Below are 1,153,433 nucleotides of genomic sequence, written 5' to 3'. Positions count from 1 at the left end.
GCCTGCGTAGCAAAAGCTATTTGTTTTTGAAATACTAGGAAACTGTCACATTTCCTGGGTCAAAAGAAAATACGTGCCTTGTTATTTTCCATTCTTCTTTGGATCTTACAATGTGGGGTAAAATAATTTTGCATTCCTGACTCCTTCATCAGGAAAATGACATAAGAATCCACATAACAAACATAGCATGAGGCATTTAAGAGTGCTGTATTTTACACACTATATTTAAGTGTAGCAGGAATAAGAATAGAGTCTTAAAAATATATCCGGTCAAGACTTGCTTCCTCCTTTCTCCACAATCTTTAAATGCAAATACATGCATACTGACAGCTCTCAGAAAAATAGGCCTAATGAGAACTCTCCCTTTCCCAAGGGATGCCCTCTGCCACCATCTATTTATGGAATAATAGCTGGCTCCCTACTTCATTCTTACATCGTACTTTTAAAAGAGCAATTTCCATTTTTGAAGTATTGCTGAAAGGAAATAAGTCATCTTTTATCACAGTCAGGAAAGGTCAGCAAGTCAGTAATCCTCCATTCGCTTACTGAAAGAAATATCCTCTTTTCTTCCACAGCAGACCAGAAAAGTGATTTATCTGAGATTGGCATTAATACATAAAATGGCCAATGCACCTAGCTATGCCAGAGCAATCTCTTACATGGTCCAGAGGCTTCTTTTATTACCCGCTAAGGCTGTGAATTGAATCTGTTGGAGCAAGCATTGTAGATAGGATTTCCAATCTCCTCCCAAGCACTCTTCCATAATATCAAATCCTGGCAAGGCCAAAACATTTTCATAATGAAGATCGACTCAGAAGCTGTCTTTGCTCTTGTGTCCTGATATTGACCTTTTCTTTGCATTCGGTTGTACACACACACACACCCACACAAATTTACAGAAGTTTTTGTGTTTCTTACAACTGTATTTCATTTCATATGTTCATTTTTCAGCTCTCCAACCATTCAACAAGTTTTATTGCATCTTTAATATGGGCCCAATACTGTACAAGGCAGCAGGACATTACTAAAAATATAATCTTAGATTTCTAGGGTCTTAGAATTCAAGTTGGGAGAGCAGTATGCACATAGAAATAATTATTCCTTATATTGTGGTATTACTTACAGTTCTCAAAGTAAGTTCACTAATCTTATTGCAACCTGATACTTTTACTAACAATATAGAGTATGTAGCAAGATTTTGATCAAATTTAATGTGTGCTTAAGCAAAATGATACATGTAAACATCAATCTGAGTCTTCCTATCCAATTCTGGGCTAAATATTTTCTTTTGGAAACAAAACCAAATCTCTAATTACCTGTAACCTGTATTTTGTATAAAATAAGGCACCAGTGATTATGAGATTTTATGTACCAATAAGAAAGAAAAAATGCAACCAAGATTTTGTGGAGAGGCGATCAAACAGGAACTCCCTAAATAAAACAGAGACACCAAAGGCTATACCTTCATTGCAACACTACATGACCCAATAGTGTGGCCACAGAGAAAGAAATAGCAAGGGAACTTTCATATCTCAACCTTGGCATAGGATGGAAAATTTTAACCACCAGTTAGTATTTAGGCAGGTTTGAGGTCTGAATTCACATTACCAGTGTGACCCAAAACACCTCACGCAGAGAATTTAATTTAAAGTGGTCTCAGATGGCTAGTACCTGAAGTTGGCTGGCCAAAGCAAGTGAAAATTCTCTCTGAAAGACCTTGACTTCAATCTAGGCTGACAGAAATTAAGCATATTATTGATTATAAGATGCACTCTGATTTCATTATGTAAAAATATGTTTTAAAATTGATGAAATATAGTTATTACTTATTTTTAAGTAAAGGACTTTCACTTCAAAGTTACCTCTTAGGATTAAAATATCTGAGATTTAAGTACATCGGCTGGGCTTGGTGGCTTGCGCCTGTAATCCCAGCACTTTAGGAGGCCGACACTGGTGGGTCACCTGAGGTCAAGAGTTCGAGACCAGCCTGACCAACATGGTGAAACCCTGTCTCTACTAAAAATACAAAAATTAGCTGGGCATGGTGATGCACGCCTGTAATCCCAGCTACTTGGGAGGCTGAGGCAGGAGAATCACCTGAACCCGGGAGGCAGAGGTTGCCCTGAGCCAAGATCGTGCCATTGTACTCCAGCCTGGGCAACAAGAGTGAAACTCTGCCTCGAAAAAAAAAAAAAGAAATCAATTGTCTCACATATCTTAGTCCTTATTCTTTAATGCCTTTTATTTTAGAAGACTTACATATGAATCTTCTGAAAAATGTTTCCAGACTAGCATTTCCAAGCTAATATGTCATTTATTTAAAAAAAAAAAAAAAAGGTTAAAAAACAGATAAGACTTTAAGCAGTTTATTTGAAACATTTGCTCTTTATAAAAGCAAACATTTAAAAAATTATGATGTTTAATCGCAGCTTAGGTTCAGGACTGGAGATGAGCTGGAAGATAATCTTGAAGGGGTCCTTCCCTACATGACATTCTGATTAGTGTTTTTTAAATCTTGTTATTGTAAAATAAAACACAAACAAAAAAGTGTACAAATACATATGTAGAGCTCAGTGATTTATCACAAAGTGAACATTCATTTAATCGTAATGAAGATCAAGAAACAGAAATTGCCAGCACCTTAGAGATCTCTCATGCTCATGTTATCACTGTAGTTCCATTTTGCCCATCCCGGAGATAGTCATTTCCTTGTCCACCTTTTAAAAATAGCTTGAGCATGTAACTCTTCATTTCTGTACATCAGTTTTATTTAGTCAGTCTTTTGAACTTAGGAAAATGGACTCATGGAGTATTTGTTTTGTGCCTGTCTTGTTTTGCTCAACATTATGCTCTTGAGCTTTATCTTTGTCATTGCATATAGCTGTAGTTTGGTAATTCTCATTGATGTACAGTTTTCTATTATATGTAGATGCCACTATTTATCCATCCTACTACGGTTAGACATACAGGTTGCTCTCAGTTTGGACTATTACAAATATTGATGCTATAATTATTCTTGAACAGATCCCTTGATAAAACTGTAGATACAGTTCTTTTGCATATTTAAAACTTGAAATAAAATTGATGAGTAATAGGAAATTTACATGTTCGGCTTAGCATGTTTCCAAGCAGTTTTCCAAAGTGGTAGTACCAATTTGCCTGCTCACTAGCTATGTAATAGAGTGCCAATTTTTCTGGTTTCTTTTTTTTTTTATATTTTAGTCATTCAGCCTGCTGAAAATTTGTTCAATGACTTTAAAGAATACATAAGAATTTTTAGATAGTATTATAGGATTATAGCCTCAGTATTAAAAATTATTGACAGGATAAGACAATAAAGCAATGATGGTTAGGTAAAATTCAGCAGGAGCAAAACAAAGTTACACCAGCTGACCAAGCAGAGTATGAGGAGACTAAGTGTCACGGAATTTCACTTGAAAAAGGTGATGGAATATTACTAAAGTGTGGTAGTCAGAAAAGAAAAGTGCTATCTAAATCTAATCCAGCAGGGTAAGTTTTCCCTAAGTAGAGCTTGTATATGCCAACCGCCAATGAGAAATGAACCTTTCACTCGGTAGATGTTTGTTAAGTTGACGAATATGTGAATGAGTGAATGAGTGAATGCTTTGTGCTCAAAGCTGAATATTAAAGAATGTAAAGACACTCCAAAGCAAAGCTCTTCTGCTCTCTTTCTCTCTTCCCCTTAAATTTCCTTTTTATTTAAAGAACAGAAAAAAATAGGTGACAATTACCAGAGAAGCAGATGATTAAAATAAGAACCAGTTAAATCAAACCCAAGGTTTTTTGGAAACATTTGTGCAACAACAGGTTGTGTATAAATCATTTAAGTCTCAGTTACCCTTTCCAAAGCAGAATTTTCTTTTCCTGTTCTGTCGAATACATTTCTTTTGGGTTCTTTTTTGTTTTATCTTCTCTCTTCTTCTTTTACATCCATTTTTTTCTTTCTCCCTTTTAAAAATGGCAATTTCTGTGTTTTCTTTTTTTTAAAAAAAGAATACTGCCCACAAAAACCTTCCAGATCAAAAAGTTCCTCTTCTAGTCATGCCCTGCTCAGCTTAGATCCCATACTTCACCAGTCATGCTCCTAATTACTCATTTCACTCAGTGCAGAATTCTATTTTTATTTTTTTCCAAAAGATAATAACTCTGGGAGATTTCAATACAGGAAACATGAAATATCAAATGGAATTTTAAAAATTCATGCCCAAAGAGAATATTCCATGTAAATAAAGTCACAGCTCATAAACTTAATACCTATTAGCATCTCCAGACTTTTTTATATTTATTCCAATTTCAAGGCATAATCAGCTTTTTGTTTAGCATCATTTGTATTTGCATGCCTCCTCTAGGCTGAGGAATAAATGCTTTGTTTCATTACTATTCCCTGAGGTTATTTTGGTTCAGTGGCCTGATGTGTGTAACGCTTCATAAAATTAAGAAATCTCTTATTAATGCCTTCATTTCCCCTTCAGGTTTTTTTTTGTCTATGTGATCTATATCACAGATTACATTTACTGTAAACTTAATCTATTTTTAATGACACTTGCCAAGAAAACCGTGGCTTTATTTTTCTGTTTACTCGGTATTTGCCTAGCAAATAGCAGCGGTCTATCATTGATTTGGAAGGAAGGTGGCATGTTAAATTTCACCATTTATCAGTTTTCTCTGTGTAACTGGCATATCAAAGAACAGTGCATTTTAAATCATCTAGTGCTTGCCTGGGGTTTATTTTTTTATGAGATAAAGAAAAAACTTAGCTGGAATTTTACATCCTTGAAAAGGAGTTGCAGCCTTATAATGATGCCTTGTATTTTTAGTGTGCTTTAACATTGACAAAGTACTTTCAAAAAATAATCTCATTTCATCTTCACGAGAACAAAGCTATGCAGTGTGCTAGTTAGAATACGGCCTCTGGAGCTAGGCTCCCTAATTTCATCCCTGCCTCTGTCATTTACTGTCTGGTAATGTGACCCAGGGTGGTTTACTGAACTTTTCTCTGGGTCTCAGTGTCTTCTTTTGTCCAGTGATGATAACATTGCTGCCTACAGATGCATTGGGTAGATGAAATGAGATAATCATTTGTATCCATTAGTTACTTTCATAATAATATGTACAGCAAAATAACTCCTCAGTGGTCTACAACTATACCTGTGATTGGCTAGAAGCTGGCTATGCTAATCATGCTTGGCCTCATCAACAAGTCTGTAGACTGGCTGGATATCCATAACCTAAGATAGCCTAGGTTAAGATGACATAGTATCTTTGGCTCTCTTCTATATGTGTTCGTTCTCCAGCAGTCTATGCTAGACATATTCTCATGACAAAAGAGAGATAATCCCATTGCATGAGTTCACTTCGAGCCTCTGCTTGTTCAAACATGCTAATATGCCGTTGACCAAAAGAAATCAAGTTGTTGAGCCCAGACTGAAGGGACAGGGTAAGTCAGCCCACTCATGATGAGAGGACACTGAAAATGTAAATTGCAAAAAAACACAAATACAGGGAGGGATAAAAAATTGAAGCCATCTGATATGGTTTGGCTTTGTGTCCTCACCCAAATATCATCTCAAATTGTAATCTCCAGGTGTTGAGGGAGGGTGGGAGGTGACTGGATCATAGGGGCAGTTTCCCCCATGCTGTTCTCATGATAGTGAGTGAGTTCTCACAAGATCTGATGGTTTAATAAGGGGCATTTCCGCCTTCGCTTTCTCTCTCTCTCTCACCTGCCATCATATAAGATGTGCCTGCTTCCTTTTTCACCACGATTGTAAGTTTCCTGAGGCATCCCCAGCCACGTGGAATTGTGGGTGAATTGAACCTCTTTCTTTATAAATTACCCAGTCTCAGGGAAGTTCCTTATAGCAGTGTGAAAATGTACTAATACAGAGAATTGGTACCAGTAGAGTGGGATACTGCCATAATGATAAACTGAAAATGTGGAAGCGACTTTGGAACTGGGTAATGGGCAGAGGTTGGAAGAGTTTGGAAGGCTCAGAAGAAGACAGGAAGATGTAGGAAAGTTTGGAACTTCCTAGAGACTTGTTGAATGCTTTTGCCCAAAATGCTGTTAGTGATATGGACAATAAAGTACAGGCTGAGGTAGTCTCAGATGGACATGAGGAACTCTTTGGGAACTGGAGCAAAGGTCACTGTTGCTCTGCTTTAGCAAAGAGACTGGTGGCATTTTGCCCCTGCCCTAGAGATCTGTGGAACTTTGAACTTGAGAGAGATGGTCTGAAATTAAAACTTATGTTTAAAAGGGAAGCAGAGCATAAATTCAGAAAATTTGCAGCAAGAAAATGTGGTAGAAAAGAAAACCCCATTTTCTGGGGGAGGAATTCAAGCCTGCTGCAGAAATTTGTATTAGTAACAAGGAGCTGAATGTTAATAACCAAGACAATGGGGGAAATGTCTCCAGGCATGTCAGAGACCTTCATGGCAGCCCTTCCCATCACAGGCCTCAAGGCCAAGGAGGGAAAAATGTTTTCCTGGCCTTGTCCTAGGGCCCCACTGCTGTGTGTAGCCTGCGAACTTGGTGCTCTGCATCCCAGCCACTACAGCTCCAGCTGTGGCTGAAAGAGGGCAAGGTACAGCTTGGGGCATTGCTTCAGAGGATGCAAGCCCCAAGTCTTCACAGCTTTCATGTGGTGTTGGGCCTTCAGGTGCACAGAAGTCAGGAATTGAAGTTTGGAAATATCTGCCTAGATTTCAGGGAATATATGAAAATGCCTGGATGTCCAGGAAGAAGTCTGCTGCAAGGGCAGAGTCCTCATAGAGAACCTCTGCTAGGACAGTACAGAAGGGAAATGTTAGGGTGGAGCCCCTACACAGAGTCCCCACTGGGGCACTGCCTAATGGAGCTGTAAAGGAGGGCCACCATCCTCCAGAACCCAGAATGGTAGCTCTCCTGACAGTTTGCACCGTACACCTGGAAAAGCTGAAGGCACTCAATGCCAGACTGTGAAAGCAGCCACAATGGCTCTACCCTGAAAACCCACAGGGACAGAGCTGCCCAAGTCCCTAGGAGCCCACCCCTTGCATCAGTGTGACCTAAGTTTGAGACACGCTGTCAAAGGATATTATTTTGGATCGTTAAGAGTTAATGACTGTCCCGCTAGGTTTTGGACTTGCATGGAGTCTATAGCCACTTTGTTTTAGCCAATTACTCCCATTTGGAATGGGAACATTTATCCAATGCATGTACCCCCATCGTATCTTGGAAGTAACTAACTTGCTGTTGATTTTATGGGCTTATAGGTGGAAGGGACTTTCCTTGTCTCAGATGAGACTTTGAACTTGGACTTTTGAGTTAATGCTGGAATGAGTTAAGACTTTGGGGGACTGTTGGGAAAGCATGATTTTGAAATGTGAAAGGGACATGAGATTTTGGAGGGGCCAGGGGCGGAATGATATGGTTTGGCTCTGTGTCCCCACCCAAATCTCGTCTCAAATTGTAATTCTTAGGTGTTGAGGGAAGAACATGGTGGGAGGTGATTGGATCATGCAGTTGGTTTCCCCCATGCTGTTCTTGTGATAGTGAGTGTGTTCTCATGAGATCTGATGATTTTATAAGGGGTTCTTCCCCCCTCGCTTTCTCTCTGTCTCTCTCTTGCCATCATGTAAGACGTGCCTGCTTCCCCTTCCACGATGATTGTAACTTTCCTGAGGCCTCCACTGCCATGCAGAACTGTGAGTCAATTAAACCTCTTTCCTTTATAAATTACCCATTCTCAAGGAAATTCTTTATAGCAGTGTAAAAACAGACTAATATACCATCATTGTAATCTACTGTAACATGTAAACTATAGCAAAGCACCTATAACAAAGATTTAATAAGTGTGTAGCTATTACTATTAGGTTGATCTAAATGAAATTATCATTTTTGTACATAAACATGACTAAATATTGGCAATTTTATATAATTCAACCTCAAATATTACAACATGTTGTAAAAAGGAATTATCATCTATCATTTTCAGGTAAAGAAACTGAAGCCTAAGTAATTTTCAACATTACCCAGCTACTATATTTTAACTTTTCATTTGAGTATAGTCTTCTGATTCGAAATCCAGTTGCCTTGTCTTATATTACAGCTGTAGTTTGAGATGCTTCGTGATAGGTAAATAATTTTTTGACATCAATTTATGTATAACACAAAGACATAATTTCCCAACTCTTTAATGTCATAAAACTCATGCATTGCCAGGGAGTACTGACAACTGAAAGACCTGGACTTTTGCCAACAATAACACTGTAGCATTCCATCTCCTGGTTACTTGCACCTAGAAATGGAAATGAAGCTGGTAGTAGCTAAATACTATATTAGTACTTTCAGGAAAGCCATCTCAAAAGCACTTGAGAATTTGTGAGTTATGACTAAATATGGTTTTTTATTCTTTAAACATTTTTTTTAGTATATATTGTCAAATTATAGTCGTATACATTTATGAGGTTAAAATTGGTGTCATAACTTTTGAATACAATGAGGAAAGCTTAATCAAATTAATATTCATCACCTTAAATATTTAACATTTTTTGGGATGGGAACATTAGAAATTTACTCTGTTAGTTATATTAAAATGTACAGAACTCAATTATTAACTATATTCACCACGTTGTGAAATTGATTTAAAAAAATCAAGCTTATTCCTCCTAAATGAAACTTTGTGTTATTTGACTCTCCCTATTCTCCCCATCCCCCAACCTCTGTGTAACCACCACTCTACTTGCTGCTTCTGTGAGTTCAATTGCTTTAGATTCCACTTATAAGTAAGAAAATGTGGTATTTGTCTTTCTGTGCCTGGCTTATTTCATTTAGCATAATATTCTCTAATGCCATCCATGTTGTTGCAAATGACAGAATTCATTCTTTTTTTAGGGCTGAATAGTATTCCATGGTGTATATACATCACATTTTCTTTATCCACTCATCCACTGATGGACACTTAATTTGATTCCATAACCTGGCTATTGTGGATAGTGCTGCAATGAACATGGGAGTACTGACATCTCTTTGACATATTGATTTCAGATCTTTCAGTTAAACACCCAGAAATGGAATTGCTGTAACATATGGTAATTCTATTTTTAGTTTCTTGAGGAACCTCTACACTATTTTCCATAATGGCTGTATTAATTTACATTCCCAACAACAGTGTTCAAAATACAGTATTTCATTCTTATCTCACTTGTATTTTCCTAAACATGGTGGTTGTATTTTTTCACGTTTATTTCTTATTTGTATATCTAATTATATTTGAGCTAGGTGAACAGATAAATTACAGGTGGGTTCTTTTTCCATATGTGCCTATAATATATCTAGCACTAAACGATGTATCAAAATATTTCTAGAGTTGTCCTGTCTGCCATCTATCAGATGGCCTCTACTGAGTGCATTGACTAATGACCATCAGAATCAACTTATTATTCCAATTATAATTAACATTTTATATAATTCAGAATAAGAGATTTGTAAAGAGCAATAAGCTATTGAACCTCCTCATAAAATATATTGTTGCTAAATTAAGTTTCCTGGCCTATCAATTAGCATCTTACTTAAAATAGTCCCAATTTAATTTCCCACTTCCTGTAACCACAAAGGTCAACATCGAAGGGTTCTTCATTCCTGACAAACTGGTAATTTCCAGACTGCAGGACTCTGTGATACTTATTGTTCTCTAAACTGAATGACCCTTTGGATTTATTTTCCTGATGCTGTCAAATCAAGAAGGAAATACCTGTCCAGGCGCAGTGGCTCACGCCTGTAATCCCAGCACTTTGGGAGGCCGAGGCGGGCGGATCACCTGAGGTCAGGAGTTCGAGACCAGCCTGACCAACATGGTGAAACCTCGTCTCTACTAAAAACAGAAAAATTAGCCAGGCTGGTGGTGGGCACTTGTAATCCCAGCTACTCGGAAGGCTGAGGCAGGAGAATCACTTGAACCTGGGAGGTGGAGGTTGCAGTGAGCCGAGATCCTGCCAGTGCACTCCAGCCTGGGTGATAGAGCAAGACTTCATCTCAAACAAAAAAAAAAAAAAGAAGAAGGAAATACCTTTAATACTCATACAACAAGCCATAGCAACTTATCTACACTCGTGATGTAAGGACTCACTCTTCATAACCATCCTGTTTTCTGCTCTAAATCTAAAAGTTGTGTGTAGATGGAGTACCTCCCATATGCAGGTGAGGAGAGTGAGAAGGGGTTGGCATCATTGAATCCATATTTGTTTCCTATTTCTGTCCTGTACTAGTTGGGCGACAAGTGAAAAAGGTATTTAAGTTGTGTCCTTGTCTCTAATGTTTGCACGAGCCCTAACTCACAGTGCTGCTTGGCATCAAATGAGATATTGTATATGCTTAAGCACCACAGAGTCGTTGATCAAATTCTGAATTGCAAAATTCAGAGAACCATCTGAGAGATATCTGCTTATCTATCTAGTGAAGGAGAAAACAAAAAAATAGCCTATACAGCTTCTAAATCTGAGGAAGTTACCAATCAAATCTGACAGTCATAGTACTTTAAGATTTTTCTTCTTTTGCATATTCTAATTGCCACAGATCATTTTGATTCAAGAGTATAGATGGCAGTATTTTTCATTTTTTTACTGTGGTACAGTCAGAAATATGATTTTGTTATAACTCATATGCACATGCTGTGCACATACACACACATCTCAAAGAAAAGTTCACGAACCTGTGTTGTTGCCTAATATTTTCTACTCTAATTTTTTCCAGTATCATTTATTTAATTTTTTTAAATGGTTTATGTGTATCCCAGTTTGTGTTACAACATATGTTTTAAAATGTTTAGAAGTAAGACAGATCAAAATTTAAGTCCTGAATCATCCACTTGCTAGCATAGTGACTTTGAACAAATTAAAATCTCAATTTCCTCATTTGTGAAATGGGAATTATAATAGAAATAAATCTTATGGAGACATAGTAAGGATTAATTCAGATAATTCATGCAAAACGCAAAGCATAGTAGATGCTCATTATTTGGGGGTTTCAAATCATGATCTTTCATTGAATTAGAGACAGTTAAAATATATTTAACTGTATTCTATCAAATTCAGAAAGTTAGATAACAATCTGGGCAATTTAGAACTTTAAATTTATTTCTTCCTTTACAATTTGATGGAGAGAGAAATTAAAGATTACTTTAGGATTTTTAATGTCCGTGAAAAAATAAACTTCATATCCAAACACCACTGACCTAGTTTGGTAGGAAAGACCATGAGTGCTTGGGAAACATTGTTCTGCAACTTGTCAAGTACCTCACTGCTCAGAGCCATTCAGGAGATTGGCCTGGTACAATTTAACTGTGTTTTTCAAAGTTCTAAATCTGGGCCTACATTTGTAAACACCAATAGACTATTAAAATTTCTCTCTTTTCCATCCTCACCCTATTTCATTTCCCCAAGATAAATCAATCTTTATAGCTTTTCTGAAACTTCCAAATGTGTCTCAGAAAATTATATCATTGTTAGCTACTTGCTTCTCTTTGGGCTTAGAATACTTGACCAAAATCAAATCTCACATTTCAAACCTGATGTTCTACTGTTTTCTACTACTGTGGAAAGTAGAACTGCAGCTTAACTCGATTTGTAATTTTCTTTCTAATTTAGTGTTAAAACAAACTAAATATGGCCTGAGAAGGACTCCATACCTCTATATTTGAGTCCTTGTGGACAAACTGCAACCTGGCTTCATAGGTAGATGAGAATTAAGCTCTGATTTCTTTATCTTGCCCAAATTCCCATCTAAGGGCTCTGGAGAGTCATGCCCTGCAAACCATAAATTCTCATCAGATGGGTTTTATTGAACCTTATATATCGTGACTTACTTTCCAATCTGACTCTGGCATAACATTATGTGACAAAGAAGAAAGTGAAAATATTTTACCCCCAAACACGTTTATTTGCCATATCTTGAAATGGCCCTGCAAAGCTGTCCTTTGTGGCGGAAAATTTACATCTATAAAGAATCTCTATTAACATAGCTAGATCTTTTTCTTCCAGCCCCTCCCAATCCTAACTTGTGAAAGTTAAGCCTGCATTGTAAAATTATTTCTGTATTGATGGAACGTAAGCACAGGTCATCTTTTTTCTGCTTCTCACACTTAACATAATCTCCTCTCTATTTTTTACCACTATCTCATGCTCTGGAATGAAATTGAACCACAATTATCTAACAGAAAACTTCAACAAGGCCATTGGCACCTATTATCATTCAATAGTCAGAGAGCAGATAAAATAGAAATTACTCCTTTTTGAATCTCTATTCTTCCAAAATTGCTATACTTTAGTCCAATTTTCTTGAGTTCAATTCATGATTGTTTGACTCTGTGTTTGGGAGATTTTGATTTTGAGGCTTTATTTCACACCTGAGGTTTTTTTTAATTTTGAGAATTTTGGTGACACTGACCTATCAACATATGCTACTATCTGTATTCTTGAAGATAGTTTGGTAACCCCTTCAGAATTGGATTACACTGTATAAACCAAAATATATTCAAGTTTTCTCTGTTGCTTGCAATGTAGACAAGATCCATAAACTATGAGTATGTTAGCCCAAAACTCAGGCCAACAGCAAAATATTTTACTGTGAAGCAAGGCCCAAGTATATATAATGAGGTACTTTCATGATGTTTAGAAGAATATTTTTGATAAGAAAAACTAACCAGGCACAGTTGCTCACTCCTGTAATCCCAGCACTTTGGGAGGCTGAGGCAGGAGGATAGCTTGTTGCCAGGAGTTCAAGACAAACCTGGGCAACATAGCAAGACTCTGTCTCTACAAATAGTTAGCTGAGTGTAGTGGCTTTTGCTTGTAGTCCTAGCTACTCAGAAGGCTGAGGCAGGAGGACTGCCTGAGTCCAAGAGTTTGAGGCCATGATCAAGCCACTGCACCCCAGCCTATATGATGGAGCAAGACTCTGTTTTTAAAATAAATAAATAAACTTAAAATATATAAAATTACATACAATTTTTTTTAAAAGATAAGAAAGACTGAATCAAATTCCAAAAACCATAAGGAAATACATTTCTCGGCATACCAGGAAGATTAGAGGTAGGGCAGGCTTCAAATACAGAAACGCCAGTGTTTCAATGATTCAATAAAATATGCATCTCTTTACTTTGCTCTCCTAAATATCAACTTATTTTCAGGAGCATGCCTATGGCAACTGGGAGTGCTTACTTTTATTTGAGACAGAGTCTCACTCTGTCACCAGGCTGGAGTGCAGTGGCGCGATCTCGGCTCACCGCAACCTCCACCTCCTGGGTTCAAGCGATTCTTGTGCCTCAGCTTCCCGAGTAGCTGGGATTACAGGCACATGCCACTACACTCAGCTAATTTTTGTATTTTTAGTAGAGACGGGGTTTCTCCATGTTGGCCAGGCTGGTCTCAAACTCCTGACCTCATGATCTGCCCCCCTCGGCCTCCCAAAGTGCTGGTGTTACAGACGTGAGCCACCATGTCCGACCTGGGAATGCTTACTTTTTAATTTATTCATTGAAACAAAACAGAATAACTTCTCCCCAAAAGATGAATATAATTAACTCTGATTAGTTGACTTAGATTACATAGCTTATCTGGACAAGAATAGCCAAGAGAAATACTGCACTCTGATTCCATCAGCAGATAGCCATTCCATGTGGAGCTGGAGATGGAGTAGATACCCAAACAAAATTGAGGTTCTGTTAGGAAAGAGAAAGTGTAGCTTCAGCTTTTTTTCATTTTTATTTCCTATTCTAATATCTTCTGAAATTTTATTTACAACACATGGGCATTTAATAGCCATTTAACATGTGAAAAGGCAAGTATTGAAAATACATTGGAGTCTAAGTACAGGGTGGTTCATAAAATGCAGTCACTCAATTTTTATATTAAAGACATTTTTCATAACTTTTAGAAATAAAAATCTTTTCAAATCATTTAATTGGATTTGTTTCCTGGCTCCAGAAACAAATAAACCCCCATTTTAATCTGTGCAATACACCTTCAAACACCAGAGACGTGCTGAGTCACTGATAAGTAATTCACTTATTCTGGAAACAGACAGATGAAGCAATTTCTGAAAGCTGCAGACATCTAAGTTCCCCCATACCTTTCCTTGTTGAGATTAGCTAGTACAGATGATTGCTGGCATCCTAATCAAGACAAAAATAGTGTATCCCCTTTTAAATTTTTAGCAACCTGTCATGGTATATTTCTGATGTCATGCGTAGTAATATTTTGTGTCAAGAGTCTTTAGATCTGCTGAACTTAAGTACTGCAAATAGTTGTGGATAGTTGATATTTCCTCTAAAAACAGTCAGATTTGCAAATAATCACATCTCCTTTAGGGGATGTCAAATGCAGGGGAGTGAATAATTCTACTCTAAGTAATGTAAAAGTAGGTTTGAATTCATTTTATCCAAACCACCAATGTAATTAAAAGATTTTTTTTCTGATTTTTATCCAACACTGCTGATTACAAGGCATCTTGAGCATTTATTCAATAATCTTCCTGGTCTATTTTTTAAATCCTTGAGTAAAAGAAATTAAATAACCTTCTCCCACATAAATGATAACTTAGATATATAGGAATAATAGTAGTTACATGGTATATATCTATTATACTTAAAAGCTAATATTGACTGTTAAATCAATATATGTGCTTCGGTGATGCTGAATGACTTTTAAGAACAGAGCCACAGAACACAGGGCTATTTTAATTGAGGTTTCAAAACTACATGTAAAATTTTTGCAAGTAAACAAAACTAGATCAAAAAAGAAAAGGAATTCTTGTATGTTGGGCAAATTTCCCTCTGTATTAATCAGTCTAAATATATTTTCTCAACAAATTGACTTGAAATTTAAAAATATTATCAAGGTTAAATTTACATACAGTGAAATGAACAGACTGTAAATGTACAATTGAAATGGGAGAGTTCCCTGATCTTCCTTGCAGGACATGCGACAGGGGTGTGGCTCGTATGTCCAGCACTCAAACCCCTTACAGGAGGGGGAACATGCAGAGGGGCAGGTGCAGGAGCTGGGGTGAGCCCTTTTTTGGGCTCTGGCCCGATGGTAGCATCTAGGGATGGATGTCTGAGACTCCCAAACCCAAGTGGGTATGTGTTACTTTGGGCTCTTTTAGCTTTGCTTCCCACAGACGGCTTAAGTGTTAAACATTTCAGTGGATTCTCTGCCTTTTTGCAAGGGCAGTGAGCCAGTGTGACAGCTTTCTGTATCCCAAGTTCTTGTCCGACATTCAGAAAAAATCAGTTCACACATAAACTTGAAGGGTGGTGAATGCGGGGGTTTTATTGAGTGGTGGAGGTGGCTCTCAGTAGGAAGGATGGGGAGCTGGAAGTGGGATGGAGTGAAAAGATGATCTTCCTCTGGAGTTTGGCTGCTCAGCGGCCATTCTCCTCTCTGATCATCCTCAGCTGAACTCCTCTCGAAGTTCATACATTCCTTGTCTTCTCTCCTTCTCTTCTCTTCTGCTCTTCTGTGCATTTGCTTATCTGCTCATCTGCTTGTAGAGCCTGGGGTTTGGGGTTTACATTGGTACAGGATAGGGAGATGTGGTGGACCAAAAGGCAACCCTTGTGTGTGAAAACAGGAATGCCTGTTCCCATTTATGGCTGTGGGTTTCCAGGCTCGAGGGTGGGGCCTTTGCCAGGGAATTGCCCTCTTCTACCCAGTATTTTCCTGTCTCCTGTTTGTATCACAATTTCATGAGATTTTATATACACACATGTAATAAAAACATTCACATATAATATACACGCATGTAATTTATATCCACTCAAGATAAGGTCAAGAGACCCTGGTGCTTCCTTTTTCTAATCATATTCCCCTTGATAAGAAATCACTGCTCTGATTTCTATTGCCATCGGTTAGATTTGCATGTTCTAGAACTTCATCTAAATAGAATCATAAAAATGTAGTGTTTTGTATATTTCCTCTAGAAACAGCCAGATTTGCAAATGATCACATCTCGTGACAAATACAGAAGAGTGGGATTATTCTACTCCAAGTAATGTCAACATTATTTCTATGAGATTCATACATGCTGGTTTGTGTATCAGTAGTTCATTTTTATTGCTAAATATTACTTCGTTATTTGAATATATCACAGTTTATGTACCATCTTGCTGAAAGACTTTAAAATTATTCCCCATTTTTGACTATTTTGAATAAAACTACTATAAGCATTCACATACAAGTCTGTGTGATCAAATTTGTTTTTTGTTTAAATAAATACCAAGAAGTGGAATCATAGAGTAATATGAGTGGTATGTGTTTAACTGTTTAAAATATTGTCAACCAGTTTTCTGAGGTGTTTGTATTTCTGCAGTTTTAGTTTCCATTTCTCTGATAACTAATAACATGTGAATCTTTACATACACTGATTGGCTATTTACGAATCTTCTTTTATATAGTATTTGTCCAAGTATTTTGTCCATTTTTTATTAGTCATTTTTGAGAGATATTTATATATTCTAGACACAAGTTCTTTGTCAGACATGCATGTTGCTAAAATTTTCACTCCCTCTGTGGTTAGCATTTTTATTTTCATAAGGATGATTACTGAAAAGCAGACTTTTATTTTGATGAAGTCCAATTTATCGTTTTTCTTTATGCTTAATATATTTTTGTGGTGACCACTCTAAGAAATCTGTGCAGACTCTGTGTTCCCCAAAATATTCTGTAATGTTTTCTTTTAAAAACTTTTGCAGTTTTAGCTTTTATATTAAGGTCTTAATCCATCTCAAATTAATATTTGTGCACTGGGTAAAAAGGGGACAAGGTTAGTTTTTCCCTATATTTATTAAGTTGCTCCAGCCCTATTTGTTCAAATTAACTTCTTCTTTGGATGGCATTAAGCTCTTTCTTAAAAATTGATTGTATGTGAGTCTTTTTCTGGATGCTATATTGTTTTTTTGAGGTATTTGTATATCCATTTATAATACCACAACATCTCAATTACTGTAGCATTATAGAAAGATAGAAATTAGGTAGTGTAAAGCCTTTAAAATGGGAAAAGTGATCTAATCATTGATTTAAAGTCTTATTTATTTTATAAAATATGCAGGCAAAGGTATACATTTTCCTCTAAGTATTGCCTTAGTAGCATTCCACAACTTTTGGCATGCTGTGCTTTCATTCAAATTCAATTTGATGTATTTTTTAGCTTCCTTTGTGATGCATTCTTTGGCCCATGAGTTATTTAGAAAAGTTGGTTAATTTCCAAAGTTTGGGGTATTTTCTAAATATTTTCTTATTATTCATTTTCAACTTTATTTTGTTATGTTCAAAGAACATATGCCATAAGTGTTTAGTCTTTTCAAATGTATCAATGCATATTTTATTACCCAGCAACTGTCATTCTTGACAGAAATCCCATGTGTACATGAAAAACAACGTGTTCAGAAATTGAGGTGATCTATAAGTGTCAATCAGATTCAGTAAGTTGACATTGTTTTTGAAAGATTTTACAGCCTTATGATCTTTTGTCTACTTGTTTTATCAGTTACTGAGGAGGGTAATGCACTCACCAACAATGACTATGGCTTTCTGTGTTTCTTACTTTAGTTCCATCAATTTTCACTTCATCTATTTTGTAACTTTGTTATTTGGTTCATTCACTTTGAGGATTGTGATGTCTTCCTAGTGAATTGACACATTTTTGATATGCTTTATTTGTCTTCCTTCTAAGCTATTTGTTTTCTACTTGTCCCACACATTATTCGTTTCTTTTGTCCTTATTTACTGCTTCTTGGTGTTATTTTAATATTTTAGTCTATTATTTTATATCCTCTGCTGGATTTTTACTCATACCTATTAATCCTTATTTCATTATTTTTTATTATAATTTGTATCCCTAACTTTTCACAATCTACTTAGAATGAATATTATATAACTTTGTATAAAATTCAAAACATTAACAAAAGTGTAATTCTACTTTCCTTCTTATACTGTGTGCTATGTTGTCATTCATTTAACTTCTACATACATCAAAAATCCTGCAGTAAAATACAATCATGCATCACATAATGAAATGTCAGAGACTAACAGCATATATGATGGTGGTATGAAAAGATTATACTATCATATTTTTACTGTACCTTTGCTATGTTTAGATACACAAATACTTACCATTGGGTTACAATTGCCTACAGTATTTAGTACAGTAATATGCTACATAGGTTTATAGCTTAGGAAGATTAAGCTATGCCATATATCATAGGTATACAGTGGGCAATACCATATAGGTTTGTGTAAGTATACTCTGTGATGTTCACACAACAATGAAATTGCCAAATAAAGCATTTATTAGGGTCTCTTTCCAAGATGGTGGACTAGATGCAGCCAAGAGGAACATCTCCCACCTAGGGACTGGGACATTGGGAACACTGGCACACTCCTAGTAGATCTTCATAGGAAAATCATTGAGAGCAGATGGAGAGCAGATGCTTGGCTGAGTGGGGAGGAAGCTGGGAACACTGCATGGGGCTATGGCATACCGGGACTCATTCCTGGCCTCCAGGGACTCTCAGGGAAGGAATTAGTTGAATAGGTAAGGAGGAACCGGTTCTCACCATGGGTCTCTGATATCCCGGCAGGAGGAGACTCCTTGACCACCACAACTTGAGTCAGCAGGGAAAGCTGCTTAGAGTAGTTGTAAGGGCAGAACTCAAGCCAGTTTGCAGCCCAGAGAGTTTAGTACAGGAGTGTCTCTAGAAGAGCATGGCCAGGGATACACATCCCCTAGCTCAACTTGCACCCATAGGATAATTTCGCCCTAGGGGAACTGTCAGAGCTGAACTCTTCAGGACAGTCTTGCACAAGACAGGGCTAGTCTGACCTGAGCACCCCTTTGTCAGCTGGCCTCTGCTGGGGCCCCAATCTGACCATACCTGTTTGCAGTGCAGCCCCCAGGTTCCTCCTGCATCATAGCTTCTGCACTGGAGAACATTGCAACCCAATTTATGAAAGATAAGACTGAAAATAAAATGATACAGGAGCTGACAGGCAAAATATCCATACAGAAAACAATGTAACTGACCTGATAGTGCTGAACAACTCTCTAAATGAATTTCATAATGCAGTCACAAGTATTAACAGCAGAATACACCAAGCTGAGGAAAGAATCTCAGAGATTGAAGACTGGATTTCTGAAATAAAATCATTAGACAAGAATAGAGAAAAAAGAATGAAAACAAATGAAGAATATATATGAGAGATATGGAATTATGTAAAGAGACCAAATTTATGACTTATTGGCATCCTTGAAAGAGATAGGACAAATGGAAGAAACTTGGAAAACATATTTAAGGAGATCATCCATGAGATGTTCTCCAACTTAGCTAGAGAGGCCAACACTCAAATTGAGGAAATGCAGAAAACCCCTGCAAAACACTTCACAAGAATCTCGCCCCAAGACACATAATCATCAGACACTTCAAGGTCAAAATGAAAGAAAAAAATGTTAAAGGAAGCTAGAGAGAAAGGACAGGTCTCCTTCAAAGGGGAGCCCATGAGACTAACAGTGGACCTCTCAGCAGAAACCATACAAGTCAGAAGAGATTGGGGGCCTATAGTCAACATTCTTAAAGAAAAGATTCCAATCAGAAATTTCATATCCAGCCAAACTTAGCTTCATAAGGGAAGGAGAAATAAGATCCTTTTCAGAGATGCAAATGTTGGGGGAATTCATGACTACCAGACATGCCTTAAAAGAGCTCCTGAAAAAAGCAGTAAATATGAAAAGGAAAGACTATTACCAGCCACTACAAAAAACACACTTAAGTACATAGGCCAGTGACGCTATGAAGCAATCATACAAAAAAGTCAGAATAATAAACAGCTAACAACATGATGACATGATCAAATGCACAAATATCAATAGTTACCTTGAATGTAAATGGGCTAAATGCTCCCATTTAAAAAGCACAGAGTAGCAAAGTGGATAAACAAGCAAGACCCACAGGAATGCTGTCTTCAAGAGACTCATCTCACATGCAATGACACCCATAGGCTCAAAATAAAGAGATGGAGAAAATTCTACCAAGAAAATGGAAAACAGAAAAAAGGTAGGAGTTGCATTCCTAATTTCAGACAAAGCAGACTTTAAACCAAAAAAGATCAAAGAAGACAAAGTAGGGCACTACATAATGGTAAAAGGTTCAATGCCACAAGAAGACCTAACTATTCTAAATATATATTCACTCAACACAGGAGCACCCAGATTCATAAAGCAAGTACTTAGAGACCTTCAAAGAGACTTAGACTTCCACACAATAACAGTGGGAGACTTCAACCCTCCACTGACAGCATTAGACAGATCATTGAGGCAGAAAATTAACCAAGGTATTCAGGAAGTGAACTCAACACTGGGCCAAATGTATCTGATAGACATCTATGGAACTCTCCAGCCAAAAACAACAGAATATACATTCTTTTCATTGCTACACGGCACATACTCTAAAATCAACCACACAATCAGACATAAAACTATCCTCAGCAAATGCAAAAGAAAAATCATAGCAACCACTCTCTGGCACAACAGTGCAATAAAAACAGAATTCAAGACTAAGAAAATCACTCAAAATCATACAATTATATGGAAATTAAATGACCTGCTCCTGAATGACTTTGGGGGTAAATAACGAAACTAAGGCAGAAATCAAGAATTTTTTTGAAAGCATTGAGAACAACGATATAACATAGGAGAATCTCCGGGACACAGCTAAAGCAGTGTTAAGAGGGAAATGCCCATATCAAAAAGTGAGAAACATCTCAAATTAACAACCGAACATCACAACTAAAAGAACAAAAGAAGCAAAAGAAAAGCAACCCCATACCTAACAGAAAACAAGAAGCAATCAAAATCAGAGCTGAACAGAAGAAGACTGAGAAATGAGAAGCCATTCAAAAAATTACCAAAGCCAGGAGCTGGTGTTTTGAAAAACTAATAAGATAGATAGACTATTAGCTGGACTAATAAAGAAGAAAAAATAGAAGACCTAAATAATCACAATTAGAAATGACAAAGTGGATATTACCACTGACTCCACAGAACTATAAATAACCATGAGAGACTATAATGAACACCTTTATGCACACAAACTAGAAAATCTAAAAGAAATTGATAAATTCCTGAAAACATACAATATACAAAGACTGAATCAGGAAGAAATTGAATCCCTGAACAGATGAAAAACAAATTCCAAAATTGAAACAATAGTAAGTAGCCTACCAACCAAAAAAAGCCCTTTACCAGATGGATTCACAGCCAAATTCTACTAGATGTACAAAGATGAGGTAGTACCATTCCTATTGAAACTATTCCCAAAAATTGAGGAGGAGGGACTCCTGCCCAACTCATTTTATGAGGCCAGCATCATCCTGATACCAAAACCTTGCAGAGACACAACAAAAAAGGAAAACTTCAGACCAATATCCTTGATGAACATTGATGCAAAAATCCTCAAAAAAATGCTTAAAAACTGAATCCAGCAGCACATCAAATAGCTAGTCCACCACGATTAAGTAGGTCTTATCCCTGGGACGCAAGTTTGGTTCAACATATAAAAATCAATAAATGTGATTTATTACTAAACAGAAGTAAAGACAAAAAACACATGATTATCTCAATAAATGCAGAAAGTGTTTTTGATAAAATTCAACATCCTTCATGTTAAAAACCCTTAACAAGCTAGGCATTTAAGGAACATAACTTAAAATATTAAGAGCCGTCTATGACAAAACCAAGCCAACATTATGCTGAATCGGCAAAACCTGGAAGCATTCTCCTTGATAACCAGCACAAAACAAGGATGCCCTCTCTCATCACACCTATTCAACATAGTATTAGAAATCCTGTCCAGAGAAATCAGGCAAGAGGAAGAAATAAAAGGCATCTATATAAAAAGAGAGGAAGTCAAATTATCCCAGTTGAGAGATTACATGATTCTATTTCTAGAAAATGCCATAGTTTCGGCCCAAAATCTCCTTCAGCTGATAAACAACTTCAGCAAAGTTTCAGGATACAAAATCAGCATATAAAAATCACTGGCATTTCTATACTCCAACAATACCCAAACCAAGAGCCAAATCAGGAAGGTAGTGTCAATCACAATTGCCATCAAAATAATAAAATAACTAGGAATACAGCTAACCAGGAAGGTGAAAGGTCTCATTTAGAACTACAAAGCACTGCTTAAATAAATCAGAGATAATACAAATAATTGGAAAAACATTCCACGCTCATGGATAAGAAGAATCAATAGCACTAACATGGCCATACTGCCCAAAGGAATTTACAGATTTAATGCTATTCCTATCAAACTACCAATGCCATTCTTCACAGAACTAGAAAACCTATTTTAAAAATTATATGGAACTGAAACAGAATCTGAATAGCCATGCAATCCTAAGCAAAGAGAACTATCTGGAGGCATCATGCCACCTGACTTCAAACTACACTACAGGGCTATAAGTCACCAAAACAGCATGGCAGTGGTACAAAAACAGGCATAGATCAATGGAAAAAAATAGGTAACCCAGAAGTAAAGCCACACATCTACAACTACCTGATCTTCAACAAACCAGCAAAAAAAAAAGCAATGGGGAAAAGATTCCCTATTCAATAAATGATGCTGCGATAACTGGCTGGCCATATGCAGAAGATTGAAACTGGACTCCTTCTTTACACCATATACAAAAAATCACCTCAAGATGAATTAAAGTCTTAAATGTAAAACCCAAAACTATAAAAGCTCTGGAAGACAACCTAGGCAATACCATTCTGGACATAGAAACTGGCAAAGATTTCATGACAAAGTCTCCAAAAGCAATTGCAACAAAAGCAAAAGTTGACAAATGGTATCTAATTAAGTGAAACAGCTTCTGCATGGCAAAAGAAAGTATCAACCAAGCAAACAGACAATATACAGAATGGGAGAAAATATTTGCAAACTATGCATCTGGCAAAGGCCTAGTATTCAGCATCTTTAAGTAACTTAAACAAATTTACAAGAAAAAAAACCCTATTAAAAGGCCATAAACACACAATTTTTATTTATTTTTATATGTATTATTATTATTATTATTTTTGAGATGGAGTTTTGCTCTTGTTGCCTAGGCTGGAGTGCAGTGGTGCAATCTTGGCTCACTGCAACCTCTGCTTTCCGATTTCAAGCGATTCTCCTGCCTCAATCTCCCTCGTAGCTGGGATTACAGGTGCCCGCCACCATGCCTGGCTAATTTTTGTATTTTTAGTAGAGGTGGGGTTTCACCATGATGGCCAGGCAAGTCTCGAAATCCTCACCTCGTGATCTGCCTGCCTCAGCTTCCCAAAGTGCTGGGATTACAGGCGTGAGCCACCGCGCCCACTGACACTTTTTAAAAGAAGACATAAATGCAGCCAACAAACACATGAAAAGAAGCTCAATATCCCTGATCTTGGAGAAATGCAAATCAAAACCACAATGAGATACCATCTCACACCAGTTAAAATTGCTATTACTAAAATGTAAAAAAATAACAGATGCTGGCAAGGTTGCAGAGAAAAGAGAACGCTCTCACACTGTTGGTGGGAATGTAAATTAGTTCAACCACTGTGGAAAGCAGTGCGGAGTTTCCTCAACGGCCTAAAAAAAAAAGACTTCCATTCGACTTAGCCATCCCATTACTGTGTATATATCTAAAGGAATACAAATCCTTCTATCATAAAGACACATGCACGCATATGTTCAGTGTACCACTATCCACAATAGCAAAGACATGGAATCAACCTAAATGTCCACCAATGGATTATTGGATAAAGAAAATGTGGTACATATGCACCATGGAATATTTTGCATTCATAAAAAAGAATGGGACTATGTCCTTTTCAGCAACACGGATGGAGCTGGAGGCCATCATCTTTACCAAACTAACACAGAAACACAAAGCAAATACCACATGTTCTCGCTTATAAGTGGGAACTAAATTATGAGAACACACGGACACAAAGAGGGGAAGAACAGACACTGGGGCCTACTTGAGGGTAGGGGATGGGAGGAGGGAGAGGATCAGGAAAAATAAATATTTTTATTTATAATGATATTTTTTATATATAATATATATGAAATAATATATAATATTTATAATAAATATAATAAAAATAAATATACTAGGACTAGTACCTGGCTGACAAAATAATTTGTACAACAAACACCCATGAGATGAGTTTACCTATATAGCAAACCTATAGATGTACCTGTGAACCTAAGATAAAAGTTAAAAATAACAAAAACCAAAAACATTTATTAGAATGTATCTTATTGCTAAGTAAAACATTACTATATTTTATTTATGCTTCAAATATTAGTTTTTTAAAAATATAGAAACTAAAAAACAAAACAAAAGCGTTTATATTTACCCACATATTTGCCGTTTCTGTCTCATTTCATTTTGTTATTGATTTCTGTTTCTCTCTAGTATCATTTTTCTTTGTAGTGAATGATTTTCTTTATCTTCTTTCAGAGGCCAGATCTGCTGTCAGCAAATTTCTTCAGTTTTTATCTGAAAAGGGCTATTATACATCCTATGTTTTTCATTTTTTAAGGTACAAATTACAAACGGTAAAATTTACCCTTTAGGTATACAATTTTACTAGTTTTCAGAAACACATGAAGTCACATATTTCCTTAATCACTATATAGAACACAGCCATCACCCAAAACATATTTCCTTAATCACTATATAGAACACAGCCATCACCCAAAACATATTTCCATGTGGCCCTTTCAATTCAACCTGTCCTCCCACTCCCAGCCTCTAGTAGCTATGGACCTATTTTCTGTCCATATAATTTTGTCTTTTCCACATGAGCATATAAATGAAATCATGCTCTATGTATCCTTTAAATTTGGCTTCTTTCATTTAGCATAACAAATTTGAGATCTATTAAGTCATTGGATATATCAACAATTCATCCTTTTTCTTTTTCTTTTTTTTTTTTTTTTTGAGACAGAGTCTCGTGCTGTCGCCCAGGCTAGAGTACAGTGGCTCAGTCTCGGCTCACTGCAAGCTCCGCCTCTCGGGTTCCTGCCTCAGCCTCCCAAGTAGCTGGGACTACAGGCGCCCTCCACTATGCCTGGCTAATTTTTTTGTATTTTTAGTAGAGACGGGTTTTCTCCGTGTTAGCCAGGATGGTCTCGATCTCCTGACCTCGTGATCCGCCCACCTCAGCCTCCCAAAGTGCTGGGATTACAGGCATGAGCCACCACGCCCGGCCAATTCATTCATTTTTATTGCTGAGTAGTATTTTATTGTGTGAATATACCACATTATTTTTGTTCATTCCACATTGGAAAAAAATTTCTATTGTTTCAAATTTTGGTGATTGTGAATAAAGCCACTATGAACATTCATGAGGAGATTTTTTTTTGTAAACTTAACATTTTTATTTCACTTGTGTGAAGTTTCTGATTGCTTTGAACACTTAACTTTACAAGAAACCAATAAACTGTTTTCCAAAGTGGCTATACTATTTAGCATTCATACCAGCAATGTATTTCTAGTTGTTTCATAGCCTTACCAGTACTTATCAGAAATTATTTTGCCGTTCTAATAGGTGAGCAGTGATACTTCATCATTTTAGTTTTGATTTCCCTAATGATCAACAAAATTCAGCATACTTTCATGTACTAATTTGCCAACTGTACAACTTCTTTGGTGAAGTATGACAAGGAGTTTCTCCTTGACCAAACTTTGTTCGGGCTTCTCTGCATTATCTTCCTAATTAAGGCTCAACTTTTGGACTTCCATGTCCATCTTTTCATTGCCCAATTTGGGGAAGAATCCTGCTAAATTGATTTAGCCAGAATCCTACATCCTCGATATCAAACGAAATCCTTGTCTCTCATCAGCCCCCCAGGTCTGATTACCCTGGCCTGTCTTCAGCAAAAATATAGCTAGGTCTGTTCAGCCAGAATCGCCCCCTTACCAGTTATGCTTCCCCTTAATAATTTCCATTTACTGATCCCCCTCTCTGCTCCCTGTGTATAAATTCCCACTTTTCCTTGTATTCAGAGTTGAGCCCTCTCCCTCTACTGCAAAACACCATTGCAGTAATCCATATACCTATTGCAGTAGTCCTAAATAAAGTCTTTCTTACCATTCTTTAGTAAGTGTTTTTACTTTAACAAGTACCTGTTCAAAATTATTTTTCATATTACTGATTTTGAAGCATATATTCTGGACATAAGCCTTTCTCAAATTTGTGATTTGCAAATATTTTTTTCTAGTCTTTGATCTTTTTATTGTTGTAATAGTGTCTTTTGAAGAGCAGACATTCCTGATTTTGGCAGCCATTGTTTCCAGTAAGAAGTCAATCACCATTTGTATTGTTTCTCCCTTGTTTCTCTACTTACGCTTCACCTCCCTGTATCACATCCTGAAAACTACCCCCAGACAGAAACCAGGTTGAAAAATGACTCAGCCCATGTGTTTCCCTCTCTTAAGTAAGTATCAAAGGTTTTTTTTTTTTTTTTCAGCTTTGCTCAGTGCCTGGAAACAGCTGTCTCAAAGAATGTGTCCAGTGTTACAGCAATTCATGATAAGAGGATAGGTCTTATCCAGTTACTACCTCACGGATATATGAAATATTCTAGCATGTCTACTCTCATTACTTTTATTTCTCCAATCTATATATAAAACAATCAATAATATATTTTTGGATACCCACTATGAGTGTGTGTTCATTATTAAAAGATCCATATTCCCTAACTTATCAAGTTTACACTTTCATAGGCTTAAAAAAGAGAAGTACAGAAAGTATTCAAGACTTTTTACAAGCTGTTGTTATGCCTCAAACATATCAAGATTTCAAGTTATAGGCTGTAAATGCATGATTTCAGACCTCATTGCTGCTCTGCATTACTTTCCATTATACCTAATTGAAACTTTCTTCCATTTCCAATAATAATTCCAGATTTTATCTTCCTAATATCAGGATGATTAAGAGCATGAGTCTCCTTTATATGAATTCATTAATGAATATGATTTAACACTTTCATGGCTATAGTCACTTGGGAAAATTCAACCCAGATGTGTATATTCAGATCTACATGAAACTGAGCAGTCAAGACCTTTCTTCACTTCATAACTGTCAAAAGAAAGAACACGTTTATTTGCCATTGAAGTCCTGTTTAAAGGAGCTCTGAATTTGTTGATGCTTGTCTTCCTCCTACTTTAGTCTTCAAACAAATGTTTGAGCTTGGAAATAATTATTGAACACCTCTTTTACCTTAGTAACACAGATTTCAAAGGAATTAACACATGTGTTTATGGATTTAATCATTCAAAGAGAGTCGTCAAGAAACGAGTTTGTTCCAGGTCATGTGCTAGACCCAAGAAGGCAGGGAACATACATGCATAAGACTCATTTTCTATCTATTAGAAGTACACAGTTCAGCTTGGGAGAAAGACACATTAATACATTTTGTGAATGTAGTTTAATTAATAGTGCAACTGTGTATGTGTGCATGTTTGTGTGAGAGAGAGAGTTGAAGCTTTGGAGAGGTAGGAACTAGTTATATATATTGGTGGTAAAGACCCATTAATTGGTCCTTTGATTTTTAAAAAAAAAAATGTGTAAGAGAGCCCAAGTTAATTAAAGAGAAGCTGTGGGCTGGGTACAAAACCTTGAAAAAATAACTTTAGGTGAAAATTTTAGACTATAATATTGATTGGGATAGTTGCTCTAAGGTTCTGGAGCCAAAGGCTATAAATCTCTTTTCCAGCTAGATGCAGTGTGAAGTTTAACATGCAGACTCCTCTATCTCATGGCAGTGAATGATTGACAGAAATTCCCTGACCTAAGCCCAGACTTGGTCAAATGCAAACAGGCCAGCAGCATGATACAGATGGTGCTATATACCAAGGAATATGCAATTTGAAGTGAGACTGGTAAAGCAGCCTGAGCTACAGTTGGCAGGTTCTTTGTCAAACAAACTTCTCATTAAACCAGAAAAATTTGAGGCAAAGGTGTTAGCCAGGCAGCCAGGCAGCCAGGCAAGATTTGAGGTAGAAACACCAGCAGGTTTTAAATTGCTGCTGGGGCACTACTGATCATGACAGGGGTGCATTATTGATCATGACAGTAAGGGAGGCTTGGGGCCTGATGTGTTGGCAGCAAAGGGAAGGACAGTTATGTCACTGAACAGGACTGATACATTATTGTCAGTGTAAATACCAGTATTTTGTAGCTTATAAGATGATTGTGTCCACAGGGAAAACCTCCAATCCCCACAGCTATGTTACAGCTTTAACGAAAGCAGGCATTCCTCTCTAAGAGCCTGCTGTTTCCAGAGAAAAGGAAAATTCTATAAAAAACTTGAACTTGCTTCTCAGAAGAGTGACCCAATGTTAAGACAGGAAGACAATACAAGTTCATAAATTTTCAATAGAGATTGTACCATAAATTTGGGTGCTTAAAGAAAAGCACTTAGTTTCTTAAGTTACTACAAAAAGTAATTTATGAAATGAAAATTCTTGCAAACACCAAGTGCACTCAAGAACACTTGAAGTACTTGGCAATCATTCTGAAGCTCTTTATTAAAACTCTAAAGCTCACCAAATCCAGAACTCCCCGATAAAAACACAAAAAGACATTTTGAAGTATTCGTGGAGGTCAGTGGGATTGCTTTGGTCGGTACTTTCCTCTCCTCTCCACTGCATTAATGACTGTACTTAATAAAACTTCATTGCCCCACATATTTGTGTAAATTGTTTGATTTTAGCAAAATATTTCTGCTAAAGATCTTTCACAGAATGCATAAACTTTTCTAAGCTTCAGTGTCTCTCATATGAAGATACTAAGTGAGAAAATATTAGAAATTAATTCTAATGACAGAGTCTTACACATAGACGAATGATTATAAAATAAAAATATTCATTGTAACTTAGTGTAAAAATAATATTTAAAAAGTATCTAAATGTACAAAATGGAATGCATTGATTATAGTATAGTGCCTTCATGGACAATAATGTAACCATATACAATCATATTTACAGAGGGCTTTAATGGCATATGGAAGTGCCTGTAATACAATGTGATATTTTAAAATTGGGAAATAATATGATCTTAACAGCATCATCTTAACTTTTGTATAAAGTTCATGCTGAGCCTGGGGTAAACAGGCACTCTCATACATTGCCAGTAACACTCCAAATGTTACAATCTCATATGAAGGAGAATTTGGTAAAATATATCAAAGGCACATATGCATTTATCCTTCAACTTAGAAGTCCAGCTTCTCAGAGTTCACCCTGAAGACACAACTCCAACAATATGAAAATACAAATGACCAAGGTTATTTATTGAAGCATTATTTGTAATCACAAAATATTGAAAACTACCTAGATGTCCAAGCTTAGAGAGAGGTTGAATAAACTATGTTACATACACACAAGTGAGTACTATGGAACTGTAAAACAGAATGAGAAATATCTCTATTAACTAATATAGAGTGAATTCCAGGAAGGTAATATTAATTTAAAAAGAAAAAAATTAATATTAATTTTTCTTGTGCATAGATCATGGTGCAAGTGGGGGCCTCTCTCTTCCACACACAGACAGATCTCCAGGCATTCAGAGCATCCACTCACATGGACTAACGAGCTGAGATGCCCCACCCTTCCTGTGCAGAGATCCTGGTGCAGGGATGCCTCTCCACTTCATGGCCAGGCAGATCTCCAGGAACATGGAGCACTGACTCTCCTGGACTAGAAATTTAGGCTACCTCTTCCCCCCATGGAGACAACTTGTAGCTGAGGAAGTTTCCCACCTCCATGCCTAGGCACACCTCTAGGTGCTTGGTGGGTACCCACTGGATTCCTCCAAAGCACTGGTGCTTCTGCCTGCCACTGGGGTACCTGTAGAGGGGCCTGACTGTTCTGGACCTGCCCATCTTGACCCAGTACCTCTGGGGCAGGGCAGGGAGCTCAGCCCACTGTGCACTCCACAAATAAGCCTGTTGCCTGAGGCAACAGAGAGCTTCTTCCAGTAAAGAAGGATCAAGTATGTACCTAGTCATATTGGCTGCAGTAGTATCTTACCCATAAGTGTCATCTACTGGCTTGTGGGTTAAACTGCATAGTAAAATATAAAACCTGCCGAAAGAAGTGCATAGGGCTATAGAAGCAAAACCGAAACACCCTAATCAGTACCTTCTAAAGTCACATCCCGTAGGGATGGGAGTAAAAGAAAAGGGAAAGAAAAAAAAAGCAATAATATTATAAGGAAAGAAAGAAAAAAATCCTATCAGCATGAAAATATTTACAAAAATTAGAATTGCCAGGATCTCCAGATGAGAAGGAACCAGTGCAAGAATTCTGTCACCATGAACAATCTGAATATAGTGACACCAAATGATTATACTAGCTCTCCAGCAGTGGTCACAAACCAAAATGGAAACTCAGAAATGACAGATAGATGCTTCAAATCAAGATTACAAGAAAATTCAATGAGATCCAAGACAAGGTTGAATATCAACACAAATAAGCTTCTAAATCAATCCAGGAAATGAAGGAAAAGGTAAACATCTTAAAAAGAAATTAATCAGAGCTTCTGGAATAGAAAAACCTTAAAATACAACTGAAAGCTTTATCAACAGACTGAACTAAGTAGAAGAATGAAGTCCAGAGCTTCAAGATTGCTCTTTTAAACTAACCCAGTCATACAAAAATAAAAAAGGATTCTAAAAGATAAAATCTTTGAGAAATTTGGTATTATGTAAAGTGACCAAACCTACAAATTATTGGCATTCCTGAGAGAGAAAGAGGAAAAGGAAATAACCAGGAAAACATATGTAAGAGACTAATTCAAGAAAATTTCCCTAATTTTGCTAGAGAGGTAGACATCCAGATACATGAACTTCAGAGAACACCTGAAAGACACTCATCAGAAAACTTATCAGATGGGAGAGATTAGGGCCTATTTTTAGCATTCTTAAAGAGAGGAAATTCCAACCAATAATTTCATATCCTGCCAAACTAAGCCTCATAATTACAGGAGAAATAAAATATTTTCCAGACAAGCAAGCACTATGGGAATTCGTTACTACTAGACCAGAATTACAAGAGATTCTTAAGGGAATTCTAAACATCAAAACAACAGAATGATACCTGCTACCACAAAAGATCACTAAAGTACATAGTCCAAAGACCCTATAAAGCAAACACAAAATAGAAACTACAAACAGACCAGCTTACAACTTCACAATAGGATCACAACCTCACATAGCAGTATTAACCTTGAATGTAAATGGCCTAAATGCCCCCACATAAATGGCACAGAGTTGCAAGTTGGAAAAAAAACAAGACCCATTCATCTACTGTCTTCAAGAAATTCATGTCACACAAAACAACCATAGGCTCAAAGTACAGAATTGGAGAAAAATATATTATGCGAATGGAAAACAAAAAAGAGCAGCGGTCATTATTCTTATATTAGATGAAGCAGACTTTAAACAAACAACAGTAAAAAAGGACAAAGAAAGGCATTACATAATGATAAATGTTAAACAAAAAGGCATAACTATCCTAAATATATACACACCCAACACTAGAGCATCTAGATTCATGAAATAACTGTAAGACCTACAAAAAGACTTGGACAGCCACACAATAACAGTGGGGGATTTCAACATCCCACTGAAATCATTAGATGGATCATCAAGGCAGAAAACTAACGAAGAAATTGGAGATTTAGATTTGGCCTTTGAACAATTGGACTTAGTGGACAACTATAGAGCACTCCACCCATCAACCACACAATATACATTATTCTCATCTGCACATGAAACATACTCTAAGATGTACCACATGTTCAACCATAAACCAAGTCTCAATAAATGTAAAAAAATGAAATTATACTAACCATACTTTCAGACCACAATGGATAAAAATAGAAATCAACTCCCAGAAGATCTCTCAATTCCACACAATTACATGGAAATTAAACAACTTACTCCTGAATGACTTTTAGGTAAACAATAAAGTTAATTTTTTATTAATAAAAAATTAATAAAATTTTTTGAAATGAATGAAAACAGAGATACAACACACCAAAATCTTTCACATATAGCAAAATCAGTGTTAAGAGGAAAATGTATTGTGCTAACTACTAATCTCAAAAAGCTAAAAATATCTGAAATTAACTAACATCACACCTAGAGGAACTAAAAAAACAAAAACCAAGAACAAACTAACCCTAAAGCTAGTAGAAGCAAAGCAATAACCAAGAGCAGAACTGAATGAAATTGAGACCCAAAAATCCATATAAAGAATCGACAAAACCAAGTTGGTCCTTTGAAAGGATAAACGAGATCCATAGACTGCTAGCTAGATTAACAAAGAAAAAAAAGAAAGATCCAAATGAGCACAATCAGAAAAGAAAAAGGTAATGTTACATCTGATCCCACAGAAATACAAAAGATTCTCACAGACTTTGGACCCAAAGTAGACAATTTAGAGAAAACTGATTAAATATTTAATCCATTTTAATATGTGTACATTGTGAAACAGCTAAATCAAGCTAATTAATGTATCTATTAACTCACATACTTAACATTTTTTATGGTGAGAACACTTAAAATCTACTCTCTTACCTATTTTCAAGTATACAATACGTTGTTATTAACCACAGTCACCATGTTGTATAATGGATCTCTTGAAGTTATCTCTCATATCTAAGTGAAATTTTATATCCTTTGACTAACATCATCCCAATGCCCCTCTTCCCTAATTGTTGCCAGTTCCTGGTGACCACCATTCTTTGCTTCCATGAGTTTGACTTTTTAGGTTCCCCATGTAAGTGACATGCATTGTTTATCTTTCTGTGCCTAGTTATTTTACTTAACATAATGTCCCCCAGGTTCATCGATGTTGTTACAAATGACAGCACTTCCTCCTTTTTAAACTAGGTATGTTTTTTGCACTTTTATACTTTCCTGTATTTAATACAGTTTATCTAATGAGACAAGCTAAATTTTAAAAATTAATGTACGTTTGTATTTAAAATAAATTTATGTTTGTGTTTGTTACATAGTTCATTCTGTAGATGGTGATAATCTGTGACGTTTCAGATTCTTCTCAGTGAGGTGTGCTGTAATGGAAAAAATGTAACTCAACTAAAAGATTTGCTTTCTTTTCCTGATTATTCTGCTAACTGCCTATATTTTGTGAGTCATTTGACCTCTTTGAGGTGAGTTTCTTTATCTGTAAAATGAAGCGTGTTGATCTACCTTACCTCAAAATTTCCACGTTTCCTTTGATACCAAAATAAACATTATGTGTGACTCTTCTTAATTGGATATCTTAATAATATTGCTAATACATTTTCAAATTTAAAACCCTCTGTACGTTGCATGTATTACATGTCTTTCCTAAAGCCCATAACACAAATACCTGAAGCCTAATAGACAGTCTTTCAAATCCTTGACAAAAAGTGTAACTTGTAATCACATTTAGATTTTGCTGTATTAAAGGTTCTCCTGAATTTGCTTATTGAAGGAAAAAGCCTTTTTTAGTAATTTATCTGAATGTTGAAAATATTGCAAGCTTGCGTTAAAGACAATAGTAACTTTCACATGCATATTCACATTAACAACCTCTTTTTTCCCAGTGAAAGCATCGTTGGCTATAAAAGTTACATATCTGCTTTTTCTTTACTGAGTGAAATTGGCTTTTGACTCCTCTGATTACATGATAATTAAATCGGACATCTGGTTCTAAGTGATATGTTTTCTTTGCTTTTTCATTTGTTTATTGTTGTTTGCATTGCTGAAAAATGCATTAAAACTGAATGCCGATGAAAAAAGCAGAATTCTGTCAGACGGAGAGAACAAGCTTTCTCACTGTAGATACCATTTTAACTTTGAATCTTTCAAGTGTAGGTTTTTCTATTTGTCTATAGTTCTTTCCCCAAGACATGTTTTTCTTCTTCAAATCAGATAACACTTTTCAGGAGATAGGAAATGATGAGGGGGTGCTTACTTTTTCTTCTCTTCATCACTTACCTTAGGTGGCTACAGTAATGCCACAAAATAATAGGGGTAAGTTCTAAATTGAATCTAGCAGCATTTTATGTTATATTAAGCAGGATTTTAGTTGGACCTTTGGTGATTTCATAGAGAACTAAGTGAGTTTAGAGAGTTCTAGATATTGGTTGTATAAAAGTCTCTCTCTGTATATATAAAATAAGACTTTTAGCCAGAATTCTGAAATGCAAATAAAATGTAGACTTTTAAATACACACACACACACACACACACACACACACACACACACACTACCCAATTATTTAAGGAACCAGGAAAGATATAGTTCTGTATTTTATTATGTTATATTTTCACAATACTCATATATAAGACTCTGGAATCTCATTTAAATAACAGGAAGTGACTTAATAAGCCTGACGTCTAGTAACAATACATTTTGGGAAATGTACACCCAACTGTGATCTTTGCCTTCAACAATTTACAAATGACTTTAATAAGCCTAAGAGTGCTGTTCTCTAATGGCAGTGTGTAAAGATATTGTTCGGAGTAAGAAAACGGAAGCAGCTGGTACTATTGTGCGTGATTCAGATCACACACACACAAAAAAGCGTATATCCTGTTTCCACCGTGTCCAGAAAATCTCTCTTAAACCTCAAAAAATTAGGAATCAAATTATTTTGTAGGCTTTTGTGTATCCTGTATTGTAATGAAATATAATACTTAGGACTCTGAAATTTATTTCACTTCTGGAGAGTCCTCCAATTTGAGAAAATTAGTGAGAAATCGCTATTGAGAAAAACAAAACAACATAGCAATGTTTTAAGCTATAAATAGTCATGGTTTTCTTACCTTTTAGTGAAACACAGATGTCACATTTGGAACAAGACTTCTGTGGTAATGTGTTTGAAAATAAACACCAACAGTTTTCATTGAATCTAATTTACCTGCTATTGATTAGTAATGCTTAGCATTTTGAGAGCTTGGAAGAAAACGTGGGAAGAGGCAATCATCCCATCACTGTTACTTCACAGACAGCAAGGAAAATTACTTGAATTAAAGTCTATGCCCAAGTTCATTCTCAAGCCTCCTAACAGATTTCTTACTGATGCCCTTCAATTCAGCTAAAGAAGCAAAATGATGTTTGTTAAGCATTGACTCTTAAAAGCCAGAAAATCCAAAGGAGATGCTGACAGCTGGTGATTTACTGAAGGAAGGTGTAGAAAGAAAAAAAATGGGTTGATATTTTAGCTTAGGTTCCTGACAGAGTCCAATATGTAGCTGCAGCTTGACTGTCTATACTCTGAATTAAAACAGGATAAAGCTGCTGGCTAATTATTCATAGGTCAGAAACTTGGCAGAGAGGTTAAAGAAACAAAAGTAGGTAGTGGGAACAAAGACTCTTTGAGGAAGATCTCGTAAAATGGAGTTACTCTATCCTAACCGCACATTTAGAATAACCTGGAGCATTGTTAATAATGCATAGACCTCAATACAGACAAACAAAATTCATATAACCAAGGATGGTCATGGGCAGCCCATGGTTGAGAACCACTGGTTTAAATGACCATCACTATTTTTCTAGCATGTACCTATAATGGGGAAATTTTAGATTGAAAATATTTAATTAGTTTAAAAATATTTTTCTTTACCAAAGAGGAATTGTGCAGTTTGAGGGTATTTATTTAATAAACCATAATATGAGAAAACATATTTTAAATAACATAATCTTGGCTCACAGATGATAGAAACTCAACGAAAGTTAGTCTCTGTTTTTTTTAGTACATCTGTGTATTTATATACTCATGTAGGCACAAACACACATACATATATGGTAGTTACATGACATTAAATTAGTGTGATTTTTTTTCACAGAAATGGAGAATTAACCTCACACAGAATTAACCTCACTTATTATCATTATTTGAATGGCAACAAATTGTTTTCCCACAACAACAAAAAAATTTTGTTTGAGTTTTAGCATTACTTTTTAAGGTGTTATTACTTGTGGCTATGAAAGGAGTAAGACATCTGTACCACTAAAAATGATTTGGTTGCAAGTAACAGAAAATTTTAACAAAGATAACACTTATTGGCTCAATTTTCTGAAAATTCCAAGCATGTTTGTGTTGTAGGTTGGTGTACACGTAGATGGCTTCAAGTTAGAATTGGTTCAGCACAGTAAAAGTGTCACCAAAACTAACTTTTTATTTTGATAGAGTAACTGTTTTTTGCCTTTCATAGAGTTGACCTATTCCTGAGGCTTGTTCCCCTAACTCTTTTAAGATGGCTGCTAACACAACCTGTGACACAGGCTGCCTAGTTTTCCTTCAGTGAGCAAGTGAGAGCATCTCTTCTTCCAACCATAAAACAGTGCTAAGCAACATTTTAATTAATTTATTTATTTTGAGACGGAGTCTCACTGTCACCCAGACTGGAGTGCAGTGGCACCATCTCGACTCAGTGCAACCTTGGCCTCCTGGGTTTAAGCGATTCTTCTGCCTCAGCTTCCCGAGTAGCTGGGACTACAGGTGTGTGCCACCACGCCCGGCTAACTTTTTGTATTTTTGGTAGAGACGGGGTTTCACCGTGTTGGCCAGGGTGGTCTCCATCTCCTGACCTCGTGATCTGCCCGCCTCGGCCTCCCAAAGTGCTAAGATCACAGGCGTGAGCCACCGTGCCCAGGCCAACTAATTCACATCACATGCTCATTCTTAACCACACATTGGCCTAAGGGGAATGGAATTATGCTGACTGGTTTGGGTAGATCCAAATCTGGAGCAAAGAGGTAGGATAACATGGTTGCCTTGTATACGTGTGTGCGTATGTGTGATGTGCTTGTGTGTGTGTGTGTGTGTGTGTGTGTATGATGGTAAGTGGGTAGATTCCAGGGAAAGCAACCATCAATGTCTACTACCTGATCAAAATAACATATTTTAAACAACTAGATCAGCGAAGAGTTAATAAATTAGAATTCATGAACATGTCTGAATATTTTTATTATCCACCGTAGAAAATTATGTATGGTTAAATTATGAGTTGGGGTTCAGATGCAACAAACATTTTCCCTTTTGGATTCACGGAGGGCATAAAGTATCCTGCACGACACTATTTTATATATATTTATAAATTCATATCATCTATTATTTTGAATAATTTGAAAACAGTTTTGCCACTGTAACATTCCTTGTTATATTCAAATATTTCACTGGAGATAATACATATAGTTCAGAGGGTTTTAAGTGTTCTCACAGCAAAATAACCTCAGTGTTTCAGCAAAATTTTATGTGGGGCCCCCAGACCAAAATTCTTATGTTATAGTTTTGTTTATTGAGTTATGCCCTGACAACTTAATAGGCATTTTTCACTGATAATTTAGTAGTCACTTGGGAAAAAAAATGTAATACACATAGATTAAAAGAAAAATAGAACTTTTATTTCATTTTTAACTAGCCACAAGATGCATGTACCTGTTGAGCACTGTACACACTCTCAAACCTTGGAATCAGTTTGTAGATGATCGCCCTCATTTCTTGTACTATATTATTTTTGTGCAGTACTTTCTTTTTATCCTGGAAATTGCTAAAACCCCGTTTCACAAAGATACAATGTTACCAAAAAGGAATTTCACGTGATCTAATGGTGAAACTGGGAACTACCTTTCCTAGTAGTTTATACTGTGTCTGATGGATATTAGTAGATTCCTTTTGAATTTGTTTTTTAGTTTTCATATATTTAGAAAGTACAAGTGCCATTTTGCTACATGTATAAATTATATAGTAGCAAAGTCTGGGCTTTTACTGTAGTCATCACCTGGATAGTAAACATTGTACCCACTAAGTAATTTTTCACCCCACACACCACCACCCCCAACTTCTCACCCTCCCAAATCTCCATTGCCTATCATTCCAGTCTCTATGTCCATGTACACACATTATTTGGCTTCCACTTATGAGTGAGAACGTGCAGTATTTGACTTTCTGAGTTACATCACATCAGATAATGTCCTCCGGTTCCATCCATGTTGCTGCAAAAGACATGATTTCATTATTTTTTTTTATGGATCAATAGTATTTATTTGTGTATACATACCACATTTTCTTTATCCAGTCATCCATCAGTGGGCACTTAGGTTGATTTCATATTTCTGATATTGTGAATAGTGCTGTAATAAACATACGGGTGCAGGAATATTTTTGATATAATGATTTTTTTTTCCTTTGAGTACATACTCAGTAGTGGGACTGCTGAATAGAATGGTAGATCTATTTTTAATTCTTTGGGAAATCTCCATACTGTTTTCCATAGAGGTTATACTAATTGCATTCCCACTAACAGTGTATATAAGTGCTCTGATTTCTGCACATCCTCACCAACATCTGTTATTTTTGCCTTTTAATAGCCATTCTGACTGGTGTAAGATGGAGTCTCATTGTGGTTTGGATTTGCATTTTTCTGTTGAAGAGTGATGTTGAGCATTTTTTTTTCATATGCTTCTTGGCCATTTGTATGTCTTCTTTTGCAAAACGCTTGTTCATGTCCTTTGTTTGCTTTTTAATGGGGTTATTTGCAGGTATTTTGTCGAGTTGTTTGAGTACCTTTTAGAGTCTGGATATTAGTCCCTTGTTGGATGCATAATTTACAAATATTTTCTCCAATTGTGCAGATTGTCTGTTCACACTATTGATTATTTCTTTTATTGTGCCCATGACCACCACCACAATGAATGGGGAAATCTGAAAGCATTCCCCCAAGATTTGGAACAGGTCAAGGATGCAGACTCTCACCACTCCCATTCAACATAGTACTGGACGTGTTAGCCAGAGTAATCAGGCAAGAGGAAGAAACAAAAGGCATCCAAATGAGAAAAGAGGAAGTCAAATTATCTCTCTTTGCTGACAATATGATCTTATGCCTAGAAATCCCTAAATACTCCTCCAAAAAACCCCTAGATTTAATAAATGAATTCAATAAAGTCTCAGCATACAAAATCAACATACAAAAATCAATAGCATTTCTATACACCAGTAATGATCAAGCAAAGAACCAAATCAAGAAGTCAATCTGTTTTGAAATTTTAAAACAGTTCTTAGTATCACAAAGTGCCTTGATACACAGTTTAGGAACTGTAGTTATAGTTGTAAGAAGACACAAAGCAAGAGTCAGAATTGGAAAGGCAGGCTTCCAATTACAAAATATCAAAAGATGACAACTAGTATTAAAAAAAAGGGAATCATCATGTACGTTTTTCAAGTATCTTCTTAAAAAGTTACATATTTGATTTGTATAAAAACATTTTTTACTTTTACACATTTTTTTCCAAAACGCATTAATGTAAAAAGTGTATCATATTCTATAAACTGATCTTTGGAGTTTTTAAAACCATCTATTACTTCTATAAGTATTTCCTACTAAAGATTACTGTGGAATTACAAAATCATTCTAATGAAAAATGGGAAAAGGACAGTTCAGGAAGAGATACAACCTGACATTTTTATAGATTGCAAATTTCACTACATTTCTACCTAAAAATGGTACCAGTACCAAATGGCAGTAATTCCTGGGACCACTGAATATTCTGAGCTAACTCATTTGCCTTATTGACTTATTTCACATTTATGACTAGGGAAACAATACATCATTGTAATTTTTCCCTTCTGAATTTCCTCTTACAATGGCTGATTGTTAAAGAATTAGGACAGATAAGTGCTACTTTTTCTCTTCTAAGTAATGACCAAAAAAAAGCCCATAGGCTAATGTATCACAATAAGATATTAGAAGGAGAAAAATCGATTGTCAGTAAGACACTTTGTAATAAATCTTATAACAGTGACCTTGCTTGGCTGCTATATACTGTATAAAGAAGAGAAGCCAATCAAAACTGCATGAATGATTAATGCATTTCATACAAAGCTCGATGATATCCTTAGAATATATTTGCTAAGGTGCTGCAGTCATAAGAAGTCAAACAAATGTGAGAGCTCAAGTAAGGAGTTTCAGAAGGAGTTCTTAAGAGAGACATATGCAGCTAATTTCTTAGTTTCTGTTGACTGTACAAATTGAAGTACTGATATCAGAATACATGTTGTAAGGAAAAAAAGACATTCAGATTGCAGTTTGAAGTTATGAAAACTAGGGGACTACGTAGTAGATTTGATTACTGAAAAGTCTTATAAGAGGATTCTGCATTTTGTTCTGTCGACATTAGGTTTAATAACATGATTTTCCTTGGTCAAACAATGTGTGCCATTTTGCAGCACAAATTTTAAGAGTGAATGTGTGGTTCACCGTATCTTTTTTTTTCTTCCTGCCTCAATGTATAGCAGAGTGGCAGCTGCTAGGTATGTAGAATGACTGAGCCTCTGAGATATTTAGGTTGTTTGTCACTGCAGCATAGCATAACCCATCCTGACTTATGCAAGTTATTGGGCATTAATATTAGTATAAACTGAATTTGGGGAAACTGAGGAAGAAAGAAAAGAAGCAATGGCTTTCAAAATGGGCATATCAAGGTTTTTTGAGCAGGTAAAAGAATCAGGCTGTAGAAATGGAGAAAGAAGAAAATAAAGCTTTGGCAATAGCTCCACTGTTGGAATCCACACCTTGAGACTATAGTGAATGATCACAGCTCTCAAGATTATCCTGGAACAGTCACTGCCATGTATTTTCTCTGAGCTCAAAGGGTTTCAGCTACTTTCTTATGGTCTCACAACTAGTAAGTCCAGACTCGAAACACATTGCTTTCAATTCTATTACATTGTCATCTAAACACAGAACATGAGCACCTGACTAAGTGTGGCAACTGCTCAGATCTCCATTGGAAATTGGAGAGAGAACCTGATAGGGGGAGTGCAGTTAGCTAACAGCCTCCAGCTGCAGTGCCTTTAGGATTTGGGATTCAGTGTAGGCATTTGAGCCAAGGATACACTCTCCCCAGGAAGTCCCCAGCCAATGACCGAGCATGGAAAAGGAATTTGGGTCTGGCCATTTCTGCCCAATGCACTGTCTCCTATGGGCAATCTTTACGCTAGAGCTCTCCATTCTATTGCCAAGACCTTCTCAGAGCTGCACTGTGCTCTGAGGCTCTTCCTATCCCCTCCTCCTACTTTCCCCCTTCTCCATTCACAGGAGGGGGTCAGAACAACATTATTGTCAGAAGATTTTCCTGACCTACTCTTGGCCCCTTCCCCCTTATCTTACATAGGTGTCACCTGTTAAAAAAAAGTATTCTGACATTTGTAAAAAGGTAAGGATGACTTCATTTGGGAACACTATTGCAATAGATGTTAACACTACCACAATAGGGGAGAGAGATTAGGCTCAACTCCTAATACAGTAGATAACTGGGGATTTATAGCCAATGAGCAGAATGAGGGGCATCAGAGGATGGAAAGTTAGGAAGAGGAAACATCAAGGGTAGGGTCATTTTTGCTAAACCAACTTAACAGGATTCTTGCTGAAGTCAGGCCAGGGTAATTTGATATCAAGGCATTCTTACTACACTGCCTCAGCAGGATTCTTGCTAAACCTGGGCTAGGCAGTCCAAAGACAGGGCCTAGTTGAAAAGAGGGCTCAGAGAAGGCTGTCTAAAGTTTGGCCAAGGAAGCAGTCTTTGTCACGCCCCAATAAATCTCTTATACTCCTTATTCCATCTTGGCATCTACTTTGTGAGCCCTTGAACTGACACACTTAGGTGAACTGGAAAGTTTGATTAACACTATGTAGAGTGGCAAAATGTGTACACCTTTATGCCAATATTATTATGGCTTGAAGAATAACGTTTCTCCTGGCTTAAAAAAATAAAAATGGTTAGAGATTTGAGTTCTGGTAAAATGCTGCCATCTATGGGCGATTTCTCTTTTGTTAAGCACTGAAGGTAGGAATTCATACAGATTGTCTTATTTAATGCTCATACAACATTGCAAGTTACATTATATGATTATTTTTATTTTATACATAAGGAAACTAAAGCTGAAGTGAAATTAATTGTATAAGATGATCCTTATAATAAATAGCAGAGACAAAATTCAGGGCCAGATCTGTCACAATTATTTATTTATTTATTTATTTGAGACAGAGTCTCACTCAGCCACCCAGGCTGAAGTGAAGTGGCGCAATCTTGGCTCACTGCAACCCCCGCCTCCCGGGTTCAAGCGATTCTCCTACCTCAGACTCCTGAGTAGCTGGGATTACAGGCGCGCGCCACCATGCCCAGCTAATTTTTGTATTTTTAGTAGATGGGATTTCAACATGTTGGTGAGGCTGGTCTCAAACTCCTGATCTCGTGATCCCTCTGTCTTGGCCTTCTGAAGTGCTGGGATTATAGGTATAAGCCACCGTGCCCAGCCAGATCTGTCATGTTCTAAACTGTCACTATTTACTCAGGGCCAAACTGCTAGCTGATAAACTACTGTTATGCAGTTTTGCTGTGTGTTGGGAAAGAGATGTAATATTTGGAGTTTGATTTGTTGTAGGAAAAAGTTGAAGGACATAAGAGATTTTGTATTAAATTGTGAATATAACATTTTATGCACACTTTTCCCATGGTTATGCCAAGCGCCTGGGGTGTAAAACCTGTTAGGCTCAAATGGATGGTTTCAATTTGTGTGTACATCTCTTTGGATGAGGAGTTCTATGGCTAACAGAAATCTGAGAACTGTAGAATACAATAGAAAACAGAAAAAAAAATGGTTCTAAATTCAACTTATATTCATAATATTAATTTTATCTCTTCTGAAAAAATAAGAATCTGAGAAAGTTTGGTCATGGACCCAGATTGTGACTCTCAGCTCTCTAGACTACTTCAGTAACTGCTTGCACCAAATACCATTCCTACTTATGTACCTTCTCCTTTGTAGTACCTGTTCTAGCCAGCAGTGAACACTGGAGAAAGCTGGTGATTTATTGTGTAATGGAAATTAAATAAGGAAGCAGCAAGTTAAGAGATAATGTCAATAGTCTAAATCGTATTGTTTAGTTTTTGTTTTTCTCTGAACTCTGACTCTGAACCCATTGATTCTTCACGTGACTTATCCCAGTTATGCTGCCTTAGCCTGAGTCATGAATGGATTGATTCTTTACCTTACAAAATGAATATTGAGCTCTGTAGTAGATATTATCATTACTGTGCCAGATCCCTCAGATTCCTTTTTACTATGCACATGTGCACCTAAGCTCCCCTTTGGTGTGCTTTTGCGTCTAACAGTCAGCAACTTTGCATCTTTTTCACAACACTGCCCTTGGGCTACTGATGGCTCTTTTGCAGTGCTTGCATGTACACACACACACACACTACACATACACTACACATACACATATACATACACATACACATACACATAGCTAGAAATGCCTAGGGATTTACATCCTCTGTTTGATGGGCAGGACATAAAAACCCAGCTTTCTTTTCTTGGGACAAGATATCTCAGACTTAGCTTTCACTCCAGGGTTACCCTATAGGATCAGACTGAAGTCTTATCATCTGTAGGAATTGCCCTGACATCAGATCTTTGTTAGACTTCCACCCCTTGCCTATCCTGTTGCCCCCGGCTCCCTTACCAGTTTCCCCTGGGTCAAGAGCACTTTCTTAATAAATCACTTGCACAGGAATCCTCATCTCAGAAACATTATCTGTTTCTAACCTAAGAAAAGCACCTACTGAACCTAAGGCAGTATGCAAAGCGATAAATATGACTGTTGCCTTCAAGAGGTAATTGAGTAATCACAATAATGTGTGCTATAACACAGCTGATATATATTATGAAATGATATTACTGAGAAGTAATATCATTTCATTACTGAGAAGGAAGTGATTATCATTAGCAATTCTATTTACACAAATTAACATTTAAGCACATTCTTTAAAGGTGAATGGATGAGTAGGTATTACTAGGATGAAAAGAAACGAAGGGTGTTTGGAGCAAAAGAAACAGACTCTACTTTGATAATAGTTTCCCTGGAAACGAGTTTTGTAGATTTCATTTTATTTTGAAGCCAGTGTTTAACAGAGACCTGTGGTAGATGAGCTCCACTATGAACTCTGAGAAGGGAGGGACTCTTTCTGATTTATACTGGTTATATCACTAGTGCGTAATACATGGCTTAACACGGATGGTCTTTAAAATATTTTTGGACAAGTGAACCCAGAAACAAACACATTCTAACTTTCCTATTTTCTGTTATGTTCCCCAAGTTTAGCAAGTTTAAATTATATAATCTGCATATAATAAGAAAACACTCAATAGTCTAAGATTTTTTTTTCTTTTTTAATGTACTAATTCATAAAGGTAACATTTAATCAACTCGCTTAATATTTTTAAGTCCCTACTGCATTGCAGGCACTTTGCTGTTTTGTGATTATAAATCCTAGTCATTCGGAACTTAAGATTTATAATTTGGGCAGTAGTACACATTCAGCAGCTAATTGTGTGACTTTGAGCAAGTAATCTATCTCCATGAAAAGAATAACAGTGCCTATCTTATAGGGTTCTGTGAAAAGTATATGAAGAAACGCATGAAAAATTCAAATCATAGTGCCTGGCATATAGTAAGTGCTCAGTAAGTGTTAGTTGTTACTCATGTTAGTGTTATGATTGTGATTTTTTTCCGTTATTCTCTCCTGCACCAGATTTATATAGGTTCTGTGACTTTCTTTGCTGTAGAGTCAGACTTTTATTGTGTTCCATTCTTTTGAAAGATTAAGAAAGATAAATGAGTATAGCATACTATTTACAAAAACCCTGACATCCCCATCAGCTACAGAATGCTTAGGTTCCTCATTCGTCTCCAAAAAAATGATTAACTCTACATCTTGGCAGGACAAATTCATATGTAATCAGTTGGCTTCCATCTAGTGAATGACCATGTAGATTTTCAATGTAACCAAAGGAACTGTTGCCTGCAATTTTCCAAAGGAACTGTTCCCTAGCAAACAAGGAAAAACAAAATGCCTTCGAGATAGGAAAAAACAACGTTAAAGGTATTCAGTCAAACACTTAATAAATATTCAGATGTTACATAAGCCATTGTAAATCACTTAAGAAAGATTAGATGTTTTCAAATTTAAAGTTAGAACATATGAATTTTGCACATTTGATTCTGTTCTGTAATTCTAAAAAATTATTTCTCAGCTTATTTTATTTGAAATGAGATATTAGTTATGATTTTCCCATTGGTGATTTTTAAAGAACTATAATGTCCCACTTAATATGTTTCAAATATTTTCATATTAAAATGCCTAATTTGATAATAAATGGAAAGTAGAGCCTCATAATATTTATCTAAGACTTTAGTATTAAATACATAAGCAGTATTTATTTTATTTTATTTTATTTTATTTAGGATAACTGATATTTCAGTCACTTGCCAATGACTTCAGTATGATTTTCTGCACATAGTAATTGGAGGCGGACACTGGGAATTTTCAAAAGATAATTTGACTATCGAGTTCAGTGAGGTCTGTCATTTCTCATTGCTTGCTTAAGTGAAACCTGCTTAAAGACTTGACCATGAAATATCATATGCTTCTTGACACCTATACTTCAGATAGAATAAACGCATCAAAAATGGTTATTAAACATGAGGCTTTAATTTTGTCTCAAGTCATTCCTTTGTATTTAAAGTTTTAATTATAATATTAAAAATCAGGTTTGATATTTTACACTAATTTTATTCATTTAACTTATTTCAAAATGAAAATGATATACAATGCATACAACTTTTATTTAGCACCTCACTGTGATCTAGGAAATGGTACTTGTTCTTTAGTATAAGCTCGAAAAATGGCTCTTGTCAGTTTCCGATACTGTTCACACACTGCTTTGAAAATTTTCTTTAAAAACCTTCAAATCAATATTTTTTCATTTGGTTCCAGCCAAAATAGCTTTTACCTGCTATTGTGAAAATTACTTCATTTGGCAAGTAGAATGACTAAATCTGGATCATGAATATCAGAAGTTCATGAATTTCCAATTTATGATGAAAGGCTCTAAAATATTCTTTGTGCATTGAGAAAGCTTCTTAATTCAAAATAATATTTTTAACAAAATTAAAATATCACCAAAATTACTCTAGGAATATCTGGGAAAGTGTTATGTGAAAGTATAATGCAATGTTTAGGTAGCTCATTAAATTTTGTCTTCAAGAGCCATCAATTTTTATCACTCATCTGAATAACTTATAATATCAAGCAATCTGATCAACAGCTATTTATCGGATTCAAAATTCTTCTAAGCATTGTACATAGTTCAAAATAAACAGAAGACATTGATTTTGCTTTTAAGAAGCTTAGTTCTTATTTGGGGATATACACTGAATCAAAATAATTTTATCAGAGAACAGTTAAATATAAATCTGTATGGCACAACTCTAAGTTTATTATTTTGTAAAAGAGGAAAATCATTAAAGGTTGACATTTATGGAAAAGTTTCCAGGAGAGTCGTCGCTCACACTTGGATTTGAAGAATGTCTAGGATGTGAGCACAGAGGAACAGACTATCACTGAACTGCTTCGATTTGCATCTGAAAGAAAATACTGGCCGGCACAGTGGCTCACGCCTGTAATCCCAGCACTTTGGGAGGCCAAGGCAGGTGGATCACCTGAGGTCGGGATTTCGAGACCAGCCTGACCAACATGGAGAAACCCCATCTCTACTAAAAATACAAAAAATTAGCCGGGCTTGGTGGCACATGCCTGTAATCCCAGCTACTCGGGAGGCTGAGGCAGGAAAATCTCTTGAACCTGGGAGGCGGAGGTTGTGGTGACCCGAGATCGCGCCATTACACTCCAGCCTGGGCGACAAGAGCAAAACTCCATCTCAAAAAAAAAGGGAAAAGGAAATACCTTTTTTTTCATTTTTAGAGAAAATATTATATTAATTTTTAATGAGAAATACAAATATTAATAAAAGTATGTATCTTATAAAATTTGTTGTAGGCATAGACTTTAAATAGTATTAAAAATACAGATAGACAATTTGTAAGTTGTGTCTCTTTTAATATCTTCAGACTATATTTTAGTAGTTAAATATTCAGTTGTGGAGTCAGACAGCTCTTGATGCAAATTCTGGTTCTGCAATTTAGCAAATATGTGATATGAAGCAAATTAGAAGTATCAGTTTCCTTATCTATAAAACAGAGATAACAAATGGACACAATTCCATGGATTTCTGAGTCAAATCTTAGAAAAACTTAGGCATATACCCTGTCCATAGAACCATAATAAAAATTCAATATATGTTAATTATTATCATTAACTATCGTGTTTTATTTTTGTGTATTCTGCTTTATTTCACAAAGGATTTGGAATGGCAAAAATAATATATAAAATAAAATAATAATATATACATTGAATGATTCCTTTAAGTCAGAGAATTATTTTTTTATTCCTCAAAATTGGTGCTTACAATCTCATGAGCCCACCTCTTCTGCAATAGTCTCTGGGCCTAGAGGAATTGAATAGGTTTGTTTTTTTTTTTTCAGACATAATTTATGTTTAATACTTATACTCTGTCTTTCTAAAAATCTCCTAAAAAATTGCAGCAAAGGAAGCAAACATCTCTACTTTATGATAAAATTTCAATGCGCCTGGCAGATTGAAATAATTTACTTATAAACTGCCAACATTTTTATCTCAATGAAAGTAGATATAAATTAAAAATAATTTATATGCTTAAAATACATCTGAATCATTATCCATGGATTGAAAACAGGTATATTTTAAAAGACAAACTAAATTGAGTAAGATAGCTTTGAAGTTTCTGCAATACAGTTGGAGCACATATGAGTACAAAGCGTTTTGCAGAGTTTTTTTTTTTATTTCAACTTTTATTTTAGATATAGGGGGTAAATGCACAGATTTGTTACATGAAAATATTGCATAATGCTGAGATTTGGAGTATAAATCCCATCACTCTGGCATTAGGCATAGTTTTTCAATCCACCACACACCTTCCATCCTCTAGTAGTCCACAGTATCTATTGTTTCCATATTTATGTCCATGTTACTCATCGTAACAACGCTTAACTCAATGCTTAACTCCCATTTATAAGTGAAAACATGTGGTATTTGGCTTTCTGTTCCTGTGTTAATTTGTTTAGGATTATGGCCTCCAACTACATACATGTTGCTGCAAAGATCTCAAGGAGAAATAAAAAAAAACACTGCTGTAAGAAATCAGAAATGACACAAGAAATGGAGAAACATTTCGTGCTCATGGATAGGAAGAATCAATATTGTTAAAATGGCCATATTTCCCAAAGCAATTTATAGATTCAGTGCTATGTCTATCAAATAACCAATGCCATTTTTCACAGAAGTAGAAAAAAAAATTCTAAAATTCAAATGGAAGCAGAAAAGAGCCTGAATAGCCAAAGCAATCCCAAGCAAAAAGAACAAAGCTGGTGGCATCACACTATTTGACTTCTAACTATAATATAAAGCCACAGTAACCAAAACAGCTTGGTACTGGTGTACAAAACCACATAGACCAATGGAACAGAATAGAAAACTCAGAAATAAAGCCATACACCTACAACCATCTGATCTGACAAGCCTGACAAAACAAGCGATGGGTAAAGGACTCCCTATTCAATAAATGGTGCTGGGATAACCAGGTAGCCATATGCAGAAGATTGAAGCTGGGACCCCTACCTTTCACTACATAAAAAAATTAACTCAAAATGCATTGAATATTTAATAGTTTGTGAGACTTCAAACTGTAAAATTCCTGGAAGACAACCTAGGAAATAATCTTCTCAACATTGGCCACAATCCATATAAGATGTGACTTGTTCCTCCTTCCCTTACACAACCATTGTGAGACATCCCCAGCCACGTGGAACTGTAAGTCCAATTAAACCTCTTTCTTTTGTAAATTGTCCAGTCTTAGGTATGTCTTTATCAGCAGCATGAAGACAGACTAATACAGTAAATTGGTAACAGTAGAGTGGGGCATTCTGAAAAGTTACCTGAAAGTGTGGAAGTGACTTTGGAACTGGGTAACAGGCAGAGTTTGAAACAGTTTGGAGGGCTCAGAAGACAGGAAAATGTGGGAAAGTTTGGAACTTCCTAAAGACTTGTTGAATGGCTTTGACAAAACTGCTGATAGTGATATGAACAATAAGGTCCAGGCTGAGGTGGTCTCAGGTGGAGATGAGGAGCTTGTTTGGAACTGGAGCAAAGGTAACTTGTTATGTTTTAGCAAAGAGATGGGCAGCATTTTGCCCCTGCCCTAGAGATTTGTGGAACTTTGAACTTGAGAGATATAATTTAGGGTATCTGGTGGAAAAAATTTCTAAGGAGCAGAGGATTCAAGAGGTGACTTGGATGCTGTTAAAGATATTCAGTTTTATAAGGGAAGCAGAGCATAAAAATTCAGAAAATTTGCAGCCTGACAATGTGATAGAAAAGAAAATCCCATTTTCTGAGGATAAATTCAAGCCAGCTGCAGAAATTTGCATAAGCAATGAGGAGCCCAATGTCATTCCTCAAGACCATGGGGGAAATGTCTCCAGGGCATGGCTGAGGTCTTCATGGCAGCCCCTCCCATCACAGGCCAGGAGGCATAGGAGGAAAACATGGTTTTCTGGGCCAGGTCCTGGGTCCCTGTGCTGTGTGCAGCCTAGGGACTTGGTGCCCTGCATCCCAGCCACTCCAGCCATGGCTGAAAGGAGCCAATGTAGAGCTTGAGCCATGGCTTCAGAGGGTAGAAGCCTCAAGCCATGGTAGCTTCCATGTGGTGTAGAGCCTGTGAGTGCACAGAAGTCAGGAATTGAGGTTTGGGAAACTGTGCCTAGATTTCGAAAGATGTATGTGTATGGAACCGCCTGGATGCCCATGCAGAAGTTTGCTGTAGGGGTGGGGTCCTCATGGAGAACCTCTGCTAGGGCAGTGCAGAAGGGAAATGTGGGGTGGGAGTCCCCACACAGAGTCCCTACTGGGGCACCACCTGGTGGAGCTGTGAGAACACGGCCACCATCCTCCAGACCCCAGAATGGTACGTCCACTGACAGTTTGCACTGTGTGCCCGGAAAAGCCACAGACACTCAATGCCAGCCCGTGAAGGTAGCTGGGAGGGAAGCTGTACCCGGAAAAGCCACTGACACTCAATGCCTGCCCGTGAAGGTAGCTGGGAGGGAAGCTGTACCCTGCAAAACCACAGGGGCAAAGTTGCTCAAGACTATGGGAACCCACCTCTTGAATCAGTGTGACCTGGATGTGCAACATGCAGTCAAAGGAGATCATCTTGGAGCTTTAAGACTTGACCGCCCTGCTGGGTTTCAGACTTGCATTGGGCCTGTAGCCCCTTTGTTTTGGCCAATTTTTCCCATTTGGAATGGCTGTATTTACCCAATGCCTGTACTCCCATTGTATCTTGGAAGTAACTAACTTGCTTTTGATTTTACAGGCTCATAGGTGGAAGGGGCTTCCATTGTCTCAGATGAGACTTTGGACTGTGGACTTTTGAGTTAATGCTTGAAATGAGTTAAGACTTTGGGGGACTGTTGGGAAGGCATGATTGGTTTTCAAATGTGAGGACATTTTCACTCACGTCCATGTGAAGAGACCACCAAACAGGCTTTGTGTGAGCAACAAGGCTGTTTATTTCACCTGGGTGCAGGCGGGCTGAGTCCGAAAAGAGAGTCAGGGAAGGGTGATGGGGTGGAGCCATTTTATAAGATTTGGGTAAGTAAAGGAAAATTACAGCCAAAGGGGGGTTGTTCTCTGGCAGGCAGGAGTGGGGGTCACAAGGTGCTCAGTGGGGGAGCTTTTTGAGCCAGGATGAGCCAGGAAAAGGAATTTCACAAGGTAATGTCATCAGTTAAGGCAAGGACTGGCCATTTTCACTTTTGTGGTGGAATGTCATCAGTTAAGGCAGGAACAGCCCATTTTCACTTCTTTTGTGATTCTTCAGTTACTTCAGGCCATCTGGGTGTATACATGCAGGTCACAGGGGATGCAATGGCTTAGCTTGGGCTCAGAGGCCTGACAGATGTGAGATTTTGGAGGGGCCAGGGGCGGAATGATTTTGTTTGGCTCTGTGTCACCACCCAATTCTCATCTTGTAGCTCCCATAATTCCCGCATGTTATGGGAGGGACCCAGTGGGAGATGACTGAATTATGGGGGCAGGTCTATTCTGTGCTGTTCTCATGATAATGATGAATGGGCCTCATGAGATCTGATCATTTTAAAAAACCGAAGTTGCCCTGCACAAGCACTTTTTTTGCCTGCTGCCATCCATGTAAGATGTGACTTGCTCCTCCTTGCCTTCCACCATGATTGTGAGGCCTCCCCAGCCATGTGGAACTGTAAGTCCAATTAAACCTCTTTCTTTTGTAAATTGCCCAGTCTCAGATATGTCTTTATCAGCAGCATGAAAACAGACTAATACGCCATAAAAAAAAATGTGTGGATTTATTTCTCAAGTCTTTATTCTGTTCCATTGGTGCATATCTCTGATATTATATCAGTACCACACTGTTTTGATTACTGTAGCCTTATAGTATATTTTGAAATCAGGTAGTGTGATGCCACCTGCTTTGTTCTTGCTCCACATTGCTTTGGCTTTGCAGGGCCTTTCATCATTCCATACAAATTTTAGGATTTTTTTCTTATTTTTCTGAAAAATGCAATTCAAAATTTGACAGGGTTTCCATTGAATTTGTAGACTTCTTTGGACAGTATGGACATTTTAACAATATCAATTCTTCCAATCCAGGAACTTAAGATAGTTACCATTGACTTGTGTCTTCTTTAATTTCATTCATCAATATTTTATAGATTTTATTGCACAGATCTTTCACCTCCTTGGTTAAATTTATACCTATGTATTTTATTATTTTTAATGCCATTATACATACAATTGCTTTCTTAATTTCCTTTTTGGATACTTCATTGTTAGTGTGTAGAGACACAACTGATTTTTGCATGTTGCTTTTTTATATGGCAACTTTTCTGAATTCACTTATTACTAATAACAATTTTTGATGCATATGTTGAACAGGAGTGGCAATAATGGGCATTCTTGTCTTGTTCTGATCTTGCAGAAAATGCTTTCAGCTTTTATCCATTACATGTGATGTTATCTGCAGTCTTGTCATATATGGCCATTTTATGTTTGGGTATATTCTTTCTATACCTAATTTGTTGAGTTATTTTTAATTATGAAATGAGGCAAAAGTTTGTTAAACACTTATGATTTTTACCCTTCATTCCGTTGATGGGATACATCACGTTTACTGATTTGCACGTTAAACAATTCTTGCATCCTATTTGATCATTACGTGTGATACCTTTAGTTTGCTATTGAATTCAGTTTGCTAGTATTTTCTTGAAGATTTTGCATTTCTGTTCATCACACTATCCAACATCAAGCTATACTACAAGGCTGCAGTAACTAAAACAGCTTGGCACTGGTACAAAAATAGACACATAGACCAGTGGAACAGGATAGGGAACATAAGAATTAAGCTGCACACCTACAGTCATTTGGTCTTTAACAAAGTTGACAAAAATAAGCAATAGGGAAAGGACTATCTATTTACTAAATTATGCTGGGATATCTGGCTAGCCATAGGCAGAAAAGTAAAACTGTACCCCTACTTTTCACCATTATGAAAATTAACTCAAAATGGATTTAATATTTAAATGTAAGACTTCAAACTATACGAATACTAGAAGAAAACCTAGGAAACATCATTCTAAACATTGACCTTGGGAAACAATTTATGACTAAGTCCCCAAAAGCAATTGCAACAAAAACAAAAATATACAAATGGGACCTAGTTAGACAACTAAAGAGCCTCTACATAGCAAAAGGAACTATCAACAGAGTAAACAAACACCCTACTGGATGGGAGAAAATATTTGCAAACTACGCTTCCAATAAAGGACAATACCAAGAATCTACAAGGAGTTAAACAAATCAATAAGCAAAAAACAAATAACCTCATTCAAAAGTTGATAAAATACACGAACAGACACTTCTCTAAAGAAGACATACAAGTAGTCAACAAGCATAGGAAAAGATGCTCAGCCTCACTAATCATCAGAGAAACGCAAATCAAAACCACAATGAGATACCACCTCACACCAGTCAGAATGGCTCTTATTAAAAAGTCAAAAAAATAACAAATGTTGTCAAGGTTGCAGAGAAAAGGGAATGCGTATACACTGTGGGAATGTAAATTAGTCTAGCCCCTATGGAAAGCAGTTGGAGATTTCTCAAACAACTAAAAATCTAACTACCATTTGAACCAGCGATCCCTTTACTGGGTATATACTCAAAGGAAAATAAATTGTTGTAAGAAAAATACACATGAACTTGTATATTTATAGCAGCAATATTCACAATAGCAAAAACATGAAAATAACCTAGGTGCCCACCAACAGTGGATTAGGTAAACAAAATGTGGGACATATACACCATGGAATACTATGCAGCCATAAAAGAATCAAATCATATTCTTTGCAGAAACATAGATGTGACTGGAGGCTATTATCCTGAGCAAATTAATACTGGAACTGAAAACCAAATAATGCATGTTCTCACTTATAAGTGAGGTACACTTATATGTTAGATACACATGGACATAAAGACAGAAACAGTAAACACTGGGATGCAGAAAGGAGGGAAATATGGAGGGGAACAATGGCTGAAAAACTTCCTATTGGGTACTATACTCACTATCTGAATGATGGGATCAATAGAAGCCCTTAGTGCAGCATTACACAATATACTCTCGTAACAAACCTGCACACATCCACCCTGAATCTAAAATAAAAATGAAAATAAAAAATAAATCCCGTCATTTGTAAGATGCTGAATCAAGATAAGAATAGTTATTTTTCTTGACCATAGCTCCTTCATATGCTGTTTTCAGAGCTGGGTTGGTTGAATGAAATGAAATTTTTGGCATGCAACCATGCAGTAGAATTGGCTCTAATATTTCAGATTCACCTGGGCATACAATATTTTAGGGCTTTCTTCAAGGATCCTTCATTCATTTGCAGAAATCTATTTCTTAAGAGCTTGTAAGTTTTTTCACTCATAAACCTTTTATAACCCTTTATGAATTTTTGTTAAAAAGCTTATCAGTGGTCTAAGAAAATCCTGTTTTGCTTTTACCCCAATGTTCAAGTTACAGAAAAATTGAATAATACCCCTTTAATTTTCACTAGATATTTCTTTTACAAGATTAATCTCTCACAACCTTCCATAACTTGGTCAAATTTTCAGCTTTATCCTTTCTAATTTAAAATAATCTTCTAACCCTTTAATCTAAGCAAAAAAAATCCATATTTCTAGGCCTTCTTATCATCTTTTACCAAAAGCACCTTTCACTTTCCTCACACACTTTGCATGTAAAACTGTTTTTTCAATAGTCTCAATTACATGTTACAATGTTATCTCTCAGCAATTTTTATTTTTAGTGAAAGGCTTGCTAAGTGATTTTAATTATGTATTAGGTGTGGAGCCTAGAACACAAGACAGATGTGCAGATAAAGTCTAACTCTTTACAGCATAGCCAGTAGCCTTGGCTAACTCCACATGTCCCTAGCCCTTACCTAGGCTAATGGCTCCAAATCAGGTAAGTTGAACAACTGTCAAAAGTCAAAGAAGCGGTTTATTACCTTAAAGCATTTAGCAAATCTAATATCTGACCTGCCTAATTTAGACCAAATGTCTTTATTTTACCAATAATCTTTAAAACTCTTTGTTTTCCAAGGCCTACTAAAGTCACATGAACTAAAAGGCATTATTGTTTTTATTTTCCTAACAAAATATTTGATTAAAGTGCTTATTATTTTCAAGCCAGTTGATCAGCGCTCTTTCATAGGTAAATGACGCACACAGAACACATATAAATACACAGAAAGACAGAAGAAAATCCAGTGATTGTAAAATTTTTTATTTGCCAGTCTTTAAGTTTCTTAATTGCATTACTGGCTTCAGGGTGGAGTCCTTCTAGGAAGAGGTCAAGGAAAACATGCAGTTTCTAGGGCTTAATTAGCAAGCACAGCTGGAAGGCTAAACACATCCCCAACAATTCACAGTCCCATTTTTTAAAATTTTAATAATATATTTTATTTAATCCAATACATCAAAAATACTACTCTTTCAACATGTTATCAATATAAAAAACTTATTAGTGAGATACACTCTTTCCATCGTACCAAGCTTCAAAATCTAATGTGTGTTTTATGGTTGCTGCTCATCTCAACTGAGACCAGCCACCTTTCAGGTGCTCAGTGGCTACATGTAGCTACTGAAACCAACCTAATAGTCCCATAAACAGTTGTTTTTGGATAAACATAAAAATTGACCCTTCTGGTCTTAAAGCTTGAAACTTAAAGCCACAAGTTGTTTTGGATGGTTGTACATCCCCATCTCCTCCACTGTGACATTGGCTCTTCTGAGGGTTCACTTCCCCTTGTCCCTATAGGTGATCCAGGTAAGCCCTGACCTGGCTCCAGGCTTTGATTCCTTCTCCTTCCAAGGGCAACCTTACAGGTTGAACTTGTGGGACCCATCTCCACTAGCTGAAGAAACTGACCTAATAGGGTTCCATTTTTATATTGGATCCTGGATCCTCAAAAGAGAAATGCTATGGAACAAGACAATGCAATGATTTTACTGTGCATTTCATTGCAAAGCAACCCAAAGTTCATCAGCCCATTCTGTGATTAGCTCATTTCCCATGGGAGTCTTATCTCTCAGTGGGGGTTGGGGCCGTTTACATACTTTCTAGGTGGCCAAGAGCATGCTTTTTTTATTCAAACATGCAAAGAGCTGAGTATCCCCTCCATGTATTAATCAATTTTCACACTGCTATAAAGAACTGCCTGAGACTGGGTAATTTATAAAGGAAAGATGTTTAACTGACTCACAGTTCAGCATGGATGGGGAAGCCTAGGGAAACTTATAATCATGGCAGAAGGTGAAGGGGAAGCAAGGCGTCTTCTACACAAGGCAGCAGGAAGGATAATAAATGCAGCAGGAACTACCAAACACCTTATAAAACCACCAGTTCTTGTGAGAACTCACTCACTGTCATGAGAACAGCATGGGGTAAATCACCCTCACGATGCAATTACCTCCACTGGGTCTCTCCCTTGACACGTGGGGATTATGGGGATTATAATTCAAGATGAGATTTGGGTAGGGACACAAAGCCTAAACATATCACCCCATAACTGCCATTTGCCACCCGCAAAAGTATATTTAGCCTTAGATTTTGAGAGGGATCTATTTGCTTTCAATTACTGTGATTTCATGAGGAAAACAGAGTTTTTTTCCCAAAATGGGATCTGTGGCATCTCCTCTGTTTTTTCCAAGGAGTTACAACACGTTAGAAGTTATCTTAGGTCCCCTCATGTGTGCATCAAGAGAGGTAAGAAGACAAAATGGAGAAAAACAATTCAGTTGACTGAAAAGAAAAACACTTAAAAAAAAAAAAAAACTCCAAGATCCAAGAAGAGAAAAAAAAACATAAAAACTTTAAAAATATATCTATAGATTGAATATCTGCTTTTAATTAAGCTGACTTTTAACCAAATATCTTATTACCCGACTCTAGCCAGAAAGAAACTAAAAATAGCAAATATTTCTGGCTTTTGCACTTTACGCAGAAGTAACCCCCCAGGTGCTCAGAGAAAGGAAACTTCAAGATGGGAAGTCAGAAGTTGCTCATGGAGAAGAAGAGAATCAATAAATGGTTAAAGGTCACACAGAAAGTACTTATTCCCTAAGCCAGGATTGAACCCAGGTCACCATTATAAAATTGCAAAGCCTTAGCTGCTAAGCTACAGCATTTGGATGGTTTCTATTACTCTTCCCAGAAGGAGCCTAGAGCAGTAAAATTTGAGCTTGTTGCAATGGCTTTTAATTGCTCAAGATGATTTTTAGAGCAAACTATGACATAAACCCTCAAATCCTGTTCCCTGGATGGCAGAGAAAGTACCACCATGTGGTTACAAGGTCAAGCTCCCAAGAGTTTAAAACAAGACAAGAGGAAAACCTTATCCAGTTTTGTTGTTGTTGTTGTTTCAGGGACTTGCAGCAAAGTTTGCAACTGACTAGTTTGCTGGGCTGGCTTGAACAGTGAGCTTCTGGGGGTCCTAGGCCTGCATTCTATCCTGTGGTGGTACCCCTTTTTATGACAGAACAATGGGGAAGGACAAATTCATAGCACAAAGTACAACAGATTTGCTACAGCTTAAAACTAACCTCACAAATCTTTTTTTCCCATTAGTCAAAACTTTACAGAGGAGATAAACAGTGATTTTTACCATTCATTCAACCAGTTTGCACAGAGACAGAGAGGCCAGAAGTCTGACTGCTAAGAAATCCTTACCCTTTTTGCTGACATGTGCCCGGGTTCCCTTTCCTTGAGTGGCACTAACAACCCTGCCAGCTGCTCCATAGCCATGGGGCCCAAGTCACAACACAAAGGAAAATCATCTTTTTTGGTTTCGTGGAACCATAGGCAAAAGCTTATCAATTTTGTAAGTTGCCATGCAACCAGCTGCATGGAGGACCCAAATTAACACTTTCCACTCCAGTCAGAGCAAAATATGTGTGACAAAACATAAACATTAGCCACTCTGCTTAGTGCCCAATATCGAACGGGCCAGGCTTAAACTTGCCACTGGTTGGGCTCTGTCATCTTTAATCCCTTCAAAGAAGATTAAAGGAGTTTTAACATGTGGTCTCTGGGCAAGGTGGTCATCCTGAGTAAAGAAAAGATAGGAAAGAAAAAAGAGACAGAGAGAGAAAAGCATTGCCTGCAGTGAGATGGGGAAGGCAAGAACCTCGGGGAGACCAGAGAAAGACCCACTCATTGCAGCAACACTGAATCAAAAGTTCAGACAACCACTTGCCATCCATGAAGGGATCTTTTCCAGCATTCCCATACGCCCCCAAGTTTCCCCCTTTGGGGAGAAAAAAAATTCCCCATGTTCCATGGTCCTGTACGTGTCTAATCCTGTCACCCATAGCTGTCAGCAAAGAGTGCAAGGCAGATTTATATATATTTTTTAGATCAATTAGTTGCTTAAGCTTTAATTTGCCTTTTGTAAAGACCTTAAATACAAATGGAGAAATTTTTTAGAAGCTTCTGTATATTAATAGGCATCCCTAGATGAGACTAATTTGAGAGCTCTAATTTTCTAATGCATTTCAGTGCAGTGTTGTTCATTTGGAACATTCTAGGACGAGCTAGACCTTAGATATTTAGGGGTCTGCATTCCATTGTAAAAATCCATTATTTGGCCAGGCACACCCGTAATCCCAGCACTTTGTAAGTCCAAGGTGGGCGGATTACTTGAGGCCAGGTGTTCAAGACCAGTTTGACCAAAATGGTGAAACCCCGTCTCTACTGAAAATACAAAAATTAGCCAGGCATGGGGGCGCACACCTGTAGTCCCAGCTACTGGGGAGGCTGAAGCATAAGAATCCCTTGAGCCTGGGAGGTGGAGATTGCAGTGAGCCGAGATCGTGCCACTACACTCCAGCCTGGGTGACAGAGTGAGATTCTGTCTCAACAACAACAACAACAACACATTATTATATTGGGGAAGCTTCTTGGTTTCCTCTTTTCTGGACATATATAATTTTAAATTGATGTATATCATAATCGTAGAGGTAAAAATAGAAGCTTAGTGCTAAGTTCTAATATGAGGACAAGTAATATTCCCTCTGTACCCACTAGTTAAGAGTAAAGCACAAGATGAAGAGAAAGGAAAAAAAGATAAAGACTTGGAGAAAACTGAGTAGGCTAAAGGACTAGAACAGGGGTTCTCAGACTTTAGGGATATACGGAATCATCTAGAGGGCTTGTTAAGCTACAGATTTCTGGTCTCTACCCACACAAGTTTCTGATTCAGTAGGCCCTGTAGGGACCCCAAAATTTGCATTTCTAACAAATTCTAGGTGATACTGATGTTACTAGTCTGGAAGCCACAGTTTTATAACCATTGGACTAGGGTATTTGGCTTAATTATAATTTAATGTAATCAATGTTTCCTAACTTATTCGTAGTACTCTTGTTTTAAATCTTCAGTGATGACACAAATGTTAATTATGCTTGGTGGTTATTCATCCTCCCTCTTCTTTCATCTGTTCATGGGAAAAATAAAAGAGGAAGAAGGGATTGCAGAAAATCAAATGTTGAGTGTTGCCTAATTTTTCACTGTCTCACTCTTTGTGAAAGTAGGCAACATCTTTGGTTAGCAGAAATATTTTGACCAGTTACTAGTGTAGATTAATAGTTCTTTTTTTTTTTTTTTTTTTTTTGAGACTGAGTCTCACTCTGTCGCCCAGGCTGGAGTGCAGTGGTGTGATCTCGGCTCACTGCAACCTCCGCCTCCTGAGTTCACACCATTCTCCTGCCTCAGCCTCCCGAGTAGCTGGGACTACAGGTGCCTGCCACCACACCCAGCTAAGTTTTTTTTGTATTTTTAGTACAGAGAGGGTTTTACCATGTTAGCCAGGATGGTCTCGATCTCCTGACCTCGTGATCCGCCTGCCTCAGCCACCCGAAGTGCTGGGATTACAGGCTTGAGCCACCGCGCCCAGCAGATTAATAGTTCTTTTTAGGAAACTCTTTGATGGAAATTGTCCATGGAGCTACTCAATCCTGGGATGTCTTACTGGAGGCTCTGCCAAATCAATTAGACATAGTTATGATATGGGAAGAAATAATTATAAGTCTGAAGTATTAGTACCTTCTGCAGAAAAAGGAATGGGACCAAACATTCATTGAACATACAAGGATTTTATGAATTTAGCATTGGACTGCTGTTCTGTATGATTTTCTGTCTTATTTATATTGGATTGATAGAGTCCTAATAAAATCTATATGTCATATTGCTATGGTTTTGGATATGATTTGTTTGGCCCTGACAAGTCTTGTGTTGGAATTTGATCCCCAGTGTTGGAAGTAGGGCCTGGTGAGAGGTATTTGGGTCATGGAGACAAATCCTTCATGAATGACTTGGTACCATATACATGGTAATGAGTGAGTTCTTGCTCTATGAATTGCTATGAGAACTGCTTGTTAAAAAGGGCCTGACATCTTCCTCCTTTCTCTTTTGCTTCCCACCATGTGATCTCTACACATCAGCTGTCTTTCCCCTTCCACCTTGAGTGGAAGTAACTTGAGGCCCTCACCAGAAGCAGATACTGATATCCTGCTTCTTGTACAGCCTGAAGAACCTTCAGCTAAATAAATCTCTTTTCTTTATAAATTACCCAGCCTCAGGTATTCCTTCAGAGCAACACAAACCAAGATGCACACACCCACACACACACACGTATGTTAGTATGTGTGTGTGTGTGTGTGTGTGTATATATATATATGGAACTATTAAGTCATGCACTTATATATTTCTTGGCCTACTGAAATAATCAGCACTGACTGCAAAGGTATTTAAAAAACCAGTTCTCCGCAACATTTTCTTAAAAATGTAACATAATACACATTTATTATAGAAAGTTAGATTTCTTTGTGCTCAGATCACTTTTCTCAAAGACTAGGTAACTTCAGGGATATCAGTATGTTATAGACTGAAAACTAATTTTTAATGCCTTTCCAGATAGATCTGTTACTAGCAACAGTACTGTCTGATGTGGTTTGAATTTATGTCCCTGCCCAAATCTCATGTCGAATTGAAATACCCAGTGTTGGAGGAGAGGCCTGGTGGGAGATGACCGGATCATAGAGGTGGACTTCTCCCTTGCTTTTCTCATGATAGTGAGTGACTTCTCATGAGATCTGGTTGTTTAAAAGTATGTGAAACATCCCCCTTCTCTCTTTTCCTTCTGCTCCAGCCATGTAGGATGTGCCAACGTCCCCTTGAACTTTTGCAACGATTGTAAGTTTCCTGATGACTCCCTAGCCATGCTTTCTGTACATGTGGAATCATGTGCCAATTAAACCTCTTTTCTTTATAAATTACCCAATCTCAGGTCGGTCTTTATAGCACTGTGAGAATGGACTAACAATATACCATCATTGAAAACATTTTGATTTTCACAAAAAATATTTTTAAAGTTTTTTAAAGGAATAATTGTTTTGTTAATATTATAAAATTGATACATGTTCAAAAATGATCCAAGCACCGGATGAAGATAAAAGCAAAAGTATTATCCCAAATTCAACCATTCAGAAATAAACATCATCAGCATTTGGTGAATTTAATTTCTTGTATCTCTATGTGAATGTTGGTAAAACTTTAGATAGATACAACTTTAGAAATATTGGATCATAATAAAATGCTATTTTAATTAAAAGCAGTTCTGGCAGACACATTGATCTATCTAACATCTATCCACCCTTTATTTCTTTCTGATAATACCCTGGCACTTTTTGTGCCCAGACCCAAAGAATGTTAGATACTAATTTTCCACTCTCCTTTGCAGCTAGGAATGGTCATGTGATGAGATTTTGGATAATGAAACCCAAGACAATATTGCTATGAACGTTCTGAAAGATTTTTATCTTGGATAACAAAACAGTCTCAGAGGGGAAGAACTTTTATCCTTTCTCCTTACTTTCTGCTTGGAATTCTGTTATGAGACCCTGATGCCTGGGATGGCAGCAAGTCACGAATTTTAATCTGAGGATTAAAAGCGAATATGATAAGGGTGGCAGACAGAAAGAATCTAAAAGCCACAGTTTTTGGTGGCTTTCGTAACTAACTGCTCATGTTTAGGCTTCTGGTTAAGAACACAAATAATGGTCTTATGGTTTATACCCTAGTTAGTCAGAAAAAACATTTTTGACTAATACAATCTTATATCTAATTTGCTTGAATTTGATGGGGGAGTGGAAATTAAAATAAATAGGAAGAATCGTTAACCTTGTGGTGATGCAGGTTTTTTTTTTTTTTTCCACCATAAGAAGATAATAGGCCCTAAAAGATTTCTGTAAAGGAAGGTGGGAGTAGAGGGGAAATTATGTCTCTTTAAGAGATGGGAATCATCACTAAAATAAAGAATGAAGAAAATAAGCCAGTTAAAGAAGTATAAACATTGCATGATGCCACTGATATGAAGTATCTAATTTATTCAAATTCATAGAAGCAGAAAGTAGAATTGCAGTTGCCAGGGGAAGGGCCTAGGGGAAAATAGGGAGTTGATATTCAATGGGTATAACATTTCAATTATGCTAGATTAAGAAGTTTTAGGGATTTGCTGTAGAAAATGGTGCTTATAAGTTAGCAACACTGTTTTGAACATTTAAAATTTTGTTAAGAGGGTAGATCTCTTGTTATGTGTGTGTGTGTTTTACTACAATAAAAAAACACTAAAAATTTGAGAGTTTTATCTCATTCATTTAGGTCTATTATCCATTTTGGATTAAGTTTTGTGTATGGTGTGAGATAAGAGTCTAAAGTTTTTTTTTTTTTTTTTGCCTGTGGATAATGCATTGTCCCAGCATCATTTCATTTCTTGAAAAGATTATTCTTTCCCCATTGTATTGTCATCTTGTTGAAAATTAATTGACCATGAATATTAATCTTTTATTTCTAGACAGTTAATTTTTCTCCATTGATGTATATATTTATCCTTGGCAATACCACATTTACTTGTTAACTGTTGCTTTCTATTAAGTTTTGAAATTGCATAGTGTTTTATTTGTTTGTAATTGTTTAGGCTATTCTAAGTCCTTTGATTTTCTTTATAAATTTAAGATAAGCTTGCCAATTTCTAAATTTTCATGGGATTTTGATACCAATTGCCAGAAAACTTATAGATGACCTTTGGGAAAATTACCATCTTGACAATATTGAGTCGTTTAATTCATGATCATTTTCATTTACTTATATGTCACTTTATGTATCTCAGAAATATTTTGTAGTTTTTAGTGTACAAGTGATAAACCTCTTTTGGTAAATATATTTTTGGTTGTTTATCCTTTTTGATGTTACTGTGAATAAAATTGCTTCTTCATTTCATTTCTGGAGTGATCATTGCTAATATATAGAAATACAATGATTTATTTTCTTTTTTAAACACCACATGTGGCATCTGAATACAATTGATGGTTATAGTATAATTTCACATGCCATTTAATACAATCTTGCTAAACTCATTTACTAGGTCCAGTTTTTTTTTCCAGATTTTGTGGCATTGTCTACATATGGGACTATGTCACTATGTCATCTTCACATATGGATGGTTTCATTTCTTCTTCTTCATTTTTTTTTTTTTTTTTGGAGATGGAGTCTCGCTCTGTCGCCCAGGCTGGAGTGCAGTGGCGTGATCTCGACTCACTGCAAGTTCCTCCTCTCGGGTTCACGCCATTCTCCTGCCTCAGCCTCCTGAGTAGCTGGGACTACAGGTGCCCGCCACCACGCCCGGCTAATTTTTTTTTTTTTTGTATTTTTAGTAGAGACAGGCTTTCACCGTGGTCTCGATCTCCTGACCTCGTGATTCGCCCGCCTCGGCCTCCCAAAGTGCTGGGATTACAGGCGTGAGCCACCGCGCCCGGCCCATTTCTTCTTCTTATATTTTGTTACCTTTAACTTACTCTTCTTTCCTTCCTTCCTTCCCTCCTTCTTCCCTTCCATGCTTTTAATGTTTATGTTGTCCCTGAATCATATGTTGAAACTTAATCTCCAATGTGACAGCATCAAGAGTTGAGGACTTTGGGGGAGGTTATTAGGTCATGGGAGCAGAGGTGTTATAAATGGGATTAGTGACTTTATAAAAGTAATCTGAGGGAGCTTGGTCCCCATTTCTGCCATATGAAGACATAACTAGACGGTACTGTTTATGAGGAATGGGCCATAATCAGACATTAAATCTGCTAGCACCTTGATCTTGGACTTCTCATCCTCTAGAACTATGAGCAATAAATTTCTTTTGTTTATAAATTACCCACTCTGAGGTGTTATAGCATTTGTTATAGCAGCCAAATGGACTAAGACAATTTCCTTATTGCCTTTTTGCATTGGAGGAAATTACTCAGATTATTTGTTGTTTCCCTTTGGATAATTTCAAGAGTGCTGACAATGCTTTTGTTTTAAATCAGTTTTGTTCAGCTTTATAACTGCTTTTTAGGGAGAAGACTCGATGACTTCCCTACTTGGCTATAGATAGAAGATTGCTTCCAACAATCTCTTTTTGAGTACTTATGCTTATATTCTCTTTATGTTCTTTTTTTACACAAATCACTTTGTCTGTAATATTTCAGAGATTGTGCAAAATAGTTTGTCCTGAATATTTCTATATTTATTTAGGCAGCTCTTTTTTTATAATTTGTATTCTATATTTGCCTTTTCAGTTATTATAAATAAGTACTATTTTGGTTCCTTTCCTATTCATCTTTGATTGAAGCAGGCTACATGCTGACAAATAATGGAAGGGAAGTGAAGTGAACTGAACGGTCCATTCTTTCTATTTGGGCTTTTCTTTCACATTCTTCCTACAAAGAGCTATTTATCCTGGTAGTATACATTGCTTAGATGTTGGATGCAAAGCTTTATAGAACAGATGTTTCTCCATACTAGTATTTGGCATCCACAGACCTTCCTCCATCCTTTGTCCACTTAACACCCATCCCACCCCCACCTTCCCTAGCAAAAGACAAGATTGTAAACAACAGAAATGGCTTGTGGCCTGCCAAATGCATACTTTTCTTTACTTTACTTCCCCCTCCCTGTGGCTCTGTGGTATCATGCCGCAGCCTCTGCAGTGACCTAAACAATCTTTCCTGTGACCTTAAAACTCAAGGTGTTCTAATCAAAGGGACACTGGTTATGCCTTTCAGAATACTGATTTTTAACTTTTACAAGATCTGGGGTGGCACTGGAAACTCACATCATTGTTTCAGCTCTGATTTCTCACTGTTTATCATGTGCAACTGAAAATATCATTCGTTGTATTGTTTATTCTCCAGTTTGTTCTTTACATTTTCCTTTGAGAAGATTTGAGAGAGGATATATGGCAATAATTCTATTTTATTATATTAAATCAGAAGTCTTGAAGGACATTCTGTCTTCACAATTATTCCTTGAACTAGTCCCATTGGCAAGTTGGGAAAATAAAGAACAGAGATACTAAATTGTTTACAGAAGGTAATGAAGTTAGCCACACACAAAAAAGGAAATCCATCTGCCTCAAGGGTCGTTCTTGGCCAGCCTCCTAATTATTATCTTGGACACATAATCCCTATAGAAATGATTTCCTCAACAAGACAAGGAACAAAACAGAAAAAGAGAGATGCTTAGTATTAAAAAAATGTTTTTTTCAACAACCTAGAGAATCTGAAAAGAAAGTGAGGCCAAAATTATTAGTTAATATAAGTTTATATCAAAGTTCAGAGCATTAAATTCAATTTTAAAACTTATATGTAATTTAATAATCTTTTTTTCTATAACACGTATACTACTTAAACTGCTGGGCACTTAGCCTAAATGTGTATCTATGGTTGCCACTCTTCTTGGATGTGCTTTCACAATGACAAGAAATAACCCACAAGGGGTAAATAAAGTAAAACAGCTCCAAAGCAATCAATAGGGTTTAAGACTTCAAGTATCTTCTTTTAGGTCAAATTGTGTGAAAATTATTCTAAAAAATAATTGCCACAGCAACCTCAAGCAATGTGCCTTTTGAGAATCACATAATTTTTGTTTCTTGTACCATTTCTCTGGTGAATTTGTTGTTTCTATAGAACTGAGAGAGTGGAGGGAAGTTGGGGCTAAATGCTATGATTTTATATTCTTACTTGGTAGTTCCAAGTGAGACCAAAGGAAATTATCTTCTACCATGTAGAGCTTGTTTTTTAGGAAAGCTGAAGGAAGCCCTTATAGTCACACAGCTGCAGGCTATTAAAATCTAACAGAATGCAATCAAAATAAAGTCTGACATCAGAGCACAACAAAGTTTTGCTTTGGCTGTGCCTAAGTATATGTAAACCAAACATGAGTTAAATTGCTGAAACCAATGGTTAGTTTTAAAACATTTGTGAATAATTGATTGACCATGTTCTACTGATTCAATCTGACTTGTGTGCATTGGCTTAGACTTTGATAATAATACGTAGAAAACAGAGAGAGTTACCTAGCATTCAGAGTGGATAATTTTAAAGTGAATTTTTAAAAACCTATGGAATTTTCTGTAATGACTTTTTATCCAGATGCTGCTTCATAAATGAGTCTCTCTCTTTCTCTCTGCCTCTCTCTTTAAAAGGTTTGTGCAGCTACCTTTTTTTATTTCTCAAAATTTTTATGTTTAAATTCAGTCAGTTACCTCTAAGGGTTTAAAGCTACAGCCTTTCTTCACACAAAATGTAAGCATGAAGCCCTAACAGGTTGCAACAGGCAAAGGGTTACCATAGAGGGTACCTATGTGCTGTTCTCAATTGAAAAATGTCAGTAAATTATAAGTATTCAGATGGTTGCATGTTTGGTGACATGTGGCATACACCATTTTTCCTTAAAATAGTTATTTTCCCTCACATCTCTCTGCACATACACAGTCATGGTGGGAAACAAAAATCTACTTCACATTCCAGTTAAAATAATGCATATCTACATTCTGACATGATGTCTTTTAAGTGGATGATGTAAGGATAATTTCCACTTTTATTTGAAATAGACTATAGATCCCAAGCAAACTTTTACACTTAGAAAATTAAAATTGTGTGTTTCATTTAGATTTCTGTACAATGACTCACTTGAATTTTTCTACAGATCTTTAATCATATATTCTTAGGCTAGTTTCACATTTTAGGTTATAGTTTACTGTCAAAGCACGACCAATATCAAATTTGGAAGATATTCTCATTTACACTGAAAACAGTTTTCGGATTCATTCATTGGATGAAAGATGGAAAAGAATGAGACTATCAAGATAAATATATTATATATTAAAATAAATTTAAAAATACTGGCACATGTTATTGGTATGACCTTGATGAACTTTCATTTTATAACATTACAATGCCAGACTTAGCCAATTATAAAAATGTTATTTGTTCTCATTTATTATTTTGTTACTAATATTCAGAAATGTAGTTGTCCAAATTTGAGTTTTATTTTTAACAATTTAAGAACACTTCTAACCTTATAATCTTTCTCTTTCCTTGTTTTTGATGATGCATTTACCCATGGATCACAAAAACTGTACAATATCCTAATATTTCAAGCTTTTGTGTATCCACAATTTAAATAAATTAACTCATAATTCTAAAATTTTCTATTAATATTTGTTTTGTATGTACCATTTGTTCACGATTAATTCTTATTTAGATCATACCCAGTTTTAAACAATGTGTTTATACTGGAACCAACAATGATATTGCTTAAATAGGATTTTATAATCAGCTTTATAAATGCCTGTGTATTAATATTCCTTCCAAAATGACACTTCCTTTATGGTCTTGGTGTGAATAAGGGTAAACTTGCTTGCTATGACATAACGGCATTCACTAAACAAGTACTGTTCTGGGAAACTCTGACCTAATTCACATATTAGAAAATAAGAACAAGTATTTCTACTTAACTAGTTTTGTCTATTACAGTGAGAGTTTGCTATATATCACAAAAATGTGGGACATAGGCTTGGACTTTCTGAATAGGTAAATTGATATTTTAGTAAGGTGCTTTACAGCAACATTTTAATGTGCTGAAAAAATGCTTAGGTGAGAGTTCTGAAAACGCGTAATCCGCAGTGAGCTTCAGCAGAGCAAAGAACATGAGGATGTTCTCAGAAGCGCTTTGCTATCTATTATTTAGCATGTTTCTGCTGAAGTGTCAATATGTGCTAATTCAGTTAGCTATAGATAGGTGAGGGCTTATAAGTTTTTTCACTCTTCTGATTTTAGAGGTGCCTATGCCTCTTTCCCCATCAGGTGTATCATGTGGAATTAGTTCCTGGTTTACCTACAAGGTGGAAAAAGAGATGAAATTTATACCGGATGTTCTTTAGTGTTTTATTTTTTTGATAACTTTATAGTCCTTTATTTTATTTTATTTTTGAGGGGGCTTCCATCTCTTTTTCATTTTTTTATAGATTCAGAGGGTACATGTGCAGGTTTGTTACATGGATATATTGCATGATGCTGAGATTTGGCCTTCTAGTGTATCCATCACCCTAATAGTGAATATTGTATCCAATAGGTAAGTTTTCAACCCTCACTTGCCTCCCCGTTTCTCCCTTTTGGAGTCACCAGTGTCTAATATTTCCCTCTGTATATCTATGTGTACCCATTGTTTTGCTCCCACTTATAAGTGGGAACATATAATATTTGATTTTATGTTTCTTAGTTATTTTTCTTAGGATAATAGTCTCTAATTCTATCTATGTTGCCACAAAACCCCCGGCAAATCTCATTCTTTTTATGGCTGTATAGTATTCAGTGATTTGGTAGTTGTTCCCCTCTTCCTCCTCCCCCCTTTTCCTCCCTCCTTCCTTGTCCTCCTCCCTCTCTCTACTTCCCTCTCCCTTTTTCTTCTTTTTGAAAGTAAATATGCATCAAGCTCTGAATTTTAATGTTTTCCTCCTTTTGGATTCATAATAAATAAAACTTTAGTTAAAGTAAAACCAATATAATTTTAACATATACTTTGGCAATTTTCTCATATCAGGGTTAAAAAAACTGTGCATTCTCACCTAAGCATACAGAAAGAGATAATGTGTAAACCACAAATAAATGTACACATAACATATAATATACAAATTCCAGGCAATTGAAAACATTAACATTTAATATGTTAGTGTCAAATATTAGTATCAGCTGGTTATGTCATGGACAATATTTTCATGGCAGAGAAAAGAATTAATAAAGTTATGACCTACGCTTCAGTTTACACTTCCATTCACAATTTTATTTTCTTGAGACAGGGTCTCCCTCTGTCACCCAGGCTGGAGTGCATTGACACGAACGCGGCTCACTGCTGCCTCGACCTCCTGGGGTCAAGTGATCCTCCTGTCTCAACCTCCCAAGTTGCTGGGACTAAAGGAATGCAGCACCACAGCTGGCTAACTTTTTGTTTTCGTGTTTTGTAGAAATGAGGTCTCACTTAGTTGCCCAGGCTGGTCTTGAACTCCTGTGCTCAAGCCATCCTCCCACCTCGGCCTCCCAGAATGCTGAGATCACAGGTATGGGCAACTGTGTCTGGCCTCTGTTAACAATTTTACTTGTTTATTTCCAAGTAAACTTCTGTAATCTGATCAGCTGATGATAATGCTGGTACTGTCACTAGCTATGAGAACATGGGAAAATTCCATAATCGTTGAAAGTCATAATTTCCCTCTCTATATAATGAGACTACTCCTAGAAACAACCTCAAAGGTTAATAGGAAGATTAAATGAGATTAAACCTCACTTGCAATTAAATACAAAAAACCCATTAGAAACAGCTGAAGAGAGAATGAGTGAACTAAAAATCAATTCAGCATACTATATCAAAAAGTTAGCACATACAGACAAAAAATAAAGGTGGAACAAAAAGAGTAAAAATCATAGAGCATGCAATGAGAAGGCCTAATATATCTTCAGTTGGAATCCAAAAACTTAGATGAGAAAGAAAGTGACCAAAGCAGTACTTGATGTGACTATGTGTGAGAATTTTACAGAATTTATGAGACTATAATCCATAAATTTAATAAATCCAATGAATCTCAAACCATATAAATAAATTTAAAAACCACAGTCACATTACAGTAAAACTTTAAAATTACAAAGGCATATATATTAAAATAAGTGAGAAGAAAATATTGTCTTCAATGAACAACAGTTACAGAAATCATAGCTGATTTCTCAACAGTAACTAAAGTTAGAAAAGAGCATAATATCAAAGTGGTGACAAAATATACTGCATACCAAAACCTTTGGAATGTTGTAAAAGCAGTACTTAGTAGAAATTTACAGTCTTAAATGTATACATTAAAAATAAAGAGCCACATGCAGTGGTTCATGCCTGTAATCCCAGCATTTTGGGAGGCCAAGGCAGGAGGCTGCTTGGGCCCAGGAGTTCATGAGCAACCTGGGGCAACATAGTAAGACCCTATATCTACAAAAGAAAATTGAAAAATTAGCCAGGTGTGGTGGCACAGTTCCAGCTACTCCAGAAACTGAAGTGGGAGGATCATTTGAGCCAGGAGGTTGAGACTGCAGTGAGCCATAATTGCACCCCTGCACTCCAGCCTGGGCAATACACACATGGAGAGAAATTCTGTCTCAAAAAAAGTAATCAAATAAATAAAATAAAGGTTAAAAGTTAATAAACTACATAACTAAGTCAATTTGGTGGGGAAAAAGTCAGTACAATAGGCTAAATAATCTAGAAGCAAATGGTAATGATAATATATTAACAAATAGAAAACAAACATCTACTAGGGACTAAGAACTAGGGACTATTTGAAATGACTGATATAAAAAATCGAATGAGACTAACAAATTGCAAATGTGAGACACAAATAACCACAATAATAAAAAAGGGAATATCTCCATAATGCTTGAAGTTATTTAAAAAATAAGATATTTAAAGAACTTTTTAGCAATAACTTGAATTCTTAGATTAAATGTTCAAACTGCCAAAGAGCTAAGTTATCAAAACTAACTGAAGAGAAATTATCATATTTCTTAAATTATTTCAGTGCTATTTTGGGCCTTTCTATTCTGTTCCCTTTGTCTATTATTTTATATTTGTATTATAGTAATTTTAAAAATACAGAATCAAATTGATAATCAGAAATTTTTTCACAAAGAAAATTTTGAGCCAAATGCCTTCGGTGATGAGTTCTCTAAAATATTCAAAAAAGAAATAATTCCAATTTTATACAAACTCTGAGAATAGAAAACAGGGCACATTTCCAATCTCACTTTTCTAAATTACCTTGATACCAAAATGCAACAAAGACTGTATGAATAACAAAATTAGAGATAAATTTGGTCATGAACATAGATGTAAAAATCCTAAACAAATTTTCTTCAGAAATTCATTACATTAAAAAATGTTATACAAGCAACCTAAAAAATATAAAAGGCACGATTGATAAAATTTAATATTCATTGATGATTTAACAAACTTGGCAAACTAGGAATAGAAGGCTACTTCCTCAATCTGGTCAAGTATAATTATTGAATTATTCCATTTTCTGTTTCTTACTATAGAGTACCTAACACTGGGTTATTTATAAAGAAAAGGAATTCATTTCTTACAATTATGGAGGCTGAGAAGTTTAAGTCAAGGGGCCGCATCCGGTGAGGGCCTTCTTGCTGGTGGGGACTCTGCAGAGTCTCAAGATGGCACAGGGCACCATATGGCAAGGGGGAAGAGCATGGGTCTCTATTTCTCTTCTTATAAAGCCTCCAGTCCCATTCTTGTGATAAACCATTAATCTATTAATTTATTAATGGATTAATCCATTCGTGAGGACAAAGCCCTCATGACCTAATCACCTCTTAAAGTCCCCACTTCCAATACTGCTACATAGGGAATTAAATTTCAACATGAGTTTTGGAGGGGACATTCAAACCATAGAAATTATCCAAAATGCAAACCTCATACTTAATTCCGAAATACTAAAAGTTTTCTCTTAGAAAACAGGAATGACATAAAAACTACCATTATTACAACTTTTATACAATTTTTTAATAAAATGTTTTAGCTAGTATAATAAGGAAAGAAAAAATATATGTAAGGAATCAAAAATATACTGTCATTATCCACAAGTGTTATGATTGTGTATAAGGAATATCTAAAATAATAAGCAGATAAATTATTGTATCTATAAGTGACATTAACAAAGTTTATATATATAACATGCATAGAAATATAGGATATTTCTATATATCAACAAGAAAAGAAAAGAGTGAAATCTGACTTTAATTTAAATAGCATAAAATTGAAATTGCTTGGGATTAAATCTAACAAAAGACATCCAATACGTCTACATGTGAAACCATATGGTTTTATTGAGACTTATTAAGAAAATGTATGTAAATGCAGGGGTATATCATGTTTATGGATTGAAAGAGTCAATGATATAAAGATACCAATTATCCTCAAATTTATTTATAGATTCAATGTATTATTATTATTTTTAGAGATGAGGGTCTTACTATGTTGTCCAGACTTGTCTCAAACTCCTGAGCTCAAGTGATCCTCCAGACTCAGCTTCCCAAGTATCTGGAACTACAGGTGTATGCCATTACACCCAGCCAGAATTTTTATAAAATTTGATATGCTGTTTCTCCATTGCACTTGAAATAGAACAGGCCAGATACAGAGAGGCAATTCTAAAAATATAGTTACGAAAAATAGTTATTAAGTCTTTTGGATACAAAGATAGACTAATAGACCAAAAGAACAGAGTACAGAGATCCAGAATGACTCTTGTATATACAGCTACTTGATTAATGACAGACACAGTACTTGCATAAAAGTGAAAAAAACGGTACTCTTAAATGCTGCTCAGAAACTTGGTTTTCCTTAAGAAATAAAACCAAATGGAACCCCTACTTCACATAATAAACAAAAATCAATTCCACATAGATTAGTGCTCTAAATGTGAAATACAAATTAATAAAACTTTAAAAATGTAATATAGTGTCTTCTAGAATTCTGGAAAGTAAATATATCTTAAATAAGATGAAATGGCACTGAATACCCAGAAACAGATTGATAAGTTTGACAATATAAAAATTAAGAACTTTTGGTCATTAAAAGATATAAAAAATGAAAAGATAAGCCACAGAATAGGAAAATAAACTTGCCACATATACAACTGGCAATCAATTTGTATAAAAAACTCTTACAAATTAATTAGAAAAAGACAACTCAATAGAAAAAAATGGGCAAAATTTTGAGCAGTTAATAAAAGAGGAAATCAAGTAGCCAGTGAAAATATATTAAGTGCTTACCTTATTAGTTTCAAGGGTAATGGTAAACATACAACATGACAGCTCTATACCTCACAGGTAAGTTGAAACAAAAGTAGGATAATGCTAATTGGTGGGGATAATGTGGAGCAATGAAAACTATTATGAACTGTTGTGTGGAATTTAAATTGTAAACCCATTTTAGAAAACAGTTTGTCATTATTCAGTAATTTTAAAGATGCATGTATCCCATGGCCCTGCAATTCTACGCCTAAACATATACTTTAGAGAAACATTCATTTAAACACCAGGATGTACATACAAAATATTTATTTCAGCATTTTTTTATAATAGCCCCGAATTGAAAATAATTTAAACATTTATCAAAAGTAGAATGGATAAATTGTAGCATACTCCTTTGATACAACATCATCAGCAATGAAATTAAATAAATTACTGCTGCATTCAACAAACTTTATATAAAGGATCCAAACACAAAAGGATATGAATTGTGTAGTTTTATTTATATAAATTTCAAAAATAGATAAAGGAAAAAGTGTATTTTTGTAGGAATGTATGATCACACACTGAAGAAATAATGAAGCATGAAATTGGTAAGGGAGCTCTTGGGGATCTTGTAGTATTACATTTCTTGATTCAAGTACTTATGTATTTTACTTTCTGTATGGATCTTATATTAATCTGTTAAAATATTTTTAAAATTAACTAGAGACCATATTGTCTTTTGATTTTCTCCAGATTTTCAAAGTCCCTCTCTTGGCATGCATTTAAATATTACCTGCTAGTAACACAAGCAGATTTACTAGCAGTAATGGAGAAATTATAGAGGATATTGTTTCCATCCCAGTAAACCTCAAATTACTTTTATAGTATTGAACTTAGCAGCAATCAATCAACAAATTCTCCACCTCCTTAGAAGGGTGCAGACAATCTGAAAATATTCTGATGGTGGTGATTTTGTGATCATTGGTACATTTTTTTCTTGGGAAACTATATGAAAGAAAGCTATAAAAACAGGCTTTTCTTTTTCAAAAACACCCAGTAATAAGAGACAAAGAAAAACTATTCAGAAGAAAATAAGCTGTCAAAATGGGGGAACAGAGACCATTCATGAAAACAAAATCATGCTATTATTTTGAGACTACAGACAGAAGTCAAGTGGGGGAAAACAAAACTGGATACTTCTCAAATAATTTAGGAAGAAGGACCCAGATACATACTTTCAGCTTGCATATAATATGTATCAGTGAACACATTATATTCTGAATAGCCCAGATTTCTCTTAAAAGGAATCATATTCCTTGAGGAAAGCACCATGATAAGGGTCCTGATGTGTGTGTGTGTTCTAAGAAAGGAAACTACCCCCACATGGATGGGGTGGGGTAGCCAAAGGTCTGCAGCACTGATATGGTGAAGGACATTTATGAACAAGGTTGATTAATGTTTAATGTATAATGTGTTGCATTGATACAATGCATTTTTTTGGTCTTATCATCCCCAAAACTATCTCACTCATGGATGCTTGATTTTTGTGTGTTCCTTAATGTCACGATTTCCCAGGCCAACCATGAAAAGATAAATTCATGGTCACTATTTGAATTAAAAATAAATGTATTGTGTAATATTCATATGATTGCCACAATAGTGTGTGCATTCTTCATAGTATAAGTCACAGAAGTAAGTCTAAGACATTATAACTGTCTTTAGAGAGCTGTGTTGCTTCAGAAAAGAAGCTTAGGAACAAAGAGTAGAAGCAGCAAGACGGTATTCTTTGTTTCAACTTAAGTATACATTATATGTTCAAGTATATTTCAGAAGTTAAAACATTGATATAAAGCAGAACTCAATAATAATGTGCTCTGGATATAGCACAATAGGTGATTGGCACTCCCAACACCTGTGTCTTAGCCTGTTTTATGCTACTATAACAGAATACTTGAGATTGGGTAATTTATAAAGGACAAAAATTTATTTACTCACAGTTCTGGAGGCTGGGAAGTCCAAGATCAAGGCACTGGCATTTGGTGTGTGGTGGGGGCCTTCTTGCTGCACCATTACATGGCAGGAAAACAAGAGAACATGCTATCTGAACACTGCATAAAGCCACTTTTTAAGAGCTTTAATTTCATTAATGAGGAAAAAGCCCTAATGGCCCAATCACCTTGCAAGGGCCTCACCTCTTAATACTATAAAAAATGTTATCACATTGGCAGCATCTGAATTTTGGGGAGACCATTCAAACCATAGTACCCTGTTTTCTGTTCATAACCCGTTCTTAAATGCAACTGGGAAAAGATTTTATATGGAGAATGGGGAAAATAGGAGGGTTAGAAAGTGATGGACACCTGATTCTTTCAGAATTCCTAGGTTTAGTATATAGTCACTTAAGTAAAATATAAGTTTTACTCTCTTTTCTTTTGCATTTAGCAGTTCAGGCTGTTTGAAAAACATATTCTTTTTTTGTTGTTGTTAAACTCACAATATCATAACACCATACTTTATGTGATTAAAATTTTGAATATCACATAGCATGCTGTGGTGGGATTTTATTGTATTCCCATAAGGGTCAGAAAAGAGCCTCCCAAGCCCCCTAAATGAACCTCTGCTGCCCAGACGCCTCAACTTTACTCCCAAGGACCCAAAAATCTGCCTAGAAGGGCACCTGTAAGATGCTGCTTCAAAGCTAAGTCTGGTGGTCATTTATTGAATATAATTTGCCAATCAGTTGTTAAAGATATTGAATACTATCCAGATTCCCCTGCAATGGTTGATTTTTCTCTATACCATTTCCTGAAAAATAATAATATTTATTTATTTGTTTATAGCTTCGTTCAGTGCTGAAAGGTCACCATCCTCTTCTATTTTGTTCATGACTATAAACTCGGTACCAAGAAGAAATTTTGGCCCAAAGAAGTGTAATAAGTATTTGTTGAATTAACGGATAAGTGATTAAATGACTATATATAATGTCTAAGTAGAAATGATCACTTTTTGAAGAATGCGTCACATCTAAAACCTGGCAGGGAATTACCAATGAAATTAAATATGCAGAACTTCAGTTTTGGGGGACTGTTAATAAACACCACGAACAGAGTGCAGATATTAATATTTATATTTCATTGATATTAAAATTCATGCTATTTCCACAAGATTAATAAAAATGCTTATTCCTTAGTTTATTGATGATAATTAGAATGTAAAACACATTTTAATGTCTTCATAATAGATGCCACCGTTCATCTTTGCAAGCTGGTGAAGCATTATTTAAGTTACTAATTGGATTTCAATAAGCATTTAGTAGATTATCAATGATTTTGTCTGTGTTATGAATAATTGGAAGCCTTACGGAAGATGTCCTATTAATACCAAATAATCTGAATAACAAAAATAATTCAGAAGTGTAAGAATTTAGAAAATTTGTTAAAAAATTCCAACTTTGAGGCTATGGAGCTCATATAAAACAATTGAAGCCTTCTTGTCTAACATGTAAATAAATATTTGATTATAATAATGATCTTATATAATACATATAATTATTGAACCCTAAAGAAGATTATAACTTCAGAGAAAGGAGAAATAGTAGGAATAATCTATTGTGGGAATTATGTCAGTGATAGAAATTGTGGAGGCAGCATGAATTACAGACTTTGGCATCAGACCTGAATTAAGATTTCTATCCTACCACTGACTAACTGGAAAAAGTAGGCAAATTTTATAAACTTTTAAAGCCTATCTTCTATTCCAAATATTTCTCTTCCTTCCTTCAGTTCTTCTCTTCCCTCCTCTCTTTTTCTCTCTCTCTCTCTCACAAGCCCACACAGATTTCCTGTTTTGGAAACCCAATTTTTAAATTTGTAAATGTAGTGCAATTTTAGCAACATTATTACCATAGAATCTGATTGCTTAATCTACACACAAGACCTACTGTTAGCTGGGAAACATATTTTCTCTGCACAGGCTGATAACCATTAAGACAGTATGGATGAGACTAAATTAATTGCACAGAGAAACATTTTACTCACTAGCTTCCACTGATATGTCCTGTGCCTGTTTTTGAGATAATCTAGTTCAGGTTTATTGATCGGATTGAACATTTCTTGATGTGTTCAACTCATAGTCATTCTGACTTGAAACACAGCTTTCTTTTTTCTCTGCCAACTTCTTTTGCTTCCTAGATTCCAGGAGTAGATTATGTCTAGTAGAAGTCTAGTAACAAATAGCCGATCAAGACCTGCAGGAAAAATATATGTGAAGATAGTGTCTCCTTCTAGCTCACCCTCTCTTCCAATAATTGTAATGTTTTGATGAAAACATAATCCTAGTGTGTGGGAGCATTCAAATATTTGTATTTTAGATTTTATGTGTGGGCATGTAAAATATTTATATTTAGACCAAATGTGTGCCTGCCTCTAAGATCTACAATAATAATAAGACATCCAAAATTGGCCTACCATAGGGTAGAGATACTGTGTTTGAAGGAAAAGACATAAAATTATCGACATGAAGATTGGAATTTTAAAGATAATGGAATAAAGCATCTTGGAATTCAACAACAAAGATTTCTGTACCCTTGATTGACAAGATATTATCTGTTGAAATCTTCTTTGCTAACAATCATGTTGGTCCTTATTGTATATGTGGAGAGTTTTTGTTTGTCAAATATATATTCTTCACTTTGGTATCCCCAATTTTTTGTTAACATACTTTCACCTGTGTTCAATTATCATTATAATTTTCAACTTTTGAGCCTTCCACTGCTTCTTCATCATTTTCAAGATTCAGGCTACTTCTAATGACCTTCTTGCTTTTCCCAGGAACAGGGCAGTACCAGGAAGAGGAGCAGGATGAGCATAAAGAACCACGACTGTAGCCAAGGTAGAAATGATGATGTATACATTAAAAATTTTCAATGAAGATTAAATTAGATGATATTAATAAAGCTCTTGCAGAAGATGAACATTGCACTAATCTTCTGTAGGATGATAGTAGAACATATCTTAGTAAGTAATAGCTTTTTTTGCTTTGTTTGTCCCCAACTCCCTCTAATTTCACTTCTAGATCCTTACATAACGCTATGTTATTTTTCCATGCCTAACTCAGAAAATGGTTTCCCACTTCTTGACATGAATAAGGAACACTGGATTTGGATTTAAAATAACTTATTTTCAGAAATGGCTTTATCCTAAACTAGACCTGTGATGCCTTAAGGCAACTTAGTTAAATTCATTTTCTCACTAAGTAGATCAGAAAATTTAGTTTACAGTAGTAACAAAATAGACTGAGATAGTAATTAATGAATATGAATAAATGCAGTTAACAAATGTAAGACACTTCAAGTTTGTAATTTAATTAAACATTTAACTCCCCCAGTGGAATACCATTCTCCAGCGGAAAATGACATGGATTTTTTTTCAGATTTTTTTCAAGTAACCTCCCTTCCTATCCCAACTCATATCTCATTCTTTAGCCAGGTATTTTTCTTATTGTGGCAATGAGGGAGGTAAAAATTGTTTTTGTCTCAAGGACTTTCAATGCTTTAAGGCTAGCATTAATTTCTTTAAATAACTATCACACCAACTTGAGCAACATTTACTTGTACTTTTCAAGCAACTATTTAGTCCCCTTATAATTAATTAGGATAAGACACAGGAATAATTTCAAGCCTAAAATTGATGTCTCGTTATCCATTTTAGTGCTGGGCAAATTGGCATTGGCATAGGGGAGAAGGGTGTCTTTTCTATTATTACTCCAATCATCCAAGCTCTATTTTGCAGTTTTCCTAGGAGGCTAGACTATTTCTGGAAATACTATGAAAATTCATGAACTCAGACAAGCCAGAAATATGACCTTACCCTGGGGAGATTTTGCCAGTTGGCAAAAAATTAATAGTAATGAGATTGAATTATCTGCTACGGATCAATGGAGTATATTCTATTACATGGCCTTAAGCTATGTGCCAAATTTAACCGATCATCTCAGCATTGTATACCAGGCTGAACTGAATGAATCAACAAAAATATATGTCCATGACTACAAAAATGTTTAAAATTATATGGTTTAATTTTCTGGATTAGTACCATAATGTTCTGATTAGGAGAAAATGAAATAGAGAGTGGATACAAACTGATGAGTCAAGATGAACCAGTTTTCCAAAGTTCCTCTGAATCTGGTCAATTATTTCCAAGTTTTAAATTATACCTCTGGATTAGTCCATTCTCACACTGCTAGAAAGAATTACCTGAGACTGGGTCATTTATGAAAAAAATGAGGTTTAAATGACTCACAGTTCCACAGGCTTAACAAGAAGCATGACTGGGAGGCTTCAGGAAACTTATGATCGTGGCAGAAGGTGAAGGGGAAGCAAGCCTGTCTTACCATGGTGGAGCAGGAGAGAAAGAGAATGAAGGGGGAAGTGCCACACACTTTTAAACAACCAAGTCTTGTGAGAACTCCCTCACTATCATGAGAACTGCAAGGGGGAAGTCCCCCCCCATAATCCAGTCACCTCCCACCAGGTCCCTCCCTCAAATCCTGGGGATTACAATTTGAGATGAGATTTGGGTGGGGACACAGATCCAAACCGTATCAACCCGTAAGTGAGGGCAGGTCCAGCATAAAAGAAAAGCAGAATAACACTTTGCTATTAAGATCCTCATGCCTGAAAATGATTCATTCTAGGATGTGCCTCAAGCTGGGGTAAAGGCTCTTATTTAGTATCATTTCTTTCAAATTGCAGTGGTATCCCTGGCATATACCAAGGTAATAACAAATGTTTATGTAGTAACTGATGTCAGGATACTTTGGTTGAGCATTCTGTGAAGACCACCAGAAATCCCTGTTCATTAAGCAAATCTAAGTTCATTAAAGTTACTGTGGTAAAAAAGAACACCTTAACAGAGGCTTAGCAATGTCTCAAAATGGTGAAATAAAGAAAGGATGTTTGTAGCTTTTAGAGGCCTGAAACGGATGATTTTAAGGTGAATCTTGCAACGTGGGGAACTGGTTGAGAGTGGGCAGAGTTTTTGACATAATAGCTTTCTATTGGTAGGCACAGTGAGGCAAGGGCTTGAAGTAAATATTGATAAGCAATTTGTTAGTCTTGATAAAAACTCTATTTGGTTAATTGTTTTTATCATTGAGGGACAGACAGTTCTTGGTGTGAGAGCTAACATACTTTTCCTTAGTATCGGTATAGTATTTATGATAGAGAAAGAAAGTATTCCTGGTCCCAGTATTGCTTAATACAGGGATAAGAAGTAATGTTGGTTTTAGGTGTGAATGAAAAATTAAGTGATGAGTAAGTAAACCTTCACAGAATCACCTAATGACAAAAATTACCTTAATGAGACAGTGGTATTCTACTCCATTACAAAAAAATTATTATCTCAATGCAAAGAATTCAGTGGTATTATTCTTCGGTATTCTTCTTTCCGTGTTTATTCTATGTCTTATTGCAGTGAATTGAATACACTGAGAGTATAATCACACTTTTTCTGAGGTAGTCAATGCCTTGTGTCATCTTTAATTAAATATTTTTGCCACTGAAGAGTTTTTGCGTTGGCACATCTGCCTAACTTATTTTTCTATAGTCCATGGGAGAAGAAGTAAGCAGGAAAAGAATATTGCAATTTTTATCATTTTTCTAATTAATATTTCTGGCATTTCAAATGTTAGTACTTTATCTTGTATAGGTTAAGACTTTCATTTTTTGAGTAATTTTTTTACCGATTTTGATTGGAAGATCAAATTTCTCTTTGGCTACATTGCCCTCCATGTATATTCTAGTTTTGTGCTCCTCCATTGCTTCATGAGCCCATAAAATCCTGTCTTGCAGAAAATTCATAGAAATCCCTGTTCTTCCATTATTTCTGCTGTGGATTTGTATTTTTTCCATTTATTTACGGCCATTTAATGGTGTCCTAGGAGGAAGAACAGAAAAGGCTGTATATTTGGTCTGTCATCTTGACTGAAAGACTTTTTGTCTAATTTTGGACATTTATTTGGATACTGTATTTGTTTTCAAGTGGTTATTAAGTAATGAAATACGTGAAATATGTGCTGTCTTAAAATATATTATACATATTAATGAAGACTAACATAGAATGATGACAAATAACTATAGAGTGGGAGTTTTGAGGTCTAGTTCCGGTTCCAAGCATTCTAGCTATATTAATTCAAACAAGTAATTTAATCTTTTTTATTTAAGCACCTGCACCTGTGACACAGTCAGGTTATTTCCTATGCCTTTTTTTTTTTTTTTTTTTTTTTTTGAGAGGGAGTCTCTCTCTGTCACCCAGGCTGGAATGCAATGGCGTAGTCTCAGTTCACTGCAACCTCCATCTCCCGGGTTCAAGCGAGTCTTCTGCCTCAGCCTCCTGAGTAGCCAGGACTACAGGCGCATGCCACCACGCCTGGCTAATTTTTGTATTTTTAGTAGAGACAGGGTTTCACCATGTTGGCCAGGTTAGTCTCGAACTCCTGACCTTGTGATCCGCCAGCCTCAGCCTCCCAAAGTGCTGGGATTACAGGCATGAGCCACCGCGCCTGGCCTATTCCCTATGCCTTTCTAAGATGTTTCCAATGTTAATATTCTGATTCTACATCATCCTAAGACAGGGAATCTAAATTAATTACATTTGACTACAGAACAATTTTATCATTTTAGTGCAAGTTTTAGGACCATTAAATTTTAAATCTTAACTTTTGGGTCTTAAATCTCAGGTCTAAATGCTTTAAAATACTTTAATACATATATAGAGAGAGCATGGGAGATATTTTTTCCTTCCTGAAACAAAGTATGTGATTTTTACTTTTTCAACATTACTTCTTCAATTCTCTGACACCAACTAGGTGTCCTCAACTCAATTTAAATCTGACGCTAACTGTCCAGAGTTAGTGTCAGACTTCATAGGATACGTCTAAGTCACATAAGACTGCCGTCATTTCAGTGCCAGTCAGAAGTATCAGGTTCCTTGTTTACCCACTTGTTTGGGAAAAACAACTGAAATCATTTTTCCTCTGCTGTTAGGCCACAACAATTATCAACAGAGAAGAAGACTTTTGTGAGCAAATGTGTGGGGAATTTCCCACCCCCACAAGCTTCAGGCACCAGCTGGGTATAAACCAATTCAATTCTAATACTATCTACCCGGACAGAGTGTCAGATCGCACAGATTGAGGACTCAGTTCCCAAGACTTCTCCTAACTTCAGTTAACAGTCACAAGTCTGGGCCTTCAGAAATTCTGTCTGGCTGCCTTGAGGTTGGGGTTCCTACTATTCCCTCTTTGGGTGTGATTAATTTGCTGGAGTGGCTCACAGAACTCAGGGAAACACTTACTTACATTCACTGTCTTATAATAACATTGCAAAGGGTGCAGATAAAAAGATGCATAGGAAGAGGTGTAAGGGAAAGGGTACAGAGCTTTCATGCCCTCCCTGGGTGCACAACCCTCCAGCAGCCTCCACATGATGAGCTATCTGGAAGCTCCCTGAACCCAGAGTTTTCATGCCCTCCCTGGTTACACCACCCTCCAGGAGCCTACACATATTTAGTTCTCTGGAAGCTCCAGGAACCCAGTTCTTCTGAGTTTTAATGGAGGTTTCATTACATAGGCATGATAGGCAACAATGTAGAAATATGATTGGACAAAAATAGTATGGTCTCATCCTAATAGACTGAGTGGGGAAACCCAGCAAGGCCTGTCTTTTCAGATTCTTCTTGGCCTCTCTGTGAAGCATTCCTTCCTCCAGGTTATAGAGTAGGACCCTCTCTGTAATGAGGAGCTCTTGACCCACAATCAGATTAGAGTCTTATCTTGAGCAAGTAAAAGGAAAACGGGAAAGTGAAAGATTCTATTTCTTGAGGCTTGCTCCTAAGGCCTAAAGCACATCGATATCATAACAAAAGACCGTAAAAGGGCCTATGGGAGTTTTGAGCCAGAAACTGTGGACAAAAACATTACACATACACACACACACACACACACACACACACAGACACACACACACACACACACACACACACACACACATAAATATCCCACCTTTTTTTGTCCTAATTGGCTATGAAGTCAGGGGTTCCCACAACCCCCCTCCTCAAGTTTGATAAATTGCTGGAATAATTCACAGAACTCAGGAAAATATTATATTTACAATTACAGTTTATTATAAAGGATAGAAGTGAACGGTCAAATTAAGAGGTCCGTAGAATGAGGTGCAGAAGGGTCTCAAGCATAGGAGCCTCTGTCCCCATGGAATTGGAGTATGCTACCTTCCTGGCGTGTGAATGTGTTCACCAATTTGGAAGTTCCCCAAAGTCTGTCATTTAGGGGCTTTTACAGAGGTTTCGTTACATAGGCATGATTATAGCCATTGGTGATTAACTCAACCTTCTGCCCCACTCTTCCCCAGAGGTGAGTAAGGTGAGGCTGTAAGTACAAGCTTCTTTTTAACCAAGGGTTGGTCTTTCTAGCAACCAACCCTATCCTTCAGCTATCTAGGGTCCTACCATGGTCATACCTATCTAGGGTCCTACCTCATTAAAAGAAAATACATTCCTATTACCTTTATCACACAAAAATTCCAAGGGGTTTAGGATTTCTGTACCAGGAGGTGGGGACAAAGATCAAATAGTTTGTGTGTGTGCGTGTGTGTGTGTGTGTGTCTGTGTGTGTGTCTTTGTGTGTGTGTGTTAGTTAATGAAATTTAATGCATATTTGTTTCCTATTTGAAGAATTGGTAGAAATGTCTCTTTTACTTACAAGTCTTGGATTTTGATTTGTTTTTTTACTAAAAGAACTTTTATAAGAAACTGATTAGACTTCATAGGCAAACAATATCTAGAATGTTACACACATACTGAATTGGTTTCATCAAGGGAAAAATTACTCCCTTGTGGTATATTCGATATTTTGAGAAGCTATGTTGACAATTTAAGCCACCAGGGTACCATTTAGCAAATTGCAACTTCAAAGGATTATTAACTTTTTACATAATATATTTCAATTAGAATGAAATTGGATTCCACTGAAATAAAATAGTTGATGCTGAGTTTTGTCTATAAGCAGGAGAGCACTGGCAATGTTGTTTAAGGACATTTTACCTACAAGAAACTCAATCACTTCAGGAGTGAACTCATTTATATTTGACTACAGGCAACCACACAGAATGAGTGGATATTTTAACTATTTATCTTCCTCAGAGGCTCTTCCATATCTTATCTTCAAAAAGGAATGCTTTACAAACTATTCCTCACTAAAATATCACTACAAAAATTACTTTAAAAAATTAAGCTTGAAAGGTGTCAGAGTGAATTTCCCCTCACATCATTATTCTGAATAAGTTAGAATTCTTCAAACCTAATAGAATTAGAGTGAGATTATCTCAGTGGATATAAAGTACAATCTACCAACAAGTGACTCATTCTGAAAGTAGAATTAACTATTCCTTGTCCACTAAGAGCCCATTTGATCCACTGAAGGCAGTTATTATAACCATCATCACCTAAGCTTTTATATACTGGCTTATTTTGAATTGCAATTTAAAGCCTTACTAAATTCACTGAATTCTATAGAGAGAAGAAACATTTTATATATTAATTCATGGTATTTTCAATTGATTTTTGTTACATTACTTTAACTTTTGTGCAGTTTTCACTGTCTACTTCTCTTCTTGTCTTGACTGGTCCTTACATACAACCCACTGAGGAATGACTGTGGTCGTTACACTGTGCTTCTTCTGGTATGATGCAAATTCTGTATAGTCTTAGCTTAGGGTCAATATTTGATGAAGCATATCCTTCTCTCTTGAGATCTTTTAACTCTATGTTCCAACCCCATATCCATACTTCTAATTTAAATAAGCTAACTTAGTACTTCCTTATTCTGGAGAAATTACATGTTTGGTGATATCTATTTCTAATGTCACCTGATCTTTTATTTTTATCCTTTTAAAATATCTATTACATGTTCGTCTCAAAGCAAAATCTTGATAGTAAGACCATTTATACTATTTAAAGATAATATTCCCTCTATCCGTCCCTTCCTCTTTCTTTAAAACACTTGTGTATGTATAAATATGTGTACATATATAACTATATAGCTATAATGACATTTACAACTAAAATAATTACTTCCAAGTTACAACATGAATTGGCCATCATAAGCATATCATAATCTTTCTCATCTCATACAGTAAAGTGAACTAGTTTATAAAATATGATCAACTTGAAAAAATTCAAGCTGGTTTAATGTAACTTTACCAGATGAACAAGGCCTTTGAGATTTGGGATACTAGATGGTTTCTGTAGCCAGCCTCTCCTGTAGCATGGCTCCTCCAATGCAAGGCAGAATATCTAACCTATATAAATGAACCAAAGATGGACTCTGTGTATCTTTTATTTCTTTACTGCAGGCTGAGACCTGCTAGCTCAAAAGGCCCCTGGAACCAAACCCAAATATTTATACATTCCATTTATTTTAATAACCCAAAGAAGCAGATTTTTAGCCATTTTGAGCCTACCCGCTTTGCATACCTCATGAAACCTCAGCCAACATCTGCTAGACACAGCTTAGGTAAATCTTGAGGTTAAACGATCCCAAGCCATTGCTGCCTTCTAGAGCTCTTTGACCAAGAGACTCAGCACTGCTGAGTGATATCACCTACACATGTAAGCCCCCTCTCCAAACTCCCTTTCCTGAGGGAGTTCCCATGTCTTCCTCACCTTATGAGTATTGACCTGTGCCAGTAGCTTCTGGACAGTCTTGTGCTGTGAAGGACGTTCTCTGAATGCAGACCTATCACCCTGTATAGCTTCTGTGTTCTACTGCCATCTCATGGACATACCTTTCTCTTTTATCAGCCTCCAAATCCCTAGAACCTCCTACAATCCAAGAGATAGAGCATGCTTAACACAAAGACAATATTTTTCCTTTTCACTTAATATTAGATGGTACAAGGTAAGTAGATTTTATTATGTTTATCTTGTTTTGAAAGTAGATAGGGGCCAGGTGCACTGGCTCATGCCTCCATTCCTAGCACTTTGGGAGGCTGAAATGGGCGAATGACTTGAGGTCAGGAGTTTGAGACCACCCTGGACGACAGGGTGAAACCACATCTCTACAAAAAACACAAAAATTAGCCTGGCATGGTGGTGCACGCTTGTGGTCTCAGCTATTCGGGAGGCTGAGGTGGGAGAATCACTGGAAACCAGGACGTGGAGGCTGCAATGAGCCAAGATTGTGCCCCTGTGCTCCAGCCTGGGTGACAGAGTGAAGCCCTGTCAAAAAAAAAAAAAAAAAGTAGATAGAAAATAAATAAATAATATCTTTATGCAAATCAAACTTTGCCCTTCCTTCCATCTTTATTTTGTCTTTCTTTCCTTATACTCCTTTACTTTAAATCTTTTTACAAGATATATGAGAGAATCATATCTTTTTTTACTTAAGTAGACATGATATAATGGTTCATCTACCAAAGAGGAAAAAAATGAACATATACTCAATTTATAAAGACCAACAATTTTGGAGCTTAACAAAAGATTTTAAATTATTTTAGAAGAAAAACAGGAAAAAATGACGAACAACAAATACAAATATATACATATATATATGCACACTGGCATTTGTTTTTATAAGTTGAAGGCCTTCCATCTTCTGAAATTTAGAGTCATCTTTAGCAACATTTATTGAGTGTTTCCCATGTGCTAGACAGAATTCTAAGAAACAGCTTATTGCTAAAACAGGATAATAACTATTTCAAACAGGTTTCCAAAGAAAACAAAAAACGGTTAATAGCAAAATTGTTGTCAAATGTGACAAATAAAATTGATGCATGTGCCTAAATCACCAATTGCCCTCTTCCTCAATGACAACACCCACTACCAGTTGCCTCATTAACATCTGACATGTCATTGTCCTTCAAAAATCTATCTTGCAACAATCCAAATTTTTCTAATCCACCAAAAATCCCGATTCATATATCCTATCTGCGTTGAAGACTTTCCTTGCAAACATTCAGGCACACATTTCTTTCCACATTTGTATTTTTATAGTAGTTATTGTTTGCAAGTCTCCTAATCATATATATTATTTGTAAATATTACTATTCCTCATGTCAGTATCATGTCTTTCATCTCCTGGAAAGCAGGATTTTAGTTTTGTTCATTTTTTAAATTATAGTGCCTGGACCATAATTAGAGCTCTATAAGTGTCCTTGTTGAATTGTTTTATATCTGGAATGCAGCAGAAAATTTTTTGCATCTCAGAAATACCTAACATAATGTCCAATCTTATTATTAAATTGTAATCTAATCTTCACTCTCAAAAACTTCCTAACTGATTTTAGGTAAATGGTGCTCTCCCCTATAGTTTTTATTTTCTCAGATTTAATGCAAGGTGATGCAGTTGATTAGAACAAGTTTATGTATTTCTTCACCTCTAAATTGATGACTTTATTAGTTAATAGTCATTGAATAAATTAATTTATTGAAATAAAATGACTGCCTAAAGAATTCATGAAGACTTATAGACGACGGTTCTTCTATATCAACATAGAAAAGTTATTACTAAACTACATAGTCTTAATCAGGCTTATCTGATCAACATGCTATGTGGGGTATGCAAAATTCCATTAACTATGCAAACTCTTAATAATTGTATTCATTTTTGAAAGAGAAATAATGTTAACTTTAATGTTTTCAAAATAAATTTTGAGACTTGCTAAATCATTCTTTGGACACACAATAACAGCATGTTTCTATTGCAACATTCCTTTCAAATTTGAATATATTAGTGTTTCGATACAAAGTTAGTTTACCTAGTAATGCAATACTATCATTTTATTGTATTCACTTACTATAGATTACAGATGGAATAAATGAAACATTCCTCAAAAATGATGAATTGTTAGGCAGCAAAATTTGTGTTGAAACCCCAAACAAAAAAGCTGGAAATACTCTCTGTAATATTATACTAACATATGGCTATGTAAGATATGAGACTTTCCCTGTTTTACCAAGGTACCCAACTATTTCAGGTAAATTTATTTCATAAAATTTAGTTCATAGATAAATATTGTATATAAGCTCTGTGGCATTTTTTCTTGTGAGTGACGTAATGCCTCAAAATTATTGTAACAGTTACATTCTTTCTTTCAGAGCACTCAGCATAATTAGGGAGATAAAATATATGAAACATTAATTGGTCTTCCTGATGTTACCCGGAAGAAACATTTTTTAAATTAATTTTGTGAATGTAATATATGAAACATACTGTTGAAAACAATATTCAAGATGCCCGCCCCCCAGTGACCCATGTTCTAGGTATATATGCCCTTGTTTATTTCTCTCCCATATTGAAGAGGTGTTTGATTGTGTGTGACTCGCCAAGTCTAGATCAGAAAAGGCATTGTGGTTTCCATCTTGCTTTCTCTTGTATCACTTCTTCTAGGGGAAACCAACCGATACATCGTGAGAAAACTCAAGCAGACCATTGACAGGTGCAATAGGGAAAAAAGGCCTCCTGCCAATAGCCATCACCAGCATAGAGTGTGAGGAACCTTGTAGATAGATTTTTCATCTCCAGTCAATTCTTAAGATGACAGTAGCCCTGGCTGACATCTGACCAAGCCTCATGAAAGTCCCCGAGTGCAGATCCAAGCCACTAAGCTTCTCCTGAATGACTGACCCACTAAGACTTGGGGTAATGTGCAGCAATAGATTAATAATAAACATAAAGAATATATGTAACATATATGTTATTATAAAACAATAATAAAATGAACACCTGTGACACCTACCCCTCCATATTTATGAAATAGGACATTATCAAAAGGTTGTGTCCATCTTCACTTGTCTATCTCCGTGTTAGTACAGCACATTTTAATTACTGGTTATTGGCATCAAGTCTCATTTTATGAGAGAATAGATGCCTTCTTCCACCTTTTATTTTTTTCTTTTTAGGGGCAACTTGGCCAGCCCCTTCGCCATTTCCTGTAAGTTTTATTTTCAGTTATCACAAGATCAGGGATCTCAGGATCCACTAAAATACTTTTTGGATATTTGTTGGAATTGCATTTTGAACAATTGAATATTTGATATTGAATCCTGTTAACCATTAATTTAATGTATTGAAGTATTTCATTACCTTTTAGCAATGTCACTCATATATATTTCGTACATCTTTTCTTGCAGTTATTCTTAAGTATCTTATGTAGGCACAGAAGCTTCTCTTTGTTAGATTATTAATAATTCCTAAATTTCACTGGCTTATTTACCCCAGAAGTAGGTATTTATATTTTTAGAAAAACAGAAGGATCATTTATTATTATTGTGATCACATAATTCACTTATATTTTGCTTAAAGAGATTAAGTTTGATAATATTATGAATCAAACCAATTTCTGCAAACAGATTGTAATGATCAGCATGTAATGATCAGCAAAAAAAATCATTTATTCAGCATTGCATTTTCTTAACCAAAACATATTCCATGTGAATCTGGCTTTCTTTTTTCTGGGTGAGTTAAAAATAGTGTAGTATGTAACATTCCCCATATATTGCCAATCATGATGGCAAAAATATAACAATAAAATTACCTGGGTTAAATCAGAAGGAATCAGCTAAAATAGTATGTAAAGCAAAACATGAGAAAACACCATTTTAGTAAATGTTTTATGAGCTTTGTTATTCATTTCATCATTATCCTGTTAGATTCAGTTATTCACTACTGAAGAGAGAGATAAACTGTTTATCATCCAGTCAACTTATTGAATATTACCTATAGAATATCTATGTACCTGTATTTTGCATAAGAAAAATGCTTTAGTTATGTAACAGTTGCTCTGAGTAGTGTTAATAGCATTCAACTCTAAATCCAACTCTATTTTCATACCAACCATGAATCCTTGAATCAGAACACACATGGAGCATAGTATCATAATCCTTCAAATTTTAATCAAAGATATTTAACAATAAATATTATAAAATTGATGAGATGGTAAAATTAATTCTTTAAACTAACTAGCTATGAAAGCTGAACACAAGACTCCAGAGGTTATCTTTTAGAAACAGCTTCACAAATGGCTTGGAAAATCAACTTGGTGGTAAATTTAATATGCCATATTTCACCCCATTCTTGAAGCCAACCATCCCCGAAACAATGTAGCAGTACCTGTCATTGGATATCATAATAAAGGCTGAACCTGAAACTAAAATCTTAATTCTAAATTGATGTTCTGTCTTGCACTGGTCAGAGTCGTTTCCTTCTCAGAATCCTCGTTAGTAAATTCAAGCAAGTATGTGTCAGCACCATCTTCTCTTTTTCTAGTAGAAAGGTCCCTTGTGAATCTCTGTCTCAGATGCATATACTGTGGCTTTTGTTTTCAAGAGATAGTGCACCAGAAGTAAGGCAGAATAAGCCTCACAAAGCAGCCAGAACAACATGGGTAGTAAAAGATAGAAATCAATGGGAATTACAGAATCAAAGGTTATAGGGGCTGCCTTGGCATGAACCTTCCATGTCCAATGAAAAGGTGTTTCCAAAATGATGTTATTGGTGACCTCTCTTGGGCTGCAGCCAGGGTCTTGGCTCTTCTGCCCCTAACCCCATTGGGCCCAGTGGTGAGGAGCCCCTTACCACCTGCTTGTCTCACTCCACGGAAGCCATAAACAAAAGTCACCTTGTAGCAACTTGGCATAGTGCCCAAAACAGCAGTTTGTTTTCTGAAGACATACTTTTTATATGTCTATGTTTATTTATGAATTTTGGGTGAAGTGGAGAAATGAAACTGTAAACTCTGTCAGTGTCAGAGTACCCAACTGAGAAAAGCCTTTTCTGATTTGAAATATTTTCATATCTCTGGAGGGTATTATTGAATTAGATTATACAGTCTCCAAAATTAATGGGGCTTTATCTTAATGGGTTTACAGAGATTTGGAAGTGCATCTCTAGATTTAACTACCCCAGAGATTTGCAGAAAATAAAGTATTTGAGACATTAAGTGTACCAGCTTTTTAAGAGAAAAGTAAACTTTTATAATAGAAATTGTGAGCTTGTTTACACAAGAAACTAAGTTCATGTATTCAAAGTAAAGTTTTGCCCAAATTAGACTGGTTTGAATACAGCTATATTACTTTCCTCTATTTTTTATAACTGGTATGTATAAAATAATCAATTCATCTTTTTTTAAAATTAAGTTCTGGGGTACATGTGCAGAATGTGCAGGTTTGTCATGTCACAGGTGTGCCATGGTGGCCTGCTGCACCTATCAACCCATCACCCAGGTATTAAGCCCAGCATGCTCTCCTAATGCTCTCCTACCCTCGCCCTCCTGCAACAGGCCCCAGCAAGTGTTGCTGCCCTCCCCGTGTCCATGTATTCTCACTGTTCAGCTCCCACTTACAAGTGAGAACATGTGGTGTTTGGTTTTCTGTTCCCGAGTTAGTTTGCTGAGGTAATGGCTTCCAGCTTCATCCATGTCCCTGCAAAGGACATGATCTCGTTCCTTTTTATGGTTGCATAGTCTTCATTGGTGTATATGTACCACATTTTCTTTTTTCTTTTTCTTTTTTTTTTTTTTTTGAGACGGAGTCTCGCTTTGTCGCCCAGGCTGGAGTCCAGTGGCGCGATCTCGGCTCACTGCAAGCTCCGCCTGCGGGTTCACGCCATTCTCCTGCCTCAGCCTCCCGAGCAGCTGGGACTACAGGCGCCCGCCACCAGACCCGGCTAATTTTGTTGTATTTTTAGTAGAGACGGGGTTTCACCGTGTTAACCAGTATGGTCTTGATCTCCTGACCTCGTGATCCGCCCGCCTTGGCCTCCCAAAGTGTTGGGATTACAAGCGTGAGCCACCGCGCCCGGCCCACATTTTCTTTATCCAGTCTATCATTAATGGGTATTTGGGTTGATTCCATGTCTTTACTATTGTGAATAGTGCTACAATAAACATACGCGTGCATCTATCTTTATAATAGAATGATTTATATTATTTTGGGTGTATACCCAGTAATGGGATTGCTGGGCCAAATGGTATTTCTGATTCTAAATCTTTGAGGAATCACCACACTGTCTTCCACAATGGTTGAACTAATTTACATTCCCACCAACAGTGTAAAAGCGTTCCTATTTCTCCACAACCTCAATAGCATCTGTTGTTTCCTGACTTTTTAATAATCACCATTCTGACTGGCATGAGATGGTATCTAATTGTGGATTTGATTTGTATTTCTCTAATGATCAGTTATGTTAAGCCTTTTTTCATGTGTTTTTTGGCCGCAATGCATCTCATTTTTAAATTACATTTGGTTTGTTTTCTTATGAAAAGACCAGTAATTCTGAACTTCCAAAACTTTTTGTATCAATTTATTGATTAGTTAAGCAAATGTATTTCTATACGATACTTAGGATTGAGAAAAATACGAAACTATGTGTTTATTCTTCTGACAAAGTTTTTATGTCAGCGGTAATTATGTTTTGTCTTATGGATGTCTGTATTTGTTTAATTTGGAATTTAATTGGAAATTATTTAATTTCCAAGATTCTTGGCTTACCTGAAGTTGTATAAGTTATGTGAGTGGTAGTTAGCCATGTTATATGAGCTTGTGAGCTTTGCTTATCTGCTAATTGTGTTGTATGATAGATGATTATCAATTATCCACTTCCGTGTTTGTTGTGTGTGTTTGTGAAAAAGAAATTAGTTAATCTGGTTAAAAGATATAGTTACTGTGTGAAACTGAGATTCTACTGAGATCAATGATATCAGAAAAGCACAAGAATGTATGCGAGATAATAGGATAAGTTCTGTTTATCAAAGAAAAATGAGAGTAGTATGTAAATTATGATATCTGTTCCAAAATCTGAAAGAGGATAATGAAAGACAAAACCTGGATATTATAGAAATTTGCAGAATTTTTGAAGCAAGGAAATTTTGTCTTGGTTTGTAATAATTGCATATAATGGAGCTAAAGAGAAGCATTGAAAATTATTAACATTTTGACAACTTTTGTGCAATGTCGATGGGCTTATTCATAATTTTAAAAGAAATTAGCTTGTGAATCTTTTATTTGACTTTCTATTACAATGACAATTGATCATGAAGTTTTTAGTCTTCTTTTAATAAGGAGTACTAAAAAGTTTACTGTCTGTGTAATTCGCTCAGAGAACAGAGATTCAGTATCTTACCAGAACTATTTTCAGTGCTTTGTGTTGACTTTATTGAGCTCTAGAACGGAAGTCAGCACATTTATTTTTCTGCAGTTTTAGATAGTGATTATTTTAGGCTTTGCACGTTATCAGGTCTCTGTCACAACTACTCTGTCATTGTAGTACAAAAGTGCCATAGACAATATGTAAATGAGTATGTGTGGCTGTGTTCAATAAAACTTTATTTATGAACATTGAAGTTTCATATAATTTTCATGTCACAAAATGTTATTACTATTTTAATTTTTTTCAAACATTTAAAAATGTAAAATCTATTCTTATTTTATGAACTATACCCATGAAATTTGGAATATGGCTGATGTTTTAATGCTTTTCCTATTGATAAGTATATAAGGAGTCATTGATCTTTCCTGATCTTTTCCTCCCAGTTTAGAATTTTATGCTTTTATAAATGGAAATGAAACATTTTAAAATGGAATCGAAATCTCATAATTCAGAAACAAATGTTTTCACTGATTTTTTTTGTTTTGTGACTATAGTTATATTCATTGTTTCAATAAGAATTTGTCTCCATTTTACCTCAAATTGGACAAATTGATTGTCCAATGCTATATTTGGGAAAGAATCATTTTTAGTCTGGTACAGCAAGCCCATCATTAGGGAACAAAGGCAGCAAATGACTACAAAACCCTCGCAGGAAACTGTACTGGTACCTGTCTTACAAGACTTCAGCTTCAGAAGTGATAAGGAAGGTCACTTCCTGGCAGGCAAGGAACTTTAGTATATTTGGGGGGCCTTGAGGAGAGAGAACTTTATTAAATCTATGGTTATTACCACAGTGAAATCTGGGGGAGAGATTTTCATGGCCTTGACATCCTAACCCCTATATGAAGAAAAAGGCCATAGATCCTTTTAAGTGGTTCAACCCTGGACTCATTGATACAATTTACAAACAAAATATTTTTGCTAGTTGCTGAATACTATGTGATCCAGGAAGCATATGTAGCTAACACCACCGTTGTATCTGTGAAAATAATCAGATTAAACTATAATGAGGTCAGCCATTTTTTTCTAATCAATGTTCAAAGATTACTTATGACCAAAACATGGGGACGATTAAAAATTATTAAAACTGGAAAAAAGGACAAAAAAGGTGGGTGGCATATCTTTTCAATATTACTCAGACATTGTTTAATGAGCGCACCTGAGGATTATATATTTTTTCAGGAGAATATACCTATTTGCTATTTACAACTTGATCACAACCCAGACACTATGAAGTTACTAGCTAACTTAAAATTTCTATCTGATAAAAATATAACCTCCGTGGTTGCTACTTTATTGCCCCAAATGACAATAATGAATTTGTATCTGACCTGGAAGTCCTACTCTAAAGTTTTTAGATGGCTATCTTGATAAACTATGTAAACCCCTTTTTATCAAATGCTTTTGGAGTCAGTGTTACCATCTAAGTGGTTACCTCATTAATTAATAAGCTGAATAAAATCTTTAATATACATTCATTTTATATTTTCATGTCATATTTTTAAAGTAAAATTATACTTTGACCCATATAAGATATTCATGTTTATAAAAGCTTGAATTTTCATATTCATGTGGATTATCACATAAAGTTTCACTGTCATACAATGCAAAATGAAGCTAGATTTTAGTCTCCTTTTACCTTAAGTTATATTGAAATTTTCGGATGCAGCTTTTGGATTAATTAGATATATATCCTTCTGTGATGGCAAAGAGAATGGCATTTTGAATACAGACTAAATGATCTTAATGTCATGAAACAGGAATTGTGTCTAGAAATAACTGATCATATTTTCCAATTACATTTGGAAATGACAGGATGGTAGTAAATCTGCCAAAACCAAAATTGTTTTGGGTAGATATTTTCCAAAGGTCATTTTGTGAATACCAATGAAGCCCATGCAGCAATTTGTGTAGTTATTTCGATGTGCACTTAGCAGCTGACTCGAGTCTGGCTGGCCATTGGGAAATGATGTTGCACAAAATAAGAATTTTTTATTTCCCCACAGGAGCAATATTGAAATTTTCCTCTGGTCTAGGTGAATCACTAACTACACCTGCACTTACAAGTCTTCCATGTATAGTATGCACACCCTATTCTGTAATATGAAACTCTGGCCTCTTCATCAACCATTCTCTAAATCAAGTGAACGAATTCAAAGCTGTTTGTAACAAAAATGCTAACCTTGTTGGCAGGCAAAATTACATGGACATGAGAAAGTATTTTGTGATCTCATCTAGGTGGGAAGAAGGTCTTATGATATTTTAATTTGAACACTCACACTCCCCCCAACCCAATCTGCAATACCTATACTTTTCTTCTTAGCGTTTATCAACATAAACATAAATATCTTACCTTTTTATTTGTTTTCTCTTTTTCCTACTAAAGTATAAGCTTAATTTGGTCAGAGATTTTTACCTGTATTTTTTTTGTCTACTATTATCTGCCACTTAAAAAAAGTATGTCTGGTACATAGTAAGTGCTCAGTATATATATATATTTAAATAAATAAGGTGAATACATCAATAAATGTATGAAAATTGTCTAAGTCCATTTGGGATTATTGTATTAATAATATTAAAAAATTTTAAGCAGATCAAAGCATCTCTCCAAGTTTCATTTTATTATCTAATAAGATTCATAAGACCTTTTTGTTTACATTTTTCTTCAGCAAAATTTAATATCTAGTAAATGACAGAAACTATTACACCAGGTCATTGTTATGTTACCTTCTTATAGATTCAACAATTTGTAATGTTTTTTTCTTTATATTTTAGTGCTTTTCTTATTTTATCTATTATTTTTTTTAGACAGGATCTCACTCAGACCCCAGGTTGGAGTGTAGTGCTGTGACCATGGCTCACTGCAGCTTTGACCTCTCAGGCTCAGGTGATCCTCCCACTTCAGCCTCTCGAGTTGCTGGGACTATAGGCATGCAACACCATGCCCAGCTAATTGTTGTATTTTTTGTAGGGATGGGGTTATACTATGTTGCCCAGGCTGGTCTTGAACTCCTGGGCTCAAGCGACCTGCCCGCCGTGGACTCCCAAAGTGCTGGGATTATAGGCATAGGTCACCACACTGGCGCAATTTTTATAGGACTTCTCAAATTCTGTTGTTAATCCGATAAGGTATACATTATAAGTAAATTTCATTTATGTCTATACCATAAAAAATCTGTTTCTGAAAGCTCTGAAATTGTTGACAGTATATATAAATATACACATTCTATCAATATTCTTCAGAAAACAAAATAAGTTTGAAGGAAAAATACTTTTTGTCCCCTAAATCAGTGAACAACAGCTGTGACTTTTGAATAATTATACTCACAACAATGTTGCATACAGTTGAGCTAAATCAAAGTGATAGGGGTTTTCTTTTAGGAAATGTGCTGTTACTACCTTGGTAAGAGTAGTGCAACATTTTCTCCTATTAATAAAGAGATAATCAAAGGCAGTTAGCACAGAGGAATAAATAAATACAGACAAAAATTGAAGTTTAACTTCTAGGAAGCTTCGCCTTCTATCTAGTGAGTTCAAATAAAAAATAGCCAGCATAAAAATACATTATTAAATAGTATTACTTCATCACCAATGACTCACATGGATCAAACATATTAATTTTCCCACAATGTTAACTAAATTAATCTGTACAGCTCATGAAATGAAACAAAAACTCTGACATTGCCTATGAATATATATTTTGTCATCTAGAGTAGATATTAACATTCTAGTTGGTATTTTGGAGTGCAAATATAAACATAAAATATTATTGGAATTTAAAATGTAATTGAAAGTACAAAACAATTTTAAAAATTGGTAGGTGGTCTACAAAATTTCATTTATTTGTGTACCAAAAGAGTCTTTGTCAATTAGTCTTTGGAACATATAATACTTTTCCCCTTAAGAACATTGCAGATATTATTTAAGAATTTTCAAGTTATGATGGCAGATAATGACTATTAATTTGTTCTGCAACCATTGCAATACACATTACATTCTCGAAAAAGTTTCAAACTTTCAACAACATTGGAAACTAGAAATCTTTAATCTGCAGAATTTGAGGAAGAATTTCTATTTACTAAAGCATAAATGAGGCTATGAGGCAGAATGCAGTGTGGACAACAGAGATATGGAGGGAAAAAGGAAAGGGACCTTAAGGATTTCTGTTCATCTATCTGTTAAATTTTTTCACTGTCCTCCTGAAAAATAAGAGAGGACTATATTACCTGTCCTCCCTAATCTGTCTCATTCATGCCTCTCATTTTACAATCAATCCCATTCCTAGTTGAGAGAGTTGTGGTAACGATGTTCTTTGGAGAATGTAGTTTTTTATTTGCTATCTTTGCTAATGAAGGACTTAAATAATTCTTAACGCTATCCAAAAACAGATCTCCCCATGGGCATACAATTGGGCAGTGAAATAAATATGACTTCCTTAAACCAGAAATCTTACACAAAACAGTTATAATTACAAAACAATAACAATAAAAACTATTTTGCATCAGATACAGGACAGGCTAACCACTTACCTCCTTGTTTTGCAAATTAAGAAAATTATTCTAATGGCTGTTGCATGACTATTAAGGGAAATAAAATTTCACAGATTTAGACCTGATACTGACATAACACTAGACAAAATTTTCTATTTTTAATTTCATGGATGTAGCAAGTTGCAAAAACAACAGTAACAAAACAAAACCAAAACCCAGTTTTTTTTTAGAAAGATGGACCACATGAACTGAAATCAGTTTTGGAAAGCTGATACTCCATTATCGTCTCAGTAAGAGAGTTGAAAGTGATGATGAAAACGTGAGACACTATGATGAACGCTGAGTTGACTTAAAGTCAGAAAAAAATGTATAGAGAGTGCAGTGAGACAAGGAAACATGACAATAGATTTAATATTGCAGGCTGAAATACAGTCTTACAAACAGTGAAGCATAGTAACGGTATTACAGAAACTGAATTCGTGATATAGAGGACAAATCCAGGACATTTTCCCTGATATAGAATAACAAGAAAAGAAGAAGACAGTTATAAACCACAAGAAAAGACATGTGGAAAATAGATTGAGAAAATTTATGTTCCTAAGAAAGAGATCAAAATCAATAAATAACAAAGGGAAATCAATTAAAAATATAATTTAGGAAAACATTATACAACTGAAAAAAAGTTTGACTTATAAAACTGAAAGGGTTTATCAAGACAAATACCTCTAATTCTGTGAAGAATGATGGTGGTATTTTGTTGGGGTTTGCATTGAATTTGTAGATTGCTTTTGGCAGTATTGGTCATTTTCACAATATTGATTCTACCCATCCATGAGCATGGGATGTGTTTCCATTTGTTTGTGTTGTCTATGATTTCTTTCAGCAGTGTTTTGTAGTTTTCCTTGTAGAGGTCTTTTGACTCCTTTGTTAGGTATATTCCTAAGTATTTTATTTCTTTTGTAGCTATTTAAAAGGGGTTGAGTTCTTGATTTGATTCTCTGCTTGGTCACTGTTGGTGTATAGAAGAGCTACTGATTTGTGTACATTAATCTTGTATCCAGAAACTTTGCTGAATTCTTTTATCAGCTCTAGGAGCTTTCTGGAGGAGTCCTTAAGGTTTTCAAGGTAAATGATCATATCGTCAGCAATCGGTGACAGTTTGACTTCCTCTTTACTGATTTGGATGCCTTTTGTTTCTTTCTCTTGTCTGATGGCTCTGGCTAAGACTTCCAGTACTAGGCTGAAGAGGAGTAGTGAGAGTGGGCATCCTTGTCTTGTTCCAGTTCTGAGAGGGAATGCTTTCAACTTTTCCCCATTCAGTATTATGTTGGCTGTGGGTTTCTCATAGATGGCTTTTATTACATTAGGGTATGTCCCTTGTATGTGGATTTTGCTAAGAATTTTAATCATGAAGGGATGCTGGATTTTGTCAGATGCTTTTTATGCATCTATTGAGATGATCATGTGATTTTTGTTTTTAATTCTGTTTTTGTGGTATATCACATTTATTGACAATTCTAAAATTCATATGGAACCAAAAAAGAGCCCACATAGCCAAAGCAAGACTAAGCAAAATAACAAATCTGGAGGCATCACACTACCTGATTTCAAACTATACTATAAGGCCATAGTGATTGAAGCAGCGTGGTACTGGTATAAAAATAGACACATAGACCAATGGAACAGAATAGAGAACCCAGAAATAAACCCAAATACTTACAGCCAACTGATCTTTGACAGAGCAAACAAAAACATCAAGTAGGGAAAAGACACCCTTTTCAACAAATGGTGCTGGGATAATTGGCTAGCCACATGTCGGAGAATAAAACTGGATCCTTGTCTCTCATCTTATACAAAAATCAACTCAAGATAGATTAAAGACTTAAACCTAAGTCCTGAAACCATAAAAATTCTACAAGATAACATCAGAAAAACCCTTCTAGACATTGGCTTAGGCAAGGATTTCACGACCATGAACCCGAAAGCAAATGCAACAAAAATGAAGATAAATAGCTGGGACCTAATGAAACTAAAGAGCTTTTGCAGGGAAAAAGGAACAGTCAGCAGAGTAAACAGACAACACACAGAGTGGGAGAAAATCTTCACAATCTATACATTTGACAAAAAGGACTAATATCCAGAATCTACAATGAATTCAAACAAATCAGTAAGAAAAAAACAAATAATCACATCAAAAAGTGGGCTGAGGACATGAATAGACAATTCTCAAAAAAAGATATACAAATGGCCAACAAACATATGAAAAAATGTTCAACATCACTAATGATCAGGGAAATGCAAATCAAATCACAATGCGATACCACCTTACTCCTGCGAGAACGTACATAATCAAAAAACAGTAGATGTTGGCACGGATGCGGTGAACAGGGAACACTTCTACACTGCTGGTGAAAATGTAAACTAGTACAGTCTCTATGGAAAACAGTGTGGAGATTACTTAAAGAACTAAAAGTAGAACTACCATTTGACCCAGCAATCCCATTACTGGGTATCTACCCAGAGGAAAAGAAGTCATTATTAGAAAAAGATACTTGCACATGCATGTTTATAGCAGCACAATTCACACCCGCAAAATCGTGGAACCAACCCAAATGCCCGTATGCCCATCAATCAACGAGTGGATAAAGAAGCTGTATATATATATATATATATATATATATATACGTGTGTGTGTGTGTATACATATATATGTATATATATGTATATACACACAAATATATATGATGGAATAATATGCAGCCATAAAATTGAATGAATTAACAGTGTTTGCAGTGATCTGAATGACATTGGAGACTATTATTCTAAGTGATGTAACTCGGGAATGGAAAACCAAACATCATATGTTCTCACTGATATGTGGGAACCAAGCTATGAGGACACAATGGCATAAGAATGATACCATGGACTTTGGGGACTTGAGTGGAAGAGTGGAAGTGGGGCGAGGGATAAATGCTACAAATATTGTGCACCCACCCAGCATGGGTGATGGGTGCACCAAAATCTCACAAATCATCATTAAAGAACTTACTCATGTAACCAAATACCACATGTACCCCAATAACTTACAGAAAAATAAAATTTAAAAAGACAAATACCTCATCTTATCCCAGTGAATTTGTAAAACATTTCGGGAAAAAAATAATAATTCTATAATCAAAAGGGGAGGAAGACAACCCTTTTACTCCAAAGAGTAAAAACGACTTTTGAAACCTCTGCATAATAAGTGCAGGAGAAAGTAAAATAAAATCCAATATATTTCTACAGAGAAAGGAATTAAGACATACATATATATATGCATACATATATTGTATGTATGTATATAAATATATATGTATGGCATATAAATATACATGCATGGCATATAAATATATATATATATTTATGCCAGATGTCTGTACACACACGCACACCTATATATATGTCAGGTAGTTTGTTAATCATGTGGATAGGGCAGAGAAAGTGAACTGCTCATGCTATCTCAACTATCTCATATGAAACACTTGAAGATACATTCTAGCCAGCATGAATATAAATTATTTTTCAAATATTCATCAAATATTTAATAATAATTATCTGTACTACCATTATTAGGTGCAGACACTGTGCTAAGAACTTGGGATAAAACAGTAGACCAAATTTCACGTATTGCTCCTTGTTAGGAAGTGCTACAGTATGTATAACTGGGAGATATGAGCCACCAAGGCAGCCAAAAAGGATCCCTTAGAAATTTTAGTTGAATTGAGATCTAAAAATTAGCATGAAAAATTAGGGTCAATGGGTCGAAGGGAAAAGTATATTCAAAAATCCTGGGAGTAACCATGACATGGTTAGAGACCCAAAAGAAGTCACTGTGACTATAGAGGAGAAAAGGGAGTCATGGGGGACACACGAAGTATGGGAAGTGGTAGGAGACAGACCATGCATGGCCTTATAGGCCTTATTAATATTTTCGGTCTTTATCTGCAAAACACAGGAAACCATTGATTAAGGGGTGTGTGTGTGTGTGTGTGTCCTAGTGACATGTTCGGATTCACATTTTTTAAAGTTCACAGTGTTTGAAGGTATAAGGAATATATTTTAAAAGAACAATTAAAATATACGAAAATCATTAAAGGTGCTATTTTATTGTGCATCTCCAGAGATGATGAATTAGATCTCTGTGATTAGATCAGAGTGATGACAAGGAAATAGTGGACAGTTTAAAGATATCCTGGACTAATTCAAAATAGCCACAAGAAGAATAAAATACCTAGGAATACAGCTAACAAGGGAGGTGAAAGATCTCTACTAGAATTACAAAACACTGCTAAAAATAATTAAAGACAATGCAAACAAATGGAAAAACATTCTTTTGCTCATATATAGGAAGAATCAATGTCGTTAAAAGGGCCATACTGACCAAAGTAATTTACAGATTCAATGCTATTTCTATCAAATGACCAATACCATTTTTCACAGAATTAGAAAAAAAAATTCTAAAATTCATATGGAAACAAAAAAGAGCATTGCCAAAGCAATTATAAGGAAAAAGAAAAAAGCCCGAGGAATCACACTACCTTGAGTTCAAACTGTATTACAAGGCTACAGTAACCAAAACAGCATGGTACTGGTACAAAAACAGACACATAGACCAACTGAACAGGTTATAGAACCCAGAAATAAAGCTGCAAACCTACAATTAATCTGATCATTGACAAAGTCTACAGTAACGAGCAATGGGGAAAGGACTTCCTATTCAATAAATGATGTTGGGATATCTGGCTAGCCATACACAGAAGATTGAAACTGGACCCCTTCCTTTCACTATATACAAAAATCAACTCAAATTGGATTAAAGACAAAAATGTGAGATCTGAAACTATGAAAACCCTAGAAGAAAATCTAGGACATACCATTCTGGGTATAGGCTTTGGCTTGGCAAAGATTTCATGACAAAGTCTGCAAAAGCACTTGCAACAGAAAAGGAAACAGATAAGTGGGACCTCATTAAACCAAAGAACTTCTGCACAGCAAAAGAAACTATCAACAAAGTAAACAAACAGCGTAAGAAAACATTTGCAAGCTATGCATCTGACAAAGGTTTAATATCCAGAAACTATAGAGAACTTAAACAATTCAGCAATCAAAAACAACCCCATTAAAAAATGAGCAAAGGATGTGAACAAACACTTCTTAAAGGAAGATACACATGTGGTCAACAAGCATATGAAAAAATGCTCATCAACACTAATCACCAGATAAATGCAAATCAAAACCACAGTGAGATATTGTCTCATACCAGTCAGAATGGCTATTATTAAAAAGCCAGAAAGTAACAGATGTTGGTAAGGTTGCAGAAAAAAGGGAATGCTTATACACTGCTTGTGGGAATGTAAATTAGTTCAGCCCCTGTGGAAAGCAGCTTGGGGATTTCTCAAAAAACTTACAACAAAACTACCATTTGACCCAGCAATCCCATTCCTGAGTACATACCAAAAAGAATATAATAATTCTACCAAAAAGACACAAGCACGTGTATGTTGATCACAGCACTATTCACAATAGCAAAGATATAGATTCAATCTAGATGCCCATCAACGGTGGACTGGACAAAGAAAATGTGGTACAAATACACCATGGAATACTATACAGTCATAAAAGGGAATGAAATCGTGTCGTTGGCAGCAACATGGATAGAGTTGGAGGCCATTATCCTAAGCAAATTAACACAGGAACAGAAAACCAAATACCACAATGTCACTTCAAAGCGGCAGCTAAACGCCGAGTACACATGGACACAAAGAGGGGAAGAATAGACACCAGAGCCTACTTGAGGGTGAAGACTGGGAAGAGACTGAGGCTAAAAAACCTACCTATTGAGAACTATGCTCATTACCTTTGTGACCAGATCATTTGTACACCAAGCCCATGCAACACGCAATTTTTTCATGTAACAAATCTGAACATGTACACCCTGAACCTAAAATAAAAATTCAAAAAGGAAAAAAAAAGATACACTGGACTAAAAACTTTTTGGTTTTTGGTGTGTGCAATTTATTGGACATTGATGCTTTTCACTAAGAAAATATCTTAGAAGAGGTGGGTTCAGTGTTGGAGAGAAAGTTACATGTACAGTGTGGGGGATTGCTAAATGTGAGTTTCCTTTGAGACATTTAAATGACAATTTCAGTAAGGTGATTGGGTCTGGATTTCTCAGAAGGGTTCTTTGACAGATATACAAGTCTTCGAGTCACCATATATAGGATTTATTAAAAACTTTGGAAATGATTAAGACAGAGGAAACAACTCACAAATGTATAAGCCTGGAAAATAGTAACTGGGATTAAATCTATAATCTGTAAATCCTAAATCTATAGGAAACATAGATACATTACTGTTTATAATGTATATTACTACGAACTTTCCAAATAACAATTTGGCAAATTATATTGAATATTTAGCATGTTTATACACTTCTGACTGAGCATTTTCACTTTTAGGAAGTTATTTCAATAGAACGGAGATACTCTGTCTCCACAAGCAGACATGGAAAGTTTACAGTGATAGTTATCTCGGTATTTAGGTTGGAAACAAGCCAAGTGTTAAGACCAGTAAAATTTGCAGGTTCTGGATACCAAGAAATTGCTAATCAAATAGGGCATGGGATATACATATAGTTGTACCCTTTAAGGTAATTCAAATTGGAGGTCCCGGTCCCATTATTTTAATAATAAAGTTTACACTGTTATGTCAAACTTAAGCCTTTCACTTAAGTTTTATTATCCTGTACCCTGGTCAGCGTTTCTCTCTCTCTCTCTCTCTCTCTCTCTCTCTCTCTCTCTCTCTCTCTCTCTCTCTCTCTCTCTCTTTTGGCAGAGTTTTGCTCTTGTTGCCCAGGCTGGAGTGCAATGGCACTATCTCGGCTCACCACAACCTCTGCCTCCTAGGTTCAAGCGATTCTCCTGCCTCAGCCTCCCGAGTACCTGGGATTACAGGCATGCGCCATCACGCCCGGCTAATTTTGTATTTTTTTAGTAGAGACAGGGTTTCTCCATGTTGGTCAGGCTGGTCTCGAACTCCCGACCTCAGGTGATCCGCCCGCCTTGGCCTCCCAAAGTGCTGGGATTACAGGCGTGAACCACCAAGCCTTTCACTCTCCTTGTCAAGTGCTCTATATCCTGCTGCCAATTAAATATTGCATATTGATCTGTTCTGTTATTATTATTGGAAACAAGTAAGTCTTATCGTTATTTAATTTTATTTAGTGTTATCATTCAGACATTTCATATCCTGGACAATGAGAAACATGATATTTTGTTCTTTCTTCATCCTGCTAAACCATTTAAAATTTCTTTCTTCCTAAATACGATGAAAGACCACGAATAACAATCAATTTATTGCTGTAGGGTCTTACTATTCTTAAACAAGTTGGCTTAAGACCTATATAAGTTTATTCTTCATAGATAGATAATTAACAGAAAAAAATTCTATATATTATACCCGTTATCTTTAAAATTAACTAGTAAATTAAATATAATTATGATATCACTTTTCATTTGTATTACAACTTTCTTTTTCAACATTATAGTAAATTTTCTTTTTATGATTGTAATTAGAGTCACGCTTTTATTCACAGACTCAACTTGTTACAAATTACAGTAGCATTTTCTGTGTTACACATATATTGTCAGAATTTAGACATTGAGAATCATTTTTAACTGAGCTCAATTGTTCTGATAGCACTATTCAAGATATCTTTGAAATCCTCCTCACTTTTGGGTAGCTATAATATGTTCCACATCATAGGATCAGCTATTACCCAAGATGGATATCACAGAGGAAGAGAAAAGTTATTAGTAATTAAATTCTGGGCATTGGAGGCTGCCATATGAGTAACTCTGGTAGTAGGATGGAATTGATGCTGGGCCACATTAGTGCTAGAACTAGAAAGGATACTGCTTTTAAAAAGAGTATGACGCCTGTAATCCCAGCACTTTGGGAGGCCGAGGCGGGAGGATCATGAGGTCAGGAGATCGAGACCATCCTGGCTAACATGGTGAAACCCCGTCTCTACTATAAATACAAAAAAAAAAAAAAAAATTAGCTGGGCGTGGTGGCGGGCGCCTGTAGTCCCAGCTACTCCGAAGGCTGAGGCAGGAGAATAGCGTGAACCCGGGAGGCGGAGCTTGCATTGAGCAGAGATCGCGCCACTGCACTCCAGCCTGGGCAACAGAGCGAGACTCTGTCTCAAAAAAAAAAAAAAAGTATGAATTTACACTTTCCAGTTTGCTGTTATTAAATCTTTAATTTTATTTTGATATGACATTCATTTTATCAGTCACATGCAAACTTAGATTATTAATCCTTCCCCAAAGTTTTAAATATGCCCCCATTTCATTTATAATCCTTCTGTCTCGTTGACTTCCATTTTAGGGTCACTTTAGTGTTTCACTATTTGTTATAATAGAAGAAAGAAATATCATCCAATCTGTACGTGTTTCTCTGTCATCTTATTGATTGCTAGTTAAATGAAACATGTAGAAATAAAAAGTCTGTTTTATTTTCACATTGTGGAAGTGAAGTAAGTTATAGTTAACCAGAGATTGAAGTAATTATTTTTAAGGTAAAATGTCAAAATGTACTGTTATAATTAAGTTTTGTGACATAATATAAATGCATTCTTTAAGTTAAGGAAAAAATAAACTCATTCTAAGGACAAATTGTTAGCAAATATAATAACTCGTGACATCATTAGTGTGGTGTTATGAAGCACCTTCATTTGTTAATTTGGAAGTCTCAGTGGCCATTGTGCATATGTGAAATGCAAATACATAATTAATTTTTAATCATTCATTTAAAATATTTATTGGCTATGTACTCCATGTCAAGTGTTCTTTAAGGTCTAGGGAAACAATAATAAACAAGACAGTTACATTGCACACTGCCTCAAAGTTAATGAACAATTGAAGAAACCATTCAATTAAATAAGTGGTTATAATGTAACCTAATGAATGTTATGATAGGAGAAACTAGAATTTTATGGGATCCTATGGCAATGGAACAAAATCTTCCTTAATGATGGCTTTTTTGAGAATGTCATGTTTAGGTTCAGAACTAGAGAATAAATAGAATATAGCCAGACAGAAAGTGGAGTTTGCTTAGTGGAAGAGAGTGCCTTGAGGATGGCCATGTAGTCATGGGGCCAAAGAGTGAATGACATCTATTTTTAGGAGTTAGACTTTACCCCATGGGCAAAAGTAAGTCATTGAAAAGACTTAGGTAGTAAATAATCAGATTTGCACTTTTAGAAATATTACTTAAACTGGAATTTGGAATTGTATTGGGGCAGGGTTAGAAGAAACAGAGCAATCAGAAGGCTATTTCAGAAGTGCGGTAATGGAGGCTAAAACCCTAGAACAATGTAGGGCAAGTGGTGACAGACAGAAGGATAGAAAATAATTCATATTCAATCCATCAGAAAATCTGTTGTCTTTTTTACTGACATGTAATAATTGTACATATTTGTGAGGTACAATGTGATGTTTTGATACATCTATACATTGCGTAATGATCAAATCAGAATAATTGACATATACATCGCCTCAAACATTTATCATTTTTTTGTGATGAAAACACTTAAGATCCTCTCTTCTAGCTATTTGAAATATACAATGCATTGTTGTTAGCTATAGTCACTCTACTGTGCAATGGAGTGTCAGAACTTATTCCTCTTATATAGGTGTAACATTGTACCTGTTGACCAGTGTTTCCTCCTCCGCTCTTCCCCATATCTTCCCCGGTCTCTGGTAACCACTGTTCTACTTTCTACTTCTCTGAGATCAGTATTTTAGATTCCACATATGAGTGAGATCATGTGGTATTTAACATAAAAATGTTTCCGGAATCTGACCACTTTTCACCATCTGCCCTTCCACAATCTTGGTATAAGCCACCAACATGCCTCATCTCAATTATTGCAATAATCGCTTAACTAGAGTTGCTAGATTAGATTTAGCAAATACAAATTTTACCTTGCAATCCTGCTCTTGATTGCGCTTCTATCTTCTGCCTCTTCTCCCATGTCAGTCTCTTCTCAAGATAGCAGTCAGTGTACTGTTATAAAAATGCAACTCAGTCATGCCAAACTGGTCGCTATGTGGAGGTTTTCTTTTTGTACACTGTGGGTTTTTATTTGCTAATATGTTGTCTAGGATCTTTGAGTTTATGTTAATAAGTGTTTTGGCCTCCAATTTGTCTTTCTTATTCTGCCATAATCAGTTTTCGCTATTGAGTGGATATTGTCATCATTGAATTAGTTGTGGAGTATTCTATTCCTTTTTTTCTATTCTCTTGAAATATGTTTACAAAATTTGATTTATCTTTTCTTTGCAATTTGGTAAAATTTGCCTGAAAACCACTGAGGCTTTTGTTTGTGGTCATTTTAAATTTTAAAATACTGATCCAATTTATTTGTTATTACAATATTGTTGAGTTAAATTTCATGTTACTCTTTTCTAGGAAATTGGCGACTTCGTGTACATTCTCACGTTTATTGTGGGTAAAATTCATCTTTTTTTTTCTTTTTTGTAATCCGCACTTTATATCTACTTTTGCCTTTTTCCTTTTTCTGCCTCGGCTGTTTATATATGTTGCTGTGCTTCTTGATTAATTTTGCCAGCATCTGTGCATTTTTATTTATCTTGTTAAAAATAACTAATTTGTGTCTTGTTGGTTATCTTCATTGTGTATTTGTTCAGAATTTGATGAATTTTTGATCTTATCTTTATTATCTTTTAACTTCTATAATTGTTTATTTATTCTATTGTTCATATACCATTCTGTCTCCTTTGTGTCTTTAAAATTCCCATGCAACATTTTTTCTTCTTTTTCTTTAAAGTTTCTTGTAACTGTGAGTTAGATCTAGATGTTCAACTGTTTTATTTTATTTTATTTTACCTTATTTTATTTTGGCAAGAATATTTCCCAAGTGGTGCTGTGCAGCACTTGATTTTTGATTATTTTGATTATTGACTATTTTATGAATTTATATTTTGTTGACTATGAATTTATATGAATTTTTTAAATAATAAGCTGATAACGAGTAAAATCTCAACAGATAAACAAGGGATTAAGTATATTTATGAATTTATCTTTTTTTTTTTTTTTTTTTGGAAATGGACTCTTGCTCTGTTGCCCAAGCTGGAGTGTAGTGGCACAATCTCGGCTTACTGCAACCTCCGCCTCCCGGGTTCAAGCGATTCTTCTGCCTCAGCCTCCTGAGTAGCTGGGACTACAGGCGCGTGCCACCATGCCTGGCTAATTTTTGTTTTTTCAGTAGAGACAGGGTTTCACCATATTGGCCAGGCTGGTCTCGAACTCCTGACCTCATGATCTGCCTGCCTTGGCCTCCCAAAGTGCTGGGATTACAGGCGTGAGCCACCCCGCCTGGCCGAATTTATCAGTTTTATAGACTCAATATATTTCAGTTGCCATTCTTCTTTTGATGCTCAATTTTTTTTAATCTTTGCTTAGAGTCCCTTCTAGTTGCCTTCCGTGTCCTTTTATATTCTGTGATCTAAAGTTTCAAATATGAAAATCTTGCTTTCCAATATTGGTATAATTACTCATAAGTTGAAATCTCCTTTGTATGTAGTGGAGTGTGTGTATATTTATAATAGTTTCAAAGTTATACCAACATTAAACTTAATAGTAATATCACTAGATACAACTTAAGATTTAGTGGTCATTATGTTTGGTCCCAGCTAGGTATATAAAGTCAAAACAATATTTTTAATTGAGATAAATATCCTTGGCATTATGCCACCAATTTGATAAAAAGAAAACTTGGTGAGCTTCACTTTGCATTTTATTTTAGGGATTGCTTCACTTTTTAAAATTTTGTGTTTGGTGTTGTCTTTCAAATATATAATACACAAACAAGGTTCTAAGGTCAAAATTATAAAATAAGACACATTAGAACATAACTAACTTTTATTTTTGTTCTTCCCAGTATTTTCATTGTCTCTTCCTTTCATCTAAAGGACTACAATATGATCCAGCAATCTCACTGCTAGATATATATCGAAAAGAAAAGAAATCAGCATATGGAAGAGATATCTGCACTCCCATGTTTATTGCAGCACTATTCGCAATAAAGGTTACTATTTATTTTAATTAATTTTTGGTTTATCCTCCACTGTTCTTTTTGAAAATATCAGATATGTGTGCATATGTATGAGTGTGTGTATGTGTAAAGTTCCCACACCTTTGTTCCCCAAAAGGTACCCAAAGAGTTTAACACATTTCATTTGTCCTTGTTTCTTTTTACAACTGTTTTGCTTTTGTAAATAGTAGACAAATAAATAGCCTGGTGTATTAGTCATTTCATATTTCAATGCATGTATCTTTGGGATAGGTTCCTAGACGTGGGATTGCTGGGTCAAAGGTTACAGGCATATGTAATTTTGCAAATTAATAATTTGCTATTACCAAATTCATTGAGATGGTATGATTTTGTATTTCCTCTAGCAATGTATGAAGTTGACTGTTTCCTTACACCCTTAACAACAGAGTATGTTGTCAAAATGTTCTGTTTTGCCAAGGTTAGAAATGATACCTCAGTTTAGTATCAATTTGTATTTCTCTTATTATATATAATATGAGATTAAAAACTACCTTTTATAATTAAGTGTGACTGTTGGTACTTTTTTTTAAATTTTATTTATTTGTTATTATTATACTTTAAATTTTAGGGTACATGTGCACATTGTGCAGGTTAGTTACCTATGTATACATGTGTCATGCTGGTGCGCTGCACCCACTAACTCATCATCTAGCATTAGGTATATCTCCCAATGCTATCCCTCCCCCCTCCCCCCACCCCACAACAGTCCCTAGAGTGTGATGTTCCCCTTCCTGTGTCCATGTGTTCTCATTGTTCAATTCCCACCTATGAGTGAGAATATGCAGTGTTTGGTTTTTTGTTCTTGCGATAGTTTACTGAGAATGATGATTTCCAATTTCATCCATGTCCCTACAAAGGACAATAGTTTTCTGTATCATCACCCATTTTTTTCCCGTACAGTTTTTGGGTTTTTTCTTTTTCTTTTTTAAAAAGTTCCTTATATTATAGAAATATTTGCCTTCATGTTTTATCTAACTTTGTCATTTGTCCTCCCTCCCCTTCTTCCCTCCTTCCTTCCCCACTTTTATTCACTTATATCATCCACAGTTTTAACGTAATAAAATTTATTAATAATTTCCATTATTCCTTCTAAATTTTGAATTATAGTAAGGAATGTTTTACCCATTTCTACATAATAAAGGAATTCGCTTATATTTTGTATTACTGCTGGCATAATTTAATTTTATTATTTAAGCTTTTACTATTTAAAAAATGTCTTCTGGTGTACAATGCATGTCATCTTTTGACATGTAGCATTTTATTATAAGGTCATTCTAAGTATTTTAAACAATCTCTATTATGATTCATTTTTTGATCAATGAGTTATTTTTACATGGTCCATATGAAACTGTCTTTGAAATTTTGTAATACTTATGTAAGAATTATGTGGCCAGCTTTTTTTTTATATATACTTTAAGTTTTAGGATACATGTGCACAACATGCAGGTTTGTTACATATGTATACGTGTGCCATGTTGGTGTGCTGCACCCATTAACTCGTCATCTACATTAGGTATATCCCCTAATGCTATCCCCTCCCCACTCTCCCCCACCCCACAACAGTCCCCGGTGTGTGATGTTCCCCTTCCTGTGTCCATGTGTTCTCATTGTTCAATTCCCATCTATGAGTGAGAACATGCGGTGTTTGGTTTTTTGTCCTTGCGATAGTTTGCTGAGAATGATGTTTTGTAAATGTCCAGTATATACTTAAGAATAATGTATATTCTCCAATTATTGCTGCAAAGTTCTGCATATTGCTATTATGTAAAGCTTGTTTATGTTTTGTTGTTTAAATTTCTGTATTTTACTGTCTTTTTTGTATGTGCAACTTGTCAGAAATTGTTATATTGAAATCTACTATGTCAATGGATTTCTCTACTTCAAGTTGAGTTCTGGCAATTTTACTTCAAATAATGTAAGGGTATTTTACCAGGTAAAAGAATTAGCATTTTAATATCTTCTGAGAGAGCTTATATTGTTTCATATAGAAATATATTATATACACTTAATATATACTAAATTTTTCCTGCTTACTTCTATATTTTCCCGATATTAGTATAAATAACCCAAATGTAATTTCATTTGGGATTTATTTCTTAGTTATTTTAATTTCAATCTTTACTAGACCTTGGATTTTAAGTGAGCTCTTTTGAAAAACCTAAGACTGAAATATGATATTTACATATAATTGGAAAATGTGTGTCTTAATTGATAATCTTAGTTTATGTCTTATTAAGTGTTTACTTTTCCCGGATTGGTCCCCAGAAAAAAAAGAGTTGAATTCATACACCCTTGTAAAACTCCATGGAAATGAGTTATGGCCTGCTGACTAAGAAAATCACTCCTGGCCCATATTAAAGTTTGGATCCCAGCCCCTCATTATATGAAGAAAACATGTCAAATATTGCTGCTGTGTTGATATATATCTCTGCAATCACATGGCTTGAACTGGAAGGGGTGGAAAATGGATACCACCTACCATGAATGCTGAGATTGCAGGGCCGGGCTAAATTCAAGGTTCTGCAATTATAGTCTGGCTCCTCATCAAACCATGGGAAGGGAATGATGTTCCTCATGGATTCACAATACTTAAAAGCTCCATAGCTCCTGTGTGAGAACCTTCTTCCAGACTCTGAGGCCTACTGTGAAATAACTCTTCTTGGGCCTAGAATTCAATGAGCAACAGAAGATATGCACACCTGTTACTGTTCCTATTTCTATGGGTTTTCTCTGATAAACATGACTCTAGCTTGTCTGGTGTGCATGCTTCTAGCCACATACATTTTATACATGACAACAGGTATAATAAATGTTGATAATGCTTGGATTTATTTCTACGAATTTACTTTTCCCTTTATATTTGTTTTGTTTTCTCGAAGCTTCTTCTTTTTACCTTTCTTGCTTTTTTTTTTTTTTTTGGTTTATTTGTTTTTGCGGATTGATTTGTTTGTTCACTTTAATATATCACTTTTCATTCTACTGGTTTTGAAAATATACAGAGATTTTCTCTTACTAGTTATACTAGATATTTCATCCTGTATATTTAATTAATTAACATAGTCTAAAATTAGTAATTCAAATATTTGATGAATAATGTGAAGACACTAACACTCTTTAATTTTTGTCATCAAGGTTTTGACATGTTGTTGTATGTTATATTGTGTTGAGTATGTTGTATCAGCCCTTTTTTAAGCTCCACATTTTAGACTTATTATTGTTGCTGTTGTTGTTACTATTATTATTTTATACAAAAATACCTGTTAGAAATGTGTACATTTATATCTCTTTTTCCTTCACTCTTAAGGATTATCCTTAGCAAGTACATGTTTTAGACGTCCCTTAACTGTAGGCTTAATTATGATAAAACTCTCAGTTTTTATGTACCTTAAAATTATTTTTTGGTCGGGCACGGTGGCTCACGCCTGTAATTCCAGCACTTTGGGAGGCCGAGGCGGGCAGATCACCTAAGGCCAGGAGTTCCAGACCAGCCTGGTCAACATGGTGAAACCCTGCCTCTACTAAAAATAAAAAAATAAAAAAAAACTGGGCGTGGTGGGATGTAATCCCAGCTACTCAGGAGGCTGAGGCAGGAGAATTGCTTTAACCTGGGAGGCGGAGGTTGCGGTGAGCCGAGATCTCACCGCCGGCACTCCAGCCTGGGCGACAAGAGCTAGACTCTGTCTCAACAAAAAAAAAAAAGTTTTTTTTTTTTGTTTTTGTATTTTTGTTTCTCCCTCTCCTTGTTGAAAAACAGACTTTCCGGCAAACACTATTAGGTTGACAATTATTTTAGCCTCAAAAAATTTGAAAAGAATATTCCACTATCTTCTGGCTTCCATGATTATTGTTGAGTTTTCTTGTTTGTTTTGATTTTCCTTGTTTAGTTTTTATGTTAGTTTACTTCTAATTTGTCTCCAGTAATTTATCTTTTTAAAGTGTTTTTTTAAAGATTTTCCTGGGGTTCTTCAACTTTAATCTTAATGCATCTAGGCATCGATTTCTATTTTTTCTTGACTATGCTATATGCTTTCCAACTACCCATGCATTCTTTATTTCCTTGCAGTTTTATTACTCTTGTAATACTCTCTTCAACTCCATAAGTTTTTAGAATTAGCTCACTCAAAGCTCACCATATTCCACCAGATTTAACAGTACAGTGGCTTTTAATTAGTACGTGACCTCCTTTAGCCTACTTTAGCTATTTATACATGGTTTTATTTGTATGTTCTTGAAAACATTTTTCTTTGATGACTGGATGTTGTGGGCAAAATTCTAAAGATGCACGCACCCTAAGATCCTTGCCCCCTGGTTATCTAATCACACACTAATCTAGGTATTGTTGTTAAGAGATCTTGCAGATATAATGAAAGTCTCAAGTGAATTAACTTTGAAATATGAAAATTATCCAGGTGGGCCAGACGTAATCAGGTGATCCCTCTAAATGCAGAGTTTTCTCCAGCTGGCTTCACAAAGAAAAGTCAGAGAGATGCATCGTGTGAGAAGGAATTGACATGCCCATGCTGGTTTAAAGATGGAGACAGGGAGGCATGTGTGAAGACATGTGAGCATTCTTGGGTTGTTCACCAATAGCCAGAAAGGAAAATTGGATTTCAATTCTACAGCTGTAAGGATTTGAATTCTGTTAACAAGTTGAATGAACTTATACAGATTTCTCCCCAGCGTTTCCAGATCACAGGCCAGCCTGGCTGATACCCTGATTTTATCCTTGTGAGACATTGTGCCTGTACTTCTGACCTACAGAACTGTGATCTCATAAATGGGTGTTATCTTAAGCTGCTAAATTTTTAGTAATTTTTTACAAAACCGTAGAAAATAAACACTCTGGGCCCTCCATACTCCTGGTTCTCCTCTGACCATTATGACAACTTCAATTTCTGGATTATCTTCTGGATTCTCTTCTGCTCACTAAATGCCTTAAATTCTAGGGTTTTCCATAGACCTTCAATTGATCACTAGTTTTATAATGTTGTCACCCCAAACAAGACTTTGCAATCTATGCCGACACCTGCCCTTTTTTTTCATTCTTCCTTATTTTATGAAGGTGATCATCTCATTGTGCTTTTTTATTTAAATTTAATTTGCAAGTCCTGAGTATTATTTGACAATTTTTTAATTTAAGAAAAAGATAAGGATGAATATAAAGAAAATAACCATATGTAAACAATGTTTTAAATTTGTTAGTAAAATTTCACTTAAAATTTAGTTGAATCCATAAACTTTATGCTAGTCTATTCTGATTTATTACTTTTCTAATTGCATTCTGTCCCTGTTGTGTATTTGATAACTTGTAGAATTTAAAATATTTTATTTGGACAGTTCATTTATTGTTTCAAGTAGATGAGTCTCCTCTCCCTGAATGTGAAGAATTCACAGATTTTTGAAGGCAGAGATTATATTCTATCATGCTCCCTCAGGAAAGCATAAATCTCAGAACATTAAATATGTTTGATGCAAGTTTTCTGACTGACAGAGAAAATGATAACTAAAAAGGGAGTTTCTGAGTAAAAGGAGAGATAGGGATGTGTTTTCAAGAGTTTCTATTACCATGTTGTCTCAAATTTCTCTCCACCGTCTACAATTTAAGTCAGCAACATCAGTGTCATGGTGCTACGACAGAGAAGAAGGAGGAACATACTCTATTTGTTTTTCTTCCTTACCAAGAAATACATAAATCTATGCCTAGCATCTCCTACATATTTTTACTCTGGCTATCAGCATATATTGTTGGTCTTATTAAGACACAAGGATTTTCAAAGCAGGCCCTTAATTTGTTTTGACAGAGACAGCACAGGGAAGATTTGATAAATGCTAAAAAGTCAACACTTAAAGATGCCTTCTGGGTGTAAGGGCCCCTTGAGTTAATGCAAAAATTAACTCAAGGTGGATTACAGGCTTAAATCTAAAACCAAAAACTAAACACTCTGAAGATAACCTAGGAAATGCCATTCTGGACATAAGACCTGGCAAATACTTCATGGCAAAGATTCCCAAAGCAATCATAACAAAAATCAAAATTGATAAATTGAACCTAATTAAACTAAAAGCTTCTACATAGCAAAATAAACTATAAACAGAGTAAACAGACAACCTACAGAATGGGAGAAAATATTTGCAAGCTATGCATCAAACGAATGTCTAATATCCAGAATCTATAAAGAACTTGAATAAATTCACAAGCAAAAAACAAACCACCCCATTAAAATGTGGGCAAAAGACATGAATAGACACTTCAAAGGAAAACATTCACGCGCTCAACAAGCACATGAAAAAAATGCACAATATCATTAATCATTAGAGAAATGCAAATCGAAACTACGATGAGATGCCATCTCACACCAGACAGAATGACCATTATTAAAAAGTCACAAAATATCAGATGTTGGCAAGGTTGTGGAGAAAGGGGAATGCTTATGTGCTGCTTGTGGGAATGCAAATTAGTTCAGCCACCATGGAAAGCAGTTTTATGGGCAATTTCCCAGCAATTGCATTACTGGGTATATAACCAAATGAGTACAAATTGTTCTACCATAAAGACACATGCACATGTATGTTCATCACAGCACTATTCACAATAGTGAATTCACAATTCACAAAGGCATGGAATTAACCTAAATGCCCATCAGTGGTCAACTGGATAAAGAAAATATGGTACATATACACCATGGAATACTACAAGCCATAAAAAAGAATAAAATCATATCTTTTGCAGAAACATGGATGTAGCTGAAGGCCATTATCCTAAGCAAACTAACACAGGAACAGAAAAACAAACACTGCATGTCCTCACTTGTAAATGGGAGCTAAACATTGAGGACATATAGACACAAAGAAGGGAACAACAGATACCAGGGCCTACTAAAGAGTGTAGGGTGAAAGGAGGGTGACAATTGAAAAACCTATTGGGTACTATGTTTATTACCTCGCTGATGAAATAATTTGTACACCAAACCCTCAAGACACGCAATTTACCTATATAACAAACCTGCACATAGACCCCTGAAACTAAAATGAAAGGTGAAAAAAAAAAGATGCTTACCAGGCTGGCAGATCATGCCCATTTAATTTACTCTAATGCCTATCCTAGCCTTGTGCACAGCTGGGATATAACAGACTCTTTCTCATGATAGATAAGATTGCCCTAGGGCCATGGGCCAGAGAGACCTAAGGTCTCATCTGGCCGTTGAGCTTCTCCTTTGTCCCAAATTTGAATTTATTCATGATTAGTTCTGCTTGCTATTATAACTAGAAGGAATAAGGAGGTCATATGGAAAGCAAAGGAAAACGATGTGATGGATGTAGAAACAGTAGGAAATGATGAATGATGCTATAGGCTCTTTGGGCAAGAGGTTTTAAAGAATGCACGTGAAAGAATCAATTTTCCTGTGCTCTGAATGTATTGTCAAGAAATAAACCACTTAAAATAAACCTTTTAAAAATGTTTTCATTTGTCTTTTCTACATATCTCAACATACCTTCTGCAAAAGCAAAATGCGACAGCCAGATTAAATATTTAAAATATCGCACACATAGAGTCGGTGATAAAATGTTATGTGTTATTAATGGCATTTCAGAGCATTTTAATACAAATGAAAATAAATGTCAATCACTACAGAAATGTGTTGGTTACTCATAGTTAAAATTATAACAATAATGCTAACTACTGTTTATTAGGCATTTCCATATGCTAAGCACACTGCTAAGCAGCTTATATAAATGAACTCATTCAGTATTTTTAAAAAGTATGGATAAGCAGGCAAATGACGAAATGGAGGAAAGACTTGTCAAAGATCATACAGCAAATACATGGAAGAAATGGATGTTGTTTACTCAGTTCTCTTCTCACGCAAATTCTTTAAATCCTTGATATGCCGCTTCTAAAAAAGTGTTACCATTTATTAGGAGAATTTAAACATGGGAAGACTTTTGTTGAAGATTCATATTTTGTTTGATACTATTTTTCCAAGTGGCATCCTAACAATTACTGTTCCAGCAATGGATATGTTCCTCTGAACCACATTATTATGAATTTACTTCTTATGTTTTATGTCAGATGTCATTTTAAGACAATAATGTGTGGCATATTTAAGAAAGTAACATGTCTTCCTCAGGTTAGACTATTAGTGAAGTTGGCATAAGGGACTTAATGTTAAAAAATTTCATTTTTCTAGAGAAAAAATATTTTCAAGCACAAACTGAATATGTGTATCAAATTCAACTTAGTTCCAGTTTTTAAAATCTATTGATGTTGAAAGAAGCCAGCATAAGTTCATATTTTTTTCTTCTCTGTACTTCTCATTTTTCTTTCTTTCTTTTTTTACTTCATTTACTAATTTGAATGTCATCTTAACAGAGGCACTGGGTTTTTTTTTTTTTTGCAGCGTTTTAACTGATTTTTTTGTACATGACAGACTTACAATGACTCATTTAAATAGATAACATGTTCTAACAGATTAAACAGAAATGTTATACTTTTTTGATAGATATATTTTATATGTGGTAAAATGAGATATTTTTAAAGAATCTGAATATTTTATCTATATTTTTATACCTCTTATAGCTAGTGAATTTTGGAGATATTAATGTGTAATTTTCAGAGAGAATAGAAGATTCATAGAAAGTTTTGAACAAAATACATAATAGATAATATTAAATGTTTTTGATAGCCATCTACCAAGAGATCTTGAAATAGATAATGCAAACCACCATGGATGATTTAAATTTCCTCTGTCGAATGGTTTTTCACAGAAGGTTTAATTTCAAGACAGGGGTCAAGTCCTACAGAGTTTGGACCTGAAACTAGAGAAAATGTTGCTGGAGAGGTGAGGAAGTCCAGCTAGACAGGCAAAGTCGATTATTCTGAGAGAAAATGACAGGTAACTGATCATCCTGCAGAGCTGTAGTAAAGGTGACATAGCTGGCATATGAGGCACAAATAACAGGGACCTCCAGGAAGGAATATATTGAGATGTATTAAGCTGGCAGGCTACTACTTGTTAAGACATAAGAGTAAACAGGAATCCAGCCCTGTGCCATATGGTTTGAAGTTAAGAATCAGGTCTCTAGTAGCAGAGATGGGAACATGAGAAAATCAGACTTCCAATCCTGAAGTCATTGAAGTGCTTCGTTGTTTATCAAGATCAGGACTGATATTAGAGTCCAAATAAATAACTGAGTCATAAGGTAAGGACTTGATCTCAAAAAGAAACTAAGTTCCTGAAACTGTGACATAAAGTAAAACTACAAGAGTAGCCAGGTGAACTTGATTATTGATTGCAATCATGACTTCCTTCTCCAACAAGGCTTGGAGTATTTCTAAAACTGTGACAGAGCCTGCACACTGGCATTAATGGCTACAGGCAGATGATTATGCTGGATATTCTAAATAAGTCTGCTGGGCATAATAAACCTGATAGATTGCGGTAAGTTTCCACTTTAAGAATGGTATTTAAGGCAACAAGAATATAATTCACTTTTGTTTTCACTGAGTTTGTTTTTGAGCAATCATTTTTAGTACTAGCAGCACGTACGTGATAGAAGGAATATGTGGCTTAAAAAAGCTACAGCTTGACAAACCAAATTGGAAGAACTATAAAGAAGAAAGGTACAATAAGATCCTTAAGGACACACTAAAACACCCTTCAAAAATTATACTCTGGCTTATAAAAGCAGTAGAGATTAAATCAGCCCAGTAGTGTGCTGTTTTAAGGAAAACATTGGTCAATTTTGTATTCAGGAACTTGACTGAGGAAAGGGAGGTTTTACTTTTATTTCCAAATTATTCAATTTCTAGACATAAGAACTCTGTGGGCCTTTGAGTCATTCTTTCCTAAACACAAGTAAAGCAAATGACATATCTTAAAAATGCACAATTAAGCAGTCCCCCACTTAAAGAAAATTAATGTGATAACAATACACACTTGCTAATAGAATAAGTCTTTGAAAATAATATAGTAGTCAAAAAATTTAAAGATATTAAAAGATAACCTTACATTTCTATTCACATATTTGTGTCTTAATCACACCCACATTGAAAGATTATGAACACCATCAGCAGATGTCTTTGAACATGAAGCCCAGTGATAAATAGTTAGAATTTCATAAATGTTATCTCATTTTTCAAACTCTAACAATAATTTCAGTTCCCACTGTGAACTTTATATTCTAATTTATATTTTATGTTAAATATATTACTCTGTTCCAACAAAAATGAAATAACCAGATATATTATTATCAAGTAAAAACAGTGATACACATTTACACATTTTATAACTGTGATGCAAAAATCAACTTATTTAGCTTGATAAGCACAGGTGGATTTTTTTTAACTTAAAACAATACAGAATTTTATGTTCCTTTTAAAAGAAAAATAAATAAATCAGTAGTACTGGGAATTTTATACAATTGGCAAATGAATTGCTGACTCAGGTAGCATTGAGAATGTAGTTCTGGAATCTCCACAAACACACTCATGTCATGTTCCTTTCACCCCTCAGAGCCACTGAACTGCTGCTGCTTGGCCATGACAAACTGTTGGTGGCTGCTGTTCTGTGGCTTGATGCACTTAGTTACCTAAGACAAACATATATATTTGTTTCCCAAAGAAGTTCAAGGCAATCATTTGAAGGAGTGAAGCCCAATCCCAGAAATCCTTGCTTTCTTTCAATAACCCATTCATATATATTCTATGTTCCATTTATTCTTAATGCCCTCAGGCCCTAAATCAGTTAAATCGGGTATGTTTTCAAAATGAGAATTTCAAACGGACTTTGCTCAAACCTAAAAGACATTCTCATATACAAATTTTACTCTTTTGCAAATGTCTTAATATTTTAATATCTAATGCCTTCACTTCATCTTTCACAGTCTTAAGATGCTTTCACAGACAACAAGGGAAAACATCTAAATGAATGGTGCTGTTATAATAAGAAAGGGCTCCTAAGAAGAAAGAGACACTGACCACTGTGACATCACATTATAAAGTGATATGGAAATGTAGTTAATGCATTATGTATTATATAATTATTATGTAAGATCTTGGCACCTTTCAGGCATGGAATTCACAACACAGAGCAGATTGCCTGGATACAGAAAGAAGAGTCCACACTGATGCTAATAACACTTCGGATAACCTCCTAACTCACTTCCTAAACCTTATTAGCTCTTGCAATCTCCACTTTTCTCCTTCTACTCATGACCAAGTTCCCATTTCTCCGACAGCGGAGCACCACCACCCAAATTTCAAACAGTGAATCTTTCCACCTTTCCATGTTTCTTGCTCTTTGTGAACTTGTTCTTCACTTGCTTTGTTCTGTCTAGTGCCTTAATCTTCATTACAATCCTATACACATCTACCTGCTGTCCTGTTTGAACCCCAAAATAGACAATTCCAATATCTCTTCCCTGGCCTCCTAGATTTGCTCACCCTCTTCACCTAGACTGTGAATTTCCTCTTCTTGGGTAAACACAGAATTTTGTTTTCTCCGACAGAAAACAAAAGCCTTAGATTCATTTTTATAGAAAGCATTGGTAACTCTGTGAATGTATCCTGTTATAAATTCGTCCTTACTAACTTCATTGGCTAACAATAACTCCTGGAAACTGCCATTCCAATTCTATGATGTTTAGAACCAGAAAAGCAAACTTCGGGAGAATGTAGCAAAAAAAAAAAAAAAAAAAAAAAAAAAGATGTTTCTTCATACTTTCCTAGAGTCCTCTGGAGGAGGGAAAGAAATTTAAAAGCTTTTCTCAAAATGTGAGTTTCAGATTGGTAGCAACATGTTAATTACACTCTGTTACTAATCACAGAATGTTAGATTGAAAAATCTGTGTTCACTCATATGCTGTTTATTTTTCACTAAGTATTATATTGACTGGTTAAAATATGCTTGATCGGCTAGCCGTCTAAAATAATCCCTTGCTACTTACACATTGTCTTTCTATATTTATTTTATATCTCTAATGAATGTCTTCAAAGGATCCCAGCAGCTTACTTCTGCTCAATCAAAGCCAGGGTTTACCTTTTAAGACCAGTGCAATTACTTTAATACAAAGCAGAAAACCACATGCATTGGCCCTATGTTCAAATTAACTGCCCTTTTTAGACACATCCCCCAAATCCTAGACTTTTAAGACTATTGATCATTTCAGTCTGTGTTGTTATCACTTAACTGATTGAACCTGTTGTAGTTGTATCTCACGGGACTGAGATTTCTGTTAAATCAGGCTTCTAGGATCTCTCCCCTACTAACTTCTCACAACAGATCATGTCACATTGTCATAATCATAGGGCTCAGAAATTTCCAATTTACTCATTACTATATAGAATAATGGGTAAGTGTCCAGGACCTCGGGTTAGATGGCATGTATTTAAATTCAAGCTCAAGGGGACAAATGTCAGCAAATAGGACTCTCAAGCAATTCTCAAGCACTTGTGCCCCCAAAAAAGAATAAATTTGAACAATTATTCATGTACAAATATATCTTCACAAGTGACAGGTGATAGATTACAGCATCTTAGCATATCAAAGAAATAAGAAAAGTCACATTGAAAAGGGTAGGAAGAACAGCTTCACGTTACCCTCTTTACCTCTCTCCCAACTTAAGGTAGCACAGTATGGAAAGAGATACCCTCCATATGGGGGAAGGGGAAGGAAGTAAGCAATGGTCCCAGCTTTGGACCCCAATACTGGGAATTCCCCAGTAAAACCCAGTGCTAGGCAGAACTCCAGGGCCCCAGACTCTAGACAGTGCCTGTGTCTGAGCCTCCAGCCACCTCAGCTCGAGGCCAGATGCTGTAGTTCCAGGTTCCAGGCTCCAGGCATGCTAGATGGAGTCTGTCTCAGAGCCACCCCACTGCCAGCCTGAACCCAGTGGCCCCAGGCTCTGGACTATTCTCAGCCAAGTCCGCAGCCCAACCTCAAATACCAGATGGACACTCAGAGACACAGATTCCAAGCCTTCCCAGTGCCAGGTTGGTCTCTCTGGCCCAAGCCTCCAGACTGGCACCTGTGGCACTATGTTCTAGCAACCCAGGGATTAGGCCTGATCCAGCAGAAACAGGATCCAGGCCAGTCCCAGTAGATCACAATTCTGGACTGGCACGTGTGCACCCAGGTCCCTGGCCATCCCCCACAGTCTCAGACCCCAGGCAAGCCTTCATGGACCTAGCCTCTAGGCTAGCACCTGCACAACAAGCCCCCAGGCCAGCATCAGTGGACATAGGATCCAGGCTAACACCCACAATCCTACTCTCCAGAGCAGTCCCCATAGAAACCGGCTCCATGCCAGCCTCAGCATCAGGTCAAACCGAGGCTCCAGAGGGCCCAGGTCTAGGCCTGTTCCAGAAAACCCAGGGTCCAGGACCACTCCAGGAAACCCTTTTGTCAGGTCGAATCCTATGAACTGAGACTGCATGAACACCCCTGAAAACCCAGACTACAGTCTAGCCCTCATGGACCCAAGATCCAGACCTACTTTTGCAGACTTAGGGTCTAGACACACCTCACTGCCAGGCCAGCCTTAGAGAACTGAAGTTAAGGGCCCACCCCCATGTCATGTCAACCCCTGTGGGCCTAGACTTCAGGCCAGCCTCCACACATACTGGATTTTGTCTCATATTAATGGACCCAGGTTTCAGGCCTATCTCTACCAATGCAATTAACAGGTCCACCCCAGTGGATTCAGGATTCAGAACTAATGCTGCACACTCAAGTGCCAGGCTTTCCCACCTGCTGACCAAGACACCAGAGGCCAGGCTGCACAATGACTCCAGCAGCAAGCCTACCTCCAGACATGCCAGGCAGCCTACCCAGAATCTCTGGATGGGCCGACAAGCAGAGGGCTCGCCCAGACAAAGCCAGTCTGTAAAGACTAGAATAAGTCTTTACGTTTTCAAAAGAGCATGCACCAATGTAAGGAGAAAAAAAGACAAAGACGTAGAAAGCTCATTTAAAGCTATAATAGCAGAACACTCTCCAAATTTGGAGAAATATATAAATATTCCAGTACAGAAAGATTAAGGGTTTCCAAACAGATTCAATCCAAACAAGATGATGCAAAGACATATTATAATCAAACTGTCAAAAATCAAGGACAAAAAGAGAATCCTGAAAGCAGCAAGAGAAAAGAAGGACATAACATATAAGGAAGTTTGAGGTTAGTAGCAGATTTCTCAACAGAAAGCTTATAGGCCAGGAGACAGTGGGATGATATATCAAAAGTGCTGAAGAAAAAAAAAGTCGACGAAGAATACCATATCTGTCAAAGATGTCCTTCAGAATCAAAGGGAGATAAAGACTTTCTCAGACAAACAGAAACTGAGAAAGTTCATCACAATCAGACCTGCCTTACAAGAAATGCTAAAGAGACTTCTTCACACGAAAAGAACCCGATGCAAATTAGTAACAAAAAAAAATATGAAAGTATAAAACTCACCGGAGAAAAAGTACGTAGTCAAATTTAGAATAGCATTATAACATCATAATGGTGGTTTGTACATGACCACCATTATTCTTCAGTATGAAAGCTTTAAAATAAAACTATTAAAAATAAAAATAGCTATTATAATTTCTTAAGGGACACTGCATTAGTCAGGTTTCTCTAGAGGGACAGAACTAATAAGATATATGTATATATGTATATATGAAGGGCAGTTTATTACGGTGAATCAACCCACAAGATCACAAAGTGAAGTCTCACAATAGGCCATCTATAAGTTGAGGAGCAAGGAAGCCAGTAGTGGCATAGTCCAAGTCCCAAAACCTCAAAATTAAGGAAGCTGACTGTGCAGCCTTCAGTCTGTGGCCAACGGCCTGAGAGCCCCTGGCAAAACACTGGTGTAAGTCCAAGAGTCCAAAGCCAATGAACTTGGAGTCTGATGTTTGAGGACAGGAAGCATCCAGCACGGGGGAAAACTGAAGGCTGGAAGACTCAACAAATCAGCTTCTTCCACTTTCTTCTACCTGCTTTTTCTAGCTGTGCTGGCAGCTGGTTGGATGGTGCTCCCCCCCGCCTCCACCGCAACACTGTGAGTGGGTCTTCCTGAGGCGGGGGTCTTCCTCTCCCAGTCCACTGACTCAAATGTTAATCTCTGCAGACAACACCCAGAATCACCTAGAAACAATACTTTGTATCCTTCAAACCAGTCAGTTTGACACTTAATATTAACCATCACAGATACAGAATATAAAAAGATATAAATTGTGACATAACACATTTTTAATGTGTGAGAAAGTAAAAGTGTAAAGTTTTTGTATGTGATCAAAGTTCAGCTGTTATCAGCTTAAAATAGCCTCTTTTAGCAAGGAGCAACTCACTCTCACCAAAGGCCTCTGGAATCCTGGCAGAAGGATAGCTCATGACCATCATAGACACTTGAGTTGGCAGGGAGCGCTGCTTAGAGAAGGGGCAAGGGCAGAACTTCAGACAGGGTAGAGCCCAGAGGGTTTGGTGTGGGAGTGTCTATAGTGGAGCACAGGAAGGGACACCTATTTCCCTAGGCTCGACTTGCTGCTATAAGAGACTTTAGCCCTAGGGGAACTGTCAGACCTCAACTCTGTAGGGAGGTCTTGCCCATGAGATGAGGCTGGTCTGACCTGAGCACCCTTCAGTCTGCTTGCCTGTCCCAAGGCCCCAGCCTGGCCATGCCTGCTTGCAGTGCAACCTCAGGTGCACAGGGGAGGAGTACCTCCTGGGGGCCCACATCATACCTCCTGTGCTGGTGGAATGCACCTCACTGGCAGAGAGCTTCAGCAGAGAGGTGCCTGAGGACACACACCAGCCTGCCAGCACTCTCCCTGCACTGCAGCCTTCTCTGTGACAATTTGTCTGCATGCATTTGCCCACAGCCACCCCAAATGACTTTGCCAGTGCATATGTGCACAAAAGGACCTGGCCTCCCCTTCCCTGCCAGCACTTGTGTGCATGTGCACTCTGCCGTGCCACTGCTGCAGGTGTGAGTGCACTCTGCTGCCTCCTCACCCCCACTGCACTGGCGTTGCCATAGGAGCATTGGTGGGCATGGAGTACACTAGCCTCACTCGCCAATGTTCTGTCCCAACATTGCCACCAGTGCGAAACTAGGCATGGTGAACAGTGGACCCACCCCCTTCCCCCACAGCAGCTCCTCCTACAGCAGCCGTTTGAATGGCAACAGAGGGTGCACACAACCCTGTGTCCACCAGCACCTCACCCACATGCTGACACCAACACTGGCACAAATGGTTGCATGGACACTAGCTGGGGCACCCTGCCCCACTGTGCCATGCTAACATCAACCACTACTGTGAAAGCCTGCACAGAGGCCAGTACCCTGGCACTTGCTAGCACACTGCAGCAGCCAATGGGAGTGCACTCCGCTGCACTGCCACCAGCACAAGCAAATGAGAACTGGTCTCGCTGCCACCTCCCTGCTAAGTGCTTTGGGTGGCACCACCCATTGAAGTGTTGTGACCAGCGGCCTGGGAGCACCTTGGCCCCTCTATCACTCCAGGTTCCCAATGTTGAGGGGCCATAGAACAAAGCAAGGACTGAATAACATTCACCCAGAGTTAAAGCATGCAGTCCAGGATTCTTGAGGTGAGCCTTATCTCCTGACTAAAAGATTTCAGAAATAAAGTCAGTCGACTGAACCCACCTTATATCACTATCAAACCACCAAGGGAATCAAATAGAATAAAGAGGAAAAATAAACATCAAAGGAGGGCAACTTCAAAGATTGAAGGACCGTCAGCCCACAAAGATGAGAAAGAACCAGTACAAGAACTCTGACAACTCAAAAAGTCAGAGTGCCTTCTTTCCTCCTAATGACCATACTAGCTCTACAAGAAGGGTTATGAACTAAGCTGAGACGGCTGAAATGACAGAAATAGAATTCAAAATATGGATAGGAATGAAGATTATTGAGATTCAGGAGAACATTGAAACACAATTCAAGGAAGTTAAGAATCACTGTAAAATGATACAAGACCCAACAGACAAAATAGCCTATAAAGAAAAGGATGCAACTGACCTGATAGAAATGAAAAACACACTACCAGAATTTTATAATGCAATCACAGATATTACCAGTAGAATAGACCAAGCTGAGTAAATAATCTCTGAGCTTGAAGAATGGCTTTCCGAAATAAGACAGCCAGATAAGAATAAAGAAAACAGAATAAAAAGCAATGAACAAAACCTCTGAGAAATGTGGGATTATGTAAAGAGACTGTATCTGTGATTCATCGGCATTCCTGAAAGAGATGGGGAGAATGGACGACATTTGAAAAAGACATTTAAGGAAATCATCCATCAGAATTTCCCAAACCTAGCTACAGAGCCCAACATTCAAATTCAGAAAATGCAGAAAAACCCTGCAAAATAATTCACAAGAAGATCATCCCCAAGACACATAATCATCAGATTCTTTAAAGACAAAATTAAAGAAAAAATGTTAAAGGCAGCTAGAGAGAAAGGACAGGCCACCTACCAAGGGAAGCCCATGAGACTATCAGTAGACATCTCAGCAGAAACAGTACAAGCCAGAAGAGACTGGAGACTTATATTAAATTTTATTAAAGAAAAAAAATTCCAATTCGGAATTTCATATCCAGCCAAACTAAGCTTCATAAGAGAAGAAGAATTAAGATCCTTTTCAGATAAGCAAATGTTGAAGGAAATCATGACCACCAAACCTGCCTTACCAGAGTTTCTGAAAGAAGCACTAATTATGGAAAATAAAAACCATTACCATCCAATATAGAAACACTTAAGTACACAGACCAGTGACACTATGAAGCAACCACACAAGAAGTAAGAATAGTAAACAGCTAACAACATGATTATTACATGATCAAATCCACACATTTCAATAGAAACCTTGAATGTAAATGGGCTAAATGCCCCATTTAAAAGGCACAGAGTGGCAAGGTGGATATAGAAGCAAGACCAAAGGCTATGCTATCTTCAAGAGACCCATCTCACATGCAATGACACCCATAGACTCAAAATAAATGGATGAAGAAAATCCAACAAAGAAAATGGAAAACAGAGAAAAAGTAGTAGTTGCAATCCTAATTTCAGACAAAACAGTCTTTAAACCAACAAAGATCAAAGACAACAAAGAAGGGCATTAAATAATGGTAACAGGTTCAATTCAACAAGAAGACTTAACTATTCTAAATATATATACACCCAACACAAGAGTACCCAGATTCATAAAGCAAATTCTAAGAGACCTTGAAAGAGACTTACACTCCCACACAACAATAGCGGGAAACTTCAACACCCCACTGAGTGCATTATATAGATTATCAAGGTAGAAAATTAACCAATATATTTAGGACCTAAACTCAACACTGGACCAAATGGACCTGATGCATGTCTATGGAACTCTCCACTCCAAAACAATGAATATACATTCTTCTCATTGTTACATGGTACATATTCTAAAATCAACCACACTTTGGAGATAAAACTATCCTCAGCAAGTGAAAAAGAACTGAATTCACACCAAACACTCTCTCAGACCACAACACAATAAAAATAGAAATCCAGACTGAGAAAATTGCTGAAAACCGTACAATTACATGGAAATTCAACAATCTACTCGTGAAAGACTTTTGGGTAAATAATAAAATTCAGCCAGAAAACAAGAAGTTGTTTGAAACTAATGAGAACAAAGATAAAACATAGCAGGATCTCTGGGACACAGCTAAGGCAGTGTTAAAAAGGAAATGTATAGCATTAAGCACTCACGTTAAAACATTAGAAAGATCTCAAATTAACAACCTAACAGCATAACTAAAATAACTAGAGAAACCAGAGCAAAGCAACCCCAAAGCTAGCAGAAGACAAGACAGAACCAAAATCAGAGCTGAACTGAAGGAGACTGAGGACCAGGAAATCATTAAAAAGATCAACAAAGCCAGGAGCTAGATTTTTGAAAAAAAAAATGATAGGTTGCTAGCTAGATTAATAAAGAAAAAAAGATGGAAGATCCAAATAAACATAATTAGAAACGATAAAAGGTTTGCCACTACTGACCCAACAGGAATACAAATCACCATCACATACTACTTTGGACACCTCTATGAGCACAAACTAGAAAATCTAGAAATAATGAATGAATTCCAGAAAACATAAACTCTCCTGACACTAAACCAAGAAGAAATTGAATCCCCGAACAGACCAATAATGGGCAACAAGATTGAATCACTAATAAAATAACCTATGGACCTAAAAAAGCCCAGGACCAGATGGATTCACAGCCAATTCTACGATGTAGATGTATGATGTAAATGTATGATGAAAAGCTGGTACAACTCCTACCAAAACTATTTTAAAAAATTCAGTGGGAGAGACTCCTCCTCAACTCATTATATGAGACCAGCATCATCCTAATACGAAAAGCTGGCAGAGACACAACAAAAAAGAAAACTTCAGGCCAATATCCTTGATGAACATTGATGGAAAAATCCTCAACAAAATACTGGCAAACCAAATCCAGCAGCACATCAAAAGGCTAATCAACCATGATCAAGCAGGCTTTATCCCTGGGATGCAAGGTTGTTTCAACATATGCAAATCAATAAATGTGATTCATCACATAAGTAGAACTAAAGACAAAAACCGCATGATTATCTTAATAGATGCAGAAAAGGCTTTCTATAAAATTCAACATTTCTTTATGTTAAAAACTCTTCACAAACTAGGCATTGAAGAAACAAACCTCAAAATAATAAGAGCCGTCTATGACAAACCCACACCCAATATCATGCTGAATGGTCAAAAGCTGGAAGCATTCTCCTTGAAAACTGGCACAAGACAAGGATGCCCTTTCTCATCATTCTTATTCAACATATTATAAGTTCTGTCCAGAGCAATCAGGCAAGAGAAAGAAATAAAGCACATCCAGATAGAATGAGAGGAAGTCAAACTATCCCGGTTTAGAGATGACATGATTCTATATCTAGAAAATCACATAGTCTCAGCCCAAAAGTTCCTTAAGCTGATAAACAACTTCAGCAAATTTCAGGATACAAAATCAATGTACTGAAATTACTAGAATTCTTATACACCAACAATAGCCAAGCTCAGAGCCAAATCAAGAATGAAATCCCATTCACAATTGCCTTAAAAAATAAAATACTTACAAATACAGCTAGCAATGGATGTTAAAGATCTCCACAATGAGTATTACAAAACACCGCTCAAAGATATCAGGGGTGACAAAACCATGGAAAAACTTTCAATGCTCATGGACAGGAAGAATAAATATTGTTAAAATTGCCATACTGTTTAAAGCAACTTACAGATTCTATTCTATTCCTTAAAATAAATTCATGAAACTACAAAAAACATTTTAAAATTTATATGGAACCTCAAAAGAGCTTGAATACCCAGGGCAATCCTAAGCAAAAGGAACAAAGCTGGAAGTATCATATACTTGACCTCAAATTATACCCCAGAGCTATAGTAACCAAAACAACATGGTACTGGCACAAAAACAGACACATAGAAAAAAGGAACAGAATGGAGAGCCCGGAAATAATTCTGCAAACCTACATACATCTGATCTTCCACAAAGCAGACAAAACAAGCAAACTAATGCAGGAACAGAAAACCAAAACTACATTTTCTCACTTATAAGTGGGAGCTAAAGGGTGAGAACATATGGACACAAAGAGAGGCACAAGAAACACTGGGGACTACTTGAAGTTGGAGGGTAGGAGGAGGAAAAGGATCAGAAAAAAATAACTATGGGGTACTAGTCTTAGTACTTGGGTGATGAAATAATTGGTACAACAAACCCCCATGCCACAAGTTTGCCTATATAACAGACATGCACATGTACCCCTGAACTTAAAAAGAAAGTGTTTTTTTTTAATGTGGCCTTTTAAAACTATAAGGTTTTTTTGTTTATTTTTATTTTATTTATTTATTATTTATTTATTTATTTTAATCCTTGTGGTAGCCACAAAGCAAAGACAACAATAGAGGAAGAAAAGAATGAAGTGTCCACAAATCAATCAGAAAACAATTAACGAATGACAATAGTAATTACGTTGAATGTAAATGGACATAGAGTGACATGAGGTAACATCCCTCATTATCAGGAATAGGTAGTTCCTTCATACATTATTTCCACATTATAAATTACTCAGATAATTGTCATTACGATGATGCTTTAGATTTGTTTGAAGTCCACTGTTTTGATATAAAGAGCAATTGGCCTATATTCTTCCTCAAACCTTATAAAAATTATTTCCTTATTGTTTGTGAAAGTTTGTTGAATGATTGTGTAGTATTACCTCTTTGATAAAGATGAAGTGGAAAAATATAAATGAAGACACTTCCTAGATTCACTCTTGATTTAATTGTTCATTAAAATAACCTCGTATTGGACGTGTGTTTTATTCTTAAAAAATTGGCAAACTGCTAATACATCTCACTTAACTGGGCCAAGTACATGTCTCATTTGACTCCCCAGCACCAACTCATTTATTAAGAACAAATGCTTGTTGAATTAAACAGCCAAAGAGCAGACACATGAAATTAAATTTGTGGTTAGTAAGATAGGCCAGACTGAAACACTGCTCTTGTGAAGAAGCATTTTTAATCACCTTGTTATTTTCAGGCATAAAATAATCATTTATAAAAATGATTACATATTTTCCATATTAAGAAAATAGTAGTTTTCTGTTATGTTAATGGCTGCTTGGGAATAAAATAAGTACTTTATCAAATTCATTGGAATTATAAGAATATAAGTATACCTGGAAGTAGCTATGAGGATACATTTAAATTAAAGCAGCTGCACGAGTTTATGATTTGGTGTCTCTTCATGCCCAATATTGTTTGGGAATAACACAGTTTCAATTTATAGAATTACAACATGCATTTTAGGGCTGGAGAGAAGCTTAACATGTCCTTTACTGAACCTAGAGAGGAATGCACTGCAACAGGATGTCCATCCAAAATTGAATAGTGACATAGAAAATGCTGATAATCTCTACTGGAGGAAAGAGGTGGCATGTAAGATGCTGCATAGTACTTATTTACTTAATGTCCAGAGCTTTATTATTAAAATGCTGTGTGGCATATGTGCTTTATTTTTTTTCCCATAGTTTAATGAATTTAGGGGAATTTCAGCATGCTTTGATGAAAGAAGGAGCAGCTATATATTTTCCAAAAAATAAAAATAAATAAATAAAATGCAGGCACTAACTGCTTTTGACCAAAGGGTGTATTACTGGTCAGAATTCAGCAGTCTGTTCTGGAAAATCAAAAGGAACAACTTTCTGCTGATTAGATGAATATATAGGTAGAGGAAGATGAGAATATAAGCTACATGGGAGCCCTGAACCATTTCTCTACTTTAAGTATTGGATAAATATCAATGTCATCTTTCCCAGAAACCATTCATTTAAAAATGAAAATTAAAGGGTAACAGAAAAATTATATAGTGTTAGGAGTATTCCATCAGGAAACAAAATAGTTGTGTGTGTCATCTACACACTCTCATGCTGAGGGCCTTGAATTCCACTTTTTGCTTTGAAATTTACTGTGCTGGAATTTTCACAGCAAAGGAAAGTTTTGCATAATGACTTCTCAGTGAAAGAGCCGTTAAGCTGCCAGGTATATGCTTCTGGAATAACACCGCGTGAGATTCTTTGATGTTGTTTCCTGAGTTACTTTCTTTGGAGCATTATTCTGTAAAATTTGGTAGAAAAAACATTTCATGATTAGGAAGTTGGGGAAATGCTGAATATTTTATCTGCTTTTTGTAAATTCACAATGTATGTTTTTATACTGAAGATCAAAAATTCCTAGAGTAAAAAATATAAACTGAAAACAAAACAAACAAAAAATCTTGCTAAATCAATTAACACAAATATTTTCTAAATATGTATAAAATATGTAAATACTTATATGTTTATACATAAAATAATATATAATAAATTATATTGCATATTATAATAAAATTTTATAAATTATATATAATAAAATATATAATAAAATATTATAGATTATATATAATAAAATATATAAATATAAATACAAATATATCTAAAATATTGCCATGAATCCATTTTTTCACTGAACACCTATTGCTATTTTGTGCGACATGATGATAGAGAACAGAGTCTAATAAACCTGGTTTAAGACTGGGCACAGTGGCTGATGCCTATAATGCTAGCATTTCGGGATGCCAAGGTGAAAGGATCTCTTGAGTCCAGGAGTTTGAGACCAGCTTGGGCAACATGGGAAAACCACATCTCTACAAGAAATACACAAATTAGCCAAGTGTGGTGGCGTGGGCCAATAGTCCCAGCTACTCAGGAGGCTGAAGTGGGGATGTAGTGAACCATGATGGTGCCACTGCACTCCAGCCTGGGTGGCAGGGTGAGACTCTGTCTCATAAAAAAAAAAAGCTGGTTTAAAACCCCATAAATTATGATGGAACCACACTTCCAAGTGAGATGGGGTGGTTGTGATAGCAGCATTCACTTCTATTTTCATGGAGACAATTGTTTTTATTTTATCCTTTTCATTTTTTCATACTTTTCCCTTTCAACAGACTCTATTAGGAATAAAGAGAAAAACGTCATTTGCTACCCCAGAGGAGCTATTCACTTCACTATAAATAATTATAATAGAGTCTGATAAAGGTGCATTGATAATAAGACATATTAGCTAAGTTTCTCTTGGTAGCAAGCAACGAAAACCAAATAGAAATTAGATACATAAAACCTAAGCACAGAAATAAAAGCAGGCTCAGAAAAGACCTAGAAAGCAGCTATATCATTTTCAATAACACAATCACTGAACTGCTTTGAGCAAAGACTATCTTAGGAAGACAAAAATTCAGAATCTAGTCTTGAGATTCAAAATAAAGTCCGCTGCTGGTAGAATAAATGCATATATTTAAATAAATAAATATGAAATATATATAAACAAAAATTAAATCTATGCATATGTAAGTATACTCAAATATCGTTGTTCCTTCAACACTTATTTGTTCAACGTTGTTCCATTATAATGTTGATGAGGAAAAAAATCAATTTCCAGAGGGGTCACTGTGTGGAATTTGCACGTTTTCCCCATGTCTGTATGGGTTTTCTCCGTGTACTCCCATTTCCTTCCACATTCTAAAGTTGTGCACATTAGATGCATTGGCCTGTTTACATTGTCCCAGTGTGAGCAAATGTGTGTGTGAGAGAGACCTGCGATGGGATGGCATGCTGGCCAGGGCTGATTCTGGCCTTGCTCCCATAGTTTCTCAGGTATGTGCCAGCCACTCTCCACCCTGAACTGGAATACATGGATAAATATCTTACTTGTATCTATTAATCTTCTTGTGTTTGTTTTGTTTTGTTTGAGACGGAGTCTTGCTTTGTCGCCCAGGCTGGAGTGCAATGGCGCAATCTCGGCTCACTGTAAACTCCACCTGCCAGGTTCAAGCAATTCTCCTGCCTCAGCTTCCTGACTAGCTGGGACTACAGGCGCGCGCCACCATGCCTGGCTAATTTTTGTATTTTTAGTAGAGTCCGGGGTTTCATCATGCTGGCCAGGCTGGTCTCGAACTCCTGACCTCGCGATCCACCCACCTCGGCCTCCCAAAGTGCTGGGATTACAGGCATGAGCTACCGCACCTGGCCCGTATCTATTAATCTTCTAAATGTATGTATAGCTCACATTTATTTCCATATTTAATACTAGAAATAATTGGGTCTTTATTTACAAGTTTGGTGATGTTTTTGTGATGGGAAATATGCCATAAAACTTAATTCTTGTTTATATCAATTAGCCTAGGGTAAAGTTGGTTTCCTTACAAGTTCTTCTGCATAAAGTTGCAGTTTCCAAAAACTTATCAACAACATTAACTGAAGACTTACTATAATATATATGTATATATAACTACTTTATTGGTAGAAATAGTACAGATGCCCAGCACTGGTGACTATAGGGATTTACTACGAAGTCTATGGAGATGCCAGCCCGTTCCCATTATGTCACTGTCACTCAGGGTGAGTTTGTCAGAGAGGTACTCTGTCATGCCGTCTTCCAGGGCTCCCATCTTGCTACCCAGAATCAACAAATGTTAACATTTTCATATTTAAAAAACAAAAGTTTGCATGTAAAGTTGAAGAGCCCTTTGTTTATTTTAGTCCCTGCCCAATCTCACTCTGTTCACTTCTTTCCCAGAGGCAACCACTAGGATGAATTCCAGATGATTTTTTATGCCTTGAGATGCCCAAGCACCCTCAGACAACAAGGCCCAAGACCCCCCATCCCACTCCACCCCGCCCCATACATCCACATAGTTTATGAAGGGAAGACTAATGCATTATTAGTACAAATTTTATAGATTATCAGCTTATTAGCAATGAAAATATTTATTGGTCATATATATATAGGTCCAGTAAAATATATATATAGAGAGAGAGAGAGAAAGAATAGACATATATTTTCTATATATTATCTTCTATATATAATATAATACATAATTGTAATATATACATAATATATATCATATAATTATACAATATATATAATTATATTCTCTATATTCTCTATATTATATATATATATATATAATAGAATACACACACACACACACACACACTTTTGGCAAACAACATGAACTTGGGCCCAGAGATTAAAGTCAATGTCTGTTGCAATCATTCAGCATTTAGCACGAAGACTGGCAGACTAACATACTATTTCCTCAAGAAAATAATTACTGAATATATGGTGTGTTCATGCCATTCTAATTCAGTATCCTCTTTGTATTTGATAATCCTATAGATCTTTTCTTGTGTTACATATAAATGAAAAATTACTCTAAGCATTTTCAGGATTATCTCGATCTCTTTATGGTTCAATACAGCCAGAAAAATTCAGTGTTCTTATTTGGATGTGTGTTTTCAATCCTGTTAAGTGAGATTGCTGCTCTTTATGGCATTTCTTAGTGTAAAAATGAAGTTGTGTCATGTTCACCCTTACAGTCATGTTGACTTATTTTACTAGCTGCAAAGTAATGATTAGGAAATGAAAAAATAAATTACCAGAAAGAAGCTTCAGCACCTTCAGCTGCTGAAGTTCTTGAGACTCTTTATGGTAATTCATGAAAAAAAAATCAAACTTCACCAGAATAAAGTACTACTTTACTTTTCACAACTTCATAGAAAAGAATATGAATGGTGAATATTTAAAACGTGGTTTTTATTTCCTGAAGGAAAAATTACATGATGAATAATTATATAAAATAAGGTGTGTCAAACATTTCAGTAAGAAAGAGTGCTCAAGAATGAAGATACTCCAAGTATATCGGGGTATATAGGCATGGCACATTCAAAAGAAAACTTGCACCACAGAAACTAGATCTATTCTCAAGTGAGAAGTGATTGTGTTTAAGACAAAAACATAATGTGAAATACAGTTGAAATTTCTTAATTTTTAGTTTTACAGTTTTATTTGTAATATTTATAAATTGTTCATTTTATAGGTATGAGAACATACCTTTAAGAATACACATTTTTATAACTCATTTTATCTTAGTGAATATTTAAGTAAAATTATAAGAAATTTTCATTATTGACTGTTATTGATTCTTTTTTCTTCCAAAGAAACACTGTTTAAATACATTGTCAACACTGTTTAAATACAAGTTGTAACTTCTCTGCACTCTACAGTGATGTCAGTTTTCTTCAACCCAAGAAGGGCTGTTTGCATAAGTAAGTTGCTTTCACTCCTAGTTTTTTTACTATCATTTGGCTACTCCCCAAGGTTTATCTCTTCTTACTCTTCTATCATGACTTCGTTATCCTGTGGGCCCACCAGTTATGTACATGTTATCTAAGATAATTATTTTGTTCACAGGCTCCAATATCTGATTTTTCCATTTCCATCTAGCACATGCTGAAACTTAATTTTCTCCAAATTTGGTTACTACTGTGAAAGTCTTCTGAGGGCCTATAAAAGGCACAAGGCTCTAGAAAAGTAATTCTCATATATTGGTGTGTACAATTTAAAGATAATGTAAAATGTAGATGACTGGCTCCACTTCAAAAAATTATGATTTACTATATATGGGGAGGGAGGCCACAAGAATGCACTTTAAAGAAGCTACAGCTTTCTTTCTTATATGATTAATATTGATTTGTTGATAATTCATCATAATGCAATATATAGTTTAACATGGAAACCTTTTATTTCAGAATGATTTTAGATTTATGAAGCAGTTGTAAAGATTGTACAGAGCATTTTTCATGTACATTTCACTCAGCTTCCCCTAAAATTAATATTTTACATTGTACATGCATTTAAACTAAAAAATTAACATTGATATATTACTGTTAACTAAATTTCAGACTTTATTCAGATTTGTAGATTTTTTTACACCCATGTCCTTTTTCGGTGCCAGGATTTAACCCAGCCTACCACATTGAATTTAGTTATCATGTCTCTTTAATCTAAAGTCTATGACAGGTTCTCACCCTTTACTTGTTTCCCATGACCTTTATGGTTTTGAGGTGCAGTTGGGAATTTTGTAGACTATCCTTGGACTTAGGTTTGTTAGATGTTTTCTCATCATTAGGCTAGGATTCTAGATTTTGGAGAAGAATACTATAGAAGTAAAGTGTCTTTCTCCTCACATCTTATCAGAGGAGTACATGATACCAGCATGTATTCCTCTCTTATCACGCTGCTAATAAGGACAGATTAGAGACTGGGTAATTTATAAAGGAAAGAGGTTTAACTGACTCACAGTTCCACACGGCTGGGGAGGCCTCAGGAAAGTTACAATCATGGCAGAAGGTGAAGGGGAAGCAAGCACCTTTTTCACAAGGCAGCAGGAGACAGAAGAATGAAGAAGGAACTTCCAAACACTTATAAAACCATCAGATCTTGTGGGGTGGCCTCAAAATCATGAGGGAAGGCAAATGAGGAAAGTCATGTCTTACATGGTGGCAGGGGTGGCAGGCAAAGAGAGGGCTCGTGTAGGGGAACTCCCCTTTATGAAACCATAAGCTCTCATGAGACTTATTCACTATCACGAGAACAGCATGGGAAACATCCAACCCCATGATTTGGTTACCTCCCACCGGGTCCCTCCCATGACACATAGGAATTATGGGAGCTACAATTCAAGATGAGATTTGGTTGGGGACACAGCCAAACCATATCACAGCTTGACTTCTCACTGCTGATATTAAAATTGATCATTTGGTTAAGGAGAGGTCTGTCAGGTTTCTCCACTAAAACGTTAGTGTTATTTCATTTCCATATTCTATTTTTTAGAATCCAGCCCACACTCCAGGGAGGTCATTTAAATTCCACCTCCTGGAGGGAGGGGGATCTACGTATATTTTTTGAAATTATTTGTAAGAAACACTTGTACCTTTTTCTTCATTTATTTGTACAATTATTTATATCAGTATGGACTCATGAAATTTTATTTTATATTGGGTTATAATTTTTAAATTTTAACTTATTTTGTTGCTTAAATTGTTTTAACTTTGGCCATTGAGTGCTCTTTCGGTCTGGCCACTGTGACCTTCTGATCTGCTTTTATTCTTTTGTTTTCTGAGCACTTCCGTATTTTCTGGCATTACATAATACTCCAGGCTCATCTTGTGTTTTCACTGCCCCAGGCCTAGAATTACTCATTTCTCCAAGGATGTCTCTGTTTTGCTTTGCTTTTGTTATTTTGGAGAACGGTATTTAGAAACCAAGATCTGGGTACTGGATGTACTTGTTGTTACTTGTGTACCATTTTTTCTAGTTTCTCAGCAAACAGCTATAAAATATAAGCAAGTATACTAACCAATATGTACACACATCTGTAATTATTTCTTTAGCTATATATCTCTGTATGTGTTAAACTACTGTATATTGTGCATTGTTTTTGTTTTATGTTCTTTGTTTTCTTATTAAGTTCTAAGAATTAGATATGAGTCCCTTGTATAATATTCTACTTTGAAAAGTGAAAAAAGGAAGTGGCTGTTAAGTACAGAAACTCTTTTAATGAACAGTCACGTGAAAAAATTTGAAGATGCCCAGTTGAACTTTAGGAGGTTCAATGTGTGTTTTACTCCGGGATTATTTAGAATATAGAAGTTTTTTTCTAATCCTCACCAATTTTAGAAAAGAGAGTACTCATATGAGTTTGCTAGTTGGAGTACTGTTAAAGAGAAATGTTGAAGCATTGGCTCTTGAATTTAGCATACATTCCATGGAATTTTTCCAAGTTAGAAAGTTAAAAATATATCCAGATCAAATTTTGTCTTACTAACTTTAGATTATGAAATCTACTAAATATCTTTGCACTTTAACATAGATTCTTATAATCAACAAATAAAATATTTGTGACATGTAAATAGATCTGTATGATTTTTGCTTCTCCTATATTTGGACATTGAAAATCGAATATTTTTATTTTCATATTGGAGTAATACTAAATAAAATAACAACATTTTTCTGGATGCTTAGCTGGTGCCAGACACTATACAAAATCACGTTATATAGATTATCTTGATTTACACATAATCCATTTCTTTGTTTTAATGAGAAACCTAAGAGAAATATATATCATGTCTATTTTACAGGGGATGAACCAAAGGCAATAGAAGCATTGATCATGGCTCATTTACCAGGAAGAACCAAAATATACCTGCTAGAAATGGTAGAAAACATCGTTCACCTGCGCCTAACAGGGGAAATAAGAAACCTTTTATTCAAAAATGAATACACATGTAAAGAAGGAATTATTATGTGATGAGAAACTGATATGGTTAAAGAATAGTGCAAGCTGAATTTGTCTAGAATTCAAATTTTTATAAAAAAGCTTTTTCCTAGGTATCTTTGTAAGCACTATAAGAGAAATAAAAATTTAACTGATATTATTCAAAGGAAAATCAAAGACTGTAACTGCACTAATTGCCAACTGCTTAAAAGAAAACGTCTTGACTTTCAAAGTCTAATGTACTTATTTTTATTACTTTGGAGCTTTCCTTTCTTCTTAGAAGTCATGTTTTGCTATGGCTATCTAAAATATCTCATATCATTACTTCATTAAAAAGTCATTTTGTTAATTTATATAGAATTATAAAAATATGGATAAATTTGCATATTAGTTTTATTTCACAGAATGGGTCATATGAATGAGTATTCCTTTCTAGGTATCTTGGTTTTTTTGCTCTGAATTTTTTAAAAGTCTTAATTCTTCTTTCTTTTCTTTCTTTCTTTCTTTCTTTTTTTTTTTTTTTTTTAACAGGGTCTTACTCTGTCACTCAGGCTGGAGTGCAGTGGTGCAATCTGGGCTCACTGCAACCTCCACTTCCTAGGCTCAAGCAATTCTTCCACTTCAGCCTCCCAAGCAGCTAGGACTACAGGTGTATGCCACGATGCTTGGCTACTTTTTTAAAAAAAAATTGTAGTGACAATGTCTCACTGTATTGTCCAGGCTGGACTGGAAGTCCTGTGCTCAAGTGATCCTCCCACCTTGGCCTCCCAAAGTGTTGGGATTACAGGCATGAGCCACTGCACCAAAGTCTTAATTCTTGAGACTCTGAAATTTCATCAGCAAGTATCTTGGTACAGATCCTTTTTTTCATCCATTGAACTCAATACATTACTCCATGGACTTATTTCACTCTGAAAAATTGGCTATTTTTTCAGCTCTGAGATTTAAGAAATTAGTGTCTCTTTGATGATGTCTTCTTTGTTTCTTATATTCTTTGATTTTACGGGTTTTTTGAGTTGGACTTAATCACCGAATTTTTTAATTAACTGTAATATCTTTCATTACGTTTCCTTTCGCTCAACATTTGGTAAAAAATTTTGGATTCTTTTACCCTTTGCCTTGATCCATTGCATTATTTAATATACTAATGATTTAAATTCCAGAAATACTATTATAATTTTTATTTATAATAAATAAATGTAATATGTTATTTCAGAATATTAATTTATATTACTTGCTTAAACTAAATTTTAAATACAGATAAATTTATCTTAGTTGAATGTTTTCCCAAGGATGTTTCACTTGGTCTGTGAAAGTTTAGTAGCTATTACTTGAAAAAAAGTCTGTTGTGAGGTGAAATAAGTTTAGGAAAATTAAAACTTAGGAAAAACTGTGTTTGACAAATACTAAACATATTTCTTAAACATATGATTACAAGTAGCATTAAATAACTCCTGGGAACTGAGAAACTGTAAGAACCAGTTTCATGCTAATAATTTCTTAGACTTATTTACTAAATATAATTTAGGGAGCATATCAAGGCACAGAATAGTTTAAGGGATGCAAGAAATTCACTGTAGAATATATTGCATTGGGAATATATTTTTTACAACAGCATTTTGTTAAATTTAATGTGGTATGGTTCTAGAACTTTCTGATTTTTTGTGTTAAATAAATATAAGAATTACATTCAGAATACAAGAGAAAGAGAGTATTATTTGCTTACTGTCCCACTCCATTTCCTCCTTCAGAATTTCTAAATGAATTTTCTATATATTTGCATTAGTGATAATTTGGAAGCTTGGTTGTCTTTTTCCCAGGTGATTGGGATGATTTAAATGAAGGGAATTGAAGGACAATCACTCCTGAAAGCGTGGACTAAGTTTACTTCAGCTTTCCTCCTTACTACTACCAAGGAGAAGAAGACTCAATCAAGATCTGTCTGTATGGAGAATAACTGCTGACAGGGTCTAAAAATAAATAAATGTATAAAATTATGTTTTGATAAAATGCATTATAATCAAATCAACAGTGAGCTCTATTGGTTGTTGCTTGTTTTCTGTCCAAATTATATGAAAGCATTTGTTTTTACCAGGAACTCTTTTTCCCCAAAGAGACTGACAACTAATTCTCAGAAACATTTGAAATATTTTCAATGTAGTGGTTATTGGGTTTACAAATGTATTTATTTTAATCGATTTAGCTCACAGGGCTAAGTGTTTGCAAGCCTCATTACATGTAAATATTTGGTGTATTTTTGTATAGTATTGAACTACAGTTTATTAGTTAATGGAGTCTCATGAACTTTACTATTTTTTTCCTTTTCTTACCAAAGACTAAATCAATAAGATTCTTGTTCTGAATAATAAATTTTGTAAAGTATTAGCAAGCTGACTTTACTTTAAAAAGTAAGTGAAAATAAATACATAATTGAAAAGCTTGCTGCCATCTTCTGCCATCACCATGTTGTAGAACACAAATGTCACATTCACATTAAAAAGACATGTTGCTGATGTTGATCATTAACCAAGAAAATGAGCCATAGGGGAGACATTATGCAAAAAACAGTTATATGAGGCATATTAAACTTAAACTCTTCTGCTCCAAGTCTGGAAGACAAATATAATACATTTTCTCTTCTCTTTTGTGCTGTCACTTTTTTTTTCTTTTCTAGCTAGTCACTGGAATTTCATTTATATTATTTCTGGTGAAAGTGTTAGTAGGTAGTGCAGTTTCAAAATATGAATAGCTTTAAGAATCAATAAGTCCCAAAATTAGCCTGAGAAAGAGGGACTAACCTTCAAAAAGTAGCTTACAAAACCTTATAAAAGTAGCTTATATATTCATAAGGCCTTTAGACTTTTTAAATATTATTGTCCTGAATTGATATTTAATTTTAACAGTATTTGTCTTGTATCTCTAACAACAACAAAAAAGAAACCTTAGATTTTGTCTACGTGTTTCCATTACAGAGTTTTTTCTCTTGGAGGCTCACTAGTAATAGTGTACTTCATAGTAGATTTTATTAGAGTTACTTTAGACCAGTGGATACAGATCCACTAAATGTATATACTGATAATCTGAATTAATAGATTGTGAAAAAATTGACAGTTCACAATGTTGAATTTTCTTTTAAAAAATGGAATGAAGAAAGATTGCAGATAAGCAATGTATAGTACAATTGAATGATTTTTATTTTTATTTTATTTATTTATTTATTTATTTATTTTGTGCGTGAGACAGAGATTCACTCTTGTTGCCCAGGCTAGAGTGCAATGGCATGATCTTGACTCACTGCAACCTCCACCTCCTGGGTTCAAGTGATTCTCCTGCCTTAGCCTCCCAAGTAACTGGGATTACAGGCGTGCGCCACCACTCCCGGCTAATTTTTATATTTTTAGTAGAGATGGGGTTTCACCATGTTACCTAGGCTAATCTGGAGCTCCTGACCTCAGGTGATCCACCTGCCTCGGTCTCCCGAAGTGCTGGGATTACAGGCTTGAGCCACTGCGCCCGGCCAATTGAATGATTTTTAGAAGATAGTTACTTCCCCCAGGCTACAGAAAGAAAATCTGGTAGCTAAGGTATAAGTCAAGAAGGATGCCAAGAATACACAGTAGGGAAAGGATAGTCTGTTCAACAAGGAAGAGCAATCTGGATACCTGCATGCAGAAGAATTAAATTGAGCCCTTTTCTTAGACCATACACAAAAATTAGCTCAAAGTGGTTTAAAGGTTTCAGCGTAAGACCTGGAACTGTAAAACTCCTAGAAGAAAAACATCGGTGAAGAGTATCACGGCCTTGGGCTTGGTAATGATTTTTTGGATATGATACCAAAAGCACAAGCAACAAAACCAAAAATAGACAAGTTGGACTACATCAAACTGAAATACTTCTGCATGCCAAAGTAAACAATCAACAGAGTGAAAAGGCAACTTACAGAATGGGAGAATATATTTGCAAATTGCATATCAGAGAAAGGATTAATATTCAAAATATAGAAGGAACTAAAACTCGGACAGGCGCGGTGACTCACGTCTGTAATCCCAGCACTTTGGGAGACCAAGGCAGGCAGATCACGAGGTCAGGAGTTTGAGACCAGCCTGGCCAACATGGTGAAACCCCGTCTCTACTAAAAATACACAAATTAGCCGGGCGTGGTGGCGCGTGCCTGTAGTCCCAGCTACTCGGGAGGCTAAGGAGATTCGCTTGAACCCGGGAGGCGTAGGTTGTGGTGAGCTGAGATCTCGCCACTGCACTCCAGCCTGGGAAACAGAGCGAGACTCCGTCTCAAAAAAAAAAAAAAAGAAAAAAAAAAGAAGAAGGAACTCCTACAACTCAATGGGAACAAAAATAAAAAACTGATTTTAAAATGGGCAAAGGGCTTGAACACGTATTTCTCCAAACAAGACATACGTATGACCAATAGGTATATGTAAAGATGTTTAGCATCATTAACCATCGGGGAAATGCCAATCAACAACACAAGGAGATGTTACCTTACACCTGTTACGATGGCTACCATTTATAAAAAGACAACAAAAATAAGTGTTGATGAGGCTGTGAAAAAATTGGAAGGCTTATATACTATTTGCAGAAAGGTAAAATGGTGCAAAATATAGAAGGAACTCCTATATGGAAAATAGCATGGTAGTTCCTCAAAAAATTAAAAGTAGAATTAGTGGATGATCCAGTAATTCCATTTCTGGGTAGATATCCAAACACATTTAAAACATAATCTTGAAGAGATATATGCACTTCCATGTTCACTGCAGCACTATTTGCAACAGCCACAATATGGTAACAACCAAAATATCTGTTAACAGATTAATGGACAAAGAAAATGTGATATGAATATACTATTAAATATTATTCAGGCTTAGAAAACAAGGAGATACTGTCGTCTGCTAAAACATGGATGAAACTGGAAGACATTGTGAAAACTGAAATAAGCCAGTCATAGAAAAACTAATACTGCATGACTTCACTTATATAAGGTATCAAAAATAGTCAAACACATAGAAACACAGTTGAATGGTGGTTTCCAGGAGGTGGGGGTAGGTGGAAATGGGGAATTACTCTTCCATTGATATAAAGATGCAAAAGTTGTAGAGATCTGCTGTATAACATTTTGCCTATAGTTGACAATACTGTATTGTGCAATTAAGTTTTTGTCAGCAGGATAGATATCATGTTAAGTGTTCTTATCACAATAAAAAATGTTTTAAAAGAATCACATGTAGCTGTCAACCACTCAAATGAGAAAAGATTTGAGATATTATGGGGTCAGAATTTTTTTTAACAAATATTTAAGCCGTTTGCAAGCTAGAGACCACAAGGGACAACACCTACATTATAAATTTTGGGGCTAGTAAATAACTGTATTATTATTTTTTCTTCTGGGGCTTAGGCAGTTGTCATGCTACCTTCCCATATTTGCCCATCTGTCCTTCTACCTAAAATAATGTTCGCTCCGACCCTCACACATCAAACTTATAAATTATACAAGAATTAGGGCTCATTCTTTCAGTGTTTATCAAGAAATGAAACATATCACTGCTGCCTTTGATGTACATACTATGTCCTCATAAGAAACTCTTCGACTTCCATGTATACATGGGGACTGGCTCCTGAAAGTCAACAGAAATGCAACCATTTTCATAATATTAAATGACCTAACTCTTTATCTTCGCTGGTTAAGAATCTGTTTTAGGATTGAAAGAAGTCAGGTTGCATAGTGTGTCTCTGGTGCTGTAGAATGGACATGTGTTTCTATATATATTTAGGTCACATTTATCCTGAACAAGGGTGATTTTAATTTCTATATTTCGATAGCATGCAAGAATTGGTAAGTATTCTATAACTTGTGATATTAACAGCATATGGTTATTTTCCTCCTTACTCAACTCAACTGTCAGGAAGAATTTGAAAATGATAAAGTAATAATGGTCACTTTTTAGATTACAATAGCATAAGACTGTGACTAAGTTTTTAATCCCTAGTCTACTGCCTGAAAATATGTTTTTGAGTGTTAGCAAGAAGCATATTTCCGATATTGTTTATCTTCTGATGTTCAATAAGGTACACTTTCTTCAGTTCCCATTGAGCTCAAAATTTATGTTACAAAGACTAATAGTTGACTTTTCCATGGTCCTTGGGGGCAATTTCATTTCTCAGTATTTTCTGTGTAGTCTAGTCTTATTTCACTTAAGATACAACTGAATGGACAAGTAAAAGATGTTTATTGGTAGCATATTCCAATTTAATTCAGTATTTCCTTCATCACATATATTGGGTCTAAACATTAGAATTAAAGAAATTAATCAAGTTTTGCCTAATGTTTTCTTAAGTTTCCTTTTTTCACATTGGAAATGAAAAGCAAAGAGATCTTTCACGTTTAACACAACTTCACTCATTCCCAAATGATGAAGAGAGAAGAGGCAAAATTAATTCACAACCAAGACATGTACAATCATTCATATCTCACTTAATATTCAAAACTTCGAGTGAAATAAAACTTCTATTTTATGTTTAAAGTAAAGAAACAGAGATTCTATGTGGCAACTCGCCTATAGCTGCAGGAAAAGAACAAGGCAGTACTGGGATATGAACTCATTTTTGCCTAGCCCCAAAGGCCTTGCTTATTCATGCAGACTCTCAGAAATGAAAAATAATTCCCTTGATATTTGTTAAATCACACGTTCCTACAGTCAAATTCTCCAAAGCCTTTATTAAACCTATGTGATGTTGTAATACAGTTGATTATTACAGTATTTATGGAATATAGCATTCATAGCTTTAGGCTACACAGGCACAATGATACATTAAGCTCTCTTGAATTCCCTGTATTTCTAAAAACTATGGATTTGAAGTCAGGATGTTTTCAGAAGTCTAACTGGTGCTAAAAATCCAAATAGATCAAACATTGTTTCTGTTTATTTCTGTGTGACAACTAATACCAATGGGTGTGATTACAGTGTGAAGAAACTCACATAATTTCTCTGAGGAAAGTTTATTTCCCTGGAAGTAGCCATTACCAATAAGCAATAGAAGCCCTAACCAGTGGCTTTTATTTTGCGATTATCCTTTTTCATCTTAATGTTAGTATATGTGCAGCCAAAGCAAGCACCACTTTTTCATCTTAAGCAACAGCTAAGATTATGTGTGATATAGATGAAGGCTATCACCAGATAAACACCATCAAAAAGTTATTTTTATAGTCTCTTTCTGCTGTGATTTTTTGTACCCTTCTTCCTTTCCTATTCCCTCCTCCTCTTCCACAAATACATGTTGAGTATCAATTCTATGATGCCTGAGGCATTAGGCACTCCAGTAAGTAATCCTTTAAGTCTTACCAGAATTTGAGTTTGATGATATGGTGTCCATTGTGTAGATGAGGATACATCCTCCTTGAAGTGCAAGGTCACATAACCAAATATGGAAAAGTAGGTCTGTCTCTTGCTGAAGGGAACTGAACATTGAATGCTGCTGCGTGAAGTCCAAGGCTTCAGTGGACAACCTCAGAAACCAGTTAACTCTGAGCCATAAGGCATGGTATTGGCCCCTCAGAAGTCAGAATAAATAAGTATGGGGATTTCTCAGAATTTGAAGGCATTAATGACTCATTTCTCTAGGATATTGAAGTAAGTTCTTTAGTGGAAGACAACTGGAAAACGGGTGTCCTTGTCTACAGACATAAGATCTTAATAAAAGTAATCATGAAATTGACCTCGGTGGGGAGACACTGAAACAGGATCACATGGTCTGAATGATGTCCTAACTAACAGAGAAGATTATGTATGAAGACACAAGACAGACACAGAGGTAAGAAAAGGAATATTGACTGGAGTCAGGAATGCAGGAGGAGCATGTGTGTGTATGTGTGTGTGTGTGCATGTGTGTGTGAGTGTTTATGTACCTAGATAAGTTTAGCCTGCAGCTTTTCTGCTCTGTTTTTTTCCCCGTCTTTGTGGTTTTATCTACTTTTGGCCTTTGATAATGGTGATGTACAGATGGGGTTTTGGTGTGGATGTCCTTTCTGTTTGTTAGGTTTCCTTCTAACAGTCAGGACCCTCAGCTGCAGGTCTGTTGGAGTTTGCTGGAGGTCCACTCCTGACCCTGTTTGCCTGGGTATCAGCAGTGGAGGCTGCAAAACAGCGAATATTGCTGAACAGCAAATGTTGCTGCCTGATCGTTCCTCTGGAAGTTTCATCTCATAGGGGTACCCGGCTGTGTGAGGTGTCAGTCTGCCCCTGCTGGGGGGTGCCTCCCAGTTAGGTTACTCGGGGGTCAGGGACCCACTTAAGGAGGCAGTCTGTCCGTTCTCAGATCTCAAAGTCCGTGCTGAGAGAACCACTACTCTCTTCAAAGCTGTCAGACAGGGACATTTAAGTCTGCAGAGGTTTCTGCTGCCTTTTGTTCGGCTATGCCCTGCCCCTAGAGGTGGAGTCTACAGAGGCAGGCAGGCCTCCTTGAGCTGTGGTGGGCTCCACCCAGTTCGAGCTTCCCAGCCGCTTTGTTTACCTCCTCAAGCCTCAGCAATGGCGGGCGCCCCTCCCCCAGCCTCGCTGCCACCTTGCAGTTAGATCTCAGACTGCTGTGCTAGCAATGAGTGAGGCTCTGTGGGTGTGGGACCCTCCGAGCCAGGCACAGGATATAATCTCCTGGTGTGCCGTTTGCTAAGACTGTTGGAAAAGTGCAGTATTAGGGTGGGAGTGACCCGATTTTCCAGGTGCCATCTGTCACAGCTTCCCTTGGCTATGAAAGGGAATTCCCTGACCCCTTGCACTTCCCGGGTGAGGCGATGCCTCACCCTGCTTCGGCTCATGCTCGGTGGGCTGCACCCACTGTCATGCACCCACTGTCATGCACCCACTGTCTGACAAGCCCCAGTGAGATGAACCCAGTACCTCAGTTGGAAATGCAGAAATCTCCCATCTTCTGCGTCGCTCATGCTGGGAGCTGTAGACTGGAGCTGTTTCTATTCGGCCATCTTGGAACCCCTCCAGAGGTTCATAGGTTTTATGAATCTTATGAATGAGGCAGCTTTTCATTTTATTGATTTATCTCTGTTGTTTTTCTGTTTTCTATTTTAATTATCCTCCCATTTTGTTCTTTTCTTGGCATGCATTTTGCTTTATATGTGTTATAAAATCCACACTACTTTTTCAAAAATTACTTTTGCTTAAATAATACAACACTATTTATTTTACATTTTCTGTTTATTTTAATTTGTAAAAAATCTTACATTTTTACTCATGGAGTTATCAATTTGACTACTCTTCATTTCTTTTTGTAGACCCTTATTTCCTACTGCTGTAATTTTCTTTCTGTTTGAGGCAAATTACTCAACATATTTTTTATATTCCATTTCTGCTGGTGATGAATTTGTTCACTTTGCATGGCTGAAAAGTTCTTATTTTGTCTTGTTTTAAAAATATGCTTTTTTGTTGTTTGTAGACTTCTAGTTTGATTTTTTTTATTTATATTTTACATAGACTGCTCCACTCTTTTCTCAGTTGCATTTTTCAGCCAAGAAGTCTGATTTTGCCCTAATTTTGGTTTCTTTGTGTGTCATGCCATTTTTCTCCGTTTTTTTTTTTTTTTTTTTGAGACTGAGTCTCACTCTGTTGCCCAGGCTGGAGTGCAGTGGCACAATCTCAGCTTACTGCAAGCTCCACCTCCCAGGTTCACGCCATTCTCCTGCCTCAGCCTCCCGAGTAGCTGGGACTACAGACGCCCACCACCACACCCAGCTAATTTTTTGTATTTTTAGTAGAGACGGGTTTCATCATGTTAGCCAGGATGGTTCCCATCTCCTGACCTCGTGATTCACCTGCCTTGGCCTCCCAAAGTGCTAGGATTACAGGCGTGAGCCACCGTGGCCGGCCCTGGTTGCTTTTAAGATTATCTGTTTATCATTATTTTTAAGCAATATAATTATGTCGTTTGGTGTCTTTTTTTATGTTTCTTATGGTGTGGATTTGTACAAATTCTTGGATTTGTTGGTTTCCATCAAATTTGGGAAAAATTGTCATTGTCTCTTCAAATATGTTTTCTGTTCTTCCTTCATCTCTTCTTCAGAGAATTCAATTACACATATATTTGAATTGCTTGAAGTTTTCTCACACCTAAATGATACTATGATCTTTTTAAATTTTCTCTTTTCTTTGCATTTTATTTTAGATGACTTATCTTGCCAAGTCTTCAAGTACGCTAATCTTTTCTTTTGCAATGTCTCACATGTCATGAATGCCCAATTTTTTTTAATCTTACACTTTCTTCACTTTTAGAAGTTTGATTTAGGAATTCTTTATATCTTCTGATTCGCTACTTAACTTTTTGAACATTTTGAGTAGAGTTATGACAATTATTTTAATGTCTTTTAGATAATTCTAATATCTTGTTAATTTTGGACGTCTTTTGATTATCTCATCTCTTCATTATAGGAAGATTAATGCCTCTTTACATCCCTGGCAATTTATTATCGGATACCAAACACTGTAAATTTTACCTTATTGGCTGATGGATAATGTACTTTTATGAATGTTTTTGACTTTTGTTCTACAATGCTGTTAAGTTGCTTGGAGATAGTTTGTTACTTTTGGGGTTTTTAAAAATACTTTGTAAGACAGAAATAGAGCAGTGCTCAATCTATGGCTAAATATTCCCCACTACTGTGGCAATACCCTTCCGTGTACGTTTTCCAATTCCCTTTGAATCTTGAGGTTCTCTAGACTGGCCAACAGGAAAAGTCACTATTCTTGACTCTGTGTGAGTGTCAGAGACTACTATCTATAATTCTTGTAAATAGTTTCTGCCCTGGCCTTAGGTCATTTACTCACATACATGAGTTGATGAGTAATCTGCTGAAGAATTAACTTGAGAGTAGGACTTTGCAACTTTCTGAAGTTCTTTCTCTGTACATTATTCTCCTCTCTGGTACTCTGACTTGAAAATTCTGCTTACCTTTTTCTCTGGAGTGTCTTAGCTCCATCTCCTGAACTTAGTGACACTGCTAGTCTCTGCCTGTTTTTCTCCTTCCGTGAGCAATGGCCCAGAAACTCAATAAATAATCTGGGGCAACTACAGGGCCCATTTCATTTGTTTCCCATCTCTCAGGGATCAGTCTCTGCTGTTTGATGTCCAGCTTGATGTTAGCCTTGCAAACTATTGTTTTATTTCTCCCCTGACTTTTAGCTGTTTCATCAGAAAGTAAATTTGGTCTCTTCTACACTATCTTGACCACAAGAGGAAATATAATTTACTTACTCTTGCTTTCGTGTCTACCAATTTATGAAGTTGTATTCCCAAAGAACACCAAAGACTTAACCATCAAATACTTTATCACATTCTTAATGAACTTCATTTGAAAGTGTGAATTACACCCGCCCTAGTGAAACAGAGTCCTCCCTTAGAATTCATATTTTACTGTTTTTCTTTTTCTCCTAATGCTCGTGATATTCATCTACTTTAAGACATACAAAAAGTGAACATGAAACTACTTAGCATGCAATGTTAGGTATTTTATAATTTTGAACGAGAATAGCTTTTCTTTTGCCATCACCAAAAGTTCTCTCATACACAAATTGCAGATTCCATATAATACCTCAACCATGGCCACAACCTGTGTCTTATTTTACCACACATTTGGTTATTTAAGGTTTTCCAGGCTGGTCTTGAAATTCTGGGCTCAAGCAATCTTCCATCCTCAACCTCCCAAAATGCTCAGATTACAGGGATGAGCCATCACGACTGGCCTAAATTTCATCTTTGAAGTACATAGAATTAAGTGTTGAGTAGGGTGGGTTAAGATTGCAAATCAGTGAAATAAAATTAATCAATACATCTAGGATAATCTAAGATTGGTATCAGAAGCTAAAATATGAAGCAAGGGAATAAAAATCCAGGTAGTCAGGAAAATGGGAACTTGCTCTAAATCTAAAGATCATTGCTTGTAAGTATTTTTCTTTTTTGTTAAATTGTTATTATTAGTCCCTTCAGTATGAGGCATAGGCTGAACATCTCCACTTAAGGCCAAGGAGAAAGTGGTGTTTTCAGTTAAAGAAACGAAGACAACTAGTAAATTGCCTAAAGTTAATGGCCAGTTATAGGAAAAAAATGGACATTCAAATACCTTTGAACGTTCACTATTGTCCCTGTGTCATATGGCATATATTATTCCCATATTAGGAAAGATATAGGCGCAACAGAAATTTCGCATCTCCATTATTGCAATTAGCAAGTGAAATACAATGAACAAGAATTATGTGCTCCAAGTAGTGCTTCCAAAACTCACTTCACTCTATAATGAAAGATATTGCATTACTGTATAAAAATAATCTTCACTCATTTTATGCTGGCCATAGAGGTCAATATTAGGAGACATGGATATTGGAAAGAAACCTGCTGAGGTTATGTAATATCTCCCAAAGTCATATCTCTGAAAAGTGATTATCAGCATAGAATGTGTATCTCTTTGCTCAGCTGCCCCATTCTTTGCTTCTTAAAGTAATAAAAAGTATGCTAATGCTGTTTCTTAAAGGTCATCATTACTGTAACTTTATTCTTCTATACTAATGTACAATAAAACATTTTTTATAATTTATAATCTAGCAATCATTTTTAATATCAGATTTTTCTGCTACAGTTTATACTATCAGTTAACTTACTCTTTCAGTTTTTATTTTGATGTTATTTTCTTTATTAACATGACATTGTTTATTATTTATCTTTATTTTTGGCTTCTATGTATCACTGCTCCCTCTTTTGACATCTGTCAGATATTTGTATATAAGTGTGTTTCAGCTTAATTTTCTGCTTTTCTAAGCTTTCCATATTTAGGCTCTCCTGTTAAGTATTTCTTCATTAATAAGCATTCTTAATTTCTGTTAATCTTCTCTGAACTTCAATTTCATCTAATTTTTCCCTTAATTGTCACTATGGAAACATGAAGAATTTGTTCTTGCTGAAATATCCAGAAAGCTCATATTTTATTACTTGAATAATCAAATGAATAGAACATGACTGTGAAATTTTAGATGTCTGTCTGTATTTGCAAATGGAAACACAAACAAGATGCTCTATTTTATAAAGTTTTGCAACTTTCTAAGAGGAAAGAACTGCCACTGTAACATTGCAAGTGTAATGCAATAAACAGACCAAAATATGATAATTTCTAGAAATTAAAAAGTTAAAAGCTGAAGTTGTTTTCAGCTATCTTTTGAAACATAAATTATTTCTTGTAGTAATACAATATTTTGTATAAGAAAAAACACCAAAGTACAAACTCATTGATGATTTCTCAATTGAGAAACATCTTTTATCTAGTCACAAGTATGCTTTACATCTGATATACGACTTTGCTTACATTTGTCTAGATCCTATTTTCAATGTGTCCCATCAGAAGAAATATATTGATCTTCTAATGGCCCCTCTTTCTTCTAGCTTATTCCCTCCATTCTCACTGATGTGGGATATCCTTCTTGTTTATAATAAAAGCTTTATTTTGATATAAGTCACATACCATGCAATTAATCCATTGAAAGTGAATAATTCAGTGGCTTTTTGTATATTCACACAATTGTACAACCATCACCACAATCAATTTCAAAACATCGTCATCAACCCCCCAAAAACACCATGCCTATTAGGCATTCCCTAGTTTTCCTCCCCGCAACTCCCTGTGGTATTGACAACCACAAATTTACGATGTGTATATAGATTTGTCTATTTTGGACAAACTTATTTTGGATTGTATAAATCGAATCATAGAATATGTGGTCTTTTGTGACTGGTTTCTTTCATTTATCATAATGTTTTTAAGGATTATCCATGTTGTAGCATGTGTTAGTATTTCGTTTCTTTTTATTGCCAAGCAATATTCCTTTGTATAGCTATACCATATTTTATTTATCCATTTATCAGTTGATAGACATTTGGGTTGTTTTCAATTTTTGCTACTGTGAATATTGCTGCTATGAACATTTTTGTATAATTTTTGTTTGACATACATTTTTATTTTTCTTGGGAATTTGCTTAGGAGCAAAATTGCTGGGTCATAGCCTAACTCCATATTTAACTTTTAGAAGAACTGCGAGATTGTTTTTCAAAGCAGTGACACCATTTTACATGCCCAATGGCAGTGTAGGAGGGTTCTAATTCTCCACATCCTCACCAACATTCATTATTATGTGTCTTTTTTATAATAGTCATACTATGTGAAGTTGTATCTCATAGTGGTTTTAATTTGCATTTCCCTGATGGTTAATGATATCAAACGTTGTTCATGTGTTTATTTGCAATTTGTATGTCTTCTTTGGAGAAATGTTTACTCCGATCTTTTGCCCATTTACAGATTGGGCTATTTATGTATACATGTGCCATATGTAACAAACCTGCACCCTAAAACTTAAAGTATAATAATAATAAAAAAGAAGATTGGGCTATTTATCTATACATTATTGATTTGTTAAATTTCTTCATATATTCTAGATACAATCCCCTTAACAGATACATAATTGACAACTATTTTCTTCCATTCTGTGGGTTGTCTTTTAACTTTTTGTGATGGTGTCCTTTGAAACACAAACTTTCAAAAATATTTTTCAATGAAGTCAATTTATCTATTTTGTCTTTTGTTGCTCGTCCTTTGCTTTTGGTGTTATATTTAAGAAACTGTTACCTATTTTGAGATCACAAAAGTTTAAAACTTTAGCTCTTATACTTCCATTCTGACTTAATTTTTGCATATGGTATGAGGTATACATCTATCTTCATTCTAATGCATGTGGATATTCAGTTGTCCCAGCTCCATTTGGTGAAGAATATTGTTTCCCCATTGAATTATCTTGGCATATCTACTGATCAACTAAGCATAAATGTGAAGGTAGACTTCTGAACTCTATGTTATATTCCATTGATATATATGCCCAGCTTTATGCCAGTACCATATTCCTTTGATTACTGTAGCTTTGTTTTAAGCTTTGAAGTATAGAAGTGTCAGCTTCACCTTTGGTCTTTTTAAAGATTGTTTTGGCTATTCTGCATGCCTTCAATGTCTATATTAATTTTAGGACAAATTTGTCAGTTTCTGCAGAGAAGCTAGCTGGGATTTTAATAGGGATTACACTTACTAGGCAGGTAAATTTGGGAAGTATTGCTATCTTAACAATATGAAGTCTTCTTTTCCATGATTATGAGATGTTTTTTCATTTATTTAGGATTTTTGTGTCTTTCAGCAATGTAGTGTTGTTTTCAGAGTTTAAGTTTTATACTTTTTTGTTAAATTCCTTTCTATATATCTTATTCTTTTGTATGCCATTGCAAGTAAAATTATTCCCTGATTTTAATTTTAGGATGACTCATTACTACTATATAGTAGTAGAATAGATATTTCTAGTATATAGAAATGCAACTGGTATTTCTGTACTGATTTTGTATCCTGCAACCTTAGTGAATTTATTTGTTCCATTTGCATTTTAGTGGATTCTGTAGGATTTTCACTATGCAAGATTATATTATCCATGTATAGAGACAGTTTTATTTCTTCTTTACCAACTTGGATGCCTTTTATTTTATTTTCCTTGCTAAGTGACTTCACTAGGACCTCCAGTAAAATGTTGAATAGAAGTGGTAGGAATTGCCATATTTATCTTTCTTTTGATCTTTTAGGGAAATCATTCAGTTTTTCACTATTAAATATGAGGATATCTGTGAAAGTTTCATAGATACTTTGTCAGGTTGAATGCACTTTCTTCTATTCCTGATTTGTTGAGTGTTTTTGTCATGAAGCAATGTAGAATATTTTCAAAAAATTTTCCTGCATTTTTTGAGATGATTGTATTTTTTGTCCTCTATATTTTGATAATACCAAATATCAAATGTTTTACATTATCGTGTCTTGGACATTAAATTAACCTTGAATTCTGGAGATAAATTGCACATGGTCACTACGTATAATCTGTTTTATATATTGCATGATGTGGTTTGCTAGTGTTTTATTGGGGACATTTTTTGACAATACTTTGAATCGTAAACTGCACCTTTCTAGGAATCCTTTTCAAGGCTAGACTTTGAGCTTTGTTCTCACTACATAGGGTGTTTCTTTCTCTGCTTCTCTAGTAAACTACCTGGCTTGTGGTTTAGCTTGACAGTCTCATTGAGCTACTAACTTCTTCTCTGCTCACCACCAAAATCTCCATTGCTGTTGATAGCAACTTTAGGCTTGAGCTTTCTCAGTCTCTGTTTCAATAAAGTCTTTTCCTTTGGAGAGGGATTTGGAGGTCTCTTTTCTTACTGACTGCCTCTTCTCACTTGGCAAACTCTCTGAGCGCCTGCTCTGCAGCAGATAACTAGCATGATAGCCCTGCAGAACACTGGGTGGCATAGTAGCCTCTGGTCTTTCTCACTTGCTTCTCCTAGGGTGGAAATTCCAGCCAATGAGTAGCTGGGACAAGGGCCACTAGGTCCCCAGTATTCTTAGCCTGTTGTGCCTGGGGTAGAGCTTCTGCCCTATGAGTAAGGGGGTTAAATGTTTGTTTTAAATAATTTTGACCAATTATGATTTTTTTGCTGAGGTACAGGTTCGCTTTTTCACATTAACGGTTCATAGAAGCTAGCATGAAAATAATCTTCAAATTAATTCTGACCATGTCACTCCCTTTGTTTAATAAAATTTTTTACTTATTTCTGTATATACTGTTAATTACCATTTTCTACAGATGGCAATATGCCATCTCCCTTCCAACACCGGTTTTCAATTTTCTTCCATGATAATACTGGCAGAGGGAATATTTCACTGTGTCCTAAAATCGTTTTACTATTTATGCCTTGAAAATGAATCTTTCTACATTGCTCTTTCCTCCACCTCCATCTTTGAAAGAGATGTCATTCATTGAAGGACTCCTCAAATGCCACTTTCCCCTAGATGAACCATTTTGCAGCATTGGGAGACAAAGCAAGTATTTCCATCATCTGCCTATCTATTGCAACTTGAAATTCTTCCATGGCTCTTATCCCATTAAACTGCATTAGGGTCATTGGGTATATATTTTCTCATATACCATTCCATGAGCTCATTGTAGGCAAGATTTCTTACTTTTTTATTGGTATGTTTTTGCAATACTTAGCACAGACTCTGGCATATAATAGGATCTGAAATTTTTATTGAATCCAACTGAATAAGTATTCTGTCTCAAAGTATTATGCAGCTTTTGTATCCCGTATAGAATCCTAAAACATAAAGCGTTCAAAATTGATCATAGCGTATTTAAATTTTCTCTCCATTAATTTTTCTACTGGGTCACTAAAACTCTATATTTCATATTCTAATTAGAGGATCAAACAACACTAACAAAGTTGGGTGTATAGTCTTCACTACGACTACAGCAACACCATGGGTTTCAGTCTAGATTACATTGATTTACTACTAAGTAAATGGAGATTGGTAGATGAGTCAACACTGTACAAACTGTTCACTACTCATATTAGGCCACAATATTGCTTCTGTTTGCAATGAATTCACTGAGCTGAGAAGAAAATTATTTTCCTCTTAGGAGCTTTAATAGATCCTATTTACTTTTATTTAGGTTAAGGTTAATACCTATCATGAAAAAAATGTTCAAGGAATCAGTGGCATTAATAAACACTGATTTGCATTAATTTGATAATTTAAGAGTATGAAATATGGTTTAAGAAATGTTATGAGCATTCATAGCTATCAAGAGAATTTGCCAGATCTACTTGAAAATGTGAAATTAAAAACAGATGAGATTTGGACCTGATGGTAAACAGCTCTTAGATTTGCCATGTGATAGCATAGGATTCTTTTTTTTTCAATACAAAAGATAATGGACAATTTGAGTATCATTTTTCAGCAATATATATAGAATTGTTCTATGATCTGTGTATTTTGTTTCTGTGGTTAGGCTTGTTCAACTCAAATCTACATGATGTTTTCTGATGAATTTATAAAAACTGTTGTTTCATATTGTTTGGTTTGGTTAGATTTTTCTCTCTATTAGGATATATTTACAAAGCATTATGACAGGAAATATAAACACACAAGCACCACACACACAGATAAGAGAAAAGAAAATAGGTAAAACCTATAGGATATTTCTAATATTTTTCTAAAGTAATTTCTCCATGTCAACCTGAATTAGTGTTTGAACAAATTCATCAAAATCATAGAGTACTTCTTTATGGAATCATACATTTATTTTGATGTTAATGTCTTAAACAACAAAAACTTCACACCTATTAATACATTACCAGTACTGCATTTCTAAAACTGATACTTTTTCTTAGTTATTTTAAATTGAGCTTTAAAATGATTTAAATGTATTTCTATAAATCAAATTAGATGAAATTGTTAATAACACATACTACATATATAATCCATAAAAAATAGTTTATTTTCTAAAAGAATTTCTAGTAAAATGTGTTTAGCACCATTGGCACAGTACTAGAGAAGTTATGATGTTTATTTTTGCATTTTTATGTTTGTATGTACTTACGTATTTGTTACAAGAGAACTAGAAATGATGAAACACCGGTGGAGATGTCTCCCTTTGAACTGATAGCATCTAATATCAGTGAAATGTGGTTTTGTACTCTGCCACCCCCTAATATCCTAGATTACTCGACTGGTTTGCCTGATTAGATGGTGCTTTTTAAAAAATTGTATTTACTGCTGCACTTGTATTCTTCCCGAAGCTGACATTTTTGAAAGGACAAATTTCACACTGGTTCAAATATTCATTCATTCAATTGAGATAAAATTATAATCAAAGATAAGTTAATAAACAAACACATAGACCAATGGAACAGAAGAGAGAACCCAGAAACAAATCCATACATGTACAGTGAACTCATTTTTGACAAAAAGTGCCAGGAACATACACTGGGGAAAGTGCAGTCTTTTCAATAAATGAAGCTGGGAAAATTGAATATCAACATGCAGAAGAAGGAAACTTGACCCCTATCTTTTTCCCCATACAAAAATCAAATCCAAATTAATTAAAAACTTAAACCTACAACCTCAAACTGTGAAACTACTACAAGAAAACATTAGAGAAAATTTCCAGGACATTTGTCTGGGCAAAGATATCTTGAGCAAAACACCACAACCACAGCAACCAAAGCAAACATGAACAAGCGAGATCACATCAAGTTGAAAATCTTCTGTGCAGCAAAGGAAACAATCAGCAAAGTCAAGAGACAACCCACAGAGTGGGATAAAACATTTGCAAAGTATACATCTGACAAGGGATTAATAACAAGGATATTTAAAATGCTCACTCTGTAAGAATAAATCTAATAAAGTGACTAAAAATAGGCAAAAGATTTGAATAGATATTTCTCAAAAGAAGACACACAAATGGCAAAGAGGTACACTAAAAGGTGCTCAACATCACTGATCATCAGAGAAATGCAAATCAAAGCTACAATGACATATCATCTCACCCTAGTTAAAATGGCTTATATCCAAAAGACAGGCAATAACAAATTCTGGAGAGGATGTGGAGAAAAGAGAACCCTTCTACGATGTTGGTGGGAATGTAAGTTAGTACAAATACTATGGAGAACAATTTGGAGGTTCCTCAAAAAACTAAAAATAAAGCTACCATACAATCCATCAATCCCACTGCTAGGTATATAGCTAAAAGCCAAAGAAAGGGAAATCAGTTTATCGAGGAGATATCTGCACTCCCATATTTATTGGAGCACTTATTAACAATAGCCAAGATTTGGAAGCAATTTAAGCATTCATCAACAGACGAATGAAGAAAATGTGGCACATATACAGAATGGAGTACTATCCAGCCACAAAAAGAATGAGATTCTGTCATTTGCAACAACATGGATGCAACTGGAGATCATTATGTTAAGTGAAATAAGGCAAGCACAAAAAGACAAACTTCACATGTTCTCACTCATTTGTGGGATCTAAATGTTAAAACAATTGAATTCATGGAGGTAGAGAGAAAGATGGTTACCAGAGGCTGGGAAGGGTAGTGGAAGTTGATGGGGATGTGAGAATGTTTAATGAGTACAAAAAATAGTTAGAAAGAATGAACAAGATCTAGTATTTTATAACAAAACAGGGTGACTGCAGTCAATAATAATTTAATTGTACATTTTAAAATAACTAAAATAGTATAATTGGATTGTTTGTTTGTAACATAAAGGATAAATTCTTGAGGTGATGGATACCTCATTTACCCTGATGTGATCAGTACACATTGTATGCCTGTATGAAAATATCCTGTATACTCCCAAATATATAAACTTACTATGTATCCACAAAAATTAAATATCAAAAAAAAACAAAAGAGGAGTTATTGCTAACTTCTATTTTAAATTCAGGGGTACAAGTGCAAGTTTGTTACATAGGTAAACTTGAGTCATGGAAGTTTGTTGTGCAGATTATTTCCTCACCCACATATTAAGCCTAGTATCCATTAGTTGTTTTTCATGATCCTCTTCCTCCTACTACCCTCCACCCTCCAAAATGTCACAGTGTGTATTGTCTCCTTTATGTGTCCATGTGTTCTCATCAATTAGCTCCCACTTATAAGTGAGAACACACAGTATTTCATTTTCTGTTCCTATGTTAGTTTGCTAAGGCTAATGGCCTCCAGCTCCATCCATGTCAGTGCAAAGGACATTATTTCATTCTTTTTTATGGTTGCATAGTATTCCATGGTGTATATGTACCACATTTTCATTATACAGTCTATCACTGGTGGATATTTAAGTTGATTCCTTGTCTTTGTTATTGTAAATAGTGCTGCAATCAATATACTGTGTCTTTACAATAGAACCTTTTATATTCGTTTGGGTAGATACCCAGTGATGGGATTGCTGGGTCAAATGGTACTTCTGTCTTTAGGTATTTGAGGAATTGCCACACTGTCTTCCACAATGGCTGAACTAATTTACACTCCCATCAACAGTGTATATACGTTCCTTTTTCTCCACGACCTTGCCAACATGTGTTATTTTTTGACTTTTTCATAGTAGCTGTTCTGACTAGTGTTAGATGGTATCTCACTGTGGTTTTGATTATAATTTCACTAATGATCTGTGATGTTGAGCTTTTTTTCATGATTGTTGACCACTGGTATGTCTTCTTTTGAAAAGTGTCTGTACATGCCCTTTGCCCACTTTTTCATAGGGTTGGTTTTTTCTTATAAATTTGTTTAAGTTCCTTATAGATGCTGGCTATTAGACCTTTGTCAGATACATAGTTTGCAAAAATTTTTCTCCCATTCTGTAGTCTGTCTGTTTACTCTGTTGACAGTTTCTTTTGCTGTGCAGGAGCTCTTTAGTTTAATTAGATCCCATTTGTCAGTTTTTGCTTTTGTTGCCATTGCTTTTGGCATCTTTGTCATGAAATCTTTGCTTGTGTCTATGTCCTGAATGGTATTGCCTTCTGGGGTTTTTATAGTTTTGGGTTTTACATTTAAGAATTTAATCCATCTTTAAAATTTTTTAAAAAATTTATTTTTTATCTTTCCATAGGTTATTGGGGTACAGGTGGTGTTTGGTTACATGAGTAAGTTCTTTAGCAGTGATATGTGAGATTTTGGTGCAGCCATCACCCGAGCAGTATACACTGCACCCTATTTGTAGTCTTCTATCCCTCGCCCCCCTCCCACCCTTTCCCCTAAATCCCCAAAGTCCATTTTATTATTCTTATGCCTTTGTGTCCTCATAGCTTAGCTCCCATATATCAGTGAGAACATATGATGTTTGGTTTTTCCATTCCTGAATTACTTCCTTTAGAATGATAGTCTCCAATTTCATCCAGGTCACTGCAAATGCCTTTAATTGATTCCTTTTTATGGCTGAGCAGTATTCCATCATATATGTATCATATCATATATATGTGATATATACAATATATGATATATATGGCATATTAATATATATGATATATATCACATATATGAGATATATATGAGATATGTATATGTGATATATATGATAGATATGATAGATATATGAGATATATATAGAATATATATATACACACACACACACAGGCTTTATCCACTCATTGATTGATGGGCAATTGGATTGGTTCCATGATTTTGCAATTGCAAATTGTGCTGCTATAGACATGCGTGTGCAAGTATCTTTTTCGTATAATGACTTTTTTTTCTCTGGGTAGATACCCAGTAATGGGATTGCTGGATCAAATTGTAGTTCTATTTTTAGTTCTTTAAGGAATCTCCACATTGCTTTCCATAGTGGTTATGCTAGTTTACATTCTCACCAGCAGTGTAGAAGTGTTCCCTGATCACCGCATCCATGCCAACATCTACTGTTGTCTGATTTTTTGATTATGGACATTCTGACAAGAGTAAGGTGATACTGCATTGTGGTTTTGATTTTGCATTTCCCTGATCATTAGTGATTTTGAGCATTTTTTTCATATGTTTATTGGTCATTTATGTATCTTCTTTTGATAATTGTTTATTCATATCCTTAGCACACTTTTTGAATGGTATTATTTGCTTTTTTTCTTTCTGATTTGTTTGAGTTTGTTGATGCTGGATATTAGTCCTTTGTGAGACGTATAGATTTTAAAGATTTTCTCCCACGCTGTGGGTTGTCTGTTTACTCTGCTGACTGTTCCTTTTGCCGTGAAAAAGCTCTTTAGTTTAATTAGGTCCCAGCTATTTATGTTTGTTTTTATTGCATTTGCTTTTGGGTTCTTGGTCATGAAATTCTTGCCTTAAGCCAATGTTTAGAAGGGGTTTTCCAGTGTTATGCTCTAGAATTTGTATAGTTTCAGGTCTTAGATTTAAGTCCTTAATCCATCTTGAGTTAATTTTTGTATAAGGTGAGAGATGAGCATTCAGTTTCATTCTCCTACATGTGGCTAGCCAATTATTCCAGCACCATTTGTCCTTTCCCCACTTTATGTTTTTGTTTGCTTTGTTGAAGAACAGTTGGCTGTAAGTATCTGGCTTTATTTTTTGGGTTGTCTTTTCTGTTCCATTGGTCTATGTGTCTATTTTTATACCAGTACCATGATGTTTTGGTGACTATGGTCTTACAGTATAGCTTGAAATCAGGTAGTGTGATTCCTCCAGACTTGTTTGTTTTGCTTAGTCTTTCTTTGGCTATGTGGGCTCTTTTCTGGTTCCATATAAATTTTAGGAATGTTTTCTCTAGTTCTGTGAAGAATAACGATGGTATTTGGTGGGAATTGCATTGAATTTATAGATTGCTTTTGGCAGTATGATCATTTTCACAATATTGATTCAACCCATCAACAAGCATGTGATTTCTTTCCATTTGATTGTGTTGTCTATGATTTCTTTCAGCAGTGTTTTGTAGTTTTCCTTTTTGATATGGTTTTGCTTTGTGTCCCCATCCAAATCTCATCTTGAATTATACTCCCATAATTCCCACGTGTTGTAGGAGGGACCCAGTGGCAGATACTTTGAATCATGGGGCCAGTTTCCCCCATACTATTCTAGTGGTACTGAAAAAGTCTCATGAGATCTGATGGTTTTATCAGGGGTTTCTGCTTTTGCATCTTCCTCATTTTCTCTTGCCGTCACCATGTAAGAATTGCCTTTTGCCTCCGACCATGATTCTGAGGCCTCCCCAGCCATGTGGTGCTGTAAATCCAATTAAACCTCTTTTTCTTCTCACTCTCTGGTATGTCTTTATCAGCAGCATGAAAACAGACTAATACAGTAAATTGGTACCAGTAGAGTGGGGTGTTGCTGAAAAGATACCCCAAAATGTGGAAGAGACTTTGGAACTGGGTAATAGGCAGAGGTTGAAACAGTTTGGAGGGCTTAGAAGAAGACAGGAAAATGTGGGAAAGTTTGGAACTTGCTAGAAACTTGTTGAATGGCTTTGACAAAAATGCTGATACTGATGTGAACAATAAGGTCCAGCCTGAAGTGGTCTCAGATGGAGATGAGGAACTTGTTGGGAACTGGAACAAAGGCGACTCTTGTTATGTTTTAGCAAAGAGATTGGCAGCATTTTGCCCCTGCCCTAGAGATTTGTAGAACTTTGAACTTGAGAGAGATGATTTAGGGTATCTGGTGGAAGAAATTTCTAGGCAGCAAAGCATTCAAGATGTGACTTGGGTGCTGTTAAAAGCATTCAGTTTTCAAAGGGAAACACAGCATAAAAGTTTGGAAAATTTGCAGCCTGAGAATGCAATAGAAAAGAAAATGCCATTTTTTGAGGAGAAATTCAAGCTGGCTGCAGAAATTTGCATAAGTAATGAGGAGCCAAATATTAATCCCCCAGACAATCGGCATGTCAGAGGTCTTCACGGAAGCCCCCTCCCATCACAAGTCAGGAGGCCTAGGAGAAAATGGTTTCATGGGCCAGGTCCAGCGTCCCTGTGCTGTGTGCAGTCTAGGGACATGGTACCCTGGGTCCCAGCTGCTCCAGCCATGGCTTAAAGGGGCTGACATAGAGCTCAGGCCATGGCTTCAGAGGGTGCAAGTCCCAAACTTTGGCAGCTTCCATGTGGTGTTGAGCTTGCAAGGGCACAGAAGTCAACAATTGAGGTTTGGGAACCTCCGCCTAGATTTCAGAAGATGTATGGAAACATCTGGATGCCCAGGCAGAAGTTTGCTGCAGTGGCGGGGTGCTCATGGAGAACCTCCGCTAGGGCAGTGCAGATGGGAAACGTGTGGTCAGAGCCCCCACACAGAGTCCCTACTGGCCACCGCCTAGTGGAGCTGTGAGAAGAGGGTCACTGTACTCCAGACCCCAGAATGGTAGATCCACTGAAAGCTTTCACCATGTGCCTGGAAAAGCCACAGACACTCAACGCCAGCCCATAAAAGCAGCCAGGAGGGGGGCTATACCCTGCAAAGCCACAGGGGAGCTTCACAAGGCTGTGGGAGCCTATCTCTTGCATCAGCATGACCCAGATGCTAGACATGGCATCAGAGATTATTTTGGGGCTTTAAGATTTGACTGCCCCGCTGGATCTCAGGCTTGCATGAGGCTGGTAGCCCCTTTGTTTTGGCCAATTTCCCCCATTTGGAATGGCTGTATTTACCCAATGTCTGTACCCCCATTGTATCTAGGAAGTAACTAACTTGCTTTTGATTTTACAGGCTCATAGGTGGAAGGGACTTGCCTTGTCTCAGATAAGACTTTGGACTGTGGACTTTTGAGTTAATGCTGAAATGAGTTGACTTTGGGGGACTGTTGGGAAGGTATGATTGGTTTTGAAATGTGAGGACATGAGATTTGGAGGGGCCAGAGGCAGAATGATATGGTTTGGCTCTGTTTCCCCACCCAAATCTCATCTTGAATTGTACTCCCATAATTCCCACATGTTGTGGGAGGGACCTGGTGGGAGATCATTTGAATCACGGGGACAGTTTCCCCCATACTGTTCTCATGGTAGGGGTAAATCTATTTTTCTTCCCAGTCTCGGGTATGTCTTCATCAGCAGTGTGAAAACGGACTAATACACTTGTAGAGATCTTTCACCTCCCTTCTTAGGTATATTCCTAAGTATTTTATTTTACTTTATTTTATTTTGCAGCTGTGGGTTTTATACCAGAGATTCAGTGATGGTTTAACATTTGCAAGCCGATAAATGTGATACACCACATAAACAGAATTAAAAACAAAAATCATGTGATTATCTCAATAGATGCAGAAAAACATTTGACACAATCCAGCATCGCTTTATGATTAAAACCTTCAGCAAAGTGACATAGAAGGGATATACCTTAAGGTAATAAAAGCCATCTATGACAAACCCAAAGCCAACATTGTACTGAATGGGGAAAAGTTGAAAATATTCTCCCTGAGAACTGGAAGAGGACAAGGATGCCCACTATCACCACTTCTATTCAACATAGAAGTTGAATAGCCAGAGCAATCAGGCAAGAGAAAGAAATAAAGGAAATCCAAATTGGTAAAGAGGAAGTCAAACTGTCGATGTTAACCAATGATATGATTGTATACCTAGAAAATCCTAAAGACTAATCCAAAAACTCCTAGATCTGATAAATGAATTCAGTGAAGTTTTAGGATACAAAATCAACGCACACAAATCAGTAGCACTGCTATACACCAACCAACGACCAAGCTGAGAATTAAATCAGGATGGGATTCAATTTCAGTCTTCTGCATATGGGTACCAGTTTTCCCAGCACCATTTATTGAAAAGGGAATCATTTCCTCATTGCTTGTTTTTGTCAGGTTTGTCCAAGATCAGATGGTTGTAGGTGCGCAGTTTTATTTCTGGGTTCTCTATTCTGTTCCATTGGCCTATGTTTCTGTTCGTGTGCCTGTGCAATCCTGTTTTGGTTACTGTAGCCTTGTAATACAGTTTGAAGTCAGGTAGCATGATGCCTCCAGCTTCTTTCTTTTTGCTTTGGGCTCCCTTGCTCTTCGGGCTCTTTCTTTGGTTCCATATGAATTTTAAAATAGTTTTTTCTAGTTCTGTGAAGAATGTCAATGGTAGTTTAATGGGAATAGAATTGAAGCTATGAATTGCTTTGGGTAGTATGGCCATTTTAACAATATTGGTTGGGTCTTTTTATCTATGAGCATCAAATGTTTTTCCATTTGTGTTCCATTCTTTGAGCAATACTTAGCAGTTCTTCTTGTAGAGATATTTACTCCCCTAGTTAGCTGTATTCCTAAGTATTTTATTCTTTTTTGTGGCAATTGGGAATGGGATCTTGTACAGAACTTGTACATTCCTGATTTGGCTCACAGCTTGACTGTTGTTGGTGTATAGGAATGCTAGTGATGTTTGCCCATTGATTTTGTATGCTGAGGCTTCGCTGAGGTTGCTTATCAGTTTAGGAAACTTTTGGGCTGAGATGGTTGAGTTTTCTAGATACAGGATCATGTCATCTGCAAACAGGGATATCTGACTTCCTCTCTTCCTATTTGAATGTCTTTGCTTTCTTTCTCTTGCCTGATTGCCCTGGCCACAACTCCCAATACTATGTTGAATATGAGTGGTGAGAGAGGGCATCCTTGTCTTGTTCCAGTTTTCAAGGGACATGCTTCCAGTTTTTGCCTGTTCAGTATGCTGTTGGCTGTGGGTTTGTCATATATGGCTCTTATTATTTTGAGTTATGTTCCTTCATTGTTTATTGAGAGTTTTGAACATGAATGGATGTTGAAATTTATCAAAGGCCTTTTCTGCCTCCATTGAGATACCATATATTTTTGTCTTTAGTTCTCTTTATGTGATGAATCATATATATTGATTTGGGTATGTTGAACTAACCTTGCATTCAGTGATGAAGTCTACCTGATCATGGTGGATATGCTTTTTGATGTGCTGTTGGATTCAATTTGCCAGTATTTTGTTGAAGATTTTTTCATCAGTGCTCATCAAGGATATTGGCCTGAAGTTTTCTTTTCTTGTATCTCTCCCAGGTTTTGGTATCAGGATGATGCTGGCCTCATAGAATAAATTAGGGAGGAATCCCTCCTTTTCAATTTTTTGAAATACTTTCCATAGAAGGTTCAGTCTTGGGAGGGTGTATGTGTCCAGGAATTTACCAAGTTATTCTAGATTTTCTAGTTTATGTGCATAGAGGTGTTTATAATATTCTGTGATGATTTTATTTCTGTGGGATCAGTGGTAATATTCACCTTATTATTTCTTATTGTGTTTATTTGAATCTTCTTCCTTTTCTTTATTAGTCTAGTTAGTGATCTGTTTTATTAATTTTTTCAAAAAACAGCTCCTGGATTCGCTGATCTTTTGAATAGTTTTTCATGTCTCCATCTCCTTCACTTCATCTCTGATTTTGTTTATTTCTTGTCTTCTGCTAGCTTTGGAATTTGTTTGCTCTTGGTTCTCAAGTTCTTTTAGTTGTGATGATAGACTGTTAACTTGAGATCTTTCTAACTCTTGATGTTTGCATATCGTGCCATAAATTTTTATCTTAACGCTGCCTCAGCTGTGTCCCAGAGATTCTGGTATGTTGTATCTTTGTTCTCATTAGTTTCAAGAACTTCTTGATGGCTGTCTTAATTTCATTATTTACCCAAAAGTCATTTAGGAACAGGTTATTTAATTTTCATGTAATTGTTTGGTTTTGAGTGAATTTCTTAGTCCTGATTTTGAATTAGATTCAAAAAAGTGGTCTGAGAGACTGTTATGATTTCGGTTCTTTTCCATTTGCTGAGCAGTGTTTTACCTCCAATTGCGTGATCGACTTTAGAGTAGGTGCAATGTGGCAATTAGAAGAATGTATATTCTGTTGTTTTTGGGTGGAGAGCTCTGTAGATATCTATCATGTCCATTTGACCCAGTGCTGAGCTCAGTTCCTTAACTTCTTTGTTAATTTTCTATCTTGATGATCTGTCTTATATTGTCAGTGAGTTTTTAATGTCTCCCATTATTATTGTGTGGGAGTCTAAGTCTCTTTGAAGGTCTCTAAGAACTTGCTTTATGAATCTGGATGCTCCTGTGCTAAGTGCATCTCTATCAATCGATCGATAGACAGATAGATATAGATATACTTAGGATAGTTAGCTCTTCTTGTTGAATTTAACCCTTTACCATTATGTAAGGCTCTTCTTTGTCTTTCTTGATCTTTGTTGGTTCAAAGTCTGTTTCTTTCAGAAACTAGAATTTCAATCTCTGCTATTTTCTGTTTTCCATTTACTTGGTAGATTTTTCTCCATCCCTTTATTTTGAGCCTGTGTGTGGTGGAGTTGGCTCGAGGCCCTGGTTGGGAGGTCCTGCGCAGTGAGGAGGAATAAATCAGGGACTTGCTTAAAGAAGCGGTCTGGCCACACTTTCACAGAGCAGCTGTGCCGTGTTTCCATGCTGCTCCCTCCCCAGGTCAGCTTGAGCTTTTCAGAGCCCAAACAACAAAGATGGGGGCCCGCCCCTCCCCCTGGGAACTCCATCCCAGGGAGAATTTTAATCTTTCAGCCACAGAACACCAGTGTGTTGGCTGGAGGCCCCAGATAGGAGGTTCCGCCCAGTGAGGAGGAACACAATTGGGGACCCACTTAAAGAAGCAGTCTGGCCACGCTTTTGTAGAGCAGCTGTGCTGTGCTGGGGTCCTACTTCTGCCCTGGTCATCTTGGGCTCTCCAAAGCCCGCAGAACATCTGAGTTGCTCAAACAGCAAAGATATTAGTCTGCTCCTCCCTATGAGAACTCCATCCCAGGGAGAATTCAAATCTCTGTCAACCAGGGATCATCAGTGGGTTCATCTAGCCACTAGTGGGAACATCTAGCCACTGGAGGCCCCTGTAGGGAAGTCCCACTCAGTGAGGAGGAAGAGTGCAGGGACGTGCTTAAAGAAGCAGTCCGGCCGCGTTTTGGTAGAGCAATCTGTGCTGGGGGATCCCTTCAGCCCCTGGTTGGTTTGGATTATCTGAGTTATTATTTCACCATTAATTAGTCACAGAAATATTATTGCCCTGTAACTTTATCAATTTAGTAGACAATAACTTTATATCGTTAATTGTATACCACATAATGCATAGATTACTATCATTAAACAGTGATTAGCTTCATGAATTTTTCTTAATAAGGGCAACAAATAAGAGGGAAAACAATTATAATGGCAGGTTAAAAAAAAGTAGTGGTAAAGGTATCCCTGTCATCTCATAAGATAAAGATGGAGATGTCAGGAGAAAGTTTGGAAGAAGATAATATGTGTTACTTTGTGAAAGAGGAGTTATTCAGGTAGACAAGATTTGTATGGCCATGACTATGAGGAGAGTTTTTGAGGTGAGAGGAAAATAATCTAAAAGCTCTCAGAGATAGAAAACATGATATTTTTAGGAAATGCAAAAGAAGTCAATAAAAGGAAGGTTGGAAAGAACAACATGTACTGGGTCTTGAAAGCTGCTTAACAGCAGAGATTCTGAAGTCATACTACCTTGGTTCAAATCCAAGTTCTACCCATTGTTAGCTGTTATGAAATCTTTCGATGCTTCAGATTTATATCTATCGAACTGAGATAATAATTATAATATTTTCCTTATAAATTTTGTTAAGGATTAAATCAGTTAAGAGCTGCAAAGTTTTCACAACAACCTCCATCATTTGGCAAAACCAAATGAGTTTTGGATGCTATTATGTTCTGCTGAAGAAACTGAATGGACAGAAATATGTTTAGATTAAAAAGAAAAAACAGGATTTTTGTGGAAGGATTGACAAGAATGGATAGCGGGATATATAACTGTCCTTAAAAAGACCAGATGTGTATACTCTTTTGGCTTATAAATGTGGCATGGACTAACTAAGATGATAGATGTGTGTACGTGGAACAAGGAATGGGGATAATCTGGGCCTGCCTCAGAACCTGGATTATATGGAAAAGAAATATCTGTTCCGAACAACTGGCTATATTGTGGTCCTGCTTACAGAAGTAGAAAATAGATGAGTAAAAACAAGTTTTCCACTTGAACATGTTGTATATGGTTGTCTATGGTTCACGGGATTGGGATTATCTGCTAAGTAGTTGAAAATTTATGTCTTGAGCTCAAAAGCTGAGTCTGAGTAGGATATAAATTTAGGAAGGGCTGCCATGAATCACCATGAGAAAAAAATATTTACAAATAAATCCTTTATTAAAGTATAGCTTACAGAGAAGTGTACCAATCATAAAAGTACACAGCTCAGTGAATTTTCACAAAATGAGGCATCCTATGTTCTAATCTGTGGATAACACAATTGAATAAATGAAACCCATATTCTAGTCTGAGAATTGTGTTTTAGAACAAGAAACACAGCCCATGAACCAAATGAACTTCAAAATAATTGGAGTTTTTACATGTGTTTATCAAACTCTGGCAAAGATACATTTCATTTAGAGAAACTCGTTTAAAATGCCATTTTCCCGTGCACTTTCTTTTCACCAAACAATCATTTTTAGCTTATCTTTTCCAAACTTTTTAATTGAACCCTAATCTTCTCTGTTATCCTCTCTAGACACTCTGCCAATAATTATTTCTTAAGCAAGAATATATTTCTCTTATTTGTTTACTTCTTCCTCTTTCCCTAATTCAATGTGGACTAGAATGAAAAAAAAAATATGTTGTGAAAGTCTGTCTCCTTTCAGAGAGCTGATGGCAACAGAAAGACTAATAAAGAACAGTCAGAACCTCTTTTGTTGAAAGACAGAAAAGATTGGAAGCACTTACTGAACAACATTTATTTTCCAAATATACATGTATTTGAAAAGCTTTAAGTAAGTTCTGGAAAGCACCAAAAGAAGATCTTGCAGAGGGGAAAGATAAGCAAGGAACATCTTTAGAGGGGTCATAGAAATCAAGGGAGAAAGGAATTTCAGGGAAATGGAGGGGACCAACAATTTTGGGGGTTTCAGAGGTCATGTAAAATGATCCCAGAAAAGTTACAATTGGATTTGAAAAATTAGATGACCTTGTTGATAGCAGTGATTGCTTTTATTAGTGGAGTGACTAGAGAATAATTTAAATTCCAGTAAGTTGAGAAATGCATAGGGATTAAGAAGTAGAGGTACAGACCTTATATTACTTTCCAAAGAAACTGAGGAATAAAGTGCATGAAAGGAGCGGTGAGATTGCTGTTGATGGTGGTAGCAGGGTGGGGAAGATGCAGAATTAAAGAAGAGTTGTTTTTGAAGATTTTGGTAGTTTAAATGAATATTTTCTTAATTGTTGAAGGTGAAAGAACCAGTAGAGGGGGAGAAGATAATAAAACATGAGTCTGATGAAGCCATGTCCTTGAAGAAATGATAATATATGAAATCTAGAAGACAGGTGGAAGGATTATCAGTCTAAAACATACCATCTCACACCAGTTAGAATGGCAATCATTAAAAAGTCAGGAAACAACAGGTGCTGGAGAGGATGTGGAGAAATAGGAACACTTTTACACTGTTGGTGGGACTGTAAACTAGTTCAACCATTGTGGAAGTCAGTGTGGTGATTCCTCAGGGATCTAGAACTAGAAATGCCATTTGACCCAGCCATCCCATTACTGGGTATATACCCAAAGGATTATAAATCATGCTGCTATAAAGACACATGCACATGTATGTTTATTGCAGCACTATTCACAATAGCAAAGACTTGGAACCAACCCAAATGTCCAACAATGATAGACTGGATTAAGAAAATGTGGCACATATACACCATGGAATACTATGCAGCCATAAAAACAGATGAGTTCTTGTCCTTTGTAGGGACATGGATGAAGCTGGAAACCATCATTCTCAGCAAACTATCACAAGGACAAAAAACCAAACACGGCATGTTCTCACTCATAGGTGGGAATTGGACAATGAGAACACATGGTCACAGGAAGGGGAACTCACACACCGGGGCCTGTTGTGGGGTGGGGGAAGGGGGGAGGGATAGCATTAGGAGATATACCTAATGTTAAATGACGAGTTACTGGGTGCAGCACACCAACATGGCACATGTATACATATGTAACTAACCTGCACGTTGTGCATATGTACCCTAAAACTTAAAGTATAATAAAAAAATTAAATAAATAAAAAAAGAATACTGTCTTCAGTGGGACAAGAAGGAGAAGGACATGTGACTGCAGACAATTAAGGAAGGACCAGAAATGTGAAGGATGCCTCTAGATGTTTCTTTCTGAGAGACCATCTGCTCAAAATCAGGCATGTTGCTTCCACGAGAAGTAATTCAAAGCTACTCTCTGACCATTTTCTAATCCTTCACATAACACCTCCAAAAAGAGGAGGATAGTCTAGGCATTCTTTAGAATGAATAAGCCTTACTTACTTTGGGAAGTGGATGCTGTGTTAAAATTTTAGTTCATCAAAGTGGTTCTATCCGTTTCACCAAAATGGCTAGAGCGTTGGTCAAACCAATGAGCTACTCTGTTAAATACAGGCCATTTTGTTATTGCTCGTTTTTCTTCTGTCTCTTGTTTTCACACAGCACCAAATTAGAAAGTAAGGAAGCTGAAGTTTGAACGCCTGCCATGTCATCCCCATTCCTACTTACCTGTTCTCCCTTAGGCTAACTCCTATTCTCAGGATACCTTCAAGGAGATCTTCTCCAATCCCTCATCTAAATCATGACCGCTGTTATATTTGTGTGTCTCAAAATAGCACATTTTTCACATGAAAACTTGTCAATATTTTTAATTGCACGTATTTGGTATTATTGTTTCATTGCTTCCTTTCCAATAGACTGTAAGCTTTGGAAAGGTATAAACAGAGTATATTTTAGCTTATAGTATAGAAACGATCACATTTTAAACTCACATTTTTGTTGAATAAATTACAGAAGAATTAAAACAGAGTATGGCCCGCTTTGACATAAAGCTATTTAAGCCTAACTACTTTAGAAAAGGTAGAGCATCCTGTGTGGTCTGTTTCAGATTACCAGCATTTACTGCATTGGGATATGGGGCCAGAAATTCAAGTTGATAAAAACGTGTATTTATTTTAACTACTTATTGTTTGCTGTATACTCATCTACTTAAGGTAATCCCCTTTCCCCAGTGCTCACCCTTCCCCACCCCACTCTCTCTTGCCCAAAGCAGCGTATATGGCTGTGGTGTATAGCAGGATTGACATTATCTTGATTCTACTTTTTGTAATCCTACTAACAAGCACTGCAATATCATTGTCGCTTGTAAACCAGTGTGGGGAGTGAGAGAATTGATCATTAATGACCTGGCTGGCAAAATGGAAAACACACTTATTAAACTTTAAGAAGACATTGGTAATGGCTGACTGGAAATTTTAAATGACTTTGATAAGTTCCTAGGTTTTCTTCTGTTCAATTAGATGCTATAATCTTTCCCAGTATCATTTGTTTTCTTTTTGTACTCTCACTTGATTTACTATTTCTTAGTTAAAAAGAAGGCAGGCATCTAAATACGGTCTAACCATCTGAACACTATACGAAACGGAAAAATAAATGAGAAACTGATTCAAATTAATTTTTGATGTCTAACACATCGTTATTCAGTAGGCACATAAGTGATTGTTTTCTTAGTTAATTCAGAAGTGCTAGACAGAAGAAATTATGAAAAAATACTCTTCCATTCTTAAATTTGTTTTTGATATTAGAATTTTCAGAGCAGTGTAAGTGAACCTCAAAAATAAAAGTAACTTGGTTCAGAGACATAAGCCCTTCTCTAATTAAAAATAATATTATTGTGAATCTTACAATTATATTGTATGTGTTTTTAAAGCCCTTCCCCTTTTTTTGAGTGAACAATAACTCAGCATGCAATGCAAGTTAAAAATTTAAATAAAACATAAAAATAATTTCAAACATAAAGTGGTTGTTTCAGACCTCTGAATTCCTGTAGAACAACAGCAGCTTCTCAAATCCTAATGTTTCTACACATGTTCCAGAGGTCAACAAGGAAAGCAAATAAAACCATATAAATCTTATGCCAACAGCATAATTAAAGGTCAAAGAGCAGTACAACTTGAGTTTATATATGCTAGGGAGAAGAAAAACATGAAACCAGCAGATTCTGCTCTGGAGCCCAGGCTGAAGAGATCCAGATGAGACTGCTTGAAAATCAGGAACATGCAGCAGGATAGTAGTAGTGCCAAAACACAGATAAATTTCCCTTAGAAAAAGGAGGTCCTAAGACAGTGTTTTAACACAGGGTTTGGTATTCAGTAAGCCTTCAATAAATGATATTTACATACACGCAGTAAAAACTTAGCATTGAAAGACCAGGAAAAATGCATCAAATGTTAGTTCTGCAGGTTGTAGAGTTATACTTTTACATAATTTAAATATTTCAGTTATGAGCATGTTTGTCCATTAGCAAACTTATAATGCTGAAAAACAGGGTTGTGAGAACAGCTTCAGGTAAAATTGTCCTGTTCAGTTTGAATATTTCAAGAACAGAAGGCCTCCCTTTTTTGAATTACAGAGAAGTTACACCTTAGTATCAGATATTAATTTTCTTCAGTGTTCAGGCAATTAGTATTTAGAAAGCTCTTGTCATGAGATAGCTCTGGGATGTGATGATGATTGTAGAGATTGAAAAAAAAATGGCAGTATCATGAAGAGGTCATAATAAATTCTTATTACAATAGTATTAAAAGTGGTTTTGCACTCAGTCAGGGAGAAAAATTAGATTGTACTCTTTGTCCTCTATGATTTCCTTCAGTTATCTTCTAAATGTTGTTTTTTCCCCACAGCCCCCTTAACATTGTTCTCTATGCACTTCTCAATATACACTTTCATTTGTTTCTCAAGCCTCTTTGTGGATGACTCCTAAATATAACTTCTTCTACTAGCTCTAGATCCATATTTCCAATAAAATCCCCTACCTGGAAATTGAACATGTTCAGAATACTCACTGATTTTATTGCTAATAGCCACTATTCTGTTGTCTGGAATTAAAACCTGTATAACTAATTTGCATTCCTTTGCCTTCTTAGTCAATAAAACCTACAATTCTCTCTCTGAAATGGTAAAAAAAAAAAAAAAAAAAAAAAATGAGGTCCTACCCTGAGAGGGAAAATACTAAGAATGGGTATAAGAGGTATAGGATAAGAAGGATCAGAATACTGGCCACTGAGAATTCAAAGGAAGGGACCTGAAAATATAGGATCAGAGGTAACAGTCATAGGAAGACAGTGATTCTGGAGGAAAGGGAGCAACTTGGAAAGGGATGGGCATTCCTTGGACTTTGAAAATTAAGAGAAAGAATAAAGCAAGTGGAGGAGATTAGAGCTCCTAGAGAAACAAAGGAATAATGCAGAATCAAAATATATCACCCTCCCTTAATTGTGTCGATTGTTGTTTTTTTTTAAAAAAAAAACACTGCATCTCAATATAACAATTATATTCTAACTCTAGAAAATAATTAGGGTGAAAAAGAGTTAGAAATAATTGTAAGGCTTTAACATGTTGACGTGCCAGTACCAAAGAGTATAAATAACACTGAGATCTTGATTTCTAAAAATAATTTCTTGCTAAAAGGAATGAAGGTTCCTTGGAGAGATGACTGATTATAGGAAAGAACAGAGGAAGTACAAGGTGAACCAGAATGTAAGGAAGTGCTCAAACACAAATGGAAACACATTCAAAAGACTCGGGAACTAGTTTGAGGGTGAATTTAATGGATAAATTTTGTACTATGTGACCATTAAAGACAAGAATGATATTAAATGAACTAATTAAAAATTTCCATGAATAAGCAAAGAAATATTCATAATGCATTTAAAAAGAAGTGAGAGAAATAGAAAAAATAGGAGATATTCTTCCTTACCAAATGATCTCAGCAAGTAAATATAAAAGAAATTTCAGAATTAGAAACTTGGTCTTTTGTAACCCTTGATGTCAAAATAGATTCATATGAGGATCAATGGCTACAACTATATGGTAAGAAAGTATGGAGAACAATATATTCACAATCCCTTTAACTAATTATTGTTTATAGATGGAAACTATGACTTTACAATGGAAAGACTGGTAGTCACCTCGTAAATCACTAATAGTGTTATATTCTCATATTATATGCCTATTGATGAGATGTAGTGAAAGTTTCATAACATCATCTATGTGATGTCTTTGTCAAAAATATTTGATCTCAGTCTAAACATAGGGAAACATTCAGATGAATCCTGAAGGTGGAATATACTGAAGAACAACTGGCCTTGACTCTGCAAAGGACTCGGTGCCATTAAAAGTAGAGGACAGCAGATTAACACCTGCAGATCACGGGAACCTAAAGAGCCATTATAGCAAAAAAATATGGTTGAATAAATCAATTGGATCATGGGGGAAAAAGAAAAAAGCTACGTACAAATGTGTATTTTGACCAGAGTGCAGATGAGGAAAGTTTTAGTATGGTGAATAATAGTATTGATCTAATGTTAATTTTTTAAAGTGTGGTAATGGACATGTATAAAGAATCCTTAATACAAGGGAGAGGAATAATGAAGTAGACAGGGTGAAATATGACGTCCTCAACCTAATTTCAGATTGTTTGATAAAAGAGAGGCATGTGCATGTGTGTGTGTTTGTGCATGTGTGTGTGTAGAGAAAGATGGAATTGTTGTGGTGATATTGCACTATAACAATTGGGACATAACAATAATTGGGACGTTCATTTATTTTACTTGTCCATCAACTTTTATCTGAGTTTGAAACTTTTCTAAAAATGTAAAACATAAAATACAAATGAAAAGATTTGACTTGTTTATAGACATTGCCAACTGTACGTGTTTTTATGAAGCATAATATAGTTTAAAATTTTTATCTCTTTTCCAGTAATATTAATATAATAAAGATCCATAGAACATCAATTTCAAGGAAACACTGTATGCTGAAACACCAAATGAGTTTTATGTTGTGATTATCAACTCACAGTTTTTATTATGTATGTAGACTATGGCTCTAAAAGAGTCTCTCAGTGGACTCAAAGCATATTTTGATGCCAGAGTTCAATTCTCCCTTGGTGTCCATGAAATAAGTATGTGATATCTTAGTTGACTGTGAAAGAGAGTTTGACTTAGAGTAGACTTTTGAGAAAGGTTCACAATATTTTTAAATGGGGTGGTGAAACTAATGCTAGAGTAGATTGAGGTCTGTGAATGCAGGTATATTTGTGGGTCTTGAGATCATCTCTTATGAATGTGCCACCCTGGTTGTACTAACTATAACATGTGGATATTAATATATTATTTCAATTCTGTTTTGTTCTTGCATAGTATAGAATCTCATTATGAGGACATTAGATAATGATAGTTTTTATTAAATCTCAAATAACATTGGGCAAAATATTATGTGTTTATATTCTGTGAAATACTGCAATTTTTGAAAAAAACACATTACTTTAAAAATCATGGCCAAATCATATGTATATGTACATATACATATGATTTGGCCATGATTTATATACATATACATCTATATACACACATGTATATATTTGGTTAGAAGTGCTCTGGCAGAACCTAGTAACCAGAAATAAAATATTTTTTTAAAAAACTATTTTTTGTCATTTTAGTTTCTTTGCTAAAGCATGTATTGCCCACAATTCTGTGAAAAGAGGTTAAAATTTTCATTATTCTTTCTTTTACCTCCCACACTTGATAATTTGTTTTCTCTTCCAGCAAGTGTCCTACTTTATAATAGTACCTCAAGTGCAATTCTGATAGCATTTATTCTGGCATAACAATAAGGTATCTATTCTCACCTCTTTTATAAATTATACTCTTAGATTAATAGATTGCCTTTGTATACTAGGATACTTAATAGTCTTCCACATAAGTTATATATAATTGCGTAGCAATAAATAGTTAGTTTATTCATATATGCTGTGGTTTATCCAGTGATATATAGTAACAGTTTCACTACAGAAATGTTTGTTTGCAAAAGTAGGTCTACAGGAATTTTATCAGAATCACATTTAAGAATGTGCTCTAGTCTGCAACTTTCTGGAACCTAGCAATTTGGTAGGACATTTATTTTTAAAAGTTTTAGCTAATATACTGATGTTAGTCAAATTTTTTCAACTTTAATATTATTTAGTATAGGTTTGGGAATATAGTACACATAATTTTTACATCTTTTAATTTTGAGGTACTCCATAGAATATTACACAGCTTACAGCAGTTCACTTCTTGGAGGAAATTATGCTATTTTTGTGACGAGATTATACTTATGATAATGGTTTTACTTTGCAAAGTACATTCACATACATTATTCATATCAACAAATATTTAATGTGTGCTTACTGTGTGCCATGTACAAGATTTTGTACTAGTGATAAATAAGAAGGAGAAAGAGGAGAGAAGAAAGACTTGTCAAAGGAGGAGAAGAGAAAGCATGATATAAGAGTTAATGAGTTAATAAATAACACAAATCTATTATACATTTTTAACACTTGCTTATTACAAACTGTCTCAAACGTACAAAAAAAAACAACAGAAAACCACCAGTCTATCCAAAACCCTGATTTAAGATGTGATTTTTCTATATATGATTGATAACTTTTGTTTTAGAAATAAAATATTAGTTATACATTTGACAGCCCTTAACATTCATAGCATTTCCCTTCCTGCTCAGAGTTATACACTGCTTAAGATTTGACTATATTCTACCATGCATATTTTTTACATGAAGACTTTTTTTGCAGCTAGAAACAATATTTATTCCGGTTATGTGTGTTTTGACTTTGCATGAATAGTATGTTTTTTGTAACTTGAATTTTTCATTCAACAATTTTTCCCTCAACAAATATGAAGTTTACCTATTCTAAATGCCAGATATTTAGTGGTTAGAGTGCTGACATTCATACTTGAATTATCACAGTCTTACGTTTAATATCTGTACAATATCCAGAAAAAATGAGAAATTAAAAGCATTCTGGTCATAGTTTATCTTCCATGTAGTTATTGTCTGGAACTTAATTGCACTGTATTTTTAAATCTGCCTCCAACTTAGTCACTCAATTACATGATGTTTAACATTTAATCCATCTTGGACTTATGTACATGTATATCCATTTCTTTGTCTACCATTGTCTCTTTAATCCCACTGTCTCCTGTAAACTTAATTCTCTTCCATAGAAACCTATTCCTTAGAAGTTCTACCCATGAGAGTCTAGGTAAAAATAGCTGCCTTTGTCTGAAAGTGTCTTTTCTTTCATTTTCTAATATGGTTGTTGAGTATTGTATTTTATATATAGTGGTAATTTCTTTTGGCACTTTGAGGATAATATTTTTCAATTATATTCTTGCTTCTATTGTTAATAATGGGACAATTACTACCAGTCTAATTGCTCTTCCTATTTGGTATTGTATTTCTTCCAAATTGCTTTTTAGACTTTTCTCTTTGCTATTAATGTACTGTGGTTCATCAGCTGTTTTTTAGCCTTGGTTCCCCAGAAAGCAGAGCCTGAGACAAAAATTTAAGTGCTATTATTTTATTGGGGAATATAATCAAAGTGACCAGGATTGCAGGGCAAGAGTGCTAAGGCAGGGAAGGAGGGTGATCCAATGTGAGAATGTATGATCAAGCTGGATCTTGATCAAAACTCCTAGAAGTCCTAGAAAATGCATCTCAAAACCATGGGGAGGCAGTGTGGAGAAAGGAGCAAGAATCCTTCCACTGGCTCAGCCTGTGGGAACACTGTGAGGGTTGCTTTGGCAGCAAGATCACCTGCTGGAGTGAGAAGAGAGTAAAGGAGAAGGTAGATTTGTGGAAGCTATGAACAGTAAGTTAGACATTCTCAAGTGGTCTATATAGGAAGGTTGCCAGAGCCCAGTAAACACTGGAACAAGAGAAGAATGAGGCTGATGGGAGGGTTCTGATACAGGTGTATAGTCATATATTTGTTTTCATTTATTTTACTGGAGATTCCATGTCCTGCTTAATTCCGAATATTTAATTCTAACGTCACCTGTGATAAAATGCTTACCAACTATTTCTTCAAATAATGAATACATTTACTCCAGTTTCACCTTTTAGAAATATTATTAGATAAATGCAGACCTTCTAATTTTGTACTTCACTTCTTTATCATTCACATTTTAATTTCATCTCATTATAATTTTCTCTGATTTATTTTCAGCTTATTTAACTGTCCTTTTTTTTATTATACTTTAAGTTTTAGGGTACATGTGCACAACGTGCAGGTTAGTTACATATGTATACATGTGCCATGTTGGTGTGCTGCATCCATTAACTGGTCATTTAACATTAGGTATATCTCCTAATGCTATCCCTCCCCCATCCCCCCCCACCCCACAACAGACCCCGGTGTGTGATGTTCCCCTTCCTGTGTCCACGTGTTCTCATTGTTCAATTCCCACCTACGAGTGAGAACATGCGGTGTTTGGTTTTTTGTCCCTGCCATAGTTTGCTGAGAATGATGGTTTCCAGTTTCATCCCTGTCCCTACAAAGGACAAGAACTCATCATTTTTCATGGCTGCATAGTACTCCATGGTGTATATGTGCCACATTTTCTTAATCCAGTCTATCATTGTTGGATATTTGGCTTGGTTCCAAAACAGAGCCCTCAGAAATAATGCTGCATATCTACAACCATCTGATCTTTGACAAACCTGACAAAAACAAGAAATGGGGAAATGATTGTCTATTTAATAAATGGTGCTGGGAAAACTGGCTAGCCATATGTAGAAAGCTGAAACTGGATCCCTTCGTTACACCTTACACAAAAATTAATTCAAGATGGATTAAAGACTTAAATGTTAGACCTAAAACCATAAAAACCCTAGAAGAAAACCTAGGCAATACCATTCAGGACATAGTCATGGGCAAGGACTTCATGTCTAAAACACCAAAAGCAATGGCAACAAAAGCCAAAATTGACAAATGGGATCTAATTAAACTAAAGAGCCTCTGCACAGCAAAAGAAACTACCATCAGAGTGAACAGGCAACCTACAGAATGGGAGAAAATTTTTGCAATCTACTCATCTGACAAAGGGCTAATATCCAGAATCTACAATGAACTCAAACAAATTTACAAGAAAAAAACAACCATGTGTTCTCATTGTTCAATTCCCACCTATGAATGAGAACATGCCATGTTTGGTTTTTTGTCCTTGCGATAGTTTGCTGAGAATGATGGTTTCCAGCTTCATCCATGTCCCTACAAAGGACATTAACTCATCGTTTTTTATGGCTGCATAGTATTCCATGGTGTATATGTGCCACATTTTCTTAATCCAGTCTATCATTGTTGGACATTTGGGTTGGTTCCAAGTCTTTGCTATTGTGAATAGTGCTGCAATAAACATACGTGTGCATGTGTCTTTATAGCAGCATGATTTATAATCCTTTGGGTATATACCCAGTAATGGGATGGCTGGGTCAAATGGTATTTCTAGTTCTAAATCCCTGAGGAATCGCCACACTGACTTCCACAATGGTTGAACTAGTTTACAGTCCCACCAACAGTGTAAAAGTGTTCCTATTTCTCCACATCCTCTCCAGCACCTGTTGTTTCCTGACTTTTTAATGATTGCCATTCTAACTGGTGTGAGATGGTATCTCATTGTGGTTTTGATTTGCGTTTCTCTGATGGCCAGTGATGATGAGCATTTTTTCATGTGTCTTTTGGCTGCATCACAGGAAGGGGAACATCACACACCAGGGACTGTTGTGGGGTAGGGGGAGGGGGGAGGGATAGCATTAGGAGATATGCCTAATGTTAAATGACGAGTTAATGGGTGCAGCACACCAACATGGCACATGTATACATATGTAACGAACCTGCACGTTGTGCACATGTACCCTAAAACTTAAAGTATAATAATAAAAAAAGAAGAAGAAACCAAAGAACCCCATCAAAAAGTGGGCAAAGGATATGAACAGACAGTTCTCAAAAGAAGGCTGGTTGCCCTTTCAGTATGAATTTGGCTGTGGATTTGTCATAGATGGCTCTTATCATTTTGAGGTATGTTCCTTCAATATCTAGTTTGTTGAGAATTTTTTACATGAAGCAATGTTGAATTTTATCAAAAACCTTTTCTGCATCTATTGAGATGATCATGTTTTTGTCTTCAGTTCTGTTTATGTGATGAATCGGGTTCATCGATTTGCATATGTTCAACCAGCCTTGCATCCAGGAATAAAGCCTACTTGATCATGGAAATAAGCTTTTTTTTTTTTTGAGATAGAGTCTAGCTCTTTCACCCAGGCTCAGTGGCACGATCTGGGCTCACTGCAACCTCCGCCTCCCAAGTTCAAGCGATTCTCCTGCCTCAGCCTTCCGAGTAGCTGGGATTACAGGCACCCACCACCACGCCCAGTTAATTTTTGTATTTTTAGTAGAGATGGGGTTTCACTGTGTTGGCCAGGCTGGTCTCAAACTCCTGCCCTCCTGATCTGCCTGCCTTGGCCTCCCAAAGTGCTGGGATAGGTAAATAAGATTTTTGATGTGCTACTCGGCTGGATTCAGTTTGTGAGTTTTGTGTGTGTGTGTGTGTGTGTGTGTGTGTGTGTTTGAGGATTTTTGCATGAATGTTCATCAAGGATATTTGCCTGAAGTTTGTTGTTGTTGTTGTTGTTTTGCTTCTGCAAAGTTTTTGTATCAGGATGATGCTGGCCTCATAGAATGCGTTGGGGAGGAGTCCTCTTTCTCAAGTTTTTGGAATGTTTTCAGTAGGAACGTTATCGGCTCTTTGTACATCTGGTAGAATTTGGCTGTAAATTCATCTGGCCCCTGGCTTCTTTTGGTTGGTAGGCTATTTATTACTGAATCCTACTTAGGAGCTCACTTTTTGTCTGTTCAGGGAATCAATTTCTTCCTGGTTCAGTCTTGGGAAGGTTTGTGTGTCCAGGAATTTATCCATCCCTTCCAGGTTTTCTAGTTTGTGTGCATAGAGGCGTTAATAATATTCTCTGGGGGTTATCTGTACTTCTTTGGGGTCAATGGTAATATACCTTCTGTTGTTTATGATCATGTTTATTTGGATATTCTCTCTTTTCTTCTTTATTAGTCTAGCTAGCAGCCTATCTATCTTACTATTTTTTTCAAAAGTCCAACTCCTGGGCTCATTGATCTTTTGAATGCTTTCTTTGTGTCTCAATTTCCTTCAGTTCAGTTCTGATTTTGCTTATGTCTTGTTTTCTGAAAGCTTTGGGGTTGATTTGCTCTTGTTTCTCTAGTTCCTTTCATTATGATGTTAGGTTGTTACTTTGAGATCTTTCTAACTTTTTGATGTGAGTGTTTTGTGCTATACACTTCCCTCATTAACACTGCCTGAGCTATATCCCAGAGATACTGGTATGTTGTATTTTTTTTCTCATTAGTTTCAAAGAAATTCTTGATTCCTCCCTTAATTTCATGATTCACCCAAAAGTCATTCAGGAGCAAGTTGTATAATTTCCATGTAGTCGTGTGGTTTAGAGCGATTTGTTTAGTCTTTATTTATTTTTTATTGTACTGTAGTTCAAGAATATGTTTGGTATGATTTCAGTTCTTTTGCATTTGCTGAGGATTGTTTTATGTCTGACTGAAGGTCAATTTTAGAGTATATTCCATGTGGTGATACGAACAATGTATATTCTGTTGTTTTGGGGTAGAGTTCTATAGAAGCTTATCAGATCCATTTGTTCCACTGTTGAATTCAGATCCTGAATATCTTGATTAATTTTCTGCCTTGATGTTCTGTCTAATACTGTCTGGGGTGTTGAAGTCTCCCACTATTATTGTGTGAGAGTCTAAGTCTCTTTGACGGTCTCTAAGAACTTGCTTTATGAATCTGGATGCTCCTGTGTTGGGTGCATACATTTAGAATAGTTAGGACTTCTTGTTGAATTGAACCTTTTCCATTATGCAATGCCCTTTTTTGTCTTTTTTGACCTTTGTCGAATTAAATTGTTTCTCTGAAATTAGGGTTTCAACGGTTGATTTTTTATCATTTCTATTTGCCTGGCAGATTTTTCTCCTTCTTTTTATTTTGAGCCTATGGGTGTCATTGAGTGTGAGATGAATCTCTTAAAGACAGCATACCATTGATTCTTGCTTTTTTATCCAGCTTGCCACTCTATGGCTTTTAAATGGGGCATTTAGCCTATTTACATTCAAGGTTAGTACTGATATGTGTGAATTTGATCTTGTCATTGTATTTTTATCTGGTTATTATGCCAGCTTCTTTGTGTGGTTGCCTTATAGAATCACTGGTCTGTGTATATAAGTGTGTTTTTGTAGTGGCAGATAATGGTCTTCCCTTTCTATATTTATTACTCCTTTTAAGATCTCTTGTAAGGTTGGTCTGATGGTAACCAACTGCCTCAGCATTTGCTTATCTGAAAAGGATCTTATTTCTCCTTCACTGATGAAGCTTAGTTTGGCTGGATATGAAATTCTTTGTTGAAGATCTTTTTTCTTTAAGAAAGCTGAATAAAAGCCCCTAATCTCTTCTGACTTTTAGAGTATCTGATGAGAGGTTTGCTTCTAGCCTGATGATATTCCCTTTGTAAGAAATCTTCTCTTTCTCTCTAGCTGCCTTTAATTTTTTTTTTCATTTTGACCTTAGAAAATCTGATGATTATGTGTTTTGGGGATGATCTTGTTGGGTAGTATCTTGCAGGGGTTCTCTGTATTTCCTGAATTTGACTGTTGGCCTCTCTAGCAAAGTTGTGGATGTTTTCATGGATGAGATCCTGAAATATATTTTCCAAATTATTTGCTTTCTTACTGTTCTTTTCAGGGTGCCAATGATTCATAGATTTTGCCTCTTTACATAATCCCATACTTCTTGGAGGTTTTGTTCATTCCTTTTCATTCCTTTTTCTTTATTTTTGCCTAATTGTCTTATTTCAGAAAGCTAGTTTTCAAGTTCTGAGATTCTTCTCTCAACTTTCTCTTTTCTGCTGCTAATACTTGCAATTGCATTGTGAAATTCTTGTAGTGTGTTTTTCACCTCTCTCAGATCAGTTAGGTTATTTTTATTTATTTATTTACTTATTTATTATTATTATACTTTAAGTTTTAGGGTACATGTGCACATTGTGCAGGTTAGTTACATATGTAGACATGTGCCTTGCTGGTGCACTGCACCCACTAACTCGTCATCTAGCATTAGGTATATCTCCCAATGCCATCCCTCCCCCGTCCCCCCACCCCACAACAGTCCCCAGAGTGTGATGTTCCCTTTCCTGTGTCCATGTGTTCTCATCGTTCAATTCCCACCTATGAGTGAGAATATGTGGTGTTTGGCTTTTTGTTCTTGTGATAGTTTACTGAGAATGATGATTTCCAATTTCATCCATGTCCCTACAAAGGACATGAACTCATCATTTTTTATGGCTGCATAGTATTCCATGGTGTATATGTGCCACATTTTCTTAATCCAGTCTATCATTGTTGGACATTTGGGTTGGTTCCAAGTCTTTGCTATTGTGTATAATGCCGCAGTAAACATACGTGTGCATGTGTCTTTATAGCAGCATGATTTATAGTCCTTTGGGTATATACCCAGTAATGGGATAGCTGGGTCAAATGGTATTTCTAGTTCTAGATCCCTGAGGAATCACCACACTGACTTCCACAATGGTTGAACTAGTTTACAGTCCCACCAACAGTGTAAAAGTATTCCTATTTCTCCACATCCTCTCCAGCACCTGTTGTTTCCTGACTTTTTAATGATTGCCATTCTAACTGGTGTCAGATGGTATCTCACTGTGGTTTTGATTTGCATTTCTCTGATGGCCAGTGATGGCGAGCATTTTTTCATGTGTTTTTTGGCTGCATAAATGTCTTCTTTTGAGAAGTGTCTGTTCATGTCCTTTGCCCACTTTTTGATGGGGTTGTTTGTTTTTTTCTTGTAAATTTGTTTGAGTTCATTGTAGATTCTGGATATTAGCCCTTTGTCAGATGAGTAGGTTGCGAAAATTTTCTCCCATTCTGTAGGTTGCCTGTTCACTCTGATGGTAGTTTCTTTTGCTGTGCAGAAGCTCTTGAGTTTAATTAGATCCCATTTGTCAATTTTGGCTTTTGTTGCCATTGCTTTTGGTGTTTTAGACATGAAGTCCTTGCCCATGCCTATGCCCTGAATGGTAATGCCTAGGTTTTCTTCTAGGGTTTTTATGGTTTTAAGTCTAACGTTTAAGTCTTTAATCCATCTTGAATTGATTTTTGTATAAGGTGTAACGAAGGGATCCAGTTTCAGGTTTCTCCATATGGCTAGCCAGTTTTCCCAGCACCATTTATTAAATAGGGAATCCTTTCCCCATTGCTTGTTTTTCTCAGGTTTGTCAAAGATCAGATAGTTGTAGATATGCCGTGTTATTTCTGAGGGCTCTGTTCTGTTCCATTGATCTATATCTCTGTTTTGGTACCAGTACCATGCTGTTTTGGTTACTGTAGCCTTGTAGTATAGTTTGAAGTCAGGTAGCGTGATGCCTCCAGCATTGTTCTTTTGGCTTAGGATTGACTTGGCAATGCGGACTCTTTTCTGGTTCCATGTGAACTTTAAAGTAGTTTTTTCCAATTCTGTGAAGAAAGTCATTGGTAGCTTGATGGGGATGGTATTGAATCTGTAAATTACCTTGGGCAGTATGGCCATTTTCACTATATTGATTCTTCCCACCCATGAGCATGGAATGTTCTTCCATTTGTTTGTATCCTCTTTTATTTCATTGAGCAGTGGTTTGTAGTTCTCCTTGAAGAGGTCCTTCACATCCCTTGTAAGTTGGATTCCTAGGTATTTTATTCTCTTTGAAGCAATTGTGAATGGGAGTTCACTCATGATTTGGCTCTCTGTTTGTCTGTTGTTGGTGTGTAAGAATGCTTGTGATTTTTGTACACTGATTTTGTATCCTGAGACTTTGCTGAAGTTGCTTATCAGCTTAAGGAGATTTTGGGCTGAGACAATGGGGTTTTCTAGATATACAATCATGTCATCTGTAAACAGGGACAATTTGACTTCCTCTTTTCCTAGTTGAATACCCTTTATTTCCTTCTCCTGCCTAATTGCTCTGGCCAGAACTTCCAACACTATGTTGAATAGGAGTGGTGAGAGAGGGCATCCCTGTCTTGTGCCAGTTTTCAAAGGGAATGCTTCCAGTTTTTGCCCATTCAGTATGATATTGGCTGTGGGTTTGTCATAGATAGCTCTTATTATTTTGAGCTATGTCCCATCAATACCTAATTTATTGAGAGTTTTTAGCATGAAGGGTTGTTGAATTTTGTCAAAGGCCTTTTCTGCATCTATTGAGATAATCATGTGGTTTTTGTCTTTGGTTCTGTTTATATGCTGGATTACATTTATTGATTTGCGTATATTGAACCAGCGTTGCATCCCAGGGATGAAGCCCACTTGATCATGGTGGATAAGCTTTTTGATGTGCTGCTGGATTTGGTTTGCCAGTATTTTATTGAGGATTTTTGCATCAATGTTCATCAACGATATTGGTCTAAAATTCTCTTTTTTGGTTGTGTCTCTGCCCGGCTTTGGTATCAGGATGATGCTGGCCTCATAAAATGAGTTAGGGAGGATTCCCTCTTTTTCTATTGATTGGAATAGTTTCAGAAGGAATGGTACCAGTTCCTCCTTGTACCTCTGGTAGAATTCAGCTGTGAATCCATCGGGTCCTGGACTCTTTTTGGTTGGTAAGCTATTGATTATTGCCACAATTTCAGATCCTGTTATTGGTCTATTCAGAGATTCAACTTCTTCCTGGTTTAGTCTTGGGAGGGTGTATGCGTCGAGGAATTTATCCATTTCTTCTAGATTTTCTAGTTTATTTGTGTAGAGGTGTTTGTAGCATTCTCTGATGGTAGTTTGTATTTCTGTGGGATTGGTGGTGATATCCCCCTATCATTTTTTATTGCGTCTATGTGATTCTTCTCTCTTTTTTTCTTTATTAGTCTTGCTAGCGGTCTATCAATTCTGTTGATCCTTTCAAAAAACCAGCTCCTGGATTCATTAATTTTTGAAGGGTTTTTTGTGTCTCTATTTCCTTCAGTTCTGCTCTGATTTTAGTTATTTCTTGCCTTCTGCTAGCGTTTGAATGTGTTTGCTCTTGCTTTTCTAGTTCTTTTAATTGTGATGTTAGGGTGTCAATTTTGGAACTTTCCTGCTTTCTCCTGTGGGCATTTAGTGCTAAAAATTTCCCTCTACACACTGCTTTGAATGTGTCCCAGAGATTCTGGTATGTTGTGTCTTTGTTCTCGTTGGGTTCAAAGAACATCTTTATTTCTGCCTTCATTTCGTTATGTACCCAGTAGTCATTCAGGAGCAGGTTGTTCAGTTTCCATGTAGTTGAGCAGTTTTGAGTGAGATTCTTAATCCTGAGTTGTAGTTTGATTGCACTGTGGTCTGAGAGATAGTTTGTTATAATTTCTGTTCTTTTACATTTGCTGAGGAGAGCTTTAGTTCCAAGTATGTGGTCAATTTTGGAATAGGTGTGGTGTGGTGCTGAAAAGAATGTATATTCTGTTGATTATGGGTGGAGAGTTCTGTAGATGTCTATTAGGTCTGCTTGGTGCAGAGCTGAGTTCAATTCCTGGGTATCCTTGTTGACTTTCTGTCTCATTGATCTGTCTAATGTTGACAGTGGGGTGTTAAAGTCTCCCATTATTAATGTGTGGGAGTCTAAGTCTCTTTGTAGGTCACTCAGGAATTGCTTTATGAATCTGGGTGCTCCTGTATTGGGTGCATATATATTTAGGATAGTTAGCTCTTCTTGTTGAATTGATCCCTTTACCATTATGTAATGGCTTTCTTTGTCTCTTTTGATCTTTGTTGGTTTAAAGTCTGTTTTATCAGAGACTAGGATTGCAATCCCTGCCTTTTTTTGTTTTCCATTTGCTTGGTAGATCTTCCTCCATCCTTTTATTTTGAGCCTATGTGTGTCTCTGCACCTGAGATGGGTTTCCTGAATACAGCACACTGATGGGTCTTGACTCTTTATCCAATTTGCCAGTCTGTGTCTTTTAATTGGAGCATTTAGTCCATTTACATTTAAAGTTAATATTGTTATGTGTGAATTTGATCCTGTCATTATGATGTTAGCTGGTTATTTTGCTCGTTAATTGATGCAGTTTCTTCCTATTCTTGATGGTCTTTACATTTTGGCATGATTTTGCAGTGGCTGGTACCCGTTGTTCCTTTCCATGTTTAGCGCTTCCTTCAGGAGCTCTTTTAGGGCAGGCTTGGTGGTGACAAAATCTCTCAGCATTTGCTTGTCTGTAAAGGATTTTATTTCTCCTTCACTTATGAAGCTTAGTTTGGCTGGATATGAAATTCTGGGTTGAAAATTCTTTTCTTTAAGAATGTTGAATATTGGCCCCCACTCTCTTCTGGCTTGTAGGGTTTCTGCCGAGAGATCCGCTGTTAGTCTGATGAGCTTCCCTTTGAGGGTAACCCGACCTTTCTCTCTGGCTGCCCTTAACATTTTTTCCTTCATTTCAACTTTGGTGAATCTGACAATTATGTGTCTTGGAGTTGCTCTTCTCGAGGAGTATCTTTGTGGCGTTCTCTGTATTTCCTGAATCTGAATGTTGGCCTGCCTTGCTAGATTGGGGAAGTTCTCCTGGATAATATCCTGCAGAGTGTTTTCCAACTTGGTTCCATTCTCCCCATCACTTTCAGGTACACCAATCAGACGTAGATTTGGTCTTTTCACATAGTCCCATATTTCTTGGAGGGTTTGCTCGTTTCTGTTTATTCTTTTTTCTCTAAACTTCCCTTCTCGCTTCATTTCATTCATTTCATCTTCCATCGCTGATACCCTTTCTTCCAGTTGATCGCCTCAGCTCCTGAGGCTTCTGCATTCTTCACGTAGTTATCGAGCCTTGGTTTTCAGCTCCATCAGCTCCTTTAAGCACTTCTCTGTATTGGTTATTCTAGTTATACATGCTTCTAAATTTTTTTCGAAGTTTTCAACTTCTTTGCCTTTGGTTTGAATGTCCTCCTGTAGCTCAGAGTAATTTGATCATCTGAAGCCTTCTACTCTCAGCTTGTCAAAGTCATTCTCTGTCCAGCTTTGTTCCGTTGCTGGTGAGGAACTGCGTTCCTTTGGAGGAGGAGAGGCTCTCTGCTTTTTAGAGTTTCCAGTTTTTCTGCTCTGTTTTTTCCCCATCTTTGTGGTTTTATCTACTTTTGGTCTTTGATGATGGTGATGTACAGATGGGTTTTTGGTGTGGATGTCCTTTCTGTTTGTTAGTTTTCCTTCTAACAGACAGGACCCTCAGCTGCAGGTCTGTTGGAGTACCCGGCCGTGTGAGGTGTCAGTCTGCCCCTGCTGGGGGGTGCCTCCAAGTTAGGCTGCTCGGGGGTCGGGGGTCAGGGACCCACTTGAGGAGGCAGTCTGCGCGTTCTCAGATCTCCAGCTGCGTGCTGGGAGAACCACTGCTCTCTTCAAAGCTGTCAGACAGGGACATTTAAGTCTGCAGAGGTTACTGCTGTCTTTTTGTTTGTCTGTGCCCTGCCCCCAGAGGTGGAGCCTACAGAGGCAGGCAGGCCTCCTTGAGCTGTGGTGGGCTCCACCCAGTTCGAGCTTCCCGGCTGCTTTGTTTACCTAAGCAAGCCTGGGCAATGGCGGGCGCCCCTCCCGCAGCCTCGCTGCCGCCTTGCAGTTTGATCTCAGACTGCTGTGCTAGCAATCAGCGAGACTCTGTGGGCGTAGGACCCTCCGAGCCAGGTGTGAGGTATAATCTCCTGGTGCGCCGTTTTTTAAGCCCGTCGGAAAAGCGCAGTATTCAGGTGGGAGTGACCCGATTTTCGGGAACTCCCTGACCCCTTGCGCTTCCCAGGTGAGGCAATGCCTCGCCCTGCTTCGGCTCACGCACGGTGCACGCACCCACTGACCTGCGCCCACTGTCTGGCACTCCCTAGTGAGATGAACCCGGTAACTCAGATGGAAATGCAGATATCACCCGTCTTCTGCGTGGCTCACGCTGGGAGCTGTAGACCGGAGCTGTTCCTATTCGGCCATCTTGGCTCCCAAATCCCAGGTTATTTTTTATATTGACTATTTCATCTGTCAGCTTCTGTATCATTTTATTGTAATTCTTAGTTTCCCTGAATTGGGTTTTTGCCATTCTCCTGAATCTCAATGATCTTCATTTTTATCCATCTTCTGAATTTTATTTCTGTTATTTCAGCCAGCTTAGCCTGGTTAAGAGCTCTTTTTGGAGAAGTGCTGTGATCATTTGGAGGACATACAACACTCTGTCTAGTTGAGTTACTGGAGTTCTTGTGTTGGTTCTTTCTTGTCTCTGCATGTGCGTGTTTCTTCAACTTCAGCATAGATTGAGTAGAATCAATAGACTTCTTTTCTGGATGTTTTCACAGGGCCAAGCCTTTGTGCAGGGTCTTCATTTGAAGCTGGCTTCTTGTCTTTGGTTTCAGATGGGGGTATGTTAGTGAGGCATTTTTGGTGTTGAAGCTTTAGGGTGTGATCCAGTAGGTGGCATTTAGGTGTAGTGATCAGTTGGTATGCTGTTGCTCAGTTGTGTGCCTCCCCTATATTTCTTCAGAGTTGCAACCTTGCTCCCTCTCAATGCTCTGAAAGTGTAGGCTCCTCTCCCAGTTGAGTGCTGGCTTTAGATCACAGCTTGGCACTTCTGGGCTGCCTACCACAGCTCTGGGATGACCTCAGGGTTTATGTTTTCTCCCCAATTCGGAGGCAGCAGAGGAATGGACCTTAGCAGTAGCTGTGGCCAAGGGTCTTTTACTTGTCTCCTGAGGGCTCCACCTGAGAGAAATGCAGGCCAGCAATTGCTCAGTGCAATCAATCCAGGGTGGAGGGTCTGTGCTGTGGGCCCAAGCTTGGGATTTCCTGCCTGATGACAAGCAGGGAAGGGGTGGATGGGACCCATGGGAGATAGACCGGCTTCTTCTCCTTGGGTTGATGGCAGCTTGTTGGAGGTGTGGATAGGACAATACCCTTTGCTAGTCTGAGGGTTACAGGGTAGTACCACAGCAGAGGCAGTGGCAGAGGGGCATTTGGTTGCCCCTGGGGCTCCATCTCTGAGGAAAGCAGAGTTGCTATTACTGGGAGTGTTCAGCCAGTGGGGTGGGGCAGCTGCACTGCTGATGTGAGATTGGGGCTTACTTGTTGGAGAGTAGGGGGTCAAGGGCTAACCTCACTGGGAGGAGAGGAGACTGTTCTCCTCTTCATATGGTGACTGTTGCATGCTGTAAGCTTAGGTGTGTCACTCAGGCTCTTTGTTTCTTCCCCAAACCAAGGGCAGCAGGAATAGAACTGCTGCCATGGCAGTGGCAGAGGGGCTGTTGGATGACTCTTGGAGCCTCTCCCCACAGAAACTCTGGGCCACTGCCAGTGGGTATGCTCTACAGTGGGTGAGGTGACTGTTCTGAAGTCATGAGCTGGGGGCCCTGCCTGCTGAAGAGTAAGGATGAGGGTTTCCAAGGAAAAGGAGTTGGACTCCTCTCTGTACGGTGACTGTGGTGTTCTGGAGGTGCCAGTGTAGTGACTAGACCCTTCGTTCTTTCCTCAGCCTGAGGGCTGTTAGGTCAGTACCAGTGCAACTGCAGTGTCAGGGGGATTGTGGGTTGATCTGGGATTTCTCCTCAGGAAAATGTTGGGCTGCCTCTGATTGAGGTGCTCAGGCGGGGTCAGGGTGGTTGTGCTGGAGTCCCAGGTTGGGTGGCCCTGTCCAGTGAGAAGAAGAGAAGACCAGGACCTGCATGGAGAATAGTCTGGCCACTTTTCTGTGAGATGGGTGCTCTGTTCTGGTGGTTTGGGACAGCCCATATTCCCTGCAGGCTCTCCAGAGCCTCGAAGACAGTAAGGGTGAGGGCTGTGAGACAGCAAAGATGGCAACCCAGTGCATTCTTTGGGAGCTCTGTCCCAGGTTGTTGCAGAGCTGATACTGGTTTGATAGCCCCATTGTGGGGTGGCTGGAGACTCAGCCCAGCAGACTCCACCCTGTAAGGAGATACAGGATCTGGGACCCAGATAACACAGTCTGGCCACTTTTTTTGGAGGGTTGCTGCAGTATGCTGGGGGGTCGCTTCAGTCCCTAATCACCTAGGATTTTCCAGTACCTGAAGGTATCAACAGTGAAGCCTGGGAAACAGCAAAGTTGTTGGCCTGCCCCTTTCTCTGGGAGCTCCCTCCCAGGGAGGTACAGAGTTGTTTCCCTCCCTCCTGAACACACTGATGGGGGTGCGTGGCAACCCAGGTTGGAAGGTTCCACTCAATGAGGAAGAATAGCATCAGAGGCCTGCATAAAAAAAAAACAGTCTGGCTGCTTTTTCATAGGGCAGCTGTGCTGTGTTGGGTGTCTGATCCAGCCCCTGTCACCTCAGATTCTCCAAATCCTGAAGGCAACAATGGCTAAGGTTGCAAAACAGCAAAGATGGTCACCAATCCCTCCCTCTGGGAGTCCCGTCCCAGGGAATTACTGACCTATTGTCGGCCTGAAAACACCTGCAGGGGTGGTTGCAGTCCTCAGTTGGAAGATTCCATTTAGTGAAGAGAAACAGGGTCTGAGACCTACATGGAAAAGTAGTGTGGCTGCCTCTTCGTAGAGTAGCTGTTCTGTTTTGAGTGATCTCTCTAGTCCCTGGTCACCTCAGATTCCCCAGAGTCTAAGGGCAACAATGTCTAAGGCTGCTAAAGAACAAAGATGGCAGCCTGTCCCTTTCCCTGAAAGTCCCATCCCAGGGAGGTATGGACCTGCTGCCAGGGTCTGAAACCACCAGTAGAGGTGTTTGTAGATCTCAGACAGTATATTCTACTCTGAAGGGAAACAGGATTTGGGACTCACATGAAAAAGCAGTCTGACAGCCCTTCATAGAGTAGCAGTGCTATGTTGGGTGATGGCTCCAGTACCTAGTTGCCTTGTATTCCCCGGAGCTTGAGGGCAACAATGGCTAAGGCTATGAAACAGCAAAGATTGTGGTCCATCTCTGCCTCTGGGAACTCTGTCTTGGGGAGGTGTAATGCTGCTACCTGTGGCTGACTAGAGTTCCAAGCCCATGGGTCTTATCCTGCAAGGTGCTGTGGAAGTGGGGCCTGCAGACCATTGCTGCTGAGCCCTCTGGATTCAGCCCATTTTCTGGGGGGAGGGGGGTAATATATGGGACTAACCTCCTACTTTGCTGGAGTTGCAGCTTCTTTTGCCAGGAAGCCCATGTATTTAAAGCTCCCAGGGATTTGAATGTGCCTGAGCGGCTGCTCTGCTAGGACACTTCATATCTCTGTATGTGAGATTGAAGGCCCTGGTGGATGGAGTTCACAAGGAAATCTCCTGACTTGAGGGTTGCAAAGATTCGTGGGAGAAATGCTGGTCCCCAGGGTCACTCACTCACTCACTCACCACTTCCCTTATATGGGAGGCTTCCCTGGCTCCGTGTTGTTCCTGGATGAGAGGTCGTTCTGCCTTGCTTTCTCTGTTCTCCATGGGTTGAGTTGTTTTCTTGATGAATCCCAATGCATGTACCTGAATGCTTCAGTTGAAAGTGCTGTATTTACTCACCCCTTCTATTTCTCTCCTTGAGAGAAGTGCACCTTAGCTGCTTCTAGTCGAGTATCTTGCACTTTCTCCAAGATCCTGTTTTCAATTATTTTGGATATATACTCAGAAGTAGAATTGCTAGATTATATGGTGATCCTATTTTTATTTTTTGAGGACCCTCCAAAATGGTTTCCATAGCAGTTGCAACATTTTACATTCCCACCAACAGTGTACAAGGGTTCCAATTTATCCCTATCCTCACAAACGTGAGGATTTTTTGATAGTGGCCATCCTAATAGGTGTGCAGTGATATCCCCTTTAGTTTCATTTTGCATTTCCCTGATGGTTAGTGATGTTGAGCATCTTTTCATATATTGTTGGTCATTTGTATATTATGTTGGGAGAAATGTCAAGTCTTTTGTCCATTTTTATACTGGATTATTTAATTTTCTTTGTTGAGTTGTAAGAGTTCTTGATACATTCTAGATATTAACCTCTTATCAGATATATGGATTTGCAAATACTTTCTCTCATTCCGTAGGTTGCCTTTTTACTCTGTTGATTGTTTCCTTTGTTATGGAGAAGTTTTCAAGTTTGATATAGTCTCATTTGTGTAGTTCTGTGTTTGATGCCTGTACTTTTGGTGTTTTATTCAAGAAAACTTTGCCAAGTTCAGAGTCATAAAGCCTTTTCCATGTTTATTTGTAACAGTTTTATAGTTTTGGCCCTTACATTTGGTTTGTTAATCTGTTTTGAGTTAATTTCTATATATGGTAAAAGGTAAGAGTCACAGTTCATTATTCTTCATGTGGATGTCCAGTTTTTCCAGGATCATTTGTTGAAGAAATTTTGCTTTTTCCATTGTGTACTAGGCACCCTTGCCAAGGATAATTTGACCATATACATGACAGTTTATTCTTGAACTCTATTCTGTGCTTTGGTCTATATCTCTGTCTTTATGCCAGTTCCATTGTGTTTTGATTACAGTAGCTTTGTAATATGTTTTGAAATTTGGATGTATGAGGCCTCCAGTTTGTTTTTCTTTCTCAAGATAATTTTGGCTATTTGGGATTCAATGAGAATTCATATACATTTTAGAATTTCTTTTCTATTTTTGCAAAAAATGCCATTGGGATTTTGATAAGAATCCCATTGAATCTGTAGGTCTCTTTGGGTAGTAAGGACATTTTGACAATATTAAGTCTTCCAATTCATAAGAAATCTGTTTCCATGTATTTATATATTCCTTAGTTTATTTCATCACTGTTTTACAGTGTTCAGCTTATCAGCCTTTCTACCTCTTCAGTAAAGTTTATACTAAGTATTTTATTCTATTTGATGCTATTGTAAATGGGAATTTTTAAAATTTCCTTTTCATATTATTACTTGTCAACATATAGAAATGCAAGTGATTTTTGTGTGTTGATTTTGTATCCTGCAGCTTTATTTAATTTATTTATTAGTTCTACTTTTTTGTGAAATCTTTAGGGTTTTTTTACATATAAGATCATGTTATGTTATCAAAGCTGTGGGCTTTTCACATTTGGCCTTCATTATATTTAGAAAATTCCCTTCTATTCCTATTCTGTTAGCTCTTTTTATCATGAAAGTGTGTTGAAATTTGTCAAATATTTTTCAGGATCATTTAAGGTGATTGTGTGGCTTTTGTTCTTCCTTCTATTAATTTGGCATATTGCATTGATTGACTTTGTATATTCAATTGCCCTTGCATCCCAGGAATAAACCCTACCTGATCATTGATCTATTTTTACTTGTAATACTTCTCTCACCAAATGTGTGGGGTTTTTTCCCCCAGAGCAAACAATTTTCCAACTCTTTGGTTATCAACTTGGTGTCTGTATTAGTCCATTCTCGCATTGCTGTGAAGAATTACCTGAGTCTGGGTAATTTATAAAGAAAAGAGGTTTAATTGACACACAGTCCTGCAGATTGTACAGGAAGCATGGCTGGGGAGGGATCAGGAAACACTATCATGGCAGAAGGTGAAGGGAAAGCAGGCACATCTTACATGGTCGGAGAAGAAGGAAGAGAGAGAATGGGGAAGTGCTACACACTTTTAAGCAACCAGATCTAGTGAAAACTCACTCACTTTCATGAGAACTGCAAGGGAGGAATCTGCCCCCATGAGCCAATCACCTCCCACCAGGCCCCTCCTCCAACACTGGGTATTACAATTTGACATGAGATTTGGGCGGGGACACAAATCCAAACCATATCTGTGTCCTACAATTCCATTTAATTCTAACACACTACCTGGAGTTAGCATAAACTCCACAAGTTTATGAGCTTAGTTTCACAACACTGCTCCCACTGAAGATGCCAATTGCGAGTCCTGGCCACCTGTATTTTTGAACTGGCTATGAAGTTGTGATGGTGGTTTCCACAATCCCATCCTCACGTTAAACAATTTGCTAGAGTGGCTCACAGAACTCAGGAAAGTGTTTTTACTTACTATTTCCAGTTTATTATAAAAGATACAACTTAGGAACACCAAATGGAAGAGATGCATAGGACAAAGTATCAGAGAGGAGGGTTACACAGAGCTTCCATGCCCTCTCTGCATATGCCACCCTCTCAACATCTTAATATGTACACCAACGGGGAAGCTCTCTCAACACTGTCATTTTATAGAGTTTCCATTAGGTAGGCATGAGTGATTAAATCACTGGCCATTTGTAGTTAATTCAATCTCCAATCCTCTCTTCTGAGACGATCACACAGTGGAGCTTAAAGTTTCAACCCTTTAATTATGCCTCGGTCTTTCTTGTGACCAGGACTCACCCTGAAGCTAACTAGGGGCTCCTAGCCACTAATCATCTTATTAGCATACGTAAGTCAGTCTTTTATTTGTTTTTTGTTTGTTTGCTTTTTGAGATGGAGTTTCGCTCTTGTTGCCCGGGCTGGAGTGCAATGGCATAATCTCAGCTCACTGCAGCCTCTGCCTCCCAGATTCAAGCAATTCTCCTGCTTCAGCCTCCTGAGTAGTTGAGATTACAGGCATGCACCATCACACCCAGCTAGTTTTTGTATTTTGTATTTTTTTTTTTTTTTTTTTGAGACAGAGTCTTGCTCTGTCGCCCAGGCTGGAGTGCAGTGGCACGACCCCGGCTCACTGCAAGCTCCGCCTCTCAGGTTCACGCCATTCTCCTGCCTCAGCCTCCCGAGTAGCTGGGACTACAGGCACCCGCCACCACGCCTGTCTAATTTTTTGTATTTTTAGTAGAGACGGGGTTTCACCGTGTTAGCCAGGATGGTCTCGCTCTCCTGACCTCGTGATCTGCCCATCTCAGCCTCCCAAAGTGCTGGGATTATGGGGTTCCACTATGTTGGTCAGGCTGGTTTCGAACTCCTGACCGCAGGTGATCCACCCACCTGGGCCTCCCAAAATGCTGGGATGCTGGGATTACAGGTGTGAGCCACCTCACTCAGCCAGTCACTCATTACTATGGAGATTACAAGGATTTTTTTAGGAGCTGTGTGCCAGGAACTGGGAACAAAGATTAAATATATATTTATCACAGCCATGGTATATAATCCTTTTAATGTGTTGTTGGATTTGGTTCATTAAATGGATTGCAGCTCATCTTTGCAGGTTCCAGGTTATCCTTATGTCTCCATTTCAAACCATCTCTCCTTCCTGACTGCTGGCCCTGCTAACTTCTTTGTCAGCACCACACGCTGGGGCAATGGACTTACATAAACTGTTTAACAAATCCCCACTATCATACCAGCTCTAATTTCTAAAATATATTCCTATTGTGGTTCTACTTCTCTGATCAAACCCTAAGATGGAGATTATATACTATCATTAGTCTAATTAAAAAAAAGAGGGAAAGACCAAATATAAGGTGTGGGAACAAGAGAGGAAACAAAAAATATAGGCGTAAATACATTGATTTTAGCATAATGTGTTGAACATAAATACACTATAAAAATCCAAACCCCTGGATGAAATGGATCATTTTCTAGTAAAATATATATTATCAGAATTCATTCAAGAAGAGAGTGAAAAACAAAAAAAAGAACCATATTTGTTAGAGGACCTATATTGCTACCTTTCATGATTTGCCCACATGTCCATCTGGTTTGGTTTGGGGGGATCCCACCTCCATATTTTAATGTTGCAAATGTGACCAAGACCTGGCACATTAGTGTTTCTTACCCTTCAGATTTGAAAAGAAATTCCAAACTGAGTCAGTATTTTGGATGAAGGCTCTCTCTTTCAGTATGTTCAGTGAATTGTTAATGTATAAAAGTAGAGTGGATATTAGTCATTTATCATTCTCATCCTTTGGATAAAGACTTAAAAAGAAAAACAACCTTCAGAGAGGAAAACATCTAAGTCAAAGAAAACACTTTCTATTCACTTTTGTATTCACACACCTGCATCTGAAGCTATCAGCACTGCCCCTAAACTTTGGAGTATTATGAGTCACTAAATTCATTTTGATTTTTAAATAATTTGTAATCAGTTCGCTAAAATTATAATTTCTGAATAATAAACCTTTTGATTAATACAATTATCATAGTAACAAGTGCCTAAGATTTAAATAAGTGACTTTTGTCATAAAAATGAAGTGATGGGTATATCCTTTTTCAAGTTTAAAAACTCTGAAAGTCAGCCGGTCATGTTGGGTCACACCTGTAATCCCAGCACTTTGGGAGGCCAAAGCAGGTAGATTGCTTGAGCCCAGGTGTTTGAGACCAGACTGGGAAACATGACGGTAACCTGTCTCTACAAAAAATAAAGAAATTAGCACAGTGTGATGGTGTGCACCTGTAGTCCCAGCTACATGAGATTGCTTGAGCTCATGAGGTCCCGGCTGCAGTGAGCTGTGATCACTCTACTGCACTCCAGCCTGGGTGATAGAGTGAGATCCTGTCTCAATAAATAAATAAATAAATAAATAAATAAATAAATAAATAAAAGAAAAGAAAAAAATGAAAAAAATGAAACCTCTGAAACTCCCTATTGCTGAATTGTAAAATTAATTTATATTGGATTTTTTAAAAATACAAACAAAAACAGGCACTGGTTCAAGATGTTTGTTGGCTGGTCATACACAGCCATTACCTTTGCCTCTAAAGATAAATAATTCTGAAATTTGAAAGAAAAAGAAACCCCTCCTAAAATATACAAGGAAAGGGCTACAGCTTCGGCGATGTATATCTGCCCAAAAGAAGGTCTGAATAGCTCAGGATGTCAAGAGGGAGAAGTAGACTGAAAGTCTATGTGTAACAGAGTCACTCACTTAACCTTTATAGCTTTTCTCTCAAGCAAAATTCCTGACAGAATGACATTTAACTATTCATTTACCAATGCTTATTTTTAAAGGGTATTTTTTTTTTTTTTTTTTTTTTTTAGAAATGAAAACACTATCTCCAGGTAGAACTACAATGCTTAGGGTGGTTGTTAGGTCCTCAGAACAAAACCTCATTCTTTCAACATTTGTAGGTATTCAGAGTAGTGGCAGATCTCCACTATTTTCATAGGAAAAGTAAGCATTTCAGAAGCCAAACTCTAACCACATAATCAGAGCTCATGGTTCTCATCCTTGACTGTGAATACAAAACAAAACATTGTTAGATGTCAAGAAAAATGTAACCTCATAGAAAGCAAAGATTTTGTATTTTTCACTACATTATTGTTGCACTCAGAATACTGGCCTGCCCAGAGTAGGTGCTCCATAAGTATTTATCGAAATACTTGAGAGACGTGTGACACAAAAGAGAATAAGATAAATATTTTAAAAACCCAGTGAAACAAATCCTGGGAGAAACAAGCATATTCAGGAAATAGAAAAGAGCTAGAAAATTCATATTAGAAAAATATGATAAAACATTAGATCCATAACAAATTAAAATGATACTGTATGAAAGGTAATTCTTTTTTTTCCAAGATTGCAGATTACAGACATTGCTAGCATACCTCTCCCACTTGAAAGGAAAAAATGGTGTGTATTGCCTTATGCTTCCCAGGGGTGGGGTTCACACCATGAACATTTTTTCAAGAAGCAATGCAGGAACTGAACAGGAAAACCAAAGGAATTTACAGACCCTTTGAAGGAAACAGCAGCCTGCTGCCTACACTGTGAATCAGAAGGGCTACAAGTAGTCAGGGTGTGTGAGAGGGGGTGAAACTGCCTCCGGGATATACATTCTCACTGGAGATCCTACAATTCCAGGCCGTGGAAGAAGGCACGAACCCTACCCAGCACAGGAACTGACTTGAGTAGGGTCATGGAATATAAAAGTAGGAGCAGCAGCGCGAAGACCCTTGCGTGCACTACCAATCTCTAGCGTGGACTGAGGGAAGCCATTCCTTATTGTTCCTCACAGTTGACCTTGCGGAGTTCAACCAAATAAATAGTTCAGGCTGTGGTTGCAGGCTGAAAGAAGCCTTCAACCGGGTTTCATGATATAACCTTTGGTGGAGATAATGGGGGTGGTGAGCAAAAAGTGGGCTGCAGCCACGAGTGCAGGACCCAGGCACCTGGCTTTGCAGGGCAGACAGGGAGGGGCATGGCCTGAATGCCACAGTTGCTATTTCCACATGTATAGCTTATGACCTGGGACAGTTGCAAGTTTTGAGTACAGACTGACTGAAACTTAGCTCGCTGCTGCCAGTGGAACACTGCAGGAGTAGATATGCCTCACGTAGTGTGTGGGATCTGTGTGGGACTTACTGCCTCCTGCTACTCCCCACTCCCTGCATGAACTCTTCTGTGCAGCAGAGGGAGAAACACTCCCCTCTGGACATCATCCAAGTGGCCTGGGAACTGCTTCCATTTCCCAAACACCCGCAAGGGCTGGTGCTTGTTCTGAACACAGAGAGTCAGAGTGCAAACCCGCCTGACCCAGCCCTCACCTGACTTTGCCCTGACACTTGCCCTGGTAGCTTAACACAAAGGAACTTTGGGGAGTGATATGGCCCTGCCAATTGCCTAATAAACCAGAGTACCCCACCCCTGGGAAGCACAAGGCAAGAAAAACCCCACTACTAATAGCACAGCTGGTGCTCTTTTGTAAGTGTCACCTCCTGGCTGAAGATCAACCAACACAGTCCATTACAGCATCTTCTGGTGGAATAACACTGCACACAGGCAGGAGAAAACAACTGCGTGACCTCAGCTATCACAACTGCTTACACAACTCTGGCTAACCAGGAGGTCCTGAGTCTGTCCACATGACAATTTCATTGTTACTGTAACTGGTGTTTGAAAAAGCCAACACTCTAAGGCTGTGTATAACCACTGGGAGGCTATTCACCACTGGGAGACATGAGGAAAGCTCACATCACCGGATCCCTTACAGACATTCCTCAGCATCAACCTGGAGTGGGGCAACTTCACTAGATAGCTAGACCCAGAGGAGCCACAACATTCACAGTAGTCTGGTTCCCAGGGACTCCCACTCCCAGGGTAAGGGGTAGTGCACCACATCAAGGGAACACCCCACTGGGACAAAAAATAATTAGATGGAAAGCCTTGAGCACCAGATCTTTCCACTGGTGGGAAATTTATTTCAGCAGAGGCACTGTTGCAGTGATGAACAATCAGACAGCCCTGGTGCACGTGAAGGGTCTCGGAGAAGGGATGTCTTTCCCCACTCTTTCATCAACAACACAGGCAGAGTTGGGGCTTGTATTAATCTGCTTTCATGTTTCTGATAAAGACATACCCGGATAATTTATAAAGAAAAGATGTTTAATTGACTCACCATTCCACATGGCTGGGGAGGCCTCACAATCATGGTGGAAGCCAAGGAGGAGCAAGTCACATCTTACATGATGGCATGGAACAGAGAACTCGTTCAGGGGAACTCCTCTTTATAAAACCATCAGATCTCATGAGACTTATTCACTATCACGAGAACAGCATGGGAAATGCCCACCCCCGTGATTCAATTACCTCCCACTGGGTCCCTCCTGTGACACTTGGGAATTGTGAGAGCTGTAATTCAAGATGGGATTTCAGTGGGGACACAGCCAAACCATATCAGGGCTTCTCCCACAGGAGCTCAGCATGGCTACAGCTATTAACAACCTTTCTGGAGAACTTCTGGGTAACTGCATCTCCTCAAGAGGAGCATCCTCCACGTTCAGGTTTGCACAAGAGACAGAGTCACAATTTCTCTCTACTTGGAACATTAACTTTTCTACAGATGAAAAATGGTGCTCGTCAGATCTGAATAGCCAGACCACTGGGACAGCAATATGTCTGAGAGGTGAATAGCTTTCCTGCTGACTTGGCAGGGGAGCTGAGGTGGCTCCAACCCTTCCCTCTGATGAGAACTCAGAGAGACTCACTGAGAGCTCCCCCAGCCACTTCTATCAATGCTGTTACCTTTGCCCACCACTGGCTATTGAATTTACCCATCTACTTTACCCACAACGTGTTCCTACCCAGGGACACCTCCCCTACTGACCTAATGCCTGAACCATCAAACCAGTAAGTAAAATGCTGGAAAAAAAATAAATTTAAAAAATACATGCCACAAGGGAATGAGATAACCTTCAAGAGACCTCTACCATTCCAACCCCATAGGAGAAAGTGAACTTGCTCACACAGCAAGCACATTGCTACTACAACCAGCATGTGAGAAAGCCATCATACAAAGATGCTCTATAACCTAGGAACTGTTACTCAGTATTCACTCATGAAAGCACCAAGAATTGAATTAGGGTATAATTAACTATAAGCATTAAAGTCACATCCTTAAGGGGAAAAATTTTTTAAAAGTCAAATCAAATGTAAATTTAAGAATAATTAGAAGAAATACTCTACCCAAATGAGGAACCAGAAAAGTGACACTAGTAATATGAAAAATCATGGTTCTATAACACCCCCAAAATATCATACTACCTCTCCAGTAATGGAATCCAACCAGGATGAAGTCATTGAAACACAAGAAAAAGAATTCAGAAGGTTGATTGTTAAGCTCCTCAAGGAGACAACCAAAGAAAGTTGAAAACCATCATGAAAGAGACTGATAAATGATTCAATAAATAAATACAAACAACTCTGAATATAGTGTTTTCCTTAATAAGTAAGAAATAAATAATGGTCAAAGAACAAATAATTCTCAAATCATATAAATTACAACTGAGATTTTTGGAAAAAAATTCAAATTTATTTTACACAAAGAAGAAAATTCTGACATTAGCACCTAATACATTAATTAAAACTGGAGGCCAATTTGAAACTATAGAAAAACAAACCCAAACAAGGGTTATTCTACTAATTCAGGAGCAACAAAAATAATACTGCTAATAATTTAATCAGCCATAATACATTCCCAACAGTCATTTTTGCAAAATTTAACATCAGTTTCCAGTCTTAGGCTGTAAATGACTGACATCTTTTTTCCTTTGGAATATATAATTTTTTACAAATTACATAATTTGTTTTAGATATGGGGGTACATGTGTAGGTTTGTCACATGGGCATATTGCCCCCTTCCTAATAATTAATTTATCAACCCATGCTTTACTCCTCTCTCTCCCTCCTGCTTCTAGTAATCCACAGTACCTACTCTTCCCATATTTATGTCCATGTGTGCTCAATGTTTAGCTCCCACTTATAAGTGAAAACGTAGGGTATTTGGATTTCTGTTCCTGCATTAGTTCACTTAAGATTATGACATCCAGCTCCATTCATGTTGCTGCAAAGGACATGATTTCATTTTTTATCGCTCTGTAGTATCCCATGGTACGTGTACCACATTTTCTTTATCCAGTCCACCATGAATGAACACCAAGGTTGATTCTATGTCTTTGCTATTGTGAATACTGCTGTGATGAACATATGAGTGCATATGTTTTTTTTTTGGCATAATGATCTAGTTTCCTTTGGATATATGCTTAGTAATGGGATTGCTGGGTTGAACAGTAGCTCTGTTTTAAATTCTTTGAGAAATCACCAAACTGCTTTCCACAGTGACTGAACTAGTTTACATCCCCAGCAATTGTATATAAGCATTCCCTTTTCTCTGTAGCCTCACCAGCATCTGTTGTTTTTTGACTTTTTAGTAATAGTCATTCTGACTAGTGTGCAATGGTATCTCATTGTGGTTTTGATTTGCTTCTGTTGGCTGCTTGTATGTCCTCTTGAGAAGCGTTTTTTCATGTTCTTTGACCATTTTTCAATGCAGTTCTTTGTTTTTGCTTGTTGGTTTAAGTTCCCTATAGATTCTAGATCTCAGACCTTAGTTGGATTCATAGTTTGCAAATGTTTTCTCTGATTCTGTAGGTTATCTGTTTACTCTGTTGATACTGTCTTCTGCTGTGCAGAAGTTCTTTAGGTTAACTAGGTCCCACTTGTCAATTTTTGTTTTTATTGCCGTTGCTTTTGGGGACTTAGCCAAAAATTCTTTGCCAAGGCCAATGTTGAGAAGGGCATTTCCTAGGTTTTCTTCTAGGATTTTTATAGTTTGAGGTCTTACATTTAAATCTTTAATCTATCTTGAGTTAGTTTTTGTGTATGATAAGAGGTATAAGAGTCAAGTTTCATTTTTCTGCATATGGCTAGACAGCTATCACAGCACCATATACTGAATAGGAAGTCCTTTCCCCATTGCTTGTTTTTGTTGGCCTCATCGAAGACAAGATGGTTGTATGTATTTGGCTTTATTTCTGAGTTTTCTGTTCTGTTTTGTCGGTCTATGTGTTTGTTTTTGTGTCTGCACCATGCCATTTTGGTTATTGTAGCTTTAAAGTCCGATAGTGTGATGCTCCTGGCTTTGTTCTTTTTGCTTAGGATTGCTATTAGTGCCCTTTTTTTGGTTCTATATACATTTTAGAATCTTTTTTTTTCTAGTTCAGTGAAGAATGATGTTGGTAGGTTGATTGGAATAGCCTAGAATCTGTAAATTGCTTTGAGCGATATTGATTCTTTCAGTCCATAAGCATAGAATGATTTTCCATTTATTTCTGTCATTTCTGATATCTTTCGATAGTAACACTTTTTTTAACATAATGGAGAGTATCTTCTTTAAACAAATTAGCAATTTTACATTTAATGTTAGAACATTGGTAGAATTACTATTTAATTAGAAGCATTAAGAGGGTGCTAGATATGAGTCTCAATACTATACCATGTTAACTAGGGAAGTTCTACCTGAGAATCAATACATACATTTCAGAAGGATTAAAGAGTTAAATAAAAATATTATATAAATTTTAAAAATTAAATTTTTATCTAATTCCTAAATTAGATAAAATATTCATTTGTTTATCAAATTTCTAAATGATGAATTACCTTTTATGTCTATTTTATGTATATAAGCAAGAGAAGAAATAATCATGAAAAAATAATAGATTTAACATTGTATTGTATTACTCACAGGAAATTAACAGAATTATAAAATTATAAAGGCAGATAACAAACCACAACACACAAGCAAGCTTTTTGACAAGGTAAAAACAATATCTATATATTATATTTTGAGTGTAGATATAAAATACATAAGTATAGATACATATTTAAAATTGATATGATCTATTACAAAATAAGAAAAAAACTATCATGCCATTTTAAAAGATGGCAAATAACATAACCAGGAAATTGACCAGTTTCAATTGTGATTTGACAAATTTAGCCTCACTACAAATCAAATAAATTAAAATTAAAGCAATAAATATTTTGTCTATTATTTTGATAAATATTTCTTTTTGGAGTAGTTGAAAATTGCTTTTTTAAATTTTATTTTGTTTATAATTAATTGTGAATTTTATTGGGTGACGTGGGATATTTTGATACATGTGTGCTATTGCCTTTGTTGTTTGCTGTGATATAAAAGACAACATTGGTAATAACATACTGCTTGGAAAACCTTGAAAATTGTTGGAGTGAAAGTAAATTGTTAATTTCTTTTGACATTCTGGCCTGTATATCAAAAGCCTTGAAACAGTTGATAGCTTTTTACTTGGTAATATTTACAACTGTAAATTTCTTTTCAGAGAATATATGTACATCTCCACAAGATTTCTTCAGTGGTGTGTAAGATAGCAAAAATAAATAAACATTAAATGTTCAACTGTATTCTAATTTCTAATAAATGGGATTTATAGCCATATAGCAGAATTCTAGGCATTTATTTAAAATCATGTTTCCAATAGAGTGTTTTAATTTTTTAAAAGATATTTAACTATTTTTAAGCCAAAGAAATTTCTTTCAGTGGACTCTTGACGTCCTCTTCTTCTGAAAGTATTCTATTTTAGGAGGCTTATGTTACATTATTGAGCTTTTCTCTCTCCTCTTTTGTTTCCTATCTTGGTTATCTTTTTTCTTTCCTTTCCCTCTGTCTACCTTGTAATTGCTCCTGTTCCAAGGGATTGTATCCATTTTCCTCCTCTATTGCCACTGAACATACTTGTACAGGCAATATTTTCTACTTCTTTGATTTCAATTAGCATCTTTATTCTAATTTTATAAGCATACTTGATGTTTCCTCATAGCTAGATAGACATTGACACTCAACCTGATTCTGAATCTCCAATCTCAGAGATCCCAGCTGAATTAACATCTCTGTCTCTACTGTGACAAAAGAAGTATGCTCAATTTGTTATGATAGTGGAGCCTCCCACAATCCATACAGTCACCTAAATCATACATTTGGGGTTATCTTTAAATCATCCAAGCAGTCACCAAATTTGCTTGACCCTGCTTCTTTATTATTTCTTGAATCTGTTTCCATACAATACGCATCCCAACTACCACAGCCTTATTTCAAGACTTTATATATTTTTCATCTAATTAATGCCACCACTCCATAAGTGGGACAATTAACTTGGCTACAATCTATTTTTCACACCTCTGCTCTAGTATGATAATTGCAAAAATCGAATCTTTTTATTCCTATTACTAAAATCACATGGGCTATGCATTGTGTAGAAGATCTAATTCAGCCCTTTAGCATGATAGACAAGGCCACTTATTACCTCTGTGGTCTCATCTCCATCTTTTGCTAAAGTATTCAGACCTCTTCCTCTCCTACCCCAGACTATGATGATTGAGTCAAAGTGTTTTGTTTACTGCTCCCTGAATATGCATCTCTACTGTGGCGTGCATTGTTCACTTGGTTTAGAATAAAATTCATGTCCTCATTCCATTACCTAGTTGCTACTAGTCCTATAAGATACATTTCAGGTATCATCTAAATTTAGGGAGATTTGACCTTTTATTACTGTGAACCACTCTTTCAACATCATTCCATTACACGGTGTGTCTGAATCTCTATCAGGGCATCTATCACACAGAGGGTCATTATATGTTTATTCACTTCCTTCGTTAAAATTCAACCCATTTCTTCATGATAAACACTCCAGTTCCTAACTCCATCCCTAGCATCCAGCAGCTGGCCTGCCATATTCTCAGTAAGGATTATAAGTGTTGAATGCAGGAACTACTAGTTTGGAATCAATTTGGCAGATATTTTAACTTAACAGGCAAGAGATACCATGCAAATATGTTAACTAAGTAAGAGAGATATAGGCTGAAGTAGATCAAATCCAGAATGCTAGGTAATAATATGAAACTGAATTTTCTTTAGAGAGTAAAGGGTAAAAATAAGTATGTATGCTGACATCAGCCAAACATTCTGAAACAGAACCAAAAAGTTTCTACGAAAGAATTTTTACTCATTTGACATGTAATAATTGAATATATACTGTATGCAATAAGCTGGGCTAGTCTTTGGAATTGTAGTATTCGTTACAACAACAAAAGAGTGTTTTGGAACTTTTATTTTGGGGTCAGAGTGGCAAAAGAAACAAGCACAAGATAAATAATAAATCTACTTTAGGTAGTCACAAGTGCTACTAAAAAAAGAAATACATTATCCTAATAGATGACAACAAGGACAGGGGTTTGGGGTTGCTTCTTCATGACTAGTGATGTCAGAATGGAAAACCCAAAACTCACACTTGGCTGATAAATAGTCTCAGTCCTGGAAGAATGATGGATGAGGGAAAAATGAATTTTCTGCAAACGCTGTCCAAGCATCCAAAGATTTTGAAGTGATGTTAAAGACACTGTTTAATGACTAAAAAGGGAGTCTCAAGTGTCACACAAAAGAGATTCTCTTATTGTTGCATGATGAAAAGGTCTGAGATAGGATAAGAAAGAACTTTCAAATCTTAAATGAAGTGACAGAAAAACAGTACAAGTCAGATTTCCATTCAAAGACTCAAACCAGAAAACTTCTCATGGAAGGGATACAGACACTGCCCTCTCATATATTGGAAACATGTAAAATGCTTGGTTACTTATTTTAAAGAATATTTTGAAGATAAAGATACAGAAGAAATAAAAGGAAATTTATATAAGGTAACATTACTCAAGAGAGACATCTCATTTCTTTGTAAAACTGCAAGTATGTACAGGGCTAACATGTTCATATTGGTAGGCAGTCAAGTTTTACAGCAACTATGGCAAAATCTCTATATTTAATTTTTTTGTGGAAGATGTAGGACATACTTTTTTTTATCATGGTTAGCCAAAAAGAATGTATTTTACATTGCTATCAAACACCCTATCCATGATCTATAATTTCTTTCAGAAAGAATTTATTAATCAGATAAGGTTTAGTATTTTGTAATTAGGTCAGCATAAATAAATATAAATTTAAAAATAATAAATGAATAAATAAAATTAAAAAAATAAAATATAAGAAAATTCTTAAGAAGGAAATAGGCTTAAAATTACTAGTAGAATCAATGCTATAGATTTAAACTGATAGATTTTAACATAATAAACAAAGATTAGGTAGTGCTTGAAGATTCAGGTACAAATATTCTCTACTTTTTGTATTTAGAAGGGTAGATATGATTTGGGGGTCATTATAATACTCAACAATTGCTTTAAAGCAAAATATAGCAGGCTCCATAATTTGAAAGCCAGGGTATTCAATCAGAATTTTGATAAGAGTAGCATACACTGATAAGGTTAGATAGGTTTATGTGAAGTAAGGTCAGAGAGAGGAGATATTAGTGAATGTTTACATGGGAAGGACATTGTCTACTTGGACCTTCAACATTAGGAATTAGGAACGGATTCTATTCTAGTGGAAAATAATTCTCAAAGTTCAAGAATTTAGGCTGGATGTGGTGGCTCAGGCCTGTAATCCCAGCACTTTGGCAGGCCAACACAAGCGGATCCAGGAATTCCAGACCAGCCTGGTCAACATGGCGAAACCCGTTCTCTACAAAAAAAAAAGAAAAAGAAAAAGGAAAGAAAGAATGAACAAATGAAAAGAGTGAATGAAAAAAATTAAGTCAAAGGTCAAGAACTGCATTTTCTGCAGTACCATCACGATAATAAGGTCAGAGTACACCTAGAACCAAGACATTGAGCCATTTACTTGACTAGGACTCAAATTTACTCTTTGCCTAGACACAGGAAAGATCCTAGGTGAGAAGTTGTATTAGTCTTCTATTCTCGCATATGGAATTATCACAAACTTAATGGCTTAAAACAACATCTCTTTATTAATTTACAGTGTTATAGGTCAGAATACTGGCAAGGTTTTACTAGATCTCTCTTCAAGGTCTTATAGACCTGAAATGGGTGGTATTCTCATCTAGGGGACTGACTAAGGAAGAACCCACTTCCAAGCTCATTTAGGTAGTTAGTAGAATTCAGTTCCTTGTGACTATAGAACTGAGGTCACTGTTTTCTTGCTGGCTGTTGGCCGAGGTTTACCCTCAGGTCTTAGAGGCCATTATCAAGTCCTTGCTATGTGGCTCCCACCACCTTCAAAGGCAGCAATGGAGATTCTCATTTTGAATCTCCCTTACCTTTCTTTTTAAAAAAGGTTTCTCTGGCCGGGCGCGGTGGCTCACGCCTGTAATCCCAACACTTTGGGAGGCCGAGGCGGGCGGATCACGAGTTCAGGAGATCGAGACCATCCTGGCTAACATGGTGAAACCCCGTCTCTACTAAAAATACAAAAAAATTAGCCAGGCATGGTAGCGGGTGCCTGTAGTCCCAGCTACTCGGGAGGCTGAGGCAGGAGAATGGCGTGAACCTGGGAGGCGGAGCTTGCAGTGAGCCGAGATCGCGCCACTGCACTCCAGCCTGGGTGAGAGCGAGACTCCGTCTCCAAAAAAAAAAAAAAGGTTTCTCTTAAAAAGTAAATATTCGGGGGGGTGATGTGATGAGTATGGATTCACATGCTATTGTAAGAAATAATACAGAGAAATTCTGTTCATAGTTTAGTTTTCCCAAATGTTAAAATCTGGCAAAGCTATAGTACAGTATTACAAGCAGGGTATTGATATGGATACAGTTTTTGAGAAATTGATCCATTTATTCTAAGTCATTGAATTTATGAGTGTAAATTTTTTTGCAATATTTGTTTATAGTCGTTTAAATGGCTGCAGGATCTTTAGTGATATTCTCATTTTCAACCCTGATATTGGTTGTGTGTGTGTGTGTGTGTGTGTGTGTGTGTGTGTTGGTGTTTCATTTTGCCAGCTTTGTTAGAGGCTTTTAAATTTTGTCCAAATTTTTCAAAGAAACAGCTTTGTGTTTCATTTCTCTATTGTTTTTCTGTTTTAGATGTGAATAATTTCTTGTCTGTATTATTTATTTCCTTATGTTTGCTTTTTGTTTATTTTGCTCAACTTATTCTAATTTTTTGAGGAAAAAACTTAGATTATTGATTTGGAACCTTTTATTTTTCAATATAAACATATCATGCTATGAATTTTCCTTTCATTGTTGCTTTAGTTGCATTAACATTTACCATAATACTTTCGAGTTTCATTATCATTCAGTGGTGTGTAATTTTTATTTTACTTTGGGATCATTTCCTTTTTCTGGAGATTATTTGGATGTGTGTTTATTAATCTCTATGTTTAGAAAATTTCTTGTTTTCATTCTGATACTGATTTCTAGTTAGATTTTATTATGATCAGGCAACATTCTCTGTATAATTTCAATTATCTTAAGTTTGAAAAGGTATGTTTAATGATTGAAAATATATTCTATCTGGGTGAATATTTCATGGATTCTGGAAAAATGTGTATTCTGCTGTTGTTTGTTCAATTGTTCTATATATGCCAATGAGATTGTAGTGTTAAAGTACTAGGTGGGCTTTAGTTGTGCGCAGTTGGTGCTTTTTCTGAGAGGCAGGATACCACTCAGTCATTTCCACCTTCTCATAGGCTCCTCCTCCCCCTTAGGTCTCAGGTGGTCCTGCAGCTCTTCAGCTACTGGTGAGTCCTAGGCTGAGACAGGTCTCTAGCTCAGTGCCTGATAGAAGCTGTTGCCTGTTGCGTAGGCGTCCATTATCTTCCCCATTGCTACCAAGGTGACACTGTACTCAGGTTAGGTTTTTTTTTTTTTTTTTTTTTTTTGACGGAGTCTCGCTCTGTCGTGTAGGCTGGTGTGCAGTAGCACGATCTCGGCTCACGGCAACCTCCACCTCCTGGGTTCAAGCGATTCTCCTGCCTCTGTCTCCCAAGTAGCTGGGACTACAGGTGCGTGCCACCACGCCCCCCTAATTTTTGTATTTTTAGTAGAGACGGGGTTTCACTATGTTGGCCAGGCTGGTCTCGAATTCCTGACCTCAGGTGATCTGCCCATCTTGGCCTCCCAAAGTGCTGGGCTTAGAGGCATGAGCCACTGCGCCCTGCCTCAGGTTAGATTTTATTTTATGCAAAAGTAGCAAATATTGCTGAGAGTTTATGCAGTTCCAGGAGCTGTTCTTCACCTCCTTCTACCCACTTGAGCCTATTCTCAGGCTTCCAAAGGGCTTTTTCAGGCTCTAATGTGCTCCAGTTATTTGTAATCTACATTGCAGAACTCAAAAGCAGCTAGTTCCATTACATAGCCTGACTTTTCCAAATTGCCATGCAAAGTCATCCTAGTTACAGGCAGTAATTCACATTTCAGGTGCCCAGGGACTTCTCATGGATGGATCCCTTGAATCATAGAAGATCACTATGAAAGCCCACACTTTTTGATAATTCACCAGAGCCGGAGCTGAATCTCTTCAGTGGAGTCCTTTCACTTTAAACTCTTAATGATTTCATCTTACATTCCACAATCCCTCAAGCTCTGTTAAAACTCTTGGGCAAGATAATTCCTGAAGGAATTCTCCACAAAGGCATTTATTTCCATTTTATGTTTCCTTTCTCATAAATATTATAAATATTGAAACAAAACTAACCAGAATGTAACAGGCACTTTCTAAACAGATCCATAATAATTCACCTACATTAATGAGTGCTGACTTTGCTGATTTTTTTCCATGTGTGTCAGTGCAGCCAGGATGGCAGGGTGAAGATAGTACTCCTTACCAATGCTATCTGAGGCTGAGGTGGGTGGATCACCTGAGGTCAGGGTTCGAGACCAGCCTGGCCAGCATGATGAAACCCTGTCTCTACTAAAAATATAAAAATTAGACAGACGTGGTGGTGGGCACCTGTAATCCCAGCTACTTGGGAGGGTGAGGCAGGAGAATCACTTGAACCTGGGAAGCGGAGGTTGCAGTGAGCTGAGATTGAGCCACTGCGCTCCATCCAGCCTGGGCAATAGAGCAAGACTCCATCTCAAAAAAAAAAAAAAAAGTAGACCTCTAAGTGATTCTGCCCTCATCCATATTACCAGCCCTACTGGACACTTGTTTTAATCCTTCATTTTAGTTGTTCCTATATGGGCAAGATTTGGCTACTGAAATTGGTATGAGTTATGTAATTTGACATAGTTAATAAATTAATCCATCCAACATAAACTTAGCCCATTATGTCCTAGTAAATAGAGAGACATCATATGTTGCAACAGTGTAAACTCTAAATAATTCACATTCTATATGATGGAAATATCACATAAAATTATCAAAACAATATATTTAGGCTATCAAACATGTATGTATGTAGTATTGTGTAAGTACAGAGAACTGATTGGCATTGGTTATGTAATGGGAGTTGGGAAACATTTCACAGAGATATTACATTTAAATCTGAATCTTTAAAGATAATTATGGTTTTCTACAGATAGCAAGTGCCAGTTAGGCATATTTTGGTTGAGAGAAACGATATCAGACAGAAGGAACAGACTTGAAAGACCCTGGCTTGTCCTGGGAAACGGTGGCTACAACTTTGGGGCTGAGGTGGAAATGTGAAATGAAACCAAGAAGGAACAACTCACAAAGACAACAAACTGAGTTTTGATTTATTCCTGCATGAAAGAAGACACAAATTAGAACATTTTGTTATTTTTTTAGAACAAGCAGCAGAGTTTTTTTTTCCCGCTGCTTAAGCATCCATTTACCATAGTCATAACAGCAGCCTGATTTTCCACAGGGAAAAACTAATAGTTCAATCTTGGCGCAGGTGGTTCCAACGCAGCTGAATTTACAGCAATGGCTCAAGAAATGGACACGTTACCCAGCCATGTCCAATCAGCTGTCTCACAATGCTGGTAATGGTAATTGGTTAAGCATGAGCATGTAACCTAAAGCAGTTAAATTAAGGGTTAAGTGCGAGATGTTAGCTAGAACTATTGAAAATGAGAAATTATGTTCTACTGTGGTTGCTAACCTGGTAGGATATAAACCTAAAGATGCTTCTGGCTATCTTCTTTTTCTGAAATGAGGAATGCCAACACAAAGAGACACAGGAAAACAAATAGAAAGAGAGATAAAGGAGAGAAATTAGGAGAGATGCCTGAAGCTAGATGTGCCTTAGGATTTTTAGATCTGTAAGCCAATGTATTCCATATTTTAAGTGTAAGCTTCTGAAGGAATTCCGTCATTAACAAGGAAGGGTCCTAATAGTTGCAACAGGAGAGTGATATGATCAGAACTCATGAAGTAATTTTTAATAAATTTGTCATGTAAAACTTACTTGCTTTTATCCATTCTATAAAGTTAATGTGTTTATATAATTTATATCTGAATTGGGTTTAGTTTGTATGAAAATAATTTAAAAAACCAATAAATTATTCTGCTAATCATTTGTTTAATACATATTTGTTAGGCACCAGAGTTTAGTATAATTGAGTTGGAAGAAATGAACAAACTCGTTCATTTAATTATAAACTAAACGTGGTCATGACATATAATGTTAATTCCATTAAATAAATTTCCTACTTCTCTGTACCATGAGGTCCTTTCAAAATTTCCGTTTTTGTATTTGTTTCATATTATCATACACTGTATTTCAACACCTTGGCAAAATAATACTCATTTAATTCTGAAATGAAGAGAAAATATTCTGAAGTAAAGTACCAGAGAACATTTGGTTTATATTAAGAAAGAAAACAGTCCTGGTGGGAAATGAAATGTCTTTGACTAATACCTTAATAAAGAGTGAGATCATGTTATGTGACCAATTAGCCCCCTGGTGGGATTTTTAAGATGCCCAAGTTTACCAAAATCTCAAAGAGTGTGAGGAGGTGTGTGTGCTTGTCTGTGCATATATGTGTGGTATGTATGTCTTGAAAAATTGAAACAGATGTTTGGTTAGGTTAATAACCATTAACTTCAGTGTCATCCCTGGCTGCTAGTTATAGTAGACTTAAGTCTTGAAATTTCTTCTGCAATGGGAAATCTCTTCCTCTCAAACTTTGAGGCCCTGCTACATTACACTTCTTGTCTATTTTTAAATCTTGTGTTTAATATTTGGTCCCAACCATCACAAATAATGTTCCCAAACGTCATTTCAATTCATTGTATTCAGAGACAATACACTGAAGTAATTCAATGTATAGGAAAGAGGGTTGGGTTGAGAATTGAGACGGAAGTTGAAGCCTACCACCAGTAGTTGTTCAATCATTTAATGTTTCTAGACTCTAGTTTCATAAACTGTAATGTGAGCAGGTTGAATGTATTTTTCAAAGTTTCATTTAATCAGTGGCTCAGACAAAGGGAATGGGGCAGTGGGAATTGAATTGACCACCGTAAAGTCAAGAGAAAAGGTTGAATGGGGCTAGAAGTAGTACCAGCAAATGCTGAGTTCAAAGAGAAGCAAGGGATTCAGTGCCAGCCCCAACTCCAAAGTCAAGCTAGGATGAACTGTCTTCCATTAACTTAAAGCCAGTAAGTTGAAATGGTGTACTGAGCCATAGAAGGGAAGTTAAGAAGATTGAGATCTGAGCCAGTGGGAGGTCACGACAGCCTTGGGAAAAAAAGCCATAAGGCAGTAGCAGATATGTGAGACACAGTGTAGCTGCTAAATTAAAATATTTACACTTTGGATCTCTGAAGCTTGGAACCCTGTTTTCTTGATAAATTATAGTTCATAAGACATTTAAAATGGATAACATCAGTGTATTTTTATTTCACAGCTTCATAGATAAGAGTATAATCAATGAACTTAAAAATGTTTTAAAACACCAAGAAAAACATTTTCGTTAAACTTCAGAAAGTGGCTGGTACAGAATATGCGTAAGTAAAAGACAAAACAAAACAACAGATGATGTTACCAGTACTTAGAGCTATAGTTTGCTTTTTAAAAATATTTTTCATATTTAAATTTACAAATGAAAATGATCAGATTTACCGTTTTAGGGGTGAGAGGAAAAAATAAAGATGTATTTATTATTAGCTAAATGTACTCATCGTATGCTCTGTTTCATATAGATAGATAGATATGCCCATGGCCTGGGTGACTGGAAATGTAGTTTTCAGACTTCATAATGAACTGGACCATCCTTTGTTTCTGCCCAGCATAGGAGCAACCAGGAAAAAAAATAAAATAGCCAAGCACTCTGCATTGCGAAACATCACCTTAACAGCCACCTAACATTACTCAACTGCTATAGAACTGTGCAGTACACAAAAGTACATAAGATATTAAATTTCACTGATAAATAATACTTCAAAAAATAAATTCTTTTCACCTGTAATGTTTTCTTACAAATGTGGGTTCAGATTACCATTTAGACCTAACAATAAATAGCACATGTGAATAAATTCATAACAACTTACCTAGGTGTTTAATTTTAAAGAATGAAGGCAATAAAGAGTTAATCACTATACCATTTTGGATTATTCAACGTGAAGTGGCTATACACATTTTCTTAAATCAAGAGGCCGCAAATTAGGTTAACAATCGGTTTACATTCAAATAAAAAAAGTCAGCACTTTAATGAAAATGAATTTTTATTTTTTCTGTGACGGAGTCTTTGCTCTGTGGCCCAGGCTGGAGTGCAGTGGCGCGATCTCGGCTCACTGCAAGCTCCGCCTCCCGGATTCACGCCATTCTCCCGCCTCAGCCTCCCGAGTAGCTGGGACAACAGGCGCCCGCCACCACGCTCGGCTAATTTTTTGTATTTTTAGTAGAGACGGGGTTTCAACGTGTTAGCCACAATGGTCTCGATCTCCTGACCTCGTGATCCACCCGCCTCGGCCTCCCAAAGTGCTGGGATTACAGGCGTGAGCCCCCGCGCCTGGCCAAAAATGAAATTTTACTTCAAATATCCAAACCAATGATCAGAACTGAAGTATTTCACCTCACCAATTTACAAGATATTCAAATATTATTACTCAAATAAAAGCAACAAAATGCCACATAAAATGAAATTTATCACCTGAGGCAAGGCTTAAAACAAGTAAAAGGTTATACATTTTACAAAACAAGCTATTCAATTGCTAGTGGCTTGTTCCAAGGACTCATCAATCAACTAAGTATACTCCCCTACCCAGTCTTCAGATTGCTTGCTGATGAATGATTAATCTAATGGTTAATGATACCACGCCTTCCTATTCACGATGCTTGGAGGCACTCTTGGATAGCCATCTAGACTTGCATTCCTTCTTGTATCCTGGTGGGAGGCTTCTGGACCGGGAGCTGGACCCAGTCAGCGAACAAGATCCAGACACTGAAGAGGAACTGGATTTGGATTTTCGGGTAGATCCAGATCCAGAGGTTGATGGAGAGTGAGTGCAAGAGCGGCTGCAAGAGCGAGTGCCCGAGCGCGTGCGTGAGCGAGAGAACTTCGACTTGGAGTGAGGGGACCTCGACTCTAGTGAGAGGACTTCGACTTCGAGCTGCTGAAGGGAGATCTGCCGCTGGGATCCAGATCGGCCCCTGCTACAGGAACGGCTGGGATGACGACGCCTTCGGCTGAGCCTCTGGCGTTTGTAGTTGTCTCCTTCATACCTGCTAGAAGACGTTACCCAGCGGAAGTTACGGTAGAAACGTGGGGGATGACCATGGCGTGCCACCTGCACACAAAGCTCTTGGCCATCAGCATGATCCCGTCGAGAGCGTCCATGGCATCCTCGACCCGGTGCTTGAAGTGGAAGAGGATGAAGGTGAAGCGGCGGGACTGTCTAGTGATGCGATCCCAGGGGATGTACACGTCGCCCATGCTCCCATACTTCTTGAACACAGGTCGCAGGGTGTTGGCCGATGTGCGGTTGGTCAGGTTGTCCACCTTGAGGGAAGTCATGCCTTCGACATTGGGAGGAAGGCGACTGTAACTCATGGTCTTTTAAGCTCGGTCTGAAGCCTCTCAAAATGAGGGCCCAAGCGGTAATGACCCCAGAAGAGTGATGCGGGTAACCTAGGCTGCAAAGGTTTCCGAGAGTTGGCTCCACCTCTTTCTCAGTTGCTCAAGGGGCTCTTGGGTAGAGACTCTAGAATGTTCCAAGGAGTACCATCCATCTCCAGAGCTGAGATGGGCTTTAGAAACAGAGAAACAACTCCATACCACTTTTTTTTGGAAATGAGTGTTCATGACCATAATGCAAATATTCTGTGACTTTTTCAGTATAAATCCAAATTTCCAGTTTTACGTATTCATATATGTATATAAATATATAGATATAATTGCAATGCTGATTAACAGAGGTCATAAACATTTGTCTTATTTAGAGACCAAATTTAAAAAATAACACAAATAAATTACGAGCAGGAAAGGGTGATTCAATAATACTGTACTAACAAGGAAAGAGATTGAGAGCCACCTGTAGGGTATGAACCATAATGAAAAACCCAGTATGATTTTTCTTTGGTGTAGGCTGCTTGAAAAAATAAATGAGTCAAGGGTGTCATGATGTATGCTTCCAAATTTTATAACTGAATATAATCCATATTCTTAAAATGTACTTCTTCCTTATTAATTGACCTAATACACTATCTCATGGAGTAAGTCCACTTCATGTGGCTTTCATTTTTAAAAAATGTTTTTACCATAAAATCAGCAAAGAAAATGGCAAGTAGGTGAGGTGATGGATATGTTAATTAGATTGTGGAGATTAGTTCACAATGTATATCAAAACATCAAGTACATATAAATATAGACAATTTTTATTTGTCAATTATACTTCAGTGAAGCTGGAAAAATACTAAAACAATTTTAGAGTTAATAATTATATTTCATCAAAGTGTTGACATCAGTTCTTATGAATTGTGTTCATTGCATTCCAATAAATGAGTTTCACAATGATTGGGAGAAAGAGAAAATAATGTTTCATTAAATATTTCTCACCTTCAATGAACATTGTCCACTTTTTGTAAGCCACAAAATATTTTGCATATTATTAATGCATATACTATATTTGTGCTCTAGTTACAATTGTTGCATAACGGCTTACATCAAAACATAATGGCTGAAACCAAAAATGTATCATTATTTCCCTTCAAAATTCTAAGGCTCAGGAATTCAGAGAGGGGGCAGTAAGGCTTGCTTTTGCTCCATTATATCAGATGAATTAGCTGAGGTGGCTCTAATGGTTCAGTCTGGACCAACAGGGTGTTGGCTCGTCTGTGCCTCCCCCTGGTCTTTTTCCACAGTCTCTCGACTGGCTAGCCTGGCAGCCCCTGGGTAATCAGAGTTCTTACATAGCAGCTCAGGTTTATATGAGACCATAGTAGAAGCACCAGTCTTCTCAAATTATAGATCTAGACCAGTATATAGCATCACTTTTGCAGTATTCCATTGGTCAAAGCAACTGTAGGCCAGAGTATGTTCCAAGGGAGGGAAAAGAAAATCTCTCAAAGACAGGAGCCCAAACGATGTGCGGTCATTTTTAATCCACCACAGTCATCCCTCTGGACAGAAAATATTTACATCCTATTTAAGCGAAAAAAATGCACTCACCCTTTTCCAAGACTGCCAAAGTCTTATCCTCTTATGGCAATAACATGAACATCCAGGACCTTGTCATCTTAATCAGGTCCAGGTACAGAAGAGACTCCTCAGATGCTGTTCTTTGAGCTCTATTCCTTTCAATCAGAATACAAGTCATCTGCCCTCATCACTTCTGGCCTAACACTATTGAGATAGGATAGGATAGCCTTAATAGACAATTCTATTTAAAAGAAGGAATAGTCCACATCAATTCTAAAATTCAACTAAGCATGTTTCCAGATCCTTGGTTAGGGCCCAGTGCCATTGCTGAAACACCAGTTGGTCTTCTGGGATCTTAGTTGAGCCTTCTGAGCCATCCTATATTTCTCAAAATAAATGGCCCATGTTTGCATCTGAATAGCTTTCTTGGTGCGCTTCCTGTGTACAGAAGGTTGAGAGTACCAAAGATTATTCTCATTCTGAACAGTTTCTGTTCCTTTTGGTCCAAGCTCATGGTGCTTCTAATAGTACAAATTCATTATTAATTAAATTCTATTTATTTCTCTCTTTCTTTCTCTCTCTTCCTCCCTCCCTTCCTCTCCCCCTCCCCCATCCCCCACCCCTTGCTTATGATTCTTATTGGGTGGTCACTCCATTAGACAAAAGCCACATCTTCCTTTCTTTCCAAGACAGGTCTTTATCTATCTTGGACCACCTATGAGCATGATGCCAGACCACATTTTTAAGATTCTTAGAAGTTCTGCTGCCTAGCAAAGAGGGTTTGTGAGGGATGCTCCGAAGGTGCTTCTGAGGTCCGAAGAAAAAAATTTATAGCTACACCCTTTACTTCATTTTTATCCTGAGACCACATTTTACTGTCCAGATTTTTGTTCACTGCTCTGAAGGACATTGTTTAACTTTGAACTTTATCTTGGCTGAAAAGACTGTCCCCGGCACTTTATATTTTAATTACATCCTGTTTTAAAACAGAGTAGTCCTTCTTTAGTTTATCTTTATCTTCTCAATATATATATTATCATTGGCAGTTAGAAGAAGCCAGTTGAATTTTGTTTTACTCTTTCTAGAGATCTTAGTTGTCCATTTCTTCATGTAATCTTTTACTTTCTTTCAGTTCCTTCAAATTTTAACAGAATTATTTCATGACCCACTAAAGGACGTAATTTTTTTTAGTTGTCCAAGTTTCTTGATCACTTTCTCAATGAAAAGGATTTTACCTCTCAATTACATGCATTCCCTTAAGATAAACTACTCCAAATTATGTGAATTTATGGATTTTTCCCCAAATAAAAAGTAACAACATACTTGTCAGCAATGTTATAAAAATTATATGGACTTCTATTCATTTAAAGGATTCTATGCCTTCGTATAAATTAGCTTTAGGATAACATGTCACATATTATTCATGAAAATCAGGTTTAATTTATGTCAGAGAGGAGAGACTACTGGGTCAGCTTTTGGGGACTGAAATCCCTATCCTGGCTCCAGCACAGATATACAGATCAAATACTGGGCTCCAATTTTAGTGTCTCTTAAATTAGGATGTTGCACTAGTTGATGTTCATGTTTTATTCCAACTCTAAACACTACTACTTACATACGATTATTGAAATGTTTATTTTTTAAAACTTTGACAAAAAATCAAATTTATTGAAACTAGTATTATAATTAAATAGTAAAAGTTCTTTTCAAAATGATAATTTGCCGGCATCTCTGTGTTAGATTCAATTCTCTGGCAACAATTTACTCAAATTGACCATCAGTGTATGATTTGGATCAAGTAAAGAATCATTTTATAAACTTTAGAGGTTTATTATCTAGGGGACATATCCCTGATTTGGAAGTGAGGAAATGTTCCTGTTTCCACACTTCCAAAAATGCCCCTGTTTTACTTTATCCTTTCACTTTTTATGATTTGGGATATTAACAAATCCTTAAAGGTTAAGCCCATTAGTAATAAAGAGCATCCTGTATTTTATGAGGTAATTTGAGAACTGGCTAAGTATAGAACTAACTTACTTGAAACTTGCAACTCAAATAATGTGAAGTCTTATGGAAGCTTCTCCCTACGAATTTTCTTCTGCTTGCTCAATATTGCTCTTTCTTTATCTTCAGAAAATATTTGTAGTCTTATTGCTAAGTGTACAGAACCCTTCTAGAGACCATATATTTCTCATTTTATCTAATACATGAAATAATTGAAATGAATTGGTTAAATATAGTTTGTGGCTACTTTAGAATCTCTTTACATGAAATGAAGCAGTGGAAACCTCAGCCATCAGAAGAATACGGTACTGTACATTTTAGGTGGGAAAACTAGAGAGTAATTAGAGCAATGGGAAGATAGGGAAGTAAAACAGTATTGTAAGATTTAAATTATAAAACTAACATATTGAATCAGAGTAGAAATACATGATTTTGCAAATTTAGGATATAGACATGACCCCAAAATCTTGTCCATTTACTGATTAAATGAATTAACATATGAAAAAGCCATGATTTTTCAGTCATTGAGCATCTGCTACAAGCCACACCTGTGTCAAGCAGTTGAATATGATCATAAACAAAACAGATATTGTTCTTTTCCTCCTTGAACTGACAGCAATTATAATAATTGCTTGATAAGAGAAACAAAAGAATATTCTCCAAAGAGTATATAAATATAAAACATAATGATTTGTCACAGAAGCATAAAAAAGGAGAAGTTAGAGACAAATATTTTATACATGCCTTCATCTTTATCATGTGAACAAGGAATGTGAGCGTAAGGGTGGAAATATCTGTGCCTTGGAGATATAGATATACTAGCCACTAAGATGTTTCAGATAACTGCTTTGTTCCAATTCCATGTCGTCAAATAATGTTACATTTGTACTGTGGCTTCCAAAGTAGGTATGTCTCCTGGAAGAAAATATACTGAATAATATATACAAGTAGCAATTCTATTTGAAAGTAATATTTACAAATATAACTCAATAAATTCATTTTTTTCGAGTTTCAACTCAAAATTTCTTATTACCTAAGGATTGTGAGCCAGAACTCCAAAAGTAATAACTTCTGAGTTTAGAAACTAATAAATAATATAGCTTAAAATCCCAAAATATAATCCTGGAGCCTGGTGACTTCCTCAAAGTTTTTTCACCTCCTAGTTCTTTGCGGGAGGCCTGTCAGCCTTGCCCAATCAAAACTTCCTTATTGTCTTGACATCCTCAAACTGCAACACTCAGCATACACTGGTGGAAAACATTATCTTGGGACAAGACTGTGAGGTACTTGAGCTCAGGATCTTCAGTTCTGAAAAAAAAATGTATGCCTCTCACTGAGTAGGCTTCTGGTGAAATCCTGGAGAAAAATATCTAAGGGAGACCCCATGGGAAAAGTTGAAGACACAAGTCCAATCGTTCTATGGCTACAAGGAAGTTGGATTTCTATCCTCAGCTGACCCACCCAGTGCTTTCCCTGTTATGGTTAGTGAATCACTGATCTTGGGAGATGACCCAAGAACAATAGGATCTGTGTTCAGATATGTTTGCTATGTGCTGCATATACATATTTATTTTTAGCAACTAACAGACAATGTTAGCATATTAAAAACTGAAAGATAGAAAGCAGAAATATTTGTTAACATTTGTGGCAACAGTATTTCGTAAAAGTATTTCACCAAAGAACACCCTTCCCCTTCTCCCACCACAAAACACACACACACACACACACACACACACACACAGTCATACAAAGAATAATAATCCATTATGTTGAAATACTCTTTCCTCTATATGCACGTGGAGAAAAATCCAACTATATATATATTTTTTTGAATCACATAATAAACTATTTTTTTTTTGGTATTTGTTTCTTGCATATCAGTCAGGGTCCTGACAGGAAACAGAATTCATTCCAAATATTTAAATTGAATAAACTTTAATGAAGGTACTATTAAAGAGATGTGTACGGCCGGGCACGGTGGCTCCTGCCTGTAATCCCAGCACTTTGGGAGGCCGAGGCGGGAAGATCACGAGGTCAGGAGATCGAGACCATCCTGGCTAACACAGTGAAACCCCGTCTCCACTAAAACTACGAAAAATTAGTTGGGCACAGTGGCGGGCGCCTGTAGCCCTAGCTACTCAGGAGGCTGAGGCAGGAGAATGGCATGAACCCGGGAGACGGAGTTTGCAGTGAGCTGAGATTGTGGCACTGCACTCCAGCCTGGGCAGTAGAGCTAGACTCCGCCTCAAAAAAAAAAAAAAAAAAAGGGATGTGTACAGGTAAAGGCAAAAAACAAAGAATTGTTGTTATTCAGAGAGGAGCAACAGGAAGAAGCTTTTACCACCTCTAGAGCTGAATGGCAAGAGTTGGAAAAACTGTTACCAAAAAGGTGAGAACTAGCACCTTGGAAGTGGTCCCGCCCCGTGGGAGAGCTAGTCTTGGAGGTTAAACAATTGCCTAAGATGTGGCTCCGGAGTACAGAAGTAGAGAGATATCCCCCAACCTTTCTTCTCCTCACTGATAGCCATTAATGTTCTTCTTTGGCTGAACTCAAATAGAAACCAACAAGGGATCCTGGAATTTTGAATAGGACAACCTTCCAAAGCAACAGCGTAGATACCAGCAGAAAATGAAGCTGAATGTATAAGCAAACAGAGAATGACTAGCACGTCATGCATGTTAGTCCTTCCTCCGTAAGATTATGAGAACCCTGAGTCAGGCACTGTATCTTACACTAACATACTCACCATAAGAGGCCACAAGTAACTTTTTGTGTTTGCCTGCTTAATAATTTAAAATAAGTGTTTCATTTTGCAAGAGGGACCTTTCAGAATCTTTTTGCTATTGTTTTGTTTTCGCCTCGGAGTCTACCTTCTAAGTCAATTGTGTTTGTGGCTTTATTTTAAAGTTATTGAGTGAAGAAAAATTTTACATCAAATCTGATTAGTGGTATTGTAATAATGGAATCTTGAGTTCCCTCTCCAGTCCTTTGTGAATCCTCTTGATTCTGTTCAGGCTTTTACTTTCCAAGTTAATCCTTATGTTACAATGAAGACCTGAGCTTTATATCAGTGACTCATTTTGGTCAATAAGATAATTGCTTAATTATCAGGGTCTACTCTATGGCCAGGGTTGATTTTAGTCTCATGTATCTTAATTTTGGACTACAGTTTATGACTTCCATTTATCTTCATCCTTCTAGAACCTTACTGGAAAGAAATATAGATCTTATCCATTGAGACAGAAAATGGGTTGGATTTGATATTCCTTATGCTGCCCCAGTCCTCTTTTCATGAGATAACAGATACAAAGCAGAAACTTGAGTCCGAATTTATTAATAGTTCATAGTGTGATTAGAATCACATGCAACTGACATGTGCATTCTTAGGCCTGATTCGGCAATCAGTGACGTGATTATGGGAGAAGTACCTTACTTCTCTATATTATCAGATGCTGCATCAATAAAATATGAAAACTGAACTGCTTTATATCTAATATTACTTTCAGCTTCCAATATTCTTAGCCAAGAAGTGAACTGAAAGTTACTGAAGGCTTTTTCTTCCAGTCAATACCTTATAATATCAACAATGGAAATAAAAGAGAAAGTGACATTGCATTATAAAATAATTTTTATTTCCAGGGAAAAGGTTGTTGAATTATTTTCTGTTAAAACCTTGTTCTGTTACTCACTTTAAAAATAAATAAATATAGCCTGAGCAACATAGGGAAAGAAACCCTGTATCTACAATTTTTTTTTTTTTAATAAATTAGCTGGGTGTGGTGGCATGCACTTTTAGTCCTAGGTACCTGGAAGGCTGAGGCAGAAGGATCCCTTGAGCCAAGGAATTCAAGGTTACAGTGGGCTATGATCACACTAGTACACTCCAGCCTAGATGACAGAGCAACACTCCCTCTCTAAGAAAACAAACAAACAAATAAAGTAAAAATGCTGACAACAGAAGTTGCTAAACTTGTGGTTTTCCCTTTTCCTGACATGGAAAGTAATTACTTAAGTTTCGTTCATGATTTCAGGTCAGCTGAACCAAATCAATGTATTTCCTCTTTCAGTTAAACACCAACATTTTATCACAGTGACTGTGATGATTACAGTGTCTTACGTTTGGCTCAGGCTTTCATTGTAAATGATCGTGTAAATGTCCACCAACAGTTCAGGAATAATGAAGGTGGAGCCAGTAGCCCCTTTGTGCTGGTTGGCATCAAAGGATCTTAAAAATAGATAAAGTGGTGCTGTCCGGAAAAATGGTCAACAAGAAAGGGAAGATAATTGAAAGAAATGAATGATGACAGAACTTAATGAAAACAGTTGGATTCTTGCTTTCCAGAATCCAGTTGACTCATTTTTTAAAAACTGCTTGGTAGTAAAAGAAAGACAATTCCTAGCCCATTATTTTCAAATGTTATATATTTTAACAAACAGTTATAATTTTGTTATATATATATATAAAGCTTATTAAACAGTTAAATTATATTTTCCTGATCACTTGGAACTATTAAGCTTGTTTATATAAGTTTATATATACAAGTATATATATATGTATAAGCTTATATATGTGTGTGTATATATATGCTTTGTATACATATATGCTTTATACACATATATATGTATAAGCTTATCTATATATTAAGTTTGTTATATGTATTATAACAAACAGTTAAATATATTTTCCTGATCACCTGGAACTATTAAGCTTGTATTTAAAAGACTTTAAACAAATGTTCTTAATCTTTTCAATAAGTATCTCTCATTTAAACGATCTTACTTAGTCATTGAATATTTTATGCATTTCAAAAACAATAATAAGTCATAGCCAGCACAGACATTTGAAACTGACCATAATAAACTGACAGATAATTTCAGTCTAGAGGCTAATTTTAAGATCATTTTTGCTTTCTTCACCTGCTCATTTTCATTAAGAAACTTTCTAAGGTCTAAGGGGCATGCCTCCCTAGAATCTTTTTATTCTTTCCAAAATTTGTATTCATTGCTTTATGTTCTTGGAGAACTTATTATTAGAACCAACCTCTCCCTTGGGGATAGAGAATAACACATTAGTTATAATTGAAAGGGCTAAGCCTTTTCTTACTACATGAGTTTAATCATTCTCAAACTCCATGGGCTTATTTTTCTCAATCACTCCATTGAAGGATGAATGTGAGACTGAACAATGCTGAAGGACCCTGGAGTCTACTTTCTTAAGAAAGCAACAAAAAGATTCAAGAGAAGTAAGACACGAGAGGAAGAGAGTTTGGTGAAGAATGAGGATAGAGAAAAAAGAAAAATGAGGCAATTTTAATTTACCCATTTTTATTTCTTTAATTGAAGAATCTGACAGTGATTCCATTAGAAGGCAATGACTTCTCTTTATCCGTTTCTGTAGATAGTAACTCACAGAGTGTTATGTTAACAAGAGCCTCCTGAATATTTTATTAAAATGAACATGGAGGCATGCTAGTTTCATGTTCTCAAAAGTTTCATATTCTAACTAAATTTTAAAGCAAATATGTGTGATATAAATATACTGTTCTCATTTTAAAACTCATACTTTAGGGCTAATATAATGTTTGAGCTACCAGTTAGTTTGTATCTCTTGGATTATGTTGAAGAAAAATTTATTCATGACACTTGTTAAAGACGCTAAGGCAGACTTTATTCGGGGAAACCACAGCAATGTTTTTTGTTTGTTTGTTTGTTTTGTTTTGTTTATTTGTAGGGGAGAGATATTGGGCTCAACTTTCAATACAGGTACACAAATACACAAAGGGGAATGGGAATTTATAACCAAAGAGCATAGTGGAGGTGAGCGAATGGGAAACTAATAAGAGAAAATATCTATGATAAGGGGAATTCTGGGTAAACCGACTTTACATGAGTTTTATTTTATTTTATCTTATTTTTTTGAGACAGAGTCTTGCTGTGTCACCCAGGCTAGAGTGCAGTGGTGCCTATTATAGCTCATTACACCCTCAAACTCCTGGGCTCAGGTGATCATCCCACCTCAGCCTCCTGAACAGCTGGGACGGCACACCACCATGTCTGGCTAATTTTTTATTTTTTGTAGAGATGAGGTCTTGCTATATTGCCCAGGCTGGTGTTGAACTCTTGGCCTCGTGAGATCCTCCCACCTCAGGCTTTCAAAGTGCTGGGATTACAGGCATGAACCACTGCACCCTACAGGAGTATTATTGAAGGCCAGCAAGAGTGAGAAGATATAGAAGGCATGAGATAAGAGATTTGATAAGCTATCAAAGGTGGTCAGATACCAGGGGTCAGGGATCAGATGTCAAGGGCAAGAGAGTTTTGCTAATCTGACCCAGCAGGATTCTTGCTGTTGGAGGAAATGGGCCAAGCACAGAACCCAAGGGCAGGGATTAGTCAGAAAGAGGACTCAGAGGAGCCTGACTTTTGTTCAAAGGATAGTCTGTGCCAATTACTAAATTTAATAACATATATATCACTAGGTTCTACAAGAGGACAGGCACTCTCAACCCTAGTAACAGGTTTCTCAAACTTTAAGGTGCTTTAAAATCAACCAGGGAACTTGTTAAAATGAAGATTCTGATTCAGTAGGTTTTAGTAGGCCCGATATTCTGTATTTCTAACATGCTTCCATGTGAGGTTAATAAGATGCACTTAGAAACATGCTTTGTGTAGCAAAAGGTTATTACCTAGAATTTGGAGTCAGGCGGATCAGAATTTGAATCAAGTCTTTTCATCTATTGTCATTTTACTTTGATGAATTCAAGTTTCTATGAGTCAGTTTCTTAATCTGTAAAACTAAAATAAAAATACCTCTGTGATGGCATTTTTGTGGCCATTAAATAAAACACTATTAAATACTGTACTAAATGAAATACTGAAAACATGTATTTACATAATTATAGTGACTACTGCATGGTAAGTTCTTTTTTAAAGGCAGTTGCTTTTATTTGTAGGTAAAATAACTTACATTTATCATAGCTTTCTGTTTACATCTTAGGATGCTAGAAAATCTGGAGAGTTAATTTTTTTTCTTCTGACAGGATTTCAGACTTCATAATGTATTGATTTTCATTCTGTTATCTAAAGAAAGGACTATAGGACACAGGAAGGGGAACATCACACTCTGGGGCCTGTTGTGGGAGGGGGGAGGGGGGAGGAATAGCATTGGGAGATATACCTAATGCTAGATGATGAGTTAGTGAGTGCAGCGCACCAGCATGGCACATGTATACATATGTAACTAACCTGCACATTGTGCACATGTACCCTAAAACTTAAAGTATAATGATAAAAAAAAAGAAAGGACTATAGAAGTACTAGAAAGGAATAGAATTTTCTTACAAAATGGATGAGTGCCCTTCAAGCACTCAGCTCTGAGAAAATGGTTGGCTTTCATCCTATCAAATGACATTAAACTTGTCAGATCAAACCAAGTGCATTGACATTACAAAGACAGAAACAAATTCTGACACCAAGAAGGTACAAGTGGGCTTTTTAAAAATAAGAACAATGCTACAAAAACCTAGAGGTTTCATTATGAGTGAAATAATCTTATATTCAGAATGGAGAATCAAGAGAGTGTTCATTATTTTCTAAAACAATATGCCCAGATATCCATACTGCTTTTATTTCTATTTATCTTTTCAAACCTCATAGCTCCTCCTGTATTTAAATGAGACTGGAATTTTCCCATCTGCCTGTGCTGTATTTCCCTATAAGATCCATATATGCTGCACATGAGAGAATTCCATTGTACACATTTTTAAGTTGTCAAGTTCAAATGAAAATATTTTATAGTTCCTTGCAAGTCGCAGGAGAGCACTGGGAAATAATTTTCTCAAGTACAGTGCCAATTGCCAATATTTATTCAAAATAGAGTAGGTATTTATGATTTCTCTCTGGCTCTTTTTAAATATGATGTTTTCAGTTATACAAACTACTATGTTAGGTAATTTTATTTATTTTTTAAGTTTTAAATTTTTAATTGTTGTGGATACATAGTAGATGTATATATTTATGGGGTACATGATTTGTTTTCATATATCATGCAATGTGAAATAAGCACATCATGGAGAATGGGGTATCCATCCCTCCAACCGTTTATCCTTTGAGTTACAAAGTATCCAATTATACTCTTCAAGTTAATTAAAAATATACAATAAATAATTGTTGACTGTACTCACCCTTTTTTGCTATCAAATACCAGCTCTTATTCATTCTACCTAACTATATTTTTGAATTCATTAACCATTCGCAACCCTCCTATCCCCCCACTACCCTTCCCAGCCTCTGGTTACCATCCTCCTACTCTCTATGCCCATGAATTTAATTGATTTGATTTTTAGATCCTGTAAATAAGTGAGAACATGCAAAGTTTGTCTTTCTGTGCATGTATTATTTCACTTAACGTAATGATCTCCAGTTCCATCCATGTTGGTGCAAATGACTGGATCTCATTCTTTTTATGGCTGAATAGTAATCCACTGCATATATGTACCACATTTTCTTGTTCCATTCATCTGTTGATGGACACTTAGGTTGCTTCCAAATCTTAGCCATTGTGAACAGTGCTACAACAAATGTAGGAGTGCAGCTCTCTTCAATATACTGATTTCCTTTCTTTTGGGAATATACTCAGCAGTGAGATTGCTGGGTCATATCATAGCTTAAATTTTAGTTTTTCAAGAAACCTCCAAAATATTTTCTATAGTGGTTGTACTAATTTACATTCCTATCAACAGTGTATGAGGGCTTCCTTTTCTCCATATTCTCTCCAGCATTTGTTATTGCCTGTCTTTTGAATATAAGTCTTTTTAATTAGGGTGTGATGATATCTAATTGTAGTTTTGATTTGTATGATAATCAGTGATGTTGAGCACCTTTTCATATGCTTGTTTGCCATCTGTACGTCTTCTTTGGAGAAACACATTTTAAAAACTTTTGCCTATTTTTAATTGGATTATTAAATATTTTCTCATAGAGTTGTTTGAACTCCTTATATATTCTGGTTATTGATCCCTTGTCAGATGGGTAGTTTGCAAATATTTTTCATCCACTCTGTGGGTTGTCTCTTCACTTAGTTGATTGTTTCCTTTGCTGTGCAAAGGCCTTTTAACTTAATGTGATCCCATTTGTTCATTTTTGCTTTTTTTGCCTGTGCTCCTGGGGTATTGCTCAAAAAATCTTTGCCCAGACCAATGCCCTGGAGATTTTCCCCAAGATTTTATTATAGTAGTCTCATAGTTTGAAATCTTATGTTTAAATATTTCATCCATTTTGATTTGATTTTTGTATATGGTAAGAAATATGGGTCTAGTTTCATTCTTCTGCATATGGATATCTAGTTTTATCAACACACCATTTATTGAAAAGACTTTTTCCTAGTGTATGTTCCTGGCACCTTTGTCAAAAATAAGTTGATTTTAGGTGTGTGGATTTGTTTCTGGGTTCTCTATTCTGTTCCATTGGCCTATGTTTCTGTTTTTATGCCAGTACCATGCTGTTTTGTTTACTGTAGTTCCTTAGTATAATTTGAAGTCAGGTAATGTAATGCCTCCAGTTTTGTACTTTGTGCTCAGGGTATCTTTGGCTATTCTGGATCCTTGGGGGTTCCAGATAAATTTTAAGATTGTTTTTAGTGTTTCTGTAAAACATATCATTGGTATTCTGATACGGATTGCATTGAATCTGTAGATCGCTTTGGGCAGTATGGACATTTTAACAATACTGATTCTTCCAACCCACGAACATGGAATATTTCTCCATATTTTGATGTCCCCTTCAATTTGTTTCATCAGTGTTTTACAGTTTTCATTATTAAGATATTTCACTTCTTTGGTTAATTTCTAGGTATTTAATTTTACATGTGGCTATTGTAAATAAAATTACTTTTTAAATTTCTTTTTCACATTGTTCACTGTTATATAGAAATGCTATTGATTTTTGTATGTTGATTTTGTATGCTGCAACTTTACTGACCAAGTGGAAGGGTGGGGTTTCTTTTGGAGCCATGAGCTGTGTAGCCTGGATTTAGGTGAGAGGCGATGATGTCAGCACTCCCTTGGCTGCCCCAGTTGGTGTCTCAGTATGTTGTGTGTTCCCCCAGGCCACTCTTTCTGGGCCTAATTCAGCCCTAGGACTTGCCTAAGATTTGCAGTCCTTATGGCCTAGACTGCCTTTCAAGTTTACTTGGAGACACAGACTGTTGTAGCCCTTGGTGGTAAGGTTTGCAGGCACTCAGGTTCAGATTGCTGGGATGGACAATTCCTCTTTGGCTAGGATGAGTTTAAATGCTCCCTTCATGAGTGAGCATCAGCTGAGTTTTGTCCGGGTTTCCTTTCTGCTCTAAAAGGACAGCATTGGGTTCAATGCCTCACAAGTGTTGTGCTCTGCCTCCCACAGCGCCCAGAGATGCTCTTAGTACCGCACAGCTGCTCTCAGGGGTTGGGGAGGAGAGGCATCCATGATTCATGGCTGTTTTCCTATCTCTTCAGTGCCTCTTTTAGTATATGAAGTTAGAATCAGGTACTATGAGGGCTCTCCTGATTTTTGGTTCTAATGAAGGTGTTGTTTCTGTGTAGACAGCTGCTAACTTCATGTCCTTGCTGGGTGGTCAATCAATGAAGCTTTCTATTCTGCCACCTTGCTGTGCCTCTTCCCATTTGCCTGTTTTTATTAACCTATTTGGAAGCTATTGACATAGAGTTCACAGTCTACTTCCCTAAAATTATTTCACTATCCACTTCTCCAATGGCATGTGTAATTTATTATGCAAAACACCACAAGAAAAAAAACAATAAAGACCCAGTTTCATTCTCTAAGACTTATAATCATATGTGAGAGAGTTATGCTATGGGAAGAGCACATTACCTTAGCCTCGATTTTCATTCTGTCACTAATTACTCATATGGTCTCTGGACACGGTGGTTATCTTCAGGCAGGGATTACAGTTACCTCACTTATGTAATAAGGGGAATTGACGGGACTAGTGTTTCTCAAATTCGAGTGGTTATAAACTTATCTGTGACATTGCTAAATGTACGTATGTCCAGACTCTTCCTCTGATGAAGTAGAATTGAGGCAGCATCCAGGAATCTATATTCAGGTCTTGTGTAGATGGAGGCTGGGATTCAAGTTATGCTATCACAAGCAAATGGATGCCAAGGATTTCCTGCAACTACTAGGAGCTAAGATAGGTTCATGGGACATTTTCTCCCATTAAGCACCCTCCCAGATGATTATTTTCATCAAGCAAGTTAGGGATACTTGGAGACATACTACTAAGTTTGTTCTATAAAGAATGTTCTGTGATTTTATGATTTCAAAAATACCTAAAATTCAATGAGATGTCTAGTATTATATCAATAATATGCTAAAATTATTGGGGTTTATTAAAGAAGCGATTAATTTATCTTAGATGATGATGGAAGTGTGTAAACTTTAAAAGAGATATGATGTTGATACATAGAAAATGAAGAGATTATAGCAAGTGAAGGTACGGAATGAGTAAGATAAAGAATAATAAAAGTAAATACAAAGTAAGTTTGGCAATACACACTCTGTTTCTTAAGTGTGCATGGATTATTTAATGGAATAGTGCAAGGTAAAGATGAAAAGATAGATTACACCAAGAGGAAGCTTGAATTGTGGCTAAGATGTATAGACTTCATGTGTATACAAATGCAATCCAATAAAAGGTTTTGAGTACAAATATTTAAGAGAAATCTTTATATTAGATGAGGAACTTATTGGTAGTAGAAAAAATAAAGACAGAACAGGGATACCACTAATAATATTTTTGATGATTAAGGTATGAAATAGGTCATTAGCATGTATACTGGCAAAAACTGGCACATAATCTCAAGACATATCTTTTTTGACTTCTTTCCTGACTCTTTGAACTAGCAGAAAGCAGCCTTAGAAACTGCAGCAGAATAAAGTCAGTAGTATCTATGGCTTAAGAGCAGTAAATCATTTAACAGGTAGTTTTTATCCCCACTCTCAAATTAGCTCTGACTAGGAATTCTTCCTCATTTGTCTGCTTTTCCCCAAATATCTTGGCCTATTACATCTTTCAGGAAGTGCTTTGATGTGCAGACCACAATCACTGCCAGACCTTCCCATGACTTTTGGTTCTCATATCAGTCCTGAAAGGTCTCTGGCAGGTATGAATAGGACCATTTATGGACTGTCATTAAGTAATACCAGTCATGAGTCACCTTGAACTTGGCTATCCCAAAGAATCAGTAGTGAAAGAAGAGAAAATACTGGGAGGAAGGCCAAATGAATTTATAGTATAATCATCATTCTGGAATACTCTTCGTTAAGGGTGATATTTACTTATTCTGCCTATTGCAGGTTTCAGGATTTTGTAAAATATGTGGGAACCACTCACTAATTTTGCTACTGAGTTGATAAGGTAATTTTGAAGTAAAATTATTCTTGGTATCTGTATTAATTTCCCAGTGCTACCATAAGAAATTACTAGAAACTTTGTGGCTTTGAGCAACAATATATTCACTTACAATTTAGAAGACCAGATGTCTAAAATCAAGGTGTTGGCAAGTTTGGTTTTGTCTAGAGGCTCAGAGAAACTGTCCCATGCACCTATCCTAGCTTCTAGTAGGTGCTGGAAATTCTTGGCATCCCTTAGCTTGTGATAGTATAACTTGAATCCCAGTCTCCATTTTCACAAGACCTTCTTCCTGTGTCTCTGTCTCCTCTGTGTTTGCATGCCTTTCTATGCCCAAATCTCCTTTTTTACTCTCTCTCTTATAAAGCACCAGTTATCAGATTTAGTGCTCATCCTAAATCCTGGATGATTTTAACCTCAAGACTTTAACTAATTACGTCTGCAAAGACCCTATTTCCAAATGAGATCACATTCCAAGGTTCTGTGTTGACATAGATTTTGGGGCGACACTCTTCAGCCCACTACAGTATCTGTCTATATCTGTTGTTTTCAAAACTTTTTTTCTTGATAATAACTTTCAAAGAATTCTAAGGTGTAAAATTTGCAAATATAAAGTTGTTATTAGTCCTGGAAACCCTAAATGATGGGCCTTGTCCTGACTTCTCATCATTGTTTCTGAAGTACCACTGTAAAACTTAAGGACAACATAGAGAGAAATTTGAAAATCAATGAATTGTAACAATGCCTAGAAGTATTGTTTACTCAAAAATTACTGAACCTACATTTGAAAATTAAAATTGCAATAAGGAACTATCTAGAGTTCTAATACGAATTTAATATTAGTAGAACATAAGTTTTTACTACTAGACATTTGAAAATTCCAAGTGACACAGAGTAAGAACTCAGTATATTTGCAAATAACACTTTTAGGAACCCCTTTTGTACAATTTTTGTACAAAAAATTGTACAAAACAAGGAATTCAAATAAATCAGCAAGAAAAAACAAATAATCCCATCAAAAATTGGGCAAAGTACATGAATAGACAATTCTCAAAAGAAGATATGAACAGCCAACAAACATATGAAAAAATGCTCAACATGACTAATTATCAGGTAAATGCAAATTAAAACCACAAAGAGATACCACCTTACTCTTGCAAGAATGGCCATAATTAAATCGTCAAAAAATAATATAAAGGGGTCCCCTTTTGTATTGGGACCCTCTGTGCCCATAGGTAATATATTAGTAAATGTGTTGAAGGTGAGAATTGCATTTTTCTGACTATTATTAGGACTCTGAAATTCATGCCTCAAAATGTTGGTACTTTGGCATGCTAAACTCTTTGAACTAAAATGAAAAGGCCTTAGAAACTGCAGCCAAATCACGAACGTTCTGACCTCTCCTGTTCCTTCCCCTAGACAAGTGCAAGGAAGGCTTTTTCAGGAATTCCTTGTCTCACTGTGGAAATTTCCTTATTTTTTATCTTTTTTTAAAATTTATTTTTATTTCAATAGTTTTGGGGGTACAGGTAGTTTTTTGGTTTCATGGATAAGTTCTTCAGTGGTGATTTCTGAGATTTTGGTGCACCTGTCACCTGAGCATTTTACTACTACCCAATGTGTAGTCTTTCATTCCTCACCTCCCTTCCACACTTCCGCCTGAGTCCCCAAAGTCCATTGTATCATTCTTCTGCCTTTGCATGCTCATAGCTTAGCTCTCACTTATAAGTGAGAACATACAATATTCAGTTGTCGATTCCTACTTCACTTAGAATAATGGCCTCCAGCTCCATCCAAGTTGCTGCAAAGGCCATTATTTTGTGCCTTTTTATGGCTAAGAAGTATTCCATAATGCATATATACTACATTTTCTTTATCCACTTGTTGGTTGATGACCATGTAGACTGGTTTGGTAATTTTGCAACTGCAAATTGTGTTGCTATAAACATGTGTATATTAGTGTATTTTTTCATATAATGACTTATTTTCCTTTGGGTAGATACCCAGTAGCGGGACTGCTGAATCAAATAGTAGTTCTGCTTTTAGTTCATTAAGGAATCTCCATACTGTTTTTCATAGTGGTTTTACTAGTTTACAGTCCCACCAGCAGTGTAAAAGTGTTCCCTTCTCCCCACATCCAGTCCAAAATATATTATTTTTTAACGATTTAATTATGGCCATTCTTGCAAGAGTAAGGTGATATCTCTTTGTGGTTTTAATCTGCATTTACCTGATAGTCATGTTGAGCATTTTTTCATATGTTTGTTGGCTGTTTATATCTTCTTTTGAGAATTGTCTATTCATGTACTTTGCCCAATTTTTGATGGGATTATTTGGTTTTTTCTTGCTGATTTATTTGAGTTCCTTGTAGATACTGGCTATTAGTCCTTTTTAGGATGCATAGTTTGTGAATATCTTCTCCCACTCTGTAGGTTGTCTGTTTACTCTGCTGATGATTTCTTTTGCTCTGCAGAAGCTTTTTAGTTTAATTAGATCCCATTTATTCATTTTTGTTTTTGTTACATTTGCTTTCGGGTTCTTAGCCATGAATTCCTTGCCTAAGCCAATGTCTAGAAGAGTTTTTCCAATGTTATCTTCTATAATTTTTATCGTTTCAGGACTTGGATTTGAGTCTTTGATCCATCTTGAGTTGATTTTTGTATAAGGTTAGAGATAAGGATGTAGTTTCATTCTTCTATATTCGGCTTGCCAGTTTTCTCACCAACATTTATTGGATAGGGTGTCCTTTACTCACCTTATGTTTTTGTATGCTTTGTCAAAGATAAGTTGGATATAAGTATTTGGCTTTATTTCTGAGTTCTCTATTATGTTCCATTGGTCTATGTGCCTATTTTTATATCGGTACTATGCTGTTTTGGTAACTAGAGCTTTGTAGTATAATTTGAAGTTGGATAATGTGATGCTTCCTCATTTTTCTTTTTGCTTAATATTGCTTTGGCTATGAAGGGTCTTTTTGGTTCTGTATGAATTTTAAGGTTTTTTTCTAGTTATGTGAAGAATGATGATGACATTTTGATAGGAATTGCATTGAATGTATAGATTGCTTTGGGCAGTATGGTCAGTTTAACAATATTGATTCTACCCATCTGTAAGCATGGGATGTGTTTTCATTTGCTTGTGTCATCTATGATTTCTTTCATTAGTGTTTTGCAGTTTTCCTTGTAGAGATCTTTCACCTCCTTGGTTAAGTTTCTTACTAAGTATTTTATTTTATTTTTTACAGCTGTTGTAAAAGGGATTGAGTTCTTGATTTGATTCTCAGCTTAGTTGGTGGTGTATAGCAGTGCTACTGATGTGTGTACATTCATTTTGTATCCTGAAACTTTACTGAATTAATTTGTCATGTCTAGGAGCTTTTTGGATGATTCTTTAGGGTTGTCCAGCTATATGATCATATCATCAGTGAACAGGGACAGTTTGACTTCCTCTTTTTAAATTTAGATGCCTTTTATTTCTTTCTCCTGTCTGGTCACACTGGCTAGGACTTCCAGTACTATGTTGAATTGTAGTGGTAAAAGTGGGCATCCTTGTCTTGTTCCACTTCTCAGGGTAAATACTTTCAAGTTTTCCCCATTCAATATAATGTTGGATATGGGCTTGTCATAGGTGGATTTTATTACTTTGAGGTGTGCCCCTTCTATGCCAATTTTGTTGAGGGTTCTTATCATAAGGGGATCCTGGATTTTATCAAATGCTTTTTCTGCATCTATTGAAATGATCATATGATTTTTAAAAAATTCTGTTTATGTGATAGATCACATTTACTGACTTGTATGTGGTTAGACCATCCATGCATCTCTGGTATGAAACCCACTTGATCATGATGTATTATCTTTTTGATATGCTGTTGGATTCAGTTAGCTAGTATTTTTTTAGGGTTTTTGCATCTATATTTATCAGTGATATTGGCCTGTAGTTTTTGTTGTTGTTGTTATGGCCTTTCCTGGTTTTGCTATTAGGGTAATATTAGCCTCATAGAATGATTTAGGGAAGATTCTCTCTTTATCTTTTCGAATAGTTTCAGTAGGATCGGTACCAACTGTTCTTTGAATGTCTGATAGAACTCACCTGTGAATCCATCTGGTCCTGGCCTTTTTGTTGCTGTTGTTGGCATTTTTAAAATTACTGATTCAATCTTGCTGCTTGTTATTGGTCTGTTCAGTGTTTCTATTTCTTCCTCATTTAATCTAGGAGGGTTGTATGTTTTGAGGAATGTATGCATCTCCTCTAGATTTTCTATTTTGTGCTCATGAAGGTGTTTAGAGTAGCCTTGAATCATCTTTTCTATTTCTGTGGTATCAGTTGTAATATGTCCAGTTTTGTTTCTAATTGAGCTTATTTGGATCTTCCGTCTTCATTACTTTGTTAATCTAACAGTCTATCAATTTTATCTTTTCAAATTATCAGCTCTTTGTTTCATTTATCTTTTGTATTTTTTGAGAAAACGTTATTATTTATTATTATATATGTGAATTGAAGAAGTGAGGGACTTTATACGGTGGCATCAGATATTAAAATCTATGTTCTCACGTTAGAAGTTAAAAAGATGCCTTAGGCAAGTTTTAGTTAGACGTAGTTGTTATTTCTTTTGTAATCCAACACATGTCCTGTTGCTTCTGATTTGCTTCCAGGTATTATGCAGTGATCTTACATCAGCATTGTCTATGATGGGATGGCAACTTTTTTTTAAGGAAGTTAATAAAAGAAAATATTTAGTCTTTTTCATTATTTTTTATTTTTATTTTTATTTATTTTATTTTTTTGAGACCGAGTCTCTCACCGTCACCCTGGCTGGAGTGCAATGGCACAATCTCGGCTCACTGCATCCTCTGCCTCCCAGTTCAAGCAATCTCCTGCCTCAGCCTCCCGAGTAGCTGGGATTACAGGTGCCTGCCACCATGCGCGGCTAATTTTCTGTATTTTTTAGTAGACACGGGGTTTCACTATGTTGGCCAGGCTGGTCTCAAACTCCTGACCTCGTGATCCGCCTGCCTCGGCCTCCCAAAGTGCTGGGATTACAGGTGTGAGCCATCACGCCCAGCCCCCCATTATTTTTTTTAATTGCTTACAATTCAGACATAAAACCTAGAAATACTTCCTAGGCTGTATTTCTCCAGTGACTTCATCAGTTCACTTCAGCTCTCCAGGCTTGCTCTGATTGATAGTGTTCTGTTCAGTTCCTTTGTTAATCATCAGTTTTTCTTTTCTGGACCCATGCATAAGGTCTTGTAAAACTATTTATAGAAAACAAAAATTATATATTTAAATCTGAACTGAAAATGTATGCCACTCTTTTTTGAGCAGCAGTATGGTTGCTATGTAGCACTATTAAATATCCTAACTGATAGCAGTAGTAAATTTAGGTGAAGGGTTTTGAATGTAGCCATTTTATTCCAAAATTCACATGTGTTATCACAGAAATAACACTGCAAAGACACAATTCTTAGCTATGTTCCTATTACCACCAAGCCAATTATTTTCTTCTCTTTTTTTTTTTTTTTTTGAGATAGGGCATCAGGCCATCATTCAGGCTGGAGTGCAGTGGTGTGATCATGGCTCACTGCAGCCTCCACTACCTGGACTCAAGTGATCCTCCCACCTCAGCCTCCCAAGTAGGTGGGACTACAGGCATGAGCTACCAAACCTGGCTAATTTTTGTATTTTTTGTAGAGATGGGGTTTCGCCATGTTGCCCAAGCTGGTCTCAAACACCTGGCCTCAAGAAATACTCCTGTCTCAACCTCCCAAAGTCCCGGTAATACAGGCGTGACCCACTATGCCCAGCCCAAGTCATTTCTATTTGTATATGTGGGATATAGGACTCATACATCTTTAACCTTCTGGGTGGTACTGACCTTCGAGTAGCTAATATTATACTCAGGTATACTTTCCTCAAATTAAGTCTCCCCATCTTACCAGTGCCTTCTCAAAAGTTGTTAAATGTTGTATGGTTTCTGGATACATTTTAACTCAGTAGGATGAAGTAACTTAATCATGGAACACCGAATGTGTACCCTGAGCACCATCCAGTGGCCAAAGCATATACTGGAAATAATTTGTGTATGTTATTTGGGGATTGGCTGTTACGAAAGCTGGAGGAAGAAAAATGCGATCTGCTGAAGTAAAACCAATGTTAATTTGGGATTAAAATACCTGAAACAATCACAGAATACCTGAAAACAAGTTCTCAAAGTCTTCATTTCAAAGTCCCATCAGTGACACTGAACTTAAGCAAAGAAAGAAGGGCAAATACAGAAGATAAAATCAGAAAGAAAGGGGAGAAAAGGTAAAATGCATGCAGAGGAGGGCTTAAGTGAGGTGAAGGAGGAACAAGAAGAAAAGAAGAGGAAATGAAACAAATTAAGGACAAATGTAATGATAGCACTTTCATGAGTGACAGTATAAATGTATGAAGAGGAGAAAAATAATTACACTTCTTAATAACTGTCAGGTTTCAATTACTGTGTACATTAACCTTAATTTAAGTTTCACAGTTACCTAATGGGGTATGTATCATCATCCTACTTAAAAGACAAAAAAAAAAGGGAACACATAAGCCTTAGGGAAATGCTTTAAGACACCTAACTCACTTTGACCTGATTGTAACATTTAATCTCTTTCTTTAACCTGTACCAGAATATCACTAAAAGAAACCTTTCAACTGTAGTGAAACAGCAGTTCTTAAACTCAACTGCACACTGGAATTACCAGGGAAGTTTTAAAAATAGTGACGCCTGGGTCTCACTGAAAGAGGTTTTGATTTAGTTGGTCTGGGGGCTATGGACTGATAAACTGGATTTTTATTTCTCGCTGGGTGATTCTCATGTATACTAAAGTTTGAGGATGACTCTACTTAAGTACTTGACTTTCTTGTCCACCTCTTGCTAGATGTATAATTCAGCAGGTTCCTAAAAACTTTTAACAATTTCATTAACATTAGTTCTTTTAATTTAAAATTTCCAATGCAACTAATTGAATAACTTTACGAAAGAGATTCTCTTGCAGATCATTCATGTCTGAAAGTTTGTAATTTTTTTCATAGTTCTCTTTGCACCAAAATGCATTTCTATTTTTTCTATTTAACTTTATTTTTAAATTGACAAGTAAAATTGTATGCGTTTATGGTGTACAACACGATGCTTTGAAATATGCATACTTTTGAGAAGAATTAACAGGAATTAATGTGGTTGGCGATTCTCCTTTTCTCGTATATGGAGGCCACTCCTTCAATACTATTTTTATATTTGGTAAAGTGAACTGTATCTTTATCATTACAAGAAACAGAAGACACCATCTATGTTTCTTTTAGGACTGTTTTCTGTCCAGTAACATGGAATATACCCATGGCTGGCACTTTGACAGCGGTTTGGGCTTGTTCAAGTATCTAAGCCCTTTGCATTCCCTCAGGCAGCTTATCTATCAGAAGTACCATTGCCCTTTTCTGCCAAAATGTAAGGTGAAAAAAAGCTTCTTCAACCGTTCTCTACACACAGCTATTTTGTATCCAATTTATTTAGTCCTGGAAGGATTTATTAATTGATATAAAAATAGATTGAGATTATTTAGAAATCATGGCCTACTTTCAGAGTGTCAGTGCACTGGCGGCCGATTTAATATCAACCGTGTGTGTGTTTCTCAAGAACCAAATTTGGTCAAGCTGTTTGTCTAACACACATCTGTACTTTTTTTTTTTTTTTTTTGGTCTTTTAAAGAAGTTGATTCATCTCCTAGGCTTCAGCTGTTTGTTTTCCATATATGTAGGATTTAAAGCGCTCTGCAAGACTTCCCTTTAGGATTGCCACTCATTCTCTGCTCTACTACATTAAATCTCATGAAAAGCATTGCATACCACAAAACGATTGCATAGGAGAAGAAAAACACAGTTGACCATTCATATCCTCAGGCTCAGTATCCATGAATCCAACCAATCACAGATGAAAAATATTCCAGAAACACAATAAAAATAACTACAACAATAAAAATAACACAAATTTTAAAATTATACGGCATAAGAACTACTTATGCAGCACTTGTATTAGGTATTATAAGTAATCTAGAGATTGTTTAAAGCATATAGGAGGATGTGTGTAAGTTATATGCAAATACTATGCCATTTCATATAAGGGACTTGAGTATCCATGAATTTTGGTATCTGTGGGGGTTCGTTGAACAAATTCCCCATGAGTACTGTGGGAAGACTGTACATTTCAAAATTTCAAGTTCTAGGATCCCAGGGTTTCTGTACAGCTGTGAAATAGTATATGAGCATATGTGCCGTTTCCTATTTTTAATAATCATTATTTCAAAACAGTGTTTGTTGTTTTTATATATACAATCAGACATTGATTATATTTATCTATATATTAGAAATCTTTGTATTTCTTTTACTCCTATTAGCTACAAATTGAATACTATGCAAAGTTGTGTTCGTGTGTGTATCTTTGTATCATCATAACTATTGTGGGAAATATACATACACATATGCACACACATATTATAAGGCCAGCAAGAGTTATAAATGACTATATGTGTACATGTGAAGTATCACTCTATCATTATATTATCTTTAAAGTGTCCAATAGCTAATATTTATGAGAATACTCTAGGGAACAAAATATACTTCATTTTCCCTAAGTGGAAGAATAGTTTTTGTTCCATTAGATGGAGAATCATTTTCTGGCACTTACTAACGGCATTATGTTGAACTGTTACTTTATTCCTTCATTCATTACATATGCATTGTTCACTTTCAACACTACTCTTCCATTTATTTCTGCATTTCATCCTTCAATAAAGCATCTGTCATTAATGTCCACTGTTAGATAAATTGAAACATATATTTTTGCTGGATAATTTGGGAAACAACATTGCTTTGGAAGGGTAACTGGGTAGAATGGGAGAGACACTCAAAGGACTTAAAAGAAAAAACAAATCTCAGGAAGAAGTTGAAAATGTGAAAACTAATGACTTTTATTTAATAAAATAATAAATAACAAGGATTAAAAAAAGTAAAGACTGCTAGTCTTCACATTTCAATTGCATGGTAGCTCATAGGCCACAATACTCTAATAGTTCTTGAAATGGGTTTTAAATCTAACTCTGCTACTACGATGCACTGTGACACTGGAAAAGTCATTAAACGTCTCATGGCCTTGTTTCCCCCTTGGGCACAATGTGTTTACATTAGATAAGTGATGTTCAAACTGAAGAAGTAGTATCCTTTAATTATCAAACACACAGACCCTGGAGACAGAGGGCCAAAATTTGAATCTCATGCCTGACATTTGCTAGTTGTGTGATATTCTCGTATATGAATGTAATATACTTTCTTTATACATTTATTGAAAAGACTGACTATGTTAAGATATGTTTGGTTCTTGGAGTAGTGCCTAGTACCTGGTAATTGCTGCATTAGCTACTATTATTGATATAACATCAAACTGTACTCAGCTGAGGCAAATGGCTGCTTAGCTCTTCCCCAGAGGTTCTGTTGGGTGAGTAGGGGAGAAAAAATAGGGCTATTAAAAAATGTTTATTCTCTTTCTACCCCTTTTTTTTTTCGTGTCTTGGTTATCTTTGCTCTCTTCTTTCCCTCTTTCTCCTTTGTAATTACTCCTGTGCCAAGGGATTCTATCCATCTTCCTCATCTATTACCATGGAACATACTTTTACAGGAAATACTTTGTACTTCTTTGACTTCAGGTAGCATCTTAATTCTAATTTTAGAAGCATACTTGATATTTTATTATAGGTAGATTGACATTGCCACTAAAAATTGACTGTGGAATCTCAGCTCTCAGGCATCCCATCTGAATTATCATCTCTCCCTTTACTGTGACAAACTAGTTATACTGCATTTCTTATGACAGTGGAGCCTCCCACGATCCATACACTCACCTAAATTATATATTTCGGGTTGTCTTTAAATTATCCAAGCCGCCACCAAATTTGCTTGACCCTGCTTCTTTATTATTTCTTGAATCTGTATCCATACAATACACATGCAACTACCTCGGCTGTATTTCAGGAGTTTATACGTGTTTCACATAATTAATGCCACCACTCCATAAGTGGGACAATTAACTTCACTACAATCTATTATTCACACCTCTGCTAGTATGATAATTCTAAAAATCAAATCATTTTGTTCCTATTACTAAAATCACATGGAGTGTGCATTGTGTAGAAGATCTAGTTCAGCTCTTAGGCATGATAGACAAGGCCACTTATTACCTCTGTGGCCCCATCTCTTCATCTTTTGCTAAAGTACTCAGACCTCTACGTCTTCTACCCCAGATCGTGATGACTGAGCCAAAATGTTTTGCTTACTGATCCCTGATTTTTCGAAGCTCTTTTATGCATCTCTATTGTGGCATGCATTCTCTACTTGGCCTAGAATAAAATTCATGCCCTCATTCCATTGGTGAGTTGCTACTAGTCCTATAAGATATAATTCAGATATCATGTAAATTTAAGGAGATTTGACCTTTTATTAGCAATCCCTATTGCTCTTCCTACATCATTCCATTACACCATGTATCTGAATCTCTCTCAGAGCATCCGCCACACAGAGGGTCATTATGTATTTATTCTTTTGCCTTCTTTAAAATTCAACCCATTTCTTGATCAGCACTGCACTTCTTAACTGTGACCCTAGCACCTAGCACCAGGTCAGGCAAGTTCTCGGTTAGGATATATGTGTTGAATGCAGAAAATAGTAGTTTGGAAAAGATTTGGCAGATATTTTAACTTAACTGGCAAGAAATACTATACAAATATGTTAACTAAGTGAGGTGGGTGTAGACTGAAGTAGATCAAATCAGGAATGCTAAGTAATCATATGAAATTAAGTCTTCTTTAGAGAGTAAAGGGTAATGAAAAATAAGTATGGATGCTGATATCAGCCAACCATTCTGAAACAGAGCCAAAACTTTCTATGGCAGAATGTTTGTTCATTTGATATATGGGAGAAAATATTTGGAAACTATGAACCTGACAAAGGTCTAACATGAGAATCTATAGAGAACTTAAACAAATGAAGCAAAACCAAACAACCCCATTAGAAATGGGCAAAGTACATGAACGGACACATCTCAAAAGAAGATGTACATGCAGCCACCAAGTATGTGAAAAAATGTCAATAGCTCTAATCATTAGGGAAATGCAAATCAAAACCACAATGAGATATCAACTCACACCAGTCAGAATGGCTATTAAAAAGTCAAAAAATAGCAGATGCTAGCAAGGTTATGAAGAAAAAGGATTGCTTGTACACTGCTGGTGGGAATGTAAATTAATTCAGCCACTGTGGAAAGTAGTTTGGAGATTTCTGAAAGAACTTAAAATAGAATTACTATTTGAACCAACAACCTCATTACTGGGTATATACCCAAACGAAAATAAATCATGCTACCACGAAGACACATGCATGCGTATGTTCATCACAGTGCTATTCACAATAGCAAAGACATGGAATCAACCAAGATGCGCATCAACAGTGGACTGCATAAAGAAGACATGGTACATATATATGATGGAATACTACACAACAATAAAGAAGAACGAAATCATGTCCTTTGCAGAAACACGGATGGAGCTGGAGCTCCATCCTAAGCAAACCAACATAGGAACAGAAATCCAAATATTGCATGTTCTCACTTGTAAGTGGGAGTTAAACACTGAGTACACATTGACACAAAGAAGGGAACAATAGACACTGGGGCCTACTTGAGATTGCAAAGTGGGAGGAAGGTGAGGATTGAAAAACTAACTATTGGGTATTACCTGGGTGACAAAATTATCTGTACACCAAACCCCCATGTCAAGCAATTTACCCATGTAACAAATGACACATGTACCCCTTCAATCTAATATTAAAGTTGTAAGGAAAAAGAATTATCTGCAGACATTTGAACATTATAAATGTTTTCTTGTGTAGACAGAATTTATCAGTATGATGACAGCACTAGGAGTAAATAAATATGAGATCACATACTCATTGCACCAATTCCAAAGCACTCGTGAATTTCTTGGAATCACAATAGAAATTTGCTGTTACAGTGAAATCATTTAAATTATGCCCTTGTTCTTGTGCATAATAATCTTCTCATAGGGAGAAAAGGCTAAAGATGTGTTCAAAGAGGTGAGAAAACAGAAATTGAATACTGCGATTCAAATGGCTCATCAAATTTTCACATAGGAAAGGCTAGCTCAGCTCAAGTCAAATTCCAGGAGTGTGGGTAAATCCTAATGAAACCAATGTAAGTGATTTTAACTGGTTTAATGAAGTCCGTTTGGCACAATTGATTCCAAGGAGAAAGTGGCAATTCTTCAGGTGCTTCTGGAAGATTGCATACCTCTCTAATTGGGGCCAAGTTGTTTTGCCCCTGTACCCTTTAAAGGGTCAACTGTTTCTCTGGTTTCTGAGCAGGTTTAAAGTCTATAGAATCTTTAAACTTATGGAAAGATGCCTTTGTGTCCTAAGACTAATGGGACAAATACGTCATACAAGTTATCACTAAGCCAGAAAGTTTTGAGAGAGAAAAGAAAAGGGTAGAGGACAACAAGAATATACCAGGTTTATTCTGCACAAAATAGGCCCTGAAACTCTGCCTACTTAAACTAGAGTTTCTGAAAGTTTTGTATGAAGAATTTCCACATCAGAATCTTCAACTCAGTTCATAAAATAGAGATTCCTGGTTCCAACCTATTCCAACTACTTAATAATCTTTTGAAACAGGGGCCAGGAGTGCACACTTTAAGAAGTCTCCTGACTCTCAACTCAAGTGTACATATGCATGCTAAAATTTTCATGGTCTTAGTGAACAAAACCAGTGGTGACAGTGTTAAAATAAACCTGTCTCATTAAGTGAAAATGCGCAGTAGTAGTATTTGCCCATGAGTTCAACCAGCATTAACAGACAGCTTGTTGTATCAGTTGAAAAGTTTTATCCTTTCATTGCTTTCCTTATTTCAATCTGTACAATAGACTGTTACCTTCACTGGTACAAAGCTAAAGTAAGTACTTTGTATATCTTGCATTTTGTCATTTTTTATTTTTTTTCCCTCTGAAGTCCTAGAAGTTTAGTGTGGGTTGATATTAATGTATCTCTTTAACTGGAAGTTTAGTTTGGGTTGATATAAATGTATCTCTTTAACTTTATAATAAGTGTTTGCTAATACTATAAGGCCTTCTAATCGTAGTCTTAATTATTAAATGTTTATATTTAAACATTTCAGATATAAGACATTGTGAGTAAATTCTGGATGGAAAAATACTTCTCTTAAAATATAAAACCATTATTGATGAAAATAATCTGCTTACATGTGTCTATTTAATTACAGGGCATTTATTCACTTTCAGTACACAGTTTGGAAGTTTAAGGAACCATGTAAATTTACAGTCACTGTTTTGTTGGGGGCCCACAGCAGGCTTTCTTGCATTTGTTCTAAGGGAGATGGAAGGATAGTAACTTTATTGGTGTGACGTGAAGAATCTAAGTCTATATCATGGTTTTGACATTTATATGATGCCTCGTTTAACTTAAGCAAGAAAACCAATCTTCCCCCTCCGAATCAAATCTCAGCAGGTCTTTGAGTGAGAACAAACGCACCAGACCACCCAGTTTCCTTTATAGACTTGTGAGTTTATTTATTATTTCTGACTGCAGATATTTTCTTCACAGAAGGAAGTCTGTTTTAAACTTAATGATCATCTTCCCTCAATCAAGACTAGCAGTATTATAAAAATCCAAGATGAATTTGTACTCCTGATTCAGGAAACCCTAACAATCATTAGTGTTCTCGAGAGTAGTCAATTCAATTCAATAGTTAATTCAAGTATTCAGTGCTTATTAAATGTCAGACATGTTATTTGATGTTGGGGATACAAGTATGGATGCCTTTTAAAGAACTGATTTGTCATTAATGTGTAACAAACAGTTGAGCTACACAGAAGTACCATATGTGTGTAGTTTTAGAATTTTGAAGGGAGAGTGATTTAATTTGGTGGGGGAAGTGAAAATAGGTTTCATTGATGAGGTCATGTATATGTTTGGGTTTTAAAGAATGAATAGGAGCTTTTCTAAGTGAGTGAAAGGAAATAAACATTCTTGACAGCGAGAACAGCAATTGCTAACAGTTGTAAAACAATAAGGATAGCACGTTTTAATTACTGGTGTATAAAGTGTGAAGAGATTAGCTAAATTGTCAGACCAAGACAAGAAAATGAGGACCTTTATGACATATTCAGAAGTTGGACTTTCTCTCAGGTCAGTGGAAAAATAATAAAGATTTTAGGCAGATAATTGATGATCAAATTTGCAAATTAGGAATAATAATATTGGTAGCTGTGTTCAGAATGAATATGAGAAGAAATTGTTGTCATGGGGAAGCAGAAATATATGGAGGGCAGCTGCAGGAAGCCTAGCAAGACAAGGATCTGAGTCAGGACAATGGAATTGTATTAAAATGAAAAAAATTAAGAGATACCAAGAAGCACAATTGATTAACCATGATGATACATTGGACAGAGAAAAAAATTGGCTAATTTATTGGAGAGAGGGAAAAGGAGAAAGGAGGGGGTTATGAGGGAAAGTCAGAGAGCCAGGATTGCTTTTATATTTCTATCTTTCCTTAGTGGACAGAAGCACCAACAATAAATAACATCTGATGCTGAGGCCATACATTTTAGCCTAAGAGGGAGCAGAGAGCTTACAATAAAAATTGCAGGCAAGATACCCGAAGACCAGGAGTTAGTCTTACTAGACAGTAAAATTTATGCGCAGAAACATAACACATCAATTAATAGCCCCAAAAATTTGGTGCTCCCTGACATGGGCTAAAAGTTTAATGATTCTGGGTCTTGGACTGTTTTGACGCTGGTTAAGTCCCAACTCTGGTGCAAGTAATATGGCATAGGGCTCATCATTCCAGAAACCTATTTATTGACCTTAATTTTTCCAATACTAGTCAACAATATAGCTGTGCTGTATGCTCAGTTCTCTCATCTAGTGGCTTTCCTTCTGGATATGGCAGTGTACATTCAGCAGTTTTTCCTCTGGACAGTACAATTGCTGCTCTGGTCTTTCTTTGATCTCTTGTATGCTGGATATCTGAAGTCTTCTGAAGATCCCCCTTCTTTACTTATTTTAGAGATTGGAGGTGCATCAGGAAGCCTGGAGTTTAACTAGAGCATCATCAAAAGTTGAGTTGGAGGGAAGAAGGTTGAAGATGGAATATTGCCTACTTTTAATCAGTTTCAAGTACTTACAAATTTGGCCCAGATATTGTTTATGACTTCAGGAAACAATCAATTGTTTATGACTTGCACAACAATGGGGTATGTGCAAGCAGAATTTGGCTTTTCCATTGTAGCTTGTAATGATGGAGTTTTGGAATCAAGAGTTCTCTTCTATTTACTGAGTCTGAGGAAGCTCCTGAAAAGATTCTATGACTCAAAAGAAGAATGAAAATAAGCAAGATATTTCATTTTCCCTGCATATGGGTAGAAGTTATTCTGTGGCTTTAGAACTATTAGAACTCCCAAGGCATATGCCCCAGATATCTGTTGCAGTGTGACAAACCACTGCAAAATTCCATGGTAGACAGAAAAAAAAAAGTGTTATAATCAGGACTTTTGGGTCAAAAATTAAGGCAAAGCATCCTGGGAAAGGCTTATCACTGTGCCGCAATGACTGGGGCTTCAGCTGTGCTGGCTTCAATGGCTAGAGGTAAAAATAGATGACTTAACTTGGGTTATAAGTCTGGGATCCTTGGTTCTGTCTAAGATTTTCTTTACATCACATCTATTGGGGCTGGAATCTTTAAGGTGACCTCTTCACTCACGTATCTTCTCTCTGAGTTGGTATAGTTGAAAAAACTGTGGACTGCTGTTCTCTGTCTCTCCTTACACTTTCTTCCTTTCTTTATGAAACTTTTCCATGCAGGTTGGGATTCCTCATAATTTGGAAATTTCAAAGCAGTTGGAATTGTTAGTGACTGGCTTCCCCCAGAGTGAGCATTACAAGAGGCTTGGGTGGTAACTGTCATATTTCCTATGGCCTGGCCTTAGAATTTCAAGAACACCTTTTCTGTTGCATTCTTTTGAGCAAGCAAGTCACTAGGTTAGCCCAAACTCAAAAGTAAAAGATAATACTTTATCTTTCAATTGGAGGGGTAGTGAAGATTTATGGTCATATTTAGCATATGTTGGCACATGATGAAAAAGCTTATTAAGATTACTTTTCAGTTGAAGTAGAAATTACTCTCTTTTTGTTGTCTGAAGCACAACTCTTGCTGGGTGAGAATTAAAAAAGGAAGGGTGTAGTATTTGAAATTATTTGCATTCTATTTGATTTTCAAAATAATGAATTACAGATCATTTTATTATATAATAGTTTTCCCATACCAGAGATTAATGATAACATTAATAGTTATTCATTGAGTGACTATAAATGTTGGAGACTCTGCTTGTGTCTTACTTATTTGATTTCAAGTCCCATGCGAGGTAGATATTACTACTCTCATGTTGCAGATGAAGGCATTGAGGCCAAGGAAAATAAAGTCATTTTCCTAGAGTTACAGTGATAAAGAATATGTTTAGATTTAAACAAGGTCTATGGAATAGATACAGGTGGTTGTTTTCAATCAAAACATGAGACTCAGGTTAACATATCTTAAGCCTTCCACTTACATAGGCTTGACACGGGAATTATCTTTATCTCCTCCTTATGCTTACATCTAATTATAGAAATAAAAATGTGATTATATTGCAAAATTTCATCCCACTTCTGATTTCTTTTATTTTCCTGGCTCTATCCAGATTTATTTTCTTGATGAGTTTTCTATTACTGCTGACTCTGTGAATGTGTTGCTTCTAGCCTTTCTTCACTTTTCAGCTGTCTTACATGGTTCTCTGAGCCATGGTTCAGCTCTGTTGTTCACTAGGAAGTTACTTCACATCTCTGCTAATGTCTCATTGTTTATAATAAAAAACCCTCTTCTTAGTATTGTTATGAGAAATAAAATTATATGCCATATGTATATAATTTTGCTTGTTGCCTGTATATAAATATAGATATATTGAGATAGCTAAAACCCAGTTTTGTGGCTTCAGTGATGAAACCAATACTAGGTTTGTATTACTCAAAATGCATAGAATGTAAAAATGAATGATCAACATAAAGGCCCATAATATATGAATAAAATCAAGTCAAGCATGAAGTCATATACAGATTCATGGATTGTGCATTATAGAACCTCAGGAGGCACTATTCATATAAACAATAAAGTGAATGACACACCTTAGATATACTCAGCACACAACCTGTACAATTGAATATTTTGGCCCTGAAAACAAGTTTTAAAGCTATCTTCTGCTTTTCCTAAGCCTAGTAGAAAGAGGAGGAGAGGATGGGATACTGAGCTCAAGGGAGAATAAATGGTTAACCATTATTATTAGTTATTCTTCAGGCCCAGCACTTTACATGATCATGTTGTAGTGAGGTTGCTGATTTTGTTCAACAACCTTCAGTCACAAAGAGCACGGTTGCCTCTTTCACCCACGGGGAAGAGCTGCATTTCCACCAGCAGATATAACAGGGTCTGGTGTGGGCAATTGTTTACTTCACATCTATCTTAAGTGTACTCTCCATTTTATGGTACTAATTAGGTGTCATAATAGCTCTTAAGGAGAGTAACTGGGTGCAGGGTCTGGGTTCATTATTCAAAGAAACCCACAAAATTTTCAAATTCTATTACAAAAACATCTGTATATTTCAAGGACAGAATTTTGCTTAAATTCAAACTACTCTACTATAATCAAGTTGCTTCTTCTGCTTAGTTCTTAGTGCCCACAGCCTTCAACAAATTTAGTGCACTACAGATTGACCAAAGGGAGATAGTCATTTTTTAAAAAGTGGCATTTGCAATGGGTGGAAAAGTTGGGCTCCATTATGGTGTCATTTCCTGGAGACTTTTTATTTTTCAGGGGAAACACGAATTCCTACTTCCTCCATTAGACTATAATCTCTGTCTTTGTATTAGTCAGAGTTCTCTAGAGGGACAGGACTAATGGGGTATATATATATATATATGAAAGGGAGTTTATTAAGGAGTATTGAGTCACACGGTCATAAGGTGAAGTCCCACAATATGCTGTCTGCAAGCTGAGAAGCAAGAAGTCCTAAAACCTCAAAAGTAGGGAAGCTGACAGAGCAGCCTTCAGTCTGTGGCCAAAAGCCCAAGAGCCCCTTGGGAAGTCACTTATGTAAGTCTAAGAGTCCAAAAGCTGAAGAACTTGTAGTCCGATGTTCGAGGGCAGGAAGCATTCAGCACGGGAGAAAGATGAAGGTTGGGAGACAGCCAATCTAGTCCTTCCACATTCTTCCGCCTGATTTTATCCTAGCCACACTTGTAGCTGATTAGATGGTGCCCACCCAGGCTGACGGTGGGTGTGCCTCTTCCAATCCACTGACCCAAATGTTAATGTCTGTTGGCAACACTCTCACAAACACACCCAGGAACAATACTTTGCATCCTTCAATCCAATCAAGTTGACACTCAATATTAACCATCAGACTCTTCAAACATCTTTGAAAGCTTATTGTATATAGAATAAAAGAAAATGTGCAAGTCCTTCCTAATGTCATTCTGATTTTCCCAATATTACTGCATTTTCATCTTTCGCGTCTCAGCTTAAACGTCATTTCCATGGAGAGACCTTCCTGACCAGCTCATCTAAAATAAAATTTTGCTTGCTATGCTCTATCACAGATCTCTACCCCTTCCTCCAATAAAAAAAAATGTGTGTATACTAAGAATGGATCAATCTGTGTTTTACTATTCAGTTCCTGAAACATAGTGGATATTAAATAAACACGTTCTGGGTAGATAAATAAATGGGGGAAGAGAGGAAGAAAAGAAGGAAAGAAAAAAGGAAGGTGCTTCTGAGGATATGCATGCCTACATCACCCTGATATGACACCATTGCTTCCAGGCCTTTGTTCCCATTGTAGGCTGTGGTTGCAATGTCCTACCCTTTATGCCCTAGCTCATATCAAATTCCTATGCAAGATCTGTATTCTTCAAGTCCCATATTAAATATAGTTTTCATCAAGATGGCCTATAAAACTCCTGTTTGCATAAGTACTTGCCATTTTTCATCTTCCTAACTTTTAAATCTCCTTTTAGATCTTTATAATAAAGAAATGTATGCACTTTCCTTCTACTTGATTGGAAACTCCAGTAATGCAAAAACACTCCATTACCCAGGCTGGAGTGCATTAACATGAACATAGCTCACTGCAGCCTCAAACTCCTGGTCTCAAATGATGCTTCCACCTCAGCCTCCTGAGTAGCAAGGACTACAGGCATGTGCCACCAAGGTTGGCTAATTTTTAAATTATTTTTGTAGATTTAGACTCTCCATATGTAGCCTAGGCTGGTCTCAAACTCCTGGCCTCAAGAGATCCTCCGCTGTTGACCTCCCAAAGCACTGGGATTACAGATGTGAGCCACTGCACCTGACCCCAGGTATTTTTCTTTGCCCTCCATAATGCCTAATAGCAAATGTTACATACAGTAGAAACTTAATAAATATTTGATTGGTTGAACTTAGTACTCCTACATATTTAAAACTTTTGGAGCTATTGAATTGGATTCTGATCTCCTCCACTCATGAGCTATGTGACCATGCGCAAGTTATTTAACCTTTCTTAGCCTCAGTTCCCTTATTTGCAAATGGTAATAATAACTAAATTAATGTGTTGTGGTAAAGATAAGATGATATTTTTGTAAAACAAAGTAAACAAAATATTATTTGTAAAAGTATCTCCTGTTTAACATTAGGAATCCATTCATGATCATAAGACAATTTGTATCAATATTAACCAGGAAATTGAGGAACACAGATGTGCTTAGGGCGGTGAAACTACTGTGTATGATACTATAATGATGCTGTTAAACTAAGTTTGGCCTAAAGCTGACTTCATACTTTGAATCCCTACCTAGCAAACTACAACCTAACTTAGTATGTAAACATACTTCAACCTATCTTAAGAATATATTCTTGTAACAAATAGCTGAGTCTCAGCCAATGACAGCAGCTGAGCTTCAGCCAATCACAGGAGGTCAATTGATCAGGCTGTGTACATGGAAGGCAAATACCCAGCTAAAATCAATCAAATTCTCTGTACATCTCTTTCACCCTCTCCTCTCCTCCCCTCCCCTCCCCTCCCCTCCCCTTCCCTTCCCTCCCCTTCTCTCCCCTTCTCTTTTATACTGCCTGCCCACATTGCTCAGTGGAGCTTTCTGAATCTTTACTGGTTCTGAGGGCTGTCCAATTCTGGAATTATTCTTTGCTCAGTTAAATGCAGCTACATTTGTCTCAAATTTTTCTTTCACAGTGGCTTCATGTTATTATACATTTGTCCAAACCCATATTGTTGACAACACCAAAAGTAAACCATAATGTAAACTATGGCATCTGGACTATGGAGTCATATTGTTTATACTAATGTGTCAATGTGAGTTCATTAATTGTATCAAATGTACCAAATAGGGGAGGCTATGCATGTGTGGGAGCAGGGGACATATGGGAAAACTCTATACTGTCTATCAATTTTGCTGTGAACCTAAAATAGTTCTGAAATATAAAGTCTATTAAACATATTAACCAAGAAGCTATTTCTTACTATTTTATCTTGTAAAATGTTAGTTAATGTTTTGCCAACAACCCCAACAAATATCCTGAAATGGAATAAAACAAATGTTTTAAAAACCTATTATGTTTCTGTGTATATATTTTAAAACATTTCCCAATCACCTAACAATCTATTAACAAATTTAATGTTAACAAAAATCCTTTGTTTGCAGTAACATGACTTCTCTCAACCCCAGTAATATCAGAGTTTCACATTCCTTTCTAAGACACATTGCAGGCTTTTCAAAATATTTACACAAGATTCAGAAGTCTTACCAAATTTTGGAATGTAATCAAGATTTTCCCCAACCATTGTGTTATGAAAATGATCTTGAGTTTAGAGATACAAGTATGTTTTATTTCTGCAAAATTATTGACTGGGGAACATATGATTGAAAAATAATTATATTCTCTGTAGCGTCGTTTTTAAAATCAAGAGCTCTTCTAACAAAGAAACAATAAACAGGAGATATTTTTGGAGGGTGTATCTTCATATAGATGTTGCTAATCACAGTATGGCTTCTAACAAACTTTTTTATTTTTATTTTTATTTTTTATTTATTTTTATTTTTTACTTTTTTTGAGACAGAGTCTCACTCTGTCACCAGGCTGGAGTGCAGTGGCACGATCTCAGCTCACTGCAACCTCTGCCTCCCAGGTTCAAACGATTCTCCTGCCTCAGCCTCCTGAGTAACTGGGATTACAGGTGCATGCCACTGCACCCGGCCAATTTTTTGTATTTTTAGTAGAGACGGGGTTTCACCACATTGGCCAGGATGGTCCCGATCTCTTGACCTCATGATCCGCCCACCTTGGCCTCCCAAAGTGCTGGGATTACAGACGTGAGCCACCGTGCCCAGCCAACAAACTTTAATTTCTCATTTCCTTCTGTCCCCAATCAAAGTGATTGTAAACAAAAGATTATGTTTAACTTAATTGTCACTTGTCAAGTTTAATTAAAATACTCACCTTTTTATTTTTAAAGAATTTTATTCAATTATGCAAAATAAATCTAAGGCTTATACTGATGATATATTTTCCAGCTCACCTATCTCACTTGCATTTCCACATATCGTGAGTTATTCCTTCTCCTCTTAGGGTTTTCCAAGGCATCTGGATGTTTCCTAGTTCATAGTCATATCCATATGCACATTTGTCTGGTTTCTTTGTAAGTTTTTATTAGAGGAGTTTAGAATAATTTTAGAGCAACATAGAAAATGACTGTAGGCAAACTTTATTCCTACTGTAGACCCACTCTTCACACACACAAAAATATATTCATAGACTGTAAGGTAATCAGATATGACCTGGTCTTTGGGAAATAGATAAGCCGGAAACATAAAGAATAGAAATCGACAGGGCTTGGTGGCTCACAGCTGTAATCCCAGCACTTTGGGAGGCCGAGACAGGCAGATCACAAGATCAGGAGTTCAAGAGCAGTCTGGCCAACATAGTGAATGAAACCCCGTCTCTACTAAAAGTAGAAAAAATTAGCTGGGTGTGGTGGTGTGCGCCTGTAATCCCAGCTACTTGGGAGGCTGAGGCAGGAGAATCGCCTGAACCCGGGAGGCGGAGGTTGCAGTGAGCCAAGATTGCGCCATTGCACTCCAGCTTGGGCAACAGTGCGAGACTCCATCTCAAAAAAAAAAAAAAAAAGAAAGAAAAAAAAGGAAATCATGTAACTAATTCAGTTGGGGATGACAGGGGCAGATCAAAACTCTTCTATTGTAAAAAAAAAAAAAAAAAAAAGTAAATTTCTTAGTTGAGAAAGAAATTTCTTTAAAGTGTTTAGCTATGCTAGGGATCATCTGTTTATCATTACGTTAGGCATGTACTGCATGGAATTAGTACCTGTGTCTTGCTATAAAACAAAATTATGGTAGAAAGAATATTCCACTTATCTAGTTATCATATAGCTGAGGATAGAGCAGTCAAATGCTATTTGTAATTTTTGTATGTGAGTCAGCAAAGCTGTCTTTGACATAAACATCAATTTTCTCTGATTTAAAGACAATACTTTAATAGATATTTCTGGTGGGAAGAACTGATTGATATCTGACAGGAAGTCCTCCTCATATGGAAAAATGCCTAGGAGGAGAGACAGGAGGTGGAGGTGGGACTGACAGTAATCATCAGTAAATTTCAAAACTCAAATGAAAATCTTGTTGACAGCAGGGTATTCAGCACAGAAAGTAGTTTCAGTACTGACACTATTTTCTAAGGTTCAGTATATATCTTTATGTCAAATATCTGTGCAAAGACAGTGTAGTGCTGGGGAATGAAATTGAACTGCTAATCAGTACATGTGGATTATTTTCCCACTGGGTTCTTACTACTGATTCTCTCTTGGAGTGTTAGAGCTCTGGGAATAAAATTCTTTGTCTCCAAGTTACCCCTAGGATCTTTTGAATTCTAAATTTTTTGAAACTGATCCCATTTTATCATTGTAGTAATACTGTATACAGGAAGATAGCAAGCTAAATTAATAGATATATGGATGGGTGAGTGGAAAGATGGGTGGATATATATATATGAACACACACACATATATGTTTGCACACATACAGAATTTATGCACATATGTGTGTGTGTACATATATGAATATATATGTGTGTATATACACACACATAGTTATTTACACACATAAATTTTTATATAAAGTCACATCACAAATTCTCCTGGTCACTATTTTCCTTTCACAAATGTGAAACATCTGGGCTTGCAAAAATGACAATACATCACTTATCGCCTATTATTGAAGAGGTAAGACAAGTGGGACTTGAGACAGATCTTTCAGTTATGAAAAATACTAATAAAGTAATTCATGAATATTTGTATATATATATTTTGAAAACAATTTCTAGTGGCTTTAAGTTATAAAAGGTGAACAAAGACAGTATCATAAATGTATCCATAGCTAATTTTAATATTATTGAAAATTTACTGGGAAGTGCTAACTGATAATGAGGATTCTGTTCTTGCCAAAATAACTTCCACTTTTGATGCACGGTATGGTGTGTACACTATTTGTAGAAACATATTTTTTCTAGCAAATAGCTTAATAAAAATAAAACATATAAAAACCAAACAATGAAACACACATTTTACTTCTTTAATTAACATATTTAGGTTTGTGAAACACTTAAGACCTCCTAGTAATCAATTTTACAGAGAATTTTATTAAAGATATATTATTATACAATGATCGTAGGGAGACATTTAGATCTGCCTTCTGGACAGTTGTATATTTCTGTGGATCAGTTGGCTTTATTTGAGTGGAAAGGACCCAATCAGTGAAAGTTTCAAATAATCAACTATCTACTTACTCATAGGAATTTAGAAATAAATAAGAGTTTAGATGGGGAATCTTTATTAAAGAGTTAAAACTGAAAATGACCATATTATCATATAACTTTAAAGTTAGAAAAAGCTTCATTTATTTTTCAAATGTGAAAAACAGTAATTGAGTAGTTTGGTGAGCTTTTAAAAGTCTCAAGTCGGCCAGGTGCGGTGGCTCACTGCTGTAATCCCAGCACTTTGGGAGGCCAAGGGGGGTGGATCACCTGAGGTCAGGAGTTCAAGACCAGCCTGCCAACATGGCAAAACTCCGTCTCAACTAAAAATACAAAAAAAAAAATTAGCTGGGCGTGGTGGCAGGTGCCTGTAATCTCAGCTACTTTGGGAGGCTGAGGCAGGAGAATCACTTGAATCTTGGAGGCAGAGGTTGCAGTGAGCCAAGATCGCGCCATTGCACTCCAGCCTGGGCAACAAGAGTGAAACTCTGTCAAAAAAAAAAAAATCTCAAGTCTAGAGATTGACAAAAATACGACTTTAAAGGCATGCTTCTGGGACCACTGCAGTTTCAATCTTCCTATGTTTTTCCTCAACATTGGTTAAATTGAAACACACACACAAATGAGAACATCATTGCACATGCAGGCACACACACCAAACAACAAACAAAATCCCCATAAAAACCCATAGTTCCCTCTTCAAATCAACTTGCTTTCAACAATATGGAAACTGTATGGACTGGATCTTTAAGACATTTTTAAGAGAAGATAAGCCAAACCTTTTTTCTTCCACTTGATTCTAGGAATTGTTTAGACTTCTTAAAGGGAGTATAACTATTCATTAGGGATCTCACCTATTGTTCACACTCAACTTTGTGATGGCCATGCTTTAAACTCTGTTCTTAGAGGAACTTTACATAGTGAAGTACTTGGGTAAGTGAAAGGAACACAAGGAGAGGATACTGGAGAGAAGGTTTTAGAGAGTGGGTGATGAGTTGTTGATTTTCCACTGTGATTATGCTTTAATGACAATTTCTATGAATATGAGTTGTATTACATGCTTGGTGTAGGATACAGGCAGACTTTCTTACATGAAAACTCCATTGTGGCAAACATATCTCCAAGCCACAGTTTATTTATTTTCTTTATTTCTTCTAAAAAAAAAAAAGTGGGGAAACGTGCAGGTTTGTTACATAGGTATATGTGTGCCATGGTGGCTCGCTGCACCTATTGACCCATCCTATAAATTCCCTTCCCTCACCCTTTACCCCCTACTAGGCCCTGGTGTGTGTTGTTCCCCTCTCTATGTTCATATGTTCTCAATGTTCAACTCCCACTTATGAGTGAGAACATGCGGTGTTTGGTTTTCTCTTCCTGTGTTAGTTTGCTGAGGATGATGGCTTCCAGCTTCATCCATGCCCCTGAAAAGGACATGATCTCATTCCTTTTTATGGCTGCATAGTATTCCATGGTGTATATGTACCACATTTTCTTTATCCAGTCTCATTATTGATGGGCATTTAGGTTGCTTCCATGTCTTTGCTATTGTAAACAGTGCTGTAATAAACATACATGTGCATTTATCTTTATAGTAGCATGATTTATATTCCTTTGGGTATATACTCAGTAATGGGATTGCTGGGTCAAATGGTATTTCTGGTTCTAGATCCTTGAGGAATCGCCATACTGTCTTCCACAATGGTTGAAATACTTTACATTCCCACCAACCGTGTAAAAGAGTTCCTATTTCTCCACAGCCTCACCAGCATCTGTTGTTTCTTGAGTTTTCAATAATCGCTATTCTGACTGGCGTAAGATGGTGTCTCTTTGTGGTTTTGATTTGCATTTCTCTGATGATCAGTGCTGTTGAGCATTTTTTATATGTTTGTTGTCTGTGTAAATGTCTTCTTTTGAGAAGTGTCTGTTCATATCCTTTGTCCACTTTTTGATGGGGTTGTTTTTTTTCCTGTAAATGTGTTTAAGTTCCTCGTAAATTCTGGATATTAGACCTTTGTCAGGTGGGTAGATTGCAAAAAATTTCTCCCATTCTGTATGTTGCCTGTTCTCTCTGATGCTAGTTTCTTTTGCTGTGCAGAAGCTCTTTAGTTTAATTAGATTCCATTTGTCAATTTTGGCTTTTGTTGCAATTGTTTTTGGTGTTTGTGTCATGAAGTCTTTGCCCATGCCTACATCCTGAATGGTATTGCCTAGGTTTTCTTGTAGGGTTTTTATGGTTTTGGGTTTTACATTTAAGTCTTTAATCTATCTTGAGTTAATTTTTGTACAAGATGTAAGGAACGGGTCCAGTTTCAGTTTTCTGCATATGACTAGCCAGTTTTCCCAGCACCATTTTCTGAATAGGAGATCCTTTCCCCATTGCTTGTTTTTGTCAGGTTTATCAAAGATCAGATGGTTGTAGATGTGTGGTGTTCTTTCTGAGGTCTCTGTTCTGCTCCATTGGTCCATATGTCTGTTTTGGTACCAGTACCATGCTGTTTTGGCTACTGTAGCATTGTAGTATAGTTTGAAGTCAGGTAGTGTGATGCCTCCAGCTTTGTTCTTTTTGTTTAGGATCGCCTTGGCTATACGGGTCTTCTTTGATTCCACATGAAAGTTAAAATAGTTTTTGTCTAATTATGTGAAGAATGTCAGTGGTAGTTTGATGAGAATTGCATTGAATCTATAAATTACTTTGGCCAGTATAACCATTTTCATGATATTGATTCTTCCTGTCCATGAGGGTGGAATGTTTTTCCATTTGTTTGTGCCTTCTCTTATTTCCTTGAGCAGTGGTTTGTAGTTCTTCTTGAAGAGGTCCTTCACATTCCTTGTTAGCTCTATTCCTAGGTATTTTATTCTCTTTGTAGGGATTGTGAATGGGAGTTCATTCATGATTGGGCTTTCTGCTTGCCTATTGTTGGTGTAAGAGAATGCTTGTGATTTTTGCAAATTGATTTTGTACCCTGAGACTTTGCTGAAGTTGCTTATCACTTCAAGAAGTTTTCTGGCTGAGATGATGGGGTTTTCTAAATATAATATCATGTCACCTGCAAACAGATGCAACATGACTTCCTCTCTTCCTATTTGAATGCTCTATTTCTTCCTCTTGCCCAGAACTTCCAATAATATGTTGGATAGGAGTGGTGAGAGAGGGCATCCTTGTCTTGTGCTGGTTTTCAAAGGGAATGATTTCAGCTTTTGCCTATTCAATATGATATTGGTTGTAGGTTTGTCATAAGCAGCTCTTATTATTTTGAAATGTGTTCCATCAATGCCTAGTTTATTGAGAGTTTTTAACATGAAGGAATGTCGAATTGTATCAAAGGCCTTTTCTGCATCTATTAAGATAATCCTGTGGTTTTTGTCTTTGGTTCTGTTAATATGATGAATTATGTTTATTGATTTGCATATGTTTAACCAGCCTTGCATCCCAGGGATGAAGCCAACTTGATTGTGGTGGATAAGTTTTTTGATGGGCTGCTGGATTCGGTTTGCCAGTTTTTTATTGAGGATTTTCTCATCAATGTTCATCAAGGATATTGGCCTGAAGTTTTCTTATCTTATCTGTTGTGTCTCTTCCTGGTTTTGGTATCAGGATGATGCTGGCTTCATAAAATGAGTTAGGGAGGAGTCCCCCCTTTTCAATTGTTTGGAATATTTTCAGAAGGAATGGTACCAGCTCTTCTTTGTATTTGTGGTAGAATTCGGCTGTGATTCCATCTGGTCCTGGGCTAAACTAGATTTGTAATTCTACAATTTGGGGGCAAGCTGAGAAAATGTGAATACTTCCAAATTAATTTTGTTATTATGTGCAATAAAGTATTACAATTATTCTATATTTTATTTTGGCCTCATCTATTACTGTATAACTTTATTAAGAACACAGACTATGACTTTTTGTTTCTTTCATAGCTGCCACCTCATCTAGTCATAGAGGAAATGGCCAACTGATTACATATGACAAAGACTTGCAATTCTGTAAAGCCTTCACATCTCTGAGAACAGGGGTCTTTAGCAAGCTAATACCAGTAGTCAGACCACCTATTTGGTAAACAAAGTGTTATTAGAACATAATCATGCCCATTGATTTAGTATTGTGCATAGCTGCTTTCAAGAATTGATTAGATGCCACGGAGACCATATGGCTGGCAAGCCTAAACTATTTACTATCTGATCCTTTAAGAGAATGTTTGCCAATTCCTTCCTTAGAAAATAAAGTCTAAACTTTAGATCATGTTCAAAAATATTTCTCATGTTTGGTTGTTCATGTCCAGTTCCTCCTTACAATTTTGAGGATAATCTCTACTCTGTAGACTTTCCATTGAGAAGAGCCCAGCTCAGGCTTGGTGAGAGGCTTCTCACCTAGAAGACTGAATATAGAACAAAATACTGCAACAATGAGAGATGGCTACAATTATTTCACAGCAATGATGTTGGTAGTATCCTGCACCTCAGTCAGTAGCATTCTGGCCAAATTGCTCCTGCTAAAATTTGGCTCTCTAACTTCCTGTTCTGTAACCTGCCAAAATGCCCTGGTTCTCCTCCAGCCCCATATCATTGTCATGAACCCCTGATGTCCTTCCCATTAATCCCCTTGAATCTGAAGGCAGACAGATTTGGTTTCTGTTATTTGCTACCAGACTCATCTTACCATATACACTTAGCATAAAAATACTCTATTAATTATTGCATATGGCTATACACAACTCCAGGAAGAGCCATTCAAATTGACATCAATATGAATGACACTCCTTGGAGTTGTGCAGTGCCCATTCTGCATAGTTTTGTAAAAGGCTGCTTTGTGTTTGCTCATCTTTCCAGCTCCCCTTCAATTGTTTTGCATTCATGCTCTAGAATTGCATCAATTCCAATTACTTTTACTATCCAGACAAGCCATGTTATATCTTGTTTTTTCTGTGATCACTTTGTTCCCAATGCCAAATGCAGCTTATTCACAGTTTGCTCATCTGACAAAACCCTATGTCTCAACCTTTAATGCTCTTCTCAGATATCACCTCCATTGTAAAACTTTTCCTGTCACATTATTTTCCTGCTACCCACTCTAGGCATTCAAAATAAATGACTTTATCAAACGTTTGCATAACATTTTGTGTATATTTCTGTCAACTCATCTCATGATGATTTTATTGTAGTCTTCTGCACTAACGTATGTGCTTTCTGAACAAATGGATTTGTTTAATTGTGTCCTGGTAGAAGATACCTTTGCACATAGAAGATGCTTAAATATATATATCTTCGTGCACTCTGTTATATTATTTAACACTTATAATTCACTAAATACATCAAAGTAGTACTTAGAGTCTTCAATTCTCAACAATCACATGTATCTACATGCAGCAATATTTACTTCCTTCTACTAGTTGTCAAATGTCAAGTGAAAAGAAATCTCAACTTAGTAAGGAGAGACTTTATTTGAAAAGATTATTGCAAAGTAGGGGTGAACGTCTGTTGCAATAGGGGGAGGAGAACTATCACAATAGGGATAAAGCTCTGATCGTAATACCTGCAAGCATCTCAAAGTTTAGGCAAAAAGGGCTGTTCTTCAATAGGAAGGAGTAGACAAAGCTAGAAACAACAGAGGAAGTAAGATTAAAGGGTCACTCGATCAGATCCTAGATCAAATGCTTTACTCTGAGGCCAGCCTGTTCTCCGGAAGGTTTATGGTTTGGCTCAGGTTAATGGTGGGTCAGAGTTCAGGGGCATGAAGGAAAGAGAAACTTGGCAAGCAGTTTTTTTTTCTGATTGATCAGTAGGGCCAAGCAATTCAGTTAATAATTTATGAGGCAAAATATGCGAATTTGGAGGATCTTTGTTTGACCATGTCATAGTAAAACAAGGGGAGGCATCCCTGAATCTTATCTATTGGGAAGGATAGATCTTTGCAATAAGCTATTTTGGGGTAACAAAAGGCAGGAGAATTTCCTAATCTTTGCTAGTTTCCAGAATTATTGGGCTTTGGTAAAATTCAACATTGTCACCAATAATGTTTTCAGTAATAGAGAACAAAATTAGATTTTCATAAAACTTAATTTTATTTTCCAGTAGTTATCACACAGCCACTCATATGCCCACTTGTTAAATTCTGTGAAGTTACCTTTTATGTTAGAGGGTCCTCAAATTTAATAGGTCAGGGATATTTTATGAACCAAATATTGTCTTCCTGCCTAAATCAGAGACTTAGCAGATTTCTTTCAAGCTAAAGTCACCTTCATTCATTTGATAAGACTGTAGGGGGCAGAATTACCCTGGGAGAAAGCTTGAGTGCACCTAGCTAATATCTGAATGTATGCTGTCAGTGATTCATATCTGCTTTTCAGAACAAAGGTTTTTAAAAATCTTTATAAGAGGAAGATTTCTTATTTATCACTTGGCTTTCTTTTTAATTAATCCTAACTGCTTTTCATGTGGGAAAATGTTTGAAGTTTGGATTATAAATGAGTCTAGCATTATTGCTCTATTGTCCCTGCACTAAAATCCTATTGTAATGCCAAGTCAAGGAAGCAAAAGGCAGTAGATTAAGAAAAAATTGCTGGGAAAATGAGCAAGCATTGTTATAAATATGTGACAGATTTCTATTACTCTCTTGGTAGTAGCATATAGTTGTGGAAAGACTAAGGAATTAGTCTGCATCTTAGTAAGCTATTTGTTTCACAGCTTTTTAAAAGCTAAGTAATGTTTTCAGTAATCATCAGCTTATTTGTGGTTTCCAAATACTTTTCTGTTCTTGATGCCCTTACTACCAAAATAAAAGAGATCTTTCTTCCTAATAATCTACTTCTCCCCTAGCTTGTACTAGGATATGTGTAAAACAAGTGGCATTTATGCATTCTTTATATTCTCATTTTACCCTGATTTCATTCAACATTCTAGCAAGATTTTATTTTGAACATCAATAATGGCTTTAGGATTCCCAAATAGAAGGTTTTCCTTCTGACTCATTTATTTTAAAATCCCCATTGCTTTTGATATTTTATTGACTGTAGTTGACTGTTATATTTACATTGAATTGTGACTATATTCTACTTTGTTACTCCTCTTACATATTCAGCAAATCAGTTTGTTAGTTTGAATGCATCTTTTTTACTTCTCCTTTCCTATTATTTTGAGAATTCACAAATCTTCAGTGTTTGGCTTGCTGACTTTCCTTCTCCATAAGAATATTATTCGATTTTGTGATTCCAACTAAAACTTGCCATTGGGATGAATATTACCTAATAATAATGTTAATGACTCTGGTATCTATATAGTTTAATCTCACTAAAGCTCAGCTTTCTATTGCTAACTGCCTTCTAAATATTTACAAATGGATGTCTTGCTATTCCTTCAAAATCAGCTATTCAAAACAATTCATTTTTCCAAAACTAGTCCTCCTTTCTGATTTTCCCATCCTTCTACCATTGTCATAACTTTTAGGTACAAAAAAATTGTTTAAATAGTTTTAACCTATTCTTTACTTCACAGGCTTATTGCTAACTTCCTAGGCCAGGCCCTTAAGCCCAGGAAACTACTCTAGTCTCTGTTTCCATTAGAAGGCAAGGTCCAAGAGGACAGAATTTTCTGTATGCTTTGTTCATCAATGTAACCTAAGTGCAAATGAGAGTGACTGGCTCATTGAGTATTTGTCCAATGAGTGAATGAATGAATAAGCCCAAATACCCAAACCTAGGCTCTGCTATCATATATTTATCCTACATTCATTACTAGATGAATATTTTAATGCCACTTTTGTAATGCTGTTTTTCTGAACAGAAACCCAATTTATTCTACTTTCTCACTTTTGTCTAGCTTTCAAAAATGTCCATTACCCTAAGGAGGTCCTAAGAAAGTAAATTACTGTCATAGGTAAAAGTGAACACTCTGGAGCTAAATAGTCTGAGTTTGGTCATGGTTTCTTTATTTACTAATTGGAACAGTTATTTAATTGTCCAGTGTCTTCATTTCCACATCTGTAAAATACAGATAATGACCACTGGATTGGTGTTAGGATGAAGTAAGTTAGTTCACCTTAAGCACTCAAACAGTGCCTGGTATTTAATAAATGCTCAATATACAATAGATATTATTTTTAATCAATTACCTTATTAATCTATATAGTTGAAAATATTGTTTATGCATAAATCAGTGGTATCCAAATGTTTACAGCAACATACTCCACCTTTAAATCGAAATTTTATATGTAATCCAATGAATTTGCAAACTTTTAAATAAATGCTGCTTTGGTTATTTGTATCCCTACCTCTTTGGTAAATTTCTAAATCTCCTTGTGAACAATCTCAGAATTCCAAGAACCACAATTTAAAGACCACTAGTCTAAGTAACTTTGGATATAACTATTTATTGATTGATTAAATCCTATCTAAAAGCATCAAACTGTAGAGATAGCAAGCTTTTAAATAATTCATCTACTAATTTGCCTGTTGATATAGTTTGGATTTTTGTCCCGTCCAAATCTCGTGATGAAATTTGATCCCTAATTTTGGAGGTGGGGCCTAAAGGGAGATGTTTGGTAATGGGGGAGGATCCCTCATGAATGGCTTGGTGCCCTTTCCTTGGTAATTAGTGAGTTATTGCTTGTTGCTCTATTAGTTCATGTGAGATCTGGTTGCTTAAAAAAGTCTGGCACCTCCCGCCCCTCTCTTTTTCCTTCCCCCTTACCATGTGATGCTTGCTGACCTTCACTTTCTGCCATAGCCGGAAGCTTTCTGAGGCTCTCAGCAGAAGCAGATGCTGAAGCCATGCTTTATAGCCTGAAGAACAGTGAGCAAAATAAATCCCTTTTCTTTATAAATTACCAAGCCTCAGGTATTTCTTTATAGCAGATTCAGACACCTTTCTCAAGTTAGGGCATTCTAACATCAGGAAGTTATATTTTAAATATTATCTAACACAGACAATTTACATCTTTTTTGGTCACTTAATTTAATTTTGTTTTATTTTTATATGTTTTGCCAGAGTAAATAAAGGAGTTTGAGTTAGAAATCATATTTAAGAAATCAAAGTTTTGTGTTATTATAAGTGTCACACACAGAATAAGTTGTCTGCCCTTCGAGCATTTCTGGATGATTTAAAACATTATGAGTTTCTGAATGGAATCTGTGAGATGTAAAACCTATTTTCTAAATAATGTTGATATTAACAATATTCACTCTTTTATCTTCAACTTTTTAAACTAAGTGAAACCTTAGACTTTGCTGTAATCCTCATTTCTAGCAAAATAGATACTTACATCTACTCCTTCACTGAAAAAAATTTAGAAAAAAAATTGCTATGTTTAAAAGAGAAGAGTCATATATAATTATCTTGCGTTATTCATAAAGTATTTCCTGAATAATCAAATGAACATCTGACTTAGAGTCATGTACTCTCAAAGGAGTAAAAGAGAACCCATTCATGAGCTATTTCAGTCCCTCTATCTTACAAATGAGAAAAATATGAACTGCTGAGCTCAGCATTTTTTCAAAGACAAATGGTTGAACTTTAAATATTAGGAAGTATTGAAATCTTTTTGTTCCCAGTCCATGTGGCAAATTAATCACATAGCCACAAACATCAAAACATTTATTCTTATGTCCCAAAGAAAACAGAATATCATGTTTTGGAATCCAGATGATATATCAACTAAAAAAGAAAGATATGATTTTTATTTTTCAACTTTTATTTAAAAATTTAAAGTGTTAAATTAATTTTTTTAATTAAACAGGTGGTGACTAATTCATTTTCTGGCTTACACTGGGATAGACAATAAAGCAGTAAGCAGAAATACTTTGCCCATTGGCTTTTCTAAATTTTGTTAAACAGAGCTTCTCCAAGTAGGACTGAGAAATAGAAAAAGGCCTGTCTCTGTATAGCCTGCGGTTGTCTTTATTGATCTCATTTTTCTTTACCCTTCTCGATGCCTCTTACCTCTGTTCTGTTCTTCTCCCTTTCATTCATACTGAAACGGCTCATAAGCCCTCAAGTGTTGGATCTCCCAGAGAGATGGAGGAGTGCCACTAAAAGAGGAGCAAAGGAAAGTAAAATTGTACAGTGAATATTTAAATGTGGGATTTCAACATCAATGACAGAGAAAGTGGCAATTTTCTGTTGTAGGAGGGCAGACTTTCCCGTGCTTCTAAAACCATTGTAAATGTCCACAAAGAAACAAAAAATAAATAAGCAAAAAGACAAAAAATACAACAGCAAAACACAAAACTTAAAAGAAAAAAATGAAATTTGGTTGATTACATTGTAACTTAGGCTAATCTGTGGGATATTGATCTCTTTAATAAGCTGAGTTCCTCATTTCATGAACATTGTATATTCCTTAATTTACTAAGGTATTTGATATGGTTTGAATGTGTCCCCACCCAAATCTCATCTTGAGTTGTAACTCCCACAATTCCCATGTGTTGTGGAGGGAACCTGGTGGGAGGTAATTGAATCATGGGGGGGGGGGGTCCTTCCTGTGCTGTTCTTATGATAGTGAATAAGTCTCAGGAGATCTGATGGTTTTATAACTGAGAATTTCCCTGCACGAGCTCTCTTCTCTTGTCTCCTACCATGTGAGACATGCCTTTTACCTTCTGCCATGATTGTGCAGTCTCCCCAGCCACATGGAACTGTAAGTTCAATAAACCTCTTTCTCTTGTAAATTACCCAGTCTCAAGTAAGTCTTTATCAGCAGCATGAAAATGGACTAATACAGTAAATTTGTACCAGTAGAGTGTGGCACTGCTGAAAAGATACCCGAATATGTGGAAGCGAATTGGGACTGGGTAACAGGCAGAGGTTGGAACAGTTTGGAGGGCTCAGAAGAAAACAGGAAAGCGTGGGAAAGTTTAGAACTCCCAGAGAGTTGTTGAATGGCTTTGACCAAAATACTGATAATGATATAGACAATGAATTTAGGCTGTGGTGGTCTCAGATAGAGATGAGGAATTTGTTGGGAACTAGAGATAAGGTGACTCTTCTTACTTTTAGCAAAGAGACTCGTGGCATTTTGCCCCTGGCCTGGAGATTTGTGGAACTTTGAATTTCTGGGAGTTGATTTAGAATATCTGGTGGAAAAAATTTCTAAGAAGCAAAGCATTCAAGAGGTGTCTTGGGTGCTGTAAAAGCATTCAGTTTTAAAAGGGAAGTAGAGTATAAAAGATCAGAAAATTTGCAGCCTGACAATGCAATAGAAAAGAAAAATCCATTTTGTGAAGAGAAATTCAAGCCGGTTGCAGAAATTTGCATAAGTAAAGAAAAGCCGAATGTTAATCCCCAAAGTAATGGGGAAAATGTCTCCAGGGCATGTCAGAGGTCTTCACGACAGCCCCTCCCATCACAGGCCCCGAGGCCTAGGAAGAAAAAGTGGTTTTGTGGGCCGGGCCTAGGGTTCCCATGCTGTGTGCAGCCAAGGGACTTGGTGCCCTGGGACCCAGCCACTCCAGCTGTGCCTGAAAGGGGCCAACATAGAGCTTGGGCTGTGGCTTCAGAGGATGCAAGTCCCAAGCCTTGGTGGCTTCCATATGGTGTTGAGCCTGCAAGTGCATGGAGTCAAGAATTGGGGTTTGGGAACCTCTGCCTAGATTTCAGAGGATGTATGGAAACACCTGAATGTCCAGGTAGAAGTTTGCTGCAGGGGCGAGGTGCTCATGGAGGACCTTTGCTAGGGCAGTGCAGAAGGGAAACGCAGAGGTGGGATCCCCCATACAGAGTCCCCACTGGGGTGCTGCTTAGTGGAGCTATGAGAAGAGAGCCACTATCCTCCAGACCCCAGAATGGTAGATTGCACCATGTGCCTGGAAAAGCCACAGACACTCAATGCCAGCCCATAAAAGCAGCCAGGAGGGGGGCTATACCCTGCAAAACCACAGGAGAGCTTCCCAAGGCTGTGGGAGCCTACCTCTTGCATCAGCATGACCTGGATGTGAGACATTAAGTCAAAGAGATCACTTTAGAGCTTTAAGATTTGACTGCCTCACTGGATTTTGGACTTGCATGGGGCCTGTAGCCCCTTTGTTTTGGCAAATTTCTCCCATTTGGAATGGCTGTATTTACCCAATGCCTATACTCCGTTGTATCTAGGAAGTAACTAACTTGTTTTTTATTTTACTGGCTCATAGGTAGAAGGGACTTGCCTTGTCTCAGATGAGCCTTTGGACTGTGGACTTTTGAAATGTGGACTTTTGAAATGCTGAAATGAGTTGAGACTTTGGGGGTTTGTTGGGAAGGCATGATTGATTTTGAAATGTGAGGACAAGATATTTGGGAGGGGCCAGGGGCAGAATGATATGGTTTGGCTGTGTTCCCACCCAAATCTCATCTTGAATTGTAACTTGCACAATTCCCATGTGTCGTGGAAGGAATCTGGTTGGAGGTAATTGAATCATGGGAGCCGGTCTTTCCTATGCTGTTCTCGTGATAGTGAATAAGTCTCACAAGATCTGATGGTTTTAAAAATGGGAGATTCTCTGCACAAACTCTTTTCTCTTGTCTGCTGCCATGTGAGACATGCCTTTCACCTTCCACCATGATTGTGAGGTTTCTCCAGCCACGTGGAACTGTCAACACACCTCTTTCTTTTGTAAATTGCCCAGTCTTGGATACGTCTTTATCAGCTGACTGAAAACAGACTAATACAGTATTCTTTAATTTTTCTCAGTAATGTTTTATGGTTTTTAATGTAGGGGTCTCATTAGATATTTTCTGATCCATTTCATTTTTTTAGATGTTACTGCCAAGAGCATCATTTAAAAAAATGTAATTTCCTGTTTGCTATTGATGTATACAAGTAAAAGTGATTTTTTTTCTTATTGACTTGGTATTTAGCAACCTTGTTAAATTATGTTATTAATTCTAATGGCGTACCAGCAGAATATATTTCACATTTCATAATGATTAAAGGATCAGTCTTCTAAAACAATGTAATAATTCTAAATTTTCATACAAATAGTAATGTTCCTCAAAAGCTCATATAGCAAAAACTGACAGAAAAGAAGAAACAAATAGATAAATCCACAGTCATAGTGAAAAATTTTAACGCAATTTTCTCAGTAATAGGAAGAATAATTAGTCAAAAGCCCATAGAAGATTTTTAACACAAATATCAAGTTTGATCAAATGGAAATATACAAAACACTCTGCTCAACAAAGATAGAAATCACTTTTCAAGTACATATAGACCATGGCCCAAAATTCATTATATGACTGTAATTTAAGCATGCCTCAACATGTTTTAAAGATTAGCATTAAAAATATTTTGACTGTTGAGATATTGAATTAGAAATTAGTAACAAGAATAACTAAAACATCTCCAAATGTTTAAGAATTAGGCAATTTACTTAAATAATCCACAAATTAAAGAAGAAATCAAAATGAGCACAAGAAAAAATTCCAGCTGTATCCCAATAGCTCCTTGTACATGTATGTACTATAACACCCAGTACATTTCCCCTACAAGCAAGGACATTAACAGAGCCTGTGTCTTGTTTATATAGCCTTCTCTACATTTTGACAACACCAATGGATGGAGCTCACTAAGTGATAATTGATTTTAACAGAAAGAACTCTTAGTTTTAAGCAACGTGATTTGACTTTGACAGCATTAAGAAGGAAATAAATACAGTCGTGCATTGCTTAATGATGAGGATACGTTCTGAGAAATGCATCCTTAGAGAATATCATCATTTTACGAACAACATAGTGTACTTATACACACCTAGACAGCATAGCCTACTGCACACCTAAGCTATATGGTCTAGCCTATTGCTCCCAGGCTATAACTCTATACAGCATGTTACTGTACAGAATACTTCAGGCAATTAGAAAACAATGCTAAATATTTGCATATGTAAATATAGAAAAGGTACAGTAAAAATGCAGTATAAATGATTAAAAATGCTGCACCTATATGCACTTACCATGAATAGAGCTTGCAGGACTGGAAGTTGCTCTGAGTGAGACATTGAGTGGTGAATGAATGAAAAGGCCTAGGACATTATTGTATACTACTGTAGACTTTGTAAACACTGTACACTTAGGCTACTCATGATTTATAGAAAGGTTTATTTTCTCATCATAAATTAACCTTAGCTTACTGTAACATTTTTACTTTATAAACTTTTAAATATTTTAACTTTGTGGTTCTTACGTAGTAATACTTAGCTTAAAATCCAACTATTGTACAGTTGCACAAAAATATTTTTATATTATTATTCCATACGCTCTTTTCTATTTTATTTTTTTCCTTTAAAATTTTCTTCTTTATTATACATATTTTTTAGAGATGGGAATCTTGCTATGTTGCCGGATTTGTCTCTATCTCCTGGGCTCAAGCAATCCTTTTGCCTCAGCCTCCCAACTAGCTGGGATTATAGGCACACCTCCCTGCTGTCTCCTCTTTTCTAGTTAAGTTTTTTTTTATTATTTAACTTTTTAAACTTTTGTTAGAAAACTAAGATACAAACAAACACATTAGCCCAGGCATGCACAGTGTCAGCATCAACACGTTACTAGGTGATGGAAACCTTATGGGAGCAAAGTCGTATCTGTGTTCCATCGCTGACTGAAAAGTTGTTACGCAGGGCATGACTGTACTTGATTACTCTGCAGAGTGTAATGCTGAACTCGCAAACACTGGGCATTAGATGCTGCTGCTTTTGGAAAGTGGATGTTGTTTCCACTATTCCTTTTTTGTGTGACCAGAACAGATTTTACAATTGTGCTTTTCCACATCACTGGCAGCTTCTAATTCCAAATCTGAAGAACGTGCATGAAATTGATAGAACCCAATTCTGGTGCTTTGGCCCTAGGTTCAAAAGAGGTGGAGAAAACAAGTATTTGGGATCTTTAGCTTCTATAGTGGAAGGACAATTTGCCTAATAAATTGGGAGATTCCTAAAACATAGGGAATGGTTATGCTGAGTGGCCAAAATAGTAGCAAACATTCTTTAGAGTTTACCTCTTGCACTAGCACATAAACACGCAGCTTTTGTTTTCTATTTCTTCACCTCTATTAAAGAGAAATAATATTATTTGTAGGTATCCTTCTGAAATGTAAATGGTCTATCTTCATACAAGATCAGATCAGGGTTTCTCACCACAGCACTATTGACATTTGGTCCAGATAATTCTTTGTTGTGAGGGGCTGTCCTGCACAGTGTAGGATGTTTAGCAGCATCCCTCTCATCTACCCACTAGATGTCAGTAGCACCTCTTCCCCAGTTGTTACAATCAAAAATATCTCCAAGCATTGCCAGATATCTCTGGGGGTTAAAACTGTCTCTGCTTGAGAACAACTGGACTGTACGCAAAATGCTCATTATTTACTGTATCCAGCTTCACGCCCAGGTTCTTTAGATGAAAAGTACATCTACTCTACTGTATATTTCTGTCATATATCTTTTTTTTTTTTTGAGATGGAGTTTCGCTCGTTGCCCAAGCTGGAGGGCAGTTGTCCGATCTCAGCTCACTGCAACCTTCGCCTCCTGGGTTCAAGCAATTCTCTAGCCTCAGCCTCCCGAGTAGCTGGGATTACAGGCGCCTGCCACCACTCCTGGCTATTTTGTGTGTGTGTGTGTGTGTGTGTGTGTGTGTGTGTGTGTGTGTGTGTGTGTGTCTGTGTGTGTTTAGTGGAGATGGGGTTTCACCATGTTGGCCAGGCTGGTCTCAAACTCCTGACCTCAGGTGATCCACCTGCCTCAGCCTCTCAAAGTGCTGGGATTACAGGCATGAGCCACTGCACCTGACCCAGATATATATTTTTGATATTCTATAACCTATGTACAAAATTTAAATTTTAACTGTCATTAAGTATCTCCATAAAAATAGAGAGAAGGTATAAAGGAAGAAAAGAGGAAAAGCCACTTAAGTCATCTCTCATTTAGCATTAGTAATCTGTTCCTAAAAATCAGATTATTTTGCCTGAAAATAATGAGGGGCCTATTTTATTTTTTTTAAATAAAAAGTGTTTTGTGTTTCATGTCAACTCAAATTCCTAAATAATTTATTACCAAAGTGCCATAAAAAACTACGTGTAAGTAACAAATATTATGTTAACCATTAAATGCTTAAGGCATTTCTATAAATATTATAAAATGGCACCTTGTTTGTTAATAATATATTGCATTTTGAGAGTATAAATATATTTTTTCTCCATAAATATTGAATAAAATTTTTGTGAGAGATTGTGCTCTCCATGAAATCTGGGTGTTAGAAACCAGGAGGCCTTCTTCTGAGAGTGTTAACCAGGGAGACGTTTGAGATTTGGAAGAAACCTAAGTGTCCATCAACAGATGAATGGATAAAGAAAGTATGGTGAATATACACAATGGAGTACTGTTCAGCCATAAAAACAATGAGATCTAGCAATTTACAACAACATGGATGGAGCTGGAGATCATTATGTTAAGTGAAATAAGCCTGGAAGAGAAATACAAACTTCACATGTTCTTAATTGTACATTTAAAAATAACTTAAAGAGTGTAATTGGATTGTTTCTAACTCAAAGGATAAATGCTTGAAGGGAAGGATACTCCATTCTCCATGATGTGATTATTTCACATAACATGCCTATAACAAAATATCTCATGTACCGCACAAATATATACACCTATTATGTACCCACAGAAATAAAAAATTAAAAAATTTTAAAAGGAAGTCAATTATATTTCAATACTGCCTTGAAAGGAAATTATGACGTGAGCATGACATTCTCACTGTATTTACAAATCTCAATGCCTTTTCAAGCAACTATGCTATCCTACAGATTTGGAATACTCGTGACCTTTATACTTTTATAGGACAGCCACTACTTGGATTTCTTTAGTCAAATCATTAACAAACACTCAATTCCAAGAGACACCAAGGATAATTTCATGAATTTGTTTCTCATTCTGTGGTACAGAATGCTAGAGTCTCATTCTTTATTATTAAGTGGAGATTTACTTCCTTCAGTGCCAACCTGGCTATATAACAATTTTCTTTTTTAGGGAAAGAGGTGATTTTCCCCCTTTCCTTAAGGATCTATTGTCTTTGATCTCTTCTAGTATCAAGTTTTATGTCAGTCAGAATAATCATGACTTACTGTGGCTTAGTCACACAGAAATTAAACTTACTAAAACGATATTGGGCAGTTTCTAGAATATCTAAAATATCTGAAAGGTTCAAGAATCAGGATGGGAGTTGAACAGCTTAAAATTATGCCCAGTAATCACACTGTGGAATTGTTCCAGGAAACAACTTACTGCTAGAATCCCTGGGCAGACACACTATAACTGGAACTACAAATAATAATTAAATGGGTCACTAAATACCATCATTTGAATCACTGATAGGCTTCTTCTGCATACTGAAAGTAGCTTCTGCTTTCTATTGCTAGAATAGACTCTGAGCAGTTTTTTATTCTTATTAATAGCTTCTAGTCCATTCTCCAGAGGGGAAAAAAAAATTGATTGACAGAGCCACAGTCACATGCTAGACCATAGCTTTCAGGGATGCTCAGAAATCAAGTAGCTGGCGTTTTCAGTCTCTATAAGGACAGACAGGTTCTGTCTCATAAAGTGAGGTTTTCCATAAGTGTTGTATTGGTTCATAGATTGGGCGACCAAAACAAAGAGTAAGGACTATCCATTAGAGTATATTCATGAATAAATACCACATAAGTCAGAATTTTACATTTTTACACACATACACCCATACACCCACACACTACACACATATATATGCACCACACACATGCATATATGCATACGTGCACACACATACACACGTGTGTGTGTGTGTCTATGTATGTAGATACGCATGCATGTGTGTGTGCAGGGATGAGTGAATGAGTGCATTGTTATAACTTGATTATTTCTGGCTTTAAATAAAATAAGCCTTTGTTTTTTACTGCTACTGTTTTGAATTCATAATGGGGATTATTCTAGTTACAAAGAGGAAAATGAAAGCATTTCTTCCAAAGTAAATTAAATAAAATATGAACATGAAAATGAACATAATCTCTGAGGCAGGAACTGCCAAATCATCCTTCTGGATCAGTGGTGTAGTCAGCTGTTTGCCTTATTTATTATTAATGGAAAATAAGGATTTAAGACATCACTGAAAATAAGTATTTTAGAATAGTCTGGCTATTTGCAACATAGTGAAACATTTTTATGATATCAAAATATAAAAACAAAGATTTTCAATATAAATTTTAGCTGTATATTTTTTACATATTATAACAATATATAGTTAGTGTTAAATAGAAAGACCAGATTAGAATACTGAATTGTTACAGAGTCAGTGGTAAGAAAACTGTTATATGTTATTGTTTAGCGTGGTATTCACATTTTGTATTTAAGATATCTTTAAGGGACTTTTCATCTGATTAATAAGTGAATTCATTAAAAACAGATGGAAAATAGTAAGAGTGACAGCATGGTGTCTTTAGAATCATAGGGATTTGAATTCTATTTCTTTAATGACAATTTTTGAGAACCTATCACATACAAGTATATGACTTTTACATAATCTCTATACATTTAATTTTTATAATCTATAAAGTAAATATTAAAACACTTAGCTGACAGAGTTTTTGAGAGCAAAACAAATCTTAAAGGCAAGATTCCAAAAGATTAAAACTTTTCCAAATGACTTAAATATGTCCTGAAACAAAACTCAATAATATTTATTGGAATAAAAAACATTCAGCACCACCACAAGGTGAAATTCATAATTTATGGTGTCAAACCAAAGAATACCAGTTATAAAAAGACCAGAAAATATGAGCTATAATGAGGAGAACAATCAATCACTCAAAAGAAACCCATTTCTGACACAGATGTTAGAAGTAGAAGATAAGGAAATCAAAATAGCTATCATAATTGTACTCCATGTGTTAAAAAGATTTAAGCAGAAATCTGGAAAATACAGAAAAAAGACCCAATAGAGTTGCTATTAGCCAAATTTTAAGTGTCTGAGATTTTTAAAAAATCACTGAATGTGCTTAATAGCAGATAAGACATGGTAGAAGAAATGATTTTTCTGGGTAAGAGATAATAGTAGTACCAAATCTTCAGGTCACTGTCAAACTCAGCTTAAAAGAGGACTGAAGTCGCATCCTCAGCCACTGCTAGCAGTAACCCTCTCTGACTCATTATCTGAGTCCGACTCTTTCTCTGAGTTACTGTGATCGTAACCCAGAAAATGAGTTGAATGGGGTTACTGCTGGCAGTGGTTGAAGATGTGGCTTCTATTTTGAAGGTTTTCCATGGTAAAAGAGGCAAAGATATGAATTAACCATGGCCCCTTCCCATGCTGAGGTCACACAGGGAACTCATCCCACATTAGCAGAGACCACTGACACCGGAGGGACAAGACAAGGGTCCTGTCTCAATCGCCAATGGGCAGACTGAAGTCATAGGAGTACAGTCTTTCCTTTTTTTCATCAGCACTGAGGTTTATAATCAATCAGAACAGGTACTTAGAGGAGAGCATGTGCGAAACTTTGTAGCTTCTTGGAGATGTTGGCTTGAAAAGCTGTCTAAAAACTATAATAACATAATAAAAATAAATGAAGTGTTTGCATGTTTACTTAAATAAATTCTTTAGCTTGGAATTTCTCAAAGTATGTATCATTAACCTGGTCTTCCAATAGTATATTTTGTAACAGACACATAGTTGATAACAAATATGGCATTGTAGTTATCACAATTACTTTTGTTGGAAGACATTACATGACATGAGAGGATCTTGGCCTATTTAGTATCCCTTATCCTTTTATTTTAATGGAATACAGATTGAGTATCCAATTTCCAAAATGCTTGAGACCAGAAGTGTTTCAGGTTTTGGATTTTTCCAGATTGGGAAACATTTGCATATACATAATGAGATATCTTGGGATGAGACTCAAGTCTAAAGATTAAATTTACTTATGTTCCATGTAGACATAAACATATCCTGATGATAGTTTTATACTTTTAATAATTTTGTGCATGAAACAAAGTTTGTATATGTTGAAGCATCTGGAAGCAAAGGTGTCATTATTGCAGTCACCCATGTGGAAAATCTGTTTTTTTGGCATTACCATCATTCCTGACTCTGAATTTATATGCTACTCATAAGCATTCATTTCTTTACAATTATTCACATATAAATACTTGACAATACAAAATGATATACTATTAATACGGTAAAAACATAATGTTTTTGGGATAACTAAGCAGCACAGTAGCATTACCAGAATACCTGTATCAACTGTTCAACAACAGCAACAACAAACAATGGCAAGCTTTCAGTCTCCACATACAATGCTGTGTTTTTACTAAAAAGTTACTGTACACTCTGTCTTATTTTTCTAGGTGAGAAGAAACCTCAGAAGCAGTAGTGGGGCCCCAGAAGCATCTAGGCAGGAAGAGGCATTCTATTGAACGTCTTTTTTAAATGGCTGGCAGAATCATTTTTCCCTTGGGGAAGCTGAATAAACCGTGTGTTGTGTACCTGTGTATTAACTGTGACCCATCGTATGAGGTCAGGTGTGGAACTTTTTACTTGAGGTGTCATGTTGATGCTCAAAAAGCTTTAAATTTTGGAGCATTTTGAATTTTAGATTTTCATTCAGATTAAGGATGCTCAACCTGTACATAATTTAGGTGGAAAATATAGCTCAGTGAACTTTAAAATTTTATCTTTGCAAATTAACAGTGGAGGTAAGGGATTTTTTGAGTTAAAGACTACAGGGATTTGATTTATTTGAAGGAAAAAGTCTTTAAATTGTGCCTCTGGTTAGTAAACTGACTTTTGACTTTGGAGAAAGATCTATAATTTCTCCTACTATCTGATAGTTCCAGAACTACCATAAAAACAGTGCCTGAATAGCTTTAGGGTTCAGAAGTTAAGAAACAAAGTAAAAAGTCAGAAAGCATTATTATGGAGGTACATTCTCTCTACCTTAAAAAAGTAATAATATTTTAAAAATTCCACTTCTCTTATAAGAATACTAAATTGTTGTGCCATCACCTCCTAAAGAAAAAGTGCCAGGCCGAGCATCGTGGCTCACGCCTGTAATCCCAGAACTTTGGGAGGCCGAGGAGGGTGGATCACGAAGTCAGGAGATCGAGACTATCCTGGCCAACATGATAAAACCCTGTCTCTACTAAAAATACCAAAATTTGCTGGGCGTGGTGGCACGTGTCTGTAGTCCCAGCTATTCAGGAGGCTGAGGCAGGAAAATAGCTTGAACCCAGGAGGCGGAGTCTGCAGTGAGCCGAGATCATGCCACTGCACTCCAACCTGGTGACAGAGCAAGACCCCGTCTCAAAAAAATAAAATAAAATAAAATAAAAATAAAAAAATAGAAAAAGTGCCACATAGTGCTCGTCTATCTCCCCAATTTTATGCAGTAAGGTAAGATTGCTCCCTACTTTAACTACTCTTTCCTCATTCCCCTTCCTAGAAGAGAGCTTCAGCTAACATAAGAAAAGAGAGAAAAATGTCTATTATCATAACATCAACTAATGGCTTTTGATGTTTCCAAGAGAAATTTTGATTATAGATGTTTAGCTGAAAGATCTAAAGATTATTTCATAGGGTCTTCAGGGGAATCAGTTTGTAGGGTCTCCCACAATATGCTTACCCACATACCTACACGGCTGAAAATAAAGAAGAATGGAGCCTATTTTCTGATAACAATGACCTTGAAGAGAGAGAAGAGTGACAAAGAAAATAAGGTCACTGTGGAAGAAGTGGAAAATTAGCATAAACCTTCAGAGATGCCATTAAAGATAAACTGTATGGATTTTAAATGGATAAAAAAGAAAGAATTGTCTGTGTCAACTGCTAATCTCTATGTGTCTTGTATTTGTAAAGCAGTGTTTTCTTCTAGTAACAGAAACAATTTCATGCTCTTCCAGACATTAAAATCTATGTAACTAAGGATTTATGTATTTGTGGGCTTGTCTGAGATTATTCTACTGTGACATAACATATGGCCGTGCCTCCATCAAAGAATAGCATAGAAATCAGCCAAGAAACACTCCATCATTCATGTAAACTACTTACCAGATTGTTACTGAGGAAGGGGAGTGCACACAGTTTCTGCAGACTGATGTAATGAACACTCTTTCAGCAGGAGGGTACATGAGAAAAGCAGTAATCTTGACATGGAAGCACTGACTGTCGAGTTTGAGAATGCATGGCTTAACCTGAATGCACAAGTTAATAATTTTCATGAGGTTATTCATTTCTATAGGAATTTTTCACTAGGTGTTATTGGGCAAAGTATGAATAGTGGAAAGAAATTTAAAGAAGGTGGTTTTTGTGTCTGCATCATTCAAGGTGGATTCTAAAAGGAAAATTAGATTGTCTATGAAAAGGGAGGAAAGATCCCTGAATGATATGGCAAAATTGGAGGGGCCACTGTATTTGATACAGTATTTAATTCCAGCTTCATTTGAAACCTGGCTTGAAACTAGTGAAAAGAAAACCTATTATGTACCAATGAGAAGAAGAAAAATACATTGTTTAGGGGTTTGTGATTCCCTGCCAGTTTCAAATAATTAATTAAAGAGCTAATTGGGAGCCATGGGTAACGGAAATTGACTAAAGAAGCTTTAGAGAAACTGATAAAAATGATTTAGTTGACATTGTATATTATGATTGATTTAAGAGGTTTTCAAGGGTAATTATGAATTTATCCCATATTAAAAATAATCAGTAATCTTTGCTAGCACATAATCAGATATCAAGGTAAGATTTGACTTCATTGTATTAACAGCTTTAAATTTATGAAATCTCAAGTAGCCTAAAAATGGAAAGGATGTTTAAAGAGAAGTTATAACTTATTCACAAAAAATTCTCTTCTCTATGAGCCGGGTAGGAGCTGTGCAAAAAGGGAACTACGACTGTAGAATGCTATATTTTGTAGAGATTTTCAGAATGATTGAGTCATCTGAGATTGATGGTTTATGGTACCGTACTAGGAAATCTTGTCATGACATCTTAGTTATAACAAGATTGTAAGCTTATTCAATTACGATGATATTTCATTTCATTTCATTTTTTGTTTTTTTTGTATTTAGGGGTTTTTTTAAAAATTAGCTTTTGGAGTACAGGTGGTTTTCAGTTACATGGATTAATTTTGTTAGTGGCAATTTCTGAGATTTTAGTGCACCTGTCACCTGAGCAGTGTACACTGTATTCAATGTGTAGTCTTGTATCCCTCACCCTCCCTCCAACCTTCCCTCCTGAGGCCCCAAAGTGCATTGTATCGGTTTTATGCCTTTGCCTCCTCATAGCTCAGCTTTCACTTATAAGTAAAAACATACAATATTTGGTTTTCATTCCTGAGTTATTTCACTTAGAAGAATGGCCTCCAGCTTCATCCAAGTTGCTGCAAATGACACTATTTTGTTCCTTTTTATGGCTGAGTAGTGTTCTATGGTGTATATACAGCGGATTTTATTGATCCTCTCATTATCCCTCGATGGGCATTTAGGTTGGTTCCATATCTTTGCAATTACGAATTTTGCTGCTATAAACATGTGTGTGTATGTGTCTTTTTATGTAATGGCTTTTTTACCATTGGGTAGATACCCAGTGGTGGAATTGCTGGCGAATGGTAGTTCTGCCTTTAGTTCTCTAAGGAATCTCCATACTGTTTTCCCTAATGGTTGTCCTAATTCACATTTCAGTCAGCAGTGTAAAAGTGTTCCCTTTTAATTGTAATTATAATTTATTTATTTACTTATTTAAATTTCAACTTTTATCACTTATTTATTTTTTATTTTTAAAATTTGTTGGCACTTAGTAGGTATATATATTTTGGGGTACATGAGGTGTTTTGATACAGGCATACAATGTGTAATAATACCATCATGAAAAATGAGGTATTCGTCCCCTCAAGCATTTATTCTTTGTGTTACAACAATTGAATTATACTCTTTTAGTTATTTTATAATGTACAATTAAATTACTATTCACTATAGTCCTCCTGTTGTGCTATCAACTTTTATTGTAGATACAGGCAGTACCTGCGCAGATTTGTTACATGGGAATATTGCGTAACGCTGAGGTTTGGAGTACAGATCCCATCACCCTAGTAGTGAGTATTGTACCTGATAGGTAGTTTTTAGCCCAATCCACTGTCCTAGACAGTCTAGTAGTCCACAGTGTCTATTCCACTATTTGTGTTTATGTGTGCTCAATGCACAGCTCCCGCTTTTAAGTGAGAACATGTGGTATTTGACTTTCTGTTCCTGCATTAATTTGCTTGGGATTATGGCCTCCAGCTCCATCCATGTTGCTGCAAAGGACATGATTTTATTGTTTTTGTGGATGCAAAGTATTCCATGGTGTATATGTACCACATTTTCTTCATCCAGTCTACCATTGATGGGTACCTGGGTTGATTCCATGCCTTCGCTATTGTGAATAGCACAGTGATGAACATATGAGTGCATGTGTCTTTTTGGTAAAATGGTTTATTTCCTTTTAGGTATAAACCCAGTAATGGGATTGCTGATCTAATAGTAGCACTGTTTTCATTTCTTTGAGAAATCCCCAGAATGCTTTCCACAGTGGCTGAACTAATTTACATTCCCACGAACAGTGTATAAGTGTTCCCTTTTCTCCACAGCCTTGCCAGCATCTGTTATTTTTTGACTTTTTAATAATAGCCATTCTGACTGGTGTGAGATGATATCTATCTCCTTATGGTTTTGATTTGCACTTCTCTGATGATTAGTGATGCTGAAAATTTTTTTTATGTTTTTTGGCCACTTTTATGTCTTCTGAAAAGTGTCTGTTAATGTCCTTTGCCCATTTTTTAATGGGGTTGTTTTCTGCTTGTTGATTTAAGTTCCCTATAGATTCTGGATATTAGTTCTTTGTCAGATGCATAGTTTGTGAATAACTTCTCCAATTCTGTAGGTTGCCTCTTTTCTCTGTTGATTCTTTTGCTGTGCAGAAGCTCTTTAATTAGGCCCCATTTGTCTATTTTTGTTTTGTTGCAATTGCTTTTGGGGACTTAGCCAAAAATTCTTTGCCAAGGCCAATGTCAAGAAGAGTATTTCCAAGGTTATCTTCTGGGATTTTTTAGTTTGAGTTATCATATTTAAATATTTAATCCATTTTGAGTTAATTTTTGTAGATGGTAAAAGGGAGGCTTCAATCTTCTGCATATGACTAAGCAGTTATCCCAGCACCTTTTATTGAATAGGGAGTCCTTTTCCCATTGATTGTTTTTGTCAGCCTTGTTGACCATCAGATGGTTGTTGGTGTTCAACTTTATTTCTGAGTTTTCTAGTCTGTTATTTTAGTCTAGGTGTCTGTTTTTGTACCAGTATCAAGCTGTTTTGCTTACCGTGGCTTTATTGTATAGTTTGAAGTTGGGTAGTGTGATGCTTCTGGCTTGGTTCTTTTTGCTTAGGATTGCTTTGGCTACTTAAGCTCCTTTTTGGTTCCATATGAATTTTAGAATAACTTTCTTCTAATTCTGTGAAAAGTGACATTAGTAGTTTGATAGGGAATAGCACTAAATTTGTAAATTGCTTTGGGCAGTATGGCCATTTTTATTATATTGATTTTTCCAATCTATGAGCATGGAATAGTTTTTCCATTTATTTGTGTGTGATGATATTTTAAAAGACTTAGAAAATCGGTCTGTGCGAGTGTGTGTGTTGTGTGCACTATAGCAGTTTGAGGAAACAAACCATGATTCATTAATTCACCATGTGCCAAAACCGAGATTCAGAGAGTGGCATGGCCTGTGTAGTCAGGGATGATTTGTGTGTTGTTTGTGTGTGTGTTTTAGATTTGAGGCAAGAGTGAATATTACTTGATGCCCATTGAAAGACTAAACCTGAGGAGAATGAAAATTTATTTTTCTGATGAAATATTTTTTCCATTAAGAAAATGCTTCAGAGCAACCTTTGAACCAAACTCCTTCCTGTATTTAATGGACAGAATGACTATTTATAGGAGGACTTGGAAGTGTAGTTGTATGTAAATAATGAAATTGGGTTCGGGAGTTTTAAGGGCTCTGGTAAAGCAAGAGAAATTATTTCTCTACATGCTAGACCAAATTAACGAAGTCAGTTTGAAAATGTCACTTAGCAGGTGTGAGTTGTGACACAGTTCAGTGAATATATGCACTATATTGTTTATTGACAATGGGAAGGATGAATGCCCATCTCATTAACAAGCCAACTTAAAGAACCAATGATATTTGAAGAGTTCAGATGGCATTATAATTGACATTCAGGGTCTAGTTTGTCTACTTTCTAGGGTGCCTTTCTAAATTGCCGGCTCTAGTAAACTTAAAAATAATTCCCAGGCTCTCTTCTGATTTGGGATCTTGATGTGAAAAAGATTCAACAAACTATGCATTCACATGAGATTGTTAGGAAAGGCAATTATCCTGTTGCCCTGGGTGTTGCCCCAGCCAGCATCACTGTGGAGACAAGTATTTTTCTGTAGCAGCATTCCTATGTACTTAGAACCCTAGGTACAATATTTGTTTTGTTTAGTGATAGTATATAGAAACTAAATAAAATATATGTACATTTAATGAGTAATTATGAAGTAAAAACAAACATCACCATTATACAGGTCAAGAAATAAGAAGTTGCCAACACCTCGGAATTCCCTCTGCCTTGCATCATCTCAAAATCCTCCGTTAATAAAATCTATAGCCACTTACTTAACTTGTGTGTTAATCAATTCACTGCTTTTCTTTGTAAATTTACCACTTATACATGCATTCCTATAATACTATTGATGGGTATGTGTATTGCTTCCAATTTGTGGCTGTCATGAACAATGCTGCTATGCACAATTTTTTTTTTTTTTTTGAGATGAAATCTCGCTCTGTCGCCCAGGCTGGAATGCAGTGGCTGATCTCGGCTCACTGCAACCTTCACCTCCCAGGTTCAAGCGATTCTCCTGCCTCAGGCTCCCAAGTAGCTGGGACAACAGGCACACGCCACCACGCCCGGCTAATTTTTGTAATTTTAGTAGAGACGGGGATTCACCATATTGGTCAGGCTTGTCTCGAACTCCTGGCCTCAGATGATCCACCCGCCTCGGCCTCTCAACATGCTGGGATTACAGGCGTGAGCCACTGCGCCCGGCCCATTTTTGTATATGTGTCGTGGTGCTTATGAGAACACATTTCCCTTGGTAGTGGAATGCAGCATCACAGGGAAGTTTCGGGAATGGAATGAGTCACAGAAAAAAATATATCCTTAACCTCAAGATAACGTCAAGGTATTTCACAAGGGGTCAAATCAATTTTCACTTCGAACAACAGTGGAAGTTTCTCATATTTAAATTATTTGACAACATTAGTTATTTTCACTTATTAGCCCATTTATGCCTAGTGTTCCATTATTGGAAGGCTAACCATGTGGGAGCTATTTATATCCTACCGCTCAAGTCATCACCAAGGTCTGACCGGAAAAATTCAAAACATTGCAACCTCAGGCATAAATGGGTTAATGCCTCCTATCTAATGGTTATGTAATGGCACTTCATTATGGTTTGAATTTTAGTTTTCATGTCTATTAAAGAGATTGTGATATTTAAATATACTTATTTATTGACAATGGGAAGGATGAATGCCCATCTCATTAACAATTGACTTTTGAAATTTGTCATTGTAAAAAAATCTGTTGAATTTTTTTCCCATTTTTAAATTAGGTTGTCTTTTTCTTCAGGCTGTATAAGAGTACTTTTATATTATGAATAGCTGGTCTTTATTGGTATTATCAGTTACAATGATTTTTTCACACTCTGTTGCATAGCTTGCCTTTTAACTACCTGGGGTTTTCTCTAGCGGAAAATATTTCTTAATTTAATGTAGTTAAATATATTATTTTAAAAAAATATTGTACTTTTCCTATCTTAGGAAAATAACTTTTTACTATGTGGCATGAAGCTAACCTCCTAAATTGTCTTTTAAAATATATTTGTGAATCTTTCAGATTTAGGTCGTTACCTGGAAATAACTTTATTTATGGTATGAAGTAAGTGTCAAACTTTAATTATAAATGTTTTCCTTATGGATACCCTATCGCTTACCACTTCTTAATCAAATAGTTGATTTCTTTACTAAGCTGCAGTGATGACTCTACCATACAAGTGTTTATACATATTCTTGTCTGTTTGCTGTGTCTCTTTTTACCCTTCCTTTTTAAAAATTCATTCCTTAATTGACAAGTACAAATTGAAAAAGTATTATAATATTGTCTGTAGAGACTTTACACATCTTGTTAGATATATTACCACTTCAACTTTTTGTGCCATCAGAAAAGATTTATTTATTTTTAATTTTACTTTCTGTTAGTTGCAGTTATATAAAACTACAATTTACTTTTATTGATTTTTATCCAGAAATCTTATTAAATTCTCTTATAAATACTAGCAATTTCTTGTAGATTATTCTGTATTTTCTCAGTACTTACCAATGTTGTATAGGAATAGCACCAGTTGTGTTTTTTCCTTTCCAATCTTTGGGCATTTTGGTTCTATTTCTTGACTTTCTGCCCTGGCTAGGATATCCAGTACAACACTAAATAGAAATGCTGATAGAAGGCATTCTTGTCTTGTTTCTGATTTCAAAATGAATCTTAAATCATCTTAACATTAACTGTGATGTTATTGTTTGATGGTGTTTTTTCCATTAAGAAGGTTTCTATTTCTATTATACTTTGGTAAGATTTTCTAAGGGTTTTGTTTTTGTGTTTGTGTGCCTTTTTATCTTTTGTCCACTGATTTGGAAAATTGTATTTATGTTTTTCAATTTTTAATTTTTATTTCAATAGGTTTTTGGGGAACAGGTGGTGTTTTGTTACACACACAAGTTCTTTAGCAGGGATTTCTGAGATTTTGGTGCACCCATAACTCAAGCAGTGTAATATATATATATATACACACATAATTTTCTTTATCCACTCATTGATTGATGGGCATTTGGGCTGGGTCCATATTTTCGCAATTGTGAATTGTGCTGCTTTAAACGTGTGTGCAAGTATCTGCTGTTGAAGCGATAAGATACTTTTTATGTAATTTGTTTATTACATGGTAACTTTCCTTAATTTTGTAGTATAAAATAACTTTTTCTTTCTGATGTGAATTTAACTTTTAATATAATGATGGATTCAACTGGCTTATATTATGTTTACCATTTATTCCCTTGGATGGCAATGCTTGTAATTGTCTTTTCTTGTACTGTTCTTCCTCTTCCTGAAATTAAGACAATACGAAGTGAAAAAGTGGAGAGTGTTCCTTTTCTATTCTCAGAAGAGTCTGTGTAGGATTGGAATTATTTCATCTTTGAATGTTTATTAGAGCACATTGGTGAAACTCTTTGGGATTTAAGCGTTTGTCATAGAAAGAGGATTGCGTGTTGACTCAATTTCTATAATGTATAAATGTATATATAATTTTCTATTTCTTTTTAAATGTATTTTGATGTTGTATGTTTCTAGTGAATTGTGATATTTAAAAGTTTTAAAGTGTATTCGTAAACGTATCTCCATTTTTGTTTTTGTAAACATGGTAATATATATGTTTATGACTTCATTATATTTCTGATATTGGTTGTTTTACCCCTTATTGCTTTTTATTTGTTTAATATATAGTCTCTCAAGTACATTGTTGATTTTATTAGTCGTTTATAGGAGGCAAGTGTTGGCTTTTTAATCTCTATTTTTTGTTCTCTGTGTCATTACTTTCTGTTCTTTTATTTATTATTTATTTCTTCCACTTTCTTTGGGTATGGCTTTTGAAGGTAACATATAGTTACATGTAATTTTATATAGCCTGACACTTTCTTTTTATTTGAAGCAACTAATTCATTTCCATTAAATGTAATTACTGATTTTTTTATTGTTTAAACTATTTTTCTTTTTATTTGTCTTGTCAACACTCTTTCATTTTTATTTTCCTTCTTTTGGAGTTATTGGATATTTATAGTGGTTTAGTTTTACTGCATTGATATTTTACATTGTGAACTATGTTTTCATTATTTAATGAAGAATTAGTATTAGAATTTATTAAGTATATTATTTAGAAGAGAAAAAGAAAACCTTCCAGGAAACCTTTAAATCAATACTTGTAATCTGTATCTATCTAGCTTTCTATATACCTCTGTATGAATATTTGAAAGAAATCATTTTAAAAATTAATGAACTACATTTGCAACACAAGAATTAAATGAATTGGGCTGGGAAGATAAACTAATTAGTAAAACAAATAGAACAAACAGGAAATAAATAAATAATAAATTATACTAACAGATTCTAGCTTGTAGGAGGACTCACACTTTTTAATTTCAAAACGTACTACAAGGCAATTATCAAGGCAGTGGTATGCTCACACAAGGATAGATATACAGATTTATAGAACAGAATCAAAAGTCCAGAAATAAAACCACATGTCTATGGTAAACTGATTTTTGACAAGGTGTCAAAACCATTCAATGGTGGAAAGAATAGCTTTTACAACAAATGGTTCTGGAACAACTAGAGAGCCACAGACAGGCTAGAAACTCAGAGAAGAATTTATGTTACAATTAGAGTCCAATGGAAGTCTGTGGGCAGAATTTTTTTTTTTTTGAGGGGGAGATTAGTTTTCTTCTATTAATACCTTCAACTGATTGGATGAGGCCCTCCCACATTATGGAGGGTAATCAGCTTTACTCAGAGTCTGCTGATTTAAACGTTAATCTCATCTTAAAAGTTAACTTCACAGAAACACCTAGAATAATATTTGACCAAATATATGGGTACTGTGGCCCAGCCAAGTCGATAATTACAAGTAGGAAGTCAAAACTGGCAAAAAACTTTTGAGGAAGACACGAAGAATTTAAGAATAATTATGAAGGAAAAAAACTATTCAACCTAATATACATATTTAAATAGTCATAGTAATGAAAACCACGTGGTATTGGCAGAAAAAAGGTGCAGACAGAGAACTGAACTGAACATGGAGCCCAGAAAATTATGTAGATTGGATAGATTTAAGAAAAATATTGTTGTGAAATTACAGACCTGTAGAGAAAGGATGAACCCTTTAATAAATGATGTTGAGAGCATAGGAAAGCCATATGAACAAAGACGAATCAGAACCCTAGTATAAAGCACACAAAATCGTTCCAGATTGAAAGAAAATTTAAATATTAAGGGTAAAATATTAACATTTTAGAAGAAAATATGAAAATAGCTTTACAACATTAGGTTAGAGAAGGTTTTCTTAAACACAACATTAAAAACCACAAACAATAAAGAAAAACATGAATGGATTGTGTTTAAAAAAAAAAACTTCAGCAATGGAGTAGACAAATGAGCAACAAACCCCATAAAAAAAAAAGTCTAATGGGCCAAGAACCTTAGAAAATTCAACCTCTCTATCATCAAAGAAATTGTTTCGCATGCACACTAGAAACTATGCACATTGGAATCTTAATGTAGCATTGTTTATATTGTTTTTCCTATTTTATTTTTTCTCTTTCAATAACTTTGATATAGCATTATTTATAGTAAAAAAGTAGACATTACTTAAATGGCCATCTTAAAGGAATTTGAGAAATAAATTATGGCACATTCTCAAAAATGATATTATTCAGTTGCTAAATGGAATTAAATATTTGTGTGTGCGATACCATGGGTGGATTATAATATAATGTGTCTTTTAAAAAATCAGTCTCAAAAAGTATGTAAGTTTAAAAAGTATATACACTGAAGGTGTGTGTGTTTTATTTTAGAATACATTTGTATTAAGTATGGTAACATGAACACAGACGATTCACACAACTTTAGGATAGTGATCGTCTCTTTGGTGATTGGGAATGATCTGAAGTAACATTCAGAAATAACATCTTTGGAAATACAGTCAGCCTCCAAGTAAATATATATATTTAGAATTTACCATTTAAAATCAACATTTTTATCTCTAAGTTTATTAAGATTTATTGCAAGTAAGATCTAATAGGATATACAGTATAGCAAACTTTCCAGAGTTTGCATGGTGAGGGATAGATGTCAGGTGATTGTTCCCTTAAAGACACTAAAGCTATTAGAGTCTGGAGTCTCCAACACAAGCATTTTGTTGACATATGAATAAATTTTTTTGAAGAGCTAACTATATGTAGTTGTGGCAGTATAATTTATTGAAATGTTAATTTGTGTTTGTTTTCTCCAGTGACTCTACTACCACTACTTCAAGATGATAGTCAATATTTGTTCCTATTTACTTCAGGGGAGATTTGTGTTACCGTAAAAAGTTGCTGCTTTCTGGGATTAAAAGATTTTCCTCTGTATTTGAAATGCTTTGAAAGCTACAAGATTTCCTAGATACAGAAGGGAAGAAGGGAAAAATAGGTAACCCTTTGAGACCATCCAAAGGAAGAAGGACAACTGTCCTTGAGGCTGTAAAGAGGTGGAATATCTTTATATAGCAGAAAACTTAGCAGTTCACTGTGGCAATAGGTAGATACGGCATATCTCCAGAGAGATAGCGGCATTTTAGTAAGAATACTTATGCAGAGCATGCAGGTAAAATGGGCCCAGACACGTACTTTCCTGTGGTCCAAGTTTATCAGTGAAGCAGTGGAGTCAGCATATTTAAATTGACCATGAAAGTTCAACAGAGATGAAATCTGTGCTTAAGGACTGGGTACAGAGCCTCTACCTTGTTTTCTAGGGCTACTTTAAGCCTCCAGAATGTGCACGCGACTTGAGAAAAAAGATGGATTTCAAAATTATGACAAACAAATGTAGAATTTATTCTTAGCACGATGGGATGGGGGTTTACCATGTTGGTACTCTCAGTAAACTAAGATGAACCTTAAATGTTTGGGTAAATGCATTTGGGCCAAACACATTTACCCAAACATTTAAGATTTATCTAAGTTTACCGAGAGTACCAACATGGTTCTGTAGAATTGAAATCTAATGCAGAAAGGGATCATATAAATCACTGAATCCAGTCTACTATTTTGTAAATAAGAAACCCGAAATTCATCAAATGTGGGCAACTTGCCCACATTTAATATTCTAGAGCTGAGATCGCGCCATTGCACTCCAGCCTGGGCAACAGAGCGAGACTCTGTCTCCAAAATAAAAATATTCTAGTGTCCTAAGCATTAATGTTCTAGTATTCTAAGCTGAGATCCAAACTCGGGTCTCTTGGTTGCAGGACTAGTTGATTATCCCCAGTATATTGTTCTCTTTTTTTTTCTTTTTTCGTTTTCTTTTTTTTTTTTTTTTCCTTTTGAGATGGAGTCTAGCTCTGTCACCCAGGCTGGAGTGCAGTGGCACGATCTGGGCTCACTGCAAGCTCCGCCTCCCGGGTTCATGCCATTCTCCTCCCTCAGCCTCCCGAGTAGCTGGGACTACAGGCGCCCGCCACCACGCCTGTCTAATTTTTTGTATTTTTAGTAGAGACGGGGTTTCACCGTGGTCTCAATCTCCTGACCTCGTGATCTGCCCACCTCGGCCTCCCAAAGTGCTGGAATTACAGGCGTGAGCCACTGCGCCTGGCCATGTTGTTCTCTTTAAATAGACATAATCGAAAAGAGCATGATACTTCTAGTCTCTGTAGGACAGTATTCCAACAAAAGATTTTTTTGTTTCTTTGAATCTAAGATAGTTGAAGACTACACACACACACACACACACACACACACACACACCACTCAGTCAATTTTGTGTCTTCAATTATTAACCCATTGATATTTTGGTGTTTTCTTCAGGGACCTGATGCATCTTAAGTTTTATGCATGCGCGCACGTGCACACACACACACACAGTGTATTTCAGATGAATTATCTAAATGTTCTTGAAAATTTGTTAGTTCTTGAAAATTTATTTATTAGTTGGTGGTTTGTTCATCTCTACTTCTATCACTTTAAGCTGCTAGAATCCCTTACATGAACTATTAAAATGGACTTCTAACTGTTCTTGAATTCTTGTTGGTTTCTAGGAAATTCCCCATAAGTAATCTACAAAAAACATAAATTCAATCATATATCTCTTATGCTTAAGTTTTGCACTTCAACACTCCATAATGTTTTCCTATTATTATTGAATGAAATCACACTCAATGGATTACAGGGCCTACATGATATAGCATCTCCCAAATACTCCACTCACAGTTTGTGCAACTTTCCTCCTATTTATTCCACTCTAGCCATATTTATTTTCTGTCAACTTCTGGAACATGAATACTCTAACCTCATTCCCATGTTAGGGCCTTTGTGGTTGCTATTTCTCCTGGCTGGATTGTTCTTCATATAGATTTCCATATGGCTGGCTCTTACTTACTCAGTGTCAACCAAAAGATATACTCTTGGGAGAGGTCTTTCTTAATCATATTATCTGTTTTTTTTTTTTTAAATTATACTTTAAGTTTTAGGGTACATGTGCACAATGTGTAGGTTAGTTACATACATATACATGTGCCATGCTGGTGCGCTGCACCCACTAAATCGTCATCTAGCATTAGGTATATCTCCCAGTGCTATCCCTCCCCCCTCCCCCCACACCACCACAGTCCCCAGAGTGTGATATTCCCTTTCCTGTGTCCATGTGATCTCATTGTTCAATTCCCACCTATGAGTGAGAATATGCGGTGTTTGGTTTTTTGTTCTTGCGATAGTTTACTGAGAATGATGGTTTCCAATTTCATCCATGTCCCTACAAAGGACATGAACTCATCATTTTTTATGGCTGCATAGTATTCCATGGTGTATACGTGCCACATTTTCTTAATCCAGTCTATCATTGTTGGACATTTGGGTTGGTTCCAAGTCTTTGCTATTGTGAATAATGCCGCAATAAACATACGTGTGCATGTGTCTTTATAGCAGCATGATTTATAGTCCTTTGGGTATATACCCAGTAATGGGATGGCTGGGTCAAATGGTATTTCTAGTTCTAGATCCCTGAGGAATCGCCACACTGACTTCCACAATGGTTGAACTAGTTTACAGTCCCACCAACAGTGTAAAAGTGTTCCTATTTCTCCACATCCTCTCCAGCACCTGTCGTTTCCTGACTTTTTAATGATTGCCATTCTAACTGGTATGAGATGGTATCTCATAGTGGTTTTGATTTGCATTTCTCTGATGGCCAGTGATGACGAGCATTTTTTCATGTGTTTTTTTGGCTGCATAAATGTCTTCTTTTGATATTATCTGTAATGTAACTATTCCCTTACTGTGACTCGTGCCACTCTGTAATGCATAACCTGTTGTATTATTGCTTGTGACTCATTACTACCTGAAACTTTGTTTATTTTACTCATTTATTCTCCTTTTTCCCAAACTAGACAGTACATATTAAATTCCATAAGAACAGAGATCTCGTCTATATTGTTCATTGTTCTATTCTTAATACCCCCAAAAAACCACCATTCATGACTGTATATTTGTGCACAACACAATTTAAAGGTCACCACTGACATAGATGGTGACACAAGAGTGAACATAAACCTTGACTATGACTTGAACGCATGTTCAATTATTTTTGAGTGCTGCTTAGAACAGTGCTCGACATGTAATAATTAGTTAAAAGCAATTCTGAATGTTTTAATTCATTCTGGGGGTCTGTAGTAGAGTGATTTAGACCAAGTTTAAGTCTGACCTAGTGATCTGCACTAGAGCAGACTATGAAGATTCATGGTAAGGGAAGTTGCTTCTGCCAGCTATTTCTTTTTCCCCTTTCTATAATTTAAATACTCTCCACAAGGATGTTACACGGCAGGAATTTTTTAAAGCAATATAATAATTTGCATAATTTTATTAGTAAGATAAGCTCTACCTCTATCGTTAAAGAAAACTGGCAGAGTTTCTTTTTTTCCAGTTGGACTCACAGGTCTCAGAGCACATACTGGCCCTTTATGAATTGCTATTTCCCAGCAGGACTACCCCTGAGGTTTAATTTAACCAGCTTTCGCACCTACGAATATGGACAGGATAGCAAGTGTGGTCAACATCCTCAGCATCCAATAGCTAGGCATAAGCACCGGGCACTGCACTGTACATAACCACAGTGCTCTCACAATGGGAAATGTATTTCTTTTTCCATGTGGCTTTCTAAGCTAGTGGTTTGCAGCTCTGTTGGAAATATCACTCTTCTTGCAATGGGTTAACACCTACATTGCTAACATATAATAGAAAGGTTTTAAAGGTCATAGTAGATTACTTTTCTGTCAAACAGCCTCAACTATGGATGAAGGATTAAAACAACTCTCCTTTATTCTCTTATAGGGGCCACTGATCTGACTCTGGCCATATACAGTGTCATTCTAGAACTCCATCCTTTTTCCCTCTGGTTCATTTAGTCAATCTCTTGCATTTATATTTTCCCCTGGTTCTACTTTACACTGCTTACTTCTTTCTTCATCTTTTCTTATTACTTTTATAAGAATTTAGTTGAACTAAGACATTCAATAGACTTTGAAAATATGGAGTTTCAACACAAACATAAAAATACATTACTCACAGTTCAAATCTTGCTTTTTTCATTTCTGAAGAAGGAAAATTTGATAGGAAAAATATTTGCCCTTTAAAATCCCCACTCTTTTTGATCTGGGTTGCAAAATATAAGAGTAAATGTTACTTTTGGAAGCAAGGGTGCATTCACATGTTGATCTCTTAAAATTTCATCTTATTGTGGCCTACGAAAAAGAAGATATATACTCTGTAGGAATGTTTGCTTCATGCTATCTGAAACTTGCCTTGGAGCTCTTCCAAAGGAGGTGGCCAGATAGATGATTTTTTTTGTTTGCTTGTTTTAACATGTGAATGAAAGATGCACCACTGGCAAAATTCTCCCCCAGAGATATTTCAAGGATGAAAAGAGGAGCAAACTGTCAAACAGAATTTATCATCTAGAGGTTTTAGGAGCATATACTCTAACTGCAGATGCTGGATAAATTATTACATATTTTGGAAAATCTAGACGTTATTCCTCCATTTTTTAAAAAGGATATAGCAACATCTTGTTGCTTCAAATTTAGCTTTATGAGGTACAGCATAAAAATTAGTTATGTGAGCCAGATGAAAACTTTTTCCAACAAGCTATTATGAACATTTCAAACATATAGCAAAGTTTGAAATAATTTAATAGTGAACACTCATATACTTATCACTTACATGCTTATATTAACATTTTTTCTGAATTTATTACATATTTACCTATCTATCCATTTCTCTGCCCTTCTATCAATCCATCTTATGTTTTAGATATATTTCAAAGTGAATTGAGGATGTCAGTACACTTTCTCCCAAATACTGTTGCATTATTGAGTTTTATGAGCTTTTAAAATATCCTGGATACAAATCCTTTGTCAAATATACGTGTTTCATGAATATTTTCTCCAGTTTGTGGCTTGCCTTTACATTTTTAATGGTACCTTTATAAAAGTAGACATTTAAAATTCTGATAGTTTATCAATTATTGTTTTTTGGTTATTTAAATCAAATTTTTAAATGGTGTGATAACACATTTTTTTTTAATTAGAAACTGTAAATCATAGGCCAGGCACGGTGGCTCATGCCTACAATCCCAGCACTTTGGAAGGCAGAGGCAGGCGGATCACCTGAGGTTGGGAGTTTGAGACCAGCCTGACCAACATGGAGAAACCCCGTCTCTACTAAAAAAAAAAATACAAAATTAGCCAGGCATGGTGGTGTATGCTTGTAATCTCAGCTATTAGGGAGGCTAAGGCAGGAGAATCGCTTGAACCCGGGAGGCGGAGGTTGTGTTGAGCCGAGATCGCACCACTGCACTCCAGCGTGGGCAACAAGAGCAAAACTTTGTTTCAAAAATAATAATAATAATAAGAAAGAAAGAAAGAAACTGTAAATCATGAGTAAGTTCTCATGTAACCAAACAACCCCTGTTCCCCAATAATCTAGGGGGAAAAAAAGTAACCAAGAGCTCTAGTGACATCTCAGAGTGAAGGGCTTGGTTGAGTTGAGGCAGACCAGCAGTTCACTAGACTGATGCCCTCTCACCATGGCAGAGCCTGTGGAGTGAGGATATGGCTGATGCTGGGGAGACTGTCAGTGCTAATTAGATATTATAGAATTATAGAGCTCTCATTTACATGGTTCCTGCTGCTGCTCAAAACCCCCGGGGTCCTTCAAAAAAAAAAAAAACCTGTAAATCAGATAGTATGTGTATATGATTTTGCATATCATATATAATTTGACAGTCTGGTAGCTTGTGAACATTTTTGATTTGTGTTATTACTGCATGTATGAATTTATTTAAGATGTAATATATTTATGGGAACCAATAGAGATTTAAATTATCAGGCTTTTTTATATACCCACACCCTTTCCCTTTGCAATCTTCTGAGGAAAAGAGGTATCCACTTACTTAAGTAGCACAGAGCCTTTTTGGGGGAGGGGCTATGGGTAAGAGAGAGAGAGGCTGATATAAAGAATGGCCCAGGCTATTCTCAATGAGAAATGATGAAAGAGGGCAGATGAATAAGAAGAATGGGGAACAACAAAGGGAAAGTGAGTACATTAAAGAGGAGTTAAAAGTAAAGAGCAGCAATTAGCACGAATGGGACTTTGGGGATATATAAAAAGAATATTTTGGAAGCCTAGCTGTGTGCTGTGTGATGCCTCCCCCCAAAAGACAAAATCAGCACTGATCTTCAGTGCTTTCTGGAGTTTGTTTCTGCATACATTATCATACTGAGGTTGTGATATATTCGACACTCTGAAATTTCATGTTGTTTATTTACAACATTTTGACATGTATGTGTCTTACTGACATATCTCAGGCACTTTCTATCTCTTCTCATCACATCCAGTCATAATAATATTATCAATATAATGAACTACCATAATATTTTCGTGACATCCAGATGATTAATCTCCCCAGGGACTATAGTGCTATAGAGATGAGGAGAGTTGGCATAGCCCATAAGAAAGCCAAACAAAGTTTAAGTGTACTTCTATCTTTGTCAGGTTAACATAAACTACCTCTCATCATGCTTACTAATCGATGTGGAGACAAAGAGCATTTTCCAGGTCAATAGCTGTATAGCAGCAGCTAGCACTGTCTTAAGTTGCCCCCCAAAATAAAAAATGCCTCCAAAAAACATAAAACCCAATAGTTTTTTTTTTAGAAAAGCCACCTCATTACTTTATGATAATCATTTCATTGTCCTTAATCCATTTAACTTTCTTTATAAGCCAAGCAGATTACTTAAATGGGCCAGGCAACAGAGCTTACCATCTGCATGGTTATTTTAGTCTCTGCAAATTCCCCAGAGAGGTGGTGTTACATTTTAAAATAATATGTATTATTTTGAATTGGATGGGCAGTTACAGCGGCTCCCACTTGGCCCTATCTTTATTTATTGTGGTAAAATATACATTACATAAAATTTACTATTTAACTACTTTTAGATATACAGTTTACTGGCACTAAGTACATTCACGATGTTGAGCAATCATCACTGCAGTCCATCCCCAGGCTTTTTTTTTATCTTCCCCGACTGAAATTCCATACCCATTAAACAATACACTGTATTCTCCCCATCCCAAGATCCTGGCAGCCACCATTCTACTTCGTGTCTCTATGAATTTGACTTCTCTAGACACTTCCTATAAGTGGGATCCTACAATACCTGTCCTATTGTCTCTGGCTTATTTCATTTAACATAATGTCTTTAAGGTTCATCCATGCCATAGCATGTGTCAGAATGTTCTTCCTTTTTAAGGCTGAATCATACTCCATTGTATGCATATACCACATTTTGTTGATGCATTAATCTGTTGATGGACTTTTGTGTCATTTTCACCTTTTTGGTATTGTGAATAATGAAGCTGTGAATATGGATGTCTATAAATACCTGTCAGAGTCCTTCCTTTCAATTATTTTGGGTACATACCCTGGAAAGGAATTTTTAGATCATATGGTAATTCTGTCTTTCATTTTTTTTTGAGGAAGTTTCCGAATGTTTTACACAAAGGTTGTACCATTTTACATTCCTGCTAGTAATGCACAAGAGTTACAGTGTTTCCACATGCTCATCACTACTTGTTATTTTTATTATTGTATTCTGTTTCTTTTTTAAATCGACATTCTAATTGATGTGAAGTGATGGCCCTTTCCATCTTAATAGCTCTTGCTATGGATGAGAATTTTTCTTTTTTGTAAGTATGTCTCCAACAATGCATTCAGGCATGGGGAAATATCGTGTAGCTTACTGAATCCACAGAGGTTATAGTGAGGTGAATTTATATCAAGTCTCCAATTATCATATGACCTCCATAAACCCCACTATGACCTGAAGATCACAGTGATGTTTTTGAACCTCAGATATGTGAAATTAGCTTAATAATCTCTGAAAAATTCTGAGTTTCCCCCTTTTCTTGTTAAACAATCCCCCTAGAAAATTGTTACAAACCACTTTGAGGAGGACTTGGAGAAAAATTCACATTATATGCTCTATTTTATTTTATTCATTTTTATTTTTGAGACAGAGTCTCGCTCTGTCACCCAGGCTGGAGTGCAGTGGCACAATCTCGGCTCACTGCAACCTCTGCCTCCCGAGTTCAAGCAATTCCCTGCCTCAGCCTCCTGAGTAGCTGAGATTACAGGCGCCTACCACCACGCCCGGCTAATTTTTGTATTTTTAGTAGAGATGGGGTTTCACCATCTTGGCCAGGCTGGTCTTGAACTCCTGACCTCATGATCTGCCCGCCTCGGCCTCCCAAAGTGCTGGGATTACAGGTGTGAGCCATCGCGCCCAGCCAGAGCGAAAGTTTAATAAGTGAAAGAAGAAAGCTCTCCACAGCGGAGAGGGGGCCTGAAAGAGGGTTGTCGTTTTTACAGTTGAATCCAAAAGCTTGTATGAGAAACTCCCCTCATCTTTGTAGCTGTTTGTGTAACTTCCATGATCTGTGTAGCTGTCTGTAACTCTCTTTATCTGTGCAGCTGCGGGCATCTCTTAGGCAAGTACAAAATGCAGCTTCTCTTGTTTATGCAACTGTGTGTTTTAGGTAAAGCCCCCACCCCCCTGTGCAAGTTCCCATGGAGCCCACCACGTACATGCCTGAAAAAGGGAGGAAACTTTTTCCTGGGATCCCACTGATTACACAAAGAACAAAGACGTTTCTGTGTTGGGCCTTGCTCCCTTATTAGTGCAACTGTAACTTGATTTTTCCCCAGGCTGCTCTATCTGTGCCTGTAGCTTTGATTTTTCTGGGTGTTAGTCTGTTTGAAGGAGTTTTACCAAGGACCCATCCCAACCGTCTGCTTGACAGATTTCTTTTTCTTTCTCCTCTCTGGATAGTTACAGGCTGGGAAAAAATAAGTGCTAATGTGAGTGGGTCTTGAGAAAAGTAGACACTCTTTGAAAATTAAGTACTCCAGAAAAGGTCTTTAGAGGTATGTTTAGCAAAAGACATTGCTGAATTTCCTCAGACTGGGCTTGGGAGATGAAGGTTTGTTTTCACTGTCAAGGAAACGTCAGGAAGTTTTAAGGTAAAAGTTTTCATATTAATCTTAGTCTGCCTGCCTGTCCTTACCTTAAATCTTTAATACTGAATTTTTTCTTGATCAATGTCCTGATGTTAATCTATGAGACTCAACACAAAGATGGGCGTTGAGCTTTTATTTTAATTCTGCAACCCACAAATTTAGATTTGAAGCTTGATCCTCAGCCATGTCTGCTCTATGGCTACAAAACCTGAGAAACATTTAAGTCCCTCACAGGGGCTGTCTATGTCTCTTCCCATGCGTTGATCTGAGAGAGGTTTAACATTCAACTTATCATTTGCATCTTGTAAGCTCTCTGGTGTTGTCAGAAGCAGCTAATGTACACCACAGTGCTTATAGATATTATTACCACAATGAACACAGTAGACACTTGACCTCCAAAAGGATTTTCTTTGACTGGCAATTTATCCAAAACAAACACTGGTGGTAACTTAAATAATCATGCTTCCACTGGTTGGAAGAAGTGCTTGTTTTCTTTACATTGGTACTGAGGTCATTACTACATTCAAGTTCAAAGAGATAAACAACAATTCTGTAGACTTATTTTGAAGGTCTGTTTCCTGGGACTGATCAATTAGAGTTCAGGAAGGACGGATGGTCTGCTTCAGGAAGTTTAGAAAGCGCATTTTACTACAATAACCTTTTCTTTTCAAAGATCGGCAAAGCGAAAGAGTCAAAATGGGGATAAGGACGCTACTCAGAGTTTGGCAAGAGGGAATTCCCTAAGCAAAATTGGAATGGGTGCTGGTGATTCTGGTAATATAGAGGGAGAAAATCTCTAACAGGAATTGTACCCATGAAGGAGACAAAGCCTCAGATGTAGATGTCTATGCCCCTCAAGGAAGGAGGGCAAGCTGGGCGTAGTGGCTCATGCCTGTAATCCAGTACTTTGAGAGGCCAAGGTGGGAGGATCGCTTGAGGCCATGAATTCAAGACCATCCTGGGCAACATAGTGAGACCCTGTCTCTACAAAAAATGAAAACAAAACGAAACAAAACTATGATGGCATGCACCTGTAGTCCCAGTTACTTGGGAGGCTGAGGCAGGAGGATCACTTGAAACCAGGGAGTCAAGCCTGCAGTGAGCCATGATCACACCACTACACTCCAGCCTGGGCACAGAGTAAGATCCTATCTCAAAAAAAAAAATGTGAAAAGGAGGGCATTCTGTGTTCTCCTTTATTCCCTCCTTCCATTATCTCATCAGTGCTTCCCTTTGGTCAAACCTAATGGGAAGCTTATTGTCAAGGCATACTGGAAAATTCAATTTTGTGAGGCTATCCTCTACAATAAAAATCAGAGAAAAGGGATGGAGACATGGTCTTAAAACAAAAACAAACAAAAATTATACAGTTCCACCTCCCAAATCATTAACACAAGCGTGCCCTTGAAACAAACTTCTCACATTCCAGTTGTTGTTCAAATCGCAGCTGCACCATGATTGTACTTTGAAACAAGTCTGTTTTCTTCTTTATTTTCTCCTAATATTGCCTTTACATCCTTCCTTATTATTTTAGATTCCAATGCCTATTATTTCTGATTGTATCCTAAACTCCCTTGCTCTAGTGTCTTTTCATTTATCCAAACATGGATAAACCCGCAACCACTGCTTTCACTTTTTTTGACCTCTACCTTTAAAAGGCTACCTGAGAAAATTACATAAAGGTTTAGATTGTTTCCTTTATAAATTTATGATCAGTGACATCAAAGATCCTTCAATATTGACCTTTAATTCTGCTTCGTTTATCAGGAACAGTCATTACATTCTTTACAATGTGTTTTTCTATCATTCCACACTATCTTTAACTGTCTATATTCCCACCATTTGCTGTACTATCAGGAGATAATCTCTTCTAATTCACAGAAAAGAAAATAAAAGACATTAGAGAGGAAATTTTCTGTTAGTGAACATAATGCATTTACCACCTCTGCTCCCATCTTTATCTCCTTTGGTCATTTAATAGAACAAAAGCCCTGTTTATACTAAAGGCGATTTCTTCAATCCTGCTTTGGATTACATCTACTTCTACCTTCTCAGAATCCTTATATTATTTAATATATTTTTCTCACCCTTCCATTAGCATTAAAACATCTTCCAAATTAGGGAAAAAACAGTTAAAAAGAAGAATAAAACAAAGAAGAAATGCAAAATCAAACTCACCATTTTTCCACACATCCTCTGCTTTGATTATCTTTCCCCTCTCCTCTTTTTCAAAACCATAGTTTTTCAATTCCTAAGAAATGTTTTTTTCTATATTCAGTATCTTCACTTCATCACCTACTCATTCTTTAGTCTACTTCCAACAGAATCCAGCCTTTACCACTCCAATAAAAAACAGTTTATTACTAATTTCCAAGTTCATAGAAGCAATGGGTAGATATTATCTTTTTTTTTTTTTTTTTTTTTTCTGAGATGGAGTCTTGCTCTGTTGCCCGGCTGGAGTACAGTGGCGCGATCTCGGCTCACTGCAACCTCCACCTCCCGGGTTCAAGCAATTCTCCTGCTTCAGCCTCCCGAGTAGCTGGGACTACAGGCACGTGCCACCACGCCCAGCTTAATTTTTTGTATTTTTAGTAGAGACGGGGTTTCACCATGTTGGCAAGGATGGTCTCGATCTCCTGATCTTGTTGGCTTGGGCCTTGGGGCTCTATGTCCTCCAGAAACTAAAAGATACAATCTTTTAGTTACTTGATCTGTAAGTAGAATTTGCTTCCCTCTTTTAAGTTTAATTTTCCTTGGGCTAAGACTCTCCTGGTTTTCACTTATCTCTGTGGTTGCTCAATCTCCATCTCTTTTGCAGATACATCTTCTTTCCAAACATTAAGTGTTAAAATTTTTCAAAATTCAATTCTAGACTATTATATTCTCTCACTTTAGTAGCATAAAATATGTGGGTTTCTATAAAATTATCAAGATATTTTATGGAAATATAAATTCTTTCCACAGCTTTAATTTCCACCCCCATGAAAATTGGACATACACGTACAATAAGTCCTCTTTTAACATTGTGGATAGATTTTTGAAAACTCTGACTTTAAGCAAAACTATGCATAATGAAACCAATTTTTCCATAGGCTAGTAGATATAAATAAGAGATAAGTTCCAATGGACTATTTTTGATAACAAAACCATCACCAAACTTATAAATAAAAAACAAAAACACTTCTAATATTAAACATTAAAATAAATGTGAGCTACACATACATTTAAATTAAATTGATAAAATCAAGTAAGATAGTTAGTGATCCACTTTTTTTGTTTTTTTTTTTTTTGGTGAATCAGTGAATGATGGCAGTCACAGCAGTGATGGGTTAAATTATGAAATAAATGTTTGCAAAGTGAAAATTTTCAGGAGTACCCCCTTGTACCATAAAGTTCAAAAACAAATAATAGGAAATATAGCACGCTCCCTGAGCACTTTTGGCATGATAATAAATGTGCATTTGTAGGATTGTCATGTACTTAACAAATTTTTACTTGACAATAATTTGTACTCATTCATTCATTCATTCATTCATTTTCCATCCTGCTTATTTCATTTCAGAATGGTGGGTGATGGGGACCTATCCCAGCATCTCAGGGTTCCAGGCAAAAACCAGCCCTGGCAGGGAAGCCATCCAATCGTAGGTCACACTCACTCACACACTCATACTCACTCAAACGGGAACCATGTAGACACGCCAATTCAGCTAATGTACACAGCTTTGGGATGTGGGAAGCAACCAGAGTATGAGGCCAAAACCCACACAGACATGGGGAAAATGTGCAAACTCCACATAGACTGTGGCCTCAGGTGGGAGTTAACTTTTTTTTTCTCATCAACTTTATGACTAAATGATGTTAAATGAAACTTCGTTATTTGAGGACCTGCTGTATCCAAAACCTCAGTTTTAAATTCTGTATATCCAGTACCTATTTAACATCTCAACCTGTTTATTTTAAATAAACATAAAACTCAACATATGCATGCTCTCCCGCAACCTCTAATCTGTCCTGCTCCATCTTTGTTTGTCTTAGTGTATGGTGGCACCATTCATTCAGTTATATAAACCAGAAATCTAGCCATTAACTTTGACTTCACCCTCTCTCATCATCCACTATATCCTATCAATTGCCAATCCTATCCAATTTACCTCTTAGATACTTCTTTATTCACTCTTATCTGTCATTCTAATTGGTAAATTAATGCATGAATCTAAATTTCCCCACTTGCTCTGCATGGTGCCCATAATTTTTGTGGCTGAAAGATTTATAAAAAATATTTGTGTTTGTCTTTCCTATATTTTTCCCTTCTCTTCCTCCATTCTCCCCTCTCCATTTCCAGCATGGATTCAAGACTCCCTAAAAGTCTGTGCCTCAAGAAATGTTCTGCTGGAACATGTGTTGAGGTGTCAAGAAAGTGGCTAAAAGGCAATTGGAGGGCCAAAGATCATAGAATACAACACGCAGTGCTTGACACCACCTTTCTGCTGGATAGGGCCCTGGGGCTGTGTCTAGTTGTTACAAGGAAATAACTGAGGAGTGATATAAGGAAGCCATGTAATAAGCATTATGTATCTGTCTTGTTAAATATTTCAGCGTCGGCTAGGCGCGGTGGCTCACGCCTGTAATCCCAGCACTTTGGGAGGCTGAGGCGGGTGGATCACGAGGTCAAGAGATCGAGACCATCCTGGCTAACACGGTGAAACCCCGTCTCTACTAAAAATACAAAAAAAATGAGCTGGGCATGGTGGCGGGCACCTGTAGTCCCAGCTACCCGGGAGGCTGAGGCAGGAGAATGGCATGAACCTGGGAGGCGGAGTTTGCAGTGAGCCGAGATCGTGCCACTGCACTCCAGCCTGGGTGACAGAGCCAGACTCTGTCTCAAAAAATAAATACATACATACACACATACATAAAATTAAAAAAAATAAATATTTCAGGGTCTCAAACATTGCACTAAAACATTTAGCAATGGAATATAAAGTCACAGTGAGAAACAGTGTGAAATGGTCTCAGGAGACTGGAGAGACCTCCATAACAAATTCATGTTACAGGACTTTTATACAACTCGGGTTGTATGATGTACTCCAAATAATGACTGAGGCTGACTTCTCCATCTGCTCGTTTGTTTAAAAACTGACATTCATTTAATCAAATAAAGAATCACTAGGTTTAAAGTTGCAACTCATAACTGCTTACTTTGTGAAAAATAGTTACAGCTAAGTCATGGCAGCTGTCATAAATATATGGAAAACACTTTGCCTGTATATTTTTCACTAACTGGAATAATACTCTTTCAACAAAAAAACTGAAAAGAACGAACTAGGGAACAAAACACTTTTATCCTTCAAGACATTCTGTTTAGAAAGATCTTTGTAAGCTGTCATCTTTTGTCTCTGGTAGAAAGGAAAATACAAATAATCTGGAAATATAGAGATGGGTTTCTATACCTAAAACCACAGATTTTGTTTCCAATAAAGTGAAAAATATTATATCATATAGTTTATTTTTTATTATATAGAGCTAATTGCCCTTGTGTTCTTAGTGGGGAAGAAAAAAAGAACCCCAGTATAGATAGATTTTCCATGATGAAAAGGGAATCATGACCATCTATATTTCCAAAGGGAAAGTGAAATTCCAAATATTCTGTGCCATAAAATGTTAAATTGAACATTTTTAAATATTCTCAATATTTTGAACCCAATGGTTTGAAACTTTAAAATTAAGTATGATATATACATAATTTCCACACCTTTAAAATGAGTTGTTAAATTGTTAAGACCTTTCTTTAAAATTAAGACGTGCTAGTCAATCCTGAAAATAGCCTCCGGAGGGCGACCAAGTTGCATCATTGCAAACAAGCACATCAAACTGTAGCACTGCCTCCAACAACAGCATGGATTTAGTTAACATATGAAAAGCCAATAATAATGGTTAATCCTTGAAAAAAAATATATACTTTCACCTGAAGTGTGAATAGCTCTGCAAAAATTGAGTGTTTGTGAGGAAACCACCTGTAATTTGATGCATTAGCAGAGCAAAGGCCTTTGATCAGAAAAACTTGTCATCATTTCATGCAAGTTCCAATCAATTTCTCTGCTCATTGAAGTCTACTTATCCCAAGCACCTTGTTGTAGCAAACAGAGTATAGATCTTGAAGTTCGGTAGACTTAGATTCAAAGGCAGCTCTGCAATTGGTTGTTACCTTGTAAACAAAGTTTAATCTGAAGATAGGGTAGATAATATCTTCTTCATGCTTCATGGTTGTTGGAGAATTACATGAGATAAATATATGAAAACATTGACCCACAATGTGGGCAAACATCACCTCATTCTTGTTTATTTCATCCCTATCTTTTTTTTTCTCCTTTACCTAGAGAAAGATAAAAATAGGAGCAAATTATGTTATTCACTTCAAGGTTTTAGTGATACATATTACTTTCCCATTATTTGTCTTCAAAATATGTTTTTAAAAATCACATGGAAATAAAGTAGTGGTTACATTTAAATAATTAATATTTCTCCATTCTCTCAGACAGAAATACATCTAATAAATGTTGTTGGAGGTTTGCTAGTCCTCGACTGGTTAATGACTATTATCAATCTAGTAATTCGAATTGGTCGTCCATTCAATTGGCTTTCCCCTTATACCAATGGGTTATTATTTCCACTTATTTCATTTTTATTAAAGCCACATCCCTCTGAGAAAAATAGTTGAGTTTACCTTGTATTTGCCCTTTCTTATTCTTCCCGACCTATATCTAACCAGCAGACAATTTCTGTTGATTATTTTTACACATTTTCTCTGCTACACCTTTAGATTATGACCTTATATGACCTTCTACTGGTCTCCTTAATTTTATTCACTGATCAAGATGTCCTTAATGTTCTCCTCAGCTTGACTAAATTTTAGACAGGTTTCTTCTTGACTGTGGGTTCCTGACCTTTCTTTTCTTAAGGCATTTACTTTAGAAAAAGTGCAATTGTAAATTCTTTGCCCCTCTGAGATATAAATCCCCCAGCGTCTTCTGACTTTTATAACCCAGGAGTGTCTTTCTCAAGGACCTGGAAGCCATCCCTTTGAAATGTAAACATCAAGAAAGATAGCACCCCTATTTTCAGTCTCTGTGGGAGGGTAGGAGCCTAACTTAGATAAGCATCAATTAGCACACACAGATGGCCTAATCACATTGACCAACTTCCTCCCTGAGGTCCTCCAGTTCTTTTCCACTAGCTATCTTTGGCACTTAACATCTCTCCCATTTTTCTACATCAGCAGAGTTGAGTGCAATCTCTCTTCCTTTTGTAATCGTCTTGACTCCTGTTGCAATATTCTTCCTTGCCCGTTTACTCAATTTGGTGCAGTTTTTCTTTGACATCATTCCTTCACCAAACCCATACTGCTGAATATCAGATTACTCTTTCCGAACTTTGAATCACTCTGTATTTCCTGTTGCATAAACCCCACCATTCAAACTCATCCACCATCTTGTACCTTCAAAACTCATTCTCAGAATTCCACTTCCTGAGTTCCCTACTCCAATAAAACTAGTCCATTAGCTTTGTAAATGTGGCTACTATTTCCTCACTTTGAAATCTTTGCTTGTGTCCTTTCTTTTAAATATATTTTGAAATTTTATTTTATTGTATCTGCTCATAGATAAAAATAAAATAGAAATCACATCAAGTCTCTACAAATGGGAGTTTAATAGTGGAAATTAGTAGCACCAGTGATGAAATTGCTGAGAAGTAAAGAAGGGCTAGCAGGATAATGGAGGGATTAGCAGGAACAGGAATCTACTTCAATCAACTCCTATACTGGACAGTTAAGGAGAAGATTGTGAGGGATCCCAGGGCCAGATAACCTGGTCAATATTGGACCATATGTGTTTTGTCTCACACATAGTAGAGCCATGGAGGTTACACAGTGGCTGCTGGAAGAGGTAACCAAAGTAGAGAGACAATGGAGAGAAATCTCTTAGCTTCTTTCTAACCCTTCATATCCCATCAGTGTCTCTATTTGGCTGAATCTGGTAAAAAGTAAGCTGCATGTATGGGTCTGCTATCATGTGACACAAAATAGAGACAAGAAAGAACAATGAATGAATCTAAGACAAACAGACTGGAACCAGTACATTTGCTTGAATGTTGTACAATAGCCTATTTTCAAACTATGGTCTTTTTATTTATATTCCCTATATTCTTGACCAATTGTTTTATTCCCCTAAGTTCAAATTCCCTCATCTTTGAAAATAGCATAATGATAGTTCCTAGCTCATTGGGTTGTTTTGAATATTAAATGAAATAAGACAGATAAAGGGTTAACATTGAAATTATTATATAGGACATGCTCCAAAAATGAACAACTTCATCATGATTGCTTTGTTGTTATTATTATTAAAATTGCTGTTGTTATTGCTATTTTAATCACCTCTTCAATTTTCTGCCAAGTAGAATTTTATTTCAGTGTCCAGTTTAAATGCCATCTGCTCCTTTTAACTTCTATGATCATTTTCTCCAAAAAGGATTTGTTCCTACTCTAAATTCCTATACTATACATTAGGTGCTTCATTTATTTGACATTCATCTGTGGGTTTATTTGACTATATGCTTTCCATTATAACCAAACTTTAAAATTCTAGAGCATAAGGACTATTGTTTATGTATTTGTGTATCTCCCATAGGATTTAGTACAGTGCACTATCCAGAAAAAGCAATTATTGGAAATGTGTTGAGTGAAAAACTTAATCACTAAGTTTACTGTAACTCTACTGACATATGGACAAAGCTCATAACTATTTGGGCAATGCTGTGAAATTCTAGGCTTTATAATTTTTATAATTTATTTACTTTCATATGGGATTTTGTTTTAAAAGATACTGTAAAAATAACTTGAAAAAAATTTAGCTTAAAGAGATTAATAAATGGTTTGCCATTTGTTGCATTTTTATACTTATTTAGAACTGCCTCTAGAACTCCCAATATGTCAGCATGTGTAGCTACAGAGCTTGTTAGCAGAATACAGACACCTGCTATTTCTGGTACTTATAACATGAAAAAATATGATTATATTAATAATAACGCCATGCATTTTATAGTGCCCTATCATTATTTCAGAGAGTTCAAGCTTTCTCATGTAGTCATATAAAGTAGCAAGGGAATTCACATTATATATGCAATCCCAAAGGGCATTTTTGATCACTTTGAATTTTACCAACCATATTACTCAGGGTGGATTAATAAAAACATGTATAGGGGCATGGCCCTGAGATTGGCTTCGAGTAAGACAGAGACAAGGACATGCAGAGATGAAGATGAGCTTCACAAATGAAGAAACAAGGAATCTGGAATAGAGTTGTCTGAGGAGGAAAAATCAGGATGGAGAAGAGAAAAACTGCAATAGAGGAAAGGGAGACTGGAGTGAGAGTGGTATGAAGGCTCGTTTCACCTTCTTTCTCGCATCCATTTTCCTCTTCCTTTGGCTATTTCTCTCAGCTACTTTTTAAACCACATATCCCTAAGGGTGATCTTCAGTTGGGAATAGAAAAGGGTAGCTGGGTAATACAAATGTGCTATCATTCACTTCTGTCCTTAGTTACAACACTCTCACCCTCTCTGCACCTCCACTCATCAAACCAAAATGAAACAAGACTGGCAGTGGCGAAGGCAGGCCGAGCCTTGCTGGTGAATTCTGAGGAGGAGGATCCCAGTGGGATGCGGAGTGAAGAGGGGGCTGTAAATGCCAGAGTGATTGGAAAATGTCAGTTCCTGTGGCTGCACCAAACTGGAGTGTCACCAGCATTACAACGAAACAAAATACAAAAATATATTGCCAGGGAGACTGTACGTCGGAGTTAGCTTTACTTCTTAACACCTTTATTAGTCTTCTGGAAGTTTTCCTGATGCGGTGAAAATACATTAAAATTGGGAACCACAGGTACATAATGATTGCAGCAGCTTAATTCAGTAGCATTGTTTCAGTCTTCACTCTTAGGCTTTACCATTTAATTTCTAGAAATGTGTTGAATTGCTTTTGCCATTTCTTAGATTTTTAAATTGAATATAGTGTAGGTTGAGACCTAGCCAAGCTCGTATTCCTGTCTCTAAAATCCAGTCATTTAATTCTAATTTTAGCTAGGCACTTTGTCCTTATTTCTCCAGGCAAATCAAGAAATCTCAATATAATTTATTTTGAAATAATAAAAATAGGTTTTTATTATGGATAATAAACAGACAGGAAATTGTATGTGTATAATTATATATGTGTATATGTGTGTGTGTGTATATATATATATATATAAATTCTTGTTTCTTACAACCCACCCATATAAAACCATTGTACAGTGAATCAGGCCAAAAGGAAATCAATATTCTAGTGATCTTCTAGAGAATACAGGGGAACTAAGCTGTAATAATATTTCCTTCCCACTATTCATATCTTGAGTCTATGGTGTAAAGCTAAAACAATAATAAACTACTTTTGCCAAAGCCACATACAGTAGATAAAAAATGACTTCTGTTAAAAAGATTCACTATACTAAGTGAAATTTGAACAGATGGCAAAGATCAAGTTTACCAACCCTCCTTTCCTCTGACTGATTTCTCCTGCTTCATCCCTGTTAAAGGCACGAATCTTCTGTTATATTCCAGTAGTACTAAGTAATTTAAAAGTTTAGATGGCAGAGAGAGCCACTTTATTTCAGGCAGTGAAACATTTCTTTAACTGAATTTCAAAATTCACAAGAGTTATGTAGTAGTCTGTTATCATGGCTGCTATAAAGAAATACCTGAGACTGGGTAATTTATAAAGGAAAGAGGTTTAATTGACTCACAGTTCTACAGGGCTGGGGAGGCCTCAGGAAACTTACAATCATGGCAGAAGGGGAAGAAAACACATTCTTCTTCACATGGTAGCAGCAAGGAGAAGTGCTGAGTAAAAAGAGAAAAGCCCTTTATAAAATCACCAGATCTCATGAGAACTCACTTACTATCATGAGAACAGCATTGAAATAACCACCCCCATGATTCAATTACCTCCCACTGGGTCCCTCCCATGACACATGGGGATAATGCAAGCTACAATTCAAGATAAGATTTGGGGGGGGTGGTCACAGCCAAACCATATCATTCTGCCCCTGGCCCTTCCCAAATCTCATGTCGTCACATTTCAAAACACAATCATGCCCTTCCAACAGTCCCCCAGAGTCTTAGCTCATTCCAGCATTAACCCCAAAGTCCAAGTCCAAACTCTCATCTGAGACAAGGCAAGTACCTTCCACCTATGAGCCTGTAAAATCAAAAGCAAGTTAGTTACTTCCTAGATACAATGAGAGTATAGGCATTGGGTAAATACACCCATTTCAAGTGGGATAAATTGGCCAAAATGAAAGGGCTACAGGCCCCATGAAAGTTCAAAATCCAGCAGAGCAGTCAAATCATAAAGGCTTAAAAATGATCTCCTTTGACTCCATGTCTCACATCCAGCTCATGCTGATGCAAGAAGTGGTCTTCTGTGGCCTTAGGCAGCTCCACCCTGTGATTTTGCAGAGTACAGCACCTCTCCCAGCTGCTTTCACCGGCTGATATTGAGTGTCTGTGGCTTTTCCAGGCACATGGTACAAACTGTCAGTGGATCTACCACTCTGGGTTCTGCAGCATGGTGGCCATCTTCTCACAGCTCCACTACGCAGTACCCCAGTGGGGACTCTGTCTAGGGGTTCTGACCCCACATTTCCCTTCTGCACTGCCCTAGCAGAGGTTCTCCTCGAGGGCTCTGTGCCTGCAGCAAACTTCTGCCTGGACATCCAGGTGTTTCCATACATCCTGGGAAATCTAGGTGGAGGTTCCCAAACCTCAATTCTTGACATCTGTGCACCAGCAAGACCAACACCACATGTAAGCTGCCAAGGCATGGGGCTTGCACCGTCTACCGCAATGGCCCAAGCTGTACATTGGCCACTTTTAGCCATAGTAGGAGCTGAAGCAGCTGATGCAGGGCCTGAAGTCCCAAGGCTGCACACAGCAGGAGAGCCTTTGGCCTGGCCCACAAAGCCATTTTTTCCCTCCTAGGCCTCCAGGCCTGTGATGGGATAGATGGCTGTAAAGGCCTCCGGCATGCCCTGGAGACATTTTCTCCACTGTCTTGGTGATTAGCATTCAGCTCCTCATTACTTATGCAAATTTCGGCAGCCAGCTTGAGTTTCTCCACAGAAAATTGTTTTTTTCTCTTTCACATCATCAGGCTGCAAATTTTACAAGCTTTTATGCTCTGCTTCCTCTTGAACATTTTGCCGCTTAGAAATTTCTTCTGCCAGATACCCTACATCATCTCTCTCAAGTTCAAATTTCCACAGATCTCTAAGGCAGGAGCAAAATGCTGCCAGTCTCTTTGCATTGACTTCATGCCCTGCATCCCAGACTTTGCATAGCAAAGAGACTTTAGTCCAGTTCCCAACAAGTTCCTCATCTCCATCTGGGACCACCTCAGCCTGGACTTCATTGTCCATATTGCTATCAGCATTTTGGTCAAGGCCATTCAACATGTCTCTAGGAAGTTCCAAACTTTCCCACATCTTTCTATCTTCTTCTGAACCTTCCAAACTGTTCCAATCTTTGCCTGTCACCCAGTTCCAAAGTTTCTTACACATTTTCAGGTATGATTATAGCAGCGCCCCACTACCCAGTACTAATTTACTATACTAGTTCCATTCCCATGATGCTATGAAGAAATACCTGAGACTGGGTAATTTATAAAAGAAAGAGGTTTAATTGACTCACAGTTCTGCAGGGCTGGGGAGGCCTCAGGAAACTTACAATCATGGCAGAAGGGGAAGCAAACACATCCTTCTTCACATGGCAGCAGCAAGGAGAAGTGCAAAGCAAAGTGGAGCAAAAGCCCTTTATAAAACCATCAGATCTCATGAGAATCACTATCACGAGAACTGCATGGTGGTAACTACCCCCATGATTCAATTACCTCCCACCAGGTCCCTCCCATGACATGTGAGGATTATGGGAACTACAATTCAATATGAGATTTTAGTGGGGACCCATCCAAAACTTATCAAATTACTTGCCCTCAAATTCTGTAAATGCTATGTGCCAAGCACTGTGTTCAGTGCTTTACAAATATTTTTAATGGGATCTTTGCAATAATCATATGAATTATGTTGCCATATCCTCATTTTACATAAGAGGAAATTAAAACATATTTAGTAAGTGATGGAGCTGAAGTTTAACCCTATCCAAATTTATTAACCTTAATTATTATGTTCTTAAACTTTTTAACCTCAGCTTCTCCCAGATTATAAGGCTATGGAAACAATTTTCAGAGTGCAATGGTGCAATTTTGGCTGACTGCAACCTCCACCTCCAGTGTTCAAGTGATTCTCCTGCCTCAGCTTCTCAAGTACCTGGGATTACAGGTGTTTGCCACCATTCCTGGCTAATTTTTTATATTTTTAGTAGAGACAGGGTTTCACCAGGTTGGTCAGGCTGGTTTTGAACTCCTGACCTCAGGTGATCTACCTATATTGGCCTCCCAAAGTGCTGGGATTACAGGCATCAGCCACCACGCCCAGCTGTGTTTCAGAATTGTTGAACATGGCTGTCATTACTGGTGGACTCAACTATAGAAATATTACATTAGAGAAGAGAGCTAAGAACAGAATTTAGGAGAACTAGCCAAAAATTTTGAGTTAGGAGATATCAAAACACTGTCAGGATAAAAAGAAACCATAGAACAGACGTTAATAGAAAGAAATAAAAGAGGATCAGTAAGGTAAGTAAGAGGCAAGCATAGTATAGCATGAAAAGAAAGAGAGAATAAGGTATTTCATGATGCCATCTGTAACATTTGCTATATTCTGAAAGTACTCACTTCTGTAGCCCTCAACACAGGAGGAGAACATTTTTTAGGGACTACATTTTTGTCCTGAAAATACTGCATTGAAAATTGTAGCCACAGTTAAAAATGGAAAGGCTAAACTTTTGTTGAATTTTCCTGGTAGAATCTAGTTACATGTTCCTTTGACAATGTTAACACACAGTTGGGTTCAATCCCTTCATCTGTAACTGCTGTAATGATCAATTAAGAACCAGAGCTTCTCCCTTTATAAAATGATAGAGTGCATGATTCCTTGAGCCCCTTCTAGTCCTCCTGCTGGCATTGGTAGAATAGATCTGGGGGTACAGGCAACAAAGTAGTACTCAGATGGACTAATTATGCAAATGGTGATAAAGCAGATTGGAGGCAAAAGAACAGGGCAAAGCTTCTGGGTTAATGACACATTTTTTAAAGACTGAAACAAGTAACTTGTCTCTGCATTTGCAGAAAGGCTGAGTAGTGGGAATGTGTCAGACAGAAAGTTATATTTGGTCCTCTATACAGATGGACTCCCCTTATTTATGGTATATTAGCTGTCACTTTGTCTCTTTTAAAATACTGTGTTTTATAGGATTTCTATCTGCGGCTGCTAGTGGGAGTAGAAAAATATTTGAGGAGGTAACAGAGTTACCTCCTCACACTTATGTTATAACTGTGGTATTATGTAAAAAGTGCCATTGTTTTGTTATAGAAAAAGGTTATGAATCAATGTCACTGTATGGAAGTGGGAATCTTAGTTGTCCTAATTACAGGAAGTATAACATACGTATGTGACAGATTTGCATGTTACCTTACAGAGATGGGGTGACAAAAAAATCACATATAGTAGAAATTAAATTTGAAAATTTCTTAGATAATTCATAAAGTATTTATAGTTTTGTGTTTAAAACGCTGCATAGCAATTTTACTACTAGATCATGGATCCATCGAATGAAATTTTTAAAATGTTGCCTGCAATAGGAATGTCTACAGTCAGAGGTCTTGGTATTCAAACCATTCTGCCTTTACAGTAATTATCACAAAGTTACTTGTGAATGAGATTGGGTGGAAAGTTCTAAAGTATTTCTGCTTTTTCCTAAGACTTATTTTATACTCTTTATTATTAAACCTCTATATTCTTATCTTAAATCATTAGATTCTTTTATTGCTGTAAGGATTAAGCAAGATAATAAACATGAACACTCCTAACACAAAGTCTGACACACGGGATGTGCTGAAATATATTTGCTGTATTTGAATCTAAATCTTCTCTTATCAGATACAATATAGTCTATTATTTGAAAAATTGAAGGGAAAGATGTAGCCATCTATCTCCCTGTATCCCAAGATGATATTTCCTGTTGTGTTACCACTGAAGAGCTCTCATTCTTAAGCCTTTGCTTATGGAACCTATGATCTGTTATAGGACAGCTTTTTAATAATGTGACTTCATCATAAAGTGAAGTCACTTTCCAGCACCTATTTCACAAACCCTGTCTGCTATTGAGTGATACAAGTAGTAGAAGAATATTTGAAAATATAGGTTAAAAATTATTGACATAGACGAGATAATTAACTACATGAAAGCTGGTGAGGTCTATAGGAGTGTTAGTGCAGAGAGAGTAGAATATAGGGTTATTACAGTATGTGGGGGCTGTGTAAGAAGAAATATAAAATAAACCAAAGTGGAACACCATACTAATTTAGTATTAAGTAAGCCTAGGATTTTTAAAAATATTTGTGGTATGGATTATGCATCTCACAAGATATTTCTGGTTCTTTACTTTTTAAGCAACTGGGAGATCTCATTTCCTGGACTATCTATGGTTTGGTGGGCTGTGTAATTTTGGACAATATTGTGTGAGAGAACTTGATATATGCGACTTCTAGGCTGAAGAAATTAATAATTGGTGTGAGACACTTTAGAGTTTTATCTGGTTTGGTAAATGATAATATTCAAGAGGTCACCATTCTTCCATCTTGAGTCCCTGAATGTTGATGAGCTGAGTCCTTTCTTCCACATTCCACAACTAACCCATGTTGGTCTTATTTCATGAGAGAGAAACACATATGCTATTTTAAGCCACTAAAGTTTTGTACTTAGTGACAAGTGAAACACGGTTTATTTGCTATTGTAGTAATACTAACATTTTCATTGATCAGAGTGGGTGGGTGAATAGTGACATATTTAGCAAAAATACAAAGTAGGTGAAGAAATGTGAAGAAGGCAGAAAAGGCATTGGATTTAGCTAATTAGATATATCTATATTTATCTACCTTCCTATACATATAGATATATAAAGAGAGAGAGAGAACTAGATTTTGTGCATTTTGGTATTCAGAATAACATAAATAAGAAGGCTTGTTTTTATGGAGAAGATGAGTGAAGTAATTCACGAACTTTTATGTGAAATGTTTGGTAGTGAAAGGAAGGTGAGGAATAGGAGTGTATTAGAGGAAGCAGCAGATGCAGGTAACAGTCATTTTTTATCTTACAAAGGATGAGGAGACCAGTGCGTATCTCAAAGTAGACAAAAACCATCATAAATGAAGGAGAGATGGGAAGGTGCTATAATGTCTGTGATGGGAGAATGGGGAAAGGTCCTAAGGATTCAGAATTGGATGGGATCAAATTCAGAGACAGATTACTTAGGTTTTATTCAGAAGGAGGGACGCTTCTTTCTTTGTAAGTGGAGAAAAAATGAGAGATTTAGAATGAAAGATGTGTTCAATATTAGCGTTAAAAATGATCCTTGTATTTTCTCAGGAAGTGTTTGAACTCATATATTTTAAATCCCATGATACAAATGATACCGCTATCATCCTGGCACCATGACGACTTTGGACAGCACCTCTTCTCTGCTCATTATGCTAGGAGTCTCCCACACAGCACTTCTCAAATTTTTTTTTTTTTTGAGACAGAGTCTCACTCTGTTGACCCGGCTGGAGTGCAGTGGTGTGATCCCAGCTCACTGCAGCTGGGATCAAGCAGTGAAATTCTGGGCTCAAGCAGTCCTCCCACATTGGCCCCCCACATTTCTGGGATTACAGGTATGAGCCACTGTGCCCAGCAAAAGTTGATTGCTTCTCAACTTCTGAAGCAATCTTTCTCAGAGAGATTTGCAAAGTGTACTTTACACCTTGAGTTTTCAAAATCACAAAATTGTATCCAGAGCAGTCAATAATTTGTGATAGCAAAAGGTCTATCACTTTGAAAAGAATAATTTTCCAGTAGTGCAGTTTACTTAAATGGATTTCTACTGTAAGAGCAAATATATATATATGAAAAATTATTGAGGAAAAAAACACTCAAGTCTATCCTAACCCCTTGATGTTGAAATTAGACCACTGTGTAGGTCAGAGATTATATATAAATGCCAAAATTGAAACCAGTAGTTCTTTGGTAGGCATAAGAAACACCTGGCAAGCTTGTTAAAATTGCAGGGATATGGGACCTTACTGAAATTTACTCACCCAGAACTTTCAAGGAGGGGCCTGAGCTTTTTTGTCTTTTTGTAAAATCACCAGATGACTTGATGCACTCCAATGTTCTAGACTTACTAATCATAATGTGTCCCATTAATCTGATATCTCTTGAATTCCCCTAAAGCAGAGGGAGAGGTGCTGTCTGGTTTTGAAGAGAGTGGCTGTACTGCTTAAAGACCTAGAAAGCCAGGATCATAGACTACAGAACGTTTAAATCTGAGAGGAATTTGGGCACTTGACTTGTCAAATCTTCACATTTTATTGATGTAGAGACTGTGGCTTGAAAGGTGTATGACATTTTTAATGTCACAAAGTGGCACAAAGGGCTAACAGTTAAAACTAATATTTTGAATTGAACATTTAGCTCCCATGTTTAACATTAAGCACACTCATATGGCTTTCTTCTGCTGAAACCATGTTACTGTTTTCTTAGAAAACATTATCTTTTGTTTTTCTAGACACGCTGGTTTTTTCTAAGTGTTCCAGTTCACAGGGGAAAAGGAAACCTGGCTACACTTTGTGGGTTGATTTCCTGCATTTTATATCTTTGTGGGAGGAGTAAATGACACATGTACATGGAATGATTTGAAGCACTGCCCTCCCAAACATTCATACTTGCTGTCTGCCCTGTTTTTTATACCACCTTATGTACACACATGGCTTCCCAATTTCCTCCAGAATAAATTAATTTGAGAATTTAAGTAGTTTCCTTTTATTGTGGTTCTTTAAAAGATTGCAAGGTTGAAAAGAGCTGACTCATTATCTTACCAATAGCTTCGCAAGATAAATGGGTTTTTGATTGTTTCTTTCTGTGATTGGAAGGCTTCAGGGCAGAAATAAACTGCTAGAGACATTTTGTTTAAGGGAAAAGAACATATTTTGATACTATAAGTGGGGAACAAAAGAGAAATTGAGAGGAAACTAAAGATCAACAATTTGTTGAACAGTTTTTTTCTAGGACTGACCAAAGAAGTACCTGAAAATAATACTGAGAAGTCAAGGGGAGGGACCTCCTTGACTTCCCCACCTTTTCTTTTTCTTTTTGCACTGTCAAATGAAAAGTTAAACTTTAAATCAACATGTTTATAAAGAATTCAATACATTGCATCCCCTCTGTGTGAAATACCTAGCATGATTTCTTTCTTTCCTTCTTGGACACTGTATTGCTATAACATCACTAACAGGAGATGAATTCCAAATTTTGGTAAAGGGAAAAACATATTTGGGTTGTTATTTATAATTTTTCCTGTTTGATTCACTGATTTTAGTATTGGTGTACTGAGGTTATTTTTGTTTGTTTTAAATTCTTATGGCCTATGATTCCATAAACAAAAATTAAAATATAAGATATTGAATAGAAATAAAAGAGTAGCTTTAAATAAAGCCTGCATGTCAAGAAAAATAGTTGAACAATAAAAAATATAGGCAGGCAAATGATGTGAGCAGGTGATTCAAAGGAAAAACAAATAGTTATGTACAACAATGGGAAATTAAGTTCAGTTACATATCAATTTGGGTACTTCAAATTAAAATATATTTTTATATTCCATCATATTGCCAAAAATTAAAAAGAATTACAACACACAGTCTTGGTAGAGCTGTGGAAAAATATACAGTCTCACGCACCTCTCGAAGGCATGTGAACTGACCTATTTTTGACCTAAATTCAAGGGGAATTTTGGCCTAAATTCAAGGAGAATTTAGCATCATGTACCACAATTGTCCATATGTGTGATCCAGAAATGCTATTTCTAAGAATGCATACTTACAAAAAACCCTGTATATATGCAAGCCTAAACAATTAAGTTCACTGTGGCATTGCCTCTAATAGAAGATATTAGAATATGACATAAATGTTTATTCTTATAAGAAGAGTTAATGAAATTTATGGTATAACAATACTATGGAAAACTAAGTAATTGTTTAAAAGAATGATAAAAATTTTGTATGTTAAACTAAAGAAAGATCTAAGACTTAGTGTTTAAAAATGTAGTAGAATGAGTATAATGAACCTATGATTTTGCTAATTTGTATTAAGTATATTGTAATATGTCATGTGACATGACGAAATGCATAAATAAGATGTTTAGGATGATACTTTAATGAATGTTGTTATGTATCGCTAGAGCCTTGTTCAGAATTAAAGAATTTCCCTAGAATTTCCCTCCACTTCTTAGCTTGTAGTTGGGCTGCTTGCTGGTGGCTGTGGGCTGTCAGTCTTTTCTTGAAGATTCTTGCTTTTCTTAAGATCACAGGGCCCACACATAGTGACTGGTCATTGTTAGGATAGAAAGGCCTAACCCCCTTACTGCAATGTGGAATAACTGTGAAAGATCATCCCAGATTTCTTCATGGGCTCTACTGAAGCCTTGGTTGAAATTTTACTGTAGACCACTTTCCATCTTTGACCAATTCTACATCCTTCAATTCCTTCCACAGATGTTGATCATAAACTCTCATACAAAAAACTCATTTTCAGAGTCAGCTTTCCACAGAACCCAATCTGCAAATTTAAAATTTCTTAATTATGTTTACCTCTCCAGAGGTAAATTTGAGTGGATGAGAGAATGAGGGCTTACATTGTTTTAATTTCATTCACATCTAACTTTGAGCTTTTATGCATTCATATAAAGGATGTCACACCTGGGTGTATGTCATATTCTTTATCTGAGTATAGAAAGCTTTTTCCCCCTAATTTTAAAAACAGGTGAGTAAATGAATTTTACTTTACTTACTAGAGATTTCATTTAAACAGTAAGTCTTTACCTTGTGTTTTTTTACCCTGAATTTGGAAATTTGGAGTCTTCAAGATTTTTTATAGACTCCCATGGATGTTATGTTCTCCCTGACACTGACTTTCTGTTCACCAAAAAGATTGAGTCCCTGCTTGTTTCTCTATCACTGTTGATCTTTTTTTCCACTCATGTTACTCCACATTTCATCTTCACCAGCCTCCTTCTTTCTTCAGTGTAGAACCAACACAAGAATGTGCGCAAAAGACTTTGTGATAAGGCAGAGTACAGAATAGCATGGACTAGAAATCCACTTAAAATTGAGACTAAGAAATCATTGCTCTCTAAGTTTTCTGAATCTTTCTGGTATTTTGTACCTCAATGGCCATTTTTCTCCCTTAAACTATATATTGACTGCTTCCTCTCTTGTCTGTTCTAAGGCCCCCAAACCCTAAGAGATTAGCTAGGCAAGAATAGATTCTAAAGCCTATTACTTGATACTTGAAGTAATCTACTTCTCAGCCTCCATTCTAGACTAGTCTATGCCAGCTACCTTTGCTTAAGATAGTTATGATTATTCTAATCAAAAGGTCATCTGCCTTAGGATTCCTCTCTTAATAATATAAATAATTAGTCTAAATATTGAAATTTCAATTATATTTTACCTATCTCAGATGAAGCTTGTGGATAGTGCAATGTAAATTTTTAAAAACTATTAAATTTAAAAAACTATTAAGATTATTTTTAAAAACTATTACACGAAGTGGGTGTGTTTTAATTTGTAATTTGCTTTTCAAATTGAATCTGACAAACTTCATAAACTAAACTCATTTTCATTCAAATAATATTTGATTCAAGAGGTCCTCCATAGGTCTATAAAATCCAAACCTAAATCTCTATCTCCCCTACATTTTTGAAAGAGCTGAGAATCCTGCATGTCCTATGTATAGCTCCCAGAGCCTTGTTGCTTAAAGTATGAAGCCAATTTCTCCCCCATTGAAGTAAATCCATTATTAGAGAATTTCAGGGCTGTCATATCACTAAAACATCCTTAATTTATGTTTATTGTTCAAGTAATTTCATTTCCTACACATCCTAATGATCTTTGAAATTTACATCATTTATGAATAGTGTCATTCTCCAAAGACGTATTGAACCCTTACTATATGCCAGGCATATCATGTTCTAAGTGCTTGCCACACAATATGAAACAAAATAGAAAAAGTTCCCCTTTTATCCTGGAATTTATATTCTGATAATAGGTTAAAGCTTACTACTTTCTGCTTACTCACTACTTTACTTACCAACAAAGTAAATTTTGTACAGTATGTTAGAATGCAATAAGTTATATGATAAAAAAGAAAATATATATGTGTATATATATTATATACTCCATAAATACACTATGGCATATAGAAAGAAATTATATTTGTGAGAAGATGTTAGGTCTTCCTAATATAACTATCCTCCAAATCTTAATGTGTTTAACAACAAAGACTCTGTTACTCACTCAACCATCTGGAATATGGCTGGTTCCTGTGGCAGCAGTTAGAGAAAGTGGTAAAGTAAGTGTTGACTATTAAAGGGATTCAGCCAGAAGTGCTACCTGTCATTTGCGCTCATATATTATTACCTAAAATAAATCAGATGGGCAAGCTGAACTTGCAAGTTTGGTACAGTACAGTCCTACCATGGTCCTGAATAGAGGGCTTTCAGAATTTCTATTAACTGTCCTAGTGACTTTTGTTAGGGTAAAGACCTGGAGTATATGATGAGCACAGGCTGCAATTTAAAACAAGACAGTAAGGGTAGGTCTCATGGCGAAAACATTACTGCGTAGAAAATACCTTTGTTTTCGCTACTGGAACACAATCCATACCACTGAGAGATGTATAGGAGCTATGTATGGCACTATAATAAGTTCACGATCTCTTTCATTGGCATGGGGCATAGTGTAAAGAATTCTAGTTGTGTTCAGAGTAAAAAAGTTTTTGCCCAACACAGAAGTGCCCCTTTTCTAAGGCAAAAGACTCTACTTAATGTTCACAGAGTCTTCTGATTGACACACGTGAAACATACAGCTTCAAATAAAAACAGAAAGCCTTTTCAAGTATTCTCGAGAGATAATGTGGAATAATACATCTAATCACGGTTTCTGAAGGGAAAGAACATCTAGGTCTAAGTTCTGGCTCAAAGACTTCCTAGATTTGTGACCTTGCATTCTTTCCTCAGTTTATTCACCTCTTAAAAAATAAATACAACCTATCTCATATAAATTGCTGTCTGGCACATAGTAAGTGCTCCATAAAGTTTAGTTGTTTTTATTATTCATCCTCTTTGGAAGTCAGTGTTCATGCTAAGGCCCTCGTCTAGCTCTGATTTAATGGAATGATCTGAAACCTTCTGGGCTCCCTTTGTATTAAACTGTCTTTTGCTTTTCCCAGATTTATTTTATCCTGCCATTCCTCAGAGAGCAACACTATAATAAATTGAGTGATAACTGTAGATTTCTTGGCAAAATTATACTCCCTCTTTAGTTTCCTGACCAAAGACTGGATGAAATAGTTGCCTCTGTCCTGTTCCTAGGACATCAGCAAACAAATTCCTATTGGGTAGCAAGGAATGCTCAAGCCGCAATGTCTGTGCAGTGAAAGTCGAAGCTGTTGACTTGTTGATTACAATAGCAGTGGAAAGCCATATTTTATATAACACCAAGCACCAGTAAAAGGACTGAAAGCTGAAAGATAATGCCTATTTTGTTGTTGTTTTTGTTGTTGTTGTTGTTGTTGTTGCTGCTGCTGTTGTTGCTGCTGCTGCTGTTGTTTTGTCCAGCAGACTTGTGGCTGCTTACATTGGCTTCATTTTGGGGATACTGTTTAGAAGCTCAGAAGAAGTCATTTGCCAATTTGAGAAGTGAGAACTTCCAGTGACTAAAACCAAAAAAGTGTTTTGGAGTTGGAATACTCTTTGGTTCTGTAATTATATTAGAGAAGAGGTCTCCTCTTTAGTATGGTAGAAACATAGTATATAAATCAATATTTCTTAAATTTAACATGAAAAAAATCAGGTTTACTTTTGTTAAAGATTCTCAGATATATTACGAAGTACACATACCCCAAGATTGAAAACTAGAGTTAGGAATTATCATGCCACTTTTGTGCTGTGGGACACCAGAATATGCCTGTTCAAAATATGGAGGATTGTTCAACTGAAGACAATTAAGAAGAAGAAAATGGAGGAAAGCTCTCTGCCTTCCCTCTTCCTAAAAGCTTTGAGTTTCAGCTTATATAGCATCTTCAATAAAGAGCAGTAAATTTTTAGTAAAGTCATAAGACAGAAAAGGACTTTGAGTCTGTATTGGAGTTTTATAGAGCCTGGAGAAGAAAACGGTGCAAGACAGGATGCAGTTTTCTTTTTTAACTACTGGAAAACTCTAGTTTGGAATGATTTTTTTATGCCTTTTGCTCAGGATCCTTGATTCAATCTCCTCCTGGCAATTGTCAGAAAAGTTATCTTCATAGCCGTTTTTGCAAGCCTTACAGTTTTTCAACATTCAGGAGAGAAGGAGGTAGCAAAAGGGGCAAAACAGAAAAGAGACAATACAAAAGGTAAAAGAGTCAAAGGTCGAAACAAGGGAAATTAAAATCTGCTTAATCCTACATTATTAGTTTTCCTTTTTGTCTTTTGAATAGAGCCAGAATCTCCTCAGCAAAATGAGACTTGCTATCTTTTGCTGCACTCAACAAACCATAGTGAGGTTTAATCTTGACTATTTGTGCATTGTAGCCAACAGTTAAATGGATCTATTTTGAAATCAGTATAAATAGGAGATTCAAGCAGAACACAAGTGCAAAAGTACAGAAAATGTTGCAAAACCACCTCCTTCAAAATGGTAAAGATATATTTAAAAGGACTGATAACTGAGTGCCATCTATATTTATTGCATTGAATATCAGTTTGAATTATATAAAAAGGTTTTAAATACATAATACTTCCAAGAATGCATTTTAGACTACGTACATACAGTATTTAAATGTTAATATGATTCTGAACTAACCATAACATTTTAATGCCTCACATTAAACATTGTAGGTTGAAAACATCAAGAAGAAAATTAAAAAATAAAATAAAATATGGTTTAATAATCCTACTCTCTTGTGCATTTTGCAAGAGTCTTCATTTGTTTATTTATTGGCAATATCTCTCTTAAATATAAAGTAGTTAAGATTCTTTGTTGTTGTTGTTTTTTAAGACGGAGTCTCACTCTGTTGCCCAGGCTGGAGTGCAGTGGCATGATCTTGGTTCACTGCAACCTCCACTTCCCAGGTTCAAGTGATTCTCCTGCCTCAGCCTCCCAAGCAGCTGGGATAACAGACGCACACCACCATGCCTGGCTAATTTTTGTATTTTTAGTAGAGACAGTGTTTCACCATGTTGGCCGGGCTGGTTTCAAACTTCTGACTCCAAGTGATCCACCTGCCTCAACCTCCTAAAGTGCTGGAATTACAGGCGTGAGCCACCGTGCCTGGCCAAGACTCTTAAAATGTCGTTTCCTGCTTAGCTTTTCAAGGCTCCATAGCTTTCTCAAGTTCCATTGTTTCCAAAATTCGTGGCTCATTCTGCTATTTTATTCTGCTCACTTTTAAACTGGAAATATTCCAGAGGTCCTAAAAGTCTTAGAAACAGAGCACAAATGATGATATGATTGACTTATTGGCACCAAAGTCCAAAACCTGAAGAATGGAAAAGTAAAACTTACTCTTAGAAAATGTTCTAAGACTACTGAATTCTTATGCAAAAAAACATGAGTAGATTAAGCAATTTCATTTTAAGACTGAATCAGTTTCTTGATATAACTTGAAAATAACAGTTCTATTATTTTTCACTGTTAAATTCTCTGTTTTTATAATTTCAAAACATAGTCTAGGTTTAGCAAAAATGGATAAATGCCTGACCAGCCTCTTCAAACGAAAGTTACTAAAAAGTCAATTTTGTCATCTTGGGAATGTGCACTAGACATAATAATCACTGGTTTTCCTACCATACATAGGTTTCCCTTTGGGGAAACTGAATCCATATTCATATTTAATATTGTCTTCTTTGAGATTTATTCTGGGTATACTGCATTTTATCCATTCGTCTTTCTAGACTCAGATAAGGAATAAGGAACATTTTTGTTGTTGTTTTACATGTGCATTTCCAATTGGCATTAAATGTGGTTCCCAGCCTCTTTGTTTTATTTCTTCAATATCTCACTTGAAGAAGAATAAGTACAAGGAGATTTCAAACACAAATAACACCTGTCAATAAGTGCAATCATTGCAGGAACACACATCAGAAGTGATACTTCTTAAAGTTAGTCTGGCTACATCATTTTGTTTTTATATTTCCATCTGAACAATTTAAACAAATGCTAGAATTGGTGTTTCTATGCGAAGATAACCTTGAGTGTAATTTTTTGAACTATTTAAAGAAGTTAAGAGTAAGCATCTAGACCACTTTGGCATGTAAATATGGCTGGAAAACCTAAAATTTCCTACATTTCCCCAGTATAAGCCAGATGCATAATCCACTAGATGGCAGGAAGATATCAAAGTAAACAGATTATTGGAAGCCTTTGTGTGTATTTAATGGATAACTATAAATACTCTTGATGCTTGACTTTCCAAGGACTGATGTAAGCTAATCATGAAAACCTTATTTTGCTTGCTCATGATTAGTATAGAAATGGATATTCAACCAATTCTGGTGAATAATATAAGAAAAAAATCTGAGGAACTTTAAAGAGACATTTTCTCAATTGTATGAAACAGTCATAGGAATACAGATTCTTTGTCTTCTGGATTTGTCATGTCTGGATGTGATGCTGGAAAATGCTCAATCCGTCTTATAAACAGTCTGAAAATAAAGACAAATCAAGAAGGAGGAGAGAGCATAGAATCACAGAGAACTGTAACTGCAACCTAGTTGTATTATGACTAGAATCCACTTCAAATCCTGGCACATCTTGAAATCAACACCTCACAAGTCAAATTGAAGTTTGTGAGATTATTTTTTTGGCAAAAACATGCAAATTAATTCATTTTCATATTTTTTGAGAAGACTGTTGATGTGACTGATATGTCAGTCACATAGAGAAATTTCCACATAGACAAATCTATTTAAAATGTGAATCTGTGGTACCATTTTGAAGGCAACTTTATTTTAAAATTAATACAATTATTATTTCTGTGTACTTGGTAACAGTATAGATTCAATTCAACAAAATTATTTTGTGGGTTTTTTTTACATGTGAAGTAATAACAAAATTTATATGGACATATATGGACAGAATTCATTATGATAATATACTTATTTTGAAAGTATAAAGTTTTGCTTGGGAGAAGAGGCTTTTGGACAGTCAAATCTTTCATTACTTTACCAAAGGCTTGTGCAGCTTATCTGGAGAGCAGATGGTGATGGGATTGGGTGAACCATCCAATTACACAACCCATATGCTCTAGAATGCATGAAAAATGAGTAGGAATGTACGGCACAAGTGCTGAAAAGAGCTGCTTCTTATGGGCAACTGCTTCAACATCTAATATAAGTGAGGAAGAGAATAATTAATTCACTCCTTCCTAACTGTGGCTATGGCTGTCTCAGCTGCTGCCCAGCTCTGTTTGTAGGTGTGGTGGGAGACACGTTGGGCCTTTTTGCCTCCTTTGCCAGAAAAAAGAGCCCACAATGTTTTCTCCCTGTGACTACTGCATATGGATTTAGGCAGATGCATCTGCTGCACATGCTGCAATAGCAGTCACTCTCTCCACCTCCTCATTGAACAGAGTGCAGAGACCAAATCTGCAGTCATTCCTGCTCTCTTCAAGCCAAAGGCTCAGAGTAGCAGGGATAGGATGTGGCCAAAACACAGGGAAGGGACAGGGTCTACTATAGAGAACATCCATGTCAGGGTTCGATGTTCCACCACTGAGGCTAGAGTAGCAAAAGCAATGTATGATGCCCTTCTCGGTGCTCTAAATTAGACAAGGAGCAACATGATATAAGCTTGGAAGCTTCATGGAGCATCCCATTCCCTGCCATGTTGTAGGACAGGGATAAAAATAAAGAATTTCCAAGGATCATTGACATGACTTTTCTTGGAGAAACTAGATATACTGGATTCCTTAAATCATTTATAAATATTCAGAGTGCTCTAATTTATTCTAAAATTATTTTATATTTGGAATAGACAGGGATGCCAAGAAAGACTATTTTCAAACCTTACAATTTTCTTTGCACAACCACATGCCTTACTCCATGGCACATATTTCAGTTTTGAAATATTGTTTTTAGTGTGAGAGGCAAAACAAGGGCAAGAGAACTCTAGTAATAATTACCCTCAAGACAAAATAAAACTCAAACATTCGTTCAGTTCCCCATTATAAAGTCATTTTTCTCACACCAGTAGACGTCAAATACCTGGTCAACTGGAGATAGAAAATTGTGCCACTGGTAACCAGAAATCATCTGACTCTTATAAATGAGATTTTTAGCATTCCCATTAGAGCTTTCCTGTTGGCTTATTAAGACTAAGTGGCCAGCTAAACAAGATTACCTGTCCCTGATAGAAAGGGAAATAAAGTTAACGGTAAGACAAGCTGGCTGGCTATATTCTTTAGCCTGCCTCCTAAACTACTTTCTAAAATCTCTACCTGAGGACTTGACACTATGGGGAGCTTGATCGGTTCATTTTGTTGTGTAAGATTCATGGCTGATGTACAATTTGACTTGGAAATTTGTCTCAGGAAAATAGTAATTGTATGGGATAAGGAAAGTGGTGCAGGATGCTGTAAAATATTGCCCCACTTTATCCTCCTCCTAATGCTCAGCAACATTTCAAGCCAGCATTTAAATAATCTCCAACCTGCAATGAGTGGTTACATGTATGTATGAAGGATATTGGGATGGGAGTGTCTGATGGTAGGGACTCCGTAGGCTATCAGGCCAACTTCTATATTTGACAGCCAGAGGACTTATGCCCTAGGATGTCCTCTTTTCTCTTTTTTGAAGTTAGAAACATTAGCAAATGCCACCCTAGGCAAACTATTAACAGGTATCCTTTTTCCTTTCTTGAAATGCCTACTTCCCTACAATATGCCCAAGAACTTCCTAATCCCTCTACTCTTTATAAGACAGATCAGAACCTTCTATGGAAAAGATCATATACTTTTAGTGAACACATGCCTTAAGCTTCATTCTGAATTGTGGAATACATTATCTTATTAAAGCCATTTCCATCTCCACCTAGTAGAAGAGAAAATGCTCTTTAATGGAAATTCAGAAATCACAGCATGTAGTCAATAACTCTGCAGCTTTGCTGGGCCACTTTGATCTGTAGGTTTTCCCTCTAATTTGCTGAGAAGGCTCAAGGATGAACATAGCACAAAATTTGCGTAAGTGTATCGTCTGCATACTATGCTTCACTTCACTATGGTCAAGCTAGTTACTTCAGACTAATATTTTCATTGATCATTTTTGTATGGAAGGTTTCAATTGACTTTAGCGTGACTAAAGCACCATGTTGAAGTTTATTGCCAATTCTCTGATGAACCAGTCTTAGAGGATGGAGGCTACAAGGAATTCAGAAAGAATACCAGATGTGGTGATATAGATACAGCCACAAAATGTGCAATACAATTGGAATGATAAAACTAACATGTGAAAACACCAACAATTGAGGTCCAACAGCTGATACACTAAAATCGGACATAACTATGGCCTACTATAGATAGATACGGAGACGTTCAGAGAAAAAAAAAAGATGGGCTATGAGAAATGTATGAATGGCAGGTAGAATTTAGATTGGAGGTGGTGGGAAGCGATGAGGGCATTTCAGGTAAGGGGAACAAGGCAAAGTTGGGACAATATATATGGGTTAATAGCTGGGCATTAATGGAATGAGGGTACACCGTGGGATGCAGAAACATGTAAGATTGCATAAGCAGGAATAGGAAAGATTATTGATGAAATTATACAAAGGAATTTAGCTTTGGTGTGGGAGAGCACAGGGAATTATAGTAGATTTTGTGGTAGGGTGAGAAGATAATGAAATAAAATGGAAAAAGCATATTTAAGTTTGAGCCCTCACCAAGTTGTGACCTTCACCAAGTTACATAACTATTTTCATCCTCAGTTTCCTCATGCAAAAAATCAGGATATGTGGTTATGTGAAGATGTAAGGATTAGTAAGAAATACACAACATCATCTCATCCTCATCATTCTCATACTCGTCGTAAAATATGTCTATTATTAGTATTTGTATTGTTGATTTAGATAAATTAAGATGGCTCTATTTTTTGTGATTCCTTCTCCTCTTCAAGAGTTAGACCCTATCTTTTCTCCCCTTCAATCTGGGCAGGTTCTTTGAGTGCTTTGAGCAACAGAATATCACAGACATTATGATGTGCCAATTTACAGACACAGATGTTCTTCTACTTTTTGTCTCTCGGAATGTTTGTTTGTGGATGATGTCTCTAAGAACCCAATAACCATGCTGTGAATAGCCTGAGCCTTGTGGAGAAATTGTATGTAGCATGTAGATACTGTAGCCAACAGTATCCAGGCCCAGCCCCTATCTGGTAGCACATGTGAGGTCCCAGGCAAAGACCACTATGCTGAGCCCAATTAACACAGAGGCACTTGGTGAAAAATAATATATTTTTTAAGATTAATGTTTCAACAGATTTAGAGATGGTTGGTTAAATAGCAATCAATAACTATTGAAACATTGATTTTATTTTCTTAAATCACAATAATATTCCGTCAAATAATAACCATCACATTTGTTGTGATGGTTATGTAGAAATGACTGAATTTTAGGTGTGAAGGAGATGAAAGCCTTAATTAGGGAATCAATGTTGAAAATCAAGAGTATTTCCTTCATTAACCGTTAATTCATTCACTCACTCAATAAATATTTATTGAGCAACAACACTTATAGCACCATATTTGTGGAAGCTATCTATTATTTGGTTATTTCTTGCATTGGTTGAGTACTTCCTTATTGACTATAAATGCTATGTTTCAGTCGCTAGATTCCCAAGAATGTATCCCATATGTTCAGCAAAAGGTATACTATCTCAATTAGAATTTAATGTCATTCTGTTGCTTGGCTGTTCTGTTTGGTTATCACATTGCTTCCTTTATTGTTTTTGTTTCTGATAAAGGACTCTATTTAGGAGAACACATCTCTATTCGTATAGATGTTAATGTTATCACTTTATCATTGTCTTAGATTTTATTTCTCTTGGCCATGACCCTTTGACCTTTTGTTAGCTACTCTGATTATTAGTACAGTCCTACTACCTCATTTTCCTCTTTTGTTCTATCCCTTTCTTTACTTTTATGCTTGATTTCCTCACATTTTCAAAAGAGAAAAATTATTGCTTTTAGGTAAAATCCTTCCTCTATTCAAATAGCTGATTGGATGATTTAGTAACTCATGCTCATACTTACATAGACTTACAAAAGGATAGTAGTAGGAAGTGTTTATATGGTAAAAATATAAACACAGGGATGACTTTTAGAAGCTTTGATTGATAGCCAGGAAAACTCCTGAAAATCTTAATAACACTGCGGTCAGTCCTACGGTAGACTTGTGGGGGATAATTTAGACTATTTTCCTTATTATCTTTTGTGCTGTATTATCAAAGTGCTAAAGAAATTATACTTCTAGAGCCACATTCAACACATTAGCAAATACTTCTTTATTAACATATGAGCACTCATTCAATGTATATGTAATTAAAGCAATATCAAAAACATTCAAGAAAACAGAATTGTGGTAGCATGAAGGTAATGTTTCCCCCACCAAAAAAAGCAAATGTAGTAATTAACTGATTTAAAGCTCACTGTGAGAGCACTGCCATTCAGAACTACAACACTTGGTGGCATGATAACTACATATTGATAGAAAACACACACACTTGACTAGGAGATTCAAATTGTTTTCTTAGTGCTTCAGGCAAGATAGGCATTATTAAAACAATAGAATACTGCAGTGCTCCACTTTCAAACACCAGTAGTATGTGAAAGCATAGTTCTCTTTGCTCATAAAGAGAATGGGAAGGCAGGATCTAAAAGGTACACATTTACCTGATAGTCAAAATTCTGAGATGAGATTTTTTGGTAACTGTCAGACCAAAAATAATATAGTATTAGATATTACATCTAATGCAGCCACACAAAAGTTTCTGCTTTACATTTTTAAAAGATGTTCACATATATTATTTTATCTGCTCACCAAATGTCCATATTACATGTAGATATGTTAAGTGGCTTGTGTATTATCACATAGACAATAAGGTGATATCATAAACATTAAAAGCAAAGTCTTCTGCCTACTGGAGAGTCATATCACAAAATACAATGTAAGCTACTTGCCATAGGGAAAATTAATAATGGATGTAAATTTTAATTAAGAAACACATGTCAGGACCTACCCTTTGCTTAGGAGACTAAATTGAGCCCACAGCTGAGAATAAAAAAGCTATACAAAATAAAGCTCCCTATTCTTTCAACGTATTTTCCTAACTTGTGGCTCTGTCAAGACAAGGTGATGGATAATGGTGAGAAACATAGACCTGGAGACCAGGCTAACTTGGAGGCAAAACTAGATATATAGATCAATGGAACAAAATACAGAACCCAGAAATAAAGCCACATATTTAAAAACAATCAATTTTTTACAAAAGCTGACAAGAACATACATTGGAGAAAGGACACCTTTTTCAATAAATAGTACTGGATAAATTGGATTGACGTATACAGAAGAATGAAACTGGATATCTATCCCTCACCATACTAAAATATTAGCTCAAGATGGAATTAAAGACAAACATAAGACTCAAAATTATACAAGTACTAGAAAAGACAACAGGAAAACATTTTCTGGACATTGGGCTAGGAAAAGAATTTGTGACTAAGACTTCAAAAGCACAAGCAACAAAAATAAAAGTAGAAAAATGGGACTTAATTACACTAAAAAGCTTCTGAAAAGCAGAAAATATTAATCAACAGAGCGAAAAGACAACCTGTAGAAAGGGAGAAAAATATTTTTAAATTATACGTCTGACAGAAGACGAATATCCAGAATTTACAAGGAGCTCAAACAACGCCACAGCAAAAAAGAGATAATCCCATTAAAAGTGGGCACTTTTTAGTGAAAGGAAACTGTTGTAAAAAAGACAAAAGAAGACATAAAAATGGCCAACGGGTTTATGAAAAAATGCTTAATACCAGGAATCATCATAGAAATGCAAAATAAAACCACAACGAGGTATCATCTTACACAAGTCAAACTGGCTATTATTTTAAAATAACAAAACATAACAGACATTGGCGAATTTGCAAATAAAAAGGAACTCTTATACACGATTGGTGGGAAGGTAAATAGTACAACCTCTATGGAGAACAGTATGGAGATTTCTCAAAGAACGAAAAATAGAACTACCTTTCAGCCCAGCAATCCCATACAGTTATCTATCCAAAGGAAAAGAGATCAGTACAATACCTGCACTAGTATGTTTATTGCAGCACTATTTACAATGGCAAAGATATGGAATCAACCTAAGTGTCCATCGATGGAGGAATGGATAAAGAAAATGTGGTATATTTACACAATGGCATACTATTCAACCATAAAAGAGAATGAAATTATGTCTTTTGCAGCATCAGGGATGGAACTAGAGGCCATTGTCATAAGTGAAGTAACTCGGAAGCAGAAAGTCAAATATCACATGTTCTCATGTGTAAATGAGAGCTAAATAATATGTACACATGAATACATTGGAATGATAGACATTGGACACTCAGAAAGGTGAGGGATTGGGAGGGGAATGGATGACAAAAAATTGGTTAATGGGCACAATATACATTATTCACGTGACGGGTAACCTATAAACCCTGAATTGACCACTATACCATCTATACATGTAACAAAATTGCACATGTAACCCGTAAATTTGTACAAAAAAGAAGCTCCATCAAAAGATCCTTATAATAAAGGCAAAATATTTCCAAAGTGTAATTATCAAGTGTTAAAATTAAATCTTCTACACTCTTGACTTGTCATTACTTAACATTTTAAATTTTTCACTAACTTCTCTAGAGATGGTTATGAAAGTTTACTGGTTTGAAAATCTTGTTTCCTATGATTGCTATTCAATAAAATCTTGAAAAGATGATGAATTATGGCTCTGCTTAAAATTAACTTTTTAAATAACAATTTAAAACTAAATATGAACCATACGAAACCAAAATATAAGAGGAATTGTTTGTTTAAAAAGTTGAATAAAATTATAAAGCACAGGACAATTTACAAAATAGTTTTTCAGCAGATCAAACATTCCTAAAATCCAGTTGAAGACAGACAGCAAAGAAAGAAGATATATACAGCCAAATTGAAGATTTATGTTGTAATCAACATTAATTTCATCACGTTTTCTAATTTGGTTACTACATATGTAAATTTTGACATGTACAGTTTTTATTTGGATTTATCAAGTATAAATTATGTCTGTACCATGATTTATTTGTGTTTAGTACATTTCTTAATTTAAACACATTGTTTTCACAAGAGTGCTCCATTACATTTGTGTTCTCCAGTAGTAATTCTATATGCAATATTAAACCTTAAATTGAATGTATAAGAGCATTCATAATGTCAGATGTTTCACCTTTGACAGATTGAACTTGCAAAGGTTTTACTTTGATTTTATTAATTGGATGACAAAATTGAACCATTATTGGTTGTAAATTAATGAAATTTCCTTTTGAAGTATCTGAAGATGATAATATAAAACTGTCATTCTTTAACTACTCATGAATTTCTTTTGCTAATGAAGCCAACACATTAACAGCAATTTTTGATATACATGCCCAAGAAAAGTGACAATTGAAATTAGTGAAATTCATTTAGATCAGCAGTTATTTAGTCTAAAAAAAGTCACTTTTAGTGTTACTTCATCATACCTCTGCAACTGTACATATTAAATCGTCATCTTTAGGCACTGTCTTCTCAAAATGATGTTCTTCAAAAGATTGTGCCTTGATTGCATATGCTTAGTGATATTATCCACATAGATATTTATTGTCTACGAGCATTTTGTGCTAATTACTCATGCACAAAATCAACTCTTAAGAAATGGAATATCAGTGAGAAAATTTTTAATAAAGCTTTCTTTCTTCTTCTTTTTCAACACATTGCTGTCTGAAGGGTTTACTGCAAAAAAATTTAAAAAGAACATTGTCAAACAAAGTGAATAATTGTACATTTATCACATACAGTAAATTACAAAATCAATATAGCAATAATATTCTGACTACCTTTTATAGGCTCTATAGCAAGATTGCTAAATCTCTAATTTCTACACATAATTTACATATACTTAACCAATAATTTTCAAGTTTCCTATTGAAATGCCAAATGGCTGCCTAGTGCTCAAGCCACAACATGGAATAAAGAATCCAAATGGTAGGCAGTGCCACCATGTTAACCTGCACATCCTGTACATGTACCCTGGAACTTAAAATAAAAACAAAAATTAAATAAAGTAAATACATAAATTAGGCTTCATTAAAGAAATAAAAAAATAAAAATAAGTTTCAAAAAACAATCTGTCTCCCACCACAATTGTAAATGGCAAGCAATTAGCTGTTACTACTACCCAGTTTAATCTAAGTTCCCTTCACGTTGTCAGTGGGAGCCGTGCATGCTGCTCTGAAAAGGGAAGTCTAAGTGATTTTGAAACTAAAAGAATCAGGAAAAGAGACAGGATCCTGCTGGGTTTTTTTTTTTTTTTTTTTTGTCAGATTTAACCACATGTGATGTGAAGACTATTTTAACTGCACGTGTATGTCACATAGTACTAGATGAGATAAGATAATGGCAGAAGAAGAAAGTACAATGGAAGGATAACCAAATAGGTACTGAACTATTTCCATATGACTATTAATAAAAGTACTTTGTAACAGACTGAATAAACAGCAAGGAAGTGCTCATAAAATAGTTGGGACTTTTCAAGAGGACACAGAAGCCAGTCTTCTGTGGGATGAATGAGGGACAGTTGGAGTATCAAAACAAATATTATCATAATAAATTATCAACAGGGCAAATAATAAACTGGAAGGAATTATTGTACAGCAAAAGTAAATTGGGATAGTAAATATAGATAAGTTGGAATGTATGGTCACCTAAATAATGAGTGATGGAAAAAATACTGCTGGAAAAAGTTGGAGAGAATGGATGGAAGAACTTGTCCTTTTCAGGCCAAAATGAGAAGAATTATATATTTTTTTCAGAGTAGAGTGGAAAGCAATTCAAACATTTTAAGCAGTTGTTGCCTATTTTTCTTCTTTTTTCAACTTTGCCCCAGTTGCTGTATGAAAAACACAGTGAAATAATTTGGTCAGATGAAAGTAAGGACTCCAAGAGGCAATGACAACAGCCAAGACAAGAAAAGAAAATATTTCCTAAAGGTTAAAGAAAAGGGAAAATACAGGGGAAGCATCATTCTTCCTGTCTTTACCTATAATCTGTATGTTCATTGTTCAACGTAATCCTAAACAAGGATTCTTGCTGACAAAAGTCTTGCTCTAATGGCAGGTCACCAAGTTGTGATGCCACCTCAATCCCAGAAAATTAAAGAAGAGATGTAAAAAATGCAAGGTCTTCAGTTATTCTATTTTGTTGCTTAAATTTTATATTTATGGCGAGATGATAAATTCACTGAATATGTATAATAGGAAATAAAACATTATGCAATACCAGCATTTCTTTTCATTCCTGAAGGAAATAGAATATTAAAAATAAGTAGCACCATCCAAATCTTTCTGCAAAGTGGAATTATATTTTAGTAGGTTAGATATTTATCAGGCTGCATTTTATATTTTAGCATCAACAGCTATTAAAGGAAGAAAAATGGAATGTCTTGTATAGGAGAAAGTGCATATCCTCAAAATCATTTTGACTCTCCACTGGAGCCTTCACTGTTCATATTCATAACAATAGTATAAATGTGAAATAATATAGCTTGGCACTAGGGTAAAAAGCTGATTCCTTCAGCTGTACTGATGATGATGCATGCTATCTTTCTTATTTATAGAAAATAATATGAACATGGCGTTATGAGTCACCTTCACACTTCTGTGCTATTCTTTCTTCCTTACATCAGCCCACATCAATAGGATATTGCTTGCAAAATAACATGCCAGTACAATTTCCAGTTATTTCTGTATCAAACCTCTCTTACTTATGGGAAGAGAGCAATCAGGTAAAATGAGTATGCATGTACTCAAATGCGGCTGAGTTCTCCAGCTTATTTAGTCTCACTAATCCAATAATAAATGAAAAATCACTCATTCTTTATGCCCCATTTGAGCTAACCCCAGTGATACAGCACATATTTTTATTCCTACAGAGTATTTCTGTCTCATTTACCCAGTGAAATCTAATCTATAAATCCCAACAAATAGATAGCATATAAATTATATATTGCATAATATTTTATATACTTACCATTATATTGCAATACTATTAAAGTCTGACAAATGCCCATGTGCTGAGGCAGAGAGAAGTCATATCCTTTAAAACTGTTATTAACTTCACCAACATTTTCCAAAGTACCATGTCCCTGATACCAAAAATAGTGGAGTTGGTGTTTTGAGTCTCTGGGAATAAGTTCTCAATCTGTCCATGTTAGAGCGTAGAAAGTTATTAATACGGTGCAGACTGAAATTAGAACATGCTATTGGTCATTGCCCAAGACAACAAGAAAACCCATTCAATTTTCAAGTAGAAAATTTGGGAAGATTATATTGAACTATCCTGGATTTTTTACATAAACAGAAATAAACACATACTGTGTCTGAGCCATTAAACATTTTGTATTTACTCTTTCAGCAGTTAACCCAAGTAACTTGTACAGTGTAGAATCACGACAGTGAGAAAGCTACTAATACTTCTGCTATCCAATTGAGTCCCGAGAAATCAATTCGAAATTCACTCCCTTTGAGTGCTAAGGCTTAAAACAGCTAGCAGACATGGACCTCTAAGATGTGACTGTAGTGTGATATTCATGGCTTTACAATATTCTGGGGTCTGAAGTGCACCTACTTTCCTAGATGACTGTATGGAGATAAAGTTTAAGGGGCATCCAAAGCTCTTCCTTTACCTTTCTCTTTACTCTGTTCCTAAACTTTATAAGAAATTCTACAATGTGTTGGGTTTAAGGACATACTATTTGCCACTGCTAGCGCATGGTGTTTTTCTTTCTGGCTGATTTTTTAGGAGAAATTTTCAAAGTCCTGGTCCCTTTAGTGCACTTCCTTTCCTGCTCTCTCTGTTTCCTCAAGCCAGAGACATCAGAGCAAGAGCCACTTCATGAGCTCATTCTATTCCATTTGCTTTTTCTGCCCAGCTTTTCTCTTTCTATGTAGACACTGGGCAAAAGCACTCTAAATTTCACAGAGATCACAGAAAGAAAAATATATTATTTTCAATTTACGTAGGGGAAAGCTGAAGAGGGGAAAACTCACAAACTGAGTAATACAATGAATTAAATAATCAAAACATAAATACACAAGATTTACTTAAATGCTAGGCTGGCTTAATGTTCTATAAGCAATAATTATAATTTATCACATTAATAGGTCAATGGAGAAACATGTGATGGCTTGTTATTTTATGAACTTGCATGATAATGATCATTTGTGGAGCAATTAGTCACCTAATAGTGACATAGAACTCCCTGCTGATCCTGCATAGATTTCTGTGTTTGGAAATATTTCCTGTTGCCACTAGTGAACAAAGCAGTCTAGGGACCTTCAGGATTTGAGAGCAAAGGAATCAACAGGAATAGAACCAGGAGTGAGGACAGTAGTAACAGGGCAGAGCATTTGGGCAGTCAGCATCCTGAAAAGCAGGGTTGGGGCATGGGGACTGGGGCTGTGAAATAAATGTCTCCTATTTTAAAGAGATTGAGACAATTAGAAACACCCAAACAGGGATTTAAGTACAGAGAACAATTAGACACAAAATAGCCAGAAAGAATAAATGACATAACTTTAATTTAAAAATAAAGCAAGGGCCCTGAAAGAGAAGGAGATGGTCAATATAATATCATGGACTGTTTGATATTGAGCCACTTAATGACTAGTCTATGGTTCCTTGAATCTCATCCTGATACTCCCATAAATAAGACTAATTAGGGGGCAAAGTGGCCCAATTGCTGCCATTGGGGGATTTATTGTTAAGGATTAAAGAAAGATGTCAGAGGAGAAACAGGCAAACCAAGACGGGGGGATAATGGAGAATGGGACTATACTTGCAATACAAGAATCAAGTGGAAGCTTGAAGACACTGTGGGCTTTGCACACATTTTTGCTACTTCTATAATATTGAGTGTATTTCTCTCTGATTTTTGAGATAATTTATTCTAATGGAATGATATTAAATTTACTAAGATCTGAAAGAATGAACCAAGCACAAGGCATGGAACATAGTATTCAGTCAATATTAATTCTTTTCTTACCGGGACCCAATAGAACACTTTCATGAAAAAGACAACAGTAGGCCATTTAAATTTGTTAATGTTTCCCTTTATGCATGCTTCATGTAGTAGCCGTTAATGCCATTTGCCAACTATTTCCAGCTCTGTGCCTCACAGAACAAGGTAGGATTGCATTGCTCTGCTCCATTTGATTGGTGGGGTAATTTTGGCCAATGGTATGTGAGAGGAAGTAAGATATGTCATATTCCCCATGTTACAGTACCTGATCACATCTGAAAATATGACTAAACCATCACCTTGGGTTATTTAGTCACAGACAGAGCCTCCGGGCCAACAGAAATATAGCAAAACATGTCGCAAGTATGTAACAAAATAATGTAGCAGGCAATGTAGCAAAAGTGAGAAATAAATATTTGTTGTTTTCTGCAACGAGGAAGGAGTTTTTCTTACTGTAGCGTAATCTAGCCTAATGTAGTTGACACACACAAGCACTGAATTTCAGTGTATATTGGAATTAACAGGATTTAGCCCAGTGCCACAGCTCTATGGGCAAAGATCAAAAGATAAAAGACCTGTAGTATTGAAAGTAGACAAAAACGTCTCCCACTCAGCAGTATAATGTAAATTTACAAATGTGTTGAATACAAAGCGACAGAGACAGAAGAAAGGCATATTTTTAGAGCAGCAGCAAAAACAGCGGGAGCCATATTAAAGGCTAAGAGCCTATTCATTAGAAATAGGAGTTAGGTAAATGCAGAGATAGAGGAGCTGTGACTTATGATGTGATGGGATCTGGGGAGTGATAGCTGTGAGTGTTGGGCCAGCTGGAAGCACAGAACTTAATGAAAAACCAGTAGCTGCTCCCTGCAGGTATCTCTTACATGAATATTGCGTGTATCATGCCTACTAATTGTCTCGACATTGTGATATTTCTGCTGGGATATTCAAGGCACTATTCCACCTTTTTGGGTAGGAACATATCCCTCTAATATGCAAGGGTATCTCTGATGCCAGTAATTCAAGAAAGAGAAGAATTCTTAGATAGGAAATCAGAATTCTGAGATAGGAAATAGAGAAGTACAAATTACTAGTTTGTAAAACTAGTTTGTGACCAAATTGTAACTTTGCATTAAAATACTTTACGCCTTTTCAGGAATGCTGTCTTACATACAGATAAAACATGAGGGAAAAAAATGGTAACAAATAACTGAAACTGAGCCACTTCTTTCTCCTAATTACATTTTAGCATATTTATTTTAGTCATCCTCACATGTAATTTTCACAAAGTACTCCCTTTTTTCACTTTTATCTTGTTTTAAGAGCATTATTCTTAGACTTCAAGGTTTAAGGTTCAACCCTGAAAGTGCTCATACTTCCAACACCTTTGGTTTACATTCCAGCCACAATCTGAAACACTGGAGAGGTTGTAAGCCCTTAATAAGCTAACTGTGCAATGGCAGGTACAAGAACTTCTGAATCTGAGAAGCTTCTTACTACTTCTTACCGTGAAACGGGATAGTGATGCTTTCTTTCTCAGATTTTACATGACCTGAATGAGACAGTGTCTTTATAGTTTCTGACACATAAGTGCAACATCAAGATATTGCTTATCTACTCCAATCCGCCTTTCACTCATGATCCATCTAAATAATTGTCCATTCAGAACACTGTGGTTAGTAAGATAGCGTATTTCTCTTTGTGTTTGTAACACATATGATTCAACTGCAGGTACTAAAAGTGAAGAAAATGCCAAAAAACGTATCACATTATGTTGTTTTCCCTCTCCAGTGTCCCACTCAGGGGGCTCCAATATAATATCTGATCCTAATCTTTTCCTGTAGATGTTTGGATAGTGTAAATTTAGACAGCGTGGGTTTGTATTTTAAATGAGAAACATGTGTGCTCAGCCTATTCTGACACCCTAACCAATTTATCTAATAAAGTCCATAAAGGATATCTTCATAATAAAGATCTGGTATAACATCTACTCTTTAAATATTTAGCTTAATGTATTTGTTAATGGGAATGCCTATGCACAGTTTGCCACAATACTTCACAGCAGTGGATATAAGCTACATTTTCCTTCTACCTTTCAGTAAACATGCTCTAAGGTAAAGAAATAATAAAATAATATATAAAAGATACTTACTGACCACATATCACCAGGAACACACCTGTAGAAAAATGAGATGAGGTTTATCATGCTTGCTGCAGCCAATTGGACCATATTGCGGAAATCCAAGGAGTCCTTCAGAAATAGGACTTGGGAGGAACTCCTTACAGGATTAGAGCTTGTGCTTTGCGCTCAGGAGGGTTCAAGAGATCAGCGTCCTATTCTGGATATGATGTCATTAACAGGGATAGTTGAGTCATTGGATATCATATACAAGTATATGATATATTTCTAGGAGATGAGAGGTTGAAAGCTGGACTGCAGCTAACATTGGTTAAAAAAAAAAGTAGCAGTCAGTCATGTCTGTCACAAAAAGGAGATGTCTAGTTCCTTTTGCGTTTGCAGAGTGCTCTTGTCTCCTTTATCTTATTCCAGATAACATCACTGAGTGGCTTTATTTGAGGTTTTTTAAGATTCTATAAGTGTTGTGTACGTTCAACATTATGGGCTAGTAGTCACTGTTTTATTTTATTATCCAATTCATACCTGAGTTATTACTGTCCCCAAACTTTTGCCATAAATAAATACTGGGAGCCCTGAAAGGCTAGTGCTCAGGGAAAGAGTGATGAAGATGAAAATGGTAATACAAAATAAGTTAAAAGAATAAGTTAAACAACAAGTTAAAACAATAAGTTAAAAATACAAAATAAGTTTAAAAAATTTCAACACCAGACTTGGTCCTCTTAGGAGAACAGCTGAGATAGGACTGAAGCAGAGTTTACATCTCTCCCCTGGGTTTCTCACAAAATAAGCTGACATGTATTTTTAAACATTTATTTTACTTTTAATTGACAAATAATAATTGCATATATGTGTGGGTTATAATATGATGTTTTGATATTTACATTCCAAAATGCTTAAATCAAGCTAATTACCATAACCATCACCTGACATATTCATTATTTTTTATAGTGAGAACATTTAAGATCTACCTTTAGTAATTTTGAAATATGCGAAACATTACTAGCAATTATAGTCACCATTCTCTGCAATAGGTCACTAAAGCTCATTACTTCTGTCTAAGTAAAACTTTGTACCCTTTAACTGACATCTCCCCTTTCCTCATCCTTCTCCTGTCCCCCAGCCCTTGATAACCACTGTTCAACTCTCAATTTCTATGAGTTCAACTTTTCCAGATTCCTCATATAAGTGAGATCATGAGGTATTTGTGTTTCTAGACACACATGTATTTTTTAAATTCAGACACTGAATTTTGTTTAAAATGTTTTCAATTCATTAAAGCAAATATTTAGAAAGTGTAGGAAATTTGTAATTAAACTTTCTAATGATAATAATCTTCAGTGAGGACAGAGAATGTGTCAACTACCAACAGCATAAATTCTCTAAGGTCGTACATTTCTATACAAGTCAATTAAGCACAGAATAGAATGGTGGTTGTCAGGTGCTGGGAGGATGAGAAAATAGGGAGGTATTAGTCAAAGGGTACAAAGTTTAGACAATACAAGATGAATAGGTCTTAGAGATCTACTGTACAGCATAGTGTCTACCATTAAAAATACTGTATTGTATACTTAAAAATTTGCTAATTGAGTACATCTTATGTTGTGTTTGTATCACCATAATAATAAGAACAAATAAGAGGGCAGGAGGAAACTCTTGAAAGTGATGGACAGGTTTATGACATAGATTGTGGTGATGGTTTCATGCATATATACTTATTTCTGAACTCAAATTGTATACATTAAATTTGTGCAGCTTTTGTATTTTAGTTTATCTCAATGAAGTGGTTTAAACAAAGAACCTCCAGTATCTTGTAAATGTAATACGTATTCTCTATTAATGGATCTTACTGGTAGCAAACCAAATAAATAAAAGCAATTACTGTCTCATTTAGTTTAAGAGAGAAAATGATGTTCCATACCAGGTTTTTGTAAAGGTCTTACTGCTTCAGTTGAAGTCGAAATCACCATGAAAATCTATCTTGAAATAACATCAAACATGGTGAGCAATCAATAAATATGAATAATTATTAAATGATCTTTTTTTGGAGAAGAGTTTAGTGCCTTTTGAAGCACTGTCCTGATTTAAACCAAAGTTTTGAAGAAAAAAATAATTTTTAAAAATCCTGGTTGACAACTGAAGGCTAAAATTGTAAGGTTGACAAATAAGAGTAAGAATATTGGAAACATCCCCACCCAGTAAGGCAATTTCTCAATCTGTTTAGAAATATTAGATACATAAGAAGGAGGTGCCTATTGAAGCACTGTCTTGATTTCAACTGTTTTATTTATTTATTTATTATTAATTTATTTTTTTGGGGATCGAGTCTCACTCTGTCGCCCAGGCTGGAGTGCAGTGGCTCCATCCCGGCTCACTGCAACCTCTATCTCCCAGGCTCAAGCGATTCTCCTGCCTCAGCCTCCAGAGTAGCTGGGATTACAGGCTCCCGCCACCACACTCAGCTAATTTTTGTAATTTTAGAAGAGATGGGGTTTCACCATGTTGGCTACGCTGGTCTCCAACTCCTGACCTCAAGTGATCCGCCCACCTTGGCCTCCCAAAGTGCTGGGACTATAGGTGTGAGCCACCGCACCCGGCCCTCAACTAATGTTTTAAAGAAAAAAAAAAGAAGGCAGTTTCAGCTTATGTGACTCACTAAAAGTGAGAAAAAATTATGGCTTTATTAAGTTTATTCACACACACTGACACTTTCTAAACTAATTATTTCTAATATCTGTAATACATAAAGAAAAAATAGTGAAATGCCCTCGAAAATGGAAACAACATGTGAAGGTAATAGCTTAGTCATAGTTACAATTAGCAGGTCCAGCAATGCCCAGGAAGCAGAACTGAGAGGTGTTAGTGCACAAATTCAGCGAAGAGAATAATCTTTTGGCATCAAACACCTTTAAAAATATTTTTTAGTGAAAGGAAGAAAGTGTGCCTAGGAGAGTAGGCACAGCGATGGGTTGGAGTAGGGGGACAGAAAGAGGAAAGTATTGAGTAGTATTCAAAAGAAAGTATTTTGAGGCAGTCAGATCTGAATTTTTCTCACTATCTCTATCACCTTTGTAAGAAATACAGCCTTCTTTAAACTCAGATTCCTCAACTGTCATGTGGCAATAATACATTTTTAGAATTAAAAAATTTTGTAGAATTAAATGTTATATATAAAGTTGTGAGTCTAGTTACTGACATTTGTTTGTGTTCAATAAGGAACAATTATGATAATGTCAATATTCCTTTGTGAATTTGTAATTATGATAGCCTTATATTTACAAATCTTTGTATATATATCTGTGTAAATATAGAAAAATATATAGTTTCTGAAACTTACTACCTCAAGGAAACTTCAATTAAAGTTTTAATAACCATCCTTAACCATCATTCCATATATCTCTTTGTGCATATACATCATATATTACACACCTATAACTGAGATTACATAATACATACTTTCTTTTTTGTCAAGGACACTGTTAAAAACAATTATCTTTCTTTCACTTGTTTTTTTTTTTTGTGCTCTCTCTTCTTTCTTCCTGCTACTCCCCACAAGAGGGTAACCAATATTAACAGACCAGTGTTTATAATTTCAAATTCTTCTCAATGCTCATGTAATTATGTACATGGGTGTACACACATACTCAAACATATAAGGGATTTATTTTATATATGCAACTCTGCACATTGTCTTTTCATTAAACAACAAATGTTGTAAATCTATCCAAAACAATTGGGATACCTTCTATTTATTATTTTTAATGGTCACATAATGTTCATGGTGTCTGTACTATGATTTATTAAAATCATTAGTTCTGGTTTCATTTTATAAATAGTGCTGAAATAAACATATCTGTACCAAGTGTCATTAAAGACCTTTTACTTTTACTAGCCTTCTCTTCTAACTCTAGGTTTGGGTTTATTAATTAAACATTTTTAATCTACACTGTTACTTGTATTTTCTGCATTATGATTCTTTAATTTAAATATTCCATATTGTTCACTAATAGTCACTGTATCATGCATTATTTATATTTATATGTGCATGGCTGTATATATTATGTATCATATATTATATATCATGTATTATAAATGTATAGTCAAAATGAGTGAAAAAATTTAGATTTTCTCTTATTTCCTCTTCTATTTATCTTTTTCTATCTTACATTTTCTGTTTGATTCAATAATTATTTGGTTAGATGGTAATTTTCTTCATAAAATGTGTATGCTATGTTCTCTTCATTTTAAAAAATATTTTGACAGGTGAGCTATTTCTTTGGGTTCAGAATTTAAAAACTGTATCTTTTCTCTCATTAGCTTATAGATTGCTCCTCTAGTTTCAAGTATCTAATGCCTGATTCTTTTCCTTTGTATATACCTTTCCGTTTTTCACCCTCTTCCAGATTTTGTAAGGTTCTTCTCTTTATCTTTGGAGGACAGAAATTTTATCAGGATATGCTTAAGGATCATTTCTCATCAAGCCTAAATAGGCTTAAATGAATATATTCAATATTCAGACTGAAGTCTTTTTTTTACCTTAGGGGAATATTCTGTTATTATTTGTTTAGGGGAATATTGTTATTATTTGGTTAATCTTCCCCTCTTCTCTAATATCCCTGCTCTCTCATTCTGGAACTCTTTACATTTGTATCTTGGATCTTCAGATCCAATATGTGGCGCTGCTATTTTTTTCTCCTGAAATTACCACCTGTTTTTTATTATATCTGTATTTTGAAATATAGTTTATCTTGACCTTTCAGTTCACTAATTCATTTATCAATAATGAAGCTCTTCTCAGTTAAAAATTCTTTGCTGAATTGTTAAGTTTAAAAACCTTTTTCTGGTTTTTGCTTGTTTTGGTTTCAGAATTATATGTTGCAAATAAAAGTTCTTTAAACTATTAATCTATGCCTACTTGCCTACCTCCTGTCTTGGTTGTCCTACTTTTTTTTTTCTCTCTCCCCAGTTTCAGAATCTCTTATTGGTTTTGTTATTTGTCTTTTCTCTTGGCTCCATTCATCCTTGGGGGTAGCGTTTGATGTCTAGGGTACTTCAAGCAGCAGCACTCTCTAGAACGGTGAAGAATGAGTAGTCGCTGGCTATCTGGGCTGTCAATAAATACCCTAGGTCACAAAGTGTCAGTTCCCCATAGAAACATCAGAAGGAAGCCTCTCTGCTGCCTATTTATTCAGTTACAAAGACTGATGTTCTCTAAATTCAGGAGCAGTGAGAATTCAGATCAACTCATCTGCAATCCTGAGATGCTTTTCAGCATTCATGGAGACCAGTAGGTCTGCCAGACACAATCCCAGCAGCCAGCATCACCATTCTGCTTGGACATCCATGGATACTGACGGCAAGTTCTCCCTAGGAATTGTGGTGTCCTAAGTCTCTTCCTAAAACTTTCTGCAGCTGGTTACAGACTTTGGTCTCACCCAGATAGGAAAAGTCCATTGCCAGTTCTGTAGGATCAGATCCCAACAAAACAAGTGGCTGATTTTTCACCTTGTGGTGTCCACCTGCCTCTGAATCTAGCAACTCTTTCACACATAGGTGCTAGTTTGAAGTTGGATCAAAGTTGAAGGAGAGGGCTACAGCGACTGTCTAGGTTTACATCCTCCCCAGAAAGTCCTATAATCCTTTGCACTTTAATTGTTCACTTCCCGTCTCATAAAGCACTTATCACAGTGAATTGCAAATACGTGATTACTTTTCTGATTACCAGGTAATCAGAGCTCCATCAGGGTAGGGAGCATGAACATCTAATTCACTGTTTTATCCATAGCGTATAACATAAGGCCAGCACATACAGGGTGTTCAATAAACATTTGAGTCTAGGTTTCTGAATAGGGAAATGATTTTTTTTTATCAGTTTAAAGAGACTAAAATGTGGCATATTCAGACAGAAACCTACAAAGTAGAATCCAGGTTGGGGATAGTTGTGGTTATTATCACTAAGTTTTTTCATACACATTCTCCTTTTCCTCTTTTCATTTTTCCTGGATAATTTCTTTTTAGCAGTAAAGGGCCTTATTTCAATGATACAGATGTACTATGGAGCTAAATACAACAGTTTTGTTAAGGGGATTGAAACATTTTGACAACTTGATACTTTGGAAAAGCCTATTCTTTTCATATAATGCTCTGATGTGAGACAGGTGGATGGTGCCAAATTTGACAAAAATATAATAGACACATCACTCACACCAGCTGGGATGGTATTTGAAACTTCTCCCAGAGTGCATATTACTCTGTATCTTCCAACAATCTCATAGACTGAATTTGAACTTTTGGTTCTGACCTTCAAAGTTCTATTCTACTTGCCTGCTGATCCCAACAAATCTTTTACCCCTTCAAATTCAGTGACAGTTTCTTTGACTCTAATAAAAAATACGTCTTTGGAAAACAACAGTGAGTCCGATTACTGTCTCGTCTTCACTACCAGTTATTTTGAAGTTTTATACTCCTACTCTTCCTCCTCCTCTTGTCAGCTATGGCATATTTAATACCTATTATATGGAGGTACTATATTATGTATGTTAAATATTTTAGATTATTTAATCCTTAAAATAACAGCTCTTTGAACAAATATGCTTATCAAATTTTACATATGAGGTCATTAGACTAAACTAAAATTTAAAAGTTTTTAAACCAGTAAATGAAAGAGCTAGGTTTAAAATTCCAAGGGCTATGATAGTCCTATCATTCTGGTTTTCAAAGATTGTTGAAAAAGTGAAAACATGTTCAGGACTGGAAAAGTGAAAATCCATATTGGACTAAAAAAGAACAAAAGTCCTATAGTTAACCAGACCAGGAAGATAGACACATACAAAGCCAGGCATGTAGTTTACTGTAATCATTGTTGCTCCCAAAATCACAACGAAAGTGTAAAATGTTGTAGCATCCTTCTCTTTAAGTGATTTCTTATCAATGATGCTTCCAGATTTGCTCTGCTATTCCCATCTACTGCTGGGGATGCCCAGTTGCTAAGGTGTAATTCTTTCATGACCGCATCAAATCCCTAGCTAATCTCCTCCTAAACCCACCCTAGAAACAGTATCCAATCCAGAAATGATCCCCTCATAATGCTTCAGCAAACCTAACCTTTAGGAAGGATGCTTCCATCCTCTGGAATAATATTCCTCTGGCATATCCTCCCTTGTTGCACTGAGTGAATAAATCTGATTATTTTTCTGACTACAGTCTTGTTCCTGGTGGTCTTTGGCTGATTAAACTTTTAATTTAAATGTTAGTGTCAGGTATGTGCAGGGTTATTCATTGGAGTAGGAGGAAATTATGCCTATAATTTGACTGCATATTCATTGCCAAAAGTACATGGGAAGGTGAATTGATTTTTATGATATTGCTCAAACATTTGTGTTGATAATATGGATGTTTTAAATTATTTTGTGGCAATGTGGGTCATTTAGGGGTTAAAAACCAATGTTTGTTAGTTGTTGAATTAGGTTAGCTCTGACTTTCCAGTCTGTCACATACTTTGTTAGGGATTGGTGATACGAAGCTCAAAATTTACAAAAGAGTTTAATAAGTTCTTTGATGGAGTTGTACATACAGTGTTGTGAAAGCTTGCAGAGAGAGAATAATCAAAGTAGGAACCGGAAAGAAAATCAGAGAGGGCAATGAGGCAGGATTCCTGGGGAAGATGTCTCTTGAGTGGAGATTCAAAGGGCGAATAGGATTTAGGTAAATGGAAGAGTGGGAGATTAGAGGAACAAATTTCCCTGTAGACATAATAGCATCTATAAAGGCATGGAAGGGTGAAATGAGAATTTCTCTTAAAGGGAGTGAAGGGAGATTATACAAGTGAGGTAAACAAAGCTTTCAGCTTGCTGGGTTTTGTGTGAAAGGATAAGGGGTTGGGACAGTATAATGAAAACTGTTTGACACTATTCTAAATATTGTCAATTACTCTCCCATTACGTCTGTTCCAATGTATACTTTACCCACAATGTATAGACGGCCCCTGACATATGATGGTTCAAGTTATGAGTTTTTGTGACTTTTTGATGGCCTGAAGGTGATGTACATTCATTATGCTTCTCGACTTACAATAGGGTTATGTCTAACTAAACCCATCGTAAATCAAGGAGCATTTGTTTATGAATGTCTCTTTTATACAGACTCGTATACAGACTACAATATCAAATTTTGGATTTTTGCCAATCCGTTCAGATGAAAAATGGTACGCCAGTGTAATTTTCATATGTGGTTGTCAATTGTTTTTTGACTGTGCCTACAGTATTTGTATCCAATATATTTTTGAAAATTATTTTTGCTTCAATTATCAGTCTTTCCTTTAACACGTGCAGATTCATGGTCGCAATGAGGAAGGCCTTATCAATTTCAAGGCCATACGGATATTCTTTATTCTAGTACTGTATGGTTTCATTCTTTATATTTAGGCCTTTGATACATTTGAAAATTATCCTTTTATCTTATAGCATGCAATATAGACATTTATTAATTTATAACATCTAGTCGAATAGATGTTATTCAACTAATTGAATAATCAAAATGCTTTTTTTCACGATCAAAGGTTCAAACTTCATCACATATTAAATGAATTGTCTGGGCCAGTACCACACCATTATAATTGCTTAGACTTGATTTATTTATTTGTTTGTTTGTTTTTGAGACAGTGTCTGGTTCTGTCACTCAAGGTGGAGTTCAGTGGTATGATCTTGGCTCACTGCGACCTCTGCCTACCAGGCTCAAGTGATCCTCCCACCTCAGCCTCCCGAGTAGCTGAGACTACAAGAGTGTGCTGTCACACCCAGCTAATTTTTGTATTTTTTTGTAGAGATGGGGTTTTGCTATGTTGCCCAGGCTAGTCTTGAACTCAGTTATCTTCCCACCTCAGCCTCCCAAAGTGAGACTCATTTTATTTTCATTTATTTTCTCCTTGTTTTTATTTTATATATTTTCTTGGTTATTTTAAAATTGATGTTAACTAACTTAAGGATCAAGTTTTCAACAAAAACCTCTTAATAAGTTTAACTTGGATTATAGTAAAGTGTAAAATTACGTAGTGAAAAATAGATGCCTTTTTATGTAGATCTTTCTTACCTAAGAACACAGGCTTTCTTTTGTTCGGGGTGTTTGCCCTTCACCTGAATTTTATAGTTTTCTTCATATAAGTCTTACATTATATGTCAATTTAGTTTTAATTTTTGTTGCCATTATAATTGGGGACTATTCTTCTATTAGATCTCCCACCTGTTTATTTTTGTATACAGAAAATCTACTGGAATCTGCATGTAATTCTATTATGCAGCTATATTACTGAATTCACATATTTTTGTAGTGTTTTTAGTTGATTCTCATAGGCAATCTAAATATACAATTATACCATCTGCGTGTGGTAATAATTTCACGTTAGGAGTTATTAAATAAATTCATGAAAGACGGAAGTGGTGGGGATCTAAAGATGTTAGATATAGAGAAAAGAGACAAAGAAGGCTCTGGTTGCATTTAACTGGGTAGCTGGACATTACATTTTCTGAGATAAGTAAGACAAACAAATAAATGTCAGGCTTGTAGGGGAAGAAAAAGGTTGAAAAATGATGGAGTTGATTGTGGATATATTTTTTTCAAAGTATCCATGGAATATCCAACAGGCAATTGACTTTTTAGTCTGGTCTTGGCTGCAAAAAGAAAAGGTAAAAACAAAGTATTGGGGACCAATAGCAATGTAGGAAATGGTAAAATAATAGGATACTGTGGCAGACAGTTTTTAAGGTGAATTCTGTGGTCCTTGCCTTCTGGTATTCGTGTCCTTGGGTACTACTCTCCCCTTGAGTATGGGCAAGTCCTGTGACTTGCTTCCAACCAAAGGTGACTGGATGCATATGATTACATTACATAAGATTGTTACATAAAATTGTAATTCCCAATCTTGCTAAGAGACTCTGCCTGGATTTGAAAAAGTTTTCAGATTGGGAGAATTTCTGGCCTACATAGCCAAAAATTGAGGGCAGTCTCTGGCCAGCAAAAAAACTGAGAACATGAGTTTCACATACTGTAGAGAACTGAATTCTACCCATAACCATGTGAGCTTGGAAGCAAATCCTCCAGTGAAGCCTCAGATGAGACGATAGATCTGGCCAACATCTTGAGTACAGCTTTTTGAGATCATAAAGTAGAAGGCACGGCTAAGCTGTGCTCAGACTCCTGACCCACAGAAACTCTGAGATAATAATTGTGTGCTGTTTTAAGTTGCTAAGTGTGTGGTAATATTATTATGTAGCAATGGATAACTAATACTGCAACAATAAAAGAGAATGATAAAGAGTTTGTATGAGGTAGAGTGAAAACAAGTGTGGTGTTCCAAATGTCAAAGGAGGAGAGGATATCAAGATGAAAAAAAAATAGTGAACTGTGTTACAAATCACACAGTGCACCCAAGTAAGATAAGCCTATGTGGTATCAAGAGGGAATAAGAAATATTAATTTAAAAAATGAACATTAGCAAGGAACAGTATTATTAATGTGGTTTGGGAAAAAGCCAGAAGAGAATATGTTGAAAGTCAGAAAGTACAAATGGTATAAAGACCAAGTCAAATGATTATTTTTATAGTGTTTTTTCAACCCTCGGCCTTATTTACAGCTAAGATTGCAAGTGATTAATTTTAGGCCAGTTGCAGTCAAATAATACCGTTCCAGCTAATTTTATGTAAATATTTAAAACTATCACAAATGTTATATTTTATTATATTTAGAGATTATGTAATATTAAATAATTATTGTGAGATAAATGAAACGGTAATTATTACAGTAAATTATTACTGTAATATTTATTATAGCAAATATAACCAAATTGGTAAGATATTGAAAATGCAATTTCTAGCTGTTTATACATCTAAACAACTTGATAAAAGTGAACAGATCACAACCCCTGATCATGGGGCATCATGTAAGAAGAGAGATAATGGTCATTTTATTGAATTAAATCACTGATATTGACCACATCAATTAATTGAGGGTTGCATTATGGAAAAAAATGGTCTGTGCTAGCAGGCCCACGAGGCCCAGCATGAATAAAAATGCCAGATGATTATCTAAGTAATCAATTATTTCATAGATATCAACAATATGATTCTTTTTAAAATTATATTTTAAGTTCCGGGATGCATGTGCAGAACGTGCAGGTTTGTTACATAGGTATACACTTGCCATGGTGGTTTGCTGCACCCATCAACCTGTCATCTATATTAGGTATTTCTCTTAATGCTATCCCTCCCCTAGCCCCCCACCCCCTAACAGGCCCCGGTATGTTCCCCTCCCTGTGTCCATGTGTTCTCATTGTTCAACTCCCACTTATGAGTGAGAACATGTGGTGTTTGGTTTTCTGTTCCTGTGTCAGTTTGCTGAGAATGACGGTTTCCAGCTTCATTCATGTTCCTGCAAAGGACATGAACTCATCCTTTTTTATGGCTGCATAGTATTCCATGGAGTACATGTGCCACATTTTCTTTATCCAGTCTATCACTGATGGGCATTTGGGTTGGTTCCAAGTCTTTGCTATTGTGAATAGTGCTGCAGTAAACATACATGTGCATGTGTCTTTATAGTAGAATGATTTATAATCCTTTGGGTATATGCCCAGTAATGGGATTGCTGGGTCAAATGCTATTTCTGGTTCTAGATCCTTGAGGAATTGCCACACTGTCTTCCACAATGGTAGAACTAATATCCAGAATCTACAAGGAACTTAAACAAATTTACAAAAAAAATCAAACAACCCCATTAAAAATTGGGTGAAGGATATGAACAGACACTTCTCAAAAGAAGACATTTATGCGGCCAAAAAAGATGAAAAAAAGCTCATCATCACTGGTCATTAGAGACATGCAAATCGACACCACAATGAGATACCATCTCACGCCAGTTAGAATGGCGATCATTAAAAAGTCAGGAAACAACAGATGCTGGAGAGGATGTGGAGAAATAGGAATGCTTTCATAGGATTCATTTTTTAAAATCTTACTTTGGAATTGGAAAAATGCAATTAGGTAATATATAGTGAGATATAGTCATAAAGTAACAAAATTTCCAGTGTATATTGGCCCAGAACTAATAGAATATTAATGTAACTAAATGAAATATGAAATTTCATGAGGTAGTAACATGAATAATCAATTTTGAGGGAAATATAAACATTATTTGGAGGTTGAAAGGAGTTAATTATTATGATTAAATGTGTATTGGATATTTGGAAGTCTGTATTTCACAATAGCACACTTATGGTTTCAGAGGGCTATCAGTTAACAATTGAAAATATCTGGATTTATTATAAACTTTATTTGTTCTATTCATATCTTCAAAAGCAAGAAACACAAGAAAGAAAATGTCCTTGGAATTTCAATGGCTCTTTCTAAATATATTTGACTTCTTTCATCTAGAAAGCCATTCCTTTATACTAAAATTCATTGCAGACACAAAAAGATGGTAAGATTAAGGAATCCATAGAGATTGAGAGAAATAAGAATTTTCAAACAAGCATCTTCTAAAAAGTTGAATGACCTTTTGACATGGTATTTGCCAGCAATTTTTTCCCAGTAATATGGGAAGCTGAGAAATAGCAATAGCTTTGAAAACTTTCATCCTGCTTTTTAAAGCCTGCTCTGATGTTCAAGCAAATTAAATTTCTTTTTGGTGGTTTCTCTGCAGTCATTTTTCTTCATTGATAAAATATGTAAGACTTGAGCACTGGACATTAAATAGCATCCATTTATACAGTGATGTTCCCATTATTCTTTTTGGTTTGCTGACATGCATTAAGGGAAGGGGGCTTTTTATTTCCTGCACTAAACTTGACTGTCACTTTTTAATAGTTCTATCTGTCCTTCTATGGTGTCTTATCTGATGTTTCTTTTAGATGGTATGTTAAGTATATTGGCATTTCATCCAGCTATAACATCAGAGAATAAGGGGTTTCACTGGGAAAGTATGTATCACATAATTGCTTTTAAGATCAGAACACTAGAGACATGCAAAGACAAGGGCAGAAATAACTAGAACATATGAAGATAATTTCCTGCAGATTGAGTTGGAGTAAATGATTCAACTGTACTGTTTCCTCCACAATGCCTGGTATGTGGGCTTGATTATAAGGCTGCTAATATGGTGGTCAATACATTTATGTGTCCAGTTTAAAGTCTAGAGTCTGGCTGAATGAAGGAACCTTGTTTGGATAGCCACATAGAAGACTAGACTTAATTGGAGTTCAGTTTTGCAGGTATTTGTGCTTCAAAGTAATACATTTAAGTGATGATTCCTCTCATAAGTTCCAAAGCTGTAGTCCAACGGAGGCAGGCTAATCAGAATTGGTAGAAGTTATTCAGTTTCATACATGCTTATACTTCAAAGGCTATAAGCAACAGAGCTACTTGCTCTACAGTTTCTGAGAGTTCTGGTTAAGATAAAAGGCCAAGTTATATGTAGATAGGCACCACTTGCTAAATTCCGGGCACCAGCTACAGTCCTTGAACCTCATGAATCATAAAGATTGAGGCCCACTACCATTGATATTTCTTGAATGTTAAAATTGACTTCTTCTTAGTTAAGGCCATGTACTTCATAAAATGCTAACTAGGAATATCACCAGCTTCCCAAGTCATCATGGCCTGGGCTCTAGGTTTTGATGATGCAGAGGTAAAGCCCATTTGGGAAACAGGTACTTGTAAAGATTTTACAATATAAGAGGTACCTTGATTCTGTGGGCCACCCCAATAACTTACTGGAAGTTAAAAAGATTAATTTCAAATTGGAAGCTCTTCAAGGCTTTTATCTGTGCCCTTTTGATAGAAACAGCATAGATTAATAATTAAGGGGAATACGGATAGTGTTTCCCATTTGGTCAGAATGAATGATATGCAAAATGTACCTAGGACTAGCTTGATTAATTAGGAGAAATACTACTTCGTAGTTCAGACTAGCAGTCTAATTTAATCCAAAACACTATAGAAGTTTGCCTGAAATGACCTTCTTCACCTCACGTTCTCCTCCAAGCATACATACCTGAGCTCATTCATGAACACATGGTCACACACACGCACACACAGAACCAGACATACATCCTAGAATTATTTTCAATTTAGCAGAGAATCTACCCTGCACAAATTCAGCTTAACTTCACAATTACTAAAAGGTTTGTGTCGTATACAATTTGCTCAATGAACTGGAAAGAATGTTAGTATTTCAAATTTAAAATAACTGAATTTAGTGAATAATTTCAGTGAATTATGCCAGCTCTATGCCAGTAAGAAAAAAAAAGGAAGAATTAAATATAGAAAATGAAAACCAGCTGACATACTTTAAAACTTCATGGGCTATAAGACACAAGGAATAAAAATATATGCATTTCTATTACCAAGATTTTAATAAAACTGCAAAAAAACCTTACAAAGATCCTTAAGTAGTTGTGAAAGTAGTTTTTATTTTTTGTCTTCTGATTAAAAATGAAAATAAAAATAAAACACCTTATGTTGTCACAGGAAAGTTTATCTTCAATTTTTTTCCTGGCATTGGGCTGCTGCTTTTACAGGGAGTCAACACAGATACACATAAACAGGATGGAGTGATCGTTATATTATCAACATAACACATTACTCACTGTGTTCCCTGTGATTGGCTGACTTCTCTGTAGTCTCCAATCTATGCTACGTATTTTGGGCAGAAAGACCTATCAGAAGAATTAGTCATAGAAAATTAAACAGGACCAATAAGTACTGTGGATATTTATATAAGGCCCAGGATATTGTCTGAAAATGAAAAAAAAAAAAAAAAGAAGGAAAGAGTGGAAGAACAATAGAATGAAGGAGAGAAATTCTCTTGTTTTTATCCTGGTATTTCTGCATCACTGGAGAATGCTGCAGCTTAAATTTAAAGAAGAAGCATGGAGAAGAAGAGATACACAATTGATAGCTGTATTTACCATCATCTTAGTTTGGGTTCCTCCAAATATGGACTCTTTGACAAGGATTTTGGTACAAGTGGTTTATTTGAGAGGTGATTTCAGAAAATATGGCATCGAAGTGGGAAAGTGAAACCAAGAAGGTAGTAAGGAATCTAAAGGGTGCATTAGTGATCAGGTTAAATCCACGGGAGAATAAACCTTCGAATTTCTACACTGAGGGGTCAGGGAGCTGGGACATAAACCCGCCAACTCCCCTTCCTGATTGGTTGAAGATTGCATCTGGAGCATTCACTCTCCCTCATGGCATTTCTGGACTCTTATATCCAGAGAATAGGCAGAGGAATCCATAGACATGAATGGGAACTAAAGGTGACCTCAACAGCTTCTGCTATAACTATGTAATTTTCTTCTCAAAATTTTAAAAAGTTTTGCACTTTAAGGTTTATCTGTGTCCTAGGACTGATTCCAAATTATGAATTTATTTCAAAATCACTATTATAAATCTTCATCAGGTAGAATGATTTCATTATAATCCAATAGAATGTGGTCTCTATGAAGGTAGAAATTTTTAGCTTTTTTTCCCACTTCTTGTGTCACCCAACCCTTAGAACATTTCCTAGTTCATATTAATTGCACAGTAAATATTTGTCAGTGAATGAATGAATGTCTTCACAGAAAACAACAAAGCCAAAACCAAAATAGCTTAAACATGAAAATGTGTTGTCTCTTAACACATAAGCAGTCTTCAGAGTTGGCAATTGTGTTCCTTTGCTCACAGATTCTCTTCGCTCTTTTCTCTACTGGTGGCTGGCTTCATTCATAGACTAGGAGCAAGATGGCTTACTCAAATTCAGACCCCATATCAAAAAAGGAACAGAGAAAAAAGAAAGGGGAAAGCTGCTTCTAAAATGCATAAATAAATAAATGAATAATAATTTCAGCCCTGATGTGGTGGCTCTGGTGACTGAGGCAGGAGGATTGCTTGAGGCCAGGATTTTGAGACCAGCCTGAGCAACATAGGGAGACCCTAGCTCTAAAGAAATATATATGTATAAAAAAATAGGCAGAAGTGATGACAGGAGCCTGTAGTCCCAGTTACTGAGACAGGAGCACAGGAGTTTAAGGTTGCAGTGAGCTATGATTGTGCCACTGCACTTGAGCCTGGGTGACAAAGTGAGACTGTCTGTTAAAAAAAAAAATCAAAAGAATATAGAAGAGCTTTCCTAGAACCCCCGAGCAAAACCTTCCTTTGTGTCTCAATGTTCTAAATCACATTACACATCTATTTCTGAAACTAGCACTGGCAAAGAAGATGGGGTTACTCTTTCACCTATTGGGATGTAAATCTCTGAAAAAAAAATAAAAGAAACCTTTGGTGTTTATTATTATTTATTTGTAGCCCTCATTCTAATTTCTAGGGGTTAAGTTTAGATAATTTGCCATCATTTCACAATGCAGCACATATATCTATAAATGTATGCTGGAGATGGACTTTTTTGCCATATGGAAAAGTGAAAATGGACTGAAAACAACTATCTTTCCCTTGACAAGTTAATTAAGCCTCCTAATCAGTCACAGTCATTTGAACAGCATGGTTGCTGGAATGAGAATTAGTAGGATAGCATGATGGACAAATGGGACACATTTTGTAGAAGGAAATACCTTTGACAAATACATAAATGTTATGGAAATATGATAAAAGGAAAGCCATGTTTTAAAACAGAAAAGGCAACCTAGTTATTAGGCAATGGGGCAGATATCAAGGAAATTTATTCAGAAATTCAAGAAATGGAACTGTGTGCTTGATATATTAATCCTGTTCCACCCAATACATTATGATATATTATTTTATATCTATTTTCCCACTTGACTACAAATTTCTTGAGAGTAGATTGTTTTATCTTTTTCATTAGGCCCAATTACATTGTCATACAGATGTTTGTTGCATTAAATTAAATGAAATAATTTACTTTTAAAAGCCACAGGCTAAATTACTTTATAGGATTCCACAATTTTTCAAAATTGTTTTAAAAGTTTAGCTACTGGTAATGACTAACATTAATATTTCCCTAATAGTTCTCACTATTTATCTTCATAAATTGTTTTTCTAGCTAATGAAATTGTGGAAGATGGAAGTGTTTTGTATTTTCCTGACTAAGTTCATGTTTTACATATTTTGGCCTACAATAAATTAACTTATCATCCATATTTATTTCACAGATAAATATTATAATATTATTGGTAGAAAAGGTCGATTTTATAGCCATTTTCATACATTTCACAAACTAAAACTCAATAGCAGACGACCTGATTTCTTCCATACTTATCCATACACATATAAATTTTACTAGGTTGCAAGACCTTTAATACACACTTGTTTTCTGTTTTTAAGAACTAAACATTTTGTCCTAGAAATGTCAATATTGTTATGTAGTTTTGTAATAATCATTTAAAATGCCTGCATATAATGTAAAGGAAATGCTGTACTATGATTTAAATAACTACTTCCTCACTTTTGTATATTTACCATTTTCTCTCCAAGTTTTTGTGACCATATCAATATCCCAACATACATGTTCTCACAAGGTATACATTTTCCACAGAGTATATTTCTTGATATGAACTTATTGTATGAGTGAGTGCATGGGTGCACATTCTTTTAGAATGATCTTGTCATTTCTGACTGGGGGCTGAGGAGTGGTTAAACCTCCTAGATACATGATCTTGGGTTAGAATTACTTAGAAGATACCTTGGCCTCAGTTTCCCCACCTCTTGAAAAGAATAACGGATTCTGAGCTTTCTTGTGAGGGGATCCTTTGGTTGCAAAAACAAAACAAAACAAAACAAAACTCCAGAAAATCACTGGAGTTAATTTGAAGGAAAAAATAAAGGAAATTTCAGGAAAAGCAAAGCAGCAAACAACCTTACCTGAAACTCAACACAAAATATGAAGTCTTCCATGACCAAGGTTGCTTCACCTTAACTTCTCCTGTTTGCTTTATGGATTTTCCTTTTCTTTTTCTGCTTATGTCTGTGTTGCTCCCTTCTCTGCATCCTGCCTTCCTTTTCTTTTATTGACCACAATCCATAATGTTGAAATGCAAATGAGGTCACTTTCAACCCTTGGGGTTACATGACCTTCTATAACTAGTGTCCACAATAAGTTATAAATGAATCTGTCCTCCAAATTCCCAGAGGACAGAAACTATGTGTCCTGCCCTGGATAAGAGGTCTGTTTATCCATAATCACAGGAAGAAGTTATGTATTGAAGCATTTTAGATTCCCACTTCTGTTAGTGTGCTAAAGATGGAAATTCTCTGAAAAAGGTACCCAGGCTTGCAGGCTTCCTAAAATGTATTATTTATAAATTTTGAAAGTACTTCACATCTACTAAAGTGATAGATTCATTTTTTTATTCAGGAGTATTATTCATCAATAATATTATCAATATTATGTATTTTATCCACCAATGATCTTTTACTATATTTCATTTGTTGGTCATAGTAGTATTTATTGTGGAAAAAGAATGGTAAGGCAGAGTCCTCTACATCTCCATCCATTTAACTTGAGAGCTTGTTAGAAATGTAGAATGTACTGAATAAGAATCTACATTTTGTCTAGATGCTCGATAGGTTCTATGAGTACAGTACCTACCTCATGTATCATTGCACTGGAAGTCAGGATACACAAAGTATTTAGTTCCCTGGATCTGTCTCTAACCCAATTTGTTCAGTTCTATGTCTATTTCTAGTCCATATCAAACAGGTTCATCTCCGTGTTGCTAGACTATGGACTAATTTTCTTCTCTGTAATTACTCAGTGCTTTTAAAGTGTCAACTTGACTTGATTACCTAAAGTTCATCAATTTTATTTAGTGTATGTTATCCTACTGATGTTCTTAATTGCTCTGGTAAAAGTCTATGAAGTATAATAATGTCTAGAAATGTAGTTCACCCATATAATTATTTTTGTAAGTCTCTTCAATAAGAAACATAATGGAACTTTTATGTTTTCAGGTGGAGGAAAAATATATTTCTGGCTAAGTATTTTTTAGAAATATTTCCCTCATAATTCAACTACCTTTCTCTTCATGGCATTTTCATTATGAATGAAAATATGTTTCCCTATTTGCTTGCTACAGTTAGAAATTTGCTGTTTAACTCTTCCCTAACTACCACATGTAGATTACACATATATAATTTCCTGTGGATTTTAAAGAAAAATAGGAGATTTCTTGAACTTTATTATGCTTAATTTTTTATTCTTCAATATTTTTGTTTCTCTTAGTTACTTGATGTAAACAAGTATATTTCTCAAGAATTTCTGTGTAATAAATGAGTTGGAATAAATATTATATTGAATTAATCTCAACCCTGACATTGATGCATTTATTCATTCCTTTTTTTTCAACAACATTGAACACCAATGGTAGGGCACAATGCCATTAGTTCTGGGATTTCAGAAAGTAAATGTAAGCTGCAAGTAACTGCAGCTACTAAGGCAAAATTTTTATACTGGTATTTATTTTATTAGCAAGAACAGCAAAGATATCTCTTCTTCTTTCTTGTTGCCTTCCAATCTTCTCTAGTGCCTTTGCTGGCCAAAGGTAAGCATTTTTTTTTTTTTTTACACAGGCCTATCATGTAAAATATTATTAAATGGTGGATTTGGAGTAGAGTATGCTACATAAGTGACTGACACAGTCCTCCCCTTTGGCTACGTTGCATTAAATTATAAACCACACCACATGTTTGAACTTCTACATAGCAGCAATAATGGCTTCTTCATGGTTCTGCTAACAAGATGTGCCAATGTTTTATACAAAGACATTCACCTCTTCTTTCTTAAAAGAGTCTTAACAAATAAAGTATGCGTCCCTGGGCAATGTGAAATCCATTTCTAGCTCTGTCACAAGCTATTCCAAATGCTCTGTAACCTAAACACTAAGTAGTAAAGTTAACTATACCCCAGATCCTCATATAAAATAGTAACTGGAAAGGATAAGGGATAAAAAAAATATCATTACATGTACGTATATATACACACATAACAATCAAGAAAGAAAATATGTGTATCTGATGTGTCTGTTATTTCTGTAGGTTATTATAAGGCCTGAGTTGATACGTTCCTTCTTTCAAACTATTCCGTATTATTTTTGTCCTCAGGAAAAGCTTTAATCAATCTGGATTCTTTACCTGTCAGAATAACCTAAAACTACATTACTAAAAGATTTGACTCCTCATTTTTTCTATGGGGGTGTTTTGGTTGCTAAACTTTTCTATTAGCATTTGCTATCGTACAATAAAGTAATAGAGAATCCTAAAGAATCTGCTGGGTTGCCAGCATAGCTTATTCTTTCCCATCATGTATCAGCAATACCATTTTTTTCTTGGCAGTCTGAAATAACCACTTCAGCCAGTGGAATAACCTCCTTGTCTGCCCATTGGCTCAGGGATATACACTAAATGCCCATGTATTTTACCAAAATATATCTTATTAATTGCTGTTCATCAGGTCCAGTCAATTTGATGTTATCAATATAGTGAACTATGGTATTCTGAGGCATATCATCATGAACATCTCTGTTAACCTCCTTATGGCAGAAAGTAGGCACATTGACACAGCCCTGAAACAATGCAGTGAAAATGATCTTCTGCTACTGTGCCTCGCAAATCCATGTAGAGAAAAAAGCATTTGCCAGATCGATAATTATTTCTCCATGTTAGAGTTGTGTTGATTTGTTCCAGTAAAGGTACCACAGCTGTAACAGTGGCTGTAAATTAAATCAACGTCTGATTAAGTTTACAATCAGATGTCAGTCAGTTACACAGTCAGTCTCCAAGATACATGCAGGGCAAACAAATGAGTTAAATTGAATATATATATGTTTTCAAGTCTTTAATGGTAGGACTCAACTCAGCAGTTTTCTCTGGGAATCAGAAGCGCTTTTGGTTAATTTTCCTGGTGAAGAGAGGAAGTCAAAACAACTTGCATTTGGTCCTTTTTATTCTCACTGTCATCTATGGTTGAAGGAGGTAATTACACATTAAAAAACTGGGAAAAACATAGCCACAGAGTGAGTTTTTGCTCTACTGGCCCTATAAGAGACTGACTTAGGCCAATTCTACTCTTATCCCTAACCTCCATGTTTTTATTTAACTAATAGACCAGAGAGATAGTTTTGGTTCCCAGCAATTATTGTCAATTCATATGAGTGTCTAGTAATCTCTGAAACATCTGGATATTTCTCTTTCTCCAGTATGCAATAACCTTTGTAAATGACATTAGATAATGTTGGAGATGGCTTCAAGAAATATTCAGTCTTGCGGGGCTCTTCCTCAAGGGGGCCCGGACTCTCTATCAGTCCAAGGGCCTAAAGTTCATGAACTGGCTTAAGTCCAGAAACGTGGGAGTGAGTCACCATTTGACAACTCAAGTCCGGTTTCTGGCTACAAGGCCTAGATATTTTTTTGTTATAGAGATGAAGTAATATTTTTATAGACTGCTCATATATAAAATTTATTTGATGAATATCCTACTGCCAAAGATCCTATAGGTCAAAATATTGTAATTACCATTTTGTTTCTGCTGTCCATTTTGTTAAATGTGTCCACCTTGTCTAAGATCATTAAACACTGTAACTTAGCCTTTGTCACTCTGAAATACTGTTAACCCCACTGAAATTGGTAGACTAATGGTGACATCTCCTACAATCTGCAGTACAAAAGAAAGATACCACAGAACATTTCCAAGAAGCTGAAGTTCCCACCTGAAGTTACAGTATGGGCCACTTACTGATGTTTCAGTCAGTAACGGACTGCATAAACCACAGTGGTTCCATAAGATTATACTGGAGCTAAAATATTTCTATCACCTAGTATTTACTATACTATATTTTATTGCTATTTTAGAGTATACTCCTACTTATAAAAAATGCTCATTGTAAACAGCCTCAGGCAGGTCCTTCAGGAGGTACCCAGAAAAAGGTATTGTTATATAGAAGATGGCAGCTCCATGCATGTTATTGCCCCTGAAGACCTTCCAGTGGGGGACAAGGTGTGGAGGTAGAAGACAGTGATATTGGTAATCCTGACCCTATGTAGGCCTAGGCTAAAGTGTGTGTCTGTGTCTTAGTTTTTAACAAAAAAGTTTCAAAAGTAAAAATGAATAAAAAACACTAAACATAGAAAAAAGTGTATAGAATAAGAAAATAAAGAAAGAAAATATTTTTGTACAGCTATACAATGTGTCTGTGTTTTAAGCTAAGTGTTATTACAAAAGAGTCAAGAAGTTAAAATGCTGGAATAAGTACTTAAGTACCCCTTTTAAGGTGTAAGCTCTCCTGTCAATCAAAAGTGCTCGTTCTACCTTTATAAATTTAAAAGTTTATAAGGTAAAAACTTACAGTAAGCTAAGGTAAATTTATTATTGAAGGAAGAAAAATACGTTTTCATAAATTTAGTGTAGTCTAAGTGTACTGTGGTCATACAGCCTAAAGTAGTATACAGTAATGTTCTAGGCATTCACATTCACTCACTATTCACTCACTCACTAAGAACAACTTCCGGTCATACAAGCTACATTTATGGTAACTGCACTATCCAGATACATCATTTTTAATCTATTATACTATATATTCACTGTACCTTTTCTATATTTTCATATGTTTAGATAGACAACTACTTACATTGTGTTACAATTACCTACAGTATTTAGTACAGTAACATGCTGTACAGGTTCATAGTCTAGGAACAAATAGGTTTAGGTTAGGTGTATAGCTTAGGTGTATAGTAGGCTATACCACCTAGGTTTTTGTAAGTGCACTCTATGATGTTTGCATGACAACAAAACCCTCAAATGACATATTTGCAAGTATATATCCCCGTTGTTAAGCAATGCATGACTATATTTCACAGATCCTCAGTAAAGGGCATGGTTTCTGGGACTTATTGAAGATAGTGGTAGAGATAGATATTTAATATGTACATGACAAAGCCATTACAATATCCCTATCTCTCTAAATCTTTGTATTTCTTTCACTAATGTATGCCATAAAAGTTCTAGCATCTCAACATCATTGAATAAAAACCTTCACAAGTCCAAGTTTCAATTAACCAATGAAATAAATTCTTAGAGTCATTTCCAATTCACTTTAATATATGTCATCTCAAATTTTTGCTTGGTGTATCCATATCAGTAAATTGAGCCTAGCCCAGTAATTTATAATATCCTACTTGCTTCGAGACCAGAGATTCCCTCAGAATCTACTCTTGCAAATATTTCCCCAATTTCTGAAATACTTTTGGAATACACTGTATTTCTTTCTAGGTCTAACTTAGCACTTTTGCTTCAGAGCATACCCTTGTCTAACGTTATTTATAGTTCTATAGCAAATAAGGAATGGTTGTGATGAGACTTGAGGAGAATATGTATCTACTTGCAAAACAGCTGCCTGAGTTGATGTTATTACATTGCCTTAACATAAGTAAGCCTAGTCTCTTCAAGGGCAGAAGGAGAGTCATCTTCCAGCAGCAAGGGAACATCAGGGAGACTTGAAAGTCTAAGTCTCTTATATCTTTTTCATCTTTAGATTTCTTTTTAAAAGACATTCACATTTAATTCCTAAAGTCCCACTACTTTCCAACGGATGCTATAAATTTTACATCTGAAACTTGACAATCTAAGAATTAAATTTTCATTGCAATTTTACAAATATTGCAGTTAATTTGGGGTCCTATTTTTAGATATGTTGCTTCTGATGTTATAAGAAATAAGAGATGGTTTTTTAAGGCTGACATATAAACCCTCTGTTCATTTGACTGTCACTTGAGATAATTATTTAAAGTCCTGAATTTTAATTTTAATTTTCTTGTTGTAAACTCTCTTGTGCAATCAGAAGTACTTATTCCACCTTTCAAGTCCAGGGGTCTTTAATATTAAAATACTTGTCAAGTTAGTCAGTGGTATCAAATGACAGGCACTAGTCACATGTATCTATTTAAGTATAAAATTTAATCATAATGAAATGAAATAAAATTAAGACTTTGTTCCCTAGTTTCACTTGCTGTATTTAAAATGCTCAATAGCCACCAGCAGCTATTGGCTACTATATTGGACAGGACAAATAGATCATTTAAATCAATGCAGACACTTATATTAGTGTTTCCCTGGAGACCTAAGTGCTTATATGTACCAGATACACATATCCAGTATATTCATAATATTGAATTTAATTGCCAAAAACCTGGAAACATCCCAATTACTCAGGACAGCAGAATGGATAAATAAAGTTAGTGAAGATTGATGAACTATAGATACACACCACTTGATGAGTCTTAGCAACAAAATAATGAACAAAAAAGGATGAGAAACAACATATACATTATACTTTATAACCATAGGAATAAAATATCAGTTAGTGATGCATCACTGGTGTTAAAATGACAGGGAAAAGAAGGAAATTAATACCAAAATATTAAGATAACTTAAGGAAGGTGTTCAAATTAATAAGGAATAAATTGAAATTTTCTGGCAGGTGGTTGATATTGTTTTTGACTTAAATGGAGGTTCCATGAGTGTTTGCTTAATAACTACTGGTAGAAATATCTTTTAAAGTATGTGTATTATATTTTGAAATAACTTATGCTGAAATAAAACCTAGAAAAAAGTATTTCAATGAGAGTTAAGGAATTATGGGCCCTGTTACACCCCTGGTAAGAGCACAGCAGCTTTTCTCTTAAATTGCTTTCCACTTACAATGGAATAGAATAGAATTGAATCTGGGTATTTGTAGTCCTATATCATTCTCACTGGGTAGGAACCATAGAGGATTATCAAACACGGAATCTTAACTGGTATTCTTACTATATAACTTGCTTTAATATTAGCATGTGGAAGAGAATTACTGACAATATGATAATATAATAATAAAATATTTTAAGACCCTTTTAACTTAAAAAACTCAGAAAACCTGATTAGTAGCAAAACTTCGTAATACCTGACAATGATGGAATTTCTATATGGTTCTTTCACATATTCATTGTAGGTAAAATGATGAAAAATATAGAATACATGTGTGCCCATTGTTCCTGAACTCCTGTGATTTTCTCTCTTTTCATTATTCTTTTTAATTGAGACAAGGTCTTTCCCTGTCACCTGGGCTGGAGTGCAGTGGCACCACCACAGCTCACTACAGCCTGGACCTCCTGGGATCAAGTGATCCTCCTGCCTCAGCCTCCTGAGTGAGACTACAGGCATGCACCACCATGCCTGGATAACTTCTTTATTTTTTATTTTTAGTTGAGACAAGGTCTTGATATGTTGTCCAGGATGGCATCGATTTCCTGGCCGTAAGTTATTTTCCTGCATCAACCTCCCAAAGTGTTGAGATTACAGGCATGAGCTGCTGCACCTAGCACACATTTTTCTAATTACTAACAATTTGACATTCATGTTCACGTGTTAATATTATCTCTGAATCTGCAACTCAACATACGGTGTATGGTAAGTGTGGATTTTATATAATCATTATTAGAAATGTTTAATTCTTTATTTTGTGTGTGTTGGTATATATATATGTGTTGAAGATAATTTTAAATTTACAACTTGACTATTTTATAAAACTTTAAATAACTTTATATATATATTCATATTAGTTGGACTATGGTATATAGAAAAAGGACATTCCAGATTAAAAGAAATATTTGTTTTGCTCAATATATGTCTTACTCGAGAGCATATTTAAACAGATCATTCCTGGGAGGGAATAAAATATAGCTCCTATTTCTTTCTATGCTGTGCATTCTTCTCTGGGTTGTGTTAATGTTTAGTTTGGATATGCCAAAGAGCCAAAAATTAACAGTAATTCTAAGAGATTAAGACTACTGGGACAGGAATTTAGATTTGGGTAAAGATTGACCAAAAAATGAAGGAGGGGAAGAGGCTGTTGGAATCATTCTCATCAGACACTTGAATCAGGAAGAGTTTTTATGGCTTTAAGAAGTCAGTAACAAGGCCGGGCGCGGTGGCTCACGCCTATAATCCCAGCACTTTGGGAGGCCGAGGCGGGTGGATCACAAGGTCAGGAGATCGAGACCATCCTGGCTAACATGGTGAAACCCCGTCTCTACTAAAAATACTAAAAATTAGCCGGGCGTGGTGGCGGGCGCCTGTAGTCCCAGCTACTCGGGAGGCTGAGGCAGGAGAATGGCGTGAACCCAGGAGGCGGAGCTTGCAGTGAGCCGAGATCGCGCCACTGCACTCCAGCCTGGGCGACAGAGCGAGACTCCGTCTCAAAAAAAAAAAAAAAAGAAGTCAGTAACAGAGCTGAAACCTTCAGTCCTTCAAATTCCTTCAGTCTGGTTAGGGTGGCATGGACAGTCCACCTGATGAAAAACTTGACTCTTCTGGGTTGAACAACTTCATTGTTTCATACGCTGGATTGGTTGTGAATCCAGTGAGATATTGTGCCGTATTTACATATTAGTAGTTGGAAAAAATTGAAGAAACTATGTGATATAGCTAATTAATTTTATCAACTTGAATGATCCAATAAATTGTTGTACAGGATTTGGAAGGGAGGGGATGTTGTAAATATCAGATGAGCCATGCATTTCTTCTTATGAAAGGGGTCTATGAAGATAAGGTTTGTGTTACTTTCTTGCGTATTAGAAGATGTCTTACAGAAATTAATAGATACCCTGTAGCTCCTCCAGTTTCCGATTGGTTAGGAGGACAGTACTGCTGTTGATATTGCAAAAAATATCAGGAGTGAAAGCCATAGGTCATGGGAAATTGTGGATTTGGGGTAGAGTACAAGTAGCATTTTTATGTATAAATTTCACAGGAATAATATAATATGAATTAGTCATGTTGTTTTCAAGAGAGACCTACGTAGTTTGGCCATTGCTACAGTATAATGCAAGGAGGTTCACTAATGGATCTGGATAAGATGGGATTGGTAAGCAAGTTGTTTGGAATAAGGATATGGAATCTTTTATCATAGAGAATAGAAGTCTCAGTAGCTGACAAGGGAAAAGTACTTTTTGATGAATACACCAGAGTGGCATGGAAGAAAGGCAAGTGAAAGAGTTACTTGCCATATAGCTATCAAGTTGGGTTGTGATCAAACTCAGGAAAATCACTTCCCAAGGGTGATCAGGATTCCTGTATATATAACAAATATTAGAATACTTAGTCTGTAATCCCAGCACTTTGAAAGGCCAGGACAGGCAGATCACAAGGTCAAGAGATCGAGACCATCCTGGCTAACATGGTGAAACCCCATCTCTACTAAAAAAAAAAAAAAAAAATACAAAAATCAGTTGGGCGTGGTGGTGCACGCCTGGAGTCCCAGCTACTCAAGAGGTTGAGGCAGGAGAATCGCTTGAACCTGGGAGGTAGAGGTGGCAGTGAGCCGAGATCATGCCACTACATTCCAGCCTGGCGACAGAGCGAGACTCCATCTCAAAAAAAAAGAAAAAAAAATTCGAATACTTAAACACATCAGTAATTAATTCATCCAAGGTTTATTTAGAACCTGTCCTTGGCAGTGGGAAAATTGTTGTCAGTTGTATTCTCTTTCTCCTCAAGTTGTTTCCTATCCTAGCAGAGAGAATGTAGGGTCACCATAAGTTCCTATAAGCTGATAATAAAAGGGAACAATTATCTGAGAGAAGGAATCACCCTCTGATTCCTTATATATATATATTCCATATATATAGTCTTCATATCTATATATCCCATACACATAGTCTTCATATCTATATATCCCATACACATAGTCTTCATATCTATATATCCCATACACATAGTCTTCATATCTATATATCCCATACACATAGTCTTCATATCTATATATCCCATATATATAGTCTTCATATCTATATATCCCATATATATAGTCTTCATATCTATATATCCCATATATATAGTCTTGATATCTATATATCCCATATATATAGTCTTGATATCTATATATCCCATATATATAGTCTTCATATCTATATATCCTATATATATTCTTCATATCTATATATCCCATATATATATTCTTCATATCTATATATCCCATATATATATTCTTCATATCTATATATCCCATATATATATTCTATATATCCCATATATATATTCTTCATATCTATATATCCCATATATATATTCTTCATATCTATATATCCCATATATATATTCTTCATATCTATATATCCCATATATATATTCTTCATATCTATATATCCCATATATATATTCTTCATATCTATATATCCCAAATATATATTCTTCATATCTATATATTCCATATATATATTCTTCATATCTATATATTCCATATATATATTCTTCATATCTATATATTCCATATATATATTCCTTACATATATATTCCTTATATATATATTCTGTATGTATCCCTTATATACATATTCCATATATACATATTCCATATATACATATTCCATATATATTCCGTATATATATATTCCGTATATATATATTCCGTATATATATATATTCCGTATGTATATATTCCGTATATATATATATTCCGTATGTATATATTCCGTATATATATATATTCCGTATGTATATATTCCGTATATATATATATTCCGTATGTATATATTCCGTATATATATATATTCCGTATATATATATATTCCGTATATATATATATTCCGTATATATATATATTCCGTATATATATATATTCCGTATATATATATTCCGTATATATATATTCCGTATATATATATATTCCGTATATATATATATTCCGTATATATATATATTCCGTATATATATATATTCCGTATATATATATATTCCGTATATATATATTCCGTATATATATTCCGTATATATTCCGTATATATATTCCGTATATATATTCCGTATATATATTCCGTATATATATTCCATATATATATATATTCCGTATATATATTCCATATATATATATATTCCGTATATATATTCCATATATATATATATTCCGTATATATATTCCATATATATATATTCCGTATATATATTCCATATATATATATTCCGTATATATATTCCATATATATATATTCCGTATATATATTCCATATATATATATTCCGTATATATATTCCATATATATATATTCCGTATATATATTCCATATATATATTCCGTATATATATTCCATATATATATTCCGTATATATATTCCATATATATATATTCCATATATATTCCATATATACATATTCCATATATATATTCCTTATATACATATTCCATATATATTCCATATATATTCCATATATACATATTCCATATATATATTCCTTATATACATATTCCATATATATTCCATATATATTCCCTATATATTTATATATATTCCATATATATATAAATTCCCTATATATTTATATATATATTCCTTATATATATATATATATATTCTATATATATATATATGGCTGGTTTTGCCCTAAATCTTTAAGGGTTGTGCTTGGGTGACTCTAGTTTTCTACTTAGACACTGTTATGTAAAGACAACTGCTTTATGTACCTGGTTAATCAACGTAGTAAGTCCTGATTGCTGGTTATTGGCTGTAAAATTTTGTGGCTAGAGAAATCCTCATAATGTGGTATTATACTTTCCCTTGGTGTTTTAGCTGATGTGATATGCTATGTGCTCAGCAATTTTAGTTACATGGAATACAATGCATGTGAAAATTATATATCTCCAAAAATAGTGTCCATGTCATTTGTAATGTTAATTTCATTATTGGTTTCATAACCTCAGACTGTAATAGCTGGGCTTTACCATAAAAGCATACCGAGCACATTGATGTTAGGGTTTCCACATCTCAAAGTCAGCTTTAGAAACAACAACAACAAAAAAACCCCAAAAAATAAAGAAAAAAAAAAAAAACAGTAGTCCTTTTTCAAAAACAGGAGTAGTACCAGCTTCCCTGTAAAGTAGGCACATGGAAGAGATCAATTGTTGTGTGGAATGCTTATTTCTTTAAGTATTATGGCCCCTACAACAGTGTTCAACACATCTACTTGACTATTAGAGGGATGCGTTTGGAGGCGAACTCATTCTTTAGTACTTGGAATGTTGCTTCAGTTCTGGCATTCATGCAAGTAAAGACTTTCAATTCCTAAAGTGATGTGTTATTAGAGAAATGAGGATGAGAAATTAGAGATTAACAACCACTGGCTTTCATAAGAGACAGAAACTTTGGGCTACATCATGAGGATGTTCTGACAAAACTGAATTTGATCCAAGAATTGTTCTCAAAGATTTTTTCCCTCTTTGTAATTTTAAATTTGTTTTATTTAACATATCTTGAATATGTAATGTGTCTTATAAGACACATAAAATATAGGAAAAAGACTCATTTTCACCACTGTACCCTTTACCCATTCTCCATCCCCACTATCATACCATACATAATTATAATTGTTGGTGTATGAGCAAGTGTAAGCAAAACACACACACACACACACATACACACACACACAGACATATAATGATCCTCACACTCACTCTTACATAAATATAACATTATACACATTTTTACATACCTTGCTGTTTTGACTTGAAAATATATCCTGGGCATTTCTCAATGACACGGTGTAGATAATTTCCTCTTTCTTTTGCATGTCTGTACAATACTGAATTTCATGTATCATCATTTATTTAACAAGTTCCCCATTTTTGGATACTTGGAATGTTCTAATATCCATGTTTTTCCAAATATCTTGTTATTGCAAATGATTTTGTAATAGGCATATGTACAGATTTGTCATTTCAAAACTGTGCAGGCGTATCTGTAGGACAGACACCTAGAAATGGGACTGCTGGGTCAAAAGTTATATACTCTGGTTATTTTTCAAAAATTTATTCTTCTCTTCACAGAACTTGTACCATGTTGCATTTCCACCAGCTATATGAAAATGTCATTTTCCTCACAGCTCACCAACAGACGGTGTCAAACTTTTGGATTTTTGCTTATATGGCTTATGAGAAACAGTACCCGCTGTGTAGTTGTAATTTAGATTTATATTATTATAAGTAATTTTATGCATATTTTCATTTGGTCAAGCGACATTTGGATTCCTGTAAAATTTACGTTTCTTTTGTTCCATATTTTTAATGAAGTTTTGGCTTTTTTCTTCTCAATTTCTAGGAGCTATCTCTCTTCTATCTATCCCTTTTCCTATCATATATGTTTCAATTATTGTTCCCAGCCTGTTTATTTAAAGTCTTTTTTTTCCTTTAATGGTTTGCAGATTTGAACATGGATATCTTTAGAGGCATATTATTGTAACTATCACATTTGCTATCCTTGAACACTCTCTCTTTGGATTTTATTTGAATGCATATGTGTGTGCATTAAAACACTTTCTTTAAGTCAGTGCGGTCAGATCTCTGTTAATGCTTTAAGCAATTCGAAACAAACACATGTATTATTATCTGTCCTCTTATTTATTTAGAGAGAGTTCATATAACATAAAATTCACCCTTTTAAAGTATGTAATACAGTATTTTTTTATGTATTCACAACGTTATGCAACCATCACCACTATCTAACTTCAGAATATTTTTACCACCTCCTAAAGCAACCCTATATCCACCGGCAATCACCCCTCATTCCTCCCTTCCCTCAGTCCCTGGTCACCACTAATTATTTTCTGTTTTTATAGATTCACTTATTTTAGATATTTCATATAAATTGAATGATACAATATGATATTTCTTGTGACTGGCTTATTTCACATAGAATAATGTTTTCCGGGTTCATTCATATTGTAGCACGTGTCAGTATTTCATTATTTTTCTGGCTGAATAATATTCCATTTTATGTATATATCACAAACGTTTTGTTTAGCCATCAGTTGATGGACATTTGGGTTGTTTCCAGTTTTTGTCTATTTTGAATAATGCTTCTATGAATATTTGTGTACAAGCTTCTGGTAAGAACATATGTTTTCAATTATCTTGGGCATATACCTAGGAGCAGAATTGCAGAATTATATGATGTTTACATTTTGATGAACTGCCAAACTGTTTTTCAAAGCAGTTGTACGATTTTTAGTTAGCATCTGCCATGTAGGAGAGTTCCAATTTTTGCACATCTTTACCAACACTTGTATTTTTGTTTTACAAATTATAACCACTTGATTGGGCATAAGGTGGTATCTCATTGTGGTTTTGATTTGAATTCTCAGTGACTAATGATGCTGAGTATCTTTTTATGTGTTCACTGGCCATTTATAAAGCTTTTTTGGAAAAATATCTATTGAAATCCTTTGCCTATTTTTTAAAGCAGTTGTTTGTCTTTTTATTAGGGTTATAAGTTTATTATATATTCTGGTTACTAGACCCTCATCAGGTATATTCACACATGTTTTCTTCCATTCTCTGGATTTTTTTTTCACTTTCTAGGTGGCATCCTTATAAGCATTTGATGAAACTGTGTATTCTTCTGTTTCTGGGTGGAGCGTTTCATGGATGTCTGTTAGATCTAGTAGTTGTTCAAATCTTCTACTTCATTTTTTAATTTTGTTTTATTGTTCTATCCTTGATTGAAAGTGGATTATTGAAGTCTCTATTATTTTTGAATTGTCTATTTCTACCTTCAGTTCTGTTAGTTTTTGCTTCATATGTATGAGGGCTCTGTTTTTAGGTGCATATGTCATAATCTTAACGGTTACCAGGATTTTTTCGCATGTTAATGAAGATGAGCATCCTAGTGATGTCATGCATAGAGAATTATTATGTATTCCTAGTACTTTTAGTATGAAAATATTTTGTGATCTTATTTCTTTCTTATCTATTTATATCTATAAATGTATATTTATCAATCTGTACATCTATATTTGTCTATATATATATACATATGTATGGAACTGTTTTCAAGCAAGATATTATGTAAAACTTAACTGCATAATATACATGAGTGATATTTTATCAGTACAAACACATTTCACAAGTTCAAATCTACAACCTTTACTTATTGTCAATCCAATCAATAGAATAAGTGGCTTTTAATATAAGACAAATTTAAAATTGGTTGTAATAAATATTAATATTAATTTTTATTGGTATTAACAGAGAACTTTAATTCACATAAATAATTAATTCAATGGCTCATTTTACAGCAATCATACACTCTGACTTACTACATCCAGAAGCTTTCAATAACAGTAGAATTATAAAAATTTGAATGTAATCATTATAAATAGATAAAAAGCATATATTTTTTAAGTTTTTTTTCCCTTTATTATTATACTTTAAGTTTTAGGGTACATGTGCACATTGTGCAGGTTAGTTACATATGTATACATGTGCCATGCTGGTGCACTGCACCCACTAACTCGTCATCTAGCATTAGGTATATCTCCCAATGCTATCCCTCCCCCTCCCCCCACCCCACAACAGTCCCCAGAGTGTGATGTTCCCCTTCCTGTGTCCATGTGGTCTCATTGTTCAATTCCCACCTATGAGGGAGAATATGTGGTGTTTGGTTTTTTGTTCTTGTGATAGTTTACTGAGAATGATGATTTCCAATTTCATCCATGTCCCTACAAAGGACATGAACTCATCATTTTTTATGGCTGCATAGTATTCCATGGTGTATATGTGCCACATTTTCTTAATCCAGTCTATCATTGTTGGACATTTGGGTTGGTTCCAAGTCTTTGCTATTGTGAATAATGCTGCAATAAACATATATGTGCATGTGTCTTTATAGCAGCATGATTTATAATCCTCTGGGTATATACCCAGTAATGGGATGGCTGGGTCAAATGGTATTTCTAGTTCTAGATCCCTGAGGAATCGCCACACTGACTTCCACAATGGTTGAACTAGTTTACAGTCCCACCAACAGTGTAAAAGTGTTCCTATTTCTCCACATCCTCACCAGCACCTGTTGTTTCCTGACTTTTTAATGATCGCCATTCTAACTGGTGTGAGATGGTATCTCATTGTGGCTTTGATTTGCATTTCTCTGATGGCCAGTGATGATGAGCATTTTTTCATGTGTTTTTTGGCTGCATAAATGTCTTCTTTTGAGAAGTGTCTGTTCATGTCCTTCACCCACTTTTTGATGGGGTTGTTTGTTTTTTTCTTGTAAATTTGTTTGAGTTCATTGTAGATTCTGGATATTAGCCCTTTGTCAGATGAGTAGGTTGTGAAAATTTTCTCCCATTTTGTAGGTTGCCTGTTCAGTCTGATGGTAGTTTCTTTTGCTGTGCAGAAGCTCTTTAGTTTAATTAGATCCCATTTGTCAATTTTGTCTTTTGTTGCCATTGCTTTTGGTGTTTTAGACATGAAGTCCTTGCCTATGCCTATGTCCTGAATGGTAATGCCTAGGTTTTCTTCTAGGGTTTTTATGGTTTTAGGTCTAACATGTAAGTCTTTAATCCATCTTGAATTGATTTTTGTATAACGTGTAAGGAAGGGATCCAGTTTCAGGTTTCTCCATATGGCTAGCCGATTTTCCCAGCACCATTTATTAAATAGGGAATCCTTTCCCCATTGCTTGTTTTTCTCAGGTTTGTCAAAGATCAGATAGTTGTAGATATGTGGCGTTATGTCTGAGGGCTCTGTTCTGTTCCATTGATCTAGATCTCTGTTTTGGTACCAGTACCATGCTGTTTTGGTTACTGTAGCCTTGTAGTATAGTTTGAAGTCAGGTAGAGTGATGCCTCCAGCTTTGTTCTTTTGGCTTAGGATTGACTTGGCGATGCGGGCTCTTTTCTGGTTCCATATGAACTTTAAAGTAGTTTTTTCCAATTCTGTGAAGAAAGGCATTGGTAGCTTGATGGGGATGGCATTGAATCTGTAAATTACCTTGGGCAGTATGGCCATTTTCACTATATTGATTCTTCCTACCCATGAGCATGGAATGTTCTTCCATTTGTTTGCATCCTCTTTTATTTCACTGAGCAGTGGTTTGTAGTTCTCCTTGAAGAGGTCCTTCACATCCCTTGTAAGTTGGATTCCTAGGTATTTTATTCTCTTTGAAGCAATTGTGAATGGGAGTTCACTCATGATTTGGCTCTCTGTTTGTCTGTTATTGGTGTATAAGAATGCTTGTGATTTTTGTACATTGATTTTGTATCCTGAGACTTTGCTGAAGTTGCTTATCACCTTAAGGAGATTTTGGGCTGAGACAATGGGGTTTTCTAGATATACAATCATGTCGTCTGCAAACAGGGACAATTTGACTTCCTCTTTTCCTAATTGAATACCCTTTATTTCCTTCTCCTGCCTAATTGTCCTGGCCAGAACTTCCAACACTATGTTGAATAGGAGTGGTGAGAGAGGGCATCCCTGTCTTGTGCCACTTTTCAAAGGGAATGCTTCCAGTTTTTGCCCATTCAGTATGATATTGGCTGTGGGTTTGTCATAGATAGCTCTTATTATTTTGAAATACGTCCCATCAATACCTAATTTATTGAGAGTTCTTAGCATGAAGGGTTGTTGAATTTTGTCAAAGGCCTTTTCTGCATCTATTGAGATAATCATGTGGTTTTTGTCTTTGGCTCTGTTTATATGGTGGATTACATTTATTGATTTGCATATATTGAACCAGCCTTGCATCCCAGGGATGAAGCCCACTTGATCATGGTGGATAAACTTTTTGATGTGTTGCTGGATTCGTTTTGCCAGTATTTTATTGAGGATTTTTGCATCAATGTTCATCAAGGATATTGGTCTAAAATTCTCTTTTTTGGTTGTGTCTCTGCCTGGCTTTGGTATCAGAATGATGCTGGCCTCATAAAATGAGTTAGGGAGGATTCCCTCTTTTTCTTTTGATTGGAATAGTTTCAGAAGGAATGGTACCAATTCCTCCTTGTACCTCTGCTAGAATTTGGCTGTGAGTCCGTCTGGTCCTGGACTCTTTTTGGTTGGTAAGCTATTGATTATTGCCACAATTTCAGCTCCTGTTATTGGTCTATTCAGAGATTCAATTTCTTCCTGGTTTAGTCTTGGGAGGGTGTATGTGTTGAGGAATTTATCCATTTCTTCTAGATTTTCTAGTTTATTTGCGTAGAGGTGTTTGTAGTATTCTCTGATGGTAGTTTGTATTTCTGTGGGATTGGTGGTGATATCCCCTTTATCATTTTTTATTGCATCTATTTGATTCTTCTCTCTTTTTTTCTTTATTAGTCTTGCTAGCAGTCTATCTATTTTGTTGATCCTTTCAAAAAACCAGCTCCTGGATTCATTAATTTTTTGAAGGGTTTTTTGTGTCTCTATTTCCTTCAGTTCTGCTCTGATTTTAGTTATTTCTTGCCTTCTGCTAGCTTTTGAATGTGTTTGCTCTTGCTTTTCTAGTTCTTTTAATTGTGATGTTAGGGTGTCAATTTTGGATCTTTCCTGCTTTCTCTTGTGGGCATTTAGTGCTATAAATTTCCCTCTACACACTGCTTTGAATGCGTCCCAGAAATTCTGGTATGGTGTGTCTTTGTTCTTGTTGGTTTCAAAGAACATCTTTATTTCTGCCTTCATTTCATTATGTGCCCAGTAGTCATTCAGGAGCAGGTTGTTCAGTTTCCATGTAGTTGAGCGGTTTTGAGTGAGATTCTTAATCCTGAGTTCTAGTTTGATTGCACTGTGGTCTGAGAGATAGTTTGTTATAATCTCTGTTCTTTCACATTTGCTGAGGAGAGCTTTACTTCCAAGTATGTGGTCAATTTTGGAATAGGTGTGGTGTGGTGCTGAAAAAAATGTATATTCTGTTGATTTGGGGTGGAGAGTTCTGTAGATGTCTATTAGGTCCGCTTGGTGCAGAGCTGAGTTCAATTCCTGGGTATCCTTGTTGACTTTCTGTCTCATTGATCTGTCTAATGTTGACAGTGGGGTGTTAAAGTCTCCCATTATTAATGTGTGGGAGTCTAAGTCTCTGTGTAGGTCACTCAGGACTTGCTTTATGAATCTGGGTGCTCCTGTGTTGGGTGCATATATATTTAGGATAGTTAGCTCTTCTTGTTGAATTGATCCCTTTACCATTATGTAATGGCCTTCTTTGTCTCTTTTGATCTTTGTTGGTTTAAAGTCTGTTTTATCAGAGACTAGGATTGCAACCCCTGCCTTTTTTTGTTTTCCATTTGCTTGGTAGATCTTCCTCCATCCTTTTATTTTGAGCCTATGTGTGTCTCTGCACCTGAGATGGGTTTCCTGAATACAGCACACTGATGGGTCTTGACTCTTTATCCAATTTGCCAGTCTGTGTCTTTTAATTGGAGCATTTAGTCCATTTACATTTAAAGTTAATATTGTTATGTGTGAATTTGATCCTGTCATCATGATGTTAGCTGGTTGTTTTGCTCGTTAGTTGATGCAGTTTCTTCCTAGTCTCGATGGTCTTTACATTTTGGCATGATTTTGCAGCAGCTGGTACCGGTTGTTCCTTTCCATGTTCAGCGCTTCCTTCAGGAGCTCTTTTAGTGCAGGCCTGGTGGTGACAAAATCTCTCAGCATTTGCTTGTCTGTAAAGGATTTTATTTCTCCTCCACTTATGAAGCTTAGTTTGGCTGGATATGAAATTCTGGGTTGAAAATTCTTTTCTTTAAGAATGTTGAATATTGGCCCCCACTCTCTTCTGGCTTGTAGGGTTTCTGCCGAGAGATCCGCTGTTAGTCTGATGGGCTTCCCTTTGAGGGTAACCCGACCTTTCTCTCTGGCTGCCCTTAACATTTCTTCCTTCATTTCAACTTTGGTGAATCTGACAGTTATGTGTCTTGGACTTGCTCTTCTCGAGGAGTATCTTCGTGGCGTTCTCTGTATTTCCTGAATCTGAACGTTGGCCTGCCTTGCTAGATTGGGGAAGTTCTCCTGGATAATATCCTGCAGAGTGTTTTCCAACTTGGTTCCATTCTCCCCATCACTTTCAGGTACACCAATCAGACGTAGATTTGGTTTTTTCACATAGTCCCATATTTCTTGGAGGCTTTGCTCATTTCTTTTTATTCTTTTTTCTCTAAACTTCCCTTCTCGCTTCATTTCATTCATTTCATTTTCCATCGCTGATACCCTTTCTTCCAGTTGATTGCATCGGCTCCTGAGGCTTTTGCATTCTTCACATAGTTCTCGAGCCTTGGTTTTCAGCTCCATCAGCTCCTTTAAGCACTTCTCTGTATTGATTATTCTAGTTATACATTCTTCTAAATTTTTTTCAAAGTTTTCAACTTCTTTGCCTTTGGTTTGAATGTCCTCCCGTAGCTCAGAGTAATTTGATCGTCTGAAGCCTTCTACTCTCAGCTCGTCAAAGTCATTCTCCGTCCAGCTTTGTTCCGTTGCTGGTGAGGAACTGCGTTCCTTTGGAGGAGGAGAGGCGCTCTGCTTTTTAGAGTTTCCAGTTTTTCTGTTCTGTTTTTTCCCCATCTTTGTGGTTTTATCTACTTTTGGTCTTTGATGATGGTGATGTACAGATGGGTTTTTGGTGTGGATGTCCTTTCTGTTTGTTAGTTTTCCTTCTAACAGACAGGACCCTCAGCTGCAGGTCTGTTGGAGTACCCTGCCGTGTGAGGTGTCAGTGTGCCCCTGTTGGGGGGTGCCTCCCAGTTAGGCTGCTCGGGGGTCAGGGGTCAGGCACCCACTTGAGGAAGCAGTCTGCCCCTTCTCAGATCTCCAACTGCATACTGGGAGAACCACTGCTCTCTTCAAAGCTGTCAGACAGGGACATTTAAGTCTGCAGAGGTTACTGCTGTCTTTTTGTTTGTCTGTGCCCTGCCCTCAGAGGTGGAGCCTACAGAGGCAGGCAGGCCTCCTGGAGCTCGAGCTTCCTGGCTGCTTTGTTTACCTAAGCAAGCCTGGGCAATGGCGGGCGCCCCTCCCCCAGCCTCGCTGCCACCTTGCAGTTTGATCTCAGACTGCTGTGCTAGCAATCAGTGAGACTCCTTGGGCGTAGGACCCTCCGAGCCAGGTGTGGGATATAATCTGGTGCGCTGTTTTTTAAGCCCGTCGGAAAAGCGCAGTATTCAGGTGGGAGTGACCCGATTCTCCAGGTGCCGTCAGTCACCCCTTTCTTTGACTAGGAAAGGGAACTTCCTGACCCCTTGCGCTTCCCGAGTGAGGCAATGCCTCTCCCTGCTTCGGCTCGTGCACGGTGCGCCACGGTGCACGCACCCACTGACCTGCGCCCAGTGTCTGGCACTCCCTAGTGAGATGAACCCGGTTCCTCAGATGGAAATGCAGAAATCACCCGTCTTCTGCGTTGCTCACGCTGGGAGCTGTAGACCGGAGCTGTTCCTATTCGGCCATCTTGGCTTGCATATTTTGTTATATACTTTTTAGTCAGTACTCACCCTAAGCTTCTAGTGAGCACAAAAATCACATATAAGGTGCCCTTATAAAGAAATGTATGTCTTGGTAACACAGGCATCTGACTGTTATTCCCTAATGAGAATATGTACTGAGAAGATTCACTTGAGTATCGCATGCATTTAATCAAACATTGTAAATGTATGCTGAGGCGGAGTAATGTCTTTCATAGTTTTATATGGGCAGATATGCAAGAATCTGATTTCTAGAAATAAATCAATACAAAGCTATAACCATCCTAATTAATGGTATATTTATACTCAGTCAAAATATATACACCGATGTAACAGTATGACAGTAGAAGTTTCCTGCTGAACACTGAGTAAAAAATGACTTATCCTGAACTCATGGAGCTGAAACATTGCCACACTTCTGAACACCACAGCTCTAGAAAGATGATGAAGCTCCATTTCAAGAGATTATATATGCTTTAATCCATCTGCCTCAGGGAGACAGTGAACTCTGGCAAGTGAACTACTTAAGCAGTCTAAAGGATATATTTTAAAAGCTTCTCTCAATTTCTTATCCTATTGCCAGTGAATTATGTTTTGAACCTTAAGGCATCCATCTGCATAAATGCTTAGGCTTCTGAAAATTGCTATTGGAGGTGGAGAATTTGAGAGACTTCTGATGGTAATTATACAGCTTAACATTGAAGTCAAGGAATTCTTGGAAGGAGAATCTCTGGAGATATATTTCTAGGAAATCTGGGAGCCCTGCTTTATAAAACCCCAATAATATATTCATTTCAAATTGAAGTTTGTGAGTGTGAAATCAGGACTAATTGTGCATTATCCCTTTTACTGGGCATACATTTCTTCTACCTAATAATATGAGAACACAACCAAGTTGTAAGTTTTTGTCTCAGAATTCAGGGGATAAATACATGAATCAGATGAATGGGGAGCCTGTGGGCATAGCTGGTGGTAGAACTTTAAGTTTCTCAAAGAGATGTCATGTTCCAAGGTATCTGATTGGAGATTGTGGAAACTGTCACATCATTTTTTCATGTACATTTTGATGGAAAGTTCACATGAATCAATAAGGTTTTGCCATTAGATAAGCTGCTTAGTTTCTGATTCCTAACAAAAAAACCCAAGAAACTTACATATATCATAGTTGTATTTTTGAAGATCAGATAAAATTATTCAAAACTTACTTAGAATCCTGCACAGCTCAATAACTGTGAGCTGTTATTTTTATGTAGCTTGGTTTGCTCAACCAAGGCATCCAAGGCACATCAGCTGCACCCTTTGTGTGACTATTCAGTAACACTGCTGTGCTGCAGATGAAAATGTGTCCATGATTCTGCTTCTCTTGGGGAAAACATGGGAGAAACCCGATTCACTCAAGGTATTGCACATAGCTCCCTAAACTCTTCCCATTCTAGTATGAATTATTCACACTCATCCATGATGCCACATGCTTTTCTCCTAACATACTACATTACCCAGGTCAAGAGAATGAGTAGTTGATGGCTTCATGTATGATCCTTAGTGGTAGGTAGGAATTTCTGGAAACATGTGATAAAGGATCATGTATTAGTTCATTCTCACACTGATATAAATAATTACCTGAGGCTGGGTAATTTATAAAGAAAACAGGTTTAATTGACTCATGATTCCACAGGCTGCACAGGACACAGGAAGCATGATGCTGGCATATGCTTGACTTGTGAGGAGGCCTCAGGGAACTTACAATCATGGCAGAAGGCAAAGGGGGAAGCCAACACTTTACTTGGCCAGAGCAGGAGGAAGTGGGGAGGTGCCACACACTTTTAAACAACAAGATCTTGTGAGAACTCATGCACTATCATGTGAACAGCACCAAGGGTATGATGCTAAACCTTCATGAGAAACTACATTCATGACCCAATCATCTCCCACCAGGCCCCACCTCCTATATTAGGGATTACAATTCGACATGAAATTTGGGCAGGGACACAGATCCAAACCATATCATTCCATTCCTGGTCCCTCCTAAATCTCATGTCCTTCTGAAATTTGAAAATACAATCATTTCTTCTCACCAGACCCCCAAAGTCTTAACTCATTTAAGCATTAACTCAAAATTCCAAAGTCCAAAATCTCATCTGAGACAAGACTAGCCCCTTCTGCCTATGAGCCTGTAAGATAAACAAAAAAGTTAGTTAGTTCCAAGACACAATGGAGGTATACGCATTTGGTAAATACTCGTGTTCGAAAAGGGAGGAATTCATGAAAGAAAGGGGCTACAGGCCCCATGCAAGTCTGAAATGCAGCAGGGCAGTCATTAAATCTTAAAGCTCCAAAGTAATCTCTTTTGATTCCATGTCCCACATTCAGGGCACGCTGATGCCAGGGGTGGGGTCCCAAGGACTTGGACAGCTCTGTGCCTCTGGTTTTGCAGGGTTCAACCCATATGCCTGCTCTCAAGGGCTGGCACTGTGTGCTTGCAGCTTTTCCAGATGCAGGGTGCAAGTTGTAAGTGGATCTACCATTCTGGGGTCTGGAGGATGATGGCCCTCTTCTCACAGCTCCATTAGGCAGTGCCCCAGTGTGGAGTCAGTGTTGGGGCTCCACCTCCACATTTCCCCTCCACACTGCCCTAGTACAGGTTCTCCATGAGGGCTGTGTCCCTGAAGCAGGTTTTTGCCTGGACATCCAGGCTTTTCCATACATCCTCTGAAATCTAGTCAGAGGCTCCCAACCCTCAACTTTTGCATTCTGCACACTATCAGGCTTAACACCATCTGGAAGCCACCAAGGCTTATGGCTTCCACCTTGTGAAGCAGCAGTTCATACTCTACCTGGGCCCTTTTTAGCCGTGGTTGGAGCTGCAGTGGCTTGGATGCAGGGAGCCGTGTCCCAAGACTACATAGACCTCTGAAATGTCTTTGAGGTTTTCTCCCCATTTTATTGGCTATTACCACTTGAATCCTCATTACTTATGCACATTTCTTGAATTGCTCCCCTGAAAATGGGCTTTTCTTTTCTACCACATGAACAGGCTGTAAATTTTCCAAACATTTACGCTCTGCTTCCTTTTTAAAAATAAGTTCCAGTTTCAAGTCATTTCTTTGCTCATGCATAAGAACATAGGCTGTTAGAAGCAGCAAGGTCACTTCTTGAACAATTTATTGCTTAGAAATTTCTTCTGCCAGATACACTAAGTAATCTCTCTCAAGTTCAACATTCCACAGATCCCTAGGGCAGGAACACAGTCCAACCAACCTTGCCAATGTGTAACAAAAGTGACCTTTGCTCCAGTTCTCAATAAGTTCCTCATCTCCATCTGAGCCCTCATCAGCCTGGCCATCTCTGTCCATATCACTATCAGCATTTGGGTCACAACTATTCAACTAGTCTTTAGGGAATTCCAAATTTTCCCTCATCTTCCTGAGCCCTCCAAACTATTCCACCCTCTGCCCATTACCCAGTTCCAAAGCTGCTTCCACATTTTCAGGTATCTTTATAGCAATGCCTCATTCATCAGTACAATTTCCTGTTTTAGTTCTCTCACAGCTGTAAAGAAATACCTGAGACTGGGTAATTTATAAAGAAAAGAGGTTTATTTGAATCATGGTTCTGCAGGCTATGCAAGAAGCGTGGTGCTGGCATCTGCTCAGCTTCAAGGGAAGATGACACTCCACATGCACAGGGCAGAAGGAAATGCAGGTAGGTGCCACACACTTTTAAATGACCAGATCTCGTGAGACCTCACTCACTATCACAAGAACAGTACCATGGGGATGGTACTAAAACATTCATGAGAAACCACCCCCATAATCCAATCACCTCCCACCAGGCGCTATCTCCTACATTAGGCATTACAATTCAACATGAGATTTGGACAGGGACGCAGAGCCACACCATATCAGACCAATTCCCTGACCCTGTCTATATCTCTGCTGTGATAAGTCAAAAAGCTTTTTAAAAATCTCAGTATTAGGTGGTTTAACACAACAAAAACCTATTTTTCATGGCAAGGTTGGATGGAGGCAGGATAATGATCCTTCAAATAGTGACTCAGAGATATTACCAAGAAGGATAATTATTTTACAGTAATTTTATTATACGCTTCCCATTTTATCCATAAACTTTAACATCTGGATTAATTCATGACTAACTAAAAGAAAATATTTGGACTGGGATTCATGTGGGAACATATAAAGAGATCTTTTCATTAATTAGTGGAAAGTTTTGTATATTAAATATACCCTGTTCCCCATTCTCTCATTCAATCTAAATATTGACTTTACCCAAATAAGAATCTCTTACAATCTTGTTATTCTTCTAGCTGTTAATGCTAGCATTGACTATGAAAAATATTTGAGAAATTAGAATTTAGTTTCATAACTAAAGTTATGAGAAAAAATTAAACTCTGTATTTGTATGGTATCAAAGTTACCTATTTCTACTAAGACCTCATAGGTATGTAACCACAAAGCATACACTTTGAAATTTACAAAATAGCCACTGAAATCTTAAAACTAAAATGAGATTATATTTGTTTTAAAAAAGAGTTCATTATGAGAATCTAAGGAAATTTTAAGGTTTACTGTGAGGTTTTTTGCACAGTTTAGTTTGGAATTGTCTGAGATCACTTTCGGTATTTCAGAATATGATGGTAAGCTTAAATGATGACCTAGTATGCTTCATGCTTCTTCTTGTTAGCATTTTGATTTTCTCATGCCTTTCTGTTATTAAGTTCTCAGTCAGAATTTTTCGTGTGACAATAGCACTGCTTTCATGATAATTCAACAGTTTGTCATTCTTTCTTCTGGTACCATGACTGGTTTAAACTCCAAATAATTCTGTATTATTTATATATTCAGAAGTTCTCAGTAATCTTAATGTATATATCATAATTATTTCCCTAGTCATGGCATTTATATTATTCCAATAGTTCTGGTTAACAGAGAGGTATAGAAAATGTGTATGTATGTGTGCGTGCACGTGTGTTTGTCTGTGTGTTTATCAATGTGAATATACTGAAACAATTGAAATATTGCAGCTAAACTCAAGGGTCCTTTTATTTAATTTGAGAATTAGGACTGTCTAGATAATTCTGTCCAATGTCTATTATTTGAATAGAATTGTTTATCTATAATAATATTAACAAGTAATTTCCTTTTTATATGCTCAGCAAATAAGTTGTGTGTGTGTGTGTGTGTGTGTGCGCGCGCGCGCTTTGAGACGGAGTCTCAATTGGTTGCCCAGGCTGGAGCACAATGGTGCTATCTCAGCTCACTGCAACCTCTGCCTCCCGAGTTCAAGCAATTCTCCTGCCTCAGCCTCCCAAGTAGCTGGGATTAAAGGCGCCCACCACCATGCCCGGCTAATTTTTGTATTATTAGTAGAGACGGGGTTTCACCACGTTGGCCAGGCTGGTCTTGAACTCCTGACCTCAGGTGATCCACCCACCTCAGCCTCCCAAAGTGCTGGGATTACAGGCATGAGCCACCGTGCCCAGCCGCAAAGAAGTAGTTTTATACACAGACAAGCTACAGTACCCAACTGGAGTCTTGTCTTTTATTTGTTCCAATTTATATCTATACTTAATGCATTAGTGCTGTCCTTCCCTTTTCAAAAACCTCTTAAATTTCATTCACCATTACGGTGATTCTTTATCCTTGTCCTTTTGTCTCTTCTGATCTTATGTTTTATTGCATATCTTTCTAATAGTTTCTTTCAAGCATCTCTTTTAATTCTTGGCCATTAATGAGTCTGTCTCAATTGCACATTTCAAAATCTGTCTTTCCTTACCAATTCTATAAGTTTTCAGTTATCTTACATTTCTAATTTAAAGTTGATGACTTTGTGTATTCTTTATATTTGCCTTCTCATTATGGATCAGCAATCACTTAACAATTGATAGTAAAGACCCACCAGGCACTCAGGAAAATTCATACAAAGAAAAGTCTGGACTCCACAGTATCCTCCAATGTATAGCAAGGTTTCTTAACCTCATAACTTAGTATTTTTTTGGGGGTGTGTGTGTTTGTGGTTTTTTTTTTTGACTTTTTGTTTGTTTGTTTGTTTGTTTGAGACAGAGTCTCACTCTGTCCCCCAGACCGGAGTGCAGTGACATATCGGCTCACTGCACTCTCTGCCTCCCAGGTTTGAGCAATTCCCCTGCCTTAGCCTCCCAAGTAGCTGGGATTACAGGCATGCACCACCACGCCGAGATAATTTTTTCTTTTATTTTTAGTATACATGGAGTTTCACCATGTTGGCCAGGCTGGTCTCGAACTCCTGACCTCAAGTGATCTGCCCCCGACCCCTCAGCCTCCCACAGTGCTGGGATTACAGGCGTGAGCTGCTACAGCCACTACACCCGGCCTTAACCTGTCAAACAGATTAATTTTTGAAGAAAGCCATCCTGTGCATTGTAGAATGTTTAACAACATCCCTTGCTTCTACCTCCCCTGACCCTGAGTTGTTACAACCAAAAATGTCTCCAGACAATGCCAACATCCGCTTGTGGGGAAGGAGGGCAAAATGGCTTATAGGAACTATATAAATCAATAGGATCACTTGAGCGGGTTTGCTTGTGTTGAATCTAGACAATTATTTAGGCTCACAACTACACTTTTAAGTCTTTAAATATTAGGTATTGTCATGGGCACATTATCATTCTACCAGATGTAGCTCACGGTGGCTTTTCAATACCCTCTTATCTCTATCTACTTAAGCAATTGTTGTCATATTTCCCAATGAGATCTATTGCAAAATAGTCCATATATGAAGTTTAGGAAACTATGGGATAGTAAAGACACCCGAAACTAGAAGTGAAGGGTGTCTTCCTGCTGTTTCCCCACATGGTGGAAGGAGTGAAAGGGATCTCGTGGGTCTTTTTTATAAGGACATTGATCCCAATCATGAGAGTTTGGCCCTCGTGGCCTAATCACCTATCAAAGGCCAGACCTCCTAATACCATCACAGTTGGGGATAAAATGTCAACAAATAAATTTTTGGGAAACACAAACTTTCAGTCTGTATCAAGAATTTACTCTCTGGAGGCTTTCTTGGAATCTGACTCTCAGAAGTCAGGGTTGTTAGGAAATTCAATTCACATGCAGCGAATATGTTAATGCTTGGCATGACAGTTGCAGCTGAGGACACCCTTCAAATTATCCAGTCCGGTCACCATATGTTTAAGTAAAGAAGGCAACAGACAATTCCAGCTCCCAGTCAATTGAATCACTCAAAGTTCATTTGCTTCTTTCCAGCAAAGATCCTAGATAAGTCATCTTTGCTGTTCTCAGTCTGAAATTCTGACAGATAAAATCCATAAAAGTAATAAAATGGTTATTGTTTTATGCCACAAATCTGCCTGGTTTGTTATGCAAAAATACTAACTAGAACACTTACCAATATTATTTTAGTTCTAAAGGGCCCTATGCTTCCTCTTACATTAGAACCTATGTACGTGTGGTGTCTAGGCATGCATCCTCCAGCTGCTATGAATGCTAGCTCACAGCTGCCTCCTCCACAGCTGCCTCCTCCACAGCTTCCTCCAATTTAGCCCTAAGCCAATGACTGACTGATACACTGATGCACAGGTATCAAATAGCCCTTTACTTCATGAAAGGGATCTGCAGTACGCTTTATGCTCCACAAGCCATCCCCCATGGATCAAGGCTAAACTAGACTTAGAATGACAGCACATCCTCACTCAGTTTTTGCCCCTCCCCTATTCAGCTTTCCTCCCTGTCTTAGAGTTTTTCCCTGAAGAACATTCTCTCAATAAATCATATGACTCCAATTCTCTATCTCAGGCTCTTCTTCTCAGGAACCTGACCTAAGACAGATACCCTGCACATAAGCTCTCTCTGTGGAAGTATCCTGCCTCCAATATCATGCTTGGCAGGCTCTCTCCCATTCTTCACTTTTCAGTTTAATTACCATGTCTTAAGATAGGGAAATATTCCATCCAAACTGATTCCCTCACTCTCCCATTCCCCATGATTTTCTATCATAGGATACTACTGATTTCTTTGTAGAATCTTTCTCAATATGAAAATGTATGCTTATTAATTTAATGCTGGTTTACTGCCTATACCTCTTTATCTTTCACTGAGTATGGAAACCATGATTTTTTCATTTACTATTGCATTCCCAGTGCTTATACGACCATGTCTGATATTTAGCATACTCTCAGTAAATATATGTTAAACACACAAATGCAGAAAGATAAATTTCCTAAAAAATAATCAAAGATACATATGAAATATATTTTAAATAATGTATGAATATTATTTCAATGATGAAACCTGAAGCTTGTGCACAATAATGTTATTAAAAATGATAACAATCATCCATTTAAAATATACCTTAAAATACTTTACTAATTCTTTTAATTCAAAAGACATTAAAAATCTCCGTGACAAAACATTCCTTCAGCAAATGAAGATAAAATCCTATAAGTATTATAGAATTTTTGTTAAGTGAGTACCCATTTACACATATATACAGAGAAATATACTCGGAGAAATACATCAACATTTAGCAATGGATATGAGTAGATGATAATATTATTGTTAATTTTTATTTTCTTCTTTGAAACCTTTTTTTGAATCTTTCTAAATTTTTCAAATTATCTACAATAAACATAAATTCCATTTATAAATAGAACAGAGACAACTACTTCCCTATAAAAGCATTATTTCACGAGACGTAGTGCATTAGGACAACTTGTATTTGGGGGTAATTAGGACTATAACACTAGTGGTAAAAGCTCATGTTCTCTTTCTTAATGTTTTGTTTTTTGTTTTTTGTTTTTTTTTTTTGAGGTGGAGTCTCGCTCTGTCGCCCAGGCTGGAGTGCAGTGGTGTGATCTCGGCTCACTGCAAGCTCTGCCTCCCGGGTTCATGCCATTCTCCTGCCTCAGCCTCCCAAGTAGCTGGGACTACAGGCGCCCGCCACCACACCCAGCTAATTTTTTTTTTTTTTGTATTTTTAGTAGAGACGGGGTTTCACCATATTAGCCAGGATGGTCTCGATCTCCTGACCTCGTGATCCGTCTGCCTTGGCCTCCCAAAGTGCTGGGATTACAGGCGTGAGCCACCGCGCCCAGCCTTAATGTATTTTTGAAAGGGTTTTAGATATGTCTCTTAAAAAGGAGATTTTAAAAAGTCTTTTTCTGGCACTAGAAGGATGCTATGGATACGCTATGGGTTTCTTCCTAGAAGTGAGGATGAAATATTCCACCTTAGCAAGAACACTATGTTATCCATCCAGTGAGAAATCCAGGAGCTATTTGTGGAGATAAGGAAAACTGGGGACTTACAAAAGTGGCACCATGTTGTAACTTTGGGGAACATGCTGTGAATAAGTAATACTGTTAAGGATGAAGGATTGTAGGAGTCACTCTTAAGAGGCGTAGACACCTTCTAAAAAAAACCGCCAAGAGAAGCTACTGGTACCAAGAAATGCAAATGACATCTACTTTTCCCAGAAAGCATCATTAGGTAGGGCTGACTGAATGTTAGGCTAAGGCAAAATATCAATGTGTAGCATTCTCTGGCCATGACCATCATTTGGTAATCCACAGCATTTTAAGGAAAACAGAGACATGTCTTTCAGAGTTTTACACTAATTGTAATAATTTCCCACCGTTTAACTTCGTATGATTTCAGACATTGGAAATTGAGGAAGAAAGAGTTAATGGTTTATCCCGCTATAGTGAACACCCTTGGTATCCTAAAACATATTTCTTGAGGGCTGTAAGCTTAAAGAAAGGTTTTCCATTGCTGTGTGTTCCTACTGCACGTGCGCTCTGTTGCTTGCCAAAGCTATGTAAATCTGTTTTCAAAGACCAATGTAACTTCTTCAAATCTAAAACTTGAAATTGTACCAAAACAACAGAATCTTCATTTGGGGCCCAACACATCTATCACAGTCAGTGACAGTGTCTTATTGATTTTTTTTATTTACACAAAACCAGTGAATCTTTCATGCATGAATATCATAAACATATAATACATTCCCTCTCTCTTCTGGTCAATTATTTGCTCACAAAACAATGTATTTTTTGATTAAAGTTACAATAAATTTTTAATTTGTTTCAACTTTCTTTCACTGTTGTGTGTGTTTGCTGTCTTATATTTGCCTTTCATGCATATTTCCATGTTCTGAGAGCTTATGATTTTTCTCAGAGTCATTTTCCTTGTTGGATTTTTATAAAGCTATGTTGCTTGTACTATAACGATTAAAAATGTATTGAGGACTGCCTGAGTTTCACTTTCTACGAAAGCCTTGCTCTTGGCTCTGAAAACTATTTACACTATTCTCTTACTAACTCTGTATATACCCTATGCTGATTCTTTTCGTTTGGAAGCTTCCTGTGTTCCTATCAAAGCTTCCATTTACTTCTCATTGATTTCCATAGATGACCACATTTAGACCTTTCAAACTTTGTTTTTACTTATTTTTTTAATTTAATCTTATTATTTTTAATATTTTTTGTGGGTACATTTTAAGTGTATATATTTATAGGGTACATGAGATGTTTTGATATAGGCAAGCAATGTAAAATAATCAAATCACAGAGAATGGGGTATTCATCCCCACAAGCATTTATGTTTTGAGTTACAAACAATAAAATTGTATTAAGTTATTTTAAAATGTACAATTAAGTTATTATTGACTATAGTCACCCTGTTGTGTTATCAAATACTAGGACTTATTCATTCTTTTTTGCACACATTATTTTGTACACAGTAACTATCATCACCTCTGTAAGAAACCTCCTACTACCCTTCCCAGCCTCTGGTAACCATCCTTCTACTCTCTGTGCTCATGAGTTCAATTGATATGATTTTTAAATCCCACAAATAAGTGAGAGCATGTGATATCTGTCTTTCTGTTCCTGGCTTATTGTTGTTGCAAATGATTGAATCTCATTTTTTTATGACTGAATAGTACTCTATTGTGCATATGTACCATGTTTTCTTTATTCATTTATATGTTGATGGACACTTAGATTGCCTTCAAGTCTTAGCTATTGTGAACAGTGCTGCAATAAACACGGGAGCTCAGATATTTCTTTGATATACTGATTTCCTTTCTTTTGGGTATATACTCACCAGTAGGATTGCTGGATCATGGCAGCTCAAATTGTAACTTTTTGAGGAACCTCCAAACTTTTCTCCATAGTGGTTGTACTAATTTACATTCCAACCAACAATGTTTGAGGGATCTCTTTTCTCCACATCCTCACCAGCATTTGTTATTACCTGTGTTTGGGATGTTAGCCATTTTAACTAGGGTGAGATGATATCTCATTGTAGTTTGGATTTGCATTTCTCTGATGGTCAATGATATCAAGCACCTCTTCATATGCCGGTTTGCTATTTGTATGACATCTCTTGAGAAACGTCTACTCAAATCTTTTGCTCATTTTTGATTGGATTACTAGATTTTTTCCTACAAAGTTGTTTGAACTCCTTATATATTCTGGTGATTAATCCCTTGTCAGAGGGATAGTTTGCAAATATTTTTTCCATTCTGTGGTTGTCTCTTTACCTTGTTGATTGTACCCTTGGCTGCGAAGAAGCTTTTTTAACTTGATGTAATCCCATTTGTCCATGTTTGCTTTGGTTACCTGTGGTTGTGGGGTATTGCTCAATAAGTCTTTGCCCAGACCAATATCCTGGAGATATTCCCCAATGTTTTCTTGTAGTAGTTTCATAGTTTGGGGTCTTAGATTTAAGTCTTTAATACAGTTTGATTTAATTTTTGTAGATGGCAAGAGATAGGGGTCTAGTTTCATTCTTTTGCATATGGCTATTCAGTTTTCCCACCACCATTTATTGAAGACACTGTCTTTTCTTCAGTGTATGTTCTTTGTACATTTGTCAAAAGTGAGTTCACTGTAGGTGTGTGGGTTTGTTTCTGGGTTCTCTATTCTCCATTGGTTTATGTGTCTGTTTTTATGCCAGTATCATACTGTTTGGGTTGCTATAGCTCTGTGGCATAATTTGAAGTCAGGTAATGTGATTCCTCCTGTCTTGTTCTTTTGTTTAGGATAATTTTGGTTATTCTGGTTTTCGTTGGTTCTATATACATTTTAGAATTGTTTTTTCTATTTCTGCGAAGAATGTCATTAGTCTTTTGATAGGGATTGCACTGAATCTGTAGATTTGCCTTGGGTAGTATGGACATTTTAACAATACTGATTCTTCCAACTCATAAATATGGTTTTATTTTCACTTTTTGGGTAGTATGGACATTTTAACAATACTGATTCTTCCAATTCATAAATATGGTTTTATTTTCACTTTTTGGTGTTCTTTTTAATTTCCTTCTTCAATGTTTAGTAGTTTTCATTATGGAGATCTTTCACTTCTTTGGTTAATTCCTAGGTATTTTTTTTTATGTGTGGCTATTGTAAATGGGATTACCTTTTTACCACTTTTTCACATTGTTCACTGTTGGCATATAGAAGTTTTACTGATTTTTGTATGTTGTATCCTGCAACTTTACCAAATTTGTTTATCAGTTCTAGTAGTTTTTCTGTGGAAACTTTAGGTTTTTCCAAATACAAGCTCATATCATCAGCAAACAAGGGTAATTGGATTTCTTCCTTTCCAATTTGGATGCCCTTTATATGTTGTCTGATTGCTCTGGCTAAGACTCCCAGTATTACATTGAATAACAGTGGTGACAGTGGGTATCCTTGTCATGTTCCAGATCTTAGAGGAAAGACTTTCAGTTTTTCACCACTTAGTATGATACTAGTTGTGGGTCTGTTGTATATGGCTTTTATAATGTTGGGGTATGTTCCTCCTATGCCCAGTTTGTTGAGGGTTTTTATCATGAAGGGATTTTGAATATTATCAAATACTTTTTCAGCATCGATTGAAATGATCATATGTTTTTTATCCTTAAGTCTGTTGATATGATGCATCACATTGATTGATATGTATGTTTTCACCCATGCTTGCATTCCAGGGATAAATACCACTTGATCATTATTGATGATCTCTCTAATGTATGGTTGAGTTTGGTTTGCTAGTATTTTGTAGTCAATTTTTGAATCAATGTTCATCAGAGATATTGGCCTATAGTTTTTTTTTTTTAAATGTGTCTTTGTATGGTTTTGGTATTAGGTTAATACTGGCCTCATAGAATGAGTTGGAAAGCATTCCCTCCTCCTCTATTTCTTGGAATAATTTGAGTAGGATTGGTATTAGTTGTTCTTTAAATGTTTGGTAGAACTCAGCAGTGAAGCCATCAGTTCCTGGGCTTTTCTTTACTGGGAGATATTTTAGTATGGCTTTAATCTTGTTACTTTTTCTTGGTCTGTTCAGCTTTTGGATTCCTTTCTGGTTCAATCTTAGTAGATTGTATGTATTTCAGAATTTTTCCATTTTTTTCTGCATTTTTCCAATTTATTGGCATACAGTTGCTTATAGTAGCCCCTAATATGTAGCCTTTGAATTTCTGCAGTATCAGCTATAATATTTCCTTCATTATTTCTGATTTTACTTGAATCTTCAATACTTTTTTCTTAGTCTGGCTAAACATTTGCCAATTTTAACTTTTGAAAAAATAAGTTTTTGTTTCATTTATCTTTTGTATCATTTTTTCCTTCCAATTTCATTTATTTCTGTTCTGACCTTTATTATTTACTTTCTTCTACTAATTTTGGGTTTGCTTGGCTCTTGTTTTTCTAGTTCTTTAACATGCATCATTATATTGTCTATTTGAAGTTTTTCCTCTTTTTTTGATGTAGGAACTTGTAGCTATAAACTTCTCTGTTAGTTCTGCTTTTGCTGTATCCTATAGGTTTTGAAATGTTGTGTTTCCATTATCATTTGTTTCAAGAAAATTTTTAATTCCTTTCTTAATTTCTTCATTGACCCACTGGTCATTCAGAAGCATATTGTTTAATTTGCACATATTTGTAGGGGTTCCTAAATTCTTCTTGTTATTAATTTCTAGTTTTATTGCATTGTGGTCAGATAAGATGCTGATATTATTTCAATTTTTTGAATGTTTTAAGACTTGTTTTGTGGCCTAACATGTGGCCTATCCTTGAGAATGATTCACGTGCTGAGGAAAGAATGTGTATTCTGTAGCTCTTAGATGAAATGTTCTGAAAACATCTATTAGATCCATTTTGTCTATATTGCAGATTACATCTGATGTTTCTTTGCTGATTTTCTGTCTGGAAGATCTGTTCAATGTTGCAAGTAGGGTATTAAAATCTCTGGCTATTGTTGCATTGGGGTCCATCTTTCTTTTAAGCTCTAATAGTATTTTCTTTATATATGGGCACTCCGGTGTTGGATGCATACATACATAAAATTGTTATCTCCTCTTGCTGAATTGACCTTTTATCATTACCTAATGATCTTCTTTGTTTCTTCTTATAGTTTTTGTCTGGCAATCTATTTTGTCTGATATAACTATAGCAAGTGATGCTCTTTTTTGGTTTCCATTGGCATGGAATAACTTTTTCCATTCCATTATTTTCAGTCTATATGTGTCTTTATAGGTGAAGTGGGTTTCTTTTAGGCAAAAGATAAATGGGTTCAAAGTTTATTTATTCATTTATTTATTTTTAAAATATGTCCTCCTGGTTAGTTCACTGAGGCCTATTAGAAACAGGCTGACATTCAGAATTAAAACTTAGGGAATGTGATAACAATCTTGCTACCTGAGTTTCCTCTGGCTCTGGCAGAAATCTGTGTAATATTTATCTGGAACACAAAAACAATATCTATCTAATTTGTACTTGGAGTGGAATTAGATGGATCATAAGCCTAGAACCTACCTAGCTCAATGAAGATTCATTATTGAGATAACACATTGCTCTGAGCTGTCACACATCATAAAAATCCTAGTTTTCAAAGAACTGAGAGTGGGAACTCTATCTCACCACATTTGCTGAACTTCATCTGAGACTAGGCTATATTGGCAACACAAGGATAAATATGACTCCATTCTTGCTCTTTAATGTGGTTGAGGAAAGATTCTTATAACAAACAAAGTGGGAATAAGTAACAGAAGGAACAACAGTGTCATGCTTATGTGCATATTTGTGGAATAATGAGTAGGTTGACTCAGCAGAGTATAAGGATGAAGCAGAAAAGATCATTTGGCCTCAAATTAAACAGCATATGCAATTTGAGGCTATGGAATGTAATCTTTATTCTGTAGTTTGTGGGAAGCCATTAAAAGTTTGTGGAACAATTAGCTACAAAATCTAAATTTGTCAGCAATATGTAGGATACACTAGAATGGGGAAAGATCAGAAAGAAAGAACCCTGATAAGAGACTATTATATCAACCAAGGACAATATGAGATATAACATGTGACAGTAGGAATGTGGAGACAAACATGGATTAAGGATATTCTATGAAGACAGAATTAATGGGATTCATCAATTATTTAAATGGAGGAGTGTTTCATTTCCCCCAGAAATGGCACCCTTTAAAAATGACACCAGATTTAAGTTTGAAAAAGCATACCATGAGTGCTACTGGCCCCTGATATTTATATATGCTAATTTATTCCATTCTTTGGCTGAAACATTGCTTATTATTGTATTCCTTGCTTTCTTATACCCAATAGTTTTATCATTAATTTTTCATAGCCATGTTGGTACCTACATTTTAATAACCTATCAGACTTAATTCACTGGCTTGCTGATATTAGCCTCCAATGTGTTTCTCTATGACACCCCTTTGTGACTCAATTCCTCTAGGCATATGGTAAAGACACCAATTAATATGTTTAAAACATGGGCAGAGGAACACATGTTAGTGTGTGTGAAAAGGAAAAGAATCAATGTGTAATTACATCTTCAGTTATTAAGAATTAGCCTGTTTGTAAATTTACTTCTATGAATCTTAGACTTGAACTAAAATATAAAAATTACTTTGAAAAATAAACCTAAACTTACACAAAAGATTCTAAATCTTCACCATTTTATTGGTGTCACCAGTTTACTCAAATATCTTTTTATTAAGACTCTAAAATAATTTATTAGGGAAGGTAGAAAGCCCAGTTAAAATAGACTTAACAGGAGTTTCACTTTGGCCATGGAGGAGAAGCTGTTATTGTACTAACCCCCACAATAAAAAATATCAAATAACTTTGTTTAGATGTTTGACAATAAGTAGAATAAGACTGTGATCTTTGAGAGAAGAGAAGCAAGATGATCTCTGCCATCTCTCCAACTTTCTGACAAGAGATGTTTTCTTTTTCTAAAAAAAATATATATTTTTTTAAGTTCTGGGGCACATGTGCAGGATGTGCATGTTTGTTGCATGGGTAAACGTGTGCCATGGTGGTTTGCTGCACCTAACAACCCATCACCTGGGTATTAAGGGCAACATGCATTAGCTCTTTTCCCTAATGCTCTCAATCTGCCCTCCCGCAACAGGCCCCAGTGAGTGTTGCTCCCCTCCCTGTGTCCATTGTCAGGCCTCTGAGCCCAAGCCTGCACCTATACATCCAGATGGCCTGAAGCAAGTGAAGAATCACAAAAGAAGTGAAAATGGCCGGTTCCTGCCTTAACCGATGACATTACCTTGTGAAATTCCTTCTCCTGGCTCATAAGCTCCCCCACTGAGCACCTTGTGACCCCCACCCCTGCCGCCAGAGAACAACCCCCTTTGACTGTAATTTTCCATTACCTACCCAAATCCTATAAAACGGCCCCACCCCTATCTCCCTTCATTGACTCTCTTTTCGGACTCAGCCTGCCTGCACCCAGGTGATTAAAAAGCTTTCTTACTCACACAAAGCCAGTTTGGTGGTCTCTTCACATGGACGCACGTGATATCCATGTGTTCTCATTGTTCAGTTCCCACTTAGGAATGAGAACATGCGGTGTTTGGTTGTCTGTTCCTGTTAGTTTGCTGAGGATAATGATTTTCTAGACTGCAACCAAAGGAAGTGGAGTCCAAACAAATAAATATGGCCTACTTGAGCAGAGCAGAAATAGATTATCATTCCAGGCTATTGTCATAACTCTAATTTTAGGGACTTGATACGGATGAGAAAGGAAACTGTTCAGAGAGGAGCTTCAGAAAACTAGAGGGATGTTGCTGAACATCCTACAGTGCACAAGACAATCTCCACGACACATATTAATAATTATCTGTACTATAATAGCAGTAGTGCTGCTGTTATACTGAGCCAAAGAAAGTGGTACAAAAGTACTTTCTTCATTATCACACTTCAAGTTCTAGAAGTGTTGCAACACATTTTCTTAAAATGTTTCTTTTTTCTTAAAAAAGAAAAAATCAAAGCAGGATTTACTTCTTTAAAGGATGGGGCAGGGATTTACTGGGAAGGAAATGAGGAGTCTTCCTGGGGTAAAGAAAATGTTCTATGTTCTCAAATAAAAACAAATGTAGACCTAGGTTACAGGGACTTTGGTTGAAAGGATTATTGCAATGAAGGAAGGGGACTATTGCAACAGGAAGATCACTGGAATCGTGAGATCTGTAAATGTCTCAAAGTTTATTAGAAACAAAGCTTTTCTTTAAAGAGAGAAGTAACAAAGGCTAGGGCTAGAGAGAAGCAGGCTGGGGGAAGTGGTATGAAAAAGGGTGTTGTGCTTGGATAGTAGACCAGAGAATGCTGTACCCTGAAGTCAGCTTATTTTCAGAAGGGGCTGATAAGGAGGGGCATTATACTGGCTCAGGGTAAAGGTAGGTCAAAGTTCAGGGATCTAGGAAAGGAGAGAAACTAAATCCAAGTTTGTTTAACAAGGATTTTGTTCCAATTGTTAAGTGGGGACAAGTGTTTGGTTAATCATTTATGAGACAAAGAATGGAAATTGGAAGGGTCTGTGACCAGCCTTGTAATAGGTAAAGAGGGGGCATATATGTGTCTTATCAAAGTCATATGAGGAATGGTGTTTCTTTGCAGTAAGCCAAATGGAACATAAATGATTAAAGAGATTTAATCGTAGCTGTTTACGGAATCATAGAGCCCTGGTGAAATTCAACATTGTCAATGTTTTGATAGCTGTATGGATTACATACATGTATGCTATTTTCAAAGTTCATCCATCTGTTCACTTAAGAAGTGTATTTTATTGTGTGCAAATTTTACATCATTAAAAAACACTTATTTTCACACAGACACAACAAAGAAAAACATCAATTTTAGTAAATACATCTGTCCAGAAGAAATACTCTTTCTAAAATAAAATCTGAAATTTTAAAATGTATAATCTGCATGAATATTTTGCAAATTTGTATAATAACATTAGGATTACTTCTGGTTCTGGGCTTACTTTTCTTCTTTAAGGCAGCACAACAGAGTAAGAGTATTGTATGTATGAATTTCTGTATATACATGTGTGTGTATATTTGTGTGTGTGAGTATAGGATTGTGAAAAAGAAACAGAATATTTCCCATTCCAATGATTTAAAAGAAAAATAAAATGATCAATCTTTATCTAAGACACGTTAAGTTTTTTGACAGTCAATTTTTCTGGAAACTTCCAAGCTGTCTCTGTGTAAGAAAATCTTCATGAAGGATCATTGTACATTGACAAAGCAGGGTTAGTTGAAAGTTCTGTGAAAAGTAATAGTCTATATTCTGCATTTGTATTCAGGGATGAATTACTAATGCTGATTATATCTCTTTGATCTACATTTCTAGGTAATTTCTTTCATTGTGGCCAACTTCTTTTGATTCCGATCATATTCACATTAAGCAGACTGATGGGCAACCCTCCTGACCTACATGATTATATTGGCTGTCTTTATGATCTGTGCAGCTTATTGCATGATTAGTCCAGCTGTGACCAACAAAGCAGAATTGAAGATGGAATTATTGACTCCACTGTGTCACAGTCAGCACATAGATAGACTCAGTCCATGTGGTGTTCATTTTTTACCCTTGTATCCCATATTATTTGCTTTTTCTATTTATTTTGATAAATGGACAGTTAATTCATAGTTCAATATATGCTACAGTAAGCATTTAAAGCTAAATGTTTCATTTGTTATTGTGTTTTATAAATAATAATGATCCAATTACATATTTTTGCATTAATAGAAACTTGAATCAGTATAATTTATATGCAGTTCATTTTTGACTATAATAATATAACATTTCAATTCCAGTTTCTCATTTTCATTAAAACTATGAACATTTTCTTCGTGAAAACTTTAAAGATAAATATAATCATATGGTTTATAACCTGAATAAAGGATTTTTTTCTTAGATTTTGTAAGCAATAGCTTTACTTTTCAAAGGAGCACTTCTTATATTAATTCATGATTTAAGGAATCTTTCCATGTTATTTGATCACTAGATAAATAATGTTTTGGCAGTTCCTCTTAAGCCAACAGAGTTTCCTATATGTAGGAAGACAGGAAGACATATATCCCATTGTTTTAAAAAATGATTATTTTTAATATTATCTTCATGTTCATATATTTATATTCTTTCACATTTTATTTAATAGCAAATTACCTAAAGGAAGGTGAAATCTGTATGAGTTAAATTTCTTTTAACAGTTCTCATTTTTCCACTATATTTTTCCATTACTCTAATACAGCTACTGTGTTGATGGCCAGAGTGAAGACTGATATGGGTTCGGGTACACTTATGATTACAGTTGAATATAACAAGTTTTCAAGTCACATGAGATTTCAGCCATCCTGTCAGTTCTTCCTTCCTATGAATATGAACATTCTCTTACTTTGTTGTGGGAAGTCAGGAACCCTGAACGGAGGGACCTGCTGAAGCTGTGATAGAAGAACATAAATTGTGAAGATTTCATGGACATTTATCACTTCCCCAATCAATACTCTTATAATTTCCTATGCCTGTCTTTACTTTAATCTCTTAATCCCATTATCTTTGTACGCTGAGGATGTATGTCGCCTCAGGACCCTGTGATGATTGCATTAACTGCACAAATTGTTTGTAGAGCATGTGTGTTTGAACAATATGAAATCTGGGCACCTTAAGAACAGGATAATAGCGATTTTCAGGGAACAAGGGAGATAACCTTAAAGTCTGGCTGCCTGTGGGCCGGGCAGGACAGAGCCATATTAATTAAGGAATATTAATAATTAACAGCCCTGGGAAAAGAATGCATTCCCGGGGGGGCCTCTAAAATGGCCGCCCTAGGAATGTCTGCCTTATGCAGTTGCAGGTAAGGGATGAAATGCGCCCTGGCCTCCTGCAGTGGCCCCAGGCTTGCTAGGATTAAGAAATTCCAGCCTGGTGAATTCTAGTCAGTCCGGTTCTCTGCTCTTGAACCCTGACAATGTGTGCACAGCAGGACATGGAAGTTCATTAGTGATTCTAGTTTTGCCCTGACCTTCTGCCTTGTGATCTTTTGTCGCCCTTGAAGCATGTGATCTCTGTGACCCACACCCTATTGGTACATTCCCTCCCCTTTGAAAATTGCTAATAAAAACTTGCTGGTTTTATGGCTCAGGGGGCATCATGGAACCTGCCGACATGTGATGTCTCCCCTGGACACCCAGCTTTAAAATTTCTCTCTTTTGTACTCTTTCCCTTTATTTCTCAGACCGGCCGACACTTAGGGAAATAGAAAAGAACCTACATGAAATAACGATGAATTATCAAGGGCGGGTTCCCCCGATAAACTTTAAAGTTTGAGCTTCTAAACTTAGGTGAATAATGTTCCAAACTATAAAGTTGTGATTAATTCATAACTTTTTATGGCTTTGCAAAATGAAACTGACCACAACTTTGTAGTAAGGTTCATTATTGCCTAGAATAAGAATGGACATGAGTCATCCTAGAGAAGGCTCCCACAGGAGAAAAGAAAAAAAAGATGGAGAAGGATTTATCATTTTATTTTTATTGCTGGCCTGTATTTGTAGGCCCCCTGGCTGAAGGACATCTAAGAATTAGAGATTCTTTCAATTCTAGAAATCAAAAAGGTAATAAAATAAGAAAATTATTTAAGAAGTACTCATTCAACATTATAAAATCAATCCCATATCAACATACAACAACTTAAACTTCCATATATACTGCAGGCATGAATCAGGGTAAAAAAGTCAGACTACATGGTTGATACTTCTTATTTCTAATAGCCATGGCATAAGCTGTATCAATAGGAAGTATATATCTATTCTGCTCTTTTCAAATTACATACACTAATGGGGGAAAGAGAACAACATATGGAATTTTAGAAAATATATAGAATTTTATCATTTCTTCAAATTATTTTCAGATGCTTAAAGTAGAAACCTGAGTATTATGGTTTTTAAGTGTGCACAAAAATACATCCTTGGATATATTATTCAAATAAGTCTAATGGTAATTGATTCTGTGATAGTACACACAAAAAATTTCTGAAAATGAAGAAGCAGGGGTAGATGGGTTATCTAGAAGGACAGAATGAATTTAGTAAATTGTATTAGATACTGAAAGTTACAGTTTCAAGAGTTCATAATCTTTTCTCACACAAATATAGAATGAGCACATGCCAAACATACTTTTAAATTTGCTAATTGATATGGGAACCAGTAACTAGTATGTTGCAACTAGTTCAAAGGACATTCAAAGAACCACACATATATAAGCATTAAATGATGCTGAAATATATTTACAACGAAATGTAACAGTGGTTTGTAGAGAGAGAGATTAATTGCATTTCTAATGGACAAAATATATTGGTATGATTATGGACAAGGATCATTCATATTGCTGTCAGTTTCTACAACTAACAGAGTTGTCAAAGAGCTCAAAAACTAGGAAAGGTAAAGCGACCCTATATGGGTCAGAAAGTCCAGAAGTATGTGCTTATACAATGCCTAGTTTTCTTTTAACGACACCCAGCAATCTTTTTAGAACATCTATTCTGAGAAAGCTTGCCAGTGGGAAAAATACCTGTGGAAGGGGTTTAAAAATCTTTTGCAAACATAAATTAATATGGAAATTTAAGATATTATTTGATAGAAATCTTCATGAATAAACACCCTTTAAAATATGCTACATACATTGATGATACAAACAAGTGCTTTTTTCAGTAATTAAGGAATACAGGCTGAGTTTCACATTTGCACATAACTTAGCAAAAGCAATAGGAAACTTAGCAAAAGTTTGTTGGTGGAAAGTAGGAGGAACAAGAATTTACCATGAGAATAAAGATTCTATGATGTTTGCATAAATCTGGGGAGGAAAGTGGATTTTCTATAGAATTAAAGGTATTAGGCTTGAAAAATTATGTATAAATATCAAAGAATAATCTTAATGGTCATATGAAGTTCAGCACTTCTGTTGTTAACTATTTATATATTTCACCAGTGTATTGGCAAAACACTTAGTATTAAGTGACTAAGATTGTCTTTTTTTCTTCCCGTTTTTATTTCACCATTCCGCTTGAGCATATCCAACAACATCTTTCTATTTGCATTTTTCTGTGGGTTGCATAAAATGTATTATTCCAGGCTGAGAGCTTCTCTAGGTACAACTCTCCATCACTCATATTTCTTTACTTCTAGAGTTATTTCTTGTGTTTCAAATAGCCATGAAATTACTTGCCTGTGGTAATGAATTTATGCTCACCAATTGAACTGACACTTTGCTGTTTTGCATTTTTTTTTACCAACTATATTTCTGTGTTTGGGGAATAGGGGTGGGTGGCTGGGTGTGTTTCTCATGTTATAAAGTACCTTGCAGAGCTGCTAGAGTTTAATAACATTTGACTCCCAGATTATATCTGCCTCATTTACTGCTACATCCCCATTGCAGAACATAAAGCCTTATATTCAACATATGTTTAAAATGTACTACTTTTGTAAATGCATGCAACAAAAGGTCAGAGACAGCAGTTGTTTACACAGTTAGCTCCAGGGAATCCACTGGAAGCTAGTGCCAAAGATATTGCTTTTTTCTCTTTCTGTTCGGACAATGGACGTACATGTGCTTGAGGAAAATAGGTAAATTAACAAATTTGAAGCAATCCTTCTTTATTACTTTCTCATATACGATTTGTAATATTTCAAGATGGTGTTGCAGAGGCATTCAATAAAATGTCCATGGTCAGCAGTTTTTTTTCAGCACATGCAATGAATAGCAATCTATACCTCCCATGTCTGTATTTTGACAAATGGGACATGTTTACAAAATGGCCAGTAGTGTAAGAAGCATACTCAGCAAGAATGGATGAGCTTAAGGCTAATAGGCTGGGTTTTCTGGCACTGTAGATCATGACATCAACATAACATAAAAAAATATGAAGTCCTGAGTTTTAGTAGCTTAAGAGTAAGGACAGAGAAAAAAATGATTTGATTCCTACTAGCACACACATCTAGCCTCTCAGAGTAACCTTCCCTTTCATTCTTAGATATTAGTGCATGCCATATTTGTCACATCTAAGAATGTAGAGTATTATTTTTAAACACTTGGCATACACATATTTATGTTGAAAATTAGCAACAAAATGTGAAGGATAAATTTGCATCTTGGCAATATAAGTTAAAATTCAATGAAGATTGTCATGTTAATCGCTTAAGTAGTCACTTTTTTAACAGAGCATAACTAGCCCCTTTTTTTCCAGAAAGATGACAAATATTTAGAAGTTTGAATTTTTCCGTGGCTAGTTCACCTCACTTGGGGTGAAAAACAATGTGGTATCTTAATATTGCCAAACAGAAAGGGCTTTGAGTTGTATATTCCCTTACATATAGCTTCCTAAGCTTTGATTTATACCTTATCACCTAAGAGATTGCAGCTCTGGTAATATCAGCCTATCTGCTGGCCTGTATATAGATCTAATAGTGTAGTGGGTGTTGATTCGAACTGACTGAACAGCATGATGTTGCATTCTGACTCTCTAAAGCCTACAAGCAATTATAGCAGTTTTCCATTAAAATTTGCCATCGGAGTCCCAAAATCAGTTTATGAGATCCGAGAAAAGATAGGGCAATGAAGGTCACTGAATCTACATTTCTATGTGATTAATATTTTCTGACACAAACACACAATTTTCTTCCTGAGTCAAGTTCCTGTCAGTGAGGTACACTTGAAAAGTCTAGTATAACAAGCAACTTCTCCATAAATAAATATGATATTTTAAAATAACCAAGCTAAGAGAGTAAATAAGAATAAATAAGCAACAAGTGCTTTCTACAGCTCTTGTCCAATTTTAACAAAATGATGTTATTAACATAAACAGATGATGACAAAAAGTTTATACATGTCAAACCTCAAACAGATACATGCTAATTCTACTCACTTTGGGATTATCATATTTAAGGGCAAACTATTCTTAAATCTCAGAGCAGCAACATTTGATTGGAGTAAAATAGACTGAAATAAAATAACCAAGGTCCATTTTATGCAAAATGTTGAAGTCTGTGTGTTATATTTAGGGCAACTAGGCTACCTTTCACCACCATTATCATTTCTTCTCACATATAAACATTTTTCCTTTGCTGCCATATGAATACCAAATGATTCATTATAGTCCCCTTCGTATATAGGCCTTTTCTTTTCTCCTTTTCTCTGAAATATTAAGAAACAAGTACCAGATTTGTATTGCTCATTTGCCCTCCTTCATATGATGTCAACTTATTTCTTAATAGCTGATGACCAGATAATCCGATTAGTATATCTGTTATTCTGCATTTATGGATATGGAAATATTAATATTTTACCCTTCCTAGTTGACTGGCATGTGTTCTATAGAGATCTTCCCTGTACAATAACTGAAAAATTAAAGCATAATTTCTCTGAATTTAGACATTATTGCATCCAATGTGGGAGATGATCAAGAGAAAAATATGACCATAGGAAAACAATATACACCATATCATCAGTGTAGATGCAGAAGATTATATGCCCTATGCTCTACTTTAATCTCATTCTGGCCCTTTCTTTACCATGTTACAGAAGTTTACACTTTTCTTGCTGGCCTTCTTTCTTTTTAAATCCACTACTTGGCTTTAAAAACAAAAAGCTTTTTAGTTTTTCCGTAAAAGAAACCTCCACAAAATCAAGAGAAAATAGTACCTTCTATAGGATGCAAAATAGACACTCTTCTGCTGTCTTAAAGCTTTCCTTGCTTAAAACTTTCCTTACATGTGATAAAAATATTTAAGACACCCTGAACACAAGGTAGTTGCTATACCTTCTAAAAATAAATTTTAACTTTTAAAAAGCCTGGAATTCTGATAAAATATCTTACTTAATAACTATACTCCTGGCAATTCATTTAAATTGATAGCACTCCCTGAAAGCTGCAAATTTATGTTTTCTTTGTTAGGCCAGAAGAGCATCATTTGTATGTCACTTTTCTCTCACATTCATGGGGAATTCAAGTCTGTAAATTTCCTATTGAAAAAGTGTGGCTAAGTTTTTTTAATCACCCAAATTAATAACAGCTATAGTGGGGGACATTAGCTCAGTTCACCAATATTACCAGTTCTCCTTACAGACATACTGAAGGAGTGGAAGGACTGCATCTTACTGCCACCACTCCACACCCTGCAAAGACAGGAGTGGCCACATGACTTGCTTTGGCTAATAAAAAGTAAATGGAAGTAATACGTACTAATTTCAGATCAAAGTAATGGATAACTTGAGTTTGACTCGTGAACCTGCTTTTGACTCTTTCATGTCTTTCATGGAGGTACGATATAGTTTGGATATTTGTCCTTGCCCAAATCTCATGTTGAAACAAAATAACCCCGCATATTGGAGATAGGGCCTGGTTGGAGGTGTCTGGATCTTGGGGGAGGGTCCTTCATGGCTTGGTGTTGTCATTGCGATAGCGAGTTCTCAGGAGGTCTGGTCATTTAAAAGTGTGTGGCATCTCCTGCCTCTCTCCGGTTCTTGCCATGTGAGATGCCTGCTCCCATTTCCTCTTCTGCCATGAGTAAAAGCTCCCTCAGGCATCCCCAGAAGCTGAGCAGATGCCAGTGCCATTCTTCCTACACATCCTACAGAATCGTGAGCCAATTAAATTTCTTTTCTTTATAAATTACCCAACATAAGGTATTTATTTATAGCAATGCAAGAACAGCCTAAAACAAGGTATCATAACATTTGTGCATCCTGGAAATTTGAGCCAACATAGCTGACCTGGAATGTCAGGGAGATGTACAATATACTTGGCATGAAATTATTTTATTGGATCAAGCCATTGAGATATTTGGGATGTCTATTAATGCAGCAAAACCCATCCTATACTACCTATTTCTTCTACACCTGTGAAATATTTATGGTGGTTTTTAGAATATATTTGGATATACTTGAATGTTCCCTATCAAATAATACATATTTAAGTATTCCAATGGGTGAAATTTGGAAATCTCTGAGTATTATGGATTTCCAAACCAATATAGTTATTTGAAGTATGTAGAATAATATATGAGCATGGCAGTAATATGCTAAATAATTTAGGAAGTCTCTCATAGTGTTTAAAATGCACATACAAAGTATTTTTATCTTCAAATGTTTAGTTTCATGAATATACTAGTAGCATTACACGAAAGAAAATATAGTGATTAGATAAGACGTAGTTATTCATTTTTTTTCTTATTTATGTATTCAACATAAAAGTTTCTTGTGTGTGTTCATTATTTGTAAACAGCTACTTGGTAACTAAGAGGCATTAAATTAAGAAATAAACTGATTTTGCCAGGTGATAACATTTTTATCTATAATGAACTTTATGTATGAATAAGAAACAGACCATTTCTTCCATCACAAAGTAGTTTGAATTTCTAAATCCAAGTAGTATGTCTCGATTTTCACTTCCTCTAGAATTTTTAAGTAAGTATATAAAGGTAAGTGCACAAATAGTCAAACATCTATAAGAGGGTATTGTGGATCATTTGCAATTGTGACTCCAATTATTCCTGTTCTTCTACCCATGCACCTGTGAAATGTGACTTTGTCACTCATTCCACCAAAAGAAAGAGTCTATTTTCTACCACATGGATCTGTGGTGTTCTTGCGACTTATTTAACAAATAGGGTGCAGCAAGCATTACGTTGTGCCAGTTTTGAGGCTAGAACCAGAGACATTGTATGCTTCCACTCATTCTCTTGGAATCATTCATTATCAAGTGATCAAGCCCAGGCTAATGCCCAGGCTAATCTGTTGAATGATGAGATACCAGTCACCCTTATTGCCCCTGCCTACACCTATCCATCCAGTCACCAGACATATGAATGAGACCATCCTGTAAGAACCAGCCTCTGGCCAACTTACTGGCTCAATGCAGACATATGAGCAAGTCATTCTACATCAGTCCTACCTGGCTCAGATCAGCAGAAGTTTCAGCTCAACCACAGACTAATATGTAATGGTAAATTTTTATTGTTTTAAGTTTTTTTTAATGCAGAATAGACCACTGATATAGAAAGTTAATTTATTTAATCATCCTTGTTTTTTTGTTTTTGTTTTCAGTTGTTTGTTTTAAGATTTGGGGTACTGGAACAGCACGAAAAAGTGTGGAAAACTTATGGGAACAAAAACAAAAAAAAGTGTATTGCTTGTATATATAATTATAAACATAATTACTTGATGATTGTGACCAACAGAAACATACAAATTAAAATTAGTCTGGTATACTGTATCATATGAGATAGATGTTCTTGGCCATAAAAAAGGTCAAAATTTTTCAAAAAATTCAGATTAGAAAAGAATTACATATTTTGTATAGGCCCCAGTGTTTTTTCAATTGTGGTTCTCTTGTCCAAATATTTACCTCAAAATATGTGAATGACTATGAAACTCTAAAGTAAAACAATAATTTGTTCTTTTTCTCCTCTTTATATAAATTTTTTTTCCAGAATGTAGGAATTCAAAATGCATTCAAAATGTAGGAATGCACTGATAGATAAAACAACATGAGGGAAATATGGGAGCAGGGACCAGTGCAGATTTAAAGAGAAATTCAAAGCTATGGACTTTAGCAATAATGGTTTACAGAAAAATGTGCCAGTTACCCATAAGAAAATGTAGCCCCAAAATAATATTAGTTATATTTTTGAAAGATAACATAGTAAACACCTTATTCCACTATCTCAATTTAGCAATGTTTTCATATAGTTAGAGCTTACATTTTAACTAAAAAAGTGCATTAATATTGGCCATCTTGCCAACATTAAATGTGTCATACACAAGCCAGCCTTTTTGTTGTTATTTTATTCAACATATTTTAACCTAGGAGAGAAAATTTGATTCATTTTACTGTCAAATCCCTTTACTTGGGGGTAATAAGAACAATTAATTAGAAAGACGTAAAGATTCAAAGCAATCCTTTGAAGTGGGTGCTATTATTATCTCCATATCACAGAAAAGGACAGTGGGGCACAGATATGTTAAGCAATAGAGGTAATAAGGACTCATATTAGAGACTGCGGTTCTAGACTCTGTGCTTCTAACACTAACACCCCAAAACAGATTCATGGAGTAATGTGTAAAGAAATGATTACATGTCCTCATGTAGGTAAAGTGATGAATGTTGCAATTTACCAAGACTTTAATGGATGAAGGAGGAGGAAGTGGCAGTACTTGCTTAACATAATTGCTTCCCCTTTATATAATATAAAGCAGTATGGTCCTTACGCAAATCTATTCAACTCTTAGGTAAGTAGGTGAGTCATAGCCAGTTTTCTGTTGGCTTTTGAGATTTTTGTTGTTTTGTTTTGGTCTTTCCCCTACTCCCTTGGTTTTTAAGTTATCAACAGAAACTGCTCTTAGAGTCATCTTCTGTTTTACTGACCACATTCTTCTACTTGCTAATTATACTTAAGAAAATTATTTAATTGGTTGAGCTTCAGTCTCCTAATCTATAAAATGATGAAAAAGAGAGGTTTTCTGTAAATTAGTTATGACTATCACTAATTAAATGAGATAACAGAAGCATATTTTGAAATGCAAGATTATATGTTGAAATGCTTATGATAATCAAGCATCTTGAAAGTTAAATATACACACACCCTATGTGTGTACACTATTCTGAGTGACTTACAGATGCTTGCTGTCTTATGATGGGATTATGTCTAGATAAACACATCATAAATTGAAAATACGCATTAAAAATGCATTTAATACACCTAACCTATCAAACATCATAGGCTTTTTTTGTTTGAAAGGGAGTCTCACTCTGTGGCCCAGGCTGGAGTGCATTGGTGCGATCTCAGCTCACTGCAACCTCCGCCTCCTGGGTTCAAGCAATTCTCCTGTCTCAGCCTCCTGAGTAGCTTGGATTACAGGCACCTGCAACCACGCCCAGCTAATTTTTGGATTTTAGTAGAGACGTGGTTTCACCATGTTGGCCAGGCTGGTCTCAAACTCTTGACCTCAAGTGATCCGCCCACCTCGGCCTCCCAAAGTGCTGGGATTACAGGCGTGAGCCACCGCACCGGGCCACCCTAGCCTATCCTAAACATGCTTAGAACACAACATTAGCCTACAGTTGGTAAAATCATCTAACAGAAAGCCTATCTTATAATAAAGTATTGAATATTTTATAAAATTTATTGAACACTGTACTAAAAGTGAAAAGCAGAATGCTCGTAAGGGCACTCGAAGTACAGTTCCTACCTATTGTGTATCGGTTTTACACCATTGTAAATTTCAAAAATCATTAGATGGAGCTATCAGAAGTTGTGTGCCATAGGTACATGTATTTATATGTAAATATGCTGCCATAGTTGACCAAGAGGATGCAGAGGAAGATGGGGTGTTTGGTAAATAGAATTGAAATGGTTGAGGAACTCAAAACTTGCAAAAGGTAATTTTAATTAAGCACAATAAAAAATTAATTTAGCTCCTTTTTTTAGAGTTGGAATTTGGGAAAGCCAGGATATTAAGCCAGCTTTTAACCAACACCTTATACTGCCATTCAAGGTAAAAACAATTTCCTCTTGGAATATCATGCAAATATGCTGCATGCCTAGGATCCTTATATTCTTTTTTAAAAAAATACTTATTTTAGGTTCAGGTGCACATGTGCCAGTATGTTTCATAGAAAAATTGCATGTTGTCGTGGGTTGGTGTACAGATTATTTTGTTACCAAAGTAATAAGCATAGTACTCAATAGGCAGTTTTTCAATCCTTGCCCTCCTACTCTCCACCCTCAAGTAGGCCCCAGTGTCTGTTGTACACTTCTTTGTGTCTTTATGTACTCTATGTTTAGCTCTCACTTGTAAGTGAGAACATGCAGTATTTGCTTTTCTGTTCCTGTGTTAGTTTGCTTAGGATAACGGCCTCCAGCTCCATTCATGTTGCTATAAAGAATGTGATCTCATTCTTTTTTTATGGCTGCAGAATATACCATGGTGTATATGTACTACATTTTCTTTATCCAGTCTGTTTATGGGCATTTAGGTTGATTCCATGTCTTTGCAATAGCAAATTGTACTGCAATAAACATGCAAGTGCATGCGTCTTTATGGTGGAACAATTTATATTTCCTTGGTGTATTAGTCAAGTTTCTCCAGAGGGACAGAACCAATAGGATATATGTATATATAAAAGGAAGTTTATTAGGGAGAGTTATCTCACATGATTACAAAGTTCTACAATAGGCTGAATGCAACTGGGGAAGAAAGAAGCCGGTAGTGGCCCAGTCCAAGTCTGAAAGCCTCAAAACCAGGGAAGCTGGCAGTGCAGCCTTCAGTCTGCAGCCAAAGGCCTGAGAGCCCCTGGCAAGCTGCTGGTGCAAGCCTCAGAGGCCAAAGGCAGATGAACCTGGAGTCTGATGTCCAATGACAAGAGGAGCTGAAGCAAGCATCCACCAAGGGAAGAAGACAGCCAGTCATTGTGGCATGCATGCAGCCCCAGACATCTAAGAGCATCACAGACCTGTTACTGCTCAATCTGAAGTGGCTGAATGCCACTTTAGACAGGGTAATCCTGTCCATTACCCAGTTCCAAAGTTGCTTCCATATTTTCAGCTATCTTTATAGCAATGCCACACTCCTTATTATCAATTTTCTGTATTAGTCTGTTCTCACAGTGCTATAAAGAGATATCTGAGACTGGGTAATTTATAAAGAAAAGAGGTTTAATTGGCTCACCGTTCTGCATGCTGTACAGGAAGCATAGTGGATTCTGTTTCGGGGGGAGACCTCAAAAAGCTTCCAATCATGGTGAAAGGCAAAGGGGGAGAAGGAGTCTTACATGGCAAGAGAAGGCATCTTACATTGCAGGAGCAAGTGATAGAGCAAGGGGTAAAGTGCTACACACTTTTAAACAACCAGATCTCATGAGAACTCACTCACTATCCAGAGGACAGCACCAAGGGGATGGTGCTAAACCACTCATGAAGAACACCTCCATGATCCAATCACCTCCCATCTACAGCACTGGGGATTACAATTTGATATGAAATCTGGTGGGGACACAGATCCAACCCATATCATTTGGGAATATACCCAATAGTGGGATGGCTGGGTTGAATAGTAATTCTGTTTCATGTTCTTTGAGAAATCAACAAACTGCTTACCATAATGGCTGAACTAATTTGCATTCCCATCAACAGTATATAAGCATTCCCCTTTTCTCCACCACCTCACCAGTACCTTTATTTTTTAACTTTTTAATAATAACTATTCTGTTTGATGTGAGATGGTATCTCATCATGGTGCTGATTTGTATTTCTCTTATGATTAATGATGTTGAGCATTTTTTCATATGCTTGTTGGTGGCATGTCGGTCTTCTTTTGAAAAGTGTTTGTTCATGTACTTTGACCAATTTGTAATGGAGTTGTTTTTCGCTTGTAAATTTGTTTAAGTTCCTTATAGATTATGGATATTGGACCTTCGTTGGATGCATAGTTTGGAAATGTTTTCTCCCATTCTGTAGGTTGTCTCTTTATTCTATTGATAGTTTCTTTTGCTGTGCAGAAGCTCTTTAGTTTGATTAGGTCCTATTTCTCAATGTTTGCTTTTGTCTCAATTGCTTTTGGCATCTTCATCATGAAATCTTTGTCAGGCCCTATGTCCAGAATGGTATTTCCTAGGTTATCTTCCAGGGTTTTTATAGTTTTAGGTTTTACACTTAAGTATTCAATCCATCTTGAGTTGATTTTTGTATATGGTGCAAGGAAGGGGTCCAGTTCCTATCTTCTGCATATGCTTAGCCAGTTTTCCCAGCACCACTCATTGAATAGGGAATCCTCTCTCCATTGTTTGTTTCAGTTTATTTTCATGATGATCAAATGGTTTTTGGTGTATGGCACTATTTCTGGGCTCTCTATTGTGTTCCATAGGTTGATGTGTCTATCTTTATACCAGTACCATGCTGTTTTGGTTACTGTAGCCTTGTAGTATAGTTTGAAGTTAAGTAATATGATGCTCCCAGTTTTGTTCTTTTTCTTAAGATTGCGTTGGCTATTCAGGCTGTTTTTCAGTTTCATACGAATTTTAAAGCACTTTTTTTCTACTTCTGTGAGGAATATCATTGGTAGTTTAATAGGAATAGTATTGAATCTATAAATTGGTTTGGTCACTATGGTCATTTTAATAATATTGATTCTTCCTATCCATGAGCATGAAATGTATTTTTTGTTTGTTTGTTTGTGTCATCTGTGATTTTGCTGAGCAGTGTTTTGTAATTCTCATTGTAGAGGTCCTTCACTTCCATGGTTAACTGTATTTATTATTTTTGTGGCTATTGTGAATGGGACTGCATTGTAGGTTTGGCTCTCAGATTCGATGTTGTTGTTGTATAGGAATGCTACTGATTTTTGTACATTGATTTCATATCCTGAAAATGTGCCAAAGATTTTTTATCAGATGAAGGAGCTTTTGGGCAGAGACTCTGGGGTTTTTTAGGTATAGAATCATATCATCTGCAAACAGGGATAGTTTGACCTCCTCTCTTTCATTTTGGATGCCTTTTATTTTTTTCTCTTGCTTTATTCTTCTGGCTAGGGCTTCCAGTGCTACAGGAGTAATGAGAGAGGGTATTCTTTTCTCTGTGTCGTTTTCAAGGGAAATGCTTCCAGCTTTTGCCCATTCGGTATGATGTTGGCTGAGTATGTTCCTTGAATGCCTAGTTTGTTGAGGATTTTTAACATGAAGGGATGTTGAATTTTTAACATGAAGGGATGTTTAATTTTTAACATGAAGGGATGTTGAATTTTATCAAATGCCTTCCCTGCATCTATTGAGATGATCATGTGGTTTTTGTTTTTAGTTCTATTTATCTGGTAAATAACATTTACTGATTTGCATATGTTGAATAAAGCCTGCTTAAGTAGATTGTGGTAGACTAGCTTTTCGATACGCTGCTAGATTTGGTTTGTTAGTATTTTGTTGAGGATTTCCATCTATGTTGATGAAGGATATTGGCCTGAAATTCTCTTTTTCTGTTGTGTCTCTGCCAGGTTTTGGTAATAGGATAATTCTGGGCTCATAGAAGGAGTTAGAGAAGAGTCCTCACTCCTCATTTTTTTGGAATAGTTTCAGTAGGAATGGAACCATCTCTTCTGTATAGAATTCAGCTGTGAATTAGTCTGATCCCGGGCTTTTTCTGGTTGGTAGGCTTTTTATTACTAAATCAATTTCAGAACTCATTATTGGTCTGCTCAATTATTCAATTTCTTCCTGATTCAATCTTGAGAGGTTTTATATTTCCAGGAATTTGTCCATTTCATTATATTCTAAATTCTTGCTTTGGGGCACCCCATTTTATAATTTGAAGGTGCCAAGATCTGATTTCTGAATAAATGAGGTGTAACTTTAATAACACCAGTTGTAACGTAACGGGTGTGAAAACTACCTTGTTCAATTTTGCATTGCTTATTTAATTTTTTTATTTTTATTTTTTGTGGCTACATAGTAGGTGTATATATTTATGGGATACATGAGATATTTTGATACAGGCATGCAATGCATAATAATTCTATTATGAAAAATTAGATATCTATCCCTTCAACGCATTGCATTTTTTAGCCAAAAAAAAGATTTTAAAACAGAAATATTTGGAATCTATTTACGTCACATTTTCACAATGATAAAGAAAGAAATAGATTTTATCTAACATTTCACTAAGCACAATGCCATACACGTAGTAGGCACTCAATGTTTGTTTTATTCATAGGACACATATGAACACTCTCATACGGACACACACATAAAATTATTTTGTATTTTAAATTTGTGATACAAACGAGTTTTTTTCTGCAAATAAAAGCACTCAAACTTATGATTTATGAGTAAAGAAAAACTGTGCATAATAATAAAGGACAAAAAAATGCATTGATATCTGCTGAAAAAGCTACTACATACAGACTTACAAGTAATGTGCATAACCTATTTAAACAGACTGCCTACTGTCACGGACAAAAAAAAACAAATGAAATGAATTTTTAAAGTTTGATTCAGTTAGATATAATACAGCTGGATGTGAAAGAGTGCCACAATTGAAAACAATCTTACGCTTGTTAAAATGAACTAATGGTAGTAAAGAGAGTATACTCAAATCAGATGATGACTGGTAAATTTTAGAATGTAATGAATTCTCCTTTCAGTGGAATCAAGTGGAAAAACAATTATTAAAAAATTACTATGTATGTGATAATGATCCAGGACCAGAAATAATTCTTTATCATTTGTTCTTTTTAAGATAACAAAATTCTGTTCTTCATGGATGAAGTACAACTGGAAAAGTTCTATGGCATTTTGATTGATTTAATCTCTAGGTAATGAAAATGCTTATGAATTCAGTATCTAGTTCATATCTAAAAGCATATCTAATATTAGTATCTGCAAAAAGTCTATGCAAAGTTTGTCTGAATGAATATGTGGTAGTGACTTATTCACACATCCAGTTAATCCTTTTGGCATTTACAGCATTATAACTGTATTTATTAAAAGGAGGATAATAATGTTCATGTTTAATCTAGTGTAGTATCTAATGAGTGTCATTTCTAATATATGTAAAATAATAGAATCCAATAAAATCTTAGAATTATAACATAGCTCTTTGATAACATCAGTACTACTTCTATTGTACATACGCTAATGGAATGTCAGATGTTAACGAATCCCTTTTTCATGTTGGATACATTGAACTGAATACCGACCAGCTAAATGATATTGATTAAAAAAAAAAACCTTTTTCCCCCCATTTATTTATATACTTCTGTAAGATTTAGAAATGTTAGATATGGATCTACTATGTACAAAAAGAAACTGGAGTTTTATTGATTGTGGCTTCTTAAAGTCAATAGACAAAATCTAAAAAAGAGTATCTCAATTAGTTTTCCATGTAGCCATATTTAAATTTTTATTTGCAAGTTTTAAGTTTCTCAATCATTTTAATTCTATTTACCAGGCATCCATACCTTTCTCTGCATCTTAGCTCTTGGTTTTCATTCAGTCATGTCTTAACTCTTAAGAAAAACATCTAATTCTTCATCACGGAGCAAACACATGAGAATACCAGAACCACCCACTGAAGCATGCATGGCCTGAGTCAAATCTGTTGAACATTCTATCCTGCTCACTACATAATAGGCTTATGTAATAATGTAATATGCAATACATAATAAAATATGTAATTGTTATTGAGTCACTAAGTGGTGAATGAATGTGAAAGCCTAGGATATACAGTACACTCCTGTAGACTTTATAAACACTATACGTGTCAGCTACACTAAATTTATACAAAATTTCTTTCTTCAATAATAAATTAGATTTTGCTTACTGAATGAATACCATTGTATACGTAGTCCATCACTGACCAAAACTTTGTTATGCAGTGCGTAACTGCATATATGTGTGAATGTGTCCGTGTGTATGTGTGTAATGTTGAAGAAGTAAGTGAATAGAGTCAAGGGACTAAAGCAGTACTAAGTATTTCCTATATGTAAGATGTTTTATACATTCTGTGTTTTTAATCTTCAAAATACCTATGATAGGAACGTATTATTATCTTTTTTTTTTTTTTTACAAGTAAGGAAACCTATGGGAAGTCCTAACCAGGCTACGTATCCACTTAACATTTGAACCAGCAGCCCAACTGGGGTATCTACTTTAAAGATGTACCTATAAGAACATGAAAACACATACGCAGAAGGTTACTCGTTGAAATTTTTTATAATAGCAAAATATTGGGAAAAATACTGAACGATCATACAGAGAAAATAACTGAATAAACTATGGCACATGTACACAAATGAGTGTGAGGAGGCTATAAAATGAATACAGAATTTTGGTGATCCCTATGAACTGATATAGACTTATTTCCAGTATGTATTGGAAAGTGAAAAATGTCAAAGTGCAAAAGGTACCTATGGTAGGTATAGTACCTATAGTAGGCTACCATTCATGTAAGAATAAGGATATATATATATATATATATAGAGAGAGAGAGAGAGAGAGAGAGAGTACATACAATATACACTCAAAAATATTTTGGAAAGGAAAAGCCAGAATCTAACAAGATTGGTTACTAATAAGAGGTGAGTGGGAATAACGCAGTAAGAATGGGGGCAGAGAACTGAGTACTAAGTATAGGAGGGTGACAATTTTCTCATAGAACATTTTCATATAGCTCTGATTTTGAAACTATGTTAAAGATTCACATACTCCCCAAGTAAATAAAAATTAAATTTCGAAATAATTAAAATAAAAAATATGGGAACCAAAAATACAATAAAAAGCAGTAATAAATGAACCAAACTATATTATGAATGAAAATTGTAACTACGCTAAAGAAAAAGGAGAAAAAAGAATTAACACAAATAAGTTTGAAAAACAGTAAATGTATCCTGCAAGGCAAAGCAAAATGAAAACAAAATAAAACAAAAACTGTACACAAATACTCTAGTTAGAAAATTTGCTTTCACAGGAGTGTGAATTAAAACTCTGAAGCTATTTTATCCTTATTATTTTATAAATGAGCAAATAAAGAAATACACTGTGGACCAGAGTCAGGTTTCTCCCCATTAGAGAAAATAGTTACAAATAAGAAAGAAAGAAAACTAGAATGAACACTTGGTGCTTTATTGCAATTGTAAGTGTCAGTATGAAGTCATGGATATTATTATGTATAGGAATCAATAGGTTTAGAAATAGAGATATTTGCGTGAGGATACACACACACACACACACACACACACACACACACACACACACACACACACAATTTCTTAGCTCTCTCTGATGAAAGCTTTAGAAGCAATGACATCCCAGTAGCAGTAAATTGACAAACGTGGTACCTAGATCTTAGCTTGTAAATACTACTTTCCAGGTAAAAGAACTAGAGATCCTTGGATAAGCAGTTGATACCAGGATTGGGGTGGGGAAAAGATAACACGAACCAAGTTGATTTTGTGGTGCCAGAAAGTAACAAAGGGCTCAAAAATGATGGAGGTGTGATGAAAGGTACACAAGGGCCAACTTGTTGGAGCCACTAACAGCCAAATCTGGGAATAAATATCCATGACTCCATATTGACATAAATAAATAATTGTGTAAATAAATAAACAGAGATGGGGGAAAGGGCAGCTCTTCCTTACAGTAGAATTCCAGACAATAAATGTAAAAGGCATGACAGCAACAGAAAACGATAACTATTTAAACAACACAATAATAATTGTTACAAGCAGGAATCATGATAACGAAAATAAATGGGTAAAAGTATGAGAAATGTGATATTTACATAGTCTCATAGTATCTTCATAAATCATTAATGAAAAAAGGGAAAACTGTAACTTCACAGAGAAAGAGACAAACAAACAAACAAACAAACAAACCTTGGCCAATGCAAGCTTAACTAAGAGACTGAAGTTACCACCACCAGTAATAGTATATATTGACATCACATAGCTCCAGAAATGATATACTGGAAAGAGCATGACATTACTTGTGTTGTATTTGTGCCAAAAATGCTTAATCATAATCTTCTCATTTTACAAAATAACTGGTTTACAATCTTAAAAATGTCAAGATCTTAAAAGACAAAGTAGACTGAGGAACTGTCACAGATAGAGGAGTCTAAGAAAGCATGACAAATTGGCAGGGTGCGGTAGCTCATCCCTGTAATCCCAGCACCTTGAGAGGCTGAGGCGGATGGATCACAAGGTCAGGAGATCGAGACCATCCTGGCTAACACGGTGAAACCCCGTCTCTACTAAAAATACAAAAAATTAGCTGGGTGTGTTGGTGGGCGCCTGTAATCCCAGCTACTCGGGAGGTTGAGGCAGGAGAATGGCGTGAACCCGGGAGGCGGAGCTTGCAGTGAGCTGAGATGGCGCCACTGCACTCCAGCCTGGGCGACAGAGCGAGACTCCGTCTCAAAAAAAAAAAAAAAAAAAAAGAAAGCATGACAAATTGATACATGTAGGATACTGAATTATAATCTCAACTAGAAAAGGGACATAGTGGAAGACTGGTTAAAAAAAAAACTAAAATCTCTAGATGTGTTAATAGTATTGAATTAATGTCTGTTTCCTAATGCTGTAATAAGGTTATAGGAGATGGTAACATTTGGGTTAGCAGAGTGAAGGGAATTTAGAAACACTTTACTATTTTTCTGTAACTTTTCTTTAAATATTAAAATATTTAAAATTCAAAAAGCTAAAACATATACTCTGATAAAAGTGTAAGTTCTGGTTTAAATGATAAATTAGATGGGCCTTAAGGCCAAGATATATTATTTTCTGGGTAAATTGGGCCATAGTGTCTTCCTTGATGCTGAGCCTTTATAATGTTTACATTACATATATAAGAAATCTTAAAATTAGTACATTTAAAAATTACATATATGACTAAAATAGTATTTGTAAAAAATCATATTCAGCTAAGATGTTTACAGGTGAATTACACTTAAGATCTAATTATTCCATATATTATTTTCTGCAAAATAATAAAATCAATATAGCTATAAGTTATAGTGTAACAACAAGCTGCACAAAATGCAGTTTCAACACAAAGATAAATATGTCATATTTATATAGAAAACAAAAATTTGTAAGAATAAGATTTTCCACTATTGTTGGGAGTGTAAATTAACACAGCCATTATGGAAACCAACATGGAAATTCCTCAAAAAAATTAAATAGAGTTACCATATGATCCAGCAATCCCACCACTGGGTATATATCCAAAGGAAATGAAATCAGTTTATGAAACGTTTCACAATATCCAAGATATGGAGTCAACCTAAATGTCCATCAAGGCATGAATGGGTAAAGAAAATGTGGTAAATACACACAATGGGATACTATCCAGCCTTAAAAAAAGAAGGAAATCCTGTCATTTGTGACAACATGAATAAACGTGGAGGATGTGATGTTACGTGAAATAAGCCAGGCACAGAAGGACAAATGTGTCATAATCTAACTTGTAGGCAGAGTATAAAAAAGTCAAACTCAAGAAACGGAGTTTCTGTTACTCTCTGATAAATGGTGGCTACCAGAGGCTGGAGTAGTAGACTGGGGAGATGTTGGTAAAAGGACACATTTCAGTTAGACAGGAGAAATAACTTCAAGAGATCTATCGTATATCATGGTGACTGCATTTAATAACAATGTATTGTCTACTTTAAAATTGTTAAGAGAGTAGAATTTAAGTGTTCTTACCAAAAGAATATGATAAGTATATGAGATAATGCATATGTTAATAAGCTTGATTTAGCCATTTCACAATGCATACATATATGAAAACATCATGTCATACACCATTGACATTATTTTGCCAATTAAAATAATAAATACATTTTTTAAAAAGAAAAAGGAATTCATAATTTTTAGCTGAAAACTATTTCGAATTTCACATTACATAGACTGTCCTATTCAGGAGGGGCGATATTGGTATTTATTTCAAAACTATCAAATTATTTTCACTTAATAAAATAGATGGCTTCTTGTTGTGTTTGTCAGTCTGGTCTTGAACTCTTGGCCTCAAACAATCCTCCCGCCTCAGCCTCCCCAAGTGCTAGGATTACAAGCATAAGCCACTGTGCCTGCCCCACAACTATCAAATTTTCAATGCAAAATTTTACAAAGTCCTTGAAAACTTATTAGGAGGTTTTGGATTTTACTTTCTTTAAGTAGCTGATTTATCCCAATTTTGATATGAAATGCTAATATGACCTCCAAATCCTATTCAAAAAATCTTCCTGCTAAAGGTATTTCTTGAAGTAATATTTTGCCTCATAGCAAGAAGTAAAATAAGTCACACTTATATAACAACTTTCCTCCAGATACCTCAAAAAGTCTCCACAATTATTTTATATTTCTGAAATTTTGCTTATAAAAATAACATCTGGCCGGGCCTGGTGGCTCACGCCTGTAATCCCAGCACTTTGGGAGGCCGAGGCGGGTGGATCACGAGGTCAAGAGATTGAGACCATACTGGCTAACACGGTGAAACCCCGTCTCTACTAAAAATACAACAAATTAGCCAGGCGTAGTGGCGGGCGCCTATAGTCCCAGCTACTCGGGAGGCTGAGGCAGGAGAATGGCGTGAACCCGGGAGGTGGAGCTTGCAGTGAGCTGAGATGGCGCCACTGCATTCCAGGCTGGGTGACAGTGCGAGACTCCGTCTCAAAACAAAAAACAAAAAACAAAAAAACACATCTGCCTGAATGCTTTTTCCTAACACACATTTCCTAACTTACATTGTCTTCTCATTTAACTTAGTTACCATCACTTTGACTAGTATGCACCGCTTCACCTAATTCTCTTCTCTGTCATCTTTCACAATGTAAAACTTATTTCTCCTCCCTGTAATATCTTCTCTCAGCCATATACTGAACCATTCTCCTGTGTAGCATGGCTTGCTAGAAACAAATTATTATTTTAGAAATCAGAAATCTACTTTCTTCTGTTCAGATGTGTTCCACTTATCCTGGAACTGCTGTCGATACTTGGAAAAGGACAACTATAAATGCAATTCATAGACCCTTTCAGGACTATGTATTCGTTTTATGTAGATTTGTCATTTTCCCATATGCTACATTAGATGTAAGTTTATAAACCCAAACAATTTTGGAAATTGATGTTTGTGTTAGAACAAACAGTTGGCTATAAATGTGGCATATCATAGCACTCACACTGCTGGGATCAAATCCTGCCACTGCCACTTAATAGCTGTGTGGACTTGGGAAAGTTAGGTAAACATTACATGCTTCATTTGCCTCACTAATAAAATGAAGAAAATAACAGTACTTAACCTTGTATATTATTTTGAGTTAAAATAACAGTACTTAACCTTGTGTATTATTTTGAGTTAATACTTAAATTAAACAAAGTGACACATAATAAAAGGTATATGTGCTTGAAAAATGAATAAGGTCCACCACCCACCAAAAGTGGAGTAACTTGCAATATATTAATCCTGCCATACATAACTATAAAATCCAGACAAAATAGTAAAACAAACAAATATAAACAAAACAAAATGAAACCGACAAAAGCACTAATTACAGGTACAAGGGAATAATCAAAAGCAGGCACAAACTCAGAAACTGGGGGGGTTTACGCTGGATAGAATCTAATTGTAAACAGTATTTTTTTTTCTAATAGGAGACACTCCAGTTCAAGGACAGCAAGGAGTGACTACAGATCAAAAAGAAAGCTAGAAGCAAGCAAGCAAGGAAGAAATGAGGAAAAAAGGCAAGCAAGTAGGCTTCATCAGGCCTGCAAGAGCATCTAGAAAGTGATGGGGAAAATCAGGAAAAGAAGGGGAACACAGAATGGGGAACACCAAAAATGCACAGAAGCCTACAAGAAAGCAAGAAATATAAGGTCGAAAGAACTGAGCAGACATTTCAGCTACTGCCCACCACAAAGAAAACATATTTAACAACCTGTTAAAAGTAAAAATCAACACTCTTCAGTGGAAGAAAAAATTAGTAGTATCTACAATGTAATACCCACAAGACAAGGAAAAAATGGGAAAACGTGACCTGTAATAAGGATTGAAAGCACTTAATAGACACAGGTTCTGAAATAACTCAGCTGTTTGAGTAAGCAGACTAGGACTTGAATATAATTATCATAAATGTGTTGAGATATTTTAAGAAAAAATGGGGAAAACGAATGAATGAATAGACGGAGAATCTCAATAGAGAAATTGAAACTATAAGAATGGAAATTCTAGAGCTAAAATTACATCATTTAAAAAAAATCTCTGCATATAACTTGAATAATTTTGGAGTACATTAGTTAAGCAACATAAGTCAATCAGAGAAAGATAAATACCACATCATGTCACTCACATGTGGGAACTGAAAAAAAAAAAATGATCCCATGGAAGTAAATAGTTGAATTGTCGGTATTAGAGGCTGAGAAAGGTAGAGGGGAAGGGAGGATAGGGAGAGGTTGGTTAATTGATACAAATTTACAGCTAGACAGAAGGAATGAATTCTAGTGTTCTGCAGCACTGTTAAGGCAAATAAGGTAACTAATCTATTGTATATTTCCAAAAAGCTAAAAGAGAGGATTTTGAATGATCACAACATAAAGAAATAATAAATGTTTGAAGTGACAGATATTTTAAATACTCTGATTTGATCCCTACACATTGCATACACACATCAAAATATCACCTTGTATCCCATAAATATGTATAATTTTAAATGCCAACTAAAACACGAGGAAAAATCTATGCATAGGATTAACAAGAAAAAGGAAAGGACAAAATAAAGCATCAGTGAATTTAAGGATAAATCAGCAAAAAGGATAAAATCTGAAGTAAATGAAGGATAAATATTGAAAATAAATGAGCATTGCTTTAGTGATATTTGGGAAAATATCAAACAGTTTAATATACATATAATTGCATTTCTCAAAGAAGAAACAGAATGGGACAGAGAAATATTTGAAGAATTAATGGCTGATAATTTGCAAATTTTGTGAAAAACTGACTTACAAATCCTAGAGTCTCATCAAAACCCAAGAGGGATAAATATGATCAGACGTAGGTACAGCATGGCCAAGAGATAACAAGAAAAAAAGACAAAATCCTTATGGTAGCCATGAAAAGCAAACACACTGCATTCAAATGAACACAGAGTTATAGAATATTTGACTTATCATCAGAAACAACAGAGGCCATATATCAAAGGTACTGCATATTTAAAGTGCTGAAAGTCTTTTTTTCCTATACCCCATGATAATATCCTTCGAAATATGTATTTTCAGATAAATGAAAGCTAAATGAATTGTTGCCAGCAGAACTGTAATATAAAAATTTCAACAAAAAGTCCTTTAGACTATAAGGAAATGATACTAGGTACAACTGGAATATACAGGACAAATAAAGAGCACTACAAATGATATACACATAAATAAATATACAAAAGTATTTAGATTTTTTATTTTCTTAAGTTAATTTAAAAATGTACACAGTCAGCCCTCCGTATTCATGGTTTCCACATCTGTAGATTCTGCCAACTTCAGCTGCAAAATATTTCAGAAAGAAATTGCATTTATATTGAACATGTACAGTCTTTTTTCTTGTCATTATTTCCTAAACACTGTATAACAATTATCTGCATAGTACTTACATTGTAATAGTTATTACTGTAAATAATCTAGAGATGATTTATAGCATACAAAAATGTGTATAGGTTATATGTAAATACTATGCCACTTTAATATTAATATTAGAGACTTGAGATTCTAGGCAGTTTTGTATCCACAAGAGATCCTGAAAACAATCCTCCATTGATACCAAAGGACGATTATAATTATTTGCAGGGGAAAACACAATATTGAGGGGTTTATAATATATATATATGTATATATATATGGATATAATATATACTACTGTAATAGCATATATACTAGATGGAGCATAATGGTTCTTAAATTTTATGTTATGTGGTAGACTATTAACTCTGAGAAACTATGTAACACAAGTTTGAATATTTCAATCTATAGCAAACTACAATAAAGTAAGAGTACAAAGGGAATATTGCTAAAAGGCCAATAAATGAATCCCAAAGGGATTAGGAAAACATAAAAATAATCATAAGGAAGGCAGTTGAGTGGGAATGGAAAAACAAAAGTTGGGATAGAAACTCAATAGCAAACAATAAATATAAATAAAAATATATTAAGAAGAGGAGTAACAGAAGAAACAATGTTAGATCAAACAGTCATTTAATCAGAAAAACATAAAAATGACAAATGTGAATATGCTTCGTAACAGAGCTTCAAAATGTATTGTAATGGTTTGAATTGCCTCCTTCCCAAAAGATTTGTTGAAGTCTTAATCTCAAGTACTTCAGAATGTGACCTTATTTGGAAATGGGGTCATTGCATATATAATTAGTTAATATTAGGTCATATTGGAGTAGGATAGTCCCTTAATCCAATGTGACTGGTGTCTTTATAAGAATACAGCCATGTGAAGATACAGAGACAAACGAGGAACACCATGTGAAGATGGAGGCAGAGATTAGAGTGATGTGTCTACAAACTAGGGAATACCAATGATTGCTGGCCATCACCAAATGCTAGGAGAGAAGTCTGGAACAATGTTTTCCTTAGATCTATCACAAAGAAGCAATACTGCTGATACTTTGATTTTTGACTTCTGGCATCGAGAACTGTGAGACAACAACATTCTGTTTTAAGCCACCCAGTTTGTGGTGCTTTATTATGGCAGTACTCAGAAAGATACATGAAGAAAAAAGTAATGGAGTCAAAAAGAGAGGCAGACAAATCCATTATAAAATTTAGAGTTTTATATGACTTGTTCAGTGATTGTCAAAAAAATAGTGAGAATATAGAAGAGGCATATACTATAAACCAACTTGACTATATTGCCATTCTGCTCAATAATGCTCAATAATTTTAGATTACACATTCTTTCAAGGTTCACATGGCATGTTCTACAAATTTAAAAATATTTAAACGTTATAGATTATGATTCATAGCCAAAAGGTAATGTAATTCAAACTAATAAGAAAAAGATAAATACAAAAGGTCAAAATTTAGAAATCAATCAAGACACTTTAAAATTACCATGTGTCAAAAAAAACATAATAGAAATAAAATATTTCAAGCTGAGTGATAATAAAATACAACATACCTCCTTTTGTATGTGATACAACTAAAGCAGAGATTACAGGGAAATTTGTAGCATTAAAAACTCATATTGAAAACAAAGAGATTATTAAAACTAGTGATTTAATTTTCATTTAAGAAACTAGAAATGGGAAAACAAACCTAAAACCAGAAAAAAGAGGAAACAATTTAAAAGTAGAAAAAATGATATAGAACACAGGCAAAAATAGAGAAAATTTAACAAAACCAGAAGTTGGTTTTCTAAATATATAACCAATTTGTTAAATTGCTAGCAAGAATAATCAAAAGAAAGATGTTATAATTGGAAAATAAAGAAAGGTTATCACTACATATCCTACAGACATTAAAAGATAATGGGATTTTTTTTACATTTTTAAGAGAATCATTTAAAAAAACAATCATGACAATAAATTTGGTAACTCAGATTTAAAAAAGACACATTTGTAAAAACCAAAATTTATCAAAGGTTACATAATTATTGAGAAAATATGGATAATCCTATATTTATTAAAGAAATTGAATATCTTGTTAAAAACCAAAGAAATCTAGTGCAAATGGTTTAAGTGCAGGATTCTATGAATCACTTAAAAAGAAACTAATACCATTATTTGAAAACTATTTAAAATATTGAGACTGCAAGGAGACTTACTCACTTGCTTTATTTGGTCAGGAATACCTTGTAACAAAACCTGACAAAAATGCTATTACAATAAAAACTGTACATCAGTATTGTTCATGAACCTAAAATAAAAACTCTTAAAATAAGGAAATTAAATATAATATTATATGCCTTATGATGAACTGATATTTATCACAGGAAGGCAAGGTGTGTTTAACATTTAAAAATCAAGAATATATTTCTCCATATTAGCAAAATAAAGCAGAAAACATTTGATCATTGAAGAGATACAGTAAAAAGCATTGGAAAATTCAGACCCATTTATAATAAAAACTTGAAGAAAACTAGGAATAGAACACTCTAACTCTGATAGGAGGCATCTAAATATTATCTAAAATTATATTGAATGATGAAATATTGAAAAAGTTTTCCCTAAGGTAAAAAAGAGAAAGAGTGTTCAGTGTAAACACTTCTATTGAACACTCTTCTGGAGGTTCAAGCCAGCACACTAATGAAAATAAATAAATATCTAAAGGTTGAATAAGAAGATGTAAAACTGAATCTATTAATAATATAATTATCTACATACAACATCCTTGGCAATCTACAAAGCAATGACTATAACTAAGTGAACTTAGCTTAGTCATAGTTTACTAGGTCAATATATAAAAATAAATTGTATTTTTTTATATCAGAGTGATAGCTCCAAATGGACTGCTATACTGCTTACTTACTGTTTCCAATACAAAAGCATTGCTAAAAATATTAAAGAAGATTTCATTATATGAAGTGGTATATCCTTTTTAAAGATGGGAAAACTTATATTTGCAAGATGTCAACTCATCCCAAAGTGATATCAGTAACCCAATTTAATGACAATATGTGGTTTTATTTTTTTTAAAAAAAGGACAAACTGATGATGTTCAATTAATAGAAGAGAAAAACAAATATGCTTCCCCACAAAAATATGTTCTTTATTGCATAATTTCATTGATCTAATGTAATATAATATTTATATTTCTAAATGCAGTTTTAAAAAACAAATACATATCATATACAATTGATATTTTTTCCCAATATTTTGTTGACTACCTGAGTAAGTTTGCATGCTGCATTAATGCTGAAAACATTAAGCAGTTCTGTCTCCTAAAGGGAAATCTTTATAGAAAGTTTTCTTAAAGATGAGTAATTTGCAGCCCTGAGAGATATGTGTAACTAATATTAAAAGAGCTTACATTGCCAAATAAGAGAACCGTAAAGGCTTAATAGGGATGCTCATTAGAAGGCTCCAAATTTATAACCACACAACTAAGCATGGATTTACATGTCTCATCAGATTTCTTCATGACTTGACATTCAGCCATTTCTAAAAAAACTAATCATCTTACCTGAGAGTATATCTTAAGAAAGGGGAAGTTAAATTTATCTAAAATCTTTTAATATTCTTACTAGACAAAAGCCTTCCAAAATGAATCAAGTCATTAATCAGTGTTCACTTCCTGTAGAACACAGGTCTCCTAACAACCATGTGACCAGATCATCCCATTTAATGATACAATTTATAATGTGACTTTTTTTTTTTTTTTGCCTTCTTGGGTTTTTACAAATGCTGAATTGATAACTCCGTCAAATGAAGCTAGATAATCTCTTGTCACTGCCACATTTTCTGTTTGTCCTGTTCATCTCAACTTTCTACATTATGTGTGCATTGATGTCTGTAATTTGCACCAAAACTTCCTTTTGAGCATCATTAACACTCCGTTCTTCATGGCAAGACCTTTAAGGTATAACTCAGCAAATAACTGATTCTATTCTCCATGTTACCCTTATCCAGTCTATCGCATTGAAGGAAATACATATCTTTCAGATCTTTGTGGTCAGATATTTAAATACCTTGAATGTTTTGCTGCTCTATCAGACACTTAAGACTGTGAACTGAAGTGATGATATATAAACAGTGTTACTGTCACATCTCTTTTGTATTGAATTTTATCCTTCTTGTTTCCTACCTTCCAGTCAAGTATTTTTGGCCCACTGACAGTTTTAAATGCCATTGGATTAAACATCTTTTTAATCTGTCACACCAAGAAAATGTGAAGGTCTGCACCATAGGATGCTTCTAACATGTTTAACACTAACCTCTTTGCTCCACTTCTCTGAAGGAGTATATACTCTGAAGGAGTATATACAGGAATATATCTCTGAAGGAGATATATTCTGCAAAATATATCTCACTGATAACATTTTGCTTGTAGGATGCCTCCTTGTTTTAATACTCCAGATTAATAGAATGTGTTTTTTATCTTCTACAATATTTCTAACTGGTGTTTATATAGAATGTTTTCCTCTACAAATAAATGTATTTGAAAAAAAAAACAGAAAGTCTTGAATTATACTCCCAATTCAATTGGTTCATTACCAAAATCATGAATAAATGAATAAGCTTTTTTATTTTTACATCTTATAGATACATAATAGCTATATATATTTATGTAAGGTATGTGATATTTTGATTCAAGCATAAAAGGTGTAATAATCAAATCTGGGTAATTTTGGCACCCATCACCTCAAACATTTATCATTTCTTTGTCTTGGGAACATTCTAAATCTACTCTTCTACTATTTTAAAATACATAATAAATTGCTAACTATAGTCACCCCATTGTACTACTTGCTATCTATATTTTCGTGCCCATTAACCAACCCTTTTATTGCTCCCTCCCCACTACCCTTCCTAGAACCATTTTGAAATGCATACCAAATATCAACAAGGGCAAGGTCCTATCTGTTTTGTTCAACATCCCTAGATCATCAGTACCCAACTCAAAGTATGCGCCCAGAATTGTTTCAAATTAATTAATCAGTTTAAAAGTGGTTATTAGGCTCAAAAAACTTTCACGTCCTCTTCACCCTGAAAAAGTAAATTCTTCCCATTTTGCTTATACTATAGGTTGATTATCTTGGCATTCCAACCTAGATACTCCTTTCATTTTAAGATGGCATTGCCCTTAGTACTACTGCATTGTAGGTCTCAAACTAATCTGTGAATCAACTTGCTGTTATCTGCATGAATTAATACTATAATTCAATTAACAGAGTTAGTGTACTCAGAATAAAATCTTAAATGAGGAAAATGTCCAAAAAAGGAACTGAAAATCTTATGAACGTGGTTCTCTGCAGTTAAGTACTTCATTCAGTACCATCAATATTGCTGATTGGAACCATGTCTTCTAAGTCTCTGTGTCTCTTTTGAAAATTTCTCAATAATCGTTGAGAATCTCAGTATTCCATTTTGTGAACATTGCTCTTAATCTCTGGCATACCAAAACAGAGACTGAAACAATGAAGACCTAGATTATTAAAATAAATACTATGTAATTTAAAAAACGTATTTCAAATTTTATCATCTACTTCCATGTTGAAAGAAGTATGCTGTAATGTGAATGTGCAGTAAGCACTCACCCACAGCATCCTCTAGAACTCAAAACAAAATCAGCATTAGGTCTCATGATTTATTTTGTAAAAAATGATCAAGGCATCTCACTTGGTATCCCAGTCTTGCCTTGTGCCTCCATTTCTATTTCTCAATTTCACTCAATTTAAAATTCTTAGTTTTATTTCTACTACTTGCTTGTTTTCAGCCACATAGGCGGATGACTAGTTCAGCTCTTCTTGTTTTGACTCTCAATGCTTACTTGAACTTAGTACCTGGATCTTTCTCTCTTCAGCCACTAATCCTGGTAACCACTATGCTGAGAGAAGCTTGAGTCCCTAGTGGAGAGAGAACACGAACACACACACACACACACACACACACACACACACACACACACACACTATACAATTTAAATTTTCTCTTTTAGGGCCGGGCACAGTGGCTCACGCCTGTAATCCCAGCACTTTGGGAGGCCGAGGCGGGCGGATCTCAAGGTCAGGAGATCGAGACCATCCTGGCTAACATGGTGAAACCCCGTCTCTACTAAAAATACAAAAAATTAGCCAGGCGTGGTGGCGGGCGCCTGTAGTCCCAGCTACTCAGGAGGCTGAGGCAGGAGAATGGCATGAACCCAGGAGGCGGAGCTTGCAGTGAGCCGAGATCTCGCCACTGCACTCCAGCCTGGGCAACAGAGTGAGACTCCGTCAAAAAAAAAAAAATTCTCCTTTATATAGCTACAGAGTTCTTTTTCAAAACAAATTATTATGCATAATTATAATACCTAAAAAATAAATAGTAAACTCAAAATGGTAATCTCTGTCAGTTCAGGTCCTCCCAGAAGCAGACACCTAGATAGATACAGAAGTGCAAGAAATGTATTGAGGTAAATGCCTATGAAAGAATAATCTGCAAGGAACCAGGATAGAAAGGGAGAGACATAGACCATGAAGCATGTCTGACACCAATGAAGGGAGAGGGAGATGAAGATAGGTAAGAAAAGCCCTAGACTATATTTCATAGCTTCATGTTGTCCATTGATGAGGTCATATATTGGTCATGCTTCATTAACCTTGCTATGCTCAATCACTGACTAGTAGCAGTCATTGCTGCTCCTAGTCACTGACCACGAACTTGCCACTAATGTAAACATTGCAGTGAATTCCAAAGGTTGCATCCGGAGGCTCTCAGTTAACCACTCCCTGCAGCTGTCACATATTTTAATGTTGAACTACTTATCAAATATTTTGGAAACCTAACAAATGAGGTTCTAGTCACTAGGGAAACAACAATGAACAAAAAAAGGTTTACAATTTTCTATACCCTCATTGAACTTTATTGTGAGATGACTAGATATTTAAAAACTGAAGGAGTGTATTTATAATATGACAAGTAATACAAAAAAGCATGAATCAGGTTAACAGAAATAAGGATATGATTTATCATTCTACATAGAATATTGAGGAAACCCATTTGTGATAAGGCTACATTTCAGCACTGACCTAAAAGTATCTATGGTCAGTCACAGAAATATCTGAAGGAAGATCATTACTGGGAGTGGGGACAATTGCAAAGGCCCTGAGGCAACAATATGCAGAGTGAATTGAAGGATCAGAAAGGAAAACTCTGTGGCTGGATCCTGGTGAATGAATAAGGAAAAAAAATGTTTGATGAAGCACAGAGGTTGGGGAAGTTGGTGATGCAGATAATATAGAGCTTTATGTACGATAGTAAGAATGCTAGATTTTGCTCTGAGACAAAAAGATACTGAAAAATTTTGTGTAGAACAGTGGTATGATCAGAGTATGTTTTAAAATATCAGTGAAGAGGGGAGTAGATTGTGAAAAGTCAAGGTTAGAAAAGGAGTAACAGCTTTATCCAAAAGGGATAAGATGATATAAGATGGATAGATACCTTCAGCTAATATGGTAGCATTGATGATGGTGTCAATAACTGGTTGGATCTTTTTTTTAATTTTGAAAGTAAAATCAACAGTTTGCTGATGGATGTGACAGGAGTCACGGGGAAAGAGAATAGTTAAGAAAACATCTAATATTCTGACTTGAGCAACTAGTAGATTAGAAATACACCAGTTTCTCCCACAGTCTTCCTCTGAGAATGACAAAGATTGTGGGAGGAACAGGTTTTAGTATTCAAAATCAATTAACTTTGAAATGTTAAATGTTTATTTACTTTATCACTTAATGAATAATATTTACTTGATATAAAGCCAAAAATGACAGCAAGAAGGCTGTTCTCATAAAGATAGATATTTTAAATAGACCTCTTTAGTTAATATTTTAGTATGATATTGGCCTCATCAAATTTATTTTTGTATTTTTTCTACTTATACATAATCAAGAAAGTCTCAAATTACACAAATAAGTAGTTTTGTTTTTATCTCTACAAGTTTCAAGATGGAGATTTATCAAGGCCTAAACCTAAGAAAAGGAAATGGTGGATGCCATTTTCCTTGTCAATGGACATATTTTTAAGAAGTTTAATCTTATTATAGAGCACTGTTGTCCAATAGAACTTTATGCGATAATGATGGAAATATTCTATATCTGTGCTTTCCAGTATAGTAGCCATAAATATATGTGACTATAGCACTTGAAATGAGGCCAGTGCAACTGAAGAAGAACATTTTTAATTATGTTTAACTTTATTTTAAATTGCAAAAGTGAATGTGGCTAGCAGCTACCTATAGAAAAGCACTGGTGTAGAGAAACCAGAGGGTTATATATGTGAAAATAACAAAAGTTTCCTTAGTGATAAAGATAAATATTGGTGGTCTCCAGGCTGTTGAAATTAGAAAACAAAAGCTTTTAATGATGTGCTTGTAATTATAGTTTAAATTGCTCAAATACAGTTTAAAATTAATTTAAATTTTTTTAAGAACACACATGAAAGCCTCCCACTCCACCTTGGGGGCAGGAGCTAAAAGTAACACATTTAAAAAATTGAGTCATCTAAACTAAGTTTTAACATTTGCTTACCAATTCTGAAATGAAAATATGACTTGAATTTTCTTTGAGGTTCAAAAAAGATCTTCTCTTTAATTTTTCCTTAAAAATATGCCAGGAAAATCATCCAAAGATATTTTATCTACCTATGCAATGTGGATAACAGATGCACTGATTGTTTATTGCCGGATTTGTAGCATTTACACTTTCTTGACATATTAAAATTTTAAGTCATTGAGTCAGGGAGTATCTGTTACTATTTACACTTTATGATATGTATTCCAACTCATGATCATAATAGAGCAAGCATGGCTTAATGCTGAAATGGCACAATTATTGTGGTCAGTCTTTAGTGAAAAATGTAGGTCTTGGTTTATATATCATATCATATCATACAAATCTGAAGTAGGATAGTGAGCTCTGAGTCATTTCTAGGGATCTTACAATATTCCATTGAAATTTTAATTTTAAGGACCCTATAGCTTGCTGGTCACTAGATTGTGATGTCCTTCAATACAGAACATGTACTTTGTCTCCTTTATTCTAGTACTTACCACAGAATTTTGCCTCCTTGAAGTTTAACAAAAATATTAACTCTTTAAATGTCACCTAATTTTATTGTAAATGAGCTAGCACTTATTTTTTATTTGCAATCATTTCATTTCCTGCCAGTTTGTTAACCCCTATTAGTTTATTTATATTATTTCTCTCTTCAGCAGTTGTTTGCACATTTTCTTAATTTCCATTCACTTCAAAGTTTAATTAAATGATACTATTATTTTCCAGATTGTTAATGAAAATATTAAATAAGATCAAGATAGCATTTCATCAGGACACCTACAAACAGACCCTTCAAAGGGAGCAGCTAATAGTTAGCAATAATATGTTTATTTAGGTCATTCTGTTAGTTTCCATTTCAAGTTACCTTTGGCATATCTGGAGGAGACTTTTCATTTTAGACCAAGTTATTGATCTAATTATCATGTTAACATATGACTCTAAGCATTTATTTTAATATCATAACCTGGCAATTTTTAAGGACTATTGTCAAGGATCATAAAAGCACCCTGATTATGTTTGTCAAGTTGGTTACTATCAATTTTGGCAAAGTTCAGGGTAGGAAATAGATCCTGTAAGGAATAATTAAGGGAAAATATGACAGAATACATAAAATAGCCAAGAAGTAAGCATTGCATAAATAGTTTATGAAGAATACTGTACAGTTTTTTTGTTGTTGTTGTTTTGCCAAAGTGATAGTAAAACAGCAGAATGGCCTGAACCTACAGCTGTAAGAATTTAGGTTAGATATATAGTTTGCTTGTAAAAGTATTGTTAAAGAGAGTGAAATGGTTTAGTTAGGGGGGTTCTAGGGTGAGGGAGGGAGGGGGAGACAGGGATTGTGGAGATAAGTATATTAAGTAATAGAAGTATGAATGCAGAGAGGAGATATAAGCTCCATAAAGAGACAATAAACATGAGGGAAAACACATTGGGAATAAGAAAGGAGAAAAAATATGGACTTGAGTATAGTTTCGGTTCATAAAGATTAGTAGGCTGCTTCAAGCAACCCAACTCCTACATGAATGTGGAAGAGTCCAAGAAAAAAAATAAGAATGCAGAAAATGTTTCTGGAGGTTATTTAGTCAATAATACTTTGTTGTGTGTTTATTTTTATGTTTTGCTATGTGTCAATAATAAATGCTTGTATATTTATGAACCAGAATAGAGAGAAATATAAGTTACGACATTCATGTAATATTTTTTGCTTAAAAGTATAATGAAATAAAAGGCAGATATATTAGCTGTCTATAACTTAACTAAAAAAACTTGATTTTTGTGAAAACAAAAAACATAGCATGAAACATTTTAGGATTAGTGTAGAAACAAACAAATTATCCACCTCACCAACTAACTAACAACAACAACAAAAAAAACCCAGAAATCATAAAACATGAAATAAGTGAAGGTTTGTGGTAAGATATTATGATCACAGATAGGGTTATTTCAATTGTGTTTAGAAAATAGAAGTAAAGCAGGATTTGGAGAGAGAGAGGGTTTAATGTTACTAGAAAACTGAGATAAGAAAAAAGGAAAGCTAAAGCACACAGTTCTTATGTGCTTCCTTCTTCTCTATCACAGAAAACAGAAGATACTAGTAAGAGGATTCTGACTTCCAAAACAATCAAGGTGATTGTGTAGATATGTCTAAAAGCTACCCATATTTTTTAATGCACTAAAGTACAGCTTAATAAGCTTGACATTAACCTAAAATATAAACATATGTGGTAGATTATTAAACATATTATTAATATTTAAAACTGTAGGAAGTCATACGTAGGGGGTAAGACACATTTAATAAGAACAATCAAAAGTACTGGAAGAAAACAAGACTGTGCCTGGTAATCCAGAAAATTCTCCTGGATCATATCCAAGACCATCAGGGTGATACCTCCACAAGTCAACTAGAACCACAGCATTACTGAAATGAAAGTGCCCCCTAAAGCAGTTACAGCATAGATAATAATAAGTGTGTCCTTTCAAACATAGGGAAAGCCTCTCTAAGAAGGATGGATACAAACAAGCACAGACAGGGAAGACTGTAATAAATAACTAACTCTTCAATGTCCAGACACCGAAGAAAATCTACTAGCATCAACACCATCCAGGAAAAGTTAACGTTACCAAATGAACTAAATAAGGTACCAAGGACCAATCCTGGAGAAATAGGGATCTGTGACCTTTCAGGAAAAGAATTCAAAAATAGCTGTGTTGAGGACACTCCAAGGCATTCAAGATAACACAGATAAAGAATGCAAAATTCTATCATATACATTTAACAAAGAGATTGAAATAGTTACAAAGAATCAAGCTGAAATTCTGGAGCTGAAAATGCAATTGGCATACTGAAGAATGCATCAGAGTCCTTTACTATCAGAATTGATGAATCAGAAGAAAGAATCAGTGAGCTTGAACACAAGATACTTCAAAATACACAGTAAACAGAGACAAAAGTAAAAAGAATAAAAATCTATAAAGCACACCTACAGGACCTAGAAGATAGCCTCGAAAGCCAAATCTAAGAGTTACTGGACTTAAAGAAGTAAAGAAAAAGATAGGGGCAGAAAGTTTATTCAAAGGGATAATAACAGAGAACTTCCCAAATCTAAAGATATCAATATCCAAGTACAAGAAGGTAATAGAACACCAAGCAGATTTAACCTAGAAAAGACTACCTCAAGGCATTTAATCGTCAATCTTCCAAAGGTCCAGGGTAAAGAAAGGATCCTAAAAGTAGCAAGAGAAAAAGAACAAATATCATACAATAAATCTTCAATACATCTGCCAGCAGACTTTTCAGTGGAACCCTTATAGACATGAGAGAGTGGCATAGCCTATTTAAAGTGCTGAAGGAAAAAAATCTTTCACCTACAATGGTATATCCAGCAAAAAATATCCTTCAAACATGAAGGAAAAATAAAGACTTTTCCAGACAAACAAAAGCTGGGAGATTTCATCAACACCAGACCTGTCCTATAAGAAATGCTAAAGGGAGTACTACAACGAGAAAGAAAATGATGTTAATGAGCAATAAGTCATAACTAGAAGGTATGAAACTCACTGGTAATAGTAAGTACACAGGTAAAAATAGTATAACTCTGTAACTATGGTGTGTAAACTACTCTTATTCTAAGTAGAACGAGTAAATAATGAAACAATAAGAAATAATAACAACAACTTTTCAAGACATAGGCAATACAAGAAGAAATAAATAGAATAAGTTAAAGCACCTGGAGGATGAATTTAAGACTTAGTTTTTATTAGTTTTTTTTTTCTTGTTTGTTTATGCAAAGAGTGTTATGTTGTTATTAGGTTAAAAATAATGGTAGTAAGATAGTATTTGCAAGCCTCATGGTAACCTCAAACCAAAAACCAAAAAATAAAAAGCGAGAAACTAAATGCTATCATGAGAGGTAATCACCTTCACTAAACGAACGCAGGAAGTAAAGAAAGAAGACCACAAAACAACCAGAAAACAAATAACAAAACAGCAGAAGTCCTTACTTAACAATAATAACATTGACTGTAAATGGACTAAACTCCTCAATCAAAAGACAGAGTGGCTGAATGAATTTTTAAAAGAGACTCATTGATCTGCGGCTCACCAGAGACACAGATCATCTGTAAAGATACCCATAAACTGAAAATAAAGGGATGTAAAAAAGATAATCCATGCCAATAGAAACTAAAAGAGAGCAGGAGTAGGTATCCTTATGTCAGACAAAATAGATTTCAAGACCAAAACTATAAGAGGAGACAAAGAAGTTCACTATATAAAGATAAAGAAGTCACTTCACCAAGGGGATATAACAATTCAAAATATATATGCACCCAACACTGGAGCATCCAGATATATAAAGCAAGTATTATTAGAGTTAAAGAGAGAGAAAGGCCCCAATACAATAATAGCTGGAGACTTTAATACCCCACTTTTAGCATTACACAGATCCAGACAGAATATCATCAAAGAGACATCAGACTTAATCTGCACTATAGACCAAGTGAATCTGATAGATATTTACAGAACGTTTCATCCAATGGCTGCAGAATACACATTGTTTATCTCAGCATACAGATTATCCTCAAGGATAGATCATATATTAGGTCACAAAACAAGTCTAAAAACATTAAAAAAATTGAAATGATATCAAGCACCTTACCTGACCACAATAGAACAAAAATAAGTGAATAGCAAGAGGAATTTTGGAAACTCTGCAAATACATGAAAATTAAACAATATGTTCCTGAATGACCAGTGAATCAATGAAGAAATCAAGAAGAAAATATAAACTTTTTTTGAAAAAAATAATGGAAACACAACATAACAAAACCTATGGCATAGAGCAAAACCTGTACTAAGAGGGAAGTTTAGAGCTATTAGTGCCTGCACCAAAAAAGAGGAAAAACTTTAAAAAAAAATCTAAAATGCATCTTAACAAACTACGAAAGCAAGAGGAAACCAAATCCAAAATTAGTAGAATAAAATAAATGATAAAGATCAGACCAGAAATAAGTAAAACTGAAATGAAAAACACAATACAAAAGAAACACAGAGTTGATTCTCTTTAAAGTTACCTTTAGCCAGACTAAGAAAACAGAGAAAATCAAAATTTAAAAAATCAGAAATGCAAAAAGAAACATTAGAATGATATTGCAGAAATTCAAAGGATCATTAATAGCTACTGTCAGCAACTGTATGATAATAAATTAGAAAAAATGATAAAAAATGGACAGATTCCTAAACAGATACTGATATGGTCTGGCTATGTGTCCCCACCCAAATCTCATCTTGAATTGTAGTTCCCATAATCCCCATGTGTCATGGGAGGAAACTGGTGAGAGGTAATTGAATCATTGGGGCAGGTACTCCCATGCTGTTCTCGTGATAGTAAGTGAGTTCTCATGAGATCTGATGGTTTTATAAGGAGCTTTTCCCCTTTTTTCTGGGCAATTCTCTTTTCTACTGCCATGTTTAGAAGCACATATTTGCTTCCCCTTCTGCCACGATTGTAAGTTTCCTGAGGCCTCCCCAGCCATGTGGAACTGTGAGTCAATTAAAACTCTTTCCTGTAAAAATCAATTAAAAATTAAAAATTTCCTATAAAAATTGGACAGTTCTTTATAGCAGAATGAGAATGGACTAATACAGTAAATTGGTGCCACAGAGAGTGGGGTGCTGCTGTAAAACATACCTGAAAACGTGGAAGTGTCTTTAGAACTGGATAACAGGCAGAAGTATGAATAGTTTATAGGGCTCAGAAGAAGACAGGAAAAATGTGGGAAAGTTTCGAACATCCTAGAGACTTGGAGGGCTCAGAAGAAAGGAAGATGTGGGAAAATTTGGGACTTCCTATAGACTTGTTGAACAGCTTTCACCAAAATGCTGATAAAGATATGGACAATTAAGTCCAGGCTGAAGTGGTCTCAGATGGAGATAAGAAACTTGTTAAGAAATGGAGTAAAGGTCACTCTTGCTGTGCAAAGAGACTGGCAGCATTTTGCCCCTGCCTTAGAGATCCATGGAACTTTGAACTTGAGAGAAATGATTTAGGATATCTGGCAGAAGAAATTTCTAAGCAGCAAAGTGTTCAAGAGGAAGCAGAGCATACAAGTTTGGAAAAATTTCAGCCTGACTATGCAATAGAAAAAAAAGAAAAACATTTTCTGGGGAGAAATTCAAGTTGGCTGCAGAAATTTGCATAAGTAACAAGGAGCCGAATGTTAATCACCAAGACAATGGAGAAATGTCTCCAGGGCATGTCAAAGACCTACACAGCAGCCTCTCTCATTACAGGCCTCGAGGCCTAACAGAAAAAAATGGTTTTGTGGGCCACACCCAGGGACTTGGTGCCCTGTGTACTAGCCACTCCAACCGTGGCTAAAAGAGGCCAAGTTACAACTTGGGCCGTGGCTTCAGAGGGTGTAAGCCTCAAGCCTTGGCGGCTTTCACATCGTGTTGAGCCTGCGGGTACACAGAAGTAAATAATTGAGGTTTGGAAACCTCTGCCTAGATTTCAGAGGATGTATGGAAATGCCTGGATGTCCAGACCAAAGTTTGCTGCAGGGGTGGAGTCCTAATGGAGAATCTCTGCTAGGGCAGTGTGGAATGGAAATGTGGGTTCAGAGCCCCCACACAAAGTCCCCACTTGGGCACTGCCTAGTGGAGCTGTGAGAAGAGGGCCACCATCCACCAGACCCCAGAATGGTAGATCCTCCAACAATTTACACTGTATGCCAGGGAAAGCCACAACCACTCAATGCCAGCCTGTAAAAGCAGCCAGGAGGGGGATCGTATCCTGCAAAGCCACAGGGGCAGAGCTGCCCATGGCCCTGGAAGCTCATCTCTTGCATCAGCGTGACCTGGATAAGAGACATGGAGTTAAAGGAGATTATGTTGGAGCTTTAAAATTTAATTACTACTTCTTTGGATTCTGAATTTGCATGGGATCTGTAGCCCCTCTGTTTTGGCCAATTTTTTCCTTTTGGAACAGGAGCATTTACCCAATGCCTGTACCCCAACTGTATCTAGGAAGTAACTAATTTGCTTTTGATTTTACAGGCTCATAGGCAGAAGGGACTTGCCTTGTCTCAGATGAGACTATGAACTTTTGGGTTAATGCTGAAATGAGTTAAGACTTTGTGGAACAGTTCAGAAGGCATAATTGTGTTTTGAAATTTGACAAGGTGAAATCTTGGAGGGGCCAGCTGCTTGATAATATGGTTTGGCTCTGTGTCCCCACCCAAATCTCACCTTGAACTGTAGTTCCCATAATCCCCATGTGTCATGGGAGGGACTCAGTGAGAGGTAATTGCATCATAGGGGCAGTTACCCCTATGCTGTTCTCATGACACCAAGTGAGTTCTTACAAGATCTGATGGTTTTATAAGGAGGTTTTCCCCCTTTGCTTGGCATTTCTCTCTCCTGCCGCCACGTTTAGAAGGAGGTATTTGCTTCCCTTTCTGCCATGATTGTAAGTTCCTTGAAGCCTCCCCAGCCATGTGAAACTGTGAGTCAATTAATCCTCTTTTCTTTATAAATCACCCAGTCTTGGACAGTTCTTTGTAGCAGTATGAGATGGATCTAATATACATACAAACTTACAATATTTAATGTAAATCCAAAACCTGAACAGACAAAAAAACAAGTAATCAGTTTAAAGTCATAATAAAAAGGATCCTAGTAAAGGAAAGCCCTGGTCCTAGTGGCTTTACTGTTGAATTTTACTAAACATTTAAAGGACAACTAATACCAGTGCTACTCAAACAATTCCAAAAATAAAGGAGGAAGAAATACTTCCAGACTCATTCTATGAGGTATTAATCTGATACCAAGCCAGACAATGACACATCAACAAAAGAAAACTATAGGCCAATATCTTTCATGAATATTGACATAAAAATCCTCAAGAAAATACTAGCAAACTGAACTCAACAGTACATTATCATTACCAAGTGGCATTTATCCCTGGGATGCAAGCATGGGTCAAAACATACAAATCAATCAACATGACCTATCATATCAACAGAATGAAAGATAAAAACCATATGATTGTTGTTTCAATTGATACTGAAAAAGCATTTGATAAAATTTAACATCGCTTCATGATTAAAAACCCTCAACGCTGTGGGGACAGAAGGAACATACCTCAACATAATAAAAGCTATATGCAACAGACCCACAACTCGTATCATACTAAGTGGTGAAAAACCTAGTCCTTCCTCTAAGATCTGGAACATGACAAGGATACCCACTGTCACCACTGTTATTCAACATAGTACTGGGAGTCCTAGCTAGAGCAATCAGATAAGAGAAAGATATAAAGAGCATCTAAATTGGAAAGAAATGTCAAATTACCCTTGTATGCTGATGATATGATTTTATATTTTATATTTTAAAGTTTCCACAGGCAAACTATTAGAACTAATAAACAAATTCAGTAAAGTTGCAGAATACAAAATCAACATACAAAAATCAGTAGCATTTCTATATACCAACAGTAAACTATGTAAAAAAAAAAATGTAAAAGTATTCCTATTTACAATAGCCACACATAAAATTAAATACCTAGGATTTAACTTAACCAAAAAAAGTGAAAGATCTCCATAATGAAAACTGTAAGAAACTGATGAAGGAAATTGAAGAGGACTCTAAAAAATGGATAAATATTCCACGTTCATGGGTGGGAAGAATCAATATTGTTAAAAGTTCCATACTACCCTGAGCAATTTACAGATTCAATGCAATCCCTATCAAAATACCAATGACATTCTTCACTGAAATAGAAAAATCAATCCTAAAATTTGTATGGAGTAACGAGTGACCCAGAATAGCCAAAGCCATTCTAAGCAGAAAGAAGAAAACTGGAGGAATCACATTACCTGACTTCAAATTATACCGCAAATCTATAGTTATCAAAACAGCATGGTACTGGCATAAAATCAGACACATAGATGAATGGAACAGAATAGAGAACCCAGAAACAAATTTGTACACCTACAGTGAACTTATTTTCAAAAAAGTTGCCAACAACCTACTCTGGATAAAAGACAGTCCCTTCAATAAATGGTGCTGAGGAAACTGGAAATCTATATGCACAAGAATGAAATTAGACCCCTTTCTCTCACTATATACAAAAATCAAATCAGAATGGATTAAAGCATTAAATCTAAGACCTCAAACTATGAAACTACTAAAAGAAAACATTGGGGACATTCTCCAGGACATTGGTCTGGGCAAAAATGTCTTGAACTATACCCCACAAGTGCCAGCAACCAAAGAAAACATGAACAAATGGGATCACATCAAGTTAAAAAGCTTCTGCACAGCAAAAGATACAATCAACAAGTGAAGACACAACCCACAGAATGGCAGAAAATATTTGCAAACTACCCATAATACAAGGGATCAATAACCAGAATATACAAGGAGCCCAAACAGCTCTATAGGTAAAAAATCCAATAATCCAATAAAAAATGGGCAAAATATATGAGTAGATATTTTTCAAAAGAAGACATTCAAGTGGCAAACAGGCATATGCAATGGTAGTCAACATCACTGATCATCATAGAAATGCAAATCAAAACTATAATGAGATATCATCTCATCCCTGTTAAAAATGGCTTATATCGAAAAGACACACAAAAACAAATGCTAGTAACAAATGTGGAGAAAAGGGAACCTGTGTACACTGTTGGCGGGAGTGTAAATTAGAACACCCACTATGCAGAACAATGTGGAGGTTCCTCAAAAATCTAAAACTATTGCTACCATATAATCCAGAAATCCCACTGCTGGGTTATACCCCAAAGAAAGGAAATCAGTATATTGAAGAGGTATCTGCACTGCTATGTTTGTTGCAGCACTGCGTGCAATAGCTAATATTTGGAAGAAACTTCAGTGTCCCTCAATAGATGACTGGATAAAGAAAATGTGGTAAAATTTCCACAATGGAGTACTATTCAGCCATAGAAATGAATGAGATCCTGTTATTTGCACCAACGTTGATGGAACTGGAGTTCAGCATATTAAGTGAAATAAGCCAGGCACAGAAAGACTAACACTGCATGTTCTCACTTATATTTGGAATCTAAAAATCCAAACAATTTAACTCATGGACATAGAGAGTAGAAGGATGGTTACCACAGGGTGGGAAGGGTAGTAGGGGCCTGGGGGGAATGTGGGGTGTCTAATGTGTACAAAAAGGTATTATAGTTAGAAAAAATGAATAAAATCTACTATATAATAGCACAACAAGGTGCCTATAGTCAATAATAAATTGTACTTTTACAAATAACTAAAAGAGTGTAATTGAAATATTTGTATCAGAAAGATAAATTCTTGAGGGGACAGATACCCATTTTCCATGATGTGATTCTTTCACATTGCATGTGTGTATCAAAAGATCTTGTATACCCCATAAACATACACCTATGTTTCCAGAAAATTAAAATTAAAATTAAAATTTAATTTAAAATTAAATGTAAAAATGTAAATAAAATTAATAATTTTTTGGAAAACCAATCAAACAGAGTGAACACATTGTTTATTTATTTTTTTCAGACGGAGTCTCACTCTATCACCCTGGCTGAAGTGCAGTGGCACAACCTCAGCTCACTGCAACCTCCACCTCCCAAGTTCAATAGATTCTCGTTCCTCAGCCTCACTAGTAACTGGGACTACAGTCCTAGGCCACCACGCCTGATTAATTTTTGGGTTTCACTGTGTTGGCTAGGCTGGTCTCGAACTCCTGACCTCAAGTGATCTGCCTGCCTAGTCTTCTCACAGTGCTGGGATTTCAGGTGTAAGCCATCGTGCCCAGCCGACATGGTTTATTTTTAAATATCATTGATAACAAGAGATATGGACTGAATATTTAAAATTGGGATTCCAAATTTAGTTTTAATACAATATTTTAAAATGAAGGTCTATTAGTTAGAGGATAGTAAAACTAGATACATTAATAAGCAATTGAAATATGTTGTTGGTACATAAGTCTAATATGATACCTCAGTACCTGAGAATAGGATTTCTCACTTTTCGTGAAAGTATGGAAGAAATAAATGTGACAAGTAATGATTAATATTTTCCATTTGTAAAAGTGTTAAAATTTAATAAATAATCATTTAACCAATTAAGCCAGTGTCAATGTATTAGTGATCTATTTTTTATAAAAAATTATCCCCAAACAATTTGTTATTCTATGGCCTTAAAACAACAGATATTAATTATGTCATAATTCCTGTGTGTTAGGAATCTGGGAATGGCTTGGCTGGATGTATGATCCTTAAGTTCTCTCATAAGACTGTAGTCAAGGTGCTCACCAGGGCTGTGGTCTTATGTGAACACACGACTACGAAAGTAACTGCTTCTAAGCTCACTCAAATAGCTTTTGGCAGGCCTCAGGTGTTTAACCAGAGGGGTTACTAACAACAGGACAGCTTGCTTCTTCATAAAATAAGAACAGAGAGAGAGAGAGAGAGAGAGAGAAGAGCATATAGTCTTTTTGTAACCTAATCATGGATGTGATACTCCACCATTATCTATCACATTCTTTTTGCTAGTAGCAAGACACTCAATACAGCCCATTCTCAAGAGGGAGGTGATGTACAAGGGCACAAAGACAAAAATATCAGAAGGAGGAAATCACTGCAGGCCATCTTGGAGGTGCTCACTGGCTTCCAATTATTCATATCCCTCCCACATGCAGAATACACTTACTGCCTCCTAAGTTTCACAAAAGTCTTATCCCATTGCAGCATCATCTCAAAGTCCAAAATTATATCATCTATGTTAGGTTCAGAAATGAATTAGCCTTTTTGCATGTAGTTCCATAAGTATAGTTATTACTGTACAGTTTCTCTCAATTTGTAGACCTGTAAAACTAAAGAGATGAGCCACCTATCCATTAGCCATCCAACATATAACAGTGAGACAAGCATGCAATAAGTGCTATAGGCACTCTTGATTAAAGAAAAGGAAAATGGGAGCCACAAAAAAATCATTGTTCCATTGCAATTCTGAAATCTACCTGGCAAAGTTTCTTGATTAGATCTAAATTTCTGGAAATAATTGTCCATAGCTCTCAGCTCGGCCCTCTGAGGTCTACTTATGCAATTGTGGGAGTTTGTTAAGCAGTATCTGAAAGGCTGTTTACTTTGCATCTGATGCTGGTAGAACTGGAAGTGCACAGGGAAGGCTATCATGGAAAGAATATGGGTTCAAAGTGTAGAGAACAACAACAAATTGTAGCCCACAAGCATGAAGCAGGGATGATGAAAACAAACCAAGAACTATGTTAGTTCTTGTTTCCTCTGACTTTGTGGTGTGAATGTCCTGCTGAAGCTGCAATTCTTTGTCATGGAGGTAAAAATACACACGTGGTCCGGGAGCTGGAGAAGTTGAAGGAAGATCTATGGGGAAGTGGAGCCAGTGTAGGCTCAGTTACTGCTTCACGCAAGCAAGATAAGTCAGTCAATCGAAGAAAACATTGTGAGCTACAAAATGGGTGCTGATAAACTTCTGCCCTTCAAATCTTTCAGAAGACTCTGTCTTGGGGTTAATCCTTACCATAAATATACAGAAAATGGAATTCTTGGAAATTTAGTTCAGCCTATCCAAGTTGACATATTACAAAGTCACTAGAATCAGGATCATCCAAATTTTAATCAAGATGATTTGATTAAAACTGAAATTAATATGATTAGTATAGCTATAATAGGCACTTAGACAATTGTCTTCCCCAAGTTTCCTTATGAAATGTTTGTTGTTCATGGAATACAGAATAAAAACACTCAAAGATAAAATAATTTTTCTTCTAAACTTCCACATGGAAAGACTATCCTGAATAACAAACTACAATTTCAGGTCACCCTGAGACTTACACAGCTTCAGTCAAGAACTCAGGCACAGATTTAAATGTTCAAATCTACCATTTAAAACTAAAAAAGTCACTATACTTGCTCAGATACTTCATATTTAAGGCTATATTATGTTCTTAATATGAATTTTTATCTAAATTTCCTATAGGGATATCATGTACCAACTAAGAGAACTAGCTATTTTGGTGTCTCTTATTATTATTATGTCCTCTTACAAAATTGGATAAGAGTATTATATTAACCTCTATATAAATGTATCTTATGAATTTGGTCTTTTTGGATCTGAATCAGTTGCTCTAAATTAAATAACCTCTGGATATATTCATTAAATCAAGCTTCTGAGCCTACTACCGTTCAAAGCAGATCTCAGAACATATTGATCCAACTAAGGGATTGAAGTCTTAGAATAATAGCTCTAACATATTATTTTCTAGCAGAACGATGTCATAACCAAAGGTGTGGGATAATTACACAGGAAATGAAAGTCTTCAGTCCTGCAACGCTTCAAGTTGTCCAACAGGGAGGAGGAATTACTAATGAGGTTGATTACATTCTATGGCATTAATTACACACTTTTTACTAAAATATAGAGTCACTGTATCCTAAAATGTTCCAGTTCCAAGTTCTATGATGAAAATACAATAAGTGATAAGGCAAAACGTGACTAGGAGGCTATAATGGTCTGAATGATGACCCACAAAGGGATATGTCTATTTCCTAATTCTAGAACCCATGAATATTACCTTGTTTGAGAAAGGGTCTTTGCAAATGTAATTAAGTTAAGGATCTTAAGATGAAAAAATCATCCTGGATTATCTGGATAGGACAGACATCCAGTGACAAGTGTGCTTATAAGACAGGATAGGAGGAGTTGGACACACAAAGGAATAGACGATATGAAGATGGAGGCAGAGATTAAAGTTATACAGCCACAAACTCAAGAATTCTGGGGTAGCCACCAGAAGTTGGAGGAGGCAAGGAATGGATTCTCCCCAGAAGGCATGCAACCTTGCCATATTTCAGACTTTCAGCTACCAAAACTGTGATAGAATAAATTCGTGTTATTCTAAGTCACCACCAAATATGTGGTAATTTGTTATAGTAGCCTCAGGAAACAAATATAGAGGCCAGTGGTCCATAAAAGCAGCCTATCAGATTATATCACTATCTCTATTAGTGGTGTTCAGTATTGTCTTGTTCAATATACTTTTCAATGTGTTAATGAGGATAAGATTTAACTTTTTAAATAATGAAAGCTGAGTGAGTTCATAATAATTTTAGATAATAGAAGGGATCTCAATTTCATCCATTACGCTATCAATTCTGTGTGTGTACTACTAATATTAGCAGATGTGCTACTGGCCTTATAGCAAATTATCCTGACTGGTGTTATCTGTTTTAGAAGAACTTCAGACAGAAATTTATGGTATTTTTCTGTCCTTACATCCAAGATTCAAATGGAAAGTATAATATGAAAAACATATGACCTAATAAAAGCAGTAAAGTTATTCAACTTATATGGTCTCAAACTAAGTATGAATCATCATTTTGACTGCATTAAATCACAATGGTGGTGATAAGATGAGGTTTATGTTTTAGTGATCGGAATGCTTATATTTTCTATCCTTAGTATCTCCTTTCCACTAATAGGGCATTTGAGAAATCAAATAAATAATCACAAGTCTCTTGGTAAGCACTCAATTAGAAAAGCAGAAGGGTAGCCTCAAGAGACATCTCATCCAGGCCATTTCTGCATCCCAGATCCAATGTCCAGAACACTAGCAAATTCTTCACTTTCTTTTTAAAATGACATCCTGAATACTACCTTCAGTTAATACAAGTTTTGCTCACTTGGAATACCGTGTATTTATTTTTTTTTTCATTTTTATTAGTTTCAGTGATAGTTGTGTCATGCCTTCCTGAGATTTCATGGATAAAATATTAAAAGAGTGTGTGGGAAGTTAGCACCATTATCTTATTCTGCCTCAAAGTTCTGTTAATCACATAATTGAGATTCTAACCTTACTTATATTTGGTTATTCCTAATTTTAACCTTATTAAGTGAAGTTTGAGATAATAAGGTACCCAGTTTTCCACTCCTGTGTTTTAACTCTGTAGAGTAGAGAAAATAAACTCTTATTTGATCAAATAGCATGTGCACTTACTTTGGTTGCCACATTTTAAGGACACTTTTAGAGAACATTCATAGGAGAGTGCTCAAAATTTTGAGGAATCTGAACATCAGGCTTTATGAAGATTGACTGAAGGTTTTAGGGACATTTGGCTTGAAGAAGAAGAAACCAAAGAAGGCTACTATAGCTATACTTTGAGTATTAAGGCTATCATGTGAAAGGGATTTACTCTGTGTAGCTAGAGACTTCAGAACTTCTGATTTCAGTTAAATAGTAAAATAAAAAGCAGAACTTAAAAAAAAAATTACAGGCCGGGCGCGGTGGCTCACGCCTGTAATCCCAGCACTTTGGGAGGCCGAGGCGGGTGGATCACGAGGTCAGGAGATCGAGACCATCCTGGCTAACACGGTGAAACCCCGTCTCTACTAAAAATACTAAAAATTAGCCGGGCGTGGTGGCGGGCGCCTGTAGTCCCAGCTACTCGGGAGGCTGAGGCAGGAGAATGGCATGAACCCAGGAGGCGGAGCTTGCAGTGAGCCGAGATCGCGCCACTGCACTCCAGCCTGGGCGACAGAGCGAGACTCCGTCTCAAAAAAAAAAAAAAAAAAAAAAATTACAAGTATCAAAAAATCGAATATTTTTAAAATTAGTAATTTTTCTGGAACCAGAGGTATTTAATAAAGAACAGATTATCATTTATGTATGTTATGAAGCCAAGAAATAGATTTTGTAGAATATAAGATCTGGCTATATCTAAGATAGGGATTTTTAACTTGGCATATACAATCTCTAAGAGATCTTCAGGTTTTCTACAAACTACCTAGAGTTAAGCAATTTTTTGTGTATTTCATGCATAGATTTTTCTAAAGAGAGGGTTCATAAGCATTCATTACATGCTCAAAAGAGTCTTGACTCTTCAAAAGGTTAAAAATGTTTTCTGTAAGTTTTCTTGGAACTCCAGGTTTCCAAGATTCTATTCAAAGTAAATGATGTGCTTTTAGATATACAGATTTATGGTAATTACTTTTCTTTGATCTTTTATGAGTTTAGAAAAATTTTAGCTTTTTCAACTCATATTGTTTTCAATTTATTAAGGTATTTTTTGGCCTCTGCCAAGCAAGTACTTATTTTGGTGTTAATTGGTTTGCTTGCCATAGAAAAGTATAGGGATTCTACTTACAATTACTTTAAGAATACAGGTTGTCTATTTTTGAGGTTATGAAAAGTCTATTGAATCTCAAATATGTATTAAATGAGTTGATATAATATACTCAATATCTCAGGAGTTTTAAGATTGTTAAATAAAAATGATTAATAATTGTCATGATTGGACTGAATCAGGGGACATAGATTGTTAAACTGTTAAATATAGCTGAGAGGCTACTAAAAATTACTACTAAAATGAATTCAAATTAAATGTAACATTTGTTTATGAATTTATATATGGAAGAAAATGTGTCTCCGAGGGCAAACATTTTCCCTACAGTACCCAATATCAAGAACATTATTGCATTTGTCCTTCTTTGTAATTATCGTTGGGATTTGAAGGGCTCTGTTTTCTGTTAGCCACTGGGGAAATGAGATAAAAATGACCTTTAAATAAATAATTATAAACTAGGTTTCATTGCAATCTTCAATTGCTTCTCTCTTTTTGAATATATTTTTAATGCTTTTGTGAATATTCTGAAAAGTGGATTTTGAATAAATTTGGGCTTTGAAGTACTTTAGAAAGATTTCTATCTAGATTCCACAAATCTGTAAATAAGAGAAGAATATAAACCAATGCAGCAGCTTAAGTACATCTGGAATAACCAAGAAAGAAACACATTAAAGTTAATTAGGACAAAAAAATACAGCTTTTATCTCATACTTACATAGATGAAAATATGACTCTAAATTATAACTTTTCTTTAGCTAAATTGGCCAAAGGCATATCCAGGGAGATACAGATTTTCGGCCTGTGATTTCTAGAACACTCAGCTAGATAAGCAGGTATACTGGGACTTACTGCTAACTGTGGGTTGTTACTTCTCTCTTCTTTCATCAAAAATGAGAACATCTGTAATCATCACAGCAGGATGCTGGCCTGTGCCTCTAAGTGGTGTCCAGCAAAGACCTCTGATGGGCTAAGTTTGGATAGTCCTACATGAGGAGAATAGTTATTTACTGAGGAATAGCTGGGAGGAAGCAACTTATGATTTTTGTAAAACAAAAGTAGCCTATACTATAAAATAAACTAGAATGCACAATATAAAATGTGACTTGGAAATGGGACGTATACAAACTTAGGAACGTATTTTATGAGAAACAAATTTAAGAACTTCAAAAAGAAAATTTTCAGAATAATTGTCATTATTATCACATTAAAAACACACCACATAAAAATACATTGAAATCTTGAAATCTAAGTTGTGGCTTATTGTCTAGATACTGAGAAATGGTTTGTGAGAGAAGGGAGAGGGATGTGAGGGTGGGTTTAGTTTCTATTTCACTTTGAAGATAAAGTGAGAAACATTAAGTGACTGCATTTGTGCTAAAGAACAGACAATGCTATTGTGTGATAGAGAAGAATACAATGAAAGGCAAAACCAGGAGAGGAGAGATGAAGAAAGAGAAAAATCACGGAAGAGAATGATAATGAAAAGAGGTTTTCAGAAACAGAAGAGGACGAAAGAGGAGGTGGGAAATAAATGAGGGAGGTAGCAGAGATGTGAACAGAAAGAATGAAAAAATAATATTTGTGTGTCTGGTTTGTATCTATACTAACACACGTCTCACACATGATATCTGCAGTCATAACGTTCTTATTAGATTATCTATAGCAGAGGTGACTATACCCTTTGTGAATAAAATGGGCAATAACGGCTTTTTCAAGGATTGTCCCAGCTAGACTTCCACAATTCTCTCAAATTACAACCATAAGCTGTAATTCAAATCAGATAAAACTTATATTTATATTAAAGTTCCAACAGAAAAAGCCTGCAGAAGGATAGAAAACCATATATTTTTCAACAATGACTATTTTCCATTTCCTGGAGATTTGACAATAATGGTTTCTCTTCTTGCAGAGTTGTTAAAATGCAAGGATAGATGACCTCTGAATTATTGCCTAGATCCCTTACCCTGAATGATTTTCCCCCTAAGCCTTCAGTATGCCTACCTGGATTCACCAGATTTATAGTTAAGGCACAGTCCGTCATCCTTTGTCCTGAGCTCTCTTTAGCTATATTTTATATGTGATATATCACAGAGGCAAAGATCTGAAGCTTAGAAAATGATGTGAATATTAATCCCACTTCTGCCTCTCATAGCTCCATGCACTTAGAAATGTATGCAATCTCTCTGTAAAATGGCAATAATAAGAGGTACTTTAAGATATTGTTAAGATTTAAAAGTCAAAGAACATAAAATTAGCACAGTGTCAGAAACATAATAAGTGTTCAATTTATGTGAACCATTGTTATTTTTATTCTTAAAGGCACTCTGCCTTCTTCTACTCCCCTTAATAGATTTCTCACTAAATTCTGCATGGTGGTCAAAATGATCACATTTTTTCAGACAGTGATCACATTTAAATTCTTGTGAAACTGGTGGCAGAAAGTAGGGATCAGTCTAATGAGCTGGGTACCTGGAGGAAATAGGCAAGAACTAAGCAGGTTTTCTAGATAATACTTTAACACTTCCAACAGCATTGATTTTAGTTGATTCCAAATTTATTGCAGTAGGTGATAATATGAACCCAAATGCAACATAATCTTTAAAAATACCCACTCGTATTATGTTTGTAATTTTACATTGAAAGTTTCATTGAAATAATTATTACATAACTTACTGTATGTAAATCACTTTATTATTGTAAGATATAATAAAAAGATATTTGATGTATCTTCTACACAGTTTCCTACAATGATAACATGTTATTTTAATTGTTTAATTTTTAAAAACTTTTGTGGATACACATCTTGCAAAAGCATAGTACAATATCAAACCAGGATATTGGCATTGATACAATCCACCCATTTTGCTTAGATTTTCTGAATTTTATTCATACTCCTGTGTGTGTTTGTGTGTGTTTGCACATGTGAGTGTGTTTAATTTTATCACATTTCATCAGATGTGTAGCTTTTTGTATCTGCCACTACAGTCAAGATGCTAAGCAGTTTCATCACCACAGGAATCCTGTCTCTTGCCCTTTGATAACCACAATACGCCTTCCCACTCTACCCTTCCCTGCCCTCTCCAGAAACCAGTATTCTCTCCATTTCTAAAATGTTCTTATTATATCCACTTTATATAGTTGTCAGACTTTCTTTTACAGAAAAGGAGAGACTGGGGACATATATGGATAAAGTAAGACTCTTTGCTTATAGTAATCTGGCCAAAAAAAGAAAGATCATGATACTCATGCATGAGTAAATTTAGTTCTGGTTACCATAAATAATATTTGACTCTACTACATATGTAAATTGCATGGCTTTTGACACATAGTTACCACTACTAACTGCTTTTTACTTTTGTCATCATCATCATATTATAATAATAGATATTATGTATCATTTCTACTCGTGTTTCCTTCAGCCTATCATTACACTTCATGCTAATGTGTATTTGTTGTTGTTGGAGTATCTGACATTATTCAATGGTATCATTTTTATCCCCAAGACCTAGTTCTTAGACACCCTCTCTGAAGCCTACCGCTTTCAGGCAGTGTCCAGATTGTCCCTTCAGGTGGAATCACTCATTCTTCTTGCTGCTGTTAAGTGTTGGTTGCTGACAGTCTGCCACTGTGTTTGTTTCAAGGCCTTTCCCTCTGCTACAGTGTACTGCTTTCCTGTGTGTCACATGCTCACCCTTCCAAGGATAACCCACATCCAATAACTGGGAAATGCAAGGGTGTAAAGCAGGTATAAAGTTCATGTCCCCTTTCCCCGATTCAAGCCAATTCTGAAGATTATTTCCAGCTCCAGGGCTTCCCCGGGGACAAGCTGAGGGCTTTATTGATGCTGTATCACATATTTTGCCTATGTTCTTTATCCAGAAGTTACTCCAAACTAAACTGCAATCAAATACCAATTTAAGAGTTACCTCCCAGAAGCACAACCTATAAAAGCCATTCTCTTTCTCTCTTTTCCTTAGGTGTTTTTCCTCTGTGCTATCAAATGTTCATGTGAAAACATTTATGGGATTTTGTTTGTACCAAAGTAATATTTTCCTCTAAAGTATTAAGTTAGTCACATTTGCTTTGTCTTCAAAATTTTTGTTTAGATGACATTTATTCAATTATTCAACATATATTCATTGAAAAATTACTATGTACCAAGCACTTTTCCAAATTCTGGGGCTACAATAGTGAACAAAACCAATGCTGTCCATGTTTTCATGGAGCTTATTATCCAGTGGGAGAGACAAACATTTAAAAAGGGAAATATACAAATAACCTTGCTCTTTTTTGTGTGTTACATTTTCTAAGTTTGCTAGTTTGAACCATAATTTTTGTTCTTTATTCCCTGCCAAGAAGGAAGGGTCCTTTTATCCAAAGTTAGAAATCACCATTTTGCCAAGCAGAACAAGGCAATGAAGACTCACTTAACCATAGATTTTTTTTTTTTTTGAGGCAGGGTCTCATTCTGTTGCCCTGACTGGAGTGCAGTGGCTCAAACTCAGCTCACTGCAGCCTCAGCCTCCTGGGCTCAAGCAATCCTCCCACCTCAGCCTCCCAAGTAGCTAGGACTACCAGCGTACCACCACACCCAGCTACTTTTTGTATTTTTTATAGAAATGGGGTTTCGCCATGTTGGCAAGGCTGGTGGTCTTGAACTCCCAAGCTCAAGCGATCCACTTGCCTTGGCCCCCCAGAGTGCTAGGGTTACAAGCATGAGCCACCATGCCCAGACTACCTAGCCATAAATTAACGAAGAAGTATGTCATCAATTTGAGACTTTGTCGGCTTCATATTCTTCATACTTGATATTCTTTAACTCCTAACTAAATGTTTGTGTCAGAGACCACTCCAGAATGAAGGAAGGCCCACCTGCTCTTTATACATAGTCTTCTCCATCTCTGTTCTGTCTCCCAGGTCATTTTAGCATTGGAGAGACTGGAACAGAAATTCCCTTACCTGTAATATGGATCCAGAGGGTAGAAAATGTCTCACAACTAAGCATGACATAGCCACCTTGGTCACAACGGATTATTCAACTCTAAGAATGGATTAAAGAGGAGATCAATAGGATACTTACAAGAGGTAGACATCAATAAGAGATACTAGAGAACAACATCACGGTTAATGTTGCAAGATGGGAAACTTTATATTTACCATTATTCTTTCAGGAAAAATCGTATATATGGTTGAAAGGAAAATATAATAAAGTACTTGGGGTGGACACTTGACTTTCAGGGGTCATGGTCACATAACAATGCGTGGTCACTAACCTAGCCTTCCTAGGAGAGTAGGTATGGTCAACTGCCTGAATTTATTTTATTGAATAGAGTCTGTAAATGTGAGACCAGGGTTGAATTTCTTTTTCTACTAGTCCTCCTTGTCAGCTCTTTTCCACATACCACTTTTGAGTTCTTTTATAACAAAATAAGCAATAGATATTAAAGAATAGTTACATGAAGGGACAACATAGTTTGGCTAGAATCTGCTCGGGACACCTACAAGCATCTGGTAGCAGCTCCTTTTGCATCTGAAGCACCTATACAGACCAGAGAGCAGGAGAGCAGATTCACTTTTGTCCCTGTTTACTTGGCAACCTTCAGAAACAGGAAACAGGATCTGTGATGGATGAAAAGCATTATTTCCCTCATAACAACTTCCAGTACAGTGAAAATGGTAGGGAGAGGAGAGAATATGGAGAAAACAATGAGCTTCACACGTGCTACCTATAATAATCCCATTATCTTTCTAAGAGAAGGATGTGGTGATGATTTCACACATGAAAAATGAACATGGTGCTGTGCCCGGTGGCTCATCCCTATAATCCCAGCACTTTGGGAGGCCAAGGCAGAAGGATCACTTGAGCCCACGGTTCAAGATGAGCCCAGTCAACATAGTGAGACCCCATCTCTACAAAAAAGACAAAAGTTAGCTGGGTGTGGTGGTGTGCACCTGTAGTCCCAGCTACTTGGAAGGCTGAGGTGGAAGGATTGCTTGAGCCAGGGAGGTTGAGGTTTCAGTGAGCTGTGATTCTGCCACTGCACTGCAGTCTGGGTAACAGAGTGAGAACTTGCGTCCAAAACAAATAAACAAACAAAAAAACAAAAATAAAGCAATATGGTGCCAAATAACACCCACCTCAGGTGAAAGGTATTATAGTATACGTCATATAAAAAAGATCCATCCTCAAATATTAAAATCATTTTTTAAAATTATGAAATATTTTGATTTCATAAAATGCTTAAAAGTGTTTGTTATCCAGTTAAAGCTGAACATCCAGTGAAATAATCAGTCTTTAATTTCTTATTACATTTAAACATCTGAAGATTGTTGGTCTTATTTCTCCTCTTTATGTTCAACATCTATGGAATGAACATTTGACCTCTGTGCATTGAAAATTGTGTTTTATCTTATATTACTTTATATTGTGTTTTATGTCCAAATAGTGTGATTATAAAAAAATCATTGTGATGATTTACCAAATATAGCTTTTAAAAAGAAATGTATGATTATTATGGTCCAAAATTTAGAATCTACTATACCTAAAAACTTTAAAGGTTTTGAGCAGCCTTTTAGAACCTACCTTCTCTGTATTTTGCCACAGACTTTGATGAACCTGCCCCCTTATTTATTCAGTATTGTATTGTCTGAATTGCTAAATTAAAGGAAATCATTAAAATTTCTCAAAATAAATTTAGGTGGACGATAGAAAATAGGTTAATTTTGAACTATTAACAATGTAACTGTCTAGATTTTGAAAAGCTTCCTGAATACTTGGTAAATTTTCTTAATATCCTGGGTGAACATGTCAAGAAACTGTTATTAAAGTTGATAATTATATTACAGAGTGGTCAAGCTGGAAGTCAGCAGAGCCAAGGTAACCAGGTCTGATTTCAGGGCTTCTCAGAGACCTTGGAAGTTGGGTCAGGTAGGAGTCTCTTAGAATTTTCTACAACTACAGATGAGCTATTTTACTGTTCTTATATTTTATTCTTCATGCAAAGAGCAAGCAGAGAGGTTTCTTCTAGGTCCAATAGCCATGCTCAATCAAGCAGTTTTTATTATTTGCTTTTGGCTCTCCTACATTCAATAAGAGTCTACTCTCTCCATTCTTGAGGCTTTTTAATTTTCGGTTGAAATTGTATCTTCAAATTCAATAACTTAAAAACAATGAGCTACAGAACTGTAAGAATCTTAGAGATTGCCATGAGAGGTTGATTTTTAAGCAGCTGCTTTTCCTTTTTAAATAGCATAACATATTTTCAAACTATAATTATATCAAAGAGAGGCAAAATGTTTCTCAACATTAGCATCATATGGAAATGCATCTAGTGTATCCTGTGGCTTGTTATACTCGTGTATTTTTCTATCAGAGCACACCCTCACAATTTGTTTCTTCTTACTACATCCTTGAGTAATGTTATTGGAAACAAGGGGAATAAAATACAACCAATTCCACAATGATACACTATTCCAGTGATGATTAGGTTATGTAGAAGAGCATCAGAGTCAAAATCTATATACATTAGTCTCCCCTTATCCATGGTTTCCATTTATGCGGTTTCAGTTACCTGCAGCCAACTGCATTCTGAAAATATTAAATGAAAAATTTCATAAATAAACAATTCATACTTTTTAAGTTCAGTGCTGTTCTGTGTAGCATGATAAAATCTAGAATCTTGGAATGCGAATCATCCCCTTGTCCAGATTATCCATGTTGTATACACTATCCTCTGGTTAATGACTTAGTAGCTATCTCAGTAATAAGATTGAAAAAACAGAGGGCTTATAAGATTTGGTACCATCTGAGCTTTTGGACATTCACTGGGGGTCTAGGAATATATTCCTCACGAATAAGGATAGACTATTATAATGATGGAATACAGTCTATATATAAATACACAATTTTAATTTAGACCACATGTACTCACTTTTAAGTGGGCATAATATACCTGGGCATAATATACTCATGTAAGAAACCTGTGCATGTACCCCCCATATCTAAAACTTGAAATTTGCAAAGAAAAAAATATCGTACAGAATGTTGCGTATCTTATGTCTTTTTGATAAAATGACCCTTCCAAAATGTTCACCTCAGTTTTTCTTTTTCATAGTCAATCATTTTTGATATTCCACTCTCAGTGAAGCATTTCCTTAACAACTATCAGAAATGACATTATCAAGTTTCTGTGTCAGTTGAACACACATATTCTTGAGATTACATTTCTCAACCACTGAATATGCTCTTATCATGTTGTTTATAGCTAACATAAATACTTCATTTTAGGTTTTACATCTCGTATTTTCTAAATTGCTCTAATAGTGTAGCAGAAAGATTTGTTGGAATTGGAGTGGGAAGATCCATGGCAAATTCTACTTCTACAAGAATTTGCGACAAAATGTAGTCAATGTAAAAATATTCTTCTTTTAGGCCTTTGTTCTTTTGCTCATTTAAAACTGTCACTAATTTTGTGATGCTTTTTTACCATCAAAGGTGTCATAGTATCAAGTAATTAAATGTGTAGCTGAGAAAAATACTATTTAAAATCATAGCAGGCTACAGATATGTTTGCCTCCTAAGATTGTGGCATATTCTCATTCTGTGTATAGCCCTTTGTTACAGAAAATACCTTGATATAATGCTGTGAACATGATAGAAGAGATCTTTAGGGCACTCTCTGGGAGACTATAAAGATAACCGAATTACTATGTATAATGAAGCATCAATTTGGGCTGCCAAAATTGTCTAGGAAGTAGATACGTTTGGACGTCAGTATGTGGAAGGATGGCTTTAACAAAAGGTAAGATACAAATGAGACATGCAAGATAAAGGGGGCAAGAAAATAAAACCAGAGATGAGGAAGAAAAATGAGTTTTCCAAAGATCCTCAGAGATGCTATGGACACTGGATTTTATACAGCGTGAAATGTGACTTGCTTTATTTCAATCTTAAAGCCCAAGGTGACTCCAGCAGGCTAGAGGACACAAGGCACCTTGGCAATAGACACTTGTGTCACAATGGACTTTATCAGTCAAGAGATTTATCAGTTTATTTCATTGATATACCATTACATTCAAATAGATACTAAGGAATATATTTCATAAACAGTGCAGTCATGTGTCACTTAAAGAAGCGGATACATTCTGAGAAATCCATTGTTAGGTAATTTTGTTGTTATGTAAACATCACAGAGTGCATTTACACAAACCTAAATGGTATAGTCTACTATACATCTAGGCTATATGGTATAGCCTATTGCTACAAACCTGTACAGCTTGTGATTGTAGTACATACTGGAGGCAATCCTAATACAATGGTAAGTATTTGAATGTCTAAACATACCTAAACATAGAAAAGGTACAGTAAAAATATGCTATTAAAGATTTTTAAAAATGATACAACTGTATACTGTATAGGGCACTGATCATGAATGGAGCTTGGAGAACCGGAAGTCTCTCTGGGTGAATCAGTGACTGAATGGTGAGTGAAGGTGAAGGGCTAAGACATTACTGTACATTACTGAAGACCTTTAAAACACTTTAAACTTAAGCTACACTAAATTTATTAAAACATATTTTTCATTTTCAGTAATAAATTACATTAGGTTTCTGTAACATTTTTACTTTATAAAATTTTTACTTTTTTAAAAATTGATTCTTTGATAATAAGTTAAAACACAAGCATGTTGTACAGCAGTACAAAAATATTTTCTTCCTTTATATTATTTTATAAGCTTTTTTATTTTGAAATTTTTTATTTATTTTTAATTTGTAAACTTTTCTATTGAAAATGAAGACACAAACATGCACATTAGCCTAGGTCTACACAAAGTCAAGGTCATCAAGACATCACTGGGTGATAGGAACTTCTCAGCCCCATTATAATCTTATGGGAACACCTTCAAATATGCAATTGACCCAAACGTTGTTATGCGGTTCATGGCTGTATTATGTGAAGATAAATATTTCAGTAAATAATGAAACAGTAAGTTATATGTGGGTAAATGAATTATAATTAATATAGGTAAATCACTAATGTCTAATACTAAAATTGGCAAAGAAGCCTTTGGAGAAATGGAAGAGATCTAATATTTTGATGGGAAGTCTTCCCTTGACATATTTAAGTCAATATATAATCTATTTTGTCTTAGAGATAGTTACAAATAAAAGCACATTGTCATTAACAAGTAATAATAAGAGTGACTTATATAGATATTTAAGAGAAGAGATTTTTTACTTATGTATTCTAAAATAGGTATGAGGAAGAGTCATATTTGTAAGAAATAACTTCCTTAATTTTATGGTTATTTTTACTTTTGTAATTTTTTTCCCATTTATGATACCAATGAATTTTATAAAATTTTAAGAAAATACAACTGATGCTTAATATTTAATCTCAATATTTTAAAATTGAACGTCCGAGTGAAAGAATAGAAATATTTTTTCTCACATATATGTACTGCATATAACATATAAAATAATTTTTATTCATAGTATTAAAAATAAAAAGAACTATTAAATTTGCCTAATGTAAAATAATCTTTTTGTTTTAGATACAGGATCCAAATATTAGACAGATTTTTGTGCCACTGTTCTCTTCTGTGTTAATATATTCCTTTGTGTCAATGTAATAACAATATACATTTGCTAACAGAACATCTTTAAAAATATTATGGTAGTCAAAAAATTAGAAGATACTGCAAGACAACCTTACATTTCTATTTACACATTTGCATCTTAATCATACCATCATTAAAAGATTATAATCACCATCAGCAGAATTGTCTTTGAATAGGAAGCCCAGTAATAAATAGCTATAATATCATAAATATTACCTCATTTTTCAAATTCTAACAGTAATTTTAGTTCCCACTGTAGACTTTAGATTCTAATTTATATTTAATGTTAAATACATTACTCTGTTCTAACAAAAATGAGATAACCAAATATTTTATTATCAAGTAAGAACAATGATACACATTTACACATTTTATAATTACAATGCAAAAGTCAATGTATCTAGCTTGATAAGCATAGATGGATATTTTAAACCTCAATAAATACCGAATTTTATGTCCTATATTACAAAAATAAATCTCTGCATATGACTAGCCAGTTTTCTCAACACCATTTATTAAATAGGGAATCCTCTCCCCATTGCTTGTTTTCGTCAGGTTTGTCAAAGATCAGATGGTTGTAGATGTGTGGCATTATTTCTGAGGGCTGTGTTCTGTTCCATTGGTCTATATATCTGTTTTGGTACCAGTGCCATGCTGTTTTGGTTACTGTAGCATTGTAGTATAGTTTGAAGTCAGGTAGTGTGATGCCTCCAGCTTTGTTCTTTTTGCTTAGGATTGCCTTGGCTATACAGGCTCTTTTATGGTTCTATATGAAATTTAAAGTAGTTTTCTCTAATTCTGTGAAGAAAGTCAATGGTATCTTGATGGGAATAGCACTGAATCTATAAATTACTTTGGGCAGTATGGCCATTTTCACAATACTGATTCTTCCTATACATGAGCATGGAATGTTTTTCCATTTGTTTGTGTCCTCTCTTATTTCCTTGAGCATGGTTTGTAGTTCTCCTTGAAGAGGTTCTTCACATCCCTGGTAAGTTGTATTCCTAGGTATTTTATTCTCTGTAGCAATTGTGAATGGGAGTTCACTCATGATTTGGCTTTCTGTCTGTCCGCTATTGGTGTATAGGAATGCTTGTGATTTTTGCACATTGATTTTGTATCCTGAGACTTTGCTGAAGTTGCTTATCAGCTTAAGGAGCTTTTGGGCTGAGACGATGGGGTTTTCTAAATATGCAATCATGACATCTGCAAAGAGAGACAATTTGACTTCCTCTCTTCCTATTTGAACACGCTTTATTTCTTTATCTTGCCTGATTGCCTGGCCAGAACTTTCAATACTATGTTTAATAGGAGTGGTGAGCGAGGGCATCCTTGACTTGTGCCGGTTTTCAAAGAGAATGCTTCCAGCTTTTGCCCATTCAGTATGATATTGGCTGTGGGTTTTTCATAAATAGCTCTCATTATTTTGAGATATTTCCATCAATACCTAGTTTATTGAGTGTTTTTTAGCATGAAGGTGTGTTGAATTTTATCGAAAGCCTTTTCTGCATCTATTGAGATAATCATGTGGTTTTTGTCATTGGTTCTGTTTATGTGATGGATTACATTTATTAATTTGTGTAAGTCTAACCAGTCTTGCATCCCAGGGTTGAAGCTGACTTGATCGTGCTGGATAAGCTTTTCTATGTGCTGCTGGATTCGGTTTGCCAGTATTTTATTGAGGATTTTGGCATTTATGTTCATCAGGAATATTGGCCTGAAAGTTTCTTTTTCTGTTGTGTCTCTGCCAGGTTTTGGTATCAGGATGATGCTGGCCTCATAAAATGAGTTAGGGAGGATTCCCTCTTTTTCTATTCTTTGGAATAGTTTCAGAAGGAATGGTACCAGCTCCTCTTTGTACCTCTGGTAGAATTCAGCTGTGAATCTGTCTGATCCTGGTTTTTTTTTTTTTTTTTTGGTTGGTAGGCTATTAATCACTGCCTCAATTTCAGAACTTGTTATTGGTCTATTAAGGGATTCGACTTCTTCCTGGTTTAGTTTTCAGAGTGTGTATGAGTCCAGAAATTTATCCATTTCTGCTAGATTTTTCTAGTTTATTTGTGCAGAGGTGTTTATAGTATTCTCTGATAGTAGTTTGTATTTCTGTGGGATCAGTGGTGATATTCCCTTTATCATTTTTTATTGTGCCTATTTGATTTTTCTCTCTTCTTTATTAGTATGGCTAGAGGTCTATCTATTTTGTTAATCTTTACAAAAAGATAGCTCCTGGATTCATTGATTTTTTGAAGGGTATTTCATTTCTCTATCTCCTTCAATTCTGCTCTGATCTTAGTTATTTCTTGACTTCTTCTAGCTTTTGAATTTGTTTGCTCTTGCTTCTCTAGTTCTTTTAATTGTGATGATAGGGTGTCGATTGTAGATCTTTCCTGCATTCTCATGTGGGCATTTAGTGCTATAAATTTCCCTCTAGACACTGCTTTATTTGTGTCCCAGAGATTCTGGTATGTTGTGTCTTTGTTCTCATTAGTTTCAAAGAACTTCTTTATTTCTGCCTTAATTTCGTTATTTAACCAGTAGTCATTCTGGACTCCTTCCTTACCCTTTATACAAAAATTAACTCAAGATGGATTAAATACTTAAACATAAAACCATAAAAACCCTAGAAGAAAAACTAGGCTATACCATTTGGAACATGGGCATGGGCAAAGACTTCATGACTAAAACACCAAAAGCAATTGCAACAAAAGCCAAAATTGACAAATGGGATCTAATTAAACTAAAGAGCTTCTGCATAGCCGAAGAAACTATCATCAGAGTGAACAGGCAACCTACAGAATGGGAGAGACTTTTTGCAATCTATCCATCTGACAAAGGGCTAATATCCAGAATCTACAAAGAACTCAAACAAATTTACAAGAAAAAAACAAACAACCCCATCAAAAATTGGGTGAAGGATATGAACAGACACTTCTCAAAAGAAGACATTTATGTGGCCAACAAACATACGAAAACAAGCTTATCATTACTGGTCATTAGAGAAATGCAAATCAAAACCACAATGAGAGAGCATCTTGCACATTTTAGAATGGTGATCATTAAAATGTCAGGAAACAACATGCTGGAGAGGATGTGGAGAAATAGGAAAGCTTTTACACTGTTGGTGGGAGTGTAAATTAGTTCAACCATTGTGGAAGATAGTGTGGTGATTCCTCAAGGATCTAGAACCAGAAATACCATTTGACCCAGTGATCCCATTACTGGGTATATACCCAAAGGATTATAAATCATTCTACTATAAAGACACATGCACATGTATGTTTTTTGCAGCAATATTTACAATAGCAAAGACTTGGAACCAACCCAAATGCCCATCAATGATAGACTGGATAAAGAAAATGTGGCACATATACACCATGGAATACTATGCAGCCGTAAAAAAGAATGAGTTCATGTCCTTTGCAGGGACATGGAGGAAGCTGGAAACCATCATTCTCAGCAAACTAACACAGGAACAGAAAACCAAACACCGCATGTTCTCACTTATAAGTGGGAGTTGAACAATGAGTACACATGGATACAGGGAGCAGAACATCACACACCGGGGCCTGTTCAGGAGTGGGGGGCAAGAGGAGGGATAGCATTAGTAGAAATACCTAATGTAGATCACGTGTTGATGGGTGCAGCAAGCCACCATGGCACATGTATACCTATGTAACAAACCTGCACATTCTGGACATGTATCCCAGAACTTAAAGTATAATAAAATACATACATACATACATACATAAATCAGCAGTACTTGGGGATTTTATACAATTGGCAAATGAATTGTTGACTCAGGTAGCATTAAGAATGTAGTTCTGGAATCTCCATAAACACACTCATGTCATGTTCCTTTCACCACTCAGAGCCACTGAACTGCTGCTGCTTGGCCATGACAAACTGTTGGTGGCTGCTGTTCTATGGCTTGACGGACTTAGTTACCTAAGACTAAACATAAATATTTGTCTTCCAAATGAGTTCATGAAAATCATTTGAAGGAGTGAAGTCCAATCCCAGAACTCCTTGCTTTCTTTAAGTAACCCGTTCATATATATTTTATGTTCCATTTATTCTTAATACCCTCAGGCCCCAAATCAGTGAGATGATGTATGTTTTCAACATGCCAATTTCAAAATGATTTTACTCAAACCCAAAAGATACTATCATACACAAATTTTCCAATGTTGCAAACGTCTTAATATTTTAATATCTAATATCTTGACTTCATCTTTCACAGTCTTAAGATGCTTTCACAGAGAAGAAGAGAAAACATCTGAATGAATGTGCTCCTGAGAAGAAAGAGATATTGTCCACTGTGACATCACATTATAAAGTGATATGGAAATGTAGTTAATTTATTATGTATCATATAATTATTATTTAAGGTCTTGGCATCTTGCAGGCATGGAATTCACAGCACAGAGCAGATTGCCTAGATACAGAAAGAAGAGTCCACATTGATGCTAATAACACTTCGGATAACCTCCTGACTTACTTCCTAGACCTTATTAGCTCTAGCAATCTCCACTTTTCTCCTTCTACTCATTATTAAGTTTCCACTTCTCTGACAGCAGAGCACCACCATCCAACTTTCAGAGTGAATATTTCCACCTTTCCATGTTTCTCACTCTTTGTGAACTTGTTCTTCACCTCCTTTGTTCTGTCTAGTCTATTAATCTTCATTACAATCCTATACACATGTACCTTCTATCCTGTATGAACCCCAAAATAGACAATTTCAATATCTCTTCCTTGGTCTCCCAGATTTGCTCACCCCTTTCACCTACATTGTGAATTGCCTCTTCTTGGGTAAGCACAGAATTTAGTTTTCTCCGACACAAAAAAAAAAGCCTTAGATTCATTTTTATAGAAAGTATTGGTAACCATGTGGATGTATCCTGTCACAAATTCATCCTTTCTAACTTCATTGGCTAACAGTAACATAATAACTGAATGATGACTAACATTATACAGTTGGCATTTCAACTGTATGATGTTTAGAACTAGAAAAAAGAAAAGCAAACTTTGGGAGAATGTAGCAAAAAGAAAAAAAAAACATGTTTCCTTGTACTCTCCTAGAGTCCTCTGGAGGAATGAAGGAATTGAAAAGCTTTTCTCAAAATGTGAGTTTCAGATTGGTAGCAACATGTTAATTATACTCTGTTACTAATCACAGAATGTTGGATTGAAAAATCCATGTTCACTCATGTGCTGTTTATTTTTTATTAAGTATTATATTGACTAGTTAAAATATGCTTGATCTACTAGCCATCTAAAATAACCCCTTCTTATTTACATTTAATCTTTCTATCTTTATTGTATATCTCTAACGAAGTTCTTAAAAGGATCCCAGCAGCTTACTCCTGCTCAATCAAAGCCACAGTTCACCTTTTTAAGACCTGTGCAATTACTTTAATACAAAGCAGAAGACGACAGGCATTGGCTCTATGTTCAAATTAACTGCCCTTTTTAGACAAATCCCCCAAATCCTTGACTTTTCAGACTTTTGGTCATCTCAATCTGTGTTATTGGCACTTAACTGATTGAACCTGTTGTAGTTGTATCTCACTGGACTGAGATTTCTGTTAAATCAGGCTTCTAGGATCTCTCCCCTACTAACTTCTCACAACAGATCATGTCACATTGTCATAATCATAGGGCTTAGAAATTTCCGATTTACTCATTACCATATAGAACAATGGTTAAGTGTCCAGGATCTCAGGTTAGATGGCATGTATTTAAATTCAAGCTCGAAGGGACAGATGTCAGCAAACAGGACTGTCTAGCACTTGTGCCCCTACAAAAGCACCAATATGAACAATTATCATGTACAAATATATCTTCAGAAATGACAGGTGATAGATTATAGCACCTTAGTATATCAAAGAAATAAGAAAAGTCACATTGATGAGAGTAGGAATAATAGCTTCACGTTACCCTCATTACCTCTCTACCAACTTGCGGTAGCACAGTATGGAAAGAGATACCCTCCATATGGGGGAAGGGGAAGGAAGTAAGCAACGGTCCTAGCTTTGGACCCCAACACTGAGAATTCCCCAGTAAAACCCAGTGCTAGGCAGAACCCCAGGGCCCCAGACTCTACACAGGTGCTTGTGTCTGAGCCTCCAGCCACCTCAGCTCGAGGCCAGATCCTGTAGCTTCAGGTACTAGGCATACTAGATGGAGTCTGTCTCAGAGCCACCTCACTGCCAGCCTGAACCCAGTGGCCCCAGGCTCTGGACTATTCTCAGCACTGAGGTGGCCCTCATGGCCCCATGCTTCAGACCTGTCCTAGCACCAAGTCAGCAGCCCAACTTCAAATACAAGGTAGACACTCAGAGACATAGATTCCATGCCTTCCCAGTGCCAGGCTGGTCTCTGTGGCCCAACCTTCCAGACTGGCACCTGTGGCACTATGTTCTAGCAACCCAGGGATTAGGCCTGATCCAGCAGACCCAGAATCCAGGCCGGTCCCAGTAGATCACAATTCTGGACTGGCATGTGTGTACCCAGGTCCCCGGCCATCCCCCACAGGGCAAGCCTTCACAGACCTAGCCTCTAGGCTAGCACCTGCACAACAACTCTCCAGACCAGCATCAGTGGACATAGGATCCAGGCTAACACCCACAGTCATACTCTCCAGGGCAGCCCCCATAGACACAGGCTCCATGCCAGCCCCAGCATCAGGGCAAACCCAGGCTCCAGAAGACACAGGTCTAGGCCTGTTCCAGCAAACCCGAGGTCCAGAACCACTCCAGGAAACTGCTTTGTCAGGTTGAATCCTATGAACTGAGACTGCATGAACACCCCTGAAAACCTAGACTCCAGTCTAGCCCTTATGGACTCAAGACCCACATGTACTATTGCAGACTTAGGGTACAGACACGCCCCACTGCCAGGCCAGCATTTGAGGACTAAAGTTAAGGGTTCACCCCCATGTCATATCAGCCCCTGTGGGCCCAGACTTCAGGCCAGCCTCCACACATACTGGGTTTTGGGCCATTCTCATGGTCTCAGGCTTTAGTCCCATCTCTACAGATGCAATTAACAGGTCCACCCCAATGAATCCAGGATTCAGGACCAACACTGCAGACCCAGGTGCCAGGCCTTCCCACCTGCTGACCAAGGCAGCAGGCCAGGCTGCACAATGACTCCAGCAGCAAGCCTACCTCCAGACATGCAGGCAGCTTGCTCAGAATCTCTGGATGGGCCGACTGGCAGAGGGCTGTCCCAGACAAAGCCAGTTTATAAAGACTAAAATAATTGCCCATGTTTTCGAAAGAGCGGGCATCAATGTAAGGAGAAAAGAAAAAGATGTACAAAGCTCATTTAAAGATATAATAGCAGAAAATTCTCCAAATTTGGAGAATATATAAATATCCCACTACAGAAAGACCAAAGATTTCCAAACAGGTTCAATGTAAACAAGACGACACAAAGAAATATTATAATCAAACTGTCAAAAATCAAAGGAAAGAATCATGAAAGCAGCAAGGGAAAAGGACATAACATATAAGGAAGTTCAAGGTTAGCAGCAGATTTATAAGCAGAAAACTTATAGGCCAGGAGAGAGTGAGAGGATACATTAAAAGTGCTAAATTAAAAAAAAAAAAACTGTCAACCAAGAATACTGTATCTGTCAAAGATGTCCTCCAGAATGAAGGAGAAATGAAGAATTAACCAGACAAACAGAAACTGAGAGAGTTCATCACAATCAGGCCATTATTACAAGAAATGCTAAAGGGACTTCTACACACTGAAAGAACCTGATGCAAATTAGTAACACAAAAAAGCATGAAAATATAAAACTCACTGGAAAAAGAAAGTAGATGGTCAAATTTAATATACCATTATAATACTATAAGGGTGGCATATAAATGACCACCATTATTCTTTAGTATGAAAGTTAAAAAATAAAACTATTAAAAATAAAAATAGCTATTATAATTTGTTAAGGGATACTGTATCAGACAGGGTTCTCTGGAGGGACAGAACTAATAGGAGATATATATATATGAAAGGGAGTTTATTAAGGAGACTTGACTCACACGATCACAAGGTGAAGTACCACAATAGGCCATCTGCAAGTTCAGGAGCAAGGAAGCCAGTAATGGCTCTGTCTGAGTCCCAAAACCTCTAAAGTAGAGAAGCCAACAATACAGCCTTCATTCTGTGGTTGAAGGCCCAAGAACCCCTGCAAACCACCAATGTAAGTCCAAGCGTCCAAAAGCCAAATAACATGGGTCTGATGCTTGAGGGCAGGAAGCACTCAGTATGAGAGAAAGATGAAGACCAGAAGATTCAGCAATTCAGGTTCTTCCACCTCCTTCTGCCTGCTTTTTCTAGCCATGCTGACAGCGGGTTGAATGGTGCCAACCCACATTGTGGGTGGGTCTTCCTGGGGAGGGGGGCAGACTTCCTCTCCCAGTCCACTGCCTCAAATGTTAATCTCTTCTGGCAACACCCATAAACACCCAGATACACCTAGAAACAATACCTCATATCCTTCAACTCAATCAAGTTGACACTTAATATTAACCATCACAGATATACAATATACAAAGATATAAATTGTGATATCAAACTTCAAAAAAATTTTTTATTATTATACTTGAAGTTCTGGGGTACATGTACAGAACATGCAGGTTTGTTACATAGGTATCCATGTGCCATGATAGTTTGCTGCACCAATCAACACGTCATCTACATTAGGTATTTCTCCTAATGCTATCCCTCCCCTAGTGCCCCGCCCCCCAACAGGCCCAGGTGTGAGATGTTCCCCTCCCTGTGTCCATGTGTTCTCATTGTTCAACTCCCACTTATGAGTGAGAACATGCAGTGTTTGGTTTTCTGTTCCTGTGTCAGTTGGCTGAGAATGATGGTTTCCAGCTTCCTCCATGTCCCTGCAAAGGACATGAACTCATCATCTTTTATGGCTGCATAGTATTCCATGGTGTGTATGTGCCACATTTTCTTTATCTAGTCTATCATTGATGGGCATTTGGTTTGGTTCCAAGTCTTGGTTATTGTGAATAGTGCCACAATAAACATATATATGCATGTGTCTTTATAGTAGAATGATTTATAATCCTTTGAGTATATACCCAGTAATGGGATTGCTGGGTCAAATGGTATTTCTGGTTCTAGATCCTTGACGAATCGCCACACTGTATTCCAAAATGGTTGAACTAATTTACACTCCCACCAAGAGTCAAGACCCATCGATGTGCTGTATTCAGGAGACCCACCTCATGTGCAAAGACACACATAGGCTCAAAATAAAGGGATGGAGGAATATTTACCAAGCAAATGGAAAGCAAAAGAAAAGCAGGGGTTGCAATCCTAGTCTCTGATAAAACAGACTTTAAAACAAAAAAGATGAAAAGACACAAAGATGGGCTTTACAAAATGGTAAAGGGATCAATGCAACAAGAAGAGCTAACTATCCTAAATATATATGCACCCAATACAGGAGCACTCAGATTCATAAAGCAAGTTTTTAGAGACCTACGAAGAGACTTAGACTCCCACACGATAATAGCAAGAGAGTTTAACACCCTACTGTCAATATTAGACAGATGAATGAGACAGAAAATTAACAAGGACATTCAGGACTTGAACTCAGCTCTGGACCAAGAGGACCTAATTGACATCTACAGAACTCTCCACCTCAAATCCACATAATATACATTCTTCTCAGCACCACATTGCACTTATTCTAAAACTGACCACCTAATTGGAAGTAAAACACTCCTCAGCAAATGCAAAATAACATAAACCATAACATACAGTTTCTCAGACCACAGTGCAATCAAATTAGAACTCAGGATTAAGAAACTCACTCAAAACCGCACAACTACATGGAAACTAAAAAACCTGCTCCTGAATGACTACTGGGTAAATAACGAAATTAAGGCAGAAATAAAGAAGTTTTTTGAAACCAATGAGAACAAAGACACAACGTACCAGAATCTCTGGGACACATTCAAAGCAGTGTCTAGAGAGAAATTTATAGCACTAAATGCCCACATGAGAATGCAGGAAAGATCTAAAATCGACACCCTAACATCACAATTAAAAGAACTAGAGAAAAAAGAGCAAACAAATTCACAAGCTAGAAGAAGACAAGAAATAACTAAGATCAGAGCAGAATTGAAGGAGATAGAGAAATGAAACACCCTCCAAAAAATCAGTGAATCCAGGAGCTGTTCTTTGAAAAGATCAACAAAATAGATAGACCTCTAGCCAGACTAATAAAGAAGAAAAGAGAGAAAAACCAAATAGATGCAATAAAAAGTGATAAAGGGGATATCACTACCGATCCCACAGAAATACAAACTACCATCAGAGAATACTATAAACACCTCTACGCAAATAAACTAGAAATTCTAGAAGAAATGGATAAATTCCTGGACACACACACCCTCCCAAGTCTAAACCAGGAAGAAGTCGAATCCCTGAATAGACCAATAACAAGTTCTGAAATTGAGGCAGTAATTAATAACCTACCAACCAAAAAAAGTCCAGGACCAGACAGATTCACAGCTGAATTCTACCAGAGGTACAAAGAGGAGCTGATACCAATCCTTCTGAAACTATTCCAAAGAATAGAAAAAGAGGGAATCCTCCTTAATTCATTTCATGAGGCCAGCATCATCCTGATACCAAAACCTGGCAGAGACACAACAAAAAAAGAAAATTTCAGGCCACTAACCCTGATGAACATCGATGCCAAAATCCTCAATAAAATACTGGCAAACTGAATCCTCAGCACATCAAAAAACTTACCCAGCACAATCAAATCGGCTTCATCCCTGGGATGCAAGGCTAGTTAAACTTACACAAATTAATAAATGTAATCCATCACATAAACAGAACCAATGACAAAAACCACATGATTATCTCAATAGATGCAGAAAAGGCTTTCAATAAAATTCAATACCGCTTCATGCTAAAAACACTCAATAAACTAGGTATTGATGGAACATATCTCAAAATAATAAGAGCTATTTATAGCAAACATTTTTAATGTGTGAGAAAGTAAAAGTGTGTAAAGTTTTTGTATGCAATTAAAGTTAAGTTGTTATCAGATTAAAATATCCTTTTTTAGCAGGGAGCAACTCACTCTCACCAAGAGCCTCTGCAATCCTGACAGAAGGATAAATTATGACCACCATGGACACTTGATTTGGCAGAGAGAGCTGCTTAGAGAAGGGGCAGGGCGGAACTCCAGCCAGTGTGAGCCCAGAGGGTTTGTTGCGGGAATGTCTGTAATGGAGTATAGGCAGGGACACCGATTTCCCTAGGCTCAACTTGCTGCCAGAGGAGACTTTAGTCCTAGGGGAACTGACAGATCTCAACTCCACACGGTGGCCGTGCGCATGAGATGGGGCTGGTCTGACTTGAGCACCCCTCAGTCTACTGGCCTCTCCTGGGAGTCCCAGCCAGGCCATACCTGCTTGCTGTGCAGTCTCAGGTGCCCAGGGGAGGAGGACCTCCTGGGGTCCCACATCATAGCTCCTGTGCTGGTAGAATGCACCTCACAGACAGAGAGCTCCAACAGAGCAGCACCTGAGGACACACACCAGCCAGTCAGCACTTCCTGCACTGCAGCCTCCCCTGTGGCAATTTGCCTGTATGCACTTGCCCACAACCACCCCCAAATCTCTTTGCCAGTGCACGTGTGTCCAAAAGGACCTGGCCTTCCCTTCCCTGCAAGCACATGTGTGCATGCGCACTCCGCTGTGCCACTGCTGCCAGTGTTAGTGCATTCTGCTCCCCACCCCCACTGCACTGTTATCGCTGTAGGAGCATTCTTGGGCATGGAATCCACCAGCCTCACCCTCGCCAGCACCTAGCCCCTGTGCCAACACTGCCACTAGTGTAAAACTAGGCATGGAGACCAGCGGACCCACCCTCACCCTGAGCAACCACAGCCACAGCCACCCGTGTGATGGTGAACAGAGGGCGCACACAGCCCTGAGCCCACCAGAACCCCGCCCTCATGCTAACACCACCACAGGCACAAATGCTCACACAGACACTAGTAGGGGGCACCACGCCCTGCTGTGCCATGCTAACACCAACCACTACTGTGAAAATCTGCACAGAGGCCAGTATCCTGCTGCACTGTCACTGGCATGAGCAAACAAAAACTGGTACTGCTGCCACCTCCCTACTAAGTGCTTTGGGTGGCACTACCCATTGGAGTGTTCTGACCAGCAGCCTGGGAGCACCTCAGCCCCTCTAGCACAGCTTCCCAACTTTGAGGGGCCAGAGAAGAAATCCAGGATTGGTAACATTCACCCAGGGTTAGGGCATGCAGCCCAGGATTCCTGAGTTGAGCCTCACTCCACAACTAAAATCTTTCGGAGATAAAGCCAGTTGACTGAACCCACATTATACCACTACCAAACTCCCAAGGGAATCAAATAGGATAAAGGAACAGAACAAAAACAAAAGGACAGCAACTTTAAAGACTGAAGGAACATCAGTCCACAAAGATGAGAAAGTACCAGTACAAGAACTCTAACAACTCAAAAAGTCAGAGTGCCTTCTATTCTCCAAACAACAACACTAGTTCTATAGGAAGGGTTCTTAACTGAGCTGAGATGACTGAAATGACAGAAGTATAATTCAAATTATATACTGGACCAAATGGACCTGATAGAGGTTTATGAAGATCTCCACCCCAAAACAACGAATATACATTATTCTCATTGCTACATGGTACATGCTCTAAAATCAACCACACAATCAGAGATAAAGCAATCCTCAGCAAATAAAAAAGAACTGAAATCATACCAAACACTCTCTTGGACAACAAACAATAAAAATAGAAATCCAGACTGAGAAAATTGCCGAAAACCTTACAATTAAATGGAAATTCAACAAGCATCTCATGAAACACTTTTGGGTAAATAATGAAATTAGGGCAGAAATTAAGAAGTTCTGTGAAACGAATGAGAACAAAGACACAACATAGCAGAATCTCTGAGACACAGCTAAGGCAGTGCTAAGAAGGAAATATATTGCACTAAACACCCACATTAAAACATTAGAAAGATCTCAAATTAACAACCTAACATTACAAATGAAAGGAACAAGTGCAAAACAACCCCAAAGCTAGCAGAAGACAAGAAATAACCAGAATCAGAGCTGAACTGAAGGAGATTGAGAGACAGAAAACCATTAAAAAGATCAAAGAAGCCAGGAGCTGAATATTTGAAAAAAAATATGATAGGCTGCTACCTAGATTAATAAAGAAAAGATAGAAAATCCAAATAAACATGATTAGAAAAGACAAAAAGGATGTTACCACTGACTCCATAGAAATATGTTAATACAAATCATCATCAGATACTAGTTAGAACACCTCTATGTACACAAACTAGAAAATCTAGAAGAAATACACTCTCCCAAGACTGAACCAAGAAGAAATTGAATCCCTGAACATACCAAAAATGAGCAACAAGATTGAATCACTAATAAATACCCTACCAACCCCACAAAGCCCAGGACCAGATGGATTCATAGACAATTCTACCAGATGTATGATGAAGAGATTGTACCATTCTTATGGAAACGATTCTGAAAAACTGAGTGGAAGGAATTCCTCCCCAACTCATTCTATGAGACCAGCATCATCATGATACCAAAACCTGGCAGAGACACAATAAAGAAAGAAAACTTCAGGCCAATATCCTTGATGAACTTTTATGCTAAATCCTCAACAAAATACTGCAAACCAAACACAGCAGCACATCAAAAAGCACCACCATGATCAAGCAGGTTTTATCCCTGGGATTCAAGATTGTTACAACATATGTAAATCAATAAATGTGATTTATCACCTAAATAGAACCAAAGACAAAAAACATGTGATCATCTTAATAGATGCAGAAAGGGCTTTCAACAAAATTCAAAATGTCTTCATGTTAAAGACTCTCAGAGAACTAGGCATTCAAGGAACAAACCTCAAAATAATAAGAGCCATCTATGACAAACCCATAGCCAATATCAGACTGAATGGTCAAAAGCTGGAAGCATTATCCTTGAGAACTGGCACAAGACAAGAATGCCCTCTCTCATCACTCGTATTCAATGTAGTATTATAAGTTCTGTCCAGAGCAATCAGGCAAGAGAAAGAAATAAAAGTCATCCAAATAGGAAGCCAGGAAGTCAAACTATCCCAGTTTAGAGATGACATGATTCTATATGGAAAAACCCCATAGCCTTGGACCAAAAGTTCCTTAAGCTGATAAACAACTTTAGCAAAGTTTCAGGATACAAAATCAATGTACATAAATTACTAGCATTCCTATACACCAACAATAGCCAAGCTCAGAGCCAAATCAGGAATAAAATCCAATTCACAATTCCACAAAAAGAATAAAATACCTACAAATACAGCAAACAGTGGATGTGAAAGATCTCCACTCTGTGAATTACAAAACACAGCTCAAAGATATCAGGGGTGACAAAACCATGGAAAAACATTTGATGCTCATGGATAGGAAGAATAAATATTGTTAAAATGGCCATATTGCCCAAAGCAATTTACAGAATCTATGTTATTCCTAAAAGTACATTTATAAAACTATAAAAAAAATTTTTAAGTTCATATGGAACCACAAAAGAGCCCAATTAGCCAAAGCAATCCTAAGCAAAAGAAACAAAGCTGGAAATATCATGTTACCTTACTTCAAACTATACTCCAGGGCTACAGTAACTAAAAGAACATGGTACTGGTACAAACACAGACACACAGAACAAAGGAACAGAATAGAGAGCCCAGAAATAATGCTGCAAACCTACATACATCTGATCTTCCACAAAGCAGACAAAACAAACAATGAGCAAACAACACCCTATTTAATAAATGGTGCTGGGACAATGGGCTAGACCTATGCCGATGATTGACACTGGACCCGTTCCTTATGCTATATAAAAAAGAAATAATGCTGCAAACTTACATACATCTGATCTTCCACAAAGCAGACAAAACAAACAATGAGGAAAAACACCCTATTTAATAAACGGTGCTGGGATAACTGGCTAACCATATGCAGATGATTGACACTGAACCCATTCCTCACACACACACACACACACACACACACACACAAAATTCCTTACACTGTACACTATATTAAAAAACCCACAAGATGGATTAAAGACTTAAAGGAAATCCCCAAACTATAAAAACCCTGCAAGACAACCTATGCAATACCAGTCTGGAATTAGAAACTGGCAAAGATGTCATGATAAAGACACCAATACCAATTGCAACAAAAACAAATACTGATAAATCAGATCTTATTAGACTAAAGAGTTTCTTCACAGCAAAGGAAACTCTCAATAGAATAAACAGGCAACCTACGGAATGCAAGAAAATATTTGCAAACTATGCATCTGGCAAAAGTGTAATGCCTAGCATCTGTAAGGAACTTAAGCAAATTTACAAGAAAAAAATTAAACAACCCCATTAAAAATGGGCAAAGGACAAGAACAGACACTTTTCAAAAGAAGACATAAATGCAGCCAACAAGTATATAAAAAGGAGCTCAATATCACTGATCATCACAGAAATGCAAATCAAAACCATAATGAGATACTACCCCACACCGGTCAGAAAGGCTATTACTAGAAAGTCAAAAAATAACAGATGCTGGTGAAATTGTAGAGAAAAGGGAATGCTTATACACTGTTAATGAGAGCATAAATGAGTTCAACCATTGTGGAAAGTAGTGTGGCACTTCCTCAAAGAGCTGAAGACTGAACTACCATTCAACCCAGCTATCCCATTACTGGGTATATACCCAAAGGAATATAAATCGTTCTAACGTAAAGATGCATGCACGTAAATGTTGACTGCAGAACTATCTACAATAGGAAAGACATGGAATCAACCTAAATGTCTATCAACGGATGACTGGATAGAGAAAATATGCTAAATATACATCATGGTATACTATGCAGCCATAAAAAAGAATGAGATAATGTCCTTTGAAGGAACATGGATGGAGCTTGAGGCCATTATACTTTCACTTAGTGAGGGCTAAAGGATGAGAACACATGGACAGCAAGAGGGGCACAACAAACACTGGGGCCTACTTGAAGGCAGAGTGTGGGAAGAGGGAGAAGATCAGAAAAAATAACTACTGGGTACTAGTCTTAGTACTTGGGTGATGAAATAATCTGTATAACAAACTCCCATGACACAAGTTTGCCTATATAACAAACTTGCACATGTACCCCTGTACTTATAATGAAACTTTTTTTAATGTAGCCTTTTAAAACTATAAGATGTTTCTTGTAAGCCTTGTGGTAACCACAAAGCAAAGACAGCAATAGAGGAAGAAAAGAATGAAGTGTCCACAAATCAGCCAGAAAACAATAAACAAATGATAACAGTAAGTCCTCACATATTGATAATTACCTTGATTGTAAATGAGACTAAATTCTCCAATCAAAAGGCATAGAGTGGCTGAATGGCCAACAAAAATTACCGAGTCACACACTGCCTACAAGATACTAACTTCTCTTGTAAGGACTCACATAGAATAAAAGTGAAGGGATGGAAAAATATATTCATGTAAATAAAAACCAAAAGACAAAAATAGCTACATATATGTATAAAAAAATAGTTTTAAGTAAAAAACTCCCTCCAGAGAGAAAGAAGGTCATTCGTGATAAAGGGGTCAATTCATCAAGGGGCTATACCAATTGTAAATGTATATGCACCCAACATCAGACCACCTAAATATATAAAACAAATATTAATAGATATGAAGAGAGAGATAGACTGTAATACAATAACAGTAGGAGAATTCAATATCCACTTTCAGCAATGGACAAATCTTTAAGAAAGAAAATAAATACCAAACACTGGACACATGCTACACCTTAGACCAAATGGACCTAGCAGATATACACAATGCAGTACATCCAATAGATGTACTGCATTGTGCAGAATACACATTCTTCTCAAGCACATAGAGAATACCTCCAGAATAAATAAAATGTTAAGCCATAAAGAAGTCTTAGCAAATTTAAGAAGGTGGAAATGGCATTAAATATCTTTTCTGACAATGGCATGAGTGTAGAAATAAATAACAATAGGAATTTTAGAAAATTCATAAATACATGGAAATTACACAGCATGCACCTGAACCACCAATGGAGAAACAGAGAAATTATAAATCAAATTTTAAAATGTCTTGAGATAATTTTCGCCTCTGCCACTTACTACTTTTGAGACATTAGGAATTAATATAATTTCTCTGAGTTCACTGTCATCATCTGTAAAATGGGTATAACAATAGCACCACATTTTATGTTGCTGTGAGGCAGAAATGAGGTAATTTATATAAATGACTTAAGCTGGTGCCTTACACATGGCAAGCTCTCAATAACTGTGAGCTATTTTCATTAGTGAAAGCAAGTCATGATACTGTAAAAGACTTTAACTAGTACCTGTATTTTTTTCTGGTATAAAAAGCTGACATTTAGGAAGCCCTATTTTTTTTTAGATTACCTTTACCAATAGATTTCTTGCAGATTCATATCCACAGTAGAAATAACTTATTTCTAGTTTTGAAAACATATTTTTAAACCAGTCCCTTAGAAGACTCCTGTGTGATCCACACGAGGATAACATACTTCCAAGTGCATTCTTTGTCTCAGGGCAAAAATATCATAAAATATGTAAACCAATTTGTAATCTCCTTATTTGCCAAAATCTCATCTATTACATTGTGTTGAGTTATTGCTCAAAATCTCCCTCTCCCTTAGGTAACATCCCCTCATTATCAGGAATAGGTAGTTCCTTCCTACATTATTTCCATATTATAAATTACTCAGATAATTGTCATTACGATGATGCTTTAGATTTGTTTAGAGTCCACTGTTTTGATACGAAGAGTAACTGGCCTACGTTCTTCCACAAACCTAGTAAAAATTATTTCATTACTGTTTGTGAAAGTTCATTGAATGATTGTGTAGCATTACCTCTTTAATAAACATTGAATGGAAAATTATAAATGAAAACACTTCCTAAATTCACTCTTGATTTAATTGTCCATTAAAATAACCTCATATTGGATGTGTGTTTTACTCTTAAAAAATTGGCAAACTGGTAATACATCTCACTTAACTGGGCCAATTCCATGTCTCATTTAACTTTGACTCCCTAGCACCAACTCATTTATTAAGAACAAATGTTTGTTGAATCGAATTAAACAGCCAAACAGCAGACAAATGAAAGTTGTGGTTAGTAAGATAGGCCAGACTCAAACGCTGCTCTTGTGAAAAAGCATTTTTAATCACCTTGTTATTTTCTAGGATAAAATAATCATTTATAAAAATGATTACATATTTTCTATATTTAGAAAATAATAGTTCTGTATTATGTTAATGTCTGCCTGGGAATAAAATAAGTACCTTATCAAATTCATTGGAATTATAAGAATATAAGTATACCCAAAAGTAGCTGTGAGGATACATTTAAATTAAAACAGCTACAAGAGTTTATGGTTAGGTGTTGCTTCATGTTCAATATTGTTTGGGAATAACACAGTTTCAATTTATAGAATTACAGCATGCATTTTAGGGCTGGAGAGAAGCTTAACATGTCCTTTGCTGAACCTAGAGAGGAATGCACTGCAACAGGATGTCCATCCAAAATTGAATAGTGACATAGATAATGCTGATGATCTCTACTGGAGGAAACAGGTGGACTATAAGATGCTGCACATTACTTGTATATTTATTTAACATTCCAGGACTTTATTATTAAAATACTGTAAGCCATATGTGCCTTATTTTTTTTTCTCATAGCTCAGTGCCAGAATTTTGAGGAATTTCAGCATGCTTTGGTGAGAAAAGAAACAGGTATTTGTTTTCCAAAAGAGTTAAGGCACTGACTGCTTTTGTCCAAAGGATGTATTACTGACCAAAAATGAGCAATCTTGGAAAATCAAAAGGAAGAACTTTCCTGCTGATAAGATGAATATATAGGTAGAGAAAGGAAGGAGTATAAGCTATGTGGGAGCACTAAACCACCTCTCAACTTTAAGTATTAGATAAATATCAATGTCATCATTCTCAGAAACCATTCATTTAAAAATGAAAATTAGAGGATAACAGAAAAGAAATATAGTGTTAGGAGTATTCCATCAGGAAACAAAATGGTTCTGTGTGTTATCTACACACACTCATGCTGAGGGGCTTGAATTCCACTTTTTGCTTTGAAATTTACTGTGCTGGAATTTTCATAGCAAAAGCAAGTTTTGCATAATGACTTCTCAGTGAAAGAGCCGTTAAGCTGCCAGGTATATGCTTCTGGAATAACACGCCATGAGATTCTTTGATGTTGTTTACCGAGTTATTTTCTTTGGAGTATTGTTCTGTAAAATTTGGTAGAAAAAGCATCTCATGATTAGGAAGTTGGGAAAATGCTGAATATTTTATCCTCCTGTTGTAAATTCACAAAATATATTTTTATATTGAAGACTGAAAATTCCTAGAGTAAAAAATATAAACTGAAAACAAAGCAAAAAAATTTGCTAATTTAATAAACACAAATATGTTCTGCATATATATAATTTATATTTATATATAATATATATAAATATATATTAATATTTATACATACTTATATATACAAAATATATAATTATGTATTATATATAAATACAAATATATTTAAAATATTGCCACAAATCCATTTTTTCACTGAACACCTATTGCTATTTTGTGTGATATGATGATAGGGAACAGAGTCTAATAAAACAGGTTTAAGGCCAGGTGCAGTGGCTAGTGCCTGTAATGCTAGCATTTTGGGAGGTCGAGGCAGGAGGATCTCTTGAGCCCAGGAGTTTGAGACTAGCCTGGGCAACATGAGAAAACCACATCTCTACAAATAATACACAGATTAGCCAAGTGTGATGGTGTGGGCCGGTAGTCCCAGGTACTCAGGAGGCTGAGGTGGGGCTGTAGTGAATCGTGATGGTGCCACTGCACTCCAGCCTGGGTGGCGGGGTTAGACCTTGTCTCAAAAAAAAAAAAAAAAAAAAAAAAAAGGAAAAGCTGGTTTAAGGAATTAAAACCCCATAAATGACGATAGAAACACATTTCCAGGTGATAAGGAGTGGCTGCGATAGCAGCATTCACTTCTATTTTCATGGAGGCAATTTTTTCTATTTTTTCCTTTTCATTTTTCACGCTTTTTCCTTTCAGCATACTCTATTAGGAATAAAGTGAAAAATGTCATTTGCTACCCCAGAGGAGCTATTCACTTCACTATAAATAATTACAATAGAACCCGATAAAGGTGTATTGATAATGAGATTTATTAGCTAAGTTTCTCTTGGTAGCAAGCAAAGAAAACCAAATCGAAGTTAGATACATGAAACCTGAGCACAGAAATAAAACCAGGCTCAAAAAAGATCTAGAAAGCAGATGTATCATTTTCAATAACACAGTCACTGAACTGCTTTGAACAAAGGTGGCCTTCCTAAGCAAAAATTCAGAATCCTGTCTGGAGATTCAAAATGAAGCCCGCTGCTGGTAGAATGAATGCATATAAATAAATACATAAGAAATACATATAAACAAAATTTAAATCTATGCATATATAAGTATACTCGAATATCGTTCCTTCAACATTGATTTGTTCAACGTTGTTTCATTATAACGTTGATGAGGAAAAAAATCAATTTCCAGAGGGGCCACTGTCTGTGTGGAGTTTGCACGTTTTCCCCATGTCTGTATGCGTTTACTCCGTGTACTCCCATTTCCACCCACATCCTAAAATTGTGCATGTTAGGTGAGTTGGGGTGTCTACATTGTCCCAGTGTAAGAGTGTGTGTGTGTGTGTGTGTGTGTGAGAGAGAGAGAGACAGAGAGAGAGAGAGAGAGAGAGAGAGAGAGAGAGAGAGAGAGAGAGAGAGAGAGAGAGACCTGCTATGAGATGGCATCCTGGCCAGGACTGATTCCGGCCTTGCTCCCTGAGCTTCCCAGGTATGCACCAGCCACTCTCCCCCTGAACTGGAATACATGGATAAATAATTATTTTACTTGTTTCTATCAATCTTTTAAATGTACTTATAATTCAAATTTATTTCCATGTTTAATACTGGAAGTAATTTGGTCTTTCTTTACAAGTTTGGTGATGTTTTGTGATGGGAAATATGCCACAAAACTTAATTCTTGTTTATATCAATTAGCCTAGGGTAAAATGGGTTTCCTTACGAGTTCTTCTGTGTAAAGTTGCAGTTTCCAAAAACCTATCAACAACATTAACTGAGGACTTACTATAATATATATGTATATGTAATGACTTTATTGGAAGAAAGAGTACAGATGCCCAGCAATGGTGACTATAGGGATTTACTACGAAGTCTATGGAGAAACCAGCCCATTCCCATTAAGTCACTGTCACTCAGGGTGAGTTTGTCAGAGAGTACTCTGTCATGCCATCTTCCAGGATCCCCAGCTTGCTACCTAGAATCAACAAATGTTAACATTTTCATATTTAAGAAACAAAAGTTTTCATGTCAAGATGAAGACCTCTTTGTTTATTTTAATCCCTGCCCAATCTCATTCCCTTCACTTCTTCCCCAGAGGCGGGGATGAATTCCAGACCGTGTTTCACACTTTACGATGCCCAAGCACCCCCAGACACCAGGGCCCAAGACTGCCCATCCCACCCCATCCCACTCCATATATCCACGTAGTTTATAAAGGGAAGACTAATGTGCTTTCCAGGGACCCGTGGAATACCTTCCTCCTCCATCCTTGGAGATCCTGAGCTGCATGCAGATGGGGCAGGGCTGGGTGGAGAGACTGCTGGATATCAACTTTAAACTTGTATGAGGATGTGCCTTTATTCCTAAATAGTGAGAGTTTTGCAGGCACGCATCAACTGGACACCTTTATTGCTTTGAAAACCAGATAACTTTATTGCCAACAATGGTAAAACTGAAAGGAAAAAACTGAAGAGAACGTTCTGGAAGGGCAACATGCCCACCCCGTCTGGCGGCCTAACCCGGTGAAGGCACCCCGTGGCTGTGGGGCCCATCTGGGCTCACGGCTCCTCCCCACTGTGGCCCAGGGTGAGCTTGTCACACAGGTACCCTGCCAGGCCGGTTTCCCGTGGCCCACATCTTGCGCAGGTTGCTCAGGTAGCCACTCAGCTCTTTGATGGCCTTGACCTGCTGGTTCAGGAAGTGGCTCTCCAGGAAGTCGCACAGCTGGGGGTCACCCTTCTCCATGGCCAGGTAGTGCAGCTCCAGGAGGCTGTAGTTGACACTCTCCTCCAGGTGGAAGGCACACTCCATGGCCTCGAGCCCACTCTCCCAGTATTCACTCTCTGGTTTCCAGATGTCAGGAAGGCAGATGCGGCCACCGCGCAGGTTCTGCAGCATTATCAGCTTCTGGGAGTGCTCCCTCTTCTCTTGCGACTGGCTCAGGAAGCAGCGGCTGAAACGCTCCAGGGTCACGTCGTCCCGGTCTAAGTAGAAGGCCATGGACAGGTACACACAGGAGGCGTGGAGCTCCAGGTTGACGTGGCTGTTGACGGCGGCGTCGCAGTCGGGGTGGTAGTTTTGGCGCACTTGCCATAGCGGGGCGGTCAGCGGCCGCTGGCAGTCGCTGAGTCTGTGACAGGACCGGAAGTGGGCAGTGGAACCGCTTCTGGGGGGTGGGTCTCGCTGCGCAGGGGCCGAGATATGTTCCATGTAGGACTTCAGTTGATTTAATGAAGCCCACCCACATTAGGGAGGGCTATCATCTTTACTCAGTCTGATTTAAATGCTAATCTCATCCTGATTCATCCTCAAAGGCACAGCCAGAATAGTGTTTGACCAAGTATTTGGGCACTCTGAGACCCAGTGAAGTTGAAACATAAAATTAACTCACAGTATTATTCATGATAAGTCCAGAGTGAACATATACAATTTCTAGTATTATAATCTGTGAAAACTCTTTGTTTGGACTTTCACTTATCTTCATCATTTAAAAAACAGTTACACAATTGATAAGACAAAACACGTTCTGGCTCAGTGTCAGTGATTAGCTCTCATCTACGCATTCAATACATTTCTACTGAGTACCTACTAGTTACCAGATATTTTTATAGATACTAATATAAAAACTTGTTCTAAATATTCCTCGTACTTTCATTTTTTTTGTAGCTGAGCAATATTCAACGTTCTGCATCATCCCTTCTTGCGGTGCAAGTTTTCTTTTGAATGCGTCTATAGTAATACACGCAGTAGACGCCATGATGTACTCATAAGGAAGTGGACCATAAGTAGTTGGTGGCTTATCTCTTTCTCTTTCTCTGTGTGTGTGTGTGTGTGTGTGTATGTGTGTGCATATATTGACACATCTGTGTATATATGCATATGAATAAACAAAATCACTTTTTAATGAGAGTAGTGAAAGTGGTGCATCAATCCAAAACCAGTATTACCTGTCTCTGGGCTGTTCACTCTATATTAATTATTTCATTATCACAGAAACATTCTGAATTAATTTTTATTATTATCACCCATATCTTACAGATAAATAAATTGTGAATTAGAGCATTTGTAACATACTAAAACACACTTTTTAAAATTTTACTGGTATGAACACTTAACATGAGACCTACTCTAACATATTTTTTAGTGCACAGTAGACTATGATAGACAGTAGAGTATGATAGTTGCAATGATGTGCTGCAGATCTGAAGAGTTTATTTTTTTCTTTTTTCTTTGTTTCCCTCCCTTTGGTTTTTTGTTTGTTTGTTTCGTTTTCTTCGTTTTTTGTTTTTGAGACAGAGTCTCACTCTGTTGCCCAGGCTGGAGTGCAGTGGCCCCATCTTGGCTCACTGCACCCTCCACCTCCGCAGGTTCAAGTGATTCTCGTGCCTCAGCCTCCCGAGTAGCTGGGTACCACCACACTGGTAAAGTTCATTCATCTTGATCAATGGAAACCTTGTAACCATGGATTAGTAACTCCCGTTGCCTTCTCCCCCAGCCCTTGGCAACCATCATTCTATTCCTTGATTCTATGAATTTGACTATTTTTGATACCCCATATAAGTGGAATCATGCAGTGTTTATCTTTTTCATTAGTGGTTTATGTCGCTTAGCAATCCGTTGCAATCATTTGGCATAATGTCTTCCAGGTTCATCTATATGTGGAATTTTTTCTTTTTAAAGGCTGAATGGTAATTTATTGTATGTATATCCCACGTTTTCTTTTTCCGTGCCTCTGTTGATGGACATTTAGATTGTTTCCACATCTTTTGAGCTCACAACTTGTAAATAGCAGACAGTGACACTCTTAGTTGTATTCCTCCCTACGTAGTTTGGAAAGTTTTGCAGGACCATGAACTCCTCTAGGACAAAGACTGTGTGTAATTTGCTCAGTGATCAATTCCACATAGTAAGGGTTCAAAAATATTATTTAAAGGATTGATCAGCCTGTTAAAAGTTTTAGTCTTATTATTTCTCCAAATTTAAACAATGAGTGGGAGTGGACGTTGATTATTTATTTAAACAGCGTTTCCTTTGGAAGAAAAAAGAATCAGTGACACTCAATGTTGAGAAATTCTTATAATTTTAATATTCACTGAGATAAAACTAGTATAAAAATGTGTATGCTTAAAGGTATGTTTTTATACCTGTAAAATAAACAATTTATAAGTATTAGAAATAAAACTGTAAAAGTAAACACTAAGAAATTTCTATTGTATTTCACATTGTGTTTTTTGTCTTAAACACAATCACTTCTCGCTGAGAATAGATCTAGTTTCTGTGGTGCAAGTTTTCTTTTGAATGTGCCATGCCTATATACCCTGATATACTTGGAGTATCTTCATTCTTGAGCACTCTTTTTTACTGAAATGTTTGACACACCTTATTTTACATAATGATTCATAATGTAATTTTTCTTTCAGGAAATGTAAGCCATCCTTTAAATATTGTCCAGTCAAGTTCTTTTTTATGAAGTTGTGAAACGTAAAGTGATACTTTATTCTGATGAAGTTTGATTTTTTTCATAAATTACAATAAAGAGTCTCGAGAACTTCAATAACTGAAGGTGCTGCAGTTTCCTTCCGTTAATATATTTTTCCTTTCCTAATCATCACTTTGCAGCTGGTAAAATAAGCCAACATGACTATATGGGTGAACATGAGACAACTTCATTTTTACACTAAGAAATGCCATCCGTCAGCAATCTCACTTAACAGGATTGAAAACACACATCCAAATAAGAACACTGAATTTTTGTGGCTGTATTGAACTGTAAAGAGATCGAGATAATCCTGAAAATGCTTAGAGTAATTTTTCATTTAGATGTAACACAAGAAAAGATCTATGGTATTATCAAATACAGATACAGCATACTGAATTTTAATGGCATGAACACATCCGGTATTCAATAATTATTTTTTGAGGACTTAATGTATGTTAGTCTTTGTGCTAAATGCCAAATGATTGCAACAGACATTGGCTTTAATCTCATGGGCCCAGGAGCCTGTTTTGGTTCATTTTCTTTGCCAATAGAATATATATATATCTATATATACACATCTGACAAAAGCAATAGGGAAAGGATTCCCTATTTAATAAATGGTGCTGGGAAACCTGGCTACCCATACGCAAAAAACAGAAACTGGACCCCTTCCTTACACTTTACACAAAAATTAACTCAAGATGGATTAAAGACTTAAACATAAAATCTAAAACCATAAAAACCCTAGAATAAAAGCTAGGCAATACCATTCAGGACATAGGCATGGGCAAAGACTTCATGACTAAAACACCAAAAGCAATTGCTACAAAACCCAAAATTGACAAATGGGATCTAAATAACTAGAGAGCTTCTGCACAGCAAAAGAAATTATCTTCAGAGTGAACAGGCAACCTACAGAATGGGAGAACATTTTTGCAATCAATCCATCTGACAAAGGGCTAATATCCAGAATTTATAAGGAACTTAAACAAATTTACAAGATAAAAACAACCCCATTGAAAAGTGGGCGAAGGATATGACCAGACACTTCTCAAAAGAAGACATTTATGCGGCCACCAAACATGAAAACAAGCTCATTATCACTGGTCATTAGAGAAATGCAAATCAAAACCACAATGAGATACCATCTCACGCCAGTTAGAATGGCGATCATTAAAAAGTCTGGAAACAACAGATGATGGCGAGGATGTGGAGAAATAAGAATGCTTTTACACTGCTGGTGGGAGTGTAAACTAGTTCAAACATTGTGGAAGACAGTGTGGTGATTCCTCAAGGATCTAGAACCAGAAATACCATTTGACACAGCAATCCCATTACTGGGTATATACCCAAAGGAATGTAAATAATTCTACTATAAAGACACATGCACATGTATGTTTATTGCAGCACTAGTTATGATAGCAAATACTTGGAACCAACCCAAATACCCATCAATGATAGACTGGATAAAGAAAATGTGGCACATATACATCATGGAACACTATGCAGCCATAAAAAAGAATGAATTCATGCCCTTTGCAGGGGTATGGATGAAGATGGAAACCATTATCCCCAGCAAACTAACACAGGAACAGAAAACCAAACACTGCATGTTCTCGCTCATAAGTGGGAGTTGAACATTGAGAACACATGGACACAGGGAGGGGAACATCACACAACAGGGCCTGTCAGAGGGTAGGGGGAAAGGTGAGGGAGAGCATTAGGACAAATACCTAATGCATGCGTAGCTTAAAACCTAGATGATGGGTTGATAGGTGCAGCAAACCACTGTGGCACATGTATACATATGTAACAAACCTGCACGTTCAGCACATGTATTCCAGAACTTAAAGTAAATAAATAAAATTTTAAAAAAAGAAAATATATATGTCCATTGTCTCTCTCTCTCTCTCTCTCTCTCTCTATATATATATATATATATAACTGATCCTATATATAGGATGAATAAATATATTAGTTGCTAATAAACTGATAATCTATAAAATATGTGCTAATATATTTACTTTAAATTATTAAAATATATTCAATAATATTTTCTTTGCTATTTTTACTTCTATTGTCACAAACACAGAAATTGCTACAGAAGTTCTTATACCTTCTCCTACATATAGTGGTAAATTTTATGGAAAAATAGATTTGATGTAATTATGTTACTTAGCCTAAAGACCCGGAATATCTTGGTTGAAAGTATACATATTTTGCTTCACCAAAATCCAGTGTAAATTTTTCCTAACATGCTAGGAGAAAAGCATAATCCTTGCAAAACCTTTCCCTATGATTCCATAAGCTACTACGATATTAACCCAGTATGTTAAGAGAGTAAGTTATGTTTAATGTGATCATTATTTTTATAAGTTGACATGAGTAATGGCCTCTGAGTTTTTAATTTTCTGAACTTTTCTTCCACATTCTCAATGGTTTATTTGTTGACTTCACCTTTCATAAAAATATGATAAGGACTTTAACCAACTAATGTTAAAACTCTGTGAAACGCAAAATTTACAAAAGTAAAAGTTTTGTAAAATGTTTCCTATGTATTATTTACATTTATTACCTTCCTTCTGAGCTTTTCATTCTTCAATTCTTGTTCATACATGAAAAATAAACAATATGATTTTGACTTGGTTTCTTGAAGTCTTTTGCCATTTTCCCAGTACGTCTTTTAATATTTAAGGACAGTTACATCTATTTAGGGAGTTTCAAATTTCTAGAAAGTATATTACTTTTAGTAGATTCCTGCCAATATGATTGTAAATCTCATTTATTTTAATATGAATTAATATGATACACTTCAGGTAGAAATATTATTAACATTTCACTTTTGCTTATGTGTACGGTGCTATTCAGTTATGCTTTCTTACATGACAAACAATCCATGAGGAAAGGGTTATTAATAATCTGCTAAGTGCTGGAGGCAGTAGGACTCCAGTCTCATTAGTAATCTTATCTATTGATTTTCTCCTGCCAGGAAAGAGGTGATTCTTGAAACGAATGGCAGTAATACAAATTTATACAGCATATGTATACACAAGCAGTAATATGAATTTATACAGCATATGTATACACAAGCAGTAATATGAATTTATACAGCATAGGTATACTCAAAGAGGAATTTGTGTGCAAAGACAAAGCCTAGCATTTCTTTATATAACCTAAGTTGAAGATGCATTGTAAAGGAACTGGTGGTTTGAGAAGGAAGGTGAGGCAAACGCAGACAATTTGAATGGGAAGAGGCTGTTGAAACTGAAAATTGAGAAGGGAACTATGAAAAATAATTCTTAAAAGGCAACCCTCTTCACTTTGACTGCCTGCATGTATGGCAAATTCCTTGGCTTGGGGTGAAAGAGGAAAGCTGTGCTGAGAGCAGCTACTGGTAGCAGGGCATATGATTGTGCACGGCAATATGTACATGCAGGTGTTGTAACATTGCTTAGCATTCCTCAGACCTTAAATCACTGTCAAGGACTAAAAACTGCAATGATGACTGGAAATATCTGTTCCACATCCAAAATAATCTATTTAGAATTGCTTCCTTAGTTCACCAGGTCTCTATCGAATATCAGTGCTTTTAGTTCCTTCCAAATCATCACTCTGGCCTCTAATCCAATGTATCCCTGAATTATGCTATAGAGAAAAATGCAATTTCCTCCATGTGGGTCTCCCTCCTTAAGTTTTTCTTCCCTACATTAAACATCTCTAACATTTAGAAAAAGACAATAGTTTCTAAATGAATCCAGGTGCACAACTGTCCAAATCATGAAAATAACTTCCTAAATCCTTATTCATTGATAAATATGTTGATCAAATCAGTGTAAGTATTTCAGTTGATCAGTTTGTCTACAGAGATTGCAGCTACAAAATGAAAAATCACATTCAGCTTATTCATTTGTTATAAATGTAAAAGGAGCAATGGAAAGGATCAGAGGTAGAGAATATCTCTGGTTTTGCATACAATATTGTGATTCCTATACCTTCTAAGAGGTAGAACATAAAAGAAAAGTCCACTTCCTTTTTTCCCAGAGACACTGGTTTTTAGACTATGGGGCTGATTTTCCTAGCCATGCTATTAAATATAATTGGTTAGATTACATTCTAAATTAAGCCAGTTCATTGGAGTAAACCTCTGTACAGGATACTTGGCATTATAAAGCTGTTACATAGCTGGTTGATGTAGAATACCCTTCAGACTCTTTGAAGGAGTACTGTTGCGTCAAATGAGCACAAAGGTAATAATATAATAGAACTATTTTTATAAAATCACAACTCAACACTTTGTTACAGGTTCAATAATATCTTAGAAAACTGTGGTGCGTTCACACGTGTATTGTGTACATACCTTTGCCTATACATATTAGGCTTTGATCACTAACGTTAAAACCAGCTAAACTTTGGACCTTTATGTGAATTGTGGTATAAATATATGTGTATATATGCATGTTATTTTTAAGAGCTGTGGTTTTAACATAGAATTAACAGCCCGTATTTCAAAATTGCGGTTAAAATTGTAACAATCTGTCTGTAAATAATACTAATATTACATATTTTTGCCTGCTCGTCACACGTTGGACATTAGCCAGGTAAAGTGGACACTATTGAGAACATGGCTTTTAGCTGGTCATGTGTGTATGTGTACAGTACTCTGTAAATTTTGAATTCTGTAAAAGACGCAAATGTTGCATTCGAAGCCGAAGAATAAGATTAAAACAGCACTCGTGGACAACCAAGATTATTGATTATTCTACATTATTCATACCCATGATATGAAGCGATTCTGGATTTTTTTTTTTGCTAGCTACTAGAAAATAAGCTAAGATTTATGACAGCTTGTTGAATGCATCTACCAAAATTCCATCAATAGGAAAGTGAGACCAGTGTTTTTTGATTAAATCAGAGGATATGACACAGTAACATTTACCTGTCCTCAAAGTTTTATTACTTTAACCATACACAAAATTGCAAAGATTTTAGCCATTTGTTGTCCTCTAATTATATACTAGATAATTTCATTTGTAGCTGAACCACCTTATAAAATAGAGCTGCGTCTGCTCGATTATTTTCTAAATATTACATTCTATTTATATTTGTGAATTGAATGGACCAGGTGATACATATGCATGCAAGGAGACAGGAATACTGTCATATTTTTCTATAATTTATCTAAACAAGGAAATAGAGTGAATCTTCTAGAAATATAAAAATACTAGCCTGACATTGTTCATTTTTACTTTTTGAGAACTTGTGTAATTCATTTGTTCTCTTTTCGCCTCAAGTTCTTTATTAATATCAGTAGTGCTGGACTATATCCTGTCTGAGATACTGTGATCAAATTATTATGTATCCAGGGATTTCAGCCCTTGGCTGTAAATCATTATCAATGGGAGGAATTTTGATTCAGCAAGCTCAGGGCAGAGCCTTGGCATATATACTTTTAAGATGTGCCACAAGTGATTCTGATAATTCAGCCAAGGTATGGAATAATTCTTCTATGCATTTTTATTCAAAGAACAAAATGGAAATCTTTAAGTCTATTATTTCTTAGGTCTTAACTATATTTTATACCTTGCTGAGAAAAACTATCAGTGGGTGTAGCAGCGGTAAAATTGCTGCGGTGTATCTCATTATAAGACAAGTACATTGTTACTGGTAGAAAAATGATCAAAATGAATAGTTTATTAATCAGATTTCTCCAGAAAGATAAGAAAATAATAGGAGTTATACATATCTCCTATTATTTTACATATATGTAGAGAGAGAGAGCGAGCGAGAGGAGGGTGATATATAGGATAATAGGAAATAGTTGAATACATAGAATATAGAAATAATAGGATATGTATATTATATACATCCTATATATTATATATAAATATATAATATATATCCTATTATTTCCTATTATATAATATATATCCTATTATATATTATATATTATATATCCTATTATGTACATTATATAATAGGAAATATATCCTATTATTTCTATATTCTATATATTCAACTATTTCCTATTATCCTATATATAAATATATATAATATATATAATTTATATGTTTTATATATATATATATATATATAGAGAGAGAGAGAGAGAGAGAGGGAAATTTAAAGGAATTCATTCACGCGACTGTGGGGGTTGGCAAATCCGAAGTCTGTAGAGCTGGTTGTGGGTTAGAAATTCAGGCAAAAGTTGATGTTGCAGTCCTGATTCCGATGGCTGGAAACTCAAACAGATTCCTGTGTTTCAGTCTGCAGGGAGAATTCCATCTTCTTGGGAGAATTTTGTCTTTTTCCTGAAGGCCTTCAACTGATTGGATGATGCTCACCCATCCTATGGAGGGTAAATCTGATTTACTCAAAATCTACTATATAAAATGTTAAATCACATCCAAAAAATACCTTCACAGCAACATCTAGACTGTTTGACCAAATATTTGGGCACCATAGCCTAGCCATGTTGACACAGAAAATCAACCATCACAGAAAGCAAACTTAGCAAGAGCTAATAAAAGCAAAAGAATTCCAAAGACGGTTGGATCAGAGTGAACAAGATTGGGTATCTGAGAAAGGCTGGCAGGTGCTGCGTGTGGGTGGAAGAGACAGCAAGGTTGCAGATAACTGGAGTCTGCTGGAGCATGAAAATGGTGTCCTGAGTTAAGTATGCAGTAAAGGTTGTAGGTAACTAAGAGCAGTCAGAGGCACACAAAGATGTCAGAACTGGGAATACTTAGGCTCCATTAAACCAATGCACTTCATCGCATTGATTTTCATTGTTTGTTCTCATTCCCTTGTTTGCTTATTCATTACATGCTGCTCCACTCAGAGCATTTTGACTTGCTTGAACATTTCTTTATTAGCTTGTTGGTGTTGGTTTTGCTTGTCAGCTACACTATTCATTTCTGGAGTAACACTTCATACTAAGGCAGTTGGTGCTTCTTGACTGAACAGGCCAGTTGTAATTTCTCTGCACTCTACAGTGATGCCAGTTTTCTTCAACTCAAGAAGGGCAGTTTGCACGAGTAAGTTGCTTTCACTCCTAGTTTTTTTTTTTTTTCACTGTCAGTCACCAAACTTTGTATCTTCTTTACTCTTCTATCATGACTTCATTAACCTGTGGGCCCACCAGGTATGTGATGTTACCTAAGGGAATTATTCCGTTCTCAGGCTCCATCTAGTATATGCAGAAATTTAATTTTCCCCAAATTTGGTTACTTTGGATAATACCATACTACTGTGGTTTTTAATCTCTTTGAAAGTCTTTGGGGCCTATAAGAGGCACAGGGCTTTAGAAAAGTAATTCTTACATATTGGTGTGTATAATTTAAAGACCATGTGAAATGTAGATTACTGGCTCCACTTAGAAAAAAAATATGATTTACTGTATATGGGGGGGGGGGGACAACAAGTATGCATTTTAAAGAAGCTACAGCTTTCTCTCTTGTATGATTAATAGTGATTTGTTGATAATTCATCATGATGCAATCTATTGTTTAAAATGGAAACCTTTTATTTTAGAATAATTTCAGATTTATGAAACATTTGCAAAGGCTGTACAAAGCATTTTCATGCACATTTCACTCAGCTTCCCCTAAAATTAATATCTTACATTGTACATGCATTTAAACTAAAAAATTAACATTGAAATATTACTATTAACTAAACTTCAGACTTAATTCAGATTTGGAGATTTTTTACGCCCATGTCCTTTTTCAGTGCCAGGATCCAACCCAGCCTACCACATTGAATTTAGTTTTCATGTCTCTTTAATCTAAAGTCTATGACCGGTTGTCAGTCTTTACTTGTTTCCCATGACCTTTATGGTTTTGAGGAGTACTTGAGAACTTTGTAAAATGTCCCTGGACTTGAGTTTGTTAGATGTTTTCTCCTCATTAGACTAGGATTCCGGAATTTAGGGGAGAATACTACAGAAGTGAAGTGTCTTTCTCATCACATCCTATCAGAGAAGTGCATGATACCAATGCGACCTCTCACTGCTGATATTAACATTGATCACTTGCTTAAGGAGAGAACTTCCAGGCTTCTCCACTAAAAGGTCACTACTTTTTCCCATTCCATATTTTACTGTTTAGAATCCAGCTCACACCCTGGGGAGGACAATTAACTTCCACCTCCTGAAGGGAGGAGTATCCCTGTACATTTTCTGAAATTCTTTGTAAAAATATTTGTACCTTTTTCCTCATTTATTTATTTGTACAATTATTTATATCAGTATGGACTCATGGATATTTTATTTTATATTGTGTTATAATTTTTTAATTTTAATTCATTTTGTTGCCTAAATTGTTTTAACTTTGGCCATTGAGTGCCCTTTCAGTTTGGCTCCTGATCTGCTTCTATTCTTTTGTTTTCTGAGAACTTCCATATTTTCTGGCATTAGATAATACTCCAGGCTAATCTTGTGTTTTCACTGCCCCAGGCCTAGAATTACTCATTTCTCCAAGGATATCTCTGTTTTGTTTTGCTTTTGTTATTTTAGAGAATGGTATTTAGAAACCAAGATTTGGGCACTGGATGTACTTGTTACTTGGGTGTCATTTTTTTCTAGTTTCTCAGCAGAGACAGAGCTATAAAACATAAGCATGTATACTAACCAATATGTACACACATCTATAATTATTTCTTTAGCTATATACCTCTATATGTTAAACTACTGTGTATTATACATTTTTTGTTTTCTGTTCTTTGTTTTCTTATTAAGTTTTAAGAATTACTTATGTATTCTAGATGTGAGTCCCTTGTATAATATTCTACTGTGAAAAGTGAAAAAAATGAAGTGGCTTTAAGGAACAAAAACTGTTTTAATGAACAGTCACATGAAAAATTTTATATAGGCGCAATTGAACTTTAGGAGATTAAATACGTGTTTTTTTCTGGGATTATTTGGAATATAGAAGACTTTTTCAAACTCTCATGCATTTTAGATAAGTGAGTACTCACATGAGCTTGCTAGTTAGAGTATTGTTATAGAGAATTGTTGAAGCATTGGCTCTTGAATGTAACATACAGTCCATGGAATTTTTCTATTAAACTAAAGAGCTTCTGCACGGCAAAAGAAACTACCATCAGAGTGAATAGGCAACCAACAGAATGGGAGAAAATGTTTGCAATCTACTCATCTGACAAAGGGCTAATATCCAGAATCTACAAAGAACTCAAACAAATTTATAAGAAAACAACAAACAACCCCATCAAAAAGTGGGCAAAGGATAGGAACAGACACTTCTCAAAAGAAGACATTTATGCAGCCAAAAGATACATGAAAAAATGCTCATCATCACTGGCCATCAGAGAAATGCAAATCAAAACCACAATGAGATACCATCTCACACCAGTTAGAATGGCGATCATTCAAAAGTCAGGAAACAACAGGTGCTGGAGAGGATGTGGAGAAATAGGAACACTTTTACACTGTTGGTGGGACTGTAAACTAGTTCAACCATTGTGGAAGACAGTGTGGTGATTCCTCAAGGATCTAGAACTAGAAATACCATTTGACCCAGCCATCTCATTGCTGGGTATATACCCAAAGGATTATAAATCATGCTGCTATAAAGACACATGCACACGTATGTTTATTGCGGCACTATTCACAATACCAAAGACTTGGAACCAACCCAAATGTCCATCAATGATAGACTGGATTAAGAAAATGTGGCACATATACACCATGGAATACTATGCAGCCATAAAAAAGGATGAGTTAATGTCCTTTGTAGGGACATGGATGAAGCTGGAAACCATCATTCTCAGCAAACTATCACAAGGACAAAAAACCAAACACTGCATGTTCTCACTCATAGATGGGAACTGAACAATGCAAACACTTGGACACAGGAAGGGAAACACCACACACAGTGGCCTGTTGTGGAGTGGGGGGATGGGGGAGGGATAGCATTAGGAGATACACCTAATGTAAATGACGAGTTAATGGGTGCAGCACAGCAACATGGCACATGTATACATATGTAAGAAATCTGCACGTTGTGCACATGTACCCTAGAACTTAAAGTATAATAAAAATAAAAAAGGAAAAAAAAAGAAAGTTAAAAATAAATCCATATCAAATTTGGTCTTACCAACATCACATTATGAAATCTACTAAATACCTTGAGACTTTAACATAGATTCTTATAATCAATAAATGAAAATATTTGTGATATGTAAATGTATGATGTTGCTTTTCCTTTATATAGACATCAAATGTAGAATATTTTTATTTTCAAACTGTAGTAATACCATATAAATTAACAATATTTTAGAGGATGCTTATTCTGTTCCAGACACTATACAAAGTCATGTTATATAGATTATTTTGATTTACACATAATCTAGTTCTTTGATTTAATGAGAAACCTAAGAGGAATATATATTGTGTCTATTTTACAGAGGAGGAGCCAAAACCAAGAGAGGCATTGATTGTACCTCATTTACAAGGAGGAACTAGGGTACACCTGCTTGTAATGGTAGAAAACATTGTTCAGCTGCACCTCACAAGGGAAGTCAGAAACCTTCTTTTAAAAATGAGTAAGAATGTACAGAAAAAATTATCATGTGATGAGAAAATGATATGCTTAAGGAATAATGCAGGCTGAATTTGTCTATAATTAAAATTTTTTATAAAAATGCTTTTCATAGTGTTGTTTTAAGCACTATAAGAGAGATAAAAATTTAACTGATATTATTTAAAGGAAAATGAAGGATTGCAACTGCACTGGTGGAGGTATAACGATATTCAGATTGGAAAGGAAGAAGGGAAACTGTCTTTATTCACAGATGACACTATCATATATATAGAAAATTCAATGAAATATACAAAAATGCTTCTGAACATAATGAGTGAATTTTCCAAAGTTGTATGATACCAATGGATATACAAACATCAATATTTATATATGCTAACAACAAAAAATTGGAAATTGCAACTAAAAATACTACATATAATAGTATGAAAAACAATATTTAGGAAAAATCTGGAGAGAAAAAGATGTGAAAGGCACATACACTAAAAAACACACAATATTCCTGAGAAAATGAAAAATCACATAAACAAATAGAAAGCTGTACATTTCTCAGTGGTCAGATTTCCTATTGTTAACATGCCAATTATCCTCAAATTGATCTATAGATTCAACAGAATCCTAATCAAATTCCCAACAAGACTTTTTTTTTTTTGACATTGACAAACTGACTTTAAAATTTCTATAGAAATTCAAAGGACCTAGGAAAAACTAACTTTGTAAAAGAACATTGTTAAAGGACTAATACAGCCTAATTTCTAGATTTATTATAAAGCTAAAGTAACCAACAGAATGTGAAATTTGTGTGAGAGAAAAATCAATGGAAGAGAAAAGAGTGTCCAGAAATTGACCTTCAAAAAATATACACAACTGATATTCTACCAGTTTCCAAATGTAATTCAGTGGAGAAAATTTAGTCTTTACAAAAATAGTTCTAAAATTATCAGATATATGTAAGCAATAGGTACATTTTTAAATAAAAACTTTGATCTATATCTTGTGCTGTTTACAAAAATTAAAACCTTGACCTTTGGATAGGCCAAGTTTTCATAGATACATCAAAAGAAGCACAATCCATAAAAGAACAAACTGATAAATTGGACTTCATCAAATTAAAAAACTTCTCTTTGACACTGTTAAGACAATGAAAGGGAAAAGCCAAGGATGAAGTGAAAAATTTGCAAATCATATATCCGATAACCTATTCACATCTAGAACACAGCAAGTATTCTCAAAACTAAATATGATATCCAGAAACACAATTTAAAAATGGGGAAAAAATCCACAGAAACTTCAACCAAGGAGAGATAAGGATGGCAAATAAGCAAATATAGAGATGTTCAATATCAGTCGTCATTAGGAAACGCAAATGAAACCCAGAGTGAGATTCCACTACACACCTGTTAGAATCTGGGCTGCGCAGGTGGCGTCAGCGCTGCTCCGCCTCCAGGAAGGAACCTGGGCTGCGCGTGGCTGGCGGTCTCCTAGCGACTAGAGCGGCAGGGATCAGGAACCGCGGAAACTGGAGAGGTGGCACCCCAGCGAGGGCCACCATGGGGGACCAGAGGCTGCAGGACTGGCTGAGGTCCCCGGGCATGGACTCCAAGCCCTCGTACTGTAACAAACGGCCTTCCAAGTGCTTCGCGAAGTGCAAGCACAGGCGCCTGAGGTTCCCACCCATGGACACCCAGAACTGGGTATTTGTGAAGGAGGGCATGGACGACTTCCGCTACGGCTGTCCGTCTCCCGAAGATACGCTCGTTTGTCGCCGTGACGAGTTTTTACTCCCCAAAATATCTCTCAGAGGTCCCCAAGCTGACCCCAAAAGCAGGAAGAAAAAGCTGCTCAAGAAAGCGGCCCTATCTTCCAAGCTCTCTCCAGCCCAGCTAGCACGGAAGGCGTTCGTAGAGCAAGTGGAAGCCCAGCTAATGGCCAAGCATCCCTTGGCCATGTACCCCAATCTGGGAGAAGATATGCCTCCAAATCTCCTACTACAGGTGCTGAAACACCTGGATCCTGAGAAGGAGCTGGAGGACGCTTGGGCTCGTTGTGAGACCCAGGAGAAGACAACAGAGGTACCCACTGAGCCTGGTGAATATCCCTGTGGGGAATTCTGCCTGAAGCCTCCCGAGACTCCGGTGTCCCATCTCCTCCCAGAGCCTCCCGAGACTGAAGTGTCCCATCTAAGCCCGGAGCCTCCCAAGACTCCGGTGTCCAGTCTCCGCCTGGAGCCTCCTGAGACTGGAGTGTCCCATCTCCGCCCGGAGCCTCCAGAGACTGGAGTGTCCCATTTTCGCCCGGGGCCTCCCATCACTCGTCGGAGATCCAGTCTCCTAAGACAGCTGCTGAAACTGGATTCTGAGAGGAAGCTGGAAGACGCACGGGCTCCTTGTGAGGGCCGGGAGAAGACAACCGACGAACCCACAGAGCCTGGTAAATACCCTTGTGGGAAATTCTGTCCGCGGCCTTTCGAGACTCCACTGTCCCATCTCCGCCAGGAGCCTCCCAAGACTCCGGTGTCCAGTCTCCGCCTGGAGCCTCCGGAGACTGGAGAGTCCCATCTCCGCCTAGAGCATTCCAAGACTCGTCGGGGGTCCAGTCTCCGCTCGGAGCCTTCCGAGACTGGAGTGTCCCGTCTCCGCCTAGCGCCTCCCAAGACTCGTCGGGGGTCCAGTCTCTACTCGGAGCCTTCCAAGACTGGAGTGTCCCATCTCAGCCCGGAGCCTCCCAAGACTGAAGTGTCTCATCTCCACCCAGTGCCTCCCAAGACTGGAGTGTGCCATCTCCGCCTGGAACCTCCCGACACTAGTCGGGTGTCCAATCTCCTACTATACATACTGAAAGTGCTGGATTCTGGGAGGACGCTGAAGGACGTATGGGATCGTTGTGAGGCCCGGGTGAAGAAAACTAAGGAACCCACCGAGCCTGATAAAGCCCCTTGTGGGGAACCCTGCCTGCAGCCTCCCGAGACTCAGGTGTCCCATCCCCACCCGGAACATCCCAAGACACGTCGGAGGTCCAGTCTCCACTTGCAGCCTCCCAAGACTCGTCGGACGTCCAGTCTCCGCTCAGAGCCTCCCAAGACTCGTCGGACGTCCAGTCTCCGCTCGGAGCCTCCCAAGACTCATCGGAGGTCCAGTCTCGGTCCGGAGCCTCCCAAGACTCGTCGAGTGTCCAGTCTCCGCCCGGAGCTTCCCAAGAGTCGTCGGGTGTCCAGTCTCCGCCCAGAGCCTCCCAAAGCTTCAGAGTCCCATCAGTTCTCGGAGCCTCCCAAGATTCGAGGATCCTACATAAAAGAACTGCTTCAAGAAGATACACCAAGCACAAAAGAGTGCATTTCTGACTCTCTTCAATATAGATACACATCGGAAAAACTCCGTGAATTCTTCAAGTGGGCTGGAGACCTGGGAGCTGATGAAGAATCCATCAGGAATCTGTTTGACTTTACCCCCAAGTACAGAGCAACCCATGAGGACCAAAAGTTTAAGAAGGTAAAGGAGTGTTCCTCAGAGCTGAAGTACAGCATGGAGCTAGATGAAAAGGATGAGGACAAATTCTTCTCACAAGAAAAATACTGGGGCAGGAAATTCCACACGCCATCGAATTCCTATACCGCACAGCGTGTGAAGATGAAGTATGGAGCATGGTACCTCAAGCCTAAGTTGTGGAAAAAGCTAAGAAGTGATGAACCTTTGATTGACCCCAAGCTCTTACTTAAAAAGCCTGATGAACCTGACGTTCTTGACGATCTTTATGGACCAATTGCCTTTAAGGATTTCATTCTAAGCAAGGGCTATGAAATGCCTGGAATCCTTGAAAGGCTGTTTGCCAGGAAGGGATGGACTTATGACTCTGTTAAGACTCCTATTCAACGTGCAATGATATTTTACAAGTACAAAGAAATCGTAGAGGCATCGGAAGAAGATTAGGCAGTTTTCAATTTACTACTCAATTGGGTATTTCTTGCTCTCATTTTAATCATCAATCATAATTTATGATGACTGGCCCCATGGATGTACAACTTTGGCAACATCTGTAAATTCAATACCTAATGTTTATAAATATTTCTTAATGACCTGCTTTGGCTTCATTATTTCATATATTTTATCAATTATGTGATTAATATTCACATATACTTTTTCACATTGTTGAAGCATTGTGAATATTACATCATCATGTCAATTATTTGTAAAAATACATAAAACCAGAAATTATTATTATTAGAATTATTCTTTAAAAGAGAAATAGGGTCGGGCACATTTGCTCATGCCTGTAATCCTCCCCGCTTTGGGAGGCCCAGGTGGGTGGATTGCTTGAGCCCAGGAGTTCAAGACCAGCCTGGGAAACATGGTGAAACCTGGTCTCTATAAAAAATCCAAAAATTAGCCAGGTGTGGTGGCATGTACCTTGTAGTCCCAGCTACCCGGGGGCTGAGGCGGGAGGATAGCTTCAGCCCAGGAGGTGGAGACTGCAATGAGCAGTGATCCTGCCACTGCACTCCAGTCTGGGTGACAGAGCAAGACCCTGTCTCAAAAAAAAAAAAAAAAAAAATGTGCTGAGTAAAAGGAGAATTATATCCTTCTTGTATTAAAATTGTAATGAAATAATTATGACAATTATTTTTTTAACCAAAATTGGAGTCCATAGCCAAAATAATGTTAACACTTGTTAATAGTAAAATTGTTATCTTCCCATTTGGGATTCCATCAAACCCCCAAAACAAGTTTGAAAACTACTTATCAAAATCATAGGTGAAACTTGAGTTATGCCATTTTATCATATCTCTCAATAGAATATATGTATTTCACCATGTTCATAAGCCTTCACTACAAAAGACTATTACCAAATCATATAAACAGGTGCAGAATAGGAGGTAGCTTCAATTCCCTGGCAAATCTCATGTGTAAAATAGGATCTGTATGAGAAAAGCTACCAAGCAACACCAAATATCCTTACATATCTGATCAAGTACAAATAATTTTCATTTCATTCATAGCAATTTAAAATGCACTCATAAGTTTAAAATAATAAATCAAGTAACTTATTTACCTTACAAAAATAACATGTAACACTGGTGGAGGTAAATTTGTATCTAAATATATTTGTAGTGTAGATCTGAAGTGCACTTTTTCTTTCAGTGATGAAAGAGTCCATCTGTAAATGGAAGCACATGCATATATTTCATCTAAGTAAGGAGTGATATATACATCTGTCTATGTACAAATTCTGTTTCTAGTGAAGTTTGTCTGTGGGCGTTGTGTTCCTGAAGAATGAAGTTTTTTATGTTGTTTTCTAAGGCAAGGCCTAGAATTTCTCTTCAAATTCATCATCATAAACTTAGGTTCATGGTTCATGTCACCACTATGTCTTATTGTATCTGCAACAATTTCCAACCCATGTCTCTTCTTCAGTGCATTTTTGTGAAATACAAGCATGACTTGTTAATTCTCCAGGCTCATCTAAACTTATCTAGTTATATAAACACACACACATGCACACACACACATGCTCCTGCATTCCCGACTCCAGTCAATATTCCTTTTCTTACCTCTGTGTCTTTCTTGTGTCTTTGTACATACTTTTCTCTATTGTAAGGACTTGACTCAGGCCATGTAATCCTGTTTCAGTGTCTCCCCACCAAGGTCAATTTTATGATTACTTTTATTAAGATCTTATGTCTGTAGACAAGGACACTCATTTTCCAGTTGTCTTCCACTGGAGAACTCACTTCAATATCCTAGAGAAATGAGTCATTAATGCCTTCAAAATAAGGGAAATCTCCATACTTATTTATTCAGACTTCTGAGAGGCCAACGTCATGCCTCATGGCTCAGAGTTATCTGGTTTCTTTTTTTTTTTTTTTTTTTTTGAGATGGAGTCGTGCTCTTTTGCCCAGGCTGGAGTGCAGCAGCACGATCTCAGCTCACTGTGACCTCCGCCTCCCAGGTTCAAGTGATTCTTCTTCCTCAGCCTCCCGAGCAGCTGGGACTACAGGCACGTGCCACCACTCCTGGATAATTTTTGTATTTTTATTAGAGATGGGGTTTCACCATATTGACCAGGCTGGTCTTGAACTCCTGACCTCGTGATCCAACTGCCTCAGCCTCCCAAAGTACTGGGATTATAGGCGTGAGCCACCGCAACCGGCCAGCCGAGTTATCTGGTTTCTGAGGTTCTCCACTGAAGCCTTGGGCTTCATGCAGCAGCATTCAATGTTAAGTTCCTTTCAGCAAGAGACCCACCTACTTTTCCACATTTGGTTGTATGACCTTGCACTTCACGGAGGATGTATCCTCATCTACACAATGGACACCATATCATCAAACTAAAATTCGGGCAAGACTTAAAGGATTATTATTAAAGTGTCTAATGCCTCAAGCATCACATAATTGATACTCAACATATATTTGCGGAAAAGGAGGGAGTAGGAAAGAAAGAAAGGTACTAAAAAAATCACAACAGAAAGACACCAATAAAATGACTTTTTGATGGTGTTTGGTAATAGCCTTCATCTATATTACACACGAACTTAGGCTTTGCTTAAGATGAAAAAGTGGTGCTTGCTTTGGCTGCACATATACTAACATCAAGATGAAAAAGTCTAATTGCAAAATAAGAGCCACTGGTTAGGGCTTCTATTGCTTATTGGCAATGATTTCTTCCAGTGAAATAAACTTTCCTCAGAGAAATTACGTGGGTTTCTCCACACTGTAATTACACACATTGGTATTACTTGTCACACAGATATAAAAAGAAACAATGTTTGATCTATTTGGATTTTTAACACCAGTTGGACTTCTGAAAACATCCTGACTTCAAATCCACAGGTTTTAGAAAGAGATGGAATTCAAGAGAGCTTGGTATATAATTGTCCCTGTGTAGCCTAAAGCTATGAATGGTATATTCCATAAATACTGTAGTAATCGGTTGTATTACAGCATCACATAGGTTTCATAAAAGCTTTGGAGAATTTGTCTGTAGGAACATGTGATTTAACAAAGATGAAGGGAATCATTTTTCATTTCTGAGAGTCTGCATGAATGAGCAAGGCCTTTGGAGCTAGGCAAAAATGAGTTCATATCCCAGTGCTGCCATGTTTTTATCCTGTAGCTTTAGTCAGAGGCAGAACAGACAGGGGGAAAACACAGAGGCTGGGCTGAAGGTGGAGGAAGCTAGGAACACTTCCGAGGGCTACTGCACACTGGAACGTGTTCCTGGCCCCCAATGACTCCGACAAAGAGGATGCGTTTAACAGGCAACCCAAGGCAAGGAGCAACCCAAATTCACTGTGGGCCTTTGGAATCTCAGCAGGAGGAGACCCCTCAACTACCATGGACACTTGCATTGTCAGGGAAAGCTACTTAGAGAAGTGGTGGGGGCAGAACTCCAGCCGGGGGCAGTGCACAGAGGGTGTCCTGTGGGAGCAACTGTAGTGGAGCACTCTCAGAGACGTGCATCCCCCTAGGCTAGAATCGCTGCCATAGGAGAATTTAGCCCTAAGGGAACTTTTGGACCTGGACTCTATAGGACAATCTTATCCATGAAGCAGGACCAGTACAACCAGAGCACCTCTCATTATGTTGGACTCCTGCAGGTCCCCAGCCTGGCCACAGCTGTTTGCAGCACAGTTGCCAGGTGCCTCCTGGGGCTCACATCACAGCTGGTGGACCACGCCGGACTGGCAGAGTGCTTCAGCACAGTGATCTCTGCAGACACACAACAGCTCATTTGCACCCATGGTCGCCATCCAAATTGCTATGCCTGTGCATGTATGCCCAGGCAGACCTAGCCTTCCCTTCCCTGCCAGCACACTGGTACTGGAACTCCTGCACCCTGCCTTGACACTGCTGCTAGCGTGAGTGTGCCCCCTCACCCTTCCTCCCACCTCCCACACCGCCATTGTCTTCAGAACATTGGCGGGCTCAGAGCACCCCAGCCCTACCCCTGCCAGCACCCTGCCCCTGAGCCTGGGCCACCAGAGCAAAATTAGGCATGGAAAACAGTAGACTAGCCCCAGCCTTGAGCAGACTGCTGCCAGCATGAACATGCACAGACGGTGCACACAGTCCTGCACCCACCGATGCCCCACCTCCACACTAAAACCTCCACCTGCAGGGACATGCACACAGTCCCAGTGGGGGCTCCTCACCCCACCAAGCCATACTGCCACTACTGCTGCTGCAAATATCCACAACGAGGCTAGCACCCCAGCACCCATGAGAACCCTGCTGCAGCAAATGGATAAGTGTGCACCCTCCAATGCTGCTGCTGCAGCTGCTGCTGATACTTGGGAACAAGGACAGGTCCCACTGTCAAAGCCCTGTAAAGTGCTTTGGCTAGCACTACTCACTGGAATGTTGTGACCAGTGGTCTGGTAGCACCTCAGCCCCTCCAGTACAACAGGTTCCTAACCTGGAGGAGCCAGAGATCAAAGCTGGGGCCTGATACCAGTCTACCTGAGTTACAGCATACAATCCAGGCAGGAGTTCTGAGCTGAGCCTTGGCCCCCGGAAATCTTCCAGTCATGAAGCCAGTTGACCGAATCCACTTTATATCACCATCAATCCCCCAAGGTCATCAAATAGGATGAAAGTAAAAAAAAAAAAAAAAAATAGCCCATCCACAGTACAGAAACTTCAAAGATTTGAAAAACATCAGCCCACAAAGATGAGAAAGAACCAGCGCAAGAAGTCTGACATCTCAAAAAGCCAGAGTGTGTGTGTTTTGTCAAAAATGACAAAAGGGCTGTTACCACAGACCTCATAGAAATACAAATAACCATCAGAGACAATTATGAACACCTCTATGCAAACAAACTAGAAAATTTAAAAGAAATGGATAAATTCCTGGACACATATACTCTCCCGAGACTGAACCAGGAAGAAATTGAATGCCCGAAAAAACCAATAATGAGTTCTGTAATTGAGGGAGTAATAAATAGTGTACCAACCAGAAAAATTCCAGGACAACACAGATTCACAGCTGAATTCTACCAGATTTACAAAGAAGAGCTGGTACCATTCCTATTGAAGCTATTCCAAAAAATTGAAAAGGAGGGACTCCTCCCTAACTCATTGTATGAGGCCAGCATCATCCTGATACCAAAACCTTGCAGAGATACAACAACAACAACAACAAATTTCAGACAAATATTCTTGATGAACATTGATGTAAAAATCCCCAACAAAATACTGGCAAACTGAATCCAGCAGCACATCAAAAAGCTTATCCACCATGTTCAAGTCAGCTTAATCCCTGGGATGCAAGATTGGTTTGACATATGCAAATCAATAAATGTGATTCATCACGTAAACAGAACTAAGGACAAAAACCACATGATTATCTCAATGAATGCAGAAAAGGCTTTTGATAAAATTCAACATCCCTTCATATTAAAAACTGCCAATAAACTAGGTATTGAAGGAACATATCTCAAAATAACATGATCCATATATGTCAAACACACAGCCAATATCATACTGAACGGGCAAAAGCTGAGAGTGTTCCCCTTGAAAACAAGCACAAGACAAAGACGCCCTCTCTCACCACTCCTATTCAACATAGTATTGGAAGTTCTGGCCGGGAATGTCAGGCAAGAGAAAGAAATAAAGGGTATTCAAACAGGAAGAGAGAAAGTCAAACTATCTTTGTTTGCAGATGGCATGACCCTATATCTAGAAAACCCCATAGTCTCAAGATACAAAATCAATGAGCAAAAATCGTTAGCCTTCCTATAAACCAACAACAGGCAAGCTGAGAACTAAATCATGAATGAATTACCATTCACAATTACCACAAAATGAATAAACTACCTAGGAATATAGCTGAAAAGGGAGCTAAAGGATCTCTACAAGGCGGTCTACAAACCAATCCTCAAAGAAATAAGAGATGACACAGACAAATGGAAAAACATTCCATACTCATGGAGAGGAAGAATAAATATTATTAAAATGGTCATTCAGCCCAAAGCAATTTATAGATTCAATGCTACTTCCATTAAGCAACCACTGACATTCTTCAAAGAACTAGAAAAAAAATACTATTTTAAAATTCATATGTAACCACAGAAGAGCCCAAATAACCAAAGCACTGCTAAGCAAAAAGAATAAATCTGGGCCAGGCGCAGTGACTCATACCTGTAATCCCAGCAATTTGGGAGGCCAAGGCAGGCAGATCACCTGAGATCAGGAGTTCGAGACCAGCCTGGCCAACATGGTGAATCCCAAACTTTACTAAAAATACAAAAATTAGCTGGGCATGGTGGTGGGCAGCTGTAATCCCAGCTACTCGGGAGGTTGAGTCAGGAGAATTGCTTGAACCAAGGAGGTGGAGGTTGCAGTGAGCTGAGATCGAGCCATTGCACTCCAGCCTGGGTGACATGAGTGAAACTCTGTCACAATAAATAAATAAATAAATAATCTGGAGATATCATGCTACCTGACTTCAAACTATACTACAAGGCTACAGTAACCAAAACAGTGTGGTATTGGTACAAGGGCAGACATATAGATCAATGGAACAGAATAGAGAACCCAGAAATAAGAACACACACCTACCATCATCTGATCTTCAACAAACCTGACAAAAACAAGCGATGGGGAAAGGATTTCCTTTTTAATATATGGTGCTGGGAGAATTGGCTAGCCATATGCAGAATATTGAAACTGGACCCTCTCCTTAAGCCATAAACAAAAATGAAGATGGATTAAAGACTTAAATGTAATGTAAAACTATAAAAACCCGAGAAGAAAACCTAGGCAATACCATCAGGACACAGGCACAGGCAAAGATTTCATGACAAAGATGCCAAAAGCAATTGCAATGAAAGCAAAAATTGACAAATGGGGTCTAATTAAACTAAAAAGCTTCTGCACAGCAAAAGAAACTATCAACAGAATAAACAGAAAACCTACAGAATGTGATAAAATTTTTCAATCAATGCAGCTGATAAAGGTCTAATATCCAGCATCTATAAAGAACTAACAAATTCACAAGGAAAAAACAAACAACTCCATTTAAAAAGTGGGCAAAGGACATGAACAGACACTTCTCAAAAGAAAACATACATGATGAAACAAGCATATTAAAAAAGCTCTGCATCACTGATCATTAGAGAAATGCAAATCAAAACCGCAATGAGACACCATCTCACACCAGTCAGAATTGCCGAGACCAGCTCAGTCATGAAGATCCTAACCCAGCGGTGCTAGAGGAATTAAAGACACACATACAGAAATATCGAGTGTGGAGTGGGAAATCAGGCGACTCACAGACTTCAGAGCTGAGAGCCTCAAACAGAGATTTACCCACATATTTATTGACAGCAAGCCAGTGATAAGCATTGTTTCTATAGATTATAGATTAACTAAAAGTATTCCTTATGGGAAACAAAGGGATGGGCTGAAACAAAGGGATGGGCTCTGGCTAGTTATCTGCAGCAGGAACAAGTCCTTAAGGCACAGATCGCTCATGCTATTGTTTGTGGTTTAGGAATGCCTTTAAGCAGTTTTCGGCCCTGGGTGGGCCAGGTGTTCCTTGCCCTCATTCTGGTAAACCAACAGCTTTCAGCGTGGGCGTCATGGCCATCAGAAGCATGTAACAGTGTTGCAGAGATTTTGTTTATGGCCAGTTTGGGGGCCTGTTTATGGCCAGATTTGGCAGCCTGTTGCCAACACAGAATGGCTATTATTAAAAAGTAAAAACATAATAGATGCTGGCAAGATTGTGGAGAAAAAGGAACACTTTCATGCTGTTGGTAGGAGTGTAAATTAGTTAAAACATTGTGGAAGACAGTGTGGCGGTTTCTCAAAAACCCAGAGAGAGAAATACTATTCAACCCAACAATCCTATTACAGGTTCTATACCCAAAGGAATATAAAGCTTTCTATTATAAAGTCACTTGCACATGTTTGTTCATTGCAGCACTATTCATAATAGCAAAGACATGGAATCAACTTAAATGCCCATCAATAATAGACTGGATAAAGAAAATGTGGTACATATGCAACACAGAATAATATGCAGCCATAAAAAGGAACAAGACCACATCCTTTGCAGGGACACGGATAGAGCTGGAGGCCATCATTTTTAGCAAGCTAACAAAAGGAACAGAAAACCGAACACCACATGTTCTTACTTATCAGTGGGAGCTAAATGAAGAGAACACATGGACACAAAGACGGGAACTATAGACACAGGGGCCTACGAGAGGGTGGCGGTTAAAAGTAGGGAGAGTAGCAGAAAAAAAACATTGGGTACCAGGCTTAGTATCTGGGTGATGAAATAATCTGTACATCAAATCCCAGTGACATGAATTTCCTTATATAACAAACCTGCAAATGTACCCCTGAACCTATAATAAAAGTTAAAGAAAAAAACAAATCCTAACTGCCAATGTGATAGTAGAAGAGGTAGGGCCTTTGAGAGGTGATTAGCTAATGAGGACAGAGTTCTCACGAATGGGATTAGTGCCCTTATAAAAGACATGTTAGGAAGCAGGTCCTCACCAGACACTGAATCTACCAGTGCCTTGATCTTAGACTTAAGAGTCTGCAGAACTGTGAAAAATAAATCTGTTGTTTATAAGCCACCCAGTCTATGGTATGCTTGTTATAGCAGCCCAAATGAACTAAGACATTGAGATAAGCATTCCTAAAATTTATTTTATTTTTCCACAATATTTATTATTTATTTATTTATTTATTTACTTTTGGGATGGAGTCTTGCTCTGTCACCCAGGCTGGAGTGCATTGGCACGATCTCGGCTCACTGCAAGTTTTGCCTCCCAGGTTCATGCCATTCTCCTGCCTCAGCCTCCAGAGTAGCTGGGGCTACAGCTACCTGCCACCACGCCTGGCTAATTTTTTGTATTTTTAGTAGAGACGGGGTTTCACCATGTCAGCCAGGATGGTCTCAATCTCCTGATCTCATGATCTGCCTGCCTCGGCCTCTCAAAGTGAATTTTAAAATATTTCATTGCTTATATCACAAAATATTTTTCCATCAGTGGCTCAGCAAATACTTATAAAAATAAATACAGCTTTTTATTACCATTTTCATTTTAGAGATGAGGAGTTGTAACTAAGAGAGATTAAGTGATTTTTTCAAATGTTTGCTTTTCAAATATCATTTGATTTATGCCATAGAAACCTGAATTTCTGCCATTGTTTCTTATAAGGTGAAAATTACTAGTAGTTCTTACTTTAATGACCTCTAACCCTTTTTTTCATGCCCCTTCAACTCCATGGTTCCTGGAAGCTCCTATTTCTTATCAATATCTTATAGATTCTAAGAAATCTGAAGAAAATGATAATGATGTAGATTCTCCACCTACATATGGGTTTGACACATTCAATGCTGTTTATATTTTGAACTGACAATGTTAGAAACAGAGGCCATTTTCTCTTAAATAACAGGTTTGCAGTTAAGCTCTACTGCCCTGGGTGAGTAAAAATAAATATTAAATTAAGGCAAATATCAACATAAGCTATTTCCATTAAATTGCATACCAAAGACAATACTTTCATAAAATAGTGTTCTGTAACATCTGTTAGAATTATTTCAATCCTGAAAGTGGAAGATAGTGTTTGATAAATCCACCCTCATTTTAGTTGATGACTTTATTTGGTATGTATTAAAAAACTAAATTTTAAAATGTACTATATTCTAGTTTTTTGACTAGTATACTGTTATTTCTTAAGTATAATCTCACTCTGATATTTTAATATAAGCATCTCAAAATTTACCAATATTTGATAACAGATTTTTTACAAACAATCTTGAAACATAGTTATTCAAAATGTTGTCAAAACAATACCCATTTATTCCGTAGGAAAGTGGAAAGAAATCACAAAGTAAGCAAAGAATGAAATATGAATCTTCTAATTAATCAAGACACACATAAAATAACTCTAACACCTTTAATTTTTGTTTACTACCTGCAACTGTGTCATCTCTAAAATTCTGGTCATAATTATGAATTGCATACATTGACAACTAATTTAGAAAACTTTTATAGTCATATTTTTCATGTAGGTCTCTTTATCTTTTTTTTTTTAATGAAATTTGGCTTTTCTGTTTCAGCACTAATTCTGTTCTTCCATTTCAGCTCTTAAACGTAATGACTATTTCTCCAGTATCTTCCTAGAAGTATAACTAGAAGAAGGGTAAATGTCTTCTTTGCTTTTCTTTACGACTTCTGAAGCATTCCTTCAACCCTCTCTAAAAGGTTTCAGCTTTGAAGTTCCAATATCTTTATTAGAATATGAAACTTGATGTTGATGTTGCTTTGTCCTTGGGGAATTTTCCAATTCAAAATTAGCAGCCAATAGGCTTAGCAGTGAAGGGAATGTGACAGTTTCTTAATTGAGGATATAGCTTTCATAAGTTTTGCAGAGTTAAGGGAGAAAATGGCAGTTCTGAGACTTCAAATTAGAGGGACCTAGCTAACAACCTAAACTGTTGGTATCTCTAAGAGCTATTCTCTAAGAGTAAGAGAGAATTAGAAATAGCTCAATCTCAACAAGGACTGAAGCCCAGTTTCTAATAATAAACTCATTACCACATGATTAAGGTGATCTTCTATTAGCACATCTGGTTGAGGGAAACAAAATGAAATTTCTTAGGAAGAAGTTAACATCAGATGGAGTTTTAAAGTATCTGTACATTTTCCGCACATACTATCCTGAATAAAAAATAACCAGACATAGGAAAAGACAAAACTTAAGTAAACATTAATTGTAAACATGACCATTGCAATTGACCCACAATATAGTCAGGTATTTGAGATATCAGGCAAAAACTAAAATTATCTGGAGTGATATTTCAAAAAACTGAATGGCAAGTTAGACAATTTTAGCAGAGAACTGAAGAAATTAAAAATGGACACTTTAGGACTAAGTATACAATAAGCAATTTTAAGAACTCAGTAAATAGATTTCATAGTACGTTAGACAGCTAAAGAGAAAATTAATGGCCTAGAAGATAAACAAGAAGAAAATAACCACATCCAGCTATTGGGAGAAAAATAGAATAGATAACAGAGAAATAAGTGTAGGAGACATTTGGGACATGGTGAAAAGTATAAAAATGTATAATTCGAGTTACAGAAGAATAGAAGAGAAAGATGGCACAACAACAATATTTGAAAAACTAATGACTAAGAAACTCTTGAAGCTGGAAAATACCAGTGACAGATTTAGGAAATGCTACAAACCACAAGAATGATAAATATAAGGAAAACCACACCTAAACACGTCATATTAAAATTTGTGAAAACCAAACATGAAAATAAATATATATTTTTGTTTGTTTTAAATTTTTTATTCCTAATTTTTGTGGGTACATAGTACGTGTATATATTTTAATATTGATACGTTAATATCAACAGAGAAATAATTTCACTGCCCTAATAATTCCTTGTGCTCCATCTACTCCTCCCTCCCTTAGAACCCTTAAATCTCTGAAAGTTACTGACCTTTTTACTGTCTGCATAGTTCACCCTTTCACAGAATGTCAAATAGTTGGAATCACACAGCATACAGCCTTTTCAGATTGGCTTTTTCCACCTAGTGAAATTAGTTCATCTATGTCTTTCTGTTTTTATCACTGAATAATATCCCACTGAATGGATGTGCCATACATAGTTCATCCATTCACCTATTCAAGGATGTCATGGTCACTTCCAAGTTGTGGAAATTATGAGTATAGCTGCTATAAACATTAGTTTTGTAAGAAAGTTTCAAGCTGTTTTCCAAAGTGGTGTACCATTTTGCATTTTCACCAGCAAAGAATGAGAGTTCTTGTTACTCAACTTCCTTGCCAGCATTAGGTGCTATCAGTGTTTCGGAATTTTCCATTTTAATTGTTACATAGTTGTTTCTTATTGTATCAATCAAGGTTCTTGAGAGTGACAGAGCCAATAGGATATATGTATATATAAAAGGGATTTATTAGGGAGAATTGGCTCACATGATTACAAAGGGGAATTCCCACGATAGGACTTCTGCCAGCTGGGGACTGAGAAAAGCTGATAGTGTGGCTCAGTCCAAGTGTGAAAGCCTCAAAACCAGTGAAGCTGACAGTGTTGCCCTCAGTCTGAGGCCAAAGGCCCAAGAGAACCCAGGAGCCTGTTGGTGCAAGTCCCAGAGTTCAGAGGCCAAAGAACCTGGAGTCCGATTACCAAGGGCATGAAGAGAGAAAGCTAACTTCTGGCAAGGGGAGGGATGGTCAGAGCAAGAGACCTCAGCAAGCTGAATACACCCCTTCTTCTGCTCCCTTTGTTCTATCTGTGTTGGCAGCCAATTGGATAGTGCTTATTCACATTGAGGTTGGGTCTTCCTTTCCCAGTACTCTGACTCACATGTCAATCTCTGAAAACACCCCTTTGCACAAACCCAGAAACAATGCTTCAGCAGCCATCTAGGCATCCTTCAATCCAATGAAGTTGACACATAATATTAACCATCATAATGTTTTAATTTACAATTCCTTAATTACATATACTGTTGAGCATGTTTTCATTTGCTTATTTTCCATTTGCAGATCTTCTTTCATGAGGTGTCTGTTTAGATATTTTATCTGTTTTTAATATTGAGATGTTTCTTCTCTTATAGTTGAGTTTCTAGAATTCTTTATGTATTGTGAATACAAATTCTTCATTCTGTGTATGTTTTGAAAATATTTTGTCTCACTGTATGACTCGATTTTCATTCTCTGAACAGGATGTTTCACAGAAAAACATTATAATTTTAAAGAATTCCAATGTATCTACTTTTTTCCATAGATTATGCTAATGGTGCTGTATCTAAATAGTCTTGGCCAAACCGAAGGCCACCTATATTTTCTCTTATGTTATCACCTGGGAGTTTTATAGTTTAGCATTTACATTTAGGTCTACAATGCATTTGATGCTATTGCTTGTAAAATGTGCAAGGTCTGTGTCTACATTCATTTTTTTGCATATGAATGTCCAATTATTCTAGCACATTTTGTTGAAAAGAGCATTCTTTCTCCACTGAACTTTCTTGCTCATTTGTCAAATATAAATTGGTTATATTAATGTAGGTCTATTTTTGGACTTTCTATTCTGTTCCATTGATCTATTTTTCTGTTTCTTTACCAATACCACAATATGTTGATTATTGTAACAATATAGTCTTGAAGTTGGGTAGTATTAATCCTCTCATTTTGCTTTCCTTCAATGTTGTGTTGGCTATTTGGGGTCTTTTGCCTTTCCACATAAACTTTAGAATCAGTTTGCTGTAATCCACAAAACAATTTTGAATTTTGATTGGAAATGCATTGAATCTATGGACAATTTTGAAAAAGTTGACATCTTTATTCATCAATTTTTTAGTTTCCCTTTATGTACATCTTATACATATTTTGTTAGATTGTACCTAAGTATTTCATGTTTTTGGTGTCAATATAAATGGCATTGTGTTTCTAATTTCAAATTCCAACTGTTCACTTCTAGTATACAAAAAAGAAAATGGGCCAAGCACGGTGGCTCATGCCTGTAATCCCAGCACTTTGGGAGGCTGAGGCAGCAGATCATGAGGTCATGAGATCAAGACCATCCTGGCCAACATGGTGAAACCCTGTCTCTACTAAAAATACAAAAATTAGCTGGGCGTGGTGGCATGTGCCTGTAGTAGTCCCAGCTACTTGGGAGGCTGAGGCAGGAGAATCGCTTGAACCCGGGAGGCGGAGGTTGCAGTGTGCCAAGATAGTGCCACCGCACTCCAGCCTGGTGACAAAATAAAATAAAATAAAATAAGAAAAAAAAAGAAAAAAAGAGAAAGAAAAAGAAAATTGCTTTTGTATACTAACTTTGTAACCTGCAAACTTTCTGTAATCACATATTTGATCCAGAAGATTTTGTTGATTCTTTGAAATTTTCTACATAAGCAATCATCCCAACTAAAAAAAAAAAAGAGTTTTATTTTTTCCTTTTCAATCTGTATACCTTTACTTCCATTTCTAATTTTATTGCATTAACTAGGACTTCCAGTATGATGTTGATAGGAGCATTAAGAGTGGACTTTCTTACTTTGTTCCTCATCTTAGCATGAACTTGGTTTCTCAACTTTAAATATGACAGCTGTAGACATACAAACTCCAGGGGGACTCAGTTTTAGGACGCATGTTCACTCTTTTGTGAGCTTTACCTCCAGGAGCCCAACTATATTTTCACAGTGAAGATCGGAAAAAATTACTGTGTGCACCTTTGTAGGGGGAGGTAAAAGATAATCCCTTTGAAAAAATATGCCAGAAGAAGTAAAAGAACACCTTACCTATAAAATAACAAAGAAAAGAATTATATCTTATTTCTCCTCAGAAAGCATGCAAGAAGAGAGTGAAAATTTAAATTGTTGAGAAGAAAAAAAATACCCCTACCAGCCTAGAATTCTGCATCCTGAAAAAACCATCCTTCAAAAATGAGAGAGAAATAAAGACTTTTGCAGATGAGATAAGTTGAGGGAATTTGCTGCCAGTAGATCTTCCTTGCAACAAATGTTAAAGGAATATATTCAAAGAGAAAGAAAATTATACAAGTCAGATGATCATATCTCCATAAAAAAAGATCTTTAGAGAAGGAATAAGTGATGATAAAATTGAAATGTTTAATTTTATTTTTTTAGTGATATGACAGATAGTTTTCTTTCAAAATGACCATAACAAAAATATATGATTATGCTTTATATATAAGTGAATGAATGACAGCAATGATGTAAGGGATGAGAGAAAAATTGGGAATATGTGTTATTATAAGGTGCTTGCATTACCTAGGAAGCACTATCAAGTTATCTTAAGGTGGACCTGGAACAAGTGCAAATGTATATTGCAAACTGTAGGGCAACCCATTTTAAAAAGTTGTAAAATAAGTATCACTGATATGCTAAAAAAAGTAGATAAAATGGAATCTCAAAAAAAAGCTGAATTAAGATGACAAAAGGCAGAAAAAAGAGTAGAAGAAAAAATAGGGATAAAGAACAGAAAAAATATGTACATATTAATTTAACTATATCAATAATCACGTTAATTGTCAATTGTTTACACCAATGAAAAGACAAAGATTGTTTTTTACAAGAAACTCACTTTAAATATAAATGTAGATATATAAGATAGAAGTAAAGTGATGCAGCAAGATGTATCATGCTAACATCTATCAGAAGGAAAGTCAAGTAGCTATATTAATTTCAGCAGAGAAGACTTCAGAGCAAGAACAAGTATCAAGAATATAGAGAGGTACTAATGTGATGCCCTACCTTGTTTTAACCTGATTGACTCTCCCTTAGCTGAGAGAGCCAGACAGACTCCATTTTGGCTCCTTCACTTGCAGCCCCTTACCCACCCCACTTCCTCAAGGTCTTAACTAGTGCAAGCTGACTCCAAGCACATCCAGGAATGCACTTACTAATAAGATATTGAGACAAGCTGCACCAGCAGCTCCTAGGGACGTGCTCTGTGGATGGTACCCAAAGCCCATGCATTATCTCTTTGTGATAGTTTGACCCCCTGCACCTGGAACTGTTTATTTTTCTGTTAACTATCTCTGTAACCATTAATTCCTTTAACTTTTTGCCTGTTCTGCTACTGTAAAAATTGCTTCAGCTAGGCTCCCTCTTCCCTTTTAGACCAAGGTATAAAAAAGAAATCCAGCCCCTTCTTCGTGGCCAAGAGAATTTTGAGTACTAGCCGTCTTTCGGTCGCCGGCGATAAAGGACTCCTGAATTAGTCTCAGAGTGTGGCATTTCTCTATAACTCGCTCGGTTACAACACTATGTAATGATAAAGGTTTGAAGATGAAGAAGAAATAACAAATCTTAATTTGTAAGCACCTAACAGCATCAAAATACACGAGGTCAAAGCAATTTATTTCCCTATTTCTGTTATTCACCATTTTCATTTCACCATTAAATTTTTTTTGGTCCACTGATCTTTCTGAATCACAGCTTTAATCAAGTTATTCTCTGTTTAAACCTTCAATGGCTCTTCATACCCAGAGAAATAAGAATAATGCTTCAACCTGAATTTTAGGCCAATGCTCACTGTGATAATTTATTTCATTTTTCACATTTATTTACTACTGGTTTACTTTATCCAAAATAAGGCCTGTGCTGTTCCTGTCTCTGGAGCTTTTATTTCTATTGCTTCATGCTGGACTAGCTACTTTTCTCTGTTTCCTAACCTTTCTTTTGAACACCATCCAAAATGCCATGTTTAAATACCATGTCGTTTTCCACAACTTCTCATTTATTTGTCATAACCACCTTCTTAGAACGTTGTTATACTTTTAATGTTTTTATTTGTACCATATAATATTCTGCCTTATATGAGAGTTATTTGTGAACTTGTCTCTTATCCTCCTGAATTATAAAATATTTGAGGACATGGTTTAATCATTTATATATGTTCTGCACGATATAGCACACAATCACGCTCATAGTGATAAAATACATTGGTTAGATATTGTTTTAAAATTTACACCCATGACAGCAAAATTGACATCCTCTTTCATGAAGATTTCCTGATCATTCAAGTGCTTTTTAATTTATCTCTAGTCTGAAGTTTTATGGTACTCAATCTCTGCACCAGTTGTTAGCAGTTAAATAGTTATTTAATGGTTTCATGTGTCATCCTCAGTAGTTTAAAAGTTGCTTGAGGGCTGGGACCATTTTCATTATCTCTTTTGTGTTCCTTACAATAGCTTGAATATGTAAGTGGTGCAATAAATACTTACCGAATTAGATTAAACATAGTAGTCTTTTATACTTCTTCCAAAATGCCACCATTTGGCATGCAAATGAAGCATCAATAAATTAGTGGACAATTGTGAAAATATCATGAAAGTTACATATAAAATCCAGCTACTTGAGAGGGCAATTTCTCTGCATTAATCCATATCATTTGGCAACCACACTCCATCTTCATTTACATCACAGTTATCGAAATTACCCCCTAGAAGGCTACAGTTTGATATACAACTATAATTCTGAATAACCACCCATTTGTTCATCCTGTAAATCTTTATTACAAGAGGGTTTTTCTCCATTGCTCATTTATTTGCACTTTATAAAATATGTGCATTATATGTGCTCTCTTGCCTTCACATTCACTTTTGACAGGATTCCAGTCACAGTGAGATATGTTCAAAATAATAAGTACGTTTGTCAATCAAGAGGAAAGAGAACTGTAAACACGTCTTCCTTCATATTACTCTTATTTACTAGTGTGAGGAATACATACTCATGAAGAAATATTGAGAATGGTTACAATGAAGAATATGATCCCCTGTCATTAAGCCTTCTTTTGCCTTTCATAGGTGCTTACAGGTTTATATAATATGCTACTTTGCAGAGATAATGGAGGGGTGGGGGGGTGCTACTTCTCCCACCTTGAAGTTTACAGTTATTGAAAGAATTAGAATTAACAACATTCTATGTTATTTTGCCATAGAAAAAGAATCAATTTAAAAATTTCCTTTATGGAATTTTTTCATATTGTCTTAATCAAACAAGTGAATATTGTATAAGTCCCAGAAGCTGTGATGCTTTTATATCATTAGAAATTATGAAATCATTGCATAATAATAATTTTAAATTTATGAATTACTTTTTAATTTGATATACCCTGGGTTTGAATACCTGGCTTGGACCATAATAAAAATGCAAAAATATACATATATAACAGAAAATCATTGATTAAAAAAACCATATTTTTTGACACGCATGTCACATTTGTAAATCATATCAGAATATCTGTCACAGACTCAAAGTTGCTTAAAATAATTATTCACCAATTAAAATTAGTCAATATACACAATTCTCTCATTGATATATAAGTCAATATGCATATTAATATGTATAGATATATATTGATTTATATAACAATAAAATATCAATAATAATATATATATAAATACAGGTCAACATATATAAATATATATTAACAAAAGAATTTAGTAGAGACATAGATACATACAGAAACTCAAAGTTGCAAACAGAAAAAAACTATCAAGTTTTTTTTCAAGATTACAAGAGGAAGCAGGAAGAAAATTTGCCAAAAGTAATTTAAAATCTATATATATTTTAAGATATGTATATATATATCTTACATATATATATCTTACACACACACACACACACACACACACACATATATATATATATATGTAAGTGGAGGTTAAGAGGAAGGAGAGGATCATGAAAAATAACTAATGGATATTATTAGGCTGAATACCTGTGTCAAAAAATAATATGTACAACAAATTCCTATAACAAAAGTTTATCTGTATAACAAACCTGCATATGTTCCCCTGAACTTAAAATAAAAGTTAAATAAAAAAAAGAAAAATGCAAAAAAATCCAAACAAAATTACAAGTAGATAAGAGGAATAACGTCTAGTGTTCTATACCACTCTATTATGACAATAGTTAACAATAATACATCATTTCAAGTAGCTAGAATGACTATATTTAATTTTGGCAACATAAAGAAATGATAAATGTTTGAGATGATAATATGCTCTTCACCTTGATATGACTACTACACATTATATATATCAAAACATCACTGTGCACCCTATGAAAATGTACAGTTATTTGTCAATTAGAAAATATAAAATTAAAATAATAAAGTTTTAAATTTTAAAATGTGGTATTAAAAAAACACAATGAGATACCACCACATACCATTTGAATAGCTAAAATTTAAAAAATAGTGACGATAGGAAGTGTTGATGAGAATGAGGAGTAACTGAGAGTCTCATTTATTGCTGGTGGAAATGTAAAATGGTGTGGCTATTCTGGAAAATAGTTTGGCCATTTCTTATGAAGTTAAATGTATGCTTTCCATAACATCCAGTAATCCCACTCCTAGTTATTTACCCAAGTGAAATAAAAACCCACAATTACACATACAAAAAAGAAAGAATTAGTGAGATTGAGGACAGGTTATTTGAAAATACAGTCACAGGACACAAAATAAAGAAGAATAAAAAACAATGAAGCATACCTAATATATTTACAAAATAGCTTCTAAATGGAAAATTTAAGAGTTATTGACGTTAGAGAGGAAGCAGACAAAGAGATAGGAGCAGAAAGTTTATTCAAAGGGATAATAACAGAGAACTTCCCAAACCTAGAGAAAGATGTCAGTATTCACATGCAAGAAGGTTATAGAACACCAAGCAGATTTAACTCCCCACAAAGGCTATTTCAAGGCATTTAATAATCAAACTCCCAAAGGTCTATGATACAGAAAGGATCCTAAAAGCAGATGAGAAAAGAAACAAATTGCACAAAAGGGAACTCCAATATGTCTGGCAGGAGACTTTTTAGTGTAAACTTTACAGGCCCCAAGAGAGCAGCATGTCATATTTAAAGTGTTGAAGGAGAAATGTTTTACCCTAGAATAGTATATCTAGCAAAAATATTTTTCAAACATGAAGGAGAAATAAAGTATTTTCCAGACAAACAAACCGGAGGGATTTCATCAACACCAGAAATGCTACAGGGAGTACTTCAATCAGAAAGAAAAGGATGTTAATGAGCAATGAGAAATCATCAGAAGGTAAAAGACTGACTGGTAATATTAAATACACAGACAAACACAGAATACTAGAACACTGTAATGGTGGTGTGTAAACTTCTCTTAAGTTCGAATAAATGATGAACCAATAAAAATAATAACTACAACAACTTTTCAAGACATATACAGTATAATAATATATAATTAGAAACAACAAAAGTTAAAAGGTAGAGTGATGAAGTTATGGTGTAGAGTTTTTATTACTTTTCTTTTTCCTTGTTTGTTTGTACAAAGAGTGTTAAGTTGTTATCAGCTTAAAATAATGGTTTAAAAGACAGCATTTGCAAGCTTCATAGTATCCTCAAATTAAAAAAAAAATACAACAGACGCACAAAAAATAAAAAGCAAGGAACTAAATCATACCACCAGAGAAAATCAAATTCACTAAAAGGAAGACAGGAAGGAAGGAAAAATGGAAGAGAAGACCACAAAATAACCAGAAAGCAACAAAAAGACTGGTTAAGTCCTTACTTATTAATAATAACATTGAATGAAAGCGAACTAAACTCTCCAACGCAAACACAAGATGGCTCAATGGATAAAAAAAAGACTCCATGATCAGTTGCCTATAAGAAACATATATCACCTATAAAGACACACACAGACTAAAAATAAAGGAATGGAAAAAGTTATTCCTTGCCAATAGAAACCGATAAGGAGCAGGAATAGCCATACTTAGACAAAATAAATGTCAAGGCAAAAACTATAAAAAGAGATGAAGAAGGTTACCATATAGTGATAAAGTGGTCAACTCAACAAGAAGATATCATTAGGCAATTTTTGCACTGCTATAAAAAATACCTGAGAGTGGGTAATTTATTAGAAAAGAAGTTTAATTGGCTCACATTTCTGCATTCTATACAGTAAGCACAGAAGATTTGCTCTGGGGAGGCCTCAGGAAGCTTCCAATCATGGTGGAAGGCAAAGGGGAAGCAGGCACCTCACTTGGCAAAAGCAGGAGCAAGAAAGAGAGAACATGGGGAGAGGTTCCACATGCTTTTAAAATACCATATCTCATGAGAACTTACTGTCATGAGAACAGCACCAAGGGGATGCTAAACCACTCATGAGAAATCTGCCCCCATGATTCAATCACCTCTCAACAGACCCCACTTTCAACATTGGGGATTATAATTCAACATGAGATTTTGGCAGGGACAAATATATAAACTACATCAAAGATAAAACAATTGTAAATATGCACTCAAAAATGGAGCACCGAGATATATAAAGCAAATACAATTAGAGGTAAAGAAAGAGACAGATCTCAATACAGTAATAGCTTGGGACTTTAATACACAGCTTTCATCACTGGAGAGATAAACTTGACAGCAAACCAACAAAGAAACACTTGTCTTAATCTGTGCTATAGACCCAATAGACCTAATAGACACTTACAGAATATGCACCCAAAGGTTTCAGATTACACATTCTTCTCCTCAGCACATGGAACATTCTCAAGGATAGACCATATGTTAGGCCACAAAAAAAAGGTCTCAAAAATTGCAAAAATATTGTATTTATGTCAAATATTTTTCTGACCACAATAAAGCTAGAAATCAATAACCAAAGGAATTTTGGAAACTATAAAAACACATAGGAAATAAACAAAATGCTCCTGAATGATGATTGGGTCAATGAAGATGTTAAGAATAAAATTGTAAAATTTATTGGAAAAATAAAAATGAAAACACAACACACAACAACCTATGCAAAAGCTCTACCAAGAGGGAAATGTATGGCAATAAATGCCTACATCATGAAAGGAGAAAAATTTTAAATAAACAAATGAATTATGCATCTTAAAGAAATATAAGAGAAAGAGCAAACCAAACCCAAAATTAAGTAGAAGAAAGTGAAAATCACAGTAGAAATACATAAAATTTGAGACTAAAAATTAGAAAAGATTAATGAAAGAAAAAGTTGGTTTCTTACAAAGATAAAGAAAATTGACACAACTTTAGCCAGACTAATAAAAAAGAGAGATCTAAATAAATAAAATTAGAGATGAAAAAGGAGACATTACAACTGATACCACAGAAATTAAACGGATTATTAGTGGCTACTATGAGTAACTATACGCCGATAAATTGGAAAATACAGAAGAAATGTATAAATTCCCAGATATATACAACCTATCTTGATTGATCCAGGAAGAAATCCAAAACCTGAACAGACTAATAATAAATAATGAGATAGAAGTTGTAATAAAAGTTTTCCACACCAAACAAAAGCTAGGGACCCAATGGTTTCACTGCTGAATTTCACCAAACATTTAAAGAAGAACTATTACCAATACTACTTACAGTATTCTGAAAAATGAAGGAAGAGGGAATACTCTCAAACTCATTCTGTGAGGTCAGTATTACCCTGATACTAAACCAGACAAGGACACATCAAAAAAAGAAAACTATAGCCAATATCACTGATGTGTATTGATGCAGCGATCCTCAACAAAATACTAGCAAACTGAATTCAACAACACATTTAAAAAATCATTCATCACGATCAAGTGGGATTTAGCCCTGGGATGCAAGGATGGGTCAACATATGCAAATCAGTCAATGTGATACATCATATCAAGAGAAAGAAGGATATAAACCATGTGATCATTTCAACTGATGCTGAAAAAGCATTTGATAAAATTCAACACCTATTCATGGTAAAAACCCTGCACTTCAGCCTGGGCGACAGAGCCAGACTCCGTCTCCAAAAAAAAAAAACCCTAAAAAAATGGTGACAGAAGGAACATACCTCAACATAATAAAAGCCATATATGATAGACCCACAGTTAGTATCATGCCAAGTAGTGAAAAACTGAAACCCTTTCCTCTAAGATCTAGAATAAAACAAGGATGCCCACTTTGACCACTGTTATTCAACATATTACTGGAAGTCCGAACTAGCACAATCAGAAAAGAGAAAGATTTAAAGAGCATCCACATAGGAAAGGAAGAAGCCAAATTATCCTGTTTGCTGATGACATAATCTTATATTTGGAAAAACCTCAAGACTCTACAGGAAAACTACGGGAACTTAGAAACAAATTCAGTAAAGTTGCAGGATACAAAATCAACATACAAAAATCAGTATCATTTCTCTATGCCAACAGTTAACAATGTGAAAAAGAAATAAAAAAGTAATTCCATTTACAATAGCTGGAAGTAAAATAAAATACCTAGGAATTAAACTAGCCAAAGAAGTGAAACATCTCTACAATGAAAACTACAAAACTTTAATGAAGAAATTGAAGAAGAAACAAAAAGGGAAAGGTATTCCATGTTCATAGAGTGGAAGAATCACTATTGTTAAAATATCCATATTATCCAATACAATCTACAGATTTAATGCAATCCCTACAACACTACAGATGACATTCTTCACAGAAATAGAGAAAACAATCCTATAATTTAAATGTAACTACAAAAATTCCAGAATAGCCAAAGCTATCCTAAGCAAAAGAAATTAAACTGGAGGAATCTCATTACTTGTCTTTAAATTATGCTAGAGAGCTATAGTAACCAAAACAGCAGGGTACTGGCATAAAAACAGACACATAGACCAATGCAACAGAATGGAAAACCCGAGAACAAATCTACACACCTCAAACAACTCTACTGAAAAAAAAATCTAAAAAAAGATTAAAAATGGGGAAAATATGAGTAGATATTTCTCAAAAGAATACATACAAATGTCAAATAGATATATGAAAAGGTGCTTAACATTGTTGATCATCAGAGAAATGCAAATCAAAACTTCAACGAGATATCATTTCACCCCTGGTTAAAATGGCTTATATCCAAAAGACAGGCAATAACAAATACTGGCTAGGATGTGGAGAAATGAAAACCCTTGTACACTGTTGGTGAGAATGTAATTATTACAACCACTATGAAGAAAAGTTTGAAGTTTCCTCAATAAACTAATAATACAGCTGCCATTGATCCAGCAATCCCACTTCTCAGTATATTATGCAAAAGAAAGGAAATCATATATCTAAGAGATATCTGCACTCCCATGTTTACTGCAGCACTCTACACAATAGCCAAGATTTGGAATCAACCTTAGTGTACATCAATAGACGAACGATAAAGAAAATGTGTACATATACGCAATGAAGTACTATTCAGCTATAATAAGGAACAAGATCCTGTCATTTGTAGCAATATGCATGGAACCGGAAGTCATATGTTAAGTGAAATAAGCCAGGCACAGAAAGACACACTTTGCATGTTCTCATGTATTTGTGAGGTTGAAAATTAAAATGATTGAACTCGTGGAGATAGAGTTTAGAAGCATGGTTGCCATATTCCGGGAATGATAGTAGTGTACTGGGGGAAAATGGGATGGTTAATCAGTACAAAATGATAGCTAGAATGAATAAGAGCTAGTATTTGGCTGGGTGCAGTGTCTTGTGCCTGTACTCCCAGCATTCTGGGAAACTGAGGCGGGTGGATTACTTGAGCCCAGGAGGTGGAGACCAACTTGGACAACATGAGGAAACCCATCACTACAAAAAATACAAAATTAGCCAGGCATGGTGGTGTGCACCTATAGTCCCAGCTACTTAAGAATCTGAGGTGGGAGAATTGCTTGAGTCCAGGAGGTAGAGGTTGCGGTGAGTGGAGATCACACCATTGCATTCCAGCCTGGGAGACAGAGAGAGACTCTGCCAAAAAAAAAAAAAAGAAGAAGATCTAGTATTTGATAGTATGACAGAATGACTACAGTCAACAATAATTTCTTGAACATTAAAAAAAACTTAAAGAATATAATTGGATTGTTTATAGCACCAATAAAGAATAAATGCTTGAGGGAGATGGATGTCCCATTTACCCTGATGTGATTATTGAATGCCTGTATCAAAATATCTTATATACCCCATAAACATTATGTACTTACAAGAATTAAAAATTAAAAAAAAATAATTTTTTTTTAAATTTGAAAAGTACTGGTGGGAAAATAATAAAAAGTTACATTTGGGTCATTGGAGCACCAGAATAACACAGAAACAGTATTTGAAGAGATATAACAAATGAATAAGTTTGTCAAGTCACTGATTGGAAAATCTCTAAGAGCTCCAAGCCAAAAAACAAAAACAAACAAACAAACAAAAACAAAACAAAGAAAAAACAAAAACACAAAGAAACAAAAACAAGCAACCCCCAAACTAGACAATTTATAATAAAATCCTGAAAATCAAAGGTGAATAGAAACCTCTTAATGGCCAAAGTTAATCAACACGTGGCCTTCTAAGGCATAACAATCAAATTTAAAGATGACTTCTTATCAGAAAAATTGGATGTTAGAAGATAATAACTTGACAGCTTTAAAGTGGTAAGCATTAATAACTGGCAGCTTAGAATTATATAACCAATAAAAATATCCTCCAAAAATACAGGTGAAATAAATGTTTCTATGTGAAAAGGAAAAAAAAAATACTGAGATAATTCTCTCCAGTAACCTCTATACAAAAGCAATTCCAAAGTGAGATCATTAGATAAAACCAATAAAAAATTGTAGCAGTTCAAAACACAAAATTATGAAAAGGAATAAAGAACCATGAAAAGGACAAATATGTGGGTGAATCTAAAAGTATATTAAATATGTAATGCAATAATATATATGGTACATAAGTTTTAAGTATATGCAGAATTAATATTCAGAAAAAACAATACAAAAATAAAGGAGCCTACATTACTTTTAAGTGTTGAAGGTCCTTGCATCATTTGGGAGGTGTTAAAATTAAAAATTTATGTTAGACATTAATAAATCTATAAGACCTGTTATAATCTCTAGCATAACTATTAAAAGTATTTTAAAATAATCTAATCAAAGATGAAATGATTCAATTATTGATTCACTAAAAATAAGTCAAGAAAATAGCAAAAAAAAGAGCATAGAAAATGGGACAAATAGAAAAGTTTGCTGGTGGATTCAAGTACAAATAAATCAATAATTATTTCAAATTAAAAAAGATCTAACTCTTTCAATTTAAAGACAAAGATATTAAGACTGAAGAAAATTCTAAGTGCATGCTGCTTAAAAGAGAAAAAATTAAATATAAGGAAGATAATGTATTTTTAATTAAATGATAATGGATTTATATGATAAAAACAAAACAATTAAGAAACAATGTAGCTATACAGATTTCAGAAAAAATTGTCTAACATCAATAATTATTACTAAGAATGAATAAGACCTACTATTGGATAGCACAACAGGGTGACTATAGTCAATGATAACTTAATTATACATGTTAAAGTAACTAAAAGAGTGAAATTGAATTCTTTATAACACAAAGGAGAAATGCTTGAGAGGATGAATGCTTCACTCTTTATGATGTGATTATTATGCATTGCATGATTGTATCAAAGTATCTAATGTATACCATAAATATACTCACCTATTATGTACCCATAAAAATTAAAAATAAAAAAACTATTAAAAAACAAGAATTAATACTAATTACAATGAAAAAAATCCCATAATGATAAAAGAGTCAATCAACTAGGAATATATAACTATCCTTAACTTGTATGCTCTGAATTACATATCCAAGCATGTATAAAGAAATAAAATGACATAAAAATAAAGATAAATTGAGAAGTTCACATTCAAATTGGAGGATTTTGATAGATGTCTCTTAGCGCTTGTCAGAAAAAAAATCAGTAAAAATACACAAAATAACAACGATCAAACTTTAACTTTAAATGTATAAAACACAGTACAGGGAACCTGTAGAAAGTAAATGTTAATAAAGTGCACATTTCTAAAGTTGCAGCATTTATATGCTCGGCTATATAGCAAGTTTCAAAAAACTTCATAGGTCGGGAATCATACTGAGTGTATTATCTATCATCTGTGGGATTAAGAAACAAATTTTACAGAAATAAGTTAGAAGTGAGCCAAAATTAATAGAGTAGAAAACAATATGGAACAGAGAAAATCAACAAAAGTAAAAGTTGGTTTTTAAAATTCATAACTCCTTGGGGAAATTAATCAAGGTACAACAAAAAAAGTACAAACTTCCAATATCAGGAGTGAAAAGGGGGGAATAGTACATGTCATACAGATGTTAATGACACTAAAGGCTATAATTAAATTTATGAAATTTATTTTTAAATTTTGATGTAAAGAAACAAAATATGATATAAATTGTGCAATATCTATAATTAACCTTCTTACATAGAAGTTCAAGTTCAAATGACTTGCTTTGATAATTCTATTACTTAATTAAGAAACACTTGACTCTTAAAGGAATTATTTTAAAAATAGAGAAAGCAGGAATATTTTCCAACTTACTTTACGATGCTAGCAAAGCTATGATTCCCAAATCTGACAAATTCATTGTAATAAATGAAAAATATCCAGCAAAATATTATCACCATCAATCAATATATGAAAGGGAAGAAGAAAGCTCATTATTAGCCAGTGTTTAGTGAAAGAACACGTAGTCAGTTTAACATTTGAATATCTGATGATATAATTCACCATATTAATTTTTGTTGTTCTACCTACCAATGTTGGGATATGCTCATTCATTTCAGCTTTAAAATGGTAGTCTTAAATTTACATGCCTATATATTTTTCCACACTTTCCTTACCAACATTATTTATATAATCGTTTGTGTTCAATTCCTGCAGTCTGGCTTCCTCTATGGTATGTTTTTGAACTCACTTTTTTTCAAAGTAAAGAAATCCTGGGGGTTTTTTTCTGGGTTTTTTTTGTTTGTTTTTGTTTTGTTTTGTTTTTTAAGACAGAGTTTCACTCTTGTTGCCCAGGCTGGAGTGCAGTGGCACGATCTCGGCTCACCACAACCTCCACCTCCTGGGTTCAAGCGATTCTCCTGCTTCAGCCTCTCGAGTAGCTGGGATTACAGGCATGTGCCACCACACCCAGCTAATTTTGTATTTTTAGAAGAGACGGGTTTCTCCATGTTGGTCAGTCTGGTATCGAACTCCCGACCTCAGGTGATCCGCCTGCTTCAGCCTCCCAAGGTGCTGGGATTACGGGCATGAGCCATCGTGCCCGGCTGTTTTATGGTTTTGTTTGTTTTTTTGTTTTTGACAGTCTTGCTCTGTTGCCTAGGCTGGAGTGCAGTGGCATGATATCAGCTCACTGAAATTTCCACCTTCCAGGTTCAAGTGATCCTCCTGCCTCAGCTTGCCAAGTAGCTGGGACTACAGGCACATGCCACCACACCAGGCTAATTTTTGTATTTGGTTGGTGCAACAGTAATTGCGGTTTTTGCCAAATGGCACCAACCTAATATTTTTAGTAGAGACAGGGTTTCACCATGTTGGCCAGTCTGGTCTCAAACTCCTGACCGCAAGTGATCCACCTGCTTCGGCCTCCCAAATTTCTGGAATTACAGGCGTAAGCCACCATGCCCAGCCAGAACTTCTTAAAGATAAACATTAAAAATAATTATCATTGTTTATCTTGTTAAAATCTCAGAAATATTTGACCGTTCAGATCAGTTATTTCTTAAAGTGTTTCAATTGCTACAAGTGTAGAAAAAAAACTATTTTTTTTTGTTTTTTTGTTTTGTTTTGTTTTGTTTTTGTTTTTGTTTGTCTTTTGAGCAATGTAAACCCAACTGTTTACCCAAGGTTTTAGCAGGGCATGAACTCCCAACTAGAAGTTTCATGTCCTAGAATCCCATGAAGCTAGGTGTGGCCATTTGAATTTCGGCTACTGGAGGGTGAGTAGAAAGAATGTGTGCGACATTCTGCTCACATTATTTTAAAACTAAAATTGTTTTCTCTCCATTTTCCCTTTTTTAAAGGCTAGAATATCAATGTGGTCATAATGTTAATGCTGATCATGCTGATGAGGGCAACGCCATTGGGGGTGGAGGTGGAGAGGTAGCAAAGAAATAAGATAGAATAAGTCTCGTTTCCTTCACGGCATTGTAGACCCAGCAGCCGACTCACCCTGAATAGCCCATGCATTGCTGAACTATTACATGTAGAGAAATAAAACCTCACCTGGTATGAGTTTCTATATTTTTAGTTCTCTTTATTATAGCAGAGTAACTTATATCCTAATTTAAAAAAAGAGATAACAAAACTCCATAATAAAGGCATTTAATTAATATAATAAGAAAATTGAATGATTCCATATCTGGCAAAAAGCCTCAGCAATGACAACAAATAGCTAAGCTTTTTCTACATATCTTCAATGCCACACTTGGCGTATTTTTGTTAGTTTTATACGCTCATGATTTAAACATGACTGAAACATCTCCAAGTACCATCTTCTCTAAAATAAATTTTGGTTAAAGGAAAAAGGTGTGTTATTTTTTTCTAAATCCACAGTATCCTTGACCCTATGGCTCGAGACATAAGTGAGTTACTTATCCACCTCAAAGAAAAACAAAAACAAACAAACAAAAAAACAAAACAGGCCCGGCATGGTGGCTCACACCTGTAATCCCAGCACTTTGGGAGGCCGAATCACGAGGTCAAGAGATCGAGACCATTCTGGCCAACATGGTGAAACCCCGTCTCTACTAAAAGTACAAAAATTAGCTGGGCGTGGTGATGCTCGCCTGTAGTCCCAGCTACTCAGGAGGCTGAGGCAGGAGAATTGCTTGAACCCGGGAGGCGGAGGTTGCAGTGAGCCGAGATCGCACCACTGCACTCCAGCCTAGCCACAGAGCGAGACTCTGTCTCAAAAGAAAAAAAAAAAGCCCTCACAAAATAGTACTGGGATTATTTTGCTTGGTTTATATTAAATATGGCTTCCCTAAGGCTTGGAGAACGACACACACACATTGCTACTTGAACAAATTGGATTTCTATAAATTGAGGAAGAAAGGAGGCTGATGGACTATTGGGAAGTCACCAAACATGACATGCCTTTTTATTTCCTAGTTCAATATTCATACTGGTGCTTTCCCCAATATATACATATTAAATTTATTTACTTTTTTTCAGTGCATTTATATTCTTCCAAAGAGAGACATTCTCTTAGGCTCATCTAATTACCAAATCCAGCTTGAATTAAATGTTTGATCTATCCTCTTATTCATTAAGTCCAAATGTGGCACCTTTATATCAAAAAGATAAATTACCTGCCCCCAATATATTCATTATAAAATGATGGAGAAGGAATGCAACAACTTTATTTGAGTGAGGGGAAGAGGAAGGAATTTACAGTAGCTTTTTGTCTGTAATATATAGCATAGCCTGCTAGAAAGGATTAGTATTGATTTTCTGCCTTCAGTGGAGAAGCCCTCTGGATAGCCAATCTATCAGAATGTAGTTCCATTTTATGGACTGAACTTTCTCATTCATTGTCTTCGATATCCATAATTAATATGGTCATTGGGGGAATGCCTATTTGGGATATTGCAGAATATCTGCCATGAGATTCCTGGTGCCCAGGGTTTGGGCCTAAGAATAAAAGAGTCAGCCAATGGGTTTCAATGTTTCTGGTCTCTATTGCAGTAAATTTTCTGAATCTTTTTGAGCTCCGGTTTCTTTGTTTTGATCTATTCTTTGTTTTAGTAACCATAGTTTAAAAAAATGTGTTAGGACATACCCTGTAAGCTTTAAAATGGCTATAAATTTGTCACTAGTCTTAATACAAATTTATCTAGTTTAATGTATCTTCCTTGATAATATACAGAAAAGTAGTTTATTAACGACTTAGTTTATTAACCTTGTATCCTGCAACCTTGCTAAAATTGCTCATTAGTTTAGGGCTTTTCTTGGTCTATTCTTAGGGGTTTTCTGAATAGAAAATCACACCAGCTGTGTAAATAACAGTTTTATTTCTTCTTCCCAATCTATGTATCTTTCATTTTCATTTTTTTGTCTTATTGCACTAGCTAGGACTTCCAATACCATGTTGAATAGTAGTTGTGAGCGAGGGTTTCACTGCCTTTTTCCCAGTAATATGAAGAAATAATATGGAGAATCTAGTTTCTCACCATTAACATTCCCTACATTATTATATAAATTTTATCTACAATAACATTCCCGACATTATTTTTTGCAGGTTTCTTTATGAAGTTGAGGAATTTCTCCTGTATTCAGGTTTCTGAGAGTTTTTGTAATAAACCAGTGTTGGATATTGTTAAATTCTGTTTCTCTATCTATTCTTATGGTCATATGATTTTTCTTCTTACGCTGTTGACGGGATATGTTATTTATATTAATTTTTCAATTGTTGAACCAGCCTTGCATATCTGAAATAATTTCACTTAATGTACAACTACTTTATACATTGTTGGTGTTGATTTCCTAATAGTATATTGTGAGTTTTTGCAGCTATGTTCATTAGGGATATTGGTTTGTAGTTTTCCCTTCCTGTTATTTCTTTATCTAATTTCGGTATTAGGGAGGTGCTAGCCTTATAGAATGAGTTAGGAGTTAGGAAGTATTCCCTTTTTTTTCTATTTTCTGGCACAGATTTTAGAAAATTGGTATAATTTCATCCTTAAACATTTGGTAGAAATCACCAGTAAACCTATCTGGATCTAGTTAGAAAAGTTATTATTATTTTTTTCTATTTTCCATCACAGATTGTAGAAAATTGGTATAATTTCATTCTTAAGTTTTCAAATATGCGGGCATAGACTTTTTCATAATATTCTTTTGTTATCTTTTTAATGACTGTGGGATCAGCAATGATGTTCTCTTTTTCCTTTCTGGTATTTTCAATTCGTGCCTTTTTTTTCCTAATGGTTAGCCTGATTTGAGTTTTAAAATTTTTTTTTGATCTTTTCAAAGATCCAGCTTTTGTTTTCATTTGAATTTCTCCATTGATTTCCTGTTTAGTATTTCACTGATTTCTGCTCTAATTTCTTCTGTTATTTTCTTTTCTTCTGCTTGATTGAGGTTTATATTGCTCTTCTTTATCTAGTTTCCTAAAATAGGAGTTTAGAATGTTGAATTTAGATATTCCTGTTTTCTAAAGTATGCATTCAATGCTACAAATTTCACCTTATTCTATATTCACTCTATCACACAAAGTTTGATAGGTAGTATTTTCATTTTCATTTAGTACCAAATGCTTTTAAATTCCTTTGAGACTTTTTTGAGACACATACTATTTAGAAGTATGTTGTTTAATCTCCAATGATTTTGGGATTTTACAGCTATCTTTCTGTTATTATTTAGCTTAATTCCATTATATTATGTTATTATTCAGCTTAATTCCATTATATTGTGACAGCATACTTTTATCATTTCTATTTTTTAAAATTATGGTGTGTTTTATATTACAGAATATTATCTATTTTGTTGAACGTCCTATGTGAGCTCGAGAAGACTATGTCTTCTGCTGTTTTTGAATGAAGGTGTTCTATGTCAATTAGATCCAGTTAATGGCTTGGGCTGTCTATGTTTGTACTGATTTTCTGCCTGCTAGATCTGTCAATTACTGATAGAGTGTTGTTGAAGTCTCTAACAGTGAATTAATCAATTTTAACTTGCAGTTTTTGTTTGTTTTTTATTAATTATATCTCAATAGCTTTGGGGGCACAAGTAGTTTCTAGTTACATGGATGATTTATCTAGTAGTAGATTCTGATATTTTCGTGCACCTGTCACCTGAGAAGCGTACATCACACCTAAGGTGTAGTGTTTTTTCCCAAGCCCTCCTCCCACTCACCTTCTTCTAATCTCTAAAGTTCATTATATCACTCTGTTTACCTTTGCATACTCATAGCTTAGCTTTTACTTATAAGTGAGAACATACAATTTTTGGTTTTTCACTCCTGTGTTATTTCACTTAGAATAATGCCCCCCAGCTCCATTCAAGTTGCTGCAAAATACATTGTTTCGTTCCTTTTTAATGGCTTAGTAGTATTCCATGGTGTATATATAACATGTTTTCTTTATCAATTCATGAGTCAGTGGGTACTTAGATTGGTTCCACATCTCCGTAATTGTGAATTGTGCTGCTATAAACATACATGTTCAAGTGTCCTTTTCATATAGTGACTTTTTTTCTTTCTTTGTGTAGATACCCAGTAGTGAGATGGCTGGATCAAATCACAGATCTACTTTTAGCTCCTTAAGGAATCTCCATACAATTTTCCATAGAGGTTGTGCTAATTTACATTCCCACCAGCAGTGTATATAAGCATTCTCATTTCCCCACATCCATGCCAACATCTATTATTTTTTGACTTTTAAATAATGGCCATTCTTGTAGGAGTAAGGTGATGTCTTATTGTGGTTTTAAGTTTCAGCTCCCTTATGATTAGTGATGCTGAGCATTTTTTCATGTGTTTGTTGAACATTTGTGTATCTTCTTTTGAGAAATGTCTGTTCATGTTCTTTGGCCATTTTGTGATAGGATTATGATTAATTTTTTTTCTTGCTGATTTGAGTTCCTTGTAAATTCTGGGTAGTAGTTCTTTGTCAGATCTGTAATTTACAAATATTTTCTCCCACTCTGTGAATTGTGTGTTTACTTGATTATTATTTCCTTTGCTATGAAGAGGCTTTTTTAGTTTAATTGGGTCTCATTTATTTATTTTTGTTTTTGTTGCATTTGCTTTTGGGGCCTTAGGCATGAATTCTTTGCCTAGGCTGATGTCTAGAAGAGTTTTTCGAATATTTTCTTCTAGAATTTTTATTGTTTCAGGTGTTATATTTAAGTCTTTGATCCATCCTGAATTGATTTTTGTATAAGGTGACAGATAGTGATCCAGTTTTATTCTTCTACATGTGGCTTGCCAGCTTTTCCAGTACCATTTATTAAATAAGGTGTCCATTCCCCCAATTAATATTTTTGTATGCTTTGTCAAAGATGAGTTGGCTGTACATACTTCGATTTATTTCTGGGTAATCTATTCTGTTCCATTGGTCTATATGCCTACTTTTATATCATTACCCTGCTGTTTTGGAAAATATAACCTTGTAGTATAATTTGAAGTCCAGTAATGTGATGCCTCCAGATTTGTTATTTTTGCTCAGGATTGCTTTGGCTATTTGGCCTCTTTTTTGGTTCCATATGAACTTCAGGATTGTTCTTTATAATTCTGTGAAAAATGATGCTGGTATGTTGATGGGAATTGCATCAAATCTGTAGATTGCTTTGGATGGTTATGGTTGTTTTCACAATATTGATCCTGAGAGGTGAAGCTGGCTGGGCTTCTGGGTTGGGTGGGGACTTGGAGAACTTTTCTGTCTAGCTAAAGGTTTGTAAACGCACCAATCAGCACTCTGTAAAAACACACCAATCAGCGCTCTGTGCCTAGCTAAAAGTTTGTAAATGCACCAATCAGCACTCTGTAAAAACGGGCCAATCAGCACTCTGTAAAATGGACCAATCAGCGCTCTGTAAAATGGACCAATCAGCAGGATGTGGATGGAGCCAAATAAGGGAATAAACGCTGGCCACCCCAGCCAGTAGCGGCAACCTCCTCGGGTCACCTTCCAGTTCTTTTGCTCTTCACAATAAGTCTTGCTGCTGCTCACTCTTTGGGTCCGCACTACCTTTATGAGCTGTAACACTCACTGTGAAGGTCTGCAGCTTCACTCCTGAAGTCAGTGAGACCATAAACCCACAGGGAGGAACAAACAACTCCAGACGTGCCACCTTTAAGAGCTGTAACACTCACTGGGAAGGTCTGCGGCTTCACTCCTGAAGTCAAGCGAGACCACAAACCCACTGGAAGGAAGAAACTCCGGACACATCTGAACATCTGAAGGAACAAACTCCAGACACATCATCTTTAAGAACTGTAACACTCACCGCAAGGGTCCACGGCTTCATTCTTGAAGTCAGCGAGACCAAGAACCCACCAGAAGGAACCAATTCCAGACACAATTCTTCCAATCCATGAGCATGGGATGCGTTTCCATTTGTTTGTGTTATCTATGATTTATTTCAGCAGTGTTTTGTAGTTCTCCTTGTAGAGCTCTTTCACATCCTTCATTTAGTGTATTACTAGGTATTTATTTATTTTATTTTATTTTAATTTTATTTTATTTTATTTTGCAGCTGTTGTAAAAGGGATTGTGTTCTTGCTTTGATTCTCAGGTTGGTCATTGCTGGTGCATAGCAGTGCTACTGATTTGTGTACATTCTTTTTGTAATCAGAGACTTTGCCGAATTCATTTATCAAATCTAAGAGTCTTTTGGAGGAGTTTTTAGGATTTTCTAGGTAAATAAGCATATCATCTGCAAACAGAGATAGTTTGACTTTCTCTTTTCCAATTTGGATGCCCTTTATTTCTTTCCCTTGTCTAATTGCTCTGAGTCTAGATTCTTGGCAACTTTGCCGAAAATGAGTTCACTGTCAATGTATGGATTTATTTCTGGGTTCTCTATTCTGTTCCATTGGTCTATGTGTCTCTTTTGATGCCAGTACCATGCTATTTGGGTTGCTACAGCTTTGTAGCATAACTTGAAGTCAGGTAATATTATTCCTCCAGCTTTGTTCTTTTTGATCAGGATGGCTTTCGCTATTCTGAATTTTTTGTAGTTCCATATAAATTCTGGTATTTTTTTCCTACTTCTGTAGAAAATGTCATAGATATTTTCATAAGGGTTTCATTGAATCTGAAGATTGCTTTGGGTAGTATGTACCTTTTAACAGTGTTGATTCTTCTAATGTATGCAAACTGACTATCTTTTCATTTCCTTGTGTCCTCTTCAACTTCTTTCATTAACGTTTGACAGTTTTCACTATAGAGATCTTTCACTTCTTTGGCTAAGTTTATTCCTAGATATTTTATTTTATTTGTAGCTACCATAAATAGGATTACTCTCCTGGTTTCTTTTTCAGATTGTTCACTTTTGGCATATCACAGTGCTACTGATTTCTGTACATTGGTTTTGTATTCTGCAACTTTCCTAAACTTATCAGTTCTAATAGTTTTTTTGGTGGAATTTTTAGTTTTTTCTAAATATAAGATTATAGCCTATGCAAACAAAGATAATTTAGCTTTTTCATTTCCAATATGGATCTCCTTTATTTCTTTCTCTTGTCTCATTTCTCTGGCTAGGACTTCTAGTACTATGTTGAATAAAAGTGGTAAAAATGGTCACCCTTATTGCATTCCAGAACTTACAGAATCACTTTCAAGTTTTCCTTTTTCATTATGAAACTAACATTGGGTTTGTCATATATGGCTTTTCTCATATGTTGACGTATGATTCACACCTATTCCAGAGGCCCAGAGTTTCAATGTACAAGGACCCATAGGCAGTGATACTTGCTACATGCAATCCTTGAATATATCATTTTATCATAAAAATATAGGTAACCCCACAAAATTTTAATCCAAATGAATTAAATGACCCTAGTGAGAACAGTTAGAAGGTGACTGTCTTTCTCTTGTATTAGTAAACAAAAAAAAAAAATAGATGGAATACCTAAAATAAAATGAAGAAAATAAAATTAACTATATCAGTTATCACAATAAAGTAGAATAGACAAATTCCTCCTATCAAATACCGAATTTGAGGTGAAAAAAACCTCTGGCAAATATCTAGCCCCCAAAAAAATCACTTTAGAAAGTTAACACAAATGTTGAAAAATGAAAGGGTGAAATATGATTTACTTGACAAACAAGAACAAATGTCAATCACAAGAGGCAATATTCATATCATATAAGACAGTATTCATTTCACAAAAGGCAACATTCAAGGTGAGAACCAAAATCATTGATTAGAACTCGAGGATGTGCATTTCCTAATCCCTGTAATCTGTGAATATGTCATATCACACTGCAAAGGAGACTTTGCAAATGTGACTGAAGTTAAGGACTGGAGAAGGAGAGATTATCTTGGATTATCCAATAAGTTTCAACCTAATTATGAACCTTTAAAAGCAGAGAACCCCTCCTGGCTGTGGTCAAAAGATATGATGGCAAAAGGATAAGAGACCTGCAATGATACTCATTTTGAAGATGGAGGCAAGGGCCATGAGTGAATGAATTTGTGAGTGGCTTCTGGAAGTTGTAAAAGTCAGAGAAACTTATTTTCCCTCAGGGTATCCAGGAAGGAAAACATTTGATTGAAGTCCAGTGACACTTGTGTAAGATTTCTAATCTACAGAAATACAGTATAATAAATGTGCATCATTTTTAGCCCCTGAGTTTTTGGTAATTTGTGAAAGCATCAATAGAACACTAATGAACATTTCTATAATAATAAAATTAATAACCAATGGATAATTTAAAAACTCATATTTTTTATGCACCAAACAAAAAAGCAAGAAAATACATATAGCAAAACTCCTAGACAATACCAAAATACTAGAATCATCACAGTAAAATATTTTAGTATTTTAAGTCAAAAGACTAATATGATTCCTTGGGATTTAAATAATATTACATAATTTTTTTTTTCTGAGAGAGAAAGAGAAAAAGACAGAAGAAGAGAGTGAGAAGAGAGATTGTCTGTAAGAATGAAAGTTTTTAACCTCTAATGGAGTATCCATTTGTATAGAACTCTCAACAAAACATTAAAGCATTCTACCTAAAGAGACATTTTTATAAGCCATATTTTCAGACCACAAAATATCAAATGTCAAAACAAAAGCAAAGCATCAAAAAATGTCATTATCCCCTGAAAACAATTATCTATTCATCTAAATAGCACGCAGATCAAAGAGCAAATATATAAACTTTGAAACAAAATGATGTAATATAAAAATCTACTGTGTTAAAATAGAATTCTGTTTGGGTTTTCTAAGAGTGCATATTTTAACTGTGTAACATTACCAGTTCGTGTGTGATTGATTGTGTCCTTTCAGGGTGATTGCTATTCTCATTTTATTGAATAGTCTTTGCTTCTTTTGAATGAGTATTAATTTTTTTTATTTCTAATAACTTATTTGTAAATTTTTCTAATTACATAAAACACTCTTTAGAAGTTACAGTTTAAAAGTTATTACCTCAAGAAAGATAATTTCACTTTTTGCAAAATCCAAATCTATAACAAATGTTCAAATAAAAAGCAGATATATTTTAGTAAATTTCTTATGATTTAGAAATTATTTTTTACCAAAACCTGGTTAATTATTAATTGCAAAAAGGACCCTAATATTTTTAACCTTATACTTCACAGAGACTGAAATTGTAATAAAACAGCCCCTTCTCCCATTTCCCAAATATCCAATGTCTGTCGGAAGGTATGTAATAATCTACACAATAGGTTAGTAGTGATTTTGTAGAATATCCTTAATTCAGTCACAAAACACATTGTATGGAATATAATGCAAGTGTCAAAACAGGCTCACTTCCCCTATGGGCTTTAAAGAGATTTACACACTGCATAAAAAAATTATTGTCTAAACAGAAAAAAAATCATCAATTAGAGGTTTGAAATCATTGACAATTATACTATTTTCAGTAAAGAAACTAAGAACAGTAGCCTTAACACTTCTTAGAAATCTGAATATCTTAAAATCTACATGCTTGGCCTTAATTTTAGACTTCCAAACATGGTTTTCTTATTATTATAAGAAAGAATAAAATAATTGGCGAGCTATATCTTACCATCTCTAGAAAGCTGAAGGTAGTGTTTTATGGTATTCTCCAGTAGGAACTCATTACCTTTTAATATTTAAACATCATTTTAATATAAAGTGTATTACATATATAGCCTATAAATAATATATCGAATTATTGACTTAATTCTTTACATTTAACAATTTATTTTAAAGAAAACTGCAAATATAAATACTGGCACATTCTTGCTCAGCTATGTGTCATTTTGCCCAGGCAATACAAGCTGGAAATCTTGGAGTCATTGTTGATTTATTTAATTTGTTCCATATATAGACATTGCTAAATATTGAAAGAATCTGTTCTTGAAGTTCCTCTTAATAATGTCTCTTCCTTTCTTTTTCCCTTGTCATTGTTGTCGTTCTGACCTGTAATTGCCCATATCTGGATTACTGTATCAGATTATTAGCTGAGCATTTCATATTGGTCTTCATTACCTTAAGGTCATCCCACATAGCCCCTGATTAATTGTCTTTACAACATAAAAATAACTTCGATACAAATGCTTCTCATGGAAGATAATTCCAGTAACATTCAAAAATATAAATTATTGGGTATCTTCATTTTACTTCCAAGTCTTAAGGGGCTCAGTACCTTTTCTCAGGCATCAGGGGCAGGCATTATTTCCAATCCACTGGAATATACAGGACTGTATCATCAAAGGCTTATACATAATGGTGCATTTGAATTCCTAGGCTAATGTGACCTTTCACATTTTCTGGTCAAGTTCCTAGAGATCTTTTTTTCAATTGTATATTTATATATATATATGTCCTGCTACAGTCATAATTGTTTAATTTTTAGTTAAGTTATATATGTGTGTATGTGACTGTATATACATATATCTATTTAAGCTTTTCACATATATGTGCTGCTAGAGCTATAATTACTTAATTACACTTGGATACAAAATACATAAACACACTCACCAGTTATAAACATGGAAATTTGGAAATTGTTCAAGAAACAGTTTATGGCTGTTTGGTATTAAGCATGGTGGCTGGGGTTCCTGCAGCCATCTTGTGATCATGAGTTTCACTTCTATGTAAAAAAGGGCAAAGGTAGAAAGATAGAAAAAGTCTAAGTCCTTGATGTCGTTTTGGAAAACAAGGGTAACCCTGGACTGACCACACTAGGCTTCTTTTCTGTGTTTAAGACATCACATTTGGGTTTCTGATAGAAGTCCTACTTCTCAAACAGCACAATCTACATTGTGTAAAATTAGAAACAGTCATTAACAGGCATGTGATTTAGCATTAAGTCACATCTGCATAATATATTTTGGTTAAAAGATCTAGGAAAATTATTTTGCATGGGGTAACTGTCTCCCCATTCTTGAGTGTGACCCATACTCTGATCTCCCACCTAATCCACTGTTTCTATGCATCCTTTACAATAAGAATTGTGATGTATGTAGATACATACAAATATATTATACATATGGTATCTATACTATTATTAAAGTTATGCCAAATATCTATGTACATAGAAAAAGACTGAGCACATATGTGCATAAAATGAAAATGGTTGTGTTTAGGTAGTGGGAACATGATTGATTTTCTTTTTTTACTACTTTTTAATTTTCCAAAATTGTCTTTACTATCGTTGCCTTTAAATTAAGCATTGAAAGATTTTTATAAAGAAGCAGTTGATGGTTTCGACTCCTGGATTGTTTGACTGGGAAGATATAGTGGGAATCAGGAATTTTTTTTTAGCTGTATAATTATTTTAAATTACTTTTATTTTTTGTTTTAAGACAGGGCCTTACTCTGTCACCCAGGCTGGACTGCAGTGGCATGATCTTGGCTCACTGCAGCCTCAACCTACCAGGCCCAGGTGTTACTCTCACCTTAGCCTCTCAGAGTAGCTGGGACTATAGGCTTGCACCACCATATGTGACTATTTTTTTTTTTTTTTGTATTTTTTGTAGAGACAAGGTTTCACCATGTTGCCCAGGCTGATCTTTAACTCCTGGGCGCAAGCAATCTACCCTTCTCGGCCTCCCAAAGTGCTGAGATTACGGATGTGAGCCACCACACCCAGGCTACTTTATGCTATTTAATACTTAAATTTTAATTAAATGATGTGGTTTGGCTGTGTCCCCAGCCAAATCTCAACTTGAATTGTATCTCCCAGAATTCCCATGTGTTGTGGGAGGGACCCAGGGGGTGGTAATTAAATCATGGGGGCCGGTCTTTCCTGTGCTATTCTCATGATAGTGAATAAGTCTCATGAGATCTAATGGGTTTATCAGGGGTTTCCGCTTTTGATTCTTTCTCATTTTCTCTTTCCACTGCCATGTAAGAAGTGCCTTTCACCTCCTGCCATGATTCTGAGGTCTCCCCAGCCATGTGGAACTGTAAGTCCAATTAAACCTCTTTTTCATCCCATTCTCAGGTATGTCTTTATTAGCAGCGTGAAAAAGGACTAATACAGTAAATTGGTACCACTAGAGTGGGGCGTTGCTGAAAAGATACCCAAAAATGTGGAAGTGACTTTGGAACTGGGTAACAGACAGAGGATGGAACAGTTTGGAGGGCTCAGAAGAAGACAGGAACATGTGGAAAAGTTTAAAACCTCCTAGATATTTGTTGAATGGCTTTGACAAAAATGCTCATAGTGATATGAACATTAAGGTCCAGGCTGAGGTGGTCTCAGATGGAGATGAGGAACTTGTTTGGAACTGGAGCAAAGGTGACTCTTACTATGTTTTAGCAGAGAGACTGGCCGCATTTTGTCCCTGCCCTAGAGATTTGTGGAACTTCGAAGTTGAGAGAGATGACTTAGGGTATGTGGTGGAAGAAATTTCTAAGCAGAAAAGCATTCAAGAGGTGACTTGGGTGCCGTTAAAAGCATTCTGTTTTAAAAGGGAAAGAGCATAAAAGTTCAGAAAATTTGCAGCCTGATGATGCAGTAGAAAAGAAAAACCCATTTTTTGAGGAGAAATTCAAGCCAGCCGCAGAAATTTGCATAAGTAGCAAGGGGCCTAATGTTAATCCCCAAGACCATGGGGAAAATGTCTCCAGGTCACATCAGAGACCTTCACAGCAGCCCCTCCCATCACAGGCCCAGAGGCCCAGGAGGAAAAAGTAGTTACATGGTCTGGGCCCAGGGTCCCCGTGCTGTGTGCAACCTAGGGACTTGGTGCCCTGTGTCCCAGCTGCTCCAGCCATGGCTGAAAGGGGCCAACATAGAGCCAACAGAGAGCTTTAGAGAGTGAAAGCCCCAAGCCTTGGCAGCTTCCATGGGGTGTTGAGGCTGTGGGTGCAGAGAAGCCAATAATTGAGGTTTGGGAACCTCCACCTAGATTTCAGAAGATGTATGGAAATGCCTGGATGCCCAGGCCAAAGTTTGCTGCAGGGGCAGGGCCCTCATGGAGAACCTCTGCTAGGGCAGTGTGGAAGAGAAATGTGGGGTCAGGGCCCTGACCAAGAATTCCTACTGGGGCATTGCCTAGTGTAGCTGTGAGAAGAGGGCCACCATCCTCCAGACACCAGAATGGTAGATCCACCAACAGCTTGCACGTGTGCCTGGAAAAGCTGCAGACACTCAGCACCAGCCAATAGAAAGCAGCTGGGAGGAAGGCTGTAGCCTGCAAAGCCACAGGGGTGGAACTGCCAAGACCATGGGAACCTACCTCTTGCATCAGAATGATCTGGATGTGAGACCTGGAGTCAAAGGAGATCATTTTGGAGCTTTCAAATTTGATTGCCCTGCTAGATTTCGGACTTGCATGATCTTTGTAACCCCTTTGTTTTGGCCAATTTCTCCCATTTGGAACAGCTGTATGTACCCAATACCTGTACCTCCATTGTATCTAGGAGATAACTAGCTTGCTTTTGATTTTACAGGTTCATAGATGGAAGGGACTTACCTTGTCTCAGATGAGACTTTTGGACTGTGGAGTTTTGGGTTAAAGCTGCAATGAGCTAAGACTTTGGGGGACTGTGGGGAAGTAGTGATTGGTTTTGAAATGTGAGGACATGAGATTTGGAGGGGCCAACTTGAATTCCCAGAATCCCTACCTGCTGTGGGAGGGACCCAGGGGGAGGTAACTGAATCATGGGGGCTGGTCTTTCCCATGCTATTCTCGTGATAGTGAATAAGTCTCACAAGATCTGATGGGTTTATCAGGGGTTTCCACTTTTACTTCTTTCTCATTTTCTCTTGCTGCGCCATGTAAGAAGTGCCTTTCAACTCCCGCCATGATTTTGAGGTCTCCCCAGCCAAAGTCTCTACTAAAAATACAAAAAAATTAGCCGGGCATGGTAGCGGGTGCCTGTGTAGTCCCAGCTACTCAGGAGGCTGAGGCAGGAGAATGGCGTGAACCCAGGAGGCGGAGCTTGCAATGAGCCGAGATCATGCCACTGCACTCCAGCCTGGGCGACAGAGTGAGACTCCGTCTCAAAAAAAAAAAAAAAAGAAATTATAAATGTTTGGGGTGATGAATATGCTAATTACCCTGGTTTTATTATATCATTGTATATATGCATAAAATACATGCATATTTATATAACCTCACAAATTTAAAGAATAAAATAAATGTGAACAGGAAAAAAATGATGTGGGGACAGTTGGACATGTAAATGAAAAAAAAAGTTAATTTGAACGTGAACCTCACAACCTATGCAAAAATCAATACAAAGTAGACTGCAGACCTACATGTAAGAGCTAATACTGTAAACTTTAGGATAAAACATGGTATACATTTCTTTCTGATCTTGAGCTAGGCAATTATTTCTTAGAAATGACACCAAAAGCAGAGCAGTAAAAGAAAAAAAAATAGACTTACTCAAAATTAAATGTTTGCATTTCAAAAAAGTACAATCAAGAAAATAACAAGATGCAATTTTCCCATGTAACAAACCTGCACATGTACCCACTGAACACAAAATAAATGTCGGGAAAGAAAAATAATTAAGTAAATAAATGAAACAAAATCATTTTCTCTGAAAAAATAAAAGAAAAAAGTTTCTGTTGTTCTACACAATCACCACAACAAAAGAAAATGAAAAGACATCTCTCAGAAAGGGAGAAATATTTGTAAATTATATATTCAATAGGGACATACATTGAATATACAAAGAACTCTAACAACTGAATAATAAAAAGATTCATATTTTTAATGGGTGAAGAACTTGAATAAGTATTTCAAAAAAGAGTATATCCAAATGGCCATTAAGCACATGAAAAGATGCTTGATATTATTAGCAACTAAGGAAAAGCAAATCAAGACCACATGAAATACCACTTACTACCCACTGTAATGGCTATAATAAAAAGGACATGATAGCAAGTGTTGGCAAGAGTGTCATGAAAATGTAACCTTCATATGTTGCTGAGGATGGTGTAAAATGGTGCAGTCACATTGGAAAATAGTTTGGCAGTTCCTCAAAAATTTAAACATAGAGTTACCACGTGACCCAGCAATTTCACTCCAAAATATTCATCACAGACAAATTAAAACATATGTTCACACAAAGATTTTTATGTGTTTAGCGCAGCAATATTCACTGTAGCCAAGAAGTGGAAGTAACTCAAATGTCCATGAGTTGATGAATGATGGTTACACAAAATGCAGTAGATCTATATAACAAAATGACAGTAAAGATAAGTGAAATATTGGTGTATAGTACATAAGTGAACCTCAAAACATTATGCTCAGTGAAATAATGTAGATTCAAAAGAACACATACTGTATAAATCTGTTTATATGAAATATCCTGAATAGTTAAAACTGTAGAGATTGGAAGTAGATTAGGGGCTACCTAAAGCTGGAGCAAGGGAAGAATAAGGATTGACAGTTGTTGGGCAAATCTAATATTAGACTGTTGTAATGGCTGTACAATTCTGTGAATATAGTTAAAATCATTGAAATGCATTAATTTTATGGTACATAAATTAAAACTGTTTAAAATAGGTAAAAAATAATATGATGGCAATAACTATTATTAAAATATACTATGTTAGATGATAAGTGGGTAAAAGAAGACAATACAACCATTGGTATATATTATATATACACACAAACATAATGAAATAAGACATCAAAATTTGTAATAATTACAATCTTCATTCCTGCAACTGATCACATGATCACAGCTAATAGTTATAACTACTTTTTTCTACTATCCAGTCCATATTTGCATTGTGCTCAGCAAGCCCCTAAACTGGTAATGGCTCTTTGCCTACTGGGATTACCTAAATCTTTATTCATGAAGGGTCTGGGTCATTAGTAGTCCTTCCTGATTTGGGTTGTTATTGCTTTCCATTGAGTATAATCAGATGGTATGGTAGTACTAGGAGATATCCTAAGAGATTCTGTATGTCCTGTCTTCCAGACTTACATTTCTTTACCTCAATTGTGTAATTGCAGTCCAACATTCTCTCACTAATCAGGACAAATCAACCCAGCCAGCAAGGTAACTTCATTGCCTGTTGACTCAGAGGCATAAGTGTAATGTAGTAGGGTGACAGTCTTAGCTTCCAGTTCAGCAGAATCATTCTTATGTCTCTTAGTGGAAACATGTCTCCCTTTGAAATTAAGACCTATAGACCAGCAGAACTTAAGGTTTCAGGGACCGGAAGTAACATTTGTTGCTAGTGCATCATTAGGGACACTAATAATGAGTGGTGCCACTCCCATTTTCCCCCCTTGATTTTGGGGCCTGTGAAATCTGGCCATGAATGAAACACCAACATATATTTAACATTGATTCAGGGCATATACAGACTCCTGGTGAATGCTGCCCCAGTGCTGCAAGGAATTTTGTCTACCTGATCCTGTAGCTGAGTTTTCAAAAGGCCATTCCACCATTCTGTCAAGCCACTTGTTTTGAGATTATGGAAAACACAGTAATACTAGTGAATCCTATGAGTATGTTCCCCATTGCTGCACTTCATTTGCTCTAAAGGGAGATTTTGATCAAAAGCAATGCTTTGAGGAACACCATAGTGATGGATAAGGCATTATCTATATTCCACAGATAGTAGTTTGGGTATAAGCACTGTGTAGAAATAAAGCAAATCTATATCCAGTGTAAGTATCTGTCTCAATTTGGCCTCCTATAAGAAAAATACTTTAGGATGGGTAATTTATAAAAAACAGAATTTTATCACTCACAGTTCTGTAGATTAGGAAGTCCAAGATCAAGAGGCCTGCAGATTGGATGTCTGATGAAGGCCTATTCTTCATTGGTGATGCCTTCTTGTTGTGTCCTCACATGGCTGAAAGGATGAACAAGATACCTTAATCTTCTTTCATAAGGGCACTAATCCATTCGTGAAGGCTCTCTCTCATGACCTAATCAACCCCTAAAAGGGCCCCCTCCTAAATCATTACCTTGGGCGACAGGCTTCAGCCTGTAATTTTTGGGGAGACACAAACATTCAGACCATAGCAACATCTCTTCTAATAAGAAGAAAGTGCCTTCCCTTCCACGATGGAAGTGATCCATTGTAATTAGCCTGCCACAACGTAGCTAGTGACCAACCCCAGAAAATGGTACCATATCATAGACCCATTGCTGGTACCTACAGTTGGTTTATTGCCCACTCAGCAGTGGCTATAGCAAGTTTGGCCTTGGTTAGCGGAAATCCTTATTTCTAAGCTCATAGATAACCTCTATTCCTGCCAAACATGGCCACTTTGTTCATGAGGCCATGGAAGAATGACACAGGAGGTGGGATAAAGAGGCTGACTGGGATACACAGAATAAGTAATCTTGTCCACTTAATTATTAAAAGCCATCTATGCTAAGGTTATCCTTTGGTGAACATTCACATGAAATGGACTTTTTAAAAACATTTTTCACCTGTTCAGAGAGGTCTGGATACATTCCTCTTCCCCAAATTTCTTAGTCCCCAATTTTTCAGTCATGCTCCTGCCAAGTCCCTGACCATCCAATAAAACCCTTGGCTACAGACCATGAATCAGTATGCAGTCACACATCTGGCCATTTCTCCTTCCACGAAAAATAAAATTTCCCAAGCAAAATTTCCCCTCACTTTTTTTTTTCTTCCCTGTCCTTCGGGAATGTCTTAGAGAGGGGCTGTAGTGCTGCAGCTGTCCACTTTCAGGTGATGCCTACTGTATTATGCAGAGCCATCTGTATACCAGGCTCAATTATTCTCTTCCTTTGTCACCTGATTGTAGAGAATTTACCATTAGGCCAGAGATGGAGATTGAGAGACAGAAGGCAGTGTAGCAAAAGGAAGACCATTAGCATATATGCAATTTCTTCATGTAAGTTACTTGTGCCTTCAGGACCTGCTCAGGCCCAATCTCATATATACCACTTCCATTTGCTTATGGAGTACTGCTGTATACACCCAACTTTACAGCTTGGTAGGTCAGACAACACTCAGTTCATGATGGACAACTCAGGTCACATGGGAACTTGGTGGTCCATGGCTAGGTGTTCAGCCTCTACTAAGGCCAAAAACTGTTTCTCAGAAGAAAAGTAGCTATCCACAGAGGATGGCAAGGCTTTGATTCAACTCATAGATGTCTGCAGTATGAGTTACCTATAGGACCTGCCAAAGGCTCTAAACAGCATCTCTACCTGTCACTGAAACTTCAAGCACCACTGGATCTGCTGAATCATATGGTCCAAGTGGCAGAGCAGCTTCCACAGCAGCTTGGAACCTGTTTCCAAACCTTCCCTTTTTCTGGGCTCCACTCAAAACTGCAACTTTTTTCATCATGCAATAAATGGGATGTGGTAGCACAACCAAATGAAAAATGTGTTGCCCCCAAAATCCAAAGAAGCCCACTAGATGTTGGATCTCATTTTCCGGTGGTAGAACCAGACACAACCACTTAGAAATCTAGGATATATCAAAATTGTCACCACCACTAAGTACCTAGTAATTGAAGTGTAAGACCCATGAATTTTTGTTGGATGCATTTCCCACCCTTTGACAAACAAATTCCCTATCCATAAGTCCACAGTAGCTGATAGTTCTTGCTTACTTGGTCCAATTAACATAATGTCATCAATTTAGTGAACCAGTCTGATGATGTCTTGTGGAAGGGAAAGGTAAGCAAGGTGGACTAAACTTTAACATAGATCCAGGGAGTTGATATACCCCTGCGTTAGGAGAGTGATGTATTGTTGGCTTGCCAAATGAAAGGAAACTGCTCTGGTGGGCTTTAGTAGCAAGTTTGGAGAAAAAAAGCATTTTTCAGGTTATTAGCTGTACACTAGATATCAGGTATGTGTTAATTTGCTCAAGCAACGAAACCATATCTGGAACAGTAGCTGCAATTGGAGTCACCATCTGCCTATATGTATGATAATCCACTGTCATTTTCCAAGATTCATCTGTTTTCTACATAGGCCAAATAGGTGAATTTAATGGGGTTGTTGTGGGAATCATCTCCCTTGCATCCTTCTAGTCCTGATTGGTGGCACTCATCTCTGCCAACTCTCCAGGAATGTGTTATTCCTTCTGACATACTGTTTTCCTCAGGAGAAGAAGTTCTAGTGGTTTCCACTTGGGCTTTCCTACCATAATACCCCTCACACCACAGTTCAGGAAACTTATATTTGTATTCTACCAGTTGCTGAGTATAACTACTCCAATTCTGTATTCTAGAAGTATGGAAATAACTACAGGATGTGTTTGGGGATCAACTAGACCCAGTGTGAAAAGGACCTGAGCTAAAATTCCATTACCTAACTTCTATGGGTCTTACTCTGATTGGCAGAACACAGTGACATTTTGAGTCTTGTAATTAGGGTCAGTTCAGTGTTCAGTAATCATCAAACATCTTATTATTTCTATTTCCTCTGTGTACAATCTCTCTGGTAAAATGCCATAGGTCCCTTTGGAGAAGGCTAGGAGACATATTATAGGTTTAAATTTTTGGCAGCTTAGCAGGGTCTTTCCTCAAGGATACCCAGCTTCATCTTTAATCAAGGAGCTAAGCTGATGAGAAACTGAGGTTGACTGTACCAGAAAAATTTGGAATTAAAGAACTTTAAAAATTCTGCTCCTGTTGCTGACACTCATTGCCTTGGGAAAATTTTAACATGTTTCTTTGGCTGAGAAATGGCTCACATCAGTGGGGCCACTAGTGCTGCTGTCTGAGGTATAACATGGGCAATGAAAAAGACCTGCTGAGATAAGAAATTTACGAGCACAGGTAAAGGGGTTCCAGGGATGTTTTTTATCTCACCACTTTCCTAAAAACCAGGGAGTGTGCCTATTTCCAATGTCGATTCCTCTGAAGGCTGTAAAGGTGAATGTAATGACTATGTCTGTTTCCTGGGGGAGTGGTAGCCAAAAAAATTAATCAGAAGTGCCTTGATGGGAATTAAGCTCCTGACTATGATAAAGTATCTTGTGAAAAACCAATGTTACTGCTATAAAATTTAAAGAGCCAGATTAAGGAAAAAAATCTATCCAAACATATATGCCTTTAAAGGCATTCCATCAGATTAAAATTGAACCCCACAGAATTTAAGTAGTCAAATTTCTCAAAAGAAGTGAACTGCAAACAAGTGAGCAAATATTCTATGAGTTGAATTTTCCTAGGAACATTTGCCAATTCTTGGCATGGAGCAAGATGCTGCAAATCTAGTAAAATGCTACTGCTTAGAGGCAGAAAAGCCAACAGAGCTTTTTAGAAAACTCACAAAGCAGAAGGTACAAAAATTGAAGTATGTGGCTGCCAAGACAGACAGGACTTGAAAGACCAACATGAGAAAAAAGGGGCAGAGTGTGAAGTCAAGTTTCACTTGAAGGCATTTGCTAAATTATTAAACTGTTTCAGGGTAAAAAGCAGAAAAACTAAATTGAAAGCTTCTAAAAGACAAGTAGTAAAGGTTTCAACAATCTCTTTATTCTGAGGTGACACAACTGATGTCCAAAACACACCATGGAAAAAAGGATCTTAGTAAATGTCCTAATCTTTCATTTGGAAGTGGGAGGATTAATTTTGAAGAGCAGATAAGAACCAAAAGTAAAATGAACCTATAAGGCTTAGTTGGCTGAGTCCCTATTTGATTTAAGATCAACCGACCCTTAGTTTACCAAGGTATATGGAGTAAACGAACTCTAGAAAAAAATACCATTACTTAGAAACTTAACAGACTCAAAACAATGTCTTGGATTTAACAGAAACTTTACAAGTATAACAAAAGACCAAAAGAAAAATATGATCGACAATAGAAACAAATCAAGAGATGTCGCAGTTATTGACACTATCTTGCCAGTATTCAGACTGAAACACAGAGAGCAAACAGAAGTACAAAAAAAGACAAGTACAAAAAAAGAGCATGAGAAACATATGGGGCACAGTGAAAATGACCAGTATAATGCAAATGAGAGCCATGAAGGAGAGAGGAGAGAAAAGTGCAGGGCAATATTGCAAAAGATAATGGCTGAGATTTTTTCCAAAGCTGATTAATGATATCAAAACCCAAGTTCAAGAAATTCTACACTCCAAGTAGGGCAAACACAAAGAAAGCCACATCTAGGCATATTATAATAGAACTACTGAAAGTCAAAGTCAGAGAGAACAATCAGAAAAAATAAAAACACTGACTGCAAAGAGAGCTTTTTTTTCAACAAAACAAAAAAATAGAAGGAACAAAAATAATATCAGGAATGAAAAGGGGGTATAAATAAAGATTCTACAGATTTTAAAGATGAAATAAGAACATTTATAGACAACTTTATGTCAATAAAAAGAAAAACTATACTATTTCCTTGTATGAGGAAATAGTCCCAAAAACATAACTTGTTAAGACTGGCACAATAAAAAATACAAAATCAGAACAGCTTCATTCATATCTATTACATAATTTAAAACTGTAAATAAAGACTTTTGTACAAAGAAAACTCTAGGTCAAATGGCTTTGCTGGTTAATTCTCTCAAACATTTATGTAAGAACTAATATCAAACATTATTCATACCCATCCAGGTAATCAAAAGGTGGTAGAGGTACATATCATCAAATCATTTTATGGGTCTACATAACCCAAATAACAAACCCTCACAAAGGCATTGAAAGAAAATAAATCAACAGATACATTTCTCGCATGAATACATATGCTAAGTTCTAAATAAATCTCAACAAGTTAAAAACCAATCAATACAATTCACATTAAAAGAGAAATAGAAGGAATATCACATGATTAGCATAATGGATTCAGAAAAAAGCATTTAATGAAATTCAATATGAATTAATGATATCCATTCATGATAAAATCTATTGGCAAATGAAGAACAAAACAATTTTTTTTGACAAAACAATTTTTTTATTTTGAAAAAAGTTACTTGGGAAAACTAAAGCATATATCATATGTAATGGAATTAAGCTGAATTGTTTTCCTTGAAGAACAAAAACAAGAAGATATATTTTATATTTATTTCTATTCAGCATAGTTCTGGCAGTCTGATTAAGCATATTTAGAATGAAAATTTTAGCAATTAGAAAGGAAGAAACAAAATACTCATTAACTGAAGATGGCATAATTGTGAATGCATAAAATTCAAAATAGTGTACAAATATTTGAAATTAATTAGTGAACTTAGAAAGTTCACTGACACAATGTCAATATATAGTATTTAATTATATTTCTACATAGCAGCAACAGACAAATGAAAAAGGAATGCTAAAAAGGATATCGAGTGTAGCATAAACCACACCAATATATATTTATAAATTAAAAATAGTATGTGCAATGTCTATAAGATGAAAAATATAAAATACTATTTCAAATAATTGAGGAAGACCTAAGTAAGTGGAGGAATAGTCCAGGTTCAAGAATTAGAAGACGTATTATGGTAAGATGTAATTATCCCTAAATGTTCATCTGTAAATTCAATACCAGTCAAAATTATAGCAACTTGTTAAATGAATGTGTGCACATATGTGTAAATTAAGAAGTATGTTATATATATATATATTGACATGTATATATCTCAATGCAAAGGGCAAAACTAGCTAAGACAATTTTAAAAATAAAAGTAAAGCTGGCACACTAACACTGTCAAATATCAAGATTTATTACACAGCTACAGTGATTAAAACAGTGTGTTATTTATATAAAGATAGAAAAACAGAACAGTGCAACATAATAGAAAATCCAGGAACAGATCTTTTTATATGTGGTTGCTTGAATTTTGACAAAGTTTACATTCTAAAATAGTTGAAAGAAGATGCTAACTTCAAAAGCTGCAATGACCTCTCCCATCATAAACTTGGTGTGCCCATTTCTTACTTTCATTTAAATGGAAGAATATATATGTATTATTTTGTGTCTAGCTTATTTGCCTTTCATTAGCCTTTCTACCTGGAAATTTTATACTCTCCTCTAATTAGACCAAATTGAATTAACAAAAATTAATTTCTCGTTTTTGGCATCTCCCTAGGGAATATTCCTTTATCTGTTTATGAAGCATTTATCTGATATCTTAAGGGGAACATTAACTCAAAAGCAAAACATCCAACATCATTTATATTTATTTTGAAGGAAAATCCAAAATTAACAGCATACAACATCAATAGCAGAATTATTCCAACTAACAGTTAAGTAATTAAAAATAAACAGATAATGCTAGATTTATATGACAATATATTAGTAATATACACATAAAATATTTTTAGAAATTATAAAAATCAGGTAAGAAAATTACAATCATTAAAAGCAATAACCAAATAGATTGGATCACGTGTAGTTTAAAAAAAACAGATGGAAAATGTAGTACAATGGAAGATCTGAATGAAGAATTTTTCCAAAAGTACCAAGAAATCATGCAAAAATAGAAGCTAGACTAAAAGAGAAAAAGAGGAATTTGAATAGCATTATCAATATTCAGATACTTATAGTCTTCAATAGAGCAGAAAATAATAACAGACAGAAGGATAATTTTTAAGTAATGGTCAAAATAAAACTCTTAGAAATAAAGAAAGATGAAATAACTCATGTCATGGATTGTTAAACAGAAAAGATACAAAATTAAAAATTATTAAAAGTTCAAAACTTTCAGACAGAAAAATACAAAACAAGAGTGAGCCTTCTCAACACTATGTGAGATTCTAGCAGACAACAGAACAATATTTTTTTAATTGAAGGAAAATATTTTGTAACCAGAATTCTATATCCAACTAAACTGTCATTCAAATGCAAAGGTCAGGTATTGTAAGAGATGCTTCAGAAAGTTTTCTTAAAAAGACCCCAAATGTGTTGAAAACACCATTTTTTGAAATAATGAAATAGAGTTGTAAACACATTTAGAGGAGTTGCTTAGATAGGAGGATAAATAAATCTCAAAGTTGCAGCAAAAGATGGTAAATATAAGAGTTATACAATACATTGGTAAGGGTTTTGTTTTGTTTTTTTAAAATCTAACACTGTTGAAAGCATTTATCCTCAACAATGAGGAACTATAATCATGGACAATATCCAAATTATAGGAGTAGACATGATGAAGAATGAAGAAACAGGAAGTTTAGGAAAACATTTGTGATTTTTGTAGGAAAATGTGAATTTTGTGGGTTTAAACTATCCATAGGGCTAATTATACATGAGATTGGTCTTAAGAAAGCAGCAAAGAGAAATACAACGTTTTACTTTCAAACTGGCAATGAAACATCTTACGTCTAGTTGAGATCGAGATATGAAAAAAACAAACAAACCAAAGAAAGAGACATGCCACTTATCACATTTCATTGGCCAAACAAGGTCCCCTAGTCAAGTCTGATATTAATGGAGAAGGGAAGTATACTCCTCATACAGCAAAGGGCAGCAAACGCTTTGAACAATAATGCAATACATGATAACCAGTAAAAAATAGAATGAGATATATTATACAATAACAGTTTTGTATATTAAAACTACTTACACATAAAATATAAAGCACATTTTTCAGGAAAACAAACAAAAGTGTATGTAACGCATTATAAGTATTTCCTATGAATGGGAAAGAAGGTTGGAAATGGAAAATAAAAAAATTAAAATGGAGACAAAATTTTAAAACTGAAATTAAATAACATAAATTTCTCCAGAAAAACATTACTAAGGGAACATATTCCAGGAATTTGTTGCTTTGGCTATCAGGTAGATAAAGTCACCATGAAAATAGTTTGTCATTTTTTTCTCTAGAGAGATTATAAAGTATATTAAATAAAGAGGTCTGGGTGCGGTGGCTCATGCCTGTAATTCCAGCACTTTGGGAGGCCAAGGCAAACGAATCACCTGAGGTTGGGAGTTCGAGACCAGCCAGACCAACATGGAGAAACCCTGTCTCTACTAAAAATACAAAATTAGCCAGGCGTGGTGGCACATGCCTGTAATCCTAGCTACTCGGGAGGCTAAGGCAGCAGAATCCCTTGAACCCAGGAGGTGGAGGTTGCAGTGAGCTGAAATTGCGTCATTGCACTGCAGCCTGGACAACAAGAATGAAACTCTGTCTCAAATAAATAAATAAAGAGAAATAATGCTGCTCCAAGGACAATTTCCCTTCAGAAGTAGAAACTGGAAACTACTAAATAGCTTGAGCTGAAGGAAGAAAGTAGATTATTTGTGGAAGATTTGTGGTCTTAGAAGCGGGCCTCAATAAACATGGGAATGCAGATATCTGAAATTCTAATCTCAATTCTTTGGATATATACCCAGAAGTAGTTTCACTGGATCATATGGTATTTCTATTTTAAAAAATTTCAGGGAATCTCCATACTATTTTCATAGTGGCTAAACAATTTTACATTCCCAACAACAGTGTACAAGGGTTCCATTTTTTCCACATCTTTGCCAACAGCTATCTTTTTCATATATATAATAGCCAGCCTAAGAGGTCTGAGGTGATATTTCACTGTGATTTTGATTTTCATTTTCCTGATGATTAATGATGTTGAGTGTCTTGTCATATGCTTGTTGGCCATTTGTATGTCTTCTTTGAAGAAATATCTATTCAAGTAATTTGCCCAATAACCAAGATATGGAAACAACCTAAATACCTATCAATAGATAAATCAAATGTGATACATACATACAATGGAATAATATTCAGTCCTAAAAAAGGAATGAAATCCTGCCATATGTGACAATATGAATGGACCTGGAAAACATTATACTGAGTAAAATGAAGCAGTTACAGAAAGACAAGACTGCATGATTCTACTTACATGAGGCATCTAAAATAGTCAAATTCATAGAAACAGAGAGTAGAATGGTGGTTTCCAGGCGGAAATGGGAAGTTGTTCCTCAATGAGTATAAAGTTTCAGTTATACAAGATGAGTAAGTTCTAGAGATCTACTGTATGACATTGTGCCTATAGTTAACAATACTCTATTGTACACTTAAAAGTTTTAAAGGAGGATAGATTTCATGTTAAGTGTCCTTACCACAATAATGAAAAAGAGAACAAAGCCTCTACATATAGGAAAGGGGAAATGAATACAGTATATCCTTGGCACAAGAGAAAAGTATTATTATGTTAGAGACGTTTGGTGAGGAGCTAGTATATTTAACCAAGAACAGAGAAATGCTCTAGATTTATAAATAAGTGCAATTACTGAAATTTACTAATAGGAGACAAACTAGAACATAAAACGAACACCCCCATTTTCCTTGATGACTATAAAATGGAATTAAAGAAATTATGAATATACTTGAAGGTAAGACAAGGAAATTCAGTACAAGATGCTTCAGGCATTAATCGAAAGTTTGAAAGTGTTGGAGAAATTTCAGATGACAGTAGTCCATGCTATGAGGAAAATGCTAGGGAAGTAATAACTCTAAGGCTGGTCACAGAGAAGATAAGGTTTATTAAAGTGTTAACGGGCAATATCATAATTAATTAACTCACTATGTGTTTGGAGATTGGAGTAAGAATGGTATAAGACATTGTGGATGCAATTACTCTACTGAGCCAGTTGACTGTTGGAAGACAAATGATCTGTGGGATACCTTTAGCAAACCCAACATTTATGTCTCTATATTTCTCAATATGAGAAATCCCACAAAGCGAAGTGTAGAGGAATACTAGAACAGCAAAATAAGCAGAGCGTGGGGGAATGTTGAGGGAATTACCAGGCTTTGAACAAGAAACAACTGGATTTCCCATCTGACACAAAGCAGAAATCTCATCTAGAAGTCAGTATTCACAGATTCAAAGAAGTCTAAGGCAGAAAATAGAATCATCATCTACCCTGTCGTCATTGGCACCCTAGAATGCATAAGCCACACCTCTGATCAATTGTGAGTTTTATTGTGAAGTAAATTGAATTAGCAGAAGAAGCAAAAAGTAGGTACATATCTATAGGCAGTAGGATCTTAAGATTTAACTCCTCCTGACCCAGGGTTCTTTGTCTTTGGGTTTAGGCTCTAAGATAAGCCAAAAAAGAATAGCAGATTCTTTTCCTTGCCATTTATTTTGTTTTTCTGGGGAACATTGGAGGAGGAGTGCTGAGTGTGTAACATGGTGTAACGACATCAATAAATCACCAAGATTTTATTTAACAGAAAGCAACGAAGGACATCTTTTTAAGCACTTTTAGACTCTACATAGTTAAATCGTCTATTTCTGTTCTTTTCCAAAATCAAATTTTAAACACATTTGGCCTATCGAATATACTTAACATTGGGTCAGTTACTGGAATATCAACAAAGGACATAATATTTTCTTTTTATCCACTCCTGTTGACTTTAAAGATATTGTTTCTCTAGGCACTAACAAATTCGTAACTGTGTATTTTCTTTCCAGTCTGAGTTATAAGAGATTATATTGAACATAAATCAAATTTGTGCTGCACCTTATGTGAGAAATTTCAGCTCTCTCCTCAGTCATGAGGTTAAAAATTACATCTCAAAATAAAGCATTTGGCAAAATTTATCTATCTTTTAGGCCTTTCAATTCAAGGAAAAGTGGCAATAACCAATAAAATATTAACAAATGCAGAATTTGTAATTGTTTTTACCAGCTAGAAGATTAACACCCTGGATCTTTTATTGCAATTTTAAAATGTATTTTATTACATGAATCAAAACTTCCACTATGGGCCAATACAATAAAATAGATTGTGGCGAGATGTGTACTAACTCTGTACCATGTTTCAGGTCAAAAAAGAAAAAAAACTATTGTACCTGTAGTTAACAATACTCTATTGTACACTTAAAAGTTTTTTTAAAAAATAGATTTCATGTTAAGCGTCCTTACCACAATAGTGAAAAAGAGAATGAAGCCTCTACAAATAGGAAAGGGAAAATGAATACAGTATATGTTTGGCACAAAAGAAAGGTATTATTATGTTAGAGCAGTTTGGTGAGGATCTAGTACATTTAACCAACAACAAGAGAAATGTTCTAGATGTATAAATAAGAGAAATTACTAAAATTTAGTAGGAAACAAACCAGTACATAAAATGAACACCCCCATTTTCCTTGATAACTATAAAATAGAATTAAAGAAATTATGAACATATTTCCAGTTTGAATCTGGAAACCAAGAAGACCAAATAAGTGTATATCCCTCAAAAAGAAAAATACTCTATAAATTGTAAAAACTAGCAAAAGATTTACAAAGAAAACTATTTAGCACAAAGTAGATTCATCATACATTCACCCATGATGATAATACCATTTATTTAAAAACCTTCATGAGTAAGTTTTAAGATCAAGCAGAATCCTAGGCACAAGTCTATAGATACAAGAGAAAGACATGCAAATGAATACATAATTTAGGTAAGTGCTATAATAGAAACGTATAAAGCACACAAAAATGTAGTAGAAATGGAGAAAACATTACAGTCCATAAAATTGTTTGATTTTGTTATATATGAGTTCATAAATTAGTTTGCTGTTTTTTTTACAAAATAATATCTACTCATGGGAAACATATTTTCATATTTATAACAAAAATTCAGACAAAAGAGCAATACTGAAACCTTCATGGAAATATCGGTAAAAAAATTAAATGACATCTGTTTCATTGTTTTTAAAAAGTCAGCTGAATGGTCTAAATGTTAATGTGTATAGATATCAGAATAAATAAAATATTAAAATGAATATATAAACACAGAAATATAGAAAAATAACTGCAAATGATTGAATAGTACTAGGATTGTCTGTGCAACTGTAATTTTAAGCATGAACAAATGAAACCTCCCAGAATCAATGATCTGATGCCATAATTATATTACGTATTAACAATGTTTCTGTACTGAAACCTGAAAACATATTAGAATTGTTTTATTAAAGGTAAGCAGTTATATTCCGCTTACACATATCCTCCTGTCTTTATATCAAGAAGTAAAATGTACAAAATACTGTCTTATTTTGGGGGTAAAAAAATAAGTTTAGAGGAAAATAACAGTATCTGAGTATATTAACTCATCAGATTTAGCCAGCCATCTTCTATGCATCATAGCAAGGACTCTAGAGGATTATAAATGTGTGCCTCTGGATAATGAAGACACTAATTAAAGATCTACAGGTTGTAACTCTATCTGCTCTTTTGTTCAATTTGTCATGTGAATTAAACGGTGTAGTCAAGGAGTGATGAGGGAAAATCACTTCAAATCAGCCTAGACAGCTCCATAAAATTCCTAAGTGTCAAATTGTACAATTTTGTGTAATATGAGAAAGAAATTTCAAAATGGGAAATAAAATTGCTGATGCATCTTCATGAAGTTTACATTCCATTAAAAATTGGGAAGGAATATTGTTTCAAATGAATAAAACATCATTACAAACAGAAACTAGATTTACCCAATAGGAAACCCAAAAGAAAGGAACAAAACATAATGTGGTAATCGTACATTTTCAACTAATTATCTTGGATCCTTTTATAAGATTTTCACAGCAATCAAGGCAGTGGTATACAGAAAAATATTGCTCAACACTGAATTCATTAATTGACTCAGCAACAAATATTTATTTTTTAAGCCACAAATATGTGCCAGGGGCAATTAAAATAGAGGGTTACAGCAACGAAAAAATCAAGCACAAATTCATGAAGAGCTTGCATTTCTGTGAAGACAACATAGCAAATAAAACATGTAAGTAAAATATAGAATGTGCTACAGTGAACAAGAAAACAAGAAGAAATAGAAGAGGTATTAAATTTAGAATAGGGTGATCAGAGAAACCTTCTGGAGGTGATATTTCAGCAAAATCCGAAGGAAATGAGGAAACAAACCGTTTTATAACTAAGCAGAGAGAGTTCATGACAGAGAACACTAAAAGTATAGAAGCCTGGGGGTTACAACATCCTGGTTTGACAGAATTCAGCAAGGAAACCAGTGTGGCTGGAAAAAAGGTATGTAAGGGAGAGAGTGATACAAAATGAGGTAAAAGACATATAGGCTGTAAACTGTGAAAGCCTTGTAAAATCCTTGCAAGGCCTTAGTCTTTTATTCTGAGTGAGATTAAAGCTACGAGTAGGCTTTTAAGCAGAGATTTCACTTGCTTTTAAGGTTTCAACAGGATAACTCCGTACTGAGAGTAAATTGTAGGAGAAGTAAAAGTAACTACTTAAATTACTTTTCCTCAATTTTTATGTGGTGTTATACAATATAAATATCATATAATATAGAATCTAGAATCCTTCTATCTGGTTACATAAAATTTGAATGTTAGATGAAATAGAACAGATCATCTTCTTAGGGTGTTCCATGCAATTTGAATAACAATGTAACTGGCTGTAGGCAACTGGTTGCTGGTACAAACTGATTTAAAAATATGGAAAATATATATAATCATAGATACTGGTTATATGATTTGAACATAAACACATATATACATACTCTTTGGAGGCAATTTACATGGTCCAGAATGATGGTGGCTCAGTCCAGGAACGGCAACAGGATTTACTGACAGGCTGTAAACAGTCATAAGTAGGAGTCAAGGATGACTCCAAGATTTTAAGGCTAAATAACTTAATGTGAAGTTGCTATTAACGGATATGGAAGGACTGTGAAAGAATCAGTTTAGAAGGGGGAAGATCAAGACCTCTATTTTGTACTTGTTGATTTAAAAATGCCCATTATCCAAATGTAGATGTTGACGAGTCAGTTGAATACATAAGACTGGTGTTCATGAGAAAGGTCCAAAGTCTAAGCTGGAGGTATACATCTGAGATCAGGGTACAACTATGATACTAGAAAAGGTCAAAGATAACGAAGGGTGGAGAGTGCTCAATAGGAGAAAAGTTTCCAAAAATATAATCCTCAGTTCTACTGCAATTAAACAAGCACATTTGATTTGGGGAAATCCTGAAATATATCTCATTATAATAATTTCAGGCAACCACAAATACCTTACTCTAATTATTATATGTGTACATATGTGGAATCATATTGAATATTCCTTGAAGTAGTTATTTGATAATTACTTGAGGATTGGAACTATGTTCTCCTACATGGGAAGCATTATGTTCAATGGTGACTAAGAATATCATTTTAATAATGCCAGTGTCTTATAAACTGATAAAATTAGAAAACTGATTTTCCTAAAAAATATAAATCTGTGAAATCACTCTGGTTTGCCGTGCTGACGTTAGTTTCGCATTTGAAAGTCATATTACTTTCTTGTATTTCCTTTCAATGGTATATGAAAAAGGCCCATGTCAACATTTCAACAGAGGCAGAGAGAGTATCCTTCTGCTTTGGAAAAAGAGCCAGTTGAGTGGTTGAACTTAAGCCAGTTATTGCTATACTTTTACACTTAACATTGATTTGGATTGTCATCTCCCAAACACTAAAGCAGCTGGAGTTATGTTACTGGTGGTCAGGCTGAGGAAATGTGAGGTCATATGGATATAGTGATTCCAAAAGCCACATGCATTTCCCAAAAGTTCAAGTTTATTCATTATGGGATTGATGACACCCTAAATCAAAGTTGTGACATTTTCTTTACTTCTTTACTCAATTTATATCTGGCCTTCACTGATTAGCATGAAATGGAGGCATTAATAATGTTATGCAGATTTTCCTGATTTTTCCAGGCTTCAAGATTCATAGCACCATGGAATGCCCAAATTGTAGCTGAGTCCTCATGCCACTTGACTGGAATTCCAGGCTTTTCCCATATTCTCTTTGCAGTATTTTTCTAGGTATCCCAAAAGTATTGCATGTTCCACAAAGACATCCTGATTTTGGATCGTCACTTTAGCTCATTTTTTGGACTCCTCTTTCTCTATTTTTCATATTACTTCTTTCCTTCATACTGGTTTTCCCTGGTCTGTTATGACACCTATCCTATAACTTTTCTCCATCCATGGACACAAGTCCATATTTTTATTTCTCAGAGCAGAGCTATAAAATGCAACAGTATCTAAAACCTTATTGAATGCTCGGGGATATCAACACCACCACCACTACCACAAACAATGGGGATAAGTTAAAACTATATATTAGGTGTGATTCCTTCTCAAATACATAGAGCAAGGGATTCCACACATTTCCTAAATACATCTCTTTAACATTAACTTTTGGTTTGACACAGCACTATAGAAATCATTTGCTTCTGCCATATGAAAGAGAAGTCTTCAGTTCAAACCTTAGACAAGAACGAAGGAAAAAATATCACTTATATTTCAAAATGGAAATATAATTGCAAGGCTTTAGAAAACCTCCCTTTGCAAATAATGAAGAAAAAATATATTGGGATTTTTTTTCTTAGATGTTGACATGAATTTGAATCATCAGAGCAGGCTTTTCTGTTTTTAAATTCAGATGTCTGATGTCAATTCCTGTCTAATGAATCAGAATGCCAGGTGCCAGTATTTTTGACAAATTTTGCACGTGATTCTCACTCATGCCAAATTTGAGAGTTATTACAAATTATTTTGCAGAAGAGCACACTCTATTGCCTGGATCCTCACTATTTCAGAATAGAATATTTGCCTTACATTTGTATAAATCAAATATTTTCTCCCCAACAAAGAAGTCTTCAAGTCTTCTTCTCTAAGTAGGTGCACACCTCTGGCAGCTTTTAACTGGATGTTTTTCTACCCTAGAACTGACTTTTTCAGGTGCACATATTCCTGTGCCATAATGGACATCACTTGTAGGATTTGTGTAATGGATAGAAGGTCGTAGTTGATCAGACAGAAGGATTGATTCACCTAGTCTACTATTGAATATAATCCATTCTTCCTCACAAGCTGAAGTAAACTTAGATTCCTTATTTCCATGCAGCGGAGTTAAAGAAATTGCTGTTCTTCCTGAGGGACACTTTCTCCCATCGAACCCTTTCCCGTGTTAGAAGATACACTGTGTGATTATTCACATCTTTATGACTCTCCTTTTAGAGAATTCTTGAGGGTCCTTGGACTCTTGCTAATTCCACACTCTGGAGCTCTACCTAGAGTTCTCCTCTTTTCCCTTCAGGAGCTTTCAAACATTTGAGAGAGAAGTTAGCTGTGTTGTCTCTCTATTGGCTCAGGGAATTACAGCAGTTTATTTCTCCTCTTCTTTTAATTCTTGTTTCAGTCTCCAGGTTTTGTTTCACTGAACTTGCAAGATGGTCATAAAGTAGAGTCTTCAACATAATTAGTAAGATTTGCCTGACAACTCAATGTCATGACATACAAAATAGCATTGCTGATTTACATTTACATTATATAAAGAAAATATTTATTAAAAGATTTAGCTTTATGTCTTTAACAAAATTATGGAATAGTTGAGGACTGGATGCAGTGGCTTACACCTGTAATCCCAACACTTTGGGAGGCTGACGCAGGAGGATTGCTTGAGTCCAGGGGTTTGAAACCAGCCTGGGCAACATAGTGAGACCTTGTCTCTACAAAAACATCAAAAATTAGCTGGTGGTGCTGCACGGTGGTGCATACCTGTAGTCCCAGCTACTCAGGAGGCTAAGCCAGGAGAATTGCTTGAGCCTGGGAGGTTGAGGCTGCAACAAACTATGATCATGCCACTGCACTGAGCTTGGGCAACAGAGTAAGATCCCATCTCAAAAGAAAAAAAAAAAGGAATAGTTGAACTTCAATCTCTAAAAACATAGAAGGAATATAGTAGTTTTTAAATCAACATGTACTTTTGTCATTTCCCCCCAAATATTACTATCTGAAATACATATAAAATTTATATAAACATATACATAAATATATAATAGATTAATTAAAATACACATTTTCCTTTATTGAAACTAGAGCAATTCTTTACATAGACAATTATTGTTTTGTGTTTGCTTTTGCTTTTTTTTTCTGTAAAATGTCCTACACCCTTATTTTCTCTGACATTTTAAATCATACTCATTTAACAAGGTCTAAGTCTAGCTCAAGCAGATTTTTCATTCCCCAAATTGAAAATGCTCTTTCCCTAACATATAGTTTACAACATTATTGGGAATTTTAAACTAGATAACCCTTACTGGCATTACTTCTCAATTATAATTTGAAATATTCAATAAATACAAGAATTTCCATATTAGCAAGAGGTTTGACTCTAGTATAGACTCCAAAGACAAGAGTGTTAAGAGTAATAATTTTCTTCCACAGTAATAAATTATAAACTAGAAAAATTATTAAATCTTTCATAATAATTCCACTGGACATGTATATCACTTTTGCTTGATCCTATCTACTCTCTATTTGTCTTAAGTGAACATTTATCTTCATGGTCTAACATCTATTTTAAATGTTCTGAAATTTGGTGGCTAATATCCATTTTGTTATTCTAGCCACAACTCTGATGATTTTCTAAATCAAATCGTTCTCAGATTTTAGCGTTCTAGAGTTGCTTTTTGCCTTTTCTCATTAGAAAAATCTCTCCGTTCAACTTATAATCTTAGTCACCCTACCTCAACAGTGTCAAACTGTTGTGACTTACAAGATCACCAACTGTAATTATGCAAGTTGGGTCCTAAAAAAGTATCTGGAAGATATCATTTTATGAACAATCAAGTGATTGGTAACACACAAGTTACTCAACCCTAAATGTTGTCCTTGAGGTTTTTGAACTAGAACTATGTGCTGCCTTACTGTAGTGTGTGAATAAAACTATCGAGAGTTAAAATGTATCTGAGTTACCAGTCTTTCACAGACTAGGTCTCTAAATTCAGTATGTTAACCAATATCTCCAATAAATGTATTTCTAATTTGTAGGACATTTTCCTTTTTCAGCTAAGAGCCAGGTCCTTGTCACATGGCCATGAGAGATTAGGCTCGCAGACACTTTGAATGGTGAAAAAAATGGAATTATTTGGGCAAAAAGGGCAAAAAGGAAAAACAGGAATGTTCCACTAAGCCACAGTCCTGTTAGTGTGCTTCCTGCCTCACAGATTGAATCCCAGGTTAGACCCCGGAAGAGGAGGGGCCAGGCTCCTCCCCACTGCAAACTTCTGTGGCTCCACCTGAGTGCACATTCCTCCCAGTGGGCAGGTCAGAGGTTCTGCCAGGGAGCCATTCCCACTTGACTGCCTCGTTCCCCCCTCTAAAGAAGTACATCTAACTCCTGTTAGAATAAGCATAGGAGTAAGGGTGAAGACTGATCTTAACTGCTTCCTACTGATAGGGGGTGCTGTTTTCGGGGAAAATGGCAGTCAGATCTCCCTCAGAGGCCTATCTAAGGGTCCCTAGCAGAAAGGGCAATACTCCAAGGCTCCGGTTGCATGACTGTTTGAAGTTTGAGGGCATGAAGGCAAGAAGAGACAAACTGGGTTATTAGAAAACATTCATCAAAATGAAATAAGGGGAGGGGTAAGGAAAGCTCAAAAATCCCAAGGCCTTTTATGACTTTGCACAGGTGGAGGGAGGCCAAAAGCCCAACTCGTAATAAACTTTTCCGTTTTGCTGGTATGTTGGGTTTCTGAGTTCCTTTCCCCTGAGCCCAATCCTAAGCCAACCAGTTTAAAGTTTGGAAAATAAACTTTTGTCAGTTTGGAGGATGCATCTCAGGTGATTGTCCTGTAGTATGAAGACATAATTACCTATCAGTGAAGAGAGGACAGAGGAGGAGAAAGGAAAAAGAAGGCATTTTTTCAAAGGAGTCCCGGGAGTTCAGGATGCATTTGAAATGGGTACAGACTGAAGATGAATGGCTACCCATCTAGAAAGAGGGGAGCAGGCATCCCTGGTTCCCTTCTCTTCCTAGCAGATACCCAGAGTACGTGGGGGAGAGAAGGAAGAGCACCCTGTTTCCGTCTTTCATCCTTGTAACTCTGAGTCCTGGAGACCTTGGCAGGTGCCACCATGGATGCCAAAGTGGCTTGCACCTATGAAGCAGGGAGGGCCTGGAAAATAGAAATTATCCACTCTCACCTATGTCTCTATCCCACCTACTGTCAGTAGCCTTGGTGTTCCCTAGACCTCATTTATGCCATGGATACTAGCATAACCTTTATCCATGAAAGAGGAGGCTTGGCTTAATAGGCAGGAATTAGCCATGTTCACTTGCACTGTGCCTTTTTTCCTCTGTTATTGTTTGCCTCTGGATGCCTTAGATCAAGTTTTCCTTCCTAGGGCTTTGACCTGAAGCTTAGAATTGAGTTTGGGACAAAAATGTGTCTTGGCAGGGGTTGCCTGGACTCCTTATCATAAGACAAATGCTAAGGCGAAGCTGTGGAATTGAGATATCCTCCAACAAGGGAGAGAAAAGGGTGTCTTCTGACACACCCAGATAACTGGTGGCTATATTTATGCTCGCTACGATTTGGGTGCATGGTACTTGGCTTTGGTTAGCTCCCTTGGCCTTACTTTCCCAAAAAGGAAACCTCCGAGTGATTGGCACCCTATTTATTGTCATCACCTGGCAGCATTTGCAGGATAATTGCTCAAAACTAGAATATTGATCCAGATGTTTACATTACCCATCTCCCGTGTTCTTTCTGAGCTGCACCCAGAGATTGCTGGTTGGTTCACAAGAACAAGCAGGGCTAGTCTAAAAATGTAGGCAAAAACTTAAAAGCAACTAATGAGTCTAGAATTTAATGAAAAATGTATGATAAATTTTGAAACATAATTTATCTCTCTCCAGTGCCCATTTTTGTCAAAAGAAAACAAATCATCATAAGACTGAGTGGTTTGCAAAATAGACTTTAGTCTTAAACCCTTGACCTGATTATTTGTATAAACTGCAGCACGAATAATTATTTCTACATAGGCCTTTTGGATTAGCTTTGAAGGAACTCTGTTCCACAAGGATTCTCAGATAAGACCTTTTAAGGCTGAGCCCAGTCATGGATATATACTCAGATACCTGTGAGTTGGGTGATCCTCTCCTCTTAAGGTCTCGAGATAAAGTTGGAGCTCCTGGACCTCTGAGAAAGTGACATTCTCTACTAAGCACAAGTCAGAACCCTATACAGGGATTGCATAGGTAAGGGTATGAGGCCAGTCTCCCCAAGGGGCTTTTATCAGCTCTGCAAGTCAAGACTGACCCCTTAAAGGGAAGCATACCCTTCCAGTCAAAGCCTTGGCAAAGTAAGCAGTTTCTCTAATTACATTCTGTTGCAAAAGAAAAATAGATTCTTATTGCACTGATGCAAACAACTATATTGCTATAAGTTATGAATACTCAGACAGTTTTCAAATTCTAGAGGAACCAGGCAGAGAGAAACAAACATGCACCGAATTTGGTTCACAGGAGTATACCTTACTCAATTATTAAAGGTCACAAATGGTTCAAAATAAGTTTTCTTGACTCTGAAAAAAAAGACAAGGATCAGCAATATTCCAAGAAAACTCAAAAAGATTTGCTTTAGTTTCCTGAGTTCAGTCCTCTTAGTTAACTCTTGTTTTGCTTGATATTTGTGAACATTTCAGCTCTTCATGAGTCCTGTCCATTTTTCTTTATTTCAATGTCACAATCTCCAAAGTTATCAGAAGCCTGTAGTTGAGAGCACCTGTCAAAGTGCTATAGCTGATTATAAACCTTCCTTTTAAAAAGATTTAAACAAGACAATTGTCTGTGAATAGCAAAATGTCCAGGGTAGTTACAGTTACAAACACAATTGACAAAGAAGTTTGATTACCTCCGTGGTTTACAATAACTTAAACAACCTTAATTATGATTGATAGTATATACTCAGACATTCGAATTTTAGAAATCCCATAAAATTTTGGAACATATATTACCATTATTCACAAAAATATAACCTAAAGAAGATTGAACATCATTTTGGCAATCCCATGTACCTAAACATGCCAAATAATCCTATTTGCCTCTTTTCTGGACATTCCAGGGGCCCTTCTGGAGCCTCCAAAAAGCCAGGTGTCAAGAAAGACAATTTTGAAACTGAAGTTTGATTTTGGGAAGCCTGTTGCATATGTTAAAGGTTTAAAACACTTGATTTATGAAATAGAATTCCGGGTTACCATAAATTATTCATTTTGCCTAAATAATGACTCAAATTTTAAAGAAGCAAAATCCTTTTACAGCCTTTTACAAATTTTGTTATAAGAGCAGATTAGTGCCTTAAGAAAACCTTGTTGTGCTTTTATTTCAATGTTCAATTTACAGAAAAACCATATAATAACCTCTTTAATTTAGTCAGTGTTCACACACAGAATTTCTTTTACAAGATTAGTTCTTACAATACTTCCACCAGTTGTTTGAATTTTTACCTTTATCTTATCTAATTTAAAACAGTCCTTTAATAATAGGCAAGAATTTATATCTTTAGGCCTTTTTATAATCTTTTACTAAAAAAACACATTTTACTATTCCTACGCACCTCACATGTAAATCTATTTCCAGTAGTTTCAATTACATGCTATAATGGTAACTCCTACCAATTTTTAACGTTAATGTAAAACCTGGTAAGTTGTGTTAATTGTGTGCTAAGTGAGACCAAGGTTTGACTCCTTTCAGCATAATTAAGGGTGTGGTTAATTCTGTATGTCCCTGTATGTACCAACTGTGAAACCAGCAAGTCAAATAGTTCTCAAAACCCAAAAAGCACTTTATAACCTTAAAACACTTAGCAAACCTTGCATCTGACCTGCAAAATTTAGTTGACCTGTTTACATTTTGATGGCATCTGCATTTTACCAATAATCTTTAAAGCTGTTTTTATTTCTGAAAGATTAAAGTCACGTGAACTGAAAGGTACTACAGCTTTTATATTCCCTTTAAAAAATATTTGATCCAAGTGCTTGTCTTCCTTTAGGCCAAATTAATTAAAGCTCTTTTTATACACGTTACACACTCAATACATATACAGCTACACAGACAGATGGGAGAAAACCCAGTCCCCACAAGATCCCTTATCACAACCAAAACTTTACAGAGAATATAAACAGTGATCCTTATCATTCCCAGCTTAGTAAAACATCTTCCAAAAGGAAAACAAACCCATTTAAAAGTTAACTGCTGATGGGGTGAAGAAGAAAAAAGGATGCCTGGGGGAAGAACCTCTTATTCTTATGCAAATGTTCCTCCACCAGGGAGAAAAACTTAATTGCTGTCCCAAAGAGCTGAACCCCTTGTCCAGGGAAGGGAAGATGGCAGGGACACATGATGTTCACCAGCCCCAGCCAGGAGGAGAGGGGGAGCGAGGAGCTGCCACTCGCCTGTCTGTCCCAAAAAAGGAAGGAAAAGGCCATGGAAAGGCCACCGACCCCTGGGAGCGACAGGGGTTTCCCCTACCCTCAGAAGTCTGAGGATGAAAAGGCTTACAAGTGACAGTGAGAGGTTTTGATCCCCCATTTCACCCACCCCTTCTCAAGCTTTATCTTCTGGGCACCAAAGCTGTTGCAGGACTTTTTCCTTTGTTCAGCTAAGAGCTGGGTTCTTGTCACACAGTCATGAGAGATTAGGCTCACAGACACTTTGAAGGGTGAGAAAAGTTGAATTTATTTGGCAAAAAGGGGAAAAAAGGGAAACAGGGAACTTCAGCAAAGCCAGAGTCCTGCTAATGTACTTCCCACCTTGCACTCTGAATCCCGGGTTCCACCCAGGAAGAGGAGGCCCTGGTTCCTTCCCACTGCAAGCTTCTGTGGCTCTACCTGAGTGCACATTCCTTCCAGCATGCAGGATGGTTGGAGGTTCTGCCAGGGAGCACTTCCCACCTGGCTGTCTCATAATCAAATCAAACTTAACCATTGTTTGAGCTGTTAGTTGTTACCTACAAAGAAGCTAATTTTACTACTCAAAAGAGGTCTGCAAGATGGAAATATTCTTTTCATCTTCTTTTTAAATTATTTTATGTTTTTACTTTTGAAGAGTTCTTTTATCCTCATTACTGCCTTGAATATGCTCATATCTATTTTGCCAGGTGTTCTGTGAAATATGTTATGTCCTTAATTTACAACACAATATTTTGCATCACTTTCTGAGTGCCTGATATATGTAAGAAATAAAAATGAATTTTAAAAAGTAGACAAAACAATGTATTGTCTTCTGAGTAAACACAACGATGTGTTTAATTCTCTCTATAGATCAACAGTCTAGCACAGGAATCAAGGCCTAGAAATTATTTATGTGATAATTCAGAGCTTGTGTTTGGTAGACAATTAGTTAATTAGCATAATTCTAACACTCAGACCTAGAGATACAACAGGGCTGACGGGAAATATATACTTATATTTACAAGTTAAAATTTCTAAAAGTTGTTTATTCTTGATTGTACGCCTTGTGGAAAATTTGATGAAAGATTCAATGAGCAATTGCTCTTACCATTCTAAAACAAAATAACACCCTGACCTAGGCATCATCTTTCTTTGAAGAAAGGCCCACCTTTGGCCTGATCTTCAGTGAGAGAAACAACTACCTAACAGTACATTGTTATGTAATCAATGATCTGAAAAAGCCAATATACTTGTTATTGAAAAAGAGTCTTTGAAAGCTCTTAGAGTATATTAAATAGTGAATTACCATAGACAGGATATGTGTAGTTTGAATATCTGGTTGTTAAAAAAATATTTTATATGTAAATCACATGAGACAAATTGTTCAAATAATATGAAAACATAAGGATAACGGATTACATGACATTTATGTAAATTTAATAGTAAATGATCTTTCTAGTTTTTTTTCTTATCTGTGAAATTATGGGGTAGGTTTATATGACTTCTAAGGTCCCTTGAAGCTCTAAAATTTAAAGTTTCTTAAAAAATAGTTAAAAGTAAAGAAAAATAATCCAAATTAACAAGGAACTGTAATCACTTACATATGATGCTTTAAACTTAATAATGTGACCAAAGAGTCATCAAATTTATAGTTTTATTATAAATCATTTAAAATATCTTTGGTTATCCTGTCTAATGATTAATATTTATAAAGTAATAATAGTGCCCCAGTGCACTATTGAATAAAACATGCACCCCTTTTTCTGCACTAATTAAATAGAACTTAATTTCCTAGACTCACAATTTTGCCATTCCAATTCTTGCCCTTTTCAATCAGATTAAAAATTCTTTATACTTTTCTTGAAGATATTACCTAATGGACTTGTTTCAACTTGCATTTTTCTACAGCTAAAAATAAAGCAGTTTTTATGTCATATTTGCATTCATTGTGTTTCTTTTTACATTCTTTTAGTGGTATGTCAAATTCATTTACTCATTCATTCATGTACTTTGCCAAAATAAACAAACCAAGAAGCAAAAATATTAAATGCCTATCAGGGTCTTAGTTTGCATTCCTCAGAAGCATAGGCTGAGGCAGGGTCTCAGATGTATGTGTTTTACTGAAGGTGTGCTCTTGAGGAAAGACCTGTAAGAGAAGTTAAACAAGCAGGATAATGAAAACGAAACAACCCATCAAGGATACAGTATTGCCTAGAAATCTTGGCTCAGCCAGATCTGCTGAAGTGGAGTGATGAGGTATCTCTGGGACATAAATCATACCAAATGGGTGGCCTGCCTTGAAGGAATGAGGCCAGCTTTATGTATCTTTATATCAGTTAATCATTGGCTATTTACAAAGGGGAGAAGGTAATGGAGAGGCATAACCTTTCAAAGGAAAGATGAGCTCCCACCAGCCCAGAACAATCCTCAAGCAAAGCTTGCAGGTGTAAGACATTAATTGGGAGCCAACATTCACAGCAGCTGAGGTGTATTAATCTAGGAAACTGGCTCTGGTAGGGCACCAAATGGCATCTACCAGACTCTACCCTTTGACACTGGTACGGCACAGATCCATTTGTTTTTCAATTCAAATTGACTCCTTCTAGGTATAGCTGTCCATATAGTCACTATTCCTGGATAAATTTATAAGAGGATGACTAGTGGGCTAAACTACATCCTTCACTGTTATTGTTGGTCCTGAATCCATAACTAATACATGTCTTCCCCTTCCACTATTTGTTCTACATTTTCCTTGCCCTCACAGGCAATTCCGCTGGATGAGAAGGCTTGCCTGATTTGATCACCTAGACCCCTATCTACTGGTGGTGGGGATTGGGGACAGGGTTTGAACCACTCATTATTACACCATTCTCAGACCATCCTTATTGCACTTTTACAGTTAAAATTGGGCATGGAAACACAAGAGATCTCCAGTGAATCACCTAAGCACTCAACTTTTTATTTCCTACGAGTATTGTTGTAACAGCAACCTGTCTCCTCCTAATTTCAGGGTAATTACCCTTGCCAGTATGGTGGCTACCTTCTTTGCCCACTGCTCTTTTAGCAGAAGGAGCCAAAAATCTTCAAACAGGAGCCATAGCAAAAAGTTCAATGAAACTCTTATTGTGTCTTATGTTGGAAATACCCTCTGGGAATGAAGACCTTCACCACAACTATGGTTTTACTTTATCTACCTGCAGGACTTAAGCTATCACTACTATAAGGATTTATAAGGTATATTATTTCCAGGTATGATATATCAAATAACTTAACCTTTAACCAAGGAACCCATGGTACAGCAAATTAGGTACACCATGATCACATAACCATGGAACCCAATGTTCCTATCATGGATATCATCAACCAGAAACTACTGTCATAACAAAAGGTAGTGGAATGATGTATTCGAGATGAATCTGTGGTACCTGGGGGCAAATAATACCTAACATATTAGACTAATGCAATGATTTGCACAATGTTCAAATGTTCCAAGTCACTTCAGTTTAAGTATCATTACTTAAATTAAACCAGGGAATTCTGGTTAACCCAACCTCTGGGGCAAGATTGTTAATATATATTCATTCCAGCCCCAACTGAATATGAACTGTTTCTGATTTGCCTTTGTGATAGGAATGGTAAAAATGCATTTTTGGAAGCAGGAACCACATAACACACATTAGAATCCATGCTAATTTTCTCTAGCAAAAATGCCATGTCCGGTCCCAGAGCTGCAACTTAATTTCCTACTTGCTTAAGTTCATGAATCGTTCCTTGTTGTATGTGCTATGTTAATTAAATTGTATTTGAGTGTGCCACTAATTTCTGCCATTTTTTCTGGGATGAGGTATTATTTTTGATTGGTTGTATTGGCTGATAGGTTGATTATATCATAGGTGCCTACTTGGCACCCTCTCAATAAAATAGATTTTACTTCACAAATCATGGAACTAATATGAGGGGTGTCCCTACTACAAAGTAAGTTCATTTCAGTTATATATTTTGAGACCAGGAAAATGACCACCAATTGAGTCTATGGACTCCATTTATTACCTAGCTCTCACCGTGCCCCATACTAAAAGGGCTGTGGCAGTTTTTAAATATGTCCACATACTACTTGACATTCTTCCCTTCAAAAAGTACAGCCTAATTTCTCTCCTTTGAATAGGGGCTCAATTTAGTGAATTGCATCTAACAAATAAAATATGGTGGAAGTGACGATGTGTGTCTTCTGAGGTTGAATCACAAAAGACATTGCCACTTCCACCTTGGCAACTTGGATCCCCCTCTCTGAGTAAAGCCAGCCAGTATGTTTTAAGGTCATTTAAGCAGTCCTGGAATAGATCCACCAGGGAAATGTTTGAGGCCTCCCACCAACACTTAGCACTAACTTACTAGTCATGTGAGTTAGTCACTGTATGGACTCCATGTTTGGGTACGCCCTTCCTAAAATCCATATGTTGAAACCATAACTCCCAATAGTATAATATTTGGACGTGGGGCCTTTGGGAAGCAATTAGGTCATGAGGGTTAAGCCCCCATGATGAGATGAGTGCCCTTAGAAGAGGCACACAAGAGAGCTTGTTCATGCCCTCTCTGTCTCTGTCTCTGTCTCTCTTTCTCTCTGTCTCTCTGCTATGTAAGGACACAGCAAAAACGTGGCTGTCTACATGCCAGAAAGCCAGCCCTCAACAGACTGGATCTACTGGTGACTTGATTTTAGACTTCCTAGCTTCTAGGACTGGGAGAAATAAAATTTGGTATTTAAGCCATCTAGTCTATGGATTTTTTGTTATAACAGACAGAATAGACAAATACAGTCACCACTAAGAAGTGAATTCTCCAGATCCAGTAATGTCTTGAAATAATGTGACCCCCAGCTAACCTCTTAACTGCAACCTCATAGTAAACCCTGAGCCAAACCACCTACCTAAGCTACTTGTGAATACCTAACCCACAGAAACCATAAGATAAATTAATATTATTGATTTAAGTCATTGAGTTTTTGGTGATTTCATTGGCAGCAATAAATAACTAATACAGATTAGTCCAATCTTGGCACTTTGGGTCCCTGTCTACTATCCTATATCCAATCATCCTTGAAAGATTTTGGCATCCCCTTTCCCCAATGTATAACTACCTTACTACATGATAACAGCTAGCCTTAGGGAAAGACTGGGGAAATTGCTAATGAATACACTTATTAGGGTGCTTCAGGACGGACTACTTCACATATGGACACAGTATCTCCCTCAGCAGTGAGTATCAATTTTGAGAATTGGTTCAGCTCCAGAAAAGTCACAAAGGACTGTGAATTTTTGGATGGACAACTGCCCTCAGACTCCTAATAATCCATTTTGGATTTCTTTCGATTGCATATATTTACCAATAATCTCATGGGCTATCTATCTATCTATCTTCAGACTAGGACTATCATATTTTATTAAACATCTTCTTAGCTCTCTTGGAAGCCACTCTGATGTTGACATTTATTGCAATAATTGTGCCCACTTGTAACAGGTGAGGACCTCAAACTTGCCTCTGATGTTTTGTATTCCTATCTTCATCATTGCTATCAGAGAAGTGAGTTCTGTAACAGAATCTTCTACCATCAGCCCTGCCCAAAGAAGATGGCAAATACTGAATTGCTCAGTGATATCCTTGTTTATTTTTCCAGTACATTCTTTATCATTTTAGTCAATTGAAGATACTTCAGGCTTTCTTTTGAATCATGGTCATCTTATAAGTTTTCCAACATTAAAGATATTCATCTAGCATGTCCACTTCTCTGAGCTTTTTAATCATCTGCCTCACTGTCTGTCACAGCATTTCAGGTATTTTCACTTTGTTTAGTGTGGTCCTTCACTTTTCCCAAGATTCCAAGAGCCATCTCCAAAGCATGTTAATGCCTTCACTTGGAGTCCTTGCTATGGTGTTAAAATCCTGTATCATGAGAAAGAACTTACATATCTATACATCGTCCATTAACCAACTCTATTTTCTGCTCCTTTAATCTAGAACCCTCAGCATCCAGTTCCATATGCGTTATCCTTGCTCCTTCCAGTACATACCAGCCACCTGCTTCCACATATAGTTCTTCTCTGCTCCTATCAAGCTTAGCACCTCTCCACACAAGTTACGTTGGAATTTCACCCTTGTTCTTGTGTGCTTTCCAGGAAGAGAGGTGACAAGGGAGGTTGATGAGACAGGCAGATTTCCTTTTCATTGCTTTTTCATGCCCTTAAAGGGTGACAAGGTGTGCAGTAATTTCTAACATAGGGGAGTGGAACTATATTCAAGTTCATCCGGAACCCATATAATTTCTACGAGGGCCCTGACTTTGACATAAGACACTTGTTGAGGCTGAGAATTCTACACTCTCAGAAGCTCCATGACTCACAGAATTCAGTTTAGAGCCTGTTCCTCTGCTTTGTCTATTTTTGGGGGGCAGCAGATTAAGGTCTCATTAAATACTTCCAAGGATATCCTCTGACTTTCAGGTTTTGCCTTGAAATGGTGATTAATCTCTTTCAGACTGATATTATCTCTCTTCCAGGAATAGTTGATGCATAGCAGCAGCCATTCAATTCTATATTTATGGAATTTTTTCTTTACACCACTTAAACATCAGAGATATTTCACCTGCCAGAGTGTTCTTTTATACCAGTATCACGTTTATGTCCATCATTGGTGAATATTTTAACAAATGTACCACTCCAGCGTATGTCAGGAAGTAACCATACTCTACCTATTATCAGTGTCTGGATCTTTTCGCCTGCTGGCCAGCAAGTAACATATTCCTCAAATTCCTGTTTAACATTTGTTTCCAAGGACCACACCTGGTACAAATTGTCTTCGAGATAGTTCCTAGGAAACAGAATCTTACAAGGTTAATTATGAGCAGATTTATTAAGGCATACTTTAAGGAGATGCTCTTAGGAAGATTTTCCTGTGAGGCAACTGTGGAAGGAAGGACTAGGTAGAGAGATAACGTGACCCATAATCCCATGGCAACAGAAGCCTCAGTCAATTTTATAAGGAGCTCTAAAGCTAGATGATACTTCAGCATTGTCATAAATTGAAGGAGGAAGGCCAGAACATTTTTTATCACTACATTAACCAGTCATTGGCCAAGGGGTGTTTCCTGAGCAGGGATCTAATTTTGCACAAGCCATTTCCCTAAAGTTGAGCACATTTTCCAGTGAGTTATGTAGCTGTGTGAGTTGGCAGCTGATATTCTTAGCAGGTGGTAGAAGACAGCCTTGACCCAGAAGACACCACAGCATCCACTGCATATACTATTATTACTATAGTACATAACAACAATAATAACAACAGCAAAAATAATAATGGTAATTAAGTTATTACTATTATTGCTAACCATTTAAGGGTAAATTGCAAATATGCAGATGCTTTATTCCTGAAATCTTCATTATGAATGTCCTAATATCTAGGAGATTATATTGCATTACAAAACCACAATGATCAATGTCAGGAAATTTGAAATTGATACAATATTATTATAAAATGTAGAGTCCATGTTCAAATTTTACAAATTGCCTCAACATTATAATTTTTAGCATTTTTTCCAATTCAGGACTGAATTCAAGATCATGTATTGCATTCAATTATCATATCTTTAACCACTTTAGCTTGCTAAATATCTCCTCAACTTTTCTGAAGGTAAATGCCAAAATTGCCTGGATTGAGGTATCATGAATCTCTCCATAACTTTGATATGGGATATAGAAGTGGAAACATGTTACATGATTTAGTACGACAATTCTGAATTTGAAACCCAAGAGATTATTCTAGATTTGTACATATCTCCTGTGCTACTTTAAATCTGATATAAGAACACACACGCTTCACAATGATTGATGAGGAATTTAGGACATGATAACAGATTCACGTATGTGTTTGTATGTGTGTTTGTGTGTGTGCTCCCTGTTAACTGAGAGGCTTTATTATTTGAACTACATTACATCTCTCTCACAATTGAAAAAAAGGAACAAAAGTAGAATTATGGTCCAGTAGATGTCAACATACACATATGAAATCATTGAAGATTTCAAATAAATTTAGTGTGCAACTTGGGAACCTGCTATTATAATATGTGCATTTGCAATTAGCAGGGAATGTTTATATGTCTGAGTAAGCTAATCTTAAAATTCTAGGAAGGTAATTTTCATCTCATAAGAATGTCTAAGCAATTTTCCAATTTATATATTGCTGCTCCCATATTTATTTTTAAACTTGACTAACTTTATTTTTTTATAGCTGAACAGCATATGAATATTTTCATAACCCCAGAAAAAGGCTGTTGTCTTTTTCCTTCTTTACTGTCCGCTCTTTGGAAGGCTTGTGTGAGGCTGGCCTCCCCCACAAATCCCAGTTGGTAGAAAGAAATTTGGTTTTGCTTAGCACTAAGAAGGACACTTTAGCCTGGATATTTAAAATTTGGGAAAATGCATTATTTTATGTATTTTTTAGCTTTATTTATACTTGATGAATAATAATTGTGTATGTTTATGGGTTAAAATGTGATGTTTTGATCTATATATATACATTACAGAAAGACTCAAGCTACTTAACATATCCATCACCCTACAAAATTCATCTTTTTTTTTTCTGATGGGATGGTTAAAAATGTGTTCTTTTTGGCAGTTTTGAAGTATACAATTTACTATTAACTGTGATCACAATGCAGTGCAAAAGGTCACTAAAATTAATCTCTCAAGTCTAACTGAAATCTTGTATACTTTCATCAACACCTTTCCTTTCCCCATCCCTCTTCCTAACCCAAGCCTCTGGTAACCTTTCTATTATCTGTTTCTATGAGATGGACAATTTTACATTCCATATAGAAGTGAGATTATGCAGTATTTGTCTTTCTGTGCCTGTCATATTTCACTTAGCATAATGTCTTCCAGTTCCATCCATATTGTTGCAGATGACAGAATTACTTTATTTTTAAAGGCTGTATAGTATTCCATTGTTTATATTTACCATATTTTTTATTCCTCCATTCATCCACTGATGGACACTTAGGTTGTTTCCATAACTTGACTTCTGAGAATAATACTGCAATGAACATGGGAATACAGACATCTTTTTTACATTTGGACTTCAATTACATTGGATACACATACAGAAGTGGGATTGCTGGCACATACGGTAATTCTATTTTTAGTTTTTTGAGAAACCTCCATACTATTTTCCAAAATGATTGTGGTTACTTGACATTTCCACTAAAAGAGCACAAGAGTTTCCTTTTATCCACATCCTCACCAACATGTGCTATCATTAATCTTTTGATAATAGCCACTTTAACAAGTATGAGGCCATACTGTGGTTTTAATTTGCATTTCCTTGACAATTACAGATGTTGAGCACTTTTTCATGTATCTCTAACCTATTCTTATCTCTTCTTTTGATAAATGTCTGTTCAGATAGTTCTCCAATTTTAAGTTTTGTTATTTGTTTTCTTGATGTATTACATTGGTTGAGTTCCTTATATATTTTGGATATTAGCCCCTTATCAGACATATGGTTTGCAAATATTTTCTCCTAACTTGTGTGTGGTCTCTTCATTATGTTTACTTTTCTGGGCAGAAGCTTATTAGTTTGAGGCCATCAAACTATTTGTTTATTGTTAACTGTGCTTTTCAAGTCCTAGCCAAGAAATCATTGCCAGAACAATGTTGTGCAGTTTTGCCCTATGTTTTCTTCTACAAGCTTTAGAATTTCAGGTCTTACGTTTAAGTCTTGTGTCCATTTTGAGTTGGGCTTTGTATAGATAAGGGTTCAATTTCATTCTTCTTCATGTGGACTTCTAGTATTCCCAACATGATTTATTGAAGAGACTGTTCTTTCCCCCTTGTGTGTTACTGGTGCCTTTGTGGAAAATCAATTGGCCATAAATACTTGGGCTTATTTTTGAGCTTTCTCTTATTTTGGATAACTAATAACCTATTATTTGTATAAATTTAAGGGGTACAAGTGCAATTTTTTAGTTTTTAATGTTTTAATTTTTAATTTTTGCGGGTACATAGAGTTAGATGGGTATATTGCATAGTAGTGAAATCTGGACTTTTAGTATACCCATCACCTGAATCACGTGCATTATATCCATTCAGCAATTTCTCATCCCTCACCTCCTCCCTCTGCCTCCCTTGCAAGTCTGCAATATCTATTATTCCATCCTCTATGTCCATGTGTAAACATTATTTAGCTTCCACTTTAAGTGAGCACATGCAGTATTTGATTTAGTATTTCTGAAGTGTTTCACATGAGATAATAACCTCCAGTTCCATCCAGTTGCTGCAAAATACATGATTTCATTCTTTTTTATGGCTGAGTAGTATTCTGGTGTGTGTGTGTGTGTGTGTGTGTGTGCACATGCACGTGCGTACAACACATTCTCTTTATTCATCTGTTGATGGACACTTGGGTTGATTCCATATCTTTTTTATTGTAAATAGGGCTGCAATAAACATATGAATACAGTTTTTTTTAATATAATAATTTCTTTTCCTTTGGCGTTATATCCAGTAGTGGGATTGTTAGGTGAAACGGTAGTTAAATTTTTAGTTATTTGTGAACCCTCCATAGAGGTTTTCCGTAGAGGTTATACTAATTTATATTTCCACCAACAATGTCTAAGTGTTTCTTTTTCTCTGCAGTCTCACCATCATCTGTTACATTTGGACCTTTTAAATAACAGCCATTCTGACTGAGGTAAGATGATTTCTCATTGTGGTTCTAGTTTTCATTTCTCTGATGATTAGTGATGTTTATCACTTTTTCATATGTTTGATGACCATTTGCATATCTTCCTTTGAAAAATGTCTATTTATGTCATTTGCTTGCTTTATAATGAGGTTATTTGTTTGTTGTTGTTGTTGTTGTTATTGAGTTCCCTGTAAATTAGGGATTATTAGTCCCCTGTGGGACATATAGTTTGTAAATATTTTCTCCCATTCTGTAGGTTGTCTGTTCACTCTGTTGATTATGTATTTTGTTGTTAGGGAGCTTTTTCATTTAAGTCCCAATTGCCTATTTTTTGTTGTTGCTCATGCTTTTGAGGTCTTAGTCACGAATTATTTGCCTAGACCAATGTCCACAAGAATTTTCCCTAGATTTTCTTCTAGTATTTGTATAGTCTCAGGTCTTACATTTAAGTCTTAAATCCATCTTGAGTAATTTTTTGTATGTGGTGACAGATCGGTATCCAGCTTCATTCTTCTGCATATAGATAGCCAATTTACACAGCATCATTTATTGAAAAGGATGTCCTTCCTCCATGTTGGGGGGCTTTTATTGGCTTTGTCAAAGATTATTTGGCTATAAATATGTAGCTCTATTTCTGGGTTCCTTCTTCTGTTCTATTGAAATGTGTGTCTATTTTCATCCCAGTACCATGCTGTTTCAGTCACTGTAGCTTTGTAGCATAATTTGAGGTAAGGGTCGGGCGCGGTGGCTCATGCCTGTAATCCCAGCACTTTGGGAGGCCGAGACAGGTGGATCACAAGGTCAGGAGATCGAGACCATCCTGGCTAACATGGTGAAACCCTGTCTCTACTAAAAATGCAAAAAATGAGCCAGGTGTGGTGGCGGGGACCTGTAGTCCCAGCTACTCGGGAGGCTGAGGCAGGAGAACGATTGGTGTGAACCTGGGAGGCGGAGCTTGCAGTGCACCGATATTGCGCCACTGCACTCCAGCCTGGGTGACAGAGTGAGATTCCGTCTCAAAAAAAAAAAATTGAGGTAAGGTAATGTGATGCCTCCAGCTTGTTCTTATGCTTAGGACTGCTTTGGCTATTTAAGTTCTATTTTAGTTCCATATGAACTGTAGAATTCTTAAATTTAAATGTAATCAGAAGGGGGTGCCAAATCTTTCTTTTAAAGCCTTTTAGCATTGTTATTGACAATGAAAAACTTAGAATTTTGGCATTATTTTCAAATTCTCTCATAGGCACTTGGTTAGAAATTTAAAAAATTTCTCCTGCTCAACATTTTCTAAATATTTACCTCTTTATTTCTATCTCATCCTAAGCCTTATTTTCTTTTTTAACATGGCTTAGTATAATTTCCTATTTATTAACTTTCTTATAGCCCTAGCATAATTTATAAATATTTTGTGATGATTTCTTATATCTCACTGTACATTAAAAAAATAAGTTAAGTCCATAGAAATAACTAGAAACTTTACAACTCTATAACATATTTTATCTTGTCTTTTTATTTAGCTTCCTCAGGGCTAGTTACTTTAAATAGTATTAAAGGGGAAAAAAAACAGCTTTTCAACTACATTATGTATAAGCTTCTGTCAAATTTTTTTCAAGCCAGCACTAAGGGAAGAGGTCTCAGAGTGGACTATTTCAAAAATTCCCTTTTTGGATGAACATATTACCGAAAAAGAGACTGTCTAAAGTAGAAACTTTTAGCCTTGGCATTTTGACATTTTGTACTGGGTAATTTTGTACTAGATAATTCTTTGTTTTGTGGGGGTGGGGTGGGCATCTGGTGCATTATAGTATTAGGTTGGTGCACAAGTAATTGCGGTTTTTGCCATTTGGCAAAAACCGCAATTACTTGTGCACAAACCTAATATATTAACAGATTCCCTAGCATCCAGCCATGAAATGCCAGTAGCACCCAACAGTTGTGACAACCAAAACTATTTCCAGATATGGTCAAATTTCCCTTGGGGGACAAAATCACCCCTTGTATTAGTCTGTTCTCACACTGCTAAGAAAGACATACCTGAGACTGGATAATTTACAAAGGAAAGAGGTTTAATTGACTCACAGCTCCACAGGACTGGGAGGCCTCAGGAAACTTACAATCATGGTGGAACAGGAAGTAAACATGTCCTTCCTCACATGGCAGCAGCAAGGAGAAATGTAGAGCAAAGGCAGGGGAAGCCCCTTCTAAAACCATTGGATCTCATGAGAACTCACTAAATATCATGAGAACAGTATGGAGGTAACTGTCTCCATGATTCAATTTCCTCCCACTGGGTCCCTCCCATGACACATGGGGGTTATGCAAAATACAGTTCAACATGAGATTTGGGTGGGGACACAGCTAAACCATATCACTCTTGATTGAGGCGATTTAAGCATTTGGTTAAATATAAGAAAAATCAATCTTTAGGCTATTCAGCCAGTAAATTGGGTAATCTTGGGCCTTATAAATTCTTAATCTCATTTAGAGGCAACAGAAAGATGCACAAACATTGTAACAGGAATCGAAAATCCTTTCTAGAAGGAAGTTTTGAAATTATCTTACAAAAAGTTCTGGCCTAGAATGGTCTAAGATAATTCTTTCTCAACATTTCTTATCTTTGTCACACCTAATATAATCTTTTTCATGAAAACATTTTGTAATATTTTCTTTATAATCCTTAATCCAAAAAATAAATGAGAAGTTAAAAAGCTTTAACTATAATATTAATGATAAATAAAAGGAAAGTAACTGATAATATTAATGATATGTATTTCAGTATGTTGATGCTCAGGCCTGATTACACCAGAAGATCTAATGAAGCATTTACAGGCTTTCACCTATGCATGGAATCACCATAAATGCAACAGCTACAAATGCAGCCTGAGGGAGGAGCACTGTATTGACAAATCAAATATGTGGGCAGCATTACCACAACTGATGCAGTTTTCAAAAATAGCAGACAACTTGATAAAATTCTAAACCAAACAATGCACAGCCTTCTTTAAATTTATACAGTAGTGATTCCAAAATAAAAACCTAGTGTATTAGAACCTTGCAAAGAAGTTTTGTTTATATCAAAAACAGAAGTGGTCTCTGTTATCAGATGATTATAAATATGATTGTATTAGGGTTCTCCAGAGTGACAGAACTAATAGGATATATGTTTACATAAAAGGGAGTTTAGTAGTGAGAATGGGCTCACACGATCACAAGACGAAGTCCCAGGATACGCCGTCTGCAAGCTGGGGAAGAAGCCAGTAGTGGCTCAATCTGAGTCCCAAAGCCTTAAAAGCAGGGAAGCCAACAGTGCAGCCTTCAGTATGTGGCTGAAGGCCTGAGAGCACCTGGAAACCACTGGTGTGAGTCCAAGAATACAAAGGCTGAAGAACCTGGAGTCTGAAAATATGTACACTTGAAAATATGTAAACCTCCTTTGTGAAAAGCATCCAGCACAGGAGAAAAATGAAAGCTAGAAGACCTAGTAAGCCACGTTATCTCACTTTCTTCCATCTGCTTTGTTTTTGCTGCACTGGAAGCTGATTGGATGGTGCCCACCCACACGGAACGTGGGTCTTGCTCTCCCAGTCCACTGACTCAAATGTCAATCTCCTCTGACAACACCCTCACAGACACACCCGGAAACGATACTTTACCAGGTCTCTAGGCATCCTTCAATGCAATCAAGTAGACACCTAATACTAACCATCACAACAGTTTTCACTTTTACGAATGCCAAGTACAATAATCAAAAGTTGCGAGGATGTGGGATGGTTATGTATAGTGCAGGACTGTCCTGCTCTGTCCATCTCAATGCCAGTCATAGTGCACCCCAATCATTATGACAACCAAAATTTTCCTGAAAATTTCCAAAACTCTAGGTGGCAGAACTCCGCTCTAAATAAATCCACTCAGGATTTGGATTCTGCTCTGGTGTAAAATGCATGTTTCTTAGATTCCTATGAATACAATTAACCACAGAAGATGGTTATAATTAAAGATCTTGTATTCTAACCTTCACAGAGTCTAACTTAGTAGGACTCAAGTGGGGTTTAAAAATCTCTGCTTTTTTAACAAGAGTTGAAGATGAATCTGATGCAGATCCTTTGTGGAGATACTTTGAGAAAACACTTGAAAATATGTAAACCTCCTTTTTGAAAAGTAGAAACTTCCATGGGAGTATTAGTTAAATACATCATGCATTTGGCAAACGACAGTGGTCTTCATTTTCTCCTTATTTATCTTATAGTCTTACAATCTTTAATTTGTCTTTAAGTTATTCATCAAATTCTGTGAAATGGTCTCCTAATGAAGGTCTTTTCATTACTTGTCAAGTCAAAAGAATGAAGCACAGTGAGGCTATTTTTTTAAAACTCACAATCTGGCAGATTTATTTACTGCCTATCACGTACAATTGTTTTGAATTAATTTTGTTATGATCCTGACAACTCAAAAAGATTTATCAAAAGGTTTTACACCTGGTACAGGATATAGTGATATTTAAATAAATGACAAATTTATAATTGACAAATGTATTTCATATTATCGTCTTCTTCTTGCACACCATGCATTAAAAAGTAGACAAACTTCATAGGGAACCTTCTGCAACGAAAAAATATGGATTATGACAAGTGTAAAGACTTGAGGAAGGCTGATAAGAATCCATGCTTATGAGCTTAATGGTTTGCATGACAAAGAGTTAAAATATCAGCTACTTTAAAGAAAACTTACTATATAAATAATCTTATTATATTGATATTTGTGACTGTAAAGTTATTTAAATCGGTATCATTATATCTTGTTTGGGAGGAGTATAACACATTTTGAATATCTTTGTGTGTTTTTGTTAATTCTACAGAAATTGGTATCCATTCTTTTTTAAGCCATATTCACCTAAATGTAAAATGTATCATTAAATTTCAACTTCTAAGTCCACTTCTAGTTTCTTATTACTGTAAGTCAGTTCAGGAATGAACAGGATTTGTTTCACTTTCGACATGCATTCTTGAATTTGAGCGAGATAAATACAGGCTATTTTAAATACATCTAAAATATAATTACTTGTTGAAATAATTTTATATAGAGAATTAATCATCTATTACTTTTCAAATATGCCAGATTAGTTCTATGAGACTCAAAATATAAAGGTCGTTAATATGTGGAAATTTGCTACCGATTTTGGAAGTTCATTGATTATTTGCCTATACTATATAAAATAAAGATTATTTTCAAAAAATCAATCTACTTTAAAAGTGAGTGAATGCTGTGAACTCCTATCTAGACTACCTTAAAATTGGGATATGATAATAAAAAATTTAGATGTGTGCAAAATACTTCAACAAATTAAAATGAAAACAGACTAGGTAAAATAACATATGTAGAAAATTGTTTTATAATAAAATATATAAGTATCGACAGTTTTCTTTGGGTTAAATCATCACTTTATATTACGATGAAAATTGAATTTGTACTTTTCTTGTCTAAATAATATTTTGCATTTGTATAGTATTTAACACTTTTCATATCATTTATCCTTTATCAGTTCTGTAATTTAGGTCCTCCTTTTATGTAGTCAACCTTATTTCCAATCTTGGTCCTATCAATTTTTAATTTCAGCATTGGCAAGTTTATAAATCATGTTAAATGTGTATCTTTTTGTTATTGTGAAAATTAAATGAATTATTCTACTAAAGGGTTTAGCAAAGTAGGCACATGCATATTGTTTGTTGTTATTTTTATTTATATTATATAGATAAGAGATCTGAAGATCCATGAGAGAAAAGAAATAGTTCAAATCAGTGTTTCTCACAATTTCAACTTTTTTAAAAAAATTGATGTATAATACGTATACATATTTATGGATTAAATGTGATATTTTGATATATGCATATAATATGTAGTGATCATGTCAGGGTATTTGGGATAGCTATCACCTCAAACATTTATTATTTCTTTGTATTGGGAATATTTCAAATATTATTTTCTAGCTATTTTGAAACACACAATATATTGTTGTTAACTTAGTTACTTTACGGTGCTGTTAAACACTAGAACTTATTCCTTCCCTCTGACTGTATGTTTGCATCCATTAACCAGACTCTCTTCATCATCTCGGAACCCCTACCCTTCTCAGCCTCGGGTAACCATCATTCTACTCTCTGCCTCCATGAGATCGACTTTTCTACCCCAACATATGAGTGAGAACATGCAATATCTGTCTTTCTGCCTAGCTTATTTCATTTAAATTAATGAGCTCCAGTTCCATTAATGTTGCTGCAAATTACAGAATTATATTCTTTTTAAGCCCTAATAGTATTTCTTTGTGTATATATACCACATTTCCTTTATCCATTTATCCATTGATGGACACTTCGATTGATTAGGACACTCAGGTTGACATGTAGGTTGATGTGATTGCAATGAAAAGTATAAAATACATTTTATTTCACTATCCAATATGTATATTCATATACTTTATATGTGAGACAAATGTTTCACAAAGCAAATTTACTTTTCCTGCATGCAATGAACTCAGATTTTTTTTCTATTATATCACATTCTATCTGCTTCTGTCCTGGTATTTTTTAAGTTGATCATGACCCAGTAAATTGACTTGCCAAAGTATAATTGACTCACAACAAACAGTTTGAAGAACACAACTGTATTCAGATAGGAAATTGCAGAGCTGGCACTTGAACCCCTAGCTACTGTAGACTATGAGCACCTTGAGGGCAACAGCTATGTCTTAGCCCTGATTCTTCACAACGCCAAGAATAGTGCTTTGAAGAGTTGAAGTTTAAAAGGCCTGCTGAGTCATTTGTAATTCTCAACCTTTCTGACATGAGAACTTTTTTGTGGGTGAATATAGCCTTTTTTGCATGTAAATACTAATTTTTGTATTAGGCATAAAGGACAGGGAAGTTACATGAAAAGAAGTAAAAAGGACTACACTTGAGAACCATTAATAAAACACATAAAAAGTTTTGGTTAGGAGGAAACATCTACAAAAAATAATTCTGCAAGAAAGTGAGGAACGGCTTTGAATCACAGACTAGACATGAATCGGCAATGTAACGTGGCAACAGATCAATACCCTTTTGTGCTTCAACACTTCGCAAAACAAGGATGTTCCATTTGCTTTCTAACACTCCAGAGCTGATCAGTAAATTATTGGTGATCATGAACAATAATAAGGACTATAGTGATAAAGTGCATATTTGTGATAATCAGTGTTTAGCTGAGTTTACTAGGATGGGAGTATGAATCAATAAATTACTCAGCAATCCTAAAATAGCATTTCTATCCATATTTCCCTCTAATAAACTTTAATTGATATTGCTATAAAAGTTTATATGAACCCTCTATAAGGTTGACTCCATTTCTCTTCCTGTCCCTCAGTAACACTTTTTATTCTCCTTAAAACAAAAGAAAGAAATAAAATGAAAGGTATAAAAATCTAAAAAGTAATTGAAATAGCTTGGTATTATCACAAGAAAAGAGTGCTTCAAATTCATATTGCTTGTTACAAGAAGTAAAATATCATAATCAAATACTGTATACATTATAATCACACACATGGTACAAGAAGCAAGAAGTCTGGATGATATAGAAATTTTGCAAGATGTTTTTCTATTATAATTTGTTTAAAATGTCTAACTTTTAAACAAATTACTTGAAGTACTTGAAATACACTTTTTAATGATTGAAATTCTCTGTTGTAAGTGAAAAAGGGGGTTAACCAATATAGATAGATAGATAGATAGATAGATAGATAGATAGATAGATAGATAGATAGATAGATGATGGATAATATAGTAATCCATAAGAGTTGCATGTGTAGATGAAATATAAAAACTCTTTTTAACAATTTCACTCAATTTATGACCTCTTCTGAAATATTAAATATAGCAGTTTTCCTATAACTTTTGACCCAGGCTGGGTGCAGTGGCTCGCACCTGTAATCCCAGCACTTTGGGAGGCCCCTATAGGCAGGAGGATCACTTGAGCTCAGGAGTTCTAGACCAGCCTGGGCAACAGGGTGAAACCCTGTCTCTACAAAAAATACAAAAATTAGCTGGGCCTGGTGGAGTGCCGGTGAGCCAGGGTGGCGGAGTTTGCAGTGAGCCAAGATTGCCCCACTGCACTCCAGCCTAGGTGATGAGAGTGAAACCCTGTCTCCAAAAAACAAGCAAACAAACAAAAACTTTTGACCCAGCCACTAACTCACAGGGTCCCATGATCTCATAGAAAGCAGCTGAAAATAGTCAGACATTTAAAACTCACCAACCAACTTGTTTTAGTGCAATTTTCCAAGTGACATTAGATAGTTAGCACAAACACAGTCATAATGGAAGTCCTCAATATCTACTTGCTTTATTTTCAAACTACTGAGAAATTAAGTCCGTTTCAATGAAAGTGTATTTCGGGCCATATTTCACAGCAATTGGTGAAACAATGAATTAAGAGGGTGCAATTTTATCAATGATTTAGTGAGAATATGAAGAATTTCCTCCATAGAAGACAAAGAAAATATTTGTCTTCATAAATTTTATTCTCTATTTAATCTAGCCTATTTTCAACAATATTTATTAAATGAGCTTTTCAACTGCAAGACCCATTAATAGAGTGGAGTAGAAGACAATATTAAAGTTCTTGGCCATAGTAAGGAAATCATTTATAATTTTTTTCCATTTAAAGAAATAAATGTATGTGTGTGAAAATCATTATGTATGAAGTATTTCTTACTGTAGGCCGTGCTCAAAATCTGTAAAATAATTCTGTATAGATAAAATAAAGAATGGCTGACAGTGATATCCTGAAATTTGAAACTTGAAATATTTGTATATTAAAAACACAAGAGGTTTACATTTCAGAATGTGTGTTTTGGAATTTAATGTGTTGGAAGGAGAACTCACTGTAAGTTACAGTCTTTCTTTTTAAAATTGTTTTTATTGAATTCTAAAATGGATGTCCTAGTTTAACCCAATGTTTTATTAAAAAAGAATAAAAAGAAAGCTGAAAGTTTAAAGTTAGATTTCATACTGGTTCACATTTAAAGCTCTGAGCTTATTAGAACGTAGATTGACATATAATGACATACAAATAGGATGTAATGAATAATCAATAATATTCAACAAATGAAGAATGAAGACTGTAATTGATTCATAAAAATGTAGAACTGCAATGAAATTTCAACTATCCAATATTTTTCACTAGCAGTGAGATATGTACTTCACCATCCTTCAATATATTACTATATTTGAATACTGTTAAGTTTAACTTAAAGCTGCCTCTTTATAAGTTTGGCATAAAGTTTTCTCCACACATAGTGAACTGTAACCTAATTGGACGTGAATACAGACTGTAACCTACTCTTTTGCCAATCATCATGTTTCAGCCAGTCAAAGGTGGCCAACTGCTCACACCATGTTCAAATAAGGCAAATGCCATGTCGAAACCAGTCCAGCTATTTTTGTACCTCACTTCAGTTTTCTGTAAGTCACTTTCCTTTTTCTGTCCATAAATTCTCTCCAAACACGTGGTAGCGCTGGAGTCTCTCTGAACCTATTTTGGTTCAGGGGAGTGCCCTACTTGTGAATCATTCTTTGCTTAATTAAACTCGGTTAAATTTAATTTGTATCAAGTTTTCCTTTTAATAATATCAATGTCTTAATATAATTGAGAAAACCTCAGTTAACATCATAGCATTTTTATTTTCATTCAACTTGTGTCTCGCGTGTCAATTCCCACCCCATCTAAGCTTGGAACTATATATTTAATTTATTGGCAGAGATTAATATTTCTAAGTTTTAACCTGCTTACAAGTGTAATTTTAAAACAATTAATGAGATTATTATTATTATTTTTGCTTGATGATTTGTTGAAGTTCCTTATAGATTCTAGATAGTAGGCCTGTGTCAGATGCATGGTTTGATAATATCTTCTCCCATTCTGTAGGTTATCTGTTTGCTCTGTCGATAGTTTATTTTGCTGTGCAGAAGCTCTTTAGTTTAATTAGGTCACACTTGCCTATTTTTGTTTTTCTTGCAATTGCTTTTGGGGACTTACCCAAAAATTCTTTACCAAGGTCAATGTCAAGAAGAATATTTCCTAGGTTGTGTTCTAGGCTTTTTATAGTGTGAGGTGTTATATTTAATTCTTTGACTCATTTTGAGTTAATTTTTGTGCACGATGAAAGGGAGGGTCCAGTTTCAATCTTCTGAATATGGCTAGCAGGTTATCCCAGCACCATTTATTGAATAGGGAGCCCTTTCACCATTGCTTGTTTTTCTTGACCTTATTGAACATCAGATGGTTGCAGGTGTGAAGCTTTGTTTCTTTTTCTTCTTCTTCTTTTTTTTTTTTTTTAGCTTTGTTTCTGGGCTATTCTGTTCCATTGGTTTACATGTCTGTTTTTGTACCAGTACCATGCTATTTTGGTTACTGTAGCCTTATATTGTAGTTTGAAGTTGGATAGTGTGATTCCTCCAGCTTTGTTCTTTTTCCTTAAGATTATTTTGGCTATTTGGGCTCATTTTCAGCTCCATAGGAATTTTAGAGTAGCTTTTTTTTTTTTCTAATTCTGTGAAGAATGGCATTGGTAGTTTGATAGGAATAACATTGAATCTGTAAATTGCTTTGTGTAGTATGGCCATTTTTGATATTGATTCTTCCAATCCAAGAGCATGGCATGTTTTTTCATCTATTTTTACTGTCTCTGATTTATTTCCGCAGCGTTTTGTATTTCTCCTTGAACCCCACTAAAAATGAGCAAAAGACATGAACAAACACTTCTCAAAAGAAGACATACAAGCAGCCAAAAAAACATGGAAACATGCTCTATATCACTAATCATTAGAGAAATACAATCAAAACCACAATGAGATACTATCTTACACTATTCAGAATGGCAATTATTAAAATGTCAAGAAACAAAAGATGTTGGTGAGGCTGTGGAGAAAAGTGAACACTTATACACTGTTGGTGGGAATGTAAATTGGCCCAGCCACTGTGGAAAGTAGTTGGGGGACTTCTCAAAGAACTTAAAATAGAGCTACCATTTGATGCAGCCATCCTGTTACTGGTTATGTACCAAAAGGAAAATAAATCATTCCACCAAAAAGACATTCACATGTTTATCACTGCACTATTCACAATAGCAAAGATATGGAGTCAACCCAGGTGCCTATCAGTGGAAGATTGGATAAAGAACATGTGGTACATATACACCATGGAACTCTACACAGTCATAAAAAAGAATGAAATTATGTCCTTTGCAGCAACATGGATGCAACTGGAGGCCTTCATCTTAAACAAGTCAATGCAGGAACAGAAAACCAAATCCTGCACACTTTCACTTATAAGTGCCAGCTAAACATTGAACACACACACTCATAAACATGGGAACAATGAACAACAGCCACTACAGATTACTAGGGGGGGAAGGAAGGAGGGGGAATGGGTTGAAAAACTACCTACTGAGTATCATGCTCATTACCTAGGTGACAGGATCCATACCTCAAACCTCAGTATCATGCAATATTCTCATGTAACAAACCTACACATGTACCCCCTATATCTAAAAGTTGAAATTAAAAAAATCCAAAAAATAAATAAATGAAAGCAATTAAATGAAATGATGGATATTGAAATTATCCTGATTCGATCATTATACACTCTCTACAGGTATTAAAATATCACATATACCCCCTAAATATGTAATACTCCTATTAATATATATCAATAAAAAAGCAATGAAAACCACTTTATGTTTTCCATTTCACCAGTTTTCATGGTAACTACAGTACAACTAGTCTGTAAGATACTTCCTAAGCTGAAAACTCTAGCTCAACCTCTAAATAGGTACTTACTATAGATATACTTTATTAACAGGAGAAAACAAAAGCTTTTATAGTCAAACACATAGAAAATAAATGAAGGATCTCTAGAAACTAATCATTTGTCCATTGTTAAATCTGTCAAGGCTAACTTAGAAAACAGAATCAACAGATGGTTTTAATCTTTTGAGAATAAGATTTATGTAGACATTTAAGCATATGTTTAGTGCCTGTGTCTTATTAATTTTGAAGCTAAACTGTAGTTTAATAGAGGAGGTGGGCCAAACAAACCAACAAAAAAGCACAGAAATAACTTGTTGGGCACAGGCAAAAAGTGGCATTCTAATTTGACACACCAGCATGTATTTTTTTTATTTAAATGCATTGTTGTGCCTTCAGTCCTATAAAGGAAATCTTTTGCATAGTGCTGTAAAGTGCAATTAAAGGGTATAATGAAATACAACTATTTTGCATTTCTTATTCTGCCATTCCAGTGTCAGTAACATCCAGCATCTGTTGTAAAAATGGGAGATTAGAAGTGTAGTACCAATAATCTTGTAAAGAATAATATTAGCTGTTCTACATCCCCCTAGTATCACCCAGACCATTCTGGCACTAAAGAATCATCACTGAAAAAAAGGCAAAAGCCCCTCGAGGCGTATCACATGTGAGTCCACTGTTTTAATGGATGGAATGGGTTACTGCTTTTCCTCCTTTTCTTTCTACACATTGTACACTGAAATTGGCTTTTGTGTGGACTGATTTTGCTGCATAGCTTGATTAATCATGGACAGCAGGAAACAGTTGTTCAGAGCCCCCCACCCCTACCCCCATTGAGCTAGGGACAAAGAAAACACAGTATAATTCCTATTGAATGCCTGGACAGATAAGTGACAACCTGGAAATTGTAGGTTACTATTAATCAGAGAAAAAAAAATGTGGCATAACAGGAGATAGGGTGGCTCCCAAACTAGCACTAGCCCTAATACAGTGGAAATAAAACAGGAAGAACAGGGTTGGTATTGAAATATGGGTTCAAGTGAACAATTTATGATTTATTATCTTTAACTTATCACAGTCTATATTAATGTAATAATAGATATTTCACATACAGCATATTTTCTCCCAATATTTAGGTTGTCTTTTCACTTTCTTGATAGTGTCCTTTAATGCAAAAAAAGTTATTTTTTAAATTTTATTGATGTTCAATTTATTTACTTTTTAAAGTTTGTTGTCGTTGCTTGAACTTTTGGTATGATATCTAACAATCTATTACCTAATTTAAAAAAATGAATTTTACCCATATGTTTTCTTCTAAGAGTTTTATAGTTTTACCACTTACATTTAGATTTTTCCTCTGTTTCAAATAAACTTTTATATATGGTGTGAGGAGACAGATGGTCTCACTTCAAATTTCTATATGTAGTTACATAGTTGTCCCAGAAATATTTTTTGAAAAGACTATTTTCCCCATTAAATGATTTGGCACCCTGCCAAATATCATATGACTGTAGATATAACTTAATTTCTGGACTTTCAACTCTATTTCATTAAGCTAAATGTCTATCCTTATTATAGTTACTAAACTGTTTTGATTACTATAGCTTTGTAGTAAGTTTTGAAATTTGGAATTGCAAGTCCTCTAATTTTGTTATTTTTCATGATGAATTTGGCTACCTGTGTCCCTTGGAATGCAATATAAATTTTAGGACAAGCTTGACAATTTTTTTCAAAAAAGGCCACTGTGATTTTGATAGTGATTTTATTGAATCTATAAATCACTTTGGAAAGTACTGTCATGTAAACAATATTAAGTCTTCTAATACATAAACATGAAACGTCTTTTCATTTTTTAAATCTTCTTAGATTTCATATAGTTAAATTTTATAGTTTCCAGTATGCAAGTTTTGTATTTCGTTGGTTAATTCTAAATATTTTATTCATTTTGATGTCATTGGCATTCGAATTATTTTCTTAGTTTCTTTTCAGATTGTTCCTTGCTAATATACAGAAATATAACTGTTGTTTGCATATTAATTTTGTATCTTGTGCTACTCTGCTTAATTTACATACTAGCTCTAATAATTTTTTGTGAATTCTTTAGGGTTTTCTATGAAAATCAGGTGTTAATCTGAGGATAGCCTTAAACGGGACAAACCACTTCTCTTTTTCTGCTATCAAGAATCTCTCTGTCTTTTAACAGTTTGATTATAATGTGTCTTGGTGTGTATTTCTTTGTGTTTATCTTACTTGGAGACCATTGAGTGTCTTGGATGTGTTTATTTGTGTTTTTAACATCAAATTTGGTGAGTTTGGGGTCATTATTTCTTCAAAAATTCTTGCTTCCCTTTTCTCTCCCTCTTTTTTCATCTCAGACTCGTACTATCCCCATTTCTTTTATTCCTTAGTTCATGGTTTCCTTTTTCTTTTTAAGGATATGAAGACAGTTGGTTTAAAGTTATTTGTCTACTGAGTTCAATGTGTGAGCTTCCTTAGGGACAGTTTGCATTAATTTATTTTTTCCCGTCGTTTGGGCCATACTTTCGTGTGTGTGTGTGCGTGTGTGTGTGTACGTGTATTTATTTAGGTTTTTTTTGCATGTCCCATAATTTTGTTGTTGAAAACTGTAAATTTTGAATGTTATAACATAGTAATTATGGAGACCAGATTCTCTCCCTCTCCAGTGTTTGTTGTTGCTGCTTTTTGTGGTTGTTAGATTGTGTTGTTGTTGTTCACTGACTTTTCCAAATGACTTTTGTTAAAAATACATTCTGTGTTGCATGTGATCTCTGAAATCTCTCTCCTTTTAGCTTAGTGATAAGCTAGTGGTCTGATAAATTTCCTTGAACACCTGGAGCAAAGTAAATAAAATAAAGCACTTTCCTGGACTGTGCTAATTGGTTCTATGTTGAATAGCTTCTTTTATGCTTAGCTAGTCTGTTTACAACACTGCCTTATTTTTGCTTCCTATTTTCCATGAGCCTAAAGATGAGCCAGATGGAAAAGCTTAGGATCTTATCAGGTCTTTTCTGAGCATACATCACGTGATGGGTATGTGTGGCTTCCTAGATTCAATGGTATAGGTAGGATATTTTAAAATTTTTATCTCCCACATTATCTCATTGCCCAGCTTATTTTCCCCAGGCTTTCAGTGTGTCTATTATTTGACAAAACTCTTATCTTTCGCCCAGATGGCAGGGACTTGTTTATTTGCCTTTTAATGTTTTCTAGGCATGCCCTCTGTGTAGCTGCTTTTCAACTCTGAGAAACGTCCTGGGTAGGTGAAACAAAGGCAAGCCTCTTACATCAATACTTCAGGAGGGAGCCTCCGGACAGATCCAAACAGACATAATTCCTTGAGAACAATTATATTCTAAATCTTCTAGATTTAGGGACCCATTCAAGAATGTGGGCTTCCACCTTCAAAATTGCCACCAAGCAAGAGAGAAGAATGGGAAAAAGGGTAATTAAAAACATCATAAAGTTCTTTATCAAGTTTCAATCACCTGTGTTTTAATTGAGCATTTGCTTTGTTGTTGTAAGCACTTGACAATTTTTCAGAGCTCCAAGTTGATTTAGATTTTACTCCATTTTTTTGGTGTTTCTGTAGAGGACTGGAACCTTGGCATTCCCTACTCTACTGTTTTCACTGATGTCACTCATTAATGGATAGGTTTTGATTGATTTATCTCTTTATCATGAGTTATGCTTTCCTGTTTCTTTGCATGCCTGATGAATTTTTATTGGATAACAAACATTATTAATTTTATCTTACTGGGTACTGGATTTTTTGTATCTTTAGACATGTTCTTGAATTTTATTTTAGGACTCAATTATGATACCTGAAAATATTTTGATTCCTCCAGGCTTTGCTTTTAAGAAGTCTATGAACTATAAATATGTAAAATTACCTTGTTTCAACTAAAAAATAAATAAGCAAATTTCTTGACATAAAAAACTCAAATTTTAAAAATAAAAATAAATAAGTAGCTAAATAAGTAAAAGGATGCTATTATTAAAAGGAAAAGAAGTCTAGATGAGTCCAGATCACTGCACAGTTTAGGGTTAAATATTCCCCACTGTTATGGGCTGAATTATGTCACCTCCCCACCCCCTTTCATATGTTGAAGCCTGTCTCAGCTTGGTCAGGCTGATATAACAAAATATCATAAGCCAGGTGGCTTGTAAACAGCAGAAATTTAGTTCTTAAAGTTCTGAAAGCTGAGACGTCCAAGATTAAGGTGCCAGCCGATCTACCATCTGGTGAAGGCCCACTTCCTGGCTCATAAACAAAAGTCTTCTTGCTGTGTCTACACATGGTGGATGGGGTAAGAGAGCTGTTTGGGACCCCTTCTATAAGGGAGTTAATTTCATTCATTAGGGCTCCACCTTCATGACCTAGTCACCTCCCAAAGGGTAAATTTCCAAACACTATCACATTGGGGATTAAATTTCAACATATGAATTTGATGGGGCTCAAAAATATTCAGTCTATAGAAAAGCTCTAATCCTCAATGGCCCTATAGTTGAAGATAGGGCCTTTAGGGAGGTAATTAAGGTTAAATGAGGACCTAAGGGTGGAGAGATCATCCAATAAAATTAGTGGAAAAGACAGAAAAAGAAAGAAGAAGAAGAAGGAGGAGGAGGAAAGAAGAAGAAAAAGAAGAAGAGGAAGAAGAAGAAGGAGAAGGAGGAGGAGGAGGAGGAAAGAAGAAGAAGAATAAGAAGGAGGAGGAGGAGGAGGAAGAAAAGATAAGAAGGAGAAGAGTCACCAGAGATCTCTCTCTCTTCATGCAACTAAAGAGGCAAGGCCAGGTGAGGACACAGTGAGAAGGTGGCCATCTACCAGCCAGGAAGAAAGCCCTCACCAATAACCAAGTTTGCTGGCACCTTGATCATGGAATTGTATCCTCCAGACTGTGAGAAATTAAATGTCTCTTGTTTAAGCCACCCAGTCTGTGAATTTTTTTATGGTTGCCCTAGCATAAACCCACATTGATATAAGACACCTTTGGGTACTCTCTCAATATCCCATGAGTCATGGTGTTTTTCTATGTTGCTTATAGGAAAATGCAGTATTAAATAACTAATGGATACTAGGCTTAATACCTGGGTGATGGAATAATCTGTACAACAAAACCCCATGACAAACATTTACCTATGTAATGAACTTGCACATCTTGCACATGCACCCCTGAACTTAAAATAAAAGTTAAAAAGAAAATGGAAAAGGCACTATTCCAAGCCCTATTTGAGAAACAGGTTCTGTCAATACTGTTGGTTGTTTTTTTCTGAATCTCCAATTGTTTCCTCACACATGTGTGCTAATCAGTACTCAGCTGAATACTTGAGTGTTCACTTGAGAATTCTTGTCTCAAATGAATACTGCAAATCTCTGGAGTTCTCTCTTGTGAAGCTCCTCTCTTCTCTCTTACTCTGCACTGTGAACTATAGCTGCCTTCGTCTTCCCACTTTTCTGTTCACCTCAGCCAGTATGCTGAGCTCAGCCTGCATGCTGCCTCCATACACTGTGTTCATGAAACTCTTTTAAGGCAATAATCTGGGGTAATCACGGCTTACTGTGTTTGAGTCCTATTTCAGTGGGATCGATGTCTTTTTTTGCCTGATAATCAGTGTTGTGAAAATTGTCAGTTTATATAGTTTTCCATTTTGTATGTGCTTCAGAGAAGAAAGTAAAGCTGATCCCTGATAGTCCTTGGTTAAAAGTGGAAGTTCCTGCCATTTATTATCAACTTGATCTTAAGCAGTGATTCTCTGTTTCCACATATATTAAATAGGAGTAATGACTTCACAGGAGTATTGTAAACATTAAATATTATATTATACTTGTCAGTAGACGACCATAGTGAGAGAAAAATAAAATTTGACTCTGGAAAACATAGGTAAAATCACCAGAGATTCTAAATATTGAGCTAAACAGGAAACTAGAGATTAACTTAGTTATGGAAAATAATTTCAAATATAGTAGACCATTCTTGAAATATCTGTGACTACCTATGGTTTTGTAAAGAAAACATATTGGCAACATATATTTTTCAATAGAGAACATACATTTTTCTTTTATTACAGTAAAAAAAAAAAAGGGTCTCATTTTTGTTGTGGAGTGGCTGTTCCTTGTCAAGACTTTTAGTGATACTGTAAACACATTCGTTGCCAGGTCTCTTTAGGAAGGAAGTAGTTCAGTGTTAGACTGATTATTTAAGTGACATTGGTTGTTCCAAGTTGATTCCTCCCACAGTTATTTTTCAGGTCTATTTCTACTTGTGATTAGGGAGTGACAGCTTATGTAATGTTCATTTGAGGCAGAGGTGAGGTTCCTTTCTTGTTTACGTCCCCAGGTGAAGTCCTTCTTTCTGACAAATAAAGACCTGGAACAAGAATCTGATTGTTTCTACTGTTCAATCTTACTTCAAACTTTAGTTCTCTGTTAGAATTTATGTTCTGTATAAGAGAGAAAGCACTATTTAACCAGACCCAACAGAATAATTCTCATGTAGGAAAATACTCTCTACTGGCTTCACTTCCATTGTTCCATATTGCCTTAAGCTCCATTTTCCATCATGGGCTTGGAAAACTTGCTGCTGACAAAGAATGAAAAAGTAATGCTAGTCTCGGAAAAGTTATCTAATTTTTGTTACCTTTATGACAGTTGCATTTCTATCCTTGTCACACGACTCTATTTCTCTTCCAACATGTCCCATATTTTAAACTCAGTCTAGGACTAACTTGATGAAGCTATTAGTATCAAGGATTTGGAATCCAAGTTTCTGTCCAGATTTTACACATGGGTTATTCCCACCTATGTTGACTCATAAAGCTTCACAGTTACAGGGGACTGTAGAAGCTGCCTGCTGCATTGTCTGCTCTTGTAGGAATCTCTTGCACAAATTATTTCATTCATTGTAACTCAGTCATTACACGTTAGTCATATGTTATTTTAGTAAGAAATATTTTTCACCCTTACTAAGTGATAGGCCATATGCAAAGTGATGGAGATAAATCAGTGAGCAAAAACCGGGAGTGTTTCAACTTCAGCGTCAAAATGCCCGGTGATGCCTATTCACCATGCCAAACAGCACTATCTCTCATTTTTCAATTCAAATTTTGAAATAAGTTTTATGTAAGTATAGCTAAAATGTCTCTTTTTATAATTTCAACCATCATCTTCCACCACCATCCCTAGTGCTAGCCTCTGGAGAATAATTCTCCTTATTTTCTCAGTAGGCAATACTTTTATTTAACTATAATTATACCTTTCAGTGTCATGACACTTGGATTCTCTAAAAGCGGCCCAAGAGGCAAAGCTGGAATCATGCAGCAGGACAGTCAGAAATTCGGCGGAAGATATAAATAACACTGTAATAGCATCATTTTCTAATGTATGGAGAGTTTGTTAGTACAGCTGTTAAATAAAATGAGATGGCTTGGGTTTAAAGTTATACTGCTCTATTTGTCTCCAGGAATTAGAATCTTCATGAATCGAATCCCTATGCTTCTGAAAAAAAAAAAAAAAACAATGTTTTTTCAACTTATTACCACCCAGCCTACTTTTACAAATATTTTATTTTGAAATAATTATAGATACACTGGAAGTTTTAAAGAAGTATACTCTAATATTAATATCTTGCATAAATATAGTACAATATAAAACCCAGAAAATTTACAATTTACAGAACTGATTTAGATTTCATCAGTTTTATTACATACACACTTACAATTACTTGACATACTTTTATCTTCATAATGATTCTGTAAGGTAGGTTTTTATAATACCATTATATATGTGAGAGAACTAAAGCTCAGAGGCTTATTAACTTTGCTATGATCAATTAAGCCTATGATTTGCCTGCATCAAAAGTATGTATTCTTTCCTCTAAGGGATTAGTTTTACACTGAGAAATTCAAACTTTTTAATCTCACTTTTGTTCTTAGGTTTCTATCTCTATTTCTTGACTCTTATGTCTTTTTTGTTTTTCTTTTCATGTGTCTAATTCTGTGCCTCACTCTCTTAAATCTGTTTTATTCTTCCTTTCTTCAAACCCTTAGATCCTCACTTCTTTCTCGACCTTTGTAAAATAGTAATAGAAACATGAACTTCTTCATTGTCTCTAAGGAAATCATTGGCACATCCCTTAAATCACTTCCCTTTCCTCCTTCTCTAGGTATTATTTCCCTTTCCTCCTTCTCTAGACTCTTTCTTATTCTCACAGGAACTTGCTCCAGATTATTATAACTTTCCTTGTTCCTATTTGTTTCTGAGCAACAACTCTTTACCATGTTGCAAGATAAAATCTTGTCATTATGTGAAACTCTCTTTGTTAACACTTAACCCTAGAATAATTTTCTCTTCCATTTAATATAATTTCAAAATACTCCTTGAGGCAACCTTTAATATTATATGAGTTTATGTATTTTTTGTTAACCTAATATTTTGATTTATATATGCAACTTTGTTTTTAAAACACTTATGAATTTTGAGTTTTCATTTTATATAAAAATTAAACTACTTAAGATTAAAAAGGAAAGTGTGAATTCAGCCAGTGACTGTTTCATGTAATCCACTGTGGCTTTTCTAAAATACCAGTTAGAGGACATAAAACTATCCTACAGATCTTTATAATTTCTACTCTTAGAAATGAAATAGATATTTTACATTTAATTTTTTCATGTCAATATTTGTGGCCAGGTCACTATAGAATGATGCAACATTAAGATAACTTTGGGAAGTGGCTTTATTCATTTTATTTATTTATATTTTTATTTTTTGAGACACGGTATCACTCGTCTCCCAGGATGAAGTGCAGTGGCTCGATCTTGGCTCACTGGAGCCTCAACCTTCCAGGCTCAAGCGACCCTTGCACCTCAGCCTCCCGAGTAGCTGAGACTATCAGCGTGTCACCACACCCGGCTAATTTTTGTATTTTTTGTAGAGATAGGGTTTTGCCATGTTGCCCAGGCTGATCTCAAATTCCTGATCACAAAGGATCCACCTACCTCAGCCTCACAAAGTGCTGGAATTACAGGCACATGCCATCATGGCAGGCCAGGAAGTGGCTTTAGGAAGTATCTTTATAGTGATTCATGAACTTAGGAAATATTTCACCATAGTCAGTGGCAGACTAGGAATATTAGTTAAAAATTGAAATGCCAATATATGCCCATTTTTGCAGGCAATAAACACTCAGATAGATCATTGACAAAATGTGTAAGCCAGACGCTTCAGAGAATTAAGTTACAAAATGTCCAAAAGATAGTTTTTCATAATCCATTGACATTATCTTAGCATATGAGAATTGGGAGAATTGTAGAATAATTAGCATATCAGGGCATTCCTCCCACCATATATGTGGCATTGTTTTACATATGTGTGCTGGAAATTTACCTTTTCATATCCAGTGGCAGTTTCTGTTTCTTGTATCTGTTGTTTCAACATATATTTTTAAATTTGTCTATACATGTAACCTTATCATTAAAGACCTTTTTTTAAAAATGAGGCAAAAAGTTTTGGCATATTTTAAGAATCAATTGATTTTGTGACTGTAGGGATGATCAAACACTTAAAGCTATAATGTTTCACTCTGTTTCTTTAAAAATAAGAAACACATTGGTAATAAAAAAATTAACAATTTAAAATTTAGCATAGAGATACTACATGCCCTGCATTCGGGTTCAGAAACCCAAAGTTTACAAGCACACATATTTTAAGAATTAACTTATCAGCTATTAACTTGAAAGAGATCCAGTGGTTTTATTTGTATGAAAATAGAACAGTGTGACGTTTGCCAAAAAAGTGATATAAACTGCATAAATATTAATAGCATCAAAAACAAGGTTTGTAAGTATTACATAGTCTGCTAGACCATATGTTCTACAATATAGTCATGGTTTCCTGAGCTTTAGATATAAATCTCCCTTTTCGTCTAACTAATGTTCATGTAGAGATTTATTTGGTCCATCAAACATTACTGGATCAGAGTATATCACCTTTTAAATCTCTGATGTCTTCCTACATTGACATCAATATTCATCTATTCATATTACCTTGAAAATCACAATTATTTTTTTAAAGGTTTTCCTCTCTCAGAAGGCCCTAACTTCTTTCTCATAACCTTTCAGTAAGCAAACATGTTGATTTTACTCTTCTAGTATCTATTGCATCTAACCCATCAACTTTCATCCACAAATTTCATAGTATAGTGTAAAGAGCACTAAATTAGAAATCAGAAGAGTAGAATTTACTATGATTCTTTAAGTGTATCTCCAAATCTACCCACTATTTTTAGGATATTTTGGAGATATGCATTATGCTATGATTTGAGTGTTGTTCCCCTTCAAAACTCATCTTGAAACTTAATTGCCATTGTAACAGTATTAAGAGGTGGTACCTTTGAGAAATTATTAGACCATAAGGGCACTACCCTGATAAATGAGTTTAATATATTAATAAAAGGACTTTCATGAGTGGGCTCTCTCTCTTGCTCTTCTGCCTTCCACCATGGAATGACACAGCAAGACCTTTCCCAGATGCTAGCCTCTAAATCTTGGATTTTCCAGTCTTCAGAATCGTGAAAAATAAATTTCTGTTCATTATAAATTACCCAGTCTGTGGTATACTGTAAGAGCAGCACAAACCAGACTAAGATACATTATATCCATAGCTCTCAGCAAAATATATTGCCCACAGGCTTCAGTGATTATGGGAATACATTGAGTTTCAATTTGAAAGGGTTATTGGAAAACCAGAAATGGGGTATTAGAATGCCTTATTAACTTGTCTTTTTACCCCTACATTCACTTTTCAGAAGAGTGTGTTAACTTCAAATTCAACAAGATCAAAATCCAACACTTTACCTTCCCTGAAAAAGACTATTTTTCCTACTAATTTTTCTTGTCTTGAAAAAATGTCTCACCATGTACTCAATATTTCAAGCTTAGGATCATGTCATATCCATAAGGTAAGGACTGACATAAAACCTCATCTCTTTTCCAATTATCAGTTAATTCTTTATAAAGACAACTAAAAACATGTCCCTATTACCTTATCTCTGTTTCGAATGCTCTAATTCACACTCATCAACTTTTTTGCAGTAACTTACTCTCTGATATGCTTACTCCAGTTTACCTCCAGTGCAATCAATTTTCCACGTAGTCACCAGGATCATCCCTTGAAACTATAGATTTAATCGGTTTTTGTTTTCTGGCTGCAAACACCATAGCCTACATTTGTGATAGGACTGTACAATTCATTCATACTACAGTTACATGTGCCAAGTAAACATAGATGGATTATTTCATCAAAAATTGATCTGAGAACAATGGTGAAAGAGGTTTTTCATATTAACCACACAACTGATAACTACTAGAAAACTTTAGACAGTTTCTTTTTAATTTTGAAGAGAGTAGAAAGCTAGTAAAGTATAAGAATCTTCAGATCATTGTTCACATGACAAAGAAACCAAGACAAGTGAGCATAGTATATGGTGTCACTTTTCTCCTCAAGGAATTTTCTTTTTATTTTTCAAATGTACTACTTTTATTGACTTAATATTTGTGTTAATTTGACTTTAATTATTGAGATATTGAGAATATATAACCAGCAATATATTTTAATTTCAATGGATAAATTTGTTTTCAATTTTAATGGACAAATAGAAATTTTGTTTATGGTATATAATGTGATTTTTAAATTTCCATTTATAGATACAGGAGGTACATGTGCAGATTTGTTACATAGGAATATTGCACGATGCTCAGGTTTGGAATACAGATTCCTATCCCACAGGTAGTAAGGATAGTACCTAATAGGTAGTTTTTTAACTAACACCTCCTCCACTCTCTAGTAATCCACAGTGTCTATTGTTTCCGTATTTATGTCCATGTGTGCTCAATATTTAGCTCCCACTTATAAGTGACAAAATGCATTATTTGATCTTCTGTTTTTGCATTAATTTGCTTAAGATTATGGCCTGCAGTTTCATCCATGTTGCTGCAAAAGATATGATTTCACTTTTAATAGCTGCATTGTATTCCATCGTATATATGTACCACATGTTCTTTATTCAGTCTACCATTGATGAGCACCCGGGTTGATATCATGTCTTTGCTATTTTGAATAGTGTAGTGATGAACATGTGAGTTTATGTGGGTTTCTTTTGGAGAATAATTTATTTTCTTCTGGGTATATACCCAGTACTTGGATTGCTGGATCAAATGGTAGCTCTGTTTTAAGTTCTTCGAGAAATGTCCAGACTACTTTCCACAGTGGCTGAACTAATTTACATCCCATCAACAGTACATAAGTGTTCCCTTTTCTCCACAGCCTTGCCAGTATTTGCTGTTTTTTGACTTTTTAATAATCACCTGTCTTCTTCTGACTGAAAATTTAAGATAGCTATGACTTAAGTGGTCAGGAATTTAAAAGACGAGGAAGAAAATGACTATACACTATAAGATCCGAAGGATGTTATGAACTACCAAATAATAATTAAAATCAAGGCCTTCAATATGGTTTAATAGCAGATTAGGAAATGTTGAATAGAGGATTAATAAGTTGGAAGATAGAGCAGAGGAAAGTATCTATAGAGGAACAGAGAGAAAGGGGTTGGAAATATTTTTAAAAGGCACAGGGAGCAATGAAATTTTCTATTTTATAATTAATTGGATTCCAAGAGGCAATGAGAAAGAAGATAGACCAGAAGGAGTAATTGAAGAGATACAGTAGAACCCCCCTTATCAGTGGTTTTGCCTTCTTTAGTTTCCATTACCCACCATCCACCACAATGTGATAATATTAAATTCAAAATTCAAAAAATAAACAACTTATAATATTTGAATCACATGTCATTCTGAGGAACATGATAAAATCTCTTGCCATCCCACCTAGGATACGAATAATTTCTTTGTCCATTGTATGTACATTATATAAGCTACCTGCCTGTTAGTCACTTAGTAGCCTTATCAGTTATCAGATCAAAAAAATATATAGCCTTTGAAACTATCTGCAGTTTCAGACATCCACTCAGGGTCTTGAAATGTATCTTCCATAGATAAAGAAGAACTACTGTACTTGGTAATAGAAAATACATAAACTGGAAGGTAGAGCAGAAAAATATCTATAAGAGGAACACAATATTGCAAAACTGAAAATGCCATCAAATCCATTGATTCAACAAGTACTGTTACACCTAAGCAGGAATAATGAAAAGGTCACATCAAGCCATATGAGAGTTGAACTGCTGGAATCCAAAGACAGAGAAAAGTTTAAGAACTCATAGAGTAAATAGGACACCTTATGTTAATAGAGACATCAATTACTCTTTTAAGTAAAGCTCATATTTTCTGGTAATTTCTACTGTAGCCTCTGCTTCTCTCCAAGGGGGTGTGTAAATAAGTATATGGGACAGGATGGGCTTCATGTGGCTGATGTATACACAGATTAACTGGCCCTCACATCCTCATATTATCTTCTGGCTTCTCTGGGTTTAGTGACATCTTATGTCTTTGTGAACATTGTTTACTCAAGTTGGAGGATGATAAAAGTTATGGTGGTATACGTTTTAAGTTAACTATAGCTCAGTTGTACTATACGCCTACCTTGTTTTCATTTTGGACTTCTGAATTTCTCCTATGGCTTCCATCTGGGCTCATGTACGATTTTTTAAATCCCTATTTCTATTCTAAATATTCTTTTTTTATTATTATACTTTAAGTTTTAGGGTACATGTGCACATTGTGCAGGTTAGTTACATACGTATACACGTGCCATGCTGGTGTGCTGCACCCACTAACTCGTCATCTAGCATTAGGTATATCTCCCACTGCTATCCTTCCCCCCTCCCCCCACCCCACAACAGTCCCCGGAGTGTGATGTTCCCCTTCCTGTGTCCATGTGATCTCATTGTTCAATTCCCACCTATGAGTGAGAATATGTGGTGTTTGGTTTTTTGTTCTTGCGATAGTTTACTGAGAATGATGATTTCCAATTTTCATCCATGTCCCTACAAAGGACATGAACTCATCATTTTTTATGGCTGCATAGTATTCCATGGTGTATATGTGCCACATTTTCTTAATCCAGTCTAAACTCTTCCATGCTCAAATCCACTAATACAATCAAGTCAATGCCTCTAACCTAGGAAAAACACCACGCATGAAGTCATGCATTCTTCAAAATAAAATTTATTTTGCACAGGATAGACTAAAAAAAATCCTACATGTTCTTTCGAAACTTGATTGCAGATTGTATTGGTAGTCACCACCTCAATTATACCCCATATGTTAAATACATTGAACTATTCCCTCCTTCCTAAAAACTATAACTAATTTTATGGCTCCAAGCTTGGTTTATACTGTATCCTCTTCCTATAACGTCATTCTCCAGTTTTCTTTCTGAAAACCTTACTTCAATAGCATGATCTATCTGTAGTTAACACTTGATAATTTTAGACAGAAAAGTCTTTCCTACATGTTTTTCTAGTTTTTTGAATATAATACTAATTGAGTAACTGTCACATGGTATTAAACTTTTCTCATGGATTCTCTAAACTGTTTGTCTTTGGGAGAAAGTGTGCTTTATTTTTTGTGTCTTCATTATATAAAACACTATTAGACCCAAATTAATGCTTCATGAATGTCTATCAACTTTTAAATAGTGATAAGAAACCTCTGCTGTTTGGTTTCCCATAGTTTTTGTATTGTACTATAACTGAATTTAGTCAGATTTAAACACTTATGCATTGCAACAAATTTCAATGTGTTTAAAAATTGAAATTGTTAAATTTGCAGTGTATTTATCTGAATTTGTTTATATAGGGATGAATTTAAGAAATTTAGTAATGTTGGTAGCAATCAGATATGATAAGAAAATGCAACTGTTTAAATTAATGGAAAATGTGGACATTTCTTCAAAAGAATCACTCAACACTAACGTTTATTAATAAGGTAATGCATAAGTTATTATAGAAATGAAATAGTAGGAGACAGATTCTTATTTTTCAGTAACGTCTTATTATTAGGTTTCTGTCTTTCATGGGATCAGAAAATTCTAGGTAATTATGCTCCTTTTATCTTTCTAATTTTTTTTTTCTGAAATGTGAATTACTTAGCTGTTGTCATGGGAATGTGGCTAAGAGGAAATGAACTACATAGTAACATTATTGTTATTTGCTGCCACTAATACGTTCATAAAAATAGGGAAACACATGAAGTCTCTGAAGGACAAGGCTCTCACTAGAAATTTTCCAATTTATGCTTTTGAAAAATCTATCCCCAACAAAGTTGAAAACAATAACAACAACAACAAAGAGTCAGGTAAAACAATAGCTTTACCAGTATGCACCATAATATCATATCAGAACTACAAATGGGAATTGGAAGCACATTACATATGCAAGAAAAGTATGTATGTACTTATAAAGATTTCCATAAAATATTGCAGCACAAAAAGGCGTTAATTTATCTTCACATACTGTTATATATTATTTCAGAATTATTTTTAAGTGCTTCTAACTTAATAAAATATGCCATTTTTTCTATTCTTCTTCACTATTACTTAATTTCTTTATGATATTAACAAAAAATTGAATTACATACTTAATTAGCTATAACAATATTTCAGGAATTTGAGAGAACGTTTCTGGAGAAGTAGAACTACAAATGATGATTTAGAAATGCAAGCAAGAATGGCAAGATAAATTTTAGTACTGCATCCACACATTCTTATATAAGCACCCTTATATTTATCTTTTATTGTGTACCTATCTCTGTATACATGAGGAATTTAAAACAGAATATTAACTTACATAGTATATATGTATACTAAGGATTTAAAGGGCACATATTAGATGGGCCCAGGAGTCCCTTTTAGTCCAAAGACTAATGAGGTCCCACTTTAGCCTCTTGGATGTCTGCCACAACCCCTTCTCAGTTTCAGGAATATTTGAATATCCACAATTCTGACAAATTCAACAACTCTAATAACTTCTAAGCTATGGTACATTTGTATTTAGAGATTTTGCATAAACACCTCTGTAGACATTCACTTAGTTTGCTAAAACAAAGAAACAACTACAGAAAGCAAGATATCATTTTAAAAATGCTAGCTTGTCTCCATTTAGACCTTTGAGTTCATCTTTCTCTACTCTACTATATTCCCTTTGAAGTTGAGTTGTGTGAATTCTATTATCTAGGTTCCTTTGCCATTGTATTTCTTTTTGAGATTGCAGTGGCAAAAGATCAGAAGATGGAAGACAGAGAGCTTAAGGTATTCAGTCCCCTTTGTTACTTTCTTAAAAGGCCTTGGTGAATGTACTCTCGAGGCCTTGTACTCCTTTATCTATGCTTCCAGCTCTTAGCAAGCAGTCAATTACCCACAATTACAAACTCTACAGGTTCTGATAAAAGTAAATTTATGTTGTCCCTTCTGGCTGACAGGTCGTATAAAAATTGAGATAAACTTTTCCTTCCACAAGATACCACACTAGTCCTTTACATTGATGACACTATGCTGACTGGAAGTAATAAGAACTAAGTAGCAGCCACTGTAGACTGATTGGGAAGATATTTGTGTGTCAGACCGTAGGAAGCAAATCTGACAAAATTCTGGGGTCTTTCACCTCAGTGAAATGTCTAGGGGTCCAGTGGTGTAAGGCATGTAGAAATATCCCTTCTAAGGTGAAGGATAAGTTGTTGTATCTAGCCCTTTCTACCACCAAAAAAGAGCCATGAAGTCCATTGAACCTCTTTGGATTCTAGAGGCATGATATTCCTCATTTGGGTGTGTTACTCTAGCCCATTTACTACTCAAAAAGCTGTTATTTTGAAGGAATCTCAGAATGACAGAGGCTCTGTAACAGGTCCAGGTTTCTCTGCAAGCTGCTCTGCCAATTGTGCCCTACGATTCAGCAGATCCAGTGGTGTTTGAATTGTTAGTAGCCTATAGGAATGCTATTTGTACCTTTAGGCAGAACTGCATAGGTGAATCACAGTTCAGACCCTTAGTATTTTGAAGGAAGGCCCTGAAATCCTCTGTATGTAACTAACCTCCTTTTAAAAATCAGCTTTTTGCTTGCTACTGGGCCTTAGCAGAGACTGAACACTTAGCCATGGGTGACCAAGTTACCTTGTGACCTGAGGTAAACATCATGAACTGGGTATTATCTGATCTATCAAACCATGAAGTTGAGTGTGCACAGTAGTGCTCTATCACGAACTGAATGTGGTATATAGAAGATTGACCCCAAACTGGCCCTGAAAGCACAGGTTACATGAAGTGGTACAAATGCCCATGGTCTCCACTCATAATACACTACCTCCTATTTCCCAGCCTGCATCTATGGCCTCATGGGGAGTTTCCTATGATCAGTTGACAGAAGAAGCAAAGGCTTGGACCTGGTTTACAGATGATTCTGCATGATATGCAGGTACCATTCAAAAGTGGATAGTAGCAGCACTAGTCTCTTTCTGGGACATCCCTGAAGGACAGTGGTGAAAAAAAATTTCTCCCAGTGGGCAAAACTTTGAGTATCCACTGGTTGCTCACTTTGCTTGGAAGGAGAAATGTGATTATGTACCATTTCATGGGTTGTGGCCAATGGTTTGCTGGACAGTCAGGAACTTGACTGGAAAACCAGTGACAGGGAAATTTGGGGAAGATGTATGCAGATAGAACTTTCTGAAGGAGCAAAAACCATAAAGATATTTGTGTCCCATATGAATACTGACCAAAGACCAACCTCATCAGAAGAAGATATCAATAATTAAGTGGATTGAATAACACATTTGTGGATACCAGCCAGCCTCCTTCCCAGATCACTCCCGTCATCACCCAATGGGCATATGAACTAAGTGTCCATGATCTCAGAGACAGAGGTTATTCATGGACTTTGAAAATGTGGATTTCTACTCGTCAAGGCTGAAATGGCTATAGCCACTGCTCGGTGCCCAATCTGCTACCAACAGAGATCAACACTGATTCTCCAATAGTGGATCATTCCCTGGGTTAGTCAGCCAGCCAATGTGGCAGGATAATTACATTGGACCACTTCCATTATGGAAGGGTTTCACAAAGGAAAATTTATTACATCAACATAATCATCCTCATACCACCAATAAGAGAGTCTTCTGTACCCATATCTTGGAATCCATTTGACAGTTGCCTCCTAAACTAAAGTACTGATTTTACTCTCTCATTCATCCTCTAATTTTTCTCCTTCTATTTATTATTATAGGAATTTCCTTGATCAAATGCTTCATCAACAGAATCTCCCAATAACTATCAATCAAACTGCATGTCCCACAGAGGGTACAACTGCTCCTTCAGGAATGATATCACCAAGAAAAATCTGACTATGATGAATATTTCATTCAGTCATTCCCTACTTAGGATTTCCCTAATCCCTGAGTTTTTCAAAAACAATGTCTCTGAGCCTTTCTTAAACATGAAAAGGAATTTACAAGGCTGATCAAACGCTGTGTTTCACATAAATTCAAGCTGGCTTGACAAACGCAGTTGACCTTAAACTTTTTACATGAACTTTTTGCACTGTATCTTAGTTGCTCCATTTCAGGCCCAAACTCCCTCCCATGCACCTCAACCTTCCCCTTATTACAATATTTGATACAGTTTGTTAAATTTCAAGGCATCATCCTAGCAGTTTTGGCAGCATACCCTTCTTTCCACACTCATGGTCTCTGTATATAAAAGCTGTGCTCATGTACCCTTTACTTGAGACTTTTATGGCCTAGGCTTTGAACATCTCCCTATTGCAATAGTCCTCCTGAGTAAAGTATTTTATTATTAACATCTGGACTCATATGTTGATTTTGACAACAGATAATCTGCCTTAATCTGTAAAGACATTTTTTGCTCCCCAATTTGAATGCATTCTCAAATACCTATTAATAATACAGTATGCATTTTTTTCCAATCCAACTAAACTTTGCCCAGCTTTCAATCAGTTCTGAATCCAATACATGATTGCTGCTTTCTAGACTACCTTAGACCCGAGTGTGTCATAAAATCTAATAAGGCAGTGCCTGATACTTTCCTAGTATCTTGGAATATAAATGCAAATTGTAAGCAGTTTACAATTATGACTTCTATCCAGAAAACCAAGAATAATTTATCCAATTTAGGTGTCATGAGAGCCAGCTAGAACTTGTGCTATGAGGGAATATTTATCACACTTTACATTAAAACTACTCAAAGTGAAAATTAAAACAAAAATAATTCTATTTTGAAAACTAAATGCACCTGTCAAAGAAACCTATACAATATAACTTACTCCTAAATAATTAGTTTTATTGATAAATAAAGGCATACAAATATACTTGTATGAATCTTAAAATTTTATTAGATTATTCATATTTTCTGATTTTTTTCTCCTGGGTTTTTTCTTTGCACATTTTCTATGTTACTGATAATTAACTTAGGCATCAATATAGCTACAAGTTTCCAGGGAGATAGTCGTCATGTAATAAGACAGAAATAAATGTTGATTAGTCATACAAAATTCTTTATTTCTTTATATAATAAGTGCTAAGGAACCTTGATTTCATTAGACGCACTATTACGAAAAAAAGAGATAATTATAATCTCATGGGCAATAAAAAAATAAAGATGTAAACTATTATTACTCCTCTTATTAAAGTGACAAGCAATGGTTTTTTAAGAAACCTATCAGGCCTTTGTTTAAAAAAGAGAATATAGCTCTTGAAAATAAAGTAGCTCTGAAGATTCTTAAACATGTCTTTTTCTGTACATGTTCTTTCATTTCTCTTGACTAAATATATAGGAGTAGAATTGCTTGATCATATACCAGGTGTATGTTTAACCTTATGACAAACCGTGGAACTGATTTTCAAATTTTATACTCCAACCAACAATATATAGGAGTTCAGTTTGCACTAAATCCTTGACAACATTTGGTGGTGTCAGTCATATTTCAGTCATTTTATTAAAGCCATCCTAGTGTGTACTTAGTAGAAAATTCTGTTGAACATGTTAGACGGTGTCTGTCTACAAGCTAGCTTTTCTAATGCCAGGTTCTATAGGTTAAACATTAGCTATAAGTTTAAGATTTTTAAAAAATGTAGATATAGGAGGGGCGTGGAACAAGATGGTGGAAAAGAAGGCTCCACCAATTCCAACTAGCAAGGACACCAGCTTAACAACTAACTACACACAGAAAAATATCTCCTTCATAAGAATAAAAAGTCAAGTTAGCGCTCATAGTACCTGCTTCTAACTTTCTATCATTGAAAAAGGCACTGAAGAGATAGGAAAAACAAGTCTTGAATTGTGGACACCACCCTTCAGTCACTCCCCTGCAGATGTGGCATGGTACAGACAGGGCTTCCGTGTGCTGGAGGACGAAGAGTACAATCCTAAGGCATTCCTAGGCTTAGGAAAAAATCAAATAATCCCATCTAAAAATGGGAAAAATATTTGAACAAACATTTCCCAAAAGAAGACATACAAACGGCAAACAGGCATATGAAAAAGTACTCAACATCACTGATCATCAGAGAAATGCAAATCCAAACTACAATGAGATATCTTCTCATCCCAGTTAAACTGGCTTTTTTTCCCAAAAGACAGGCAATAACAAATTCTCGCGCCAATGTGGAGAAAGGGAACCTTCCTAAACTGTTGGTGGGAATGTAAATTAGTACAATCACTATAGAGAACAGTTTGGAGCTTACACAAATATCTAAAAATAGAGCCACCAAATGATCTAGCAATCCCATGGCTGGATATATGCCCAAAAGAAAGGAAATCAATATATCAAAGAGCTATCTGCACTCCCTTGTTTCTTGCAGCACTGTTCACAGCAGCCAAGAAACCTAAGTGTGCATCAACAGATGAATAGATAAAGAAAATGTTTTACATATGCACAATGTACTATTCAGCCATAAAGAACAATGAGATCCAGTAATTTGCAACAACAGGGATGGAACTGGAGATCATTACGTTAAGTGAAATAAGCCAGACACAGAAAGACAAACATCTCATGTTCTCACTTATTTGGGGATCTAAAAATCGAAACAATTTAACTCATGGGCATATAGGATAGGATGCTTACCAGAGGCTGGGAAGGGTAGTTGGGGGCTGCAGAGAGGGGAGAGATGGGGATGGTTAATAGATACAAAAAAATAGCAAGAATGAATAAGACCTATTATTTTATATACAACAGGGTGAATATAGCCGATTATAACTTAATTGTACATTTTTAAATAACTAAGAGTATAATTGGGTTGTGTGTAAAACAACGAGTGAATGCTTAAGGGGGATGGATCCCCATTCTCTATGATGTGAGTCTCATACATTGCATGCCTGTATCAAAACATCTCATATCCAATAATATATACACCTACTATGTACCCACACAAACTAAAAATTTAAAAACTTTAAAAATGTAGATATATTTGTTTTACAGCTAAAATTTAAGGAGACCTTTAAATAACAACAAATATAGTACACCTTAAAAATAATCTAATGCATGTCATAGTTATATGTATGTGTGTGTGTATATATATCCATTTGTAATTGCTATGCATGTACATGTATGTGTGTATACATATGCTTTCATTATATATATATAATATGCATTTTGTGTGTGTATATATGCATATCCAGTTGTAATTTCCTAGACAAAACTTATTAGAGTTTCCTAAAACATTTTAGATAGTAGCTTTCTTTAATCATGTTCTTCTCTGTGTGTCAATATCCTTGACTAAAATAGGAATCTCTGAAGATATTCTTGAGTTTTTCTTTCAGGAAGAATGTTCTGTGACTTTATTTTGTTTCTGTTCCAGACCTTCTATGATACCTCAAATGTCTTTTCATTTCTGGCCATTCTCAATATAGATTATCTTTTACCCTCTTAGACCTATTTGTAGGCAAACAATTTTATATATTGATAAACAATCTTACAGATTAAGACAGCCATGGAATTTAAAAACTGAAGAAAATACATATGTTAATACAAAATCACTGCAGACAAAATGAAACAGAATTCAAAATATCAAAAAGAGAAATTACACAACCTGTATATCAGCAGATTTTATTTTGGTAAGCATCAGCAGCTAATAAAATCAGTTTGTTTTAAAATCTCTAAATTGATCTAACTAAATAGATGATTTTTAGGAGCCTCTTTATGTTAAAAAAAAAAAAGAATGTGCTTTACTGCAGGATTATAAATGCTACCATTTTTATCAAATTAATTTGCCAATCGTTTTAAATGATTTTTAACTTAATTAAAATTTAATATTATATTTAAATATGATACTAAATGTGATAACACATTACACTGCCATTTCTATTTTGTAGTTGTGCCATTTCCTTTGCAATGTGTCAGAATTCTTTCATATCAACAAATTAGCCTTGCAAAATACTTATAAAAATTATAACTTAAGATTTTTTTGGGGGGGACAGAGTCTCACTCTGTTGCCCAGGATGAAGTGCAGTGGTGCTATCTCGGCTCACTGCAACCTCCGCCTCCCAGGTTCAAGCAATTCTCTGCCTCAGCCTCCCAAGTAGCTGGGATTACAGGCACCTGCCACCACGCCCTGCTAATTTCTGTATCTTTAGTAGAGAGGGGTTTCATCATCTTGGCCAGGCTGGTCTTGAACTTCTGACCTCATGATCCACCCGCCTTGGCCTCCCAAGCCTTTTTTAAAGCATGATTTTTTAAAATCTGCAACTGGCTATCCTTTGGTTTTCCCAGTAATTCAACAAATCAAACACCTAATTTCAAATCTTATTTTAACTATTTTATTTTATTTAAAAATAATAAGGGTATTTTCTTTTTCCATCAAAATTTTGTTTAGCTAAATATGAAGCAGATATGATATGGCTACAATATTATTGGTACATTATATTCTGTATTGGTACAAATTGACAACACGAAAGTTGATTATTTTTTCTCATCAACCCAGTCACTCCCAGAGCTGAAATTGTGTGCAATAATTTTAGAAGTAAATGCAGAACCTGGGCACATGTCAAAGTGAGCCACCTATGTAGGGACTTGAAACAGAACAATGTCTATAAAAGTTGAAATTGAAAACACTGAGCAGAAACTGTTAGTGGACTGATTTTGTTTTAGTATAAGAAAGAACTTTCTATTGGCAATACCTGAAACTGAAGTTGAATGATCTAGCAGAATTTGTCACATCTGTCCTTCAAGTTGTTCAAACACAGTTCATGGCATTCTGTGGTTTGTGGAGGGCTTTTGCAGAAAAAAAAATTAAATATTCAAAATGTTCTTGGATTTGATGGATTCTCCTTCCTTTACAGATAAATTCCTTGGTTTAAAACACAATTTTCAGATATTTTTACTCTTTTACTCCTTCCATACAATATTTTCTAAATTAAGTGATTGTAATATCTTATAGGTTATGTACAGACACATTTTTTATTTTTTTGGCATAATTATAAAATCTAATATTTGTTGCTTTCAAGGGCTGCAACCACCTTTATAGATCTACACTACTTCTTAACAGGTGATAAACACACATCAGACTATTTTTCTTTAATTTTAAATTTTGTAACACTCTTCTCATAAAAAAAGTAGTGAGAATGTTTTGTCGTGAAAGAAAACTTTTAAAATTATGGTTTAGTCCATAACAAAATCCTACATTCACAAAAATTGCTTTGTCATTATAAGAATATGAGAAAATTTGGAGTGGCTTTATTATCAGAAATATTGGAGAAAATTTCAAGTAACTATTTTCACACACCAGTCTTTCTAGGTGCTATCTAACATTTCTCTAAATTAGGGAATCTCCCACAGATATACGTTAAATAGTAAGTATATGTGAAATTTTAAGAGGGAAATTAAAAAGCAATGAAAAGAAACTTATTAGCTTACATACTGGTTCATCATACTTATGTCTATGGCATGCAAGTTTAATTTATAAGTATATTGAATGTAATACATATTACACATTATATACACAGTCTATATTAACACACAATTATGTTCAATGTATGTGTATGTAGGAGTACATATGAATGTGAATAAAATATCACACATTATCCAGAGTTACAAAATGTGATTATATTTTACATTCCTATCATAAACTCCTACAGAATTCCTTAATGCTGAATTTTAAAATGGTTCTTTTGTTTTTTCACTGATAGAAAACATGAGTTTCATTACTATGAAATGAGAAGCTCTCAAAACAAATGGCAATTAAAATTTCTGGGTTTGGCTGAGAAAGTTCTAACATATAGAGATCCACATTAGGTAAATAAAAGTACTCAGATACTCCCCAAGCAGGCTCATTTCTAAGGCCAAGGGCTCCTGTACAGAAACTGTAATACCTGTCTTGTCCTGTGAAGTACTCTAAACTAAAATCAATTTACCAAGCGATTATTGTTTGTTACAAGTTTTTCTGTAGTTTTAGACTCTAGAAACTTGGCCTTAGGTAACAAATATTCTTTGTGTGGTTATTTTACAGAAAATGAAATATGAAAGTCCTTTGGATCAATGTTACTGTCCTAGATACATATTTTAATTAAGCTATTGGTTGGTGTAATATACTGTACTATAAATGATTCCCAATTGAAACCCTCATAAGTTTACTTCCCCAGTTCCCCAGAGCTAATTCTCAAAGAATAACATGGCTCTTTCCTCCCTTGTTCATTCAACTATCATTTCAAAAAAAAATTTAACAAATTTTCTAAATAATGTATCAATCCGTAATATTGGGGAATCTTGTATGCCAAGCATCCCCCCCACACACCGGCAACATGTTGATACTTTATTTCTATTAGTTTCAATTGATTTACATTAAGCAAAAGTTTCAACTGATGTATTCTAGCTTTAGAATGGATATTAATGTTACTATCCCAATGAATTTAAATAAAGAAAATAACTTGAATGTCTAGTCAGCTCTTCATTATAGGATTTTAAAGCTTGAGTTTTCATGTAAGGGCTCAGGAATTTAAAATAAAATAGCCGATGCAGCATAAGTGCAATATTATAGCTATCATAAAGCTCAAAGTTATTACAACTGTACTGTAAATGTAAAGGTTTCTTTGCCTAATTCTTGACCTAGCTTTAAAAACATTACTTCCCTGTGGTCTACAAGGTAGATAATTCCCTCTTGTTATTTTCATAGACACTTTCTGGTTGGCTAATTCCTTGATAGTCCCCTGCTGACTAAAAGAAAAATCACATGCCTTGTGAAATGTGGAATTTACAAAAAGCAAAGACTAGAGGGAATAAAATGCCAATTCTTACTTTTGCTGACCATTTTGTTTTGCTTTCATTCCATTGTCGTATTTAATATATTTGAATGGAATCTACTCCAAATATCATAATAAAGGAATTAAAAATGACATTCTTCTTTTCTCAAGATGTACAAAGATATGAAGTATTTACACTATTTATTAACAGCAAGGATCACAGGCATCCAGAGGTCTGTATTTTAAAATAATTATAGCTGGTAGTATCATTATACTGCCATAAACTACAGAGTGTTAGTTTATCAATGTTCCAAAGTTTTCACAAATGAAGTAACATGGCCAGATTCAACTTTTACTAAAAAAATAAGAATTTCATTTTTTTGAAGAACCATTGTATTAAATCATTTCCTTATCGCTTTTGATGTTTCAGACAGTAGAAATAGAAATAGAGAAAGTATGATTAATTCTCTTATGACACATCTAACAGGAAAATGTTTATGGTTTTCCTGTTTTCTCCAGGAGGAAAAGTGGTTTATTTCTTTGTTGACCCAAATACTTCAATTCCTTGTTTAATCTATGATTATTTTGAAATAAACATCAACTCCATAATTCTGTAGGGCAGAAGCACAAAGAGATAGTTGACTTTAATTTTGTTTTCCTTCAATATGTACGGAGCACACACCACTGTTAACCCATCATAAGTGAATGTTTAGGATTACTTCTAAAGGATAGGGGAAATTTTCTACCAGGTTATAGTTTTGAAGTTGAATCTATTTGATGTCAATGTGCTGAAAAGTCTTGAAAACTCTAAAAAGAAATCATGTCCCTTGCAGAAACATGGATGCAGCTGGAGGCCATTATCCTAAGCAAATTAACGCAGAAACAGAAAACCAAATACTGCACGTTCTCACTTATAAGTGGGAGCTAAAGAAGAGTACACATGGACATATAGAAGGGCACAACAGACATTGGGGACTACTAGTTGGGAGATAGCGGGAATGGGGCAAGGACTGACAAAACACCTATTGGGTACTATGCTCATTACCTGAGTGACAGGATTATTCGCACACCAAACCTCAGTAACATGCAATTTACCCATGTAACAAACCTGTACATATAACCCCTGAACCTAAAATAAAAGTTGAAGAATAAAAAATTAAAAATAATGAATTTCCATGCTCACAAAAATAATGATTTTTCTTCTCTGCAGGGAAAATCACTAGAAAATGGGCCTCATGGATTCAATATGTCTTTTATTCTAAAAAAAAACCCACTTTACTGAGGAGTAGCATTGCTATTTTAGTCTGTATTCACATGCAAAGAGACACATGGACTAGCTACAATTTCTTTTAAAATCAGGCATCAATTGTGTACAATGTTTTAGGATGTTTGAAATAATTGATAGGGAAAATATGAATAATGTCCTTTAAGAAGTTACATAGGTTGTGGGAGGCTAAAATGGGAGGGTAGAAACACGAGGGGATGAAAGAGGAAATACATGCAAATTTAACCATAATGCTGATTCAAATTCAATTACAATTCCAAGAAACAAACACAAATAAAGTGCCGTATGAGAAAGTCATTGAATACTCTATCATTTGCTACTGACAGAAAATCAACCAAAATGGATTAAGCAAAAGGCAAAGCTTAATGATGTACAAACCCGAACATTTAGAGATACTGCTGACTTTAGAAATGACTAAAGCCCAGATTATATCATCACTACTTGTTCGCACGTTCTCTAGCCCCAGGATCTGCTTTCCTCTGTGCTGGTTCTCTTTGCTTACATCTCAGACTTTCTACTTTCTCAGGGTGACAACATGACTGCTAGCAGGATCCGGCTAATATTTCATTCTCTCAGAAACCTGAACAGAAAGATTGAATATCTTTTCTAATCCTTGTCCCCGAATTTAATCTTATTAACATAAATTCACTCATGTACCCAAGTAAGACATAATTGCTATGATCAGGATTATATCACGCTCTGATTTATCAGGTCTGGGAATCAATTGTCAAGCTGTGTAGAATCAGAGTGAGAAAAATGGCTTCTCATGATAAGTGGGAGTTCTCTCAGTAGGAGAAGGAAACATGGAGAGGAAAAGCAGTAGGCATCGACTAGAGGGAACTTGAAGAAGACACTATGTCCAAATTTAGGGAAAAAAGGAAATATTTCGGAGAGTCCATATCATTTAATGTATGCCTTCAAAGTACATCATGAGGTAGGTCAGTAAGAATTGCATCCCAATCAGAAATATACAGCAGGGTATCCCATGGTGTATATGTACCACATTTTCTTTAGTCTACCGTTGATGGGAACCTAGGTTGATTCAATGTCCTTGCTGTTTTGAATAGCATGGCAATGAATATGTGAGTGCATGTTTCTTTTTGATAGAACGACATTCATTTGGATATGTACCCGGTAATAGGATGCTGTGTTGAATTGTAGTTCTGTTTTTAGCTCTTTAAGAAATTGCCACACTGTCTTCCACAATGTCTGCTCACTACCTGGGTGACAGAATCTATACTCCAAACCTCAGCATCACACAATAAATGGTTGAATTAATTTATACTCCCACCAACAGAGGATAATCGTTCCCTTTTCTCCATAGCCTCGCCGGCATCTATTATTTTTTGACTTTTTAATAATAGTCATTCTAAATGGTGTGAGATGGTATTTCATTTTGGTTTTGTTTTCTATTTTCTGATTATTAGTGACACTGAGCATTTTTCTTTTCTTTTTGCCATTTGTATGCCTCTTTTTTGAGAAACGTCTGTTCATATAAATAAAAACAAATGAAGAAGTCGTCCTTTGCAGCAACATGGATACAGCTGGAGACCATAATCTTAAGTGAATTAATATAAAAACAGAAAACCAGATACTGAATGCTTTCACTTATAACTGGAAGCTAAATATTGAACACATATGAGCAGAGACTTGAGAACAATAGACACTGAGAACTACTAGAGCAGTGAGGGAGAGAGGGGGCGTGGGTTGATAAACTATCCATTGGGTTGTATGCTCACTACCTGGGTGACAATATACCTACTCCAAACCATCACACAATATGCCCATGTAACAAACATGAACATGTATCCTCTGTATCTGAAATAAAATTATAACTAAAAAGAAGGTATAGCAGGAACAAAAATATGGACAAAGAGAAATACAGGGAGACTTTCACCAAACAAAGGGAGTCAACCTGACTGAGAATTTGGAAATTTACTTTTTGAAAGCCTTGAATGAGATATTGAGGATTTTGTATTCAAGTTTATAGATGATATGGAGCCATTGAAGGATTAGGTAAACAGGCCAAGAACTGTGCCTTGGGAAGTTTAGTCTCTGAGACTTTACAAGGTAGATGCAAAAGGGAGGAACTGACAATAGGGAGGACAGCTAAAATTCTATTATGAAATGAAAATGTTAAAAAATACTTTGAATTGAATACAGTTACCTAAATTGAAATACAGTATTTAAATGGTCTTGAGTAAGAAGGGAGAAAAAAGTTAATAAGTAAGGTCGGCATAGCCAATGCCTGACCTTCCCCCATCCCAAATTATAAGATGGAATGGCTTCTTTTGTTATCTTCATTGCATATAAAAATGTCACTACAATTTTATTTGGAAATATATTTTCTATTGCTTTTTAGCAAATCATTGGTTACGCTAACTGATTGCTAATATTGTATGTACTAAGTCATCCTCCTGGCAGACCTCAATTTTTCATTGCCTGTTACGCAGATGTTTACTAAGGAATAAAAAGATACCTGTGGGTAGGTTTCTGTGATGACAGCACTTTAGTATCACTAAAATATTGTTGAAAATGTAAGAATATGGAGAATATTTAATTAATGGGATGACAAAGATTCTTTGCTTGATCAAACTTTAGTCAGGCTTCTAAACCTTCTCCTAGGCCTATCTGTGCATTTCATTGTAAAATCTAGATTTTGCAAGAAACTTGCTAAGTTAATTTAGCAAGAATCTTCATCCTCAATATCTGATTAGGTCCCTTCTCTTGCACCATTCCCCAGGAGGTATCTGATCACCCTGGACTGTCTTCACAAGAATCCTGTTAGATTCCTTTAGCCAGAATACAGTCTCACTCCCGATGTTTCCTCCTAGTAATTTTCCATCCATCAACTTCCACTCTGCTCCTTGGCTATAAATTCTCACTTGCCCATGCTATATTTGGAATTGAGCCCAGTTCTATATTGTGGTCTCTTTTCTCCTATTGCAATAGGCCTGAAAACAGTCTGTTTTTACCACATTAACTACTATCCAGCTTTAGTTTTCTTTGACACTGGCCATCCATCAGGCTGAATATATTATTGATAGGACATTTAGGATAGAGGTTGAAAAAAAGTAAACCCTCTTCAAGCTGTAAGTGCAAGGAAAAGTTGACAGTTCATAAATTGATTTTAGGGAAAACTGATTTCACTTGATTACTGGGCTTTTGTTTAGACGAGTGAACAACGAAAATTTGGAGACTGCAAAGAATTACTTAGGACAATAGTGAGGAGGCTGAATTATGCTTCCATGGTCCTATGTCTCTCATTTCTTCTACAATGACCACACTTGCGTCTGTATAAATACATGCTAAGAATATCTTTATATTGAGTATATATGAGAATATATTTATATGTGGAAGGTACACAAACATGGTGCCATATATCTTGATTATATCCTTAGCACATTATTTTAAGAATATAGCAGTCATATTATAGGAGGAATAACAATATTCAAGAGAAGTCTAGCAAAGCATAACCAAAACATGACCTTCCTGTCAGAAAATAGGTTACTTAGAAAAAGGAATACATGTGAACTTTTGTGTGTGTGTGTAACTACAAAAAACAAGTAGAGGAAGAAGTATTCATAATCATGCATTGTACCCTAGGAGAAACAGTTCCCATAAGTCAAGCCTTGGAGACAAGAGAAAATATAGAAATTTCTAATTAAAATGCATCCAATAAATGTTAATTTGTATATAGTCTATCTCTCAAAGAGTTAGTGAATTAACTATCTGGAAGAAGAAACAAGCCCATCATAATTTATCAGAACAGCTTTAGTTGCAAATCCACTCAATATTGGAAACTCAGGGCTAGGTTTTGACCTGGAAGTAAGATTCTATAAGCAAAGTACAATTTAGATCTGTGTATCTGAATTAATCCTACCTTATACAAGGATGAGCAATGTAAGGGAAAAATTAACAAAATACATAGAAAAGAGAGATTTTTCTATAGAGATTTAGATGAAGAGTAAATATCTAAAAACAGTTTTCTAAAGTGAATGGACTGAATTTTAAAAAAATCTGGTTTGCATTTTCCTCAAGAAGAAATTCTCTATAAAATAATCATTGTAAGTATAAACACAGAAATAGGAAAAATAAAAGACTACAGAAATAGAAATGCAAAACTTTCACAAACCTACTTGAATATAACTTGTAGTCAGAAAAATGAAAGGTTAAGCAACAAAGCCATGACAATTTTATGCAATAGATTCACACAATTTTAAAAGACTAAACATGTGTGGTGTTTGCAAAGATATAGAGAAGAATATGCTCTTTATATTTTGGATAGAAATGTAAATGGATAAAGCGTTTGAGGAAGGTGAACTGACAGAGTCTGTAAGTTTGGAATGTGAAAATCACTTGCAGCATTTTTACTTCAAGCAATCAATTTTACAAAAATACTCTGTTGTTCAAGTAGCTGGACTTTTGTCTATTAACAACTCAATCTTGGTGAAAGCACTTCTCCAGTCCACATGTTTCTGGTAGGTATAGTGGTGATGGTAGCCTATACCTCTGGAAAACAAGTAGCATATATCCAAGTTTAAACAACATAAAGCCCGTCCATGAAATTCCATATATTTTTATTTCTAGTTGTATTGTGAAGGTAGACATTTCTATTTTGATGTACATATCTCCATATTGTCTATATTGTTTAAGCAAGAAATACATTTGTGAATTAATTCTATAATAATAAGTAATTAAAGAAAATGTCTTCAGAAATATCGAGATAAATGACAAAAATTATGTAAAGTCAAGAAATAAAAAGACAAACTGCAAAGCTCACTAAAATATATCATAACAAATGGAAATGATAATTAAAAATGTGTAATGGGGCCAGGCGGGGTGGCTCACGCCTGTAATCCCAGCACTTTGGGAGGCCGAGGCGGGCAGATCACTTGAGGTCAGGAGCTCAAGACTAGCTTGGCCAACATGGCAAAACCCCATCTCTACTAAAAATACAAAGATTAGCTGGGCATGGTGGCACATGCCTTTAGTCCCAGCTACTCAGGAGGTTGAGAAAGGAGAATTGCTTGAACCCAGGAGGCAGAGGTTGCAGTGAGCTGAGATTGTGACACTGCACTCCAGCCTGGGTGACAGAGTGAGACTCCATCTCAAAAAAAAAAAAAAAAATGTGTAATGGAAGTACTAATAGGATTTGGAAAAATGTTGATAAATTACTCAATAACAAATTTCACTATACTACAAACAGACATGCTACAAGTCTCATTTTCTGAGCAAAATGAAAAAATAAATTCTAGAAGTTAAAAGAAAGGTTTACGATCTTTCAGTTTCAGAAAAGATAGAATAGACAATTTTTTCCCTATCCCTCTTGGTATGTGCAGCTAAACCCTGTAGACATCATATAAAAACCAGGGAACAGGCTGGGTGTGGTGGCTCACACGTGAAACCCCAGCAGTTTGGGAGGCAGAGGCAGGTGGATCACGAGGTCAGGAGTTCAAGATCAGCCTGGCCAAGATGGTGAAATCCCATCTCTACTAAAAATGAAAAAATTAGCCGGGCCGTGGTGGCAGGTGCCTGTAATCCCAGCTACTCAGGAGGCTGAGTCTGGAGAATTGCTTGAACCTGGGAGGTGAAGGTTGCAGTGAGTGGAGATCACACCACTGCACTCCAGCCTGGGAGACAGAGTGAGACTCCATCTCAAAAAAAAAAAAAAAAAAAAGAAAAGAAAAGAAAAGAAAAAGAAAACAAACAAACACAAAAAAGGGAACATTTCTACACTGCTGGTGGGAATGATGTAAACTAGTAGTACAACCACTATGGAAAACAATGTGGAGATTATTTTATTTTATTTTATTTTATTTTGAGACGGAGTCTCCCTCTGTCGCCCAGACTGGAGTACAATGGTGTAATCTTGGCTCACTGCAACCTACTGCGGAGATTTCTTAAGAAAATAAAAGTAGAACTACCATTTAATCCAGCAATCCCACTACTGGGTATCTACCAGAGGAAAAGCAGTCATTATACAAAAAGATACTTGCACACACATCTTTATAGCAGCACAAATCGCAATTGCAAAACTGTGGAACCAACCAAAATGCCCATCTATCAATGAGCGGATAAAGAAACCGTGGTATATATATATATATATATATATATATATATATGATGGAATATTACACAGTCATAAAAATAAATTAATTAATGACATTCACAGCAACCTTGATGAAATTAGAGACTTTTATTGTAAGTAAAGTAACTCAGGAATGGAAAACCAAACATCGTATGTCCTCATTCATAAGTGGGAGTTAAGCTATGAGGATGCAAAGGCATAAGAATGACACAGTGGACTTTGGGGACTCAGGGGAAGGGGGTGAGGGATAAAATACTACAAATTGGATGCAGTGTATACTGCTTGGGTAATGGGTGCACGAAAATCTGACAAATCACCACTAAAGAACTTACTCATGTAACCAAACACCACCTGTTCCCCAGTAACCTATGGAAATTAAAAAAAAAATATTTCAGTAAGTTGAAGCAACTTGTATACAATCTCACTGTGTTCTGGCTTCTATAGTTTTTATTGGGAAGACAATTACGATTCTATTTGTTGCATCATTGAAGGTAACATGTCTCTTTTCTCTGAAATTAGTATTTTCTCTTTTTTTCTATTTGTAGCAATTTTTTTATTATGTACTATGATATAGTTTGGCTATGTTCCCCACCCAGATCTCATCTTGGATTCCCATGTGTTACGGGATGGACCCAGTGGGAGGTAATTGAATCATGGGGGCAAGTCTTTCTTGTGCTGTTCTTGTGATAGTGAATAAGTCTCACAAGATCTAATGGCTTTAAAAAATGGGAGTTTCTCTGCACAAGTTCTCTCTCTCTTTGCCTGCTGCCATCCATGTAAGACGTGACTTGCTCCTCCTTGCCTTCTGCCATGATTGTGAGGCCACCCCAGCCATGTGGAACTGTTAAGTCCATTGAATCTTTTTCTTTTGTAAATTGCCCAGTCTTGGTTCTTTATCAGCAGCATGAAAACAGATTAATATATACTGTATGCTGGGATTTGTTTTTACTTATCTCACCTGGGCTGTATAGAACTTCCTGAACCATTATTTGATGGTGTTTAATAAATATACCAAATTGAAAGTTTTAACATATGCAAGTTATCCATTTAGAAAATATAATAGATAACTATTTTATTACACCAACAAAGCAGAGCAGAATTATGCTGCTTCTGAAAAGAAATATACATATCTTGCGTGCATAAAACTGTAAAAATGTATTGAGGTAACAAAATTATCTGAGCACACAAAAGCGGAATAAAGAGAGAAAATATATTCTTGGATGGAAATTGTGTCAGACCATTTGTGCTGCTATAAGAGAATACTTGCTTGAGACTGAGTAATTTATAAAGAAAAGAGTTATTTCTTGCAGTTCTGAAGGCTGGGAAGTGCAAGATCAAGGTACCAGCAGATTGTGTATGCAGTGAGGCTCTCTGATTCCATAAGAGTGCTTTGTCGCTACATCCTCCAAAAGGGAGAAATGCTGTGTTCTCACATGGTGAAAAGGGTGGAAAGGGCAAAAGAGTGCTCCTTTCAATCTCAAGCTCTTTTATAAGAGTGGTAATCTCATTTACAAAGGTAGAGTCCTCATGAATAAATCACTTCCCCATAAGGCACCACCTCTTAATACTACCAAATGGGGATTAAGTTCAGTATAAATTTTAGAAGGGCATCATCATCCAAACCATAGCAGGAAGTATGCACAAGGAAATGACAGAATTTCTTTCAAAATTATTATATACATTTAAATCATGTCTAATAAATGTAACAATGGAATCCATTTTTAGATTATCAACGTATTTCTAAATTTTACTTGCAAAAAATAAGCAAGTAAAGTCAAGACTACTTTAGAGAAGAGTAAAAACATATGGTAAAACTAACACCACAAAATACTGTGAAGCTCAATGATTTGAAGCATGGTCTCACTTGTGCAGGAGTCCCTAGATAAATCAATCAGTCATAATATAGGGTCCAAAAAGGGATGCTGCTAAACATGTACAAAAACTGGATAATCTTAACACTATCAAAAAATTAAGTGAAATGTGGTTGTTAATAAATGTTAAAAAATCGGGGAATATTTTGTAGAAACTCAATTTAGATCCTCAATTCCTAATACAGACTAAAGATAATTTTTAAATGTTTTATTTGTAGTAGATTAGTGGCTGTGTTGGGAAGAATTCTGAGTAGACATCTAGGTTAATTGAAAATAAAATGCCATATTTGATCACAATTTCTATAATTTGCATTGATGGGCAAAGAAAGTTTATTGTTTTGGTGTAACAAAAATCTACAAAATAACTCATACATTTTAACACTACTTCTATGTTTAAGACTGTCTCCCAAGAAAACGAGAGCATTGCTATTTATGTACAAAGACTTTATCAAAACATTATTTATAATAACAAAAATTGAAAACAAACTACATTTCCACAGATAAGGTAGTTGATAAGTTACATGTTTCTTTGAAATTATGGATCTTATATTAATATATACAAAAGTGATTTTGAAGAAATATAATGCCAAGAAGAAATGGTCAAATGTATTGGCATCATTTTAAATGGAGTGTAGTATTTTATTCAATTACAAATCACTGGTTATGGCTTTTAAATCATTTTGTGTTTTCTTTTTTAACCATTCCAAGTTTTCCAAGTTTACAATAATGAGAATGTACTCCTCTGATCATCATGGAGAAAAGGAAAAAGGAAATCAGCAAAACTTGCTGAAACAATGAAAAATCATCCTTTCACAGTTAAAGTCTCAAGAAAAGGCAGATACTAGGAGAGAGATACTCTCACACAAATTGTTATATTCAAAAGCATACTATCCGAAGACTCCTTCATGTAATAACTCCCTCTTCACAGAAATTGACCTGTGCAGAGTATCTGCTGTCATAGGAATCATTATCAGGAAACAAGATAAATTAGCACTCATGTTCTTTTTTTTTATTATTTTTCCAGATTTTTTTTTGTGATTATGCAATCTAAAACATAAAAAATAGCCCAGAAGAGAATGTTTTTTTTCCCCTAAACTCACCAAGAGGGCCTTAAGTTAGGGCCTGTACTATCTAACTTCCCTGCAACTACTTATTACCAGACTAAGTAGCAATAGCGAAGAATATATATGTGCATGGGAAAAAACAAACAAACAAACAAAAGAAACGAGAAGAAGCTCATGTAAGGAGCCCAGAAATCATGAAAGAAAGACAACAAATAAATGGAAATACCAGATTCAATAGACCAGAGATAATAAGAGTTAAAATGAGTTTAACAAGTGAGTTCAAAATGACATGGAAGTATATGTGAAAGCTGAAAGAGGGAAAACAATTAAAATAACTGATCAAATAGGAAGAATCAATACTGTTAAAATGACCATACTCTCCAAAGAAATTTACAGATTCAATGCTATTCTTATCAAACTATCAATTACATTTTTCACAGAATTAGAAAAACTATGCTAAAATTTATATGCAACCATAAAAGAGCCTGAATAGCAAAGCAATCCTAAGCAAAAAGAAGAAAGCTGGAAACACCACATTACCAGACTTCAAACTATACCACAGGGCTACTGTAAACAAAACAGCATGGTAGTAGTACAAAAATAGACACATAGACCAAAGCAATCAAACAGAGAACCCAGAGATAGAGCCACACACCTATAATCATTTGTATTGGCCCATTTTCAAGCTGCTATAAAGAACTGCCCAAGACTGAATAACTTATAAAGAAAAGAGGTTTAATTGACTCACAGTTGCACACATGGCTGGGCAGGCCTCAGGAAACTTACAATCATGACGGAAGCCACCTCTTCACAGGGAGGCAGGAGAGAGTATGAGTGCAAGCAGAGGAAATGCCGGACACTTATACAACCATCAGATATGGGGAGACTCACTCATTATCACAAGAACAGCATGGAGAAATCTGCCTTCATGCTTCAATTACCTCCACCTGGTCCCACCTTTGACATGTGGGGATTATGGGGATTACAATTCAAGGTAAGATTTGGGTGGGGACACAGAGCCAAACCACATCACCATCTGATCTTTGAAATAGTCAACAACAACAAACAATGAGGAAAGTGTTCCCTATGCAATAAATGGTGCTGGGATAACTGGCCAGCCATATGCAGAAGATTGAAACTGGACACCTTTCTTTCACCAAATACAAAAAATCAAGTCAACATGAATTAAAGACTTAAATGTAAAATCTAAAACTAAGAAATCCTAGATGGAAACTAAAGAAATACAGTTATGGACATAGGCCCTGGCAAAGGCTTCATGAGAAAGACTCCAAAAGCAAATGCAACAAAAATAAAAATTGACAAATGGGACCTAATTAAAGAGCTTCTGCACAGCCAAAGAAATAATCAACAGAGTAAACAGACAACCTACAGAATGGGAGGAAATATTTGCAAACTATGCATCTGACAAAGGTCTTATATCCAGAATCTATAAGGAACTTAAATTAACAGGCAAAATCAAACAACTCCATTAACAATGGGCAGAGTATAGCTGAGTGTGGTAGTACACACCTGTAGTCCCAGCTATTCAGGAGGCTGAAGTGGAAAGATCCTTGAGCCCAGGAGGCAAAGTTTGCAGTGAGCTGAGATGGCACAACTGCACTCCAGCCTGCGTGACAGAGTGAGACAATGTCTCAAAATAAATAAATAAGTAAAATAAAAAATGGGCAAAGTATATGAACAAACACTTCTCAAAAGAAGACATACATGCAGCAAACAAGCATATGAAAGAAAGATCAACATCACTAATAATTAAAGAAATGCAAATCAAAACCACAATAAGTACCATCTCACACCACTCAAAATGGCTATTATTAAAAAGTCAAAAAATAACAGATGCTGGTGAGGATACAGAGAAAAGGGAATGCTTATACACTGCTAATGGGAATGTAAATCAGTTCACCATTGTGGAAAACAGTTTGGTAATTTCTCAAGGAATTAAAAAAAAAACTACCATTTTATTAGCAATCTCGTCACTGGGTATATACCCAAAGAAATATAAGTTGTTCTACCATATAGACACATGACATATATTATGTTCATTGTAGCACTATTAATAATAGCAAAGACATGAAGTCAACCTAGATACCCATCAAGGTTGATTGGATAATGACAATGTGGTACATATACATGATGGAGTACTACACAGCCATACAAACCAATGAAATCATGTCCTTTGCAGCAACATGGATGCAGCTGGAGGCCATTATCCTAAGTGAAATAATGCAGGAACAATAAAACAAATACTGCATGTTCTCACTTGTAAGTGAGGGCTAAACATTGAGTGCACATAGACCCAAAGAAGGAAACAACAGACGCCAGGGTCTACTTGAAGGTGGAGTGAGAGGAGGGTGAGACTTGAAAACTACCTATTGGGTACTATGCTCGCTACCTGGGTGATGAAATTATTTGTACACCAAACCCCAGCAACATGCAATTTAACCATGTAACAAACATGCACATGTAATCCCCTGAACCTAAAATAAAAGTTGGAAGAGAAGGGTGAGAATAGAACAACCTATCGGTGATAATTAGCAATAAAAAAAACAATAAAAAGTCTCCCAAATGAAAGACAAGAGAGACATAAAAATCACTTTAAGAAATAGAAGAACAGTTTTAGGATACCTCTCAGAAGGCATAAAAGAGGATAAAAATGGGAAGTAGAGTATGTAAGATAACTAGAGGATAAGATTAAGAGCATTAATATCATCATATTTAAAGTCCAAGAAAGCGGAAAAAAAATGATGACAGCAAGTTAACAAGTAGAACTTTTTGAAAAAATACTAATGGGAGAATCCTGGTAAAATAATACATTAAACAAATGCATGTAATTTTTCATTCTCCTGGCATTCTATTAAAAATGAAGAAATTTTTTCAAAGATATAAACAAAGAGAACAGCACAGAAGATTTAAAAAGGCAACAAAATTTTGAAAGGTGAGCAGCAGATGGATGAGTGGAAATTCAATTAGTTTTGTTACAATGGGTGAACCTGATAACCAATCTGACATACACATCTCTATTCTCCAAACTGGCATTGCTGGGTACTAGTGGAACTAAATGTTGGGAAGGTTTATAAAAACGGAGAATTATTTGAAAAATAGTAAAAAAAAAAAAACAAAACAGTAGAGATGAGAAAGTAATCATGAATATATGCACACAATAACATGCCCTCAAATTAAGTAAAGCAACAACAGGGAAAATATGAAGAGAACGGATATATTAATAATTTTCCTTGAAATTTTTAATTTTTTTCTTAGAAACTGATACTCATCAGAAAAAGATAAAGAAGGTTAACATAAGATTAACATGTTCAAACAAATAGATAAATGCTTATTACCTTAATGAAAACAAAAACCTCAATGTTCAATTCCTTAAATGACAACTATGACCAAAAGAGAATTTACCACAACAAAAGCTATCATTAAACAAAACTCATCTATATATTTAAAAATCATATTAAAACAAAGAAAGGGATATTAAAATCTTTAGACCTAATCAGTTTGAGATTTAAAACATAAAAATGGTTCCTGCTGCCACTTATTCTATTTGATATAGAATTGTAGATCCTGGTCGATGGAAGAAATAGGGAACAGAATTATGAAAAATAAACGAGGAAAAAAACTGTTAAATTCTCACATGATGTAATTATCCACACAGAAAATTGAACAGCATCAATAGGAAAACTATTGGCTCTAACAAGAGAGATTAGCAAAGTTGTCCAATCCACTATCTTCTTCCATTCTGTGTCTAACTAACACTAACAGCTGGAGTTTCAATGCACTTAAATATCTTATAGAACGTATCTGAAAATCAGGTGCATGTAAATACTATGTATGGAATAAATAAGAGGTTCAAAGAACAGAGGCTCTCCACTATATATTTCACAACAATCTACAGAGTCATAGCAAAACACAAAACGAAACAATTTGACATTGGTGCACTAAAGAATAAATAGAGCAATGGAGTGGAATACAAGTTTAAACACATTCCTATATGTACATAGGAATGAATATATTATAAATGGACCACCAAAAGCGGATATGGAAACGTTGTCATATTTAGTAGTTGGCTTTGGGAACCTGGATCAATATGTAAACAAAATAATAAAGGTAATCCTTTACTATTATTCCAAAGTGCACTTTAGATAATTAAATATTTTAATATGTAGTAAACAAACAGTCAACTTAATAATAAAATAAATTACAGAAAAATGACTTTGTTATTTTGGAATGGGGATACACTTCTTCAATAATATTCCACAAAGGAGAAAACTTAGGCCAAAATGTTGATTAATTTGATTGAATGCATCAAAAGTTACAGATTTTTATTCAATAAAGGACATTATATACAATGTTAACAGATATATAACAGGCTAAGGAATGGTATTTATAACACCGAAAACTGAAAAGTGGTTAATATTTAGAATATAAGACAGAACATCCAATATAAAATGCACATAGGCAATAAGTAGTTAATTCACAAGTGGAAAACCTTAAAAGGCTAAAACTAAATAAATTAAAGTACAATCAAATCTCCATAGCAATTAGAGAAACGCAATTTAAAACTGCAAAGAGAGACTTCTTATAGCCATCAGAGTTGCAGAAATCTGAAAGTCAGTTACTGGTAAATCTTGATAGAATGTGTTGAAATAGGAATCCTCATGTTCCGAAAGAAGTATAAAGTATTAGATATAATCTAGAGACTGCTTAGCTAAATTAAATATACACACATCCCGTGTCTAGAATGATTCTATAATTTATCATACAAACTGTGACACTTCATAACTATCCTAGGATAATTGGCATAAACTGAGATTATTCTGAATAAACTGAGAAACATCATCATACAATCCATTACATCAATCCAATCTAAATATATCTGAGAAAAATTAGCATATAGATCAATATAATAACATATGTGTGTATGTACTATGCAGTGGTTAGGTTCAGTGAAATGAATCCACATTCAGCAACATTAAAAACTATTTTTTAAGTGAAGTACTCAACTCTATTCATCTATCATCCATGACTATCAGGTGTGTGTGTATATATATATTTGTTGTGTACATACATATATATATGTTGAGTATGAGTTGGGTGTGGACTAGAAAGGCAAAAATGTAATATATATTGAAGGAGAGAAGATAAATTAATCCAGGGAAAAGATTGGAGTTGAATTAGTGAATATTAACTCCTTCAGAAAATAAACTTTAGATAGAATTGTTTCCTCAGAGTTGTAATATATATGTAACCAAAACATCCACTTTTTCTGTCTAACATTGCTAATCTATGCACTACAACATATAATGTTGAAATGAACTCTCAATCTTTACAATATTTTGTTAAAAATCGTTAACAGGTGTCTCAGTGTTTGAGAAATCCTAGATGCAACATTATTGTGGATATCTTCTGGCTACAAAGTCACCTCTGGGTATTTATTGGTAAATTGATTGCAGAACACTTTTATTTTCTTGGCTGCTTCAGGGAAAAAAAAGACAATGATGGCAAGAAGTAATCCTACAAGCATAAAAGGTTTTGATTCATTGGGATTTTCAATCTTCTGTCATCAACATACATAAGAAGTGAATACATTCTTTACAAATTTGTGCTTTTGATGGTAAACCTAGTCAGAAAAGAATGCAAATTTAAACTAACAGTTAACAAAGACTAAAAAAAATTAAATTTGTGTTCACAAATGTTACAAATTATTGATGAGATTCTTTGTCGGTCTTGAAAACACCAAATTCAAATAAAAATTTTACCGGGATTAGAAGGTCAAATTTGAAACATCAGTCAAGGTTTCACACACGCACAAATCCACATTTATATATTCAGGGAGTTGACTGTATAAACTTCATGACTCTCACCTTGCTGTACAGATTGTTTTTCCCTAAACTGAATAGTGTTTTGATGTCATGGAAACAAAGTCACTATAAAGGAGAAACTAATGTGTTTGGATTTGAATGTAGACAATGAACAAAGCAATAGAATCGAGTTTGCCAATGGGGCCTGCTTCAACAAATCTGTTCCATATGTCCGTTTTCCATTTGCTTTCCCTCCCTTGCATATTAACACAAAAAGCACTAAAAATGGTTATTTACTCTAACAACTTCTTGATTTTTTTTTTTGCCTATTTTACAAATAAACTGCAGATTTACTTAGGAAAAAAATGTTTGATTATGCTGCCCTGTCCTGTAATTGTTCCTTTATTTTCTTTAAGGAAGACCCTAAGATGTAAAGTAGTGCTCACAGAAATGCTTATATCTTTGTATTCATACAGCTGAAAGATACTGGTTTTTACTTCATCGTAAATTTATTCAGAAAAAAATTAAAAGATTACACGTCTTTGCCAAGTGCTTTTTGTTTTATTTTTGGTCTTTGTTTTTCCTTTTGGACCTTAGTTTCACGGTTGACTTGATATATATAATACCCCAGATGTTTACAATACATCATCATCTTTCCTGAGTGCTCACTTTCCTTGTTTTGTTTTGTCTTATTTTATTTTACCTTATGTTATTTATTGCTTTATCCATAATACCACTTCACTTTCTCTCCATTCATGAACAGTCATTCTAATACTGAACAGGCATAAGGTCTTGAAAACATTATGGTGTTTACTTTGTGTGGTTCTTTGCCTCATTCAGAGGTGAATCGATAATTTATTCACACTTAAAAGGTTAATTTTACTATATGAAGGATTCAGAATACCATGGCTCTGGTATCTGACCATTTATTTGTTCTGACTTTATAAATTCTCTTTAGATCCAGCTATTTGTATTATTTGCTATTGGTAATTCATCTAAAATACAATATATTAGAAAATAGTAACTATAGAAACACACAATCATCCTGCCTTAAATGTATAGTTTTAGTCCTCTGATGAATTATTTCCATATCAAAACTCTGCACTCTCTTACATAATCCAGACACTCTTTGTCACAAATACTTCTAAATATTTTTGGAAATAATTTTAGAATTCCAGGAAGTTTTGAAAATAATACAGAGAGGTCCATGTACCCTCGACCCATTTCCTATAATGGTAACATCTTATATAATACAAAATCAAACCCAGGAAATCAACTTGATACAATGTGAGTATATACTTCTATGTCATTTTGTCATACATGTAGATTTGTATAAACACCACCACAATCAAGACACAGAACATTCCATCACCACAATAATCTACCTTATCCTATCTTTTTACAGTCACATCCACCATTCTCTTTTCCACCATGGCTAATCCTTGACAACCACTGACCTGCTTTCCATCTCTATAGTTTCATCACTTATAAAATGTTATATAGAAAAATAATACAGTATGTGACCTCTTGAGGTTCTTTTATCATTCAGTATAATATCCTTGGTATTCACTAAAGTTGTTGAGTATAGCAATAATTTACTTTTATGTCTGAGTAGTATTCTGTGGCATGAATATACCATCATTTGTCAATCATTCAGGGACACTGTCGTTATTTCTAGTTTTTGAATATTGCAAATTAGCTCAATAGTAACAACCATGCACAGGTTTGTGTGTGGATAATCATTACTGTGGTATAAAACTCAGGAGAACAATTGATGGGTAATATAACAAATGTATGTTCTAAATATAATATGTTTATTTTCCTCAGATTCATCTCATTCTTTCTTTATGTTTGGGTCTGTATAAATCTTTTTTTAAACAAGGATGAGCTATGCATGGGAAATACTATAAGTTGGGGCCCAGGGAAAATAATAAAACATAAAGCAAAAAGAGCTTTATGATCCATGACCTGCTTATCCACCCAGCCCATCATTGCCCCTAGTTCTTTGGTTGACTATCTTGAAATTTTTCTTTCAGCCAGCTGATATACCACTACACTACATATTTATCAAAATATATACATGAGCTCAAAGTACCCAAAATGATCCATAGTTTCACTCTTCGATCTGAATTACACTCTCTACTCCCATCCAGTTTTTGAATCTTCGTTTAGTTTTTCACAAATTATTCTCCGACTTCCTTCCAGATTTGGCATTGCATCTGTTACTTTGGATTCTAAACTTAATCTGGCACTCAAAACTTTAGCTTGAGGAGAGGATTTCCAGTGTGGGGAAAGAGTAAGTGAGAAATCCCTAGTCATCTACATCCCCACCACAGACTCCCAAAATCCTAGCCCTGCAAGAGCCCCTCGACCTTTGCAGGCCCTGAGACTAACATAGAAACCTGCCTTGTTGACTGTGTAAACACACTGTTCCACAAAAGAAGCTCACACTGGGTCCTACACACTCCCAAGTCCTAAGCAGCTATAGAACAGGGCCATTTTGAGAGCCCAGCACCCACTAGACTAAATCCTGCCATGAGGCCCAGCAATGCCGGTATCTCCGCAATCCTGGAGCACTATTTGCATAGCCCACTTGTAGTCACTGTGATTGCCGGATGCTGCCACAAGGGCTGAAGCCTGAGCTACTGCCAGTGACCCCACTGACCCCATAAAATGAGGTCACCTTGCATTTGCACATGCCTTAAGGCAAGGCTACCCTGCCCACTGCCACCTCTACCTCTGCTGCTGCTGGTATTAAAATATGAACCATTGACAATGACCTCATTGTCCCCAGAAGTGGGGCAACTGTTCATTTACATGTAGTCTGAGGATGGGTTCCCCCATGCACAGCTGCTGTCTGGGGCTGAATGGCATGCTTCACAGTCATCAGTTTATGGCTGCTTCCACTGACAGCAGCCCTGTCCTCCCCAGCAGCAGGGCTGCAGAATACTTGCATGAAAATTGAAGGCAGGCTCCCCTCACCCATCACTAATACTGCAGCCTCCACCTGAGCCCACTACTGGAGGCCTGAGGATCACCTCACCCCTGGCACCATCATTGGCACATAAATACTCATCCCAGGGGCCTGAGAATGGACCCAGCCAGCCAGTTACTACCTCACAGCTGACAACCACCCACATATGCCACCTGTGGGCCTGGAGACTGGCCCACCCAGCCTGTCTCAGCCACCAATGACACCAGTGTGAACCACTTCAGAGAAGTGTACCATCACTAGTGCTACCATTGCCTATGCCATGCCTACTGCCTAGGGGATCAATGAGCTGCTCATCCAACCAGCACATTACTGCCATTGTTTTCCCTTGAGCAAGCTGCTTGGGAGGCCCAAGAATTGGCCTGCCTGGATCCACTAACACTGGTGCCAGTATATGCCATTGAGGACCCAAGAAAAGGCATGCTTGGCCCACCACTGGGGCCTGAGGATGGACTCACCCGGTGTCCTAATCACCAGGAAAACTTCACCATAGCCTCCTCTAATAACTGCACTCTAAGCCACTGAGGAAATCAAAGACACCACTGATGCTATTTGTACAAAATAAAACTACACAAAGACTACACTACTGCATGCACCTATAACCAAAGCAAAATTGCCCTACTCAGGCAACACTATATATACATCTTCAGGAAAAAGTCTTACCCTACAAAAGCAAGTCCAAAAAACTAGAAGAAAGAACTGTTACAGCAGATGGACTGTAACAATATGAAACATGAGAAAACAAGGAAATATCACATCTCCAAAGAAACATAATCATTCTCCAACAACAGATTCCAAAAAAAAATATGAAATCCTGGGAAAAATTCAATACAATGATATTAAAGAACATGAGTGAGATTAAAAAAAGAACAAATACAAATAATACAAAGAACTAGAAAACAATTCAGGACACAAATGAGAAATTTACCAAATAGATATTAAAAAGAACCAAACAGAAATCATTGAACTAAATAACTGATTAATGAAATAAAAAGTTAAATTTGTGATCTTCAACAATTTACTAGGATGAAGCAGGAGAATTTCAGAACTTAAAGACAGGTCTTTTAAAATAACACAGTCAGATAAAAATAAACAAAAAAAGAATTAAAAAGCATGAACAAATCATATGTGACATATGGAACACCATAAAGCAACAAAATATTCGAAGTTTAAGGGGCCCAGAAGGCAAAGAGAAGAGCAAAGGAACAGAAAACGTATTTAGTGATATAATAGCTGAAAATCTTCCAACTCTAGCAAGAGATTTAGACCTCCAGATACAGAAAACTCAAGATCCTCAAATAGACACAACCCGTAAAGTTCTTCTACATGTACATTATAGTCAAGATATTAAAAGCCAAAGACAGATCATTTTAAAATCAGCAAAAGAAAAGCATCTAGTTGTTTATAAGGGAATTCTCATCAAACTAGCAACAAATTTATCAACAAAACCTTACAGGCCAGGAGGGAGTGAAATGACACATTGAAAGTGCAGACAAAAAAAACCTGCCAGGCAACTTTACTAAACACAGTAAACTTAGCCATCATAAGTGAAAGATAAGTGAAATACTTCTCAGACAAGTAAAACCTGAGGGAATTCATAACCACTAGGCTGGTCCTACAAGAAATGTTTAAAGAGTCCTGCACAAGAAAGTGAAAGGATGATATTTACCATTATGAAAATACATGAATGTGTAAAACTGATTGGTAGAACAAACACAAAAATAAGGAAGAGAAAGGACTCAAATGTTACCCCTACAGAAACTTCCAAACTACAATGATAAAAAATAACACAGAAAGAAAAGAACAAAGAATATCCAAAACAACCAGAAAACAATTAATAAAATGACAGGAATAAGCCCTCACATGCTAATAATAAACTTGAATTGAAACAAATTAAACTTTTCACTTAGAAGATATAGATTAGCTGAAAGGATTTGAAAAACATAAACTATATGCTGCTTACAGGAATCTCACCTTATCTATAAAGACATATAGACTGAAAGTAAAAGGGTGGGAAAAGGTATTCCACATAAACAGAAACCAAAAATGAGCAGAGGTACCAATACTTATATCAGATAAAACAGACTTTAAGTCAAAAACAGTAAAAAGAGACAAAGAAGGTCATTATATAATGATAAAGGGATCAATTCGGCAAGATGATATAACAATTCTAAGTATATATGCACCCAACATTGCACCCAGATATATAAAACAAATATAATTGGAGCTAAAGGGAGAGATAGACTTTAGTACAGTAATCGCTGGGAACAACAACATCCCACTCGCATCATTAGACAGATCATCTGGAAAAAAAATTAACAAAGAGATATTGGTTTTAAACTGCGCTTTAGAGCAAGTGGACCTAACAGACATTTACAGAACATTTCATCCTACAGCTGTAGAATACTCATTCTTCTTATCAGCATATGGAAACTCCTCCAGGATAGACCATATGTTATGTCACAAAACAAGTATCAACAAATACAAGAAATTCAAAATCATATCAAGTACCTTCTTAGATCATAATGGAATAAAATTATAAATCAATAAGAAGATAAACTTTGGAAACTGTACAAATACATGGAAATTAAACAGCATGCTACTGAATGACCATTGGGTCAATAAAGAAATTAAGGAGAAAATTTTAAAAATTAAAAAAATAAAAATTCAAACAAAAAACCATAAATCTATGGAATACAGCAAAAGCAATGCTAGGAGGAAAGTGTATGGCAATAAACATCAAAAAAGTAGAAAGATTTTAAATAAACAATCTAACATTGAACCTCAAGGGACTAGAAAAGTAGTTCTTTAAAAGGACAAACAAGATCAATCGACCACCAGCTAAATTAACCAAGCAAAAAAGAGAGAAGATCCAAATAAGCACAATCAGAAACAACAAGACATTTCATCCAATCCCACAGAAATACAAACGATCCTCAGAGACTACAATAAACACTCCTATGTAACAAACTAGAAAATCTAGAGGGAATGAATAAATTCCCAGGAACACATAACCTCCCCAGACTGAATTAGGAAGAAATTGAAACCCTGAACAGACCAATATCATGTGCTTAAATTGAATCAGTAATAAAAAACCTACTAACTAAAAAAAAGCCCAAGACCAGATGGATACCCAGTCAAATTCCATCAGATATAAAAAGAATAGCTGAAACCCATCCTACTGAAATTATTTCAAAAAGTCAAGGAGGAGAGACTCCTCCCTAACTCATTCTGTGAAGCCAGCACCACTCTAACACCAAAACCTGGAAAAGGCACAATGAAAAAAAAAATATTTTAAAGAGTCTGCAGAAGTTGTTCTGAAGATTTAAATTAATTTGATTAAACAGCATTTCTGAATTGTAATACATTTTAATAAAGGTATACAAAATATTTGTGGGGATATTTGATAATGGTGCTAGGTTTAAAGGCTTTGAAAGTTGGGAAGTCTGTGAAAGAATTTCTTCTGATTTCTCAAAGGAAAGCTCTTTGGGTGCCTTTAAAATGCAATTCCGCAGAGCCAGGGAAACACTTTTTGCATTCCATTAAAATAATCACTTTTGTATCTTAACCCATGCACCAGCATTTACCTACTCCTAAGTGTGCTGCACAGAATAAATTTGTTAAAAGAGGTGACCATCTCACAAATTGAATTCTAACTGTTCCATGTTGCCTAAATTGTCCTGGCACAGTCACAAAATAAATACAAGATAAACTTAATGAAATAATTGCTAAGATTTATATGTATTTATAGTTTTAATACAATTGAAAATATTAAGGCATTTATTTAAATAGGACATTTTATGAGCAAAATCATATTTAGCTTATTACATAGGTGTATATGTCTGCAATCAAAATATTTTAAAATATAGTATTGTATGACACTATTATCTATAGTTTCTGTGCTTATTTTTTAAGTTTTATTTGACTTTCAATTGACAAATATTAACTTTATATATTAATAAGGTACAATTTGATCTTTTAATACTTGTATACATTATGGAATAATAAAATCATGCTAATTAACCTATTCGTCACCTAAAATATTTCTTATTTCTTTGTGGTGGGAACATTTAAAATCCTGTCTTCTACCAATTTTGAGATCTACAATATAATATCATGAACTATAATCACCATGTTGTCCAATATATTACCAGATTTTTTTCTCTTGTGTAACTGAAAGTTTGTACCTTTTGACCAACATCTTCCTTTTTCCTGTGTACCCCCACCCTTCAGCCTCTGCTAACCACCATTCTACTCTCTACTTCTATGAATTTGACTTGTTAGGCTCTATATATAAGTGACATCATGTGGTATTTGTACTTTGTGCCTGGCTTATTTAACTTAGCATAATGTCCTCTAGGTTCATCCATGATGTCACAAGTGACAGAATTTTTTTTAAGGCTGAGTAGTATGCCATTGTATATATATACCACATTTTTCAAATCCATTTGTCTGCTGATGAACACTTAGGTGGGTTTCCATTCATTGGCTATTGTGAATAGTGCTACATTAAACATGGGAGTGTCAAAAAATATTTGTGCTTTCCAAGCAGCATATATATTTACATGGAAATTAATGTAAAAAAGCATTATTTTTTATTGTTACAACTAAATAAAAATAATATTAGAGTATAATTATGAAGAAATATTGATAAAATACATTCATAATTCATTCAAATAGATTTAAAATATTTATTTTTCCATTCTTTATAGATATGTCATAATCCCTTCACTACCATGCCAAATAAATTTTTTAAAATTCCATGAAAAAATTGAGAAAAACAATCAAAATGTATTTTAAAGCAAAAATTTTTATATAATATTGTAAGTCACCACGAATATATTTTTCTTCTTTTGTACTGTTAATATACATGACAATGAAATTGTATTATAGATCAGTCATTATGATTTTATTAATACTTTTCATAGAAAGTGATTTATTTTCATTTTTAGATGTGATTGTTATATAAATATACATTTATTTTCAATATCATATATTAGCTGACTTAAATAACTGCTATTTGCTTAACAATCATCTTCTGAAATTAAGAGAGTAATTAAAATAGTGAGACCTGGCTTGCAGGGATTAAGTTTATCCATTAAATTTTTAAGATGTCATAATTATAATGTATGTGATAGGTATGTCAAAATTTGCTTATGTTAAATATGTTAAAATATTTGCCTCTCACTAAAAGAATAAACTTTTACAATAATGGGAAGACTTTGATCAATTTGATGAGTTGCTTTGTATAAGACTTGTTTCCCAACAGAAAAGAACAGTGTGTTTACCTCAACATAACAAGAGAAATGAATCTCTGTAGAATTGGCATTAAGTCTTGTGGCTTGGCTTGTCTCAATTTGGATTGATGCCCTATCCCTATTGCCTATGTTCCCATAAGTGAAATAATTAAAATAAAATGGCTAAATTTGATGTTTTAAGGTTATCATGACATTAAATACTCTCTACTGTCACTAAAAAAGGTTGAACTAAATCTTAAACTATAATGATGCAAATTGACAATGAATGAAATAATTAAGCTAAGGAAATTTATTATAACCCACCACTTCTAAGATTACTCAACATGTTTTAAACAGTTCTTAAAGTCAAGCAAAGAGAGTAGACTGCAGAACTTGCCTATTGAACAATTAATATTTGTTATGTTTAAGGAAAGTGTCTTAAACAACAGTGTTTTAAAAAATGGTCCATGAGTGCTTAGGACATCAAAAGGCCTCTGAGGAAATAATTATTCTAAATGCTCATTATTTCCTGTGGGATTCTCACTTCTAACATTAAAAATACGTACATTTAAAGAAAATATAGGCCCATTTTAGAAGAATTTTCACATACAGTAACTAGTCTGTAGCAAAAATTAGCATTGCCATTTGGATAAATAGACTAAAATGAGAAAACACAATTTTTCATTAAATATCTTGCTTCTTTTCAAACCTATACCTGGTGTTTGTGTATGTGTGCATGTGTGTGTCTTTGTGTGTATGTGTGTGTCTTTGTGTGTATGTGTGTATTATGTGGCTTATGACGTTCTGAAGTTGAAGGGCTTGAAAGAGTAGTGGATATATTTTATTGTTTAAATACGTTGTACTAGAATAAAGCATGGTTTATCATTTTTCAATAGTTATTGCTACTCTTTTTCAATATTCTTAAAGATATATTATTTTATGGAGAATTATTTCAAATTCATTAAAAATAAAATGAATGGAGATTACCTGATTAGGAGCGAAACATCAAATATAGTTTTCATATTTCTAAAATAAGCTGAATGAATATAAAATGAAAAATATTCTATAGGGAAAATAAACTATGTTACATTACCTTGTATTTAGTAGCTACTAAACAAGTATTCATGAAAAGTAATTGAAAGCATTATAGTTCTAATTTAGCAGTTGATAGGAACCAAAGGATTTATTTTTCTGAAGTTGTAGTATAGGGATTATAAACTGTACATTAATCATTTGCCCACAAGCAGTAGTAAGAGTGCATTAACTAAAACTGAGCAGTATCTGTTTGTCACTAAAGAAACTGAGCAGAGTCACATGAGAAAATAAACCATCCAGGAAATGGACTGGGTCCAATTAAGAGGAAAAAAATCACAAGAAATACGTATCATCACTATGTTTTTTGTTTGTTTTACTGGAGGAGGTGTGATCTACTTAAAGTGCTTGATTTTAAACTGGTCTACTTGAAACAATAATAGTGTGTGGAGCTCAGTCAAGAGATATTATAGTTTTAGAGGTTCCATTAAATGCTCTCATTCCCCATATTTTCAATAAAAGATTTTTAAATTTATTGGCTTTAAAGTTGATCAGACCAAAGGAAATGTGACAAAAATAACCTTGTGAAACAGGGAGTTAAATGACAAATGGAAACACAAGTACACATGTATATAATTTTGCTAAACATTTTCCAATAAACCTAGAAACCACTGGCACCCCACAGAAGTTTTGGAAGCCTTGAGGAGCATTTAAAAATAATACAATAAAAGTTAAAATTTGGAGAAAGAGGTGTCTCTTATGTTTAAGCTATTATAGTCTGCTCTGAGATGATTTGTCCAAGCTTCCATTAGCATTTGTTCAATGACAAGCTCCACTCTGTCTGTGCCACATTTGACCATGGGAACCTTCTTTGGGTCCACTGATGGTTGGTATTCATACCTCAAGCATTCACCCACTATCACATTAGTGACCTGGCCACATACTGGGTTGTTGTGTGTAACCTGGGCAAAAATACCTTTCCACTAGAGACCACTTCCCAATGTGTATCACAGAAGCCATATCTACCTTTGAGCCCTTCAAGTCCATAAACTCAAGATTTTAGTCTTCTCTTCCACCTAAAAGCTGAAAGAATTTATTATCTCTTCATGTTTCTAAAATATAACATCTATTCACTGGTTGTTGGGAAGACTGGGAGTAAGGAAAGCTCAGATTTCTTAAGATTTCCATTCTCCTTTTTGGTATGTAGGTAGAAAACAGATTTGCTTTGTTTTCCCTCAATTAATCCACAGCAAGTGATATAAGCCAAGACTGAGTTCCTTGTCTCATTCTCTCTGCATATATAGTCAATCCTCATTACACATGGTGGTTATTGTCTACGAAGTCCTTTAAAAATGGATAGAGGGAATCCTGAACCATTGCTCCTAGGCAAAATACAGAGTCAGGTTACTGCAACCCCCTGGTCACATTTTTGTCACATTTTTGGAATTCTGTATTATAACTCATGCCTGACCTCTGTAACACTTCAGCACTGTTCTTGGGGCCATTTTCAACAGTGAAATCACCAACAAATATGTGAAAAAGTTGGCACCAAATCGAGCACAAAACGAGTACTTATTTACAGTATCAAAGGTGAGAGAAGAAGGCAAAGTGGCAGCCTCAGCTGAGAATCTGCACATTGGGTGACACAATTCTTTTGTTGCTCTGTGCCAGTCCACAAATAACTGCTAGAGTATTACAGGTATTGATTTGCGGGTTACACAGAAATATAAGTGAGTTGGCAAATTTACAAATATGAATTCACAAATAATGAGGACTGACTGTATATATACACATACCAATGATTACAAATAATATATTATAACATATACAACTTATAATTATTATATATAGATAGATAATTACATCTGTGTAAATGGCTTTGACCTCATCACTAGATTAAGCAGGAATAATTAAGGGGAAGAACTGAATTATATGTATTAAAATAATCTTTGATAACTATACTTATCTGCTTTTCGCCACCAAAGAGTATTACCAAATCTCAAAAAAAGGAAGTATAGAGCTCAGTGAGCGAGAGAAATGAAGACTTGAATATAAATGGGAAATACAATTTTATAGCTCATAATAAAAACTAACTTAAACTCCAAAAGAATTGAAATACCATTTGTTCAAATAAGAAATGACAGTTGGGTGAAGCTGAGATGTGTGAGAACTGACAATCAGAATTATAGAAAAGTACATGAATATTGCTGTTGTTGATGGAAAAGGTGATAACTGAGTGTCAGTTCACAAAGAAGGTAGAAAAATTAACCTAAAAATCCTCCAGTGTAATTTCAAAGTCTGTATCTTATGTGACATAAGCCAAAACAATTTATTTACTCATTCATTGATATATTTATTTTTTCAGTGATACAAATATCATCATTTCCAAGAGCTGTTGACTATAATTGAAAAAAAAAATTGTGTGGGAAGAAGTTTTTAAAATACAAAGAGGAAATGTAAACAAAAGAGAAAAATCCTTCCTATAATATTTGCTTCTTCTAGTTTATAGGAATGTCATAGATAAGTTTTCATAATTTCTTGCTACCCTGATTGCAGTCTGCCAAAATTCAGCATTTTGTCCCATGGCAGAATAAGAGGCATATTTTCAGGTAAACCTACTGTATAGAACAGGCAAAGCACTGGGACAGCTAGTACAGTACAAATCATGGTGATAAAAATTCATTATATCTGAAAAGTATGTTGACATTATAGGATCTAATATAACCAGTGAGATTTTTTGTGACAGATGCATGGAGTGGAAGGATGGTGAATTCTGGTGTATCAACACTCAGAATGTTGTTAGACAGGCCATTAACTGCATAGTCTACTGGGACATTCAGAAGAGTACGACACATTATCTGTACTATAAGGCAAACAAGGTAATAATTTCAAAACAGGCAGGACAGAGGGTGATCAGAAACAGGTTACCAGGATCAAATCCAAAACTTAATGACCTGATATTAAAGCAAAGCAAAATAACCTCCTAATTCAGACTCAGTTCTTTCAAGAAATGTGAAGAGTGTTACTTGAATAAAGAAGTACCATGGATATCATTACTCTGATGGGGTTAACAGTAGCAGTTTTAGGGAAAAAGTTCCAATAGATACTTCCTGTGCCAACCATCACCACTGAAAACCGCCCAGGAAAGGGAACAGTAATAAGCAAGACTTGCATATATGTAGAACATTTGGATATCAGATATTTTCAATTCATAGACTAAATTATATTTAACTCATTTTTCCTGATGTTTTCTATATCCACTGATCTACATAATGAAAATAGATAATCATAATGTTAAATGTCAAGCCATCTAAGATTTTGGTAACTTAATGTTTTAAAAATTCACTTTCTTTGTTTCTAATCCTATATCATAACAAAAGCAGAAAAACAATAAATAGTAGTCAGAGCATAGTAAATTCCTATTGAGTACATAGACCTGAACTCTTCATACTTGTTGAAATAGATATTATTGATAGCAACAGGAGGCAGGCAAATTCCTAGGCAAACAGGAATGGGTTCTGGTGAAACTCAACCTTCAAGCCAAGGACCATCTAAAGCCTGAAAACCAAGCTACCAGCTCCAGATAAAATCCATGGACTGGAGTGAGAACTCCCATTCCCATTTGAAATGCTTCCTCCTGATTGGTCCTTATCTTTCACCTATTTTACTTATATCTACCCTCCCCCAATTGGCTCTGTACCCTTTTGTGCCTCCTTCTGAATGGTGTTTTTTCCAAGCCTACCCACAAACCAATCAGCACATATTTCCTCCATTCTAAGTCCATAAAAACCCCTAGACTCAGCCTCACAGCTGACAACCAACTTTCAGGTCCCCTCTCACTACCAAGAGCTTTTCTGTCATTCAATAAATTCTACTCTGCCTTACTCACTCTCTAGTGTCTGTGTACCTCATTCTTCTTGGTTATGGGACAAGAACTCAGAACTCACCAAACTATGGGAGTAAAAGAAGAGCTATAACACTCCCACTCACCGAACTATGGGAGTGAAAAAGCAGCAACATTATTATTTTACAAAATAAATGGTACTCTGCTTATGATCTGGGAGAGAAATATGTGACACATACTTTTATTAATTTCTGCCATATCAATAATTCAAATACTTGAAAACAAAACCAAATCTTATAACTTCATTTTAGAGTAATCATGATCTCTTGATAAATATTAACTACATCCTGGGGACATCCTGCTTTAACCAATTAAACAGTTTGTCCTCAAATTTCAAAGCTTTTTAGTATGATTTTGTAGTACCCTCATTTAAATATTTCTTGCCATCTTGCTGTACATTTTATACACATGAGATAGCTTTCCTTCAGCAGGCATATAAATTTCATTCGTAACTTGTAAATCTCATTATGCTCTCTGCAGATGAGAGTACTAATACCACAGAAGTGAGACTCAGATTCCAAAGGGAGGAAATATATATGAAGCCACTTAATAATCTACTCTATTATTTCTCTCATAAGATTAGCCATAACACTGAAAATGATGAAAGTGTATGACTGAATTTCAATGTTATTTCAAAATTTGCATGTGTGTTATATATGCTAATCAAATTAAATTTATTTAAAATTCCATAATAGCATGTCAACTTTAAAAAAACTGAACTAGTATCAATATATTTTTGGATTTGAGAAATGTTTGCAATACAATTTTCAACTTAATTGCATTTGGTCTCATTGGTTCAAAGAATAAACATAAAAAGTCACCCTTGATTATTTAAATTTATAGAGAATATACATTAAAATCTTAATTTGCTTACATTGAATATTTTAAAATAGCATTTTACTCTTATATTTTTCTAATTTAATTTTTTAAACTTTTATTTTAGTTTCAGGAGTATGTGTTCAGGTTTCTATACAGGTAAATTGTATGTTGAGTGGGTTTGGTGTACAGATTATTTTATCACCCAGATAAAAGTATAGTAATAAATAGGTAGCTTTTTGATATCCTCCTCCCATCCTCCACCCTCAAGTAGGCCCCAGTGTTTATTGTTCCTTTCTTTGTATCCATGTGTACTCAATGTTTAGCTGCCACTTAGAAGTGAGAACATGTGATATTTGGATTTCTGTTCTTTTGTTACTTCACTTAGGATAATGGCCTCTAGCTGCATCTATGTTGCTGTATAGAACATAATCTCATTTTTTATTATGACTGTGTAGTATTCCGTGGTATATATGAACCATTTTCTCATTATACAGTCTACCATTGATGGGCATTTAGGTTGATTCCATGCCTTTGCTATTGCAAATAGCACTGCAATGAACCTATGTGTGCATGTGTCTTTATAGTAGAACAATTTATATTCCTTGGAGTATACACCCAATAATGGGATTGCTGGCTCGAAAGGTAGTTCTTTTCTAAGTTCTTTGAGAAATTGCCAAACTGCTTTCTTCATTGATTGAACTAATTTACATTCTCACCAGCAGGGTATAAGCACTCCCTTTTCTCTGCAACCTTACCAGCATTTGTTATTTTAAACATTATAACAATAGCCATTTTGACTAGGGTGAGATGGTCTCATTGTGGTTTTAATTTGCATTTAATTTGCAAACAGGGAAAGCTGTTTCGAGATGTAGCAAAGACAGTACTCCAGCCTGCATGGAGCCCAGAAAGTTTGGCTTGAGAATGGCTAAAAGGAAGCATGGACAGAAAGGCCCAAACCCTAAGGTTCACCTTGCTCCTCTAGGTGGCTTTGGCTTTGCTTGACTATCAAAATTCAACAGAGCAGGGTGGTCATGCCCATGGAATGGGGCCAGTCTGATTTGAGCATTCCCTTGTCTATTGACTTTTCCTAGGGTCCCTGCATGGTTGCACCCATTTGCAGCACAACCTCAGATGACCAACCAGGGTACGTCTTGACAGTCATTGCCATAGCTCCTTCACTGACAGACTGAACCTGACCATCAGGGATTCAAGCAGATGGTTCCCTGTGGACATGCACCCAACCACCTGCAGCTTCCCCCTACTCCAGCCTTACCCAACCACTTTGCTGGTGCGCACTTGCCAACAGTCCCACCCTACTGCTTTGCCAGTGTGCATACAAGCACCTCACTGCTCCACTCGGCTGACACATACACCAAGCAAACAGCTGCCACTGGCGCGTGCATACATGCGAATGCTGCCACCCCAAATTTGCTGATGCCTGCACACCACACTGAACTGACATTGCTGTTTATACACTCGCATTTGTGGACACCACAACCCCAACCCTGTATAAGCACCACCACCACCACCCCACCAGCACATACATGTATCCTGCTATGCCACCACACCCACTGGGGTGGCACTCCCTATCAGAGTGTTCTGGCCAGCAGACAGAGAACTCATTGGCTCCTCCAGCACAGCAAGCGTTTAACCTCTAGGGGCCAGAGAACAAATATGGGGACCTGATACCAGTCATTCAAGGTTATAGCATGCAGCCCTGGAGTGTTGACCTGAGCTTTGGACCCCTGAAATAGTCCAGAAATGAAGCTAGTCAACTGAAGCCACCTTATACCATAGTCAAACCCCAAAGGGTATCCTATAATATAAAAACCCATACAAAGAACAGCAGCTTCAAAGATTAAAGGAACATCAGCCCACACAGATGAAAATGAACCAACGCAAGAACTCTGGCAACTCAAAAATCCAGAGTGTCTTCTTACTTCCAAAGAAACAACTGCCCTAGTTTCCTAGTAATGGTTCTTAACCAGGCTGAAATGTCTGAAATGACAGACAGAATTTAGAACATAGATAGGAATGGTGATCATCGAGATTCAGGAGAAAGTCAAAACTCAATCCACAGAATACAAAATATTCAATAACATAATATAAGACCTTAAAGATGAAATATCCATTTTAAGAAAAAAAATCAAACTGAACTGATAGAGCTAAAAATACTCACTATAATGATTTTATAACACAATCACAAGTATTATCAGCAGAATAGATGAAGCTAAAGAAAGAATCTAAGGGCTTGCAGACTGGTTCTCTGAATTAACTCAGTTAGACAAAAGTACAGAAAAAAGAATAAAAGGAATAAAAAATACCTCTGACAAATATGGAATTATGGAGAGTCCAAACCTATGATTCATTGGCATCCATGAAAGAAAGGGAGAAAGAATAAGCAATGAAAACAAAACAATAAAATACAATACAGTACAATACAATACAAAAAAAACTTGAGGATATTGTCCATGAAAATTTCCACAACCTCGCTAGAGAGACCAATATTAAAATCCAGAAAATGCATAAAACCCCCGGGAGATACTATACAAGACAACCATCACCAAGACATGTTTTCTTTTTCTTTTTTTTTTTTTTTTGAGATGGAGTTTCACTCTTGTTGCCCAGGCAGCTGGAGTGCAATGGCACAATCTCAGCTCACTGCAACCTCTGCCTCCCAGGTTCAAGTGATTCTCTTGCTTCAGCCTCCAGAGTAGCTGGGATTACAGGCAGGCACCACAGCACCTGGCTAATTTTTGTATTTTTAGTAGAAACGGTGTTTCACCATGTTGGTCAGGCTGGTCTCGAACTCCTGACCTCAGGTGATCCACCCACCTCAACCTCCCAAAGTGCTGGGATTACAGGCATGAGCCACCACCCCTGGCCACCAAGATACATTTTCATCAGATTCTCCAAGGTGGACACAAAAGAAAAAATATTAAAGAAAGCTACTTAGAAGAGGTGGGTTGCCTACAAAGGGAATCCCATCAGGCTAGGAATGGACTTTTCAGCATAAACCCTACAAGCCAGAAGATATTAGGGGCCTATATTCAGCATTCTTAAAGAAGATATATTTCAACGAAGAATTGTGTATCCAGGCAAATTAAGCTTCATAAGTGAATGAGAAATGACATTCTTTTCAGACAACCAAATGCCAAGGGTATTAATTATCACCAGACTTGCTGTACAAGAAGTCACAGGGAAGTGCTAAATATGGAAATTAAAGATCACTACTGGCCACAACAAAAATACACTTAAGGACATAGACTACTGACACTGCAAACAAATACACAGTCAAATCTGCATAACAACCAGCTAATAGCACAATGATATGACCAAATCTACACAAATCAATATTAATCTTGAATGTAAATGGGCTAAATGCCCCACTTAAAATGCATAAAGTGGCAAGTTGGATAAAGAAGCAAGATCAAAATGTATCCTGTCTTAGACCCAACTCACACGCAATGATATTCCTAGTCTCAAAGTAAGGAAATAGGGAAAAATATAACAAACAAATGGAAAATAAACAGAGCAGAGGATGCTATTCTAATTTCAGACAAAAAAGATTTTAAAGCAACAATGATTCTAAAATGACAAGAGCATTACATAATAATAAAGAGTTCAAATCAACAAGAAGAATTAATTATCCTAAATATGTATGCATCCAACACTGGGGCACCCAGATTCATAAAACAAATTATTAGTGACCAATGAAGAAACTAAGATTACCATATAATAATAGTGGGAGACTTCAACACCCCACTGACAATAGTAGACAGATAATTGAGACAGAAAATAAACAAAGATATTCAGGATCTGAATGTGACACACTAAACCAAATAGACATATAAAACATTTACAGAACACTTCACCCAGCAACAGCAGAATATACATTCTTCTCCTCTGCATGTGGTACATACTCAAAAATTGACCATATGATCAGCTAAAAACAACTCAACAATGTCAAAATAAACCCCCAAATTACACAAACCACATTCTCAGATGGTAGTGCAATAAAAGTAGAAATTAATACTAATAAGATCGCTCAAAACCATAAAATTACATAGAAATTAAACAACCTGTTCCTGAATGACTTCGGGGTAAACAATGAAATTAAGATTGAAATCAAGACATTTTTTGAAACTAATGATAACAAAGATACAATATACGAGAATTTCTGGAACACAACAAATGCAGTGTTAAGAAAAAAGTTTATAGTGCTAATTTTGATATCAAGAAGTTACAATAATTCCAAATTACAAACCTAACATCACAATTAAGGGGCTAGACAAACAAGAGTAAACCAAAGCTAGCAAAAGAAAAGAAATAACCAAAATCAGAGCTGAACTGAAGGAAACTGAGATGTGAAAAACCAAACAAAAGATCATCTAAACCAAAATTTGGCTCTTTGAAAGAATAAACAAGTGGTAGCTAGATTAATTTAAAGAGAGAAGATCCAAATAAACAAAATAAAGATAAATGGTACATTACCACTGACCCTGCAAAAGTACAAAAAGCCCTTAGAGACTATTGTGAACAACTCTAAATCACAAAAAGTAGAAAACCTAGAAGAAATAGATATATTCCTGGAAACATACAACCTCCCAAAATTGAACCAGGAAGAAATTAAATCCCTGAAGAGACCAGTGATAAATTCCAAAATTGAATCAGTAATAGAAAGCATACCAACGACAAAAAGCATTGGACCACATGGATACACAGCCAAATTCTTCTAGGCATATAAAGAAGAACATGTACCAAAACTACTGAAACTGTTCCAAAATATTGAGAAAAAGATACTCCTCCATAATTAACTATATTAGGCCAGGATTTTTCTAATAACAAAACCTGGAAGAGGCACACAAAAAAAGAAACTTTGAGGTCAATATCCTTAATGAACCTAGATGAAAAAATCTTCAAAAAAATAGTAGCAAACCAAATCTGGCAGCACATCAAAAAGCTAATCAAATGCAATCAAGTAGGCTTTATCTGTTTTACTGTTTGTTTATTTATACAATCAGTGTAAAGTTATCATCAGTTTAAAATACTGGGTTATAATATATTCTTTACAAGCCTTATGAAAACCTCAAATAGAAAAAAACAACAACAGATAAACAAAAAGTAAAAGCAAGAAAAAACATACCACCAGAGAAATCAATTTCACTAAAATGAAGACAGAAAGAAAAGAAGGAAGAGAAGACCACAAGACAACCAGAAAAGAAATGAAATAGCAGGAGTATGTCCTTACTTATCAATAATAATGTTAAATGTAAATAGACTAAATGCTCCAGTCAAAAGACAGAGTGCCAGAGGGCCCAAACTGATAAAAAGAAGAGTAAATAATCTGTTGTCTACAAGGAACCAATCTCACATTAAAAGATACACATAAACTAAAAATAAAGGAGTTGAAAAGGATATTCCATGCCAATGGAAACCAAAAAAGAGCAGAAGTAGCTATACTTATATAAGACAAATAGATTTCAGAACAAAAACTATAAAAGGAGACAAAGAAGGTCATTATATAACGATAAAGGGGTCAATGCAGCAAGAGGATACAACAATTTTAAATATATATGCACCCAACCTGGACCACCCAGATACATGAAGCAAATATTACTAGGGCTAAAGAAAGAGATAGACCCCAACAGAATAATATGTGGAGACTTCAACATCCCATTTTTGGAATGGAACAGATCATCCATACAGAAAACAAAGAAATATCATATTTAATCTACACAATAAATCACATGGGCCTAATAGATATTTACAGAACATTTCATCCAACAGCTGCATAATACACATTCTCCTTCACAGCATGTGGATCCTTCTCAAGGACAGGCCAAATGTTTCTCATTCTTAGGAAAGGGAAGTATATACACAGAAAGAGGAGAGACTAGAATATTCCCTGTGCTGTTCAATTAGAGTTGGAGGGATCAGCATGTACTAAATTTTTAAATCATATATAGATATATACATAGAGAAATATATAAATATATATGTAGATAAATATATATATATAATTTTACATTTCTTATGAGTACCCATTTGAGAGAGCCCCAGAACAATGACACACCATTAGCAATGAGTATACCCAGATCCCAGATCTTGATTTCTAAATTCCATACTCCAAAACCTATCAGGGTTACTTACAGAAATGGCTGATTCTATGTCTAAGAAAGGAAATGTAGAATTACATTCTACAAAATACAAACAAATACATAAACCGAAGAAATTAGACTTCTCAAAATGTCAAGGTCAAGAAACACAAAGAAATGTTGAGAAAATAATCCAGATTAAACCAGAGTAAAAACGCATGGCACTGAATGCAATATGTGATCCCAAATTGAACTTGGACTGAGAAAAATAAATAGCTAAAAGACAATATTGGGAAATTTGACAAAATTTGAATATGGGTGCTGAGTTAGATAATATTAGAAGAGTAATAATAAATGAGCTCTTCAAAATAGAAGCCCCAGTCAAAAAAAAAAAAAAAAAAGTAGAGACAGACTCTTGCTGTGTCACATAGCCTGGGGTGTATTTGTGCTATCATAGCTCACTGCAGCCTCAAACTCTTGGACTCAAGTGATCTTCCTGTTTCTGCCTCTCAAAGTGCTGGGATTACAGGCCTGAGCCACTTCATCCAGACAGAAGCACTAAATGTTAGTGTTTGTCAGTTTTCATCGTGTAAATATTTACATCACAACTGATATCGAGCAACTAATATTTTAAGAAAGAGCTCACAAGATTTCTAAATATGTAATAATCATCCAGCTCTATTGCAGTGAGCCGAGATCGCGCCACTGCACTCCAGCCTGGGCGAGAGCGAGACTCCATATCAAAAAAAAAAAAAAATCATCCAGCTCCATCACACCATTAGAATAGTATTTTATTAATTTTTAAATTTCTTAATTTTCATAACTATACCGTGATTATGTAAGAGGTAGTTTTTATTTCCTCAGAAAAACCAATTATTTATGAGTAAAGGGTAAAATATTTCAAAATTACTTAAAAATAGTTTCAGAAAAAAATAAGGTGCCTCTGCATTTATACAGAGATATTAAGGCAAATGGGAAAAATGTAAATGATTTGTGAATCTGGGTATAGAATATCTTGGGAATCCTTGTAAATTTTTGTGTTTGTCTTCAAAGTTACAGATAGATATACATATATACATGCATATACATATATAATTGTATACTATATAAGTTGTATATTATATACAAATATGTTATATAAATTATACATTATATAATAATTGATATTTAAATACACATTTTAAAGCAGGTAATACAATATAAATTGGCTACAGATGGGATGCTAACTTAGAAAATATAGATATGGAAGAACTCTCTGAGGTAGTGACATTTTAGACAGGCTGTGAAAGATAAGGCCAGACATACTTAAATCTAGTACAAAATTTTAGGCCAACAGAGCAACTGATAAAATGCATTCAAACTGAACAAACTGGAGATGACTGGAGAAAGCAGGTGTTTGTGGGTTGGAAGTGAATCACTCTATTCTAGACATACTAGCTCAGGTAAAAATCAATGCAGGAGATATACATATTATGTATTTTCATGCATTAGAAATTAATTTTTATGAATAGATCATAAGGACCGTGACAACAGGAGTTGAAAACACATCATGGGTACACGTTAAATAAATATTTATATCTTTCATCACCAATCATAGTACCATGCTGAAAAAATACACTCAGTAAACACTAATTGGTCTGTAGCTTGGTATTTCTCATTTCAGTTTAAAGGAGGTTACCTGTCCCGTGAAAGTGTTACATCTTTCTGAATAACCACGTAAATATCTATAACTGTTATGTAGTCATAAAAATTAAAAATGAAAAATAAATAATAAAATATAGACCATGTAGTTCACATTTATGTTAGGCTAATACATTTTATTGAGCATTTCTTAATCCTGTTTAGGAAAAGCAATTGATGGCTTTTGAGGTAAACATGAAATGACATGAGTAGATATTATGTCATTACTGCAGCATCTGATACTAGTTTATAGCTGAGAAAAGTCATTGGATCAGAATAATGATGGTGTATATGCCATCATGGGAAATGTGCTCTTTCTTTATAGTGAAAGGGAAAGAGATTAGACTTTGAAGCATCATATTTGGAACACATAAATTTGTAGTTGAACTTCACTTGTGCTACATTTTATTTGGGTAGCTATGTAGTTATATACTGAAACTTTTATGTTGTTTCAGTTTATTAAACTATAAACTGTGTTTTAAATATGCTACCTTACAGGGTTACTACGAAAATTAATAGTAATGTGTTACTTTTAATTGCATGCAACACATCTGGCCCAATGTCCAACTAATTATTATAAGAGTTGCTTCACATTTTTTGCTAATGATTTTTATTAATATTTTTTGAGGCGGTTTGCCTCTGTTGCCCAGACTGGAGTGCAGTGCTGCCATCACAGCTTCTTGCAGCTTCAATCTCCAGGTCTCAAGCAGTCCTCTTACCTGTGGTACCTGTAGTTGGGACTACAGGCACACATCACCATGCCTGGCTAATTTTTGTATTTTTTATATTGGCGGGGTTTCGCCATTTTTCCCAGGTTGGTGCTCTTTATTTTTACTAGAAATTCACTTGTCTATAAAACAAGAAGCTATGGCTGAATAATTTATTAGCTTTATAAAGGTTATAATAATAAGGTCCCTGTTAGTCATGAAAGAATCATGGGAAAAATCTATAAAAAGACTGGACATTGTTGGCCAGGTGCCGTGGCTCATGCCTGTAATCGCAGCACTTTGGGAGGCTGAGGCGGGTGCATCACGAGGTCAGGAGTTCGAGACCAGCCTGACCAATATGGTGAAACCCTGTCTCTACTAAAAATACAAAAATTAGCCAGGCGTGGCAGCACATGCCTGTAATCCCAGCTACTCAAGACGCTGAGGCAGGAGAATCCCTTGAACCCAGGAGGTGTAGGTTGCAGTGAGCCGAGATCATGCCACTACACTCCAGCCTGGGCGATAGAGCAAGACTTCATCTCAAAAAAAAAAAAAAAAAAATTGGTCATTGTTCACTGACTGGGACAGCAGAAGTGGGTATCCACATTTTCCCCATGGTACCTTAAGACATGAATACCCTATTAGGGTGTGGTGGGGAGAAACTAACCCTTAGTCTATAAGCACATCCACTTGCCATCTGTAACAAATGTCATAATACTTTTGCACATGTAAATTCATGGACCAAGGCCATAAAACGTAAGTTTTCTCTTTCATTCCGTTAATAGAACACTAGCTAATAAAGTTACTGATTTTTAATTCATAAATATAATTATAGATTTCTTAGTTTATTCAAATCCAATAGAAATGAAGTAAACATATTTTGCCATTGAGGAAATGAGGCTTAGTGAGTTGAAACATTAGGTAAGATTTAACATTTACTCACTGCTGAGTTAAAACTTTACTCCAAAACTTCTGATTTCTACTCTTGTGTGCTTTTTATTTTTTTATTTTATTTTATTTTATTTTATTTTGAGACAGAGTCTCGCTCTGTCGCCCAGGCTGGAGTGCGGTGGCGAGATCTCAGCTCACTGCAAGCTCCGCCTCCCTGGTTCACGCCATTCTCCTGCCTCAGCCTCCCGAGTAGCTGGGACTACAGGCGCCCGCCACCATGCCTGGCTAGTTTTTGTATTTTTAGTAGAGACGGGGCTTCACCACGTTAGCCAGGATGGTCTCGATCTCCTGACCTCGTGATCTGCCTGCCTTTGCCTCCCAAAGTGCTGGGATTACAGGCATAAGCCACCATACCTGGCCTCTTGTGTGCTTTTTAGTGGCTTTAGAGTTGAGTTTTTCCTCATTTAAGTCATTACACTTTTGGAATATTTTTTGTATATAGTGGAAGGTAAAGTTCCTCTCTTTTCTAAAATGTACAATTAATTTGACCACCATCATTGTTTGAAGTGTCCATCATTTTTTCCCAATAATTTCCATATGACTTCTATGATATTCTGATTTCCCATATCACTGTGGATCTGATTCCAGGCTTTTTATTTTGTTCTATTGACCCAGTGTTTCAATCCCTGTGCCAGTGACACACTGTTGTAATTTCTATAGCTTTATAATAATTCTTATTAACAGCGGGATAGCCTCATTTCTTCTTATTCCACAGATTGACCACAGCTACTATTAGACATTTAGATTAGCCTTATGAAATTTAGAATTCGTTTATGGAATTCCACAAATCTAAAATTTTGCGATTTTCAAAATGACATTGCATTATATTTAGAATTTAGCTTGAAAAGAATTGAACTTACAATTTTGAGTGATATCATAATGAAGATGACATACCATTTCCATTTAATAAGCACTCATATTTTCCAAGTGAGCTTTTCACAATATATGACAAACTGGTCTCTCATTTCTACTTCAGTAATAATAGCGACAGTCTGAAAATCAGTAAACCACTGCATATGAATTATTTCCATGGGTTTTCTTGGAGTAAATACAGCAAATAAAATTAAGCTTGTTTAGAGCCTCTACAGCTTCCTTTCTCAAACTAACAAGAATCAATTTGTGTACTCTTGTTTTTTCTTTATAGTTTCCCAACCCTTCTGATACTTAGTGATAATAACTACAAAACATCACACACCACATACACACACACACACCATTAAATATTTAAGAGGATTATTATTTAGAAAAGTAAAAATTGTTGAACAAAAGTTCCATCTCATACTTTCAGTGAGACCTCTGTTACATTAAAGTGATTATCTCTTATGATCTGCAACATCATTTTTTACATTACATAGATTGTGCTACCATGACATCGCCAACCTGAAAATTTTGTGGATAATACCATTTCTAAGCATTGTATAATAATAAAGCAAATTGTCTTTCAAATTTTTCTGTTTGTTTTTGAGATGGAGTCTCACTCTTTCTCCCAGATTGGAGTGCAGTGGTGCAATCTCAGCTCACTGCAACCTCTACCTCCTGGGTTCAAGTGATTCTCCAGCCTCAGCCTCCTGAGTAGCTGGGATTACAGGCACACACCGCCACACCCAACTAATTTTTGTATTTTTAGTAGAGACGGGGTCTCACCATGTTGGCCAGGCTGGTCTCGAACTCCTGACCTCAAGTGATACACCTGCCTCGGCCTCCCACAGTGCTGGGATTACAGGCGTGAGCCACCGCGTGTGGCCGTCTTTCAATTTTTGTAGTGTTTCATTTTCTATAAAGGCTACTCATAATTGTTTTTGAATTATTATATTTTCTTGGATGTTTTTGATATTTAGATTACCAAGTTATATTGATTATCCTTTTTAGTCAGTTAAAAATGATATACATCATCCCAATTATTTAAATGAAAAATAAGGGGATTCAAGATTAAGCAACTAGTCCACAGAAATCCATCTAATAAGTAGGAGAGACAAGAAAACTCAATCAAAGTCAATGTTATTAAATACTTCTATATACAATTCCAAGAATAATGAGGGAAAAATTCTAACAAAGCTATGGTTAAATGCTGATTATACACTTACTGACTTGAGAGAGTATTTGAAATATAAACTGAAACTGTAGTTATTTACATAAGTACATGTGCACTGACACTGAGAGACACTGACAAAACTTAAGTATTTTAGGGCTATCTATCACTATCTGTGCATTTCATAAATCAATGTGCACATGTCTTAGAAACTTTCTCCACAGACACACAAAAACAGAAATATTTAAAACTAATGACCTCACTGTGAGTAACATACTTGAGTATCTTTCATTTAAGCGTGCTTTGGAGCATTTTGATTATTATGTTTTTCTATAGATAAGGAAGACTGAAAAATATATATATTTAATTAGTTCCAGAACAAAATTTGAGTAGGTGGACTTAAAGGTCACAAGTTCTCACATGAGAAGAATCCATCAATTTAATTCTAGAGTGAAGTAAGGATGCAATAATCTCAATTATTCCTGAAGAACTAGAAGTAATTAACAAAACTAATTATATTAGTCTGGCCTGAGGTTAACAGCTGGCAAAGAGGGACACTTGGATCTCTACAAGACAAGTAATTATAAATGTTTGCTTGAATTCATTGCAAATGGGTGTATAAAAATAAAATTTAACTTAATATGCGCAAAGTTCCGAGTAAGCACTTCAATGAGTAATATGTAAAATTTTAGCCTCAGAGTATCAGGTACATTATGGATTGATAGCAAAATTATACACTTGCACAGAGTAAAAGGTTATGCTAACTTTCCAAAATAATTTTCTTCAAGTACAAATTGTTATCAGATGTGAAGTGACAGCTTAGGGCAGAATTAGATGCATCAATTTTCTGCATAATTTATCTTGGTCCCCAGAGTCCCTAACAAGAGGAACACAGATGCTGGTGACATGTATTGTGCAAGGTAAGATCAACTGTTACTATCAAATTTCCTCTTTTGACTCACATCTTGAATCACCAAACAGAAATAACTTATACCAATAGTTGAAACACTTCTGTTTAAGGACATTTTTATTAACCTTGTGCTCTCCCTGTTCTTGGATAAAACTAAGCATCAGAAAGGGAATATCTTTTCATAAAGAAAAAAAGTAGACTTTCCTTAAGCGGTATTTCTCACTCTATCTTTCACACTTATACTTTAATTGTGATTAATTACCCTTGACCTTTCGTTGTGTTACAGGATCCTTAGGGTGTTGCTTCACCAGCCAGAAACCTCTGTGGCCAGCAGAGCCTTTGTCCAAGTTTCTGCTCTGGCCCATTGGGCTCATTCCACACACTCGGCCTCGCAGCCTGCACTCAGCTCCCACTGCTGGCCTGGATCCCATGCCTGACAAGGGCAAGCCAGGTACAGAGTGGCAAAGGGTGTGTGAATAAGTGTGGGGTCCAAGCACTGCACACAGCCAGGCATGCCAGCTGCAGCAGGGCAGGCAGGTCCAGGCATGGGCATGGGCGCTGGCTCCCTGCAAGGCTGTGGCTGACCAGGCATACTATAAGCAGCTTCCAAAGCTGATAGTGGGGATCACAATGTGGCACCCAGAAGCTTGGAGACACCAGGAACTGAAAAGTCCTAAAGAAGGTGTCACAGCCCTGGTTTGGGGAGCTCATAGGTCTGGGCTCCCTGAAGGGCCACAGCTCTTCTCTCATTCTCTCTTCTCTTTTTCTTGTCACCCACAACCTGGCAGGCAAGGGGCATGTTTTAGCCCTGTTTGTGTTATAGCTCTTTTAGCCCTGCCATTCTGCAGGTCCCAAGTGCTTGTCCTGAATCCAGGAAGAATGAGGTACACAGACAAGTGGAGGGTGAGCGAGAAGAGGAGCTTTATTGAGCAACAGAACAGCTCAGAGGAGACGCTCAGTGGGCAGCTCCTCTCCATAGCCAGGGTGTCCCAATGAGTGTTCAGCTCTCAGCAGAGAGGGTAGCACCTCTCTGCTAGGCAGATCATCCAAATGAGTGTCTAACTCTCAGCAGAGATGGTAGTTCCTCTCTGAAGCTGGTCGGCCATTGTCTCCTCAGCTCTTAGCAGAGGGGATAGCTCCTCTCTGCTGGACAGGTCATCCCAGTGAGTGTCCAGCTCTCTGCAGAGAGGGTAGTTCCTCTCTGCAGCTGGTTGTCCCATCATGTCCTCGAGTCTGGCTGAGTCTGGGACTTTTATGGGCCTCAGAGGGGAAGAAGAGTGCACCAACTGGTCCATGGGCAGCCACGGGTAGGCCCAGAAAAGGCACCACAAGTTTCCCCTCTGGTCCATGGGACCAGAAGCACAGCCCCCAGACTTCAGGCTCTCCCCAGCTTGAAGGTGGGGCTTCACCAGGGACCCACCCCATTGCACCCAGGGTGCTGCCATCTGTGATGCCCAGGCTGTTTGTGCCAAGGGGCACCTGAAGGCCAGCGCTGAGCTGCCCTCAACCCCTCCTTAGGCTCCCCCCCATGCTCCTTGGTACCCAAAGTCTGGAGGGGGCCAAGATGGCAGGGGGCTGGCATATCAGCACTGCCCTGAGGATGTGCACATCTGGCCAGGTTGCAACAGCACCCAGGCTTGGCCTCAACTTTGCTCTGTGATCAGAGTGGGCACTGACAGTGGAGAGAGGCCAGGCAGCAGGAGCAGACATCTCCAAACCCACGGGGCAAGAAGGGACCTTCCTGGGCCCCCAAGAGTGCAGAGATGCCTGGTCCGCAGTTGCAACTTGGGCAGCTGCAGCCATGCCCAGGAGGGCAGGGCTCCTGCCTGCTCCCAGCTCCCACTGGCTCTGCAGAGCATGGCACCCTCTCAGGCCCAGCTCCACCTCAGGGCCCTGCTCTGCCTGCCCTTTTGTGAACAACTGCACTGCTCCCCCGCTGGTGGGCGACTTGGCTCAGCTCCATTGCTGCGGCTCCCAGGGCAGTGGGTGAGGTGCAAGTGTCTTGGTGGCCCCAGCCAACCCCATACAAATGAACTTGATGCTTCCAGGGGCAGCCCCACTAGTCCTGGCTGCACCTTTGGCCAGACGCTCGCAGGCCTCCAGGATGTGGTGGGGAGTGAGGTTGAGGCCATGGTGGAGGTTCCAGATCTGGGAACGGGTCCTGCCCAACCATGAGAGGGTGGGGGTGGCACAGTCAGCTGCCACAGGGATGTAGGGCACAGGGAACGTCCCACCACCTAACAACACCATCCTTGCTCCTGCAGTCACTTCTGCCATCATCTCTCGCACCTCTCTGCTCCAGTCAGCATCATGGTAGTAGCTGCCCTGGACGGCCCATTGCTGTCATCAATTGTATCTTTTTGAAAAATCAATTGCCCCAGAAACAGCCACCTATTTCCATTATGCTTGTGACTATTATTGCCCCTAGACTAACCATATCCTTGATGCATTGCCCTAGCTAGTGCATACCCTTCTGTGGTACACCATTCTAATTCACCAGAAGTAACTGTTTTAACCATTGGCATACCACCATGTGTCATGTGCCCTCAGGGTTCCATCTACCATCAGTGATGGAGTTTTTATTGCTTGCTGGGTCACAAGTGATCAGTTCCAAAGTATCATGTTAGCATCTGCTTTCTGGTAGCAACCCAGGCACCAACTGTTGCAGTTCAAGTCCCATATGAAGGAGACTGGGAGATGGAGATTTGCATTCAGGAATTACTCTTAATATTATCACTAGCACAGGGAGCAAGTAGCTGTGATGTGGTCATAACAAAGGCCTCAGTCAATTCCACAAGAAGCTCTGATGCTAGGATGGGCCCTGCAGAGTATACCCAAATTAAGACAAGGAATTCAAGCTTTTCTGATTTTGCATTGACCAGTCATTGGTTGTGGGTGTGGATTCAGACAAGTCAACACTCTTCAGTTGAGGGCAATAATCAGGTGAATTCACCTGCAAGCTGTTTGCTACTAGTATTTCTAACAGGATACTTAGTGCTTCAGCACTGAAGATGAAGGATCGTTGGCACACTCAGTATTTACTACAATATATATTCAGAATAGTGTTATTTTCCTGACAAGTTTTGCGTGTAAAAGTTGTTGTATCTATATCCCTACACCAGCATTCTTGGTTAGTATTGTCTCATTATATCTTTATTCTGTCCATATACAAATTTTTCATTCTCTTGGCTTTTATTTGCATCTCTTTTAAATAGCATACCTTAAAAGTGATCTATGTCATCCTCAAAAACCACAAATTTTATTATCTTTTCATGTCCGTATTCTAGGACTCACTCACCTTTCATACTGGTGCTATGTGAATATTTTATAGATATTAAGGCTGATTTGTTATGGAGACACTCTCTTTTTTCTTTTCTCTTAGGTATGTACCTACGTATGTATGTATGCATTTTTAGATAGCCAATTTTGTCAAGATATTTGTTTAAACTTACTGACATAAGTTCATAAGTTACCTGGAGGTATTTTCCTCTTTGTATTTAAATAATTCACTCAAAAGGTTTTGCTTATGACTTTTATGTTTTATGTGGTAAATCTTCTGTGGTCTTTAATTCCTAAAAATATTTAAATTATGTGCTCATATTTTAATGATGATTTCATTAAAAATTAAATTTAAGTTTCAAATTTCCTATCCTTCAAATCATCAAAAATATGCCTCCATTTCATCTGGAAAGTGCTTTAGTTAAGAAGTCTAATGCTCTGTAGTAGTTCTGTTCTTTCTTATGGAATTATCTTTACACATTTTCCATTGTCTTCTGTATTCACTAAGTTTTAATAGTAAGTTTTATTTTTCTTAATACGCTTTGGGACTTGTAAACAGAAAACATATCTTAGATGAGTTTAAATTTTAACTGAGTTTGAGCAAAGGAAAACAATACAAACCAGAGCAAATCAAAGCAAACAAAACATAAACAATTCTTAAATGGGCAGTCCTCTGAATCAAAGCAAGTTCAGAGAACTCCAACCAATAACACGATCTGACAGCATTTATAGGAAATGAAAGTGCGGTGTAAATACAACTTAATTAGTTACAGCTTAATTGGGTACAAAGCCTCCTGCAATTAAGTAGAGCTCAGCTAGTGTAGTTTAACTTTATATTGGTTTGGCCTTTTAGCCTTAGTGCAAAAGCCTAGTCCAAATGAACTGTATCCCATAAGTTTTATTTAATAGCACTTGATAATTTTTTTCAATCAGACATTGTTCATTTTTTTAATGTCTATACATTTATTTCTGAATTATATTTTATAAACTGTATCTCCCATGTTTCTTCAAATATTTCTACCTCTTCATTCTTTGTTTTTATTTCTCCAGGATTTCTGTTATTTGAATTTTGGAATTTCTATCTTCCATATGTTTTAAACTCTTCTTTCATAAATATATATATATATATATTTCTATCTTTACTTCTGGCTATTTCTCAGCCTGGTTTTTAAATTGAAAAATACTCTTTTTGCTTTATACATTCTACCATTTATTTAGGCTCTGGTATCACTTACTATATCATTTTCATATTAATACTTGCCTTTTAATTATAATTTCTTATTCTCTCATATTGCTAATATATCCTATTGTTTCTGTTAGTATGTTTTTTGCTTATTTAAAAACTTGTTTTCTATCTGCATTCATTTTACAAGTTATTGGTTTTCTTTCCATGTAGTTTTACTTCCCAATTTTCATTGTTTTCGATCATGAACTAATATTACTATCTTAATCAGAAAGCTACTCAGTATAATTAAGTGTGTAGATAAAGAGGTGAAGGACCTACAGATGCAGAAAATTCAAGTATAAGGGAATGATGGAGAGCCTGATGCACCAGTAAACTATACCTGTCACTTCTCACATTGTCAATAAATTCACTAAGTCTGAGCTTCAACTCAAACCATGAAGAAGCTGCATTGGGAGGGTGCTGTCACCCTATAGTATAATCCACTCAACACTTGGAGAGAAATACTGTGAATTAGCATGAAAACTACAGATATATACTTATTCTATAAACTTAACTTAAAACTGGAAAGAAGATGGCCACAGATGCAGGATATTTAGCATAGTCTCTTTTGGTTACCAGGGGCCCTAAGAGAAGAAACCTGGTTTCCAGTGATGCAAATGTGCAAAATAGTGTCTCACCAGATCTAGAAAGATCAATTATGGTTTTTGTATCGCCTTTTTATATTTAGCATTTAGATATCCATTCAGGAAGGACTCAAATAATGCAGAATGTATGCTGATAATAATAAATGCTGGGCTCTCTGGTTCTTGAGTAAAATTCAGCAACAACAAGAAAACATCCTTTTGTGAGAAAATTATTGGAGTCTATATTCAGATGTCCCTGAAAAACATGCTTGCACAATGCTATGGCCATTGAATGGTCATTGTCCCTCAGTAGCAGTTACTGGAAATTTTAGGTGTTTCAGATATTCTTAAAGTAATAACGTATTTTTAATTGATCTTTAAGAGTTTATATTTAAAATGGCAAGTTGCAGTCAGAATGACTATTATTAAAAAGTAAAAAAATAACAGATGCTGGGAAGGTTGCAGGAGAAAAAGGAACACTTATACACTGCTGGTGGGAATGTAAATTAGTTCAGCCCCTGTGGAAAGTGGTTTGGAGCTTTCTCAAAGAACTTAAAACAGAACTGCCATTCAACCCAGCAATCCTATTACTGAATATATACCCAAAGGAAAATAAGTCATTCTACGTTAAAGACACATGCACACATAGGTTCATTACAGGACTATTCACAATAGCAAAGACATGAAATCAACCTAAATGTTCATCAATGGTGTACTGGATAAAGAAAATAAAGAAAGAGGTTATGTCCTTTGTAAGAACATAAATGGAGCTGGAGGCCACTATCCTTAGCAAACTAACACAGGAACAGAAAACCAAATACCACATGCATATTCTCACTTGTAAGTGGGAGCTAAATGATGAGAACACGTAGAGGGAAACAACACACGCTGAGGTCTATTGGAGGCTGGAGCGTGGAAGGAGCACAAAGGTCAGGAAAAATAACTAATGGGTACTAGGCTTAATACCTGGGTGATGAAATAATCTGTACAACACACCCCCACAACACAAGTATACCTAGGTAACAAACCTGCACATGTACTCTTGAACTTAAAATAAAAGTTAAAAACAAGGGAATTTTAAATGGGGGAAAATAAGACAGTGTTGTACATATACACCATGAAATACTGTGCAGCCATAGAAAAGAATAAAATCATGTCCTTTGTAGAAACATGGATGCAGCTGGAGGCCATTATCCTAAGTAAATTAATGCAAGAACAGAAAACCAAATAGCACATGTTCTCACTTGTAAGTGGGAGCTATATATTGAGTACACATGGACACAAAGAAGGAAACAATAGACACTGGGACCTACATGAGGGTGAAGAGTGGGAGGAGGGTGAGAATTGGAAAACTACCAGTGGAGTACTATGCTCATTACCTGGGTGATGAAATAATCTGTACCCCAAATCTCCAGGACATGCAATTTACCCAGGCAACAAACTATGCTCATTACCTGGGTGATGAAATAATCTGTACACCAAATCCCCGGGACATGCAATTTACCCATGTAACAAACTATGTTCACTACCTGGGTGATGAAATAATCTGTACACCAAATCCTAGGACATGCCATTTACCCATGTAACAAACATGCACATGTACCCCCGAACCTAAAATGAAAGTTGGAAAGAAAAAAAAATTATTTGCTCTATTCTTGCAAGTTTCTGTAAGTTAAAACTTATCGTAAAATAAAAAGATTAAGAAGTATAAAATTAAAATGGCAAGTTGAATGTCATCACAGTCGATCTTAAAATGCAAAGCTTACTATTTATTCTTTTTATTTAATTTGTATTTTTATTTAAATGGCCTGGTACTGTTATTAATTTACTTCCTTAAAAACATTTTAAAATCTTTTTTAAAAGCTACTCTTAATTAATTATAAGACATTATATTTCTCATGTGGACTAATAATCGCTTGCTGAATGAAATAGAAGTATTTATTTTTATTCAACATCAAAATGTAAAGTTTGTAATTACAAAAAAAAACCCAGCTTAAACAGAAAACCTTTCTAGAATAGTAGATATTTGTGGTTTGCTTGTTAGAGAATTTTTTAAGACAAATATATCAAAATTTTACACTTAAAGATCTTAAAATTATTGCCTTGCAAAATCTTCTATTTATTCTTTTTCTTTAATTTTTATTTTTATTTCAGTAGTTTTGGGGATACAGGTGGTTTTCAGTTACATGGATAAGTTCCTTAGTGGTGACTTTTGAGATTTTGGTGCACCTGTCACCGGAACAGTGTACACTGTACCCAAAAGATAGTCTTTTATCCTTCAACCTCTTCTTCCCTAGTCCCCAAAATCCATTATATCATTCTATAGCTTTGCATCCTTGTAGTTTAGCTCCCACTTATAAGTGAGAAAAATACTATTTACTTAAAAATAAAATTTCATAAGTGATCTGTTTTGAAAATATTCTTAATAACTTTTAGTTAGAAAGAACACATGGCTTTTACATTTCTTTTAAATTAAACATTGTTTTTTTGTATAAGGATTATTTATCTTTAATTATGAAAAAATGAGATATTTTCAAGATAATAAGGAATGCAAGTCTTCAATGAACAAATTAAATAACTTTATATGCTGAAGATTGAGACCAGATGCCTTTTATGACCTTAAATTACATGATTATGATCCTGTGTTTCCATATTTTGTGGGTAACAGACCCAATAATTTCCTGAATTTAATTTATATGTTATCCTATTAACATGGATAAAATTGCATTTTCAATTAGGTATTGCTCACTGTATAATTCAGACTGTTTATACTGCTGTTTGATAAGGTATTGAAATGTGACTCAAAACATAAAAGGAAAAGACAATCCCAAATAAATAGAAAATGCCTTGTTTTTTCCTGATTTAGGATTTAATTATATACCCTCTATTTTATCACTGTCTTTCAAAAACCAAAAGCTGTATGTTATTGCGTACCCTACTCTAAAAGCTCATGGTGTGATTATTGCTTTGTGTCCTTAATTTGCTTTTTTCTTTTTCTTCATTGTTTTTCTAATTCAGTGTTTTGACTTTTCAAGTTCATAAATTGTTTTAGCCCTCCTACTGTGTAGCACTACGTACCTTGAAGAAACTGAAAGTGTTTTGCATAGCATTGTTCTAAGGAATCACACTATAATTGCGACAAAAATTCAATAGCCAAATAAATGTAGATAGTATTATTTTATTTCTGAATGGATTTCAGAGACATTTTACAGGTTAAAATTTACTTCCAATATAAATGTCAACTAGAAATTTTATTGGAACAGATGATATGACAGAAGCAATTTTTTTAAGTTATTTAAAAAATAAATCAGCCCCGATATGTTTATTTTTCATACTCTAAAAAACCTTACATTATCTTTGTTATTGTTAGTTAAGATCAATAAAGCTGACAAAGATATTATATCTGCGAATAAGTCTTTTTTCTTGAAGGCTGATGCTATCTTTAAAGCAAACTTCACTTTTGTTTAAATTATCCAAATGTAACATTAGTATTTTCTTTCAGAAACACTTGTTAAAAAAAAAGGAATAAACTGATTTTTATGGCTTTCCAGTTCACAAAGAACTCACACATACAATGCATTTCACACAACATTGAGCTTACTACTCAAAACAATGTGTCAACTCATAAAATATGCTACAAAGTTTTATGCAGGAATTCAGTGTTCCCTTGAAGCATCCCTTAGAGTTGTCGAATAGCAGTATAACAAATAAATAAATAAAAATCCTTTAGCCTATTTTCTTTAGCAACAAGCTAAATGTATATGTTAAAATAATAGTAGGCTATTAGAAGAGCAGTCTTGCTTTTTAACCCTGACACAAGATAAATCTCAGCAATTGAATAAATATTTACAGTTGTGGACAGATAGATTTATCATTCTTTGACCTTGTTTAAATAATTATTTAAACTTACTATTACCAACAAAACACAATAAGGCATTTGACACAGAATTGTCCTTACTAACTGAAGTGCATTATTGATTTCCTGAAGCTTTATTTTTAATTGTTTTTTAGAACACTGACAAATTTAGTAATGGGTAGGTATAAAGAAGTTAAAATAACAGTTAAGTATAAAAAGCCCATGTCTCTCCTCACTTGAGCAAGTGAAGAGAGACATATACTGAAAATGGGGGACAGGATCTTCCAAGGGAAATCCTTCCCAGCAAGTCACAAAGTCCAGGAAAGCTAACATTCAGAGTAAATAAGAGAATTCTTCAGGGGTAGAGGAGAGGGAGTGCAACAATAGTAGTATCTGGAAAATACCAGAAAATACCGAAGTTCTTTATTTGACACAAGGGTTTTCATTCAGAATTGCGGATTCCTTTATAAAGCTCTTGACTGAACTGAAGCTGACTGTATTAGTCTGTTCTCACGCTGCTAATAAAGACATACCTGAGGCTACATTATTTATAAAGGAAAGAGGTTTAATTGACTCACAGTTCCACATGGCTGAAGACGCCTCACAGTCATGGCTGAAGGTGAATGAGGAGCAGTCATACCTTTTATGGCAGCAGGTAAGAGAGCGTGGGCAGGGGAACTCTCCTTTATAAAACCATCAGATCTCATGAGACTTACTATCATGAGAATAGCAAAGGCAAGACCCGCCACCATTATTCAATTACCTCCATCCCAGTCCTTCACATGACACATGGGAATTATGGGAGCTATAATTCAAGATGAGATTTGGGTGGAGACACAGCCAAACCATATCACTGACCTAGGATTTTATCTTAGGTCTTAAAGATGTCTATATCTTGGGGATGTTTATTTCCTAAAGATGTTTATCTCTAGAGGTCACTTATTAACAGCTATGAACAGTCTAAGGTCCATATAAAATCAGGCTGAGGACTATGTTAAGAGGTCACTCAACCACATCATGACTCCTCAGTCTATGAATATATGTAACATAGACTGCTTTAAGTTTGAAAAGACAAACTGGGAATTGGAAAGACTTCAGCTTCATATAGAGGCTAAACCAATGCTAGTTCTGCCAGCTAGCAGAGTGGACACTGATAAGCTCAAGTTATAAAAGAGGTCAGTCCCTCCTGTCTGCCACAAATGAGATTCTCAGATGACCATGGCTTTTTCAGGATATGGTAAATGTATAATACATAGAGCATATTAAGTACAAAATTTTTTAAATCCTCAAATTTGACCCTTGTGACTGACAGCTCCCAGGTAGCTTAAGGTAGGTTCAGACAGGAGTCATATGGCCCAAGCATAGCAGTTATCAAGTCAATTAAACAACACAAGGTGACCCACAGAACCAAACTGAAAGCATTAATTTGAATATCATAGGAACAGGTTAAGTTTGAGTAATCTAGACCATAAATGAACTTTTCAGAAACTAGTTCAGGTTTTCTAAGGACAGTGTGGTCATGAATGTTCAACCAAAAGAGGACATGAATTACAGGAAATATTAGCAATAGGTAATAACCAAAACAGTGTTGTCACACATATGTATTTAGAGAGTTTTATAGATTTTGTTTTGGGGATCACTGGTCCTTCCCTCAGCGAGTGTCACTTGGCAATATACATTCCCACTGGAGAAGCCGTAAGCCAAGTAGAAATCCAGCTCTTCTAGACTAGGTCTCTCTACTAAGCTTCCTTACATTGTAAATTCATGGTGTATCAGGGCCCAAATCCAATCCCTACTAAAGTTTATGAATGGTTGTTGGACCATCAAAGATGTTACTTAGTTCTATATCAGTATGTTCATCATACTATATTATATTAAACACATCTGAAAATAAATGAGGGTCTATAAAGAGATTTTTTAATAAAAATTATCAGCAAGAAAATTTGTTTTATTATGTCAATGAACATATAAGATGTTTTATTCAAACAACTTTTCGAAGTTAAAACTTTATAAAAATAACATATACAACATTGAGTAAATTAAAATATTTTGAAAGTATTCATATGAATTATTTGAATGCTACAATAATACAATTCAATACATTAAAAAATAATATTGGCATGTTTAATTCAGTTTCTTAGATTTCGTCTCTAATATTATACCACTAGTATGTTTCTAAAAATTTAATTTTTGTATAGATGTGTAATTTTAATTTTTTCATAACACTTGGCATCATAGTATTTAAAGTTGTATTTTATAATTAGCAAATTTACAATGTTTATATTTTTAATTGACTGTTCTTGTATGCCATAACATTCTTAAGAAAATATGGTAACTATAAATGTGGAAATATAAGCTTAGAGAAAATTCTGCTATATAGAGGATATTTGCAATTCTATTTCTGTAGTTAAATATATAAACACTTAAGCCCCAGTACTTTCATAGATTTTTGCCAGGATTCAAAAACTTTCTTAAAAATGTTTTTGCAACTAAAACTTGTCAAACAAATTGTGTATATTTACAACTATTTTGAAGGATTCCAGATTTAGATACTGCAAACTCCTGTGATCTCCTTCTAATGCAATACAGGGTATATAGGTGTACCCAATTGAAAATACATGGTTAATCAAAGGATTAATTCCACTGGTTAAGATGTTCCAAAGTAGCAATTTCAGAATTAACTCATGGACATTTGCACCTTCATTTTGTTTGCTTTTGCTTTTTTGTTACTTCCTACTTGCTTTAGTAGGAATCAGTACCACAAAGTGTATAAGCTCTGTTTACCATAATTTTTATTTTATTTATAGCTTCAAGATATGAACTCCTTTGTGCTGAATTCATTGAAAGCTCTCATTAAAGATTTTCAAATAATTTTGAACAAAAGTCACCTAAAATTTAAGAATACGTTTATGTGTATACAAATAAGTTCAATAATCATTGTATGTGATACCTAAGATGATTTACAAAGTAGTTCTTTTAAAAATTCAAATATCATTACATTCTTATTGATAATAGGTAACAAAGATAGAACATACTGTTATGCTGAATAATTTTAACTATTCAACCTCAATTTCATTACAAAATCAAGTGTATTACATTAATCGTGTATATAAGCAGTTTCTAAATTTTGGTCACTTAACATTTTATTTTGAACAGTAGAATACTGCATCTTATTTTGACACAGTTATGAAGTAGTTTTATGCTACAACCAATTCCAAGCATATTTCTGCTCCATAGATTTATATTGCCTATTATCCCCTTCTAATAACTAATATTACCTTTATTGCTGAATTTGTACTTAAATTTTATAAATTATTTATGATAACTTCAGATATTTCACCTTCAAGAAAATGAACTTTCAGGAATTTGACTTAGAATTCATCACTTAGAAAAAAAAAATTAAACTACTTATACCACAGGGAAGAACTTAACTGACTTTCTATTTGCAGATGTTTCATTTGATAATATCACTAATATACTGGTATCATTTAACTATTTTCAGAGTTGAATATGGAGCCATTAACAATGCTTGCTTCTGTTTTTATGTGCACAAGCAAACTTTTAGTAAAAAAAAAAATAAGAGGCTGGAAAGGGAAGGATGAATGGGGGAGATGAGGAGAAGTTGCTTCAGTGGTACAAAAATACAATTAGATAGAAGGAATAAGTTTTAGTATTTGATAATACAGTAGGAAAATTATAGTTAACAATAACTTATTATATATTTCAATATAGCTGGAATAGAAGAATTGTAACATTTCAAGATGAAGAATAAATGTTCAAGGTGATAGATATCCCAATTACTTTGACTTTATTATTACACATTATAAACACATATCAAAATATTATGAGTAATTCATAAATATGTACAACTATGATATATCAAAAAAAATCCCACATCAGACCCAGAAAAATAATCTACGGTAAATGGTGTGTCACCTTTGAGTATCATTCGTTGTCATCTTCTCTCAAAAATCTATGAAAATTCAACACAAAATATATCATCCTTTTAGCAGATGATATAATTGATTTTCAAAATGATTCATCTATATTATAATTAAAACCTGAATATTTTTCCGTATTCTAGAATAAAAATAATTAGGTTGGTGGGATGCTCTGTGATCTCTAATAATATTTGTTTAAGCTGGCTCTTACATGTAAAATTTCTCTCTGTTTATATTTTTCTAAATTTCTAAATAATGAGAAGTTCTCAGGGGATAAGCAGATGCTATTACAAGTAGAAAGATCAGCATATAATAAAGACTAAATAACAATAGGTAGAAACTAAGATTGCAGTGTGTTAGCTCTTAAATATTTACCTAATGTTACTTTAAAGACTTTAATGCCTACCGCAGTACGTAGCACATCAAACCCTTGAGTAAACCTTATTCAATAAGCGAATGAACTTTGAAAAAAATGAGTGAAATTAATTTAGAAGTATAAACATCTGATATAAGAAAAACTCATGATTCACAGAGGAGTATGTAATTGCACCTTCTGTATCTGCAGGTTAAATTAGGGCTTGCAAGAATAAGTTTTTAAAATAACCATCAATTTTTAAAGTAGATGCTACTCCATCTCACTTTCATCTGTCTTCTGTTTTGTGTTTTCAGTGATATTATAGCCCTCTTGGAGGATGATTATGTCAACAAAACTCTGTGCAAGATACTTTTTCTTTATTAAATTACTTGAGATATATGTTTAATATTTAATGCTTTATTAAATTTATACTTATTGTTAAAGTTGGGACTCTAAAAGGACTTATTATAAAAGATGTTTACCAACAATATGAGTAGATTATTGTAGATTTATATCATAAAACAAATAATAAAATAAACAGTAGAGGAATATAATTTATTCTGTTTTATACATACTATATGGCAGGACTGCTTAGTTTCCATGTTTTCACACACATATTTCTTCTAAATTAAGGTATAATTTCCTATGTGTGTCTCTAATCCTGCTGATAGCTGCCCTCACTTGCTTGTTTTATATTGCAGGCCAAAGCTTGTACCAGTGAGAGAGGGCAAAGGAAGAAACTGGTCAGTCAGACAGTTAGGGTGGGTCTTTGGTTTTACAGTGGGTCCTCAGTTAAATTCTTTCAAACAAAAGAACAGCCTGAAAAATAATGTTGTAGGCACAGATAAAGGACCTTGCCCAGGGGACTCGCCGAAGACATCCCCATGGCCATGTGGATAAGAAAGGCTACACAGGAGACTTGCCCAGACATGCCTGCAATGGAAAATTCTGTCCCCTGGCACATGTGTGGCACATCTGCAATAAGGGGAAACAAAGCAACATGGAGTAACTCAAGCTAAGGGCCCCTATGCACACTAGGATGGGGTGGAACTACCAGAAATGCATGCCTTATGCAAATGAGACACCCAGCCCCCTATTGGTTTCTTATAAAAGCCTCTGTATCCAAACTGTAAAAAGGCAACCCTTTTTTCTGGGACCCCTGTCTGTAGCAGAAAGATATTTTCCTTCTCTTACCTATTAAATTTCTGCTCTAAACCTCACCCTTTGGGTGTCCATGTCCTTAATCTCCATGGCCATGAGACAACAAACCTCAGGTGTTACCCCAGACAATGAGACCACTTCACCATATCACAGATGTCAAGTACTCCAAGAAACCCCTGCCACCCAAAAATGAAATAAATTTGACTTTTCTAGTTACCAGTAACTGAAAGACTCATCATTGCTATTACTTTTTCAGATTTTGCCAATGGTTAGAATATTCTGATCACTACAGATTTGTCTTACACATTACCAAACAATAACAAGAAAGAAGTTAATGTGGAAGTGTATCATACTCATCCTGGGTTATCTTAATACAAATAATAATGTAATAATTATGATTACAATGATAATATACAACTAAAAATGAAAAAATCCAGGACATAGGAAAAATAGGCTATAAAAATCAGTGCAGAATCCTTAGACAATGTACTCCATGTGATGGCTACATTTAGGCCTCCATTGGTGAGTAGGGGGTAAGGAACATAATATGTACTTTCCTATCCCATGTAAATTTAGAGCTTAGTGTCTTCTGATCTGCCCTCATCTAAAGAAAGAAGAATATCAAGACAATAGTCAGTGGTCAGTGCATAGGATTGAGTTGTAGCAGTAGGGCGGATCTCAGACCTGTAGGTTGAGTTGAATCTGAATGGAGGCAGACAAAACTGTTAACCCAAGGAAGGGAAAAGATGTTCTCCTCTAACTTCTGTGTCTCCATGAAGGGAGACTGGATGTGACTAAATACAAAAGTAAAAAGAAGGGTAATAGAATTTTGTAGCCTACCACTTCACAGCTACTTTTGAGATAATTTTAGCAGAGTTCAGCTGAGGGTTTATTCATGATTTCATAAATGGTTGAGAAATAATCTTGGATAAATTGAACCTCATTTAAAAACAACTTTGAAGTGTAAGGAAAAATAATGCCCCCAACTCCAAATATGTCCATTTCTTAACCTCTAACATCATGCCAGTGAATATAATAATGGAAAAGGAAGTTAAAGCTAAAGATGAAATTACAGTTTCCAATTAACAGACCTCAAGATAGCGAGATCATTCTGGGTTATCTACGTAAACCCAATGTAGTCACATGGGCAATTAAAAGCAGAGAAAGAAGACAGAAATGTCAGTCAGAGAGATGTGATAATGGTATACGAGAGAGGAGACATTTGAAGCACAAGAGGGACTTGAAAATGGAGGAAAGGAGTTAAAACATGTAGACAACTTCTAGAAGTTGGGAATAACTCTCAGCTTACAGCCAGCAAGAACACCAGACCTTAGTCTCACAACTGCAGGAATTTAATTGTGTGAACAATCTAAGTAAGCAAGAAAAAATTTCCCCCCTAAAATCTACAGAAAGGAAGGCATCCTTGCCAACACCTTGATCATAGCCCAGTGAGACCTGTACAGGATTTGTGATATATAGAAATACAGAATAATAAATTAGTGGGTTTTTTTCCAGGTGCTAAGTTTGTAGTAACTTATGAGAACAGCATTAGGAAACTAATTTTGATATTTTGATATTATAAATGAGGTGCTAGTTATCTAAAAATGTTTAAATAACTTTGGAATGTTTAAATGACTGGGAGGGGGTGGAAGCTGGAAAAACATTGAGGAGCATGTAGAAAATGCTAGACTGACCTGAACACACAGCTTGTAGAAGTCTGCACTTGGAGAATGCTTCCAGTAAAGGCTCAGAGGAAAGGGATACAATTATTACAGTAAGCTAGAGAACAGGGAATTCTTCTCACATAGAAGCAGAAATCTTATTGGAATTGTGCCCTGCATTTATGTGAAAAGCAGAAGGCACTAGGATACCTAGCTGAGGAGATTTCCAAAAAAGTGTTAAAGGTGCAGCTTGATTTGTTCTTGATTTGCTTATAGTAAAATGCAAAAGGAAGGAGATAAATTGAGAGAAGAACTAACTGTTAAGCAAAAAGGAAACAGGTCTTGATGACTAGGGATCTTTTTGGCCTGTCCTGATTGCAAAAGACACTAATATTAGGAGATCTACTTTGAGGAAAGTTGATTCTGGAAAGAAAGCCAATGGTGTGGCCAGACAGCATTTTGCTTGATATGGTTTGGCTGTGTTCCCACCCAAATCTCATCTTGAATTGTAGCTCCCATAATCCCCATGTATTGTGGGAGAGACCTGGTGGGAGGTAATTGAACCATGGGGGTGGGTTTTTCCCATGCTGTTCTTGTGATAGTAAATAAGTCTCATGAGATCTGATGGTTTTATAAAGAGCAGTTCTGCACACACTCTCTTGCCTGCTGCTATGTGTGATGTGCCTTTTCTCTTCCTTTGTCTTCTGTCATTATTGTAAGGACTCCCCAGTCATGTGGAACTGTGACTCCATTAAACATCTTTCTTTTATAAATTACACAGTCTCGGGTATGTCTTTATTAGCAGTAGGAGAACAGACTAATATAATAGATTGGTACCAGTAGACTGGGGTGCTGCTGTAAAGATACTCAAAAATGAGGAAGCGACTTTGGAACTGGGTAACAGGCAGAGGTTGGAACAGTTTGGAGGGCTGGGAAGAAGACAGAAAAACGTGGTAAAGTTCGGAACTTCCTAGAGACTTGTTGAATGTCTTTGACCAAAATGCTGATAGTGATATGGAAATAAAGTCCAGGCTGAGGTGGTCTCAGATTGAGATGAAGAACTTCTTGGAAATTGCAGTAAAGGTCACTCCAGCTATGCAAAGAGACTGACAGCATTTTGCCCCTGCCCTAGAGATTTGTGGAACTTTGAACTTGAGAGAGATGATTTAGGGTATCTGGCAGGAGAAATTTCAAAGTGGCAAAGCACTGAAGATGAAGCAGAGCATAAAAGTTTTGAAAATTTGCAGCCTGACTATGCAACAGAAAAGAAAAACCCATTTTCTGGGAAGAAATTCAAGCCAGCTGCAGAAATGTGCATAAGTAACGAGGAGATAAATGTTAATCACCATGACAATGGGGAAAATGTCTCCAGGGCATGTCAGAGACCTTCATGACAGCCCCTCCCATCACAGGCCCAGAGGCCTAAGAGGGAAAAGTGGTTTCCTGGGCCAGGTCCAGGGCCCCCCTGCTATGTGCAGCCTAGGGACTTGGTGTCCTGTGTTCCAGCTGCTCCAGCAGTGGCTAAAGGGGCCAAGGTACAGTTTTGGCCATGGCTTCATGGGGTGCAAGCCCCACACCTTGACAGCTTTCACATGGTGTTCAGCCTGTGGGTGACCATAAGCCAAGAACCGAGGTTTGGGAACCTCTGGCTAGATTTCATAGGATGCATGGAAATGCCTCGATGTGCAGGCAGAATTTTGCTACAGGGGCAGGGCCCTCATGGAGAATCTCTGTCAGGGCAGCGAGGAAGAGAAATGTGGGGTTAGAGTCCCCACACAGAGTCCCCACTGGGACACTGCCTAGTGGAGCTGTGAGAAGAGGGCCACTGTCCTCCAGAACCCAGAATGGTAGATTCACCAGCAGCCTGCACTGTGCACCTGGAAAAGCCACAGACACTCAATGCCAGCCCATGAAAGCAGTCAAGAGGGTGCTTTATTCTGCAAAGCCACAGAGGCGGAGCTGCCCAAGGCTGTGGGAGCCAACCTCTTGCATCAGCATGACCTGGATGTGAGACATGGAGTCAAAAAAGATCCTTTCAGAACTTTAAGTTTTAATGACTGCCCTACTGGATTTCAAACTTCTGTGTCCCCCCTCCCCCTTCATTTTCACCAATTTCTCTCATTTGGAACTAGTATATTTGCCCAATGTCTGTACCCCCATTGTATCTAGAAAGTAACTAACTCGCTTTTGACTTTACAGGCTCATAGGTGGAAGGGGCTTGTCTCAGATGAGACTTTGGACTTGGATTTTTGAGTTCCTGCTGGAATGAGTTAAGGCTTTGGGGGACTGCTGGGAAGGCACAATCGATTTTGAAATGTGAGGATATAAGATTTGGGAGGGGGGAGGGGCAGAATGATATGGCTCAGCTGTGTACCCAAATCTCGTCTTGAACTGTAGCTCCCATAATCCCCACATGTCATGGGAGGGCCCCAGTGGGAGGTAATTGAACCATGGGGTGGGTTTTTCCTATACTGTTTTCATAGTGAATAAGTCTCATGAGATCTGATGATTTTATAAAGAGCAGTTCTTTTGCACAGGCTCTCTTGCCTACTGCAGTGTAAAACGTGTCTTTCCTCCTCCTTCACCTTCTGCCATGATTGTCAGGCCTCCGCAACCATATGAAACTGTGAGTCAATTAAACCTCTTTTCTTTAAAAATTACACAGTCTCAGGTATGTCTTTATTAGCAGCATGAAAACAGACTAACACACTGTTAATACCTTAATCAGTAAAATACAAGGTCACAATGTTTTGTTGTTATTACTCATGTATACTAAATTAATTCTTTTTATTGATACATAATAGTTGTAATATCCTTGGGGTACATGTGATACATGCATACATTGTCTCATGATCAAACCAGAATAATTGGAATATTCATGACTTCAAAGATTTATTTTTTCTTTATGTTGGGAACATTCCAGTTTTTCTCTGTTAGCTACTTTGAACTGCACAATAAATTATTGTTAACGATGGTCAAACTACTGTACTATCAAACTCAAGATCATATTCCTTCTATCTAACTTCACTTGATACCCATTAACCAATCTCTTTTCATCGCCTTTTCACACACCCCCCTCAGTCACTGTTAACTATTATTCTACTCCCTATCTCCATAAGACCCACTTTTGTAGCTCCCACATATGAGTGAGAACATGCAGTATTTGCTTTCCTGTGCATGGCTTATTTCACTTAACATACTGACCTCCAGGTTCATCCACAATGCTGTAAATGTCAGGATTTTATTCTTTATTGTGGCTGAATAATATTACTTTGTGTACAGGTACCACATTTCCTTTATCCATTCATTCATTGATGGACACTTAGGTTAACTCCATATCTTGGCTACAGTGAAAAGTGCTGCAATAAAAATGGAAGTGCAGATATCTCTTCAATACACTTATTTTCTTTCATTCAAATATATACCCAGCAGTAGAATAACTGCATCATATGGTAAATATATTTTTAGATTTTTTGAGGAACTTCAATACTTTTTTTCATAGTGATTGTACTAATTCACAATCACACTAAGAGTGTACAAGTATTTCCCTTTCTCTACATCTTCACCAGCCTCCATTACTTTTTTATCTTTTTGATAAAAGCCATTTGAACAGAAGCAATGTAATATCTCATTGTGGTTTAATTTATACTTCTCTGATGATGATTAGTGACACTGAGCATTTTTCACATACCTATTGGCCCTTTGCATTCTTCTTTTGAGAAATGTCTATTCAAATTATTTGCCCATTGTTTAAGCAAATTTATTTAATTGTTTTTGCTATTGAGTTGTTTGCAGTCCTCATATATTCTGGTTATTAGCCCCTTGTCAGATGAGTAGTTTGCAATGTTTTTTCTACCATTCTGTAGGTTGTCTCTTTACTTTGTTGATTGTGTCCTTTGCTTTGCAGAAACTTTTCAGCATGATATAATCCCATTTGTCTTCTTTTGTTTTTGTTGCCTGTGCTTTTCAGGTCTTGCTCAAAAATCTTTGCTCAGATCAGTATCCCAAAGTGCTTCCTGAAGGTTTACTTTTAGTAGTTTCACAGTTTTTGGTCTTCAATTTAAGTTTTTCATCCAATTTGATTTGGTTTTGTATATGATGAGAAATAATGCCCTAACTTCATTCTTCTGCATGTTTATCCAGTTTTCCCAGCACAATTTAGTGAAGATATTACCTTTTCACAATGTATGCTCTTGGCAATTTGGTTAAAAATGAATTGGCTGGGCCAGGCATAGTGGCTCACGCCTGTAATCCCAGCACTTTGGGAGGCTGAGGTGGGCGGATCACCTGAGGTTGGGAGTTTGAGACCAGCCTGACCAACATGGAGAAACCCTGTCTCTACTAAAAATACAAAATTAGCAGGGTGTGGTGGTGCATGCCTGTAATCCCAGCTACTTGGGAGGCTGAGGCAGGATAATGGCTTGAACCAGGGTGGCGGAGTTTGCAGTGAGCCGAGATCTGGCCATTGCACTCCAGCCTGGGCAACAAGAGTGAAACTCCATCCCAAAAAAAAAAAAAAAAGAATTGGCTGTAAATCTACGCATTTATTTCTGGGTTCTCTTTTCTGGTCTATTGATCCATGTTCTGTTTGTATTATAGTACTGTGCTGTTTTTATTGCTGTGGCTTTGTGGTATATTTTGAAATCAAGTAGTGTGATAACTCCAGCTTTATTCTTTTGGCTCAGGATGATTTTGGCTATTTGGAGACTCGTGGTTCTATATTAATTTTATTATTTTTTTCTGTTTCTATAAGGAATATCATTGGTATTTTTATAATAATTGCACTAAATCTGTAGATCACTGACCTTTTAAAAATATTAATTCTTCCAGTCCATGAGCATTTCCCTTTTTTGTGTGCCCCATTTAATTTTTTAATCAGTGTTTTATAGTTTTCCTTGTATAGCACTTTCACTTCTTTGGTTAAATTAATTCCTAGATATTTTATATATTGTGTCTGTTATAAATTGGATTAGTTTGTTGAATTTTTTTATTCATTTGCTGTTGGCATCTATAAATGACAATTTGTGTATATTGGTTCTGTATCCTGCAATGTTACTAAATTCACTTTTCAATTCTAAAAGTTTTTTGTTGATGTCTTTAGGTTGTTGTAAATATAATATCATTTTACCTGTGAACAAGATCAATTTGACTTCTTCCTTCCCAATTTGGATTCCCTTTATTTTTTCTCTTGCGTAATTGCTCTGGTCAGGATGTCCAGTACTATGTTGAAAAAAAGTAATGAAAGTGGGCATCCATGTCTTGTTTTAGATCTTGGAGAAAAGGTATTTAATTTTCTCCCATTCAGTATGATGTTATCTGTGACACTGTCGTATATGGTCTTTTTATTTATTTATTTATTTGAGACAGCATCTCACCCAGTCACTCAGATTAGAGTGCAGTGGCATAATTATGGCTCAATGCAGCCACGATCTCCCAGGTACAGGTGATCCTCCCCAGGCTGGTCTCAAACTCCTGGGCTCAAGTGATCCGCCCACCTCTGCCTCCCAAAGTGCTGAGATTACAGGTCTGAGCCACCACACCCGGCTCACATATGGTCTTCATTGTTTTGAGGTATATATCGAGTTTGTTGAGCGTTTTTATCATAAAGTGATGTTGAATTTTGTTGAATGTTTTTTCAGCACCGATTAAAATGATTGGATGGTTTTTACACTTTATTCTGTTGACGTGATGTATCTCTTTATTTATTTGTGTATGTGCAGCCAACTTTGCATTCCTAGAATGAATACCACTTCATCATGGTAAGTAATCTTTTAAATTTGTTATTTTGTTAAGGATTTTTCCATTTATGTTCATCAGGAATATTGTCCTGTAGTTTCATGTTTTTGTTGTTGGATCCATGTCTGATTCTGGTATCAAGAGTAATGTTGGCCTCATAAAATGAGCTTGGAAGTATTCACACCTCTTCAATTTTTTGGAAAATTTAGTAGAATTGGTATTAGCACTTCATTAAATAGTTGGTAGAATTCACCTGTGAAACTGTCAGGTCCTGGGTTTTCCTTTGTTGGGAGACATTTGATTACTGCTTTGATGTTGATACTTGTTACTGCTCTGTTCAGGTTTTTTATTTCTTCATGGTTCAATCTTGATATGTTGCATGTGTCTAGGAATTCATTCACTCCTTCTCGGTTTTCCAATTTCTTGGCATATGGTTGTTCATAAAGTTGCTAAAGATTCTTTGTATTTCTGTGGTATCAGTTGTTATGTCTCCTTTTTCATTTCTGTTTTCACATAGCTTGTCTTTGAGCTTACTGATTTTTTCTTCTGCTTCATCCATTCCTCTTTTGAGAGACTCTAATGCATTTTTAGTTCAGCAGATATATTTCTCAGTTCCAAGATTTCTGCTGGATTTATTAAATTATTATTTCAATCTCTTTGTTGAATTTCTCTAATACATTTCTGAATTACTTTCTTTGTTATCTTTTAGTTTGCTTGGTTTCTTTAGAACTGCTATTTTGAATTTTTGATCTAAGACCTTGCACATCACTATCTATCTCATTAGGGTTGGTCTTACTGTTTTTGTCTGTTTGGGAAGTTCATGGTTCCCTTGCTTCCTGTTGTTTCTTGTGAATATATGTCGATGGTTTCACAATGAAGTATTAGTTAAATTTTTTCCAGTCTTCACTGTCTTGCTTGTTTTAGTCTTTCTAGGGTATGTTTGCTTACAGGTTCTTTGTAATTGCCTCTGATTCTCCATAATCCCAAGCCGCTACCTCCTAAATGGCACCATAAACCCAGGTTTGCCTCTACTCTCACAAATGTTAAAGCACTGCCTGTCTGAGATTGGTAGGTGGGGGCATACCAGAAGGAATATGTGTGGGAAGACTGGCTATGCATTCATGCCCAGAAGACCCATGGAGTGTGGCTGCTACAGCACGGTGCTGCTGAACAGCCATTCTGATTTGAATCCTCCTTTAGCTGAGATAAAGAGCAGAGTTTCAAAAACTTGGGTTTCCATTCCTGGTTCCTCTCTGTCTCCAGTTGTCTTCAGGGGATTTTTCCCCTACAGGTTGAATTACCATTCGATCCAGCAACTCCATTATTGAGTATATACCCAAAGGAATATAAATCCTTCTACCATAAAGACATTTGTACACGTAGGTTTATCACAGCAGTATTCACAATAACAAAGACATAGAATCAACCTAAATTCCCATCCACAGAAGACTAGATGAAGAAAATATGGTACATATACACTATGCAATACCACACAGCCATAAAAAAGAATGAGATCATTTCCTTTGCAGCAACATGGATGAAGCTGGAGGCCATTTTCCTAATTGAACTCACACAGGAACAAACAACCAAATACAACATGTTCTCACCTAAAAGTGGGAGCTAAACATTGAGAACAAATAGACACAAAGAAGGGAACAACAGTCACCAGGGCCTACTTGAGGATAGAGGTAGGAGGAGGAAGATGATCAAAAAACTGCCTGTGGTATCCTACACTTATTACCTGGGTGATGAAATAATCTGTACATGAAACCTCCATAATATGCAATTTAACTATATAACAAACCTGCACATGTATCCCTGAACCTCAACCAAAAATTTAAAAAAGCAAAAGTTAAAAAAAAAAAAAGAAATTGTGAGTCCTAAAGCAATGATCAATATGCAATGCTGGCAGATTGGGAGAGGGGCCTCAAGGATGGAGAATTCCTTTTCTCTTTTCATCTGGTTGGAGTTTTTCAATTTTCTATGGCCCAGAAATCCTCTTATCCTCATATTTGAGCTCTGGAATATTGCTAGGGATGATCTTAGTGTTGAAGATCATTTTGGTTTTCTTTGAAGTACAGTGAAGCCAGATTGCATCTACTCTGCAATTTTGGTGACATCACTCCCCAAAGTCACAGTATTTTTACACAAAAGGCCCTTTTATGAGATTCTGGGTGTGACTCACAGAACTGTCCAGTCAAAGTAGACAGTATCTAGGAAGCTCAAGAATACTGTCCCTCAGCCACCTCACCAAAAGTTAAATATAGATTTGAGATTTTCTAGGAAAGATCAATGACAAGTCCAGAGAGTGGAACTTTGAGCCCCAAGGTCAGAGGCAAAAAACACATAGGATAATTACAAGGCCTTGAAAGCTGATGGAGTTTGCCTAGATACATTTTAAATTTTGGGAATCCTTTCTCTTTTGTTTTCTCTGGTTTTAAAGCAGAATGTCTGTAACTATTACTTATGCTTTTTCTATCATTGCATTTTGGGATAAGGTAACATGATTCTTTAATTATGCAAGTCCAGGGATGGAGAAGGATTGTTTCCCAAGACAGATTACTCCTAGAGCCTCACCCATAGGTGATTTACATAAATTAAATTATGAGACGTGGGACTATTGAGCTGATGAGATTTCAATGAAATTTTGGACTTTGAGTTGATGCTGTAATAATGAGACTTTTGAGGAACTTAGGATGACATAAATCTATTTTGTAGATGTGCTCTACATGAATCTTCAAGGGACAGAATGTGGACTCTTCTATGCTAGTCTTCCACCAGGATACTTAAACTAAAAAAGAATGACTGTTTTAAATATTAATTGCCCTGATGAACAATGACATGGAGCACCTTTTCATGTTTATTGTCCAGTTGAATTCTCTGGTTTGTGAAGTACCTGTTCAAGTCTCTTGACCATTTTTATACAGTGCTATATGACTTTTTAATTGACTTGCAAGAATCTTCACATATTTTAAATACAAGTCCCTTATTTTAATGTGTGTTGCAAATATCTTTGTCCACTGTGTGACTTACTTTTTCATATTATTCAGAATACTAGAAATTTTTAATTTTAATATTGTTTAAATTATTCATACATTTTTTGTCATATATAAAAAAATCTTTCCTACTCCCAAATAATAGATACCTTTGAATATTTTTCACCTAGAAAACTTGTTTGCCCTTCACATTTAGATCGACACTTCACCTAATGTTGATTTTTGTGAATGGTAAGATGTAGGTATGAAGTTTATTACGTTTTGTATATAGGCTTTCAAGTAAGCCACTGTCATTTATTTTAAAAACAAACAGAAAAGACATATATCACTCTCCTCATGCTCTGCATAAACCATTGTCATATAGCAAGTGTCCAAAAGTTTCCTGCCTCTCTATATTATTCCACTGGTGTATTTTTTGTCCTTGAACCAAGAACACACTGTATCAATTGCTGAGGTTTTACAATAAGTCTTGGGATCCTGTGGAATTAATCCTTCCGATTTCATTTTTCACCTACATTTTCTTTTGTTAGGCTTCATCACTCGAATTTTCATATAAAGTGAAGAATTAGCTTTTCAGTTTTCACTAAAAAGGGTCTTTGTAAATTTAATTAGGATTTCATGGAAAGTATACATGAAATTATAAAAAAAAAATTTGACATTTTTATAATATTGGTCCTTCCAAACCATGAACATGATATCCTTAAAAAATTACATTGTTTAATCCTTAATAGTTTTCCATACTTGTCTAACACATTTTTGAAAAAACTTATTCATACTTGACATTGTTATGAGACCTGCCTCAAAACAACCCCACTGTATTCACAATATTTATGTAGCTATTATAAATGGTAGCTTTAAAAAGCACTGAAATGTTTATATTAACCTTATATTATGCAATGTCACTTAAAGCTTTTAAAATAAATATCTGCCCTCTGTTCTCTAAGAAATGAGTACCAAGGCACCAACTCAACCTTGGATTCTAAGAAATACTTAGCTAGTTTTATGCCTAGCCACTAGAAGTTCCTAAGATCACAACTTTAAAGCAGACAATGAACGACATGTAATTATCTAAGAATTACCAGCTAGATCATTTGGCGCTGCTCTAGCCTTACACAAATTACCTGTACTTAGAATAAAATCCAAAATCTATAATGTCCTACAAAGCATTGCACAATCCAATTATTGCCCAACTCTTCACCTTCATCTCTTACTATTTTCTCCTTTACTTGCTGTGATCTAGACACATTACCAATTTGTAGCATTTCCAACAAGTTTGTTCCTTCCAGAGTTTTCTCATGTGTTATTTTGTATGCCTAGATTTCTCCCCTTTTTTTTACTTCTTACTTGTGGCAAATTTGTATTACTTACAATTGGCTTTGCCTAAATATGGATTTTATGCTGAAGATTTTTCTGCCCTTTTAGATTTGATAATTTCCACAACATTATAATCTTAGTTCTACTGTTTTCCTTTATAGCACAAAGTATAATGGACATTAAAGTATTAGGTTTGTAATAATGATTAATGGTTGCTAAAGTGCCATGAAAGATAATGATTGTGCCCTATTCATTGATGTTTGTCTTCTTGACTTATACTGTATCTGATACATTATGAGAATCAATAAATATATGTCGATAGAATGAAAATAATAATAGATCATGAATGAATGAATGAATAAATGAGCAAAACAACAACAGAGAGTAAGGAACAAAACTGCAATGGAAATTCAGGAAGAATGATCATGCGAGGCATCAAAGTAAAGAATCAGAGCCAATTTATAATTCAATAAGAAGGTAATGGGGGGGTCATTAAAGAATGTGAGTCTAATTTGCAAATATTTTCTCATACCCTGAGACAGAGCCACAAATACTTTCGGTAAAATTCCTGCACTGCTAGTGGTAATAGGGAAAGTAATTAAAAGCCACCTATAGGGTAAAAGAAGCATTAAAAAAATGATCCATGAAAGGATGAAAAGAAAGTGAAAAAAAAATTCTAAAGAGAGAGATTTCCTCAAATTCATGAATTTCCACACACTTGATGAAGTTAATCGTTGTGTCTTTCAGTCAAGTAAAATTATACTGTACTCTTTCAAAGAAGAAAAATATAATATACAGCTAAAAATACTGCCAAAATGTTCCTTGTTGTTAAGTTGCTAGGTCTGTATAATTCTTTGTAGTTAGTAGTATTGGATCCATGCTTAAATTTATTCTCATCAGCAAATGTAATTAATGTGCTTTTTACCAGGGCCTCTAGACCTTAATGGAAATGTGTTGAACTTTTAATGGCATGATAGATCAAAAAGTCTGTTTTGGAAAATTATTTTCCATCAAATGTATGGTTTTTCCACATAAAGAGTATCAGTCAATTGTTTTTATTCAGAATAAAAATACAAATTCAAGTACAGTGATATACCTGGGCTTTTGTCTGTTTTTTAGTAGACTGTTGGGAGAGTAAGTACTGTGGTAATGAGAGTTATAGGTTTTATAAGGTAGAACTGAAAAAGCAGAGAAACAATATGTAAATGTTGAATCTTTACAAACATTTTAATGAGTAAGCAATAGAAATATTTTGGCCTTTATAGTTTGTTTTCTCATCATAATTTTACTGAAATATACAAAAATATAATTCAAGCTTATTCTGATGAAATAATAATGAATGTGTTTCAGATGATTCTTATTTCACCTAGACAAAATTCTGGCATTTATATTATGATATAAATCTGGCAAGTTAAAAATAAAAAATACTAAATGACAAATAGTTTTTTTGTATCTTAAAGTCAAGGTATTTGTAAGTATTTATTTAATAGAGAAATGTTGAGCCCAGATGGCCGAATAGGAACAGCTCCGGTCTACAGCTCCCAGCGTGAGCCACGCAGACGACGGGTGATTTCTGCATTTCCATCTGAGGTACCGGGTTCATCCCACTAGAGAGTGCCAGACAGTGGGCGCAGGCCAGTGGGTGCGCGCACGGTGCGCGAGCCGAAGCAGGGCGAGGCATTGCCTCACTCGGGAAGCGAAAGAGGTCAGGGAGTTCCCTTTCCGAGTCAAAGAAAGGGGTGACGGACGCACCTGGAAAATCCGGTCACTCCCACCCAAATATTGCGCTTTTCAGTCCGGCTTAAAAAACGGCGCACCACGAGACTATATCCCACACCTGGCTCGGAGGGTCCTACGCCCACGGAATCTCGCTGATTGCTAGCACAGCAGTCTGAGATCAAACTGCAAGGCAACAGCGAGGCTGGGGGAGGGGCGCCCGTCATTGCCCAGGCTTGCTTAGGTAAACAAAGCAGCCAGGAAGCTCTAACTGGGTGGAGCCCACCACAGCTCAAGGAGGCCTGCCTGCCACTGTAGGCTCCACCTCTGGGGGCAGGGCACAGACAAACAAAAAGACAGCAGTAACCTCTGCAGACTTAAATGTCCCTGTCTGACAGCTTTGAAGAGAGCAGTGGTTCTCCCAGCACGCAGCTGGAGATCTGAGAACCGGCAGACTGCCTCCTCAAGTGGGTCCCTGACCCCTGACCCCCAAGCAGCCTAACTGGGAGGCACCCCCCAACAGGGGCACACTGACAAATCACACGGCTGGGTATTCCAACAGACCTGCAGCTGAGGGTCCTGTCTGTTAGAAGGAAAACTAACAAACAGAAAGGACATCCACACCAAAAACCCATCTGTACATCACCATCATCAAAGACCAAAAGTAGATAAAACCACAAAGATGGGGAAAAAACAGAACAGAAAAACTGGAAACTCTAAAACGCAGAGTGCCTCTCCTCCTCCAAAGGAACGCAGTTCCTCACCAGCAAGGGAACAAAGCTGGATGGAGAATGACTTTGACGAGCTGAGAGAAGAAGGCTTCAGACGATCAAATTACTCTGAGCTACGGGAGGACATTCAAACCAAAGGCAAAGAAGTTGAAAACTTTGAAAAAAATTTAGAAGAATGTATAACTAGAATAACCAACACAGAGAAGTGCTTAAAGGAGCTGATGGAGCTGAAAACTAAGGCTCGAGAACTACGTGAAGAATGCAGAAGCCTCAGGAGCTGAGGCGATCAACTGGAAGAAAGGGTATCAGCAATGGAAGATGAAATGAATGAAATGAAGCGAGAAGGGAAGTCTAGAGAAAAAAGAATAAAAAGAAATGAGCAAACCCTCCAAGAAATATGGGACTATGTGAAAAGACCAAACCTACGTCTGATTGGTGTACCTGAAAGTGATGGGGAGAATGGAATCAAGTTGGAAAACACTCTGCAGGATATTATCCGGGAGAACTTCCCCAATCTAGCAAGGCAGGCCAACGTTCAGATTCGGGAAATACAGAGAACACCACAAAGATACTCCTCGAGAAGAGCAACTCCAAGACACATAATTGTCAGATTCACCAAAGTTGAAATGAAGGAAAAAATGTTAAGGGCAGCCAGAGAGAAAGGTCAGGTTACCCTCAAAGGGAAGCCCATCAGACTAACAGCGGATCTCTCGGCAGAAACCCTACAAGCCAGAAGAGAGTGGGGGCCAATATTCAACATTCTTAAAGAAAAGAATTTTCAACCCAGAATTTCATATCCAGCCAAACTAAGCTTCATAAGTGAAGGAGAAATAAAATACTTCACAGACAAGCAAATGCTGAGAGATTTTGTCACCACCAGGCCTGCCCTAAAAGAGCTCCTGAAGGAAGCGCTAAACATGGAAAGGAACAACCGGTACCAGCCGCTGCAAAATCATGCCAAAATGTAAAGACCATCGAGACTGGGAAGAAACTGCATCAACTAACGAGCAAAATCACCAGCTAACATCATAATGACAGGATCAAATTCACACATAACAATATTAACTTTAAATGTAAATGGACTAAATTCTCCAATTAAAAGACACAGACTGGCAAATTGGATAAAGAGTCAAGACCCATCAGTGTGCTGTATTCAGGAAACCCATCTCAGGTGCAGAGACACACATAGGCTCAAAATAAAAGGATGGAGGAAGATCTACCAAGCAAATGGAAAACAAAAAAAGGCAGGGGTTGCAATCCTAGTCTCTGATAAAACAGACTTTAAACCAACAAAGATCAAAACAGACAAAGAAGGCCATTACATAATGGTAAAGGGATCAATTCAACCAGAAGAGCTAATTATCCTAAATATATATGCACCCAATACAGGAGCACCCAGATTCATAAAGCAAGTCCTGAGTGACCTACAGAGAGACTTAGACTCCCACACATTAATAATGGGAGACTTTAACACCCCACTGTCAACATTAGACAGATCAACGAGACAGAAAGTCAACAAGGATACCCAGGAATTGAACTCAGCTCTGCACCAAGCGGACCTAATAGACATCTACAGAACTCTCCACCCCAAATCAACAGAATATACATTTTTTTCAGCACCACACCACACCTATTCCAAAATTGACCACATACTTGGAAGTAAAGCTCTCCTCAGCAAATGTAAAAGAACAGAGATTATAACAAACTATCTCTCAGACCACAGTGCAATCAAACTAGAACTCAGGATTAAGAATCTCACTCAAAGCCGCTCAACTACATGGAAACTGAACAACCTGCTCCTGAATGACTACTGGGTACATAACGAAATGAAGGCAGAAATAAAGATGTTCTTTGAAACCAGCGAGAACAAAGACACAACATACCAGAATCTCTGGGATGCATTCAAAGCAGTGTGTAGAGGGAAATTTATAGCACTAAATGCCCACAAGAGAAAGCAGGAAAGATCCAAAATTGACACCCTAACATCACAATTAAAAGAACTAGAAAAGCAAGAGCAAACACATTCAAAAGCTAGCAGAAGGCAAGAAATAACTAAAATCAGAGCAGAACTGAAGGAAATAGAGACACAAAAAACCCTTCAAATAATCAATGAATCCAGGAGCTGGTTTTTTGAAAGGATCAACAAAATTGATAGACCACTAGCAAGACTAATAAAGAAAAAAAGAGAGAAGAATCAAATAGACACAATAAAAAATGATAAAGGGGTTATCACCACCGATCCCACAGAAATACAAACTACCATCAGAGAATACTACAAACACCTCTACGCAAATAAACTAGAAAATCTAGAAGAAATGGATAAATTCCTGGACACATACACTCTCCCAAGACTAAACCAGGAAGAAGTTGAATCTCTGAATAGACCAATAACAGGAGCTGAAATTGTGGCAATAATCAATAGTTTACCAACCGAAAAGAGTTCAGGACCAGATGTATTCACAGCCGAATTCTACCAGAGGTACAAGGAGGAACTGGTACCATTCCTTCTGAAACTATTCCAATCAATAGAAAAAGAGGGAATCCTCCCTAACTCATTTTATGAGGCCAGCATCATCCTGATACCAAAGCCTGGCAGAGACACAACCAAAAAAGAGAATTTTAGACCAATATCCTTGATGAACATTGATGCAAAAATCCTCAATAAAATATTGGCAAACCGAATCCAGCAGCACATCAAAAAGCTTATCCACCATGATCAAGTGGGCTTCATCCCTGGGATGCAACGCTGGTTCAATATACGCAAATCAATAAACGTAATCCAGCATATAAACAGAGCCAAAGACAAAAACCACATGATTATCTCAATAGATGCAGAAAAAGCCTTTGACAAAATTCAACAACCCTTCATGCTAAAAACTCTCAATAAATTAGGTATTGATGGGACGTATTTCAAAATAATAAGAGCTATCTATGACAAACCCACAGCCAATATCATACTGAATGGGCAAAAACTGGAAGCATTCCCTTTGAAAACTGGCACAAGTCAGGGATGCCCTCTCTCACCACTCCTATTCAACATAGTATTGGAAGTTCTGGCCAGGGCAATTAGGCAGGAGAAGGAAATAAAGGGTATTCAATTAGGAAAAGAGGAAGTCAAATTGTCCCTGTTTGCAGACGACATGATTGTATATCTAGAAAACCCCATTGTCTCAGCCCAAAATCTCCTTAAGCTGATAAGCAACTTCAGCAAAGTCTCAGGATACAAAATCAATCTGCAAAAATCACAAGCATTCTTATACACCAACAACAGACAAACAGAGAGCCAAATCATGAGTAAACTCCCATTCACAATTGCTGCAAAGAGAATAAAATACCTAGGAATCCAACTTACAAGGGATGTGAAGGACCTCTTCAAGGAGAACTACAAACCACTGCTCAAGGAAATAAAAGAGGATACAAACAAATGGAAGAACATTCCATGCTCATGGGTAGGAAGAATCAATATCGTGAAAATGGCCATACTGCCCAAGGTAATTTACAGATTCAATGCCATCCCCATCAAGCTACCAATAACTTTCTTCACAGAATTGGAAAAAACTACTTTAAAGTTCATATGGAACCAAAAAAGAGCCCGCATCGCCAAGTCAATCCTAAGCCAAAAGAACAAAGCTGGAGGCATCACACTACCTGACTTCAAACTATACTACAAGGCTACAGTAACCAAAACAGCATGGTACTGGTACCAAAACAGAGATATAGATCAATGGAACAGAACAGAGCCCTCAGAAATAACGCCGCATACCTACAACTATCTGATCTTTGACAAACCTGACAAAAACAAGAAATGGGGAAAGGATTCCCTATTTAATAAATGGTGCTGGGAAAACTGGCTAGCCATATGTAGAAAGCTGAAACTGGATCCCTTCCTTACACCTTATACAAAAATCAATTCAAGATGGATTAAAGATTTAAACGTTAGACCTAAAACCATAAAAACCCTAGAAGAAAACCTAGGCATTACCATTGAGGACACAGGCATGGGCAAGGACTTCATGTCCAAAACACCAAAAGCAATGGCAACAAAGGACAAAATTGACAAATGGGATCTAATTAAACTAAAGAGCTTCTGCACAGCAAAAGAAACTACCATCAGAGTGAATAGGCAACTTACAAAATGGGAGAAAATTTTTGCAACCTACTCATCTGACAAAGGGCTAATATCCAGAATCTACAATGAACTCAAACAAATTTACAAGAAAAAAACAAACAACCCCATCAAAAAGTGGGTGAAGGACATGAACAGACACTTCTCAAAAGAAGACATTTATGCAGCCAAAAAACACATGAAAAAATGCTCATCATCACTGGCCATCAGAGAAATGCAAATCAAAACCACTATGAGATACCATCTCACACCAGTTAGAATGGCAATCATTAAAAAGTCAGGAAACAACAGGTGCTGGAGAGGATGTGGAGAAATAGGAACACTTTTACACTGTTGGTGGGACTGTAAACTAGTTCAACCATTGTGGAAGTCAGTGTGGCGATTCCTCAGGGATCTAGAACTAGAAATGCCATTTGACCCAGCTATCGCATTACTGGGTATATACCCAAATGACTATAAATCATGCTGCTATAAAGACACATGCACACGTATGTTTATTGTGGCATTATTCACAATAGCAAAGACTTGGAACCAACCCAAATGTCCAACAATGATAGACTGGATTAAGAAAATGTGGTACATATACACCATGGAATACTATGCAGCCATAAAAAATGATGAGTTCATGTCCTTTGTAGGGACATGGATGAAATTGGAAATCATCATTCTCAGTAAACTATCGCAAGAACAAAAAACCAAACACCGCATATTCTCACTCATAGGTGGGAATTGAACAATGAGATCACATGGACACAGGAAGGGGAATATCACACTCTGGGGACTGTGGTGGGGTGGGGGGAGGGGAGAGGGATAGCATTGGGAGATATACCTAATGCTAGATGACGAGTTAGTGGGTGCAGTGCACCAGCATGGCACATGTATACATATGTAACTAACCTGCACAATGTGCACATGTACCCTAAAACTTAGAGTATAATTAAAAAAAAAAAAAAGAAATGTTATTGACATCTATTCACAGATTAACCTTAATTTATACTAAAATATGTTTTGAGTGAGATTGAGAGAGTTGTCACCTAGTCCAAGCTTAGGAAAACTGTGAGCTGCTTAGAGGTGAAATCTTCAATGCCCCTTAATTTCTTCACTTAATTACAAAAATATAAAAATTAAAACCATATGCTTTCAAGCATAATTATGTGAATTTCACCTCTTTCATCTGGATAGTTCAGCCTTGAAACATCTTTCAAAATTAAAATATATAATAATTTTTATTACAGAATTGTGAGGTTTTTATTACGGATATTTATGCAATAGGCACACTGTTTTTACAATGGTCTCTGATCCATTAAATCCAAACAGATATATGTATTAGTTTATATATTGTATTTTAGAATTTACTTTATCAAAAGTATCCTTTCTTTTCATTAATATGCAAGTTTTATTTGCCAAAAATATTCTTTTCTTCTGTCGTTCTGTATCTCTCTCTCTCTACACACACACACACACACACACACACACACACACACACACTCCTATTGTTGCAGAACAACTTATCCCAAACTTTAGCATCTTATAACAACAAATACAGTTTATTTTAGATTCAGTGGGTACATGTGCAGGTTTGTTACATGGGTGCATTGCATAATGCTAGGGTTTGGGCTTCTACTGAATCTGTTACCCAAATAGTGAACATAGTACCCAATAGGTAGGTTTTCAACCATTACTCCAGTTCTTTCCCCATTTCGGAGTCCTCATCATCTATTGTTTCCATCTTTATGTCCATGTACACCCAATGTTTAGCTCCCACTTATAAGTGAGAACAGGCAATATTTGCTTTTCTGTTCCTGTGTTAATTTGCTTAGGATTATGTTCTATAGCTGTAACTATGTTGCTGCAAAGGATGTGGTTTCATTCTTTTTTATGGTTGCATAGTATTCCATGTGTTATATGTGCACCTTTTTTATCCAATCCACTGTTGATGGGCACTTAGGTTGATTCCATGACTTCGCTATGGTGAATAATGAAAACAACAAATATTTATTATTTCACACAATTTCTGAAGGTCATAAAACCAGAATTTGCTTAGTTAGGTGTTTCTGGCTCAGTGTCCCTTATGAAGTTTAGTCAAGTTCTGGCCAGGCTGTAGCTACCTCAAGACTCAAAGGAAGCTGAAGAATTAACTTCCAAACTCATGTATGTGGTTGCTGGCAGGCCTCAGGTTCCCTCTGCCAGCCTCAGCTTCTTGCCACATGGCCTCTCCGTAGGGCTCATTATAAATGGCAGTCGGCTTTCCAGGGCAAGTGATGAGAGAGAGAGAGAGAGAGAGAGAGAGAGAGAGAGAATGAACCCAAGATGCAAGCTGTGTTTTTTTTTAATAAGTTAAATTCAGAAGTGACACGCAAACACTTCTAAAATTTAGAACAGTTACTAAGTGAGTCCACCCTGAAAAAGAGGGGAATTAAGCTCCGTCTCTTGAGGAGAGGAATGACAACATTGTGGATTTGCTTTTTAAAACTGCCACAATATACAATGGAAAGGGAGATAATATTCAAACCTTAGTACTTTCACTTACCTAATTGTTCGAAGTGGGAGCTATGAATGAGGCTTTTATATAAGAAATAATTCTCAAGTTTCTTAATGTGATTTTTGTTATTTGATTTAGTGCCTTTCTTCACTGAGTGTAGTGCATAGTGCAAATATTAGTTCTGAGATCTAAATCAAGATATTTCTGCTCTTACAAAATAACGTTATTTTAGTATTTTGATGTCACCCTAAGATTCAATGAGGAAGCATGCTATTAAATTATTTTATTATCAAATATTTGGGGAGATAACTTGGTTCTCAGGAATACTGGAATTATGGAGATACATTATTTGAGGATTTCTGGACAATATCACCTGACATTTAGCTGGACAATATCACTGTGCATCTGGATATTTTGTTGTCTTCCTTCTTCCTAGGGAATGTAGCCTAGCTGATGCTAAGTTTGGCTGGAGAACAGAAACGTTCCAGTTCCTGAAAGTCTCTTAATATTTCAGATCATGGCTATTTTCTTCATTTCTGAATGATACAACAAAAAATAGCTACTCCGGTGAAGTAGGGTATAAGCCTCGCGGTGGGCATTATGTCACACAATCAAATGCCTTCTTTAGAGATTTTAGGAACCAAGGGCAATTGCAAAAAGGTAATACTTTACTTCTGCTATCTGTGGCTGCCTCAATGCTATAAAAGGCGGTAATCTTAGCTAACTACAATGCTATCTGTCTCTGTATGTGCATGGATGCTTCTGTGCATGTCTGTGTGTGTGCATATATGTGTATGTGTGTTTATGAGGGTCTTTATAATCAATCCAATGTTTTACCAAAAACATTGACATTGTTTTCTGAAAAGGTTAATAAATGTATTGGTAAAACCAAATAATCAACAATGATGATAATCCCAAAATCTAGACATTCTGAAAATCATCTCATACTTGGTGATTTTGAGGGACAAAAAAGAGAAATGTACCATTAAACTTGTTCATTGATTTTCAGTTCTCACCACTAAAGCAATTAACAATTTGTTACTCCATAATGTGAAGAAAAAAATTACAGAATTATGACAATCTCATCTAGATTCAAATTTTAAAAGCTTGTTGGTCACTAGACTATTAGAAAATAAGTCTGTTAACTATACTGACACCCATATATACTAAGTAAAATTCATGATAAAACAATTGTGTTCACATGTAACTTCATCCAAAGAATTGTAGTGACTGAAAAATTAAAAGGCTATTGTTTATGATACATTTGTTTAACATTTTAATAATCCCTAAGGCATAGGGTGTGACACAGGTTCCTGTAAAAAAACACTATTAACATATAATACATAATTTTTGTTTTTATAAGATCAATATTGTATTTTAACTATTATATTTTACACACTATTTCCCAATTTCATTCATCCAAGGAAATGAAACATGAATACAAAAGTCTAGTACAAGAATGGCAATACAAGAACAGTAGATTTATTCATTTGAGCCTCCAACATGAGGTACATGACATGGTTTAATACAGGCATGCAATGTGAAATAAGCACATCATGGAAAATGAGGTATCTATCCCCTCAAGCATTTATCCTTTCACTTACAAACAATCCAATTAAAGTCTTTAAGTTATTTTAAAATGTAAAATTCAGTTTTATTATTGACCAAACTTCAAACAGTCCAGTTGCTCATCAACAAGAGCATGGTAAATAAACTGTAGTATGAATATAGAGAGAAATAATTTTGATTTGATTTTTGTATACGTTGAGGGACAGGGGTCTAGTTTCATTCTTCTGCATAATGATATCCAGTTTTCCCAGCAACATTTTTGAGTACAATGAAATACTACTCAGCAATAAAAAGGAAAAATAAGTTGATAAAATAACAATGTGGATGAATCTCAAAAGCATTATACTGAGCAAAAGTAGTCAGATACTGTATTATTTCATCCATATAAAATTTTAAAAAGTGAACAATAATACATGCTGTTGAAAAAACAGATCAGTGGTTATGTAGGGATTAGAAAGAGGGAGGGATTTCAAAAAGATTTGAGAAATTTTTTTGTGGGTGAAAGAAATTTTCCATATCTTGATTGAAGTGTTGGATTCCTACATGTATACATACTTATGTCAAAACTTGTAAAATTGTGTGACTTGAATGTGTGTAGTTTATTGCATATAAATTATACCTCATTCATATTGTAAGAAAAATAACATAAATATGGATGTCAAGTAAATAATATGCATATTGAAGAGTTTAGGTGTAAGATTTACTGATGTATGTAACTTCTTTGGAACTGTAATGTAAAAATAAGATAAACTGACAAATTGATGGGAGTATAGATATATATATGGTAAAGAATGTAGAAAAAATTATAATTATAGAATCTAGATGGAAGGTATGTAGGTATCTTAGGCTCTTCCCGCATTGCTATAAAGGAATATCTGAGACTGGGTAATTTATTTAAAAAAGAGGTTTAATTGGCTCACAGTTTCGTGAGCTGTACAAGCATGGCACTGGTATCTGCTTGGCTTCTTGGAAAGCTTCAAGGAGCTTTTTACTCATGGTAAAAGGCAAAGTGGAAGCAAACATGTCACATAGTGTAAGCAAAAGCAAGAGGTGGTGGGAGATGCCACAAACTTTTAAACAACCACATCTCCTAAGAATTCACTCACTTTGGTGAAGATAACACCAAGCCATGAAGGATCCACCGTTGTGACCCAAACTCCTCTCACCAGGCCCCACCTCCAACATTGGGGATTATAGTTCAACATGAGATTTGGGTGGGGACAAATACCAAACTATATCAGTGCATTTACTATAAGAATATTTTAGATTTTTCTTTGTGATTGAAAAAAAAATTTGTTGTAAATGGTTTAAAAACCTAGAATGCCTTATTATTTTTAAATGTTGAAAAAATGTAAAAATTATGGTAAATTTTATGTATGCTATTTCATTAGCTGAAAAAAATCTAGTTTCTTTCATGATGTCAGTTTTGTTAGGTATTGAAAGATTGTTTCTTGATTTACTTGGTAATTCATTTGGTCCAAAAAAAGTATTTAGAAAGATTAAGAATACATCACTGTACACTAAGAGAGAACTGGAAAATGTTGACATTTCAAATCCTTACTTTCAAGCACCTCTATATTAACCTCTCTCAAAGAGAATGTATCCATTAATGAAAATGTGCAAAAGGTTAAATCTGGTTATTCCATCAAGATCTGTTCATTGTAATTTCTAGGAACCCAGTGTATTCTGACATCTCTTCAAGCACTACATCTCATTCTCATACAAAGGACTCTACACTTAATGTTCTCCAACACTCTTCTTGACAAATACCAACTACCTTACACAGAATACAACAGCCATTATCTCCAGAACAATCTCTTAGACTGAACTTGGCATACAATATCCATTAAATACATATTTGTTGAATGGGTAAATAAAATAACATTTTCTTTTATCCTTAGTTATTCCATTGACACACCAATACCACTTGTAATTCAGTGAGAAATTTAATAGGACATTCACAGATATGATGCATATACAGATAAAATTCATTTGGCAAAAAAGATATGTGATTTTAAATAGCCAGTTTTATTAAAGACTTAAATAAAAGACCAGAAACTCTAAAAGTATTAAAAAAAACATAGGAGTAAAATGATACTACGTTGATCTGGGCAATAATTTTTTTTGTTTTGATTCGACTCTAAAAGCACAGGCCACAAAAACAAAAATAGGCAACTGGGATTACATAATACTAAAAAGCTCTGCACAGCAGAGGAAACAATCAACACTATGCCAAGAAAATCTATTAATTGGGAGAGAATATTTGCAAGCCATACATATGATAATGGGGTAATATAAAAAATATATAAGGAGCTCAAACAACTCAATAGCAAGAAAACTGAAACTCACTTAAAAGTGGGCAAGGGGTACTGATATGGCTTGGCTGTGTCCCCACCCAAATCTCATCTTGAATTGTAGTTCCATAATCCCCATGTGTCAAGGGCAGGACTAGGTAGAAGTAATTGAACCATGGGCATGGTTCCCCAACATTGTTCTCATGATAGTGAGGAAGTTCTCATGAGATCTGATGGTTTTATAAGCATCTGGCATTTACCCTGCTGGCAATCAATCTTTCTCCTGCTGCCCTGTGAAGAGGTGCCTTTCTCCATGATTGTAAGAGCCCTGAGGTGTCCCTAGCCATGCAGAACTGTGAGTTAATTAAACCACTTTTCTTTATAAATTACTCAGTCTTGGATATTTCTTTTTAGCAGTGGGAGAACAGGCTAACATAGGTACATATCAACATTTCTCAAATGAAGATATACACATGGCCAACAGACATGAAAAATGATCAGCATCACTAATCATTAAGGAAATGCAAATTTAAAACACAATGGGATATTGATATGGTTTGGCTTTGTGTCCCCTTCCAAATCTCACCTTGTAGCTCCCATAATTTCGATGTGCTGTGGGAAGGAACTGGTGGGAGATGATTGAATTACGGTGGTGGGTCTTTCCTACGCTGTTCTCGTCATGGTGAATAAGTCTCACGAGATCTGATAGTTTTAAAAAGAGGAGTTCCCCTGTATAAGCTCTTTGCCTGTCTTTGCCTGTTGCCACCCATGTAAAATGTGACTTGCTCCTCCTTGTCTTCTACCATGATTGTGAGGTTTCCCCAGCCATGTGGAACTGTACGTCCAATTAAATCTGTTTTTTTTTTTTTTTTTTTTGTAAATTGCCGAGTCTCAGGTATGTCTTTATCAGCAGCATGAAAATGGACTAACACAGTAAACTGGTATTAGTAGAGTGGGGTGTTGCTGAAAAGATACCTGAAAATGTGGAAGCGACTTTGGAACTGGGTAACAGACAGATGTTGGAACAGTTTGGAGGGCTCAGAAGAAGACAGGAAAATGTGGGAAAGTTTGGAACTTTCTAGAGACTTGTTGAATGGCTTCGACCAAAAGCTTGATAGCAATATGGACAATAAGATCCAGGTTGAAGTGGTCTCAGATAGAGATGAGCAACTTGTTGGGAACTGGAACACAGTTGACTCTTGTTATGTTTTAGCAAAGAGACTGGTGGCATTTTGTCCCTGCCCTAGAGATTTGTGGAACTTTGAACTTAAGAGAGATGATTTAGGGTATCTAGCAGAAGACAGTTCTAAGCAGCAAAGCATTCAAGAGGTGACTTGGTTGCTGTTAAAGGCATTCAGTTTTATAAGGGAAACAGAGCATAAAAGTTTGGAAAATATGCAGCCTGACAATTTGATAGAAAAGAAAAACCCATTTTCTGAGGAGTAATTCAAGCTGGCTGCAGAAATTTGCATAAGTAACCAGGAGCTGAATGTTAAACCACAAAACAATGGGCAAAATGTCTCCAGGGTATGCCAGAGGTCTTCAGAGAAGCTCCTCCCATCACAGGCCTGAAGGCCTAGGAAAAAAAGTGGGGTTTCATGGGCCTGGCCCAGGGTCCCCCTTTTGTGTGCAGCCTAGGGACTTGGTGCCCTGTGCCCCAGCCACTCCACCTGTGGCTGAAAGGGGCCAACATAGAGCTCTGGCCATGGCTTCAGAGGGTGCAAGTCCCAAGCCTTGGCAGCTTCCCCATGGTGTTGAGCCTACAAGTGCACAGAAGTCAAGAACTGAGGCTTGGGAAGCTCCATCTAGATTTCAGAAGAAGTATCCAAATGCCTGGATGTCCAGGCAGAAGCCTGCTGCAGGGGTAGGCCCCCATGAAGAACCTCTGCTAGGGCAGTGGGGAAGGGAAATGTGGGGTTGGAGCCCCCACACAGAGTCCCTACTGGGGCACCACCTAGTGGAGCTGTGAGAAGAGGGCCACCATCCTCCAGATCCCAGAATTATAGATCCACCGACAGCTTGCATTGTGCTCCTGAAAAAGCCATAGACACTGAATGCCAGCCCATGAAGGCAGCCAGGAGGGAGGCTGTACCCTGCAAAGTCACAAATGTGGAGCTTCCAAAGACTATAGGAACCTACCTCTTGCAACAGTGTGACGTGGATGTGAGGCAGCGAGTCAAACCAGATTACTTTTGAGCTTTAAGATTTGACTGCCCCACCGGATTTTGAACTTGCTTAGGCTTGTAGCCCCTTTGTTTTGGCCAATTTATCCCATTTGGAATGGCTGTATTTACTCAATGCCTGTACCTCCATTGAATCTAGGAAGTAACTAACTTCCTTTTGATTTTACAGGCTCATAGGTGGAAGGGACTTGCCTTGTCTCAGATGAGACTTTGGACTTTTTAGTCAATGCTGATATAAGCTGAGACTTTGGGGGACTGTTGGGAAGGCATGATTGGTTTTGAAATGTGAAGATATGAGATTTGGGAGGTGCCAGGGGTGGAATAATATGGTTTGACTCTGTGTCCCCATCCAAATCTCATCTTGTAGCTCCCATAATTCCCATGTGTGGTGGGAGAGACCTGGTGGAAGATGATTAAATTATGGGGACAGGTCTTTCCTGTTCTGTTCTCATGATAGTGAATATGTCTCACGAGATCTGATGTTTTTTAAAAATGGAATTCCCCTGCATAAGCTCCCTCTCTCTCTTTGCCTGCTGCCATACATGTAAGCTGCTGACTTGCTCCTCCTTTTCTTCCTCCATCATTGTGAGTCTTCCTTAGCCATGTAGAACTGTAAGTCCAGTTAAACCTCTTTCTTTTGTAAATTGCCCAGTCTCAGGTGTGTCTTTATCAGCAGCATGAAAGCAGACTAATACAGATATCATCTCATGCCTGTGAGAATGTATATTATAAAAAACATGAATGATAATAAATGTTGGCAAGGATGTGGAGAAAAGGGAACCCTTGTACACCATTGGTGGGAATGTAATTTAGTAAAGTCATTATGGAAAACTGTATAATAGTTTCTTAAAAAGTTAGAAATACAATTACCATATAATCCACCAGCCCCAGTTCTGGGTAATTACTCAAAAATATTTAAAAACAATTTGTCAAAGAGACATCTACACTACCATGTTCATTACAGCATTATTCACAATAGCTATGTTATAGAATCAACTTAATTGTTCATCAGCAGATGAATAAAGAAAATTTAGTATAAATACACAATGTAATACCATTCAGCCTTAAACATTAAAAACAAAATTGTCATTTGTAACAGCATGGAAGGAATTGGAGAACAATAGGTTAAGTGAAATAAGCCAGGCACAGAAATAAAAAAATACTGCATGTATGGAATCTAAAACAATAAAACTGACAGAGGCAGAGAACTGAATGGTTTACAGAAGCTGGGGTTGAGGGGAATAGGAAGATGATAGCCAAAGGACATTGAATCTTAGTAGAACAGGAAGAATATAGGGTTCTTTTTGAGATTTATTGCACAGTATGGAGAATATAGTTAATAATATAGTTAATAATACAGTATGGAGAATATAGTTAATTTTCAAAATTGCTGAGAAAGTAAATTTCACATGTTCTTACGACAATAAAATTTAAGTATTTGAGGTAATGAGTATGTTAGCTAGCATGATTTCATTATTCCATATTGTGTTCATAAATTTTAACATCATTTTGTGCCCCCAAAATGTATACAATTATAAATTGTCAATTCCCAGGTTTTTAAAAGAACCAAATATTGAATTGACCACCATTTCATTTCTGTAATCAAGCTTCTGCCAAGTTAAATTGAGACAAGTAATATATGAGAAAGATAATCAAATAGCAAGACTAAAAAGTCACTGAACTATGTGTACTAAGCTCTTTTTCAATATCAAGTCACAAGACCTGTAATGATTTAAATTTCTATAATAATACTTAAATGGAATAATGGTTTAATAGTTTGATTTGTATCAAGAGTAAATATAAGAACATTTGAAGGTATCTATGATTAATTATGTACATTTATGCAACTCACATAAAACTACTGTTAAAAACATTAGCGGTTTGCTTTGTACAAAGATCATAATAAGAAGTCTTAGAATTAATTACAGGAAAAAATTTCTATCCTGAAAACATAAATATTCTCAGGTTTCTTTATCTGTTATTTCTTCAAGAAAGTTCAGACCTAAATTTAATTTCACAATGATGATTTTGATTCTAATTATAATCATAGGCTTGATATCTACATACACCTAAATATACACAAAAATACAGATATGTGTGGGTATTTTTATGTATGTATATGTTTATATATGTATGTATACACATATACTTTTTCCCTAGATGTTTCTGCTGAAAGACTAGAAGCAAAATCTCCCCAATAACAATCAGCATACCTACTCCTCAAATCTTAGTTTGTAAAGGCATTTTCTACTAAAAGGAACTGGGGGTATTTAAAAAGGGTAGCTGATACCAAGGCTAGAGGAGGGACAATTACAAGAATCTAAAATATCTTTTTGCCAAAAAGTAAAAAAGTACTCAACTAATGATACTGACATGTTAAAATAACAAAGAACATATTAAAAACTGCATATTTTGTCCAAATCTGGGACAATAAGAACATCAAAATAAATAATAATATGAACTAACAATATTAAAACATTATAACCTATTAAATAATCCATCAGTCTACACAGAAACAAACAACAAGTTGGAATATCCTTACACATAGTAGAAAGCCAACTGATAAATGAAGAAGAAATGATAGAATTAAAAAGTACCCCTTAGCAACTGCCAAAGTTTGAATGCATCTCTAAATTTCATATGTTGGAAACTTAATCCCCTGTGCAACAGTGTTGTGAGATTGAACCTTTAAGAGAATTAGGTCAATGAGGGCTCTGCTCTTGTGAATAGATTATTACCATTTACCTGGAAGTAGGTTTCTTATAAAAAAAATGGGCTTGGTCACCTTCCCTCTCCCTCACCCACTTGATACCTTTCACCATGGGATAACACAGGAAAAAAGTGGCCCCTTAACCTTGGACTTCCAGCCTCTAGAACACATGAGCCAAATAGATTTCTGCTTGTTGTAAATTACCCAGTCTGTGGTATTCTGGCATAGCTGCATACAATGGGCTATGACAGCAATCATCATGGTAATAAATAATTCAGGCAGGAATCATCAATGGATTCTAAATCTCTTAGGTAAAAACTTAAGAAATAACAATGTATTTACATGGTCTCAAATTATCACCTTACAAATACTTTTTAATTACTAAGGGGGAAAAATAGTAACTTTATAGTGGAGTAACCTGGAAGACAGCATTTTACCAAGATGATCAAAGATAAAATTATCAGTAATGCATGTACCTCTGGATACAATAACTTAGCATAACTCCTGTGGTATTCCTGCCACAATTGTATGACCTGAATCTCATCCTATGGAAACATAAATAAAAAATTTGAAAAAAATATTTTTAAAAACCTCAAGTTGGATAGTCTATGCTATAGGCTAAATGTATGTCCTGATCCCAAATGTGATGATATTTGGAGCTGGGGCCTTTGATAAGTCATTAGATCATAAGGGTAGTGTATTTATAAAACAGATCCCAAAAGACTCTCTTTCCCTTTCCACCAAGTAAGGACACAGTGAGAAAACAGCCCTTTATGAACCAGAAAGCCAGCTTTCACCAGACACCAAATCTGTCGGTGCCTAGATTATGGAACTTTCCAGCATCCAGGACTGTGAGAAATAAATTTCTGTTTTTCATAAACCACCCAGTCTATGGCAGTTTCTTACAGAAGCTCAAGTGGACTAAGACAGTCTACAAAACAATTGGTCTGTGCAATTCAAAAACATCAATGTCAAGAAATACAATAAAAGATCCAGAAACTGTTTCAGTTTAAAAAATATTAAAAAGGCATGGCAACTGAAAATAAAACAAAATTACCCAATTTTATGTTTGTTTCTTATATCTACTTCTTACTGGATATGTGGTCTTGACTAAGATGCATAATTCCTTCTGAACTTCAATTTTTCTGTAAAATGTGAATAAAATCTTATAGACTGGTTATGTGAATCAAGTAGAATATGTAATAATTAGCTTTATTAAGTAAAAACAAAAATCTGTGAGGGATATGGTTCACCATGCTTCATTCTGGGAATCAAAATCTTGATTAAAAGTTAATAAAGGATCATCCAATCCAGTTATCTATTTCAAACAATATTTGGATGGCATGCTTAAGTAAGAGATTTATAGAGAAAAAAAGGTATTTGTTGGGACTAGCAGAACCTTCATCAAAGATTAATAGCATAATCTAGCCTTACAAATGGCAAGAGTGAACACCTTACAGTGAAGGTTTTATTTAACTTTGCCATTACCCCTCACTAAAGAGCAATGGAAAATCCTTGACCTAATATTACTACAAGTAGCGATTCTTTTATGATAGTCTTTATTCCTTTTTCTTCTGTTGATGAATCTACTTCAAGAATATTCTTGTTCTGGTCTATTCTGCCCTTTGTTAACAAGGGATTATTCTTGATGTGACTTTTCTCTTTGTGTGCCTCTATAAATGCTTTTCTATTTTAATAACTTGGTGGCTTATGTACGTGTGTTATATTTACTTACTCACTACAACAAAACACATTCTTCACATGTTGTGCCATCTGAAATAACTTTAACAATTATTTAATAAGAAAGGCTATTTCTTTATTGTGGTTGAAAATGAAACATATAGTCCCTTCAGGATGAAAAACAAACACCATCACATATTTGCTAAAAAAGCAGTAACTCTATCCCTGGATATAGCAGCTAAACTTTTATTTCTGTTTAACTATTTCTCACTGAATATCATTTAGGTAGCTATAAATTAAAAGAACCTAGCAGAGTACATATTAAACAGAAAATGGTCAATAAATATTGTCTTTCTCTCCTTCTGCCTGCCACCACCGTGACTCAGTATACTAGATATAAAATAGGGCTTTATAGTCCACATGAAATAAAGGACAACAGACCTGTAATAAAAAATACATGCTCATAAAAACAAAATGTAGAAGATAAATTATTATGAAATATTAAAAATAGCAACAGCTGGGTGCAGTGGCTCAAGCCTATAATCCCAGTACTTTGGGAGGCAGAGGCAGGAGGATTGCTTGAGCCTAAGAGTTCAAAACCAGCTTGGGCAACATACTGAGACTTCGTCTCTACAAAAAACATCAAAAAATGAGGTGGGAGGATCACTTGAGCCCAGGAAGTGGAGGCTGCAGTGAGCCATGATCATGCCACTGCACTCCCACTTGGGTGACACGGCGAGACCCTGCCCCCCACACACACACACACACACAAAGCATAAATAAATAAAATAAAAATAGCAATAGCAGAAGTTTCTTAATAATTACTTACAAGTATATTCAAAAGAACCATGTATCTTAGTTCTAATTACACTCCAAGCAAGACTCAAGGTCTATAGCATTTCAAAGGTCTCTTTTCAGTCTGAACATCCTTGATCACGGCACAGAGTAATCTTTCTAAAATGCAAATCTTATCATTTCCTTCATCTCTTTGAAATTCCTCAATGGAGATTTAAAAATCTCTTTGGCCTAGAGCAGTGATCCCCACCCTTTTTGGCACCAGGAACTGGTTTCGTAGAAGACACTTTTTCCGTGGGACGGGAGGTGGGGGATTGTTTCAGGATGAAACTGTTTCACTTCAGATCATCAGGAATTAGTTACATTCTCTTAAGGGGCACAGAATCTAGATCCCTCACAAATGCAGTTCACAATAAGGTTCGCACTCCTTTGAAAATCGAATGCCGCTGCTGATCTGACAGGAGGCAGAATGTAGGCGGTAATGCTAGCTTACCTACTGCTCACCTCGTGTTGTATGGCCCAGTTCCTAACAGGCCATGAACTGCTACTGGTCCGCGGCCCAGGGACTGGGGACCCTTGGCCTAGAGGATAAAATCTAATAGATTTCAAATGAAAAGAATTCCTTGATGATATAGAAATTTCCTAATTCTCCAGCCTTATCTCATCATTGATCCCTTAAATTCATCTATAATGACTTCTTATGTTGTTCAGTATTTTCATGTTTAAAACAATTTTTTATTGTTAGATATATACACTCACACCAATATCCTGGCCCAAGCCTGGAATTTTTTTTACTCATCTTTCAAGACTCATGACTCCACCTGAAAACAATTTATCACAGATGAGAGTCTATTCTCACCATTATACTTCCCATTTACAATATGAATTGTTCACCTTGTAACATAACACATAAACAACTAATGGAATTGGTGTGGTAGCAAATTGTGGCCACTGCTTTGGACTCATACAAGTATTGGGACTAAGAAGTTTAGAAGTGGTTTCCCTTCTAAACAGTTATAACCATCACCAACATGTGTAGTCTGGATATTCAAGATCCTGCCCTCTGCTTTAGGAGCCTCAAGACCATATATTACTGAAAGAGATTTGTCATTATAAGCAGATAAAGTGGACTGAACAAGTCAATCACAGGTAGTTCTGATTTAATCTGGAAAATCTTTTGGGGATTCAGAGAGCTGTCATGATTGCCTCTCAACAGTGACAAAAACAATGACAGCAGCTACTCATCATAGGCAAGCCTCACTCAAAGGCCTGTGATAACATATTATCTCTGTGTTAGTCTGTTTCTGCTGCTATAAGAAAATACCACAGATAAAATAATTCAAAAATAATAAAAATTTACTTCTCAATAATTACTTAAAAGTATATTCAAAGCTGGTACAAGATCAAGGTGCCAGAAGATTTGGTGTCTGTTAAGGGCTCACTCTCTACTTTCAAGTTGGCATCTTGTTGCTGTATCCTCCAATGAGGGTGGACACTATATCCTCATATGGTCAAAGAAGAAAAAAAAGGGCAAAAAGGGACTAGGTCACTCCCTTCAGTCTCTTTTATGAGTTTACTAATCCCATTCATGAGGGCTCTTCACTCCTGACTTAATCACATCCTAATGGCCTTACTTTCTTAATACTATCACATTGGTAGTTAAGTTTCAACACTGTGAATGTTAGGGGACGCATTCAGACCAGAGCACTCTGTAGGCACCAACTCCCATTTATCCAACTTTCTGGTGCTATAAACAAGAGTGCTTAATAGTCTAAGCAAGAGTGTTCAACAGTCTCTTTGTACTGAATCTCCTATCCCACTCCTCCTCCATTAGATGCGATTCCTTCCTTGTCAGTTTCTATAGTCCTACTTACCCTTGCTGCATCAACTACTCCTGTCTTCCTCAGCCCAGGTACTCTCCTCCAGTCTTTCCTAAAGATTACCTAGTCTACATGTCTACTGATTCTCTCCCCCAATTCTTTGAAATGGAATAAACTCAAAATTTTTCATGTACAGGCTTTTGATTGTCAAATACCTTTGATCTAAACAAACCCATACAAAAAATGAAAATTTTGGCTTCCGAAACTGTTGTGTCTAATCAAGGTATATTTTGGAAAGTAAAAACTAATAAATTATGGAAATCTTAATTTTTTATGCAATTTGTTTTTTCTAAGTAGGAGAGAAGTTCATACATCTGGAAGAGCAGGAATAAAAATGGGCCAAAAAATTAATATTTCAAGTTCTCTTGCTAGTTGGCTGTTAGTTTACATATGTTATGAAGCAATCAACCAAATAATTACTGTATATTCTTTTACAAAAACAAAACACCAATTTTTTAGAAGATATAATAAACACATTGTATTTTTCTTTTTTAATTTTTTAATTTTTGATTTTTTAATTCTTGTGGGTACATAAATGCAATGTGAAATAAGCACAACATGGAGAATGGAGTATCCATCTCTAGGATTTATCCGTCGATTTACAAACAATCCAATTATACTCTCTGAATTATTTTAAAATGTACAATTAAGTTATTATTAACTTTAGTCACCCTGTTGTACTATCAAATACTAGGTCTTATTCATTCTTTCAATTTTTTTTTGTACCCATTAACCATCCCCACTTTCTCCCACAGCCCTCATTACCCTTCCCAGCCTCTGGTGACCATCCCTCTACTCTCTATGCTCATGAGTTCTGTTGTTTTGATTTTTACATCTCACAAATATGTGAGAACATGCGATGTTTATCTTTCTGTGCCTGGCTTATTTCACTTAACCTAATTATTTCCAGTTTCATCAATGTTGTATTTTTCTCTGATAAACTTCAAAGTGAAAATATCTACTTGGTAGTTCCATTTTTAGCTTTTTGAGAAAACTTCATATTTTTTCATAATGACTGTACTAATTTACATTCACACTAATAGTGCTCAGGATTTCCTTTTCTTCTCATCCTCACCAACACTTGTTATCTTTCATCTTTCTATAGTAGCCATTCTAACTGGGGTATGATTATATCTAATGGTGGTTTTCATTTGCATTTTCCTAATGCAAAGTGGTGTTGAGCACTTTTTTCCTTTTTATTTGAGACTGAGTCTTGCTGTCACTCAGGCTGGAGTGCCGTGGTGCAATAACAGCTCACTGCCACCTTGAATTCTTGGGCTCAAGGGATCCTCTTGCCTTAACTTCCTGAGTATCTGAGACTATAGGCATGTGCCACCATGCCTGACTAGTTTTCTAATTTTTGTAGAGACAGAGTCTCACCATGTTGCCCAGGCTGGTCTTGAACTCCTGGGCTCAAGTGATTCTCTCACTTTGGTCTCCCAATGTGCTGGAATTGTAGGTGTGAGCCACTGTGCCTGGCACTGTTTCTTATACCTATTGGCCATATATATATGTCTTCTTTAGAAAAAAAAATTGCTAAGATTGCATGTCCCAAGTATTCTCAACACAAGAAAAAAAATACGACCACGAATGTTAATTCACAGTAACTGTACTGTAGTAATGAGTTCACTATGTATATGTATATCAAAATATCACACTGTACATTTTAAATATATACAATTTCATTTAAATTTAAAAAACTAAAAGATAAAAAGAATAAAACTCAACTCAGTTTCTTTCAACTTTTCCTTGTTATCAGGGGAACCAGCCCCCAATATTTCAAGGTAGGTTCTTTCCTATTTTCCCTAAGTGTCGGCTGGTCTGAGAAATAAAGGGAAAGAGTACAAAAGAGAGAAATTTTAAAGCTGGGTGTCCGGGGGAGACGTCACATGTCGGCAGGTTCCGTGATGCCCCCTGAGCCCCAAAACCAGCAAGTTTTTATTAGCGATTTTCAAAGGGGAGGGAGTGTACAAATAGGGTGTGGGTCACAGAGATCACATGCTTCAAAGGCAATAAAATATCACAAGGCAAATGGGCAGGGCAAGGTCACAAGGCCAGGGCGAAACTAGAACTACTGATGAAGTTTCATGTCCCACTGTGCACACATTGTCATTGATAAACATCTTAACAGGAAACAGGGTTCAAGAGCAGAGAACCAGTCTGACTAAAATTTGCCAGGCTGGAATTTCCTAATCCTAGCAAGCCTGGAGGTGCTGCAGGAGACCAGGGCGTGTTTCATCCCTATCTACGACTGCATAAGGCAGACACTCCCAGAGCGGCCATTTTAGAGGCCACCCCCTGGGAATGCATTCTTTTCCCAGGGCTGTTAATTATTAATATTCCTTACTGGGGAAAGAATTCAGCGATATTTCTCTTACCCGTTTTCAGCAATAAGAGAAATATGACTCTGTCCTGCCCGGCTCCCAGGCAGTCATACCTAATAGTTATCTCCCTTGTTCCCTGAACATCGCTGTTATCCTGTTCTTTTTTCAAGGTGCCCAGATTTCACATTGTTCAAACACACATGCTTTATGAACAATTTGTGCAGTTAATGCAATCATCACAGGGTCCTGAGGGGACATACATCCTCAGCTTATGAAGATGACGGGATTAAGAGATTAAAGTAATCAGGCACAGGAAATTGTAAGAGTATTGACTGGGGAAGTGATAAATGTCCATGAAATCTTCACAATTTATGTTTAGAGATTGCAGTAAAGACAGGCATAAGAAATTATAAAAGTATTAATATGGGGAACTAATAAATGTCCATGAAATCTTCACAATTTATGTTCTTCTGCCATGGCTTCAGCCAGTCCCTCCGTTCAGGGTCCCTGACTTCCCACAACATCTTGTGATTTAGTTAAACTTTATTTCAATGATACAGTGCATGGATGGCTCCTCTTATTGTTACTCTCGCATAAAGTGATGCCTTCAAACCCCCTACTCGTCTCCATGTCTAGACAGGTCTTATATGTAGATGGGATCTATTAACATTACTCCTGTGGTGTTGGAGTTTATCTCCAGGAGTACAGACAGAGAGATAATTATCATCAGCAAAAATTTATTAAGTCCAATCACGTAATTCATTTTAGATAGAACTTTAAGGGGTTAAACAATGGAAAAAATGAAATATTTGGTGATAATTATGTTTGGATCCAAATAAATAGACAATAATTGAATAAAAGAAATAGAGCCTCTTAAACTCCTTAATATTATTGTAAAATTACTAATTTGTAATAAAACTGATCATTTTTAAACTGATGATTAAAAAAACTAAGGCTGGGTGCAGTGGCTCATGCCTGTAATTGTGTATATCAATACACAATTTGCAACATTATAAAGATTCAAAAATTAGTCATGTTACCATTTATTTCATATTAACAAATGTAAATTTGTTTACAAAAGTTTATAGAACATGTCTAGTACATTGTTTTTATTTTATGCTAGCATTTAAAAGATGAAGACAAATAATATTTAAAACATCTTCATTTGCACAGAAAAAATTATAAGATTCTATTTTTTACCCACCTTACATTTCCCAACTTTGCTATTAATAAAATTTTGAAAAAATCAATTAAACCTATACATTTTGCTTAAGTTAAAACTTCAGCTGCCACTAACATTGTTTTGCTTCAGAGTCACAGTGTTAATGTCAAGATAAATTACATATAATAGCTAAATTTCATGAAAGTAAACAATTTTTTAAATATTTCTTTTATACTAATTTCACAGGTTACAGGAAAATAGGTTTTTTTAACATTGATTTTTAGGTCTTTTGAAGAATCTCTCCATCTCTAAAATCATGATTGGGCTGACAATACTCAAATACATTTTGTTACAGGTAGTTAGACAGGAGAGGGCTCCACCCACCTACCAGGAATATCAGGTGATGATTTGACAATTATTACATTGGTTCTCTAAAAATGATAATTGGCATCTGGCTCCAAGGAGAGGCCATTTCCTGATGGTCCACACCTGTTGCCCTAAAGTGTTAATTGAATGTAGACTCCAGGAATAAGTAACTTCCCGGGCATGTGCATTAAGAGGCAAAATGGCAGAGAATGGTCTTCTGTTGGGCACTCCACTAGAAAAGGGAAAAAGCCTCAGACAGCCATGCACACAACTTCCTAAACACACCGTGCGTGCTGACTTTCAAACAGTAAGGAGGGCACTGAGCATGCAGACAGCCCACCCTACGTGAAGAATCATGGGAAAGGGGTGCAAAACACCAGAGATGGGTCAGCCTATAAAGTCCTAGGATCATGGTTCAACACTGGTCTTGTCCTTCAAGTCACCTGCTTGGGTATCTTCCAAGCATACTTTCCTTTCTTTCCTGTTCGAAAGCCTTTTAAAATAAACTTTCACTCCTGCTCTGAAACTTGCTTTGGTCTCTTTTGGAGAATATGTTCCTCAAATTCTTTCTCCTTAGGAGGGAAGAATTGAGATTGCTGCTGACCTATACAGATTCACCACTGGTAACACAGATACCTTCCACTGGTAACATATTTGATGCCAAGTGACTCATATATTGATATTTGCCACCACTAACATATTTGGTGCCACGTGACTCAGATATGTTCCTTAGTGGTAAGATATCTCTATGCCTCGTCTTCTTTGGCTGGAGGCATCCAACCCCGTGTGTGGTTTTTCCTCTCTCTCTCTCTCTCCTGCTTACTAACTAACCCCCAGAACAATTCCTCTTGGCCTTAGGTGACTCTGCTTTCCCCAGCAAATTTCTCAGCTCACCCCGATAGGTGGCTCCTGTGGGTAGGAAAGACCTTAGGGCTCACAATGAGAAGATTAGAGGCACTAAATGGCCCTCTTAGACAGGAGGGTCCTGAGAGTGGTGGGGCTAAGGCTTACAAACTATGCAATGTCTGGGGATTCTTCTGCTTTTATTTTTTCCATCTAAAATCAGCTCTTTTCCAAAAACCTGAACTGCTCAATTTCCTGTTTTCTCTGTATGTGTGTTCTGAAATGGCTTTGGACATCCACTGGACCTTCCACCTTGGGGACAAGCCTGCTTCTTTGCTTTTACTTTGCATGCCATGTGACTTCTTAAATACACACTCCCTGTTATTGATGCCCCCATGGCTCTCCGCGCTTGTGCAGCAGCAAAGTCATGGACTCCCTTGCGAATATCTCTGGAGGTTTATATTTGTTTTTTGTCAGTTCAGATGACCTTCAATCCTTCCCATCCCTGCTGGCACATGGCCAGGACAGTAACTGGAACCCCAGCTCTGCCAGCTTCTTAGAACTCACCAGGTGCTTTTCATTGCTGTTATGCCCAAGGGCTAAGTTTTCTGATAGCTATCATAACCAGCTTGTCTGGCTGCATGCGGCTTCACTCTGGCCCTTTAAGGATTCCACCCTCTTGCCTTTTTAGCCAGCACGACTTTGGGAAGAGGAGAAATTCTTACCCCAAGCCCCGAGTCCTCCGGAGGTTACTGCTTTATGTCCAGAGGGTGAATACACATGACCCTCTGGAATCCAAGAGCAGCTATTTTCAAGAGCATATGAAGCCTTTCCATGAATATTTCTCTCACTTCCTTCTACTTCCTCCTACAGCCTCCATTTCTCTAATTACTTCCATGCCCTTCTCAACCTGTATCAAGATCTTCAAGGTCATATTCTAAGGGAGGAGGGAAAGAAGTCCAGTCCTTGCAGCAGTTAATGGAGAAACAATCTTCTAAGAAAAGAGATAATCATTTTATTCATAAAATGCTCTGAGTGAGGGTCACTCTAAGGTTATGGAGACAAGGAGGCTGGCCCAAGGCCACAGATGCAAGAGACCCATAGAACAGAGATGAAGGTTGGTCCCAGGCTAACAGATTACCATGAGAACAGAGATGGAAGGCTGGGGGTGGTACACAGTGAGGACCAGTTAATTCTGAAACTCCAGGAATGAACAGGGACCAACTGTTCATTCCAATATCTCCTCTGTTCTCAAGTGGGTAATTGTGACAAGATGGGACCAATGGTACATGGTAAAGACTGCTTAAGTCCAGAACCCAGGATGATGGGGGATACCCCATTTGGGATAATAGGAAGAAAGGGGAGATGCCTTCTTTTTTTCTTTTTCCTCTTTTTTTCCCCTCTGTTCCCTCTTCACAAATGGCAGATGAGTAACTGTGTCTTCATACCACAGGACACACCCCTTGGATGCATTCCCTAAAAATGGGAAAAGTTTAATTTTTCCTAATCTTAAACTGTTTGGCTTAAAAATGAACGGGTAGGAAATTACAAAAGTCAGCCTTGCAACACAGTGCTCCTGTGCAGGGGGTCTTCAGATTAGGTTCTTTAGTCTTTTATAACCGAGAGCAGAATAAGGAGGACAGGGATAAACCTGTTGGGTGAGGCAAATAGCATCCCCTCCCTCAAAAAGAGATTGACACCCCTTTATATCACTTAAGGGAACAATTACCATTCTCTCAACAGTGCCTTGTAAGGTCTGGCTACCCCTCACCTCTTTGGCGCAAAAATGTACCCTCCAAGATGGGTGTTCACTTAATATTTGTCCAATTAATCTTCCTCTCTAATAGCCCTAGCAAAAATCTAACCAAGTCATCACTTGAGGAGAGCTAAATTCTACAGTATGTAGATAATGTCTTTACTCTCCCTTCACAGGGCCTGCAATGTGCAGTACAAACTTTAATTTTTTAACAGAAGGAAAATGACTTTTGCCTAATTCAAAGGTTATAAAGGCAATGAGTTATTTTTGGTAGAGAGGTTATAAAGAAAAGAGATTTTATATAAGAAGGAATCTTATTGTCCTAAAGTAAAATGACTGGTTGTTTAAAAAGAGGGATATTTAGGACAAATCAGAATGTCCGAGCATGTCAAAGATGGTCAGTGTAAGCCGTGAAAGGATTCATGAAAGGTAATTTATGCAATAAATGTTATACAATTTAATTGTTATTAGACCTCCTAAATGCTTCACTATGAATCTTAACTATACAACTTGCCTGCTTTACAGGTAGGTAAGACCTGGGGATATGTGGAGTTAGCCACACCCCTGGCTATTCTTGAAAGAGTCAGATCTTATCTGTACCTCTTATCTGCTCCAAACCAAGCACATAATTAAAATTGCTTACTAACTAGGTTTTTCACCAAAAGTTGCTAAGAGTTCTTTCTCTGAGCTGTATTCATATAAATATGTTATTGGTATGTGCTCCAAAACTATGGAATTCTAATACAACTTAGTATATGTTATTAATAATTAAAATTGTTATGTAAAACTGTTGTGTGCCACAGAGGTAACACATTTCTTTGTCAATTGTTTCTTTAACTGTGGCTGCCCTAAGACTTTTGGTCATTCATAGACAATTGTTGTCTTGTTTTAATCCTCTTTAAATGGTGGTTTTATAATCAGCTATACAACATTAACAGGTGTTCTTAAATGCAGATTTCTGGTAACTTTGGAGATTGTGACATTAGAATAAAAGAAAAATCTTTCATGACTCTCATGGAGAGCTAAAATGTTCATGAATATAAAGCAGAATAGCAGTTAACTGAATGAAGTGAATTAATAGAAGACTGAAGTAATCTTTTTTGACTTTTTGTTTAAAATGTTGCTGATCCTTTGCTTTGTTTTTCAGAGTCAAGGAAACGTTTCTTTTGAGCAATTGATAGATTGTAGCAATTGAGTACAGGATATTCCTGTGAACAAAATTTGTTGCATATTTGCTTCTCTCTACCTGATTTCTCTATAATTTGGAAACTATGTGTGAGTATTCTTAACTTACGGCAACATGGTTATTTGCATAAGTGCATAAGAATGTTTTCTTTTGTAACAGGACAATTGGAGAAAAGGGTTGTTTTACCAAGGCTTTCACTGGAATGGCATGCTTTCCTTTAAGGAATCAAATTTGACTTATAGAGCCAATAAAAACCCCTTGGGAAAACTGGCTTCATACCTTGTCTACACAGTCCTGTACAGAGTTGCTGACCTGTGGTAAGTAAAGAATGTCACTTTCTAACAGATCAGGAGGTCAAAGTTATTTTGGGACCTCAAGAGAAGAGAAATTTACCCCACTAGGTATTTGATGGTACAAATCCATGGCCGGCCTGGGGTTTAAAAAAGTCTTATCTGAGATTCCTTCTATGGAACAAAGTTCCATCAAAGCCAAGTTAAAAGCCTATGTGAAAAATAATTATTCTTGTTGCACTTTATGATAATAATGAGGCCAAGTATAATAAGACTAAAGTTTATTTTTTGGACAAATCAATCCTATCATGATTTGTTTTTAACAAAAATGAGGACTAGAGAGACAGAAATTATGTTTCAAAAGTTATGGTACACCTACCATTAGATTCTAGTCTCATCAGTTGTTTTTAAGTTTTTGTCTGCATTTTAGAACAACCCTGCTTATTCCTGTGAACCAACCAGTGATCTCTTGCTGCAGCTTAGAAGAAATAAACAGGATGGGTAATGTAAAAATCTAGATAATATTCTAATTATGGGCACACATTGGAATTGGCTAGCAGCTCAATGCACCCAAGTTTTAGCAGGCATGTCTATAGCTACCAGTTACCTTAGCATGTTGTGTTGACTGCCTGAGGATTTTTTGGAGCTGTTTTCACTACCTTATTTCATTTTAACATTCTTCTAATTATAATAACCTAATTTGTCTCCTCTGCTTTAGGCCATCAAGCTCCAGAAGATTCTCAGTGAGGGATACTGTCCTCTAAATTTTCAAGAGGCACCCTTCTACAGCGGACCCCTAGGCTGCCCATCAGTGGGACAGGAAGGATGTGAAATCCTGCCCATCTCCCTTTGACCTGGCTATACACTGCTTTCCCCAACACACAGAGTCACCCTCCTGCCCTCACAGCTAGCAAGAGGCCAAGACCCAGAGAATCACCACCACTTTGTCAGTGGGAGGTAGTTATAGAACACTGACCACCAAGTTTACCCCAAAGATGTGGGGTATTGGGCTCTTGACAGGGGGAATGTTACAGACAGTTAGATAGGCACGAGTAGGGCAGAGGAAGGCTTCCCCCACCCACCAGGAAAATCAGGTGATGGTTCGACAATTATCACATTGCCTCTCTGAAAATGATAATTGGCAGCTGGTGCCAGGGGAGGGCCATTTCCTGATGGTCTACACCTGTTGCACTTAAGTGTTAATTGAATGCAGGCTCCAGGGAGAAACAACTTCCTGGGCATGTGCATTAAGAGACAAAATGGGCCAGGCGCAGTGGCTGGCGCCTGTAATCCCAGCACATTGGGAGGCTGAGGTGGGCAGATCATGAGGTCAGGAGATCGAGACCATCCTGGCCAACATGGTGAAACCCCTGTCTCTACTGAAAATACAAAAATTAGCTGGGTGTGATGGCACACACTTGTAATCCCAGATACTTGAGAGGCTGAGGCAGAAGAATCACTTGAAACCAGGAGGCAGAGATTGCAGTGAGCTAAGATCACGCCATTGCACTCCAGCCTGGCAACAGAGCGAGATTCTGTCAGAAAGAAAAAGAAAGACAAGAAAGACAAGAAAGACAAGAAAGACAAGAAAGAAAGACAAGAAAGAAAGACAAGAAAGCAAGAAAGAAAGAAAGAAAGAAAGAAAGAAAGAAAGAAAGAAGGAAGGAAGGAAGGAAGGAAGGAAGGAAGGAGAGAGAGAGAGAGAGAGAGAAAGAAAGAAAGAAAGAAAGAAAGAAAGAAAGAAAGAAAGAAAGAAAGAGAGAGAAAGAAAGAAAGAAAAAAAAGACAAAGAAAAAGAGAGAGAAAATGGTAGCGTATGATCTTCTGGTGGCACTCCCCTGGAAAAGGGAAGAAAGTCTCAGATGGGCATGTGCACAACTTCCTAAATACACTGTGTGTGCTCACTTCCAAAGGATAAGGAGGGCACTGCACGTGCAGACAGCCCACCCTAAGGAAAGAATCATGGGAAAGAGGCACAAAATGCCAGAGTTGGGCCACCCTATAAAGTCCTAGGATCAAGGTTCAGCACTGCGCTTGTCCTTCAAGTTGCCCACTTGGTTCTCTTCCCAGCATAATTTTTTTCTTTCCTGTTCTAAATCCTTTTTAAATAAACTTTCATTACTGCTCTGAAATTTGCCTTGGTCTCTTTTTCTGCCTTGTGCTCCTCAGTCAAATTCTTTCTTCTGAGGAGGCAAGAATTGTTGCTGTAGACTCGTACAGATTCACTGCCAGTAACTTGGATACCTTCTACCAGAAACAATTTGAGATATCATGTTTAATAACTATAATGCTTCTTTTCCTCCAGTCCATTAACTCTATGTAATTAATATTACTTATTATATAGGTATTTCAATTATTTTTTGTGTTTATTCTAGGAAAACTTTTAACACAGCAATTATGGCTCTATGATGCTTGTTTCTTCAGATAGTTCAGGTTATTGTGCTTTATCTTATCAAAAATGCAATACTGTCACTAAAAGGCAAATCATTTTATTAGAAAGACTAATATCAAAATGGTAAAAAAAAAAAAAAAAAAAGTTGAGAGAACTTATAAAAGCCCAATATAAAAAAACATACTGTTTCTGGAACCCTACTCTTTTGACTCAAAACTTAGGTAACCTTTCATACCAGCACACAACGTGCTACCACTATGAACATATTTTTCATTCCTTTTACAGGCCAACAACTTGAAATCCATTAAATTCCTCTAGATTTATAAAAATTTAGTCTAGCAATGATGCTTCTATCAGTCAGCTTAATATTGCTATAAAGCAAACTAACCCAAAACTCAGAGGAATGTAAGAATAATCATTTATATCTCACTTATGCATCTGCAGTTTTTCTGGGGGTCATCTGATCACCAACACATGCCTTTTCTGTATAAGGATTAAGCAAAGGGAACTCCATTATGCTGAGTGAAGATTTAAACTTGCCTGTTTGGAAAATTGGCTGTTATCTCTTTTTTTCCTGATTTCTTAGAAGGTCACATAAGAACTTAGTTTGGGTATGGTAACATAGAACTTTAGCACGGGTGGCTCTACTTTCATTTCTAGTCTGGTCTGTTAAGGCCTAGTGCAGAAGCTTCGTCCAAAATAACGGTCTCTGAAAATTTTTATTTTACAATTCCCTTCTTTCTGCCAGGTTCTCACCTAGGTGAGACATCACCATAGGACATCATTGCTACTCCTGGTTACCATAATTTTGTGTTTGTTGTCTTAGCATGTCATTTATGGGTTACAGTGTCCTCCTCATTATTATGCATTTCTTTGAGTTTTGTTGTTATAGCCAGAGAGAGAATATTTGATGTTTGACCGATGGCTATATAGAAACATTCAAAACTTTTTAGGTGGATATGGCACACCAGGAAGACTACTGTTATGACTATCAGGAAGATAATAATAAGAGTTTGGAGTATGCTTCTTAACCACGGTCCCCGTGAACCAAGCCAACTAAAATTAAATAACCAGAAAAGGAGTTTACACATTTGAACCAAGTAGTCCACTCTATAATACCCACTGTATTTATCCATGTTGACAATAAAGGTCATCATCTGCATAGATTTCTCTCTATGAAAATAATAGGTAATCTAGCATCCCATGACTGGGTTAAATTAAAGCAGGAAGTACAAGTTACTTGCTAAATCTACTAAATGTGAAATTTTAACTACAGCATTTTCCTGCCAAGTGAAAGAGGTAGGCATAAGGAAATATTAAGAGGGGTAAGAGTCTCAACATGATAGAAAATCTTGTTCTGATGGTCTTGGAAATGCTGTCCACAGCATGAAGTCAGCAACTTCTTGATTGGTTTGAAGTTTAAATGTCTCCAGTTGTGGCATAGGATATTCTGGTGAACTCTATGGAACCCACAGATCTGGCATGAGACTTGTTCCTTGTAATTTACCTAAAATTTGTCCAATTTTGGCTTATAGGGCTTCAGTAACTGAGCAGTCTTCATTCTTCATTGCAAAGTTGTAGCCATATATTAGAGAAAAGTAGAAGAATTTAGAATTTAGAATCCAGTTACCTATAAGTAGATAGGAAAAACTAAAAAACAATGAACAGCACTGCAATCTAATAACACTGAGTTTTCTTTTGGAAAATAATTTTTATCTCTATAGTGACTCCCATTTCTACCAAAGATGATCATAGTAAGACGAAAGTGGTTGCAAAATAAATTTAGTATCAAATTTAGCCTGATTATTTATGTATTTCTGTGGCAAGAATAATTAAATACATCCCTTTAAAATTTGCCATGCTGGAAGTTTTGACAAGGAATTTCAGATTGAACTTTTAAAAATCTCTCAATGCTAATAAGCCAAACCAAGGCAGACATTCAATGTTTCATTCTGTATCTAATGTCTTGATGTTTCTGAGCCTTCCAGGAAGTGAAAACTTTTGCCCACTCACTCTAAGGCCAGAAATTTTTGAAGCCAGGCATTCTCAAATGGGAAATTTTCAAATATAACGTTCCAGTCAAAGCCTTGGTAATATAACAATGTTTTCAAGTGTATCTTGTTATAAAAAAACATATTTTGTATTGAACTTATACAAATAATCATATTGCCATAAAAATAAGAATACTCACAAATACTTTCTGAATTCTGAAGAGACCAAGGAGAGAGGAAAAGAAAATGTTTCAATTTTTGTTTAGAAAAGTATGTTTTTCCAAATTTTTGTAAGCTAGAGAGATTAAAGAAAACAGCTTCTTAAATCTTGAAAAGAAAACACTAACAGAACCAGCAAGGTTTGAAATGAAGCCTTAAAAGCCCATTTTTTGTCATCAGTTTATTGTCTCACGTAATTAATTCTAGCTCTGTTCTTGTTTAGCAGTTTAACAAACCCATCAGTTTCTTCATTAGAATTTTGAAAATTCAAGTAAACTTATTAGAAACTTGTACTTTTCAGAGGTTTTTTTATTCTTTCCATGAAGCTGCTTAAAGACAGAAAACTTCAGGATTATAATTGCTTGCAAGAAGCCTTCAGAAAAGCATGAGAATAAAGGAATTCACAGTAGACATCAAGAATTACAATGGACATGGCTAAAAACCTGATGAGAGTTCATTATAATAATAACACAATTGCCAAGACATTTTGTCATTTCTAAAGCAAAATTATGACTAATAGCATCTCTACCAAGTTATATTAGATTTCTAGGAATTTTATACAATTTTAGAACACATATTAATACCATATTTATATTAATATAACTTGTAGAAGCTTAAACATCATTTTTTATTTTGTCAATGCTTCCCATGTAATTTAACATTTCACATTAAATCAATAGGTTTAATATCTCTCTTTTACAGATCCTTGGAGAAATTCCAGGTATCACTGGAATGTCCCAACTTTGCTTGGAGATTAAAATGATTTAACATTGATTTTTGAGAAGTTTGTCAAATATCAAAGATTTAAAACATTTGATCAAAATAGGATCATAGGTCACTAGGAAATCAAACCAAACTGCTAAAATATTTAAAGCCACAAAGCACAATAAATTATCTTAAAAAACAGAATCTCTGCCTCCTAGGCCAGTTATCTAAAAAGCAAAAATAGACCTCTCAAAATTTCCTCTTAAAGAGCGGTTCAATGCTCTGAAAAAATTCTGTTATTCCAACACATGGGCTCAAACTTTATCCTTGCATTAGTATATTTTGATATTAACATTCAATTTCTAGAAAGAAACATAAATAATTCCCTTCTCATTTTACCCATCTTGATCACACATAAAATTTCTTTCATGACATTTATCTTCCACAAATCTTCTACAACTTGCTTAAACGTTCGGTTTTGTCTCATACTTCTTTTATGAAAAACATCTTGGCATTCTACCTTATTGTTCCCAGACAGAATGGGGTCTGACTGCTTATTCTTGAAGTCCAATAATGAGATGCAGACAGACTGGGAAAGAAGGGAGTTCATTTCTGCAACCAGTTACAGGGAGAAGGTTGGAGTAACTCACCATACCAACTCAAAATTACAAGTTTTTCCTATGGTTTATATACATTCAGTGCACCTACAAGCTGAAAGCCAAAGTGTTTCACTCTGTGTAATCTTTATCTGGAGTCTGGGGTCTGTTTAGACAATTACTTCAGAGATTTGGAAAAATTACTTAAAGTGGGTCCTGGTACAAAGTGTGCGAGAATGCCTCCATTATTTTAATTAAACTCAAAGGTCTGAGGAAGCCCAGGTGGGGTCTTAATGGGCTTGTTTTTATATCCTAGCCTTTGTACTAATGCACCAGTTTCTCCATTTCTTTAATGTTTAACTTATACATTCATCAGAGTTACAGTAAGGTGTCAGTAAAGGCTGGCGGCTCTGGTTGCTAATGGAGACCCGGCCTGCCACAATCATCACTGTCAATTTGTGCATGATTTCCATCATGTTAGTTTCAAGCATTAATCTATTATGGGTTAGTACAGAGTATAAGCTATAATATAATAGCAGTAAGGGGAGGTGGATGACTTATTCTCTCTGGCTACTTCCTACTGAAGAGGGTCATTGTCAAGAGACATTGGAGTGTTAAATATCTACTTGCCATTGGTAGTGTTCTTGGCTTCGGGGACTCAAAGCCAGTGCCTGTTGAAACATGATTTTATGAGCTCAGGGAATGTTTTGGAACAGCATACAACAACAATATAGTCCACAACATGGTGTTATGCCTATGCCTATGCCCAAGAGGGTGGCTAGGACAACCAGAATTTTCTGCCACCAAGAAGGTCCTTCACCCAACCAAGATGCTATTAATTTATTGAGAGACAGTGCAGAGCTATAGAGGGCTTCAATCTGTTGGTTCATATTCTTTAAAGCTAAATAAATGTTTTCTGAGTTATTGGGAATATACATACAACATTCAGTTTTAACTATAGCTTAAGAAGGAACCTGTGCCCTGGATTATTTAAAGTTTTATTTATAGGCCACTCAGAAATACTTTTTTTCTAGTTATCCCCCTCACCTGCGACCCTGCCCATTTTTTATGATTTTCTAGGAAGTAACCCAATTTTCCTTGTATGGGGGGAGACCCACCAAAGCAGTCTTGTGGTACTAGAGAGGGGTAATAGATCCAGCAAGAGTCTTGCTGTAGGCTATCTGCATATTCTTGTGCCCATTACAGGAAAAGGTTAGAGGTGTAAGCAGAAACAACAAGAGGAACAGTGAAGAAAAATATTATAAAAGAATAGCTTATCATCTTTTGAACAGAAACCTTAGGCCTTCCATGGGTTCCAACTCCCATTTGGGGGCCTTGGTGTACTCTGTCATGGATGTTTCATCTAGTAGAAACTTCTTTACCCATATGTGGTGGCTTGATGCCCACCCATGGCTTGATGCCCACCAGTTTCAGTGCCGAATTGGTGGTCAGCAACACGTTGTAGGGTCCTTCCCGTTTCTCCTATAGTTGTTGAGTTGGGCCCTCCATTCTTTAGCAGTACTTGATCACCAGACAATGCTCCAGATGGAAGCAAGCTTATGCAAAATGTTAAGAATTTGTCCCAAATGAGCAACATCCTGTTTAATAGTTGACTTTCTATTAAGGACCACCCTAGTAACCAGAGACAGATTAGCGGCAAAGGTTCTCCTAATATATAATTTCATAGGGACTTAACTTACTCCTACTTCTGAGGGTCACTTTTGCCTGGAGCAGTGCAATGCCAACTACCTGAGCCTATCTTGGTTGAATTTCCTGGCGCAGTTTGGCAATAATTGTTTTTAGTGTTTGATTTATACTTTTAGTCTGTCCAGAAGATTGTGGTCTCCATGCTGACCTTAGTCTCCAATTTATTCCATGTGCCTTGTATACTTGGGACAACTACAAGTCTCTCACAAGGATAATCAGTTCTGCCTTCTGTGCAGAGGTTCCCATTGGTACAATCTTTGCTTCTATTACCTCTGAAAAGGTTGCCATGGCATATGCAGCATTTCTTTTCCCATTGGCTACCAGGCTGTTCCCATCCACAAACAATATCCAGTCTGCATGCAGCAAGTCCGTATCCTTTAAATCAGGGCAGCTGGAAAACACTTGATAATGATTTCCAAACAATTACGCATGGGGTCCTCTGATTCCTTGGTAGGATGTAGTAATGTAGCTGGGTTTAGAGCTCTGGTGGTTTGTAATTTCATAGCGGGGTCATCTAAGAGTCTGCCCTGGTATTTGCCTAACCCACCAGTTGTCAGTCAATAGCCTCTCTTTTGCTAAAGTAGCACTAGTACCTGATGAGGCATGTAGATTGTAATAGGCTTTCTCAAGGTTAGCTTTTCAGCCTGCTTTAATAATAGGCAGTTGGTGGCAAGTGCTCTCAGACAGGGGGTCCAGCCTGTAGCCACTGTTTACAGCTGTTTAGAAAAGTAGACCACCAGCTGTCTTATTTCTCCTAACTTCTGCATAAGGACCCCGAGCACTAGACCCAGTCTATCATGCATACAGAGTTGAAATGGCTTATGAGGATTTGGGAGCCCCAGGGCTAGGGTGGGGGTTAACTTATGTTTCAGTTGTTTGAATGCATGCTGGTGTTTTGCTCCCAGTCAAAGATGTTATTGTTAGCTCCTTTAAACAGTTCAAACAGTGGCTTTACCAGTAGTCCATGGTTAGGAATCCATATCCAATAGACAAAACCCTGCCACATCTAGAAATCCTCTCAGCAACCTTCTGGTAGTGGGTGCTGCAATGGAAGTGATTGTATTTTACCTTTCCATTGTTAGAGCTCTGGTTCCCTTCTGTAAGAAAAAACTTAAGTATTGCACAGTTTGTTGGCATATTTGAGCCTTTTTACTTGAAACCTTATACCCACAGGTTGCTAGATGGTCCAAAGTTTTAATAGCATTATTGTGATATTCCCATTCACAGGGGGTAGCTATTAGTAAATTATCCAAATATTGTAACAGTATTCCATTTTCCAATCTTAAACTCCTTAAATTTCAAACGAAGGCTTTTCCAAATGTAGTCAGAGAGTTTTTAAATCCTGGTGGGAGTACAGTCCAGCAATATTGAAACTGCATTGCAGCTTCAAGATCTGTCCATTCAAAGTTAAACAACAATTGACTTTCTGTGTCTATGAGAATGCAAAAGAAAGCATCCTTTAAATCCAATAGTATAAACCCTTTATGATCTCCAGGAAAATAAGGGAACTTAGTATACATGTTAGTTACACTGTGATGTATGTCCTCTACAATATCCCAATTTGGGTCCATGTGGTGAATCGCCCTGTCAGGATCTGGAGTGTCATTTGGATTTTCATTATGAAGATGTTGCGCCTCTTCCTTTGCTTTATTTAAAACCAGATACCTTAATGTTTAGGAGAGCCTGCACATCTTCTCAGGTGGGACATTGTGTAGCAAATATAGTGGTATTATAGGCCCAATAACATCTGGCTGGAACTCCTTGCTGATTGACTCCTACTGGGTATTATCGTAGTGGGAATAGCCCTGCTTTGGACTCGGTGACTCCCCAGCCAAAATTAGTACCTTGGTTAGTCCGAGAAGAAGACAGTAGCTCTGCTACTTCCCTGTACTCTGGCAGTGACATTCCTTCTCTTTCCTGAGATGGGAAGGCAGCCACTATGGGGTTTAGAGTGTTCATTAACTGTTGGATTTCAGAGGTTTTCTCTCTCTCCCCTTGGGAGTCAGGACAGACTTTAGCAGTGTACTGCACCATTAGCTTATTTCCATTTTCTTTACCATCCTTATTAAGCAGTAACATAAATGCCTGGACATAATGTATTTTGCCTCATTTGCCTGACCTCTGGCAGAACAATTCTAATTGATAGAGGGTATGAAAATTTAGAGATCTAAAACTGGCCACCATTTCACAGACCCCAAAACATACATTGACCAAGCTCTGCTACAATAGATTATTTTTTTAGTCATGGGTGGATAACCAAAGTGCTTCCAATCTGACAAAATTCTCCCCAGAGGACTATTTGTAGGAATAGATGCAGTGTTGCCCATAGTGAGTACTCTAAACTTAACAAATATCAGACAAACAGAACAAATTTTCACAAACAAATGCAAATGAATCCTCAAACAAATGCAAAGCAGTTACACAAACAAGTCATATTGCTTTCTCAATGGTACCAAAACAAATGGCTATGTGAGCCCAAATAGAGGAAATAATAGTCTTCTGGCTTACAATCCGCTTACAATCCAGTTTGAATGATCCTTCAAGCATGTTTGCTCCTAACCTCTGCCCTTACCCAGCAATAGAAGGATGGGCAGTCTTTGCATCAGGTAAGCTCATCGGGAGAGTCCTCAGGACAAACCGTACCTGGCAGGTGCTGGGAGTTTCCCAGTGACCATCTCGTTGCAAGAGGCTGGCCACTGAGGGCAGCTCCCTCCTGTCTGGCTTGCTAGATTTGTTCCTGGACAGAACAAGGTCCGGCTGCTTGCTCTCACGGTTCAATAACAAGATGCAGACAGACTGGGAAAGAAGGGAGTTCATTTCTGTAGCTGGTTACAGGGAGGAGGTTGGAGTAACTCACCAGACCAACTCAAAGTTACAAGTTTTTCCTAGTGCTTATATACATTCAGTGCACCTACAAGCCGAAAGCCAAAGTGTTTCACTCTATCTCATCTTTAACTAGGGTCCAGGGTCTGGACAATTACTTCAGAGACTTGGAAAAATTACTTAATCTAAAGTGGGTCCTGGTACACGGTGTGCAAGTATGTCTCCATTATTTTAATTAAATTCTAAGGTCTGAGAAAGCCCAGACAGTATCTTAATGGACTTGTTTTTACATTCTAGCCTCTGTACTAAGGCACCAGTTTCTCTAGTTCTTTAATGTTTAACTTATACATTCATCAGAGTGACAGTAAGGTGCTGGTAAAGGCTGACGGCTCTGGTTGCTAATGGAGACCTGGTCTGGCATATTAGGACAAACACCTACTTTCCCTTCTTCCTCATCATTTTAACCATGCAAAGTTTTCTCTCATACAAAAGTAAATATTACTCTCACTTTTCATCTCTCTTTACCAATAATGCCTCCTCATACTTATAACTTCTTTTCACATCTCTCCTACTAACTAGTACCTTCCTGCCTTGTTTCTATTTCCTTCCCAATTCTGTATTTTGGAACAATCTGTAATAATCTCTGAATTAAAAAAATGTTCTTTTTAAACAAAAATATATCCTTCTATTTTTTACAATTTTTCTCAGCAAAAACACATCTTACTTTCCTTCTATACTTTGCATACAGAATTTTCCCCCTACTTCTAGTAGTTTTAATTACATATATAGTTAGAATTCTTAACTCTCAGTAACTTTAATTTTTTGTGACAACCTAGGAAATAAGCAATTTTGAACTCTATCAAACCAACATTTTTTAAATGTATATTTTACAATATTTAGAAACATGCACTTCCTCACAGAACAATTTTTTAAAAAATCTTTACTTATAGACTCAAATATTTAGCTGCTCTATACCATATAAAAACAAAATGCCAAAGTATATAAACTTTACACTTAGGCTTAATCAAAATGTTTTCGTATTTTAACTTTTTTAGAAAATGACCCAGACATTTAATGAGTATCTATTACTCAATTTCACTTTAACGTTTCATGGCACTGTGAAAGAAAAACAAATCTTGGGACCCAAAATTACTGAGCTAAAGGGAGAAGTCAAGCTGGGAACTGCTTAGGGCAAACCTGCCTTCCTTTCTATTCAAAGTCATCCCTCTTCTCACTGAGATAAATGCGTACCTGTCTGCCTCCTTTGGAAAGACTAATTAGAACCTCAAAAGAATGCAACCCTTTTTCTCTCACCTACCTGTGATCTGGAAGCACCCTCCCCACTTCAAGTTGTCCCGCCTTTGCCTTTGCTTCCAGTTGTTCCACCTTTCCAGACTGAACCAATGTTCCTCTTACATATATTGATGTCTCATGTCTCCCTAAATGTATAAAACCAAGCTGTGCCCCTATGACCTTGGGCACATGCTGTCAGGACCTCCTGAGATTGCATCCTTAACCTTGGCAAAATAAACTTTCTAAATTGACTGGGACCTGTCTCAGATATTTGGAGTTTACATTACCAAAAAAAAAAAAATTGCTTTTAAATTATGAAGAATTTATAAATGTTTATGCCATTGATACTTACCTAATATACTGATTTTTAACAATTATGTTAGAACTCTTTTGGTAAATTTTATGAGATGTGAAACAAAACTAGCCATTATTGTTGATTAAAAAGACTCAAACTCTGTAAAATATTTGAAGAGATTTATCCTGAGCCAAATATGAGTGAGAAATGGCCCAAAACACAGCCCCAGGAGATTCTGAGAACATGTGCCCAAGGTGATTAGGCTACAGATTGGTTTTATACATTTTAGGGAGACATAAGACATCATTCAATACATGTAAGATGTACATTGGTTCACCCAGAATTCTGGAAAGGCAGAACAACTAGAAACAGGGAGTGGGGGGCTTCCAGGTCATAGGAAGATTCAAATATTTTCTGATTGGCAATTAGTGGAAAGAGATATTATCTAAAGAGCTGGAATCATTAGAAAGGGTTAAGATAAGGGTTTCTGGAGACCAAGGTTTTATCATGCAAATGAAACCTCCAGGTAGCAGTCTTCAGAGCTGTAATTAGACCTAAAAAGTTGCCTGAGTCTTAGTTAATTCTCTCCTGGATCAGAGGAAAGACCTGGAAAGGAAAGGGGATTCTGTACAGAATGCAGGTTTTCTTCACAAGAAACAGCTTTGCAGGGCCATTTCAAAATATGTCAAATAAATATATTTAGGGGTAAAATACTTCTTTCAGGGCTTGCTTTCTGTTATGTGATGCTATACTAGATTCAGGCTTGAATTGGGTGTCTTATTGCTATAAAAAGTCTGTTTTGTCAGTCTTAAGATCTCAGTTTTAATGTTAATGCTGGTCAGTTGTTCCTGAATTCCAAAGAGAAGAGGGTATAATGAGGCATGTCAGATCCTGAACTAGATTTTCAATTTTACTTTGAAATGCCCTTGGACTAAAGGGGGTATCTATCTGTAGGTTGGGGGGAATCTTAGAATTTTATTTTTGGTTTACATCATCTTAACCTATTTCCCTCTTAGCCATTTTCTATAGCATGTAAAGGTTAGGCAGTCACCACCTCCTAAAGTCAAATATATGTTTTGTTTTCTGATCAGAAGACACAGCTCTTTTCCAGTCTTATTTACCAAAATTTTACCCAAGTCACACGAACCAAAGCATTTGAGTTAGGTTCTTTTTTTAAAGTAAAACATGTTATTTAAGCACTTACTTTTTTCTTTAAGTAAATTAATTAGAGCTCTCTCACACATTTTGGCAGAAAAGTATCACATATACATAATACATGTAGACATACAGACACGCAGGCAGAAGTGTAACCACCCAACACAATCACCTTGCCCGCTGCAGAGACAGAGCTGATTTATTAAAACAGGGGAATTGCAAGGGAGAAAGAGTAATTCACACAGAGCCAGCTGTGTAGGAGACAGGAATTTTATTATTCCTCATATCAGTCTCCTTGAACATTTAGGTAACAGAGTTTTTAAAGATAATTTGGCAGGTAGGGGCTTGGGAAGTGGGGAGTGCTGATTGGTCAGGTTGGAGATGGAATCATAGGGGGTTGAAGTGAGTTTTTCTTGCCGTCTTCTGTTCTTGGGTAGGATGGCAGAACTGGTTGAGCCAGATTACTGACCTGGGTGGTGTCAGATAATCCATCCAGTGCAGGGTCTGCAAAATAGCTCAAGCACTGTTCTTAGGTTTTACAAGACTCTTGGAGCCAGAGGCTGCATTACCCCTAAACTGTAATTTCTAATCTCATAGCCAATTTGTTAGTCCTGAGAAGGCAGACTAGTCCCCAAGACAAAAGGAGCTCTTTTCAGGAAAGGGCTATCATCAATTTTGTTTCAAACTATGAACTGAATTCCTTTCCAAAGTTAGTTCTGCCTACACCCAGGAATGAACAAGGAAAGCTTAAAGGTTAGAAGCAAGATATAGTTGGTTAGGTCTGATCTCTTTCACTGTCATAATTTCCTCAGTTATAATTGTTTCAAAGGCAGTTTCAGATGCACATCTTATAGCTCCAACAAGATTCTTTGTCATTTTTCAAACAGTTTCCCTCCTTTAGACAAACATCCCGGATGAAACCATGTAGTCAGTTTACAGAACATAGATCTAAACACTATTAGTTGCAGAAAAAAGGTGTAGATAAAGGCCCAATTAAGACAAGCTGACTAGGAAATGTACCTTAAAGAAAGGTAAGGTTTGCTGTATAAATTTTAAACCAATGTATTTTCCATTGTAAAAGTTTCTAGTGTTTTAGGTGCAGAGAGTGAAATGCCCTTATAAATGGAGATTGCCTTTATAGGTGTAAATATCTTCTACAAAGAGTTTCAAAATAGCTAGATAAATGCCAGAAAGTTGTATTTTGGAGACCATTCAGTTTAATAGTGGTCACTTTAATGTTGCTTATTTTTACATTAAATTACCAACTTCAAGGCTGAGCCCTTTAACAAGCAGGGCAAAGCATAACCAATAGAAACTTGCAGGAGCTTCCCTTGGAGGCCACTCAGTCCTGGTGTTTATCGCGGAGATTATCAGAGGGTAGCAGCCTGTTTTCAGGGGCTTTCTTTGAAAACTTTGGGGTAGTCCCTTTTCCAATTTACTGGTTGTTTGCACAAATGGCAAAAATTCTTTAGAAACTGTTGTTTTATGGGTTGCTTATTGGACAAGCGGCCTAGGGCAGGCCGAAAAGTCATTCTTAGTTGTTAATTGCCATGGAGCTGAAACAGTTTGGGAATGGCTTTCTTTCTTTCTTTTTTTTTTTTTTTTTTTTTGAGATGGAGTCTTGCTCTTATCGCACAGGTTGGAGTACAATGGCACGATCTTGGCTCACTGCAACTTCTGCTTCCTGGGTTCAAGCAATTCTCCTGCCTCAGCCTCCTGAGTAGCTGGGATTACAGGCGCCCACCACCACGCCTGGCTAATTTTTTTTTTTTGTATCTTCAGTAGAGACGGGGTTTCGCCACGTTGGCCAGGCTGGTCTCGAACTTCCGACCTTGTGATCCGCCTGCCTCGGCCTCCCAAAGTGCTGGGATTACAGGTGTGAGCCACCGTGCCCGGCTGGGAATGACTTTCAAAAAATCATTTGCAACTGGGTCCTTAATACTATTCTCAGGAGAACACTATTCTGCCTCTTTTATCCTTTTTGGAACTCCCCAGGTCTCACCAACATGTTGTATGGTTAGCAGAGGTCAGGTATTTCAGGTTGAAAAGTTACAATTAAGGCCCTCAATTCTTTAGAAAACTTTTGAAGGTTTTCTGTAAGTTTAAGAAAATTTTTAACTATGGCTTTGAACTCAGTTTTTTTCTAGGGAGGGTAAGTCACTTGGGGATTACCTCCCGAATTTTTGTGTGGTTCTATCATAAGGAGACTGTTTAACATTTCTTTTCAGGGGAAAAACTGTAATTCAGACAGAGAGTGAATAGACTGTTGTATTAGTTCATTCTCACACTGCCATAAAATTACTGAGACTGGGTAATTTATAAAGAAAGGGGTTTTAATTGACTCACAGTTCCACATGCCTGGGGACACCTCAGGAAACTTAAAATCATGGCATAAGGTGAAGGGGAAGCAAGGTGCATCTTACATGGTGGAAGAAGAGAGAGAGAGTGTGCAGGGAAAACTGCCACTTTTAAACCATCAGATCTCATGAGAACTCCCTCACTATTGCATAGATAACATCACTATTTTAGAACCTAAGATTGATCTTTTGGAGATGTTTTTAAGACTTTTGAATTCTGGCAACAGACTGACCCCAACTAGACTTGTGATTCATGACTCAACTGGTCCTGTGCACCCCGACCCCCGCCCCAACTCAGAGGCAGACTTAGTGCATGAAGACTGTTTCCCACACCCCTATGATTCCATCTCCAACCAATCAGCAGCACCCATTTCCTAGCCCCCTGCTCACCAAATTATTCGTCAAAAACCCTAACTTCTGAGCCTTCGGGGAGACTGATTTAAGTAATAACTTCATCTGCCATGTGGCTGGCATAATGTTAATTAAATTCTTTTCTTACTGCAATAGCATTGTCTCAGTGAATTGGTTTTGTCTGTTCAGTGGGCAGGAAGAACCTGTTAGATGATTACAAAAAGATCAGAGGGTTCAAACGCAAAAAACAGCAAAGCTCACACCTGAGAGGCATTTGGGGCTCTCTGGGCCCCATGAGGAAGAAAAAATACCATCACCCACAACAAAGGGGATTAGTGGTGCCTTTATGTGTGTTCCTCAAGGGGTCTCAGGGCTATCAGAAGTCTTTATCAAGTCCCTTGATTGGTCATCAATTCTGTCACAAGACAAAATTACAACAAATTTAGTTTAAAAATCTTAATTGGCTTTTTTAGCAATTCTAGAATCAGGCAACACTTCATTCCATACATTTCAGAATAAGTGTTCTGATGATTTGAGCAGAAGAAGTGACTTTATAGATAGAGAAGGGTTGAAGAAAGCAGAAACAAGTAACACATAGTGTTATTAGTCTTACTAAAGCTACTTTTCTTGTAAGGCAGGGAAGGGGAGACGTAACAATGCAAAAAATTAGGTAACATCAGGTTACACTAGGCTACCTTTTTTGTGTAAGGATTAAAGTAGAGGAAATTTTATTATCATGACAATTGAAGATTTAAACTGCCCTGTTTGGGAAATTGGCTATTATCTCATTCTGACTGGTATGAGATGATACCTCATTGTGGTTTTGATTTGCATCTCTGTAATGATCACTGATTTAAGCTTTCTTCACACGCTTGTTAGCCACACGTATGCCTTCTTCTGAGAAGTGTCTGTTCATGTTCTTTACCCACTTTTTTAATGGGAGTGTTTGGTTTTTTTCTTGTATATTTGTTTAAATTGTATATAGATGCTGGACATTAAACCTTTGTCAGATGCATACTTTGCACAATTTTTTTCCCATTCTGTGTGTTGCTTGTTTACAATGTTGATAGTTTCCCTTGCTGTTCAGAAGCTCTTTAGTTTAATTAGATCCCATTTGTCAGTTGTTGCTTTTGTTGCAATTGCTTTTGGCATCTTCATCATGATATCTTTGCCCATGCCTATGTCCTGAATGATATTGCCTAGGTTTTCTTCTAGAGTTTTTATAGTTTTGGGTTTTATATTTTAGTCTTTAATCCATCTTGAGTTGATTTTTCGTATACGGTGTAAGGTAGGGGTGTAGTTCCAATTTTCTACATATGGCTAACCAGTTGTCCCAGCACCATTTATTGAATAGGGAATTCTTTCCCCATTGCTTGTTTTTGTCAGGTTTGTCAACAATCAAATAGTTGTAGTTGTGTGGTCTTATTTCTGGGTTCTCTGTTCTGTTCCACTGATCTATGTGTTCTTGTACCACTATCATGCTGTTTTGTTTACTATAGCCCTGTTGTATAGTTTGAAGTCAGTTTGGATGATGCTTGCAGCTTTGTTCTTTTTGCTTAGGATTGCCTTGGCTATTTTGGCTCTTTTTTGGTTCCATATGAATCTTAAAATAGTTTTTTCTAGTTCTCTGAAGAATGTCAAAGGTAGTTTACTGGGAATAGCATTGAATCTATAAATTGCTTTGGGCAGTATGGCCATTTTAATGATATTGATTCTTCCTATCCATGAGCATGGAATGTTTTTCCATTTGTTTTTGTCACCTCGGATTTATTTGAGCAGTGTTTTGTAGTTCTCCTTGTAAAGATCTTTCACTTCCCTTGTTAGTTGTATTCCCAGGTATTTTATTCTTTTTGTGGCAATTGTAAATGGGAGTTTGTTCATGATTGGGCTCTCAGCTTGCCTGTTGTTGGTGTATAGGAATGCTAGCGATTTTTTCACAATGATTTTGTATCCTGAGACTTTGCTGAAGTTGTTTATCAGCTTAAGAAGCTTTTGGGCTGAGACAGTGGGGTTTTCTCTATATAGGATGTCATCTGCAAACATCTGATTTCTTGAAAGGTCAGATAACAACTTACTTTGGGATTGGGGATATGGAACTTAAGCACAGGTGACCCCATTTTGATTTTTAATCTAGTCTGTAGGTGCCTAATGTGGGAGTTTAGTCCAAAACCATGGCCTCCTATAATTTGTATTCAATGCTTGCCAGTTGAAATTTAGATTTTCTGTAATCTTTTAAAATCTGTAAGGTGTATATTTTTTGAATTTTCTATGTACTGGCTTTAAACACAGATTGCCACGTTCTAAAGCCACACATCTACATGCCTCTCTCTCAAGACTTAATTATACATACCTTGGACCCATAAAGTTTTATTTTGTTCGCTATGTCTTATGGGCATTAGTCTAAATTTGTTTGATTTTTAACCTGAAGCTGTGTCATAACATCATTTTTTGTTTGTATATCACCCAGTTTTCCATTTCTCATCTTTCTCTTTTAGTGCCTTATTATATGTAACTGGCAGCAATCAGTTTATGCTTTTAGCCATCTGCCTAGAAAATTCCCTCACCCAATGTAAATGGTCATTCTGTTCATTTCATATCTTACACATTATGTCAAGCAACTCTTTTACCAAAACGCATTGCCTCTAAATAATACAAATTGCCTTTATCCCAGTCTTCTAAGTGAGCTTCCTTATTGCCTGCTACCTGGTTCCAAAACAAACAAACAAACAAACACAATAATTAAGTTTCTGTGATGGCACTCTCCTGCCTCTAGTATGCATTTCTGTATGACTAATATATACTCACCATAATTTTGCCTAACAAGTCATTCCACTCTGTGGCTTATAGTAAGAAACATTTATTTTACATTCTCACATCTGTGAATTGTTTGGCATTCAGATGATTTAGGCTGGTTTAATCTGGGCCTTATCTCCAGGGCTCAGATTGGTTGAGGTCTGCTTCACATGCCCCTAATTCTTCTGAGACCCGCAGGCTATCTGGGCTAGCTGGACCAGCTTTTATCATGGTGATGGCAGAACATCAAGAGGGCAAGACTAATGCAAAAGAACATTTCAATCCTCTGCTTTCGTCATGCCTACTCATATCAGATTTGCCAAAGCAAGTCACATATCCAAGCCCAGAAGGGGTTTGAGAGAAGCTAATCAAAAGGTAGGGATCATGATAGAAGCATTTAGCAAAAAGTAATAATGCCTCGAGTATATTTAATCGATACCTAATTATTTGACTTAACGAGCTGAAAATTACTAAGATTCAATATTGGGAAAAGCTTCGTGCAGAATAATAATTCCTCATATTTTTATAGCAATTTATAATGTTCAAGGAATTTGCATAAAGTACATGTCATTTGATCCTTATAACAATTTATTAAGGTAGATGGGACAGGCATAATTTTACAAATAGGTAACAGGCATGACATGACCGAAATGTGGCAAAGCCAAGACTCAAGTATTCTGAGACCCTGCATGTCTACCATAGCATATCGCTTTTTCCATAGCCACTTCCAGAAGAGAAATGTCCTAAGAAAACAAAAATAATGAGAACATATGGGAAAGTTGCCATGGAAAAGCATGCATGCTTCTTCTTTAGTCTGTATCATCATGGACAGTTGAACTTGAAGCTGCATTTTCTTGGTAGGTTTATTCATAATGATTGGTAGAGTCCTAGAATTTCTGTTCTATTTCTTGAAGTTATCATAATTTTTTTATTCCTCTCTACCAATTTGTGCAATTAAATAGCTTTCCATTTTGGCTGCAAATCACCTTTTTAAAATTGTTTCAATAGAAAGATTTCAATATATATTGAAAACATTCTTCTAATTAATTGTTAATTAGAAGAACAATTATTCTTCTAATAATTGTTAATAACAAGGATATACAGGTGAACATATTCAAATTTCTAGCTAATAAATCTGAATAAATGTAGGACAGGAGAACATTGTAATACAGTGTTGACAAAGGCAGAACACCACATTTCAAATGCTTCCTCTCAAAAGTTTTTTTAAATAGGAGAGATGACAAAAACAGCTCAAAAATCTATATTTTCATTATGGACCAAGCTTACATCCTATCTGGACTAATATAATTTATTTCACAAAGACATACTTTGTTTGTACATAGTGTTTGGGAGGGCAAATGTTAGTTTCCTTGTGTTGGAGAATTTACAGTTAGATTAGGAAACTCTGAGTCACATTGACCATTTTTGGCACTTGAATAGCTAGTATTTTTTTCTATTAAACACAAAGAAAAATAGAAGTTCATATTTTACTGTAAAGAAGGAAATTTTTACTCTATGTGTTGCAGTGCTTTATACTGGGCAAACATTTTTCATAAAAATAAGCATTCAATAATAAAATTATCAAAAGCAATTTCTTCAACTCACTTATTAATCAGATAAATTCTGATTGAGAGATATCTAAGAAATAGGAAGATCAGAACTGATGTGCAAGTTAGTTGATAAGAATTCATGAGAGTTATGTATAGGCACATTTAAAAGAGAAAATATAAGCTAAATAAGAATGAGAACTACATTTCAAGTCAGGAGCAATTTTTAAAAAAATAGTATGTCATGAACACTTTAGCAAGGTGGGTAAGCCCTAGGATAGCAACACATGAATGCTGAGGAAATGTGTCCTATTTGCTTGCCACTCTTACTTGTAATGGGGTTTTCTAAGTGCATCCTAAAGGCTTCCACTAAAGAACAAACTCAAAGAAACTTAAAATTTGTGATTGCTTGAGCAGAATAAAAAAAATCACATTGTAACTTCTGAAATGGAAGGTTAAATAAATTTAAAGTGAGATCTCTGCTTTATGGCATCAGTCTGAACATGATTTGGGGGGATGAGAGATAAGTGAAGCCTAAGGCTGATTTAGATGAATGAATCTTTGGAAGCTGAGCCTGAAGAAGTCGAATGAAATACCTAAGCAATAAAACTATAAAATGGCCTTGAAGTTATTGTCTTTTCCCTCCTAACTATCAAAGACTAAGAGGAAGAAAATCTACTCAAGGTGCAAGAGATATCAGTATGCTTACACTGGAAGTACATATAAATATACTGTTTAAGCTTGCTGATCAGCTTAGTTCCAAATGTATAGGGCAATAAATTTTCTGAACACTTTGAAGGTGCTCCATGTTTTTTAGCTACAAATCTCATCATTTTCCATCAAATATACAATCTTCTATCGTACTGTCTCAAATATTTCTGGAAACATTTTGCTGCTTAGAATAAAAAGAGTTTGGGTTTAAAAAGATTGTCTTTCTAAAATACACCCCTTTCCTCAATCCAGTCAGTCAAACATACATCTCTTTCAGGTTGATGTCATCAGAATACAGTTCTTATCAAAAAGAAATACTTATTAAATACCTATCATATACAAAACATTGTACTGTCTATTGCAGGCAATATAAAATACAATCAATGATTACTAATAACTGATCATTTACTATATATCAGGAGAAATACCAAATGCATTATCTATAATATTTCAATTAATGTAAGAAGAGAACTATTTGTCAGGTATATTATGCTTCTTATTTCATACTCAGGTTAAGAAATCTGAAATCACACCTTTGTGAAAAGACTGAGCCAAGATTAGAATCTAAGCTTTCAAGGTCACAGTCAGCCCTCTTAAATTCTCTTAAATTTTGGTTGATATTAATAACTAGTGAGGCCGGTAGAGGAATAAGACAAAGCCCCAAAGCACAGATGCCAAGTACAAAATACAGGTAGATTTCTCAACAAATCCGACTTCCAAATAAGGTCACATCATCAAATATCCAAAATACATTGGACAAGTGCCGACAGGCCTGTTTAGCAGCAAATCTAGCCTTTAGTAAGGGTCAGAGTCAAAATAAAAACGAAGAGACTAACGTCTAAACTTAATGTTTTACTTGGGAAGAAAGAATTGCATGGTAGGGCATACATGCAGACCAGGTGGTCTTTGGTATGTCTCAATAACAAAGAGAAGGTTAAGGTTTTATTAAAAGGAGAAATGTTACGTATTGCTCTTTGAGAAAGTTCTTTGACACTAGTAAGGGTTTGGGGAGTTGGTAAGCTCCAATTGGTGAGTTACAGTGGTAGGCGAAATTAGTCCCAGAGTTGCAGCAAGTTATCTCAGAAGCTATAGAAAAAAACTGGTTTTAGGTCACAACAAGCAGTTTTACCAGTTAGGCTTGCAAAGAGTTACTTGGAGCAATGTTTTGTACCCTGAATGCCTTTTCCCTTCAACTCTGTTTTACTTGGTTATGACAAGAATGACCCAATTCTTATGATCAACTTTCACATGTGGTGCCTCTTTTCACATATTTCAAAGAATCCCCAAGTTTGAGTACCAGTACCCAGTGGGCAATCACCCACAGCTTTCAGGCACTTTTTTTGACTTGCCTAAAGCATACTTGTGTATGAAGCTAGACTGTGCATCAACTGACTCCTTGAGGATTCCAACTCGTAGGTTCCACCTGTCTATGCAGCTGCATGGATGCCTGTCTTGGCAATTATAGTTTCTGATCATACCATTGAAATCCTGGCCACAACAGAAAGATGAGGTCCTGAACAAGCCACCCACACCACACATACCCCTATTCCACTCATGTGCACTATTTGTTACTAGAGGATATCTTTGCTAGTTTTCTATAACTTAAGTGATTTGACAAGTTACAATAGAACATTCTTAGTTATGCACAATCAGTAGGGCCCAACAGCAAAACTCACCCAGCCCCAATTGATACAGTGCTTTAGTCTTAAAAATTATTTTGAATTACACAGCTTCAGGCCTTTTTTCTGGAGTTGACATGAGGCAAAATGGTATCTGGTCAGGAAAGGCATTCAGCAAGATTTTCCCAGTTGGCCTTCACACCAAAAATAGCTCAGATACTCAGCCCCAAATCTTGGAGTACATTTTTCTTAAGAATGACGGCTATTCCTTTCTACAATCGGAGTTTAAAGGGTATTACCCTAACTTATAAGACAAATTTAAATATCTTTACCTCTCATTTGTGGAAGAAGAGCTATGATCCTAATTTAGTGGTTTTAGTTGAGTGTGCCCAGCTCACACCTCAGATAGAGTAAATCAGAATTTTTGAAGTAGGAGCCAGGCATCAAGATTTTTAAAGAAATCCAGATGATATCATTCTATAGAAATATTTGGGAACCATTCTCTTTGTCCTTACCTTAAAAAAAAAAAAATTCTCCTTCTGTCGCCCAGGCTGGAGTGCAGTGGTGTGATTATAACTCACTGCTACCTGGAACTCCTGGGCTCAAGTGGTTCTCCCACCTCAGCCTCCTGAGTAACTAGGACTACAGGCATGCAGTACCATGCCTGGCTAATTCTTTAAAACTCTTTTTTGTAGAGATTACATCTTGCTATTTTGTCCAGGCTGGTCTGGAACTCCTGGGCTCAAGTGATCCTCCTGCCTCAGCCTCCCAAATGCTGGGATTACAGGCAAGAATCACTGCACAATCTATGCCTATGTAAATGTGTGGGTGCAATATTGATCATCTTTACTTATATCATTTAGGCTAAAATGTCTGTCTTTATCAATCTATATGTCATGTGAAGGATGGCACTTAATTGCAACTATCAACAACATGAAAGTTTCAAGTTTTATGAGAATATCTTATTAAAATCTTAAAGAACTATAAACATTCCAAGAAGACATTCTAACCTATTTATGGATCACAAAACATTTCATGAAGAAGGTAACAATTGAGTAGATATTTGAACATGGCTAGAATGTCCATTTTGATTCACCCAGGTGTTATGTATAAAGTTTTGCCTTTTATTTATATCCTAGTATTTATGCTTATATTTTATTTCTAATTCTGTATCCCAAGAAATAGTGGAGGAGACTCTAACAGAAATGCAGTAGTATCTCATTTTCAGAAAGCTAAAAGCTCATTAGAAGAAAAATGGAATTACACACACACACACTCACACACTTCTCAGCAAGCAAGCATAAAGGAATGTCTGTTTTGGCTGATCCTCTGGGAGCAGGTAGCCTCAACAAACAAGGGACAGAAGAATTTTCTCCCAGAGAAGCAGCTGTAGCAAGAGCTAAATCAACATAGCTGAGCTTTTACTTAAAACAGAAAAGAGAAAATTCACTAGACCTATGGAAAGATTCTACTGGTTAGATAGGGGAAACCTCATGAAATTTTTAGAGTAAATATCTCTGTCTAAAGGCACCAGACCGGTGTTGTATTCACAATATACGGGTCATTGCCTCCTAGTACTTAAGAAGCAGTCAATAAATATTTGTCAAATTGAATGGGATTACTGATACAGATTTGTAGCAAGAGATAAAGAGAGGGAGGGATGGAGGGAGGTGAGAACATAGAAAAATTCTAGATAAGAATGTGTTTCTTGAAATTTCATTTACTTCCCCTAGACAGTCCGTGCAAGGCTGTTATTTTTATCACTCAATCCGCAGTCCCTAGGATATCGTCTAAAACATGAAAAGGTACAACCTAACTCTTCTTGAATAAATGTAGTCTTAGTCTGTTTTCTGCTGCTATAACAGAATAACTACAACAGACTGTGCAGTTTATGAAGAAAAGAGGTTTATTTGGCTTATGGTTCTGAAGCCTGGGAAGTTTCAAGACTGAGGGGTTGCATCTGGTATGGATCTTCTTGCCACATTATCCCTCAGTGGATGGTGGAAGAAGGAAGGGCAAGTAAGAACACAAGACACAGAGCCTGGATTCCTGCAAGAACTAACCCACTTCTGTTATAATGGCATTAATCCATCCATCATGAGCTAATCACCTCTTAAAGGCTCCACCTCTCAATATTATCACAATGGCAATTAAATTTCAACATGAGTTTTAGAGGGGACATTCAAACCATAGCAAATACCTAAATAAGAATCAAGAAATTCCATGAAATCAGCATTCATTAATCCCAAGAAAAGAACATTTGTAGGTCAAGAATAATTTTATGAATGTGAAACATTATAAAAATTTTTAAATATGGTAGAGGCAGTGAAGATAATTGAACACCATGAGGTCCTCAGTTGTATTCTACTGGCAGTTCACGATATACTCAGGCACCCATAGATCATATAATTAAATCAAGAGCATGTGACCTGTGTGATATCTAATTTTTGGAACTTATTAAGGTACATTTTTATGGCCATGTATATGCTCAATATTGGTAAGTATTTCGTGGACATGTGAAAAGTATGCTGAAAATTTTTCTTTTAATTCCACTGCAGTTTGAAAAAACTCCAAGTTGCTACCATAGCTTAATGAGGCCTATATACATATATTATCTCCTGTGTATTTTACAGGTTGGGTTCTGAGGCAAAGTGTAGTGTGCAGTATGTTTATTAAGGAATGCCCTTGTTATTATTACCTGTAGAAAGGAGCACAAAAACTCAGAATTGAGCAGAAGGAGAAACGCAAGTCTTATCCAGGCCTGACAGCTCAGCTAATCTTATGGGGTGCTCTGGAAAGTACATCACCTATCAGAGTTGTCTAGCACTGAGCCAAAATGTCTGGGCCTTCATAACCCTACCTTGATCTGTCATAGGAAGTGGGCTACCTTGAGAAGGGCGTGCATTGGGGGAAAACAGCTCTGCAGCTCAAGGAGACCCCTGAAGGTGCTGAGAACTAAAGGGGCTGAGAACTAAAGGTGATCTTCACCCTGACTCCTTGCTTTCTCCACACACCGTGCATTCCATTCTAATTTGTACCTAAGGGGCCTTGTTACTCTATTTATCACCTTTAACAGGTGATACAATTTTATCACTTGTTTATTTGTAGGTCTTACAAAAAACTTTAAATTTTTGAAAATATTTTAAAATTTATTTTCTGTTTCTTCAACTTGAATGTAAGCTTACAAGGTCATGGAACTTGTCAGTTAACTGAATTATTCCCTTGCCTCAGAGTATATACTATAGACTATTATATACAATACCATTAGTGTAAATATACTGTTCTTTATTTGTATTGAAATAATAAATCTTCAGCTGACTTGCTTATTGCATTCATATCTTTTATATCTTTGCTTACATTTTGTACACTTGACAGATCAAATTTTAAAAGGAGTATAATGAAGGTTACAACCATTACAGAGACTTTAACTTTTTATTTCTCGGAGAATTCTTTCTTGTGTTTTTCACAATTATGTCTTTTGTCGCATAAAATTTTATGACTGCTATGTATAATTTGCACAGCACCTTTTTTTATGATACCAAAATACTGTTTTTGTCATATTTGATGCATTTGGCCTTCAATGGCATTATTTCTGATATTGAAATTCCTAATTCTTTGTTTTTTGATACACAGTGATGGTTTTCTTTCTGAATCATAACATGTCTGAGAATTTCTCTTTTTTGTTCCCAGGACAATGTAAATAATTATATAATTTTATTTACTCTCAAATCAGTATATATCTTTATTATTATCATGTATGTGTTAGTGTATATCTATTGAATACTTCAGGGATTAAAATAATAGAAAGGCGTCTGAACTTGCAAGTAACCTACTTGTTATCCGAAAGTTTATAAGGTTTTCTCTCCAATAAGGACCTATGGAATACTTTCAACTGGAAAGCTTAATATTTTTTCAGTTCAGAGACCTTTCTATTATTTGAATCCTAACTATTTTAAAAAGAGTCTTGAATCGTCAACGTAACCCCTCTCCCACCACTTGGTAGACACAGCATGGTATGGAGAGCATTTTTGTGTACTGGGAGAGAGAGAGTACAGCAATTTTGAGACATTTAACTCAGTGATGTCCTGTTATAGCAGAAAGGAAAATGAGACCAAACTCAGCAGATGCCTGCCAATGGAGGGAGCATTTAAACCAGCTCTAGCCTTAGGGGAATTACTGATCTCAAAAAGTTTCCACAAACTTTACCACCGTGGGCTAAACTGTTCTGTGGCTCTAAATAAATGTGAAAAGCAGCCTAGGCCACCAGGACTGCTACTTTTAGGAAAGTTTTAGTGCTGATCTGGGCCCAGAATAGACTAGGGGGGTCATGTGACCCACTGGGACAACAGACGACAGCTTTGGCAGCTAAGGGAGTGCTGGCATCACCCCTCCCATAACCCCAGGATGAACAGCTCATGGCTCCAAAAAAGATCCCTTCCTTCTGCTTGAGGAGGGAAGAGGAATGAATAAACAGGACTTTCTCTTGCACCTTGGATACAAGCTCAGCTGCAGTAAGATAGAGTAGTGGTTGGAAGCATAAGGCCTTCTTTCTAGGCCGCAGCTCCTGGATGACATTTCTAGACATGCTTCAGGCCAGAAAGGAGCCTGCTGCCTGGGAAAGAATGACCTAGTCCTGGTAGGATTCATTACCTGCTAACTGAAGAGTCTGAGTGCCTTGAATAACCAGCAGTGATACCCGGGAACTACGTTGAGGGCCTTGGGTGATAATTTGAGATTTGCTGGCTTCAGGAGAGACTCGACACATTCTCAACTGTGGTGGCTATGAAGTCAGACTCTCTGCTTGAGAAAAGTAGAGGGAAAAGTAAAGGGCACTTGGTCTAGGACTTGATCTGTGACCAGATCAGCCACAGGGAGCTAGAGCACCACATAGGCTCTTGGGGTCACCAGTTCCAGAACTTGGCTCTTGGACAGCATTTCTGGACTTGCCCTGAGCCAGAGGGGAGCACACTGCCTTGAAGGCTGAGTCTCTGGTCAGGATGCCTTCGTGACTAACTGACATAAGAGACCTTGGGTCTTCAGGAAACATCAGCAGTAGTCTGGCAGAATTTCTCATGGGCTTGTGGTGGCAGTGGCCACAAGGTGAGGCTCCTCTGCCTTTGAAAAGGGGATGGAAGGGTGGAAACAACTCCATTTTGTGGTCTCAGTGCCAGCTTAGATGCAGTATAATAGAATACCAGGTACATTTCTAAGGTTATTTACTCTAGTCCCTGTCTCCCAGAGAGCACCTCTTGAACTCCCTGGAAACTGGGAGAACTTGCTGCCCTGGAGGAAAAGACAGAGGCCTGGCTGACTTTGCCACACACTGATTGTACAGCTCCAAGGACTTGAGCAAACATAGGCAGTAGCCAGAGAGTGGTCAACAGCAGGCCTTGGGTGAGACACAGTGCTGTGCTGGCTTTGGGTCTGACCCAGCACAGTCATAGTCGTGGTGGCCACAGAGGTGCTTGTGTTACTCCATTCCCAGCTTTAGGTGGCTCAGAACAGAGAGAGAAAGACTCTATTTGTTTGGGAGAAAGTAAGGGAAGAGAACACGAGTCTCTGCCTGGTAATGGAGAAAAATCGCCTGGATCTTGTCAAAGACCAACAAGGTGGTACACCTCTACGAATCTCCAAGAACCATCTGCAAGAAACATTACTGTGAGAAAAATAATAGCATACAGATACATTTTTTCTCACAGGTTTCAGAAAAGGTTTTGTTTCCATAGGATGCTTGTTGTTTCATTTCTTCTTCTTTTTTTTTTTTACTTTTATTGTCATTTAAGGAGCTGAAAGTATCTGCATATCAAATGTAAATTTCAGGAAAATTAATATACACAGAAGTTATTTTAACTAAAAATATGCAGCATCCACTTATTAAGAATGGAAACTAAATATTTGGTGTTTTATTTTTTTCCACTTCCTGACTTTCCAAACTCATGGAGAATAATTCTGCTACCAGAATCCTTCCAAATTATACCCCTGACATTGGCAGTTTGTGTATGAAAAACTACACTTCCCAGAATGCTGTTGGCTATCACCAATCCACTTTCACAATCTGGCTTCCTGAAATACAAACTACAAGTAGCATTTGTCAGAGAAATATCTACATGGGCTTATTTTCACTGGAGCCAAGGAAAGACCAGGGACAGAGTTGCCTGTGTAGCTCCCTACCATCTTCTTTTACAACCAGTGTAATTGCTTCACAGTTCTTGATGCTAGTGAAAATTTTTCGTGGATTCTTACACCAAATTAACCACCTACCTCTGTTCTTGTTTGTTCTCTATATTCTTGCAAGTATTTTAGTCACAAGTCGTGAACATGGAATTTAGGGTCTGCTAGACATGGTCTAGTTGAATACATTTCAGTATTTCACAATAATTGAAACAATACACATCCCAAAGTGATTTTATGTATAGAGACAAAGGCAACCTTCATTTTAATTGATAGAAAAATACATTATCCAGAAACAGAATTTTAAAAAGGTGAAATTTTGTCATTGTTGCTATATGTTTTGTTCATTTAAACTCAAAAAAATGCTATTTTGAGAATTTATTTTCCAAGGTAGACTCTAATGTGATAGGGATAGTGGCAGAGGGTGACACATTTCCTTAATAATAAATAAGTTAAATGAAGAAAACCTAATTAATTTTCCTCAAGTAATGTTTAAAGATGCTCTACTTCACTTTTCAAGCTTGTCCCTACTTTTCCAATATTACCATCGCTACTTATAACCTTATTTACTGACTCTGATATTTTGGAAAGAAATAAAAGTAAAACCATTAATTGCAGTTCAAAATTTAAAAAATTATCTGCTAATATGGGTTCCATTATTTACATGGCCTAAATACATTTAATAATATTTATAAAACCTATGTTCTAATGCTTTCCTCTATATTCAAGCCGCTCTTAATACTATAATTTTATCTAAGTCCACCTTAAGTCCTTCTTGATGAAAAAGAAACTCCAGAATAGATTTTGTACCAATCATCATACTGAGAAAAATCAATGATACTTTCTAACTACTCAGAGAGCACATTTTTATCCCTTCAGTGAAACTAAATTTTAAACATATACTCTCTTTGATCTGTCTTATTTTATCATGAACATGCTAGTTCTGAAGGAAAGAGAATTAAAACCTTGCATGACAAACCAGCTATCAAAACCATACAATGATGCCTATTTTTGTGTAAGATAAATGAAAATTATAACTGTTGAGACCATTACATATTTAAGAGTTTATCCAAATGAAATGGAAAATACACATGTAACATGGAAATATGGCTAATTCTCAGCAGCAACAGAACAAAACTACTTATATCAGCAGTGTACATTATAAATTGCATATTTAATCAGTGGTTCTCAACTATAATACCAAATAATTACCAGCCATGCTTAGCTATCACTGCATGTGATGTTGGCATTTTCCTACATCTATTAATTTTGGAAGTTAGTTCAATGCAGTGGATATACCCAGCATGTTTATATAGAATTTTTCTTAAAAACATGTGGTTTCCATTATTCTGGTTTGAATTCAAAATCAAACCAACTTATATATGTACAAAAGGAGTTGTCATAATTTGTCACTAAATATATATTTGTGTGTACAAATATTAGTGCAACTAAATAACAAAGTCACAATGCATTAATGTTTATTTATGAGTAGATGAAAAATAGAAATCTAGATATGTTACAACTTTGTGAGAACATTTTAGAAATATATTTTTCATTAAAATATAAATATACTTCCTTAAGGAAATCATAAACTGGGAAAAAATAAGATAATATTTAAATACTCATATAAGTCACATTCTAGGCAGGAAAAGGAAACCCTCACCAGATAGTTCTATAGCAAATACGTAAATATGTTGGAAGAAATGAAAATGCACACGCATGGCCAGGTGCAGTGGCTCAGGCCTGTAATCCCAGCACTTTGGGAGGCCAAGGCGGGTGGATCACGAGGTCAGGAGATCAAGACCATCCTGGCTAACACAGTGAAACCCCTCTCTACTAAAAATTCAAAAAAATTAGCCGGGTGTGGTGGCATGTGCCTGTAGTCCCAGCTACTCGAGAGGCTGAGACAGGAGAATGGCGTGAACCCGGGAGGCGGAGCTTTCAGTGAGCCGAGATCGTGCCACTGCACCCCAGCGTGGGCGACAGAGCAAGACTCCGTCTCAAAAAAAAAGAAAATAATATATAGAAAATACACACACACAAAAGCAAAGTAATCAAAAGCAAAGTAATCCAGAGATTTTCAACATCAGGAAGTTCTTACTTCTTCTAGGACTGAAGGAACAAAGCGGGTAAGAAGACATGACAAAATTAAGGCAACACAGTGGGGAATGAAAGGTATGAGCTAAGACCATGAATGAAGATAATTTCCACTGAAGGCTAGAATCACAGAGGAAACATACTGCAGAAGCAACAACTTTGTGGAGACACTGCTTAATCAGAGAGAGGTAACGGAAATACTCTGGCTTCTTGCTTCCTCCCTTGTTTTAATCAACTGCCAGTACCTCTTCTTGGTCGAACCCAACAGGAATCTTTTTGACAAGGAAACCTGAGACATATAGTCTTCAGTGGTCTATCTCCGGTAGTGAAGGGGAGAGCAGGGAAGACAGTAATTGATCTGGGGACAAATAGGACATGACTGGTCCAATCCTTAAAAACATGACAGAAGCAGACATTCAATAGGAAATCTCAGCAGATCATAGATAGGAACTACAGTTAATCTGAGAAAAGGTCATATAACTTCAATAGATGTTTGGTAAAGTATTAAAGGCAGAAGCTTGGAGTAACAATTTTATTTCTAATGATTTTGATGCAGAGGAGTTTCTGCCACTGGAAACATCCTTCATGCAAAGATGAATGAGAGTTAAATAAAGAAATGGTTTTTGTTCTGATAGCTTTGACTGGAAAAGAGGCATTTTCATACTCAAATGGCAAGATTTCCTGAGGAGAAAAAAAATGGCCCCAGCTGAGACTCAGAATGAAAAGCATAGAGTCACTGGAGCCAAGGGTAATTACAGATAGCCCAGAAGAGGCATGAAAAAATAGGAGGCAGTGAATTCCATTTATAAAGCTTACTTCTATGCCACGTCTCTGAAATGGTTTGTAGGGGCTTCAAGTAAAACCTATATACAATAAAAATACAGTATAGACTCTGAATATGTGGTCCAAGAAAAGAAGAAAAATTAAAATATCCAACAGTGAGAGCTTTTACAATCTGCAATAAGTGTGCATAAAATTTGACTTTTGATATTTGAGCAAGGAAGGCCAAACATCATGTAGCGACATAGCTCTCATAATCAGCATGGAAAAGCATAGCACTTATTTAGAGAACTTATAAGTATCTCTGGAACTAAAGTCCTAAAAATTCTCGATAGAAATTAACCTACAAATCATTTTATGATAAGGTGTACATTGATGAAAATTACATATCATAGCAAAGGTGAATGGTATATATTATAGAGATCTTTCTTATAATTACCTATGAGAGATACTGAACATAAAACATTAAAGTGCATTTCAGAAAAGTCAGTTGTTCTGGAGACTAACTTGATATGGTATAAGCTATTGGTTTAAATGGATGTTTTTCAAAATGTGTTCCAAGGAATATCAACTCCATAATATAATAAGATGTTCAAAATACCCAAATAAGTTGTTGAAATGCTGTATACTACATTATAACCCTTTGTATATTCCTAATAAAACCACACTATAGGCTCTGAATACGCCATCACAAAGGAACCTACTAAAAGTTACTCAAACTAGTATTTTTCAAACACATTTTATCACAAGAATTATTTGAGACTAAAGCTGGTTAACATTCTGAGGGACCAGGCTTTTACACTTCTCACTTTAAGAAACTCTAAGCTCATTTTATCACATGAATAAATTTAGAATATCTAGAAGCATGTATGAATGCCATGCTCATTAGCATATTAATAGTAAATATATTTCTGCTCCTTATTAGATGTCGTTGATAAGATAATCAATATTAATACTAAGAATTACCATACTATACTTCTCCTGTAGGTCCAGTAATTATAGCTTATAAATAATTCATATCATTACAACCAATAAATTAGACATTATGCCTATTTAATAGATGATAATTAAACTTCTTTGAATACTAGAAAATATAAATCATTTTATACTAAAAAAATTGACAACAATAACTTGAGCAGAACTTTTATTTTTGAGATAGGGTCTCACTCTGTCAACCAGGCTGAGTGCAGTGGTGTGATCGTAGCTCACTGCAGCCTCAGTCCCTTGGGCTCAAATGATACTCCCACCTCAGTCTCCCAAATGGCTGGGACTACAAGCATGCATTGCCATGCCTGGCTAATTTTTGATTTTTTGTAGAGGCTGCCCAGGTTGGTCTCGAACTCCTGGACACAAATGATCCTTCTGCCTCAGTCTGCCAATGTGCTGGGATTACAGGCATGAGCTACTGCACTTAGCCTGAGTGGAACATTTTTTTTTTTCTCTCTTTTTTTTTTGGAGATGGAGTTTTGCTCTGGTTGCCCATGCTGGAGTGCAATGCCATGATCTTGGCTCACCACAACCTCTGCCTCCCAGGTTCAAGCAATTCTCCTACATCAGCCTCTGAGTAGCTGGGATTACAGGCATGCACCACCACACCCGGCTAATTTTGTATTTTCAGTAGAGACAGGGTTTCTCCATGTTGGTGAGGCTGGTCTCGAACTCCCAACCTCAGGTGATCCACCTGCCTTGGCCTCCCAAAGTGCTGGGATTACAGGTGTGAGCCACCACGCCTGGCCTGAGTAGAACTTTTAATAGCAGGAAAAGTAATCCATCTCCTGTCCCAGAATTGGATGCATCTTCATGAAAATCCACGAATTTATGTAGCACTCAATTTTATAACTGTTTTAACATTTCATACCTCTAGATTGCATATGTTATAGCAAGATACACATGAGGTTACCCTGGGAGCAATATGGAGCAAGTGTTACCAGTTCTGTTCCTTAGCTAGGAAAAATATTATGAATGATAACATGATCCATCTTATTCTAATAACCATAAATTCACGGAGATCCTTACTCCACCAAATAACCTCATCTGCATCATGAAAAAATATCTAGCTCAAGGGTGTTGTGAAAATGAAATAAGAGAATTTTTAGTACTATTTATTTCCAGTTTTTCACCAAGTATTTATTAAACATTAAAAGTGTACAGTTATAGCACTAAACAATAAAATGAGAATGCACAGACGGAACTATTAAGGGGTTTATACACGAAAGCATTTTACAAGTTCTATACAACCATTTATCCTTTTCTGTTTGTCTTTTAAATTTTCAGACAAGATAAATAAACCCATAGGCTCTCAATCCTAGGTGCACATTGAAGTCATCAGCAGAATATTATAATTAAAGAAAAAAAGGCATATTTGAAACTACCACAAATAATTGAATCTTATTCTCTGGCATAGTACCCAAACATCAGTATTTTTTAAGTTTCCCATATGATTCTAAAGAGCAGCTAAGGTGAAAAACTGAATTATTTGTCAATATAGTCTCAGGTAGAAGGATCAAGTAAGGAAGTGGCAGGTGAGTGAAAAACATGAGATGTAAAAGTACAAGACAATAAAGAAAATAGAACATAGAATTCAGTGGTAATTGAGAAAACAAAGAATCAAAGTGAAATGATAATCTTTAAAATTAGCACAATAATCTTTATAAGGGTGAGGCATTGAGATACTATAGAAGAAACCTAGAAACCTCTAACTCAAACAGAAATAACAGCAGCATCAAATCTTGTTACATAATTTAATCAGCTAGAGGAGGGTGTGAAGTGCCCGTTTCACAGGCTGTACACCAGACTAAAAAAATCACTGTTTCTGGGGGTGGTGCCTTTGGTTTTTAGGTATTAATGTTTGTAAAACTTCACAAGTGATTTCAATGTGTGGTACTGTATCACTCCATTCTCATACTGCTAATAAAGACATACCTGAGACTGGGTAATTTTTAAAGGGAAGAGGTTTGACTGAGTCACAGTTCACCATCGCTGGGGAGGCCTCGGGAAACTTACAATCATGGTGGAAGAGGAAGCAGGCACACCCTTCTTCACATGGCAGCAGCAAGGAGAAGTGCAGAGTGAAGTGGGGGCATGTGCCTTATAAAATCATCAGATCTTGTGAGAACTCCCTCAATATCATGAGCACAGCATGGAGGTAACAACCGCCATGTTTCTATTACCTGCCACTGGGTCTCCCCCAGGGCATGTGGGGATTATGGGAACTACCATTCAAGATGAGATTTGCTTAGGGACACAGAGCCAAACCACATCATTTAGGCCTAGCCCCTCCCAAATCTCATGTTCTCACATTTCAAAACCAATCACGCCTTTCCAACAGTCCCCCAAAGTCTTATCTCATTCTAACTTTAACTCAAAAGTCCAAGTTCAAAGTCTCATTTGAGACGAGGCACGCTCTTCCACCTATGAGCCTGTAAAATCAAAAGCAAGTTAGTTACTTCCTAGATACAATGAGAGAACAGGCACTGGGTAAATCCACCCATTCTAAATGGGAGAAATTGGCCAAAACAAAGGGGCTACAGGCTGCATGCAAGTCTGAAATCCAATAGGGCAGTCATTAAACCTTAAAGTTCCAAAATGATCTTCTTTGATTCCATGTCTCACATCCAGGTCGCACTGTACAAGAGGTGGGCTCCCACAGCCTTGAGCAGCTCTGCCCCTGTGGCTTTGCAGGGTACAACCCCCCTCCTGGCTGCCTTCAGCGGCTGGTGTTGAGTGCCTGTTGCTTTTCCAGGCATGCAGTGCAAGCTGTCTGGGAATCCACCATTTTGGGGTCTGGAGGACCATGGCCCTTTTCTCACAACTCCACTAGGCAGTGCTCCAGTGGGGACTCTGTGTGGGGGCTCCCACCTTACATTTGCTTTCTGCACTGCCCTAGCAGAGGTTCTTCATGTGGACTCTGCCCCTGCAGTAAACTTATTCCTGGACATCCAGGCATTTCCATACATTCTCTGAAATCTAGGTAGAGGTTCCCAAACCTCAATTCTTGACTTCTGAGCACCTGCAGGCTCAAGACCACGTGGAAGCTGCCAAGTCTTGGGGCTTGCACCCTCTGAAGCCACGGCCCAAGCTGTACCTTGGTCCCTTTTAGCCAAGGCTGGAGTGGCTGAGATGCAGGTCACCAAGTCCCTAGGCTGCACACAGCTGGGGAGTCCTGGGCCCCGCCCACAAAACTATTTTTCTTCCTAGGCCCTAGTGGCTGTGATAGGAGGGGCTTCCATGAAGGTCTCTGACATGCCCTGGAGATGTTTTCCCCATTGTCTTGGTGATTAACAGTTGGCTCCTCATTACTTATGCAAATTTCTGCAAGAGGCTTGTAATTTTCCCCAGAAAATTGGTTTTATTTTTCTATGACATCATCAGGCTGCAAATTTTCCAACTTTTATGCTCTGCATCCTCCTGAACGTTTTGCTGCTTAGGAAATTCCTTCTGCCAGACACCCTAAATCATCTCTCTCAAGATCAAAGTTCCACAGATCTCTAGGGTCGGGGTACAATGCCACAAGTCTCTTTGCTAAGGCATAGCAAGGGTCACCTTTGCTCCATTTCTCAACAAATTGCTCATCTCCATCTGACACCACCTCAGGCTGGATTTTATTGCCCATATAACCATCAGCATTTTGGTCAAAGATATTCAACAAGTCTCTAGGAAGTTTTGAACTTTCCTAAATCTTCCTGTCTTCTTCTGAGCCCTCCAAACTGCTCCAAACTACCTGTTACCCAGTTCCAAAGTCGCTTCCACATTTTGGGGTATCTTTACAGCAGCACCCTACTACCTGGTACCAATTTACTATATTAGTCTGTTCTCATGCTGCTAATAAAGACATACCTGAGACTGGGCGATTTATAAAGGAAAGAGGTTTAATTAACTCACAGTTCAGCACAGACAGGGAGGCCTCAGAAAACTTACGATCATGGCAGAAGGGAAAGCAGGCACATCCTTCTTCACATGGTGGCAGCAAGGAGAAGTGCAGAGTGAAGGAGGGGGGAAGTCCCTTATAAAATCATCAGATCTCCTGAGAACTCACTCACTATCACAAGAACAGCATGGAGGTAACCACCCCCGCGATTCAATTACCTACCACCAGGTCTATCCCAAGGCGTGTGGGGATTATGGGAACTACAATTCAAGATGAGATTTGGGTGGGGACACAGCCAAACCATATCAAGTACTAAATCTTCTCAAACTTAAATGTTCATGTGTATAACTGGGGGATTCTGTGAAAATGAAGATTCTGATTTTTCAGGTCTGGGCCAGGCCCAAGATTCTGCATTTTCAATACTTCCAAGATGCTGCTGGTGTTGTTGCTGCTGCTCTAAGGAACACACTTTAAATATTAAGTTTTTGAACGCTGGCTCTAACTTGGCTGCATATTAGAATAACCTGGGGAACTTTAAAAACTGCTGATGCTTTGATCCCAATCCCAAAAAGGCTGACAAAACTTGTATGAGTAAGCCACTCATTAATATGCCTTTGATTGCCATTCTCTCTTCCCCACCTTAGTGTTCCCTACTTGTGCTTTCTTAGATAACTTTTCAGATAAATTACTTACACCCACGCCTAGAGTCAAAGTTGACTTTTAGGAGAATCCATATCAAGAGACTGTCTTCAGTCTTACAACACAACTCATTCTGAGGGAGATATTATTTTAGTCTCTCCTCTTGTTTTAAAGTTCAATGTTTTCATTGAATTATTTGTTCTATCCCCTCCAGTCTGATGCTCTTTCACTCTGGCAGAAGAAAAAAATGAAACAAAATAGAAGCTAAGACATTTTACTTTTTTTTCTGTCACCTCATAACATTGCCCCATCTACTCTCAATAAATTAGACTGTGATCTTTTTGCTGTTGTGAGTCATGCTCTGAAAATGATTCTAAAAACCCTGCAAGTTATTCTTAACTTTATTTTTTCAAGCTTCAGATCTGCGTTTTGTGAAATTACTCCTAGGAGTCTAGGTCTTCCAGTTTGTATGCATTCTTGATCATTTTCTTACAGTTCACTAACCTGGCATTCTCAACATTCTACAATGTAAAAGGACAGGTAAATAAGGGTAGTACATGTGTAAGTGAAGTTGATGCAATAAGGATACACCCATGCATTCATCTGTTCAATCATTTTATCAATGTATATTGAATATGTACTACGTGTCAGGGAGGTATCTAAATACGGGGAAATAGATCAAAGAAGAGGCCAAACAAGGATTTTGATTAATGAAGATTTAGTCCCAATGAAGAAGCAAAAATAAGATAATTTCATATTGTGCTTAGCACTGTAAAGGAAAGATACAGTGTGATGGGGTGGGTGTATGTTGGGAGGTGCAACTTTATAGACAGTGGTCGGTGATGGCTGCTGTGAGAATGTGACGTTTTAAATAAATTGTGAAGACTTAGCTACTTGATTCATAGGAGAATGTTTTAGACAATCACTCTCATCCAGTAAGTAAATACAGTGCAATTCTAAGTGGTGCAATCTTTGATTTACAAAATCAGATTAAATTAGAAAGTGGAGAGGAGCTGTTAGTTACAAGTCTGCCTATAATATAAAGAAGTTAAAGAATATAATAAATCTCTATGTACTGATCCAGAAAAATATCCATGATGATTTTGTTCTATTTTTAAATGCAAAATTATATGAATTATAGAATTAAATTTGTATTTAAAAGACATTATATGCCTATACACACACTCTCACACACACATATGTATATATATAGATGAAATGTTTGCCTTTGCTTTAACATGTGTGTACTGGAATACTCATAAAATATAGTAAGACGACTGTGCAGCAAACTCCTAGAAATAGTTACCTTCAAAAGGTGGGACTGGAGGAAAGTGGTATGGGGATTTTACTCAGCAATAATTTACGCCTTCCCAGTTTGATAGTATATATGTTTGTTTTAATATGCATAATAATTATGAGAAAGTGGGGGCGGAAAAATAAGGAAAAAAATCCAGGTGATAATAAGCAGGTAATATGAGTGAAAATATGAAATTAATTTTGAAAATGAAAGTCAACATCATACAAAATCCTGAAACACAGCTATTTTTATTGTTTTAACCTGTAGATAAATAACCCATATCCATAGAAGGTAGTAAAGTTGTAGGTCATTATTGAAATTAAATAAAAAATTTTGATTTTTTTCTTTTGGGAATAATCCTTATAGCAATCTGTTGTTACCATTTAGGAAGCATTCTGTCACAAATATTAAAATAATTATAAAATGTTTGGCTGTTGGCTGGGCATGGTGGCTCACACCTATAATCCCAGCACTTTGGGAGGCTGAGGTGGGCAGATCAACTGAGGTCAGGAGTTCAAGACCAGCCTGACCAACATGGAGAAACCCCATCTCTACTAAAAATACAAAATTAGCTGGGGGTTGTGGCGCACGCCTGTAATCCCATCTACTCGGGAGGCTGAGGCAGGAGAATCGCTTGAACCTGGGAGACAGAGGTTGTGGTGAACTGAGATTGCGCCATTGCACTCCAGCCTGGGAAACAAGAGCAAAACTCCATTTCAAAAAAAAAAAAAAAAATATGTGCCTGTTCACAGGGATAAGTTTTAAATGTGTAGAAAATGAACTCAGGGGGAGCATCTCATTACTTGACAATGAGAGATAATTATGAAATATAGGTAAGAGACCACAAAGGACTTAATATTTCCCACTCTGGCACCCACATATTTTTAGGCCCTAACTGTTCCACCTCACCACTCTTGAAAACACAAATTGCCCAGCCTTTGACAGCTAATTCACAACATAAATTCCTCCCTCTTTTAAGAACCAGTTTGGAGTAATTATTCCCCAAACCAACTGATCTACAACTGACTCTGTTGCTAAACCTCCATACAAAACCTGTCCTTCTTCTCCTAAAGCAGAATATTTGTTTGGAGTATTCTCATGACCCACATTTGCTCTCCGAGCAGTAGAATACAAGAAGGGCAGTTGTAGGCATTTGTATTTTACTCTTTATACTTCCGTATCATTTGGATCTTTTACATGTACTTATTCGTGGAATACCTGTGGAAGGAAGGGAGGAAGAAAATAAAAAAGGAAGGAAGGGAGAAAGGAAAGGAGGAGAAGGAAAAAAAAAGGGAGGAATGATATATTCCTGAATTACATCTTATAATTGAAAGAAAGGAAGGCAGAAAGAAATGAAAACGTAATGAAGAAGACTGACTAGTCTGTTTTAAGGGTAGAGATTTTGACTGATGTCGTATGTTGATACATTATAAGCACTTTATATATCTAATATTTATATATATTATATATATGATGAAAGAAAGGAAAGGATAAAGGAGGGAGAAAAGGAAGGAATAATTGATTGCTATTAAGTCTTTTCAATATTTAGAAAATATAAGCATGATGAGGCCGGGCGCGGTGGCTCATGCCTGTAATCCCAGCACTTTGGGAGGCCGAGGTGGGTGGATCACGAGGTCAGGAGATCAACACCATCCTGGCTAACACGGTGAAACCTCATCTCTACTAAAAATACAAAAAATTAGCCGGGCATGGTGGCAGGCGCCTGTAGTCCCAGCTACTCAGGAGGCTGAGGCAGGAGAATGGTGTGAACCCGGGAGGAGGAGATTGTAGTGAGCCTAGATCGCGCCACTGCACTCCAACCTGGGCAACAGAGCGAGACACTGTCCCAAAAAAAAAAAAAAAAAAGAAAATATAAGCATGATGAGGTATATATCGCTTGTCATTGCTTACATTTATTCTACCTAAACCAGATAAAATAATCTAATATACATTCCTGTCTCTCAAATAGTTTTTTAAAAGACCTATAAGTCATAAAAACATTAGAATCTTATAAATCATATTTGGAACAATATAACAATTCACCTAGATTGTTGTTTTAATTTTCAGCGGTAAGATTGTACTTCCTTTAAGAAAATTATTTGGAAAGCAATACTTATTTTTGTTCAAATATTTTCGGCTAACAGTGTGATAATATTGAAGTATATATTTCCTTTGTCATAAACTGTGTCAAAGTTACAGCTTAAAATATATACAAAGGAGGTGAAACTGAATTGTGAATAAGGAAGTAATTGCTGATAAAATGATGTAAAACTAATTTGCTTTAATAAAAATTTTATGTGTCACATATTTACCATATATCCTCCATTTTATGCTTCTTTCGTGGATTTATATTAAATTAGCCTATCACATTTTACATAAACATCATTATTAAATGTAATTTCCTTTTAATTCTCACATTCCTTGTTCTCTATTTCTGATTTTTGTCTCAGATCTCTAGACAAATGATGAAGAAGTTTAGTTGTATTGTGAAGATATAAGTGCACGTTGTATTTTAATTTAGTTACTCCACCTTTTTATTCATATTCTCCTCTTTCCTTATCCCCTTCTAACTATCATATATTCCTTCAGTGTGAAATTAGATGATTCTAATCATGAGGTTATGATACATAAGTTTTGTATATTAACTAATTAATTCAAAAAATATCTATTGAGTGCTTTATGAGTACTTGGTAGTAGTTCAGGGGCTAGTGATCCCATATATTAACCACTGTCCATTGTAGAGCTTCTATTCTAGCGGGGGATGAAAGACCACAAACATAATAAATTAATATATGCTCCATCAGGTTGTAACAATTTAGTAAAATAATGACACTATAAACGGAACATAGAGTGCTGGTGAAGGGCTAGGGTGAAGCTTCTCAAAGTGATGGGAAGTGACAGAGGGAGCCAAGTTGATGTCTAGGGAAGAGGCTTCACTTCTGGCAGAGGAAACAGGTGCAAATGACTGAGGGGGAAAAAAAAAAGTTTGCTGAGTATTTCCAGAAGAGTCAAGAGGCCAGTGCCCCTAATTGGAGCTGGACAGGTATAGAGGAATAGCCATGGAGGCCTCTTTAAGCCATGGCAAACACTTTTTTATTTTTACTCTGGGATGTGAAATCATTGTAGGTTATTGAACAAGTTATGATATTATCTATCATGCATTTATAATGACCTCTCTGGCTGCTGTTGGAGAGTAGATTCTGGAGCAAAGACCAAAGCAGAGCAATAAAGAGGCTACATTATTATCCAGAGAAATGATGGTTCTTGGATCTCAGTGGTCATTTAGATGCTCTGAGACCATGTCAGAATTAATGATATCCCTGTTTGATATAAACGACAAGAACTCATTCCGTTTAACTCAGAAAAAAAAATTATTGTGGAGACATCTACGCAATAAAACTGGAACTGGGCTGAAGTTTCATCAGGATACGTGGTGGTTCTTAGTGAGTGTTTTTCTATGCTCTTTTGAAACCTTACTTACTCTGCTTCCATGTACATTTTGGTCATAGCACATTATAGTTGTTTCTGTCTTTTATTTTACACCACATACCTCTTGTTCTTCAGCTCCTACTATTAACTGTCACATTCTATTAAAATTACACATTCAAAATGCTAACAGAGGAAAATATTTCTTACTAAGCATTGCTTAGCCTTTATGGAATAGCTGTCCTTGGGTGGTTAAGGGGAAGACAGTACAAAGTGTGGCCAAGTAAATAGCCAGCCTGAAACACCTCTGGGATGGCCAGTTTCTCTTCAATGGGAAAAGCATAGATGGTACTCTGAAGTGGTACCTGCCCAGCCCAAGATTTATTTGTTGAAGTGTTGTTTATTTGTTTGTATTCTAATTTCTTATTTATTTTCAGTTAGTTGCTATAAATATAATAGGTTTTAATAATAGAAAGAATATTTGAAAATAAGTGAGAGTGATTTTGAGAACAATGAAAGAAGAAATGACAGAACCTTGAAATAGCAATCAATAATGAGAATGTAGAGATAAAGAGCAGAAAACAGAGTATGTAAGAAAAATACCTTTGGGACCCTTCAAGCTGGGAACTGCTCAGGGCAAATCTGCTTCCTATTCTATTCAAGTCATCCCTTTGCTCACAGAGATAGATGCATATTCTGATTGCCTCCTTTGGAAAGACTTATCAGAAACTCAAAAGAATGCAACCATCTGTCTCTCACCTACCTGTGACCTGGAAGCCCTCAGTGGGGTGGGGTGGGGCTTGCTTTGAGCTGTCTGTGTCTTTCTGGATGGAACTAATTTACTTCTTACATATTGATAGATGTCTCATGTCTCCTGAAAATGTATAAAACCAAGCTGTGCCCTGACCACCTTGGGCACATGTCGTCAGGGCTTCCTGAGGCTGTGTTATGGGTGTGTTCTCAACCTTGGCAAAATAAACTGTCTAAATTAACTAAGACCTGTCTCAGATTTTCTGGTTTTGCAACAGTGAGAGAATCAGAATAGACCTGCTAGAATACTCTTAAAGCATCACTATTCTGAGCATGGCAGCTACAAATATGACCTGTTTATATTTAAATACTTTGTATTGAATATCAGTTATCAGTCTCACCAAAAGGAAGTGTAAAAAAAGGTCAGATGGACTATATGTACTGGTAATCCTAAATGTCAGCCCACCAACTGGAGTTTTGTTACCCTCTGACACAAGGTCTTACCAGCTGGCTCAAACATTTTAAAAAAATATATCACATTGCAAGCTCAGTTGCTGATCTTCAGAATCACTCAAGCCAATATCATTTCCCCTACTGCTTATTCACATTTTCATCAATTATCATTATTAATAAAGTAATTATGCTTTAACCCTAAAACAGGGACTATTCCTAGGGCCAAGGTAAGTAGTGTTACGGTATTCACTTTGCCAGATACAACTTCAACATTTGGAAACTTTGAGGTCACACAAGCCAGTGAATTTCAAATATGTGGAATTGATGCAGGAGTGGGTATCTAGCATTTATAATGATACTACTAATGTTCTCCTGACACGTTTGGAACACAGTTGCTTTATTCTCTATTCAAAATTTGCTACTACTGCTGGTAAAGTCACTTGTATAATTTATTGCTTATATATTCACTGCTGGAAATCTAAATTCTACAGTTAAATTGTAAGTTTTATTCTTCATAGTATATCGTATCTGTTTGTGTCCACTAGGAAGTATTTGATGTTATTGTAGAAATTTTAATCTCTAGAGTGTAACAGATTCATAAGAACATCCACATCCACTGTAAGAATATTTGTCTAGATTCTGGTCTAATACAGAATAATAAAATTCACTGTATTATTCTTAATAAAAGTCTCTACACTAAAATAAGTTTCATTATATCTTAAGACAGAACTACTATGTAAAACACTAAGGGTTTGAGACATAGTGAGAAATAAAAATCCAACAGACATATAAAGGTGATGAAAGATATTGTATTGGAAAATATATGCTGCTGGTCATGTTTTCATGGTTATTTTAATTTTGTGAAATCTTTCAGAAGTTTTAAAGCAAAGAATCCCAAGTAGATGCTGAATACATCTTTTCTAGAAAGGAGATTTAATTTCTTGGAAATGGTAGGGCTTTTTTTTTGGTCTCTTTAACTTTGAAATAATACAAAATAATATTTAAAAACTATGCTATATTTAAAAAGGAAAGTAGGGATGAGTTGGAAGGCAAACATACTATTATATTTGAATGATCTATTTTATATCCTATTATCTAGATAAAGAGCTAATATATATATCTAATTAATATTCTCTGTAACTTTTCTGAAGAGAGCTTCAGGAAATTTGGGACATACATAGTTAGAATTGTGGGTATTACCTAAAAATATATACACTGTTTCATGAAAAACTTAAATTATGAAATGAATGAATATAAATATTATGAAAATAACACTGTTAATATTGAAAATTCAGGTAAATAAATTAATTGCTCCAGAATATCTTTTTAATTTCAGGTTCTACAGATATCATTAATCTAGGAAATAATATTCATGTATAAAAAGAATTAAAACATTGCTGAAAACACATCATTTATTAATAAAATTAGTAAAAATTAGAGTGAGGGTAAAGTGAATTTTACCCTCACAAATTGTGATGTCATGCAGTTTGATCATAATTAACACCTTAATTAAGGAAATGTAAAACAAAACAAGATTATTAAATTTTCTTTGAAACCTATATTCAAAGTTTATACATGCAGGAGAAACAAAAAGTTCAAACACTGTAGGAATATTAATTTTATAGTGCAAAAAGACCAAAATGAGTTTCTTAGAAACAATATAAAAGGATTAAAAATCCAAAATCTCTTTAAAGCTTAATGTACATAAATAATTCTTTTTTGTTTCCACCGATACAAATCTTTCATACTGAATTTTTCACTTCAAAGCATAGGATTTTAAGCGGAGAGTATTTGCTTTTAATGAATATAATTTCAAAGTAAGTAGAGTATTATTTAGTGCTAGTAAACTTCAATTTCTCGAATTCCCCACCTTCCTTTAAGGGATACCTTCTCCCACTGGGATTCATAGCATTCTTATGCTGAGGCCACATCTCATGCATCAATATGTCTGAGAAAACTATCTAAAATGAATTCACACTGAGGTGTTGATGACTATATCAGTATGGTTTCTTCTCATGAATCTTCTCTGACTGTGAATTACTTAAAAGCAGGACTTATGTTTTATTCATGATTATTTTTTCAATCTCTCATGGTGCTATGGCTAGAGATGGGATTATTTTTTCAATCTCTCATGGTGCTATGGCTAGAGTACAGTCAATTCACCAAACAATTCGCCTCAACAATTCACCAAAAATAATTCCTTAATAGAATGCTGAACAACTTATTTCTACTCTATTGTAAATACTCTAGGTACTTTCTAAGTTGTGTTCTGAGATCTGAAAATATAAAAAAAGGAAGAACAAAATACAAAAATTTGAGTTATATTGAGGAAAGGAGAGTGGGTATTGAAATAAACATGGTTCAATAAGAAAGTATGCAAGGGATGTTTGTCTCAAGTTGTTCCCATTTATTACTAGGAGAGAATATTTGAAAAAGAGGAAAGTAAGGGACATGTATTGAAGATCTCATGCAACTGTTCCTCCTGCAGGTATCCAAGACTGGGCAATTTACAAAAGAAAGATTTAATGGACCTACAGTTCCACATGGCTGGGGAAGCCCCACATTTATTTATTTATTTATTTATTTATTTATTTATTTATTTATGTATTTATTTATTGCTAGGAGAGAATATTTAAAAAAGGTGAAAGGAAGGGACATGTATTGAAGATCTCATGCAACTCTTCCTCCTGCAGGTATCCTCAACATGTTATCTGTTGCGTATTGTTAACCATATTTCACCAATGGGAACACTGAGGTTCAGAAAATGGACCAAGATCATATAACTGGCAAAAGGCAGGATTAGGAGGGCAATTTATATCTTTCTAAAACCTGTCAAAGGAAAGACAAAGATCACTAAAACATGAGTCAATGAGTACTGGCATTATTGTTTGATTTTCTTAGATTAACAACCAGCTTCAGTTTCTTATAGCAGTTTTAGGTTCACACAAAAAATGCAGTTTTAGGTTCACACAAAAAATGAGCAGATTGTACAAGAAAATTTCCAAAACTCCTCCCCACCAAAATTTTCCACTATTATTAACATCTTGAATAGTGTGATGCGTTTGTTAAAACTGATAAACCCATATTGATACATTGTTATTAATTAAAATTCATAGGTTATCTAAGGGTTCACTGTTAGTATTGTAAAGTTCTATGGGTTTTGACACATGCATAATGTTTTGTACCTACTATTACAGTACTACACAGAATAGTTTGGCAACTGTAAAAATCTCATTGCTTCACCTATTCCTCCCTCCCTTTGTCCCCCTGAACACTTGAAAGCCACTTATTATTTTATTCTCTGATAAGGTTTGGCTATGTCCCCACCCAAATCTCATCTTGAATTCCCATGTTTTGTGGGAGGGACCCAGTGGGAGGTAACTGAATCATGGAGGCAGGTCTTTCCATGCTGTTCTCATGATAGAGAATAAGTCTTGTGAGATCTGATAGTTTCATAAGGGACAGTTTTCCTGCACAAGCTCTCTTCTCCTGTCTGCCGCCATGTGAGATGTGCCTTTTACCTTCCGCCATGATTGTGGTGCTTCCCCAGCCATGTGGAACTGTAGGTCCGTTAAATCTCTTTCTTTTGTAAATTGTCCAGTCTCAGATATGTCTTTATCAGCAGTGTGAAAATGGACTAATACAGTATACTGGTACCAGTAGTGGGGTGCTGTTGAAACGATATCTGAAAATGTGAAAGTGATGTTGGTACTGGGTAACAAGCAGAGGCTGGAACAGTTTGGAGGGCTCAGAAGAAGACAGGAGAATGTGGGAAAGTTTGGAACTTTGTAGAGACTTGTTTAAGAGCTTTACCTAAAATGCTTATAGCTATACAGACAACAAAGTCCAGGCTGAGGTGGTCTCAGATGGGAACGAGGAACTTGTTGGGAACTGGAGTAAAAGTAACTCTTGTTATGTTTGAACCAAGAGACTGGTGGCATTTTGCCCCTGCCTTAGAGATTTGTGAAACTTTGGACTTGAGAGAGATGATTTAGGGTATCTGGCAGAATAAATTTCTAAGCAGCAAAGCATTCAAGAGGTGACTTTGGTGCTATTAAAGGCGTTCAGTTTTACAAGGGAAGCAGAGCATGAAAGTTTGGAAAATGTGCAGCCTGACAATGTGATAGAAAAGAAAATCCCATTTTCTGAGGAGAAATTCAAGCTGGCAGTGGAAATTTATATAAGTAATAAGGATCCAAATGTTATTGCAAAAGATAATGGGAAAAATGTCTCTAAGACATGTCAGAGGTCTTCACGGCAGCCCCTCCCATCACAGGCTCAGAGGCCTAGGAGAAAAAAATGGTTTCATGGGCTGGACCCAGGGTCCCCCTGCTGTGTGCAGCCTAGTGACTTGGTGCCCTGTGTCACAGCTGCTCCAGCCGTGGCTGAAAGGGGCCAAAGTAGAGCTCAGGCCATGGCTTCAGAGGTGCAAGCCCCAAGCCTTGGCAGCTTCCACGTGGTGTTGAGCCTGCGAGTGCACAGAAGTCAAGAATCAGTGTTTGGGAACCTCTGCCTAGATTTTAGAGAATGTAGGAAATGTCTGGATGCTCAGGCAGAAGTTTGCTGCAGGGGTGGGGCCCTCATGGAGAAGCTCTGCTAGCGCAGTGTAGAAGGGAAATGTGGAGTCAGAGCCCCCACCCAGAGTCCCTACTGGGGCACTGCCTAGTGGAGCTGTGAGAAGAGGGCCACCATCCTCCAGACCCCAGAATAGTAGATCCACTGACAGCTAGCACTATGTACCTGGAAAAGCCACAGACACTCAACACCAACCTGTGAAAGCAGCTTGGAGGAAGGCTGTACCCTGAAAAACCACAGGGACAGAGCTGCTCAAGACCATGAGAACCCACCTCTTGCATCAAGGTGACCTGGATGTGAGACATGGAGTAAAAGAATATCATTTTGGAACATTAAGATTTGACTGCCTTGCTGGATCTCAGACCTGCATGGGGCCTGTAGCCCCTTTGTTTTAGCCAATTTCTCACAATTGTTATGGCTGTATTTACCCAGTGACTATAACTCCATTGTATCTAGGAAGTAACTAACTTGCTTTTGATTTTACAGGCTCATAGATGGAAGGGACTTGCCTTGTCTCAGATGAGACATTGGGCTGTGGACATTTGAGTTAATGCTGAAATTAGTTAAGACTTTGGGGCACTGTTGGGAAGGCATGATTGGTTTTGAAATGTGAAGACGTGAGATTTAGGAGGGGCCGGGGTGAAATTATATAATTTGTCTGTGTCCCCACCCAATTCTCATCTTGAATTCCCAGGTGTTGTGGGAGGGACCCAGTGAGAGGTAATTGAATCATGGGTGCAGTTCTTTCCTGCGCTGTTCTCATGATAGTGAATAAGTTGCATGAGATCTGGTGGTTTTATAAGGGGGAGTTTTCCTGCGCAAGACTGCTCTTTGCCTGCTGCCATTGATGTAAGAAGTGACTTGCTCCTCTTTGCCTTCCACCATGATTGTGAGGCCTCCCCAGCCACTTGGAATTGTATGTCCATTAAACCTCTTTCTTTTGTAAATTGCCCAGTCTTGGGTATGTCTTTATCAGCAGCATGAAAACGGACTAATACACTCTTGCTATAGTATTACCTTTTACAGAATATCATATATTTGAATTCATACCATGTATAGCCTTTTAAGATAGGCATCTTTAATGTAGCAATAGCCTTTAAAGTCCCCTCATGTATTTTTATAACTTGATAGCTCATTTCTTTTTATCATTGGATAATATTCCATTGTATGGATATATCACAATTTGTTTATCCATTAATCTATTAAGGGATATCTAGTTGCTTTCAAGTTTTAGAAATTATAAATTTCTAAAGCTGCAGTAAACATTCATGTGGAGATTTTCATGTGACGTAAGTTTTCAACTCATTGGTAAATATTAAGAAACGTAATTGCTGGATTGTATAGTAAGACTATGTTTAGCTTTGAAAGAAACTGCCAAACTGTCCTCCATCATAGCTATACCACGTTGCATTCCCACCAGCAGTGAATGAGTGTTTCTGCTCCATATCCTCACCACTACTTGTTTGGTATTATCATTAAAAAAAAAAAAAAAAAAGGTTGGCCATTCTAATAGATATGTAGTGTCATCTCATTATTGTAAGTTGCATTTCCCTAATAACATATGATGATGAGCAGATTTTCATGTGCACATTTGCAATCTGTTTAACATCTTTGGTGAGGTGTCTATTCTGATCTTTTGTGATTTGTAGTTTGATTGTTTGTTTCTATAATCTGAATGTTTGTGTTCCCCCAAAATGCATATGCTGAAACCTAATCCTCAATACAATACTATTAAGGGGTGCGGCCATTAAGAGGTGATTAGGTCATGAGGACGGAGCATTCACGAATGGGATTAGTGTCCTTATAAAAGATGCCTGAGGAAGCTTGTCTGTTGCTTCTATTATGTGAGGGTGTAGTAAGAAGGTATCATCTATGAGGAAGAGGCGCCTCACCAGACAGAGAATCTCCTGGTGGCTTGACCTTGAACTTCCCAGCCTCTAGAACTATAGGAAATAAATTTATTTTGCTTACAAATTACTCAGTCTAAATATTTTGTTTAGCAGCCTGAATAAACTACAACATTTGTTTTCTTACAGCCGGATTTTAAGATTTCTTTGCATATTCTGGCTACAAGTCCTTAATCAGATAAGTCTTTTGAAAAGATTTTCTCCAAGTCAATAGCTAGTCTTTTCGTTCCCTTAACATTCACAGAACAAAACATTTTAATTTCAAAAATGTTCAAATTATACATGTTTTTTCTTCCATGCATCATGCTTTTGGTGTTCTATCTAAAGACAGTCTCTTTAAAAATTTTTGCTGGAAAAGGTGGATATCCATACGCACAATAATGAAATTGGACCTTTAACCTACAACATACATACACACAAAAAAACTCAAAATAGATTAAAGGTTTAAATGTAAGAGCTAAAACCATAAAATTCCTAGAAGAAAACTTAGGAGAAAAGCTCCTTGACATCAGTCTTGGCAATAATTGTTTTTGGACGCAACACCAAAAGCAAAAATGAACATGTGACACTACATCAAACTTAAAAGCTTCTGCACAGAAAAGGAAACAATCAGCAAAATGAAAAGATCACCGATGGAATAAAAAAATTTGCAAATCATATATATGACAATTTTGCAGTAATCAAGAGTATGATATTGGTAAAAGAATACACAAATATATCAGTGAAACAGAATAGAAATCCCTGAAATAGACCCATATAAATATAGTCAACTGATCTTTGACAAAGAAGCAAAAGCCATTCAATGGAGAAAGGATAGTATTTTCAAAAATTATACTGGAACAAATGCATATCAACATGCAAAAAATTAAATCTAGACACAAACCTTATACCTTTCACAAGAATTAACTCAAAACGGATCACAGACCTCAATGTATTATGTGAAACTACAAAACTTCTAAAATACAAGACTTTAAATCGAGTAATATCAGTTCTCCAACTTTGATCTTCTGCTTCAGTATTGTGTTGGTTATTGTGGATTGTTTGTTTTTAGCTTACAGCCAAGAGAGCATACAGCAAGGAAACTAATTCATTGAGTGACTTTCCAAATAAAAGTTTTTTTATTCTCTTTCTCTTATGATTATATTAATCAAGAAGTGAAACCTTACATGCTAGTTAATGCAGAATAAATCCAAGAGCCTATATTTAGTTGATTAAAAGAAATCTTGATCTTCATTTTCTGGAAAGAATCTTAGGAGCAATCATTATGTTTGCCACTCAAATTTCTTTTCAAAAGAGAACTTGGAGAAGAGTAATTATCTGAGAGCCTCCAGCTGACACACACATTGGATTTGCCTCTGCATTCATGCAAAAGCCATGCTCTTCTCAGGTTGGTCTTAGCTAGTGACTGAATAGAGTTGGTATACAAAAGCCAGTCCCATGTCAACGTGGGACTCCTGGGGCTCATCTAATGGGCATCTATGTTCTGAGACTCACCTTTAAACTGGCCAAGACTTTCTCAAACTGCATTGCATTCTAAGGCTCCTTCTGCTGATCCTTCTTACTCTCTTTTCTCCCCTTTCACAAGTATAAGATCTGCACTGGAGTCTAAAGTATGTCCACATTAATCTGATTCCCAATCTCCTTTATCCTTCAAGGGCATTTCTCTCAATAAGTCTTGCACATATCCAATACTATCTTATCATTTGTCTCTCAGGGGACCCAAACTGACAGTCTTCCATTATATCTGTTGAGGTAGAACTATCTAGGATGGCTCAAAATTCATGGATTCAAGGCACGTGGAACAGAGCTTTGCAGCTAAGCTTCTTGGCTCCCAGCCTAGAGCCTGCCATTCAACCTACAGATACATAAAGGAGTTAAACCCAAGACCCTCAGTTGAGTCTAACCTAAACCAGGTGACCTCTAGGAAACTCTAATAATGATTATTTTAAGCCATTGAGATTGGGTTGGTTGTTCATATAGCAAAACTAATTCCATGTTTCTCACTAATCTCTCATTATCAGTCAAAAATAATAGAATCAAACAGTTCTGATGCAGATAGAATGACTTTATAAATACAAATGATTCTAGATTCATGGTATTTTCTCTAAGTTACCAAAATCAACAGGAACTTTAACACAGAAAAATAAGCCTAATAGAGGGAAGCTAAATGGGGATTCAGTTATAACACAAAGGTCTCAGTGAAAATACATGACCAATCTAACAAGGCAGATTTAGAACAATGGAGGAAAATTTCAAAGGAGCCAGAAATCAATAGTAATGTGTTTAGAAATACAACCTATCCCATGCTCAGCACCTGACAATATATATCAGTTTGCTAGTACAGGAAGTAAATAGAATTGCCATTTAATAGGAATTCTAAAAAGCTCTGATAGAAAAAGCACAGCATTAGAAAAATAGAGGCAGTCGGCCAGGTGCCAGTGGCTCACGCCTGTAATCCCAGTCCTTTGGGAGGCCGAGGCAGGAGGATCACGAGGTCAAGAGATCAAGACCATGCTGGCCAACATTGTGAAACCCTGTCTCTACTAAAAATTGTAGTCCCAGCTATTCCGGAGGCTGAGGCAGGAGAATCGCTTGAACCTGGGAGGTGGAGGTTGCAGTGAGCCGAGAACCCGCCACTGCACTCCAGCCTGGGTGACAGTGTGAGATCTTGTCTCAAAAAAAAAAAAAAGAAATAGAAAAATACAGGGAGTCAATATATTGCACACACAATGCCAACCCACCAGCAGGAGGTTAATGAGGGGAAAAGGTACTAAATTTTTATTTTTATTTTTACTAAAGTCAGTCCTCTCTCTCTCTCTTAGTATTAGGAGAAAGTTGTCATATACAAAAAATAAAAGAGAAAAAGTGACTCAGCTTGATATATTCACTATGATTTTACTCTTTGTACATTCTGAACACTCAATATCAGTACATTAGGCTATGGCTATCTATATGTGAAAAAACATCCATGAACTCTTGAAAATATTATTGTGAATTTAGAAGAAAAATATCACATTGCCAGAGCTTGAAACGTGATGCAAAGATGTCTACAACATATGCCTTATTGAAGTAAACTATTGTACAAGTATTGATAATCACAAATAAAATGAGAAGAAAAAAATGATAAAGGCATGCATAGAATGCTACAGGGAGAAAAAGTGGAACACTTGTCTTTTTTTCTTCTTTTTAAGAAAATTTATTTTGTTACATACATAAGTGGTGTATCAACTCTTCAAGTCAGGGTATTTGAGGTGTTCACCACCTTGAGCATTTATCATTTATCATTTCTCTGTGTTAGAAACATTTCAAGTTTTCTCTTCTAGCCATTTTGAAATGTACAATACACTGTTATTAACTACAGTCATTTTACTCTGCTATCAAACATTAGAACTTATACCTTTCGTCTAACATACTTGTAACCACTAACCAATCACTCTTTATCTGCTCCCCATCCACATACTCTTCCCAGCCTCTAGTATCTATCATTCTATTCTCCACCTCCATGAGATCTATTTTCTTAGTTCCCACGAGTGGGAATGTGTGATGTTTGTGTCTTTCCATGTCAGACTTATTTCACTTAAAATAATGACCTCTAGTTTCATCAACAGTTACAAATGACATAATATTTTTATGGCTGAATAGTATTCTACACCACATTTTCTTTATCCATTTGTAGCTACTGTAAATGGGATTGCTTTCCTGATTTCTTTCTCAGGTAGTTCATTATTGGTGTATAGAAATGCTACTTATTTTTGTATGTTTACTTTCTATTCTCCAAATTTACTTATTTATTAGATCTAAGAGATTTTTGGTGAAGGCTTTAGGGCTTTATAATATAAGATCATATCATCAGCAAAGAGGGAAAATGTGACTTCCTATGTTCCAGTTTTACTCTTCTCTCTTGCTTGATTGCTGCGGCTAGGATTTCCTCTACTGTGTTCAATAGGATTGGTGAGAGTGGGCATTGTTGTCTTGTTCCAGTTCTTAGAGGAAAGACTTTCAATTTTTCCCCATTCGGTATGATGTTATGATGTTAGCTGTGGGTTTGTCATATATGACCTTTATTATTTTTAGATATGTTACCTCAAGGCCTAGTTTGTTGTGTTTTTATCATGAAGAGGTGTTCAATTGTATCAAATGTTTTTTTTCTGCAGTACACTTTTAGAAAAGAGTGAAAAAGAATGTGTTGAAATGGCTATCTGGAAGAGAGGAGTTACCATTGCTTTTGCTAACACTTAAATTATAAGACAGAGTGTTGCCAGATAAGCCTGGACAGAAAGGCAGGGACAAGGACTTGGAGCCCATGCATGTTGTGCTGAGGAAAATAGCCATTTTACTAGTAAGTTACTAGGGATCATTGCAACAATTAACTATATGTATTGGGGAGGGGACTTTTGGGCAAATAGAAAAATCCAATACTTGAAAAATTTTAATTTGAGATATATTTATTAATAGATGTTAGATAAGGAGGCCTTAATATTTCTTGTTTAAAGGTGCTTAGGGATCTGGCGGAGTTAAGAGAGAATATTGTTTTCAATCATAGGGGTTGCAAAATATACTTAATTTGTGTTTGAGAAAATTGTATAAATGAACAAATGTGCTAAAAAAGTCCTGGATCAAAATTTTGCTGAAAATGTGTTATTTGGGGATGCATTTGAATATTCTGGAAATTTTCACTCTAGAGACTAATTAAAAAGATATCCTGAAGATGTTACCAGAGTGTAACACTTCTTAATTTACAAGCCTTACCACAGCTACAATTTAGAGAGAGAGGGAAATAAAGGGAGATTCTGCACCACATAAAGTTAGTTTTTTTAAAGATAAAGAATTTCCTTTAACAATTATTAATTCTTTTAAAAGAAATTATCCAAGGTAATTACTTGACACAAGGAAGAGTTAAGTTTTTAAAACAAGGTAAAGCCATTTGGGAAATATTAATCAATGGAGAGTGTAACTTTAAATAAAAATATATAATAGATGTGTATATTTTTAGGGGATATGTGATATTTTAATTGATATAATGTGAAAAGAACAATTCAGAGCAATTGGGATATCTATACCTTAAGTATTTATCTTTTCTTTACACTAAAAACGTTTGAATTATTATCTTCTAGCTATTTTCAAATGTACAATAAATTATTGTTAACTAGTCATTCTATTGATCTATCAAACACTTTTATTTGCAAATTTACATATTTATAGAAATAATATCTGTTACTTTTTCCATCTTTATTACCTAATCATACTTCCAAATTTTACCATTATTTGTTTATTGAGGTGGAATCTAGACATAATTTTGAGGTATTTTTAGGCACACTGTATTAATTCATTTTTACACAGCTATAAAGAACTACCTGAGACTGGGTCATGTATAAAGAAAAGAGGTTTAATGGACTCACCACTCTGCATGGCTGAGGAGGCCGCAGGAATCTTACAATCATGGCAGAAGGCAAAGGGGAAGAAAGCCATGTCTTATGTGGAGGCGAAAGAGAGAGAGAGAGAGCAAGAGAGAAGAGAGCGAGCACGGGGGAAGTGTCACACTTTCAATCATCAGCTCTCATGATAACTCACTATCACAAGAACAGCAAGAGAGAACTCCACCCCATGATCCAGTGATCTCCTTCCAGGCCCCTTCTCTGACACATGGGGATTACAATATGAGATGAGATTTGGGTGGGGACACAGAGCCAAGCCATATACCACACCAAGCAGATTTACAGAGATTTAAAATTTAACTGCTTAAGGTGATGATCAGTTTTATAGGTGATATCCAGTTCAGTGTATAGTTTTTGGACTGTTAATTCAAGCAGTTTTATCAGATAGTTCTCAGTTTCATGAACATGGATCTAATTACTTAACCCATGAATACATGTTTTCAACAAACTGCCCTATTTATTTCTTGCATATTTAAGTAATAAAATAATTTCAATTAAAAATAAAAAAGTCAAAAATGAAAATTCAGGCTTTGAAGTGTTACATGTTTCACTCTCTTTAAAACTTTAAAATATTGTTTTTAGTTTATTTGAAAATCTGTAAAAGCCTAATGATTAATAGACATACATAAATGTTTGTAGTTCAATACTTAGAATTATACATGCCTGTAAGCACGCATATCCCTCAGTAAATTTTGTTTGGAGGGATTATTAAATGACATGTATTAATTTCTATTTAAAATTTTGTGCTATTTTTATGCTAGAATATAATTCTAAATAAATTACTCTCGAAGTTACATGATTTCAAATAAGAATATGCTACTAAAAATGCGATATTCCTTTCTAAACAATGTATTTTTGTTGTTAACATTTCTTGGTGCTCAAATATGACAATTAAAATCATTGACAGTAAAAAGATTCAGTTCGTTTATTTATAATTTTCTCCTCTTTGGATTGAGGAAAATGGGGGAAAAAGAGGATAATATTATGAACTGTTAAATAGTCTGTGGCACATATTAACTAAATATGTTATAAATTATTACCATTACTAAAATATTTTGAATGGTTTTGTATTTCTTTCCCTTTTCATATATCTTTTTTTTTCTTGTGATTTAAACTTTGTGGCAGACCTACGGATACATCACTCATAGACCTCTTCAAGAAAGAACTTGCTGTTCAATTCTGAAGGCTGTGGTTAGTTGACAGCCTCCAACCGTTAGCTTTAACAGAATCCCTATCAACTTTTGAGCCAAAGTCATGCTCTCCTGAAGCAATCAGCCAATGACTGAGCATGGTGATGGTACAAGGGCATAGGCAACTTCCAAGGAAGGATATTTTTATTGAGTAATCTTTACTCCAGAGTTCTCAGTTGATGTTCAGAAGTTTTGTCAAGTACAAATCATGTCCTAACAACTCCACATGTCTAAATCTGCCTTATCTCCCTTTTCTTTCCCCATCTGTTACTCTACAATAAACATTTTCCCTTGTAATTCCAGCTCATCATTTACTTCCCAGAAAACTCAACCTCTATCAAACATCAAGTTTCATTTTGCAAGTATCTGAGAGATATGGGCAATATGAAGTTTGAAAGAGTTGGTCTAAGTATTTTATTTTTTTGGAGATGGAGTCTTGCTCTGTCACCAGGCTGGAGTGCAGTGCAGTGGCACGATCTCGGCTCACTGCAACCTCTGCCTCCAGGGTTCAAAGGATTCTCTTGCCTCAGCCTCCTGAGTAGCTGGAACTACAGGCACCCGCCACCATGTCCAGCTAATTTTTGTATTTTTAGGAGAGACGGGGTTTCACCACGTTGGCCAGGATGGTCTCTAACTCCTGACCTAAAGTGATCTGCCCACCTCGGCCTCCCAAAGTTCTGGGATTACAGGTGTGAGCCTCCACGCCCGGCCTAAGTATTTTTTAAAATAGAGAATGGGGAATCAACATGCCAAATATTTATTTGTGTAACCTCTAAAACTACCAAGGCATAAATTTCAAAAAAAAAAAAAAGGTAAAAAACATGATTCTCATATTATGAACTAAATTGCGTTCCCTCATAATTCACATTTTGAAGCCCTAACACCCCAGTAACTCAGAATATGATTGCATTTGACAATACAGCCTTATAGGCCAAATATTTATTTGTGTAACCTCTAAAACTACCAAGGCATAATTTGAAAAAAAAAGTAACAAACATTATTTTCACATGTTATGAACTAAATTGTGTTCCCCCAAAATTTACATTTTGAAGCCCTAACCCCCCTGGTAACTCAGAATATGATTGCATTTGACAATAGAGCCTTAAAGAGATGATTAAGTTAAAATACGGCTATTAGTGAGGGCCTTAAACCAATCTGATGTTCTTATCAGAAGAGGAAATTCAGATACACACAGAGACCAGGAATGTGCATACACACAGAAAAGACTATACGAGAACACAGTGACAGGGCAACCAGTCAAGGAGAGAGTTCCCAGGAGAAATCAAACTTACAGATACCTTGATCTTGGCCTTCTACCCTCCAGAATCATGAGAAAGTAAATTTCTGTTGTTTGAGACCCACAGCCTGTGATATTTTGTTACAGCAGCCCTAACAAACTAATATATCATAAAAATGTAGAATAAATAAATATATGTCAAATTTATTGAACTTATAATAGAGTTAATCGGCAGAATAATAAGGCTGATTCAAAGAACATTTGAAGAGCTGAGGAGTATTTATTAAAACTGAAGAAAGACTTTTGGAATGAAATTGCTATATTAGATTCAGAACCAGTTAATGCCCTATAGGACAATAAAATCATATTGCTTTGTTCTACCAGATAGAAATCATTTGCATCTTTATCAGATAAAAAATACAAATTAACATTTAACTTCATAGTTGTATGCACAAACAATAATATGTTAATAAAGGTACATACCTTAGAGAATTAAATAATACCTGGGGTGTCCTTTTAGATGATGCTTCAGTATGTTATTAAAAGAACACATGCCTATCTTTTTGTGTTATTTTCAAGTTTTTTATTGTTTTTATTAATAGATCAATGTCATTTCCTACATCCTCTGATATCCATTTGTTCAAGCAACTGAACTCATGGAGACAGAGCAGAAGCATGGTTACCAGAGGCTAGGAAGGATAGTGGGTGGGTGTGGAGGGGAGGTGGGGATGGTTAATGGGTACAAAAAAATAGAAAGAATGAATAAGACCTAGCATTTGATAGCACAACTGAAACTACATTTGCAAAAATCATAACTGAGAAAATTACGACAGTGAAAGAGATCTGACCTAACTGAATCCATCTTGCTTTTAACCTCGAAACTGTCCTTGTTCATTCCTGGGTGTGGGCTGAACTAACTTTGGAAGGAACATAGTTTATAGTTTAACTTTAAAACAAAGACGATAACAGCTGTTTCCAAAACAAACCCCTTTCTTGCCTGCGGACCAGACTCCCTTTGTAGAACTAACAAATTAGCCACCAGATTAGAAATTATGGTTTAGGAGTCATGCAGCTAGAGGCCACAAGATTTGAAACCACCCTAATTGCTCCCAGGGAAGACATCACTGTTGTAAAACCTAAAATTGGTACATGAGATATTTTTCAGATTCTGCATTCGATGAATCAGGAGGTGCCACTCTCATCTGGTCTTGTGGCCCCCACCCAGGAACTGACTCAGCACAAGAGGAGAGCTTCAACTTCCCATGATTTTATCTCTGACCCAGCCAATCAACACTCCCCACTCCCTAATCCCCTACCCACCAAATTATCCTAAAAACACACATAGACACACACACACACACACACACAAAAAAAAAAAAAAAAAAAAAAAACAGTCTCTGAATTATCAGGGAGACTGATTTGAGTAATAATAAAACTCCATTCTCCCATTCAGCCGGCTCTGCATGAATTAAACTCTTTCTCTGTTGCAGTTCTCCTGTCTTGATAAATCATTTCTGAGCAGTGGACTAGGAGAACCTGTTGGGTGGTTACACAACAGGGTGTCTATAGTTAATAATAATTTAATTGTACATTTTCCTTTGATTTTAGACAAGCCTTTAATCCAATTGGATTTTTTTTTATATTCAAGCCATCCTTCAGTTAATTCACTCTAGCATAACACATAATATCACCATTCTACATAAGCTGTTCTGTACAAAGTCATCAACATCCTCGTTGCCAAAATCTAACGTATTTTTCTCTGTTTTTACGATATTCCACTGCTCAGCTACCTTTGCCAAAATTCACCCTCTATTTTTTGAATAATCTTTTTTGGCATTTCTGCCACCACATTTACTTGTAAATCACTGGTCATGATGTTCTATATATTTTTGGCTTCTTCTATCCAAACACTAAGTATTAAAATAGTTCCACAGGTATTCTCTCATCCCTCCTCTTTATGTTCTCTCTCAGCCTAGGTGATCACATTTAATATCCATGTTTTAAATACCATCCATATTCTTATGACTTGAGATTTTTTTGTATCCTCTATATACCACACTCTTGAGTTTCAGACTTACACATCAAATGGCCTACTGAATGTTTCAGTGTGGATGCTTACTATACATCTCAAAGAATATCAAAAGCAGAGCTTTCAACACACACTCTCCACCCAATTTTTTTTAATTTTCCACAAGCATAATCAACTTTACCAAAATATAACCCAACGCATGAAACAAAACAAAAACACTAGGTATTAGTCTTCATTAATCCTCTTCCCTTACTCTTTACATCTCATATTCAATTCCTCAGCAAGTCCCATGAGTTTTAACTCCAAAATATATTTAAAATCCATTCACTTTTCTCCATCTCCACTGCAAACTTACATGTTCTGGAAACCATTATCTAATAGAGTATTGAAATGACATCCAACGTTCTACACTTGCTCTTATCTGATTAATTCTTCACGGAGCAAATACAGTAATGTCTTGAAACAAATATCTGTTATGACATTCTTTTAATAAAACATTTGGTAGTTTCTCATTTAATTCAAAATGAAATACAATATATTTCATAATTTATCTGTATTCACTGGTTCAGCCTCCATCTCCAAACACATCTTCCACTATTCTCCTATGGCTCAGTAGGCTTGAAGTACATCACTCAAGTTTATTCTTTCAACACAGCAAGCCCATTTCCATTTCCAGCTTTTTATACTTACTATTCCCTCTGCTTGAATTACTATTTGCCTACACTGCGCATAGATTGCTCATATTCTTCTTAAAATATCAGATCACAATGACCTCTTCAGCTAAGTCTATCCTGACCACCTTCTTTAAATTTTTCTGCACATAAATGTACTCTCCATTAAAGCATAAGGTGTACTTCCTTCTTTTCACTTACTAGCATATACAATTACTTGTTTATTTAATTTGTCTGCTTCAGTAGACATTAAAACATTTTTGTCAAACATAACTTCTACCTTGCCAACCTCTATGATCTGAGCTTAGTCAGCCTGGTAGTAAGATCTAAAATGAACTCAAAATTAAGGGAAATAGAGGCAACCATTTTCTTTAATACTTTTTGGAATCCTTGAAGCAAAGGCTGTGTTTGAGAGTGTTTGCGGACTTGATGCTACTATCTATTTTTTTTTTTCCTGTATATTGATGAGATCCTTGAGGATGTCGGGCTGCTCTTTACCATGAGGATTTATGTGAAAAGATTATGAAATTTTGCACAGAAAGTATGTCTGAAAGAGAGATACTGTAGTTTATTTGCAAACTGAAGTTTGTGTGTTAAAGTGGAGTGCCACTGAATAGTTCAAAGGATACTGTCAAGGCGAACTGTTTCCACTTTTAACTGTTAATAGATCACATCAATACCATGCAATATTGCTATGAATCAGATTCTACTTTATCTGGAGAAAAAAATATAAGAGAGCTCAATGACAAACCAACAGTAGTCGGAAGGAGTCAGAGAAGACCTTCTTAATAGAAACATTCAGCACTTCTGTCAATATTGAGTTAACCATTTTGAGTCTACTAGACTTTAGTGTGAATCAAGATAATGCTGCACTAGGTACTACTGTACTTATTGAATGGGCTAGACAAATTTTTCATTTTCTTATAACCTAAAACATTTACATCATGGTTCTGAGGACCAGGCATTAAAACTGGATTTTCAGGATTGGGTAAGACATTGTGATTAATGTGGTCCAAGATGGCAGAAAACGTTCAGTGTATTTTCTCAGTTCGTGGGAAAAACTGAGGGACAACTGCAATAAATGACAATTTTCTATGCATTAAAAAATCTTGAATTATTAGTTTTTCTCCCAAAGCTGGATCCTAAACAGAAAGTCTCCAATAGACCTTTATTGATTATGCTGGTCAATATGCAGATGAAAAGATGTAATGGGAACAGTGTAAGGCATTTGTAGTTTATGCATACAGTGCAACAAAAAAAAATGGTGCTACTAATTGATCATCATGTGCATTGGTATGTGGGCAGAGTTCCAGATGTTTATTCAATCTCTGATGCAAAGTAAATGATGGGGTGGAGATGTCACCTGTCTAACCCAAGTACAGATAATCATATTAGCTCAGAGGTTAATGGTTTGATAACACTATAGCATTCATTCATATACAGTCCTGATCTGAAACAGTGTCTTTTGAGCCATTGAACATGTTCAGGAGGCCTCCTTGGAAGATAATGTTGCTACAAAGGAAGAGAAAAGTATTTCAGGAGAGTGGGAAAGTCCTATATAATTATGAAAAATACATTCTTGTGATACTTTTTGTCAAATAATATGAGCTGAATGAAGCTGGATAAATAGATGCTATGTGCTGCCTAATACATGGGGGGGTAGCTCAAGCTTCGAGTAATGAATCTGTTAGAATGAAGAGTCAACATTCCCAAACATTGTTTCATATGTCGTTTTGACTTTTTGGAACTGAGGTAAAGACCAACTATTTAGTTCAGTCCCAAATGCCCAGGTGTCTAATCTGCCAAGGCTCATGACTACCATCCAAGTAGAATTACATAATTTCAAAGGCTGAACTACATATCTTGAAATACAAGTATTATAATTATAGGGGAAATATTGTTATGTTTGATAATTATTATTTTTCTTGGTAATGCTTTGTTTTCATTGTTACATTTACCTTCATATGAAACATATTGACACCTTTAATAAGCATTAAATGGCAAAGCCAGAAAAAAATGAACTGAAACACTTCATTATTTTCTTTATGGGTATGACAGAGACTGTAAATGTTAATCAGTACCTGGTTTTCTTGGTCTCCCTGGGCATACAGCTAAGCTATAATTACCAGCTTCTTGCAACTAGGTAGGCCCATGGGTTTAACTATTACCAAAAAAGAAAAAAAGAAATGCCATGTGTCATTCCCAGACCAAGACAGTTAAGAGAAGCTATGTGTATTCCCCAAGATAAACTTTTTTTTTCAATTATAAATTAAGGGGTTACAAATGCAGTTTTGATACGTGGATATATTGTATAGTGGTGAAGTCTAGGCATTTAGTTTAACCATCATTCAAATAGTATACATTGCCCCCATTAAATAATTTATCATCCCTTACACCGCTCTCACCCTTCTGTGTCTCCCAGATGGACTTTCAATACTGGATAACTGGGCCAGCTGATCAGAAACAAACACATTGGGCTGTTGTTTCAAAGAACAATTAATTATTATTTTGCTAAGTTATTGACTTTCTTTTTTATAGCAGTTAGAATACCTTGAATATGCAGTGAAGACACAGTATGTGTTCTATTTATTATCAAGAAAGGACTGGTTAAAGACAAAAGGTAAATACTATGTTCACTATTTAAATAGAAATTATTTTGTCTTGAAAACTTTTAGATAGATGTCATTATATTAAGATTCTATATTATTAATTTGTTGATATCCCCTTATATATTTATCTTGTTTCCTGATATTAAGATGTGAAAAGACCTTTAAAAATTTAGGTGTGTATGTGTGTACATGCGTGAGCACTGGTTTGTGCATTTACCTCAATGACTCATATTTCTATTTTTCCCATTCAATATTTTCAGTTTAAAATATAAGGAAAATTGTAATCGTGTTCACCTGATTCACTGCCACTACCAAGCAGCTAACATTAATTTAAAAAACCCTTTTAACAATTTACTAAAGTATGATGATCCCTCCAAGTTACTTTTGTCATCTACAGAAGTATTTGATAAGAGGATTTTCTGAAATACTATTCCAAATTTTCTTTCTGGGAATTTCACAGGCCAAAATCATGTTTACATTCTAGGGTTTCATTTTCAGTAGATAACTGTCGGTATAAAACATACTATATACCAATACAATATAAAGTTTAAATAAATACTTTTTAAAATGTGCTTATTTGTACAACATATTTTCATCAGGCCATTTTCTTCATTCAATGGATACTATCTCTCTCAAGCCTTCAGGGTCAGATATGGGACAAGCCCACTTCATAGCCCATATCCCCTATGTAAAATTGAAAGAAGAGTAAAAGGAGGGAGGAACATCTAAATGGTATTTATAAATATTAATATCAATAACACTAATCCTCCCTGTTAATCTGGGGACTGAAGTGGGAGAAACTGTTTCCATACAAACATCTTTTGGACAGCATATTTGTAACTTCTCCCTTGCTAAATGAATCAAGTCAAAATAGCATGAGTGGTCACTTCCTTTCATAAGAATTCGTACTAGGAACATGAAATGAAAGAAGAAAATAAATTGTGTTAAAATATCAAATTATTTATACTTTTGGAATTCTTATGAACAAATAATTAACTAAATATTATATTTAAATATTAAAAATGTTTAAAATATATTTATAAAACTAATCTGGTTCAAATAACTTAGTAGATTATTATTGGAGTAAGACTGAAGATGGAAGTGTGTTCTCAATATTTCCTTAACAAAAAGTGCTATAGTAATCCCCATCTTGAAAAATGACATTAAAATATTTAAAATATATATATATAATATTGTTGTTGTTATACATATTATATATATGTATTATTATTATTCCCAGTTTACAAAAGAGGAAATGTAGACTTATAGAAGTGAGACAACTTGCCCAAGTCAACATTTCTTACAAATGTAGAAAGTGGGTTTCCTATTTGTCTTACTCCAGAGGCCACTATAATTACACCTGGAGTTACAAACCAGTGCTCCATGGATTCAGACTATAGAAGTGTGTGTGTGTGTGTGTGTGTGTGTGTGTGTGTGTGTGTGTGTGTGTGTGTTTGACAGAGAGAGAGAAAAAAAGCCGGACACGCTATCTTTTCACAGTCTCCATCACCTACTTTTGTGATACATTCATTTTGCCTTTGCCTGCTTCATCCCTGATGGCATTTGAGTTTGTGGGCCCTTAACTATAGTTTTAAGAAGTTAGGACAGAAGTAAAGAGCAGGAAGAGTGGGGAGAAATATACAGAGAGAAAAACACAGGAAATGTTTAATATTCAATCACTGGTGACAGTGGTAATATTCTTGAAAAGTAGCATAGATTACAATGCAATGCTCAAAGAGGTTTAAGGTCTCAAAACATAGTTTAGGAGACTCTCGATGATATTACATTAAATATATTGCTGTAATAAAAATCTTTGTAAATAAAATTTCTTTGAGGCTTTCACTTCAAAAACAATTCTATTTTATTGGCCTTAACCCACACCCCCCTTTTTCCTCCTGATTGACCTTATGTACTCAGGATCCCTGTGACTTTGTACTGCTGTGTTGAATACAGTTCCTTTTGAAGATTTTGCCATCCAAACTATATTTCTTGTTAAAGTTTCTAATAATTTGTTGTTGTTTTTCCTCAATATTATTTTATGTTATACTTTCCATCTCCCTGGTTTTGTTTTTGAAAGTCTCAGCAAAATACTTACATTACCTTCACTCCAGGCCTTTTCAGAAATTGTTGAGGTGCTAAAGAACACATTTTTCAAATCTCCTTAGCTTTTGCTAACTGCATAAATTTTCTTCAATTTTCATTCCATAGTCTGTGTAACCCAAAACTCTCCCAAAGATTTTAAAATCCCCCGGAACCTTACATTTTCATGTTGATTACTGGTTTCTAACTTTGTCTTCTCAGTTTCTGGTTTCTCTTACCAGCCCGACCCTGTTTATTTATATTTTTATTTTATTTCCCCCCGCCCTCCATGATTGACCACCAGGAAAGATTTTGTGAGGATTGGAGGTTGGTGGTTGGTTATGAGGATACAATTTAAATGGGAAACTAACATCACAGAATCTAAAAATAACTGAATGTTGAAGATCTGTTTTTATTAAATGTAATGTAGCTATACCACCTCTGAAGTAATATTGCTGGCTACCTATGCCCCTTAGCTTCACACTGGGCTCCCAAGTTTTCAGGTTGTTATCCAACGCTGGTTACTTTCAAAGCAAATTTTGGTGGCAATTGAAAGTCTTTGGCTTCAAAATAAAGATTGAGTTGCTCAATTTACAGCCCCAGGGATGACTGAGGAAACAAAAAGTACTACATTCCTAACAATTGTAGGATCCTCAGGGGGGATTCTTAAATATTTCATGGAGTTAGAAGGAAAGTAGAAGAGAGGAGGAAGCAGGAAATCCTCCTAACCTGGGCTTTAACGGGCTTCAGTATTGTAAATGTGAAGGTGGGGGAGGATGTTATTCACACTCTAACTTTAAACTTGGAGCATTAAAATAGCAAGCACAAATAAAATGATATACCATCTAACAAAATTCATTGACATTTACACTTAAAATTAAGTAAATTAGGTCATGTAAATGACACATTGGTAATAATGATATTAAATGGTATGTAAATAAAAAATCATATTACCTCAAAACCAAGATTGGAAAGGAATGAATACACTCAAACTCAACTTGAATTAGCTTATCAGTGGGAATAATAAGTGGTAAATTAAAAATTCTAAGAGAACTCATGGTAATGTAATGTAGAACAAGGAAAACAAACAAACAAATCCTCTTTGTCTATAAAATATACAGGCAAATTGGCTTGTACAATTGGCAATTAATAAACTTTTTGCTTTGGTAAAAGCAATATCTGATTATCATAGAGAAATCCAAAGTTATAATCAAAAGTTAAAAATCACTCATAACCCATGATTTCTGAGTTAATTATTGTTAATACTTTTAACAATTTCTTCTCAGTCATTTCTCTTAGAGATTTTATTAACTTTATTATGTATTTTATCTAATATTATATTGCAATCATGCTAAAGAATAGAAACATTTTAAATTGGATTTAAATGTAATGTTATTGGCCAGGCACTGTGGCTCATGCCTTTAATCCCAGCACTTTGGGAGGCCAAGTCGGGTGAATCACTTGAGGCCAGGAGTTCGAGACCAGCCTGGGCAACATGGTGAAACCCCATCTCTACTAAAAATTACAAAAATTAAGTTGGGTGTGGTGGTGCACGCCTGTAATCTTAGCTACTGTGGAGGCTGAGGCAGGCGAATCACCTGAACCCAGGAGGTGGAGGTTGCAGTGAGTGGAGATCACACCACTGCACTCCAGCCTGGGTGACAGAGCGAGACTCCATCTCAAAAAAAAAAAAGTAATTTTATTCCCATTTTGTGGATAAAATGTATCGACCTTTATTTTGGCCACTGTGTCTGTATCTTAAAAAATTAATACAAGTTAAGCTATAATCAATATAACTGATAAATTTTTCCTAAAATCTGTTAATTTCTGTAAGTATAGACATTACTTAACACTGACATTACTTAACATATAGACATTAAGTTGTCTATACTTAAACAAATGAACAGATTTCAGGTAAAATTTATCACAGTATCTATGGCTATAATTTTTTTAAAGTATAGGCTAACGATTTCTAGAATAGCGACCCTTTTTATCCTCCCTGCTTGAGTGTATACAACTGTCTAAACTCTAAACAATCACAGTTTCAACAGTAATGACTTTTAGACATTTTTAAATATGGTAATTTGATAGCTAGGAGTGATCAAAGTTGTTTTTTCTTTTTTCATTTACAGTTCTTTAACTAGTTAGCAGTTTAAAACCCATTCATGGTAATGATAAGTAGAACCTTAGAATCTTAATGATAATTTTGTCCAGTCTCTAATATAAACATATTGTAATATGTTTCAATTCAAATTTGAAAATGCCTAATGATATTCATCTCATTACTTCCTATCATATGAGGATTACATGAAAGAATTAGATCTGGAGGTACACCCAATTAGTAAACCTCCACCATTAAGGAAAACATACCTTAGCAAAAGTGGAAACTTCCAAATTTTAAGACCAATATCAATGATTCCGGATACCTGCATGCAATGCCTATGTCCTTCCATGTGTAGATTCCATGTGACCTAAAAGTAGTCAAATAATAATACTCATATATAGAGATGGCATGAAGTTGAAAAACAATTAAGAATTTGTTACCTGATTTTAAAAAGGACTATTAAAAAGGAATTAAGAACTTCAGTGTTGAATGATTTCATATGGACAATTCAAATATCTTTACTGATATTCTGCAGAATTATAGCTCAAAAGTGTTGAAGGAGAATTTAATCTCTCAATATTATAGAACAAGTGCAGATGCACTGAGATCAGGCAGTTCTAGGTTTAAACCCTATCAACTGCTCATATGACTTCAATTTCTATGAATCTTGGTTTGTTTTTCTAAAAATAGAGATAATATTATTTTCTGGACTGATGGTAGGATTTAAACAGATAACATACACAAATACCACAGTGCCTGGCTTATAGTAATTGCTGAATAAATGTTAGTTCTCTTTGCTCTCATTCTTCTCCTGTTCAGAAACACCAATTTTGTTTTTCAGATATCTTGTGAATAACTTTCCATCTTGTTGCCCTCCATATATACTCAATTGTATTCCCTGACAGTTCTTAACAAAGGGCTGGGTTGTCTCCTGAATCTCCCCAAGTGACCTCTTTTGTTATTTCTCCTGCTTAGAGTGATGGCCTGCCAATTTAGATTTCTCAACAAGTGTTCCCTACTAACTGTACCTCAAATTAATTGCATATGTATTTTAAGTTTGTTTGACACCTGTCTCTATCATTTTTAATCATCGTGAAATGTTGTCTTTTAACTCAAGGTCTATTTTCCTTAAATTCCAGCTCTTTGAGCACAAGGAGTCAACAAGCATTTCTACTGAGAACATTTTCTTTGTCATTCAATGAGTTCGGTGATTTTGGGGACAGATAGAAAGGCAAATGAATACAACTACCAACAAAATGAGGAGGTCAGATACAAAATTCATATAATATAAACAGTATAAGTGAGTTAAAAGGTAACAGGAAAATTCAAATAAAAAATTATGCTCATACTCGTTGTTTTCACTTGGCACAAACCTACAAATAGGTTTAAGTTGGAAAAAGCTCATTCTCAGTTAGAAAAAGTTCTCAATCGAGTAAAGCACACACAATGGCTAACTGGCATTTTTTTTTTCTTTTTTGAGCTCAACCTTTATATGTATGTGTGTGTATATATATGTATATATATACACACACATATGCATATATGTAAATATGTGTGTGTGTGTGTATATATATATATGTGTGTGTGTGTAGTCTACAAAGAAAGAGATTGTTTAGACTTCCCGTGAATCATACTACTTTGCACACTGAGTCATTGTGGCAGAAACAGGCAAAGAAAATGGTAGCTTGTGTTTGTTTTTTTTTTTTTTTTTTTTTTTTTGAGACAGTCTTGCTCTGTCACCCAGGCTGGAGTGCAGTGGCATGATCTCGGCTAACTGCTGCCTCTGCCTCCTGGGTTCCAGCGATTCTCCTGTCTCAGCCTCCCAGGTAGCTAGGATTACAGGCATGCATCACTATGCCCGGCTAATTTTTGTATTTTTAGTAGAGACGGGGTTTCGCCATGTTGGCCAGGCTGGTCTTGAACTCCTGACCTCAGGTGATCTGCCCACCTTGGCCTCCCAAAGTGCTAGGATTACAGGCATGAACCACTATGCCCAGCTGGCAGGTTGTGATTTTTTAAGGGTAAAAAGTAAATCTTTTCTTCATGATGAATGTATATTATAGTCAGTTTATGATGCTCAAAGTCTTGAGAGAACAAAGTGTGGGCAGTGGGAATTTCAGAACCACTTGATAATCAATGTTGCAGATGCCCTGTTTCTTATGAAAAAGTAACTGGCATTATCACTGTAATTTGGGTAAAGTTTGTAAAGGGAAAGCTTGAGTATAAAAATAAATATGGACTGGGCACGGTGGCTCATGCCTGTAATCCCAGCACTTTGGGAGGCCGAGGCGGGCAGATCATGAGGTCAGGAGATCGAGACCATCCTGGCCAACATGGTGAAATCCCGTCTCTACTAAAAATACAAAACTTAGCTGGGCGTGGTGGCCCGTGCCTGTAATCCCAGCTACTTGGGAAGCTGAGGCAGGAGGATCACTTGAACCCGGGATGCAGAGGTTGCAGTGAGCCAAGATCACGCCACCGCACACCAGCCTGGCGATGTAACAAGACTCCGTCTAAAAATAAATAAATAAATAAATAAATAAATCTGAAGGATTGGTATTTTGTCTTGCACATAGAGCCTCTAGTTAAAGTGACACAGAAACAAGAGGAGTTCATTTTGTATATATAATTTTTGGAATTGCAAAGTTGCCCCAATAAATAAGACTAAGACACGGAACATCCTTCAAATCTCAGATGACTTAGAATGCAAGCTAAAATCAATTTCATGTGTTTAAACTAGAAATTATTTCATAAAAATAAATATCATTCCAGAATGTTCTAAGAATCTTTAGTTTAAACTCACAAGTCCTATCTTGTTTTAAAATAAACCCACTCCAATAAAAATATGCAGACAAAATTTGTAAGAAGAGTGTATTCATTTTCTATTGCTGCCACAAACTTAGAGACTGAAAACAGCACAAATGTATCTTTCAGCTCTGTAGCTTGAAAGTCTGACATTGGTTGCACTATGCTAAACTCTAGGTGTCATCAGGGCTGCATTTCTTCCTGGTGTCACTAAGGGAGAATCTATTTTCTTATTCATTCAGGTTGTTGGCAGAATTCAGTTCCAGGCAGTTTTAGAAGAGAGGTCTCCTTTCCCTTGGTGGTTTTCAGCTGAGGGTCATTCTTAGCTTCTAGAGGCTGTCCACATTCCTTGGCACATAGCCCATACCATGGTCTGAATGTTTATGTCTCCCCAAAATTTACATATTGAAATCCTAACCTTCAAGGTGATGGTGTTAGGAGGTAGGGCCCTTGTGAGGTAACTGATTAGATCATAAGGGCAGAGGCATCATGAATGAGATTAGTGCCCTTATAAAAGAGCCCCAAAGAAGCTCCTTGCCCCTTCTGACATGTGAGGACACTTCAACAAAGTGCCATCTATGAGCCAGACAGTGAGTCCAGACACTCAATTTGCTAGCACTTTGATCTTGGACTTCCTAGCCTCCACAACTGTGATAAATTTCTATTGTTTATAATAATTCAGTTTATGGTATTTTGTTATAGCAGCCTGAACAGACTAAGACTGCCTCCTTTCTTCATCTTCAAAGACAGAAACAGTAAGTGGAGTCTTCCACATGTTTCAAATCACCTCTACCTCTTCTTCCATCACCCAGTCTCTCTGACCCACATCAACAATTCTACCCTCCTCTTCCACTATTAAGAACTCATGTGATTTTATTGGGCCCATTTGAATAATTAAGAATAATTTCCCATCTCAAATTCCTTAACTTTAATTATGTCTTCAAAGTTTCTTTTTGCCAATTAAGACAACATATTTACAGGTTTTCTTGATTTGGGCATAGACTTTTTTTAAGGGGGAGGGTTATTCTTCCTGCCTACCACAGGGAGATAAAAAGATGGCTGATGTTCTCCTTCTGGTTTTCCTAAAATGCTAGGTGGTTAATTCAGAAGCTGTATTGTTCACATGATTGGGGGGATAAGTAAGTGTTTAAAAATGACCTAAATGTCTTGTTCACAGTGGTTGACATGCTGTAAACTTTTTATATTATATCAGCTTTTCTAGTGTTTATAGTCTCAAAACCATAGTTGAATTAATATTTGTGTATGGCAGGTGAAGGCAGTAGATGGCTCTGCCTTTCCTAAAACTCTCAAGATTTTGCTTTACTTTTTGTGAAATTATCTATATACAGCAAAATGAAAAACAAATGCTTTAGTAGATATAAATGATCTATGAGTGTGTTTGTGTATGTATGTGCACAGAATGAGTATGGAGGCCAACATAATTTGGTAATTTTAGGTTCATACATAATATTAATTGGGTTAAGAATCTAAGTTTGTTTTAAAATGTTAAAAATAACTCCTTTTCTGAACACATGGCAATAGCTGACAAGCAAATTACATATCTGACTACATTTGCCTGCAAGATAAAGCTTGACTTATAGACAGGACTGAGTAAGATTTTGTCTACATTTAAATTAGCAATGAGTATATATATAGAAATAGAACTAGACAACAGCTTATTTGTTTTTCAAATCTGTCTACTAGAATTGGTTGCTAAATAGTAATACATTATCCGTTGTTAAGCCTGTCAAGGAAATTAGTTATTATATGTGTGTTGATAGGCATTCATTGGAGAAAATTTGTGTTTCCTCTTATACAGTGTTTATTAAAATATAAAAAATATTAGACAGTTGTGGCTAGTCATGTCAAGAAAATCTGTAGCTGAAAAGAAAGTAATTGCACTAGTTTAAAAAATGTTTTTTCCAGTGCTTAAATCTTAACAGGAATTTTGCAAAATGACATCTGAAATGAATCTTATTTCAACATATAATGGTTTAGTAAAAATGGGATAGAATGTTACTCTTGAAGTACTGGTGAGTAAAAGTAGGCTGCAATTATACTATGTTCCCCTATGCCCTTCCCCAAATCTAAATTTCATGGGTGCTTTCCCTGAATCATCAAAAAAAAAAAAAAATGTGACAGGAATCCTCCAAATGTATTTTTTTCTTGAATACGAGTAGTATACTATGTAGATTTCTAGACAATTACATGTTAATGTTAGTTAGTCAAGTGGCTCATTTTGGACCATTTGCTTAGTGACAGAAAACCACTGACAGAAAAAATTAATCTTGCTATATAGGTTAGCTTCAAATACAATTGGTCTTCAGACTGATAGACTAACTTTAGCATCTTTTGTAGAATGATAAAAAAAGAGAAAAGAAAAATATCAAAAATACTGACCTTTAATTTTCTTCTTGTCAAATAAAGAAAAACAGAGAAGAAAATGTTGTATCTAATGTACAATGCAAATTAGAAATTATTATATAAAAATTACATCAGAATTATTTCCTTTCATAGAGTCTCTAAACTAGTACATTTTCATGGCTTCTCTGAAAATTCCAGTCCAAGAAGCTCCTTATAATTGCAGTACAAATAGAAAAGCTGTTGATAGCTCATGCTTAGAGACATATTACCTGGAGAAACATTCTGTGTGCCTTAGCTGAGGCTGTACCACTGGTTTGAGATCTTTGAATTTCTTTCTACTTTTTAAAAATACTGAACTCAAAGAACATTTAAATTTAATACAAACCATAGTACAAACAGTAAAATATTTGGCTCATGTACCTACTATAGTACTCAGGACTATTAGTATTTAGTTTTAGTTAACTGTGACATAACATAGAGGAGTGTGATTTTTTTTTCATTCAGGTAATGAAATATTTCTTTAGTTTTACTTTGCCTTTAATCAGCATTGGTATCTGTCAAAGTATAATTACTGGTGACATGTAATGGGAAATGTATTGGTAAAACAGATTTCAAATGGGACAATAAGAGATATTAAGAGAGTGATGTCAGAAAGATGGCTGACTAGAGGTGCTCGGTGCTTGGTGCTTGTCACCCACCACACAAAAGGACAAAAACAACAAATAAACAACTATAGTTTGACAAGAGTATTTGAATGAGAAGGCTAAAGTACAGCAGGAGACTGGCAGAAATTCTGTGGAACACAGACACTCAAGATTGCCACATAAAGAAAGGAGTGAGACATCTTGACATTGCCATGCCACCTCCCCAGTTAGGATCAGCTCAGAACCAGGAGGGACTTTCCCATGTCGGGAGAAAGTAAACAGAAGGCCCTCAGCATTCCTCATCAATGCCGTAGACACCTGTAGGTTTTGCTGCTGGAGAATCTTGCAGTTTTCTCAGGCTCTCCATCCAGTTTTGGGAGCTTTCAGGAGTTCACACAGCTGGATTGCTCCAGAAAAGGAGCTAACATCATGCCCTTTTCCCCACATTACCCAAACCCCTACTGCAAGATGCCATCCCTAAACCAGAGTCAGTAATAAAATATGTCCTTTCCGGGGACCAGTAGCTACTGCATCTTTCCATCTTTGAGGCTCCACCTCCATTATGCCATGCTTGCACACAATAGCGCAGCATTACCCAGCTGAGCTGTTACAGCTTTCTACTCCTAGGAAAAAGCTGCCTAGGAGGTACAGTACCTTCCTTACTTCAGGGGCTATAGCACCCCAACCCAACCTACTTGAAATCTATATCCAGTGGAACAACCATGACCTCATCACTCCACCCTCAGGGGAGCAGCAACTGAACTGAGCTGCTTGCCAGCCATCCTTGCACTTCCTTTAAGCATGGATCAGCTTGGAACTTTGCCTTCAGGAAAGCAGATCTCAATCCAAGCTGCCAGTCAACCAGTTTCATGTTTTTCCAGAATATGGACCAGCTTCGTACCCTACCTTAAGAGGAACAATTCCTGAGCAGAGCCATCAGATATCCAGCCCCATGCTACCCCACAGCATGGACCAGCCCACTGTCCAGCCCCTAGTGAAGCAAAGCCCAAGTCACAAGTTGACCAGCCCTAAATATCCCCAAAACACAGACTATACCAGTGCCCCAATATCAAGGAGCAGTAACTGAGTAGGTAGACCAGCCACAAACACTGTTACAGCATGAACCACTGAGGCACACTGAGGCACACTCAGGCATCACTGATGTTGCCTATAGCTGAAGAAACTGGATGGAGACCACACTACGGCATTCACCCAGAAGCAAATCCAAAATACCCTGCTCAACCAACACCCTACAACACATGGGCAGGTGAGTCTTTCCCCATGAAAGACACTGTATGAGACTGAAAGTGGTTACTGTTCCATCAGATGCACAGATATCAACACAGTGATACAGGAAACATAAAAAAGAAAGCGAATAGGACACTACTAAAGAAACACAATACATTTCCTATAATTGACCCTCCAAAAATAAACATTTATGAGTTTCCTAAAAAGGAATTCAAAATAATGACCCAAGGAAACTTACGACAAAAGATAATACAGACAGACAAACTAAATTAGATGAACAGTTTGGGATCCAAAAGAGAAATTCAACAAAGAGACAGCTATGACCAAAAAAGAAACAAACAGGAATACAAGAGCTAAAGAATTCAATGAATGAACTAAAATATACAATTGAGACTTTCAAGAGCAGACTGTATCAAGCAAAATAATGAGTTTCTGAACTTGAAGACAAGTCTTGAAATAAGCCAGTCAGCAAGAAAGAAAAAAAAACAATCAAAAGGAGCAAATAAAGCCTACAGGATGTGTGGAACGTTATTAAGCAATCAAATATTTGCATCTTTGGAGTTTAAAGGGAGAAGAGATGAAGAAGTACACAGAAAGACTATTTAACAAAACAATACCTAAAAACTACCCAAGATTTGGGAGAGATATGGACATCCAGATTCATGAAGCTCAAAAGATTTGAAATAAATTCAAGTCAAAGAAGCCCTCTCCAAGGCATATTATAATAACGTTGTCAAAAGTCAAAGAAAAAAATTCTAAAAAACAGCAAGAGTAAAGTGTCAAGTCACATATAAGAAAATTCCCCTTAGACTATCAGCAGATTTCTCAGCAGAAACCTTGCAGGCCAGGAAAGAATGGGATGCTATATTAAAGGTACTGGGAAAAAAAATTGCCTGGCTAGCATGGTATGCCCAACAAAGCTTTCCTTCAGAAATGAAGGAAAAATAGTCATCACTACTAAATAAGCCTTACAAAAAATGCTAAATGGAATGTCAAAAGTGGAAGCAAAAGGACAATAATTACCATCACGCAAACATATGAAAGTATACACCTCACTTTTATGGGTAAATTCATTGTAAAATTCAGAATACTTCATTACTCTAATGCTGATACACAATCTTTCAGATGTCTAGTATGATAATTAAAAGTCAAAATGGTCAACAACCACTAAAGAAAATTAACGAATATGATACATCACATTACAATAATCAAAGACAAGAACCTTGTGATTATTTCAATAGGCATAGAAAAAGCATTTGACTAAATTCCGTATCCCTTCATGATAAAAACTCTCAACAAATTAGGTATAAAAGGAATGTATGTCAACACAATGAAGGTCATATACAACAACACACAACCAACATTGCACTAAACAGGGAAAATTTGAAAGCTTTCTCTCTAAGATATGGAACAAGACAAAATGTCCGCTTTTATCACTATTATTCAACATACCTCTGGAAGTCCTAGCCAGTGCACTTAGGAATGAGAAATAAATAAAGACAATTCAAATTGGAAAGCAAGAAGTAGAACTGCCTTGTTTGCAGTTGGCATAATCTTATATATAGAAAATCCTAAAGACTGTACAGAAAACAACTGTTAGACTTAATAAACTCAGTAAGTTGCAGAATAGAAGATAAACATACAAAAATCAATAGCATTTCTATAAGCCAATAGTAAACTATCTGAAAAAAATCAAGAAAGGAATCCAATTTACAATAGCTACAAAAAATAGGATTCTTAGTAATAAATTTAACCAAGGAAGTGAAAGATCTTTACAATGAAAAGTATAAAGCATTGATGACAGAAATGTAAGAGAACACAAATAAATAGAAAGATATTACATGTTCATGGAATAGAAGAACTAATATTGTTAAAATGTCCAAATACCCAAAGCAATATACAGATTTAATGCAATCCCTATGAAAATAACTATGACATTCCTCACAGAAATAAAAAAAAAAATCCTGAAATGTGCGTGGAACCATAAAATACCCTGAATAGCCAAAGCAATCTTAAGCAAGAACAAAGCTTAGAGGTATCACACCATCTAGCTTCAAAATATACTACAAAGCTATAGTAACATAATAGTATGGCACTGGTATAAAAACAGACACATAGATGAATGGAACGAAATGGAGAACACAGCAATAAATTAACATATTTGTATCTAAATGATTCTTTAAAAAAGGCACCAAGAACTCACATTGGTGAAAGAAGGGTCTCTTCAATAAGTGGTCCTGGTAAAGCTGAATATTCACATGCAGGAGAATGAAACTAGATCCTTATTTCTCACCATATACAGAAGTCAACTCAAGTGAGCTACATGCTGAAATTTAAGGTCTAAAACTACAAAACTACTAGAAGACAACATAGAGGAAATGCTCCACAACATTGGTCTGGGAAGGATATTTTTTCAATAAGACCTCAATAACACCAGCAACAAAAGCAAAAACAGACAAATAGGATTACATCAAACTAAAAAGGTTCTGCACAGCATAGGAAGCAATCAACAAAGTGAAGAGATAATGTACAAAAATAAAAGATAGTATTTGCAAACTATGCATTTGACAATGGGTTAATATACAGAATATATAAGGAACACAAATAACTCAATAGTAATAAAACTCCCAAATAATTCAATTAAAAATATATAAAGGGGTGGACTGCTGAATGCTCAAAATTTATGGCTGGAGTAGTAAAAAGCTTATTGAAGAAAAAAAAAAGTTCACCTTGTAGGAATTTCAATTGAAGATTCCCAGCAGGGGAATCTCTCACAAGTTCACATTAATTAAAACACCCTATGAGAAAACATGCCAACTTAGTACATCTGCCAAAAGCCAAACTAGAAAACATATGCCCTTTCCCTTTTAATCCCTTCTATTCCTGAGCCTAAACCTAAAAGGTTCAGCAAATATATCCTGTGAGTTAAGGGAAAAGAAGTGCTCTGTGTAGCTTAAAAAAAGAAAGGAATGAACAAAAAGGATAAAGGGACATATATTGCAATGTGGCTTTTTTTTTTTTTTTGAGACTGATACAAGCAGAAAAGGGGAAAAGTTTTAATTCTCAGTGAAGTTTGGGTTTTGACTATGAAGCTAGATCAACAAATTTGGAAAGTTTTTGACTATGATTTCTTCAAATATTCTTTCTGCCCCTTTATATCTTCCTCTTTTACCCTTTTTTAGAATTTCCTAATGCATATGTTGGTCCACTTGATAGTGTTCCACAGGTTCCTTAGCCTTTGTACACTTTTCTTCATTTCTTTTTTCATTTCACTCTACAGACTGCATAATTTCAATTAACCTATCTTCAAGTTTGCTGATTCTGTCTTATTTCTACTCACATCTACTTTTGAGTGCCTCTAGTGTTTTTTCATTGTAGCTATTGAGCTTTTCAGCTCTACAATTTTTTTGCTTATTTTTTAAAAATTTCTATCTTCTAATTGCTAATCTCATATTGTTCATACGTTATTCTCCTAAGTTTCATTACATGTTTGTCCATGTTTTCCTTTAAGACTTTGAATATATTTAAGACATTTTAAAAGTTTTTGTCTAATAAGTCCAATTTCTGTGCTTACTCAGAGATGGTTTCTGTTAATTCATTTTGTTTCTTTGTATGGGTCATGTTTTTCATTTTCTTTGTATGCTTTGTTATTTTCTTGTTGAAAATTGGCACTTAAGTATTATAATGTGATAACTGTGGAATCAAATTCCCCTCCTTTCCAGGGTTTATTGTTTTGATGTTATTATTGTTGAAGGCTATAATACTCAACTATTTCAGTGACCAGTGTATGCATCCATGTGTTCCTTGTCATAAGTCATCACCGAAGTCTCTGTTCAGCTAGAGTTTTGACAGAGATTTTCTTGAATATAAGTTTATAAAAATGACAACAAAATACACACACACACACACACACACACACACACACACACCCCACCACCACCACCACCAACAAACAATATTACCCTCCCAGTATTTGCAGATTGTCCCTGTGCTGGTGCTCTTCCTTAACACATATCCAGGATTGCAATGAGCCTAGGCCTCAGCCTGAGGTGAAAGTTTGGAGACTTTTCAGTTGTTTTCTGAACATGCCTTATGCTAAACATATACAGGGCTTTCTTTTTCTAATGATAACTTGACAAAAATCGCATATATTTATGGTGTACAATCTGTTTTGTCATATGTATACATTGTGGAATGACTAAATGAAACTAATTAATATATCCACTACCTCACATACTTATCCTTTGTTTTTGTGGTGAGAACACCAAATCTCTTAGCAATTTTCCAGCATACAGTATATTGTTATTAATTATAGTCACCATGCTGTACCATGGGTCTCTTGAACTTCCTACTAACTAACTAAAATTTTGTATCCTTTGACCAAATATCTCTCTCCAATCTCCCCAAGTCCAGGTCTGGTAATCACCACTCTATTGTTTCCTTCTATGAATTCAACATTTTTAGATTCCATATATAAGATCATACAGTATTTGTTTTTCTGTGTCTGGCTTATATAACTTAGCATAATGTCTCCAGGTTAATATACGTTGTTGCAAATGACAGGATTTCCATCTTTTTTAAAGTAAATAGTATTACTTTATGTAAATACACCACATTTTCTTTATGCATTCATATATACACAGACACTTAGGTTGATTCTATATCTTGGCTATTATGAATAATGCTGCATGATACATAGGGTAGTGGGGATCTCTTTAAGATCCTGACATCAAATCCTTTGGATATATACCCAGTAGTAGAATTACTGAATCACATTATTTGTATGATCCTTCCTACATTATTATATCTTATTCATTTTAACAGTGGAGATATCTTAAAAATATTATAACCAAACTAAATAATATGAAAAATTGTAATTTCACCAATGAAAGTAATCAGGCCAATTATAAAATTTTTAATTTAATTGATTAAAACTCCTTTTGACATTTAGGATGAAATTCAGCAAAATGCTTGGTACTGGTGGAGATACAGATAGCACAGGGGCTTGTGGTAGCCACCTCTGGAGTGTGAATTTTTTTATAAAACACCAGATAGGCCATCCTGGACTGTGGATTTTCCATTAGAAGTGACCGTCCATAGAATTGAAGCTTGAAATAATTCGTAAATGCCTCATATGATACAGTCTATGATAAAGTAGTTTACAGAAAATTATATATAGACATTAGAATAGCATGGAAGGTATCATGTAGGAATAATGTGAAGTCAAAAATCACTGCATTACAGTAGAAAAAAGAGGGCTCTCACACCACTGCAAATAGAGTTACTTACCATCACCTCCTTGGCCAAGAAAAAAAACAAAAGGCAGAGATCAAGTTACTTTACTGTCTAGTCCATTATTAGGGGTAGATAAACTGCTTATAAAAATCCTTGGGTTCTGGTAAATTGTGTTGCTTAATTGAAAACATACAATGGAACTGGTTTTTGCTAGCTTTGAAAATGGAGAGAAGTTAACTTTTATTTATCCTTCAAATAATTATTCTGTGAACTGCTCCACATAATAAAGTACAGATGATCTATTTTGGTCACCTAAGTTTTAATTGGTCAGAACCATTATCAGATTTATGCAGAATGAGATTTGAGAGGTTTTGCTTGTTTACTCTTTGAATAAATTCAAATAATGAAGCCCCATGATGAGTGAGTTGGAAGACTATAAGCATTGACTTTTTTAATCTTCTTAACAAGAAGTGTACACCTTACGTGTTATTTTTGTAGCATACTTTAAATATTCAAATGGTATGCTACTTATAATGAAAACATTTGGTTTATTTTAGTTTTTCAGATTTCCTGGATATTTACAAGTTAAATAACCAAGTAAGTCTCCAAAAGAAGTACACCACAACCATGCTCAAATATAACTCATATTTTTACTTAAAAATAGGAAGGAAATGTTCTTTTTCATTATTTATTAAATTGAAACATAATCTTCCACAGAACACAAAATAGTAAACCACCTATTAAATGCTTCTATTTGCTTTCACACTTTTTCAAAAAATCCCATGTTATCCTGAATTTAATCATTGAGATATTGCTAATGAATAACTTTATTTCAAGAGCTTGAGGAGGTTAAATGTGCTTTACAAATTCAGATTCATTTTTGTTGTCTATTATTTTGAAAGGTGGAAAGTCAATCTATAGCGACTATGTAATAACTTTATACATGTACTAGGCAAAGCTGTTTGTTTTCAAAACATCAACTAAATTCACTTAATTTTTTTCTACTTTGTCAAATTCTGAGTTTGAGAATTCAGGGAACTGCAGTATAACAGGATAAAACAGGAGCAGAATAGAGATGTATTAAGAAACACCTCTTGGATATTTCACCTACTGATCATTTTCTTAGTTAAATAAGAACGCTTTCTTCCCTATCTCTCAGGACCAATGATTGCCATTTTAAATAAATTTGTAAATATTCTGTTAAGATGTTCACTTGTCTTGGAGGCAAACTGCATGGCTTCTCAAACTTCAGCCTTTGTTACTTAAGTCATTTTAGTGTCTGAACAGCTGGATGAGAACACAGAAACTGGCATGCAGCCACTTCCCTTTAAAGCCCCAGTGAAAACAATGCCACAGCACTGAGAAAAAAGCAGGAACTGCTGATTTGTTCTACTGAATGGACAGCTGCTATTGAAAATCTTCCAAGCTGTCTTTCTATTGTTCCCTTCCCTGCCAATTCACTGAACTCACCTATAAGTTATTGCCATTTTGGAAGTGTGCTTTTAGTCTGTATCTTAATTCATCACCTTTAAAAAATTCAAATTTACATAAATGCTGCAATTATAGAGCAAACGATTCTTGTATAATATTCACCTAGATTCTTCAAATGTTAATCTGTTACTACGTCTTCTCCTGTGTACTCTCACGTTGCAGACATGATGCCTTTGTATTTCTAAATGTTGCAGTACTTCCTTTTTTCAAAAAAACCAAGGAAATTCTTTCACTTAGCCATAACAGGGGTGTCCAATCTTTTGGCTTCCCTGGGCCACACTGGAAGAAGAATTGTCTTGGGCCACATATAAAATACACTAACACTAATGATAGCTGACGAGTCTCAGAAAAAAAACAAAACTCATAAGGTTTTAAGAAAATTTAAAAATTTGTGTTGGGCCGCATTCAAAGTCATCCTGAGCTGCATGTGGCTGGAGGGTGGCAGGTTGGACAAGCTTGTCATAGGACATTATCAAAATCAGGAAATTAACTTTGATACACTATTATTATTTAGATCTAAAAACTTTTTCAGATTTCACCAATTAATTTCATGTCCATTATTGCAAAAGAATAACAACAACACGCCGGGCACGGTGGCTCACGCCTGTAATCCCAGCACTTTGGGAGGCCAAGGCGGGCAGATCACAAGGTCAGGAGATGGAGCCCATCCTGGCTAACACAGTGAAACCTTGTCTCTACTAAAAATGTAGAAAATTAGCTGGGCGTGGTGGTGGGCGCCTGTAGTCCCAGCTACTCGGGAGGCTGAGGCAGGAGAATGGCGTGAACCCTGGAGGCGGAGCTTGCCCTGAGCCAAGATCGCGCCACTGCACTCCAGCCTGGGCGACAGAGCGAGACTCCATCTCAAAAAAAAAAAAAAAATAGAATAACAACAACAAAAAATCTTTTTGTTTTCCTTGTTTAGGATCCAAATCATATGCATTTAGGTGTTGTATCTATTAAGTCTCCTTTAATCAGGAAGAGATCTGTCTTTCATGACCTTGATAGTTTTGAAGAGTGCAGGCCAATGTCCTTCATGTTTTTTATTCCAATACTCTAGAGTAGATACATTACAAAATAACCAGGCATATAAAGTCTTATTTGTACTTTAACTATCAATTCTATTAAGTATCTGTGAACTTTCCTTTAAACCTTAGTTTATATAGGCAGCTTACTCAACTGTGCAGCAAAATTAGATGTTGTAAGCATCAGGGGTAATAATTTAAATAAGACATAGTTACTGCCCTTGGGCATGGCTATATACAGAAATATATTTTTAACTGTGGTACATAACATCTCTTTTCCTCCCAAATTTTGAGCAGTAGATAAGTACAATTCTTTGTTTGCTTGCGGATTTTTTTGTTAGGTAGTTTATTTTGCACCTCAACCTAACCTCAATCTTCCACTCATAAAAGCAGTAGAAATTCTCATAGTAAATACATTAGCTGAATGTTCTGATATGAGGGAAGAAAAGTTAAACTGTTAAATCACTATGCATATTTGCTCAACAAATTTTGCAGTCTAAGCTTTTCAGAGATAGGAGGTATTTTATTTTATATCCTTGACTTAGACACTGACTCGTATCTTTTCCCCTTTACTCCATGCTTAGTAGTTAAATACATGGTAAAGGGAACAGATAGCTTACAAAGAAGATGTAATTTCATCTAAAGACAATTCATGTTAGCTACATTTGAAAGCTGTCACATGAACTTCAGAGAATATAATCTTATGTAAAATAAGCGTACATAATAGTTTATCTAAATATATATTTATAAAAAGATCATGCCGTTGACCTCTGCTTGCACATTCCATTAAACTGACACTAAAATCTGTAGATTTTGAAATTCAATGCCAATATTAGTTGTTTTAAATCATAGATAACTTAAAATATATGAATTAAAATGAGGGATATTATATAAAACAGTAGCCATAGAGATGATTTTGTATATTCAAATATATTGATAGACTATATAGATTCAAACAGATAATTTCATAAAAAATAAATATGAATCACTTTAAAAAGTAGAAAAAGACATTTTGTAGCAAGGAGAAAAATAGTATCAGAGTGCTTATAGGAATATTATCCTGGTTTTCCTGTTTACTTATGGGATTCTTCTCTTCTCAATAGCTCATACAATTTAATACATGTGGGCAGCAAGACTAAGAATTCAGAATACACATAGACGATGCTCTCCATTCATTAAAATACTGATGATATTTTACAGCAATAATTTTCAAATCTATGACATAATACCAAACAGTAAAACATCCTTTAATTGCTATAGCAGTTTTAAATAATGATTGAAAAGAAATCTTAAATAGGATTAATGTAGTTAAACATTACTTTCTACTCTGAAAGAAATAGAAAAAAGTAAGAGCACCAACACCAGCCATCGTGTATATTAATCACCCAAAATTTCATACTTGGAAAATATTGACACATTTGTTGAGAATTTTTAACCACTCTCTAGGGGAATTTGAAAGTGTACTGTGGTTAACTTCTAGAAATTTCTTCTTATCTGTGAGTCAAAATTGAAACTACAAGATTCTGGACAAGTTTCATTTTTTCATTTGCCCTGCTATATACCAAAAGAGTTATTCCAATATCAGGATCCATACGTACTTTCAATTCTGGAAAATTTTTATTTATGATTTTTTCAATTATTTTGGACCCATCAATTTTCAACCCTTTCATTCAGAAATCTTAGTTAAAAAATTAAGGTGATCTATATATTTTTCCAGTCTTCTCTTTCATGGCTTCCCTTTTTTATATATATTTTAAAATCTGTTTCAGAATACTGCTACACCTGACCTTTCTGCCTACTAACTTATTTTTTGGCTGTGTTTATTCAGCAAAAAACTTGTGTTAATATTTTTACTGTATTTCAACACATTTTTTTTCAAAATACCACAATAGTTATTCTTCATAAATGTCTACTTATTGTTCCCTGGTTCATTTTTTTTCGTAATTTCTAATAACCAATACAATGAACTTGATCCCTTTGTTTATTGAGGGTATTAAATGTATTTAAGTCAGTATAGAGTACTCTAGTATTCCTAGTGTGCCAGTATGAGTGTTAACACTTACTGGAGTGTTTCTACCAATGGCATTGTGCTTCCTTGGGTAATCTATGTTTCTGGGTTAAGCACTCACTTTCAGAATGAGAATTTCTTATGCCTTTGTATGCATTCTGGATTATGACTGCTTCCAAGCCATGCTATTAGCATCAGCTGCAACTTTACAGAACCATATCAGTCCTGTGTATTGGGGGACATCAATCCTTGCTTATGTTGTGGCTTTACAAGTACTTTGGTTTATTATGTTACTTTTGTTATTTTATTGTTTATATAGAAATGCCTTTCCATTTCTCCTTTTTTTTAGGAGGGGGGTGGTAAAACTATCTGTGTATGTGTGTATCTAATATATATTATACTGTATTTCTGATGTTAATGCAAGCACGTGAAATTCAACGTAATAACAGGAAATTGGAAGCTTGTCACAGTTGATATAACTATGTTGTCTTACGCTCATATTTCAGTCTGGAATTGTCATAACAACATGCTCCATGGCTTGTGTAATTTTTACAAAGTTATTACCAACAGCACTCATGTGTCAAATTTTCTTCCAAATATCCTCATGGCTGCTGTTGCTTTTTTTTCTTTTCTTTTCTTTTTCTTTTTCTTTTTTTTTTTTTTTTTTGAGATGGGGGTCTTGCTTGATTGCTATGCAAAGGAAATATTATTAGAGCTAAAGAGAGAGAGATAGACCCTGACACAATAATAGTTGGAGACTTCAACTTATCACTTTCAGCATTGGACAGATCTTCCAGACAGAAAATCAATAAAAAAAATCAGACTTCATCTGCGCTACAGACGAAATTAATCTAATTGATATTTACAGGATATTTCATCCAAGAGCTGCAGAATACAAAATCTTTTCCTACGCACATGGATCATTCTCAAGGATCGACCATACGTTAGGTCACAAAACAAGTCTTAAAAACATTCAGAAAAATTGAAATAATATTAAGCATCTTCTCTAACCACAATGGAAGAAAACTAGAAATTAAGAACAAGAGGAATTTTGGAAACTATACAAAAACACTGAAATTAAACAATATGCTCTTGAATGACCAGTGGGTCAGTGAAGAAATTAATAAGGAAATTGCAAATTTTCTTGAAACAAATTATAACGGAAACACAACACTCCAAAACCTATGGGATACAGCAAAAGAAGTACTAAGAGGCAAGTTTATAGCTTTAAGTGTCTACATCAAAAAGGAGGAAAAAATACAAATAAACAGTCTAACTAAGAATCTTAAAGAATTAGAAAAGCAAGAGCAAACCAAACCCCAAATTAGTAAAAGAAAAATAAAATAATGAAGCTCAGAGCAGAAATAAATGAAAGTGAAATTTTAAAAAATACAAAATATCAATGAAAAAATGGTTTTTTGAAAAGCTAAACAAAATTGGTAAAACTTTAGCCAGACTAAGAAAAAACAAAGAAAATCCAAATAAAATCAGATATGAAAAAGGAGACATTACAACTGATACTGCAGAAATTCAGAGGATCATTAGTGGCCCCTATGAGCAAGTATGTGCAAATAAATTGGAAAATATAGAATAGACGGACAAATTCCTAGATACATACAACCTACCAATATTTAATTAGGAAGAAATCCAAAACCTGAACAGACCAATAACAAGTAATGAAATTGAAGCTGTAATACAAAGTTTCCCAGTAAAGAAAAGGTCAGGACCTGATGGCTTCAATGATTCATTCTACCAAACATTTAAAGAACTCCTAATATCAATTCTACTCAAATTATTCCAAAAAACAGAGGAGGAGAAAAAAATTACAGGCCAATACTTTTCATGAATATTAATGCAAAATCCTCAACAAAATACTAGCAAACCAAATTCAAAACTATATTGGAAAGATCATTCATCATCACCAACTGGGATTTATCCCTGTGATGCAAGTATATTTCAACATATGCAAATCAAACAGTGTGATACATCATATTAACAGAATGAAAGATAAAAACCATATGATTATTTCAAGGGATGCTGAAAAAGCATTTGATAAAATCCAACATCCCTTCACGATAAAAACCCACAAAAAAATTGGGACTAGAAAGAACGAACACCCACATAATAAAATCCATATAAAACAGACTCACAGCTAGTGTCATACTCAATAGAGAAAAAATGAAAGCCTTTCTTCGTGATCTGGAACACAACAAGGATGCCCACTGTCACAGCTGTTATTCAACATACTACTGTAAATCCTAGCTAAAGCAATCAGACAAGAGAAATAAATAAGGGGCATTCAAATTATAAGGGAAGAATTGAAATTATCTCTATTTGCTAGTGATATGATCTTATATTTGGAAAAACCTAAAGGCTCCACAAGAAAATTATTAGATCTGACAAACTAATTCAGTAAAGTTGCAGGATACAAAACCAATATACAAAAATCAGTATCATTTATATATGCCAACACTGAACAATGTGAAAAAGAAATTTAAAAAGTAGTCCCATTTACAATAGCCACACATAAATATCTAGGAATTAGCCAAAGAAATGAAAGATTTCTATATTAAAACTATAAAACACTGATGTAGAAAATTGAAGAGGAAACCAAAAATATGGAAAGATATTTCATGTTCATGGATCGCAAGAGTGAATATAGTTAAAATGTCCATACTGTACAAGGTAATCTACAGATTCAATGCAATCTCTATCAATATACCAATGACATTCTTCACATAAATAAAGAAAAACAATCCTACAATTTATATGGAATCATAGAAGACCCAGAATAGCCAAAGTTATCCTAAGCAAAAAGAAAAAAATTGAAGAAATCACATTACATGACTCCAAATTATATAACAGAGCTGTAGTAACCAAAATAGCATTGTACTGACATAAAAACATACACATAGACCCATGGAGCAGAATAGAGAACTCAGAAACAAATTCACCCACCTACAGGGAACTCTTTTTTTTTTTTTTTTTTTTGGGGACAGAGCCTCGCTCTGTTGTCCAGGCTGGAATGCAGTGGCATGGTCTCGGCTCACTGTAACTTCTGCCTCCCGGGTTCAAGTGATTCTCCTGCCTCAGCCTCCCGAGTAGCTAGGATTACAGGCATCTGCCACCACGCCCGGCTAATTTTTTTGTATTTTTATTAGAGATGAGGTTTCACCACGTTGGCCAGGCTGGTCTCGAACTCCCGACCTCGTGATCTGCCTGCCTCAGCCTCCCAAAGTGCTGGGATTACAGGCATGAGCCACCGCCCCTGGCTGAACTCATTTTTGACAAAGCTGCTAACAACATACACTAGGGAAAAGACAGTCTCTTCAATAAATGGTGCTAGGAAAACTGGATATCCATATGCAAAAGAGTGAAACTAGACCCCTATCTCTTGACATATACAAAAATGAAACCAAAATGGATTAAAGACTTAATTTTAAGACCTCAAACTATGAAACTATTACAAGAAAACTTTGGGTAAAATCTCCAGGACATTGGTCTACGCAAAGACTTCTTGAGCAATACCCCATAAGCACAGGCAACCAAAGCAAACATGGACAAATGGGATCACATCAAGTTAAAAAGCTTCTTCACAGCAAAGGATACAATCAAAAAAGTGAAAAGACAATTCACAGAATGGGAGAAAATATTTTCAAACTACCTCTCTGCCAAAGGATTAATAGCCAATATATATAGGGAGCTCAAACAACTCTATAGGAAAAAAAATCTACTAATCTGATTAAAAATGGGCAAAAGATTTGAATAAACCTTTCTCAAAAGAAGACACACAAATGGCAAACAAGCATAGGAAAAGGTGCTCAGCATCACTGATCATTAGGGAAATGCAAATCAAAACTGCAATGAGATATCATCTCACCCTAGTTAAAATGGCTTCCAAAAGACAAGCAATAACAAATGCTGGTGAGAATGTGGAGAAAAGGGAACCCTGGTACACCGTTAGTGGGAATGTAAATTAGTACAATCACTATGGAGAACAGTTTGGAGGTTCCTCCAAAAACTAAAAATTGAGCTACCATAAAATCCAGCAATCCCACTGCTGGGTATATACCCCCGAAAAAGAAAATCAGTATATTGAAGAGATATCTGCACTCCTATGCTTGTTGCTGCACTGTTTACAATAGCTAAAATTCCAAAGCAACCTAAGTGTCTATCAACAGATGAATGCATAAAGAAAATGTGGAGTACTATTCAGTCATAAAAAGAATGAGATCCAGTCTTTTGCTACAATATGGATAGAACTGGAGATCATTACATTAAGTGAAATAAGTCAGGCATAGAAAAACAAACATCTCATGTTCTCACTTATTTGTGGGATCTAAAAATCAAATCAATTGAACTCATGGACACAGAGAGTAGAAGGATGGTTACCAGAGGCTGGGAAGGGTAGTGGAGGCTGGGTGGGAGATGGGGGTAGGTTTGGTTCATGGATACAAAAACAAAAAAATAGAAAGAATGAATAAGGCCTACTATTTGATAGCACAATAGGGTAGCAATAAGTCAATAATAACTTAATTGCATATTTTTAAATAACAAAGAATGTAATTAGATTGCTTTTAACAGAAAGGAGAAATGCTTGAGGGGATGGATACCCCATTTTCCATGATGTGCATATTTCACATTGCATGCCTGTACCAAAACATGTCATGTACCTCATAAATATATACACCTACTATGTACCCACAAATATTTTTTGAATAATAATAAAAAGAAATACAAAGAATATAGCAATGGATAGGACAAGAGCTCATAGCATCTAAAAGACATGAGTTTGTATCATACATCTACTCATAACTTCTGTCTTGCTTTGAGTAATTAGTATCTCCATGCCTTATCTACCTCTAGGTGAGATAAAATCATATTACAAAAGTTTTAATCCATTAGGCATTTGATGAATTTTACTTCTCTTTCCTAACAAATCAGTTGTATTTAATGTTGATGAGCTTTTCTTGATGCTATTATTTAATATCAAGTATTCCTGTTCCACATTTTTTACCTGATGTTGTAGATAATAAGTGTGACAGTGATATGACTCATTCTCTTTTGTGGAGACTCTGCATGTTTTTGCTTTGTTTTTGTTTCATTTTTCTGTATGAAACCATTTAAAGGTTTTTATCTTTATCGTCACTGTTCTAACATTTCATCACTATGTGTCTATGTGTGGATAGTTAACATTTATCCTTTTTGCCATCCAACTTGCCGGTGGTCAGCAGTAAGTCTGGGAAATTTTCTTCCATGATTTAGTTACTTTTCCTCTTTACATTTATTTTAACCTCTTTCTCTGGAAATTTACCTAGAATAACAATAGTATATCTGGATCTCTTTTCACCAAGGTTTGGTTTTCCCTCTTATGTTCCAGCATGTACCCATTTCACTTGCTTTGGTAAAGAATTATTTGGTTCAATATTACTTGGTAATTCACCAATTATCAGAGAACATTCTACTCTTCAACCACACCATATTAAGTGTCTCCCCTCCCCCTCATTTGGTGAAAGAGGGGAGTGTTAAATCTCCTGTTGCTTAATTTTAGCATTTTGCTTTCTATGATATTTATTTCCCTCAGATATTTGATAGTTCATGTTGGTGTGCTCAGAATTGTTTTGAGCACCTCTGTCTCCATCTCCTGCCTAATCTGTTTACCATGGTCTGCTCTGGCAGAGTGAAGGGAAAGGGAACATGTTCCTGATACGGTTGTCCTCTGACTGTCAGAGATTCCCCGCCTCTTCTGGGTGTCTAAAGGCAATACGAGTTCTGCTGTTCATTCTCAGCCTCAGGACTAATACTCATGGCCTTCTGCCAAGTATTCAACACAAATAAAAGAGGTGGAGAGGAAAAAAAAAAAAACTTTGCTGCTCCAAAGTTTTCTAATTAATCACCCTGATATACACTTCAAGACTCTCTTCCATTTCTTCATGAAGTGACCCCACGCTTAGAGCTTCCACAGAACCATTCTTACCTATAAGAAGCCTCTCTGCATATTTTGGGATCTAATTTTCTTTGTCAATGCCATTCTACCTACTTTCCTCTTGTTAGAAGTCTCTCAACATTTCTAGACTACTGGTGGTACCACTTCTTATTTTCCACTGCTTTAATGACTTTTTCCCTTGCAAGGCTCTTTTTCCCCATGTCTTGAAAATTCAATGCAATAGGAGGTAAGAAATGCATGCCCAATTCACCATCTTGTTCTCAAGCCCCATTAATCTATTATTAGATGATTCCTTGCAATCTATTCACCACTTCATATGCACTGGCAATTTGGAAAGCTATTCCCATAATTGGTAAACATGTTCTGTTAACAGATAATGTCTTGAGTAGTACTGCCAGAGACCATTTTGCCCAGAAGTGCCTAGAAAACAATCCCCCTTATCACCTCCCCAACCCACTCCTAACTCCCAAGGACGGCCCTTAACAAATGACTGGTTGGTGTGCAGGTATGAACATTACAGTTCCAGCATCCCATAGCTGGGATAATGTGAAAGCATGCATTTTTGAAAAGTTTTACAGGATTTGCTTGCAAGATTAATATTTGGTTGTCCATTGTGGTAACTGGCTTAAGAACATACTCATTATCAGCTGCCTTGCCTTCCCTGTCTTACACATCAATGCCTCTGCTGGTGTTCCCTGTCCCACCCAAGTAAATTCTTTGTGTTTAAATCTCCGACTTCAGGGAAACACAAACTAAACTGTCACCATGCAGCAAATAGCCATTGGCTTATGAAATGTGTCCAATCAGCATCCATCTAAGTATTATTTGAATAAAGTAGCCAACCAGATACACATATAGAAAGAAATCATTAATTTTTCCCCATGTGTTAGGATTATTTGAATCTGAACATAAAAACAACAAATATGGAGGGGAGCAGCCAAGATGGCCAAATAGAAACAGCTCTGCTCTGCACCTCCCACCAAGAAGGATGAAAACTGTGAGTGAATTCTGCATCTTCAACTGAGGTACCAAGGTTCTCTCATTGGGACTGACTAGGTGGTTGGCGTGACCCACAGAGAGCAATAAAAAGCAGGGTGGAGTGAGGGCCCACCCGAGAGCTACACAGCGCAAAGGGAGCTCCCTCCTCCAGCTAAGGGAGGTGGTGAGGGATTGTGCTAGCCTCCCTGAAGATCATGCTTTTCCCACGGATCCTTGCAACCCGAGGATCAGGAGGTCCCCACGTGAGCCCACGCCACCAGGGCCTTGGATCCCAAGAACACTGCTGTGCGGACTCACAGAGGCTGCGCAAGTGGGCAGAAACTCGAGCAGGCACTGAGACACAGGAGTATTTGCATACTCTGGCTCTGGGAACTCTAGTAAGGCAAGAGATCCATCCACTCCAGTGGGAAGGGGGCTGAAGCCAGGAAGCCAAGCAGCCTCACTCCCATGGAGCCCCACAAGGTAAAACTCACTGGCTTGGAATCCCAACTGGCCAGCGCAGCAGGCTGGAGATTGCCTAAGAAGACTTAGTTCCTGGGGGAGAGAGACAGTCGCAATCACTGCGGTTCCAGTTGGCCTTTTTCCCCTACTGCTGGTGCCAGCGAGACTGGCCAGTATGGACCAGGAGCAATTCCCCACAGCATAGCACAGTATCTGAAGCAGGTAGTGGCCAGAATATTTCTTTAGGTGGGACCCCAATCCACTCTTTCTCACTGGGCGGGGCCTCCCTACAGGAATTTCAGCATCCCCAGCCAGGGGTTTATGGACAGAACTCTGATATCCCTGAGAGGAGCACCTAGGAGGAGGGATGGCTATGGTATCGTGGATCAATCATCTTAATCTTTTCTGCCTGCTGGTTTTTGAGAGTCAGGACAGGTTGGACGAGGGGGAATCCCCCCAGAGCAGCACACCTGCTCTGCCGAGGGGCAGCCAGACTGCTTATTTAGGTGGGTCCCTGATCCTGCTCCTCCTGACTGGGTGAGACCTCCCAATGGGAGTCTCCAGACACCTCATACAGGTTCATTCTGGCTGGCATCAGGTAGGTGCCCCTCTGGGACAGAGGAGGGATCAGGCTGCCATCTTTGATGGTCTGCAGCCTCCACTGGTGATACTTCCAGTGGCAGGAGGGACCCAGGTGAATAGGGTCTGGAGTGGACCCCCAGCAAACTGCAGCAGCCCTATGGAAGAGGGGCCTGACTGCTAAAAGAAAAACAAACAGAAAACAACAACAATAACCATGAAATCAACAAAAAAGACCCCACAAAAACCCTATCCAAAGGTCGGCAGCCTCAAAGATTAAAGGTAGATAAACCCACGAAGATGAGAAAAAAATCAAAGCAAAAATGCTAAAAACTCAAAAAGCCAGAGTGCCTCTTCTCCAAGTGATCTCAACACATTTCCAGCAAGGGCACAGAACTGGGCTGAGGCTGAGATGGATACATTGAAAGAAGTAGCATTCAGAAGATGGGCAATAACAAACTTCACTGAACTAAAGGAGTATGTTATAACTCATTGCAAGAAGCTAAGAACCACGATAAGACATTACAGAAGCTATTAACTAGAACATACAGGAGCTATTAACCAGAATAACCAGTTTAGAGAGGAACATAAATGACCTGATGGGGCAGAAAAACACAACATGAGACCTTCACAATGCAAACACTAGTATAACTATATAACTTCTGTTAATAGCTCAATAGACCAGGTGGAAGAAAGGATATCAGAGCTTGAAGACTATTTTGCTGAAATAAGGCAGGCACACAAAATTAGAGAAAAAGGATAATATAAAAGAACAAACAAAACCTCCAAGAACTATGGGATTATGTTAAAAGACCAAACCTACGACTGATAGGGGTACCTGAAAGAGATGTGAAGAATGGAACCAAGTTGGAAAACACACTTCAGGATATTATTCCAGAGAATTTCCCCAACCTAGCACAAGAAGCCAACATTCAAATTCAGGAAATCCAGAGAACTCCGGTAAGATACTCCACGAGAATATCAACCCCAATACACATAATCATCAGATTATCCAAGGTCAAAATGAATGCAAAAAATGTTAAGGACAGCCAGAGAGAAAGCCCAGGTCACCTATAAATAGAAGCCCATCAGACCAACAGCAGACCTCTCAGCAGAAACCCTACAAGTCATAAGAAATGGGGGGGTGGTGGCTATATTTAACGTTTTTAAAGGAAAAAAATTTAAGTCTAGAATTTCATATCTGGCCAAACTAAACTTCAGAAGCAAAGGAGAAATAAAATCTTTTTCAGACAACCAAATGTTGAGGGAATTCATCAACACCAGGCCTGCCTTGCACAAGCTCCTGAAGGAAGCACTAAATATGTTTAAAAAAAAAGTTACCAGCCACTACAGAAACACACTGAAGTATACAGACCAGTGACACTATGAAGCACCTACATAAAGAGGTCTGTAAAATAACCAGCTAGCATCATGATGACAGGATCAAATTCACATATAACAATATTAACCTTAAAGGTAAATAGGCTAAATGTCCAAATTAAAAGACACAGAATGGAAAGCTGGATAAAGCATCAAGATCCATAGGCATGCTGTATTCAAGAGACCCGTCTCACAAACAAAGACACACACAGACTCAAAATAAAAGGAAGTAGAAAAATTTACCAAGAAATGAAAAGCAGAAAAAAGCAGGGGTTGCAAACCTAGTTTCTGATGAAACAGACATTAAACCAACAAAGATAAATTATCATTACATAATGATAAAGGGGGTAAATTCAACGAGAAGATCTAACTATCCTAAATATATATGAATCCAATACAGGAGTACCCAGATTCATAAAACAAATTCTTAGAGATCTACAAAGAGACTTAGACTCCCACACAATAATAGTGGGAGACTTTAACACCCCACTGTCAATATTAGATCATTGAGACTGAAAATTAATAAAGATATTCAAGACTTTAACTCAGCTCTGGATCAAGTGGACCTGATAGATTTCTACAGAATTGTCCACCCAACAGAATATACATTCTTCTCGACACCACATGGCACTTACTCTAAAATTGATCACATAGTTGGAAGTAAATCATTCCTCAGCAAATGCAAAAGAACTGAAGTCATAACAGTCTCTCAGACCACAGCACAATCAAATTAGAACTCAAGATTAAGAAACTCACTCAAAACCATACCATAACATGGAAACTGAACAACCTGTTCCTGAATGACTCCTGGATAAATAATGAAATTGAGGCAGAAATCAAGAAGTTCTTTGAAACCAATGAGAATGAAGTGACAACATACCAAAATCTCTGGGATGCAGCTAAAGCAGTGTCAAGAGGGAAATTTATAGCACTAAATGCCCATATAAAAACCTAGAAAACCTCAAATTGACCCCTTAACATCACAACTGCAAGAACTAGAGAACCAAGAGCAATGAAACTCCAAAGCTAGCAGAAGAAAGGAAATAACCAAGGTCAGAGCGGAACTGAAGGAGACAGAGACACAAAAAACCCTTCCAAAAAAATCAATGAATCCAGAAGCTGGTTTTTGGAAAATATTAATAAATAGACCACTAGCTAGACTAATAATAAGGAAAAAACGGAAGAATCAAATAGACACAACAATAAAAAATGATAAAGGGGATATCAGCACTGACCCCACAGAAATACAAACAACCATCAGAGATTACTATAAACACCTCTATGCAAATAAACCAGAAAATCTAGAAGAAGTGGATAAATTCCTGGACACATACACCCTCCCAAGACTAAACCAGGAAGACGTTAGATCCCTGAATAGACCAATAACAATTTCTGAAATTAAGGCAGTAATAAATAGCTTACCAATCCAAAGAAAGCCCAGGACCAGATGGATTTACACCTGAATTCTACCAGTCATACAAAGAGGAGCCTTATACCCTTCCTTCTGAAACTATTCCAAACAATTGAAAAGGAGGGACTTCTTTCTAACTCATTCTATGAGGCCAGCATCACCCTGACACCAAAACCCGGCAGAGGTACAACAAGAACAAAAAGGAAACTTTAGGCCAATATCTCTGATGAATATCAATGTAAAAATTATCGATAAAATACGGACAAACTGAATACAGCAGCACATCAAAAAGCATATCCACCACGATCAAGTTGGCTTCATCTGTGGGATGCAAGGCTGGTTGAACATATGCAAAAATCAATAAACATAATCCATCATATAAACAGAACAAAAGACAAAAACCACATGATTATCTCAATAGACACAGGAAAGACCTTCAATAAAATTCAACATCCCTTTATGTTAAAAACTCTCAATAAACTAGGTATTGAAGAAACATACCTCAAAATAATAAGAGCCATTTATGACAAACCCACAGCCAATATCATACTGAATGGGGAAAAGCAGGAAGCATTCCCTTTGAAAACCAGCACAAGACAAGGATGCCCTCTCTCAACACTCCTATTCAACACAGTATTGAAAGTGCTGGCCAGAGAAATAAGGCAAGAGACAGAACTAAAGGGTATTCAAATAGGAAAAGAGGAAGTCAAATTGTCTTTGTTTGCAGATGACATGATCCTATATCTAGAAAACCCCACCATCTCAGCCCAAAGGGTTCTTAAGCTGATAAGCAACCTCAGCAGTCTCAGGATACAAAATCAATGTGCAAAAGTCACAAGCATTCCTATGCACCAACAATAGGCAAGCAGAGAGCCAAATAATGAATGAACTCCCATTCACAATTGCTACAAAGAGAATAAACTACCTAGGAATACAGCTAACAAGGGAAGTAACAGACCTCTTCAAGGAGAATTACAAATAACTGCTCAAGAAAATCAGAGAGGGCACAAACGAATGGAAAAACATTCCATGCTCATGGATAGGAAGAATCAATATTGTGAAAATGGCCATACTGCCCAAAGTAATTTATAGATTCAAGGCTATTCCCATTAAACTACCATTGACATTCTTCACAGAACTAGAAGAAACTATTTTAATATTCCTATGGAACCAAAAAAGAGCTCATATAGCCCCGACAATCTTAAGCAAAAAGAAAAAAGCTGGAGGCATCACACTACCAAACTTCAAACCACACTCCAAGGCTTCAATAAACAAAACATCATGGTACTGGTACAAAAACAGGAATGTAGACCAATGGAATAGAATAGAGAAATTACAAATAAAACTGCACATCTACAATCATCTGATCTTTGACGAAACTGACAAAAACAAGCAATGGGGAAAGGATTCCCTATTTAATAAATGGTGCTAGGAGAAGTGGCTAACCATATGCAGAAAATTGAAACTGGACCCCTTCCTTACACCTTATATGAAAATTAACTCAAGATGGATTAAAGACTTAAATGTAAGACCCAAAACTATAAAAACCTTAGAAGAAAATCTAGGCAATTCAGGACATAGGCACGGGCAAATATTTCATGATGAAATCACCAAAAGCAATTGCAACAAAAGCAAAAATTGACAAATGGGATCTAATTAAAGAACTTCTGCACAGCAAAAGAAACTGTCATCAGGGCAAACAGGTAACCTACAGAATGGAGAAAATCTTTGCAGTCTATCCATTGGACAAAGGTCTAATATCCAGCATCTACAAGGAACTTACACAAATTTACAAGAAAAAAAACAAGCCTATTAAAAAGTAAGCAAAGGACATGAACAGACACTACTTAAGAGAAGACATTCATGTGGTCAACAAACATATGAAAAAAAGCTCAACATCACTGATCATTAGAGAAATGCAAATCAAAACAAAAATGAGATATCATCTTATGCCAGTTAGAATGGTGATTATTAAAAAGTCAAGAAATAACAGAGGCTGGCAAGGTTGCAGAGAAATAGGAATGCTTTTACACTGTTGGTGGGAATGTGAATCAATTTAACCACTGTGGAAGATGGTGTGGTGATTCCTCTAAGATCTAGAACAAGAAATATCATTTAACCCAGCAATCCTATTATTGTGTATATATCCAAAGGAATATAAATCATTATATTATAAAGATATGTGCACACATATGTTCTTTGCAGCATTACTCACAACAGCAAAGACATGGAATCAACCCAAATGTCCATCAGTGACAGACTGGATAAAGAATATATGGTACAGATACACCAAAGAATACTATGCAGCCATAAAAAGAAATAAGATCATGTGCTTTGCAGGGACATTGATGGAGCTGGAAGTCATTATCCTCAGCAAACTAACACGGGAACAGAAAACCAAACACTGCATCTTCTCACTTATACCTGGGAGCTGAACAATGAGAACACATGGACTCAGGGAGGGTAACAACACACACTTGGGCCTGTTGGTAGGTGAGGTTGAGGGAGGGAGAGCATCGAGAAAAATAGCTAATGCATGCTGGGCTTAATACTTAGGTGATGGGTTGATAGGTGCAGCAAACCACCATGGCACACGTTTACCTATGTAACAAACCTGCACATCCTGCACATGTACCCTGGAACTTATAAAAAAAATTTTAAAAAAACACATATTACAAGAATTTTTATTGTATGGCATACAACAGAATATTCAAATATATTTTATAGCTTAATATTTGGGTAAAAAGTTTACATAATAAAGGATTCTGTGATATAATTTTAAGAAATACTACATACTATATTATTTTCTTAGAAATTTGCAGTGCATATGGGCATTTTAAACGTGAAGAGAAAGTTTATAATAAAAACAAAACAAAATGAAAATCTGAAGTTGGTATTTTGAAGTAATTCGCAGTAATTCTGAAGTTAGTATTTTCTCAAACTAAGTTGTCCAGAGAATCTCTTTCTAACATAATTCCTATCAATATCTAATGAAATCAGTGGTTTGTTGAGCATAATTTTCATCAATCGCACTGAGAAAAGATGGTGTGTTTATCTGTGGAAAGCTAATCGACTTATACAATTACAAAAATATGTAATTTTGCTTTTATTAGCCCCATAATCTTATCAGAAAATTATGGAGACATCAGTGATTAATTATTAAATCTCAGCTATAATGGACAGAAACATTGCTTAAAAGAGTGCCTTTTAAATTTGATTTTTAGTTCAGATCAAATCTTATCGCCTAGACTTGTAAAATCTTTGATCTTTTTATTTTGCTCCAGATTCTTATCTATTAACACATTTATAACATAAAGTTGAGGTGACAAAAATTGGTGTCTATGTAAGCTCCATTAAAGACCATAAATAATTATAGGATTCATTCAAAAGAGAGGTCCCTTGGATTAGGTGAATCAATCACATTATTAGATAACTATAGTTTCTTTCTTTTTTCAAGGATTGAAATATAGTCATCAAATACTCATTACTTAATAGATATAATGTAATTATCAAATAATGGCATTTTTTGAAGATTTTTATGTGTTTGATAGCAAAAGACATTTAAATATCCAGCTTTTTAAAAGGGGACATACATGTCATTGGCTTCTAATTTCACTGTACCTTGAGCACTGATGCATAACTGGACTATGGATTTGTAGACTTGCTTAAGTTATAAGAATTTATAGAGTTATTAAAATCTGCAATTTTCAGTTAATGTGCCAATTATTCATTAAAGATGCATTTAACATTTAATTTTATTCTTCTTGATGAGAGAGTTATTTTTACTCTCTGATCTTCAAACTTCTATCAGAAATCTCTTCAAATACATTCCTAATCATATTAACCCCTCACAAATCTCTTGTTATTTTGATGCCAATAACATTGTATTCTCCAAATACACCTCTAAGTTTCCCACCCATTTTAATAAAGACCTAGTTTAAATGTTGCTTCATTAATGAGGAAGGTCTTAATCCCACCCCACTCATGTTAATCTTATCTTTCTCTGATTTTTTATTTCTACTGAAATGATAACAACAACATCACTAGTTGTTATGTGCAATAAATAAGTTAATGTATATGAAGTACCAAGCATGGAGCTTGGCAGATATTAAAGTCCAATAAATTGTAGCTATTAATATGTCTTATTATTATAGCACACAATCTGCTTTGTGTTAGAGTTATTTATGAACAAATATGTCTCTTCCTATTAGCATATAAACTCATTGAGGGCAGATTTTACATGTAAATCCATCTTAGTATCTCCCAAGGTGTTGACGATTTCTCTGGTATACATTCCTTATTTGTTTTACTTTTAATTCATAGTAAATCAATGCAAAAAATGAACTTACATGAATTCAAATGTAATATCTCTGTCTTGAAGAGAGCAGAACCAATACATTTTTAAATTCACAAACATACTGAATATGTACTATGTGTTTATCATATTGTATGTTCCATAGCAATATTAGAATAGGGTTAGCTGTGACAAAGTTATTTTTTGAAATATTTACCTATGTGTGCATGTGTCTGTGCACATCTACCTGCAATAACTTTGTCTCCCAAATTGTTGGTCACTACTCAAGCTAGTCTTTGGCTGCCACTGTCCAATGGAAGGGAGGCCACGGCAGATATTTCACTAAAACTGCTTGGCTTGGCAAGAGGGGGCAGAGGCTGAGTAAGAAAAGAAACATACATATTAGATGCTGGAGAGTGTTTCTTAAAAGGATCTTGAATTATGCCTCACTTAAAGCACATTCAAGTTTTGAGGAAGGTGAGGGGAATAGAACTTCCAAATAGAATACAATTTACAAAGAGTAGAAATCTGTGCTTTGTTTATCATATGACTTAGAGATCTTCAAGACTCCAGCCTTTACTACACTTCAGCATCGTGTAACAGCAGACAAATTAGGCAAAGATGTCAAGTTTTACTAGAAAGATCAGTTTGCTCTGAGACAGTTTGTGAAGCTTTTTGTGGCTGCAGTGTGACAGAAGAGAGAAGCAAGATTTTTCTCTGCTCCCAGGAAAGGCATAAAAGTAAGCAAAGAGAAAAAAAAAGGATTTGAAACAAGCAAGGAAGTTAGGTGGTAGATTCTAAGGATCTCATTGTTGAAATAATGTCATGTTGTAGTAGAAAACAGCATTAATCTTACAACTACGATTTCAGAGATAGCATGACTATCTTAGGTAACATCAGGATGAAAAATGATTACAGCTGAGAGAAATACAGAACGATATTTATTGCAAAGGATACATGAGATGGACACATGACAATCTAGAATCAGATAATTCCTCCCCGAATACATCTTTGATTCTAAATGAGCCTGTCATCTACACCTGTAGTTAAATACCACCTTAGAAAAAAAAGGAGAGGGAATGTAAAACCTTTCCTAATGTAGAAAATTATGGATTGAATTTAAAAATTACGGAGTTGCCGGGCACAGTGGCTCATGTCTGTAATCCCAGCACTTTGGGAGGCTGAGGCAGGTGGATCACCTGAAGTCAAGAGTTTGAGACCAGCATGGTCAACATGGTGAAACCCCACCTCTACTAAAAATACAAAAATTAGCTGGGCGTGGTGGCGGGTGCCTGCAATCCCAGCTACTCAGGAAGCTGAGGTAGGAGAATCGCTTGAACCTAGGCGGCGAGGTTGCAGGGAGCAGAGATCGCACCATTTCACTCCAGCCTGGGTGACAAGAGTGAAACTCCACCTCAAAAAAAAAAAAAATTACTGAGTTAACAGTTCTACAGAAATGACTAGGTTCAGTTATGTTCTACCAGACCGAAGAGACTCAACAAATGTAGGTAAAAATTAAAATTTTTGTTTTGGCTTGTCATTCTCTAGGCTGTACAGAAAGCATGGCACCAGCATTTTCTCTTAGTGAGGCCTGAGGAAACTTTCACTCATGGAGGAAGAAGGTGAAGGGGAAGCAGGTACATCAAACGGTGAAAGTGGGAGCAAAAGAGAGAGGGGAGCAAGAGTGAGGGGGGAAAGCAACACACTCATTTTAAACAACCAGCTCTCACATGAGCTACCAGGAGGAGAACTCACTCATAACCATGAGGATGGTGCCAAGACATTCATAAGGGATCTACTGCCAAGACCCAAACACTTCCCACTAAGCCCACCTCCAACATCGGAGGTCATATGTGAACATGAGATTTGGAGAGGACAAAACATCCAAACCATGTCATTCAAAATAGCTAAGATATGAAAACAACCTAAGCATCTTTCTACAGATAAATAAATAGAATGTTTGTATATGTTTATATATATATATATAATTAGTCATTGTTATTCAGCCATAAAAATAAGAAAACCATGCCATTTGCGACAATATGAATGAAACTGGGGTATTTTATGTTAAGTGAAATAAGCCACTACAGAAAGACAAACAATGCATGATCTCACTTATACATGGAACCTAATAAAGTCAAACTTTGCTGGGCATGGTGGTTCATGCCTGTAATCCCAGAAATTTGGGAGGCCGAGGTGGGCAGATCACTTGAGGTCAGGAGTTAGAGAGCAGCCTGGCCAACGTGGTGAAACCCCATCTCTACTAAAAATACAAAAAATTAGCTGGGTGTGGTGGCACAGGCCTATAATCCCAGCTACTAGGTGAGGCTGAGGCAGTAGAATCACTTGAACCTGGGAGGCAGAGGTTGCAGCGAGCTAAGATCATGCCACTGCACTCAAGCCTGGGCTATGGAGCGAGACTCTGTCTCAAAACAATAAATAAATAAATAAAGTCAACCTCATATAAACAGAGTAGAGGGGTGCTTGCCAGGTGTCAGCGGGTGGGTAAACTGGTAGACGTTGTTAAATTATATGTATTTTCTATTATAAGTTTTGGAGATCTAATGTACAGCATGGTAACAATATTTAACAATAATGTATTGTATACTTGAAATTTGCTAAGAGAGTAGATCTCAAGTGTCCTCACCACAAAAAAGAAAAAAAGGTAACTGTGAGGTGATTACTGCATTAATTTGATTGATTTTGATAATCATTTCACACTGTATATGTATATTGAAACAACATGTTGTATGTCATAAATATATGTGTGCAAATCAGTTTTATTTCTGTCATCAAACTTATAAAGTATAAAATTATTATAACTATAAAACTACGTTATTGAATACAAAAAGTAAAAATATGTAATTTGTGATGTTAATAACACAAAGTGGGGGAGACGTAAAATGGCAGAGTTTCTGTACACTGATGTAGTTACATAGTTATCAGCTGAAAACAAATTGTCATAAGTATAAAATGTTTTTTATAAGTTCCTGGAAACCTCAAAGAAAATACTCACAGATGGCATAGAACAGAAAATGAGAAAATACTGGAAAGACATCACTACAAAATATCAACAAAACACAAAGGAAGGCAGCAAGAGAATAACAGGAGAAGAAAATAGCTATGTCAAGAAAGTAAACAGTACCAAAATGAATGCGGCAAGTCCTTCCCTATCAGTAATTCCTTTACATGTAAATGTATTAAACTCTCCAATCAAAAGAGGTAGAGTGGTTGATAGGAAAAGAATAAAACAATATCAAACTATATGCTGTCTATAAGATACTCACTTTAGATTGAAGGACACACATAGACTGAAAGTAAAAGGGAAAAAGTTGTTGTATGCAAATAGCATCAAAAGAGAGTACAGGTTGCCATACTTATTAGACAAAAAGTACTTTAAGTGAAAACTCTTACAATATAATGATAAAAGGGCCATTTATCTGAGAATATATAACAATTATATATGCACTTAACATAAGAGAACCCAAATATATAAACATTGACATAATTAAATGAAGAAATAGTAAAACAATAATAGAGTATTTCAAACCAAAAATTAAATAATGGAAATAAAAAAACAGTTTAATGAGGAAATAAAGGATTGAAAAATATTAATAGGTCAAAAGACATATTACACTGAACAGCAACAGAATACACATTCATCTCAATAGCAAATGAAACATCTTCCAGGATAGATCACATGGTAGGTCACAAAGCAAATCTTAACAAATTAAGAAGACTGAAATCATAACAAGTACCTTTTCCAACCACAGTGAAATGAAACTAGAAATCAATAGTTGAAACTTGGAAAATTCACATATATATAGAAATTAATCAACACACTTTTGAACAACAAATGTACAAAATGAAATCACAAAAATAATTAGAAAACATCTTGAGACTAATGAAAACAAAAATAAATACAACATACCAAAAGTTATGGAATGCAGCAAAAGCAGTACTATGAGGGACACTAACAGCAGTAACTACAACCATTGAAAAAGAAGAAGGATTTCAGATAAACAACTTAACTCTGTGCCTCAAGAAAGTAGGGGGGAAGGAAAGATGGTCAACTAGACACAGACAAGTGGAAGACCTCCCATGGAGAGACTGAGGCAACTGGTGTCCTTTCAACAGATCTTCAGAGGGAAGGCACTGAAAGTGGACAGAGGAAAGACACAGGAGCTGGGATTAAGGGGGAGAAAGTTGGAAACCCTGCATGGGCTGCCACACACTGGGATTCATTTTTGAACCAAAACCACCTCAGGAGAAAGGGTGAGTTGAACTGGCAAGGAGCAACCCACTCTCATCACAGGCCTCTGGAAGCCTGCGAAGGAGACCCATCGTCCACCATGTACACTTGAGGTGGTAGGGAGAACTACTTAGAGAATTGGTGGAACAGCAAGGCCACTGATGTAGAGGGTTTGGTGCAGGAGTGTCTGTAGTTGAGCATGGCCAGCGATAGCCATCTCTATAGGCTTGACTTGCTCCCATAGGAGACTTTAGCCCTAGGGGAACTGTCAGACCCAATCTCTGCAGAGCGGTCTTGCTCATCCAATGGGCCTGGTCCGACCTGAGCACTTCTTGGTCTATTGGTCTTCCCAGGGCCCCAGCCTGGCCACACCTGCTTACAGGTCAGTCTTGAGTGCCCTAGTGGCCCACACCATAGCTTCCATGCTGGCAGGCTATGCCTTACCAGCATAGAGCTCCAGCAAGGCGGCCCCTAGGGCTGTGCACCACCCCATATGTACCCTCCCCATACTGCAGCTGGTGCGTGTCTGCAAGAGTGGGTTTTTTTTACCTGTCCCATCAGCACACATGAGTGTAGTCTCCTCCCTCTGTCCCCCAGGACCACCACTGCAGTTGGAGTCTTGGCAGGCACAGAACCAGCAAGCCCTACCTCCACCAGCATTCAGCCCTCGCGCTAACACTTTGAAGAGAACAGAGGATCCTCTCACACCCTGAGGGATCACTCCTGTGTGTGGGGCACAGAGAAGGCACCCAGACCTGTGCTGGCCAGCACCCAGCCCCAAGGCAACATCACCTCCAGTTCAAGAGCGCACAGTATCCAGAAGGCGCCCCTTGCCCCCCTCAGCTGCCTTGCTTGTGCCACTGTGGTTAATGCCTGCAGTGACGCAGCCACCCCTACATCCACTAACACTCTGCTGAAGCTGCTGCACCTTAGGACTGCCAGCGCAGTGGACTCCAAACCTCAAGGAGCCAGAGAACAAAGTCGGGGCTCGATACAAGTCCCCCAGAGTTAGAGCACACAGCCCAGGAGTTGGGAACTGAGTGTTTGTCTTCTAACATCTCCCAGAAACAAAGCCAGTTGGCTGAATCAACCTTATGCCACAATCACGCACTCAAGATAATCAAATAGGAGAAAATAAAAGAAAAACCCATCCAAAGGTCAGCGATCTCAAAGATTGAAGGTAGATAAGCCCACAAAGATGAGAAAGAATCAGCACAAGAATGCTGAAAATTCAAAAAGCCATCTTTGACAAACCCACAACCAACATAAAGTGAATGGGAAAAAGCTGGAAGAACTTCCCTTGAAAACCAGCACAAGACAAAGATTCCCTCTCTCACTACTCGTATTCAACATAGCATTGGAAGTGCTCACCAGGGCAATCAGACAAGAGCAAGAAATTAGGGGGCATCCAAATAGGAAGAGAAGAAGTCAAACTATCCCTGTTTGCAGGCAAAATGATCCTATATCAAGAAAACCCCATAGTCTCAGTCAAAAAGTTTCTTAAGCTAACAAACAACTTCAGCAAAGTCTTAAGATATAAAAATCAATGTGCAAACATCACTAGCATTTTTATACACCAAAAACAGTCAAGCTAAGAGCCCAATCAAGAATGTACGACCATTCGCAATGGACACAAAATGAATAGAATACTTAGGAATACAGCTAACAAGGAAGGTGAAAGATCTCTATAAGGACAACTACAGACCAGTGCTAAAGGAAATCAGAGATGACACAAACAAATGAAAAAATATTCCACGCTCATTGATAAAAAGAATCAATATTGTTTAAATGGCCATACTTTTCAAAGCAATTTATAGAACCAGAAAAACTATTTTAAAATTCATATGGCACCAACAAAGAGCCAAAATAGCCAAGGCAATCCTAATCAAAAGGAACAAACCTGGAGGCATCACCCTACCTGACTTCAGTCTATACTATAGGGCTACAGTAACCAAAACAACATGGCACTGGTACAAAAATAGACACAGAGACCAATGGAGCAGGATAGAGAACTCAGAAATAAGACTACATACCTACAACTATCTGATCTTTGACAAACCTGACAAAAACAAGCAATGGAGAAATGATTCCCTTTTCAATAAATAGTGCTAAGATAACTGGCTAGCCATATGGACAAGATTTAAACTAGACCCCTTCCTTACACAAGATACAAAAAATAACTCAAGATAGATTAAAGACGTAAATATAAAACCCAAAACTATAAAAACCTTGGAAGTAAACCTAGCAATATCATTCAGGAAACAGTCACAGGCAAATGTTTAATGACAAAGATGCCAAAAGCAATTAGAATAAAAGAAAAAATTGAGAAATGGAATCTAATTAAACAAAAGCGCTTATGCACAGCAAACGACACTAACAACAGCACAGACAACCTACAAAATGGGAAAAAACATTTAGACAAAGTTCTAAAATCCAGAATCTATAAGGAACTTAAACAGATTTATTAAAAAAACCTAACAACCTCTTTAAAAAGTGGGCAAAGGATATGAATAGACACTTTTCAAAAGAAGACATATAGGTGACCAACAATCATATGAAAAAAAGCTCTACATCACTGATCATTAGAGAAATGCACATCAAAGCCACAATGTGATACCGTCTCACACCAGTCTGAATGGTCATTATTATAAAGTCAAAAAATAACAGGTGCTGGCATTAGATCGTCAAGGCAGAAAACTAGCAAATATATTTCTGAACTTAAACTCAACACTTGACCAATCGGACCCAGTAGATATCTTTAGGATACTACACCCAACAAAAACAGAATATACACTCTTCTTATCTACTCATGGCACCTATTCTAAGACCAACCACATGCTTGGCTATAAAGCAAGTCTCAACAAATTTCAAAAAATAAAATAAAATCACAATAAGCACACTCTCACACCACAGTGCAATAAAAAAAATAGAAAGCAATTCCAAGAGGATCTCTCAAAATCATACAATTACATGGAAGTGAAACAACTTTTTCTTCAATGACTTTTGCGTAAAGAACAAAATTAAGGCAGAAATCAAAAAATTATTTGAAATTAATTAAAAAGACATGATATAACAGAATCCTTGAGAAACAGCTAAATCAGTATTAAGAGAAAAGCTTACAGTACCGTATTAGTCCATTTTCACACTGCTATCAAGACATACCTGAAGCTGGGTAATTTATAAAGAAGAGAGGTTTAATTGACTCACACTTCCACATGGTTGGGGAGGCCAAACTTACAGTCATGGCAGAAGGGGAAGAGGCACGTCTTACATGGTGGCAGGCGAGAGAGAACAAGTGTGTGTGAGTGCAGAAAAATACTACCATTTATAAAACCATCAAATCTGAATATTTGCTCACTATCACAAGAACAGCATAGGGGAAACTGCCCCCATAATCAAATCACTTCCTACCACATCTCTCCCTCAACACCCAGGGTTTACAATTCAAGATGAGATTTGGATGAGGACACAGCCAAACCATATCAAGCACTAAACACCTACATCAAGAAGATAGAAGGATCTCAAATTAAGAACCTAATGTCACACCCAGAGGAACTAAAAAAACAAGAGTAAAACAAAATCTAGCAGAAGAAAATAACCAAAATTCGAGAAGAACTGAAAATTGAGACATTAAAATACAAAAAATCAATAAAACCAAAATTTGTTTTCTGAAAGAATAAATAAGAATAGACTACTAGCTTGAATAACAAAGGAAAAAAAGAAGATCCAAATAAGCACATCAGAAACAACAAAGCTACATTATAATTAACCCCATAGCAAAAAAAAAAAAAAATCCTCAGAAACAATTATCGACTCTTATAAGCACACAAACTGCAAAAACTAAAAGAAATGGGTAAACTCCTGGAAACACCCAACCTCCCATTATTGAGCCAGAAAGTAACTGAACCACTGAACCAACCAATAACAAGTTCTAAAATTGAAACACTAATAAAAAAACCCTACCATCCAGAAAAGAGCTATGGGCATGATGAAGTCACAGCCAAATTCTACCAGACATGCAAAGAACTAGTACCAAAAATCCGTAGGACAATCTTTCTTCATTTTTAACCTTTTAAACTATGTAGTCATTTCTGTAACTGTAATTCATCATGAAGGGATAAATATTTGAATGGGATACAGCAAACTGAATGCACTATTTTTTGAATTCTGTATAAACATAAATGTGAAAGCATGCCTAATATGTACTTAAATACCATTTATAATCCCACACATAACCTCTTTACATTCTTTTAAACACAGATTTTCATTCTCTGTAAAAGATTCTCTATAAACCCCACAGAGATTGTAAGTTGAGTAAAAGGGACTGAATTTTCTCAGAAACTATTAAGATCTTTTCTTGTTAATAAGCAAAGCAGCAACTGAAAATGGCTCTCCACCAGTAAAGACTGTGAAGTTCCACTTCCTCTCTATTATACAAACAACATGTCAACAACCACTTGCTATAAAAGACCAAAACATATTTTTAAAACAATGGCCTAGAAACTTTGGAAGGAACACCGGGGGAAGCCACTAAGGCTACCATTAGCAGTGAGATAATAGCGTACCAGCATCCCAAAGCAACAAAAAGCAGCCCAGCATGTAACTTATGGTCCAATTTGATCACGGAGATGGGAGAGCAATGCATTTCTGAACCAGACCCCATAAAATGAAGCATTTTATGTTAATATCATATTAATTCTATAAGAAGTTTGTGCTCCTCCAAAATGTGGCTTTTTGGGTTAATGATAGTCAACACTTATCAAATAACTATAGCATGAATCTAGAGAGTCATTTATCTCAGATCATGGATTTGTTAATAAATTCAGATGACTTGAGATTAGTCCCCAGAAGCTATAAGGATGCACTTCATCCAAGAACTCACCTAGAAGCAAATAAAATTAGATATTATAAGTGTCAATTTTAGATAGAAATGTCACTCAAGGTAATATTAGAAACAAGAAACAAGTCCCTTAACATTGAAATGAATCTAGGTTCAGAAAATTTTCTCTCCTAAATGTAACTTTCAAGGGGATTTCTTCCATAATTTGTGGTTTTGTCTAATGTTTTAGTCAGGAAACTAAACCAAAATTTATTCAAACTCTTTTCTCACAGATTTTGGTCCCTTTGAACTTATATTTTATAATTTAGAAAAAATATTTTTAAGTCACTACATAGTTTGAATTTTCTCATCTCTACAATGTAAATCTAGATCTTTTTCTAATACATAAAACTCCCATATATTAAATGATAGGTAGAGATCAGAATACTCAAGGCCTTACAATTTTGGAGTTTATCCTAAGGATGATATGTTTAAAAATTACAACAAATAATATTTACTGAACATCAATTACATACCAAGTATTATAACAAATTGCATGGACTGCCTTATTTACAAAAACCTTATGAGACAGGTACTATTTTACAGATGGAGAAAGAAATATTCATTAAGAAGTAATTTGAGTAAGTTCATATAATCAGTGAATACCCAAGTGGGGTTTCAACTTTGGCTAACAGAACCCACAAACCATAATCTTAACAGCTCTATTAGTTAGATATTTGCTATGTACTTCTCAAATACATATGGCATACTTAGTATAAAAAATGTAAAAAGATCACGCTACATTCTGTTTTTTCTTGTCTATTATCTTTTGATTGAATTATAAATTTAAAGCTATTCATATGAAAGCCTTAAAAGATTTTTTAATTAAAAATGATTGTAGATTTATAAGCAAGAATAAATTGATAAGAAAAGCTGCAGTTTATTTAACAGTTTATTGTTGTTTCCTATAAATAGATAAAACACAGTATAGGAGGGGGATTCACAATGTCTAAATAGAGGTGACCGGGACTTGCCTTCTCCAAAAAAGAACAACTTAACAGTGAGCTAACCACACATTAAATAGAGCTTCTAAGAGAGAACACTGGAATTCCCCAGTGAAGTGACAGGGAAACTCTGAGGCACAGAACAAGAGGGAAGCAAAGCAACCAGTCCCACTGGAATTGGCTTGTAGCCAGCAGGAACTCCCTGTTGCTGGGAAAAGGTAAGCAAGATATCTCCAGCCGTCAACATTCGCACCTTGGATTCTTAGAATTGTAGCCACAGGAGAGCACTTCCAGGCCCTAAGGTTAGTATGCAGAGGTGCGTGGAATCCATGTGATGGTGTTGTTCCAGAGAGAAAGCTCACACTGAGTCCCACACAGCCCCTGAGACCCAAGCACCTGCAGCACAGTGCCATTTTGAGAGTCCAGCACCCCAGACTGCATCCTGCCCTAGGGTCCAATAATCCCTGCATTTCCTCATTTCTGAAACCCCACTGACATCTCTCCACATACACTCAGAGGGCTGCAGTATCACACCACCAACTGGATCCAGTGGTGCAGGAGGGTCCCCAGCACTCTAGCTCACACAGTGTCTTACACTCTGGGTAGTGGATGGTGCAGTCCATCTGGAAGGCTGCCTCCAGGACAAAGGGAACCAATGTGTATGCTCCCCAGATCCTGAGAGTTGTTTGCTTGGGACCACTGCCATTGATAGCAACCCTTCCCCTACCAGTGGCAGGACTATCAGGCACCTGCAAATGCCGCCAGGGGAACTGGGAATCAATCTAATCCATCCGTCACTACTACTGATCAGTGGCCTAAGAATAAATCTGTACCACTGATGATCACTACTGCCACCAGAGACCCAGTAAACCATCTGGAGGCTTAGGGATCAACCTGCCCTGCCTGCCACATCAGGCACCTGTACACATGATCCAGGGACATGAGGAAAGATGTGTTCCACCCACCATCACCACCCCCCAGTGCCCACAAATGTTATCTGAGGCCTAGAGATAAATCCACCCTGCCATTGGACGCTGGTGCCCTTGCACATTCTCAAGGGCTTGAGGACAGGTATGTCCCACTCAACATGACCACCACCCACAAACGTTATCTGGCTTCCTGGGGATTAATGCAGCCCAGCAACCACCACTGGTACCCATCTACACCTTCTGGGGACCTAAAAATAGGCCCATTCAAGCCACATCCAGTGACTGTATGCACATCCCAGGGGCCAAGTGACCAGTCTACCCTGCCTACCGCCACTGGTGCAGTCTCTGGCACTCTCCTTTAGGCACCACCTCATGGCCTTGGAATAGTCTGTCCAGCCTACTGCTGCCACTACTGGTGCTCGTGTGCTCTGCTCAGGGGCCCAACGGTTGACCTACCATTGTTACTGCTACTGCTAATGCCTGGACAACACGGTGAAACCCCATCTCTACTAAAATGCAAAAAATTAGCCAGGCATGGTGGCACACACCTGTAATCCCAGCTACTCGGGAGGGTGAGGCAGGAGAATAGCTTGAACCCGGGAGGTGGAAGTTGCAGTGAGCTGAGATTGCACCACTGCACTCCAGCCTGGGTGACAGAGCAAGACTCCGACTCCAAAAAAGAAAAACAAGAAAGAAATGCCTAAAAAAATAGAAATAATGTTATCAAAAAAACTCAGTAAGATAAAGACAATATGGAAAAATAATACAAAGAAACCAGAAAAACAATTCAGGATATAAATGAGAAATTCAACAAAGAAATAGACATCTTAAAAAAGAAACACATGGGAACTCTAGAACTAAAAAATTAATGGATGTAATAAAAAAATACAAACAAGAAAATATATGAGAGAGAGGGGAAGCAAAGTGGCAGAATAGAATGCTCAATTGATAGTCCCCCATGTGAGGACACCAATTTTACAACTATTTATACAGAAAAGAAAAAAATATATAACTTCATAAGAAACAAAAATCAGGTGAGTCCTCATAGTACTGGTTTTAACTTCATATCACTGGGATAGGCAGTGAGGAGACAGAAAAAGTAGTTTTGAATCATTGACATGACCACTTTCCTATCCCCCAGCAGGATTGGCATGGTGTGGAGAGCATCTCAGGGTACTGGGGGAGAGAGAGTATAGTAACTGTGAGGCATTGAACTCAGAGCTGTGCTGTTAGAGCAGAAAGGAAAACCAGACCAAACTCAGCTGACTCTTGCCCATGGAAGGAGCGTTTCTAGCTGAAGGGGACTTGCCATCCCAATGGTGAAAATTTGAGTTCTTACATACCTTGCTCACCACTGAGGGCTAAAGTGCTCTGGGTCTAAAAGTAAACCTCAAAGACAGGAGAGGCCACAAGGACTGCGACGCTGAGGCAACTCCTAGTGATGAACTGGGCCAAGAGACAGTGAACTTGGTTGGTGACGGGGTTGGGGGTGGCCTGTAACCTACTGAGACTCCAGCTGGGGTGGCTAAGGAAGTGCTGGCATGACTCCTCCCCTAACCGCAGGAAGCACAGCTCACAGCTACAAAAGACACCCCTTCCCTCTATTTGAGAGGAGAGAAAAGACTGGGATGGACTTTGTCTTGCATTTTGGATACCAGTTCAGCCACAGTATAATAGGGCACCAGTAAGAGAAATGAAGCCCCTGTTCCAGGCACTAGCTACTGGAAGAAATTTCTAGATAACATCTGAGATACAAGGGAACCCACTGACTTGAAGGGAAGAACCCATTCCTAGCAGTATACATCACTTGTTAACTAAAGAGCTCTTGGGCCCTGAATAACCAGCAGTGATACCCAGGTACCATGTTGAGGGCCTTGAATGAGCCTCTAAGACATAATGGCTTCAGGTGAGACTCAGTGCACTACCAGCTATGGTGGCTATGGGGCAAAATTCCTTCTTCTTGAGAAAAACAGAAGGAAAAGTAAAGGGCACTTGGTCTTGAACCTTAGGTACCAGCTCAGCTGCAGGATGGTAGAGCAACAAGTGAGCTCTCGGGGTCCCCAACCCCAGAACAGGGGGCATAAATGGCATTTATGGACCTGTCCAGGGCCAGATGGGAGCTCACTGCCCTGAAAAGTGACTAACAGGCCAGGCAGCATTCACCAGAAACTGACTTACGAGTCGTTGGGCCTTAAAAATACATTGGTGCTAGTCTGGCAGTACTCCCTGTTGCCTGTGGTGGCAGTGACTACGGAGCGAGGCTCCTCTGCATTTGGAAAAACGTGAAGAGAGTGGAAAGGACTGTGCCTTGTAGTTTCAGTGCCAGCTTAGCTGGAGTATAATAGAACATGAAGTAGATTTCTAAGGATTTGACTCTAGTCCTTGACTACCGAACAGCACCACTGGACCAACCTGGGACCTCGGGGAATTTGCCACTCTGAAGAAATGGATATAGCCCTGGCTGGCTTTGATACCTGCTGATTATAAAGCCCCAGAGTCTTGAGTGAACATTGGCAGTAGCCAGGAAATGGTTACAGCAGGCGTTGGGTGAGACCAAGCACTGTGCTGGCTTCAGGTCTGATCCAGTGCAGCCATAGTGCTGGTGGCCACAGGGGTGCTTGTATCACTTCATCCAGCTTTAGGTAGTTCAGCTCAGAGAGAGAGAAACTCCATTTGTTTTGGAAAAAGTAAGGGAAGAGAACATATGTCTCTGCCTGGTAAACCAGAGAATTCTCCTGGATCTTGTCCAAGACCATAAAGGCAGTACCTTTACAAGTCTGCAAGAACCACACTGGTACTGGGCATAGGGTACTCCCTAAAGCAGATACAGCTTAGATCACAACACCCAAGTCATTTTAAATATCTAAAAAGACTTCCTAAGAATAATGGCTACAAATAAGCCCAGAAAGTAAAAACTACAACAAATACTCAACCCTTCAATGCCTAGACACAGAAGAACATCTACTATCATCAACATCATCCAGGAATACATGACTTCACAAAATGAACAAAATAAGACACCAGGGACCAGTAATGGAGAAACAGAGATATGAGACCTTTCAGAAAGAGAATTCAAAATAGCTGTGTTGAGGAAACTCAAAGACATTTAAGATAACAGAGAGAAGGAATTAAGAATTCTATCAGAAAAATTTAACAAACAGATTGGAGTAATTAAAAATAAGCAGAAATTCTGGAGCTGAAAAATGGCATACAGTATGCAACTGGCATACCGAAGAATGCATCAGAGTCCTTTAAGAGCAGTATAGATCAAGCAGAAGAAAGTATTAGTGAGCTAGAAGATGGGCTAATTGAAAATACACTCAGAGGAGACAAAAGGAAAAGGAATAAAAAACAATGAAGCACACCTATAGGATCTAGAAAATAGCATTGAAATGGTAAATCTAAAAGTTATTGGCCTTAAAGAGAGAGTAGAGAAAAAGACAGCAGTAGAAACTTCATTCAAAGGGATAATAAAAGAGAACTTAACAAACCTAAAGAAAGATATAAATATTTTTTTTAGCTGCACTGAAGCAGAAGCTTTATTTTTTTTATTATTATTATTATACTTTAAGTTTTAGGGTACATGTACACAGCGTGCAGGCTTGTTACATATATATACATGTGCCATGTTGGTGTGCTGCACAGAAGATATAAATATTTAAGTACAAAAAGGTTATAGAACACCAAGCAGATTTAACCCAAAGAAGACTACCTCAAGGCCTTTAATAATCAACCTCCCGGCCGGGTGTGGTGGCTCATGCCTGTAATCCCAGCACTTTGGGAGGCCAAGGTGGGCAGATCACCTGAGGTCGGGAGTTCGAGACCAGCCTGACCAACATGGGGAAACCCCGTCTCTACTAAAAATACAAAATTAGCCAGGCGTGGTGGCACATGCCTGTAATCCGAACTACTCGGGAGACTGAGGCAGGAGAATTGCTTGAACCCGAGAGGCGGAGGTTGCGTTGAGCTGAGATTGCGCCATTGCACTCCAGCCTGGGCAACAAGAGCAAAACTCAGTCTTAAAAAAAAAAAAAAAATCAAACTCCAAAAGGTCAAGGATAAAGAAAGTAACCTAAAAGTAGCAAGATAAAATATATAAATATCATACAATGAAGCTCTAATACATCTGGCAGCAGACTTTTTAATGGAAACTTTACAGGTCAGGAGAGAGTGGCAAGATATATTTAAAGTGTTAAAGAAAAAAAGTACTCAGTTTCAAATGGTATATCTGCTGATAACATTGTTCAAACATGAAGGAGAAATAAAGACTTTCCCATACAAACAACAGCTAAGGAATTTCATCAATACCAGACCTATCCTACAAAAAATGCTAAAGGTAGTATTTCAATCAGAAAAAAGGATGTTAATGAGCAGGGAGAAATTATCTAAAAGTACAAAACAAATTCAATGTCCCTTCAGAATAAAACTTCTCAAAAAACTGCTTATAGAATGAACGTATGTCAACTTAATAAAAGCTAAATACAACAGACTCACTACTAGTATTATACTAAATAGGGAAAATATAAAAATTTTTTCTCTACGATTGGGAACATATCAAGGATGCCCACTTTCACCACTGTTATTCAACATAGCTAGAAGTCCTGGCTAGTGTAATCAGACAAAAAAAAAGAAATAAAGGGCATCCAAATTGAAAAGGAAAAAGTCAAAGTATCCTTGTTTGCAGACGATATGATCTTACATTTGAAAAAAACTAAAGACTACACAAAAATACTATTAGAACTGATATTCAGTAAAGTTACAAGATACAAAATCAACATACAAAAATCAGTAGCATTTCTATATGTCAAGAGTGAACAATCTGAAAAAGACATTAAAAGGTAATCTCATTTACAATAGCTACACATAAAATCAAATAAAATTAAATACCTAACAATTAACCAAGGAAGTCAAAGACCTCTATAATAAAAACTGTAAAACACTGATGAAATACCTTGAAGAGGACACATAAAAATGAAGATATTTCATGTTAATTGATTTCAAGAATTAATACTGTTAAAATGTCCATACTACCAAAAGCCATCTACAGACTAAATGCAATCCCTATCAAAATACTAAGGATATTCTTCACAGAAAAAAAAAAATCCTAAAATTTACATGAAAGCACAAAAGACACACAATAGCCAAAGCTATCCTAAACAAAAAGCAGAAAACTGAAAAATCACATTACCTTACTTCAAATTGTACTATAGAGTTATAGCAACCAAAACAGGGTGTTACTCTCATAAAAACACACAGACCAATACAGCAAAATAGAAAACCCAGAAACAAATCCACACACCTACAGTGAACTCATTTCTGACAAAGGTTCCAAGAGCATACACTGGGAAAAACACAGTCTATTCAATTAATGGTGCTTGGAAATTAGATATCCATGTGCAAAGGAATGAAACTAGACCCCCTTTGCCATATATAAAATCATACGAAAAGGGATTAGAGATTTAAATCTAAGATCTCAAACTATGAAACTACTAGAAGGAAGCTTTGAGGAAAATCTCCAGGACATTGGTCTGGTCAATTTTTTTTTAGCAATAACCTACAAGTAAGGGCAAGGAAAGTAGAAATGACAAATGGGATCACACCAAGTTAAAAAGCTTCTGTAAACAAATAAAAAATCAACAAAGTGAAGAGACATTCCAGAGAATGAGAGAGAATGTTTGCAAATTTACTATCTGACAAGGGATTATTAACCAGAATATGTAATAAGCTCAAACAACTCTATTGAAAAAAATCAAATAATCTGATCAAAATATGGGCAAAATATTTGAATAGATACTTCTCGAAGACATACAAATGACAAATGGGCATATGAAAAGGTGCTCAACATCATAAATCATCAGAGAAATGCAAATCAAAACTATAATGAGATATCATCTCACCCCAGTTAAAATGGCTTATATCCAAAGAAAGGCAGTAACAAATGATAGTGAGGATGTGGAGAAAAGGGAGCCCCTGTCTACTGTTGACAGGAATGTACGTAAGTAAAATCACTATGGAGAACAGTTTGGAGGTTCCTCCAAAAACCAAAAATTGAGATACCAATATGATTAAGCAGTCCCACTGCTGGGTATATACCCAAAAGAAAGAAAATCACTATATTACAGAGATATTTGCCCTCCCTTGTTTACTGCAGCACTGTTCACAATATCTAATATTTGGAATCAACCTAAATATCCATCAACAGACGAGTGGATAAAGAAAATATGGTACATATACACAATGGAGTACTATTCAATGATAAAAAGAATGATATCCTGTCATTTGCAACAACATGGATTGAAGTGGAGATCATTATGTTAAGTGAAATAAGCCAGGCACATAAAGAGAAACATTGAATGTTCTCACTTATTTGTGGAATCTAAAAATCAAAACAATTGAACTCTGGACATAGAGAATCGAAGGATGATTATAAGAGGCTGGAAAGGGTACTGGGGGGTTGAGGGGGAGGTGGGGAAAGTTAATTGATACAAAAAGTAGAAAAAATGGATAAGACTTACTATTTGCTAGCACAGCAGGGTGACTACAGTAAATAATAACTTCATTGTACATTTAAAATAACTTAATTGTACATTTTAAAATAATGGAATGTTATTGGATTGTTTGTAACACAAAGAATACATGCTTGAGTAGATGGATACTCCATTCTTTACAATGTGATTATGTTGCATGCCTGTATCAAAACATCTAATGGACCTCATAAATACATACACATACTATGTACACACAAGAATTAACAATAAAAAAAACGTAATTGAGTACTTCAGTAATAGAATACATCTAGCAGTATAAAGGATTTCTGAAATTAAAGATAGGTATTTTGAAATAACAGTCAGAAAAAGAAGAAAGAATAATAAATTAAAAAGATAAAAAAAGCCTATGAGACATATAAAAAAACATAAAGCAACCAAATATTAGTTTTAGAAATTCCAGGGAAAAAGATGGGCAAAGGCATAGAAAATTATTTCATCAAGAGAATAGCAAAAACATTGCAACTCTCCACAGGAAGCTCAAAATCTCTAAATAGATTCATCTCAGTAAAGTTTTCTCCAAAGCAAATTAAAATCAAAATGCCAAAATTCAAAGACAATGAGAGGATTCTAAAAGCTACAAGACATAAGAAACAAGTCACATATAAGGGAATCCACGTTAGACCATGAGCAGATTTCTCAGCAGAAGTCTTACAGGCCAGGAGAGAATGTGTAATATATTTAAAGTGCTGAAAGAAAAAGTGTCAGCCAAGTATAATATACCTAGCAAAGATGTCCTTAAAATGGAAGGATATGTATAGTCTCTCCCAGACTAGCAAAAAATGAGGAAGCTCATCACCACTAGACTGGTGCTAAAATATGCTTTAAGAGCCCTAAACCTGGAAGTAAAAGGGCAATATCCACCATAATGAAAACACATGAAAATATAAAACTCACTGGTAAAGCAGATGCACAAATGAAAAGAAGAAAGAATTGAAAAGTTACCATTACAGAAAGCCAACAAACATAACTATAAACAATAATAGAGAAATGATAATTCCTTATTGAATAGAGAAAGAAATAAAGGACATTCAAAACAACCAGAAAACAATCAACACAATGATAATTATAAATTCTTACCTATCAATAATAGTGGTGAATGTAAATGGATTAAATTTCCCACCTAAAAGACACACATTGGCTGAATAGATTACAAAAACATGACTGAAGTATATGATGTCTACAAGCAAGCCACTTCATCTGTAAAGACACAGAATAAACGTAAAAGATTGGAAAAAGACAGCCCTCACAAACAGAAACCCAATGTGTGCAAGAGTAGCCACACTAACATAAAATAAAACAGATTTAAAGTAAAAAATGATAAACAGAGACAAAGGTGGTTACTATATAATGATAAAGGGATCACTTCAGCAAGAGTATATAATGATCGTAAATATATATTCACTGAACACCAGAACACCCAAATATATAAAGCAACTTTTATTAGATCAAATGTGAGAGAAAACTCCAGTATGAAAATAGTGGGACACTTCAACATCCCAATCTCAGCATATGACATATCATCTAGATCTATACAAAAATAAATGACCAAAAAACATTAAATTGCATTTTGGAGTATATGAACTCAACAAATATTTACAGAACATTTTATACAACAGCTGCAAGGTACACATTCTTCTCATCAGCACATGGAACATTCTTTAGGATAGATCACATCGTAGAACACAAAATAAGTCTCAGGATTTTTTTTTAATTGAAATCATGTCATGTACCTTAGACCACAAAGAATAAAACTAGAAATCAAAAATAAGAGGTACATTGGAACCTGCATGAAGTTAAATAACCAGATCTTAAATGACCATTGTATTCATAAAGAAATTAAGAAGAAAATTTTTAAATTTCTTGAAATAAATAATAATGGAAATATAATATACCAAAACCTATGAAATAGAGCAAAAGCAGTGGCAAGAGAAAAGTTTATATAAATAAATGCCTACATCATAAAAGTAGAAATATTTCAAATAAAACTCAAGGAAATAGAAAAGTAAGAACAAACCAAACTCAAAATTAGTAGGAATTCAATAATAAAGGTCAGAGCAAAACTAAACAAAATAGGGACAAAGAACAATACAAAAGATCAATGGAACAAAACTTTGTTTTTTTGAAATGATTCACAAAATTGCTAGAATACTAGATAGCTTAACCATAAAAAAAGAAAAAAGAAAACGTCCAAATAAATAAAATTACATATATAAAGGAGATATTTTAACAGATCCTACATTTAAAAAATTTAAAAATTATAAATGACTATGTGCTAAAAGTTAGATAAAATCCAGAGAAAATATATACATTCCGAGAAACATACAGTCTACCATGACTGAACTGTGAATAATTAGAAAACCTGAGCAAACCAATAGTGACTAATAAGATTGAATCAGTAATAAAAAAGCTCCAAACAATGAAAAGCCTAGGGACAGATAGATTTACAGCTGAATTCTACCAAACTTATAAAAAAGAACGAAAACCATTTTTTTTCTCAAAGTGTTTCAAGAAACTGAATAGGTGGAAAATGTTCTTAATCCATTGTACCAGGCCATAATTTCTTTGATAGAAAAGCCAGGTAAGGATGCAAGAAACCAAAAACTATAGGCCAATAACCCTGATAAACATAGATGCAAAAATATCCAACAAAATACCACTAACGTGAAGCCAACAACAAATCAAAAAGATAATACAGGTGAATCTAGCAAAGATGGCAGATAGAAGACAGGGCTAACATGCAGCTACCACTTAGATAGACAGAACAGTGTGTAGAGACTCACACCATGAACTTTTGCTCCAAGAACCATCACAGAAATGTACCAGAAAACTGAAATAATTTCCAGATCCTTTTAAAGAAGTGGCACACTATTGCAAATTCCATGAGACAAGTGAAAAACTGTGAGTTCCCAAAGTGTGAAAGGGAGAAAGCCTACCTTCAAACACATATCCCCACTGTGGAATCTGAAAATCCAGATCATGGGAAAAGGATTTAACCTTACCTATAGCTGAAACAGATTTAGGGAGTTGCACAAAATACAAAAGTAGAAACAGAAGCAAGAAGAGACTTGTAGGCACTTCCAGTCTCCAGCTCGTTCCCAGGGAAGCCATCCCAGACTATATCTCACAGAGGCCCTTGGGGAAGGTAGCCAGCAGGATTAGGGAGGGGTCACAGTGTGAAAGATGCTTCGAACTAAATTCGTGATAATTTCAACTGGGCATAAATTTTCTTGAGCAGAATCCGGGGGCCAAACGAGAACTGATGCAGATACAAGTACAGGGAGACACAGCCAACACTGCGAGTAGATGAGATAGGGGGAGGCCTGAAAGGCAAGCTTGCTTTCTCAACAGGGAAGCTGATAGCTTGGGGCAAGATCTGAGCAGGGCACTGTGGGAACAAGACCACCTTGCCAACCGCGTGGAAGCTGAGTGAAGTTTTTTGCTACCAGCCATCCTGGACTTCTCTGGCAAATTATATAACACAGCAGAGGCAGCCATAATAATCTCCAGAGCATAACCCCATTGGCCTGAGAACCACATCCCCATCCTTCACGGTGGCCATAGCAAGCCCTTCCCAAGGAGAGTCTGAGCCCAGACCCACCTAAACCTGCCTCCAGCCGATGGTATTTCTCTACCTGCCCTGGTAGCCAAACACAAAAGACATAAACTCCTGGGAACTTTATGACCCCACCCACCACCTGAGAAACCAGAATACTTTCCCTGGCCAACTTAGGGCAAGCTTAGATCCTTCTGCTACTATTGTGGCTGGTGCTCTCTTGAAAGCACCACCTCCTGGTTGGAGGCCAGCTACCTCAGGCCATTACAGCAACTCATGACAGAATAACCCTGCTCACAGGGACGAAAAACAACAGCGAATTCCACTGCCTGCAACCTCTTGGCTAACTGAAGACACTCAAAAAGATATAAGGGTATAGATAATTTAAAATTATCTAAAAGCAAAGCAATTACCATATCCTGAAATACCATGTGTTGTCTGTCCCAAAATTGATTTGTATGAGTAAAAGTGAGCATACACCTTTCACAGGGTGAAGGCATCATCTTGGTTCCCACTTCCTCTTCACCTTCACTATTTTCCTATTTTATAAAAGAAAGCCTTCCCTTTGACTAATTATATTAGGGTTGTCCCGTGGTTTAATACCTATAGGTTTAACAATTCAACAATTTGCAAAATTACTGCTTATGTTAAGGAAATTAATACCACTAGTGACTAGGTATCAAAGCATTTTGCAATTTGAGGGATTTCCAATTATTTGCTTACAACAAAATTGAAGAAGGCCTCATTTAGTTACAAAAAGGGGCCGGGCGCAGTGGCTCACGCCTGTAATCCCAGCACTTTGGGAGGCTGAGACGGGCGGATCATGAGGTCAGGAGATCGAGACCATCCAGGCTAACACGGTGAAACCCCATCTCTACTAAAAAATACAAAAAAAAAAATTAGCTTGGCGTGATGGCAGGCGCCTGTAGTCCCAGCTACTCAGGAGGCTAAGGCAGGAGAATGGCGTGAACCTGGGAGGCAGACCTTGCAGTGAGCCGAGTTCATGCCACTGCACTCCAGCCTGGGTGACAGAGCGAGACTCCGTCTCAAAAAAAAAAAAAAAAAAGTACAAAGACTTGAGAAACATTGCTGTAACATCATAACTGTACTATCTTCTATTTGTTTATGAAGAGGTTTACTCAGCACTTATCCCTATTAAATGAGAAAAAAAAACAGAATATTGTGTTTTGACTCACTGTAGCAATAAGTAATATCTATCTACAGATATATAATAAGTCAATTGAAAAAACAAAAGCGTAACTCATCCATCTCATTTAGAAATAATTATAATAATTTTTATACTTTATTTCCCAAAATTGATAAAAGATGCATGTTGTTTTGACCTATTGTTTACTACTAAGAATTACAATTGGCAACCAAACAGAAGAAAATTTAGCATTTAGAGATTTATGGTAACTGAAAATTTACAAAATATAATTTCAATTTAGATACATATTATTTTGCTGAAGAAACTTAAGTTGCTTTGATCAATAAGAATTTTCAAATACAAAATGTGTTATATTAAGTTTATGTGAAAGTAGTACACTGTTTATATAATTACAAGGGGGAAAACAAATAATACATAATTTCAGATTTTGAAATAAGAGTTTGTTTATTCATTATATTGTATAACAGTTTGGTTATATCAGATCATTATGGAATTTGGATGATCTGAGATATTTTAAGCAAATGTAACTGTTTTATTTAAAATGACAACGTATGCAATATGCCAAAAATTCTATCTTTTGCCACTTCTAGATAATAAAACTTAGATAATAAAAATATATGACATCATAAATGTGCAACATCTAAAATGTTCTTTAAAATTCTTTTAGAGAGGCCATGAACAAAAGGTTCATGAAACTGAAATAGAGGGGTTGAGCCATCAAAGAAAAAAAGTGTGCCTCCATCTATGTTCCCATTATGTGAAGCGTTTGAAGTGCCATTAAAATACTTCAGCCTTTTCTGCTTGTATGTCTTCTGTTTTGCATAATATAATTCATTGTTCAGTATTCATTTTCAGGATATATTCAGCCCAGTGTGGAAACATGGAAATGTCTTTATTGTTAGCTTTTATGCATGGCCCGATATCACAGATAACACTAAACATAATAGAAATTATAAAAAGTTAAAATATAATAGGCATAGTGAATCTTACTGGAATATTTTTAAATGTAAATATCTTTCATTTAAAGAGATTAAACAAATGGCACTATACCTGTTATAATAGTATAACTTTAAAAATTTTCATGCATAAATAACTTGCATGTGCTATGCTGTTTATGTGCATCTCTGTGAATCTATGTATGCATGGGTGTGTGTATGTGTACATGTGCCTGCCTATATTATTTATTTTATCTACCCAATAAAATAATAACAATTGAAGATTTGTTTTATTACTTGTAAAGTTTCTGAAATTACTCATATTTTTTAAGATTTATAATTGAAATTGAATGCAATACTCCAAACCTGTATTTTAAATTTGACAATTTACTATATTTCAAGTTACTTTTAAAAATACTATGTGCTCATGTTAAAGAGAATGATACACATTTCTTATTTATGTTGTACATTCACTTCAAGATTCCATCATCTTTAGTACATATCTGTACAACTGATTCTTATTCCAATGTGTCTATAAGAAGGTAGCAAGATTTAGAATAGCTCACTATTAACATATAAAACTTCCTCAGAAATTACATCTAAGTCATTCGTTTATTTTCATTCATTCCTTTTAAACCAATTCAAAACTTTCTAAATTAAGTCAATCTTAAACATTTTAGTTTTTAGATTATCTAGATCTATTAACATAAGTTCAACATTTTTCTTATACTAAGTAAAAGTATAAAATTATTTGGCAAATAATTTATATTACATTTGTTAATTGCTTCTGTTTTATTTGTGTATCTTTAATTTACCCAGATGGAAATAATTTTTATACCTCTTGTTTCATTGGCATGGAAAACCCTACCACCATGACTTTTGTCCAAATGTAACTGAGTTCATACGCTATCTCCTCCTTCAAACTTCCCTTGAAGCTTTCCTCCCCCAAACCACGCCACAGCTGAAAATAATACTTCCTCTAAATTCTACAATTGAAAATGTTTTTCTCTAAATTCCCAAAGCTCTAATTTTTACTTTTTATTATAGGATTATAAGGATTATAATATTTAGAACTAAATTCCATATATTAGTCTACAAGTTTTTGAAGACAGAATGAATGTTGAGCTAATTTGCATCCCCAACAGGCCCACAGTACAATGTGATGTACTATGACACTAAAGAATTATCCAACAGATTAGTAAAAATTAATAGATGGAAGAATGATTCCATTCCTGTTAAATTTTAATAGTCCCCAATATTTTTCCAGTTGCAAATGCTAATTATAATATGTGCTCATTATATTTTCTATTTCAAAGAATGAATACTTAATTTCTAATTTTTTGATTAAGATACAAAACTTGCCTCCCATATTGTTTGCCAGCAATTGTTTCAGGCCTGATCCAGAGCCAGTCAAATTTACAGAGAAAATAAAACATCAACTTTCCTACTTTCCATAAAACTTTCATTAGTTATTGTCATCCCTTAGGAATTCCCAAGTATTCATTCTTTCTAGCTTCATTAAAAAAATTCTACTTCGTAAAAACTAAAATGTTTACTTTTTAAATAAAATTGTACTTATACATAATAGATGTACATGTGTTTGAGGTACACGTGAAAATTTGATATATCCATATGATCAAGTGGGTGTAATTTGTATATGCATGACCTTAAACATTTATATATTTTTATTCCAGAAACATTTGAATTATTTTCTTCTATTTTGAAATGTACAATAGATTAATGTTAATTATAATCACCTACTGATCTATCAAACTAAAGATCTTATATTTTCTATCTCACTATATATTTGTACCCATTAATCAACTTTGCTTCATCACCCCTCCAGTAAGTTTACCAAATAATTAATCTATAACTATAAATGTTCAGGCAACAACAATAAAAAATGACATTATTATTACTAATAGAATTAGTAAAAGTTTACCATTCATAAAGCATTATATGTTTTACTGAAATTATAGCATTTAATGGTCATAGCAATCCTAAGCACTATTACCATCTCCATTTACTGTAAAGAAACAAACTCACAATGCTAAAGCCTTCTCTATTGTTTCTCTGGTTTTCTTGACAATAAATTTTCCTTATATTATTCTGGTCTTCTGCTATACTTGTTTGCTTCTCAACAGTGGCTAATTGAATTGTCAGATATACCTTGGTCCAAATCTATGAATTTGGTGATGTTAATGTATTGAAATTCCCAAACTTTGAAAATTTGCACCCTACTCTCCTTCTCAACCCCCTCCTGCAGTGAAAGGCAACAATTCTGTGCAAGTCTTCCCTGAAGACTCAAGCTTTGCCTGCAGTGGACTGTGCCAATATCTAAATTGGTGGGGTCAGGAGTATCATGAAGCTCATTATTGCCACATATCTAATTCATATTCTCCAGCCCAGGTTTTATCAGCAATTAAACTGATATATTGTTTTCTATGTGCAGAACTCTGGTGACTTTTTCAATTATTGTTATTTATAGATGGCCATAAAACTACAAAGGTTGTAAATATGAAGTGTTAGAATCATGACTCAAACCCAAAGAATCTGAGCCCAAAGACCATGCCCTTCCTGGGCTCGTACTTTTAAGGATATTATCTTATAAGGTAAGAAGTGGAAAAAGAAACCTGAAGTTTCATCATGGCTTCTTCACTGTGGATGCATTACCATGAGAAGTTTCTATTGGACTTTTTTCTTGAATACACTACATCTTAAAACATTCTACTTTAAAAAAACATATTCTATATTGTTTTGATTTTAAATGTAGAAAAAAACAAATAAAAAATATAAAAGGAGGTAGGAAATCTTCCAAATGCCTAAAAAGATGTTAAAATATTTTTAAAATAACCACTTAGCTTCTATGTCAATTAGGACAATCTAAAATACTAAGAAATAAAGACCGCCAAATATATAGATGTACACTGGACTAAACTAGAAGTTTATTTCATGCACTCATCAGAGGTGAATAGCTGATTGGCTCTCCTCACTAAGACGCAATGAACAAGGCTCTCTGCATCTTATCTCTACCATTATCTAAGTCAGTGCCCTTCAATAACAGATTTTGCAATAATGACAATATAACCTTTATATTTTTGAAATGTGGCTAGTGTAAATGAGAAACTTAATTTTAAATTGTATTAAATTTTAATTATTTTAGATTGAAATAGTCACATGTGGCTAATGGCCACCATATAAAATAGTACAGCTCATAGGCCTTATCATTTTAAATATACAGTAAATCAATGAAGACAAATGGGAAAAAAGGTGGCACATTTATTTTCTCAAAGTCTTGATCCAAAAGTGGCACTCACTATGTTCACCTACATTCCATTGATGAAAACTAATCATATGTTCATAACTATATGGGTGCATGCAAATATGAACTTTTCCTGGCCAGCTGCTACTCACTTATAGTTGTATACTATGAAGATGGAATGTATTTTACTGATCAGGGGAAATCTCTATTACACCTCACAAAAAATAATTTATAGATTTTAAAAAATGTTAACATTTAAATAAAGTAGAAACTTAGAAGTAGGGAATTAGAAGAATGACAAAGTAATGGCTTGTGATGGCCATGGGGTTTCTCTACATTTCTGGTCTACTAAATAAGAAAAAGAAAATATATGAGAAGCGAGAATTGGTTAAAAAGCTCAAAATGGAGATGACATCTAGGATTTTCTGGAGCTCATTATGGATCCCCTAAGGCAAAATAATCCCATTTCTGTAATAAGCTACAAACAGATGGTTGGAGACAATTGATGTTACCAAATCCACTAAGTAGTCATGAAGTTGCAGAACTGACAGAAGTTGTACTTAAGTAAAAGGACCCAGTTGTATCAATATTCCTTTTCATAACAGTATAAAAAGTAGATGTTTTCACAAAGAAAGAAGAAACAGCAGAGGCAGAAGAAAAAGCATCAAAAAAGTTTTAAAGACATATTTAAAATAAGAAGACTGAATATTAGGATATTTGGTGATTTTTGGAACATTCACTAACTAGTAGACTAGCAAGGGATAATTTTCTTAACTTCTCTCAAGTAAATTTTATCTTCTGTAAAATTAAGGGTATTAATACAAATGCTGAGGGATTTCATCAACACCAAACCTATCCTACAAGAAATGCTAGAGGAAGTCCATCAATCAGAAAGTAAAAGACATTAATGAGCAATAAACAATCACCTGAAGGTATAAAACTCACTGATAAAAGTAAGTACACAGAAAAACATAGGATATTATTAAGATTGTACCTGTGATGAGTAAACTACTCTTACCCTAAGTAGAAAGACTAAATAATCAACCAATGAAAAATAATGACCACAACAACTTTTCATGACATAGTACAATAGGATATAAACAGAAACAATAAAAAGTTAAGAAGCAGAGGGACAAAGTTAGGACATAGAGTTTTTACTAGTTTTCTTTTTGCCTTTTTGTTTGTTTATGAAAATAACATAAGGTTTTTAGCAGGTTAAATAATAGGTTACAAGATAATATGTGCAAGCCTCATGATAACCTCAAATAAACAAAGCATATAGTAAATACCAAAAAAACAAAAAACAATACCATATTACCAGAGATAATTATTATCACTAGAGGAAGGTGGAAAGAAATGAAAAGAGGAAGAGAAGACCATAGAACAACTAGAAAACAACAATACGGCAGGAGTAAGTCCTTGCTTATCAACAATGACATTGAATATAAATGAAATAAACTCTCCGATGACAAGGGATAGACTAGCTGAATGGATGAAAAAAAAAGGTCTCACTGAACTGTTGCCGAAAAGAAACACACTTCACTCATAAAGACACACTTAGACTGAAAATAAAGGGATGGAGAAAGATATTCCATGCCAATGGAAACCAAAAAAGAGCAGAAGTCACTACACTTATATCAGACAAAATAGATTTCAAAGCAAAAACTATAAGAGACACAGAAGGTGACTATGTAAAGAAAATGGGTTAATTCAGCGGGAGAACATAACAATTTTTTTTTTTTTTTTGAGACGGAGTCTCGCTCTGTTGCCCAGGCTAGAGTGTAGTGGCACGATCTCGGCTCACTGCAAGCTCCGCCTCCCGGGTTCAAGCCATTCTCCTGCCTCAGCCTCCCGAGTAGCTGGGACTACAGGTGCCCGCCACCATGCCTGGCTATTTTTTTGTATTTTTAGTAGAGACGGGGTTTCACCGTGTTATTCAGGATGGTCTCGATCTCCTGATCTCGTGATCCACCTGCCTCAGCCTCCCAAAGTGCTGGGATTACAGGTGTGAGCCACTGCGCCTGGCCTAACAATTTTAAATATATATGAACCCAATACTGGAGCATCCAGATATATAAAGCAAATACTATGAGAGCAAAAGAGAATGAGAAAACACAGAACAATAATAGCTGGAGACCCACACACTACCTTCAGCATTGGACAGATCTTCTAGACAGAAAACCAATAAAGAAATATCAAACTTAATCTATGCTATAGATTAAATGGACCTAATAAATATTTACAGAGCATTTGATCCAAAAGCTGCAGAATATATATTCCTTTCCTCAGCACATGGATCATTCTCAATAATAGAGCAAATATTAATTCACAAAACAAGTCTTAAAACATTCAAAAAAATAAAATTATATCAAATATCTTCTCTGACCATAATAAAATAAAACAAGAAATTAATAACAAGAGGGATTTTGAAAACTATACAAATATATGAAAATTAAACAGTATGCTCCTGAATGACCAGTGGGTCGATGAAGAAATTGAGAAAAAACAGAGAAAAATTTCCTTAAACAAATGATAATAAAATAACAGCATACCAAAACCTATTGGATACAAAAAAAAACTGTACTAAGAGGGAAGCTTTTATCTATAGGGACCTACATTTAAAAAGAGGAAAAACTTTTCAAGAACAATCTAATGATGCATCTTAATGAACTTAAAATCCAAGGTCAAACCAAAATCAAAATTATAGTAGTAGAAGAAAAGAAATAAAGATCAGAGCAGAAAGAAATAAAATTGAAATGAATAAAACAATAGAAAAGATCAATACAACAAATAGTTGTGGTTTTTCTTCTGAAAAGTTAAAAAAATTGACCAACCTTTAGCCAGACTAAGAAAAAAAGAAGTTCCAAATTAATAAAATCAGATATGAAAAAGGAGATATTACAACTGAAACTACAGATATTCAAAGGATCATTAGTGGCTACTATGAGCAACTATATATCAATAAATTGGAAAACCTAGAAGAAATGGACAAATACCTAAATACATATAACCTACCCACGTTGAACCAGGAAGAAATCCAAAACCTGAACAGATCAATAACAAGTAACGAGATTGATGTCATAATAAAAATTCTCCAAATAAAGGAAAGCCTGGAGCCTGTTGGCTTTACTGCTGAATTATAACAAATATTTAAAGAAATACTACGAATCCTACTCACGCTCTTCCGAAAAATGTAGGCAGTGAGATTACTTCCAAACTTACAAAACAAGGCCAGCATTACCCTCCAAACATCAAAAAAAAAAAAAAAAAAGAAAATTACAAGACAATATATCTCATGAATATTGATGCAAAAATCTTCAACAAAATACTGGCAAACAGAATTCAACAATACATTAGAAAGATTATTCATCATGATCAAGTGGGATTTATCCCTGGGATGAAGGAATGTTTCAACATGTGCAAATCAATGTACGTGATACAACATATCAATGGAACGAACTAAGGATAAAAACATATGACCATTTTAATGGATGTTGAAAAAATGAAAAAATTCAACATGTATTCACATTAAAAACCCTAAACAAACTGGACATAAAAGGAACATATGTCGACCCAAGAAAAGCCGTATATGACAGACCCACAGCTCGTATAACATTGAATGGGAAAAAAGTGAAAGCCTTTCTTCTAAGATATGGAACACAACAGGGGTGCTAACTGTCACCACTGTTATTCAGTACAGTACTGGAAATCCTTGCTAGAGGAATCAGACAAAAGAAAGATATAACCAACATCCAAATTGGAAAGGAAGAGATCAAATTATTCTGTTTGCAGATGATATAATCTTACATTTGGAAAAACCTAAAGACTTCAAAGAAAAACTATTAGAACTGATAGACAAATTCAATAAAGTTGCAGGATAAAATATTAACATACAATATCAGTAGCATTTTCATATGCCAACAGTGAACAATACAAAAAGAAAATAAAAAAGTAATCCCATTTACAATAGCCACACATAAAATTAAATACCTAGGAATGAGCTTAACCAAATAAGTGAAAATTGCTATAATGAAAACTAGAAAACACTGATAAAAGAAATTGAAGAGGACACCAAACAATGGAAGGATATTCCATGTTTATGGATTAGAAGAATCAAAATTGTTAAAATGTCCATATTACCAAAAGCAAGCTACAGACTCAATGTAATCTCTATCAAAATAGCAATGACATTCTTCACAAAAAAAGAAAAAGCAACAATTTTAAAATTTATATGGAACCACAGAAGTCCCAGAACAGCCGAGCCTATCTTAACAAAAAAAAAAAAAAAGGAGGAATCACATTACCTGACTTCAATCATATTACAGATATAGTAACCAGAATAGTATATTACTGCAATAAAAACAGACACGTAGATCAACGGCATAGAATAGAGAACCCAGAAACAAATCCACACACCTACAGTGAACTTATTTTTGAAAAAGGTACCAAGAAAATACACTGGGGAAATGACCGTCTCTTCAATAAACGGTGCTGGGAAAACTGGATAGTTACATGCAAAAGAAGGAAACTAGATCCCATATTGCTATATAAAAATATAAAATCAAAATGTATTAAAGACTTAAATCTAAGATCTCAAACTGTGAAACTACTACAAGAAAACATTGGGGAAAATCTCCAGGACATTGTTCTGGGCAAAAATTTCTTGAGCAATACCCCACAAGCACTAGCAATCAAAGCAAAAATAAACAAATGAGATCACATAAAGAGAAAAAGCTTCTGTAAAACAAAGGAGCTAAACCAGTGGTCCTCAACCTTTTTGGCACCAAGGACCAGTTTCGTGGAAGCCAGTTTTTCCCTGGGACAGGAGGGGAGTTGGTTTGGGGATGAAATTGTTCCACCTCATATTATCAGGCATTAGATTCTCTTAAGGAGCACGCAACCTAGATCCCTCAAATTTGCAGTTCACAGTAGGGTTTGTGCTCCTATGAGAATCTAACGCCAATGCTTATCTGACAGGAGGTAAAGGTCAGGTGGTAATGCTCACTCTCGTGCTGCTCACCTCCTGCTGTGTGGTCCAGTTCCTAACAGGCCATGGACCAGTACCAGTCCATGGCCCGGGGGTTGGGGACCCCTGATCTAAACAACAAAGTGAAGAGACAGCACAGATAATTAAAGAGAAAATTTGCAAACTACCTATCTGACAAGAAATTAATAACCAGAATATATAAAGAGCTCAAAAAACTTTGTAGAAAACAATCTAATAATCTGATTTTTAAAATGAGTAAAATATTTGAAAAGACATTTCTCAAAAGAAGACATACAAAAGGCAAATGGCCATATGAAAAGGTGCTCAACATCATTGATCATCAGAAAAATGCAAATCAAAAATATAATGAGATATCATCTTACCCTAGTAAAAATGCCTTATACCCAAAACACAGGCAAAAACAAATGTTGGCGAGGATGCAGAGAAAAGGGAACCTTCGCACACTGTTGGTGGGAATGTAAATTAGTACAACCAGTATGAAGAATCATTTGCATGTTCCTCAAAAAACTAAATATTGAGCTACCATATGATCCAGCAATCCCACTGCTGGGTATATACCCAAAAGAAAGGAGATCAGTATATCCAAGAGATATCTGCACTTCTATGCTTGTTGCAGCATTATTTGCAATATCCAAGATTTGAAATCAACCTAAGTGTCTATCAACAGACAAATGCAAAAAGAAAATGTGGTACATATACACAATGTAGTACTGTCATTTGCAACAACAGGGATGGAACTACAGAACATTAAGTAAAATAAGCTAGGCACATAAAGACAAACTTTACATGTTTTCATTCACATGTGAGATCTAAAAATCAACACAATTAATTTCATGGAGATAGAGTAGAAGGATAGTTTTCAAGGCTGTAAAGGGCAGTGGAGTGGGTAATATTTAACCTGATAACAACTTTATGTTATTTGCATAAACAAAAAAGCAAAAATAAACCTAGTAAAAACTCTGTCTTAACTTTGTCTCTCTGCTTCTTAACTTTTTATTGTTTCTGTTTATATCCAATTGAACTATGTCATGAAAAGTTGTTATGGTCATTATTTTTCATTGGTTGATTATTTACTCTTTCTACTTAGGATAAGCATAGTTTTATGTGATCTAAAATTCAAAACCTTTGAGCTCATGGAGATAGAGAGTAGAAGGCGGGTTACGTTACTAGAGGCTGGGATGGGTAATGGGTGTGAGGGTGAGAGAGGTGGCAATTGCTAATGAGTAAAAAAAAGTATTTAAAAAGAATTAATAAGACCTAATATTAGATAGCACAATAGGGTGACAATGGTTAATTATGATTTTATTGTACATTTAAACATATCTAAAATAGTGAAATTGGATTTTTCATAACACAAAGAAAAATGCCTAAGGGTTTGGATATCCCATTTTCAATGATGTAATTACTATGCATTGCATACCTGTATTAAAACAGCTTATGTACCCCATAAATATATACACCTACTATGACCCACAAAAATTAAAAATTAAAAAAAGAAAATCAATGAAGGCTAATTTTTACAAAGAAGGTAGTTTATTAGTACATAGAACTGTGCAAAGCCAGATTGGTATATTCAACAATCTAAAACTGTATAATTGGAACTTTCTCTCTCGGCAGTAATATTGATGAACATAGTTGGTTAAGCCTGGGTAATGTGGCTATCCCGGTAACCAAAAGGCAGTTTATTGTAATTCATAGCTTTATGAGAACCATCTGTCATGGAAAAAGATGATAAGTAAAAAACAAAACCAAAAAACGATGTGTAGTAAACTAAATAACTTTTAAATTATTTGTATAATTATAAAATACTTTATGATAGAATTTTACTAAACTGCACCATACATGAAACTACCGGTAATGTTCACATGTATTAAATTTCTTTAATATAGTTCTATGTGACATCTATTTGCTATTGCAAGCAAATGAATTGATTTATTATACTCTAAGTTTCAGTTTCTAAAGATTCTTATTTTAAAATATATCTCTGCATAAATATTCTAACTTTATAATATCACTTTTCTGGTATGCTTAACTTAATAACTATGCTTTATTAAAATATAGACATCCTGGTTAACTTTAATAAAACTTGTGAGTTTTATTTTACTTGAGAAAGAAGCAAGTAAGCAGGTATATTTATGGGTGGTAGAAGCAGCATGATATACTGATCAGGATTTAAATTATTAGAAAACAGAAGCCCCCAAGATGTAAAACAAAGAACCTGTATATAAGTCCCCTCATATTAATTCAGTCATTCAATAAATGTGTATTGAACATCTGACAATGTTATAGTTGCTCAAGTACAGCAATGAACAAACATGAGAGAAAGCTTTGCCTCAATGGAGTTTACATTTTAGTAGGGAGAGAGAGTAGTAATTTTTCCACAAAATATCTTACTTTTATTATTATTTTCACGTCACTCTGGCATATTGACTTTAGAAACAAAAGACAGAATTCTATTTATAGCATTCTGTTTTTAGTAGTGGTATTTCTATTTACAAAATATAGTAATTATCAATCACTGAAAAGGTGAAATCCTAGAAAACACAGCATTTCTACGCATGATGTTAACACTGTTCTCAAAGAGTTGTTGGCCAAAGATTCATTTCATGAATTTGATTTTTCCAAAATAGACAATTCTGATTATTCAGACGATTGTGATGTTAGTTCTGTTTAGAAATAACTCCAAGAACAGTTTTTATATTTTATTTTCATATTGAAAATCAGTCAGATTTGCTTCAGCCTCTAAGAGTGTCTTTATATAAAATTAAATGAGCACTGGCAGCAAGCTGCACTTTTTCTTTTTCTAAGTGGGAAAAGGGTCAAACCAATAAAAATAAGAAGGAAAAGGAAGGGCATTACATAATGATAAAGGGTATAATCCAACAAAAAGACTGAAGTATCATATATATACACCCAAAATTGAAGTAAGTAGTTTTACAAAACGTGTTATTCATGGCCTATGAAAAGACTTAGACAGCCATATATAACAGTGGGACACTTCAACACCCCACTGATAGTGTAAGAAAGGAAGAAATCAAACCATCTCTCTTTGCTGATGATGTAATCTTACACCTAGAAAACCCTGAAGACTTTGCCAAAGGGCTTCTAGAACTAGTAATTTTAGTAAAAGTTTCAGGATAAAAAGCCATTGTATAAAAGTCAGTAGCATTTCTATACACCAATAATGCCCAGGCTAAGAGGCAAGTTAAGAACAAAAGCCCATTTTAAGTGGCCACAAAGAAAATGAAATACCTTGCAATACAGCTAACCAAGGAGGTGAAAGATCTCTATAAGAAGAACTACAAAAAACTGCTGAAGGAAATCAGAGATGATAAAAATAAGTGAAAAATTATTCCCATACTTATGAACTGGAAAAATCAACATTGTTAAAATGGTCATACTTTACATGCCATAAACTTCACCCCTCGTAAATGTACAATTCAATGATTTTTAGATGTGCAATCATCATGGTAACCCAGCTTTAGATCATTTGAATCACCTCAAAATGCTCTCTTGTGCCCATTTGTGATCATTCCACATTCCCATCCCCAGCTGCAGGGCAAACACTGATCTGCTTGCCATCTCTATAAATTTACCTTTTCTAGAAATGCCGTACAAACAGAATCATACAATATGTAGTCTTTTGGATCTGGATTCTTTCACTTAGCATGACGTTTTTGAGGCTGAATGTCACATTATACTTCAAAATATCTGTTTAAAAATAAGAGAACTAAAGCCTGACAAAAATTTAAAAAAAAAACTATTTCTTATTGTACATTCAAGTTTTAAGCAATGAAATAATTTTTGAGTTTTAGTCCCATGTTTCCTAAATCTTAGATATATCAGCAATTTCTCAAAAACAATAGCTGTACTCCCCAAAGCAATTTAGAGATTCAACAGTATTCCTATCAAACTACCAATATCTTCTTCAAAGAATTAGAAAAACTATTCTAAAATTCACATGGAACCAAAAAAAGAGGCCCAATAGCCAAAGCAATCCTAAGAAAAAGGAACAAAACTGGAGACATTAAACTATTCAACTTCAAACTATACTATAAGGCTACAGTAATCACAACAGTATGGTCCTGGTACAAAAATGGACACATAGACCAATGGAACAGAACAGAAATCTCAGAAATAAAGCCACACACCTACAACCATCTGATCTCCGACAAGGCCAAGCAATAGAAAAAGGACCCCCTATTAAATAAGTGGTGCAATAGGAAAACTAACTCCTATTCAGTAAATGGCCCTGGGATAACTGGCTGGCCTCACTCAGAAAAATGAAAGTGGACACTTACCTTTCAACATATACAAAAATAAACTCAAGATGGATTTAAATGTAAGACTTCAAACTCTAAGAATCCAAGAAGAAACCATAGGAAATACCCTTACTGGCACTGGCCTTGGCAAATAATTTTTGGCTAAATCCCTAAAAGCAATTGGAAGAAAAACAAAATTTGACAAGTGGGATCTAATTAACTAAAGAACATTTGCATAGCAAAAGAAACTATCAACAGAGTAAACACAACCTACAGAATGGAAGAAAAAGTTCACAAACTATGCACGTGACAAAAGTCTTGCATCTGGAATCTATAAGGAACTTAAATTGACAAGCAAGGAGCAAATACCACCATTAAAAAATGGGCAGACGAAATGAACAGACACTTGTCAAAAGACACATAAGAAGCCAACAAACATATGAAAAAAACATGAAAAAATGCTCACTATCACTATCATTAGAGAAATGCAAATCTGAACCACAGTGAGATACCGTCTCACACCAGTCAGACTGGTGATTATTAAAAAGTCAAAAAAACAACAGATGCTGGTGAGGCTGTGGAGAAAAGGGAACACTTATACACTGTCGGTGGGAATGTGAATGTAAATTAGTTCAGCCACTGTGGAAAGCAGTTTGGAGATTTCTCAAAGAACCTAAAACAGAACTACCACATGACCTAGCAATCTCATTACTGGATATATACCAAACAGAAAATAAATCATTCTACCAAAAAGACATGTGCACTTATAGGTTGATTGCAGCACCAGTCACAATAGCAAAGACATGGAATCAACCTAGGTACCTATCAATGGTGGACTGGATAAAGAAAATGTGGTACATACATGCCATGGAGTATTATGCAACCAGAAAAAATGACAAAATTCTGTCCTTTGCAGCAACGTGGATGAAGCTGGAGGCTATAATCCTAATCAAATTAACAGAGGATCAGTTAACCAAGTACTGTGGTTTCTCACTTCTAAGTGGGAGCTAAACATTGAGCATACATGGACATAAACATGGAAACAATTGACAACCTGGACTACTAGAGGAGGGAGGATGGGAGTGGGGCATGTGTGATAAAACTACTTATCGGGTACTATGCTCACTACCTGCATGATGGAATCCATACCCCAAACCTCAGCATTGCAAAATATACCCATGTAGCACAACCTGCACATGTACCCCCTCAATCTAAAATAAAAGTTGAAATAAAAAAAAAGAAGTTTTATAAAAAGCAATTTCAATTAATCTGATCTCTACAAGATTACCAATTTTATAATGTAGACTTGACTTGTCCCTTGGCATCAATGATCCAATAAGGTATACATTTAAAACATGAATGTACTGTATTTCCCTAGAGAAATTCAGAGTATTGTGTCAAAAAATATTCTTTTTAGGAAGACAGAAGAAAGGAGTAAGAGAAGGAAGAGGCAGAGGAGGAAGAGGTAAGAGGAAGAAAGGAAGGAAGAAAAAGAAAGACAAAGGAGGAGGAAAGAAAGGGAGAGAGAGAGAGATAGGAGAGAAAGAAAGAAAAGGGAGGAAGGGAAGGGAAGGGAAAGGGAAGGGAAGAAGGAAAGAAAGGAAAGGAAGGAAAGGAAGGGAATGGAAGGGAAAAGAAAGAAGGAAAGGAAGGAAAGAAAGGGAAAGGGAAGGGAAGGGAAAGGGAAGGGAAGGAAACAAAAGGAAAGGAAAAGAAAAAGAAAGAAGGAAAGAGAGAAAGACAAGGAAGGAAGGAAGGAAGGAATGAAGGAAGGAAACTCTTGACAAAAATGAGGTCATTTCTTTTCTACTCAGATTTTCCCTGATATGGAGATTTGCGCCTATCTTCTCTGCTTCCTTTTCCATTATGTAAAGGCTGTATTCCCACACCTTTTGTTCAAGATGGTCAACTGTGCATTATTCTTATTACTCTCGTTTTATCACATTAGAGAAAAATTATTTAAAAGCTGGAGAAAATGCCACAATGTGAACTTGATAAGATTCATCAAGTAAGAAAGCATTTTCAACAGCCAGACTGACCTACACAAGGAGGAACAGAATGTAATAATCGTCTGGATACGTTGGGCTAAGAATTAACCTTGAAATCACTGTCATCTTAAGATAAGCTATATAATTGCTCTGATATATTTTTACCATACCTCTAGGTTCAAGCTCCTCCCATGCATATGTAATACTCACTTTAAAGAATAAGTCTTAAGTTATTATGCCAAATTAAAAATTCTTACATATGTACAAATAATATGTCCTATATCTTGAAACTGACTAAAAAACTGTGTTTAATTATTTTAAGTGATTTCTAACAAAGTAAAATTTAAAATGATAAATTCCCTTTTATAGCAAGAGTAGGCTTTTAAAGCACCAAAAACTCATTGCCTATAGTCAAATTAGAGGTCGATCTTAAGAAACACATAGCTTAACAACGATGTATGATCCTAGATTACTAATATATGAATTTGATAAATTTTAGACTCAAGCAGTAGCTTGTGTATCCAAGCATAAAAATACATCAGGAATTATTTTGTGGGAAACAGAATAGCTTTATCTTATTTACTTTTTCTATGTTTTCATGAACATGTGTTTTGCTGAACTTACTGTCACATCTCTGAATTTGTATATCCACCCATTCATCCATCCATCCATCCATCCATCCATCCATCCATTAATTCTGTCATTAAATTGTTGGGCAATCTCCCAGGAGTTAAGAATACAATGGTAAAAACTGGCAATGTCACTGCTCACATGGAATTTAATAGAAGGAAAATAGATAATAAACCAATAAAGAAGAAAACTGGATTTTGTGATAACAGCCATAAAGGAAATAAATACAGTATTGAAACACACAAAAATACTGTAGTCAGGAATGGTTGCCCTGAAGACATGACCTTTAAATTGAGACTTGAAGAAAGAGGATGAACAATGAAAGGAAGCAACAGAAAATGTTGAAAAATTGCAAGGAACAAAGGAGAATATAGTTACATAGACTAAAGCAATATTACATTTGCAATCACGTTTTTGTACAAATTAATCATTATTTTAATATTTTGTAAATTCAGATTAGACGGTAAATAATTTTGCTGTCATCTACCACTTTCTGTATCACAATAATTTAACTATAGTTTGGATTATGTTTTTACTATACAAAATGTCTAAAACTTTATCAACTTTTGCTTTATATACAGTTATTTACTGAGCCTCTATTATATGCAGAGTACCATGCTAGGGGCTGGATATCAAAAAGACAAGAAAGACACATCTGCTATTCTCATAGAATGAATAGTCTGGTGAGGAAGTTACACAGTTAAACAAGTAATTTAAATAGAATATGGTCATTTTATTTAAATTGAAAATTTATTTAAAATTAAAAGAAAGACAGGCTTGAAGGAAGTCCACTATAGATGCATCCAACACAGTCCAGCAGATTTGAAAGAGATCTTTTAGTAAGATGTTTAGGAAGATGTTATTTATTCTAGAACAAGGACAATCTCTGCAATTAAATTATTTTATTAGGTAAATTTCTCTTAGGTTAGCAAACACAACTTTTTTATGGGCAGTGCCATCAGCAGAGATTTAATAATTGCAAATTTTAAGTTTTTTGTTGAAAAGAGTCTTATTTCTAAAATAAGAAATTATATATAATTTCAAATACAATTATGCATATAAAAATAATAAGTATAAATATCTGAACATACTCTAAATTATCTTATGTATTTCTTAGAATTCTTACTACTATCAAGATCTAATCAATGAAGCTGCTTAAAACCTACAGGAAATCTATGAAAGGTTATTTTTTTCTGCTTTGTTACTTTATATTATTAATTAGTAATGGCCTTAAGTTCTTTCATGACACCTATTTTGCCCTAAATAAAAGTTTGATGAAGGGCCTTCTCACCCTTTTTAATTGCAAAATGAAAAGTCATCCATCTAAGAGAAAGCCCCTCATTATTTTTGTGGGCCCCTTTAGGGAATGTAAGATTAATAGTCATCTTATATATCTAGATTTGCATCTAGATATTTTCTTTCTAAAATATTAATTCTCAAGAATCCTAAAGATAAGAACTTATATATAAATATCATAATGTATATTATAAAATAATTTATAGTTTAAAAAAATCAAGATATTTTATTGATATATAATATTTTTAAAAACATTCATTGCCTATATATGTAAAATAACTATAGTTTTAAGGTCTAATGTGCCATCAATATTCACAGTGGTAAAATTAATAACTGTTTTAAGAATATCATAGAATCCTTATCTTTTCTTTCCAATATCTGGGCATTTGCTTAAAGACTCTTTCCATCCATACATTACGCTGCTCATTAATCAATGTAAGGCATTGTTTTTCCAGGTTAAGAGTTATTTACCAGGGCTAACAGTAGGGTATCCACTTGTTCCATTTAACCTAGACTAGTAAATGTTTTTATCAATAATTTCATTGATGCAATGGGCATAAACCAAGACTGTGCCCAGGACATAAGGGCATCAATGTTCAGAGCCACAATGTAGGTTCACTTCTAGTAGAAAACTAAATTTAACAAATTCCTTAATCTTACTTTTTCCTTTTGCCCTGATTTCCATGTTTCTTTTAATTTAACTTATTTTAAAATATCTGATATTTCTCTATGAACAGCGTTGAATAACTTTTAGAAAGTTAGAGAGATAGATAGATGTGATAAATAAAAGTAAGCAAAATATCTCTAGGCTTAAGGGCAAACACAAGTAAGATACAGCCTCTTCTTTTAGAAAGCTTACCATATACTAGAGTCTTGCTAGTCACAGTTAATTAAGCAGCAGCATTAACTAGGAACCTTATAGAAATGAGGAATCTCCGGCCATGCCCAAAGTGCATCATAATGTGCATTTTAACAAGGTCTCAAGTCATACCTATGTACAATAAAGTATGGGAAGTACTGCGTTAGTGGATGCTTCAGGTGTAAATTAACATCAAAAGCTTCACTGGAAGTTTTCTACTTCCCATTGAAGGTATTTCTTTGCTTTCCACATGACAACAGAAACTATTTGTCTAGAAATTTGTATTAGTCAGGGTCCTCTTAGAGGGATAGAACTAATAGGATATATATATGTGTATATAAAGGGGAGTTTATTAAGTATTAACTTACACCATCACAAGGTCCCACAATGACTGTATGCAAGCTGAGGAGCAAGGACAGCCAGTCCGAGTACCAAAACTGAAGAACTTGGAGTCTGATGGTCGAGGGCAGGACACATCCAGAATGGAATAAAGGTGCAGACTGGGAGGCTAGGTCTATCTCTCCTTTTCAGGTTTTTCCGCCTGCTTCATATTCGCTGGAAGCTGATTAGATTGTGCCCACCAGATTAAGGGTGGATCTGCCTTCCCCAGCCCACTGACTCAAATGTTAATCTCTTTTGGCAACATCCACACAGACACACCCAGGATTAATACTTTGTATCCCTCAATCCAGTCAAGTTGACACTCAGTGTTAACCATCACATTAGCACTGCAGTATTTTTGAATGAGTGAGTAAATTACAAGTACACCATCATTATGCAAGGTGATAAATCTAAAGAGGGTCTTCTGACTTTTCTATAGTTTCTGTGTCTCCAACTACGAGCAGAGTTAAAACCGCAATCATTTGGAATTGAAAACAATTGATGCCACATTTCAGCGGGATACCATGTAATGCTCTAAGCCACAATCTTGAGGCAACTTGGCTGCTTTGTGGAAATACTTACGGGTGCCTTTTCTCCTTCAAGGTACTTTAGCAGAATGCAGTGACAAATCAAATTTCTGCTTGATCATTACCAGAGAAGCTATCTTCTGCAACTTTATTTAGATACCTCTGTTTTGTGATTAAAAACTGTTTTCCTACAATGTATAGGCTTACAGATTAGCACATTCCAAATAATTTTGAAAAATATTTAAACATAATTAATGAGAAGGTTAAATGAAAAGAGTTGAGTCGTTTCACTAGAGGCAGTTATTTTCTGTAAATGAGATAGTTCATATGTAAAATATAAAATATGATGTTTATGTAGCTTATGATTTTCAGTGACACTGGTTGGGTTGCACTTCAAGAATAACAAAATAGGTCTTAGAAAATGATTTAGGCATTTGTTTTTTTCCCTACAGGTATGTATAAAAACAAACATTATACTGGTATCTAAACTTTTACTTCTGTGAAATGTAAGGCATGGAATTGTATAGATGTTTTTATCTCCCGTGATGGTTAATAAATTCCTGGAAAGCGGCAAAAATATTTTCTTTTTCCTTCTATCCTCTACTGCTACTTAATAAACGCTTAAAATATGTGTTGAAGAAAAAGAATTACTGATATCTTTATAGACTAGAGATTATACACACACACATATATACACATTAGAGATTTTATATATACATATATGTGTGTATATATATGTGTGTGTATATATACACACAGAGAAAGAGACAAAAAAAAGATAGGAGAGGTAGAGAAAGAGAGAAAGAAAAGAGCATTATAGTCAAATGGCAAAGGGACAGAAGGAAAAAGTGGGAAGGATAAAATATAGGAATGAATATAAAAATATTTTTAAAATAATAGAAAATATAGAGAGAGCAGAATACAGAAAATAACATTAGAAACTTGGTGGAGACAGATTAATTCAAACCTAGAATTCATGGTAAAGAGTTTAGAATGTATCCTATAGGCCAGTACTTCTCAAAATCAAGTGTGCATCAAAAGCTCCTAGAGGTTTTCTAGTTTCTAGTCCAAAATGTAAAGAGTTTGACATTTCAGAGGAAAATTCCCTCAAGCTTTCAGCAGGGGAAGGGAAAAAATAAACACTTGAAATTTGTCCAGAGTGTTGGATACTTCTTAACAAAGGCCTGGCCTCAAGGAAAAGTATTGTACCAGAGCCTAACCTGAACTAGATTTTGACTACAGGCTAACCCATCTGGTAGAAGGTAAATACCAAACTCTAGTTCTCTATAGCCTTCCTGTATTACCTAAGGAGTGAAGAGAGGAAAGCTGAGAAGCACCTGTGAAAGGCACAGCCCAAAGACACATCTCACTGAAAACTGATTCTTTGAAAATGGATTAACCTCTAGTAAGGCTCACCAAAAAAATAATAAGAGTGAAGACATAAATTACTACAAATTACTAATATTACAAATGAAAGGAGAGCCATCACTACAAATCCTATAAATATTAAAAGAATAATAAAGGGACACTATGAACAACTCTATATTCACAAGTTTTATAATTTAGATAAAATGGACCAATTCCTCTAAAGACAGAATCTATCTAAAGTCATACAAGGAGAAATAAATAATCTTAATGAATATATATATATATGAAATTAAACCAATAATTAGTAACTTTATAAAACAAAAAGCAACAGGCCCAGATGGCTTCACTGATGAATTCTACCAGTCTTTTGAGGAAGAAATTAGACCAATTATCTTCAACCTCTTCCAGAAGACAGAAGCAGAAAATAGAACTCTTTCTATGAGGCTATCATCACTCTCACCCAAACAAACACATTGCAAGTAAAAAAAAAGCACAGACCAATATCTCTCATGAACATGAATGTAAAAGTCCTCAAAAATATTACTAAATTAAATATATCACTATAAAAAAAGAAGTATACACTATTACCAAGTGGCAGTTATCTCAGGTATGCAAGACTGGTGCAACACTCAGAAATAAATTAACATAATTTCATCAACAGGCTAAAGAAGAAAAACCATATGATCATATGAACAGATGCAGACAAAGTATTTGAGAAAGATGCAACCCTTAGTCGTGATAAAAATCATTCAGCAAACTAGAAAGAGAACTTTCTCTATTTGATAAAGAACATCTGCAAGAAACTTACAGCTAACATCACAGTTAATGGTGAGAAACTAGATTATTTTTTCTTACGATCAGGAATAAGGCAAGGATGTCCACTATCACCACTCCTATTCAATATTATACTAGAAGTCCCAGCTGATGAAACAGAAAACAGGAAATGTAAATAAAAGGTATACAGACTTGGAATAACTAAATTAAACTGTCTTTGTTAACAGATGGCATAACTTCCTACATGAAAAATAATAAGCAATCATAAAAAACACTCCAAAGCAAACAAACCAAAACAAACAAACAAAACACCTCTTAGAACTAATAAACAATCATGGCAAGGTTGCAGAATAGAAGGATAATATACAAAAGTCTCTTGTAGTCCCACTCAGGAGGCTAAGGCAAGGGGATTGCTTGAGCCCAGGAGGTTGAGACTGCAGTGAGTCATGATCATGCCACTCCTTTCCAACCACTGTCCAGAGTGATAGAGCAAGACCTTGTGTGTGTGTGTGTGTGTGTGAGTGTGTATATATATATAAAGATGCACAAGTTCTATATAAGTAAAACCACAAAACACTGATGAAGCAATTGAAGATCTAAATAATTGGACAGCTATCTCATGTTTACAGATAAGAAGACTAAATATTGTTAAATTGTCAGTTCTTTCCAAATTAATCTATAGATTGAATGCAATCTCAATAAAATCTCACCAAGTTACTTTGTATCCAATTGATAAATCAATTGATAAATTCATTCTAAAATTTATATTGAAAGGCAAAAACATAAAAAAAAAACAGAATAGCCAAAACAATATTGAAGAAGAGGCACTAAGTTGAAGGGTTAATACTACCCAAATTCAGTAATTACTATAAGAGCATGATAACCAAGAGAGTATGGTATTAGCAAACAACAGACAAATAAATCAACAAAACAGAATGGAGAGTACAAAAACAGACCCAGACAAATATAGTAAATTTATCTTTAACAAAGGAATAAACGCAATTCTAAACAGACAACTATCCTTAAACTGAGGAAAGATTTTTCAACATATGATCCTGAAACAAATGCATATCCACATACAAAATACTGAATGTAACACAGGCCTTACACATTAAGGAATTGACTCAAAATGGATCATAGACCTAAATATAAAGCACAAAGCTTTAACCTCTTCAAAGGTAAATGTAAGAAAATCTTACATTTGGGGTTTGGTGATAAGTTTTTAGATATGTTGATATAATTGATAAGTTGGATTTCATTAAAACTATAAAAAAGTACTTTGTGAAAGAGACTGTTAAAAGCATGAAAAGACAATCACAGACCAGGTTAAAATGTTTATGAGTTACATATCTGACAAAGTACTTATATCCAGAATATACAACATACACTTAAAATACAATGATAGGAAAGTGTAGAAGGAAATCCCCATAAAACCATCAGTGGATTTTGCAGCATACATACAGTGAATGAATGAAACAAAAAAAACAAGATATGACTATATTCTGTGTATAAGAAACTCGCTTTATACTTAATGATTCATATAAGCTGAAAGTGGAAGAATAAAGAAAAAATATTACAGGCAAATAATACCCAAAAAAGCAAAGGTGGCAATACTTGTATCAGGAAAAATAGATTTTATGTAAAAAGTTGTCACAAGAGACAAAGAAGGACATTACTAATATGTAATGACAAAAGTGTAAATACACAAGGAATATATAATGATTATAAATATATATGTGGCTAACGTTAAAGCATTTAAATATATAAAGCAAACATTTACAGCATGGAAGGGATAAGTAGCCAGTAACACAACAATAGTATTAATAAAAGCTTTCAAATAATGAACAGAACAACCAGACACAAAATCAACAAAGGAATAGTGGCTATGAATAACACTATAGTTCAAATGGATGTGACAGACCTATACAGATCATTCCACAGAAAAGTAACAGAATATACATTCTTCTTAAGCAGACATGGTACACTCTGCAAGATAAATCACATGTTAGGTCGCAAAACAAGACATAAAAAATAAGATTGAAACCATACCAAATATCTTTTGTGACCACAAAAGGAACAGAACTAGAAATCCATAGCAGAAGGAAAACTAGAAACTTCACAAATATGTGGAAATTAAACAACTCATTTGATCAACCATGGGTCAAAGAAGAAATAAAAAAATAAAAAAAAATGTTGAGACAAATGAAAACAAAAATACATGATACCCTAACTTATAGGATTCAGCAAAAGCAGTAGTAAAAGGGAAGATTATAGCAGTAAATGCCTACGTTTAAAAATAAAACAGATCTCAAATCAACAACCAAACTCTATACCTCATGAAACTAGTAAAAGAATAAATTCAACCCAAAATTAGCAGAAAGAAGGAAATAATAAATATTAGAGAATAAATAAATGAAATAGAGCATAGAAAAACAATTGAAAAAAAATCAACAAAATTAAGAGGTAGTTTTCTGAAAAGAAATAAAATTGACAATATTTTTGCTAAACTAAAAAAATGAGAGGAAATTCAAATAAATAAATTCAGAAATGAAAAGAAGACAAAACTGAACCCATAGACATAAAAATGATAATAACAGACTACTATGAATGATTATATGCCAGCAAATTGGATAGCCTAGAAAAAAAATCAATGGATACATTCCTAGAAACACCCAACCTACTAAGATTAAACCATGAAAAGAAATAGAAATTTTCAACAGACCTATAAACAGCAAGGAGATTGAATTAGTAATCCAAACCTCCCAACAAGGAAACTTCCAGAACCTGGTGACTTTACTGGTGAATTCTAATATACACGTAGATGAGAATTAACATCAAATATTATCAAAATCTTCCAAAAACTTGAAGTGGAATGAACATTTCCAAATTCATTTTTTGAGGTGAGTATTATCCTGATAAAAAAGCTAGTCAAAGGCATCGGAAGAAAAGAAAATTACAGTCCAAAATTCATGATAAATATGGATTCCAAAATCCTCCAATATTATACTAGCAAACTAAACCCAACAGCACATTAAAAGGATCATACACCATAGCCAAGTGAGATTTAACTTTGGAATGCAAGGATGATTCACTATATAAAAATAAAATAATGGGATATACCACATTAACAGAGTAAAGAATAAAAGCCACAAGATCATTTCAATAGATACATAAAAATCTTTAAACAAAATTTGACATCTTTTTACAACCAGAAGACAAAAACCTCTCAATGAACTAAGAATAGAAATAAATGACTTTAACAGAAAAGTTCATATATAACAAGCCCACAGCTAACATTATACTCAATAGGAAAATCTTAAGTCTTTTCCTCTAAGAACAGGAAATAGGCAGGATGCCCAGTCCCACCATTTGTCAACATAGTACTGGAAGTTCTAACCAGAGAAATCAGGCAAGATCAAGAAGTAAAAATCATCCAGATGAGAAAGGAAGAAGTGAAATTCTCCCTGTTTACAAATGGCATAATCTTCTACCTTCTATATAGAAAACTCCAAAAACTCCATAAAAGCCTAGTAAAACTAATAAACAAATTCAGTAAAGTTCCAGGATATAAAATCAATGAGTAAAAATTAGTTGCATTTCTATACACTAACAATGAATTATCTGAAATGGAAATCAGGAAAAGAACCACATTTACAATAGCATCAAAAAGAACAAAATAATTATGAATAAAGTAAGTAGGTGGAAGACCGGTACGTTGAAATCTATAAAACATTGATGAAAGAAATTGAAAGAGACACAAACAAGTAAAGAGATATTCTACATTCATGGATTGGCAGACTTAATGTTGTTAAAACGGCCATACTACCCAAAGCTATCTAAAGATTCTATGCAATCTCTATTAAAATCTTAATGACATTCTTCACAGAAATAGAAAAAAAAAAACCCAAAGTTTATATGGAGCCACAATAAAATACCAGAAAGCCAAACCACTCGAGAGAAAAAATAATGAAACTGGAGGCATCACACTTCCTGATTTCAATATATATTACATGGCTATGTTAATTAAAACAGTATAGGATACACAATTGGGAGAGAATAGTCTCTTTAACAAATGTTGTTGGGAAAACTGGATATACACATGCAAAAGAATGAAATTGGACCCTTAACTTACACCACACACAAAAAAATCAACTAAAAATGAATTAAAGACTTAAGTGTAAAACCTCAAATTAGAAATCTACAAGAAGAAAACAGTGAAAAAGCATCATGACATTAATCTTAGCAATGATTTTATGCACAGGAAACCAAAAGCATAGGCAAAAAAAGCAAAATAAACAATTGGGATGTCATTAAACTAAAAGCTTCTGCATTGCAGAGGAAATTATCAACAGAGTGAAAAGGCAACCTAAAGAATAGGAAAAAAATTTGCAAACAATATATCTGATAAGGGTTTAATTTCCAAAACATATAAGGAACTCCTACAACTCAACAGCAAAAAAAAGCTAATCACCCAATTTTTAAAATGGGTTAAAGACTTTTAACAGACGTTTATCCAAATAAGACATACAAATGATGAACAGGTTTATGACAAGATGCTCAAAGTCACTAATCATCAGAGAAATGCAAATCAAAACCACAATGATACTGCCTCAACCTGTCAGGATAGCTATCTTCAAAAAGACAAAAAATACTGGTGAAGATGTGGGGATGTTGCCACCCTTCTACACCATTGCTAGGAATGCCAAATGGTGCAGCTGCTATGGAACACATTATGGTCATTCCTCAAAAAGAAAATGAAAATATAAGTGCGATATGATTTAGCAAACTAATTTTTAGTTAATTCTCTAAAAGAACTGAAATCAGAATGTTGAAGAGGCATTAGTACTCCCATGTTCACTGCAGCACTAATCATGATAGTCCAGATGCAGTAACAATCCAAATGTCCATGGATGGTTGAGAAAATGTAAGACATATATATGTATGTGTATGTGTGTGTACACATACACACATGCATGGAATATTATTCAGCCTTCAAAACTAGAAAATTTGGTAATATGTGACAACATGTATAAATTCTGTGAACATTATGCTAAGGAAAACAAGCCAGGAATATGAAAACAGATTCTGCATGATTTCACTTATAGGAGATATTTAAAATAGTCAAACTCATAGAATCAGAGTGGAATGAATAGTGGTTGCCAGGAGCAGGGAGTAGGAGAAATGGAGTTGGGAGTTGTTAATAAACGTACAGAAAGTCATACAAAATGAATAAATTCTAAAAGTCAGCTAAGCAACATTGTACCAATAGTTAACAAAACTATTTTGTGCTTAAAAATTTAACAGGATAGATCTCATGTTGTGTACTTACCACAGTAAAATAAATTTTGAAAAAAATGCAATATGTTCTAATTGGTTCATCTACTCTAAAAAATGTACCACACTAACGCCAGATGCTAAAAATAGAAAAATAATGTATGTGTGGGGGAGTTGGAGTATATAATAACTCTCTGTATTTTCTGTTCATTTTGTCTATAAACCTAAAACTGCTCTAAAAATAAAGTCTCAACACAACAAAATGTAAAACTGGAGGGTTTGTTCAAATACAGATTACTAGGCTTCGTCCTCAGAATTTCTGAATCAGTTGTTTCTGGATAAGACTTCACACGCTGTATTTCTAAGAAGCTCCAAGGTGATTTTAATGTTGCTGACTCTGGGATGGCATTTTGAGATGTCATGCTTTAGACAAACTTAATTCACTGAAAATTTTAAAGTAGCACTTTGACAATAAGAGAAAATTTTAGAGAGGTAAGTATGGCCACAACATGCAATATAAATAATGGGGTTTAATACTACAAGCTGAAATTTAAATTTAAATGCAATTGGTAAAATTAAGAGAGGTGGAATTAAAAAATTAATTGGTAGAATTAAGGAAAGATAGTACAGTGGTCGACTCAATGGCACTTAACCAATCATTTGGATGTAGGAGTAAAGGAAATGGAAGGAAAAGATAAGTAGGTTTCAGAGTGGGCATATCTGGGAGAATAATCCTGCCATAAATAGTAATAGAGAAGATATACGGAGAAACAACTGAAGAGGAAATAGTATGGATTTGGTTTTTATGTGCATAAGAGGGAAAGTATACATCTGCTAGTTTTTAACTTTTAATTGCAATCACTCACTAGAGATGGCTTTTTCCTTATACAAATAAATTAACTATTATCTTTTCAAAAACTTACATTTAATTTCTCTTTTAAAACTTTTAAAAGAATTAAAGTAGAAAGATAATAGCATGTCTAAACCTAGAAAATACATCTCATATTCCAGGACTTAACTAAGGCAGACACTAATCCGTCCAGTATTAAATATCATAAAGGATTCAAAGTCCAAAACATTATTGGGAGTTTCTTTTCCAAATAATCTCCTTGACTATTTTTTTCTAAAGTCATACTGGACCTTTATGATAGATGTAAAGAAAGCATTGTTTTTTAAATGCTTTATCTATGCTGGCCCATTTATAAAGTCATACTGGACCTTTATGATAGATGTAAAGAAAGCATTGTTTTTTAAATGCTTTATCTATGCTGGCCCATTTCCCCCAAAATTGACTGCAAAATCCTACACGGCTTCCTTGGGAAGGACTATATTTAATTTTTTAGTTGGTGTTATTTTTGTTAAATCTGGCACAGTGCAGTGTTATGAACATAACTGTATCAGTATATATGGTTGGTTAAAATGAAAATGATTAAGAAGAACAGGCAGGAATCTCTTAATAATTATCTAGTGCTTGAAAACTGACACTAAACTTTTGACCTTCCATATTGTTCAATTCTCTAACTCATTTTCTTTAAAATATTGTATTTTCTCCCCTTTTTCATGATATGAACTCTGCTCAGTTTCTATCAGTTTCTATAAATTATCTATAAAACATGGAAATCAGTACAAAACTGTGTCTTAATGAAGGTCTGATTAATGTCCAGTGAGGGTTACAGATGTGCACCTATGTTAATAATTAAATTCAATTATCATTTTCTGTTTAGCCTAAGTGATTCAGTTTAGCTCTTTTTCTAATAATTAAAATCTGGCCTATATTTACCTGAGGTCTATATATATGAGATTACCATTGATGCTCAGTAATTTTCTTCCAGAAAAACAAACACCACCATGCATCTAAACAAATTTATTTGGAAGCGAATCTAATATTTCACAATTGTCTTGAGTGCTATAATATTCAAAATAGGTTTACAGAAATTAACTTAATTTGACAATTGCAGCTACCTGCATAGTAAGAAAGAATGGATACTCCTGTTTTCATTATTTAGAGGAAACTGAAGGGCCACAAAATTTATTGTTTACCCAATTTCGTAAAGCTAGTGATGGCTGTAAAACCAAAATTCCATAAGCTGGTACTCTGTGTCCTACTGTGCTGTCTCCACACATTGGGTAGTAATACGGGACTGTTAAATGTAGTAAGATGTTGGTAAAGGCTGGCTGCTTGTTTATGTCATTAAAGTTACTGAGTGTTGATTGGGTCAATTTGATTTATGTCTCACTTTAGTTTGGGTGCCCAAGGACTACTATAATGATTAATCGCAAGGATAAAGAACATGTTACTTTATTGTTGGTAAAATGCATTACACACAGTTTGTAATTCTTAAGACCTAGATCACTTTTCATGTCTCAAATGCCCTTACTTTCAGTTTTAATCACTTCACTTAAAGCTTTACCTACCTTGTGATTTTTTAAAATTCACCACTCTTGGGTGCATTTAAGTTATTTTTCTAATTTATTAGAAATTTAAAAAATTGTTATTAGAATTTTTAAAATTTACCACCATGGGATCCCCTTTTAAAATTTTCCACAAAAATATAAATTTCTGACATCAGTGTCACACATAGCTCTACTATGTACTTTTTGTGATTGCCCATAACTTCTTTTATTGCCCACTAAAATGTATAAATGGATTAACATGAGAGTGATATCAAATTAAAATTCTGTAGAATGGATGCAATCAACATTATATAATGCTAAGGGACTTGGATTTGCTGAATTTGCTGCATTTGCCACATTTAGCCTCTGGAGCTGTTTATTTCCAGTATTGATGAGCCGTAAGCCAATTAAAGAGAAAAACAAGGGAGACTTAGTACCCCTTCCCTATTTTTCTAATATATAAAATAATGTGCAATCCCATCTGCCTTTTGAAATATAACATCAACATTTTGTACTCTGAGCTTGATTCTCCAGCATTATATTAGAAAGATTAGTGCAATGTGTAGGTTCACAGAAAATCAACCATACTCAATGATATAAGTGGCTGAAGTCCAAAAACCTGTACATAAAAGTCATTAGTGTGCTATAGAATAAAAATGCTAAACACATTAACACGATAAAGTAGGTAAAGATAGTTATTTCTTATTCTCCTCCTATGAGAAGATAACAGACATTCCTTACATGCTATCATACATCCTAAGGAATTAAACTGAGAAATACATACACGACTGCAAAGTTAAGTGTGTGTGTTGGGGGGGGCATCAACAATGTGTTCATTTAAAGGTGGTAAATTTTCTATATGATGAAGGATCATAAAAAAACTCTTATGGTCAAGATAAGTATACTGGGACATCTAGGGATAGTAAATGTGTCCACTCCACTATTTTTAATGGTAAGAATATGGACATTTCACCAGTAATTATGTATCATTTATACAACCACCTTAGTCTGGTATTGAATCTAGATCTCTGATTTGTTAACATTTTCTTATACAGGAAGGCAATAAAAGGAGAGGCTCATCAAAATGCAAGAGTTCAGAACACAGCTAGTTTGGAATCACTGAGGTTCTAAAGTTTAGCCTCCACAGAATATTTATGGAATTTAGATAACAGCTGTCTTCCTCAGCTGCCAGTGTATAATGACTTGAAATGAACAGGTATGAGTTTCCTGGAAGAGAAGATGCTTCTGAGATTCACTGAAGTATGTCTTTGACTAAGAAAAAATTTGCTGGAAAATACATTAAAAAATAAAAAGCTATGGACAAATAAAGCTACATTGTGGTAATTCATAATTGAATTGCTTAATTTGAAGAAATCAGTGTAAAACTAACAAACACCTATAATTTTTATCTTGGCATGTACAAATGGTTACATTCTGGTCAATGGTTTCTGTGTGCTTGGGGACTTTTGATTAGTATGAAAAATGGCATATGTCTAACATATCTACTCTTTTGGACAAGAAACTTATCTCCCCTGCTTCTTCTCTCACCCTTATGCTGAATTTGATATTTCTTTTTTTCCCTCCTCTCCTCCCCTCTCCTCTCCTCCCCTCCCCTCTCCTCCCCTCCCCTCTCCTCCCCTCCCCTCTCCTCCCCTCCCCTCCTCTCCTTTCCCCTCTACTCCCCTCCTTCCTCTCTCCCTCCCTCCTCCCTTCCCTTCCTTTCCATCCATGCATAACTGAGAATAGGCTATGTTTGGCTGCAATAAGTAATAAACACTGATATCTCAGTGGTGTAATAAACATAAATTTAATTTTTCCTCATGGCACATGCCAATATGGGTTGGGTTGTTAATCTGGGTGGTATTGGTACTCAATGTGGTGATTTATGAATCCATGTTCCTTTTATAAGGTGACTAAACAGTTTAAAACACATGACCTCCAAGATTCCCACAGTACAGGGAAAAAAGAATATAGATAAATTGTATGGGCAGTTTTATGGCCATACTTGAGAGTGACACTTGACCTTAACTGAGCTGTGAAAGAGGTTGGGAAATACGGTTTTATCAAGAAGATGAAACAAATACAATTTGGTGCAAACATACCATTTTCTCTAACACAGTATCTATTTACCCACAGATTTGATTTGCTTCTCTATATTATTTTGGCTCTATCAAACTAGCCAATAGTATATATTCTGTCTTTCTTGCTAACTTATTACCATGATGTGAAAATTAGTAACAAAGAGCTTAGCACTTTGTAGATGTATGTATGAACACGTGTATGAAAAATAGAGACTAAATATAAACATCCCAAATTCATTCTCATTCTAATCTTATATCTTCTGGGATTCCTAATTTGTGCTCTAGTCCCTGTTTTTAATAATAATGTATGAATTAATTACTAGGACATGGAAATATCACTTTCAGTACCTATGATCAAAGGTATCAGGACAAATAGATCATAATTCTCCTTTAGTTATGTTTCACTAATAATCCATAAAGAAAACTTCTAACCATGTTCTATTGTCTAGTAATCACCCACTTATCCACACAATTAAACATGTATCAAAACCACAATATTAAACAGATTCCTCAGTGTTTGAGGTCTTGAGTGGGTCATGTCTTACTAGAGGAAAGGTTTATAGGATCTGATACATTGAAGAAATAAATATAATGGTATGGGAACAAAATTAGTATAAAGAACATGTGTAAACTCCAATAAGTTTGATTTAGAAGTCATGTAAAGAAGACAGAGATTACATGGACATAAGTACTTGGAAAATTTTAAGTGTGTGCCAATATTGTCTTGGTCATCAATATAACTAGAAAGAATGTATATGGTTGAAAGACAAAATGAGATAAAGAAGACTCAATTATGTCCAAAGATAAGCCAAGGACCTGGGAAGAATCTGGACAAGTAAATTTTCTCAAAGAAGATTAAACTATGTATGTTTAGTTCCTGGTCACCATGGCTACAGCCTGGCATTATATTCATATTACAATTAAAAAATTCACATGCTGATGAGGTTAACAGTAAATAGGATGGTAGCCAATACTTTAGTCCCAACTGGGAGGGTTGTTTGGAGGAGGGTGAGATTTGAGAAATAGAAAACAATTGAAATCATAGGGGGATGGTCTTGAGCAAAAGGCAGTGTAGAAAGTCTGTATGTTTAGCATCTGTGTAAGTCCAGCAGACCTTTCTTTCTCTAATCTGGTAAATATTTAAATGAGTTAAATGTCATATTCATCACAGGTGCACAACCTTTCTACCTGCTGCATGGATATTATCCATATCAACTCCATTTTGAGATATATCCTAAACAGACATTTTACTATATTAATCACCTACACAAGAGCCACATTAGGCTACATCATCATCTTCACTGACCTGGACTACTGCAGAAATTAGAAGTTGTCTCTCTTTTTATGGCCCTACCCTCCTACACTCTTTTCTCTCTCCATCACCCAGAGAGCAGCTTTTAAAAGTTAAATCATGACATGGTACTTCTCTATTTAAAATTCTGCAATGATTTATCTTCTCATTGTGAATAAAATTAAAAGCCTTTTACCATCTTAAAAGCTTCTACATGGTTCAGGTCGGGCGCGGTGGCTCACGCCTGTAATCCCAGCACTTTGGGAGGCTGAGGCCGGTGGATCACGAGGTCAGGAGATCAAGACCATCCTGGCTAACATGGTGAAACCCCGTCTCTACTAAAAATACAAAAAATCAGCCGGGCATGGTGGCGGGCGCCTGTAGTCCCAGCAACTCGGGAGGCTGAGGCAGGAGAATGGCGTGAATCCGGGAGGCGGAGCTTGCAGTGAGCTGAGATCACGCCACTGCACTCCAGCCTGGGCGACAGAGCAAGACTCCGTCTCAAAAAAAAAACAACCTTCTACATGGTTCAACATCTTGTAACCTACCTGAAGATACTCTCTGCTTCTTTCACTGTATTCACACCATTCTGACCTAGTTGTGGTCTTCCTCAGACATACCAAAAATTTGCTTCTCTTTAGGTCTCATTTTACTTGTAATGTTCTTTCCTCAGATACTCATATAACTTACATTCTCATTTTATTATGGACTCTGATTAAATAACGTCAAATAAGCCACTTATGGCCATGCTATATAAAATAGTAACTCACCTCTGGTACTCTCCAATATGTTGTTATCCTGTTTTATTTTGCTTTATCTTTTCAATAATCACCAATTGATACATTGCACATATTTTATAACATTTTTATTGGCTTTTACTGTGTAGAATATAAATTCTATGAAAATAGGAAGGTTAGTGTTTTATTTACCATTATATTCTTACGGCCCCAAACAGATATAGCACATTGAAGACATTCATAAATATCTATCGTATATATACATGAATATAAAACTTAATGAATGATGGGAGAGGCAAAGCTTATTTTCCTGAAGTCATGGTGTTTAAATTATCTATTGTAACATAACAAACCACACCAAAACTTGGTGTATTAAAACAATCATTTTTTAATCTCATAAGTTAGTGTGTCAGAAATTCAAACAGAACCAATGGTGTCTACACAAGTCTCTAAATAGTATTTAGCTGATAGAAAAACTGGTCTACTGAAATGGCTTCATTCATGTATCTATTGCCTTGACACAGATGACTAGAAAGCTGGGCTCAGTGGATTCTCAATTCTGTCAGCTGGAACACATAGATATGGCCTATCCAGCAAGATAATGTCTGGGTATTCAGACTTCCCATATGGTGGCTCCAGGCTCCTAGAGAAAGTGCTCCAGTAAATAAGAACAAAGCTGTATGGCCTTTTACAAGCTAGCTTCAGAAGTAATATAGCATCACTTTTTACATACTACACGGATGAAGCTTCGCAAATCAACCCAGATTTAACATTAGGGTATGCATACATCCAATTTCTCACTAAAATTGGTACTAAATAATTTGTGGTCATGTTTAAAAACCATTACAGATGGCTTCTGTAAATTCACTTAGATTAGGAGCAGTCTTTGTCACTTGATGCTTCAAGAGATTGGGCTTATTAAAAGTAGATAAAACTAGGTGGTCAGAAATGTACAAAAGTTAAATAATTTGCCACTGAGTTCTGAACTTTCTGAACTATCTCCTGAACTTTACATTTTCTGTGTGCCAATCTGTCCTATATCCTTAACCAATAAACTGACCTGGGCCATGTTAGGGGTATGGAGTGGTCTGGGGGAGTGTTAAATGGCAGGAAGCCTTACTAACGTTTCTAAGTCCAAGAAATACATTCTCATGCAGATTACCAGAGAAGTGCTATATTAGAAATTATGGGGTTGCTTTTAATAAGGTAGTACATTTTAAAACTTTGCTGTTGTATTTATTAGCACAACCATCATTATCAAAACCATCATTGGTGAACATTTAGCTGTGAGGAACTCTTATATAGATGAGAGGTCAGTGGTAAGATTTGCCAATCAAATTCCCACTCAAATGTTAATAAGAAGTCAGAGTACCATAAAAAACAAAATAAACTAATTTTAATTTTAATCTGTATATGATAATAATTCATCAAAACTTACTTCTGACCACATGAATATTTTCCCTAGTAAAATTAGTTTTAATAAATAGTTGTATATTATGATTTTGAATACTCTATTTAGTGTACTTAAATACTGTTATATTATGATTTACATATTGTGAATATTATACATAAAAGCTTAGAATATTGATAACTTTATGTAAAATACAGTCTCACAATTATTAAAATATAAACCCATAATTAAAATATGTAAATAATATATAAACGTGAGGTAGCTTCTAGTTTCAGCTTTGCCACTGAATTGGGAATCTTCAACTCACTTTACTTTTTTGCTAAATCTTGTCATCTTTACGTGGAAATAATAATCTCTAGTGTCAAAATCCCCAGGGCAAAACATTTCAGAGCACTGTGCCATGTATATACAGCAGTTTAATAAATACTTCATGATGTTAAAGTATGTTAAGTTTTTTGGAAAAATGTACTAATGATAAATTTCCACTGTTGGTATCACCTTCGAGAGTACATTTAATATCTAATCTGAGAGAGTACATCAAGATAGCTGACTAGAGGCATTTTGTACTCACCTCCTCCACTAAGAATAAATGAAATAGTGAGCAGATAATCACATTTTGCATAGCTCATTCAAGACAGAACTCTAGAATTCAACAGAGAGGTGACAAGAAATACCTAAAGCAAGGAAGAAGTGGGGCAGTCTACTCTGTTGGGACTGGCTAGAAGTGAAGAGAGACTCCTCAAAACAGGGAAAGGGGAAGTGAGAGACTATCAGTAGCCTACATTCTCTTCTGGCTGCCTACAATCCTAGCCCTAAGAGAGCCCCTCGACCCTCGTGGGCCCTGAAACTAACATAGGGAGTTGCCAGCAGATCGTGCGATGGTACTGTTCCAGAGATAGAGCTAATGCTGGGTCCCACGCATTCCCTGAGTCATAAACAGGTACAGAAAGGCTCGATTTTAGAGCCCCATCCCCAACATACTGCACACTATCCAGGAGCCCAGAGGCACTGGGGCTGAGGCACAAGAGAAGTGTGGGCTGGTGCTCCCAGGGCTGAGGTGTGAAGTGAAGTATAGGATACCACAACAAGTGCTGAGGTGTGATTGAGGCGTGGGCTACTGCATTTGGGGCTGAGGCACAAAACAGGCAGTGTACTGCAGCAAAGCGTAAGACATGAGCAGGGCCAGGCCTGAGCTGTGAGCGGCACATGCTTTCTACCTTCTGGCAGCATCGCCTTGCCCAGCAGCAGGGCAGAAATGTGGCTACTGCTGCCCCCCACATGAGAATTCCATCAGTGGCATTGCCCTGACCCTGCCTATCATGGCTGGTGCCCGCACACACCCCTGATGAGGGGCATGAGGACAAGCCTGGCTGACCCAGCTTCATCCCTACTCTTGGTCAGGGCACAGAATCCAGGGGCCAGAGGACTGCCCATCCCAGCCTACCACCATTGACACTGAAACACTCCTTTGGGGGCCTAAGATAAGACTTACCTACTCAGCTATTAACACCTTAACTGGCAGCTACCTGCATGTACTACCTGCGGGTCTGGGCAGTAGTCCACCCAACCCACTGCAACAACTGCTAACATGAGCACACACTGTTTGGCACCCAGAGGATCACTCCACAACTGCCACTGCCATTTTCCATGTCATGCCAGCTGCACAGGGGCCTGAGAATCTTCACACCTACCTGGGTCATCACTGCCAGTATCAGCATCCAAGTAAGCCACCTAGAGGCTGATCCACCTGGATCTGCTAGCAATGGTGCCAGTGTATGGCACCTTGGGCCCCAAATGGCCCAAAGACTGGCTTACCTGGTGTCACAGCCCCAGGGAAGCTTATCCACAGCCTCCATGAATAACTGTAGTCTAAGCCACCAAGGAAATAACAGATACCACTGATACTGTTCACAGCTGAAGAAATCATAAAGAAAATACATGCTATTACATATACTCAGAATCAAAACCAAATTGCCTTACCCAGCCAACATAATAGATATATCTTCAGGAGAATGTTTCTCCCTACAAAAGCAAATATAAAAAATTAGAAAAAGGGACTGTTACACCAGATGCACAGACATCAACATAAGAATATATGAAACATGAAAAAGCAAATAAAATAACACTTCCAAAGGAAAACAATTATTATTTAGTAACATTTACCAATCAAAAAGAAATTTATGAAATTCTGGAAAATAATTCAATTATTGATTCTAAATAGGCTCAATGAGATGCAAGAGAATTCTGAGAGACAACACAAAGAATCATAAAAATAATATAGGATATGAAGGAGATATGAATAGCTTACCAAAGAGGTAGCTTTCTAAAAAAAAAAAAAAGAACCAAACAGATATTCTAGAACTGAAGAATTCATTGAATGAAAAATAAACTATATTATACAGCTTCAACAATAGACTAAATAGAGCAGAAGAATCTTATAACTTACAGAGATGTTCTGAAATAATCCAGTTAGATAAAAATTAATGTAAAATAATAAAAAATAAGTGAAGCCTTCATATCATAAAGGATACCATTAAGTGATCAAATATACAAATTATTGGTGCCCTATGAGGCAAAGAGAGAGCAAAAGAGTTAAAATAAATGTTTAACAAAATAACAGATGAAAACATCCCAAGGTTAGTGAGAGATTTAGAAATCCAGATACAGGAGCATCTGAGATTCTCAAACATACAACGCAAAAAGGCATTCTGCATAGCACATTATAGTCAAACTGAAGTCAAAGACAAAGACAATATTCTAAAAACATCAAGAGTAAGGCATCTAGACATCTGTACCTATATATGTACCCCTCATCAGACTAACAGCAGATTTCTTAGCAGAAACCTTATAGCCAGGAAAGAATTAGATGATATATTCAAAGCACTGAAAGAAAACAGCTGTTAGCCAAGGATATTAAATCCAGCAAAATTATCCTTTATAAATGAAAGAGAAATAAAATCTTTACCAGACAAGAAAAGTTGAGGGAGTTGATCACCACTAGGGTGGACCTACAAGAAATGCTAAAGGGAGTCCTAAACATGGAAAGGAAAGGAAGACATTTACTATAATGAGAACACATGAAAATATAAACTGATTAGTAAATCAAACATACATAAGGAAGAGAAGGACTCAGTCAGTACCAGTACATAAAACCACCAAACTACAACAATATCAATAAGAGAGAAAGAAAGGAACAAAAAATAGATAAAATAATCAGAAAACAATTAACATTGTTACAGGAACAAAACTTTACCTATCATAATAAACTTGGCTGTAAATGGATTAAAGTATCTACTTAAAACAAATAGGCTTGTTGATTAGTTCCAAAAATGTATTAAAAAACACAAAAACATCAACCAACTATATAGTACGCATAAAAAAAATACACTTTACACGTAAAGGCATATATAGACCGAAAGTAAAGGGATGGAAAAAGATCTTCCATGCAAATAGAAACCAAATGTGAGCAGGAGTAGCTATAATTATGTCAGAAGAAATAGACTTTAAGCCAAAAACATTTTTTTAAAAAGACAGTACTATATGACAACAGCAAATGATCTGAAGAAGAAATAAAAAGTAATCCCATTTACAATAGCTACTAAATAAAATAAAATATCTAGGAATAAACTTAATGAAAGGAAAGAAATATTTCTATAATGAAAACTATAAAACACTGATTCAAGAAATCAAAGAGGACACAAAGAAATATAAAGATATTCCATTTTCACGAATTAGAAAATACAGTATCGTTAAAATGTACATACTACCCAAAGCAATGTACAGATTCAATGCAATCCCTATCAAAATACCGGGTGTGGTGCCACACACCTGTAATCTCAGCACTTTGGGAGGCTGAGGCAGGTGGATCACCTGAGGTCAGGAGTTTGAGACCAGTCTGGCCAACGTGGCAAAACTCCGTCTCTATTAAAAATACAAAAATTAGCCAGGTATGGTGGCAGCTGCCTGTAATTCCAGCTACACAGGAGGCTGAGGCAGGAGAATGCTTAAACCTGAGGGATGGAGGTTGCAGTGAGCCAAGAGTGCGCCACTGAACTCCAGCCTGGTGACAGAGTGAGATTCCATCTCAAAAGAAAGAAAGAAAAAAAAAATACCAGCGATGTTCTTCACAAAAATAGAAAAAAAAAAATCTATTTTTTTTTTTTTTTGAGACGGCGAGACGGAGGCTCACTCTATTCAGCCATAAAAAAGGATTGAGAACCTGTCATTTGCAACAACATGTATGGAACTGGAGGACATTATGTTACATGAAATAAGCCAGGCTCAAAAAGGCAAACAACACATGTTTTCACTCATTTATAGGAGTTAAAATTAAAACAATTGAACCCATGGAGATACAGGTAAAATGATGGTTATGAGTTTGGGCAGGGTAATGTGAGTAGAGGGAAGTAGAGATTGTTCATGTGTTAAAAAAATATAGTTTGACAGAATGAATAAGAACTAGTATTTGATTGCACAACAGAGTAACTACAGTTGCCAATCATTTATTGTACAATTTAAAGTAACTAAAAGAGTATTATTGGATTGTTTGTAACAGAAAGAAGGGATAAATAATTGAAGTGATGGATGCCCCTTTTACTAGGATGTGATTATTATGCAGTATTGCCTGTATGAAAATATCCCATATACCCCAATACTATATATACATATATACCATCTACCCACAAAAAGTATTAATCCTGCAACAGGATATATTACCCAATAATAGGGCACCCAGATTCATAATTCAAATATTACATCTTTAGCCAGAGATAGATTTCAATGCAATAATTGTGGGGGACTTCAACACCACAATCTTGGCAGGAGACAGATAATCTACACAGAAAATCAACATGAAAAATGAGATTTGAACTAGGCTTTAGACCAAACGGACCTACAAAGCACTTACAGAACATTGAACCCAATGACTATAGAATACACTTTCTTCTACAGCCTGTGCAACATTCTCCAGGATAAACTCTATGTTAGGCCACAAATAAAGACTCAAAAATGTTTCCAATTCAGTACCTTCTCAGATAACAAAGAAATAAAAGTAGAAACAAAAAAGCAGAGGAATGTTTTACAAATTTGTATACAATTTACATACAAATTTGTATACAATTACAAATTTGTGTACAATTTGTATACAATTACAAATTTGTGTACAATTTGTATACAATTACAAATTTGTGTACAATTTGTATACAATTACAAATTTGTGTACAATTTGTATACAATTACAAATTTGTGTACAATTTGTATACAATTACAAATTTGTGTACAATTTGTATACAATTACAAATTTGTGTACAATTTGTATACAATTGTGTACAAATTGTATACAATTACAAATCTGTGTACAAATACAATTACAAATTTGTGTACAATTTACATACAAATTTGTATACAATTTACATACAAATACATACAATACAAATTAAATACAAATACATACAAATTAAACAGCATGCTCCTGAATGAACAATAGGTCAAAGAAAAAATTAAGACAAAAATAAAAATAGTTCTTGAAACAAATGAAAATGGAAAAACAACATACTAAAACCTGTGGATTACAGGAAAAAAAGTACTTAGAGGAAAGTTTATAATAATAAAAACCTACATCAGAAAGTAAAAAGATTTGAAATAAATAATCTAATAATACATCTCCAGGAACTAGAAAAGCAAGAACAAACCAAATCCCAATTTACGAGAAGAAAAGAAATAATAAATATCAGGACAGGACTGGACAAAATAGAGACTAAAAACAAAAAAAGAATGAATGAAAGGGAAAGTTAATTTTTCAAAAAATAAAGAAAATAAATCACTAACTAGACTAACAAAGACAAGAAAAGATCTAAATAACCAAAATCTGAACTGAAAAATGAGACATTTTACCACTAATACCACAAAAAAGATTACCAGAGACTATTAGGGACAACTATATATTAACAAACTGGAAAACCCAGAGGAAACAGATAAATTCCTAAAAACATACAACCTATCAGAATTGAATACGGAAGAAATAGAAAACCTTAATAGACCAACAATTAGTAATGAGATTGAAGCAGTAATAAAAAGCCTTCCATTAAAAAAAAAAAAGCCCAGGAGTGGGTGGCTCCACTGCTGATTTCTATCAAATGCATGAAATTAACATGAATCTTCCTAAAATTATTCCAAAAAATGAAAGAGGGAGAAACTCTCCCTATCTCATTTTATGAGGCCAGCATTACCCTGACACTAAAACCAGATACGGACACACACAAAGTAGAAAACTACAGGGCAATATCCATGATGAACACCGATGCAAAAATCCTCAACAAAATTCTAGCAAACTGAATTAAACAGCACTTCAAAAACATAATACACTATGATCAAGTAGTATTTATATCAGGGATGTAAAGATGGTTTAACATCTACACATCAAGGAACATAATACATAATATCAAGAGAATGAAGGACAAAAACTATATGATCATTTCAATAGACACAGAAAAAGCCTTTGGGAAAATTCAATATCCCTTGTTGACAAAAACTCTCAACACACTAAGCATAAAAGGATTATATCTTCAATTCATTTGTCCATATGTGACAAACACACAGTCAACAACACACTGAATAGGAAAAATGTGAAAGTCTTTTCTTCAAGAACTGGAGCTACAGAAGGATGCCAACTTTAACTGCTCCTATTTGGCATGGTAGTAGAGGTCCCATCCAGTGCAAACAGACAAGAAAAATAAAAGAGACCCAAATTGTAAATGAGGAATTCAAATTGTTCATCTTTGTAGATGACATGATCTTATATATTTGGAAAAATCAAAAGACTGCACCAAAAATCTCTGAGCTGATAAGCAAATTCAGTAGAGTTGTAGAATACAAAATCAACATACAAAAATCACAAGTGTTTCTATAATGTAATAATAAATAGCCAAAAAAGAAATCAAGATGACAGTTCCCTTTATAATACTGACACACAGAATAAAACACCTAGGAATAAATTTAACCAAGAAGGAGAAAGCTCTCTAAAAGCAAAACTGAAAAACGCTGATGAAAGAAATTGACAAGGACAAAAATAAATGTAAAGACTCATCTCGCTCATAGATCAGAAAAATTAATTTCATTACAATAATTATACTGCCCAAAGCAACATACAGATTTAATACAATTCCTATTAAAAATGACATCATTTAAACAATTTTTAAGCACTAAAATTCATAAGAAACTAAAAAAAATGTCTGTGTAGGCAAAGCAATCTTCAGCAAAAAGAACATAAGCTGGAGGCATCACACTACCTGCTGTAAAAATAGATTACAAGCCTATAGTAACCAAAACATCACGGTATTGGTATAAAAATAGACACATAGAACAATGAAAGTGAATACAGAACCCAGAAATAAATCCACCAACTTACAGTCAGCTGATTTTAGACAAAGGTGCCAAAGATTTCCTTTCCCACTGGGGAAAGAATACGCTCCTCAATAAATGGTGCTGGGAAAATTAGATATCCATATGCAGAAGAATGAAACTGGAACTCTCTGACATTATAAACAAAAATCAACTCAAGATAAATTACTAAACTTAAGAACCAAAACTATTAAATTACCAGAAGGAAACATACATAAAATACTTCAGGACATTGGCCTAGGCAAAGATTTGCTGGCTAAGACCTTAATAGACAAATAGTACTATACTAAAGTAAAACACTTCAGCACAGCAAAGAAAACAATGCAGAGAGTGAAGAAACAACCTACAGAATGGAAGAAAATATTTGCAAACTATTCATCCAAACTATTAAGACAGAATGGAAGAAATATTTGCAAACTATTCATCAAACTATTAAGACACTAATATCTGGAATATACAAGGAACTCAAACAACTCAACAATAAATAAACCAATCCATTAAAGGGTGCGCAGGGCCATGAGTGGTGGCTCACACCTGTAATCCCAGCACTTTGGGTGGCCAAGCAGGTGGATCACCTGAGGTCAGCAGTTCAAGCCCAGCCTGGCCAACATAGTGAAACCCTGTCTCTACTAAAAAATAAAAAAAAAGAAAAAAAAATTAGCTGAACATGGTGGTGTGCACCTGTAATCCCAGGTACTTGGGAGGCTGAGGCAGGAGAATATCTTGAACCCAGGAGATAGGGGTTGCAGTGAGCCAAGATCATGCCACTGCACTCCAGCCTAGGCCACAGAGTGAGACTTCGTCTCGAAAAATAATAATTAAAAAAATAAAAAGTGGGCAGAAGACATGAAAAAGCAATTGGCAAAGAAGACATACAGATGGCCAACAATTATATATTTAAAAATGCTCGGCTGGGCGCGGTGGCTCATGCCTGTAATCCCAGCACTTTGGGAGGCCGAGGCAGGCGGATCACGAGGTCAGGAGTTCACAACCAGCTTGGTCAATATGGCGAAACCCTGTCTCTACTAAAAATACAAAAATTAGCTGGGTGTGGTGGCGTGCACCTGTAGCCACAGCTACTCAGGAGGCTGAGGCAGAAGAATCGCTTGAACCCAAGAGGCAGAGGTTGCAGGGAGCCGAGATTGTGCCACTGCACTCCAGCCTGGGCAACAGAGAGAGACTCCGTATCAAAAAAAAAATGCTAATTATCACTAATAATCAGGGAAATGAATATCAAAACCACATGCAGGTATCATCTTACCCAAGCTAAAATGGCTACTACAAAGAATATCAATACGATGATGTTTTGGTTACTGTAGTCTTGTGGTATAGTTTGAAGTCAGGTAATGTGATACCTTCAGCTTTGGATTTTTTTCTGAGTATTTATTCTTTATTTTATGTTCCAAGGTACATGTGCAGGCTTGTTACATAGATAAACCTGTGCCATGGTAGTCTGCTGCACCTATCAACCCATCACCTAAGTATTAAGCCCAGCATACATTAGCTATTTTTCCTGATGCTCTTCCTCCCCTGCCACACCCCTCCAACAGGCCCACATGTGTTGTTCTCCTCCTTGTGTCCATGTGTTCTCATTGTTCAGCTCCCACTTACGAGTGACAACATGTGGTGTTTGGTTTTCTGCTCCTGTGTTAGTTTGCTAAGGATAATAGCTTCCAGCTCCATCTACGTCCCTGCAAAGGACAGGATCTCATTCATTTTATGGCTGTGTAGTATTCCATGGTGGATTTGTACCACATTTTCTTTATCCAGTCTGTCATTGATGGCCATTTGGGTTGATTCCATGTCTTTGCTATTGTGAATAGTGCTGCAAAGAACATACATGTGCATGTATCTTTATAATAGAATTATTTATATTCCTTTGGGTATATACCCTTTAATGGAATTGCTGGGTCAAATGGTATTTCTGGTTCTAGGTCTTTGAGAAATCACCACACTGTCTTCCACAATGGTTGAACTAATTTACATTCCCAACAGCAGTGTAAAAGCATTCCTATCTCTCTGCAGCCTCACCAATATCTGTTGTTTCTTGACTTTTTAATAATCGCCATTCTGACTGGCATGAGATGGTATCTCATTGTGGTTTTAATTTGCATTTCTCTAATGATCATATGTTTGTTGGCCACATAAATGTCTTCTTTTGATAAGTTCCTGTTCATGTTCTTTGCTCACTTTTTAGGGTTTTTTTATTCTTGCAAATTTGTTTAAGTTCCTTGTAGGCTCTGGATATTAGACATTTGTCAGATGGATAGGTTGCAAAAATTTTCTCCCATTCTGTTGGCTGTCTGTTCACTCTGATGACAGTTTCTTTTACTGTGCAGAAGCTCTTTAGTTTAATTAGATTCTGTTTGTCAATTTTTGCTTTTGTTGTAATTGCTTTTGATGTTTTTGTCATGAAATCTTTGCCCATGCCTATGTCCTGAATGGTAATGCCTAGATTTTCTTCTAGGGTTTTTATAGTTTTGGGTTTTGCACTTCAGTTTTTTTTTCAGCTTGAGTTAGTTTTTGTATAAAGTGTAAGAAATGGATTCACTTTCAATTTTCTGCATATCAGTTTTGCTCTTTTTGCCTTGGATATTTGGCCTCTTTTTGGGTTCCATATTTATTTTAATATAGTCATTTTTTCTAATTGTGTGAAGAATATTATTGGTAGATTGATAGCATTGAATATGCAAATAGGTTTTTGCAATATGGCCATTTTAACATACTGATTCTTCCTATCCAATGGAAGAGAATAGAGTGTCAAAAAATAATGCTGGACACCCACAAGAAGCCGCTCTTCAACAAAATCTACAAAAACAAGCAATACAGAAAGGATTTTCTATTTAATAAATGCTGCTGGGATAACTGGTTAGTTATATGCAGAAGATTTTAACCGGACTCTTTCCTAATGCCATATACAAAAATCAACTAAAAATGGATTAAAGACTTACATGTAAAACTTAAAACTATAAAAATCCCTAGAAGATAACCTAGAAAATGCCATTCTGGACATAGGCCTTGGGAAAGATTTCATGATGATGATGCCAAAAGCAACTGCAATAGAATAAAAAGGAACAAATTAGACCTAATTAAACTAAAGACCTTCTGCACATCAAAACCATCTATCAACACAGTAATCAGGCAACCTACAGAATGGGAGAAAATATTTAAAAAGTATGCATCTGGCAAAGGTTTAATATCCAGAATCTCTAAGGAACATAAACAAATCAACAAGCAAAAAACACTGCCATTAAAAAATGGGCAAAGACATGAATAGACACTTCTCAAAAGAAGACACAAACGTGGCCAACAAGCATATGAAAAAAATGCTTCAACATCACTAATCATTAAATAAATGCAAATTAAAACCAAAATCCGATACTATCACACACCAGTCATAATAGCTATTATTAAAAAGTCAAAAAATACCAGATGCTAGGAAGGTTGCAGAAAAAAAGAAATGTCTGTACACTGCTGGTAGGAATGTAAATTAGTTAAGCCCCTGTGGAAGGCTCTTCGGAGATTTCTCAAAGAATTTAAAACCAGAATTACCATTTGACCCAGCAATCCCATTATTGGGTATATCCAAAGAAATATAAATAACTCTACCATAAAGACACATGCATGCTTTTGTTCATTGCAGCAGCACTCACAATAGCAAAGACATGAAATCACCCTAAATGTTCATCATGAGAATAATGAAGAAAATATGATATATTAAACTAGAAAATCTAGCAGAAATAGATGAATTCTGAGACACATACACCCTCCCATGACTGAACCAGAAAGAAACTGAATCCCTGACAGACCAATAAAGAGTTCTGAAATTGAAGCGGCAATAAATAGCCTATCAACCAAAAAAAGCCCAGGACCAGATGGATTCACAGCTGAATTCTACCAGATGTAAAAGAAGAACTGGTACCATTTCTACTGAAACTATTCAAAAAAAAAAAAAAAAAACTGAGGAGGAAGGACTCCTCCCTATATCATTCTATGAAGCCAGCATTATTATGATACCAAAACCTGGCAGAGATGCAACAACAACAACAAAAACTTCAGGTCAATATCCTTCATGAACATCAAAGCAAAAATCCTCAATAAAATGATGGTAAACTGAATCCAGCAGCACAACAAAAAGTGTATTTGCCATGATCAAATAGGCTTCATCCCTGGTATGCAAGGTTGGTTCAACATACGCAAATCAATAAATGTGATTCATCACATAAATGGAACTAAAGACAAAAACCACATGATTATTTCAATCAATGTAGAAAAAGTGTTTGATAAAATTAAACATTCCTTCATTTTAAAAATGCTCAATATACTAGGTATTGAAGGAACATACTTCCAAATAATAAGAGCCATATATGACAAACCCATAGCCAACATCATAATGAATGGGCAAAACCTGGAAGCATTCCCCTTGAAAAGCAGCACAAGAGAAGGATAGCCTATCTCATCATGTCTATTCAATAAAGTATTAGAAGTTTTGGCCAGGGCAATCAGGCAAGAGAAAGAAATAAAGAGTATCCAAATAGGAAGAGAATAAATCAAACTATCCCTGTTTGCAGATGACATGACCCTATATCTAGAATACCCCATCATCTCAGCCCAAAAGCTTCTTAAGCTGATAAACAACTTCAGAAAAATCTCAGGATACAAACTCAATGTGTAAAAATTACTAACACTTCTATATGCCAACAACAGTCAAGCGGAGAGCCAAACCATAAAAAAACTCTCATTCGCAATTGCCACAAAAAGAATAAAATACCTAGGAATACAGATAACTAGGGAGGTGAAAGAGCTCTACGAGGAGAACTACAAACTAGTACTCAAAGAAATCAGAGATGACACAAACAAATGGAAAATAATTCCATGCTCATAAGTGGAAAGAATCAATATCGTTAAAATGGCCATACTGCCCAAAAGAATTTATAGATTCAATAGTGTTCTCATTAAACTACAGGTGACTTTCTTCACAGAACTAGAAAAAAACTACTCTAAAATACATATGGAACCAAAACAGAGTCCATGTAGCCAAAAAATCCTACACAAAAAGAACAAAGCTGGAGGCATCACAGTACCCAACTTCAAACAATACTACAGGTCTGCAGTAACCAAAATAGCATGGTACTGTTACAAGAAAAGATACACTGACCAATGGAACAGAATAGAGAACATAGAAATAAGACCACACACCTTCAACTATCTGATCTTCAGCAAACCTAACAAAAACAAGCAATGAGGAAAGGATTCCCTATTCAATACATGGTGCTGGGATAACAGGCTAGCCATATGCACAAGATTGAAACTGAACCCCTTCCTTATACCATGTACAAAATTTAACTCAAGATGGATTAAATACTTAAATGTAAAACCCAACACTATAAAAACCCTAGAAGGCAATCTAGGCAATACCATTCAGGACATAGGCACAGGTAAAGATTTCATGATGAAGACGCCAAAAGCAATTGCAACAAAAGTAAAAATTGACAAATGGAATAAAACTAAACTAAGCTTCTGCACAGCAAAAGAAAGTATCAACAAAGTAAACAATCCACAGAATAGGAGAAAATTTTTGCAAACTATGCATCTGACAAAGGTCTAATATCCAACATTTATAAGGAACAAAGTTACAAAACAACAACTGCAATAAAAAGTGGACAAATGACGTAAAAAGACACTTATCAAAGAAGACATACATGGAGCCAACAAACATGAAAAAAGCTCAACATCACTTATCACTAAAAAAAAATGCAAACCAAAATCACAATGAGATACCATTTAACCCCAGTCAGAATGGCTATTATTAAATAGTCAAAAATTAAGAGATGCTGGTGAGGTTGTGGAGAAAAAGGAATGCATATACACTGTTGGTAGGAGTATAAATTAAGTCAGTCATTGTAGAAAGCAGTGTGGTGATTCCTCAAAGACCTAAACACAGAAATACTATTTGACCCAGCATTCCCATTGCTGGGTATATACCCAAAGGAATATAAATCCTTCTGTTAAAAAGACACATACACACATGTTCATTGCAGCACTATTCACAATAGCAAAGACATGGCATCGACCCAAATGGCCATCAATGATAGACTAGATAAAGGAAATGTGGTACATATACATGATGGAATTCTGTGAAGCCATAAAAATAGAATGAGATGATGTTCTTTGCAGGGACATGAATGGAGCTGGAGGCCATTACTCTCAGCAAACTAATGCAGGAACAGAAAACCAAACACTGCATCTTCTCACTTATAAATGGAAATTAACTGATGAGAACACATGGACACATAGAGGGGAACAACATACTCTGGGGCCTTTCAGAGGGTGGAGGGTGGGAGGAGGGAGGGAGAGGATCAGGCTAAGCAGGTTGGATTGGTTGAGCCCAGGAGATGAGACCAGTCTGGGCAACATAGCGAAACTCCGTCTCTGCAAAAAAAATACTGAAAAATTAGCCAGGCATGGTTATGCATACCTGTAGTCCCAGCTATTCAGGAGGCTGAGGTGGGAGGATCACCTGAGCCTGAAGAAGTCGAGGCTGCAGTAAACTGTGATTGCTCTACTGCACTCCAGCCTGGCTGACAGTGAGATCCTAAATCATAAACAAACAAACATTGAGTACATATGAACACAAAAAAGGGAACAACAGATACCAGGGCCTACTTGAGGATGGAGGGTGGGAGAGGGTCAGGATAAAAAAACTACCACTGGTACTATGCTTAATACCTGACAGACAAAATAATCTATAAACCAAACCCCTGTGGCATGCAGTTACCTATTTAACAAACTTGCAAATGTACTCTTGAACCTAAGAAACAAGTTTTAAAAGAAGAAAAAAAAATGATGCTGGATATGATGAGTACAAAAGGGAACTCTTGTGCACTGTTGATGGGAATGTAAATGAATACGTCTACTGTGGAAAACAGTATACAGATTTCTAGAAAAAAAAAATAGAATTACTGGATGATCCAGCAATCCCACTGCTGGCTGTCTCTCCAAAGAAAAGGAAATCAGTATGTCAACATGATACATGCATCCTCATGTTATAGCAGACTAGGGTGACTGGAGTTAAGAACTATGGGGAGTGCTAAATATGGAAAGATCATTTTCAGCCGCCATAAAACACACTTAAGTACATAGATCAGTGATAATATAAAGCAGCCAAACAAACAATTCTGTTTGTTAATAACAAGTAACCAGTTAACAACATGACAGGATCAAACTTGCAAATATCCATATTAACCTTGAATGTAAATGGGCTAAATGCCCCAATTAAAAGACACAAAGTGGTAAGTTGAATAAAGAAGCAAAACCAATGGTATGCTGTCGTTAAGAGATCCATCACACATGCAATGACACTCATAGTCTCAAAGTAAGGGGATGAAGAAAAATCTACCAAACAAATCAAAAACATAAAAAGGCAGGGGTTGCTATTCTAATTTCACACACAAAAAAACAGACTTTAAATCAACAAAGATCAAAAAAGACAAAGAAGGGTACTACATAATGGTAAAGGGTTGAATTCAACATGACAACATAACTATACTAAATATATAGGCACCCAACATAGGAGAACACAGATTCATAAAGCAAGTTCTCAGAGATCTGTGAAGAGGCTTAGATAACCAAACAATATAAGTGGGAGATTTTAATACCCCACTGACAATATTAGACAGATCACTGACACAGAAAACTAGCAAAGATGTTTGAAGCCTTAACTCAGCACTTAAACAAATGGACCTAATAGACATGTACAGAACTCTCCACCTATAAAAAAACAGAATATACATTGTTATCTGCACATGACATATACTCTAAAATCAACCAATCAGGCATAAAATGATCCTCAGCAAATTTGAAAAATCCAAAATCATACCAACAATGCTCTCAGACCACAATGCAATAAAAATAGAAATTAATGCTAAGAAAATCACTCAAAACCATATAATGACATGGAAATTAGGCAATTTGCTCCCAATATTTATGACTTCCCGATAAATAATTAAATTAAGGCAGAAATCCAGAAATTATTTGAAACTAATGAGAAAAAAGATACAACATACCAGAATCTCTGGGACACAGCCAAAGCAGTGTCAAGAGGGAAGTTTATAGCACTAAACACCCACATCTAAAACTTAGAAAGATCTCAAATCAACAATTTAAAAGCACAATTAGAAAAACTACAGAAACAAGAGCAAAACAATCCCAAGGCTAGCATAAGACAAGAAATAACCAAAATCAGAACTGAACTAGTAAAAAACCATATAAAAGATAAATGAATTCAGTAGCTGGTTACTTGAAAGAACTAATAAAATAGACCATTAGCTAGCCTAATAAAGAAAAATAGAGAGAAGATCCAAATAAACAAAATCAGAAATGACAAAGCGAACATTAACACCAACCCAACAGAAATATAAGAAAGCCTTAGAGACTACTGCAAACATCTCTATGCACACAAGCTAGAAAACCTAGAAGAAACTGATAAACCTCTGGAAATATGCAAACTCCCAAGAATGAACCAGGAAGAGATTGAATCCCAGAACAGACCAATTATGATTTCTTAAAAAGAATCAGTCATAAAAAGCCTACCAACCAGAAAAGGCCCAGGACCAGAAAAATTTGCTGTCAAATTCTACGAGATGTATAAGGTAAAGCTGGTACCATTCCTACTGACACTATTCCGAAAAATAAGAGGGAGTCCTCCCCAAATCTTTCTGTGAGGCTAGCATCATCCTGATTCCAAAACCTGGCAGAGGCACAACAAAGAAAGAAACTTCAGGCCAATATCCTTGATGAACATCGATGCAAAAATCCTCAACAAAATACTGGCAAAGCGAATCCAGCAGCATATTAAAAAGCTAATCCACGAAGTACAAGTAAGCTTTATCCCTGGGATGCAACGAAGGTTCAACATATGCAAATCAATAAATGTGACAAACCATATAAAGTGAACTAAAAAGCAAACAAACAAACAAAAACCCTGTATGATCATCTCAATAAATACAGAAAAGGCTTTTGAAAAAATTCAACATCTTTTCATGTTAAAAACCTTCAACAAACTAGGCACTGAAGGAACATACCTCAAAATAACAAGATCAATCTATGAAAAATCCACAGCCAATATCACATTGAATGGTCAAAAGCTGGAAGTATTCCCCTTGAAAACCAGCAGAAGACAAAGATGCCATCCTTCACAAGGATGCCCTCTCTCTTGGAAGTCCTAGCCAGAGCAATTAGGCAAGAGAAAAAAATAAAAGGTATTCACATAGGAGGATGAGAAGTCAAAATATCTCTGTAGATGACATGATTCTATAGGTAGAAAACACCATAGTCTCTGCCCACAAGCTTCTTGATCTGATAAACAACTTTAGCCATTTTCATGATATAAAATCAATGTACAAAAATCAGTAGCATTCCTATACATCAAGAACACCCAACCTGAAAGCCAAATCAAGAATGCAATCCCATTCACAATAGCCACAAAAGAATAAAATACCTAGAAATACAGCTAATCATGGAGGTGAAAATCTCCACACAGAGAATCACAAAACACTGCTCAAAGAAATCGGAAGTGACACAAACAAATGGAGAAACATTACATGGTCATAGATAGGAAGAATCAATATTGTTAAAATGTCCATACCACCCAAAGCAATGTACAGATTTAATGCTATTCTTATAAAACTACCAATGACATTCTTCACAGAATTATTAAAAATACTATTTGAAATTTCATATGCAACCGAAAAAAGAGCCTGAATAGCCAAGGCAATCCTAAGCATAAAGAACAAAGCTGGAAGCATCACATTACCTGAATTCAAACTATACTACAAGGCTACAGTAACCAAAACTGCAATCAAATCCCTTCTCATCTCCTTGTCTTCCCCAAATAAATAGATCAGATAAAGCTACATAGAATGCCATGAGTGGCCAGGCGCAGTGGCTCACACCTGTAATCACGCCAGCACTTTAGGAGGCCGAGGTGGGCGGATCACGAGGTCAGAAGATCAAGACCACCCTGACTAACACGGTGAAACCCTGTCTCTACTAAAAATACAAAAAAAAAAAAAAAATTAGCCAGTGTGGTGGCGGGCGCCTGTAGTCCCAGCTACTCAGGAGGCTGAGGCAGGAGAATGGCGTGAACCTGGGAGGCAGAGCTTGCAATGAGCCAAGTTCGCGCCACTGCACTCCATCCCGCCTGGGCGACGGAGCAAGATTCCTTCTCAAAAAAAAAAAAAAAAAAAAAAAAAAGAATGCCATGAGTATAACCACCATTTCACATAAAGTGAACTTTAAATCCATATAGAGCCAATAATCATTTCTCAAAAGGAAACATGATCCCCGCCTATACAACCTTGGAAAAACCACAGCATCTGAAATCTCCCTATTTCTGAGGAGGGTATGGATCTCACATTTATGAAATTAAAAGATTTTTTCAAATGTTCATTTTATTTCCCAAAACAATAGAACAATGAGGCTTCAATTCTTGTGACTGGAAAAACTTGTTGCAGCTTTGAAATGGCAGTTTTTTTATCTTCTGCTGAAAAAGGTTTAAGAAAAGAATACCATAAAGCTTTACAGCAGAATTTCACATCCTGGAAAGTAGAGATATTAACTCTTTGCTGTTATCTAAAAAATAATAGGGTTTAGGTTACATATGTGGTCTAAAATGTGCTTTTAATGAATCAGAAAATATAGATTTTTTTTAACACCCATGGTTTAAGACAAGTGATTTTAGTAGTCCGTTTATGTGAGATCTTTTGCAATTGTTGGTTTTGTTCTCTATGGTCCCTTTGATCCACCTAGACCTACTGAGGATGGATTCAGGTATTCACAAGTAAGGTACAGTAGGTCCTATTGAGGTAGATTAGTTAATATTCTTCTGGGTTGTTGTCTATTGTTACCAACTCCTCTCGCCAGTCACATTTACACTCTACTATTTTTAAACCCCTCTTGTATAACTTTTACAAATTACAACGTAAGAGGAAATTGCAGTAACCATAGATACACAGAAGGACATATACATTATTCATATGCACGGTTATTCAGCCCACTGATGGTGCATGTTTGGAATTAATATTTGAGATTTCCCTGATTAATTGTCCCTAATAGAGCAATAAATACACATTTTTACATGGGGATAAAAATTTAAAGAACTTCTGGAGCCAAGATAGTTGTTACATCTTGATTCACATATTTCCAAATAACAATTTGAAAATAAAGTCCTTCAAAATTTCCTTGCAGCACAATGTGAATGACCCTTACCATGAGGCTATTTGAACAACAGTTAAGCACAGATTTACAAGTTGCATAAATGATATCAATATAAATAATATAAACAACTGCCTGAATATTTGCACATTGGAAAAATAAATCAACTAGGTGTTTTCTTATTTTTATCTCAATATTTGATGTGTGGAGTTAATAAAAATTTTTCTACTACTCCTCTGCAGAAAGCAACCATTACTGTATATAAGTTGTTTTTACAAATTATGTGTTATAATGCATTAGTTGATGATAAAATCAATTTAGTAGTATATAGTCAGTATTTATAAAAATGAGATAGAATAAGATAAGACATAATAGAACAGGAATTACTAGCATGCCCAACAAAGAAAAGGGTGATCATTGCTTCAGGAGACTTTAATTCATTTTTCACATATGTGTGTAAGTTTGTGTGTTGTATGTGTAAGTACAAATAAAATATATTTCCTATGGTAGGTGATAGTCAGAAACACTTGAAGGTATCTACGAGTTCATTATAGTATCTTGCAAAATCCCAAAGCATAGTATTATAATTAGTCCTTTATGAAAAAACATATCAATCATTCATTGATTTCCCATTTTGATTAGTAGCAATTTTCTGAATTACAATATTATCCCATTCATTTTAATTTTAATTTTTTATTTTTTTTTAACTTTTAAGTTCAGGGGTACATGTGAAGGTTTGTTATATAGTTAAACTTGTGACATGGGAGTTTGTCATACAGATTATTTCATCACCCTGGTATTAAGCCCAGTACCCATTAGTTGTTTTTCCTGATCCTCTCCCTCTTCCCACCCTCCACCCTGAGAAAGGCCCCAGAGTGTGTTGTTGCCCCTTGTGTGTCCATATGTTCTTATCATTTAGCTCCTACTTATAAGTGAGAACATGCAATGTTTGTTTTTTTTTGTTTCTGTGTTAGTTTGGTGAGGACAATGGCCTCCAACTTCATCCATGTCCCTGCAAAGGACAGTATCTCATTCTTTTTTTACAGCTGCATGGTATTCCATGTTGTAATGTACCGCATTTTCTTTTTCTAGTCTAACATTGATGGGCATTTAGGTTGATTTCATGTCTTTGTTATTGTGAATAATTCTGCAATGAACATATACATACATGTGTCTTTATAACAGAATAATTTGTAATCTTTTAGGTATATATCCCATAATGGGATAGCTGGATCGAATGGTATATCTGTTTTTAGGTCTTTGAGGAACTGCTACACTGTCTTCCACAATGGTTAAATTAATTTACACTCCCACCAACAGCGTATAAGCATTCCTTTTTCTCCACAACCTTGCCAGAATCTGTTATTTTTTGACCTTTTAATAATAGCCATTCTGACTGGTGTACAATGGCATCTCATTGTGGTTTTGATTTGCATTTCTCTAATGATCACTGGTGTTGAGCATCATGCTACCTGACTGCAAACTATACTGTAGGGCTACAGTAACCAAAACAGCATAGTACTAATACAAAAATAGACACATAGACCAACGGAACAGGATAGAGAACTCAGAAATAAGGCCACACACTTACACATATACGATCTCCGACAAACCTGACAAAAACAAGCAATGGGGAAAGGATTCCCTTTCAATTAATGGTACTGGCTAGCCATATACACAAGATTGAAACTGGACCCCTTTTTACACCATATACAAAAATTAACTCAAGATAGATTAAAGACTTAAATGTAAAACCCAAAACTATAGAAGCCTGGAAGACAACCTAGGCAATATCTTTCAGGACATAGGCATAGGCAAATATTTCATGAAGACACCAAAGGCAACTGCAACAAAACCACAAATTGACAAATGGGATCTAATTAAACTGAGCTTCTGCATAGCAAAGGAAACTATCAAGAGAGTGAGCAGACAACCTACAGAATGGGAGAAAACTTTTGCAAATTATGCATCTGACAAAGGTCTAATATCCAGAATCTATAAGGAACTTAAGCAAATTCACAAGAAAAAGACAAACAACCTCATTAAAAAGAGGGCAAATTACATGAACAGATACCTTTCAAAAGAAGACATCACTTTTATTTTAACTTCATTACTGCATTAACACAATAAAAATAAAACAATGTAGCTTATTTTTCATTTACTCTACTTATAGCCCACCAGGCTAATTGTGTGTGTGGAGTGTGTGTGTGTCTGTGTGTGTGTGTGTGTGTGTGTGTGTGTGTGTGTGTGTCTGGTATGTGTTAAATTGAGTACGGTTTTTTGTCTAAAGTATAATTATTTCTTTCCTTTTATTTTTACTTTTAGAACTCAATCGTTATTGAAAGACTATTTTATATTTAAATTTGGATAATACAGCTAGTTCTTTGGATAATACATTTATAATTGAGCCCAAAGCTAATGCGTTCAGTATACTATAATCTTCAAATTATAGATATAGGAAAAACTTGTAACTGAAAATCATAACATCTGACTTGCATCTTGCTTAATAAACTACATTAAATAAACCGACATCTCTTCTTGGAATAATGCCATGATCTTTATATTCTCAGGGTTTCCAGAAGCATAAATTTGAAGGGTTTCTCACATGTCAATGAATTAGGAGATGGAGGGGATTATGGCGGATGGGAGGCAGGACTACATAGATAGAACAGCATCTGGAGACTTGCACTGTGAATTTTAGCGCCAGATCAACTAAAAGAACAAATCAGCAATCCTGAGAGGACTCACAGACCCTCTGAAGGAAGCGGACTACTCCTGCAGGACCTGGGAAACACCCTAAATACTGTGAGTGCCCCAGCTGCAAAAGTGGGAAAGGGAGACCCTCCTCTCCCGAACACACACCCCTACAGGAGAAGTTGAAGGTCTGTTTGCAGGAGAAGTTTCTGACTTTACCTGAAGCTGAGTCAAGTTACAGAGCCGAGCAAAATACAGGGGTAGAGGAAGCAGCAGAAAGGCCCTGGGAGCTCGGTGGGTCCCTTCACAGGCGGCGGAAGGGGCGGGGGTGGGGGGCAGGGAACTAAAGCCCTTTCTTTGGCAGCTGGGAGGCGGAGAGCCTCAGACAAGTTTCCAGCCCCTCTCGCCCTCCACCTGGAAACATACTCAGGGCTGTTGGGGAGCCGTGGACATGGTAGAAGTGAGACAGGCCCTTCCGTTTGTGTGGGAGCTGGCTGAGGCCTGTAACTGCTGGCTTTCCCCCACTTCCCTGACAACCTGCATGACTCAGCAGAGGTAGCCATAATCATCTTAGGTACACAACTCCAGTGACCTAGGAATCTTACCCCCATTCTCCACAGCAGCTGCAGCAAGACCCGCCCAAGTAAAGTCTGAGCTCAGACACGCATCGCCCTGCCCCAACCTGATGGTCCTTCCCTATCCACGCGGCAGCGGAAGACAAAAGGTATAGAATCTTGGGAGTTCTAGGGCCCCGCCCCGCCCACTACCAGTCCCTCTCCACACTACTACAGCTGATGCTTTCTAGAAAGCGCCACCTCCTGGCAGGAGGCCAACCAGTACAAGAGTAGAACATTAAACCACCAAAGCTAAGGACCCTCAGGGAATCCACCGAACTCTTCGCCACCTCCACCGGAACAGGCACTGGTATCCACAGCTGAGAGACCCATAGACGGTTCACATCACAGAATTCTGATGTGAACAGAGTGTCACAACCGCCAGTGCCAGTCTGGAGCCGGGTAGACTTGCTGGGTGGTTAGAACCAGAAGAGAGACAACAATCACTGCAGTTTGGCTCACAGGAAGCCACACCCATAGGAAAAGGAGGAGAGTACTACATCAAGGCAACACCCCACTGGACAAAAGAATCTGAACAACAGCCTTCGGCCTTAGACCTTCCCTCTGACAGAGCCTACCCAAATGAGAAGGAACCAGAAACCCAACCCTGGTAATATGACAAAACAAGACTCTTCAACACCCTCCCCCTCCAAAAAAAAAATCACACTAGTACACCAGCAATGGATCCAAACCAACAAGAAATCCCTGATTTACCTGAAAAAGAATTCAGGAGGTTACTTATTAAGCTAATTAGGGAGGGACCAGAGAAAGGTGAAGCCCAATGCAAGGAAATCCAAAAAATGATACAAGAAGTGAAGGGAGAAATATTCAATGAAACAGATAGCTTAAAGAAAAAACAATAAAAAATTCAGGAAACTTTGGATACACTTTTAGAAATGTAAAATGCTCCAGAAAGTCTCAGCAATAAAAATGAACAAGTAGAAGAGAAAAATTCAGAGCTCAAAGACAAGGTCTTTGAATTAACCCAATCCAATAAAGACAAAGAAAAAAGAAAAAGAAAATACGAACAAAGCCTCCAAGAAGTCTGGGATTACGTTAAACAACCAAACCTAAGAATAACCAGTGTTCCTGAGGAAGAAGAGAATTCTAAAAGCTTGGAAAACATATTTGGGGGAATAATTGAGGAAAATTCCCCAGCCTAGCTAGAGACCTAGACATCCAAATACAAGAAGCACAAAGAACATCTGAGAAATTCATCACAAAAAGATCTAGGCACATTGTCATCAGGTTATCCAAAGTAAAGACAAAGGAAAGAATCTTGAGAGCTGTGAGACAGAAGCACCAGGTAAACTATAAAGGAAAACCTATCAGATTAACAGCAAATTTCTCAGCAGAAACCCTAAAAGCTAGGAGGGATTGGAGCCCTATCTTCAGCCTCCTCAAAGAAAACAATTATCAGCCAAGAATTTTGTATCCAGAGAAACTAAGTATCATATATGAAGGAAAGATACAGTCGTTTTCAGACAAACAAGTGCTGAGAGAATTCGCCGTTACCAAGCCACCACTACAAGAACTGCTAAAAGGATCTCTAAATCTTGAAAGGAATCCTGGAAACCATGAAAACAGAACCTCTTTAAAGCATAAATTACACAGGACCTATAAAACAAAAATATAAGCTAAAAAGCAAAAGCAAGAAACAAAACAAAAAAACAACACAAAGTCCACAGGCAACAAAGAGCACAATGAATGCAAAGGTACCTCACATTTAAATACTAACACTGAATGTAAATGGCCTAGGGGCTCCACTTAAGAGATACAGAACTGCAGAATGGATAAGAACTCACCAAGGAACTATCTGCTGCCTTCAGGATACTCACTTAACACATAAGAACTCTTTGGAAAAAACCCTTCTAGATATTGGCTTAGGCAAAGATAAATAGCTGGGACTTAAACTAAAGAGCTTTTGAATGGCAAAAGGAACAGTCAGCAGAGTAAACAGGAAACCCACAGTGTGGGAGAAGATCTTCACAATCTATACATCTGAAAAAGGAGCAATATCCAGAATCTACAGCGAACTCAAGCAAATCAGTAAGTAAAAAACAAACAATCCCATCAAAAAGTAGGCTAAAGACATGAATAGACAGTTCTCAAAAGAAGATAGACAAATGGCAAATAAACAGATGAAAAAACGCTCAATATCACTAATGATCAGGGAAATACAAATCAAAAGCACAATGTGATACCACCTTACTCCTGCAAGAATGGCCATAATCAAAAAATCAAAAAACAGTAGATGTTGGTGTGGATGCTGTGAACAGGGAACACTTCTACACTGCTGGGTTGAATGTAAACTTGTACAGTCACTATAGAAAACAGTGTGGAGATTCCTTAAAGAACTAAAACTAGAACTACCATTTGATCCATCAATCCCACTACTGACTATCTACCCAGAGGAAAAGAAGTCATTATTCGAAAAAGATACTTGCACACGCATGTTTATAGCAACACAATTCACAATTGCAAAATTGTGGAACCAACCCAATTGCCCATCAATCAATGAGTGGATAAAGAAACTGTGATATATATATCTGCATTTAATATATATCTATGTGTGTGTGTGTGATGTCATCTGCATTGTATATATATTATAATACATTATATATTATGTAATCTGCATTATATATAATATATATGATATAATGCATTTATATATCTGATGGAATACTACGCAGCCATAAAAAGAATGAAGTAACAGCATTTGCAGTGACCTGGATGAGACTGGAGACTACTATTCTAAGTGAAATAACTCAGGAATAGAAAACCAAACATCATATGTTCTCACTGATATGTGAGAGCTAAGCTATGGGGATGCAAAGGCATGATGCAGTGGACTTTGGGAAAATGGGTGAAAGAGTAGGAGGGGGCGAGGGATAAAATACTATAAATATCATGCAGTGTATACTGCTTGGGTGATGGGTGCATCAAAATCTCATAAATCACCACTAAAGAAGTTACTCATGTAATCAAATACCACCTGTACCCCAATAACTAATGGAAAAATAAAAATAAAAATAAAATAAAATAATAAAAGAGTCAATGAATTATACACCTAAGCAAAGAACTGACTCAGAAATGTGACTAGCGCCATTTAGGATCTAGAGAATGTTATGAACTCAGATTAAACTGATGAGAGATATAGTTTCTCTCACTAGGCCTAAACCATATTTATGAATTATTGTTTTTCCCTATCATTTAAAATGTAAATAAGATAATGACATCACCCATTGTTCTTGATCCCTCCACTGCTTTCCCAAATTTAAAAGCCTTCAAAGGCTTCCCAGTATTTTTAGGATATAGAGTAATTCCCTTAGTTTTGTGTTTTGGTGCTTTTTGGTTTACTCCTGAATACCTCTCTAGCCATATATTCCTCCATCCCAATCCTTACTTCATTCCTTCCTCTCCAGCTACACTGGCCTCTTTTCATTCTTTCTCATGGCCATGGACCAAAGCATCCTCCATCCTCTGTTGACTCTCCAGCTAGAGAGTGTTTTGTTTGTTTGTTTGTTTTGTTTTTGTTTTTGTTTTGAGCTGGAGTCTTGCTCTTGTCACCCAGGCTGGAGTGCAGCGGCGCAATCTCGGCTCACTGCAACCTCTGCCTCCCTGGTTCCAGCGATTCTCCTGCCTCAGTCTCCCAAGTAGCTGGGATTACAGGGGTGCACCACCACGCCTGACTGATTTTTCTATTTTTAGTAGAGATGGGGCTTCCCCATGTTGGCCAGACTGGTCTGGAACTCCTGACCTCAGGTGATCCGCCCGCCTCAGCCTCCCAATGTTCTGGGATTACAGGCATGAGCCACCACACCCGGCCTTAGAGAGCTGTTTTATGTCTCATTCCCAATACTTGAAATTCTATTTCTTTCATTTGTTTTTTTAATCCATCCATTGATCCAGCCTCCCTCCTTTTCTCCTTCCCTCCATCCATTCAACAACTTATTGATTACCTTCTACATAATAGTGAGTGTACTAGTCATTGGGAATTGTGCAGATTACAGTATAGACAAAACTAATTACCATATGAAGCTCACAGTCTAATGTGGGTCAAGGGAAACAGAAAATAATCAGATAAGTAAAATGCATGGTACATCAGAGATTACAAGCGTTATGGAGAAATATAAAATAGGCAAGGATGATGGGGACTGTAGGGCATTGAAGATAGATGACAGAAATTTAAAATAGGCAGGCTATGGATGACTCAATGAGAAGGTAAGAAACGTGAAAGAGGCGAGGGAGGACGACATGAACTTACATAAAGGGAATTATCTTTAGGCAGGTAAAATAGTAAGTGCAAAAGTTCTGAAGTCGGTATGTGCTCGGAGTGTTTTACAAACAGTGAGAAGACCAGTTTGACTGGGTTTGATGAGCAAGTGTGAGATTAGCAGGAGATGAGGTTAGAGAGAAAGGGAGAAGGTATGGGCTGAATATGTGACTCACAGGCCATTGTAATGACTTACAATAGGCTTTTATTTTTAACGAAATGGGAGTCCATTAAGTATTTTGAATAGAGATGTATCTTTATCTGCCTTATATATTTAATTAATTAATTAAAATGTATTGCCTGTAGAGGAAATCCCTCTGATTACTGTTTTCAGAGTACTCCCGAGTGAGGCTACAAGTTGAAGCAGGAAGAATCCAAATACCTTTCAAAAATTTTAAATTCATACACAGTAAGAGTATTTTATATTGAGATTCAGGATATATGGACACACACATGTGTACATATACATCTAGACATATATGTCTACATGTTTATATATTTATAAATAAAACTGAAACACATTTTACAAAAAATTGATCTATGCATTATGCAATTTAATATTTTCTATTATATTGCAAGGCATTGTTTTACTGCTATTTACAAGGCATAAATTAATTAATTTTATGGCTCACTAATGGGTTACAAACCAGTGAAAAACATATAGAAGGGTATGCAACATATCAGCAGAGTGATGATGATGGTTTGAATTAGGGAAACAGCTATGGAGGTAGGAAGATATAGTCAGGTTCTGGATATATTTGAAGGTAAGGTATGAAAAATAAAGTGAACATTAAGGAATGATATTAAGAATGATGTTAAGAATAATTAAGTCTTGTGTCCTGCAAAACTGGAATATTGGTGCTGCTATTCACAGTGATGAAGACAGCATTTGGAAGACCATATCTGGTGGAGATGGGTAGGAGAGATTGAGCCATGTTTTCAACATATTAAGTTTGAAATATATATATATTTTATACTTACAAGAAGATCATGAGTAGGCCATTGACCCTAACAGGACTTCAGAAAAAATCTTTCAGTGAGTTAGGTCTTATTTATAGATCTCAAATGAATCATCTCCTCCTCAAATAAGCCCTCTCTACCCTCTTCCAAAGAAGCCAGTTGTTGCTATTATAGGCACTAAAGCAACATGTATATTTCCTTGACACATCTGAAAGGTTATATCTCTGTGATTATTTGAGCAATGTTTTCCTACCTCCCCAAAAATACTGGAAGTTCCATAGAACAAGACTGTCTACTTACCGCTGTATTTCCAGCACCTAAGATATACCAGATGCTGAATAAATATCCTTATATTGCACACATATGCCCAAATACACATAAAGCGATCAGGTTGGAATGAGATACTGGAAAAAATTAGCCCCTATTTCAGTAAGGTAAATCATTTATGTCTGTTTCTGAATGGTTTAGGTTTTTGCAAGACAAGACACATAATCTTTGAGGATAGAATATTTTATGAGGCATGCGTATAGCTGGAGCAAACTGAGAAAGAGAAGGGGGTAGTAGGAAATGAGCACAGAGGCATGAGACTTCAAGTATGAAGCCTTGGTGATGGGCTTCCTGATTCTAATGTGGCTGAAGTGACGTTGGATGACTTACAAGGTTAGGTCATAAAAGATGTTATAGATTCTTCCTGGCTTTCTATTTTCTAACTATCAACTTGGACACCAGCCTCTTTGCTATGAAGAAGCCAAGCAGTAACGCAGAAAGGCCATGTATAAATGTTCTGACCACAAACCCAGCAAAGGTCTTAACTAGCAGCTAGTATCAACCACAAATACATGAGTGAGGAGGGAATACGTTTTTAGAAAATTCTAGTCCTCAGCCTTTGAGCCTCTCCCTATGATACCATCTGGGGCAGAGATCAGCTGTTTATGCCAAATGCTGCCTAAATTTACAAATTTGTAAACAAAATAAAGGCTGTCATTGTTTTAAGCCACTGCATTTTGAGGTGGCTTGTTATGCAGCAAACTATTACCAGGTATTGCCTCCCAAATAAATTATGTTCCTTCAATTTCTTGTCTCAGAATCTACTTCCAGTTATGGATCTGTTACTAATTTTCTGTGTGACCTAGAGAGCATTCTGAATTTCATTTTCTTTTTTAAAAGTCTGGAATAAACTACTAAGTAGCTACTACCATCAGCAGTTCTAAAACTATTATCGTTTGGAGACCCAGTATTTGCCAAAAATTATCAAATGCATAGCCATTCCTGATTAAATAACTGATGAGGAGTAAACATTTTTGAGATACAGTTATAGCACAGCTGTTTCCAGAAGTCCATAATGTCAAGTCAAAGGCCAGCTTAGTGAGTAACAGAAGGAAGCATACTAGTTTCTGAGTGAAAATTTCAGGCCAAGATAAAAATCCAAAAATTAGAATTGCAGACAGTAGTGGTCTCTTTAAGATGATCTATATAAATAGGAAATAAATTTGATATGGACCAAGTCTAGAAAGAAATGCTGATCATTCATTTTTATCGCAGACAGAAGCCAAAAGTAAAAATAAACAACTTCTACACACAGATTCATTTTGCCAAATACAACTGGGTTGTTGCCCAAATCTTCTCTTAACTATACAGAGCATCATTTTTTTCTTTACCATGTGACAAATTGCATTTCTAAAAATTATGACAGGAACATCTTCAATTCCTCACATTCTTCCAGAACTTCGGTACTACCCAATCAAGAGGTATAATTTCTTTACCATTCCTTACCTCTGGGACTTAGCATGATGATCAGTGAGGATGAGAAAAATTAACCTCTTTACAAGATTCAATCTACAAAACTGATCTTGAGAAGCAAGGGATATTGATCATTTTAGATAGTTAACAGAAAAGTCTAACACATAGGTTTTAGCTCTAGTATTAGTAGATCATCATTACTGAGGCAACATTCCCTCTTCTCCCAGAACTCACCCAGTCTGAGGACACACCAGAAGGCAAGTGCATGCTTAAATTTAGATCATTCTAGTAGTCAAAAATTTCAAAGAGATCCCTAAAAAATATACATTTGGAAGAATAAGAAAATGTTGTGATTCAAATTATCCTTGATTGTGTAGAAAATGTTTCTTAGAAACATTTGCAGAACCCATGACAGGAATCTAAAAATATAAACTAAATTTCCAGTCTCCTAGGGAAAAATGCTTTCTCTGCATCCCTAAAATACACATATTTCTAACTGTGTTTTCTAAAATATCTCTGTTAAGAGAAAACTAATAGCCATGTTGATTCATGAAAGTTCTCTCATGCAATCGATGGATAGTTCTATATAAAGTGATGACAGTACATAAAACATACATCTAAAATAGAGTTCAGCATTCTCTGCTAAAGGAAACTACATGAAACTTCGTGGAAGGCTTATTTTTAGTATAATACATATGTGCCATATTTGAGAATTTCTAAGATATAATAATCCATTCACAATTAAATTGGTGGAGTTTTGGTTAATTATACTATATTGTTCATATTCTAGTTGGACAGTTCATAAAATAAATGGCTTCACATATAAACCATGGAATACTATGCAGCCATAAAAAAGGATGAATTCATGTCCTTTGCAGGGACATGGATGAAGCTGGAAACCATTATTCTTAGCAAACTAACACAGGAAGAGAAAACCAAACATTGCATGTTCTCACTCATAAGTAGGAGTTGAACAATGAGAACACATGGACACAGGGAGGGGAACATCACACACCAGGGCCTGTCAGAGGGTGGGGGAGCTAGGGGAGGGATAGCATTAGGAAAAATACCTAATGTAGATGACAGGTTGATGGGTGCGGCAAACCACCATGGCACATGTATACCTATGTAACAAACCTACACGTTCTGCACATGTATCCCAGAACTTAAAGTATAATTTAAAAAATAATAATAAATGGCTTTAGCAGGTAATCTGAAAAAAACTCTTTGACATGATATTATTTGAATGTCTCTTATCTCCTTAGGTGCAAATGCATTCTGTGGTGTAGAGTAACTGAACATTCTGCAGGAGTCCATGGAATTCTTTTACTCTGGACAATATCCTAAGGGAACAATATCTGAAATTTGTATGAGCCAGTTAAGCAGTCATCTAGATGTAAATGGCTCATCTAAAGAGAGGTATTCTAACCTCTCTAACCCCAACATTTTTGAATAAGAAAATGTTAGGAAATCTATTTTTATATTTGTTGAAATAAATACAACAGTTTAGAATTGGAATATGGAAGACTATAAGATGATTATTGCTTGATCATCTTCACAGACTGTTTCCAGGCAGACTTCAAACTAACTTTTGAAAATGTTTTCAATAGAATAAAATAATGAGCAACCTTTCTAGCTACCTACTCTATCAGCCTTTAGAAGCTTAAGAAGCTCAGAAGCTCACAAAATCTTCCTTCACTTTTATAATGTCATAGTTTCTCCTTTGTGTGTTCATACACATTTTTATACAGTTGCTTAAACAATATATACACTCACATAATATAGGGTTTTATTTTTTCCCTGAAATACTATAAATATCAAACTATAATTTGCTTGTTTCATACAGCATTCCACAAATATATCTAAAAATATTTACATGTAACTTTAATCTATGCTTATTTTAAAAAATGGAATATGACACAGAAAGATACATACATAAAAATACATGAATCATAAATGCACAGCTTCATTACTTTTTACACAATTAACATTGAGTATATCCATCACCCAGATCAAGATATAGACATTTTAATAATCTTACAAACATTTTTGTTACCTGGTCCCGAACATTGCTTCCCTCTAAAGGTAACCACTTTTATCGTGTAACACCATAAATTGGTTCTACCTGGTTTTCTATTAGCATAGGTTGGGTTTTCTCTACTTTTAACCCTTGCATAAATATAATTACATAATACACACCTTCTATGTTTGGTTTCTTTCACTCAAATTATGTCTGTGAAGTCCATGCATGGTATTGCATGTATCAGTAGTCCATTCATTTCTATTTCTGTATAGCATTCATTTATTTGAATAGAGCCATGTATCTTTATTAATTTTAATGTTGAGGCATATAAGGGTTGTTTCTAATTGTGGCTATTATGACAAATGCTGCACTGAACCTTACTGTTCCTATCTTTTGATCAATCTATCTTTGTTGTTTTTGATTATTTACTTAAAGGTGGAATTTATATGTCATGCAGAATGCAATATTTTTGTTTTAGTATATTCTACCAACAGTTTGTCAAAGCAGGAGGGTCAATTTTCACTTCCATAGACAGTGTGGAAGGGTTTTCCAATCACATCACACTTACAACAATACTTAGTATTTTCAGTTCTGTTTTTTTTTTTAATTTTGATTATGGCCATTACAATGGGTATGTAGTTGTTCTGCTTTGTGGTTTTAATATTAATTACTTGATGCTTTTACAATGTTAAACATCCTTTCATTTTTTTTTTAAGAGACAAAGTCTCCCCTAGGTTATCCTGGCTGGACACAAACTCCTGGGCTCAAGTGACTCTCTTGTGTCAGCCTCCTGAGTAGATGGGACTACAGGCAAGTGCTGCTGTATCTGGCTCTTTCATATTTTTATTGGTCATTCTGATATCTTTTTGGTGCAACGTATTTTAAAATCTTTCACTTATTTTGTTAAAAATAGATTTTTATTGATTGTTATGAGTTTTTAAAATATATTCTGGATACTAGCTTTTTTTTTTAAACGTATACACAAATATCATTTCCCATTCTCTGATCTCCTTTTTCAGTCTCTCTGTCTCTTAGTGAGGTCTTCTGATGAATAAAATTTCTTGTTTTAATGAAGCCAATATGACAATACAACAGTGTGGATTTGGAATAAGGAAGATTTTAAAGATTTTAATAGTTTCCTTTTCATTGCCTTGATCATCTTCACCAGACAGTTTCCAGGCAGAATTCAAACTAACTTCTGAAAATGTTTTTAAAGAATGAAATAATAAGCAACATTTCTAGTTACCTACTCTATCAGCCTTTAGAAGCTTAAGCAGCTCAGAGGCTCATAAAATATTCCTTCACTTTTATAATCTCATAGTGTCTCTTTTGTGTGTTCATATGTATGTTTTCTGTAGTTGCTTATTTAAACAAAACACACACTCATATAGAGTTTTATTTTTTCAATGAGATACTATAAATATTAAAGTATAATTTGCTTGCTTAATATAACATTTCATTAACATATCATTTCCCACTCTGTGATCTCCTAGTGAAGCCTTCTGATGAGTAAAATTTCTTGCTTTAATGAAGCCAATATGCCAATGTTTTTAAGCTGGTGATTTTATATCTTGTTTAAAAAATGTCCCCACCAAGGTCATGAAACTATTCTCTTATGTTATCTTCTAGAATTATTTCTTTCACAGCTTTCACATTTAAGTCTAAAATCTAATCTCCAGTTGATCCCACATAATTTATAGAAAAGACGATTCATTCCCTACTGAACTTCAGTGTCACCTTTGCTGTAAATCAGGTAACTATATACGTGTGAGCCTGTTTTTAGACTCTCTCATGTTCCATTGTTCTAATTATCTGTATTCACACCAAAAACACACTGTTTGAATTTCAATTGTTTCATAATAATTGGTATTATCTGTTAGTATAAAATTTCCCACTTTGTTCTTTTTAAGATTGTCGTGGCTATGTTGGACCTTTGCATGTCCACATAAATTTTTATAATGTGCGCACACACACACACGCACACTCCTGATGGGGTTGATTAGGATTTCACTGACTCTACAGATCAATTTTTGAGAGTTTACATCTTTATAACGTTGATTCTGCCAACCCATGAGCATGACATAGTCCTCCATTTAGATACGTTTTCTTTAAATCCTCTCATTCATAATATATGTTTCTGCTTAGGTATCTCAAACATATTTTATACATTTATTTATTTTTGATTTATTGATGGCATTATTTTAAAAAAAATACCACTTTCTAACTGTTTACTCTTGAAAATTACAATTAACTTTTGGATATTCACATGGTATCCAGAAACCTCATTAAATCCACTTATTAATTCTAATATTTTATCTGATGGTTCTTCGAATTTTCTATGCATGCTTAGTCTGTAAATAATAAAAGCTTTTTTCGCTCTAACTGTATACCTTTAATTTCATTTTCCTGACTTATTATATTAAGTAGTATATTAATTAAATACATTGTTGTAGATTACTTATAGATACTTTTTATCAGATCAAGTTACATCTCTTCTACTCCCAGTTTCCCAGGAAGGATGTGTGTGTGTTTGTGTGTGTGTGCACGCGAGAGTGCACGTGCTCATGTGAGAGAATTAATTTTTTCCAATACTTTTTTTGTATTTGTTTTCATCCTACATATTTTTAATGTAATGGGTCACATCGATTGGTTTTCAAGTGTTACAATGAGATAACATCTCATCCCAGTTAAAATGGCTTTTATCCAAAAGACAGGTGATAACAAATGCTGGTGAGAATGTGGAGAAAAGGGAACCCTCTTATACTGTTGATGGAAATGTAAATTAGAACCACCACTATGTAGAACACTTTGGAAGTTCCTCAGAAAACTGAAAATAGACCTGCTATATAATTCAGCAATCTCATTGCTAGGTATACATCCAAAAGAAAGGAAATCAGTATATAAAAGAGATAACTGCACTCTCTTGTTTATTGCAGCACTAGTCACAATAGCCAAGATTTGGAAGCAACGTAAGTGTCCATCAACAGATGAATGGATAAAGAAAATGTGGTGCTTATACAAAATGGAGAACTATCCAGCCATAAAAAGAATGATACCCTGTCATTTGCAACAACATGGATCGAACCGGAGGTCATTATGTTAAGTGAAATAAGCCAGGCACAGAAAGACAAACTTTGCATGTTCTTGCTTATTTGTGAGAGCTAAAACTTAAAACAATTAAACTCATCAAGATAGAAAGTAGAATGATGGTTACCAGAGGATGGGAAGGGTAATGGGATGGAGAGTGGGGATGGTTAATAGGTACAAAAGTATAGTTAGATAGAATGAATAAGATCTGTATTTGTTTGCAAAACAGGGTGACTACAGTAAACAATAATTTGTTGTACACTTTAAAATAACTTAAAGAGTATAATTGGATTGTCTGTAACACAAAGAAAGGATAAATGCTTGAGGTGATAGATCCAACATTTACCCTGATGTGATTATTATGTATTGTGTGCCTGTATTGAAATATCTCATATACCCTATAAATAGATATACCTACTCTGTACCCACAAAAATTAAAAATTAAAACAAAATTCTGAAATGAAAAAGAAAAAAAATGATGTTTCCTTGCCCAAATACACCCAGTTTTGTTGTGATATATTGTTCTTCGAATATAGCACTGTATTTAGTCTGATAATAATTTGTATAAGGTAGATATACTTTTAGCAGGTACTAAATACCCCATTATTTGGTATAATCAGATTGCTTCAGTGAGTTCTGAGTTGAAAGACATTTAGAGTGATTTCAATGAATGTATTCTTTTAGACACGGCTTCAGTAAACAATCTTACATATATCCTTACATACTAGTGATTTTACTTTTGATAGATTATTAAGGAGGGATTGATGGGCAAAAGATTGTGGACTTTTCCATAGCTGTTCTCAGGTTACTTTCTTAAAATATTGTATCAATACTTCACCAGTAGAGATTATTAAGAGCTTCTTTTCTCACACCCATTCCAGCACTGAATGTTATTCCATCTGTTTGTTTTCTCATCCAGCTCATGGGCAGGAAATGTTATTTCATTTTGCCTTTTTGACTAAGAATATTGACTACTTCCTCATAATTGTATTGGTTATTTGCCTGTCCTCTTTTGTGGTTTTTCTGTTCAGATTATATATTTTTTAAATTGTATTTTTGTCTTCAAATCAATTTGTAGACTTGTATTAAAATAGAGATATTAAGTCTTTGTGATAGATATTCTAAGTGTATTTTCTCAGTTTATTGTCTTTTTGCTCTATTATAATATCTTTGGCTTTATAGAAATATTTATTTTTTATGTAGTAGCAAGTGTCATTTTTCTTTCTTTTTTTTTTTTTTTTTTTGAGATGGAGTGGCCCAGGCTGAAGCGCGATGGCCCAGTCTCAGCTCACTGCAACCTCTGCCTCCTGGGTTCAGGTGATTCTCCCGCCTCAGCCTCCCGAGTAGCTGGGATTACAGGCTGGCGCCAACACGCCTGACTAATTTTTGTATTTTTAGTAGAGATGTGGTTTTGCCACATTGGCCAGGCTGGTCTTGAACTCCTGGCCTCAAGTGATCTGCCAGCCTTGACCTCCCAAAATGCTGGCATTACAGGTGTGAGCAACTGCCCCAGGCCCATTTTTCTCCTTAAAGTCATCTGGAATTAGTGTTTGGGTTAAGAATGCCCCATAACTCAAACTGCTATAGATTCATCACTTATTTGGTTTCATTTTTGTATATTTGAATCTGTAATCTATCTAGAATTTTTTTAGTTTAAGTTAGGAAAGTCTAACTTTATGAAAAGATAATCATTATATATTCAGTTTTTTAATGAATGAATTAAAATGTCATATTTAGTACATTCCCTTTGGCTGGATCTATTTCTGAGTACTACTTTGTTTTTCCATTTTGTCTCTTCCTGTTCCAATACCATATTCTTCTAATAGTAGTGGCTTGATGATAAAAAATGTACTATGTCACAACCCTTAAGATTTTTTTAAAATTCTGGATAATTTTCATACTTTTATACCTCTCTTTAATAGGAGCTGTGCTATAATTCTAAATATTTCCCACTTGAAATTGCTAAAAATAGAACTGATGAGTCTAAAAAAAATAGGCACTTGGGAAACCTAAGAGGTCTGCTGTCAACAAAGATTTCCAATAGGCATAAATTCTCAAGATCAAGATCTAATTGAAAGGTACCCAGTTAACAATCCATCCTGAGAGTCAGCGCAGGTTTAATCTAAGAAAATTCTGTAGTCAAGACTAACCACTAAGTTTTTGTCAAAATAAAGTATCCACTGCCATGAAAAGGGTCAACTTGGCAATGAAAAACAGGACGGCAAACATATTAGGTTTTTATCAAAGGTATTATAATAGGAATGGAACAGAGTCGCTGGCAAAATTGTCTTAAAGAAGGCGCCAAATTGACTGTGTACAGGCCATTTTATCAATGTTTTTAAAACTTGGTTGCACATTGGAATCACCAGAACAATTAATCGGCATCTCTGGGTGTGGAAACCAGGAAACAGTTTTTTGGTAAAACTCCACAGATGATTCCAATGTCTAGTCATAGTCGAGAGCCAGTGTTTTAGAAAAGGATAAGCATCTACTTTGAATGAAAATGCAGACGAAAACAAGAAAAGAAAATCCTTAGCTATTGCTAGGTCCCTTGCCAAGTTCCTCTTGCAAAGTTAATTTTTCTTCAGTAGATGATGGATAGGATTTAAAGTTATTGGGCTACTGCAGGAAGAAATGCAGGATGAGTTATGTGTGTGGGGAGGTGGGGGAGGGAGTAAGGATACTAACCAAATGAAAGTCACTTCTGAAATTTTTAGAAAATAAAGTCATACGAGCTGTTTATAGTCCAATCTAATTCTAGCCTCAGTGGTGGGAGGAAGGAATGGAGGAGGCAGTCAGAGTGAACATATGCACTGAGAGAAGAGTGGGTAGCTTTGGTGAAATCTCCTAAGAAAATGGATAGTCCTTGGCATATATTACCCATGTCTGGTCAGTGCACTCAAGTCAGGATACAAAAGTGGGGTACACACGTGTAAGTGACCCAGAGAACTAAAACCAGTGACCCTTCTTGTCAGTGTAGTCATCTTCTAAGTGGCAATGCTAAATCATTCATGACCTCATGTGCTGCTTTTGGCAAGCGGCTCCCTAATTGCTCCTGTTTTTGCATCGATTCTGCGCAGCGTGGAAAAGCGAGTCGTCAACTTGCTTGTGGGTGTATTGACCACCAGGTCCCTCCTCAGCTTTCACCTTCCAGGCCTCGCCCACTCTATTTTAGAGCCAGGAGCTGGGAACAGCACCTGTTTTTCGTCTCGAAGGATGGGGTGGGCATTTTGACGGCGCCCTCTTTCAACCAACCCACGCTAAGGTGTCTGTGTTTCTGCGTTTTCAAGCTCCCCCCAGCCGCCCCGCGCCCCCCGCATCCCCATCTCCGTGGCTGAGGGCCTAGGGAGGAGGGAAAATCCATCCTCAGACACACTAGATCCTCAGCGAGACCTGCTGTGGAGAGCATCAAACGGACCGCACGCGGACCCACCTGCCTTCCAAAGTTTGGGGCGTGAGGAAGCTGAGGCACGTGGCGTTTGGTTATGGCACAGCTGAGGGGTCTGCAGGAGACCCCAGAAAATGCCGCTGAGGACGGATTCACCGACGTCATCAAAAGCCGCGCTGGTAGGACCCCCGCTGCTTTGCTTTTTAGTGTCTGGGTTATTCACTGTACCCTGCTACTCTCCGCAGAGGCTGTGCCCTGGAAGTTGGCACGGGTTGGGGAAAGTTGTGGCGCCCAGCAGAGGAGCAGCAGGGGACTGTCAGGGCGCCCCCGCGCGTGGGGAGGGCGGGGAACCACGCAGGGCGCGGCGTTCCAGGGATAAGGGAGTGCTGCTCTCAGGGAAAGCAGAAACCCAAGTTTTCCTTTTAGGCCAAGTGGATATCAGTGGGGGGTTTACTTATTATTTTTTAAAGAAAGCCCACTGGATATTGAATTTTGTTATAGGATGGTAGGTTGTTTTAAAAATTAAACACAAAGGATTGGTCAGATTGAGTTAAAATAAATATTGTGGTAGCTTGAGGAAGGGAGGGAGGGCCGGCGAAGGACAGCTTGCCTTGTCAGGGCGTGGCCAAGTGCAGAGTTAAGAAATCTGAGAAGTTTCACCTCAGCTGTGCTGAAGGAAAACGTCAGAGCGCTAGACAGGAAGACTTGCATGCCCGAGGTACAACTATACGAGTTGAAAATCAGTAAAGCAGCAGAAGTGAGGAGTCTAAGGTTTTTGCAGCGCTTCCCACCCCCATGCACGTGTAAATTTCATTTGTAATAAATATTCTGGTGTTTGGTAGTCTGGCCTACATATGCAAACTCTTGTAAACCAGGATACGTTTTTAAAGCTGTAAATGGAAGCAGCTGTTAAGCTCTCTCTAAGGATGAAGTTTTTCAGCTGCCTGAGCCCGCTCCTTTCGCCTTTGGAGACGCAGCAAATTGTGGACGTTAAAATCACAGGACCATTCAAGATTTCTTTATGTACATTGCTGGATGCTGAAGAGGACAGAGGTATGAAGTCACTGTCCAAGTATATTTCTGAAGTGAGGTTAAAGGAAAGATCACAAAAGAAAACGAAAGTTAGTAAGAAACACAGGAGTTGTGTAAATTGCACACCAGCAAAGTGTTCAGAAGATAGCAGAGCAGAATTTCTTCAGAACTTTAGTAAGGTCTTTTTACAAGTAGTACGAGTTGATAATGATAGCTATAAGTCACAAAACAATGGTGCTTCGGACAGTTTTGGGGAGAAATCAGTTATTTCGAATTTAAAACCACAGTTTCCTTCTTTTTTCACTCCATTATTTAGGTTATCTAACAAGCTTCTTAGATTTTAAAGTGAAGAATGGAAAACTTTCTTAAATAGAATGCCTTAGCATTCAGCGCCAAGGTTAATAGAACTGGCTTTAAGTAGATACCCTAAAATAATAATGTGAAAAAATATGTTGGGTAGTTTCATACATTGCTTTAAAATTGCTATTGTTTATACATGTTATTGGACAATAACCTTGCAGCTATAATTATCTGAAAAATGCAGAGGGATATCTACTATAAATCTGTTGCAGATCATTGTTTTGGAAAAAATGTGTTAATTAAGGAATTAATTCTACAAATTAATTCTATTTATCATTATGCTACATCTAAACTTGCCAGAACATGGGGGAAATAAGAAAAGGATCCACAAAGATATTCTGAAAACGACATTCATGCAAATTTGTGTGTCTTGGAAATGGGTAGTTTAAATTCATATCTAAAGAAAAATTAATCTACGTATATGTAACATTCCATACTCGATTCTACTATTGAGAGTCACTTTAAAAATGCAATAATTGAATTGTTATATTTTTATCTGTGAAATTCAGCTTTTGTTAGGAATCTAAATCAGGTGGGGTGAGTTGTCACTCATTACAAAGAGTAATATATAGATGGTCCAACAGGTTATCTAATTTTCAATATATATCTTTGTATTTTTGATAGGTCATTTCCTTTAAGGGTTTAGAGGCCCTCAAGTAAAAGATAAACTAATATTTGCTTTGAATATTTTAGTTTCTGTACATTTATAAAACCAGCATTTTTGTTATATATGTATACATATATACACACACGCACATATGTGTATATATATAAATATGTTACAGTTTTGATTTTGTTTTGTTAATTCTAAAGTTAAAGGGTGGCTACTATTACTAAAGATTTTTTTTCTTTTGTAGCCACTTGTGCACAGCAAAAATATAATGTGGTGGGGCAAACAGTAATACCAGAAAAAGCACACTTAAAAATTTGTTTAGATTGTGTCTAGACCTAGTTAAATGTCAAGGGAAATTTAGACAACAAGAGCGTGTTGTAACAATGCCTCGAGGGATATAAAAATAAATTTTATGTAAGGTGTTTAAACATATTTTTGTAGCGCTATTGAAGATTTTTTTACATTGTAATCAGAATTTTTTTAAATTGAAGACAGAGATGATTATAATGTACATTGATAATACAAGTTTGTGCTTCATTAGATTGATTTTATACATTAGTCTCAGCTCATCATTTGATGAGGAGTCATAGCAATGTGAAACTTTGACAATTATTTTTTCTCCCGTCACAACTGCATACTCTTAATTCATTTCCTCAAGGAACAATACTTTTGACTGATTATGGTTGATGTACGTGACTTCAACAATCATAATGTGAGTACTACCCATGGGAAGCCCTGTGCTTTGGGAGAAAATTGTTTATTACAAAATGAATAACCTGAAACAGAAACAGAACTTTTACACTTTCAGACATAAACTACAGATAACCTAAAGGTAAAATCTCAGTGTTTAAAAGCATTTCAAGACAATGAATTTGCAATTGTCTTTTCTTGCTTGGAAACAGCAAATATGGGTATTTGATCTATTGATTTGGATGCTTTCCTGTAATTAGAAATATCCCAGTGTAACATATACAGCTCCATGCTGTTAATCTTTTAAAATCAGTTGTAAATTTAATTAGCCCTGATTTCTCTTATGACATTTTTGTGGTTTGTAATCATTTAGCATCTTGCTACATCTTTAGATCTTTTACTGGCATAGGATAATACATGAATAATTGAATAAAATGTACCTATGGGTTTGTGTCATGAAAGGTTTTTTGAAATAAACTCAGATTTTTTTTCAGAAGAAAATCAGCTAAGTAGTTTTTATCTTTAAAAAAAAGGAATAAAGATTATCTTTGATCTGATCTTGAGGTCTACTATAAAAAGATCTTTCTGGTGACCAATTTCACATTGATATAATTCATATTTTATTACAAATCCCAACTATAAAAGATTGCTATATCCAAAGGTAGGTAGATAGATTTTATTTTATCCATACATCATGATTATAAAGAGCTCATTACAAAGAGTAATATATAAATGGTAGACAAAATAACTATTTTGAAACACATTAGATTTATACCTTTAGTATTTTACCTATCCTTACTTAAAACAAGAATATAATGTAATTGAACTTATTTTTTCAGTTTGAGCTAATGCTCTTAAATTGTAACCTTATAGTACTATACCACTAACAATTAGATACTCTCAGAATAATACAAACCTCAAATTAGACAAAGCTACTGGGGATTTTACAAGGGAAAATGTGAGCGAGAAATCAGAGACATTTTGAAAGGCATGTTCTTTTCAGAACTGCACACTATTACATTTGAAAATATTTTCTTACTAGGCCATTCAATATCTGTAGTCACTTTGGTAATGAAGCCTGTACTTATCCATCCTAGGAAAATTATATTCTCGTATCATCCCAAAAAAGCAGGTAATTCATTGTTTATGTTTGTAGAAGACCTGCTTTGGTGAGTAAAAACAAAAACAAACAAAAATCTTTAGTGTTAAGATTTCACTTTGCGTGAATATGTGAGAATTCTTCTGCACAGAGACTTTGCTAGGGAAGTTGTAGGTAATACTTTTCATAGAAAATAACTACTAAAGTATTTTGTACTATATTGTAAGTTTTACTCTCATTAGGTAATTGGGTATAAGAGCAGTCCTATTGCAAGATTAGTCAGAAGACTAGAGAATCATCCATTCTCATTCCTGATTACAGATAGAGTTATGGATATTTATGAGAGCTAAAACATTTTTCCATGCAAATTATTTAACGTTATACCCACATTGTTTTCAAATCTATGTATTAAATTTTATCTGATATGAGAGTGAATTAGATTATATTCTTTCCTACGAGGAGACATTTGGAAATTATGCGTATTGAGTTAATGAGTGCATTTGGCTTGAGACAGGACAACTTCTAAGTTCCTACTGAAAGTTTTACATAAATTATGATAGCTACTTTCAATTTAATAAATATAGCCAATTTATCTTGACAATCAATAATTCTGAGCTCTAAGTTCCTCTCTATATAAACTCTGTTCTCTGTTACAATGAAATTGAAAGTAAAAACAATGAACTCTAATAGTTTCGTGAAACTGTAGTTAGTAATTAGGGGACTATCTAGTGGTGTGCTGGGGCTGTTTGGAATTGACTCATGAGATTCAATGGTGTGAATCTTTTCCTAACTCTGCATTCAGTGACATCATATTGGTATTTTAAAATTATCATGGTGGGTGACATGGTTTGGCTCTGTGTCCCCAGCCAAATCTCACCTTGAATTGTAATAAACCCCACATGTCAAGGGTGGGAACAGGTTGAGATAATTGAATCACGGGGGTGGTTTCCCCCATGCTGTTCTCCTGATACTAAGTGAGTTCTCACAAGATCTGATGGTTTCATAAGGGGCTTCCCCCTTTGCTCAGCACTCATTCTCTCTCATGCCTCCCTGTGAAGAGGTGCCTTCTGCCATGATAGTGAGTTTCCTGAGGCCTCCCCAACCATGTGGAGCTGTGATTCAATTAAACCTCTTTTCTTATAAATTATCTAGTCTCAGGTATTTCTTTATAGCAGCGTGAGAATGGACTAATACAGTAGGGTTATTTATAACATAAAAGTTGGCCAATATTACTGATAAGGAGTTTTTTTTCTTTTTCGAGAGATAGTTATTAAATATTTATTTGTTAAGTATGGCAAATATTTCCAATACTGGAACTATTAATGATGGGAAAAATATAAATTTGGAATAAAAACTATTTTGTTGAGGCTGGATTTAAGTTAGGTATGCATTTTTACTACAAGTAAAAGAATAACCAACTAACTATGTCCTCAACAAATTTTACGTAACAAGAAATCTAGAGGTAGGCCTTTTCTGGCATTGGTGTGACATTTCAGTGCTATCAGGACTGGTGTCTTGATGATTCTCTTGGCCTTTTCTTTCTGATTACAACCTGACAGCCACCGTTCAGCTACTATTTGAGGCCTGAAGAAAGGAGAAGAAACCACCAATTGTATCTCTTTCAGACTCCCTGCAGCAGACTGCTGCCTATGTCTCATGGCAAGAACTGCTATGCTATGTGGCCATCCTTAGCTGTAAGAGATGCTGAGATTGTGAATATTTAGTTCTTACAGTCTCTATATGAATTTTTATGAAGGACAAGATAATTTAGGAAATTGAAATGGTGTTAGTATAGCCAGTCATCCAAATTTGTTTACTTTGTTGCTTCTTAACCATTGAGCCTTGTGTTATAGTAAAGAATATAGTACCTCTTAAACACCTAAGTTGTTCCTGATTATACAGTCATAAATTAGATTAAGCTTATATCATGAATTCTTCTTTTTCCTTTAACAGATAAAGCCCATCACAGCACATGGATTTAAAGATTTAATAGTTGTGACCTTTTGTCCCTAGTTAAGGAACATGAAATCACCCTTTGATTTCTGTCATGCTAGTAAAACCTGACCTTTATAATCCCTTGTAACTGATGTGCTATTTTGAGAATGGGCATAATTTAACTATGACAAATGACCACAACTATAGGACTACCCAAAGACAAGTATAGGACATGCATTTCTGTGGAATATTTAATGGCTATATTTTAATCTAATAAAGTTGATTGGGAGGACCACCTGTAAACACCTTTGGGTTATGTCCTGTGACTATAGTAACTGAAAACTGGTCCACTTGAGTAGCATATTTTAATGTAAAATGCCCTCATGTACACTGCCCCTCCTTCAAACTGTCCTGTTCCTACTGTCCCTTCTTGTAACATCGTTTGAGGTACTGAAGATGAGCTATTCATTCCAAATTTTATTATATAAAGTAGAAAAGTCTATTATCATCATGTACATGTCCTATGGAATTATCTTTCCCTTGTCAAACCATCACAAATGAATAGAAAACAGGAAAAGAAACCACATATTATTTTGTGAATTGAATATATTTCAAATGTAATAATTTGACATGAATGTAATTAAAGAAATTTTGAATCAAAGCAAATAGTAACACAGATTAAATCCATAGTATGAGTTTGCTGAAGATTAAAGGGGGACTGAATTTTAATCCAAGAACAAAATGGCAGATAGTAGATTTGGCCTGGTGGGGAAGTCATGGGATATCTAAGGTGTCGTATTCTAAGTTAAAGAAATATTTGCCAAGCCCTTCAGAAGAATTACAAGGAGGAATTTGCTTTTGTGCATAACTGGATTTGGAGACTGGAGTAACTCTGATGCTCTGGCAATAGTTTTTTATCCTGAGAATTACAGCTACATAGGGAAATTTTTAAGAATATATGAATACCTGGGCCCCTCCTACAGAGCCTCTCATTTATTTTGACTGGAGGGTGGCACCTGGCTACGGAGAATCCACCAAGAATCCTAATGAGCAGCCAGTTTTGAGAAGTTGTGAAATCTGGTTTTGAATCATCACAGGAACCTTCCTTGGTTGTTTGCTCTGTGGTGATGATTGAAGATTCCTGTCTTTTCCATGATTATATTATGTGAAGAATCATTGGCAGTTCTCAAAACTTACAAACTTTCTATTATTTATACTTACAGAGATTGTTTATGTCCTTCTTCTAGACTCGAAAATACCACCCAATGTCTACTGTATCTATTGTGATAAAATTCAGAGGTAAGAAGACCTGAGGGTTAGAAGAAGAGCAGGCAATAACCTGAAAATCAGGAGTAGCTGCCTAAACTTGCCAGACAGTTAATAGTCTTCTTAGTCATTCATAGTTAAATGTGAAGTAATTAACTTTAGTTGCATTTTCTCTAGAAATCATGTAAGATAACCTGCATCACCCAAATTGGAATTTTGGTTGGGGGCGCATGGAAGAGAAGAGCTTTTAGATGTTGCACTCACAAACTGGCAAATAACAGGGAAAATTAATTCCAGGGATGTATGTGATTTGTTTAGCATGGAGAGTATCAAGAAAGGATTCATTAGAGCATGCACTTCTAATTCTTTAGAACCCCAGTACTCTTTAGTAGATTGGAGCAATATATACCACTACTCCCTATTATATTGCTTAACTCTTATTTCCTCCTTGAACCCAGAAGGCATATTTTTTTTCACCAGTTTCAAAGCTTAGAAGCAGAATATACACACTCTAATATTATGATGTAAGAATTATGGAGGGAGAACAGCTCTACTGAAAATGAGGCTAGCTAAAAGTTGGAATATTGATATAGGTAGGTAGTTACAATGGAGTCAAAGAAAACTGATTTTTTTTTTTGCATTATACCTGTAGTTATCACTATACCAAATAAGGGGGGGGGGGTAACCATTTCTCCTCTCTCCTATTTTTTTCCTTCTTTACTTTCCTATCCTTTCCATTTCTTTCTTGAACCTGATTGTCACTCATCTCAGAATTCAAGTTAATGCTATCAATACTGTAGTACAATTAAAGTACAGTATAAATAGACTTCTTTGGAATGGTTTCTCTTGCCACAGTTTCGTTGCATTAGGCCCATGAGGAAATATGTACCAAGTTTTATTATGCCAACTTTCAATTCCATTTTCAGATAAATCCTGTACAAATTTTGGGCTGCTCGTACTTTATAACATAAATGCTATGTTTAAAAAATTTGGCTTATTTAAAATTAGATTTGTGATTTGATACAAGGACTGGCTGATACCATTATTAGAAACATCCTAGGCAGGCATCAATTGTATTCTTCTACGGCAGTGGATTCTCAAATTTGAGTGCGCATCAGAATTCTCTGGAGGGCTTGCTAAAAATACAGGCTACTGTCCCATGCCCTCAGAGTTTCTTGTCTAGTCGTCGTAGGGTAGATCCTGAGAAGTTGCATTTCTCACAGATTCTTAAGTGTAGCTGATCCTGCTGGTCTAAGGACCACACTTTGAGAAACACTGTTCTGATATAAAAGTTAGGAAGGAATTAGTGAGCAATCACTGGTTAGTGAAAATATGAAGGAGTGAATAGTTCTTTGGTCTAGGAAACAACGAATGATATAAGGCATTTCAGAGCTTTTGGAGATGGAGTTCCTTTTAGTATATAGTCTTACAACAATAATACATACAAAGAGAAAAGCAATAGATACTGGGGACTCCTTGGTAGGGGGAAGAGTGTGAAGGGGTATGAGTTGAAAAACTACCTGTCGTGTACTATGTTTACTACCTGGGTGATAGGAACATTTGTACAACAAACCTCAGTGACACAAAATTTACCCATGCAACAAAACCTGCACATGTGCTCCCTGAACCGAAAATAAAAGTTGAGAGAAAAATAATATAATAAAATAAAATATTGGGGTGGGGGGACGGGGGAGGGATAGCATTAGGAGATACACCTAATGTAAATGACGAGTTAATGGGTGCAGCACACCAACATGGCACATGTATACATATGTAACAAACCTGCACGTTGTGCACATGTACCCTGGAACTTAAACTATAATAAAAAATATATATATATATATTTATATAAAATAAAAAATTGTTTGGTACCTTCATCCTTTCTGGCTTAACCTCTGTCTGTCCACAGACAGGAGTACTTGTTAACTGGAACTTTATCATAAGTTCTACGTGGTTTTTGTTCATCTTTTCCTTTTAAATTACTATTTCATTAAATGGAGCCTGACTCATTTTATATGGGGTATGTAGGAGGGTGTTTGATATCACAGATGAACATGTGATGTTACAGGTGTCCCAGGTTCTCAGTTATGCTGTTTGCCATAACAAGTGTTTTCTCTTCACATTCTGCTCTGCTTAGCAGTGTAGCAGCCTTCCCTTCGCCACATCCCCTGGGCCTAAGACCCCCCAAAACATCCTTAGCAACAAATTTAGATGAATATAGAATATATTTTTAATAACTCCTAAGTTCCTCAAAAGAAATATCACCTGCTATAATTACTTGATTTCAACTAGTATTTTACTATCCACCACAATGTCAAAACTCTCTCTTTAAATTCTTTATTAAATTGTCCTCTACTGTTACATGTGAACATAATTCCTTAGCTTGTACTTCATAGAACATTTATTTATTCCATGGGCTGTTAATACTATTTAATGATTAAATAAGTTTGGGACACATGAGTTAAACATAGTTAATAAATTTCTTTTATGCATAATTCCTGAGAAAATTTATTATACTAAAGAGCATAAAAGAAACTTCAAGAGAAGACTAGAGTTCACCAAATTTATTTTAGCATGGAGTCTTTTTGTTCAGAAATATTTTGTGGTTTAGTGTTTCATAGAACTCAATTTGGAAAATAGAAATTATATTAATTAGAATATATCAACCCATTAATCTATTGGGTTATTCCAGCTGATTTACCTACCCTATTTGAAATACCCTTTCCTTCCACACTGCTCAATCATTTCTTTCCTAACAGACTATAGTAACCAAAGACAGTCATCCCAGTTTTAAGATGGTCATTCAGATTATTCTTGATGGCATACAGTTTTTGTAATTGTTTGTATAGCATATTCTATAAAAATTGACATAATGTAACTAAAAATCTCAGATAAATAATCATAATCTAAACCATTAACATTGTGAGATGTGGGTGTATGCACATATATATTTACACATACACACATGCACATATGTATGAAAACATAAGATATAACACATTAATACTACCTGTATGTATTTCGTATAAACAGGATAAAAGTGATTTTTATTCATATGTAGTATATGATATATAAGTATAATAATACATACATGTTAATATAAACATACTATGCATACTACTTTATAAATTGATTATTATAACCTGGGTGACAGAGCAAGACCCTGTCTCAAAATAATAATAATAATAATAAATTGATTATACATTGATGTAATATGAACATATTATCACTTTATTAAATATTCTTTGATAACAGTTTCTTCAATCAGGTATAGGAGGCATATTGGAATTAAAAAGGTGGTGTCCAAAAAGGGCTACCTATGTCCACAGATTCTTCAAAACTACCGTACAATAAGTATTGGGTGGAGGATAGGAGGTGAAAAGATATCACATCCACCCATGAAAATATGTTTTTCTAGAATATGTCTTGTAACTATTTTTTTCTACTCTGACTTGGTTACCTAAGCATGTGAATCATTTAAATCTTGTTGAACATCTGCTTCTCTATTCTAAAAGGCAGATAGTGACTGGATGGTTAGAGATACATACAGAATAAAATGTTTAAGTAGATCTAAAAGACAGTGAAAAATGAAATTTAGTGGATAAGAAGGAATATACAAATATTGGCATGTGGCATCAGAAAGACAAAAAATAAATGGGATAAGCCTCAATTCTGCAGTATTTCTGAAGAAAGGCGGGTAACTGCAACAAACACTGAATGAAGGGTGTAGATGCAGTAGTGCATGAGGCAGACTTGTAGAAAAGAGTGCTCAATAGGGGCATGAAACCATATTTGTCAAGTGATTTGAACCAGAGAATATTGTAATCGTTACACAGATTTTAATCAGATAGCCATTAGCAATACGAATACGAGAACTTACCTACAAATGTGAAAAACAAAACAGATAATATATCTTACCTGATGTTGTGATATCATTTTATTAAATATGTTTTCCTGTCTATATGTTATGATTTTAAATAGAGGTTTATTTTAAAATTAAGAAGCAGACTTGACAATATTTGGCTTGGCCTAAGTTACATATTATGTAAACTACATTAAATTATTAGTTAATATATTAACCAACATTAAACATCTAAATACATTTTTTCTTTTAAATTTATGCACAACTAATTAGTGAGGTCATGCCACTATAGGTCTGGGAATGGACTGGTTTTTAATCACAAATGGAAATTTCATATAAAGAACATTTCTAAAATGAATTCCATGAAAAATATATTATTAATTATAGCTGGCCAAATGTGAAAAATGCTTACTTTTTTATTTTATAGAAATACGTGTTTCATAATAGAGTAGCTAATATAGTTTGGCTGTGTCCCCACTCAAATCTCATCTTGAATTGTAATGCCCATAATCCCCATATGTCATGGGAGGGACCCGGTGGGAGGTAATTAAATCATGGGGGCAGTTTCCCCGTACTGTTCTCATGATAGTGAATTCTCAGGAGATCTGATGGTTTTTGAGTGTCTGACATTTCCCTGCTGGTACTTATTCTCTCTCCTGCCACCCTTTGAAGAGGTGCCATCCGCCATGATTTTAAATTTCCTGAGGCCTCCCCAGCCATGTGAAACTGTGAGTCGATTAAACTTCTTTTCTTTATAAATTACCCAGTCTTGGGTATTTCTTCGTGGCAGCATGAGAAGGAACGAATACAGTAGCTATTATATTCTGTAACATTTTTAAGTCAATTAAAATTTGGTTCATAGTAATGGTAATATTACAGATACTGCTTAAAGATTTGGATTAAAATTCTAGACACAAAACAATATACTCATTGAATCAAAACAATGGCAATATTTTAAAAATATTGATGGAATTGGAACAAATTAGGTTATAAAGCAATTAAAATTTGTATCTTGATTTTGACTTTAATTAGATGTAGAAACATAATGTAGAGTATCGTAATATACAGAAGAAATCATGCTTTTATTTACTGCTTCTTTCTGTTCTAAGAACAAAAACTTAAATGAAACTGACTACTATTTGGTACTAGTAATCATTTTTTTTTTTTTACCAAAATAAATGACTGTCTCCAGTGTATTCTCTTGCTATTTTCTCCAATTATCTATCTCTGATAAAAGTAGGCAATGTTTACATCGAAAGCAATGAAGAAATCGTGTTCAAGATGTCCATGGGAGATGCGAGAAAAGTAACAGAAACTTTCAGTTATAATTAAACCAGATTATTTTGAGAAAATCATAATTACTGATTACTAAACATTTCCTAAATGACACTAAGTTCGTTCAATGAGTATTTCCTTAGTCTTGGCAATTTACTATAATTGTAGTCGTTTTTCTCTATCAAGTCTATGATTTTTTTAAAAAGATGAACAAATATTTGTTTTCTTTTATTTTCACTTAAACCTGGGGGTGCACAGCAAGTTGTCACTTACATCACATGATCATACTCTTACATGCTTGTATCTAGGAATGAGAGTTGGTATTCTGAATAGATTGATTAATCCCCAGTGATACCAACTAACTAGGGAATTTCAAAGTCTCCTTCCTTATTCCCAACACCTCCTCACAAAGATGTGCTGTTTCCACCACATCACTTGAAAAAAACATGTATTTTCTCATTTTATTTTCTGAAATATATTTTCATATTCTTGTTTTCCCATGCTTTCTTTCTCTGCATTTTTTTACATACTTATTATCCTCTTATATTAATATACCTCTGACGTATACTTTTGACTCATAGTAAAATTTTATTTAATAAGATTTCAGAGGTCATATGTAGAGGAGTAGAATGGCATGACATCAAAGCAAAGATTACACTAAGGCTTCAGTACTATTGGTTTTAAACAGCAATTAATAGGTCACCTATTGAACATTCACAGCACACCTCTTACCAAACTTAGTAAAACGGATTTCCAACATGATGTTATCGAAGTACCTCCAAACTAAAAATTTGGGGACCTAGCAGGTCTGTGTTCTAATTTGATGCTGCTGTTAACAAACCGATTGATTTTAGCCAACATCAGAACTATAACATTCTTCTTTAAAAAATGTTTTAAATTTATTGAGGTGTAATTGACATACCATATTGGACTCATTTAATATCTAAATCTTGATGAATTTGGACATATGCATACACACATGATAACATCACCACAATCAAGGTACTAAACATGTACATCACCTCCAAAAATATCCTTGTGTTTCTAAGGTATATTTTTGTGTTTTTTTTTAGTAAGAGCACCTAACATGAAATCTATCCTTTTAATATTTTGAACTGCATAACACCGTATTGTTAACTACAGGTAATACATTTGCACATCAGATCTCTAGAAGTTATCTTGCATAACAGAAACTTAACATCAATTGAAAAACAATTCCCCATTTCCCCTTCCCTTAGCTCCTGGCAACCACCATTCTATTCTCTGCTTTTGTGAATACAACTATTTTAGAACACTCATATAAGTGGAATCTCTATCTGAGACTGGCTTATTTCATTTAGCATAATGTCCTCAAGTTGTTATTACAAATGGCAGAATTTCCTTCTTTTTAAAGGCTGAATAGTATTCCATTCTCTCTCTGTCTCTCTCTCTATATATATATACATATATGTACATATGTGTATATACATATATATGTGTGTGTATATATATATGGACTGCTTCCATATCTTGTCTATTGTGAATAGTGCTGCAGTGAACATGAGAGTACAAACATCTCTTCAAGATCCTGACCTCAATTTATCTGGATATATACCCAGAAATGGGATTGCTGCAGTATATGGTAATATAATTTTTAATATTTTGAGGAACATCTATACTGTTTTTCCCAGTGGCTGTACCATATAGCATTCTCATCAACCGTGTATAAGAGTTCAAATTTCTAATTTCTCCACACCTTTTCCACCACTTATTTGTTCTTGTGTGTGTGATAATAGCCATCCTAACAAAAATAAAGTGATATCTCATTGTGGTTTTGATTTGCATTTTCCTGATAATTTGTGATGTTGAGCATCTATATACCTATTGGCCATTTGTATGTCTTTGGAGAAATGTCTATTCAAGTCTTTTGCCTATTTTTTTAATCCTGTTGCTTGTTTTTCTCCAAATGAGTTTGTGACTAAAAAGGAAGCATAATGTTTGGGAACCTGAGTATGATGGATGTGGGCAAAGATGATGAAAATAGAAAGAAATACTTTTTGATTTTAATAGCTTTAGGGGTATAAATGGTTTCTGGTTACACAGATTAATTATATCGTGATGAAGTGTGAGATTTTAGTGTACTTGTCACCCAAGTAATGTACACTGTACCAAATATACAGGTTTTTATCCCTCACCCTCTTCCCACCCTTTCCCTTCTCAGTATCCAGTGCCTATTATACCACTCTATGTGCCTTTGCATATTCATAGCATAGCTCCCACATGTAAGTAAGAACATATGGTATTTGGTTTTTCATTTCTGAGTTACTTCCCTTAGAACAGCGGCCTCTAGTTCCATCAAACTTGCTGTAAGAGACATTATTACTTCTTTTTATGGGCGAGTAGTATTCCATAGGATGTATATACCACATTTTCCTTATCCATTCATCAGTTGATGGGCACTTAATTTGGTTTCATATATTTCAATTGTGAATTGCACAGTGATAAATATATCTTCAGGTGTCATATTTGCAAGTGTCTTTTTGATATAATGACTTATTTTCCTTTGCATAGACACTCAGTAATGGTATTTATTGATCAAGTGGTAGATACAGTTCTTTAATAAATCTCTATACTGTTTTCCATAGAGGTTGTCCTAATTTACATTCCCACCAGCAGTGTAAAAGTGTTCCCTCTTCACCACATCCATGTTAACATCTGTTGCTTTTTGAATTTTTAATAATGGCCATTCTGGCTGGGGTAAGGTTGTATCTCAGTGTGGTTGTAATTTACATTTTCTTGGTGATTAGTGATGTTGAGCATTTTTTCATATGTTTGATGGCCATTTGTATATCTTCTTTTAAGAAATGTCAATTCATGTCATTTGCCAACTGTTTGATGGGATTATTTGTTTTTGTTTTGCTTGCTGATTTGTTTGAGTTCCTTGTAGATTCTAGATATTAGTCCTTTGTTGGATGCATAGTTTGCAAATATTTTCTCTTCTGTGGGTTGTCTGTTTACTCTGATTATTCTTTTTCTGTGCAGAAGCTAGAAAAAATGAATATTCATGCAAGGCTTTAGGATAAAAAATGAGAAATGTCAGTATGGCAAAGCACAAGGTATAGCATCATGTAACTAACAGTGAAATAGGATACAGATCAAGCTCTGATTTTTTTTTGAAAGTAGTTTATTTAAGATGAAGTATTGTATTCCTGAGCTATCTTAAAAGGCTGGTCTTCTCGTATTAGTTTCAAAGGTAGTTTTTGGAAGCAAGGCAGGACCCAGATTGCTGATTTTCAAAAGTAGTATTTGTGCCATAGGAAAAAAAACAGAAATTTCATTTTTCTTTAATTATGCCACTTTAAAAACTCTTACCTTTTTGACTAATAAGGTTTGTAAAATATAAATATGCTGATACACATGTTATATACAATATATAAATATATAAGCTATATATATAAGCCATATAAATGTATGTTATATTAATATGTATAAGATATATATATATATATCTCCCCAATTTTAGGTGTATAGTCCAAAGTCTTTTACTGTAAAGAGTGCATATTAAAAAAATAAAACCCACTTTTTACATGGTATTCAACATTCTTTCAGAAACATCAGTAATAGATTAAAAACTTCTGGCAACCATATAGAGTGTAGTCAGAAAACTATGAATGGGTTTCATCTATCATTATTTTGAAGTCATTCTGAGAAAAAAAATGCTAACCATGACTTAGAAACATGTTCTGTTTTGAGCAAAATAAACTAAATATGGTAGATGCTATGATGCACTGCCCAGATTTCTGTTCATAGAAGGACATTTTACCCAAACTGATGGAAGTACTGTTGGTAGACAGACTTTGGTTGTTAGCCCTTTTGAGGACCGCCTCAGTTGAAGAGAAATGCCCTGGGTCATGGGACTTTCTTGGGTTGACAGGAACTTATCTATGAGGGCATATAAAGGCCATTTTATCTCAGTTAAATTTTAGTCTATTCTGTAGGGCAATTCTAGCTCCAGAGCTTCTCATAGGGTTGGCAGAAGCTACTGTTGGGCTAAAGGTTCAGTTGACTTTTCTGTGTCCACTCCTACTTCTTTCCTCTTCTCTCTAGAAGTGTTGAGCCCCAGGGAACTCCTTAATAAACATTCTAAACTTTATATCATAGTTGGATTCCCAGTGAACACAACCTGTAACACTTAAAAACCAAAGTAAAATATATCAGTTATCTGTTCTGAAATAAACTAACTTTAGGCCTGGGAAAAATTACAATAAGAAGACTTCACTAAAAATTTAATCTTCTGTACTAGATCTGTCCCTTATATACTTGGCTGTCAGATCCATCATTATTATGACATAGATGAAATGGTAAACTTGGATGATATACTATTGTGATGAACACGTTTATTCCCATTTATATTTCCTCATTGACCTAGAATCAACACTTGCCTCCTAAAAGCATTTTCTTATTGAATGCTCCCTAGATCAGAAAGTTCTTATCATCAAGGGGCCCTGTATATAGGATCCACATCACTCTCCATAGGGGTTTATTAAACTGCCTCCTTTTCAATTCTTTCCGTTCCTACCTCACAAAGCATTTATTTGTTCCATTATGCACCATTATTTTTAAATTTTTTAAATAGTAGAAGATCTGCATTTTAATTAGGTATAATCTACTTTTAAAGTCAGTTGAAAAATTTTCTAAAATGAAACATCTATAATGTCCAAAGGTGTCTGGCCTAGGGCAGAAAAAGTGAGAGTGCACATCTGTATTATTGCCATCATCAGAAAATGAAGTCCTATTAAAAACATGTTCATAATGTGCTCTACTCTCTAGGAAGCAAAAGTTTATATCCTGGAAAACTACTAGCATTTCTTATAGGCAATAAAAGTTTCATGACAGCCCAGACCTGAGTTATTATACATATGCTCAGGCATCTTAAAAATGTTATTACTGATTAATCTATAGTTATAAATAACTTTCATTGGCACTACATGCCTAAATAAATATGGTAATTTACGGTTTGTGTTGTTTCATACAAATATGGCCCTCTGTCTTTTGTCAAAAAATGAAGTTATTCTTGTATATCATACAGTTCTGCAATAATGTATGCTAAAGCGATAGGATGAAGTTAGTACCCAGAAATAGAATTATCACTATTTAAATTTCATCATTTTTAGATATTAACCTTAGTTGCTAAATATAGTATGATGTAAAATATTTACATTTCTTAATCCATATTAAGAATCCACATTTCTTAAATCTATATTAAGTAAATTGACATTAAAAGGGTAAAATGATCCAGCTTTCCATCAAACATGATTTTTTATTACTTATACATAAATTGTCAAATTTAAAATAAACCCTCACCACAAAAAAGTGATGCATTTGATATGAGGAACAATAAACAAGCATAACTAGGGCAGGAATACAAATCAAGAAATTATTAAACATTACAGTTTTATTATGTTAAAAATGCTTACATAAATTGTATTTTATTGCAAGGCCAGAAAAGCAGTTTGCAAAATACAAAAGGTGGCAGGCCCAAGAAGGTTTCTTGAAGATTTCTATAATGATGAATTAGAAAACATGTAAATATACAGCAATAAGTAATAGTGTTGTCTACGCAATAGAATATAATACAATCATAAAAACAATTGATATATTCTATAAATTTATTGACAAAATTGCTGATGAATCAACACGCATAACATATTGCATGTGTGCATAAATAGTACAACATCAAGTGTACACATGAGAAGAATTGCCTGGAAGTAACTGTGAGCAATCTATAGGTAGTGAGGTTATAAGTGCTGCAATACTATTTTATCCTATTATCTACATAGAGTTTCAATTTTCAAAGAAATATGGATTATGTATTAAGAAATTACAACTAATATTGAAAATGAAGCCTAATATAAACAAATATTTAGTTTCAAATGGTGACCTCCTTTCTTCTAAATACTTCTTCTCTATAATGGAGGTAAGGCCGAGTTATGATTGAATCCTGTGATTGAAAGTTCATCTTCAGGGCTGGCCTTAAAACCTCTAATGTGGTGAATAACCTACACACGTGTTCTTCAATAACTCACAAGTAATTTTCAGTGGTGTTTCCATGTGGGAATTGCTTCCTAACATTTCTTCAGAAAGATACATTTTTTTCTGAGTCTGGAATAATGAGAAAGATCAATCAGTAGCTTTAGAACACTGGAATAATGTACTATTATCCCCATGAGAGAACTGCAGCTTAGAAGTGAACAGAAAAACATTACAAGTTTGAAACTTCAGAATCCACCAAAGTCAAGTGGAAATTAAGCAAAATCAGGAAGCACAGACTCCAAGTCAGTCAAAAATCAAGGTTGACATTACTGGGAACCAAGTTCAGAATATATATAGAAGAATGGTGACAATGTAATCATTCAATCTTACTTTCAGTTATTGTCGTGTTTTAAAAGTGTGTTTTTGAATGTCTGCTGTTGACAATGCATCATTCTAGCCAATAAAATAAGCATTAATAATTTATATGCATAGTATACTTGATTAAAATCCTATAAGTGATGTTCCCAGAAATAGTAAGTTTGGGAACTAAAAAATTCTCAAATTGGTGATTTCAATCCATGATTCTGTGTAGTGATTTTGACACTAATTTTGCCAGGAAGTCTGAATATTAGCTAATCAAATCCTATCCAATACTACTCACTAACATGTTCAATGTTTTAACATTTCCTATCAGCTATGTTTCCTTGTAAACTTAATTTTTTTAAATGTATTAATCATAGTTTGTATATATCCCTACCAATATGTAAAAATAATGTAGAATATTGGAAGCATGTTAGGAGTAACTTATTTTTAGTAATAATAATGTAGAACATTGGGAGTATGTTAGGAGTAACTTAGGATTTTAGAAATATATGAACATTCCTGGGAATTCTGATTTCCAATTCTCAGATATCAAATACTAATTTATGTTGGGATTTTGGAAACCTTCAGCCAGCAGCAACTCACAAAAATGGTGTGGTGGACAGAGGGAGCAAGGTGGTATTTGCCAGATCATGTGACATCTTTTCACACGTACACTACATAGCCTATGACACCTGTTTTTAGTTTAATACGGTGTTAGTCTTTGGTATATAAAATTGTGACATTAAACATAAAGTCATTAACTTAAAAAGATTGAAATAGATACTTTTTTCTGATATTTACTTGTCTCTTTTTCTTAAACGTTTGGAGTTATAGATCTTTGTGAATCTAATGAAGTAGAGACGAGACTGTCATCAGGTGTTTTCATTAAAAAAAATCTATACACCTCTTACACTAAAATTTGTGGTTGGGTTTTATTAAAATAACATGAGGGGTTAAAATTAGTACTACAGGTTGCGATTAAGTACTGAGGGAAAACAGATAATGAGTTGTAATTTTTAGATGAAAGAAAATCTTCCATAATTATTTAAAATGCTTCAATAAACCTGGCAAAAGGCTAGTCTTTGCACTGTGTGACTCAGCAGGAAAATGGAGACATTTCTAACTTTACGTATAAGCTTAGCTTTAAAAATACTTGGAAAATAAACTTTGAATGTCTACCATCTTATAACTTTTAAGATACAGAAATGTTTGTATTAGAAATAGATTTTTTTGTAAATGTATAAAGAAAATCAAAATAACACACGTGTGTAGCTGCAAAAAATGTCACCTTCTAGTTCCCTTGCATGTCAGTACGTAGTCCATGTTGTCCAGAGAGAGGTAATGTATTTATCTCAGGGTGCCATTTAGGATTTATTATGAGAACAGAGATGTCTCATCTCCTGCCACCTAAGATACCTTGTGTTCTTTCACTTTCTTACCCCTTTCGTGATAGCTTAGGTTTTAATGTTGTGATTTGGGGGATTTATACAATGCCGTGATTAACACAGGCCCAATTTCCATCATTAATTGAATATTATCTTTCTATGAGGAAAACAAACTGAATTTTAACCCTGTTCCTCTATAATTTTATTCTGCCTTTTGCTGCTAGCTTATCTCCAGTCAAGTTCTCACTGTAATTACAGTTAGCACAATTCTAACAGGTCTGGTAGTTAACAAGACGTGAATTTTCAGGTACATTATGTAGATAGCTACTAACTTTGTTTTAACATTAATGCCCCTCTCTTTAGGAAATAGCATTAAATATACATTTTAAATTATGATTATGACATAATAAAGCATTATTTTTTAGCTATCAAATATTTATCTTTTAAAACAAAAATAAATGAAAATTATTGAACTCAAATAGTTTTTGAAGTAGCTACCTATTTTTCTATTGCTAATCGTCAGTACTGAAAACTGCAAAAAATCTGTAATTAACCTAGAGATTAAACAAGTGAAAAGTATTTTTGAAGCACAATGAAGGTCCAGTTTAACACTTTTAGGAAAAAAACAAACTAGTCCTTATGTTAGACCAAGTGTATACTTCTTGTTTCTGTGATAATGTAAATGTTTAGGAATCACAGTACTTGTCTTCTCTGAATTTGAGCTGTGCTGTGGGCTAGCTTCACTTGCGATGTTAAACTTGGATTTATCCTTTGAGGCAGCACAGCAGTTTTTGCAGGTACAGAAATGGTCTTTATATTTAAATGTGCTGCCTGGAACACACTTCCATCTGTTTTATGTAGTTTACACAAAGCATTAGTTCATTTCCAGGGGTTCAAAAATTCTAATTCTAAAGGTTAAATTCACACACAGAGAAACCCAGTGGGATTAGAATTCCTATTTTAGAAAATGCTTGTCCTTTTGCACTGTGAACATGACTTGCTATCTCTGCATTATCTGGCTGCAGAGCCATTACACTGGTGCTTCTTTTCTCTATTAATTTGTTCCCCATCTTGATCCTGATGCGATAGCACAAAAAGATGAGCAAGTCCCAGGACTAAGAATGAAGACATCTGGAGCTCATGATAAGAAAACTACCTAAACCTAGGAGTTCTGTGTATCTATCTTTGTTTATTTCAGGTCCCTTTCTACTTTCTAGACTTGTTGAAATTTTCACTATTAAAAATTACATGTTATTTGGGAAACTGTCTATGAGCCTGCTTTGTAGCTACAGATAGGGTAATTACACTTCCCAAATTTTCTGGGATAAATTAAATTTAAAATCTTCATTTCTATTTTCAGACCATGCATCTAGGTGTGGCATTAGGAAAGTAGGTTTCTTGTAACTGAACACTACCATTTCAACTTTATTTTGATAAAGTCAGATCTTTGCTTACCTGGTGGCTTGCCATTTGTACTTTTGTACAGCTAAACATTAGTATAAGGAATTGTTCCATTATATATTCTGTGTTTTTGTTACTTCAAACAGAAAACCTTAGAATTAAAGCTTTCTATAGCTGCTTTATGTCCCACTTATGAGGAAATTTACAGAGATGCTTTGGTCAGAGAATAGTGGCTTAGGAAGTATTTAATACATTCAGTTTACTGCAGACAGTTGTTTTTGTGCCACCTCTGCATCAGTCTAAGTAAATTTTGGTCTTCAGATTAAAGCTCTATGAGCAAATTGCCACTCATTACTTCTCACATTGAAGATGAAATGACATCAGTGGTTATAGATGGCCATATTTCCATATGTTGGAAAAATATCAAATAGTTTTGAATCTCTTGAATAGAAAGGCAGATAAGATTTTCTCAAGCTGATAAGAGCAAAATTAGATATACAAAATCAGTAATTGAGAAATGGGAATTTGATAATTATGAGGAGAAAATGTGTACATATCTAGACATCAAACATTGTCAAGTATTTATTTGGGTATATACCCAGTAATGGGATTGCTGGGTCGAAACGCACTTGTCTTTAGGTCTTTGGGGAATCGCCGCACTTTCTTTCAATCATTCTGTTATAAAGACACATGCACGTGTATGTTTATTGAAGCACTATTCACAATAGCGAAGACGTAGAATCAATCTAAATGTCCATCAATGATAGATTGGATAAAGAAAACGCGGTACATATACACCATAGAATACTATGCAGCCATGAAAAAGAATGAGATTATGCCCTTTGCATGGACATGGATGGAGCTGGAGGCCATTATCCTTTGCAAACTAACACAGGAACAGAAAACTAGCATGTTCTCACTTTTAAGTGGGCACTAAATGATGAGAACACATGAACACATAGAGGAGAACACACACTGTAGCCTTTTGGAGGGTGGAGGGTGGAGGGTGGGAGGAGTGAGAGGATCAGGAAAAATAACTAACGGGTACTAGTCTTAATACCTGGGTGATGAAATAATCTGTACAACAAACCCCCCAAGACACAAGTTTATCTGTGTAACAAACCTATACTTGTGCCCCTGAACTTAAAATGAAAGTTAAAAAAGAGGCTGGGCATGGTGGCTCACGCCTGTAATCCCAGCGCTTTGGGAGGCCAAGGTGGGCAGATCACTTGAGCCCAGGAGTTCAAGACCAGCCTGGCTGACATGGTGAAACCCCATCTCTACTAAAAATACAAAAATTAGCTGGGTGTGGTGTCATGCACCTGTGATCCCAGCTACTGAGGAGGCTGAGACAAAAGGATCACTTGGACCTGGGAGGTGGAGGTTGCAGTGAGCTGAGATCATGCCTCTGTACTCCAGCCTGGGTGACAGAACGAGACTCTGTCTCAATTAAAAAAAAAAAAAAGTTAAGAAAGAGCCCCCCCAACACACAAAAATATTGCCAAGTAAAAATGCAAAAAAAGTTAAAATAGGCCAGATTTTCCCACGGAAGAAAATAGTTGAAATAATTTATATGTTTTGGTATCAGTTTTGTCACAGAGTAAGAAGTAGGGGAAAAGGACTGAGGTAAAAAATACCTCTTATAGTCACGGGCCATTAAGAGTTGTTTTATTTCAAGGGGGATTAACTACAAAATTCTGAGTTATGTTGTTTTCTTTGGAATCATAAAATTGGAAGCATTATATGTAATCTTTAAGCAATATTTTGGGAAGATCACTTTTTAAATAGTTGATGCTTATTCTTTTATTTTGTAAGAAACCATAGAAGCTAAAGTGTCCATAGCTTCAAAGGGAGAAGAAAGGCATTGGATTTATGATTATCTCTCTATAGTTGTAACTTTTATTCTCGGTGTCCTGATGTCACAATTTTGTGACTTTGTGTGGCCCTCTTTCCATTCATCCTGCTTGACCCTCTGGGCAACTTTCAATCTACAAACTCATGGCAATTTTCTTTTATTATTTCCTAGTAAATTCCCTGCCCAACATATTTTCCTTTCATTCTGTAAGTTCCATTATTTGCATATTTTATACCTGTATATATAGTCTAAGTTTCTTATCTTTCTCTATTGTTTCCCATTTTTCTTTTTATGTTTCATCCTAACTTCCTCATATTTACCTTTTAACATTTCTATTGATTTTATTTTTCTTATTTTTGCTATCATACATTGAACATACAAGAAGTTATTTTAGCTTTATCAGCATTTCATTTTATAGTCTGTTCTTTTCTGGTATTCCATATCTTGTATATCTGCATGCATTAGAAATAACTTTAAAGCATTCTTCAATTTTCATATTGTATTTTCTTTCTTTTCTTTTCTTCTTCTTCTTCTTTTTTTTTTTTTTTTCTGAGACAGCGTCATGTTCTGTTGCCCAGGCTGACTGCAGTGGCATGATCATGGCTCACTGCAAACTCTACCTCTGAGGCCCAGATGATCCTCCTACCTCAGCCTCCTGAGTAGGTAGGACTACAGTCACACACCATGACACTTGGCTAATTTTATTTAGTTTCTCTAGAGACAGGGTCTCACTATGTTGCCCTGGCTGGTCTTGAAATCCTGGACTCAAGTGATCCTCCTGCCTTAGCCTCCCAAATTGCTGGAATTATAGGTATGAGCCACCACACCTGGCCGACATTGTCTTTTTTTTTAATTCCAAGTATATTTACCGTTTGTTTGATTTGATCATCCTTTCAAGGTGAGGCTTTCCTCAGACACCTGGTTTTCTCTGGCTACCAATTTAAGTTGAAGACCTAGGAAACAAAACGCTGATTAAAATCTCTATGTATGTGATGTATGTGGGTAGGTCTTGTTAATAGGTCTAGTTTACTGTAAAGTGATTAGGTGTAGTCCTAGATGTTTTCCCAGAAGGTTCCCAGATGTCTGTAGGTTTAGTTTTTTTCTGTTGGGACATCTGTTTACCCAGAGGGAAACCATCTGGCTGCCTGCTCAAGCGTAGGGGACAGGAGTCAAGCAAGAATGGAGACTCGTTTCACCAGTTTCATTTATATCATTCTCCTGTTTTCAGTCCAGTACCTCTACCATTCCCTCAACTGTGCTCAGTTTCCTGAAAGCAAGTCCTCTCTGGTTCAACAGAATTAACCTCCTGTCTTCCATTGAAATGGGTGAATTGCGGTTGTGTGAAGTTGGGAAAGGAATTTGAAACTGAGCTGGTCCTTATACACACTTCTGAATATTCATATATTTCACTTAACCCATTTATGTCCATGGTTTCAGAGTACATGTTTCCTCGAATTTTTGAGACATGTCAAGGTTCTGTGATGCAAATTAGCTTGATTCTTGTTGTCCTCTCTTAATTTCTCATGCTGCTTCCTTGCCCCATATGTAATTATCATTTTTCTATTTTTCATTGGTAATTATAATTGAAGTCTATTGAATTTGTTTTGGCTCCCAAGATTTTGTTGACATTTTAATATCTATTTTCTTTTTTGTGTGTGTATCCTTTTGAATATTTGCCATGATTTTTCCTTTATTTCTGTTAGGGTTTGGGGAGAGCTGTTAAATATGTATGTTCAATTAGACACGTTTAAATCACAATGGAGTTTATAGTATTTCTAATAGTTATAGAGTCATGTGTGATACTCAAATGTTCACTTTCTTATTTTGTGTTCTAAGAATAACTGAAAGTAATTGCAACCAAGGATGAGAACATGTAGAGTGAGATATAAGATAGTTCTACTCCTGAAGTCAGTTGTCCATACCCCACCACCTAAAGCTCACCTCTTAGTTTGCAGTCCACTACCCTGTTGCTGAAGCCTACTCTCCCCTTTCATATTGGGAGTTCCTTTTCGCTTTCCAAAAATATGGAGACAAAATAATAGCTTTCCCTGGTTCCAACAAATGGAAACCAGAAAATCCACCTTATAGTTTTTCACCAATATGCTCAATTTCTCAGTTAGAAGTAGTCCATATTAGGTTGGGCCATCTCTCCAAAGAAAGATTTCAGGATCTGTCTTCCAACATTAAATTTTATGTCACAGATAACAGAAAGCTCTTTAAATAACACTCTCTCCTTGATGCATGATGAATACACACACTATATGAAAACCTTCGTTCCCTTATTGTTTTCATGTTGTCTTCATAATACTTTTCAGGTACTTTTCATAGCACTTTCTCACTTTTATCTTACGTGATCTTCACTTATATGATTTAGATACTATTGATCCCCCCATTTTTACAGAGAAATAGTTGATATATAGAGCAAACGAATTGTTTATTCTAAAGTCTCACAGCTATTAAGTCGTAGAGCTAGGATTCAAACTCAGTTCAAGCCTGTGCTCTTAAGTACTTAAGTACATTTTCTTCCCACTTTCCTAGTAGATCCTACTTGATAGGTGGGATTGTTTCAGTAAAGTCTTTTATGGGCAAGAAATCTAAATCCAAAGATGTAGATTAAAGACTATACCATTAAAATCTTATAAACCAACTTTCTAAAGATTGCCAGAGCTCATGAAAGATAGAAAGGAACTTCCTCAGGACAAAAAAAAAAAATAAAGATCACAGTGGTTTGAACTACTATACTGCTTCTCCTGATGTTTCTCCCCTTCCCAACTTCCATGTCATGATATAGGGGTGGATAAGATATTGTGGTGGGAGGAAGTAGAAATTGACATGGAATTTTGAAGTGTAGCAGGGAAGAAGGTTTTTTGTTGTTGTTTGTTTGCTCAATTGTTTTGACCTAGGCAAGTCTTAGAGAGTTATCTCTATTGTGTTGCAGCTTTTACTTGTGGCTGATTAACAAGAGCCCTACTATATCTCTGAAGTTCTTGCTAGTTAATCCTTTTTTTGGTATGGAATTTTTCTAGGGACCCCCAAAATGGTACTAACTATTGAGAAACATACCGGCACTGGAAGTTTGTATAAAATATGTAAGCCTCATAAATCAAATATTGAAAGGTATGGATGATCATCAGATGATTGTGGCTGTCAACAAAGAAAGGTTTCAAGTAAAATTTAGAAGAAGTACAGAATAAACGTAGAGGTGTGGTATTTGCATGTTCAGGATACGTCATTAAAGAATTACTGTTCACTTTCTCTTTATATGTTGATCTTGGGTTACGAGACATCAATATCGGGAGCTTATTCCATGCTTTTCTTAAATGCAGAATGGAATTTTAAAGTGCTGCAGGGAAAAGAGGATTTTAATTTTATAAATTATTTAGCATATTTACCCAAATTTTGTGTAGTTTAAAATTAGATTTAATTCTCTCAAGCACTGCACATATAACTCTGTTGTACATTTTGTGTAGCTAAAATGTGTAAAATTAAATCATACGTATAATATCTCTAATATCATTTTCACTGGTTAATGCCACTTTATACTTTTATCATTGTCTAATAATATTTGGAGATAATGAAAAGACGGGCCCATATTAGCTATGATTGAACTGTTCTCTAAATAACAGAAGCATAATATGGTGACTATTCTATGAGTGTTTTTCTAAAATGTACAAAAATGTAGAGTACATCACCTTTGTTGTATTGAAATTAAAATAAATGCAAATATAGCGATACATTCAGTTGCAGTTAATGTTTCAAAACCTACAAGATCAAGATACAAGAAATTAGCCTTCATATATGTTACTTATGTTTTTCTTTGTCACTCTATTCACTTTTTGTTTTTCTATTTTTCTATTTTGCTCTACTAAATTATTTTCTTTCACATTTTTCTTTTAAAATTTATATCATGATTAAAACCCTGGATTACCTTTTGCATTCTTTTTATGCCCTTATTTTAAGGAGCTAACTTAACTGTAAATCAGTCATGGACTTGGGACACGAGTATATTTCTCTAAAGTTGAGAATTATTCAAAATAGGACAAACGGAGTCGCCTAAGTAATTTTCTCTACCAACGAGATAAATGAAAGGCTGAGAGAGGACATTGTGTTATTTCTCTGATGTTGAGTAAAGCTAAAGTCTATTTTAATGCAATAAATTGAATTTTGCAATACCACAATATTTGATTTTAGCAGAAACTACTCTATCATCTTAATGCTTCTCCTGTCTCTACTTGCAGCTTCTAGCATTATTCTTCCAACTTAAAGATCTACTTAAATCTTTCTCTCTCTCACACGTACACAAGTGTTTAGAGCATTCTTATACAAAAGACTTTTATTTCTTCATATTTTGCAAATATGTGCAAAGATTAATGGAAACCTGCAAATGGTAGTTGCTTCCTGTACATTTGAATTGTGAGTCAGAATCACTATGCATGGGCTAGCTCATACAAACAGGAATTGTCCTTGGTTGGAAGAAGAAATTGCTTTGATCAACTTATTTGGTTTCCCACATAAATAAACTCAAATGTCAGGTCTCTAGTGTAATGATTGAAATGACTTTTTAAAAATCAGTGTTTAATATGAAAAAAATGGCTTGTTGAGGAGAACTGAAACAATACTGGACTAACTAAGTTAACCACATTCTATCTTATACCATTTTGTTGTATATATATATATAGCTGTATTAGAATTGTGGGAATGTATGAAATATTAACTTTCTCAAAATTGCTTGAACTGCCTGTCCACTGCTCATTTCTCCTCACAGCATTCCTGCTTTCCCCCACCCCAGTATACCAATTATCTTTGTTAAGTCCTATAGCAGAAAATAAAAGAGTTTGCATGTTTCATGTCCGGCAATGGACAAAGATTTGTTACACTCTTAGCCCTATTTGTAATTTCACAGAGAAGAGTAACTGATAGGCTCACCTTTTGTCACGTATCCAGATATGGTACCATCATCTCTGGTCAAAACAATAGGGACCCATCTGTGTAAGTTGGAGAAAAATAGATCACATGTTTGCTTGATGGGAAAAAACCCAAAGAATATCTAATAGTAAATTTTTAAAAATATAGGTATAACTTTATTGTGATAATTAACAATGTCTTCTTACTGGCTATTGATGAAATTCTTAGCTAGAGAAGTTCCTCAGTTAGATTTCTCTCTGCTTCTTTTGTTTTCCTTGTTTATCTTGTGTGTCTCATTAATGCTTAACTTCTTTCACTGGCTATTGCAATCTCATTACTTTCCATGGGAAGAATCACAATTGATATGCAGAAGACACAATTTGAAATGACATGAACAACAACAAAAAATTATTCTCTTACTTAATAGGATGAGCCAATATAAAGGATAAGATTATCAAATCAGAATCATCTGAAGAAAAGGTTTTACCCAGTATTACCATTATTAATAATATCAAGGATGCAGATGAAAAGGAGGATCAAACAAATCAGGTAGAAGTCTTGGACATCCTGTACGGCTCCCCAGGACTTTTCTTCCTGCATTGGACATGCACAGTAATCAAAGATTTTTCAAATAAGGTTCACATATTACCTTATAAGCAAGGAAGTGGTTAGACTATGAAATAGCTTCATTTTAGACTTTGACTTAGGCAATATATTTGAGGGAGATATGCCTCAGAGTTCCACAGATTATGGGTTTATTTGTTATTAATAATTCTTAGCTGGGCACATCCTGCTAAGAACATTCTAGATATCAGGACCCTTTATTCTAGCAAATATTATTAGTCTGTTTACAAAGAGGCCTAGATACAAGCATGTTTACAGGGAAAAGAGACCACGTCACCTTCTTTATCTAGAAACATCCCGTCAGTAAAGGAAGAAACCCACAGGAGTCCTTCATTGCCCAAAGGACCTGCACAATCATGTGGTAGAGTAGTTAAAGGGTTAACTCAGGGGCCCATAGATACCACCAAGGGCCCTAATTCTTTCTAATCTCTCTTTGTCTTTCTCTCAATCTTTCTCTCTCCCTCTCTGCCTCCATCTCCCTCTTTCCATTTTCCTCCCACTCCCCTTCCCCTTACACCCTCTTCCCTCTCTCTCCCCTTCCTTCTTCTCTCCCTCCCCTCATCCCTCTCTCTTTTCAATCCTTATAATATAGTATTTATTTTTGTCTCTCGTCTTGTTTTTTTATGTTTGCAAAAGAGTTACCATAGATTCAAGCATCATAGCCCACAAAACAGTGTCTAGAAGCCAGAATACAAAGGAGATTATTCTTAGAAGCTCCTCACAGATTTTCTTTATTGCTTCATTCGTCATAGTTTTTTTTTTATTATTTTGTTTTTAGATACACGGTGTCACTGTGTCACCCAAGCTGAGATACAGAGGCAGTGGCAGGATCATAACTCATCTCAGCCTTGAACTCCTAGGCACAAGTAATTCTCCCACCTCAGCCTCCCAAATAGCTAAAACTACATGTGTGCACCACTGTACACAGTGTGTATGTGTGTGTGTGTGTGTGTATATATATATATATTTTTTTTTTTTTTTTGAGATGGAATTTTGCTCTTGTTGCCCAGGCTGGAGTGCAATGGCGCAATCTCAGCTCACTACAACCTCCGTCCCCTGGGTTAAAGCGAGTTTCCTGCATCAGCCTTACGAGTAGCTGGGATTACAGGTGCCTACCACAACGCCCAACTAATTTTTTGTATTATTAGTAGACAGGGTTTCACCATGTTGGCCAGGCTGGTCTCGAACTCCTGACCTCAGGTGATCCACCTGTCTCAGCCTCCCAAAGTGCTGGGATTACAGGCGTGAGCCACCGCACTGGGCACACAGTGAATTTTTAAATATTTTGTAGAGACAAGGTCTCTCTATGTTGCTTAGGCTGGCCTCAAACTCTCGGCCTCAAGCAATCCCCTGACCTTGGCTTCCCAGAGCTCTGGAATTACAGGCATGAGCCACTGTGCCTGGGCGCGTCAAAATTCTATTCATGTCTTTTCCTCAACTAATAACTAATAAAGGTAATATAATTATCTTGATTAGAATGGGATAACAAAGATTCATCCCTGATGTTAAGGAGAGGCATAGATTCTACTCAAGAAGAGGCTGATAATGGAACATATTTTGGTTCTCATTAAGGGAGAAAGGATGTGTGTGTTGAAGGGAGGAGGGCTGTAGTTTCTGGGTAGCTGGCCAAACATGTCTGCTACAGTCTTTTAACTTCCTGGTATCTACAGATATGACAGTTGAACAGAGTTCACAAATTATATCCGCAATTACTAAAAACAGAAGAATTCCCTAACAGTTGCTAAAAGTTTTGATTTTTGCCTCTGAATAGTAGAATGTTTCTAATGTTGCTGCTACCATTTTTGTTTCTCTTATCTATATTACAAGAGGTTGTTTAACACAGAAATTAGGTTTCTCATAATTGTTGCTTTAAAGTTTAATACAGGATCTTCCATGCTACATTCTGAAACTGTTATTGCATGTGACTTCCCTCTGTGATGATAGTGGAGGATGAGTTTCTTTCTCTAAATTAGTAACTCTCTAATTTTGAAACGCATAAAAATCATCACAATTACTTGTTAAAATTGAATTTCCTGGCCCTTACTTTCGAAACTCTGATTGATACATGGGCCTAGGAATCTGCGTTTTTAACAAGCACACCTGGTGGTACCAGAGGACATGTTATTTGAACCCCTTTTTAGAAACACAACCAGGATGCTTGGAATGAGGGTATGAATCTTTCAGGCTGAATGCTTCGTGGAATATTGATTCTTTTTACCCAAGGGCCTTTGCTTCTGAAGTTATTTATTTTCCACTACAAATATTCCCTTTCAAAACATCATTCCCTGGGCCATTCCTCTTTAGTAGGCTCCTTTCGTATGAAATATGCATTGCATATAGGGTTTTATAAAACAATTTACATCTTCATTATAATTGCAATTATTTCCCAGGACATTATAATATGTATCTGGGGCCTTCCTCCCATTCCTTTATTATGTATTTAGTTTCTTGATTTTTAAAGAATATTGTGGGGAAAAGGTTTCTAGTTATAGTCTAACAAAAACAGCTGAGAGGTATTCTTAAGCCAAATATTGCGGGGAAATGGTTAAAAAAACTTATCAGCTCTTTTTGTTTGACTGTAAGTAGAATCTAATGTAATCGTCATTCATGTAAACAGTGTGCGTGACTGTTAATGACTTGATCTTTTACAGGCATCGAATAACCTTGTCCACCTTCCTCACCTTTGAGCTTCAATCACCTTTGAGCTTTAATCTCATCACTATTGAAAAGTCAAATTTCCTGTGATCAATTTAGTGAATGCTCATTCCAAGAACAAGTTCTGTGATGCTCATTCTTACTGCTCCTTACCCTCTCCCTGGCACACCCATATTTCTTATTTTACTTATTTGTACATCATTTTTTGGCATGTATTATGTTGTAGTTCCCTAAAAGTAATATGCTGTGTGTATGCACAATGCATTGGAAAACATTTAAGTGAAATAAGACATGAATATGACTATCTGTCTCACCTAACATGCAACCCTAATAAATAGCCTAATAGATTCCCAACAGCATGTCATATACTGAAAATTAAGAATCTATATGTGGAACAAAGAATTGCTTATTGATCAATCAAATTACACCTTACATATATAATGTAGCTAATACTATAATGTACTATCCTGTAAAGGATGATTAGGTAGATGGATAGGGGTCTGTGTGTGTGTGTGTATCTGTGTGCTTTTGTTTGTGCTGGTTTAGTCTCTGCCTCTATTTAACCTACAGATATGTTTTTATTATTCTCAAGATAAATTGTATAATTTTCTAACATTTAAAAAGTGTATATGTTTCTATAAAATTTTGATATATGGTCCCTCTTTGGAAATTGAAATAGCTGGCAACATTGTACCCACCTTCTCAAACTGTTAGACTTGACTAGAGCTATCTGCTTGCAGCTCCCTTCAAACTGGAAAGAAGTAGAAAAGTTCTCCACAGTCCTCAGCACTCCCTATGTTGTCTCTATACTAAAGTATAATATCGATCACCATTTGTCATTGCACTTGAGCTCTTCTCTGTATCAGACTCAAGCTGTTCCACTCTTTCCTGCAACTCTCTGGCCCTGCACAATCAAACCCCTAGACCGTGGGAAGGCAGATGCAGTGAGGTGTGTGTGGATTAATGAGTGTATACTAGTTAAAAGTATAAACATTGGGGATAAACAGAATGGACTTAGTTCCAGTTCTACCACTGGCTGTGATGGTTAATTTAATGTGTCAGCTTGACTGGGCTAAGGGATGCCTAGATAGCAGGAAAAACATTATTTTGGATATATCACTGAAGGAGTTTCTAGAAGAGATTAGCATTTGAATCAGTAGACTGAGTAAAAAAGATCCATCTTCACCAATGTGGGAAGACATCATCCAATCTCTTGAGCACCTGAATAGAACAAAAAGGCAGAGGAAGGGCAGATACTCTTTCTCTGCTTGAGCTGGGAGATCCAAATTCTCTTGCCCTCAGGCATCAGAGCTCCTTTATTTTGGCCCTTCAGACTCTAGGACTTATATATCATCAGTACCTCATTAGCCCACACCTGTTTCTCAAGCCTTCAGATGTGAACTGAATTATGCCACTTGTTTTCCTGATTCTTTAGCTTACAGATGGCATATTGTGAGATTTCACAGCCTCCATAATCATACGAGCCAATTCCCTCAATAAATTTCCTCATACATATATATGATATGCATATATGGCAATGTACTCCATTCCTAAAGAACTGAGGGTCCTGGGGATTTAACTATGTCAATGCTGTCGTTTTACATTATTAACTGAAGACAATGGCTGCCCTTAAATGTTTCTTAAGATTAGGAAATAAAACTAAGTCAGAAGAAGCTAAATCATGATGGTAAGGTGGATACCTAACGATTTCCCATCAAAACTCCCCAAAAATTTTCCTTATGTAATTAGAGGAATAAGTAGGACTATCATCATGGTAGAGAAGGACTCTGTGGTGAAGGTTTTTGGAGCATTTTTCTGCTAAATCTTTGGCAAACTTTCTCAAAATCCTCTCATAGTAAGCAAATGTTATGGTTCTTTGGCCCTCTAGAAAGTCAACAAGTAAAATGCCTTGAGTATCCCAAGAAAACTGTTGCCATGACCATTGCTCTTGATTGGCCCACTTTTGCTTTGTCTTGGACCACTTTCACCTCAGGGTAGCAATTGCTTTGATCATGCATTTTCTTAATGATTGTGCTAGTAAAGCCATGTTTTATCTCTTGTTACAATTCTTTGAAAAAATGCTTCCAGATCTTGATCCTACTTGTCTAAAATTTCTTTTTTTTTTCCCCAAGATGGAGTCTCACTATGGCACCAGGCTGGAGTGCAGTAGCGCCATCTCAGCTCACTGCAACCTCCACCTCCCAGGTTCAAGTGATTCTCCTACTCTCAGCCTTTCAAGTATAAAATTTCTTTTTAAATCCCTGCTTGTGTCTGCAGCTGATTTAGGCAAAATACTTTTGATATCAATTGAGTGGGAAGTTTACTCAACTTTAATTTTTCAGTCAACACTGTGTAAGTTGAACCAATTGAGATGTCTATGTCATTCACTTATCGTTTCTGCTATATTAATCATTGGTTCTCCTCAATGAGGGTATGAACAAGATTAATTTTGTTTTTGCAAATTGATGTGAATCATCTGCTGCTGCAAGCTACATCTTCAACATCATATTTTCCCTTCTTAAAATGGGTTATCAATTTTTAAACTGCTGATTTCTTTGGGGCATTGTCCCCATAAACTTAATCTAAAGCGTCAATGATTTCACCATTTTTTTCACCCAAGCTTCACAATAAGTTTGATGTTTGTTCTAGCTTTAATTTTAGCAGAATTAATGCTGCCCTTTTAGGAGCTCTTTTCTAACTGATGTCTTATCCTTTTTAGTGCCTCAAACTAGATCATGTCAGACATGTAATAACGAGTTAACACAAGTTTATTTTGGTGCAAAAATTTTTGATCTTCATGCATAGATATTTCATAATATGTATTTTCCATGAACTTCTTGAACACCATCATGTGTATTTTTTATTATATGATCCATCATCTCTTTAAGACTATAATATCTACAACTTGAGGGTGTAATAACAGCTAACTGTATTAGTCAGACATATCCAAATAAATGGAGCCAACAGGGCATATGTATAGATAGATGGATGGATGGATGGATAGATGGGCGGATGGGCAGAGGGGCATGCTTGTACTGGGTGGGGGTGGCAAGATACTTATTATAAGAAATTGGCTCATTTGATTATGGAGGCTGAGAAGCCCAAGATCTACAGCTGAGGAGCTGAAGAACCAGCAAAGCCAATGGTATAAATTTTAGTCCTAGAGATGGCAGGCTTAAGACACAAGAGGAGCTTACTTCAGTCTAAGTCCTAAAGCTGGGAATAAAAACTGAAGAGTGTCTCAGCACATGCCGTCAGGTAGGAGAAGTTCCCTCTTAGCCTTTAGGCTATTTAGTTCTTCAACTGATTGCATGAGACCCACCCATGTCAGGAAGGCCAATTTGCTTTAGTCGGCCTACTGATTCAAATGTTAATCTCATCTGGAAGCACTCTCACAGACACATCTAGAACAATCTTTGGCCGTATGTCTGAGCACCCCTTGGCTCAATCACGTTGACATAAAAACTAACAATAATTTAATGTATTTGAAATGAGGTAATTTAATGTATTTGAAATGAGGTAATGGATGAAAAGTACTTAGCACAATGCCTAACTCATAGCACCATTCAAGTAATTATTAGTTGTGATTACTAATATCATAATGAGTTTTTTCTGATATTTCAACTTTTGCCTTTTTGGAAATAGTTTTAGTCTGATTTTCTTATACATTATTTGAAATCTTGTCAAAGAAGAGAGGCTCTTAGGTAACTGACTAGAGAGAGAAAGGAAAAGGAAGTGCTGGGCACCTTCCTGTTTTATTCCAGGTATCTTTTCTATTTGATTTACTCAAAATCACACTGAAACGAGAAGCATCCTTTATCCCCATTTTACAAATAAATACCTTCAATGCATGTGACTGAGCAAATTCAAACATGAAACTGGTGAATAAAATGTCTTCCAAACACAGGCCTCATTCCAGAACCTATACTTGTTCCCTGTAGAAAAGCATTTTTTGAAGCTTTGTTTGCCATGTGTGATCTGGGGATCTGAGTGTGTATATGATGTCTCACAATCACCAAAGACTTATCAAAATTGAGATTCTCAGTTTATATTTCTGCAGAGTTTTTTAGAAGCAAATATGGCACATGTACATTTTGTTGAGAGTCAAGTTATTTAGGTGAATTTTCTCTGAGATAATTCTAAGTTTATTTAAAAGGCCAGGAGGATAACTGAATTTCTAGAATTCAGCATTCTCCCACGATTTCAATGCACGTATAAAGCTATTACTGTGGAAACTGTTGAAGCATGGGATGGGAGCAGAGAACAGATTCTCAGGGATACCCATGACTTTATATCAAATGTTTCTCATAAGCAATGCTCTACATTTTTAATGAAAGCCACATAGAAAGGCTTCATTTTTTTCACAAGAGTAGTTTATACATTCATCAGTAGTATTTCACTCAACAATGCAGAAAAATGGCAATGACAAAAATAATGTTTATTGTCACTACTGGGGTAAACATAAAGTGTTTAAATATGATGTATAAATGGTTTTAAGAATCTAAGCCAGTGTAAAATTTCAGTTACATTTGGTTAACATTGAGTAAAATGTATTATTTTTCAACCCTAATTTTAGGAAAAATACAGGATATTATGTAGTGGAATGAAAAGATGGATATATATATATATACACACACACACATATATAAACACACATATATATACATATATACACACATATATATACATATATATGCCATACATATAGACTTTAATAGTACTAAAATTAGAATAATTAAAAACAAATTTCAAATTGGCAAACTATTGAAGAAATAATATACTGTCAGATCATAGGAAGAGACCTAAAGTGGAATCACCTATTCCTAAATAGCCTAGGATATAGTTTGTAACTTCTCTAGGCCTAATTTTCTTTCCTTGTAAAATGAAAATATGATGTATTTTATAGTGTATTTGTATACATTAAATGAAGATTAAAATAATAATTAAAGATAATTTTTGAGCAAAGACTTCTGGCTATGGGTCATTTTACATAATCCTGTGTAGCTCAGAGAGGTTGAATAACTTGTGTAAGATCACACAGCCAAGCATGAAACAGGAAACAAATTTGGGAAGTCCAATTTGAGAGCATGTACTTTTCACCATTGACTTGTAATTTTTGCTGTGTCTAACCAATACATTAAAAATCATTCAATGCATAAATGTTCTTAAATTGTTGTGAAAATCCTTGTTAATATACTTAAAATAAAAATAACCCCTTTTCAAAGCAACAGAAAAAAGTATTGTAGATTTCCTTTAATTCATTTGTCTCTATTAATATGAAGAAGTGAGACCAATTTTCCTTGATTTTTTCTTAGTCAATCAATTGTTCCCTTTTCTTAATTCACTCAAAACATTTGTTTCATGCATTGCTGCATGTTGAACTCAATTCTCCTACCATATCATTTTCTACATTAAAAGTTATAAAACATTTTTTATCTCTGGAATTGATATAAAAGCTTCATGATTTATTAATGATTACCCTACTGTAACGTTTGATAGTTCTTTTGTGTCCTGAAATGTAATTAATGAAGACCTAAATCTCCATACTTATTTAAAGAGAGGGTGAGTGCTCTAATAACTTGGGTATGTATTCCCACTTAATTTTGTTCATTCTAGGTTCTTGAATTTTATGATTGCTCTACTTGGATGACAGTAGGTAATAAATCGAATAAGTATTGAAGATACCTCATTATCTCTGACATTACATATAATTTAACTGTCTTTCTCGGAAATTTGATCTAGTACTTACTTGTGTATTTTCTTCCCTGACATATAACTTACTCTTCCTTTTTTGGGTTTCTCTGAGTTGCCCAATCACTTTGTGTGCTTTAAATTTTTCAGTCCCTATTTTTTATAATGTATGTACTCTATTCTTATTTGCATTTATCTTAGGTCATTTTCCCCTCATCCTTTTGGATGGCCTTTATAATTTTAGCTAAGAAAAATTCTAAGAATACCTACATTGTTTCTATAGATGTCTCTTACTTTTTTCCCTCTATGGATCTTTCATAAATACATCATTTAAAATTAACTCAGCATTTTGCATGCTTTGGAGTCTTAAGAAAGTTATATATAAAACATAGGAGGTGGGAAAACACAGCAATTTTGACGCATTGAACTCAGTGCTGTCATGTTAGAGCAAAAAGGAAAACTGGACCAAATTCAGCTGATGCCCACACACAGAGGTAGCATTTAAACCAGTCCTAGCCGGAGAGGAATTGTTGATACCAGCAGTGGGAACTTGAGTTCCTGCAAACCTCACAACTGAGGGCTACAGTGCTCTGTGTTTACTAAAAATGCTAAAGGGAGTACTTCAATCAGAAAGAAAAGGACATTAATGAACAATAAGCAATCACCTGAAGGTACAAAACTCACTGGTAATTGTAAGTACACAGGAAAACACAGAATATTATAACACTAAAATTGTGGTGTTTAAACCTGAAAGGCAGTTTAGGCCATAAGGACTGCAGCTCTTACATGAGTCATAGGGCTTATAAGTAAAAAATGAACATGAATAGGTGTAACATGAGTATGAGTATGAATAGGCATAAATAGTGAGTAAGAATAGGCATAAACAGTGAGACTACAATAAATAATAACTCTTTAGACACCAAGGAATACTTACTAGCATCAACACCATCCAGGAAAACATGACCTCACCAAATGAACAAATCACCAGGGAACAATCCTGGAGACACATAGATATGTGACCTTTCAGATGGAGAATTCACAATAGCTGTGTTAAGAAAACTCAAAGAAATTCAAGGTAACACAGAAAAGGAATTCGGAATTCCATCAGATAAGTTTAACAAAATGATTGAAATAATTATAAAATTAAGCAGAAACGCTCTAGTTCAAAAACGCATATTGAAGCATGCATCAGATTGCTTTCAAAATTGATCAAGCAGAAGGAAGAATTAGTGAGCTTGAAGACAGGCTATTTGAAAATACACAGTCAAAGGAGACAAAGAAGAATAACAGACAACGAAGCATGGCTATTGAATCTAGAAAATAGACTCAAATTGAAAATACACAGTCAAAGGAGACAAAGAAGAATAACAGACAACGAAGCATGGCTATTGAATCTAGAAAATAGACTCAAAAGAGCAAATCTGAGTTATTGGCCTTAAAGAGGAAATAAAGAAAGAGATAAGGGTAGACAGTTTATAAAAAGGTATAATAATAGAGAATATCCCAAACCTAGTGAAATATGTCAGTATCCAGGCACAAGAAAGTTATAGAACAAACAGCAAGCACATTTACCCAAAGGAAAGACTACCTCAAGCCATTTATTAATCAAATTCCCAGAGGTCAAGGATAAAGAAAGGATCCTAAAAGCAGCAAAAGAAAATAAACAAATAACATACAATGGAGCTCCAATACATCTGGCAATGGATTTGCCAGCAGAAGCCTTGCAGGCCAGGAGAGAGTGGCATGACATATTTGAAATGCTGAAGGAAAAAAAAACAAACTTTAGAATTGTATATCTGGAAAAAATTCCTTCAAATATGAAAGAGAAATAAAGACTTTCCCTGAAAAAAAAAAGCTGAGGAATTTCATCAAAACCAGACCTGTCTTACAAAAAATGCTAAATGGAGTACTTCAATCAGAAAGAAAAGGACACTAATGAAAAATAAATAATCACCTGAAGGAAAAAACTCACTGGTAATTTTAAGTACACAGGAAAAAATCAGAATATTATAACACTAAAACTGTGGTGTTTAAGCTACTCTTATCCTAAGTAGAAAGACTACCTGATGAACCAAACAAAAATAGTAACTACAACAACTTTTCAAGACATAGTGAGTACAAAAAGATATCAATAGAGACAATAAAAAGCAGGGGAATGAAGTTTTTATTTATTTTTGCTTATTTCTTCATGCAAATTGTGTTACGTTGTTATTAGGTTAAAATAATGAGTTATAACATAGTATTTGCAAGCCTTATGGTAACCTAAAACCAAAAACCAAAAACATACAAGAGAAACACACACACACCCACACACACAAATCTAAGTCATATCAGAGAAAATTACCCTCCCTAGAGAAAGACAGTAAGGAAAGAAAGAAGGAAGAGAAGACCACAAAACAATCAGAAAACAAATAATAAAATGGCAGGAGTATGTCTTTGCTTATGAATAATAACATTGAATATAAATGAACTAAACTTTCCAACCAAAAGACAGACTAGCTGAATGAATGAAAAAACAAGATCCATTGATCTGTTTCCTTCAAGAAACATACTTCACCTATAAAGACACATACAGACTGAAATTAAAGGGATGGAAAAAGATTATCCCATGCCAATGGAAAGCACAAAAGAGCAGGAGTTGCTATACTTACATCAGACAAAATAGGTTTTAACACCAAAACTGTAAGAAGAGACAAATGACGTCACTATATAATGATAGAGTAGTCAATTCAGCAAGAGGATATGAGAATTTTAAATATATATGTACTCAACACTAGAGCGCCAAGATACATAAAGGAAACATTATTAGAACTGAAGAGAGAGATAGGCCCCAAATAATAATGGCTGGAGGCTTCAACACCCCACTTTCAGCATTGAACAGATCTTCCATACAGAAAATAACAAAGAAACATCAGAATTAATCTGCACTATAGGCCAAGTGGATCTAATAGATATTTACAGAACATTTCATCCAAGAAGAATACACATTCTTCTCATCCCAGGGATCAGCACATGGATCATTCTCAAGGGGAGACCATATGTTAGGTCACAAAACAAGTCTTAAAACGTTCAGAAACTTGAAATGATATGAATCATCTTCCCTGATCACAATGAAATAAAACTATAAATAAATAACAATAGAACGTGTGGAAACTATTCAAACCTATGGAAATTAAGCAATATGCTCCCGAATGACAAGTGGGTCAATGAAGAAGGAAATTGAAAAATGTCTTGAAACAAATAATAATGGAAGCACAACATACCAAAACCTATGTGATACAGTAAAGGTAATACTAACTTGGAGGTTTACAGCTATAATTTCTTACGTCAAAAAAGAAGGAAGACTTCAAATTAACAATTTAAAAATGTATCTTAAAGAACTAGAAAAGCAAGAGCAAACCAAACCCAAAATTGGTAGAAGAAAAGAAATAAGATCAGAGCAGAAATAAATTGGAACAAAAAATATAAAAGACCAATGAAACAAAAAGTTGTTTTCTTTAAAGTTAAACAAAATTGACATCTCTTTAGCCAGACTTACTAAGAAAAACAAAGGTTCAAATAAAATCAGAAATGAAAAAGCTGACATTAGAACTGATACTGCAGAAATTCAAAGCATCATTAGTGCCTACTATGAGCAACTATATGCTAATAAATTGGAAAATCTAGAAGAAATGGTCAAATTCCTAGATACAACCTACCAATATTGAACCAGGAAGAAATAAAAAACTGGAACAGGTTAATAACAGCTAATGAAACTGAAGCTGTAATAAAAAGTCTCCCAGCAAAGAAAAGCCTGGGACCTGATGACTTTACTGCTGAATTCTATCTAACAGTTAAAGAAGAGTTAATACCAATTCTACTTAAAATATTCCAAAAAAATAGAGAAGGGGGAATACTTCCAAACTCATTCTATGAGGCCAGCATTACCCTGATACCAAAATCAGACAAAGACACATTTTTAAAAAAACATAAAAAAAACTACAGGCCAATATCTCTGATGAATATTGTTGCAAAATCAACAAAATACTAGCAAACAAAATTCAACAATGTGTTATTGATATAAAGATCATTCATCATGACTGAGTGGGATTTATCCCTGGAATGAAAGGATGGTTCAATGAATAAAAATCAATCAATGTGATACATCATATATACAGAATGAAGGATAAAAACCATATGATCATTTCACTTGATGCTGAAAAAGGTTTTCATAAAATTCAACATCCCATCATGATAAAAAAAAACCCTTAAAAATCTGGGGACAGAAGAAATATACCTCAACATGATAAAAGCCATATATGACAGATAGGCCCACAGGTAATATCATAGTGAATGGGGAAAAACCAAAAGCCTTTTCTCTAAGATCTGGAAAACAGCAAGGATACCCACTATCACCACTGTTTTTTTTTTCCTCTACTTTCTTTTTTCTTTTTTTATTATACTTTAAGTTTTAACGTACATGTGCACAACATGCAGGATTGGTACATATGTATACATATGCCATGTTGGTGTGCTGCACCCATTAACTCGTCATTTACATTAGGTATATCTCCTAATGCTATCCCTCCCCCCTCCCCCCACCGTCTAGCAGGCCCCGGTGTGTGATGTTCCCCTTCCTGTGTCCATGTGTTCTCATTGTTCAATTCCCACCCATGAGTGAGAACATGCGGTGTTTGGTTTTTTGTCCTTGCAATAGTTTGCTGAGAATGATGGTTTCCAGCTTCATCCATGTCCCTACAAAGGACATGAACTCATCATTTTTTATGGCTGCATAGTATTCCATGGTGTATATGTGCCACATTTTCTTAATCCAGTCTATCATTGTTGGACATTTGGGTTGGTTCCAAGTCTTTGCTATTGTGAATAGTGCCGCAATAAACATACGTGTGCATGTGTCTTTATAGCAGCATGATATATAATCCTTTGGGTATATACCCAGTAATGGGATTGCTGGGTCAAATGGTATTTCTAGTTCTAGATCCCTGAGGAATCGCTACACTGACTTCCACAATGGTTGAACTAGTTTACAGTCCCACCAACAGTGTAAAAGTGTTCCTATTTCTCCACATCCTCTCCAGCACCTGTTGTTTCCTGACTTTTGAATGATCGCCATTCTAACTGGTGTGAGATGGTATCTCATTGTGGTTTTGATTTGCATTTCTCTGATGGCCAGTGATGATGAGCATTTTTTCATGTGTCTTTTGGCTGCATAAATGTCTTCTTTTGAGAAGTGTCTGTTCATATCCTTTGCCCACTTGTTGATGGGGTTGTTTGTTTTTTTCTTGTAAATTTGTATGAGTTCTTTGTGGATTCTGGATATTAGCCCTTTGTCAGATGAGTAGATTGCAAAAATTTTCTCCCATTCTGTAGGTTGCTTGTTCAGTCTGATGGTAGTTTCTTTTGCTGTGCAGAAGCTCCTTAGTTTAGTTAGATCCCATTTGTCAATTTTGGCTTTTGTTGCCATTGCTTTTGGTGTTTTAGACATGAAGTCCTTGCCCATGCCTATGTCCTGAATGGTATTGCCTAGGTTTTCTTCTAGGGTTTTTATGGTTTTAGGTCTAACATTTAAGTCTCTAATCCATCTTGAATTAATTTTTGTATAAGGTGTAAGGAAGGGATCCACTTTCAGCTTTCTACATATGGCTAGCCAGTTTTCCCAGCACCATTTATTAAATAGGGAATCCTTTCCCTATTTCTTGTTTTTGTCAGGTTTGTCAGAGATCAGATAGTTGTAGATATGCGGCGTTATTTCTGAGGGCTCTGTTCTGTTCCATTGGTCTATATCTCTGTTTTGGTACCAGTACCGTGCTGTTTTGGTTACTATAGCCTTGTAGTATAGATTGAAGTCAGGTAGCATGATACCTCCAGCTTTGTTCTTTTGGCTTAGGATTGACTTGGCAATGTGGGCTCTTTTTTGGTTCCATATGAACTTTATTCAACATAATATTGGAAGTCCTAGCTAGAGCAATTGGACAAGAGAAAGACATAAATTGCATCCAAATTGGAAAGGAAGAAGTCACATTATCCTTGTTTGTAGATGATATGATCTTATATTTAGAAAGTTCTAAGGACTCTACAGGAAAATTTTGAGAACTGATATACCAATTCAGTAAAGATGCAGGATACCAAATTAACATACAAAATTCAATAGCATTTCTATATGCCAACAGTGAACAATGTGAAAATGAATTGTAAAAATTAATCCCAATTATAGTAGCCACACATATAATTAAATACTAGGTGAAAGATCGCTATAAGGAAACTATAAAACACTGAAGAAAGAAATTGGAGAGGACACCCAAAAATGGAAAAATATTTTGTGTTTATGGATCGGAAGAATCAATATTGTTAAAATGTCCATACTACCCAAGGCAATCTACAGATTAAATGCAATCCCTTTCAAAATACCAATTATATTCTTCATAGAAAATAGAAAAAAAATCCTGAAATTTATATGGAATGACAAAAGACCCAGAATAGCCAAAGCTATCTTAAGCAAAAATAAGAAAACTGGAGGAGTCCCGTTACCTGACTTCAAATGATACTCCAGAGATATGGGAAAGAAACATGGTTCTAGCATAAAAACAGAAACATAGACCAATGAAGTGGAATAGAGAACCCAGAAACAAATCCATGCACCTACTGTTAATGCAGTTTTGACAAAGGTGTGAAGAACATACACTGGAGGGAAAGACAGTCTCTTCAGTGTACAGTGATGGGAAAACTGGATATTCATGTTGCAGAAGAATGAAATAAGACCCCTATTTCTCATCTTATTAAAAATCCAAATTAAAATGGATTAAAAACTTAAATCTAAGACCTCAAACTGTGAAATTCATACCAGAAAATATTGGGGGAAGGTCTCCAGGATATTGGTCTGGGCAAAAATTTTTGAGCAATACCCCACAAGCACAGGCAACAAAAGCAGAAATGGACAAATGGGATCACATCAAGTTAAAAAGCTTCTGCACAGCAAATGATACAATCAACAAAATGAAGCATCAACTCACAGAATGGGAGAAAATATTTGCAAACTACCTATCTGACAAGAGATTAATAAGCAGAATGTGTAATGAGCTCAAACAATTCTATAGGAAAAAGTATATAATAATCCAATCAAAGAATGAGCAAAAGATTTGAATAGACATTTCTCAAAAGAATATATACGAATGGCAAACAGGTATATAAAAAGGTGCTCAACATCACTGACCATCAGAGAAATGAAAATCAAAACTACAATTAGGTATCATCTCACTCCAATTAAAATGACTTATATCCAAAAGACAGGCAATAGTAAATGTTGGCGAGAAAATGGAGAAAAGAAAAGAAAACTCTTGTACCCTGTTGTTAGGAATGTAAATTGATACAACACAAGTTGACTATAGTCAATAATAACTTAGTTGTATATTTAAAAATAAAGAGTGTAATTGGATTATTTGTAACTCAAAGGATAAATGCTTGAACAGATGGATACCCCATTCTCCATAATGTGCTTATGTCAAATTGCGTGCCTGTATCAAAACATCTTATTTGCCCCATAAATATATACACCTGTTATGTACCCACAAAAATTAAAAAATGAGAAAATATTAAAAATATATATAGTATACAAAATATATATAATAAATCTTTCAGAGTCCATATTCGTGATGTTTGCCCATTTATACCTTTCAGCCTATCCTTAACTGACTTTCTCTCGAATGTGTTTTCCTAGTCTTTATTATGTATGTCTGCTTCTGGCATTTAATTTTTTCTTCTTAACACAGTTTCCAAGCTTCCTATAGGTTTCATGCTGTCCATTAGCTCTTGTTTCTGTTTTGAATCAGAATTAACTTGAAAGTAGACATTTTTGCTCTTATTTCTCTTATTTTTAACAAAATAGCTAAGACATCATCAAATGCTCCCCTCTTAGCAGAATGAGGTTTCCATCTAATGAAGTCATCATTGAATTCCCACTTAGAGATGTACCTAATATACATTTTATTAAATGTTGAGTGTTGAAATCAATATTTCATAGAAATAAAATTTAAAGTCACGTATCTCTATCTTAGAATATACTTGTTTTGTATGTATCTAAAATAAATTATATAATTATATTTAAACACTAAACATATTTAACATTAATAACAATATTGAACATTATATTTATATTTAAATGTTTAAACATTTAAACATTTCAGAAGTTAAATTTATATGTTTGACTTTGTATTTCTCAAGACTGTCAACTCTGATATTGCTTCTACAGTCAGTATAACTAACATTTATAATACCAAATAGATACTTTACTTTCAACCCAGACCAGTGGAGGTGGAACATATTTTGAGATTACCCTATTTATCTGTAACATACACCTCTTCATATTCCTTGTATCCTTTATTGTATCTACATCAAAGATGATTTTTCATGACATTTTGCATGATTTTTGAGATATTTCTCTTTTGGTTTGAGGTGGTGAATTTGGCATTCTGCTTTTAATTTTTCTTTAAGAGATATGAAGAATTCACAAATAAAATGTTTTCTTGAGGAATATGGCTTAAATGCAGTAAAATAACTAGACAATAAATTTTTTTAAAGTGTATTTTAATGTTATGAATTTTAGCACATAAAACAAGTCTACAAAACTAGTTATACTATTATCTAATTTCTTTTCTTTTCCTTTTATTGGTGACATTTTTATAAATATTTTCTTTCTACCTAAAGTTACCTAGGTACACCAGTACAATCTCTTTACATACATAGAAACTCACAACTGATTTCCCTATTTGTTTAACTATTTAAAATTATTAAGAATTATTTTTATATATTAAATCAACAGCTTCACAAGTGTCATGAATTATTTCAACATATTTTACAATAATATTTACATTATTCATATTCATATTTGAGCTGACATGAGGAGACATTACTAAGTTTCATCTACAATGTGTATTGTATTTGAATGTGTATATATGGATGTCAACTCTACATTTGATGTCATGCTTTTTACATATTAGCTACATTTTTGACCTGAATAGAGATGATGTTAACCTATTTGATAATATTGTCATTGATTACTCATATTTTGGGAATTCCAGAATGACTTTGTAGTAAGTATTCTATCTCCAAAAGCCCAGGGCAAAAATATACAAATTTTATGCTGATACTCAGACTAAAGCCAAACTTTGTTACATGTATTATATTTGCTTTTACTTTTGTTCAAATATTATGAAGGTTTCAGGGAATCTGTTATATTTATTTTCTTTTTGCTAAAGTCGGGTTATATTTCCATTTATTGATTTTTGTACATTGTGCTGTTTGCTTCATCTACATGTCAGATAATTTTATAGCAATACTATGGTTGTTTTATTACTTTCGGACTTAATAGGCATTCAAACTGAAGCTCAGAAAGGTTACATAAATTGCCTAAGTTTTCACAGCTTGATTTGAAATCACGTTTATCTGGCTGCATCATATTTTCTGTCTATTTTATTTACAATGACAAATGTTGTTGACATTTTCTTTGTTTTATTGTCACTTAAGATTTTTCTAAATATTATTTCTTTTCCATAGTTGTTTGGGTTGGTGGATGGGTGTATATTTGGGTGGACAGATAAATCTATCGATAAATTGATAGGCAGATAAATGGGTAGAGATAGATACCTCATATGGCCTGGCTCTGTATCCTCACCCAGATCTCATCTTGAATTGTAATTTGAATTGTAATTCCCCAGTTCTTGGGGGAGAGACCTCGTGGAAGGTGATAGTGATCATGCGGGCAGTTCCCTCTTGCTGTTCTCTTGTTAGTGAGTTAGTTCTCACGAGATCTGATGGTTTTATAAGGGGCTTTTCCTCCTTCACTCTGCATTTGTCTCTCTTGCTGCCTGGTGAAGAAGGACGTGTTTGCACCCGCTTCCACCATGATTGCAAGTTTCCTGAGGCCTCCACAGCCACGCAGAACTGTGAGTCAATTAAACATCTTTCTTTCATAAATTACCCAGTCTCGGGTATGTCTTTATAGCAGCATGAAAATGGACTAGTACAATGCCTCATGCACCAAGGTTTACTAATGATTAGAGGGGGATATTAGGGATATTACCAACCCAGCAGCTGGGAAGTCCCAAACCAGCAGATGAAGCTTTCTATGGTGCCTCTTCCTGCACTGACACACAGTTTGTTTCAGTGACTGATGAGTAGTAATTCTGTGTGGTCTGTACAGGCCCAGATGATCCATTTCCTTTCAGGATCTCTCTCTCTTTTAGACCTTGCGAGAAAGACTACCTGATTAACATCCATTCTCTAACACAACTGTGGCTCGTAAATCCATAATTTGCGGTCTTAGGGATAATCAGACAGGCCAGGTGTATTCTCTTACAAGGATTTTTTTTTAAGTGAGAAGGGCTTGTGGAAGACCCTTATATAATTTCTAGTAAATTCTATCAGCTGACCTTACATGGAGGCCTCCTCAAAATCAAGTGTCTCACTCCCTCAAGCCTTTCTTGGAAAGGAAGAATCTTCCTAAAAACTCACTTCCCACTAGTGTTACTCATACTAACTTTTTTGTTTGATTGATTTATATTGCATCTTAAAACCTTGATTACTTAAGGAGTTTTACAATTCAAAACATTTGTATAAATGTTATTAAATTTAATCAGCTAAGGTCATCTAGGTATTAAAATGAAAAATTTCAAATCAAGGTCTTCAGAAACAAGATCCGGCATACTTTTTTGTTGTTACTTAATTTCTTTAAATAAAGGTGCACATTTACATTATATGCCTTTAATCCTATTAGGTTAGTAATAGCTTTATCACTTTTATTTTTTTGGGCTAAAAACTCAGTTCTGTACATAAGCATATGTAAAATAAATGCCCATTATATTTTATATAAATATATATAAAATAAATATGCATAATTTATATGAATATATAACAGTATATTTGCCTCTACTCACATTGTCTCTTCATTATTTTTGAAATAACTTGAGGCAACATATTAAATATATAATTGGCGCAAAGGGAAGATAAAGGCAGGGAAATGGGTAAATCTGAAGGTAAGCAGCATAAGAGTCAACACGTTATCTAGCTGTGAGCTACAAATTGGGCTTTGAGCTTCCTAGCAGCCAAAGAAAAGAACTAAATGTGTATACTCCAGAGGTTTACAATATCCAAAAGATTAAAATGAATTTCTCATACAGGCCATAGTTTTTGTAGGTACTGATACTAAGGTGTACTATGTGTTTGGTAATACCACTCAAGAACAGCTCTGTAATAATTTCAGTAGTATATAGCATATGGCTGTTTCTGACTGCAAGTTCATAAATACAGTGACATCAAATCAGTAGGGAGCCCAGAGTGTTTTACGTGTGCAGCACCACTAATGTTATTCTCCAAGGCTAAAGTTCAAAATATTTAGGGTGGCAGACCTCGAAGCACATTCTGTGGAGTGTTAATTATGAGGGCTATTTCTTGAGAAAATAGTCTTTATACAGAGACAGCTATTTATTGAGGCTACCTCAGCACTGGTTCAGTTTTCTCTCAATGATGTGGCTTTTGTGAGTTGATTTTAAACACTGATAGAAACACATATTAGTAAATATACCCTGACATTTCAGAAAGCGCACTGTTGGTATAAACTTTAAAACTATGATATAAGCCCTGAGTCTAAAAAGGAAGCAATGAGTGTAACTTCTCAGATGGAATGCTGGACCTCCCATAGGTAGTGTTCCTTCACAAGAAACCTTGAATGCAAGGAAGCCAGTCCTCGCTCAATTACTAACCTGCCCTGCATAGCTACCCACCTTCTGCTGATGTTCGTTATCTAAGGCCAAATAAATTGGAAACTTAGTCTAATCGTGTGTATGCACGGGAATGGTTTTGTCCCACACTCTGAAATGCTCCCTACATGCTGCATTTATTGACCTTGTGAGTTATTGAAAAATAGTTCAGAGATCAATAATTTTAAGAAATAGTATGCTTATGACAATTGGGCTCTCAATAGTTGCATTTGGGGTTTTGTTCTTTGCTTCATTAATATAGTAATTTGCTAAGAAGTTCTTGTTACCATTGTTTTGTTGTTATTGTTCACAAATGTGTATTCCTGAAACTTTAATCAGGGTTCTTTACTCAGATGTGGCTTCAATTATAAGGTGGAAATATATTTTTAAAATTTGCACATTAATATTTATATATATTTCAGGAAAAAGTAACCATCTGAATTTGCTGAAGTTGCTTTTCTTTTGTTTAAATCTATTAGAGTACCTTTAAAATAATATTACATTTGTATTTCATATTCTGTTGTGATATATTTTCAAATAATTTAGTAGTATGTCATATTAATGTGTTTTCTCAAATGTTATTGTAGCATTGTGATTCTTAGTTCAGATTATTTCTGGTGGTTACCATTTTAATGAAATTTTTGTTGTCTTCCCTAAGTATTAAAATTTAAAATCTGGTTTGTGTTGTTAAATTTGATTTGGTCAATGTCACAATTCTTTGATGTTTATCTGAGCATCCATAGGTTTATGTGGCCCTAATCTCTCATCTAGTATAGAATTATGCTCATATATCTTTAAAACTCCTCTGACAGTTTGACAGTAAGTACTGAGACTTGAATTGATTTTCTCAAGTTTGTGCAACCATTGTGGAACGAGGTCCCCCACTCCAGGTCTCTTGGTGTCTGCTCTAGTTGACCTACAGTTATACTATGTAACCTTGCTAAGATTAAAGATTTAGTATTTGCTAGGTTAAAATTTATGAGATAAAACCTGGATTTGAGTAACTCAGATGATGTAGCAACTTTATTGGCATCTTATATAAAAGGTTTAGTTTTCAGTTTTCTTTTTATCCCTGAAATCATTTTAACAACTACGACAACAGAATTTAGTGAACACTAGCCCGAGCATTTTGAGAGTTGTGCTTGCTTTTCATTCTTTCCTTTGAAATTATGATGGTAATATTGCACAATTTACCCTAAGATAAATGTGCCTCCTTTGCAAGGGGAATGGGATTCTTGTATGGTTCTTAATAAGAAAAGGTATTTTAGCTTTAGGCAGAGGAAAATATGTTGATACTGGATTATAGTTCTGCTTATTATGTTTTGATTGAGATTTTCAGTTTAAATGCTTTTTTTCCAGTTTGATAATTTTTTAATGATTGGTCAGCTAAAAATGAAGCAAGAAAAATAGAATTTGAAAAGTTACATCTCCTTTTTCACTCTGGGTGAAGAAATGCATAAAAGAGTTCCTCTGGTGGATTTTTAAAACGACTAAGCAAGTAATTTAAAAATGTACTGTCTCAGGATATGATTATTTTGTATATATACGTTTTAATATACAAATTTATTGATTTATCCATGTGACCTTTAAATGACCTATTAATACATCAATATATATTATGTATGTACCACACAATATATATACCCTCAGGATCACTTTTAAACATACAAAGTATCATAGTGTGAGTCATTAATTAATTAATCATAATTAGATTATTTGCTACCAGCCTGGGATCATTCTAAATGTTCCTATATATTAGTTTATTAATACTCACTACAGTCTGTGTCCTTTTCTCAGACAAAGAAACTGAGTCACAGACTGGCAATTGACTTTCCTAAGGGTGTATACCATTTATAAATTGTAGACCAGGACTTTCAACTTGGCAGTCTCTGTCCAGAGCCTTCACATTTAATGATTACCATATACTGTTCTCATTTGTCTTTATAATAGATATATTACACAGATAAAACTATGGCCATCGTATGACTTCCTAGGAAATGTTCCTAGTTAACATTTTAGTTAATAAATACATTCTTCCAGTTTTCTTTTTCTCTTAAGAGAATATCTCACAATATTGCCATGTGGCTGGCACAGAGCTCATGGCAATAAATATATAGTATAAACTGGTTTAAATGACCGAAGAATTTTCAAAACAGGCATTCTGGGCCTTACAAGTAGGCTTCTTATAAACAGTATTCTCCATGGATTATTTGAGCAAGGCTGGAGCCTTGGTAGAATTACCTATCCTACCTAGGTGATAAATCATGGTGGGGGTGAATGGTGTAGAGGATTGGGAGAAGCAGGGATCAAGATTAACTGTACCAAATTAATAGGCCAGTTAGCCATAACTTAGGGTCCTAATGCTCTTGTTTTGTTTGGACCAAGAGACTTGGTAAAATTGTTAATAAATACTTTAAGAAACCAGACTAAATAACCAATGAGTAGATAAAGAAAATGTGGTATATATACACCATGGAATACTACTCAACCATAAAAAGGAATGAAATGATGGCATTTGTAACAACTTAGATGGAGTTAGAGGCCATTATTCTAAGTGAAGTACTCAGGAATGAAAAACCAAACATTGTATGTTCCCACTTGTAAGTGGGAGTTAAGCTATGAGGACGCAAAGGCATAAGAATGATATCATGGACTTCTGGGACTTGGGAGGAAGAGTGGGGATGGGTGAGGGACAAAAGAGTACACGTTGGGTGCAGTGTACACTGCTCTGGTGATGGGTGCACCACAAGCTCAGAAATCACCACTAAATAACTTATCCATGTAACCAAATACCACCTCTTCCCGCAAACTACTGAAATAATAATAAAATAAATAAAATTGCCCAAGAAGGTTCGTGAGGTACCTTTATGAGTTATAGATCTGGCCAGAGAGATGTGCCTTCAAGATGAACATGGATAAGTGAGATTGCAAGAGGAAAAACCAAAAAGAGGAGATAACAAGTAAAGTATGCTAAAAAATATTCAGACCTCAAAATGAACTTAGGTAACATGTGAAAAGTTTATGTCCCAGAAAGAAACTTTTATCAATGACCAAGAGAAACCCTAAGTAAAACATATACAAAATTGTGTTTTATCTTTATAGCTGAGGCATCTTTACTGGGAAGCTAATGAAGTTTAAGCTTCCTGGTCCTACAATTGCAGAGCCCCTTCTAAAGCCCTACAGGAGTCCTAGAAATCTGTTTTTGTAAAATTTTCAAAACCAAGATTTTTAAACCATCATTAGTTAAGACATTGTCTCTTTTCATTTTGACTTCTCTGTCATACTTTCCTTTGTGTCGGGGGCATTGCAGTGATTGCAGGCATTTTCAATGTTTAGTAAAGAGAAAGTTGAGTTGGGAATACATTGATTTGGAGATTATGGGGGATAGTGATGTGTTTTGCCATCCTTCCAAGTGTGGTTACAATGGTGCTTACCTTCCCAGAGGAATGCCTGGGAATACTCCTTATTCTCCACTTTGCCCACTCATCAAGCTACTGACACAAGGGCATGGTATGCCAAAGTTTGAAAAGTATCAAACCAGAAGCCAGTCTCAAAAAAATTCATGCCATCATCAGATGTATAAAATTGAAATCAGAAGGTTTAGTGCTCATTAGGGCATAGTTAAAATAGATGCTCCCTCCTGTCAGAAATGGTACAGTGTGTACAATTTGAAACACACTATGCATTTATCTAAGCTTAAACATGCCATTTTGACTATAATTTTGAAAGATGCCTTGTAAGGCTTTACTAAAATAAAGCGAAGATTATAGACTTTTGATTGGGACACACATAGAGTGAAAGTTCATATCAAAAAATAATAGAATGTGTGACAAAACATAAAAATGAGAGTTGAAATCAGTAGATATTACTCTGACATCAAGAAAAGAATTGTATCAAAAATAATCATGCCAAAAGTAATAACTGATTAAAGGAGGAGATAAATGTGGACTAGTAATAATAAATATACTCCTCAATTGTGATCACTAAGTTAATAAAGAGGAGGAACTCAAACATGTTGAGGAAAGATTCAATTTTTTCCTGATTTGATCGGAAGTTCTGACATCAATTAAAAAAAAAAAAGTAGAAACCAGGCTATTGTTTCCTAGTGCACTCCTAAAATCTTCATATGATGCTGGACCAAAAATTTTTTTAAAAAGCAGTTCTAAGTGGCCCTAGATGACAGACAAATCTGCATTTTGGGACAAGTCTTTGGGCTATACATTTATGAATCAACAATGCATTATTTTCAAGAGGATTTTATTACTACAAGAGTAGTCCATTATGATAAGATAAATAATCTGTAACAACTAAGATTGAAATACAGTGTCATAGGTGTATGACTTGTTTTTTTTGTTCTGTTTTGTTTTGTTTTGTTTTGTTTTTTGAGACAGAGTCTCGCTCTGTCACCAGGCTGGAGTGCAGTAGCGCGATCTCGGCTCACTGCAACCTCTGCCTCCCAGGTTCAAGTGATTCTCCTGCCTCAGCCTCCCAAGTAGCTGGGATTACAGGCGCCTGCTACCACGCCTGGCTAATTTTTGTATTTTTAGTAGAGACGGGGTTTCACAATGTTGGCCAGGATGGTCTCGATCTCTTGACCTTGTAATCCACCCACCTCAGCCTCCCAAAGTGCTGGGATTACAGGTATGAGCCACCACGCCTGGCCTGATGTATGACTTGCTTTAAGAACACAACGTTTGAAGAGGAAAAACTGATAAGAAAAGAACAGTGTTATGATGCTATACTTGTTTACAAATATATGCATACTAATTTTATACAGTTTTCAGGGATTTTTTTTTTCCTCCCTGAGCAACAAATTGATGTATATATTTGAAGGAGCTAATACAACTTTTTGCAACCAATATAAAAGTACCAATTTTTAAAAATAATTGCTAAAATTCTTTATATATTTTGTTAAGGAATTAATAATATACCATTCAACTTGAAAAATGATGTATACAGCAGAAAATATGTACTTTGGGAATGTGTAAATGTTGGGATTTTTCTCTTTTCCTCATTGTCCTTTAAGTATGATGCAAATTATTTTTTAGAGGTAAAATATGGCATGCTTTGGAGATATTGCAGATTCAGCTTCAAACCACCACAATAAAGCAAATATTACAATAGTGAGTCACACAAAATTTTTTTTTGTTTCCCAGTTCATATAAAATTTATACTTACACTATACTGTAGTCTAAGTGTGTAATAGCATTGTGTGTAACAATGTGCATGCCTTAATTTAAAATATTGCTAAAAAATGCAAACGGTTATCTGACACTTCAGGAAGTCATAGTGTTTTTGCTGGTGGAGGATGTTACTTCGATATGTATGCCTGCTGACTGATCAGGATATTGGTTGCTGAAAGTTAGGGTGACTGTGGCAATTTCTTAAAATAAGACAACAATGAAGTTAGGCACATCAATTGACTCTTCCTTTCATGAAAGATTTCTCTGTAGTATGTGGAGCTATTGTATAGCATTTTACTCACAATAGAATTGCTTTCAAAATTGGAATCAATCCTCAAACACTGCCACTGCTTTATTAACTAAGGTTATTTAATATTCTAAATCCTTTGTTATAATTTCAACAGTGTTTATAGCAACTTCATCAGGAGTAGATTTCATCTCAGGAAACCACTTTCCTTGCTAATCCATGAGAAGTAAATCCTCATCCATCAGGTTTTATCATGAGATTGCAGCAATTCAGTTACATCCTCAGGCTTCATTTCTAATTCTAGTTCTCTTGCTATTTTCACTACATTTGCAGTGACTTCCTCCACTGAAGTCTTGAACCCCTCAAACTAATTTATAAGGGCTGGAATCAACTTCTTCTAAATCTTTCTTAATGTTGATATTATGACCTCCTCCTATGAATCATGAATGTTTTCAGTGGCTTCTAGAATGGTGAATTCTTTCCAGAAGGTTTTACATTTTCTTTGCCAAGATCCATCATAGAAATCACTATTTGTGGCAGCTCTAGCCTCTCAAAAATCATTTCTTAAACGAGACTTGAATGTCACAATGATTTCTTGATCCATGAGCTGTAGAGTGGATGTTGTGTTCGCAGTCATGAAAATATTAATATCCTTGTAATATTAATATCAGAGCTCTTGTGTGACTAGTACATTGTCAATGAACAGTAATATTTTGAAAGGAACCTTTTTTTCTGGATTAAAATGTTCAGTAAATCATGTCATAAACACAAGTGCTGTCACCCAGGCTTTGTTGTTCCATTTATAGAGCACAGGGAGAGTAGATGTAACATAATTTCTAAGGATTTTTAGAATGGTAAGTAAGCTTCAGCTTCAACTTAAGTCATCAGCTACAATTCTAACAAGAGTCAACATGTCTTTTTGAAGACTTGAAGCAGGTGTTGACTTTTTTCCTAGCTATGAATGTCTTTAGTTGCGTCTTCCAATAGAAGGCTGTTTGATCTGTGTTGAAAATTTGATGTTTAATGTAGCCACCATTATCAGTGATCTTAGCTAGATCTTCTGGATAACTTGCTGCAGCTTCTTCATCAACACTTGCTGCTTCACCTTGCACTTTTATGGAGATGGCTACATTCCTTTAAACTCATGAACCAACTTCTGCTAAGTCCCCCTTTTATTCTGCAGCTTCCTCATCAATCAGCCTTCATAGAATTGGAGAGAGTTAGAGCCTTCCTCTGGATTAGGCTTTGGCTTAAGGAAATGTGGCTGATCTGATCTTCTATCCAGACCACTCAAACTTTTTCCATAATAGTAATAAGTCTGTTTTGTATTCTCAACATTTGTGTCTTCACTGGAGTAGCACTTTTAATTTCCTTCATGAAGTTTTCCTTTGCATTCACATCTTGGCTAAATGTTTTGTGTGAGAGGCCTAGCTTTTCACCTAGTTTGGCTTTCAACATTCCTTCTTCACAAAGCATAATCATTTCTAGCTTTCGATTTGAAGAGAAAGATATGTGACTCTTCATTTCATTTGAAAACTTCGAGGCCATTGTAGAGTTATTAATTGGTCTAATTTCAACAGTGTTGTGTCTTATGTAATGGGGAGGCCTGAAGAGAGGGAGAGAGATGGGAATCAGCTGGTCAGAACACACACAGCATTTATCAGTTAAGTTTTACTGTCTTATAAAAGTGTGGTTTGTGGTGCCCCAAAACAATTACAATAGTAAAATCAAATATCACTGATCACAGATCACCATACCATATATATTAATAGTGGAAAAGCTTGAAACATTGTGAGAATTTGCAAAATGTGACACAGACATAACGTGAGCACACACTGTTGGAGAAATGGTGTCGATAGACTTGCTTGACACAGGGTTGCCACAAACCTTCTATTTGAAAAAAGCACAGTATCTGCAATGTGCAAAAGAGTGAAACACAGTAAAATGAGGCAGCCTGTACTAAGATTATTTTGGTAATGGTAAATTATTAATTACACATGTAGATTTAATATTGACTATTAGGCAAATTAAATCAATGTTTTATAGCAGTATACAGACTATCACATAGTCTATGTCTTTGAATGAATTCTTTGGTGAATAAAACCTTTTATGCTGTGACATTTTCTTACGGTGATATAATTAAGTTACTAGCTTCACAGTGAAGATAATATCGCTTGTATATACTTAATTTTAATAGCTTACTAAAAATACTCAGTTTTTCAACAGTCCTGTTCTCTTTTGTATATATTAGTTATCTAAAAGTAAAGATATACACTGAAAAGGATAAAAGAACATAATCTAATAAACTATTTCAATTTTTAAGTACATATTTGTCTGACTTAACTAGAAACCTAATGGTAAGTTATTAAGTTTTATTGGCTGTAGGGTTTTCAAGTCATGAGTCCTAGGCCTTGCCAGAGATCAGCAAAGTCACAATTATCAAGTGACTTAAGTGTGACAGTGGGTTGTCAATTCATGAAAGGTCAAGAAGTTGGACAAATTTAGTCAGAGTTAGATAATCTATATATTGGGAACTAAATTTACCACTAATATAAAGCAAAAACTGAGAATGATAGATGCAGGTTGGCAGGGTTTCAGCCACCAGCTTCCTCTTAATGACTTTCCTAGCTGTGATAGTTGGGGGATTGAGTTTTAGGCTGTATCCTTAATGCTAAGCTGTTCATTTATATATGTAAAGGTAAATACTTTTTCTAGCACCCTTTTTCCTTTAGAGTGCAGGAAGTAAATCAGAGTGAATTTCAGGATTACTTTACCTGATTAAAAAAAATCGTTTGAAGTTGGCTTCTTTTATAAAATCTGAGTATATTCTAAATATGTTTTGGATTGAAATTCAGTGCTTTATACAGTTGGTTTAGAATTTTCCCCATTCTGTTAAAAGTCCACTTGACAAAGAAACAGAAGAATTAGTCTACTACTGGTCAGAGTCAAAGTGGCTCCTGAGTCTGGTTGCAGCAGGAATGAATAATAGGAGAAAGCATGCTAGCCATATCCCTGGCATCCCTCTTCTTACCCATATCAATGCAAAACATGGCCCTCCAGAAGAGGGCTCATGTGTAAATTCTCTAAAAACTGCAGCTGCTAATGAAAAGTGATGGATGGGGACTGATTGAGCCCAGACTATACCTCTAGAGGATTCCATCTTGAGACATATGTTCGGATTTACTCCATAAACTCACCAGAGGGGGCACAAGCTTAGGGAAAGCTTTAGTGCTTATTATTTAATATAGATTTTCAAACAAGATACCGATACAGGCAAGGTGCAGTGGCTCACACCTGTAATCCTAGCACTTTGGGAGGTCGAGGTGGGCAGATTGCCTGAGCTCGGGAGTTTGAGACCAGCCTGGGCATCACGGTGGAACCCTGTCTCTACTAAAATACAAAAAATAAGCTAGGCATGGCGGCATGTGCCTGTAGTCCCAGCTACTTGAGAGGCTGAGGCAGGAGAATTGCTTGAACCCGGGAGGCGGAGGTTGCAGTGAGCTGAGATTGCACCACTGCACTCCAGCCTGGGTGACAGAGCGAGACTCCATCTCCCATACACACACACACACACACACACACACACACACACAACTATATGAATATTAGTAGTAAACAGAGAAAAAAAAGATATAACCTTACAAAGACAACAAAAGGAGCATCTTATACTGTACAAACATGTTTAGTGGACCAAATAAAACAAGAATGTAAAACAACTTATAAATACTCTCAAAGATATAAAGAAGTATGATTATAACTTTAATTGGAAAGAAGCACATCATTACAAAAATGAATAATTTGAAAATACCTTTACAGAAATAATAGTGAAAACAAAAAACTTAGGTGAGTTGAATAACCAAATAATAATTTCTGGAGAACTAGTTACTGGTAAGATGAGGGTTTTTTTTTTTTTTATAAATTTGTCAGTCTTCAAAATGAGAAGGTTCAGTTAAATCATAGACTTCTCTAACTTATGTAGATTCCAAAATAGTGAGGAAAATAAATGAGTTAGAAAAAATATTTGCAGAAATTACAATGAAAAATTTCCTCACATTATAAATTGATGATGAATGGGTTAATTAGATGTTAATTGGGATAAATCAAAATATATAGATACATTATAATTGTAGGGGAAAAAGAAATAGTAGCATGGGTACTAATTAGTTAAGTAACAGAAAAATAAGGATGGTAGAACATTTTAATATGTGAAGAACTTTTAAACGTGCAGATTTACTAAATTCAACAAACATATCTAGTTTTATTTTCCTTGGTAGGTTATGAACAGGTTTATAACAGTTGTCTTGCCTTTTTTGTTAAGATAGTTTCTAGATAAAGGACAGTATTATTTTTAAATTCTTATCAATGACAATGAACATAGCTATACATAGCAACTCAATTTTGTAAACATATAAAAGCACTGTGATAGAAATTCCAAAAGGAATATAATCATCTATTTTAGTTGAGAAACTTAACTACCCCCTAAAAGCATACATTTACAGTGACCAAAATTATCATGAATAACTTGAATAACATAATTAATAAGCTTAATCAAAGACATGTAAAAATGTGCTTCTAATAAGAGCACAAACATCAGTTTTAGCTCTCCAGAAACAGACAAAAATAGTAACTTCAATGATTTGTATTTAAATGCAGAAAGAGAGGAAAAAATTTCTTTAAGTGACCAGTAGTTTGCTTGGCAAAATTTTTTCTTAGTAATGACAGATATATGTCTACTTTTCCTATTCTTATAGCCCTTATATCTATTTATTCTGCTATTGCATTGAACAAGATCTCTAGTAATATGTGTAAACCTAATAGGAATCCTTATATTTTAGCCAATCTTAAAGAAACTGCATCCAAAATTCCCTTTTTAGTATGACATTTGCTATAGGGTTTCTTATGTAGAGTTTTACAAAAATAAGGAGTTTCCTTGTGTTGTTTGTATAAAGTAGGCCTGCTGTTTCCTTCCTGTTTTGCATTCTTTGTTGCTTTAACCACATAAATGAATTAAATAAACATTTTTAAATTTTCTTCATTTAAGCAAATGTAAAAAATGGAGTTTTTCTATCCCTCTTATTTTAAATAAAAGTTGCATTTTTCTGTAGTCCTTTTTTTGTATGAATTGTGTAATGTGATTCTATTATAACACTTCCCTAAGACTCATTATGAATTGTTATAAAATACATAAATTTAGTGGATGCTTGTTTTGTTACCTGTGTGTTATTGAAAAGCCTTTTAGTTTAAATACTAGATTCCAATTATCCAAAATAACTAAAACGATACGTGAGCTGCTTAACGTATCAAAGTAAGAAATGGTTTAGTGTACCCAGAAACAAGATTCCTGAAAATTTTATCTCTGTAAAGTACAATATTTTTAATTGAATACATTGACTTTTTAAAATAACCACAAGGGACTGAAACATATATTTTGAAGATATACTCTCAGGTAAAATAGATGTCAAAATTTGTTATGGTTTTATATTTAAAATTTTTTTACAATTTATTTGCTATTCTTTCCATCATAACTTGTTAATTCTTGAAGATATCTCAGGGCTGGGTGTGGCAGCTCACGCCTGTAATCCCAGGACTTTGGGAGGCTGAGGCAGGCAGATCACTTGAGGTCAGGAGTTCCAGACGAGCCTGGCCAACATGGTGAAACCCCATCTCTACTAAAAATGCACAAATTAGCCAGGTGTGGTGGCGTGTGCCTGTAATCCCAGCTACTTGGAGGGCTGAGGTGTGAGCCTTGCTTGAACCTGGGAAGCGGAGGTTGCAGTGAGCTGCACCCCAGCCTGGGAGAAAAAGCGAGACTTCATCTAAAAAAAAAAAAAAAAAATCCATTTAACGCTGCTTTTTACTTTGCTGGTACCAAGGACAGGTCTATTAAGTATATCATAATGAGTTATTACACACGTCTCATCCTTCACCATGTAATACAAGCAAATTTTCTATACTGTTTTGCTGAAATTATAGTATTTGGAATAAAATATAAAAGTGATATATGTAAATAACATAATAGAAGACCCTGAAATGTTAAAGATGTTTTAAAACATGCATTTTTGGTGGTAGAAAAGATATCATTGTGAGCACAAAACATGAATTTTTACATTTACACTAATACTTCTGTGATTTATAGTTGAATACAAGTAGACTTAACATCTGATGGGACTCTTCTTACAAAAATACTATAATTCTGACATTGAGAATCCAAATTTCTAGGCATTCATTTTGATACTAATGCTTACTAACCCCTTATAAAACCCACTTCTTTACTTTTTCCATCTCCTGGCTTATTTGGTAGAACAATCTATGATGGCTGAATGCAATTCATGTCTTTTACATTTGTAAATGTGAACAACAAAAAAATCTCTGGTCAACTTTACAAATAATTTCATTGCTAAATAGGTCTGTGTCTTCATATCTTATTATTCTTTTTGTATTTGACACTTGTAAACATCTTGTATGCTGTAGGGACATTTCTATATAAAGTGACAAAAGTAAAAGAAATGGAACTCAGGCTGACACAGTACTTGAATTCATTGATGCCTATAACAAAAGCAGCAGCAGCAGCCACAATGTAGGACACAGTTTCACTTGGCTCTGCTGCTCCTGCTTTTTTTTTGTTTCATCTGATGGCTCCCAGAAACAGCTTTGTGTCTAATGATGGTTAAAAAACCTAAGCAATATTCTTTATTAGTGAATTTTCACATAAAGACTCAAAATATTACCATTGGTTTTGATTGTGTCATATGGTCATGCATGAATCAGGAACGTTGACAAGAGGAATCGGTTTCTCAAATATTGCTAGATGACAACACCATCCAACAACCTGGCCTGATAGTAAAAAGTGGTAGTTTCCCCAAAGAAATCACATGATCTTTTCCAGAAGGGGAGAGGAAGGCTGAATGCATACTAGGTAGCAAAGTCACTGTTTCCTTCACAAATCTCCTTGAAAATGTTTCATCTGTTTCTTAAAATGTTTTATTTTTAAATGACACATAATTGTACATACTTAGAGGGTACAATGTGATTTTTTCATATGTGTATACATTGTGTAATAAAAATTAGGGTAATTAGCTTTTACATCACCTTAAATATCAAAATGTTTTGTTGTGAGAAGATTCAAAATTTTCTCTTCTAGTTATTTTGACAAACACATACAATAATGTTGACTATAGCCATCCTAATATGCAATAGAACACCAGAACCTGTTCCTCCTGTCTGTAATTTTCTACTCATTGACCAATCTCTCCCAGTCTCCACCTTTTTCCACCCTTCCCCAGTCTCTAGTATCTGGTCTTCTACTCTGTAGTTCTATGAGATCAGTTTATTTTTTTAAAAAAATTCCACAGATGAGTGATATCATCCTATATTTGTCTTTCTGTCCCTGGCTTATTTCACTTAACATAATGTTCTCCTAGTTCATGAAGGTTGCTGCAAATGACAGATTTTATTCTTTTTTTATGGCTAACAGTATTCCATTGTATATATGTGCAACAGTTTCTTTATCCATTCATCTGTTGAGTGGCATGTTGATTCTAAATCTTGGCTATTGTGAATAGTGCTTCAATAAACATGGGAGTACAGCTATCTCTTCAATATACCAATTTCATTTCTTTGGGATAGTACCCAGTAGTGGGATTACTGGATTATATGACAGTTCTATTTTCATTTTTCTGAAGAACTTTCTTACTATTCTCCAAAATGGCTGTACTAATGTACATTCCCACCAATAATGTATAAGTGTTCCCATTTCTCCACATCCATGCCAATATTTTTTATTTTTTTATTTGTGTGTGTGTTAAATTTTTATTTAAAAGGAGTGTTAAAAATAATTCTTTTCTGTTTGAAGTGGGTGTTTTTTTTTTAAGTTACAGGCTACATGTGCAGGATGTGCAGGTTTGTTACATAGGTAAACGTGTGCCACGGTGGTTTGCTGCACCTGTCAACCCATCATCTAGGTATGAAGTCCAGCATGCATTAGCTATTTTTCCTAATACTCTTCCCCTCTCTGCTTCACCTCGCGACAGGCCCCAGTGTGTGTTGTTCCCCTCCATGTCCTTGTGTGTTTTTTGCATCACTATTCACAATAGCAAAAATGTGGAATCAACCCAAATACTCATCGATGATAGAGTGGATAAAGAAAATGTGGTACATATACACCATGGAATACTATGCAGCCAAAAAAGAAATGAGATCATGTCCTTTGCAGGGACATGGATGGAGTTGGAAGCTATTATCCTAAGCAAACTAATGTAGGAACAGAAAACCAAACACTGCATGTTCTCACTTATAAATGGGAGCTGAATAATGTTATTTTTATTTTAATTTTTTGATAATAGTCATGTTGACAAGTGTGAGGTGATGTCTTGCTGTGGTTTTGATGTGCGTTTCCCTGATGATTAGTCTTATTAAGGAATTTTTCATATACCTCTTGGCCACTTGTATATCTTCTTTTGAGAAATGTTAGTTCAGGTCTTAGGCCTATTTTTAAATTGGAGTTTGTTTGTTTTTGTTTTTTGTTGTTGTTTTTTGTTTTGCTATTGAGTTTCTTATATATTCTGGTTATTAACCCCTTGTCACATGCATACAATGCAAGCATTTTCTCCCATTCTATATGTTGTGTCTTCATTCATTGTTTCCTTTGCTGTGCAGGACTCTTTAGTAAGATATAATTCCATTTGTCTATTTTTGCTTTCTTTTGCCTGTGCTTTTAAGGACATATCAAAAAAATCCTTGCCTAGACCAATGTCATGAATAGTTTCCCCCATATTTTCTTCTAGTAGTTTCATACTTTCAGGTCTTACATTTGAATCTTGAATCCATTTTAAGTTGATTTTTCTATATGGTGAGAGATAGGAATGTAGCTTCATTCTTCTGCATGCAGATATCCAGTTTTCCCAGGACCATTTATTGTAGAGATTGTCCTTTTCTCATTGAATGTTTCTGACACTTTTGTATAAATCAGTTGACTGTAGATGTGTGGAGTTATTTCTGTGTTTTCTCTTCTCTTCTGTTGGTCTCTATGTTTATTTTTTATGCCAATATGATGCTCATTTGGTTACTATAGCTATGTAGTAAGTCATGTAGTGTGATGCCTCCAGCTTTGTTCTTTTCACTCAAGATTACTTTGGCTATTTGAGTTATTTTGTGGTTCCATACAAATATTTAGATTTTCTCCTATTTCTGTGAAGATGCCATTAGTATTTTGATAGAGATTGCATTGACTCTTTAGATCGCTTTGGATAGTATGGACATTTAAACAGTATCAATTCTCTAATCCTTGAACACAGAGTATCTTTCCATTTGTATCCTCTACTAATTCTTTCATCAGTGTAGAGCTCTTTCAATCCATTAGTTAAATGTGTTCCTAGTTTTATTTTTTAACTATTGTAAATGATATTGCTTTCTTCATTTTTTTCTCAGATAGTTTGCTATTGGTGTATATTAATGCTACTGATTTTATATGTTGATTTTGTATCTTGCAACTTTACTGAATAAATTTATTCTAATATTTTTGGTGGAGTCTTTAGGGTTTTGTATATATAAGATTATGTCATATGCAGACAGAGACAATTTGACTTCTTCCTTTCCAATTTTGATGCCCTTTCTTTCTCTTGCCTAATTGCCCTAACTAGGGCTTCCAGCACTATACTGAATAAAAGTGATGAATGTAGACATTCTTGTTTGTATTTTTTTCCAGATTTCAGAGGAAAAGCTTTCACCTATTCCCCATTCAGTGCAATATTAGCTGTGCATTTGTCCTATATGGACTTTATTGTGTTGAGGTACATTGCTTCTGTGCCTAATTTCTTAAGAGTTTTTATCACAGAGGATGTTTATCAAGTGCTTTTTCTGCATCTATTGAAATGATCATATTGGCTTTTTTCTTGATTCTGTACATGTGGTGTCTTGTGTTTATTGATTTGCATATATCAAATCATCCTTGTACAACTGGGATGAATCCCAATTGATCATGGTGAATGATCTTTTTAATATGTTGTCAAATTGGGTGTCCTAGTATTTTGTTGATTTTTCCTTGTATGGTCATCAGAGATGTTGGCTGGTACTTTTCTTTTTAAATTGTGTCCTTGCCTAATTTTTGGTATTAGAGTGATCGTGGCCTTGTAGAATGCGTTTGAAAGAATTTCCTCCACTTTAATTTTTTTGAATAGTTTTTAAAAAATTGTATCAGTTCGTTAAATGTTTGGTAGAAATCGTCAGAAAAGCTGTAAGGTCCTGGGCTTTTCTTTGATGAGAGACTTTTTTATTGCTTCTTGGTGTCATTATTCACTATCGGTCAGTTCAGATTTCCACTTTCTTTATGATTTAATTTTGGTAGGTTGTATGTATCCAAGAATTTATTCATTTCTTCTAGAATTTTCAATTTTGGGCATATCGTTCTTCATAATAGTATATTATGATCCTTTGCATTGTTTGTGGTATCACTTGTAATGTCTCTTTTTCCATCTCTGATTTCAATATGCTTCTTGTCTTAGTTGAGCTTGAGCTAAAGGTTTCTTTATTTTGTTTATCTTTTCAAAAAACAACTCTGTTTACTCGATTTTTTATGTTATTTCCTCTCTGTTTAGTTCATTTATACTCTGATCTTTATTATTTATTTTCTTGTAATTTTGGGTTTAGTTTGCTCTTGTTTTTCTAATTTCTTTATGTTAACATTTAAGGCGTTTATTTGAGATCTAATATATTCTGATTAGGTGTTTGTTGCTATAGTCTTCCCTTTTAGAACTGTTTTGCTGTAGTCATAGGTTTTGGTATGCTTTGTTTAAATTTTCATTAGTTTCAAGAATTTTTAAAAATTTTTAAATTTCTTCATTCACTTATGAAGAAACACTCTCCCTTAGTTTTCTTCCATCTTCTTGGCTGTCCTTATTTTACTTTGTATCTCGACTATACTTTCTTTGTCTCAACTTTAACTATTGTTATTTCTTTTAGATTTATTCCAATCATCCTTTTCCCTCTACATATTCTTCATTATTCAACTTATATTTCAATTAGTGATTCTGTTGTCTACATTTTTGACCTTCAGTTCTATAAATCCATTCTGATTTATCTCATCTCATAAGCTCCATAACTGTAATGTCCCACTGAATATTACAAAGTCAATGTTCTCTAGCATAATAAGACCTACACTTTATTAATTGTACTCATCCACTTAACTCTATCTGCAGACTTGTCTTCTCATATTTTCTATAATTCATCAAACAGTAACATTAGTCACCTAGATGTCCATTAAAGACACCAAAGAGCCATCTCTTTATGTATATTAACTCTTTCAGTTACCAAAGACTTTCATTCACCAAAGACTTCTAAGGTTTTGCCTCACTTTTTTTTTATCTTCCCCACATTTTTCTTTTTGTTAACCCCTACCTTATTTCAGATCTTCATTGAGCAGTTTTTCTTGATTTTTGCTCTCTATGCCATGCTTCTACTAGGGTTTTCCTTCTAAAGCACACATATGATTGTGTCATTTTGCTGTCTAATGGTTTTATTTTTTAATTCCCCCTAATGAAATATGGATAATGTACAGCCTTATCAGAGTGTTTAATCTGGACTGGTCCCAGCTTACTGCTTCAGTATCGTATTTCAGCATTATCCACCTCAAAACACATGTGTTCTTTATACCGTGCTACTTGAAGTCTCTAAATTATGACCATCTTATTTCATACCCTCCATGAATACCTGCTGTCTAAGTCTCTGGGTTGTCCTTCACCTATTTTCTTTTTCCCCTCAGATAATGCTTATTTATCTTTCAGAACTCATTTCAACTTTTATACCTTCCAGAAGCCTTTCAAAATACCATTTCTGCAAATTTTGGTTAGACAGTTTCCACAGCACCCTGAGAATAGCTCTGATGTAGTCTTCATTAATCTTGTCTGTAGTCATCTACATTTTTGTTCATTCTCCTTTACCACACTGTATTTGTCTGGAAGAAGGAAGATTAGCACCTAGTAATTATCACACTAAATAGTAATGAAAAAGGCCATTCAGTGATTTTTTTCCTCAGGATATCACAATATAAAAAAATATTTCTTAAAGGTTTCCTTTTTTGGTGGATTTTGGCAGCTCTATGCATTAAAATTTTATATTAGTAGTTGACAACATGTTGAACATGTTCAAATATTTCTTTTGTGTAAATTTGATTTTAAGAAAAAAATAAAGGAATTATGAAAGTCTGTGTTTCAGTATTCAGATATGCATATATGTAAGAAGGCACATATGTGTGCATGAATACAGATGGATTTGTGTACATTTATATATTGCTATGTTTGATTTTGGTGAAAGGTCTATATAATATGTTTCCAGCAGATGTCAATTTACAGTCATTCTTGGGACAAATGTTTAGAAATAATGCATCAGATAATATTTAGTAATATCTTCTCCTCTTGAAAAGAAGTCTACAATATGGTTGACAAAAGTTTAGTGCAATGATTTTATAATTTGTTTATAATCAATAGATGTTTGCTTGGAGGATTTAAAGTTCACTGCAACAGAAGATTAAAGCAAATAGCATTAAATCATTTAAAAATTCAGGACAACCCTGTAACTCTTAATACTTGCAGATTTATGCCTATAGATATTGGCATGGTAGTTAAACAACCTTGAGGTGAAGTATCAATGAGCAGTAGTTAGAAACCCCATTGTACAAATTGTTCATTTTTGGCTTTTCAAGATTAAAAAAAAATGTAACATACGTAAAAAATTTGGAAACTTGGGGGAATAGCACTCAATCTATGATTTCAATTGTACATATTTTGGGTTTCTTTTCCTTTTAGAAATAGTACTATATATTTATCTCTTTTTCTAATAAGTTTAAAATGCATAAAGGGTAAGATTTGGAGGACTATGATAATAGAGTTCCCACACAATTTTCAATAATCAAGTATGTATATGAATATGTAAGAAGTGTGTATAAATTTTGCCAAAAGCTTAAGATCCAGAACTTTAAAATGGTATGATATCTATTGTATGACCATTAAGTTTCATGTTTTCCTAAGGCCTCTAACCTACCTAACTGATGTCTTTTTCTTGATCTTGTAGTTATTAACATCTTCATTATTTTCATTTATCTTTTAATTTATGTTCTAACCTGTCTTAATGTGTAATTATTTTATCCTTTTATATCTGATATTTTACTTTTTATCTTTTTTATTTTTTACTAGACAATTTTAGAAGTTTAATCAGATCATATATTTTAAACTTTTAGCAAGTCACGTTAATAAAAGGAATAAGAATGAAATACTCAGCATCTCTGGGGGAATTTCTTCCAGGACCTCGCACAAATACCAAAATTATTGGGTACTCAAGTCTTTCATGTAAAATGGCATAGTATTTGCATATAACTTATGCACATCCTCCCATATGCCTTAATTATCTCTAGATTACTTGTAAACTATATGCAAAAAGATGTTATACTGTATCGTTTGGGGAATAATGGTAAGAAAAAACGTCTATACAGGAGGAATTTTCTTTCCAAATATTTTCGATCCTTGGTTGGTTGATGCTATGGATGTGGAATTCATGGATGCAAAGGGATAACCGTATTGCATTTTTAGTGATTTTAGTATCACATCTTCCTAATTACTCTTTGTAAGGTCTTCTTCATCGTGTGTTTTCTTCATTTATTTTTATCATCATATTTAAATCTCTAGTATGCACATGTATCTCAAAGACAAATTGCCTGAATATTTGTTACTTGCTGAATTCTGTAGCTTATCATCTAGCACCTCATTATTTATTAATTGCATTATGATATGGTTGATTGCTGTTCTACATATCTCTCATAAGAGGATTTTAAACACTTTAAGATAAGGGCCGGTTTCTGTCTGTCTTTCAAAATATTCTAATTATATGAACTAGGATCTGTGCTACTCATTTTCACATGGGCAGTTTCAGTTAGTTTTCACAATCATTATTTATCGATAAAAGAAAAATGAGTTAAGTAATAGCAGACACAGTATTGAAACAAATAATTTTTTGCTTTTGGATCTTACCTTGTATATCAAGTGATTGTCAAAGTCATGGTCCTACCTAGTTTCACTAGTTTTCCCAGGGCCTGAAGTATATTAAAATAGACTAACAGATTACAATAGAGTTTGGGAAGTAATAGAAGGATAATTTATATCCTTATTATAAAGGATAATAAGGGTTAATATTTGGAGCATTGTACCCTAGATAAAGATTGCTTAAGGTGTTCAACCAGTGAGTAGTAGTTAGAAAGAATCCTTATTTTCAAAAATCATGGATGAATAGGAAAACCAGCATGAGCTATAAAACCATTGAATGTATACGCACTCAGCTATGACTCTGAGATTAGAAATCCCATTGGTTTTTAAGCTAAGAATGCCAAGGCACATCCTGTAACAAATCGTTATCAGGAGATAAACAATATAATACAAATAATAGAACACAGTTTCCATAAAGGAGAATAGTATGTGATAGGAAGAGAATCCATATAGATCATCGGAAAAAAGTAGAAAGGGAGCATCCTTTCAGATAGGTAAACATGTTGATGGGGACTTTAGGAATTTGCTGGTAGTAACTGATTTCAGGGCTCCAAACTCAGTCCTGGTATCAAATTTCTGTTTTAGGGGTAGTTGCAAGGTAGGGGCACACATTTGTATACACCAGAGTATAAGGCATATTTAAAGAACCCAGGGGGAAAATGCCAAGTGAACTATTTTAGGAGTTCAAAGTAAAGGCAAAGGCTTGAACTTCTATACTTCCGCTACCTATTGCTACACTGTACACTGGATCAGATCTGGTTTTCTAACACAACATGTCTGTGACATGATTTTGGTATCTACCGTATTGTGATGAGAAACATGTTACTTAATATTTGTAAGAATTCTTAACTTATTATTTTCCCTTTTTAGATAAAGAGATGGGCACTCCAATATTAAATAACCCAATACGTCAAATTTAGTCAATCACAAAAGTGAGATTAAAACTTAGATTGTTCTGTTTCTCCAACACTACAGCCATCCTACTGTTTGGAATATTATTTTACATGTGGCATGATTTAACGTGAGGAGTCTTGCTAAAACTAATTTATAAACAAATCTACATTGATTGTGGATGATGAATCTGAGAATTTTGTGTTGAGAAATCTTTTAATTTCAAGGGACATCTTACAGCTTTATCTCCTTATTCTGGTGAAGTACGTTATGTGATCACATACCTCCCATTGTGTAAAACTGAAATGGACATACAAGCTATTCCCTGACAGGCTCCCATTCATATTCAAATGAGCATTATGAATACATGCATTTATTGATAATTATTCAGGATAGCAGAAAGTGACATTGGATAGTTTATTTACTTATAAATTCTTCTGACTTTATAAAATTAAAATGCACTGCAATATATCTGAAAAATAACACTTGAAAATACATTGTTTCTGTTTGCAGGCTTTTTTTTTTATTCTAACTCTAAGACTTTAGTTTCTAAAAAACAAAAATGAATTACCAAAGAATTTATTTTGAGGCATAATTAGATAATATTAACAAATGTTTGCCCTCATATAAAGAGTTTTAAAAATAATGCTTTATACTTAAATCTCTCTAAACTTATTATTTTCTTATGTAGAATAACTTATAAGAATGAGTCAGAAAACACTTTTCAAGCTATGTGAACAGTAATACTGTATAATTTACTATAATTCAGTTCAAAATAATTTATGTGGCTAATGACGCATATTCATGTAGTGATACAGTGAATTCGGGCAGGGAATTTGTGCCTAGCATCAAAATCTGAAATGACTGGTAGCCTAGTAATTTTCTGTGAATCATAGGTGTGAGTTTTAGATGAAGGGACATGGATCTATGTGTTTTTCAATTAATTTTTTTCTTCTACATTTTACAAGAGAATTCTAGCAGGTGAAATAATGTACATTCTCATAGGAACATTGGGTCACTTAAAAATTTATGTTTTTCTAGTAAGAGATGGGCAGTATTTATCCTACTAGGAAGTAGCCAGCAAAGCGTCCACTGAGCTCTATTTTTAAAAGGCTATGTAGAGTTTTCTACATTGTTTTCTTTTCTCAGTCATTTTTGTCTGGCTCCTAGCCCATTGCTAAAGAAAAGAACATTTATATTTGTATTTTCAAAACGATGGCTAATCCCTAAAAGTTAAGAACTACTGACATATAGGAACCTTTAACCATAATCTACTTACCAGTGAAGATCTATAATACAAAATATATTAAGCTATGTATATGGTAATTTAATTATTAAATGTTTAAATATGTTTAAATTAGCAAATCATGTGGTTTAACTTTTTCTTAGTAATGCCTATGAAAGTTCATGGTGTGGAAGAATAGAAAAGTAGAATGGGGCACATTGAGCCCCAAATGAAAAGCTAAGTATACTAGAGTTTTCCTTTCAAATAGTGCAACACATGTACATGGTAAGTTGAAGGTTGTTTACCATTTTATGTTTTGTTTTGTTTGTTTCTTAAGATTAAGGATTAATGAGGCTACAGAGTTCAGTTAACTCAAATGTGAAAGCTTCCAAATGTGAAATTGATTTGTTTGTTGCTAAAATACAGCTCATGAACATACCAAATTGTGCAAGCAATGTATCAAAAACTGAGTCTGATGATTATCTTGGGCTGCTTTTAATTGTGAAAAAATTGTCTAAAACATGATGCATAAAACCAAAATGTTAGATTTCTAAGGTATATTAAGATTATGTTAGTATTTTTTCAAATTTATTTATTTTTAATATTTCTTTTTTTTTCAACTTTTATTTTGGGTTGGGGATACATGTGAAGGTTTGTTACATAGGTAAACAAGTGTCACCGGGTTTGTTGTACTTATTGTTTCATAGTACCCAGGTATTAGTATTATAGGACAAAAGTATTTTTATTTTTTATTTTATTTTATTTTTTTTTGACAAAAGTATTTTTAAAAAAGACTTCCCAGTAATCCAAATACATGATCTAATGAACTCATTTTTTTCAATTTTCTATAAAATATGGACAATAGTGACACCTAAGCAAAGCACAAAATGAGCAGTGAAGAGATTAAGAAGGTAATATTCGTTTCTTTTAGTCTTCTATGTATTCTCAGATTTTCTTTTGTTCTGCACTAATTTAGCACTCAGTTACATCCTAGCTACTTAATTATAAAGAATTCCCACATTCCGATATATAAATCTTGTATATTATTCTGTTTTGCTAGATGATGATACATAAGATACAACTGCAAATCTCAGTGTCCCAAAAGGACGGTTGTTTATTTCTCTCTCCTGTTACATGCCTATTGCTCCACTCACTTCTGACTATGAGCTGGAATCAAGTCTGTTTCATGTATCTTTTTCTTCCAGGCTCAGACTGAATGATGAGCTCTGATTTGGAATTTGTTCACTTCATGTAGAGAACTGAAAAGACGTACACAAATGGAAATTTGTAATGTCTTTAAACATTTCTGTTTGGTTGTTTCAAACATCATGTTTTCTTACTGTCCGTTGGCCAGAATAAGTCTTGTGGCCAAGTCCAAAGTCAATAGAGTGGAAAATTATAACTCCACCTACAAGAAATTAAAAAAGTAAATTATTTTTAAAAATAATAATCTACTATATTCTTGTAGATTCCAGAGTTGCATGGTTTATGTATAATTATGGCTCACAAAATTTTCTATTCATTGATATCCTCCTTGACTTATCCTCATTTTAATAATTAATTAAACAGAAATTACAAAGTGGAAAAAAAGAAAAGTAAGCTGATAGTAAAAAATATTCGTATCTGGAGCTAAGTTTCAGGCATCATTTCATTTCCAGAAAGTAAATAAATAGATACCCTGAGCAGACCACACTATAAGCCACCAAGTTTATGGATGGTGTATGTTGAAACTTATTCCCAAGAAAACCACACAGCCTCTGATGAGAACTTGTGAATTCTTATTTTTACGTACATTTTTGTGATTTAAATTCCTAAATAAATCTTATTAGAAGCACATTAGAAACATTCACAATTATACCAGTTGACTTGACAGCTGACAGCCTGAAATGAGAGAAAAGACTTATGGTAAATTGTATTATTGATCTTAATGTTTCATCTCTTCTTATTTCCATAATATTTTTGTGTGACTCCATAGTTCCTCTTGTAAAGGCAGAGTGTGTTTCCCTGCTCCCTTGACTTTGTACTTGGCCATGTAACTTACGTTAGAAATAGAATGAAACAATAGTAAAAGTGTGCCAGTTCCAAACCTAGGCTTTAATATGCCTTGGTATTTGTTTGCTCTGTTGTGCCTCTTCTATCACCATGAAATGAACTTATTCTGCTAAACTATTAGGCTAAGGAAGATGAGAGACACATAGAACATAACTGACTCTACTGATCCTGGCAAAGATCAGCCCAAGTCTAGCTAACCCATGTATGGCTATTATTTTAAGCCATTAAGTGTTGGGGTAGGCATATATATTATTTCAGATTTTTGGCAATAGTCGATAAAAGACCAAACAATCATAAGAATGTGAGAATAATTTTAAATAATAATATTTTAGTCTAGAATTCTTTCATGTTTAGCTATGTAATAAAAGAGGAATCTAAGCAATAATTGAGGATATTTAGGTTAAAAAATTTGTTATTATTATAGACTGTTAACAATCTTTAATCTGTTCTGTTAATTTCTAAGAGTTAGAGTTAGCCGCACTTTTCAAATCCATTTGACATCAGAAAATTAACATTAGTCAGGATAGAGAGTAATATCTCTCTAAACATAATTTGCTTAATAAAGGTTATTCTTGATCATTTAGCAGAGTAAGCAATAATTCTACAACCCTTGGGAACTTTGCTATTGAATCCTCCATATGAGGCACTGTATATACTGGAAATAATACTTTGTCATTAAGAAATATTTATAAGAAAATTTAATAAGCCTCAAGAATTGTAGTATAAGTTTGTATATACAGGGTACTATTTTTTTCTTCATCCTTTTAATGAGGAACCAATGGATATAAGAGATAATGTGACATGAGGAGAAGAAAACAGATGTGTTTTCCACAGAACCATGACTAGAGTGAAGAGTGTAGCATATTTGCTAAGATATATATCGTTTCAATCACTAAATACCGCTTATTGTCTACAACCATGATATCTGTGGCTATATTTGTGAGGCTATTTCAGGGAGTTACAATCTCTTAGCTAATAAATAGCTGACATAATTAATTGATAAAAGCTACAAGTATGCCAGAATGATTGTATAGAAAATATATTTAGCGATTCATATTTGACAATAAATTATGCAATTTTAAACAACAATATACTTATCAATAGGTTTAGTCTTTTAAAGATTACTGGAAAAGCTACTGAATAATTATTTTAAGACTAAGAAAGTTCTGTATTCTTGTTTCTGTAATTACTTAAAATCCAGTATGAGCAAATGCACAAAGACTGATTATCAATTTATTACATTTCCACTTTTTAAAATAAAGTCGCCCTTCAGTATTTGTGAGTTCTGCATCCATGGATTCAGCCCACTTCAGATTTAACATATTCAGGCAAAAGCAATAAAAACACTATAATAATAAAAAATACAAGTAAAACCAATACAGTATAACAACTACTTATAGAGCATTTACATATTTTAGTAGGTATTATAAGTAATCTAGAGATGAAGTGTATAGGAGGTTGTGCGTAGGTTATATGCAAATAGCACACCATTTTATATAAGAGACTTGAGGATTTGTGGATTTTGGTATCTACAGCGGTCCTGGAAACAATTCCTCATAAATACCAGGTCACACAGGTATTGCAAAGCTAGGAATACTAACATTAACTTACATATTATGAAAACAAAAAATCATAATTCATCTTATATCCATGGGAATGCCAAGATAGCATATGTCGGCAATTTTCATTTCTCCCCTGTTAGAATTTTTTTCAAGATCTAGTATGCTTCATAGCGAAGTGCTAGGTAATTGGCGTATTCAAATTAAATTTCATTCCAATTTGAAAAGCGGAAAGCAGTGTATTTCTCAATTTTATGTTATTAGAGCTCACTTCCTAGCCATTCAGCTTTAACCATGTTTACCTCCTTGTACTAACAGTAAAAACTTTTTTTTTAAATTTATTTATATATTTTTTTAGATGGAGACTCACTCTGTTGCCCAGGCTGGAGTGCAGTGGCGTGCTCTCGGCTCACTGCAACCTCCGCCTCATGGGTTTAAGCAATTTTCTGCCTCAGCCTCCCGAGTAGCTGGGATTACAGGCATCTGCCATCGTGCCATTGTGCCTGGCTAATTTTTGTATTTTTAGTAGAGATGGGGTTTCACCATCTTGGCCAGGCTGGTCTTGAACTCCTGACCTCATGATCCACCCACCTTGGCCTCTCAAAGTGCTGGGATTACAGGCGTAAGCCACTGCACCCGGCTGAAAACAAAATTTAAAAGTATCCCTCAACCCAATGTTTCATATATTAAATACTGTATGAAGTACTGTATAAACACCTAACACATGAATTGCAGTCTTGGCTATTATATGTCATGCAGAGTCACCTTTCTCTTTGCTTATTCTAGTTAAAATTTGTAGTATTTGTAATTAATATAGTTATCTCTATTCATGTGAATTTAGTCAGATGATGAATGATGCTGTGGCCAGGCAGATCAGGGATTCCACACTTAGTAACTTTAGAATTGAAAGTCAACACATCTTTTCCAAACCATCATCATGGAAGTGTTTGCAAAGACATGCCAATGTTAACTTAGCAGATTTAGCCTAAAGTGGGTGCAATAAGGTTCAGAAGCTAATTTGAGTGAATAAAATGCTTTCCAAAAAGTTGGTACTTTTTTTACTCTAAAGAGGCAATAAAACCTGAAGAAAACGAAAATTAGATTTGTGTCTCTATACATAAATTTGACAGGGTTGCATTGACAACCTGTCTTGCAAAATACAGTCTTTGAATCAAAATTTAGAAGAATTCTAAAAATCACAAGACTATATAAAGCACTTTTCAACCTGAGGACAGATATATTTAACAATTAACCAAAACACTGCATGTATGTATATGTAAAATATGTAAGTCTCCATTATTATAACACTTACATAAATATATCATACAAGTATAGTACTTGCCTGAATCCTGAAACAAGATTTTGAGGGCCGGGCACAGTGGCTCACATCTGTAATCCCAGCACTTTCTGAGGCCAAGGCAGGTGGATCACTTGAGGTCAGGAGTTCAGAACCAGTCTGGTCAACATGGTGAAACCCTGTCTACTCAAAATACAAAAATTAGCCAAGCATGGTGCTGTGCATCTATAGTCCCAGCTACTTGGGAGGCTGAGGCAGGAGAATTTCTTGAATCCGGGGGGTGGAGGTTGCAGTGAGCCAAGATCACACCAGTGCACTCCAGCCTGGGCAACAGAGCAAACTCTTCCAGCAAAATATACTCACTCCCCTTGAAGTTTGAACCTAATTTTTAGAGTGCAGTAATGTGGTATTTGGGACAAAAGCAAGAATCTAGGGAAGATACCTTAATATTCTCACACATTTATACCAATCAAGTATGAACAAGGGTAAAAATGAAAAACAGGTATAGGCTAAAAGTTACTTAGAAATAATTAAATCAAGTATATTAATAAATATACATAGGACACTTTATGATTGCTTATGCTGACTCAGTAATCTCTGAAATTATTGATTAAGAATTATGGTAATTGATTTCATTTATCTACAATTTGTGGTGGCAAAAGCTAAAGGTTTATTTTTTTTCCTATTTTGGAATCTAAAATATTGCTTCATAGCAGCATTATGTGGAATAGACCAGCACCAGAAACAGCTAAAATGTTTATTAGCAATAAACTGAATATGTAAATCATGCTATATTCACAGAACAGAATGAATATAAATGGACTCCAACGATATGTACTGACATAGATGAACTGTACAAATAACACTGAACAAAATAATCCTGCCATAGCAAAGTATACCCTATAAGATTCAATTTACATAAATTTAAAATAAGGCAAATATGATTTTTATTATGGTAAAATGTATATAACATAAAATTTACCATTTTAACCATTGTTATCTGTGTACAATTCAGTGGCATTAAGTGTATTTATAATGTTGTACAACCATCACCAATATCCAATTTCATAAAATTTTGATTCCAAACAGAATCTCCATACCTATTAAACAAGAAATCCTGTAAAAATTCCATTCTACTTTCTGACTATGTAATTTTTCCTATTATATTTTTGTGTCTGGTTCCTAAAAGATGACAGTAGGGTTGGAAATTAACACAGAGTGGTACAAGATAATGTTTTGAAGTGATGGAAATATTCTGTATTCTCTGTTAGGTAGAGGTACAGAACTGAATGCATATTTAAATTCAGAACTGTACACCTAAAAAGTATGATTTCTCTTGTAATCTAAACTCCAGTAAACATGATGTTGACAACAAAAAATGAAACTCACCTATGGCAAGTCCCTTTCCATCAGGACAATTGGGAGGCACTAGGAAGAGAATAATGATGTTATTAGTTGCATGACTTTCAAGTAACATTGTATTGGGTAGCGATATATTCACCCTTTCGGATTAGTAGGACAGGGTTGATATGGTTTTCCTGTGTCCCCACTCAAATCTCATCTTGACTTGTAGCTCCCATAATTCCCGCATGTTGTGGGAGGGACCCAGTGGGAGGTAATTGAATCGTGGGGGTGGTTTCCCCCATGCTGTTCTTGTGATAGTAAATAAGTCTCACGAGATCTGATGGTTTCATAAGGTGTTTCTCTTTTTGCTTGACTCTCATTCTCTCTTGTCTGCCACCATGTAAGATGTGCCTTTTGCCTTCTGCCATGATTATGACTCACGTGGAACTGTGACTCCATTAAACCTCTTTTTCTTTATAAATTAGCCAGCCTTGTGTATGTCTTTATCAATGTGAAAGTGGAGTAATACAGTAAGTTGGTGCAAGAGGTGGGGTGCTGCTGTAAAGATAGTCAAAAATGTGGAAGCGACTTTGGAACTGGGTAACAGGCAGAGGTTGGAACAGTTTGGAGGGCTCAGAAGAAAACAGGAAAATGTGGGAAAGTTTGGTACTACCTAGAGACTTTTTGAATGGCTTTGACCAAAATGCTGATAATGATAAGGACAATGAAATCTAGGCTGATGTGGTCTCAGATGGAGATGAGGAACGTGTTGGGAACTGTAGTAAACATGACTCTTGCTATATTTTAGCAGAGAGACTGGCGGCATTTTGCCCCTGCCCCAGAGATTTGTGGAACTTTGAATTTGAGGAAGATGATTTAGGGTATCTGGTGGAAGAAATTTCTAAGCAGCAAAGCATTCAAGAGGTGACTTGGGTGCTGTTAAAAGCATTCAGTTTTAAAAGGGAAACAGAGCATAACATTTTGGAAAAGTTGCAGCCTGATGATACGATAGAAAAGAAAAAAACAATTTTCTGATGAGAAATTCAAGCCAGCTGCAGAAATTTGCATAAGTAATGAGGAGCCAAATTATAATCTCCAAGACAATGGGGAAAATGTCTCCAGGGCATGTCAGAGAACTTTGTGGCAGCCCCTCTCATCACAAGTCCAGAGGCCTAGGAGGAAAAAATGGTTTTGTGGGCCAGGCCCAGGTCCCCCCTGTTATATGCAGCCTAGGAACTTGGTGCCCTGCTTCCTAGCTGCTCTAGCCATGGCTAAAACGGGCCAAGGTACAGCTTGAGCCATGGCCTCAGATGTTGCAAGCCCCAAGCTTTGGCAGCTTACATGTGGTGTTGAGCCTGCAGGTGCACAGAAATCAAGAATTGGGGTTTGGGAACCTCTGCCTAGATTTCAGAAGATGTATGAAAATGCCTGGATGTCCAGGAACAAGTTTGCTGCAGGGGTAGGGCCCTCATGGAGAACCCCTGGTAGGGCAGTGCAGAAGGGAAATGTGGGGTTGACCCCTACATGGGGTCCCTACTGATGCACTGCCTAGTGGAGCTGTGAGAAGAGGGCCACCATCCTCCAGACCCCCAAATTGTAGATTCACTGGCAGCTTGCACTGTTCACCTGGAAAAGTTGCAGACACTCAATGCCAGCCCATAAAAGCAGCAAAGAGTGGGACCGTACCCTGAAAAGCCACAAGGGTGGAGCTGCCCAAGTCCATGGGAGCCAACATCTTGCATCAACATGACCTGGTTGTAAGACATGGAATCAAAGGAGATCATTTTGGAGCTTTTAGATTTGAGTGCCCTGCTAGATTTCAACATGCATGGGGACTTTAGCTTCTTCATTTTGACCAATTTCTTCCACTTGGAATGGGAGTATTTATCCAATGCCTGTACCCCCATCGTATCTAGGAACTAAGTAACTTGCTTTTGATTTTACAGGCTCATAGACAGAAGGGACTTTCCTTGTCTCAGATAAGACTTTTGACTGTGGACTTTTTGAGTTAATGCAGAAATGAGTTAAGACTTTAAGGAACTGTTAGGAAGACGTGATTGGTTTTGAAATGTGAGGACATGGGATTTGGGAGGGGCCAGGGGTAAAATGATATGATTTGGCTGTGTCCCCACCAAAATCTCATCTTGAGTAGTAGCTCCCATAATTCCCATATACTGTGGGAGGGACCTGGTGGGAGGTAATTGAATCATGGGGGCAGTTCCCTCATACTGTTCTCGTGGTTGTGAATAAGTCTCATGAGATCTGATGGTTTTATAAGGTGTTTCCCTTTTCACCTGGTTCTCGCTCTCTCTTGTCTGCTGCCGCATAAGATGTGCCTTTTGCCTTCCATCATGATTGTGAGTCCTTGGTTTAAAACACCAAGATTTATTGTTTCTGAGGTCATGTGAGTTGGCTGAGTGATCACTTATATTTAGCCTGGGACAGCTGGGGCTGAAGAATATATTGATAAGATTGTAGGACTCTAGTGTCAGCTGGGGTGATGATTGTCTCATCACCCAGTAAGTTTGCCTGAGCTCCATCACATGATAGTTTCATGGTCTCAGCAGTAAGTTGGGGGCAATACCAAATGCAGAACTCTTTAAGTATCTGAATATGTATCATTTCTTGTATCTCTGGCCAAAGCAAATTATGTGATCCAGCCCAAAACCAAGTTGTGGGGAAATAAAATCCATCTCTTGATTAAAAGAGTGGCAAACTCACATTTTCAAAGGGTAGGTATCTACTTTGATGGCAGAATTTGTAAGTGATATTTTTAACAGTTTTATTAGGGTATAGTTTTTTTGGAGGGGGCAGACAGTGTCTTGCTCTTGCCCAGGCTGGAATTCAGTGGCGCAATGTCAGCTCACTGCAACCTCCACCTCCCAGATTCAAGCAATTCTCTTGCCTCAGTCCCCTGAGTAAATGAAACTACAGGCATGTACATCACACTCAGCTACCTTTTTTTTTTTTGTATTTTTAGTAGAAACGGGGTTTCACCATGTTGCCCAGGCTGGTCTTGACTTCCTGAGCTCAGGCAATCTGCCACCTTGGCCTCCCAAAGTGCTAAGATTACAGTGGGGTATAGTTTTTTTTTTTTTTTTTTTTGAGACGGAGTTTCGCTCTGCCGCCCAGGCTGGAGTGCAGTGGTGCGATCTCGACTCACTGCAAGCTCCGCCTCCCGGGTTCACGCCATTCTCCTGCCTCAGCCTCCCGCGTAGCTGGGACTACAGGCGTGCGCCACCATGCCCGGCTAATTTTTGTATTTTTAGTAGAGACGGGGTTTCACCGTGTTAGCCAGGATGGTCTCGATCTCCTGACCTCGTGATCCACCCGTCTCGGCCTCCCAAAGTGCTCGGATTACAGGCATGAGCCACCGCGCCCGGCCGGGGTATAGTTTTAAAATTGATGAATTTTCAGTGCATATCAATGATTTTTTTCTATGTATAAACACATTATGTCATCACCATAATAATGATTTAGAAAATTTCCTCATCCCTCTTTCTGCTTCGCAATCAATCTCCACCTCTTGACACAACCAATCTCTGATCTTTCTGTCACTAATGATTTGACTTATTTAGGATATAATTTAAATGAAATTATATATGTTATCTTATGTATCTGGTTTCTTTAATTTAACATAATGTTTTTGAGTTTTCTTCCATAGTTGCTATTCTATCAATTTAACATGTTCTTTATCCCTTTAAAAGCTGATGGAGCTTTGGGATAGTTCATATATTCAGCTACTATTAATCAAGCTGCTATAAATACAGGATAAGTATCCCTTATCCAAAATTCTTGGGAACAGAAGTGTTTCAAATTTCAGATTTTACAAAATTTGCATTTTAAACTTACTGGTTGAGCATTCCTAATCCAAAAATTTAAAGTCTAAAATGCTCTAGTGAGCATTTTCTTTGAGCATCGTATCAATGCCTCAAAAGTTTTGAATTTTGAAGCATTTCAGGTTTTGGATTTTCAGATTATGAATATTCAAACTGTATTAGCTTGTAAGATTTATGTGGAAATTCATATTCGTTTACTTTGGATAAATACCCCAAATTCAAATTGCTGGATCATATGTTAAGTGCATGTTTAACAATACTTCTGTAAGGTGGTTGGTAATGTTCCCCACTTCATTTCTGATTTTAACAATTTGAATCTTGTCTGTCTCTCTCTTCTCTCCTCCTCTTGCTCCCTGCTTCCTTCCTCTTCCTTTCTCATCCTCCTTTTTCTTCCTCTTCTTCCTCCTCCTTTTTCTTCTTCTCTCTTTCTCTCTCTCACTCTTTCTGTCTCTCTCTCATTTCTTGGTCAGAATAGCTAGTTTTGTCAACTGCGTTTACCTTTCCAAGAACCAACTATTGATTTTTGTGATCATATTATGTTTTTAGTTAGCTATATCATTTATTTCTGTTCTAACCTTTATCCTTCCTTTCTTTAGTTTGGGGTTGAGGTTGCTCTTTTTCTAGTTTTGTCAGGTGTAAAGTTAGGTATTGATTTGAGATCTTAATTATTTTTAAATAAAAGCATTTCCAGCTAAGAAATTTCCTTGAGCACTGCTTTCCTGAATCTCCAAAGTTTGGTGTGTATATTGTATTTTAGTCTTGGTTTTTATTCTTTTCAGAGTATCGTCTAATTTCCATTATAATTTCTTCCTTGTCTTATTAATTAATTGGGAATAGATTGTTTTAGTTATAACATATTTATGAATTATCCAAATATGCTCTTTTTGGATTGAATGATCTATAGATACCAGTTACGTATAGGTATAGTTGTTATATAATGTTCTTTAAGTCTTATGTTTATTTGATTATCTGTCTAGTTTTTCTATTCCTTGTTGAATGGGGGGTATTGAAGTCTTCAATAATGTTAGTTGAACTGTTTCTCACTTAAATTCTGTCAGTTTTGGCTTCATGTATTTTGAGGCTCTATTGCTAGGTGCATATGCATTTATAATTATTATATCTTCCTGATGAATTATCTTTCTCTTCTTCTTCTGGGTATTTATTATGTGTGTGTTTTTCTACTTGATGGTATCCCACTGGTCTCAGTCCCAGACATGTCACAACATGAAATTAGTTCTGATTTTTTTGAATGTGGTCTAGTCTTCTCTCTTTGGTACCAGGAATGTGCACTGGTCTTTCTGCTGAGCTGGCAAGTGGATGATGGATAATGGGAATGGTGTAACGTAAAACATCACAAAATGAAAAAAAGCTGTAATTACCAAAAATAAGCCTTATTTCTTGAATAACGATTCCCCAGGTTGCTGCTATAGTTTACTTAATTTATAAAGTCTCTAAAAGTTGAATCAGACAGTTCTTTCCTAGATTTTGTTGTTGCTTTTATGGAGGGCCAAAGTTTGTATTTACTTACTCTGCAATTTTTACTGATGTCATCTTTTAATTTTTGTAATGGTGTCTTTTGACAAACAATGGTTTTCAATTTTGAACAAGTTCAATTTGTCATTTAAAAAATACTCCACACTTTTAATAAATTTGTATCTAAGAAATCTTTTTCTAGCTCATGGACATATATATTTTAATCTTAAAAATTCTTTAACTTTTTTCCTACTCTTTGGAACCATCAAAAGTTGCTCTGTTGACACATATAGCTAGCCTAAAGTGTTGGTAAATTATCCCTCTGAGCAACCTCGATGTTTCTTGAAAGTTCCATCACAGTTCCAATGCAAAGATTCTGAGAAAGATTTTATACCTTTGGTAGGGTTTAAAACATGACTAATTTCCATTCAACTATTGTGATATCTTACTTATTACCATATCCCTCCATATCGTCATTCATTCTCTGTACCCATTGTCCAACTAGTGCTTTGTGCTTTCCAAATAAGCTATATACACTCAGATTTTTATTTTTCTTAATGTTTTATATTTTGGTTTCCTATAAGCTTATCAGTTTGAAAGTCAATATATGTTACCTGAGAATATTGGATACTTGAAGAACATAGATTTAAATAATTTAATCAATTAAAGATTACAATTTTAAAATTAAAGAAAATTTCTAGAAGAAAGCAGAAAAGTATGGTCTATATAGACATCAATATGGACGTTAAATCTCCTGTTTTCTAATTCCTGATTTTTCAATCCCAGCATAGAAACCATTCGTATATAATAGGTAAATTATTACTGAGTCCTAACTGATTAATTGATACACCAGAAATATTCTTGTGTTTGAAGAGTCACACTGCTTTATGAAGAGGAAAGCTTATACCCAAAAAATCCAGATACGGACAATAATAGGGATTAAACGTTTTGAGACATATATATTTCATTAAAAAATTTTTATCTATTTTATAATGCTTCCCCCCATAATAAAGTGTAAATATATTTCCAAGTCATGAAATATTTCTCAATATTTTAATAATATTATATAGTACTTATTATGCATCACTGTGCTGTGTGGTTTATAAACATTGATGTATTTAATCTTCTCTACGAACCTATGCATTATGTTCCAGTATTATTTCCATTTTATATATGGGACCACTGAAGATAAGAAGTTAAGAAAAATGTGCAAAGGCCCACAGATAGTACATGGCAAGGCTTGGAGTCAGATATACGTCAGTTTGACTTTTAACCACAACGCTGTACTGCGTCTGTATTAATATTCCAGTGAGTGGATATACCGATCTATTTAATGAATACCTCAATGCTGGACAATTCATTTACAATTTTCTGGATTATGAATATCAGTGTGCTAAACTTTTTGGATACTAGCTCATGTTTATGATAAATTATGATGCCTGGAATTCATGGAAACACCTATTTTTAAGACTTGGCAAGCACTACCAAATTGCATTGAAAACATGGTCTAGATGTTTCTACCCACTCTTTCTCCATATTATATCCAGCATTAGATATAATTCATTAATGTTTTAGTAAGTTAGATAGGTGAGAAAAGACATCCCTTAAATGTGTGTATTCTTTGATTTGTATTTGGAGTCCACATTATGTATTTATTACCATCTATATATTTTATTTTTTATTTTTATGGGTACATAGTAGATCTATATACTTAAGGGGTACCATGTGAAGTAAGCACATCATGAGGAATTGGGTATCCATCCCCTCGAGCATTTATTCTTTGAGTTACAAACAATCCAATTATATTCTTTATTTTAAAATGTACAATTCAGCTATTATTGACTGTAGTCACCCTATTGTGCTATCACATAGTAGGTCTTATTTATTTTTTCTATTTATTTTGTACCTGTTAATCATCCTCACCCCAAGCCCAGCCTTCCACTACCCTTTCCAGCATCTGGTAACCATTCTCCTATTCTCTATGTCCATGGGTTCAATTGTTTTAATTTTTAGATCTGACAAGTGAGAATATGCAATGTTTGTCTTTCTGTGCCTGGCTTATTTTACTTAAAATAATACACAGTTCCATCCATGTTGTTGCAGACGACTAGATCTCATTGTTTTTTATGGCTGAATAGTACTCCATTGGGTATATGTACCACATTTTCTTTATCCTATTCATCTGTCAATAAACACTTAGGTTGCTTCTGCACAGTCAAGGATACAATCAACAAAGTGAAGAGACAACCCACAGAATGGAACAAAACATTTGCAAACTACCCATCTCACAAGGGATTAATAACCAGAATATAGGAGCTCATACAACTCTATAGGAAAAGTCTTAAATTGCTATCAGAAAATGGGCAGAAGATTTCAATAGCCATTTCTCAAGACGTATGAATGGAAAAAAGGCATATGAAAATTTGCTCAGCATCACTGATCATCAGAGAAATGCATATCAAAACTACAATGAAATATCATCTTACCCCAGTTAAAATGGTTTATATTCAAAAGACAAGCAATACATTAGAAGAAATACCTAATGTAGATGACAGGTTGATGGTTGCAGCAAACCACCATGGTACGTGTATAGCTATGTAACAAACCTGCAGGTTCTGCACATGTATCCCAAAACGTAAAGTATAATAAAAATAAGAAGAAAAGGGAACCCTCGTAAAACTGTTGGTAGGAATGTAAATTAGTGCAACCACTATGGAGAACAGTTTGGAGGTTGCTCAAAACACTAAAAATTGAACAACCACATAATCCAACAATCCCACTTCTGGGTATATAACCAAAAGAAAGAAAATCAATATATTGAAGAGATAGCTGTACTCTTACGTTTTTTTGCAGCCATCTATATTTTTTAAAGAATTATCTGTTCATAGTTCTAGATCTTTGAGGAATTGCCACACTGACTTCCACAACGGTTGAACTAGTTTACAGTCCCACCAACAGTGTAAAAGTGTTCGTGTTTCTCCACATTCTCTCTAGCACCTGTTGTTTCCTGACTTTTTAATGATCGCCATTCTAACTGGTGTGAGATGGTATCTCATTGTGGTTTTGATTTGCATTTCTCTGATGGCCAGTGATGATGAGCATTTTTTCATGTGTCTGTGGGCTGCATAAACGTCTTCTTTTGAGAAGTGTCTGTTCATATCCTTCGCCCACTTGTTGATGGGGTTGTTTGTTGTTTTCTTGTAAATTTGTTTGAGTTCATTGTAGATTCTGGATATTAGCCCTTTGTCAGATGAATAGATTGCAAAAATTTTCTCCCATTCTGTAGGTTGCCTGTTCACTCTGATGGTAGTTTCTTTTGCTGTGCAGAAGCTCTTTAGTTTAGTTAGATCCCATTTGTCAATTTTGGCTTTGGTTGCCATTGCTTTTGGTGTTTTAGACATGAAGTCCTTGCCCATGCCTATGTCCTGAATGGTATTGCCTAGGTTTTCTTCTAGGGTTTTTATGACTTTAGGTCTAACATTTAAGTCTTTGATCCATCTTGAATTAGTTTTTGTATAAGTGTAAGGGAGGGATCCAGTTTTAGCTCTCTACATATGGCTAGCCAGTTTTCCCAGCACCATTTGTTAAATAGGGAATCCTTTCCCCATTTCTTGTTTTTGTCAGATTTGTCAAAGATCGGATGGTTGTAGGTGTGTAGTATTATTTCTGAGGGCTCTGTTCTGTTCCATTGATCTATATCTCTGTTTTGGTACCAGTACCATGCTGTTTTGGTTACTGTAGCCTTGTAGTATAGTTTGAAGTCAGGTAGCGTGATGCCTCCAGCTTTGTTCTTTTGGCTTAGGATTGTCTTGGCAATGCAGGCTCTTTTTTAGTTCCATATGAACTTTAAAGTAGTTTTTTCCAATTCTGTGAAGAAAGTCATTGGTAGCTTGATGGGGATGGCATTGAATCTATAAATTACCTTGGGCAGTATGGCCATTTTCACAATATTAATTCTTCCTATCCATGAGCATGGGATGTTGTTCCATTTTTTTGTATCCTCTTTTATTTCATTGAGCAGTGGTTTGTAGTTCTCCTTGAAGAGGTCCTTCACATCCCTTGTAAGTTGGATTCCTAGGTATTTTATTGTCTTTGAAGCAATTGTGAATGGGAGTTCACTCATGATTTGGCTCTCTGTTTGTCTGTTATTGGTGTATAAGAATGCTTGTGATTTATGCACATTTATTTTATATCCTGAGACTTTGCTGAAGTTGCTTATCACTTTAAGGAGATTTTGGGCTGAGACGATGGGGTTTTCTAAATATACAATCATGTCATCTGCAAACAGGGACAATTTGGCTTCCTTTTTTCCTAATTGAAAACCCTTTATTTCTTTCTCCTGCCTGAATGCCCTGGCCGGAACTTCCAACACTATGTTGAATAGGAGTGGTGAGAAAGGGCATCCCTGTTAGAACTAGAAATACCATTTGACCCAGCAATCCCATTACTGGGTATATACCCAAAGGATTATAAATCATGCTGCTATAAAGACATATGCACATGTATGTTTATTGTGGCACTATTTGCAATAGCAAAGACTTGGAACCAACCCAAATGTCCATCAATGATAGACTGGATGAAGAAAATGTGGCACATATACACCATGGAATACTATGCAGCCATAAAAAAGGATGAGTTAATGTCCTTTGTAGGGACATGGAGGTGGAAACTATCATTCTCAGCAAACTATCACAAGGACAGAAAAACAAACACTGCATGTTCTCACTCATAGGTGGGAATTGAACAATGAGAACACTTGGACACAGGAAGGGGAACATCACACATGGGGCCTGTCGTGGGCTGGGGATGGGGAGAGGGATAGCATTAGGAGATATACCTAATGTAAATGACGAGTTAATGGGTGCAGCATACCAACATGGCACAGGTATACATATGTAACAAACCTGCATGTTGTGCACATGTACCCTAGAACTTAAAGTATATTAAAAAAAAAAGAATTATCTGTTCATGTTCCTTGTTTTCTACATGGAATACTTTTTAACTTATTCACACAGGATCTTACATAATAAGATCATTATGGCTTTCACTCTTATATGTTTCTTTTTGAATATGGTACATTTGTTTTTATTTTTCGATGCATAAAAATTTTACATAGTAAAAAAATCTGTTAGTCTTTTGTGAATTTCCCTTTGGTGTCGTTTTCATGAAAACTTTCTCTACTGCAAGATTTGAAAAACTGATTTAATCTTTAATATCTTAATGTATTTATTACCTATATTAAAATCTTTAATTAGCATGTACTTTATTTCATTATGTGGTTTAATGTAAGTTTTTTTCTTAAAATTGCTAATGTTTATTAAACAATGTCTATGTTTCCCAGCGATATGAAACACATTTATCATGTACTAATGCTACTCTATCTTGTTCGCCTAAATAAATGTAACTTGTCATTCAAAAAGGAATCCTTTTACTTACTATTTTATTCACTTAGTAAAATTACAGACTGATTTATCTCAAGTATTGTAGTGGGACTATAGGATTTACCAGGAAAGGAAGAAGGTGATTAAAATGGAGTGTATTACTGCTTAGTATACTGGAGACACAAATTAATTTGAAATAATGAATATTATTGCTGTGACAGAGGTAAGCACGGATGACAATCATAAAGGCAGTACTTAAAGAGTCCCAATTACCCAGATTTGATCATTACACATTGTATGCCTGTATACAAATATCACATACACTCCATAAATATGTACAAAACTAATGTGTACCCATAACATTTTAAAAAGAATTTTTTTTTTTTGAGACGGAGTCTGGCTCTGTCGGCCAGGCTGGAGTGCAGTGGTGCGATCTCAGCTCACTGCAAGCTCCGCCTTCCGGGTTCACGCCATTCTCCTGCCTCAGCCTCCCAAATAGCTGGGACTACAGGGGCCCGCCACTACGCCCGGCTAATTTTTTGTATTTTTAGTAGAAACGGGGTTTCACCGTGTTAGCCAGGATGGTCTCGATCTCCTGACCTTGTGATCCACCCGCCTCGGCCTCCCAAAGTGCTGGGATTACAGGCGTGAGCCACTGCGCCCGGCCAAGAAAATTTTAAAATGAATTCTGAAAAGACTTACCTAGGACATACAAATAAGGGTTCTTTAACTGAAGGGCAAGGGAAATTGGATTCCTGGAAGTAAGAACATCTTATGTAAAGCACTAATGTTTGAAATATTACTTTGTACTTATGAAGCTGTAAACAATTAGGTATATCTGGAGTAACATGTGAATGGGTATGGCGTGTTTAGGGAATTTATTGTGTATGTGGCAGAATGCGACAGTATAGTGAAAAAGTTTGCTAAACGTTTCATCCTGAAATTATCAGGCATGCATTAGATTTTTTTTCAAAATACTTATAACCTTTTAGAAAGTTTAATTTGGCAGCAAAACTTGAATAATATCTATATATCATATATATACATGTAAGTGCTGCACATACGGAAATATTCTTACTGTCTCTGTTTCTTCCTCGCTTTCTTTTTTATTTTCTTCCCTTTCTATGCAAAAGTATATATTGCATGTATATGTCAGGCACTGGCCTAGGTTTTTTTGGGATACAGCAGCAACCAAAAAAGAAAAAGAAAATCTACATTTTTATGAAGCTTACATTCAAATGGAGCAAGACAGACACTTGCCAAATAAAATAGATGATATCTCACATATTGATAAACGCTATAGAGGAAAACAAAGTAGGAAAGGGAATGGAGGTTTCAGGGATAATAAGGGTAATATAATTAAAAACATCTGGCTCAGGGAAAGTTTATTCAGATATTGACTTTTGAGCAAACACCTGAAAGCAGTGAAGGAGGGAATTGTGCAGAAATTAAAGGGAAGAGCTCTTGATGTAGACACATCACCCAGAGAAACGACTCTAAGGTAGAAGCAAGCTTGTTGGGTTCAAGGAGCAGCAGGAAAGTCCACATGTTTTTAAAAGAGTGAGGCAAGGAGAAAGGAAAAGGGATAATATCAAGAAGTAATCAGAGTCCAGGTGATTTAGGGCCTTAGATAGACATTTCAAAATTTTTGGCTTTTATTCTGATTGAATGGAGAAAGCATTGGAGGGTTTTGAGTTTAGGAGTGACATGATGGAGCCTTACATTTTTAAAAAATAACCCTGAATATTGTGTTGAGAAAAAAATAAGAAGGAACAAGTAGAAACAGGAAGACCAGTTAGGAGGGCTATTTTAGAAATTAGGTAATCACTGATGGTTGTTTAAAAGAAGATAATTACAGTCGATCTGGGAAAGAAGATGTTTTCAGAGCCTGGATATAATTTTGTTTAGTATATAAAGAGTTTGTAATGGCTGAATAAAACCTTTCTTATGGAATTAAGTGCTTGCACTTTAAAGCATTACTTTGGCATTTGGGTAGCTTTTTGCTGATTTCCTAGGTTTATGAGTATGTTCAAAATTGTTTAGAATGCCAGAGGTCTTCCCACTAAATGAGTCAATATAATAAATTGAGCCCTAATAAAATAGTTGCTATTTTCAGAAAAACTGGGACTTTTGAAGTTATATTTACCTGAAGAAAGTACCAAGCTGTAAGCACCTTATATTTCATAAAAGATTCAACAACTAATTTCTAAATCTTCATAAGGTAGAGTGCTCTAATTGAAAGAATGAACTCATATGGAGTTGTTCCATTTGGTGTTTTAATTTCTGGGTGGAAAGTGGTGAAGATCAATAAGTTTTTATGACAGAAAACCACTCAAGATCCAATTAAGACCATTTAGTTTCAGTGAGACCCAATACCTTGCCTCTAATTCTCCAATTATACAAATGTACTATTGATCTCTGAAGCAGGCCTGTCTCAACACTGCTTCTTATACTTTCTTAAAAGGCCCTCCCTGAAGAGGTCCTTCACACCACTTGTAAGTTGTATTCCTAGGTATTTTATTCTCTTTGTAGCAATTGTGAATGGGAGTTCACTCATGATATGGTTCTCTGTTTGTCTGTTATTGGTGTATAGGAATGCTTGTGATTTTTGCACGTTGATTTTGTATCCTGAGACTTTGATGAGGTTGCTTATCACCTTAAGGAGATTTGGGGCTGAGACGATGGGGTTTTCTAAATATACAATCATGTAATCTGCAAACAGAGCCAGTTTGACTTCCTTTCTTCCTATTCGAATATGCTTTATTTCTTTCCCTTGTCTGATTGCCCTGGCCAGAACTTTCAATACTATGTTGAATAGGAGTGGTGAGAGAGGGCATCCTTGTCTTGTACCATTTTTCAGAGAGAATGCTTCCAGCTTTTGTCCATTCAGTATGATATTGGCTGTGGGTTTGTCATAAGTAGCTCTTATTATTTTGAGATACATTCCATCAATACCTAGTTTATTGGGAGTTTTTAGCATGAAGCAGTGTTGAATTTTATCGAAGGCCTTTTCTGCATCTATTTAGATAATCATGTGGTTTTTGTCATTGGTTCTGTTTATGTGATGGATTACGTTTATTGATTTGCATATGTTGAAGAAAGGACACAAACAATTGGAAAAACATTCCATGCTTATGGATAGGAAGAATCAATATCGTGAAAATGGCCGTACTGCCCAAAGTAATTTATAGATTCAATGCTGTCTCCATCAAGATACCATTTACTTTGTCATAGAATTAGAAAAAATTACTTTAAATTTCATATGCAACTAGAAAAGTGCCCGTATAGCCAAGACAATCCTAAGTAAAAAGAACAAAGCTGGAGGCATCATGCTTCCTGACTTCAAACAATACTACAAGGCTACAGTAACCAAAACAGCATGGTACTGGTACCAAAACAAAGATATAGACCAATGGAACAGAACAGAGGCCTCAGAAATAATGCCATCCATCTACAACCATCTGATCTTTGACAAACCTGACAAAAACAAGCAATGGGGAAAGGATTCCCTTTTTAATAAATGGTGCTGGGAAAACTGGCTAGCCATATGCAGAAAACTGAAACTGGACCCTTTCCTTACACCTTATAAAAAATTAACTCAAGATAGATTAAAGACTTAAACATCAGACCTAAAACCATAAAAACCCCAGAAGGAAGCCTAGGCAATACCATTCAGGACATAGGCATGGGCAGAGACTTCATGGCTAAAACACCAAAAGCGATGGCAACAAAAGCCAAAGTTGACCAATGGAATCTAATTAAACTAAAGAGCTTCTGCACAGCAAAATAAACTATCATCAGGCAACCTACAGAATGTGGGAAAGTTTTTTGTAATCTATCCATCTGACAAAGGGCTAATATCCAGAATCTACAAGGAACTTAAATAAATTTACAGGAAAAACACAACCCCATCAAAAAGTGGGTGAAGGATAAGAACAGACACTTCTCAAAAAAAAAAAAGACATTTGTACAGCCAACAAACATGAAAAAAAGCTCATCACTGGTCGTTAGAGAAATGCAAATCAAAACTGCAATGGGATACCATCTCATGCCAGTTAGAATGGCAATCTTTAAAAAGTCAGGAAACAACAGATGCTGGAGAGGATGTGGAGAAATAGGAACGCTTTTACACTGTTGGTGGGAGTGTAAACTAGTTCAACCATTGTGGAAGGCAGTGTGGCTATTCCTCAAGGATCTAGAACCAGAAATACCATTTGGCCCAGCAATTCAGCAATTCCATTACTGTGTATATACCCAAAGGATTATAAATCATTCTATAGAGACAAATGCACACGTATGTTTATTGCGGCACTATTCACAATAGCAAAGACTTGGAACCAACCCAAACGCCCATCAATGATAGACGGGATCAAGAAAATGTGGCACATATACACCATGGAAAACTATGCAGCCATAAAAAGGATGAGTTTTTTTTTTTTTTTTTTTGAGGTGGAGTTTGGCTCTTGTAACCCAGGCCAGAGTGCAATGGTGCGATCTCGGCTCACTGCAACCTCAGCCTCCTGGGTTCAAGTGATTCTCTTACCTCAGCCTCCCGAGTAGCTGGGATTACAGGCATGCACCACCACACCCAGCTAATGTTGGCCAGGCTGATCTTGAATTCCTGGCCTCAAGTGATCCACCTGCCTTGACCTTCCAAAGGGCTGGGATTATAGGCATGAGCCACCGCACTGGCCTACAGAGCATTTCAAAGCCAATGTTTCTCTCTTTTTTTTTTTTTTTTGATTTTCTGACGATATCCGTCTAATCAGGGTAGGCTGTTGAAGTCCCCCACTATAATTGTATTGGAGTCTATCTCTTCCTTTTGATTTGATATATTTGCTTTATGTATCTGGGTGCTTCAGTATTGAGTGTATACATATTTAGAATTGTTCTATCTTATATAATTGATCTCATTATTCATTCTATATATTTTAACTGGGAAATTTAATTTATTTACATTCAAGGTTATTATTGATAGGTGACGACATGTACCTGTCATTATATTAACTGTTTTTGTTTGCTTTGTATATCTTTTGTTCCTTTCTCTCTTATCGGTTATCATTGTGATTTTGGTGGTTTTCTGTAGTGGTGACATTTGACTCTTATTTTGCTCATTTGTGTGTTTACCAGTAAGTTTTATATTCTCACGTTTTTTGTTTATTTGTTTGTTTGTTTTATGGTATATACTGTTCTATTGCTTCTAGGTTTAGCACTCCCATTGAGCATTTCTTGTAGTGTTGGTTCAGTGGCAGTGAATTCCTTCAGCTTTTGCTTCTCTGGGAAATACTTTATTTCTCCTTCATTTATGAAGGATAACTTTGCAGATTGTAGAGTATTCTTGGCTGGCAGATTTTTTTTTTTCTTTCAACACTTTGAATATATCATCCCATTTTCTCCTGGCCTTTAAGGTCTCTGCTGAGAAGTACTATGTAAATCTGATGGTAAACCCTTATATATGTGACTAGGTGCTTTTCTCTTGCTACTAAGATAATTCTCTTAGAATTCTCTTTGTCTTTGACTTTTGACAGGTTGATTATAACATGTCGTGGAGAAGATTTTGTTGAATTGAATCTATTTGGGGATTTATTTTCTTCCTGTATCTTAATGTCTAAATCTCTTGATAGTCTTGGGAAGTATTTAGCTATTATTTTGTCAAACAGATTTTCTATGTCATTGACCTTCTCTTACCTTCCAGAATACACAAAATTTGATTTTTGGTCACTGTATGGTGTTCTACATATCATGTAGACTTTCTTCATTCTTTTTTATTCTATTATTTTTTCTGGCTGACTGGGTTATTTTGAAAGACATGTCTTCAGGTTCTGAAATTCCTTTTTCTGCTTGATATAGACAGTTGTTAAAGTTCTAGATTATATTTTTTATTTCATTCACTGAATTCCATTACTGTATTTCTGTTTCTTTTTATGATATCAGTCTCCTTGGTGAATTTCTCATTCACATCCTGAATTATTTTTCTGGTTTTTCTATTGTTTATATACATTATTTTGTATCTCACTGAATGTCCTTTTTTCATTTCTTTTATTTTTAATTTTTGCTGGTACATAGTGTATATATTTATGAGGTACATGAGATGTTTTAATACAGGCATGCAATGTATAATAATCACATCATGAAAAATGGGGTATCCATACCCTCAAGCATTTATTCTTTGTGTTACAAACAATCCAATTACACTTCTATTTGTTTTTAAATGTAAAACTAAACTATTGACTATAGCTGCCTTGTTGTGCTATCAAACACTGGGTCTTATTTATTCTTCCTAAATAAATTTTTGTACCCTTTAACCATCCCCACCTCACCCCCACCACTCACCCCCACTACCCTTCCCATACTTTGGTAACAATCTTCTACTGTCTATGTCCATGAGTTCAATTGTTTGGATTTTTAGGCCCCATAAATCAGTGAGAACACGTGATATTTGTCTTCCTGTGCCTTGCTTATTTCACTGAACATAATGCCCTGTAGTTCCATTCATGTCGTTGCAAATTACAGGATCTCATTCTTCTTCATGGATTAATAGTGCTCCGTTGTGTATAATTGCCACTTTTTTTAATCCATTCATCTGTTGATGGACACTTAGGTTACTTCCAAATCTTGGCTGTTGTGACTAGTGCTGCAAGAAACGTAGAAGTGCAGACATCTCTTTGATACACTGATTTTCATCATTTTAGGGTATATATCCAGCAGTGGGATTTCTGGATCACATAATAGCTCTATTTTTAGTTTTTTTAGTAACTCACTAAACATCTTTAATATCATTTTGATTTTCAGGAATTTCATTGATTCCTTTTTCATTGGAATCTGTTGCTAGAGAATTATTGTGTTTATTGGAGGTGTTACTTTCCATCATTTTTCATGTTTCTTGCATTCTTACATTGATATCTGCACATCTGGTACTATAGTCACTTCTTTCAATTTTGGGGGGTTGACTTCATAGGGGAAGAGTTTTTACTGAAGATATATCTATGTTGTCGGTTGGGTAGGTAGGGCACTTTGGCTTTGATCGTGGGTGCATGCAGTAATGTAGTCTTCATGTGATTTCTTTGGCTATGAACAATGTCAGTGTTGTCCATAATTTCCTAATGGCTTAGTGTGTGGTTGTTATTGAAGGCTATGGTGAGGCTTTGTTGGGGACAGGGTTGTCAGGCGGGCCATTCCTTGGGCCCCCATAGTGGCAGCCATAGGCTATGTGGGTGAATGTGTCCTTGGGCTCCTGAGCAGCATGTGTGGCATGGACAGTTGCAATAATGGTGGTGGGGCAATTCTTGGTTTCCCAGGTGGCATGTGCTTATGTTAGTGATGGGTGTGATGGGTTGTGTCATTTCTGAGACCCCCCACTTGGAACGTTCAGGTGCGCGCCAGCAGTTGTGGTGGCAGGCTGGGCAGGCCTTACCTGCTGCCCCTGGAAGAAGTACAGAGATGCCAATTGTGGTGCACTGGGCAAGGCAATCCCCAGTCCTCTGGTCAACATGCTTGGGCCCAGCAGCAGATTTCCTGGGTATGTTGTTAGACCCCTGGTAGTGTGCATGCAGAGCCAGTGTGACAGAGTGGGGTGGTTCTCATGTCCCCAGTTGCTGTGCTCAGGCATTGAGGGAAGCAGTCCCATTTGGGGATGGCCTATCCTCAGGCCCCCCTGATGTTGCCCCCCTGATGTTGTACACAGGCATAAACTGTGGTAAATAGGGCAGGGCCTCTGGACAGCACCCTTGGGTGCTGGTGGAGGCAGGCATTTTTGGACTATTATTAGGTTCTCAGGTGGTTTGTGTTTGCACCTGGGGTGGCTTACAGGGTGGGGAAACCCCCATCCCCCTAGCAGCATTATCTAGCACTGGGCAGGAGGGTGAGCTGTAGCAGACTTGATGGGCTTGTTTTCGACCACCCCAGTGATGTGCATCAGGTCAGGCTATGATGGGCAGGGCGTGGCAATCCCCAGGCTGCTTGTGGTGTGCTTGGGTGGCAGCAGCAACGTCAGTGGGTGAAGAGAGATTCTATTTTCAGAGTGCCTGCAAGTATGCTGTGGCCCTGCTCCTGGGGGCACAGAAGGCAGCCACCTCAGCAGGCAGCTCTCAGGTTCAGTGGAACATGTACTTTGTCCTCCAGCTGCAGCAATGAGAGCCTGTTATTAGGTCACATGCAAGTGCACTGTGGCCCTGCAGCTAGTGGAAGTGAGGTTGCTGTCAGTCGTATCAGCCCTAGGCAGGTGGGTTCTAGGCTGTGGGAAAATGTGCTTTGGCTAACTTTATCCTGGGACACCTCCCTAGTTTGCTGTACTGTCCATGTGTGCTAGAATGCTGGGGTTTCTGTTGCTGTGCTGGGTCCAACTAGCCTTGTGCAGCTCCAGCCGTCCAGTTGGAAGTAGAGGGATGTGAATGGGGTTCCAGGGATGTGGAAATGCTGGGGCTGTTGAGCCCTAGGGTGGAATGCAGTCTGATGGAGGCTGGGCACTCAAAATGGTGCCATGCTGTAGCTACTTGGGTCTCCGCGGATCCATGGGACCCAATGTGAGTTCCCTCTTAGAGGTAATGCTGTCATACAGACTCCAGGCATTGCCCTATACCAGTCTCAGGGCCTGTGAGGGTTGGGGGACTCTTCCATGACTAGGATTGCAGGAGTCCTTGGTGAGAATGTGAACCATGGAGGTCTCTCACCCTTTTCCTGCACTGGGGAGCATTTCAGGGCTTCCAGCTGATTCACACCAGTTTGGCTGTCTCACCTCCAGGTCCTCCTTTGCCTCAGGTGTTTTCTATCATTGCCCTGAGAAATTCCAGCATTCTTTCTTTGGTGTTCTATATGAGGTATGGTTATGTACTCACTATTTTGCTTATTATTTGTGGCGAAGTGAATATTCAGTGCCTCTACTCAGCCATTTTGAAGCCCTCCTCATAACACTTTCAAAAATACCTCTCGGAAGAAGATGGGGTTTCCTCATATCCATAAACCTTTAATCATTCAGTAAAATGAGTAGATAGAGAAGGCATACACAGTGCTTCCTCGTGGTGTTTGGTTGCTTGTAGTGGTTTGGAATTCTTTTGAAATGTCTTAGGCGGTGTCAAAGTTATAGAGAAATAAAGAATAACTATGAAATTGCAGCTTTTAAAGATTGCTGAATATTTCTAATAGTACTCTTTACACAGCATGTGATTTTTGATTTTTAAATCATGAGACAAGTGCAGGCAACTAAGTTGTAGAAAAAAAAATTACCATTTAATGTCACTTACTATATCTAAAAGTGACTGGAGGCTGGGTGTGGTGGCTCAGGCCTGTAATCCCAGAACTTGGGGAGGCCGAGGTGGGCGAATCACCTGAGGTCAGCAGTTCGAGACCAGCCTGGCCAACATGATGAAACCCCATCTCTACTAAAAATACGAAAAAAATTTAGCCAAGCGTGGTGGTGCTCACCTGTAATTCCAGCTATTCGGGAGGATGAGGCAGGAGAATCACTTGAACCCAGGAGGCAGAGGTTGTAGTGAGCCGAGATCACGCCATTGCACTCCAGCCTGAGGGACAGAGCAAGACTCCTTCAGAAAAAATAATAATAATAAACTAAAAGTGACTGGGCTTAATTTGTTGGACTAGGATTTGGAGTAAGGAAGAGGGAGAAAGTGGAATAATAAAACCATGAGTTTTAAAGGCTGTTTTTAAGACACTTTTTGGTTGTTAAAGAAAATGTTTAGCTTTAGTTATTCCTTTACGACAATCACTTAGCGGTATTTTTTCAGTAAATGGTTTGGACAAAGTTTGAGAATAATGTTTAGAAATATGCACAAAAGTCAATGCCCTTCCTTAGTGTCCAAGTTGTGGTAGAAATACATGAGAAATCCAGAATAGCTTGTACCTTTATAATTATTCTAGATTAGAATTCATTGGTATTTACTGGGCAAATAATTATTAAGTTTATTATTCATTTATTGAATACTATATATCAGACAATGTACAAAATATTTGGTATGTTATATTATTTAATCCTTACTGAAATTCCATTAATCCATTTTACTGTTTCATTTTATTTATTAATTCAAGGATTTATTAGCAAAGAAGAAGGAACATAAGTTCAGTGATAAATTAGGATTCAGCCTAATATTTTACTGTAGGAAAGATTAGTGATTGCCTTGAAAGAAGAGACTTTGTTAATTTTCTAGTTGTATGGTATTATCATTTTAAAGATAAGAGTCTGTGGATGTTTATTCTCTAAGACTTTGACTTTCAAATTTCCTGTTTTGTGTAAAAGTGTTTAGAGACTATCAGAGAAACTTTCAGACTTTAGCAAGTTTTAGTCACTTTAGCTAAGAAAAAATTCAGAAAATTAGGTTGAAAAGCAATTTTAAAATGAGAAAAACATTCTTAGAAAAATAACATATCAATCAAACTTCATTCAACTCTTCCTGATAAGAAAAACCATAGGAATGGTGAAAATCTATTTATTTTACCTTCTGGTTCTACAAAATACCTATATGCAAACTATATTAACTTAAAAGCATTTTGTGTCATCCTCTAATTATCTGAATTACAAAAAATAGCTTTCAGGTAAAATAGCTTTTACTACATATATATTTTTTGCAAACATAGATCACCTGTATTTTTTATTTTCATATATATTGAAATATATTTAATTTTCAGCTGGTTAATTACTCATAAAATTTTGCATTCTAAGTACCCACTGAGTAATTGTGGATGAATGTATTATTATAAAATAGTATCTGATTTCCAGTTTTTAATACATGTTGGTCTATTTTTATTTTACAAGAGGGTGAAATTTGGTATAGTGGCAATATAGCTTTCCATTTTCAATGCATTTGATCAAAATCGAATGTAACTTCCTAGCCTCTGGTAACCATTCTTCTACTCTCCAAACTTTGGAAAAAAAAACACCCTTTTTTAGAGCAATAATCACATTTCAGTATATTATTTAAATAGCTTACTTGAAGGTATGCCATATTTGGAAGATATTCTATTTGAATATGAATATTTAAATACTTTATAAAGAAGAGCATCATTATTTTTTAGATAAATAAGTGAAGGGAATGGTCCAGGGTAATACAACCAACTACACTGGAAATACAATGTGCGTCTCCTGATGGTTGGAGCATAGTCACTAAGTGAGAGCTTCTAAAATAGTTACCACAAATTTCAAATAGTTACTAGAAGAAGAATATATCAAAAGCATTTCTGGTACAGTATGACTGTCTCTATAGAAAGATAACTTTTACATAAAACAATGTATGTTAACTCATAAGCTGATGGTAATGGACAGAATATTCATTTTAAGTACAGTGGTACTCAGTAGTTTTTTTTTAAACAACTTTGGGATATAATTTACATGTCATAAAATTCATTTTATGTGTACAATTCAATGATTTTTGTACATTTGCCATATTATACAACCATCACCACAATAAAGTTTTTAGAATACTTCCATCCCCACATGAAGATTCCTCGTGCCCATTTGCCATTAATCCCTATTTCCATCTCTAGCTCTAGGCTACTAATCTAATGTGTATCTTTATAGGTATGACGTTTTTGAACCTGCCATATAAATTGAATTATGAAACAAGTGGCTTTTTGTGACTGGCATGTGCCATTTAGCATGATATTTTCAAGCTTCATTTATGTTGTAGCATGTATCATTACTTCATTCTTGTATTGCCAAATAGTATCTCCTCATATGGATATACCTCGGTTTGCTTATCCATTCACTCATTGGTGTATACTTGGGTGGTTGCAATTCTTGGCCGTTTTAAAGAAGGCTGCTGGTACTGGTATTCAAACAAATTTGGTCATGATGGTGACTGCAAGTAGAAGCTGAAAGCTATTATTAGCAATACTACTGAAGGTAAGGGAGGAAGAATCACTTTGACAGGCATTAAGAGGTATGGGAATTTAGTAAAGGGTAATGTAAACAGAAAAGAAAAATCTATTAGATTAGTAGTAGTGAATGAAGGTTCTCCTTCCTCTGGGAAAAGTACAAATCAATACATTATTTTAATAAATATTAGGTACCTAGTTTTGTCAGTTACTGAGGTAAGAGATTATGTCAATACTGGATGTGGGGAAATTTTTAAACTAGCAAAAAGATAATCTGAATGATCTCTGTAGAAACTGAGATTTTTCAAGAAGAAAACATTGCTGACAAGTTTAAAAAGAAAAGTTAATGGAAACAAATAATTCATACCTTACATGCAAGATAGAAGCTTCTGATAGTATTATTCCTCTTTCAGAAAATGTGTGCTATTTGGTATTTGAATAAATGTCTACTTGAAATCCTCTAGGGAGACACTTTTACGGGAATAGTTCATGTAGATCCTATAACATGGTTGTCAATTCTGTTATTTACAATACAGTGCTCCCAAAATGTGCTCTAATGCTTATTTAATTAAGTTATCAGATGGCTTGTATTACCTTGTAGGTTTTGAATATGACTCTTCCTAATATGAAAAAAAGCCAAATGACTCTCTCTATAATATAATGTAATAATGTACTTTGATAATTTGATTTTCAGATGTTTCATTAAGCTTTCCTGGTTACTTTGTAGCTAAGCAACAAGGCCTATAGAAAGACACCTGATTTCCTGAGAAAGAGATTTACCTGAGAAAGAGAGCGAGTGAGAGAGCAATATGAATTCTTTCTGTGATTATTATGTTTTGAAATTATATTGAACTTTCTAGAAGAGTCTTTCCCAAAATGTGTCTCAGAACAGTAGGCACATGAAATGCCCATTAAAAAATGAAATTTACTTTGGTTAAGTAAATTTAGAAAATACTGCATAGTATATCGCTTCTATTGGTAATTCACAATGTGTAGGAAAGGTTCTGAGAACTATTGCTTGGAGGAGGCATGTTAAACTGGTTATTTCCCACTACTTCCAAAGCTTGTTTACAACAGAACTTTATTTTTACATATACCAATAAATAGACTATGAAAGTAGTAATTTATGAAAGACCTAGGGTAAATGTTGGTCCAGATAAAGAGGTATTAGATGAGCCTAGTACAACCTAAATGTTACTCTTGTGTCTGTTGCTAGACTTATGGAGATAAAAAGAGAAGAAATGGGATAAATCATATTCCTTCTCCCTATCCAGGAACAAATAAGGAGATCCAGGGCCATCTGGATCTCCTGTGTAATCAACTCTAAGTTCAGAAAGCATAGTATTTGGGGTTTGTTTAATTTCCTACATTTGTGTTTACTCATTTAGGAAGGGATTCTCTATCCACCAGAATATTAACCCCAGTGAAGGAATTTTACTTCATGAATTTAAATCCTGACTTCCGTACTTCCTAGTTGTGAGATTTTAAGCAATGTATTCAGTCGTCAAATCATTTGTTCACCCACCTGTAAAATGAGTATATTAAGGGTACAAATCTCATAGGGTTGTTGAGGAAGTCCAATGATATAATGATTCACTAAGAACAGTGCCTGGCACATACTGAGGACTCAAACATCAATAGCTGTCATTATCATCATGCACTATCACAAAAATCACTACGCATTCTATTTACAAGAAGAACAGTTAATTGTGTCATTTGTTATAGTCATTAAAGTCATGTAAGACTCATCCTGCTTTTAAAGCAAAATAAAACCAAACAAAAAATAAACAAAACTCCTCTAATGCATTCAAATCCAATATCGAGGCATATAAAAACCCTTTTCCTATATAAACCAAGTTGATTTTTCTAATTCCTCTCCTTGTCATACTCGCTCTATACTTTTATTTATGTTTTCATACCTAGATGATGAACCCTTTCAGTACACATCTTAGACATCTTTGAGATAATTAGTAGCATAATACATGGCATGTAAAAAATGATCACCACATATCTTTAATAAATCAACAGAAAAAATATACTGTGTGCTAATCTATTTTGCTTTAAGCTTTTTAACTTGTGTACTTATTGATGGTTGTTGAAATCATAAAATTAACCCTACTTCTATAAGTCTTAGATCTTTTGGAATAAAAGTAGTCTGTATTATTCTGAAATAAGTATAACTATAATACATAAAATGCCAGCTCTAAGCTGGCATCTCATCAGTGTAAGATAATTTAGGGTGAGAATATGGCAAAGTGCCTAGTGATACAAACTGAAAAGCTAATGAACCGAAGTGGCTTTTCTGCTGTTTTCTTGAAGTATAAAATTGGAAGCCTTGTACTTTACAGCTTGTGATCACAATGTTCATGGTGATTTTCCTGAATAAAAGCTATCCATAATTTTTGTGCTATATAATAATAGCAATAAAAGGGATGATAACAATTATGATTTATCATAGCTAAATCTGAATACCTGGCTGGACACTTAAAAGCACAACATTAATGCTGTGAAAGATATTGTATGCATTAGATAGTGAACTAACAATACTTTATTTTCAGGACTAAGCTACTTTCCTTTCGCAGAAAACCTATTAATGTGCTTCCATAGAGACTAAGGTTTATGTTAGAAGACTCGCATAAGAATAATAAGGACTAGATTATAAATAATCCTTCCCATATGCCAACAACTTGTCAAGTGCTTTATATGCGTTGTCTTAATTAGTGGCTAAATGCCTTAAAAGGCATTGGCCGGGCACAGTGGCTCACGCCAGTAATCCCAGGACTTTGGGAGGCCAAGGCGGGTGGATCACGAGGTGAGGAGATCAAGACCATCCTGGTTAACACGGTGAAACCCCATCTCTACTAAAAAAATACAAAAAAAAAATTAGCTGGAAGTGCTGGCAAGCGCCTGTAGTCCTAGCTACTCAGGAGGCTGAGGCAGAAGAATGGCACGAACCCGGGAGGTGGAGCCTGCAGTGAGCTGAGATCACGCCACTGCACTCCAGCCTGGGCGACAAAGCAAGACTCTTGTCTCAAAAAAAAAAAAAAAAAGCAAATATTATCCCATAATTCTGATTAACCCAAGTTTAGAGAAGTAACTCCTCCAGAATCATTCAGATAAGGGACAAAGCTAAAATCTGTACCTATATCTGCTTACACATGTATCAATGATGCACTCTAATATATTTCAATCACTGAAAACAGGCAAAATTCTAACATGGAAAAAATGCTGGAAAGCTTGAGGGGGTGGATATGCCATTTACCATAACGTAATTATTATACATTGCATGCCTGCATCAAAATATCTCATGTACCCCATAAATATATACTCCTACTATGTACCCACAAAACTTAAAAATATTAAAAAAAAAAAGACAAGGCATAAGGTCTCCACCAGGCTTAGTAATTTACTATCTTTTACATGGTGGAATAGTATGTTAAGTGCTTTGAGCTTCAGTTTCCTTGCCTATAAATTGGAGATACTACAACCTATCATGCATTTCAAATATGGCTACTGGGAAAAAAGTTAACAGTTCCATGTATCTAGCAGGACATTTTATATTATGAAGCATTGTAAAAAATGTTTTTTAATGTCACTCACTGCTTTGATCCTCCTCCTCTCTGCCAAAAATATGACATGAAGTAGTAATGAATAATGTCCATTGAGCAACTAGTATGTTCCTGGCAATGTTATATATGATTTACCCGAAGTAATTCGGTCAGTCATCTCAGCAGCCCATGAAAGTTTATCTATTTAACGATGAGAAAAGTGAGACACTGAGACATAAAGTAACAAACCCTAGGTTACACAGCTAGTAATGACATGATAATAAGTAAGCCAATGCAGTCTAATAGTTAACCAAGATACTGTTCTACTTCGTTAGTTACAGGCATATCTATACTAAAAAAGAAATGAATGTCATGCAATAGGAAGGAATACAAACATGGGTGATAAAAATCGAAATGCATGTGAACTAAGCTTTTTCACTATCATACTGAGATTTCGTCATCTCTCTTCTATTCCTTTTCTTATAACTTCAAACTATCTTGGCCCTCCTTTTTACTCTAAGGAACAATATTATCTACCTGCTGATCTAAACTGGGGAATTTAGAATCTTTTTTGGGTTACTTTTCAGTCACCTTTTACAATCAGGTTGCTACCAAATACTGATGATATTGATGAAATCACTCCCAAATCTAGCCTATTGCTACTGCTGTAGTTGACATCCTCTGTATTTTTTACTTGTAAATTGAAAAATTGTAGTTACTTATGTTTGTGGGGTACAATGTGATGTTATGATTTATGAATATAGTATAGAATATTAAATCAAGATAAATAATATATCCATCACCTCAAATATTTACTCAGGAGACAGTAGAAATGTCCTAATTGGATTCCAGCTTCCAGTATCCTCATATCATCTCCTCCATTGTGATTATGGTTACTGTCCTTAAAGCCAAATACAGACTCCACTCCTGCTTAAGCATCTCTGTGGGGTCTGTTGTCTCCAAAACAAAATCCAAACTCTTTATCATGGTATGCAAAGCCTTTGTATTCTAGCCACAAAATTCTCCCAACTCTATCTGGTGGCCATGAATTTGTCCTCTTTGTTTGAACACGTCACGACTTCACTTGCCTCCAAACATCAATTCTTGTTCTTTCTTCTGCCTTCAATCCCCTAATTTGTCTAACAAGTTCCAATTTCTCTTTTGAAGCCAAACCCAAATGTTGCCACCTCTCAGAGATTTTTATTGTCCTGACCCCTCCTCAGGTAGATAGGTAGATGGTTACACACCACACATTCTTCTGGGGTTTCTTGGTATCATTGAGATATATATATATATATATACACACACACACACATATATATATATGTGTGTGTGTGTGTATGAGAGAAAGCTATATACATATATATGCATATATGTATATGTATACATGTATATACATTATATATAGAGAGAGAGAGTGGAGAGAACAATTTTAGATTTACAGAAAAGTTGTAGTACAAGGAGTTCCCATAAACCTCATACCAAATTTCCCCTATTAACATACCAGTATGGTACATTTGTAACAAATAGTGAGCCAATATTAATACATAATGATCAACTAACATTCATACTCCATGTTTTCTCAGCTTTTTCCCTACTATCTTTTTCCATTCCAGGATCCCATACAGGATACCATATTACATTTAGTTGTCATATCTCTGTAGATTTCTCTTGGCTGTGACAATTTTAGACCTCTCTTATTTTTTATTCTCTGGAGAGTTTTGAGAAATACTGGTTATGTATTTCGTGGATGTTCCTCAATTGAAATTGGTCTTACTTTTTTTTTCATAATTAGGGTTTTTATGGGTGATATCACAGGTAAAGTGTCATTTTTATGACATCATATGAAGGGTACATGCTATCAAGCATGACTTATCACTGTTGACGTTGCCCTTAGTCACCTGGTGGAAAGTGCTTGTCAGGTTTTTCCACTGTAAAGTTATATTTTTTATATCCTTTCCATATTGCCCTCCTTGGAAGGAAGTCACAATGAACAGCCCACTCTTAAGGAATGAAGAGCTATGCTCTACCTTTTTTAACATAAAATATCTACATAAATTATTTGGAATTATTCTGCATGAGCTATTGTCTACTCTCCCACTATGTATTCAATAATTTATATCATGACTTATGAATATTTTCTTTATGTTTATAATCTAATATATTTTTTATTTTGCTTCACAAATTATTCAAGACTTTTGCCCATTGGCTCCTCTGTCCTTTTGACATACCCATATCCATGTGTGTATGTGTGGGGCACTAACTTACCATGTATCTCCAGACTCATATTCCCCACTCCAGACCTACTAGAATGAGCAATGTCTCCCAGAGTCCTCAGTGTATTTTATAGGAGCATGGTATTAGAAATCAAGATCTGAGTGCTGAGATCTAATATTATATTTATGTTTCAATATGTAGCACACATCAAGTTATATTTTATTTATTTTTATCTCCCATTAAACTAAGAGCCTACAATTATCGTATTCTCTTGTACAAAAATAGAGCCTTTAAAATATGTAACCTTGCATTCTTTCTTAGTTATCTTATGGGATTTATAACGTTTTCATGTATAACGAGATTGTAAAGTCACCGTGTTGTATTATTTCCCACATGCTTTGCTGGTCCCTGCATCAGTCTGTATGTTTTATTACCCTGGGACTGAACTCTGGGCTTCTTACTTTTCCCAACTTTTTTTTTTTAATTAAAATTTACTTGTTCCCTGTTTACCTCTTCTTGTGGAAATGAGAGACTGAATTTGAAACTTTGGCTGGAGACTAGCACTTTGCACTATAGTCTGGCATATAATATACTGTCAACTGGCTATGGTATAAAGAATAGAGACTATGACCTATGTTGATTTTAATGAAAATCATCCATTTGTTTGTTCAGTAATACTTATCACTTACTAGCTAGCTCATAAAAAAATATAAAGGAGGTATTAGCCTAAAAACTTAAAACAGAATTCAGGCAAGGCTTCATACAGTGCTTCAAATAAAATAATAAGTCTTTTTCTCTGTGTGTCTCTTATTTCTACTCCCACTGACTATCTTTGTACATTGTAATTTTCTCCTACTTCTTCCCATTGTGCCTTGTAACACTATGACACATCATATTCTCTCTTGTACTATAGTCAAATTTATGCTAATATTGTTAAATGACTAAACAGCTTTCTGAGAGCATACTTTGTATCTGTGATTTATTGGTGAATCTCCCTTGAAGAGAGAAAAATTACTATAAGAATCTATATGTTATACTTCTCCCTTTTCTTAAAACCTCAAAAATGGAAAGGAAATTTAAATAAAAATTTTATATGGCCCTTAGTGGGTTATATACTCACACACAAATCTGTCAGCATATCCAAAGTGTTGGAGTACTCTGATCTTATTGGGTCATTTGGATATCCCTGTAGTTGAATGTGCTTGAGCTATACTATATTATATAGTACTGGAAACTGATTAAAGAAAACATATTCAAATGCAAATTTTTCATTCAGTCTGGTGGCTCTGTTTTAGTTATACCTTCTTTGTTGTCTGTGAAGATAAATTTTCAAAATAAAGTATTTTTAATTCCACATTTTTGGAGCACATATTGTTTACAATATATTATACCAATAGATATACTATTCTAGTGTAGATCTATTACCTGTGACTTTATAAAAACCATCCCAAAACTCAGTAACTCCAAACATAGAGTTCTTATTTTTCTTCAGTATTTAGTTCTTCTAGGTAGGGATTGGCTGAACTTCCTCACATGTCTTAGGGTCAGCTGATTACCACTTTAACTAGGTTGACCTTGATGATTTAGGTTACCCAGCTGTGTTCCACACACCCCTCATCCTTCAGCAAACAAACCTGAGAATGTTTTTATGTTAATGGTAGAGGTACAAAAGAGAGCAAAGCCCATGTGCAAGTCTGTTTTAAACCTCCACTTGCACCATGTCTGATAATTCCCCATTGGTTAAAGCAAGTCTTACAGTTGAGCTCAATGTCAATTGGCAGGCCTGTTACCTTACCTATGACTGGAAGGAAATGCAAAGTTACATAGCAATGGGTGTAGATACAGGGAGGGGTGAAGAATCATGGGTATAGATGGAATCTATCGCAAACAGGTGATAAAAACTTGTGACAAATAATGAGATCTATAGCATGCCTTCATGGAACTGATCATTTAGTAGCAGAATAACATTAATACAAAAGTGACAATATTACAAGAGAGAATATGATATGTCATTTAAGTTACAATGTAAAATGAGACAGAAAAAATAGAAAAATCTTACCTAATTGGAAACAAAGACTTAAGGGAGAAATAACATTTAGTTAATTTATAGTTTTACAATTTGAAGTTAAAAGTATAGACATTAGAAAATTTTATCCATTATTAGATTAATCCTTTAAAAATTCAAAACCTTGATTTTTTTGCTCTATATTTTACTTACATTATACTTTTAATGAATTAAAATAAGCCTATTAAACTACTAGTAGAACTTCTTTAATAAATAAAAGATTCTTAGGAAAAAATATCTTTTAGAAGTGCCATTTCATAGTTTGTTTCTACCACTTAAGTAACATTAGTAAAAAGTAAGAGAGTACTTATTATAGTCGGTGTCTCATTCTATAAGAATTGACAGATTTCTTCTTGGGGAAGCATATATGTACTTTTTAGATCTGGATTTATTTGCCTTTCAGTGACCAAGAAGCCTCTGTATTACAGTTTCATGAAGCCATAAAGCTTTTTCTGCCCGTTTTGTGAGCATTTATTGAACCTCCACTTGCTACTCAGCATCCTAGTAGAAATAAAATATCCAAGAAGTAAGAAGTGTGCTCTCATTCTTTTAAGTGTGAGTGCCTTTAGTTAAAGGCGTGAAGACAAAAGCACCCATTCAAATGTCCATAAGATGAAATAATATTTCACTCTGAGTTCTCCCTGTGAACATTTTCTTTCTTTCTGGTGGTTGATGTTTCTATCCTATTTCTAGATAGCCAAAGACTAAACTTTGACCTCGGTTGAGAAAAACACCCCATACTTTTCCCCTTGAATATAGTTTCTTAAATTGGGTAAGAATGTTTCTGAACACAGAACTTTGTCTTTAAACTGAAGATGGAATTTCATGTGGGTGTTCTGCAAAGAGAGATGTTAAGAGGGATTATTTATGTAATACTGTCCACTAAGCACAAACCTTTCTTAAGTGAAGTCATCAATGAACAGAATTCATAGAGGAACTGGTGTTGCAATGTATTTCATACAGTGCCATTATGGAATATTATCAATGAAGTACTTCTTAAAAGGAGTAGTCAAATATAAAAATATAAAATGTGATATGTAAGTGTAGATTATGAAATTATATATTTTGCATCTTTCTTATTTATCAAAAAGTGCTAAGACACTTCTAGAATAATGGAACAGATTGTAGATTGTGTACTTCAGAAGATATAAAAAATAATACAGTATGGAAAGTGAAATTTTGTTAAATTTTAAAATCTTAGTTAACTTGAAAAAACTGTAACAGATATGCATAGATGGATATTTTCCTGTCATTTCTTCTAGTTTGAGAAATGTCCAGTTATGTGTCAGCTTTAGATTAGAAATAATTCTCACAAAGGTGACATCCTTAGTAGAATTTTTGCTCTGAATAATATCTTTCTTAGATGCTTAATAGAGTTCAGGGATTTAGAGAAGATTTTAATAACCAATTACTACCTTGAAAAGGAAGAATATATATGTCTTTATAATTTCCTTTCACCCTAATTTCTCATACATGATTTAAGGAAAACAAATTGTACCTAAGATGAGTAAATTATGACTATAATAAGTATCTTTTATCCTTTCTTTACATTTCATTTATTGCTTATTATTTTAGAAATATTTCCACCATTTTCTTCATTCTTTTGATTTCTGGCTAATGATAATAAAATTTCAAGAAAATATGAAGATATGAAAAATGCCCTCCCTAATTTCTTTTAAATTTTAGTTTTTATGGGCACGTAGAATGTGTATATGTTTATGGAGTACATGAGATATTTTGATAAAGACACGGTATGCAATGTGTAACAATCACATCAAGGAGAATGGGGCATCAGTCTCCTCAAGCATTTATCCCTTTAGTTACAAAACAATTCAATTATATTATTTTAGTTATTTTTAAATGTACAATGAAATTATTGACTATAGTTACCCCGTTGTGCTATAAAATACTAAATACTCGGTCTCAATCATTCTTCCTAAATAATTTTTGTACCCATTAACCATCCCCACTACTGTCCCAAGCCTCTGACAACCATCCTTCTTCTCTCTATGTCTGTGAGTTCAATTGTTTTGATTTTTAGATCCCACAAATGACAACATGCGATGTTTGTTTTTCTGTGCCTGGCTTATTTCATTTCACAAAATGTCCTCTAGTTCTATCCATGTTGTTGCAAATGACAGTATCTCATTCTTTTTCATGGCTAAATAGTATTTCATTGTACATAAGTACCACACTTTATTTATCTATTTATGGGCACTTGTGTTAAATCCAATCTTGGCTATTGTGAACAGTGCTGCAACAAACATGGGAGTGCAGATATCTCTTCCATACACGGATTTTCTTTTTTGGGATATATGCCCAGCAGTGGGATTCAGGGATCATATGGTAGCTCTATTTTTAGTTTTTTGAAGAACCTTCTAACTGTTCCCCATAGTGATTTTACTAATCAGCATTTTCACCAAGAGCGTAGGAGGGTTCCCTTTTCTCCATCACCTTGCCAGCATTTGCTATTGCCTCTCTTTTGGATATAAGCCATCTTAACTGGGGTGAGGTGATATCTCATTGGAGTTTTGATTTGCATTTTTCTGATGATTAATGATGTTGAGTACCTTTGCATATGCCTGTTTGCCATCCATATGTCTTCTTTTGAGAAATGTCTATTTAAATCTTTTGCCCATTCTTAAATTAGATTATTAGATTGTTTCTTATACAGTTGTTTGAGCTTCTTATATATTTTGATTATTAATCCCTTGTTAGATTAGTAGTTTGCTAAGATTTTCTCCAATTCTGTGGACTGCCTCATCACTTCGTTGATTGTTTCCTTTGCTGTGCAGAAGCTTTTTAACTTGATGTGATCCAATTTGTCCATTTTTGCTTTGGTTGCCTGTGTGTGTGTGGCGTTACTCAAAAAATGTTTGCCCATGTCAACATCCTGTGGAGTTTCCCCGATGTTTTCTTGTATAGTTTCATAGTTTGAGATCTTAGATTTAAATTTTTAATCCATTTTAATTTGATTTTAGTATATGGTAAGAGATAGGGGCTAGTTTCATTATTCTGCATAATGATTTCCAGTTTTCCAGCAACAGTTGAGAGACTGTTCTTTTTCTAATGTATATTTCTGGCACTTTTGTCAAAAGTGAGTTCACTGTAGATACATGGATTTATTTATCAGTTCTCTTATTGTTTTCTGGTCATCTGTGTGTCTGTTTTTATGACAGTAACTTTCTGTTTTGATTACTATAGCACTGTAGTATAATTTGAAATCAGGTAATGTGATTCCTTCAGTTTTGTTCATTTTGCTCAGGATGACTTTGGCTATTCTGGATCTTTTGTAGTACCATGTAAATTTTAGGATAGTTTTTTTTCTATTTCTATGAAGAATGTCCTTGGTATTTTGGTAGGGATTACATTAAATCTGTAAATTGCTTTGGGTAGCATAGACATATTTACAGCATTTTGTTTTTTGCCAGTTTAAGAGAAGCAGATCAGAACTGCAAGTGAAGACTTCATCAATACTATTGGAAAAAAAGAAAGTTATTATGCTTCCTGGACTTAGTGACCTTAACAACAAAAAATGTGCATTATAATGTGGCAGATAAATGAAACTCACCTCATGTGATTTTTTATGTGGAAATATATCTAATTATTTTCCTTTCTTCTTTCCATTAATGATTTCTGCTGCTTTGTATGTTTATTTTTAATTATCTTTTACAGACTTTGGAAAATTAAACATTGAGAAAAACTTCTTCATCTATTCATAGTGTCCTTCCCTCTCTCATGATATTAGTATGCCTCATAAGGAAAAATTTATTTTTTCTATCTTATTGTTGTTTAATACAGGGAACAATTTGTGTTTAAATTAAATATTTGTTTTAGGGAGTACTGTATTAGTCACGATGGTTAATTGCCCACAACAGAAACTATGCTAGCTAATGTTCATTGTAAGAGAATTAATTTAAAATATTCTGTATTTTCTCAGGTAAATACTAAGAGGAATTTTTAAAAGTGGGAGAAGCAAAATAGAGGGTCCGGTTTGGAAGGTATGCATTGTGGACCAATATCCAAATTATGCTTCTTTCTGTTTTATTAGAGAATTTTCCACCTCCAAAGTAGAACCTAGTTTGTTTTTAAATACTTGCTAATGTATAGATGGCATGTCCCTCTTGGACATCTCCCATGTCCTTTTCTATAAGCACCATCCTCACCAGAGAGTGGCATCTGCTCCCTCTTCTCACTATCTTTATTTTACTTCTCTTTTTCTCCTCACTCCCTTTAGAAGAAGAATCTTGCTACATTGCATCTGACTGGGGTTGTCTAACACATGTACATCCCTGACTTGACTTTAAAAAAGGATGCAAAGTAGCTTTCTTCAATTTTGAAGGGGGAGAATTCATGTATGAAGTTCTTCAAACTCAGTAGGTTTGGTTAAGAGATCATAGACAGCTACAACTATGACAAATCACCACAAGAAAATATTAAAAAGCAAGAAAATGACAGATACTAGTAAGGAACATTATAGGATTTTAAGAGCAGGTTTGGCAACACCATGCATTATAAAAACAATATAGTTCCTCACAAAAAGCACTGTGAACAGAGACATAGAGATCTCTGGGAAAAGTGCCTCCTAGTGTGCATCATGTTCTTGTATTAGACTTTTTGGGCTCCTATAACATAATATCTGAGAGTTGGTAATTTATAAAGAAGGGACATTTATTTGCCACAGTTCTGGAGGCTGGGAAGTTCAAGATCATGTTTCTGTTGTCTGGTGAGGGCTGCTCTGTCTTTTTAAAATGGCACCTTGTTGCTGCATTCTCCAGAGGAAGAGACACTTTGTTCTCTGATGGCAACAGGCAAAAAAAGTAAGGTACTGTTGAAAGCTTCATAAATAGGAGCCTAATTCTCATTCAAGAGGGAGGAGCTATCATGGCCTAATCACCTCTTAAAGGCCCCACCTCTTAATACTATGGAATTGGTGAAACCTGAATTTCAGAAGGGCACATTTAAACAATAGAAATTTTATACATAACAACTGGCTATAGCATAGCTGAGATTACTCAAAGGCTCTCAGACTACTTAGCTACTTCAAGTGTGTTCCACAGAGCTGTACCATCAGCATTACCTGGTAGCTCATTAGAACTACAAAATTCTGGCCTTAGGCCAGAGACACAGGATGAGAAAGTACGTTTTAAAAAGCTGACCAGGTGACTGATACAGATGTTAAGCAGCACTGCTCTATGAGACATTGTTTGCATTCGCATCTAATTCTATATACAAAGCAAATACTTAAACTTATAAATTAGAACACATGTGGTTGAAATGGAAGCCTGGTTGCCAGAACAGCACTAATTAAGGCTCCTGCTTGTTCCTTGGAAGGCACCAGAGTACCTCCAAGAACTCCTAAAGATCTGCAATGCAACGCAAAAACCACGGATCTTTGTCTTTTAGGGAACTGTCAGGACAGGCCCACATGAAGCCCACAAAATCAGATGATAAATCTCTGATTGCACCCTAAATTGCCCCAGAAGATGCGCACATCAACCTACATTTCAGCTTTAAATTAAGATAAGGTTATATCAAAATCCTTTTGGGCAGTGAGTGGCACCAGAAACAATCTAAAGGTCGACAAACAATGTGTCTAGATATATTGTTTTATAAGGACGTATGAATAGAGAAAAGAGTCTGGTGTTTGTGAAAAAGTCTCAACAGTTTAGAAAACTGGCATGTCTTAAATATTTACTTCAAAAATGTCACAGCTGAAGAAAAAAGATATAACTTCCATATATTCTCAAATGACATGTAAACCTTGCTACTCTGAATACTTTTCAAAATGTAATTTACAGATGATGGACTTTAAATACAATCACGCAAAATGAAAATGGAGAGTAAAATAAACTTAAATAAAATTAAGCATAGATTGCAAGGAATCTAACGACCTAATATGGAAACTAAAAGTTTCACCAGGTGTGCTGATAACAAAAATAACACCAGAAACATGGGCTCTGTAGAGGATGGAATTAAGAAATGAATCTGTTTGAAACAAAGACAAAAATCAGTATATAAACCTCAATGTAATTTGGAAAAAAAGAGGGAAAATATTTTATATACAATTGTGCTTGCCAAAGACAAAGCCACAACTGAAGAGAGGAACATTAGATTGAGCTACAGGAAATGTTTCAAATGTATTTTTTAAGAACTATCCTGGTACTTAAAAAATTAATTCTGTAGAAATCTGAATAGAACAAACAAGCCAACAAAACTTGTGTACTTAAGGACAAAAATCAAGTAGCTCTCAGACGTTGACATAACATTAACACTAGAAAACACTGAAGCAATGTCCAAATTTTAATGGGAAAAACTCAAAACATTAATCAAGTCGTTTGTGATGGCCTCAGAATTTCCTGGAATATTCAGTGGCTCAGGAAATATAGAACCAATCAAGAAAAATCACAATGCATTGTAATTGATTTCAAGATAAATTAAAACTGTTCTTTCTCTATTTGTAATTTAAAGAGAACATAAATCTTTCAATGATATGATAAAGAACTCTGATTAGTCAGAAAATAAAACAATATTCAGTAATGCTGTGAAATTTGTTAAGCTACTCAGTAAAATATTAGACCTGTTAGACCTTTTCTTTACACCAAAATAAATTTCAGATGGATTAAAGAGAAAATTATAATTTTACACTTAAAACTGAGGAAAATATATAATGAATATTGTAGTAGATAAAATATTCCAGGTAAATGGTTTAAAAGTTGACAAAGAGTGACACAATTTTGAGAAACTATTAAATGCAAAGGCATGTTATATATGTATGTGTAATCAGTAAGAAAATTAATTGCTAATAAAGCAATCAGATACCAGTTTACCATTATAAAATAAAGAGTGTGAATAGGTGCAGGTTTTGTGAAAACAATTTGACAACGGAGTGTCAAGAGCCCAAGAATTTATATCAGAGAAACAAGTGTTAGAAACCAAGATATTCATCTTTGTTTCATTTACACAAATGAGAATTAAAAACAATTTGAATATCTCACAACAGGGAATGTTTTCAGTACCATGATTTTCAAAATCTCTCAGTTTCTTAAGCTTTTCATTAGAACAAAATAGACTTAAAATAAGAAAACTAATTTTGTTTTGCATATTTTCTCTAAATTGCTAAACAGCCAGATATTTTGACACTTCATTGTGACATGTTTTAGAGGTTATAAATTATTATCTGAAACATCATTTTAGTCTTAAACCTTCCCTGTAAGCCAAGCAAGTCAGGAAATTATTGTTTCTACTGTTGTGCAGATAATAGAATTGATTACTGTGCAAGACATTTTCCTCTCACCCATCTAGTTTTATACTCTACCTTTCTCCACCTTGCTTAATACCTAGAAGACTGATCTCTATGGACTCTGTAAGCAATTATCTCTGTACTCTGGCTTCTGGTTTTGTTAACCCAATAGAAATCACTGGCAAGAGAGGTGAGCATTGATGGGGAAAGTGGTATTTATTATCCTGACTCACTCCCTGCTGACAGTCAGGGTAAATGTGGTTTTCTTTTGTTTGTTTGTTTGTTTGTTTAAGACAAGGTTTATCTCTGTTGCCCAGGCTGGAGTGCAGTGGCATGATCATAGCTCATTGCATCCTTGACCTCCTGAGCTCAAGCAATCCTCTTGCCTCAGCCTCCTGAGTAGCTGGGACTACATGCCTGCACCATCAATCCCTACTAATTTTTTATTTTTATTTTTAATGGAGACAGTGTCCCACTGTGTTGTCTAGGCTGGTCTTGATATCCTGAGCTTAAGGGATCCTTTCATCTTAGCCTCCCAAAGTGCTAGCATTGCAGGCATGAGCCACGGTGCCTGGCCTGCATTTTCTAACTATGGCCACAGCCACCTTTGTACACCCTGTCTTCCAAAGCTCAGCTCTCACTAGGCCCCCGTAGTTATCTCCTTTCCATTTTCCCTTCAGGCCTAGGAGGATAAGCGCTTTCTAGTATTATTAATCTCTGCATGCTTCACAGTCTTTATTGATTAATTTAACCCTGTCTACCTCATTTCAATTATCCCATTGTGTGCCATCTATATATTGTCTGCACTGTGATGGATACAGATACGCAGGGAGTTAATGGTCTTCTATGATGTATTTGAAAGAGTTATGTCAGAACCAGGAGAGAAACGCCAACATTTTTACTCTTTTTACTATATCAAGTCGTATTTAAAGGGGAATTTAAAAAATAACTAAGGAATAGGATATTTTGTTTTGAGACAAAACTATATAGCTTTGACTATGTAAAATGTATGTATACATCAAGTTGATTATATTCAACCACCGAGAATTTTTTTACAGTAGGCTACTCAAATTCTGTTTTCATGACACAGATCTTCTAGTCCCCAATCCCTTATTTAAGAAAAAAATATTATGTCACTCCAAATGCAATGTAAAGATTTTTTGGAAATGGGCAACATGGGAAGCAGAGATATTAATGACATGAAGATGAAACTTCAATAAATTCCTAAAAAGTAAGCCTATCTGTAGCATGATCCCCACAGGGAAAAACTACTCACTAATACAATTCCTGGGAAAGAAAAAAATCTGTCACTTCCTCTGATGTGAGGCAAATCTTTAACCAAATTCAGTGGATATTATCTGTGACTATTCCATGTTTTAAAGTTATTAATTTAGTACATGTTGTTATTGTGAGATGTGTCTCATGGAGAGATTAATCAGGAGGAGTACATTTTATGAAATAATTTGTTTTTTAATAAAGCTGCTAAGATGGTAAACCCATTTAGTTGCTAAATCAAATATTTAGCATTATAATCACAGATATTTTATACATCAGAATTTAGAGTTAAATCTTTCTTTTACTAAGGAGGAAAAAACATTCAAGTAACTGATAGAGGTGGCAATGGCAAAGTGAGGAGAAGGCTGGACAAGGGAGGATTAAGTCAAATAATTGTGAGATTCAGGTGATCCAACCATAGCACTTCAGAACTGTTGCCTTTTCTTTGGCCAGTCGCCCTCTTCCAGTTTCCTATGTTGTCCCTGACATGTCCTGCATATTATGGTTTTCATTTGTAAATATCACATTCTCTGGTACATAGTAGATATACAACAAACAATTTTAATAAAGTAAATGACATAAATTATCAAGCAGGTCAAAGGGAAAAGATGAGGTATAATTCATACATGCAGGCCTACATAAGTGTGTGATTGAGAAATTTTTTTCGAGTTTGTGACAAGCAAAGTAGAGGGAGATGTAGTCAGTGTGATAACTCCGGATTACTGAAGAGAATAGAATAGTCTAACACTAAAAGGCACAGAAAACTTTTCCTCTAAACCTTGTACATGAGGGATCAAGTAAGAGGAAGGTTGTATTAGGGTGGTGCAAAAGTTATTGCGATTTTTACCATTACTTTTAATGGCGAAAACTGCAATTACTTTTGCATCAACCTATAGATAAATACATCCTCAAAAATATCTCTCTGGAAATTGTAATAGGTTATTTCATAAGAACATATCTTGTATTTTTATTAAAGCAATGGGGGAACATAACAACAAAATGCTACTTATTAAGTCCAATTCTGTAGATGAATAAGATTTTTTTAATGGTCCAGTTAGGAAATATAATATTGTTTTATGGTCTCTTTTGATGAAAGGATGTTTGTTACATGGAGCTGTGGCTTGCAACTCTATTCACACAAATAAAGGTCCTCTAGAGAGTCCTAGGGGCCACTATCAGGGATGAAAGGGCAGTATAGCCAGCAAGGTCAAGTTCCTTGTCATAAATATGAGAGTTTGATTTTTAAAGTTTGGGGAAAATTTGCTGAGATAGAGGGATTAATGCACAATACTTCAAAAATATAATTCTCATAAAGTGGGCTGAGCAGCCAGTTAAAGTTTGTGTTATTTGAGAAGTTTTTCAAGTCTAGGAGACTGGTAATTAATAGATCTGGATAGGGTAATGGAGAAATTAACAATACTACGTGAAAATTAAGAGCACCCCAACACTCTGTCTTGGATGGATAGACTTATCACCTCTACACAGATGAGCCGCAGAAGTCCCTAAATGCAAAGACAAAGCTTTGTTCATAAAATATCATGGGAGAAATTATTTCTGGAGAGGGAATTTTCCTGGACAAGAAAATGAATAAAAGGCAGAATTAAGAGTTGTGGTAAATAAAGATTACTGTTATAAGAGATCCGGACCCAGAATGGTAGTAATTTTCATCTCGTCAGCTTGTAGGAATATGATATTGAGTTGGCAGCAGGAAGTTGTGAAAGATACTGAGTTTTCCTTCAGGATTTCCAGAAAAATATGCCATGATTCACTACTGATGCAAGCTCTGGGCCTGTAGGATGTAGGTGCTAGAAATACGTACTAGCCCTTCCTATGGCTGATTGCTTATCTTTCAAGTTTCGGTTTGAATGCAGGTACTTAACTATATTTTCTGAATGAAAGACAAATGGAAAAATGAATGAATTAATTAATATTGTCTATTAACCAACAATGTTTCAGGCTTTACCATGGTGTCATTTATCATTTTAACCAGTTCTGTTTTACATCATGAAGGTTGAATAAAACCTGGGAAGATGTATTATCTCACAAGCTGCCATTAGTTAAAATGAAGTAGTGATTCAAAATTCGGGGGAGCTTTCCCCTGTTGGGGCTCAGAAACTAATGCCCCACATATGACACTTTGACATGCTGAGCTGAACAAGAAGCCTCAAGGTCTGACACCGTACCCTCTCCACCTCCTGCTCGCAATCCTGTGTACAACCCAAAGTACAGGATGAAATTGTCCTCTGAAGCTGTTTTACCTGCCTAAAGTCTGGATCTACCGAAGAATAAAACAACCACCTCTTGTCCATTCCCTGAGCTTTCATTAACTGAACTCATTGCAGGAAGAAAGACTAAAGGCTGTCAACAAACCTGTACAGACTTTTGTCACAAACCATTGTCTGCTCTAAGGGCCAAACAGACTTTGTTCCAGGCCATTGTGTGTTATTCAAGCCCATTGAATTTCCATAAAAGTCATTTACTACCCCCTAAAATAATCAACACTTTCTCATCTATTTATTCCCCTAAGAAGACGACTATATAATCATCTATACCTAATTGGGTTATTGGGTAATCATCCTCCTATAATTCCACATTAAACTAAATTTGTATGCACTTTCTCCTATTAATCTGCCTTTTGTGAGTTGATTTTTTTTGCAAACCTCCAGAAGGTGAATGGGAAGTTTTCTCTTGACTCCTACACCTCCAAGTGATTCTCTCACCTCTAAAATCCCTCATCCTCTTTATTGTTGCTTCTAATGTCCTTTGATTTCTTGGCTTGATTCAGAATATCATCTATGATTTCCGAATCATCAATGCAATGGAACATTCACCTCTATTTTCTCCTTTTTTATATGACTGGAACTAATTTGTTTTATGATTACTAAGGGATACTTCTTACCTTTGGAAGAATTTATAGCAGTGTTTGGATGAGAGCTTACTTCACAACTTGGAAATACTTAATAAGAAATATAAAATTATCATTAAGATGACAGCGACAGCATGTCTGGAGGGGCTGCTGTGAGGATGCCAGCTACAGCCAAGGAGGCACGGCCAGGGCTGCATGCTCCATGGAGCTGGCAGGGGCCAAAAACAAGGTGGGAGCCCAGCCCCCTACCCAGTTGGCAGGGTGGGAGCCCTGCACTCCTGGGTGCAGCTGTAGCCACCCAGCTGTGGCTCTGGACCTGGGCAGCCCTGTACTCTCAGGGGCCCAAGAAGCTCCCCCTGCCCCTGCAGGCTCAGGAGGGCCTGCTCCCCCTCCCTGGCCTCTCCCTGCTCCCGGTGCCCACTCCAGTGTGGAGCAGAGTTGTAGCCAAGCCTGGGCACTGTCATGACCTGGTGGGTGTGCGCATGCTCAGGGCAGCACAGACATGCCGGCCCCCTGCTGCCTCAGCCCCCGCCACACCTCGGGTGCCAATGAGCATGGGAGGGAGACAGGGAGCAGGGAGGGCTGAGGGCAGCTCATTGAAGGCCTGCAGGCACCCCTCGGCATGAACAGCATGGGTGCCATGGATGGCATGTTGATGGCAGTGGGAGGCAGACAGGTTCCTGGGTGGAAAGGGACCGGTCCCTCCAGAAGCCCCACCTTCAAGCCAGGGACAGCCTGAAGCCTGGAGGCCAGGGTGTCAGTTCCAGGTGGAGTCTGTGGCCCAGAGTAAGAATGTATGGTGCTTTTTTTGGACCCACCCATGGCAGTCCATGGACCAGTTAGCATTTGCATCCTCCCTTCTGAGCCATGAAAACCCCAGACTCAGCCACACTCACACAGATGTCAGGACTTACCAGCTGCAGGGAGGAGCTACCCACTTTGGATCTGCTTGACTTGTCAGGATGACCTGCCTGTGGAAAGGAGCTACCTACTATGCATCTCCTCTTCACTGAGACCTGAACACTTGTCAGGATCACCTGCCTGCTGAAAGGGGCTACCCACTTCGGGTCTCCAGAGAGCTGTTCTGTCACTCAATGAACCTCCTCTCTGCCTTGCTTACCCTCCAGTTGTCGGTGTACCTCATTCTTCCTAGATGTGGGACAAGAACTCAGGACCCACCAAATGGTGAGACTAAAGAGCTGTAACAAAAACAGGGATGAAATGCCCCCCCCTCACCACACTGCTCACCACGTTGTGGGTGACAAGAAGGACAGAAGAGCTGTGGCCCTTTGGGGAGCCCAGACCTAAGGGCTCCCTGAACCAGGGCTATGACACCCTCTTTGGGGCTCTATGATTCCTGGTGTCTCCAAGCTTCCAGGTACCAGCATATTTCCCTCATCCAGATATCGGTGCCCATAGTAGAAGCCACTTGTAGTAAATCTGATTCAGCCACAGCCTTGCATGGAGCCGGTGCCTGGAGCTGCCCACACCACCACAGCCACCGGTGTGCCTGGTTGTGTGCAGTGTCTGGACCACACACACTCGCTCACACACCCCTTGCCACTACAGGCCTGGCTCACCCTTGGCAGGCATGGGATACAGGCCAGTAGCACAAGACAGGTGCAGTCTGCCAGGCTGAGTGAGTGGAATGAGCCCAGTGGGCCCAACCAAAACTCTGACAAAGGCAACACTGGCCACAGAGGTTTCTGGGTGGAAAAGTTAACACCGTAAGGATCCTGAAACAGTTATAATGTCAAAACAAATCTTATTTTTTACTATTTACTTGTTTCTAAAGAAAATTATATATTTATTTAAGGTGTACAAGTTATTTTGATATGCTAATACATAGTAAAATGATTATTCTAGTTAAGCTATTAAGGTATCCATCTCCTCACATGGTTACCATTTTTTTAAGTTCTTCAAGTTTAAACTAAGGGACACTAAACAGCAACAGAAGAACATATACAAGTATGAAACTCATAAGAGAGAGAACATTATTATCCTTGAAGCTCTCTTATAGTTAAGTTTTATTGAAATTCTAAATATAAGCAATATTGAAATACAAGTCTTTAAAGGTTTAATGAGATTAAAAATCCCATACTATGTCTGTATGGTAGACTAAAGTTGTCATTAATTCACCTTTAATAGGTCTTTGTAGTAAAAGTTGGGGACAGTGATTAAAAAATCTAATTCCCCAATATTAGTACTGATTTATTGGGATGGGTATTATACTAGCAATCTAAATAGCAATAATAAATAAGAATGAAAATTTATGGTAGTTATAGAAATAAAAGGTAGTATCAATGATAGAACCCATGTAAGGTGGAACTGTTAAAGTGGTCAAAAAATACGTAATCATAACTAACACTTGTGTAGAATTTTCTATTACCAGAGTCTCTATTAAGCACTTGACATATATAATACATGTAATCCTTACAAGAGTTCTGTGAAGATAATGTTAATATAGTAGCAGAAGAGGAAACTGAGGCTCAGGAAAATAAGTGTGATGGCCACAGTCATAGCTATTAAATGGCAGATCTGGGTTTTAAATCCAGGCAACCTTAAAACAGTGTACATGTTCTGCAACCCTGGCCTATACATATAGTTGGTGCTTATTTGAATATTTTAGTGTTATTGACATGATTTCCAGTCACCAAAGCTTTTAAGGGAGATGACAAATGTAGAACTTGCCAAAAATCTCTTGTAATTATTCAATTCCATGCACCTGCTAGAGCTGACAGTGGAAAACTTCATTAAATTGGACCAGTGTTATCTTTAGTGTTCTCCTCAGCAGTTTGTACAAACTGTGTGTGTCCAAATATTCATTTTTTAGAAAAGAAAAGCATTTTTATTACTGCTTCCTGATCTTTTTTTTTTATTTGCTATAGCTGGTCTTCTTATAACTATGCATTCATGGCTTTTGACTGATGTAGTTAATTCTTGGTAATTCACCATATTAACACATTTAAGACATATGACAATAAAATCATCTCATAAGATGCAGAAAAAATAATTTTATAAAATTCACCAGTGACTCAAACAAAAAATGTTAGCAATCTAGGGAAATCTAGAGTAGGGAAATCTTTTAATCTGAGGTGATGACAATACTCAAAGTTTCATAGTGACTGGGAACAGGAGGAAGATGCCCATTATCATTACCTCTACTCTGAATGATTCTTTAAGTTCTAGACATTGCAGTAAGGCAAAAAAAAAAAAAAATTACAGGTACAGTATTGCAAGGAGAATAGAATGTCTTTATTTGAAGATTCAATTATTGTATTCCTATGCAAACAAAATTATCTTCAGAAAAACAATTTAAGAAATATTAGCAAAGTACATGGATAAAAGAAAACGTCAATATAGTAAAATTAGGTAGTAACTTGAGCAAAATAGTCAGAATAAGCAACTGCATATATCCTCTCCTCCATAAAAGCATTGAGAACATGAACAAAAATCCTCAGAATATAATTTTTCAAAACTCTGGAAATTAATCAAAAGTGTTTAGCAATCTAGGTAGTGCTTATTCAATAGCAACTGAATATTGGTAAGAGCAATAAACGTTGTGGTGTTTTAACTTGCTCTGTTACAATTTCCCACTCCCATTTTGAAGGTAGCTTTTAAAATAAGTGACTCTGGGGCGAAAAAGGGTGATCTTTCAAAGCCCTATTTTCAGATAATTTTTATAATTTTCCCTGTATCATGATTCCAACAAAGATCCCACTCATAAATCTGTCTTTATTCACAGCTCCTGAAGTGTGAACAGCTTTTCTAGGTTTGTTTCTCAAAAACAATCAGAGGCAATTGCTTATTGCAGTTGCTCGTTGGGAGAATAAGAGATGATGAAAACAATAGGCTAATCAAAAACCTTGAAAGTAAAATTCGAGGAACAAGATGCCCATAGGGTGGTTTGAAAAAATCCAACATCTTCTTGGGAATCAAGTGGCCACACACAAGCATAGGGCTATGCACATGTCCAGAGTTTAAAATGCACAGGAAAGGCTTAACAACCCTTAATCTCTAACCTCTGACTGACCTTGAGGTTCTGACAATGCAGGAAGCGAAGTTAAGGCAGAGTTGTACATTGCTAGAATGAGTAATGAAGGTATTCATATGAGTACAGAGTCCTTCAGGAAAAACTGAATTTTTTGGCTCTAGATATTTAACAAAATATTTGTCCAATCATTAACTGACCACTAAGAAGTAAACTGAGGAGGGACTTCAGTGGCCACACATGACAGAGAATACCACTTTTCCGTAATGAGTTCAGAAAAGTCACTAAACAAGTAAACAAAACAGCAAAAAGGTACAACAATAAACTTTGAAAAGGAAGGAGAATCTAATTTCCAGAGTTGCCACATTGTATTATTTTAAAAGCCCAGTTTTCAAAAAAAAATAGTATATGTACAAAGAAAGAAGAATGTATGGCCCATTCTCAGGAAAAGTCAACAGAAATTATGTTCGAAGAAGCCCAGATATTGCACTTATTAATAAAAGATTTTACATTGGCTATTCACATATGCTCAAATAATTAATTGAAACCATGTTCAAATAAAGCAGGTGAAAAATGTCTCACCATAGGAGAAAATGAGTAAAGAGATAAAGTTATATATATATATATATAAAATGTGTGTACATGTATATATACATATATGTGTATATATGTATATGTACACACACACACAAACCAAATAGGAATTCTGGATTGAAAAAGTACAATGAATGACATAAAAATATTAACTGTTGGTGTTCAACAGCAGAATTGAGTAGATAAAAGAAACTCAGCCAATTTGTAGATCAATTAAGATTATTCAGTCTGAGCAACAGCAAGAATAAAGAACGAAGAAAAATGAACTGACACTCAGAGACCTATGAGGCAACATCAACTATGCTGACAAGAAGATGGAGAAAAGGACAGAAAAATATTTGAAGGGGTAAAGGCTGAAAATTACTCCAAATGCCCATCAATGACAGACTGGATAAAGTCTAAACTAGATAGAGAAAGTGTGGTGCATATTACACCATGGAATACTATACAGCCATAGAATAACAGGATCATGTCCTTTGCAGGGATGTGGATGGAGCTGGAAGTCATGATCCTTAGCAAACTTATGTAGGAACAGAAAGCCAAACACCACATATTCTCACCTATAAGTGGGAGCTTAACAATGAAACCACATGGACACGAGTGGGGAACAACACAACACACACTGGGGCATGTCATGGGGGTGTGGGGTTGGGGGAGAGCATCAGGAAGAATAGTTAATGGATGCTGGGCTTAGCACCTAGGTGATGGGTTAATCTGTGCAGCAAACCACCATGGCACACGTTTACCTATGTAACAACCTTGCACATCCACCCTGGAACTTAAAAGTTGAAAAAGAAAAAAACTTTTCAAATTTGATTTAATCTACACATCTAAGAATCTTAGAAAACTCCATGTAAGATAAATTCAAAGAGATCTATACGTAAACATATAATCAAACCTTTGAAATACTTGAAATCGGTGAGACAAGCTACTTATATAAAAAGGGTCTTCAATATGATTAACAGCTATTCTCTCATCAGAAACCATGGAGGCCAGAAGACAGTGGGATGATATACTCAAAGTGCTAACAATTTTTTAAAAGTCAACCAAAAAATTTATTTATTTATCTATTTATTGAGACGGAGTCTCACTCTGTCACCCAGGCTGGAGTGCAGTGGCGCGATCTAGGCTCACTGCAAGCTCCGCCTCCCAGGTTCACGCCATTCTCCTGCCTCAGCCTCCGGAGTAGCTGGGACTACAGGCACCCACCACCACGCCCAGCTAACTTTTATGTATTTTTAGTAGAGACGGGGTTTCACCGTGTTGGCCAGGAGGGTCTCGATATCCTGACCTCGTGATCCACCCGCCTCGGCCTCCCAAAGTGCTAGGATTACAGGCGTCAGCCACCGCACCCTGCCAAAAGTCAACCAAGAAATTTATATCTAGAAAAACTATCCTTCAAAAAACGGAAAAAATAAGACATTCCCAAATGGAGAGATGCCAAGAGAGTTATTTGCTAATACATCAGCCCTACAATACATATCATAGGAATTTGATACTCAGCCTCCGGGCTGAAATGAAAGAACAACAGACAATAACTGAAATCTGAATGACAGAATAATGAAAACTGGTAATAAATACGTAAAGGACATGGAAGAATTTTACAGACATCCTGCACAAAATAATAGCAAGCTGAAACTGTCAACATACGAAAATGCATTACAGACTACGAACAAGTGGAATTTGTCCCAGGAATGCAAAGTTAGTTCAGCATATGAGAACCAATTCTGTAATTTATTTTATCAGAGAATCAACAACAAAAGCAAGGGCTTTTGTAATGGAATGAATGTACTTTGCATATGAGGACATAAATTTTGGGGGCCAGGCATAAATACTATGGTTTGAATGTGTCCCCCAAAGTTCATGTGTTTGAAACTTAATCCCCAATCCAACATTGTTAAGAGGTGGGAGCTTTAAGAGGTGGTTAGGGTATGAGGGCTCTGTCCTCATGAATAGATGAATTATATTCTGGTAGTGGGTTTATTGTTGTGAGAGTGGGTTTGTTATAAAAGCAAGTTCAACTCTCTCTTGCTTTCTTTCTTTCTTGCACGCTCTTGCCTTTCTGTGTTCTAACATGGGATGACACAGCAAGAGGAACTCTTAAGATGCCAGCCCCTTGATTTTGGACTTCTCCAGCTCCTGAACTGTAAAAAATATATCTTATTTATAATTTACCCAGTCTTGGTTATTCTATTCTAACAGTACAAAATGGACTAAGACACAACTCAATAATACAGAGGCAAATAACCCAATTAAAAATGAGAAAAAATTTTGAATAGTCATTTATCTAAAGAAGATCTACAAATAGACAATAGGCACATTAAAATACACTCAACATCATTAGTTATTAGGGAAATTCAAATCAAAACCAAAATGAGATACTGCTTCTCACCTACTAGAATGGCTAGAATAAAAATGACACACATTTTGTAAGTGTTGGCATGGATGTGGAAAAAATTAAAACCTCATATATTGCTGGTGAAAATTTGAAACAGTGCGTCTGCTGTGGGGAACAGTTTAATAACTCAAAAAGTTCAACACAGGGATACCATGTGACCCAGCATTTCCACTCCAACACAGGGTTACTACGTGACCCAGCAGTTCCACTCAAGAGAATTGACGATATATGTCCACATACACAAAAAATGTATATGTGAGTATTCATAGCAATGTTGTTTATAATAGCCAAAAAGTGGAAAAATCCAGATGCTCATCAACTAATAAATGGATTAAAAAAGTGCAACATATGTACAATGGAATATTATTCATCTATATAAAGTAAAGTAGTGATACATGCTACAACGTGGATGAATCTTTAAACACATATGCTAAGCGAAAGAAGCCAGGCACAAATGACCACATATTGTGCAATTTGATTTATAAAACATCCAGAATAGAAATCTTTATAAAGACTGAAGGTAGACTAATGGTTTCCAGAGTCTTTGGGTTGGCATGAGAAATGAATGTTGATGGACATGTAATTTCTATTGGCGGTGATAAAAAATATTCTGAAATTAGATAGCTGTGATTGTTGCACAAGTTTTTGAACACAGCAGGTCCTTGAATAATGTTCTTTCATTCAATGTTGTTTCACTATAACATTGATGAGAGAAAAATATTGATTCCTAACTGGGACCACTGTTTGTGTGGAGTTTTCGTATTCTCCTCACGCTTGCATGGGTTTTCTTCAGATGCTCCAGTGTCCTCCCACATCACAATGATGTGAATGTTAAGTTAATTGGTATGTCTAAGTTGTCCCAGTATGAGTGAGTGAGAGTTTATGTAAATGTACCCTGCGATGGAATGACATCCTGTCCATGGTTGGTTCTTGCCTTTGTACTCTGAGGTGCTGGGATAAGCTCCAGCCACCCACCACCCTGAGCTGAAATAAGTCAGTTGGAAAATAAATGAATACAAATTATTATAAAATAAAAATTTGTGAAGTAGATGATAATCATGCAAACATACAACAATAAACAATGTGATTTGAGAGCATTCAGCCCACCCAATTTGTTACTGTTTGTTTTTGTACTGTGTGATGGTCGAAGGTGCTCCTTACAATATTCAATTTGCAGACATTTATTCCTTGATTTAACGCACCACTGCCTTAATTTAACCTACAACCACTGTTACTCAATTATTCACCGAAACTTTGGTAAATAATTTTCTTACTTGTCTTTATTAATCTTTCTTAAATGTATGTATAGCTCATATTGACTTTAATTTTTAATATTAAAAGAGTCTGTGGTCTTTATTTGGAAGCTTGGTGATGTTTTTGTGACCAAAAATATGCCATGGGAAATTTACTCTTATGTATTTCAATTAGCCTATGGCAATATTTTTTTTCTTTTGTTGAGAAGGAGTCTCACATTGCTGCCTAGGCTGGAGTGCAGTGGCATGATCTCGGCTTACTGCAGCCTCCACCTCTCAGGTTCCAGTGATTCTCCTGCCTCAGCCTCCTGACTAGCTGGGATTATAAGTGTCTGCCACCACGCCCAGCTAATGTTTGTATTTTTAGTAGAGACAGAGTTTCACCATATTGGCCAGGCTGGTCTCGAACTCCTGACCTCAAGTCATCCACCCACCTTGGCCTCCCAAAGTGCTGGGATTACAGGCATGAGCCACAGCAACTGGCCGAATTGGTTTTATTATACATCATTTCACTTAAAATTGCGGTTTCAAAGAGCCTATTAATGACATTGTAAGGACTTCCTGTATACTAAAAATCACTGAATTGTAAATTTTAAAAGAATCATTTTTATGGTATATGAATTATATCTCAGGTAAATTTAATGTATTTTATATTAAAAACAAATATTAAGAAAGTAAACTTAAAAATCAGATATCATTTATATTTCTAGTGCACATGGAACATTCTCCAGGAAAGACCATATGTTAGGCTACAAAACAAGCCATAACAAAATTAAAAAGGTTGAAATCATATCAAGTATCATTTCCAACTGCAATGGTATATAACTAGAAATCAGTAACAGGAATTCTGGGAAATTCACAAATATATTGAAATTAACATGTTCCTGAACAATTACTGGGTCAAAGAAGATATCAAAAGGGAAATTCAAAAATAACTTGGGACAAATAACAATAACAATACAACATAAAGTAGCATAAAAATTATCAAGTACCTAGGAGAGAATCCAACAAAAGATGCTCACAATCATCACAGTGGAAGTAATAAAACTTGAGAGACTACTCACGCCTGTAATCCCAGCACTTTGGGAGGCCAAGGCGGGCGGATCACGAGGTCAAGAGATCGAGACCACGGTGAAACCCCGTCTCTACTAAAAATACAAAAAAAAAAAATTAGCCGGGCGCAGTGGCAGGCGCCTGTAGTCCCAGCTACTCGGGAGGCTGAGGCAGGACTAAGTCTCAAAAAAAAAAAAAAAAACTTGAGAGACTAAAATATAAACAAACTTACTTTGTTCATGGATTGAAATGGTCAGTATTAAAAAGAAGATTTCTTTTAAAAGCTGACCAAAAGAAACCAAAATAAGAATTTTAACAGGTGTTCTGCGTTTTTTGTTTTGGAATCTAGCTAGCCAATTCTAAAATTTATAGTGAACTGTAAATGGCCCAGGAAAACAAAAACATTCATTTTTTTCTTCTTTCAACTTTATTGAGGTATTTTTGACAATTAAAAGTTATATATATTTAAGGTATACAACTTGATGGTTTGATACACATGTATACTGTAAAATATTGACCACAGTCAAGCTAATTAATATATCCATTACTTCACATCTTTACCATTTTTTCTCATTATGTTTAGATCGTGTAAGATCTACTCTCTTAGCAAATTTCAAGTATACCATGCAATATAATTATTGTCATATAGTTGTAAATTAGATCTCCAGAAACTGTCTTGTGTAACCAAAAGTTTGTACCTTTGCCTAACATCTCCCGATATTTCCCTAACCCCAGGCCCTGGTAAGCACCATTCTGTTGTTTGTTTCTATGAGTATGACGTATTTAGATTCCATGCATGAGTGAGAACCTGTAGTATTTTTCTCTCTGAATAACAAAGATATTCTTGAAGAAAAATCGAAGAGCTTCTTCTGCAATATAACCTAGCATATAAGAAAGCTATGGTAATCAAGTTGAGTGCATTATTTGCACAGTAGACAAGTAAACTGATGGAGCAGAATAGAGAGCATGGACCCAGATTCTGGCATAAATGGTACTTGATTTATGACAGAAGTAGTGCTGAAGAACAGTAGAAAATGGATGTTCTCTCTCAAATGGTGCTGAGAAATTTCCTGTCCATGTGGAAAGAAAGAAATCTGAATCTTCAGATCATACCGTATAAGGAAAGAATTCCAAATGGATTAAAAGCTGAAAGGTAGAAACATTAAATAGATAGAAGAGTATTGAGATTAACTTCCTGACCTGAAGATAGGTGCTTTGCTAAACAAGACTTTAAAACAGTAGCGTAAGGGAAAACATTTTTAAAATAGCATTTACATTTAAATCATTAACTTCTGTTTATCAACAGACACTATTAAAAAATTAGAAAGACCAATAAATGGGCAGAAGAAGATATTTCCAATGCATATAACTGAGTAGAAGCATGTATCAGATTGTGTGAAGAGCTTCTATCAAAAGCCCTATAGAGACTGAGTAAAATACTTGACTCAGAACTTTTCAGTGAGGAAATTCAAAGCTTTTGAAAAGATGCTTAGCCTCATTAATAATCAGGAAAATATAAATTAAAGCCACAATAAAATATCACTTCACTCTCATAAGATTAGCAAAAATTGCTTCAAAATGTTTGTTAATGCCAAGTGATAACTAAGAAGTGAAGCTTCAGGAGCTCTTAGCAGAAATATAAATTTACAGGGCCACTTTAGAAAATGGTTGGGAATTATCTACCCAAGTTGAAAATATTTATCATGTATGATGCAGAATTTTCGATTTTTGATATAAACCTTAAAGACTGTGAATTTGTGTGCACTGCAACACACACGCTTTTGATGATTTTCAGAGGCTGAAACAGAGGCCTGCAGAAAGGGAATGAGGGAGCAAGAGAGAGACAGGCAGGCAGACAGACAGGTAGAGATTGAACTAATGAATATGAGAATGAGAATGAACAAGAACAAACAGACAAAAACATGGACGATGGAAAGATTCTGGGAAAAGGTTGTAAGGAACCAGACATGCAAAGGATTCAGGGAGGAATGTTAACAGAGGAAACAGCAAGATTAAAGCACTTGAGTCAAGAGTCACGTGGTGAATTCTGGTATATTGCCAATAGTAGTTGTGGCTGAAGTGCAGTGTTTGAGTGTGGCATAAGACAAAATTGAATACTGGGATCATACATGGTCTTACAGGTAGTGGGGAGGCACTGCATGATTTAAAGCAGTGCAGGAAGAGTCGATTATTTAAATTTTCTATGCTAATGATCTCTGAAAAATATATGCAGTTAAAAGGCTTGGAAATCTTAAGAGATATTTAATTTTGAAAAACTATAGTTAAAAATAATTTAATTGCACATTTAAAAATAACTAAAAGTATAATTTAATTGTTTGTAACACAAAGGATAAGTGCTTGAGGTGATGGATACCGCATTTACCCTGGTGTAATTATGGTGCATTGCATGCCTGTATCAAAATATCTCATGTAACCCCAAAATATATATACCTACTAAGTTTGCACAAAAGATAAAAATAAACTACTCTACTATATACATCCTGATGGCAGATAAGCCTTTGTACAATTGTTTTTAACCTTAGCATGTACCTTGTGGTCAATAAATTCAGACTGACAGAACGAATAAATGTTTTTTGAAGCTAAATACATCTGTAAATTTATCCCTAAGTAGGTGAATAAAAGTAAAAACATTATATGAAATTAACTTCTAATACTATTTGCTTTGTGATTGGTTTTCTGATATTGATCCGTAGGATTAAAACGTGATTGACTTTTTAGTTTGCTAATCAAATTAAATTTAAAAATCACTTTTAATTGCATTTTAAATAATTTCAAAAATATTTTTTCCCATAGTGCTAAAGGCAAAGAGAAAAGATAAGCATCTTTTTGAATTTGTTTTCTAAATGTAAGTAGATTATAGTGAAATTGAATTGTCACTGAATTTTCTGAGTAAATAATTTTGCACTCAAACATTGGAAATATTATCTTAAACCAGCATTAGAAAACAGAATGAAACTTGAATTATTTTACCTACCAGTAGTAGAATAAGTATACGTTGATTTCTTAAAACTAAGTATTAATGAATGGGAAAAAGACAGCTAAGGCAATGGAAGACAATACTCATTAATTTGCATTTCAGATTTTTAAAATATTTCTGAAAATGCATAGGACTTCAGCAGGGATGGTATTGAGTATTTGGCTAATATTAACTTCAAGGCAATTTAATATTAGCAGTCTTTTTTTATTTGCTTTTTCCTTAGATATATATATCATATGTCTTTATTCAGTCTTCATAGGTTTCAAATGAAAGATATGAATTATAGGTATGTGCTGCTATTTTTGACCTTTTCTAGTTTTCTAAACTAAGTCATGTTTCCATAATGTAAGTGATTTTTTTGTATATGTGATAAGCTTGTTCCAAGCTATAAAATACTATATTGTTGAAACATCCATAGATTTAGCATACAAATAAATATGACTTTAATTTGTCAGCTTTATATTTATTTATTTATTTATTTATTTATTTATTTATTTATTTATTTATTTTTGAGATGCAGTCTCGCTCTGTCACCCAGGTTGGAGTGCAGTGGCACGATCTCGGCTCACTGCAACCTCTGCCTTCTGGATTCAAGCGATTCTCCTGCCTCAGCCTCCTGAGTAACTAGGATTACAGGCACCCACCACCACACCCACCTAATTTTTGTATTTTTAGTAGAGACGCAGTTTCACCATGTTGACCACGCTGGTCACGAACTCCTGACCTCAAGTGATCCGCCCGCCTTGGCCTTGGCCTCCCAAAGTGCTGGGATTACAGGCGTGAGCCACCATGCCTGGCCTAATTTGTCAGCTTTAAATATTACTCTGCGTGTACATTATAATATAATAACCTTCAAAATACTCTAATTTTTACCAAGGTTACTAAAATAGAGTTCTTTTCTCAGTAGGGTGTGCAATTTTATTTGTACAATTTTTTACTTGTGCGGTAGTGTCTAGAAGAGTATTTAATAATTCCTGAGCAAATTGAGAGTGGGGGTTCTGGTGATCATATAAAAGAGAAATTATATTTACCTCAAAAGTTTAATAACATAGACCATATCATTAACAGGTTCATGAAAGTAAAACATTAAATGTTTCCAACTATTGCTTTAGTAGTATGAAGATAAAAATATTGACTACATTAAATGAAATTATTTTGCCTTATTTGTTTTATATCTATATTTTCCTAAAAATCAGAGTTGGCATAATTTTCCATGCATAAAATTATGCCTTATATATAATAGATTATAAATAATCTTGTAAAATTATCATTGTCTCTATCAGATCAATATAAGTTCTCAAAATTATTTATATATAGTTTTATGGTCTACCGAGTTCTGCTATAAAATGACATATGTGTTCCTAAAATTCTTTGCACTATGCAAAATTGTAGAATAAAAGCCACAAGGTCTATGCAAAATGGAGTTAAGGAAAAAGACACTTTTAAAAAATTTTGTCAGTGTCATATAAAAATATCTAAGAATCTAATGAAAATGGGATCATGGTTTTATACATGTTAGATGGTTAAGATGTATATAAATAATACAATAAATAAGACACTTTACCTTGAAAACGGCTCAATGCTCGTGGAAGTGAGCATGCAGAGGGTTTGCTTTTGTTAGTTATTGTGAAGTGATAGAATGTGGGCTATCGGAAATAAGAAGTGAAGTTTGAATGCCAGATGTGGGTGGGAGTGAACTGAGGTAGCTGGTATATACTTGAGGTGAGTGCATGTGTTTTGTGTCCAACTCCATTGTTCCATTGAGCAGAATGCAATTTCTGAGTTCACCCAGCGGTTCTCACCCATGACACTGCACAAATGCAGTGCGTAATTTCTGTCATTCTCAAATTGTTTCCTAATAGTTACGCTGAAACAAATTTGTGTTTTCAAAACAAGTGTTTTTTGTTTTACGTTTATTTTAAGTTCGGGGGTATATGTGCAGGTTTGTTACATAGATAAATGTGTGTCATGGAGATTTGTTGTGCAGATATTTCCAGAGACAGGTTTTAAGCCTAGTACCCATTAGCTATTTTTCCTGATCCTCTCTCACCTTCCACCCTCCACTCTGCAGTAGGCCCCAGTGTGTGTTGTTGTCTATGTGTCCATGTGTTCTCATCATTTAGGCCCCGCTTATAAGTGAGAACATTGTGGTATTTGGTTTTCTATCCTTAGCAAAACGAGTTTTATAACAGAACCCAATAACTCTTTTTTCCCCATATTGACAGATCCCAAAGGGAATTCACTGAATTGTTATGCTTTACTTGTATTTATATTTCCGGTGGATTCTTATGTGTGTACTTGTACCAAACTCAAATAACTTCACAATTAATACATATATGATATTGGAAATTTCACCACAGGATCCATATAGGCCAGTGTACTTTATTATGTTAACAGTTAACTTCATATTAACCAAATTTGACAAGTTCCAAATGGAGCAGTAGAAGTAAATGCATATTTTAAAGGTTCATTTGTTGGTTTTTTTTTATAGTTAGGTTTTACCAAGAAATACAGGGTATGCATGCTATATCCCAAATATATAATAAAATATAAAACTCCTAAAATAAATTTACAGGCAGTTACTGAGTCCATTTTTAAGTGTAGTTTTGCCCTTGCCTATATGAACACAGCTCTTAATGAAATCGAGCCACTGAGAATAGCGTATGTATCCAAGAGCAGAATGCGGTCATAACGCTGGTAGTGTTAATGTTCCTGAGATCAATAAGATATCTAAGTGCATTCCTAATATGCTGATTGTGCAGTATTTATTGCTTTTGACTGATTACTAAAATATGAAATACTGCATTTCCATGAGCAGTTCTTTTTCTCATATACAAAGTGAAGAAATCAAAGGAGAAAGCCAAGCTCTCAAAGAAAACTTGAGACTTCTTCCCCTGGAAATTATTACAAAATAAGTAAAACAGAGAAACCAAAAACTAAGTACAAAAAGTTAAATTTGGAAATGTTAAAAGCCAACATGCTGTCAACAAGCCAATTACCACATATACTGTATATTGAAAGTAATGCAAAAAATAACTATTATAAGTATTTAGTATAGTGTTTTCTAATATTTAAAATCAGAAGTTGGTAACAATGTGTATAATAATATTGGGTTTTAACCTGATTTCTGTATAAAAATACAATTCAACTTCAACACATTTTTGAGAATTAGAGCCACTAAACAGATCAAGTCTCCTAGTTATTAGGACATATTGCAAATGAATTTATTATTTTATGTATTAATCTTAAACCCAAATTAATAACAGTTCTATATATCTACATAGTATTTCATATTGAAGACTGTTTACATTTATCTCATTTGAACTGCCTAATAATCCTGGGAGTTTGGCCCAGTTTGTTTTTTTTTTTTTTTTTTGAGATGGAGTCTCACTCTGTCGCCCAGGCTGGAGTGCAGTGGCACGATCTCGGCTCACTGCAACCTCCCTCTTCCAGGTTCAAGCAATTCTCCTGCCTCAGCCTCCCAAGTAGCTAGGACTACAGGCACACACCACCACGCCCAGCTAATTTTTTATATTTTTAGTAGAGATGGGGTTTCACGTGTTATCCAGGACGGTCTTGATCTCCTGACCTCATGATCTGCCCACCTCAGGCTTCCAAAGTGCTGGGATTACAGGCATGAGCCACCGTGCCCGGCCTGGCCCAAAATTTTAAAGCTAGAAATGACTTCACAATTAAGCTCATTTTACTGATAAGGAACTTGAGGGCTACAGGTGAAAAATTAACTTTTATTATAGCAGAGTTCAGAAACAGTTCCATCAGAATTTTTTATTTTATGTTGTTTCTTTTTTGCTTTTAAGCTAAGGGGTACATGTGCCAGTTTGTTTCATAAGTAAACTTGTGTCATGAGGGGCTTGTTGTGCAGACTATTTTGTCACCCAGGTATTAAGACTAGCATCCATTAGTTATTTTTTCTGATCTCTTCCCTCCTCCTACCCTCCACCCTACAATAGGCTCCAGTGTGTGTTGTTCCCCTCTGTGTCCATGCTTTCTCATCATTTACCTCCCACTTTTAAGTGAGAGCATGCAGTATTTGGTTTTCTTTTCCTGCATTAGTTTGCTAAGAATGATGGCCTCCAGTTCATCCATTTTCCTGCAAACGACATAATCTCATTCTTTTTATGGCTGTATAGTATTCTATGTTGTATATGTATCACATTTTCTTTATCCAGTCTATCACAGATGGGCATTTAGGTTGATTTTATGTTTTTGCTGTTGTGAATACTGCTGCAATGATCATACGTGTGCATGTGTCTTTATAATAGAACAATTTATATTACTTTGGGTATATACACAGTAATGGGATTGCTGGATCGTATGGTATTTCTGTCTTTAGGATTTTGAGGAATCTCCATACTGTCTTCCACAATGGTCAAACTAATTTACACTCCCACCGACATTGTATAGGTGTTTCTTTTTCTCCACACTATGTTTTTTTGTTTTGTTTTGTTTTGTTTTTAAATGAATTGCTGTACTTTGTTGCTGGTGGCATCAGAAAAAAAAATAGACATAAAAACTCAATGTGGTCTTATTAGAAAATGGCTCAATAATTGTATTAAACACTTTCTGTGTTTTGGACTATCATTAGGATATTTAGGAAATGGCTTTTGATTAATCAAAATCTAGTTGATTAGAGATTACTCACATAAAACACAGTAGGAATAATAACATAGCAAATTTAATAAGTCTAAATGGAACACACAAAGATGTTGTGAGGCTTCTTGGTATATGTGGAAAGAGCATAATTTGAGGGTTAAAGGGTTCTTGATTCATGTTACAGCTCCTCTACCCTAGTGTTTTTTTACCTCAAGTAATTTACTTCTCAGCCTATGTTATCCTGCTTGTAACATGAGAATAGTCATCCTTCTATTTCTCTGCTTTAAGTATTGAATAAAATAATATATAAAAAGAACCTGGCTCTAACTAGAATATGAATTCTCAATAAAATGACAAGGTATTAATAGTTGTCATCATATGAGCTAAGAAGAGGGAAGTATTCTGGCAAAATTAGAGGACATAAGGCTTGCTTTGGTTATAACAGAGCTGGTAGGAGTTAAGTTGGAAATTATTGGTGGGAAGACCGTTTAGGACCAGAGATATGGGATAAACACATTGTGAAGATGCAAGAAATAAAATGATTATGTGACAATGATTAGGAGAACCAGTCCAGTACGTATATAGAAGTAGTGGTGTCTAAAGTTGAAAGTAAACCAGAGTCAAGTTATGGAAGACAAGAGCCGTTGTTTAGAAGGGAACCCATGGGTAATGGAGAGCATAAAATTTCTTGAATAAAAGAAGCAGGTGGGGTAGGATTTATAGGGAATGAAGATTTGAAATCAGGGGAAAAAAAAGAAATTCATCATAGACCCTATAGATTTGGTTTATGTATTTTATAATCCTGTAACTAATTGAATTTTGTACTTTATCAAGTTAAATTTTAAAATATCAAAATCATAAACATCAGATTAAACTCTTACATTAATAAAGTATTTGTAAGTGTATATAGTTTGCCAATTTATGTTTAGATATGAGGATACAAATGAAAATAAATCCATTTTTGTGATTCTGTAGCTAGGCAAGACATGCATTTAGTATATGAAAATTTTAGTATAGGACAAAGCTAGAGATAAAATATAAATGTTATTATGGGCCTTTTTCCACCTCTAATTTATAAGCATATATCCTGCAGGCAGCTCGAGGCAAAAGATGTGAATCTGATGTTCTCTCAGGAGGTTGAATTTTCATGTGCCTCTCAGAATGGAAGCACTCCATTCTCCTAAGGATGAGTCATAACTCATGACCTCTAAAAGCAAACCTTTGACTAATTCTGGTACTCCACTAAATAAGCAGCCATCTGTACCCATGCTAAAGGAAAAATTGTCTAGGTGGGAATTAATATGAGATGTTAGTCCCCAGTATAATGTTTTCATTGAGCAATAGTATTTTCCAATAAGACACATTCCTAAGAGATTTTGAATGGTAATTATGCATATATGTATTTTTTTGTTTAATTTCAGAACCTGACTCCAGTGTTAAGATTTAGCTCCACTTTCCTGGTAAAAACAACTCTAGCAGAGCAGCGTACATATTTCTTCATAGGCCTATGTATTATCACGTGGGATTGTAGCTACAAAGTGGGTACGATAATCAGCTTGGTTTCCTTTGACCCAATTAACTTGTATTTTATTTTCAGTGGCATCATGCACCTCTTGAATCATATCAAGGATAATTTTTCTGTAGTTCGATGGCATACTTTAACTGAAAAATGCAAAGTGTTCAAGAGATAAATATTAAAGCATTGAAGTCTGGTAGAACTGAAAGAGAAAAAAAAATGTTTCTAGATTCTGTCTTATTTCCTTAACTATTCTACCTAACTCACAGCTATATACCCAGAAAATTTTGGTGAGTCTCTTAATTTCAGGATACCATACTTTTAAAGAGCCAGTTCCAGTGTATTTAGTAAAATAAATGGTTTCCATGTTGTTTCCCAGAACCCTTTATACAACATTTATAAAACTGTGTTTTGTTTCATCCAAAGTGATAATTCTATTCTGAATACCAAACAAATCTAAGAACAGATAAATTACTTACATGTATACAGGACTTGAGAGAATAGTTGAAGTGGATGCATTCAAATAAATCACTATTATATCCATTATTAACTTAATTATAATGCATCTGGTAACACAACTTCAGAACAATGGGTCTTGTATAATGAATTAAAGATAGACTGGTAAAGTTATTCTTATCACAACAAAATCTTTTGACTTAATTGATTTGAATTTTTATTCATATTTGTATAAACATTAGTCAAGCTTCTATTTTGAATTAAAAAACCAGGAGAGATAAAGGCATAATTCCCTTGAAGTATAGTACCCATCTTTTGTTCAGTGGTTAAATGTTTAAAAACATTAAACACTGGTAAGACCAGATAGTAATTTTACTAGCCCAAACTTAATCTATGTATTCAGTCATGTAGAAAATAAGTTTCAGCTTATTACTTTAAAATCAGATTGAGCTAAGGAAATATGCGGAGGCAAGTATAATATTTTACCTTTATCAACATGAACAACTCTATACGTCCTCCTTTAAGTAGTGGTAAAGTAATTTGAAAGAGGGTAACTTTATTAAATGGTAGATTTTTCACATATTCCTACATCACAATGTTTTAAATGTTTTGCTTTTTGAAAAAATGCTTGAAGCATACTTAGATTAACTTTTCCTTTTTGTATAGACAGTAGTATGCAATTCTCTTAGCATTTGAAAGCTGTTTTTTGAAAGCTTTTAAAATAAATGGCTAGATGCATTTTTCATGGCTCTCACATTTTGACAAGGTATGTTTTCAAATTCTGCTATAAAAAAACTTCATGACTCAACATTTATCATTTAAACATATTTATTAAGTACCCACTAAAACTCAGCACTATCTTAGGCATAGGAATAAAATAATGAGCAAAAAATAGGTCACTACATTCATAGAGTTAATGGTTTGGTAACTGTACCCTGGTGCAATATATGCGAATGTATCTGGAGACATTTACGGTTGTCACACTCTAGTTGTGGTGGGGAGGGAAGTGTGGTACTAGAATCTGGTGGACAGAGGCTAAAAATGCTGCTAAATATACTATAGTGTGCAAGACAGCCTCCATCATAAAATACTATTCAGCCCAAATGCTAGCAATGTCACAGTGAAGAAGCTTTGCTAGTATATGAAATGGGCATCAATTAAACAATTCCACTATTGAATACACAAATAACATTCAAGATAAGAACTTCAAAAGAAAGAAAACATTATTTTTTAGAGCCCATAACAAAAATAAATTGACATAAACTGAAGTCAGCATAGATCCCCTCACCCCAAGGAAGTTATCTGAAAGATAAAGTATTTTTGTGTATATAGTAGGGAGGGAGAAGCATATCATAGGAGGAGGGTTTCAAATGATAGCTAATGGTTGGCGGAAATAGAAACTGATAGCAATATGGCAAGAGAAGAGAGGGAGATGTGAGATGAGACTGGAGGGGTAGGCGAAAACAGATATGGTTGTGTGGGTTCTTTGAGGGATTCAAAGGCATTAAAACATTTTAAGCAAGAAAGAACTTGAGTTGATTAGATGCTCAAATTTGAAAATATCACGCTGGCTACAGTACAGAGGGAGATAGATTAGAAGAGGGAAGAGTTGCTAAGAGGAAGCTAAGAGATGTTCTGGCAGGTACTATAGCTATAAATTATAATCTGAATCAATGGTAAAAAAAAAACTGTGTAATATTCATATTTGTTTAACTTGCAAATGACAAAGGAAGGTCTTTTGAAACCATGACTCATAAGTAAGAGATCTGATTTTTAGTTTTTAACCCAAAGTGACTGCTGGCAGGGAGAGGCCATGTGTTTTCCAAAAGTACGTGTTAGCAAAGATGTATGACCTCTTTTAAAAATATATTATTCTTATCAAAGACATTGTAATTCCAGATAGATTGGATTACCAAATGAAAATAATGTAAATACAAATGCAAAGTTATTCATTCAGTGCACAGTACACAAAGTACAGTACTCAAGAACTTGATCCAGAATTAAAGCCAAGGAAAGCCACTAAATGGTTAATGTTTGGTAAAGTGAGGCTATAAACTTTACTTTCTTCAGAGTCTGCAATGGTGAAGCTAGCCATTTCTGCCTTCTTGCAGAAGGAGCAGATTAAGTAGCTACACCTTGAGCCTTCTGTTTTGTTCATAGGTACTGACGAGACATTGAAATTGCTGCTGAAGTAAATGGGTAGAGGAATAGGTAATTCTTTTTATTTTGTAACCTATTATTTTTCTACCTTTCCTAATAGAGAGAATTGACAAATACTGATTTAGGAACTGTGGGCTAGTCTAATGTGTTGTTGACAGAAGTTGAAGAGGGTAGTGAAAAAATGATCATGAATTATCACTAAAGTTAAATTCAAAGTAAATTATTTTCTAACTTCAGAACAAAACTTTATAAACATCTCTAGAAAATGTTCTCTTAGTTATGCCCATTTTGTTTACAGTTGATTAGAAGTAGAATAGAAAAATGACAGAGTGTAGAGTTGAAATATCTGTTTCTGACATGATACTGAAGTCATTTAGTGAGTTCTATACAGAGAAAGGGATACTCATCCATAGTAAGCTTTGCAGATGTCTTGCTTCTGATGGAACAACTTCAGAGAGATGGAATTTGGAAGATTAGAAGGCAGACCATGGCATTGTGGAAGGCAATAGTCTCTGTGATGGAATTCTTTCTTATACACATTGTAATCCACTCCCGCCCTTAGTGTTGTCCTCATAATCCCCTTTCTACACTCAGTAGCAACATATAACTATTCTCCCAATGTTTGAGATTTTTCTGTCCATCTTTTAATGCTTGCCTCTTCAACTGCTCTTGTGATATTCATAGTGTACTCATCATTCTATCCACACTTTTAAAATGGCAACGAACACAAACTAAAGGTACTTCTTTAGACATGGATTGATTGTTTCTGGCAATGAGAAAACTACAGTTTCTCATGATATAGACTTTATATGTATTATATTTAATTAAGAAATTATGACATTGTTAGTGATTAGAATGTAAAATGGTTTTACTAATAGTCTACAGGCTATTATAATTACTTCAAAATAATATATTTTAAATATCCATTTCTGACTCACAGATTCCTACAGCTTGTTTTGCTATTTTGAAATCAATTTGCCACCCACTGTTTTCCTACTACATTGATTCCTTTTGAAATCTCAAATCTACTCTAATTTCAGTGTCACTTCTGTGGGTTCACAGAATCTCTGATTAATTTCCTATAGGAGACTGTATAGCACACTGTGGTCCTATTTTTTGGCAGAAGTACCTAAAACAGTTGAGAGGAAGAAAGAATTTAAAGTATTTTTTTCAGTTAATTGACTTGATGAAAGTAAGAGGAAAATAATTTGATGAACACATTTTTGTTCTTAAATTGTATCTTTCATCACTGGAATTTTCTTATGATAGGATAAATAGCTCAGGAGTAAGTCCTTCCTCATATTGGCCTGATATCACTACTGCAGACAAACTAATTTATTATTGATGACTTGTGATAATTTTTTACCTGTCTCTGTTTCAGCACATCTGATATATTGGGTAAAGCCTATTGATTCATCCAGGTTTGGCTTTTATGGTAATTTATGGAAAGGAAGCCCTGAAGAAAGCTTGCAAAAGAGATGAATATTTTTCAGATTTTACCCAAGTAGAATAAAAGAAACATGAAAGGTCGGTTTTTCTCCAGTTAAATTGATGATCCTGCTAGAGTTTAACATGTGGATAGATGAAGGTTGATGGAGAAAGGAGTACTGTTAGATGTGAACTGGTACTCATGGTTATTTAATATTGAATGTTAATGATGGGCTGTGCACTTTAAAGAACATAGGAGTTCAGCATGAAAGGCATGACTCAATTTTGTTATTCAAGACCTGCAAAGTTTCTCCTTTGAGAGGCCTCAGTGTGTTACAGTAAGGATTTGTTAAATGAGTTATATTTTGAAATGCATTATAACTAATATTCCTGTTATTGCTGCATCAAAAGCATCTGAAAAGTAAAAGTAAATATCCTGTTTTTTCTACCATGAATTTTCATGTAAATGTGCAATTCGTCTTGATTGGATCTAAATTGTTGAGCGGAGAGAATGCATGCATTTACTTTCCATGGGCCTCATGGGACATCAAATTGAATTCTCTTGTGTATTGTGTGGGCTTGACTACATTTGTCTGTTTTTATCTCTGCTATGCAAAAAGATTACTGAGTTTTATCTTCCCAGGGGGAAACTGAAAAAACAATATTCTCCCCTTTATTGATATGCTTCTTCTAGGAAAAAAAAATGCAACTAAATAAGTTACCTTTTAAGCAGCAGATAAGAGAATCCTGAACACTGAATAAAATTGACTCCCAGTGAAAAGCATTTGAAACCTAGATAGAATACCAAGATGCAGCAGATCAGATATTAGAGGTAAAAAATATCGTCGGCTGAGAAGAAATAGTTGAAGAAAGAGTGATCACGAAGCTTTGAATTTTATCAGTCTTTAGAAAGTTCTATCAATCTTATTACTGTAAAGCTAGCCTTTAGCTTCTCTGCAAAAAGCAAATCATTGGGGTTACAAAGCTGTTCTACTTTGATAATTTATTGAAATAAATTATGATTTGCCTTACCCATCTCATTATTATAGTTTTGAACTTTTAAATTTGCCTTTGGTTATAAAAAGGTGAAAAGAACTGGAAAATAAGTAGAGGTAAAGGGGAAGAGGAATAAAGATAATGTTACAATGTTAAAAGTAGGTAACTATAGGAGATACTAAAGATAGCAAAATATTTTTAAAGACTTAGTTTTCATTCTTTTATTTAGAAATTTTAAACGTTCATGAGATCAATTAGAATGCTATTAAGCATAGATTTTGTTTTTGCCACGACTTAATTTAATGACATTCTTTCTTATCTGTGTGTGGGGGGGGAGGGGGAGAGACACTAGGCACAACTTCCTTTACTACTCACAGAACACAAGGAAATCTGAAAATATCTGCATTTTCACATTTTGTCCAATTGCTGAAAGTCTTCATATATTAATTTGCTCGTATTTTATGTACATAATTGTGAGCATAGTTGTTTATGAAAAAAATATGAAGTTTATTGTTGTATGGATGGAGAGAAAATAAGCAGATAGAAGTATTTATTAGAAGGGAAAGCTTCCAAGGGGAGATAAAATTTAAGTTGGGCTTTGAAATGTTTAGAAAACCAAGGAGCAATAACTTGGAAATGGCACGGTCAAAGATATAGTGTGATAATTAGCTAGGTGTTATTGTGGTAGCATATAGCATTTGGGGAGCATCTGAAATTTGAAAACTTGATTTATTTTAGATAATAGAAATACGTATTCCTCAATCTAAGAAATTTGAATTGTATCTGATGTTTTCTTTCTAAATATGTATAACTAAAATAATTATACATATTTACTACAGAAAAAAACAGAATATTCTTTCACACAGCTATAGGAATAACAGAATCAAAACAAGTGTGACAGTATTATTACATAGATTTTAGGCTTGCTGTCTGATTGCTGGAGTTCTGTCTATAGACATTAAAATGCTGGATATAGTAAATGTTCCTCGGCATAAAGAGTTTATAGTAAATAAAGTCTTGGAAAACAGAATAGAAAGTTGTTATAGTTCGTGGACTCTTCAAATTTGGGCCAAGGGGCAGCATATCAGAGAAGATGATAATGGAAAACTAGTAAATTTTAAGACTAGCAATAAAAAACTAATAAGGAAGAAGCATAAGTTAATTAAATGAGAACTAGTATATACAGATAGTAGATGATATTAGATGCTATATAGGTATTAGTGAACATACAACTGAGTCATAGATATATGATTACAATTAAATTGAACCTGTTGGGAAACTTGTACCAGATTAGAAAATCAGAAGTGTGAAGTCAACATAGCAACCTATTTTTGGCAGTCTTTAAAGGCTTAAGATTCCCACTGAGAAAAATGCCACAGTAACATCCTCATAAAACACAGATTCAAGTTAGGGTATGATAATCACTTTTCAAATATTGATATTCTCACCTTGATTATGGAACACATTTTTCTACTATTTTTATGCCTAGACAACAATTTGTAGTTGTACAATGGACATTATGAGTGATACATTGTGGAGAGTCATTCTCTTTAAAGGGCATTGAGTTTTGTTCACACAGTTATTTAAATTATTGGTCATTCCTCTTAGATATATTATATATGATTTTATTATTTACTAACCTGACATTATTTTTTTCTTTAATGAAATAATAACAGTTGACTATAAAATAACAAAATAATAACAGTTTACTATAAAATCAGTTTCATAAATGATTTTAAATGGAAAAATATCATACTTAGCTGATTTTTTTTACTACCTACTTATTCCTTGAAGGAAAGCCGAATTCCTCCCTTAATCAATCAGTCATATTTATTTTTCCATTCTAAGAAGCAATGAGGATCATCTAAGTGCATTTAAGATTTCCTATACTTGGACTTTGGCCTTCTCTAAAAGAGCTGCTCTGAAAAACATTTCCTCCAAAATGCAATTAGGAGAAATGTATCTTGAAATGAGCCTACACTTCTTTTTTTTTTTTTATTTAAGTTCCGGGATACATGTGCCGAATGTGCAGGTTTGTTACATAGGTATACATGTGCCATGGTGGTTTGCTGCACCCATCAACCCATCAACCCATCATCTACATTAGGTATTTCTCCTAATGCTATCCACTTAGCTGATTTTTAAAAAGGTAAGCAGCCAGCAGGTAAAATGGTAGCTAAGTTTACCCTTTTTATGACCATTAAACCTTATCTATTTAAAGATCCATCTGATCTCCTAGTATAGTTTGTAAAATAGAAAAAAGCAAAGAAAGCAACAAATGAAATACATTCTCTTTGTCCAGATAACTACTTAATTTCAGGAGTGAATCTGTTTCTGATCCTGATGTCCACTGTTTCTTCATTTATTACCAGCTTTGAATACCAACCTTGGCAGTAATGAGAAATAAACTTCTAAATTCCCAGATGGGCTGGTAGACAAACTGTGCATGGGTTACTTTTTGTTATAACCTGTTTCCAAAATGCAAATACTTATTGGAATAGGCAAGCCATTTACCAACAGTAACTCAAAACTTCATTTCAGACTGGGTGATAATTTAATAGAAATTGATAATAGCTCTTCTATGGAAGCTAAAACTTCAAACTACGTATTTTTTTATTTATGCTAATCTATATTTGTTATGGATTTTTACACACTTATTATTCAATCTTTAATAATTCCTATATCAAAAAGCAGGACAAAATGGTGAAGTAAACTTCTCCAGGAATTGTTCCCCCAAAGAAACATCAATTTGAACAACTATCCACGCACCAGAAAACCTTCATAAGAATTCAGGAAATCCATTTTTTTTTCTTCATCAGTGTTATAGCAAAATAATGTTGAATGAAACAGTGTTATTCCAGAACCTGCTGTACGTCTTTTCTCTTAAAGTGGCAATTTTCAAGAATATATCAATGGCAATGTTCCTGGTTGTAGCATAATAATAAGAAGAAAAGAAGCACTGAAGAACGTACAAGGACAGGTTTACATTACCGGAATCACTCTTCACCAACCCAAAGCAGCAGAGTGAAGAGAGAGTCAATATCTGCTTGGGGGAAGAAGGAGGACCTTGGTTTGGAACAAAGTACTGAGCCCAACACAGTTAAACACGGTACTGGGCAGAACCCTTAGGCTCCTGACACCAGGCCGATACCTGCAAATGGAGCTTCTAGACCCTCCCTGGCATCAGAAAAGAACCTGTAACCCTGGCTATATAGACTCTTGTTCTTGCCTGCATCATCACTGACCAACTGCAGTTACCTCAAGCCCCGAAGAAACCTCAGTGGCAGCCATAGCACCTGCGGGCCTTAGACATGCCCCAGTGCTGCACAGCTCTCAGTGGCAGTGGGTTTTGGATGAGACCCAACATTACATCAGCGTTGGTGGCCATGGTATTAACTATGTTGACTATCCCCAAACTCCAGGAAGAACAGCACATAAATAGACACCTTTGACTTGAAGAGAGGAGAGGAAAGCAAGCATAACACTTTGCCTCACAACACAGGCCTGGGGCCCACCTCAGTAAAGCTGAGTACTGAGCAGAACCCCGTGGCCAAAGATGAAGCCTCTAGGCCCAGCCCTGGGCCATAATGAAACCAGTGGCCCTGGCAAGAAGAATTCAAGATCCAGCCCACATTACCGCCAGGTAACTACAGCAGCCTCCGGCCCTCCCTCAGTGGTAGGCAAGCCATAGCAGCAGTAGGCCTTGGGCATGTCCCAGTGCTGCACAGGTCTAGGTGGTCATTGGCTTTAGGTGCAATCCAGCACTGTGTTACCCTTGGAGGCCAAAGGATTCCGACTGTGGTGGTCCTAGGATTACGTTTCCCTTTAGAGCTGTCACAGCTGAAGTGGTAATGGGCTTACAGTTCTCAACAGTCAATTTCCCCAATGAAAGGCGAGGAAATTATTTACCACCACAATTATCTTACATGAAATGCTAAAGGGAATTCTTCAAGATGAAATAAAAGGACAGTAATAAGTACACCAGAAACATCTGAAAGTATATAACTCACTGGAAAAAATAAATTACACAATCAAACTCTGGATACTCTAATAATGTAATGGTGGTGTACAAATCACATCTTTAGTATGAAGGTAAAAAGGCAAAACTATTAAGAACATAGATAACTATAATTCATTAAGAAAAATACAATATAAAAATGTAAATTGTGATATTAAACATAAGAACTGGGGGAAGATAAACTAAAAAGTAGATTTTTCCTGTATTTTTATTTTCTTTCTTTGTGAACAAATTTATCAATTTAAAATAACCCATATAATTATAACATGTTTTTTATAATTCTTCTGTTTAACACAAAGCAAAAAGCTATGTTAGATACACTAAACAAAAAGCAAGAAATCAAAATATTCCTAGAGAAAAAATCACTTAGCCACCAGAGAAGAACGTAGGAGAAGAAAAAAAGGAAGATCAATAAAACAACTAGAAAGCAGTTCACAAAGTGGCATTAGTAAGTCCTTCCTTATCAAATATCACCATTAATGCAAATGGATTAATTACCCAGTTAAAAATACATAAAGTGGCTTAATAAAATTTTCTTAAAAACCCTAACTATATGCTGCGTGTGACTCACTTCAGCTGTAAGGACACCCATAGACTGAAATTGAAAGGATATAAAAATACATTTCATGCAAATGGAAACCAAAAGAAAGCAGTAATAACTACATTATGTCAGATAAAATAGATTAAGTCACAAATGGTAAAAAGTGATAAAAAAAGGTCATTATATCATAATAAAGGGTTCAATTCAGCAAAATAATGAACAATTTTAAATACGTACTCAACATTAGAGCACTTTAATGTATAAAGCAAGTATTAATACATCCAAAGGAAAAGATAGACTGCACTATAGTAGTGTACCTCAACAGCCCAATTTCAACAATGGACAAATAAGAGAGAAAATCAACAAAGAAACATTGAATTTAAACTGCACTCTTCACCAAATATACCTAACCTAAGAGATAGTTACAGAATATTCCATTCAACAGCTATAGACTATGCATTCTTCATAACTGCACAGAGAAGATTCTCCAGGATAGATTGTATGACAGGCCACAAAAGAAGTCTTAACTAATTTAAGAAGATCAAATTCAAAATCAAGTATCTTTTTCTGACTTTAATGCTATAAAACTAGAAATCAATAACGGGATACATTTAGCAACTTTTAAAAGTAAACGTGGAGGCGGGATTGAAGATGGCTGACTACATGCAGCCGGGAGAAACATCTGTCCATGAGAGACTGGGATGTTGGGAAGACTGACACACTCTGAGCAGATATTTGGAGGGAAGGCATTGAAAGTGGATAGAGGCAGGACACAGATGCTGGGCTGAATGGGGAGGAAGCTGCAAACCCTGCACAGGGCTACCAAACACTGGGACTTGTTCCTGCCTGCTAGTGACTCCTGGGGCAGGGGTGAGTGAAACGGCAAGGAATGACCCACTCTCATCATGAGCAACTGAAATCTTGGCACCAGGAGACCCCATGACCCCCACAGACACTTGAGCTTCCAGGGAGCTCCTTAGAGATGTCGTAGGGGCAAGACTCCAGACTCTGCAGGGTTCAGAGAGTTTGGTGCAGAAATGCCTTCAGTGGAGCATGACCAGGGATGCCCATTCCCCATGTGTCACTATGCTGTTCTAGGAGACTTTACTCTTTAAGGGGCTGTTGGACGTGTACAGAGCAGGGCAGTCTTGCCCTTGAAAAGGGGCAGTCTGATCTGAGAACCGCCATCTGCTGGCCTCCCCTAGGGCCCCAGCCTGGCAGTGCCCACTTACAATACAGCCTTGGATACTCAACTGGGGTGCTTCCTGGGGGCCCTCATAGCTTCTTCAAGAGCAAAACGTACCTGTCAGACCTCCAGTACAGTGGCCCTGTTAATGCATACTAGCCCACCCCTACCCATTCCCCCAGCCTCCACTGAACCACTTTTCCTTACACCCCCCTCTCATTGTAGGCACACTCACAGGCAGAACTTGCATGCCCTCTTCCACCACCACATGTGTGCACTCAAACACTGTCTCACCACTGATGCCAGCATGAGCGCATCCTGTCCCCTGGGCCGCGTGGTCATTGCCTGCACAAATATACACATAGATGCTGACAACCTTGCACCTGCTGCACGGCCACCATGACTGTAGATGTGCACTGGAGACTGACAGCATCAGCCCCACTGAACCACCACTACTTTTGCTGAAATACCTGCATGGAGGCCAGCAGCCCCATGCCCAGCAGCCCCCTGCTCCCCCAACCACTGCTGGTATGCAAGTGCACAGGAATGGCACAGACTTGCTCCCACCAGTACCCTGCTCCAGACACCACACTTGCACCCTGCCATGTGGCTGCTGTTGGGACATGCAAAATAGAATGGAACCCACTGCCACGGCCTCAATGAAGCACTTTGGATGATACCAAACATCTGACTGCTGCAGCGAACAGTCCAGGAACATCTCAGCCCCGCCAGCATAGCATGCTCCTAACCTCAAGGGGCCAGAGAACAAAGCTGGGAGCCCAACATCAACCCCTCAGTGTTAGAGCAGGCAGCCCAGGAGTGCTAAACTGAGCCTTGTCCCCCTGAAATCTTCCAGAAAGGCAGCCAGTCAACTGAATACACCTTATACCAAAATGAAACCCCAAAGGACATCAGAAAAGGCAAAAGAAGAAAAAAAAGACTCATCCAAAGGACATCAAATTCAAAGATTGAAGGAACATCATCCCACAGAGATGAGATAGATCCAGCACAAGAACTCTGGCAACTCAAAACAGCAGAGTATCTGCTTACCTCCAAACAACTGCACTAGTTCCCCAGCAGTGGTTTCTAACCAGGCTGAAATGGCTGACATGGTAGAAATAGAATTCAGAATATGGAATTCTATCAGAATATGGAACAAAGATCATCGAGATTCAGGGGAAAGTTGAAACTCAATTCAATTATTCTAAGAAATAATTGAACAAAATAATACAGGAGATAAAAGACAAAATGGCCATTTTAGGAAAGAATCAAATTGATGTGAAAGAGCTGAAAATCTTACTTCAAAAATTTCAGAATAAAATTATGAGAATCAACCAATTATAAAATTGAAAGTGGATAGAGGCAGGACACAGATGCTGGGCTGAATGGGGAGGAAGCTGCAAACCCTGCACAGGGCTACCAAGCACTGGGATTTGCTCCTGCCTGCTAGTGACTCCTGGGGCAGGGGTGAGTGAAATGGCAAGGAATGACCCACTCTCATCATCAACCAATAAAATTAAGAGAATCAACCAAGCTGAGGAAAGAATCTCAGAGCTTGAAGGCTGGTTCTCTAAAATAACTCATTCAGACAAAAATAAAGAAAAAAAGATTAAAGAAGACTGAACGAAACCTCTAAGAAATATGGGATTATCTAAAGAGACCAAATCTACGTCAGAGTGGCATCTCTGAAAGAGAAAACAATCAACTTGAAAAACATATTTCAGGATATCACCCATAAAAATTTCCCCTATCTTGCTAGAGAGGTCAACATTCAAATTTAGGAAATGCAGAGAACCCTTGCAAGATACTATTGATATACAAAACAACCATCTCAAGAAAATATAGTCATCACATTCTCCTTGGTTAAAATGAAAGAAAAAAAATGTTAAAGGCAGCTAGAGAGAAGGGGCAGGTCACCTACAGAAAGAACCCCATCAGGCTAATAGTGGACATCTCAGCAGAAATCCTAGAATCTGGAAGAGACTGGGGGCCTAAATTCAGCATTCTCAAAGAAAGAAAATTCCAACCAACAATTTCATATCCAGCTAAACTAAACTTTGTAAGTGATTGGGAAATAAGATCCTTTTCAGACAAGCACACGCTAAGGGAATTTGTTACCACCAGACTTGCCTTACAAGAGGTCTTGAAGAGAGTGCTAAATATGGAAACGAAGACTATTATTGGCATTACAAAAACACACTGAAGAACATAGATCATTGACACTATAAAGCAGCCAAACAAATAAGCCTGCTTAATAATCAGCTAACAACACAATGAAAAGATCAAATCTACACATATCAATATTAACTTTGAATGTAAATGGGCTAAATGCCCCCAGTTAAAAGGCACAGAGTGGAAAGTAAAGAAGCAAGAACCAACTGTATGGTGTCTTCCAGAGACCCATCTCACATATTGGGACACCCATAAATTCGAAGTAGAGGGATGGAGAAAAATCTACCAAGCAAACAAAAAACAGAAAAAAACAGGGATTACTATTCTAATTTCATACAATATGACTTTAAACAATGATTTAAAAAGGCAAAGAAGAGCATGGCATTAATGATAAAGAATGCAGTTAAGCAAGAATATCTAACTATACTAAAATGCACCCAACACAGGTGCATTGGGATTCATAAAGCAAGTTCTCAGACACCTATGAAGAGACTTAGTTAACCACACAATAAGAGTTGAAGTCTTCAACAGCACAATGACAGCGTTAGACAGAAAACTAACAAAAATATTCAGGGCCTGAACTCAGCACTTCACCAAATGGGCCTAGTAGACATCTATAGAACTCTCCACCTTAAAACAACAGAATATACATTCTTCTCACCTGAACATGGCACACACTCTAAAATCAACTACAAAACTGAACATTAGAAAATCCTCAGCAAATTAAAAAAAAACTGCAATGATACAAACCACCCTTACAGACTACATTGCAATAAAATAAAAATCCATACTAAGAAAATTGCTCAGAATCATACAATCACATGGGAATTAAACAACCTAATTCTGAATGACTTTTGGGTGAACAGTGAAATTAGGGCAGAAATCAAGAAATTATTTGGAACTAATGAAAACAAGGATACAATATACCAGAATCTCTGGGACACAGCTAAAGTTGTGTTAAGAAAGAAATATAGCACTAATACCTACTTCAAAAGTTAGAAAAATCTCAAAATAACAACCTAACATTACACCTAGAGGAGTGAGAAAAACAACAGCAAAGAAACCCCAAAGCCAACAGAAAACAAATATCCAAAATCAGAGCTGAAGTAAAGAAAATTGAGTCATGAAAAATCATACTAAAGATCGAGTCCATGAGTTTGTTTTCAGAAAGAATAAATAAGGTAGATTGCTAGCTAGACAAAAAAAGAGAGAAAATCCCAATAAACACGATCAGAAATGAGAAAAGGGACATTAACACCTACACAGCGGAAATACAGAAACCCTCTGTGACTACTATGAACACCTCTATGCACATAATCTAGAAAACCTAGAAGAAATGGATAAATTCCTGGGAATATATAGCCTCCCAAGATTGAGACAGAAAGAAACTGAATCACTGAATAGACCAATATTGACTTTCAAAATGGAATCAGTAATAAAAAGCCTACCAACAAAGGACCAAACAGAAACAGCCAAATTCTACCAGATGTATAAATAAGAGTTGGTGCAATTTCTACTGAAACTATTACAAAAAATTGAGGAGGAGGGACTCCTTCCTAACTCATTCTAGGAGGCCAGCATCATCCTGATACTAAAACCTGGCAGAGACACAGCAAATGAAACCACCCTTCAGGCCAATATCCTTGATTAACATAGATTCAAAAGTCTTCAACAAAATACTAGCAAACCAAATCCAGCGGCATATTTAAAAGGTAATCCATCACAATCAAGTAGGCTTTATCCCTGGGTTGCAATGGTGGTTCAACATATGCAAATCAATAAATATGATTTATCTTATAAACAGAGCTAGAAATAAAAACCACATGATCCTCTGAATAGAGGCAGCAAACACTTCAGTAAAATTCTGCCTCCCTTGATGTTAAAAACTTAACAAACATTGCATAAAAGGAGCATACTAAAAATAATAAGAGCCATCTATAACAAACCCACAGCCAGTATTATACTAATTAGACAAAAGCTGGAAGCTTTCCCCATTACATTGTAGGTACACTTGCAGGCAGAACTTGTGTGCCCTCTCCCACCACCACATGTGTGCACTGAAAAAAAAACAAGGATGCTCACTCTTACCACTTCTGTTCAACATAACACTGGAAGTCCTAGACCCAACAATCAGGCAAGAGAAAGAAATAAAAAGCATCCAGATAGGAAAAGACGAAGACAAACTCACTCTCTTCACAGACAATATGATTCTATACCTAGAAAAGCCCGTAGTCTCTGCCCAAAGGCTCCTAGACCTGATAAACAACTTAAGGCAAAGTTTCAGGATATAAAATCAGTAGCATTTCTACGCACTAAACCTCCAAGCTGATAGCCAAATCAAGAAAAGGACTCACTGACAATAGACACAAATTCAATGAAATACCTAAGAATACAGCTAACCAGAGAGGTGAAAAATCTCTACAACAGAATTTTAAAACACTGTGGAAAGAAATCAGTGGTGATACAACAGGAAAGATATTCCACACTCATGGGTAGGAAGGATCAATATTGTTAAAACGGCCACACTCCTCAAAGCAATTTAAAGATTCAATGTTATTCCTAGCAAACCACCAATGACATTTTTCACAGAATTAGAAAAAGCTATTTTAAATTTCATATGGAATCAAAAAAGGGCCAGAATAGCCCAAACAATCCTAAGCAAAAAGCACAAAGCTGGAGCGATCCCATTAACCAACTTCAAACAATACTGCAGGGCTACAGTAACCAAAACAATATGATACTGCCACAAAAACAGACACATAGACCAATAACAAAACAAAATGGAGCCCAGAAATAATGCCACACACCTACAACCATCTTCTCTTTGACGAAGTTGACAAAAACAATGGGGAAAGGACTCTCTATTCAATAAATGGTACAGGCATAACTGGCTAGCCATATGCAGAAGTTTGAAACTCGACCCCTTCCTTACACCATATACAAAAATCAACTCAAGATGGATTCAAAAGTTAAATGTAAAAATGAAAACTATAAAAACCTTGGAAGATAACCTAGGAAATACCATTCTGGACTTAAGACCCAGTAACGATTTCATGACAAAGACACTATAAGCAATGGCATCAAAAACAAAAATTGATAAGTAGGAACTAACTAAACTGGCATGCTTCTGCACAGTAAGAGAGTAAACAGACAACTTGCACAATGGGAGAAAATATGTGCAAACTATGCCTCCAACAAAGGTATAATATCCAGAATCTATAAGGAACTCCAACAAATTAACAAGCAAAACACAACCCCATTAAAAAGTAGGCAAAGGACATGAACACTTTTCAAAGAAGACATACACGTGGCCAACAAACATGAAAAAATTCTGAACATCACTAATCATTAGAGAAATGCAAATAAAAGCCACAGTGGGATACCATTTCACACAAGTCAAAATGGCTATTACTAAAAAGTCAAAAAATTGCAGATGCAGGCAAGGTTGTATAGGAATGGGAATGCTTATAAACTGCTAGTGGGAATATAAATTAGTTCATCCACTGTGGAAAACAGTTTGGCGATTTCTTAAGGAACTAGAAACAGAGTTACCATGTGATATGGTTTCACTGTGTCCCCACCCAAACCTCATCTTTAATTCCCATGTGTTGTGGGAGAGATCCAGTGGGAAGTAATTGAGTCATGGGGGCAGGTCTTTCCTGTGCTATTCTCGTGATAGTGAATAAGTCTCGAGATCTGATGGTTTTATAAGGAGGAGTTTCCCTGCGCAAGGTCTCTATCATCTCTGCCTGCTGCCATCTATGTAAGATGTGACTTGCTCCTCCTTGCCTTCTGCCATGATTGTGAAGCCTCCCAGAACACGTGGAGCTGTAAGTCCTTTCAACCTCTTCTTTTGAAAATTGCCCAGTCTCAGGTATGTCTTTATCAGCAGCATGAAAACAGACTAATACACCATTCGACCCAGCAATTCCATTATTGGGTATGCAACCAAAGGAATATAAGTCATTCTACCATAAAGGCACATGCACTATTCACAATAGATAACAAAGCATGGAATCAACCTAAATGCCCATCAAGGGTAGACTGGATAAAGAAAATGTGGTACATACCCACCATGGGATACTGCACAGCCATAAAAAGAAATGACATTATGTCCTTTGCAGCAACACAGATGGAACTGCAGGCCATTATGCTAAGCGAACTAACACAGAAATGGAAAATCAAATGCTGCAAATACTGTATGTTGTCACTTAAGAATGAGTGCTAAATATTGAGCATACATGGCCACAAAGAAGAGAACAATGGATACTGGGCCCTACTTAAGGGTGGAGGGTCAGAAGAGGGTGAGGATTGAAAAACTACCTTTTGGGTACTGTGTTTATTACCTGGGTGATGAAATAATGTGTACACCAAACCCCCACAACTTGCAACTTGCCTATATAATAAACCTGCACACATACCCCAAACTTTTTTTCCCCAAACTTAAAGGTTAACAAATAAAATAATAACCTATAAAAGTAAAATACAAATATATGAAAATTAAACAACATGCTCTTGTGTCAGTGAAGAAACTAAACAGAATTGAAAGAATATTTTGGGACAAACAAATGAAAACACAACATTCTTATGGAAAACAGTTATGGACTTGTATAATAATATATACGAAGATTTAAAAATGAAAGAAATATCACAACCCAATGTTGCTTCTCAGGAAACTATAAAAGCAAGAACAAGCTAAACCCAATATTACTAGAAAGAAAAATTAATACAAATCAAAGCATAAATAAATGAAGTAGAGACTAAAAAAGCAATACCAAAGATCAACTTAAAAAAGAGTTCGTTTTTAAAAAGATAAACAAAATTGACAAACTTTAGCTAGTCTAAGAAAAAACAGAAGAACCAAATAAATCAGAGATGAAACGGGAGGTATTACAACTAACACCACAGAAATACAAAGGGTCATAAAAGACTATTATGAACAACTATACACCAACGAATTAGGAAACTTAGAAGATCAGATGAATCGCCGGACACACACAACCCACCACAGTTATGAAGAAATAGAAAGTGTGATCCGACCAATAATGAGTAACAAGATTGAAACAGTAAATATGAATGTTTTCTAGAAAAACTCAGGACCTGATGTCTTCAATGCTGAATTCTATGGAACATTTAAAGAACTATTTCCAATTATTTTCAAACTACAGTTAACCCTTGAACAACATGGGTTGGGACTGTGTAGGTCCACTTATATGTGGGTTTTTAAAACCAAACTCAAATAAATACAGTATTTGTGGGATGTGAAATCTATATATACGGAGGGCCAACTTTTTGTATATGCAGCTCCTGCAGGGCTGACTGCAGTACTTGGGTATGTACAAATTTTATTATATGCAAGAGTTCAAAAACCAATCCTTTGTATATACAAGGGGACAGTTGTATTTCAAAAAAGTTAAAGAGAAGTGAATAGTCCCAAAGTCATTCTATAAGTCTGACATTGCCTTGATACTAGAACCAGATAAGAAAATAACAAAAAAAGATAACTACAGGCCAATATCTCTGATGAATATAGATATAAAAATCATCAACAAAATACTAGTACACTGAATCCAACAGCACACTAAAAGGTCATTCACCATTATCAAGTGGGATTCGTCCCAGAGATGCAAGGATGTTTCAACATATGCAAGGCAATAAATGATATCACATTAACAGAGTCAACTCAAAAGGCATATGATCATTTCAATAGATACAGAAAAAAACATTTGATGAAATATAACATCCCTTCATGATAAAAACTGTCAACAAACTAGGTGTAGAATAAACATACCTCAACACAGTAAAGGTCGTATAAGACAAATTATTACAAATCCATATATGACAAGACAAGGATGCTCACATTCTTTTTTTTTTTTTTTAACTTTTATTTCAAGTTCTGGGTTACTTGTGCAGGATGGGCAGATTTGTTACATAGGTAAATGTGTGCCATGGTGATTTGCTGCATAGATCAACCCATCATCTAGGTATTAAGCCCAGCATGCATTAGCTGTTCTTCTTGATGGTCTTCCTCTTCTTACCCCTGTGACAGGTCCCAGTGTGTGTTGATCCCCACCATGTGTCTATGTGTTCTCATTGTTAAGCTTCCATATGTAAGTGAGAACATGCAGTGTTAGCTTTTGTGTTCCTGCATTAGTTTGCTAAGGATAATGGCTTCCAGCTCCATTCATGTCCTTGCAAAGAACAGGATCTGTTTCTTTCTTATGGCTACATAGTATTCAATGGCATGTATGTATGTACCACATTTTCTTTATCCAGTCTATCGTTGATGGGCATTTGGTTTGATTCCATGTCTTTTTGACTGTAAATAGTGCTGCAATGAACATACGCATGCATGTATCTTTATAACAGAATGATTTATATTCCTTTGGGTATATACCCAGTAATGGGATTGCTAGGGCAAATGGTATTTCTGCCTCTAGATCTTTGAGGAATCACCACATTGTCTTCCACAATGGTTGAACTAATTTATGTTCCCACCAATAGTGTAAAATGTTCCTTTTTCTCCTCAACCTTACCAGCATTTGTTGTTTCTTGACTTTTTAATAATTGCCCTTCCGACTGTCATGAGATGGTATCTCATTGTGGTTTGGATTTGCATTTCTCTAATAATCAGTGATGTTGAGGTTTTTTTCATATGTTTGTTGGCTGCACACATATATTCTTTTGAGAAGTGTCTGTTCATGCCCTTTACCCACTTTTTAATAGGGTTGTTTGTTTTTTTCTTGTAAATTTAAGTGACATGTAGTTGCTTGACACTAAACCTTTGTCAGATGAATAGGTTGCAAAAATTTTCTCCTATTCTGTAGGTTGTCTGTTCATTCTGATAATAGACTATTTTTCTGTACAGAAGCCCTTTAGTTTAATTAGATCCCATTGTCAATTTTGCTTTTGTTGCAATTGCCTTTGGTGTTTTCAGCATGAAATCTTTGCTCATGCCTATGTCCTGAATGGTATTGCCTAGATTTTCTTCTGGGTTTTTGTAGTGTTGGGTTTCACATTTAAGTCTTTAATCTATCTTGAGTTGATTTTTGTGTAAGGTGTAAGGAAGGGGTCCAGTTTCAATTTTCTGCACATGGCTAGTCAGTTCTTCCAGCACCGTTTATTAAATAGGGAATCCGTTTTGCATTTCTTGTTTTTGTCAGGTTTGTTGAAGATCAGATTGTTGTAGGTATAGGGTCTTATTTCTGAGTTCCCTATTCTGTTCCATTAGTCTGTGTGTCTGTTTTTGTACCAGTATCATGCTGTTTTGGTTACTGTAGTCCAGTAGTATAGTTTGAAGTTGAGTAACGTGATGCCTCCAGCTTTGTTCTTTTTGCTTAGGATTGTCTTGGCTATATGAGGATGCCCACTTTCATCATTTTTATTCAACATACTACTGTTGGTCTTACCCAGAACAATTAGGCAAGAAAAAGAAATAAAGGGCATCCAAATTGGAAAGGATGAACTCAAATTGTCCCTCTTTACAGTTGACATGATCTTATATATAGAAAACCCTAAAGATTCCACCAAAAATTGCTAGAATTAATAAGCAAATTCAGTAATTTGCAGAATACAAAATCAACATGCAAAAAGAAGCATTTTAATAGCAAAATATCTGAAAAAGAAATTAAGCAATTCCAATTACAATAATTACCAAAAAAAATGAAGTACCGAAGAATAATTTTAACCAAAGGGATGAAAGATCTCTACAATGACAACTGTAAAACATTGATGAAAAAAATTGAAGAGGACACAAATAAATGGAAAGATATCATGTGTTCATGAATTGGAATCATTAACATCGTTGAAATGTTCATACTATCCAAAGAGATCTGTAGATTCAGTGCAGTCCATACTAAAATACCAATGACGTTCTTTACAGAAACAAATGACAACCCTAAAATTTACATGGAACCACAAATGAATGAGCCAGAATAGCTAAAGCAATTCTGAGCAAAAAGAACAAAGTTGGAGACATCACATTACCTGTCTTCAAAATTGACTAGAAAGCTATAGTGACTGAAACAGCATAGTGTTGGCATAAAAATAGACACATAGACCAATGCAACAAATGCATCTGACACATAGCCAACAAATTTTTGCAATAGGTGACAAGAACACACATTAGTGAAAGAACAATCTCTTCAATAAATGATGCTAGGTAAACTGCATATTCACATGCAGAGAATGAAGCTAGACCTCTACCTCGACATATATACAAAAAATTTTTCCAAATTAACTACTTAAGTGTACAACCAAAATTATAAAATCACAAGGATAAAATTTCATGGGTAAAAGCTCCATGACATTGGTGTAGGCAAGGATTTTTTTTTTTTTTTTTTATAAAACCTCAAAAGCGGCTGGGCGCAGTGGCTCACGCCTGTAATCCCAGCACTTTGCGAGGCCAAGGTGGGCGGATCATGAGGTCAGGAGATCAAGACCATCCTGGCTAACACGGTGAAACCCCGTCTCTACTAAAAACACCAAAAATCAGCTGGGCGTAGTGGCGGGCGCCTGTAGTCCCAGCAACTCGGGAGGCTGAGGCAAGAGAATGGCGTGAACCTGGGAGGCGGAGCTTGCAGTGAGCTGAGATCGCGCCACTCCAGCCTGGGGGACAGACGAGACTCCGTCTCAAAAAAAAAAACCAAAAAACAAACAAACAAAAACCTCAAAAGCACAGACAATACAAAAAGCAAATATAGGCAAATGGGATTGCATCAATCACATCAATCTAAAAAGCTTCTCTACAACAAATGAAACAATCAACAGAGCAAAGGGACAACCTAGAGAATGGGAGAAAATATTTGCAAGGTGTGCATCAGACAATGGGTTAACATCCAGAATATTTAAGGAACTCACACAACTCAGTAGCAGAAAAATTATCTAATCAAAAAATGGACAAAAGTCCTCATTAGGTATTTTTGTCAAAAAAGACATATAAGTGGCCAAGCAGTATATGAAAAATGCTCAACCTCACTAATCATCATGGAAATATACATCAAAACCACAATGAGTCATCACCTCACCTTAATTAGAATGACTTATCAAAAAGATGAAAAATAACAAGTGCTGACATGGGTGTGGAGAAAGGGAAATATTTATACATTCTTATTGTGAATTTAGATTAGTATAGCTATTATGAAAAATAGTGTGAAGGTTCCTCAAAAAATTAAAAATAGAGCTCCAATATGATCTAGCAATTCCACTCTTGGGTGTATATCCAAAGAAAATAAAATCAGTATTTCCAGGAGATACCTACACTCTCATGTTTATTGCAGAACTCTTCACAGTAACCAAGAAATGGCAACAACCTATGTGTCCACCAATGGATGAATGAAATAAAGAAAATGCGGTATATATACACAATGAACTACTATTAAGCCATAAAAAAAGGTATATCCTGTCTTTTGCAGCAGTGTGAATGATCTTGGAAGACATTATTTTTAAGTGAAATAAGCCAGGCACAGAAAGACAAATACTACATTTTCTCACTCATGTGAAATGTAAAGATATTGATCTCATACATTAGAGAATAGAATAGTAGTTACCAGAGGCTGAGGAGGGTAGGAGAGAGGGAAGATAAGAAGAGATTGGTCAATAGGTACAAAGTTACTGTTCAATTTAGAGTGACAATTGTGATTAACAATATTGTATTACATATATCCAAATAGCTAATAGGATTTTGGATATTCTCATCACAAAGAAATGATAAATGTATGAGCTGATGGATATGCTAAATAATTTATTACAGAATTTGTACATGTATTGAAATGTCATTCTACCCCAAATTTTTAATGATTATATGTCAGCTAATTTTAAAAAAATTGCCACACTAATCTATATGGACATGTAAATCCAGTATAAGCATGGGAGTTTTAATGTAAGCAATTCAATTTAATTTTAAAGGATGTAGTTTTAATATGTGAGATTTATTCTATAGTGTCTGTGTTATTGAAAAGCATTTGTTATGCAAAAGTACACACTAAGCATAGGGGTTTACTGGGAAAATAGAGTAAGAGGGAAACCACTCAAAACCTCAGGAACACTGTAACCCAAACTCTAAGAAAAACAATGCTAACCCTGTGTCAGAAATTTAGAATTTAAAAACATTTCTAAAATACATCTTAGTAAACCATTAATGAAGTTGCATCTCCACTGTATTTTATACCTAGTGTCACAGGCCCTTCATCTTTTTCAACCTTACACTCTCAGGCTCACTCTTCTTTCTTCAAGATATAGGTCCTTGAGTATATTTGTTTCTACTCGTAACCAGTTGTATCGAAATTAACACTATGCTCTGGGTTTAGTAGTCTACATCACTTTACAAAAGAAAAAAAGACACTGGAGAAATCTCTTTGTAGGTCCTTCTTCAAATAGTTTAACATTGCTGAAAGTGTAGTGATTCTTGAAGTCACTAAATCAACCACTTTTTAATCTGGAGGACATTTTTCCAGGATTTTCAAGTGTGTTTTTCTTAAGGTCTTCACATATGCCTAAAGCTTTCCCATCAATTATGAAAGCCTTGTGAAAGTTATTTTGCTCCAGTCACATCAAAATATTAACCTACTAGGAAATAAGGCTAGTGATGCAAAATGGCTTTAACATTAAACTACTATTATTCCTTTGTTTACCTAATGTGGATAAGCTAATCGGCATTGTTAAAACATCCATTGTAGCAAAACAGACTATGTATATAAAACTGTCATTCTGAGGCCTCAGCCTATAAGCAGGGAATGTTTTGCTATTTATCTTATCAAATCCTTAGTCCAACATTTACTTGGGCAGGTTGTAAATTTTTCCAGATCTCATTTTTTTATCTGAAAGTTGAGTATAATAATTTTCATCACAGAGGATTGTTGAGAGCAAGATGAAGTAATATAATGCATATAAAGTATTTAGCACAGTGTCTCACACATAGAAACCCACAATAAATGGGAACTTAATATTTAAGAGGCTTGCTTTCCAGTATGTTAGATTATAGCTCTGTTACCTACTAGATCTGTGACCTAGGTCAATTTATTTCATTCTGAATTTGAGGATTTAAAAATACCTAATGTAAATGACGAGTTAATGGGTGCAGCACACCAACATGGCACATGTATACATATGTAACAAACCTGCACGTTGTGCACATGTACCCTAAAACTTAAAGTATAATAAAAAATAATAAAAATCCTTGTTGAAAACTGGAGATTTTAGATAATACAGCAACTCTTCATGCTGATCTATCCCTCTTTTGGAGTGCATTGTGTTTGTTTACTTGTTCATTTGTTTGGTGATTCGGCTAGATTGATTCAGTGAAGTTTATTTTTTCTGCAATATTCACCTTGGGATGTTTTAAATCCAAAGACGTGGCAGCCTTGGGTTTATATACAGTCTTCCTGACCACCAGTGATGATGGTGCTTTCAGCTGGGTTTTCTTGTACTTTCTCTTTTCGTGATCTTCCTATTAAGCATCTGGCTAGTTTCCTCTCTTGTTATCACACTCGGGTCTCATCTCTGTTTATTGTGAGCCAATTGCTTTTGATTCTTTTAACCTGTTTAATATAGATGACTCTCATGGGAAAACCAGAAAAAGGGTAGAGAAAAGGAACAAAATAATATTCAAAAATGTTGAATATTTTTTCATATACCTGTTGGCCATTTATGTGTCTTCTTTTGAGAAATGTCAATCCGGGTCTTTTGCTCAATTTATTTGTAATTTGTACATTTTGTGGGTACACAGCAGATATATACATTTCTGGGGTACATGAGAGATTTTGACACAGGCATGCAATGAATAATAATGACATCATGGAGAGTAGGGTATCCATCCCCTGAAGCATTTATCTTTTGTGTTAAAAAACAATCCAATTATACCCTTTTAGTTATTTTTAAATGTACAACAAAGACCTACTATTTGATAGCAAAATAGGGTCACATTTGCTCACTTTAAATTTTTTTAAAATTTTTGTTGGTACATAGTAGGTATATATATTTATGGGGCACATGAGATGTTTTGAAACAGGCCTGCAATGTGAAATAATCACATCATGGAGAATGGGGTATCGATGCCCCCAAGCATTTATCCTTTGTGTTACAAACAATCCAATCGCACTCCTTTAGTTATGTTAAAATGTACAATTAAGTTATTATTGACCATAGTCACCCTGTTTTACAATGAAATAGTATGTCTTATTCATTCTTTATAACTGTATTTTTGGATCCATTAACCATCCTCACCTCCCTCCAAACCCCCCACTACCTTTCCCAGCCTCTGGTAACCATCCTTCTACTCTCTGTGTCCATGAGTTTAATTATTTTGATTTTTAGATCTCACAAATAAGTGACAACATAGGATGTTTGCCTTTCTGTGCCTGGCTTATTTCACTTAATGGTCTCCAGTACAGTCCATGTTGTTGCAAATAACAGGCTGTTGTTGTTGAGTCATTTGAATTCTTTATATATTTTGGATATTAACCCCTTATCAGATATATAGTTTGCAAATATATTCTCCCATTCTGTAGGTTGTCTCTTTGCTCTGTTCATTGTTTCCTTTGCTGTGCAGAAACTTTGTAGTTTGCTGTAATTCCATTTGTCTGTATTTGCTTTTGTTGCCTGTGCTTGTTTAGTTTTATCGAAAAAAAAATCTTTGCCTAGTCTAATGTCATAGAGTTTTACCCTGTGTTTTATTCTAGTAGTTCCATAGTTTGAGTCTTCTATTTAAGTCTTTAATCCATTTTGAGTTATTTTTCTCTATATGGTGAGAGATATGGGTATAATTTCATTCTTCTCTATGTGAATATCTATTTTTCTCAGCACCATTTATTGAGAACACATTCCTTTCTCCATTCTGTGTACTTAGCACTTTGTCAAAAATCAGTTGGTTGTACATGTGTAGATTTCTCTATTCTCTATTCTGTTCCTTTGGTCTATGCATCTGTTTTTATGTCACTGCCATGCTGTTTTAGTTACTATGGCTTTGTAGCATGTTTTGAATTCAGGCTGTTTGATACCTCCAGCCTTGGTGTTTATTCAAGATTGTTTTGGCTATTCAAGTTATTTTGTAGTTACATACTTTTTTTGTCTGTTTCTGTGCAGAATGTCATCAGTATTTTGACAGAAAAATGTAACCAAAAACTGCAATGAGGTATTATGTCAGTCAAGGTAGAATGGCTACTATCACAAAATCAAAGTACAACAAGTGTTGGGGATGTGGAGAAAAGGAAACACTTACACACTGCTGGTGGGAATGTAATTTAGTACAGGCATTATGGAAAACAGTATGAAGGATTTTCAAAACATTATAAGTAGAACTACCATATGACCCAGAAATCCCACTACAGCATATATACCCAATAGAAATGAAATCAGCATGGCAAAGAGATATATGCACACCTATGTTTACTGCATCACTATTCACAATAGCCAAGAGGTAGAATCAACCTTATTGTCAACAGATAAATGAATAAGAAAATGTGGTATATAGGTATCATGGAATACTATTAAGCCATAAAATAGGATGAGATCCTGTTATTTGCAGCAGCATGGATAAACCTAGAGGACATCATGGTAAGTGAAAAAAAGCCAGGCACAGAAAACAAGTACTGCATGGTCTCACTTATATGTGGAACATAAAAAATGTTCTCATATAAGTAAAGAGCAGAATAGTGGAGACCAGAGGCTGGGAAGAGGAGCAGGATGGGGAGGGCATGAGATTGGTCAGCAGGTACAAAGGCACAGTTGGAAAGAAGAAATAAATTCTGATGTTCTCTGCATAGTAGGATGACTGGAGTTAACAACAATGTATTCCATATTTCAAAATGGCTAGTAGATGGGTTTTAAATGTTCTCATCACAAAGAAATGATACCTTTTAAGGTGATTGATACTGTAATTACCTTGAATTGATCTTACAAAATATATACGTGTCAAAAAATCACATTATACCTTGCAAATATGTACAATTATTATGTGTCAATCATAAAAATGAATGAAAACACAAAAATAAAAATATTCAAAGATACTGGTTTAAACTTCCCACAGCTGATTAAAAACATTATTCCAAACATCTAAGAAGATCCATAAACTCCAGGTATAGTAAACCAAAGGACTTTAGCACCTGGCCACATAATAGTCAGAATCTTGAAAATTTTGAAAGTAGCAAAACAAAAGTGCACATCAGGTACAAGCTTACAGCCAAAACATTAAATGGCTTCTCATTAGTAACAATTGAGTCTAGAATATAGTGAGATACTCAAAGGAAAATGAATCATTCTACCAAAAAGACACATGAACTCGTATGTTCACTGCAGCACTATTCACAATAACAAAGACATGTAATCAACCTAGAAGGCTATCAATGGTGCATTAGATTTTTTTTTTTAAAATGTGGTACACATTAACCTTCAAAAATAATTTATGACTAAGTCCCCAAAAGCAATTGCAACTAAAACAAAAATGGACAAGTAGAACCTAATTAAACTAAAGAACTTTGCCACAGCAAAAGAAATTATCAGCAGAGTGAAAGATAACCTACAGAATGGGAGAAAATATTCACAGACTACATATCCAGCAAAGGTCTAATATCTGGCATCTATAAGTAAGTTAAACAATTCAACAAAGAAAAAACAACCCCGTTAAGAATAGGCAAAGTACATGAACAGACACTTCTCAAAGGAAGACGTATGTGCAGGCAACAAACACATGAAAAAATGCTCACCATCACTAATCATTAGAGAAATGAAAATCAAAACCACAATGAGATGCCATCTCACACCAGTCAGAATGACTGTCATTAAAAGGTCAAAAAACAACAGATGAAGGTGAGGTTGCAGAAAAAAAGGAAATGCTGATACACTTCTGGTGGGGATGGAAATTAGTTCAGCCACTGTGGAAAGCAGTATGAAGGTCTCTGAAAAAACTTAAAACATAGCTACCATTCAACTCAGCAATCCCACCACTGGGTATATATCTAAAGGAATATAAATTCTCCCAAAAAGACACATGCCCTTGCATGCTTATCACAGCCCTATTCACAATAGCAAGGACCTGAAATCAACCAAGATTCCCGTCAATGGTGGACTGGTTTAAAAAAACTGTGGGACAGCCAGGCACGGTGGCTCACGCCTATAATCCCAGCACTTTGGGAGGCTGAGGCAGGTGGATCATGAGGTCAGGAGTTCGAGAACAGCCTGGCCAATATGGTGAAACCCGTCTCTACTAAAACTACAAAAAAAAAAAAAAATTAGCTGGGCGTGGTGGCGCACACCTGTAGTCCCAGCTACTCAGGAGGATAAGGCAGAAGAACCGCTTGAACCTGGGAGACGAAGGTTGCAGTGAGCTGAGATCGTGCCACTGCACTCCAGCCTGGGTGACAGAGTGAGACTCCGTCAAAAAACAGCAACAACAACAACAAAAAAACAAAAACAAAAAACTGTGGGACGTATACTCCATGGAATACTACACAGCCATTAGAAAGAATCATGTCCTTTGCAGCAACATAGATGCAGCTGAAGGTTATTATCCTAAGCAAACTAACACAGGAACAGAAAACCAAGCGCTACATGTTCTCACTTAGAATTGGGAGCTAAATGCTGAATACACTTGGATACAAAGTTGGGAACAGTAGACACTGGAGACTGCTTGAAGTGGGGAGACTGGGGGCAGGGAGCATGGTTTGGAAGGCTACCTATCAGGCACTATGCTCACTATATGAGTGACAGGATTATTTATACACCCAGTCTCGGTGACACTCAAGTTATCCAGGTAAGTAATCTGCACATGTACCCCCAGAAATTGAAATAAAAGTAGAAGAAAACGTAAATCAAAATATTTTTTTCAAAGATACCAATTAATGTCTAATACTAAATAAACTATTACATGGTTGCTTTCACAGGAAAAAAATGTGGTACATATATACCATGGAATACTACGCAGCCATGAAAAAGAATGAGATTATGTCCTTTGTGGCAACATGGATGCAGCTGGAAGCCATAATTGTAGATGAATTAACTCAGGAACAGAAAACCAAATGCCACATGTTCTCACTTATACATGGGAGCTAAACTTTGAGTACATGAGGCCATAAAGATGGAAACAATAGACACTGTGAACTACTAGAGGGAGGAGGGAAGGAGGGAAATAATGTCTGAAAAACTACTGGGTACTATGCTCACTACCTGAGATCTGTACCCCAAACCTTAGCATCACCCAGTATATCTATGTAACAAACCTATATGTTTACCTCCTGAATTTAAAATAAAATTTGAAATTATAAAACAGAACAAAATAGAATTATATATCCAGCAAAACTAACTTTCAAAAGTAAAGTGTAAATAAATGTAAAATGAAGGCTAAATAGCAAGTAAACAAAACAGAGAATTTACTGTTATCAGACATGCCTTACAAGAAATACTAAAGCAGTTTCTTTAGAATAAAGACAAGTGACATCAGACAGTAATTTGAATCCACACAAAAAAAGAGTATAATTATATAAGTAAATATAAAAGATACTATGGATGCATATGCCTACTTCTTTTAACTTACTGAAAAGCAAATGCATAACATGACATATCTTTGTATCTTTATGTGTATTATTAGGTTTTGACATACATTAATTGAAATATAATATATGTGGCACTGAAAGTACAAAAGAGGTAGGTGAGAAAAAAAGTTGTTGAAGTAGAGAAATGCTAACTGATGGATACTTGAGCCAACAAAGGAAAAAAATGAAAAAGGAAGATATCCAGAAATGGTAAATAAGAATATTAATATAGTAAACTCTAAAAATATATACGTACTGTGCATTGTTGTGTCAGCATCTTTAACAGACATAGGTTATATAAGGTAGCAATTATAACAATAAGTTTGTCAGGTTTGTTACATGTTCTGATGTAATATGTGTAACAATATCACAATATGGGGGTAGAAAATACAGCTATATGAAGGTAAAGTTTCTATATCTCACTGGAATTATGTGAACATGGTTTTAATTATATTTAGGGATTAACATGCATATTTCAAGCTATAGAACAGTCAGTAAGAAACAACGTATACAGTTAAAAGTCTTGAAATGAATTAAAATGTTATAATAGAAAATATTCATTTATCAAAAAGAAACAGTGACGAAGGGACAGAGAAACAAAACAGACATAACCCATATAGATATTTTAAATTTCATTCAGCAATGGTTTGCCATTTTAAGGATATAAGCCTTGCAGTGAATTTGTTAAATCTACCCCTGAGTATTTTTATTGTTGGTGCTATTGCAAATGGATTTCTTAGTTTCATTTTCAGGTTAATAATTAAATTTAAAAGATTGAAATAAATAGAAATTCACATATTAAAAGATGTTAACATGTCAACACTCCACATGTTAATCTATAGATTTGATGTATTCTGTACCATAACCCCAGTTGACTTTTTTTTTTTTTGGAGAAATTAACAAACTGATCCTGAAACTCATATGGAGGTACAAAGTACCAAGAATAGCCAAAACAATCTTGAAAGAGAAGAATATAGTTGGAGGCCTCACAGTTCCTGAATTTAAAACTTACTAGAAAGTTACAGTAATCGCCGGGCATGGTGGCTCACGCCTGTAATCCCAGCACTTTGGGAGGCCGAGGTGGCGGATCATGAGGTCAGGAGTTTAAGACCAGCTTGGCCAACATGGTGAAACCCCATCTCTACTAAAAATACAAAAATGAGCTGGGCGTGGTGGCGCAAGCCTGTAGTCCCAGCTACTTGGGAGGCTGAGGCAGGAGAATCGGTCGAACTTGGGAGGTGGAAGTTGCAGTGAGCTGAGATCGTGCCACTGCACTCCAGCCTGGCGACAAAGCGATACTCTGTCTCAAATAAAAAAAAAAGTAATCACAGAGTGTGGTAGTGGCATAAGGATAGTCGTATAAATGATGGAGTAGAATTTATAGTCTAGAAATAAACCTTTACATTTATGTTAAGTTGATTTTCAACAAATGTTCCAAGACAATGGGGAAAATAACCTTTTCAACAAACGGTGCTGGAAAAACTGACAATCCACATGAAAAGGAATAAAATTAGATTTCTACCTCACTCTGTATGCAAAACTTAAATAATAGATCTAAATGTAAGAATTAAACTTCAACACGTAGAGTGAAACACAAAACTAAGTTTATGTGACTTTAGTTAGGCAAAATTTCCTTATATACAATAAGAAAAGTCTGAGTGACAAAATAATAAATAAATTGGACTTCATTAGAATTTAAAACTTTTCTACTGCAAATAGGAAATCAGGAAAGTGAAAGACTACCCATAAAATGAGAAAAATATTTGCAAAATATATATCTGATAAGGGGATATATATTATCTGATAAGGGGATATATGTTATTTATATATTATCTATTCTTAATATATAAATAACTCATGAGTCAATAATAAAAAGAAAAACCGCCTAATTAAAAAGGAGTCATGGATTTTAAAAGGAATTTCTCCAAAATAAACTGCTTCAATAAGTACATGAAAAGATGCCCAACATCATTTGTAATAAAAAAATTGCAAACCAAAACCTCAGTGAAATACCACTTCATACTTACTAGGATAGCTCTAATAAAAGGCAGACAAAAACAACTGTTGGGGAGAATGTGGAAAAATATGTACCCTTATACATTACAGATGCTAATATAAAATAGTGCAGTTGCTTTGAAAAATAGTTTGGTGGTCCCTCAAATGTTAAACATTGAGTTAAGAGCATTATCCAGAAGTTTCACTCACAAGTATATATGCAAGAGAAATGAAAACATATTCACACAAAACATTTGCAGTAATCTTCACGGAAACATTGTTCATATCAGTTGGTGTGGAAAAGAACCACCTTATCCATCTGCTGACAAATAGATTGGCTAAATGTGCTACATTCATGCAATGGCATATTATTTGGCAATAAAATAATGAAGTGCTGGTACATACTGGAACATAGATCAATTATGAAAGCATTCTTCTAAGTGAAAGGAGTCACAAAAGACCACGCGTTCTACGATACCATATGAAATGTCCAGTATAGGCAAAGGTTTATCGATCGAAAGTACATTAGTTGTTACCTAGTGCTGGAATTGGCAGGGGCTGTGGGGCATGAATATTAATATATAGAGTTTTTTAGGGTGATGAAACTAAAATTAGATATTTGTAATGCTTGACAACTCTGTAATACACTAAAAAACTGTTGAATTATGCATTTTAAATAAATTGATTTTATGATGCACAAATTGTATCTTAATAAAGCTATTAAAATTCACCCTGACATTTTATTTACTCTTTTTTACCCTACAGCTTCATTTTTTAGGATCAAGGGTATTATGTGTTAAGTTGAATACTTTGGATATGCTAGTCACATGTAGCAATTTATGTTTAAACTAATTAAAATCATATAAAATTAAAATTCAGTTCTTCAGCAATGCTAGTCACATTTTAATCATTAGCCACAATTGTCTAATAGACAACCTTATTGGACAGAGAAGCTGTGGAGCATCTTTATCATCACAGCAAGTTCTATTGGACAGAGCTGCTCTGGATGATTTGATTCAATTGGACATAGAGCTTTGCTGCAATCTTTCCACAATTCAATGGTGAATGCTAGGGCCAGTTTTAGAAAACTGCTAAAGCTCAGCCTTCCAGTTTGCACATTAAAAAGGCCTTTCTGCAATATTTCTACTTTTTCTTTTGCTTTATATATGTTCCTTTTGCTTTCTCTTGAAGTGTGAGAAAGCTCACTTGCTGGCCTGAGTGAAGACAACAATTTACCAGTAAGAAATCCAAAAGTGGGAAAACTGTCTATTATTTTGAAGGGGAAGAATTAAGGTGGATATAGAAAAAGACACTATTAGAAATCAGTTCTGGAAAGAAGGAAAAATAGGTTTGTTATTTTAACCTCTCATTCTTTTTTCTATTTTTTTTTTTCAGAATGCAGAGGCAATAAGATAGCCTATACCATAGATAAGACACAAAATGGAAAACACATCTAATTTTGATTGTTCTCTCCTTTTCCGTAATAATTTTCGTGGCTTTATTACCAACTAGAGAGATCCATATAGGTTTACATGGTCAGAGAGAGAAAATATAATTTCACAGATATATGGATATTTTACTTTTTTGTTACCAAAGTAATAGCAACTTGCTGTAGAAAATTTGGGAAATGCATATAAGCATGGTAAATAAAATAAAGATTACCATCTAATTTCACCACCATATGGAAAGTCTATTGATGTTTTAATGTTTTCTTCTATATATTATATATTCTCTTTAGATATATATTTTAAATAATATATTTTGCATGTTGCTTTATAATATTTTTACATTTAAATATTATGATTTTAAGACTGTGCCACTAGCTAGTATTTTTTAAGCCTTTTAAAGTAAACATAGTAATTTCCTTACAACTAAAATAAAATACTTTAGCCAGGAATAATTACATGACTGTGTTTACAAATTACAGTTTTTAAATAAACAATACTCTTTTTTATAAAACACTGTACTTTTTGGAAAATTTTACCTCCAGGATATTCATAGTTTGTGGTGATAAATGGCATAGTGCATAAATGGACTCTTCACAAATGTTCCTTTAGTCATGTCTTGCAATATGTTATTCATTCACAGCTATTTTGTTTTAACAAGCCTTTATTAAATGTATCAACTCTCAAAAGTCAAAATGTATTCTAAATCTTTTTCTTTCCATATTTGGTGCAAAAGGTTGAAAGGACCTTTCAGTTCTGGGTTGTAAATTCAAATGTGATTCTGGTTGATATTTGACAGCTGTTTTACAACCTGCACTCTGAAAGCCATTGCACTCAATTTACTATCCAATGTTAACATGACATAAAATATAATCACATTTGACATTGCCAAAGGAAGCCACTTCATAAAATGGATAAGAGACTAAGTTAACGTGTTTTTTGTGAGAAGATATCTGCATGTATATATATATATATATATGATGTGTACACATATAGATATGTATGTGTATGTTTATGTATACTTCCATACATGCATTTAGTTAATAGTTTCCCTGGGTTGTTTTGTTTTCCTGAGGGTGTCATTCAGGGGAATTTGGTGATGTATACATAAGTTGAATGCTTATATCTTCTTTAGATATGGCTTATTTAGAGTGAAAAAAACAGAATTAGTGCTCTTAGATACAGGATATGTAGGAATTTCATAATTTGGGTAGACTTAATACGCATTTTGAAGCTAAATGACTTTTTAAAATATCCATGTCAAAACTGAATTAGGAATTTGGGTAAATCTCATGTGTTCTTATAGCAAAAGTTTGCTCCAGAGCATATATTTTACTATTTTATTTTGTTAAAATATGTCTCAGTATTGCCACATGTACTACTGGGCATAAAACAAAGGCGTGTTTTCTCTTTTATCCAGGATACTAACCTGGGTGGAAAAACATCTGTCTTGCATTTGTGATTTCATCATCTTGCCATAATAACTAGGAGATAATAGAGGTCAGTAGCTAAATATACCACTGACTATTTTACTTTAACACATTTCACAAAGACTTTGGCATCAGTTTTTCTACTTTATAATTTTTAAAATCGTGTGTAAATTACATAGAACAATTTGTATTATCTAGTCACACCTATATCAGGTCAGAGAGGCACACTTTACCATTTAATAACAAAGATTCCTCTTTAAATTATATCAGTTCCTTGTGATTTCCATTGCTAAATATGGAAATAGACATTTACAATACTGTACTTCACATTTACTGCCTTAATATTTATAGTTTATCGATATGTAATATTTGTACATATTTATGAGGGAGATGTGATGTTTTATTACATGCATAGAATGTGTAATGTTCACCTTGGTATTTAGAGTGTCCATCATCTCAAACAAGTATTTATCATTTCTATGTGTCGGGGATATTTGAAGTTCTCTCTTTTAGCTATTTTGAAGTATACGGTACGTTGTTCTTAACTATAGTCATCTTACTCTGATACTGAATATTAGAACTTATTTCTTCTAATCTATGTACCTACTGATCACCCACTCTTTATCTTCCCTTCACCTACACACATTTCCCCTCTTCTTGTATCTATCCTTCAGCTCTATACTGCCATGAGATCAACTTTTAAAACTCCCACATATGAGTGAAAACATGTGGTATTTGTATTTCTGTGCCTGACTTATTTCACTTAATATAAGGACCTCCAGTTTCATTTCTGTTGCTACAAATAACCTGATGTCGTTGATTTTTATTGTTGAATAGCTTTCCACTGTCTATATATGCCACGTTTTATTTGACCATTCATCTGTTGATGGACACTGAAGTTGATTCCAGATCTTTGCTATTGTGAACAGTGCTGCAACACACATAGGCGTGCAGGTTATCTCTTTGATATACTGATTTATTTTACTCTGCATAAATACTCAGTGGGATTCCTCGATAAAGTGGTAGTTATATTTTTAGTTTTTTGAGAACTCTTCATACTGTTTCCCATAGTGGATGTACTAATCTATATTCTCACCAACAGTGTATAAGGATTCCCTTTTCTCCACATTCTAGGTAGCATCTGTTATTTTTTCTTTTCAGTAATAGCCATTCTAACTGGGGTAAGGTGGTATCTCGTTATGGTTTTGATTTGCACTTTCCTGATGATTAGTGATGGTGAACATTTTTTCATGTACCTGTTTTGCATTTGAATGACTTCCTTTGATAAGTGTCTTTGCCCATTTTAGTGGAATTATTTGTTTTTATTTTACTGTTGAGTTTTTTTATTTCCTCGTGCATTTGAGATAATAGTCTCTTATTGAATAAATATTCTGAAAATATTTTCTTGCATTTAACAGTTTGTCCCTTTATTGTGTTGACTGTCTTCTTTGGTGTGCAGAATCATTTTGGTTTAATATAGTCTCATTTTTCTTATTTTTGGTTTTGTCACCTGTGCTTTTGAGGTTTTAGCTATAATGTCTTTGCCTAGAGCCATGTCCTGAAGTGTTTCCCTTAAGTTTTCTTCTAGTCATTTTAGAGTTTTGGGTCTTACGTTGAAGTCTTGAGTTGATTTTTGTTTATGGTGGAGATATGGGTCCAGTTTCAATCTTATGCATATGGATATTTTTTTTCAGCAACATTTCTTGAAGAGGGTATCCTGTCCCCAGTGTATGTTCTTGGTGCCTCTGTCAAAAATCCTTTGACTGCAAATATGTGGATTTATTTATGGGGTCACTATTTTATGCCATTAGTCCACGCATCTGTTTTTGTATCAATAATATGCTGGGGGAGCATGGCCAAGATGGCTGACAAGAAGTAGCTACAGTGTGTGAGTCTCACAGAGACGAACTAAAGGGACAAGTAAATAGAGCACCCTCAACTAAAACATCTAAGTACACACATTGGGACTAATCAAGGAAACATCTTGACCCACGGAAAATGGAGAAAAGCAAGGCATAGTGGTAGCCCACCCAGGAGCAACACAGAGCCAATGGAATGCCCTGTGCACAGGGAAGCAGTGAGTGAATGTGTGACCCTGATCAACAATGCTTCCCTCAGGGATCTTTGCAACCCTCAGGTCAAGAGATCCCCTCATGAATCCACTCCACCAGTGCCTTCAGTCTGACACACACAGCTACTTGAAGTCTCCACAAAGCAACCACAAGGCATACACAGAGAACCAAGAGCATTACATACTCCTCCTCAGGGCTTCCCAGCAAAAGCAACTGCAACTCTGGCAAAGCGAGAGTCACAACTCTGTGTATACCCCTACGAAAGAGGCTGAGCAGTCTTGGTCTGTGGGCCCCACTCCCATGGTTCCTCACAGGTTAAGACCCAATGGTTTGAAAATCCAGCCAGCCACTGGCAACAGTGTTTTGCCTACCTGAGACAGAGTTCCTGGAGAGAGGGGCAGGTCACCATATTTGCTCTTTGGACAACTCAGCAATCCCAGCCTACAGGCTTTGAAGAGTCCAAACCAACTGGGAATGGAAGAAATCCCATAGCACAGCAGAGCTTCTCTGGCAAAACATGGCCAGACTGCTTCTTTAAGTGAGTCCCTGATCCATTCCTCCTCACTGGGTGGGACCTCCCAATCAGGAACTCTAGCCACACCCACCAGTGTTCTCTGGCCCACAGAGATTTGAATTCTCCCTGGGATGGAGTTCCCGGGAGGAGGGGGAGGCCACCATCTTTATTTTTTGGGAGACTTAGCTATTTCAGTCTCCAGGCTTTGGAGAGCCCAAGCCAGCTGGGGATGGAAGTGGTACCCCAGCACGAGACAGCTAAGCATGGCCAGACTGCTTCTTTAAGCGGGCCCCCGATCCTGTTTCTCCAGACTTGATGAGACCTCCCAACCAGGGTCTCCAGCCACGTCCTATAGGTGCATCCAGCCCAGCAGCAGGTCTATACCTCCCTGAGATGGAGCTCCCAGAGGAAGGGGAAAGCTGTCATCTTTGTTGTTTCACAGCCTTCACTGGGGATACCTCCAGTTACAGGAAAATCCAAAGTGACTAGGGTTGTAGTTGATCCCCACCAAACCACAGCAGCCCTAAGAAGTGACCAGACTCTTTAAAGAAAAAACACCCAGCCAAAGGCCAGCAACCTCAAATATTGAAGGTAGATAAGCCCACAAAGATGAGCAAGAATCATTGTAAGAACGCTGAAAACTCAAAAAGCCAGAGCACCCACTTTCCTCCAAATGACTGCATCACCTCTCCAGCAAGGGTTTCAAACTGGGCTGAGGCTGAGATGGATGAAATGACAGAAGGAGAATTCAGAATATGGATAAAAATGAATTTCAATGGTCTAAGAAAAAGCATGTTGTAACCCAGTGCAAGGAAGTTAAAAATCATAAGACACTGCAGATGACAGGCAAACTAGCCAGTAGAGAGAAAAATGTAACCGACCTGATAGAGCTAAAAAACACATTAGAAGAATTTTCTAATGCAATCACAAGTATTTATAGCAGAATAGACCAAGCAGAGGAAATAATCTGACAGCATGAAGACTGTCTTTCTGAAGTAAGACACGCAGAGAAGAATTTAAAAAAAGAATGAAGAATGAACAGAGCATACAGGAAATACAGGAATATGTAAAAAGACCGAATCTATGACTGATTGGTGTACCTGAAAAAATGGGGAGAATGAAACCAATTTTGAAAAAAAAAAGAAACATATTTCAGGATATCATTTGTGAGAACTTCCCAAACCTAGCTAGAAAGGCCAACATTCAAATATAGGAAATGCAGAAAACCCCAGTAAGATATGAGGAGATCATCCTCAAGACACAAAATCGTCAGATTCTCCAAAGTTAAAAATGAAAGGAAAAATGTTAAGGGCAGCTACAGAGAACGGCCAAGTCACCTACTAAGGGAAGCCCATCAGACTAACAGCGAACCTCTCAGCTGAAACCCTACAAGCCAGAAGAGATCAGAGGCCAATATCCAACATTCTTCAAGTAAAGAAATTCCAACCCAGAATTTCATATCTAGCCAAACTGAGCTTCGTAAGTGAAAGAAAAATAAGATTTTTTTTTTAGTAAAGCAAATTGTAAGGAAATTCGTTACCACCAGACCTGCCTTAAAAGAGCTCCTGAAGGAAGTGCTAAATATGGAAAGAAAATACCTTTACCAATCACTACAAAAACACAATGAAGTACAGAAACCAGTGGAAATATAAAGCAACCACAGAAACAAGTCTGCAAAATAAACAACTAATGTCATAGTCACAGGATCAAATCCACACATATTAATGCTGACCTTAACTGTAAATAAGTTGAATGTCCTAATTTAAAAACACAAAGTGGCAAGCTGGAAAAAAAAAAGACCAATTAGTATGCTGTCTTCAAGAGACCCTTCTCACAAGCAGTGACACACATAGGCTCAAAATAAAGGGATGGAGGAAAATCTACCAAGCAAATAGAAACCAGAAAAAAAGGTGGAGGTTGCAATCCTAGTTTCTGACAAAACAGATTTTAAAACAACAAAGATCAAAAAAGACACAGAAGGGCATTATATAATGGTAAAGGCTTCATTTCAACAAGAAGAGCTATCTTAAATATATATCCACCAAACACAGGTGTATTCAGATTCATAAAGCAAGTTATTAGAGACTTTCAAAGAGACTTAGATTCAAACACAATAATAATGGGAAATTTTAACACCCCACTGACAATATTAGAAAGATCATCAAGACAGAAAAATAACAAAGATATTCAGGACCTGAGCTCCACACTGGATCAAATAGACCTGATAGATATCCACAGAACTCTTCACCCCAAAACAACAGAATATACATTATTCTCATCCCCACATGGCACTTACTCTAAAATCAATCACCTAATTGGAAGTAAAACACTCTTCAGCAAATGTGAAAGAAATGAAATAATAACAGTCTGTCAGACCACAGTGCAATCAAACTCGAACTCAAGACTAAGAAATTCACTCAAAACCATACAATTACATGAAGATTGAATAACCCGTTCCTGAGTGACTTTTGGGTAAATAATGAAATTAAGGCAGAAATCAAGAAGTTCTTTGAAACTAATGAGAACAATGATACAATGCACCAGAAGCTCTGGGGCATAGCTAAGGCAGTGTGTTAAGAGGGGAATGTATAGCACTGAATACCCACATCAAAAAGTTAGAAAAATCTCAAGTTAGCAACCTAACATCACAACTAAAAAAGCCTAGAGAACCAAGAGCAAACAAATCTCAAAGCTAGCAGAAGAAAACAAATAATCAAATCAGAGCCAAAATGAAGGAATTGAGACACAAAAAAATTCAAAAAAAATCAATGAATCCAGGAGCTGTGTTTTTGAAAAAACAATAAAATAGACCATTAGATAGACTAATACAGATGAAAAGAGGGTAGATTCAAATAAACACAATCAGAAACAACAGGGGAGGCTTTACCAATGACCCCACAGAAATACAAACAACCATCAGAAAATATCATGAACACTTCTATGCACATAAACTAGAAAATCTAGAAGAAATGGATAAATTCCTGAACACATACATCCTCCCAAGACTTAACCAGGAAGAAACGAGTTCTGAAATTGAAGAAGTAACAAATAGCCTACCAACCAAAAAAAGCCCAAGACCAGATGGATTCACAGCTCAACCTACCAGATGTACAAAGATGTGGTGCCATTCCTACTAAAACTATGTAAAAAAAAAAATTGAGGAGGAGGGACTCCTCCCTAACTAATTTTATGAGGATAGCATTATTCTGATACCAAATCCTGGCAGAAATACAGCAAGAAAAGAAAGTGCCAGGCCAATGTTCTTGATGAACATTGACACAAAAATCCTTGACAAAATACTGGCAAACTGAATCCGGCAGCAAATCAGAAAGCTTATCTACCATGATCAAGTAGGCTTCATCCCTGGGATGCAAGGTTGGTTCCAAATATGCAAATCAACAAATATGATTCATCGCATAAACAGAACTGAAGACAAGAACCATATGATTATCTCAATAAATCCAGAAAAGGCTTTTGATAAAATTCAATACCCATTCGTGTCAAAAACTCTCAATATACTAGATATTGAAGGAATATTCCTCAAAATTATAAGAGACATACATGACAAACCCACAGCAAACATACTGAATGGGCAAAAAGTGGAAGCATTCACCTTGAAAATCGGCACAAGATAAGGATGCCCCCTCTCACCACTCCTATTCAACATAGTTTTGGAAGTTATACCCAGGACAATCAGGCAAGAAGAAGAAGAAGTAAAGGGAATTCAAATTAGAAGAGAGGAATTCAAACTATCTCTGTTGGCAGATGACATTATTCTATATCTAGAAAACTCCATAGTCTCAGCCCCAAAGCTTCTTAAGTGAAGAAGCAACTTCAGCAAAGTCTCAGGATACCAAATCAGTGTACAAAATTTTCTAGCATTCCTATACACCAACGGCAGTTAAGCCGAGACCGAAATCACAAACCAACTCTTCCTATTCACAATCACCACAAAAAGAAGAAAATATTTAGGAATACAGTTAACTAGGGAGGTGAAAGATCTCTACAAGGAGAACTAGAAAACACTCCTCCAAGAAATCAGAGATGACACAAATGGAAAAACATTCCATGCTTATAAATAGGAAGAATCAATATTGTTAAAATGGCAGTAATGGCCAAAGTAATACATAGATTCAATGCTATTCCCATTAAACTCTAATTGACATTCTTCACAGAACTAGAAAAAAATGTTTAAATATAATATAGAACCAAAAAAGAAGTCGAATAGCCAAGGCAATCCTATGCAAAAAGAACGAAGCTGGAGGCATCACGCTACTCGACATTAAACTATAATACAGGACTACAGTAACCAAAACAACATAGTACTGGTACAACAACAGATACTTAGACCAATGGATCAGAATACAGAACATAGAAATAAGACCGTACACCTGCAACTATCTGATCTTTGACAAACCTGGCAAAAACAAGCCATGGGGAAAGGATTCCCTATGCCATAAATGGTACTGGGATAACTGGGTAGCCATAAGCAGAAGATTGAAACTGGACTCCTTCCTTACACTATATTCAAAAAGTAACTCAAGATGGATTAAAGATTTAAAAGTAAAACCTGAAACTATAAAAAATCCTGGAAGACAACCTCAGCAATACCATTCAGGACATATGCACGAGCAAACATTTCATGATGAAGATAACAAAAGCAATTGCAACAAAAGAAAAAATTGACAAATGGAATCTAATTAAAATAAAGAGCTTCTGCACAGCAAAATAAACTATCAACAGGGTATACAGACAACCTACGGAATGGGAGAAAATTTTTGCAATCTATTCAACTGACAAAGGTCTAATATTTAGCATCTACAAGGAACTTAAACAAATTTACAAGAAAAAAAAACCGCATTAAAAAGTGGTCAAATGACATGAATAGACACTTCTCAAAAGAAGGCTTACATGCAGCCAACAAACATAAAAAAAACTCAACATTACTGATTATTAGATAAATGCAAATCAAAACCACAATGAGATACTATTTCACACCACTCAGAATGGCTATCATTAAAAAGCCAAAAAATAATATATGCTGGTGAGGTTGTGGAGAAAAGGAATGCTTATACACTGTTGATGGGAGTGTAAATTAGTTCATCCATTGCAGAAGGCTGTGTGATGATTCCTAAAAGTCCTAAAGACAGAAATACTATTTAACCCAGTCTTCCCATTGCTGGGTATATGCCCAAAGGAATATAAAATGTTTTATCATAAAGACACATGCACAGGTATGTTTATTGCAGCACTATTCGCAATAGCAGACATGGGGTCAACCTAAATGCCCATCAGTGATAGACTGGATGAAGAGAATGTGGTGCATATATATACACCATAGAAGACTATGCAGCCATACAAAGAACAAGATCATGTTCTTTGCAGGGACATGAATGGAGCTGTATGCCATTATCCTTAGCAAACTAATGCGGGAAGAGAAAACCAAGTACTGCATGTTTTCACTTATAAATGGTAGCTAAATGATGAGAAAACATGGACACATAGAGGGGAACAACACACACTGAAGCCTATCAAAGGGTGGATGGTGGAAGGTGGGAGAGGATCAGGAAAAATAACTAATGGGTACTAAGCTTAATAACTGGATAATGAAATAATGTACAACAAACACCCATGACACACATTTACCTATGTAACAAACCTGCACATGTACCCCTGAACTTATAAGTTTAAAAATAAAAGGAATTCAAATAAGTAATACTATGCTGTTTAATTACTAGAGCCTTGTAATATATTTGGACATAGGTAGTTTGATACCTCTAGCTTTGTTCTTTTGGCTCAGGATTGCTTTAGCTATGCAGCCTCTTTTTTCTTCCAGACAAATTTTAGGATTGTTTTCTGTTTTTTAGAAAAGTGACATCGGTATTTTGCTAGAGATTGCACTAAATCTGTAGATTTCTTTCTGCATTATGGTCATTTTAATGACACTAATTCATCTTATTCATGGGCATGGGATATCTTTCCATTTGTTTGTGTTCTCTTCAATTTCATTCATTAGCGATTTGTAGGTTTTTTACTTTTTTAGGAGGCCTTTCATTTCCTTCGTTAATTTTATTCTTAGGTATTCTTTGTAGCTCTTGTAGTTGTGATTGCCTTCTGGATGTCTTCTTTAGTTCATTCGTTTTTTTTATATAGGAATGCCACTGATTTTTGAATGTTGTTTTTGTATCCTGCAACTTTACTGAATTTGTTTATTAGAAGTCATAGTTTTCTTTGTTGCTGTTGTTGTTTATCTCATTCTCTCCTGACCTATAAGGTCTCTGCTGAGAAATTTTCTGTTAGTCTGAGTGTTCCTTTATAAGTGACTAGATACTTTTCTCTTGCTGTTTTTGGAATTCTCTTTGACTTTGACTTGTGACAACTTGACTATAATGTGTAGTGTTGAAGTCCTTTTTGCATTGTATTATATGGGGATCTCTGAGATTCTTGTATCTGTGTATCTACATCTCATGCTAAATGTTGGAAGTTTTCAACGATTGTTTTGTTAAATAGGTTTTTTATCCCTTTGTCATTATCTTTGCCTTCTGGGACAGTAAAAATTTGAAAATTATGGTATCCCATATGTCATGTAGGCTTTGTTCATTTTTTAATTATATTTTTTAATTTTTTCTACATTATTTCCAAAGACCTACATTGAAATTCTAAAATTCTTTCTTCTGCTTCATGTAGTCTGTTGCTGAAGCTCTTAAACATATATATATATGTATAATTTTTATTCAATTAATTTTTCAATTCCAGGATTTTTGTTTGGCTCTGTTTTTATGATATCTATCTCATTAGTAATTTTTTAAAATTTCTTTTTATTGTTTATCTGTGTTCCCTTGCATCTCATTAAGCGTCCTTAATATCATTATTTTGAATGATTTTCTAGCCATTTCGTACCTTTCTCATTGGACTCTGTTGCTGGAGAATTATCGTATTTATTTGGTGTTGCATATTTCCTTCCTTTTTATGTTACATTGATATCTGCACATCTGGTATAACAGTTGCTTCTTCCAATTTTTTGAATTTGCTGTTAGGGGAAGACATCTTACAAAAGATATACCTATGGTATTGATTGGTTAGGGCACTTTAGCTTTGACTCTCTGTGTGTGCACTAGTGTAGTTCCCATATAATTTATTTAGCTGTGAATGGCCTCAATGGTTTCTGTGATTTTCTCAGTGGCTTTGTGCGTGGTTTTAAATAGAGGCTGTGGTGAAGTTTCACCTGGAATCGAGACACCAGGTGTGCCAGTTCTCAGGCTCCATTGGTGGCAGCAGCAGGCCGAGTGCGCCTGTCCTTGGGCTCTTGTTTGGGATACGCTAGCCCTGGTATTAGCAGGTTCAGGCAGCCTGATTCTTCAGCCTGCAGGCAGTTTGCTTGGGTGTCAGCAGTGGTAGTGGTAGGCTGGGTAGGTCCTTCGGTCCATGGGCAGTGGGTATGATATGTACAATGGCAATAGAAATGATAGACTAACCCTCTGGCTCTCAGGGGATCCATACTGGTGTTAGTAGTGGCTGCATCAAGCTGTGCTGGTTAGTCCCTTGACCCACTGGTGGCACATGCAGATAGGTGCCAGATGTGCTTGTAATAGCAGGCTTAGTGGGCTCTTCTCCAGGCCCCTGGGCAAAGTGCTCAGGTACTAACTGTGATGGACAAAGTTGGGCAATCCCAGCCCAGATAATGTAATCTGCCGCTGGGAAGGGTGGGGTCAAATTGGGCAACTCTGTCTTTAGGCTCCCTGATGGTACATCTGGCCACTGGCCATCGTGGACAGAAATATGGTTGTCCTCAGGACCCCTGTGGAGTGCTCAGGTGGAAATGGCAGGAGTGGTGGTGGTCAGAGGAACCTCTCTTCAAGCATGCAGAAGTACATTATGGCCCTGTTCCCGGAAAAAGCACGGTGCTGTCAGTGGCAGCAGCCATAGCCAGGCAACTGGGCAGTGCACAGTTCAGCACCAGTGACAGCTGTGTGCAGGGGAGCCTGTCCTCAAAGCACACGTAAATGCATGTGAGCTCTACTGCTGAGGTTGACAGGGTTGCTGCCAGTGGCTTACGCTTGGGTTACCTGGAAGCAACAGCCAATAGTGGCAGTGGCTGTGGGTGGGGATCCTGTCCTTAGAGTACATGCAAATATGCAGTGACCCTGCTGCTGAAGTTGCTGGGGTCACTTCCAGTGGCTTCTGCTTCAGCACCCAGTGGCCACGTCTGGTGATGGCTGTGGCTGCAGGCAAAGTAGCCTGTCTTCAGGGCATGTGCAAATGTTTGGCAGCCTTGATGCTTGTGAGAGTGGTGGGTTTACTGCCAGTGAGGTGTGTTTCAGCACTCACTGGCAGCAACAATTAGCATTGGTGCATGCCTGTGGACAGGAGAGTCTCTCCTTAGGGCGTGTGTAAATTACTGTAAACCCTGCTGCTAGGGGCAGTGGGATCACTGCCAGATGGAGCAGCCAGTAACAGCAGCAGTTGTAAGCCTGGGGAGTCTGCACTCCGGGAATATGCAAATGTGTGGCAGCTCCACTGCTGGGCATGTCCGGCTCAGCAGTTCCAGTGGGAATAGCCAGCAGTAGCAGTAGTTGTGGGCAGGGATATCAAGGCGGCTTCAGAGATGTGGCGATGAAGGAGCTTTTAGACCACAGGACAAGATGCCACCTGATGGGAGCTAGGCTCTCAAAATGGCACTATGTTGTACCTGCTTGCATCCCGTGGGTATGTGTAGGACTTAGCATGAGCTCCCTGTGTAGAGCAATGCCTTCACATGATCTCCAGGCAGCTCCCTATGTTCAGGGCCCATGAGGATCAAGGGGCTGGCCTGTGGCTAGGATTGCAGGAGTTCACTATGGGAATATAAACTGCTCAGATCTCTCACCCTTTCCTCGCACTGGGGAGCCTCTTTGAGCTCCTAGACAATCCTGGAGGAGCAGGCTGCCTTGCTTCCCTTTCCTTCCTTGCCTTAGATATTTCCCGTCTCTTCTCTGTTGAATTACAATATTCTTTCTTAGATGATCTATTCGAAGTTTTCCTTGCTATTTCTAGATGAAAGTATATTAGGGAGACATTAGTGTTTCAAACAATGAATTATTTACTGTAGAATAATTTCATTACCCCAAGGTTATTTTGTAAAATGTACTTTTGAGAAGAGACAGTATATTAAATCATAATCATTTAAATACAGTTAATTTCAGGTAACTGACCTATTTGCCTTTATCCTACTGTGCTGAACTATTATCCACAATCACTGAGAGCATGGTTATAATTTTTAAAACTGCATAGCTAGTATTTAAGTTCAGTATACACTTGACTTAATATCCTAGAGTTGTTTGATATATAGCGCATCATATTTGTTTATGACTACATTATTATTTTGACATTGGGAGTTACTTAGGCACAAAGGGAGAAATATTTCTACCTTCATTTTATAGTAATATTCTGCAAAGGGATTGTTGTGGAGAGGTGCAGGATGGGTGGAATGATGTTAGCAAATAAATCAAGATGACTTAAAGGATCTGTGTTTCTTGAATCATTTGTAATAATGCTCCATCTGGAGGCTCATCACTGCTACTTATAATCTCAGGAAAAAGGTTTGCTTATAGCTACAAGCATTATGGTAATTGTGAAAAGACAGTTTGTCAGGCTTTACTTTTTTGTCAAATGAATAAAATTTTTGTTTTGTTTATCAGTTGTTGAATTAAAAGGTAAAGCCAGGCACAGTGGCTCATGCCTGTAATCCCAGCACTTTGGGAAGCCATGGCGGGTGGATCACTTGAGGTCAGGAGTTCAATACCAGACTGGCCAACATGGTGAAACCCCATAGCTACTAAAAATACAAAAATTAGCCAGGTATGGTATGGGGCGCCTGTAATCCCAGCTACTCGGGAGGCCGAGGCAGGAGATTCGCTTGAACACAGGAGATTTGCTTGAACCCAGGAGGCGGAGGTTGCAGTGAGCCAAGATCGCACCACTGCACTCCAGCCTGGGTGACAGAGCAAGACTCCATCATAAAATAAATAAATAAATAAATAAATCAGAAGAGTCATTAACAAAAATTAATGCATTATAGCTGTAAACAGTGTTTTGTATTTTCTCTGCTTTGTTTAAATCATTTATTCTCAATGAGAGTTGTAATTCCTGACAAGGTGTCTAGGAAATTACTGGGTATGAAAGAAGTCAAAGCAAGCTATGGTAGATATCCTGTTATGCATTACTGAGTCTTAAATAGCAGAGACCTATCCCTCCATTACACACAACTTTACAATGCCCTGAAATATTCCTGTAGGAGGGAAACTTGTTTACGTATGTCTGAGTATAGACACTGTATTTTATAAATCAATGCAAAGCACTTTTGCACTATTTTAACTCCTGAATTTCCAGTATTTCAATGCCTGTGTACTGTCAGGAAAGTTTGTATTTTGTTTTGTTCAGAAATATATCAATGTTTTCTCATCATTTTGTAGTTTCAGGCCTTAGGTTTAAATATTTAACCCATTTTGAGTTAATTTTTGTATATTGTGTGAGATAAAGGTCTAATTTCATTCTTTTTGCATGTGGATATCCAGTTTTTCCATAAATGTTTGTGAAAGAGACTATCCCTTCCCTATTGTGTATTCTTGGTGCCTGTGTCACAGATTATTTGACCATATATTTTGGGGTTTATTTCTGGGCTCTTCTGTTCCATTGGTCTATGTATCTGTTTTCATTTTGGTACCACACTGTTGTGACTACTAAGGCTTTGTAATTTTATTTGAAGTCAGAAAATCTGATGTGTTCACGTTTGTTCTTGTTCAACATAGCTTTAGCTAGTCCAGGTCTCTTGTGGTTCTTAGGAATTAAGGATTCAGTATTTTGAAAATGTACAGATAGTGATAACATACTATAGGATGTCTTCATTTTGATATCCAGTGTAGATGACTCTTCTTTTATTTTTCTGTTATATTAACTCTCCTAATATTTTCTGTAATAATACAGTTTAAAGTTTATATAGTTTTATTTCTAATTTTATGCATAGGCATGTGCTTTAGTTATGAATTTTATAATACCAAAAGGTGTTACAAAATATCTGTTTCAAAAAGGAAAAAAATGCCCCGTTGTTAGAAGTTAAATTTTGAAGAATTTAGAAGTAAATGATCCTGATGTCTTAAATCTCAAATATTCAGCAACATCAATTGTGTATGTATGTGTGTTTGCGTTTGTGAATGTGTATATTTAATAAAGAGGAGATGAAGCCAATTTGACAAAATGTTAAAATTTGATGAACTTAGGTTGAAGGGATACATGAGTTTATTGTACTATTTTTAAAAATTTAAATAAAATCTTCAAAACTCAATGTATCCCATATTATTTAAGCTGCTAAATTCTGAAATCCATTTCTGGAGATATGCTTATTGGGTGGATTCAGCGCATTTTTAAAATCATCTGTGTTGATTAAATAGATGCTAGATCCCTGCTGAAGACGATTCCCGCTAGTGAATCTCCATTTTGAAAAACATCTGTGTGGAACTTCAAACCAGAGCTGATAAGAAAGCACTTTTTTGTAAGAAAAAGAAGATATTACTTCTATGGGGCTTACTTACCAGGTAATTATCATTTATAATCATGTCAAATTACCCAAATATCAGTTGTATTAGGAAGCCACAGATATTGCCCTGGGCTGTATTTCTTAGTAATACCTCAGTAATAGAATGACAGCTTCCCACTTCAAACACATTTTTGAATACATTGTGGTGGACCTGAGTTTACAAGTTTATACAGATGAATGTTTAAGGAGTGATATCCCCATTAAAGTGACAACAATTATTAAGTCACAGAATGTCAGCAGTGACAAAAGTGTACAGAGAGTTAATTGAACTACAACAGATTTTATACATAGGAAAGGTGAAAATTATTATGGGAAAAGAACCTGATAAGATTGTGTTATAAAATTGTAGTGCTGTCTGACTTGCAAAAATGGAAAACAATGTTTATTTTATTTTTTCATTTTGGTTAGAACATTCAAATGTTAAATTTGTTTACATTTGTACATTAATATTTCCATTAATAATAATAATAATCACAAATGTAACTTTTCTTTACCATCTAAACATGTGCCAGGGACTGTTTGAAGCCCTTTTGTGAATTATAACATGTAGTTTTCATCATTTCCCTATGACACATGGGCACTGTTAATATCTTTTCTTATAGAATAGATTCCCACAGAAGCAGAGACTGAGTTAAGGATTTGAGTATGAGCGTTTTATTATTTGTGTGTGTTTGTGTAAGTGAGGCAACTCTAGAAAGTACCAATAAGAGACTTGGAGAGGTTAGGTTGTAAAGGAATGAAAGAGAATACAGGATATTTTAATAAGCAGGTTGCTGCTCAGGGCATCTTGGACTCAATCCTGCTGGTATTCTCTGGGAGATGATATGGAGCAGTGGTTCTTAACTTTGTTGTGTATCAGAATCACCTGGAAAGTTTGTTAAACTGTATTTCTGGGGCTCATCCTCAGAGTCTGAGTCAATGTATCTTAGATAGGTTCAAAGAATTTGCAATTTTTCTAACGAGTTCCTAGGTGATGGTCTGGAGACCACATTTTGAGACCCACTAGTGAGAACATGCCTAAGACTCCTCCCACCTGAGAGACAGCAGGCAGCAGCATTATTTTCTAGCTTCTCTCCCTCATTGGCTGAGGGCTTCTCTTTGCACACTAACTTGCTAGCACTTTCGGTCAGCCCTGTGGGTGCACCTAACATAGGTCTTAGGCGGACAGTGGCAGGTTTTTGCAGTGGGACTCCAGCAGCATGAATTGGAAAGGTGAGTGCTGGGAGTATATGGGTGGAGCCCTCAACACTGTGTTATATCTTTAGTTTACAAATGAGAAAATGAGACAGAGAGAAGTTAACTTTCCCAAAGATTAATAACTGTTAAGTGATAGAGGCAAGATTCCAATTTAGGATTACAATTCAGGCAGCATCAACACTTCCTGGGAACTTTTTAAAAAATGCACATTCTTGGGTTTCACACCAGACCTGCTGAAATAGAAACTCCAGGAGTGAGACCCAGAGTCTTCGTTTTAACAAGCCTTCCAGGGTATTCTGATACCCTTTCAAATTTTAGAACTATTAGTCTGAGCCATGTGCTTTTATTCTTTACATTACACAATTTTAACACCGTAGTGAGAACTTCATCAGGTATCATCTGTTTCCCATTTTTAAACATCTAAGAGAAAATAAATGTTAACCAATAACCACTTGTATATATAGATCTATGTGTCTTACACATGTCAATCTGTGTGTCTGTTACACATGTCTGAGGATGAGTTCCAGTCAATATGCATTTACTTCTCTGTACATTTTTCCTTTGTCTAGAAGATTTGTTCCTGACAACATGATTGACAATGTGTTTTCTTTTGATAACACGTTGTCAGGGACTGAAAAGTATCTCTCTCTTCATGGCTCTGCTTTTTTTCTCTGGCCACCTGATGAAATTTCATTTCCACAGTTCAGTTCACTTAAAGTTGTGAACCTGCATTTCCTCCTAATCATCACTGATTTCACCACACAGCATTTACTTCCTTTTATGTAAAAGACAACAGAGAGGACTCATATAAAACAAGGTCTCTGTGCTGGAAAGCTGTTGGTATTCCAGAATCTCATGGCTAAGGATTCTTTTTTGCTATTTAATAAATAATGATAATAATAAAACTGCTTCATGCTATACATTAGCCCTCTAGACTTAGTCATCCTATATAACTGCAAGTTTGTTCCATATGGCCTACATATCCCCATTTTCTCCCCCTCCCTGTCCCTGTAACAACGGTTCTACTTTCTTTCTATTCCTTCAACTTTTAGATTTCACATATAAGTGGCATGATGCAGTATTTTTCTGTGTCTCACTTACTTTACAGAGTATAATGATTCCTAGGCTCATCCATGTTGTCACAAATGGCAGTATCTCCTTAAGGCTAAATAATATTTTATTATACATTTATATATATACATATACACACACACCACAGTTTCTTTGTCCATTTATACATCAATGGACACTTAAGTTGTTTCTTTATCTTGGCTATTTTGAATAATGCTGAAATTATCATGAGCACAGTTATCTCTATGAGGTGCTGACTTCCTTTCATTTAGATATATACCCAGAAGAGGGATTTCTGGGTGATGTGGTATTTCTATATTTAATTTTCAGAGAACCTTCATACTGTTTTCCATAATTTCTGTACCTACTTGCATCACCACAAACAGTATACAAGGGTTTCCTTTTCTCCATATCTCCACCAACACATATTTTTTTCTTTCTGATTATAGCCATTCTAACAGGTGTGGGTTGATAGCTCATTGTGTTTTTTATTTGCATTTACTTGATGAATCAATTTTCATATACCAGTATGCCATTTCATAAGAACTGTACCAAAAAAAAGGTGTACTGAAATTTTGCTAATGGCATAGATTTTAGGTGCTGTTACTACTAAAAATAGGTAACTGTATAAAGTTATGGATATGTTAATTTGCTTGATTATAGTATATGTCATTTCGTTATGTATACATTTCAATATGTATATCAGAGCTTCATGTTGTACACCTGTAATATATACAATAAAAATTAAGCCATGCAAGATAGACTAGTGGATTTTGATTATTTTAATCATTAAAATCATAAAAATTTTTAATGTCAATATGGTTTCCAATTTTACATTGCAACTAAACCTAAGAAACTACCACTTGCTGAGTTTTAGTGCAGTGTCAAATAATTTCCAAAACTATCTGAAAACATCATTAAAATACTTTTCTGAAAGAAGTCATTATATGAAAAAGACACCTGCACACACATGTTTATAGAAACACAATTCACAATTGCAAAGATATAGAACCAACCTAAGTGTCTATCGACCAACGAGTAGATTAAAAAAATGTGGTATATAGGTACCAAGGAAACTACTACTCAGCCATAAAAAGGAATAAAATAATATCTTTTGCAACAACTTGGATGGAGCTGTAGCCCATTTTTCTAAGGAAGTTACAGGCGTGAGAAACCAAATATTGTATGTTCTCACATATAAGTGGGAGCAGAGGTGTGAGGAAACAAAGACATACAGAGGGATCTAATGGACTTTGGAGACAGGGTAGGGGAGATTGGGAAGGAGGTGAGGGATAAAAGACTACATATTAGGTACAGTGTACACTACTCAGGCAATGAGTACACTAAAATCTCAGTTCACCACTATAGAACTAATCCATGTAACAAAAACCACCTGTACCCCCAAAACTATTGAAATAAAGAATACAATTTAATAGATAAATAAAAGGTTAAAAAACAAAAAACAAAAAAAAATTCCTGTACTGAACCTACTGTGTGAGGATATGTATTTTCTTCACAGAACTCAACCGAAGCAGCACATTGCAATGAATTAGGTACAGAAGCAGAGATGAGTATCTATTTGTCTTCAATTAAGCCAGATGATTAAGAAATTTGAAAATATGTAAAACAATGTTACTAATTCCATTTTGTCTTAGAGATATAGCAGTTTTTTCATAGAGATATGTTTATGTTAACATGTAATAGATTCATTATTATTTTAAATGTATACATAAATAAAAAATAAAATTACCTTATGTTTAGCTGGTTATCACACAAGTTCAAATGCAGCACAGAGCTTGTGTCATATGTCTGCTGCTATACTAAGTTTTCATATCTCTTTTCTACCTGAAAAATTCCATTTATTCTTAAAGGGTCACGTTAAATATCTTTCTTTTGGGGCCTTTTCTAAAACTCCAGAGCTTACTGCCTTTTCTTTTTTTCCATTTCCTTTAACAGTGTTCATTTCTATGCTATAATGCTCATCACATTATCTTACAATTATCTGGTTTCCTGCTGTTCCTAAACTATACACCCTGGAGGCAGGAGAGTAGGTCATGTTAAACCTTAAATCTATAGAATGTGGAGTGTGCACGTAAAACTTAACCAATCAAAGTGTAAAAGATGAATCTCTAAGAAGATCAAAGTCATTGAATCCACTATTTGATTCTAATTTAGATTAGAGTTGAAACAATTCAGCAAACGAGATTATACATTTTCTTGAAGGTATCTGAAGTGATCCCATTTTAGTAAGCTATCCAACAGTCTTATAACTGCCTCACTCTATAATTCTCTCAAATGTAACATGACACATCTGTTAAGCGATTATATTTACTTTGTCCTCTTGGAAACTGAGAACCATCAACCACAACTTTCTCAATGCAGCTGGCCACACTTCAAATCAAACTGGAAAGCCTAGATCAATAGCTTCCAGGGCTATATCAGATATTGTCAACCTCAAGCACTTTATGTGAAAGGTAATATGAAACAAACTTGAAATTCTGAACAGTCAAGTAGAAGCACAACCTAAGCTTTCTTTTGTGAATTTGGCATGACATCTTGGGATTAGAATAGATTCTTCAGGTAGATACTAACTCATCTTTTCATCCTTAGATTTTTCTCATTCTGTGGTGTTTCTATCAGATTATATTTTCCAGCACGTTTACACTCATCTCTCCAGACATGCAGTTTATGTCCCCTTCTCTTGAATTTGTATGGGCCTTTGTAACTATCCAAACTAAAAGACTATGGCAAAAGCGGCACTCTGACTTTCCAGGATAGGTCATAAAAGATGATACAACCCACCTATTTCTCTCTCTTGGTACCCTTGGCCTTAGAGAGAATTATGCTCTGAGAAATCATAGGGCACATGGAAAGGCCCATGTGATGAGAAATCAGTCTTCATCCCAGGCTGTGAACCAAGTCAACAGCCAATACAAACTTGTAATCCCTGTAAGTAAGCCATATTAAATGATTCTTTCACTCTACTACCCATTGGTTAAGCCCTCTCTGCTACTGCCACACAGAGCAGAACTCAGCCTTCTTCATCAAGCTCTGCTTAAATTGTAGAGTCATGAACTAATTAATGATGTTTTTTAAGCCACTGGATTTGGCAGTTGTGTTTTCTTCACACATCAGTAGATAACTGGAATAGTGTTCAAATAGAAGACAATACTAAAAATAAGACTATCACATCATTGGAGAGTTCATTTAGTCTGTTGGCATAGGAGAGAGTATTCTTTCACTGAATGTCTGTTTCTTTCTCTAACTGGCAAAGTCTGATTATTTTTTAAGGATCACTTTAAATATCTTTTACATTATATAGCCTTTTCTAGACTCCGAGTTAAGAGTTCACCATCATTTTCTGTGCTCCTTCTATGTTCATCTGTGTTCAATTACATGTTATAGTACTTACCTTTTGGAATTCCCTGGTTTTCTAACTCTTCACAAACTGTATACCCTTTAAAGTATGGACATAGAACATATGGTCTCAACTAGAATTCAAGTAGTGAGTATAGCGTTCATTCTGGCTTCGTGCAGTCTGTTAATGGAGTTTTTACTCATCTGTTTCATAATGCTGCCTTCCTTAACGTGGCCTCAAAGCTGCTGGTGAAGACTAGCAGCATCAAGAAGTCTCTAGTTTCCCTTTTCTCAAGAGGGATACACATTACATTATTAACATTTAGCAAGGCAGAACAAGGCACGTGGCCTCTCATGATAAGGAGGGTACAAATTGTAATCCCTTGTTTAACAGCCTTCTCCCCACAAAAACTCTTATCTTGTGGAAAGAGAGCAGGAATGGTGAGTGACCATATAGCTAATTGTGCTGGAAGAGACAAAAACAGAAAGGCAGAATAGAATGAGGATGAACTGGAACAACTGAATTATTTTTGATACTAGCTATCAGATCATGACTGAGTCTCGACATTTATGAGGCTGCTTCTTCATCTATAAAGTAGTAATAATAAAATTTGTTTCATGTTGGGAGTGAGAATCAAAAGAAACCTACTTTGGAAAAGCAAAACATACTAGTTTATTGTGAGCATAGGTTTTTGTGCTTGGTATCATCTTATAGTCATATAATATCATATTCGGAGTGGATAAATATTGTTCCTGCCATGCCTACAGAAAAATTAAGATATTAGAAACATATATATTGTATCATTTATATAATAAGGCTACACATTTTTAAAATAAATGATCTTAGTGTTTTCTGAGTAAATTCAGATTAGACACAATAAATGGAGTCTGAAAAAATATAACCACCAAATAAAGATTATTAATAAAAAAGTTACTGTTGGTTGAGAGTCACTAGACAATGAATACACTAATTACTTTTTAAGTTTCAGCTTTTTGATACTAGCGATAGATGTGTAGCATTATTCAGTGGGTGTATTGGAACCTGGTAGTGAGCATAATACCCAATAGGGACTTTTTCAACCCATGTTCCCCTGCCTGCCTCCTCTCTCTAGTATCAACAGTGTCTATTATTCCCATGTTAATGTCCATGTGTACACAATGTTTAGCTGCCACCTATAAGTAGGAACATGTGGCATTTGGTTTTCTGTTCCTGCATTAATTCTCTTAGGATTATGACCTCCAGCTCTATCTATGTTGTCGAAGAGGACATGATTTCATTTTTTTCTGGCTGCATAGTATTCCATGTTGTATATTTTTTTACCAATTTTTGTTTGTTTGTTTGTTTGTTTTGAGACAGAGTCTCTCTCTGTCACTCAGGCTAGAGTACAGTGGTGCAATCTTGGCTCACTGCAACCTCCACTTCCTGGGTTCACACCATTCTGCCTCAGCCTCCTGAGTAGCTGGGATTACAGGTGTGTGCCACCACACTGGACTAATTTTTACATTTTTAGTAGAGATGGGGTTTCACCATGTTGGTCAGGCTGGTCTTCAACTCCTGACCTCGTGATCCACCTGCCTTGGCATCCCAAAGTGCTGGGATTACAGGGATGAGCCACCGTGCCTGGCCACCATATTTTCTTTATCCAGTCTATGATTGATGGGCACCTAGGTTGGTTTCATGTTTTTGCTATTCTGAATAGCATGATGATGAACACACACATAGTGTAATCCTGACATAATATTATGATCTATGTTTTATAGTTGAGAGACCATGATATAGAGAATTTCAAAATCTTACATGCTTTTACTTAGCCAATAAGCTTTAAAAGTTGGATTCGAACTTGTTCTGACTCCAGGGCTTGATAATTGTAAAAGGTGTAGTTCACCAACCTTCTTATGCATCAGGAGAGCACATTAAAATAGATCACTATCTTGATTCTCCTTTTTATTGAGTGGATGGAAGAATTCAGTAATCTTTGCAAAAGTTATGAGGCGTATTAGGTCAGTGCTAAGGATTTTTGACATTCTGATTCCATGAATATTGACTTGTATTTTTAAAATTAGTTGTATTATCTATGCCTGAAGTTGTGAAGATAATTAAAGAAGATACCTTTCAAAATCTGAATTTGAGACACAGTCCTATTTCATTGGAGTCAGATACCCTGAGAAGAGTGTTTGGGACATCTTGGGGACAAATCGAGTTCAGATTTGTCTGCATAATCGGCATGCAGGTATTTGCTATTCAGTAGTGTATATGTGTAACTGTATAGGTATTTTCACAGCAGAGAGAAATTCCTTGAGATAGAATCTTTGAAATATGAAATCTCATAAACAGAAAAGGTTTTTGTTGTTCTGGTTAATGTCCCTTAGGAGTGCATGAGGATTCATATGAAATCATAAATCTACACCATAAGTTTTTATAGTCTTCAGGAACTTTTTATTCTACCATCAAGTTATTCTTATCATGTTAGGGTTGTGTAGGAGACTTTTTACTCTCTTTCAATGTAGACCATGATAAAGGCAAATAAGGTGTAGTGTATGGGCTAGTATTTGTATTCATAATATTGAAGATTCCATGGCAGGTTTTCATATTTGGGAAGGCTAAAATTTATGTGATAACAGAGCATAAAGTGTTGTACAAACTCATCATCTTTGTAGCTTGTGAAAGGCATAGTTTATTTTTTTTAATTTATTTACTTTTCGAGACGGAGTCTCACTCTGTCACCCAGGCTGGAGTGCAGTGGCGCGATCTCAGCTCACTGCAAGCTCTGCCTCCCGGGTTCACACCATTCTCCTGCCTCAGCCTCCCGAGTAGCTGGGACTACAGGCACCCGCCACCATGCCTGGCTAATTTTTTTTTTTTTTGTATTTTTAGTAGAGATGGGATTTCACTGTGTTAGCCAGCATGGTCTCGATCTCCTGACCTCGTGATCCGCCCGCCTCAGCCTCCCAAAGTGCTGGGATTCCAGGCGTGAGCCACTGCACCCGGCCAAAAGGCATACTTTAAATTCAGAGGTCTCTCTCTTTCTGCTGCTGCTTCTTGGTGATGTTTTATGGTGACTTGCTCTGACACTGCATGGCTGTGTATTTGGAAGATGCACATGTTCATACTAACTGTAAAAATGACACCAAAAAGACATCCTACCTGTACATAAAAGATATGAGCTTTTAAAAGTCTATGTCTTTTAAAAGTCTATGAAATAGCTGGAACACGTTGCTATTTTGGATGCTGATATTTATATCTTAAACTTTTCTGATTTAAAAGTGCTTTCATTTGGAAATTTCATTTCGTTTCTACATAGTTCTAAAGTTAAAATTGAATATAGTTCATTCCTCAACAACATTGACTCTGGTGATGGAGTGATTATTAGCTCTTTGTTGTCTTCAGTGGAACATAGAAGTCTAAATATATATGAAAGGCTGGGAGAACATGGAGCATTAGAGAGACTATTATTGGAATATATGTGTGTGTTTGTGGAGACCAGTGAAGATTAGTTTGATGGATGTTGCATGAATTGATGCTGGAAAGATAGGCAATGGCCCAATGATGAACAGTGTGTGGAGAATGAACTTTATATTGAAAGCATTAGAAAGTTGTGTTGGATTAAAGATTGCCACACATTATTGGAAATTTCTCCCGTAAAGATTTGAGGTCTAGCATCCCCTTGAAATAAGGAAAGCATTGTGACTGCTTTTAGCAATAGTATATGGTAGCAGTGATACTGTTCCAGTTTGTGGGCCCTGGTTTTAAGATTCTAAAACCATACACTTTTTGTCTTTTGGACTCTTTACTCTTGAAATGTAGGTGTCTTGTAATAACTATGCCCACCATGAGACCGCCATGCTGTAAAAAACCCAAGATATGTAGAGAGTACTGAAAGTTGATATGCCATGGAGAGAGAGTCGGAGGCATAGAAACAGACAGAGAAAGGCAAGCAGAGCAAGAAACACTAAAGGGTCAAACGTTATTTAAAAAGACATCTTGGAAATGGAGCCTGCAGCCCCAGCTGCTGCCAATACATCAGTGTACCAGAGATGAACCACCCAATTGAGCGTTTTCTAAATTCCTTACCCACAAAATCATGAGCAACTAAAATGGCTTTAAGCTGCCAGATATTGCAGTATTTTTTAAAAAAGCAATAGATAATCAGAATAGAAATCGTCAAATAATTTGTGGCAGAAGGTGACACCATCAGATGTCTTACAGAGAGCAATAGGAGGATTAATGTCAGTGCTGTAAAACTAGAGACAAGAAGCAGCTTCAGAGGCTATTTCAGTCTCACCAGACAAGAAATATTCAAAGTTTGTGTTGTGAAAAGGGCAATGATAAAGGCAGTGGTGAAGAACTTGGGCTAAACTTAATAGGAAAGACATGGAATTAAACTAAATGCCCAACAATAGACTAAATAAAGAAAATGTGCATATACACTGTGGAGTACTATGCGGCCATAAGAAAGAATAAGATCATGTCCTTTGTAGCAACATAAATGGAGCTGGAGGCCATTATCCTAAAAAACTAATAAAGGAGCAGAAAATCAGATATCACATGTTCTTTCTTATGAGTGGGAACAAAATATCGAGTACAGATGGTCACAAAGAAGGGAACAGCAGACACCAGGGCCTATATGAGGGTGGAGAGTGGGAGGTGGGAGAGAATAAAAACAAAACTACCTAGTGGGTGCCATGCTTATTATCTGAGGGGCCCTAATGTTCACTATCATATTCACAGTTAAACCCTACTAAGTATTTTTTTCCAGTGAGTATTTACAGCTTATTGGAAATAATATATTGTAATCAGAGCTACTGGATTTATTGACAAACCCTCATGAATTTGTATAAGAACTTACAAATGAATATCATAGCCTGTATTGAAAATAACAGAGAAAATGAGAGATACAGATACGGTAATGTTAATGTAACATCATAAATCGCTCAAAATTCTAAAATCTCTAGCTATATAAGGAAATAATATCATTTAATCCATTAAGAGCTGTAGTTTAGCAAGATGGCAAAATAGAAGACTTACCCTGGTTATCCCCATCCCCTTCAAGGAAACCAGTTTAACAACCATCTACACACAAAAAATCACACTCATAAGAACGAAAAATCATAAGGGAACCATGCAGGCCCTAAAAATAAAAAACAAAAGAACCAAAAATCAGGTGAGCACTCACAGTACCTAGTCTTATTAAAATCAATGAAAGAGGCACTGAAGAAGTAGGAAAAGCGGTCTTGAATTGCCAATGCCACCCTTCTTCCAACCCCCTGCTGTAGCCGTGTAGCGTGGAGGGCATTTCTGTGCACTGGTGAGAGGGAGAGTGCAGCAATTGTGAGGCATTGAACTCAGTGCTGCCCTGTTATAGCAGAAAGCAAAATCAGTCCAAGCTCAGCTGATGCGCATCCACAAAGGGAGCATTTAAAACAGCCCTTTTTAGGGGAAGCACTGATCCAAGAAGTTGGAACTTGAGTTCCTGCAAGACTTGCCACCATGGGCTAAAGCGCTCTGGACCTATAAATAAAGTTGAAAGTCAATCTGTGCCACAAGGACTGCAACTTCTAGACGAGTCCTAGTGCTGAACTGGCCCCAGAGCCAGAGGACTAGGGGGGCATATGACCTGCTGAGACACCAGCCTGGATTGCTAAGGGCTTGCTGGCATCACCTATCCCCTACCCCTAGACTCCTTCTGCACAGCTCTTGACTCCAAAAGAGACTCATTCCTTCCACTTAAGGAGAGGAGAGGAGAGGAAAGAGTGGGGAGGACTTTGTCTTACATCTTGGAAACCAGCTCAGCCACAGGAGGATAGGGAACCTAACAGAGTCATGAGGCCCCGTTTCCAGGCCATAGCCCCCAGCGGAAATTTCTAGACACACCCCAGGCCAGGTGGCAACCTATTGCCTTGAAGGGAAAGACAGTCCTGGCAGCATACATCAAATGCTAACTGAAGTGCCTTTGGCCCTTTAATACCCAGCAGCAGCAATACCCAGGTACTACATCAAGGGCTTTGTGTGAGACTCTCAGACTTGCTAGTTTCAGATGAGATTTAACATATTCTCAGCAGTGCTGGATAAAAGGTGAGACTCCTTCTGCTTCAGAAAAGCAGAGGGAAAAGTAAAGGAGACTTTGGCTTGCACCTTAGATACCAACTCAGCCACAGGCGCATAGAGGACCAAGTGGGCTCCTGGAGTCCCTGATTCTATGACTTGGCTCTTGGAAGGCATTTGTGGACCTGCCCTTGGCCAGAGAGGAGCACATTGTCCTGAAGGGTGAATCCAACCTCAGGCAAATTCACCACTACATGCCGACCGAAGAGCCCTTTGGACTTCAGGAATATTGGCAGTACTCCCCATGGGCCTATGATGGTGGTGGCTTTGGGATCAGGCTCCCTTGCCTTCAGAAGGGGCAGGAGAGAGTAGGAAAGTCCGCATCTTGTGGTTTGAATGCCAGGTGATCCACAATACAACAGAACAATGGGTAGACTTCTAAGGTTTCTGACTCTAGTGCCTAGCTCCTGGATAGGACCTCTAGACCTGCCCAGAGCTGAGGGAAACCTGATGCCCTAAGGGGAAGGACACAGGCCTGGCTGGCTTTGCCAGTTGCTAACAGTAGAGGCTCAGGGCCTTGAGAAAACATAGGTGGTAGCCAGGGAGTGGTTACAGCAGACCCAGTGCCATGCTGGTTTCAGGTCTGACCCAGCACAATCCTAGTGATGGTGGCCACAGGCATGGTTGTGTCACTCAGTCTGAAGCTCCAAGGGCCTAAGAACACAGAGAGAGACTCTGTCTGGGACAAAGTAAGGGAAGAGGATAAGTGTCTATGCCTGGTAATCCAGAAAATCCTCCCCAATTTTGTCCAAGACCATTAAGGTGCTACCACTAGGAGTCTGCAAGAACCACAGCATTACTGGGCTTGGCATGCCCCTAAAACAGATAAACTTTAGGTAACAACATCTACCATATTTTGAATATTTGAAAGCCTTCGCAAGAAGGATGAGTACAAACAAGGCCAGACTTCAAAGACTACAGTAAATACATAACTCTTCAATGCCCAGGCACAGAAGAACATTTACAAGTATCAAGACCATGAAGGAAAACAAGATCTCAAAAAATGAACTAAACAAGGAACCAGAGATTAATCCTGGAGTAACAGAGATATGAGACTTTTCAGATACAGTATTCAAAATAGCTATGTTGGGGAAACTAAAAGAAATTGAAGATGACACAGAAAAGGAATTCAGAATTCCATCAGATAAATTTAACAGAGATGGAAATGATTACGAAGTGTCATGCACAAATTCTGGAGCTGAAAAATGCAATTGGCATGCTGAAGAATGCATCACAGCCCTTTTAAAAAACTTATTGTAAGTTCGGGGATACAAGTAAAGGTTTTTTACCCAGGTAAACTTGTGCCATGGGCATTTGTTGTACAGTTTATTTCATCACCCAGGTATTAAGCCTAGTATCCTTTAGTTATTATTCCTGGTCCTCTCACTCCTCCCACCTTCCACCCACCGATAGGCACTGGTGTACATTGTTCCCATCTATGTAATCGTGTGTTCTCATCATTTAGTTCCACTTACAAGTGAGAACATGCGATATTTGGGTTTCTGTTCCTGCATTAGTTTGCTAAGGATAATGGCCTCGAGCTCCATACATGTTCCTACAAAGACATGATCTTGTTCTTTTTTCTGGCTACATAGTATTCCATGGTGTATATGTACCACATTTTCTTTAGTCTATCATTGATGGGGATTTGGGTTGATTCCATGTGTCTAGTATGGTGAATAGTGCTGCAATGAACATATGCATCCGTGTGTCTTTATAATAGAATGATTTATATTCCTTTGGGTATATACCCAGTGATGGGATATATGTGTCAGTGGTATTACTGTCTGTAAGTCTTTCGGGAATCTCCACACTGTCTTCCACAACAATTGAACTAATTTACACCCCCACCAACAATATATAAGTGTTCCTTTTTCTTCTACAACCTTGCCATCATTTGTTTTTTTTTTTTTTTTTTGGCTTTTTTGTAATGGCCGTTCTGACTGGTGTGAGATGGTATCTTATTGTGGTTTTGATTTTCACTTTTCTAATGATCAATGATGTTGAGATTTTTTTACCTATGATTGTTGCCACATGTATGTATTCTTTTGAAAAGTGTCTGTTCATGTCCTTTGCCCACCATTTATGGGGCATGCCTATTATTTTATTTTATTTTTTATTTTTTGAGATGGAGTTTCACTCTTGTTGCCCAGGCTGGAGTGCAATGGCACGACCTTGGCTCACTGCAACCTCTGCCTCCCGGGTTCAAGCAATTCTTCTGCCTCAGCCTCCCGAGTAGCTGAGATTACAGGCATGTGCCACCACACCCGGCTAATTTTGTAGTTTTAGTAGAGACAGGGTTTCTCCATGTTGGTCAGGCTGGTCTCAAACTCCCAACCTCAGGTGATCTGCCCGCCTCGGCCTCCCAAATTGCTGGGATTATAGGCATGAGCCACTACACCAAGCCCATTATTTTATTTTTAATGTTCAAGTGTTTTAAGTACACTGAAAGTACACAAAATTATACAGCTGAACTACATGTACTCACCAACCAATTTTTCCCAGCTTTATTTAGGCAAAATTAGCAAAAAGGTATTCATATTTAATGCATAAAACTTGATTTGATATACATTTTGCAACAACTCCCACAACCAAATTAACACATCTGTCATCACATTTAGTTGTTATTGTTTGTGTATGTGGTAAAGTGACTTAAGATCTACTCTCGGGCTGGGCACGGTGGCTCATGCCTGTAATCCCAGCACTTTAGGAGTCCGAGGTGGGCGGATCATTTGAGATTGGGAGTTCGAGACCAGCCTGACCACCATGGAGAAACCCCAGCTCTACTAAAAATACAAAAAATTAGCCAGGCATGGTGGTGCATGCCTGTGATCCCAGCTACTCAGGAGGCTGAGGCAGGAGAATCGCATGAACCCGGGAGGCGGAGGTTGCGGTGAGCCGAGATTGCACCATCGTACTCCAGCCTGGGCAACAGAGTGAAACTCCATCTCAAAAAAAAAAAAAAAAAAAAAAAGATCTACTCTCTTAACCAATTGCAAGTAAGCAATACGAAATTACTGACTATAAGTATCATGCGATATTTTAGATCCCCAGAACTTATTCACTTTGTATCTGAGAGTGTTTACTCTTTGACCAACATCTCCCCATTTCCCCATTCCCAAAGCCTTGACAACCACTTTTGTACTTTCTGCTTCCATGCATTTGACTTTTTTTGATTCTACATATAAGTGAAATCATGCAGTATTTGTCTTTCTGTGTCTGGCTTATTTCACTTAGCATAATGTCCTTCAGATTCATCCACGTTGTTGCAAGTGACAGAATTTATATATATATATATATGTATAAATTATATATATATTAAAATTTATATATACATATAAAATTTTATATAATTTAATGTATATAAATTTTATTTATATATAAAATATATATAATGTATATATATACAGACACATATATATACACACATGTATAATACACGTATATATATATACACACACACACATATATATGTATAAACATTTCTTTATCCATTTATCCATCAACACCACACTGGTCCTCTATCTAGGCTGTTGTGAATAATATTGCAACAAATATGGGAGGGCAGATGTCTTTTTGAGATACTGACTTTATTTCCTTTGGATATATACCCTTGAAAGAAATTACTGAATCATATGGTAATTCTATTTTTAATTTTTTGAGGAAAACTCAAACTGTTTTCCATAGACTGTAACTATTTACATTATCACCAACAATGTGCAAAGATTATCTTTTCTCCATATCTTCATCAACATTTGTTTTTCCCATGCCTATGTCCTGAATGGTAATGTCTAGGTTTTCTTCTAGGGTTTTTATGGTTTTAGGTCTAACGTTTAAGTCTTTAATCCATCTTGAATTGATTTTTGTATAAGGTGTAAGGAAGGGATCCAGTTTCAGCGTTCTACATATGGCTAGCCAGTTTTCCCAGCACCATTTATTAAATAGGGAATCCTTTCCCCATTGCTTGTTTTTCTCAGGTTTGTCAAAGATCAGATAGTTGTAGATATGCGGCGTTATTTCTTAGGGCTCTGTTCTATTCTATTGATCTGTATCTCTGTTTTGGTACCAGTACCATGCTGTTTTGGTTACTGTAGCCTTGTAGTATAGTTTGAAGTCAGGTAGCGTGATGCCTCCAGCTTTGTTCTTTTGGCTTAGGATTGATTTGGCGATGCGGGCTCTTTTTTGGTTCCATATGAACTTTAAAGTAGTTTTTTCCAATTCTGTGAAGAAAGTCGTTGGTAGCTTGATGGGGATGGCATTGAATCTATAAATTACCTTGGGCAGTATGGCCATTTTCATGATATTGATTCTTCCTACCCATGAGCATGAAATGTTCTTCCATTTGTTTGTGTCCTCTTTTATTTCATTCAGCAGTGGTTTGTAGTTCTGCTTGAAGAGGTCCTTCACTTCCCTTGTAAGTTGGATTCCTAGGTATTTTATTCTCTTTGAAGCAATTGTGAATGGGAGTTCACTCATGATTTGGCTCTCTGTTTGTCTGTTATTGGTGTATAAGAATGCTTGTGATTTTTGCACACTGATTTTGTATCCTGAGACTTTGCTGAAGTTGCTTATCAGCTTAAGGAGATTTTGGGTTGAGACGATGAGGTTTTCTAGATATACAATCATGTCATCTGCAAACAGGGACAATTTGACTTCCTCTTTTCCTAATTGAATACCCTTTATTTCCTTCTCCTGCCTAATTGCCCTGGCCAGAACTTCCAACACTATGTTGAATAGGAGTGGTGAGAGAGGGCATCCCTGTCTTGTGCCAGTTTTCAAAGGGAATGCTTCCAGTTTTTGTCCATTCAGTATGATATTGGCTGTGGGTTTGCTAACCTGCACATTGTGTACATGTACCCTAAAACTTAAAGTATAATAATAATAAAATAAAATAAATTTGTTTTTCTTGTCTTTTTGATAATAGCCATTCTAAAAGGTGTGAGGTTGTAGTTTTGATAAACATTGCCCTGAAGATTAGTGATGCTGAGCATGTCTTCATATACCCATTGGCAGTAATGTGTGCCTAAAATTGGAATATAAATTTGGGAAAGACTCTGCTTTAAACTTCCAAACTTTTAGGAAAAGATGGAAATCAAATGAACATGGTTTAGTCATCTGAGTAATACCTTTTTATTGAAGCCCCATCACCTCTCCTGTTTCTCATCCTTATTTTATTTTCCTACTCAATAATTTTCATTAGTGCAAAGTAGTTTGTATTTTTAAATATTCTCTACTTGTCAAAACACATTTTGGGGATTAATCTTATTTCCTTTGAATTAAATCATGTTAGAGTTTTAACATGATGATTGCTCCTGTAATTTTATTTGTACAAAAATATAATTGGTTGAGATATCCTTAAAATACAGAGGGTCACATATAGTACAAATTCAGTTTTGCCTAATAGGTTACATAGAACAGCGTATTATATAGTATTCTATTTTTAAAAATATTAAAGTAATAAATGCACAAGATAATAATTCCATTTGGCTTTCCTCTATCCCTCTCCCTAGTCTCTATCTCCACCTACTAGCATCTGACACATTTAACTGTTTTAACTATTTCTTGTTTTACTTCTACTGATTAATAATTCCTACCATTAGAAACTATCTCCTATTATAATTTTTTATTAAGACAATATCAATTGTCTTCATATCACAAAGATAATGTTATTAACAGTATTTTTCACTTAATATTTTTGATTTAGTTTTTTTGTTTACTTTTGGAATAAACAGAAATAAACATGGAATTATATGATTATTTCCTGACTTTTGTCAAGATTTCAAATTCTCTTCTATGAGTGGTAGGAGATTGGCGAACCTACACTTCCATCCACTTCTTGTATCTTATCTTCCTTTTACTCTCACCTTTACCTTTAATTTGTCAGGGTTAATGGCATTTACTTTTATTTCTATAACCATATTTAAGTGGCCCATGTATTGCTTCTGTGCTTATTTTTTAAATTGAAAACAAGTAGTTAGATGAATTTGACTCTAACTATGGTTCACTATGCAACAAAGTAGTGTGCTAAGGTTGCACACTACTTTGCATAGGTCTCATCTCACAATTTTTGTGGCACTTCACAGAAAGCACTCCTGATTCAGGTCAAATGGATACTTTTGCATTTAAGTCAATCATGACAAGTTTTGGTTTGTTTCACAATTAAACCATGACTTTCTTTTTCATCATGCTACCCCCACCCCTGAATTTACTGGTTTTCTCTTTCTATTTTAAGATTGGTGGGAAAGCCTGTTTTGTAGCATCACTAATAACTTACATCTTTTTATTTACACTCTATTATTGGAATTCCTTACAGTTGTTTTCTTCAATAAACCAATCTTAGAGACATTTGACTCTCAATTTAATTTGCAGTTATTACTTTCTAAGCCTACTATAGAGATGTCATCTTGGAATTTTTGCCACTTGACTCCTAGATGAGTTCCATTTATTAAATCCTGTTTTCTTCCTGTTTCTTGGTTTTCATCCTCTAGTTTCTTAGTGTAGTAGATTCAAGCAATTTCTTCGGAGGAGGTGCATGAGCCGTAACTTTTTCAGTTTTTGAATTTCTGAATATACCTAAATTTTGTCCTTACACTTGATAGGCAGATTAAATGTATATACAACATTATTTTCAAAGTCGCTGTCACAGAACTTAGACAACAACCATGCAGTAATGCTAGGGCAATTGATTGTAGGCCAATTCTCATTCCTTTGTCAGGAATCTGTCTCTGTAGATTTCACCTCCTTGGAAGTTTTTGAGAGCTTGCCTTTATCCTTGGCATTCTCAAAATTTAAGATGCCATGTTGAGCTGTGGGGATTTTTATTCTTACTCAGCACAAGGACATTGTCACCGTTGGGCTGTCTGGGGATTCATGCTTCATTTTGGTTTTTGCCAACCTATTTTTTTTATTTTCTAAGTTTTCTTTGCATTTATTTTATTCTCTCTTCTAGGAATGCCTATTTGTGTTTGTTTGTTTGTTTTTGTTTTTATTGGTTCACCCTTTTTTGACGGCCCATGTTTTCTGTATTTTTGTTTACTTATAATTTTATTTGTGTCCTGTTTAGGGCTCTCAGATGGTCCTAGTTAACCAGCTTCTGCAGGAGTAATTTTTTTCCATTTATTTTCATTTGCATCAGATATGTCTTAGACACTGCCTGATGCTCAAGCAGTTTATTCTGGCAGGGCTCTTACAAGATGGACAGCGGGAGCAGGCTGGTGTCACGGTCCAGATACAGTCAAGGGTTCAGATGACCAATTGACTGGAAGGTATCCATCTGAGGATCATTCTCAAAGTTTGGGGGTTTCTTCCCCCTTTCTTATACCTGTATTCAGTCTGGGTCAGTTACCAGGTATTTCTTTTATAAAAGGAGTGTAAGTTATAAGAATAGCTTTAGGTAAAGGTAAGAATATTAAGGGCAAACCTTTGTTTTAAGGTTTATGAATGTTGCATCTGCATTGAGGTGGCCTTGTCTCCTGGAAATCCCTGGGCCAGGGTTGGAGATCCCCAGTCCGGATTGTATCACACTGCTAAGTTTCACATAATGTAGGCCCTGCAAGAAGTTTGTGTGGGCCTTATGTATATTAATAAACTTGTATCTGTGTTTCTTATATAGTGTAATTCATCTTGTGCTTCCATCTCATTTCTATCTTCTGAAAATTCATTGGAATCTCTTATCTCCTAATAGTCTTCTCTCCCTCTCTTGTTTATAAAATGTTTCTTTTGTATTTCTTTACTGTAATTTTATTAAAGTTGGAAAGAAAGAAGCCCAAATACCTGAGTTTCCTTTCCATCTTCTTTGCTTTTTCCTCATGGACTATAAACTCTGTGGGAGCAGATACTTCATTGAGTTCCAGGCTGACTCCCCAACACCCAGAAGAATACTGGCACAAAGTAGGTAGAGAATAAATAATTATTAAATAGATGAAGAAATCTTAAATTTTACGACAGTAACAGCTGATCCATTCAAACTAAGCTAATTCAACAAGGGTTTATAAAAGGGCTAAAAAGTGAAAGAGCAGAAACACAGAGCTAGGAATTGCAGAACTGTCACCTCCTCTGGCCAAAAGAGGCAGAAAAAATGGATATTTTTCACTATTCATAAGCAGAGAGGCTTCCAGAGAAAGCCTCTTTGAGAGAGAATCAGTAACCTTCTCTTAAGAGAGAAAACTGACCTACTAGAACTTCACCTGGGAAGAAGCAGGGGAATCGTGGCTCACTCTCTTCTCTCCCTCTGAGGATATCCATTGACCAAAGCTCACCACATATCAAAGATCACTTAAACCCACAGATATTATCCATACATGTCAGCATTCCCTGGCTGAGTATGATGTAAAAACGGGGAGTGGGGGAGAATGTGTCTGGGGCGCAAACAGAAGTTTCCCAGTACCAATGGGAAGCACATTATGTTCCTGATATAAAAGCTATCTTTATTTCTTCCTTCTAGTTTTTCCCTTGACATATAGTCATTCCTCAGTATCAGCAGAGGATTGGATCCAGCGATAAGAAAGTTCACAGATCATTAAGTCCCTTATATATGCAATGGCATAACATGTGCATGTGAGCATTGCACAACTTCCCATATATTTTGAATGATCTCTAGAATACTTACAATACCAAAAAGAATGTAAGTGCTGTGCAAATAGTTATAATACTGTATTGTGTTCAAATTTGTGTTTTGATTGGTTCTCACATCTTTTCATTATGCAGTGATTAAAGCAGTGGAGGCAAGGCTGGGTGCGGTGGCTCATGCCTGTAATCCCAGCACTTTGAAAGGCCGAGACGGGTGGATCACCTGAGGCCAGGAGTTCGACACCAGCCTGGCCAACATGGTGAAACCCCGTCTCTACTAAAAATACAAAATAAAAATTAGCTGGGTGTGGTGGCAGACACCTGTAATCCCAGCTACTCAGGAGGCTGAGGCAGGAGAATCGCTTGAACCTGGGAGGCAGAGGTTGCAGTGAGCACAGATCGCGCCACTGCACTCCAGCCTGGGCGACAAGAGCAAAACTCCATCTCAAAAAAAAAAAAAAAAAAAAAAAAAGTGAAGGCAAAACCCAGAGATACAAAGGGCTGACTGTATCTTCATTTTTATTATCATTTTCTACAGCTGAACCTTTATGTAAACATAAGCAACCATTTTTTGTACATACAGTTTGAACCATTTTGCAATTGTATTAAATTAATTGCCTCAAATATTGATTGCTCTCTCTCTAATTTGCATATGCAATGGGTCAAGAAATTCTGTGAAATCTACTTAATAACCTTTATCTCTTTTCCAACATTATACTTTTTCTAATTCTCACTTTTCTTAGTCCCTCACATACTGGTCTTCTTGTCTCCCATCTCTCCTCTCTGATTTTATCAACAGTAATTATGACATACAGGATATTTAATGTTTTGAACAGTGTCATAAATGTAGCCTCACTGAGCACAATAAAGTATACCCTTTAAAGTTTCTGCCTTTGAATGTGCCCCTTTCTCTGCCTAGACCACCTTCCCTACCTGATTATCACTGTCCATCATTTGGAATTCAGGTCAAATACCATGTCTTATGCAGATCTTCCCCAATTCCCTTGGACAGAGGGGTTACCTCCTCATTTATATGCTGTTTTCCTACAGGGCCTTTATCACACTAAAAATGTTTTCCAATATAATTTTCTCTCTTCCAACTAGAGTGTGAAAACATTAAAGACCAAACTATATTTTATTTACTTCAATATCCTCAGACCCTAACCCAGCTCACGTCCACAGTAGGAAATAAAGTATTTTGCTATTTGTAAACTTGATGAAGGTTATGAAAATGCTAAAGCTACCACCTTTGGTTGTTTTTATCTAATATTTCTATAGCATATAAATAACCTAGAATAAATGCTTTATACTTCATAGAAAATGACACATTGCAAACAATTCTGAATGACTACTGTATTTGGGTGTTGTGACTCCCTATCCATACTCAAGGAAATGGTCTTCAGGTGTGGTGGCTCATGCCTGTAATCCCAGCCCATTGGTAGGCCAAGGCAGGCAGATCACTTGAGGTCAGGAGTTCAAGACCAGCCTGGCCAACAAAAAGAAACCCCATCTCTATTAAAAAAAATAAAATGAAAAAAAATAGCTGAGTGTGGTTTTGCACATGGCTGAGGCACGAGAACTGCTTGAGCCAAGACGGTGCCACTGCACTCCAGCCTGGGGGGACAGAGAGAGACTTCGTTTCAAAAAAACAAAAAAAAAATCTTCAGGATGTTTTGTTGATACATATAGATGGTAAATGTCTGAGAAACACATTACTACATTTTATTGAACTAAATATTAATTTTAAAAAGTTGTCAGCAAGCTTTATAAATAAAGGACAAGATAAATATTTTAAAGCTTTGCAGACCATGTGGTCTCCAAAATACTGTCTAGCATGAAAGCAGTAACAACACTTCATCAATGAATGGGTGTGGTTGTATTCCAATAAAACTTTTTTTTATTTTTTAACAGAAACAGGAAGCAGACTGAACTTAGACTGCTGGTTTTAGTTTCCCAAGCACTGAGTTATATATATATTTCAAAAGTGAAAATATGTACGTAAAAAAAGAGCAACAGAAAAGTGTTTGGACCTTTTAATTCTGGGATATCATGTTACTTGGTTTGAATAAAAGATGGGACATAGCTTTTTGTCAACCAGCAGTCAGCTCCGATCAAATGTGATTAAACTACCATAGAAAAGGTAAAAAGGGTTCAAGCAAATATGATGTGTTTAGGGGCAAAGCTGCAAGCTTTGACTGTAGTGTCTCACAGAAATAGTTAAGTAGGTACATATTGTCTTATATTACTCCATGTTGGCATGTTTATAATGTATCCTACAGCTTTTACATATGTTTTCTGCTACAGTGTGGGTAATTTGTTTGTTTTAAAGTGCTACAGAGCTCTCCAATGAGATTTCAGATTTCTAACAGCATCTATCTTCTCTCTTATAAACTTTAGTACCGATTACAGCGCCAAACACATAGTAGCTACTTTTACATCCTGATCAAGGGATTGAATTTCTGAAGGTGGGTGGACTTTACTGTGTTTTATTATAAGAAAGTACATTCCACCTCCTGGCCAGCATCTGAAAAGTGGGAGTTGTTATCTCAAGGCAGGTTGAGTAAAAAGAAATATACATATGAATACATTCATTCCTACTATTAAAACTCAAAGCATTAATTCCACCTTGGCTATGAATGATGAAGCATAAAATACAGGCTTGAAGAATGATCATCAAGCAAAATTATTCTGAGCTATTGGGCCCAGCTGCTCAGAACTGTGGGGAATGTGAAAGAAATCTAGAGGTCCCAGGCCTGAAACTCAAGGAATTATAGTATATTTTTTAAAAGAGAAAAGTACATGTAAAAATTGTATGGCAATGTATAATCAAGATTGATTGTATTGTAGGGAAGAGAGAGCTATAGTGATTCAGAAAAGACACATATTCAAATTGATAAAATACAGCAATTTCTTTGTATGGGTCTATGATACTGACATAATCAACATATTCGTCTGGTAGGTAAATGACAGTTACTAAATTACTGTAAATTGGAGCAAATCTCAATCAGTGTGTCATGGCATATAGAACCATGAATGAGTAATGGGCATGACACAATGCATTCACCTTTCCTCCAGTGTTCAAGGCAGACAAGTTGCTGTAGTCACCTATATCTGGGAGTGGGCATTTCCTTGGTGCCTTGATGATTGCCTGAGTGGAACAGAGTCAAATGACATACCTCAGGGGCCCTTAGGTGTTAACTTGGAGCCCTTGTTAGGACCTCAGTTACTGAAAAAGATAAACAACATACAACTCTCATTGCTTTTTCCTTGAGGAGGTAAGCATGGCCAAGGATGTGCTGTACCACCTGAATATTGTCCTCTTTAGCAAGAGCTGAAGAACATCCTTCTACACAACTTTGACTGTTGCTTATAAGGCATTGGTTGTTAAATGTTTGGACTCTCATACATTTACAGTCCTTGGTTTAAATACCACTTCTACAACACACTACATGAGTAAAGTCAAATTCACCTCTTTAAGCTTTAATTTCTCTTAGTCCTTTCCTGCTGCTATATAATACAACATCATAAACTGGGTAATTTATAAACAACAGAAATTTATTTCTCAGAATTCTGGAGACTGAGAAGTCCAAAATCGTGGTATCTGGTGTGGGTCCACCTCTCCTTACAATATAACTCCTTGTCCTGCAACCTCACATGGCGTAAGAGAAGACAGGCAAAAGAAACTAATGCTGTGTGCTCACGTAGTGGAAGATAGAGAAGGCGCAGGCAGCTCCCTTAAGCCTCTTTCATAGAGGCATTAATGCCATTCATGAAGGGAGAGTCCTCATGACTTAATCACTTCCCAGAAGGCCCCATATCTTAATACCATCGTGTTAGCGTATAAGTTCCAACATATGAATTTTGGAAGAGACACATCCATTCAAACCATAGTAATTTCCTTATCTGTAAAATGGGATAGATAAAAGTACATACCTTATAAAGTTCCTATAATGATGGAACAGGGATATGTATATGTGTTTAGCACAGTCCCTGACACGTAGAAAACTCTCAGTACCGGTAAGAATTCCTATCATCACTGTCATTGTCTTTATTGTCATTGTAATCATTGTAATCATTTTATTTTGGCAACATTGATATTTTATGGTCTAGTAGGTTGAGCACCAAATGTGATAATTTACAAATTCTTGGGAAATCCTTATGAAGTAACATTACTTGTGTCTTAATTTTGCCTTGACATCATATTATCAATGAAAAATAGAAAATTATTTTCTGCTGTGAGAGTGCATTAACAACAACAAAACAGGAAATTTTTTGTTTAAGAAAGTTGGTGGAATTGTCATGAGAGATTGGAGCTGTGCGCTTAGCATATTTATTGTATATTTTTGTATGGTAAATTCTGCTTGAATATAAAAGTAATCATTTTCTATTGTAAGGAATTTTATAAATTTATAAACATTAAATCTTTGTAAAATATTTGTTGCTCCCATCAAACAAGTAGTACTGTATTTTCTAAAATTAATAGAAATTGCCTAATTCAGATAGTGATAACTCCCATGTCCCCTTTTCAAAATTGAATTCAAATATGTGTTCAAGAAAAAACTAATTTTTCTTTTCATATTTCCATTTAACCTTTGTTAGCATAATTGATCCCAAAATGTTTTGATTAGAAAATAAGATTTGAATGTCATGCTAATAAGATAAAAGGAAACCTGACTGCTTTTGTGGAAAGATGACAACTGGTAACATTTACTACCCCTGAAAATCAATCTAGATTATTTTAAAATAATAGCAATATGTAGAAAATGAGAGTATTTGTAGTAATACACTGCTTCCATCAGGAAATCAACCTTTGAAATAAATTTGTTTCTAATATACCATTAAATTTGACAAAAATCTACATCATATTATCAATGAAAATTATTTTAAATCTAACTCTTAAAAATAATTTTTAATTTATTCAGTAGAAATTGTATGCATATAAGGTAACTATACATTCTTAACACACTCATTCTAAGTATAGCCTCCATTTATGTGACATTTAACTTTTTACTTGTGATAATAGTAATAACAAGATGGTAGGTAATTTAATAAAGCATTTACAATTGCCATTCCCCACACTAAACACTTCATTTATGTTGCCTTACTTGACCTTCACAACTACCTCGTGAGGGAAGTGCTGATATTGTATCTCTTTATGGAAAAGAAAACTTAATGGAAATGTACCCATTAATCAAGTTAACACAAATCACAAGAGGTAGAAATAGGATATAAACATAAACTGCATGAATCTAAGCATATGGCTATTGATCACTAACACACTGTCTCTAGATACTCCCACTCTTCCTCCTCCTAAAAAATCGAATTCTTTAGAATCAGCAATAGAACTTGAAAGACCTGTTGAAAAAATCAGGAAGGTTTATGGACTGCCGTGTGAAAATAAAAGACTTTAATAAAGAAGTTGGTATTTTGAAAGACAGTGGCTTGAATCTAACACATGCTTAACTTGTCTAAAATATCTACAAGTAAAAATGAAGGGATCTGGTCCACCTGATGCCAGAACTAAGAGATGCTTTTTTTTCTGCTTGCAAAAGTGACCATAGACTGCCTAAGCTAGATATATGTCCCAACAGTTTAACATTCATGCTGAGTAGATGAAAAAAAAAATTAAGTGTTATGTCAGTCAAATACAAGCACAAGCAAACTCTTTCTACATATTCTGCTCTCATGCTATGTTTAATAAAATACATTTTGCGTTTGTAATAGATATGGTATTTGAATATGTAGAATTTAATACATTAAAAGTAAACTTTGATCAATTAGCATTGTATTACTGCAGAGAATGGGAATGTCATGTTAGATAAATGTTGGCACCTGCTTATTAGAAATATTAAACTTGATATAAGAGATGGAATTTTTCTTTATCAAAGGACTCCCACAAGTTTTCATTCTTAGTGTATTTTAGATTTTTATGTTAAAAAGAAAGCAAGCTAGTCTTAAGGTGATTGTCACTTAATAGTTCATACACAAAAAATAGGTGTTTTAGGGTTTCTTGTTGTTGTTGTTTTGTTGTTTTTTTTTTTTTTTTGGTGAAACAGAATCCGAATATCAACTGATGCTTAGAACGTAACAGCATACAACTACAGCTCCCCTTCCCTTGGCAGCACTTTCTTTTCATCCTTTGTTTTATGCATTTCTTTACATAGACCTATTTAAAGCATTTGGGATTCATTCATAGCTGATGTACATGTGTTACATTACTGTTAATGGCATTCAAGACAAGAATATTCCCTCTTGTCAAATCCAAAAAGAAAAGTCAAATTGCTCTGACAGCATAAGAGAGACCAGCTGTAAATTTTATATTTGCCTAAATGGTAACAGAAAAGCAAATAAAAGGTCCAGTTCCCATTCCCTTGAAACAAGCCTACTGAGTTTTTAGTATTTACAGTGAAACTCAGAGATAGATTTTTCTCCATTTCCAGGCTACTGTTTCTATTTTTTAACAGTAAAAAATCGTTTTAAATAAAAGAGTTGTTTTCTGTAGAAATTCTTCTGCACTTAACCGGATTTCATCGGAGGCAGCTAGTATCTTTTTAGAATTGGCATCCAATCCCTATCTTTATTGAAACTTCCAACCTATTGAAAAAAAAGACATGTTTATAGACAAACAAGTGCCACACAGGTAAGTGTATGAACAGTGCCAACAGAATGATACAGGAACGACACGAAGCCAAATGTTACAAGGAGATCATATTTCAGTAGAAAGTAGGAAAACAAATTTTCTTAATTTCAGCATATACTTTTGTGAAAAAAAAAAGCCAGGAAATACCAGACTGAATGTTTGATTTCTAAAATCCTTGGCTTCCCTGTTCTTTTATGCTACCTGTATACCCAGGCTAAAGGAGAAGTATTTACTGGCAGCAAATTTCAGCATCTCCCAACAACATGGATTCCTATAAATTTCAAACACTGTGTGATACGAAAGAATGGACAGTATTGCAGGCATCTTTCCATCTCCATTCACACACTTTCTACACATACTATGCTTTCTTTCAGGTATGGAACAAGTAAGCTAGAAATCATTTTCAGAACATTTTTCTTAGAAAATATCTTAAAATTATTTTCTAAAAATCTTCCAAAAAAAAAAAAAAACAAGAAAGCAATAACAAAATGGCAGGAGTAAGTCTTTATTTATCAATAACACTGAATGTAAATGGACTAAACTCTCCAATCAAAAGACATAGAGTGGCTGAATGGATAAATAAACAAGACCAAAGGATCTGTTGCCTATAAGAAATACACGTCATCTATAAGGACACAGGTAGGCTGAAAACAAAAAGGTATGTCATGCAAACTGAAACCAAAAAAGAGCAGGAGAAGCTATACTTATATGAGACAAACTAGATTTCAAGACAAAAACTATGAAAGTAGACAAAGAAGGTCACTATATGATGATAGATGTGTCAATTCAACCAGAGGCCATAACAATTGTAAATAAATATGCACCTAACACTGGAGCACCCAGATATATAAAGCAAATATTAGTAGAACTAAAGAGAAAGAGACTCCAATACAATACAATAATAGCTGGAGAGTTTAACAGCCCTCTTTTAGCATTAGCTATATCATCAAGACAGAAAATCAGCAAAGAAACATCAGACTTAATCTGCACTATAGACCAAATGCATCTGACAAATATTTACAGAACAGCTGCAGAATCCATATTCTTCTCCTCAGCACATGGATCATTCCCAAGGATAGACCATATATTAGGCCACAAAGCAAGTCATAAAAATTTCAAATAAATTGAAATAATATCAAGTATCTCCTCTGACAACAGTGGAATAAAACTAGAAATCAGTAATGATAACTTTGGAAACTATCCAAACACATGCAAATTAAACAACATACTCCCAATGGACCAGCAAGTCAATGAAGAAGTTAAGAAGGAAATTTAAACATTTCTTAAATGAAAATGGAAAGACAACATACAGAAACCGATGGGATACAGATAAAGCAGTACTAAGAAGAAAGTTTGTAGCAATAAGTGCCTACATGAAAAAGTAGAAACTTTAAATAAACAACCTAATGGTGCACCTTAAATAACTATAATACAAAATGTATCCCAGAACTTAAAGTATAATGATAAATACATCAGCTAACAAAAAACAAACAAAAAATTAATAGAAAAGTGAGAGCAAACCCAGAAGTATAGAAAAGAAATAATAAACGTCAGAGCAGAAATAAATGAACTTCCAATGAAATAAATGAAATGAAATAATATACAGCCATAAAAAAGAATAAGATCCTGTCATTTGTAACAACATGAATGTAACTGGGGAACATTATTTTAAGTGAAATAAGCCAGGCACAGAAAAACAAGCTGCATGCTCCCACCCATTTGTGTAGTATAGTGGAAGTTAAAAATTAAAACAATTGAACTCATGGAGATAGAGAGTTGAATGATTGTTACCGCAGGCTGAGAAGGGTAGTCGGCAGGGGGCAGTGGGGATGTTGATGGTACAAAAATATAGTTAGATAGAATGAATAAGATGTGGTATTTGACAGCATAATAGGTGACTACAGTCTACAATAATTTGTTATACATTTTAAAATAACTAAAAGAGAATAATTGGATTGTTTGTAACACAAAGGATAAATGCTTGAGGTGATGGCTGCCTCATTTACCCTGTATCAAAATATATCATGTACCCCAATAAATATGTATATTTACTATGTATCCATAAAAATTAAAAATTACAATTCTTTTTAAAGAGTGAAAAACAGAATCTTATTTAACCCCTTAAGTGATTCTCCTTGTTTGCTGTAGTCTGGCACCCATGACTAACACCTTTTTTATTTTTTATTATTTATTTATTTATCATTATACTTTAAGTTCTAGGGTACATGTGCACCACATGCAGGTTTGATGCATAGGTATATATGTGCCATGTTGCTTTGCTGCACCCATCAACTCGTCATTTACATTAGGTATTTCTCCTAATGCTATCCCTCCCCCAGCCCCCCACCCCCAGACAGACCCCAGCGTGTAATGTTCCCCGCCCTGTGTCCAAGTGTTCTCATTGTTCAATTCCCATCTGAGAGTGAGAACATGCGGTGTTTGGTTTTCTGTCCTTGCGATAGTTTGCTCAGAATGATGGTTTTCAGCTTCATTCATGTCTCTGCAAAGGACATGAACTCATCCTTTTTTAGGGCTGCATAGTATTCCGTGGTATATGTGCCACATTTTCTTAATCCAGTCTGTCATTGATGGACATTTGGGTTGGTTCCAAGTCTTTGCTATTGTGAATAGTGGCACAATTAAACATATGTGTGCATGTGTCTTTATAGTAGCATGATTTATAATCCTTTGGGAATATACCCAGTAATGGGATGGCTGGGTCAAATGGTATTTCTAGTTCTAGATCCTTAAGGAATCACCACACTGTCTTCCACAATGGTTGAACTAGTTTACAGTCCCACCAACAGTGTAAAAGTGTTCCTATTTCTCCACATCCTCTCCAGCATCTGTTGTTTCCTGACTTTTTAATGATCACCATTCTAACTGGTGTGAGATCATATCTCATTGTGGTTTTGATTTTCATTTCTCTGATGACCCAGTGATGATGAGCATTTTTTTATGTGTCTGTTTACTGCACAAATGTCTTCTTTTGAGAAGTGTCTGTTCATATCCTTCGCCCACTTGTTGATGGGGTTGTTTGTTTTTTTTCATGTAAATTTGTTGAGTACTTTGTAGATTCTGGATATTAGTCCTTTGTCAGACGGGTAGATTGCAAAAATTTTCTCCCATCCTGTAGATTGCCTGTTCACTCTGATGGTAGTTTCTTTTGCCATACAGAAGCTCTTTAGTTTATTTAGATCCCATTTACCTATTTTGGCTTTTGTTGCTATTGCTTTTGGTGTTTTAGTCATGAAGTCCTTGCCCATGCCTATGTCCTGAATGGTATTGCCTAGATTTTCTTCTAGGGTTTTTATGGTTTTAGGTCTAACATTTAAGTCTTTAATCCATCTTGAATTAATTTTTGTATAAGGTGTAAGGAAGGGATCCAGTTTCAGCTTTCTACATATGACTAGCCAGTTTTCCCAGCACCATTTATTAAATAGGGAATCCTTTCCCCATTTCTTGTTTTTGTCAGGTTTGTCGAAGATCAGATGGCTGTAGATGTGTGGTGTTATTTCTGAGGCCTCTGTTCTGTTCCATTGGTCTATATCTCTGTTTTGGTAGCAGTACCATGCTGTTTTGGTTACTGTAGCCTTGTAGTATAGTTTGAAGTCAGGTAGCATGATGCCTCCAGCTTTGTTCTTTTTGCTTAGTATTGTCTTGTCTATGGGGGCTCTTTTTTGGTTCCATATGAACTTTATTTATTTTATATATATATATATTTTTATTATACTTTAAGTTCTAGAGTACATGTGCACAACATACAGGTTTGTTACATATGTATACATGTGCCATATGAACTTTAAAGTCATTTTTTCCAATCCTGTGAAGCAAGTCATTGGTAGCTTGATGGGAATGGCATTGAATCTATAAATTACCTTGGGCAGTATGGCCATTTCCACGATATTGATTCTTCCTATCCATGAGCATGGAATGTTCTTCCATTTGTTTGTGTCCTCTTTTATTTTGTTGAGCAGTGGTTTGTAGTTCTCCTTGAAAAGGTCCTTCACTTCCCTTGTAAGTTGGATTCCTAGGTATTTTATTCTCTTTGTATCAATTGTGAATGGGTGTTCACTCATGATTTGGCTCTCTGTTTGTCTGTTATTGGTGTATAGGAATGGTTGTGATTTTTGCACATTGATTTTGTATCTGAAACTTTGCTGAAGTTGCTTATGAGCTTACAGCGATTTTGGGCTGAGACGATGGGGTTTTCTAAATATACAATCATGTCATCTGCAAAGAGAGACAATTTGACTTCCTCTTTTCCTAACTGAATACCCTTTCTTTCTTTCTCTTGTCTGATTGCTGTGGCCAGAACTTCCAACACTATGTTGAATAGGAGTGGTGAGAGAGGGCATCCCTGTCTTGTGCCAGTTTTCAAAGGGAATGCTTCCAGTTTTTGCCCATTCAGTATGATATTGGCTGTGGGTTTGTCATAAATAGCTCTTATTATTTTGATATACGGCCCATCAATACCTAGTTTATTGAGAGTTTTTAGCATGAAGGGGTGTTGAATTTTGTCGAAGGCCTTTTCTGCATCTATTGAGATAATCATGTGGTTTTTGTCATTGGTTGTGTTTATGTGATGGATTACATTTATTGATTCATGTATGTTGAACCAGCCTTGCATCCCAGGGATGAAGCCAACTTGATTGTGGTGGATAAGCTTTTTGATGTGCTGCTAGATTCGGTTTGCCAGTAGTTTATTGAGGATTTTCACATCGATATTCATCAGGGATATTGGTCTAAAATTATCTTTTTTGTTGTTGTGTCTCTGCCAGGCTCTGGTATCAGGATGATGCTGGCTGCATAAAATGAGTTAGGGAGGATTCCCTCTTTTTCTATTGATTGGAATAGTTTCAGAAGGAAAGGTACCAGTTCCTCTTTGTACCTCTGGTAGAATGTGGCTGTCAATCCGTCTGGTCCTGGACTTCCTTTGGTTGGTAGGCTATTAATTATTGCCTCAATTTCAGAGCCTGTTATTGGTCTATTCAGAGATTCAACTTCTTTCTGGTTTAGTCTTGGGAGGGTGTATGTGTCCAGGAATTTGTCCATTTCTTCTAGATTTTCTAGTTTATTTGCATAGAGGTGTTTACAGTATTCTCTGATGGTAGTTTGTATTTCTGTGGGATCGGTGGTGATATCCCCTTTGCCATTTTTTTATTGCATCTATTTGATTCTTCTCTCTTTTCCTCTTTATTCGTCTTGCTAGCAGTCTATCAATTTTGTTGATCTTTTCAAATAAGCAGCTCCTGGAGGACTGACTCCTTTTTTAATGACAACTCCTGAGAGAAGATGAAAACCCTTTTCAATGACAATATTATCTCAGTAATAGTTATTAATTATCATAGAATTCTATTATTCATTTATGCCACATATCATATATCATCACTGTGCATTTTTGTCTCCATTAACCTGTATGTTTCATGAAAACAGTATTATGCTTATATTTGTGCAATCTACATCTAGTACATAGCACAATGTTTGGAACATATAGTTTAATCAACATTTGTTGAATGAGTGTATGTTTTCTGGACTTTATGATTGAGGTCTATTATTTATTAAGAAAACGTTTGTTCTATTTTTATAAGTGCCTGATGCAGTATGTTAGACAAAGAATGGATGAGGATGTTGAATAGATGTAGATTATATCCACAAGAAACTTATACACAAATTTTATTAGATCATTATAGAAAGTTGCACCGTATTTTGATAGGCCTATGGAAATCCCTGATTTATTTTTTCTGCTAAAATTAGGTAATAAGTTACATCCTTGAATAATAATTTTCTACACAATTTATAATTAATAGGACTATAGTGGGCATTTTTTTCCATAAGCAAAATCTTTTCTCATTTTCTTTGTCCTTACTCAAAAAATAATGTGAATTTACACACTTGTTCATCCAAAAGCTTTTTTTTAAAAAAAGGAATTGCTCGTATATTGTTTATTAACCCTTTGTCCCTTTTAGATGCCATAAGTATCTTTTTCCAGAGGGTCACTCATCTGTTAACTGTATTGATCTTTCTTGTTATTCAGAAATCTTTGATACTGATGCAAACTCATTAATTTTTCTTTCTATAGTTTATGCTTCTTAAAGTCTGTATTAGTCCATTCTCACACTGCTATGAAGAAATACCTGAAACTAGGTAATTTATAACAGGAAAGAAGTTTAATTGACTCGTGGTTATGTGTGGCTGGGGAGGATGTGGGAAACTTACAATCATGGCAGAAGGCAAAGGAGAAGCAGGCACCTTCTTCATAGGGCGGCAGGATGGAGTGAGTCAGGGGACACCACCCACATGCCCCAATTACCTCCACTGGGTCCTGCCCTTGACATATACGGATTATGAGAATTATGATTCAAGATGAGATTTTGGGTGAGGACACAGTCAAACCATATCATTCTGCCCCTGACCCCCACTAAATCTCATGCCCTCACATTTCAAAACACAATAATGCCTTTACAACAGTCCTCCAAATTCTTAACTCATTCCAGCATTAACCCAAAAGTCGAAGTCCAAAGTCTCATCTGAGACAAGGCAAGTCCCTTCTGCCTATGAGTCAATAAAATCAAATCAAGTTAGGTACTTCCTAGATACAGTAGGGTACAGGCACTGGGCAAATACACCCACTCCAAATGACGGACATTGGCCAAAACAAAAGGGTTGCAGGCCCCATGCAAGTCCAAAATTGAATAGGACAATCATTAAACCTTAAAGTTCCATAATGGGCTGGGCGTGGTGACTCACGCCTGTAATCCCAGAACTTTGGGAGGCTGAGGTAGGCGGATCATGAGGTCAGGAGTTCGACACCAGCCTGACCAACATGGTGAAAACCTGTCTCTACTAAAAATACAAAAATTATCCGGGCATGGTGGCATGTGCCTGTAATCCCAGCTACTTAGGAGGTTGAGGGAGGAGAATCACTTGAACCTGGGAGGCAGAGGTTGCAGTGAGCCGAGACTGTCCCACTGCACTCCAGCCTGGGCAACAGAGCGAGACTCCGAGACTCCATCTCAAAACAAAACAAAAGTTCCAGAATGATCTCCTTTGATTCCATGTCTCACGTCTCACATCCAGGTCACACTGATGCAAGAGATGGGCTCCCACAGCCTCGGGCAGCTCTGTTCCTGTGGCTTTGCAGGGTACAGGTCCCCTCTCTGCTGCTTTCATCAGCTGGCATGGAGTGTCTGCAGCTTTTCAAGGCACACAGTGCAAGCTGTCGGTGGATCTACCATTCTGGGGTCTGGAGGATGGTGGCCCTCTTCTCACAGCTCCACTAGGCAGTTCCCCAGTGGGGATTCTGTGTGGGGGTTCCAACCCCACATTTTCCTTCTGTACTACCCTAGCAGGGGTTCTCCATGAGGACTCTACTTTTGCAGCAAATGTCTGCCTGGACATCTAGGTGTTTCCATACATCCTCTGGTATCTAAGTGGAGGTTCCTACATCTCAATTCTTGACTTCTGTGCACCCACAGGCTCAACACCACATGGAAGCTGACAAGACTTGGGGTTTGTACCCTCTGAAACAATGGCCTAAGCTGTACCTTGGCCCCTTTTAGCCATAACTGCAGCTGAAGCAGCTGAGATGCCGGGCACCAAGTCCCAAGACTGCACAAAGCAGCAAGGCCCCCAACCCATGAAACAGTTTTTTCCTTCTAGGCCTCCAGGCTTGTGATGACAGAGGCTGCTGTGAAGACCTTTGACATGCCCGAGAGACATTTTCTCCATTGTCTTGGTGACTAACATTTGGCTCCTTGTTACTTATGAAAATTTCTGCAGCAGCTTGAATTTCTCCTCAGAAAATAGGCTTTTCTATCACGTCCTAAGGCTGCAAATTTTCCAAACTTTTATTCTCTACTTCTCTTTTAAACGTAAGTTCCAAATTTCAAACCGTCTTTGTGAATGCATAAAACTGAATGCTTCTAAGAGCAGCCAAGTCACATCTTAAATGCTTTGCTGCATAGAAATTTCTTCCACCAGATACCCTAAATCATCTCTCTCAGGTTCACAGTTCCACAGATCTCTAGGGCAGGGGTAAAATACTACCAGTCTCTTTGCTAAAGCATAGCAAGAGTCACCTTTATTTCAGTTCCAAGTTCCTTATCTCCATCTGAGACCACCCCAGCCTGGACTTTATTGTCCATATCACTATCAGCATTTTGGTCAAAGCCATTCAACAAGTCTCTAGGAAGTTCCAAAGTTTCCCACAACTTCCTGTCTTCTAACCCCTCCAAACTGTTCCAATATCTGCCTTTACCTAGTTCCAAAGTCACTTCCACATTTTTGGGTATTTTTATAGCAGTACCTCAATCTGTGGTACCAATTTATTAGTCCATTCTCACACTGCTATGAAGAAATAATCAAGACTCGGTAATTTGTAAAGGAAAAAGGTTTAATTGACTCACAGTTACCCATGGGTGGGGAGGATTCAAGAAACTTACAGTCATGATGGAAGGCAAAGGTGAAGCAGGCACCTTCTTCATAGGGTGGCAGGACGAAGTGGGAGAAATGCCAGATGCTTATAAAACCATCAGATCTTTTGAGACCCACTCATTATCACAAGAACAGGATGTGCAAAACCCTCTCCATGATCCAAGTAACTCCACCTGTTTCCACCCTTGACACATGGGGATCATGGAGATTTGGGAGATTACAAATCAAGATAAGATTTTGGGTGGGGACACAGCCAAACCATATCAAAGTCTTATTAAAGAATTTCTTTCTTTCTTTTTCTTTCTTTCTTTCTTTCTTTCTTTCTTTCTTTCTTTCTTTCTTTCTTTCTTTCAGTATTTCAATAGTTTTGGGGAACAGGAGATGTTTAGTTACATGTGTAAGTTCTTTAATGGTGATTTCTGAGATTTTGGTACACTCATCACCTGAGCAGTGTACACTGTACCCAGTGTGTAGTCTTTTATCCCTCACCCCTCTCCCACCCTTTTCCTTGAGTTCCCAAAGTCTATTATATCATTCTTATGCCTTTGCATTCTTATTCCTTAGCTCCACTTTTGAGAACATACCATGTTTGGTTTTCCATTCCTGTGTTACTTCACTTAGGATAATGATCTCCAACTTTATCCAGATTGCTGCAAATGCCATTATTTTATTCCTTTTTATGGCTGTATAGTATTCCATGGTATCTATATATACCAAATTTTCTTTATCTACTCATTGGTTGATGGGCATTTAGGCTGGTTCCATATCTTTGCAATTGTGTGTTGTGCCACTATAAACAGGCATGTGCAAGTGTCTTTTTCATATAATGACTTGTTTTCCTCTGGGTAGATATCCAGTAGTGAAGTTGCTGGATCAAATGATAGTTCTACTTTTAGTTCCTTAAGGAGTCTCCATACTATTTTCTATAGTGGTTGTACCAGTTTACATTACCACAAGCAATGTATAAGTGTTGAAGATTTCTGCATTTATGTTCATCAGGAATATTGGTCTGTAGTTTTTTGTTGTTTTTGTGATTTCCTTTCCTGGTTTTGGTATTAGGGTGATATTGGCTTCATAAAATGATTTAGGAAGGATTCTCTTTTTATTTTTTGAAATAGTTTCAGTAGAATTGTTACCAATTCCCATTTGCATGTCTGATAAAATTCCACTGTGAATCCATCTGGTCCTGGCCTTTTTTTTGTTGTTGTTGGCATTTTGTTTATTACTGTTTTAACCTTGCTACTTGTTATTGGTCTGTTCAGAGTTTCTATTTCTTCCTTGTTTAATCTGAGAGGGTAGTATATTTCCAGGAATTTATCCATCTTCTCTAGGTTTTCTAGTTTGTGCATGTAAAGGTGTTCATAGTAGCCTCAAATGATGTTTTGTATTTCTCTGGTGTCAGTTGTAATATCTCCCGCTTCATTTTTAATCAAGCTTATTTGGGTCTTCCTTTTTTTGTCTTGGTTAATCTCTCTAATGGTCCATCAATTTTGTTTATCTTTTCAAAGAAACACCTTTTTGTTTCATTTATCTATTGTATTGTTTTGTTGTTGTCATTGTTGTTTAAATTTCATTTAGTTCTGCTATGATCTTTGTTATTTATTTTCTTCTCTTGGGTTTGAGTTTGGTTTGTTCGTGGTTTTTCTAGTTCCTTGGGGTGTGATCTTAGATTTTCTATTTGTGGTCTTTCAGACTTTTTGATGTACCATTTAATGGTCTGAACTTTCCTCTTAGCACCACTTTTGCTGTATCCTAGAGGTTTTGATATGTTGTGTCACTATTATCATTTAGTTCAAATAATTTTTTAAATTTCCATCTTGATTTCATTGTTGACCCAAAGATCACTCAAGAGAAGATTATTTAATTTCTATGTATTTGTGTAGTTTTGAGGGTTCCTTTTGGAGTTAATTTCCAATTTTATTCTACTGTTATCTGAGAGGGTACTTGATATAATTTTGATTTTCTTAAATTTATTGAGGCTTGTTTTGTGACCTATCATATGGTCTATCTTAGAGAATGTTCCATATGCTGATGAAAATAATGTATATCTGCAATTGTTGGGTAGAATGTTCTGTAAATATCTGTTAAGCCCATTTGTTCTATCGTATAGTTTAAGTCCATTGCTTATTTGTTGACTTTCTGTCTTGATGACCTGTCTAGTGCTGTCAGTGGAGTATTGAAGTGTTCTGCTATTATTGTGTTGCCATCTATCTCATTTCTTAGGTCTAGCAGTAATTGTTTTATAAATGTAGGAGCTCCAGTGCTAGGTGCTGATATACTTAGGGTTGTAATATTTTCCTATTGGACCGATCCTTTTATCACTATATAATGTCCCTCTGTGTCTTTTTTAACTGTCATTGCTTTTAAATCTGTTTTGTCTGATATAAGACTAGCTACTCCTCACTTTTGGTTTCCATTTGCATGGAATATATTTTTCCACCTCTTTACCTTAAGTTTATGTGAGTCCTTATGTTAGGTAAGTTTTTTGCAGACAACAGATTCTTGGTTGATGAATTTCTATCTATTCTGCCATTCTCTATCTTTTAAGTGGAGCATTTAGGCCATTTACATGCGATGTCAGTATTGAGATTTGTGTTACTTTTTAATTCATCATTCTAGTTGTTGTCTGAATACCTTTTTTTATTGTGTTATTATTTTATAGGCCCGATGAGATTATGGTTTAAGGAGGTTCTATTTTGGTGTATTTCAAGGTTTTTTTTTCAAGATTTAGAACTCCTTCTTAGCATTTCTTGTAGTTCTTGCTTGGTAGTAGTGAATTATCTCAGCATTTGTTTGTCTGAAAAAAGACTTTATCTCTCCTTCATTTATGAAGCTTAGTTTCACTTCATAGAACATTCTTGGCTGCTAATTCTTTTGTGTAAGGAAACTAAATATAGGTCCCCAATCCCTTCTGGCTTGTAGGTTTTCTGCTGAGAAACCTGTTGTTAATCCGATCAGCTTTGTTTTATTGGTTAGCTGATGCTTTTGCCTTACAGCTCTTAAGATTCTTTCCTTTGTCTTGACTTCAGATAACTTGATGACTATGTGCTTAGGTGATAATCTTTTTGCAATGAATTTTCTGAGTATTCTTTGAGCTTCTTGTATTTGGATGTCTAGATCTCTAGCAATGCCTGTGAAGTTTTCCTCAATTATTCCCTCAAATAAGTTTACCAAACTTTTAGATTGCTCTTCTCCCTCAGGAATATCAATTATTCTTATGTTTGGTTGTTTAACATAATCCCAAGTTTCTTTGAGGCTTTATTCTTTTTAAAAATTCTTTTTTCTTTGTATTCGTCAGATTGGGTTAATTAGAAAGCTTTGTCTTCAAGCTCTGATGTTCTTTCTTCTATTTGTTCTAGTCTATTGTTGAAACTTTTCAGTGAATTTTATATTTCTCTGAGTGTGTCTTTCATTTCCAGAAGTTGTGATTGTCTTTTCTCTATGATATTTATTTCTCTGGAGACTTTTTCATCCTTTCCCTGTATTTGGTTTTTTTTTTTTAATTTTTTATGTTGTTTTTCACCTTTCTCTGGTATGTCCTTGAGTAGCTTAATAATCAACCTTCTGAATTCATTATCTGGCAATTCAGAGATTTCTTCTTGGTTTAGATCCACTGCTGGAAAGCTAGTATGATCTTTTGGGGGTGTTACAGAACCTTGTTTTGTCATATTACCAGAATTACTTTTCTGGTTCCTTCTCATTTGGGTAGACTGTTTCAGTGGAAAGAACGGATCTCAAGACCTGCTGTTCAGATTATTTTGTCCTACAGGGTGATCCCTGGATGTGGTGTTCTCCCCCTTCCCCTAGGGAAGGGGCTTCCTGAGAGCCAGACTGCAGTGATTGTTATTGCCCTTCTGGGTCTAGCCACCCAGCAGGGCTACCAGGCTCTGGTTCGTGCTGTGGAATGTCTGCAAAGAATCCTGTGAAATGATCCATCCTCAGGCCTCCAAGCCATGGATACCAGCACATGCTTCAGCGGAGGTTGCAGGGAGTGAAGTGGACTCTGTGAGGGTCCTTAGTTGTAGTTTTGGTTAGTGTGCTGGTTTTCTCAAATGCTGGTTATGCTAGCAGTGAAGTTGCCAGGTGGACAGACTCAGGACTTCTGATTAGCCAAGAAGTTACAAGTGGTAAAAGTAGCTGTTGTTTTCTCCTTCTTTGGAGCAGGGTTATTCAGTTATCACTTGATGTAATGGCTTGAGATCTTTGGCCTCCGGCCAGGGAGTGACACTTTCAAGAGAGCACCAGCTGCAGTAGTAGAAGTGGGATATAAGCTTGCCTACCTTGGCCAGGATAGGTGTTCAGGTTTCTCAGGTGATGGGCAGGGCCAAATAGCTCCCAGTTTATGTCTTTGTCTTTGGCTACCAGGGTGGGTAGAGAAAAACCATCAGCTGGGGGCATAATTAGGCAGGCCTGAGCTCAGGCTATCTTTGGGTGGGGGTTGCTAAGGCCTCTGTGGGGCGTGGGGGTTGGTTCTCAGGGCAATGGAGTTATGTTCCAAGGGGGATTATGGCTGACTCTGCTGCATCATACAGGTTGTCAGGGAAGTTTGGGGTATATCCGGCAGTGACAGGCCTCACTGTTGTGCCCTGCCGTAGGTCAGAGTTTATATCCAGGCTGCTGGTGCACAGGGCTCAGATCTTGCCCCAGGCTACAAGCCTCCCCACTGAGAAAGCAAACAGAATTCTCAGGTCTCACCCCTCGCCAGCTGCTTGCACCATCATCTGTGGCTTCTGTGCTTGTATCCTATCTGCACTTCTTGTTCGCCCCCCTGGATTATGCTCAGGAAAATTCATACTCAGTCGAAATTATTGTAAAGTTCAGCTAGAACTTTCCTTCACCCTGTGGCCCCTCCCCCATTCCACTGGCTGCCTTCCCCAAGGACCCCTGTGAAATAAAGCCAGGGATGGCTTCCTTGGGCTGAAGCTGGGAACCAGGACTGCCTACGGGGCTCTTCCCATTGCTTCTTCTACTTTATATTTCACTTGGCTATCTAAATCTGTTTCAGCTCTAGGTAAGGTTAAATCCTTCTTCTGTGATCTGGATTTTAAGGTTTCCCAGTGGGGATGAGTGTCTGGAGGCAGATTTTCCCCTCTCACACATTGGGAACTAACAGTTTTCAGATGTCTTATGGAGTTTGCAGCAGCAAGCTTCTGCTTTCAAAGGGTCTCTGAATTCTTTTGGTTTTCCTAGTATGGTCCTGTGGTGGTTCTTGGAGCAAAAGTTCACAATGTGAGTCTGCACGTACTGTTCTGACTGTCAAGTGGGAGCTTCACATTAGTCTTGTCTCCTATCTGCCATTTTCCTGCCTATCTTCCTAAAGTTTTTATATTCATAATACCTAATACTTTTCCACATGTGGCTTGATACCTAATTGATATTTAATAAATAGTTAAATTTTTCCCACAACTAACAGATGCTGCCAACATGATTTTGACAAGCCCTGGATTTCATCAGTTTATGGTTGAAATCCCTGACAGAAGCCCAGGGATAACCCTAATTATCTGTATTGTTGACTAAAAAGAGCAACATGCTTAAGGTCCTAGGCATGCTTGCACGTGGCAGAATTGGCTGTTTGAAAATGTATCTGACACATATTCTTGCTCAGATGCAGAGCTGCAGATTCTTTTCTCCGGAGATGGGCCATAAGGGAGCCTTGGGGAAAGTAATTATTTGATTGATGGATTACCAGACATAGCCTGTAGGCACTGAGTAAAATAGTCCAACTCCTTCCAAACATAGGCACTCCAAAGAAGTAGAATATATTTACTGTTATTTTGAGGTTTTATTTGGAGATTTGATATAGCAACAGTATTGCCTTGTATTCGGTGTTGTTAATTCTTTTTTTTTTTTTTTATACTTTAAGTTTTAGGGTACATGTGCACAATGTGCAGGTTAGTTACATATGTATACATGTGCCATGCTGGTGTGCTGCATCCATTAACTCGTCATTTAACATTAGGTATATCTCCTAATGCTATCCCTCCCCCCTCCCCCCGCCCCACAACAGTCCCCAGAGTGTGATGTTCCCCTTCCTGTGTCCATGTGTTCTCACTGTTCAATTCCCACCTATGAGTGAGAATATGCGGTGTTTGGTTTTTTGTCCTTGCGATAGTTTACTGAGAATGATGATTTCCAATTTCATCCATGTCCCTACAAAGGACATGAACTCATCATTTTTTATGGCTGCATAGTATTCCATGGTGTATATGTGCCACATTTTCTTAATCCAGTCTATCATTGTTGGACATTTGGGTTGGTTCCAAGTCTTTGCTATTGTGAATAGTGCCGCAATAAATATACGTGTGCATGTGTCTTTATAGCAGGTGTTGTTAATTCTTGTATCACACAGTAAGAAGATTTTATCTGTCTGGTGCTTATTACCTAAGTAATGTTTCAGCCTGTACCTCTTTATGCCTCAATTCTGTCTTCCCATCAAGCTATCTGGAATCCTGATCATACATGTAGAGTACTGGTCATCAATCTATAGGTGTTTGTGTACTTAGGTCTTTTGATCTCCTTCCCACCAACTAATTTGTAGTTGGAATTTGTTAAGCAGCGTCTGTCCTGAGTCCAGATCCTGCTAGTTTTCCCTTCCATGTTGCAGGACAACCAATAGGCTACTATTTTCTGAGTGGCTTAGACTAGCTCGTTTTTCCTCCATCGGTTCAAATTCAAGTTTAAATTTAATAGCATTGGAAATATTAAAATAAACACTGTGGTTTAATTTCCCTACATATAATAGTTTAGATAAGCTACACTATGACTTTCTAATAGTTTTAAAGAAAATTAAAAGCTATAGAATGTTTACTTTAATCTCTTTTGAGACTAGAATTTGAGTATTTTTCTTAAAATAGAGCCTAATATTTACTTATGTTGATTCTGTAGTTCCTTTTTCAAATCATAGGGATTCTTATAAAATTTCTTGAAGAATATAAAATCTCTGGAAATTATACTTAGGGACAGGGGAAGCAAGACAGAATAAAAAATAGAGGAATTTTAATTCATACAATCTATACTTTGCAACTTTTTGTATTGTTTGGAATTTTATATTGCGTATGTAGCCTCTGAACATTAAACATAATAGAAACAGTATTGAAAATGTTCCATACCTCTTCATCTTATTCAATAATTCATGCATTCATTCATTCATTCAATTCATATTTGGTAGGTGCTTAATAAGTTCTAAGCCTGGTGAATTAAAGAAAAAGTAAAACAGAACCCCTGATATTAAGTATTTAACAGTTCAGAGAGCAAACATACACACACTGATTGTTACAGTACCATGTCATAAAATCTGAGAATCATTGCGATATGGTGAATAATAATATGGGCTCTCTTGTTATATTATCAGGATTTGAATCCTGACTTCACTGTTTACTAACTGTATATTTTAGGAATGTTACTAAACCGCTTTGTGCTACATTTATGCAATCTGTGAAGTGGGAATAATTAAAGCCCCTACTTCATTGTGTTGAGAAGGAGATTAAATGAGTTAGTATTAGTAAAGTATTTATAAACTACATCTGATAGAGTAGACAGTAAGTATTAAATATCCTGGAAGTACAAACAAAAGGCATTAAAATCATACTACTTTCTTAAAGAAGAAATTAAAGAAGCCTTCCGTAGTAGTGATAACTAAGTTAAATGCTAAAGAATGTATATATACATAAGGCTTTTTCAGGTGACAAAAGACAGTGTTTTGCTGGGCTAATTATTTGCTAGTCTCACTGTGTTTCGGAGTATCTGATCACTTTGCAATCTCCCCAAATATGTATGAGATATCTATTTGTTCCACATCCTCAGTAGCATGTAGTATGTTCAATAGCTTTAATGTTAGCCATATTACCATGTATAGTGTTTTCATATCATGGCCAGTTTTTATTTCTCAGATGTCTGGAGATTTTGAGTGGCTTTTCCATGTGGAAAGTCTAAATTATTATTCATTCATACATATTTTTGTGAAGTGTCTGTTTAAAATGTTTGCCAATTTAAAACTTGGATTGTCACTAATAAACGAATTCAGCAAAGTTGCGGGAAACAAAATCAACATACAAAAATCAATTGCATTTCTACAGAGTAACAATCCAGACTGCTGGAAAATTTCACTTGGTTTACTCAGTGTTTAACATTTATAAGTATGTTTTTTTTTCTTTCAAATATCTAGTTATAACATTTTACTATGAAATCTGGCCCCAGTATACAGAGATGTAGGACAACTTCCTAAAGTCCCCAGGTGATGCCTTCATTCTCCATTTCACCAGCACACCTGTGGATTCCTGACAATGGAGACATTGATGAAATGTGCCTGTACTACTTTTTTCCCTTTCATTCTGCCTCCTTCACACACACCCTAAAACATTTTAATTTTTGAGCCATGATGTAGATAATGAAGAACTAAGCCAAAGTCAAATCATAAAGCCTACTCCTTGTGATGGAGGAGTAGAGATTGCATCATTACAGCTGCAGGGGGCCACTGAAGCTTATAATAAGAATTAAATGATGAGAGCAGCTCTTCGTAAAGATCATACTGGCAACACTGGGGAGACAAATCTGAAAGGGTTAGACTCATTTCAGTTTTTGAATGCTGAGTTTGAAATGCCAGAGAGATATATAAGAACCCAGGTCATTATGTGAGGCCTATAGCCTAAACATGACAACTTAAAGTAATAGTTGAAGTCCTAAAATTGAGAGGTTACCAAGATGGAGAAAACAAAAAGCTTGGAGTAAAAATACAAAAAAAAAAAAAAATCTAGAATACTCAAACTGGGAAGTAAATAATGTAGAGCAAAAAACCAACAAGAGTACTTTGAGACTTTAAAATGTTGTCTCATTTTACTGACATATAGCTTATATATCATAAAATGTACTCATTTAAAGTGTAAAGTTTGATGAATTTTAATAATTCTATATAGGCATGTAACCTCTACCACATTCCAAATGTAGAATATTTTCATGACTCTATTTTTTTTTATTCTGAACTCTTGATTCCCCGTACCAACCACTGGTACCAGGACACCACTTGTCCTTTTCATGTTACCCTAAATTTTTTTAGAAATTCACACAAATGGTGTCATATAATATGCAGTACTTTGTGTTTGATTTCCTTCACTAAATTATCCATGTTCTTGCATGTGTTACTAATTAATATCTTACCCTTGCTGTATAGTATTCCACAGTGTGGAATATGCCACAATTTGCTTATCTGTTCACCAGCTGATGGAGATTTGGATTGTTTCTAGTTTTGGTCTATTAAAATAATGGATACATAATATATCAGCATATTTTTAATTTAGAAAATACCTGGGAGTAAAATTGTAAGGTCTTATGGTTGTTGTCTCAGTTACTTTATAAGATACGGCCTCACTGTTTTTTAGAATATTTGATCACTTTGCAATCTCATCAAACATGTATGATAGATCTGTTTGTTCCACATCCTCAGTAGCACTTGATATGTTCAATAGTTTTAACGTTAGCCACATTACTGTATCTGTAGTGTTTTCATTCCATGGACAGTTTTTATTCTCAGATACCTGGAGACTTTAAGTGGCTTTCCATGTGATTTTTATTTATTTGCATGTACTTTTGTGAAGTGTCTATTTAAAACTTTTGCCCATTTCAAACTCAGATTGTTACTAACAAACAAATGTATAAAAGTTGCAGGATAGAAAATCAACATACAAAAATCAGTTGTATTTCTGCAGAGTAGCAATGAACTAACTAAAAAGGAAATAAGACAACAATAACGTCCACAATATCATCCAAAAATAATAAAATATTTAGGAATAAATATAACTTAGAAGGGGAAAGACGTATACATGGAAACTATAAAACACTGATGAAATATATTAAAGCAGACACAAATAAATGAAAAGACATCTCATGTTCATAGACTGAAAAAATTAATATTGTTAAAATGTCTGTACTACCCAATGTGATCTACAGATTCAATTCCTATCATAATCTGAATGACATTTTTTACAGAAATGAACAATTCTAAAATTTATATAGAACCACAAAAGAATAGCCAAAGTCATCTTGATAAAGAAGAACACAGCTGGAGGCATCACAATTCCTGATTTCAAAATATGTTACCGAGCTACAATAATTAAAATAGTGGGATTCTAACATAAAGACAGACACATAGACCAATGAAACAGAATAGAGATTCCAGAAATAAACCCACAGATATGCAGTCAATATATCTTTGACAAGGATGTCAAGAACACAAAGTGTGGAAAGAATAGTCTCTTCAATGAATGATACTGGGAAGACTAGGTATTGACATGCAAAGTATACAGTTGGAACCCTGTCTTACACTGTGCACAAAAATAAACTCAAAATGGATTAAAGACTTAAATGTAAGACTTGAAATTGTAAAACTTATTGAAGAAAGCATAAAGGAAAACCTTGTTTATGACCTTCTTTATTAGTCTTGGCAATGATTTATTAGATATGACACCAAAACACAAGCAAAAACCCCAAAATAGAAAAACTAAAAAGCTTCTGCACAGCAAAGGAGACAGTCAACACAGTAGAGTAAAAAGTCAAGCTCTGTGTTGAAAGTAAATATTAGCAACTGTGCATCTGATAGGAGGTTAATATCCAAAGTATGTAAGAAACTCCTACAACTCAGTAGGAAGAAAGCCCAATTACAAAATGGCAAAGGATATGAATTGAAATTTCTCAAAAAAGCAAACAAATGGCCACGAGATATATGAAAGGGTGCTCACCACTACTCATCTTCAGGGAGATACAGATCAAAAGAACAATGAGATATCACCTCATACCTTTTAAGATGACCATCACCTAAAAAACAGAAAATGTCAAGTGTTGATAAAGATGTGGAGGAATTGGAACTGTTATACATTGTTGGTGGAAATGAAGAATAGTGCAGCTACTATGGAAAACAGTGTGAATATTCTCAAAAAATTAAAAATAGAACTCCCATATTAACTAGCAATTCAATTTATAGATATATAGCCCAAAAAAATTGAAATCAGGATCTCGAAGATATATCTGCCCCTCCATGTTGATGGCAACATTACTCATAATAGTCACAATATGGAAAAAACCCCAAATATCCGTCAGATGAATGGATTTGAAAACATGCAATGGAATATCACAAAGCTGTAAACAAGAAGACAATCCTACTCTTTGTGAACAGCATAGACAAACCTAAGTGATGTTAAGTATGCCAATCACAGAACAAATACTGCATGATTCCACTTATATGAGGTACCACAAATGTTTGAACTCATAGAAACAGAAGAATGATAGTTGCCAGGGTGGGGGAGGGGTAATGTGAAATTTTTGCTCAATGGGTATAAAATTTCAGTTGTGCTAGACGAGTAAGTTCTAGAGATCTGTTGTACAGCATAATACAGTAAACAGTACAGTATTCTGCACTTTACAATATGTTAAGATATATCTCATGTTAAGTGTTCTTATGCACACACAGAAATACACTGACACAAAAGCACCAGGACATTTTTGGAAGTGATAAATATATTTAGTATCTAGATGGTGATGATGCTATATACTTATATATATAAATTCATCAAAATGTAGGCATTAACAATGTAAATTTTTGTATGTCTGTTATATATACCTTGACAAAGCTTAAAAAACGAATATGACAAATGGCATACAAATAAATACATAAATACATACATACAGTTGGGTTGTCTGTCATCTTACTGAGGTGTACACCAACATTATATTACTTTGATAAACTACATTTGGTCATGATGTATTATCTTTACATATTGTTAGATTCGTCTTGCTAAAACATTAAAGCATTTTGTATCTATGTTCATTAGGGCTATGTCCATATTTAACATAAGGGTAGTTAAGTTTTCTGTTTATCTTTGCATAGTTTTGTTCATTTTTATCCTTTAAAAAATTTATTCTAGGTTGTCAAATTTATGGGCATAATGTTATTCATTATATTCTCCTATTATCCATTTAATTTCTGTAGGATCTGCTGTGATGCCTGGTCTTTAATTCCAGAAATTGGTATTTCCATTGTATTTCTTTTAATTTGGTCCTTCTAAAATAGCTTACATATTTTACTTATCTTTCCAAGAACCAGAATTTAGTTCCATTCATTTTCTCTGGTTTAGTTCTTCAATTGTGTTGATTTCTGCTCTTAGCTTTATAAAGCATTCTATCTACTTACTTTGAGTTTAATTTGCCATTCTTTCTTTTACTTCTTATACTTCCTTCTTTTCTAACACGAATACTTAAAGGTACAAATTTCCCTCTAAAAACTGCTTAAGCTACATGTCTCAACTTTTACTTTTTATCATTCAGTTCAATACAATTCATAATTTCTTTTTTGATTTCTTCTCTGACTCATCTATTATTTAGAAAGGTGTGTTTTAGTTTCCAAATTCTTTTTAGTTTTTTGTTATTCATATTTGATTATATCATGGTCAGAATTCCATTCTTTTAAACATCATTGGGACTTGCTTTATGGTTCAGCATGATTGTCTATCATGTAACATACTATGTGTACATGAAAAGAATAAATATTCTGATGTTATTGTGTTTGACTTCCATAAATACTAGTCAAGTCAACTGATAAGTATATTTTTTTTATTTTTGTACGTCTGCTGAATTTTTGCTCAGTTATATCAACTGCTGAGAGTGGGCTTTTAAAATCCTCAATTCTGATTTTGGAATTATTGATTTATTGCTTTATTTATGTGAATATTTTCTTCATGCATTTGGAAACTGTTATTAGAGCCATACACATTCATAATATTTTTCTGTAGAATTGACACCTTTATTGCTAGAAAATATTTCTCATAATCTTTGGTAGTATGTGTGTTTTAATATCTATTTTTTCATTAATATAGCCACTTTAGCCTTCTTATACTTACTATTTTTGTGGTATACTGTTTTCTATCCATTTGCTTTCTACCTATTTGTGACTCTATATTTAGAGTGCATCTCTTGTAGACAGCAAGCTAGGTCTCTTTTTTAAAATCCCTTCTTAAAATCTCTGCCTTTTGATTGAAGTCTACCAATATTAAATGTACTATTTATATGGTTTAGTTTGTGTTTTTATTTATTTTTATTTTATTATTTATTATTTATTTTATTTATTTATTATTGTTTTATTATTTATTTTATTATTTATTTATTATTTTATTATTTATTTCCTATTTCTTCTTTTTATCTATTTCTCTTTTCCTGTCTACCTTTCAGTTTTATATTTTCAAATTTTATTTCTACTGGAAACATTAAAGTATACTAAAAAATAAAATTATGTGATAATTTTTATTTTAACTATACGTCTTTGTATTATTACTGAAAAATCAAGCATCTTTAACTTTGTACTTTCCAGTTATAGTAAATAGTTTATCACTTTACATGAATTGTAGAAACTATTCAGTCCTATAGGTCCATATATCCCCTGTCCTTTATGCTAGAGTTGGCAAACAATGGCTCATACACACTGTGCATGCATGTGTCAGGGATCAGGCGCAAATATGGACAGAGAGAATTACGTGTTTTCTCTCTGTAACTTCCACTTCCTGGATTCCCTCACGCTGTTCTTCAGGCACAGTTTCCTCAGCTTCAGTTTTCTGACTTTCTGGACCAAAAACACCACAGTTTTCCCAGCAGTTATCCTGCAACAACACACACTGAATAATTGTACCTGACCCCAGGCTCAAATTCATGAAAATGGACTTTCACTTCATTTACACTCCCCTCTTTGAGTATGTACTCACCACTAGATTCTGGAATCTTCTCTTCATTCTCCATTTCCTTCATATATCTCTTTTGGTATAATTTTCAGTTTTTAATTTGTTTTCTGCATTCTGGTAAGACCTTATTCTGTCATTACTGGAAAAAGACCTCTGTGTTTTAATAAATGTATTTCATTAAAGTCATAGTTGTCTCAAGGATGGTGATTGTACAGTATTTTTTTGTGTCAGTTTCTACTTCCTTTGTAATCTCAGTTGATTTCTTATGTAGGAGTTCAAATTAGAGAATTACATTCTTGTAATATATCAGTGGATGTATATTTTCTCTTTTAATACTTTTTTTTGTGTAATTTGTCCATCTTCTACAATAAACATAACTAAATTTGTATAAAAAGTAATATAGTGAGTGTGTACCACAATGATCAATTAGGCATATGTTAGTAAAACATTAATTTAAATTTACATCAAGATTAATGAAGGACCATAATTAGAAAATTTAAAATAAAATGTATTTGCTTGTTACTAGGCATGGTTTGTCCCATCTTTATGTATGCCATCAATTGAAAATCATGTTGGCTTTGTAAGTAAATATTTTAAATAAATATTCTGTCGTTGTGAATTGCATATGTCTTATGGATTATAAAACATTAATTTTCCCCCAAGGTGATTGGAAAATACATGTTCTCTCAATAGTAGATATTAACTTGATTGATATAGGCCACATGAAATATCTGTGTGGGGATACTCAGCACCATTTACACACACGTATATTTTTCCTTGAAATGTGTTAGGAACTGATAAACACTTCCCTACACAAACCTCTCTTTTACTTCTTTTCAGAACTTATAAAAAGCTAGCAGATCATTAGAGTAATCCCCTGAGTGAGCTTAAACAGTTATTTCAGAGACAGAAAAGAAACATGAGTGCTGCAGAGATTTATTTTTAACACTGTGACTTCAAGGTCAGAATCAATTTTTCTTTTGTACATAATGGCAATAGGAAAGGTGAAGGCTAGGCATCAAAATCCATAAGCTTTTATCTTATTATAGCTTATGAAATATGAGTGATTTTTGTAAGATAAAGTACTGTGCAGGGATAGTTTTAATTTCAGTCTAGACTAAATGTGAGTGGGGTATAGAGCATCATATAGATAGTATAACTTAATCATTATTCTATCAGTTTCACCTCTGTACAGTTAACTAAATAATACCTACCTTAGAGTTTTGTGCAATTCTTAAATTTTTAAGAATTATAATTGTTACTTTACTTTTGAATATCTAACTAGAGACTTGGGTAATGAGATGCTTGGACGTTCAAACTTCAGTTACAATTAGTGACTCCTGTGATCACTGCTGAAATGTTGAATGTGAAACCTTATACCATGATAACTAACGTTCAAAATGGAAAGTATTGGGGAAAATATAAACAAATACCTCCATGTAAGAAAGGAAACTGAGAGAAGAGAGAGATATGTAAAGATTACCAGAAAGAGAGCTACAATACTGGAGACAGGCCTTGTTTTACATTTTCTTGCTTCCTTTATCAATCTCATATTCGGAATATTTTGAGACTTTGGAAAATTTAGCACTTTAGAAAGAGTATCATTGTGTCTAATTTAAGGGCATTGTTGACATAGGCATACATCAACGGAGGGGTGGGGCTCCACCAGAAGTTTATTTATTTTTTTTGCCTAGATTTAGATATAGAACAAGAGAATTGGGAAGAGTTTGAGGAAAAGCCCTATGTTTCGTAAATGAACTGAGAGGATAAATATACTGCCCAAATTTTGCTAGCTGTTTAGTTGAGATCAGTGACTATTATTCTGGTATTTTGATATTTTACATTCAATTATGTCACACTACCTAGACATAGGGAAGAATATGTACAATTTCAAAAACAATTAGTTCACCACAAAATACATCCCATCTTGCACCACTCCGTTACATTTTGTAACATTTATAGATTTATACATATAAAGGTTAGGTTGTGTAATCGATTTTTACAAATCTTAGCTTTATTGAGGGATACTCGGTATACAGAGAACTGCACATATTTAACATGTACAATTTTGTAAGCTTTGATATATACTTCTGTGATAACACAGTCATAATTAAAATAAACAAATGCCTCACTTCCAAAAGTTTCCTCCAACCTCCTTTTCATCTTTTCACGACTACCCCTACCTTTCACTTCCACCCCCAGGTAGCCCCTCGTCTGCTTTCTGTCACTATACATTTGTATTTTTGAGAACATTATATAAATGAAATTATGTACTATTTACACTTTATATTATCTGACTTCTTTCACACAGCATAATTATTTTGAAATCCATCATTGTTATTGCCTATTTAATAGTTTCTTCCTTTATTTTTGCTAAATAATATTCCATTATATGGATATACCAAAATACTTTATTTATCAACCTGTAGATGGATAATTTGGAGTTCTTCTGCTTTGTTATTTTGTGTGTGTGTTCTGTTTGTTTGGGTGGCTTTTGCTCATATAAAGTTGCTGTGAACATTTGTAAACAAGCCTTTGTATACAAATATGAGTTTACTACTATTAAGATATAACTAGGAGCAGAATGACTGGACACATGGTAAGTGCATGTTTAACATTTTCAGGACTACTTTGAACTTCTTTTGAAAGCATTTGTATCATTTTGAATTCCCACTAATAGTAGATGAGAGGTCCAGTCATCCCATATTCTTGCCAATATTTGATATAGTCAGTTAAAAAAAATAAGCCATTCTTATAGGTATGTCACTGTATCTTATTTTATTTTGCACTATAGATCATCTTTTCATGTGCTCGTTTGCCATCCATATATGTTTTCAAAGACTAACATTTTTATTACATGTGTTCTCTGTTGTCTTTCTACTATATCTTTTATTAATTTTCACTCTGGATTTTTATTATATTTCTCTGTTTAGTTTGGATTTAATTTGCTGTTCTTTCGTTTGTTTCTTAAGGTAAACACTGAGGTTGGTTAACACCTTGTTTCATTTCAAATATAGGCACCTTGTGCTAAAAATTCCAATGTAATCATTTCCTTAGCCACATCACACATTTCTTCATATGTTTTGCTTTGATATTCATATGGTTCAAAATAATTTCAATTATTATTATTATTTTATTTATTTATTTATTTAGAGGCAGAGTCTGGCTTCGTCTCCCAGGCTGGAGTGCAATGGCATGATCTCGGCTCACTGCAACCTCCGCCTCCTGGGTTCAAGTGATTCTCCTGTCTCGGCCTTCTCAGTAGCTGGGATTACAGGCACGCGCCACCACACCTGGCTAATTTTTGTAATTTTAGCAGAGACGGGGTTTCACCATGTTGACCAGGATGGTCTCGAACTCCTGACCTCAAGTGATCCGCCCACCTCCCCCTCCCAAATTGCTGGGATTACAGGTGTGAGCCACCACGCCTGGCCAATTTCAGTGATCTTTATTTATTGCTTAAGTTATTTAAAAGTATAATATCTGAGAATTTCCCAGCTGTCTTTCTGTAATTGACTTCTAATTGTACTCTACTGTGGTCACAGCACATATGTGGTATGATTTGAATCCTTTTAAATTTGACACTTGTTTTATTGTCCAGAGTAGGTTTGGCTTTGGTGCATGCTCTGTGTGCATTTGAAAAGAATACATTATTCCATCAAGAGAGAAAATGTTCTACAAATGTAAATTAGGTTAATTTGGTTATTGTATTCTATAAAACTTTTATTTCATTTCTGATTTCCTATCTACTTGTCCTATAAAATGTAAAGAGAGGAATGTTGAAATTTCTGTCTGCAATTATGAATTTTTCTATTTCCCCTTACAATTAAAATACTTTTTGTATGACTTATTTTGAAAACCTGTTTTAAGGTGCATGAAAGTTTAGAATGATTATATATTCTTCCTAAATTGACCAATATATCATTGAGAAATGGCCCTTTTTATCCCTGGGAACATTCATTTGTTATGAAGTTTATTTTGTCAGATATTAATAGAGATGTTCCAGCTTTCTTATGATTAGTATAACCAGATTAGGTATTTTCCATCTCTTTATTTTTAACCTACTTGTGTCTTTAAAGTGAGTTTCTTTTTAGCAAAATATAGTTTGGTATTCCTATTTTATCCAGTTCTATGGGATCTTCCTTTTTACTAGCTCATTTAGACCATGTATATTTCATATGATTGTTGAAAGGTTTGGGTTTAAATTTACCCATCTTGCTATTTGTTTTCTATTTGCTTTGTTATTTTTTCTTTTCTCATTTTTTTTCTTTTTTATTCTTAAGTATTTTTAATAATTTAATTTTATCCTTTGATTTTTATTAGCTAAATTCATTCTTAGGCTATTTTAGTGCTTTCTTTTTGGTTTATGATCTACCTCTTTAAATTACAACAGTTACATTCAAGTGATATTATACAACTTCATATATAGTATAAGAAACTTAGAACATTATCCTTGCATTTCTCTCTTCCTAGTTTTTGTGCTATCATTGTCACATTTTTACATATAAAACCCAGAACTCATTATTTTTGCTGTGAAGAGTAAATTATTTTTAAAACTAATTAAATAATAAGAAACATTTCCAGTGTTCTTCATTCTTCTGCATAACCCAGAATTTCCACTTGGTAACATTTTCCTTTTGTATGAATAACTTCCTTTACATAAATAACTTCCTTTAAGATTTCTTGTAGTAAAGGTCTACTGGTGGCCAATTCTTGAGGCTTTCGTATATCTCAAATGCCTTTATTTCACTCTCATTTTTGAAAAATATTTTCAGTGGATACAGAATTACAAGGCGACGGCCGTTTTTACCTCAATACTGTAAATATATTGTACCACTGCTTACTTCTTAGCATTGTTTCTAACAAAAACAACAAAAAACGATATGCTGTTATCTTTTTTCCTTTACTCGTTGTTTTAGTTCCTTTGCTTGTGATATGTCTTTTATTTCCTGGGTGCTTTAGAATGTTTGTTTTTACCACTGTTTTTACATAGTCTGATTAAGATGTTCATTGCTTTAGTTGTTTGCAGGTTCCTTGTGCCTAGCTTTTGTAGAAATATTGAGTTTATATTGTCTATTATTTTAAAATATAATTTCCTTTCACTCCTTTCTTTCCTTTGGGGGTTCCAAATATATGTATATTAGTTTGCTTTAAGTTGTGCCAAATCTTATTGGTGTGCTCCTTTTCACATTTATCAGTATTTTTACTCTCTAGTGTTCACTTTAGATACTTTATATTGGCATGTTTACAGATGGCTTAATCTTTACATCTCATTGTCTATTCTATATTTAATCCCAGTATAGTTTTCACCTTAGTCACTGAAGTTTTTAGGAATAAAATTGGCTTTAGAGTATATTTTGTATTCTGTGTCTTTACTTAATATTATATATGTTTTCTCTGGCTTCTTAAACATATTGGCTACCAATTGTATCATCTGTGTCAATTCTGCTTCAGGTATTTTTTTAATTGTTACACACTTGTACATAGGAATGGGGGGCATATGATATTTTGTACCATGCATAGAATGTATAATAATAAAGTCAGGGTATTTAGGATATCCAAACCCACAAGCATTTATCATATCTAGGTGCTAAGAACATTCAAGTCCTCATTTCTACCTATTTTGAAATGTACAATACAGTGTTGTTAACTGTAGTCACCCTAGTCTGTGATCAAACATTAGAATTTATTCCTTCTGTGTGTATCCATTAACCAACCTCTCTTCAGACACTTCCCACATCCACATCTTTTTCAGCCTCTGGTAACTATCAGTCTACATACTATCTCCATGAATTCAACTGTTCTAGCTCCCACATACAAGTGAGTATATGTGATCATTTCCTTTCTGTGTCTGGCTTATTTCACTTAATATAATGACCTCCAGTTCCAGTCATGTTACTGCAAATAACATGGTTTAACTCTTTTTTTATGGCTGAATAGAATTACATTCTGTTAATAATCATATTTTCTTGATCTATTCATTTGTTGACATTTAGGTTGCTTTTATATTTTTGCTGTTGTGAATAGTGCTGCAATAAACATGAGAGTGCAGGTATCACCGTGTCATACTGATTTCCTTTACTTTGAATAAATACCTCATAGTGGGATTGCTGGATTTCATGGTAATTCAATTTTTCTTATTTTGAGACATCTCCATACTATTTTTCATACTAGCTGTACTAATTTACATTCCCACCAACAATATATGAGTCTCCTTTTTGCATCCTCACCATCATCTGTGATATTTTTTCTCTTTTTAGTAATAGCCATTCCAACAGGAGTAAGATGATATCTCTTGGTGTTTTTGATTTGCATTTCCCTGATGATTAATGATGTTGAGCATTTCTGCATATGCCTCTTGGCTATTTGTATATCTTTAGATAAATGTCTATTTAGCTCCTTTACCAACCTTTTAATAGGAGTATTCAGTTTTTGTTTGTTTATTTTACTGTTGAGTCATTTGAGTTACTTGTATATTCTGGACATTAGTTCCTTGTTGTATGACTATTCTGCAAATATTCCCTATAATTGAACAGGTTGGATCTTCAATCTAATTGATTCCTTTACTGTGCAAAATATTTTTATTTTAATATATTCTCATTTGTCTATTTTTGTTTTAGTTGCTTGTGCTCTTGGGGTCTTAGCTATAAAATCATCGCCTAGACTAACGTTCTGAAGTATTTTCTGTGTATTTTATTCTACTAGTTTTATAGTTTCATGTCCTATGTTTATTTATTTTGAATTGAATTTTGTTCATGGTAAGAGACTTGGGTCTAGTTTTATTCTTCTGTATATGGATATCCAGGTTTTGCAGCACACAAGGAAAATGCGCAGTTTTCTATAAATTATATTGACTATATTACCTGACTTACTCGTGTTTTTCCATAATCTGTGATTAATTCATTTTTATCTTCTCCATTTCTAATCTAACATTAATAAGTAAATATATGAGGCCACGAGTGTCCTTTTTAAATTCTTTTTAAAACAAAAAGCAAAATATCTGTAAATGTTCTGCTTAACTTTATTTTTTTTTCCTGCCCAGGCTTCTCTCGTGAAATTTAAAAGTGAATATATTATCTTTAGTACTTCTAGGACCTATCACAAAGTGGGCACAAAACCAGAATGAAACTCCAATTGAAGTTATATGTCTTTTCTTAAAAATCAGATTTTTAAAGTCTGCTTTTAAGAAAGTTGGTGCATATTAGCCGGGTGTGGTGGTGTGCGCCTGTAATCCCAGCTACTCGGGAGGCTGAGGCGGGAGAATTGCTGAAACCTGGGAGGTGGAGGTTGCAGTGAGCCGAGATCATGCCACTGCACTCCAGCCTGGGAGACAGAGCAAGACTCTGTCTCTAAATAAATAATCAAATATCGTTTTTAAAAATTCCATCCTTTTAGGATTCCCAATGTGGGAAAAAACATATTTATAAATTCACATACCTATTTGCTGATTGCTATGCATTCCTTGTTGAGATTTTAACATATAGGCTTCCAAAGCAACATATTTGAAAGTTGGGGGAGAGTATGTGTGTTCAGTTTTTTAGTTTCTGGAATTTTTTTGGCTATGATTTTCAGACAGTATCACATAATTTTATACTTGAACATTGTGATCTTTATAAACATTTTAATTGAACTATAATTTTTTGTTTAAAATATATGTGTGCATTATTTTCAAGGAATATGTAATACTATGGAGTTATTAAACTATTAATTAAATTTGTAATCCATTGAATAAACTCAAGAAAATATTCTAAACTTATTGTTCTACATTATGTGGGCCTTTGGTGGGTTTGTGCTGTAGGCTTATCTGACAAATTTGATGGTAGTTTTGAGGGGTTTTGATACTGAAATGTATATTTTAAAACCTACCACTTTGGAGATTCTACAGAAATATTGAGGATACTTACCTAACTGAATAACAGGTTTTCTCTAATTAAGGTTACCATTAAAAAACTACAAGAAGTCAAAATTTTCTTAAGAGAGAAAATATACCGTAGCACTTTTAAAACATATGGTTTTTATAACACAACACTTTTCTTTGTAAGTTTGACATATTAATTTTAATTTATACAATTATTATTATACTTATGAAACTGAGTATAGAAAAGTGCAGAAAGGGAAAATATGCTATAAGGTAACCAGAGATGTTATCATTTTCATAATATTTTCTCTCTGCTAAGTGTTTCTTATGTTGACAGCCATTTAATTATAATATTTTTCTAAGTTTGAATAGGTCCATATTTTCCATTACAATTTTTATTTTAGGTTCAGGGGTATATGTGCAGGTTTCTTACATGGGTAAATTGCATGACACAGAGGTTTGGTGTACAGATTATTTCATCACCCAGGTAATGAATGTGGTACTCGATAGGTGGTTTTTCGATAGTACTCAATAGGTGGTTTTTTGAACCTCACCCTCCTCCCAACATCTACGCTCAAGTAGGCCCTGGTGTCTATTTTTCCTGACTTTGTGCCCATGTGTACTAAATGATTAGCTCCCACTTGTAGGTGAGAAGAAGCAGTATTTGTTTTTCTGTTTCTGTATTAATTTGTTTAGGATAATGTCCTCCAGCTGCACCTATGTTGCTGCAAAGGCCATGAGCCCATTCTTTGTCTATAGCTACATAGTATTCCATGGTGTGTATGTACCACATTTTATTTATTCAGTCCACTGTTGATGAGCATTTAGGTTGATTCCATGTCTTTGCTATTGTGAGTAGTGTTGTGATATATGTACATGTGCATGTATCTTTATAGTAGAATGATTTATAATCCCTTAGATATATACCTAGCAATGGGATTGCTAGGTCAAATGGTATTTCTATTTCAAGTTCTTTGAGAAATCTCCAGATTTCCATGGTGGATGAACTAATTTATATTTCCACCAGCCATGTATAAGAGTTCTCTTTTCTTTGCAAAGTCACCAGCATCTGTTTTTATTTTGTCTTTTTAATAAATAGCCATTCTGACTGGTGAAGATTTTCTCTCATTGTGGTTTTGATTTTCATTTCTCTAATCATCAGTGATGCTGAGCATTTTTATATGCTTGTTGGCAATGTGTATGGTTTCCTTTGAAAAGTGTGTGTTCATGTCCTTTGTCTATTTTCTAATGGGATTGTTTTTTGCTTGTTGATTTGTTTAAGTTCCTTATAGATTCTGGATATTAGACCTTTATCAGATTCATCATTGACAAATGTTTTCTCCTATTCTGTAGGTTATCTGTATACTCTGTTGATAGTTTCTTTTGCTGTGCAGGAGCCCTTTAGTTTAATTTGGTCCCACTTGTCAATTTTTGTTTTGTTGCATTGCTTTTGGAGTCTCTATCATGAAACCATTGCCTGGGCCAATGTCCAAAATGGAATTTCCTAGCTATTTTTCTAGGGTTCTTAACACTTTTAGGCTTTACATGTAAGTCTTTAATCCATCTTGAGTTCATTTTGTATATGGTAAGGGAAAGGAGATCTAATTTAAATCTTCAGCATATGGCTTTCTAGGTTTCCCAGCACCACTTATTTAATACGGAGTCCTTTCCCCATTGCTTGTTGTTATCAGCTTTGTCAAAGATCAGATGGTTGTAGGTGTACAGCCTTATTTCTTGGTTCTCCAACCTATTCCATTTGTCTATATGTCTGTTATTGTACCAGTACCATGCCATTTTGATTACTATAGCCTTGTAGTGTAGTTTGAAGTCAGGTAGTGTGATATAACCAGCTTTGTTCTTTTTGCTTAAGATTGTTTTGGCTAAGCTCTTTTTTTCCATATGGTTTTCAGAACTTTTTTATAATTCTATGAAAAATGTTACTGGTAGTTTGATAGCAATAGCATTCAATCTGTAAATTTCTTTGGGCACTGTGGTCATTTTAACAATATTGATCCTTCCCACATATGAGTATGGAATGTTTTTCCATTTGTTTGTGTCATTGCTGATTCCATTCAGCAGTGTTTTTCAATCATTGTTGCAGCCATCTTTCACTTCCCTGGTTACCTCTGTTTCTAAGTATTTTATTCTTTTTGTGGCAATTGTGAATGAATTGTGTTCTTCATTTGGTTCTCAGCTTGGAAATTATTGGTGCATGGAAATGCTTGCTACTATTTTTTCTACATTGACTTTGTATCCTGAAACTTTGCTGAAGTTGTTTATAAGATGTGGGAACTTTTGGGCAGAAATTATGAGGTTTTCTAGGTATAGAAGCATATCTTCTGCAAACAGGGATAGTTTGACTCTCTCTCTCTTCCTATTTGCATGCTTTTTATCTTTCTCTTACCTGATTGCTTTTGCTAGGACTTCCAGTATTATGTTGAATAGAAGTGATGAGAGTGGGCATCCTTGTCTTGTTCTGGTTCTCAAGGGGAACGTTGCCAACTTTTGCCCATTCAGTATGAGGTTTACTGTGGGTTTCTCATAGATGGCTCTTATTATTTTGATGCATATTCCTTCAGTGCATAGTTTTTTAAGGGTTTTTAACACCCAGGGATGTTGAATTTTATTAAAAGCTTTTTCTGTATCTATTGAGATGATCATGTGGTTTTACATTTTAGTTCTGTTTATGTGAGGAATCACATTTCTTGATTTGCATATGTTGAACCAACCTTGCAACCCAGGGATAAAGCCTACTTAATCATGGTGGATTAGGTTTTGATATACTGCTGGATATTTGCTAGTATTTTATTGAGGATTTTTGCATCTGTGTTCAATAGGGATATTGGCTTGAAGTTTTTTTTATTTATTTTTTATTCTCACTGTGATTCTGCCAAGTATTGATATGAGAATAATGCCCCCTTTCTCATGAGAGAGGGCAGAGTCCCTACTCCTTGACTTTTTGGATAGTTTCAGTAAGATTGTTATCCTCTGCTTTATACACATGGTAAAATTTGGCTGTGAATCTGACTGGTCTACAGCTTTTTCTGATTGTAGCTTTTTTATTACTGATCCAATTTCAGAACTCATTATATGTCTCTTCAGGGTTTTGTTTTCTTCCTGGTTCAATCTTGGGAGGTTGTATGTTTCCAGGAATTTATCTAATTCTTCTGGCTTTCCACTTTGTGTGCATAGAGATATTCATAAATAGTCTGTGAGAAATCTTTTGTATTTCTGTAGGGTTGGTGTTAGTGTCCTCCTTGTGATTTATGATTGTGTTTATTTGGATTTTCTCTCTTTTTTTCTGTATTAGTCTAGTTACTGGTGTATCAATCTTATTTAGTCTTTCAAAAATACAGTTTTTAGTTTCCTTGATATTTTGTATCTTTTTGTCATTTCCATTTCACTCAAATAGGCTCTGATTTTGGTTATTTCTTTTTTTCTGCTAGCTTTGTGGTTGATTTCCTCTTGTTTTTCTGTTTCTTCTGGGTGTGATGTTAGATTGTTAATTTGAGGTCTTTCTAAGTTTGTGGTGCGGGCGTTTGGTGCTGTAAACTTTCCTTTTAACACTGCTTTATCTGTGTCCCAGAGATACTGGTATATTGTGTCTTGGTTTTCTTTAGTTCCACAGAATTTCTTGATTTCTGCCTTAATTCCTTTGTTTACTCAAAAGTCACTCAGGAACAGATTATTTAATTTACATGTAATTGTATGGTATTGGGAAATCTTTTCATTGATTTCTGTTTTTATTTTTCTGCGGTCCAAGAGTGTGGTTGGCATGATTTCAGTTTTTTTGAATTTGTTGAAAATTGTTTTAGGGCTTAGTGTGTCATTAATTTTAGATTATATGCCATGTGCAAATGAGAAAAAATGCACATTCTGTTCTTGTTGGGCAGAGTGTTCCTTAGATGCCTGTCAGGTCAAGTGTAGAGTACAGTTCCCAAATGTGTTTGTTAATTTTCTGCATATGATCTATCTAATACTGTCAGTGGGGTGTTGAAGTCTTCCACTATTATTGTGTGGTCATCTCATTCTCTTTGTAGCTCTCCGATATCTTGCTTTATGAAGCTAGGTGCTCCGGTGGTGAGTGCATATATATTTGAAATAGTTAAGTCTTCTTTGTGAATTGAATACTTTATCATACTGTAATGTCTTTCTTTGTCCTTTTTGATCATTGTTGGTCTGAAGTCTGTTTTTTTCTGAAACAAAAATAGCAACCCCTGCTTTTTTATGGTTTCCATTTGTTTGAAAGATGTTTCTCCATCCTTTTACTTTGAGCCTATGGGTGTCTTTGCATGTGAAATGGGGCTCTTGAAGATAGCATACAGGTGGGTCTTGCTTCTTTCTCCAACTTGCTACTCTATGCCTTTTAAGTGGGGCATTTAGCCTGTTAATATTGATAAGTGTGGATTTGATCCCATGATCATGTTTTTAGCTGGTTGTTATGTAAACATGATTGTGTAGTTGCTTTATAGTATCAGTGGTCTATGTATGTAAGTGCATTTTTGTGGTGGCCATTAACAGTCTTTCATTTCCATGTTTAGCACTCCCTTAAAAAGCTCTTATAAGGCAGGTCTAGTGGTAATGAATTCTCGTAGCATCTGCTTGTCTGGAAAGGATTTCATTTCTCTTTGCTTATGAAGCTTCAGGTTGAATACAAAATTCTTTGTTGGAATTTTTTTCCTTAAGAGTACTGAATATAGTCCCACCAATCTCTTCGGGCATGTAGAGTTTCTGCTGAAAAGTTCTCTGTTAACCTGATGGCGTTCTCTTTGTAGATGAACTGCCCTTTCTCTGTACCTGCCTTTAATAAATTTTCTTTTGCATTGACCTTAGACAATATGATGACTATGTATCTTGGGGATGGTTGTCTTGCATAGTATCTTACAGCTGTTCTCTGAATTTCCTGAATTTGAATGTAGACCTCTCTAGCAAGGTTGAGGAAATTTTTGTGGACAGTATCCTCAAATATGTGTTCTAAGTTGCTTGCTATCTTTTCCTCTTTTTCAGGTATGCCAGTGGGTCATAGTTTTGGTCTGTTTACATAATCTCATATTTCTCAGGGGTTTTGTTCATTTTTTAAATTAAAAAAAATTTTTTTTTCTGACTGAGTTGATTTGAAGAACAGTGTTTGAACTCTGAGATTCTTTCCTCATCTTGGCCTATTGTGCTGTTACTACCTCCAATTACGTAATAAAATTCTCAAAGTGAGTTTTTTAGCTGTATCAGATCAGTGTGGTTCTTTATTAAAATGGTTATTTTGTCTTTCAGCTTTTGAATCATTTTACTAGATTCCTTAAATTTCTTGGATTGGGTTTCACCTTTCTCCTGAATATTGATATTCTTAATTGCCATCTAGATTCTGAAATCTATGTGCATTGCTTCAGCTGTTTCATTATGGTTCAGAACCACTACTGGGAAACTAGTATGGTCGCTTGTAGATAAGAAGACACTCTAGCTTTTAGAGTTGCCAGAGTTATTGCACTGGACCTTTCTCTTCTCTGTGGGCTGATGTTCCTTTAACTGTTGTATAATTTGAGTATAGTCAGTTGGCCTTATTTCTGGATATTTTCAGAGGGCCAAGTCATTGTGCAGGATTTTTGTGGCTAAATTCTTGCCCTTGGTTTCACAGGGGAATATATTAGCAAAGTATTTTTGGTGTTATAGTTTGGGCTGCAATTCAGTAGATGACGCTCAAGCATAATGGCTGGTAGATACGCTCTTCTCAGCCATATGGCTCCTCTCTATTCCCTCACGTTTGCAGCCATGCTCCCTCTTAGTGCTCTGAGAGTATAGGCTCCTCTCCCGCTGGAGTGCTGGCCACAGATCTCAACTTGGCATTTCTGAGTTGTGTACTGCAGCTATGGGGTGAGCTCAGGCTTTTTGTTCATTCCCCAGCTTGTAGGCAGCAGGAGCAGAGACTTTGGCAATGACAATGGCTGAAAGCCTTTCACTTGTTATTGGGAACTCCACCCCAGAGAAATGCGGAGCCACTGCTAATTGGAATGATCAGCTGGGGATGGAGTGGCACATTACAGGTCTAAGCGAGGAGTCCCTACATTGTGAAGAGCAGGGGAGTGGGAAGCTCATGGATGAGACACTCTGGCCTCCTGTCTGCAGGACAGCTGCAGCTTGCTGGAGGTGCAAGCAAAGTAATCAGGGTCTTTACTCCCCAGCCCAAGGGCAGCAAGGGCATGTACCATGGCAATGGTCAAGGCAGAGGGGCTGTAAGTTGTCTGTGGGATTTCTACTCAAGAGAGACAGAGCTACTGCAAACGGGAATGTTCAGCCAGGGATAGAGTAGCTTTGCTATGGGCCCAAGCTGGGGGCCCTGCCTGGTGAAGAGGAGGGGGTCCAAGGGCTCACAGGGAAGAGAAACTGGCTTCCTCTACATTATAGTAGCTGCCACACGCTGGAGGTGTGAGCAAAGCAATTGGGGTTTTTGTTTGCTCTTCAGGCCAAGTACATCAAGGGCAGGTGTCA

General features: G+C 35.9%; 1 protein-coding gene, 1 long non-coding RNA gene and 1 pseudogene across 2 annotated transcripts; 1 reads left to right on the top strand and 2 right to left on the bottom strand.

Moving 5' to 3' along the window:
• Positions 1-330,200: 330,200 nt before the first annotated feature.
• LOC134757897 (uncharacterized) lies at positions 330,201-889,432 on the bottom strand. Its single transcript, XR_010132469.1, has 4 exons — positions 889,273-889,432; positions 779,009-779,109; positions 543,036-543,139; positions 330,201-333,739 (listed from the first exon to the last, which is right to left on the bottom strand). It is a non-coding gene; the product is annotated as an uncharacterized lncRNA (long non-coding RNA).
• On the bottom strand, positions 480,359-481,010 carry LOC101134719 (ferritin heavy chain-like; annotated as a pseudogene).
• Positions 495,351-497,912, top strand: FAM47A (family with sequence similarity 47 member A). The gene has a single exon (XM_019019100.3). It carries the CDS (start codon positions 495,386-495,388, stop codon positions 497,759-497,761), a length of 2,376 nt encoding a protein of 791 aa, XP_018874645.3. The 5' UTR covers positions 495,351-495,385; the 3' UTR covers positions 497,762-497,912.
• Positions 889,433-1,153,433: the final 264,001 nt, after the last annotated feature.

Source organism: Gorilla gorilla, chromosome X (genome assembly GCF_029281585.2).
Source record: "Gorilla gorilla gorilla isolate KB3781 chromosome X, NHGRI_mGorGor1-v2.1_pri, whole genome shotgun sequence".
Classification (NCBI taxonomy): domain Eukaryota; kingdom Metazoa; phylum Chordata; class Mammalia; order Primates; family Hominidae; genus Gorilla; species Gorilla gorilla.
Note: the sequence above shows the minus strand (reverse complement) of the source record. Positions and strands in the feature narration are given on the sequence as shown.

What these genes read in the sequence shown, in the direction of transcription:
- FAM47A (XM_019019100.3), top strand. Translation starts at nt 495,386, where the DNA reads ATGGGGGACCAGAGGCTGCAGGACTGGCTGAGGTCCCCGGGCATGGAC.